Source organism: Narcine bancroftii, chromosome 3 (genome assembly GCF_036971445.1).
Source record: "Narcine bancroftii isolate sNarBan1 chromosome 3, sNarBan1.hap1, whole genome shotgun sequence".
NCBI lineage: Eukaryota > Metazoa > Chordata > Chondrichthyes > Torpediniformes > Narcinidae > Narcine > Narcine bancroftii.
In genome coordinates, this window is record NC_091471.1 from 360,589,844 (window position 1) to 361,725,589 (window position 1,135,746).

Here is a 1,135,746-nt window from a genome sequence, read left to right on the forward strand (position 1 = left end):
AGGACCCATGATTCGGAGCCGAACAGGAGTGTGGGTATGACAACGGCTCTGTATACGCTTATCTTTGTGAGGTTTTTCAGTTGGTTCTTTTTCCAGACTCTTTTGTGTAGTCTTCCAAAGGCGCTATTTGCCTTGGCGAGTCTGTTGTCTATCTCATTGTCGATCCTTGCATCTGATGAAATGGTGCAGCCGAGATAGGTAAACTGGTTGACCGTTTTGAGTTATAAGGTATTGCGAAAACAACAAATGCAAACACCTGTGGTAACCTATAACCATGTCCTCCTTTGGAATTGAGGCCAAAGTTCACACAATGAATGATATTAATTGCAAGGAGTCCTGCTGCTTCCTCTTAACCTACTATTTGAAGAACACATTTTGCACACATTGCAGCTGAGGCAAAATGGGATAGGAATCCAGGTCATGTGTTGAATGGGTGAAGCAATGACAAATGGACATTGAACTCTGCTGCTAATATCCTTTCATTGACTGTTTTTATGCTACATAGTGACACTCTCTATTGTCCAACAACTTCTTAATTTATCTGAGGATGAATTTCTACCCCATGACATTCCTTCATATTCATAAGCTCATCACAGATAGGCCACGCCCTGGGTTCAAGATAAAACAGCTCCTAGACCAGCAGTGGACAACCTAGAGCCCACGGAATCCAAATTTATCCAGCCCGCAAACCAATGCAAAAGTACCATCTGCACCTGGCCCGCTGATACAAGTAGTCCAGAAAAGTCAAATTCACGTTGCCTTGATTCAAATTCGTGTCGTGTCAAATTTGGATTGTGTTGAGCTGGAGTTGCGTCAAATTCGCATCACGTCAAGTCGGAATCTGTTTGACAGTACATTAACGTGTGAGCAACTGTTCTCAAAAATGAAGGACACCAAGAACCACTTCAGAACAAATATGACTCATGGCCATTTAGATGACGCCTTGCTATTGGCATCCCAATATCAAAATGCTTTCAAACAACAAGCAAAGTCAAGTTTCCCAGTGTTTTGGGGTTAGTTATTTTGTTTTTATTGTGACTAATTTTTCTCCTTTTGGACTTTTTTAAAAAATTGCGTTATTTTAGCGACTCGTGATTTTTGGTGCATTTCCAGGTTTGAAGATGCCTTCCGTGACGTGAAATGCATCATAGTTTTGGGAAGGAATATGGTTGATCTCATTGCTTGAACATTTTCTGTGGATTGTCAGTTTTGTTCATACATTGTAAAAGTTTGAAAAAAAAGCAAAGGCTCCATTATTGTCACTTAATACTACATTTAAAATATAACGTACAAGAAATTCTTTAACTACCATAAGGCAGACAGAGAGTCGTCACTTTGTCCAGTGCCCCTCACAGCAACCTAGAGCATCTGGTGTTCCTAAGTGGTCTCCCCTCCAAGTACTAACCAGGCCTGAGTACATTACATAATTCAACCAGAGACAATCGAAAACATCAAGGACATAATGTTTGTGTTTTTGTATTTATTTCATTTAAGGTAGAATCGGTGTGGTTCGCCGTTCAACCACTGACACACCATCCGCCCCCGCGCATGGTAAAAGCCCCTGTTCTAGACAATCTTGAAATTTGTTCAGCATAAAATTATTTATTTGCTGAAACAAACTCTCTGCTGAGGTGGGCGTGGATTCACACCATTGCATCCACTTTGCCTTCCCCCAGTTCCACCTACTCTTCATACAGATGGTTGTGCAACACTACCTTCCTTTAAAATGATGAATAACTGCAGAGTAAGGGGTTAAACTATTTCTGACAAAGTACATTTGCAATTACAGTAAACAGCAGGGCTTCATTTTTCTTCCAGATGTACAGCATAATTTGGTATTTAATATAAATCAAGTTCAAATCATTTTGAAAAATATGAAGACAAAACAAAACAGTGAATTTTACCTTTTAACCACCAGACTGAACTCTGGTAATAAGAGGAAAATGACTGCATAATGAGACATTTATTTTTTAATGATTCAAACGAAAAAGACATTTTCACCCCCTTTCAAAAAAAAAACTCCTTCACATAAAACTCCACAAATCTGAAAGAATCCAAGTTTGGATATCTGGCTTTAATTAAAGGGAGACTGTCTGCCGAAGTAACATTTAGAAAATGTTATCCTATGTTTATGATAACTTATGTCTAATATTATGCTGTTGTTGAGATATGTTTGCAGTGTTGTGTCTCTACGCTGTAAAATAATTAATATGCTTGAAAACCACCTAATTTATGGTTGCAGTTTTAAAATGGCAAAATTTCACTATGTTGACTCTTCAGGAGGGGGGGGGGGGGTCCTTCACCATGATAATCACTTGTTGCAAAAGTAAAAAGTAATAAATCGTTTTCTTGCTATAATTTCCATCGACTAATGTCAGAGATCATTTTAAATGCACAGTTTATTGTGCAGCATTAAGGTTAGAAGTTGACAAAGCTCTATTTACTTCAAGCTGTTGCACCCTTTACAACTTGTATGATTTTTCCTCAAATGTATACGGATCCTGAGGTGAACTGGCAAGATGATCCAGTTTCAAAGTAGGATGTGTCATTTTAAATCTGCTGAGTATATGCTTCAGATGGGAAATAATTTCATCTTGAGGTCAATTAGAGGCTAATAGTTGAGGGAGGCGCAGAAACCATTTCTCATTCCCAAGTTTCCTTTATCGAAGAGAAATAAACTCCACAAGACCGGAGTCATCTTTATTTGTCGTTCATGCCATGCATTGCACGGTAAAGATGAGATAGCATTTCTCCAGGACCACGGAGAAGGTTTCAGTTAAAATAGTAGTTAACATATTAAGAGGTATACAGTAAAAGTCCACTGAACACAATCCACATATGTTCTGGGAATTCAGGAGTCTGATGGCTTTGGGGGGGGGGGGGTGGAAAAAAACTGTTGCCCAATCTGGACATAAGGGGGTGAGTGCTACGGTACCTCCTACCAGATGGCAGAAGGGAGAAAAGTTTACATGAGGGGTGTGTGAAGTCCTTCACAATGTTTATTCCTGCATGCGTCGTGTGTAGTAGATGTCCTTCATGGTAGGAAGAAAGCCACCAATGATCTTTTCCGCTGACTTCACTATTCTCTGCAGGCTCCTGCGGTCCAAGGAGGAACGATATCCAAACCAGTTGCACAGGATGCTCTCCATGCATCCCCCTGTAGAATGTAGTGAGGATGGAGGGTGGGAGATGGACTTTCCTCAGCCTTCACAGGAAGTAGAGGTGCCACTGGGATTTTTTGGCTATGGAGCTGGTGTTAAGGGACCAGGTGAGATTCTCCACCAAGTGCACCCCAAGAAACTTGATATCAACTAGCATTGATTACCTTTCCTGTTTTAACAGGCACAACTTGGTCCATCCAAGGACTCCATTGTTTTTCTGCACCAGAGACATTCAAATGGATTCTTTGGGGTTTCTGCTGCTGAATTTTGAGAGGAACATATTGGAAGCAAAATTAGATACTATATAGATATTTTAATTACTGTTTGATTAGTTGGGAAGCCCGGCCATGTGGAATTCTGTCTACTCAGCAATAACTTTGATGATAGTCACCGCAGTGGGTGGATTATCTGATGGATCATACACTTGTGCTCTCCAGTGTCAAGTTTTATGAAATTGTTCCAACGATTTGGGGAAGCAACAATGCATCAACTGCTGCAGTGCCCAATGGAATACAATTAAGGGAACGTGAAGGGTGCTATATAAATGCAAGCCTGTTCAACTAAAATAAGTTAAGTGGATTGCAATGAAGTTAACATTTTCAAAGGAAATTTTTCTCCCCAAAGCAGCAAGGAATAACGTTAAATGGTCAAGGAGTATTTTGATATCAAGATCTGTGAATGTGTTTGCAGATGACTCTGCCAAGGCACGACAGGGAAAATGGCTCCTCTTGGAACTAGCAGCACTTTAAATAAAGTTTGGCATAGGTTTGTTTTTCCTTATAGCACAAATGTACATAAAACAACATATTCCACCAATTCATAATTTTGATGTGGCATGGATGATCTAAAATTTTACTCAGCCCAAAGTCTGAGAAATTCTTTTAGGTTCAGATAAATGGATTGGATGTCACAGTTCTATAAAAAAAAGAATTAAAGTAGGACATTTATCGTGGTTTCTTTCTCAGATAGGGTTAGCTGTTGGTGTTAAAATACAGTTACGATGCCGAGGTTAAATTACTAGATGTGTAATCCACAAAGGTGAACCAGTTCTGTGTTCAAATCCCACATTGACAACTGTATATATTCACTTGTATGAATATATAAACTGTGGGATCACCAATTCTAAGGATAATGTCCATTGGTTTCAATGAAAATGGAACACTTCTAGAATGAGTGGACACTCCACTTCACAGACTTATGGTGAAGGCTGAGATTACTCCCGAGATTATTCCATTATACTACATGGAGTGGGGGAAATGTAAAATGGTGGTAAGATCTTCAATTGCAACTATCCAGTTAAACTCAAACAGGAAATACAAAAATGTGGGCAAAATGCTTCCCGTAGCGGTTAGAGGGCCAGTGACCCGGGTTCGAATCCTGTGCTGTCTGCAAGGAGTTTTGGCATTCTCCCCGAGTCTGCATGGGTTTCCTCTGGGTGCTCCAGTTTCCTTCCACTCTTCAAACACATTTGGGGAGATGTAGGCTAATCGGGTTTAATTGGGCAGCATGGGCTCGTGGGCCGGAAGGGCCTGTTATCGTACTGTATATCTCAATTAAAATGACAAAAGATTTAGTGTTCGAATTTAAGGATGCGACAATCTGTACAAAAAGAAATAATATGTAGCACTATACAGATTTCCTCGTGCACAATTGAAGCTATAAATATGGGGCCTTCAACAAATCACTTATTTTATTGCTTCTGTGGTGCTAGTTTTATTTTAACAGTGTGCATTCATGTTAAATTTAACATTGGAGCAAATGTAAAACGAAGGAAGAGGTTACTTTTACTGAAACTGGTCTCACTACTCGATCAATTGCTCAAAGTTTCATGATGCAAATTCTACATGTTCACTGAATAAGTCCCGCCAGATGATGAATTTTGGCTTGAGGATTATGGTGAGCAAGATCTTTCTGTTACATTATTATGGGGTTGAGCTGGTCTCCAGTGGATGGGATAATTAGACTATGTTCCTGAATGGAATTGCAGTTGAGATAATGTGATATGGACTATTCATCATGTGTGCAGGGAGGGAAACAAAGCCAACATTGCCAATCGCACAGAACTGCTGGTGAACCAAATGACGACTAATTATCAGGGAATTCTGTGCTTTTGGAGTTGGACATTTGGCATTCTTCATGCAACATTTGGAATTGAACTTTGGCCAAGTTGAATTGTTCAAAGTTTATACAGTAAAGCCCCCCCAGTATCCAGCACCTGTGAGGATTGGTAGATGCCGGATAAGTATATTTTCAAGTTTCTTGAGATTTACTTTTATAATGCCTAATACACCTGCATGAAGAATAAACAGTTTAAAAGACAGAAATACTATACTGTATTTACTCTGAACAAACTTCACTTGTATGAATATATAAACCTCAAAGCATTTTACTTTATTTTCAGTCACATTCTTTGAAAACATTTAACCGTTGCTGCATCTGCAGGTTCTTCCCCCTCCACGGAGCCACCTGAAAGATGACCAATAAAATAATAGATAATTAACCTTCCCTCCCCCAAGTTTACAGATAAAGCCTCTGACTGGGGTGACTCTTACTAAGGAGACACTTTAAGAGAGTCACCCCAACGGTGAGTGGCATCAATCAGCTCTTCATCCGGGGCGATGCCATTCTATTCAAACCCAACTTTATTCAAACAGCTGCCATGAGAAAAGCACAACTAAGCTCCTCTACTGGCTGAATATTTGCTCCCACCTTCACCAAAGATTTGTGTGTTATTTTGGAGAACATTTTTTTACTTGTTATTTTATTCTTATTTTTATTTATTTATACCAGGGGTTTTTACTGCATCTATAAATCAAACAGCCTCCGTGAAAATTTCTGTTTTGTTTTTACCAGTGGCAGCCCATTTTTCTTCACCGGGGTAGATCAAAACACATCTCTCTTAATTCTGCTTCCATATTCACCGTGACATTTCCTGGGAAGAGTCACTTGGGCTTGTTGTTAGCATTGCTTCCAATGCCCGTAACCAGAAAGGCCTCTGGTAACCAGGGGTGCAGTGTTGTCAGAGTGCCACTCTGGCACCACTGTACAAAGTGGCAAAAAAAGTGGGGAATTTAAACTACTGTAGCAGGGATTAACAGCGGCATCTGCAGCCACATATAAAATAAAGCAGGAATTTTACTGAAGCGGGAGTTGGGGTGGTTGACGGGGGTGGGGGGAAGTTATGGGAAAGCACAAGCATGAGTAATGTGCAGGTGATGTCAGATACATGAAGTTACGTTCTACAGGGAGTTCGATTACACCTCCTCTGAATCTCGAGCAACCAGCCGCTTATTTCCAAAGGGGACAAAGTGGTGACAAGGATGAAAAATCCACACTCCGGATGAAGGGATTCACAGGATTTCCAAAAAAGGACATCGGAGGTGAAAGAAGAACGACGTCGGGTGACAAAATCGGCAGCGGGAAAAAGAAAAGGACGAAGCTCAAGAGGAAGACAAGAAAAAAGTGAGAAAGATAAACAGTGGAAGTGAAAGAGAGAAATTGAGACGCCAAACTCAAGAGCTGAGGTTGGGGAAACCGGGATCAGGATTTGTGGAAGTGTTGAACCAGAAGGGCTTCAAGTTCTTACAAAATAAGGCTGAGGTGGCACGAGAGAGTAAACAAAGGCCTCTGGTGTTCTTTGCTTCATCTCATATTGGGAAATACATCTGTGAAGTGGGGACCTGTCCTTGGTGGATATAGAAACCATTCTAAATACATTGATATATGATAGGAAGGTAGAGATGACTATTATAGTTGCAAAGGAAGGGCCTGTTGGCAGGGTGGATTGACAAATAAAGCTGTGGAGAGCAAGAGCTCCCTCGAACAAAATCTCGATAAGCTCAAGAGGCCGTTGAAAAGGGGAAGTTTGGGGAAATGACCTTAACAAACAACAACAAAATTGTCTCCATTAATTATCTACAGTTTCTTACTCATCTTATAAACAATTTGTAGCACCTTATGTTCATGACAACATCCTTGAAGGGTCCTCAATCTTCTGAACCTCTAAGTATGTATCAATCCCTGCTAAATGAAATGAGTGTCCTTGATTACCTGCTGAAATACTGCCTAATTATGGAGAAGCTGCAATATCATCTCTCTGCGAGAGGTTTGAAGCTTTCTCCTTTCCGTGTAATAAATGCTTTCAGAGATTAGGTGGAGGACCATGGATGCTGCATTCCCCAAGATTACACCCATTAATGAGCAGTCCGCGTTATTCCTATTAGTACCGCTGAGTGCGAGAAGGGATTCAGTCACATGAACTTGGTGTGATAGTACAGATCTATCACCAATGTATATAGTGTATATAGTTACAGTATCTAGACTGTGCTTACAGCGATTGGCTGAGAGCTTAGCCACGCCTACTGTCTGGGCCTTAAAGGGTTGTGTCCCTTGCCAGGTCGGATCATTCCGGACTGGTCGGCCACCTGTGAAGAGCTCCTGTCTTTTGCTAATAAAAGCCTTGGTTTGGATCAACGTCTTTGATTCTTTCGACGAGCTCTACACTTGGTAATGACAACAACGCGCTCAAGAATTCTCATAAATCATGTGTCATCACTTATGTTTGTTAAACTACATGGACCTTCTCTAGTTCAGTGGAATCCTGAGCCACATCGTGGCTGCGATACCACAGATCAGCAGATGACACCAGGACAAGTGTTATTTCAGAACCCCCCCACCCCCCCGAAACATATTACACCTGACCCTTGGTGCAAATTATTGTGAAACTTCTCATTGGTGGCGTTAGGTAAGTAGATAATTACCGTATATTTCTGTGTACAAGTCAACCGGCAGATAGGTCGAACCCCTCTTTTTAATGGTTTTATGGTATATCCGGTGTACAGGTCGACTCCCATTTTCTGGCTGACTGGCCTCCCAGCAACAGCCAAAAAAAATTTCAAACACCCCAATTGCCAAGTAACAAAGCTGTTAATTACCGGAACCAAGTAAAAAGAAACAGTGAAAAAAAAACTCAGCCTACCGGGCTGGAGCAGTGACTTTGTTCTCCAGGCAGGAGGCTTGGACCTTATTCTCCCAGTGGGAATCTTGGACTGTGTTCTCCCAGCAGGAGCCTTGGACCCACATGGCAGGAGCGGCGACCTTGTTCTCTGCAGCAGGAGCGGTGACCTCATTCTCCCAGTAGGAGCCAGAACCTCGGCTTACCGGGCAGGAGCGGTGACCTCAGGCTCCTGGGTAGGAATGGCAATCTCACCTCTATAATTGTAGAATGTCTGGGTGGGTTCTGGCAGCACCCAGCGGTGAGAAGGTGTCAGGAAACAGCAGTGTCAGGGAACGGCAGCACTAGTGGTGGGGAGGTGCTTGCAAGGTTGACTAATATACCGAATTGGTGATTCTGTTTTTGATCTGAATTTAAGGTCTCAAAAGTATATCTGGCACATAAGTTGAGTGAATTTTGAGGGTTTTATGACCCAAAATATATGGTAGTTTTAAATTGGTCAAATACATCATTGCTGTCTTTTTCATTACTTGTTAATAATTATATTTTATGATAATTAGTGAGTGTTACCGAGCAATACTTTGTCATACTATTAAATTATACCACACTCTCAATTATACGACATCAAATACAACATAGCGGCCACCAAGGCCAGGTCTCGCGAGACCTCCTTGTTGCTGTTTTTTGGCGAGCTCCAGCACCTAAAAAATTAGTGCTGCTCCCCCGCTCATGACTGAAAGGTTCAAGTTTGACAGAGCTGTTGATTCATTCCACATTGGGAGAGGGCATCATGCCCAACAAAAACCATCTTAAATCAGCTCATGCAAATGATAAATTTTCAGGTTTTTTTTTTAAAAGGATATCGACAGAATAATCCAGTCACAGGGGAAATCTTGGAAACTTCTTTCAAGGAAGCGACAGCTGGAATTTTAGAAAATAGGAGTCGGAGAGTGTGAACGTGGATCTATAAAAGGAAAATCATGTTTGACAAAGATATTAAGAGTTTTCTTGAAGTAGGACCCTGCAGAATAGATAAAGGGTGACCAGTAGAGAAAGACAAAATCTGCAGATAGTGGAATCCAGAGCAAAATGAGCTGCTGGAGGAACTCAGCAAACAAGGCACCATCCATGGGTAGGACAAGGTTGTGGGTCAGGACCCTTATTTGAGACTGGTGTGTCTGGCGATGACACTTTCAGTGTCCACGGGGAATGAAGGTGACAGTTGCATGAGAATTGCTCAAACATAAGCAAGAATGTACACGAGATGCCTCATGTGCTGTCAGTCCAAGACCACTATAAATTGGAGGAGCAATGCTTAATTTTACATCTGGGCACTGTCCAGCTGGATGGCATTAACATCAACTTCTCCAATTTTTGCTAGCCTCCTCCCTCCCATCCCTCTGTCTTTTCAACTCTCCACTCCCTTCCCTCTCCACTCAGAGCCATGCCCCCTACCCTTGTTTGCTGCTATGCCCTCCCTCCCTTATCTACCTCTTACCTGTGGGACTGTATTCGTCCCCCTGCTCTCCCCCCACTCCCCCCTCCCATCAACCACTTTATTCAGGTGCCTGCCTTCATTTTATTCATACCTTGATGAATAGCTCAAGCCCGAACTGTATTGTTATCTTTGCTACATAAAATACTCTGTTTGACCAGCTGAGCTTCTCTGATATTTTGTTTTTTCAATCACGGTGTCTGTAGGCTTTCGTGATTTATTCCTGTACATGACACATTGCTGTTCTGTGCCCAAATTAATTGCCAAGCTCTATTTCATCATAGTTAAATAGATCGCAGTTAAATTTCCCAAGGAATTCATGAACCTTTGCACTTGGTGATACAATGTCAAAAATCTATGAGAAACCAATTCTGATTTTTTTCATAATAACACAACAATTTTCACCTTTTCCTACCCTCTTGTTTCCATTTTCAAAATTTGAACAATACATTTACTGCGAGTGATGTTATCGGATGCCGTGGATGAGAGAAAAAAACAACTTATTAAACACAACTGAAGCTACCCACCACTTGTGAACACATAAGGGACCGAGGGAGGTGGCTGGGCAATGGAGTAAGACTCAAAAGTCTGCAGACGCTGTGATTGTAGTGAGAACACAGAAATGCTGGAGGAACTCAACTGGTCTTGCAGTGTCCATTGGAGGTAAAGCTCTATCACCAATGTTTCTGACCTGAGCCCTTCCATTGATGGAAGGCATCACACGAACAGAATCATAAATCCAGAATTCATATTTTTGAAAAAAATTCCATTAATATTTTTGTCAGCTGCATGAGAATTCCAGATGCATAAACACTTGTGAAACAATAATTTACACAACTAGCATAGCTGGAGTAAAAACACAATGCGGGGGAAATTCACCTGGTCAAACAGGGTACTTGATATAGCAAAGATAAGAAGACATCACCAACATTTCAGGCTTGAGCCCCTTCATCAAGGTCGATGAAGGAACTCAAGCTCAAAACCTGGGATGTTTCCTTGTCCTTTGGGTGGCACAGTTGGCGAAGCAGTTAGTGCAATGCCCTGACAGCACCAGTGAATGGGACTAGGGTTCAAGTTCTGCACTGTCAGTAAGGAGTTGGTACTTTCACCCCATGTTTGCATGGGGTTTCCTCTGGGGCTCGTTTCCTCCCACCATTCAAAACATACCGGGGGTTGTCGGTCAATTTGGTGGCACGGACATGTGGGCCAAAATGACCTGTGCTGCATGTCTAAACTTTTTTTTTAATTAAAACATAAGCTACACTGTTTGACCAGCTGAATTTCTCCAGTATTGTGTTTCTACTTCAACCATGCGTTCTACTCCAAGCAGATCTAGGGGAATAGTTAATGGGTAAAAAGCAAAGAAGAAACATGCAGAGTGTGATCAAGGTTAGGTGGCTGCATCCAGTGGGGTGCCATGGGGATTGGTGCTGCTCTGAACTAATATTCAGCCTCATTTCATTGGTTGAGTCTCCAATTGCACTTTGTGCCAAGCGATATCTCAGCCTTCTACTCGGGTCATGTAGCCCGCAATGGACAAAAAGAAATTCCAGCTGCTCAGAATTTGTGATTGCTTTCTAGGGAGACTGAAACATGCCAACAGTTTCCACACATATCAGACACACACATGGACCTCAAACAGTTGACAAGAAAAAATAAATCTAACTCTAATCGAGCCTAATTCACAGATGTCTCCATCCCCTAGACAATCCACAAAAATTCAATTTTGAGTTAAAAATAAGCAAACTGGAATTTCACTGGAGGTGATAAACCAATTCTAAAATGTTTCTGTAGTTTCTTTTAAGAAGTCCAATTCCAGCTGAGATTTTACTCCAGATTTCAATGATATATTAACTACTATCCCTGAAAACAAAGTTATTGATACTCATGACAAAGTCTAATAATGAACATCACTTCTGTTTACTCCAGAGCTTCAGTTTGATTTCACAAAGTATTGTGGAAGATCACCATCAATTTGTAAATTCCACACAGCTGGCCAGTCTCCCTTTAACAATGAATGAATGAAACGCTTTGAATCATGTTCTTCCTGTTGATAGACAGCGAGGCAGGTGGTCAGATCTACTCCTGTTCCTTCTCCAGTTTCAGAAATAGTGGAATTGCTCCATCATCTGCTGTATCAGGATTACATCCTTGTCAAGAGAAGCCATGGGAACATTCAATGGAAAGAATATGGGTACTTCTTAGTGGCGGACAGATCTGGATACTGTCAGGACAAAGTCACCACAGGTGGTGGAAAGGTAGTATCCTGTGGTTAAGATTGATAGTGTGCTATTGATCTAGAGCTAAGCCCTTTCTATATTTCCGCTCGATCACAGCGCTGAACACTGAACCTCTTGATTCTGAAGTTGCTTTGAATTTCACTAAGGCTTGGACAAAATAGTTAACCCTTATTCAAAAGAGTGGCTGCATTACTGTGAGAGAGAAATTATTTCAATTCCCTGACCAGACTAAAATCATCTGTAACCTGGGGCAAACTAAATGTATCACGTTCATTATCATCCAAATGTACAAGTGCATCCTGACGAAATATCATTCTCTATTCTGTGCTGTATGTGGTTATATGGTTATAACTCTTTGACAGTAAATCCAGATCAAAACCACCTCTGGTAACAGAAAGTCTTCTTTCTATCTTTCCATCCAAACTTTACATCTGCTCCCCATCCTTGAACCATCTATCACTGGGAAGAGCATCTGCCTGTTCATGTTAGCAAAACCAGCCAAGATCTTGCACACCTCAAACAAAGGCCCTCTCTAAATTGTCTTTACTACAAGGAAGATGATTTTAGTTTGTCCAGTCTAATTTATAGTTGAAATCTCAACTCTGAATATTCTGCATCTTCTAAATTTTAAAATTTGTTGGAGGAAGTTCTATAAATTTGAAAAAAAAAACCTCTTGATTTCAGTGGCTAAAAATAAGATAATTTGAGTAATTGGGGTTTCATCATTGTTTGAAGTGAAGGATATGATCCACCACAGCTGCTTCTCACAACAATCATGGGATGAGCTCTGACACAATAATTTGCAAGAAAATTATCCCAAGTAACCTCACTTCCCACTGCATGAAATCAAAACAAATTTGTTGTCTTCCAATAAAGCCTCATGCAAGCACAGTACAACCCAGTCAACAATTACCAATACTAGCAACTATTTATACAGATTTATATCGCAACGAAGGACTACAATAAGCTACATGTCATTTCTTGTCTAACATGGGCACGGTTCAGATGCTATCTGCAACACCACAACAACATACAACCCTATATAGACACATCTTTTGCGTGGTCCACAGTTCACAACCTGGAGTGGAGCAGCGCTTATCTCAGTGCTGAAGAGGTGTTCCACATGGTAGACTTTTTGCACAATAAGATGGATGGTCCAGCCCATTTAATCAATAGGCTATTAGGTGTGGTCAGGTGTGCACCAATGGGTGGGTGGAGTCCAATCTTGATTGGTAGGTGATGAGACATCCAATGAGATACTCCCGGTAGTGTCACATGACAGCTGAGATTCTCCATTCCACAGTACCTCCTTTCCTTCCCAAGAAGAATTAGTGTATATGGAAGCAATGTTGAGAATGACCTTCGACTGTGAGTGATGCCATCATGTGAATGAACAACGAAGCCCCAGGAAGGTAGCTGAATCCATCTTCTCTCTCATTGTGAAATTATCTCGTATAATTGGAGACAAACCAATGTAAAACACTGAGGAGAGCTCAATGGCATGATTTTGACTCTAAATTTCTGTTTGCCAGCACAGAGCTAATAAATAAAAATTTTCCCTGGATGCGAGCTAACATTTAACAGTCCAAGCTGAATGACAAAAATGGAGAACATACTAGAACAATTATGCATGAATTTTGCTGAATCCTCTCTGAGGGAGGGACGTGGCTGATGGATCCATTTACTTACTTCATCTCCACAGACTCCTTCACAATGTTGCATTCAATAAAACAAGCACATTAGAAATACAGGTTGGAGATCAAGAATCTGGTTCTATGGCATCAGCACCACAGCCTTGCTCTCAACATCAGCAGGACCAAGGATTTGATAGTGGACTCTAGGAAGCGGAAGCCAGGAGACCATGCAACAGTCTGCATTAAAGAGAAAGCAGTAAAGAGAATAGGAATTTCAAGTTCCTGGCCACCAAAATATCAGAGGACCTCTCCCATGGCCGGCACTTTGAGGCAACAGTGTAGAAGCACCTCTATTTCATTTGAGGAGATTTGGCATGTTGTGAAATATTATGTCAAACATCTGCTGGAGTACAGTGGAAATTATACTGCCTCTCTCGAAACCTAAATGCCTGGGAATGCAGAAGGCTTCAGAAAAAAAGTGGTAGACATCGCCAAGTCCATCAGATGCACTGACTTCCTGTCCATTGAAGACATCAATGTACGGCGTCACACAAAAAGGCAACCAACATCACAAAAGACCCTCATCACACTGCCCACATTCTCTTCTCGCTGCTACCTTCAGGTAGAAGACACAGAAATCTGAAGTCTACTACTTTGAAGTTCTAGAACACTTCTGTCTAAGCATCTATCAGACTCTTGAACCTTCTCGTCCTAACCTAATTATAACACTAGTGCATCTATTCAATTCCATCTCTCTAATCTTTCTCCTGCCTTCACCCCTACCTTATCTGATTCCACCTATTACCCAGCTTCTATCTCATCCCTCCTTCTCACTTGAATATACTTGGCTATCTTCCCTCTGCACACTCAGTCTCACTGAAATATTGACCATCACTCATACTTTATGAGGAGTTTGAGAAGATTCGGTATGTCTTTGAAGACTCTTGAAAACTTCCATCAGATGGTGGCATCACTGTCTGGTACAGAGGTGCCAATGCTCAGGACCAGAAAAAGCTCCAGAGTTGTGAACTTGGCCTGCAACATCACAGCACCAGCCTTCTCTCCATCGAGAAAATTTGCAAGTGAGTATTTTTTATGAAAGCACCCTCTATCCTCAAGGACCCCTACCACCCAGGCCATGCCCTCTTCACTCTGTGTCCATTGGGAAAAAGGTGCAGGACCCTGAAGATGAGCACTCAGTGGCACAAGGACAGCTTCTTCCCCTCCACCATCAGATTCGTGAATGAACAATGAATCGAGACACTGCCTCACTTTGACTGTTTTGTGCACTAATTTTATTTATTTTTTTGTAAGGTGGTTTATATAAATGTTTGCTGCCACAAAACAATGAATTTTGTGACATGCCCATGACAATAAATTCTGAATCTGATCGCCTTGCTTCCACAGATGCAGCTTCAGTTGCTGAGTTCTTCCAACAGTTTATGCTTCATTTGGGAAAATTACGTCATGTTTAAATGTTCAGCCTTTTCAGTTTCAATTACAGGAAGAAAAGCCTGACCTTGAAAAGTATTTCAACATCTCCAATATCACTTACAGCAAATAATCAAGTAAATTGAAGAAATGGCAGCAAAAATCCTGGACCTCAACATGGGAGAAAAAAATCTATGATTGAATAGGAGGGTTTTGAATCTATTTTTGAAACTATTATTCCTGATGTCAGTGATTCTAATATTTCTGGGTTTTGAAAGCAGTAAAAGCATAGCTCTGCCAGGACCCTGTTCAATGATAAAATTTCTGACTGGCTTAATTGAGAACTTGCCCTACCTATGATTTATGTAGAAAAATGTAATTGTGTTAGAGTGTAGATTAGCTGACAGGGAACAAAGAATTTACAGAACTTCTGCCAAAGATTTAAAATCTCTTGAAATTGAATTTGTGCTCTTTAATTATTCATGTCAGCCCACAGTTGTCAACCAATTTGGTAATAGAACATCCTGTGAATTAACCTTTTAAAATCTGAATACCTGGATGCAGTGATTAATCCAAGTGGCCAATTAAAGCAACATTCATTCATTCATTCATTAATAATAGAGCACAATACCAAGTAAAGCCCTGTGCGTTCACATTAAATGGTCCAGCTCGAGATAGATCTTGATATCGTGGTTATGTCAGAGGAACGGTCATTTTGGGGGTGGGAATAATGATCTTTAAATATGTTCAAATCTCGTCACAACAGCTGGGAAATTCACCTTCCCAGAAATTTGTGGTGTTGTGTCCACAATGGCCAAAAAAAAGGAAATTAAATAAAAACTAACGGTAATCATGTTGCCACAGCAGAAGTCCAAAAACCAAAACATCTCAGGATTGGTCTGGATTTTCAAATCTCGGGTAGTACTTTAAAAATTTCAAATTTTAGGAGGGATAATGTGATGAACAGGTAAATTTTGATAGTTTGTTCATTAGCAAATACAGTATGCTTCATTGATCCGAACGAGCAGTTTCAAAGAAAAATAAAGTCAACACGAACAAAATTTTGTCACAACAATAAAACCACATAATGCTTGAAATTATGTCTAAAAACATTGTAAAAGTACGCAAATAAAAGTAGAAGTCACCATACAAATTGATTAATTTTAGTTTATTAACCAAACAATACAAAGTACAAAACAATTTATTTGTTCATTTCCACAATTTCGGTTGTGTCTGCTGCACGGCTTGTGGCAACTTCTAGTCGTTTGTTGCCACTGTATACCTGTGGCACTTACGCATGCACACCCGCACACAAAAGCCTGCTAAATTTTTTTAAGTTTTCAAAAAGTTCAGAATCTCAGGTGGTCCAGATTTCTGGTATATGGATTTTTGGGCTCTTACTGTACAGGTACACAATCCTTTATCCGGACATCTAAAATCCAGAAAGCTCCAAAATCTGGCAAGTGGGGAGAGAGGCGGCAGCGCAAGTCAGGCGGGCGAAGGGAGAAGACAGGCAGCACGAGTCAGGCTGGCGTGGGAGATCGGCAGCGCGAGTCGGGCGAGTGGGGGGGAAAGACAGGCAGCGCGAGTCGGGCCGGCGAGGGGGAGAGACCCACAACGCGAGTCGGGCGGGCAAGGGGGAGAGACCGGCAACGCGAGTCGGACGGGCGAGGGGGAGAGACCAGCAGCATGAGTCGGGCAGGCGGGAAACCGGAAGCGTAAGTCGGGCAGGCGGGAGACCGGCAGTGCGAGTCGGGCTGGTGAGAGACCGGCAGCGCCAATCAGGCGGGCGAGGGAGGGAAACCAGAAAAACGCCAGTCAGGCGGGTGAGAGGATGGGGGAGACGTCAGGGTGACTGGAAGGGCGTGGGGTGAATACAGCAGCACAATTCGGGTGGGCTTAAATCTGGCTTTCCGAAATCCAGAAAAATCTGACATTCGGAACACACTGTCCCCCAAGGGTTCCGGATAAATGATTGTGTACCAGTATTGGATTTTAGTTGCCAAAACACATCCAGACACATGGATCCTTAACCAGTCTGGTGCACCTGCAGAAGCAGTGATGATTAAATGTTTTCAAAAAGTTGAACATTGAACACTACCACACAGTACAGACCCTTTGGTCCTCCAAGTTGAGCAGACCCATATATTCCTTAAAAATTTAATAAACCCTCCCTACCCTGTAAACCTCTATTTTTCTTCCATCCATGTGCCTGTCTAAGTCTTAAATGCCCCTTCTGTTTCCTTGCCTTGCAAGGCATTCCAGGCATGAATCGAGGGACACCCTTGAAGAGTATAAGGGATGTGGGAACACGGTGAAAATGGAAATAGAATGTTACAATAGGTTTTCAGATGGCATCGACAGACAGTGTGGAGGAGAATCCAAAAATATTTATATTAAGAATGGTCATGAGGTAAAAGACCATTGACATCAGGCCCACTGGCCTATACTTTCCCAGATTCTTTTGAGAGCCTATTTTAAACAACGGAACACAAGCTGCCCTCCAATCCTCCTGTACCTCACCCTTGGCCAAGGACACATTAAATATTTCTGCCAAGCCCCCTACAATTTCTACACTAACTTCCATCAAGGTCTGAGGCAATATCTGGTCAGGCCCAGGGGATTTGACAACTTTTATTTGCCTCAAGATAGCAATCAGCTTCTCTTCTCTACTCTGTGTCAGTTCCATGACCTCAGTGCTTGCTTGTCTCAGTTCCATAGACTCTGCGCCCATTATCTGAGCAAATACGGATTTAAAAAAAGACATTTCTCCCATCTCTTTTGGCTCTTTACATGGCAGACTACTCTGATCTTTGAGGGGACCAATTTTGTCCCTTATGATTCTTTTGCCATTAATATATGTGTAGAAGCCCCTAGAATTTTCCCTCACCTTGTCTGCCAGAATCAGAATTCATTGTCATGGACACGCCCCAAAAGTGGTACAAATTATATTTTTAAAAAGTAAAGAAGTAGTGTCTGTGGGTCACTGTCCATTCAGAAATATGATGGCAGAGGGGAAGAAGCTGTTTCTGTACCATTAGATGTTTCTGTACCATTGGATGAACCATACTCCTGAACCTCCTTCCTGGGTGGGATGGTCCTTGAGGATGAATGCGATGAAAAATAAAATGCCTTAAAGTTTATAATATTCATGGAAGTGAAGTTTGTTCTGTAAAATACAGGATAGTATTTTTGTCTTTTAAACTGTTTATTCTTAATGTGATATATTAGACATTGTACGAGTAAGTCTCAAGCAACCGGAAAATACACTTATCTGGCATCTACCAATCCCCATAGGTTCTGGATAGCAGGGGTTTTACTGTAAATTGATAACACACAGATATATTTTGGAAAAAATGGGGATTTAAGGGTTATAGGGAAAAAGGCTGGTAGGTGGAGTTGAATCCAAGTCCAGATCACCTATGATCTTATTGAATGGCTTGTCTCAACAGAAATTACATTTTCCTATTCCTATTTCCCATGCATTCATTTAAGTCTTGCTACCTTACAAACCTCTGATGACCTTTCATTGATCAGAGGTTACCTACATCAGGAAAACAACTACAATTATTTGCACATAATTTGAACTGATAAATTTGCCTGGTAACGTAGTAAGTGGATAGAAAAATAAAGGTGGAGAGAATTTTTTAAAAATCAGGAATTTTACCCCTCATCTACATGGGGAAATAATCATGTAGCCAATGGAAAGGTTTGTGATTTTTGTTTTCCTATTGGGGTTAAATAGAGTAATTTGAAATATTTTTACAAAGACATTCTCCTTTTATGTTTGGTTCTTGAAAAAGTTCAGTCAACCTTTTTTTTTAAAAGCATTTCTGTCCACCTTAATTGAATAATTTTTCTCACCCCTATGTTTGACCTGGGATAGCCCAACTATGTTAGAATACACGGGAAAAAATTCTTTGCAAAACCATTTCCAGGCAATAGAAACACATGACACTGGTTAACAAATGTGAAGTTGTAACCAAGATTTTTTTAACCTCTACTTTTGTAGTTGAATTAACTATTTCTGACCCCATTGAGGTAGAAGAATAAACATTCCTGGCACAGCCTACTCAAATTTAATTTCATTGGTTGAAAAAGAGGCAAATCTCAGTAAGATCATTTGCTGCACCCAGTAGATTCCACAGCAGTGTGCAAAATGATAGAAAAATACGTTCAGATTTATACTTGGCTAAATTGAGATGCAGGAATCGATTGAACTAATAGATTCCTCCACTCACCATAGAAAGAAAATTAACTTGTATGCATTATTCACAATGAAAAATGCTCTACAGCTAATTAACTACTTTAGAATCATCGGCACTGTGTAAAGTTTGGCAAACCGACAACATTCAGGAGCAATAAAACTGACCAGATTTTTTTTGTGTGTGTGTGTGTGTTGCTTGTTTTAATGGCTTCAGTTCAAAAATACACTTTGGCCAATACCAGATCCTCCTACTCTTCAAAGCTGAGCTATTGGATTTTTCTGTCCGCCCAAGAGAGTAGATGCGGCCTCCAACATTGCAGATCCCTCTCACTACTGTACTGAAATGTCAGCCTGTGTTATATGCTTTACTCCCAAGTGAGCTGGGAACCATAACCTTCTGACTCAGAAGCAACAGTGTACTGACCCAGCCAAGAGAGACACTTCACTGCACAACCATAGCATATATGCAAAAGTCACAAATCATTACGCTATTGTTGGAGTTCTTTCAAATTTGGACATTATTTTTAAGATTAGATTCAAATTTATTGTCATTGTGCCAAGTAAAACACAAAGCCAATGAAATACAATTAGCGTCCAACCAAAACTTGAAAAATAGTGCTATATACTATGTGCGAATAAAAACAAACGCACTCCTATACATTGCACTGCCAGGATGTTAACCTTTATTAGTGAGCAAGAATTGGTTCCTTCAAACCCACTCAACATTACTGAAAGGACTGTTAATGCAGAGAGGGGAGGAAAATACTATGCAACTAATGGTTCTCTGGAGATAATCCACGGAATCATTCAAAACAGCAACGAAGAAAACGTGATCTTCTTATTTCCATCTCTCTGTGGTAGCATCTCACCCAGTGGTTTGCAAACTTTTCCTTTCCACGCGCATGCCACTGGAAGTATTCCCTATGCCATAGGTACTCAGGTGGCATGCGCGTGGAAAGAAAAAGTTTGAAAACCACTGTTTTCATCGTATCTCCTTGACTCGTGATGTGCACGGTTTCAGAATTCCAAAGGAAATGGGCCAATGACCATTTTTCTCAAGCAAAATATTTCAGTAACAATTGGGTCCAGAGCAGTTATTCCCAACCTTCTCTTCCCACTCACACACCACCTTAAGCCATCCCTTACTCATCACAGAGCACCCGATGGCCTAGGGATTACTTAAAGTGGGATGTGAGTGGAAAGAAAAAGGTTGAAAACCACTGTTTTAATCGTACCTCATTGACTCATTATGTGCACGGTTTCAGAACTCCAAAGGAAATGGGCCAATGACAATTTTTCTCAAGCAAAATATTTCAGCAACAATTGGGTCGAGAGCAGTGATTCTCAACCTTCCCTTCCCACCCACATCCCACCTTAAGCCATCCCTTACTCATCACAGAGCACCCGATGGCCTAGGGATTACTTAAAGTGGGATGTGAGTGGAAAGAAAAAGATTGAGAAGCACTGATGTCTCCTCAACTACAACAACATGATCAAGATGGATCCCTTGTGATCAGCAGGATGACTTAAATTCACTGGTCCCATTTTGTTAACCATGATGGAAATCTTGGGACAATGGAATGGATTATTGTAACTGGATGCATGATCATGGGGTTGATGGGCTGAAGTACCTGATTCAATGGCAATGCAATTCTAAAGTCTATCTCTTTGTAGATTAGATACATTAACTTGGAGTTAAGGAAACCAGTACTAGAAGATTCTCTATTATTTCTTTTATTATAAAATGTTACAATTTCTATCACATTGTTGCGATAATCACAATATAAATGAAAGATACACAGCAATTATTATATTGGCATGCACATCTTAATACAGATTATATCTGCCATTGAATAAAAAAGGGAGATAGAACCAAGTTACAGTGAAGGCCACACCACTTTTCCCTTTTTTTAAAAAAAAGTTTATGTTACTGATATGTACAGTATATGTCATGCTGTTAATTGATTATTTAAAATGGAATAATATGTATATTGAGAGATCAATAAATCTTTATTCCTCAACAATCCAAATCAATCTATTCAATTGAAGTTGCTTGGTAGCAATTCATCTTACTTTTCCAGATTTTTAAATCATTCAATGAAGCTCCCTTTATCTGATTGGCTGAAATAATCCACATTTTAATATTGATTTCAAATGCAAAATAACTTAGATTCAATGAATGACTATACTGAACCTTTTATAGTAGATGCTAAACAATGACCTATATTTAGATAAAGTAATCAACTTAAAGGACTCCAATAGGTTAACCTACAATAGAAGACTAATTACATTAGTTTTCAATAAAATGAAAATTTTTGAAGAAATTTGTAGAATTACAAATATTAAAGTAGATTATCTTTTACAGCAACCAGATGTCCTTAATGACAAAACATTTGTCAAAAGGAGAATGTATCAAGATCACAGTATTTTACTTTGGGTGGCATCGTGGTACAGCGAGTAAAGCCTCCTCATCACAGGTCCCCAAGTTAGGGTCCACCCTCACCTCTCCTGCTGCTGACATCAAGTTTGCATCTTCTTCATGTGGATGTGAGGGTTTCTCCTGGGTGCTCTCGTTTCCTCCCACAGAAGACCATAAGAAATAGGAGCAGGAAAACTCATTACAGACAGTGCCAAATGGGATTCCCAGTCACTGGTGCTATAACAACATTGCACTAACCGTGCCACTGCAATTGACCACTATAAATTGCCCCTCGTGTGCAAGCGGCAGCGTAGTGGGGGGAGGGGGCAAGGAATTGCTGAAAGGAGCATGGAGAGATAAAATGGCGTGGGTGCAAATGGATGTCTGATGGTTGGCACAGACACGGTGAACCAAAGATCCTGTTTCCATGCTGTATAACTATGACTTTAAAATAAAGAACAAACCATAATGAAATCATCCAATTACACACAAAATGAATACAACTCATGCATTCGTAAGTTATTATAAGGAAATAGAAAGTGCACATTGCTTCATTAGATGGAACGTTGAAAACAAAATGTCTCACAAGGACCTAAAGAGACAAAATGTTAACAAAAATTATGAAAATCTCACAAAGCTCTAAATTAAGTTTCCTAAACTATTTGGAGTTTATAATTCAATGTACTTGCTATGCTCATAAATGGATCACATTTATTTAAAGCACACAACACGCCCAAGATTTTAGTTCCTTTGGAACAAGCAAGTAATTTCCAAACAGAATCTCCAGCTGGTGACCTTAGCATTTAACATGGAAAAAGAAAGGAAATTTTGAATTGTTAAAATCCAGTGTTGCAATCCGTACAGAAAAATCCTTAATTGATATCCACCTACATTTTAAGGGGTTTGTTCATTTGTATATTCCCAGCATCATGTTTTTTTTTGCCACTTATTTTCTGTACTGTGTTGGAAATGGTGTCCATTCCGGTGTTAAGCTCGAGCATTTATGAAACTGTGCAGATGGAGGTCAAAATGAGGAGGTGTTGAAATAGTGTTTTTTTTATGTTGTTATGGTGTCCGTTTTGGATATTCTGCAGTGCAGATTGTGTTTCAGCCTTCAGTTCGAAGCGGATGTTATCCACGATGTCACATTTGACAGCTTAGAGCTCTGATATTGAGGAGTAGTAATCTTTTGCATGTGGAATAACTAGTATAAAAAGATCAAATTGTTAGTCAGTCTCTCATATCATATAATAAAAAGTCTACAGTTGATAGAAATAAAATCAAAGCTTTTCTTCGCTATCTGATCAAAGCCCCTGAACTTAAATAAAAATGCGATTTATAAAATTGATTCACACCTCATGCAGATCTGGAAGTCTTTTCCTTTCCATTTTTCTCCCTGCTGGAGCTGGAGATATGGATTCGTGCTGGAAGACTCCTCTATGAATGCTGAAAGCCCCTCTGGTGCTTCAACCAAGAATATGTAGGACGATGGCGAGCCCCTGACATGGTCCTTGCTTAGCAGCCTTGCTGACTGCCTAATGTCACGGCCATCGGTGAGGTGCCCTTTCTGCCAATTAACAGATTAGAGATGCAGTTTAGCCATCAACTTGTTTAACAGTTCAACTCAGGTTTTTCTGCTTAAATTAAAAAATGAATCCTGGAATTTTTCTACTGTATAGCAATTTTAATGGATCTCTTTGCCAAACAAATCTCTACAGATCACCATCTTTCTTTTATTGATTTTAATTGGAACTAGCAGTATAAATTTGGACATGTATGATGTCAGTTAAAAGAAAGATGCTTAACCAAACCTTTCTAAGCACATCCCTTCAATTTATATTGAAATATGTGCAATGAGATATGAGACAGTATATGCCACAATGGAGCTCCCTGCCCAGCTTGATAAGCAATCCCACATGCCATTTCTAATTTAAAAATGTAGTACCCCACTGAACAGCTCACAAAATAAACCAGCAGCCTGGATCTTCTGTGTTGATAAGCCATCAAAATTGTGGCCAGCAGCTTGACAGCAGATCTTGAATATGCTGCAACCCAAGCCTTTGTTCATTTAATCAGCGAATGGGCAATTGGATGGACGAGTGTTAAAGATGGGGGCGTTGATAAGTGTAATGAGCAGGCATTGGGGGTAGTGGGCGGGTGGGTGGAGGCTTGGGAGAGGGTGAGGCATTGGAGAGGTGGGTGAGAGCGGGGATGGGTGGGGCGTCAGTCGTGGGAAGAATGAATTGGGAATGGTTGAGTGAAAGAGCTGGAAGAGGGAGATGATACAGCACTTGAGCCAATAAAACCAATGCTTTTGAACGAGCTGATACACAACACTGCACAAGCGTTGCTCCATCTTAGTCCCAATAATGTGTACGTTTGTACTGCCTAGATTTAACCTTTGCACTAATCACCCTCCCCTTCACATCATTAATGACCATTGAGTCAAAAACATAAAACTAGACCTTTATATCTCAAGTCCGAACCACCCTGAAAGCCAATTAACAGCAGCTTACATATTTAATGGCTTTAATAAGTTCACTTCTAATCAACTGACAAAGAGTCTTAGAGCCAATGAGCCAACACAGCACAGAACAGACCATCCATGCTTACCAACAGGACATACTTAATTCAGTATCCCTTTAACATCAAAGCCATAATTAACAAGCTATTGGGTCTCATCATTAATTTAGTAGCACGTTTGAATCAAACTCTCATGCCAGGTTACTGGCTCTTCATTGGGCCTGAAACATCGATGATATATCTCTACCTCCTTTGGGCAATATGGGACTGACTGAGTTCCTCCAGCATTTCTGTGGGGTTTTTTTTATTACAAACGCAGCATCTGCAAATTTTTGTGTGTCACTTTATTTAAAATGATTACTTTGAGACATTATGGAGAATGGAGCTTGTATGGGGGTAAGGAAGTTAAATCTGACACACAAAATATCTAACAATATTTTTCCTCAATGGGAAAATTCTAACCTGGGCAGGTTTTAAGAACTGTACCGCATCTGAATAGTAGTTGATTTTGGAACAATTTAATCATTCCCCCCCCCCCCCCCCCCCCCTAAAAACAAAGCTGTTGCCATTTCCCCAGTGGAGTTAGTCCTTCAGGCGTATTCTCAGGAACTCCTGACCTTTAACCTTTCTGGGTCAGAGCAAATCGAGATACTTAGGCCTCAGCTCGATGCACATCAGAACCATCAATCTGTTTCAGTTTACACTCCAGGGTTAGATGATGTAACTGAACAAAACACATTTTGTGGCCGTAGAAAATCCTTTTGTTGTGACTGTGCCCTTCATTCTTCTCGTTACTGTACAGGGGGGCTGCAGCCAGGTCTGGCCTTGCAAGAGGAACCAGCAAATGCACTCACTCACTTCCCTGTTCGATTGGCTTCAAAGGCAGACTATGATGCATTCCTTTATTTTAAGAAAAAAAAACCCTTTTTCATTTTGTTTTGCAGCTGTTTCTATCAAACAGAAAGTACTTGTGCAGCCTGAATATCCCGGAGACCCAGAACAAGATTAAAAGGACTGAGCCACTCGAGGCTTGAGCCCCTGCTCTGTCAGAATGGCATAAGCTGTTCCTGCAACAAGGGAATCAACATCAAATTCTTAGACAGAAACAACCTTTCACCCCCTGCACCCCCCGCCCGCCTCCCTCCACACACCTACCCCCACTCGCTTCCTTCCTTTGAAGGGTCTTGACGTGTCAGCTTCTTCTCATCTTTTTGATCCCATATGTTTCATTTACACTCACAGAATGCGGCCTTTATCTAATAATATGCTGATCTAGTTGTTATTTGACCAACATTTTGAGTCTTTAAATAAGTATCACCACAAAAAAAATTGGTTATAGGAGAGCATCATTTTACCATCAATAGGATAAGTTAATAAAATGTTAAATGAAGTAAAGGTCGAGGCAGTTGAGATGATTAATTCCTGCCATTACATACAAGCATATATACATAAATGTACATTTAAGAGGCTCGGAAGAGCACTACAATTAGTGCAACATAATTACAGCGCCATCGACCCGAGCTCAAATCCGTCACTGTCTGTAAGGAGCTTGTACCTTCTCCCAGTGTCCAAGTGGATTTCTGAAGGGTGCTTCTCCCACGTTCCAAAGACAAATGGATTTAGTTCGTTAATTGGCCACGTGGTCGTTATTGGCCAGTGCAGGCCCATGGACAGGAAGGACCTGTGATCATGGTGTATCTCTAAATTTAATTGGAAGTGTCCAGATCAACACTTGAGTTGCTTAGGCACAGGGGGCTTTGGACCAGCTGCCAAGCACTCAGGTTAATATGGAATGGTGCCTTCTGGTTGGTGTTGGTAAGCTGTTCCATCCTGTATGGTTCTATTATTCTGACTCTTTGATATGTAAACACAACTTTGAATATTTTATTACTTCCAATCTTCACTGAAGGATGCACTGCTTTTGAGTTCATTTTCCACTATTTTCCCAAGAACATTTTCCCTTCAATTTGACAGTCAGTTATATAACTGTAAGTGAAGGGTTTGTCTATTGCATGGTAGTCGTTTCTGACATTCAATCCCGTTGTCAGTTTGTTTCCAAATCTATCAAATGACCGGCCAATACCACATGCAAGATTAATACACATGCAGTTGCTGTGAATTGCTCCCGACAGTCCTGGAACATCTGGGGATCAAGTGCTGCCAATTCTACCTGCCTGGTTGTAGGGTACATTCCACCCCAGGCTAGCGTCAGGCAGGCGCTGGAGGAGCTGAGCATTGTGATTAATAGCCATGTGACAGCACATCCTGAGGCCTTCCTAATCATTGTACAGGACTTCAATCAGGCCAACTTGAAATCGTCTCTGATACATGACCACCAACACATCACATACGAGACCGGGGAACCAACACACTCAATCACTGATATACCACCTTGAAGAACACCTACCGAGCCATACCACGACTACACTTCGGCAAGTCTGATCACCTTGGCTGTACTTCTACTCCTGGCATACAAGCAAAGACTGAGGACCACAGACCAGATGTGAAGATGGCAAAAGTATGGTAAAGGGAGGCAGAGGAGCATCTGCAGGACTGCTTTGAATCAGTGGACTGGACCATAATTCAACAACTGATCCATACACTTGACTAAATATGTAACAAGAATCATGGACTTCAATAAGATCTGCGTGGATGAGTGGGTGCCCATGACCACATACCGGGTGTTCTCTAAACAGAAGCCTTGGATGAATCAGAGGATTTGGAACCTGCTGAGGGCGAGATCAGGGGCATTCAAGGCTGGGGATCTTGACCTCTGCGAGAAGTTCAGGTGCGACCTGCCAAAGCCATCTCTGAAGCAAAATGTCAATTCCATAGGAAACTAGAGTGAGACGCAGATACACGCCTTGGGACCGAAAGTCTGCACCAACCAACTAGCTGGAGTGTTCATTGACATTTTCAACCTCTTTTGCTGCAGTCAGAGGTTCCATCTGCTTCAAAAGGGCAGTGCGAGCTGCCTCAATGACTAACACTAACTTGTACTGTGATGAAATGGTTTTAGGCTGATCAGAATTAACACGTACCTAAGCAAAGTCTAGACCCACTGCAATTTCCCTCTCGACACAATCCCTCCATAGCAAACCCATTATTGGCTCTGGATCACCTGTTATACAGCAAATTATACATATGGCTGCTCTTCATCAACGACAGCTCAGTGTTCAACACTATTATTACCTCATTGCTGGTCAAGAAGCTACAAACTCTATACCTCTACACCCTATTCTGCATCTGGATCCTTGACTTTCTCATCAGAAGACCACAGTCAATACGAATTGAAAACAAAGTCTATTCCACACTGATTATCAACACAAGTGCACCTCAAGATGTCTACTGAGCCCATTGCTCTACTCATTATACACCCATGAATGTGTGACCAGACACAGTTTCAATGCTATCAACAAATTTTCCAATGACACCACAGTGGTTGGCAGAATCACAAATGGCAATGAGGAAGCATATTGAAGGGAGATAGATGAACTTGTTGAGTGGTATAATGCCAATGTCCTTGCACTCAATGTCAGCAAAACCAAGGAGATGATTGTGGGCTTCAGGAGGAAGTCAGGGGAACCCTGTCCTCATGGAAGGCTCCGTAGTGGAGAGGGTCAAAAACTTCAAATTCCTGGATGTCAACATCTCTGAGGATCTGTCCTGGAGCCTTCATGTCGATGCAATCGCCAAAAAGGCCCGCCAGCTGCTATACTTTGTGAGGTATCTGAGGAGATTCAGTATGTCTCTGAAGACTCTCAAAAGCGTCTACAGGTGTATCATGGAGAGCATTCTGGCTGGTGGCATCACTCTTTGGTATAGGGGTGCCAATGCTCAGGACAAGAAAAAAATTTCAGAGGGTTGTTAATTTGGCCTGTGACGTCACAGGCACCAGACTTCACTCCATCAAGGACATCTACGTGAGGCAGTATCTTAAAAAAAAAAGCAGCCTCTATCCTCTTCATACTGCTACCATCGGGGAAAAAAGGTACAGGAGCCTAAAAACGACCACTCAGCTGCACGAGAACAGCTTCTTTCCTGCTGCCATCAGATTCCTGAATCATCAATGAACCAAAGACACTGCCTTACCTTTTATGCACTATTATTTTTTAAATGTATTGTTTTTAAGGTGGGTCATAAGAATGTTTGCCCTGTGACGCTGCCGCAAAACATCGAATTTCATAACTTGTTCGAGACAATAAATTCTGATTCTGGATTCTTTACAAAAGGAAACCCAGAAACAATCAACCTTCTTTGACATACCATCAGGCAGTCCACAACAGCTCCAATCAAATGGATGCTTGTCTGCTAATAACTGAACATCAGGAAGTCATCATCAGGAATCCAGAGAAAAGTGAAGGTAACAAGTTGGGAGACAATAATGGAAAACCTGTGGAGGAGTTGCATGTGATTGGAGCACATGTATTATAAATAAAAGATGAGAATGGTTATGCTGGTTTTTTTTTGGTCTGGAACAGGTGACCTGATCGGGATAGATAAGGCAGAGGGTAAACTCCTTCTTCCCTTGGTGGGGTTGTCTAAGACAGGAGGTCACAGATTTAAGGTGAAATGTATGAGGTTCAGAGGGGACCTTCAGTGGTACGGGGAGCAAAATCAGTAACTTCAGACAGACACAAGAAAGACCTGATTCCATTGAGATTCCACCTTTCCAAAAAAAAGTTTCCACACAGTACAACATTTGTGCACTGACTATAAAATTTCTTGGCCAACTTGTTGATCAAAACAGAGAGGACAGATTAAAACCATTTCAGATGATGACCAAGGGAGAGCCCAACTATTGGATTAAAAATCCAGTATTCCTTTGCTCTCCGAAGGGAGTTCTGTGGGATTCAATCTTGCTGCTCCCCATCTGTATCCTTTCCTCTCCATCCACTAGATTTGTGTCTTTCAAGAGTGGTTAGGTAATACTTTTTCAAACATAATTTGGTAGAACTTTGGAACCCTCTTCTATAAATGGCAGTTGATGCCAGGTTAATTGCTAATTTGAAAATCTAGGATGAATAGTTTGGAGACCAAGAAATAGGGAGAAAAGCTGGAAACATTGCATCATTGTAAGATCAACCAGAATTTTATTCAATAGCAGAGCAGACTCGAGGGCAAAATGCCCCTATTTTAAAGCTCGAGTCTCATGGGATAAAGAGTTTATATTCACCTGCCTGCTGAAGTTATTGTATATTCCAGACAAGGTTTTTCTACTCAGCCACATGAGATTTCTTGAGATACTGGGCAGGCAAAGATGTACTCTAGTTCATAGGGAAATGGATGCTGAGACTAAATTGGCAACAAACTATCAATTGCCGCATGCATATGATCAATGAAACTCAACCACTCTTTAATACTTTATTGAGACATTTCCCAAATGAACCATCAAGAAAGTCCATGCGAGGCCTGCAACTGTTCTGGTCGTTTTGTGGGCATGCACTCATTAACAGCAGAGAAGAAATCTTCAAGCTAATTTCAAGTAGATCTCTTACAGCTTCAGAAGGGAAAGTTTTTTATGACTAGAATCGCAGAAGTAATTATCATATTCTCATCAACTGCATCATCCAGTATCTCCATTACAACCTGTTATAGACAGCAAAAGAAAAATCATCCTGAGTTTGAGGTTCAAGATGATATCCAGCAGCCCCTGTAATTAAACCTTGTGACAAACAGAGACATTTGTCTGAAGTTGTGCACCACAGAAAATAAGCTCAATGTGATCAATATTTGTACCAGGGATTATAGAAATCAGTGTGCAGATCCTGGCGTTGAGTGCAAAATATGAACATGCTGGAGATGATCAGTGAAAGGTAACCAACGTTTCAGGCCTGGGCCCTTCGTATTTGTACTGTATTCCTTTGGTTAGGTTTCTAGATTTTGTATTTGCTTTAACCAGTGCTGAAACAAACACAGAAAATACAGAGATTCAAGACACTTCTGCCGCAAAATATCACTGCTCAGGGAGGGAGAGAAATGGGACTGCACTGGGATTGAGAATGTAATGGGGAGTTTGCTAATAATGAAGGGGTGAAGTGTGTTGCAGGAGCTGCCAAAGGAGAGGTGGGACCAGGCAAGGAGAAAATGATGGTGAAGCCCAGTGGGGTAGAAATGGAGGACATAGTGATAGAGGCTGGGAGGTGATAAATGTAGACAAACAAGGGCAAATTATAGAATGTGATAAGAAAAAGAAAGGTGATGTGAAATGAGAAGGGAGGGATAGTGGGCAGATGGAAAAGTAGAGGGAGAGGAAATAGGGGATCCAGCGGGAGGAGATGGGCAGATGGATCCACAGTAGGAAAGAAACATCCAAGAGAGGACTTTAGGGGGTGGTTTGGAAGGAAGGGTGTGAATGGACCTGGCTGGAGAAGTAGAAAGGAACCAAGAGGGTATGGGTTCCCTGAAACTGGAGAATTCAAATACTCATGCTGTTGGGGAAATATCCTCCTGCAAAGGCAATGACTGGCATGAGGTCACAAAGTTTAAATGTGTGACCTTTAACCTGTACAGGATATGAACCAGAGACCAGCGTGCTGAGTGTTTGTTGGCTATTTTGCATGAATATCCTGCCTGCAGCACAGAATAATATGGCCCACCTTCTGCAATATCTACATTTACAATACTTCACACCCTGCCAATGCAATGCCAAGACAACTGAACCAATCCTTTGTGGATTTTACAAAATCAAGCACAGCATAACACAAATGTTAGAATTGCAGCTTCCTTACAAATGTGATCTTCAGTAATATGCACAAAAAATAAATCACATTTCAGCAAGTGTCAGCTGCAAATTCTTTGGCAAGAAGGATATCAATGTGACACCAAAAAGGCTGTCACGTGGACCCGTTCAGTGTTGCTGTATCCCCATCTGCACAAAACAAGGCATTTTTAGTTCTGACATACATACGCCTACAGAACTGTGCTTGGATCCAAAGGCGCTCTGTAAAGCTTGCTGCAGTTTAATACCCAATCCGAGGGGTTGAAGCTTCTTCCAAAACTCTTGGTCACACAATAACAAGTTGGCTTCGGGAGAAATAGCAGTGCATTCCCTTGATCTGGTTTATGGTTTTGTGTAAACTGGCTTCAGGAAAACGAGCAACATGATAACTTCAACTTGGTGCTGGAGTAACAACCACAGGGTTTATTTTTCAATACTTCATGTGCAAATAAGAAGCTGATCTCCCCGACGGCTTTAAAAAAATCATGCTGCATCACACCTGCAAAATGAGTTGAAAACTAGTAAGCTGTAAAAACAAACTGTGCATCAAAATCTATCTGGACCTAATCTGCAACTTATCAAGCAGGACCACACCAAAAGCTGAGAGGACATGAGCTTTGGAGGTGGGGGGTAGCGGCTGAACTGGTGGAAGGGGGTTGCAGACCGAAACAGATGGAGTTTACTGATCCCACGGGGACAAGGAAAGGTCTGAGAGAGCTTCTCCACAATCAAATGGAAGCCATATGATACGAAGTCACAAGCTGCTGTGCAAATCATAGAGACCTGCAATTGAGTGCTCAGTATAAGCGATGAAACAGAAAGTCTGCAGACGCTGTGATTGCAGTAAAGACACAAAAATGCTGGGGAAATCTCCGCAGGTCTCACAACATCCAAGAGAGGTAGAGATATACAAAGGAGAACTTGTTCAGGGTAGGCATCTCCTGATGAAAGGCTCAGGCCCGAAACATTGGTTATTCAGTAAAATCCCCGGTATCCGGAATTCAAGCAACCAGCAATTTTTTTTAAAACGAGGAGATAAATAAACAAACTTAAAATAAATTTAAAAATTTAAATTGTGAAAGTAAATGTTCTCTGAAGCAACACACAACCCCTTGGTGAAGATGGGGGCAAACATTCAGCCAGCAGAGCGTCCCAGTTGCGCCCCGCCTGCAGCCGCTATTTGAATAAATTTTCAATGAAGTTGCATTTGAATAATATGGCAGCGCCCAGGAGTCGGCCGATGCCGCTCACTGCTGGGGTGACTTTCCCAGAGTATCTCCCTTCCCTGCTTAGTAAGAGTCTTTATCTTTATTAGTATTAAGGCTTTTCCTGTAAACTTTGGGGGGAGGGTGGTTAATTACGACAGCGCAATGCACCAGCAACTGGAGTTCAAATTTAAATTTTGTAAACTACTAGAATTACCTGATTAAAGTGAACTTTTCCATAATAAGGACAATTCTGATTTTTTTTCAAATTACTTTACATTTTGCACTGCTATAATGTTCTGTACTTAATGAAGATGTATTATTTTGTCATTGCAAGAGCGAGTGTCGGGAACCGTAAAATGTGCACATTTGGCATCCATAATACTGGAGATCTTTACCTCCCACGGACGCTGCAAGAGCTGCAAAGTTCCTCCCGTGTTTTTCTGTGATTACTCAGTATGACCAGTGCTGTTTGGGTGTAACAAAACATAAATGCAATGCGTCAATCCATATTCATGCAGGGAATTTCTGCTAATAACCAGCATTCAAAGAGTTCCAGATGCAGTCTCATATCCTGCACAAATCATGGGTGATGCAACAGCTTCATATGACTTCAGATCCATTACGTATTTTAGGTTCGGAGGGAAAGAAAATTGCAGCAAAGTTCACAAAAACTGAATTCCTTAACACAACTAAAGTATGGGGATAGAATATTTGGGTTCTTGGATCATGTCATTCAGATTACTCATTAACAAATTGTGAATGAGAAGATCTGCAGTGCCATAATCAAGGAGATTATCTGATGCCACCTGCGCAATTATGATTGCAAATGGTTTACTCTCAGATTGACGGACCATATACTTGAGGTAATTCAATATTGTTAATCAGCACCTGCCAAAAATGTTGGTGTTTACATCATTTCCCTTCAAGAAAAATCTCCCGTTTCCCACCATGGTGATGATCTTGGAATTTTATCAAAGCCAAGCCTTTATCAAGCCCGAAATGATGGTTGTGAGTCTTTATTTTTGCTACACACAAATACCTGCTGAGTTTCCCCAACTTTGCGTTTTTACTTCAAAGCCACTGAGGCTTTCGTACCTTACTCCTTGTTCAGCTGAAAGGTAGAGAGATCGACAGTGGATTACTCCTGTACACCGTTTTCAATCTTTGCACATTGCCCACCAACAGGCCTGATCCAAATCTTCACGAAGTTCTCCTTCGTTCTGCCTTCCAATGGAGGATGCATCAATAATGAGTCGCAGAAGTTTGTTTGTTGACGGAGCCAGAACGTGAGTCAGTTGCACCACATAACAATAAAAGATGAAAGCAAATTCAGCTTTCAAATAAAGAGCTTGTATTACCTCATGGATCTGCAAACTGGGAGGCACGAGCTGTGTGTGTGTTGGGGGGGGGGGGGGGGGTGGGGGAGTGAAGCAGGGGAGTGGGAAAGTTCAAAATGGGAGCTTGGGAGGTGAGCCAGCAATAATAATTCACAGTTGTAGCTGAGTTTTAATAAATTGGAGTAAAAGATTGCAGGAAATAGGTTGGGAGCAAAAAGGGGCAGGGAGGTGAGAGGACAGGAAAAATACATCTTCTCTGCAGCGGACTGCAGCAATGCTTAAGAATTTCTGTCATTTTGGAGGAGATCCACATGGCTCGGAATGTATTAGTCCGAGTAGCCTGCCATATTTCTCCAAACCGTGAAACCCTCTCTAATGATCGTAAAGCTCAGGCGCGCAGGCTCAAGCGTGTCATAAAGAGGCCATCTCATGATTTAGTGCGTGCACTGCCCAACTGACGTCCACATGAACACTGGAGGGAAATAGACAAGAAATTTGGCCTGGAACCTTACGAGAGACCCCACTGTCTCTAGATTGAAAAGCAAATGGAGATGAGGAAGGGGGCAATTCTACAAAGAAGCAGCAGCCAGATGCCAATATCCATGGAATACTGCCCCTTTAAGTAATTTGTGATGTGCTGTGCCTTTGCCAAGCAGGTAGTTTTGAAGCAAACTGCCCAAGATTGGTTGACTGAAACTGCCCATGATTGGTTGACTGAACTTTCTGTGTAGTGTAGCCAAATTCTTCCCGAGATCCAAGATAATGTTCAGTTCCGAAAATGCTGAAACAAGTACTTTCCACTCTGCCTTGCTGTTTAACAATGCATCACCTGCTGAGGTCAGTGCGGCACGATCGAGGCACTTCTGTGGCTTGAGACACATGCACAAAAGCAATATGGGGAGTAATTCACACAAGCAAGTACAAACTGCTCCTTTTAATCTTCCTTCCCTCCCTCTGCGTCCTTTTATTTGGGTCTTTTGTGCATCTGAGGAGAAGTCCCACCGTGTGTGTGCTGTTCAAGAGCTGCCTTAATCCTGTACTACATGACTAAACCTGCCTGAATGGTGAGCACCAAGGTGAAAGTCAAAGGTGTCACAGGATTAAAAGGCCTCCTTTTGTGAAAGGCCACCTACAAATCAAAATAAGCTACACACACACACACACACACACACACACACACACACACACACACACACACACACACACAGCAAATTACAGAGATGACAAATTAATCCCTCAATTTTTGCTTCAGAAATGAAAATGTTCAGCCTTTGTAAAAGTAATCTCTTTGGCAGATTCCAAGCCTTTCATCTGGTCCAAACTTTAATGTATCGGTGTGCACTTGATCAAAGGTTGCAAGTACAAAACTAATTTGCCAAAAATTAGTTGCTAAGGAATTCCCTCACTGTGGTAAACAAAATATCTTTGATTAAAATATCCAAACAAAAGCAGGTCATCCTTCTAGTTTAGTAAAGGATGACAACCAAAGTATTCAAGAACCCACTCCAACAGTCATATTTATAGGTTCCAAATATACCTCACCAGGGACAATTAAAGAAAAGTACAGATGGTATTTGCTTCCTCAGTGGGGCAATGCTGGCACGGTCACATCGACCATCCAGTTCATTCTTATTGTTGTAGTCAGCAATTTCTTTTACTCCGTGGGCCGTTGGCCACTTCTGTAGAAGGTTAGGATGACTCGTAGTGTGACAAAGTTCAGCGGGCTAACACAATAATATAAATTAAGAGTCAAGGGTTGATCAGAGCATTGCTCGTATATTTATCACACGAGTAACCATTGACAGTGTAATTCCATTCAGGACATTGAATGGGGTGCAAAATTAATGATTTTTCAAGTGATCTCAGCAGGCATAGATTCAGAAAGGACAAACCAGTGTCAACATAGGTGTCTTTCTCAGGAACCCAGTCTATACAATATACACTGGACTAGCAGTTACAATGCAAATGCAAACTCAGTCTCTAAAACCCAGGGGTGACAATATGATTTGTTTCTTCTCTTCTTTGTATTAGATTCAGATTTTAGATGTCTTGTCAGAGTAATGCATTACATCACATCCCATTTCTTTTACCTGCAGGTGAGGCAGAATTACCACTTAATGGTCATGCAAAAAAAACTGTAAACAAACTAATTGTGCAATACAGAAAAAGAAAAAAATCAATAAGGTACGAGACAGTCCTTAAATGAGTCCTTGATTGAGTATGCTGGTGGAGGAGTAGCAATTGTTTCTGAACCTGCTGCTGTGGGTCTTGTGGCACCTATACCTCTTTCCTGATGGTAGCAGCGTGTACTGGGTGATGCGGCTCATTGAGGATTGCTGCTACTCTCCGAGGGCACGTTCTCAATGGTGGGGGAGGTTTTGCCTGTTATGTCCTGGGCTGTGTCCACTATTATTTTTTTTTGAAGGGCTGCTTCCATTTGCAAAATCTTGTCACTAAAAAACAAATAGGAAAAGCTTCTGTACACCAAAAGCCCAAAAGGGGGAGAGTGAAACTGAAACATTTCATGAGGGAAGGAAAAAAAGATGCAAGTTGAACAACAGGAGAGAGGGAACAATGGTGCAGCTAGGAAAGTTGTGGATGACCAATTCCAATGATCTAGGTCAATTTTGTCTTCTCGGACTGTTTGCTGTCTCGCCTACTCTCCTCCCCCACCTACTCGGTTTTCCTCTCATATCACAAAGACATCACATCACAAAAACATCCTGGTGCAGGTTTTCTAAAACATTTTTTTCCTTTCATTAACATGCCACCTGAAGTAATTCCTATGCCATAGGTGCTCTGTGTTATGTGAATGGAAAGAAACAGTTTGAAAACTACTGTTTTAATCATACCTAACTGACTCGTTATGTACACAGTTTCATAACTCCAAAGGAAATGGGCCAATAACAATTTTTCTCAAGCAAAATATTTCAGTAACAATTGGGTCTAGAGCAGTGATTCTCATCTTTCCCTTCCCACTCACATCCCACCTTAAGCAATCCCTTACTAATCACAGAGCATCGATGGGATAGGGAAATACTGAAGTTGGGATGTGAGTGGAAAGATAAAGTTTGGTAAACCCTGTCCTAGTGAAGAGGTTAAATTACCCCCAGGGTGCAGGTGAATGGTGGAATGGGATGGGTTGATGCGCTTGTTAAAGAGTTGAACAGCACACATCCCACCTCATTCACGTTGACCATGAAGGCCATCTCTGCTGGGCCCTTCACCAGCCTGAGGCCCATATCTGGCTACTCCTTTCCTTTCAAAATCTCAGCCCAAATGCACCTTAAATTCAGATTTAAGGTGCATTAATGAATCCCAGCATCCCCTAGGCCTTCTTAACTATCCTATCAACCTGTGTGGTCACTTTGAGGGATGTATGAATTTGAACCTCAAGGTCCCTCTGTTCATCCACACTCTTAAGTAACCGACCATTAACCCTGTACCCAGCCTTCTGGTTTGTCCTTCCAAAATGCATCACCTCACACTTATCCGGATTGAACTCCATCTGCCATTTTTCTGCCCAACTCTTCATCCTGTTCATATCCTCCTGTAACCTTCGACGCCCTTCAGCTCCATCCACAACTCCTCCAACCTGCGTGCCATCCACAAACTAACTGACCCATCCTTCTGCCTCTTCATCCAAAGACCAGGGGTCCCAGAACAAATCCTTGCAGCACTCCACTAGGCACCGACCTCCAAGCAGAATACTTTCCTTCCACGACTACTCTCTGCTTTCTTCCTATAAACCAGTTTTTTATTCCACTGATCCTGTGCCCTCATGACTTTCCCACATTCTTTGGCTTGGCTTCGCGGACGAAGATTTATGGAGGGGGTAAAAAGTCCACGTCAGCTGCAGGCTCGCTTGTGGCTGACAAGTCCGATGCGGGACAGGCAGACACGGTTGCAGCGGAAAATTGGTGGGTTGGGGTTGGGTGTTGGGTTTTTCCTCCTTTGCCTTTTGTCAGTGAGGTGGGCTCTGCGGTCTTCTTCAAAGGAGGTTGCTGCCCGCCAAACTGTGAGGCGCCAAGATGCACGGTTTGAGGCGTTATCAGCCCACTGGCGGTGGTCAATGTGGCAGGCACCAAGAGATTTCTTTAGGCAGTCCTTGTACCTTTTCTTTGGTGCACCTCTGTCACGATGGCCAGTGGAGAGCTCGCCATATAACACGATCTTGGGAAGGCGATGGTCCTCCATTCTGGAGACGTGACCCATCCAGCGCAGTATGGATGTAACTTTCCCACATGGGGAACTGTCAAATGCCTTGCTCAGATCTATATAGACCACATCAACCACCCTACCCTTATTAATTTATTTTGTTACCTCCTCAAAAAAGCTCAATTAGACTTATGTGGCATGACCTTGCTGACTATCCTGGAGTAGACTGTCCTTCTCCAAATGCTCAAAGATCCCGTCCTTAAGAATCCTCTCCATTAGTTTGCGCACCACTGACTCAAGACTCACCGGTCTATAATTCCCAGGATTCTCCCTGTTTTTTTTTTAAAAAGCAAGGGGTCTACATTTGCCATTCTCCAGCACTTCCCCTGCAGCCAAAGAGAATTCAAAGATCACAGCAACTGCCCCAGCTAACTCCTCTCTCACTTTTCACAGCAGCCTGGGGTTTATCACGTCTGGCCCCGGGGACTTATCATTCTTCCTGTCCCATGTAACCACTGTTCTCTGTGAAAAATTTGGCTCCTTTAATTTCGCCCCTTTGACCTGAAACTTGTGCTCTCCAGATTTAGACTCCACCTTGGGAAAAGACCATCTACCCCATTTATGTCCTCACAATCTCATCCAGCTTTTCTGATTTCCCCTTGTAAGTAAAACCGTCCATTCCAGGCTACATCCTGGTTGATCTCTTCTGCACTCTTTCTATTGCTCCCTGCATGTGGTGATTAGAACCAAACCCAATACTCCAAGTGATGTTTTGTGCATCTACAAGGTGACATCCTAACTCCATATCTGACATGCCTGGACCCATGAACAAGCACCATGAGGTTCAGGAACAGCTGCTACCCCTCCACCATCAGACTCCTCACAACAAACTCAGTCATGGGCTCATTTAAGGACTTATTTTTGCACTTTTTAAAAATTTCTTTTTCTCTCTATATTGCACTGTTTGTTTACATTTCTTTATTTGCTTTCGTGGGTACAGTTTTTTAGCACTGCCAATAAATGGTGATTCTGCCTTGCCTGCAGGAAAAAGAATCTCAGGGTTTTACGTGATGTGATGTCACGTATGTACTCTGATAATAGATCTGAAATCAAATGCCTTCTTCACCAAATGATTCAGCCTTGTCGTCAACATGGAAGGAAGAATCACGGGATGAGTGCAGGATCAGTGGAAATGAGTCCTGTCTGGTTGCTGTGAAGTCAGTAAGATTCCATGCTGGACAATTGACATTTTGCAGGCTCCCTTTTATTCATATTAGATACAACACCTCATTATTTCCACATGCATTTTAGTCAAGCACATTTCAGCTACTGCATGGGGAACCCTTTTCCACCTCCCCCACCCTATTTGAGAACAACAGTGACTGAAAAGAAATTGTCAGGCTGCAGAGGTGAAACGAACATTGAGCGAGCAATCGTAACACCTTTTCCAACTTCAACCTCTTCCTGACAGGAACATCGTATACTTTCAGAGTGAAGCATTTATAGTTGGAAGTCTAATAATGGTGGCTATAGGAGCAGCCTGCAATGAGAAATCACACATGGCGTGTGAAGCAAAACAATGGAAACCAACCAACCCACTACAGTCAGTCATGGTCATTCTTTCAGAGTTGAAGGAGTTAATATTCACCAAGCTCAATAAACACAATAAGTGGGACACTGAAGAAGATTTTTTTTTAAATCACCTGCAATGAAGCTTTGCACTAACAGAGAGAGTTCTCTGCTGTTTTTGGAGGGACCAAGGTGTGTGCTTATCTCAACCAGACAACCTAATAAAACACTACCATCCTGTCAACATTTTTCCCTCAGGTCTTGCTTCATGAAAAGAATCAGAGGAGCTCAGATTCATCAATAAAATGGCCACTCCCTTTTGTGGGTACAGTGCTGTTTAATATTTAATTAAAGTTCACAAAGAAGTGGCTTCCACCACATAGTCAGCACACCGAAAGAATTTACAGTGAGACTGCTTTGAGGGAGTGACTCTTGTATCTTTTGGGAAAACATTCCTTAAATACTTCAGGTGCTGTGGTTCCTTTGCAAATCAAATATGGTTTTTTTAAAACATATAACTGACCAGAAGGCCAAAAGTTCCGATCTCACCGCTCATTTATGCTAAATACCCGAGGTGCAGTATTTTCGGTCGACGTGGGACGCCACTGCATCAATGTCGACCATGACATATAACCTACGTTCAACATACAGCATCACGCGTCATCAGTTACGTCCCATTCATTAGCCTATTGCTGCCAAACGCCTGCAGTTGTGTTCAGACTGCAGGCGTTCCTTGAAATTCTCAAGGGGTCCAGGAGGTAAAATATAATTCCCGATATTTTACCTCCAGGACCTTTTACACAGACTGCTTTCTGGAATTTTGGGGACAATTTTCTGGAAAGCAGCAACTGTAAAAAAAAAAGATGTTAGAGAATCGTACAAAAGTTTCTGCACTTTATTCAATGTACATTGGTTGGTCAACAGTGTCACAGTCACATGGCAAACCTTTCTGAATTAAAACTTTGTGATAAATTACATTTGCAGATCATCATTAAATGGCCCGCACTGCATTGGAAAGGCTTTAACCTTTTGTCATCCAGTTCCAATGGAAATGGATAGAGCAATGCACTGCTTGGGGAAGCATCTCAGTCTTACTTTACTCAGAGGTCACTGCTTCTGAATAGAACTGTGTCTGTATTGTCTAGGGCAGCTATTTTCAATGGGGGCCCTGCGGGCCACAGCATATTTAAGTAAAAATCTCTTCACCTCATGTAACATAAATATTTCTTATGTTTTTTTTTCATGTTGTCAGTTGGAGAAAAGAACAGAAGACACCAAAACTTGACTGTTTCCCATAAACCAGAGTCCTTAAGGGGGCCAGAGCCAAAAAAAGGTAGAGAATGGATGGTCAAGTGACTGATTCACACTTATCTAAATATATCTTAGGCTTACCAACTTATGCCAAGACCAAATCTCAACAGGGAACAAGAGGAGAGGCAGATGAGGGGGAATGTGTTTGCAGACAAATCCTTCATTTCATTTAAAAAATCTCCACTGTGCTGGAAAATGGCTATTTTAAATTCCAGGCTTTTTTTTGGCATGGCTAAATATCAGAAATTCTGGACAGCTCCATTCAGATCCAAGTAGGTGCCCATATGAAGTGGTCACAAGTGGTTACCGGCAAGTTCTGCAACATCCCTGCATAACCCTGACTGGTAATAGAACACTCATCCTCCAGGAAGTGACTGTGACTTGATCTTTCTCGGCAGGCCTAGTGTGAAATTTGGGAGGTGTTATGTCACTCATGCACCCCATCAACCCCATCCCAAACTTGCCCTTTCCTCTAGCTCAGGGGTTTTCAGATTTTTTTTTCTTTCCACATTAAGTAATCCCTTACTAACAACAGAGGCTTAAGGATTACTTAAGGTGGTATGTGCGTGGAAAGAAAAAATTTGAAAACCACTGTTTTCGACCCACTGTCGAGCTGCTCAGTGACATCCAATGAACTTAATGGTATGTTGGGCTCTTTAGAGCCATCAAGTGCATCATAGCAACAACACGTCGTAGCACTTCACACAGTGCTATCACGGACAACTCCGCGGCAATGAAAGAAAGCATCTGACAAAGCAAAACAATAGTTCTGAATAACCAGTTTGTTCCAGCCTCACAGCAAGTGCCTGGTCTGTGACTGTGGAAATTGGGCAATATTTTCTTTTCATTCTTGCATAATTTGCAGTAGCTTTCTTTTTTGCATTATGTGAGCTGGCCAGCGTAGCACACCCCAGCATACTCACGAACAGGAATCGGCCTCGTGAGCTCCAGGCCATATTCTGACAGGTGTACGGCAAGTTGGAGATTATGGTGAGACCACTCCTGGTGCAGAACATGCGGTTCCAATCTCCATTTAAAGTGAGAACACATAGTAAAGATGCACGAGAATTATTTCTTGGATTAAGATGGCAGGCAAGAATAAGCAGAAATATGCTTGTGCTCTCCTGAGCTTGGAAAATAAGGGATAACCTTATTTAAATCCTCGATGAAGGGCTCAGGCCTGAAACGTCGGCAATATACCTTTGTCTCCTAAAGATGCTGAAAAGACCGGCCGAGTTCCTCCAACATTTTGGTGTGTCTTTACTACAATCACAGCATCTGCAGACTTCAATGTTTCACTCCCCCTAACCTCATCAAAGCATAAGGGTAAGTAGAATAGATGTTGTGAGATTATCTCCCCTTCATACAGCGATGAAAGAATACAGCAGGATATAGAGTAGAATGTCCAAATCCTTTTCCCAAACATTTCGCATACAGCAGAAGAATTTTTAAAGTGAGGAGCAAGTGCTTAAAAAGATGTGCAGGACATGTTTTTGTCTGATGTAGTGTGGCCAGTGCCTAGAACAGGCTGCCTGGGATAACGAAAGATAGAATAGTCAGGTTTTTGAGGTTTCTGGATAGAAACATGAGCATGCAGTGAATAAAAAGATACCTATCATGTGTGAACAGCAGAGTCTTGGCTTAATTTGGACATTATGTTCCGCTCAATCATTGTTGACTGTCCCCACGTATCTATGTATCCCAAAGTATCCCATATACCTTGATGAAGGTCTCAAGCCTGAAACATTGGTTATCTACTGTATATACCCCCTCCATAAATCTTCGTCCGCGAAGCCAAGCCAAAGATACTCATGTAATTGGCAAATTTTTTGGACCAACTTTTCTGGGTCATATTGGGGGGGGGGGGGGGGGGGGGGGCGGAGGCGGGAATCGTCTTTTACATGGGTCATACAAAAACACCTGATTTTTGGGCCAAAAAAAGGGGAGAGTCAACTATTACATGGTACTGATAATTACACGAGTATATGTAACGGGTTTGCATAAGATGTAGAAGTAGAGACGACTCACAGAACTGTTTTCCAGCATTCATTCGCTCCTTTTTTGAAGACAAAATAATATAACCATTGTCTTCTGTTTTCTCCATTTTCTCCCCTAGCAAGGTAATAACAGTGTGAGCATTATTTTCCTCAACTACATAGAGATCTTTTGTTTAATATTTCAATATGTACTCAACTCAGTGTACACTGTATTAGCCAAGAGCTTTTAAGATTTGCCCAGTAAAATATTTTGCATTTTAAAATCCTTTCAAACTATATAAAAAGGAACTGTGTGTGTGTGTATATATTTATACATATATATATATATATATATATGTAAAAAGTGAAAACAGTGATATCTGGTGGGCAAGTTAAAATTGCATAGAGAAAATAACTGGCCACAATCATGCATTTAAGAAAAGCCTGTCCCTTTTTTCTCCTAAGCTTGCAAAATAACACTGTGAATTTACACTCTGAAATTTCAGAAAAGCTATGTTGATCACCTGACCAGCACATGGTAATAGATCACAACACCAGTAAGATAAAAACATCCATGAAACTTATATTAATGGTTAAAACAATATAAAACTAACTGTAAAACATAATAATATTAGTAATGAATAATATACATTAAGATTGATGACATAACCAATTTATTTTCCAAGGAAAACATTTAAAATAGTCCAGGAGAAATCTTTTCACCCACTTACCCTGAGCAAATAGAACATCAGTGTGAAAGACAGGAAGGGAGGGTCTTAGGAAGTGCACAGGAGGTGGGCTCTGCCGAACTCATTCCTACTGGAAACATTATTAAAATGACAGTAAATATAAGCAACATTGAGATAACATTCACGAATATAGAATGTAGAATAGAAATTATTAAAACCAATTTTTAACTCTGTTAGATATACACGGTATCTAATCTTTGTTCCATAAAGTACACGGTTTGACTTTCTGAGTTTTTCCAGCATTATGTTTTCACCCAAGCTGTCCTGTCCTCTGTTCAATGTTCAATGTTCTACAATATTTGCATATCCCTGACTGCAAAGATAAAGAACCTCTCCTTTATGAAGTGTGAGACGACTATCAATTTCTTCTCAGTAAGGTTCATGAATTTTACAAATCTCCAACCCTGGCAGCTTCATCGTTAAGTTTGGACAATGCTGAGATCCATAGATCCTTGAAGAAGAGGAGCATTAAATGGAATTGAGCAGGAAAGAGAAGTTGAGGCCAAGGATTAGACCAGCTATTGCTAACTAAATGGTAAAGGAAAATTGAGGAGCTGCTGGCCCTGTTTCCATTTATTACCTTCCCATGCTCAGCTAATGCTGACATGCCAAGTGTCATCAAAAACCCATTTCATTATCATGGGTCACAAAATATCGCTGCAATTATTCAGAAGTGCACACGTGATTTCTAAGCCGATGAGTCGATTAACAAGAGTGAAAGCAGTCTTAGGGCACTGTGATAAAAGATGGAATTACGTCTGGCATTAAAATCAAAATCATACCAAGATTTATAGAAGATTATAGTTTATGTCTCCACCACCTGCTTTGAGTTTATTTGAATTTAATTTGCATTCAACTCCAGATTAAAAAAATTATGGGTATGGGTCAATCGAAGGAAAGGTGTATCCAAGAAGTAAACAAAATAGAAATCTTATGATGGAAACAAATGACATAGTTGACATAATCTATTGTCCATTGCAGTGCGAGCAACCAGAGTTCAAATCCAGCTCTGGAATGTGTACGTTCTCTCCGGGTCTGTGTGAGTTGCCTCCAGATGCCCTCCCTCCGTTCAAAAAAAAAATGTACTGGACTTGTCAGTCAATTGGGTGACATGGCTCATAAGCTGAAACAGCTTGTTATCCATGGTGTATATCCAAATTTTAAAAGTGAATTTAAAATTTAAATTACAAAATTATTACTTTGCACGTTTTCATCAGGGGAAAGAATACAGTCAGAAAAGACTGTAGTGCAAGGGTTAAGTTACAAATTGCGCGTTTTATCAATGTTCTGGAGCACTGAGTTAGAGACACAAGATCAAATCCCACCAATAGCAACTGGGAATTTAAATTCAATTAAGGTAATTAAATGAATCTGGAATTTAAAAGAAGAAAAGGTCTCAGTAACCATGAAGCTATTAGGTTGTCATGAAAGCCCATCTGGTTCACTAATGTTCTCTCGGGTCTGGCCTAAATGAAACTCCAAAGCCATCAATGTGGTTAACTCAGAAATGTCTTGGCAGCTCAACCACATCCTGTGAGAGAATGCCACATAAAAACAAATAAAAACAAAATCAGTTCACGAGGAGGCAATAGAAACAATGACAAAATTATACGAGAGAAGGAAATCCTTAAAATGTTGGCAACGTATAAAAGTAATGTGCCTGAGAATTCAGCACTGGTTGACAGAACTAAGCTTGTTATACTGTTGGGGCTTCAGTATTTTTTTAAATGTAAGAGCGCAGGTAGAAGCCCACTCTGGCCACTGAAATTGGTGCTGCCCAACTACACCCAATGAACCTACCAACCCAGTTTGTTTTGGATGGTGAGAGGAAACCGGAGCCCCTGGGGAAAACCCACGCAGGTCATGTGAGGAGAATGTACAAACTCCTTGCAGACAGCACCGGATTTGAACTAAGATCTCCAATATTCTAACAGTTTTGTGCTAACTGTGTAGCTTATGCATTGAAGTTAATACAGTAGAATGATTTTCAGGAGTACAATATCACATTTTATGCTATTAACTCTGGATGAATGTCAAGGCAGTGATATTGCAGAAAGAATCTGAATTTTAAATTTAGATTTTAAATTAGGACAGGTAACAGGCCCTTTTGACTTGTGAAGCCATGCCACCCAATTGACCTACAACCCCCTGGCACGTTTTGAACAGTGGGAGGAAACTTATGCAGACACGGGGAGAACATACAAGCTTTTTTCAGACAGCGGCAGATTCAAGCCCAGGTCGCTGGTGCTCTAAAATGTGGCGCTAACTATGCTGCCCCTCTCCCTTTTGTCCATATCTGATACCATTCCCATCTCCCTTCTCTGTATTCACCTGATAATATTGGTGACCAAAACTAATTGCAAATCAGTTTTACTGTTTGTGTCACCTTAAATAAAATTCAAAAAAAATAACCAGATCTGTGTTATGTACAATGCAGAAGACCATTAGGCATATGTATCCCAGCTTGTAAGAGTTTAACCTCCACAGATCCTCCTCCTTTGCAGGTCTCAATCTGTGGATTTATAGGTCTCAGCTCCTCCAGTGTTTCTCCAGGCACATTTTCTCCAACACACAATAGCAGCAACAAAAAAAATAAATCAATCCATCTGGCCCAGGTGGTTTGACTATTCCTTTGCCAAGTGATTCCAAGATGAGTAGGTCCAGTCAGCCGGCCCAAGGTCATTGTGCCAAGGTCAGCTTGGCCATCCTTTCTGTGAATCACAGCTTCTTTCTTTGGGAGTTGGTTGGCCACAATGGTTTCAAGAACTCACTAAAACAGTTTGACTTAGTCGGGGTTTCGCAGGTAAACCTACTAGCCTGAACTATCAGGAGGTGCAGAGTGCCATCGGCATCTGGGTTATCCAGAATTTGGCCATAATTAGCACGTGCAAAGCTATTCTTGGATTTTCAACTGGACAACACCAGGATTAGGAGATCCAAGAGTGAATAAACCAAAAGCAAACCCCCACCCCTCTCCCCCATCTATTTACCAAAGAAATCAATTTGAAAATGTCTGATTTATGAACAACCGGTAGTTACGAGCCAACAGCTGGCTGGAAGGAGAATAACATCTACTACGAGTTTGAGTGGAGCTCGCTTTCCATTGGCTTGCTGCCCCATCGACTGTCAGGCAGCCGGCAATGATCATCTGCTTTCAGGCTGCGCAGCACATGGCCTGGGCAGAGCAGCGGGCGGGCGAGGGGAGGGAGGGAAGGTGGAGAAGAAGAAGCAGTGTGCATCATGCCAATGCCTCCAGTACCATCATGGTTCAGCCCTGCAGAATGGCAGCCTGGCCTTAAAGTGCGATATCACCACCGAGGAGGGGAGGGGCGGAGGGGGAAGCGAGTGAAGGAGCTGGTGGTGGATTGGAAGGAGCCAAGATGGGGGTGGGTCGTGGGGTCGGAGGCATTGCCATCTCTCCATCGTGTTCTCCTTTGAGGGTTAACTTTTAATCTTGATCTTATGACCGTATGTAGATACTTTTATTATTACGTACTTGTGGTGAATGTCTGCCAAGTTGCCCGTCTCCCCTCTGGCGAGCCTTGCTGTACTAACATTGGCTGTGCGTTATCTCTACTGTTAAGGACACTCCCCTTGGGTATAACTGTATATGCACCTATTGTCTTTCATTATTGTACCATGAGTTTCTGCTAATAAAAGTCATGATTATTGTTTGACCACATCGTCTTTGTCTACTTCATCAAATGGCACTTCAGTACTATTACCTATGTTATTATTTTGTACTGTATTATTTGTTTAAGATGGTTTAGTGTATTGGGAAGTGTTTCACATGCATATAAAGGTAAAATATATACTTAGATAAACATTTGACATGCTAAATAAGGACTGTACCTGATCCAACTAGCATATAAATTCGAATACCTGGGGACTGCCTGTAATCCTTTCATTCTCTCCCTTTGGTCTAACTCCAATGCCATTGCAGTCTCTCTTCACTGCATCCATTCATCCTACGATATGATGACCAAAACCAAGTTTGAATTTAGACATACAGCACAGTGACATGCCCTTTTGGCCCATGAGCCTGTGGCACCCAATCACACTCAATTGACCTACAACCCTCGGTAAGTTCCTGTGGAGGGTGGGAGGAAATGGGAGCCCCCAGGAAAAGCCCACGCAGACACAGAGAGAAAGTACAGATTCCTTACAGAGTGCGATCTAAACCTCAGACCTGATCGCGGGCGCTGTAACAGTGTCGCACTTGCTGGACAAAGTGGCGACCCTCTGTCTTCCTTACGGTAGACAAAGTTAAAGAATTTCATGCACGTTACATTCTAAATGTAGTATTACGTGACAATAATGGGACGTTTAACTTTTTACCACAACGCTAACCATGGCCCCCCTAATGTAATACTATAGTTGTACCCACTCACTAACATACTTCCTAAATACATCTAATTGCTGTTCCAGAGGAGAAAGGAAAAAAAATTATATGGCAAAAATAATGGCAAGACTCAGCACAATCTTCAAAAGTTGTGCTTCATGTGGCTCCCCAACTCCTTTGCAGAGCTCCCTGTCGACTGGAAAATAGTGCAGATTGAGTTTAAAGTAGCTGTTGAGTCTTACATCCCCTTGAAATTATGACCATGATATTCCCTTATCAGGCAAAAAACAACCATCTAGCAGATCAGCCAAGTCACAAGGCAAACAAGGTGAAGTTGGCTCTCTCTCTCTGTCTGCCATAACACCTCCAATGCAGAGAGAGACTATTTTTAAAATGTTTATCCATGAAATACCAAACCCCTGAGACAAGTAGGAAATCCTCAATCAAAGGAAGGAGGAAGCTTATTTGGAATGCGCTGCCGATAATCATTTGGGATTTTATTCCTCCGGGCAGTTAAGCAATCAAATAAATCCAGTTTCTGTCATAGCTCCAGGCCTGCAAATCCAATCTGAATATGTCAAATTCTATCACTACACATACCTACATTCCACACGGAGGTGTCTTCGCGCTTGAAGAACTAAAACCAAAGAGAATTATTTGGCAGATCGGCAAAACCACTTGCAGCTTTGGAATTTAGCAAGTTAGCATATGGCTCCCGGATGAACTGTGGGAATCTCATTTCAAGGAAGCACAGGTCATCTCACAGTGGAAAGCAAGATTTCTAGCCCTGTGATTTTGGAAGAAGCATCCTGACTTCTGGAAATGGATAGTTAATGTTTTTACTCAACCCATTTCCCCCGCCACCCCCACCACCTCCCTCAAATTAAACAAGTAGTGTCAAGAGTGATGAAAAAAAATAGCACAAACATTGGAATACTGGACAGAATGTTCTATCAGTCTTCCCAGACTATTTAACAACTTGGAACTACTGCAAATTGGTCAACATTCCCATTAACCTCCACTTAAAGGTCAAAGGTAAAGGTTCCATTATTGTCACGTCATGCATTTATAATGTAACATCCATGAAATTCTTTAACTTTTGTCTCCTGTAAAGGAGATAGAGAGTTGCCACTTTGCCCAACACCCCTCAAAGAAACCTATAACACGTGGTGTTCCTGGGCATTCTCCCGTCCAAGTACTGACCAGGAGCTGAGCCTGCTTAGCTTCCAAGGAACAATCTCAGGCAAATTCAGGCTATTAGGCTTCATGTTCTGGTTGCAGCAAGCAACCGATTTAGGTTTTCAGCTTTATCTCCGCCAACAATGCCAACGCCCTTGTAAGTAGTCTGGAAATCTTAATTCGATGTGAAAAAAGAAAAAATGGGAACAGGCCTTATGTCCCTTAAGTATGCTCTACCATGGGGTAATCCTCCTCATTCACTTCACCTTCCCCATGAACTTAGATTCAACGCCTAAAGTGTAACGATATCAGTCTTGAATATGGAAACACAAGAGACTTCAGATGCTGTAATCTGGAGTAAAGTGAAGAGCTGCTTGAGCTAATGTTGATTTTCCATCTCCGAATTTAACAGTGCCCATGCTTGATGAAAGTACAACTTGGTCACGACCTTGTTTCCAGCAAATTCACGGCACAGATCCTGGGATATGGCCAATGGATATGGACCTTGAAGCTGGTGAATGACTCGCAGTACAGACATACCAATCCTCTTCATTCTTCCAATCCAGTTACTTCTTTGATCAAGAATAGTCACTGGCTGCACTAGAAAGCCACTTCACATTTTGACCATGGTCTCACTAAAATGTGTCTTCAGGTTTAGTGCATCTTTTGTTGATAGCACTTTGCTGAGCTTCTTAATGTAAAATTCTCTGCTCAAATTGGCAGTCAACAGTTATAAGTTCATGTCAATATCTCGAGGCCTATATTTTGCACTTTAAATTTTAATTGTGGAACTCCTCCTCTTAGTAGCTTTTGGTTTGTCGGGTAGATCCACCATTGAAATATGACATTACTAACACTACTCTGGATTGTCGACCGAGGTAAAGTCCATATGAAAATCAAAAAATGTCGTTGCGGGAAATTAGAAGTAAAATAAAAACATCTGAGGAAAGTGAACATTTCAGGTGGGAATACTCTTTATCAGAACAGAAGCCATTTGTCCTTCCTTCCCCCACCACCCCCCCCCCCCCCACAACCCGCTCTTTTAAACAGAATATGTGATATAGATGACCAATGTTACATCAGGGAGCATTTCTTCCCTTTCCTTTCCTTCCATGCTCATTGCTGTGGCTTGAGGATACCACTGGAGCGCCTGCCATGCTCACTGCCATTTGCCTGAGCATGGTATAATGCAGCATCCAAATGTCTTACGGTTTCAGGAAACCATCAACATGGTCAATTTGAATCATTTAACAGGGTAGAAGCAATATTTTGGTTCAACTGCACACAAACGTCCCATACAACCTCATGAAGGCTCTAAAATTGCACCATTCTGCACTTATTCTGCAAAACCACCTGTAATCACTTGATCTCTTTTCAATTTTATGCAACCATTGACAGTGTCTGCAATCTCACTTATCACCTCATGGAATAAAATCTTTTGCTTTGTGTGGCACCACGAGGTCTGTCAAAGTTGCATATGCAAGTGCGCCATTCTAGATCGGCAACATTGCTTCTTTGTTCTGCTCGCAAGCTTTGTATTGAACAGCACATTTTTTTTTGCCTTTCACCAAAGTTCAAAAATATTGTTTGAGCTGAAGAACAAACTTCAGCATTCCATGTTAAATCGAATGGCCTCAAGCCCCTCATCAGACATGTGAAAGATCCTGATATGGCTTGACTTGTTCTGAGTTGCATTGTTCCCATGTTATCAGTTACAAGGTTCATAAAACACCCACTGCCATTTAATTGTCCTGTACTTGAGCCCACTCTGAAATCTTGTACATCGAAGATGCCATGATGCTCTCTATCACTGCAAAAGCACAATTGGTTAATGCTTTTGTAATTTTGTATACTTTAATTTCTTTGTTCTTCTGTCACCAGTAGAACACAGACACCCATGTGGATACCTCACCTCAGCTGGAGTAAAGTCAAGTTTATTGTCATCTGATTGCACAAGTACATCCTGACGAAACAGCTTTCTCCGGTCCTCAGTGCAAAGCACGCAGACACACGACCAAACATAGTACACATACAGACAAACAATACATATGCAGGACAGCTATTCAAATATACACATAAATAAATATTGCTTCATGAATACGAGAGTCTCGTATGGTCAGTGTGAGCAGTTCTTTTGGTCGTTCAGCATTCTCACTGCCCATTGGAAGAAGCTGATCCTCAGCCTGGTGGTGCTGGTTCTGATACTCCTGTATCGCTTTCATGACAAGACCAGCTGAAAGATGGTGTATGCAGGGTGGAAGGGGTCCTCAAAAATTTTGTGAATGCCACGCATGTGGCCCTGAATTTATCACATGGATATAGCATATTTATTTACACACCCTGTACCTCAAGCAGGCACTTCATAGGGCAACAACTTCAAATCTACTCACTGTGTACCAGGTGTCACAGGCTCGGCTTGAGGGATATTCCTGACAGATTTGTGATCTGGAGAATTTCCTTCACGCAGATGCTGGTGAACCTGTGGAATCCTCGACCGGAAAAGCCAGTGGAGGCCAACTCATTCGCTGTCCTCCTGAAGGAGGCAGATCTATTTCTTGATCAAAAGGAGAAAGTGGGAATGGAGTACTGAAGTTGATAATCAGACCAAATGGTGGGAGTAGGCCCCAAATGACCAGGTGACTTTGTGCATCCTTATTTTTAATATTTCATTATTTCTCTGTTTCAAAGTTATTAAAGTGGGTTTTGGTTTGATGAGTAAAATTATATTAAAACCAGGATTTAAAAAATATATTGAGCAGACATGATACTGATAAGACATTTTAAATGTTACTTTGATTCAATCGAATGTTATTTTGATTCAATCGTACTCCAGAGACTGTCCTCACTGGGACTCAACACCCTTCTCTGTAACTGGATTCTGGACTTCCTAATGAAAAGACTGCAGTCATTCTAGGTTGGCAGCTGAATGTTGAGCACCATGACACTAAGCACTGGCACGCTCAGCCCACTCCTCTTCATGCTTCAGACTGTAATGCCAGATCCAGCTCCAACAGAGTTAAGTTTGCAAATGACACCATAGTAATTGGGCCTCAGCAGCAACAACCAAGAAATGCACGACGGAAAATCTCGTGAAATGGAGTGCGGATGACAACTTGGGTCTCAACATGGACAAGTCGTAGGAGATGGCTGTGGACTTCAGGAGGACCAGGATGACCACCCTCCACCACACATTAATAGCTCAGCAGTCGAGAGAGTGGAGAGCACCATGTTCGTCAGGGTCCACTTAAGAAGCGACTTAACATTTTCTCACTTGTCAGGAAGGCGCAAAAACGACTTCACTTCCTTATAATGCAAAGGCAGGGAAGGCTGGGGAACTGGGGTACACTTCTCCAGAGGTAAATCTAAATTTATTAAAATTGCGTTGCCAATAGCCAAGAAATGTATAGCGTTAACATGGAAATCCAATTCCATACTTCACATTGATCGTTGGAACAAAGAAGTGCAAAGTTGTATTCCCCGTGAGAAGATTACTTATCGTTTTAGGAATAGATGCAGTATGTTCGTCGAAATTTGGCTTATTTAGATTACTAAAATGCCCAGATTGTATAATTTATTTTGATATTGGTCAATTAGTATACTCCTTATTAGAAATTTAATACTTTTAAAATGATGTGACACTGAGATGTCGAACCTCGCTCCTGTTGTTTTTTTTTCTTTTTTTTATTTTCTTTCTTTTTATCTCCCTGCTATTTGTCTCCTTTTCTTTCGAATCTAGGGGAGGGGGTGTTGGGAGAAGAGGGACTCTCCTTTTTATTTTTTTCAGACCTTGTGTCTTTCTATGATTTTGCATTCAACATGTTATTGTTATTATATTAATTGAATCCTATATTCTGTAATTTCTTAAAACTCAAATAAAATATTCAAAAAAAAACCATGCTCAAAACGGAAGTTGACACCCATTCTACTTCCTGTCGGCTTGCCGGTTCGTCACTCGTAAATTGGATGTCTTCAACTTGGGGACTGCCCGTATTAGTATAGAACCATCAGTCGGAGGAATAGTTTCCTGCCAGGGTCAGTGAGACTGCTGAATGCCTGCACAAACAACTACCTACTATTTATTAATAATATTTATTTTAATATTTGTACATATATATCGTGCATATGTATCATTTGTCTGTTCATGCATTTGCACCTTCGTCAGTTGTATGGATGACAAATAAACTTGATTGTAGATGATTGCTCCCCACCAAAAGTCATTTAAAAAGAAAGTGCATTTAAAAGAGTAAAAGTACCTTTATGGGAAGGATAGTAAATACCAGGAATGATCTGACTAACAGGATAGAAATGGAAATTTATCTCGAGTCAATGGCATTAAATATGGTACAAGGTCACAGCTGCAAAGTGGTATGCTCACTTCAAAATTCATTCCATTGAGGCAGAGTACAGGAGGGTAATGTGACTACACAGCCTGTGGAATGTTAATGACTGGAGATGAATCTGTTGGCAGCAGAGTGAAGCGTTCAAAAAACCATGAATTTGATTTAGTTTTTGGTGAGTTTACGTAACAGAAATTTCAACTTTGATTTTTCATAAATTGACTATAACATTTTCAAACACCTATAGTTGCCTATGAAGAGGATGCTACCTCCTAACACGGTCCTCGGGCTCCTCAGCACTGCTCCGTCAATGAATTGGAATTCCCTTACTCGCTTCAAAAGCCTCCCAAAGCAATATTTTGCCTTTGGGTCTGCTACTTTTATCCCGTCAAGTGCTCAGAAACATCTTTACATTTATGAGAAATGTCTTGAATGGCGATTTGCTGTACGGTCAAATGACCTTTCCTTATTCTCGGATTCACAAAGAAACATCGTTAACCCAGCTTAACATTGGCAGCAGATAATAAAGCGCTGTATTTTATGTATCAGACCAGAAAGTGGCAAATCCTTTCTGGAGCCAACAATTAATTCGAGACACATGAAAGTATGTGCACTGGTTTGAGTGTGGGCAAGGCAGAATTTTAATCAGCCATTACGAAGGCAAAGTAGAAAATAAATCATAGAAATAATCAAATGCCACAAGCATTTTTTTTTTGCACCGACAATCAAAGGACTTATAATTCTATGGTTTTTCAACATAAGCAGTAAAACTTGCCATGAATCATGTGACCAAAAGATTTTTGTTTCATTGGTTATAAAACATCCTTGACACCAAAAGCAGAGGATTTGAATACATGAGAGGAATACTTTACTGGTTCCCATGACAACAGTCGGATGCAGAGTCTTTGGAAAAGGAAAACAAAAAAATGAAACCCACTCTGACCTGGTCTAGTTAGTAATTCAGCCCCATATCCTGAAAGTAAGAAGAAAAATACCGGAATGAAGATATTTATGATAAAAGGCATTGGATAGAAAATGAGACTGTTCATTCTGTGTCAGTCAGTCTCGTAAATTGGTCACATTTGTCATGCAATTCATAGAGAATTGTGGCGGCAATAATTTAACCGCTCACATGGTTTTATCATCCACAGAAACACGAGAACCCAACCACTCCGAGCGCTGTCTCCAGAAGAATATTTTGCCCCTTGGAGTTAAATTTCTCCTTTGTCTTTTATTTTCCAGGCAGGGATTTCACTTCCCACGAGGCTGTTGACTGGGGAGCATGGAAGGACAATAGCATAAAGCCAACCTTGCAATTTTTGAGCAAAAGTTTAATTCTCGTTTGCTGGACAATGTACGTGCCACAATGCTATTTTCCGACAAGTTCGAAAGCAATGAAAATATTTTCAGAGACCCCGAATGGTATTTTGAACTTTTATTTCAAATTGAAAGAGTGGATTTTGTGTTGCAGGCAGACTTAATGATACAGCATTTATAAGAAAATGATTCTTGTTCAAATTAACTGAGGGTTTTGCACAAAGCAATTCGCGTGGAGCTGGAAGAGGGAGGGGAAGAGATGTTTACGCTTTAAAGATGCAAATACCTCTCTCATTTTACTTAGTATTGAGATTAATGTCCTCTCACACAACAGGGGAGATGCAGAGGACAGAATGATGCTAAGTATGAGGAGCAGGAGAAGTGAAACAAAGGGAAAAGAACTTCACTGAAGTCAAATATAAAATTTGACAGCTAAAGAATTCTAGCTTGAGCTGAGAATGTGAGTGTAAATAAATGAGAAAATTTAAGGCATTTTGTTGAATAAGTGCTTTCTCACTCAAACTAATTACAGTAACACCCCTGGTATCCGTCATCCATGGGGATTGGTAGATGTCGAATAAGTGGATTTTCTGGTTGCTTGAGACTTACTCTTACAATACAATTAATCTTCTTACTTTGATCTTACCATGCTTCTTGTGAATTCAAAGGGACATCAGAGAATGGCAATGATTTGCAATGTCTGGATAGCATGCAAAAATTAAGAATTTCCCTATATCGCGGTAAACATGACATTGGAGTTCACTTAACTGGTGACCTAACGTGGACACTCAACATCTCCTCACTTGTCAGGCAGGCACCACAGTGACTACACATCCTGAGAAGATTGAAGCGGACAAGGCTACTGGCCACCATCCTGTCAACTTTCCACAGCTCTATCAAGAGCGTCCTGACCAGCTGCATCACAGTGTGGTACGGGTTGCTGCAGAGAAATGGATTGGAGGTCAATCTACAAGACTATAAGAGTGGCAGAGAGGATCACTGGAGTCTCCCTCCCGTCGACATGATCTATCGGGATCGTTGTCTGAAGAGGGTGTGCAAAATCATTGAGGACCCCTTCACCCTGCACACAGCATCTTTAAGCTGCTCCCATCGGGGAAGAGATACAGGAGGATCAGAGCCAGCACCACCAGGCTGAGGAACAGCTTCTTCCCACAGGCAGTGAGAATACTGAACAACCAAAGGAACTGCTCACACTGACCATCTGAGACTCTCATATGTACAAAACAATATTCATTTGTACAGACAAAATACTTGCATATGTATTGTTTGTCTATATGTATGGTTGTGTGTCTGTACATTTTGCACTGAGGACGAGAGAATGCAGTTTTGTCGGTTTGTACTTGTACAATCAGATGACAATAAACTTGACTTGAACTAAATTCTGTAATCTTTAACCAAGATTTTGCACCATATTCATTTCAGGTCTTGCCATGGCTCTGTATATCTGCAGTAAGACCCCTGCTCCTATGTTCCAAACCTCTTGTAACAAAGACTAAAATGCTATCTGCCTTCCTGTCCACTACACCTGTATGCTCAATTTCAGTAATTTACATACAAAAACACCTGTCATTTTAAATGTCAGAATATCCCAAAACACTCACCATTTAGAAATACTTGGGTATTTCTCCTTTCACAATCAAAGTCAAGAACTTCACACTTGTCAACATTGAATGCCATCTACAAAGTTTTTGATCACTCCATCAGCTGTCGATTTGTCTTGAATTCTCTATTACTTCATCATCGCTCACATTTCACCGAGTTCTCTGTTGTCAGTAAATAGATTTGGACGCCTCAGCAAATTTGAATGATACAATCAGAATTTATTGTCATGAACATGTCACGAAATTAGATGTTTTGTGGCAGCATCACAGAGCGAACATTTATATAAACCACCTTACAAAATAAATAAAAATAGCTCAAGAAATAACTCAAAAGTTAGGCAGTGTCTATTGTTCATTAACATTCAGGAATCAGATGACAGAGGGGAAGAAGCTGTCCTTGTGTCGCTGAGTGTTCGTCTTCAGGCTCCTGTACCTTTTGCCTGATGGTAGTGGAATGAAGAGGGCATGGCCTGGGTGGTGGGGATCCTTGAGGATAGAAGCTGTTTTCTGAATACATCGCCTCTTGTAGATGTGTTTGATGGAGTGGATTATTGCCCATAATGTTGCAGGCTGAATTAACAACCCCTCCAGAGTTTTTTCCTGTCCTGAGCACTGGCACCTCAATATCAGTCAGTGTACCATGGTACGTCGGAAGGAGTTTTTGAGAGTCTTTGGTCACATACCAAATCTCCTCAAACTCTTCAGACTGTACAGCCACTGGTGAGCCTTCTTTGTGATTGCGTCAGCATGGAGGCTCCAGAAAAAAGATTTTGGGAGATGTTGACATCCAGGAATTTGAAGTTCTTTACCCTCTCCACCGCTGACCCCTCGATGAGGACTGGTTCGTGTTCTCCTGATTTCATCCTAGTTAAGGCCCAATCACTTCTTCGTCCCTGCAATAACACTGGCCAACATTTGCTTATTCTTACTCTCTCTGTTCTACCTGCTAACCAACTTTCAATACAAAATAACACGTTACATCCAGCGACAGGTGCTCTGTGTTTAACAACATCTTGTGTGAAACCTCATTGAAAGCCTTTTAAAAAAACATGAACACACCTCATCCTCTTATTCATTCTATTGAATACTACCTCATGGAACTTCAAGTGTTATTCAAATGTGATTTCCCTTTCGTAAATCCATATGGACTCTGCTCAAACATTTGATCATTTTTTTCCATGCGATTTGATTCCATACCCATTAGTATTTAACTCCTGCATCCTTAAAGTACCTCTGATAATAAGCTAACAGGTTGATAGTTCTTCATTCCTAAATTAGGGGGACCAATTTGCTACCCTCCAATCTGCAGAAACCATTCCTGAAGAAGCATCAAATGATTTTTATCCTTCTGTGATGTACATCTGCATCTCATACATCCCATAGTTTAACCTACTGCGCAGAATGAGGCAGTAACAAACTTCAAAATCCCTTGTAAACTCATTCAGGAAGAATTTATTTAGGTCCAATTACAGACAACATTTTATGTTGAGGACCTCAGCTCTGTCCACTGCCCATTCCAATTCCCTAGTTGTCCATGGTCTCATGCACTGCCAGACTGAGACCACCTGCAAATTGGAGGAGCCACACTTCATCTTCCGTCGGGGCACCCTCCAACTGGATGGCATTAACATTGACTTCTTCGCTTTCCATTAAACTCCGCCCCTTATTCTTCCCCCGTCTCCTTTCCCCTTTCAGAGCAAAATCAATTCTCACCTTTCCTCTCATCACATCTAATGAACTCCTTTTGGATTTTGGTCTCGATTCTTTCCCCTTTCTCTTTCCAGTCTTTATTCAAATGCCTTCTTGATCTGTGCTTATAATGTAACTTGAAGAGCTCAATCCCAAAAAGTCGGTAATATAGGTTATGGACACTGTGAGACCGTCTGAGTTCCTCCAACATTCCTGTGTTTTAACAGTGTCTGAAGACTTGCGTGATCCACATTTTTTGTCTTCCAATCATTGCAGTAGGGTTAATTTTAAAACTGCTACAGCTAATTGTTGACCGGGTAACAATTTTATATAAAAATATATTTTAATTAGATCAGGATTGTCTCATTCTCTATTTAAACAGCTCTGGATCCTTTGCTGTGGACTCTGACATTCCTGAACAGCTTAGAAATATGAGCAGGGCAAATGTTCAAAGACCATGTACTGACTCTGAAGCAGAAAGAGATACAGTTGGTTCAAAAACCCTGGCTCAAAGTCAAAAAGATGAAAGTCAGACAGACAGAGATTTGGATAGAAAGGTCGCTGGTGGAGTGAAACATGACAGTGACTTCCTCTCTGTCACCAAGCAACCGCATGAACTTGGATGAGAAAACAAGAAAGGAAGAAAATCTCGGAGGCACAGCTTCAGGTGTTATGATAATGACTTTATTGTCATATCCATTGCACAATGTTTATGGGGCACCAAAATTCTCATTGGTCCAACTCTTGCACTGCTTTTCAGCATTTGGGTCACAAAATAAAATAATTTTACTTTGTCATTTTTTTAAAAAAACATTTTTGGGACTGATGGGCTCTCTATTTGTGACCCAAATGGGAATGTAACTAATTTTGTCCAAAGACATACTTAATCATTGAGTAAATTTTATATCAGCTTTGAAAAATACTGCAAACATGGAAATGAAATTGGATAATAGCTGGAGCATCTTTCCATGTCAACCACAACATGTGTTGATTGAAATCTGTTTGGGTTTAAAATATCCCCTTTGAATTGAAGTGGCATGTGAACTTGCCGAGAAGCAAATGGAGGAAGGATTTTTAATCGGTACCCTGTCCTGTCAGACTTTCCAAGAGTACTGGTACCAACACAGTGATTTAATTGTAGATGCAGTAAAACACAGCAGCAAGGTGGCAATGAGAACACTTCACCAGAGGTAGTTATTCTACCAATAAACCATCAAACATCTCCCAATTTCCACAAGCAAACACATTTATCGCTGTACGTTTTTAAAAAAAAAGGCTTTTGCAATCCACTTTTTTTGGAAACTTTGAAAAACAGATATGGAGGCAACAAAAATTAAATTTAATGACAGCTAGTAATTTCAACTACCAGTTCATAAAGGTAAATAGAGGATCTGCCTGCCACATTACTTTCGGAAATTGTAAAAGACACTGGAGAGTCCAACTCAATTAATGTGTGGCTCTTCAATAAAATACATGATTTAAATGCAACGCACATCTCACCAATGATACCATTGCAATCTGTGCTATTCACTGAATTGGAACATGATCCACAAATTGCCCACAAGTATATGAACTGTACGAACGAGAGCCTGCAGCATCTTTGACAGAACAGGCCCAACCATTTAACCTTACAAGCTTATCGTGCACAAGCAAATACTGCTACCCATCCTCCATAACAAGAACCCCACTTAACACATAGCGCAAGGATGACATGTAAATTCATGAAGCATTCTATATATTTTTTTTTAAACAGCAGGATATAGAATGAATGCAGAGTTGGGTGTGAAAATGGCAGATGGAATTCAATCCAGATAAGTTTGAAGTCATGCATTTTGGAAGGTCAAATTTGAAGGCAAAGTGTGTGATTAATGGCAGGATTGTTAATAATGTTGCAGCTCTATTTAGTCCACACTTGGAATATTAGGTTCATTTCTGACCTCCTTATTACAGAAAATACTTGGAAACTATGGAGAGGGTGCTGAGGAGATTTACCAGGATGGTGCCTGGATTGGAGAACATGTCTCAGCAGAGCTGGGACTTTTCTCTTTGTAGCGCAGAAGGATGAAAGGAGACTTAATGGAAGTCTACAAGCTTGTGAGAGGCATAGAATGGATGAACAGCCAACACCCTTTACCCAGGGCAAGAGTAGCAAACACCAGAGGACATTTGTCCAAAGTGAGGGGAGGAAAATTTAGGGAAGACATCAGGGGTAAGTTCCCCCACAGAAAGTAGTGGGTGCCTGGAATGCATTAGCATTGACAAGAGTAGTGGTAGTAGAGATTAGTACAAGGAGGACATTTAAAAGTCTCTTAAGCATGTCGATGAAATAAAGAGGGTTATGAGGTAGGGAAGATGTAGTTTATTGAGTAGGTTTAGATAGGTCAGCACAACATTATGGGGCGAAGGGCCTGTACTGCACTATATTCTTCAGCCTGTTGTCCCTTTAGGCAGATAAACTGATTTTTGAATGAGTTTTCACTTCTGTCACACGTGAGAAATTCTGAAGACCGAGCCAAAACATCTTGAACGAGGTAACATTTGTTCAATGTCTGCCTTCTAAATCGCGTCACAATTCTATCCTCTGTACTTGTCCCAAAATGATTTTAAAAGCATCTTTGTTCAGGATTACTATAAATTTAGAGTGTAGCTTAAAACTGACAAAGACAGTCAGGGAACCTTAGGACTTTATTTAGGCTACAGTTCATTACATGAGAAAATTTTGAGGTGCTGCTCTTATATACTCAGGTTAATGGAAAGGACAGGTACTGGCAGTGACTTCTTGGTTAACCTAAGTCATGCAAGAGTATTTTAATTAGCTCAAAAAGTGTAAGAGACTCAGTGACTGCCTTTCAGACCTGATTTTAAGGAACACTCAACAATTCCAACCAGCGTGAACACTCCTACGGATCACAGCGGGATAAGTGCAGAGGAGGGAATCGTGATGTAGGACAGTACAAGAGGTGCCCATTTGGCTCATTTAATCAGCAATTGCCACTTTTGTGATTGAATAGCTCTTTCAATCAGTCTCAATCACTTCCTCTACCACGTTGGTCAGCAATTCTCTCCCACAGGAGGTTCCTGCCCATGGCTGTATAATTCACCAGTGGAATATAGGTGCAGGAAAGAGGGAAAGGTGCAACAATTCTCGCACCACCAGGTCCAGGAACGGCTGCTCCCCCTCCACCATCAGATTCCTCGACAACAAACTCAATCAGGGACTCATTTAAGGTCTCTTACTTTTGCACTTTATTGTTTTCATCTCTGTATTGCAGTTTGTTTACACACTATGCAGGGTTATTTTTACACTACCAGTAAGTGGTAATTCTGCCTCTCCTGCTGCGAAAAAGAATCTCAGGGTTGTATGTGATGTTGTGTATGTACTCTGACAATAAATCTGAAATCTGAACCTCAACTTTGGTTATTTAGGATGATTCTGGCAACTGTGGATAATGTTATACATCTGCAGGTCTAATATTACAGCCAAGACTTTGGTCCAAGGGAACAACCTCAACAATCAAATCTTGTCAATTTGTTTCCAATGGCCTTTGGGCAAAGCCTTTGATCATTTGGGTTATTCTCTGAACTTTATCGTCATTTCTCTGATTTAATGCATAACGAACACAATGAAGGGATTGTGATATCTCTAAACACTCTAGACCAGTGGTTCTCAACCTTTTTCTTTCCACTCACATACCACTTTAAGTAATCCCTATGCCATAGTGCTCTGTGATTGGTCAGGGATTACTTAAATGGTATGTGAGTGGAGGAGAAAAAAGGTTGAGAACCACTGCTCGAGACCAATTGTTACTTAAATATTTTGCTGGAGAAAAATTGTCATTGGCCCATTTCCTTTGGAGCTATGAAACCCTGCACATAACGAGTCAATGAGGGACGATTAAAACAGCGGTTTTCAAATCTTTTTCTTTCCACTCACATACCATTTTAGGTAATCCCTTACTAAGAGCACCCATGGCATAGTCTAAGAGTTTTGAACATTTTGATAATTGGGGAATTTTGGGACAGTAGAGGAAAGTAATTCTGTGGTTAAAAAAAAATCTGTCACAACCTTACTTTGGATGGCAGAGCAGACACGATGGTCCTTAATAGCCTTCTTCTCCTTTTGCTTATGTTCATTTATTCTAAATATGAAAATACAGACATCAACAAGTGGTCATTGAAAATGAATGAGCACCAAATCCTTCCTTGCCTATGTTTATCAGATTATTCACACAAGTGTCTACTTCTCAAGTCAAGCCTGTAAGCAGGCACATCTTATTCCTCACTTTTGACCCATTTCAAAAATACTGATGGTAGATAAATACACCCTTTCCATTTTTTTTAATAAAAGCATTTATCCACGGTTCCCATTTTCTCACTCATCACTAACTTTTCCAACTGAGACCAGTCTCTCAATGTCACAGGGAAATAAAATATATTAAAGTAGGGAGTTTTAATTCAGCATCATTCATTCCTTCCTCCACCAACCACCATATCCAAGGTCAATACTGTTTAAACCTACATTAAATTTCCAAGATGATTTCTGGAAAACTTTGGCAATCTGATGAGAAAGAACTAAAAGATAAACACTATGGATATTTTTAAAAACGTGAAAGCATAACCAATCAGAAGCTCTGAAGGAAAGTTGACCCACAAACCCAATCGATTTTAAACATCTAATAATAAGTGGGTCTTATCAAATATTAGGACCTCACAATCTACCCACATTTAATTTTCAAGTAAACGAGATCCATGAATGAAGTGTTCAAACTCCTATTTTCACAAGCCGCAGGAAAAATGGATCCTCTAAATACACAAAGATTTTTTAATTCCTATTTTTATGCATTCAAGCAATTGTTAATACCATGATTTAATGTCAATGGAACAAAAAAAAAATTTACTCCAGAATTTGCATGGAATTCAAATGGAATGGCTCAAATTGAGCAGAGATTCTAGGTCTTCATAGCATGCATTAGTACAATCTCTATATGGCCCATGTGGATACCACTGACACAGATGATGTATTCCAAAAATAAGAAACAATAACCCCAAAGGTTCAATTATATTTTCCTTTTCCAGTTACAAACAAATTCATCGTCTCCTCCTCCCCCCCCCCCCCCCCCACCACCCATTCTCATAGGATGGCTGGAAAGAACATTGCTTGGTGAAAAATATCACCATTAATTCCAAACAATTAGAGAAGCTGAATGTCTTACAAGTCCCATTTTAGGCAGCTCACTTTATTCATTTGTCCTGGCAGACAAATACTCTACTGCATGAAAGCGGCTGAAAATGCTTTAACTTGGTTAATATGGTTCTCCGGCAGACCACCTGCCCATTGGATTTTCCACCGTGAAATGACGAGTTTCAAACTGACAGACTTGTAGATATTCCCTAATACTAGGCCTTGCAATTTCTATTTTTGGCTTTGTTTGAGCCTGAACCCTATAGTTTCCCTGATTATACAAATTTAATACAGTGATGCATGCTTCTGTAGAGGTTATTTTTATGCAGGAGACCTTCAGCTTCAATGCCTTACGCTCGATTAGCAGCCTAAAAGGCCTGCTTTATATGCACTAAGTTGCTACAGACTGCAATGTAAGATCGGTGAAAACATATTCCATTGTAACTTTCCAAAAAAGAATTGGATAAATACTTGGAGAGAAAATATCCATTGATCTAGAGAAAAAGAGGTGTGTTGAACAAACTTGGTAACCTTTCCAAAGAACAAAATGGAAGCACTATCAGCTTCTCCCTGTGAGAAATCTAGGACCACCAACAATAATCTGCACTTTGCAGCCCCACAATGGCAAAACAGAAATGGAGTAAAATGCAACAGGCAGCTTCAAGCAACTGGGGGGAAAAAAACTCAGAGAAAATAAATAGTTAAAAAAGATGGAAGTTGAAAATTGCCACTCTTCGCCAATCCACGCAACAAGCAATCTCAAGCAACTGGATAATTAACTTATTCGGCATCTACCAATCTCCATAGATGCCGGATCCTAGGTTTTTTTTTTACTGTACTTGCCCAGTTGGTGAATGACAAGATAAATTCACAAATGAAGTTTTTGCTACAGTAAGATCATTTCCTTTGAGGGACATTTCTTTGCACTTGAAGTTAAAGGTAGAAGACCTAACTTCATTTTCAATCAACTTCTATAAAACCAACTTGTAATGGTTAAACACTAATAACAACAGAAATCCTAGTGTAAATATTGAGAATATATTGAGCAATTATTTTTCCCCCAGAAAGTTTTGCTTCCTGAAAAAAAAAATTGGGATTATGATAGACAATTTCAAGCTGAATACAAAGATAATTTCAAATTTTCTGTATCATGTCGGATGTTGGCGAGACAGTGATGAACTTCTATTGAATTTAGCGTATACTCACCACTATTGTAATAGAATTTATTGCAGCTGTTGCAACATTGACAAAACATTTCTGCGGTATTGAATCTTCCTGAAGACAACAATAAATGCTATTAAGTACATTCATTAAACAATTGCCTGAAGAACCTGCGCATCGACATGTGTTCAATCTATAATCTATGGTAATGCACAGCATCTGTAAATGTGAGCTGCATCTCACCTGACTGCATCTTTCATGATTAAGCATTCCCAGGCCCAAGACAACATTTGCATAGCATCTTCACTGAGTGCTTGCCCAGGCATGCATATACTGACCATTGCAGCTTGCTTTGTGGGAAATATACGAGTAGACTCAATTCGAACAAATATGGGAACCATACATGAAATACAATAGAGAAATCCTACCATGAACCTCCACCACCTAAAATGACAGAAGGAGAAGACAACGAAATGAACTGACTCAGTATATAAAAGTAAAAGATAAAAATTTCTTGTTTATTTTATTAAGTGATGACATTGTTTAACGGATTTAATGTATCTTATAGATTGAACTTTGAATAAATGGGAAGGGGGGAGAGGGAGGGAGGGAAGGGAGGGGGAGAAAATGATATGTATATATTCAAGAGAAAAATGTCTGTCTGTATGTATTTTGGTCAGTATGGTTTATTGTGTGAAAAGTAAAAAATAAAAAAAATATGATGGGAAATCACAAAATAGGTTATATCTAAAAAAAATGGTATGTGATAGGAATGTGTTCAGGTGATTTTTGTTAAAAATTCACCCAGAAGTGTTCAGGAAGTAAAATCTTCATCGTCCAGTGACGTTAGCAATTACTGTGCTGGGATCCATCTCAAATCTGTCGTAAAAATGTGCTGGCCTTTTGTCATTGGTGATGAGGTGCCAACTCACATCATAATGGACAGACTGGGGGCAATTGACCAACACAAAGTTGGGAAATTCCATTGAGCTGGTCAACCCTGTGCAGGGTTATTGGAAGAAAAGTGCCACAGTCATGGGAGTAACTGCAGCCGGGGGGGGGGGTCACTGGAAGATGTGCTTCATGGGAGTTACTGGAGGGGGGTCACTGGAAGATGTGCATCATGGGAGTAACTGCAGGGGGGTCACTGGAAGATGTGCATCATGGGAGTAACTGCAGGGGGGGTCACTGGAAGATGTGCATCATGGGAGTAACTGCAGGGGGGTCACTGGAAGATGTGTGTCATGGGAGTTACTGGAGGGGGGTCACTGGAAGATGTGCTTCATGGGAGTAACTGCAGGGGGGGTCACTGGAAGATGTGCTTCATGGGAGTAACTGCAGGGGGGTCACTGGAAGATGTGCTTCATATTTTTTTTCCTCACCCCATTTCATGCGATGGAAGAAGCAGACAGGAGCCAGTGATCTCCGTCACCAACTGAGTTTCTCCAGCATGTTTGTGTGATGCACAGAGGCCACGACTCTATATTTTGTTCATCTGCTGATGTGAATTGGCCACACTTCTATGAAACTAGAGTGAGCATGGGCTATTTGAGTGTTAACCACATCAGCATACATGGCATATTCTTAATAAGACCCTCGCAATACTTTCAAAGTGCCATCAGTATATTCTCAACGACATTTTCAACCAATTACATCAGTGGCTTTGAGAAGTCCAAATCAAATGAAACCACATAAACCATGGAGTAAGCAAAATAAATTGTGGAATGTTGACCTGCACTAATTTGTGAGACACTTGTCACTTTCCCCTGTCTAGCCATGCTGGAATTAATTTTTAACTTTTGAAATCTCACAGGCGATTTGAACACATTCCTGCCGCAGACCACAGGCGCAGAAGCTCATTCATATTTTCCCTTCAACTCGTGGTTGTCAAAAGCACGCTTCTGAATCACAGAACAAAGGATGACGGTGTTCTATGGCCGAGCTGGAACTCCATTTTCAAGGATTCCCACCAAAGTTTATTTAAAACCTTAATTTTATGCAGGACACAGCAGTATGGGAATTCTCAATCTCCCAGTGAGTGAGATTCTAATCTGTGTGTCCTCCAAAGTCACCTTCATCCCTTTGGTGAGATCATTCCAGGGACCATCCCATGATACTAAGAAATGCCCAAAAAAAAAGCATTCACTGACTTGGCCAGAGCCTCTGATATTTTAACTCCATGGATCTCGATCCTTGCTGAAGTTTGCACCATGTCGTGATTCTGCACAATAAAACCATGAAATGACCACCATGGCACTGAGCAGAAGATCTGTGACTTATGCCTGTCACATCAGAACGGAGTTCAAGACTTGGTGGCATGATCACCCCACCCTATTTGCCCTCTAGTGGTCATCATTGATCTCTTCTGAGCCAATTTTCCACCAGCTATCATTATCCAGTTTTGACTCAACTGGAAACTTTTTAAATCTAACCCAAAACTCATCACCAAGAACATCCATGACCTTCTGTTTGAAGATGATCATGCATAATACCTCACTCTACATTAAACCTTGTAAGCAACACAAAAGCCCGTTTATACCTCGTAAGAGATTTGGTCTATTCTTAAACATTGTCCTTTGTCAATCTCCTCCAGGCCAGCTGAACATCCCTCTTGCCATCTGATGTAAGTGAGGAAACAGATTTGGTAGGTCTCAAAGGAAAGGACTCTGGACACACATCCAATGGCCCAAGGCCAAATACAGGTGGGCTGGAGAGTCCAGCTCAGGTAATTTACAGGGTTCCAATGGTTTGGTTCCAGCAAGGTTAAGCTGATTATAGAGGCCAAGTACAAAGTAATTTAAATTGGCCAACGGTAAGGTGTGCACTAATGGGTGGGGCATGGCCAAACCTTGATTGCCAGGTGATGCATGTTCCAAACAAGTAGTGGGCAAGTGCTGTCACTTGATGGCCACGACCCTTCATAATAGAGAGATGTGTAGCCTTGGAGTATGTGGAACACTATCCTAATTTGAAAGAATCAGGGCCTCCAACTCATCTGGGCCGGCTCTCTTCAAGCTGCAAAGATTTCAGTGCATTTGCAAATAATGGTAATTTTGTAGGGAATAGCAGGTTTTAGTCATATCTAATTAAGTGATAATCTGATGCATTTGGACTATTAAGGGATAGAGACATTTAGTAAAAGCAATCTAAAGTTCAAAGTAAAAAATCTCCCATTCTCTCTCCACCCACATTCCCTGTATCTTTCAGTTTTTTTTTAAAACCGACACTTAAATTCATTCCCTATTGGTGTTCAAATAATCTTATCATTTTTCTTCTGATTGAATTTTCCAAAACTTTCATATTAATCTGCTCACTGAAGTATTGATGTTTTAGATAATGCAAGTACACACAGCTAATTGAGTTTGTTTACTTTGGAGTTGGCAAAACTGAGCAGAAACCGACAGGTATATTGTTGGAAAAAGGAATGTTAAACTACTTCAAAGCAACATTTATTGACTCATAAATACAGGTGGTAGCTGATTTCAGCCGTACCACTTCTGTTAAAGGAGGCCAAATGTAATAAAAAATACTTTGAACTTTATGACAAAGCTGAGGTATGCAAAACACAATTGTGCAGTCTTCTTGCTTTTAAATGCTTTTAAAATACATACTTAATACAGGCTGATACAATAGGACTGATTTTTCCCCCCCCAAGGAGGCAATCCCATTTGAAACAATACAGCATTATTTAATTAAGACTTTTTTTTAAATTTCTTAACTCCATTTACTCTTAATTAGTTGGCAAATGTTCCACATCTACGTACAGGTTTGATCTTTCCGAGCTGTGTTACTGAATTGATGAAACTTTCTAGACACCAGCCTTCCAATTGGAAGTAACAGCTCAGGTCTGAATGGGAACTAATACTCAAGGTTCCTCTCAATCACATTCTTACTGCATCTGTCCAGTGGTAGCTTTAAAACTAGAAGGATTGTTGGTATTTACTGCAATAATATGATAACTAGCTGCAGGTGCACTTGGATCCATAGAACGTTGCAGCTCAGAAACAGACCTCTTTTGCCCTTCTAGTCTGTGCCGAACCACTTTCTTTTTGCCTCGTCCCATTGACCTGCACCCAGTCCATTGCCCTCCACACCTCACCCATCCATGTACCTGTCCAAATTCCTCTTAAATGTTAAAATTAAGCCCACATTCACCAGCTCAGCTGGAAGCTCGCTCCACACCACCGCTCTTTGTGTGAAGAAGTTCTCCCTCATTTTCTTCCTAAACTTTTCCCCTTTCACTCTTAACCCATGTCTTCTGGTTTGCATCTCACCTACCCTCAGTGGAAAAAGTCTATATACATTTACACTGTCTATTCCTCTCATAATTTTATATACCTCTATCAAATCTCCCCTCATTCAGCTATGCTCCAGAAAATAAAGTCCTAACCTGCTTAACCTTTCCCCATAACTGGAGAGGAGTCACGTGATAGAGTAGTGGCCAATAGGAGAATACCTGCCCTCTCCAGAAAAGAAGAAAAAAGTGAAGAAAAAGCAAAGCCCCAGATACACAAAATACAACAAATAAAAGATAAAGGTGTGAAGAAAATGGCACCTAATAAAGAAAAACCAAAAATGGGGAAAAAAGAAGGAAAGACCCCGGAAGAGAAAGGTGAAGGCCTTACCTGCACAAAAAAGCAGGGACCCGCCGTGGAAAGAGGAGCCCACTCCCCGAGGTTAGTGGAGACCCCACAGGATCGCGGCCTCCCAACCGCGGGAATGAAAAATGGCTCACTGAGCCAAACAGGGGTACGCAACTGTGCATGACAAGGAGAACACCGACGGGAGGGGGAATCAGCTGTGGAATTTCACTCCACAGCACGAACCGCTGAGAGAGGCCCGACATCAGGGCTCCCAGCTGGAAGACAAAGAAAGCAACGGGGGTGAGAAAGAAAAACAGAAGCAGGAGGCCCAACAGATAACCAGGCCAGAAGAAGAGGACCAACATCAAGAAACCATGAAAAAAAAACCAACAAACTGAGACAAGCAGCTCAACAAGAAAGTCAGAAGAGACACAGATACAAGGAAGAGAAATAGAAAACACAAACCCAAAACCTTTCCCCATAACTCAGTTCCTGAAGTCAGGGCAAAATCCGAATAAATCTTCTCTACACTCCTCTTATTAATTTCTTTCCTGTAGCTAAGTGACCAAAACTGCACATAATATTCCAAATTTGGCCTCACCAATATTATACACAACTTTAACATAACATCTCAACTATTATACACAACTTTAACATAACATCTCAACTCCTGCACTCATTATTTTGATTTATACAGGCCAATATGCCAAAAGCTCTCTTTACAACCCTATCCACCTGCGACGCCACTTTCAGGCAATTACATATCTGTATTCCCAGACAAGTGAATCAATATCCCACTAACGCTCTGTAGAAACACAAACTCCGTTTGACTGAGGGATTTAGTTAAAGTAAGTTATCCCAGGGGAGGGATGTCCAAAACTAGAGGGCATAGATTTCAAGTAACACAGGGATATAATGTTTGTCTGCATCCCTTCAGGCCAAATATGCACAGCAAGACTCCATTCCTACAACATACAAGCTATTTTGCTTGCAACCATGGTCTCTGAAAGACACTGCTATACTGTCAATTTTCAGAAAGGTGTTTATAATTATTCAAACTTCTGGTGAAATAAATTTAGCAGCTGATAATAGGTGGATCTGTTCATTCATTCACAGTCATGTCAATTGAACCAAATGCAAGGGATCTTTCTAGATACAAAAACTGGCATTGAAAATCCAAAAAAGAGCTTCAAAAGGCTGATTACTCCTGAGCAAATCTCACCGAAGGCAGATGAACAGTTTCACATGAACTTTAGGACTGACCTGGAAATTGGACAAGGCACACATTAAGGCTATTTCCCACCCAATATTCCAGACCAATTGGAAACAATACCAACGTTTATAAGCAATATATGGCATTTCATTCTGGAAAATGCATCAGGGTCTTTGAAAGAAGAGAAAGGAAATACAGTCATGCATCACTTAACATCCACAATAAGTTCTGTGAAATAGGATGCTACGCAATTTGGACATTGTGTGAACAGTATATTGTCTAACAGGGATGGGTAACCTTTGCAAAACTCGCATTCCACCTTATGTATCCCCTATGCCATAATTGCTCTGTGATTAGTAAGGGATTGCTTAAGGTGGTATGTGAATGGAAAGAAAAAGGTTTGAAAACCACTGTTTTTATCGTACCTAATTAATTCCAAAGGAAATAGGCCAATGACATTTTTTTCTCAAGCAAAATATTTCAGTAACAATTGGATCTAGAGCAGTGATTCTCAGCCTTCCCTTCCCCTTCACATCCCACCTTAAGGTTGCCCACATCTGTTAAATACTAATGGCAGGTGACTAGAAGTGGCATGGATACCAGGGTACTTAATCCATTCTGTGACAGCAACATTTATTGCTGTGGTATTCCTGCATTATAATAATTGTCACAGCACATTTTCACCTGCTAGGCCACAGCTTCAAACATCATTCATTTTGTACTGGAACATGGTGCCTGGTGAAATGTACTCGGGCTCATTTTCTGCCACACGTCTGCTAGATGCCCGGAGTTCTTCAGTCTTGTGGCAGCTGTTCTGCCAGAGTAGGTGACAAGAAGCAGTTTGCACGAATGACAGACGGTGGATGTGACTGAGGGGGTCACTGAGCGAATTGAGCAAGTTAAATAGCAGGAGAAACGCCCGGGACGTCCCGTTCTTCGACTGGGTTTTCTGAACAGACGTGGTCGGACATTGTCCAAACAGATGTTGTGCAGTGCATGACTGTATATCAGATTGACACTGACAATGAGAAACTTGCATTACTTAGGGAGAAAGAAGCCGACATTTGTTTTAAGGGAACAGAATTCATGGGCAAATGATAGCATTCAAAGTAATGAGGGGAATAGAGTCATCACCACCTGACAGCAGAGGGATACAGATTTGACATAATTGGGAAAATAAGTTGAGTAGAATGAAGTAGGGGTGCATAACTTGATGAAGAAGTCAAGCCTGAAACATTGGTTATATCGCTTTCTCTTTGCTACAGTATATAAAATACACCGTTTGCCCTGTTCAGTTGTGTTTTTGCCTAAGTAGAATGAAAATATTTTTTTAATATTTAAACAACAAATGTACTGGGTAATGCTCACCCATAACATTCTGTGTCAAAAAGTGAAAGTTGGCAGAAGTAACTGTCAAAAAGGATTCTGATTAAAAATGTGGAAGGATAACACTTTGCAGCCCCATGGAGGAAGGGTCTGGGAATAAGGGAATTGGAGTGATTGGAGCTGGCACAGGTACCCAGAGAACCGTGTTGTTTGTCTATAACTCGATATTTAAAATCACAATTCAATCGAGTTGGCAATCAGAGTCAAGAACATTGTGCAGAGAAACTGAGGGGGAAAAAGAAAATAAAGATCTGAGCATTTCCTGTTCATACATTCAGTTGATCCATTAACGAGGGACATTGATTTTCAAAGGGTGGGTGGAGAGAGCACGAAAGTAAATGATTCATTATTTGAGAAGAGACACCTTTCCCAAAGGTATCAAGGCAGTCTAAAATAGAAGTAGCAAGTGGTCACTAAGAATGGAGCCTACCACAGGTATGAAAGCATCTGCATGGTAACACTGTGGTTAGGGAGGAGGCTTAAAGAAAGGTTTCCTGTTGAACAAATAACCATTTCATAGCTTGGTCTCTCGCTCTAAATGACGTCATTTTGTGAGACATGCAGACAAAACTGTGGTTTAAAACATGGATTGCTCCTTTAGGGACAGAGCTTTTAATACCCAGAGTATTTTAAATCAAAGAAATGGAATTTATTTTAGCATCTTGTTTCATCCTGTCAGTGGTGGGAGGTTGGGGAGTGGCGTGGAATATTTTTGCGGCAACTTCAGGAAAACTGGCTCGGATTTTTTGAGGGAGAAGTGGTAGCCATCGCCCTGTCTTTCTTCCAAAACATTCAAAACTGAGTGAAAGTTCCAAAAAAAAAATCATCCAGTAACCAAGTGGCCATTCTTCAAAATTGCAAAGGTTTATGCTCATAGAGTCAAACCACAAGGGTACACTAGGATGGCATCCAAGAGAGGCAAAGCTGATCTTCTTGATGGTTTGGTCCATCACGTAAAAGCGACTGAGTAAAAGTCTGTAGACGCAGTGATTGAAGTCAAGACACAATGCTGGAGAAACTCAGCAGATAACACAGCGAACTTTCTATCGCAAAGACAAAGATACATAACCAATATTTTGGGCCTGAGCACTTCATCAAGGTATTTTAAAAATGTGGTGAGGTGCCTGAAATAAAATGGTGGGGGGGTGGAAGAAAGAGGAGCACAGTCCCACAGGTGGCAGATAACAGAGGGACAAGGGAGGGAGGACACAACAGCCAATAGGGGAGGGCTCTGTGAATGGAGGGAGAGTGGGATGGAAAGAAAAAGAGGGATAGGGAAGAACAGGACGTGGTCCAGCAGAAACCGGAGAAATCAATGATAAAGCCTTCAGGTTGGAGAATATTAGGTGTAGCTCCTCCAATTTACAGGTGGTCTTGTACTGCCAAACCAAACGCTCCAGCCCCTTCCCTCTCCATTCACAGAGCCATCCCCCTCCCCCATTTGCTGTTGTGCCTTCCCTCCCTTATTCACCTTTAACCTCTTGCCCATGGGACTGTGCTCCCCCCCAAACATTTTATTCAGACGCCTGTCTACATTTTGCTCATATTTTGATGAAGGGCTCAGGCCCAAAACATTGGTGATGTCTCTTTATCTCTGCTATATAAAGTATACTGTTTAACCTGCTGAGTTTCTCCAGCATTGGGTTTTCACATAAAAACTTCTATTGAGAGAATGCCACCCAGTCTTCCTGTCCTGACAAATGACATGGGAGTTCATCGTCTGCCAACCCAACCAGAATGGGAGTGGGGTGGAGTGGAAGCAAAGTGGGCAAGGGCTGACATGGGGCTCTGTTGTGGAATAAAAGATCAAGGAGAACTGACAGTGGATGAAAAGATTGGGAAGTCCAGGAGAGGATGGTGATTGCAAACGATGTACTTTACATGCACATCTCTATTTTTTTTTCTTGCGGCTGAGGTCATGGGTTTGGGAAGTGCTGTCAAAGATGACTTTTTTTTTTGCAGCACGATTTGATCGTGGTACACATTCCATTCATGAGAGGCCTCGAGTGGTGGGGTGCCTGGTCTTGGACTTCTTGAGAATCCTTGGAGCAGTTCTCATTGACAGAGTTGAACTGCACACAAAGGCACACCTCTCTTGTGCCATCCAGATAAATGACAGAAAGATATTTTGAAGCCAGAAGGTGAAACCTGGACCTTCAGAAAAGTATAAACATCTGAACAGTTAAACCGAGTTGGGAGAAATTGAATTTTGCTTTTTTTAAAAAAAAAATCCAGCAGGTAAAAAACCATTATAACAATTTCACATCTTGTGGTCCAAATATGTTCAACTCTTCATAATATATGGAGCCTTTAGTAGGTATGTACAATGGAGACCATGGAATCCTTACTGGTCCTCAGTCCAGGAAAGCTATACATTCTATCTCCTCTTTGCTCTGCTTTCAGAACCTCATCAGTAAATTGATCCAGGGCAAAGAAATCAGGAAATTTCACTGGTGGCCAATTCAAGAGCTACCAGCAATGAAGTGGAGAAAAACCATCCATCATTCACTCCAATAGGAAATTGACCTACGAAGGAACAACAGTAAAGGGCAGGTTGCCCAAATCACATTTGAGGCCAAATTTCAGAAAGGACTCAACTCAGGCCTCCAGAGAAAATAGATTGAAAGAAATTTCCATCCCATGATTTTTAATGGTTCCTCTGGCCCATCTTCAGCAGTGTTTGGAGCCAAAGTTGAATTGGATCAGCTCAACAAAGGGCCTGAGGCCATGAGAGGTACCAATGAAATCAGTAACTCTGTGAGAGTAGCATACTGAGCAGTAAATAATTAGATTTAAAATTTGTTTCAGATTGAGTCTTGTGTTATGAAACCCTTTGGTTACAGGAGATCGCTAGGGTCTCCCTTTTCCTCTCCTGAGGACATTCACTGGGAGCGTTGCTTACATTGGGCTCAAAGAATTATTAAGGACCCTTTATATCCAGCACACTTTGCTTCAACCCACGACTTTCAGGAAAGAGGTACAGGAGCATCAAAATCAGAATTGCCAGGCTGGAAAATAGCTTCTACCCACAGGCTGTGGCATTGATGAACAGTCTCCTGTATCCGAGAAAATATTTTCTAAATATTTACATAAATTTATTTCAAAATCTATCTTGATATCTAAATGTGATCATTATTTTTACATTTAATTTTAATGTTTTAAAATTTAGTTATACAGCATGGTAACAGGCCATTTCAGCTCACGAGCCCGTCACCCAAATAACTTGGTACATTTTGGATGGTGGGAGGAAACCAGAGCATCCGGGGAAAACCCACACAGATGCGGGGAGAACATACAAACTCATTACTGACAGCCCGGAATTGGAACCCCAGTCCCAATCACTGGCGTTGCATTGCACTAACTGCTACATTAATCTAGTTATGTATATGTGGTGAATTGTATATGTGCACCGTGGTTGAGAGAAACACGGTTTTGTTTTGTTGTATACATAGTCAGATGATAAACTTGAACTTGCATTTGAAGATAATATCAAAAATTGTAATTATTACAAATACAATGAGACTGGTTTACAAAATGAGAGCCCACGGAATTACAGGAAAGGTATGGGCATGGTAGAGCATCAGCTGTTCAGCAAGAAACAGAGAGTGGGAACGTGGATCCTACTCTGGTTCATTAATGGTTACCGGTGGTGTACCGCAGTAATCACCGTCGAAGCCACTTCTTTTTACGTTGCATGTTATGATTTGGATTACGGAATAATTAGCTTTGTGGTGAAATTTCCGGTAATACAATGATAGGTGGAGGTTCAGATAGTGAGAAGGAAACGGAGAGGCTGCATGGAGACTTTGATCAATTTGGAGAATGAGGAGGAAAATTGCAAATGGAATACAATGTTGGAAAGCGTGTGGTCCCGCACTTTGGTAGAAGAGTCGGCAGACTTTTATTTGGTTGGAGACAAAATTCAAACGCGAAAGGTTAACTTCCAGGTTGAGTCAGCGGTAAAGGAGGCGAATGCAATGTTGGCATTCTTATCTAGAGGAATAGGATACAAGAGCAGGGACATAATGTTGAGACTTTATAAGGCACTGGCGAGTCCTCACTTGGGGTACGGTGTACACTTTTGGCCTCCTTACTTCAGAAAGGATGTGCTGGCATTGGAAAGGGTTCAGAGAAGATTTACAAGAATTATTACTGGAATGAAGAGATTAGCATATGAGGAACATTGACAGAGTAGACGTGGCAGTTGTTTCCGAAGGTAGGGAAACCAAGGACAAGAGGGCACAACTTCAGCATTGAAGGACATCCATTTAAAAGAGATGCAGAGGAATTCCTTTAGCCAGAGAGTGGTAAACCTCTGGAATTTGCTACTACGGGAAGCTATGGAGGCCATGTTGTTGGGTGTATTTAAGGCAGAGACTGATAGTCATCTGAATAGTTAGGATATCAGTGGTTATGGGGAAAAGGCCGGGGAGTGGAGCTGAGTGGGAGAATGGATCAGAATGGCGGCACAGACTTGACAGAACAAATAGTCTGGTGCTGCTGTATCTTCTGTTTGAGAATAATTTTCTTTTTTTTTGGAAAACTTTATTGAAAGACTTTAATCAAAATACAGTTAAACATAACAAAAAGTGAAGAACAAACTTTTATAAAAAACCCCACCCAACCTCCCACCCCTTCAGCCAGCTCCCTTAAGGGGAGCCAAATATAAAAACAATACAATTAATATAAAGAATATTTCAAAGTATTTCCAAATTCATATATTCCAAATAAGGAGACCACATTTTAACAAAAAACAAATAATTATCATGCAAATTACATGTAATTTTTTTCCATTATAATACATTCTCAATTCATTATGCCAGTGTGTTATGTTTATCGCCACATAATCTTTCCAAGTAGTAGCTACACATTTTCGTGCTACACACAGCACTAGACGTACAAATGCAATTTGAAATTTATCAAACCCTACCCCTTTCAAATAAATCATATATCCCAACAAAAAAACAAAACAGAAAAAAAAATCGATGGGTCTAAAGGCAATTTAAAGTTAAATAATTTTTCCCAAACCAATCTAATTCTTCCCAAAATGGTTGTACATTAACACAAGACCAGACAGCATGTAAAAAAAGTTCCATTACATAATCCACATCTAAAACAAGAATCTGAATTACTAAACCCATATTTTTTCAATATCTCTGGAGTCAAATATAACTGATGCAAAAAATTATAATTAACCATTCCATAACGTCACTTTAGTAACACTATCATGGCACATAGCCTCCTGATTATCTTCGGAAAAAATATAGGTTAAATCACTTTCCCATTTAAGTCTAAATTTCTCCCAATCTGGTTTATCCATCGCATTTTGTAACAATTGGTACACATCCAAAATATAACTTTTCTTAGGTACAGAAGAAATCAAAGACTCAAATTTCGTTAACATAGGCAAATTCATCTCTTTACCATAATTACCTTTTATCAAAGCTCTAAGTTGATAGTACACAAATAAAGAGTTTACAGATATATCAAATTTCTCCCTCAGTCAGTTAAAGGAAAGAAACTGCCCTTCTTCAAAACAGTCCTGAACTATCTTAATACCCTTAGAATTCCATCTCTTTAAATGATTATTGAATGTTGAAAAAAGAATAAGATGATTATGATATAATGGGGTTTGAATTGATAATTTGCCCTTTGATCCTAAAACCATATTTTGTTTAACCCATATCCTTAACAAATGTTTTAGTACCGGCATATTACATTCCCGCAATAAATTCCTATTCCACTTAAATATAAACTGGTGTATTTCAACTTCAGATACAAAAGCCATTTCAACCTTTGCCCAACTCGGAGGTTGGTCCATATCCATCAATATAATAACAAATTTCAACTGAGCTGCTTCATAATAATTTTGAAAATGAGGTAACTGCAATGCAACCTAATGCATATTTCCATGTAAGTTTATGCAAAGCTACTCGTGCTAATTTTCCCTTCCATAAAAACTCCTGCACTGCTCTATTCAGATCCCCAAAAAAACCCTTTGAAAGTAAACATGGTATCGACTGAAACAAATATTGAATTCGAGGAAAAATATTCATTTTAATGCAATTTACTCGACCAATTAATGTTAACGACAGATCTTTCCATTTAGTCAAATCTATTTTAATGCTTTTTAATAAAGGAACATAATTTAATTAATGTAAAGATTGATCATTTGCATTTTCTACCACCCCTAAATATTTAATTCTATCTGACCATTTTAATTTTATAATACTTTTATATTCTGAATAATCTCCATCCCCAACTGGCATGAGAATCATTTTAAATGCCATCCATGGTCAGTTGGCTCGAGGTTAAAATCCCACTCCAACAATTTAAGGATAAACGCTTGAATTGAATTCTAAAAGAGTAACAAGGGAATGCTGGACAGTTAGAGGTGCTGTCCTTTGGTTGAAAAATATAACCACCTCTACTCTGAGGCAAATGTAAAGGAGGCCATGGAGAAGAAACTACTTCAAAGACATTTCGATGCAAATTTAGTTTAATATCTTCAAGTTTGTAGATGGCACACAGCTAGGTGAAAGTGAGCTATGAGGAGGATTTCAACAGGCTCCAGAGCAAGTTGAAAAGGTCACATGAGAAGATGCATGCAGGGAATATGTTATTGTGGATAAATGAGAAGTTTCCACTTTGGTGAATAACATAGGATTGCAGATTATCTGAATGGCGAGAGATTGGGAACGAGGGAGGTGCAGAGACACCGAATATTTGTGTGCAGGTGAGCAGGAGGTTAAGACAGCAAATGGAACTTTGGCCCTCAGAGTGAAAGGAATCAAGTACAGAAGCACAGGCATCTTCCTACAGTTGTTCAAGGTCTTGGTGAGACCACACCTCAAATATCGTGTGCAGTTTTGATCTCCTCAACTGAGGAATGATGTTCATAACAGAGAGAATGTCGCGAATGAACTCCATAATGGGGCATGGGTCTTGTTTTTGTTGGAGTTCAGGAGGATGAGAGGAACCATGGCGAAACATTTGAAATTATGAATGGATTAGACAGACCAGATGCAAGAAAGATGTTCTCAGTGTCAATGAAGGCCAGAACAAGTGGTCACCATTCAAGATATAGGGACAGAACATAAAGCTTTGAGATCATTAGACATTTGTTCACTCACAGAGTGCTGTACCAGTAGAATCCTCCATCGCAGCATACTGAATCATTAACTATATTCAAGTAGTTACGTATGGTACTAATGGTTAAAAAGATCAATAAATACAAGAAAGCAAGGGGCTAGAATTTGGATGATCAGCTATTATCATAGTGAACAGTAGCACATGTCTGTGGGGCTAAATGGTCCATTTCTGTTCTAATTCCTTTGTTTTTCATTGTTATGAGGAATAAATTAATCTCTCACCTTCAAGGGAATTAGTTAATCTTTTCTTAGTATGATTAATGAAAAAACTCTGGCGATCATCATATAGGCTTTTGTAAATTAATAACCAAGAACCTCGCATTACTGGTGACTCAACTTCAGAGGGAAACAAATTAAACATTCTAAAAGCTGGTATCATTATAAATCCTCTTTTTTTTGTCAGCTGATGACTTAAGACATCGTCTAAACAATTCTGTCCTATCGGAAAATCACAAACTTCTGTCCACACTGTGGTTGAAGTAAAAACACAAGATGCTGGAGAAACTCAGCGATTTGACCTTGTGCAGAGTCTTGTGTTTTTAATTCTGTCTTATTGTCACATTATGCCTGGAACTGTGAGAATGGTTTGTTTTGCAATCAATCCGGCAAGTCAACTCAAACATACAGAGAACAGTATAAAGTCGGAGAACAGGATGACGGTACAGTGTAAGGTGTTACACTGAAAAGATCAGTTACCAGATCATGAGAGAACAAGGCAAAGATTTGTGATCTAAAAGTTCTTTCATCCTTTCCCCCAGAACTGCACCAATTACTTGGCTATTGGACAACTGCATTCAGATTCATTGCGGGGGGATACAGAAAGGCTGGCTTTCACTTGGCAACTGTGCACTGACCGCTTTTAACTTTGTCCAATTTGGAGGGGTAAATTAGATGGGGTACTTGATGACAGATCAATTCACTTCCACCCATAGCCTTAAATTGGATCATCATAGCTTAACAAGACAACAACTTTCATACAAGCTGTTTTTATTCCTCTGTGTACTGATAAAAGTTGAAGTACAGTGGAAGAAAGCCTGAGTCAAACATGAACAGAAACACTAGGCCAAATGACTGGTTTCTTTGCTCGAATTTCCATGCAATTCTAAAAATGTAAGCCACCTGTAATAAAAATAATAAGGCACTTCATCCCACAAAGAAATAGTACATCCCAGTAACTGGTATCTACAACAAATACATACACAGCTGAGGTCACCCTGCCTACTGAACCACTGAATTAATTGTACAGAGGTGTCTGGCAGAGTAATCTTTCTCTCCTGACACCACCCAAGAAAATGACCTAATCCTGTTGTGTAACAGGTACCCTTGAGTACGTCAACATTTGTGTTAAGTCTGCCAGACAACTTCAAGGAGATAGAATAAGCATTGGAACAGATCGCCCATGTCATCTGACTGATTGAAGGAAAGTTAACTGGTTGGAGAACACAGCAGACAAAACATCTAGCCTGTAGCAAGAGATTTATTTCCTGTCATCTGCTTCTCACTGACATATAACAGATGCAAGATGGGTGTTAATGCAACAGCAAGATCAAAGAAGATATTTGAACTGTTCAATGCATTTACACCATTGAAAAAGCAATCACTTCACATCTGCAACAACAAGACCACACTTTAACACAACCATATAATCATCTTTAAAACATATGTCATAAGAGGAAGGCAACTACCCATATCTGGAGTCAAGTGTTCGCAAACCTAGTACACCTTGTCAGATGTTATTTTTCCATTCTGAGGGCAATTTAAAACAAATTTTCCAAAATGTATAGTCTCAAGTCGCACCATACTTTATCCTAATTTTATAGGCAGATGCAGATTCCATTGTGTTATTACAATTTATGTTCTTCTCTTTCCATTTATTGGGGAAGTATTTTTCTTACCTTGCCTTCTGTTCCTAATATTAATTTGACTTTAATCCTTTTCTGTTTGGAATGAGTAAGCTTGAATTTGTCTGAGCCTTTGCTCTCCTTATCCCTACAAGAGCTGTATTAGTGAGATGGAAAGTCATTGTCCCTCCTACTCACACCCAACGGCTGTCAGATGGGATGACATGCCTATCTTAGGGGAAAAAAATTAGATAGTTCTACTACTGAAATGAACTTTATGGGGTCCTTTTCTTAACTATTTTCATAATTTATCAGATTATCTAGTTGTGGTTTGTTGTTTTTCCCTTTTACACATGTTCAACCAATAACTTCACAAAGGAGGAGTTAGATTATTAGCACAAGTTTTACATGTTGTGTCTTTTTTTTTGTCTTTTTCAATGCATCCTAGGTTATTTGTAGCCATATGCAATAGCATATCTACTTTGTTGGATTCGTATTCTTATTACCCATGTACGATTTACTTACAAAACTCAAGAAAAATATTGAAGAAGAAAATAATAAACTGGTCTTCTACTTTACCTTGCAAAGTGGACGATCTCACGTTTACCAATATTGTACGCCATCTGCCAGACCTTTGCCCACTTACTCAAACTATCCCTATCTCTCCGCTGACACTCAGCAACCTCTACATAATTTGCTTTTCCATTCACTCCAGTGTCATCAGCAAATTTGGATACGCGATACTCAGTCCACTCTTCCAAATGATTAATGAATATTATTATGAACAGTTGTAGGTCCAGCACCAACCCCTCCTGCACTCTGCTCAACTCGAAATGCCAAGCAGAGAAACATCATGGCATCCATAAGGTCACAATTTCCTACAAAGAGAGACCAGATTGAACATGTTTATCTGCCTTTGGTTGGTTAAACAATCCTCTATTACCTCCAACTCCACATACCCCTATCTTAGCAATAGGCTTTTTTCTGCGGCACTTTATCGAATGCTTTCTAAACCTCCAAGTGCACATGTGCAGCTCTTCTCCTCCATCCACTGCACTCATGTCCTCAAAGAACAGCAGCGCATTTGTCAAGCACAACCTGCCCTACCTGAATGAGTGCCTGATTGAACAATTTTTATCCATGTCACTATTTATTCTTTAATAATGGTTTCATGCATTTTTCTCACAATGGACATCAAGCCAACTAGCATATAATTACTTGCCTTCTGTTCACTTTTTTAAAAAAAACACAGTGGAATGACATCTGCTGGCTTCCAACCTGCCCGGTGTCCAGTCTTGGTAAATTACCACAAACGCACCTGCTATGATTTCTTTCAGTACCATCAGGAGCAGGGGACGTGTCCACCTTTAGTCCTAATAGTTTGCTCCAGTCCACTCGTGCCTCCTCCTAGCTACCTTATTTTATTATGGATAGAAAAGTACATTGTTGTACAGACAGTTTAAATAACCTTTCACTGGGATTTCCCCTCACTTCATGGATAGGAGTCAAAAATATTATTTACAATGGAAATCATTTTTTTTAAACTGCCCTTTACCTCTCCCCCCACCAATGTTGATAATATCCAAATATTCGAGTTTATTATCTTTGCCAATTTCCGCTTGGAAATAATTGCATTTTGGTTCAAGTAGACTTAGTCCATCAATGCTCCTTCTGAACACAGAACTACAGCCAGTTTCCCATAAAAAGAAATCCCTCTTTCTAGTGCCAGCTCTATATCTGTGACGAGAAGCTACATTTTAACATTCCCGTATGTCAGCAATGCTCACCAGCCATAAGGTGTAGTTTTCTACAAGGGAACAGAGAGCAGATTGAACACATTTTAAAGGAAGTGAGAGAGGCAGGGTTTAGTAGTGTAAATGTCAGGATGTATGAACAAGAGGGTCAACTGCTCTATTAAAAAAGAGGAGAGCAGACAACGAGGTGAAAGGGGAGCAGAGTTGCCCTATTACTACAAAATCAGAGGGGCACAAGGGGGAGAGCAACAAGAAATGGCAAAAAACTGGGGCTCAAACACGACGTTCAAGATAAAATCAGATGGAGTCACCGGACTTTGTCATGGGTGGAATTCAAAACATGGATGAGCCAGAATTATTTTGTTTTTGCAACTCAAAAGCTTTGACATTGAGCGCTCACAAAGAAAGTACTGGACAAACTCAGCGGGGCAGGCAGCGTCTATGGAAAACAAGTTAATGTTATGAATAATATTGCTTCACGAGGAAAAGCAAGAACCAGGTAGGTGCCCAAATAAAAGTGGGGTGAGAGAGGAGCAGGACAAGCAGGTGATTGGTGAATACAGGTGGGGGGGGGGGGGCAAGAAAAGAAAGGAGGTCAGAGGTGATAGCGGGAAGGGGAAGAGGGCATTCCACGGATGCTGCTTCATCCATCGAGTGCTTCCAGCACTCTCTTTGTGTATGCTCCAGTTTTCCCAGTATTGGTAGACTACTTGTTTACCACCTTTGACATCAGGTTCCTATCAAATCCACCCTTCAATCATATCAACAGTTCACTCAGACAGTGTGTATCAGAAGTCACACCTGGTGCTGAAGTTTGCCAGGTACCATCCAATATCCTCTTCAGCCTTGCCCTGCTGTTTTCTCTCTTTCTTTGGCTTGGCTTCGCGGACGAAGATTTATGGAGAGGGTAAAAGTCCACGTCAGCTGCAGGTTCGTTTGTGGCTGACAAGTCCGATGCGGGACAGGCAGACACGGTTGCAGCGGCTGCAGGGGAAAATTGGTTGGTTGGGGTTGGGTGTTGGGTTTTTCCTCCTTTGCCTTTGTCAGTGAGGTAACACATTAGTTAACTGCACCCTTCCCTCCACCTCACTGAAACTCTCGTTAACACCCATGAGCAGAGGCATTGATCTGAGAGCCCATTCAGTGGTCAGTTGCTGACCAAGCTGGATATCAGTGGAGCAGGAGGGAAAGTCTGGATAGGCAGCTAATGGAGATACAGTTGTAATATGGGGAGTTGGCACTGGGATAAGGCTAGAAGCATGGAGTTGCCATAGTTTACCAGGGTGAACGAAGGATGCCATTGCTGCCCTTCGGCAGAATGATCACTGGCCAAGGTCCAACTAACATGGATTAAATCAGACAAGCCGCCTGTGATATAGAGTGAATGAGCAATTGTGCCATGAAATGAAAAAGATAAGCCTGAGTAATTGAACTTCCACCAACTTTTCCTCTTCAGGTGGGATGATTCATCGGCTGTATAATGGCTTCCCATTTGTACTGGTTCAGAGTCACTCAGACTTCAATTGATTAACAAATTATAGCAGAACCCTACCTCCACCCTAACCACTTCCCATTAAACCATCATTTATTTTTAAAAAAAGACTTTGGAATGATTCATCTTGCAGCATTGCTGAACCAGGTTTTGATTTTAATTCTTTCAAATGGTTTGCTCATGAGTTCATTCTGTTAACTGGGAAAGGTAATGTTTAGCAGAATTAGATGGAGTACAGTATTCAGAACGGTTAATCCAAATCCCAAACTAATTAAATATGCTCAATGATTAATTCATTTAAAACTCGGACAAAGAGAAAAAAAAGTTGACGTCACACATAATACTTTGCACAGGCAAGGATAACCCATGTAAGGACGTGCTCTAGTGTGGCATGCGGGAAAGGGAGGTCACAGGGGGCCGAGTGCACAGAATAAAGCTCACTTCAGAGAAAAGATCTACATCGGAAACACTCTTTTCTGGCTGCAAAAAAGGATGTCAAATATCAGTTTTGCTCAGAGCTCCATTGATGCAGTGTTAACCACATCAGCAGAATTCAAATAAAGCTGGTTAAGTTTCCCGCCTTTTCTCTCCATACCAAATCTTCATTCAAATGTCCGTAAATCATAGCTTGAAGGAACAAAACTATGACAGATACACACCGCCCTGCATTCATTTCTCAGTCCTCATTATGAGCTCCGTTCAAGGCACAAGCAGTAAAGTTAACTTTTCAGTGCTTGTATATAATGTACATGATTGATTTTTAAAATACAGTTCATAATCGTGATTACCACTTCCTTTTGGTGCTGATGAAGAACGTATGAGGTCAAGGAAGTGTGTTATCAACTTTAATAACTTGGTCACAAGCACAGCAGCAAAAAAAAGTTAAAGGAAAACTTCAGAGGAACCAGGGTTTAGTGGTGTAATAAAAGATCTATGATAAGAGCAAGGTACCCGCTCAGGGATTAAATCTGGCAGGCACGATAAGACAATCACCAGCACAAATCTACATGTTCTGCTGTTTATCCAGTTTTTTTTTAAATCAAAAGTTTTGTAAATGTGTCCTCATAAATTGGCATTAGTAAAGCTCAGCTACTCAGGAAAACAAATATTTTTGTTTAAAAAAAAATTTTAAATGCATTTTTAAATGAGCTCCATGAGACAAATGAAACAAAAAACAAACTCCATGAAAATCCCTTGATATTTGCACTGGACTATTCTTTGACAAGAGTCCTTGGCAGCAAACTAAAAACCTAAAATTGATTTGGTCTACTCTTAACATCCAATGTAATGTTCCATTTTCTTTTACCCATGATGAATGTAAAATTACAGTTCATTTTATTACCAGCAGTACGAGAAAGAAATTGTGTGCTGTGATTAAACTTCAGATCTCATGAAATTAATTTCTCTTTCCGAACTGTGTTCAACAGTTGGCGAAGCCTGACTGCAAACTTTCACTGCAAGGAGCAACAGTTCTAGAGCTGCCACTTCAGTGCCTGAGCATTTCAATCTCTGTAACACTGGACAACAATTTTTTTCCCCAAAAAGATTTGCTTCCTGAAAATAAATCTGGGATGATGATGGATAACTTCAAGATGAACACAAAGATAATTTTATATTTGCCGTATCACGTCGGAAGTTGGAAAAACATGAAATTAACTTTTATTGACTATAACGTGTTTAATTGCATAATGAAGCTGACACATTGCATTAGTTCAACTGCACAGGTTGCACAACACATTTGAGGACCCCAGGAGTTGTCTTCATTTTACTACTGAAGTACAGCTCATAGGCTTTCTTAGTAAGTGCAGTCATGCTGCATCTTTGAGCCTTTAAGGTAACAATATATCGCAGCTGATGAGACATTTCTGCTGTATTGAATCTTCCTCAAGACAATAATGCTATTAAGTAGTTACCATACTTTTGCCTGAAGAACATGTGTCACAACATGCATTCAATCTACATCAACGTAATGCACAACATCTGTATATTTAAGCTGCTTTTAGAGCCTCGCTCCATCTATCTGAATTACATATGCCTCAGCCAAAGACAATATTTTTAGAGCACCTGCAGGGAGTGCTTGCCCAGGCAACTGACCAAAACAGCTTGTTTTGTGGGTAATGTACTAGTTGACATGACAAGAAATCACACAAATAGGTTATGTCTAAAAAAAACAGTACATGATAGGAAAATTTTAGTGATTTTCATGAACACCAACCCAAAATCCACGAAGTACACCCAAACATGTACAGGAAGCAAAATTCTCATTATCTATATTGGCCCGAAGAAATGGCCAGAATATAAACTCTTTAAAAAAAATTGTGATCTTGGACGCCTAACGCAATGGTGTTTTTCCCAGGAAAAGCAGACACAAGTTAAACTAACCTGATCAGAGAGAAATGTTCTCAAAGTCGGCACTGGATGTCAACATCACCTGTATTATGCAATCAGCATAACTCTTAATTACTATTGTGGTCTGTTTTAGGCAAGAATATTATGTGTCATGTGAAGCTACTTGTGAGTTGGTTGGTGAAAAACAAATTAATCCAAGCTACAAGTTGCAAATGAAAGCTTAACAAGGAATTGGATTCTATGAATGTTTGTGTGTGTGCATCCATGGAAGCATGGGATCCACAAATGAACTGTTTCCAATAATTCCCCCATACCACAGTGCACAGAACCAGCAGCCATATAACGTTAAGCAGCATTTCTCAGGTTAAGCTAACGACTGGAATGTTGCAATTAACAATGGTATAGAATTTCTGAAAAACAAGCATTTTTTTTCTGATACAGATCAGCAAGGAGATATTACAAACATTCCCCATATTTCCACCAACTCAAATAATCACCATTGCTGCTTGCCAGTGTTAATCTGCATTTATAGGACTCAAGCAATAAGTTCTGTAGAGAGAACTTAAACCTTGCTCAGTGCTTGTAATAGTTCAAACCAAGAGGTCGAAATAGTGAATACCCAGTTACAGTGTGGCCGGGTTATAACCTGATCATTGGTGTCCATAAAACCTCATCACGAAGAAAGCAGGCTTGTGCTAAATTGGGGGATTTAATAGATCCCTGCTGGGAGCCCAAGGTCCCTGCTCCTGCCGAGAGCCTGACATCCCCTCTCCTGCCCGGGAGCCCCACGCCCAATCCAATGACTCATCGCATTATATCCAAATTCACGTTAAATCAGATGCATAAAATCAAGGTTTCACTGTAAAACAATATTCTATCATGAATTAAATTTTACATTTGATTGGGGTGTGATGAGAACTAATGGAATTCATTTTTGGTAGTTCAGTGTTTGGCTCAAGAAAATGCATCTCTGTCTGTGCACGTGTTATTCGAATGCCAGGGTTGTCTTCAGGACCATTGCAACAGAGACACCACTCTCTTTCGTGTGTTCTCACATCACCTGAATCTTCAGCAAAATCCAATAGAAAGCTGTAAAATTGAGCTTGGAGCACCCCCTACAGCTGCACTAACCAGCTTCATATTGGTTATTGATTTCTGAATGCTTCCAGAAAATACACCAGCTGGAGCTACGTTTGGTGACAGAATTTATTCCCATGGAATTTAAAATTCTATCCCCAAATGGCCTCCTTTGTTTCTATCCAAGGGTGGAAATTGAGGGAAATAAAAGAGGGAACTGTAGAGATCCCAGTGTGAATCTCACCTGTCTTTAACTATTTATGCAAGGGTTTTGTTTGTATAAAATGAAGGCTATTGGGGTGGACATGTACAGCACGAAACTTGAAAAACGTATGGTGTATGTGGCAATGGAGCAGGTCGTGGTATACGTTATCTGATCAGCTTCTACCATCTTGCTGAACATTTAATGAACTGTATATGCAGTTGGGTGGTTCCAAATTAATGATAGTCCCTACCTAGGTCAGCTTGGGTTAATTCATCTTGATGGATAACAGTCAATACTTCCATGCTTAAAGTGAAATCATAATTATACCAACACATGAATGGATCTTGTCTCATGGAGTCAGCAAAATTTGGTACATAAATATTGCACAATTGTTCTAAAATAAAAACTTAAGGAAAAGTTTGCAAACGTGGATCGATAACAAAGATGGCTGAATAAAATTGGGCTCCCTAAACAAAAGATTTTTCTTTTTTAAACATGTGCACACACAATAGCTGTAATTTAAGAAAACTGCTACATCATGAATTCTTCACTGGATTGAATGTCAACATGGCAAAATTAATTTTCTTGTTCTTTTATGCGTAGCTCTATGCTAATTAACAGCTGAGAGCTCCAGCTCAACAAAATTCAACAATCTAACAATCATCTTCCCATCATTTGACCGTTAGTCACTTCCATAATACATGGCACAATGTACAGCGTTTCACAGTAGCGTAATATTTGGAAAGGTCAATTGACAATACAAATAGCTGCACACATTTCCAAATCACACAAGGAGCTTTGAATCTCTTCTCAGTCTCTTCACTGCCCCTACTGCCAAAATGCTCTCACCTTCCTGCAAAATGGATCACATAACATTACAGCACAGTTCAGGCCCTTCACCCCACAATGTTATGCTGATCCATTGAAACATACTCGACAACAATCTCACTTTTCCCCACTTCACACCCATCCTTGGTCTCCATCTGAAGGCTTTGATGTCAGTACAAGGAAGACCTTTCTCAATACACATTATTGACTTGGAGACCTTTCTCAATACACATTATTGACTTGGAGATACAATTTGTAGATGACACATCACACTGGAGGTATGGTGAGCTGCAATTTGCACAGTTATAAACTTTATATTGGTGGAGATCAGTGGATGATTTGGAAAGACACATGGCATAGGAAATTTAAACAAACATTTTGAAACATTACCTTTAGAAGGAAGAGGCAAGACAATCAAAATCAAACAATTCTAAATAGAATCCAAGAACAAAAAAACATGGGGGTGGTGGTTAATTTCCAGGGAAGGTTCATAATGTGGCCATAAAGCAGGATATGTATCGAGTCAGAGTACAAGATCAAGAAAGTCATCATGAAAACATTGGTTCAGTATTGCAAGGAAGATTGTACATTAACAAAGATGTGAAGGCTTTTTAAAGGGTGCAGATGAGATTCCCTAAAACATTTCCAAGGAGGAGTGATTTTTAAGATTTGTGACGAAACTTAATAAGATGAGGTTCTTCTCATCGGAACAAAGGAAGCCAATGAAGGAATATGAAATGGGTATTTAAATCCTGATAGGTATCGCAATAGTAGTACCATTCCCAGTGGCCAAGGCTCGTGAAACTCAGAATGGAGGTGACTGGCAAAAGAGCCAAAATTGGGTCAAGGATTTTTCTTTTTTTTTAATTACAGCAAACTATTGGTGTCTGGAAATACTCTGTCAGGGGTGATTGTGAAGGCATTGTTAATCGTGGCTTTTAAAAGGAAGCTGGCTTAGTACCTGAAAAGAAAGAATTTGCGGAGTTTAGCAGAGAGAGCTGGGCTGCTAGTTACATCAAACCTGCATTGTATTGATGGTCCTCGTTGTAACCATTTCATAATCCTGCGTTACTTGAATAGGAACTCTTCTCCCACCCAGCCGAGGCTGACAGATATGGCACTCTTTAGAATTATCCCACATCTCTTTTGATGCTTTCAATGTCCAGTGCTCTGACACACCTCCCAGACTGAAGAGGTATTGGAATGATAGCATTGCTGGAATCTAGGATGCACCCCTAATTTCAAGTCGCTTTTTAAAAAATCTTATCAAATGATCCATTTTCGCTCCCATCCCATGTTTCAAAGGTAGTGACAAAGTCCACATTTCGCACACAGCCATGCCCCCCACCCCCCCCACTCTTCCTTTCCACAAGAAGATCTATTCAGTTGTTGAATGGTCCTGCCCTTCCAGTGAAGTAAGGCAAATAGGAAGAAGAATTTTGTGGAAAGGTGGATGGGTATAGGGAAACGGGAAAAATATGAACAGCCCTGTAAATGAAAATAGCTACAATGATCAAGAGTTTAGTTCAGTGGTTTTCAAACTTTTTCTTTCCACTCACATACCACTTTAAGAAAATTCCTAGGCCATAGGTGCTCTGTGATTAGTAAGGGATGACTTCAGTTGGTATCTTAGTGGGAAATAAAAGGTTAAGAGAACCATTGCTCTTGACCCAATATTTTGCTTGAGAAAAATTGTTATTGGCCCCTTTCCTTCGAAGCTATGAAACTGTGCACATAACGAGTCAATTAGGTAAAATTAAAACAGTGGTTTTCAAACTTTTTCTTTCAACTCACATACCATACTGAAGTCATCCCTTACTAATCACAGAGCACCTACAGCAGAAGGATCGCTTAAAGTGGGAAGTGGATGGAAAGGAAAAAAAATTGAAAACCATTGGTTTAGTCAATGGGTTAACTTGGAAGTCAAGCAATTGCAGAGGATTTATCAGCCATCTTACCTATGTCATTAGGAAATGCGTTGTCACTTTAGTTGAGGTCATACGGCAACGCATCTGAAAAGTTAAACAACAATATCAACAATATTAAACTTTCAACAGTGTATAAAAACACTGACAAAGTAAGATTATTATTTCTCAGAGTGATAAATAACGGCATCAAGTGAGACACAATGGATTTGAATGCAGTTTATTGCTCAAAGAATTTCTAAGATCTATAAATTCCTTTCTGCAATCTTGGCTGACAATAATACCAAAAATATGATAATTGCATTAATTTTTTTTAAATCAATGATGAATGAGCTGAAGGATTAAATATTTTTGTTTCCACTTAACCTATAGTTTCTGCAATTAGTTATTTGCATTGCTCCTGTTTTGTATTCCAAGTTCCTTCAGGAACAGCTTATTGCCTTCAGACCAAATCGTCACATCACCAATTTCAACCCTTTTTTCCTTTATTGAAACATTACTGCATTGCCTCAGTACAATACCTGGCAACTATCCAGTCTTACTCGGTGCATGTTTGCGCCTTTTAACCCTTGTACTTTCGACGCAAGTTAATATCTGCAAATGTGTGTGAAAATACTCTATTTAGCCACTTTCTTTTCTGGTTTGTAATTGGTGACGTGACGAGAATTAGCTAATTATGTTTCAACATAATAGCTGAAGAGCTGAGATCACGTCGAAATATTCTTCAAGTTCAGCTTGCTCTCTTTACCGGCTTTGCAACAGGCATTCAAGATCTCGCCATTTGTGGGGTTCCACTTGCTTTCGCTCAGGAAATGTCGACCAGTTGTCCCTCGATTTCTGCAGCATTTCTGGCTCATCAGTCTGAAAACTTCCCCATTATATTACAGATTAATAACCAAATTAATCTTGTGGATACTTTCATGGGTTTAACCAAAACAAGTCCTTTCACCATCAGAATTATGGCATCAAAATTAATTCATCCAGCCATTTCCATCTACATCATAACAGCAGGACCTCATCAAATCATAATGATTCCATTTTTGGATTATCAGACTTTAGAAATTTCATATTTCATTCCCTCTTTACAAACGTGAAACAAATGAGGGCCAAGAACCAATTCTTGGAGAGCCCACAAATTACAACTTTCCAGATCATGCTGCCCAGCATATTATCCATGCATCTCAAACCAGACTCTTAAAATAAACACCTCCAGATCCATCCTCGCACGAGATATCCAGGACAACAGAGAAAGTACTTCAAGGATGCCCACAAAACCTCTCTGTATGAAGCTAACACCCCTACATAGAATCCTTGCCTCTACATGGGGTTGTCTAATGTGCAAATGTAAAGGTAGCGTAAAGGTTCCATTATTGTCACGTGATACTACATTTAGAATGTAACATACATGAAATTCTTTTAACTACATCTACCGCAAGTAAGACAGAGAGTCACTACTTTGTCAAGCACCCCTCACAGAAATGAGGCCCAGTGAGGAACAAACTCATAACGCCAATTGACAAGACCAATGCTCTAACCACTGAGCTATGGAGCCAGGCTAATGTAGCTTCAGATATCAACTGTGGAAGCTAGATATAATAAAAGGATAGAGCATGCACCAATCCAAACAACCAAACTAGCCGACTTTCTCCCTTGCCCATGTAGCAGGGTTTGCAGATCCCTCATGGGGCTCTAATGACCTCTGAATGCAAAAAAAACGTGAAAGCGTATTATTTTGACCACAAAGATGATAGAAGATTAGGAGGAAACTCAGATTCTTCCTTTTGGGTCTGTGTTTGGATGAGATCAGGCTGTTGTATGTTTGATGAAGGGTTCAAGCCCAAAGCATTGGTTGTACATCTTTGCTTCCTATGAATACTGCACAGCCTTCTGAGTTTCTCCTGCATGTTTGCGTATTAACTACATTCACAGCATCTGCAGACTCCACTGTCTTGTGCTTTATTGGGTGTTTGCGCCAAGTCTTTGACAGAGTTCTTGATTTTACTCTGCACCATTTAGTTAATGTGCTCTGAGATACACTTTGATAAATTGGGAATGCACACGTCAATTTCAAACCACCCAGCCAGTTGTTCTTCACAAAATATTATTTTCTTAAAGCATTTTGAAGGATACCCAAGTTCTTACGATAGCCAGGTGCAGTAAAGATGCAACCATATGTGAATAATTTAGCTTGGAAACCTCTGTGCTATTGTAAACGGCCACTTCATTCCAATTGAACATTTATCAGTTGGCATAGAGATCTTTTATCCATCTTAACAGTCTTCAGACTATGGGCTTAAGAACCATCTGGATTTTTAGATGCCAAATATATATTTGATTTCTTCTTTTTAATTACATACCCATTCTGTTCCTCGTTGTTGCTTACATTTGATTATTGTCCAGATCTTAATTACACTGGTCAACCCTTCCCCCCCCCTACCCCCCCACCACCCAAAAGGTTTGCTTCCTGAAAAAAAAATTGGGATTTTGATAGATAACTTCAAGCTAAACACAAAGATAACTTCAGATTTGTTGCATCATGTAGGAAGTTGGAGAAACATTAATTTAACTTTTATTGAATTTAGCATGTTTAATTGCATAATCGCACATTCCATTCATTAATTTGACCAAAAAAGGTTTTGTGGCTAATTTTGGTTTACACTGCACTCAGCATCTAATGCCACTCATATCTAACAATAGTGGGCCAGCATTAATGAATTCCAGTTGCCCTGATACTGCTTTTCCATGATTGCAATGTTCTGGTGAAACCTTTCACCATGTTCGTCACTGACGGCACCAACGTCAGCAGGGAAGACATCCAAGGGCGAATGCAGAAAATAAATTTTCAATTACATGCTGCGCTTTATGGTTTTATATGCTTGAAACATGTTGTCCATCAGCTGGATGTAGTTGGGTGCTCTGTAGTTGCCAAGAAAATTCTCAACAACATCTTTAAATGCCTTCCATGTTATTTTCTCTGGCCTCACTCGCGATCTTTGAACATTCTGTCATTAATAATGTGACTGACCCAAACAGCTTGCATTTTGGGAAATATGCTAGTAGACCTAAAATATGACCTAAAATATTGTGTGGGAAATTTTTACGGTAATTTTTAAGATCAGCTGGCCAAAATCCAAAAATAAACAAAATTGTTCAGGAAGCAGTGTTATTAGAATTTTGCAGCAATGTGTTCATTATTGCTTCCTAATTTTGTTTTTAAATTTAGACGTACATTGCAGCACAGTAACGGGCCCTTCAGCCCAAATGCCCAAAATAACCTGAAACCCCATACAATTTTGATGGGTGGGAGGAAACCTACGCAGACACGGGGCGAACGTGCACACTCCTCACAGACATCGCCCGATTCGAACCCAGATCAGTGGCGCTGAAATAGTGTTGCACAAGCTGCAATGCTAAGCAATCTTTTGACCACAATTTTTTGCTTTTAATCATTTGCCTCAAATTTGAGACGACAAAACAATTCCGCTTATAAATTTCTCTTTGCTTGTTCTATATGAAGAGAAGCTTTTGAAACAAAACTGTTCACCTGAAACAAAAGTTTAAAAAGTAATAATTGGCTTCCAAATCCTGAGATAGGAGTTTGCCCGTTCTGAGTGTTGACATTACCAGTACACCACAGGCAGGGCAGGGAGTTTCCAGCTTTAAACGTACTGCCAGTCCTGTAAGAACAAGCCCAGTAGGTTCCAAAGATGTCATTTTGTTTTTCCACACTTTAAGTTGTACTTCACCTTTCCAGAGCTCGACTGAACATTTAAAAAAAAATTACCTCAATGATACACGCTGAGTACAATTGAACAAGAATTCGACATAAATTTATTCAAAGCCTGAAATCCTTCAAAATTTTCCAAAAAACTCGAATTGCCAATGGTAATGCCTGGTTTCCACTCAAAAACCAAAGAAATTAAATGTAAATGTTAAATGCATGAAATCTGGTCTGCAATCTGTTCAATTGTGAACATTTCTAATACCAGGGACAAAACAAATATTTCACCAGTTTCACTCAGGATGAAGATCGGAGACTTATCAAAATACGTATGCTTGTGTGTTTCATTGAGGAATAATGATTCTGTTCCACAATCTTCAATCTCCACTTTGCTATTGGATCAAATTAAAAACTCTCTTCCACTCCAAGTCAAGCATTTGGAGGAGCAGCAGGGACACAGACCCAGCCACCAGTCATCATTCATCACATTAAGAATGTGGGCAGACAGGAATGACGTGCATCTGTTTAGGCTCTTCTCCCCCACCACCCCCTTCGAAAGTGATTAAATGTATATTTCTGCACAGGATTCTAGCTGGCAGTGTTCTAGTTACCAGTAAATGTGATTCAAGGACATGTTTACCAGACTTGATTGCATGAAAAATCTCCTGAAAAATATTAACAGCGCCTTAACTTTACAGACTACACTGGAAGAGGACCATTGCTATGGGAAATGTTTTGATATTAGGTTTCAGCAGTAGAAATACCAGGCTATGAATTCAATGATCAGTGAAGAGATAAGCAATGCAGACGTGAAAATTGCAAAGACACAGAGATTAGCAGCATATTCAAACGGCACAAAATTGCCATCTTTCTTGCAGGGTGTAAGAACACAAACTACTCTGCCAAGAACTTGGACCGATCAAATTTTAAACTCGTTTCCCAGATGACAGGAAATGCCATGCCTATCCAACACTGGACCAAAAAACTTTGCTTTGGGGTGAATTTTATGGATTTTGGGCTGCTGATCTGAAAAATCCCCTGAAATTTTCCTATCATTACCATTTTTTTTTTAGATACATGTATTTTTGTGATTTCCTGTTGTATTTTAAGTCTACTTCAAACACCCAAAATCATGAAATGCAGCAGGTCATTGAAAATTCATCTTCTACAGTCACACTTGGACGTCTTCCCTGCTGGCCTCGGTGCAGTCAGTGACGGACATGGTGAAAGGACATTGCGCCATGGAAAAGCGGTATCAGGGCAACTGGAATCCATCAATGCTGACCGAATATTGATAGACACTGACACAAGAGGCATCAGATGCTGAGTACAAACAAAAATCAACAGTAAAAACTTTTTAGGTCTGTTGATTGTGTCAGCATGTGTGAACATGCTAAATTCAATAATAGCCTCAATGACTGGGATCAAGAATGAATGGGAACGGGATTTGAAAATAAATCATTAATGATGTCAAGGCTGTATTCGACAAGATGTGGGGCCCATCTGTGGATCTCTGTCACAACTTGAAGATTTAGTTGCGTGAATGCTCTGAGCATTCCCTGTCTGATGTCCGAGAGTTGCGACTCAATACATATCTGGGTAGGATTAGTAAGGGGGGGAGGGGTGTATTTTTTTTCTTTTTTAATTACTTCTAGAGAAAAATCAGGCTATAGTAGACAATAGTTAATCACAATATACAATAGGATGAAGATTTATAGTCATATGGGATTTTTAATTCTTTCTTATTTTCTGTTTAACATCAGAATCTGAGGTTTTGAGCAAGATATGTTGCCTGATAATTATGATTTATATTCTGTATTACAATTGTTATGTATATACTATAAATTTAATTATGTAATCAGTTATAAATCCTGTACAAAGGGTTTTTTTCTAATAAAATCAATAAAAATCTTTTTTTAAAGTTAATGTTTCTTCAACTTCCTCAATGATGGAGCAAATCAGAAATGATTTTGTGTTGAATTTGACGTTGTCCATCATAATCTCCACTACCCACCCCCCACCAAACCTTTTCAAAACAATTGTTGTCCAGTGATATCATGACTCAATTTTAAAAGTTACAACAGAGAACCAACCGTCACTTCATGGTGAGAAAATTTATATGGACCAACAAAAAAAAATTCAAGCTGTGAAGTGAACTCAACACAAGTCAGGCAAGATCTCACCCGAAAACATCTGCTGTCTCTTTCCCTCCATCAACCTCAAACCACTCAACCAGAGTCAATATCTCATGAATATGGTGGCATTATTAATTCCACATCATTTCACCAGTCAGTTGCTGGAACACTAGATTCTCTCAAATTTTAAAATGAAAGATGAGATAGAATAGGAAGAAAATAGAGAGTCTAGTTGTTGACTGCCGGGAATAAAAACCTCTCCCTCAATGTCAGCAAATCAAAGGAACTAGTTATCTACCTGAGGAAGCAGAGTGGAGCACATGCCCCTCACTGTATCAACGGTGTTGAGGTGGAGAGCCATGTTTTAAGCATACATATTGCCAACCTATCCTGTTCCACCACCCTGCTGCTATGATCAAGGAGTGTGACAAAGGTTCACAAGACTTGTGGCTCAGATGGAGACTCAAGAGACTGCAGATGCTGGAATTTAAAGCAAAGAGCAGACTGCTGGAGGAACAGCAGCTCAGTGGACCACCCCCCCCCCCCCCAAACCACCCCAGTCCTGATGCAGGGCCTCATCTGGAAATGCCAACAATCCCTTTTGGTCTCCAGAGGTGATGACCCATTTAGGTTTATTCCAAGGAAGGCAGGATTGCCATTAGGTGTTAGAATGAGAAGAAAAGGACTAAATTCCTCAGAGTTTCAAATAAACTTGTCCGAACTGACAAAACTTTCAAATTCTCCACCCCATGGTGAGTATGGAAGATCAGTTCATTCAAAATGGAGATTGACAGAATACTGGCCATTAACAGAATCTAAGGGCATGGAAAAATTCTGGGAAATAGTACTGAGGTAGAAAATCATGGTCTTGATGAATGGTTAAACAGTCTCAAAATGAATATGTGTCATTCTCCTGTTTCCATTTCACACACTTTTATGTTATTTGTTTGTTAAGTTGGTGAACCACGGAGAGCAAGTGGACCCTGGTACATCTACATTGCTAGTTGCCTCAAATTAGGAAAGGAGAAGGGAAATAACTTGACTAGAACCCACTCTGATCATTAAAGAGGAGCACTTGCTGGTCGTTAGCACATGCTTGGCGAGTCCCGGAGAGGTGCAGCCTTAATGCACCCCAAATAAATAGCTACCAACATTTTTAATGAAGCTCACATGATATAGGCAGCTACAGAGTACATCGGCATGCAATTCTCTTCCTGTACCTACCCAAAGAGAGGCAGAAAGCAATGCTCAGGGAACTCAATTTTATACGATGATGAAATGCCATAGTTCTTTCTGCAGAAAGAAAATTCCCCAGGCGAACAGGATGTGAAGATCACTGACCATCGACAAAGGAACATTCCATGACATCATGCACGTCTATGCCAAATTTTGTCTGATGTTACACTCTGTCCTACAAATAAATGCCAAAAGTATTGGTTTACAGTCAATAAAGTGCCAAAGGCACTATTTTATGACATTCTCAGTGCCCCTGCTATATCCCACAGCCAGACTACACGTTAGCAAAAGGCTGAGGTTAAAAATAGAACAGTTGAACAAAAACAGCAACAAATTATATATTTTAAAAAAGCACCAGGTTAGGGAGATTAGTTCAGCTTGGAAGAATGTTTTCTGAGCAACACATTTCCTCTTTGTGATTTATTTGTCTAAGTGGCAAGAACACCGACTTGATAATTTAGCATGCATGCACCAGTCCAAAAAATATGGCTTCATCATTTAACAACGTCAGAAATTTCCATTCATATTTCTTCATCATTTTATCCTACCACACAAGAGATTTTGCCTTGGATCAAATTGTGCCGCAAATATTTCCCGGCTCAGCTTATCATCCAGTTATAAGTTCTGTGGGTGATTGTAGATTAGTTTAAAAGGTGAAATGATGATTTCAGAGCAAAACTCTCTCTCTTATAGTCAGAGCAAAATTAAATGCACTTCATTACTTAACTCACCTTGTAGTGTAAGGATGCAAAGTTCCTTTAAAATATCCTCTAAGCTAGATGCTTCAGCAAGAATTGATTGAATGTTAATGGTAACCTTGAACCAAGATACAATTAAAAACTTTGTTTTTTTTGTGCTATCCAGGCAAGTCAACTCATTCAACAGGTAGTACAATGGGAACAAATAAATAAACAAACAGCAGCACAGAGAGAACTGTTACATTAGTCTAAAATTGCAGGGTACAGAGAAAAGTTAAAAACTGTTCAAGGCAGTGCAAGATCCATTTAAAGAGTCTGATGACAGTTGGAAAGACACTGTTCTTTTGAGCAGGACGTTTCGGTTTTCAAGCACATGCATCTTCAGCCCAAAAGGAGTGCAGACAAAAGAGTAGGATCAGGTTGGAAAGGGTCCTTCAGCAAGGATGTTGCTCATTTAACACATGGCCAAAACCATGAGATCAACTTTGTTGTCCAAGTCCCCAATCCATATATACAAAGCTGCTTTAAAAGATCCCATAATCTGGATGCTTCAATGTGAATTGATTGAATTGCTCATTCATCACCCGAAACAAAATACAGTTTGAAAACTTCATTTTGTGAGCTATCCAGACAACCCAACTCATTCAGCAGGTTGCACAACGGTCACCAACAAATACCGGTAAATAAACAACAGCACAGGGACTATTACATTAGTCTAAAACTGCAAGGTATAGCAAAAAGGTTAATAACAGTGAACGGCAGTGTGAAATCCATTTAGAATCTTCTTTGAAATGGAGGTTTGGGCTTTCAAGCACATACATCTTCCGCCCAAAGGAGGTGGGGACGAAAGAGTATCACCAGGATTGTTAGAGTCTTTTAGTAATGTTAAAGACTTTCCCAGCACAGCAGGAGGTCTAGGCTGAGTCAATGGAGGGGAGGTTATTTTCATGATGGCTTTATCTGCATTTACATCTCTCTGCAGCTTCTGATGTTTTTGTACAAACTGTGATGCACTCAGACTAGATATTTTCTACAGTGCATCTGTAAGAATAACTAAGAGACTTCAGGGAGATGCTAGATTTCCTCAGGCCTCAGAAAAGTAGTCTTTCGTGGTGGGACCAATGCAAATTGCTGGTGATATTTACTCCCAAGTCCATCTCCACAGCACTGTTGACATGACATAATTATAGGTTAATTTCCAGTGCATGGATTACTCGGCTGCTTCTACTCTAGGAAATGTTTTTCAGCTGTTGTATGGGAAGAGCAACAAGTCTGGACACAGGCTGAATCTTTATTAAAACACGCAAGGGGAATTGCAACAGGGATAACACACACTTCTACTCTCAATCACAAAACACAATACAGGCATACCTTGTAAAATACAATTAATACATTCCAAACAAATTTAGTGTTAAGGAAAGCCACACTGTTCAAAAAGCATTATTACAATGTACTTTAATGTAATATGTTCCAAATCTATAATTATTTATTCTTATACCAAGATCTCTTATGCAAACGTGCATAAAATATTTAAAAGGGATATATAAAACTGAAAAATAACAAAGGTCTTTATTGTAGACAAGTGAACGTTGTTTTTTAAGAAAATATTCGTTTAATGTAGCTTGCACTTCTTCAGTTCCAGCTGCCCTCTGCCCGCCTCCAGTAAACTCAGCCTCCAACGCTCATTGTGCACAATCCATCAGGTGAGGAAGGGGTGGGGGTGAAGGTGGTCTCGGGGCTGCGGAGACGCAGAGCCAAGTGATCGTTGGATGCCTGCCTTCGGCTTTGTTTGAAACAACATTTGCCTGAAGTTTCATGATGGCATCACGGTGACAGCTCGGGGCGGCAACCGCCTGCCTGGGACAGCGACCTCCAGGGACTGTATCGTTGGGACGGTGACCAACCACGTTTTATCAAAACCGTGTTAATCAAGGTATGCCTGTATAAATCAGTCACATCAGTCTTACCACTACCAATACTAGCAACTGTGTCCAGACTTTTAACAACCAAGGATTACAATATGCCACCCACTGTTCCTTGTCTAACGTGGGCACAGCTTCAATGCTATCTAACAGCCCTGATACCCCGTGTAGTGCACACCTTACTAACAACTTTTCCATTGTTGTCTACAGTACGCATCCTGGAGTGGAGCAGGGTTTGTCTCAAAACCGAATAGCAAAAAGAGAAAAAGCTACTGCACACAGTGAACTTTATATTACAGTAAGCTGGAGGGTCCAGCCCAGGTCATCACTAGGTGCTTAAAGGAGCCAGTGGTCAGTTGGGCAGAATCCAACCTTGATTGGCAGGTGATACGACTTCCAACTAGGTTCCAGGAAAAGAGGTTTAGTGACCCTCCACATTCCCACTGGGTTCCAGGTGGAGGGACCACATGACCCTCCACAATCCACACTACCACCAAGTTCCAGACAGAGAGATCACATGACCCTCCACAACCCACACTACATCAGCATAATTCACCTCCGCTTTTGGCATCGTTAGGTGAGGCCTTGTTTCAACATCACTAAACAGAAGGCAGCCCAGATGAGAATCCAGCACTCATCATAAGACTAGAGAATCAATATGACATTTTACTTCAAGGCAAATGTCTGCTGCTCTACAAGTCCCCAGGTCCGCATCAAATTTGCTCACAACCTCATTCATCTCCAGATCAACCAATCTCAACCTTTTTTGGTGATGGTCCCCCTAGGACATTACTCAAAGTTTATGGGGCCCCTTCCCGATGAAGCTGTCAAGTTTTGGGGTTTTTTCCGTATTTCTCTCCTACTGACTACATAAAAATATTAATGTTACGTGAGGTGAAAATAAAACAAGCTTTTCACTAACACGTGCTGTGTTCTTCAGGGGGTTGGTGGAGGACCACCATTGAGAATGGCTGCTCCAGAAGATAGATCCCTCTTTCTATGTTGAACATAAACACATTTCACATGCTAGTATTGGCATCAACTCACATACATATCGATACACATGGAAAAGGCCAATGTTCCATGGGTTCAAAATGTACAGCAGTGAGCAGCTTTGGAAGAATTTAAGAAATCCACAGTATTTGGTGTAAAATATAAATTGAAATCAACATTTTCCACATGCATTAAACACATTCAAAACCAGACTTCATTGGCTGAACAGTTTGCACAAAATAACTCAAAGACTTTGATTTTTTAAAAATTATGTTGAATGAATGATGTCACAGATCTAAAATTCGGATCCCTTTGTTTTAGAAGTCAGACAACTGCAAGGTTAAAATTCAGACTTTTTTTTGAACGTCAAATCAAAGAGCAATCTGTTGAAGACTCCAATTTCCTGAACCCAACAAAGAACACTAGGTACTAGTTACATTTCAGATTAATCTTCAGTTCTTGATCATAAACTGTTGCACAAAAAAAACATAAGGTCAGCGATGCCTGGTGATGTCTGGAAAGCCTTGCGTAATCTACATTATGCAGGTGTGCAGACGGCACCTGCATGCACAACCTGGGTGAGGCTTGTACAAAACCAGCACTGCAATATTCAACACTCAAGAGGTTTTATGGCACATTGCAAAACAAGTGGAGTAATGAGTCAGGAGATCATTCGATCCGACAGGGCCTCAGACTATTTCAAAGTGATATTCTTGCAAACAAACATTTGATGTAGTAGTTTTACTTTGGAGAACACTGTGGCTGAATAAGAATAATAATTAGAGTTTAATAATTTAAAACCACTTTTCCTCCAAATTGATCATATTAAATGTCATACTGAAACTTAGTGTCAGAGTTCGGCACTCAAGTTAATCCGCCAGCTGTTCTGATTTGCATTTATAAAAAAATGTTCAAGAGGGAAAGTTTCAAGCTATCAGAGAGAAACTTAGCTCAACTTTCATTATTTGAATAAGCTCCAAACAGACAATACCCTCTCAGAATAGCTTCCAATGGAAGTCACTTGACGGTTCAGAATCAGAAGGTTCCTCACTGAGCAAGAGAATCTCAGGTAGAGATCATAAATTTGCTGCGATCTGTATGTAGAAGGAGCAAGAATAATGTCTCCCTCTGGCCCATCCCAACGATATGCATTCCCAAAATACTTTTAAGATGGTGTAATATCTCAAGTTGCTTCAGAGGAGAGTAAGCAAATCTGTCAGAAAGAGTTTCACAGTGGTTTCAGAGACATGAGGCAATCACTTGCCAATTTGCAACTGGAATTTTTCCCTGATGAGCATGGTTGCAACTTCATGGTACCTAAAATTTCAGAACAATTTGTTTCCTCTAACAAATGTCATTTTATTCTTTGGGCAATGAAGATGCACCAAAAATTAAAACCACAACTCCACTTCGATGTGTCGTGGCTAGAATGTGTTTTAGATGCAGTCCATAGAAGATTGGACACAGTGCAGAGATGGAGTATCCAGTCTTGGCAAAGCCCATCTTGCAACATGCAGTTGTGATTAACTGTAACTTTTCATTTAACCCAGGCTGATCCATTACGTTCCAAAATTTGGCAGTATATTCTTATCTAATCATTACCCTATTGTTGTGGTACTGAACACATTAAGTGTTTGCGCATGACGCTCTTTAATTTGAGTGGTACTGGGAAATTGCTGACAATAATTTAATGGATAAGAAAGCTTCTGATTCTGGACCAGAAATTTTCACTTGGGTCCTTTCGACTCCATGAATTATGATAGAAGGAATCAAACAAAAGGAGTAAGGGTTGATAGTACAGGACCGAAATTCAGTCCATGTGGAATCAGACTAACATTTTCCCCCTTCATGGAGCATCTGCAAAACTTATTGAATGGAGTTCAACATCTACAATTGTTTATGCCTTTCCTTTCACCCTCCCCCTATGATGCTCTTACTTGGTTAGTTGCCCATGGCTGCAGTTCATGGAGAAGTCACATGGAATTATCCCTATGGCCCAGTCCACGTTTGCCAGCCGCAGTCCCTGTTCATTAAATATTAAATGGCTTCTGCTTCAATTGTTTAATTCTGAAACTACTTCACTGACCGAGAATCAAGTAGAAAAACAATTCTCTCATTATTGGTCCGAAATTACATTTTTATGTTCCTTACCCAGCATAGAGGAGAAATTTCCAGAATTTGAAAAAAAAACTGCAGATGTTGGAATTCTGACATCAACTCTAAAAATGGTGGCCAAACTCAGCAATTCAGGCAGCATCCGTGGAACTAAGAACACAAGAAACAGGAACCAGAGTAGGCCATCCATCTGGTTGATCCTGTTCCACCATTCATGGCTTATCTGATGGTATACTCATCTCCACCCACCTGGGTTCCCCTATATCCCTCAATTCCCCTATTATGTAAAAGTCTACCCAATCTTGTCCTAAATATATTTACTGAGGTGGCCTCCACTGCTTCAATGGGCAGTGAATTCCCCAGATTCACCACCCTCTGGTAAAACCTGTTTCTCCTCATCTCCATTCTAAATACTGCATACTTACCTGAATCTTGAGACTATGTCCTCTAGTTCAAGTCTCCCCCACCAATGGAAACAACTTACCTACCTCTACCTTATCTATGCCTTTCATAATTTCTATGATCCCTTCTCATTCTTCTAAATTCCAGTGAGTACAGGCCCAGATAACTCAATTTCTCATCTCTGGAATTAACCTGGTGAAAGGGAAGTAATTTATGATTCAGGTATGGGACACTTCATTAACTACTGATGAAAGGTTCTGAATCCAAAATGATGGCAACTTCTCTTTCTGCTTCCCGCCCCCCCACCACCAGTGGTAAACCACTGTAATGTATAATTATTTGGTCAAGCATGCCTATTGGCCAGTTGTACCTGTGCCACCCCCTCCCCCCCCCTCCACCACAGGCTCCTGTATAAAGGTGGCTGTTCCCCAGCCCCCTGCAACTCAGTGCAGGGCTGCTAAACAGTAAGGATATGCAAAGTTCTCAAGTGAATTAAAGCCTATTGGTTTCTCCACAATAGTCTCCTGAGTGATTTATGGCGCATCAGGCACCATCGCAAAGTGGTATCACACTCATGGGTGGAGTCAGAAAAAATAACAATCAAAAAGGTTTCTTTCACTAAGCAAGGTGCAGGGAGCCAACAATAGCACCACAAGCCTCTGTCCTGCTTCTCACGGTAACCATCACCTAATAATATTCTAGACAATCCGCAAAATGTTTTGGTCACGGTCGATTAAGGAATCAAGCTTCAGATTTGAAGTGAAATAAAATTAAAAATCGTCATCCTATCTTGCACTTATTACTTATTAATTATTGAATCTATGCCTTGTTTCTATGAGGTACAGCCAGAATCTAATGCATCAAGAAGGGAAGAGTTAATACAGTAAAATGCCTGGTATCCTGAATTCAAGCAACCAGTGAAAAAAGAGGAATATAAATTTAAATAATTAAAATAAATAAGATTAAAATAATAGGTAAAAAATGCGCACCTTTAAAATTCCAAAAGTAAATGTTCTCTAAAGTAATACATAAACCTTTGGGAAAGATGGGAGCAAATATTTAGCCAGCGGAGAGCCTTGGTCGGGCTTTGCTCATAGCAATAAATAAACTTATATGAAACAGCAATGAGGTTGCCCAGGATGAAGAGCCAGTTGATGCCTCTTGCTATACATATGACAATCACAGTACGGAAACAGGCCATATCGGCCCTTCTAGTCCGCACCAATTTTTGTTGGAGTGACTCAATTAAAATGTCTCCTAGTCTCTGCTTAGAAAAAATTACCCTAGTCAGAGGCTTCATCTGTAAATGAGGCTGGGGGGAGTTAATTATCTATAATGTTATTGTTCACATTTCAGGCGATGCCGTGGAGGGGGAGGAACCTGCAGATGCAGCGATGGTTAAATGTTTTCAAAGAATGTGACTGAAAATAAAGCAAAATGCTTTAAGGTTTATATATTCATGCAAATGAAGTTTGCTTAGTGTAAATACAGTCTAGTATTTTTGCCTTTTAAACTTTTTATTCTGAATGCAGGTGTATTAGTTAGGATATCGCAGCCGTGACACACAGGGCCGGTTTGCCTGCGTATCGATGTGCACAAGGCATTGTAAGAGTGAGTCACAAGCAGGGTTGCAGGTCTGATCTAACAAACATTGGTACCCTGTTATCTGATATTGTTACCCAGATATTGGTACCATATCTGCCCTCATTCTTCAAACAGCAGCAGTTGAAATCATGAAAATGAATAATGAAATTAACTGCCAAGGGTTTCATCCAACTTTTCAGATTGCATTTAAAGAGCAAGTGCATTCGCTAAGAATTATTTTTTCAACAAAAATCCCTGTGGCAGAAAGTCTTCAATCATCGACATCCCTCGTGCACATGTACAGCTGGCAAAGTCTTCCACACACCTTTGTCCTATACTTTGATCTACATTCAATGCTAATAAAGAGAAATTTAGAATTTAAAAAAATCTTAAACAACACAGATTTGGCTACATGTCTAATTAATATTCAAGAGACGTAAACTCCCTTAAAGGGCTGTTTGCTATTCTGGATGCTTTATTCCAATCTCAGAAAGGCAACAACAGAGAGAATGTAAATGCAAGCTTTGCAAATAAGATGTCAGATAAGACATACACAATGCTTATTGGGTGATAGGTCAGGAAAACGCTGCTGTCTGGTTGGCTCCCTGGCAAGCACCAATTCCAGAATTCCTATTTTTTAAGTGCAAGTTCCATTTCATGGCGATACTAAGTCTCAGCTCATGTGGCTTTCACAGCAAAGCTTGCCAGCTCAGACTTGAACAGGGGTTGGGAGGTGGGATGGAGGGGGAATAAAAACAATCGGAGTTGCTTCCACTTCTACCGAATATGGTCGGGAAACCACTACAAGAGAACCAGACAACAGTAAGGATTTCTCATTCCCATATATCCAAAGAGATGAGCCAAAAATCTGAGATAATGACCAAAGATAATAAGAGTTCGTTTATGCCATTTATTGCATCTGCTCATTTACAGAATTTTTCAGCTGTTAAACATGAAAATGTGCTTTCAAATAAATGGTGTCACATCTGTTTACTCCTGTTGCTGTACAGCAAAAAAAAATGCACCTTGTTCTCCAAAGTTTAAGCAGGCCTCAAGGTGATTCAAACGAGGTCAAGGCAGAGTGGTTTTCAAAGAAACTTTGAAACAAAACACACACAGCTGATAATCATACAGTGGTTGGATACAGTCCATCGATAGCTTTGCTTTCGGCCAACAGGTCAAGTAATTGAGTTTCACTAAACGAGACTCATGCGTATCGTACATTTCTCATTAACATGAAGATATCTCCGATAACTGTGAGTTCGCTTCTGTTCTTTTTTTCATCCCCCAAATCCTCCACGTAGAGTGGGGAAACTTGGGATACTTGCCAAAAAGTAAACTAGCACAGATGCTGGAAGTAAGAACTTTGGAGAGAAAAGGCTGGAAACATCCAGCAGGCCAGATGGCATCCTTGAAAAGGGGGGGGGAGGAGGAGTCACGTGATGGAGTAGTGGCCGGACGGTGAACTCCAGCCCTCTCCAGAAAAGTCGGGAAAAACGAGAGAAAATACAAAGGCACAGAAATACAAGTTAAAGAAAAGTGAATATAAAGGTGGAAAGAAGATGGAGACAAAAGGAGAAAAATCAAAATCAACGGAAAGAAGAGAGGAAGAGAAGACAACGGAGGAAAAAGGTGAAGGCCTTACCTGTCCGAAGAGGCCCGCTGCGGAGAGAAGACCCCACTACCTCAGGTCGGTAGAAAGAGAACTACAACAATGGCTCACAGAGCCGAGTAAAAGTGCGCAACCGCGCATGCGCGACTCCTCGCGCATGCGCGACTCCTCGCGCATGCGCGATGCGCATACAAAAAAACACACCGACGGGAGGGGGGACCAGCTGGGGAGTCGATCTCCACAGCCGGCAACGACAGCTGCAGAACACCTGCAGCAAGAAGACACCACAGAAGACAATGGAAACAAGAAAGAAGAGGAGGAAAGGGCAGCAAAGAAACAACAGATGGTCAACCTAGAGGAAGAAGAAGAGGAAGAGGAAGAGTACAGGGAAATAGAAGAAGAAAAGATAGGCAAGGTAAAGGAGGTACTTGCTCTTGTTAGAGGATACATGGAGTCATTTAAAGAATGGCAAACACAGGAATTCAATGATTTAAGAAGAAGAATAAACAACACAGAAAAGAAAATAAATAAAATGGATATGACCTTAACAGAAATGGGGAAAAAAATGGACAAGATGGAAGAACGGGCAATAGCAGCAGAAATGGAGGTAGAAGACTTAAAAAAGAAATTGGAGGAATCTAATAAAAAAACTAAAGAGACACAAGAATTACTAGCCCAAAAAATAGATATAATGGAAAATTATAACAGAAGAAATAACATAAAGATAGTGGGCCTTAAGGAAGATGTAGAAGGCAAGAATATGAGGGAGTTTATAAAAGAATGGATCCCTAAGGCCCTAGGATGTCCAGAACTACAGCAAGAAATGGAAATAGAAAGGGCACATAGAGCATTGGCCCCTAAACCACAACCACAACAAAAACCAAGATCTATTGTAGTAAAATTCCTAAGATATACTACAAGAGAAAAGGTGCTGGAGAAGACAATGGAAAAAGTAAGAGAGGGCAACAAACCACTGGAGTATAAAGGGCAAAAAATCTTCATTTATCCAGATATAAGCTTTGAACTCCTAAAGAAGAGAAAAGAGTTCAATGCAGCAAAAGCGATTTTATGGAAGAAAGGATATAAATTTACACTGAAGCATCCTGCGGTATTGAAAATATTTATTCCAGGACAACAAAACAGACTATTCTCGGATCCAGAAGAAGCACGAAAATTTGCAGAACAATTACAAAAATAGACTGAGGGATGAAGACGGGTAATGAGAGCAAAAATTATCACGATTGATATGTATGTGGGTAAAGACAAAAATAGACTGAGGGATGAAGACGGGTAAGGAGGGTAAAAATGACCACGATTGATATGTATGCGGGTAAAGAGGTATAAGAGTGAATAGAGACAACGGGCATATGTGAAAGTATCTGTAATTAGAGGAAAACATAGAAAGTATAGACAAGAATTAATAAGGGAAGGTAATGGAATAGAGAGAATAAGGAGGGAACTAAAAGAGTGACCTTTGTGACATATAAAAAACGAAATCTTTTCTGGGGGGGGCTGGGTGGGGGGAAAAGAGCGGTCACTGCAAAATCAGTTGACGCTTGCGAGTGGATTCGCAAATCCAAATGGAGAGGGGAGATGTGGTTGTCCGACAAGGGATAAAGGGCAACTCAGGAGGGGAAGGGGAGATTGGGGATAAAGAAGATAGAAATAGGAGAATAAGGAAAATGTTGGATGTTGTAGGAATGTTGTCTGGTAAAGAGTTGAAAATAAGAAAACAGAAATGGAAAAGGAGGAAAGGTAATGATGGAAAAACGGAAAGAGAAGATAAACAAAATATAAAATGGCTACGCTGAACTATATGACTCTAAATATTAATGGAATACATAACCAAATTAAAAGGAAGAAACTACTAAATTTACTGAAAAAGGAAAAAATAGATATAGCATTTGTCCAAGAAACACATTTAACTGAATTGGAGCACAAGAAATTAAAGAGAGATTGGGTAGGACATGTAACAGCAGCATCGTATAATTCAAAAGCAAGAGGAGTGGCTATATTAATTAGCAAAAATGTGCCATTTAAAATAGAAGAGGAAATAATAGATCCAGCAGGGAGATATGTTATGATAAAATGTCAGATATATTCAGAGCTTTGGAATCTACTTAATATATATTCACCTAACGAAGAAGATCAAAAGTTTATGCAAGATATCTTTTTGAAGGTAGCTAATACGCAAGGGAACATACTAATAGGAGGGGATTTCAATCTGAATTTGGATCCAAATATGGATAAAACGGGGAAAAAAATTAACAGGAAGAACAAAGTAACCAAATTTATAATTAAATCAATGCAAGAAATGAAACTTGTGGACATATGGAGGAAACAAAACCCAAAAGAAAAGGAATACTCATACTACTCGACTAGACATAAAACATACTCAAGGATAGACCTATTCCTGTTATCAGCCCACATACAAGGGAGAGTTAGGAAAACGGAATATAAAGCTAGACTATTATCGGACCACTCACCCCTGTTACTGGCAATAGAGCTAGAAGACATCCCTCCAAGAATGTATAGATGGAGATTAAACCCCATGCTACTTAAAAGACAGGATTTTAGAGAATTTATTGAAAAACAATTAAAAATGTACTTTGAAGTAAATACGGAATCAGTGGAAGATAAGTTTATACTATGGGACGCAATGAAAGCATTCATTAGAGGGCAAATAATAAGTTATGCAACCAAGATGAAGAAGGACTATAATCAGGAAACAGAGCAGTTGGAAAGGGAAATAATAAACATAGAAAAAAAATTAGCAATAAAGGAAGATACAACCAAAAGAAGAGAATTGGCGGATAAAAAAATAAAATATGAAACATTACAAACATATAAGGTGGAGAAGAATATAATGAAGACAAAACAGAAATATTATGAACTAGGGGAAAAAACACACAAAATCCTAGCATGGCAGCTTAAGACAGAGCAAACTAAGAAAACGGTATTGGCAACAAGGAAAAAAGACAAACAAATTACATATAATCCAAAAGAAATTAAGGAAAACTTCAGAGAATTCTATGAACAATTATACCGAACCGAAAACGAAGGGAAAGAAGGGAAAATAGATGAATTTTTGACTAAAATTGAACTACCAAAACTACAAATAGAGGAACAAAATAAATTAACAGAACCATTTGGAACAGTAGAAATACAAGAGATAATAAAAAATTTACCAAATAATAAGACACCAGGAGAGGATGGACTCCCAATAGAATTCTACAAAACATTTAAAGACCTAATAATACCGCCCCTCCTGGATGTAATCAACCAGATTGATGAGACACAAAACTTACCAGATTCATGTAAAACAGCAATAATTACAGTGATACTAAAACAAGGGAAAGATCCACTCTCACCAGCGTCATATAGACCAATATCTTTGCTAAACACAGATTATAAGATAATAGCTAAACTATTAGCGAACAGATTAGCAGAACAGGTACCGAAAATGGTAAATTTAGACCAAACTGGATTTATCAAAAAAAGACGCACAACAGACAATATTTGTAAATTTATTAACTTAATTCATGCAGTAGAAGGAAATAAAGCACCGGCAGTAGCAGTTGCTTTAGACGCAGAGAAGGCCTTCGACAGAGTAGAATGGAATTACTTGTTCAAAGTATTGCAAAAATTCAGTTTACCGGAGAAGTATATTAATTGGATTAAAGCATTATATAAGGGACCGTTAGCGAAAGTGACAGTAAATGGACATGTATCAAAGCAATTTAACTTAAGCAGGTCAACGCGGCAGGGATGCCCACTATCACCATTATTGTTTGCGCTAGCTATAGAACCACTAGCAGAATCGATAAGAAGAGATAATAATATAAAAGGAATAAAAATAAAAGACAGGGAATATAAAATCAGTCTGTTTGCGGATGATGTGATAGTGTACTTAACAGAACCAGAACTATCAATAAAAGAACTATATAAGAAATTGAAGGAATATGGAGAAGTGTCGGGATACAAGATAAACGTAAATAAAAGTGAAGCAATGCCTATGAATAACGCGGATTTCTCAAAATTTAAGGAGGAATCCCCATTCAGATGGCAAACGCAGGCAATAAGATACCTAGGTGTGCAAATAAACAAAAATCTAGGCCAATTATATAAACTCAATTACAATCCACTAATGAAAAAACTACAGGACGATTTAGAGCATTGGAAAGAGCTACCACTAACACTGATAGGAAGGATAAACTGTATTAAAATGAACATTTTTCCAAGGATACTATACTTATTTCAGGCATTGCCAATACAACTGACAGAAAAATTCTTCAAAGAGTTAAAGAAAATAATAAGGAGATTTTTATGGAGAGGGGGGAAACCGAGGATAGCACTAGACAAATTAACAGAATGGTATAAACAAGGAGGCTTACAATTGCCAAACTTCAAAAATTATTATAGAGCCGCACAATTAAGGTACCTATCAGATTTTTATCAAACAAGGGAAAAACCAGACTGGACGAGACTAGAATTAGATAAAATAGGGGAAAAGATACCTGAACACATATTATATAAATGGGACGAAAAATTGGTACAACATAGAACTTCTCCAGTATTACACCATCTCCTCAATATATGGAAGAAGATACATGTAGAAAGAAATAAAATAAATTACCAAATACCAAAACTAATATTGACGCAAAATAAGCTACTCCCTTTTACAATAGACAACCTTGCCTTTAGAAAATGGGAAAAAAAAGGGATTAAAAGAATAGAAAATTGTTTTTCAGGAAGTAGATTCTTATCCTTTGAACAAATGAGAGATAAGTACAATATAACGGGAGATACAGCGCTGGCATATTACCAACTGAGATCCTACTTGAAAGATAAATTAGGAAGCAACTTGAGTTTACCAGAGGGAAGTAACCTTGAATATGTGATTACAGATACAATGTTAATCAAAAGATTTATAAAAAATATGTATATTAAACTGCAAGAAAAGGAAAATGAGGAAACAAATGGTAAAACTAAACAAAAATGGGAACAAGATTTAAATATAAAGATAAAAAAGGAAACATGGGAGAAGTTATGCTCTGGAACGATGAGAAATACAATAAATACGAGGCTGCGTATGATACAATATAATTGGTTACACAGACTATACATTACACCGCAAAAGTTAAATAAATGGGACCCAACAGTATCTGATAGATGTTTTCGATGTAAAAAAGAAAGGGGAACAACAATTCATGCAATCTGGACATGTGAGAGAGTAGAAAAATTTTGGGATGATCTCAATCAGATATTAAATAAAATAACAGAAAACAATATACCAAAGAATCCAGAGATCTTTCTCCTAAGTAACATAAAAAATAAAGAATTTGGAATTGACTTGGAGGATGCACAAAAAAGATTTGTTAAGATAGCCCTAGCTGTAGCAAAAAAATGTATTATGTCAACCTGGAAATTGGAAGATAATTTGAAAATACAACAATGGTATATAGAAATGAATAAATGTATTCCATTAGAAAAAATAACATATAGTTTAAGAAATAATATTGAAATATTCGAACAAGTATGGGAGCCTTACATTAAATACAATAGCGAAAACCTACCGGGAACAAACATTACCTAAGTTGATGGAAGGAGAAGAGAAGAAAAAAATGGACTCAGTAGAATTTCTGGTGTATTTTTGTTGAATGACAACATTGTCTAACTGAATTAATGCAACCTAGATTGTATAACTAAAATGGATGAGAGGGGGGAGGGATGGGGGGGTGGCTTGGGAGGAGGGAGGGGGGAGGGAGAAAAAGTCACTGTAAATGTGTGGAAAAGAAAAAGTGTATATCATGGCTATTGTGATTTATGGTGTGAAAAATAAAAAATTTAAAAAAAAAAAAAAAAAAAAAAAAAAGAAAAGGGGGGGGGGTATTAAATAATTAGGCCCCAGGTGTAGTTTCCTCTGCAAATTCTGTTATGTTGAACCTAATGATACAAGAAATTACGGGGGACGCCAACAATTTAACCTGTTGTATCTGCTCCACCATCCACAAGATTGTGAGGAACTGCTGCTTCAGAAGTACTTTCCTGCGCTAATCTTTAACGAATGTCGAAAAAATCTGTCATTCTCTCTCTTGAAGATTCATGACCATCTGAGAGAAGAAGATTCTCATCTCCATCCTAAATGTCCGAGCCCTTCTTTTGATACTTCACCCATTGGGTCTTGCTACCTCATGCAGGGAAAACAACATATGGGTCCTGATATGGATCTCACAGTTAAGAAGTTCGCAATTTTTATTAAGATCCATTCTCTTTCTAAAAATCGAGGGACTATCAGCCTGGTTTGCTTGATCTCTCACAGGGCAAACTCCAACATTCCATAATCAGTCTTAAATCTCACAGCACTTCCCTGCAGGGTTTTTGTGTTTTCATGGGTAGAAGTCTAGAAGTACACATTATTCTCATCAACATTTCACCGGGAATGAAACAGGAGGGCCTTGCTCTTATTCTCAAATTATTTTGCAATAGATGTAAAACATTCCATGTCTTTATACTATTTACTCCAACCATTTAGTTTAGGTGATCTCATGGGTAAGTTTATGTCAATTTTCTATCAATTCCATTAATCTTATTCTTCCCCTTTTCCCACAATTTGTCCACGTAAAATCAACTCCCCCTTTTATACTTTTTCAAAGGGATAAATTAATGTGGTCATCACTTACCCCAATGAAAATTCTTTGGCTGAGGAAGGAAACCAGAGTACCCAGCAAAGCACATGCAGCCATAGGGAAAAACAGGCAAACTGCTCAGTCACCAGCCAAGCATGGAACCCTGATCCCTGAAGCAGTGTGATGCAGCTAAACGAGAGATGCATCTCTGTGCTGTACCAAAACTGTTTGTTTTAATTGTCCATTGTGATGCATTTTGAATGGTGAGTGCAGGGTTAACGGTTAGATAGTTAACAATGTGGAAGAACAGAGGGACCTTGGGTTCCAAATCCATGCAGGTTGATAGGGTAGTTAAGAAGGCCTATCGGATGCTGGGCTTCATTAATAGGGGGACTGAGTTCAAGTCATGTTGCAACTCTATAGATCTCTGGTGAGATGACCCTCAGAATATTGTGTTCACTTCTGTTCATCTCATGATAGGAAGGATGTGGAAGCAATGGAGAGGGTGCAGAGGAGACTTACCAGGATGTTACCTGTATTGGAAAATAAGCGTTATGAGGCAGGGTTAGCAGAGCTGGGACTTTTCCCTTTGGAGTGGAGAAGAATGAGAGGAGACAGAGGACTACAAGAATCTGAAAGGAATAGGGAAGGTGGACAGCCAGCACCTTTTTACCAGGGCAAGAATAGCAAACACATCTATAGAAAGGGAAGGGAGGAAAGTTTAAAGGAAATATCAGGGGTAGGTTAGTTAGTTAGTTATTTTTTTATTAACACAGACTTGTGGGTGCCTGGAATACCTTGCCAGGGGTGGTGGTGGAGGCTGAAATATTGGGAGCATTTTAGAGGCTCTTAAGATAGGCACATGGAGGAAAGAAAATAGAGGGTCACAGGGTATTATTGGTAGGAATATATAGGTCAGCACAACATCAAGGGGTGAAGGACCTGAACTGTAATGTTCTGTACACCATTTTACAAAAACAAATTTCTTCCAAAGTGGATGACCTTGCACATTTTGTCAATAAATATTTTATCTGCCATATCCATCCCTATTCACTTCGCCTCTCTAAATCCTTCCAAAGCCTCTCTGCATTTTTCTCAGTCACTCTCACCAAATTTGTTTAATCTCATGTGACTCCTTATCCAATGTCTCCAAATGGACAACATCCAATTGTTTGCCACTCTGTTTAGCAAGATACAAACAAAAAAAAAAGATACAATGGACTTGTCAAACAAATTCTTCTTTGCAAATTAATTTGGACTCTGCTCAGTCCTCTTGTTACAAGTGTCCCATTACCATTACATTAATTGCAGATTCCAGAGAAGGTGACCTCATGGGTAATTTCGTGGAGATTTTTTTTAAAAGAAGCAAGATCATAGTTCATAATAAGGGACGCATGCCTGAAACCAGCTCCTTTTACACTGCAGTGGGGTTTCCCCCCATATTCCTGTTTTGGTTTTGCTGTATAAAGTAACAGAATTCAAAGGAAAAGTATGGCAGAGAAGTTAAAGTGATTTTGCTTCACACTGTAATTCAGCAGAATCTAACAATTGCATCAAATGTTGCTCCCATTATCCTGTCAGGAAACCAATAAATGCAAATCCAATGACATTACTGCAATGCCATTATCAAAGCTTCTACTTTTTTTTGAAGTTGGTGGTTTAAAAATTAATTATAATTATAGCTTGATAAACATTTCTACAAAGACCGCTCTTTCATTTTCCGACAGACTGCGGTTATTAACTGCACTGTATCAATGGAACAGCTCTAATTCCTGACGTGTTCCATTTGTTGCTGTACTTACAAACTAAAAAAAATCCCGCTGGTGTCACAGTGGATGAACCCCGAGCTCCGGCAGGCTGTTTACTAATTGGTGAACAAGATTGCCTTTTAATTATTAGCTACCTGAACAAGATTTTTGAGGAGCTGAAGAGCGATCTCGTTCAGATTAGGTGACATTTGTTTATTAGGTGCTGACAAGATGGTTGGAGAAAAGTTGGCATAGAAATAATGGCAATCAAAGGTAGCTTTTAACTTGCATTCACTTTCAAGAATCGTTGATGATTTTGTACCTCCAATATTGTCTGACCACTTGAATGAAACCTGCTCTAATTGGCCAACTGAGTGACATACGGAAGTCTGCAGATGTGGTGATTGCAGTAAAAGCACACCGAAATGCTGGAAGAACTCAGCCAGGCTTTTCACCATCTATCGGAGACAAAGATACATTGCCGACATTTTTGGCCTGAGAGTTTCAAAGAATAAGCAGAAGGAGCAAAAATAAAGCAGGAAATCTCAGAATAGAGACACTGCTGGCTGAGGGAGGAGTCCAGACCAACAAAAGGTGTTAATTGGATAGGATCAGGGGAGAGGTGAAATTTGATTATCTGTGTGAAACGAGACAGGGAAAAGGGAGAGAAACAGAGCTGGGAGAAGGCAACAGGGGAGAAAAGAATGGGGCTGTTGTTTAACAAAAGCCAGAGGAGTCAATATTAATGCCATTCAGTTGGAGGGTGCCCATTCAGAAGATGAGGTGCTGTTCCTCCAATTGAGGCTGGTCTCAGTCTGGCAGTCCGTGAGACTATGGACTGATAGATCATCAAGGGAATGGAATGGGGAATTGAAATGGGAGGCCACTCGGAGATCCACACCATTACTGCGGACAGAGCCCAGGTGCCGAAAAAAGCCATCTCCCAATCTGCACGCAGTCTCTCCGATGTCGAGGAGGCCACATCGGATGCAGTAGATGACCCCTGCATATTCACAAGTGAAATGTTGCTTCACTTGGAAAAACTGTTTGGGCCCAAGATGGAGACAGAGAGAGATTGAAAAAAGGGAAAGTGTTGCAAGAGATGGACCCAGTGAATTTGAGGTCAGGGTGGAAGTTGATAGCAAAGTGGATAAAGGCAACGAGTTCATCATGGATACATGAGGCAGCACCAAAGTCGTCATCAACGTAGAAGAGAAAGAGTTGAGGGGCCTTGCCTGTGCAGACGTAGCATGGATTGCTCCACGTAGCCAACAAAAAGGCAGGCAAAGCTGGGGCCCATGGTGGTACCCATAGCTACCCCTTTGACCTGGAGAAAGAGGGATGAGTCAAAGGAGAAATTATTGAGGGTGAGGACAAGTTCTGCCAGCTGGAGGAGCGTGGTGGTGGAGGGGGACTGGTTGGGTCTATTATCCAGAAAGAAACAAAGAGCATTGATGCCTTCAGTATACAGATCTGATGACCAACGACTCAATCTCATACAAATGTACACATACTATCTTAAAAATGTATTTGTACAGCAATTCCAACATGATATATTGTGGTTCAGACAATACTTAGCTTTTTACACAAATTTTCGAGTGCCTTTGCACTGGTCAGAAAATTTGACTCCTGACTATTTGGGGATGTTGATGTGATCCATGGCATATTTTTCCCTCAAGCTGAGCTACTCCGAAATAACATCAACAGTTGTTCAATAGGCAACATCGGCAGCTTGATCTTTTTTCATTCCGGTTGTCTGAAAAGCAATGGTTCTTATTTCCCCCTTAGTAAAGTTAGATTTAATTAATCCCCATTTCTCCTGAAACTATGATATTTAAAAGGCTAACACTCTAATCTAACGCCATCCCACATCTATTTAAGCCTGGCATTATCATTGAACAATAAAGATTTTGCTTTCTGAATGCTTTTTGAGTGTATTTTATGCATTTTTGGCAGCTGATCACAAAACTCACCTGAAAATTTTATGATCACGTACTGTTTTGTAGATATAACATTTTTTGTGATTTCCTGCCATATTTTAAGTCTACATCAAACATACAAAACCATGAAATGCAGCGTGTCATGGAAAATTCATTTTCTGCATTCTCACTTGGAGTTCTTCCCTGCTGATCTTGATGCAGTCACTGGTGAACATGGTGAAAGGACAATGCGACCAGCGAAAAACAGTATCAGGGCAACTGGAATCCATCAGTGCTGGCCGACTATTGTTGGACACTGACATGAGAGGCATCAGATGCTGAGCACAAACGAAAATCAGCACCAAAAGCATTTTTATGTCAGTTGAACTAACAAAATGCATCAACATGCTAAATTCAATAAAAGTTCATTTCCTGTTTCTCCAACTTCCAAGGTGATACAGAAAATGTGAAATTACCTTTGTGTTCAGCTTGAAGTTGTCCATCATAAGGAAGCAAACATCTTGGGAGAAAAAAAAGTTTTGTCCAGCTTACTCTCTCAATCTGATGCAAGTTGCCACTGGTATTGATCCCTGCGGGTTTGACCTCTAAAGCTACCTTTTAAAGGGGATGAACCAAATCCTAGAGTTTTGCATCTTAGCTAAGCTGAGGTGTGCCGCAGGCAAAAACATACCAAAATGGTGGAGCAACTCTGCCGGTCTTTCACTGTCCATAAAAAAGCAAAGATATATTGCTAATGTTTCAGGCCAGAGTTCTTCTTCAAGGAAGAAAGAGAACTAGCCAGAAGCAGGAAATGTCCAAATTCAGATAATGCTGACTGGGGAAGGCATCCAGACCAACAAAAGATGTTAATTGGATACGCTAAGGGGAGAGGTGAGAATTTATCATGTCCGTGTAAAAGGATACAGAAAAGGGAGAGGCAGAGCTGGAGGAAGGTGACAGGGGAAGAAGTGGGGGTGGAGGGGGTTATCGAAAGCCAGACGTTGATATTAAGTGTGCTTCACTTGTGTGCTCCTCCAAGAAAAAGCAAATAAAAAAGGTTTTGTCTCCCTGACATGAAATGACCACATTGTAAGCAGTGAATGGCCGATAACCACTCATTAACAAAAGGCATCTGGTGCTCCACCCAATGAGTGAGTTTTCAGAAGAAAGGAGAGTGTGAAAGGAGAGAGGGATAAAGGAAGAAGTGTGACATCTCCTCAGGTTCCATAGGATGGTTCGACAGCAAAAACAGAGGGTATGTTTCCTCACACCATTCAAAACATACTGGGGTTATAGATTAATTGGGTGTAAATGGGGTGGACTGAAAGGGCCTGTTACCATTCTATATGTCCAAATTTTAAAAAAATAAATTTAAAGATAAAATATACATGTAACATTTTTGGAATGTAGGAAGAAACAAATACAAAGAGAATGTACAAACTCCTTACAGACAGTCCCGGATTCGAATTCCCTCATTGGTGTTGTAATAGGATGCTAGCCACTACACCAACCGTCCTGATAAAGACCTTGGTTGCAGAATGAGATTCTACTTGACTTCCCCTTGCCAGACAAAGAAGTACATGAAATAATGCCTATGAAAGCCAATACACATACGAATCACCTAAAAGACCTGCTTAAAAAGTTTAATTTCTAGAAATCATATGCCTTTCAACAGGTATCATTCTTTGTGCAGTATAACGTCTTACATAAGTTATACTTCACAAATGTTACTTAAATCAAAAGCTGATTGTTCAGAAATGTGCTTTAGTTGTGGTGTAGAGCTTGGACCTTTCGTCCACTCCACCTGGCTATGTACAAAGGTAAGGACTTTTTGGATGAATTTGGGGGACATCCTTAAGAAAATTACAAAAGTGGATATTCCACAAGATCCAGGTCTATCTTTTGGGACGCATTGGCAACATGACTTTCAAGTTATCAAAACACCAAATTTCTTTAGGAAAGGTTGCCTTAGCTGTTGTCAGGAAGTGTATAGCGGTTTCATGGAAGTCCAATTCCGAATATGGAAATGCGGAGTTGTATTCCCTGAGAGAAGATGACTTACAATACAAGGAAGAATTACGACATTTGTTAAAATAGGAAAACCTTATTTGAATTAGATTGGCACCCAGTTTGATTTATTTCCATGTGTGAGTGTGAGACTGCAAGGAGATCTAACCATATAACCGCTTACAGCACGGAAACAGGCCATGTCGGCCCTTCAAGTCCGTATCGGTTCACTTGAACAACTCCACTAGCTCCTCCGCAAACTCCCGAGGAAGTAGAGGCTTTCTTCATGATGCCATTGGTGTGTTGGTTCCAGGAGAAGGAAGCAATTTTGAATATGTGATTACGGACACAATGATAATTTAAAGATTTATAACAAACACGAACTTGAGAATGAAAAGTTTCTATCTGAAAACCTCCAGTTTCAGTGGAGCTGAAAATATCCCCACAACAAGGGGAATGCTCTGTCAGCTTGAAATCTAACTCAAATCACTAGCGAGGGGGTTTATCCTGAACAAAAATCAAAGCAATACTGCTGCCGCCGAGGCCTATTTATGTTGAGTCTGTAAAATCAAAAATAAAATATTCAGAAAACAGACATCATTCTCCATCCATTATTCTATACGTAAGCAAGGAACTTGAACTGTCCTAAATGTTCTAACCAAAAATGAACAGAAGAATCAAAGACCAATAAACACCCACTGCTGATATTCGAGACTATTTTAAGATATAGAGCAACAAATATACACAGACGGACATTATTTAATTACAACATTTGGCTTAATCCAATAACAAAGCAATACCTTGACAATTTTGTTCTTGCACAGTTTAGATCTGTACCTGCAACATTTATGACTTTGAGGAAACAATGTGATCAAATCTTTCAGCCCAAAGTTTCTGAGTTGTTTCATTTTAGTGCACCTGTAGCTCTGGAGAGAGGGAATTTTTTTTTTAAAAAATCACTGGAGAATGTACTGTTATTTTCACAACCAACATTTAGCTGAACCATTTATTTCCAAGAGAGAGTGGTATATGTGCAGGAAATAGCCTTTCACCAGAGTTCCGTTGTGATCCGGTATTCCCAAAATAAACCACTTTCAAAATACAGATATTTTGTTAAGCATTAACGAAGTCCAAATTCCCCCTCACAACGTTCGAAGCCTAAGAAGAATATACACAATCCTGGCTGCCAAAAGTCTAATTTCCAATGATCAGTCACATATCAAAGCATTTTCTTTTTTAAAAACCACAGCTGTTGCCATAACTTCAATAAACATTGTAGCACTGACTCGAGTTCCTGACTCCATTAACTTGGTTATGAGTAAATATGACTCAGTTCATGAATCTTGATCGCTGCACCCTCGTCAATTTTTTCTTTCTTGAGTAATTTATTTCCTGCAAGATTTGCCACCATTCTCCCCAATGGAAAAATGGATCGTTGAATGTGCAGTAATCTAAAATCTAACCCAGTATCTCACCGATTAAAAGTAGCTCTTTCCCAATCGTCTGTGTGTGCAGGTGATAGAAAAGGAGAAGAGAAATAGCGTAAAAGAAATTCTCAGCTGAGAAAAGAGTCCAATATTATCCCTCAGTCACAACGCTGGAGCAGTATGAGCTCATATGACTCTCCCATCATTGCATGGCACAAGGATTAAGTACACATCCAAGATTCTACCAGACATACAACTCCCTTCATGTATTCAAACTAATGTTTTAAACAATAAAAAGTAGTAGGACATAAAGTTAGACAATGCTGGGAATGGTCAGTAGATCAGCCAACATCTGGAGATAAAGTTAACATTCAAATTGATGTATCCTTGGGAGAAATGCTCTTGATGCAATTGTGCATTTCCAATGAATGATTTGTTTATTTCTTTCCCAGTATTTTTGCATTTGTTGAAATATTATTCAAGCCAATTTTTTTCCTGGATTAGCAAGTTGCATCATTGTAGTACTGAATCCTGTTATCATGGGTTAAAGCCTCGAGACAGTATCTCAGCCAAACTCGGCTTATATGCGATAGAGTTTAGAAGGATGAGGGGAGACATGTTTGAGATATACAAGATTATCAAGGGGCTGGACAGGGTGAATTCGGATTACATGTTCCCAATGTTGGGAGAGACTAGGACTAGAGGGCATAGTTTAAGAATACAGGGAAGGCCCTTTAGGATGGAGATGAGGAGAATATTTTTTTACCCAGAGAAGAGTGTGGAATGCTTTGTCGCAAAGGGTGGTGGGGGAAGATTCGCTGGATATGTTCAAAAGGGAGTTAGAGAAGGCTCTTGTGGGCAGGAAAGTTAAGGGTTATGGGGATAAGGCAGGGAATGGATATTGACAGGAAATGATCAGCCATGATCTGAAAAATGGTGGTGCTGGCTCGACGGGCCAATTGGCCTATTCCAGCACCTACTGTCTATTGTCTAGTGAAGTAACTCGAGTTCTCGAGACTAGGTATTATTCTATTTAGGAGAATCCTAGTGAAGATTTTGCCTGCAATGGAGAGCAGCGTGATTCCCCTGTAGTTTGAGCAGTCTGATTTCTCGCCTTTGTTTTTGTACAGGGTGATGATGATGGCATCACGAAGGTCCTGAGGCAGTTTTCCTTGGTCCCAGCAAAGCTTGAAAAGCTCATGCAGTTTGGCATGCAGAGTTTTGCCGCCAGCCTTCCAGACCTCTGGGGGGATTCCATCCATACCTGCTGCTTTGCCACTTTTCAGTTGTTCAATTGCCTTATATGTCTCTTCCCGGGTGAGGACCTCATCCAGCTCTAGCCTTGGGGGCTGTTGAGGGAGCTGGAGCAGGGCAGAATCTTGGACTGAGCGGTTGGCACTGAAAAGAGATTGGAAGTGTTCTGACCATCGGTTTAGGATGGAGATCTTGTTGCTGAGGAGGACTTTGCCGTCTGAGCTGCGCAGCGGGCTTTGGACTTGGGGTGAGGGGCCGTACACAGCCTTTATAGCCTTGTAAAGACCCCTGAAGTCGCCAATGTCCGCGCTGAGCTGGGTTCATTTGGCGAGGCTAGTCCACCACTCATTTTGGATCTCCCGAAGTTTGCATGCACTGAAGATGGCTACATGCGCGACGGAAGGCTTTTTCTTCTCTGGCCATGACGGCTTCGTACCTGGATTTCCTAGCTGTTTTCGTCAAACCGGTCCTTGTTTTTCCTGGAGGAGAAGCCCGGTACCTCTTCAGTGGATTGCAGTATAGTAGTCTTCAGCTGTTCCCAGAGGGTTTCAGCGGACGAGTCCGTGAGGTGGATTGCAACCTCGAGCTTTGCTTTGAGGTTTGCCTGGAAGTTTCCTCTCACTTCGTCTGATTGCAGGTTTCCAACATTGAATCTCTTTCTGGGGGCTTTACTGTTCCTGGGCTTTGGCTTGAAGTGAAGGGTCCTCTACCGGCATCACCTATGGCTCCTAGAACGCTTCCACCAGCGTTGTCTCCGCTCCATCCTCAACATTCATTGGAGCAACTTCATCCCTAACATTGAAGTACTCGAGATGGCAGAAGCCGACAGCATCGAATCCACGCTGTTGAAGATCCAACTGCGCTGGGTAGGTCACGTCTCCAGAATGGAGGACCATCACCTCCCCAAGATCGTGTTATATGGCGAGCTCTCCACTGGCCATCGTGTCAGAGGTGCACCAAAGAAGAGGTACAAGGACTGCCTAAAGAAATCTCTTGATGCCTGCCACATTGACCACCGCCAGTGGGCTGATATCGCCTCAAATCGTGCATCTTGGCGCCTCACAGTTCGGCAGGCAGCAACCTCCTTTGAAGAAGACCACAGAGCCCACCTCACTGACAAAAGACAAAGGAGGAAAAACCCAACACCCAACCCCAACCAACCAATTTTCCCCTGCAACCGTGTCTGCCTGTCCCGCATCGGACTTATCAGCCACAAACGTGCCTACAGCTGACGTGGACATTTACCCCTCCATAAATCTTCGTCCGCAAAGCCAAGCCAAAGAACTCGAGTTATGGAGCTTCAGTTTCTTAACTTCTGAAGTTAAAGTAAAGCATCTATTTGCTTCAAAGAGGAATGGGTCAATGGATGTTCCCGCCTACTCTGCCATTCAATCAAAGTGCATTTGATCTTCCACCTCAACGCTACTCTGCTGTGGTGACCTCATTTTTCAAAAAGGGTCTATACAAGGAGGCTTTCATTTTCCATCACAATGTCTTGGTCCCTCTTCATTGGAGACTTTTCCCCACCCTCAAAGCCAATATAACTCGACAAACCTTTTCATTCCATCTCATGTTGTCTTCAACTTCCCTTGATAACCACAATTGGACTAATTTTACTTGTGGGGTTTCGTACTTCAGACGGAAATACATCTGCTGTAAGCTATCTATTAATTCTTTAAGTGTTAGCCAAGGTTTGTGCACTGCAGTACCTCTTGACATCGCTTCCCGGTCTAATTATTTTAAAGACTTTTCCCAAGCCATCATTATTTGATTCACAAACAAACTGGTCCAAAATTAATTCAAGTGAAGCTCCTCCAGAAAGATCAACTTTCAAAGTCTTCAGTAGGATTATTTTCAAGTACCTGAGGAGCAAAGGCTTGATTTAGACCCAGTCCAATTCATTCCTCAAGCAAAAGGACAAAATCTGATCTCTTCCATAACCACACTCTTTGCCCTGCACCAATTAGCTGCCATAGTTAACTATAAACACTTCAGCGGGAATAGAGCTGCGGTAAAGGGCATTCCATAAATTTAAGTTTTTTTTAGGTTTTCCTTGACAAAGGTAGTAAGGAAAAAAAATCCTAAAATGTCAAGTCTTAAGGCTGGTGTAAGATAGCTCCAGCAGATCATTGCACATGACCAAATATTTGCTTTTGCACATTATTGAAAAATGTAATTGAATACATGTAATAATTTCAGAGCTTTGTTTTCAATCATCTTGAATTCCTAGCAAGATCCAAAACAGTCTGTTGATCAGAATTCATTGATCCAAAGAGTTAAATCTTTCCGACCATCTGATCTTCTGGGTACTTAGAGCATTTTTAATCCAAAATTTAAACTTGCCTAATTATTTCACAGATTCTAACTAATGTTGCATTGTTCTATAATTTCCTAGTTTTCTTTTAACATTTTAATTTATAAGGTGTGTCACACGAGACATGCAAGGCTAATTCTATTTATTGAAGGGACGACTCTGGTTTCTGGAAATGCTGCAAAAAAAATAATAAAATAACCATTGCCTGGAAATATTATTACTTTGAGATATTCCTACTTGAAATTTTTGCTTTCCCTAAACTTAAACAAAAAATCCAATACATACCATGAGATGGGAACGGAAGCTCTATGGGGAACAATCTGCTCCTGACTCAAAACTTAACATCTAACTTCAGCTGCACAGAGCTTTCCTTAAATTTAAAGTTACACTTCACTTTTAAGATGATCTTTAAAGTCTTTTCATTCTCAGGTACAAAGTTTGTTATAAATTTTTAAATTATCATTGTGTCTGTAATCACATATTCAAAATTGCTTCCTTCTCCTGGAACCAACACACCAATGGCATCATGAAGAAAGCCTCTACTTCCTCAGGAGTTTGCGGAGGAGCTAGTGAAGTTGTTCAAGTGAACCGGTACGGACTTGAAGGGCCGATATGGCCTGTTTCTGTGCTGTAAACAGTTATATGGTCTAAATAACTGGCCACACAATTCTGAGAAGGGTTCAATAACTTAAGATGGAGGAAACGTTTCACTTGCAAGAAATAGCACATTTACAAATGGAGCATTAAATCGTCGAAACATTGCCCACATCCACTGTCACAAGGTTGCACAGAGTCTAACAAATGTTGACACTTGAAGAATGCCGATTTTAATCATCATAAATGCATTATAAATTAGATGCAGTGCCCCCGAAATTGAAGATGACACGTCCTGAAAGTGCATTGTCCAATGTACCAATTAAGCCAGTCATTTGCAAGCCCTCTCACACGTGGGAAGCACTCACTGCGTGCTCAGAGGTTGACTGGAATGCCATTGTGCTGCTGGATTGGCTGGAAATGCCAACGAGAAGCGCAAAACAAATTGCATTTGCAATCATTTGCAAAGGCACAGCAGTCAGGTGGTCAGCAAACTGAAAGAAGCACAAACTCCAAGCAGTCTTGATGCACCCTCCTGGGAATCAGTATTCATTCATTTGTAATAAAGAGGGATTGAAGGAGTTAAAAAAAGCAACTCACACATTAACGTTTCTTACTCTAAAACATCCTTTTAATTATAAAGTTTAATTTAATATTGGTCTCAGCCCATTAAACTGCAGGAGATCCTCAAATGTTCCAAGCTGGAAATGGATTGGTGTGACCTGAATGTCAAATATTAAAATCATTCAGGTGCATGAATCAATCTTTCTCTCTCTCTCTCTCTCTGAAATGCCCTATTAATAACACAGACACGCATTAATTGCTAATCTGAGCTCGCTGTGTGACACGACAATTTGTGAGGGCTTTGTTACCCCATTAACACTGAGCAAATGGTGGGGCAGAAAAGTGGCAGGAGGGAGAGGGCAAATACATGAAACCCACACACAGGTTTGGTCATTTCTGAAACAGGCCATTTGAGGGGGTTGCGTGAAAGAGAAATTAAGATCATATCTGTAAAATCTTGAAAAAACCCCTCGCCATTTACCTTCCCAACCTGAAGCACCATTGTCTTCCATGGATGCATTAGCAATTTCAGCAAAATCCCTCACATCATCCAATTGAAAATGCAGCAAAATTTTATTAGAGGAGAGGACACACAAAAAGTATATTCTCACCTACTAAAAAATAGATTGTATTTTTCTGATGTTCAAGTTTCTTTTGTAGAGGGTGATGTAATGCAACAATCATACTGACAGTTAAACATATTTAATAACAATTTTCTGCTGCAGGCAATACAAATTTAAACTAACCATGACTAACTGAAACAGAATGGATTGATTGGGACAATGCAGTTGAACTTGTGATTCAGTTTGCAGATAAAACTCAAGGGAAAGAAAATATCAGCCTGCCTTTAAAATTCTGGTAACATTCAGGAGATCAGTAGGAGATTGAGGGTTTGTGCAGGGTCCAGGCAGGACTGGAATACAATGTAGATTGCCCATTGATTCCCTCCAAATATCTTATATTCAAATTGTGAATCATTAAAAGTCTTTGTTTTACAAATTTGTAAAAGTTCCAGATTTATAGAAATATTCCAAGCACGTTTCATGACCACTTCATGTCACAAGGTATATTAAAGCCAATAAAGAAAAATCATAACATCTAGTCACCATTGTAATGCAAGAACCACAGCATTGTCACAGATGATACCTTTCAAAGGTTCAAACTTTTCATATCTGCCTGCTTAGCTGCATAGAAAAGATATGGACCAAATTGTTTCTACCCAGCTAATTTATTCCCGATGTTGAACTTGTATCAAACAATGATGGAAAACCAGTCCTTGCAAAATTGTGCCCACATGTGCATTGGGCACTATATCACTTAACATTTCAAGAGGCACTGCATCTCAAAAGGTATTTTTTAAATCCTGTCAAATGTTTCTTTGAGATTAATTTTGAGAATGAAAAGACTCTTAGCAGTTATACCTTTAAATTATTTTGAGCTGGCATGTTTATTCATCTCAAATTGTCCTCGAGGTGGTGTTGGTCCATACTTTCCTGGAAGAGGCCCATTCAGCTTATTGATCTGTGGCAATTCCCCTACTAATCTTGGCCATAATCCATTCTTCCCACATTCCCATCACCTTCCCTCAGGTGCATTTGGACAATTTACTGGGCAATTAACCTGCCGATCCATATATCCTTGCAATATGGGAATAGAACAGAGAGCGTGTAGGCGGTGCTCCCACAAAAGGTGAGGAATTGGGAACATTCTAAATTGTATTTTCACCTGATTTCAAAGGTAGTTTGCTGGCACACTGAACTGACACAATGAGGTTGCAAATGATAAATTTTACTTTCCTCTTGTCAAGGATGTCAAGTCCTGGAACTGGTGCAGAATCTTTCAACCACATGAAATGGGTGTTGTGAATTTTAAACTAGCCCGTCAGGAATAAGTGATGTGCTTTACGCAATCTTGCACAAGCTCCCATTTTATCTCCATCGCGAAATAGACCAAAGAGTGCAATCCTATTATCCAATCAACCGATCGGTGGCAGAAGTGAGGGGGGTGGGGGGTGGAAACGGTCGATGGCAGAAGGGGGGGTGGTGAATGGCAGAAGAAACATGCAAGTGATCACAGCTCCCATATACAAAGGCCTTGGTTTCCATGGTATCACCAAAGGAGCCTTGAACATGGAACATCTCGGACAGTGGACACCAACTTTTAATCTGTGGATAACGCTTATGTGTGGAAATCATGAACTGACAATATCATGTGAGTGACCATCGCGTCATTGGCAAATTGCTGAACCTTTGAATCAAAAAGGCACGATATTGCCAATAATTTTCAGAATTGTTGCAATAACCTCAAAAATCATTTCGTTTCTCACCTGCTCATTTACTGTAGACTTATTTCTCATGGTCCTGCTGATCTGAGCAAGTACAATGTGGTAAGTTGTGTTACTGAACTAAATAACAATTAATAAAAGTGCCAAGATCCACAGCTAGCCGTTCACTCGGTTCATGAAACAACTGCAAAATTGTGGATCAGGGAAGCAAAATATTTGAAATAATGATACAATTTGGTGCAATGCTTCTTGTGACACTGTCAAGAAGTTTAATCGGTATTTCAATGGTTGCTGTCCTGAAAGAAAGCCGAGAAAAATCTTGACTGACAAACAGATAAGGTGAAAAAGCAACACGGTGAGGATGTACCAATGACCCTTCATCCATAAGATTCAGAAAAAGCGCAAGCATGTTCACAGGACATCCTGATGACAACCGCACATTTTTGTTGGTTACTCATGTTTACTATTTCATATCCAGGCCGTAATAGTGGCAAGGTAGAAGCTTCAAAGAGAGGGTCAGGTTTCAACTGAATCTAAAGTGGAGCCAAATTAGTTTCTTTTTAGGTTTTTCAGTTCATCCCAGTTTGACTGGAGGTTACCACCACTGCCCATGTCAATAAAATGCACAATTAAAGTAATTGATTCCACAGGACAACAAAAATTTTGCCTCCCGAACACTTTGTGTAATTTATGAAATTTGGATTGCTGATCACAAAAATCATCTTACAATTTTCCCATCATGCACCTTTTTTTTGATGCAATGTCTTTTTGTGATTTCCTGTCATATTCTAAGTCTACTTCACACACACCCAACCACAAAGTGCAACATGTCATTGAAAATTCATTTCCTGCATTCGCACTTGGACGTCTTCCCTGCTGATCTTGGTCCAGTCAGTGACGAACATGGTGAGAGGTTTCACCAGGACATTGCGACCATGGAAAAGCGGTATCAGGAGAACCGGAACCCATCAACGCTGGGCAACTATTGTTGGACACTGACACGAGAGGCATCAGATGCTGAGTGCAAGAGAAAAAATCAGTGGAAAACATTTTTAGGTCAGTTGAACTAACGCAACGTGTTAGCATCTTTGTGTGATTAAAAATACTAAATTCAATAAAAGCTCATTGACTATTTCTCCAACTTCCTACATGATACAGCAGATCCAAAATTATATGTTCAGTTTGAAGTTGTCTATCATAATCCCCAATATTTTCAGGAAGCAATCCTTTTGGGGTTAAAAAAAATAATTGATGTCCAGTATTCTAAATAGTCTACGCAGGCCAAATGCTCTGCCCATCTTACTGGATAACATATTTAAGCTGGTAAGATTCAAGTTTTCATGCATTGCATTCGACTTTCCTTTTCATTCTTCCAGCCCCAATAAGAATTGCTACATATAGGCCCAAGGTTTTCATCCTTGGGCAGAGAGACATACCATCCTCATTACAGCCTTTCTGATGAGCATCCTGCATGTGTATACAAGAAGCTCCTTCCTCCGGTCATCACCAAGAAAGCCAGTTACTCTCACAAATTAAAAGGCTGACAACTTCAGAATGCTGGACACCTTAATTAAAAATCTGCACTGCCAAGTAATTCCAATGATCTCTGCTTTTATTTCACACTATAATCTTCCTCACCATGGATGCACCATGTACATCAACCAGAAGGGCAATGAAGCCACCACCATCTGGTTCGTAGAGAACACAAGGGACCACAGCCTTGATTGCCTCGTTCATGTGACAAAAAAGGTAAGCGTGTGTAAGTGAACAAAAAAAGGTTTCAATTATTAACTGAAGCAACACAAATGGTATTTCTCTCTCATAAACACCCAATCTTTGCTCTTATGTGGAAAATAATTGTTCATGCCAAAGCTTCGCTGATTTTTTTTCCTGGAAGATTTGAAGTTCGGACCAAAAATCAACATAGACCCTTCCATCAGGGGGTAAAGCTCCAAGGGCGAATGATTCACAAGTTTTCTGCTGATTGAAAGACATTCCGGCTCAGGGCAATGCAGGGCGAGTTGAATAGAGAACCTGTGTTGCATTTTGCTTATGTAGAGAATTTGAAAACTTGTGTGACACAGATTTATTTATTCAACTGCAATGGGAAAGGAAACACGAGTTATTTATTTTGTAACTGCCAAATTTGAGAGAAAAAAACTCTTTCCGAAAGATTTCCACTCAAAATGTACATTCTTCTGCCATCTCTGCCAAAAGATCTATACATTTTCTTCTTTCTCTCCAAAAACATTTATCACGGAAATGGTTTAGATCCATGGGCAGTAAAGGTGATGTTTACCATCAAGCAAGAAAGTGGCCCAAGAATGGTTAGTGCACCAACAATGGGCGGATGTGATTGGCAAGTGACAGCAAATGATTAGCTTTGCCTTACCAAAATGGCCGTGAAGTTAGCAAGAAAAAGATTTGAATTTTGATGTTCATTTCCTTTCAGAACATCCCAAATCCATTTCTCTTTTTTACTGAGCTTTATAAAACAAGAACATATTGTATAGAAACACAAGGTTACCAAATATGAAGAATGGAAGTACATTTCCAAAAATAAAACAATAACAATTTATCCCTTCCCCGGAATTGACAAAATAGAAAAGAAAAAAAAACAAAGAACTCTAATCCCCTACTGAAAAAATACTTGGGACGTTTTGACAAAATTAAAGGTAGCATAATTCTGCTGAATTTATAATACATTACTAACTGAAGGAATCAAAGTAGTTTTTGATAAATGCCCATGTTATAATTTAGAAAAGAAAAACACAGCAGCCAACTTGAGTGCAACAGGGAGATGCCTAAAAACAACAAGGTCATAAACTATCAATCAGGAGACCAGGGAAAGTCCCCCGAAATGGTGCCATGGGATAGTGTACTCCCACTTATGACAATAAACTTCTAAGAATTAGCATTGCTGACAGTCCTAGGTTTCTCCAGATCAACTCAAGGCTTGCAGCTGAAGTTACGGATAGGGAGTCCTTTAACTTGAAACCAAAGCTACAGCAACCAAGCCAAAGGTGACTGCAATGAGCAATGCAGTGCCAGCCTATGAACACAGGAAACTCAAGCACAGAGCCTACCCCAAGATCAGTTGGGAGAGACTCTGGTATCTTTATGTGGCTCATAAGTACCACAAGAGAGCAGAAATGATTGGCCAATTCATTTGTCTATAAAATTTGGTGACCACACACTCTGCAAATGGCTAAGATGGATAAACACAAATCATTTGCGCATGTTCTGACCTCTGCTCGTGTCTTTCTTCTGGAGAAATTACCATGCATTTATTGGAAGAAGTTAATATCATTAACATCACATCTGTTCTTTCAATACATGTTGATTTCTCGACAAATTGATTGAGCTTGCGAGCAATTCGACTGACACTTCTGAGTCATTCCACCCGCCCTCTGATCAACTCATTGGCAATAAATACTCTGAAAGAAAGCAGCACCTTGCTTGGCAGCTTTCAACGCTCAATGCACATTCCATCTCACTGAAAAACAACCTGAGCTCATGCTACAGGCAAAACTAAGTGGAGTCAGATCTGCACATTCAATAAAAAGATTCTGGCAGCTTCTAACAGATACAAAATGCAGACGACGAAAGCAGGAATGGAGTGTACAATCCTGCATGTCTGTACTATTCTCATGCACTAGCCCAAGTTCCTTGAATCCTTAAACATTTAGCAATCTTCATTTTGAACACACACAGTAACTCTGTCTTCACAATCCAAGATAGTCACATGCAAGGAACTGAAAAAGCTTCTTTACACCACAGTCCTGTTGGACTCATTCCTTGTATTGACATTTGTTTCCCCATCAGATGACCCCGTGATGTCTGTCTCCAAGGCAAACGTCAGACTGTCTTTCAAAAGGGTGAACCCTCGCAAGGAGTCAGACCCTTATGGCATATCGGGCAAGAGACTGAGAATTTGTCCCAACCAATTAGCTGGAGTATTCACAGACATTTTCAGTCTCTCATTGCTGCAGATGAAGGTTCCCACCTACTTCAAAAGGGCATCAATTGTACTGGTGCCCAGGAAGAGCAGGGTGAGCTGCCTCAATGACTATCGCCCAGTAGCCCTCACGTCTACTTGAGAGGTTGGTCATGGCCAGAATGATCTCATACCCAAGTAAAGATCTGGACCCTCTGCAATTCCCCTACTCTCACAATTGGTCCACAGCAGTTGCAATCTCTCTGTCTCTCCACTCAGCCCTGGATCACCAGGACAACTGCAACATGTTCATCAGGGTATATTTCATCATCTATAGCTCAGCTTTCAACACCATCACACCTTCAGTACTGATCAACAAGCTCCAAAATCTGGGCCTCTGCACCCACCTTTGCAACTGGATCCTCGACTTCCTCATCGTAAGAGCACAGTCAATAGAAATCTCCTCCTCACTGACAATCCACACAGGCCCACCTCAAGGACTGGCTCCACACCTCTAACTGTGTGGCAAAGCACAATTCAAATCCCATCTACAAATTTGCCAATGACACCACGGTTGTCGGCAGAATCACAGACAGCAATGATGAGGCCTACAGGAGAGAGAAAGATCAGCTAGATAAGTCGTGTCACAACAAGAACCTTGCACTCAACATCAGCAAAGTTAAGGAACATACGGTGGTCCTCATTCAGAGATCAGCAGTGGAAAGAGTTAAGGACTTCAAATTCCTGGGAGTTAACATGACTGAAGATCCACCCTGGGGCTTTCATATCAACGAATCATGAAGGCGGCTCACCAACGGAGCTTGAGATTTGGTACGTCTCTTGCACATTTCTACAGGTGGACTGTAGAGAGCATTTCTGACTGGTTGCATCATTGTCTGGTACGGAGGTGCTAATGCACAGTAAAGGAAAAGACAGAGTTGTGAATTCAGCCAGCGCAATCATGGACATTATTCTCCACACCAACAAGGACATCTACAAGAGGCAGTATCTCAAGAAAGCAGCCTCTATCCTCAGGGTCCCTCACCCCCCAAGGACATGCCCTCTTCACACTGCTACCATCAGTAAAGAGGTACAGGAGCCTGAAGACAAATACCTAGCTGCAAAAGACAGCTTCTTCCCCTCCGCCATCAGATTCCTGAATGGACAACAAACCAGGCACTACTTCACATTCTCTTATTTTTGAACTTTTTTAAAAAAAACATATAATTTATAGGAATACGTGCCTGCAATAGCTGGTGCAAAACAACAAATTTTATGACATGCTCACGTCAATAAATTCTGATCTTGGAGAAATGGGAACCATAGGGAACCTCATTCCTGCCATGATACTGTCAAGCCCCATAATAATTCAGAACGACCTAAAGGTTTATGCTTTCTTTTTTAGGTCAAGAAAGGTCACAGTCTCCCATCTCAAGAAGCAACCTGGTGAACCTATGATGCATGAACTTTATTGTAAGTATATTCTTCCTCAAATAGAGAGACCTCACGTGCAGGTAATATTCTAGGTGCAGTTTTGCCAGGACCTTCTAAAACTGAACAATTACAAATTTTTGCCTCTACTCATTCCTTCTTCCAATAATGGCCAATGTACCCAATTGATTCTTATACATTAATTTTCACTTCTTGATCTGCTTTTTTTGACCTTGGCTCCTCAAGATTCAATGGAAGAATAATTTTATTTGTCCACACAGGAATACATTGGACTAGATCTTTCCCTTTCCATGCAGGTTTCTTATCCAATCCCAAGAAGATGATCCAAACCTTAACACCAGACAGCCAACACAGTCTTCAGGAGAATCTTTCATGGCTGCATAAAGATACATCTACACGGGCTCTATTGAGAGTGTCCTGGCCAGCTAAATCAGAGTGTGGTGTGGTTGCTGCAGAGAAATGGATTGAAGGTCAATCCATAGGACCATAAGCATAGCAGAGAGGATCACTGGAGCCTTTCCCCCCCCACCCCCACCATTGGCCTGGTCTACCAGGATACTTGTCTGAAGAAGGTACGCAAAATCATTGAGGCCTCCTTCTACCTTGCACATAGAATCTTTCAGCTATTCCCATTGGGTAAGAGACACAGGAGGATCAGAGCCAGAACCACCGGGCTGAGTAACAACTTCTTCCCACGGGCAGTGAGAACGCTGAACAACCAAAAGAACTGCTCTCACTAACCACCCAAAACTCCCACATTTAGAAAACGTTTATTTATTTGAATATATGAATGCTTTTCCTGCTTATGGATAGTTTGTCTGATGTGTGTTATGTCTGCTTGTTTTGCACAGATGACCAGAGAAACCAGTTTCGTTGGGTTGAACTTGTGCAATCAGAAGACTAGATTTAAATATTTTCTTAGCAATATTGTCCTCATTTCTATATCATTCCTTTTCATACTGTTGTACTCAAGACACTTCTGTTCTCTGTGGTCTCTCCTGTCATCTACTAAGGCTGGACAAGTGCAGGGGCTGCGACACTCCAAACCAACTCTCCAGATCCCCACACCTGCCTCACTCCAAGGCATATTTTCCAGACTCTCTTGACTGATGTGTTCTGCATCACTTAACTTCAGGCACACTGCATCTGAGAACAAAATGCTCAGGAACTCTCCTCCTCGCGCTTCGCTATCACTGTGTCTGACTCTCAGCCGAAGTTCCTTGTGCTGCATCTCGATTGTATTCCACATTTGCCTGAAATGCACCACCCAATTGACCATGCATCTTTAAATAAATCACTTTATTTATTAACACTGCACCTTTGATGCACCCGCAAAAATCTGTCCTCTTTGGGCAAATTCAAATCGGGATGGAAGCAACATGGAAAACATGCTCAATTTCCTCAGGGTTAAAGAAGATGAAAAATCAACCATTGAGTCATTCATGTCTCCCCATACCTTGCCTCTCCCCACCCAGTGCAACAATGAATCACCAGTATAACTTCCCGTCTCCTGCATGCAATTATTTTTATCTGATCACTATTGCTGGTATCACAGAAAGCATCTGGACAGCAAAGCTGGCCAACTCGGCAAAACGAATCATAATACCTGACTAGTACACATGCTGCCTCAGTGCAAGATTACAAATGATGCAAATGAAAAGAATATGCCATTACCTTGGAGGTTAGGACATTCTAAAGTCATTTAATTAAATCTGAACTAATCAGATTTGTTCTCAACAAGTGCCCACCAACAGCAGTCGAAGCTGATTTGTTGTTATGATGGAGAGATAAGCGTTGGCCTGGACTACAGAAGTTGCTCGTCATCTACACTGTATTCATGATTTGGACAACAGTGTAGTTTGTGGTAGAGGACACCAAAATTAGTGATACAATGGATAGTGAGGAAGTCTATCCAAGATTACAACAGTATCTAGAGCAGTGGCTCTCAACCTTTCTCTTTCCACTCACATACCACTTTAAGTATTCCCTCGGCCATCAGTGCTCTGTGGTTCGTAAGGGATGGCTTAAGGTGATATGTGAATGGGAAGGGAAGGTTGAAAACCGCTATTTTAATCGTACCTAATTGACTTGTTATGTGCACTGTTTCTTAATTCCAAAGGAAATGGGCCAATGACAATTTTTCTCAAGCAAAATATTTCAGTAACAATTGGGTCCAGACCAGTGATTCTCAAATTTCCCTTCCCACTCACATCCCACCTTAAGCAATCCCTTACGAACCACAGAGCACTGATGGCCGAGGGAATACTTAAAGTGGGATGTGAGTGGAAAGAGAAAGGTTGAGAGCCACTGCTCTCACTGTTGTAATCTTGGACAGACTTCCTCACTATCCATAGGGATTACTCAAGGTCGCATGTGAGTGGAAAAAGGTTGAGAACTACTGTAATTACACACTCTTATGGTCGTGAAAAAGTTTTGTTTATGTTTTTGTCAAGTTTTGACTTCATTTTTCTTTAAAACTGCTCATTTTGAAAAATGAAGCATACTGTATTTGCTAATGAATAAACTATAAAAAATGATCTGTTCATCTCTGCTTTATTCCTCCTTAAATTTGAATTGTAAAAGTACTGCCCAATCCTTTCCATTTTCTTTTTGGAAAGATTAAAGATGTAATAAAAGAGGTGTTGTGGACAGTGAAGGTGGTTTTTAAAGCTTGCAGGGGGATCTGGACCACCTGAAAAATGGCAGATGGAATCTAATTCAGACAAGTGTGAGGTGTGGCAATTTGGAAGGACAAACCAAGGAAGGACATGCACAGTAAATAGTAGGGCTCTAGGGAGTGTGGAACAGAGGGATCTGAGAATACAGGTGGGTAATTCCCTGAAAGTGGCATCACAGGGAGACTGGATTGCATATAGAGCTTTTGGTGCATTGGCCTTCATAAATCAAAATATTGGGTATAGGAGTTGAGATGTTATGTTAAAGATTTATGAGACATTGGTAAGGCCAACTTGGAGTATTTTGGGCAGTTTTGGTCACCTAACTACAGGAAAGATAGCAAAAAGATTGAAGGTGTGCAGAGAAGACTTCCCAGGATATTGCCTGGACTTTAGGAACTGAGTTCCAGGAAAAGATAAAACAGGTTCAGATTTTATTCCCTGGAGCATAGAAGAATGAGGGGAGATTTGATATTTAAAATTATGAGGGGATAGACGGAGTAAATGTAGGTAGGCTTTTCCACTGCAGTTAGATGAGCTACAAACCAGAGGACAGGGTCAAGGGTGAAAGGGGAAAACCCTTAACCCTTAACTCCTTTGCCCACTAGAGTCTTATCTAACTCTCTTTTGAACATAATCAGCGAATCTGAACTCAAGTTCAGATGAATTCAATTGGTTCAATGGGACTACAGCAATGAAGGTCATCTCCCGATTTCCCAGGCCCTTCCATCGTGAAGATTCTCCTCGTGTATTCCATTGTTTAACCCAAACTCTGTTGAGATTTTCTGCCCGATGTGTGTATTTGGGGCAGCAAGGGCTCATGGACTGGAAGGGCCTGTCTAAACTCAAGACAAAGATTTTTTTATTTGAAAAAGCAAATCAGAAAGTCGTAGAGAGACAGAGCTGAATCTGCAAAGGATTTTGAACCACCCTGTAAATGCGATCAGATCTTCACAAATACAATCTCTTCATTCATTTGCATGAACCAGCAGGAGAGCAGAGATATTTTTACACTTGCACGTTGCACCAGAAAACCCAAAAGTTTAAACAGCGCTAAGTTATCATAGTTACCAATCCATAGGTATTCGACCTAACGCGGTCCAATCTGATAAAGAAATATCCCTGGGTATGGAACTGGAGTCTGACAATGTTAGACGAAACCTCTTGTCAAAACTCAGTTGTTCAGAATAGACAATGGGTCAAATAGTTGGATCTGAGCTGTAACCGCATTTAAATGTTCTGAAATATCTTCCAGAAAGAAATAGGGAAAATTCAGATTTATCTGTCTAATTTGAGGTTTCCTCTTCATCACAACTTTAATTCCACACGTGCTCAGAATTGTACTTGTCAGACAAAAATGTTCTGAAAAGCTATGCACTCCACCACATGTTCAGACCAATTCTGAACAATGGATTGGTCTCAAAAACATTTCCCAAATATCATTTGCGAGTTTAATTGAAAGCGTTCTCAAATCCTTTTCGACTAAGCTTCATAATCTCAGAGACATTTAATTTTGCCTCGTTATTGCCATGGTTTTATATCTGAAATAAGATCAGAAAGAGGAGAGAATACTCCACAAGTCAGACAGCGTGTAAAGAGGAAAGCAGAAATAATATTTCCAATCCCTTAACCGTTCGTGTAAAATTTCCAACAAAACCTCATTGACAGAAAATCTATGATTCGCTTCATATGAATCCTGCCAGGCCTGTTGATAATTCCGTGCATTGACTTCTCATCCCTCATTACTTCTGAAATTCCAGATCATTTCAGAGAACGTACAGCATGGGAACAGGCCCTTTCAGCCAAACTGTTTGCCTGCACATGATCCAAATACTTCATGTGCCTGCTGAAAGGCCAATGAGACATCACGATTGTATCTCCTTCTACCACTGCCTATGGCAGGCCATTGAAAGCACCTGACAGTCTCTGCATAAAAAAAACTTGCCTCACACATCTCCCAGCACTGAACCCACCCCCCCCCACCCCAACTTTCCATGGACTACCTATGCTCACAGACCTCCTGTGATAGAAACACCACTCCCCCGCCAGTTAATCTTGAATCCGATCACTGTGGATCTCGTGCATCTTAAGCTTCTGGATCAGCCCCACCAGAAGCCCTATCTAAAGCTTTACTAAAGTCCTTGTAGATAATATCTACTGCTCAATCCTCATCAATCATCTTCATCAAAAAACTCTGAGAACTTTGCAAGATGTGACCTGCCTTGCACAAAGCATTGACCATCTTAAACAAGTCCATACTTTTCCAAACGCTGGCAGATCCTATCCTTGAAAATCCTCTCCATAGCATTTCCTGCCACTGATGCAAGTCTCATCAGCCTATAATTTGCTAGATTATTCCACATCTTAAATGAAAGGAACAACACGAGTGACTCTTTAGTCCTGTGTGAGCTTGTCTTTGATTAGAGAGGATGCCGCAACTTTCTCTCTTGCCTCTTTCAAAATATAACCATATAACCACTTACAGCACAGAACAGGCCAGTTCGGCCCTTCTAGTCCATGCCGTAGCAAATCCCCACCCTCCTAGCCCCACTGACCAGCACCCGGTCCATACCCCTCCAGTCCTCTCCTCTCCATGTAAATATAACCATATACAACCACTTACAGCACAGAACAGGCCAGTTCGGCCCATCTAGTCCATGCCGTAGCAAATCCCCACCCTCCTAGTCCCACTGACCAGCACCCGGTCCATACCCCTCCAGTCCTCTCCTCTCCATGTAAATATAACCATATAACCACTTATAGCACAGAACAGGCCAGTTCGGCCCTACTAGTCCATGCCGTAGCAAATCCCCACCCTCCTAGTCCCACTGACCAGCACCCGGTCCATACCCCTCTAGTCCCCTACTATCCATGTAACGATCCAGTCAGGTCTTAGATCCCATCAGGTCATAGGGACTTAATTGATTTTTGATCAGTTTGATGACTATAAATTTGGATATTTGAGTTCAAATCACATGTCCAAATCAATAATAGAAGGCCTATGTGCTTGCATTGAAGCCTCTGCATACTGGCCATATGACATACTAAGGAACCAAGTCCAACCAAGGAGAACATGATGGAAGTTCAGTTCCAAGACCTGGGTCTACTCACTGAAGCCTGTACAGCATCAACCATCAGAAATTATCACTAAATATTGATATGCTCTCTCTTGAAACACTGAGTGCCTACAATCCTCGCACTTTGGGACAGAACTACACCGAAAACCAAGTCTCCTGAACCAGTGAAATAAACTTAATTTCTAAATGAGCTTGCAGGTGACAGTGGAAAACTTCCTTCGGCCATCAACATGGCGGCTCATTAGAATTCCAATTCCCACACTAACTCCAGAGAACAATTTCCCAAAGCACATGCTAATTCAGTACAATCAATTCCCTATGATTCAGCAAAGATAGGGTGGTGACCCCTCTCCATTCAACCCATGAAGCATCATATCCAAAACTGATTCAAACATTTACCCACATCCTTCTCACAGAACTGCTCAGTTGACCACAGTGAAAGAAAAACAATATTTCTGAAGTTAAACCGCAATGGGGAAGGGGGAAACAAAAAAATCAAATTTCCGAAAGCTTTATAGGACTGACTTCAGCTTTACACAGCACTGATCCCCTACCACAATTTCAGGCAAGATCTCCGATGCTTGAGTTAAGTTGTCATTCAAACAAGGAGAAATTTTAATTTACTATTGAGACTGGCATTCTGTGCCTGACTGTAAATTCTTAGACTACATGGAACAGAAACTGCACAGATTGATTTCATTCAAATAGTCTTGAAAACTTTATTCGAAGAGGAATAGGATTTTTTTAAAATCAGGGACAATCTTAACAAGGTTCAATTGTACTTAATGTGCCACCTGTCTGTTACCTTTTCACCAATAAAAGTACAGGTATGACATACTAGCCCAAGGCCTTCATAAAACAAAACTCAACTGTTAATTTTCTGGTAATAATCCAGCATTATCAGATCTTCCCTCAGGTTACACGAGCGACCCTTGAACATCATTTTGTTTCCTTCCAATAGCCTCTGAGTAATTTACATGGCATTTCTGCACTTTGCTGGGGCTAATATTTGCAAAAGACCTCAAAAAAATGAACTGAAAAAAAGGCAAGCAGGAAATCTATCCTCGGCCAACAGTTTTAATTTTGATGCTAGTCCTTCCTTTGGTGGTGCCTCATCCAGATTAATAATCTGAATAATGTCTGATCCAGTGGTCCTCAACCTTTCTCTTTCCACTCGCATACCACTAAGTATTCACTATGCCATCGGTGCTTTGTGTTTCGTAAGGGATTGCTGAAGGTGGTATCAGGGTGGAAAGAAAAAGTTTGAAAACCACTGTTCTAATTGTACCTAATTGACTCGTTATGTGCACTGTTTCATAACTCCAAAAGAAATGGGTCAATGACCATTTTTCTCAAGCAAAATATTTCAGTAACAATTGGGTCAAGAGCAGTGGTTCTCAACCTTCCCTTCCCTACTCACACATCACCTTAAGCAATCCCTTACTAATCCCAGAGTACCAATGGCATAGGGATTACTTATGTGAGTGGAAAGAAAAAGGTGGTGAACCACTGGTCTGATCGAACAAAGCAAGACCCAAAGAAAGAAACCAGCAGCATATTGACGGATGAAATGCTGGCAGCAGGTTCTCCAAACTCCAAGGTAGCAGGAGCACCAGAAACATTTCAATGAACCAGTATCGGATGTGATGGAACTAAATAGTATTGAACAAACCCCTGCAAGAAAAACAAGAGGAAATTTCGAACCTATGAAAGCCAACCTGTTGTATGCTCGGTAGCATGAAAGGAGAGAGCGTGTGCAAAGTGAAATAGAGTTAATATTTCAGGACAATGACCCTTCCAGTCAGAGATGCTTCCTGACCTGCTAAGTTTTCCCAGAGTTATTTACTTTTATGTCAAAAGAAAGAATTTGAATTGATGGAGCAAATGCACAATTTTACGTTCATCCCAAATGTTTCACAACCTATTAAACCAACTGGGTGATTATTGTTAAACAGAAAAACGCTGCTACACGTCTGAAAAAAGAAAATCCCCCTCAACCTTACCGCATCATCCCATCCTGCATACAATAGATTTTACGCCCCTAATAATAATTTCCAATCCTTCAGAAGCTCACTGGTGAACCTAAAAGCAAAAGGTTTGAAAATGCAACAATGACACGATTGAAAATGCAGAACTTTGATTGTCTGCAATATGCAAAAAAAAATTAATTTGCTGTACTTGTTAACACTGTGCTAACCTGAAGGTCAAGGCACTGCTGAGATTAATCAACACATAAACATGATAAACAATACAAGTCCAATCCCCCACCCCTTTCTCTTCCATCCAATGGCTGCAATTGACGACGTTCGTCCTCTGCTCCCACTTCCTTCACTGAGTTGCAGAGACTCAGGGGATTTAGAAAACAAGTGTAGGACTGCAACTGGATGCTCATTGGTCAGGGTTGTGCCAACCAAACAGGAGCAGGAGGTCAGACAAAGCATTGCTGGAGGAACTCAGCAGGCAGAGAGCATCCAGTGGTCAGTCAGTGTTTCGAGTTGGAACCCTCAACATCTGAAGAACTTTAAATATATTGAAGCAGTGCCTGAAGTCATCAATGAATGCAAAAATAAAGTGCATAAGCGCCAAAAACTGTGACCTGTTACAGGAATCTCTCACTGAGATTAACAGCCCAGTGATCTGTTTCTACTTTGATAACATTTGCATCACTTTTCTGGGATCTTACTAATCTTTTCCGTGATCTCAAGTTCCAATGGAAGGAGAACATGATGGAAGTTCAGTTCCAAGACCTGGGTCTACTCACTGAAGCCTGAACAGCATCAACCATCAGAAATTATTGATATGCTCTCTCTTGAAACACTGACTGCCTACAATCCTCGCACTTTGGGACAGAACTACACCGAAAACCGTAATATACACACACAGTGCTCAAATCTAAAATTCATGCTGTGGACAATATTTATTCATCAACTAACATAACCTACTCATGATCATATTGACATATGTTCTCTGCATTATAAAGAGGACCATATTTAATAAAATTCAAGACTGTCAAGCATGTTGGGAAATGTTGAAGCTGTAAAAAGTGCACTGCTATTACCTGTACAGCTATTTCATTATTCAGAGCAGAAATTGTGGTGGTTGGGGGGGGGTGGGGAGGAACCATTGACTCAACACAGATCGGACCTAATCCCTTTCTAAACCTTGATGAACCAGCTTTTTCACAGTTGGATCTTAATTTCTAGGTGATCAGGTAGCATTATCCAAACCCATCTGCTAACGAATATTCCCGAGCATCAATCCCGCCTTATTAAATATGGTCCCCTTTATAGTGGAGTGATGGTAGGGTGGGGGCAGAGGCAGTAGGCTGGGGGCAGAGGCTGAGCCCCATCAGCCCACATGATCCACGTCCACAAGAGTGTTGAGGAACTTTAAAATCTTGCCCTTTGCAAGACAGAGGTTTGGAGTGAGGATGAACTGGGGGTGGGTTGAGGTGGAGGGGAGTAGAAAAACACAAGGCATGGACTCAGAGTAGTATCAGTCAGGATTTTGGTGCAATAATACTTTCCCACAGGAAAGAGGCGGATATAGTGAAAATGCTTACAGAAGCTGGAAAATGCTACCCAGCCACGATCAGACTCCTCAACAACAAATTCAGAGACTCATTTACTTGTGCACTTTATTGATTTCATTTTGTTCTCGCTGTATTGCACAGTTTGTTTACATTCATTATCTGTTTACAGATCTTATAATTGTTTACATCTTTACTATTTGTACAGTTTATTTTTTTGCACTATCAATTAGTGGTAATTCTGCTGTGCCCGCAGGAAAAAGGAATCTCAGGGTTGTATGTGATGTCGTGTGTGTACTCTGACAGTAAATTTGAAATCTGAAATTTGATGCTTTGGTTATCAGGTGAGGGCAAAATGTTAACAACACAAAACAGATTTGAACTCTCCCATCCACCCAAACAGGAACATTGTAGTTTAAAGAAAAGTTTATTCATAATACTGAAAGCAAGGCAATGAAATAAAAAAAAGAGGTAGACATTTACCGGGTGTTTACTACATTAAGTAATCCAAGAGAGAATGAATGCAGTGATTTTAGACATGGTCTTTGGAAACCTGAGCAAAATTTTTTGGATCCTTCCCCTTCATGCATCCCCATTTTATCACCCTCTTCCCCTCCCACTGGGAACTCAACAGAATATTACCTCCACGACGAAGATGTCAACGTGGCTTTCCAGAACACCGACTGCAATATTTGGATGAACAAAAATAGTTACTGGGCCGGAGCTGGGCTCCCAGCATGTCATCCGAGCCAGTTCAGCCCCAGCCAAATCCTACAACTGTATCAGGCACCGCGCAGGCAGCAAACTCAATGCCTCCCAGACAAAATGTTCCGAACACCAGCTTGTGCTTTGAATGGCTTGGCCACATTCTGGATGGTCAACCATTCCAGTCAAACTACATTCTTGCTGGCCAACGATAATGTTTTTACAGTGATATTTTCAGCTTTGTGCTACACAAACAAAAATAGCAGGACATTTTTTATATTTATATAAATGTACACGTAACTATTTGTTAAAATAGACTAAAAAGTTTTTTTTTTAAATCAGAACCATAAACAAAAAATTGCAAAAACGTGGCCTGTGTTGACACAGGGTCTTGCTTCTGGGTGTAGTTGTCAACTGAGAGATTGTTTGGTTTGGTGTCAATTTGACTACATTCCTATGAATGCCAGGATATTTTACTGTGTCAAAGATGCTATACAAATGTGGTTATTATAATCCAAGTTAACAAGACGTTTTCCTTTATAGGAAGAACCTAAGTTTAAGCAGTTACAGTGATCTTACATACAAAAAGCAACGTTACCAATTTATGTTGAATCTGAAGCAACCAATGGATTTAAATCTGTTCACCAATGCAGTAAGATCTGAGATACAAGAGTGTATAAATCATATTCATAGTCTCTCCCAAGTTTGTTCATGGATGAAACAAAATTAAGGAGATTTACAAAGGTCGGCACAACATTGTGGTCAGAATGGCCTGTACTGTGCTGTAATAAACTATAGATAGAATCACAATGAGGAAGTGTACAGGGGGGGGATAGATCAGCTCATTGAATAGTGTAATGACAACAATCTTGCACTCAACGTCAGCAAAACCAAGGAGATGATTGTGGACTTCAGGAGGAAATCAGGGGAATATGACCTAGTCCTCATCAAGGGCTCACAGTGTCCATAGGAGGTCAAGAACTTCAAATTCGTGGGTGTCAATATCTCCAAGGATGAGTCCTCAAGCCTTCATGTTGAGGCAATCACAAAGAAGGCTCACCAGCAGCTATACTTTGTGAGTATCAGAGGAGGGTCTACAGATGTATCATAGAGAGCATTCTGCCTGGTGGCATCACTGCCTGGGATGGAGGCACCAACTCTCAGGACAAGAATAAACTCCAGAGGGTTGTTAACTCGGCCTGAGATATCACAGGCACCAGACTTCACTCCATCGAGGACATCGACATGAAGGAGTGTCTTAAAAAAGCAGCTTCTATCCTCAAAGACCACCACCACCCAGGCCATGCCTTTTTCAATCTGCTACCATTGGGAAAAATGAACAGTAGCTTAAAGGCGACCACTCAGCAGTACAAGGACAGCTTCTCCCCCGCTGCCATCAGATTCCTGAATAATCAATGAACCAAAGACACTGCCTTACTTTTCATACACTTTTTTTTTTATATATAGTAATTTTGTAAGATGGTTATAATATGAACGTTTGCACTACGACGCTGCCACAAAACACCGAATTTCATGACTTGTTCATGACAATCAATAAATTCCAATTCTAATATTCTATTTTCCACAAGTGATCGATCCAAATTATAGAGGCAGGGTATAAAAACAAAGGGGGATACCTTAAATTATTTGTTATATGCTAATCATATCATGGCATTGGATGGACACAGTGAGAGGGTGAAGACAGAGTCCATCTTTTCTATGATGTCCACCAGTCAAATGGTTTGTAATAATCAAGCTGTCAACCATTGTGGCCACTTCGACACAATTCTGAAGGACTGGTAATGGCGTTTCATAAACTCAATACTTGGAAGAGCATCACGATTACCGTATGGATCGGAGGTCAATTCACAGGACCATGAGAGTGGCAGAGAGGATCACTGGTGCCTCTCCCACTCCCCAAATCGATACGATCTACTGGGATCGTTGTCTGAAGAAGGCACACAAAATCATTGAGGACCCCTTCCGCCCCGAAAACAGCAACCTTCATCAGAGCCGGCACCACCAGGCCGAGGAACAGTTTATTCTCACGGACAGTGAGAATGCTGAACGACCAAAGGAACTGCTCAGACTAACCACGTATGACTCTCACATTCATAAATTTATTTATATATTTGTATATCTGAGTACTTGCCGTGCATATGTATTGTTTGCCTGGATGTGTGTTATGCCTGGCTGTGTGTCTGCGTGTTTTGGAGACGAGGACCGGAGAACGCTGTTTCATCAGGTTGTGCTTGTTTAATCAGATAACAATAAACTTGATGTTTATAAGGAGTGGGAGAAAAGTGTCAACAGAGCAGACCATAATAACCACTCTGAAACCTTCTCAACCATACAATTGGAGCATAGCTGATCCAAATCTCAACTCCGACCAACATTTGCTCCATTTCTCATGAAATTCCAAAAAAGAAATCTGGAACATTTTGAAAAAACCTCCTGCAGCTTTTTAAAGGATTTAGATTTCATCGCTGAATGGCTCCATTCCATTTTGAGGTTATGCTCATTGTCTTTTCCACAGGAAGTAGCTGATTTTAACATCCCAACAGAAAGAAGGATAAGCACATTTCCGATCAATCGGACTAACTTTGTGCAGAAGTTTCAGGGCCTGGTTGTACTCAACCTCTGCAAATTCATTTTCATGTCATTGGGATCCCAGGCGCCAGGTTGATGTAACTGGCAGCGAGTTGCTAAAAATGGAACAAGTGACTAATGACAATTTCTCAATTGAAGACAAGATTATGCAATCTGTCCTTCTAAATCATCCAGTTTGGATCATTGTCATGTGGGTGGAGTTGGAGTGAGAAAGTTTGCTTTGTGAATACACCTCAGAATGCTGAGTTCCACAGTTGGGGAGAGATCAGGTGGAACAGAGCAAAGGCAGCATAATTCTACTCACGAGGTTTATTCAGGAGTTTGATAACAGTAGGAAAGAAATGGTCTTTGAAGTTGGTGGTGCATTATCTCACACGAGTGAATCTTCTTGTGAATGGAAGGAAGGAGAAGAGAGTGTGGCCAGGGTGGGGGGAGTCTTTTAGCAAGTTGCTTGAGCATCATGGACCAACAACTGAGCCAACACCAAGATAGGTCGATAAAACTACAAATAAAACTTTTTCACTCTCACTACTTCACACAGAGCATGAGGGCATAGTTAGTGTATTGCTATCACAGCGCCAGCAACCCAGGTGCTGGCTGTGAGGAGTTTGTGTATTCTCCCAGAGTATGAGTGGATTTCCTCCAGTTTTCTTCACATACTCCAGTTTCCTCCAACCCTCAAAAAACTTGCGGGGTTATTGAACGTATTTAAGGTGTACCCAAAAACGTACAGGGTTATTGAACATATTCAAGGTGTGTCCAAAAACATACGGGGTTATTGAACATGTTCAAGGCACCCCCAAAAGCATACGGAATTTGTAGATTAATCAGTGTATTGGGTAGCATGAGCTCATGGGCCAGAAAGGCCTGTCCTGTGCTGTGTCTTTTTAACAAAAACAGAAACGAGAGAGGATTTGTCCAAAAAGGGTCCTCAAGCTATTCAAATATTTCATGGCTTATCCAATCTTAGCCACAACATCACGGTTCCATTCTGCCTTCATACCCCTTGACCTGCTTGAAGTTTAAGGTGTATACAAATCTTCATCTTAAATGTTCAATAACTCCACCTCAGATTTAAGATTTATTGCCAGAGTACATACATGTCATTACATACAATCTTGGGATTCTTTTTCTTGCAGGTGAGGCAAATTTACCACTTATTGGTAGTGCAAAATAAATCGTGCACAAGGCACAAATATAAACAAACTGACTGTGCAATACAGAGAGGGGGCAAAAAAATTAATAAAGTGCTAAAGTAAGAGTTCTTAAATGAGTCCCTGATTGAGTTTGACATTGAGGAGCCTGATGGTAGAGGGGTAGCAGCTGTTCCTGAACCTGGTGGTGCAAGAATTGTGGCATCTAAACCTCTTTCCTGATTGTAGCAGTGAGAACAGAGCATGCTGGCTGATGTGGATCCTTGATAATCGCTGACGGCAGCATTCCCCGTAGATGTTCTCAATGGTGGGGAGGCTTTTGCCTGTGATGTGTGGCAGCATTCCCTATTGATGCCTCAATAGGTGAATGTGAATTCCGAGTCATGGCCTTCAGAAAAAAAATTCTCCTTGCCTCCATCTCAAATGGGTGACCTACATTGTGAAACAACCAGTTCTGGAGACCTCACCTCAGAAAACATTGCCTCAGCTCTCTCAAGTCCTCTCACCGACGACGACCAACTGGTGGCAGGATGGCAGAAATGGTCGCCAGATATGTCCCAGATTCCAACACCTGCAGCATGTAGGAACAGTGAAAATGGGTGCTTAATGCTCAGCACAGATTCAGTGGGCTGAAGGGCTTGATTTCTTGCTGCCTTTCACTCTACAAGTTAAAAACTGACAAATGAGGGACGGCCCAAGAAACCCTCTGATTCAGTCACTGAAATCAATTACTTTTAAAGATGGGCATCTACACCATGCAGTGAAACACGAAAGTCTGCAGACGCTGTGATTGTCGTAAAAACACAGAAATGCTGGAGGAACCCAGCCAGACTCGCAGTGTCCTTAGGAGGCAAAGATATGATTGACGATTCGGGCTTGAGCCCTTCTTCAAGGTCCGAATCATCGAACCTCCTATGGACACTGTGAGACAGGCTGAGTTCCTCCAGCGTTTCTGTGCTTTTATCTATAGCAGCCTGATACCTTGCACCCCTATTCAATCCTTGCAGCAACTTTGCCATCCAAACTGGGCCGAACTAGTTTGGAAACCTGCCGACAGTTAGTGAATTGATCGGTCATGTGTCAGGATACATGGCCATCTACAAATGAAGGAATGCCTTGTGGATATGCTCATCTTTCCCCTCTGAAGAATCGTTTAAAAATAGCCTCTTTATGTCTAGACAACTGTTCGTGGATTTGTTTCAATGCAATTTGTTCCAGAATTGTGTTTATTACCTCATTGCTGTTACACCTCATTTTTCCCTCGGCCTCTCCTCACCCATCTCTCTCACTTTCTGTCGAACTGGTTTGCTCTTTATTTTTGTTTCAGTGCGGATTATCCCCATAGCAACATACAGGTGATATCTGGGTAAAAACACCTGCGTCACATTGTAATCCAGTGAAGTGTGTCAGGACTGAGCATGTCCCCACACCAGCCATTGTCTTGGAGCCAGAATGCAATAAACTCGAAACATTTGAGCAACTGTTGCCTCTAGCAATTGCAATCCCTTGCTGAGAATGGAAAGTTTTCCAAAAACAATTCCTCTTTTTTTAAAAAAAAACACACTTCAGCATTGAACAATGATTTTAATTCTCCAAAGAGTGAAAAAAAAACATAATTTCACAGTTTACACAAATTTTCAGGTTATTGAAAATCGAGCCTTGGGGGTTAAGGAAGTATTTTTTGTTGGAGAGGTGTGGAGTGACTGATTAAAAAAAAAGACTTCCTTTTCTCCGCTCCACTCCCCGCAGAGAGAGGAACCCTGGTCATTCTCCTCCAAGAGCAGAGGTTCCAGAGTGCCATCCCTTTAAATTCAATTTAAATTTAGACATCCAACACAGTAACAGGCCCTTTCAGCCCATTCACAAAGCCTGTGTTGCCCAACTATACCCAGTCAACCTGAAACCCCTGGTACATTTCAAGGAAACTGAAGCACCCAGAGGAAACCTACACTAACACGGAGAGAACATTTAACCTCCTTGCATACAGCATGGGATTTGAACCCCCGTCTTGGTCAATGGCACTGGAAAAAGCATTGCACTAATCGCTTTGCCAACTATGCCACCTTTCTACCAGATAATAAGTTGGGTAGGAGAGCAGGTCACTTATGGCCAGAGAGATGTGTAATGTTATTATTTTCCAACAATATCAAGAAGTAAACCAAAGAACTGGTCCAATTTTACAATTAACCATGCAGTCAGCTCTCCCCCCCAAGCGCACCACACCCCATCCCAGCAATATTCACAATGACTTATGTTTTTCTCTGTAAAATAAAACACACACACTTTTCATTGCATAGGGCATCAACTATGACCAAAGAAAACAAAGATCTGTTGAGCTCATCGCACATTCATCTCATCTCATGGTCTGGAATTGTGTGCACCCAACTCGAACAATTACAAGAGACATAATGTCAATAGGGCATGTCATTCTGTCTTGTAGTTGGACTGCTTCCCTTACAGCATCCAGTGGGGTAGTGACTCATTGAAGGAGCCCTGAGAAACATTGTATACAGTGAGATGCAAACAGTGGGCCCCATTTGAGTGATAAATGGACGTGCAGACAAACATTAGGAATTAGGGGAGAGGGTGTTAGTGGGTGGAAATAAGTTGAGGGGGACAGAGCTAAGTGGGAAATCAGCCACTTGATCCCTTTAGCCTGGCTAACCTTTTAATATGGAACTTAAAATTTGCAGTAATGCGTGCAGATCTCATCACCTAACCACAGGAAGGATATCAGTAAGATTGAAAGAGTGCAAAGAAGATTTACTAGGATGTTGCTGGGTCTTCAGGAGTTGAGTTACAGGGAAAGGTTAAGCAGGTTAGGACTTTATTCCTTGGAGCAAAGAAGAATGAGGGGAGGTTCACAAGATTATGAGGGGGCGACGGAGTGGCTGCGTGGAGGCGACGGAGTGGCTGCGAGGAGGCGACGGAGTGGCTGCGAGGAGGCGACGGAGTGGCTGCGAGGAGGCGACGGAGTGGCTGCGAGGAGGCGACGGAGTGGCTGCGAGGAGGCGACGGAGTGGCTGCGAGGAGGCGACGGAGTGGCTGCGTGGAGGCGACGGAGTGGCTGCGAGGAGGCGACGGAGTGGCTGCGAGGAGGCGACGGAGTGGCTGCGTGGAGGCGACGGAGTGGCTGCGAGGAGGCGACGGAGTGGCTGCGAGGAGGCGACGGAGTGGCTGCGAGGAGGCGACGGAGTGGCTGCGAGGAGGCGACGGAGTGGCTGCGAGGAGGCGACGGAGTGGCTGCGAGGAGGCGACGGAGTGGCTGCGAGGAGGCGACGGAGTGGCTGCGTGGAGGCGACGGAGTGGCTGCGAGGAGGCGACGGAGTGGCTGCGAGGAGGCGACGGAGTGGCTGCGAGGAGGCGACGGAGTGGCTGCGAGGAGGCGACGGAGTGGCTGCGAGGAGGCGACGGAGTGGCTGCGAGGAGGCGACGGAGTGGCTGCGAGGAGGCGACGGAGTGGCTGCGAGGAGGCGACGGAGTGGCTGCGAGGAGGCGACGGAGTGGCTGCGAGGAGGCGACGGAGTGGCTGCGACGGAGTGGATGCGAGGAGGCGACGGAGTGGCTGCGACGGAGTGGATGCGAGGAGGCGACGGAGTGGCTGCGACGGAGTGGATGCGAGGAGGCGACGGAGTGGATGCGAGGAGGCTCTTTCCACTTAGATTGGGGGAGATAAATACAAGAGGTCATAGTTTTAAGCTGAAGGGGGAAAGGTGTAGGGGGACCATTAGGGGAAAGTTCTCCACTCAGAGAGTGGTGGGAGTGGGGAATGGGCTGCCATCTAATGTGGCGAATGTGGATTCAATCTTGAGTTTTAAGAATAGATTGGATAGATCCATAGATGGGAGAGGTCTGGAGGGTTATGGAATGGGAGCAGGTCAGTGGGACTAGCGGAATGGTGGTCTGCACAGACTGGAAGGGCTGAATGGCCTGTGACGTAACCTTCTATGGTTCAATAATCATGGTTGATCTGCCACAGGATTCCTCTCTCCCAGCAGGTACTTGACTTGTGTGACTTCCTTTTAACATTTGTAAATTTAATTGAAAGCATTCAAAAATGCCATAGGTGCTAAATATTTAATTCTTTCCATTATGATAATCTTAAGATTTCTTAGTCGGAGGCATGTAAAGCAATTCAGAGCTCTAAGAGCTACACCACAAACAGGCCCATCAACCGATCACATTCAAGCCAGCTATCAAATCCCATTCACAGGCAGGAAGTGAAAAGGCTGGGCTTCAGGAGGTCACGCCACCACACCAGACTCGTCAGGAACAGGGTGAGGTGGGGGGGGGGGGGTCAATTGATCCACCCACCGCATCCAGAAAAAGCAACTGTGGGAAAGACAGGCGGCAAGTCCTTTCAGCAAACTGGATCCAGACTAATTCCAGCCCTTCATTGGAAAGGTATTTGAACAGAAAACTTCTCATTGCAACTCAAAGGTATTGCAAGCTGTGGTTCAAAAGAAGTTTGGCATATTCATGGCCCCAGTATGATGGCGAGCACAGGTTGTATCTAAAGGCACTACCTCCACACAGTGCGCAGCATAAAAATAAATTGAAACACTTACTTCCAATTGGATGGGATGAGTGGTTTTCGTCCAATAGACATTTGAGAAATAGATCTCTTCATTGATTGTGTGGCAGACTTGTTTCCCCATTGACTGCCAGACTAGGTTAAGAGCAGTCAACAGGAGCCATACAGCGCCCCCTCGGGGCCATAGCACATTTAAGGGGGGGCACCAAATGAAGTCATAAAATATTTTTTTGTAGTCAGTCGGCGAGAAGAACAGAAGACACCAACCAAACGTGACTGCTTCACAAGGAAGGAGGCCCATAAACCTTCAGCAGAGTCCAAAGGGGACTATATCTCTATTGGAGTTATTATTTGGGAGGAGGGGCTTGGTGGGTTTTGTTTTTATTTTATTTATCTTTGGGGGTGGGGGTGGGTGGGGGAAGGTTTATAAAGCCATCATGTGTAATGGATTGATATAATTTTGTATTTTGGAATGAATACATGTATGGAAAACTTAAAATATTTTTAAAAAATCTCCCCCCATTCTTCTACGCTCCGGGGAATAAAGTCCTGACCTGTTTAACTTTTCCCTGTAATTCAGTTCCTGAAGTCCAGTCAACATTGTAGTAAATTAAAAAAAAATGAAAAGAGCAGAGACTAAAGTTCAAACCAGTGGTTCTCAACCGTTTTCTTTCCACTCACATACCACCTTAAGCCATCCCTTACTAATCTCAGAGCACCTCTGGGACAGGGATTACTTCAAGTGGGATGGAAGTGGAAAGAAAAAGGTCGAGAACCACTGGTTCAGACATAGAGCACAATAACAGGTCCTTTCGGCCCAAGAGTCCATGCTGCCCAATTTCCCTACACCCCTGGTACTGCACGCAATACTCCAAATAAAAGAATCTTGAATCTTGAAAGTGCCTCTTTCATTCTCAATGAGTTTTGAGCTGATTCCAAGAGGTGGGGAAGTCTTTGCAGGTCATGGCATCACTCTGGCAGATAGGAATCCATGAATTCAATCAACTGCAACACAACTCAAAACACATCTGCCGGGCCAGCCTATTCTTGTCAGCATCTGCATACCCTCCATCCTCAAATCAATGGCTTCCTGATTGCAATAATTGTCGACATTTTCCTGAACCCAATTACAGAGCAACGGTCCTGTCACAAGTTTTATTTGAGCAAGCCACACAAGTTGTCTCCATGCAAGAGCTCCAGAACCTGTGATTACAAACATTTCAGTCAAATGGAAATGCGGCCTGCACATCTTCAACACATCAAAATGCACGTGATGAGCAAATCCAAACATGCGGATTTTAATAGGGGGGAAATAAAAGCATTAAAATATGACAAGGATATTAACACACATTGGATCTGCATTACAATATTGACAACAAAAACAGTAAGTACATTTTACTTTATAAAATCGGAGAGAATTGTAGGCATAACTGTGAGGGCTCAATCAACATCGAAAAGGGTTGCATAGACCACAGGTGTGGGCAAATGCTGGAAGTCAGTTATCATTTAAAGAATGTCGGTATGTTCTTAGAACCCAAGACACCAATTTTTCCACTTGACAGATGCACTGAAACCCCACGGCAGCCAATGAGAATTCTACAGCACCATGGCTTTGACCTTATCCTGCAGCACATGGTTCTGATTTTCATTGGGCATCTCAAGCATCGGAATGAAGAGTGGATGAACCTGCATGCGACACGACCAGAACTAAAGACAAGCACTTTCTCAGTGCTAATGAGATTGTAAAATCCTGCATCCTGCCACATCCCAAGGAAAAACACATACAATTCATTTGCTGGGCAATGACATTTCTGTTAGGTCACTCTCCCTTCTAAAATGCGAGTGAAGGCCCAACAGAACGATCGAGAGTTGATTTCTCGAGAGATCTGCCCACACTGCTTCAACATTACACCAGCAGTAGTTGACAAGGGACCAGCAGGCTGGAGTGCATGCACACTCACGTCACGTGATTGTACAAGTACAAGCCGACGAAACGGCGTTCTCTGGTCCTCGGTGCAAAACGTGCAGATGCACAACCAGACATAACACACGTGCAGACAAACAATACATATGTAGGACAAGTATTTCATCTATGCAAATATGGTTAGTGCAAGCAGTTCTCACTGCCCATGAAGCGGTTTCTCTGCCTGGTCATGCTGGCTCTCATCTCTGACAGACACAGCTGAAAGATGCTGTGTGCAAGGTGGATGTCAGAAACACACTGGTGATCATATGTTTGTATGTATGACAATCCAAAAACCTGAAGACACTGCAAATCTAAAATTAAAAAAAATGAAAAATGCTGAAAAGTTTCAGAAAATCAGGCAGCATTTGTGGGAAGACCCTTTGCTGGAACCAAAGCATTAATTCTTGATTTCCTCCCCAAAGATGAAGCATGTTCTACCTTTAATATTCATGAATACGACATCTCGTGCTGTCCCTGAATTTGCCACTGAACCAAAAGGCCACATTCACTTCATCTCTGAAACAACAGTCACCAGTCATCAAAGGCTCCCAGGACACAATGTTGAGTCCTTGCGACATGCAGACCCCTGCGATACGCTGTCCCAAAGAACAGCCGCACCCTCTCAAGATCATCAGGAGCAATGTGGGCATAAGGCTGTGCTGGCAGTAGTGGAGGTGATATGGCCAGGGTTGAGCACAGGGGACAGGCCACCTCCAGCACAATCCAAACTGCTGGATATCTAATGGACTATTTTCAACAAACACACTAAAATCACAAGGCCTCAACAAGTGGTGGTGATGGGGAAAAAGGCCACACATCCCCAAAATATACAAGGTAACTGACCTGCACAGCACTTTGCAAGGTCGCAGAGTCCTCTAATCTTTGTCTGCCTTACGGTAGATGAAAGGAAATTGTGCAATATCACATTTTCTGTTTTATTACATGACAAAATCTTGAATCTAATGTCAAAGAATCTTGTTGGTATCAGTGCTTACAAACTGGGCAACACTTGCATTTCTACTTTGTCTTTGGACTGCCACTAACAGCAAAAATCATCTCAACTCTCAGCGGCAATCAGTTTGCATGTCTCAGTTCGGCGTGCTCCTTTAACTGCACTCAAGAAACAGTTAGTGCTTCAGACAAAATAAAATCTTCCCATGACATATCACCATACACAAACTCAAAATCATTACTGCTGCAATTTCCTTGTTTAAATACCCTCGAGTCAGAATCAAGGTTTCAAAATAATCCCTTTTGGCATGTTGACAATACATTAGTGACAGTGCCCACTGCACTGGGCATATATAGTATGTAAACAGAAGTACTTTGATTGATCTGACACTCAGCCACAAAAGCATTTCTCTCTCCGAAGCAAGAAGGACTCCTGCAATTTAAGAGCATTTTACTGCACATCAACTTGAAATTGTAGAAGAGCTCGAAAGAAAGCAGTAAAAAAAATGCTGGAGAAACTCAGCAGGTCAAACAGTGTACTTTATATAGCAAAGATAAAGATACATCACCAACACTTTGGGCTTGAGCCCCTCATCCTGGTATGCGAAAAATATAAAGTAAGCATTTACACGATCCTAAATCATGAGTGTAAAGGAATTAATTAAACAATTCTGAAACTTCGAGCACTCAACTATTAACAAAGGAAGTGTCAGCTCTATTTATGGACACACCACAGCCAACATATGAAGCAGATGAAAGAAAAACACCAACTTACAACAAGAAGAACTGAAGGAACAGGCAAGCTACACCAGGAGCTGTGCTAACATTTGGATCACAGACCAAAATTAATTATTATTAACTTAACTTAAATTTTATTTTTTTTTTTAAATTACACATACAACACGGTAACAGGCTCTTCAGGCCCACAAGCCAGTAGCGGCCAAATATCCCAATTAACCTACAATGCCCGCATGTTTTGGAGGGTGGGAGGAAACTGAAGCACCCAAAGGAAACCTAGCAGAAATGGGGAAAGTACACAAACTTCTTACAGACAGCTCCGGATTCAAACCTGGGTCGCTGTGCTAACCATGCCACCCAAATCTGTATTCATGAAAAATCATGGTGAATTTGTTTTACCAATGGAAGTAATTTCTTCATAACCTGTCATCAATTATACTCAAAAAAAATTGTCTCGTTAATTATCACTGATTTCATTCACAGAGAAGAATTTGACCCAGTCATTCCACGGGATACAGACACTCGACAACACCAGCTCAATGACTTCAGTCTTGCAGCAGGAGCTGGTCCGAAAAATTGGGAGATAGGAAGGGAAAGTAGGAACCATCCATACCTCCATCAGAAGACAACGCACCTTGATGACAATTTAATTCCACAAGCTGCATTCACACGCGTACATTGCTGACTCCATTTTATTTCAAGTTATTTCCTAATCGTGACTGTGCCTTTTAACTTCTCACAAAATCTCCCCTGTCCCTTGATCATTTTTGTCCTCTCCATCTCTTATACCCCAGACAAATTCTTTACAGTGCTGTGTTCTGGGCTAAAATAGCTGGAACAGTCTCACAACAAAAGCTTTCCAAATTGTGGAGAAATTTCAATCTGATTCAGTAATTTTCACACAAGTATTTGCTCTGGTGAGAAAGAGGATGGGCTGTTTCCATTTCCTAATCCTAACTCTCAGTTATAAGCAAATGTAAAGCCATAAAAATTGCTCAATTTGACAATCCTGACAGTGCAGGGGAAAAAAAACACACACTGCAAGTTTCAACATTTTAGAACTCTTCATCCCAACTTCACTTTGGAATAGGGCAGTATATTTCCTTGAGAGAGTCAAAAAAATTGGCAATTTTAAGCATTAATTACCAATTAAATAGCCCATCCTCCTACTTCCCCAGATTAAAATTAAAAACTAACAGTGTGTGTTGCAGACAGATGATTTGGCAATTAATGAGCAGTGTCTCTAAAAATTTGCACTGATACGTTGAGAGCTACTCTGTTTTAAAGAGCTTCACTCACAAGGAAAGTAGTGTTTTTAAAAAAAGAGAATGGATCTGCTATTTGCTGTAAATCCAAATGAAAACAAGGTGAATGTGAACACAGGCAAAACAGCAACAGGTATTTTAAAAAATTGATGTGACTACAAAATTCCTCCACAATTACAGGACCATTATACATGCATACCATCACTTGGAGAATGTACTTTATTTACACAAAATGTACTGCAAAATGTTCCCGATCTCATGGAGGAAGAGCTAAGCAAACCTCCACTCACCATCAAAAGGAGGACATGCAATTTTTGTCATACCAGGAGATTATGTGGTTTCTGGAAATAATGGAGCCTTGTGTTTTACACCTTCCTCTTCATCACCTTGACTTAGAGGCGTGCACTTCAACTAAGATGTGCTGTTGTTTTTGGACAAAATCTAATCCATGTTCAGCATTGTTCTTGGTATCATCAGTTAACTAAAATGCAATGATCCATTGATTTAAAATTGAGCTCGTGCTATTATTGGCCGATTTAGGTCAGAAGAGAGGAAATAAAAAGACGTGGAAACCAAAACACCTTCCTTTAAGAAAAACATTCCTTTAATTGAATTTACTTTACCACTGAACAATTTTCAGTCAAATACATGCTGTAGGTACATGCAAATTCATTCTAAGTCATTCTTAAATAGAGGTAGTGTTTTGTTCTCACTGCGGGTAGTGCACTTTGTAAACGAACTTCCTGAAGGTGAACAACCCGTCACCAAGGTCCATTTCCAATATCACTTCAATATTAAATTTGCAATTACAATTTGTTCAAAAAAAAATGAAAGAAATGGTATTCAGAGAGCAAAGGGTGATTCAAAATCAATACGTTTTATTTTTAATTTAGTCATGTGCGAATAACTGCGTAAATTTTCTTTTTTAAAATTTAGACATACAGTGCTGCCCATATATCTTAATTAACCTAAAACCCCCATCCATTTTGAAGGTTTGGTTGACCCCAAAGTGTCCGGACTTTATGATAATAGTAATGATGAGTTTATTGTCATGCACGTGGTACAATGTTCACATGCACCGGAATTCTTTCTTGTGCAGATGAATAAGTACTTTGCGGAAAGAACTACCAAAATAACAAAAAAATCAACTGCAACAATGTATGTTATTCAATTAAAGAGAGATAATAAATATAGAAAATAGATCAATAATAAGTAATAAAAGGCAATTATGTTGCGCCAAAGATCTGCCGGAATCCAAAGACTGCTTGAACAGATCTTCACGAGCGCTCGTACCCGCTCTTCAGTCACCATTTTGAATGCTGGTCGCTTTCCCTTCCCGGCGCGTACTTTTCACGTCACAGTGACAGGTGGCACTACCTCACCCTCACCTCCTTCAGCTTTCAGAAGCCAGTGCATGAATCACCCTGCAAAAAAGCATCGCGCGATCCACATTTTCAGTTGTCAGCATAAAAGGTAAATTCCCTGTTTTTTAAAAAAAAAAACACTTGAGTAGGCGATTACACGGGTTTTGAGCATAAAAAGCACCCCAAAGAAACAACTTTCCCTAATCACTGAGATCAGGAATTTGGAACTGAAATCTGCAACATGTTTAACCTCTGTCAATGGCATTCTAAATTAAATGCACTAGTCACTCTAATTAGCACAGTCTTTCTGAAAAAAGGCTTACAAAATACACAAATGTAGACCTGATTGTTCCGAATGAAATTGTCAGACAAACATTCTACGTTTTACCTTTGGCTGAAGGATAGGAGACATGCATACCAGCTGGCAGTAGCTACTCAACGCTCTGTTCTGAATTATCAGATGTGGATGAGTTCCTCACCCCTCCTCTACCTCAAATGGAAAAACACCAGAGGCAGACCCAAGAACAAGGATCCCAGGTTGGCCACTCTCCATTCCCATCATTCAACATGTTGGCGCACGGTGCCAACCCACCACCAAGCCATCAAAAAGAGCCCACAGTGGAGACTGCCATGAGATTACTGGAAATGACACGATAAATGATAAAGGATGAGAATTTGTTTTTAAAATGTACCCTAGGTACATCACAAAAAGATCCACCGAAATTCTTAGTTGCTGAAGTCACAGAATGAGTAAATAAAAAAAACACCAATAACAGCAGGACAAATCTGATTACCATAATGAGAGATGATAAATATAAAAGGAAAGATTAATAAATGTAGACAAATTTCACAGAAACAAAACAATTTTTGCCTCTCCACTTATCATATCCAATTAACACCTTTCGTTGGTCCATACTCCTCCCCCTCCCATTTCTTTATTCTGGTGCCTTCCTGTTCTTCGAAGTGGGCCTGAAATGTCTTCACCTGCTCTGGACGCTGCGAGACCAGCTGAGTGCCTCCTGCATTGTTTTTAGATCGATGAATGCGCACAGTTGCAGTTGGTGCAAAACAATGTTAAGTTTCAATCAATGCAGATGGATCTTTTGGCGGTCCTAGTGTAGCTGCAACACTGAGAAAAGAACCTTTAAGATTAGTTCTGTTTCAATTCCCACAGATACAGCCTGACTTCCTGAGCATTTACAGTATTTATTAGTATTGCAACATGTGCAGTTTTTTTTTAATTTTACGACCATTGCCCTGTTTATAATGGGAGTCCATTGGCTCCATGTGCTAACTCTGTCTCTCCGTAGATACTAGAGCTGCCAGATCTCGTAGAGTATATCCAGCATTTTCTCACTTTCCCTGCAACATGACAATTAAAGCAGTAATTGCTTTCTTGAGGCACCGTCTATTCAGTTCAGTAAGAAAAATCCACTGCATGTGAAAGTACTTCTCATGGTTATAATTCACCCCAATGAGCATCATTTGTAGCAGTGGATCGTAGCATTATTGAAAAGCAATTCAATTTTTTTTTTGCTGCTTGGTATAAAGTCAATAATAGCTGCATTACCAAGAAAAAAAAAGTTTAAAATAAATTTTCACCACCACTCCCCATATTTCAGAAGATAAATTCTGTGAATGCATTCACGTGACATCTGCACGTTTTCGAAGTGGTTATGTGCAAAGTGAAAGGGCAGGTTTTAAACAACACACAATGAGATTAAGGAAAAGACAACCAGATGGGAACTTATAAGTTGGTCATTTTATATTTTTCAAATTTAGATAAAAATACCATCCAAAGGAATCAATAGCAAAGATTTTTTGTGACATTTAAACGTCAAAGAAAATTACAATTAACCTACAACTTTGAAGGGTGGGAAGAAACCAGAGCCCAGTGGAAACCCACGCAGACACAGGGAAAACGAACAAACTCTTGTCAGACAGCACCAGATTCAAACCTGGATCACTGGCACTGTAATAGCATTACACTATCCACTACACTAACCGTGCCAACTTATATTTTAAATGGAATTTCGAATGGGAATGAGAGTCCATTTCCATGCTGAGGTTCATCAGCTTTCATTTGATAATTAGGAGTTAGTGAACCATTGGTAGACTTGCAACTTCATCCAATCGCAGTCCGACGGACAGCCCAGAAACAGGCCCTTCAGCCCTCAGAGACCAACCTGCCCATCTGCCATTCATGTGCACTCTGCCCATTTTATTCTGCCTCCATTCTTAGGAACTCTCCTCCTCACCTCCAAGGGGAGGAGTCAACCTCGTCACCAAGAGGCCATGCAAACTCCAGGCCGATAGCACCGGAGGTCAGGATTGAACCTGCATCTCGGGCACTGAGAGGCAGCGTCTCTGCCAGCTGCGCCACTCTTCGGCTTTCTTCAAGTTGATGACTTTTCACCTACAGTTATACCATCAACTGGTAGCATTGACCCCTCAGCTGGGAAATGGACTTGAGCTTTCATTATCCAAACTCAAATTTATCTGCTGAGGAGTCTCAATGCAATGAGACCTCAGATGTGGGTGAGGATACAAAAGGAAGAGGAAGAAAATAATTGTCATAAAAGCATCCTGTTTCATAGTCTTGAAGGCAAGTATAGAGAAGAGCAACATGTTAATTCAACAATATGACAGACAATCAATGCAAGGATTTGTTATTGAAATTGGTGGTTTTCTGTTTTGCCTTTGGCGATCAGTTGATATAACTCCAAAGTTGAGCCAGCCTACAAGTTCTATCAAGAGTCATGGCGATGATATCAGCCTGTGCTAACTCACCTACTGATGGATTGCCCTTTTGCACTGTTGCCAAGACTCAACATGCTGTTTGAAGACTGTGGTAATTGAGGGATATGCGATTGGATTGTTCAACTAAAACAAAGAGGATCTGTTCAAACCAGGTTCACACTCACTCCAGGGATCTGGCAACAGGTCTGTTATCCCTGATTTGTTGTGTACAGTAGAGGAACTGATAACAACAATATTTTAGTTGCTTCTGCATTGTACTCTTGATGCACAGCCAATAAGAAAAATGACATCAGTGGTAATTCACCAGATTTGCCAAAGGTTGGCATCCAAGACTAAGCTTTTGTTTTTAAAGAGTTAACTAGATCAACAATAACTCAATAGTTTCGTTTGGGTGCATTCTTGCACTCAATATCACCAAAATCAAGGAGCTGATTGTTGACTTCAGAAAGGGAAAACAGGAGGTGGACAATCCAGTGATCATTGGGGAAAATCAAAGGTGGAGAAGGTGAGCAAATTTAATGTCTTGGGAGTCATCATCACTCAGCATCTCTCCTGGACCCAACACACAAATGGCATCATGAAGAAAGTACATCAGGGCCTCAACTTCCTCGAGAGTTTGTGAAGGTTTGGCATGACATCAGAAACCCTGGCAAATTTCTGCAGGGTGTGGTAGAAAGTGTGCTGACCGGCTGCATCACGGTCTGGCCTGGGGACACCAATGCACCCAAGCATAAAGCCCTCCAAAAGGTAGTCGACATCACAGTTAAAATGCTCCCCACCATAGAGAACATCAACAGGGAACGCTGCCGTTGGAGAGCATCACCAATCATCGAGGATCCACACTGCCCAGCACGTTCTCTGTTATCACTGCCTCCATCATTAAAAGGTATAGGTACCTCGATACTTGCACCAGCCACTACCCCTCCACCATCGGACTCATTTAAGGACTCTTACTTTTGCCCTCTTGATTTTTTTTTAATCTCTGTATCTCACAGTTTGTTTTCTTTATTTGTTTAGATGTGTACATTGAGTCAGTTTTTGTTTTAACACTGCCAATAAGTGGTAATTCTGCCTCGTCCACAGGAAAAAGAATCTTAGGGTTGTATGTGATGTTGCGTATGTACACCGATAATAAATCTGAAATCTGTTGAACTTAATAGTTTGATGAAGTCTTTAAAATTTGGGCAGCAGGCACCAGATCATATTGGAGATTTGAGTGGGGATTTACATTTGGAGCAATTACATGTCCTGAGGGCAAGAGGCAAACTCGCATTGCCAGAATATAGTGGATGATTGCTGTACTGGATCTAAGATATGAAAAGGTCTCTTTTTGTTTAAATTAAAGAGAATGGCACACTGACAAGCATTTTTTTTGTACAAATTATCCAAGATTGCCAAACTGTACACAGCAACTCCACCAGAAAACCAAACCTAATGGTGCCTCATCCCCTTGCTGATGTGATCAGTAAGCATCTGTGTGCAATGTTGAAGTCTAGCTCTGGAGAGGGATCCAGAATGAATTGCCATATAACCTGGATACGGGAGATGGCAGAATGCAATAAACATGTCAGGTGTCAAAAGAGCCAGTCAATGGGCTGGACCAGCTCTTAACAAATTAGTGCACAAAGATTGGGTACTTAAATTTAAGAGCTTTGCTACCTTTAAATTTAGACCTACGACAAGGTAACAAGCCTTTTTGGCCCACGATCCCGTGCCACCCAATTGACCGACAAACACCCCTGCAGGTGGCCAAGGCCAAGGTGAGAGGTTAGGGTCGACTTTCTAAACACAAGATTTATGGAAAATTTCGGTTTTTTTTAGGCCAAAATTAGGGGGTCAACTTTTACATGGTACCAACTTTTACACAAATTTAAATGGTAACCAGAGATCAAGTGCTGATCAACAGCCACTCCCCTGCTCTGATGATCGATTCATCACAGTGGGCTAAAGTTAATTTATATCCCTCTTTCCCTCTATTTTACACCAGCCTTATGTTGGTTGGGCCACAATATTCATTTGATTTGCTGACCTTCAATTTAAAAAAAACTGAAGATGGTAGCTCCATTTGTCTTAGACTTTGTTTGTATTTCTGGTTTGTTGACTGGTGGTTTTTAAGCAAGGTAAAAAGATATTTCAAAGGCCTTTCACAGCAGCATGTGGTCCTTGAGATGGGACTGCAAGATCCATTGCCTGAGGCATTGCTGCTGGTAGGGTGACACCATGGCCAAATCTCCAGCCTCATCTGGTCCATTAAGTGTGGCCACAGAGACAGTGCAACAGGGAATGCTTCAATTCAGCATGGAAAAACACATCATAACTGCTGGAGAAATTCAGCCAGTCTCGCAGCATCCATAAGAGGTAAAGATATACTGCTGATGTTTCAGGCCTGAACCCTTCTTCAAGGAAGAAGCAAAGAGTAGGCAGGCATCTTAAAAAAAAGACAGAAAAAGGGAGAAGAATGAGAAAGAGAGGAGTCCCGACCAAAAGGGGTTAATTGGAAATGTGGAGAGGAAAGGTGAGAATTGATTTTGGCTCTGTGAAAGGAAACGGAGGGAAAAGAGAAGAGAGAAAAACTGAGCAGGGGAAAGGCAACGGGGAAAGGAGATGGTGGGGGGGGGGGGGGTGTTGTTTAACAGTAACCAGAGAAGTCAATGTTAATGCGATCCAATGGAAGACCAGATGTTGGTCCTCCAATTTGCGAGTGGTCTCAGTCCAGCAGTGCACAAGACCATGAACAGACATGTCGGAAAGGGAATGGGGCAGGAAATTGAAATGGCATGACCCACTTCATTGACACTCCTCCACTCCTGGAATTTTGGGTTTACACTGAATGATTTTTCTTTGTGTCTCACTCTCTACTGCCATTAAGACCGTGCTTGCAGCCCATCTCTTCAGCTGAGCTTTTATTCATCTGCCCCAATCACTTCCTCATGTTGCATGTCTCAGGTATTACTTTGGGTGAACCTTGCCACTCGTGATCAGGGTCAATTCCAGCTTGAACACATGATTTCAAATGAATTAATTAGACAAAGCTTGGGTTATTTTCTCTGGAACGTAGGAGGCTGAGGAGAGACCTGATAGTGTTGTACAAGATCGTGAGACATTAATAGGATGGACAGTCAGAATCTTTTCCCCAGGATATGATTCACAACATTAGAGGACAGGCATTTAAGTGAGGGGGAGGAATTTCAAGGGAGCTATTCGGGGCTTTTTTTCTTCAAGAAAAATCACAGAAGTGTCAGAACGATGGGAAGCAGATACAATAAATAGCATTTAGGAGGCTTTCAGATGAAGGGGATGGAGGGATATCCATCAGGCATAAGCAGCAGAGTTTTAATTTGATTTGGATATCATATTCAGCACAGACAAGGGAGCTAAAAGGCCTGTTCCTGCGCTGTATTGTTCCAATAGACATCAACTCCCAAGGTCACATGACAATGCTAAATTGGCAATATATCGGAATCAAACAAATCACTAGCACACCCTTCTGGTCATTTACATTTAGGAAAAGGGGTCACACCAATAACACTCATATCAGAGCAGATAGTCCTATCAACATTCACCACCGTATCCAACCAGAGGAAGGATCGATGATTCTGATCAATAAAGATGTGAAGAAGATGATACACATGAACACTCAAGTTAAATTAAAGCTGACACTGAAAGCCAAGCCTTCAGATGATGTAACGCTGGCATTTAAAACAGTGGCCTTATATTTCACTCTGTCTTCAATGTTAACATGCTGCAAAGAGTGTAAATTATGTTCATCTATTTTGTCCCCCATTTCCCTTACCTTTAAGCCAAGCACTACTCCATCCACAAGTCTTGGCAGCCACTTTTCTACATCCACCCTGTTCTTTGAGTCATTGTTTAAGATTCCCCTCCCACTCTGTGGGAAACACCTTACCCTCACTTAAAAATCTTACTGGCAATAAAACAACTGAAAAGGCATCAGATGGAACAAGTCGAAACACAGTTCTGTGGAGAACTGCTCAACAAACAAAATGTGCTCGGGAAGGGGTTAAGAATAGGTCATTCTAACTTTTTATTTGCACTTCAGGAATGATTTTATAATTGCTGCACATTGCAGAAAAACAATCTAATTAATCTTTCGAGTCCCTATAAACAAGCACGATATAGTGAGAGCAGCCTGCAGGTTAGTCATTTCCAGATGTACTTTGCCTCATACCCAGAAGATTAAATTCTCCAGGCCCATGTTAAAGGAGAAAAAAGGGGAACTTCCTCAACTGCATTTTAATACCATCAATGATGCTTTTGAGTGCAGACCCATGGAAGGAGAAGAAAGAAAGCACAATTGTTTTCCAAAGCTTCAGTTGAACGAAATGTACCCCAAACTTCAACTACATCGGAGGGAAAAGTTTGGCAAGAATTAGGCAACATGAAAAGTGGTATTGTTAAACTCCCTTATTATTCTTATTTCCTATGCATTAAAGAAACACAACTGAAGGGCACTTAAATTCACCTTAAGTCTCTTTAGTTCTGTGTTGATGTTGACTGGTGATCAGAACAGAAAGCAGAACATTTAAATCGAAGGTTCAGATTTATTGTTAGAGTGCATACATGACATCACATACAAGCCAGAGATTATTTTTCCAGCAGGCGAGACAGAATTCCCACTTATTGATAGTGCAAAAAGATACGTACACGAGTAAACAAATAAAGAAATGGAACAGAGAGAAAAAAATCAAGAAAGTACAAAAGTAAGAGTCCTCAAATGTGTCCCTGATTAAGTTTGTTGTTGAGGAGACTGATGATCATGGGGCAGCAGCTGTTCCTAAACCTGTAAGTCTTGAAGCACCTATACCTCTTTCTTGATGGTAGCAGTGAGAACAGAGCATGTGCTGGGTGGTGTGGATCCTTGATGATTGCTGCTGCTCTCCCACAGCAGCGATCCCTGTAGACATTCCCGTTGGTGGAGATGGTTTTGCCTGTGATATACTGGGCTGTGTCCATTACCTTCTACAGGGCTTTCCACTCAGAGGTAGAAGTGTCTCCATCTCAGACAGTGATGCAGCCAGTCAGTACACTTTCCACCGCACATCTTCAGAAGTTTGCCAGGGTTTCTGCTGTCATACCAAACCTCTGAAAAACCTTGAGGAAGTAGAGGCGCTGACATGTTCTCTTCACAGTGCCATTAGTGTGTTGGGGCCAGAAAAGATCCTCCAAGATAGTGACTCCCGAGAACTTTGGCCGGCACAGTTGGTGTAGCGGTTCACGCGATGCTGTTACAGCGCCAGTGATTGGGACCAGTGTTAGAATTCCATGCTGTCTGAAAGGAGTTGGTGCATTCTCCTCATGTCTGCATGGGTTTTTCCCAGTGGCTGCAATTTCCTCCCACTGTTCAAAACATACTAGGGAATTATAGGTTAATTGGGCATAATTGGGCACCACGGGTTCGTGGACCAAAATGTCCTTTTATCATGCTGTATGTCTAAATTTAAATTTAAAAAATTAAATTTAAAATTCTCCCTCTCCGCCTCTGATCCCTTAGCGATCACTGGATCTTATACCTCTGGTTTTCCCTTCCTGGAATCAATAATCAGCTCCTTGGATTTGATGACATGGAGTGCGAGGCTGTTGTTGGTGGTGCGCCATTCAGCCAAGTTTTCCATCTCCCTCCTGTATGCTGACTCATCGCCTTTCTTTCCCCCCAAAATAAAACCTATTACTGTGGTATCGTCAGCAAATTTGTAAACGGTGGTATTGTAGTTCCAAGCCACATAGTCATAGATGTAGAGCAGGAGGCTAAGAATGTAGCCTTGTGGTGCTCCGGAACTGATAGAGATTGTGGAGGAGATGTTGTCACCAACCTCACTCATCACAGTCTGGAGGTGAAGAAATCCAGGATCCAATTGCACAGTTGGGTACGGAGACCCAGCATTTGGAGTTTGAACATTTTTGAGGGTCTGTGGTCTGAACTGTGGTCAATAAAGAACATCCTTATGTGTTATATTACAGCACAGGCCCTTCAGCCCACAGTCATTTCAACCAATGTCCACCTTGCCCAGAACAATTTAATTCTTCTCTTACATTCCTAAACCACTATTTTCTTTTAAAATATTCATGTTATCATCAGACATAATCTCTCCCTCCCACTAGCTTTCAGCAAAATACTACCTGTTACATTATTACATTCTGTGCTACTTCGACATCTATTCAATTCCAGCTCAAAGACGCAGATTAGCCCAGTCGAAAGAAAATGTCCGCAACTGCAATAACTCGACCTGTCCAGATGTCATCCTGCTAAAAGGGAAATAATGCAATGATGGGATTGGGCCAAAATAATGACAAACTGCATTGCTCTGTGGGCTGCTTTATATTGTATGCCACACCCAGTAACTGTAATCTTAAACTTTTTTTTAAAAAAACACCAAATGAAACTTGCAGTCAGAGAAGAAAGAAATTATTGGCCCAACTCTTTGGCTCAATTGAACACACTCCTGTCAACTTACCAACGCCACCCAGCTCCTGTGATTCTTTTGCACTTGTGACTGAGCTCAGATTAACCACTCAGAGTTCCTCAATGTTTGCAACAGGAACGACTTATTACAAAATATTTTTCAAGGAACAATTGCATTTCAAGAAAAAAAATTACTTTTGTACATTTCCAAATACATTGCTTTTGCAACATTACTCAGCTTTGTCAGCTTCTAGTTCATATTACTGGCTTTGGAAATAACACACTTAACCCACAGAAAGGTCAGGGTTAATTATACACAATAGAACTATAAGCAAAATCCATTTGAACATGAAAGGAGTGGAGGAGAAAGCATTTTTTGGCCAGTCTTCAGGGACATTCTCACAGTACATAGCTGTGATAAACAAAGTAAACCCATGAGTGATACACAAAGATTCCTACTAACAATCCAGTCAGTTGATCAAATACAAAATGATACATCAATACATAAAACACCACAGCACAGACCCTTCAGCCTTGCTGTGGTGCCTACTCCACAACAATCCAATCCTTCCCTTCCTCACACCCATAACTCTGTTTTTCTTACATCCATGTGCCTATCTAAGAGGGTTTTTTTTTTAATGTCTTTATTGTACCAGACTTCTGGCAATGCATTCCAGGAACCCACCACTCTCCATGCAAAAAATAACTTACCTTTGACATCTCCCCCAAACTTTCTTCCACTCAAGAAATAATGGCTGAGAGTAAACTGAGAAAACATTGCAGCTCACCCGCAAGCCTCCATCGTTGCTGTTGTGGTAAAGGCCGAGGACACCATGAAAGACAAACACTCCTCCACAATCTGCAATAGCACCGAAGTATCAAATGGATTGTCACCTTATTATGATGGAGAATCTTGTGTGGTCCTGAGATCCCATGAGTGATGCTGTCTGGAGCTATGCTCCTAGTAGGGTCACCCATGACAGTAAAGTTGAGGGTGAGGTCCCTGACAAAGAACAATCCAACCAAGACCTCAATAGTGGAACAGGCAGACAAAGTTACTTCGAACTCAACAGCTGTGAAGGGGGACAAAGGCTGCAACAAATTCATCAGCTCCAATCGTCATGGTTTTCACACCATTGGAATTAGTTGGTTGATTTGTGAGGTGTCATGTGCTTCTTGGAGTCCAACATCAAGTACACATTAAACAAATACTTGCAAAGGCATCTTCACTCCGTGGGCTTTAAGAACCAACCAAGATGGAGTGGTCATGTCGTTCAGAAGGAAGACGAACATCTACCAAAACAAATCTTATACTCCCACCTTAAAGGCAACAAAAGTAAAAGAGGTGGACAACAGATTCAAAGACATCTTAAAATCCAACATGAAGAAATGTAACATCGACATCAATAATTTGGAAACCAATGACAAGGGCAGGAAACTCTGGAAAACCATTATCCAAGAAGGAACAACTTCTTTTGAAGCCAACAGATGTGCAGAACTAGAAGAGAGGCATCAACGACTAATGCCCAATCTGCCATCTGGAATGACCTGTCCTGAACGCAGATGATCTTTCAAAGCCAAGATTGGACTCGTAAGCCACTTATGAGATCAACGGAATGAAGACCATCATCCTCAACCTTGAGGGATTATAGCTACAACATCCACCACAGGGCTGCATGCTTCACCCACTGCTCTACTCACTATGCACTGTGGGGTTCAGTGCAACAGCAGCACCATTTACGATTTGCTGGACCACGGTAGTGGGTTGTATAAAAAGGACAAATAGCCAACACACAGGAGGTAGATTGGAGCACTCACAACAACTTCTCACTCAATGGTGCCAAAATCAAAGAGCTGATTGTAGACTTTAGGAAGGAAAAACCAGGAGATATACGAGCCAGTGATCGGGGGGGGGGGGGGGGGGGGGAAATCAGAGGTGGACAGGTTGAGCAAATTTAAATTCATGGAGGTTTTCAGATGATCCCACTTGGATCGTCGTGTTCCCATCTTGTTGCTCAGAATAAATCAATTCTTCTGAAATGATGTTGCATTCTCCAAAAGGGCATTTCATAGAGTTTACAGCATGAACAGGGAACAGGGAAGAATGATCTGATAATCATTTGGTGGGGGGGGTGGGGGGAAAAGGTGGAAAATCAGAGATGAGCAACTTTAAATTCCTGGGGGTTACCATTTTGGAGCACCTATCCTGGAACTAATGTACTAATATCATGCTGAAGCACATTGACATGTCTTCTTCCTCTGGAGTTTATGAAGGCTTGGTATGACATCAAAAGCCTTGGAAAGTGCGGTGACCGTCTGCACCACAGCCTGGTAGAGGGCACCAATACCTCTGAGCAGAAAGCCCAGCAAAAGGTAGTGGACACAGTCCAGAACATCACAAGCTAATTAGATGGGATTGCCACTCAAGATAATCTGCTGACTGACAACTGCACTGTGGAAAGTGCCGAGGGGCATAAAGTGGGCATTGAAATGGCAATAAATCACAGTCAGTGGTTTCCAGCAACGAGAACCTTTGAAGACAAAAGCCAGGGATGAAGCCAAATCCATTGGAGCGAAGAATCTCAAATCGGCCAGCTCATCACATGCAACATACATCAAACAAGAGAGAGTACCTTCTCACAGGCTGCCTTAAAGTATAAGTAAACTTTTTTAATTCCTGTTGGGTGCAAAGTGTGATTGAGCAAATTAAAAGTACTGAACATCTTTCAGCAGTTATAAGATTTCAGGCAGTTCACTACATCTGTGTGGAGCCACACACAGCTGTAGTTAATCCTCACCTACAGGTCGCTACGAGTTCATATTTTATATAACCACTGAGCTGCTTCTTCTCAAAAAACACACCTGTTTTGTATTTTTCCCATGTAAGTCAATAGGAATGCAATTTGGAATTCAAGCCCACAACAGTTGCTAAACCACTACATCGACAGACAGTGCAGTGGCTGCTTTCTCCTGTTCAATTCGCACCCATTTCACAAAATCCACATTTAGAAAATAAAACTCTGGAAGCCAATAATCGGATGGTCTTCAAAATTCTTCCAAGTGCTATGCGTTACAATCTGAAGCAATAAATGCTAAATATCATCAATAAAACTTGGCAGATCGAAGAACTTGATCAGAATGCCCTTTGTGAGGAAGCTGGTGAAGATGACACCTGGTTCCATGCACCATTTCACCAAGAAGCGTCTAGGTGCTGGAAAACTAGAGCAATGTACCAAAGTGCTGCAAGCCCATGCAATATCCACGGAAAGCAATAGACAGTTGACATTTTGGGCCTGAGCCCTTTACGTCCCTGAAGACAGACCCAGGCCAAAAACGTGGACTGCACACTGCATAACCGGCCGCGTTCCTCCAGCATTTTGTGTATTGACCAAGAATCAGGATTACATATTCCATTGGATAGGACTGAATAATCTAATTGCATCTGATCAACATTAAACCAGCATTTTACTAATTAGGTCATACCATTATCACTGATGGGGACCAAATTAAAAGTCTAAAATCAGCCTGGGCTAAATAATTTTTGGTTCAAGGAAGGGATGGTAGGTGGCAACTTATAGTGACAGAATCATACAAGCATCCATGTATAATGGGGAAAACTTGTACAACAGTTCCAATCAATGTTAAATTTAGATTACTATCCCATTTCCCCCTTTCTTGTGTCCAGTGGGCACTATAGGATATTCATTTCAGTAAATCACAACACAGACGTGTCTCTATTTTCCTTCCAGGAAAACCTTGAGCAAAATTTTGTATATCAAAATAGCTGGGTGAAATGGATTGTGGTTTCATGGACAATAGAGGTACACTAATAATAGTGTGGTTATGAAAAATTAAGATATAGGCCACTCTATAGCCCCTTGCATCCCACTAAATCGGCCATTCAGTGTCCTGGGATAGGGATGGGGGTTTGGCCTTTCACACTAGAACACTCCTAACCAGGACACTGAGTGCTTTCACACTTGCAATGGTCTATTCCTGGTGTTTGGTCTGTTCTACCTTTAATCGGAAGTGCCTGCATGACATGGCACGCAAAAGAGAGAAGTGATTGCCCTTTTCACACTTGCCTGATCTCAACGCCGGCGTCAGAGATTGTACTAGGGGTTGAGGCCATCAAATGACGGTGTCATTTGATGCCAGCGTTCGGCAGATTTTACTTTCACACTTGCCACTTTAAAGGCCAATTGCCGTTTGATTCCTGGGATCACTGACAAGTGTGAAAGGGGCTTTAGGCAAACAGGACTAGCTTATGTAGACAACTTGGTTTGCATTGATAAGTTGGGCTGAATAGTATTTCCATGCTGTAAAACTTCATAGCCAAAAAAAACATTTGGAAATAGAGGACAGATGCCCTAAAAGTTTTATAAAATGGCACAATAAAAAAAATGTGGAAATCAAGGAGTACCTGCACTTCAAAGTGTTTCAAAGTTAGCTCACACAATGCTTCATCAATGTTGTTTTCATTATCCAACAATCTCTTTTTCTTCCTCATCTGTTGAACTATAGAATACTACTGCACAGAAAACAGACCCTTCAATCTGTGCCAATCTAATATTCTGCCTACTTCCACTGATCTGCACTTATTGCATATCTGTACAATTTTTCTCAAATGTTAAAGTTGAGCCCACGTTCACCACTTCACAATTTTTCTCAAATGTTAAAGCTGAGCCCACGTTCACCACTTCAGCTGGAAGTTCATGCCATACTCCCAATACACTCTATGTGAAGAAGTACCCCTTAATGTTCCCCCTCAACATCTCCCCCCTTCACCCTAAGCAATCAGGTGATTGTTGACTTCCAGAAAGGAATATCAAAGGAATATGATCCAGTGATCATGGGGGAATTAGTGGCGGAGAGGGTGAGCAAATTTAAGTACTTGGGAGTCACTATCTTAGAGGATTTTTCCTGGACCCAACACACAAATGTCATGGAGAAAAAGGTTCCTCAGGAATTTGTGGGGAACCCTGGCAAATTTCTACAGATATGTGGTGGAAAGTGTGCTGACCGACTGTATCACAGTGTGGTATGGGGACATCAATACCCCTGACCAAAAACCCCTACCAAAGGTAATGGACATATCCCAGGACATCACTGCTATCATCAGGAAAGAAGTGTAGGGTCCACCAGGTTCAGGAACAGCTGCTACTCCTCCACCATCAGACACCAACAAAAAATCTCAATCAGGGACTCCTTTAAGGTCTCTTACTTTTGCACTTTATTGATTTGCTTCTCTCTGTATTGCAGAGTTTACTTATATTTATTTTTTTTTTTTTTTTACATATGTATGTTGAGTCCGTTTATTTTTGCACTGCCAATAAGTGATAATTCTGCTCGCCCAGAGGACAAGACTCTTGGGGTTGCACGTCATGTATGTAGTCTGACAATAAATCTGAATCTAAACCACATCTTCTGGCTTGTATCTCATCTAACCTCAGTGGAAATAGCCTATTGCAGGGGCTCCATCTATACCCATCATAATTTTGTATACCTTGATCAAATTTCCCCTCATTCTTCTATGCTCCAGGGAATGAAGCCCTAACCTGTTTAACCTTTCCCTGGAACTCCGTTCCTCAAGATCCTAATAAATCTTCTCTGCACTCTTTCAATTTTATTGAAATCTGTTCAAATTTCACCCCACCAATGTCTTGTACAACTTTACCATAACATCCCAACCCCTATACTCAGTACTTTGATTTATGAAGGCCAAAAGTTCTCTTTACAACCCTATCTACCGGTGATCCCACTTTCAGGGAATTATGTACTGTATCTGTATTCCCAGTTCCTGCTCTTCTGCACTCCTCGGTGCCTTTCCATTTACCATATCCTACCTTGCTTTGTCCTTCTAAATTGCAACATCTCAGACTTGTTTTCAATAAATTCCATCAGCCAACTTGCAGCCCATTTTTGCAACTAATCCAGATTTTTTCACTATCATTTCCACCAAAGCTGTATCACAAGCCTTGAAAGCCTTCCTCGTTGTCCACTACACCTCTAATCTTTGTAAACTTGCTGATCCAATTTACATTACCATCTAAATCATTGAAGTCGATGACAAACAACAGACCCAGCGCTGATTCTTGAGGCACAGGCCCTTAATCAGAGAGGCAATCCGCCACTACCGCTCTGGCTTATCCCATAAAGCCAATGTTGAATCCAGTTTAGTACGCAAGTGACTGAACCTTCCTGAGGTTGCTTTTTCAAGTCACGTTTATTGTCATTTGATTGTACAAGTACAATCCGATGAAACACCATTCTCTGGTTTCAGTGCAAAACACACATACAGACAAGAATGAATATATAGGACAAGTATTTAATCTATACAATAAATAAATATTGTTTCTTGAATACGAGGGCGTCAGATTCAGTTTTCATGGCAGTTCTTGTTTGCACAGAGCATATACGTATCCTTCCACTGCTTTGCTCTTGCAGCCAGGCTACTACTTCAGTAAGAGAGAAAAGAATCCCATCCTGTCCTTCATTATTATTTCCACCAAAACCACATAATCTTCCTCTCCCAATAAATCACATTCAAGTTCGCTGAAGCCCCTTGTGTTGCAGTGATGATCAATTTACTTACCTCGGAGGCAATTCCAGGTCGACCCCCTTTCTGGTCCTCTGATCAAATGAGTGATTGATTTATCAATTTCTTTTGCATTTCAAGAGGTTTGCTCAGATAGGATTAAAATGAACGCTCACGGTAAACTCTCTAGGGTCAACAATTTTGGTCAACGATGACCCAATGAGAGTGGTACACATGGAAGAGCACGATCAAAAGGACCTCACATTTAAACAAAGCTTCCAAGTGCTGTGACATCATTTTGTACACCACAGGTTTTAACAGTTGGGTTAATATTGTAAAATGCTTTGAATTGCAATACGAGCTCTCTCCAAATGAAAGACTGATCAAAGGGACATGTTGCAACAATTCCAAGAAATTTCCTTGCAAATGTAGTTCAAGAGACCACCCTGTGCTATCAATAGAGATCCAGACAAAAACAGTACACGTCTTAAATAATAACTCAGAATATAAAACACCAAACAATGAGCACTCAAAATACTTGAGGGGTTATTTCACCCTCTAGGCTTAGTGCATTGTGTCAAAAGAATACTGCCAAGCAAAAATATGCCAACCAACTAGCCTGCAGTTTATTTCTCTTGCAGACAACATTTAAAGTTACATTATGTTCATGAACTACTACATTTAGAATGTAACATACATGAAAATCTTTAACTTTTGTGCACCGTAAGGTAGAGAGTCACCACTCTGTCCAGCATCCCTCACAGGAACTTCCAGAACCTGGTATTCCTAGGTCTCCCCTCCAAGTACTGACCAGGCCTGCGCCTGTTTAGCTTCTGAGATCAGATCATCTTTGGAGTTTTCAGGCTATTAGGCTTCTCTTTAAACTCTGTGGAGGTCAAATGGCACGCTAAGGAAGGATCGTGCATGTCCCTTACAGACATTACAGTATGCCTCATTCAGCGTTTCCATTTTCACTAAAAATGTATTATTTTGTCAAATCAAATTTATTTTACAAAGCAGAAATTTGCTGGGAGCAAGTATAGGGTCAATGTCTCATTTTTCTAAAATCACAAAACTAATTTTGATTTCAAAAAGTCGGGGTTGATTCAGAGTCTTGTCATTCTTCCTCTGGGATTGGATACAGAACAGAACAAGGGGAATAAAATGTTCATCGGTCTGTCTGAAGCATCGTGAGGCAGCAGACAAAATGAGATGCTGGGGTCCTCTTGGTTTGAAGTGACAGCAAGCTCAGCTTTTTGGGACGTATCCTAATAGTTCGATATCCCCAATATCTCAAGGCCTATGATTGGGGTTTTAAAAAACAAAATTGAACACAAATTCCTTGAATTGCTGCTCTTTCAACACCTTCCCAAATGCTTTCCTTTCGTTTCACAAAAATGAACTATGAGCATAGTAGGAAATTAAAACAGAAATCATGAAAATGATGGGAAATGATCAGTCCATTTGAAATGGCAAAGAAAAATTAATGGCACAGTGACATCGGTGCAGCTCCAAATGTACTTTGTAAAACAAAAATTCAGAATAAAAGTGACCACTCCTGATTTTTCTCTCCATCCATGTAAAGCATCCACAAGTCCCATGGTGGAGTGCAGATGACCTACAAGGAGGACCAATGCACTTTCCAAATCTCTGACAATGTCGCCCACAACCATCTCAAAAGGTAGGGGTGTAAGGAAAAAAAAGCCTTAAGGCTGTTCTGGTCCATTTCCTTCATTTACCAAGGGAAGAGATCTCCCACCTCTGAATGGGTTTACACGTCACCCATCATCTTGGCTTGGGCACAGATCAGCATTCAACCTTTTGTCAGTGGTTCATTCTCCCGCAATTCTCAACCAATTGACAGTGTATGAACTAGTTCAGCAGGCGAATAGTTCAAGGAAGGCGACTCACCAGCACTCTGTCAAAGACAATGAGGGATGGCCAATAAGTACTCAATTTGCCAGTGATCCCCTCACACCAGTTAACAGTTTCAAACAACTCCCTTCCAGTCACAAGATACAGGAGCAGAAGGTGGCCCCATTGGCCCATCAAGTCTACTCCGCCATTCTAATCATGAGCCGAACCATCCTCCCACTCAGCCCCGCTCCCTGCCCAAACTAATCAAATACTTTTTTCAATATTTTTATTAATTTAATTTAGTAAATGTCGCATAGATAAATAAACATGAACAGAATAATAATCAAATTTATATGATACAAATATCAGTAAAACGGCAAAACCCAAGTTACATTTTAAAATACATATGCAAAAAGGAAAAAAGCTTGCTATTTTACAAATTTGACCCCCTACCTACAGAGGCTGTTGTCAAAATACTTAGTCCACTATCTGATAATGAAAAGAAAAATAAACAATGAGGTCAAGAATCAAAAATTAGTTAAGCTTACAAATTTGGGAAATAATTCACAAAAGAACCCCATAAAGAAATAAAATTTTCATTGATTGCAGCAGTGGAGCATCTAATTTTTTTTTCTAAAGATGAACAAGCTGCCAGATCAGACAGCCATTTAGCGTGAGTGGGAGGGAGGGCATCTTTCCATTTCATTCGTATGGGCCTTTGGGCAATCAGGGGAGCAAAGGCTACACCTTGGGATTGTGGTGAATTCAATATTGGATAATTGGCCCACATTTTCCAAACTGGGGCCAAATTAACATGAAGAACTAAAGATAGTGTACGAAATCTGCCTTCCCAATAATTGAGAAAAGAAAGACTTCACCAAAACATATGATACAATGAACCATCTTCAGTTTTACATTGATTACATTCAGAAGATAAGTTGGGGTAGAATTGGGTTTTGGAACAGTGGGCAGTACAATAGTAAGTTTCCAACATCGAGAGAAGATGAATGAATAGGTCTCAAAATAGAATCCCATGTAGTCTCAGAAAACATATGTTGGAAATCTTGTTCCCATAGTTTTTTTTTAAATTCTATCCAGGGTATTATCCCTAGATAGCAAAAAAAGTTAATACAGGGCAGACAACAGCCATTTATGATCCAGTTGAAAATAATATATTTTCCCCATGACATTAAACTCCAAGTCCTGAAGATTAAGAGTTCAAAAAAATTCAAAACTTGTAAATAGCAAAAAGAATTATGTCTGGTTATATTAAATTTAACAGATAGTTGCTTGAAAGAGCAAGATTATGATCAATAAAAAAAGATTGTATGCCTACATTAGTCCATTGATAAAAACCAATATCTTGAACTGAGGGAGGAAAAAAGATTTACTTAAGATAAAACTAATCAAATACTTCTAAATATGGAGCAGATGAACATCTAGAAAGTCTTCTTCATCAACTGACTCGCCCCAACATCACTTAGAATTTAAAAACATTAATTCACCTGGTGGAACATCAGGTATTTATTTGCCACTAATTTGGCTGGAATTAGTCAGGACACTTCATTTTCTATAAAGCTTCACACAAAAAAAATCTACAATGCTTCAATGGATAACTCGGACACACGTGTGCATTGGCACAGAACAATGGGACAATCCAAAGAGCGAATTCATTCTTAGGTAAGTTTCAGATGAGACATTTAGTCAATCCGACTAAAATCATGAAACAGATACCGAGCAATTTGTTTTCTCATTGATGGGTCCAGCCTTGCAATAAGAAGCTCCATGGATCAGAACATCTCAATTTAATGTCATTCCCAAGATCTGCCACAGACAGGCTGCAATTCTGGGGTGGGTACATGCTGGGCCAGGAGTGCTCACAAGATTAAGAGTTACCAGTTGGACCATGCAATGACAACCAGAAGTCACAGACTACTGGGCTGAAGGAGGAGATTGGGAAATGGGGGGGGTTAAAAGGAAATTGGAGAAGTTGATGTGAATGCCATTCAGTTGGAGAGTGCCCAGAGAGAAGATGAGGTGATCTTCCTCCAATTTGCAGGTGGACTCAGTCTGTCAGCACGTGAGACCATGGACAGATATGTCAGCAAGGGAATGGGATGGGGAATTGAAATGGGTGGCCTCTGGGAGATCCACGCTATTGCTCAACAAAGTGATCTCCCGGTTTGCACCCAGTCTCTCCAGAGTAGAGGAGACCACACCAGATGCAGTAGATAAATCAAGCTGGGGGGGGTGGGGGGGGTTGGGGGGGGGTTGGGGGGGGGGGGGAGAGGAATCTTGCAGTCACTTGCACTAAACATGGGCCAGAATATCAGGTGCTGGCTGCATTCCCTTTTGATCCTCTAGACCCAATGAGGTCAATGGGTCAGAATGTCCCTTGGCATGTATAACTAGCAGTGTATACTTTCATCAGTGTTTAGAACCATCACTGAAAACAAATTTCTCCTCTGCATTCTATCATAAAAGATTGGGGTTAGATTGGGTGGAAGTAAATTTTCAATCACCCGCACAGTATGCTGACAAATGGGATTCTACACACTTCAGACAAGCCTTCTCAAGACCAGCCCAAGGAAATTTGGTCTCATTTAGAGGCCATCCAGAACATTATTAAAATAGTCTCTCTGCTCTTTGACGGCAGACTTCATCAGGAACCTCAAACAGACCATTGGTAAACGTTCCCAAAGCAACCTTCAAAGAAGTGTAATGAAGCAGTTAGAAGGCCAAAGGAACCACAACAATACATCTTCAGGAGAAACAGATATAAACCAGTCTATCTGCATTGAACTTGGGAGGCTGACAAAGAGAAACCTTTGAGTGAGAAAGAGGGATTCTCTGCAAGCTGCTCTAGACAGATTTCATTGGCGTCCCACACATCCACTTCTACTTAATTACAGCCGTATAATTAGTGAACAAGAACCAGTGATTGATAACAAGGCAAAATCCTATGCAGTCAGCCAGGAAATGAACAAGCAGGATCCATCATGTTATCCTTTGACTGGCAACAAATGGGCTTCCCAAGACACAAAGTTATGCAATAAAAGATTTCATGGAACAGGCCCCGCCACATTGTCACCACATGTATACTCAACGAGACACTTAAAACAACTCTTGCCACATAAATGTATGAAAAATGCAGAAAAGTTTTCTAAATTGAAACAATTTAAGTCTTTTTATATACACACATGCATACAAATATAACTACACCATGATTTAACAGGATAGATCCCTTTACATGGTCTGGAGAATAACTCTCATTGTCTTTTATCATTTGGAACAATATGCATTAGTCTTATTTAAGCAAAGCACCAAGTTAAGAGAGTGGTGCAGTTTTTAGGAATTGCAAGGATTCAATAAAAGTTGGATATTACATAATGGCAATTCAAAAGCAAGCAAGCCCCCAATATTTGTCTTTTGCAATGAATAGGGAGAAAATGCTTGCAGCCCAACCGCACCTTTCACAATCTCAAGGCACTTTACAGCAAAGTGGGTACAAATCCTGGTGCAATGTCAAAAGCCCAACTGGCTGAAACATCCATCCAATCAAAGCATCATGAATTCAATTAACATTCAATGATGTCAGCCAAGAGGTCCCGAATATGCACAGGGTCACCGTGCAAGTTAAGCCATGAGAAAGGCTGATGGAATGATGCCTTTATTGCAAGGGTCACAGGAGGATGAAATGTTGGGCAAGTTTTAGTGGAACCTGAGAAGATGCCCATGAAACTACACGTGGAATACTGCACAGTTCTTGTCTCGATATTCAGTGATGCTGTTGCATTGGAAGCAGTGCAAAGGAGGGTGACTCTATTGAGTGCTGAATGAAAGGGTTAGAGTTCAGGTGATCTTACTGAAATGAAAAATTAAAAGGAAAACTGGAAGGGTGGATGCAAATAGTGTATTTCCCCTAGTGGGAGTATCTAGAAGCAAAAAAGAGATCACTCAATTTATATGGAAATAGGAAAGGATTTCTCCTCTCAGAACGCCATGAATCTGTCGAGTTTTCTACCCCAAATAGCAGAGAAGGCAGGCTTTGAATATATTCAAACACTTAAACTGCAACAGAGTCAAATATTTTGTCAAGAGTCTGGAAAGTGATGGCGAGGCCAAAGATGGAATAAGTCATGACGCCATGAACTCAACAGACCGTTAGGCCAATTTGTCCTCAGTTTCCTTTGTTCTTGCGACTGGACATTACACGAAGCAGAGCAAATGACAAAACCTATTCTGCGTGCTATTATTCCCCAGCCTCTGGACGTTATCAAACCCAGATGGAAAATATCGACTAGAAAGGTAAGAGTATTACCGATCCATCTCCAACCAAAATATCCCCTCTGCAAGGCTGGCATCATCCATTTCTCACAATGAAACCAATAAAAATCTTTTTAACAGCAGAGGATCCTTCCTATTTCCATATAAATGGAATGACCTCTTTTTTTTCTGCTTCTAGATATTCCCACTAGGGGGAAATATTACTATATGCAAATTTGAAATATACTATTTGAAATATTTGAATCCACCCTGCAGAGGCCATTCAAATGTTTCATCAGCTTTTGCCCAGTAATTGGAGGAAAAACACAAAAGACCTGCAGACTTAGGGGTTGAAGATTGTTCGGGCATCTGCCACTTTTTGTCCATACCTTGGTGAAGGGCTAAAGCCCAAAACATTGGTTACATGTCGTTATCTTTGCTCTAAAAAGTACACTATTTGCCTGGCGAGTTTCTCCAGTGTTGCATTTCCCTTGCACAATCAGGCATAAATGCAGACAAAATAATTAAATCGAGAAGATTCCAGGCAGAGGACAAGACCATTGCAAACTTAGAAATATGGAAATTTATGCCTAATATTTACAAGCACACACAGCACATTCTAAGATGATTCTTTGGATACATTAATCTGTTCTCCTTTCCACTATTTTTTCAAAACTTCAAAGGAAAGTTGGAATGAGAAGCTTCAGAATATGCAGATGATCAGAAAGGCATATAATGAGAGTCTTCTTTGTTGATCAAGGATTGGTGGATTTTTTTTTAAAAAGGTGTCACAAGCATGAACTAGGACAGCAAAAGACAATGGTCTTTAAGCACTGAGGGCAAGTGGACAGTTTTTCTTTTTTTCATTATTTTAATTTTATTGAGTTCTTCTAAAAAAGTTTCCCCAAACCCTTGAGTCAGTGCTAAAATTATGTAAATCATAAGTTACAAAACATAAACTTATCCATAAAATAGAAACAAACATGGCAGCAAAAAAAAAATCACAATATTAGCTATATGTGAATATTTAGACTTCCAATAACAGAAAAAAAATGCTGTTCATTAATTTGCTTCACCACAACATCCACCACCATTTCCACCCCCCACTCCCCAGGAAACTTTGATATTTTCCCCTTTATTGTGTATCGATGTCCAAGTTATCAAACTGTTTGTAAGACATGCATTGAAACGCTGCCACTTTGGCCATTTCTGAGCCCCACTCCTGAAATGATGGTCCCCCCCAAACTGTTTCCTCTTTCTGATCCATGAAAGGTACTTGGAGCAATAAAGTGCTGGGAAGCATTTGGCTTACAAGGCATCAAAATCTTGCAGAGAAGAGGTTGAGGGCAATCCTTTAGGGGTGACAATCAACTGACCAGCCAATATTTTGAACAGTGGGTCTTTCTGGACTTCAGAGTTCCAGCATGTAGAGCTTTTTTTTAAAAAATAAAAGCCCTTCTGCACATATTACCTGGCACAGGTTTAGGATTCGTTTTCTAAATACGAAATCCAAGCCTGTTCAAATATCAGGCTCGAGAACAACAGAGTCAACTGTGGATCTATCAGGGAAAAGGCTGAAAGGAACATTTGACTCAATTTTCAATTCCATTTGCATCTACAAAGAAGGTCTTGGTTTGAACTGAAAAGATCCTCAAACCTCATTACAAGTACATTTAGCTATGTCAGGAAATTCAATCCTATGGATTTTCCTTGTTCCTCTTCACTGGACGAGGTTGAATATTACCTGCACAATGAAACATTACGTTGGATAAAATTATCTCATTCCTTCCCAGTGACTTAACTGATAATTATGTTGCAGGATTGAAGAATTTTTTTTTTGTTTTGTTTTTAAAAAGCCCAGAAAAGAGAGAGGTAGATAAAGAAGAAAATTTGCCCAAGACCAAGCAAAATGGAGGGAGAATCTGGGTTGAAATTGTCAGTTTCAAACCATATTTGCACCTCACCACCTACATTGCTTCATTCATTGTCCTCATTACCTCTGAACTTGACTGTTGCTCACTGCCTCCAGGTACAAACATTGCAATCTCCATCAGTCTCCATAAATCTTCCCACCTTTCCTGCTTTAAGATGTTCGTCAAAGCCTAGCTCTTCTTCTCATACAGTTTGAGTATCAATTACTGTTCATTTACACACCTCTAAAGTTTGCCCAAGATATCAAATTACATTAAAAGCACAGTACAAATCAAAACCAATTCAAAATATCTACTCTGGATGACCAATGGCAAAGCGCGGTATGGTTGGCATAGCGGTTAGTGCGACGCCTTTACAGCACCGGTGATCAGGACCAGGATTCGAATCCTACTCTGTCTGTAAGGAGTATGTACGTTCTCTGCTTGCCTGCATGGGTTTCCCTGGGGGCTCCAGTTTCTTCTCACCATTCGATATGTACCAGTGGGTGTAGGTTAATTGGGTGGCAAGAACTCGTGGGCCAAAATGTCTTGTCACTGTGTTGTATGCCTAAATTTAAATAACCCCGTGAAAGTGAAAATATAGAAGTTTCCTTTGCAATCAGAGAATTTTCATACCACTTTGGGAAGACTATCAGCCCTGGAGTTCATAGCCAACTCTTTGAAGACCTGTCCAGTCAGTGCAATTGCTATTTCCATTTCTCCTTCAAATGTTGTCAATGTCAACCGATGAATCAACCTCCCATTCCAAGTCACAACCATTCACTGTGCAAAAGTGATGGCCCTCACTTTGTCCAGAGTCTTTTCTCAAACATTTTAATGTGGCGATTACATGGCATTGATCATGGGTCCCTGAGTAGAGCTACCAATGCCTTGTTTTGTCGGGGTTTTTTTTAGGATTTATTCTTCTGAAATGGAGTTGATTAAACAGGAGTCCTGCATGAATAAGAAACAGGTTGGAGAAAGCAGTGTGGCTGCCATATTTAAACAAACCTGGAAAATCTCAACAGGTCAAACAGCATCAATGGGAGAAATGAATGGTTGATGTTGAGCTGAAGCCCTTCACTGAGACTTGATAGACCCTTTTTCATGTCTCCAATGAAGATTTTGGCTTGAAACATCAACCATTATTTTTTGCCCCACCCACGTGAGAGTTTGTCTGGTGGACTTGTGCATCTGCATTCTCTGGCACCTTTTTGGGTGATGCATTTACTCGGCAGCTGAAATCCCAAGACAGCTTCGGACACCGTCCTCCCAAAGTCATTCAAATAATTTGACAACTCCAGTTCGTGAAATCAACGGATTGGACACCAGGGGAGAAGAGAAAACCTCTTTCTGCCTTTCACAAAAAAAAATAACACAATCAGTGACCACTTGTAGGTCAACTCAAACCTCAACGTTCACCCTCCCTTTTCCTTGATTAGGACCGTTGCCAGTACGCAGGTACTGTACTCATTGCAATCCTGGCATGTGTCCGAAATAAACATTTCATTTTGCAAAAATACGGCAGTAGCAGAGACTATGTAAACGATTGAAAGAAAAATGGGCCAAATCCTGGTTTGCAGAAGGTTAACAAAATAATCCCTTTTTACCTCTCAGGCGTCAGGAGGCCTGGCTGTCTGCTTCATGGAAGCCTACAGTATCAGGAGTACTCACTTTCCAGCTACCTGTTCTGTTCACGAATGAGGTACAGAAAGTCACACTATATTCCCAGAGCTTCTGTACACAAAGGCCCTACAATCCAACTCTCCCAGCTACTGAAAAAGAAAGCAATAAAAGGGCATTTCAGAAAAGTTCCAGACAGCATTTCAAAAAAAAAGTACATTAAATAAAATATTGAAACAAAAAAGGAATGTTTTCAAAAGCTCCATCATATGGCAAGATCCAATGTCTGTCTTCACGTAGCATAATGTTAAAGAACAAATTCCACAAACCAATGGAGTTCCAGTAAATCATCTGTCAGTGAGAAATATTTTAGAAATTATCCAGCTCTAGGGTGTAATTATAAACCAGCATCGCACCATTGTGGTCCCTGGCAAGACCCTGCTGGTCATCCACAGGAAGGGAAACAGGTTTTCTGTTACATTTTAATTGGTGGATCGACATTCATTGACTGTCTAATGGTGACTGTCTCAGTGTGAGGATAGAGAGATCAGTATTACCGTGTAAGCGTGCATAATCAACAGGTCTTGCTTGACATCACCCTGCCAAGTCTCACAAATGCTCAAATTTCCATACCCGTCATTTCTATTTTTAAAATTCTTTTTGCCCACTCAGAGGAATATTTTCATAAATGTCCCATTTCAGGAGACCAGTCCTCAATGAGGGCTCAGCAGTGGAGATGGTCAAAAAACTTCAAGCTCCCGGGTGTCAGCATCTCCGAGAATTTGTCTGGGATCTTCATGTCGAATCACGAAGGCGGCTCGCTGGCAACTATATTTTGTGAGGAGATTCGGTAGGTCACCATGGAGAGGATTCTAGCTGGTCACATCATTGCCTGGTACAAAGATACCAACTCTCAGTTGAAGAAAAAATGCCAGAGGATTGTTAACTCCACCTGCGAGATCATGGGCACCATCGAGGACATCTACAAGAGGCAATGACTTAAGAAAGCAGCATCATTCCTCAAAGACCCCCCACCACCCAGGCCATGGCTTCTTCACTCTACCGTCGGGATAAAAGTAGATGAGCACTGAGCAGTGCAAGGGCAGCTTCTTATTCTCAACCATGAGATTCCTGATATTGCCTTACTTTGACATTTTTCTTGCATTACTTTCATTCATTCCATAAGGTGGTGTATGCAAATATGATGCTGTCGCAAAACAACAAATTCTATGACATGATCATGAAAATAAATTCTGATCCTGAATCTTCCAGTTGCAGAATTGGGTTCTAGGATCCTTCCTGAATTTTTGGACCTGATTATCATTATGCACGTGACTTGCACTTCTCAAAATAGGTCAGGAAGCCTTCAACCTCTTACATTTATCAACCCGTGCTTTAACGTTAAAGAGTGCAGTTTGAAAAACACAGGCAAGAAGATTACGAGCAGTGTGACAGACTTTGGGCCAGAGAGCCTGCAGATAACATTATAATCACAAATGGATTATTTCGGTCTGAAAACAAATTCATCTAAGTGTCATTCGGCTTCCTCCCTCTTATTTAGACAAATCTGTTACTTTTTATTTATGCCATAAAAAAATATTTAGTCATAAAGTTTAACAGCATGGAAATGGGGCCTTTGGCCCAACTTGCCCATGTCAATCAAGTACCATTTGCCTGTACTTGGCCGATATCACCCTATCCACATACCTATAAAAATTTCTTATAAATATCATAGTTGTACCTGCCTCTACCATTTCCTCTGGCAGCTCATTCCATTCACCCACCACCCTCTGTGTAGAAAAGGTGTCCCTCAAATCCATTTTAAATCTTTGCCCTCTCATCTTAATCTAGATTTAGACTCGCCTACCTTCAGAAAAAGATAATGACTATTTATTATGTCTGGGCCCCTCTCAACTTTATAACCTCTCTACAAGTTTCCCCCTCAGCCTCCTACATTCCAGCCTACTCAGTGTCTCCTTATCATTCAAACCCGCCATTCCCAGTTACCTTCTCGTGATTCTTTTCTGCACCCTTAAAGATATCTCTCCACAGGCTGGATGACAGGAACTGGGCAAATAGATCAAATGTGACCTCATTAAAACTCACACACGTACAGTAAAATCCCAATTATCTGGAATTCAAGCACCCAGCCAAAAAACTGCGGAAAATAAATAGGTTAAAAAAAAAAGAAATTAAAAATCGGAATCCCCCCTCCCCCCCCACCCCCACAGTGGTTAGTTCACCAATCATGCAACATAATCTCAAGCAACCAGCAAATTTACTTATCCGGCATCTATCAATTCCCTTAGGTGCCAAATACCAGGGGATTTTACTGCACATCGTAATCTGATGTCCCAGTTCTTGTCCTCAGTGTCCTGTATGTTGTAGGCAAGCATATAAAGAAGCTTTCTCCATCACTCAGGTGATGCCAACTGGCCACAAAACGATGTCAATACAACCTTATGACATGCAACATAGTTTTCTCACACCCACATTCTGGCACCATGTGTTTTGTACTTCAATTATATTGGAAGAGTCCTAAATAAGTCATTGATGAATCTAAGTTCCATGTCATTCAATGAGTAATAGCTTTTAGAGCTCTGTGCCAAGGACTAGGTACAATTTCCATCTCATTTCATTTCACCCGATCTCCGAGAAACAGTACCTTTGCCAACTGCACAAACAAAATAGGAAAAGGAACCAATTGGTCCATTGACTTGGTTCCCACCCCATGAATTGGCCAGCCAAGCTTTGTTGTAAAGCCTGCATACTGGATGATTGATGGAGAACAGAACAGGTTTCAACTGGGATGCCGACCTCACCCTTGCTACGTTTCTGCTAGACATCATCCAAGCCAACCAATGTGAAAAAAACCTCAAGGAACAGATTTGAAGAAAGCAGAAGAGGAAAAAGTGAACTTAGCAATTGCAGGCATTGCACTTTAGTAGTTTAAACCAGGGTAGAACTTGAAGTGAGTGGTGGGATGTGGGGAGTGCTGCAGAACAAAGGGACTCGGGTGGATGGTACTTGGCAACACAGATAACAGGGTAATGAAGGCAGCATTTGGCACTCTAGTCTGCATTGGCCAGGCCATTGAATATAGGATCAGGGAGGTCATGATACAATTGCACAGGATGTTGGTAAGATGGTACATTGTTTATTGCAAAACACGAGAAAAAGATAAATAGTCACAATCTTTCCCCATCCCCCCCCCCCCCAACACCCCTCCCCCCAACACCCCTCCCCCCAGAGTTGGTGAATCCAAAATTCAAAGGCAATGGATTCAAGGTGAGAGGAGATAGGTTTTAAGAACTCATTCTTCACAGAGGCTGGTGGGTACATAGAATGTCCTCATGGAGGAAGTGGTAGAAAGAGAAATATGTGTAACATTGAAAAGGCATTTGGAATCGGATAGGTTGAGAGGGATAGGGGCCAAAAAGGACTGCCTTGGTCAACATGGACAAGTTGTGCCGAAGGGTCTGTATCTGTGCTGTTGAACTTCATGACTAATGATTACAATGCTGCAAATTCCTTTCAGTAGTTTCAAAATGTTTTATTAAAAATTAATCAGACAATAGGTGTGCAATTAATCTCAGATGTCCAGATGAAGATCTGCAAAGACATTTGCATTGCATTAACTGGAATTTCCTCCAGGTGCATTTAAACTTTCTAATGATTCTGCAAATGGGGAAATTCCCAGGTTCCCGATAAAACTTCAGTCTGAACATCAAACTTACAGCAAACAGAAGGAAACGTTTAATGCAATTGTAATGGGAGATCCACTCAATTCCCTCAGCAGGATCTTTACCAAAGATTTTATTTGCCTTTCTTTTTAAAAAAAGGGATGGACTGTGCAGCCTTACAGACACGCCTGCCGTCCAGAGACCATACCTGGAACAGAGAAGGGAATGAAGCCGCAAAGATAAAGAAACTCAATGCAGTAAATGTTGCAGGTGTCAATCGCCTTCTGAAGTCCAGATGGGCTTCACTGGCCTGGAGTAAATCTGTGAAAATGCAGCATACAAATCAGATTGAAGACTTATTAGAATAGATCCTTTCCTTCCCCCACCCACAAAAGATTATGAGTATCTACAAAATACTCTCCATTCTGTGCTGGCTTCTCACCAGGTTCTGCAGTCAGTTATTAATGAAGTGGTTAGCATTCTTAGCTTTTGGGCGATTTGTCAGTTGGTTCTTCAGAAGTTTTTTTTTTTAAAAACAATGAAATCAATCTCTTAATGGTACTTGGCAATGCTCAGAAAACCAAAAGCATATTCAAAAACCGAATAATCATCTTTAGAGCTTCTTATCTCCTTTATCCTGAAATTATGTCTGGTCAACCTTCCGAGGGAGGACTTCTGAGCCTTCCAATAAAATGGCGCCCGAACCAATGAGAGAATGGAGAAAATTCTAATCAGTGCGATTAACAATGTAAACATGGTTGCCATAACTACCATCAGCGGCAGTTCATGTGAGCCATGAGTAAAGTCCTCGCCACATCCAAATTGTATTCGCAGTTCTGCTAAATCCCAGCGTTATGCACACTCATCCATAGGCAATCGTTGGAGAGCCCACACATTTCCAACAGGTACACCTGCAGAGGGATACAAAACAGCTTCATTTCAACCAAGCTTCCTCCCTTGGTTCCCTGACATGTACGGGAGGTTATTTGCATCGTCCTTTGTGAAAACACAACCAAAGATTGTGTTTAATTGCTCTATTTCTTTGTCCCTGATTAGATTTCACTATTTCTTTTGAATACCGTCCATTTATAGGTTTCTCGACCACTTCTTTTTAAAATCTTCCCAGCTAGCTTGCTCTCGTACTTGATCTTCCAAATGTTGCTGAACTGCTTTTTTTTCCTGAAAAATGTATTAGCCTTTTCTCTTTGCATCTAATACTATGAATTTACTTCGCAATCCATGGTTAAGGGCCACTTTCCTGACATTATTGGGAGACGAGAATGAATAATTATTGTAATTCATGCAAAAGCTTTTAAAATATGATGAATAGCTCATCCATTTTGAACCCACTGAGTAAAATCCCCCACTTCACATTTTAGACCCCAGCCATTTCCTTTCTTCAGATTCAGAAACCAATTTCCAATTCCATGGTTTCGGTCTCCAGCCTCACGAAGAATTCCACCACATTATAGTAATTTTTGCCTCAAAGACTATACACAAGATTTGATTATTCCTTTCATGTTGTACAATAGCCAGTCAAGGATGACTTGTTCTCTTGCAAGTTCTTCAACATATTGATCTGTGAAACCACCATGACCACTTTCCAAGAATTTCCCCCTCCACAGTATTTGGTTGTGGATGAAGTCGCACGTGAAAAGTTGCTGGGACCTTTGATCAAACACAAATTTAGAAATGCACTCAAATGTTTTCTGCTCCTTGAATGTTTATTGGTTCCATCCATACAAATTCTATCCATCTTTGTCGTCACATAGATTTCTTCCTGGGAATCAGTATCCCTGAACCCCATGTCTCCAGCCACGTATTTATGAAGCATCTCTCTTCTCCATACATGGTACTTGCAATAAGATTCAGAAGACTAATTTCAAGATCCTAGTTTCTGATTTACCTCCTTACTCCCCAATGAGTGTTCACCCTTCTCCTGTATCCACATAGAACCATCTTGGATCCTGGTATTAGGTAGGCGACCAAGCATCTGGGTGGAGCACACAGAAATGTATCAGTGATCACGTCCCCCAATACAACAGCCTTTCCACTATGTTACCTCCTTCCTGTGAAGCAGAGTCAGCTGTGGTGTCAGAAACATGATGATAACTAGAAGCAATACATCTGTTGGAGAGGAGGACGGACAGCGGAGTGTCCTGCACTATTTGCTTCCAGCACCGCCTGGTGGTTGCCCACTGCCTTCCTGCCAACACAGGCTTTACCCGAGGGGGTCATTACCTCTCTAAAAGTGGCATCTGCACACAGCTCAGCTTGGTGGGGGCTCCACACAATCCATTTGTAACTTCAGCTCTGTAATGTGATTCACCCACAACTGCAGCTGTTTAAACTTCCTGCACACAGGGTCGTCACAGACGCCAGATGTGTCCCAATTTCCCACATAGCACAGGAGGAGCATTCCATGGCTTTTGACTCTTCCCCTGCTGTGAATTAACTCCTCCACACACAATCTCAGGACCTTGTTCATCAATCATTAAATTGTGGAAAAATGAAAATATTTACTTGTCCAATTTAACAACTGCCTCACCTACCCATTCATCACATTCTGAAGTATGATTATCACATTTAACTCCACTGCCAATTTCAGTGAACTGATAAACTCACAGATAGGGCCTCCTCCTCCTCTCCTCCTTCCCACCCCCTCAAATAGTCAGGCTATAAACTAAGAACAGATATTCATAATATAGATGTGGAAAAACCCAGACCATTACAGTCCAGCCCCAAAACAAAACCTCGAGTCACGTCTAGTCACTCAGTCAAAAGAACCGTCCACAGAATCTGATCTCCAGACATTGATTTCTTAGTTTAGCTATGCATAGGTCTATTAGTTGGACATGGAGAGAGATCACTATTAATACTGCAGACTTACAAACTTGGAAAGGGAATATGAGAGACGACCACCTTTAATTTCTTCACAAGGGAATTTTCTAACAGTGACCTCCTAGTCACTAACACGAGGTCCACACCTCCGAAGCCTTTTTTTTTTATAAAAATGGTTGCCAAGTGACCTTCTGTCACAAGAGTCTTCTCTCTAACCCCGTCACGGGTTGTCAAGTGACTTTTGCCACACAAAGTCCTCCTCTTGAAAGGGGACTGGAGAAGCACAGGTTAGACACACACTCTCTGCAAGTCAAAGTGTCACAAACTTCTGTCAGGACAAAGCAGCTCAGTCTTCTGATTGGCGGAGAGGGGTTGGCAACTGTGGGCATGCTCTGCGTGAGCCCACTGGCTTCAGCGCAGGGCTGTTGCACTCTTGACAACTCAATTCTCCCAGGGCACGGCTGTTGCGCTTCAAGTAGCTGTTCGTTTTCTCAGCTCACTGTTTCAGCGTTTCCCGTGGCACATGCTCCTCTCTCTCCTGCTGCACATTCAGTACTGACCCTGGTCTGAAAATAAAGCTGTCCAGGGTCCATAACACAGTGGTTGAAAACAGAGATGCTAGAAGAACTCAGCTGGATACATTACCAATATTCTAGGCCTGAGCCATTCGTCAAGATACAAGCAAAAAACTGGAAGGTAAGAGTGCCACACATTAAGCCATTGTTGACACTATGGCAAGAACTCTCTTCTATTTGATGCCATGGGAAAGTTACAAATAAAAATACCAGGACTAAAGTGTGATTTGACATTATATTCTTCTTTCTTTGGCTTGGCTTCGCGGACGAAGATTTATGGAGGGGGTAAAAAGTTCACGTCAGCTGCAGGCTCGTTTGTGGCTCAATATTCCTTAGAATGCAATTGGGACCACATCAAGTCAGAGGGTACCTCAGCAGTGAAGGTGACTTCAGTCAATATATTCAAGACCAGGTTGGATCGATGTTTACACAGTGAGGGAATTAAGGGAAAAGGCAGATCAATGAGATAACTATCATCAGATCAGCCATGATCTCACTGAATGGCAGAGCAAGCTCGACAGGCCAAATGGCCGACACCTGCTCCTAATTCTAATGTTCTTGTGGGAGGAGAACCACAGATGGCTGTGAGGACAAATCACTGGGTAATATTTAAAGTGGATGTTGATAGGCTCCAAAGTAGTAAGGGTGTTAGAGGTTATGAGGAGAAGGCAGGACAACGGGGTTGAAAGGGAAAATACATCAGCCATAATTTGAATGGCGGATCAGACTCGATGGGCCGAATTTGGCTCCTAGGCTGCAAGGTCTGAAGCAAACATGGGCACAAACAACGGATACACATTTGACCATTATTGCTTGCCATAATTTAGAGAAATCGGGGCCACCTGAATCATGGTGGCTCATAACTTGGGAGTAGTGATTTAATGATCAAGTCACTGAATCAGACAATTCAAACGATTTGGACCATTGATTTGAAGTTCCACCACGCCCAGTGGGAAAAATAAAAGATCTGTGATAAAAGGTTAGGTGAAGCACCTGGCATAGAGAGAAAAAAAATCCATCTTGATCACGAATAGTGAAGGGAATTTTGTCCAAGTTATAACAAGGTGGGCTTATTCTCCATAATCTGGCCCCATCAGTGTTGACTCCCAATGAGGATTGGAAAATAAACAATTCTTGCTCGATATGCATGGGATGTGCAATAAAACAAATTGAAGTGGACCCCAATATTGAAGGGTTTCGACTTCTCCCAGTAGCATAACCAGCCAGTGCTACCGCAACCCATTCTAGGCCAGGGAACACAAGGAAGAGAGGGTCAGTGTTTTCTGGTAGAGTGCAGCATTCCCTGGCACGGGGGCCAGCCTTTATAGACGAGTGAACAGAATGAGCGAGTAACAGATCCTTGCCTGCGAGGCCCTCCACAGAACCATTTTACGAGGGGTGCCTGACAAAACTAAAAATTCCTGACGAGTCGGAACTATGAGCTCAGCATAATTCCACAAGGAATCCAGTTGAGACCTGTCGCAAAACACTTTGGGCTCCTCTGCCTTCAAAAAGAGGGAGGCAACGTGCTCAACTGGGTCCAAATACCAACTTGCCATACGATGGAAATAAATTTGTCACACATGACCACCTCTTCCTCCGTGCAAATGTAGCCCACAGTGCATTTGCAAATGCGCTGCTCCCTGATCAGATGTTGAGAACAAGAGCTTTATTAAGTTTCCATGTGGCTCTCGTAGGGAGTGCTCTTACCTTACCTGAATGTAAAATAATCTTGTCATTTCAGTTTGGGTGGGACCGAGCTGAAGGCAGCTTTAGTAGATGGAACATCTAAAGTTTCAGTTATGTTGTGAACAACACCTTACTGATGGGGATGGATCAGAGTTCACAGACACTGAATTTACTGGCTGAAAGGCACTCCCATGTTAAACTCTGCTATGACTTGAGAACTTTACAGACGTAGGACAAGCTCACCTTTGTGAGTTTCATGTTTTACTTTTTTTGTTGAATGTTGGATTTAGACAGTAATCTCTTCCCTCAGTCTGTTGCCACTTGTAAACACAACAATTAGTGCAATAAATTTTGCTGTCAGCTTCCCCCCACCCCCCCCCCCCCCCACCAAGACATTCACAGTCCATGAGTGCTTTCAAAGTGTTTTCAAGCATGCTGCAAAACAACCAATTTATGCACAGCAACCAAGAACATGCAAGTGGGTCTGAAGCCGGGCTTACACAATGTGAGGGAAGGTGGAAGTCAGACTTGGGCACAACAATCCACGAACAGTCCTGGTCAGGCCTGTGTCAGGACAGCAGTCATTAATACCAGGTATAGGTTAGTGCAATCCAATTTCTTGCATCAAATGTACCCTCACACCACAAAAATCATACAATTCCAAACCAGAAATTTTGGAAATGTGTTTTAGGAACCTTTATCCATTCAATCTGGCTGTGTACAAAGGAGAGATACTTGTGGGAGAACCTAGGGGAACATTCTGAAAGAAAACTACAAAAGGTGGATTTTCCACTGTACCTTCTGGGAAACATTGTGGATGTGTTTTAATTTGTCCAAATACCAAATTCAACTTGTGAAGGTCACCTTGGTGGTAGCCAGAAAATGTATAACAGTCACATGACTAAATAGGACACGATGGAAAGCAGAAATGAAGAGTTGTATTCCCCTGGAGAAAATCATGGACAATTTAAGGAGGAATTACAGTGCATTCATTAGGGTGTGGCAACCCTCTCTACCACACACTGGTGTGCAGATATAATTATACCCCTTCTGAATTTAAAAAAAATAATAAAATAAATTTTAAATTTTAAAAATTTTTAAAAATTTTAAAAAATAAAATTAAAAAAAAAATAAAATAAAAATCGAACAACCCATGCCAGTAGTGAAATGATTGAGATTAGTGAAGTGAGTCATGGCACAGATGACGTGCTCTTGTATTTTCTTCCTTATCTTTTATATTTCACATTACTTTGGGTTTTTCTCAAGTTCCATGAAAGGTCTGTGATTTTATTGATCATTGTTTTTTTTTGTTTGTTTAATTTGCATAAACTTTGTGGTATTAGGGTATGGGGGTGGGAGGACAAAAAAAAACAGACTATGTTATATATCATTGTTGAGAGAAATTGCATCGTTTGCTTGGATTTGTGTGAGTCTTTGAAAAAAAAAATCAAAATTAAAATATTCAAAAAACACAAGACCATGCAAAAGATCAAAAAATCTGTAAATATACAGAGGAAAATGTGTGCATTTCAATAGCACCTCAGTATCTTTTAAAAACCGACCAAACTGCTGCTCCATTTGCTGCAGGGTCTTGCGTGAACTGTTGTATTCTAACCCCCTACCCCATCTCCCAAAGAGGATGCATTCTTTCAATCAATACTTAAAAGAAACATCTTATGTCAATTCAAGCCACCTGAACTCAAGTTCATAAGCACTTAATAAAGCCCCTCCCAGTTCAATATTGTCTCAGCAAACAAGATCTTGCTCTAAAAGCTTTGGCTGTGCTTACAAAATACACAAGTGGCAATTGACTGTGGGGAGAGATTACTGTCTAAATCCAATGTTTTTTAAAAAAGTTTACCTATGAAATTGGCAAAAGAGCCATTTAGCAAAATTCTCCCAGTGCCTCCAGTCCCGTGACTGCTTGTATATCTAATAAATGTTTTCAGCACTGCTGCTGCATGGGGAAGCAGAGGGGCTGAAGTTGTAATATGGCATGGCGCTGTCTCCAGCTATATTGTGGCACCATTCCAGCACAACGTGCCAAATCAAGGCCTGTCCTTGGCTCGAGCTGAACTGTGCAAATGTCTGTCCTGCCTACTTAACGGCATTTCTGCATCGTTTCCAAATATTTACCAAAGAGGATTTTATTTTTAAATACATTCCAACCATTTACAAAGAAACATTCTTCACATTTTGGTCTGGTGTGTGTGTGTGTGTGAGTGTGTGAAGGATGTCTGGGGCTGCAAGCTTACCAGTAAAGCACACACATACAAAAATCAAATGTTTGGGTTGTCATTCCTGCAACCACAGGGGAATGAAATAAATACAAGTCATGCAAATTGCCAGGAAAATCCAGGTATAAAAATATTAATTACAAGAAAGAATTCATTAAAATATTATATTTGTCAAACTCTCACAGACAAACTCGGAAAGTCCAATTATTTTTCTTTTATTTCATTTTTTTTCAGCAGTAGTTTCCACCATCACCCGTTGAAAAGGCATGATGAGTTCCTCGAACATCACTTGCAAGGGAGAGAGTGGACGAGCAAGATCACCACTAAACCTGACAATGGAAATAGCAAAAGTAGCTGGCGGTCATCTACTGCATTCAGTGCTCCCGTTGTGGTCTCCTCTACATCTGAGCGATCGCTTTATCAAGTGCCTCAGCTCTGTCCACAACAATAGTGTGAATCTCCCAGTGGCCACCCATTTCAATTCTCCATCCCATTCCCTTGTCTGTCCATGGACTCGCGTGCTGCCAGACTGAGACCACCTGTAAAATGGAGGAACAACACCTCATCTTCCAACTGAGAACCTGCCAACAAGATGGCATCAATATCAACTGCCCTGACTTGAATCAACATCCCTCCAATCCCCTTGCCTCCCCGTCATCTCTCCATTCCCTGTCTCCTTTTCACACAAAAATGATAAATTCTACCTGGACCCTGATCACATCCAATTAATTTGTTGGTCTGGATTCCTCCCCCATTGTTTGGATTCTGAGACTTGCTGATATATCCTGCTTCTATCTTCCTAATTTTTTTTCCACTTGAAGAAGGGCTCAGGCCCAAAATGTTGGGAATATTTCAAACTCCATGGATGAACAGTGAGGTTCCACCTCCTGCTCAAAGACAGTGATTTAGCCTTCAGATCTCGAGTCCAGAAGGCTTAACAGCTCAGCCACAGCCATCCTGAGGAGGGGAATCTCAGGCTGAACTGACATACAAAGAAAGGATCGAGGAACATTTCAACTCCTCGGACCCCCCCGGTATGTGGCATACAGATCATTACAGACCATAAACCACCTCATACTGTGCCCCCTTCCAGCTGTACTCCTCCCCCCCCGCCGAGGACTCGATTACTTCTATATGCTCACTTTGATTGAGGGAACAAGGAGTTCACCCCCAAAGCAGATCTTCCACCTGGTGAACTTCCTCTCTCACTTTCCACCTCAGATATTTGCACCACCCTGAGTAGGGTGAATGTATGGAAGGCAGCTAATCCAGATGGTATAGCTGGCCGCGTGATCAGAATTTGTGCAGGGCAGTTGACCGTGATCTTTACAGACATTTTCAGTCTGTCCCTGGCCCAGGCAGTTGCCCCAACAAGCTTCAAGATTGCCACCATCATGCCAGTGCCGAAACATTCCATTGCCATGAGCCTGAACGACATCTGTCCAGTTGCACTTACCCCCATCGTTGCAAAGTACTTTGAGAGGATGGCTCTATCACATTTGAAATCCTGTTTTCCCACCACCTTTGACATCCATCAAGTTGCCTAGCATGCCAACAGGTCAACTGAGGATGCTTATCTCCCTGACTTGACCCACTTGGACAACCCCAACTCTTATGCTGTTCATTGACTTTAGTTTGCCATTCAATACTGTGATTCTCTCCAAGCAGATCGCCAAACTTCGCCAGCTTGGTATCAGCTCATCCCTCTGCAATTGGACCTTGGACTCTGACAAACAGACCCTAACCTGTTAAGTCAGACAACCTCTCCTCCTCCATTCTCACCCTTAGCACTAGCGTGCCTCAGGGCTGGGTGCTGAGCCCTCTTCTATATTCTCTTTACATCTATGACTGTGTTCCTTTGCATGGTTCTAACTCCGTAATCAAGTTCGCTGACAACTCCTCAGTGGTTGGACTGATCAGAGGGGTTAATGAGACAGCCTACAGGGATGAGGTCTAGCACCTGGCCACGTGGTGTGCTGACAATAACCTGGCCCTTAACACATGGAAGATCAAGGAGATCATTGTGGACTTCAGGCATGCTGGGAGCCACTCTCATGCCCCTATCTACATCAATGGAGCTGCAGTGGAAAATCCATCAAGCTTCAAATTCCTTGGTGTCCACATTTCCGATGATCTCACCTGGCCCCTGAACTCCTCCATCCTGATCAAAAGGGCGCAACAGCACCTCTATTTCCTGTGGAGCATCAAGAAAGCTCACCTCTGTCCCAGGATACTGATGGATTTTTACTGCTGTACCATTGAGAGCCTACTCACCAACGCATCTCAGTGTGGTAATGGCAACTGCCCTAGATTGGACCGTAAAGCACTCCAGCGGGTGATGTAAACTGCCCGGCAGATTATTGGCACCCAATTGCCCACCATTGAGAACATCTATCAGGAACATTGCCTGGGCCAGGGCGAAAACCATGATCAAGGAAGCATCTTACCCTCACTACGGACATTTTAGTCTCCTGTAGGTGCTACAGGAGCCTCCATTCCCAAACCAGCAGCCTCAGCAAGAGATTCTTTCCTGTGGCAGTGAACCTGCTGAATCTTACATCACAGGGCTGAGCAGTATCGCACCCATATTGTACTGTCAGTACTTTTATACTTGTTTGTTTGCTGGAGCGCTTGCTTTTTATTCACAATTACTTGTAAATTGCACTATTCTTTGTTCTTCTGGCTAGATGCTAATTGCATTTCATCAGTTTTGCATCTGTACAATGACAATAAAGTTGAATCTATATCTAAATATATCTTTGTTCTTATAGAGGCTAAAGTTCCTCCAGCATTTCAGTTGTTTTCACTCGTCATCTTCTTGTCCACCTTAAGTGGGTGAATGCCATTCAGAACTGTCACTGGCTTGTGAAATTATTTCATGAAAAGAAAGGCAAGAAATTGAATTTCAATTGCTTTCAGATTGCCTTCCCCAGACATAGTCTTGTCTCAACGCAAAAGCAAGGTTTGCTTCTAATTCCTCGATCTTGTTTGGACAGGAATCCTTAGAGATTGATCTGAATGCTAACATCAGGGAACAAAGTTCACAAAGGACTTATCTGGGTGACCTTTTGTTATTAAAGCCACAACTTTGCAGAATTACTGCATCAGACCAACACTAGAACAGGTTTGCTGAAGTCAAAAGCACAAAGCAACAGGGAAAAGATTGCCAGGCATTGTGGGGAGTTTATAGACACCACACCTAGATATAGATACGTACCTGATGCTCAGCACTGAACTCTAACCGTGCCAAGTACACACGATTATGTATGATTATGTCGCATTCATGAACGAGGCACATTGAGAAATCTTAATCGTTCATTCTGGATAGTGGGAAACATTTCAGTTGGCAGACTAATTGCAGTTGTATGCAATATCAGCAATTATATTCAATATTTTTCTTTTAATTCTTATTTCAGCAACATGGCCCCAAATGCCTCGGCTTGCAATTTCTCCACAACAGATTAAGGTCCTTTCCATCAGAATATCTCTTTAAATCTAGATGCCCCAACTGCATGATCTCAGTCCCTTAGGATCCAACAATCTCCAAGGCACAACAAGGGAAAACAAGTGGAACCAAAATGAGACAAATAAAGGGAAAGGGAAGCAACCATATTTACGTAGTGCCTTCAAAGCACTAAGGGTTAGTGCAACCCTGTTACAGCGCCAGCGACCAGGGTTCAAATAGGAGTTTGTACGTTCTCCATGTGTCTGTGTGGGGATTCCTCCGGGGGCTCCGGTTTCCTTCCACCATTCAAAACCGTACCAGGGACGGAGGTCAATCGGGTGCAATCGAGCCGCACGAGCTCATGGCCTGGCTACCGTACAGTGCTGTGTGAACATAGAGCACTACAGCACAGTTCAGGCCCTTTGGCCCTCGATGTGGTGCCGACCCATCGCAAGTCAATTCACAAAACACCCAAACAAACCTTCCCATGGAGCAACACAAGAAGACATTGAAGGATCCGATTCACACCTTGGTCACTTTCATACATTTCATGACAATAAGAGCAAGAGCCAGCCATTCTGCCCGCACCACCATTCTAAATGGCTGGACATACAACTTCAGCCCCACTCTTATTTTCTCTCCAGACTTCTTGGTCCCTTCAACCAGAAGGACCACATCTAATGAAATGCCCTCAACAACTTCCAGTGGCAGAGAGTTCCACAAGTTCAGAACTCCGAGTGAAGAGGTTTCTCCTCACCTCAACCCAAAATGGCCCATCTCTCAGCATTCGACTGTGACACCTTGTCAGAGGCTTTTCCAACTTTGGAAACATTCTTCCTCCATCTAAACTGTTGATAACCCTGCCAGAATAGGTCAAAATCTTAAAGCAGTAGAGGAATTTAGGGGAAGCTTCAAAGTTCAAGGGTTTTTTTTAAATACAAGTTTAGACATGCAGCATGGTAACAGACCCTTCTGGCCCACGAACGAGCCTGTGCTTCCAAAATACACTCAATTAACCTTCAGCGTTTTGAAGGGTGGGAGAAAATCAGAGCACCCAGATAAAACTCATTCAGACACAGAAAGAACATAGAAACTCATTACAGAGAGCGCCAGATTCAAAACTGGGTCACTGGCACCGTAAAAGTGCACTAACCACACTGCCAACATCTTTGTAGCTCAAGGCATGGATGATAACACTTCAAAGAAAGGGGAGCTGTGAGAATTGGAAATCAAAGACAAGTAATTTACATGGACCTCTTCGAAGAGATCCTCATATTCCATCTGGGCACCTTCCAACCAAATGGTATTAGCATAGACTTCTCTGGTTTCCATTAGCACACACCCTCACCCCCACCCCTCCCCACTCCCCTTCCTGCTCTGTCTCTCTCACTTTGCCTTTCCCCTCTGTCTCCTTTCCTCCATCTCTGCATTCACCAAGTCAATGCCCTCCCCCGATCAATTCTCACCTTTCCACTCCTGTTCTTTCATCTGTGTCCGACTATGGCCTTTTGCCCTGGGCCCCTCCCTAGCCCTTTTGTTCAGGTGCCAGTCTGCTGTTTGCTCATACCTTGAAGGGCTTAGGCCTGAAAGGTTGGTTGATCTTTACCTCCTATGGACGCTGCGTGGCCTGCTGAGATTCTCCAGCCTATTTGGTTTTTTTTTTTAAAACAGTGAATCCACGTTTTTATCTATTCGTTGTTGTAAAAAGAGCGAGGCTAGATATAGGAATGGGTGAAGGAGCGGAGATGGCGAGTGGCAGCAATAATCACAAAACGGAAGAACAGCGGGCCAATGAGGAGTGAAGGCAACACGCCGAGGCATGGAATTATAGAAGGGGCAACTTCATCCCAAGTGCTGGTTTCCTTTCCCCTGCCAGAACTCGGACCAGTTCCAATAAGAGAAAGAAAACGAGGAGAGAATGAGAAAGAGGACAGGGAAGTTAAAAAGTGAAACAAACTACATTACAACAGCAGAAGCCACACTTCCAAACTTTCCTTAAATTATACAAACTTATACAAGAGTTATAGAGAAATGTAGAGAATTAACAGACAGAAGGAGTAAATTATACAAGAAAAGTGACCACTTGATCTTAAACATGGAGAAAGCAGAGCACCTGGCTTCGGACATGCGCTCAAGTTCTCCAACCAACAGCATTCCTTCACCGAGAGACCCTGACAGGGAATTGAGGCAGGGCAATACAAGTTCTGCAGTGTTGGGTGGTTATGGAGAACCTAAAATAACCTGTCGCCATCAGCTAACACAATAGGAAGCAGGGAGTATCTGGGACCCAGCTTGTATCCCTGTTATCAGTAAATGCATGATATGTATTCCCTCCTCCTCTTAAATCTCAGAGCGAAAACCTTGTCATTTCAACCTCAACTCCATACGACCTCCTGCAAGGTTCCTACTTACACTGTGCAAAGTCGGACTAATTGCCTTGTTTGTAAAGTGCTGGTTGAATACTTTCCTAATCACCAGATCAAATATGAAACTCTCTACTTCACATGCAACCAAACAATAAAAATCCTAAAGGAAAAGGAAATGTCTGAAATGTTCTCAGGATCACACTCACAAGAAAAAACAATTGGACACCAGTCAGTGACCAGCAAGACCATAAAACACAAGAGCAGAAATAGGCAATTCAGCCATCGAGTCTACCCTACCATTTAATCATGAACTCATCCATTTTGCCACTCAGCCCCACTGCCCGGCCTTCTCCGCCTGGTTGGCGCAATGCTGTTACAGTTCCAGCAACCGGGACGCAGGGGCGGGGGGGTTCGAATCTTTGCACGTTCGCCCGTGTCTGCATGGGTTTCCTCCAGGTCTCCTCCCACCATTGTGGGTCAATTGGATGGCATGGCCTCGTGAGCCGAAAGGGCCTGTTACCACGCTGCATGTCTAATTTTTTTTTTAATATAATGTAATTCTTCCCATAATCTTTGATGCCCTGGCTAATCAAGAACCCATCAATCTCTGCCTTTCCCTCCTGTCCCACTCACAGTCCAGACTTGATGCCCTCCGTTGCTCTACAAATACCCTTGATCAGGGAGAATTTACCTGCTTATAAGAAGGTGACAGCAAAGGGGAAAAAAAAATAATTTGGCAACATTTAACTAGGTTGAAAATTCTAAATTACAGAATAAAAAAAGGGAAATTCCAGAGGAGCTCAGAATAGGTGAGGGATGAAAGTGATCCAACAGACAGCATTTGGCTCGTCTTGTGGTTGAGTGATTCGAGACGTTGTTTACCTAAGAATGTTTCAACCACAAAATATGCTTAATAAATATTCAGCAAATCCCAATAAGTTGTGGACCCTTGAAAGACAGGCTGCTGCAATGTAAAACTCAACTCTCCCTGACCGCAGTGTGGAATTTGGCAGGTCGGGAGATGACAGGTATTGGCAGAAGTGGTAGGGTGGGGGAAGAAGCTCAACCCCACCAGCCCACGTGATCCCTCTCCGCAAGATCAGACTTGGTCAGAGAGCCGAGTAACTTTAAAACTCCTACCCTTTGCCAGACAGAGATTTAGAATGAGGATTAACTGGTTGGGGGGGGGGGGGGGGGGGGGTGGGGAGGGAGAAAAGAGCTCAAGGCATGGAGTCGGAGTGCCAGTCAGGATTTTGGTGCAATAAAACTTTCCCACAAGAGGGAGGCTGATATTCTGGAAAAGCTTACAGGGGCTGAAAAGTTACTGCCCTCTGTTCCACAACTCAGAACCTTGCCCATTTTATCCACCTGAGCCACCCTCCGATCCCCCAGGGCAGCAGTTAAATACAATTGGTCAATCCAATGATTACAAACTTCAACTCGAACAAACAAATCACAGGGAGGACTAAGTTCGCCCCATGGTCCAAAGCAATGAGGTTTCATCGGTTATGTGTGCAAAGTCAGATGATAATGAACTTGAACTCAGCCTCCCGATGGATGAAATCACGACTGATCCACCTGCAGGTTGCATTGCTTCACTATTCACCTCTTATCCCAAACCAAATCCTGCTCTCAGTTACAATCATCTGCCAATCCTAACAGACTCCGAAATCCTAACCCAACTTTGCAATGCTTGCCAAGGGTGCGATCCATCTTTTGACTTTCAATCTTCCAATTTTGACACCTGTACAATTCAATATTCTCCAACCATCTCTTCAGTCCTGATGCTCCTGTCCCACTCTACCCTCAGCACTCCTGCATAATTCTGCTCAATCCATTCTCATGCCATTTCCTGCCTCTGCTTCAAAGCGTTTGGACTAGTGTCATCTCGCCAACCCATATCAAAATGGCCCCCTGCCATTGGTTATACAACCTCTCCATGGATCCCATTCCATCCCCTCCAAACACAGTTTCCCCTTGAGCCACCAAGCAAGAGGGTGAGAGAGAAAGAGTGCAAGAGCCACTGAGAGCAAGGAGATAAGTGAACAGGGGGTTTGTGCAGTGGTGGGAGAGCAGACATGGACTCAATGGGCCAAATGACCTCCTACTGAGTTATAGAGAAATGTAGGGAATTAACAGACAGAAGGAGTAAACAACTCAACAGTCAGAAGTACAGCGAGACATTATGGTGAGCTTTAGAATTGCTAACTCTGAGTCCCTTTAAATTCATATGAAAAGGCTTCTGCGGTAATAAAAAGGCATTAAGTAGACAAGCGGACCTTTCTTTTCATCAACGCAGCTGATGAATGAAGAGATAAGTGCACAGCCTTGTGATTGGCCAAGGGCAGCTGCTGAGGTGATCATGAGGTCAGATGGATTCAGACTGCGCAGGCCCAGACAGCTCAACTGCGAAATGAATCCGCAGATTTACACCAGATTAGCAGCTTGCAAAGCTACCTCAACCAGTGTAGGTTTCAGACAGAAGCCCAGGTCCCCAAACTGGGCATGTGGGAAGCCCCATTTGCCAGATATGATGTTAAATCAAAAGCACATTGATAGTTCGAATTCTTCCTGTGAAACAGAATGGGGGAAGTAAAGCACAAACAGAAACTCTGGCGAGCAAAAGCAAGCTTTCCAAATAATAACCAAGGCAAAGATCTGAGAAAATTAAACTGTGTAAAATCACCAGGCACAATGGTAGAATGCTAAATTCCTTTACACTGTGGGCACAACCAGACTCCAGGTAAACAAGATGGAAGGTGGAAGGTTATTAGAGGGTTTGAGAGAGACGGAAGTTCAAGGTACTGCAAGTGAAAACTGATGTTCACTGACTATATAAAGAACAGGGTTCTCTCTGATCAGCTGATACCCATGTACAGACATGCAGAAAGTTACAGCAAGATTCTAACCAATGTGGAGATAACTGATCCCTAGATAGGCATCTGTACCCTCACTCCCTTCCCCATGACAACCTAACCCGAGCTAGGGTCTGTTTGCCATCACCCCCCCCCCCCCATCTCTCCCCAATAACCCACCCCAAGCTAGGGTCTGTACCCCCACTCCCACTCCCCTGACAACCCACTCCCCTGACAACCCACCCCGGGTCAGGGTCCTTACCCCAATCACCTCCTCCTGGCTGGGGTCAGTCCTCCCCATTCCCCAGCCTGTGTTAGGTCTGTCTCTTCCCCATCCACCAACAACCTGCACCCTGGGCTTGCATTCATCCACCCCCCCCCCACTTCCCTCCCTCTGGGCTGGGATCAGTCCTGCCCCACTCTCCTTCCCCTGACCACCCATCCCCTTCCCCAGCCCCCCCCACCCCGGGCTGGGGTCCATCCTCTCTCCCTTCACCCCCGACAATCCACCCGGGCTGGAGTCTGACCCCACTTTCTCCCCCCCCCGCACCCCGACAGCCCACCCCAAGTTTAGATCAGTCCCCACCCTCTCCGACAACTTCCCTTGCAAAGGGTGGCCCTCCATGCCTTGTGCACTGCAATGTACATCCTCCACTAAAGTTCACAAGTTTGCAGAAGGGGCAAAGAAAGGAAGACTCCAGAAGCTAAAGTTGCTCCCAACTGGAGGAGGAGCATGGCAACACAAGTAATGCACTCAGGCTCTCCTCACTGATGTACAATCACCCTTATCTGACTTCTTCCACGGCACCTCATTTCTATCACGTTTACACAAGGCCTCCAATGCCTTGCAGCAAGTGACGTACATCTCGACATTGGTAAGAATGACAAAAAAGTGACAGCTAAATTTGAAACAGCAATTGGCTTTTAGAAAAGCTGAGTAAATCTTGGCCTTGAAATGTCTTTTTCAACATTTTTGTTGAATTTTATAATAGTACATTCATATGTAAATGAATGCCTAGAACTAATATAAACCGTATTAGAACAAACAAACACCATATATCAGAGAAAACATTTTTCTTGTGCAACAGTATTATTCATAGGCAAATTTTTTTTTAAATGGAAAGAAAAAAGGAAATGTGAAAAAAAAAACCAATACAATTAACTAATCTAAACCCCAACCATTCCTAAGCTGTTTGGCAATCTCGAGAAAAAACTGCCAGTAGAAATAACAAGAAACACAGATCACAAAGAACCTGGTTAAAATTCCCATTAGAGGCTCTCAAAATAATTCAAAACAGAGCCCCAAAGATTGGTCAAGTTTAAATTCGAGCCACTTACTTTCTCTAAGGTTAAATATGACATCATATTATGTATCCATTGAAGATGAATGGGCAGGACAGTGTCTTCCCATCTGATCAAAATAACTCATCTTGCAATAAGAGAAGCAAAGGCATACCACTGAAACGAAGACAATTTCACTACCCTCTGTTCATCAATCCCAAACAAGGCGACCAATGGGTCTGGTGCAGGGTTAATGTTAATAATTATTGATAAAGTGCAAAAGACCTCGTCCCAATACCTGGCATGGTTGAACAAGACCAAAACATATGAATTAATTAACTATCTTCATTCCTACATCTGTCACAGAAAGAGCTAATATTAGGGTAAATTTAACTTTAGACCAACTGTCCCCCTAAACTCACATTCCACCTTAAGCAATCTCTAAGCCACAAGTGCTGTGTGATTAGTAAGGGATTGCTTAAGGTGGTATGCAAGTGAAAAGAAAAAGGTTTGAAAGCCACTGTACCGAATTGACTCGTTATGTGCATGGTTTCATAACTCCAAAGGAAATGGGCCAATGACAATTTTTCTCAAGCAAATTATTTCAGTAACAATTGGGTCGAGAGCAAAGGTTCTCAACCTTTCCATTCACAGACCACCTTAAGCAATCCCTTACCAATCATAGGGATTGCTTAAGGTGGAATGTGAGTTTAAGGGGGCAGTTTGAAAACCATTGCTTTAGACACACAAGCTCTATGCACAACTTTGAATTGTAACAGTGAGTGACGGGCACAAGGAGAAGATGTATTAACCAACTTAAAAATAGAGTTCCAGAAATAGAAATATAGAGGTCCTGCTCCCATTTTATCCACTGAAACTTGCTTGATTTCAGCCGAATATTGTATACAATCGCTATTAGCCTTTTCTGATATGGTTGAAGATTGTAAATGGTTTCTGTCAAATTCATAACGGGAACCTGCAAGAATTTTGAGAATAGAGAAAGTCCATAATCTGCAAAGATCTTAAAAAAAGAGTGAGAATTTGGTAAATTAAATTTAAAAGAAAGTTGTACAAATGTAGCAAAATTATTATCAATAAATAAATCATCAAAACATTTACTACCTAATCTGGATCTTTCCTGAAAGGCTGAATCCATCAAAGGTTGGAAAAAAAAATTTTTTGATAAAATAGGACTGAAAAGAAGAAACCGTTGGAGCCCAAAATGTTTTCTGAACTGAAACCAAATCCTAATTGCATGTTTGACCACTAGATTATCAGTCTTTTTCCCCCCACGAGGAAAAGGTAGAGGCGCTCCAAGTATTGAAACAATAGAAAATTTCTGGGTCATGTTCAGCTGTAAATCAATCCATGCAGGGCCACGTGTTTTACTATCATAATATAACGAAAATATAATATAGCAAATATTGCCAGCCCAATAATAAAATCTGAAATTGGGTGAAGCCGAGCCTTCATTCTTCTGAACATTTTGGAGATATACACGAGGACATCTCTTTTTCCAAATAAGAGTCCAAAAGAAAAAAAAAATTCAGGAACAAAAATTGGAATAGCTTGAAAGATATATAAAAATTTAGGCAAAATAGAAAGTGAGAAATTACCCATCTGATCATCATTTCTACCCCCAGATTATGGTCTCACACTTGCGCACCAGCTGAAAGACAGAAGCTCTGAAAAGCAAGCACTCCCCTCGTGTCCATCAAGAGATTTTTGGGCTCCAGTCTCCAAAATGTATCTCAAATCCACATTTTTGACTCAGACCACTAACGGCAGTGAGAATAAGCAATAGGGCAAATGAGCAGAGTCAACTGTACGGCAAACGACCTCAAAACCTCATCTCTGGCCCTTGTGATTGAATATCTCGAGTTTTCACAGAGTGAAGGAGACTCTCTACTGTGTTTTAATGCCACTAAAGCAAGATTTTGAGTCATCCGTTACTGTAACGGGGAAGTGGGGCTTCATTCTGTAATGGTACTTGAGCAGAATTATTTAAAGTTATTAGAATGAAAAGGGGCATTGAATTGAAACCTCTGCTGTGTCAGTTTATAGCTCCCTTTCCCCAATCTTGAGTGTTTCTTTTTCAATTGGTCAATAAAATCCTTCGTTCCATTGAGGTGGGATTGCAAAAAATGAAAAAGCATCGTGACACGTTCCCAATCTCGGCAAAATCCTCTGAAGAAGCCATAGATCTGTCCCTCAGAGTCCAGTCAGCTGTACACAACTATGCTTTTCCTTTAAAAGAGTTGTTTTTCAAAGAGAAGCAGCAGATAAAACGTTTACAAAAAAAGGTCCCTTTCTCTTATTGAAAAAGGGCTGACTAAAGTTATTTGATCAAATGAATAAGGTATTTCGTCTACATTTTTGAAATGCTGGCAAAAAAAAGTTGAAATACAAAATGCACGGCAGAGAAATGATTAACTGGGAATGTTCATACGTCAAAGATCTCATCCCAATCTGTTCAATCCCTCCCACATTTGTTCCCTCTGAACATGGTGAACTTTCCCATGGATGTCACGCAAGTCAATACCTAGATCTGGTCGCCAACTTCGTTGAGGGATCCAAAATTTCAGGGTCATTCCTCAAATGGGAACAGCAGCGCAGAAATTCGATCTCTCTAACCATCCACTCCCTCACATCTGCACCTTTTATTCAACAGAAATTTAATTTCACTTAAAACAATCATTCTTCTAAACTGGCAGTTTTGTACTTTGTAATTGGAGACACCCAGGAAAAGTACAATGGACATGTTGCAAGGCAGCAACCTATTTCACAGCGCTTTAAAAAAGGAAAGGCACTTCTGCTTTGAGCAGGGCCAGTGTGATCATTAAGCCAACTAGGCATTCGCCCCGGGGTGGGGGGGGGGGGCGCTGTTGAAGAGAGATTCCAACAGCTCTGGCACCTCTGGGTCATGAATGATGCGGTTCTGCCTAATGCACTACAGGCACGTGCGTTAGTCTAGGAAGGTGGAGGGAGGAACTGGAATGGCGCACGTCAAACGTCACATCAGGTATTGCGCCATCTATTCAGCACCCCTCCCGCCCCAAAACAGTGCTCAACCCAGCCTCGGGCACAAAATAGTCTGGCCCTGGCCATGAGGGGACGCACCTGTATATAAAAACTCTTACTTGTGCACCTTATTGACTTTCTTTTGTTCTCTCTGTATTGCAGTTTGTTTACATCCATTATCAGTTTACAGTTCTTTTGATTGTCCACATGTTTACGCTGCGTACAGTTTATATTTTTGCACCGCCAATTAGAGGTAATTCTGCTGCACCCACAGGAAAAAAGGAATCTCAGGGTTGTATGTGAGGTCGTGCATGTGCTCGGACAATAAATCGGAAATCACATACTGTCTCAAGCACGTCACTTAGTTGGCACAAGTGATGCAATGTTTTTTTTAATATAAAAAAAAACATTGGTACTGACCATTTTGAAGTATTTCCAGGACATCTCAGATCTGGCCAAGCAGATTCTATTTTTGCACCTTCCTTACCCTGTGCCTCCAAACCATGTAAGCAATATGAAAACCACAACTGTGTCCAGCTACTCCTTGTGGTTTCACCAAAGTTCAATACAGTTAACTTCTCTGCAATTTCTGCTCCTCAAAAAAAACATCAGAACCCCAGTGTTTTGTTTATGCTTTTTCTTTAAAAAAAAATGGATTTAATAGAATTCTGTGGCATGAAAAAGTAATTCAGCAGAAAATTATTAAATGATCAAAAGTAATGAAATATTCCATTTCCAAAGCCATATAAATTAGACAAGACTGTGTTAAAGTTTATTGAAAGAAAAAAAAATTAAGACAGGGTGCAATGAAATTCAATGCTAAAGGGTTTTTGGATGTACTTAGGTATCAGCAGGACTTTGTCAGCGTCTCCAACAAAGCCCAAGGGTGCAACCAAAGTCTGTACGTCACCTGCTTAATTGATTACAGAAGTACGTCAGATGGTGTCAACCTCATGTATGGGGGCTTGCTGCCATCTAGTGCCCTCAACCAAAACTGGAAGTAGTGCAATAACATTTCCAAAGCATGGAGCACATTCCACTCCACAAACTCCTTCAAAAATCTACTTTATCCTACCATAATGCTTGAGAAACTGCAGTGAATTACATCCTGGTCCTATCCGCTGCTTTGTGAGGTGTTTGAGGAGATTTGGTAGGTCACTCAAAAACTTCTACAGGACATGGAGCATGGAGAGCGTTCTGCTTGGCTGCATCACTGCCTGGTCCGGAGGTGCCAACACTCAGGACAGGAAAAGACTCCAGAGGATTGTTAACTGAGCCTGCAACATCACAGGACTTTACTCCATCCAGGACATCTACAAGAGGTGGCATCTCACGAAACCAGCCTCTATTCTCAAGGATCCCAATCACCACCCAGGCCATCCCCTCTTCACTTTGCTCCCCTCGGGGGGGAGAAAAGTTACAGGTGTCTCAAGACGAGCCCTCAGCAGCACAAGGACAGCTTTTTCCCTGCTGCCATCAGATTCCTGAATGAACAATAGACACTGCTTTTCATTTTTTTTTCCTTGCACTATTTATTTGGTAAGGTGGTTTATATAAATGTTTGAACTGTGACGCTGCTACAAATCAATGAATTCCAAGACATGTTCATGACAATAAATTCTGAATTCTGCTTCATTTCCAGGGAGTTATGCATGATGCAATCTGTAAGTACATCTCAGTTTAAAGCACAAATAAGTGCTGGAGAAACTCAGCAGGTCACTCAGCATTCTTTATGGCAAAGATACATAACCAACGGCATTGTGGGTGCAGCAGTTAGGGCAAAGCCAGCAATCGTGACCCGGGTTCAAATCCAGCACTGCCTGTAAGGAATTTGTACATTTTCCCCGTGTCTGTGTGGGTTTACCTCGGTCTCCTCTCACTGCTCAAAACGGACCGGGTGTAAATTGGGCAGTACGGATCGTGGGCCAAATGGCCTGTTATCGTGTTGTAGGGCACTACCAGTAACCACAGAGACAAGCTGAGGAAACAATAGGCTTTAATACACAGAACCTTGCTGGCCCGGATCCAGGTATAGGAATGGCGGCAAGGGAAAGGTGGCTCAACCTTTATGGCCCAGGACCACAGGGGAGGAGTCGTAGGGTATGAGTCATCCGTGGGCGGGCCAGCTCCATATATACAACCGACAAATATAACTATATACAATGGAGGAAACGTGTCACCACAATGTCTACATTTTAAAAATTTAGCGTTTTGGGTCTGAGCCCTTCATTCAGCGCCTTCCTGCTTCTGCTCATATTTGACAAAGGGCCCAGGCCTAAAACGTTAGCCATGTATATTTGCCATGAAGAAAGCTGCGTGTCTTGCAGTCTCCAGCACTTTCCTGAATAAAAACTACAATTACAACATCTGCAGACTTTTGGTTTCCCCAAATACATTCCAGCAAAGCTTTCTCTCCACCCTGAGCTTCGTCCCGGTAACACAAAACCCTGTAACTTTGATCTATTATTACATGAGCTGGAATACTTCAATACAGGTTGACTTGCAAAACAATGCTCTTCACTGTATTGTGGTACATGAAACAATAAATTCAGCTTCTAATCAGTGGCTCTTCAGTGTCACTCGGCTTTCTAACACAGAAAACCCACTAAATTGGTGTGTGAACAACCAGTCTTTAAAGGCAGCTCAGGTCAAGATTGAACCAAGAAATGCCAGGTCAGTGGAACCTTTTACATAAGCAAGACGCATCCTGGAGCAAAAGGAGGTGGCACCCAAGGCTTTTCAGCGCTGGCGTTCTCTGTGATTTACAACACATTTCTCTGTAGACATTAATGGTGGGAGAACCTCCTTATCTCCCCAATTCACACATCGTTAAGTTAATATTACATTTAATTCTATCCTGACTTCATTGCTGCCAGTTCAAGTCTGAATCTCCCGTTGGTAAGTCGCATGCATTGAACATCATCAGCGCATCTCAGCCTTTGACCGTCCTAGACCCAACCTTTTCGACTGAAGCCATTGCGAAATGCATCAGCTCTGATACGACATGGGATGAAAATGACTCCCCTTCCCATCCCACCTTCAATGTGTTAATACAGGTAGGTGAAGCAGTTAAAAGGCTATTAATTCCGGTCTTTTAAAGGCTGTCTAAGAGGGGCTACTAAAGCCAGAAACCTCGACAAGTGAGCAGGTGAGTGGTACAGTCTGGTGGGAATAAAATGGATGCTTCATAATTATCACAAAACTGAAGGGCCAAAGGGGCTGTTCCAAGATTACAGTGGAACAGCTTAGTCTGGAATAATGGGGAACATGGAGAGGAGAGGGCCAACTAATGTTTAACTACTCCTGGTGACAGAGATCAGCATAATCTGAACCTCAGGAAGTACACATCCCAACAGCATAAAATGTCCGCTCAATCAACATCCAGCAAGTGAAGGTTTTCCTTCTGCTTTGCAGACATCCCACTTCAAAGTTCAAGTTTATTGTCAGAGTACCTACATCCCCGAGATTATTTTTCTACAGACCAGGCACAATTAGCATTTCCTGGCAGCGCAAGCTTGGCTCTGATGGTTGGAATTTGTCAAACAGGACAACATTAACAAGGGCCAGGTCTCAGATCCCCCAGCCGAATGGGGTCTGATCACCAGACAGCCTTCTGCCAAAAAGGTTCTCCCCTTCAGGAAGAATTCCTCCCCCACCTGACACCAATGCCCTCTTGTCAATTGTTCTCATTCACGTGGCCAGATCACACTTCTCACCAGTGTAAGCCCCAAATTTTACCCCAACTCCCCACAGTCCCATCAACCTCTCTCACCCCCTTTCCCCTGCCCCAAGACTCTAACATGAAACTCAGCAGGTGGGAGAGAAAGAACGGTTGATGCTTCGGGCTGGATTGCATTCAGCGTGAGTTTCCTGGGCGACTCCATTCGAATGTTCACACCAAGATTAACCCATCCACTTGTGGGAAGAAATAGGAGCTCCTCCACAAACTGAGGAACCGCCATCCAAACAAAGGAAGAACGCGCAGAAGGCGGACCGTGCCGGAACTCGGGATTGAACACCGGTCACTGAACCGGTAAGTCAGCAACACCACTGGCTGTGCATCCACATTGTGGGTCTGAGCCAGGCCCCACCCCCCCCCACCCCCACCCACCCGCTGGAGACATTTTTTTTTTGTATTTTCATTTAGACATACAGCACGGAAACAGGCCATTTTGGCTCACGAGTCCGTGCTGCCCGAATTACACCCGATTAACCTACACCCCATTACGTTTCAAATGAAGGGAGAAAACCGGAGCCCTCAGACAAAACCCATGCAGACACAGGGAGAGCATACAAACTCTTTTCAGACAGCACAGGATTCGAACCCCGGTCCAGTCCTGATCACTGGCGCTGTAAAGGCGTTGTACTAACAGCTACGTCAACCGTGCCGCCCTTCCGAATGGGGGGTGGCGGGGGAAGAAAGGAACGCTTTTTTCAGACGATCCCACTCAGATCATCATGTTCCCTTTGTGTTGCTCAGAGCTAATCGTCGTTTGTTATTCCATCTGAACCGACATTGCATGATTCGGAGGGAGCACTTCGTAGCGTTTACTTTCGAAACACGGGCCAGCACCTTGACTTTCAACCAGTGAAAATGACAAGTAGGGGACAGAGGACCTGATGATCAATGGGAAATCAGCAGTGGTGAAGACAAGCAAACTTCAATTCTTGGCGGTCACTACTTTGGACCACCTGGCCAGGGCCTATTGCATTAGTGCCACCATGAAGAGAGCAGCACCTCTACTTCCTCGGGGGTTTGCAGAGGTTTGATGGCATCGAAAATCTTTGCACATTTCTACAGCGTGCTGACCAGCTGCATCACACCTGGAGTGGAATGCCCTGAAAAGAGGTAGTGGGCCCAGATTAGGACATCACAGGAAAATCTCCCCCCCCCCCCACAACCATCGAGAGCATCTGCAGGGAACGCTGCTATCGGAGAGCAACAGCAATCATCAAGGGTCCACGTCACCCAGTACACGCTCTGTTCTCGATGCTGCCATCAGGTATAGATGCCACAAGACTCGCACCACCAGGTTCAGGAATAGCTGCTATCAACCACCACTCGACTCCATACACTAATTTAAGGGCTCATATTTTGCTTATTATTTTTTAACTGTACATTTATACTTCTATTTTTGCACATTTTGTTTACCGTTATTTCTTTGAGTACTGTGCCTGCCACATTGACCACCGCCAGTGGGCTGATATCGCCTCAAGCCGCGCATCTTGGCGCCTCACAGTTCGGCGGGCAGCAACCTCCTTTGAAGAAGACCGCAGAGCCCACCTCACTGACAAAAGACAAAGGAGGAAAAACCCAACACTCAACCCCAACCAACCAATTTTCCCTTGCAACCGCTGCAACCGTGTCTGCCTGTTCCACATCGGACTTGTCAGCCACAAACGAGCCTGCAGCTGACGTGGACATTACCCCTCCATTAATCTTCGTCCGTGAAGCCAAGCCAAAGAAGAAAAGAAGTAGTTACCAGTGATAGAAATTCTGCCTCGCCCACAGGAAAAAGAATCTCAGGGTTGTATGTGATGACAGCTTAATACTCTATCAATAAATGTGCACTTTGAACAACTCACCAAGTCAGAGCACACGTTTGTGGCTCGTATGCAGGGTGGTGCCTTTAACAACAGCCTCCTTTCCGAGGAAGCATTTTGGTTCTGTAGAACAACACCTCATCTTCCATCTGGGCACCCTTCATCAAGATGGCATTAATATGAACTTCTCTGGTTTCCGTTAAAATCCTCACCCCCCCCCCCCCCCCCCACCACACCTTCGTCCCTTCTCCTTTCTTCACATTTTGTTTTTGTCTCTTTCCCTCTCTCCTCCACTTCTCCTTTCACAGAGCCAAGATCAATTCTCACCTATCCTCCTATCATATGCAATTAACGCCATTTATTGGGCTGGACTTCTCCCCTTTCATCCCCCTTTCTCTCCCAGTCTTGATCGAGACACCAGCCTGCTCTTTGCTTACAGGTTGAAGAGGGGCTCAGACCGGAAACCCCAGCAACATATCTTTACCTCTTTTGGACCATACGGGATCGACCGAGTTCCCCCAGCACTTGTTGCGTGTTTTTTTTCAGTGGTTCTTTCAGGCATAGGGAGTCAAGCAATTGTTCGGGACTTACCTTGACCCAGAATCATTCAACGTCAAAATCCAGGGCATCAGCCACAAACCCAAATCCATCTTTGAACTGATGCTAAAGGATCAACTGCTCCTCTCACTTGCCTGCAGCCAAACCTGGCTTGGCCGACAGGGAGAGGGGACCTTCCGCAGCAGATTCTTCTTGACCAGAGTGGGCCTTGATGCTACTGTAAGCTGCTATTGAGATGTGAAAGAGATCATTTCTCCACATCCCTCCCACCACCACCCCCCCCCCCCCATTTCTGAGGGTAGTGCTGTTATCTGCTCCTCAAGTCTTCTAGTCTAATGACTCATTGTCACATAAACAGAGAGGCTTATGCAGGTGAGAATAACAAAGAAATAAACAGAAAATAAATAAGACAACAGTGCAAAAGGTCAGCTGCACATAGTGCACAGCTCAGAGAGGAAGAAACAACAGTGCAGGGAATAGGGGACAATTTGGTTATAGGTAAGTGCAAAAGGCATCATCTTTTACCAGAACAAGATTAATTTAAGGGTCTGAAAACAGCAGGAAAGAAACTGTCCTTGAATCAGGAGGTTTGTGTTCTCAAGCACATGTACCTTCTGCCCAATAGAAGGATGGAAAGGACAGCGTGAAAAGTGGAAGGAGTCTTTAATATTTAAACTTTTGAACTCCAGTCATTTTAACCTTTGCTCATACATGCTCCAGACCTTTACAATATTATAATATTGGGTATAAAACTGGGATTATGGAGTCCAAAGAGTTAAGTGGCTGTCCGGAGCCAGCAGGAGGTACAAAATGCGATGGAGAGAGGTTGTCCCGAGTCTCATTTGCCACCACCCTTGGCAGCTTCTTTGCTGTCTTGTACCAAGTTGTCTGCTGCATCCAGACAGGATGCTTCCTCTGTGCATCTGTCGAAGCAGGTGAGAGACTTGCTCGGGCTGGTGAAAAAGTGAAGACTCTTGGTCCCACCTTGGGCAGCTCAACACACCGGAGGTGCTGCGGGTTGCTCCCCAGGGCGTCCAAAAGATGACCCGCTCGACGAGTGATGCACTCGACCTTCCAGGGCACAGAGATGCATGTGCGGAAGGGAATGGTGTGGGCCAGTGCACTGCAGGAGTGCAGTTACCACCACAGCTTGGTGGGGAAGAAGGAAGGCGTGGTGTCCTGCCAGGTCCAATGCCCCGGACCCTCCATCATTTAAAAGAGCAAAAATAACTGGCATTACACTAATAATGATTCAATGAATGTAGAGAAGGATGTGTACCAATTGCATTACTGTATACATTGTGGAGAAAATACATTCGGAATAAACACCCTGTTGTTGTTGCCGCTAATCATTAATGTATCCATCAATCTGGTCCTCCTGAAAGAGTTAGAGGCGTCCAGCCTATCACACTGTGGGGAGAGTGACACCTCTGCCAGCTCCTCTGCTTGCGACTTTGCTTTGGAGGAGGGGGCCAGTGGTGGACACACAGGCCCAAGCTGTGCTGATCTGCACAGGGATGAAAAACAAAAGTCTGCAGATGCTGTGATTACAGTTAAAAAAAAACACACACACACACAGAAATGCTGGGGGGGGGGGGGGGGGAAATCAGCCAGTCTCGCAGCATCCGTAAGAGATTATGTTATGGACGTTTCAGGTCTGAGCCCTTCAAGGAATGAGAGCAGGAAGGCCAAGAAAAAAGACTGAAGTCTGGCCGGGGAAGGAGCTCAGACCAATATAAGTTGTTAATTGGATAGGATAAGAGGAGAGGCGAGAATTAATTTTGGCTCTGTGAAAGGAGAGAGTGGCACACAGAGAAAGAGAAAATAGGGGATACAGGCAGGAGGGTAGAAGAGAGAAAAGGTAAGTGTTGGGGGAAGGAGGGAAAGAGTTGTTGGGCCTCCATTGGTGAATTGGTCCCTGTCCTGCGATGGTGGGTGGGCAAGTGCAAGCTGATCACCTGTACTCCCTCATGTCGCCAGCAGAGGGGCACACTGCACTGCCGTGAGGAAAGCCCAAGGCCAAACAAGAACCTGCCTTCATTCTGCTGTTCCCTGACCCACCAGCAGAGGGTCCCGCACCACCACAAATCCAAAGTTGGGAACACTTTCAAACTTCAGCCAACTTTTTTTTAAATTGCAATTCCAGCTCCAAAATTTATAAACCCACCAGCAATCATCAATTGTTTCAAAGTGGAATTTGAATTCAATTGTCTCTCCATCCTGATAGAGAAATTTCCCTCTGAGAGCAAAACCCTGCAAAAGGGAGTGGGCGCAGCCCAGGACATCACAGGCAAAAACCCTCCTCACCATCGGGAACAACTGCAGGGAACACGGCTGTTGGAGAGCAGGTAATCATCAAAGATCCACATCACCCAGCACTGCTGCCATCAAGAAAGAGGTACAGGTGCCACAAGACTCCCACCACCAGGTTCAGGAACAGCTGCTCCCCCTCCACCATCAGTCTCCTCAACAACAAACTCAATCAGGGACTCTTACTTTTCCAATTCATTGATTTTTTTTTCCTCTCTGTATTGTACAGTTTGTTTACATTTCTTTATTTACATGTATTGGCTGTATACAGTATTTTTTTCTTTGCACGACCAATAATTCTGCTTCATCCACAGGATAAAAAATCTCAGGGTTGTATGTGATGTCATGCATGTTACTGACAACACATCTGAACTTAACAACACTGAAAAGACAAGGCTTCCAGTGTTCACATTCCTTTAAAACAACCCGAAGTTCTCCAGGATACGTGGGAAGCACAACAGCCAAAATGCAGGCAGCAAATTCTCCAACAGTGGGGCTGATGGTCTGGGGAAATCTGACTGAAGCCCTTTTCCAACTTTCTCTGAAACAATGCTGTGGCATTTTCTACATTCAACAGAGAGCATGGTTTAAACTTTCACCCAACACAAGAGGTGCATCCTAATTTAGTCCAATGCCCAGTTGATTCACCACAAGGGCGTATTACCGAGAGGACCGAGGTGCACAGAACATCAGTAGCATCAGCTCTGGGATTCTCAAGACCATTGTCAAATACACAAGTACAGCATACAGCCAAGGATGGAGACAACTCACACCTTCTACAACAGTTTAAACTAAATTTCCTCAATTTTCTCAGTAAGAATACAAGAAACATTTCAGATCTATTGTCAGAGTAAATAGATGACATCAAATACAACCCTGAGGTACTTTTTCCTGTGGGTGAGGCAGAATTATTGATTGTGCAAAAAAATGGTGCTCAACATACACATGTAAACAAATAAAGAAATGTAAACAAACTGACTGTGCAATACAGAGATTTTTTTTTTTAATCAATAAAGTGCACAAGTAAGAGTCCTGAAAGAGTCCCTGATTGAGTTTGGTGTTGAGGAGTCTGATGGAGGAGGGATGATGTGAATCCTGCTGGTCTCTGACAGAAGCTTTCTTTGTAGATGGTTTTGATGGTGGGAAGGGTTTTGGCTGTGATGTCCTGGGCTGTACCCATTATCTTTTGCAGGGCTTTATACTCAGGGGTATTGGTGTCCCCATACCAGACCATGATGCAGCCGGTCAACACAGTTTCCACCACACATCTATAGAAATAAAGGCCAGATAAATAATCACAGTTGCATTCTATGCAAGAAAAAAGTGATGGTTCAATAGGATGACAGGTCTTTTGATGGCCCCAAATTGGCGAGCAAGAGCCTGATAGCTGTGGATAAAAATTGTTCCTCAACCTAGAAGGTGCTGGACTTCTGCCTGAATGTAGCAGTGGTAAATTATTATGATGAGGGTCTTTTGCAATGCTGGTTGCCCTTCGAGGCAGTGCTTCTCATAGACCTTTCCAATAGACCAGGGGTTGGTGCCGGGTTTCCCAGTGTCCGCAGCCTTCTGCCTTCCAGGGCTCTCAAGTTTATAAATGTAAGATTATAGACTGGTGCAATAAAACTTTATGCATCAGCTACATCTTAGCCAATAGAAATTACATAAATTCAATTCTAATATATCGGATACATGTTTTAGATGTGGTGAAGAAGTAGGAACCTTTTTATATTCCACCTGGTCGTGCTTAAAATGAAAATTCTTTTGGAAAATTTAAGAATTTTATTAGATTCAGATTATCGGGTAACAATTGCCACAAAGTCCAGAATTGTTCCTCCTCGGAAATATTGTGGACCCAAGACCCAAACTGAGGCTCCCAGAGTAACAATTAGAATTTCTTAAAATTACATTGGCGGAGGCCGGGAAATGTATTGGTGTTACTTGGACGTCTGATTCCCTTCTGGACGTAGCCAATGGAATGCGTGTTACCCTGGAGAAGATTACCTCTAATCTAAGGAAAAAGTATAGCACTATTTTGCAGGTATGTCGGTCATACCTGCAGAACGCAGGGTTGAATATTTAGGGATACTTATTCTGTTCTTGAGTTTGATGCCCTTGTTCTTTCCCTTACTTGAGATCTAAGCAACAAAAGGAATTAGATCCACTGAAGGGCATCCCAGATCCCAACACTTCCTCTTTCTTTTCCTCTCCTGCTTCTTTTTTATCTATTTTCTCCTTCTTTCCTTTCTATTTTGGGGTTTTGTATTGGGGTGGGGAGGGTGATGGGCCCATTTTGAAATATGGACAATCCAGTATCACCGATTTTTTTTCATTTCTATTTATATATTTAGGTAATGGTTAATTCTAAATAGAGGTTTGACCACAAAATTAAAGTATTCCCAAAAAAATTTACAAACCAGTCACTCACACATCCAGTCAGAGGACACCTGTAGATGTTTGATGGACTATTTGACAACATGCCAAATCTCTTGGAAAGTAGAAAATTGTATCTACTGCTCAACCAACAACCATTGGTTTGTTATGGATTCATAGATTATCTGGTCGGTATTGCTTCGTGGTACCTCACCAGGATCTAGCACAATTCCCACGTGACAACCAACGCCTACACTCCAGTAAGAACTTAGCAGGTTAGAAAGAGCTTTTCAACATCCCATGGTCACAGAAAAGGCGCCATGACAATGCAAGTCTGTTTGCAGCATCTTTCTGGGAAGCACTTGCTGCTCCAAGATCCCAGCACAACCGGAAATCCAACCCAAATTTAGTTACGTAGGTGGGTTTATGTAGGAGCAATTGTTGGACATTTGGATAGTTTAAAATAAATTTTCCATATTTCCCAAATTCAGAAAGGATTCTGCAAGATACAGGACACATTCAATTCAGAATTCAGACTATAGGAGTAAAAAAAGTTAACAGTAACAATGCTGAACCCGAGTGTTAGTGATTGAGGGGCCTCAAATATCCTGTCGCTCATGGAGCTCAAATACAGTAAAATCCAGCACCTTTGGGGATTGGTAAATGCCGGATAAGTGCATTTTCTGGTTGCTTGAGAGTTGCAATGCCTCACAAATACACGTATTAAGAATAAATAGTTTAAAAGACAAAATACTGTAATTCTATTGAACAAACTTCACTTGCATGAATATATAAACCTTAAAACATTTTACTTTAATTTCTGTCACATCCTTGGAAAACATTTAACTGTCACTGTATCTGCAGGTCCCTCACCCTCCACAGAGCTGCCCGAAAGAAGAACAATGACATAATAGATAATTGACCCCAACTCCTCCAAGTTTACAGACAAAGCCTCTGACCAGAACTAAATGAAACTACCTGAATGTCATACAAAGATAAAAGCTCAAGCATCCTTCAAGGAAGAAAATTTGTTCTCATCACCCAATGTGGCCTATATACAACTCCAGGCCTACAGCAATGCAATTGACACCCAAATGCCCTCACTTAGGGAAAAAATAATAATCAGGAATAGATCGCGAGATATGGTCAAGTCCACAACCTACAGGAAAGGGATTTCCAACGTGGTTGAAAAAAAATGCTTTTCTCACCCTCTCTGAAAGAAACTGTGCCATTTGGTGGATCAATAAAACCCAGACTAGTGTCCCAAAGGTTTGTTGAGGTGAAAAAGGCAAGTGCGCAAATGCTGTGATTTTAGTCAATGCGCAGAAATGCTGGAGGACCTCAGCCGGTCTTGCAGCATCCCAGGGAGGTGAAGATATATTACTGACTTTTGGGCCTTCAAGGTGTGAATGAAAACAGGCGTCAGAATTAAAGGCTGCAGAGAGAAAGTGTTAATTGGCTATGACAAGAGGAAAGACGAGAATAGATTGTGGCTCTGTGAAAGGAGACGGGGGGGGGGGGAGAGAATGGGAAGAGAAAGAGCTGGGGGAAACAAGTGGGGGAGGGGGAAGGAGTTTGAACAAAAACTGGAGAAGCCAATGTTAATCCTATCCAGTTGGAAGGTGTCCAGATGGAAGATGAGATGTTGTTCCAACAACTTGCAGGTGGTCTCAGTCTGGCACGAGTCCATGGACAGACATGTCGAATTTTGTCTGTACTCCTCCCTTTCTTTCCCCAGACTAATTCAGACACCCGTCTTTTTTCACTCACACCTTAAGGAAGAGGTCAGCCCCAAAATGTCAGTAATATATCTTGACCTCCTGTGGATGCTGAAAGACCAGCCGAGTTCCTCCAGCATTTCTGTGTTTTGACAGAAGCCAGTCAAGTTGCCTGCACCTTGCAGGATGTCCAGAGGATGCACACTAACCAACCCACCACTGGATGGTGCCAGAGCCTCATCCACAAAGCAGGTGGCAAGGACAAGGCGAGACCAGATTTCTTCCAAAGTTCGCTCTGATTTCTTTCAAGGGTAACCTTTGGGGTGCAAGGTGCAAATTGTTCTTTTGTTATTATACTTCAGTGGGACACTGACCCTATAGTTATTGCCTATCTGTGGTTGCTCTCGATTTGCTGGTGGGACTGGAATCCTGTTCAGAATGTGTGCAAAGATTACAGACAAGAACACAAGAAACAAGAGCAGGAGTCACCCATCTGGTCTGTTGAGTCTGCTTCGCCATTCAATAAAATGGTGGCTGATCTGACAATAGGCTCATCTCCACCTACCTGCCTTTTCCCCATATCCCTCAATTCCCCAACAATGTAAAAATCTATCCAACGTTGACTTAAATATATTCACTGAGGTCGCCTCCACTGCTTCAATTGGCAGCGAATTTCATAGATTCACCACCCTCTGGGAAAAGTAGTTCCTCATCATCTCCATCCTGAATCTACGACGCTGGACCCTGAGGCCACGTCCCCAAGTTCTCATCTTCCCCCCCACCCCCCACCTACAGTAACAAACTTAAACTTGTGATGTCCCTCCCTGACATACAGCAATAAATGCAATGGGATTAGCAAACAGTGCAGTGGTTTCAAAGTCTTTAAATGATAACAGATTTATTTTAAATTTAATTCATTTACAATTCAGTTCCACCACCTCACCCTCCCTCACATCTCGCACCAGGCTGACTTGTTCAAATGTCAAATGACACAAGCATTCTTCTCCCATGCCTGCTTAGTAAGAGTCACCTGAACGATATTGAATTTGCGCCCCTAACACTCGCGCATGCGCCAACCAAACTTCAATACACAAACCCACTGTGCACACGTTTACCGAAGACTTGCTTAGGAGCACAGGAATCAAGATGGCCACACCCAGCCTATGGTCCCCAGGATGCCAACTAACAAGTACTCACATTTTGGCTCTTATATGCCCTGTTATAGTTAGTCAAATTCAACGTAAACTGCGTAAATTTTATATTTTTTCTCTATTTTTGTTTTAAAACAAATTTTTAGTTGGATGCGTGGATGGATGCAAGTCACAAGTCCGGGAGTACTTGTATAAAATTCAAGGAAAGTGGTGAAGGAGAGGCTGTTTATTATTTCTTTTGCATACTTAAAAATAAAATCAATGTTCCTCAGAAAAATACATTTTAATTCATTAATCTGACGATCAGAAACCAACCCTCTTGGCTGCACCTTACAAGTCAGGTAAAATAAATTTCTTGCATCTTAGTGAACCTAAAGTAGAACAAGTCATTTAAAGAATAAATTGTACAATGCTTGGCTTTCCTGTCCACAGGTGCTTGGAAATTCCTTATCCAAACAGGTAACTATCCATATTTATGAAACAATATCTATATTTATTTATTTGTATATATGAATACTTGTCTTGCATGTGTATTGTTTGTGTGCAGGTTGTGTTTTGCACAGTGGACTGGAGAATGCAGTTTCTTTGGGTTGTACTTGAGCAGTCCAATAACAATAAACTTGACGATGTCCTCACAAAGCCCAGTAAAGCTGTTGAATGACCCGAACACCTAACCTGTTCTTGAAGCTACTGTCGCGGTCATGTACTTTACTTTCCTTGGGAAGAGGAGAGTGAGTGCCGGATCACCGGTGTGGCAGTGAGCCAATGAGAAGGTCACTGGAGTTTAGCTGGGTGGTCTTTGGCGAGTTGAAAAAGGCAATGTTGTGTCTAGTGAATTTTTTTTTAAAAAAGGAAGTCAACTTCATGATTTGCTGAAAGAAACAAGTGAGCATATTCTTTATTTGTTTGTAAGCTGCAGTACATCAGTACCGTTACACTACCAAGCCATGCTGGAGGTTTATATAGCAAACCTGGCAGTAAAACAAATCAAGGATCTTTCCTGCCTTGTTGCGTTTTGGTCACAAGAAATCGAACAGCTGCTGTCTCAAATGAAGATTATGACGTGGGAGGTCAGTAAATGTGGAAGCTGCTGCCGATATCGTGTGCTCACTGTCAAGTTTATTGTTATCGGACCGCACAAGTACAACCCAAAGAAACCGCGTTCTCCAGTCCACTGTGCAAAACACAACCTGCACACAAACAAGACCCATGCAAGACAAGTATTCATATATACAAATAAATAAATATAGATACTGTTTCGTAAATGTGGATAGTCACCTGTTTGGATAAGGAATTTCCAAGCACCCGTGGACAGGAAAGCCACGCATTGTACAATTTACCAACGGAGAAAGACAAGAATTCTTGCAAGATTTCCTGTGTACAAAATAGACGTGCAATTATCTTTAAAATTACTGGGCAGCATGGTTGGCATGCACTCTCTGTAAGGAGTTTGTACATTCTCCGTGTCTGCGTGGGTTTTCCCAGGGGGCTCCTGTTTCCTCCCACCGTTCCAAACATATCAGGTGTGAATGTTAATTGGGTATAAATTGGGTGGCACAAGCTCATGGGCCGATATGGCCTGTCACCGTGCTGAATGTCGAAATTTAAATCCAATTTAAAACTGCAGGTAAGCAGTGTGTGAAGTGAGATTACAATTCATCTCCAAGGATTAGACCGAATTCATAATTCAAGTCTACAACTGGCCAGATTCCAGTAGCTGCATTGCCAATGACCGAGGATCAATAATGACAATGGATTTGATTTCATTTTAATATCTCCAGCATGAACAAGGTTCTAATCTAGTCTGTATGCAACTCCAGGCCAAGCTCAACATGAACAGCAATTCGTTGACATTATAAGTGGCTGAGAAAACCTCTCAACTCTATTAAAAATCATTACCTCCTCAGGAGCAGAACGTCCAGCACCTGGTCACACCTGACACGGCCAATATACAGCACATATTGTTTTAAGCCTTGCCTGTCAAGGCCAGGTAAATATTAATAACTAATTGTGTGGGCAACTTAAATCAGGTGGAATTGGTTGAAGCAGACAAAGGGCTGGGCTTGGCTACACACAATCACACGCCCACCTTCCACGGAACACAAGATCCCTCCTCGTTTCTTTGCATTCATTTTCCAGCGCGTTCTGTGCTCAGTCGAATCTCTGCTCAAGGGCTCCAACCTGAAGCTCCAGCATGGTCGAGAGGAGGAGGCAGGTCTCCTTTGGATGGATTCACATCCGTCAAGCTGCTTGCACGTGACAGGAATCAGCCCAAGTCAATCTCCAGGCCAGGGAGGTGATGAAAGGTGCTGAATTTCAGCAAGAGGCAAAAACATAATCGCATCCAGGTGGAAGGAGATTGCATGAAGTGACTTACCCGCTTGTTCATCATTCCAGTCTCAGGTACAAGTTCGCAGAATGATAAACTCCAACTTTCTCGCCATCCACCCAATGACCAGAAAAATCCAAGCACATTCACCAAGTTGTCCTGCTGTGGGAAGACCTCTGTGGTGCACTGTCGGTCAGAAGCAGCACACAAAACCAAAAGACTGTACAACAGGCTTTATTCGACGTAAAACTCCAGAGCCATCTGTGACATTGTACCGCTGTAAACTCTGAGAGTGACTTCGAAAGGGCCGGCTCAGGCTTATATCCCGGAGGGTGATTGACACCCGAACGGGTGGGGCTTGGTCCATTCAGGTCGGCTGATTGACCTGTTGTCTTGTCCCCATGCTCTTCTGCAGGTACAGAGGTTTCCCCCGCAGTAGGCCAGTGGTGTACCACCATAACCACTCCACCATTCAGTTTGCCAGCCTGCTTCCTGACTCCATCAACCCTCCCGTGCCCTTGCGCTCAAACTTTCAGCTGATCCAGAGGTCAGTGACTGTGTAGGACATGGACTTTGCCTGCCCGACGTCTGAGCTACAATGTCAGTACAGAAATAGCAATCTTAAATTGTTTATGTCTGTCTCCACCAAAGCACTGCCACTTTCCCCCACATTATTCTGCTCTAATTTTGTCTGTGGTTTAACAACAGCATTGTTTCAAATGTCAATGGATTAAGTGGCGTGGTTAAGAGTAGGTCCTTGTGTTCCTCTGAGTCACCATCATTGAACTGTCAAGACTCTATCGTTTGTTGCTTTAACAACTGAGCAAGTCTTTCAAACAGTTTTAGGAACATACAATGCCCAAAAGATCATTCAGGCACTGCATTAAGAAAAAAGTAGCTAGACAACACAAGAGCATTGCACAGCCCATGGGGCCATAGATGAGATAACAGCAGAAATGGACGTCACCAGGGATAAAGTAGTCAACAGGGAGACTATGCCTAAGCCAGAGGGTTTGACATTGGAACTGAAGAGAGTGAGATGAGATGAGATGCACAGAATTACAAGGGACATGGTCTTCATCAGGTGGCCATTTCCAAAAAGGGGACTTCACTAATAGATTGTTGTTTACAAAAAGGCAAGATGAAAGATCTTATCAGAGCCGCATTCTGTATGAAAGAGAACTTGCCGTTCCAAGAGGGTCATGTGGTTTTGCAAGGAGAGAGAGAGAGAATATAGTAACCTATGACCATGTCGTCCTTTTGGAATGGCCTCCCTAGGCCCTCAGGATGGACTGATTTTATTTAACAGAAAATAACAGCAAGAAGACATGGGTGCACATTTTTGGTCAAAGTGTTTGAAGGCAGTCGCGAGAAAGATTTTCCAAATTGAGAAAGGTTTGCTTTCGAGTGAAAGGTGGAAATGATCCCATTTTAAACACACCCAGGTGAGCACATCATTCACTCCAGCTAACAAGGCCAGAAGACTGACAGATATTCGCACCCTGGCAATGAGATCGTGGCACCTTTCTTCACTTATCATGGCAAGAGAAGATAGAAAGCAATGAATCGTTCAAGCAAGTGGGCGACACTGACCAAGTGATTTCGAGCAGCTCGGAGGAAGAACCATTTTGCGGCTGGAAATTTGGAAGAGACTGCCCGAGAAAACATGATGGAGAACACATAATGGTGTTCAGTCACACCTGGAGGAGCACTCAAATTGCCAAGGAGTAGTAGTACCCTGCTGACCTTGGCCTGGCAAATGTGATTTGTACAGAGGGGTAACTTGGTTGCATAGCCATAGTTCTCAACGTCAGCCATGGATCAAATGGTACTCATTCCTTTCATGTAACATGTAATCAATTTTTAGGATTCCACCTGTGACCAGTTTCCAAAATTATTGAAGAAACAGATCACCTTCACCCCAACAACTCCCCAAGATCAAACTAGCAGATGGCACAAATGACCAAGTGCACACATGGCAAAATTAATACATTTCCCACGAGAGTGAATTTGAACCAGGAAGCATTATCTGTGCTTCTAAACAAAGAAATGGTGATAGACGTCCATCTCTGACCCCATGGTTGGGAAGGAAATGGACTGGGTGCAGGTTAGTGGGAGGTGGCAAAAAAGTGGTTCAACAGACTAGAAGGGCCAAAGTGGCCTGTTTCTGTGCTGCAGTGCTCTATGGTTCCAATTCAGAAACAAGTGAGAGAATAGGTTCAAATGACCTCACAGAACACAAGAGCAGGGTTTAGTGGACAAGATGCGCTTTCTGACGTCTTGTAACTGACGGACCTGTTTGGCGCACAATTTACAGTTCTTGTCACTCACAGGAAGAATTCACAGCTTTTGAGTTGTAATCCATTTATAGGCTCCCTGAGAGCGTGTGTGTATGTAGCCCCGTTTAGCCCCAGTGGACACGACCAGTCTTAGGAAGTCAGCTCATGAGTTCATACAGAACCGAAGAAAGCCAGCTTCGTGGTCAAATACACTCCACTGCTGACCACCCAATCAGCCTATGCTTTCTTTAAAGACAGAGCTCGAAAGGCAGATAAAACCCAAGGTAAAAGGGACTTATGATACTGGTCGCATTGTACCACGCAACATTCTTTCCTCCAGTTCCAATCAAAGCATTTCATCAAAATAATTCTACCCCATGGCCCATTAGGTGCTGATCTTCATTACAAACCAAATTCCGCCACTGCACTAACGCTAAATTTTCATGTATTATACATATCTTTTTAAGAAATTAGTTGATTTCTATCTTTAATTTATTCAACCGTCGAGTCTGTCTTTTTTCTTAAATCCAAAAGATTCACACATCTCCTGGTGAAGAAATTTATTCTCATCTCTGTCCGAAATGGATGACCCGAATTTTGAGTCCTTTGACCCAGTAAGAACTCTGTGTGTTTAATCGAGGTCATGTTTCATTCTTCTCAACACAGGACAGATCCAATCTCAATGTTACTGAGCATTCTTTGAGCTCCATTGGTCATACACACTTCTCATGACAGCAGTGGACATCTATACAATTACATACTGTTGAGGATCAACATTTTGTGTTGCAAAGCTCTGCGGAGTAAATGCACTTAATATCCTTGGGCTCCTCTGCACCAGCCCACCTCAGAGTGGATACAGGTTGGTACTTACACATACAATATCTGCCCGTGTTGCAACACAAAATTGACACAAATCAAGTACTGAAAGGAAACAAAGTCCTGTGCACTGTTCCTACAGGATGACAGCGTTTTGTAAAAATAATTGCAAGGGCAAAGGTCCACAAATTTATATTCTGAATGCAAACAACTGTGTTAAGATAACACTCCCAGCTTCGAATACAGCCAAAGCAGTTATGTTTCTGAAACAAAGCATTATCCTTCAGAACCTTGGGGCAGTACAGTTAAGAGTAGTGGTTAGTTCAATGCTATTACAGTGCCATTGACCCAGTTCGAATCTGACACGGTCTGTAAGGAGTTGGTTCGTTCTACCCATGGCCCCTGAGTACTCTGGCTTCCACTCTCCCTTTAAGAAAACATATGTAGATTAATTTGGGCAGCAGGGACGCGTGGGAAACAAGGCCTGCTACCGTGCTGCGCCTAAATTTAATTTAAAAAAAGGAAAAGATTGAAACTTTAGAATCTAGCAAAGTTACTGCTTCTGCACAGTTGGATGGTGGTGTTAAGATGTATTGGCCTTCATTAACTGTGGGATTGAGCTCGGCAACGTTGTAGCTGCACAAGACCCCACTTGGAATATTGCGTTCGGATCTGGTCTCTGCACGACGGGAAATATGCAGATGTTGGTGCAGAGGAGATTTACAAGGATTCTGCCTGGATTGGAGAGCATGGCGTAGGAAGATAGGTTGAGTGAACTAGGTCTTTTCTCCTTGGAGCGATGGAGGATGAGGGGTGACCCGAGGAGGTGTACAAGATGACGGGAGACATTGAAGGCTTTTTGCCCCAGGGCTGAAATAAGGGGGAATAGTTTTAAGGTACTTGGGGGTAAGTAAAGTTGAGGGGTGGGGGAAGGGGGCAGAGAAATGTAAGGTTTTACACACAGAGTGGTGGATAAATGGAATGCAATTCCAGTAACAGTGAAGCTCTTTCTAGACAATTAACCAGGGATTGTGCAGTATGGAAACTCTAGGCAGCTGTGAGAATAGGTTATTAGGTTGGCACAACATTGTGGGCCGAAGGGCCTATACTGTGCTGTAGATTTCTATGTGTTGTCCCTTCCAAGGTAAGGGAAATGGTAACTAATCAATTGTTCATAAATAATCAGGTTTTTGTACAAGCAGGTGTCCTGCTTTATGATTAACCATTGGTACAGCTGTTCTCCCAGATCAAACAAATTTTCTTTGCCCCATTGCATATTTTGGAGGAGGGCAGCAAGTTCCATTCCCACTCTGCTACGACAGTGCAACAGAGAGCTTGAAAACTGTTATGCCAGAGGGTGAGATTGGCCAGAGCCAGGAATAGTCCCTCTTGTAAACCTCTACAAGTGTCCCGTGGAGAGCATTCCGGCTGGCTGCATCACTGTCTGGTACGGAGGCACCAACTTTCAGGGTTGTTAACTCGGCCTGCGACATCACAGGCATCAGACTTCACTCCATCGAAGACATCCACATGAGGCGGTGTCGTAAAAATGCAGCCTCTATCCTCAAAGACCCCCACCCCCCAGGCCATGCCCTCTTCATTCTGCTACTCTCAGGGAAAAGGAACAGGAGCCTAAAGGCAAAAGGACAGCTCCTTTCTCGCTGCCATCAGATTCCTGAATAATCAACCAGACACTGCCTTACTTTTTGTATTGTATAGATGGTTCATAATAGGAATGTTTGCTCTATGACGCTGCCGCAAAACTCCGAATTTCATGACTTGTTCACGCCAATAAATTTTGATTCTCATAGATGTGACCTTCACTTCACAAGCGGAGCTCACAATCACCTTGATCACCGTTGAATAGATGGGTGGTTCCGCAGTTAATGCTGCAGCCATCACAGATCTTGCAACCGGTGCTTGAACCCGACCCAGAGGACTTTCCAAGTGTGAGTTTGCACGCTTCACCTGGGCCTTCCTCTGGATCCCACATCCTAAAGGCGTGCTGCTCGATAGGTTGATTGGTTTCCACAAAGTGCCCCTATCGTAGTCGGAGAACAAGATCAGGAGGAGGAGGGAGAATTGAAAGGAAAACCGGGGTGGGGGGGATTGTAATGGAGGATTAAAACCATGTGCTCAGATGCTTCCTTATTGTGCAACTCTGCAACACACTCCAACATAATTAGATGTGAAGAGGCTAGCACCGAATGTTAAAAAGAATACGGAACAGCTTGGTTCAAATTTGTTTCAACTCGTCAACATCAGCAATGAGGTGATGTTTTTTATCTTGGCTTCTGTACAGAGGTGAGTGTGTTGTGCAACTGTGTGCTAAATATAGCTTTAAATGCATAGACATGAGAGCAACACCCTGAATTGTGCTGAAGGTTTGTTGACAGGTATCTTCTGATACTGCACGCAATGGTCTTTGGGTTTCGTGCAACGGGAGAGAAAGTTTCCTCTAAGCCTGAACAATTAGAGTGCACTCACTCCTGTGCAGAATAAACACACACTCAACTATCAGGAAATTACTTCAGGCCCAGTTTACCCCCCGCCACTTGATGCAGGTTCATCCTGTGCTTCAGTGGGCAAATGGAGAACGAGAGAAATGCATCTGTTCACAAGTGTGAAGCAAATCACAAGCGAGCAGACACCAATAAAGACAACCGTTTCCTGGAAAGCTTTCACCACACATAATCCATCGCGGGTTTCTATTGAAAGGTGAGAAGATATGGGCCGCAGGTCCATCCCACCCCACGCCCAGGGAAATCCAGTGCCGAAAGATAATTTCACCCCTCACGGCACGCTTTTTTTCCCCCAGAGTCCCAGTTGAATTTTTCCAGGTGACACTGCCTGGGCCATCTTTTGGTTCCCAAAGAAATGAAGCGTCTGCTTCTCCGAGCAGAGAGGCAAGGTTCATGCCATAGAGCAGTGTGTCAAAAGTTCAAGAAAAAATGCCACCTGTTCCAAGTGCAGCAGACCACAAAGCAACGCTGGGCCAGCCAGTTTACCATCATTGATGCGCTTCCATTGTCAGCAGGGATGAGGGAACAACAAGCCTTCGCACACAGCAATGCCTCAGAGATCAATATGTGCTTTTAAAAAAAAAGGACGATCATGGAGGTAGAAATGTTGGCAAAGATTCTGTTGAGAAACCACTTTCACGACAATGTGCCGGGACCACGTCCATGACCCATCTCCACACCCACTGAATAAGGCTGGTAGGCTCCCACATCCAAAAGATGCCAGCAGTCACAGATTAAGCGGAGGGAACAACTGGGCAGAGAAAGATTGAAAGAGGAGGAAAAATCTGCTATTCTGTGTCAGCCAAAGTAAATTTGCTGTTCATCATCAAAAAGTCTGGAATCCAAGCATGAGAGCAGCCAGCAGTAAGTGTTTTATTACTTCACTTTATTGGGAAGTCCAGTCCGGGTGGAAGCTAACTGGCCTAAGGCTCTTCACAGTTGGCCACCTGGATTGAGAGATAGGAGCTCTTGAAACAATGCAGCCTTTGTCTGCTAAATCCTGTTGGGAGAGGAGCAGAGGGACAATTGTAGAATGGAAAGCTCAGCTGAAGCAGGCAGGGGTTGGGTCAGACATTGCATAGAGTTTGCATTCATCAGTTTACAGAGAGCAGACAGTTCATCCCTCAGGTAACTGCCTCCCCAGCAAATTATTATTTAGGTCTCCCCCACCCCCTACACTTTTCACTGAGAAAAGTGCTCTTCTACTTTCCTGCTTTGATGCTACAGCAGACAGTTCAAGTTTCAGAAACTTCAGTGAAATGTTGGTGATAATTTAGGGCGTCAGGTTCATTTCATTAATCACCTCAGCACAGACACTGTTGTGTGGAAGGTACAATTTCTTTCTTCCTCCCAGGCCTGTTCCTTACTTTCACAGACATACATTCACGAGTAATTTTTGTAAGGACCTGCTACAAAATTCATCAGCTTGAAAACAGCATGCTGTCAGTGATCTTCATTCTGTTTCCATGTTACCGTAAAACCCGTACTTTCCGGCTCCTATGGAAATTGGTAGATGTCAGATAAGTGTATTTTCTAGTTGTTTGAGATATGTTGCGTGATTAGAGAACGAATGGTGAGGGCCATTTTACACTTCTGTATTTTTTTTTGCCGGTTGCTCGAATTCTGGATAACAGGGATCTTATTTAAACTTATTTACCTACAAATTAGAATTAGTTCAAAATCAGCTTTGTGCAAACTATTGCAACAGCAACAACACAAGCTTTTCAGAGCCAATGCGACCAGCCCAAAACCATGACTGACCGCTCCATTGACACTGCTTGACCCCCCTCCTCCTTATTGTTTGCTCAGCATTCTTTCGCAATCTGGGACCAGAGGACCTGCTGGTGGGATCTCCCACATCTTGGTTTCAGCCAATCCGTCGAAGTTGAGGGGCAGCCACAGATCTCACTCTGGTTTCCCATTCACCTGTCACATACTTTCTTGAGGACATGCGCACGTTGGGGTAAAGATAGGATTGACTTGGCCATTACAACCTGCAAGGCAGAGCTTTTGCCAAGCGGCGTGGCGCAAGGTGAATCATCACTGGAGGGTGATCGTGCAACGCCGGGTTGGACATTTGGACAAGCATACAGCACGGTAACAGGCCCTTTCTGCCCACTAGCCCATGCTGCCCAACTACATTCAAATGACCTACAATCCCCTGTATGTTGCCGACAGTGGGAGGAAACCGGAGCACCCGGAGGAAATCCACTCAGACGCAGGAAGAACGTACAAACTCCTGACAGACAGTGCCAGATTCAAACCCCAGTACCAATCGCTGGCACTGGCCCTCAACCGTTACCCTACCTGTGCCGCCTCTTCAGAGAAGGTGGAAAATTAAAGACACTCTCGAGAGTTTCCCCATCTGCTTGCAAGAAAGCAAATTCAAGGCCATGAACGCAGCCCACTTGGCAGAGCGGTGTGGTGGGGAGGGAGACACAATGTGTTCCTGCAGTTCGGGATACAGGACTGAGAAAAAACAGTCCTTACATTCTCCTGCTCCTCTCGCAACCTCATCCCCACTTTTGACTAAAGGAACTGCTCACATAAACCATCCGAGATCCTCGTATTTATAAAAGAGTGCATTTTTTTTTAATTTACATATATGAACACTGAATATGTATTGCTGTAATAAAAAACTGCCCATCGCCTCATGCACCACCGGACTGAGACCACCCACAAACAGGAAGAACAACACCTCATCTTCCGTCTGGGCACCCTCCAACTGGATGGCATTAATATAGACTTCCAAATATCCATATAACAATTACAGCAAGGAAAGAGGCCAATTTGGCCCTTCTAGTCCTCACTGATCCAGTACCCTCCTCTAATCCCACTTACCAGCACTCTGCTCATATCCCTCCATCCCCCTTCCATCCACATACTTATCCAACTCTTTCTTAAATGACAAAATTGACCCTGCCTCTCTCTGGTTTCAATGGAGAGCAGCAGCGAACATCAAGGATCCACACCATCCAACCCACACTGTGTTCTCACTGCTGTTAGCAAAGTAGAACAGATGCCACAAGATCACATCACCAGGTTCAGGAACAGCTGCTCTCTCCCCTCCATCACACTCAACAACAAATTCAATCAGGGACTCGTTTAAAGACACTTACTTTTGCACTTTTTTGATTTTGTTCCACCCCCCCCCCCCCCCCTGTATTTAACAGTTTGTTTACATTTCTTTATTTGTTCATGTTGCGTACATCTTTTTGCATTACCAATAACTGGTAATTCTGCCTCACCCACAGGGAAGAGAATGTTAGGATTGAAATGTGGTGTCATGTGTGCACTGACAATAAACGTGAACGACAAAGGTACGGGCTTTTTTTAGAAACTATTCACCAGTTCTTTCACAAATCGTGAAAGGTTCACTGCTCGAGGATGGGTCCGCCTGGCCAGATGGAGACAGTAAAACTGGAATGTAGCCCCACACAAGTGGCTTCATCACATTGACTGTGGAAGTTGGCTGCAATGGCAAAAGTAAATTGACGAGGAGGATGGTTTCAGTTATTTTCAATGACAAAAAAAAGTATTGTACATAATAAATGTGAACAACATAACTCACACCTTCTCAAATCTGCAACGAGTTCAAGGTAAAGAATTTTGCATTCACTTTTTGTCCTTCAGAAAACTCCCAAACTCAATCAGTGGGACATTTGCAGAGCTTGCTACAGTGTCATGCAAAAATCACTGAACAACAGTTGTGGTAAATTAAAATTCTAAGTTTCAGCCTGTTCGAAATTTGACATCAGTTTCTGCTTTGGATTGTTTCCACTTCTGAAAAATCAAGAGAATGTCTGGTGAAAAGATGAAAGATCTGTATGATTGAATTTCTTGACAAAATAAAATAGTTCATTGGCTCTCACTAAAGGGTTCGCAGTAACATCCTATTGGCACAAATAATTTTGAGGACAATGCAGGACTCCCAGACATGTAGGAGCATGCTCGGTTTTGACATCAATGTGCAGTAGTATTCACAGGTGTACTCCAAACATCACCGCCATTTCACAGCATAATGACAAGCTTGGTATCAGGACAGTAATGCATTTATTAGGCTCCTAGAGAAAGCCCCAAGGCATTATAAAGCCCTCTTGGAGGGGAAAACACAAATAATTTTCTTGTCCATTTTGAATCATCAGGTAACCGATCTGATTTCTAGCAACAAATTCCCAAGAACGTCCTCCAAAGGAATTATCCTTAACTTTTTCCTCTCAAGTCGGCGCGGTCGATTTTTGTAACAGCTCAAATCTAAAGCTTAGTTTTGAATCATTTATCTTACCATTGCTTATTTCAGAAGAATTCAGTGTGCTTTCCTGGTGTCCATCAAGTTCAGTCAGCTGGCTGACAAGTGACAACCGAGTTTTGACTTGGTGGACACTGTATTGCAAAAACACTTCCTAGAGAAACACTTCCTAGAGAAAAAAAATGTTAGAAATATCTCCAATTTTAATTTGTTATCTTGGTTCTAACATGCCACTCCCTTTCTACAATTCACTCCTTCATATTCCAAGCTAAATCTTCCTCATGTGACGTCCCTCTATTTTCACCTTGCAACAAACTGACAGATTAAAACACGAGTCCATGGGGAGGAAGAAATCACTAGTTGGAGACATTGCTGAAGTTAATTGCACCTCAGCTGGTCAGCATTTAATTGACCAAATCAATGTTTTTTTTTTAAAATACTAACTTCTTTTTGGAAAAACAAATTCGGAATAAAAGCTGAGCAACCTTTCAGCTATTGATTTTTTTTTTAAAAGATGGAATATTTTTTATTTAATTATCCAGGAGTGGGAATATTATAGGATGAGTGGGATGGATTAAACAAATAAACACAGCTGAAATAACAACGACAGAAGTACCTTGGGTAACGACAGTCAACGCTTGAGGATAATATCTCTATGAAGTCTTCTCTTTGATATCCATTCATTGAGATTCTAGCGTCTCTAAGAAGACCACCACATATTGCCCATTGATGAAGACAATGATGGTTTACCATTGCTGATGGTTGGAACTGAACTAGAGTCTTGTGCAGCTTCAGAGGACGTGGGAATTCACAGCTGCTCAGTGACTCTTCCACTTCTCTTTCTCTGACTGTAATGGGCGCCAGGTAATACTAATGCTGAAGGCGGACCTTTGTCTGCCTTATGGTAGACTAAAAGCAATTTCAATTTGAAATTACATTTCTGTTGTACAGGTAATTCCCCACTTTATAAAAATAGATCATTCCTATGAAACCTTCAGTAAGCCGAAATGGCATAAAGAGAAAACCAATTCAAATTGAGGGACTGGGGAGATACATGGCAAATGCACTACAATGTGGATAAATGTGAGGTTATCCACTTTGGTAATACAAACCAGAGGGCAGATTACTATTTGAATGGCAATAGATTAAGAGATGGGGAAGTGCAGAGAGACCTAGGGGTGCTTGTACATCAGTCTCTGAAGGCGACCATGCAGGTACAGCAGGCGGTTAAAAAGGCAAATGGTATGTTGGCCTTCATATCAAGAGGGTTTGAGTATAGGAACAAGGATACCTTACTGCAGCTGTAGAGGGCCTTGGTGAGACCCCACCTGGAGTATTGTGTGCAGTTTTGGTCACCTTATCTAAGGAAGGATGTTCTTGCAATGGAGGGAGTACAGAGGCGATTCACCAGGCTGATACCTGGAATGGCAGGAATGACTTATGAGGAAAGATTGCGCAAATTGGGATTGTACTCGCTGGAGTTTAGAAGATTGAGAGGGGATCTCATAGAGACCTATAAAATTCTGGCAGGACTGGACAGAATGGATGCAGATGGGATCTTTCCAACGATGGGAAAATCCAGAACCCGGGGCCATGGTTTGAGGATAATAGGCAAACCATTTAGGACCGAGATGAGGAGGAATTTCTTTACCCAGAGGGTGGTGAATCTGTGGAATTCATTGCCACAGAGGGCAGTAGAGGCAGGTTCATTAAATCTATTTAAGAGGGAATTAGATCTATTTCTTCAGTATAAGGGTATTAAAGGTTACGGAGAGAAGGCGGGGACGGGGTACTGAACTTTAAGATCAGCCATGATCTCGTTGAATGGCGGAGCAGGCTCGAAGGGTCGAATGACCTACTCCTGCTCCTATCTTCTATGTTTCTACTACTACCAAAGGCTATTGGCATAAAAGCAGAAATCCATTCAAATTTCTTTCAGATAGCAGGCACAGGTTAATTCGCAAAAAGCGAATTTGCATAAAGCGAGTATTCATAAACTGGGGTATACCCGTATTACGATTTAAAAACCCTGGTATCCGGCACCTACAAGTATTGGTAGATGCTGGATAAGCAAGTTTTCCAGTTGCTTGAGACTGCATGTTGCATGAATGCAGAACGATGAGCCGTGCCAAAATTAAACTCCCGTATTGGTGACCCATTTATTCTCCGCACTTTTTTTTGCCGGTTGTTTGAATTCCAGATAATAGGGGTTTTACTGTACATGTTAAAAAATAGGATCTGATCAGATTTTGAACTGCATCCTCATTCTGCTGAGCGGGTACTCCAAGGAACTCCAGAAATTAAACCTAGCAATGATGATGGGCCTGCAGTGGGTTTAGAGAGCAGCGTCACCACCTCCAACTTGGAAGGGAACCTGCAGACAATGCATAAACTGCATTAATCCTTCCAGGCAGCAGAGTTTGGAATTGTCAGAGTGGCCAACAGCTGCTTGGGGTGGTGGTGGAACCAGACAGAACAGTCGTACTTAAGAGCCTTTTGAGACAGACATATGGATATGCAAGGAATGAAAAGATACAAATTATGTGCAGGTAGAAGAGCTTTTGTTTCATTTGGCCATTATGGTTGGCACAGGTACAACGGACTGAAGGGATAGTCACTGTACGGTAACCACAGTAAATGAAGTGCATTTCACATGCACTACTGGTTCTAAGTGTCAGCCATGGAAGGAGAATGTACAAAATCAAGCTGCTTCATCAGGGATTGCGTATTCAAGCAAGCAAGTGGAAAGAATTCCATTGGACTGCTCACCTGCCCTTGCAACAATGGAAATGCTCTGAGGATTCAAGAAGTGCTTCAGGGGCTGCAGAACATCTCACCTTGGCGACGGTAGGGATACGTACCGGATATTAAAGGTTACGGAGAGAAGGCGGGGATGGGGTACTGAATTTTAAGATCAGCCATGATCTCGTTGAATGGCAGAGCAGGCTCGAAGGGTCGAATGACCTACTCCTGCTCCTATCTTCTATGTTTCTATGTTTCTATAATTAGGGTGATACATCTTCTAAATGTCGCTGCCTCCTCAATTCAGATACCTGGGTTTAAACCTGGCCTTGAGTCCGATTCATGTGGAGTTTGCGCATAGAAATCCATGTGGATTTCTCCCAGGAGGAAAATGAAGATGCAATAAATTAACCCCTGGAAAGTGACAAAGAATTAAAGGAGCGGATGGCCTCTTGAATGAGAACAAGTTTCAGGAGTACAGTTGAGTGGGGACTGTTGAACAGCCTCTGCAGAGAGCTGCCATGGATGGAATGGGCAGAATGACCGCCTTCTGCGTTACAGAAAATTAGATACAAGCAGCAGTTTAAAAATGAAGAAATCCAAGAAGGTTCTGGGGAAAGGTTGGCATGTTGCTCACTGCCTCCTTGGTAAGGTATAACATGCTTGCTGTCTGATATTGTTTTACTGCCAAACCCACTCATCCAAAACATCAGGGTGAGCCTAACATGCAAACACCCTAACACAGCCAGGATTGTTCCCCCTCCTCGCTACTATCAATAGATTTGCTCATACCACTGAAAGGAGGGTGGCTGCCTCCCATTCACCATTTCTGCTGGCAGAAGCATCCCACCATTAAAGATACACAGAGATCAGGCAAACTCACAACCCCTCTCTGTTGCACTGTGTACATGCACCAGTAGCTTTAAAAGGAACAGAGCTGCTATATTTAAAATAACGACCACCCTACCCTCTTCCAGACACAAAAATAAAAACGAGACGATCCAAGATTGAAAAAAAAAGCACATCAACCAACAAACTTTGATTTTTTTTTAAATAAAGCTTTTTAATTTCTCCAATATTGAATGTGAAATCTGAGATCAAGACGGATGGCTCAGAAATCTAAAACCTCCCATAATTCAATAGAGGGCATCAGTTTTGTACGTGCGGAAGACAAATAGTCAGTAGCTTCAGCCATCTCCTCCTCGGTTGTGATTCAAATCTAGCCCAGACCAAAGACACACTGAACCCATTTGCTCCTCGTATTTCTGTCAAACTTTATCTTCCCCCACATTCTCCGGTAATTGTGGATGCAATAAAACAAAGGCGGAGTAGCGAAATGGTCACAGTGCAGGCCACTCTCAAGCTGGTGTGAAGGGAGCCATGTCAACTGATACAGTGGACTATTTAAAAGTCAGTTAATGGAGAAATTCAAATCATCCCCCTTAGAAATACCATTTCGATTTAGTGAGCACAAACTTTTTTTTTCTTGAAAACTGACACTATGCTTCAAGTATGATTCAAAGCACCTCCCACCAAAGCCAACACCAGCTAAATCGACTAATTCCTGATTAAACTCCTATATGACACTGTAGATCACCTTCCAATCACGTGAGCAAAGAAAGGCTGTGAGACCAATCGTGGACTTAAACAAGTTTGCTGAGAAAAATCCTATTTGCAAAGTACAGTACAACTCCGATTATTCAAAATGGTCAGGACCGGGCCTATGTCGGATAAACTTTTTTTTCCCCCCGGAGAGAACTAGTCATTTTTTTTTTTAAAAAGCAGCCCAGAGGCAACAACAAATCACTTGAAACAGTGTTTAAAATACAACAAACAGCAAGGGGAGGCTTTTTTTTTAAAAAAAAAAGCATTAATGTTTAATTCTCACCAAAAAATGCTGGCCACCACTGATCACCAACCCCTCCCCACTGAGGCCCTGCTCAGTCCTGGGAGCCCAAAGTCCCCAGTCAGTTAGGCTCCAAAAAAAATAGTTGGATAAATGAAGGCTTCAGAGAATCTGATTTTGCATAATCGGAGTTGGACTGTCCTTCAATTTATTTTTAAATCTATTTCCAGAAAAAAAAAGTCAATTTAGAACATACACACAAAATGGTGAGCATACATTCACCTGTGTTGTTGGAAAGCTTCCTAAACTTCGACTAATGCATCAATGGAACACAAAGTCAGAAGACAAAATAATTGTTTGGAGAGACAATCTGGAAGTTGACCTCTTGTGACAACTGCAGCTGGGATAGATTACTTCACTGAACTATTTATTGGTATCAATATTAAATGTCTTGTGTTTAAACAAAACACATCAAATTCAGTAAGACTATGGTTATAGCTGATAATTTTCCAGTTCATTTATTATCAGTGCAGTGGAAAAAGTTTGTTTGGTGAGCAGTCCAGTCTGACATCCCATTCAGAGGACAGCAACTAAAACACAGTACAGAGTTAATGAGAGGGATCAGTTAATACAGAGCAAAAGCAACATAATTTTGCTCAGGTGAGTTTCATTCAGGAGACTGTTAACAGTAGGGAAGAAATGGTCCTTGAATCTGGAGATCCAAGATCTTACATTCGACAGGAAGGGAGGTGATGAGTGTGTGTTTGGGTAGGAAGATTTTTTTTTTTTAATTATTGGTTGCATTTCCAAGTCAGATGAATTATAAATAGAGTCAATAGAGAGGAGCCTGTGAGATGGTTTGAAAAGTGTTCATGCCCTCTGCAGTTTCTACAACTTAGAAGGTATTTAAAGAAACATCATTTTACAAGCCTGCAAAGGCAGGATTAACTTTTTATTAAATCTGTAATCTATGCGATACTTTTCTTCACAATTTCAAGCCATCAAGATTGGAAAAAAAATTCTGCCATCTTGGTTCAGATGTGCAGAAAGGTTCATGGAGACAGATAACCTTCTCTATCAATCAGCGCACTAAATGCTCCTGTAACTCACACTGGTCTCTCTACAAACAAGTTCGCACTAACACAGAGCTCTATAGCCAATCAGAAGCCAAAGCAGAATCACATTCCACCCTATATCCAAAGCCTTTTGAACAATTAACATTTTCAGGAGTTTGTTGAAACAGATGCTGTCAACAACTTGAACAGTCGGTCATTTTTTAGCCACAGAGACCCAAAAATGTTCTGATGAGAATAAACATCAGTTCAATGTAAATGAAAAGCTGAAACACATATTCTTCCACATCCAGAAACTCAAAACAGAAAGAAATAATATGACCCAAAGAAACCCTCCACAGAAATTTGGGTGGCACAGGCTCGGGCCTAAAGGGCCTGTATTTTCCCAGACTAATTGTTCTGCAATCCTGGTCTAAGAAATAGATCAAGAAATTCACCTGGCCATCCCTTCTCCACCTATTATCCCCTGTGCTTGGGACCATGCTCCTTATCCCACGCCTTCCTTTCCCTTTTTTTAATTCAGATGCCTGATGACATTTTTCAATACCATGATGAAGGGCGAAATGCCAGTTATATATTTTTATCTTGTATAAAGCACATTGTTTGACCTGCTGAGTTGCTCCAGCATTGTGTTTTTACTGAATTAGAATTAGTTTATCCAAGGGGTGTGACCGCCTCCTGAAACAGATGTACCAAAGTGTTGCCTGGATAGAGGAAACATCATTAAGAGACAGATGGGGTAGACAGGCAGCACCTTCCCCCCACCCCCCCCCCCCCCCACCCCCGGGGGTGAGAACAGCAAACACCAGAGGAAATCAGTACAAGGTGAGGGGAGGAAAGTTTTGGGCAGACGTCAAGGGCAAGTCTTCTATACAGAGTGGAATGGGTGCCTGGAATGCAGAGCCAATAGTACCTTGGTGCTGTAGGACATCTTAAGAGTCTTAGACAGGCACATGGATACAAGAAAAATAGAGTGTTATGGATGTGAGATAAGGATGTGAGTTTACATGGGTCGGCACAAGATCATGGGCCAAAGGCCTGTAGCATTCTGTAGAATTCTATGTTCTAATATACCATGAATAAGAGCCAGTGTAAACAGACTGTAAGCTGCATTTCCAAACTGAAATCTAACCCATTGGAGAAAAGTCCATCCACTCAATCTCTTCAAATCTCCACCCTTTAACCTGGACTCCAAAGCCAGGAATTATTGGCAGTAGATCAGCAAAAAAAAAATATTGAAATTAATCCCAACACACCTAAAAATATTCCAAAGTTACGATGCACAGATGGGGTGCCAAAATAGACAGCTGACCGTACCTTTTGTTCCTTGCAGCCTGAGTTTACATACACTGAAATGAAAAAGTGAACCACATTCTTTGGAGTTTTGGTTGAGGGACAAATGGTCACAGAGCTCCAGAACTTTCACACTCTTCTGCAAGTAGAATTCTTTCAGATCCACCAAAGTGAATGCATCGATAATATTCAAGACCACTGTGCTAATCCGCAATGCCCCAAAAGGTTGCGCTGATGCAAACTACAATCTTGAAAGTTTCCATTGATCCAGTTTCTGCCCAGGGGAATGTGGGGGGGTAAAAGGGGGTCCCAAATCACCACTCCCCTTTATCTTGAACTACATATCAAGATTTCACTATCAGTTGTGCTGGCTAAAACGCCATCTTTTTTTTAATGCTTCCCATCTCTCCTTCTCCTTCAGCCACAACCAACTATCCCAATCCAAATGTTGACAGCTACCCCTTCTCTCCGTAGATGATGCCCGACTACCTCCCCCCCAACCCCCAAGTCTCCTCCAGTTCGTCATTCCCTCCAGCTGGAATTCAACTCCTGCTCAGGCCTCCTCCACCAGAGCAAATAAAATTTATTTGCGATTGAACCTCTGTTTTAAACACACAAGTTTGGCCATCCTTGCATTTCTAAACTTAATCACTGACCAATGAGTTGATTTAAAATTACCTTTGCATCAGATTGTATTTATCACGGCTGCCTTAGAAAATATACAATTGAAAAACTATTAAAACAAACAAGACACCCAAACAACAAAGGTTCATCTGATAAATTGTGAATATTTCTAGTTAGCAACGCAAATAATATGGAAAACCCTGCATTCACTGGACCAGGATCCACCAGTACAACCAAACACAACTTCATAACATCAAAAATCTAAATGGAACTCTAGCTTTTGCCCAAGGTGGCAGACATCTCAATGTGACATTTTTTTTTAAATGAGATGAAGATGAAGCTCATCCGGTCCATGAGCCCATGCTGCCAAAAAACACCAATTCACCTGCAAGCCCCGTATGTTTTTGGAGGGTTGAAGGAGAGCCCACACGGTCATGGTGAGACCATACAAACTCCTTACAGATGGCATTGGGTATGAACCTGGGTCACTGGTGCTATAATAGGTGTTGCGCAAGCTGTTGCACTAATTGTGCCGCCTTTTCTGGTTGCCAGGAGAGTTTCCATATAAAAAGAGACCAAATGCAACATTTCCATGAGAAAAGAGCAGGTAGTCCTCCATCTCTGTTAAAGTGGACCAGAGGTTGCTTGATAACAAAACATAAATACAGCTGTAAAAAAGTTTTTAAATTCACTTTGCAAAGTGAGAGAACTCTGCTACAGCAACAAGCACTGCCACAAGCAACTTGTCTAACCCCAAGAGAGTCTGCCTCATGGCAGACTGGTTACACATTTATACAGATACATTTCTAGTTTCCCAGAACATTCAAGCAGGCTTTTCCCATAAAAGTACATATTTCTTATAATTCTCTTAGGTTTCGTTAACCAGGGTGAGGTCCATTAACCAATGGACATAGTCTTTTATTGTCTTTGCCAAATAAGGAGTTCATTATCAGCTCTTGCCTTGTTATAAATGAGAATGATCTCTCTCTCTCTCAACATTTTAAAACTCACATTCTCATCTTACTTCAGACATGACGCTGAATCTGTGCATTGTGCTGTTGAGAACAAGAACAGCAAGCAATCCCACTAGAACCTCTTTCATTCACTGAACATGTCCAGAAGAAATGGTGACATGCGCAACAGAAATGCCACCCTTGGCTTCTTCTAATTTTTCTTCTTCCCAGTTAATGAAGCATGTGGTCAATACTGGCCATCCAAACACCTTCCCCTGACCATTCCTAACACCTGTGAAGAGCAAAACATTCACATGTGAGACACTAATAGATAAATAGTTTTCAAACTTTTTCTTTCCACTCACATACCACCTTAAGTTATCCCTTATAATCACAGAGCACCTATGGCAGAGGGATTATTTAAGGTGGTATGTGAATGGAAAGAGAAAGTTTGGAAACCACTGCTGTAGATAAAGGGAACGCAGTGGAGCCATGCCAGTCCTCAAACCAGGTTGAATCATAACAAGTCAGAGCAGTCGGCCATGCAGCCCATCAAGCCTGTTACGCCATTCAATGAGCTCATGGCTGATCTGATGACAGGCTCATCTTCACCCACCTGCCTTCCTTCCCCGCACCCCCCCCCATATCCCTATTTTCTTACTATGTAAAAATCTATCCATCCTTTTTCTTAAAGATACTTATTTACTGAGGTCGCCTCCACTGTATCAAATTCCACAGATTCACTACCCTCTGTGAAAAGCAGTTCCTCCTCTTCTCGGTCCTAAATCTACTACCCTGAATCTTGAGGTTATGTCCCCTTGTTCTGGTCTCCATCAATAGAAACAACTTACCTGCATCTTATCTATGCCTTTCATAATTTTAAATGTTTCTATAAGACACTCCCAGACAACTCAATCTCTCCTCATAGGCTAACCCTCTTATCTCTGGGATCAACCTGGTGAACCTCCTCTGACCACCTCCAGAGCCAGCACACCCCTCAAGTCAGGCAACCAGAACAGCACGCAGTACTCCAGATGTGGCCTCACCAGTACTTTGGACAGTTGCAGCATAACCTCCCTGCTCTTAAAATCCATCCCTCCAGCAATGAATTCCATCTGCCCTCTTGATAGCCTTCCTGCAAACCAGCCAGTTACCACTCAGAAGCAATACCAATTTATCCTTCTGCATTGAAGACCAACCCAACTCTCCAGCAGAGGTCAAATCCCTTCAGCTCCGATTTCAGGTGCATATTGAAGTGGGCATCCAAGGCATGGGAGGAGCTAAACAATTATATTTCACTGCAACTATAAAAGGGATGGAAACCACAGAATCTAAACCCCCAAATACATCAGATGCAGAGACGCGAGAGATTACGGGTGTTGGAATCTGAGCAAAGAAATATCTGCTGGTGGAAATCAAGCAGACCAAACAGCACCAATAAGAGATAAGGAATGGTCGACATTTTGGGTCGGAGCTTTTCAGGAAAAGTTTCTCCAGCAAATTGTTTCATGCCTCAAACACAACCTTCTTTCTAAACCAAGAATTATAACACTACTTCTTCAACACTATCCACAAGAGCACTCATCCAGAGATCAATGAATTCAAAAATGCAGACTCGTTACTCATTCGACAAAGTTTGCATCTATAAACGTGTTGCACCAACTTTTTCCTTTCTTCAACCCATCCAATTTTACCAAAAGCGACTCCACCCTAAAGAATGCAGGTTAAATGAAGAGCCACTCCCAAACACCTCAGTCGCTCAGAGCTGAAATAAAGGTGCTTTTTCTCCTTCCCCAGGGGGTCAGCATATTTTAATCAGATGCCTGCTGTTTGAGCATTGGACCCAGGCTCACTCGTTCTTTATGTTCTATGGGTGCTTGTAACTCTCCAGACAAGCTCCACATTGTTTATGCCATACCAGTAAATGACAACTCCCCACACTGACACACTTTAAAGTTGCTTAAATGGGCCTTTTCTTTTTTGATATAAAAAGCTTGTATTCTGTCCGCTTTGTGCCTTATAAGGGGTCTGAAACAGATCATTGTTGGTGAACTATTTCACACAGGAGTGAAGTGAAATTACTGCCAAAAAAAAAAGAGCAATTTGTTCAGCCATAATCTCTTCATACAAGGCCTACAGCTGACAGTCTACTCAAATGCAACATATTTCCCCCCCCCCCCCCCAAGTAGGACTACAGTATTTCACCCATGCAATTTTAACATGATACTCCACTGCGCATTTGAACAGGAGTGAATACACATTTTATTTCTTGCTAACATGGTCAGTGCAGACTTAACCCATTTGTACTGATGTTGGCAACCCCTTTCTTATCAGAATGCCAGACCTACTTGCATGGATATTTACTTGCACTTCTGCATTTGGAGTTACTGTTGAGGCATGGTGCTGGTGCCGTCGTCTAAGTTACCAAATTGATGGAGAGGAGGTGAAGGTTCAAAGGCCAGGGCAGAAAAGGAAGCCAAATTCAGTTAACTAAATAGTGGATTTTTTTTAAGCTAATCTTAAAATCAGTGAAAATTACTCCAAAGTATCTGGATTGTTGATAAACAGATATTTGGTTTGCAGTTGTCCTTAAAAGACAAAATCTCTACCTTAGAAACAGCAACATGGTCAATTCAACTGCTCTCTCAAAAAAAATCCTGGAAGTCCATGCTGAATTCTAAAATTTCACTGGAGTCAAAAGTGGTAGCTCACCTCCATCATCTTAAGGACAATTAATGTTAGCGATGCCAATTTCTCTAAAGAAAAATTAATTATAAAACAACTGAGTTTACATCGGGGGTCAAATTATACAGTATGCCTTTCAATGCTCATTCCATTTAGCCCAAATCCCCCTCAACTTTTCCCTTCCATATACCTGCCCAAATTTATTTTAAATGTGGTAGATTTATCCACTTGTACACTTCCTCTGACAGTTGGCTCTACACACCCACCATCCTCTAGGGGGAAGTGTCATTCAAGTCTTTTAAATCTTTCCTCTCTTACTTGTAGCCATACCCTCAAAACCTTTCACTGTCTTTGCCTCCGTCATTCTCAGCAATAGGTCCGAGCATATTCCATCTCTCCTCATAACTCAAGCCCTCCAGCCCCAGCAATGTTCCCTGTGAATCTTTGCTTGTACCCTTTCTGTGACTGGGGCACGCAGTGTGCCACACGGTGGTATAACTCGTGGAGTCCCTGCTCCATAGCTTGAGAGAAACTGAATCAATCCCAATTTCCAGTGCAGTTGATATGGACATTGACCATTGCCCTTTGACCACAGTGCTCAGAATTCCTCAAACACACCAAAACCGAATCGACTGCATGCATTAATTGGTCATTTTAATGTCTAGTGATGGGAAGAATCGAGGGAAGGGAGGCAAATAATGTAAAATGTCAGTCAACAGCACCTTGCAACTCAGAATCTATATGCCCTGTGGATTTTTCATAATAAGAGCCTCAAAATAAAGCTCATTATCCTTAACTTAAAGCAACCAAGGTGACAAAAGCACTCAGCATCTTTGAATCACCCACCCACAGAAGCACATCTTCAGCTAGAAGTTCTGAAACACACCAGCGGTTTGATGGGTCAACAAAGCACTGGTGTCTGCATGTTGCCATTGGAGATTTGCTGAAGCCCCATTTGAAAGAACAGCTCACCTAGTTTGCAGTCTTTATTCTGACGCCTTCCTATTCTTTGCTTATTCCTCGAAGACAGGCTCAGACCCAAAATCTCAGTAACGCATCTTTTACATTCTGTAACACTGCATTCAAGTTCCTCCAGCATTTTTTCTGTGTTTGTTACAGACTTCTGCAGCAGGGGTAAGTTTTTACTGCTTTCAGTTCAGCTGAATTGGCAAATTTAAGGACAAAAATCATATCCCAGTAGATTCACCTGCAGAATTTCTGTTCTTCTTAGTGGAGCACTTGGGAGTCAAGGTTCAAGCTTATTAGAGGTTTCCAATTTAATTGGTTCTTTGAAACACAATAAATGAGTGCTAATTGCTTTCAAATGGTTTGATATGGATTCCCTTTTCAAAATATGCACCTTGGGTTTTGAATGTCCTTTTACACCATGGCACTGATTCCTTCATGGAGACTAGACCCTATATATAGAGGTTCCCTTATCCAAGCGATCACATAGTTGCAAGACTCACTGGTGAATTTAAATTTTTCATACAGGACAGTAACAGGGCCTTCCAGCCCATGCCGCCCAAATACACCAATTAACCTATAACCCCTGTACATTTTTGAAATGTGAGCGAAAACCCGGAGGAAACCCATGCAGATATGGGGAGAACAAAACAATTCCTTCAGAGAGCTCAGATTTGAACCCAGGTTCTTAGCGCTCTAATCACGTTGCGCTAACCTCTACACCAAATGTGCCATCCCTACACTAACCATGCCGTGAAAGTTGACCAACTGGCGACAGAAGAAGACATCACGTGAAGCCAATCCAGTCCTTATCAACTAAACCATGCAAGTTAGTCACTGGGTTGCCAATCAGAAGAATCCAAGAAACATTTTCCTTCTCTCACCCAGAATCACTTCAGCCAAGATGATAATAACTGGACTGGAATTTTCCTGGATTATAGGATTCTGAAGCAGTTTTTAACTGAAGCATCTCTTTTTTTTTTAAAATGACAAATTTAGCAATGCAGGCCAGACAGCTGGAGTTAATAAGTGCGTGAGGGGGGGGGCTAAGTGCGTGAGGGGGGGGGGCTAAGTGCGTGAGGGGGGGGGCTAAGTGCGTGAGGGGGGGGGCTAAGTGCGTGAGGGGGGGGGGCTAAGTGCGTGAGGGGGGGGGCTAAGTGCGTGAGGGGGGGGCTAAGTGCGTGAGGGGGGGGGCTAAGTGCGTGAGGGGGGGGGCTAAGTGCGTGAGGGGGGGGGCTAAGTGCGTGAGGGGGGGGGGGCTAAGTGCGTGAGGGGGGGGGGGCTAAGTGCGTGAGGGGGGGGGCTAAGTGCGTGAGGGGGGGGGGCTAAGTGCGTGAGGGGGGGGCTAAGTGCGTGAGGGGGGGCTAAGTGCGTGAGGGGGGGGGCTAAGTGCGTGAGGGGGGGGCTAAGTGCGTGAGGGGGGGGCTAAGTGCGTGAGGGGGGGGCTAAGTGCGTGAGGGGGGGGCTAAGTGCGTGAGGGGGGGGCTAAGTGCGTGAGGGGGGGGCTAAGTGCGTGAGGGGGGGGCTAAGTGCGTGAGGGGGGGGCTAAGTGCGTGAGGGGGGGGCTAAGTGCGTGAGGGGGGGGCTAAGTGCGTGAGGGGGGGGCTAAGTGCGTGAGGGGGGGGCTAAGTGCGTGAGGGGGGGGCTAAGTGCGTGAGGGGGGGGCTAAGTGCGTGAGGGGGGGGCTAAGTGCGTGAGGGGGGGGCTAAGTGCGTGAGGGGGGGGCTAAGTGCGTGAGGGGGGGGCTAAGTGCGTGAGGGGGGGGCTAAGTGCGTGAGGGGGGGGCTAAGTGCGTGAGGGGGGGGCTAAGTGCGTGAAGGGGGTGGCTAAGTGCGTGAAGGGGGTGGCTAAGTGCGTGAAGGGGGTGGCTAAGTGCGTGAAGGGGGTGGCTAAGTGCGTGAAGGGGGTGGCTAAGTGCGTGAAGGGGGTGGCTAAGTGCGTGAAGGGGGTGGCTAAGTGCGTGAAGGGGGTGGCTAAGTGCGTGAAGGGGGTGGCTAAGTGCGTGAAGGGGGTGGCTAAGTGCGTGAAGGGGGTGGCTAAGTGCGTGAAGGGGGTGGCTAAGTGCGTGAAGGGGGTGGCTAAGTGCGTGAAGGGGGTGGCTAAGTGCGTGAAGGGGGTGGCTAAGTGCGTGAAGGGGGTGGCTAAGTGCGTGAAGGGGGTGGCTAAGTGCGTGAAGGGGGTGGCTAAGTGCGTGAAGGGGGTGGCTAAGTGCGTGAAGGGGGTGGCTAAGTGCGTGAAGGGGGTGGCTAAGTGCGTGAAGGGGGTGGCTAAGTGCGTGAAGGGGGTGGCTAAGTGCGTGAAGGGGGTGGCTAAGTGCGTGAAGGGGGTGGCTAAGTGCGTGAAGGGGGTGGCTAAGTGCGTGAAGGGGGTGGCTAAGTGCGTGAAGGGGGTGGCTAAGTGCGTGAAGGGGGTGGCTAAGTGCGTGAAGGGGGTGGCTAAGTGCGTGAAGGGGGTGGCTAAGTGCGTGAAGGGGGTGGCTAAGTGCGTGAAGGGGGTGGCTAAGTGCGTGAAGGGGGTGGCTAAGTGCGTGAAGGGGGTGGCTAAGTGCGTGAAGGGGGTGGCTAAGTGCGTGAAGGGGGTGGCTAAGTGCGTGAAGGGGGTGGCTAAGTGCGTGAAGGGGGTGGCTAAGTGCGTGAAGGGGGTGGCTAAGTGCGTGAAGGGGGTGGCTAAGTGCGTGAAGGGGGTGGCTAAGTGCGTGAAGGGGGTGGCTAAGTGCGTGAAGGGGGTGGCTAAGTGCGTGAAGGGGGTGGCTAAGTGCGTGAAGGGGGTGGCTAAGTGCGTGAAGGGGGTGGCTAAGTGCGTGAAGGGGGTGGCTAAGTGCGTGAAGGGGGTGGCTAAGTGCGTGAAGGGGGTGGCTAAGTGCGTGAAGGGGGTGGCTAAGTGCGTGAAGGGGGTGGCTAAGTGCGTGAAGGGGGTGGCTAAGTGCGTGAAGGGGGTGGCTAAGTGCGTGAAGGGGGTGGCTAAGTGCGTGAAGGGGGTGGCTAAGTGCGTGAAGGGGGTGGCTAAGTGCGTGAAGGGGGTGGCTAAGTGCGTGAAGGGGGTGGCTAAGTGCGTGAAGGGGGTGGCTAAGTGCGTGAAGGGGGTGGCTAAGTGCGTGAAGGGGGTGGCTAAGTGCGTGAAGGGGGTGGCTAAGTGCGTGAAGGGGGTGGCTAAGTGCGTGAAGGGGGTGGCTAAGTGCGTGAAGGGGGTGGCTAAGTGCGTGAAGGGGGTGGCTAAGTGCGTGAAGGGGGTGGCTAAGTGCGTGAAGGGGGTGGCTAAGTGCGTGAAGGGGGTGGCTAAGTGCGTGAAGGGGGTGGCTAAGTGCGTGAAGGGGGTGGCTAAGTGCGTGAAGGGGGTGGCTAAGTGCGTGAAGGGGGTGGCTAAGTGCGTGAAGGGGGTGGCTAAGTGCGTGAAGGGGGTGGCTAAGTGCGTGAAGGGGGTGGCTAAGTGCGTGAAGGGGGTGGCTAAGTGCGTGAAGGGGGTGGCTAAGTGCGTGAAGGGGGTGGCTAAGTGCGTGAAGGGGGTGGCTAAGTGCGTGAAGGGGGTGGCTAAGTGCGTGAAGGGGGTGGCTAAGTGCGTGAAGGGGGTGGCTAAGTGCGTGAAGGGGGTGGCTAAGTGCGTGAAGGGGGTGGCTAAGTGCGTGAAGGGGGTGGCTAAGTGCGTGAAGGGGGTGGCTAAGTGCGTGAAGGGGGTGGCTAAGTGCGTGAAGGGGGTGGCTAAGTGCGTGAAGGGGGTGGCTAAGTGCGTGAAGGGGGTGGCTAAGTGCGTGAAGGGGGTGGCTAAGTGCGTGAAGGGGGTGGCTAAGTGCGTGAAGGGGGTGGCTAAGTGCGTGAAGGGGGTGGCTAAGTGCGTGAAGGGGGTGGCTAAGTGCGTGAAGGGGGTGGCTAAGTGCGTGAAGGGGGTGGCTAAGTGCGTGAAGGGGGTGGCTAAGTGCGTGAAGGGGGTGGCTAAGTGCGTGAAGGGGGTGGCTAAGTGCGTGAAGGGGGTGGCTAAGTGCGTGAAGGGGGTGGCTAAGTGCGTGAAGGGGGTGGCTAAGTGCGTGAAGGGGGTGGCTAAGTGCGTGAAGGGGGTGGCTAAGTGCGTGAAGGGGGTGGCTAAGTGCGTGAAGGGGGTGGCTAAGTGCGTGAAGGGGGTGGCTAAGTGCGTGAAGGGGGTGGCTAAGTGCGTGAAGGGGGTGGTTAAGTGCGTGAAGGGGGTGGCTAAGTGCGTGAAGGGGGTGGCTAAGTGCGTGAAGGGGGTGACTTACCTTCAATTAAAATTAAGTACATGCATCTTTACAAAATCTGAATGGGTAGCAAGACTCGTCATTGTCACAGGCCTCTCCACACAAGTACATTTATAACCTTCACAATCCTACATGGCAGTAGCTCTCCCTCTTGTCTTCTCTACAGTAAAGATCATGGCCTTGTTTATACAGCCAACTTCCATCCATTAGTTAATCCTTCAACAGAGTTGGAAACACATTTTAATTATTTCACCCATCCCTTCTTATTTGTGCTAAATAATAGTGAAATCATTCACTTTTCGCATCACCCTCAAGTCAGACAATGGATAGATCAACGCTTTAATTGAATCTAGTCTGCATATACTTCATCCACCATTCAATGGGCTGCCTTAATGCAAATGTTATACAAAAAAACTTGAGTAGCTGCAATGTTAATTGAACAAAGGATAGACAAAGAATGCAATCCAATAAAACTGCACAAGCAAATTAAAAGCTCAAGGAACAATAATGTTATGAAAATATAGTATTGAGACAACGAAGAAATAGGAAGATTTTCTGCAGGGTGAGAGAGAGAGAGAGAGAGAGAGAGAGAGAGAGAGAGAGAGAGAGAGAGAGAGAGAGGAGGGGGGGGGGGGAAACACCATACAGAATGGACGAGATATCTTTCAGTTTCAAATATCAGCAGAAACCTTGAGAAATATTCCATTCCATGAAGTATTACGGAATTGGGGGGCCGTGGCAAGATGGAAGATGTGCAGTTCCACCTTTCCCCAGTTAGACATAAATACCCAATTTTAAAACCTGTAAAAGTTGTTGAAAATAGTATTTACAGACTTTGGAATAGTGAAGGATTGAAATGGCTACAAACGAGAAAAAAATCAAAAACACAGTTACAGAAGAAATTATGCTATAAAAGTGTTGAAGAATTGAGGCCTACCTACCAAGTTGAAGCCACGGAGTCGTCGACTGGAGATCCCAAGCCTCAAAGTACCCCTGCTTGGCTAAGTATTACACCGGCACCGATTGCACGTCCACAAGATGGCGTCGGTTCTGTGACTCGCGCCCCCGTGATGCCTGGTGGTCTAGGGGCGCGCAGTGTAGCGTCGGAGGATGTACCTGCACGGTCAGTGACTCTTCTGGGCATGCCAAGTGCGTTACGAGTTCATGATTTACTAGAGAAGGTGTGGGCTGAGGGGGAACCCGAAAGATGGTGGGCTGATGAGGTTGGCACGCTGTCGATGGGCATCCGGACCCGCAGCTGCTCTGGAAGAACCACCATTGTGTCAGAAGAGGAGAGCCCAGCGCTATTGGAATCAACACAGGAAGAATATATGGGGACTGGGACCAGAGAAGTGTTTACAATATTGGAAGGGATTGCTCATCAAATGGAAAACATGTCAATGCAGATGTCTACTCAGATAAATCAAGGATTCATGGAAGTGAAAACTAAAATGAATAATATGTAAAGAGATTACCTCTATGAAGAAAGATATGACTGTAGTTAAAAGTGATGTTAATAGATGTATAAAAACAGTGGGCACTGTACAGGATAATTTTTTTTAAATTGAAGAAGCTTTTTTTGAATGTAAGAATAAGTGGATCATAATAGAGAAAAAATGGAAAAAGTGGAGGATTCTTTCGTGAATTGGGGGATTCAGAAGAGGGAATTACTGAAGAAGATTGATTCATTAGAGAATCAAGGACAAAGAAATAATGTAAAAATTGTAGGTCTCCCAGAAGATATGGAAGGTTCAGATCGGTAAAGTTTCTAAATAAATGGATTCCTGAGGTACTGGGCAAGGAATTTTTTTCTGGATGGTCTAGAGTTGGATCGAGCGCATAGAGCATTGAGGAAAAAATTGTTTCCAGGTCAACCACTGAGGGCAGTTTTGATTCATTGTTTGAAATATCAAGATAGAGAAATTATACTACGAGTTGCGGTGGAGAAGGCAAAATCAGGCTCCAATGATGGTTCAAAATAACAGAGTGTTCTTCTATGCAGATTTGAGTCAAGAAACTATTAGAAGGCGCCAAGAATTTAATTCAGCTAAAGAATTGTTGTGGCGAAAGTGTTACGTTTGCCTTTCGTTACCCGGCTGTAGATAAAGTTTTTTATGGGAGTTTTCAGTCTCAATTTTTTGAAAATGATCAATGATGCATTAATTTTTGCTAATTTGTTCCCAGATTTGCAAGGAAATGGTCGGTCGCCATTATCGTCACCTAAAAGGAGGGTAAATGGAAATGGGAATGGAAAGAATGGGAAACACGGAAAGAATGGAAAGAAGGTTGAATTGACGCAAAGTCTTCTTGATATTGAAGACCAAGAACAATCACTGGGATTGGAATCGCTGGGTTGAATATGTCAGTATAATTACTTTATGAAAGTTTGATTGGGGAGGTTGGACGACACTGAGAACTGATAGTCGTCTGCCACTAGTGGGTTTTACCACACCCAGATTTTTAGGGAGTTGCTACTTTTTAGTAGTTTACTGAGGGGAAGTTTATATTTTTTTTTGTTTTTGTGATTATTTTTATATGTAGAATATTTTGGGAATTAGAAAGGGGAGCAATATTTTATAGTAGAATTTTTACTATAATGTCTAACTTGAACTTTGCAACTTTTAATGTCCAGGGATTGAATAATCTTATTAAATGTAAACGAGTATTGGCTTATATTAAAAAAATGAAAGTTGATATTGCTTTTTTGCAAGAGACACATTTAACTGAAAGAGAACATATGAAATTGAAGAGAGAGATTGGGATGGTCGTGTATTTTCTTCTTCCTTCAATTCCAAGGCAAGAGGTGTAGTGATCTTAATTAATAAGAAATTACCGTTTGAATTAGAATCCTTCGAAGGTAATGCAGGGACGGTTTTGAGGTTGAATTGTAAAATTTTTGCTGAATCATGGACTTTGTTAAATATCTTCGCACCTAATGTGGATGATGAAAGGTTTATGTCTGAGGCTTTTTTTCTTGTTAAATCAGGCCAAGGAAAATATTTTGGTTGGGGGGAGAGTTAGGGGTTTTGATGAAAGATTTGAATTTAATTAATATTTGGAGGAGAGTAAATCCTACAGAGAAAGATTTCTCCTTTCATTCATTTAGACATGATTCATTTTCTAGATTTTTTTGGTATCGGCGCATTTACAAGGTAGAGTTCTCCAAGCCAAATATAAAAGCCAGGTCATATCGGATCATTCTATGTTGTTTTTCTCTTGTGCGTCCGGAAGTGGTTCAATTGTCCTATAGATGGTGGCTTAATACAATGCTGTTGAAGAAACCAGATTTTGTTACTGTTGTTAAGGAACAGATAATTTATTTCTGGCTGAGAATATTAATACAATAGGTAGTACTTTTGTATTATGGTATGCTTTGAAAGCATATTTGTGTGGGCAAATTATTAGTTATACTACAAAAGTGAAAAAACAATTTGTGGTGGAAAGCTTAACTTTGGAGAAACAAATTACTGAGTTGGAAAAGGAATTTCAGAAAAATGTTACAGAAGATAAAAGGGCACTAATACACTACAAACCCATCAGTATGAGCTTTTAATTAGTCGATCTAAACAACGTTATTATGAATTGGGTGAGAGGGCTCAAACTGTTAGCATGGCAATTAAAAACAGAAGACATCACAAATTATTAATGCTGTTAAAAAGAATTCAATAGTTACCTATAAACCTCAGGAAATTAATGATCAGTTTTACTCATTTTATCAACAATTGTATACTTCTGAGGGAAAGCAGGAAGCTGGTTCTATTGATTCTTATTTATCTAAATTAAATTTATCTGTTTTAGTAGAGGAAGAGGTTAGGGAATTAGAAGCTCCATTTACAGATTTCAAGATTAAAGAAGCTATGCAAGAGATGCCGAATGGGAAGTCACCGGGGAATGATGGATTTTCAGCTGAATTTTATGAAGATTTATTCTCGATATTTGGAGATGTTCTACAGCAAATAACTGAGGATCAGGTGTTGCTGGAATCTTGTTTGAGTGCTATAATTACTGTGATTTTAAACAAAGATAGGGATCTATTGAAAGTATCTTCATATAAGCCCATTTCTTTACTAAATGTAGATTATAAAATTATGGCAAAAGTATGAGTGAATAGACTTGCAAAATATTTACCTCAGTTGATACATGTAGATCAAACAGGTTTTATTAAGAATAGAAATGCATCGGATAACATTCTTAGATTGATCACATTGGTCAATGCACCTAGACAGCAACCCAACCAGTGGATGCTAGATGAGGGAAAAGCTTTTGATAGGGTTGAATGGAATTTTTTTATTTGAAGGTGTTAGAGAAATTTAATTTTGGCTCTTATTTTATTGGTTGGGTTAAAGCTTTATATAAAAACCCAATTGCTAGGATAGTGACAAATGGTCAAATTTCATTTAAATTAACGCGGTCGACTTGGCAAGGTTGTCCATTATCACCAGCCTTGTTTGCATTGGCTATTGAACCGTTAGCTCAGACAATATGACAGAATGATAAGATTAAAGGGATGAGAATTGCAGATGATGAATATAAGATTAATTTATTTGCGGATGATGTGTTGGTCTATTTGACAGAACCGGAGAAGTCTTTGAAATATTTGCAAAATTGTTGCTGAAATTTGGGGAGTTATCTGGATACAAGGTAAATTGGTATGTGAAATATTAACAATTGGGGAAGAAGATTATTCAGAATATAAAAATATTATAAAATTGAAGTGCTCAGACAAAATTAAATATTTGGGAGTAACAGTAAATGCAGATTACCAATCTTTATACAAATTAAATTATGTTCCTTTAATAAAAATGATTAAAATTGATCTGATTAAATGGAAAGATCTTCAGTTAATGATAAATGGTCGAGTAAATTGTATTAAAATTAATATTTTTACTCGAATCAAATATTTGTTTCAGTCGATACCTTGTTGACTTTCAAAGAGTTTCTTTCAGGATTTGAATAGCGTCATTCGGGAATTTTTATGGAAGGGGAAATTAGCAAGAGTAGCTTTACATAAACTTGCATTGGTGGTCTTCAATTACCTCACTTCCAAAATTATTATGAAACAGCTCAATTGAAATTTGTTAGTAGATTGATGGATATGGACCAACCTCTGATTTGGGCAAAGGTGGAACTGGCTTGTATATCTGAAGTTGAGATACACCAGTTCATATTTAAATGGAATATGAATTTGTTACGGGAATGTAATATGCCGGTATTAACGCACCTGTTCAAGACATGAAGTAAAAGAAATATGGTTTTAGGGTTGAAGGGTAAACTATCAATTCAAACTCCGTTATACCATAATCAACTTATTCCCTTATCAATGTTTAATAATCATTTAAAGAGATGGAATTCTAAGGGTATAAAAATAGTTCAGGATTGCTTTGAAGAAGAACAGCTTCTTTCCTTTAATCAATTAAGGGAGAAATTTGATATATCTGTAAATTCTTTATTTGTGTACCATCAATAGAGCTTTGGTAAAAGAGAATTATGGTAAAGAGATAAAATTATCTATGTTGACAAAATTTGAGTCTTTGATTTCCTCTATACCAAAGAAAGGTTATATTTCAGATATGAATCAATTGTTACAAGATAGTATGGATAAACCGGAATGGGAAAGTGATTTAACTTATATTTTAGTTATATTTGACTCCAGAGAAGTTGACAAAATATGGGTTCAGTAATTCGGACTCTTGTTTTCGATGTGGACTGGAACTTTTTTTTTTTTTTTTTCCATGCTGTTTGGTCTTGTGTTAAAGTACAACCATTTTGGGAAGGAATTAGATGGATCTTGGGAAAAATTATTTAAGATTAAATTATCATTAGACCCATCGATTTTTTTTGTTGAGTTGTATGGTTTCTTTGAAAGGATTGGGGTTGGATAAATTTCAAATTGCATTTGTATGTTTAGCGTTATCTGTAGCATGAAAATGTGTAGCTAGTACTTGGAAAGATAATGTGGAGATTAATATAGTATGATGGCGTAATGAAATAAGAGCTTGTACTCCATTGGAAAAAATTACATGCAACTTGCATGATAAATATTCCTTCTTTGTTAATATGTGGTCTCTTATTTGGACTATATGAATTTGAAAATACTTTGAAATATTCTATATACTCTGTTTTGTTCTTGTATTTGGCTGAAAGGTTGGGAGGGTTTTTTTTGTTTTTTTTTAAATGTATCTAAAAATTTCTTGCTGTTATTTGATTGTATTTTGTTTTAAAAAAAATAAAATAAATAAAATTTGGGAAAAAAAAGTATTACAGAACTTGATAGAAATATAGTGGCGATTTTCGTTTGGTCCTAGAATTCAATACGACCTTGACAAGTACACAGTATCCCATGGCAAGGCACTTGGTTCTTTTTTTTTTTTTTTTTTAAAATACTTGTTCTTTCAAAAATATCGTTAATGAATTTACTCCAAATCTACATACATTGAAATGCAACAAAAATGTTCTACTAAGTTTGGAAGTGATTTTAGAGTTAGATTAAATCATACTGTGCAGGGATAATGTGAATGCTCATCTTCTTCCCCCCTCACCCACACCCAGGGTAAATGAACCTAAAACTAGAAGGCACAAGGTCAGGGGCAGCATGGTTAGTACAACGCTATTGCAGAGACAGCGAACCGGATTCAAATCGCCACTGTCGTTAAGGAGGTTGCACTTTCTCCCCGTGTCCAGGTGGGTTTCTTCTGGGTACTCTTGTGTCCTCTCACATTCCAAAGACATACGTTAATTGGTTACATGGGTGTATTTGGGCAGCACAAACTAATTGGGCAGAAGGGCCTGTTACCGTGCTGTATCTCTAAGTTTATAACATTAAAGGATTAAAGTAAGAGGAAAGCAATTTGAGATGCAATATTTTCACAGAGTTCAGTCCTTATTTGAAACAATCTGCCAGAGGAAGTGATGAAAGCAGGTACTAATGTGACATTCAAAAGGCAGTTGGCCAGATATGATGAAGAAGTAGATGGACCAAATGCAAGCAACTGGGACTAGGCCACAACATCAATTTGGTTGGCATGAACAAGTTGGGTCTGTTCCATGAACTTGACCATGACACATTGACTAGTTGGTGAAGAGTAAACCCTTTACAATAAAAGCAACTCCAGATCTTAATTAGTTCCTCTGAGATGGCTTCCACCATTAACATTTCGGAGCTCAAAGTTCAGAAACGGTGGCCAAACCCACCAGGAAAGGACATCCTTTCTCGACCCACCGGAGCACTGACGTTAGATGAAGAAGCGTCACACCACTGAGAAACTGTCCATCCCGAGTCATCCCAGTCATTCTGAACACCAACACAGGCTGGTAACAACGATATTATAGTTGCATTGTTTACTCATTTATTCCTGCCTCAGCACTGTCAGAACACGAGATGGGAGTCAAAGTGTGAACTCAAATCAAGCACTTCAATTAATAAATACTTAACTCTTACAGAAACCAGTACTCAGATAGCCAGAATACAAAAACCTACAAAATAATTTGAGGAGCAAATGTTTACTATTTTTACCTCAGGAAAGAGTTCATTTATCAAGATCCTCAAGACCACAGATAATATTTACCACAGATGTAATAGTTGAATTTAGGGAGTCAACTATTACATGCTTATTACTTTTGTGTCATTCAAGGCATCAGGAGCTCGGATGGGTGGGCAGAACTAGGTGAGAGTCCACAGTTGAGGTGTCACAAGCTTCATTGGGAAGGCATCTAGGGACTAGGCAAGGTTCCACAGTCGGGGCATCGGGAGCTCAGATGAGTGGGCGTTGAGGGCCAAAATTAGGGGGTGGGGGAGGGGCCATCCACTACTGTATGTGTAGGTACAAAACTACAGGGAGTGCAGTGGACAAGTGGTGTTTCACTGTGGTACTGCATCTTTTGCAGTTGCAATCACAATAGAGTTAAATTGATATTATTCTTCTCTTTGCATCTAACGTGGTTTGATTGTCTGTGGCATGAGACCAATACTATTCTGGCCCTAATAGGGCTATGGTTTGGAGGCTGTGGTGTTAAGATATTACAGCAAATTGCAAGAATGCTTCTCATGCCCTTATTTTTCATGGTGATCTTGTGCACTCAGAGTTAAGGCTTCTGCAGTTTTGAACCAGCATGACGACAGCTCCTTTGTTCACCTAGGTCAAAACCTAATGAAGGCATAGGGTTCATTCACTGTTCCACCCAGACCTGGCTGTCATCATGTTAACATGTACCAGACAGTCCAGCTCACTTTTCAAGAGTGAAGCAGCTCAATTACATCAAGTCAATGATACCCTTGAAGGTTTCACTTCCTTTGGTCAACAAACAAATAATGATGTGTGGCAAGTGGTCAAGCACACATCTTAGATCAAATCTTCAGCAAGTTCGTGTGCTGAACCAGATGAATGTGAAGATTTTTTTTGTCCACAGCAATGATGGCAGCACATGTAAATCATATTCAGTTCAACAAACAAATTCAAATCCTAGCTTGAATTCAATTAAATCCCTCATGACTTTTGTAGTTCTTTCAAATTTTACTGAAACAGAAATTCTCACCTCTCTCTAACCAGGGCAATTCAAACTAACCATCAACATGCACTGAAGATATTTTTTTTGAAACAAGTTCAGTTCTTCATTGCAAAAAAAAAAACACTTAACTTGGAGAAATTGTGTTTCTTTTTATTCCTCGAGGCATTGCATCAAAGCCGACCGATTTCTTCCCAAATAAATCTTGCCACAACTTCTGCCGGAAACACCAAGTTTCCATTTATGGTACGGGGGAGTGAGCAAGCGATCGTGAAAACAGCAACTTGGATCAATTCAAAGCATAGGGTTTGTGTAGTGAATGACTAAAGGTACTGGATTATCAGCTCATAGAATTAGAGGGTGATACAGCACACAAACAGGACCTTGGACCATCGAATCCACACTGAACATTAGTCGCCTTACCAATCACCCCTACACTCCCATCATCTCCAGCCAGATTCCACCCCTTGCATGCACACCAGGTGTAGTTTGAAGGCCTTTGAACATGGAGGAAATTGGAGAACTGGATCACAGGAAGAAAACTTAATTTTGAACTCGAGAACCATCTGTATTTTTTTTTTTAAAATCAGGATAGCATTTTAACTAGGCCACCCATTCATTTCATGTTACTTTCAGCGAGTGGTGCGAGTTGTGATGAGTCGGAAGATCTCCTCTGCAACTGATTACCCACCCGCACTGAAAACGCAGTGACAGGGCTAGTTGCTGTGGTTTCAGAGCTAAAATTTCCCATCAAAAGTAAATGGACCCAAGTATGAACAATGTTTTGGGAGATCTTTCAGATGGAAAATGTCTTCTACAAAAATGAAAGGGTGGGAGGAGAGAGGAAGGAAAGGTAGAAATGAAAATAGAAAGGATTGAAATGGTAATGGAACTGATATTAATTTGAAGGAGATTATAATCATCCATGCCAGTGGATGGAAACAGCTCAGAAGCTCTCAGCTCCAGTAGCAAGTCCTCACTGGACAAGAGCAGCGTGATTTACAGTGCCCACCATCCTGCGTAAAATGCTGTTTTGTTAAGGCCTGCTCACAGACACAAAGTCTGCCTTTGTCTCCAGCGGAAAAAGGATTTTTTTGTCTTCAGGGCCTGACCGAGTTTACATGACACTCCAGTACTCTTTGTAAACTCACATTTTCAGAATGTCAGACAATGAAAACAATCCAGATAGTCACTTGGCATTAGACAGTTGCCTCTCTTGAGCAGAGAGAGAGGAGGAAAAAAAGTGCTTGTTGGAAGAAATTTTAATGAGGGGTCAGTGAAGAGGGGAAGGATGACATTGCAGTCTGACAGAGGGTCTCTGTCGAACTGCAAACTGAGAACTCGGAGCAAGCAACAAACACTTCAAAGTAGTTTCTTTTCTCTCTATTTAAAAAGGGACTATGCCTGCTTCACATGGGAAAGGAAAGTCAGTCCAGTTGGCCACACAAAAAACAGGCAAATGCATCCCAAGCTGCACTTACAAGCCTATAGTGGAGCACTACTTAAAAATATACCTTAAAGTCACATTTAGTTCCTCAAAACAGCATCACCTCATGCACAGAACAAACATCCATTCCAACTCTCCAACATGAAAGAATCCTCGTCAATTCAGTCAAGAATCAAAGCAATGGACAAAAATCACCTGACATGACAGGTCAATGAACTCCCTACTTTTCTTGCAAGCCTGGTCATTGCATTAAGACAGGAGAGACCCACATACCCATGCTGGAGAGTTTTCCTGTTGTGTTTGCACTAGTTATGCAACTCAAGAGCCTAGATTTCAAACAGGAATGTCTAGTTGCAAGAAGCAAAGTATGAGGTAATGATTATTTAAATCAAGTGTTTAAAAAACATTTAAATGGGACAAAAATGGGTCTGTTCTATTTCCTTTTTTTATATATACACAAGTCATAAATATTTTCAGTATTCAGTAAAGAGGACTGCAGTAGAAATGTCTCACAAGGTGATGACTTGTCAGTATGCTTACAGATTATTAGTCAATAAATATGCCAGATGCTAGGGCTGTTTTCCTTTTTCTCCTCAAGATTTATGACAGCTCAATAAAGTACAAGTGTATTCATAAAGCAGTGTGTGTGTGGAAAAGTTTCTTTTTAAAATAAAACTCAAGTTCCAATGCACACTCAGTATCCAAGCAGTCAATACGACTGCCTGTCAACCCCCACATGCCACAACAGAGCTCCCATTCTACTGGTCTTCGTTAATCTGCTCTATGGACTAAAAGCATCTTTGTGTGATCACTGGCCCTTTATCCATTCTCCCCCGCCCCCCCCCCCCCCCCCACACTGTCCAAAAGCAGACTCTGTCCACAACCTCTGTACACTGCCACAGCTACCTGCTCAGCGTTGTAGCAGAACTGAAATTTAGCTTGCAGGTTACTGCAACAGATAGGCCGTTGAAAATGAAAAGCCTATATTTTGCTTAATTTATGATTATGTTATTTTTTTTAAATGCAAATACTAAGGGCCTTTTACTATAGTGGAGGCCAATTTTTAAATGCTTGCAGTAATTTATATCCCTGTTGAACTGATGTGCAGTGAAGAAGAGGTAGCTGTCCAAGATTAAGTATACAAAGTACAAACATGATGTGTAAAATGTCACTGTAAACCCTCTTGGCTCTGAAGACAAAGTTTAGAAGACTTTTTTGATCCAATAGAAAATTCACATACACCAAAGGAGCAGATGGAACCAAATCATCTATTTCAAGTGAGCATCAAAACTCAAAACTGCCAAGACTCGGACATCTGGTGCAACATCAGCTAAAGCAATGAAGAGAAAAAAACTGGAGGATTTTTTTTTAAATAAAGGAGGACCTGTCAGAGATAAATAGAAAACAGTCCCTTATTTTGAGGTCACCTCCAGGGAAAAAAAAATCAAACGCTCAAAAAAACATTTGGATGGGACAGATCAGACACCTCATACTCTCTCCAATTGACCCCTTTTGTTGGCCTAGATTTCACCCCTGGCCAGTCCTCTCTCTCTTCTGATCTCTTCCTGTTCTTTGCTTATTCCTTGAAGAAGGGGTCAGGCCCAAAACTTCAGTGTAACATCTTTACCTCCTGTGGACGCTGCAAAACCAGCAGAGGTCCTCCACCATTTGTGTGTTTTTAATCACAATCACAGCATCTGTAGACTTTTGGGTTTCACCTCGTACCCCCACCTTGCTCAACATCAAAATTTGGAGACGGGGCAAACATAATTCCTTGCCTCAAACATCCCAAAAGTCTGCAGTTCGTCTAAAGCAGTCAGAAGGGGCCATTAAAAGCTAATGCCAGGTGATGAGAGGAGGGTCAAAGGTCATGATCCCTGCCACAGGCAATCGTGAGTAAATGCATCACAGGGCAATATGAGAAGGAAGGGAAGGAAACAGGTCCAGTCATTCACAGAGTAACATTCTTGTTCCCAGCACTTAAGAAAGGACTTCCAATGACGGTTAAGAAATTACATTGCGGCAATGCATTGATTAGAAGTCATCACCGCCAAGGAAGTAGATGATGCACCAAAGCCTAGATGTCACCTTGATCTTCCTGCATTAACACGGTTTAAAATTAACTGAAGAAATCTTAATCAAACTCAGCACTCTAATCACCAGAAATTGTCTCAACTTCCCACCTTACAATAAAAGGAAGAAGATCCTCTGGATCTCCAAACTTACTGTGCTGTTAAGGTGAGAGGAATATTGGTCATGCAACCTCTGCACTAGATAAACACAACTGGAATGATCTATTAACTCAATTTGTAAATTGTCTCCGTATCAAAAGATGAAATAAGCATAATTGTCTCATTTAGAAAAATGATGTCCCACTTTACAAGACCCTTTCCTCAAAAACATGGTTCAGCAGTCAAAACGTTGTTGGGCCTTGCACACAATACACGACTCCAATTTTAATAGACCGTAAAACTATGTTATCCAGCATCTATGGGGATTGGTAGATGCTGGACGTGAATTTTCCAGTTGCTTGAGATTCCTTGTCACGTGGACTCGTGAACCAACAGCGCAGCATGCCAATGTAAAACTTTTTTTTTTTTTTTAAAAAACATTTATTTTCCTCCTTTTTTTGCCCATTACTTGAATTCCAGATAACAAGGAGTTTATTGTATTAGCGAGGCTCTCGGCCTCACAGATCCCAAATGAAAAGACCCCCGTTTTGGTCAGAATCGTTGGGAAGCTGAGAGCAAACGTTATTAAGGTGATGTCGGGTACTCAACCATTTCAACCCCTTTGCCAAGCGCACAAGGATTTTAAAAAATCATCCCCAGAATGCAGTTCAAAAATAGAAACCGAGTTGAATCCATGCAGAAAGATAATTTCCAATTTAATTTTCCTGACTTGCTGTTATTTGTGGCAAAGTCTCATTTCTACATTTATTCAACAAGCACGGTTACTCAGGTCCTGAAAATACACACAGGAGCACCACTTACTCAGTCACTCACATTTAATTCAAACCAGTAAGATAGACATTAAAGTAAAATATAATTCAATTTGTCAGCTTGACCAGGGATTAGAAAAATACCTTGTGTGCCCATTGGAAACATGGGAACCCTTTCGTGGTGACTGCAATTCCTCTCTACCAGTATTTTTAGCTTGGTGGCCAGATCCACATTTTCCAAGTACACAGTCATGGCAAACAATCTTGCCAGGAAACCATGGATCTGTTCCCATAATTTTCCTTCCACTTCAAATGGGGAAAAGAACATTGTATGCACCTGTCACGACTTCCAGACATGTTCAGCTAACAAGGAAAGCTCTCCACTCTGAGGACGGGGTGGGGGGAGAGAAAAATTAGTATTTATCCTGGGAAAACATTACTGATTCTAATGTAATGGCCCTGGAGCATCAAATTCTGCTCTTTCACAACATGTGCAAACTTCAAGCAATGCATCTAGACAACAGGTTAAAGTGAACAATGAGGATTTTGCTTCATGAACATATTATGGATTTTGCATTGCTGATCAAATGTTCTTATCGCATGCTGTCCTTTGGATATAATCCATTTTGTGATTTCCTGTCATATTTTGTCTACTGGCATATTGACCACAAAGCGAGCTGTTTTGGTGAGTCCAAGCATGTCTGGGCCTGCACTCAGTACAGGTGCTATGCAAATATCATCTTAGGCCTGGGCATGCTTAGTCAGGATAGATACAGACCAGGCTATTAAAGCTGCTCGAATATACAGATCCTATGCAGTATGCTGATATCGATTGAGCACATGTTCTTCAGGCAATACCATAGTGAGTGTACTTAATAATGGCATTTATTGTCTTCAGGAAGATTTAAACAGCAGAAATGTCTTGTCAATGTCACAACAGCTGCAATACATTCTGTTACATTTGTGATGAGTATATGCCTAATGCAAAATTCAATAAAAATTAATTTCATATTTCTCCAAAGTCCTACATGCTACAGCAAATCTGAAATTATCTTTGTGTTCAGCTTGATGTTGTCTATCACAATCCCTGATTGCTGTTTAGGAAGCAAACATTTTTTTTAAATAATAAAAAGATGTTGTCCACATCCCTCCAGTTTCTAATATTGACCACCACAAAAATCAGGTGGAGAATCACATGCAGAAGGCCCCCCCAAGCAGTTCCTGCTCTGATCAATGTTTGTTCCAGCTCCACCAAATGATCGAATGGACAACATTCCTGTTGCATCCTTCAATCTTTCAGAATCCAATGATCCAATAAAGCACCACTCAACAGACACCAAGGAACCCATTTTAATACTCACATGGGACATTACAAAATGCTACAGTTAGGCATCACTTCACTGAAGAGGCAGATTAATTACCACCCAAGCCCTAGGCAAAGCTTCAGTAAGGCCCCCTCTGACCTAGCCCCATGGCTCCCAACTTCGTTGAATAGATCAAAGTGGAATTGTTCCATTTATTAGCTTTTGAGCACAATGTCCTCACATATTCTAAATTTATCCGCGAGGAATACACCAGTTGGGGGGGGGAGAAGCAAAACTTCATTAAAATCAAACAAAACTTCACCTTCCAGAAGCTGTCTGCTAGCCCCAAACAATTTGAAAAGTCTGTTAGTTACAACAGGATAAATAAAACCAGTTCCACAAAAAAAAGTCTCAATACAAAACAACACAGGAGAGTTTTTTTTAAAAAAGTAAACTTCCTGTGAGCGACATTGCACGAGCCAGGCTCAGCTGCAGGAGACAGACCTCAGACTCGTGCTTGCGTACAAACGCAAGCATTGATGGACAGGTAACATTGGGAACTTCGAAGCCTGAATTGATAGACGGGACACAGACCCCGCTGCTGATTGACAGGGTAACGCTGTACCTCCGTGAGCCTTGATTGACGGGCGGACCCAGGACTAACACGAGCCCATACTGACAAGTGGTTGCAGTGGTGTTCCAGGGACTTTACAGGCCCCTAATGGTTAATCTGCCACTGTGCAGAGGAGATCAAGCACTTCTTGGAAAAGCTACTTCTATTCAGAATCAGATTTCTTGACATGAAATTTGTCACATTGGTACAAAATTACAATTTTGTAAATAAAAGATTTTTTAAAAATAAAAAGTGCAAAAAGAAAGTGAGGTAATGATTAAACAGCATAATATAGATAGCAAAGGTACATTACCAACATCTCAGGATTGAGCCCTTTATCAAGGTATGAACAAAATGTGGGGAAGTGCCCAAGCAAAATAGTTGGGGAGGGGTAAGCACAGTGCCACAGGCAGGAGGTAATAGGTTCATTGACCATTCAGAAATCCAGTGGCAGAGGCTAAGATGCCTTTGTCACATTCATTATGCACCTTCAGGCTCCTGTTTCTCCTTCCTGATGGTAGCTGAGAGAAAAGGGTATGACCTGGGTGGTGAGAGTCCTTGATGATAGAAGATACTTTGAGGAACTGCCTCTTTAAAAAAAAAATGCCCTTAATGAAATGAAGACCAATGCCTGTGATGGCTCTGGCCGCGTTTACAACCATATGGCAAATTCGTCTACTGCAACAATATCTTGGATTTTAAATATTATTTTAAATCATTCTTCACTGGGAGCACACATGGTTGCTGTCACGCAGGAGGTGTGATTGATGGGGGAGGATGGATGGTGGGGAAGAGATGGATTTCTCCTTCCATGCAACAGCACACGCTTTGGATTTGAGGATCAAGCCTTTAAATCTGGCGCAAAGCTCTCACGTTGCTGGACCGCCATGATTCCACGAGGCTTGAGCAATCTGCCAAAGGCACCTCAAGACACCAGAGTGGTTAACATCAATGCTGTCTCCAAATCCTCCTAAAGCACGGGTGCGACGGATCAAACAATGCCAGCAAGTCCTAATTACTCAGTTCATATTCCCGACCACAGACAGTCTATTCCAAGCTCTGTTTATGGAAAGGCATTACTAGGCAGAGGGGGCAATTCAAAGGAGTGGTTGAAGCTTAAACAATAATGCAACATCCCCACTAAGAATGACTGGCTTATGATTGAGAACGAGCATTTGGGATAGCCCTCAGGGATCTGGAACAGCGTAGACAACAGAAGGAAACGATCACCTCAAACTCTGTATTTGCCTCTCCTATCAGGCACTTCTCACTTGGTCTGTCTGCAGCTTCCGGATTAGCCTCACTCATTTCAGACCCATAATATTGGAATGCAACCTCAATCCCAAAGAGTGTTTATAGTAAATACTGGGAGGAGAAAGATACAGCTGCCTGATTAACCATACTCTACCCAACAAACAGGGCAATGTCATTCTCAAATCAATAACCTGCTTTGCTTCCATTTACAAACATCAAAGATGCCCAGTGGGTCATCGAAAAGGACTTTGAAAGATGCAAGGTGTTCTACAAATACCATGATCTTGTAGTGTAAACAGGATGCTCAATGTAAGAAAACAAAGGATTTTTTTTAAAAAACCATTGTATATCCACATCCTTCATTTACATTTGAATCTTTCACAAGGTAGCCAGAGTTCAACTACCAGAAAAACATCAGTTTGAGGAGATACATCAGTATGGATGCAATAACAAGTCATAAATTTACACACATGGTCTTGCTACCTCAGAGCTATTTTAGAATGCTTTAACGTGGTGCAAGGAACAATGCGTCTTCTGTCTGCTGCTTTACATTAATGAAAAACCCCTACTTCACCCAAGTCCACACCTGACCCACTTATTGCAGATGGCAGCATTTTGCCTCCCAGTCCATTCAATGGTACAAATGCAACCTGTAAACAGAACCAACCTGCTCCTGGTTCCACAGTGCTGGGGGGAAAAAAAAATATTCAGTGCCTAGAGTCTAGACTTCGATGATGGTGTCAAAACTCTGCTCAGAGCTCCCAAACAGGGAATATAATTTTTGTTGAAATGTTGCCACCTAAATGTTTTTGAACATGCATGTGTACTATTACATAACCTCTGACTGCCCGTCAGAAATCTGATGCCTCAAATTCTTTTCAAGTCATGCTCCAGAATCGACTCAAGCTGAAGGCAGGAAAGTTTCATAGAGATAACCTTTCCAGCCCTGTGAATTTAACCTCAATTTAAACACATGGGGTGGGGGAGGAAGAGGCACCTTTCAATGTGCACCCAGGACTGTACTAGTAAGTAATGCTGCACTTGTTAAAATACCCTCAAACAGAAGGGACTTTGGAATAAATAGAAATTACCATAACCTGCATTAATTTCCTGAAATTCTCCACATGACTGGAAAAGTAGGATGATCTTGTTAGCAATATATGACATTGCAAACTATTTCTTTACCCTCGTGTTAAAATACATTCTGAACTTTCCACAACTACAGTCAACAGAACCATTTCTACCAATATGTACACACTTGTTAAAAACAAGGAGTTTTCTATCATTTACCAGTTCAGCAAGTTAAAGTGATCAAATCAAATTTGATGGTCAAAATTAAGTACAGCCACTCACAATTAGGAATTGTGGCTAATGCCTTAACAGAACAATATTATTCACCAGTAAATATGAGAACATAATAATTAAATCGATGAAAAAAAATCATCATGAACAGAAGAGGATTGTATCGTTTGAGGTGGAAAATGTTCTCTCCCCAGTTCTTCAGAGGGTAGGTGTTGTAGCACACAGTTCAAACACGTTTCAATTCTGTGGCTGCATTGTGCCAAGTTAATCAGTTCAAGGAGAACAACAGAGCTGGGTGTTTCTGTCCCAGGGCCACTCGAAGAAATCCTCTGGGGGGGAAACAATCGCACAACAACACGAGAATGAGGGAGGCTGTGTTAATCGACCCACAGCAACTTTACCCGGCCCCTCGCCCGTCCCCAAACGAAAGCTCACTTGGAGGGTCAAGGGAGGGGAGCTCGCGGAGTTTTCAAACCACACAAGAGAGCCCCACTAGGTACTTACTGCTGTGTCACCCCTCTCCCTTCGATGTTGGGCCGAAAGCGACTTGCGCTTCACAGAAGGTGTCCCCAAGCCGCGAGAAAGGACACTTATCAAAAGTTGCGGGACACTCCAAGTGTCAAGTGTCCCGCGCAAGTTGCACCAGACTTGGATGGGGAGCATTGTGCCAAAGACACAAATAGCTTGGACTCGAGTTGAAATGCTTTACCTCTTGAAGTAGCAGTGTTTTGCAGGGGAAGTTTGGCGTGCATCGAGACCTGCACAACTGCAAGAACCGGCGGGCAGAGGTGAGGAGTGAATCAGGTGAACCCCATTGCTTGGCCACACCTCTGCAAGCAGTCGATTGGCTTGGTTTTTTTTTAATGGCCAGGTTTGTGACTGGAAGAGATTGCTGCCAATCAGAGATTCCCCCCCCCCCCCCACCCCACTTGTCGCTGACAGGTGCATGTTGTGCCAACGCCGCTAGAAGTGCCCCAGGTGAACGGACTTGGGAGACACAATTTCACACCTGTCCATTAAACGGACCCCGTCAATATTTCAACCTGCACTGACCGTGGAAGAGCTCAAATGAAATCCGAATCATCGTCTGCGCCCACTGAATAAGGCATTGAAGAGTCTAGACTTCGATGATGGTGTCAAAACTCTGCTCAGAGCTCCCAAACAGGGAATGTCATTTTTGCTGAAATGTTGCCATCTAAATGTTTTTGAACATGCATGTTTAAGGGTCCCATTCCTCAAAAGATTGTCTGCGGCGCTCAAAAAAGAATTGCAAACTCAACACAGACAATTAATGGAACTTTTCCAAAGTAAACACTCGATTTCGCAATTTGTATGGATCGAAATTCAACTGGACGCCTGAAAAATACTATTGCAAGCAAGTTGTTGTTAAACCCGGAGTTTAAAATAACAATTATTACCAATACAATTTTTTTTAATGAACCCTCCGAGCCTCCCCCCCCCCCCCCCCCCCCCCCCCCCATGCGTAACGGATCCGAGGCACCGTCTTGCAAGCACTGAAAAGTGCAGACGAGGTCACGGCGTTACCTGTAACATCCATGGACACGGCCAGGAAACAGTTAAAACCAGAACCCGCTTGAGGTGGGGGGGGGGGGGGGACCTCGCGAACAATTCTCACTCAACAGAGTACAACCTAACATTGTATGTGCGTGGAGCCCCACTGTAGCATTCACTGTTTCAATAGGCTGCCTTCTCTCAAAAGGGTTTTTGTTATCCATTAATTTCTTTTTAAAGGGAGCAGATAAGGGACTGGTCTTTTCGAGATCTTAGGTGATCCTCTCCACGGAGTTTGGGGGGGAAAATCAAGAAGTATTTACTAACACAGGTTAGTAATGAACCACACACACTTACCTCTTTCTGGATCCACGCCAAAAGGCGACCAAAAAAATCCACTTTATTATTTTCAGATTAAATCCCCAGAGCATACTGTATACATCCCAGGCTTTTCAATACATCATCCGGATACAATACATCCACGCAATCCTTTTCAATTCCGACGTGAAACCAAATGACAGCCACATTCCGAAAGCTTGTAACAGATTCGGCGGTGTTTCCCCCCCCCCCCACCCCCCTCTCCTCCTCCTCCTTGGGGACAGCGCTTGGTAATTGCCATCCCCATGGATTCAGCTGGTATCCACGCTGTTGAATCTCCACGGTTGCTTGATCGTGACCATGGCATCTCCCCTCCTTGGTGGAAAATGATACCCCCTCGCCTCCAGATGAAAACCAGTGACCTTAAGGGGATTCCTCCCATTGACGGAGTTGTGGCCATAACCCTAAACCCAGCATCAAGGTGCTGGAAACACCGACAAGTGAAGATAATCCGCTGCTGGCTGAGGGTCCAGGGATTCGCAGTCCTGGTGCAAATCCCTTCCATCCAGTCGTGGTCGAACTCCCAAATTCCTCGCATCGTGCAGAAGTCGACCTGAATTAATCCGGGATTCTTGACGCTGTTCGAGCAATCGGCAGATTGACATCTATTCCCCTCGCCTTCTGCCCCCGTGATTCTCCATGGTGCACAGTCCAGATTGGCAGCCCTGCCTCCAGCGACTCGGCGTGAGAGTGAGCCATGCACCCGGTATAAATCAGCGGCTCGGCCAAACGTCATGGAGTTCCGCGCCGGCAGCCACTCAGAGCGGCCCGCTTCAGGGGTCGCGAACCAATCAGAAACAAACAAGGGGCGGGACCTCTGCCTTGCCTTGACGGGCCGCAAGGCGTGTTGGGAGCTGTAGTCCACCCCATCCCCCTTCCCGCTGCAGGATGTGGCCGGCAAACCACATTTCCCATCGGGACGCAGGCGCCGTTCCGAAACGCTCCTCGTCGCCTCGCCTTCCTGGGCAGGAAGGAGCACTCGACAGTCTGCACACCCCGTGGTCGAAGTCAATGCAGGAGGCTGCCCTTCATGGAGCAAAGAACCAAGGCTTGCTTGAGCCCTTCCTGAAAGGCAAGGTTGACCAGCCTTGTGCATTCGACTTCAGCCACGGGGTGTGCTGGTGGCAGGGGGACGATTTCTCTCGCCTCGCTGCTCTGCGTGAGATGGCACGGTGTCCACTAGCATTCCCGGGACTCCCAAACTGGAGCGGATCCACCGCCGCGGCACAGGGCGAGGGCAGGGGATGCGAAGAGCCAGGGGGGAGCAGAAATAATGAACAGCTTTCAGTAGCACGAAGAGTGAAAATAAGTTAAAGGAGATCAAAAAGTGAAAACAGTGTCAGAAAAAAAGAATTCAAGGCAATTAAAACAATAAGCAAATACAGAAAATTAGAATCAGACTTTATCGACATGGACATGCCACGAAATTCGTTGTTTTGCCGCAGCATTTACAGTGCAAGCATTTATATAGAGCACCTTATAAAATAAATTTACAAGAACAAGTCAAAGGAAGGCTGTGTCTGAACTCTTGGAAGTTCCGTGATGTGCCTCCTGCGTGGTCAAGAACTATCTTTTAACTTTTAACAAGAACTATCTTTTAACTTTTAACAAGAACTATCTTTTAACTTTTAACAAGAACTATCTTTTAACTTTTAACAAGAACTATCTTTTAACTTTTAACAAGAACTATCTTTTAACTTTTAACAAGAACTATCTTTTAACTTTTAACAAGAACTATCTTTTAACTTTTAACAAGAACTATCTTTTAACTTTTAACAAGAACCATCTTTTAACTTTTAACAAGAACTATCTTTTAACTTTTAACAAGAACTATCTTTTAACTTTTAACAAGAACTATCTTTTAACTTTTAACAAGAACTATCTTTTAACTTTTAACAAGAACTATCTTTTAACTTTTAACAAGAACTATCTTTTAACTTTTAACAAGAACCATCTTTTAACTTTTAACAAGAACTATCTTAACTTTTAACAAGAACTATCTTTTAACTTTTAACAAGAACTATCTTTTAACTTTTAACAAGAACTATCTTTTAACTTCACCCTACAAGTAACGGTTCCGTTGCGATTGTCCAGGTATTAAAGCATATCATTTGTGTGCCTGGTCGTGTAAACAACACGTGGGTCCAGAATCCGTGGAAGCTTATGGCTGGCGATTTAAAAGCCAACTCCAACCGTTCAACATTGAGCTCCAAAAACACAGATTTTAAGGTTCAGTCAATAAGAAGCGTTTTTTTAAAAAAAACTCTCACCAGGATTACAGGATGTCCCGAAATGGGTTCGTTATAAATTGCTGTGAACGTTGTAATTTGAGATATAAGAGTGATCGTGGCTTTGAACAAAGTTCAGGTGAAATGACCAGATGTGAAACGCATAAGTTGGGTTTTGTGGTGGGAGGTGGTTGTGGGGGGGGGGGGGTGTCTTGGCTGGAGTTTCTGAAAAGAGCATTGCACCAACACCTCGTGTTGATAATGAAGTGGGTTTTTTTTCAATACAGATCAGCTTTTAAAAATCGATGAGTAACATCTGAAATAGGCCGTTCCCATCGTGTCCCACAAACACGGTAAGGGGAAAATAAATACAGGACGTTGACAGCAAAACGTTAGGTCTTCAGCCAACAAACACTTATAAAACTGGCACGTTTTTAGTCAATGCACAATGGAAATATTTATTCAGAGATAAAGTGTTTCAGAAGCATTTATAAAGAGCAAGACTTCAAAGGCTACATTTTTAATTCGAAAACTTGAACAACGTTGGACAGTACAAAGGAAGGATCTAATGTTCCATGCGAACATTAAATATTATTGTTTGGCAAGATGGCTTTTATCGTGTTGCTCTGGGAAGTGACTTAATAGCTTGATTAAGACATGCACTAATCAGTATCATTCCGATGGATCACCTTAGAATGAATGAACTTCTTGTTCGACGACCTGACGTTCAGTTTCTACTTAGCCGGAGGCTTCCATTTCTTTTCGGTATCTTTAAAGTGTTTAGCACGCAAAAAAATATCATCTGGGGAAACGTGGGCTGGACTTTTTGGAAGGCACCCGATGCACGAAAGGGTGAATCTCAAGCATGTGGCGACGAGATTCAACGGGGAAGAAGCTTTGTGTGGGAGTTCAGGACTCGAGCCGCTGTGGGTTTCACATGAATACGAGAAATTGGGTGCGCTCCGGCTGCTGGTGGACTCCGAGATCGGCCAGCTGATCCGGTTTGCATCTGCGAGAGGGTTGGTCGGTCCCGGGACAGTGAAAATCCATTCCTGTTGCTGCCAAAGACATTGTCTGGCCCAGAGCCACGCCGTCTAGTACCTGAGCTGCACGCGATCCTGTCAAATACCTGTATGCGTTCACTTTATTGTCTGCAACTCAAAGGTTGGTTCACACTGGCTTGCGTGACTGCACCGGGGTGGAAACACAAAGCCATTGCATTGAGAGGTTTCGTGTGCATTGACAACCAAAACCCGCCTCGAATTCCTCCAGACCCATTTTTCAAAGCACCTTCTTGGAAAATCGACTGTGAAGGGTCGGGCACTGAGGAAGGGAGTCCAGAATGGACATCATTCCCTGAAATTGGCGTCAATTGGTCCAGAGAGCTGTTGGCAGATCAGCCTTCCTAAATCAAAGAATGGGGTATAAGACTTGGCCTGTTAAGGTGAGGCCAAATTGTGTGCAGTTTGGGGCACCGCAACGCAGGGAAGGTATCAATGAGATGGAAAGAGTACAGGGCAGATATTCTACGATGTGGTCTGGATTTCAGGAACTGGGCGAGAAGGAAAGGTGAGGACTTTATTCCCTGGAGCGTAAAAGAATGAGGGGAGATTTGATGGAGGCATTTAAAATTTGAGGGGTACGGACAGAGGAAATGTAGGAAGGCTTTTTCCCCCGAGGGTAGGTGAGAAACAAACCAGGGGAAATGGGTGAAAGGAGAAAAGTTGAGGGGGGACTTCTTCGCACAGAGTGGTGGGAGTGTGGAACGAGCTGGTGGCTCCAAATCAGTACATCTTTTCTAATGAGGTGGTGGATTCCGGCTCTATTTCAACATTGAAGAAGAATTTGGACGGGTACATGGATGGGAGGTGTATGGAGAGTCATGGACTGGGTGCAGGTCAGTGGGACGAGACAGAAAAATGGTTCAGCACAGACTAGAAGGGCCAAAGGGGCCTGTTTCTGTGCTGTGGTTCTATGAATAGTTAACATGACCCCCAACACCTATAAAATCAGAAAACTCCAAGAAATGCACGGGCAATTCCTTCACATCCTTTTACTGAATTGTGAGTCCTGGGCTGGATTAAAACACCTCTGAGGAGCAGAATTTGAGCATTGTCAAAGCTGGTCGCAAATACTGAAAGGAATATTGTAAGTATCTGATTTAAAGATCGGACTTTTTGACGAAGAAAGAGGTTAAGCAAATCTGAGGCCCACCATTGTGCGATGGACAACTTTGATTTCCATGAAGCTTTATTATTGGTGCCTCCACAACGCTTCATTCAGACCATGACGAACAAATGTGCCCTTATGCCGCATAAAATACCCACGGAGATCAGTATGAAAGGCTGTTATAGTTAACTCATTAACTGGGTTGCTGCCAGGGATCGCCAAGGGCAGCAGGAAGAAAAACTTTATTACTTGCAAAAAAAAATAACTTTGAGGTCAGCTGGTGGTTTTCTGAGACAGGTACATTCATAATTAGATTTTTTTTCTTAACACTGAACATCTGGACAACTAGCTCTGTAAAGCACAGGGAACATTTTCAAGTGAACAAATAGTAATGTGTCGATGTCCAGAATGAGTGTACAGTATTTTGGTGATGGTGTTCTTCTCCTTCAAGGTGGTCAAGGACACCAGTTGGGTCGGAATGGCCGAACAACCTTGGCAGTTTGCTGTACAAAATCTTGAGAAAACTCACAATACAACCACTGTATATTGATAGGAAAAGATGTGGCCTGATAATACAGGGACTGGGTGTTGATCAAACGGGCTGCTTTATTCTAGATGGTGTGTTATTTTTGAGCCTCATTGGAACTGCAAGTAATATTGAGAGTATTCAAACACACTCACAACCTGTGTCTTCCAGGAGGTCAGCCAGTCAGGACAAAATACTTGTTTCTCAACAGTTACAATATCCACAGTTACTGAAGTCATCCCAGGTAACTATTTTGTCAAGTCACCCATGCAAGATTCTATTACTATTCAGTGATTAAAATGTCATTGAATGACTGGCATAGTTGATTAGGTTATATTCTCTCTTTCTTTCCCTCTCTCTCTATTTTAATGTTAATATTGATCATGTTAGCAGTTACAGAAGGTCCAATTCATCTATGCCAACCAAGTTGGCATTCCGGGCTAGTCCCATTTGCTTGAGTTTGGACCCTATCCTTCCATATATCTGTGCATATGCATATGACTTTTGAGCATTGTAATTTTATCCCCTTCTATGGCTTTCTCTGGCAGCTCATTCCAGATACAGACTCCCCTCCAAGTGAAAAAGTTCCCTCCCGGACCGCTCTTAAGCCCTCTCACCGTAAAGCTCTGCCCTCTGGTTTTAGAGTCTTTTAGGGTAGAGGGTAAAAGGCCACCCCTGAGCCTCCTAAATATTTTTTTTTTACTTGGAGTAATTTCAAATTCCCAACTGTGGGATATTGTCAACTTGTCCAGTTCAGATCACGAGGCCATAGGCCAAGCTGTGACTGATGTATTTTTCCTCTCAGCCCCATAATCAAGCTATCTGGAGAATATCCCCTTCAAATTTCTTAAATGTCCCAACAACTATAATTTAGTAGCATTATTTACCTCTCTCATTTGCCTGTAGAAAATGTTGAGAACTTTTATTGGATTGCATTATTATTCTATCCTTTCCTTTGTTCAAAGGGGCAGCACGGTTGGGGTAGCGGGTTAGCGCAACGTCTTTACAGAGCCGGCAATCAGGACCAGGGTTCAATTCCCGCACTGTCTGTAAGGAGTTTATACGTTCTCCCCATGTCTGCGTGAGTTTTCCCCAGGGTCTCCGGTTTCCTCCCATCATTTGAAATGTACCGGTGGTGTTGGATAATTGGGTGTAAATAGGGTGGCACAGAGTCATTGGCAAAAAATGGCCTGTTATTGCACTGTGTCTAAATCAATATTGCAGCTGCTCTACTTTTTGTGTGACGTGTGCAGTAAAGGATCCACCCCCAATCCTCCCACCCTCATGGTGGAAAAGAATATGTGACAATCCATTGTCTGACTTGAGGGTGTTAAAAGTGAATAGTATTTATTTAGCCCAGTTCAAAGGAATAGCTTGAATAATTCACATGTTCTTCTAAATCTATTGAGCGATTTGCTAATGGATGGAAGATGGCTGTATAAACAAGGTCATGATTTTAACAGGGTAGAGAGCGACTGTCATGCAGGATTGTGAAGGTTATAAATGTACTTGTGTGGAGTATGCCAAGCATGACCAAGTATCAAACAGATGGAACTGCTTTTACCAAAAGAAGAAAGAAATTTGATGCCTTGGAAAAGATGATAAGAACAGAAGAAAAAGAGGCAGGAGTCAGCCAACTGGCCAGTCGAGTCTGCTCCACCATTTAATGCTGATCTGATGATCTGATGGGCTCGTCCCCACCTATCTGCCTTTTCCCCACATCCCTTAATTTCCCTACTATATAAAAATCTATCCAACCTTGTCTTAAACATATTTATTGAAGTAGCTTCCACTGTTTCAATGGGTAGCAAATTCCATAGATTCACCACCCTCAAGGAAAAGCAGTTCCTCCTCATCTCCAACCTAAATCTTGAGGCTATGACCCCCTAGTTCTAGTCTTCCCCCATCAATAGAAACAACTTACCTATCCCTTCCTTATCTTTGCCTTTCATAATTTTATACATTTCTATAGGATCCCCTCTCATTCTTCCAAATTCCAACGAGTGATGTCTGATACCAGCATTTCTAATTACAGGGGCATCAGATTTCACAATAACATATAAAATGATTTTCATTATCACATTGCTAACCTGCCAAGCTGCCAATGCACAAGGTCAGCTGATCGCAGGTTTACATGAGGCACTCTCATTCCTCTTTCACCTCTCCAGTTTCCATATGATTGGGTTTATAGGAAATCCTTCAGCAACCTCCACCCAAACCTCCACCCTCGGCAGCCAACAATCCATTGAGAGATAATATGCTTACTTTCAGCCTTTCTAGTGCTTATCAATTGGCATACCATTCATTTTCTCCAACTGACCCCCACACCCCGCCGTGCTGAGATTGAGAATTCAATTCCTACTTTCTGTTTTCATGGTTCAGATTTGCGATGGGAGAGGAAGGCAGCATTTTGACTACCATGTCTGCTAGAGCTTGCAGTAGAGCTATCCCATTTCCCCATTCCTACCACAAAGATTGTAATACAATTCTTTCGCAAATGCCTACCCTTATTAAGATGCCAAATGTTTGTTTCCACCTTACCATAGGCAATGAATTCCAAATCTTAAGCAGTCTGGGAGTTTAAAAGTTGTTCCTCGTAACTCTTTTGTATCTTTCTGTGCCCTTGCTCCTTGACTGAACCACTAAAATAGTGGTTTCCAAACTTTTTCTTTCAACTCGCATCATGGCTTGGCTTTGCGAACGAAGATTTAGGAAGGATCATAGACGTGGGCAAGCCTGCACAATGGATTTTTTAGGTGGAGTTCATGTGTGCAGTACACCCGGGGTTTATCTGCCATGACCTAGCACACTGGGACCGTGACAGCCAGATCCTCAGGTCATAGATGTTACATCAGAGTGTCCTTCTCATGGATGGCCTGTTGAGGCTAATGAGCCCATTCTGCCCGGGTTTGAAATCAGTTGTCCCAATTTAGACATGTAGCACAATAACAAGCCCTTCCAGCCCCTGAGCTCCTGCCACCAAATTACACCCAATTGATGGTATGATTTGAACGGTGGAAGGAAACCAGAGTAACAGGGAGAACATACAAACTCCTTACAGACAGCTCCAGATTCGAACCCCAGTCACTGGTACTGTAACAGCATTGTACTAACTGCTACGCTAACCAAGCCACCCATTCAGCTTGATTCTCATCAGAGTTATTCATCAAACATGTGTCAGGCTCCTCTTGATTTCATCACCCTTCTGTCATCTTTGTTATCCAAGGAGCCTTAATTCTGGTTCCCTCACCCTATCTTGCAGTAAGACTGTATCCAGCTCTGTCGCAAATATGTTCTTTGCAAAGCATCCATTATTCAGCTGCAGTTTACATGTAAAATTTAATGGAAGAATATGTCAAGTAGTTTCCAAGGGAAAGAACAGAGACATTACGAAGAGTGCAAGCAACAATATTATCAACAAAATGATATTAGAATATCCACAATGCGATGCATTTCTCCAGACTGTCATTGAACACATTTATCTCCCCCCCCCCCACGCTGCCCGACAAAGCTGTTGATGTACTTTGCCAGAGGGTCTCATGCAAAACTGATCTGTTCTGATTCTCTATGAAGCAGGGGATTCCAGCATTTTATTTTCCAAGTTTGGTTTGTAACAATGACAAACATTCTAAAAGTGGAAATATTCTGGATTGAATAATCTTCAAAATCGGAATTCAGAATTTATTGTCATGAACATGTCACAAAATTAATTTTTTTGCAGAACCATTACCATGCAAATATTGCTGTAAATTACATTTCAAAATAAATAAATAGTGCAAGGAAATTGGAGAGAGTGAGGTAGAGTCTGTGGGTCATTGTCCATTTAGAAATCTGATGGCAGAGGGAAGAAGCTGTCCTTGTGCTGCTGGGTGCTTGTCTTCAGGCTCCTGTACCCCCTTCCTGATGGTAGCAGAGTGAAGAGGGCATGGCCTGGGTGGTGGGAGTCCTTGAGGATAGAGGCTGCTTTCTTAAGTCACCTTTTGATCTGTTTCAAGCTCTGATCTAACCTAAACACTCCACAGGAACCCACAGGCTCTCGTTCCCACACAGAGTTTTCATTATTTTATTCTCTGGTCTTTAAGTAGAGAGTTAAGCCTTGAGGTACTGACCTGATGAAAGATCCATTCTAAAGTGCTAATCTATCATTTACCGATGGTGAAAGATCACTTTGTTACTTTCAAGACTTTCTTTAAATTCAAACAGCTCTTTTTCAGAAAATATAGTAAATATGCTCTAGCAATGGAAGAATCACTGCTGCTTAAGTGAAACTCTTAAAAAAAAAACATTAATTTCACGGCAAATGCAGATTCTTTGATGGAACATCATTTTGTAAACACCATCGCAGGCATTCAACAAACTGTTAATTGTATAGCATGTGCCCAACTTCAGAATTGGATAACACCTTATTATAAAAGCACTGTTTATGCAGTCTTGAGACATTAACTCTTTAAAATGTTTACCTTCTTTAGAAGAGCGGGCTGTAAATGACAAAATTAACATCTCTGCCTTCCACTCAAAAAGGGACATCTTTTTCTTCTTGCTATAATTTATTAGAACATCTGCCTTTTGAAGATGGTAAACATGATCTTCTGAGGGAAATATGACACTTCCGAAAACAAATAAAGAAGTTCACCGATGCTTCTGATTGTAATTATGTTGTCATGCGGTCTGTTCACAACTAGGAATGTGTGGTAAGAACACAAGTTACTGATATTGTGCCAGACATGAAGACAGTTACACATAGGTTATACAGGTACAAGGACTGCCTAAAGAAATCTCTTGGTGCCTGCCACATTGACCACCGCCAGTGGGCTGATAACGCCTCAAACCGTGCATCTTGGCGCCTCACAGTTTGGCGGGCAGCAGCCTCCTTTGAAGAAGACCGCAGAGCCCACCTCACTGACAAAAGGCAAAGGAGGAAAAACCCAACACCCAACCCCAACCAACCAATTTTCCCTTGCAACCGCTGCAATCGTGTCTGCCTGTCCCGCATCGGACTGGTCAGCCACAAACGAGCCTGCAGCTGACGTGGACTTTTTACCCCCTCCATAAATCTTCGTCCGCGAAGCCAAGCCAAAGAGAAATAAATGATTACTTTAAATCCACTGGGATCCTGTCCTAGAGCAATTTTTAAACAGTATTTACTGAAAATGATTACCATATTCCTTTCTCTCTCATTCACAATATGGAGATTTTCTTTAATCAAATGGCGGTTTTGTTCACTTGAAGGACAAACTTTGCAAGATGCACTAGATTTTATGGATTTGGTGTTGTGTTTTGGCATTGAGGTGAGAGGGGCAAGATTTTAAAGTAAATTTGAGGGGCAACTTTCTCACACAGAGAATGATGGGTATGTGGGACAAACACAAGGAATTCTGGAGGTACTCAGCCAGTCTTGCACCGTCCACGGGAGGTAAAGATATATTGCTGACATTTCGGGCCTGAGCCCTTCTTCAAGGAAGAAGCAAAGAACAGGAATGCTCAGAATAAAAACAGTGCTGGCTAGGGAAGGACAGACCAATAAAAGGTGTTAATTGGATATGATAGGAGGAGAGAATTGATTTTGGCTCTGTGAAAGGAGATGGGGGGGAAGGGAGAGAGACAGAGCTGGGGAAAGGCAATGGGGGGGGGGGGGGGGTAGTAGGTTTAATGAAAGCCAGGAAGTAGATGTTAATACCATCCAGATGGAGGGTGCCCAGGTGGAAGATGAGGTGTTGTTCCTCCATCTTGCGGGAGGTCTCAGTCTGGCAGTCCATGAGACCACAGATGGACATCAGCAAGGGAATGGGATGGGGAAATGAAATTGCTATTGTGGCGGTCAGAGCCGAGGCGCTCAACAAAGTGATGACCAATCTGCGCCCAGTCTCTCCGATGTAGAGGAGACCACAATGGGAGCACCAGATCCAGTAAATTGATGGGGGTGTGGAACAAGCTGTCGGAGGAGGCAGGTGGAACTACAACAGTTAAAAGTTACTTAGATAGGCAGGTGGCATTTAGAGGGATACAGACCAGGTGGCCACGAGGCAGAGTCTTGTCGTCCATCCCTGTGTTTGCGTCTGCGCTGCTTACAATCATTTGGAAACACCAAATGATTGACTTAACTACTTTACAAGTGGTGTTCAAGTCGCAGCAATTTGTAACGTTTAAAAAGCAAATGGGAACTGAAGGATTTGTATAACGATAAATCTACGTAATCTCACCCAGGAGTTAGAGTTATGATTATGGAGCAATCGGCTGCAGAATGTTGCTGCCATGACGGGGTGATTGAGTCAGATGGGGGTAGAGTTTTTATTCCCACCCTGTCTATGTTCTCAGGTTTGGGAATAGGAAATTAACGTATGGGCTTTCAAGTTCAAAGCATTATCAGTTTTCTCTTCATCACCACACAATGTCATCAGGTGAGAATAACTCACCTTGAGCTGCAAATGCCCCTGCTGAAATTTGCCTGTGCTCATTATAAAGGCAGGTGGCCACGAGGCAGAGTCTTGTCGCCCACCCCTGTGTTTGCGTCTGCGCTGCTTACAATCAGTCTCAGCCAACAGAAACACCAAGTGTTTGATTTAACTCCTTTACAAGTGGTGTTCAAGTCGCAGCAATTTGTAATATTTAAAAAGCATTTGGACTGACACATGAGCAGGCTGGAATGGAGAGTTATAGAAAATGCGCTGGCCGAAGTGCAGTTTAAATTAACACCATGGTTGGCATGGGCATCGTGGGCCAAATGGCCTGTAAATGTGCTGTTTCATATTCCATATAAACACAAAAAGACACTGCTTAGGAATCAGCCAGATGTCATCATGATGTGACTCTTTTCAGTGTATGGCAGCTGAATTAAGTGGGAAACTGTCCATGAAAGGCTAAGCATTTCTTTGCTATTGCATAGCCAGGATCCTCAGCTGGAAGCATGCATCAACTCAGCTTAGGCACATTGTCAGGGAATGAGCAAAGGGACAGCATTGGTTTGTGGCATTCTAAATGGTACGTAAGCACATGACAGTTCCGCACTTGGTTTGGGCCTTGTTTGGTCATTGAGGAAATATACAGCTGTGACAGAGTATATAGATATGTTTTTGGGAGATAAATTGGGAAAGGTTTGTTAGAGTAGGTCACATACAAACACTTTAAAACCAATCTTATTTAAAATACTGGAGCTCTGCTCATGCTAGACATATCGGCTCCATAGCCTTGGCAAGAGCTTTGGAGAGTGCTCAAGACACTTCACTAATGGGTTGTTGTTTACAAAATCAACAGATGAAAGATCTTGTTGGAGCCACAGATTGTCTGGAAGAGAAATTGTTGTTCTAAGAGGATCATGTGGTTTTGCAAGCAGAGAGAGTCAAACAGGCTTTCTCTCAGAGAGAGAAAGAGAGGCACAGTTCTGCAGTGTTACAGTCGGCAACAGCAGCTAGGACAGGAACAGGACAAGCTGGCAAGCTTGTGAAAAGCCTCATTTGGAAGATGGCCTGGTCAAAGCCCTTGTGGTTCATGCAAGAGGAGAGGACTGGCTGTCTAATGTTTCACTTGGAATAAGAGAAAGAAAAAGGTTTTCTGTGGTGACATGAAAGAAAGAGGTTATCATCTGGAGAATCCTAAAGGGGCAAGTTTCGTCAGCAAGACACTGAAGTGGCTGACGTTAGTACATCAGTTGTGGATGTCCAGGATTAACAAATTTCTCTCTGAAAACCGACAAGAACCTTCCTGAGTGGTAATCCTTCACTTTTCAAGCACCAAAGCCTGGTGAACTTTATAAATGTTAATTCTGTGCACAGTATAAGAATTCCCTGCAAACAGTGAACTTGGAGGAATGAGACTGTGAACTAAAGATCTTTTCTGAACTTACATACAGATTACATGCACGTGCGCTTAGAATGAGAAGGGGGTTAAGTTAGCTTAGTTAAGTCAAGTTAAAGTGTGATTATTTTCATGTTTAAAGATAATTAAAAGCAACTTTTGTTTCAGTAATCATTTGTCTTGGTGAATATCTATTGCTGCCGGGTTTAGGGGTCCTCTGGTCTCGTAACACAGCAAACTAGTCAGAAGTTGGCTTATCAACCCCATCCTCCTCCTGAAATATCTATATCCCTGATAAAAAAAAGTTGCCCACATCTTCATGCAGCTGATTCACAACGAGCCCATGACTCCAAACTTTCCCTTTTTATTGCAAACAGCTTTGCTGGTCAAAACTTATCAAAACTGTTGTGGATGAGGGTGTTTCCACTAAATCGTTCAGGGATCCCCCCCCCCCACCCCCCACGAAACACTGGATGAATCCAAAACCTGCTGAGAACCAGATCGCACATCCGGAGATCCAGATCCCCACAGAACGAACAGGAATGACCTGCAGAATGCCATCTCTGGTGTGAAGTGGAGCTTCCAGAAGAAATGGAAATCATGAGGGATTATCCGGCAGCTGTGGCAGGGCTTAAATGACATAACCTGCTACAAAACAAAATCAAATGCAGTAGGAGAGGGCAAAGCTTCACTCCATGAATGCCTTCTATGCCTGTTTTGACCACAAGAACAAGAAAGAACCACCAATGTGTGCCCTGATAATTCTCTCCTGTCTGTATCTGAGGATGACGTGCGGGCTGCCTTCAGTAGAGTGAAGCTGAGGAAGGTATTCAGTCCAGACGAAGTATCTGGCTGAGTATTAAAAATCTGCAGTGACCAACTTAGCAATGCATTCACAAATATCTTCAGCACCTCACTCCTGCAGGATGTGGTACCCACCCTGTTTCAAATAGGCATCAATGTACTGGTGCCCAAGAAGAGTGTGGTAACCTGCCCAAATGACTATCAACCAGTGACACAACATAAAAGGCTGGTCTTGAAGCGTATCAGCTCCTGACTGAATGGCGACATGGGTCCATTCCAATATGCCTATCATAGCAACGGGTCTATGGCAGATGCCATCTTACTAGCTCTACGCAAAGCCCTAGGACACCTGGACAGTAAAGATGCTCTTTATCGGTTACAGCTTGGAATTTAACACCATCATCCCCTAAAAACTGATCAGCAAACTCCAAGACCTGGGACTCAATAGCTCAGTGGATAATTGGATCCTTGATTTCCTCACCTCTAGACCACAATCAGTGGGGATTGGTAAGAACATTTCCTCCATCAGTACTGAAACATCACAGGCTGCATTCTTTGCCCTCTGCTCTACTTGCTTTACACCGATAACAACAACACCATCTACAAATTTGTTGACAATACCACGGCAGTGGGTTACATAAAATGGGTGATGAGTCAACATACAGGAGGGAGATTGAAAACTTGGCTGAATAGTGCATTAACAACAATCTCACACTGAACGTCACCAAAACCACTTCAGGAGGGGAAAACCAGATATCCACAGTCCAGTGATCATTGGGGATCAGAGGTGGAGAGGGTGAGCAAATTTAAGTTCTTGGGAGTCACTATCTGGGAAGATTCGTCCTGGACCAGCACACCAATGGCATCATGAAGAAAGCACGATAGGGTCTCTACTTCCTCAGGAGTTTGTGGAGGTTTGGTGTGACATCAGAAACCCTGGCAAAAAAAAGTCACTGTATATGTGTGAAAAAGAAAAAGTGTATATCATGGCTAATGTGATTTATGGTGGGAAAAATAAAAAATAAAAAAAAAAAAAAAAAAAAGAAACCCTGGCAAATTAAGTATCTATAGATGTGTGGTGGCAAGTGTGCTGACCAGCTGCATCACGATCTGGTATGTGGACACCAATACCCCCGAGCATAAAGCCCTGCAAAAGGTAGTAGACCAGGACATCACAGACAAAACCCTCCCCACCATCAAGAACATCTACAGGAACACTGTTGTCAGAGACCAGCAGCAATCATCAAGGATCCACACCACCCAGCACACACTCTGTTCTCACTGCCCACCATCAGGAAAGAGGTATCAGTGCCTCAAGCCTGGCACCACCAGGTTCGGGAACAGCTGCTCCCCCTCCACTGTCAGACTCCTCAACAAAAAACTCAATCAGGGACTCATTTAGGGATTCATACTTTTGCACTTTATTTTTCTCCCCCTCTCTGTAATGGACAGTCAGTTGTTAACATTTCTTTATTTGTTTGTGTCCCCATGTTGTGTACAGTTTTTTTTTGCTCTACCAATAAATGGTAATTCTGCCTCGCCGACAAAAAAAGGAATCTCAGGGTTGTATGTGATGTCACGGATATACTCTGACAATAAATCTAAAATCTGAAATCTGGTCCTGAGTTGAATTAACTCTCTGGGTAAGCTTTCCTTCTACAAACTACACAGTGACATTCTAAACGATCGGTGATCAATGCCACTTTTGTCCTCATAAATCCAAAGTGCCAATATTTATTCAGCTAGGCAGCCTGAAACTCAAGTTGTAAATAAAAGGTTAAAACTCTTATCAAAGTGGTTGCAGATAAGCGTGTTTATACGGTAATTACTCACTTTTTAAAAAGACATTTATACAAGGTCTGAAAGCTCAATACCAACTTTTATTTATAACGAGCTCTTGCCTGAGGGCATATCATGAACATAATACAGCACAAAGTGCATAATTACTGAGGAGAGTTACAACGTCGTTGATAATAATTTGATTTAAAACTGCTTTTGCGATATTCTTCTTTGGCTTGGCTTCGCAGACGAAGGGTAAATGGAGGGGGTAAATGTCCACGTCAGCTGCAGGCTCGTTTGTGGCTGACAAGTCCGATGCGGGACAAGCAGACACGGTTGCAGCGGTTGCAGGGGAAAATTGGTTGGTTGGGGTTGGGTGTTGGGTTTTTCCTCCTTTGGCTTTTGTCAGTGAGGTGGGCTCTCATAATTAATGTAACCTCTCATAATTATCCCACTTAAATGTTGTGGAATTTGTTTATGACCAATCATCTGGTGATGCTTCCATGGAATTCACAAAATCCAAAGAAAGCTTCACAAAATGATGGAAGGAGTTAAAGAGAGGAGATTGACGGAGTGAGCTGACCCATTTATCTAATGCCTGCGATAGGTGAAGTCACTTCTGGGAAACATCTCAAAGGAATTTAATCGAAAGACAATTGAGCAACCCAAAGTGAACCCAAAAGACAGCACTTACCTCTTGGCTTTCTTTTGTTGTTCAAGGAAACATTTTGTATGAATATACTCAGTAGGCAGCAGAGATCAAAGCTGGGTGAGTTTCGTCTGAAATAAGACCTGCTGAACAAAGACTCCACAGAGTCCATCTTCTTTGCTAAGATGATACATGAGGTGATGGTGGAAGAGGAACTTCAATTGTCTTCAACATTCCAGGCTGTCGGAATGCTGCTCTCTCCCCAGCTCTTCCATTTTTTTAAAAAAACGCCTCCTTGGCAATGGTGAGCTTCTTGGGGGGAAGGCAGTGTGTCCTGGTTTGGAGCTGGGGGGGTGGCCCTCTCGGTGAGAATGTGGTGTCTTACCTCGGCTTCAGTTCAGTGGAGGAAAACTATGGCGCCACAATCGAAAGGCACTCCACTAGGATCTGCGTAAATGCTCTATCGGACAAAGTAACAGAGTCAATGTGGGGGGCAGGTAACTTGGCTTCCCCCAGGGGCACTTTTTGAAAAGTCCTGCCATGCACCAAACAGCACCCTTTATGGTCCACCAGCAGGCAATGGGCTCGCAGGAAGTCTGCTCCCAGAAGCGGGTGTGCCACAGCCACAGTGAATGTCCACGTGAACCTGTTGTTGCAGAAGTGGAGGGGGACGGAGCCAAAAGTTTGTATGGTGGTGCTGTTCGCTGCCCTCAGTGCCGGGCCCAGTTTGCCGTTCTGGGTGTCATAGGCTGAGGGGGGGTGGGGGGGGGGCGAAGGACACTTACTTTGGGTCACCCATGTAGCATGCACGCTGCAGCAAAGTTTGGAAAGAATGGCTGGCACCCAAGAAGTCGAAGTCGAAACCTGATTTATTTCACTGGCAGCTCTGCTCATTTTCTCTCCCCGCTATTGACGACAGGAGTGATGTCATAGCAGTGCCGGCCTTGGATTGGTTGGCGTTCCCTCTGTTCCTCATTGTTTCCTGCCGTGGGACAAAGGGTGTTGGCCCCCACGTTCATCGGCAATCTTCTGTACCAGGTCACGTCCAGGTTAGTGGACCACCACAGCTTGTAATTTTGAAGAGTTCTGACCAAAACAGGTCATTGAGGGAAACTGAAACACAGTTCATTGAAATGAACAAGTAACCCGTAAACATATTCCCTTTTCAGAAGGCTGCTCTTTTGCCTCAATATGTAAGTTGTATTGAACCAGGTTATTTTTATCATTCTTTTTAAACATGACCTCACTTCTTTCTTACATCCTTTATGACATTCACCTGGTAATCGACTTCAATTTTTGATTGACTTGGTTTCCAACTCAGATGAAGAAAACCCATCAAAAAATTCTGCATTATCTCACAAAATCTGTTGCATTAATGTTACTCTCTTTCTTCTTTCTCTCTTTGGCTTGGCTTCACGGACGAAGATTTATGGAGTGGGTAAAAGTCCACGTCAGCTGCAGGCTCGTTTGTGGCTGACAAGTCCGATGCAGGACAGGCATTTTCATATTTATTTTCATATTTATTATCATTCATAATACTTTTCACAACCTCAGAACATCTCAAAGTGCTCTGTGGATAATAAATTAGTTTTGAAGTGTAAATGCTGTTTCATGATTATGTAGCCAAGAAATTGTGCCTAACAATATCTCATCAATGTTTCTCCTCAGTGAAATAAATGATCATGTGGAATTAAAGAGACATCCCATGCTCTCAGGAATAAAGACCCAGCCTATCCAACCTCTTCCTCGATCTCAAGCCAACTTGGAAACATCCTGGTAAATCACCTCTCCAACCTGTCAATATCCTTTCCACAGCTGGGAACCAGAATTGCACACAGTGCTCTCAAGCGTGGGCTCACCAACACAAACAGGTTTCTCCAATCTGCAAGCCTGTCTGGACCTGGCTACATGTCACACCCAAGTCAGGTCAGGTATACTTGCTAATCGAGCATTCAGTGTTGCCTTGTATCAGGACACTCTGTGCCATCACTGCTCAGTACTTTATCCTGACCTAGTACTAAGGCATTGGCCTCAGACCTTCAGCAGTGGCGAAGTGCCCACAGTGGAGCAAACCTTCTTTCCCACGAAGCTCCAACTGCATCCACATCAGATTGGAACAGGTCCAACATCTAAAAATATTGTCAGCACTCAGATTCGGTCAGTCAGCTGCCTTAGGATTGGGTTGAGTCTTAGTTTTAAATTCAAACATATCTCCGATGCAGATTGGATTTGAACAGTGGTTTTCAAACTGCCCTCCAGAATTCACATTCCACTTTAAGCAATCCCTATGCCATAAATGCTCTGTGATGAGTAAGGGGTTGCTTAAGATGTGGGTGGAAAGAAAAAGTTTGAAAACCACTGTTTTATTCGTAACTAATTGACTCGTTCTGTGCACGGTTTAATCACTCCAAAGGAAATGGGCCAGTGACAATTTTTCTCAAGCAAAATATTCCAGTAACAATTGGGTCTAGAGCAGTGATTCTCAACCTTTCCACTCACATCCCACCTTAAGTAATCCCTTATTAATCACAGAGCTCCGATGGCATAGGGTTTGCGTAAGGTGGAATGTGAGTTTAGGAGAGCAGTTTGAAAACCACTGGATTAGAAGGAAGGATTTCTGGTGAAATATAATAAAGTCCCCAAAGTAAACATACTTACCTAAATTCACACATTATATGTTCTCAGCAACCTTACTTTGCCATGGAATGCAACACATAGACAACTGCCCTGGTGTGATCATTTTGTTTGTCCCAGACGTCCTTTTGAATTTTGTAAATTCTCAGTGGGTAAAAAGTGATGTCAGAGGTGCAAGGTCTCAATTAACTGTAAACTCCTGTGGCTAAACCTACTTGTACAATTATCCATGAGTCTAGGTGCCAATCTGGGTGTGCCTCAGCAATAAATTCATGATACAGCTGGAAATTGTTTTGAACCAAAGTTTAAATGGATAGGCACGAGGGAAGAGAGCCATTAAACAGCTGAAATTTATAGCACCGTCATCTCAACATATGTTGATCACCTCTCGGAGAAATAACAGTAAATTCATACAAACATAATGACGACAATAATTCAGAATCTGGCACCTCGAGTGGGGATTCCTATACTCTATATCTCAAACCCTCGTGTCCCAGTCTCTGCACTCCCTTCAACACACTGGGGCCCCATTTCCCACACTTCCTTGAAACTTACCTGGTTATGCTTCCTTGAAATAAGGGGTGTCATGGAAAATTCTTTATACCACTGTACTGTGTAACATCTCAATAAAAAGCCAGTTAAAACAGTGTTGGAGTATTCGTTGGAATTACTTCCAATTGTTCCGGACATCTGCCATTCAGGAAATAACACAGAAAGATTAACACTTAATTTTTCATCTGGGCATTCTGCAACCAGGATAGCATTAACATCAACTTCTCCGGTGTCTGCTAGCCCACTCTCCGATCTCCCTCCCTTCTCTTTCCCTTTGTCTTCTCCAGCTCTGCACCACCTTCCCTCTCCATTCACAAAGCCATCCCTCCTCCTCCTGTCTGCTGTTATGCCCTCCCTCCTTTAAACACCTATTACCTCCTGCCTTTGGGGCTGTGCTCCTGCCCCCCTACCTCTCCCCCTCACCATTTTGTTCAGGCACCTGCCTACATTTTTTCATACTTTGGTGAAGGGCTGAAGCCCGAAATATTGGTCATGCATCTTTATCATATACTTTATTATAAGTACACTGTTTGACCTGCTGAGTTTCTCCAGCAATGTGCTTTTACAGTCCCAAGTATATCCGATTTAAAGGGGTTTTACTGTATGTTTTCTCCTGTCTAAAGAGACAGGTATCCTGTTAGCACAAGGTGAGATTAGAATCTACTCAAGGCCAAGCTGAACTCAAGACAAAATGTTTCTTTGACAATCCAGTAGATTGTTTTCATCATTCATGGTGTAGAGTAGAAATTAATCTTGAAATTCTGCATTAACTCCAAACATTATAACGTAATGTTAAAAAGAACACTCTTACAAAGTTCTGATGTATGTCATCGTGTAAGTTTATTGATCATTAGGCAGAACTGTCACCTCTCTGTCAGTAAGTTGTCATGCTTAAGTTCACTTGGGGATATACTCGAGGCTCACTTTCCTTTGCTTTAATGAATGAGCTTTGGCTGTTGGTAGTATAATTCTTCAGATTAAGTATTAAGCAAAGATTCCATCTGGATTTTCTGTTGGCTGAATGAGAATGACTGTCTACTCCTGACCAACACTGAATTCACCCATCCGCTGAGGATTTAAAATCTTGGAAGGTCTGAACCTCAGAGGCATTATGTAAACTGAAAGCAGAGAGTACTGGATCTTTGGATTATGAGGGACCTCAGCCAGAAAATGTCAGCAGGTTAGGTTGCTTCACTGATCAGAAACACAGGGTTAGTGTTTCAGATCAATTATCCTTCACCAGAAACATTGCCTCCTGCTTTATCTCCACTGAAAATGCTGCCTGACAAAGTGAGAGTTTCCAGTTTTTTTCCATTCATAATTTCCCATTCCTGTCTCTTCAGCTTTTACCTCTTTGAAGTGATTAGGAGAGATGCCAGTGGATTTAGAAAGTGGATTTGATGTACATATGATCTCACTGAATGATACTGCAGGCTTGAGAAGCCATGGCTTGCTTCAGTTACTTATGTTCCTATCTTGACATTCTGAGATCTTTCTAGTTGAAAAAGAAACTGCTTTACTCACATCTTAGTCAATGCCTAACACTTCCACCAATTAATTTCATTTCCTCTTTCATTCACACCTGATGTCGAGACACCATAATTTCCATTACTTTCGTTGGAAGAGAGCAGTTTGCAAAATGTTCCTTATGTAAGAGTGTATTTCATTTTCTACCATAAAATGTGTTGCTGGACGAAATGGGAAGAAAAGACAGAGAAATTAAGACCAAGATTAAATTCAACATGAGGTTGCAGCTAATGTTATCTTCATCTGCCAGTTCAGAGCACCAGAATCTTTTATCTGGCATTCTTTTGAGGCCAGTCTGCACCAAATCGCTTCACGTCATTAAATCAAATCAAGACTAATTTATAACAGCTAATCATAAAAAAAAGCAATGATGATTAAATCAATGAAATTTGACTGCAATATCTTGCTGACGTTACGAGGTTATCTGAGCATCGAGTCCAACATATTTCCTGAATTATAACCATGGCACACGCCAAATATAGCAAAATACTTTGGGGTGCCCTGAGTTGATAAAGGTTGCTAATATAAGTCATCCTTTATTTATAGCCTCATCTATTTCTGCTCAATACAAAGTAGATTTGATGTGCATCAATTGCCTTGGTTACCCTAGAACTTGGATCAGTGGTTCTCCACCTTCATCGATCTGAGGCCCATCAGATTTCTGGCCTAACGTGCCATGGCCCACTAATGGCAATGACTGAGCAATATTTTCAAGTCAAAGGCAGCTCTGTAAGAAACACATCTTTATCTAACTTAAAGTATTTCATTTAATGTTTTTAAAGAACAAAAAAAAACACTGCAAGCAAACAGGGAACATTAAAAAGCCTCACAATCAAAATCAAAGCTCAAATGAGACCCCGTTCCTGAAGTTTCTTTACCAGTTCCCACATCCTTGGTTCTGCTGTAGATAAAAACGCACCTGAGATCTGCCTTCATCTTCAACTGCACCAATGTCAAGACATGACCTCAGACCTACCCTGACCTCAGAGCACTGGGAGGTCTTCGTGGCCCAATGAAATATGTTGCGGCCCACTGGTTGGGAACCACTGCCTCAGACAGTGCTCCTGTTACTTGTTTATTTGTTACCTGGCAGAGTAACCATTGGTGACACTAGAGGAATTAAAATCATACCCCTTGAGATATATGCTCAAAATATTTTGATCTTAAAAGACAGCTAAAATGATATCTTTCAAAATATATCTGAAAGAGATATTGAATATCTGTGGCTCATGGTGTGTCCTCAGTGCCCAACTCATAATTGTCAGGATCACATAAAAACTTATTTTGACTTAAAAAGAACAAAAGGAGTCGAGGAGGAATAGGCCATCTGGCCATCCAGATCATTCATCAAGATCACGTTACTTTCATATTATATTTCATAATGACATAGAATGAGACTATTAGGACTATTGATCTCTTCCTGCTCACAGCACCACCTCATCCTTCTCCTTATTTCCTTGCAATCTATTCTCTTTCTCAACCAGTTATAGCCACTCAATCTCCACCTACACTTGGAGGGGGAGGGGGTTGCGACTCACAGTTGACAATTAATCTGCAATATGAACAGCTCTGGGATTTGAAGAAATCCATGCAGTCACAGCGAGAAGGCGCAAAGCTAACTCCACACAATGTGCAAGGTCACCATGAAACCCAGTCCACTGGGACTGTGCCCCATTTGTGTGAACCATAGCCAGGTCATCTACCTCAGGACCAATTTCCTGTATTTATTACATTTTAAAAATTTAGACAGACAGTATGGTAACAGGCCATTTCGGCCCACAAGTCCGTGCTGCCCAATTTACACCCTATTCACCTACACCCCCGGCAAATTTTGAATGATGGGAGGAAACCGGAGACCCTGGAGAAAACCTACACAGACAGGGGGAGAACATGAAAACTCCGTACAGACAGCGCGGGACTCGAACCCCAGTCTGGTCCCGATCACTGGCGCTGTAAAGGCGTTGCAATAACTGCTACGCCAACCGTGCCACCCTCCTGTCATTTCCATGCAGAACTTGATCAATCACAAACTTAAATATGCTCAGTGACTGACCCTACACAGCTCTCCAGGATAGAAAATTCTCAAGATCCACCACACTCCTCACGAAGAAATCTAGTAGTTTGCACCTGAGGACCATGGCAAGGGAGGTTTTCCACAGGTGGGTTGATTTCCAGACATGCTGGTTGAATGATTAATTGGCCACTGTAAATTGTCCCCAGTGTTGATGGGTGGCAGATGGGCATGTGAAGTAGGTGGGTGAATGGGATTGAGAGGATTGCTCTGAGAACTGGCAGAGAGTTAATAGGCCAAATATCCACCTTCAATGTCATAAGAATAACAGCTTACAAATGAAGATTTTGCTTCCTGAACACTCTTGTGGGTATTTTATGGATTTGCGGCTTCTGATCACGAAAATCAGATTTTCCTAAAACGTATCTTTTTTTAGATTTTTTTTGTGTGAGTTCCTGTCATATTGTAAGTCTGCTTCAAGCTACAAAACCATGAAGTGCAGCGTGCGATTGAAAATTCATTTTCTGCATTCACACTTAGACGTCTTCCCTGCTGATCTTAGAGCAGTCAGTGACGAACATGGTGAAAGGTTTCACCGAGACATTGCGACCATGGAAAAACGGTATCAGGGCAACTGAAATCCATCAATGCCAGCCAACTATTGCTGGACACTGACATGAGAGGCATCAGATGATGAGTACAAACGAAAATCAGCCGAAAAAATATTTTCATGCCATTTGAACTAACAAAGTGTGTCAGCATCATTATGAGATTAATTCAATGAAAGTTAATTTAATGTTTCTCCAACTTCCTACATGATACAGCAAATCTGAAATTATCTTTGTGTTCAGCTTGGAGTTGTCTACCATCATTGCCCAATTTTTTTCAGAAAGCAAACCTTATGAAAAAGATTTGCTGCCCAGTGTTATTCATAATGCAGAACCTGTAGAACATGGAGGGGGTCAGTGCTTGAGTGAAGTACATAACGCTGTACACAAAGAGCTTCAGATGCTGTCAACCAACAGCATCACCATCAAAGGGCTGTTTCCTTGAGCAAACAAAACCCCAACCTGCTGGAGGGACTCAGCAGGACAAACAAAAGAATGGGTGACATATCAGGTCGGAATCCTTCATGAATGCTCTTAGTCTCCAAGCTATTCGCTGGTGCTGTAAAGGCCTCATGCTACTTTGAGGCCAATTCAAGGAATCTACAGATCTGGGCTTGATGCGGCTTATAGAGGAGATTATTCTTCCTTCCACCATCACTCCAGGTAGACTGAGCAGGAATGCTTGGTGTCTGTTGGTGTTTTAGACGCCTTGCATTACTGCTGGACGGCAGTTTATAGGGGATGTTATTCAAATGTAATTAGATTTTTTAAATTTAAATTTTGGCCCATGATTCCATGCCGCCTAATTACACCCAATCAACATACAACCCCCGATACATTTCAAACAGTGGGAGGAAACTGGAGCCCCTGAGGAAAACCCACACAGATACAGGGAGAATGTACCAACTCCTTACAAACAGTGTGGGATTCAACCCCGGCACCCAATCGCTGGTGCTGTAAAGGCCTCATGCTAACCACTTCGCTAATCGTGCCACGTTTACTTTTAGATTTATGATTAAAATCTGTGCCCCTTTGAAATTAATCTTTTTTTTTGTTGTTTTGCTATGAGGATATCTATTTTTTTAAAATCACATCAAGCTATAATTATCAGTGTGGCTCATCAGGCATCCAAACTGAACATCACAGTGACACGCAATTAGTCCGGCGTTGCTTCATTGAGCAAGTACTTCTATCAAAATCCCAACATGAAACAGTAACATGGAAGATTAACAAGGAACTACGAGAAATTCTCAAAACAGGGAGGTGGTGTTGAATCATAACAAAAAAAAAATTGAGTAGACCGCAAATAGAGTATTGTATCCAATTCTGGTCAACCTGCTCTCAAGATTCAAGAATATTCTTTTTGCATGTAATAAATCAGAAAATGTGATATTACACAAAATTTCCCTTAGTCTTCAATAGGGCAGACAAAGGTTCGCCATCAAAAGAAATTGCTCAGCACCCCTTACGGTCAGAAATAGAGAAGCAAATGCAAGTCCCCACCCAGAATTAGTGTCTATAGTTTCACATCCAGCACCCCCACAGCCTTCAGTCCAAACTATCAGCAACCCAAGCTCCAGATGCAAACCTCTGACACAATTATGAAGTCTCCAGGCATCATCCTCTTGTGCCTCGGTTCTGAGCCAGTCTCCAGCAGTCCACAGCCTGGTGTGAGTCCCTTGACCGCAGTCACTAGCAGCCCGCGTGGCTTCCTCTCCTTGAGCCCCTGCCTGGTTTGCCATCATGGTCACCGCCCCAAGGGTCATTTCCTTTGCTCCTGCCTCTAACACTGAGGGGTGATCGTCCCATTTTCTGGCGTCAGTCCTCTGCTTTCCCGCATAAACCACCATCGGCTCCTTTAACAGGCCTTTACAACACAAAGATAAGCGTATACAGAGCCGTTGTCATACCCACACTCCTGTTCGGCTCCGAATCATGGGTCCTCTACCGGCACCACCTACGGCTCCTAGAACGCTTCCACCAGCGTTGTCTCCGCTCCATCCTCAACATCCATTGGAGCGCTCACACCCCTAACGTCGAGGTACTCGAGATGGCAGAGGTCGACAGCATCGAGTCCACGCTGCTGAAGATCCAGCTGCGCTGGATGGGTCACGTCTCCAGAATGGAGGACCATCGCCTTCCCAAGATCGTATTATATGGCGAGCTCTCCACTGGCCACCGTGACAGAGGTGCACCAAAGAAAAGGTACAAGGACTGCCTAAAGAAATCTCTTGGTGCCTGCCACATTGACCACCGCCAGTGGGCTGATAACGCCTCAAACCGTGCATCTTGGCGCCTCACAGTTTGGCGGGCAGCAGCCTCCTTTGAAGAAGACCGCAGAGCCCACCTCACTGACAAAAGGCAAAGGAGGAAAAACCCAACACCCAACCCCAACCAACCAATTTTCCCTTGCAACCGCTGCAATCGTGTCTGCCTGTCCCGCATCGGACTGGTCAGCCACAAACGAGCCTGCAGCTGACGTGGACTTTTTTACCCCCTCCATAAATCTTCGTCCGCGAAGCCAAGCCAAAGAAGAAGACAACAGATGCAATGATCTAAGGGAGCATACAGGAACAATATTCTCCATTAGTTTCAGGGATTTCAGCTGCAAGGATGGACTGGCGAAGATGGTTCTATTCAGAGAGCAAAGAAGGCTGAGGATATAAAAATGTTGTATCCGTAAGCAGCTGATTCAGGGATCAGAGGATAAAGGTTTGAAGTGGAGGGAATTGAGGAAAAGTTTGTTTTGCAGAGAAACTGATAACAATCTGTAGTACACTGTTTATTAGGGTGATAGAGTTAATCCAGTCTTTGAAAATGAAATTGAAAAGGCCGTTGAGGGAAAATACAGAGCTCAGGAGAAGGTTCAGGGAATGGAATAGATTCCTCCCACAGAGCCAGATGAGGCACATTGGGTAAAATGGCCAGAATGTTTCCGCGAGTTCTTTGTATTTTAAAAGACAGAGGAAAGGAAAAACAAATTGCTGAGCAAGTATGAAAAGGACTTGAGAAAAAAGAGAATAGGTAATGGGAATAGGTAAAGTTGTCTTTGTGCATGTTCAAGAAAGCCAAAAAGTCAAAAATGATTGCATGAAGACATCAAGTCGTATTTATTGTCATTTGCTTGCACAAGTACAACCCGACAAAACCGTGTTCTCTGGTCCTTGGTGCAAACCACACAGGCGCTCAACAAACACACATACAGATAAATAATACACATGCAGGACAAGTATTCATATATACAAATATAAATATTGTTTCATAAATATGAGAATCTCAGGTGGTTCGTGTGAGCAGTTCCTTTGGTCGCTCAGCATTCTCACTGCCCACAGGAAGAAACTGTTCCTCAGCTTGATGGTTCTGGCTCTGATATTCCTGTATCTCGGTCCCGACGGGAGCAGCTGAAAGATGTGCGCAGGGTGGATAATTTTGCACACCCGCTTCAGTCAACGATCCCAGTAGACACGCCGATGGGGAGGATGGAAACTCCAGTGATCTTCTCTGCCACTCTTATGGTCCCGTGGATTGACCTCCAATCCATTTTTCTGCAGCAACTGTACCAGACTGTGATGCAGCTGGCCAGGACACTCTTGTAGAGCTCCTGTAGAAGGTTGTCATACTGGTGGCCGGTAGCTTTGTCCGCTTCAGTCTTCTCAGGAAGTGAAGTCATTTTGTTATGCCTTCCTCCCAAGCAAGATGATGTTATGTGTCAACAATTGGTCACTAGTTAAGTGAACTCCAAGGAACTTGATGTTTTCCACTACAGAGTTATTGATGCATAGTGGAGGATGGTCGTTCCTGGTTCACCTGAAGTGTACGATCATCTCCTTCATCTTGTCCATGTTGAGACTCAGCTCACTGAAGGAATCAGTGATGAACCCATTGTGGAATGAAGAGGAACAGACAAAGCAGGTGTTTAACATGTGATGACATTTAATCAGTCTTTTAATTGGCTAGCAAGTTCATACATTTCTAATTCAAGTGTGTTAGTGACCACTCTTCTGTGATTATAAGTTCCTTACTGTTGCAAGTCTTCTCACTTTTGTTGTTCTTCCTGTACCTTTATCTTGTTGCACTACTTTTGGAGTATTTTCTCTCTCTTCTTGCTACTTTATATGAACATTTTGCATTTGGTTTGGTCTTGAAAAGAAAAGGCCACTTTATATTTCAGCAAATGTATCTGGGCTGTAGCAGATGGTACAGGCCCCATGATCCATTTTCTGCTCAGGTGGAGTTACCTGACATTAGCAAGGAGGCGAAGAGTGAGCAACTTGCACTTATATAACTTATTTTACATTCCTGAGAATGTCTTGAAGGTTTTGTACAGATTATCGAAAGGTCAATATGGTGACAAAGACTGATGCGTTCCCTATTCCCAGAATAGATGATTGTATAGATAAGGTGGGAAAGGCTGAGTTTCTTACAAAGATTGATCTCTTAAAAAGATACTGGTGTGTTCCAGGGAGATTTTTGCATTTGTTACACCTTCGGGATTGTATGAGTATAATGTTATGCCTTTTGGGATGAAAAATGCACCTGGCACATTTCAGAGAATGATTAATGCAATAATTCAGGGTTTAGAGCACACAGGAGCCTATATTGATGATTTAGTAATTAGTACGGATACATGGGAAGAACACATGCTTGAATTAGAGCAGTTATTTCAGAGACTGGTGGAAGCTCACCTCACAGTGAATTTGCACAAGAGTGAGTTTGGACATGCCAGTGTAATTTATCTGGGTTATGGGGTACGACAGGGACAGGTGGCACCGGTTGGAGCGAAAGTATTGGCTATCACTGTATTCCCTATCTCCAGTAATAAGAAAGCTCTTCGGAGATTTCTAGGTATGATTGGCTACTATTGTAGGTTTTGTAAAAACTTTGCAGAAATTGCATTAACAAAATGATTTGGAAAGAAAGAAAAATTTATCTGGTCAGATGCATGCCAGGAAGCGTTTCTGAAGTTAAAGGCCATTTTAAGCCATCAGCTTTTACTTGTGTCCCCTAACTTTGAAAAGCCATTCTCTTTAGCCATGGACGCCAGTAACAAAGCGATTGGTGCTGTACTGTTACAGAAGAAGGATGGTGATGGAGTTGAACATCCTATTTCGTACTTCTCGATAAAGTTTAATGACCATCAACAAAATTATTCAACCATTGAGAAGGAGTTATTAGCGCTTATAAACCACCATTGGGTGGGACTGTGGAGTGGAGTAGAAGAAGGCCCAGAGCATGAGTCATAGTCTGGAGGACAGTTTAGAATGTTGGGATTTCAAAAATGGATAAACATTCCGAAGGCAGCCAGAAGGATCCAGACCATGCCCGTTATTCCTCTCTCTGCAAGCAACACAAGACAACTTCAAATTTTGTGCTCTCTCTCTCTTAAAGATCTTTTGGCTTCATTTCACCAAACAAAATGAATTTTCCTTATGATCTTTGTTTCAGTTGAGATCGAAGTTTTGTGAGTCTTGTGTGTTTTGTGTCAAAGTTTTTTCTGTGGGCTGGTTGGAAATAAAAATTAGACTTAATTGCATATGTTATATTTAGGCTGGGGAATTTATTAGTTTTACACTGCTATAGAAATTTGCATAGTAACCAATGGGCATTGTTATAAAGTGGGGGGGGATTTTTAATTAAAAGTTTGAAGGTGAATTTTTTTGTTAATAAAGTAATTGTTCATCTTTACCCTTGTGTGATATGCCTTCTTTGTGGTTGTGAGTTTGATCTTGTAACACCACACGCTGATACCCATAGAAGACAAATACTTGTTAAGCTGCGGATCCCAGAAGGCTTAATGCGATTAAGCAACGGTTAACTTAAAAGTGAAATGTGCATGAACAATCTTCTAATGCAGGTGACAAGAATAATTAAATATAATATTCACAAATATTAATAATTTTATATTAATATTAAAAAGTCCCCGTTTCCTCGAAAGCTATTGGTTGTTTTTAACTGTGTGACCCACAATAGGTAGTATTGCTCAGCACTTTCTGAGCAGTCTCAGAAGTAGGTACCAGGAATAAATTATACTGGACAACAAAGATTTTCCTTCCGGAACACTTTTGGGTGCATTTTTTGGATTTTGGTCTGCTGATCACAAAAAACCTCCTAAAAAATTTCCTAACACGTACCATTTTTTTTAAAGATATAACCTATTTTTGCGATTTCCTACAATATTTTAAGACTACTTCAAGCATACAAAACCAGGAAGTGCAACATGCCAATGGAAAATTAGTTTCCTGCATTCGCACTTGAATTTCTTTCTTACTGATCTTGGTGCTGTCAATGCGAATGTGGTGAAAGGTTTCAAGGTCATTGCAACCATGGAAAGCAGCATCAAGGCAACTGGAATCCATCAATGCTGGACAACTATTGTTGGACACTGACATGAGAGGCATCAGATGCTGAGTACAAACAAAAATCAGTGGCAAAACATTTTTAGGTCAGTTGAACTAATACAATGTGTCAGTATCATTATGCAATTAAACGAGCTAAATTCAATAAAAGATCATTTAATGTTTCTCCAGCTTTCCATGTGATATAGCAAATCTGAAATTATCCTTGTGTTCAGCATGAGGTTGTTGATCATAATCCCTCATTTTTTTCCAGAAAGAAAACCTTTTGAAACAAAATTGTTCAGTGTTATTGAAAAAAAATCCCCATTTCCTTGAAAGCTATCAGTAGTTTTCAACTGTTTGACCCACAATAGATAGCATTGCACAGTACAGTTCCGAATAGACTAAGAAGCAGGTATCATGATGTATCATCGATGATTGCATCATTCAAGTTTACTCAGCGGCTGACTCAAAAAGAGAGCAAGTCTTTTCAGATGGGCCTTCCAGCTTATTGCTCATCACTAGCACATCATTTGTCAGCTCCAAATCATTTCACTGCATTCCCATTATTTGTTTCTGCTCAAATCCTATATCTTTATCCAAGTTTTCAGTTATCTTATGTTCCAAGTCCTGACATTTGTTCTTTTGTCACAGCAACAACCTTGCACCCAACGTTAGCAAAACCAAGGAGTTTCAGGAAGAAATCGGGAGATCACGATCTAGTCCTTAGCAAGGGGTCAGCAGTGGAGAGGGTCAAGAATTTTATCTACCTGAGTATCATCATCTCCGAGGATATGACCTGGAGCCTCCATGTTGCTGCCATCGTGAAGAAGGCTCGGCAGTGGCTGCACTTTGTGAGGAGTTTGAGGAGATACAGTATGTCATCGAAGATGGTAATAAACTTCTCTAGGTTACTGTGGAGAGCATTTTGGCTGGTTGCTGTCTGGTATGGAGTTGCCACTGGTTGGGACAACAAAAAAAACTCCAGAGGATTGTTAACTCAGCCTGCGTCATCACAGGTACCAGAATTCACTCCAACGAGGACATCTACAAGAGGTGGTACCTTAGCAAAACAGCCTCTCTCCTCAAGGATCCCAACCACCCAGGCCATGCCTTCTTCACTCTGCTACCATCAGAAAAAGATACAGGAGCCTGGAGACAAGCACTCAGGGGCACAAGGACAGCTTCTTCCCCTCTCCATCAGATTTCCATCAATGAACCACACACACTGCCTTAGTTTGACTTTTTCTTGCACAATTTTTATTTATTTTGTCAGATATCAGTTGTTTTCAAACTTGACCCCCCCACTCCCTCCCATATAAACCAGTGATTTTCAAACTGCTCTCCTGAACTCACATTCAACTTTAAACAATCCCTATGCCATAAGCGCTCTGTGATTAGTAAGGGGACATCGGACTTGTCAGTCACAAACGAGCCTGCAGCTGACGTGGACATTTACCCCCTCCATAAATCTTCGGCCGCGAACCCAAGCCAAAGAAGAAGATAGGAGTAGAAAGAACAAGTTTCAATAGCTTGGTTTTAATCGTCCCTCATTGACTCGTTATGTGCAAGGTTTCATAACTCCAAAGGAAATGGACCAATGACAATTTTTCTCAAGCAAGATATTTCTGTAACATTTGGGTCAAGAGCAGTGATTCTCAGCCTTCCCTTGCCACTCACATATTACCTTAAGCAATCCCTTACCGGTCACAGAGCCCCTATGGCATAGGGATTGCTTAAGGTTGAATGTGAGTTGAGGAGAGCAGTTTGAAAATCACTGGTTTGCACTGTTACGCTTCTAAAACAATGACTTTCGTGACGTTTATAACAATAAATTCTGATTCTTGTCTCTTCTTTCCTATATTTTTTTGCATGACAATAATGGAACCTTCACCTTTTTTTTTCATTTCTTGCATTTTTTTTTTGCATTAAGTGCATTTCATTGTTATCATTGTTAAGAAAAAAAAATGTTTCTCTATCCCAGTATACAAAGTTAGAAAATTGAGCAGTTTGGAAATAAAATAGTTAATATTAACTAAATTAATGAAAAATAAAACAAGAAATGCAAGATTAGATTTCAGGTTCTTTTGAAAAGAATACAGATCAGCTGGACTGCTGTTGATTCCAGTACATAGCGTGGCTCATGTAAAATTCACCTGCATCAGCTCCTCACGAAGATCTCTGAAATAACTGGCTTGGAAGCAGAGCAAGCTGGAACCTGCACAACCAACAATAATCTCTATTGTATCCACCAACAACAGCACCTCCATTCAGTGCAATGGCATAAAGTCAATCAGTCACTGAGTGTCAGCACACAATGCAAACCGCAAGCCGCAGGCTGGAGATCAGACGTAATCACAACTCCAGATCCTCACTGCTCTTTACACGCAATGTGTCAATCACAGCTCTACTACTTGATGTTTAATGGACAACTCACCCAACCAAACAAAAGTGCATCTGTCAGAGGGAACACCAAAGATAACTGAAAGGTGGGACTTCAACTTCATGTGAATTAATTCCTTAAAGATACATTGGGGTTTTTTTTAGACTAGTTTCAATTCAGTTCAATAAAGCTGACTGCCTCAAATCTCTATTTGTTTAGGTAGAGATTTTATAAGTTTCAAAACTACAGAAAAGGGGAAGAGGTCAATTGTCAGCTGCAGGAAATTTGCACAAACTTTCCAGCAACTTCAGTTTTGTTACAGCCTTCTGCAGACTACATAGAGGTAAGTGTCTTCAAGATGTCTGGTTCTTATCACAGTACCTTTCCTGCAAATAAAGTAAAACCCCTGGTATCCGGTACTTATGGGGATTGGTACATGCCAGATAAGTGAGTTTTCCAGTTGCTTGAGACTGTACGATGGATGATTAGTGAAGTAACAATTGAAAACTTTCATATTTTTTACCTATTTAGTTTCCACGTTTTTTTTTTTTGCCAGTTGCTCGAGGCTTCTGGTTCCTTGAATTCCCGATATTGGGGTTTTACTGTATGTGGTATATTCCTTTATGAGGCAGGAGGGTTATGTTCTCAAGTGTTTACTTCTAATTATTTTGGGGCAAACTAATGGGATCTGATTTGTTCGTCACTCAATCTGGTAACATTTCTATTGACAATGATAAATATTGAACCCTCCTTTTAATATGGGGGGGGGGTGAGTTTACACTTAAATGTTAATTTGACTCCCAAATCTATACTCACTTCCTCACAATGGTATAGTCTGGTTACACCAAAATCCAAAAAGATTAATCTCTTTGCAAAAAGACCTGGACTCTCATGCAAGTTTGTACCAAAGTTCAGTTCGGAGTTCCGCCGCTGTAGATCATGGCACCGTGTCAACTTCTGATACTGAATATTTTGTGGAGCCCAGAGAGAAGCACTCACTTCCACACATTCTTTGCAGTTACTCCAGGAAATCTGCCTGTTAAACCCACACCTGGCAAGGACTCAACAACTTCAATGCAGAAGATTGGCCTGCAAAGGTGACAAAGAAGTTTCAGGTCTTTTAGGTTTATCTGGGTTCAATCTGTTTGGAGTTCACTTCATTGTTTTTATGGGCTTTAATTTTTTTTTCTAATATATTAGACCACATTGACCACCACCAGTGGGCTGATCTCGCCTCCGACCGTGCATCTTGGCGCCTCACAGTTCGGCGGGCAGCAACCTCCTTTGAAGAAGACCGCAGAGCCCACCTCACTGACAAAAGACAAAGGAGGAAAAACCCAACACCCAACCAACCAATTTTCCCTTGCAACCGTGCCTGCCTGTCCCACGTCGGACTTGTCAGTCACCAATGAGCCTGCAGCAGACGTGGACATACCCCTCCATAAATCTTCATCCGCGAAGCCAAGCCAAAGAAGAAGAAAATAAGAATTTTTTTTTTCTAATATATTTAATACTTAATGATTCGTATTTGTTTTGTAAGTTTCAGAAAATCAGAAACATTATGGCTATTTGATCACTTTGTTAATTGTGGACGCTGAACATGTATTTCTGTGGACAGAGCTGACTCAAGCACTGATTATCGTGGCATTTACAATCAGATAGCTCAATGATGCACTGATTAGGTCAGAGGAAGTGTGATGCACTCCAGGTAAAAGAAGGTGGTGAGTAGCAGCAGAGAGTAGTGAGCCACTCAAGAATATGTATGGTTGATGTTTGACTCTCTTCAAGCAGTGTCTGTGACGACCCACGCATAGAAATAAGCAAGACGTTTAATAAGACTGCAGTTCCTTCTCAACATTCTTCATTTCTTTGTGGCCTTTAACATCTCCACAACGGCCCTCTTCCTAGTCCTCTGGATTGAGGTTGTCTTGCTTTTACTCGATGAGGTGGTCAATAAGGGAGTCACAAACACTATTTACTACAGGAGGTACTGGTTCAGACAGGCAGCTAGGTTCATTGGAAGGTTCTACCTACCTTCTAACACGTTTACATTGATATTTGTACTCCCAGTCTCAGACCCTCTCCGACAGAAATCCAACAATTGTCAGGGTGCCTGCTTTGAGAGTTTGACACCATGTGGTTGAATGATGTGTACAGTATGTTGAAGTTGCATAAACATGATGCTGGGAATTTTAGCCTTGGCAGGAACATTTTATGGAGGCTGTTTTTGTGTTGACTCTCCAGTGCTTTATGGTGACTGCTTTAGCTGGTCCACCTCTACTGTGTATAAAGGAGGATGGGGATCTTTGCTCTCCAGTAAACCATGAGCTGTGCCCCCAGATTTGATATCCAGCAACTAATGCTCGGTTCAACAGAGGGCCAAAGGTTGTGTTCATGCACTGGAGTCTGCATGGACTAAGATGTTGTCACATCTTGGGTGGAAATGTATCAAGGAAGTGAGAATGGGCTGATCAAAAGCTTGCTGGAAGAAGTGTGCTTTGAGAGAGTTTTTAAGCCAAGTCAACTTTGATTGCACGAGTACAACCCAACGAAATAGCATCATGCAGACACACAATCAGGCATAACATACATGCAGGAACAATACATATAGATGACAAGTATTCATAAATACAAATAAATAAATATTGTTTCATGAATATGAGAGTCTTGGATGGTTAGTGTGAGCAGTTCCTTTAGATGTTCAGCATTCTCACTGCCCATGAGAAGAAGCTGTTCCCCAGCCTGGTGGTTCTGGCTCTGATTCTCGTGTATCTCTTCCCTAATGGGAGCAGCTGAAAGATGCTGTGTGTGAGGTGGAAAGGATTCCCAATGATTTTGCATGCCCTCTTCAGACAACGATCTTGTTAGATCACGTCAATGGAGCAGGGGGTGGGGGGGGGGGGGGGGGGGGGAAGATGAAGGGAGACTCCAGTGATCCTCTCTGCCATTTTTATAGTCCTATGGGTTGACCTCCAGTCCATTTCTCTGCAGCAACTGTACCACACAGGATGCTCTCAATAGAGCTCCTATAGAATTTTGACATAATAGTGGCCGGTAGCTTTGCCCGCTTCAGTCTTCTCAGGAAGTGCAGTCGCCGTTCTGCCATCCTGACAAGCGAGGAGATGTTGTGTGTCCACAATAGGTCACTAGTTAAGTGAACTCCAAGGAGTTCATAATAGAGTTATTGATGTGTAGTACAGGGTGGTCATTCCTGATTCTCCTGAAGTCCATGGTCATCTCCTTCATCGTGTCCATGTTGAGACTCAGGTGGTTAATCTCACACCATGAATTTTCTACCGCTTCTCTATAGTGTGACACATCGTTGTTGCTGAACAAGGGAGAGGAAGATGGAATTTAGAGGAGCTGGCTGTATTTTTGTCAACTTACAGCAGAGGCAAGTTGGAATGTAGGAGGTCATTAAATGTGTGGAAGACTTTTGCAGAACCACATCAGATACAATAAAATCTAGAGAAGGAAACCACAACAGTGGACCTGGTCAGTCAGGGCCCAGCCATAGGAAAGCTGTGACCAGGGAATTTTCTGTGGGCCCTCCTGACTTGTTGGAGGGAGTGCCAGCAGCTACATATGGCTGCTTTAGAGGGCTCCATCTCAGATTCAGAGGCTGACGGCCTCATGCCAGGTAACAGGCTGCTGGTGATCAGCTTCCAGGAACCAGGAATTGGGTCCAAGGTTCCCACAGGTGAGATGGTCACCAAGAATCCCAAAATGCCTTGGACACCAGTGGTTTCCTAACACCTGGGATTTCGAACAGGGACATGGAGCAGATGTGATGTGGATATGGAACCTCACGCTCAGGTTCACCATTGGACCACAGCTCTGGAGGACAAGGGGGAAATGAATACAGCTACATTCAAGGACACAGCAAGATTTATAGCCACTTGTTGTCTCTGAAGAGTCCCTTTTGCTTCTCTTTCTTGTTTTAATAATAGTTCTGGATTACTTGGTGGATCCTTGCCTTTGTAGAACAGGCAAAGGAAAGTGTTCTGAGCATCTTGTGTTCATGACAATCATTTGAATCTTGAATATTCTCCTAAAAGTTGCGCAAATTTCTGGAGATTTTAAAGTCACTAGTCAAATACTTTAAAATACCTCAAGAATAACGAATTTCAAGATCCACCTGTTCATTCAAAAGGACGCGAAATAATTCCTACTAATTTCTTCATGAAGTGGAGGAATCACACAAACCTATCTTTACATTAGAAAGTGTCACATTTTGATCATTTGAACATTTTCAACATGTCATATTGCTAATTTATTTCTATTTGTTTATTCATAGTTTCCTACTGATCTATAGCCCTCAGTATGTAGAAACGTTGCCAAAATACTGATCACTGACATTTCGTAGGCAGGAAGCCAAGAAGTAACAGAGGGCATTCATTGGGGAACTTGATGAGAGAAATATCTTTTCATAATTCAAGGGGCTAGTTACAGATCTGAATTAAACTCTGCTTTGAATTCCCTTCTGAATGTGCCATTTACATGACAATGTTCAATGACCGAACTTAGGTGTGAACAATTCAGTAATTTTCAATAAATCTTTCACCAGCTGCTTCACAAAAAAATGTATAGTTTCTATCATTCAATTAAATTCATTGGAACAATTTGAGCCTCAATAAAATTATGTTCCTGCAAGAGGCACACAGTTGACCTTTATTTCTCAAAATTAATCTGAAGTAAATTTGTCACATCAGAGACTAATTGGGTCTGCAGGTTAAATTGATTGACTGTCGGCTAGGATTAAATGTAAGAGGCCACAAAGCCAAAAATCAGATCCGTCTCTCTGAATGTCATCAGGACACTACATTTGCTGTTGATAACTTGCTTTTTTTTTTTAAAAAAAAAACCTAATTTCTATTATATTGATTACCTGGCATTATTTTTTTTTTGAGTGAAACACAAAAGTCTGCAGAGGTTTTGATTATTGTAAAAACACACAGTAAATGCTGGAGGAACTCAGCCGGCCTCGTAGCTCCCATAGGAGGTAAAAATATAAAACCCAACGTTTCTTCAAGGTATAAGCAAAAGAAAGGGCTCAGGCCTGAAACGTCAGTAGCATATCTACTTTCTATGGACGCTGCAAGACCGGCTGAGTTCCTCCAACATTTCTGTATGTTTTTACATTAATTTTCTAAGGGAGAGAGAGTTGCCCGTTTCTCATCCCTCACAGACTCATTTGGGGGGAGTGAAATGCAGAGCACAAATGGGTCATAATCTACACCCAATTGCTATTGGCATTTCTGAACTTTTTTTTTGGTAAAGCAAATTGTTGAAAATCTCTGCTGATTCTCGGACAGGGACAAAAACCAATAATTTGTGACAAAAGTGAACAGAAACAGCTAATAAGATTCAAGGACCGTGAAGTCATCAGACTGACAAGGACATGTATGCAGAGAGGGTGAGTTCAATTTAAAAATCAGTGACAAATAGTGAAACAGAGTATGAGATGACGAGATAAAAATGATACCTTAAGAAATCATTTTAAATGTTACATCTTTCAAAGCTCCAACAATTAATCCAAAGAATCAAACCCCCATATTTGTAATAATTAATTTATAGAGCCTGAGAGGTTGCTTCACTATTAATGCACAGACATGGAGTCAAAGATATTTGCAGCATTGAAACAGGCTCTTCAGCCCACTGAGTCCGTCAAAACCATCAATCAACGAATATGTCTAATCCAACATTAATCCCATTCGCTCTGCATTCTATCAACTCCCCACAGCTTCTGCTATTCACCTGCACACAAAGAGGAATCTGCAGTGATTAACTCACCGACTGACCCACGCATCTTTGGGAGGTGGGGCAAAACTGGAGCACTGGTGATAAAACCAAGTGGCCAGAGGGAGAATGCACAAACTGCACACGGACAGTACTTGGTTGAGGCCCGGGTGCTGACGGGGTGAGGTAGTGCCTTTACTAGCTGTGCCACCCACAGTAAATTCTTCAAAAAGTATTGGAGTTGGTGCACGTCCTTCCTCACCACCATCCACAACTCTTCCCTCATTCGGGGCCCCAAACATTCCTTCCAAGTGAAGCAACATTTCACGTGCGAATCTGCAGGGGTCATCTACTGCATCCAGTGCTCCCATTGAAGACTTTCCTCTACTTCAGAGAGAATGGCTGGAGACTGGGAGATGGCTTCGCTGGACACCTTGGCTCTGTCTGCTGCAATAGCGTGAATCTTTCAGTGGCCACCCATTTCAATTCCCTGTCCCACTCCCTTTCTGACATCTATCCATGGTCTCATGCACTGCCAGACTGAGACCACTCACAAATTGGAGAAACGACACCTCATCTTCCCTCAGAGCACCCTCCAACAGGATGACATTACTATCGACTTCTCCAGTTTCCATTAAACCCCTGTTGCCTCTCTCTCTCTCTCTGGTCTTCCCTTACCACCACCACCCCCCCCCCCATCTCTTTTCACAGAGCCAAAATCAATTCTCACCTCTCCTCTTTTCATATCAATTAACACCTTTTGTTGGTCTGGACTCTTCCACCGACCACTCTTCAGTCTTCATTCTTGTCTTCATCCTATGGATGCTGAGGAACTGGGTGAGTTCCTCTAGCATTTTTGTGGAAAGTTATTTTCTATCCGCTATACAAACATATGCCTTTTAATGGTGGTAAATGACGTTTGTGAAGAACTCACTAAAATCGACAAGCAACATTTGAGTAACCATGTTGTATTTGCTTTTTACCTGAAGCTGATTGTTTAAAAACAATCGTCTTTACACTTTATTTGATGGCCAAGCTCCAGAAGAGGTTTGGCATCATACTGGATAACTGATATTAAGGTTTTACTTTGTAAAACTACTGTAGAACATCAATGTAACCAAAAAACTAACCGGAATCTACTCCACTCAGCACATGCTCTGTTCTCGCTGCTACCATCAGAAAAGAGGTATCAGTGCCACAAGACTTGTACCAACAGGTTCAGGAACAGCTGCTCTCCCTCAACCATCAGGGTCCTCAACCACACTCTATCAGAGACTCATTTAAGGTTTCTTTTGCACTTTATTGATTATTATTCTTTATATTGCGCACACAGTTTGTTTACATTTCTTCATTTGTTTACATGTGTACTCATCTTCTTGAGTGCAATTTTTTGCACCACCAATAACTGGTAATTCTGCCTCGACCGCAGGAAAAAGAATCTCTGGTTTATAGGTGACGTCATGCATGTACTCTGACAATGAATCTGAACTTTGAACTTTAAATATTATTCTTTACTTCTTCTTTGGCTTGGCTTCGCGGACGAAGATTTATGGAGGGGGTAAATGTCCACGTCAGCTGCAGGCTCGTTTGTGGCTGACAAGTCCGATGCGGGACAGGCAGACACGGTTGCAGCGGAAAATTTGTTGGTTGGGGTTGGGTGTTGGGTTTTTCCTCCTTTGCCTTTTGTCAGTGAGGTGGGCTCTGCAGTCTTCTTCAAAGGAGGTTGCTGCCCGCCGAACTGTGAGGCGCCAAGATGCACGGTTTGAGGTGATATCAGCCCACTGGCGGTGGTCAATGTGGCAGGCACCAAGAGATTTCTTTAGGCAGTCCCTGTACCTCTTCTTTGTGCACCGCACCTCTGTCACGGTGGCCAGTGGAGAGCTCGCCATATAACACGATCTTGGGAAGGCGATGGTCCTCCATTCTGTTGACAACGCGATAGACAACAGACTCGCCAAGGCAAATAGCGCCTTTGGAAGACTACACAAAAGAGTCTGGAAAAACAACCAACTGAAAAACCTCACAAAGATAAGCGTATACAGAGCCGTTGTCATACCCACACTCCTGTTCGGCTCCGAATCATGGGTCCTCTACCGGCATCACCTACGGCTCCTAGAACGCTTCCACCAGCGTTGTCTCCGCTCCATCCTCAACATTAAATATTATTATTTCTCCCTGATATCACAAGGACTGCAAGACTTTAATGTCACCTATCACCATCTTCTCAAGGGCAAACGGGGTGGGTAATTGAGTGCTTGCTCAGCTTGAAAATATCACATCCCTTAAATGAATTTTCAAAAAAATACAATAAAACTTGTTATGAGCCCAGAGGACCCCAAAACCCACCAGCAATAGAAACTCACCAAGACAAATGGTTACTTAAACAAAAGTTGCTTTTAATTTTCTTTAAACATAAAAAGAGGATCAAACTTTAACTAATTACTATTAACAACTCCCTTCTAACTCTAAGCGCACGTGTATGTAATGTGTATATGTTCAGGAAAGTTCCTTGCTTTAATAGTCCAATCATTCAGTTCTCCAAGTTCACCGGTATCAGGCAATTCTTATACTGTACTCAGAATTTAACATTTATGAATTTTCACCAGGCTCTGGTGCTTAAAGGTAAATGGTTACCGCTCAGGAAGATTTTTGTTGGTTTCAGAGAGAGACTTGTTGCTCGTTGGACACACACAAACTGATTTCTTCCGATCAGCCACTTCAGTGTCTTGCCAAAGAAACTTGCCCCATCATGGGTTTTCCAAATTATAACCTCCTCTTCCATGTCACCACAGAGTTCTTCTTGTTTCCCTTATTTCAGGAGAAACACTCTAGCCAGCAATTTTCTCTTGTAAGGACTACAGGGTTTTGAACAGGCTGAACTCAGAACTCACAACCCGTCCTCAAAATGGGCTCTTTCAACAAGCCTGCCAGCTTGTCTTGTTGCAGCCTCAAAGCTACTCCAGACTGTCCTCTCTGTCTCTCTCTCTCTGCTTGTAAAAACTAGACTTCGTCTCAAAGCTTCAAACCCAATCCATGAAAGATCTTTATCAGCACTTGAGCCCAGACTTTGTACCATTTTCCCCTACTTCTGAAGTTCCCTCCGAAGCAGTTCCATTGTCTTTTGCATGTGAATGTCCAGCTTCAGCAAAGCTCTTGCATTTCAAATGAGATGTGAAGTGCAAGTGTCTGTTTGTGAAATGGTCTACACTAAACCCCCACAATCTATCTCTTTTAAAGACATATTTATATACAATATAAAATATAACCACTAACAAGATAAATACTTTCCATCATGTCAAAATTTGGCGAGTTTGGGGAGGTATTAAACAAAAACAATTAGTACTTGTGAAACAGATGCTCTCGGTAATTCTTCCATAGCTGAACTCTCACTTGAAATTTGTTGAAAGTTTTCATTTTTGTCTTGTCACAATGTTGAAGGCTCATCAAGGTAAATCCAATTTGTTTATTATTTGTTCAATGTACTTTAAGGGCAAATATACATTGGTGAGTTACATTTTCTGAACCGCAATACCTTAAAAGTTCTGGCATGAAATTAACATTCAAATCTAATTAACTGCATTTATAAGAAAATCCCTTTTAACACAGAGCTGTAAATTATGCCTAAAATATTTTAACAGTCCTTTAACCTAAAAACCAGGTGGATTTCATATAAGCATACTGGGCCTTTGTACCCCAGGTAACTTTAGCAAACGTTCACAATAATAAATCGGGTCTATCTTTCACCACTATTGGAGGGAATAGCCTTTGCAACAAGATGAACTCCTCTTCCAGAATAGCAGAAAGAAGAATTTCAAGAAGAATATATTGGTCACGGTAAAGATTCCATTATTGCCACTTACATTTTGAATGTTGCATACAGTTAACCGTAAGGCAGACACTTTTGTCCAGCACCCCTCACAGAAACCTACAGCACCTGGTCTCCCCCTCCAAGTACTGACCTGGCCTGCTCAGCTTCCAAGAGGATCCCAGGTGTATTCAGGCGCTCTGGTTGGTCCCTATGAGCACTCTTCGGGGGGACAGGATTTCAGTTTGTGATAGCAGAGGTTATTTCAAATAGTAACCTCTTAGTCACAATGTACATTTCCTCCCCTGAAGGTTTTGAATTCTGCTTTTGTTTAAAACATGGTAAGAGATACTTTGGACTCTCAATGTACAGGACAAAGTCAATGCCAAGCTTTTGTTTCCTGCCAGCTCTGTGTCACCTCCTCTGGAGGTTCCTCCTAATACACCCTGCACCCTTTCCCCCCCCAGATCAAGCAGCCCCTCTGGAAATGCACAAATGTAACAGAATTGTCAAATCTGCACCATCAGGTCGAGTCTTAATTGCCTGTGGATGTGCTTCCTAGGAGCTGGCCGGCCCCAGGACTGTGGAAGAAGGCAAGCATTGTTTGAAAGAGCCCCTTGTTGGATGTGCGTGCGAAGCGAGCTGCTTCCTGCGTCCCCCGTCCCCCCCGCCCACTCGCTGAAACCGCAGGCCACTCTGATGCACCTTTCCCCGGGGTAGTAAACAAGCGCTCTCCGCACGCAATCTCACCTCATGCATTCCCAGCCTGTGACTCAGTCTGACCCGGAACACCAGCAATACTCAGCGCACTTTTCCCTCCCCAATTTACCCCCGTCCTGGTTGTTTTGCAATTCTCTCTCAACCCCCCCCCTGTCCCGTTTGATCCCTCCAAGCCGACGGTAGCAGCACGGGGTCCCCGCTCGCAGCCGCTGAGTACAGGCGATACCCAGGCTGGCAGGGCACTGGAGAGCCAACAAACTCAATTCCCTCCCCGTGATTCAGGTCTCGCCGAACAGCAGCCTATTGCAGCCAGGAGAAAATAATGGGCAACATTTAACATTTTTTTTTATTTAATTTTTTTATTTTTCACACCATAAATCACATTAGCCATGATATACACTTTTTCTTTTTCACACATATACAGTGACTTTTTCTCCCCCCCACTCCCTCCTCCCAAGCCACCCCCCCACCCTCATCCATTTAAGGTATACAATCTAGGTTGCATTAAGCCAGTCAGACAATGTTGTCATTCAACAAAAATACACCAGAAATTCTACTGAGTCCATTCTTTTCTTTCCTCTCCTTCCATCAACTTAGGTAATGTTTGTCCCCGGTAGGTTTTCGCTATTGTATTTAATGTAAGGCTCCTATACTTGTTCGAATATTTCAATATTATTTCTTAAACTATATGTTATTTTTTCTAATGGAATACATTTATTCATTTCTATATACCATAGTTGTATTTTCAAATTATCTTCCAATTTCAAGGTTGACATAATACATTTTTTTGCTACGGCTAGGGCTATCTTAACAAATCTTTTTTGTGCATCCTCCAAATCAATTCCAAATTCTTTGTTTGTTATGTTACTTAGGAGAAAGATCTCTGGATTCTTTGGTATATTGTTTTCTGTTATTTTATTTAATATCTGATTGAGATCATCCCAAAATTTTTCTACTCTCTCACATGTCCAGATTGCATGAATTGTTGTTCCCATTTCTTTTTTACATCGAAAACATCATTTAACATTGACGGGTTGCATTGAATGGGCAATCAACAGGTCCTCGCTTCCTCGAGGTCAGGGTCAGCTCATCGGGGAATGAATGACATGAACGGGGAATCTGCAGCAGATACTGATCACCATGTCCCCATCTGTGGCTAAAGGGGCAAAAGTGAGACTACTTAAATGAGTCCCTGATGGAGTTTGTTGTTCCCTGTCTTTTATTTTTATTCCTTTTATATTATTATCTATTCTTATCAATTCTGCTAGTGGTTCTATAGCTAGCGCAAACAATAACGGTGATAGTGGGCATCCCTGCCGCGTTGACCTGCTTAAGTTAAATTGCTTTGATACATGTCCATTTACTGTCACTTTCGCTCACGGTCCCTCATATAATGCTTTAATCCAATTAATATACTTCTCCGGTAAACTGAATTTTTGCAATACTTTGAACAAATAATTCCATTCTACTCTGTCGAAGGCCTTCTCTGCGTCTAAAGCAACTGCTACTGCAGGTGCTTTATTTCCTTCTACTGCATGAATTAAGTTAATAAATTTACAAATATTGTCTGTTGTGCGTCTTTTTTTGATAAATCCAGTTTGGTCTAAATTTACCATTTTCGGTACCTGTTCTGCTAATCTGTTTGCTAATAGTTTAGCTATTATCTTATAATCTGTGTTTAGCAAAGATATTGGTCTATATGACGCTGGTGAGAGTGGATCTTTCCCTTGTTTTAGTATTACTGTAATTATTGCTGTTTTACATGAATTTGGTAACTAAAGCGGCATCGTCTGCAAAGAGTAGTTCACGGACAAGTTTCTCTTGTGTCTTGGTGTGAGCTTGCAGGCGCCTCAGATTGAAGAGACTGCCATCCGTGCGGTACCGGATGTAAACAGCGTCTTCATTGTTGGGGTCTTTCATGGCTTGGTTCAGCATCATGCTGAAGAAGATTGAAAAGAGGGTTGGTGCCAGAACACAGCCTTGCTTCACGCCATTGTTAATGGAGAAGGGTTCAGAGAGCTCATTGCTGTATCTGACCCGACCTTATTGGTTTTCGTGCAGTTGGATAATCATGTTGAGGAACTTTGGGGGACATCCGATGCGCTCTAGTATTTGCCAAAGCCCTTTCCTGCTCACGGTGTCGAAGGCTTTGGTGAGGTCAACAAAGGTGATGTAGAGTCCTTTGTCTTGTTCTCTGCACTTTTCTTGGAGCTGTCTGAGGGCAAAGACCATGTCAGTGGTTCCTCAGTTTGCGCGAAAGCCGCACTGTGACTCTGGGAGAATATTCTCGGCGACACTAGGTATTATTCTATTTAGTAGAATCCTAGCGAAGATTTTGCCTGCAATGGAGAGCAACGTGATTCCCCTGTAGTTTGAGCAGTCTGATTTCTCGCCTTTGTTTTTGTACAGGGTGATGATGGTGGCGTCACGAAGATCCTGAGGCAGTTTACCTTGGTCCCAACAAAGCTTGAAAAACTCATGCAGTTTGGCCCATTCAGTTTAGTTGCCCATTCAGAGCCAGCTCTTCAGCGCTTGACGTCCTGCTTTGCGGAAACTGCCAAAATGTTTGGCCTGGAAGTCAGCCTGAAGAAAACTGAGGTCCTCCATCAGCCAGCTCCCCACCATGATTACCAGCCCCCCCACATCTCCATCGGGCACACAAAACTCAAAACGGTCAACCAGTTTACCTATCTCGGCTGCACCATTTCATCAGATGCAAGGATCGACAATGAGATAGACAACAGACTCGCCAAGGCAAATAGCGCCTTTGGAAGACTACACAAAAGAGTCTGGAAAAACAACCAACTGAAAAACCTCACAAAGATAAGCGTATACAGAGCCGTTGTCATACCCACACTCCTGTTCGGCTCCGAATCATGGGTCCTCTACCAGCACCACCTACGGCTCCTAGAACGCTTCCACCAGCGTTGTCTCCGCTCCATCCTCAACATCCATTGGAGCGCTTACATCCCTAACGTCGAAGTACTCGAGATGGCAGAGGTCGACAGCATCGAGTCCACGCTGCTGAAGATCCAGCTGCGCTGGATGCGTCACGTCTCCAGAATGGAGGACCATCGCCTTCCCAAGATCGTGTTATATGGCGAGCTCTCCACTGGCCACCGTGACAGAGGTGCACCAAAGAAAAGGTACAAGGACTGCCTAAAGAAATCTCTTGGTGCCTGCCACATTGACCACCGCCAGTGGGCTGATAACGCCTCAAACCGTGCATCTTGGCGCCTCACAGTTTGGCGGGCAGCAACATCCTTTGAAGAAGATTGCAGAGCCCACCTCACTGACAAAAGGCAAAGGAGGAAAAACCCAACACCCAACCCCAACCAACCAATTTTCCCCTGCAACCGCTGCAATCGTGTCTGCCTGTCCCGCATCGGACTTGTCAGCCACAAACGAGCCTTCAGCTGACGTGGACTTTTTACCCCCTCCATAAATCTTCGTCCACAAAGCCAAGCCAAAGAAAAAAAAGACATGAATTTGGTAAGTTTTGTGTCTCATCAATCTGGTTGATTACATCCAGGAGGGGCGGTATTAATAAGTCTTTAAATGTTTTGTAGAATTCTATTGGAAATCCATCCTCTCCTGGTGTCTTATTATTTGGTAATTTTTTTATTATCTCTTGTATTTCTACTGTTCCAAATGGTTCTGTTAATTTATTTTGTTCCTCTATTTGTAGTTTTGGTAGTTCAATTTTAGTCAAAAATTCATCTATTTTCTCTTCTTTCCCTTCGTTTTCAGTTCGGTATAATTGTTCATAGAATTCTCTAAAGTTTTCCTTAATTTCTTTTGGATTATATGTAATTTGTTTGTCTTTTTTCCTTGTTGCCAATACCATTTTCTTAGTTTGCTCTGTCTTAAGCTGCCATGCTAGGATTTTGTGTGTTTTTTCACCTAGTTCATAATATTTCTGTTTTGTCTTCATTATATTCTTCTCTACCTTATATGTTTGTAATGTTTCATATTTTATTTTTTTATCCGCCAATTCTCTTCTTTTAGTTGTATCTTCCTTCATTGCTAATTTTTTTTCTATGTTTACTATTTCCCTTTCCAACTGCTCTGTTTCCTGATTATAGTCCTTCTTCATCTTGGTTACATAACTTATTATTTGCCCTCTAATGAATGCTTTCATTGCGTCCCTTAGTATAAACTGATCTTCCACTGATTCCATATTTACTTCAAAATACATTTTTAATTGTTTTTCAATAAATTCTCTAAAATCCTGTGTGTGTAGCATGGGGTTTAATCTCCATCTATACATTCTTGGAGGGATGTCCTCCAGCTTTACTGACAGTATTAAGGGTGAATGGTCCGATAGCATTCTCGCTTTATATTCTGTTTTTCTTACTCTATCCTGCATACTAGCTGATACCAAAAATAGGTCTATTCTTGAGTATGTTTTATGTCTAGTCGAGTAGTATGAGTATTCCTTTTCTTTTGGGTTTTGTTTCCTCCATATATCCACAAGTTTCATTTCTTGCATTGATTTAATTATAAATTTGGTTACTTTGTTCTTCCTGTTAATTTTTTTCCCCATTTTATCCATATTTGGATCCAAATTCAGATTGAAATCCCCTCCTATTAGTATGTTCCCTTGCGTATTAGCTACCTTCAAAAAGATATCTTGCATAAACTTTTGATCTTCTTCGTTAGGTGAATATATATTAAGTAGATTCCAAAGCTCCGAATATATCTGACATTTTATCATAACATATCTCCCTGCTGGATCTATTATTTCCTCTTCTATTTTAAATGGCACATTTTTGCTAATTAATATAGCCACTCCTCTTGCTTTTGAATTATACGATGCTGCTGTTACATGTCCTACCCAATCTCTCTTTAATTTCTTGTGCTCCAATTCAGTTAAGTGTGTTTCTTGGACAAATGCTATATCTATTTTTTCCTTTTTCAGTAAATTTAGTAGTTTCTTCCTTTTAATTTGGTTATGTATTCCATTAATATTTAGAGTCATATAGTTCAGCGTAGCCATTTTATATTTTGTTTATCTTCTCTTTCCATTTTTCCATCATTACCTTTCCTCCTTTTCCATTTCTGTTTTCTTATTTTCAACTCTTTACCAGACAACATTCCTACAACATCCAACATTTTCCTTATTCTCCTATTTCTATCTTCTTTATCCCCAATCTCCCCTTCCCCTCCTGAGTTGTCCTTTATCCCTTGTCGGACAACCACATCTCCCCTCTCCATTTGGATTTGCGAATCCACTCGCAAGCGTCAACTGATTTTGCAGTGACCGCTATTTTCCCCCACCCAGCCCCCCCCAGAAAAGATTTCACTTTTCATATGTCACAAAGGTCACTCTTTTAATTCCCTCCTTATTCTCTCTATTCCATTACCTTCCCTTATTAATTCTTGTCTATACTATCTATATTTTCCTCTAATTACAGATACATTCACGTATGCACATTGTCTCTATTCACTCTTATACCTCTTTACCCGCATACATACCAATCGTGATCATTTTTACTCTCATTACCCGTCTTCATCCCTCAGTCTATTTTTGTCTTTACCCACATACATATCAATCGTGATCATTTTTACTCTCATTACCCGTCTTCCTCCCTCAGTCTATTTTTGTCTTTACCCACATACATATCAATCGTGATCATTTTTACTCTCATTACCCGTCTTCCTCCCTCAGTCTATTTTTGTCTTTACCCACATACATATCAATCGTGATCATTTTTACTCTCATTACCCGTCTTCCTCCCTCAGTTTATTTTTGTAATTGTTCTGCAAATTTTCGTGCTTCTTCTGGATCCGAGAGTAGTCTGTTTTGTTGTCCTGGAATAAATATTTTCAATACCGCTGGATGCTTTAGTATAAATTTATACCCTTTCTTCCATAAAATCGCCTTTGCTGTATTGAACTCTTTTCTCTTCTTTAGGAGTTCAAAACTTATATCTGGATAAATGAAGATTTTTTGCCCTTTATACTCCAGTGGTTTGTTGCCCTCTCTTACTTTTTCCATTGTCTTCTCCAGAACCTTTTCTCTTGTAGTATATCTTAGGAATTTTACTACAATAGATCTTGGTTTTTGTTGTGGTTTAGAGGCCAATGCTCTATGTGCCCTTTCTATTTCCATTTCTTGCTGTAGTTCTGGACATCCTAGGGTCTTAGGGATCCACTCTTTTATAAACTCCCTCATATTCTTGCCTTCATCTTCCTTAAGGCCCACTATCTTTATGTTATTTCTTCTGTTATAATTTTCCATTATATCTATTTTTTGAGCTAGTAGTTCTTGTGTCTCTTTAGTTTTTTTATTAGATTCCTCCAATTTCTTTTTTAAGTCTTCTACCTCCATTTCTGCTGCTACTGCCCGTTCTTCCATCTTGTCCATTTTTTTTCCCATTTCTGTTAAGGTCATATCTATTTTATTCACTTTCTCTTCTGTGTTGTTTATTCTTCTTCTTAAATCATTGAATTCCTGTGTTTGCCATTCTTTAAATGACTCCATGTATCCTCTAACAAGAGAAAGTATATCATTTACCTTGCCTTTCCCTTCATCTATTTCACTGTATTCTTCCTCTTCTTCTTCCTCTGGGTTGGCCATCTGTTGTTTCTTTGTTGCCCTTTTCTTCTCTTCTTTCTTGTTTTCATTGTTTTCTGTGGTCTCTTCTTGCTGCAGGTGTTCTGCAGCTGTCGTTGCCGGCTGTGGAGATCGACTCCCCAGCTGGTCCCCCCTCCCGTCGGTGTGTTTTTTTTCATGCGCGGTTGCGCACTTTTACTCGGCTCTGCGAGCCATTGTTGTAGTTCTATTTCTACCGACCTGAGGAAGCGGGCTTCTCTCTCCACATCGGGCCTCTTCGGACAGGTAAGGCCTTCTCTTTCTTCCTCCGTTGTCTTCTCTTCCTCTCTTCTTACCGTTGATTTTGATTTTTCTTTTTTTGTCGCCATCTTCTTTCCACCTTTATACTCACTTTTCTTTAACTTTTATTTCTGTGCCTTTGTATTTTCTCTTGTTTTTCCCGACTTTTCTGGAGAGGGCTGGAGTTCACCGTCCGGCCTCCACTCCATCACGTGACTCCTCTCGATGGAGTTTGTTGTTGAGGAGTCTGATGGTGGAGGGGGTGGCAGCTGTTCCTGAACCTGGTGGGGCAAGTCTTGTGGCACCCATACCTGTTGATGGACAGAGCATGTGCTGGGTCGTGTGAAACCCTGGAGATTGCTGCTGCTCTCCGTGCCGATGCTCTCGAGAGTGGGGAGGCTTTTGTCCTGGGCTAGGTCCACTACCTTTTGCAAGGGTTTTACGCTCAGGGGTATTGGACCATGATGCAGCCGGTCAGCACACTTTCCACCACACATCTGTAGAAGTTTGCCAGGGTTTCCACTGTCACACCAAAACTCCACAAACTCCTGGAGAAGTAGAGGCACTGATGCGCTTTCTTCTCGATGTCCTTAGTGTGTTGGGTCCAGGAAGGATCGTCCAAGAACTTAAATTTGCTCACTCTCTCCATCTCTGATTCCCCAGTGATCACCCTTGCTTTTCAGATTTGTTGTTTGAATACATACATGATATCACATACAACCCTGAGATTCCCTTTATTCTGCAGCCGTGACAGAATTACCACTAACTGGCATGCAAAAATAAATTGCACACAGCGTGAACACGTAAGCAATCAAAAGAACGGTCAACCGAAATCAAATGAAAATAAATTAATGCACCATTCAGACAAGCTTTTCAATCTCCCTCCTGTATGCAGACTCATCGCCCTCTTTTTAATCCAACCCACTGCCATGGTATTGTCAGTCAATTTGTAGATGGTGGTGTTATACGAGCTACACAGTCATAGTTGTATAATGAGTAGAGCAGGAGGCGAAGAAAGCAGCCCTGTCATGCTCTAGTACTGATGATCAATGATTAAAATAACAAATCCTGCAGAAATTGGAAATCTGAAATAAATGTGGAACTGTGGTGAATCTCTGCTAAGCCGTCTGTCTTCCCTTCGGCGAGCCTTGCTGTACTAACATTGGCTGGGCATTATCTCTACCGTTAAAGAAACTCCCCTTGGGTATAACTGTGTTTGCACCCATTGTCTTTCATTATTGTACCATTAGTTTCTGCTAATAAAAGCCACGATTATTGTTTGACCACATCGTCTTTGTCTACTTCATCAACTGGCACCTCAGGAACACTCTGGAAACAATCATCAAGTGAGGCAGCATCTGTGGGGAGAGAAGCAGAGATAGTGTTTCAGACGGACAACCCTTGGCCAGAACATCCACGCCCCTCTTCAGCTCCTGGAACATACCACCTGGAAAGATCAGCTCTTTGGTGAGATTTGAATCTTTTGGGGCAGTGGTGAGTGGCATCGGCAGTCCCAGCCAGAAAAGCGAGGAAGGATCATTTTCCCAGCAAGAACATCATAGCCTGGTCTTCGATTCCATGTGCCCGATCTCAAACAAGATGTCAAATAGTTATTTCAGACAGATGGAACACCAGATTGGGGCAACTACATTAACAAAAATTATATTGGACAACAAAGATTATGCTTCGTGAATACTTTTGAGTGTATTTTATCGATTTTGAGCTTCTGATCACAAAAACAACCTTAATATTTTTCCTATCATGTGTGATTTTTTTTTTTACGATATAACTTATTTTTGTGACTCTTGACATATTTTAAGTCCACTTCAAGCAGACACCACCATGAAGTCTAATATGTCATTGAAAATTCATTTTCTACATTCGCACTCCACTTCAAGCATACACCACCATGAAGTCTAATATATCATTGAAAATTCATTTTCTACATTCGCACTTCTTCCCTACTGATCTTAATGTAGTCAGTGACGAACATGGTGAAAGGTTTCACCAGGACTTTGTGACTATGGAAAAGTGGTATCAACTGGAATCCATCAATGCTGGCTGGCTATTGTTGGACACTGACACAACAGGCATCAGATGCTGAGTACAAATGAAAATCAGAAAAACTGACGCAACATGTCAGCATCATTATGCTATTAAAAATACTAAATGCAATAAAAGTTCATTTAATGTTTCTCCAGCTTCCCTGTGTGATGCAGTAAACCTGTGTTCAGCATGAAGTTGTCTATCATAATCCTCAAATTTTTTCAGGAAGCTGAAAAAAAAATGTTTTCCAGTATTATTAATGTTGAAAAACTACTGAGCGAAAGTATTCTTTCAGACCTGGGACCATGCTACTGTAACTGAACTCAAAGCTCTTCTGGGCTCAACTCTGACCTTCACATTCAGTTTGAGGCCACTTCAGTTTCTCTGGGTGCTCCGGTTTCTCCCCATATCCCAAGGCAAGCAGATGAGAAGGTAAATTGGCCACCATGCATCGTCTCTCACGTGTAGATGAATGGTAAAATCTGGCAGCAGTTCACAGGAAAGTCGAATTGTTTTAGGACAAGTATAAATGGTTAGCACAGCCTTGATTGGCTAAAGGGTCTGTTTCCATGCTGTGGGACTCCATGCTTCCTTGAAGAGATCTCTTCTAAATACACGGACTAGCCATTTTTCCCTCCGCCTGACACTAGCACTGCCTCAGCCCATTACTTTTACCTCTTCATGGGATAAAAATATTACTGACAAGGTTAGCATTTACTGCCAACATTATTTGCCATTGGAAAGGAGCTTTCTTCTGCTGCTGCTTGGGTCTTTGATGAAGATATGTCTACACTTCTGTCAGACAGCCAAGATATGGTCCTAAATGGTGGCTTAGGAATGGTCCATACAAGTGTTCCTGTGTTAGTTGCCCTTGTGCTTCTCCATGGTGGACATGATGAGTTTTGAATATGGCATTTTAAATTAAATTTAGACATGCAGCACGGTATCAGGCCATTTTGGCCCACAAGTTCTGTGCTGCCCAATTTATACCTAATTAACCCACATCCTCGATACGATTTGAATGGAGGGAGGAAACCGACGCAGACACGGGGAGAACGTACAATCTCCTTACAGACAGTGCGGGATTTGAATCGCTGGCACTGTAAAGGCATTACACAAACTGCTATGCCAACCATGCCGCCCCACATTGAAGAAGGGAATAAGTATGAGCCACTACTGAAACCTTCATCCATGCCTCTATTCCCCAGGAACACGTCTTTTCCAAAACTCTGACCAGCTTCCCTCATTCTGCATCAATGCGAGGTTATCAAAACCATGTTGCCTGCACTACTTGCACTGACCTGTTCAGCAACACCATGATTCGAAAATTTTTATACTTGTGTTTAAGTTTTCTGTGTTCTTATGTGACCTTATTTCTGGAACCTATTCCATCTTTCATCACTAAGATCCCCACACTTCTCCTATTCCCCTCCTTGATGGTCCCTGGATTTAATTGGGATGTGGGCTCTGAATTTCCTTTATCATTCATCTCTTAGCATCTCTTCAGCCCAATGAGAACAAGCCAACCATCAAACTCTCATTTGCACTAATCCTACTTAAATTTTCCTTCACCAACACATGACCAATTAATCTGCTAACTGGCAGATAGTTGGGATGTTAAAAGAAAGCAGAACCTCCCTCAGAAACCCACCAGGACATCGGAAGAATGTACAGACACACAGACAGCACCTCAGATCGGGGATTGAACCCTGGTTGTTGGTGTGGTGAGGAGCTGCATCACTGTGCTGCCCATTGTCAAAGAATTGTATTAAAAATCTTCTGCTTTTACTAAGCTTTTGTCGTGAGGCTTAATAATTATTTCTGTGTTCCATGAAAAAATTGGTTTCAAAATATCCCTTTGACTTGCTATGGGATACCTTGCTGTATTATATTGCTGTAAATATATATAAATGGTCTTCTAATTACATAAATTAAATTAAACGTACAACACAATAATAACACAAGCACAAGCCCATGCTGACTTATCGACCTACAACCCCTTATGTTTTGAAGGGTGGGAGGAAACTGAAGAACCTGTGAAAAACCCATGAGGGGAGAATGTGGGTGAATGCACAAACTCCATACAGACAGCAGCAGTTTCGAACCCAGGTCACTGGCACTGTAATAACATTGAGCTACCCGCTTCGCTAACCATGCCACTCACATGTTACCTATTCTTAACTTCCAATCAAGAAAGGTTTATCACAAATGGATGATACCACCAATTCAAAGTTTTCCCATTACATGAAAGTCTGATTATTCAACCCTCCAGTATAGAGTCCATCGTTAAATGAAATTTCACTTGAGATCCCAGCCACAGAGTGGTTTGAATTTGCTCACACGAGACTTAACCTGTAAGAGAAAGAGATCTCTCCTATTCACTCATCTAGGTCCTTTATAATTTTATAAACATCAATTACATCTCCCGTCACCCTCTTCCTCCCATAGAAATATAGAAATGTAAATAGAAACAGGAGTCTTCATGATGTGCTATTCAATATGACCATGGCTGTTCAATGCCATTTTTTTGCTCTTCCCCCCAAGAATTGATGTCTTTTGTGTCGAGAAATGTATCTGTCTCCATTTTAAATAATGGATTCCAGATGATCACCATTTTCTGAGTGGAGAAATTTCTCTTCATCTCTTGCCCTGTAACCCGAGACTGCGAGCCTTCATTCTAGATGACCCAGGCATTGGCAACATCCTTCCAACATATAGTCAGTCTAGGCTTGTCAGAATTTTACAAGTTTCAATTAGATTTCCTCTATTTCTTCGAAGTTCTCATGAATGCCATTCTAGTTGAACGACTCTGTCTTCATAAGGCAAACCTGCCATCAAAGAAAACAATCCCACCCTTTCAAAAACTTTTCTCATAAGCAAAAGTTTTCCAGTCCTGACAATATCCTCATACATCTCATTCTTCTTTCTAGTAATCTGACAGCCAGAACCACACATTACTTAAAATTGTGATGCGAAGGGTGTTTCTCCTTGTTGTACTATTTTTTTTACCTTGGCTACTAAAGCATTGCAAATACCTTAGATACATCTGAGGGTTTATTGACAGTTCTTTTCTTCCATCCATTTCAGCATCCTCCCACTTACTGTATCTTCATTTGCTTCTCTACTAATGTGTACATCATACTCCTATGGATTTAACTTACCATCTGATGGTAGCCTGATTTACTTTAAGGGGTATTGAAGTTTCAGTAGGTAATGAGATAAGTGTTTTCCAGTCAGTTAAGGTTTACTAATTGGATTGTAACATGAGTTTAACCTGCCAATTTGACAGGTTATCTACCCATCTACAGGCCAATGGGTGGGTAGAATTTTAAAAAAGGCTGCATGGGTTGGCAAACCACCTTGGAGGCGGATTGCCGATCCACGTAGATGTACTGTGTAGCTGCTGGTGCTCCATTTGTAATCGATAGATGGCTTCCCGGGTGGAAGATGATGTCATCATCAGTGGCGGGAGGTTCGAGTGTGGAGAGTGAGCACCTCAGGTTAGGTCACTGTCATAATCAGCATGTGTCCATGAAGTGACTATAGATCAGTTTCAGTGACCTCCAGTGGGGATACCAGTGACTTCCAGTGGGTGCATGGTGCGTCATGTACCCGTCTCACCAAAGGGTTGGGCTTGCCCTTAAATTGACTAGTTGTGGATCGACCGGCCAATTTCGAGCCCAGTGTGTAAGGGGCTGCAGCGGCCCACTTCATGGGGAGGAAACACGGGCCCCGAGCAGCCCCAGTTGGTAAACCCCTAGTGATTGTGGGCCAGGACCCAAGCTTACCTGCGTTTCCTGGCTTCCTTTTCTTGAGAACCACTCCCTAAATCTCCTTTACACCAGGCCAATCCCCCCCCTTCCCCAAACCAGTGTAGAAGGACTTTTTAAAACTTTTATATGTGTATTATGGATGTCAGTCCTTGATACAGCCAATTGCCATGGGGAAGATTAATTCATATTAAATTCAACAGAACCTTTATCTACCTCTATTTCCAGGATTCTTCTGTCAATCCCATTCTTTAAACCTATCCCTATTAACAATTGAGCCTACATATTTGATTACATTAAGAAGAACAGAATTCCCCTACAAAGCCTCGAAATTCATCCCCTTTGGTAGTTCATGTCGAGCAATTGTATCTTCTACGCTATTTTCATAATCCAAGTTTTGGAAGCGGAATAGAATGTGATCGGCTACCATTGAAGGTACTTTACACGACTAACCAGGGAGGCTTAACACTGGCATCTTGGCCAACGTTGCTCTGTTAACAGTGAGAAAAGGGAATTCTTTCAAAGAGTCAATCTAGGCACGAGCACCTTGCTGCCTCCTTCTGAGATGCAGGTTTCTGTGATTCTAATATTATCCACAAAGTTATTTTGGTTTAGATCTTAGACATAAAAGAACAGCTCTTGAATCATTTGCAGCCTATTAAAGAAAAATCCATGATCTCCCCATCCCCCAAATGCATTGTTACATTTTGTTATTCTGACTTGAAAGTTATTCTGACTTGAAAGTTTTCCGGCCTTGACTATTTCCTTAAATACAGTTATTTTAGGTGGAAATTTGCAGATGATTTTTTTTAGCATAATACTCCATAATGGTTTATAATTTTAAATCTGATGTATAGGGCTTTATACTGTCAAAGCACTTCAATTCCTATAATCTGTGGTCTTTAATTCTGTGCCAGTATTCAAGAACAACAAAGGTAAATGGTTCTTCAATTGATAATTGCTTTGAATGGTTGTTCCTGTATTATTTGGCTCTGAATTTCCTGCTCAGTTATGGTTTAACAACATTTACAAATGAGTTGCTGGAGAAAAGGCCAAGAAATATTCAAGAGAACAGGATATTTCTTTACTTGAAGTCGTTTTTGACTAAATTTAGGTTTAAATGCAATCAAGGCCTCAAAGGGTTGCTTTGTGTAAGATCGTCTGCTTTCAATTATCTTCAATAAGATTATTTCATCTTGCAAATTGTTTTTTATGGATGCCCCAAGGTATAACACTGTCAACATAGTTTAATTCAAGTTAAGATTATTCCTATTTGTGAAGGAAGACGCTACTCCTGAAGAAAAAAAAAATGCCATTTCGGCTTAATCCCGAACAATTGGAGGAACATCTATCATAAAGTTTTCCTGAAACTATTCCCTCAACAAAAAGATTTTCCAAATATAGTACAGTCAAACTCCCATTTTCCGAAATGGTCAGGGGACCGGACCCATTTCGTATTAAAGTTTTTTTGGGCGAACCGGTCATTTATAAAAAAACAGCCCAGAAGGAACAGCAAATCACCTGTAACAATGTATATACGACAACAAACTACAAGGTAGGGCCTTTAAAGCATTAAAATAAAGTTTAATTCTCACCCCCAAAAAAAATGCTGCCACCCCCAATCACTGACACTTCCCCGCCAAGGCCCCACTCCTGCCCGGGGGACCGAGTTCCGCTGCTGCCGCCGCCTCCAGGGACCAAAGTTCTGCTGCGGCTAGTGCCGGGGGCCTGAGGTTCCGTTGCTGCCGCCGCCACCAGGGGCCGGCTCCACTGCCACCAGTGCCGGGGGCCTGAGGTTCCGCTGCTGCCGCCGCCACCAGGGGCCGGAGTTCCACTGCCACCAGTGCCGGGGGCCTGAGGTTCCGCTGCTGCCACCGCCACCAGGGGCCGAAGTTCCACTGCCACCAGTGCCGGGGGCCTGAGGTTCCGCTGCTGCCACCGTTGCCGGGGGCCCAAGGTCCCTGGTCAGTTAAGCTCTGGAAAAAAATTTGGATAAATGAGGATTTCTGAGAATCGGAGTTGTACTGTAATAAGTTAATATCATGAAATTTGGATTTTCATATCTTAAGACTTTAGGAAATTGCATGTTAGTTTATATTTTCTGTAAAATATTAAAGTCTGATTAGTCATACATTTTCAAAATAACAATTTTGATTATAGTTACAAACATAGAAGAATAAACACATTTAAATTAAATTTGATATTGATTCTTACTATTTAAATGGGTACAGTGTAACAATGAAGAATATTTCATTATTAAGGCTAATTAAAGATTATTCACTGAGCTGATGTGCATTCTCCATTCAGAGCCGAAGCAGCTTTCAAAGCTATCGTTCATCAAAAGTTTCTGAGCATTGAATTTTTCCATTAAACAAATATCATATTTTTGTAACCAGATTTTTTTTACAGCTCTAGATTGTTAGAGAAATGTTCGTACATTGCTTCTGTAAACAGAAGGCTGAGAAACTCAATAAGTTCAGACCAGTATGACACATTGTAAATCTGAACACATTTCTTCAAGATCCATTAAGCCTGCACTCTTCCTTCAGAATGCACAGTGCTAAAATATGCAATGCCTGCTTGCGTGCCTCAATCGTAATGTACATTGACACAAACAAGGGCCACTTGGCTATAGAGGCCTGCTTCAAAATAACAGGAAGGGGCCATCATGAGAAGGCACTGCTGGGAAACAGTTTCAGGGTTAGGTCAAAACTAAGGCATCTGAAGCAAAGGTAGAATTATGTAGTGAGGTGTAGAAATGGCCTGTGAGCATGTTACATTGGGCAGTCTATAACATAGGTCATCATGGAGCTTGTGAGCAAGAGAATGATACAGCGCTGGACCTTTGTGCACTGCAAGTTTAACAGGCCTTTCAAACCGCTGGAGAATTTTTGAGTCGTTCTTGCAAGAATCACCAGAAAAAAAACATTGTCTTTAGAATCATCTTCGAAAATGTATGCATTCAAAAGTGAAGTGAGCAAAAATGTATCCCCATTTCAGTGAAGCTGAATGTGACCGAGTACTCTATTTCCGTGTTTCATTCCATTGAAGTCAGAAGAAAGAGGCAAGGTAAGTCACGGAGGCAATTATATAAGAAATGCCAGTAATTGAGGCTGAATTTCATGGCAAAAGTGCTGAATACTGATCATGTCAGGCAGCAGCTATGGAGAAAGAGTTAACATTTAAAAAAATATTATCTCTGGACCTTCCTGCCTGAACCGCTGAGCATTCCCAAATTCAGATTTACGGAATTTGCAGATTTTTGCTTCTGCATTTGTCTACTTAAGTCTGGCTTATGCAATTAATTCCCTCACCACAAACCTTCTCTTCCTTTAAATTTTTATTTCAGAAAATTAAGGCGAACAAGAAAAAAAATCACAAATATTGTCACCAGTTTCATCAAGACATGCGTGGATGAGTGTGTGCCCACATGAGCATACCGGGTGTTCCCCAACCAGAAGCCCTGGATGAATCAGAGAATCCGCAACCTGCTGAGGTCAAGAACAAGGGGAATTAAGGCCGAGGATCGGGATCTTTACAAGAAGTTCAGGTGCGACCTGCGGAAGGCCATCCCTGAAGCAAAGTGGCAATTCTAGAGGAAGCTAGAGACACACACCAGCTATGGCAGGGAGTGCAGGCCATTATCAAGGGCAAACATTCTAGATGGCTGTGATGCTTCATTACCTGATGAGCTGAACACCATCGACACCCACTTTGAGAAGAAGAAACAGTGCCTACTAGAATCCCTGAAAAGGCTGAGGACCCTGTGATATCTGTCTCTAAGGGCAATGTCAGAACATCATTGAAGAGGATGAACCCTCGCAAGGTGTCAGGCCCTGATGGTGTACCTGGCAGGGTACTCGGAATCTACGCCAACCATCTAGCCATAGTGTTCATCGACATTGTTAACTTCTCACTGCTATAGTCAGAGGTTCCCACCTGCTTCAAAAGGGCATCAATTATCCCGGTACCCAAGAAAAGTCATGTGAGCGGCCTCTATGACGACCGCCCAGAAGCACTAACTTCTACTGTGATGAAATGCTTTGAGAGGCTGGTCATGGCCAGAATTAGCACGCACTTAAGCAAAGATCTGGAGCCACTGCAATTCGCCAATTGTCACAATCGCTCCTCAACAGATGCAGTATCGCTGGATCTCCATTCAACTCTGGATCTCCTCATAAACAGCAGTTCATACATACGACTGCTCTTTATTGACTACATTGATGCACGATCAACTATACAAAGACTGAAAGTTGCTGAAACTGAAGGCTTTTATTTGCAAGAGATGGACAGCATCCCTGTGTTGGTCATTCACACTGACCTGGACTTGAACTTGGGGCAAGGTTGTGGCATGACCTTTATGGGGAAGAAAGGGCAGGAGTCATGAGCCGGCCAGTGAGAGCAGGGTCACCAGCAAAGGTCATGTTATTTAGATATGACAGATATGTACAATAGTGGTTTCACCAAATACAGATTGGGCTTCAATACCATTATTCCCTTGGTGCTGGTCTCCTCTCTGCAACTGGATCCTTGACTTTCTCATCGGAAGACCACAGTCATTACGATTTGGAAACAAAATCTCCTCCTCACTGATTATCAATGCAGACACACCCCAAGGATGCATGCTTAGCCCACTGCTCTACTCATAATACACCCATGACAGTGTGGCCAGGAACAATTCCAATAGAAGTTTGCTGAAGACACCACAGTTGTCGGCAGAATCACAGACGGCAATGAGGAAGTGGACAGGAGGGAGATAGATCAGCTCGTTGAGTGATGTAATGCCAACAACTTGTGCTCAACGTCAGCAAAACCAAGGAGATGATTGTAGACTTCAGGAGGAAGTTTGGGGGACATGATCCAGTCTTCATCGAGGGCTCAGTTGTGGAGAAGGTCAAGAACTTCAAATTCCTGGGTGTCAACATCTCCGAGGACCTATCTTGGAGCCTCCATGTTGATGCAATCACAAAGAAGACTCATTAGTGGCTATACTTTGTGAGGTGTCTGAGGCGGTTCGGTACATCACCAAAGACTCCTGTAAACTTCTACAGGTCTGGCTGGTTGCATCACTGCCTGGTATGGAGGCGCCAACTCTCAGGACAAGAATAAACTCCAGAGGGTTGTTAACTCAGCCTGTGACATCACAGGCTCCAGACCTTACTCCACTGAGGACATCTGAGGTGGTATCTAAAAAAAGCAGCCTCGACCCCCACCACCCAGGCCAAGCCTTCTTCACTCTGCTACTATCAGGAAACAAGTACAGGGCCCTAAAGATGAGTACTCAACAGCACAAGGACAGTTTCTTCCCTGCTGCCATCAGATTCCTGAATAATTAATGAATCAAAGACACTGCCTTACTTTTTGTGCACGACTATTTTAATTTTTTTATGTAATGTTGTGAGATGGTTATTATATGAATGTTTGCACTGTGTGATACTGCCGTAAAACACAGAATTTCGTGACTTGTTCATGACGGTACATACTGTCTCCAAACCACTGTTAAAATTGAGTACCAAAGTGTCAGACCCTTCAATCTGGTTCATGATCTACTTGGTCACCTGGAAAATGATGCAGCCACACATCTTTTCATGGACGAGTTTTAATTTCAATGACGATACAGCATTGACAGAGATGCTAATTACAATTTTTTTCTGCCCAGCTGTTACGATATTCCTTATTCACAGCCATAAGAACCAAAGACTGTCACCATGCCAACCACATCATGATGTGGTGAATGGAATGCCACTTCTGAAACCAAGGGCACTGGAGAATTGTAGAGGTAGGAGACACTGGTAAGGCAGGGTAATTGATAAAATTAGGCATATTGAACATCTTTGGGAATGGAACCTCATGGATAGAATGAAAAATATACAGATCACAATGGAAAGGCAACACCTCCAACAACCAAGACTCAATTATTTACAGCTTCCAACTTAGCCTACAGCCCATATCCACTTTCAGCCTTTCTCAACCCTGTCTTCCCCCAAGCATATCCTCATCAAGCACACTGTTGTTCGCTGATTACAGTCCTTTTAGGTACAACACAGAACAACTCTTCCTTTTCCCATCTCCTACAATTTTATTTCCACCTTGAATCACCTTTCCTGTGTGACTGTCCCCAGAGAGCAATGAGATACTTCCGCGGTGCGTGGAGCGGTGGCAAGCTGCTCATTCCCCCCTCCTTCACATCTGTTCTGTAACCGTGGGAGCAGGAGGTTTGGCACAGACACTGGTACACTTAACTGTGTGATTCATTAGCACAAAACACTTCCATCATTTATCAACCGGTCATGTTGCGACAAGACCTCAGCGATAGAAAGACTACAATTGTGATCAGTTAGGAGTCAATATGGTTTTAATCAAAGTTGGCATTTATTAGTGAGAATGAGCTGTTATAAATATTGCCTTTACTCTTTCGCACAGTTTTGGCGTGTTAAGTAGTCGTTAATAGGCTGCACATGAAACTTTGGAATTCCTTTTTCAAGCCTCCCAGCCTTTCCTCTTATAAGACCTTTAAAATGTGCCTCCTTTACCAACGTTTTGTCCTTGCTGCCAATCTTTGTTGATGAAGCCCAATTGAAGAACCTTGGAACAGTTTACTTTATCGATGACCACTCTCAAACCTGTCACGTAGTCCTGATGCAGCTGTGTGCCTGCTTTTCCTGCTGTTGCCCCATCCCACCTTGTTCACAGTGGGAATTGCCTCCGAGTCAACGTACAATTGTGTTGCATCTCACCAATTTAAATTCCAAAATCAGATTTTATTTTGTGCTGCTGGAGTTCACAGGGCTGGTGGACTGTGAGGTCATCTATTCTGCTGAGACAAGCACATTGGTATCAGGTGTCTGCGTTTCATTTGGAACTGATACAGCAAACTGGAAACAAGGGAGGGAGGTCATTAAAAGGGATCAGAAACAGTTGAGGTCAGGTTTCCATGGGGATACATAGTGGGTTGCATCTTGACCTGACCACTGAAGCATTCTTTTGCTTTGGTTCAACTTCATTCTTAAGTAACAATTAACCACACAAGGTTTATATCAAACACTGCTCATCAGATTAAACATTGAGCAGCTCAGTTAAATGTAACGTTTAACACAATGCACCATTGACCCGGGTTCGAAGCTGTCGCTGTCTGGAAGGAATTTGTGCATTCTTCCCACGTCTGCGTGAGTTTCCTCTGGGTGCTTCGGTTTCCTCCCATGTTCCAAAGGCGTATGAGGTTAGTAGGTTAATTGGTCACTTGGGTATATTTTGGTGGTGCAAGCTCATGGGGCAGAAGGGCACGTTGCTGTGCTGTATCTCGAAATTAAATTTTACATAAATTAAAATTGTCAATTGTTAAGGGTGAATATTCACAGGAGAATCCTCCACTGTACAAAACAGATGCAGAAAGTATTGATTATGAAGATATCAAACCTTGCTAATGCATGAACCCTTCTGCCTTCATAGGTAACAGAAGGGAAGCCATTGCTCACCTCAATCTGCTGGAGGAACTCAATGGGTCAAGCAGCATCAGTAGGAGAAAAAGAATGGTTGACGTTACAAGCTGACTCGGTCTCGATTAAAGATTTTGGCTCGATATGTCCACCATTGTTTACCTCCCACTGATGCTGCTTGATCCACTGAGTTTCTCCAGCAGATTGCGTTTCGTTTCATATTCCAGTGCCTGCCATCTCATGTGCGTTATAAGTGAAGCCATTCTTTGGTCTTTCAAATGTGGTGACTCTTTGCTGTCAATGAAGTTTGTTTCTGTGTGGAAAAATCTCAGCTAGTCAGCCAGCATCCGTGTTGACAGAGGTAGTGGTCGAGAATGATATATTTTTTTTCATTTGAACTGGGAAACTTTGGAAATCAGGGATGTTTTTTGAGTTGCAGAGAAGGGTGAAAATGACACTATGGAGACTGAATAAGATTGATAGTATTGGTGGTACCTAAACTGAGGAGATGTTAATCACAGCTGATCTGAAGTATAAATAGGACACGATGAAAAAGAACTGAGGAGGGATTTAAATAAAAAGTTGATCTATGTAATCAAGGGCGACAAGATTGCTGGCACAAGCAGCAATCGGGCCAGGGTTCGAATCCCACAGTGTCTGTAATGATTTGGCATGCCCTCCCTCTGTCTGCATGGGTTTTCTCCGGGAGTCCGGTTTCCAGCCACCGTTTGATTGTAAGTTAATTGGGCGGCACGGGCTCTTGGGCCGAAATGGCCTGTTACCGTGCAGGATGACTAAATTTTTTTAAATTAAAACATTTAACATTTGAAAATTTAAACACTGTAGATGCTAGAAATCTAAAGTAAAAGAGAAATCTACAAATACTCACCACGTGAGAGTCGTAAAACAGAGTAGACATTACAGGTAGGTGAGTTTCTATTGGAACGTGACATTTTTGATGCAAAACTGGAAAGTCAGATTTTTGAGCCCGCGCAGGTGTAATGTACAAAGTTCTGGAAGACGTTGACCTAGACCAGAGATGGGGCAACCTTTTAATTTTTAATTTAGCTACACAGCATGGTAACAGGCCATTTCAGCCCACGAGTATGTACCGGGGATGTAGGTTAATTGGGCAACACGGACTCGTGTGCCGAAGGGGCCTTTTGCTGTGCTAAATTAAAAATTAAAAGGTTGACTGCCCTGACCTTGACCATGCTTGGTTTTCCCAGTGTAGAGGTCACTGTCATTGTGGCTACTGGATGCTGTACATTCTGAATGCCATATTCTAGATGATCAGAAGTGCAACTTTCTGCAAACTCCATTGCCTTCTTGAGTTTGCATGGTCTGACAGAAGCTCATGAGCCTGCAGCGTTGCCTCAGGTTTTCTTTCTGCCTTAATCTCTCTATGCAGATCATAGATCAGTTGCCGGTAACAAGCCTTCAACACCATCCCTCTGTCAGCATCTGCACCATTTATGCTATCCACTCTCTCTTGGACACCCTCCGATCACAAGCTTTCCCTTTGTTCACTCCACTCCTCTCCTTTCTCTGCATTTTAAACACGATTGATTTTTAGCCTGCTCTAGCTCTGTTGAAAAGTCATCAATCTGAAGTGACTCCTCGATGATGGAAGGCAAACAAGCTTAAACTATGAAGGCTGTACTACAGGCTTTAATTAGCTTAAAACTAGCACACAAGTTTCAGTATCCTTGAGTTATTGCGGAGAGCGGGAGGGTTGAGCTAGTGGAGTTGTTCCAGTGAACCGGTGCGGACTCGAAGGGCCGATATGGCCTGTTTCCGCTCCGTAAATGGTTATATGGTTATAATGTATGGCCAGCATTTTGGCGTTTTATTTCCGATTTTCAGAATGTACAGTGTTTGGTTTTGGATTCTGATGGAATTATTGCCTGGTCTATATTTCAGTCCTTTTGCAGTTTATTTATATCTAATATCTTTGCAACTTGATTTCTACCCTCCCCCCCCCCCCCCCCCACTTGTTGCTGAGAAGCTCTGAGAATTGAAGGACAGCAAAGAAGTTTTCATAAATTTGAATTTGCCGTAGGAATCATCTTGGGTTTATTGTGTGCTCCAGTAAGATGTTCATTTTTTAATGAGATTACACAAAAATCGTCTCATACCATTTTATACAGCATTATATAGTCATATCATCTCATGGCTTAAATTTATGTCGAGGGAATTATCTTCCTTAATCTCTTTGATGTGCGACCATGTAAACAGTGAATCTTGATTCAGATGACACGACATTTTACAAGGAGGAACATGTAGCACAGAGGCCAAATTTGGAGTATTGTGTGCAATTTTGGTCACCTGATTACAGGAAAGATGTCAATGAAATAGAAAGAGTGCAGCAAAGATTTATTAGGATGTTGTCCAGAATTCAGGAACTGAGTTACAGGGAAAGGTTAAACAGGTTAGGACTTTATTCCCTGGAGGGTAGAAGAATGAAGAGAGATTTGAGAGAGGTATTTAAAATTATGAGGGGGAGAGACAAAGTAAATGTAGAGAGGCTTTTTCCACTGAGGGGAGGTGAGATACAAAACAGAGGAGAGTGAAAGGGGAAAGGTTGAGGAGGAACGTGAAGGGGAGCTTCTTCACACAGAGAGTGGTGGGAGTATGGAACGAGCTGATGAATGCAGGCTCAAGTTTAGTATTTAAGAAAAGTTTGGACAGGTACATGGATTGGAGAGGTTGCGAGGGCTATGGACTAGGTGCAGGTCAGTGGGACTAGGCAAACTAAATGGTTCAGCATAAACTAGAAGGGTCGAAGGGGCCGTTTCTGTGCTGTAGCATTCTATGGATTTACTCTGTTCAGCGTACTTTATTGTTACAAGAAAACATCACACTACTTCACCTTAATAATTCTGCCCAAGATACAGATTTGCTAATTCCTTTGCCTGAACATTTTTTTTTAAATTCATTGCCCACATAGTGTTCTTTCTCATTTTTTCCTGCCCTCTCGAGTCTTCATCACCGGAGGCACCAAGGCCTCTGAGATGAAAGCCCAGCAAAAGGTAGTGGACACAGCCCAGGACATCACAGGCAAAACCCTCCCCACCATTGAAAACATCTACAGGGAATGGAGGGCAGCAGCAATCATCAAGGATCCACAACACCCAGAACATGCTCTGTTCTCGCTACTACCGACAGGAAAGAGGTATCGGTACCACAAGACTGCACCACCAGATTCAGGATGAGTTGCTACCCCTCCACCATCAGACTCCTAAACAACCATAGGACTATCAGACAAAGGTACAGAAATAGGCTATTCAAATAGGCTATTTATCTTGCTCATCCCCACTGCCTGACCTTGTTCCCATAACCTTTGATCCCCTGGCGAATGATCTCTGCATTTAAACAAATTCAATCAAAGACTCATTACGGACCCTTATTCTACACATTACTTATTATTGAATAATTATTTTATGTATTGCACGGTCAATTTGTTTGCACTCTTTTCTTTGTTTACATTTCACTCTTTTATATACGTATCTTTTCTTGAGTACAGTTTTTTACACTACTAATAAATAGAAATTCTGCCTGGCCTGCAGAAAAAAGAATCTCAGAATTTTATGTGATGTTATGTATTTACTTTGATAATAAATCTAAACTTTGAATATTGGACAAAGGATGTTACTGGACAAAGACTCGTGTTCTAAAATAGGTTAAATGGGTTCAAAAAGAATCAAGGTTGGACACTTGTTATCAGCAAACAGTGGGCTATATTTATGCACAGGGACATTCACAAAAGGGTGCATACTCACGCAGACTAATGGTACTCAGCACGGTATACCAAAACATGAGGGTTTAACCTCTTTAGCACCCACCACCCACAGGCACGGTATACCCAGAAACGGGGGGTTAACTTCTTCAGCACCCACTACCCACAGGCACCGCATAAGTAACGAGTATATAGACATGAACATAATCTCCGGTATCACCACTGCTTGGGATCCGGGATAGGTCCATTGAGTCGGCCCTCGAGAACTGCCTGTGGCTCACAGCCTGGAGTTTAGCAATGGTCACAACTAATGAACACATGCACAGCAATACAGGTGCTCCTCTACTTACAATGGGGTTAAGTTCTGATGAACTTATTGTAAGTGGAAAAATCCTAAATTGAAAAAGAATGCATCATAGCCTAGCCAACCTTAAATGTGTCCAGCCTACATCTGGGCAATTTTATCTAAAACAAAGCCTATTTTATAATTAAATGTTGAATACCTTTTATTCCACATTGAAAAAAACAATTTTTAATCATAAAATATTGCGCTGGCTTACCATCAAAACTTTGAAAAATCTTAAGTCGAGCCATCGTGAGTGGAGGAACACCTGTAATACACAAATGACCACATATTGGATATGAATAAATCACTGCTAAACATTCTCAACTCCTGAGGGTTAAGCACACAGTACCATCAACTCTCTCTTTCTCTAGCAGGCACAGCACACCTAACAAACAGTGAATTATCAAATATATCAAATGAACTTGGTCTCCCAGCATTGCCCACTGCTCAAGATCCGGGACGGGCCCATTGCATTCGGCTCTCTGGAGGAGCCTGTGGCCTGCAGCCTGGAGTTAAGTGATAGTCTCTATGCAACAAAGACAGCACATGGTTGGCTTTTTCAATGTAAGACCCATCAACATGTCCTGCGAGGACCAATCGTGCATCAGCCTCACCTGTGGGCAGATCTAACCCTTGGTTGGCAGGAGAGGTGACTTCTGACTAGGCTACAGCCAGAGAGGTCACATGATTCTCTGCAATCGACCTTCCCATCTGACTCCACAGAGATCACATTATCCTCACAATCCACACCCCCACCAGGTTCCAGGCGGAAAGGCTGCACGACCCTCCACAATCCACACTACACTCGTGGCTCTTTGCGGTCTCTTTGAGGTCAGTAGTGTACAATCAGAACAAAGTTAGCAAGAATTTAGAAACAAAAGACCACTTGCAACTCCACACCATTTGAGCTTGCAAATACATCATCCTACTTCTATGTTGCTGAGCCAAATCCTTGAACTCCCTCCTCAACAGCACTGTGGAGTACCTTCACTAGGAGGCCTTCAGTCTCAAGGGTAGTTAAGGGTGCTAAATACTGGCCTTGCCAACAAAGTTCAACCCTCAAAAAAATGGAATTAAAAAAAGATAGGAGATAAGAAAGTCAGGGTCAATTACAATACCAGGATCACAAGCAGTGAAGTTCAAGTTTCGGCAGCTTCAAGAAGAGGGATGAAGATTTTATTCTACACTTTGACATGTAAAAGCTGCACACAAAATTAAAACAAAATTTGCTGCTGAGCATTTCATCGAGAACTGTTCCTAAGTCTTCCTGGAAAACTAAAGAATTGCTTATTAGAGTTGGGGACTGATGAAAATGTTTTAGACCGCAACAATCTTTCTTCTCAACCATTATTTTTCCAATGCATTCTTTTGCGAGGGTAACATTTGAAGTCCCATTGGAAAGAGAAATGGAATTTTAAAAATAACATGAAAGACAGTGAATAAAACACATAAGGCTTTAGTAGGACGCCAATTGTTGAGGGAAAAAAAGTTTGCAAATTGTTCTTCGGTCAATGAATCATTCAAAAATAAATATTTTTCTAGGACCAGATTCAGAAATTGGTCTACAGAATGAGTGTTGGAAATTTAATAAGTGGGCAGGTTTGTTAATGTGTACTCATAACCTCATGGGGCATACGTATTACTGAGGAATAGCATACATATTACTGAGGGGTGGGGTGGACTTCTTGTGGTGGACATTCACCTGACCATTCAATGAGAGAATGAACATTCACACTTATTTTTTTCAACTGTAATTACCCACATACGACATCCAATACTCAAGAGTGGAGATTTTGCCATTGCTGACATACTTTACTACTAACTCTAATGTGTCATTAGAAATGGCACCTGCTTGAATTTCCCAAAATTTGGAGCAACATATGCTTAATTTAAGTAAAAAGAACAAATGAATTATTGGTTGAATTTTCTGAAACACTGCAACTAAGTAATTCCAACAAGTTATTCCCCCTAATTCTTTGCAGATCCAGCACCACCATGTCTGAGATATTGTATATACTCGTGTCAAGGTCGATCTCACGTAAAAATCGACCGCTTATTTTTGGCAAAAATAAAATCAGGAATTTTCCACATATCTTGTGTAAAAGTCGATCCTTGGCTCTAGCCGCTCGTAGGCCAGAATCCTGATGCCTCAGTTGCGAGCTCATGTCTTGGCCCCAGCGGCCCGCAGGCCAGAGCCTTCGACGCAGATTTCCCACCCGGTCCTGTCTGCCCACAGACCAGAGCTCCCAATGCCTCCGGCGACGCAGATACTCACCGTGGTCCTGTTCTGGCATGCACGCGAACTCCCTTGCCAGTTCCCACATCAACCTCAGCCTCCACAAGGCTGACACCTTGGATACCTCCGCTGCTGGATCCCACAGGCTCACTCCCCCCAACAACACTCCTTACCCTTCACACCTCTCCCTACTTCCATCTCCTCCTTTGTGCTCCCACTTCCCAGCCCCCAGCCCCCACCCTTTGTGTTTTTACTTCAATCTCAGTGTCCGCAGACCTTCGTATTTTACTTTTACAATTTTTGTTACTTGATAGGATGTGTGTTATGATGCGCAGACTCTGCATTATTACTTTGTGTTTTTGTTCTCTAGCCATTGAGTTCATTTGGATTTCTACTACCGATACCATATTTTGGATTCTGCTGTGAATTTCATCCCCTCAAAAGTAGTATCCATGTTATCATTCACCCCATAAATTTAACATGAAAAAAATGGTCTAGAAAATGAAACTTTTACTCGAGTGTGTACGCTAAGTGAGGATAATGTTCTGTAAAAGAAGAATAAAATGAAAGTCAGATTAGGCAAAATCCCAGTGTGCAAATTACACACAAGCGGAGGAATTCTGGTCACCTGGTATTATGTATGCCCACAAATTATACAGCTGAGGTAAATTAAACGACAAACATTATTGGCACACGACAAAAATTGTAACAACTGGAAAGTGTCATTCCAAAGGAGGGAACTAGGGACAGAAGATGGTGTCATGCTGACCGCCTCTTTTGCTACTCAATGACATTGTGGTTGATCTGCATAGTAATGTCAGTTTTAATAGTTTTATTTAACTACAACCTCAACAATATTTTGTTTTTCTGGGAGCAGGAAGAAGGATCCATATTTTGGCTGTTATTTCTGTGTAAAAGTCCTTTGTTTAAGAATGACATGACGAATACTTAGGAATGGTTCCTTGCCCCTCCTCCCATTGAAAATCATTCACCCACATCTATTATTAAATATTTTAAGCACATCTATTTAATTATACAGGTCGAGTACCCCTTATCCGAAATCCAAAACTTTTCTTTTATCCGTGGTCCCATGAGGTAAAACGTAGTAGAGTTCAGAAATCCCGATCGGAGAACGAGACATAGCAGTGCATTATTGAGTGTCGATTTCTCAATATATGTCTACTTCAGTTAATTTGTACATATGTAAATATTTGTATTGTAATGTGAATGCCCATATCTTTAAGTCTGAGCGAATGAGTGTATTTTTTTAGATGGTGTTCCAAAATCTGAAAAAAAAATCAAAAATCTGAAACACTTCTGGTCCCTTGCATTTCGGATAAGGGGTACTTAACTTAAAACTCTGTTTTTGTGTATTGTGTATTCAAGGAAATCCATGCAGCCTATCCACATTAGACCACAGAGAGCAGTCATGATCTCAATGAGCAACAGGACATGCAATCTCTTGACTAAAATACTTTTTGTGTTTTTGGGGATGGATTAAATCACTACAGTACTCACTTTGATTTTTACCAAAAGAACTCCAATCTGGTCGTAATTTCCACATATCCGGACAATTTATTTCCGAAGGGCTCAAACCTGAAACGTTGGTTATGCTACATAAAGTACATGGTTTGACCTGCTGAGCTTTTCTCCAGCACTGTGTTTTTACTTCAACCATGTTGTCTGCAGAGTTCCATCTTTTATTTCTTTCAAGTGTATTTATCATCTGATTTCACAAGTTCAACCCAACAAAACAGCGTTCTCCTGTCCTCGGTGCAAAACATGCAGACTCTCGACCAGGACTAATGCACATACTGACAAACAATACATATGCACGACAAGTGTTCATATACATAAATAAATAGATATTGTTTCATAAATGTGATAGTGTCAGGTGATTAGTACTTTTGGTTGTTCAGTATTCTCACTGCTGAGAAACGCCACCTTGAGTTACCATGACTTTTAATCACCAAACAACAAATACTCTTTTAATCAGATTGATTTCCAGTTTAGGATAGAAAAATCCAGTGGGTAAAATTATCTGGAGTCAATAAAGTAGTATTATAAATGGAGAGAGTTGGGTAGGGTAAGGAAGAGGTGATAACATCTTGATCATAAATCTTTCATTTATGCAAAAGATGAAAAAAACTGACATGTCCCAAATGCCATATTTCCCATAACCCGCTCATCTGAGGGTATTCTTTGGCTTGGCTTCGCGGACAAAGATTTATGGAGGGGTATGTCCACGTCTGCTGCAGGCTCGTTGGTGACTGACAAGTCCGATGCGGGACAGGCAGGCACGGTTGCAGCGGTTGCAAGGGAAAATTGGTGGGTTGGGGTTGGGTGTTGGGTTTTTCCTCCTTTGTCTTTTGTCAGTGAGGTGGGCTCTGCGGTCTTCTTCAAAGGAGGTTGCTCCCCGCCGAACTGTGAGGCGCCAAGATGCACGGTTGGAGGTGAGATCAGCCCACTGGCGGTGGTCAATGGGGCAGGCACCAAGAGATTTCTTTAAGCAGTCCTTGTACCTCTTCTTTGGTGCACCTCTGTCTCGGTGTCCAATGGAGAGCTTGCCATAGAACACGATCTTGGGAAGGCGATGGTCCTCCATTTTGGAGGCACAAGCCACCCAGCGCAGTTGGGTCTTCAGCAGCATGGATTCGATGCTTGCGGACTCTGCCAGCTCGAGTACTTCGAAGTTGGTGATGAAGTCATTCCAATGAATGTTGAGGATGGAGCGGAGACAGCGCTGATGGAAGCGTTCTAGGAGCCGAAGGTGATGCCGGTAGAGGACCCATGATTTGAAGCCGAACAGGAGCGTGGGTATGACAACGGCTCTGTACACGCTGATCTTTGTGTGTTTCTTCAGGTGATTGTTTTTCCAGACTCTTTTATGTAGTCTTCCAAAGGCACTATTTGCCTTGGCGAATCTGTTGTCTATCTCTTTGTCGATCCTTGCATCAGATGAAATGGTGCAGCCGAGGTAGGTAAACTGGTTGACTGTTTTGAGTTCTGTGTGCCCGATGGAGATGTGGGGGGGCTGGTAGTCATGGTGGGGAGCTGGCTGATGGAGGACCTCAGTTTTCTTCAGGCTGACTTCCAGGCCAAATATTTTGGCAGTTTCCGCAAAACAGGACGTCAAACGCTGAAGAGCTGGCTCTGAATGGGCAACTAAAGCGGCATCGTCTGCAAAGAGTAGTTCACGGACAAGTTGCTCTTGTGTCTTGGTGTGAGCTTGCAGGCGCCTCAGATTGAAGAGACTGCCATCTGTGCGGTACCGGATGTAAACAGCGTCTTCATTGTTGAGGTCTTTCATGGCTTGGTTCAGCATCATGCTGAAGAAGTTAGTAAAGAGGGTTGGTGCGAGGACGCAGCCTTGCTTCATGCCATTGTCAATGGAGAAGAGTTCGGAGAGCTCATTGCTGTATCTGACCCGACCTTGTTGGTTTTCGTGCAGTTGAATAACCATGTTGAGGAACTATGGGGGGCATCCGAGGCGCTCTAGTATTTGCCAAAGCCCTTTCCTACCACGGTGTCGAAGGCTTTGGTAAGGTCAACAAAGGTGATGTAGAATCCTTTGTCTTGTTCTCTGCACTTTTCTTGGAGCTGTCTGAGGGCAAAGACCATGTCAGTAGTTCCTCTGTTTGCGTGAAAGCCGCACTGTGATTCTGGGAGGACATTTTCGGCAACACTAGGTATTAGTCTATTAAGGAGAATCCTAGCGAAGATTTTGCCTGGAATGGAGAGCAGCGTGATTCCCCTGTAGTTTGAGCAGTCTGATTTCTCGCCTTTGTTTTTTGTACAGGGTGATGATGATGGCATCACGAAGGTCCTGAGGCAGCTTTCCTTGGTCCCAGCAGAGCATGAAAAACTCATGCAGTTTGGTATGCAGAGCTATTCCGCCAGCCTTCCAGACCTCTGGGGGGGGGATTCCATCCACACCTGCTGCTTTGCCATTTTTCAGTTGTTCAATTGCCTTATATGTCTCTTTCTGGGTAAGGACCTCATCAAGCTCTAGACTCAAGGGTTGTTGAGGGAGCTGGAGCAGGGCGGATTCTTGGACTGAACGGTTGGCACTGAAAAGGGATTGGAAGTGTTCTGACCATCGATTGAGGATGGAGTTCTTGTCTCTGAGGAGGACTTCGCCGTCTGAGCTGCGCAGAGGGCTTTGGACTTGGGGTGAGGGGCCGTACACCGTCTTTAGTGTCTCATAATGAATGTAATACCGTTCTGAATAATCATTCCTGGTCTTTCCAGCCACAATTGCAATGAATGACTGCTTGTATCCCAAAGCAAACCAGTTTGACCAGTGTAAGTCAGATTCCACTTGAATGGCTGTTTAGAACTGCAAGTGGACTGTTGTAACTAAGGGTTGCAACGCGAATTTCCTCAAATATTATTTCACGCCCACACAGCAGATATTCACTCTGACTTGCCCTTGTTAATGAATGGCAACATTGCCTCAGGCAGAAAATCTTCCTTGCACCTCAAGTCTGTTGACAACAAAATTAAAAGTATGGAACAAATTCTGCGAATGAATCACAGTGTAGTCTCTGCTTCCTTCCAATAAAATTAACAACACTTCTTTTAACTTGCAGCATTCACAGAGATGCAGATCGTTCAGTGCACAGAATTGTTTTTGCATCGCCAGTTGAGGTTCCTTTTTCAGTATTTTTACTGGTTTCATCAAATAAATGTTACTTGACAATGAAATAAAATATTTACAAATCTTGTATAGTGATAAAAATGGTATTCAAACCTATATTACATTGAAAAGAAGTAAAAAAAAACCCTCAAACCACTGTCTTCTTCTTCTTTGGCTTGGCTTCGCGGACAAAGATTTATGGAGGGGTATGTCCATGTCTGCTGCAGGCTCGTTGGTGGCTGACAAGTCCGATGCGGGACAGGCAGGCACGGTTGCAGCGGTTGCAAGGGAAAATTGGTGGGTTGGGGTTGGGTGTTGGGTTTTTTCTCCTTTGTCTTTTGTCAGTGCGGTGGGCTCTGCTGTCTTCTTCAAAGGAGGTAGCTGCCCGCCGAACTGTGAGGCTCCAAGATGCACGGTTGGAGGTGATATCTAATTATCAATCCCCTCCCTTTGGAGGTGATTGGCTTAACACAAGCAGTCCACTACTAATAATGTAAAAGAAGGTAAACAATGGGGTCAAAAATCAGAAACTAATTAATCTTACAAATTTTGAAAATAAATAAGGAACCCCATAAAGAAACAAAATTAAGCTTCATTTCATTCTAATTTTTTCCAAAGTCAGACATACCATCATAGCAGACAAACACTGAGTGTGAGTGGGAGGGACAGCATCTTTCCATCTCATCAATATGGCCCTTCTAGCAATAAGGGAGTTGAGGGCAACTACATGGGATTGGGAAGCAGTCAATATCAGACCCGTTGGCCCATTTATTCCAAAGACAGCAAGAAAAGAGTTTGCAGTCAAATTAATATTAAGAGCTAAAGACAAGGTACAAAATATCCCTTCCAAAAATTGGAAAATGAAGAACATAAACAAACATATGATACAGTGAACCTTCTTCAGTTATACATTTATCACATTTAGAAGAGAGATTAGAGTCGAACTTTGCCAATTGAACTTTGGAATAGTGGGCCCGATGTACACCCTTAAACTGTAATAATGAGTGTCGAGCGCAAAGAGAGGATGAATGCACTTGTTTCAAGATAGAATTTCAAGCAGTTTCAGAAAATAACCGTTGAAAATCCTGTTCATAGTTTTTTAAAAAATTCTGTCCAGGGAACTGTCCCTAGAATTTAGAAGTCATTCATAAGGGCCAGATACCATCCTTTTATAATTAGGTTTGAAATTATAAATTATCTCTCTCATATTAGGTTCTAGGTCTTCAGGGAACTTCAAAATTAAAGAATTCAAGAAGCTCCAAACCTGTAAATAACAGAAAAAAGATATTATAAATTTGGTGGATAATTGTGCAAAAGAGGCAAGATTTTGGTTCGTAAAAATATCTAAAAAGGGCTGGATACCTCAATTTAACAAAAGTTGGTAACCAATATCTTTGACTGAAGGTAAAAAGAAGGGAATTACCTAAAACAGGACTAAATAATAAGAATCTATGGTACCCAAATGTTTCCCAAGTTGAGGTTTAACTCAGGCCATTTGACCCAGTTGATCTAATTTTAAAAACAACACAAGCCCTTGTTGGTTACTTCAGTTAACTGGGTCAATATATCCTTCTATTCTTTATCACTCGTGCAGTTATGCATCTATCCCTCAAAGGTATTTACTCCAACAAACTCCATGCAGCAGCTAATACTACAACCTCATCATTCCTTCAGTTTAAAAATTGGATTTATTTTTTGGTTTCCCCACCTCCCAAGGAGGAACAACACCCCATGTTGGAACACCTCCAACCAGATGGCATTAACATCAATTTCTCTGGAAACTGTTAGCTGCCACCCTCCCTCCATCTATCCCTATTTCTCCTTTCCTTTAGCTCTCTCGCTCTCTTTCCTTTTCCCTCTGTCGGCTTTCCCTCCAGCTCTTCATTCACAGAGCCACCCACCTCCCCCCGACAAATTCTCACCTTTCCTCTCCCGTCCTCCTATCTTTTGTCGGTTGGAGTGTGCTCTCGCCCCCCAACCCCCTGCCCTTTCTTTCCTTTTAATTAATTCAGACACCCACCTACCTTTTACTCATACCTTGAAGAAGGGCTCCGGTGCAAAAGGTGAGCTAAATATCTTGAACACTTATGGATGCCACGAGACCTGCTGAGTTCCTCTGGCATTTCTGTGTTTTTCTCTCACAGTGAAAACATCTTGCCAGGCACAAAGTACAGAAAGTGATAACATGCTGATCGTCAATTTAATCCCAAGGTTTTACTGCATCTGCTGGCGTATGATTGTCAATCTTCCTTTTTCAAGGTTTGGAAGTGCAATCTTTTAAAGGTATTTGACCTCAGTCCAAATATGGGAATTTGTAAATGTGTCAAATATAAACCGCACTGGTCAAGGGCCAATATGTGTGCAGCTGTGTAGCATAAGCCACTGTGGTGTTTGAGGGAAGGACAGAATTACAGCCACTTCTTTCTCCCACAACATCCTCCCCCCACCTTGCCCAGCCACTATCTCTACCACCGCTGCTCTGCCAATTCACCTTCAACTCACGTGCTTCTCAACAAGTGTGTTTCTCACTTTTAGTTTGTCATTACTGCATGGTGTTTTAGAATCCTGATTTCCCACCAATTTAATGCTGTTCAGTGTACACAAAAGGCAGGAGAATACTCCATTGGTGTATCTCATACTAGATGCCACAAACAGGTTGGATTGAATGTGGGGGTGGATTGAAACTGCCAGTGATCACCAGCGATACCAATCCAGGGATCAAGCTGAGGAAAAACGTTTTACAGAATCACCTGCCAGACATTCATCAACACACAAGTGAAAAGACTGGGCCACAAAGTCTTCGCTTCCTGAGCGTTTCTGGGGGTGTTTTATAGATTTGGCACCTGCTGATTATGAAAACCACGTTAAAATATTCTGATCACATACAATTTCTTTAATAGATAAAATCTATTTTTGTGATTTTCCACAATATTTTAAGTCTACTTCAAGCATACAAAACCATGAACAACAGGCAGTAAAGAAAGCTCATGATGTGTTGACCATCATAACAAGGGGAGTTGAGTATAGGAGCAACAAAGGTCCTTCTGCTGTTGTACAATGAGACCACACATGGAGTATGGTGTGCAGTTATAGTCCCCAAGTTTGAGGAAGGATGTTCTCGCTATTGAGGGAGTGCAGCTCACGAGGTTAATCCCAGGGATGGTGGGACTGTCACAGGTTGAAAGATTGGAGCGACTGGGCTTGTATTCACTGGAGTTCAGAAAGGATGGGAAGGAATCTCTGGTAATGCCAGTTTTTTGAATGCAATAGAAATGCCTCATTTGACCAAACACATCCATGCTAGGAATCGGAAAAAAAAAACAACCCAGAGGTTAATGGAAATTCTCGACATCGTCTAGAGAGGAATAGTGCTAATGTTTCAGGCCAGTGATACTCCAGCAGAACCCATCATCCTGAAATAAAACTGTTTATCCTTCCACAGATGCTGCCTGCCTGCTGAGTATCTTCAGTATTTTTTTAAACTTTAGTTTTATTCCAGCTGCCAGCTTGTAGCCCCTGGGTTGAGGCCCTTAAAGAGCTCATTCAGATAAATATTTAAATGTGAAGGTTTCTGCCTCCACTACCTTCTGGCCAATATATACATTTTAAATTTCAGAGCAGAATAAGGATAATCATATACAAAATGTTTTGGATTCAATTTTCCCCCAAAGCTGAAAAGCCTTGAGGCTATAATTAAAATAAATACATGTGCAAATTGTTAATTGTAGAGTATTTCAGTTAAGTTCCTTCAAAGACAAAAATGAAATGAGGCAAGTGTGCTAAAGTTCAAAATTACTTAGAAATCATCTTTTAATGTATTTATTTTCAAACTCCATTTTTAATGATACAAGCACATTTGGGGTATAATTTCAGAACAGGGCTTGTTTAAATTTAAATACTGTCCAACTTAATACAAACTGAGTGAGATTGTTTAATGCACCATATGACAATTATTGTTTGATCCTGAAGAAAGGTTTGGAATCAGTAAACTCAAATAAGATATGCCTATCCAACAAGGTTCTGAAAAATAAACACAATCTCATGCTAATGGGTTTTTTTTTTTGCAGTTAAATAGCACTTTATTTCAGAAGAATGTTTCACACATAATTACTGTTGAAGTTTGGCAAATGCTCCAATGTAAGGCAGATGAAGGTAAACTACTTAAATATTTAGATACAGCAACAGTTGACAAGCCTGTGGTTAACAAGAAGTGATACACATCATTGATTGAACAGGCTCATATGTTCATTCCTGAAATGTATTATATAGACTGTTCTTTACATGACATGACATATATGGTGTGTTCAGGAGGAGTTAAAAATCCTTCTGTGAATCCAACAGCCCCCAAAGATTTGAGCACATTTTTACTGCTGGAAAGCAGAAAAACGCCTCTTATCCAGAATTGAAGCAATTGACAAAAAAAAATCATGCAAAATAAAAGAAATATAGAAATTTTAAATTGGCGCACCTCAACAGAATCTCAACAACCATAAAATTCGCTTTTTGGGTATCTACCAATCCCCATAGGTGCCGGATACATATATCATTTTGATGCAGTATTCAAAAATGCATGGGATTGTCTCAGTACAGATTAGGCTAGCCCAGAAATTGCTGCATCTTTGATATACGTTAAAAAAATTTAAATTTAAATAAAAATTTAGACATACAGCACGGTAACAGGCCATTTTGGCCCATGAGTCCCTGCAGCCTAATTTGCACCAGATGAACCTATCCCACCCCACCCCGGTACGCTCTGGATACCAAGGAAACCGTAACCCCCGAGGGAAACCCACAAAGACATGGGGAGAAGGTACAAACTCCTTACAGACGGCGCGGCATGAGAACCCTGGTCCTGATCGCTGGCGCTGTAAAGGTCTTGCGCTAACCGCTACGCCAACCATGCCGCCTCATGATCATTTTCACTGATCTTTCTCTGTCGCTCTGCAATCCTGCAACCTACTGTGTTCACTGCCACCCTATTGTTACATTGATGAGCTGGATTGCTTACAAATCGAACTTCTCACTGAATAAACAATGTAAACAGCGCAACTTGAACATCGTGCGCCCTTATGTTAGAATTGTGTTGGGAGTTAAATGGAATATTGAACATAGAACATTGGAGCACAGTACAGGCTCTTTGGCCCACAATGTCGTGCCGATCTTTATAAACTTACTCCACAACCATCTAATCCTCTCTACCACACATTAACACTCTATTTTTCTTATATCCCTGCCTGCCTAAGAGTCTTTTAAATGTCTCCATTGTACTCCATCTGCCATTTCTCCATCCAACTTTGCATCACATCGATATCCTGTTGTAATCTAGAATCATAGAACAATTGAGGACAGTTCCTTCGAGTCCAATCCAAACTATTACTCTCCTTAGTCCCGCTGACCTGCACCACGACCATAGCCCTCCAAACCCCTCCAATCCATGTGCCTGTCCAAATTCTTCCTAACAATTAAAATTGAGCCTGTATTCACCACTTCAGCTGGCAACTCGTTCCACGCTCCCACCACTCTCTGTATGAAGAAGTTCCCCCTGATGATATATATGGCGTGTTCAGGAGGAGTCCTTCCATAAATCCAACCACCTCCAAAGATATGGGCATATTTTAACTGCTGGAAAACAATCAAACCCCTCTTATCCAGAATTCAAGAAACTGGCAAACAAAATCGCAGGGAGAAAAAAGATAAAAAAATACAGAAGTTCACCAATCCACGCAACACATGATCTCAAGCAACTGGAAAATTCACTTATCTGGCATATCCAGAGGTGCCAGATACTTTTACTACAGTTTGGAATGGTCATACAATTTATGAGATTTGTCATTGGACAATAGCAATCTTTGCAAAATTTTCGATGCACAAACATTTTAGGACTTATTCTAGACAATCTGAGAAAATGACCAGAGTTAAACCCAATGGCCACGTGGCCCTACCCTGACATTCAACAACATACTGCACTCTTTCCCATATCTCTTGCTTCCTTCAGTGTTCAAAAAGTAATTGATTGTAGAGAATATATACAACCTCTCTGGAAAAAAAATAACAATCGTATGCAATTCTCTCACAAGAAATTTCCCCTTTCCTCAGTCTGAAATAACTGACTATTTATCCCGAGATTATGTCCCAAGCGTCTCAGCTCTCCAACCAGAGGTGACATCCACTCAGAATCTTAAGTCACTGGATTAATTCTCACTCTTCTCCAGTGAGTATAGTTCCATCACCCACAACTTCTCTTCACAAGACAACAACCCCTTCTCAGGAATGAATGTGCCGCAATTGTAACCATTCTTGTGTATGGAAACCAAACCTACACACTGTTTTCCAGTTAATATCTTACCTGGGAAATCTGTGCAGATCTGGGAGAGCAGAGAGCGGAGACACAGCACTGATCCAAAGGGTTCAACCTCCCAATCCTGTTGTTGACAGCTCTGTTCAGGCTATAAACGGCATTTGTAAGTAAAAATCCTGCAACTGCGAGGGCTGTACCCAAGATGACAGCTCCTGTGCTGAGCAGTGGCTATGAGAAGTTGTAGTCTTCTGGGGCACCAGAAACGAGGAGAACAATCCCCGTTGAGGAGGAGAAGCATGGGAGACATCCCTGCAGGACAGTACCCACAGCAGCAGACCTGTGACCCACACAGGTTGTGGGGGGGACTCACATGGGCTGTGAGCTGCTCGACACTAGCTCATGAGAACCTGCTATCGGAGCTGGGATTCGAGAGGGTGCTGAGGGCAAGACGGGATCCCATAGGACCTCAGGTGCTGAAGGCCTTCTGATCACGTCAAAGCTTTGGAATTAGAGCTCGGGTTGCCAATTTCAGCAGTAAAAATGTGACCAAATCAATGGGGTTGTTGGATTTATGGAAGGACCCTAGCCTCCTCTTGAACACACCATATATGTCACGTAAAGATCGGTTTGTATAATACATTTCAGGAATGAACATGTGAACCTGCATCACCTTTCGGGAAACTGGAGCACCCAGAGGAAACCCAGACGGGCCTGGGGAAAGTGTAGAACTCCTTACAGACAGTGGCAGATTCAAACCAGGGTCATTGGCGTAGTCAAAGCATTGCGCTAACCACTGTGCTAACTGTGCATTGAAAGAGTGCTAAACTAGAATGGATGGTGGCCAAATCACTGGGGTTGATTGATACCAAGTGATATGTCTTCTCATAAGAAGACATATTACTAGGTAAATTTCCATCAATTGGTAATATTTCGACACTGGTTTCTCAACAATAGTTAGAATTCGGCCCTAGTGAACCAATAAGGCATTGATCACACAGAAATAATGTTCTATACAAACAAAAATGCAGTTCACACAAGGCTTAATGGTCAATTTGTAGCTGCTTAATTTGTTCTATTTCCCAATAACAATTAGACCATCAGTAAAATTGACAAGATAATTATTCTTTGTGATTTAATTGTAAAACATTCAGAGAGCAATTTGCAGTTACAAAGCAAACGCCAATGTGTAGGTATGGGGTACTCCTGCATCCAAATTTGGGGGAGGGTAAGTGGAGAGGGGCAGAGTGATCTTTTTGATCGTTTGTAGACAAGAGCAAGCATCCTGGGGAATGCATGAAACTTTACCTTAAACCAAGACCAAAGACTGAATTTCATGTTTAAATAAGTTTCAATAAAACAAAACGCGACACCCAGTCGAGCAACTTTGTATTTTTTTTAAATACAAAGGAGCAGAAGGAATGGTGCTTTCCTTCTAGGGAAAATAATCCACCCAGCTCTCTTGAGGATGGCACCGTTATTAATTTCTAATGGCATGCAAACACAGATTACTATGGAATGGGACATTAAATTAAATTAGAACAGATGGAATGAGATGAATTTATTGTCCACTCAGAACTGTGTAATTGGATCATGGATTTCCATTCCTCCAGACAACAATCAGCGAGGATTGGTAAGAACTTCTCCTCCATATTCTCCATCAGTACCAGAGCACCCTCGGGCTCTGTTCTTAGCCCCCTACACCTACGATTGTGTACCTTGGTATGACAATAACACCATCTACAAATTTGCCAACAATAGCACAGTTGTGGGTGGTAAAAAGGATGGAAATTGAAAACTTGGCTGAATGGTACACCAACAACAACCGTGCACTTAATGTCACTAAAACTAAGGACTGATTGTTGACCTGCAAAGGAAAGCCAACGATCATTGGGGGATCAGAGGTGGAGAAGATGAGAAAATTTAGGTTCTTGGGAGTCACTATCTCTCAGGATATTTTCTGGACCCATCACACCAATGGCATTGTGAAGAAAGCACGTCAGCCCCTCTACTTCCTCAGGAGTTTGTGGACACCAGAAACCCTCGCAAATTTTTCGATGTGTAGTGGAAAGAGTGCTGACCAGTGGCATTATAGTCTAGTATGGGAATACCAGTACCCTTGAGCCCTCCAAAAGGTAGTGGTTACAGCCCAGGACATCACAAACTCAACTGTCCCCACTATTGAGAACATCCACAGGAAACACTGCCATTGGAGAGCAGCAGCAATCACCAAAGACCCACGCCACCCAGCACATGCTCTGTTCTCAGTGGTGACAGTGTCGCAAGACTCGTGCCACCAGGTTCAGGAACGACAAGCTCAATCAGAGATCCATTTAAGGACACTTGCCCAATTTATTGATTTTCTTCGTCTTCTCTATGGCACAGTCAGTTTGTTTATATTTGTTATCTGTTTACAGTTCTCTTGTTGACATGTTGATGCTTCATACAGTTTAATTTTGCACTACCAATTAGTGGGAATTCTGCCACTCCTGCAGAAAAAAAAGAATCTCAGGGTTTTATGTGATGCCCTGTATGTACCATGACAATAAATCTGAAATCTACTGTACATAAGAGGCATCGAAATTCTTACTTGCTGCAGCCAAGTAAGATATACTAACAAATATAGTATAAATTACCACAATATGTAAGGCAGAAAAAGAGAAAATAAAATATGAAAGAATCTATATTTAGTGGTAGTTTGTGCACGAGAAAGAAAAATCACGCAGACAGACCTTGTGGTGGTCCTGCAGTAATTTATGGTCAGGCTTACGGTAGAAATGGGAGGTTAAAAAAATCTGTTTTTGACTTCAACCTCCTGTATCTTCTACCTGAATTGTCTCAATTGCTGAACTTGAAGCCAGGCTTTTAAATGGGATCCATGTTGCCCGAGAAGACAATTCCAAACAATATTAACAAGCATACAGCAAAAGCCTTATCAACACGGTGCATGGAAAACTTCAAGATTTTAATGATTGACCTGATGGAGGCTGAGCAGTGTGTCCTCAGGAGGTGTGCTCATGCAATTTACCATCAAGCAGTTTAAAGATTCCTCAACTTAGATATGCTTTCTTTAAGTGTAAAATACCGAGATTCTATCCTTATGAATTGGATTTTTTCATTATATATAGCGTTGGAGGCGATGAATTATCTAATGAACAGCTACTTTCATCTGAGAAATTTTCTAAACAGGAATAATTTTGCTGCAGACCAACAAAATTCTCAGCAATTCTATCAGGCCCGTCATATGCAAATCAGTGCCCTCCTGGCACCAGGATTCACGGCCTGAGCAGATGGAGGTGAAACTGGTGGTGCGCTCATTCTGACGCTTCATCAAAACGGAGAGAGAATTGTAGGTGTGCCAATATGCTTTCCCAGTGGGTGAGGCCCTGTGCCAGGAAGACATGCTTCAAGCACTCGCCTCATTATTTACAGAGCTATTGAATACAAGGACGGATCTCCAGCACTAGATTGCACCTGAGTGTCTTCTACAGGCCACCATCCTTTGGGTTCTCAATGATGATTTTGGTCTCACAACTCCAAAGATAAGCTTAATTACAAGCAGCAAACAATTATTATTTTTTGCTCAGAATCTTTCTAAATTGTTTTTTGTTAGTTCACGTCAACATTTCACCTGATGGTTGCTGTTAAGTGCATATCTTTTGGTCTGGCACTCTGCCAGACAAGATATTTGTTTACCTTCATGCTCGCCTAAAGGGAAAAATCTTCACATGTGGGTACTTCCACAGCATTACCTAATAATACTTCAATTTCAGTGGAATAAATTGCATTGATGCACCCAGGTTAGAATGTTTCTTCGCACACGTGGGAACAACAAGAGAGGGTTTCATGAACATTGAGTGGCATGCAAACCAATGATTGAAACAACCCAAAAAAGAAATATTTCCCTGGTGACAAGTGAGCAATAATTCAGTTGAATGTCGAGTTTACACAGTGGACTTTTTACTGCAGTACGGTTTGCTCATGTGTTTTGGCTTCTTGTAACAGAATAAATCAATTTGTAATTTTATAGCAGAAGATATAAATCCAAAAATCGCTGGAAACATGGTCAGACAGCATCAGTGGAAAGAGAAATGTTGACTTTTCTTAATAACATGAGACACTTCTGTTTAAGTGTACTGACAAAATCTTTTGAAACATTAACTATTAATGGCTTTGTTAGTGATCAACAATCTCATTTTAAATACATTAGATTTTTAAACAGGGTTTTTGTGGATGGATTTTGTCCATTTAACTCATCTTAAAAGCGAACTACTTTGCTTAAGCCTGAATCTTTGAAATTTCCTATAATCTACAGCAACTTGAACTAAAGGTCTAACGCTTAGAAAGTAAAATATACTGTGAACAGTAGTACGTGAAGGTCCAGAACCATTGTGCACAAATATGTCTACGAATGAGGACACTGATAATTTATAATGGTTCATTTTACTCTCAATGTTTTTTGCTCCTGCAGTAATTGATGGGAAGATTGATGTCAAACATTTTCGCTGCTTTGCTGGCAAAGGCCTTTGAGCATTGTTTAAAGGATGCAAGAATAATTCTGCCTCACTTCCAATCAAATGAACCATACTTGAAGGACTTAATTCAGGGCTAATCAAATGGTGTCCAGAAGTAAACAGACTCGAGAGTCTAACTTGCCAAATTACCATCAGACCCATATGGTGGTTTGCCTAAAGGAACAAGTGAGGTCAAGACCAATTTTGAGAACAGTCATGGAAAAAAGCCTGTGTTCCACTGCCTTGTGAAATAATAAGTTGGAATATCACCAAGTAAAATATTGAGAGGTCACCCAAGGTAAGTTTGCATTGTCTAATATAAAAACAGATTTCCTTCAAGATGAAAATAATTCAAAAAATAATGTGCAGTAAAGCAGACCAGAAGAAGGCAGGAGAAAATATTTCAGAATAAGAGCTAATAAGCTTATGCTGTGTACACACACTGGGATGAACAAATCTTTTCAAAAGGTTCGCTTCCTGAAAAAAAAACATTGGGGATTATGATAGACAACTTCAAGATGAACACAAGGCTAATTTTAGATTTGCTGTTTCACGGAGGAAGCTGGAGAAAGATTGCATTAACGTTGATTGAATTTATCCTGTTCAATCACATAATGACGCTGACACATTGCATTAGTTCAACTGACCTAAAAATGTTTTGCTGCTGTTTGGACTCAGCATCTGATGCCTCTCGTGCCAGTGCCCAACAATAGTTGGCCAGATTGATAGATTCCAGTTACAGCTTTTCCAAGGTCGCAATGTCCCGGTGAAAATTGTCACCATGTTCTTCACTGACGGCACCAAGAGCAGCAGGGAAGACATCCATGTGCAAATGCAGAAAATAAATCTTCAATGGCATGTTGCATTTGATGGTTTTGTAGCTTTTTTTTTATAAATTTTTTTATTTTTCACACCGTAAATCACAATAGCCATGATATACACTTTTTCTTTTCCACACATTTACAGTGATTTTTTCTCCCCTCCCCCTCCCTCCTCCCAAGCCACCCCCCCACCCCCCCCTCTCATCCATTTTAGGTATACAATCTAGGTTGCATTAATTCAGTCAGACAATGTTGTCATTCAACAAAAATACACCAGAAATTCTACTGAGTCCATTCTTTTCTTTTCTTCTCCTTCCATCAACTTAGGTAATGTTTGTTCCCGGTAGGTTTTCGCTATTGTATTTAATGTAAGGCTCCCATACTTGTTCGAATATTTCAATATTATTTCTTAAACTATATGTTATTTTTTCTAATGGAATACATTTATTCATTTCTATATACCATTGTTGTATTTTCAAATTATCTTCCAATTTCCAGGTTGACATAATACATTTTTTTGCTACGGCGAGGGCTATCTTGACAAATCTTTTTTGTGCATCTTCCAAGTCAATTCCAAATTCTTTATTTTTTATGTTACTTAGGAGAAAGATCTCTGGATTCTTTGGTATATTGTTTTCTGTTATTTTATTTAATATCTGATTGAGATCATCCCAAAATTTTTCTACTCTCTCACATGTCCAGATTGCATGAATTGTTGTTCCCCTTTCTTTTTTACATCGAAAACATCTATCAGATACTGTTGGGTCCCATTTATTTAACTTTTGCGGTGTAATGTATAGTCTGTGTAACCAATTATATTGTATCATACGCAGCCTCGTATTTATTGTATTTCTCATCGTTCCAGAACATAATTTCTCCCATGTTTCCTTTTTTATCTTTATATTTAAATCTTGTTCCCATTTTTGTTTAGTTTTACCATTTGTTTCCTCATTCTCCTTTTCTTGCAGTTTGATATACATATTTGTTATAAATCTTTTGATTAACATTGTATCTGTAATCACATATTCAAGGTTACTTCCCTCTGGTAAACTCAAATTGCTTCCTAATTTATCTTTTAAGTAGGATCTCAGTTGGTAATATGCCAGCGCTGTATCTCCAGTTATATTGTACTTATCTCTCATTTGTTCAAAGGATAAGAATCTACTTCCTGAAAAACAATTTTCTATTCTTTTAATCCCTTTTTTTTCCCATTTTCTAAAGGAAAGGTTGTCTATTGTAAAAGGGAGTAGCTTATTTTGCGTCAATATTAGTTTTATTATTTGATAATTTATTTTATTTCTTTCTACATGAATCTTCTTGCATATATTGAGGAGATGGTGTAATACTGGAGAAGTTCTATGTTGTACCAATTTTTCGTCCCATTTATATAATATGTGTTCAGGTATCTTTTCCCCTATTTTATCTAATTCTAGTCTCGTCCAGTCTGGTTTTTCCCTTGTTTGATAAAAATCTGATAGGTACCTTAATTGTGCGGCTCTATAATAATTTTTGAAGTTTGGCAATTGTAAGCCTCCTTGTTTATACCATTCTGTTAATTTATCTAGTGCTATCCTCGGTTTCCCCCCTCTCCATAAAAATCTCCTTATTATTTTCTTTAACTCTTTGAAGAATTTTTCTGTCAGTTGTATTGGCAATGCCTGAAATAAGTATAGTATCCTTGGAAAAATGTTCATTTTAATACAGTTTATCCTTCCTATCAGTGTTACTGGTAGCTCTTTCCAATGCTCTAAATCGTCCTGTAATTTTTTCATTAGTGGATTGTAATTGAGTTTATATAATTGGCCTAGATTTTTGTTTATTTGCACACCTAGGTATCTTATTGCCTGCATTTGCCATCTGAATGGGGATTCCTCCTTAAATTTTGAGAAATCCGCGTTATTCATAGGCATTGCTTCACTTTTATTTACGTTTATCTTGTATCCCGACACTTCTCCATATTCCTTCAATTTCTTATATAGTTCTTTTATTGATAGTTCTGGTTCTGTTAAGTACACTATCACATCATCCGCAAATAGACTGATTTTATATTCCCTGTCTTTTATTTTTATTCCTTTTATATTATTATCTATTCTTATCGATTCTGCTAGTGGTTCTATAGCTAGCGCAAACAATAATGGTGATAGTGGGCATCCCTGCCGCGTTGACCTGCTTAAGTTAAATTGCTTTGATACATGTCCATTTACTGTCACTTTCGCTAACGGTCCCTCATATAATGCTTTAATCCAATTAATATACTTCTCCGGTAAACTGAATTTTTGCAATACTTTGAACAAGTAATTCCATTCTACTCTGTCGAAGGCCTTCTCTGCGTCTAAAGCAACTGCTACTGCCGGTGCTTTATTTCCTTCTACTGCATGAATTAAGTTAATAAATTTACAAATATTGTCTGTTGTGCGTCTTTTTTTGATAAATCCAGTTTGGTCTAAATTTACCATTTTCGGTACCTGTTCTGCTAATCTGTTTGCTAATAGTTTAGCTATTATCTTATAATCTGTGTTTAGCAGCGATATTGGTCTATATGACACTGGTGAGAGTGGATCTTTCCCTTGTTTTAGTATCACTGTAATTATTGCTGTTTTACATGAATCTGGTAAGTTTTGTGTCTCATCAATCTGGTTGATTACATCCAGGAGGGGCGGTATTATTAGATCTTTAAATGTTTTGTAGAATTCTATTGGGAGTCCATCCTCTCCTGGTGTCTTATTATTTGGTAAATTTTTTCTTATCTCTTGTATTTCTACTGTTCCAAATGGTTCTGTTAATTTATTTTGTTCCTCTATTTGTAGTTTTGGTAGTTCAATTTTAGTCAAAAATTCATCTATTTTCCCTTCTTTCCCTTCGTTTTCAGTTCGGTATAATTGTTCATAGAATTCTCTGAAGTTTTCCTTAATTTCTTTTGGATTATATGTAATTTGTTTGTCTTTTTTCCTTGTTGCCAATACCATTTTCTTAGTTTGCTCTGTCTTAAGCTGCCATGCTAAGATTTTGTGTGTTTTTTCACCTAGTTCATAATATTTCTGTTTTGTCTTCATTATATTCTTCTCCACCTTATATGTTTGTAATGTTTCATATTTTATTTTTTTATCCGCCAATTCTCTTCTTTTGGTTGTATCTTCCTTTATTGCTAATTTTTTTTCTATGTTTATTATTTCCCTTTCCAACTGCTCTGTTTCCTGATTATAGTCCTTCTTCATCTTGGTTGCATAACTTATTATTTGTCCTCTAATGAATGCTTTCATTGCGTCCCATAGTATAAACTTATCTTCCACTGATTCCGTATTTACTTCAAAGTACATTTTTAATTGTTTTTCAATAAATTCTCTAAAATCCTGTCTTTTAAGTAGCATGGGGTTTAATCTCCATCTATACATTCTTGGAGGGATGTCCTCTAGCTCTATTGCCAATAACAAGGGTGAGTGGTCCGATAATAGTCTAGCTTTATATTCCGTTTTCCTAACTCTCCCTTGAATGTGGGCTGATAACAGGAATAGGTCTATCCTTGAGTATGTTTTATGTCTAGTCGAGTAGTATGAGTATTCCTTTTCCTTTGGGTTTTGTTTCCTGCATATATCCACAAGTTTCATTTCTTGCATTGATTTAATTATAAATTTGGTTACTTTGTTCTTCCTGTTAATTTTTTCCCCATTTTATCCATATTTGGATCCAAATTCAGATTGAAATCCCCTCCTATTAGTATGTTCCCTTGCATATTGGCTACCTTCAAAAAGATATCTTGCATAAACTTTTGATCTTCTTCGTTAGGTGAATATATATTAAGTAGATTCCAAAGCTCCGAATATATCTGACATTTTATCATAACATATCTCCCTGCTGGATCTATTATTTCCTCTTCTATTTTAAATGGCACATTTTTGCTAATTAATATAGCCACTCCTCTTGCTTTTGAATTATACGATGCTGCTGTTACATGTCCTACCCAATCTCTCTTTAATTTCTTGTGCTCCAATTCAGTTAAGTGTGTTTCTTGGACAAATGCTATATCTATTTTTTCCTTTTTCAGTAAATTTAGTAGTTTCTTCCTTTTAATTTGGTTATGTATTCCATTAATATTTAGAGTCATATAGTTCAGCGTAGCCATTTTATATTTTGTTTATCTTCTCTTTCCGTTTTTCCATCATTACCTTTCCTCCTTTTCCATTTCTGTTTTCTTATTTTCAACTCTTTACCAGACAACATTCCTACAACATCCAACATTTTCCTTATTCTCCTATTTCTATCTTCTTTATCCCCAATCTCCCCTTCCCCTCCTGAGTTGTCCTTTATCCCTTGTCGGACAACCACATCTCCCCTCTCCATTTGGATTTGCGAATCCACTCGCAAGCGTCAACTGATTTTGCAGTGATCGCTCTTTTCCCCCACCCAGCCCCCCCCAGAAAAGATTTCACTTTTTATATGTCACAAAGGTCACTCTTTTAATTCCCTCCTTATTCTCTCTATTCCATTACCTTCCCTTATTAATTCTTGTCTATACTATCTATGTTTTCCTCTAATTACAGATACTTTCACGTATGCCCGTTGTCTCTATTCACTCTTATACCTCTTTACCCGCATACATATCAATCGTGGTCATTTTTACCCTCATTACCCGTCTTCATCCCTCAGTCTATTTTTGTAATTGTTCTGCAAGTTTTCGTGCTTCTTCTGGATCCGAGAACAGTCTGTTTTGTTGTCCTGGAATAAATATTTTCAATACCGCAGGATGCTTCAGTGTAAATTTATACCCTTTCTTCCATAAAATCGCCTTTGCTGTATTGAACTCTTTTCTCTTCTTTAGGAGTTCAAAACTTATATCTGGATAAATGAAGATTTTTTGCCCTTTATACTCCAGTGGTTTGTTGCCCTCTCTTACTTTTTCCATTGTCTTCTCCAGTACCTTTTCTCTTGTAGTATATCTTAGGAATTTTACTACAGTAGATCTTGGTTTTTGTTGTGGTTGTGGTTTAAGGGCCAATGCTCTATGTGCCCTTTCTATTTCCATTTCTTGCTGTAGTTCTGGACATCCTAGGGCCTTAGGGATCCATTCTTTTATAAACTCCCTCAAATTCTTGCCTTCTTCATCTTCCTTAAGGTCCACTATCTTTATGTTATTTCTTCTGTTATAATTTTCCATTATATCTATTTTTTGGGCTAGTAATTCTTGTGTCTCTTTAGTTTTTTTATTAGATTCCTCCAATTTCTTTTTTAAGTCTTCTACCTCCATTTCTGCTGCTATTGCCCGTTCTTCCATCTTGTCCATTTTTTTCCCCATTTTTGTTAAGGTCATATCCATTTTATTTATTTTCTTTTCTGTGTTGTTTATTCTTCTTCTTAAATCATTGAATTCCTGTGTTTGCCATTCTTTAAATGACTCCATGTATCCTCTAACAAGAGCAAGTATATCCTTTACCTTGCCTTTCCCTTTATCTATTTCACTGTATTCTTCCTCTTCTTCTTTCTCTGGGTTGGCCATCTGTTGTTTCTTTGATGCCCTTTCCTCCTCTTCTTTCTTGTTTCCATTGTCTTCTGTGGTCTCTTCTTGCTGCAGGTGTTCTGCAGCTGTCGTTGCCGGCTGTGGAGATCGACTCCCCAGCTGGTCCCCCCTCCCGTCGGTGTGTTTTTTTTCATGCGCGGTTGCGCACTTTTACTCGGCTCTGTGAGCCATTGTTGTAGTTCTTTTTCTACCGACCTGAGGTAGTGGGGTCCTCTCTCCACAGCGGGCCTCTTCGGACAGGTAAGGCCTTCACCTTTTTCCTCCGTTGTCTTCCCTTCGTCTCTTCTTTCCTTTGATTTTGATTTTTCTCCTTTTGTCTCCATCTTCCTTCCACCTTTATACTCACTTTTCTTTAACTTGTATTTCTGTGCCTTTGTATTTTCTCTTGTTTTTCCCGACTTTTCTGGAGAGGGCTGGAGTTCTCCGTCCGGCCACTACTCCATCACGTGACTCCTCGATGGTTTTGTAGCTTGAAGCAGACTTAAAATGTGACAGAAAAATCCATAAAATATACCCAAAAGTGTTCAGGAAGCAAAATCCTTGTTGTCCAGTGTAATCATTACCAGTCTGCACACTTAAAGCAATATGCTAGAAAAGAAGGAAGTGCAGTTTTAAATTGTATTCCTGGACTGACCTGCCACGTACTAGTCAAGGCTATGAAGCCTTCTGGTCTTCACAGCCTTTACTCAGTAGTAATGCCATCTCATCCCATTCAATCATGAATTAGACTGAGTTTAAGCCAAGGTTCAGCTACATTAAGTACTGGAGATAAAAACAGTCATGAAAACTGTCTGGACACTCTTGGATTCCTTTCAAACTTTCCTCAAATATCCAAACTGAACTGAGATGGAATATTTTCCTTGGTTTGGCGCATCTCAATTCCTCGTCAGCATTGGAGGAGGTCATGGGATCTGTGGACATTAAATGCCTTCCCAGGGACTCTCTTTTGGTTTACTTCCTTGTCTTGGTAGAGGAACGGGTCTATTGGCACCCTCTGTGAGCCTTTACAGGACAAACAAAGGAAAACAAATTTTCCGCATTTTGTGCGTGTGACAACCGATCTTTGAACCTTGAACAGAAACAGAATCCAAGGTCACTCAATACATCTGTTGGATATATCAAAAGGTTTGTGTGAATAAGCATTTTTTTAATTTCTTGAATACATTATTATTGTCTTTGAATTCATTTATATCCAAAAATCTCCACAAATTTCAAACCCTGAATCCTGTTATACTGATCGTAAAATTTAAGTTCACCTTTACATTAGCTCCAACAATCAGCGTCTCTGCCCTGAAAACATTCATGCCAAATGATTATTGATTAATGGCAGCAATAGAAATAAAGACAAATCAAATGAGAAGTGATGAGAGTCCAACGGGGTACAAAGAGATCAAGGTTTCATCCCACAGAGTTGGAATATCTTTTGTACTCTGTTGTCACAGATTACAAAGTTCCTGTTCATCTGGCATATGTCATCATAAATTCATTGCTTAAATTCTAGAACTACTTTGGAAGAAAACATGACATGAAAGCAAGTTATCCCGAAAACAAATTGATATTGCAGATGACATGACACCAACAGAATTTGCTCACTTTTTAAAAAATAATTCAAAAGCCCTTCAATTAAAAAGGTTGTACGACGTGCAACTAATCCCGAATATTAGCCTTTTGAGGAAATTTATTAAACCAATAACTTCCTTTCTCCACCCAAAGCTTCATTACATACATCTCTGGACACTCAGCAGAAACAGTTTTTAACGTGAATTTATTGCTTCTGGACGGTTCTCCAGGTACTAATAGTTCACCTTGGACTTGTGGTAAAACAAAGAACTGTGGCCATTCCTCTCCTTACCCAGCTAACTACAGCAGTCTTCAGCTCGAACCATGGTTTTGAAGGCTGCTTCCCAATTATCATGCAGTTTTAAATGTTGTTTTGGGTGCTAGATAACTAAGTGCAATAGTTGAACTTCAAACACTGAAGTCAGAATTATCTTTCTTTCAAAAAATAATGCCAGATTCGTCAACCAGAGAGAAACTGATTTGCATGAAGGCATTATCAGGAAGCAATACTCCAAGAATAAAATGATTATAAATAGTTTCTTTGGGAGAGAGCTGAACCTTCCAAATGCTTTCTAACCTTAACCCCCCCCCAAAATGCTTGTTAAGGTTATAGAGTTCAACCAATAGAATTTTATTCCAAGTCACCACCAAGTTTTTTCCTTTTTTTTTGGTTTCAGTGCCAACTATATTGTGCCAAAACAATATCTTTCAATAACCTTTTTTATAATTCGCCTCATTACTGTAGTTATATATTTACTTCAAAACAAACATGACATTGTGTGCCGAAGTGTTGTTTAAAGTGAGCAGCTGGCCAAAAGGACACTGATGTCAAGTTCTGCAAATGGGTGTGTGAGTATGGCACAAATAGAGTTAACCTCTAAAGACACTGGCCCATTGTATTCAATGGGAAAGGCTCTGAGCAACTCCAGGTTCTGGCTGGCTGACATGAGTTGTATTTGAAGTTTACTCTCTTTTGTGCACGCCATGGGAAAGCCTCCGTTCCAGAGTTTATTGCATTTTTTTTTAAATTCCTGGATATCAGATGTAATACTTGAAAAAGCTTTATTAATTGGTCTTGAGATATTCTCTGCCTTGATTTGTTTGCTACGTATTTAAAGGATTTAAAAAGTGCAAGAGTCAGTACAGCAATGCATCTTGTGTCAGTTCACCAGCCATTCATACAGTGATTGGTAAATGGTTGTAGACGTCAGTGCAGTACTATGCTCCCATTGGGGTCACCAGTACGAGAGGCACGTTCTCAATGATGCAGTCTGCACTGGCAATGCTCTGTATTTCATACCAAAACTCCTTTCGATCTCATTGCCTTAGATATTTAGTTGATGTCTCTCCCAATCCAGTTCTAAAGTACCCACTGTTTGGCCCAACTTAAATTTTTAAAAAAATTAAATGTTTTTATATATAAACAGGCCTTTTTGGACCATACGCCCGTGCCTCCCCATTACACCCAATTGGCCTACAACCCCTGATATGTTTTTGAACGGTGGGAGGAAACTGGAGCACCCGGAAGAACCCACGCAGACACAGGAGGAGCATATAAACTCAATACAGACAGCTCGGGATTCAAACCCCAGCCCTGATCACTGGTGCAGTAACAGCACTGCTCTACTGCGCCGCCCGATTATCCAGAAAATCCAGATAATGTCCAGAAATCTGTAATTATTCCTCAATGCACCCTAATGTAAGATTCTATAACTACAGGTTAAGTATCAGTATGTCACTTTAAGGGACCAAAACTGACCCTTCTATCAGTGGGTTACAAAACCTTAACCATGGCCCTAAAAAAATGTCTCTCCCTTATTATCATTTTTTGCATTAACAAATCAGAAAGGCATATTTCTCAAGATCCCTTTGAGTCCAACAATGTTTTAAATAATTTCCTCAGTCACAAATTGACTAATAATGTTAAGACAAGATAATGCAGACTGTTCCAAGGCTGCTGTCATTTCGACAGTTGAGGTGAACAGAAGAAATGGGATAAAGTGTTTCAGTTTCAAGTTATATCAAATGCATACAGAGCAGATCATGTGTTCTGCATTTTTACAAATTATCCTTCAAAATGCCTGCTCAATTTGTGATGTATCACACAATTCAATTATAATTAAACTTACTATACAGATCATCTCAGTATTAACACATTTGGCAATTACAATTTCTGACTCTACCCCTAACCTGAGTTTATGCTGATCAACATCCAACTGCGATACTTTTTTTTACACCATCACTGAAAATCTGGGACTGAAATAAAACCTCATTAAAAACAGATCTTGGATGTTCAAACATTGAGAACCCCATAAACTGGAGACGAATGTAATATGATCGACCACTGGCCCACATGGCTGAAAAGGATCAGATTATGCTGATAACCCCAGTCCAGAAACGAAGTCAATCATATTTTTTTCCAGTAAGATCAAATTACGTGCCGATGTAGAAATGTGCATTCAGTTTGAGGATTTGCCATCTTGGATGTACAATGACATCGCAAACTGTTTCAGATTTTAAAAAAAATTGAGATGAGATGAAAATAATGTTCCCAAAGTGATGTCTTCATGAAAAAGTCAATCTTGAGATTAGCCAAGGCCAACATCGAGTGACATCATCAAGACGAAGCCTATGATGGACGTCCAGGATGCCAGCTTGCCATTTCCACTGAAAGCAAAAACAGTCAGTTTTCCTTTCAAATCTTTCAACATTCAACAATTTCCTTTTCCTAAACTGCACGATCACAACCAGAAGCGCTGGAGTGCGGATTAATTTTTAAACATTCTCTCTGCATTGCGCGGTCAGTCTGTTTACAATCATGATCTGTTTACAGATCTTTATTGTTGATACGTGTACAGTTTTTTTTTTTTTGCACTACCAATAAGTGGTAATTCTGCCTCACACATAGGAAAAAGAATCTCAGGGATGTATGTGATGTCATGGATGTACTCTGATAATAAATCTGAAATCTAAATTTAAATAGAAATCAATATCTAATTGTTCCTCTTTGTAAATGAACTCATTTTTAAGTTGCTTCGCTAAGATACAAAATCCACTGAGGGTTTTGACAACACACCAAAAAATGCATAACTGTGGCCTAATGTCATCCTCCAAGCAGTCATTGGCATGGGAGGGAATATTATGGGGGGCGGGGGGAAATACACAATAATATTTGGAGGTATGGCATTGAGCCAAGCCAACCAGTGATGGAGCAAATTGCAGATCTTGACAGCATGGCCAGCAACTTTCTGTGATGGCCTGAAAGAAATGGAACACTGGGGACATCCGAACTGTGTCCAGATCTAGGAGAGCTGGTAAAAGTGCTGACATGGCAATGCCACAATGGCTAAGAACTGTGAGAGGCAATCTACTGCTTCAGGAGATTCCTACCCAGTTCAGGGTCTTGTCGCGGATGACACTTTAGATACCAGTGGAAAGTGATCTGGCAAGATGAAGAATCAGATGACATGAAACACCTCTGCATTGAAGTACAGGGCAACATTGATAGAGTCATATTGCATGGAACAGGCCCATTCAGGGCTAGTTCCACTTACTTGAATTTGGTTCATATCCTCCAAATCCTTCCTATTGTTATATTTTCCCAAATGTGTTCTGAATGCCATAATCGTTTCTGCTACTACAGTTTCCTCTGGCTGCTCATTCCAGATATGGAGCACTTACTGAGTGGGGGAAACAGGGGGGAGATCAATTTGTTCCTGAACAGAAATCTCGAAAGGAATGAAAATCAATTTTCTAAAAGGTAATTTCCCAAGAGTTTTGAGGCCCTTAACCACTGGTACAATATCAGCTCTGTGAGGCTCCAGGTGCTCTGAAGGCACAAGAAATTTGTAATGTTAGCAACAGGTGTTTGTGTCTGAACACAACAGAGGGGATGATACAGGCAGAAGGCAGAACACACAAAAAAAGCCACTCCACAGAGTGCTCGGTGCTTCATAGTAAACTACACAAAAGTGGCCTTAATAAAGGCCTGCAGCTGAGAATAGTTTGCCCATACATACATCTGGCCAGGATGCAGCCTTTGAAGTGGCAAAGCTCAAAAGGGAGAGAACAAAATGGAAGTTTTCAAAAATAAAATTGCACCTTTAAGCAATTGAGACCCCACCATCAATTACAGAGAAGTCTAAGCAAGGGCAGGAAAGCCTTGCACTCTGTACTCAGTTAGTGAGAGCGGCCACCTAAAAGGGGGACAGAGCTTGAGCCAACCAAAGACGTCTTACACCAGACATGGAACTTGTGCCCGTGACAAAAACAAAACAAATGCAGCATTTTAAAAGGAAAACATTACTTCCACTGGCTCAGCCTCTCCACATAATGTTGGGGATAAGATCATAAATCATTACTGGAAGCTCATCTTCCCTCGCTGATCGATACTGGACCATTTTGCTGCTCAGCTTTTTACAAAGTTGAAATCAATTTGTATCTCTGCACTGCAGAGATCGTTAAGAAATTGACAGCGCATTGGATGCAATTATTCTACTCTGAGTTTTTCTTTCCTGCCCTCTTACCCATTGGCCTTTTTTGGCTGTTGGCCTACGTTCCACCATCTGCTTCCTCTTTCCACTTCCCCCAGCCTTTTTATTCAGATGCCTGCCTGTTTTTTGCTCATACCTTGACGAAGGGCTCAGGCCCGAAATGCTGGATATATACCTCTACCTCCTATGGATGCTGCAGGAGTTTTGAGGCCCTTAACCACTGGTACAATATCAGCTCTGTGAGGCTCCAGGTGCTCTGAAGGCACAAGAAATTTGTAATGTCAGCAACAGGTGTTTGTGTCTGAACACAACAGAGGGGATGATAAAGGCAGAAGGCAGAACACACAAAAAAAAGCCACTCCACAGAGTGCTCGGTGCTTCATAGTAAACTCTTGGGAAATTACCTTTTAGAAAATTGATTTTCATTCCTTTCAAGATTTCTGTTCAGGAATAAATTGATCTCCCCCCCTGTTTCCCCCTCTCAGTAAGTGCTCCATATCTGGAATGAGCAGCCAGAGGAAACTGTAGAAGCAGAAACGATTATGGCATTCAGGACACATTTGGGAAGATATAACAATAGGAAGGATTTGGAGGATATCAACCAAATTCAAGTAAATGGAACTAGCCCTGAATGGGCCTGTTCCATGCGATATGACTATCAATGTTGCCCTGTACTTCAATGCAGAGGTGTTTCAAGTCATCTGATTCTTCATCTTGCCAGATCACTTTCCACTGGTATCTAAAGTGTCACCCTCGACAAGACCCTGAACTGGGTAGGAATCTCTTGAAGCAGTAGATTGCCTAAACCTTCTGTAAGTGACTGTTGAAGCTTCTTTGCTTGCTATCAGTCCTTATCTGACAGTTATAATAGTGATTATGTTGTTGAACTTCCAGCACCTGCTGGATTTTTACTGGATTTTTAGAATCTGTGGACGTCGGTTGTTGGGTGATTAACTTGGAAAGACAATACTGAAAATCTACATGAAGGAACTATTTGATGCTCACCTGAGTTGTGCTTCGGGAATGATGTCATCAACTACAACGTAAACCATGGCACCAGCTGCAAACGCCAAGGCATAGGGCAACAGTGGCTCAGCAAGGACAACAGCAAAGGCACCAAATAATCCTGCTGCTGGCTCAACCATTCCACTTAACTGGCCGTACCTTTACAACAGCAAACAATTCAGAGGTTACCAGAATGAAACATGGAGTAAAAATATCAACTTGACAGGCAGTCTCAACAAACAACCCCTCGCGTCACAGGTATAAAATGAAGAAAGAAAGAGATGTAAAAACCAAAGGTCATAGGGGGATCAGAGTTGGAGAGGGTGAGGAAATTTAAGTTCTCGGGAGTCACTCTCTCGGAGGATATTTCCTGGACCCAACACACCAATGGCATCGTGAACAAAGCGTGTCCATGCCTCTACTTCCTCAGGAGTTTGCAGAGGTTTGGCATGACATTGGAAAGCCTGGCAAATTTCAACAGGTTTGTGGTGGAAAGTGTGCTGACCGGTCGCATCAAGGACTGGTATGGGGACACCAATACCCATGAGTGCGAAGCCCTGCAAAAAGTTGTGAGCACAGCCCCGGGCATCACAGGTAAAACCCTCCCTACCATTGAGAACATCGACAGGGAACTCTGCCATAGGAGAGCAGCAACAATCAAGCAGCATCCACACCACCCAGCACACCCTCTGTTCTCGCTGCTGCCATCAGGAAGGAGGTTTAGGTACCACAAGACTCACCCCACCAGATTCAGGAACAGCTGCTAACCCTCCACCATCAGACTCCTCAATGACAAACTCAATCAGGGACTTATTTAAGGACTCTTACTTGTGCATCTTATTGATTTTTTTCTCTCCCTGTATTGCAGAGTCAGTTTGTTTTCTTTATTTGTTGACATGAGTCTTTTTTTTTGCACTGCCAATAAATGGTAATTCTGCCTCGCCCACAGGTAAAAGAATCTCTGGGTTGTATGTGATATCATGTATGTACTCTGACAATAGATCTGAAATCTGAATTAAGAGTCACATGAGGAAAATATTTTAGCACATGGTTGGGTCTGGAATGAACTGCTTTCAAATCTCAAGATTCAATTTATTGTCATTGTGAGGAACAGGGTCACATTACATAGAATTGCTTTTGCCTGCTGTAAGGCAGACAGATTCACCATCGGCAGAAATTGCCTGAAGCGCCACTTACAGTCAGAGAAAGAGAAGCGAAGGAGAGTCCCCCAGAGTGACTGAGTATCCGTAGACTGGCCTCCAGCGCTTCTACTGTCTACATAGCCAGTACATAGTCCAAAGCATTGGCAGCCCGAGCTCCAGATCTGAACCTCCGACACGGTCAGGAAGCCTTCAACGCCTTCGGCACCCCCTCGTATCCTGGTTCCAAAAGCTGGTACCCCTTTAGCCAGTTTCAAGCCACTCTCCAGCAGTCCGCAGCCCAGCACGAGTCTCCCGACAGCAGTCTCCAGCTGCCCCCAGCCCTCATGGCCTCAACTCGTGTCGCCAGCAGCCCACCGCGTGCGTGGGTCTTTCAGCTGCTGCCGTGGTCACCGTCCCATGGGTTGTCTCCTCTGCATCTCCTTCTCAGGCGATGGTCTCTCCGTTTTTTTGGTGCCCTTGCGGCCAGTCCTCCGCTCCCCTGGTGCCTGCAACCCCTCATGGCTGCTGTCAATCATAGGCGCCACCATCTTGGGCGCAGACCACACGGTTGCAGGATTTTAAATAACGCTACCGTCAGCTCCTTTGACGGGCCGTTCAAAGCGGGTGCAAAGCTGACAGCAGTTGACTGGGCAGGTGGACCCCGCATGTGGGCTACTCACGGCTCCGCACCAGCGCTGCCGTTTTCAAGAAAACGCGAATGGACGGAAAAATTCCCAGGCAGTAGAGAAAGAAACTGCTGGAGTTGCTGTGGAGGAGAGCTGGCGTGGAGTCATGAAATTCTCCTCTGCCATAAACATGCCAGGATCCAACCCCATCCAAGCGAAGGGCCCTCACATTGGATTTGACACTTTCCTATCTTGTTGGTCTATGTGATTTGCATGGCAGCAAAAAGCTGCCATCAAGTATCCCTCTATCTTTCTGGATGGTTATTTCATTTAATTTTAATTTAACTTAGAGATGCAGCACAGTAACACGCACTTCCGGCCTACAAGCCTGCGCTGACCAAATACATCCAAGGTGATTGGAGTGCAGATTGGTTCGCATCCACCTCTACGGTTTGTTGATCATCAGCTAACATAGCAGACACACACTTTACCAGATGGAATATTCCTGGGAAAGGAAAAGATTCATTTGAGGCTGGGTGCTGAAAGGAGCCCGCCAACACAAACTACATCTGGCAGGAATGCAAACAGCCAGAAAACCTGGATTAAATCGGAAGAGGATCACTCCGGAAACCGGAAACGTGCAAGTTGGCTGGAATGAATTTCTCCCACCTTGCAGCACAAGAGCACAGTGAGAAACTGCCCCTGAAAGGGATTATCAGGGAGTTTAGTGTCTGGAGATAAGACTTAAGTATCGGCAAAGGAACCTGCTTTCAGTTGCTGTGCAAACCACTCCAATACGATGACATGCCGATATGTCATCAAAGTAGGCGGCGTTGTTTAAAAAAGAGTTTTATCTCATTAAAAAAAATTGACAGATTTGCTTGGGAAGTTAACTGCCAATAAGATAAGACCAAAACACCCCTGCAAAGTGGGAGGTTCTTGACTTTAAAAAGTACAGCATTGTAAGCTTTCCTGAGCAACAATTGAAATGCCTCAGCGTCCGAATTCCATTCCCTTGTACTGACAGACACTGAAGGGCACCTGAAAGGAAGTGCTCCTTTTCTAAATTTGTCCGGAGAATACAAGAACCAATTGTGCAAATGTGTTCAGCCAACAGACAGCCACCCACAGACACTGCCTGCCATTGGTTGGTGTATGTGGTCGAGAGCAATGTGAACAGCTGATTGCATTGAATTGTAAAATCACACTATCCTTGTATATTCTTTCTCCAGAACTCACTGCATTACACTGGATGACGAAGATTTTGCTTCGTAAACACTTTTGGGTGCATTTTATGGATTTTGGGCTGCTGATCACAAACATCACCTTGAAGTGTTCCTGTCACATACCATTCTTTAGATATACCTATTTTTGTGATTTCCTGTCATATTTTAAGTCTGCTTGTATATTGCCCACAAAACGAGCTGTTTTGGTCAGTCCGAGCATGCCTGGGCAGGCACTCTCAGTGCAGGTGCTAAGCAAATGTTGTCTTAGACCTTGGCAAGCTTAGTCAGAATAGATGCAGACAGACTATAAAAGCAGCTCACATATGCAGATGTTGTGCATTAACCATATAACCATTTACGGAGTGGAAACAGGCTACGTCGGCCTTTTGAGTCCGCGCCGGTTCACTAGAATGACTCCTCAAGCTCAAACCTCCCGCTCTCCGCCAATAACCCTCCAACCCCCTCACCTCCAAGTACACATACAACCTTCTCTTAAATGACAGAAGGGAACCTGCCGCAACTATCTCATTCGGAAGATCATTCCATTCTGCCACCACTGGAGAAAGATATATGACCAACATTTTGGGCTTGAGCCTTTCATTAAGAAATGAGCAAAAAACAGGTCAGAATCTGAATACAAAGGTAGGGAAGAAGGGGCAGGGCATGGTTGTAGAGCTCTTTGATTATAGATTGAATGCATCTTGATGCAATAGGATTTACTTTCTTCAGGAAGATTCAATACAGCAGAAATGTCTCATCAAAGTCACAACAGCTACAATACATTCAGTTACATTTGTGGAGAGTATACACTTAAGGCTCAAGGACGGAACATGACTGCGCTTACTTAGAAAGTCAATTGGTTGGAAAATTGATATCCAAGACAAACCGTGGACTCCTCACTTCTGTGCAATATGTGCAGTCAACCTCAGAGCTTGACTCAGAGGTAATTATGCCATTAACTTCAATAAAAGTTCATTTAATGTTCTCTAACTTCCTATGTGGCACAGAAAAATCTGAAAATATCTTCGTGTTCGGCTTGTAATCCCCAATGATTTTTCAGGATCCAAACTTTTTGGAAATACTATTCTGGAAATTGCCCTGGAGCGCAACTCATTCAGAAAACTATGCCGTCCAGTGGATCTGCTTGGATGCTAAAACTCCTCAAGTAACATCTCATTCACCCCATCAATTGGTCAGTGTTATTTTTATTCATTTGTCCCCAGGACGTGAGTGAAGCAAGGACACAAAGCGTCACCTGATCAATCCTGATTGCCCTCAGAATGTGGTAGCGATAGAAGTGGTGGGTGGTATTCTTAAACGACTGCCACGCTTCTTAAACAACTGCAATGTATTTGGTAATGAGATTGAATTCAACTTGAACAGCTGATCCATGTTCTTGCACAACGTTCTTCAGCAGCTCAGATCAAAAGGCCTTACCATTTTTAAAATTGCATTTTTGCATGCAAAGTTCTGAACTTTTCCCTAGTTTTTGAGGAATAATGATGGTTCCATCTGTCAAAATGAAGCCAATAATGTTCCAGCAGCAATCTATTACTCGAGATTACCTCATGGGACTGTAATTCATTTCTGCCATTCTAGACATGTTCAGGTTGAACAGTTTTAGAACTGTTCCAAGTGTAACACTGATCACAAGGATATAGTCATATTGAACAAAATGCAGTGGGTTGACTTCCGTTGACTGAGTTTCAAAGGGAACTGCTGGTATTCTGCCATTCCCATTCAATTACAGAATGAACTTCACAGGGCTTGCTTTGTGACAAATGTAGCAACATTCTTAAATCTCCTCTGCTGTTTTGGTCCATCAGAGGAATTTAATTTTAAACAGTTATTCCATGCTCCAATTCTTCACCAGTTACAGCGAGTAAAAGATCGGAAACCCCATGCGTTTGAATAGGAACCATAGTCCTGGAGAATGGGGAAGCTGACTTTTAAAATTAAAGTCATTTCATGTTATCGTCAATTTGCTCCTCCATAAATCTTCGTCCACGAAGCCAAGCCAAAGATATGCAAATTAACTGAATGTTCATTTTTTATTTATTAAATGATTTTAAATTATTTATGGTAATTTGATGCAAAAAGTTCCTTCCAGTTTTGGGAAGTGAAGGTTCACACCTAAGAATTCTGGGGGGCAGGGCCTCAACACTAATGGGTCCCGAGATTTTGCAATACGTGGTGTGCGGAGGCTCAACCAACACTGGTTTGCTCTCAGAATTCAACAATAGGTGATTTGATCAAAAGGTTATGGAATATAAATTATCTCAAAATTAGCTTACAGTGACAGTCATGCAAAATGACCAATGTATTATTACCGAAAGGCAGCAATTTGGCCACATTTGTGTTAAGTGTGGTGCATTTTACTTCCAAATGTAATGTAGATGGATGATGTGTGATTTCAGAAAAATTGTATAAAATGGTCAATTGACTCACTCTCATTCCACCTTAAGCAATCCCCATGCCATAAGTGTTCTATGATTAGTAAGGGATTGCTTAAGGGAGTATGTGAGTGGAATGGAAAAGTTTGAAAACCACTGTTTTAATCGTACCTCATTGACTCGTTAAGTGCACGGTTTCCTACCTCCAAAGGAAATGGGCCAATGACAATTTTTCTAAAGCAAAATATTTCAATAACAATTGGGTCAAGAGCAGTGGTTCCCAACCTTCCCTTCAAACCCACATACTACCTTAAACAATCCCTTACTAATCACAGAGCATTTATGACATAGGGATTACTTAAGATGGAATGTGAGTTTAGGGAGACAGTTTGAAAACCACTGATTGATTAAATCCAGTTTGTATTCTGCACTTTTCAGAAAAAGAAGTATTTAAACTTTATTGTTAGATTTTTTAATTGATTATATCCGATTTTAAATATTTCTTCATCCACATTTATCTTTCACTTACTCACCAGAATGACTTCCATGTTGACACACCAGCACCATGCAATGGTAAGCTAACTGCAAGACCTTCTGGGAAATTCTGCAGACCGATTCCAATTGCTAAGTTCCTATTAAGGAATAAAAAAAATACACCAACTGATGAATGCAAAAGTTACATGCTAATCATTCTGAACATAAGATTTAAAGGTCAAACTTCAACTTGTCACTTTCCCTCTGCCAGTCCACAATGGTTTATGAAAATACACTATCTTGAATTTCAGTATGTTTTTACTATTCGTGTTGGGAAATCTCCATAATCCATCAATGACGAAATGATTGATGGGTTACAGTGTTCGTGCGAAGTATAAAGAACAAAATATGATGTATTTTGCTTAAAAATGTGCTGTAAATTAGTTTTGATTACATGTATTTAAAATGAACAATGAAATATAATCACCTGTCAAGCGTCCTGCCACAAATGTTCCGCTGACACGATCCAAGTATAAGGGACTTGTGTTTTTGTACATACCCATTCATGTCGTTGATGAAAATTTAGAATGGAATTCCCAAACACTAAAACAATCAGTCTGACTGACTGCCAAGTTAATCATAACCACCTTTTGATGGGGGCAGTGGGTAATGATAGTACAGTGCAAGATGGATTTTAAGGCAAGGCTGACAGGACAGGATTCATTCACCATCACCACTTTTTCAGGAAATCACATGAACAAGAATGATGAAAGTGCAAGTTTGGAAGTGTGACTCATGAACAAGTCCAAGACCTGTATCATGAGTTCATATCTCAGTGAAATAAGAGGCGCCAAGGCAATTTCTGCCAGTGGCTAATCTGTCTGCCTTGCAGCAAGCACCACTGTTTTATTACTATAACAATAAATTGAATCTTAAAATATTTTTACACCACAAAGTGATATAAGCATTGTTTACACGTTATATGTTGTGTGCAGTTATTTTTTGCCTTGTCTGCAGGAAGAAGAATCTCAGGGTTGTATGTGATATCATGTATGTACTCTGACAATAAATCTGAAATGAAATAATTTTACATACACTTGCACTTCGATAAACTTCTGAATATTATTGCAGAATATAAATGTATTATTCCCAATAACACTTCAGACTTCCAGAGATGTCTGATGAAATGGGACTTCTATTCATCACACTTAAGTCATGCTTGTTAACAAATAAGTGAAGATGAATTGTTTCCCAGTGCTGGACATTGGTCTCATTCAGTGCTTTTTACTACTTTGGTATCCTATAATGTTTGAAGGAACTCAGTCCCTCAGCACCATTCTCCCTGTGGCCACAGATGGTTATATTCCTTATTTCTTTCTATATTCGCGACAAAGACTGTTGAAACATTTGAAGCAACAGGGATTTTCATTGAAAATCATGTGGCTCTTGAATAAAGCCCCAGACAATTGGAATCAACAGCTATTGAATTTTTAACAACAAAATTGATATAATTGCATTGGGAAAGTTACATTCAGTTCCCAAATTAAAAACCTCTAACATGGCATAAAAAAACATAATTGATACCTTTTCTCCTCAAGTCTTTCCAAAGCTGGGATTCATCATCCCCCTGAAGAATACGGGAGAGGCCATTAGAGATGTTCCCAGTTCGGATAATGAGAGTGGATGAAGTAGAGCAAAAGGAAAGAAACGGTGGGAATTTCTGGCCAGATTGTAAAACAGTGAGTCCTGTTTGAAAGTCGAAAAGTCCATTCACACCAGGTTGTTCACAATCACCGATCAAGGCCATAAACAACACTTCATTATAGGATCCCAAGAAGGACCTCTTGGCTCTTTTGGTGATCAACGCTGCTGACTGCGTTGCCTGCAGAATGAAGCTGCAATTTCCCGGAACTCACACGTGTCCAGTGACAGGTGAATGTCTGTGTCTCACGTGCTGAGAAACTGCAGGCTTTCCCAATGCTTTCAGATGAGAAATTAAACTGGTTTCTCAGATCAATACAAAAGATTCCAAACTGGCATTTTAATAAAGACAGAGGAGTTGTCTTCAACTTCCTGGACAATATTTATCACAAAATCAATGCATTGATGTCTTAATAAAGGGTCCCTCTACACACGCTCAGATATCCCAGTTACTTGTCTTCTTCCCCCCCCCACCCCCACTCCAGATTTCAGAATCTCCAACCTTTGTGTCTCCAGCTTTTCTCAGATTAAATGCATCAATACCCCTGAGCATAAAGCCCTGCAAAAGGTGATGGACACAAAATCCTCCCCAACATGTGCAAGGAACGCTGCCATTGGAGAGCAACAACAATCTTCAAGGATCCATACCACCCAGCACATGCTCTGGTCTCGCTGCTGCCACCAGGAAAGAGGTCTAGGTGGCACAAGACTTGCCCCACCAGGTTCAGAAATAGCTGCTACCCCTCCACCATCAGAGTCCTCAATAACAAACTCTATCAGGGACATTTAAGGTCTCTTACTTTTGCACGTTATTGATTGCTTTTTTTCTTTCTCTCCTTTCTGCATTGCATTTAAATTTGTTTATTTGTTTACATGTGCACATTGTGTTCAGTTTACTTTTGCACAACTAATAAATGGTAATTCTGCCACGCCCACATCAAAAAGAACCTCAGGGTTGTATGTGATGCCATGTATGTACTCTGACAATAAATCCAAAATTAGATGGTTGTTTGTAGGATTTTGCTCTGCACAGCTGGCTGTGACTGCCTCAAAAAATATTGCAAGGTGTAAAGTGCTTTAGATCAAGGAAGGTACTGTATTATTACAGGCAATATTAAAGGCACTCTTCTTTGGCTTGGCTTCGCGGACGAAGATTTATGGAAGGGGTAAATGTCCACGTCAGCTGCAGGCTCGTTTGTGGCTGACAAGTCTGATGCGGGACAGGCAGACACAGTTGCAGCGGTTGCAGGGGAAAATTGGTTGGTTGGGGTTGGGTGTTGGGTTTTTCCTCCTTTGCGTTTTGTCCGTGAGGTGGGCTCTGCGGTCTTCTTCAAAGGAGGTTGCTGCCCGCCGAACTGTGAGGCGCCAAGATGCACGGTTTGAGGCGATTTCAGCCCACTGGCGGTGGTCAATGTGGCAGGCACCAAGAGATTTCTTTAGGCAGTCCTTGTACCTTTTCTTTGGTGCACCTCTGTCACTGTGGCCAGTGGAGAGCTCGCCATATAACACGATCTTGGGAAGGCGATGGTCCTCCATTCTGGAGACGTGACCCACCCAGCGCAGCTGGATCTTCAGCAGCGTGGACTCGATGCTGTCGACCTCAGCCATCTCGAGTACTTCGACGTTAGGGATGAAAGCGCTCCAATGAATGTTGAGGATGGAGCGGAGACAACGCTGGTGGAAGCGTCCTAGGAGCCGTAGGCACTGGAGTGGTGATGATGGCTGTGGGCTGGGAAAATTATTTAGATCTTAACATTTATCAGTCCAAAATGAATTCTTAATCACAGTTTAACACCTTCAAGACAATTGATTTGAAACTAAATTGGTGAGGACCGTTATGGATTTAAAAAAACCTCCTATTTATCTCTTACAACTTAAGGGCACTCCAAAATACTCTTTGTAGCCAAACTCTTGAGGCAATAAGCTTTGCATATGGCATTAGCTGCAGATGATTCAAAATTATGAAAAGCTGCTTTGCTTTGCGTTCTTTGGCTTGTCTTGCCTGCCACTGGCTTGGCTTCAAGATCCTGCCCTAGAATGAAACAGATAAATTGGAGCTAGTCACGGAAAGGCTGCTGCAGCCTGCATGCATTCTTCTTATTGTGCAAGTTGAGCCAACACCTACTGGCACTTAGAATATCATTCCTACACTGCCAGGCTTTTGGACACTGAGCTGAAGTAACAGTAAGACGTTTCCATCATTCTTTGTTTTGTTTCCCCTGCGAAGTCTGTGTCTCATATTTTGAAGCACCCATACATTTCTCCAGAACACACATATGTCACTGAAAGAACTTCAACAGTTGGCGCACATAAATAACAATCTACTGTCCTCTTTAACACAACCACCACTCACTTAGCTCCAGCATTGTTGATTGACTTAAACAAAGGGGAGATCTACAGCATTTAACATAAATTATCCCAATGACTGCTCAATGTTCTTGCTCTTCAGGGACATCCTCAGGAATGCTCATTTGCAGGGTTCCAGCACACAGTCGGGGAGGTCTCTCTTTGAAAGAGATGTGATAAATTGAGCATTACATCTGTGTGTGTGTGTGTGTGTGTGTGTGTGTGTGTGTGTGTGTGTGTGTGTGCGCGCTTGTCTGGCTATCCTTTATTTGACACAGCCTGTGTGGCCCCCCACAAAAAGGAAAACCTGTCACTGAGTTTTCCATTTTATAGTTAGCAACTTGGTCAATATCAATCTGAGTTTGAGCTTAGTTCTCCCACAGCAGCAGCCTTTCTGTTTCGAAGAACTTCCCATCCAGGATTTACACATTCTTTGATTTGCCACCACCATGATTTGTTAGCAGCTCCACCTCCCTGCTGAAAGGTAATTCAAACATTATGATGGCACAGAGGTGGCTAAATTGTTTGCATAACTTCAAGCCCCTGAGGATCCTTTCGTGGCTCGTTAAGCGTGATGTACCGAAACAAATGGATTGCAAATATCACAGGTTCGGTGTCTGGCCATTTACAGAGTTACTGATCTCAAGTTAGCAACATTTTGACCACAATTATTGGCCCTCATCCAATGAATGAAGTAACAGGAAACCAAGAAAACTTCCCTTGTTGCACGAATATTCTGTAAAGCCTTTCAGGGAAGTCCAGAGATCGGACAGAAGAGGATCAGGCTCAGACAGCCTACTGATGAGCTACATTCATCTGCTGAACAGAAGGGCGAACATGACCAAGTCCACTCTGGTTGAGTCAGTTCAGACTGACGCCAATCCAGTTGTGGGCCTGCACCGAATGATCTTGAAATGTGGAACAATTTTTCGGTGGGTTCTAGGTGCAGTCAGGTGACTACAGTGGAGTCCCTGGTAGCACCAATCATTTCTTCCTTGAGGGAGGATTCCATTTTGTTTGTGGCAGTTCCAAGCTAGTCACAGTGTCACCAATGCTAGGAGAATCTTTCCTTCTGCCCAAGCGACAGGTCAGCACCAGGACTGGGAACATAGCCATAGTGTGCCTGATGAAAGCTCCTGTTCCCAGTCAGCTGTCCAGCTTTGAATCTAATCAGACACGGAGGCTGAGGGAAGAGTGCAGTCAAAACCCTGTTATTAGGAATGCAAGCAACTGGCAGCCTCAAGCAACCGGAAAAAAAAATCACAAAAAATATATTTTAAAAATACGCAAGTTTAAAATTGGCACACCTCACCGTTAGTTCCGCAATGACGCAACACGTAATCTTAAGCAACCAGAGAATTCACTTCTCTGGCATCCACCAATCTCCATAGGTGCTGGATACCAGGGGTTTTCCTATAAATAAATATTTGGACTGATAATCAAGAGCTAACTGTATTCCTCAGAGTGAAGACTATGTATAAATGGGTCTTCCCAGGCAAGCCTATCACCCCAGAGGGATATAAAACAAACCGTGCCAACGGAAATGGATGATTCTTTTTAAAACAGTATATATCACTGTATTAGTTTGAAAAGGTGTTCACTTCAATTGATCTGAAATGTTGCCTTTTGTTCCTTCCACAGATGCTGCCTGATTTCTCAGTCGAACCAAAGAACCTTACAGCACAGAAACAGGCCCTTCTAGTCTGTGCCAAACTATTTTTCTGCCTCGTCCCTCCCATCTATGTAGCCAGCCAATCTTTTCTTTAATGTCAGAATTGAGCCTATATTTACCAATTCAGGTGGCAACTCATTCCACACTCCCACCACTCTCTCCCAAAAGACATTTCCTCAAATATTCCCTTTAAACTTTTCCTTTTTTTTTAACCCTTAACCCATGTTGGCTGGTTTTTATATCAACTAACCTCAGTGGAAAAAAAGGCTGCTTCATCTGTACTTATCATATTTACACAAAGTGCTGGAGAAACTCAGCAAGTCACGCAGCTTCTATACGAGCGTACAGCAGGTAGAAAAGCGTAGGAGTTCCGCGAAAGAAATGACAAGGAGGTGGAAATGCACGCAACCAACTACTGACGCTCACCTCAGTGGCTCATTTGTATAATACCCGTTCCCCCCTCCCCCAATCCAATCGGCGGCTGGGCTCAGCCTGTCCGTCAAACGATGGGACCAACTAGCAGGCAGAATGATTGGGGGGAGGTATGCAAATGTGATGTCTCTTCTCCCTGCCCCATTGTGACGTTGGCGGACGGACGGGTTCAATGTGGGAGAGGGTGTGCACCTGCTCACCTCGCCTGTCAAATCACCAACACCCACGCAGCCAATTAGTGGGCGAAGCCCCCCTTTGTGATGCTTTGTGGGGGCTACGCCCATCCTCTCCTGTCAATCATCAGCCCACTCGTCTGCACGCAGCCAATCAATACCGGATGAAGGCACCCCCCCCCACCCACCATTGTGACATCGGTGAGAGGGCAGACTCCTGCCCACCTCGCCTGTCAATCAACGGCCGGTAATTCTGGTGTAGCGGTTGGAGGTGACATCGGCAGTGGATTGATCTTCTCTTGTCAGTCGCCACATGGGACCAACTACTGAGTTGAGAACCCCCACCCCCTATTGTGATGTCGGAGGCCATCCCATTGATTAAATGTAAAGTAGAGGCATAAATGAATTCAATATGGAGAATGGTGAGTTTATTTACTCTCTTACTATGCTTGTGTATACACCAGGACTTTTGAGCTATAATTGATGATTGGGGTTTCATGATTACCAAGTGGCAAATGAAATCTAGAGCAGCCGATCTAATTATCCAGCCCTCTGGCCTAAAAAGGGCACCTTGTGGGATGTGAGCAGTACATTTAGAAGACTGGATGCAGTGACTTGAAGATCTATGCAGTGCATCTCAAAGACTATGGTCTCTTTACTTTGACTTTGTATGTTCCCAGTCAATACATGTTTGGCTGTTCCCAGTCAATACACTGTGATAGAGCATGGCATTGCAGGCACGTTCCCCACTCAGCTGGGCAGGCTGGCCCACCTGCTGAACCGGTAGCTCCTCCCCTTAAGACCCCTAATAAAGGCCGAGAGTCCTAGTCTCCTCCCTCATTCCTGCCCTTGGGCTTGAGCCAGCAGCATGCTGAGGCAAGCTTGGATCTTTAGATCAATAAAGCCTTTGGCCCTTACTTCATGTCTATGAGTGGTCATTGATCGCGCTACATTCATTTAAAGTTAGGTAGCACGGGATCTACTTCTTTCTGGTGTTCGTTTCTTCCCATTTCATAACCCAATCTAGTTTCAAAATTTTTCTTTTGAATGCCAACCTTATTGCTGAATTGATCACTGACAACAACTTTCATTTCTTGCACAACCTTATCAAGTCTTCTGGGCGAGCACGGACTGACTCAGTATCCTGAAATTCCTTCTTCATCGACTCAGATTTGGTTGTCTGCTGTTTTGCCACAACTTCTAATTTTGCATTCTCTATCTCGAATCATTGAACATGCTCTTTGAATTTCTTCGTAGCTTCCTTTTCTTGCGAAGAGAAAGCTTCTTGAATTTTCTGTGAAGTACCAATCTGATCAAATGCAGCATTCTCCAATTGCAGGACTTTTTCTATCCCTGATTGTATGCTGTTTTGCTAAGTTTCCTAGAACTTAATTTTCAATTTCTCCAATTGCTTCTGTATCTCTACATTTTTCATTCTCCATTCCTGGTTTTTCTGGCTGTTCTGGTCCTGGCTCTTCCAGTTGGCCCCTGGCGGTCCAGGTCCCAGTTTCCCTGGTCGTTCCGGTCCCAGCTCTGGAGGTTGGCGCCTCACTTTCTCTTACTTACTTTTTCGTTGCTTTCCTCTTGAACTTCTTCCTTATCTTTTTTCCTGCTGCTGAGCATTCCTTTTGTCTTTTTTTACAAATTTTCATCTCTGACGTCCTTTTTCTGAAATCCTGTCATCCAAAGTGTGGATTATCCCATCCTCGTCGACAATTTTTTCTGTGTTCAACCTTTGGGAATAACATTACTCGGGAGGAGAGATAAACGTGTCTTTATTCATTAATATGGCATCCAACACTGAAACACCCCATGCAACATAACTCCATGTATCTGATGCATGCACGATGCCACAACAGGCAAAACAAATTCCAGCACCAACTGGGAGTGCGTGAGGGAATTTATGGCCTCCCGCTGCCTGATCCCTTTCCTCTCCCTGTGATCAGAGCAGTAAACAGTTTTCCCACTATCATTTTGTTCGGGTGCCTTCCGACATTTTGTTTATACCTTGATGAAGGTTTCAAGCTGAAAACGTTGGTTAATTGGTTAAGTATCTTTATCTTTGGTACATAAAGTGCACTGAGTTTCTCCAGAATTGTGGCTTTACTTCAACCATGGGGTCTGGAGACGTTTGCGTTTTACTTCTATCTACTGCAAAACTCTACAAAATCTCCAAGGGATGCCTACCCTGAAGTTCTCCTTTGGATACCTTGTTGAAGGATTCAAGCATGAAATGTTGGTTATATATCTTTATCTTTGCTATATCAAGTACACGGTTTGACCAGCTGAGTATCTCCAGCACTGCATTTTTACTTCAACCATAGGGTCTGCAGACTTTCATGTTTTACTTCCCACTATCACTCTAGTTGAAAGAGGGTGGAGGACCTTGCTCAATCCCTGCCTCAACACCTTCCCCCTTAATAATGAACTTGCACAATGAACATGTCGATGAAACACCCATCGAGACACAAGGCAGGTGGAATTAACTTCACGGGGCCCTCCTCAACTCCCAGAAGAAAATTAAGCACTGAAGAGGGAAATCTAGTAATCGGCATATCCTGCCTTGAGCCAGGCAAGGAGAGCAACATCATCAGTCAAATACATTGGACCCTTGTCCTCTCCAGCACAAGCAATCCCTGGTGACCCAGGCTAAACAAATTACTTACAGCTTTAAACACACATCATTCCCAGTTGCTACTGACAACCCAATACACTCTACTTCAAGCACAGTGCAAGCAAAATGTACAATGGCTTTATAAAATGTCTGTCTGTGAGGTTTTAAAATCAATTATAAAAAGGTTTCTGTGCACCATATGCACAACATGATTAATAGCCCATTTTCACCACTGAAATGCTAATCTGTTCACTGTGCATCTAACATCTCATTACTCACAGTGCTGTTGGCCAACCCCTGACTATGTGCCGTTCAAACTATAGCAAGGCTGCACCATTTAATATTCCAAATCATCTTACATTGGGAAGATGTGAAATGTGATCTTAAGAAGATTTTCTTTTAACCCCCCGAGCCATTCACACCTAATTATTCAAAATCATAATGAGATTTTCTTTCCTAATTTAACATTATAACATATTGGGTGGCAGGGTTGGCATGGTGGTTCGCACAATGTTATTACAACACCAGTGACTGGGACCAGGGGGTTGAATCCTGAAAGGTACATTTTCCCTGCGTCTGCTGGGTTTCCTCCCACTGTTCAAAATGTACTGGGGGTTGTAGGTTAATTGAGCAACACAAGTCTGTGGGCTGAAAGGGCCTGTTACCGTGCTGTATGTTGAATCTCAAAAAAAAATTACCGCGAGCATATCATGGGGAAGTTCGTCAAACATGGAGAACCGTTGGAACTCTTGATACTATCATCCTGATTTCATATCCTTTGCTCTGCTTTTTAAGCGACTGTTCTATTTAAAACCCGGTGGATCTGCTGAGCCCAGATGGTTTCTGTACTCATTATAAATATGATGCGATGCAATTTGTGAGCTGTTAAGGCCTGTTGGGAGGGGAAGAAGCAGCCACTGCAAGACCTAATAACTGGAAACCGGATCCACTGAGCACAACAGTCTATCTGTTCATGACAACATCTGCAAGTCAGCCTCCAGCACATAGGGAAGGCAGAGCATGCTGGAATATCCTACTATGAAGACATTTCAACGGTTTTCCAAGGCTGCTACTTGCAGGGATGAATGGAACGAGTTGGGCAACATGACCATGCAGATTTGCGCTGCAAAGGGTGACGAAATTACTGAGAATGTTGAAAAGTTGCTGCCAAGGGGGGAAAAAAAGAGACGAATAACGACCTCAAAAGGAGCGAGACGCAGGGAAACAACCATGTTGTTACTCGATAGACTTTTTAAATAGGAGGAGAATTCAAGACCAGGCAGGTCAGGGAAGCAAAGTCCACAGCCCGATCAAACCATGATCTTAATGAATGGTGCAAAAGGCTTGACAGGCCAGATGGATGATTACTGCTCCTAGTTCCTTTGTTTTTGCACAAGCAGTGAGTTTTAGAGTCTGACCATGTCAAATGCTTTACTCAAGTCCATGAAAACAACATCCGCTGACTGCCCTGAAATCTTTTTTGACTCCTCGAACAACTCAATTAAATTGGTAAGACACGACTTGCCCCTCACAGAGCTATGTTGACTTTCCCAGAACATTTGTGGATAGGGTACCATGGACTTTTACTGTAATATGTCTTAATATTTTAATGTCCTCAACTTCTATTCTAATTTATATTGATGTAAATATGCTTCGTGGTCCTGGAAAAATGCTATCTCGTCTTTCCCGTGCGAGCCTGGTATGAATGATAAATAAAGGTGACTTGGCTATCCTTAATCTGACCATGACTTTCCAAATGTGCATAAGATCTATCCCAAAGCATCCTTTCCAATGGTTTCCCTACCATTGATTTGAAGTTTATGGGCCAATAATTTCCTGGATCTTCTTCTTCTTTCCTACTTGAGGAAAGGTACAACATTCGCCTCTCTCGAGTCACTAGTGAGGATGCAAAGATCTTCCCTTACCCCTTTCATAAACCATGGATATATCCCCGGAGGCCTCATCTATCTTAATGCTTCTCAAAAGACCTATAGACCTCAGTTGGAGTATTGAGGCAAGTTTTGGATTGTTCATTTAAGAAAGAATGTGGTGATGTTGGAGAGGGTTCAAAGTAGGTTCACTAGGATGATGGTTCCACCCAGGCTGGGTGTCAGGCTAAGAACTTCCATCAGGAAAAGTCACAGGAGTTTTTATTTTATATCAGGACTGACACTCAGGTCATGGGAATTCAATTTTTTTTAATCTCTGTGGTTTAAAATTGTTTAATATGAGATCAATTCAGATCAGCCCTGCAGTTCAATTTTAAATGTTGGCTGTTTATGCAAATAAGAAATTACAATGGAACACAAACATTGGAAAAACCATTCCTTGTGCTTGCTGCAAGGCCAACGAATTCTATCCAAGAATGTAAAAAATAAATAGATAGCTTTAAAGCAATTATTCTGCTAACTCACAGCTTACATGATTTTTTTTTATTTTAGAACTGTCCAGGCAGTTTCTTGTAGGCACAAACTCCCACAGCTCATTGCTGCAGCCTGTCATGTCCAACAACTGATCTCCTCCAGTCACACAATAACAAAGGCATCAAGACTGGATTTAACTCTCTGGGAAAATACATCTGGACAGCTATTTCTGACATCACTTCCCTTATAATGGTTCTCAGATTTTTAGTAATTTCATCTTTATTCCCACAACGGAAGGACATCGGGGAGAAGGAAGCGTGTTTTAAAACAACATTTCTTGGCAGCAAAGTCATAAAACATCAGCAACTCAAACTTATGCACAGTGCTCCACTGTTCACTTAATGCAAGTTTTCTTGTTACTTGAGTAACAGGGCCTGATTGGGTCTCTTTCTGGCACATGTACAAACTAGAACACAATGATGCTTTACTTGTGTCCTATATAAAGACAGTTTTCATTGCTGGACAAAGTAGCACTAAGATGTATGTGAATGATACACTAACATGGCTTATGTTCCCTCCTACACAAGGCTCAGTGTCAGGAAGGAACTCCCATTATTTTACACTTTAAAAAAAAAGAGAAAAAACAAAAAGGTTTTGTTCATTTCATGAAACTAGAGTCCATTTATTATTTCCTTTCCTCTCCCAGGATCTCTGGATTTAGTATATTAAAATATTTATGGCAAAGTTCTTTACTGTTCAACAGAAAAAGCAGGGCAGTAGCTCAGTCTGCTAAGCCTGAGGAAACCGTACTGAGTTGACCAACACTCTTTCAGATTTTCCATCACCTGCACTGAAGGCTAATTCTTTGCTGAAAAGTCACAGAGGTTATACACAGCACAGGATTGGTGAAAGAGTTAGCTCCACGGTTCACAAGTGATGAAAACTGGAGGTGAGGTGAGAATGAATATCTGGGATTTGGTCTTGTCCTCTTTTTCCTTTCGGCACGCAAAAAGAAAATGGAATCCTCTGTATGCAGAACATTTCAATGACCAAGGTGGAGCATGGATGTCCACTCAGTCGCAGTTGGTGGGACTCCTGCCACCTGGGTTTAGTCCTGTGTGGCACTCTCACGTCCTCCCTGTGGATTTTCTCCCCTTTCGAATCCCTGCAGGTTGGCAAGCTAATTGACCACGAGCGAGCAGAGGAGAGGAAGAATCCTGGGGTGGGGGTGGAAGTTCATAGGAATGTGGAGAAGATAAAATGGTTTCAGGTTGATTTTCTTAAGAATGGATGCTTGTATGTTGGTGCAGACCCAAAGGGCCTGTTGCCATGATGTATCTCTCCATGACTTAATAAATTCAAATTAATTCAATATTTCTGCTTGCAACATGGCTTGCAAAAACATTAGGCTCAAGGCAAACCTGGATTAAAAGTGCTGAATGTGCAATGTACACAGCTTCAAAAATAGAAACAAATTTCGGAGCGTGCAAGTGACACCAATCAGATGACCTATTCCAGATGAACACTTCGCAGGTAACATATTTTATACAGGTACATTTGTTTCAAATATTATGCTGTTAAGACTGACAAGCAGCAGTTTAATTTCCTTAAATACCTGCAGATGTGCACAATATGAAGCACCTGGGCTCAGTTTGAAAAGTATTGTTGATTGTCATAATTCTCAAAATACATCGAGAATCCGAATTAATCTCAAAATGTTGATTGACCGTTTCTTTCAATCGACGCTGACTGATCTGCTGGGTCCCTCCAGCTGCTCTTTTTTTCCACTCAAGATTTCAGCATCTGCAGCGACTATTTTTTTTCCTGGCATCCATAACTTGAAGCGAGTCAGTCAAGTCAAAGTACATTAGGCGCTTTCAAATTGCAGGAACTGGGACCCTGGTGAGATGACTGGGTCGTGTGCGCCTCCTGCATCTTTCAAATAGCAGCTGAACCAACCTGTTAAAATTGCCATCCTGGCGATTTAAGGGGGATCCCGCCCCTGTGAATGATGTGGTGGGTGACGAGTCGCCTGTTCACTCTGTGTGGAATGTTCCAGAGTAATCAGGTCAGCCATTTCCCCTTTCCAATGGGCGGAGGAGGACGTCCAGGTAAGTTTTACTGGGTTCCCTGACCACCTCTGAGATAGCTCTGGGATCTGGGTGGATTTTGACCAGGTTTGCCTAGTTTGGCCCTTTCAAATATCCCTGTACCTGGGTCTTCAACCTAGTAAATTGCCGGTTAACCCCATTTTACAAGGCAATTTGAAGATCCTACTGAGAAACTACATTTTGCGTGTTATCTGGATAAGTTAATCCCCACACAGGTCAAAAGGTCGTGCAGAAATAAAAACATGGCTGCACAATAAACAAAAGTGCAGGGTTGGGGAAGGGGAGGTCCATTCAAGTTACTGTAAGAGCAAGAAAGAAACTCTGAGAGGATCTCCTTTACCTGAGAACTCATCGTTAATTTACAACAACCTGGAAAATTAACATCACAGGTCCAGTAAAACATGCTCTAAACCAACAAACCAAAAATGGCCATCACTCTTCCTCATTGCTAAGTGTTCCGTGCAATAAAGATCACATCATATGCCGTCAAATCTATTTTATCAGAATTATCATTAATTAAATAGAAGGCAACAGAGATAAACATGAAATATGACTCTGTTCTTTCCGGGAAGCAGGCAAAATCTCATGGCACGGAGATGATTTCTCCCAGATAACACTTTTTTTTTTCCAAAGGGTTTGCTTCCTGAAAAAAAAAGGATTATGATGGACAACTTCAAGATAAACACAAAGATAATTCCAGATTTGTTGTATCCTATTAAAGTTGGAGAAACATTAAATTAACTTTGATTGAATTTAGCATGTTTAATCGTATAAATGATGCAGACTCGTTGCATTAATTCAACTGACTGCTGATTTGCATCTGTACTCAGCATCTGATGCCTCTCATGTCGGTGTCCAACCATAGTTGGCTGGCATTGAGGGATTCCAATTGCCCTGATACCACTTTTCCATGGTCACAATGTCCTGGTGAAGCCTTTCGCCATGTTCATCACTGACTGCACCAACATCAGCAGGGAAGAGGTCCAAGTTCGAATGCAGAAAATGAATTTTTGATGACATGGTTTTGTATGTTTGAAGTAGACTTAAAATATGACAGGAAATCACAAAAATAGGTAATAACTAAAAAAATCGATACGTGATAGGAAAGTATTTAGGTGATTTTCGTGATCAGCAGTCCAAAATCCATAAAATACACCCGAAAGTGTTCAGGAAGCAAAATCTTAGATGTCCAATGTAATTAAATCCTCAATCAGCATCAAAATTATTTTGTAAATTATTTTGTTCATTTGTGGAATTTTGCTGTGCTCTACATTTCCACTGCATAAAGAGGAGATAATGATGAGATGAAAGTTCATTGCTATATCTGTAAGTACAATGCACAGATACATCCAAATTCTTGTTGCACCCACACATGCACTCAAAATACGCCAACTCCAATAGAATTACCACAATATGATGACAGAAAAATTGGTCACAAATTTAAAAGGAGAGTGAAAGGTGAAAACTTCTTCCTTCTTCAATTTAACCATTCAACACACAGTCTGAGAGTTTATTAAAACCCACCCTGTAGAGCCAGGTTTTTCTCGTCTCCCATAAAAAAGGCCCTCCTCACCCATTTACAGTGGTGTAAAAGACTGGTAATTTACTGCCAAGTGTTGAAAGATCAGCAGCACTTTGATGCCACACCTACTAAGGCCCATCGATGGAGATGAAAATTCCAACAGGTCACTTTTGCAAACTAACAGTGTTCAATATTCAATATTGATATTATTGAAAAATTGACAAACTTTGGAAGGTATGAATACTATTGAGTGTTGGAATCTAGGGTTTAAAACATTATGAAAGAAATGATTAATTAATAAGTGTATATTTACTGCATGGTTCAGGGGAAAAGAGGAATGTGATTAAGTGGCAATCACAGCATGGAGCAAAGTTGGCCGAGCAAAATGGTCTGCTCCCAAATACAGGGAGAGGAAATGCATAAAACGATTTAGGATTTAGGAGGAATGCTCAAACTGAAGGAGGTGGGGAGTAGCACAGGAGACACAGGCCAGACCAGAACAAAGAATGGCCTGCAAGAAACAAAGGGAATGGAAAACCAGTCTAGGAGGAAGATTAAGGCAGGAGGAGGTGTTAAAGAGAACAGCAGAAATTGGCCAGACAGGAACAGAATGGTGATTAGAAATATCTGGGGATGAATTAATTTCTGATCAACACAACAGGATAGTCTGGCCTGGAGGATTAAGATGGGAGTGCTACACCCCAGATATCTGCAAAACAGGAGATGACTTGTGATAACCCTTATGCAAAAAGATCTAGCAAAGGAAGACAACTTTTGTTCTGCATGATAAGGTTGATCTATATAAACTGAGCCAACTGGACAATAGGGGTCAGTCTTGGGGAGTAGCTCACTGTGCAGGTGACCTATGAACTAACGACTGACCCAGAGTTCTGTTAAGTTTTATTCTTGTGCTGTGTAATAAATTGACTGTTGAACCGAATACCTTCTCCTATCACTTCATTCAAAGAACACGCTGGACTCAGACTACACATAGACTAAATTAAGAGTAAGGTAAAGCCAGAGTCCGACATGAGTGAAATAACTGATTCACAATTCGGCACAGCAGAAATCAGGTGAGTGACATGCTCCAGACAGCTACAACCTCAAAGAGGAATGGTGACAGGACAAGGTTTTGATGGTCAGACACAGTCTCTTAAACCCTGATCCAAAAGTGAAAATGAAAATCCGAAATCAATGAAATAGCAACTGTTAGAAGGTATACATTGTAAATTCCAGTCTAACCAAATCACATCATCAATGATCACACCACCTCAATAATATTTAAATTTGTGACCCATGACAATGTTTCATACAGCCCTGTTTTGATTAAGAATTGAGTATTAATCACTGTCCATCTTTTTAATGATGGGTGTGAAACTCTGTTCTCTGTAATTCAAGCAACTGGCAAATCCCACCCCACCCCCAGAAAATAAATAAATCAAAGCTAATCATTAAGAAAAAACAAATAAAAGTTTAAAATTGTAAAGAAAATGCTCTCAGAAGTAAAACATAAACCTTTGGTGAAGATGGGAGCAAATATTCAGCCAGTAGACAGCCTTGATCATGCTTTGCTTGCACCCCAATTTGAATGGCGTCACCAAGTATAAAGAGCTGGTTGATATTGTTCGCCTTTGGAGTGACACTTTTAACGTGTCTCCTTATCCCTGCTTAGTAAGAGTCACCCCAGGCAGTGGCTTTATCAGTAAAACTTTGGGGGGAGGGGGTGTGGTTAATTATCCATAATGTCATTGTTCATCTATGGGGTGGGTCTGTGGAGGGGGAGGAACCAGCGACAGTTAAATGTTTTCAAAGAATATAATTGAAAATAAAGTAAAATGCTTTAAGGTTTACATATTCACGCAAGTGAAGTTTGTTCAGTGTAAGTATAGTACACTGTACATTGTAAAATGTAGTCTCAAACAACTGGAAAATTCACTTATCCGGCACCTACCAGTCCTGGCCAGATACCAGGGGTTTTACAATATCCAAAATACATCTGTATTGTGCAGTGAGAGAGAGAAACAAAAGGTTTTCTCTGGAAAGGGCAGATGTGGTCGCAAATTCCTGTGCTTGGCCTGGAATAGTTCTTGCATGAAATCAGCTAATTATTCATTGAGAACAAAAAAAATCAAAAACAAAGCTGAGAACCATTCCCTCAGTGAAAGAATTGGCTCACAAGATCTCACAGACTTTTCTTTAAAATAGATCGCCCATTTATTTTCTCTCCAATAAAAATAGGTTGAAAAATGTGCATTTCTCAAAATTATTGTGTGTCAGGTGGGTGTGATTTTCTTCCAGTTTCTGAACTGAAAATTTTGGAGCTGTGATGACAGTGGCTGCCATACTGAACATTGCTTGGTTTTATATCTCTCTGGCAGAAATTACTGGCAGCCAGATTTAAATGTGCAAAGGTGAGTGGTTCACCTGCACCAGTGACGTGGGCACTGGATAAAGGTAGGACTGGACTTTATTTTGACCTGCTTTTACCACTGTCGCCCACCCTCCTTGCTAGATTGCCAACTTATCTTTGAATGGTGCAATGACAGCAATCTTGCATTCAACATTAGCAAAGCCAAGGAGATGATTGTGGACTTCAGAAGGAAGTCAGGGGAACACAACCCAGTCCTCATCGAGGGCTCAGTTCTAGAGAGGGTCAAGAACTTCAAATTCCTGGGTATTAACATCTCCAAGGATTTGTCCTGGAGCCTCCATGTTGAGACAATCACAAAGATGGCTCACCAGCAGCGAGGTGTCTGAGGAGATTCAGCATGCCACCGAAGACTCTTGTAATCTTCTACAGGTGTACCATGGAGAGCATTCTGGCTGGTTGCATCACTGTCTGGTATAGAGATGCCAACTCTCAGGACAAGAATAAACTCCAGAGGGTTGTTAACTCGGCCTGCGACATCACAGGCACCAGACTTCACTCCATCAAGGACATCTACGTGAGGTGGTGTCTTAAAAAAAAACAGCCTCTCTCCTCAAAGACCCCCCCATCTCTCAGGCTATGCCCTCTTCACTCTGCTACCATCAGGTAAAAGGTACAGGAGCCTAAAGACAAGCCCTCAATGGCACGAGGACAGCTTCTTCCCTGCTGCCATCAGATTCCTGAAAAATCAATGATCCATAGACACTGCCTTACTTTTCGTGCACTATTGTTTTAAATTTTTTTTATAGTAATGTGGTAAGATGGTTATATGAATGTTTGCACTTTGATGCTTGCGCAAGACACTGAATTTCATGACTTGTTCATGACAATAAATTCTGACTCTGAACTGATGGTATGTCTGGCTATTGAAGGATCATTGTCTTGCAACAACACTTACAAAATGTTAGAATTGCCTCATTTTTTCCACTGAGATTTTGCATTCAAGATGCTTACACGATTTCTGGGCTTTCTAGGACAAAGATTCTGTGAATTGAACGGTGAATTAAACAATGCAAACACATTGGATGGGGCCAGTTAAAGTCCCACCAAAATAGATATAAATAACTTTTCAGGTTTGCGTGGGATTCATCCGGGTGCTACGGTTTCCACCAACCCTTCAAAACATACGGGGATTGTAGGTTAATTGGTGTATTTCAGGGGCACAGGGTTGTAGGCCAGAAAGGCCTGTTTTTGTGCTGTTTGAAAAAAAAAACTCTAGATTTCAATTTTAAAATATAAATAACTGAATAGGTGTATTGAAATAAACTATGAATTTCCTCAATATTATTAAATCAAGCTACTTGAATGAGAAAATGGTAAAGTGGATAAGTGAGCAAAGAACTGGTTGTGGAGCAGATCAACGTTGCAGTTAAGAAAAACACAAGTTGAAACACTCTCTTCATGTAAGCAGAGACAGGACCAAAATGTGAGTGCTCACATTGTCAAGTTTCTTCAACATGCTTCGCAATCAAGGGATCACTTTTCAAATGTAGTCTCTGCCATGATGCGCACGAACAAAGTAGGCAATTACTGCACAGCAAGAATGCTTAAACAGAAAGAACTTTCTCATTATCAAAGGGACCTTGGAAGAGGAATGTCAGCTCGGACACCGGGACAATTCTCTGCTCCACTTTGAAAGTTCGCTGGGATTATTTTACTTCCAGCTGAGAGGACTCCAGCAGGATATTTTATTTGAAAGAGCCCAAACAGGACAAGTTGTCCCTTAGTAAAAACACAATGCTGGAGAAACTCAGCAGGTCAACCAAAGATATATTATTACAAGCTCACATTTCATTTAGTGTGACTGTCATTTTAAGGATTAGTGCAAGCTGCAACCATTCACAGCTTGTGGTGAGACGGAGTGGCACCGGCAAGTATTGACTATAAACAAAGTTGATACTCTGGAAGGATAAAAGAACAATGGTTGTTTATTCAAAAAAAAACAGATGGTTGAGAGAAAGTCATGTAATTATGAGTCATGAGATTGGGTCACTTAAAGAAACAGGATTCAGTTTGATTAGTGAGCTATCAGATAAACAATTCTGCTGGTCTCGTTGAACCACCATGACCATTGTAATGGTCATTTTGATTGACCCATATCTAAGTAAAAGCAGCAGGAGAATTGCCTCATTGGATTTGTGAACATTGTGATGATCATTTCACCTGACCCTTGGCTGACTTGTTGAAGTCACACATTTTGTTTCCCTTTCGCAAAGAAAAGGGGAGCTGTGAACAAAGCATTTCTCTGGAAGCAACTCGACAAGGATTTGTGAGTTTTCAGCCATCTGATCACTCCATCTCTCTCACCTCCTTTGTCATTACTTCTGGCATCATTTTTAAGGTCTGAGTTTCAACACAAGACTGAACTTTGGAATGACTTTCCAGAATTGTGCCTAAGCTTTAATGAATTGGGTATTCCACACAAGCACACACCTAAGTATATTCATGCATAATTGGAGTGAAGTTGCTGAGTTGTTATATTATTATTAGTTATTAATAAATATATTGTTTTAAAATAAAAACAATAACAATCTCGGTGAATTTCTCTTGCTGCTGGTCTGCTACGTAACAATATAGCAAAGATAAAGATACATAACCAACGATTTGGACATAAGCCCTTCATCAAGGTCGCCCCTTAGTACAGCTGTAAGGTATTGACCTCGAGCATGTGTTCTGAGGTGTATTGAGGCCTGATTTACAACCATCCAGTTCAGAAGTTTGATTATTGAGTTAAGCAATCAGACCCTTGTTTCAGGAAATTTTCTTGGAAATTAGAATGTCAACACCTTTAGATATTGTTCCTGATCATAACAGATCTTGTGTTTTGTACAAACAGCATCGTACATGGCCACATATTAACTTCAGAAAGGGAAGTTATTCAAATCACAACGTCATCTCAAAATCTGCACTTTCCTCTACTTCAAGGAGAACTGCTCTGTACTGGGCAGGAGGAATTCAATCTGAATTCCAGAAAGGTTAAGTACTTCCCTGATCAGCTTGTATTGTAAGTTACTGGAGTTTGTTTGAGAAAAGTCTCCTGTGTTACACCTCAGTTAGGGTTCATTGTCTTGCAATTGCATTGCGGCATAAATGCAAACCATGTGGAGTGTGATTAGCTGATTATATGAGGCTGATCAGAAAGGCTGTGACTCACTTAAATGAAATCCAAGGAATTCGCTGCCTGTGGGACATGGCTGAATAGCAGTATTTTTGAAACAACATCACACATCTTCCATTGGCTTAAAGTCTGGACTACATAACGCTTCATCAGGACCCCACAAATGGACTCAAGTTATTTTAGGCTTCAGGGATGCAGTACTTTTCGGGCATGTGAACAGAGGCAGTTCCAAATGATCAGGTTTATTTATTTAAAAGTGGGGTGGGCACACAATAGCCACATGAGAACAGGTTCAGGGATCTGCATTACTTTTACATAGGGTATTCCCAGCTCGTGATCTGCGCATTGGAAAACATGATGAAACAATACCTCCTCTATTTCCAGAGCAGATGCTCTCATTATTCCTCCCGTTTAAAACCTGTTGCAGCTTCTCTCCCCATCTGGTGTGCTTGTTCTGTCCCCTCTAGCCGATAGCTTCGGATGCACAATAGGAAGTCTGATCCAGTGCCAAGGTCCAAAATCTGTATCATTCTCTGACCACCCAGTCCACAAGCTCGGCGTCCAAGATGACGACACATCCCCATCCCACCAACTGCCAACCCATCCTCTTCCTTTGATCGTTTGGTTGTAAAGGCCAGGTTAAACAAAAGCGAGCCCAAACAAGGACTGAATAACTTTGATGGGTTTTTCAGCAATAGTTGGGATGATATAAAAGAGGACCAATAAAATAATCATGAATAAAGGAAGTCATTCAAGATTGTCGTGCAGTGTAAATGTGATATTTATAAAGGGTTGGGTGGGGCAAAGGGAAGTAGAAGGAAGAGCAACTTAAGTGGCCAGTATTAGTTGGACTTTAGGAAAATGAGGAGGGATCTCATTGAACATTTTGAATGTTGAAAAGCATGGACAGAGTAGATGGAGAAATGTCATTTCCTATGGTGGAGAGTCTAGGACAAGAGGGCACAACTTTGGGATTGAAGGGTGTCCACTTAGAACAGAGTTGAGTAGAAATTTCTTCAGCCGGTGGGTTGTAAATCTGTGGAATTTGTTGCCACAGGCAGTTGGCAGGTCACTGGGCCTAATTGAGAGAGATTGAAAGGTTCCTGATTAGCCAGGGCATCAAAGGTTGTGGGAAAAGGCGGGCAGTGGGGCTGTGAGAAAATGGATCAGTTCATGCTTAAATGAATTAGACTCGATGGGCTGAATAGCCAATTTCCGCTCCTATGTCTTATGGAGTGACAATGCTTATATGGCAATGCAGAAGGTCACTACACTGGTACCCAACAATGCCCAAATACGTATGTATCTCACTTAATGAAGCAAATTATCTCCAGGTTTCACTAAACCAAAAGTGACAGGAACACAAAATTGATATTTGGGATGAATAACCAAAAAACTCTGGGAAAGGGATATATTGAGGTGGAAAGTGAGGGAGAAGGACGAAATTCCCAAGCTTTGACTCCAATCTGGGGGGAAATGATGGCTCATAATCAAAATCTGGAAAATGAAAGAGACCTGGACTGGAGTTGTAGGGCTAGAGGAGATTACAGAGTTTGTGACCTTTGATTTTATACCAAAGAGCCTATTGAAGAACTGTTACTTTCACAATAAAGGAATCAAATTTCCATTGCCCTCGTGGCAAAATTGGAGACCAATCCTAACCCACCGTATTCTTGCTCAGAAAGTTTCGATCGAGTAACCTGTGGGACCATTTTAGATTTGAGGCTCTGAACCAAACCATAAGCTAAAAATAAAACCGCGTTTTAGTTTGCTGGGGGGAGGTCTCCACTCACCCCAGCTCCTGGCTGTTAAATTCATTTGTTGCTCTGGAGATTTTTAATGCATTGAATAATGAAGAATATTGGTTGGACCAAACCAAGATTTCATGGTCCAAACAGGAAACTCAACACAATTTAAATAAATGCAGATGGCTTTATTATATATAAACACTTTTAGTTCAGCAGAAAGAAAAAAAGGCTGTGTGTGGACCACACCATTGATGGATTGATGAGCTTTAAATGAAATCCCTAGCCATGTTTCTGTGGTCAATTTATGCAGTTTATTTCTCAAATATGTTGACTAAACATCAATAGACGGACGCAACATTTTACCTTCACTTTCCTCTTCCTCCAGTGAAGAATCGTGCTGAGCTACATGTCCATAGGTTATGGTAAAGCTGTTTAATGAATCCAGGTGGGATGTCAGAGACAAAGAGTCATACAGATGGGAAAGGAGATCTTTGGCCCATTAAGTCTCCCCTAAATGCTGACCACCCATTTACCTGAATCCTACAATAACACAATTATGCACTCCACAGTTTCCTTGCAACTACACGCAGATTTGACCACTTCCCTTTACTCGAAGGCCAATTTACATTTAGATCAATGTGATGTGGGAGAAAACTGGAGCATCCAGATGAATCCGACTTGGTCACTGAGAGAATGTAGAAAATCTCCATGGACAGTAGGATGATTGCAGCTATGAGGCAGTAGTTCTATCAGCTGCACATTTGGCTATTCATTTAAAGCTTAGCACTTGATATCAGGGATGTCTTTGGTGATTGGGCACTCAGTCTAACACTGTTCCTACATGACATTCACACAACTACTCTTCCATCCATCTCAAGAGTAGGATCCTTACTGTTTCCAGCTCTATTCAGCGGGTTACTTACAGCGCACTATCAAATCCAGTAGCGTAGAAGTTTTCACTGAAACTGAAGCCATTTCCATTTTGAAGAATAATGCTTAATTTTTTTTCAATAAATAATGAATTAATTTTTTTTTTAAGATGGAGGGATTATTGAGATTTCAGATGAGATTAACTTCACAATACCAAATTCACTGGACAATGAGGATTTCACTTCCTGAACAATTTTGGGTGCATTTTATGGATTTTGGGCGCTGATCACAAAAATCAACTTAAAATGTTCCTTTCATGTGCCATTTTTTTAAAAATTAACCTATTTTTGTGATTTCTGCCATATTTTAAGTCGACTTCAGCCAAGAAAGCCATGAAGTGCAACATGTCATTGAAAATTCATTCTCTGCATTCACACTTGGACGTCTTCCCTGCCGATCTCGGTGCAGCCAGTGACGAACATGGTGGAAGGTTTCACCGGGACACTGTTCCATCGATGCCGGCCGACTATTGTGGGATACTGACGCGAGAGGCATCAGATGCTGAGTACAAACAAAAATCAGCCGGAAAACATTTTTAGGCCAGTTGAACTAAAGCAATGTGTCAGCATCATTTTGCGATCAAACATGCTTAAATTCAATCAAAATTAATGTTTCTCCAACAGCAAATCAGAAATTATCTTTGTGTCCAGCTTGAATTTGTCTATCATAATCCCCAATTTTTTTTGCAGAAAGCAAATCTTTTGAAAAAAAATATTGTCCAGTGCTATCTTTGAGGAAGCATTGGAAACCCAATGCAGCGTGTCCACTTGAACTTTGATAGAAACCTGCAAAATATTTATTCTTTAAACTGGAACAATCTATAACTTGTCTCAGTGACCTGCAGCAAGTGAAAACACACTTAATTGCTGCAAGTAAAGGAACACAGAATCCTTTTTGAAAGTAATATTATACTTGGAGAATTTTCAAAACATTGTCAAGACAAAAATAAAACAAATTATTTTGAACATCCACATGCCCTTTTTTAATATCAGCAAAAATAAAATTACATCTGAAGTAACATCTATAGCCTTTGGAATGAATAATTCCCACAAGTGCCGAGATGGCCCTTCTGAAGTACTACACAGATGGCAAAACATGCACATAGTTTTCTTAACCACTACAGAAATATCTCAAAACATTATTCAACTGCAGGAAAAGCCATCCATTACAACAAACAATACTGCTCTGTCTGCGTGTTTTCCTGTGCCGCAGCAGCACAAAGGAGCCATTTCTGCCCCTGACCACAACAAATTAACGTGTGGGGGCAGGCATGTGAATGGTCTCTCTTAAGAACTAAATACAGGCCCCCAGAGCCCCACCAACAACACAGAAATGCTGACCTTTCACCTGCGCTCGGCAGTAACAACAAGGATTAACTGTGAGAACCACAGGAGCCAGTCTAAGATCTCACAGCTCCAACATCTCACAGACAAGATCTTAAGGTCCTTTTAGATGAGTTAATTGGCCTGCCTTTAACCCAGCAAAAGCTGAAATGCCTTTGAGTCACTTAAGAGATGGATTTTTATTGAGCTTGTAGTTTTGACAAAATAATTTTGAAACTAGTCCTTTTATGTGGGAAGATGAAATAAGCTGAAAGAAAGTCATTTCATTATTGGAAGCATGCAAACATATTCCAAGACACCAGGTTTAATAGCCACAGGTTCAAAAAAATCCGAGCTACTTTATCTCAGCTGTTCAAATAAGTTGTTGAATATCAGTGAGATATGTTCACATTATGAACTATAAGTTGTGCCAATTTAACCTTACAAACCTGTTTATGAAAATCAGAATTTCTTTCTTTGGCTTGGCTTCGCGGACGAAGATTTATGGAGGGGGTAAAAAGTCCACGTCAGCTGCAGGCTCGTTTGTGGCTGACAAGTCCGATGCGGGACAGGCAGACACGGTTGCAGCGGTTGCAGGGGAAAATTGGTTGGTTGGGGTTGGGTGTTGGGTTTTTCCTTCTTTGCCTTTTGTCAGTGAGGTGGGCTCTGCGGTCTTCTTCAAAGGAGGTTGCTGCCCGCCAAACTGTGAGGTGCCAAGATGCACGGTTTGAGGCGTTATCAGCCCACTGGCGGTGGTCAATGTGGCAGGCACCAAGAGATTTCTTTAGGCAGTCCTTGTACCTTTTCTTTGGTGCACCTCTGTCACGGTGGCCAGTGGAGAGCTCGCCATATAACACGATCTTGGGAAGGCGATGGTCCTCCATTCTGGAGACGTGACCCACCCAGCGCAGCTGGATCTTCAGCAGCGTGGACTCGATGCTGTCGACCTCTGCCATCTCGAGTACTTCGACGTTAGGAGTGTAAGCGCTCCAATGGATGTTGAGGATGGAGCGGAGATAACGCTGGTGGAAGCGTTCTAGGAGCCGTAGGTGGTGCCGGTAGAGGACCCATGATTCGGAGCCGAACAGGAGTGTGGGTATGACAACGGAATCTTGTTTTAACAACACAGTGCCATTGTGTGATATCATGGTACCTAGATTCCAAAAAAGGCAGAGAGCAGGGATTTTATGGATTAAGGGAAATGAACAGGTGTGGCTCCGCTGGCAAATCACTGAGCAGGTTGGGTTCAAATCCCACCACAGAGGGTTCATCACAAAATTGAGGCAGACATCTCTGTGCAGCAGTGAGTGAGGTAGAACGTTAAGCTTTTCTCATGGATAAGGTCTTAAACCATGTGCGGTCTCAGATGGACATAAAACTTCCACAGAACAACTTTTAAGAAGGTTAAGGGAGCCCTCCTTTGTATGTTGGCCAATGTCTTTTCCTGAATGAACAATATTCATATCAATTTATGTCATTGATATTTTTGGTGTCTTGCTGGTTGTCGAACGTTGCAGTAATAGCAATAGCTTCAAAAGTTCGTCATTCGTTTTTGGCTCCTCTGAAAGGCATTTCACAGATACAATAAAATTTAGAGAACAATGTTCGGATTCAGATTTAGAGTAGATGACATCACATACAACCCTGAGATTCTTTATCCTGCGGGTGAAGCAGAATTACCACTTATCAGTCGTACCAAAACAAAAATGTGCTCAACGTACACATGTAAACAAACTGACTGCGCAATACAGAGAGGACAAGTAATTAGGGCATTTTCAGGTTGGGATGGTTGCAGTTAATGGGATACAGGCTCCAGTTATTCTCAAACTGTATCAATGATGTGAACCAGTGAACCAAGAGTTTTCTGATGATACAAGGTGGGGAAGCCATGAGAGTTGTGAGGAGAATGCAGGGAAACTTCAAAGGGAAATAAACAAGTTTAAATGCATGGATGATGACTTAGCAAAGAAAACCTGGTTGGAAAAAAAACGTGGAGCAATTTTATTCAAGAGAGACTGAAAAATATTGTTTGCAAGGGCCGCGGTAAACTCGTGCACGAATCTCTGAAAATTAAATACTGTGCGACAGCAAGCATTTAAGGAAGGAAACTGGTAGGTTGGCCTTGATTGCAAGAGGATTTCAGAAAAATGATAAAGATATCAAACAATAAAGATGGGGTGGTGCAATTACCGTCGTGGTTAGCGCAATGCTGTTACAGCGCCAGTGACTGGGGTTCGAATCCAGGCCTGTCTGAAAGGATTTTGTACGTTATCCCTGTGTCTGTGTGGGTTTCCTCCGGGTGCTCTGGTTTCCTCCGGGTGCTCTGGTTTCCTCCCACTGTTCAAAACATACCGAGGTTGTAGCTTAATTTGGTGTAATTGGGTCACACAGGCTCGTGGGCTGCAAGGGCCTGTTCTCGTGCTGTATGTACAGTCTGACTAAATATCTTGCTGCAATTAAATAATACCTTGGTGAGAGTGCACCAAGAACATTATGAACAGGCTGGACTTCCTGCAAGGATCACTGGACATGCAATAAAGCAAATGTAACAAAGATTTTGACAGACTGGAACTTGTCCTCCAAGCAGCCCAGGCTTTTACTCTCTTGAGTTTAGAAGAATGAGAAGCGATCTTATTCAAACATTTTACAAGGAAAATGCAGAGGTGATGTTTCCCTTAGTTTAGTTGTTCAGAACCAGAGATTACAAATTCAAAATAAGAGGTCAGTCGTTCACAACTGAAGTGAGAAGAAATGTTGTCACTCAATTAGCAGTGAATAAATTACTCATCAGGGCCCTTAAAGAAAGACAAGGAGAGGGGACAAGAATCACAGGACAGAAACAGGTCTTTACAGGTCACTTCATCAATGCAAACTGTGATGTCCATCAATGGTAATCCCATTGAGCCTTATCACACTATGCCATTCCTATCTATGGAGGCACAGCTTGTTGTAGTGGTCACTCTTGCTCCAACAACGGGGCAATCTCTTGATCGGGGAAAAATCCTAGAATCCTCTAAATTATATTTGATAGATTTCTTTTGGATTTGCTGCATATAATCAGCTCATTGAATAATCAGCTCGTTGAGTGATGTAACGACAACAACCTTGCACTCAATGTTAGCAAAATCAAGGAGATGATTGTGGACTTCAGGAGGAAGTGAGGGGAAAATGACTCAGTCCTCATCGAGGGCTCAGTCGTGGAGAGATACAAGAACTTCAAATTCCTGGGTGTCACCACCTCCGAGAATCTATCCTGGAACCTCCACGTTGATGCTATCACAAGGAAGGCTCGCCAGCAGCTATACCTTGTGAGGTGTCTGAGGTGGTTCGATACGTCACCGAAGACTCTCGTAAACTTCTACAGGTGTACCGTGGAGAACATTCTGGCTGGTTGCATCACTGCCTGGTACGGAGGCATTAACTCTCAGGACAAGAATAAACTCGAGAGGGTTGTCAAATCGGCCTGCGACATCACAGGTACCAGACATCATTCCGTCAAGGACATCTACACAAAGAGGTGCCTTAAAAAAGCAGCCTCTATCCTCAAAGACCCCTGCCACCCAGGTCATGCCCTCTTCACTCTGTTACCATTGGGGAAAAGGTATAGGAGCTGAAAGACGAGCACTCAGCGGAACAAGGAAAGCTTCTTCCTTGTTGCCATCAGATTCCTGAATGAACCAAAGCACTGCCTTACTTTTCATGCACTATTTTTTTACAGTAATATTGCAAGATGGTTATAATATGTATGGTTACACTGTGTGATGCTGCCACAAAACAATGAATTTCATGATTATAAATTCTGATTCTGATATGTCATTTGCGTGTAGGGTGTTTTTGTGTGTGTGTATGTGTGTGCACGCTTGCGTATATATAGATGGCAGAGGTCGACAGCATCGAGTCCACGCTGCTGAAGATCCAGCTGCGCTGGATGGGTCACGTCTCCAGAATGGAGGACCATCGCCTTCCCAAGATCGTATTATATGGCGAGCTCTCCACTGGCCACCGTGACAGAGGTGCACCAAAGAAAAGGTACAAGGACTGCCTAAAGAAATCTCTTGGTGCCTGCCACATTGACCACCGCCAGTGGGCTGATAACGCCTCAAACCGTGCATCTTGGCGCCTCACAGTTTGGCGGGCAGCAGCCTCCTTTGAAGAAGACCGCAGCGCCCACCTCACTGACAAAAGGCAAAGGAGGAAAAACCCAACACCCAACCCCAACCAACCAATTTTCCCTTGCAACCGCTGCAATCGTGTCTGCCTGTCCCGCATCGGACTGGTCAGCCACAAACGAGCCTGCAGCTGACGTGGACTTTTTACCCCCTCCATAAATCTTCGTCCGCGAAGCCAAGCCAAAGAAGATGTGTGTGCACGCTTGCGTATATATAAACGCAGGTGCTCAGGTCAGATGCATTCAACACCGTCATCCCCTCCAAATTATTCTGAAAACTCCAAGAGCTGGGCCTTAACACCCACTGTGTAATTGGATCCTGGATTTCCTCACCTCAAGATCACAATCAGTGAGGATTGGTAAGAACATCTCCTCCACAATCTCCATCTGTACTGGAGCACCAGTGGGCTGCTTTAGAAGCCCTCCACTCTACTCATTTTACAGCAATGACTGTGTGGCTCGGTACAATAATAACACCATCTACAAATTTGCTGACAATACCACGGTAGTGGGTTGTGTAGAAGGAAATGATGAATCAGCTTAAAGGAGGGAAATGGAAAACCTGGCTTACTGTACACTAACAACCCCTCGCACTCAATGTCACCAAAACCAAGGAGCTGATTGTGGACTTCAGGAGGGGAAAACCAGAGGTGTGCGATCCAGTGATCATTGGGGCTTCAGAGGTGGAGAGGGTGAGCAAATTTAAATTCCTGTTTGTTGTGTTGTATATACACACACACACACACACACACACACACACACACACACACACACACACACACACACACACACACACACACACACACACACATATTTAGATTACAATAAACAAACATGTATATGTACAAGTGCCTTTTAACTTCTGTAATTATATCTGCTTCTATCAGGTCCTCTGGCAGCTTGTTCTCAAGAACCACCGTCCTCCATGTACCCTTCTGATCATCCTTATCCAGTAGAACTTGGGGTTTTGGACAAAGTGTGCTACTGTTGACTGCACAGTTTTCAAATTGCACCTGAATGGATGCACGAACAACAGGGAGATATGAACACGAGGCACAAGGACTTTGTAGTTTCAGAAGGTATTTCTTCTCGATTAAGAGGCCCAGTTCCAGCTCTTTGACATTTGCACCATTCACATACTTGATAGACTAAGCATACAAGTGCTTTGAAAAACTCAATATCCTCACAGGGCCTGATGTGAAGAAAGTGTTCGAAATTAAGAACGGATCTGAGTGAGAATAAAGAGCATATGTCACTCACGACACAATGATTTTTTTTAAAATCAGGGGTCATCAGTTTATAGTTATTATTGAATGCATATATGAATGATTGAGAAATTTTTTTAACCCTTTGGTTATCTGAATGTGTGACAAATATCAAAATGACCAAAGAAGCCATTGAATTACCAAGTTTAAGAAGGAGCCTGCTTGGAAAAAAAATAATCAATGGAAAGAGCTGGGAAGTAACAAAATGGTGTGGGAACAACCTGGCAGGGGAACAAAGAATCAAAATTGTTATTCTGCACTCAGATTTTTATGGTCATACATACAATTTGTTTGTGGGTTAATCAGGTGGCTTTTTAGTAACTGCCAAAATTATTCAAACTTTTGAGGAAGGATCTTCAGGTTAATTGTGAGGCCTAAATAATGCAACTGGGCTATTTCAACGACACAGAATGGAACTTAGTTTAACTCCTCTTAATTTTGGATTGGTCCCAAGTTTCCCACTTCATGGGCATTAATTTTAGTACGAATGGCTTCTGGGTCTCTGCTTCATTTTATGGTTCTTTATTCTTTTAAAAACAAAATTCATCCACAAGATGTGCCTGCCATTACAAGGATCAGCAATTGATTTCTCTTGAAAAGGTGGCGTTGAACTCTTCCTTTGAACAGCTTCGGCCACGTGGTGAAGTTACACCAAGAGCACTGGTGGGTAGACTGTTTTGGGATTTAGATCCTGTAAAAATGAAGAGTCTGAGATCTAATTATGAGAGAGGATTGGAAGGAGTCATGACTTGCTACAAAGCTCCCAGCGCCTTCTTCACCCGATTTGACCACCAAAATAAGGAAGAGCCACTGCACACCCCCATGTCCCCTGATGATCCTCTACCGTCGGTATCCAGGATGATGTGTGGACTGCCTTCAGGAGGGTGAATGCAAATAAAGCATCTGGTCTGGATGGAGTACATGGCCAAGTACTGAAAACATGTGCTGACCCACTTTCCAATGTATTCATGTATATCAACATCTTTCTCGGAAGGGTGTGGTACCAAATGTTTCAAATACCCTCAATCGTGTCTGTGCCCAAGAAGAATGTGATAACCTACCTACATGACTACCAACCAGTGGCACTCACATCCGTCGTGATAAAGTGTTTTGAGAGGCTGGTGTTGAAGCATATCAGTTCCTATTGAAATGGTGACGTAAATCCATTCCAATTTGCCTATATTAACAATAGGTCTACGGAAGATGATATCTCACGGGCTCCACGCAAAACCCTGAGGCATCTGGACAGTTTCGATGCATTCATCAAGATGCTCTTCATCGACTACAGTTCGGCATTCAACATCATTATCCTCTCAAAACTGATCAGCAAACTCCAATAGCTGGGTCTCAACACCCCACTGTGTCATTGGATCCTGGATTTCCTCACCTCAAGACCACAATCAGTGAGGATTGGTAAGAACATTTCCTCCACAATCTCCATCAGTGCCAGAGCACCGAGGGGCCGCATTCTTAGCCCCCTTCCCTACGCAAGTCATTATGGCTTAGCATGGGGACACAAATAACTGCGCAGAAAGCCCTGCAATGGGTGATGGATACAGCCCAGTACATCAGAGGCAAAAATCTTCTTACCATCAAGAAAATCTACTTATAATGCAGCAATCATCAAGGATCCACACCAGCCAGGCTGCTGCATCAGGAAAGAGGTATAGGTGTCACAAGACTTGCACCACCAGGAACAGCTGCTACCACTCACTCTATCAACAGACCCCTAACAACCAACTCAATCAGTGCCTCATTTAAGGACGCTTTTGCTCATTATTTGTGATTGAATATTTGTTTTCTGTATTGCACAATTTGTTTGCACTGCCTTCTTGTTTACATTTCTCTCTTTTGGATATGTATCTTTTCTTAAGTACAGTTTGTCTTTCACTACTGATAAGTAGAAATTCTCATGGCTCGCAGGAAAAAGAAACTCAGGGTTATATGTGATGTCATTTATGTACCTTGACAATAAATCTAAACTTTGAATGTTGAAAATGAATATTGCATTCCCAATGACCTTTTGATTCAAGTTGGTACAGGTATATGGGAGGAGCATTCGAAGATGGCTTGGCAAATTTCTGTATCTGTTATAAACTTTGTTGCAGTACATGCGTGTAATGGAGTAGGTACCATGCGAATCAGCTACTTGTTTCCAGATCTGATATGTGTAACCAATCCTGAAATCTTAGATAGTGTGAAGATTTTAAGATTAAATATGATTCATATTTGTTAGCTCAAAGAAAACTCCTCTACTTCCCCAAGATATTGATGGTAGGGGACTCAACAACCATTGCTGTTGATCGTCAAGGAAAGGTGGTTAGACGTCCTCTTGTTATAGACATTCAGTTCCTTGCACTTGTGCAGCAAAATTGTCTCCGACCAATTACCAGCCCTGGCCTAAATGGTTTTTCAGTCATGCTGTATATAAACAGAACTTTATAGTTGCAAGTGAAATATTGCACGAACTGTTTCACTTCTCACCTTCTGCAGTCGGAAGTTCATGACTGAAGTAGATGAAGAAATCTGGGCAACAAAATTCTCTCTGCAAAACTCTGGCTTCAAAGTCCTGGGGCTGAGACAATAGCAGTGACAAGCAGTTACCTTTGTCCAATTTAGATATTGGAGGGTTTCCACCATGATTTCTATTCACTTCCAATTCCAAGGTACCTTTGAACAATAGAGAATGACGGGACATAACTGAGCAATTTTCCACATTGTCAAGTAGATGCCAGTGTTTAAGTGTTGAAGTCTTTCATGCCATAATTGAGTTTTGTTAAATCCCACGGGCATGATTTGTTTTTCACGATAATTTAAATCTTGTGGCATGATCTGAATTGGCTGAAGAACTGATTTTGTTTTGGAAGAAGGTAAGTATTTTTTAATGATTATTTTTCATTGTGGAAGATGGAGAGCTGGAAATTTCAGGTTGGGACAGATGCAATATCTCTTCATCACTGATTAATTTTTGGCCATCACCATTTGACAGATTCTGTGGGTTTAGTGCCTGTTTTAAGTATCAGCCAGTTTATGGACATTTAACATCCAGATTTAGAAATATTTGCTCTAATGTGAATTTGTGAACTGATCTTTGGTCCTTAGTCTTGGCACAGAGGGTGGTATTTTGCAGCACTCTTTCTGCTCCCCAGCTGTCAGTGACTGTTCCACCATTCACTCTATAGCTTGTGGTAAGATATCTTTGAAGCTTGTCTTTGAATTTTCCAATGAGCTGAAGTTTGAATCTGCTAAAAATGATACAAATCTGAGGCTTCCTTCATCTCCAGCTTTCTCCTTCACACATTACAAGTTACAGCTTCGAAAGGTTCGGAGGGGTGGGCAGTGTTATTGCCTGACAGGGTGTCTCTGTTAAACAGCTGTCAAGATGCCTTGGTTGTCTGACCAATTACATAGTCTTCAATTTACTCTTTTTACTGAGATATAAATTTACTTTGTCAATGGCATCACTCTAGGTGCTGCATCAGGTTGCAAAGATTTTGTCAAATGGGTAAACTGGAGATTTCAGGACACATTTCAAAGAAATAGAAGCAGAACAGGCCATTCACCCCGACATCTCCTCTACAGTTCAATTAGATCTTGGCGTAACCTTAACTTTATGTCAGCTTAAAGTCTTTCCTGCACTAAATCCCTATCCCTTGATTCCCTTTATAGTTAAAGGGTGTGAGTTGAATGAACATTTCTTGGTACACATGACATATAAAGTCTGATTTAATTTAATCTACAAAACATACATAAACTTTGTCCAGGAGTTCAGATGATTTCATATTACTGGAGCAAACTTCAAGCCATTCATAAAATTAAATGGACTTTGAGGCATTGTTTTGCTACACTTCCAGGAGGAAATTAAATCAGCCAAAGCAGCATTGCTTGCCCAAATTGAGGTCACATGAGTAAATAAAAGTTATTTTCCCAAGTTCTGATAAGTCACTATGGATGTAATCCATTTGCTCACCTTTATCATTTTAAGTCTGCAATACCATATCTAAAATGAACACCTGGATAACAAGTCAGATTCCCATTTACTGAGTATAGCTCTGCCTTCAATATCATAGTCCCAAAAAATTCATCTCCAAACTCCTGGGCCCCATCTGCAACTGAATCGCACTGCTTCAACTCAGCTTTTCAATTGACTCTCCATTTTTGTTTTATTTTGCCTGTTTTACTTCACATTAGTTGACTTGCCTGGATAACAGGCAAAATAAAGCTATTGTACATATGACAATAAACAATCAATTTGAGTTGGGAAAGGAACACAAGTCCTCTTTGCAGCTTTGATCCCATTATCCCCACATTTGTATTGAAGTTGTAGGATGACTATTGAAAGGCCTGGACTTTTGGCCTGGAAATAAGAGTTCAAATCCCATCACTGATTTAAATTTAATCTAATTTAATTTAATAAAGATATACAGCATGGTAACAGGTCTTCGTGTCCCATGAGCCCACGCCACCAAAATACATCCAGGTGTCCAATTAACCTACTAACCCCGTACATCTTTGAAATGTGGGAGGAAACTGGAGCACCCAAACAAAACCTACACAGATACAGGAGAACATGCAAACTTTTTACATAGGGCACCGGATTTGAACCTGGGTTGTTGGAGCTGTAATAGCGTTGTGCTAACTACTGGACTAACTATGCCATCTTGTATGAATGTAGATTTCAAATTCAAGTGCAGGTACACATTGTTTAACATCCATTTGGGCAACGTCCAACCACGTATACGAACAAGCTCCCAGTTAACGTGAGCAAGTCCACAGCAATTTAGAAAAAGCAATTGCTAGCTATAGGAATTGTATATACCCAAACTGATCCAACTGCCCCGCTCTCTCTCCATAGCCCTGTATCAGTCCCAATTAATCACTGCCCCACTCTCTCCCCACAGCCCTGTGTCTGTCCTCACACTGATCCCACAGCCTCGTGTCAGTCCCTACACTGATCCCACTGCCCCGCTCTCTTCCCTGCAGCCTTGTGTCGATCCTCACACTGATCCCACTGCCTTGCTCTGTCCCCACAGCCCTGTATTAGTCCCTACACTGATCCATATTCACAAATAAAAAGTTTACAGCTGGACTACAGTATCCCAAATAGCTTTGCTAAGTATATAATATGGTGTTCGCACAAAGTCCATGTCGCAGAAGGCATCGTGGATATAAGCGAGGCATACCTGTAATTAAATGAACTTGGTATAAAATTATAGTGTCAGAAAGATGACTATGAAACAAGCAGATTGTTTAACCCATTTTTCCACACCAATATGATCAGTTCTGAATTGTTCTCTGAAATGTCACACAGCTTACAGACAATAAATGCAGGCCTAGCTGGCCATGTTCCCATCCTGCAGCAGAATATATGATAAAATAATACAAGTATTAGAGATGAAATGAAGGACTGGCAGCTGCCTCAAAGTTCAGGCATCCCATTGCTCCAACCCCAGCCCTTTAATATGCTTTCCAACCACATTCAGTTGGGACACCAGAGCAAGTGATGGTGCCTCAAAGAATTGACATATCCATTGTGGTCATGCCAGAGATCAGGCCGATTGTTTTCCAGTATCTTTAGTCATGTACAGTTGATAAATCGAGTTTGAAGGCCATCATGGCAGCTTCACACATGACAGATAATAAATGCACATTTGAAGATTGACATCCAGCTAGCAGATACTGAAGAAGTCACGTTTTTTTAAAGTTGCAATAGGTTATCCAGTATACTACAGTACACGCAGTATGATGTGACGACAATTGTGGGAAAACGGCACCTCATAGAGCCAATTTACCTTGTGTAACGAGACAACATTCAATAGCAGGAATTGTATTGGTACTTAGATTCGTGCTCCTCTGCAGATGCGAACCCTTGTGATCATCCAACATTCTGAGCACACATGTAAGTTTCATGGAGTCTACAGCATGTTCTGCAACCAGCCACGGCCCTTGAACAGATTAGCATGGGAGGCGACAGTTCTCTGTCCCAATTCCAGCATAGAAGCTCCTGGAGGCAGCAATATAACCACATTAGAAACTACGTGTATTATGTAACACAGTTGAATCCTGTTAAAACATATGACGACTGAGTTTGCCAAGTCATGTTATGCTTGGATCCTGACTTTTATAAATCAATGATAAGAATACTAATTTGCAAATCTTTGTAACACAGCTCATTTAATCATTTGTTCAGTAATTTGATCTAAAAAAAAATAATGCACTACAAAAACATACTTTACCAAATGTAATGAGATATCTTAAATTCACCACGGGCTCTTGCCAATAGTTTGGCAGAAGGCAGCCTAGGTTTAGCCTGCTGAGCAATAAAAATGGATAATTGGGAAAGATTTTATGCTTGGATAAAAGTTTTCCATTTTTCTGTTATGCTTGGATCATGTACTTGGTCCAACAGTCACGACTCCAAAGTGACTCCGTGCATTGGGATGCACGGTTCAGCTTTTAAATTACAAGGAGTCATCAATATATAATGCCATTGTTGATGAGAAGATTGCTTAGGAGAGCTGGTTTTAAGGAGCCTGAAGTCACCTTCGACTAATTTTGAGCTCCGTCAAACAGAATCTGTTCAGGACCGTGATGTATGATCCTGTGGCTAGCGTTTGGAACAAGTATTTTTTTGGTGTCGACCAAAGTCAACATGCAACATTGATGCTGTTGCAGAGAGCTATCTCCCTGCACGTTCCAGAACATTCAGTAAGTGCTCTTAACATTTGTAGGTATGCCTTCCTCTGAGTAAACCACTGGACTAAGCATCAAAATGCAAGTCATGCCAGCAAATGCCATCTGGTTAAACGAAGTAAATTGGTTCCAGAAAATCCATTTTAGAATTGATACAGGCCTTTATTGGACTTTATTCCGTCTGGAGCAGAGGAATTGCTGGCAGTCTTTCTCAAACTCTATTGGTGGAGTTCTCTGTGTGAGATCTGATGTGTAGTTTTGTGTGTGAGATCTAATGATATACTTCCGTGTGAGATCTAGTCGTCTGTGTGCAAGATCTAAGGATGTGCTTCCATATCAGAGATCTCTTGGTGTATTTCTGTTTGAGATCCAATTATCTGCTTCTATGTGAGAGATCTAGTGATGTAGTTCTGGAAGCAAGATCTAATGATGTGGTTGGGTGTGAGAGATCGAGTGATGTGGTTCTGAGTGAGATTTGGTGATGTGGTTGTGAGTGAGAGATCTTGTGACGCAGTTGTGTGCAAGATCCAATGGCGTGGCTGTGTGCGAGAGATCTCATGTTGTGGTTCTGAATAGGTGCAGAAAATTAATTTCAATATCCACCAGAACCTCTCCCATCTTCCTGCCCTTACTCCATGTCTAAAAGTTATGTTGAGAACGTCCTTCACTCACATCAGCTTCTGAAATCACTCAGCTCCTTCAATTCTGTCTGTGCATCTCAGGACGTGTGTTAGCTTTCAAGGTCCTGTGTTCAGGAATCCTCTTTCAAATCTGTGCACCTCTAAAGCACTTGTTTGTCCTCTCTAATGCAGATTAAAACCAACTTTGACCAAGATTTTAGTAACCATTTCTCACGTGATTTCACGTCAAATTCCATTATATTGTTTCCAGTGATATTTTACTACATTCAAGGCATAAGATAAAGCATGTGTCCTCATTGGGCTCTTAATCTTTGACCAAATTCAAACTTTCTGCAGTTTACGAAGGATTCCTTGCAGACTGTCTCTGAAAAAAATCTCTGTAACTGTTACTGCAGCCAAGAGAGCCTTTCGTCACATAAAAACTTAAACTAATGACGAATATTGCTGGAGTACAGTCTCAACTTTAATTCTGACTCATGACATCTTATTTAGCTCATTCACCTCCTTGAAATCGATGTTTAATATCTGCCTCTTGATCAAGTAGCGAAGATGGTGATGTTAGAGCTGGATGTAAATATTTGGCAACAACCTGGGAGATCACCAATGATTTTTTGGGATGTCCAGCAAGAGGGCCAAGTCACGTAGGCCCAAATACAGCAGAATCAAGATGTGCCATGTCTTCAATATGAAAATGGTGTCAAGACTAAATTATGTGATTGACTGACCCCGCAGCTAAAGCAACTGAAATGTACCTGAAATGATAAGATAAAGTCAACCCATGAAACCGGATCCCAAAGTGACTGAGCAGTTTCATGAAGGAGGAGGGTGAGGGAGTAACCATGAAGAACTCTTGTTTAACCTGGAGCATGACTGGATATCTCCTATTTCCAATGTACAACAAAAATGGAGGCATGGTTAGAACAAATGTTTTCGCTTCTTTGGCTTGGCTTCGCGGACAAAGATTTATGGAGGGGGTAAATGTCCACGTCAGCTGCAGGCTCGTTTGTGGCTGACAAGTCCGATGCGGGACAGGCAGACACGGTTGCAGCGGTTGCAGGGGAAAATTGGTTGGTTGGGTTGGGTGTTGGGTTTTTCCTCCTTTGCCTTTTGTCAGTGAGGTGGGCTCTGCGGTCTTCTTCAAAGGAGGTTGCTGCCCGCCAAACTGTGAGGCGCCAAGATGCATGGTTTGAGGCAATATCAGCCCACTGGCGGTGGTCAATGTGGCAGGCACCAAGAGATTTCTTTAGGCAGTCCTTGTACCTTTTCTTTGGTGCACCTCTGTCACGGTGGCCAGTGGAGAGCTCGCCATATAACATGATCTTGGGAAGGCGATGGTCCTCCATTCTGGAGATGTGACTCACCCAGCGCAGCTGGATCTTCAGCAGCGTGGACTCGATGCTGTCGACCTCTGCCATCTCGAGTACTTCGACGTTAGGGATGAAAGCGCTCCAATGGATGTTGAGGATGGAGCGGAGACAACGCTGGTGGAAGTGTTCTAGGAGCCGTAGGTGATGCCGGTAGAGGACCCATGATTCGGAGCCGAACAGAAGTGTGGGTATGATAACGGCTCTGTATACGCTTATCTTTGTGAGGTTTTTCAGCTGAGCAGTTTCATGAAGGAGGAGAGTGAGGGAGTAACCATGAAGAACTCTTGTTTAACCTGGAGCATGACTGGATATCTCCTATTTCCAATGTACAACAAAAATGGAGGCATGGTTAGAGCAAATGTTTTACAGTGCCAGCAACTAGGGTTCTAATCCGGCATTGTCTGTAAGGAGTTTGCACGCTCTCCCCGTGTCTGCATGGGTTTCCTCATTTCTAAATTTCAGACATACAGCACGGTAACGGGCCATTTCAGCCCACGAGTCCGTGCCGTCCAATTTAAACCCTATTAACCTACACCCCCAGTATGATGGGAATGGTGGGAGGAAAGCAGAGCCCCAACCCGGGGAAACCCACATAGTCACAGGGAGAACATACCAACTCATTACAGGCAGCGTGGATTTCGAACCCCGGTCCCGATCGCTGGTCCTGTAAAGGCATTGCCCATGCCAACCATGCTGTGCACCGGGGAGCACAGGTCAATCGGGTGTAATTTGGCGGCGCTGGCACGTGGGCTGAAAGGGCCTGTTACCGCGCTATATGTCTAAATTTTAAAAGTTAAATGATCAATAAACCAAAGAACTTGTGCCAATCAATGGCACAGATAATGTTTGCATTGTGTAAAATGTAAAATAGCTCACTTGGCTTATCGGATCAAACTTGATTCAGCATTTGTATACTTACTTACCAAAACAGCAACGAACTGTATATTAAAACGTCCTGTATTTATCTATTTTAAAATACTTTGCATTTTGAATAAGTGTCCCACAGTTGTAATGGCCAACAAATCGGTCAGTTTCCTTTCCTCCCCCACGTTCTGTGCATTTTCTCCCTTGCAGAGCATTGCGTGGCAGGCAGCTTTATACTGTTTTGATTGTTATCGAGCGGCATGAAAGAGTCAATTGTTAGACTTCTGATTACATCACCACTTCCCACTTCAGCTAACATCCCAGCATTTGATCTGCCTGCAGGTGGCCAAGGACCTCTCCAGAAACCGCAGATTGTAAGGACTTCCCCGTACCTGCCCTACCTGCTTCTCCCAAGCAACTTAGCACGCAATGTGTTCCTGGAGTATCACCATATGCACGCAATATGTGTCTTGAGTGACAGGAGGTCCTTGCTGTTCTGTTCTATAAAGCGCGCTCTGTGAGTTTCTGTTTCCTTTAGCACAATTTAAACTAAAAAATTCCAACCACACCAAAATGAGAATCGAAGTCTGAACATGCATTCTTAAATCTCAAACTAGGGAATCAGTTTTGAATGTTACTAAACATAAATCAGGCTTTACACACCCAGGGTGAGTGTCGCCACTAAATACAATTCATTTTCTGGTTATTTCATGCTCATTTACAAATGTTTTATTTATTAAACAAGCTCTGAGCAAAAAGAAAACCACGTAACATAAATTTTATTATCTTTCCTTGCTTTCCTGTGGAAGGGAGGTGGTGTTTTTGTACTAGACATTAAAAAGTCTAAAGAGTGATTCATTTTTTCTCGTGAAATGCTCTCGAGTTCCGCACTCATAAGCCAGCACCCAATTTTGTCTAAAAGGAACCAGCCTGCCTAGCACCTGTTTAGTGCGCAGCTATGGTGTTTTGGCTGCAAGATAGTCTTAGCAAGTATGATGCTAAAACAAAGACCATGTTAACAAAGATTTGGCTATTTATCAGGAAAGACGATACCGTGATATCTGTAGATGAGTGAACGAAACGCCTCGAGATTTTGGTGGAAGGCCCACACACTCTGTTTATAAAGAAGAAATAATCTTTCCAGCACATTGGGTCAGTATATCGAAACCAGCTCACCAAAACAAATTAGGAGGAATGCCCGAAAGTCTGCAGATACTGCGACTGAAGTAAAAACAGAATGCTGGAGAAACTCAGCAGGTCAAATCGTGGACTTAAATGGAGCAAAGATAAAGATGCATAACCAATGCTTCGGGATTGAGCCCTTGGTCAAGGTATGAGCAAAATTAAGCAGGCACCTGATCAAATGGTAGACCGGGGGGAGGGGAGGATCAGACAAGAGGTAAGGAAGGGAGGGCGCACCAGCAAACAGGGGGAGGGAAGGGATGGCTCTGTGAATGAAGAGGGAAGGGGGTGGAGAGGAGGAGGAAAGGAGACAGATGGATAAGGAAAAGTGGGGGGGGGGGGTGAGCTAGCAGAAACTGGAGAAGTAAGGACTCTCACTTTGCACATTTTTAAAATGATTGAATATTTATTCTCTGCAATGCAGTTAATTTGCACTTTCACTTAATTTTTCTCATTTGTATACAGATTTTTTCTTCAGTACAATTTTGTTTTGCACTACTGATATGCAGGAATTCTGCCTGGACCGTAGGAAAAAGAATCTCAGGATTGTATGTGATGTCATGTACGTGTATACTCTGACAATAAATGTGAACTGTGAACTCTCCAGGCAGGGTTCCAAAGCCACATCAGCTGTCATTTTACCCATTTTTGCAATGATGTAGGCAGAGAGATATTTACAGCATGACATTGATTTCCAAACCTCCCAAATGCAACCTTATCAGAAATATGCAACCTGTTCTGCTTTAGTATCAGATACTTAAGGGAAAAATCACAAAATGTAGCCATCTGTTCATTGATTGATCTTCAATAAATAGTCATTGATCACAAGCATATCTTGAAGTTGGTCCAGGACATAATGGTTCAGCAGAATTCATGTTCCCTTTTGAACATGCAGAAGACTCTAATTTGCCCTTTAACTTAGTTGCCTAATGATGTAAAACAAACACGACTGCAAAATCCCCGTTCTTATGTGGAATGGTCTTTTACTCCAATACTGGCAAGGTTTTAGCACCCGTCATTTTCCTTTGTTTGTTGACATCGGCTAATTTGGTTTTGCTTTGAAGAATTTCATCTAGTTGGTGGAACTTTAACTACTGTTTCTAATGTTGTGTTCTCAGCCCCATGATGTTTTCTATTTGGCGATAAAGCATTTTTTGGGTCTCCTGTAGAGATGAAATTATCATATTAATAGTGTTACCCAGGAAAGTGGGCACCTGTTTTTCCATTGTACAAGAAGAAGAAATACAAGAATTACTCAGTAGGCCAGGCAGCATCTATGGAGAGAGAAACAGAACTGGTATTTCAGATTATGTCTTCATTAGAGAGTTTGGTGAAATGCCATTTACTAATTTCTTTCCCAACAGATCCTATCCAACTTGCTGAGTATCTTTTGCAGATGGATAACAAATTTTCTCTGCCCTGTTAAATCCTCTTGAAAAAAAATCACATTCTGATCAAGGTCGGAGGAAGCTACTTGATTTCTTCTCTCGTCATTGCTTCTGATTTCTTTTGAGCCTGCTGCCAAGTTAAATGAACGTGACTTAAGATCAACTATGCAATTGAAAAGATGATTTTTGAGAATACTTTTTAAGGTATCAAGTGATCTGAAACAACAACAACTAATTCTTCAACTCCCTCAGAATTTTAATCAGTGATGAATGTAGTATTGCGTATCCTTTTGACTTGTTTTGAAACAAAGGGCCGAATGCTTCATGTTACGGCACCTTTTGTACGATTTTATGCATCACCGTTTCAAATCCCTACTTCCTCCTTTCAAAATCAGAACAAATCACATCATACATCAGACTGCAACCTGTGTTAGTTGAGGTCTGTTTAAAAAAATAATTGGAAAGAGCCTCTCCTATCGCCTCAAGGGATCTAGGGTGTATCTCCTGGACTATATTCCTTGGACTGTGTAAAAAGTTTAATCTTCATCATGACACTTGCCGATGTGGTAGATTCCAGCCCAAACTGGATAAGATAATTTGCTTCAGTTTTCTCTTCTAAAGACTGTTGAGAAGGATTCAAATCACTTCTTAATCTGCATTTTTTTGTCGCTTTGACAGGTTGCTGGACAACTTTAAATGTTTCAGTCTTTGACGTTCAAGAAAATCCCAGGTAAAACTAAATAAAAACATTATTTTACATCTGCCATGATGGCAGGTTGCTTTTCTGCAATCAGTATGGTTTCTTTCTGAGTGCAAATCATGCTTTATGTAAATTAATGGTAGGGTGATACAATTGTATGGATCTTTACAAGGAATATCATTAGTTTTCAGTATATTAAAGTTCAGCAATCTCAACAGTCCCTGAGAGGGAGGACTCAGCAGAGTTTGCAAGGTGCTCTCACCCGCAAATCTTTGGCAGTGTGACAGAATATTGGGGCAGGTTTTTTTTTAGTGTAGATCACATACAAACACTTTAAAACAGGTCTCATTTAAAATACTGGAGCTCTGCTCATGCTAGACATATCAGGACAAACAGCCTTTGCAAAAGCTTTCAAGAGTGCCCAAGAGACTTCACTATTGGATTGTTGTTTACAAAAAGGCAATAGATGAAGGAACTTGTCGGAGCCGTAGATTGTCTGGAGGGGAACTCGCTGTTATAAGACGGTCGTGCGGTTTTGCAAGCAGAGAGAGACAAACAGGCTTTCTCTCTGAGAGAGAGAGATACAGATCAGTTCTACAGTTTTACAGTCAGCAGCAGCAGCTGGGACTGGAATAGGACAAGCTGGAAAGCTTGTGGAAAACCCCTTTTGGAAGATGGGTTGTGAGTGCCTAGTTCAGCCTGGTCAAAGCCCTTGTGGTTCATGCAAGAGGAGAGGACTGGCTGTCTAATGTTTCACTTGAAATAAGAGAAACAAAATGGAACTCAGTGGTGACCTGAAAGAAAGAGATTATCATCTGGAGAACCATGAGGGGCCAAGTTTCTTCGTCAAGACACTGAAGTGGCTGATTAAAAAGGAGTCAGTTGTGGGTGGCTGGCATACAACAAATCTCTCTCTGAAAACCGACAAGAACCTTACTGAGTGGTAACCATTTACCTTTCAAGCACCAATGCCCGGTGAACTTTATAAATGTTAAAATCTATGCATAGTATAAGAATTGCCTGCAACCAGTGAACTTGGAGGAATGAGAAGTGAGACTGGGCTGTGAATCAAAGAACTTTTCTGAACTTACACACACATTACATGCACGTGCGCTTAGAATTAGAAGGGGGTTAAGTTAGATTAGTTAAGTCAATCGTGAAAAGTTAAATTGTGATTCTATTTTCATGTTTAAAGATAATTAAAAGCAACTTCTGTTTAAGTAACCTTTGTCTTGGTGGATATCTATTGCTGCTGGGTTTTGGGGTCCTCTGGGCTCGTAACAGCAGTCTGTCATTATCTTCAACTTTGGGCTGCATGGTTAGCATAGCTGTATTTGCAAAGCTATTACAGCGCCAGTGACCTGGGTTTGAATCCGATGCTGTCTGGAAGGAGCTTGAACGTTCTCCCCATGTCTACCTGGGTTTCCTCTGAGTGCTTTGAATTTCTACCACCCTCCAAAAACATACAGGGATTATAGGTCAATTGTTGCATTTGGGCAGCAGAGGGCTTGTGGCCTGTAAGGGTCTGTTACCATCCTGTATCGATAAATGTTTAAACAAAATTAAAATTAATAATTCTGTCGCTGAATACACGTGCCTGTGTGTGCATGGAAAGGGTCTGATCTGTGGACTTCAAGGTAGGAAATCTAAATTCATATGAAATATTAATTAGTGCATTCGGACGGTAGCGGCTTCAGTGGTGGAAGGGCATATTACCGTGCTGTATGTCTAAATTTAAAAATTAATTTAAATGAATATTTATGACATGACACACACATTCCTGTGGGTGCATGCAAGGGGTCTGTTTTGAGGACTATGAGAACTGAAATCTGACACATGTCTCCACCAATTGTGCTGAGAAAGAATTATGTGTTGGCTATATGATACTTTTTTCTTTTACTCCACCTTCAACAGTGTCAAGGATCTGTTTGGTCTCGCTGTGAGCCATTGAATTTGCTTCATCATTATGGCTTTCATGCTTATTACAACATAGGATGAGGACGTTGAGCCCACTGGTTCTGTGCTAGTTTTCAGTGTGTTGCCATCCTTGTTGCTTTGCAAGGTGTTCTCTTTTACGGGTCTATCAACTTGGCTGTAATTCCTTTTGCCACTTAACTACACTAAAGGAGAACTTACAGCCGTTAATTAAACCCACCAGGATCTCTTTGGGATGTGAGAAGAAATGGGAGCACCAGGTAGAAACCTGGAGGGTTATCACAAAGAGCACCTGAGATCAGAAGCATCCCAGATTTCTGGAGCTGTGAGACAGCAGAGCTACCTGCTGTACCCCTGTACTTCCCTCATTCAATCACGTTCAACCTATAGTAAAAGCACCTTGCTGGAGAGACTCAGTAGGTCAAGCAGTGTACTTTATGTAGCAAAGATACATAATCAATATTTTGGGCTTGAGCCCTTCAAGGAATGGTGGGGAGGGTTTTGCCTGTGATGTTCTGGGCTGTGTCCACTACCTTTTGGATGGGTTTATGCTCAGGATTATTGGTGTCCCCCATACCAAACCGTGATGCAGCTGGTCAGCACACTTTTCACCACACATCTGTAGAAATTTGCCAGGGTTTCCGATGTCATACCAAACCTCCGCAACCTCTTGAGGAAGTAGAGGTGCGGACGTGTTTTCTTCACGATGCCATTTATGCATTGGGTCCAGGAAAGATCTTCCGAGACAGTAATTCCCAAGAATGGCAGGTGAATTTGCTTAAATAAACTAAATGTCCCATAATTATGCCATCCCAGTGCCAGACACTTGTGTGTAAAAACCATCAGCAGGAAAGCAAGCATACCAAGGACTACAAGAAGACCAAGTGCTGGGATCAGTGTGGGGAAGCAGGTCATATTGACTGGGTCCACCCCTAAAGTTCCTGCTGTTACGCACAAGCAGTAAGAGGGGAAGGTGAAAATAACCCTTCTGGGAAGAACATCTCTCTTCCCGTACCAAACCTTCAGCTGATAACATGCTCAGGCAAAGAGACAGAGGTCCAATTACCTCAAGCGGCCAATACCGAGTAGCTGCCCCGACCTGTTCCCCAGTGGACTGAATCAATACAAAAGGAGAGGGCTGATAGTGAAGATAAAGAAAGAACCAACCGCTCCTTCCAAAAGCCAAATGATCTCAAACACAAGCCAGCTGCTCCTCCTCATACGAAGATGAAGACTCAATGGCAGGTGGATGCTACAGGCAAAAATTTAAATGGAAGTGTTGAAAAGGTCCAGTCTGAAACCTGCAGGGAAGAAATTGACCAAGAGACATATATTCCCCCCCCCCCCCACCCCCATCAGCTTTGGGAGAAGGAAACAGGATTGTACCCACTTGACCCACAGCTCTGGGAGTTGGGACAAGACCCATTGATTCCCCGACTCTGGGAGATGGGAATTGGACTGTACCCACTGATTCCCCAGCTCCAGGGGACTGGAAACATGACTATACTGACAGATTCCCCCAGGTCCGGGAGACAAAGAACAGGACTGTACCCGCTGATTCCCCCAACTCTGGGAGACGGGAACAGGACTGTACCCACTGATCCCTCAGCTCTGGGAGACGGGAACAGGACTGTACCCACTGATCCCTCAGCTCTGGGAGACGGGAACAGGACTGTACCCACTGATCCCTCAGCTCTGGGGGGCTGGGTGCAGTTTTTTTTTTACAGACAACTAACAAATAAAGTTCCTCTCTATGACAGCAAATAGACATACTGTATCATTGTTTGATCACTACATTTTTTTTCCCTCAACTTACTTTCAAAAATTATTGCAATTTCTGACAGAAAAACGTCAATTTTACTTCTTCTGTTCCCTCAGGTGAAATGGTACGGTTTCAAAATCAAAGTGTATTTATCATTAATTGAAACCATATAACTGCTAGTTATGGCTGCCATTTGTAAACGCTATAAAGATGGACAATTACTCGAACTGTGACATGATCTGAGCATCAAGTATGATTTATTGAAAATTCAGGTAATATTAAAGGCTGTTGATGCAGATATTCACACAAAATGAACAATGGAAAGCGAGCATCTGTTTCACAGTAAGAACTCAATTTTATTAAGACGATTAATCTGAGGACTTCCACCCCATACAGGCCAACAGCATTATTGCAATTTTGCAATCATGGACTCGGCTTCCATAAAGCAGCTTTGTGTGGTTCAAACTAAAATAAGCAAGAATGTCAATGACAACCAGACTCAGAAAGCCACAATTAAATGTTTAAAAAACCACCAGTGCTTGGCTTTCCAACAAAGGATACACTACAAGCCCAAGAAGATAATCTGGAACCAAGTTTGGATATTCAAAAGCTCTTTTGTGTCTTTTTTTACAGCAGCTGGAGCATTTATGTGTGTTGAGACGAATTTGAATCTCATGCTGGCAAAAGAAAACATCTTCACGCTGAGTGTCGCAAGCTGGCAGATAGTGGAAAATTATGATACTGGCTACTCGCTTACAGAGGTTTTCATAAAACTCAAACTAACGCCAAGAGCTGCCGATTGATTCTGCCATAATGGAAGCATGTGAGCACCTCAACAGTTCTAAACATACAACAGCATTCCAGTGCACCAGGTCACAGATAAGGAGAAACTTTTGTGAATTATTGCATTTATCTGCAAAGTATTATCTTTATTTTAACTGACCTTTTTTCTGGCTTCATTTAAGGTTCTTAAAAAACAGAAACATGCAGTTCTTTTGACTAAAATCCATTACTCCAAAATAAACACCACTCAAAGGGTTTGGAAGCAATTTCTGAGAGAAATGAAGTGTTACAGCTGAGAGGTTTGGAGAGAATACTTTCACACAGGATAATCTCAGTGGTAGAAGTGAATTCAAGGATCCTTATACTACAAAAAAAATTCAAGATTCTTTTATTGTCATGTAATAAAACAGAATAAGTAATATTACATAAAATTTCCTTTAGTCTATCGAAAAGCAGATTCACCATCAGCAGGAATTTCCTGGCGCCCCTTACAGTCAGAAAAAGAGAAGCAAAAGAGAGTCTCCCCGGAGTCACTGAGTGTCCATGCATTTGCCTTCAGTGCTCCCACAGCCTGGTGCAGAGACACAGCCTTCACCCCAGACTGTCAGCAACCAAATTCAAACTTCTGAAACGATCAGGAAGCCCTCAGCACCCACTCACATCTCGGTTCTAATTCCTGGCATCCCCTTCAGCAAGCCTTGAGCCGGCCTTCAGCAGTCCGAAGCCTGGTGAGGGTTCCTTGACCACAGTGGCCAGCAGTTGTGGGTTCCTCACCTCGCGTCATCGACAGATCGCCGCCTGTGTGTTCTTCAGCCTCGCAGGTCCTCACGGACCCCGTGGGTCATCTCTTCTGATTCTCCGTCTCAAATGGGGGATGGTCTCCCTGTTTTCTGGAGCTCTGCGCCAGTTTTCCAAACATAGGCATCGCCATTTGGACCCAGACTCTGTGGTCTCAGGATGTTAAAATAAACCACTGTTGGCTTCTTTAACAAGCTTTTTCAAGCCTTTATAAAGCCAAGGGCAGCTGGTTTGGGCAGTTGACCCCGTGGGGAGTGTTGTGTCTCCCTCCCTGCAAGTCTACACTAGCGGCAGAGCTGCCGTTACAGCAGCTCCAAAACCACCGCCTTTAATATCGCCTGGCTCCCCTAATAACAAGAGAAAGAGAATCAAAAGAGAGTCCCTTCGGAGACGGAGTGGTCCATGGATTTGCCTCCAGGACCCTGGCAGCCTATGCAGCCTCACGGTCTCCAGTTCAACCGTCGGCAACCCGAGCTCTGGGTCCAAACCTCCAACATGATGAGGAAGCCTTCAGCACCTGAAGACCTTTGGGAGCCCTTCTTGCCCCCAGTACCCTCTCAAATCCCAGTTCAGACACCTGGTTCCCATGAGCCAGGTTTATGAGGTAAGGACATCAAAGTTAGGAGAGGTGATCAGGGGAGTGAAGGATAATGGGGAATCGGCACAGAAGAGACGAGGACCCAGACAGATCAGCCATGAGGTGGATAGGGTTGAGGGGGAGTTTCTATTTGAACTTACAAGGGAGATTGCAGAGATAAAAAGGATTGAGGTCATGAAAGGATTTAAATTAAAAATGGCAAAATATTTCAAAATCTGGGTCACCTAGGACCTGGAAACACTGAAGGAAGATGGTGACATGGTGACAGGATGGGGCAGTATCTTATGATCAAGGCAGCAGAGTTCAGGATGAGCCAGACCAGAAAATCAGACTTGAAAGGAACACAGAATCAACCATGATCTCCACAAATACGTGACAGAAAAGGGAGAGGGCATGTTTTACAGAGTGACTTGATGTGTAGCTGTCACACTCCAGGCCAGAATTGGGGGAGAGAGAGCCAGCGAGCTGAGTGGGAAAGGAAGGGAGAAGCAATAGAGAGCAGAGGAGTTGGACAAAGGGGCAGAGAACTGAGAACACCAGGGTCATCTGGTGGAAGCTACATTGAGAAGTGGGCTCCCTCTCCTGCCTGCTTCTCAATGTAGCTCATCAGGGGCCAATACACCAATCTCCTCCCCATCTCATTGGTGAATGAACACCGTTCTGTACAGCAGTTTTCTCAAGGGTGGCGATTGAAGGAGGGCGTGAATCAGCTGAGGGGTAAGATGTGAGAAGACAAGAGGTTCAAACACAGGAGGAGAGTTTTTTGCACAGGTAGGAAAGGTAAGGGTCATGCATCAGAATTCAAAAGGATGAAAGTGTAAGTGTTAAAGAGAGGGAGCAAAGGGGAGGTGGAAAAAGATGAAGAAGGACAGGAGAAAGAATTAAGAGGACACTCAGGGAAGAAGGTTGAAGGTGAGATGTGTTAAGAGAAGAACGGGTTGACAAGTAAGCAAGGAAGAGGCAATGGAAAAGCAGCAAAGCAGCATCTGATGAGGTGAAGGACAGCACCAGGATCCTATTCCTGTCAAAATACTTGGAGTATGAAGCTGTCATGGTCGATGTCCAGTTTCACCACATGACTACATGGAAATATCTCAGTCTAGGTGTTGGGAGGTGATGTAAAATTACCTGGGTGACCTGCTGCATGGTTTCGTTGCACCCTGGAGATCACTGCTGCTTGGGTCATGAAGAGGGTGTAGGAGATAAATGACAGAGGCACTTATGCTGAAGGGTGACTTTTCAGACACAGTGAATTAAGAACACACTGCAAGGTTAGTTCTGTTCTATGTGTTAGTTGTATTATAAAATTTCATGGTACCATTGGAAAGCAAGACTGAAAATAATCATCCTCATGCAACCTGCTGAAGTAATTCAGCCCATGTTATCTCATGAGCTTACTGTTAAGGAAGGAACTTATTTTTTCTGGATTTCTAAAATTCTAAAAGGCACAGAGATCAAAATTTAAATGACAAGAAAATTCACGGATTCCAAACTGTCTTTCCAACTATAGGATAAAATGATTGCATGATCCACATCAAAATGCTTTGAAGTCCAGGAATAGATCTTTGACTATTGGAGAAACTGCCGGTAACCTGCAGTCAAGCCAGTCAAATTACTTTGCAGCATGCCTTACTTGCAATCATATACCACAACTTACTAAACAAGCAATGGCAAAGATCAAGGAAGATGGTGGTGAAATAGAAATGTTATGAAGATCTTGCCAACCTAGTCAACGCCAAAGTCAACAGTACAAAATGTATGGCTAAGCAGAAGTGTATTCCCTAAATTAAAGGCTCATGACAGAATGAGCCATAAAGATTAGTTATGTTATTCTTCAGAATTTCGTTTAAACAAACTGTAGGAAAATACCAGAAGAGTCAGAATAGAACACACCAATCCCTTCACACTGACTTTCTTCCCGAAGAGCCATCCTTGCAATCCTCCCCATGTGGCTTTGGTTTATCTTGGAACCTCTGGCTACATCACCAGCTCATTCCTGACTATGTAAAAACCGAGCCCAACGTCTTTCCTATTTTGGGGTTGAAAATAGGATGAACAAGAGACTGCAGACGCTGGAAAATCGAGCAAAATGAGATGCTAGAGGAACTCAGCAGGCCAGACAGCATCAGTGAAAGCAAAAAGGTGGTCAATACTTCAGAAGATCCCAATGCTGTCTGACCGGCTGAATTCTTCCAGCAGCCTTTACTTTGGCTCTGTATTCCCACAGCTGCTGGGCATGTGGGCATGAGCTCCCAGGTTATTCCAAGGTAAGTGCAAATGAACTTGAAGGTCTCAACTAACACAGGAGAGCAAAGCCACTCTTTAAATCAGACATGTTGAGAATCCCAAATACTTCCAAAAATGTACAGAGATGATGAAGGTAAAGATGAGTGGACCTTTTTTTTAAATAAACAGTCCTTTTCTGCTCATCTTCATTCAATGAAATTATACAGATTAGCAGCCAGAAAGATCCATCTGGATGAAAAGCAAGCACAGTCTATTTTGGAGGACAATTTAATGCTTGGTTATAAGTTGTCAGGCTTTCAAAGCCATCTGGTGAAGTACAAGATTGGAACAAAGTAATAGGGGGTGGCACAATTAGCATGGAAATGCCTTTACAGTGCCAGTGGTTGGGACCAGGGTTCGAATCCCGTGCTGTCTTTAAGGAGTTTATCCGTTTTCCCCGTGTCTGTGTGGGTCTTCCCCAGGGGCTCCAGTTTTCTCTCACTGTTCGAAATGTACTAGGGGTGAATTAGGTATAAGTTAGGTACCACAGATTCATGGGGCAAAATGGCCTGTTCCCGTGCTGTATTAAAATTTTAATTTATTCACAGAATCACAGTCATATTGGATGGAAACAGCCTATCCAGCTCAGCATGGCTACAGTGACCAGCGGATACTGTTAGGTCTGCTTTGTTCATGAATGAGTGAGACAAACACCAGACTGAGTCGAAATCAGGGTTCTTTGTTCTTTATTACCGGATTGTAACACTTGCAACTAACCATGTTAGTCGGAGAATGCATTCTGCCGTTATCAGCAAAATGGTGATTTTTTATACCCTTGGATACGTGCTTAGAACATCATCATATCATTACTTGTCCAATGACTAAAACTGTTGCTATCCTTTCCCTGCTAGCTTCCTGCCTCTCAATCCATCAATGTCTCTCTTATCTTGTAAGTACAAGGATGCATTCACATCTTGTTACAGCCCTGTACAGGGTAACTCCTTACACATTCCCATCTCATGATGTTTTACCTTACAATACCCATCTGTATAAATCACAATTGCCCAGGTGACTAATGCTCATTTAGACCCTTTTTAAATGCTGTCAGTAGGCCATTTCAAACTGGTGTGTAATTTGCCCAGTTAGTGCCCTAGTTACACAGCAGTTAGATAGGGTCTGACGCGGATAACACTGCTGGAATCCAACCGGGTCCCTAATCTACCTCAGAAGTAGTCAGGGAACCCAGTTAAACTAGGTCACGTCCACAGGCGATTTGAATACGAAAATGGGCGACCCGCTTATTCTGGTGACATCAGCGCTTGCGTGCGTGCGTCACCAGGCAGCCAGCGTCCAAACATACAGCAGTACGTCCAGTGAGTACGTGACGTGTCTTTGCGGGGACAGGATTCCCCCTTAAATCACCGGGTTGGTGATTTAATGGGTAGCTTCCCCCTGCAGTTTAAAATGTGCTTCCAAGACCTTTGCCCCAGTAATTCCACCTGGGTCCCAGGAGGGCTACCCAGGTGGTGCAGTTTAAAAGAGGCTAGAGAGTCTGTTTTCACCACAGAGGGTGAAAAAGATCCTTCCCCCTCACCCCGATCACTTCTAAATCTCTTACCTTAAATTTATATTCTTTCGTTTTATTCACTTCTGATCAGGGGAAAAGGTCTGCAGTCACACACTTCATAATTTTATTTCCCTCCATCATGTCTCTTCCATCTCCTCAGTTATCTCTCCTTATAACGGAAACTCCATCCTATGCAACATCCTGGTGAATCTCCTCTGCACTCTCTCTAGCACTATCACAACTTTCTAATAGTCTGGTGACCAGAAATGCTTTCAGCTGTCCAACTGAGGTTTGACCAATGTTTTATTATGTTAGAGCCTCATATCCCCACTCTTAAATTCATTGCTCCAACTCACACTATCCCAAGATGTGCAAAACCAATGGGTTCTTGGGAGTATAGAGCATATTTCTACAAATGTGTGGTGGAAAGTGTGCTGACCAGCTTCATCAGAGTCTGGTATGGGTTGGGGGGGGGGGGGGGGGAACAGACAAACCAATGCCCCTGAGCATAAAGCCCTGCAAAAGGTAGTAGACACAGCCCAGGACATCTCAGGCAAAACCCTCCCCACCATCGAGAACATCTACAGGAAACCCTGCCGTCGGAGAGCAGCAGCAAGCATCAACGTCGTCCAGCACACGCTCTGTTCTCGCTGCTACCATCAGGGAAGAGGTATAGGTGCCTCAGGGCTCGCCCCACCAGGTTCAGGAACAGCTGCTCGCTCTCCACCATCAGACTCCTCAATGACAAACTCAATCAGGGACTCATTTAAGGACTCTTGCAATTGGATTTTTTTCCTCTCTGTATTGTAGTCAGTTTGTTTTCACTTCTATGATATCATGTATGTACTCTCTGACAATGAAGCTGAGATCATATGTTCAAAGAAAATCAAGATTTAGCACAGAGAATGTTCCCATGTAAGGCTGCACCAGCTTGTTGCCCCACCACCAGCATCTGCTGTCTGGCTACCTCACAGTTTTCCCTTCCAGTGCCGCCTTTCCCGGCATCGCAATGATTGGAACAACCCATAACAAAAATTGGAGTGAGAGTCAATGAAGAAAATATCTCTGCTTTCAAGTCAAATTCTGATGTGTCACAACTGAAAATGCCGCAATTTATATTTGTTATATTAATCTCATGCTGACCCCATTACCATGTACAATGAAAACATTTGTGACAGAAGTGTAACCTGAAACTACCACAAATTGTCTCAGAGAATGTTTCACGATGTAATTACCCTAATTACAGGAAAACATGTTGCTGTGTTATTATAGGCTGAAGGCAGTACCTTCACCATCTATGCTCTGAACATTAAAATGTTGCACACGGCAGTAAAAACAAAAGCAACTCAATAATAACCTAGCAAGCATATGTCACATGCGATGGCAGTGAACTGGGATTTTAATACTTTAAAAAAACATCCTTTCCACAATGAGATTTTGAAGAGCACATACATTATGCATTCTTATCCTATTAATGGTCCTGGGAGACAGCCAACAACCTCATGAGTGTAACCTTTCAGGGCACTGCATCTTCTCCACAAGCCTGCATCTGTAAGCCATAGACAAACAAGAAAAATGATACAAAAAAAATAGTTTGTGTCATAGCCATACTGACATTAGTCCATCATAGTTTAGAAACTGAAAAGGCTTTAGTCAGAGAGGGGAAAAAAATTCATTGCTTTGGCAGTGGAACTCTATGGAGATCAATGCTCTTTGAGCTTGACATTTCCTAAGTAATTGCAAGCAGTCAAAAAGAACTTGAAATATTGCATGTACATTTTCAAAAAAGATCAAGTGTCACTTTTTCTGAATTTTCTCTGCTGAAGGAGATTCCTTTGGTGAAGAAATACGCTTGACCCATGAGCATGGGAAATCTGTGAAAGAAAATTCTGTGTGTTCCATCTGCATTTCCATTCAAGTTCTCATTGCCTTGAGATTTAAGGATCTTTCCATTAAGATTCAATCATAAGTGTATAAGATTGCTTCTCAGGATATTAATTTCTTAGAACAGCCATTCTCAACGAGGGGCTATATAGGCCTGATGGTGACCACAGCGCATTTAAGGGGGAGCCATGGACTAAAGTCAAAACATTTTTTAAATTGTTTTTTTTTTAAAATACAAGAGAAGTACGGAAGAAACCAACTAAACTTCACTGCTTCACAGAGAAACGGGCTCATAAACTTTGAGCAGAGTCCTCGGCCGGGGGGGGGGGGGGGGGTGGGGAGGGTGGAGGTGGAGGGGTGGAAAGGGGGTGCACAGGAAAAGAAAAGGTTGAGAATGGCTGTCTTTGAATATTATATCTCTTCAAAATCTCTTAGCAAAAATCTAACTGCTTCTCCAGGACATGCCAGGCAGTGAGGTTGACCTTATTCATCAGTGAAAGAATAAAACCAGTAAAGTGAAAGTCAAACTACTTAAAAAAAGTTAAGAGTCAATCATCTATTTAAATGCAGCTTAAACACAAAGCAGCATAAAGGACTTTCCTGTCATCAGAAAACTGATTTCATTTAACTGAGCACTGTGTAATGCTCATAATTACACACTGTTTTATAAATGTAGTTGAAATCTTAATCTACTGGCCACTTGAACAAGGATTTCAGTCCACTCTCAGCCAAGTTGCTTGCAGGGGAGCTCATCAATGGTGAAAGAACTCACTGCAGGATGTGAGTTGGACAAAGGCGGTGTAAATGAGTGTGCACTATCTGAATGCAGGAGAGCAAGGCCAACACATCTTTCCTGTGGAGCTTGCTACACAGATTGATTCATCAATTACAAACTGCTATGAATGCAAAATTAAGCAATCCAGGCACACAGGTCTTGTGTTATTATCACTCAAACAGTATTCTGGAAAGGCTGAGATAACTGGTGTGTAAATTAGATTCAGGACATCAATCGTTGTTCAAAGCCAGGCAACAAAAGATTGCTCTGGCCCAAGAGTTTTAGACCATGGCTGCTTATGGTCCGCCACGGGACACTTCTTCACAATGGAGTCCAGCGGACCTCAACATGGATGCACCTAACGCACTACCCACACCCACACTCACATCTGGCCAGTTCTAATTTCATTGCCTCCAGACACATCACCAAACCCTCACCACCAACCTTCTCTTATTGGGATGCCCCAGACACTTTCTTGCATTGCGCGCTACTTGTGCTCATTCAGCACCCGAAATATCACCTCTGCGTCTCTCAGCACAGATGTTGACAGGTCTGGTGAACATTCCAACATTTTCTGTTCTTATTTTAATATTTTTTCATCATCCTTTTTCTCTCTTCAGTGAATAAATAGAGGTAATCTTCCACAAAATTAGTTCAGAGAATACATCCCATTAAGTGAGATACAAGGAATCTTATATATTTGTGGTAAAGAATGAAATGATGGAGCTCTTTAAACTCCTGTCACCTTGTAGCCCCAGTAATGCCGCTGCTTATGAAGAGCTGGGGGGGGGGGGGTGTGGGGCAGCTCCTCCAGGGTCCTACTACCTGGTTGTAATGCCAACAGCCCTATACAGGCTTCAACAGCCTAATGAAGAGGCAAACTTGGTTTTTATTTGGTATCTGGAAACCATGGAGGTCCATGCTCAAGATGGTGGTGCCCATGCTTGGCAGTGGATCTTGAGGAGTTTGGGGGATCAGCAGACCAATGCAAGGCAGCTGAGAGGGTGAACACACCGAACGCACCACCCACCCCACCCCCATCCACCCGGGCGATGACCCTACCGGGAAGTAAAGCAGAGCAGCAGACCAGCGAGGGGCTCAGAAGCTGACGGAAACATGCAAGACTGCAGGCTACTGACGACTGGCAGCCAAAGGACTCATACCAGGCTCGTGGGATTCAGGTATCAGGATCAGGATTCGGGAACAAGAAGAGCTCCCAAAAGGAGCAGGGTGGCTGAAAGCTTCCTGATTGCATCGGAGGTTTGGATCTGGGGGCTCACCAACAGATCAAAAAGGAGGTTATATGGCTGCAGAGGCTGAGGGAAACGTGGCAATGAATTCATGAACACTCGATGGCTCCGAAGGGACTATCTTTTGCTTCTCATTCTCTTATTGTTGAGGGCATCAGGCCATACGACTGGCACCTCTTTGTGTGCCTTTACGGCAAGCAGAAGTTGACAAATTTTGCATATTATTATATTTTGTATATTAGTCTATGATATTAAATGAATCTTCACCTTCTCAATATTAATAAGAATATGCGCAAAATGCACACAGTTGATAAAAGTTCAGATCTCAACAATATCCCGTTCTGTAATACGTTCTAGGTTTCTTCACTGCATCAAATACACGCCCTTGATAAATGTTCCTATTTACCCAAAAAGTTTGCAATGGAAGTAATAATAAACAAACAACGAGGCTTTGTGAAATACACAAGTATTTTAATGGATTAGAAATGTTATACAAAATTATGGCGTAAAAAAAGTTCGTCCTTCAATATTGATTATTCTACAACTGTAAGATTTTTTTTCCTTCCCACAGTTGTGTACTTAAGATTTAAATCAAATATGTACAGACTAAACTGAATACCTCAGGGAATGCCAGGAAGCAATTCCTTGCAATTATATCTGACCAAGTAATATATTGCTTCAGGCCACAAATTCATGGTGATTGATGACTGAAAAATCTGTCGTTTGTTTCTTTCTGGAAATAATGTAGAAACTAGAAAGAGGAATAAACATCAAAGTGCAAATGGACTGGAAACATGACAAGAATTATTTTCATGTTATTTTGGGAAAGAATGTGGGAGCAAATATATGCCCGTAGTATATGAGGTTTGGGGGCATCATTCTGGAATGTTTTCTTAAGTTTGAATGCCCATTAGTCTGGTAAGTACTAATGGAACATTCTCATGCTTGACTGCCTTAATACTCACTGAAACTATTCTTCATTCTGATGACTGGAAACATTGTTTTAAAGAAACATTAAATTACACTTATTCCCAGAGGTCACTGGTAATGAACTGTGCTTAAACCACATGATTAATGAATAGCCAGAGCCCCAAATTATTAAATAATTCCTGGTAAATGACAGATTAAAACCTACAGATTTCATCAATATTCAATAGCTGAAATATTATTCATTCAGAGTTCACCTCTGATTTCAAGTTAGCTCAGTTTTAAAATTAAGTTCAAAAGAAATCCAAATGACAAAGCAGCTCAAGTGGTGTCGATATGTTGCTCGGATCTGAGAGAGCAGAGAGGAATAACCGGAAAGTAAAATAGACACTCTTTTCGTTATTTATGAAAGTCACAAAGAACAGGGACGATCACTCGATTATTTCTCTCATAGTGAAGAATTCCACTTTCGAAAATGAGAAAAATGTCACCATATTGTACCTACATTTGTTAGTAAAGATGTTCATTAATTGGATATTCCCTGGGGTGGGGAATTAATTGATGCATTGCTGCTATAGGTTATCTGACAGTCACATATATACAATTGATCCAAATATTTTCAGACAGTTATTCGAATCAAAATGAACGGTGGCTCCATATAATCAAAAGTCAAGTTGAGTTATTGAATTTTGCTTTCTTCAATCGATCACTTAGCTAGTATCTTCAAGCATTGCAGAAAAAAAGAAAATCTTTTCAATGACTTCCAGTCATAGACATATTATTTGGCAAGAGTACCTTGCTAAAAGTTCCTTCTTTCTGTTTGCCTTCAAACCCTTCACCCTTATTACTCTGGTTCAGTATTCGAAAAAAGGACATAAAATATTATTTCAGACTTTGAGCCTGAACTGCACATGGCCAGAGCCATGTGACTTTGACATCATTAGTTAATTTGCATTACATTTTAAGTTGTGCAGAAAAAAGAACTTTTATCTGAGCAAATTGTTTTAATGGAGGATTAAGGATTTCCCACAGACTAAAGGAAATAACAATTAATAACAGGCCCAATTATAAGCAGGGCCCTGGAAAATACATTAAATACAAAAAAAAATCAGGTTACATTTTGAAATGAGAGAACAATTTCTTGCTTGATATTTTAAAAAAATATCCCGAGCATAACACTGCACAAGGTTTATATTTGAATAACTAAGTTGTGTTTGTGACTTCTACTCCTTTTCCTTGTGCTTGTTTATGTGAAGTTAAAATTCCACACCTTTTGTTATCACTGATATTTCCCCAGGTCACTTGCAAACCACACGGATACTCTTGGCTTTCATTTATTCCCTTGAGATGTAAAGTCTAAGGAATGCGATTGCTTCTCTATCTGAGATAAGTGAACATCCATGAGGAACATGGGATTTTCCGATTGGTGTGCACAATGTCAAACCCCAGTGGACCATCAAGAGAGATTATATCATGGCTTTGTAAATGAAAGAGAATTAAACTGGTCATTAGAGTTAAAAATTGCTTTCCTTAAAATAGCACCACAATATTTAATAATCTTATTAGTGCTTGTTTGGACCCACAGTAAATTGTTGCCTGGAAATATTAGTTACAAACCATTACAATCTGTGTTAAGATCTCTTTAAAAGGGATGAAATAAAAATCAACTTTATATGGTGATACAAAGATACCTTCATTATTGTGTATTGAGCAGATGGGCTTGAGGGAGTCATTATTTTTCTCAAAAAAAATCATTTCTATCAATAACTTTCCACCTTAGAAGATCAAACATACATGCGAAAGCCACAGCATTTGACGGTCTCTGCCACAAACTTGGGGAATGAACAAAAAAGGTTGAATCAGGTACATAGTTCATGGATGTGAAGAAATGGAAATTAAGTGATTGAACACCTTGAAGATATTCACCCGATTAAAGCCAACTGGTGTGGACTTGTCATGATAGGGGCCTGCCTGCTGAACTGACTGAATTCTCTTCATATATTACTTCAAAACGTACTGGAGGTGTTGGTCAATTGGGTGTAATTGGGTGGCACGGGCTCATGGGCCAAAAGGACCTGTTATCGTGGTGTACGTTTAAGCTAAAATTGAGGTACTCATGGAGTAGATGGAGAAATGTTATGATTTGGGCATTCAAAAAAGTCCCCTCATGCGAAGTAACCAGGTCAGTAGTCTGCTTTTGGTTGCTTGTGTTTCAACAAGTTTGAACCAAAAGCAAACTACCTGACCTTGTCTGGAGAGTGGGTATTGGAAATAATAGGCAAGGACTCCAACAGGGTGGTTGTAATGAATGGTTCTTCAGAGGACTTTCCACAGAGGAGCAGCTATTTACTCAAGTGATTAACTATTTAGATAAAGGGCCGTTTCACCTTTTCTGATCATACAATAACAACAATATAAACAATTAAATAACACCACAATACTAACCGCAAGATTTAAGTGAATCGGTAAAAATGTTGCAAATGTATTTTGACATAGTGTGAACTCATTCAATTTGAACCGAAAGTTGGAAACGTCCACCTGGGCTTGAGTCCGTGCGCAAAAATCTTCAAGATGCTACAGATTAATAAAAAGGTGAATGGAGTTTTGCTCTTTATACTTAGAGGACAAGAATAAATATTAGGAATCATGCAACTTCTTAAAAAAAAATGTTAGGTATTGATACCTGAAATGCTGGGTTCAGTTCTGAGCACTGCAGAAAGATAATTTGGTTTTGGAGTACCAGTGTAATATACAACTAAGACTGAACTCTCCGAAAATTTAACAGATTCTAAATTTATTTTATTAGTGCTTTCAGATCTTAAGACATCAAAAATTATTGGCTGTCCTTTCAGGAGTTATCTTCAGAACCAAAGGACTGAAGAATTTCTGGCAACTGAAATTATTAAGAGAGATGATCAAAAGGCTGCTATCTGTTTATTATCCCACTGCTGTGGTTATGTGCATAGGGGCAGAGCAGGGGACATTGCTGTGTGCAAATTAACTTTCATTTTTCCAAAATGACTACACAACAAAAGATACCCCCATTGACTGAAAAGTGCATTGGGATACTTTACATTTACAAAACCAAAATAAAATGCATTTCCAATTAAAATATAATTTCAATTTGCAACAATTTGGTATGATGTAGGTAAGTCAAATTGAATTGGTAATATAGCTCCACTAATAACAGGTGCAAATCTTACTGTTTGAAAGAATGCCTCTGTTAAAAAAAAACACACACCAAAGGAAGTTTGATTATTTTTATACCTTCATAAAGATTTCAATCTCCTTGTTGAAATTTTAGATGGAGAAATAAAATTCTATTTCAACGTTACTCCACCCCAACAGTTCAACTGGCAAACCGAGATTAAAATGATAGCTTTTAAGTGTACACTACATGCTGCAACTGTGTCTGCCTGTCCCGCATCGGACTTGTCAGCCACAAACGAGCCTGCAGCTGACGTGGACATTTACCCCCTCCATAAATCTTCGTCCGCGAAGCCAAGCCAAAGAAAGAAGACATGCTGCCTACATCATCAACAACCTACAGTATAAATGGATATAAACTCGAAAATTTAATCTGTTTTTCAGCACCGATATAAATAGAGTTTATTTGTTTGCTCATGTACAGAAATAATATAAGAATAATCAATTTAACATTAGCACATTAGCTTTCATTTACTGAACCCAGCGATAAAAAAACTTTGATTTATGCCTCGGGCTTACAAGTTCAGCATTTCCTTGCTGATCTCAGTACAAAGATGTGGTTCAAAATCACGAGAACCCAGCATGAATTTAACTCCTTCACAGAATAATATGAGCAAAACTCCATTCACAAAAGAAAGACAGTAATGAACAAAGGGGTCACGTGGGTATCACGAACTCTTGTGTGGCGGCTAATGGTCATGGACCATATAGGGAAAACACATCTTGAGCATCTATACATCATAAAAACAGAAGAAATAGGAACAAGAGTTGGCCATATGGCCCATTGAGCCTGCTCGGACATTCAATCCATCATGGCTGATCTGATGATAGGCTCTCTGCACTGACTGGCCTTTTCCCCATATCCCTTAATTCCTCTACTATATAAAAATCTATCCAATCCTGTCTTAAATATATTTACGGAGGTAGCCTCCACTGCTTCAATAGGCAGAAAATTCCACAGATTCACCGCCCTTTGAGAAAAGCTGTTCCTCCTCACATCTGTCCTAAATCTACTACCTTGAATCTTGAGCCTATGTCCCCTAGTTTCTAGTCTCTCCCACCAATGGGAACGGCTTACCTACATCTAACATAGCTATGTCTTTCATAATTTTAGATACTTCTATAAGATCCCCTAAATTTCAGCGAGTACAGTCCTGTCTGACTCAATCTCTCCTCATAGGCTAACCCTCTCATCTCTGGCATCAACTTGGTGAACCCCCGCTGTATTGCCTCCAAAGCCAGCACATCCTTCCTCAAGCAAAGAGACCAGTACTACAGGCAGCCTTGGATAGTTACAGGATTACCTCCCTGCTCCTAAATTCAATCCCTCCAGCAATGCAGGCCAACATTCCATTTGCCTTCTTGATGGCCTGCTCCACCTGCAAACCCACCTTTTGCGATTCATGTACAAGCACTCCCAAGTCCTTCTGCACACCAGCATGGAGCAATTGCTCAGCATTAACTTTAAAACAGGCTGAGCTACATGCACAAGGGCCAGGTATTGTTGAGTTTGCAGGGCCCTCCATAATGTTTGGGATAGACACTTTTTTCCTTTATTTGTCACTGGGCTCCACAGTTTTAAATTTGTATTCAAACAATAAAAACGTCATTAAAGTGCACATTCCAGATTTTATTCAAGGTTATTTGCATACATTTTGCTTTGACCATGTAGGAATTTACAGGACTTTTTATACATTGTCCCCTCATTTCAGGGCACTATAATGTTTGGGACATTTGGCTTCACAGGTGTTTGTGAGGACTCAGGTATGTTTAACTGCTTCCTTGGTGCAGGTACAAGAGAGGTAGGCTTGCTTCTCAGCTTCTGATCTCCTTTGGAGTCTGTAGTTGCTATTCTTCAACATAAGGGCCAGAGTTGTGTTAATGAAAGTCAGAGAAGCCATTATGAGGCTGAAAAACAGTCAGAGACATCGCCCAAACTTTAAGATTTACCAAGAATCATTAAGGAGAAAGCTCAGTAATCTCAAAGGGCCTTGTATTCCAAGGAGGACCTCACTTGCTGATCACAGTAGAATTCTCATCATAATGAATAATGCATGTTTGACAGATGAGAAACACTTTTTAGGAGGTAGCTATATGTATATCAATGACTGCTGTCCACAGAGCACTTCATGAACAGAAATACCGTAAGGCGACACTGCAAGGTGCAAACCATGGCAAAGGTGGTGTGTTTTTTGGATCTTAGGCGGTTCTTTGACACCAGCACACTTTAGAGACCTATAAAATTCTGGCAGGACTGGACAGAATGGATTCAGATGGGATGTTTCCAAGGATGGGAAAAGCCAGAACCCGGGGCCATGGTTCGAGGATAATAGGCAAACCATTTAGGACCGAGATGAGGAGGAATTTCTTGACCCAGAGGGTGGTGAATCTGTGGAATTCATTGCCACAGAGGGCAGTAGAGGCAGGTTCATTAAATCTATTTAAGAGGGAATTAGATCTATTTCTTCAGTATAAGGGTATTAAAGGTTACGGAGAGAAGGCGGGGATGGGGTACTGAACTTTAAGATCAGCCATGATCTCGTTGAATGGCGGAGCAGGCTCGAAGGGTCGAATGACCTACTCCTGCTCCTACCTTCTATGTTTCTATGTTTTTATCACTCTGAGACGTTAATTTTGGTGTCATTTGTCCAGAATTCTGCAGGCTCTTTTAAATACGTCTTGGCAAATTGTAATCTGGCCATCAGTTCTATGGTTTGCATCTTTCAGTGTAACCTCTGTATTTATTTCATGAAGTCCTCTGTGGATAGCAACATATAAATTTAATTGATACAAAATTTTAAATTTAGACATACAGCACAGTAACAGGCCATTTGCCGCCCAATTTACACCCCATTAACCTACATTTTGAACGGTGGGAGGAAACCGGAGTCCTTGGGGAAAACCCACGCAGACGCGGGGAAAACGTACAAACTCCTTACAGACAGCGTAGGATTCGAACCTGGACCCCGATCGCTGGTGCAGTAACAGCATTGCACTAACTGCTACACTAACCATGCCGCTCTTTGGTTTAATTTTTTTTAAAGTGTTGATGTTGCTTGATTTGCTGAATATTTCCAATATTTTGTTGCTTTTTCAGCTATAGTTGATATCTTTTCACAAATGAAAGGTTTCTGTGCTCTGAAAATGTATATTTTAAATTAAGAAGGCCTCAATTACAGCACAGACTCCATGACTGGCTTGGAACTTTGCAGAGATCTGAAACCCTTTTAGAGGGTTTGGTCTGGTTAATCAGTCCTGCCCCTGGGTCTCCTTGAGTGAAATGCTGAGAGAGAAAAAAATGCCACTTTCCACCTCCTGAGAAGCTCCGACACTTTAACAAACACCCCTGTGTTAATCACTCTCCGTGACCCCAGGGATAGGGTGGAGACTGCAAGCCTGCAGCCAGGAACCAGCGGAACAATGATTCAAAGAGCATTAAGGCTCTGATAATGCTATAAGTGTGTCCACAGAGCTCTTAGAACAAATTGTAGGGAAAGACAGGCAAGAAGCAGCTGTCAAGGGCTGGAGAGAAAAGGCCCCTTTCATAGACTGGAATGTCTTTGTGGAAGACTGCACAATGTCTGCTTTGAACCCAAAAAGAATAACATTTAGTCTTGAGGGCTTTTCCCATCAAGAACTTTGGTTTAAATGCTAAAAGTTTCTTTGGTTGAGTATCACTTGTATTGAAAGTGAGCTATCCCTCATTCCACTTCCCCTTTCTTGACTATGTACAAATGTTTCATTTAAGACGATGAGCCCTTCAGCAAGTCCTGTTGAAGTCATTTTGAAATGCAGACAATTTCCACTGCAAAGAGGTTCACATGTGGCGAGCGGAAAAGATCCCATAGGTGAGAAGTGGCAAAATCCCGAGCAGATCGTGGTGTCCCTGGGAAGTGAATACAATAACTTTCATATTTCCAGACTGACTGGAGGACAGGGATGCTAGTCATAACTCCCCAATACAAATACCGATCTGCATTCAATTACCATATGTTCACCTCAAGCACAAACATCTCAGCTCCCATCAAAAGTGAGCATGTTGAGCAAGGCATGCCATAGCTGCTATTGCCCTTATTGGCTCCATCTTCAGCAAGGTTTAAGCCCATTAGAGAGGGGTTCTGACCTGGAGCCGTGTAGTCATAATCCCACAGATGGTAGCTTTGCTCCACTGGCTTCACAGCCGAGCACGTACACCAATTGTCCGAATCTATGGATCCTCACACACTGGACGGGACCATTATTGCAGGTGGTGAATTAACAATTCTATCCAAACCACAAAAAGGGATCATTATGCCAGAAAGAACACTTAAGAGGACAACAGCCCATGCAAAATTGCGTTAAATTTGCATCGTCCATTGTTCATGAAACATTTCAATTGGCTCGCGATGAACTGCAATCCAGTAGGGTGAAGAAGGCAAAACAGAGTGATATCAACTTACTGACAACTCAAAGGCTGTATCTCAATCAAATTCCGAGAAGTTGTTAACTGAAACTGTATTTAGGTCACGTCTCCAGAATGGAGGACCATCGCCTTCCCAAGATCGTGTTATATGGCGAGCTCTCCACTGGCCACCGAGACAGAGGTGCACCAAAGAAGGGGTACAAGGACTGCCTAAAGAAATCTCTTGGTGCCTGCCCCATTGACCACCGCCAGTGGGCTGATCTCGCCTCAAACCGTGCATTTTGGCGCCTCACAGTTCGGCGGGCAGCAACCTCCTTTGAAGAAGACCGCAGAGCCCACCTCACCGACAAAAGACAAAGGAGGAAAAACCCAACACCAACCCCAACCAACCAATTTTCCCCTGCAACCGTGTCTGCCTGTCCCGCGTCGGACTTGTCAGCCACAAACGAGCCTGCAGCTGACGTGGACATTTACCCCCTCTATAAATCTTCGTCCGCGAAGCCAAGCCAAAGAAGAGGAAGAGAAAGAAGAGATTTACTTACAGAATCACCTTATCTGCAGGTATCATATATACAGGTGTAATAGTTGAATTTTGTGGACCAATCTTTAGGGTAAAATTGAGTCCTTGGAGGAGGTGGACTCATGAAAAGTCACTAACTCTTTTTCTACCTTCACAGATGCTACAAGGCCTGCCAAGTATTTCCAGCATTTCCTGTTTTTATTTAGATTTTCAGCATCAATAGTTTTTCTTCGCTTCTCTATTATTTTATTGAGATTGTTTGGTTTTTCATCAAATGTGAAGTCCACAGTATTTCGGAAATTAGGTTTTATTTAAAAACAATACTGTCATTCATACAGCACATATATGAATATAATAGACTGGTATTTTCCATATAATGCATGTAAAAGTTGACTCTTCCCTCCTCCCCTCCATTATTTTTGGCTCCAGCCGCCCGCCCATCAGAGCTTCCATCAGGATGACTATTGCATGCTATGATTTTTGACCGTAGTAAGTACCTGCGCTTTTTTGGGAGCTCAGATGGATGGGTGGGTAGTAAGTCCACATTAGAGGCGTTGGGAGTGCTGGTGAGTGGGCGGCTAGGGCCCAGACGCGAGTCAACGGTCGGTGCATCGTGAGCTCTGGTGAGCGGGCAGCTGGGGCTAAAAATGGGGAGGGGAAGGGGGTCAACTTTTACATGTGATATATGGAAAATACCAGATATTTGGGCCAAAAATGGGGGTGGGGGGAGTGTTGACCTTTACATGGTATGGGCTATTATACATATGTATGGTATATGAATGACTATATTGTCCAAACCAAACAATCTCAAGAAAACACATTGAAAATACTCAGCAGGTCTTGTGGTATCTGTAAAGGTAGAAAAAGGGTTAATGACTTTTATTGAGTCCGTCTGCTCCAAGGACTCCTTTTCATTCTTTCAGCTTCTCTTGCTCCATTATATCAGGTGAAAGATGTGTGTGGGGTGGAAGAAGTCCTCGATGATTTTGCACGCTCTCTTCAGACAACAATGGGGGAACAGATGCATATCCAGTTCCCCTTTTAAGCACAGCTGATTTGACCAATGGGGTTGCGAACTGGAAACAAGTGAAAACAGAAGAGAAAAAGAGTGGGGGAAATAAATCTTGAATCACAAAATGGGCAGAAATTTTAAACAAAAACAAATCACATCAAACAGACCGAGTAGGGCTGGCAGCATTCACCAGATTCATAAGATGGAACCATCAAACTTTGATTGCCCTTCCGCTGCGAAACCACCATAATTCTGTGAGTGAGCCTCTCTTCATCTCAGCCCTGCCAAAAGAATTCCCATTTATTTTCTCCGGTCTTCTCTGTAACTTCTGATTTTTGACATTTCCCACTTCTCATGAAAGGACATCAAGTCTGTTGCCCTCTCCTGAACTGTTTCATGGCCTGTTGAGTCTTTTAGTTTATGCTGCTTCTCTTGTCATTTATACTGCACAAAGCACAAAAAAATACCTTGCAGGTACTTTGTAAGAACTACAAAAACAACTAAATTAATGCAAAACCATTGAAATATACAATAAAAATGTTTATTTCAGTTCCATTGATGTTTACAATAAAGAAAAGCTATTTCCATTGGCTGAAAAATCAATCGCAAGACACGGATATTCAGAGGATGGTTTCTTCAGGAGAAACATTTGACTCACCACATGGCGAATGTCTTCTAAGATGGTGACTACCAAGTCAACTAGAATTAGATAAATGATTGTCGGATACAAAGTGGAAAAAAAGAGTACGACCTGCATTTTCGAATCGCTCTTCAAAGAAAGCAACATTATTATAGAACTAGCAACATGGGTTAGAAACCGGCGCTGTCTATAAGGAGTTTGTACATGATTGTGTGGGTTTCCTCTGGGCGCTCTGGGGGAGGTGGGGGGTGGGGTGAGGGACACGGGCTCATGGGCCCTGTTACAATGCTGCATCTCCACGTTTTTAATTCTAATTAATTAATTAATTTGAAGAGTTTGAGAAAATGACATTTGTGAGCCACTGGGGACAATTTTACTTTTAACGTCTATATAGTGAGTCCATGAGTTCAAAGAATGGTGCAGAAGAGGGATTTGCATGGCTTAACTTTGTCTTGTTATATTGGTGACCAAGATCAGAAATTAATAATAACTGACTAATCAACCAGAGATTTGGCATTAAAAAAAAAAATTATTCCTACTCTTAATGCAGTCTGGAACACTTCAATATGAATCAATGCTCCCCCGTTACACCACCTGCCAATGTTGCTCAGCATCACTTGTTGCTTTGTCAATGCAGCATCACCCAGCTGTAAACAATGAACGAACGGTAGCTGGGTGTACTGTGACCAGAATACAAACCACTGCACTGGAAACAAACCTTCCAGCTGGATGACAAAGCCCATCATCAGATTGCTAACTAATGTTCCATCTGGATTATAATAAAACTCATTGTTTGCCCACCGCTCTTCCAGCTGGAGTAGAGTCCACGTTGCAAATTGTTCCAGCCTTGTCAATGGAGTTTGATTACCAGGAACAACATTGCAGTATTGCACTGAAGCAGTTAGTCAAAAGTTTTGATTTTAAATTGGGTAAGGATTTGCCCGAAAAGCCCAATCAAACACACCAATAAATAATCCCCTATTTCAAATGCTGACAGTGTGACTTCAATTTTTATCAGTATTTTGGATTGCTTTAATAATTCTATCGCATTATTTGCACTCAGATTCAGATTTATAGTCAGAGTACATGACATCACATACAAGCCTGAGATTCTATTTCCTGCGGACAATGCAGAATTATCACTAATTGGTAGTGCAAAAAAACTATTCAAGAAGTTATGTACACGTTAACATAAATAAATGTAAACAAACTGATTGAGCAACACAGAGAGGAAAAAATCTCAACAAAGTGTAAAAATGAGTCCCTGATTGAGTTTTTTGTTGAGGAGTCTGAAGGTGGAGGGGGAGTAGCTGTTCTTGAACCTGGTGGCACTACAGACCCTTACAGCATGAACCAAGTTTCAGGTTGCCAGCAAATAAGTATTGCATGCTTGTGTTAATATGGATCACAAAGTGATTGATAACAATGTTTGGGGAGAATCAAAGGAGCATACATTGATAATAGAGACTCGTCATTCCATCAAAGCTGCGCTGGCGCTTCTGAAGAGTGATTCAGTTCACACTTCTCCTGGCTATGTCTACATTTTCTAGCGTTTTTCTCATCCTTTAAGCGTTTATCTACTTTTCTCTTTGAAACCTAATATTGAATCAATATTCACTATGCTTTCAAAAGTGCATTCTAAATCATTAGCTCTCTGTGAATATAAATGTTTTTCCTCAAGTTGCCTTTTGTTCTTTTCCCAATCACATCAGATCTGTGCCTTCTTCTCACTGATACTGCATTATACTCAATATCTCTTGTAGTGACTATGTTACTTTATAATTGCTTGCAGAAATTGGAATGTCATTGTTGTCTATGGCTCGTTCAAACAAATCCATACTAAGGGTGAGTTGAGATTTATGAAGTTTATTAAACATTATATTATATCAGTTACTACATTATTATAAGCCCATTAAAACTTTGCTAGACAGTACTAAAACTATGATTAAATAGTCAACAAACGTTGTCAGAACTCTTCTGATGTCTGCATTTTCGTAAAACAAAGAAAATCAAACTGAATGCTTATCTCAAACACGCAGAGAAAATTATCTATAACCTTGAAGAAAGATGTTACTAGGAGACAGCATGAAATATGCCAACATCTGCTGGCTGTTTGTAGAATTTGCTTGCAACTTGCATTTTAACCCTTACATTTCTGTCATGACTTAAAAACTCGTACCTCATGAGTATGATTGTTGCGCACTAATAAAAATCAATAGCCTAAATTTTCCATTGGAATAATGTTTACTCACCCACCCACCTCACTCCAGACCACAATCAGTGAATATTGGAAGAACATCTCCTCCACAATCTCCATCAGTACTGGAAAACCCTCTTATTCTCTGCTCTACTCACTATACACCCATGACTGTGTAGCTTGGTATGACAACAACATCATCCACAAATTCATTGACAATAACATGGTAGTGTTAGTGGGTTTAAAAAAGGAAGGGGATAGATTGAAAAGTTGGCTGAATAGTGCACCGACAACAACCTTGCACTTAATGTCACAAAAACTAAGGAGCTGATTGTTGACCAGGAAATGAATGCGAGAGGTATAAAATACAGTGATCATCGGGGTATCAGAGGCGAAGAGGGTGAGAAAATTTAGGTTCTTGGGAGTCACTATCTCAGAGGATCTTTCATGGACCCACCACACCAATGGCATCGTGAAGAAAGCACATCAGCATCTCTACTTTCTCAGGAGTTTGCGGAGGTTTGGTATGACCACTGAAACCCTGCCAAATTTCTACAGCGGTTTGGTGGAAATTGTGCTGATGGGCTGCATCATGGTCTGGTATGGGAACACCAATATCTCTCAGTGTAATGCCCTCCAAAAGGTAGTGGACACAGCCCAGGACATCACAGGCAAAACCCTCCCCACCATCGAGAACATCTACAGGGAACGCTGCCATCAGAGAGCAGCAGCAATCATCAAAGACCCACATTGCCCAGGATATGCACTGTTCTCATGGTTGCAATCAGGAAGGAGGAATAGGTGCCACCAGACTTGCACCACCAGGTTCAGGAACAGCTGCTGCCCCTCTTCCATCAGACCTCTCAACGACAAACTCAATCAGAGTCTCATTTAAAGATTCTCACTTATGCGCTTTTTGATTTTTCTTTTTGTTCTCTCTGTATTGCACAGTTTGTTTACATTCATTATTTGTTTATGTTGTCTACAGTTTATTTTTTTGCACTAATTCTGCCGCGCCTGCAGGAAAAAAGGAATGTGTATCAGGTACGTACTCTGACAATAAATCTGAAATAATTACACAAAAACCAGGATTCACCCTTACGTTGCAACACGTGGAAAACCGTTATTGTTTTCTGAGTTGCTTTTTCCTCCATAACATTCACTGCAATGGAACTATACCAAGAGTTCAAAACTAAAATACATCACAGCCTGATGATGGTATTGTTAGGTCTGCTTTGTTCATGAATGAGTGAGACAAACACCAGACTGAGTCGAAATCAGGGTTCTTTGTTCTTTATTACCGGATTGTAACACTTGCGACTAACCATGTTAGTCGGAGAATGCATTCTGCCGTTATCAGCAAAATGGTGATTTTTTATACCCTTGGATACGTGCTTAGAACATCATCATATCATTACTTGTCCAATGACTAAAACTGTTGCTATCCTTTCCCTGCTAGCTTCCTGCCTCTCAATCCATCAATGTCTCTCTTATCTTGTAAGTACAAGGATGCATTCACATCTTGTTACAGCCCTGCACATTCCCATCTCATGATGTTTTACCTAACAGGAGTACAAGGACACCTCCCCTTCTTGTTACAGCCCTGTACAGGGTAACTCCCTGCACATTCCCATCTCATGATGTTTTACCTAACAGGAGTACAAGGACACCTCCCCTTCTTGTTACAGCCCTGTACAGGGTAACTCCCTACACATTCCCATCTCATGATGTTTTACCTTACAGTATGCACCCACTACTTTCCTCTTAAATTCTGCAAAAAATAAGGGTTGATCCATGCAGGTGCCTGTTAATTATTATCATCAAACATCTTTTCATTTTATTTTGACAGCAGTGAGTTTTTGTTGATGTTTTAAATATTCACGTTCTATTTTTTATATGTTCCTCCCATTTTTGGTTTGTGCAATCAAACAATGTGCCTTCTAACTTCCTTGCTTCTACACGGCATGTCTCAGTGAGACCTCTTCAGTACTGCTGGAAGGGACACAGTGTTGTATCACTCAGAGGGCTCCGCAATGAAAATTTCTTCCTAACGACCATGCATTACCAGTCTGTAGAACTGAGCGCCATTTCATTGTCACCGACAGCCAAATCCAGGCCAACGTCAATGACAGGCATTTCAATTCCTAGCAGAATCAATTTGAAGCTTTTCCAATGCCTCGATGTGCCTTGGAGAGGGAACAGAGATATCCGTTTTTGAAAGCAAGTATGTAGAAAACATTTACCGTAGATTTTAAAGAAATGCACAGATCTGAATTGAAAATTCAATATTTATCTTGTGTTTAACACAGCAATTTGGTTCTTTAACTTCTCACTTTTTCCCTTTTAGTTTGTAAAGTATCAGAGAGCAAAAATTAAAGGCCAATAAGAACGTTCAAAATACTGCATTTTGCATATAGCTCAGATTGCATCACCAAGACAAACCAAGATTTGCATTAACTACAAACACATCACCTTTCCCTGCTGCCTAAATATCTCCATAATTTGAATTAAAACTCATGGGGTTCAATAAACTCCAGTTGTCAACACTCGTTTAGCAGGTACAATGTAACTGAAAGAGATTTCAGCTTTGACCAAGAGATTTCAGCTTTGACCGGTCAGGTTAAACCAGCTCGCAAGTGGGTGTGAATGGATGACTGAGATTGTTAGTGGTGTGACTAATCAGGCCGAAGATATCATTTAAGTGAACACACAAACCAGATGCTGAAAGGAATTTGAGGGAGAACTCTGACCAGGCGTCCAAGGCCATTTTGAGATGATTTACTTAAGTGGATGTAGCAGCTGAAATAACTTTCAAGTTGTCCCTATTGTGAAGTTGAGTGGAAACTGATGGCAGGGAGGAAATTGAAAGTGGTGTATCATTAGAAATTTGTATTTATTGACTCAAGACAATAAAGGGCGACATAAATGAAATCCAACGACTGAAAGATAAACTTGCTCAAGGCTAACTTAAACCTGAACAAGAGGTTAATAAGAATGGGCACACACTGGTGCACTAATGCATTACAAGAAGTGCTGGGATCTGATTTTGTCCATTACATAAGCAAGCCAAAGCTCTGAACCTTTTGCCAAAATAGGAAGGTAAAAAAAATACATGGCAAGGAAGAGCTATCTTGAAATTTCCTCAACCAACTCCTCCAAGTAGTCTCTACAAAGACGACTTTCTTTGTGGAATGAATAGGATTTAACTTCACCGGGAGGAACCACAGCATAACGGGTGAGGCTGACGACGAGGTCGATGTCAATGCAGGAATGAGTGGTTGAACTAAGGGGATATCTTTACGCAGTCGACTGCTAAATACTGTTTCATTTCATGAAATGCATCTAAAGCTGCGGAGCATACATTCAGAAATAAATAAATCGGAAAATGTGTACATATTGACAGGAATTCACCTTGCTTCATCAACCCAGCACATTGAGCCTGTTGAAGTAGCAAAAAGAAGATGGGATACTTATCAATGGGATATTTGTCACATTCTTTGCTGAGGCAATTTAAAGTAAACCAACAAAAAATTCCTTCATGGCCTGGAAAATTATGTTGCTCAACATGGGCAATTATAACCTTCCCCAACTTTTTCTACGTTAGAAGCAAAATGAAGATCAATGTGTGTCCTTATGGTGCTAAAAAAATGTGCAGGAGCCAATTCAGGAATGAAATGTTTAAGAGTTAATCCTCACAGAATACTTCATCACTGTACAGGACCTTCAGCCCCCCATGTGCTGACCGATATATTCCTACCAAAAAAAAAACTAACCCTTCCTACCTCATTTTCTTTCAACCATGTGCTGGCTAATGTTTCAGCTTCCACCAGCAACCCAGTCACCCACTGTGTGAAAACCTGCTATCACTCCAAAATTTTTATCCCTTCACTTAGTACAGATATCCTTTGGTTCTTCTATTCCCACCCTGGGAAAAAAGGCGGTGGCCGTCTACCTTATCTATGCCTCTCAGAATCTTGACAACCTCTATTAAGTCACCTCTCATCCTTCACCCCAGAGCAAACAAGCCCTCGCTCTGCTAATATTGCATCTTAACACATACTGGTATTTTGCAATCCAGGCAACATCCTGGCGAATCTCTTCTGCACCCTCTTCATAGCTTCCACATCCTTCCTATAATGAGTTGACTAGAACTGAACGCAATTCCACTTGTGGCTTCATGTGCAAAGGGATCAAAATCTGACTCTGGCAGTTGTACTGTGGAAATCGAGGATAGTTCCCCCCAATTCACATAACTAATCATGTTTAGATACAAATCCAAATCTGCTACACAGATGCTGGAAGACAAAACTGATCTCTTCAGGAATCTTCAACAAGAGCTCCTCGGACAGAAGGCTAATTTATTCAAGATAAATTTGCTACATAGATAATTCTTTGGCTTGGCTTCGCGGACGAAGATTTATGGAGGGGGTAAAAAGTCCACGTCAGCTGCAGGCTCGTTTGTGGCTGACAAGTCCGATGCGGGACAGGCAGACACGATTGCAGCGGTTGCAGGGGAAAATTGGTGGGTTGGGGTTGGGTGTTGGGTTTTTCCTCCTTTGCCTTTTGTCAGTGAGGTGGGCTCTGCGGTCTTCTTCAAAGGAGGTTGCTGCCCGCCAAACTGTGAGGCGCCAAGATGCACGGTTTGAGGCGTTATCAGCCCACTGGCGGTGGTCAATGTGGCAGGCACCAAGAGATTTCTTTAGGCAGTCCTTGTACCTTTTCTTTGGTGCACCTCTGTCACGGTGGCCAGTGGAGAGCTCGCCATATAACACGATCTTGGGAAGGCGATGGTCCTCCATTCTGGAGACGTGACCCATCCAGCGCAGCTGGATCTTCAGCAGCGTGGACTCGATGCTGTCGACCTCTGCCATCTCGAGTACTTCGACGTTAGGGATGTAAGCGCTCCAATGGATGTTGAGGATGGAGCGGAGACAACGCTGGTGGAAGCGTTCTAGGAGCCGTAGGTGGTGCCGGTAGAGGACCCATGATTCGGAGCCGAACAGGAGTGTGGGTATGACAACGGCTCTGTATACGCTTATCTTTGTGAGGTTTTTCAGTTGGTTGTTTTTCCAGACTCTTTTGTGTAGTCTTCCAAAGGCGCTATTTGCCTTGGCGAGTCTGTTGTCTATCTCATTGTCGATCCTTGCATCTGATGAAATGGTGCAGCCGAGATAGGTAAACTGGTTGACCGTTTTGAGTTTTGTGTGCCCGATGGAGATGTGGGGGGGCTGGTAATCATGGTGGGGAGCTGGCTGATGGAGGACCTCAGTTTTCTTCAGGCTGACTTCCAGGCCAAACATTTTGGCAGTTTCCGCAAAGCAGGACGTCAAGCGCTGAAGAGCTGGCTCTGGATGGGCAACTAAAGCGGCATCGTCTGCAAAGAGTAGTTCACGGATAAGTTTCTCTTGTGTCTTGGTGTGAGCTTGCAGGCGCCTCAGATTGAAGAGACTGCCATCCGTGCGGTACCGGATGTAAACAGCGTCTTCATTGTTGGGGTCTTTCATGGCTTGGTTCAGCATCATGCTGAAGAAGATTGAAAAGAGGGTTGGTGCGAGAACACAGCCTTGCTTCACGCCATTGTTAATGGAGAAGGGTTCAGAGAGCTCATTGCTGTATCTGACCCGACCTTGTTGGTTTTCGTGCAGTTGTATAATCATGTTGAGGAACTTTGGGGGACATCCGATGCGCTCTAGTATGTCCCCCAAAGTTCCTCAACATGATTATCCAACTGCTTTGGCACATAGATAATTATTGTTTCATCAACTGCCATAATAACTGCCATAACTAACTTTGTGGAGTGCATTTTCCTCTATCTTATCAATATTATTAAGTAATAAGAGGTGAGAAAAAATAATGAATATATTGTATATGATGAAACACAAAAGTTGGTAGAGGCTGTGATTGCCATAAAAACACACTGAAATGCTGAAGGAACTCAGCCGGTCTTTGGATCATCCTAAAAAACAAAGATATAGTAGAAATTTTTTAAGCCTGAGGCCTTCTTCAAGGACTAAGCAGAATGAGCCAGAAGCAGGACATCTCAGAATTCAGACAGTGCCGGCAGGGAGAGGAATCCAGACCAACAAAAGGTGTTGTGGATAAGATAAGGGATGAGGTAAGAATTTATCATGTTCGTGCAAAGAACACAGGGGAAGGAGAGATAGAGCTGCGGGGGGTGGGGGGGGGGGTGGGGGTGTTAACGAAAGCCAGAGAAGTTGATATTAATGCCAACTGGATGGCATTATTATCGACCTCTAGCTTTTGTTATACCCCTGAATGGCTGAGGACCTGAGGTATTCCTTCAGTATTACACCCTGGGACACCAGCCACTCCTCCACCAACCCCCCAACTTAATGGTGAGCTTTGACCCACAGCTACAGATTGTCCAAATCCCTTCTTCAAGTTGTCAAAAACACTAAGCATCATTCCACCCACATCCCCCGACCCCCAATCATCCCCATCGTGCCTCAAATCATCCCCTTCATTCAAGGAGGGACTCTCTACCCAGCTACTGTCTGAACCTCGATTGGAATCGTGCTGCCTTACCTGCAATCACTACCAATGATCCCACCCATCCCCTTCCACTCAGCCTCAAATGCCCACCTTGGATTTCAGTGAAGCTCTGCATGTTGCTAAGAAAAGCTCAGTACAGTTCACTTGTCGATTCTTACGCACACAATGTCCATGAAAGAAACAGCTATACCTTTTAGTGCACTCCTCAATTTCTAGGCCACAAACATCTAGCTCACTCCAAACAACGATCTTGTGGGTAAGAACTAAAATAATAACCGCAGCTCGCAGGCAAAGCAAGGAGTTGAGCTAATGTCATAAGAAAGAAAAAGCATCCTTTAAAAAGATGGCTTGAGTCTGCTGTGGATTAAAAGAAGGAGGAGAACGAGTGGGCCACTCCACTTGACAGAAGTTTCAATGAGATCATGGATGATCATGTTCCTCAACCTCACTTTGCTTTCTGAATACAGGCACTCGCCGACTTGCGACTTATGTCCATCCACACAGAAGACCAAACTTTTGTTAAAAAAATTTACACAGTTTATGTTGCATTTGACAAACTATAACAGGGATACAGGGCATGTAAGAGCCAAAATGTGCATACTTACCTTGTTAGTCAGCGTCCTGGGGACCGTAAGCTGGGCACGGCCATCTTGATTCCTGTGCCCATGTCCCAGTTGGCGCATTCACGGTTCACATATTGGAGTTCGGTTGGCGCAAGCGCATAAGTTAAGGGCGCGAATTCAATATTGTTAGGGCGCTTAAGTCTCGCCCACGCGCCAACCAAACTCTAATACGCGAACCCACCGCGCCAACCAAAAACACACGCTTGGGCTCAGGAATCAATATGACGGCTGCCAGCCAACAGATGTTGGGATGCCAACTAATAAGATAAGTATGCACATTTTGGCTCTTACAAGTTCTGTATCCCTGTTATAGCTTATCAAATACAACATAAACTGCACAAATTTTGTACTTTTTTCTTAAACAAGTGTATACAAGTCCGACGTACGTCCATTGCGGGATACGACCGATTTTTCAGGCTGAATTACAGTCATAAGTTGGAGACTACCTGTACCTCGATCTCCTTAGTGTCCAAATAGTGATCCCAGTTTTGAATACACTTGGTTATACTTACTGTATCAATACGAATACGAGTGACCACTGAGAAAGAATGGAAAGATTTGTCCACGAGAAATGGCTTGGCAGTCACACCTTCACCCCCGACCAGCCTTACAGACACTGTCCCATTTCCCACCATCTTTGTGGGAAGTTTTGTAAAATTTGTGTTGACAATGTTCAGAAATTTCTTCACAATTTGTCTGTAACCGAGCAAACAGAAAGGTCGTGAGCTGCTAACTTAACAGCAGTAAAACCTGAATTACACCTTAAAGTGACCTCCAGATATGTTTCTACACTAAGGTAGTAAACCTGAACCCGACACTGATCCCCTCTCATCACCAGTCTAAGATAACCGAGAGGATGGAGTCATAAAGGCATGAAGTAATTCGAGATACTGAAGCAAAACGCTGTCAAAAAGCCCTCTCATGACAATAGCGTTAATTTTCTGCTTGTTTGATGTGGATGAGGGAGGAATTGTTGGGTTTTAATGCTGTTTCTCACAAAACCCGTCGTGTTCCTGGAATAACCATGTGCAGCTGACGCCGCTATGCTATAGGAAAGGTGTGATTACACTGGTGGGGTTGAGGGAATGATTTACAAGCATGTTACTGGGACTGACAGGCTTGGAGTTGCAAGGAGAGACTGGATAGGCTGGGACCATTTTCCCAGGAGAGAAGGAGGCTGAGGGTGACCTTATGGAGCTGAGGTGGATGGTCAAAGTCTTCTCTCCCAAGTTCAGAGAACCATAAGCCAGAGGGCAGAAGCTTCGGTTGAGATGGGAAAGATTTGAGGGGTGGGTTTTTCCACATAGAAAATGGTGGGTCTGTGGAATTGAGCTGCCAGAGGGATTGGTGTCTCTTAAATATGTAAAAGACATCTGGTCAGTTTCATGGATAGAAAAGGTTTAGAGGGACATAGTTCAAATACAGGGAAATGGGACAAGCTCAGACACCTTGGTCAGCATGGATGTGATGGGCCAATGGACCTATTTCAATGCTTTCATTCTATGTACTTGAGGGCAGAGATTTAAATTTAGACATGCAGTACAGTAACAGGCATTTCCAGCCCATGAGCCCGTACCACCCAATTACACCCAAATGACCTACAACCCACGTATGTTTTGAATGGTGGGAGGACACCAGAGCCCCCGGAGGAATCCCATGCAGGCATGGGGAGAATGTACAAACTCCTTACAGATAACCGAGAGGATGGAGTCATAAAGGCATGAAGTAATTCGAGAATGTACAAACTCCTTACAGATTGCACCGGATTCGAACCCAGATTGCTGGCACTGTAACAGCATTGCATTAACCGCTACTCCAATCGTGTGGCTGAGAGAGGGGAATTTTAAAGGAGATATGTGAAGCAAGAATTTTTTTTAAACACACAGAGTGGTAGGTGTCTGTAACTTGCTGCCATGGATGGTGGTGGAAGCAGATGCGATAGAAAGTTCAATGGGCATTCAGATGGACATGGCAGCGAATGGAGAGATAAAGATCTTATGGGCTGAAGGCATGTTCTGTTTGTTCTATGATAGAATTAACTGCATGTTCAGTGACTTGCTGTAAACCTACATGAAATCGAACTGACGTCAGACAAAAATCAGTAAAACACTAAAGTCTTCAATCACCGTGACTGAAGAAAAAACACAATGCTGGAGAAACTTAGCAGTTCAGACAGTGTACTTTATACAGCTAAATTCCTCCCCGCCCCCACCCCCTCCACGCCTGCCTCCATCTTGCTTATACCTTGATGAAGGGCTCAAGCCCAAAACGGTGATTATCTGTGTTGTATAAAGTGCACTTTTTGACCTGGTGAGTTTCTCCAGCATTGCATTTTTTACATCATATAGAAATTGTTTGAAATAGCGCCATGAGTCTCTTCTAAAGTCAGTAAGAATCTCACATTGTAATGATGTAAATTGTCTGCGGCCTAGCCCCTGACTGCAAGATTGTCTGCAGTGCTTGAAGGCAGCTTGGAATGGAAAAGGGTGTCACATGAAACAAGTGAGTTCATGACTTCCAGTGCTAAGAACGCCTGCAATGCCAGTTCTCAATGAAAGAATGTGCTTGTCTTCAGTCTCTTATGAACACTTTCACGTCGTACAATGATCCTACTGTTTCTCCAGGCATTGACAATAAATAACAGAAGTAGTGTGTAAGACAATACTATTAACATGGTCCATACAGACCAGGCATGCAGTTTTATTAAACTGGAAGGGACTACTCAAGAGGTTACTTCAGCGGAATTTATTCCAAAAGCTTGTTGCCTATTCCAAAAAAATAAAAGGCCTGGAAAGTTGCAGCACCTCTTTTTCCCCAGACCATCAAAGATATTCATTGATGGAAAAAAAAATGCCTCTGGAGTCTGGCTGTTCCCAGCAGATCTTCTCCTCACATGCTCGACAACTGCTCCGCTCTCCTTGTTAAAGTGGACCTTTGGTTGTTTGAAAACAAACACGAATACAGCTGGAAAACAGATTCTTAATCACTTTGCAAAGCTTGAGAACTCCTTTACAGCAAGAGGCACTGCCACAAGCAGATTCTCTCGCTGTCCAGAGAGTCTCCTCGGGTCTTTATAATCTCTTCAGACTTCAAGGTTTCTGGAAAATTTGAACAGGCTGCTTCATATAAGTATTCTCTTGTGATTCATTGATTGGGGTCATGTCCCTTACCCAGTGATTAATAGTCTTTTACTACCTTACCAATTAAGGAGGCCGTTATCAGCTCTGGCTGATAACAGAGAAAGGAATGCAGTTAGCTTCTCTCTTCCAGTCAACAGTTTAAAACTTACATTCTCATCTTTCCCTTCACTCTAACCCCTTCAAGATTACAAAAACCGTTCTCCTGAAGTTTCTTTCAGGTTTGACGATCCTACGACAGTTTTCTCCTGCCATCATCAGAATCCCAATAAATCTCAGAAAATTATGTTGTCTTTTCTCTGTGCTAACTAATCTCTCTCTCTGCAAATTGGCACTTCTGAACTATGGGGCATTAAGCTGGACGGCTTGCAAAACAAACTTTCTCACTGCGCCTTGGTAAATGCAACAATAAATTCAAACATGAACTTGAGGCATCCACCATTTTATCCTCCTGAAGCTACACATCAGTTTGAATCTATTCTCACTTCAAAGTCAAGACAATTGAATTTTATACATCTTTCTCTTAATTATCCAGTGGATGTAAACCTAATGCTTTTACACATTTATAACTTACAGTCACAGGCTTTAAATCTGCTCATTTGAAGCTCGGTCAAAAAAATAATGGTGGAGTTGGTTGTTGGAAAGATCAAAAGTTTATGTAAGCTCTTAAACAATCACATTATAGGCTATTAGTTGCCAGTCCTATCCCTCCATATTGAGCTCTGTTGAAATCAACTGATGGTCAATGCTGCCCTACGTGATTAGCACTGATGACCAAAAGGGAATTGCTTCCTCAACGTTGGGGGCGGCACGATTGGCGTAGCAGTTAGAGCATCGCCTTTACAGTGCCAGCAAGCGGGACCGGGGTTCAAATCGCACGCCGTCTCTACGGAGTTTATACGCTCTCCCCATGTCTGCATGTGTTTTCCTCAGGGGGGTCTCTGGTTTCCTCCCACAGTTCAAAATGTACTGGGGGGTGGGTGGGTGTAGGTTAATTGGGTGTCAATTGGGCAACAGGAACTCGTGGACCAAAATGGTCTGTAACCGTGCTGTGTGTCTGCCTTTTAAAAAAATGTGAGCAAAGGGGAGATGCCTCAAGTGAAAGCAGTCAGCAATGGCTGTCATGATAATGAATATGTATGAGATGTACCGGAAATCATGTGGTATGAGAGAGAGATAAGAACACAAGCAGGAGAACAAAGGAAACGGGAGAATAAAGACCCAGAGAAGTTTACCTAATAAACTTGTGTTTAATGTTTTATTAACTTCACATTTCGGGCCACAAATGTGACACTGGCGACGAGGATGAAAGAAGCTTGAAGAAAATTAAAGACTAAACAAGATTACAGAGGATTACAGACAACTTCAAGGTGATAAGAATTTTCTCTGTGACTCAGTACTTTTGGGGCTGGAATATTTCCTCATGGCTGGGGCAGACTGTGACTTTCTAACACATAGTGGAATTGCTCACTTTGACCCGACTGGTGATGCAAGCACTGTAAGTGTGAAGTGGAAGGCATGGCTGGAAGAATTTGAATCCTACACCGACAGTCGTGGCCTATTTCTAGATACCGGTTCAGTTGAACAAAAAGCGCAGAGAAGGGCGTTACTTCTTTTCACCGCAGGACCCTCAGTTCGGGAAATATTTAAGACACTTTTGAATACTGGAAGAAAGGATGAGTACCGGAAAGCGGTAGATGCATTAAATGCACACTATGTAGTGACACCGAATGCTACATTTCAACGCCATTTGTTTCGGAGAACGAGACATGAAGATGGCCAGACAATTGCTCAGTACGTGACGAGACTACGCCAGTTAGCTGTTGGATGCAATTACATGCCAGCTGATTTGGACAACCAATTATTGGATCAAGTCGTACAGCACTGTAGATCAGATAAACTCAGAAGACGTCTACTGGAAAGAGGGAGTGAGTTGGAACTCACCGATGCTTTAACCATTGCTGCTGCATTAGAGGCTGTTGAAGGACAATTTCATACCATGACCCTGAAAGACAACTCAAGCCAGCAAATTAAGAGGCTCTCACATCGCCATAATCAGCCAAGATATACGTCGACACAGGACGTGGAGTGTTATCGATGTGGAAAACGAGGTCACTTTGGAAAAGACCCATATTGCCCGGCCAAAGGCAAAGTTTGCAGAAAGTGTGGAGGTAAGGACCACTTTGCAAAGAAGTGCAAAAGCAAGTCCAATGCAGACCAGAAGAGGAAGAGTACAACTTCCAAAGGCAAAGCCTGGGGGAAAGGAAAGTATCCTGGAAAGAAAGATACCATTCGCCAGATAGACGGTGACGATGAAGATACCCAGGAGGAACAGAGTTGTTACCAATTTACGTTGAATGAAGTACATCATGAGAAGGTCCCAGTGATCATTGGTGGAGTGACAGTTCAGGTCATTGTAGACTCAGGCAGTGACAGTAATGTGATTGATCGACATTTATGGGAGAAGTTGAAAAGGAAAAAGATCATCTGTACCTCAAAGAAGTGTTCCAAGAAACTGTATCCATACACAGCAACCAAGCCATTGCAGACCATTGGATGTTTTACTGCAACTGTTGAAGCTGGAGATAAGTACACCGAAGCAGAGTTTATGGTCATAGAAGAGAGGGGAGAACCATTGTTGAGTAGAAGAGCAAGACCTGGCAATACTTCATATTGGAGCTTGTATCAATTCAATTCAGTCATACGAGGATATGAAGCAAGAATTCCCCGCAGTCGTCCAAGGAGTAGGAAAGCTGAAAGGTCGACAATTGAAGCTAGCGGTAGATGAAACGGTCAAACCCAAGGCACAACCAATGCGCCGAACTCCGTTTGGACTTCGTGGGAAAATCGAAGCCAAAATTAAAGAATTGATCGAACAAGACATTATTGAACCGGTGGAACATTCGACACAATGGGTCAGTCCCGTAGTGATTGTGCCCAAACCAAAGGGTGACATAAGACTATGTGTTGACATGAGAATGGCCAATGAAGCTATAATTAGAGAACGACACCCTACACCAACGGTGGAGGAAATACTTCAAGAACTAACTACCAGCAAGATATTCTCAAAAATTGATCTGAAATGGGGCTATCATCAATTAGAGCTGGATCCAGGTTCCCGAGATGTAACTACATTTGTGACTCACTGTGGATTGTATCGTTACAAGAGACTATCATTTGGAATTAATGCAGTTTCGGAGATCTACCAGTATGAAATCCGTCGAGTGATTCAAGGCATTCCTGGAGTTGCCAACATTTCTGACGACATCATAGTCCATGCACCAACGAAGGAAGAGCATGACAAACGGCTGAGGTGTGTACTATCTAGACTACAGGAGGCAGGCCTTAATGTGAATGGAAACAAGTGTCAGTTCGGTGTGTCAGAAATGGACTTCATGGGACACAGACTTACAAGGGAAGGACTAAACCCTGCAGAGGCCAAGGTGAAAGCTATTGCAGAGGCACGTGCACCTCAGAATGCAACAGAGGTGAGGAGTTTCCTAGGATTGGTCAATTTTTGTGCAAAGTTCATTCCTAATTTCGCTACAGTGGCAGAACCCCTAAGGAAACTAACCAGGAAAGGTGTACCATTTCATTTTGGATCTGAGCAGAAGAAAGCGTTCACAGCGCTGAAGCAAAGCCTGACAGATGCAAAAACTCTTGGATATTACGATCCGGTGGCATCAACCAAAGTCATAGCGGATGCCAGCCCGGTTGGTTTAGGAGCCGTGTTGGTCCAGATGCATGATGGAGGACCAAGAATCATTGCCTATGCCAGCAGATCGTTATCAGATGTGGAAAGAAGATACTCTCAGACTGAGAAAGAAGCACTCGGACTTGTATGGGCCTGTGAGAGGTTCCATGCATATTTATACAGCATTGAATTTGAACTCATCACAGATCATAAGCCATTAGAGGTGATCTATGCACCTAGATCCAAACCATGTGCCAGAATAGAGAGATGGGTACTCAGACTACAACCCTACAAATATAAAGTAATCCACATAGCAGGGAAAACAAACATTGCAGATCCGCTGTCCAGATTGGTGAAGGATGGAGGTCCACAATCCAAGTCAGAATTGGGAACAGAAACAGAGAGCTTTGTACGCTTCGTAGCTATTCAGTCGACACCGAAAGCTGTGACTACGAAGGAAGTCGAGAGAGAATCCGAACGTGATCCAGAACTCATGGAAGTAAGAGAATGCATACAGAGTGGACAATGGGACAAGTGTACTCACAAGGCTTACATTCCCATTAGAGACGAACTTTGTTGCATCGGACAGTGTGTATTAAGAGGTTGCAGATTGGTGATACCACAAAGATTGAGACCGAAGATCGTATCCTTAGCGCATGAAGGACACCTAGACATTGTTGGTACCAAGCAAAACCTCAGAACCAAGGTATGGTGGCCAGGTTGTGATAAAGACGCAGAGAAATTTGTTAAAACTTGTCACGGATGTCAAATCACAAGTAGGAGTAATCCGCCAGAACCGATCCGGAGTACGCAACTTCCGACAGGACCATGGATCGACGTAGCTGTTGATTTTCTTGGACCTTTACCGACGGGTGAATCAATTATGGTAGTGATAGATTACTACAGCAGATACTATGAGTACGTGGTGTTGAAGTCCACAACCACTGAAAAAACAATACAAGCATTAGCAGAGATATTCGCAAGATATGGATTACCTGTTACATTATACTCTGACAATGGTCCACAATTCATTTCAGAGACATTTGCAGAATACATGAGGACCACAGGTATCCACCATCATAAAGTAACTCTGAAATGGCCGCAAGCCAACGGAGAAGTAGAGAGACAAAATCAGTCCATTGAAAAACGATTGAGGATTGCACACGCAGAAGGACAAAATTGGCGAGAAGCATTGCTATCTTATGTGGCTGTCTATCGAGCAACGACTCATGCAACCACTGGAAAAAGTCCTGCAGAAGCATTTTTTGGGAGAAAAATCCGCACAAAAATGCCAGAAATAAAGGAAATCCGAGACGACCAGGAGATGAGGGACCACGATGCTGGAAATAAAGGTGCAGCAAAGCTGTACACAGATTCGAAACGTGGAGCCAAGTACTCAGACATCATGCCAGGAGATAATGTTCTAGTGAGGCATGAAACTGGTGGTAAGCTAGATACACCTTATTACCATCAACCCTATACTGTCGTATCCAGAAGTGGCAGTATGGTGACAGTCAAGTCTCCGACTGGAGTCCTGTATAAGAGAAATGTATCAAGTGTAAAAAGGTACCAGTCCAGAGATACATCGAGTGAAGAGGTTGAAAGGCCAATACGAGATGCTGAAACTGAGAGACCTGATGATGTTCCAGAGGCAGTTACCAGCACTCCTGATGAAGTGACTAGAGCGCCAGAAACACCCGAAGCCGTGGCGAGCAGTATTTCCGATGCCGAGAGTGAACAACCGAGAAGCGACGACAATATCGCAGGCAGGCCGAAACGAAACCGGAAACCGCCCAAACGATATGAAGACTTTGTGCCATAGTTTTAATAAGAACTTTGGGACAGTATTTTAATCTTATATCATAAAGTGCATGTATGAGTGCTGTAGGAAGTAAATTTTATGTAGTTGAGTTATAGTATTACCATTAGTTACGATGTTTGTATGTTTCCGAAGGATATTGGTAAGTGAAGGTAAAGTTTATTTCTAATTAAAGGAGGGATGTCATGATAATGAATATGTATGAGATGTACCGGAAATCACGTGGTATGAGAGAGAGATAAGATCACAAGCAGGAGAAGAAAGGAAACGGGAGAATAAAGACCCAGAGAAGTTTACCTAATAAACTTGTGTTTAATGTTTTATTAACTTCACATTTCGGGCCACAAATGTGACAATGGCCACCACAGGTTGGGTCAAGGACCTCATCAGGAAAGGAGGCTACAGGTGAAGGGAGCCAGTGAATGAATGCCAACATTAAAATGAATACATTCCTCTCGCCTCCATGCATATGTGTAAAAAAACACAATGGGTTTACAACATACTATTGAGCAACCAAAGCAATTTCTGCCTAATTCTTCCATAATTTTAGAATGAAAAGAAAGCAAATAATTTCCCCAGGTGCTGCTTGATTTGCTGAGATTTATCTTTTTGCAATTGCTGGTTTGGACTCAGATTTCCAGTATCTGCTGTGTTTTATTTTCATTTTCATCACAAAGGACTACGTACTTGCCAATTCTACTCTCTTGTTCAAACATTCACAACCTAATTCATTCAACAAGAGCAGTTGGAGTTGGTAAGGGAATTAAATAAACACAGACACTCGTTTGTTACTCCATTCTCAGTAACCCAGAGTGAGTCAGGGGAGATGAACAGTTATGGAGCACAGACCTGTAAATGATGCTGAAATAAAGATCCTTGAATTAAATGCAGCAGGTTCAAGGAATCAGATTACTGCTCTTCCCATGAAGGAACACTAACCTTACCCAACAGTATCTGACAGATGTTTTCGTTGTAAAAAGGAAATGGGAACAACAATTCATGCAATCTGGACGTGTGAGAAAGTGAAAAAATTTTGGAAAGATCTAAACCAGATATTAAATAAAATCACAGAAAGCAATATACTAAAAAACCCAGAGATCTTCCTCCTAAGTAACATAAAAAAACAAAGAATTTGGACTTGATTTGGATGGTGCACAAAAAAGATTTGTTAGGATAGCCTTAGCTGTAGCAAAAAAATGTATTATGTCAGCCTGGAAATTAGAACGTGAGAATACAACAATGGTATATAGAAATGAATAAATGTATTCCATTAGAAAAAATAACATATAATTTAAGAAATAATATTACAATATTTGAACAAATATGGGAGCCATACATGAAACACAATAGAGAAAACCTACCGGGGACATCTACCACCTAAAATGACAGAAGGAGAAGGAAGTGAAAAGAATTGACTCAGTGGAATTTCTTGTTTATTTTTATTGAGTGACAACATTGTTTGACGGGTTTAATGTATCTTAGATTCTGTACTTTAAATGAATGGTTAGGGGAGGTAGGGAGGGTGGGATGGGAAGGGGGGGGGGGAGAAAACGACACTGTATATATTTGAAAAGAAAAATGTATGTATCTTGATCAATGTGGTTTATAGTGTGAAAAATAAAAAATTTAAAAAAAAGGAACTCTAACCTTTGGCTTGCTCCCTGTTTAACAATTTATAATTGAATGTAGCATTGAACAGGTCAGGGATAAGCTCGTCTGTAGGTTGCATGAGTTGGACCTTCTTCCTGAACTGTCAACTGGCAGAATTGTAGTCACTGAGATGGGGCTGAAACATGTGGTAACTTAATTATGGAGTTGATTCACAGCAGATGTTGTTAGATTTCTAAGATTAAGGGGTTGAGATGGAGGCTCAGTCATGATCTCGGTGAGAAGGGAAGCAGACTGTCTGACACTTTGAGCTCCATCCCTTGTCTTGAGGGGTGGCATGGTTATTTATCGCGGTTAGTGCCGTGCCAGTCATTGGTAAGATTTGCACTACATAGGGATCGTTGTTGTAGATGAAGGTAGCATCAGAGCCATGCCCACTTTAGACAAGAAATGGTGGGTAATGTATTATAGTCCTTGGTTTTGATAAGTCTGGATAAACAGCTAGTATTGGTAGCGTTAAGTCCAAAGTGACTAGTTGCACTGTGTCCTGTGATTGAGAATACTTATGTGTGCTATCCCCTTACTTGTGTTTCACTAAAGATTATTTCTGTATTTATCCTTTGTCCAGATCCACTATTATTTGAACCCACACATCAACCCATGAGACGACTTCCTTCATAAATTGGCTCTAAATCAATCTGTGCACCCTCTCTAATTAAAAAAAACTGCTCCCATGTTCATTGCAATTATCCACATTATTTGCATTAAATCACAGATCCAATCTATCATGTTAATCAAAATTAGCTCAGGTTTCACAAAATTTATCCTGTCATCACTCAAGTTTTACAATTATTGGCTGAATGTGTGCATTTGATTTTTGTGAAGTAACCAGTATGTTAGTTTGCTTCCAACAGTCAGATGCCAGTTTCGTGCAATTCCCAGATGATAACAAACGTCAAACTCGGCATGCAAAGTCAAGTGTTTCTGATCTACAACTCAACTGCAAGGTTGAAAGCCCGGCACACATTTCATTATGGTTCTCCACATGAAGAGCTCTTTATTTAAAAAGAGAAGAGATTCAGTTTCAAACACATCAAAACTCTGAATCTGTAGCAGTCATCGATTTGGCTTTTGAATGCTCAAAAGAAAATTTGCACTGCTGCTTTAAACTTAATCCTGTTAGGACCAAAAATGCACCATTCTTTTCAGGTCTCACAGTGCAAGTGGTCCAAGGAGGATTGAACGTTTAAGTAAAATAAAATATATTTTTTTAAAACATCTGAAACAACACTCTATTTCTGCTAAAGCTTTTAACCATATGGACACCTGCGTAAAAAGCCAATCAAAGCTTCAATGATTCAGCCGTGCCAACAAATTGATTTACCTCCTGAGGATTTTCAGCGTTCCTACAAAGAGCCACTTTATTATTTACATTTGTATCAGATTCTTCTCCTTTCCTCCCCTGAAATTTGCTTTGCTTGCCTCAATGCATCCTTGAAGTCAGAGGGGGGAGGCCAAGTTTAAGACAGCTCTTTGCTTCTGATCATGCTGGATTTGCACGCCAAGCATCAGATTACGGAGATAACTAGGGCAGCGCGGTGCTGTGGATTCCCAGACAAGAAGAACCACTGCAACGCCTTCAATTCATTTCACGTTTGACCCTGAGAAGGGTCTTTAGAGAGGGTGGGAAAGGGATGGAAAGAAGATCTTTGTCCCCTCTGCGGCAATGGATATGACCTCTAGTCACAGGGGTGAGGGAAGAACAATTGCCCAACAGTCTATGTCATCAAACTTCCAAATCCACTTAAAATCTGTTTCTTAAGAAAGGAGATTTTTCTTAAAAGAAGAGAGAAAAAAAACTTTTGGCATTAATAGCGGGATCTTAAATTACAAAAGATATAGCCATTGGCAAAATTAATGAAGAGTTGGCAGATTGACTTCAAAGAGCTTTTAAATGCTGAGGCACAAAACGGCTGTGAGCAGCTGTAGCACAGGCAGTTTCAAATATCTTTAAAGGTTTACAGACCAATTAGAAGTATTCCACGCAATGTGGGCCATGTCTTCAACATGGATCATTTTATCTTGACTTAAACTACTGCAGATGGTTCCTATTAAACAGAGCTGCAAATCAGTTTCAAAGTTGCTGGTCCTCGTTGGGACCGGTCATAACAAAGAGAGTAAATGAGTGCAGTGGCAGGCAAGAAACTCATTTCCATCTCCGAGATGTGAGGGTCACCATGTGTTGCAAATGCACGGGATAATGGAGTGGACGTTGCTTCCGTTCCAGCTTCTGGGGATAGGCACGTCAGCAGAAAAAAGTTGCTTTGGCTTTCGCGATTAATTTTTATTTTAATGCTGTATGATCAGGACTCCTTAGCTGCTTTCAGGTGGCCAGAATACCCCAACGTAAAGCCACCTAAAATACCCGAAGCCGGCTGTTGGGAGGCCACCTGAAAGTGGAGAACCCTGACCCAAGGAGTACTTACCCAACCCTCCTCGGGAGGGTGTATTCTCCACTTCTTAGCCCTCCCTCTAGGCTCCTGAAAGTGGACGGGACTACGGCCACAGTTGACAGGAGCCAGCGTTTGCTCCGCGGTGCCTCTCCCCGCTGCGGACCTTTCAAGTGCCAGAACAGTGCCTTCAGAGCTGCCACCTGAATGTCACTTCACCCACGCCCGCAGCCGGCTCTGGAGCCGCATTCTCCCAGCTATTCCACCTGAAAGCGGCTCTTGATACAGAAAGAAGTTTTTTTTTAAATTGTCTAGCTGTGGTAATGGTTTTTTGCTTCCTTCACCTGCCAGGATCATTCCCCAGAGGCTGGTGGAGAAGCTGTCCATGGCCCTCTCTGTTTCTGGATCCTGGACTTCCTAAAGGAAAGACCACAGTCGGTCCAAGTCAGGAGCAAAACGTTGAGCACCGACATGCTGTGCACTGGAACACCTCAGGGCTGTGTGGTCAGCCCGCTTTTGTTCATGTTGCTGACCCACGACTGCATCACCAGATCCAGCTTCAAAAGTGTCATCAAGTTTGCAGATGACACAAGAGGAGTTGACCTCATCAGCACCAGCGACAAGTCGCACCACAGAGAAGGAGTGGAAAATATCTCGTGATGTGGTGTGAGAACCACAACTTGAGTCTCAACATGGACAAGAGGAAAGAGATGATCGTGGACTTCAGGAGGACCAGGAACGACCACCTTCCACTTCACATCAACGACTCTGTGGTGGAGAGGGCAGAGAGCACCAAGTTCCTTGGAGTTGATTTAACCAGTGACCTATCATAGACACACATCTCCTCATTTGTCAAGAATGCTCAACAGAGTCTCCACTTCCGAGAAGTCTGAAGCGGCCAAGGCTACTGGCCACCATTATGTCAACCTTCTATGGGAGTTCACAGTGTGGTACAGTTGCAGCAGAAAAATGGATTGGAGGTCAATCTACAGGACCACAAGAGTGGCAGAGAGGATTACTGGAGTTTCCTCCCCCCTCACATCGACGTGACCTACTTGGATCATTGTCTGAAGAGGGCTAACAAAAACATTGAAGATCCCTTCCACACAGCATCTTTCAGCTGCTCTGTCAGGAAAATGTTACAGGAGTATCAGAGCCAGAACCACCAGGCTGAAGAACAGCTTCTTCCCACGGGCAGTAGAATGCTGAACAACTAAAGGAACTGCTCACACTAACCATCCGAGACTCTCACGAAACAATATTTATTTATATGAACATTTGTCCTGCATATGTATTCCTTGGCTCTATGTGTTACTTCTGGTTGTGTGGCTATGTATTTATCACTGAAGACTGGAGAATTCCATTTTGTCAGGTTGTACTTGTGCAATCAGATGACAATAAATTTGACTTGAACTTGAACTATTTTTGCATTTTAAATTCTCCCAAAGGCAATCCACAATTTAGGACAGACTCATTGCTGCAACAATTCACAGCTATGCATTTTACACCAGATTGGATGGACATCACCATCAGCGCAAATCATGTCGTGAGAACGGAGCCCATAATTCTTTTTCATTTTATAAGTTTGATGCCCATTCACCTTTTGGATAGAACAGCATTCACTGTTCTACAATGCAGCTCTCAACACAAGGGATTTTTGAATTAAAAGCCTCGTCACACCACAAGGGGGAAAAAAACCCAGCTCTACAGGCTACTGAAAGTTTAAATCCTCTGAAGAGCAGATGGTGGTTGAAAGAGCACAGGACGTCCAGGAACTCGGTGGCAATCGTGACCTTCACAGATGTTTCCGCACCAACAAGCTCGATCACTCAAGGTCCCACCTAATTGTGAGCCAAGAATGGATGCGAACTTGTCAATGACAGAACCAATCATCATACTTCAAAGAACTCCTCAACTGTGACTCTGCCCTGAATGTGAATCCATCCCATAGAAACAGATACGCCGTTCTGAGCTTTGTTATTGACAAGAGAATACCAGGTGGACCACAAAAATGATTCAAGGATGTTATCAATGTCTCACCGACAGGGTAAGTCATCCTCCCCTGACTCATTGCCATTCCTGTCTCCTCACTCAAATCAAGATCTTTCCTCTGAGCTCTGAAATAGGCTATTATGAGTTCTACCAAATGGTACACTTTACGAGGGAATTTATTTTTTGGAACTTAAAAAGCACGCTATAGGAACTGAATGACGCACCAACATTTGCGCCAAGCACAATGCCAAAGGAACAATTATTTGAATACAATAACGCGAATATTTGTAAGAATATACCGTATTCCAAGGGCTCTGATTATCATGGAGTTTGGGTCAAAGGAAAATGTAGAATAACAGCTTTATTAGGATTGTGTTTGCCAATATCAAAACAAAAACATAATCCTTTGAAAGTAGGGTTCACATGGGGTCTATTTCCATACATATAAAAGCTGCTCATCTGGAAAAGTTTTTGCCTATTTCCAATGCCAAGCTATAGATGCCCAGGAAAGTGTTTTGTTCTCAACTTTTCTTTGTCTTTTGTTGAATGCAGGTGCCTCGTCAGCAGCTGCACCCAGTTACCCTTCTAGAGGACGTGAGAATGAAAGGGCTCAAATCCAGGTATGTTCTGGTTTTATTTTCTCAGAAGGTCATCAAAGAAAACTTAAGTGGTGGTTGTTCATCTCAACCAGATATGGAATGAGGACGGACCTTGTGAAACAAAAATTACTTACAGCTGAGGGAGTTTTCTTTAGCTTAAAGCTTCAATAAATTCAAGTCCTCCATGATAAAAATTGCAATTTGAATTGTTAAGCACAAGATGAATTGAAGAATGATTAAAAGTACATCTGGATAAGTCAGGTCAAAGGATCAGGGGACCATAAATTCACAAACCTATCAGGAAAATCTGCAAATAATTTTATCTGTGTGCCAGCTTTTTTTTTGTTGTCTTCTTCTTGATTGGAATTAGAATCCAAATTAGAATTTATTGTCAAGAACATGTCACAACATTTGTTGTTTTGTATCATAGTGAAAATATTTATATAAACCACATTAGAAAATAAAAATAGTGCAAGAAAATGTCCAAGTGAGGCCATGTCTGTGGTTCATTGATCATTCAGGAATCTGATGGCAGCGGGGAAGAAGCTGCCCTTGTTCTGCTGGGTGCTCGTCTTTAGGCTCCTGTACCTTTTCCTCAATGGTAGCAGAGTGAAGAGGGCATGGCCTGGGTGGTGGGGGTCCTTGAGGATAGAGGCTGCTTTCTTAAGGCACTGCTTCTTGCAGATGCCCTCAATGGAGTGAAAATGGGTGCCTGTGATGTCGCAGGCCGAGTCAACAACCCTCTGGAGCTTTTTCTTGTCCTGAGCAGTGGCACCTCTATACCAGGCAGTGATGCAACCAGCCAGAATGCTCTCTACGGTACACATGCAGAAGTTTGGTGACATACTGAATCTCCTCAAACACCTCACAAAGTATAGTCGCTGGTGAGCCTTCTTCAGATTGCATCGACATGGAGGCTCCAGAACAGATCCTCGGAGACGCTGACGCCTAGGAATTTGAAGCTGTCGACCCTCTCTACTGCTGAGCCCTCGATATGAACTTATTGCTGGATTTTTCCCAACCAAAGGTAGAGAGCATTGAAAGGGAGGTTGCAAAGTGGATCAGCCAAACCATGTTGTATCTGGATCTACTAATCCCATCAGTGAATACTTGGGGACTCTTCAGAATTAAACCAGAGTTTCTGATTAGTTGTGGAAGTTCTCAATGACCAGAGTCATGTGTGTGAATTCAGGATTGGTTATATCTTCCCTCTGTAACTTCTCTGAGGCAAAGAGTTGTAGCTGTTATACACGACCTGCTTTGAAATAGTTAACAGAAGCATTTACTGAAGACCCAAAAAATGGAGAGGAGGGAATCTCATGACCATTATTCCCAAATGTTTGGTGGAAAGGAAGAATAGTGAATTATTTTAAGAAATTGTAGACTTTTCTTATGTTTCCAACAAAAATAATATACAGGCAGACCCCGGGTTATGTTCGAGATCCGTTCCTAAGCTTGACTTTAAGTCAAATTTGTAGGTACATCAGAACAGGTGTATATGGTTCTCATTTACCATTAGTTGTTAAATTTCTTGAGGTAGGCATCAAGGAAGGTTTGTACTGACATTTTCTTGCATCAGGTTTATGCTTTGGTGGCGTGGTTACAAGGGTAAATAACCATGATCCAACTTAAAATGGCAGATGGTGTTCTCCTTACTCAAGCTGATGAACCGTTGAAACCATGCATAGTCTGTTCATAAGTACGAATTGTCCGTTAAGTCAGACGTTTGAAACCCCAGGACTGCCTGTACTGTTACAATCGGATTATAAATAAACATGAACTTAAATAATTACCATATATGCTGGCATATAGGACGACTCTAGAGGATTACCCCCAGATTTTGCACCTATCATGTAGCTTTTCAACTATACCCTTTGTATAGAACAGGCCCCCCCCCCGACAAAGTCTGTAAATTACCACTGACCAGCGGAATGATGTTGTCACAAAATTTTAATACCAAATTACCCTATAAAGATTTCAATTTAATTTGCATATTTTAAAATAAACTACCATTAGCTCCTGTAACAGGATGTATTGAGCCGATGACAGTTGGACTGGGCGGATGGATCCTGCAGGGGAGTGCTGAGACTTGGTTAAAAACTAACAGAACAGGCGCACATATGCCTTGCTGAATCGGCAATGCCTTGCCAAGCACGCACAGGGCTGACTTTAAATACAGCCCCAGTCAAAATCTTTGGTGTATTTTCACTTCTTCTGCAAAATGTCACAGGAGAAAATTGAAAGCTTCCTTTCTTTTTTGTTGACGTCACTTGCATGGAAGTGAGCTGGGTTATCAGCATGAGGAAATTGGCAGTGTGCCTAGGGCCTGACCAGGACACCTGCATGATGGTGAGCCAGGCTGTCAGCATGAGAAAGGTGGCAAAGTGTGCCTTGGGCCTGACTGGGACACTTGCGTTGGAGCCGGTTGGATGGGATGATCGGATATGGAAGGGGAACGGGGAAGATGGCAGTGGTTTGAGACTTCGATATCAAGGTTCAGACTTTAGCCCCAGTGCATAAGATGACTCGATTTTGAGGCAAACATTTTAAGTTTTGAGGATTGTCCTATATGCCAGTATATTAGTTACGCTTAAAATATGCAAGCTTCAAATGTAAAAACAAAAGCATAGAAATGCTCGAGGCACTCAACAGTTCTTGCAGTGTCTACAGGAGATATAGAACCAACGTTTCGGGCCTCAGTCCTTCGTCAAGCTAAGTGTTAAAAGGGGGTGGTAGCCAGGCACCTCGTTTCAGTTACCTGGCTGCAATGAATGCAGAGAATTAACCACACCCAGTGTGGGCCCTCATGAAAATCAGAAACTGCGGTCGATTCCCATTAAATGCACTAGAATAAGTGGTGCAGAGAAAGTTAGAAATGAAATGGTCATTCCTGTGACAAAGAGACAAAAGGTTGGCGTTGCAGGAGGGCGAGCATTTCCGAAACCAGGGGCATTGGGTCCGGAACACTGTTTCTTTAAATGCTTGCCGTTGGTTTGTTCAAAAACTCCCAGAAATAAAATTGGTCTCAGTTATCTTCTACACAAAATTTAATTAATTCTCTCGGCTTTTGAATGGTTTAGACAAGGATTTAAAAAAAATCAAATTTGCTTATTGCGACCAGGTGGGAATCTGTTAAAGGGAGACAACCTTGATGAGGCTCAAGCTCCTCTTGTAACAGCAAGCAAAAAGGCACAACGGGGTGCAGCAGGTTCATGGGGGTCCTTTAGTTTACCTTACAAATAGTACTTGAAAAACTTGGCCACTACAGATTACAATAGAAACGCAAGGTTTCATCATTAATTTTCCAAGATAAACACCCAAAATGTGGTCGGATTGCCATAATTCAAGAAAACGAAGAGCTATGTTAAGTACACATAACAGTTACATTCCCGCAGGGCACAGGTTAGTGTGTTACTGGGCTCCGATAACTACTAATTCAGATATGCCTTCAGGAAGCTCAAAAGAGCCACACAGCTCATTACAAAAGATGCCTATATATTGGTCTTGGGCTGTGCTGACCACACCCTACATCAAGTGCAAATGATACCAGTTTGCAGGCAAGTTGCCAAGTCTGGTTCATAGGAAAAGCTTTTATGTCGTTTTCCCAGCAGCCTTCAGCCTTAGCACACTCTCAGAATACAGTAAACCCCCTTCTATTCAAGCAACCGGCAAAAAGAATCGCGGAAAATAAACAGGTTAAAAAATACAGAAGTTGAAAATTGGCATTAGTTTACCAATCACTCCCCCACACAATCTCAAGCAACTGGAAAATTCACTTATCCGGCATCTAACAATCTGCATGGGTGCCGGAAACCAGGAATTTTATTGTACTTAGAATTATCTGATTACTGCTCAATACCAACAGTTGCAAATGGACTATCTATTGTTTTATTTTCTGAGTATCATCTACCCCAGTGGTTCTCAGCCTTTTTGTCACATCTTCTTTGGCTTGGCTTCGCGGACGAAGATTTATGGAGGGGTAAATGTCCACGTCAGCTGCAGGCTCGTTTGTGGCTGACAAGTCCGGTGCGGGACAGGCAGACACGGTTGCAGGGGTAAATTGGCGGGTTGGGGTTGGGTGTTGGGTTTTTCCTCCTTTGTCACATAGCACTTTAAGTATTCCCTATGCCATCGGTACTCTGTGATCAGTAAGGGATTGCTTAAGGTGGTATGTGAGTGGAAAGAAAAAGGTTGAGAACCACTGGGGTAGATGATAGGTAAATATCATTGTAATGTTGATCGGACATGCAGCTCCCCTTAGTTTTTCTTTTACTTCCTGCTTAAACAACAGCTCCCTTTAAATAAAATTTACAAAAAAAAAACAACAGCTCTTTAAGTCGGGTGAAATGTAACACACAGAGCAAAGATATTTAACAAACTGAGAACTCAACATTCACAAACAACTCATCATCACCTAAACAGGAAAGTCTACAGACTCTGTGACTAGTGCAATACCCAAAAGTGCTGCAGAAACTCAACCTGTCACGCAGCATAGATAGGAGGTAAAGAAGGGTAACCAAGGTTTCGGGCCTGAGCCCTTCAGCAAGGTGTGAGCAAAAAGCAAGCAAACCTCCAGGGATACATCTAGTTCTTGTTATCAACCCAACAACCCAGCCAATTCTCTCTCCACAATTCTGGTCTTATTTGCAATGTCCAGCTTGAATGCACACAAAATAAATTTTCTCCTTGGAACAAGTGACAATTAACTTAAGGGCATGATCTGCAATGTGAACAGTGTGCCTTTCATAGCATGCAGTTTCAGAATCAGAATCTCAATTTATTGTCAAGAACATGCCACAAAATTCATTGTTTTGCGGCAGCGTCACAGAGCAAACAAGATATAAACCACCTTACAAGATAAATGAAAATAGTGCAAGGAAAAGAACAAGTCAAAGTAAGGTAGGGTCTGTGGTTCACAATTCGTTCAGGAACATGATGGCAGGGGAAGAAGCTGCCGCTGAGTGCTCGTCTTCAGGCACATACACCTTTTTTTACCCCAATGGTAACAGAGGGAAGAGGGTATGGCCTAGGTAGTGGGGATCCTTGAGGATAGAGGCTACTTTTTTAGGACACCACCTCCTTTCAGATGTCCTCGATAGAGCGAAGACTGGTGCAGGCTGAGTTAACAACCCTCCGGGGTGTTATCCTGTCCTAACCTCCATATCAGACGGTGATGCAACCAGCCAGAATGGTACACCTGTAGAAGTTTTTGAGAGTATTCTACTGAATCTCCTCGTCACAAAGAATAGCCACTGGTGTGCCCTCTTTGTGATTTTTATTTGCGGGTTGACGAGTTTTTTTTAAACTTCAGTCACTAGCGTAATATAATAACTATGGCTGCCAACCAATGGGCAGCAAGCTCCCGTTAACAGCAACGTTATAGGAAGCTGACAATCTCGTCATTGGAAACAGGAGTCAGGACAATGTGCATTACTTCCCTGCTCTTTTTACAGCCCAATTATTAGGAGTACTGATAGGGTCTTTAACGTCTTCAACACCATGTCTTACTTCAACTGATGTTGCCCCAGAATGTCAGTGTAGGTTTTCCAGATTTGCTTCCTGCATCAGAGAATCAAAGGTTCAAGATCAATGTTTCAAAATGGACTTGAACTCACAACCTTCTGACCTGGAAACCAGACCATTCCTGACTCATCCGTATCTCCAAGGTACTACATGAATGCCTACAAAGCTTGATCACAATTTATAAACATGGAACCATTCAGAATCTGTGTAAAGTAAATGAAAAATGTGCAAGGCTTTTCGATGGAAAAATGGAGTTCATTTTCCATTAGCCATACTTTTATTTAGACTTTAGCACAGTAACCGGCCCGTGAGACGGTTACACCCAACTGACCTATACCTCCGGTATGCTTTGAAGGTGGGATGAAACCGGAGCACCTGGAGGAAACCCACACAGAGATGGGGAGAACATGCAAACTCCTTGAAGACAGTGGCGGATTCAAACCCCGATCACTGGTGCTGTCGTGGCGTGGCGCTAACCTTGTTTTTTCAATGAATGGTTCACTGCCAAATGTTACAGATAGAAACCCTGATTCTGTGGATCTGCAAGTAGCAGATTTGTTCAGTGATTACTTGTTCAGTGATAAATTGTTCAGTGATAAGGCAGGAGAGGAAAACAGGTATGGTGATTTGTTGCTGGTTCAAAGAAGGAGTTTGAAACTCAATTCAGAGCAGCTGATACAAAGGTTGCAAAACAAAAAAAAAAAACAGGCCAGAGAAAAGGATGGAGTCAATGGAGAAGATGTGATTTTGCTTTGGACAAGAGGCAAACATGAATGGGTTTTGTGTTCTCAACATTGTTGTGTTGCATAATACTACACGTCATTTACTTTTCTCTAAATTATGTCGTACATCTTAACATATTTTACTTCTTGACTTTGTTAAAAATCAATACAAATGTGAAGTAAAATTATGAAATATGAATAGCGTAACTTCAGTCACCAGCTATAATTCATGAGTGCAACAAATATTTTTTCTCCTGTTTTAAAATGTTGCCTCTGTACTTCAGAACTGATGAGAGAGAATCCTTGGCAGTCAAAATTCTGCTCACCTAATGAAGAATGTACTGAAGGTTGCTTTTTTTAGCTTAATGTCCAAATCCTCAACTTTGATGCTGTCAATCATGAAGCTCTTTAGAGCGCTGTTGTTGGCAACATTGTCGTGGTGTAGGTTTCCATAGGCTGGCACAACACTGTGGGCCAAAGGGCCTGCACTGTTCCGTAAAGTTGTACGTTCTCTAAAAATGAGTGATTTAGAACGCCCTGTGGTTACAGTGAGCCCAGAGGACTTGCACTCCTTCAGCCCCATAAAGGTCAATTTTGTGTCTGGCTGAAAGAGCCAGACTGACTGAAAGAGACTGATTGAATGCATCTTGGAGGATTAAGCATTACTTGCTCCTCAAATTCGCTCATTATCACTTGACCCTCAGTCAAGCATTTTAAAATGGAGTAGGACAACCCAAGTTGATGTTGGAACCTAACGTAACAGAGTTGTTAAATGAACACAACTATTTCAACTGGGTTTGAGAAGTCCGATTGCTTTAAGCACATATGCTGACGGGAAATCATATGAAACTTTTAATAGTGCAGTTAACCCCCCCCCCAGTATCTGAATTAAATTTAAATTAAAATCTGGCACCTACGGCGATTGGTAGATGTCAGATCAGTGAATTTGCCGGTTGCTTGAGACTGAGTGTTGCGAGATTGGAGAACTAACCGCTAGGGGGCGCCACATTTAAACTATTTATTTTGCACAATTGCTTTGCCTGTTGCTTTATTCTGGATAAGGGGGATTTTACTGTATACTGCCACTGAGAAATGATCTCCTCTCCTCCACACTCTTTATTTTGCGCTATTCCTTAAATTCATGATATTTTAAAAAAATACCAATTTTATTTGTGAAAAATTAATGAAAAATAAAAATCAAATTCTGTCAAACCAAATTATATCCAATGGCGCAGTTTACATTAATTACTCTTTGTGGGAGCCCTCCATTTATTTAAGTTCATTATCAAGGACTATAAAAATAACATGGGTGCCTACTACTGTAGAACAAAGAGCCATTTAGCGTTGTACTGTTCAGGCATGTCTAGGGAAGTGAAATCTGTAATCCTATCTTAATCTACAATTATATGGTTTATCTTAAAGAAATGTGGGTGCAAACATATTCACTATTTGGAAAAGAAATTCCGTACAGCATGCTGTGCACACTCAACTAGTGGTGAACTGCTCTTTGTGACAGATGCTCATCTCCCAGCTACCATTTCTGTTTGATTCTGTCACCAACTGCAAGTAATGTTGGATATTCAAGGATGGGTTTTGAATCTGAAAGCTTTTACCTTTGGGCAAACAAAGCGAAACACAACCCTACCAAAAGATCAGCTGTTTGAATGTCTATGTGTGGCATACTTGGGTGTGATGTTAATAACAATATTTGTTAAGTGTGTGCTGCTAGCTCTCCACAGTCCTGCCTCCGATGAGAAGATGAGCTGTGCTTTAGAAACACAGTTATCAGATTTTGTATGACGATAACTTGTGCTCATTTACTGCCAGTATAAAGTTTAGTACCTCCCTGATGGAAAACGTCTGTGTTGTCCATTCTGCAATTTCCACACACATGTTTCCATTCCTCCTGCAGATCAAATCTCATTTCTGATCAGGCAGCGTATATGTCAAGTTGTTGGAAATCTGAAACTGCAGAATTTAATATAAAGTCTTGTTAATAAGAACCTAATAGGCTAAATGGTACTTATATATTTGACTTGTGTCGTTGTGCACAGGCCCCACCTCCACAAAGGAGAAAATTACAGAGCTGCAGGCACAGCCACAAACATGGTATTAAGTAAGTTAAACCTCACACATACTTCAGCTCTGATGTTTAAGTGCGTAATAAAGTTACTGCACAGACGGCTGCCACGTTATGTTATATCAGCTCCATGATTTTTTTTACAGGAGCTTTTAAAAAGCTTTCAGTTCATTATTTGCGGCCACACAGATTTAAGCGTTCTGGAATTTCATACATTGGGGTGACAATAGTGGGGAGAGTGATTTTAATTACCTTTGTTTTAGAAATGATTAGGCCCTTTGACACAGAAAATCCACTTAATTGGCATGTGAACGACCCGTCTTTAAAGACAGCTGGGGTCGTTCACACTGAACCAAGAAATGCCAGGTCAGTGCAACCTTTTACATAACCAAGAGCAAAAGGTGGGGGGACCCTTAGCTTTTCAGCGCCGGCATCCTCTGTGATGTATAACATACACGCCAGGCTGGGTCATTTTTCTGAGAGTAAGGATCTCCTGTACCTCCTTATCTCCCCAATTTGCAGACATCATTAAGTTAATATTATATCTAATTCTATCCTGACTTTGAATTTCCTGCTGGTAAGTCACTCTCATTCAACATCACCAATGTGTCACAGCCTTCGACCATCCTGAACCTGGCAATCCCTAACCCTTTCAGACAGAAGCCATTGCGAAATGATCGACTTTGATATTACCTACCTCAGACATGGGATGAAAATGACCCCTATCCCATCTTCGATGTGTTTACACAGGTAGGTGAAGCAGTTAAAAGGCACTGAATTCCTGTCTTTTAACTGCTTCACCAACCTGTATAAACATCTCTGTAGAGGTACAGTTATCTCCTCAACTCTTCAACTGTCGATAACTAACAGACAGCAGAAATATGCTGTTTCAAGAAACACAAGCACACTATTATGGTTATCTCAGCAGTTTCAATGAATTTATTAGCACAATGTGGTTTTGATTAAAGTCTTATTACTGCACTGGCTTCAGCTCCACTTGTTTTTAGAAGGAGCAACGGACATTTTCTGCTTTAAGGAAAAATTTCACAAGCTCTTGCGCAGCAGAAGAATTTCACCAAAATTCCAGGACACACCGGCACAGGTTATGCTTGCCTGGATGAAATAGACTGCAAACCTTTTCTTAAGAGTCACCTGACTGTGAGCTCATCACTACTGTACTTCTTTCTGCAAGAGACTGGAGCTAGCCGTGGCAAGTATCAGAGACAACATTGAGTGGAAGTTGACCAGCGGCCCAGAAAGGTGGCAATCCAACACATGACAGCAAGTAATGACACTCCAAGGCGCAGCAGGTCACAGAATAACCTGCTGACCCATTTTTAGTTGCAACGCTTTTTACTGCAAAAGAAATAAAGTAAAGTACACCAAAGAGCAGGTTGCACAAATACCGAATGAATAAGTGGAAAGAATTAGATTTATTTCTGAGCCCAATCTGGGAAAATGCCCCCCAGACAGTTTTGCTTTACAACATTTTATTTGGAGCATAACCTGGCAGTTTCATGCCAAAAACAATTTCTCCTGGAGGGGTGACAGTGATAAAAATAAAAGCAGTCTTTATTACAGCTTACACATTTATCTGTAAGCTTACACATAAATCGTACACATTTATGCACAAGTTTACAAGGCTAAACTACAATTACTGCAAACAAAAATACACTGCCGATTTTGAATCTGTCAAAAAGGTTTGTGGTTCTTGACTGAAACTAAAAGTCAACACATCACAAGCAATTGAAAAGTTGAATGAATGCATGGTAAAGTGAGGGGCAGAAAGCCAAAATATTACACTTTCATGACCACTGACACTGATTTCCCAATGCAAATCCAGATGTCCAGCAAAATGACCGATCTGCAATCGGAAATAGCTCAATGAGCATTTCAGTTCAAGGGCAATAAATGTATGCCTTGCGCAACCAAATTAAAAAGGAATGGTAATGGATATTGACAACACGAAGAGGAATGGTTTGGAATATCACCTGGTTAATCCATGTTTCAAAGGTGGCGATTCATCTTCACTACAAAAGTATAAGGTTTCAGCAACTCTGGATCGAGAAATTACTGCAGGGGGTGTTAACAATGAAAACAGAAGGTTTATTTTTCTAGCTGTTTCTGGCAACATGTTCCCCAGCAGCGGAGAAGGATGCATTGCTTTTCAGTAAGACCACAAAACATTACAAGTTCTTAGGTTACAGAACATAATGGAGCTCAGTGATTCACATGCAAACAAACTAGTGGCCTGCATCAATCATACTCCAAATGTTAGGGTGCGGTGCAACTTTTTACCACTCCAATCTCACTCCCCAGATTGTTTGCAAATTCTGAGAGTTCCTGAACTATGATGACAATGTTGAATGGAACCCAGTGAATAAATTCAGACCAAGAAATAGCCTCTTTATCTCAAAGTAGCTGCCACAATCATTGCAGAATATCAGCTTTTAAGGAAGGGAAATACAGACACAATGTTGAATAATTCTTTGACATTTCAAAAGCAGCGTTTTGTTATTATTTCTTCAGAATTCTAACCAGAGGGCATAGATTTAAGATGAGAAGGGAAAGAAAAACAAAAGGCTTCAGTGCACCTTCTACACACAGAGAGTGGTGAATATATGGAATGAGCTGCCAGAAGGAGTGGTGGGAGTGGGGACGATTATCATGTTTAAAAATCATTTAGACAAGTACAAGATTAAGAAAGGTTTCAAAGGATATGAAGGTAAAATGGGACTAGCAGGGACAAGATGGGTTGAGGGGCTGTGGAACACAATGAAAGATATTTGGGAAAAGAAACCAGATCTGTAGATGACACAAAGAGCATCTTTTCTGCCTTGGTTTATGGGTGAGAGTTGTAGAGAAAAGTAATATTTAGACATTTGATGTTACAGTGATTTCCTTCCAACTGATTTTCTGCTGTAACAACTTCCAGTTTCAGTGGATAAAGCCTCCTTTTGTTGGGCAAGCAACTTCTCGAAGGAAAGGGATGATGAACTGTTTTCTTGAACAGTTACTGCAGCTATTCACTAAGGGAGTGAGCTCCAACATTTTGACCCAGCTTCAATGGTGGAACACTCATAGATTTCCAATCATGTGCAATTTGGAGAGGAATTTGAAGACGTAACCATTTTAAAAAAATATGCTTACAGCTGCTGAACTCAAAGCTTGCAGGTTTGAGAAATGATATCAAAATAATTGCAAACAATACTGGACAACAATCTTTTTCAAAAGGTTTGCTTACTGAAAAAGAAAAGTGGATTATGATAGACAACTTCAAGCATAATTTCAGATTTGCTGCATCACATATGAAGTTGGAGAAACATTAACATTTATTGAATTTAGCATTAAGCGTATACTTGCCACAAATGGAACAGAATGTATCACAGCTCCTGCGAGATTGTCAATTCATTTCTGCTGTATTGAATCTTCCTGGGCAATAATACTATTTTTAAGTAACTCACTGAGCTATTACCTGAAGAACATGAGCATTAACATGTGTTCAATCTATATAGATGCACAGCATCTATATAAGTGAGTTGCTTTTATAGCCTACATCTGTCCTGACTCAGCCTGCCCAGGCCTAACATTTGCATAGCATCTGCACTGAGTTAATGCCCAGGCATGCTTGAACTGACCAAAACAGTGGGCAATATACCAGTAGACTTAAAATATGACAGGAAATCACAAAAAGATTATATCTTAAAACAAACTGTGTGACGGAAAAGTTTAAGGTTTCAAATTGTCCAGTGTTATCGTGCATTCTGGGGAGCAGGATTGTAGGATTATGAATTGGATGTCAATCAAGCTGGCTATTCTGTCCTGGATGGTGTTGAGTTCTGACTTGTAAATGGTGGAAAGATATTGGAGTGTCAGGTGAGTCAATTTCCACAAGACAACCAGCTTCTTACCTGCTGTTCTATCCAAGGTATTTGTATTTCTGGTCTTATGTGGATGATAATACTGAACACTGCTAATTGGCTGGTATGAACCAGTGTAATAAATACGAAAAAGTATTCTGGATATTGCCAAGATGTTTTTAAGGCAGTAAAACCCCCTGGAATCCAGTACCTATGGGGATTGGTTGATGCCTGATAAGTGAATTGCATTTTGCATGGATTGGCAAACTAACCACGAGGGTGGCACCAATTGTAAACTTTCAGTGTTTTTTTTTTACTTATTTATTTTCCGCATTTTTTTTTTTGCCAGTTGCGGGAGGCTGTTGGCTGCTTGAATTCAGTTAACAAGGATTTTAAATCCAATTCAATGTAGCTGTTCATCCCTGGAGAAAGGGATGTATGGTTGAGAAAGGCCTTTTAACATTCTCTGCTAGGAACCAAAAATAGTCTCTTCTTGCCTGTTTATTAAAATATTCCATATTTTACATCCATCGAAGATAACTCGAGGTATTTAACAAATTCAACTTCCTGACAATGGTGCTGGGGCTGAATTTGTCTTTAACCAATTGAACACAATATTTTTATATCAGTATTGTGACTTGAGTAAAATGGTTCCACATATTAACTTTTTATCTTACATTTAAATGGCTCTCAATATTAAATCTACACCACCACTATAATACTTTTTCAGGTACCGTAACTGAGATTGTCAAGATAATGTAAACATTGTGACCTTTCATTGTGGAGTAAACCCTGAAATGATCTGATTTCAGATTTATTGTCAGAGTATGTACATGACATCACATACAACCCTGAGGTTCGTTTTCCTGCAGGCAAGGTGCAATTATCACTTATTGTTAGTGCAAAACCTTTGAACTTGATGTGGATAGCATTAGATAATTATATAAAATAAAGGAATGATTAGAAAGAGCAGAAATGGTGATTGTGAAATGACCTGTCAATCGTCAGTCAGTCCTCATCCTTCGCACAATGGTGAAATAAATGTGCTGTCTGGCCAACATGTGACTCCGAATCCACTCAATTAGTTAATTCTGAACTGGTCCATTACAAATTACTCAGCTCAACAGAAATTTGAGAGAACCAATAAACATTGACCTTATCAGTCATGTTCAAATTTTGTCAATTCATGAAAATTGAATCATTTCAGAGTTTGATCTGGATGCAGATTCCAAAACAAAGTAATAAAATGCCACCCCCCCCCCCCCAAAGAAAAAATCAAAGTCCTGTATTTACATCAGTATCAAGCATTAATCGATTTCTGAAGCAGGTCTGTATCGTCAATTAATCTCTGTCCATGGACTCTTGAAATCTAAGAATTAGTTACTGTTCGTGCTTTCAGAGGAAAGAAGGGGCAAGGTTTTGGGTGAGATCAGAATGGAGATGAGTTCTGAAATCTTCCATCGGTTAAGTCTGCCAATAAGTGGATTCAAGAGGAAAATAAGGTTGCAAGGAACTCCACTTGTGAAATGGAACACGAGTTGAAGATGCTACACTCTTTTTTTGTCATTCCACTGCTGACACATTCAGCCCAACTCCTCCAGAAGATCAGGATGGACATTTGTTTTAAATTGAAGATGCAATGGCATCACTCTCCATTACGTCAATATTTTCCAAACTGTTCACTGTCAGCAACAAAATTCAATCCTTTTCACCAGCGGCAAGTTTGTACTGAGATGGATGTTATTTAAAATGATTTTTTTTTGGTAAACATCTCATGAAAGAATGCTTTGTTCTCAGTTATTGTAGTACTAAAGGCTTATCTGTTTACACCAGTCACAAATCACAAAAATCCCCCAAAAATACTTGGATGTAAGTAAACCAAGCATGTGGTTCTTTTAATTGAGTCTTGAAACTGGCAGACCTTTTATGTGATGCATTCTTTACTGAGTGGTGGAACTTCTTGGATGTAATGAAGTTAGTACTGAGCAATACACTGCAGATGTTCATCTCTGTCTGTTAACAATAATTACTTTTATAGCCGGTTCCAGCTAAAAGTCCAATGTTTTATGTGTGGATGTAACTCCTTAAAAATCATCCACCAATAGTGATATTTGTTAAGTCATTCATTCCTATTGTGTATGGATACATAAATTGGACCTAGTTGAATGAATGCAAATTCCTTATGGCATAGATAACTGGTAACAAGAACTATGCTACTTATATAAAACATGAGGAAAGTAATTTTGAAATTAAGTTAATTATTTAATGCAGTACATTTATTTTCCCTTTTGTGGACTGCCAAATAGTTCAGGTGATTGTGCACTGGACTTGCGTTAATCGCATTGAGTATCAGTTCAGTAGAAGCCTGCTAGTTTTCCATTTTAGGCAACTGAATGTCCTCTACTTCACTATTTTTGAAGCTCCTTCCTGAAATTAGCCATTGACTTTGGCCTGTGTTCACCTGGCAATGTTGAGTCTTGGTTTTTTTTCCCCTTTTCTGTTTAATGATGTTGAAAATAAAACAAAGCGTTAACACTTTAACACTTTAAAGTGATTACCACTTTAACACTCACCTGAAAATATTAAAAAGACATTCAAGGATAAATTCCTGTGATCGCTATGGTGTCATAATTCATAATATCAAAATAGAATACAATTTTTAAGCTAATTTTCCTGAGATTTTACAAGTGCTGGAATTTTAGGACATTCTGTGCAGCAACATACTGTATTTTTAATACAAGGAGCAAAAATATTTAGACTGAATTATCACATTAGAACGTACCTTGTTTAGTGAAATTGTCTTATATTTCAGATACCATTTTATCGTCGTGTAATAAAACAGGAATATCATATGACACGAAATTGCCTTTTCCCGCCATAAGGCAGTCAAAGATTTACCAGTAACATTGCTCGATGCCCCTCACAGTCAGAGAAAGGGAAGTAAAAGAGAGTTCCCTCAGAGACACTCAGTGCTTGTGGATTCATCTCGCAGCTCTGCTGCAAGACTCCAGTTCAGTTCAAATCATTAGTAATCCAAGTCCAGATCCAAATCGCCACACGATTAGAATCAGAATCTATTGTCACGAATGAGTCGTGAAATTCGGTGTTTTGTGGCAGCGCAAACATTCATATAACCCTAACAGCATTACTATAAATTTTTTAAAAATAGTAGGGCAAGAAAAGTAAGGCAGTGTCTTTGGTTCATTGATTATTCAGGAATCTGATGGCAGCGGGGAAGAAGCCATCCTTGAGCCGCTGAGTGCTCATCTTTAGGCTTCTGTAGCTTTCCCCGGTGGTAGCAGAGTGAAGAGGGCGTGGCCTGGTTTGCAGTAGAGGCTGCTTTTTTTTCATGTAGATGTCCTCGATGGAGTGAAGTCTGGTGGCTTTGATGCCTCAGGCCAAGTTAACAACCCTCTGGAGTTTATTCTTGTCCTGAGAATTGGTGCCTCCCTACCAGGCAGTGATAGATCCAGCTAGAATGCTCTCCAAGGTACACCTGTAGAAATTTTCAAGAGTTTTCGGTGACATATCGAATCTCCCCAGACAGCTTGCAAAGTATAGCCGCTGACAAGCCTTCTTTGTGATTGCATGAGGATAAGGAAGCCTTAACCGCCCAGGAACCTTTATTGCTCTTTGCACTTCTCGAATCTAGGTTCTGATACCTGGTTCTCATGAGAATGCTGCCCTATTCTTTTCTATGTGCTGCAGACTTAGATGAGGCATTTCCCCCATCCGCCTCCACCACGTGACCTTGGTGGGTGAGAGAGGCAACTCAAAAAAGGGAAAATGAGTGGAACGTCTCTTGCCTATTCCTGCATATCTTGCAATGTTCAATAATTTAATGAAAAATTCAAAAAAACCAAGACTCAACATTGCCAGGTGAACACAGGCCAAAGTCAATGGCTAATTTCAGGAAGGAGCTTCAAAAATAATGAAGTAGAGGACATTCAGTTGCCTAAAATGCAAAACTAGCAGGCTTCTACTGAACTGATACTCAATGCGATAAACGCAAGTCCAGCGCACAATCACCTGAACTATTTGGCAGTCCACAAAAGGGAAAATAAATGTACTGCATTAAATAATTAACTTAATTTCAAAATTACTTTCCTCATGTTTTATATAAGTAGCATAGATCTTGTTACCAGTTATCTACGCCATAAGGAATTTCCATTAATTCAACTAGGTCCAAACAGTCGTAGTTGGGTTGCAAAAATCAAACAGAAAATGCCACTCTCCCCACAGAGATTTCTTTGCTTCATTGAAGCAGACACTCACTCTCCCAAGAGTGTCTGCATCTGATACCAAGACAAGCAAAGCTGCCGTTGAGCCCTATGAAACTACAACGTCCGTGCTTCATCTGGACTGACAGCAAGGAGCTAATATTTCGAAGATACACTCAGCGAGCGAGGATTGAAAATTCTAAACACACCGTGCGGCAAATCAGTCAGTTTCATTGGTAATTATAACTGGCAACAAGAGAGATGTGAACCGAACACCCTGACAAATCACTGTGATGGCATCTCAGTTGCTTTGTCACCCGCTCCTGAATATAGTAAAACCCCTAATATCTGGCAGGGATAAGGACACCCCAACGGTGAGTGGCATGAACCAGTCCTTTAGCCTGGGCGACGCCATTGCTGTTTCACATGCAGGCAAATTTATTCATAAAGCTCCCATCTTCACCAAAGCTTTATGTGTTACTTCAGAGAACATTTACTTTTACAATTTCAAATTTACTTTTTTTCTTACCTTTTATTTTATTCTTATTTATTTTAACTTTTAAATTTATTGACCTTTTTTTTGCCAGTTGCTTGAATTCTGAATACTAGGGAATTTACTGCATTTGGAGATCAAGACCCCAGACCCAGCAGGAAGTTCAGCTGTAACATTTGTCCTCATGCATGATGCTGAGACATAGACTAAGGCACCTTAAAGAACTGGAGATAAATTACCCTCTGTAAATTCTTCCAAATCCTTAGGGAAAATAAGAGATTTTAAGTGCTCTCCCAGGCCAAAATCTCCAGCTCCGAGGTCCCAAGTACACCGAGTCGACTCAAATGGGGGGGCACGGGCTTGAGATTGGAAGGGACTGTTACTGTGTTGTATGTCTAAATTTGAAAATTAAATTGGGAAAGCTCTACACCAGACTGCGAAAACATACACTTGACTTCAAGATTCATTGGTGGCAAGAAGTTACCAGGTGGACAGAAGAAGCAATTCAAGGGCATTCTGAAGGCATCCTTGAAAGAGTGCAAAGTTACCACTGTCTTGAATCAATTCATACAGCTATTCCAAATGGAGTTCAGGGTGGCACTGAGAGCCTTGGTTCCTTTGACAGGATCACATAGAAACTAGGGATAAGTGACCTTCACTTGTCCCATCATAAACATTCTGCCCCAGGGAGTGTCAGCAGATCTCAAAGTGGCCTCATTAGCCTTCCCAGAATCCAGAGATAAACATTTATGGAGAGAAAATCATCTTTTAATCCACAGGATGCCTTACAAGTTGTGCAAATATCCACCACTTTGGTACAATAAGAAGCTGGAGTATTCAACCAGACAGTGTGAGACGTGGCTCTCTACTCAAAGTATTGATGCTAAGTCAATTTTCTGTGAAACCACATTTTAAATGAAGGGGTTATTCAACACTGTTTAAAGGAAAAACAAAATGCTGGAGAAACTCAGCAGGTCAAACAGCATACTTTATAATGCAAAAATAAAGATATATAACTAACATTTTGGGCCTGAGCCCTTCATCAAGGTGTGAGCAAATCGCAGGCAGGTGCTTGAATTAAAAACTGTTGGGAGAGGAGGAAAGAAGGGACAGGGGGAGGAGCACAGACCAAGAGCCAAGTGACCACAGGTGAACAGCCAGGAGGTTAGGAGAGCGGGGTAGCTCTGAGAATGCAGGAAAGGAGAGAGAGAGAAAGAAGGGGTGGGAAGCTGGAGGAAAGGAGACAGGGATAGGGGATGATAGAGACAGAGGGTGTGTGGGGGTCAATGGAAACTAGAGCTGTCGGAGAGACTGAAATCAGACTGAGAGGTCGCTTTGTTGAGCACCTTTTCTCTGTCCACTGCACTAGTGGGGATCTGCCAGTGCCCACTCATTTCAATTCCTCACTCCGTTCCTATGCTGACATGTCTGTCCATGGCCTTATGCCACTGTAAATCGGAGGAGCAACTCCTTGTGTACTCTCTGGGCACTTTCCCACCGGATGACATTAACATCAACGTCATCAGTTTCTGCTAGCCTACTCCCCTGTTCTCCATCCCTCTCCATTCCTTCTGTCTTCTTTCCTCCAGCTCTCCACCCCCGTCCCTCTCCATTCCCCTCCTTCCCTTGTCTGCTGATATGCCTTCCCTCCCTTATCCACCTATTTCCTCCTGCCCGTGGGCGTGTGCTCCTCCCGCTGCCCCTCACCCCCACCACCTTTATCAGGTGCCTGCCTGCATTTTGCCCGTACTTTGATGAAGGGCTCAAGCCCGCCCGTACTTTGATGCTGTTTGACCTGCTGAGTTTCTCCAACATTGTAGTTTTACTTCAGTCACAGCATCTGCAGACTTTTCTGTCTCATACTTTAAAGGAAAGGCAAGCCTCAGAGAAAGAGCAAGTACAGAGGAAGCGAGAGCAGGTGGAGGATATTACAAACTGAAGAGGAATTTGTCTACTGTGGGAGTTTGAAAGAGAGATTAATGGAGAAAAAGGATAATTCAAATGACGTCATGCAAAGGTCAAGAACAAAAACTTTAAAATTTAACTGACGTAAGCAGCAAGAATGGCAATTCAGGGAAAGGCAGTGGAGAGGCAATTAAAATTCTCTGATGCTACACTTGGTGAACTGTGTATAACTTCCTGACACCTGAATAAGTTCAGGGGCAAAGACAACTGAGATTCACCAGGATCGTGCCGAATGAGGAAGCTTAAACCAGACTTGAAAAGCTTGGCAGTTTTCACTGCAACAGATGAGACAAGGTAGCTAGGAACAGACTGTCTCCAGTGGTTGTCTAGGAAGAGACGACATGGATTATACGATCAATTATAAAAGATTTGCAACAAATCCTCTAAGTAAAAGGGAGCAAGGCTGTGGAATGCACTACTGTATTTGGTGAATGGAAGCAGAAGCCACATCACCATTCAAGAATAGTTACCTTATTAAAGGGACATAAACAGTAGGGAAAAACTGGAACATAGGGTTAGAATGACTGCACTATGGAAGGTAATCACCAACCTGAACATAAGAAATAGGAGCAGAAGTCAGGCTATTCGGTCCGTCGAGCCTGCTCCATCATTCAATGAGATCATGGCTGATCTGACGACAGGCTAATCTACGCCTACCTGCCTTTTTCCCATATCCCTTAATTCCCCTACTATTTTAAAAAATCTATCCAACTTTGTCTTAAATATATTTACTGTCGTCGCCTCCACTGTTTCAATGGGCAGATTCACCACCCTCTGGGAAAAGCAGTTCCTCCTCATCTTCGTCCTAAATCTACTACCCTGAATCTTGAGGTTATTTCCCTAGTTCTGCTCTCCCCACCAAATGAAACAACGTACCTTCCTCTATCTTATCAATGCCTTTCAGAATTTTATACATTCCTATAAGATCCCCTCTCATTCTTCTAAATTCCAGTGAGTACAGTCCCTCATAGGCTAACTCCCTCATCTGTGGAATCAGCCTGGTGAACCTCATCTGCACTGGCTCCAAACCCAGAACATCCTTCCTCAAGTAAGGAGACCAAAGCTGCCCACACTACTCTAGATGTGGCCTCACCAGGACCTTGTACAGTTGGACAATAAACTCCCTGCTCCTAAATTCCATCCCTCTCGCAATGAAGTCCAACATTTGCCTTCTTGATAATCTGCTGCACCTCGTTCCTTGTGCCAAGTTGTGTTTCGGTGTGAATTTCTTTTTGTTTTTCTTCCTCTTTCTATAGATGAAGTCCATGCCAGCGAAGCACACAACCATTACTGGTGCAAAAAAAATGTGCTCAAGAAATTAATAGATCAATGTGGATAAATGTGAGATGAAGCAGTTTAGTTCGAAAGATAGATTAACTGAATGGCAACAGATTGGGGTAAAAGATGGTGCAAAAAGACTTGGATATTCTTGTGCACCAGTTGTTGAAAGCAAGTGTTCAGGTACAACAAGCAGTTAGTAGGGAAGGCAAATGATATGGTGCCCTTTGTTCCAAAAGGTTCCAAGGTGACTATGTTCACCAGAAGGGTTAGATGCGCGGATGATCTAATAGAAACCAACAAAATTCAAAGAGGACTAGGCCACAAGACGTGACTGAGATGTTTCGATTGGCTGAAGGCCTCAGATGCAGAGATTACGGGCTGAGGATGTGGGGTATGCCATTTAGGCTCAGGATCAGCAGAGAGTATTACATCTGTGGAAACCTCCATCACAGAAGTGCAGATCAGACAGAAAATACATTCAAGAAAGAGGCAGGTGAATCTTTATGTTGAAGGGGTCAAGGGATTTAGGGAGAAAGTATGATCAAGTTGAAGGGCTGAATAGCCTACTCCTGCTCCTATTTCCTACATTTCTTTCTAAATGGACGAGGACTAAGTGAGCATGTACGGATTCATTGAAAGTCCCACTTGTTGGAGCTTTCAAAGTTATGTAAAACACACTAACAGAAATGATGAAAGATCGAGAAAAGTAAATAATCCATAATAAATATTCACATTTGTCCATTAGAGAAAAAATATGTTCTATCAGGTCCCAAATGTTAAGGTTATGTTTAGCGTTGAATGGGGAGGTTCAAGAGTCTAATTACTGTTGGACAAAATTGTTCTTGAACCTAGGGGTGCTAAATTTTGGGTCTCTGTGCCTTCTGCCTGAAGTTAACAGTAGGAAGAGAGCACGACCAGCGTGATGGTGATTTTTTTTTTTAATGATATTTGCCTTCTTGTAGGGATTTGGGAGCCTGTGATGGACTTGGCTAAGTTTGTCAAGTTTCTGCATTTCTACAGCTTCCTGCATTCCCAGGGATTTGAGTTTCCAAATCTCCTGCCCCACTATCCTGCCTGATGGTCCTGTGCCGGTTTAAGAACGGGGCCAGCAGAAGTTCTTTTGACAATGAAAATATACAGGATCCAAGATGGTGGCCCGGAAGGCCAGGGTATGAGGCTCCATAGAGGAGCAGAGCAGGAGAAAACAATCGCTGACCTCCGCCACGAGTGAGAAGTCTGGGAGAGGACTCTACAGGCTGGGGAACCAGATTGGCAGACCAGGCTCCAGGGCCAGGCTCAGCAGCCGAAGGCCCCAGTCTAGGCTGATGACACCTGGCTTCTGGGACCAGAAGGCGTCGATGATGAACAGGGCTCCCAAAAAATGCTGACAGCATCTGATTCGCTTTGGGGATTTGGATCAAGGAAGAGGAGGTGTGGCTCAGATGCCTCAAGCTCAGGTCCACCATCGGACAGGACAGGAGGTTATGAAGGGTGAAGGGTGTTGGAACCCACAGGCACCTGATGTCCCTGAGGGGACTCTCTTGTGGATCTTTTTCTTGTCTTGATAGTCTCACTGGACTAGTAGTGCCTCTTTGGGTGCATCTTTACAGGGCGAAGAAGGTTTTTGTGCATTTTCTGTACACAAAAATACATGGAATCTTGACCTCTGGGATAGATCCAATTACAAGATCGTCAGGGAGTTGTTTTCAGATCTTACCATGCAAGTGTCAAACCACCAAAGGCTATAGTTTCCAGAACACATTTCCACTTTTTTGATTAAATTTATACTATAAAGTTTCACAGCAGTAGATCAATAGCACTCAATAACTTACTGAGTGACAACCTGGATTTTATATTCAGGTCTGTGGGTGGGACCCGAACCCTCTATCCACAGATTAGAGTACCATTAGGCTCTTTCATGCAACGAGAAAGCCCGACTGTAAAGACAGAGATTATATGTCGGGGGACTTACCTTCTTGAATGCACCAAAGCCGGCTTCGAGGTGCAGGGCTGCTCCTTGTTTTCCCCTCCATGTTTGTAGCCGGCCTCCACGTGGAGGCCTGGCATGAAAGGGCCTATTGACTGAGCTGCACATTTAAATGAATGAAGGTCGCTTACACATTCATTACAGCAAGGGCTAATAATGTAGGAGTGGAGTGCTATTTACTGCACACCTTTCGGAACTGATAATCTGCAGAGGTAGAAACAATAAATCTCTTCATTTCAAAGTGGTGTCTCGGAAAATGCAACAACAGTTCAACACCAACTGAAGTTCAAGGTTATTCAGTGCTGAACAATGAAGCCTTCACAAATGTCAATGCAACTGTCTATGGAGTTTCTGTGAGAGAACCTGTTGAGGCATTAATTGTTTTCACATCTGGAGAACAATTGCATCAGACCCCAAAATTGACACAATCCCACTCCTCGATGGACTCCCCAGTTGCGTCTCTTGCATATGGTTAATTAGTTTCTTGGCATGGGCACGTGCTCAGACACATAAAAATTTGATGCCGCTGAAGCTGGGTGACGCTCCTAGGACCCCGGTGAAGTTCCCAGGAAGGCTGCACCTCCTGGGCTTTTCACACCACGGCCTTACTTCCCTGCAGCATTGCCTACCGGGCATTTTGGGGGAGGGGGTCCCGCCCCCAGCGATGACGTCGTGAGTGACACATTACACACCTACAGGAATCCCCTCACTACTCCGCAGACACCTTCTGAGATCTGACTTTAAGTTTCTTATCCTAAAGCAGAAATGTAAGGGCTGCGAGGGGAGGGTGTTCTCAACAGTATACTGCAGACTTCATGTTGTTAACTGTGATATCTCGACAGCAAACCCACCTCCCCCCCCACCCCACCCCTGCGTTCCACATCAGTTAAACCTATGCAGAGATATTTCAGCCAGAGTTGACCGCAAACCTAAAATGAATGAACCAATACCAATTATACATGTGACCTGAAATGAGATCAAAATAGTGAAGGAAGTGCCCATTCTTATCAAAAGGTTAAGGGACTGAGTATAAGCTGTAATATAGAAAACACATTAAAAAAATGTTAGTCCTGCCCCCAAAAAGAACAAATGTAAAAAAATTCTGAAGATATTAAGGCCACCGATTGACTATAGATCTGCCATAGTCCCAAAAAGATGACATCACTGTTTGACAGCACATAAATGTGTTCTCAAAACTGAAGAACACCAAGAACCACTTGAGAACAAATATAACTCATGGCCATTTAGTTGATGTCTTGCTACTGGCATCAACAACTGTCACCCAATATCAAAATGCTTTCAAACAACAAACAAAATCAAGTTTCCCACTGATTGAGTTGCTGGCTGTTTTGGGGCCAGTTACTTTGTTTTCACTGTCACTAATTTATCTCCTTTATGACCTTATTTTTTAAAAATTGTGTCATTTTAATTACTAACGTGATTTATGGCGCATTTCCAGGTTTGAAGATGCCTTCCCTGACCTGAAATGCATCATCGTATTCATTTCATTTACTTATTTATTCCACCCCCCCATCCATTTATTTATTTCATTTAAAGGAGAATCGGTGTGGCCTGCCATTCAACCACTGACACACCATCCATCCGACCCATGCATGGGAGAAGGTTGCCTGCCCTACTCTATAACATCTACATGGAACGTTGGCATCAGAGAGCAGCAGCAATCATCAAGGATCCAGGCCACCCGGCACATGCTCTGTTCTCGCTGCTCCCATCAGGAAAGAGGTAGAGGTGCCACATGACTCACCCCACCAGGTCCAGGAACAGCTGTTACCCCTTCACCATCAGACTCTTCAACAACAAACTCCATCAGGGACTCATTTAAGGACTCTTACTTCTGCACTTTGTTTTTTATTCCTCTCTGTATTGCACAGTCAGTTTGTTTACATTTCTTTATTTGTTGACATGTGAACGTTGAGTACAGTATTTTGCACAAAATTAAGTGGTAATTGTGCCTTCCCCCTCAGGAAAAAGAATCTCAGGGTTGTATGTGATGTCATGTCTGTAATCTGACAATAAATCTGAAATAATTAGAATCTAATTACTCAAACCGTTCCCGTCATTCCACATGAAGCGTGGACTCTGTTATGTTTGCCCCTTTGCTACTGGGTGAAGATTTTGCCCTGTGAGGCCTCTGTGCTCGTTGGTGTGCAACAGCTACCTTTTGGTCAAAGAAACTTTCCCCTCCGTCATATGAAATTCAGGACGTGGAAGGTCAGGTACCCAATGGACAGTCCCAGAGGAGACATATCTGACCACCTCTCTACTTTCAGAGCTCAGGATTATAGATGCTTTAACAATAGCATCCATGCATTGTACAAGATACAATGGGGAGGAAGGGGCAACCTGAGGTAGGATTGCTACCTTCATGCAATGAACTTTGTCATCATAAAATACGCTCAATCAATGTCTCTTCATCACCATCCTCAGAATTGTTGAGCTACCATATGACTCTTGATCTCACTCAAATATGGAAACAACATGCTGTCATTGCAGGACATATCCCATAATACCAAGGAGGGCCTCTGCTCCAACCTTGACAAGCTTTAGAAGGAATGATGAACCTCAGTGTTACTCACTCTTCTCACCAAAGCTCACAATTGAACAAAACTATTTTTTTCCAAAAATTGACTATTCACAATAAATGATTTACAAAAACCAAAACCATTCAAAGTCTTTACACACCTATAATGTACAATCCCATCAATGTACATTGTACATTTGTACTCTAAATACCTCATTATCACCCCTGTAGCACCTTGATGCTTCTACCCCTTCTGTTGTTTGAGGGACTTCCCCTTGGTCTCAGCCCCTCAAAGCTTGGTAATGGGAGGACTGTTGACCATGGTCCTTCCCCACAGCACCCCCACGTTGGCTGCACCAAGCCTCGGTGCATCCCTTAGCACGTACTCCTGCAGGCAGCATTCCCCCACCGGCATTTCCATGTGCTGAAAGACCAGCGGGTTTCGGGCGGACCAAATTGAGTCTTTCACTGATTTGGTGGATCTTCCAGCAGTTCTGATGGCCTGAATCTGAGACTGCCTCAGAAAAAAATAAGCTGTCAAAGTTCTTCAATGCAATGTCATCACGGTCTAAGTAGTAGGGCATGGAGACTTGAACTAAACACAGGTCTCAACTAAACTCTCAGGGGGGCTGCTCTAAAATGGCCGCTCCACTAGACCCTGTCCTCCTTTAATATTCACCCAATAATGGCCAGCATCTACCTCAAAATCTCCTGCATTGCCTACCGGGCATTTTGGGGGAGGGGGTCCCGCCCCCAGCGATGACGTCGTTGCATTCTCATCAAAATTATTCATACTCAACAACTCACTCACAACGCCTCTTGTGGCAAGACCAACTCAGACTGAGTTAGAATGTAAATTTCAGGGGAACATTTCCCTTGTTACAACACCTACTTTTTTTTTATTATTTTGTTACAACACCTACTTAATGCAAATAGCCTCTGGTCCCAAAATGCATACAGACTAATCTGCCATCTGTTTTAGCACATCTTTAAACACGTTGTGGGTACACCCTTTATGGATGCTTTAATTGCGCTTTCACTCTGAACTCTGCATGCCACAGAACATAAGTGTATTCCGGTTTCAAAACTTGTATGTAAAATGAACCCAGGGTGGCTGAAAGATCATTTATTTTTACTGCGCTGAGAACTTGGTTATTCAAATAACTACATCCTTTATTCAAAGCTGACCACAAATGGCGATAGCAAGTTTTACCCTTTGATGAAAGTGATCAAAGCCGCAGTACAGGCCGAATTTCCGTTTTGATTCAATGAACTCATTCTTGTCGTGTTTCTGATGTGGTTCAGTATTTATGGATTTAACTGGAAACATATATAGGTGAAGCTCTGGCATATTCTGAAGTGCCTGAAACATGAATGCCTGGCTGTGCTGAGGAAACACGAGGTGTAATAAAAAATGATGTCTTGCAGTCCAATTAACCCTTGCTTTTTGACACACATATGCCGTGCAGCGTAACGCCACATTTTGTAAAGATCTTCCAGAATTGAGAGGCAACGTGAAAACAAGAAACAATCCAAGCCAAGTAAAAACCAATGCACTTGCACATGCTGGTGGGAAAGAAGGGATCTTCTTTGATCCAAAGATACTTGTTTTATTTCAGACTAACTGACTGCAGAACCTTAACTTTCCTCAGGTTACCTCAACACTGCTCAATCATCTTCTCTTTTATGCCTGACAGCTTAATCTCTTGGAGGAATTTATGATTATTCATTTTGTGTCCTCTCACTTGTCAAGAGACTTTTTGTAAAGATAGAGAACAAAGGACTTGAGAAGTTCAATTTCCACAATATGCATCTGGTTATAATTTAGAAATGGCGCAAGTATCATATTCCTGCCATCCTTCCAAGAAAATAAGTGCTGGCATGGTCAACAATACAAATTGATTGACTTGATGACTCAGGTGTGATGTATGTAGATGTAAACTGGGATTTATCTTGTTTGGGTTAAATGCTTCTCCTTTTTCCTCGGCAGGAGAGTCGGAGGTCAAAGAAAGAGCTGTTGGAGTAAACTCTGCCATCATCTTTGCAGTATTCTGATCACATTTTCAAAAAAGTTGAAAAGCTGAGTAACACTTAAGCCCAACACTTGTAGCTTTTGATTTGTAAATTACTGCCCACCTGGCCACTTTTGGCTAAGAAAGGGCAGTTTCTCACCCACATTCACAAAATGTTACAGCAAGAACTTGACACTTGGATCATGATGCTTCAACCTGTGCCATTCAGTGTAACCTCCTGAAATCTTACAACATTCTCCTTTTTTGACCATAAGACCTCAGAGCAGAAATAGGGTATTCGGCCCATCGAGTCTACCCTGCCACTCAATCATTTTCCCATTCAACCCCACTGCCTGGCCTTCTCCCCATAGCCTTAGATGCCCTGGCTAATCAAGAACCTATCAATCTCAGCCTTAAATACGCCCAATGGCCTGGCCTCCTCTACCACCTCTGGCTGAAGAAATTCCTACACATCTCTGTTTTAAGTGGACGTCCTTCAATCCAGAAGTTGTGCCCTCTTGTTCTAGAGTTTCACTCCGTGGGAAATAACCTTTCTATATCTATTTCAAATGTTTCAATGAGGAAACACCCCCCCACCCCCTCCATTCTCCTAAATTCCAATGAATACAGGCCGAGAACTGGCAAATACTCCTCAAATGATAACCCTTTCATTCCCAGAATCCTCCTAAGTAAACCTCTTTTCAACCCTCTTCTCCAACATACAGCACCTCTTTTCTTACATTAGGAGCCTAAAACTGCTCATAATATCCCAAATGAGGTCACACAAGTGCCTTTTAAAGCCACAGGATCACATCCCTGCCCATACATTCTATTCATCTCAAAATTAATGTCAGCATTACATTTGCCTTCTTCACCACCATGTAAGTTATCAAGCCAAGTTTTTTTTGAAAATATATTTGATCCAGTCAAAAATGTCATTGCTCCAGTTCTCCACAAATGTAACCCTTCCTTCTAGACAAACATTTCATGATCTGTGCCCCAATTTAGGCTTGCTCTAATATGCTCACTGAAACGTGGTGCCCAGAACGGGACACATGAATGAAGATCTTACACGAGTTCAGTAATGCAATAATTCAAGTTAGATTCAGATGACCCAACCCATCAGCTGGTCTGAATGTGGGCATTGACCAAGCAGATTCCACTGGATGAAGAAGATTTTGCTTCCTGTCCACTTTTGGGTGCTTTTTTTTAATGGATTTTGGGCAGCTGATCATGAAAATCACTTTACAGTTTTCCTATCACATACCTTTTTTTTGAGATACAACCCATTTTTGCAATTTCCTGACATATGCTAAGTCTCCTTCAAGCTTACAAGGCCATGAAGTGCAATGAAATTTCATTTTCTGCATTCACACTTGGACGTCTTCCCTGCTGGCCTTGGTGCAGTCAGTGACGAACACGGTGAAAGGTTTCACCAGGACACTGCGGCCATCGAAAAGTGGTATCAGGATAAATGGAATCTATCAAGGCTGGGCGACTATTGTTGGACACGGACACGAGAGGCATCTGATTCTGAATGCAAACAAAAACCAGCAGGAAAAACTAACGTAATGTGTCACCATCACTCTGTGATTATAAATAGGCTAAATTCAATAGAATTTGTTTCTCCAACTTCCTACGTGATATAGCAAATCTGAACTTTTTTTTTGTATTGACGGTCTATCATAATCCCCAATTTTATTTCAGGAAGTAAACCTTTTGAAAAAAAATTGTTGCCTCATGTCCTCTGTAGGTCAGGTGTGTGATGAGATCTCAGTAGTAATTAGTCTTCAGGCTGTGGCTCTACCCACCAAAACATTCAGAAAGCCTCCGACAAAAGGTAAATCTGAAGATGGAGCTTTCTCGTGCAGCAATACTTCCAAAACATATTTAAAAATAATTTCAAAATGTTTCTGATATTTAAAAACAATTAAACTGTTGAAAGTAATTAAAATATAAAAATACTGAATAGAATTAAAAACATATTTCCTTTTTGGCATTATTCTGCATTGTCACACTTAATTACTTCATAATTACTCGTTCAAAATGTAACTGAACACCGCCTTAATCCCCAAGAATAATTATCGCTGAGTCCAGCGCAGTAACACCGATGTTTTAATGATTGCTATTGCATTATGAATTTTTATTTTCATCGCATTGCGCATCGACGCACCCACCCTTAGGTTTCAATTCAAACAGTAAAATCTCCGTTACCTGGAATTCAAGTAACTGGTAAAAATAATTGCAGAAAATAAATAGGTAAAAAATACAGACATTTATAATTGGCATCCCCCCCAGCGATCCGTTTGCCAATCGTGCACCATGCAATCTTGAGCGACTGGCAAATTCAATTATCCGGCATCTACCAATCCCCAAGGATGCTGGATACCGGGGGGGGGGGGGGGGTTTACGGTTGTTTGGTAATTATTCCGAACCTCTCCACCCGAATTTGTTTTTTGCAATTCAGCTTCCAGAAGAAATAACAGAAGCTCAACCAGCAGAAAAAAACTTTGTGGTCAATGTATGGCCGGTAGAATCTGCAACTCAATTGAGGTTCTGCAAATGAATTCTCTACTTTCAGCGTTGCCCTTTGTGTTCCTCAGTTCCAATGTCAACTTACCACCTCCCCTTCTTCTTCTCATAACACGTTCCCAGGCAACCATGCAACATCTGCTCTCAATCTTGGAAAACAACACATCTACAGATGTTGGAGAACGAGAACAATACACCAGTAAGTGATGGAAGCAATAGACCCCTCCCTCCATAGAAAGTAACAGGCAGTTGAGGGGGTTGCCTTTTGCTTCCCAAGGATGCAGCTTGACTTGCTGAGTTCCCCTCCGCTAGGGGTGGCCAAACTTATTTTGTTGTGGGCCACATACAGAAAAACATAAGGAGCCACAGGCCAAACAATATTAAGCCCGACAGTTTTCAACCAGTTACACTGCAAGAAACACGGTGTTTTTAGACCAGGAAACCCCTTTGTCATCACAAGTTAATTTTCTATCAAAATAACTATACGGTACCACTGAACAGTTTAACTGTTGACATTACAGTAGTTTAATGATGTGCTCACATGTTATAATCAGCATTTCTGTATCTGCTGTTCTTAAATTTAATTTAAATGAATGCAAAGTAGCACAAAATGAAAAGCTGAGTGCAAAATAAGAACAAGAGAAAAGATCAAGAAAGGGACAAGGCTATCTCCACAACTCTCAGTGGATACAGTTCATGGCCTTAGTGTTCACCTTAATGATTAGGATGCAATGTGCGAATCAGATTCCTTGCAAATCAAACAAATACACTTACCCTTGACATCTGTGAAAAAGTATTCATTTTCCCATCATGTCTGAAATTTTTGGCACTCCCTTGCTATTTTCTGTCTTTTTGGTTCTACCATGTTTAATCAACAGAGATAAAGGTTTTATTTTAACTGAGGTAAACACTTATTCTTAACCTGAGATAAACATTTTTTTAACCGAGGTAAAATGTTTTCATCGATGAGTAACATTTCAACGGTCAGGCTAGTAGTTGTTCAATGTGGTAGCGACATCTAGTGTTGAAACTAATAACTGCAATATGCGTACTGCGCAATTTATTGTTAGAGGCTATGTTCTAACAGGCCACATTCCATTTTATTTTTGAAATTCACTTTAAAATGGGCAATAGGCCACAGTTGGCCTGGGGACCATAGTTTGGCCACCCCTGCCTTACACCTTTGTGCATTGCTCTTAATCTTCACCATCTAGCTACCCAAAAAATCCTTCGGAGTGACAGTGATTCACTTGTAGTTTCTCCAATCTAGTTGCTGTGTTTTCATGATGTGGTCTCCTCCTCATTGGAGAAACCAAATGCAGATTGGGTGACTTGTTTGCAGAAAATCCCTCTCTCTCCAGTCTTCACCCTGAGATTCCGGCTGTCTGATATTTGAAACCCCCATCCCACTTTCTCACTAACCTCTCTGTCGTTGACATCCTGAAAAGTTCCAAAGACTCCTAATGTAAGTTTGAAGAAACAACACTTCCTCTTCTGCCAAAGTGCTTTGCAGTCCTTGGGATCTAAATATCAGGTTAGCAGTTTTTCCAATCTGAGTCAGAATTAGCCGGTTCTAAAATAAGATCACTCACCTTCGCTCAGTATTTTCCTTTCCTCAGATGATGCCTGATCAAATGACAACATTTGCTTTTTTTCCACTTTTATAGCAACAGCCACTTCTCAAATTGCAGCATGTCCTTTTGCTTTTTAAAAAACAATTATTCAGTCAGTCAACGTCACTTTTAAAACCGTAAAACACTCATAAAAACAAAATTGTGTTTCTCCAGGACAAGGTGTTACTTAATAACATAATACTATACATAGAAGCACCAGAACAAGAGATCGCTGCAAGCAACTGCCACACAGCCATCTCAAACCCATGGATGCCATCATATCCCAGCCTCACTGTTTCAATTTTATCCCTTGCAAATTAACAGCATAACATTACATTGTTAAAATACTGAACAGAACGTATAAAATAACAGTCAATGGAACACGTTTATAGACCGAGATCAGTCCGTGGGCTCAGTCAGACAGGATATCAATGTCCATATCAGCATGAAGTGACTCCTGGCTCAGCAGTTGCAGTTTTACCCCACCCCCATTATCCAGAGGGTACGGCAGCCTTCCGCCAAACTGCGATCTGAGGTTTCCGACCACTACCAGGCCACAGATGGCAGCGAGTGTCCTCCAGCCTATTTTTGAGGGAAGCCTTGGCCCTGGCACAGGCCGCCATTATACCCCGCACTCCGGCCAACACGCCTGCACACGGCCCACCGCTCCAGACCCTTGGACTACCCCCTCGACTCTTGGCCGTTCATCCAGCCGCCAGCGACGCAGAAGACCCTCGCAGCTGCACCCCACCTTGAAACTGCCAGCCGCTGTCTTGCTGAATCCAGCCTTGAGGTACCGCCGACTCCGCTCACTGCATCACTGACACGGGAGGGGGGGGAGTGGGGCGCTCGTCCATGACCACCAGGCCGCAACAAGCTCTCCGCCATCAGCCGTTTCGGACCTCAGCGACTTAATTAACTAGATGGTTCTGAAAGCACTGCATCGCCTCAACAAATATGGTTACTACTGTTTGACAGACTTTCTCTCTCTTCCCTTCACCACAGTTGTCCCTGCTCCTTCATCAGCGCAACCCACAACCCATTTTTTTGAACTTCTTCTCCAATTGTGGTGGAAAGGTCTGGACGTGAAACCTTACTTCTATTTCAGTCTCAATGTAGCCCACCGCCTTGGTTAACCAACTTTCAGCAATTTTTATGTATGGTGACATGGTGTTTCTGCATGGCCTTGAGAGATTCTGGGGGAGGGTGGGGTGGGTTGAGATCAGATGAGGTGGGAAAGGGGAAAGATAAAGGAAAATACAGGAGATGCCCGAAAACAAATAAAGATGGAGGATACTGGAAGTGCATGTTCAGTCAGGTTATACTAGCAGAGAGAAACAAATGATGGGCTTTTGCTATCAGTTTCTGAAGGTAGGCCGGTTAAAGCAAGGTCAATGTGTGACATAACTCAGCCATTTGCTAAATGTATTCCATTAGAAAAAATAACATATAGTTTAAGAAATAATATTGAAATATTCGAACAAGTATGGGAGCCTTACATTAAATACAATAGCGAAAACCTACCGGGAACAAACATTACCTAAGTTGATGGAAGGAGAAGAGAAGAAAAGAATGGACTCAGTAGAATTTCTGGTGTATTTTTGTTGAATGACAACATTGTCTGACTGGCTTAATGCAACCTAGATTGTATACCTAAAATGGATGAGGGGGGGGGGGGGGTGGGGGGGTGGCTTGGGAGGAGGGAGGGGGGGGAGAAAAAGTCACTGTATATATGTGAAAAAGAAAAAGTGTATATCATGGCTAATGTGATTTATGGTGTGAAAAATAAAAAAATTAAAAAAAATTAAAAAAAAAACTCAGCCATTTGCCATGCTGGATGTGTGGGGGAAAAAAAACTATTTGCTTCACGGGATAGCCAGTCCATTTAGGAGTGAGGTTGGCATGATCTTCTTGCAGAGTGCAATGAGGCATGAACTCACTACACAAAAAGCTGATGATGTTGGGGAGAGCTGAAGTTTCTTAAAGTCAGATGATGAGTACAAAAGAGCAGATAATATTGGTCGATCAGTGGAATTAATTTCCCAGTTAAACGTGTTGCTTAAATGGAAGAGTAAGCTGAATGGCTGGATAATTGAGGGGACGATTTAATGGCTGGATAATTGAGGGGACGATTTAATGGCTGGATAACTGAGGGGAGGATTTAATGGCTGGATAACTGAGGGGAAGATTTAATGGCTAGATAACTGAGGGGAAGATTAAATGGCTGGATAACTGAGGGGAGGATTTAATGGCTGGATAAGTGAGGGGAGGATTTAATGGCTGGATAACTGAGGGGAAGATTTAATGGCTGGATAACTGAGGGGAAGATTAAATGGCTGGATAACTGAGGGGAAGATTAAATGGCTAGATAACTGAGGGGAAGATTTAATGGCTGGATAACTGAGGTGAAGATTAATGGCTGGATAACTGAGGGGAAGATTTAATGGCTGGATAATTGAGGTGAAGATTAATGGCTGGATAACTGAGGGGAAGATTTAATGGCTGGATAACTGAGGGGAAGATTTAATTTTTAAAAATATTTTTATTAATTTTCAGTAATAATAAGTTTGTACAGTACAATTATGGAATGTGCTACAGAAAAAAAAGATAAGAAAAGCACCACAAGAATAATCGTACATATGAACTCCTAAAGCACAGCCAGAAGAATAAAGAATGGACAATAATAAATATAAATATTCCTAACTCCTACCCTTAAACAAGGTTGAAAGTTCACATTGATCACACAAAGTAGCTCACTCTGAAGTGGGACAACACAGCGCCAAAGTTCTTCATTAACACTAAACCTAGAGATTATGGTAATAGTCCACGAACGGGCCCCATAACATTAGGAATCTAATCTAATTTATTTTTTTCTAAAAATACAGCATGATAACAGGCCTTCCAGCCCATGAGCTCATGCTGCCAAATTGACCTACAATCCGGTATGCTTTGAAGGACGGGTGAAAACCGGAGTACCCAGGGGAAACCCATGCAGACATGGGGAGAGCATACAAACTCCTTCCAGTCAGCGTCAGATTTGAACCTAGGTCCCTGGCGCTGTATTTGTGTTGTACTAAAAGGTACGCCAACTGTGCCACCCCGCTAGATTTTTTATATTAGGAATTGATATATCTACATTTATTTATTATCGTCACAAAGTAAGTGCCATTCGAAAGCCAGCAAAGAGTATCCCCAACACTGGCGCTGTTTTGGAAATAAAAAAGCAAAGAGAAAAAGAAAAAAGAAAGAAATACAGTCTCTTCAGAGATAGTGAGTCGTTGAGCATCACATTGCCTCCTCTAAACTGCGGTTCCTCGTCTCCAGGTACCTGTTCTCCATTTGACCTCCACGACCTCAGGTGTTCCATGAGGAAATGGCATTTGTGACCAATTATGCTGGACAAGGAAGATTTTTCTTGCTGAACACATTTAGGTCTACTTTATGGATTTTGGGCTGCTGATTACAAACATCACCTTAAAATTTTCCTATCACGTACCATTGTTTTTAGATATAACCTATTTTTGTGATTTGCTGTCATACTTCCAGCCTACAAAACCAGGAGGTGCAACATGAGAGTGAAACATCATTTTCTTCATTTGCACTTGGACGTCTTCCCCGCTAATCTTGGTGCAGTCAGTGTCGAACGTGATGAAAGGTTTCACCAGGACATTGTGACCATGGAAAAATGGTATCGGGCAAAATGGAATCCATCAATGCTGGCCAACTATCATTGGACACTGACATGAGAGGCATCAGATGCTGAATAGGAACATAGGAAGTAGGAACAGGAATAGGCCAAAAATGGCCCATCGGGCCTGCTCCGCCATTCAATACGATCATGGCTGATCTAATTTATGACCTAACTCCACCTACCTGCCTTCTCCCCATATCCCCTAATTCCTCTATCATGTAAAAATTTATCTAACTGAATTTTAAATATGTTTAATGAGGCAGCCTCAACCACTTCCCTGGTTAGAGAATTCCAAACATTCACTACTCTCTGGGAAAAACTATTTTTCCTCATCTCTGTCCTAAATCTACTCCCCCGAATCTTGAGACTGTGTCCTCTCGTTTTAGTTTCCCCGGCCAGCTCAAAAAACCTTCCTACATCTATCCTATCCGTACCCTTCATAATCCTTTATGTTTCTATAAGATCTCCTCTCATTCTTCTGAACTCGAGCGAATACAATCCTAGACGATTTAATCTTTCATCGTCAACCCCTTCATCCCAGGGATCAACCTAGTAAACCTCCTCTGGACCATCTCCAAAGCCAGAATATCCTTCCTCAAATATGGAGACCAGAACTGGACACAGTACTCCAGGTGCAGTCTCACCAGTACCTTATACAGTTGCAACATTACGTCCCTACTCCTGAATTCAATTCCTATAAACGGAAACATTTTGAGGTCAGTTTACCTAACGCAATGTGTCAGCATTATTATGTGATTAAACAAACTAAATTCAATAAAAGTTCATAAAATGTTTCTCCAACTTTTATTTGAATTCAGCTTGAAGTTGTTTATCATATTCCTTAATTTTTTTTCAGTGCTCTGTTATTTTCTATCTTTCCTTTGAAGGGAATATTTTAACAAAATTCCAAATATACCAAAAAATACAGCCGGATCATTTCCTTCCAGGTACACAGAGGATCTCAGCGCCACTCTCACTCAATGCACAAATGAGAACATGCCACTTCAGCGTTCGTTTCCATCCAGCTGCATGAAGAGTCAAACCTTATTTTTTTTCTTGACTGCTTTTTTATGAAATTAAATGAGTTTGGATGACCTCAATTGCATTTACCACTCGAGGCAAGTGCACAATGCAGAAATGCTGAGAATTTGACATTAATCAGTATTAACATGCCACACTCACAAGTAGCAAATCGTGCCTGATTTAACAATGCACAATGGGGTAATACACATTGATTGTCAGGTTCAAATCAGATTCAGAATTTATTGTCATGAACATGTCACAAAATTCACTGTTTTGCAACAGCATCACAGGGCAAACATTTATATAAGCCGTCTAATAAAATAAATAAACATAGTGCAAGAAAAAGTCAAAGTAAGGCAGTGTCTGTGGTTCATTACTCATTCTGGGATCTGATGGCAGAGCGGACGAAGCTGCCCTTGTGCCACTGAGAGTTCATTTTCAGGCTCCTGTACCTTTTACCCATTGGTAGCAGAGCGAAGTGGGCATGGCCTGAATGGTGGGGATCCTTGAGGATAGGAGGTGGTTTCCTAAGACGTGGTATCTTGTAGATGTCCTCGATGGAGTGATGACTAGTGCCCATGATGTCACAGGCCGAGTTAACAACCTTCTGGCGTTTTTTTCTTGACCCGAGCATTGGCATCTCTGTACCAGACAGAATGCTTTCCACAGTACACATGTAGAGTTTTCAAGAAACTTTGGTGACAGACCGAATCTCCTCAAACTCCTCACAAAATATAGCCGCTGGCAAGACTTCTTCGTGATTGCATCAATAAGGAGGCTCCAGGACAGATCCTTCGAGGAATTTAAAGGTCTTGACCCTCTCCACTCCTGACTCCTCAATGAGAACTGGTTTCATGCTCTGCTGATTTCATCCTGAAGTCAACAATCATCTCCTTGGTTCTGCTAACACCCTCCTGTCCACTTCCTCATTGCCTTCTGTGATTCTTCCGACAACTGTGGCGTCATCGGCAAATTTGTAGAGAGTAACGGAATTGCGCCTGGCCACACAGTCATGGGCGTAGAGTAGAGCAGTGGGCCAAGCATGCATCCTTGATCGTCAGTGAGGAGGAGATGCTGTTTCCAAATCGTACTGCCTGTGGCCTTCTGATGAGGAGGTCAAGGATCCAGTTGCAGAAGCAGGTGCAGAGGCCCAGGGTTTGGAGCTGGTTGGCCAGCACTGAGGGAATAATGGTGTTGAAGGCTGAGCTGTCGTCAATGAAGAGCCGCCGTACGTATGAGTTGCTGCTTCCCATGTGATCCAGAGCTGAGTGGAGAGCCAGTGATATGGCGTCTGCTGCCCAATTGCAATGGATGGGCAGGAGATGAAGGACATTGCGAGGGGAGAATACTCTGTCTTTATTTAAACCATCTCATTTCTTAACGTTAATCTTCATCGCTAAAATAGAGAAAGTGTTCCATTTCTCAGAGCTGACTTCTCTCAGTTGACGAAGCCCAATTTTTATTCCATGAATAAATTCTTTGTCAAAGTACAGAATGAAGTATTGATTTATTGGAAGCATTTTAACCAGGAAACAGAACATTCAAATAGTTAGTTAAATGTAAGCTTGGATGTTGAACAATAATGTAGCATAAGGAAGACAGAGCACAAATTACATTTTGGAAATAGTGATGCAGGAGAGTAATTCAATACGATTACCATAGTATTTTTCTTTAAAACGGCCATAACTTGAATGCACTTGAAGGCAAAGGTAAAGAATTCTAAATTCATGGGCCAACAAATGAATGGTTGATATACCAAAATTTTTCTCCCAGAATTTATGGCTGATAGAATTACTGAAGATTCACTTGGTAGGTTTGAAAATTGATGGTCTCCAGTAAATCTGCTTAAGCACAGAGGAACCAGGTTTCATGGCCTAATCTAAATTAAATTGTTAAGACTGAAGTCTGAGACTGGAAAGCACAGGGGCAGGTTCCAAGGTAAAAAAAAAACATTGAACTTCTTGGAGAAGGGAATGATGCGAGGTTCTGTTTAACACGAGTCAATAAAAGAAACATTCAACCCGTTACAACATTGACCTTGTTGTTCAATATCCTGCGGTTTCTTTGGGAAAGTTGTGGTGGTGACATGCTCCGAAATGAACAACACGTGGAATTCAATAATGAAGATACTCGCTTGCCTCCAGACAGTTGCATATTCCTGAAAGAGCAGTGATGCATTTATTGGAGCTGGATTCATTTTAAGTTCTGTCTAACTAGCTGGTTGTGAAATGCTACTTAATTATTTTAATTTGGACTCAGAACTCTTCATTCCAGACCTCCGAAAACAAAATTACATTTTGGCAATGAAACAGAATAGAATTAAGATACTAATCACAACAGAACTGAGGGAATGTGGGCGACAAAGTAGAAATACACATTAGATTAATCTGGATACAATTGAATTTGACTTGGCTTTCTCTGCAGATATTTCATACACAAGTCACAATGATCCCTTCAACGCCAGCAGTGGCACCTCTAGGGTGCAGATAGGAATGCCCCATTTATTGTATGCATCAGAACACCGAACGCCTGATTTTCCATCAGCTTGCTTCATACAAAAATGGGGGTTCTGCAGGCCAAGAATTGCTTTAGACCATTTCTCTCCTGACCTGCATTGGTTTTACTGTGGCAGCTATTTTAGAAGATAACCTCTTGATGGGAACACAGGTCTTTTGTTTGGCAAATCAGAATGAAAAAGTGTCCAATGTGTTCAGCTTTATGTCTGTGTGCAAGCTGCTTGTCTGGCACTCTGCGGCATGTTCCTGGAGGACATCACTCCAGCTCTGCAATTGCTGTCCTCCCTTCTCCGTTCAATCTCATTCCCCCACCCCCATGAATGCCTCCAATTGCCAAATGGTGAGCTGCAGTGGAAGGTGCTACTGGGAGAGAGAGAGAGAGAAGAGATTCTATCACAAACCAGGTAGCACAGTTGCTCCATCCTGCAGCTATCTAAATACCAGAATCAACATCCAGAAACCCTTGGTAACACCCAAGAATCCTATCAGCACAGACTATTTGACAAACCTGCAAGATACAGGTAGGCACCTTATTTTCATAAAACAAAATTGGAGAATGCCCCGTCCATACCAATAGCACCGGACAACAGATTTTTTTCAAATGGTTTGCTTGCTGAAAAAAATTTGGGGATTTTGATAGACAACAAAGAAGTAATTACAACAACCAAAATAATTTCAGATTTACTGAATCCCATAAGAAGTTGGGGAAACATTAAATTAACTTTTATTGAATTTAGCATGTCTAAATGCATAATGATGCTGACATCATTAGTTCAACTGACTGAAAAAAGCTTTGCCGCTGATTTTCATTTGTAGTCAGCATCTGATACCTCTTGTGTTGGTATACAACATTGATAGATTCTATCAGCATTGATAGATTCCATTCTGCCCTGATACATGGTCACAATATCCTGGTGAATCGCTTCCACCGTGCTCATCACTGACTACACCACAATGTGCAGGGAAGAAGTTCAAGTGCGAATTAATTTTCAATGGCAGGTCGCACTTAATGCTTGAAGTAGACTTAAAATATTACAGGAAATCACAAGAATAGGTTATATTTTTTAAAAAAGTACATACTAGGAAATATTTAAGTTGATTTTCGTGATCAGCAGTCCAAAATTTATAAAATACACCCAAGGAATCATAATCTTCATCGTCCGGTGTAATTAATGATCTTCTCACAACGGTTCATTATCAGAATGTCATTCTTTCAAAGATTCTCACAATTTCTTCAAAGAGTCACAGTTATTTAATAATGGAGGCATTGTGCCGTTCTTTGTTAGTGGACGCTGACACAAATTTCAAAATATTTGATGAATGGTAGGCATTCACCAATCCCTGATGTGCTGAGAATCAATTTACACTTTCTGAATCATTTGTGAATTCAAAGAATGCAATGCTTGAAAGCAGAATCATCTGAAAGTCGAACACCCAAGATAGTTTGAATTCAGTCCCATTATAACAAAAACGAAAACAGGTTTCACTTAAGGGTGCTATAAGTGGGGAGCTCATCATTTGCAGAAGGCCCAGAAATTAAACTGGCAGCACTGGGTTTGATAGATGGTAGCTTTGTACTAAGTGGTAAATGGTCATCAGTCACAAAGGCAAATGCTAGATTTCATCAGTTTAAGATGAGTGGAGGAAAATTCAGAGGAGATGTCGGAGGTAAGTTTTTTTTACTCAGCGAGTGGTGGGTGCCTGGAATGCATTGCCAGGGGTGATGGTGGAGGCTGGTACAATAGGGACATCCAAAAGACTCTTAGACAGGCACATAGATGTAAGAGGGGTAGTACGATCATTGTGTTAGTGCATGGTAGTAAAATAGACAAGTATAACTAGAATCCATCTCAAAAGTACAAACCAAAGGGAATATAATCTTAACAGAGAGAAACGGTTAGCATGGTGGCTCGGGCAATGCTGTAACAGCGCCAGTGACCCGGGTTCAAATCCACCATTGGCTGTAGGGAGTCTGTACATTCTCCCCATGTCTACTTGGGTTTCCTCCAGGTGCTTCAGTTTCTTTCAAAATTGTACAGGGGTTGTATTTGGGAAGCATGGGATCGAGGGCAGAAAGGGCCCGCTGCCATGCTGTATGTCTAAATTTAAACATAAAATTTAAATTTGAAATAGAAGGTTATGGGTGTGAGGTCGGTAAAAAAAATTAGATCGTTGCGGAGTTGGTTTCCATGGGTTGACACAACATCGTGGGCTGAAAGACCTGAACTATGACCATAAGACCATAAGACACAGGAGCAGAATTCACCTAATCTGCCTACTTGGTCCGCCCCACCATACCATTTACTATTCTTAATTCCATTCTCCTGCCTTCACCCTATAACCATTGATTCCCTTCTTCATCAAGAATAGATCTACCTCCACCTTAAATATCCCCTATGTCTTGGCCTCCAGAGCTATCCACGGCCATGAATTCCACAGATTCACCAGGCTCTGGGTAAAGAAATTCCTCTTCATCTGTGTTCTGAAGGGGTTTTGTATTCTGAGGCTGTGTCCTCTGGTATTAGACTCCCGCGTCACAAAAAAAACCTCCTCTCCTCATCCACTCTATCCCCCTCATTCTTCTAAACTCCAGCGAGTTCAATCTCAGAGCCTTCAAACACTCCTCATATGAAAACCCTTTCACTTTGGCGATCATCCTTGGAAAACTCCTCTGGACCCTCTCTAATGCCAACAGATCCTTCCTTATATATGGACCCCAAAACTGCTCACAATATTACATGTGGTTTGGACAATGCCTTATAAAGCCCCAGCATCACCACTTTTGTATTCTATTTCTCTCATTTGACTTCTTTACCACTGACTCTACATGTAAGTAGGAAGTTTTGCACAATGTTTTGAACTTGACCCCTTCAGCATACTTTGATGAAGGGCTCAAGCCCGAAATGTGGAATATGTATCTTTGTCTTTGCTAAATGAAGTGCACTGTTTGACCCCTGAGTTTCTCCACCATTGTGATTTTACTTCAACCACGGTGTCTACAGACTTTCGTGTTTTACCTTAGGGTCAGTATTGACATCCCAATCCAGGATCTCTTGAATTCTAGGAAGTACAGTGTTGACATGGCTTTAGCCACACCATTGAAGTCTTGTTACCAAAGCTTCATCTCTCATTTCAGATGAGTTGAAGGGAGTTAACGGGAAGAAAAAAAAACAACTGGTTGATTCTGGGTGTTAAGAATCCAAATTAGTGCAAGCATCAGACCCAGAGATAAAATACAAATCCTGCTGTATGCAGTCGTGAAAGATAAAATTCTATGTTTCACCTCTTGAGGAATAGCAAAATTCTCCATGTGTCAATGTCGAAGGAAAAAAAAAACTTCCAAAATTAATTACAGTAATCTGGAATTTGAGCAAATGGCAGTCTCAAGGAACCAGCCAAAAAAGTGCAGAAAATAAATACCGTATATTTTGGCGTACAACCTTTGCTTGGGCCGGGAAGATGCCAAACGGAGCTGGGTCCCAAATCTTCAGCATCTGCTGCAGCCGGAGTCGGCCACTCCATTCTCAACTTTGGGTGCAGTGCCCCCCACATCAAAGAAGTCGCCTCGCTGCCCGAGTGTGCTTGGTGCAGGAACCACAGCTACGTGTCAGCTCCCAGGCAGGAGCGGGGACAATTGTAAAATGCCAGGGTGGGTTATGGTGGCGGTAGAGATGTGACGGGGAGCGGCAGCACCGGCAGTGGGGAGGCGCTTCGGGTCGTCACGCAGATCTTTTTAGTTGAAGGAGGAAAGAAAACTTTCTGAGATGCTCTCTCCTTAATCCTCCCACTGGACGTACTGATGGTGATGTTCCATTGCACAGTGCTTACTCAACATCTAAGAAACTACAAGCATTGAAACCTCAACGTGCTGGTAATTACAAAATCTCAAAAAATATCCGACTAGCCAAGCACTTTGATTCAAAAGGAAAAAGTTGTGAGGTAATGCGGGTTGCCTTGGTATAGACTCAGCACTGTCTTTTCAGCAGACTTCAGTTCTGTTCGAAATTAAAAGTCAATGATGAACAATGTCTGTCCGGAACATTCTGATTAGCAAATGCTGAAGGAATGCAGTGGTTTAAACTGTTTCCAATTGCCAGTGTAATTGTCTCTGGCAGCTGGAATATGGAAAGATTCCCATGGATGTGACTCTATTAAATTCATGGAGAGGAACCCAGATTTCTTTTAGCATGTATTTTACAGTGTTTGTCAACCAGTTGAAATGGTTTCCAGCGAGACGACTGAGCTGTTCATGATGAATTGGCATTTATACAAAGTCAACCATGTTAGACCCTTGCCTATGTCCAGTCAGCTTTTTTCTTCTCTTAGTTTTTACTGACATCTTCAATTTTCTTGCCAACCATGAAAAGGCACACCAATTCCTCGTCTTTCTAATAAGTCTGAGGAGACTTGGCATGTCGTTCAATACTCCATTGAACTTCTATTGGCGTAATGGGCTGCGCCCCTACCTTTTGCAGGACTTTCCACTCAAAGGTATTTGTGCCCCCTCACCAGGCCATGATGCAGCCGGTCAGCACACTTTTCATTGCACATCTGCAGAAGTTCATACCAAACCTCTGCAAAATTCTGAGGAAATTATACTGACTGGTTGCAGATGAGTGCCCTGAAAAGCAGCGCAGCTATGACAATCACAGGCACTCACTTCCCAACCATTGAAGACATCTGAGTGAGAGGCTGCTCCAAGAAAGCAGCTAACAACATATAGAATCCCCATTGCCTTGGTCACAATCTGTCTCGAGGCTACCAGCACTTCCAGTTGAAGAACCATTTTATTCCAACGGCTATCAGGCTCTTGAAGTTTCTCTATCCTAACCCTAAATTACTCCAGGACCACCAAACGACCTGCCTGCTCTGTGGAAACATTATCTTTTTCTTGTACTAACTTCAATTGTGAATATTTTTACCAATCTCTTTCTCTGTCTTGGCATATTGTAGTAAATTAGTGCACACTGCTGTAATAGGCACATTGGTGTGTGGCTGAAGAAATATAAATTTTGGTGCATCTGTACATTGTGACAATAAACTCTCCCTGTGCTCCTCCCCCTACCCCTCCCTCTACCATTTTGTTCGAGCTCTTGCCTACATTTCGCCAGCCCTTGACGAAGGGCTGAAACCTGAAACACTGGTGATGTATCTTTATCTTTGCTACATAGGAGAAGGCCACTCCGATATAAAACCTACGACCCAAGGACCTCGCTGCCACGTCCCAGCTTGCTTGGCCACGGCACACGAACCATGGGTGTAAAGGGTGGGGCCAGTACTGCGCGCACTGCACGCCACCTAAAAGCTCCTTTGCGCAGGCCAGAGGACAGGTCCACGTCCTCCCCCTCCATAAATCTTCATCCGCGAAGCCAAGCCAAAGAAAAGAAAGAAGAAAAGAAAGAAAGAAAGATAAAGGACACTATTTGACCTGCTGAGTTTCTCCAGCGTTGTGTTTTTACTTCAACCATGGTGTCCGCCGACTTTCGTGTTTTACCCCTCTGAACTCTCCTACATCGCTGATGGCGCAATTGCCTTGCCATGATACACCAGTAAAATTGTAGCAGAGTACTAGCTGTTGATTCCATCAAAAAAAAAAGTACTAATATTAAGACCCCCTAACATACATCATGGAGGAACACCAGTGACTAGAAACTGATCTGGGACAGGCACATAAAATTGTGAGGATGGGCCTTCTGCATCAAGTTATTCACTTCTTGACACACTGACGTCCACAAGGAACAGCTCAGGAGTGTAAACGAATACCCTCTGTTTGCCCAACAGTAATGAAGATTGACACCGTCAAGGACAAAACCACCCGCTTAATCAGTATGCTACCCATCGCTAGTGGTTGTCTGTAAAAATGCAGTTACTCCAGTCTCATTTCACACCTTTCACCTCCCACCATTTAGAAGGATAAAGACAGCAGTAACACGAAAACACCAGCATTGCAAGCTCCCTTAGACTCACACCAAATTACTTCACTTCCTCAACAGCAATTCTGTCTTTGATGTGTGCACTCATCAAAGGTGACAGTGGGCCTGCTTGCTAAAATCCCAACACTTGGCAGTGAAGAGCTCCATTCACAAATTCACAACCAAGAAGAGGAAAAAATTCCAAAAGCATGTCCTTGGCAGGGATCGTGACGATTGAGAAGGGAACAAGACCAAACGTGGTAACCAGTTCCTCCTATTCACTGCAAAGACATACACCATCAGGGTTCCTCTCAACATCCTCTTCCCGGTGGCCGAAAGGTTGTTCAATGTGGATTCTGTGAGACATTCAAGTTCAATGTTCAGTTTTATTGTCAGAGAAAGTACATGACATCACATACAACCCGGAGATTCCCTTTCCTGTAGGCAATGCAGAAATATATACAAGAGCGAAATGTAGACAAAGAAGGAAATGTAAACAAGCTGACTGTGCAATACAGAAAATAAATATTCAATTATAAATAATATGCGAAGTAAGAGTCCCTATATGAGTTTCTAATTGAGATTGTTGTTTTGGAATCTGATGGTGGTAGTGGTCCTGAACCTGGTGGTACAAGTCTTATGGCAGTTAGACCTCTTTCCTGATGGTAGCAGCAAGAACAGAGCATGTCTTGGGTGGTGTGGATCCTTGATGACTGTTGCTGCTCTCTGATGGCAGCGTTCCACGTAGATTTTCTCAATGTTGGGTGAGCTTTGCCTGTGATGTCCTGGGGTGCACTCACTACCTTTTGTAGGGCTCTCTGTTCAAAGGTATTGGTATCCCCCATATTCAGCTGGTCAGCATTTTCCACTACACTTCTACAGAAGTGTCCCAAGGTTTTCAATCTTATACCAAATCTCTGAAAACTCCTGAAGAAGTAGAAGCCCTGGCCTACTTTCTTCACAATGACAATCGAGCATTGGGTCCAGGAAAGGTCCTCGGAGATCGTGACACTCAGTGACTATGGAGTTACATCCTATTGCTTTGATCGTAAGGGGAGCTTGACAATTTCTGCTGATGACGAATCTGTCTGTCTTACAGCAGACTAAAGCAACTTTTGTGAAATATGGAAATAAAGGAATCTTGAAACTTGAAATGCTCTGAATTTTCAGACCAAGTCAAAGACTTCCTACTTTCCAGCCACCTTGATCCCGCGACTTGGATGGGAAGCCTGCAGCATCTGTTTCTTCCTGGTGCGATTGCTTTTGCAATTGTTGTTAGGCTGAGGGTAGTTGCTCTCTGAGTGATTTAAGACACTTTTATAATCTGCCCTCTCGTGCCTCAGCAATACTGCTCAACAGAAATGACAGTCCTCTTGCCCAACTTTGCTTTGACCTTACTGGTGAGAAGTACATTTTTATGTATTTCTGTCAGCAAACTTTATTTTTCCTGAGAATATGCCAGCTTAAAGGTAGCACTTCGAAAAACTGTGGTGTTAATTGAAGAATTTATCATTTCTTTTTAGAGAACTTAGGTTTGGCTGGAGACCAAATCCAGATACAAAACATGAACATTTCCAGAAGTTCCATCATCTCTGACAAACCCCTTTTAATTTGAGCTACCTCCTATATTTTACATTTATTCTCAGCCCATTTGTGACAAACAATGAGCAAGAATTACAATTGCTCACACCACGATACCAGGTCCAGAGGGAAGTAGCTCAATTTCGTGATTGAAACCACGTATCGGCAAATCAAAACATACTTTCTGATGTCAGTACAATCAGGAATGAATACAGTAGGAAAACAAGAACTCCATTCATTACAAGGGCGTGGAATGCTAAGAATGAATCATTATTCCTGCCATTAGGTAACCGTAAATGCATGAACTCTGTACAGCAAGTGTAAACTCTCACTTGGACGGTACTAAAAACCTTTCTTAGTGATTATCACCTGAAGCAGGTAAAGACAATTCCGACAATAAAGAGCAGATCCACTGTGACAGTGTGGGATCCTATCATCTCTGTATATATTTGTATAGAGTACTAATGATTGGCTGAGATCCGTAGCCACATCTACTGGCCAGGTCATAAGGTGCTGCACCTAACCAGACCCAGGTCAGTCTGGACTGGTCGACCTCGTGTACTACACTCCAGTCTTTTGGTAATAAAAGCCTTGGTTTGAATTTACAAGTCTTTGAGTCATTCGACACGCTACATCCACCCTGTTTTCTGGCCATTCATTTTAAAAGCAGGTATGTGATATTGAGGCTCTATAAAGGCATTGGTGAAACCTCCCTTGGAGTACTTTGAGCAGTTTTAAGGCTGAGATTGATAGGTTCTTGATTAGCCATGGCATCAAAAGTGATGGGAAGAAGGCCGGGCAGTGGGGTTGAGTGGGAAAATGGATCAGCTCATGATTGAATGGCAGGGCAGACTTGATGGTCTGAATAACCTATTTCTGCTCCTATGTCTTATAATTGTTAAACATTCAGTTCTCTCCTTTCCAACAATAATTCAGACCCTATCTCAAAGGTGTACAGTCCCATCTTGTTATCTACTGGAACAAAGCTTCATTTCCCAAGGAATGTTTTTGAATAGAGCACTGCAACTTTCTCTCTTCACTACAATGCATTGCTGCTTTGAAATGGGATTAGGTGTTACCACCTCCTTGTGCACTGTACACTACAACTTGGATGGATCATAATGGCAAACAGTCCACCATTTCCCTTCCAGACCCACGTGGCTGATGCGCAAATGCGAGAAGGAGCCTATGTGTTTGGTGCCATCAACATCACGCAGGGCTTCACTCTTTATTGTGGGGGTGGGGAGGGGGGGGGTTTAGGGGTTAAAAATAGTTTCTTTTCTTTTAGTCTTAGTTTTTAGTTGTCAGGGGGAGATTTTGAGATTGGTATTGTATTAATTATGTTACTTTGTATTTGTATTACTTCGTTTTGTATTTTTTTTGTATGTGAATTACTGACTTTCTTTATATGCTAAAATTAATAAATAAAGTTTCAAAAAAAAAATCACGCAGGGCACATTTTAGATGCCATTTCCAGCAATTTAAAGTTATTGCCTGTACTGCCTGCAGGTGGCTCATCAGTTGGCATTGCTGTCTCGAAGATCCAGTGATTTGGGTTAGATCCTGACCTTGAGCACCGTCGGGAGCTTGGGTGAATGGGTGGGAAGCCGGGACTGGCTGGCAAGTCCGCTTTCGGGGCGTCGGAAGCAGGGCTGAGCGGGTGGGTGGCTGGGGACCGGGTGGTAGGTCCGTGTTTGTGGCATCAGGAGCTCCGGTTGGTGAGCAACCTGGACCAAAAATAAAGAAGGGGGGGGGGGGGGGAAATCGACTTTACATGCATATATATGGTAATTAATCCAAATTCAACAGAAATATGGATCTTTCCATTCACCGAGAGAAGAAATTGATTCAGATCCTTTGAGACTGTGATTTTATAATAATTCCGGCAAAGGAGACAGTGATACATAAAACATCATGTTATCAGGAGAAATCTTCTGTAACAACATTTCTACACACCAGGATTGGCTATGTCAGTCATCATAACAGGAGACTCCAGCGGGAAAAGAGAGGAGATCAAATTCATTTATTCAGGCCAGGGAAACAGTTAATGAGAAAGAGAAAAAAAGTGCTGAGTTTTAGACTGAAAGAAATGTCCTTTGTTTCAAAGGTCTGATCTCCATTTTACTGGTAAATGGAATAAAACAAAGGTGGAATTAGAATTCTTCTTGATGCATTGAGAATTAAGTACATACTCAAAATTTCCATGAATATCTTTAGGTTTTATAGTCAAGATTATGTCATCTGCAACAGGCAAATGTGAATGCCAAAAAATATTGTTGGTTAAGTGTTGCAATGCATTCTTTACAGCATGGCTGAATTTTTATGTGGATCGCAAGAAAGTATTTAATAAAATCAATTCACCTTTGCATTTACATGAAGGAATAAACGGTCACAACTGAAAGGAAGCATGAGGAGAATTATGTAGCAAAGAGCTGTGATTAAGTGTGAATTAGTGGTCAATGTATTTGCTTATAACTAACTGCTTGTCAAACTTGCAGAGCTTGTGATTTCCTAACATTGCAGACCATATAAAATAAACTTGCTGTGGGTTTTAAATTCATTGACAAACTCTGTTCACTGAAGATAGACTCAATTAGAAACTCAATGCTGGAGAAACTCAGCACATGACCACATTTTGTTCATACCTTGATGAAGGGCTCAAGCCCGAAATGTTGGTTATGCATCTTTATCTTTGCTACATAAAGAACACTGTTGGACCTTCTGTATTTCTCCAGCATTGTGTTTTTACTTGAATCCCAGGGTCTGTAGACTCAAATAACGTGACCAAAGATAAGCTAATGTGAGACATTTGTTGTCCCGGCACCTCCGCAGTTCATTTTCAGGAATTTTATGAATCTGCTTGGGAATTTTTTGCCGTTCAACACTGCTGCCATTGAGAGAAAGGATGGTTTTGTCCTGCAGCTGAAGATGTGTTTGAAGCCAGAGGCTCTGTTCAACGCACGCCTTTGCAATATCATCTGGTTCACTTTAATCAGCCACACGAGGCAGGCTTTTAACAGATTGTCTCATTAACAGACAAGGTTGGCCTTCTTTTCACCTTCCTGTCTGGACATGATCCAGAGGACACATCATTCTCCCACTCACATCTGGACTGGGACTAGTCTGTGCAGTGAGGCCAGAGTGCTTAATGATAATGCTGAGAAACTGAATGTGCTCCAGACACTTCAGCAACTTTACCAACCGGGGATTGCTAATTTCCAGCCACTTCTTTTAATTGAGTTACAGATGAATCACCAAAAATTGCCCAAAATTGGTATTTTTCCAATTTCTTTTTCTATGAAAAATGCATTTTAAAATAATTCATTTTCCATAACAAACCATGTAATGCAAATTAACATCATTAAAGCATTCAAGATACAGTAAAGGCCCCGGTATTCAGCACCTAGAGGGTCTGGATAAGTGAATTTGCTGGTTGCTTGAGATTGTGTGTTGCGTGACTGCCACTAGGGTGCTCCAATTTTAACTCTTGTGTTTTTTTACCTATTTATTTTCTAAGTTGTTTTTTTTCCAGTTGTTTGAATAAAAGGGGATTTTACTGAATTACAGCAGACTCTGGGCTATTTCCAGTTTTCAGATTAAGAGTGACCAATTACTTTTCTTTTTTTTCTCCAGCTTCTCTCCACAAAAGCCTTCTTAAAAATGACCTTCTTAACATTATCATTCCTCAAAAAGTCATACAGTAACAGATTGATTGGCCCACCATGGGAATAAACTGTTAAGCATCCATCTGCACCTGCACGTGACCTAGATTCTTTGATGCCTTGGTAAATAATGCATGTCTGAATTACCTGCATCTATCAGCCACCCAGGCAATAAATTCCAGATTCTAACCGTCATTTGGGTGTTCCGCCTCAGTTCCCGCAACATCTCTTTTCTCCTTCCTCTAAACCTAAACCCTGTGACTTTCTCCACAAAGTCCCTTGGAACAGTCGGATGATTCTGGTCACTAAATAAATGCAAGATTTCTTCACTGCTAATCACAACCATGTAACAGAATCAGAATTCTTGAGTGCAAGGTGCAAAATTCGGTGTTTTGTGGCAGCATCGTAGAGCAAACATTCATATTATAACCATCTTACAACACTAATATATGTATATATTAAAAATGGTAGTACAAGAAAAGTAAGACAGTGTCTTGGTTCATTGATCATTCAGAAATCTGACGGAAGCAGGGAAGAAGCTGTCCTTGAGCTGCTGAGTGTTTGTTTTTAAGGTTCCTGTACCTCCTTCCTGATGGTGGCAGTGTGAAGAGGGCATAGCCTAGGTAGTGGGGATCTTTGATGATAGAAGCTGCTCATGTAGATGTCCTCGATGGAGTGATGTCTGGTGCCTGTGACGTCACAGGCCAAGTTAACAACCTCTGGAGAATTTCTCGTCCTGAGATTTTCCGCCTCCATACCAGACAGTGATGCAACCAGCCAGAATGCTCTCCACAGTACACTTGTAGAAGATTTCGAGCGGCTTCAATGACATACCACATCTCATCAAACTCCTCACAAAGTACAGCCACTGGTGAGCCTTCTTCATGATTCAACGTGGACAGATCCTTGGAGATGTTGACACCCAGAAATTTGAAGTTCTTGACCCTCTCCATTACTGAGGCCTCAATGAGGACTGGGTCATGTTCCCCTGACTCCCTCCGGAAGTCCACAATAATCTCCTTAGTTTTCCAAACCTTGAATGCAAGGTTATTGATGTGATACCACTCAAACAGCTGATCCATCTCCCTCCTATACACTTCCTCATTGCCGTTTGTGATTCTGCCAACAATTGTGGTGTCTTCAGCAGACTTGAAGATGGGATTGGAATTGTGCCTGGCCACACAGTCGTGGGTGCATAATGAGTAGAGCAGCGGGCTAAGCGGTGCGCCTGTGTTGATGATCAGTGAGGAGGAGACATTGTTTCCAATCCGTATTTACTGTGGTCTTTCAATGAGAAAGTCAAGGATCCAGTTTGTATATTGTGGCAATCTTATTAAATTTCAACTTGTTTCTATTGAAACATATAAAAACATATAAAAAGCTAAAAAAGGGTGAAAATGAAAGGATAATATTGAGCACAGAGTTGAATTTTAAAATAAGAACATATGGAGATAAAAGGGGAGAAGAGATGCTGCCAAATATTGGTGAGTTTGTGGCTGTTAGTTTTGCTTTAGTTGTACTCAGTAGCTTAATTCGATCAACCTTGCCAAGTCATTCAATGTTGTAATAACTGTGTCAACAGAACACACAATTTCACTGTGGTATCACCTTAAAGAGCAGAGAGACATCACCAAGACAATCATACAAACAATGTAGAGCAACCAAAGAACTTGCATTTATATGTACCAAGAATATCAGTCCATGGATTTTTTTTATGTGAATGCCTTAGCTAAAATAGGATGACAACACAACACACCAAACAAGCGCACGGACAACACAAGAGCAAATGAAACCTGAATGGTTCAGAAACTATCAGATCACAATGTCCCAAGTGTATCACAGCCAATGGATTTCTTTATGTAAATCCCCTACCTAAAATAGGTGACAAGACAACACAAAAGAACAAACCAACACAGGAACGTTCAAGAAACAATTTTTGGAGGAATGTTGACAGCAGAAGAGTTGAATGCTTTAAATAGTATGTTGGAGACTTGTACTAACAACTATGCAAGTTGAACTCTTTAACATCTCATTTCAAAGACAATGTCTCTGTCAAAGAGAACCATACCCACAGTTTTGTATGCATGCATCAGATCCGATTGCAACCTTGACATCCAGTTTGGAGTCAAATTCACAAAAGGCTTGATCAGAAAGATAATGAACTGGCTAAGGATTTTAGAAATGCTTTTTAAAATCTAAAATATTTGTGCTGGAATGAACTTTGTAAATAAATTGCATTCCAAGGAGCACTTAATAACCCGAACACCATCACACCAAAAGAAGAAATTTTTCGGAGTAATTTATCCTGATATCGTATGTTCAGTGTTCAAGAGTTCGGAAAGGTTATAAGAGGTCTAATTTGTTCTGATTTATCAAATGTGCTTCAGGCTTTACATGGCAAACTTCAGGAATTCACATGGAAACTCTGCCTGTTCCCATCAAAGCTTTTCACAAACATTTTCAACTCTCTGATGTAAATCCTTCAGGCCTGTCAGTGCAGTCCAGACAAAGGGCATACAAGACACAATGTGCTATCAGGATGGAAATCTTCTACACTGAAGTCTTAGAAGCTGTTGGGCCTCACTTTTGATAACTTTGCCTAAAGAATCATAAGGAACAAGCCAAACCTTAAGTCCCTTCACCAAGTTGAAAAAAGTTATCCTGATCTACTGTGGTACTGATCTTTCATAACCCCTAAATATACTTTGAGCATCATGTGTAATTGTTGGCAGCCTACTTTGTAAGAGGCCTTTGTAAATACACAATTTACAATTTTCCTAATGCAGAAGGTTTGGGTAGTTTGTTTAAACTTCATGAAGTTACAGAGGTGGTTTTAGAAAACTGAACTTACTTTTGGTAAGATTACAAAACAGACACAGATGGCAAAGGTTGCGAGACCCATGTTAACCCTTCCATCTCCACAATTGTCTGCCCACCCTATCTCGCACCAATGATGTCTGTCTAGTGAAGCCAGTGCTTTCAACTCCAATATCCTGCAAGGACCAATTCGTGGCTTGACAATTCCTTGCAAATTAAACATCCTTGTAATAATACCAAATGCATTTTAATCAACGTTGTTCTAATATCACAGCACAGTTTATAATTATAATCACCGTCTGGTATGGGGACATCAACACCCCTGAGTGTAAAGTCCTCCAAAAGGTAGAGGGCACAGCCCAGGACATCACAGGCAAAACCCTCCCCACTACTGAGTTCAACTACAGGGAACGCTGCCGTCAGAGAGCAGCAGCAATCACCAAGAACACGTGCTCTGTTCTCGCTGCTGCCATCAGGAAAGAGGTATCGGTGCCACAAGTCTCGCACCACCAGGTTCAGGAATAGCTGCTACCCCTCCACCATCAGACTCCTCAACAACAAACTCAATCTGGGACTCATTTAAGGACTCTGACTTGAGGACTTTATTAATTTTCTTTCTTCTCTCTGCATTGCACAGTTTGTTTGTTGGCATTCGCTATGTGTTTACAATTCTGTTGATTGTTTACATGTTCTCACTGTATGCAGTTAAATTTTGCACTACCAATTAGTGGTAATTCTGCCGTGCCCAAAGGAAAAAAGGAAACTCAGAGTTGCATGTGATGTCATGTATACACTCTGACAATAAACCTGAAATCTGAATTATGTTCATTTTAAATATCTGATGCCTTCTGTTTTATTTTCAACCATGATTCAATTTCATTTTTTTCCATCCAGGTTTCATCCGTCCGATGAAGTCACTCATTTGCCCCCATAGCCTTCGAGAATTTGATTCAGTGAAATCCTGGAAAGGTTTCAGTAAATTGGGAGTGTTAAGCTTAAATCTCCAATAATCCGATGATTTTTAAGCACATTTAAAAGAATTGACCAAACCTTCACATTTTGCACTGCCAAGAGAGTCCCTGTGGTTGAGTAGATATTAGTTTAGGTAACAACTATCTTATTTCTGCATTTTTCAACAGCTATTCAATTCAATGTCTGCAGTCATAATCCTGGCTCCTAGAAATTTACAAGGCTGATTGATCCGTTATGTGGCTTTGAAGTAAAGGCGAGATCATTGTAAATATTAACATTTTGAAATGGAAATTCGACTTATTTCATTTTATTTGAAGTGAACATCTAAGGATTCATGGTTCTAGTGTCTGACCCAGAGTGTTTTTCTACGTCTCTGCTTTTGTTTTCAGATTTCCAGCATCTGCAGTTCTTTTTTATGTTTCTAATCATTTCTTCCATGTTCCTGCCATTAGCCTTGCAACTGTAAAAGCAACTACTCTATCTTTACCTCCCATGGATGCTGCAAGACCTGCTGAGTTCCTCCAGCATAAAATATGACAGGAAATCACAAAAAAACGTTCTATCTAAATAAGGGTATGTGATAGGAAATTGTGAAGGTTGATTTTGAGATCAAAATCCAGAAAATACACCCAAAAGTGTTCAAGAAGAAACATTTTTAATTGTCCAGGGTTACATTTTGAAAGTTAGACTGCAGACTTAGTGCTGAAAGAGTTAAAAGGCTGCTTGTGGATAGTTGATATTGAACAGCCTTCTTTCAAAAATCTTTTGTTGCCTTCGTAACAACAAGACGGTCATGATTGACCATCAGTGAAATTATCCACTTCTTGGATTGATGTGGGCTTGTACAAAGTTTCAACTTCCAAGCAGAAGGTTCCACTTAGGGGGGGGGGAAAAACACACGCACTATCTGTTGTGTGATTCATTCCACAAGGCATGACTGCAATATATATTATCTCAAGGCTGACATAGGACAATCAGTGGGACAGCCACAAACCATTACTCAGTTCAAATATTTCCTTCCATATAAATCAGCCAGAGGGGAGTGGAAAGTTTTCTATCAGGGTAAAAAAAAAAGCAGTGCATTTCTCCTCGAAATGGCCAGGCATTTACTGAACAGCAACAAAGGGCTTATTCTTTCTCTGGGTATTGATATGTGCAACATTTGAAAAAAAAATCTTTCCCTGGAGCAGAATCCCGAGCTTTGGACTGGCACAGGCTGAAAGCTACCTGGCATGTAGTCCGGAGAATTTGACCAGGAGTATGCACTGAGCCTGGTAAATTGTAACTTTTCAAAGGGAGTTGTGTAATGTGCATGGAATGAAGTTAATTTCCACAGCAAAGTGCTGGAATTAGGCAGTTGTTGTTATGCGTAGGAAGAATAACTTGAATGAACTGCAGCTGCTTCACATTGTTAAACTGCAGCCATGCCTTACACCTTTGAAACATTACTGCTAATAAATACTTCGTGTTGCAGCAAACAGTCCTCTTTGGTGTAAATGCAGCATAATGGCTATTTCAGTATCACAAATACAGTTTAAAAAAAAGTGGCCCGTCTCTACCTGGCCTGCCAGGTTCTGCCTTGAAGAAGGTGAAAATTTGAGCTGTACGGCAAACAGCCTTCCAAAAAGATGCTGCCCCTCAGATAAATGAATCCAAAACCTTCGAAGCAAAGTCCTTCCAGTTAAACAAGAAAGTCTGCAAGACGCCATGATTGTTATTTAATTGACAAAAGTGCTGGAGAAACTCAGCAAGTAGCACAGCGCCCTTAGATATGTAAGCAATGTTTCGGGCCCGGGGTGTGCGCAAAAAGCAGGCATATACCGGAATGAAAAGTTGGGGGGGGGGGGGGGGGAGGAGGGATGAAGGGGCAGGAGGAGAAGTACAGGCCAAAGGTGGATATGGATGTGTGGGCAGAGAGAGAAAAAAAAGCTGAGGTTTTAGAGGAGGGGGTAGTTCTCTGAAGGGGAGAGGGAAGGGGGTGGGGAGCTGGAAGAAGAGGGATAGGGTGAGAGAGAGAGAGACAATGGAATGAGTCAGTATACATCAGGGAGATTAAAAACTTGGCTGAATGGTGCGCCAACAACAACCCCAGAATGTCATCAAAAACAAGAGATTGTGGACTTGAGGTGTATGATCCAGTGATCATTGGGGGATCAGAGGTGGAGAAGGTGAGCAAATTTAAGATCTTGGGAATCACGATCTCGGGGAATCTTTCCTGGACCCAGCACACTAATGACATCGAGAAGAAAGCACATCAGCGCCTCTACTTCCTCAGGAGTTTGCGGAGGTTTGGTACGACCGGAAACCCTGGCAAAAGTGTGGCGGAAAGTGTGCTGACTGGCTGCATCACAGTCTGGTACGGGGACACCAATGCCCCCGCTAAAGTTAGTGGACACAGCCCAGTACATCACAGGCTAAACCCTCCCCACCATCGAGAACATTTACGGGGAGCACTGCCGTCGGAGAGCAGCAGCAATCATCAAGGATCCACACCTCTGCCATCAGGAAAGAAGTATAGGTGCCACAAGACTCATAGAGGTTCAGGAACAGCTGTTACCCCTCCACCATCAGACTCCTCAACAATAAACTCAACCAGAGATCAATTTTGCACTTTATTGTTTTTCCCTCTCTCTATTACACAATTTGTTTATATTTCTTTATTTGTTTACATGTGTACAGTTTTTCTTCGCACTACCAATAAGTGGTAATTCTGCCTCGCCCACAGGAAAAAGAATCTCAGGGTTGTATATGATGTCGTCTGACAATGAATCTAAAATCTGAATGGCCCAGTTGAAACTGGATAGCCGAACATCTGGTTGGAGAGTGCCCAGACAGAACATGAGATATCGTTCCTCCAATTTGCAGGTGGCCTCGGTTGGGCAGTGCATGAGGCCAGGGATAGACATGTTAACGTGGAAGTCGGGCGTGGAATTCAAATGCTTGGCCTCTGCAAGATTCTTCCAGGAGCTTTAGTGCTGGTTCTGCCTTTCACCAAGAGAGGGCAGCAGAAGGCAGGCAAAGCCAATTCCACTCAAGAACAACCGGAGGATGTTTTCAGGATGACTTAAAGAGCTTATATTTTTAAAAGTAGATGTAAATCAGAAGAAGCAATAAGAAGTCAAGGAAATATGAAACCATGCTGTATATTTCCTCTTTGAACCTTACAAGGGGATCTTGCCTGGAAATGCCACAACCCCACCCACGGCAAGATGATACTGATTTGGAAATTTATGAACCTTGCCTGGATCGCCAGCACGTCCAAATTATTTTTTTAATTTAAATTTAGATGTTCAGCACAGTAACAGGCTCTTCTGGCCCACAAGCCCGTGCTCCCCAAAATACTGTAAAACCCTTGGTTATCCAGCAGGTGCCAGATAAGTGAATTTCCCAGTTGCTTGAGATTGCATGTTGCGTGGATTGGAGAGCAAGTAGCACCAGTTTTAAACTTTTCCATTTTTTTTACCTACCAGTATTTATTTTCCATGAATTTTCTTTTGCCGGTTGCTTGAATTCCATCCGGACACCAGGGATTGACTGCATATCATTTAATTTACAAACCTTTTTTGGAAGCATGGGAGGAAACACACACAGGACAGCACAGTGGGAGCAGCTTTGGCTGAAAGTGGTTCCAGATTATGACTGATTCCCACTGACCCGAGGAGGGGAAACAAGAGCAGGATACAACATCTTCTTTGCTGCATTTGAAAATCTGGGTGCAATGCTGTGAGGCGCAGTTATGAGGTGTTCAATTGAGAGAAGGAGGAACTGCAAACACTACCGACCCACAACCAGTGGCAGACACCTGGTTACATCCCACCCCGGTACAGCTCCAATTCTCAAAATGGGAGAGTCCAACTTGACCTCAATGGAGAGCTCTGAGAACGGTCAGCAAAGTGGGCATATTCATTTCAGAGATTCATCAATTTCAGAGATTGATGAAAGGTTCCGTTGAGAAGGCCAGGGGCTGAAACTGGGTGGGAGGATGGACCAGCTCGTGATTGGGCCTCGATAGGCCAATGGGCTTCCTTCTGCTCTTCTATCTTGTGATCATTTAGATTTTGTGTGTCGTACTGGATTCAGATCACCACCTGTGATCTCCAGGATGGATAATAACCGGGGTGGGAGTGGGGCCCAGGCCTAAAACGTTGTTGAGCCTTTACTCTCTGTGGATGCTGAGTGACCTAATGAGTTTCTCCAGCACCTTCGTGTATTGCATCTGCAGCTTTTCTTGCTTAACTCCTTATTCCCCCAGTGTTTTCTTTCTCACCTCCATTAATCCTATCCTCAACACTGTATCCCCACTCCCCCATTCCTTCTGCTGCTTGAGACACCGTGTCCCTTCAGCTCTCGGTTCCAGTGTTTTTGTCAGGATCAGTATATGGGGGGAGGGGGGTGCATCCGCAGGCCAAGACCCCCCCCAAAATGAGTTATTGTGACCCCCCATCGCAGCTCTAGCATCACGTGGTTTCATCTCCACGCGCTATAAGCACGTGGAGGGAGGAGGAAGTGAGATGGCGGCACATGAAGGAGGTTCTTGGCAATTATGGCACCTGCTTTCCCCCCCCACCCCCCTGCGCTGAGTGAATCTTTGAATGTCAGTTTATGATTCCCCTCCCCCAACCCCGTGATTACCCCAAAGCCGCCCTGATTCAACTTGTTCTGACACCAACTCTAGCTTTTGTGCTTCCTTGGTCTGCTTACTGTTGTCTGAAATGTTGTGTCGTTAGCAAGGGAAATGCACGAGATGGCAGCAAAGAAGCAATAATAGATGGAACAATTTGCTTCTCTGATTGGCACTTCCCAATTGCAAAAAGTTTCCCACCCACAGTGTGTCAACAAGCAGGCACGATCTGATATAAAATTGGCATATCACAATATATTTGCAAGAATCTTATAAACCCATGGTTTGTGACTTGATTGCATATTTACCACATAGTACAGGCCCACAATGTTGTGCCAACCTATGTAAAGTTATTCCATGACCATCTAATGTTCCCAGAACCATCTATTTTTCTTGCATCCATGTACCTGATCTAGGAATCTTTTGAATGCCCCATTGTACCAGCCTCCCCACCCTGGCAATGCATTCCAAACACCCACTACTCTCTGAGCAAAAAAAAACTTACCTCTGATATCTCCCCGAGACTTTCATCCCCTCCCCATAGACAGATGTTCTCTGATATTTGCTATTGCTGGCTGTCCGACCTATCTAAGTCTCTCATAATCTTATATCCATCTATTAAGACACCCCTCATCCTTTGTCCCTCCAAATTCAATTGCTAGGAGCCAGATTGAGACAACAAGCTGGTTGTATGTTACAGCAATGGAATCAAGCAAAATAATGCTCAGACCACGCAGGCTTGATGGACATGTCTCTCCTGTGGTAACGTGGGTTGGCAAGATATTTCTTGACCAGGTGTGTGACAGAGGCTGATACTTTGACAGCTGCAGTGACAATCAAGGTTAAATAATATTTGGCTCCAAATATTATTGCTAAGGAACTGGAAGTTCAATTAAAAATAGCAAAGTCCACGAACAAGCAACATTGCACTGCTTTTGTACACACTAATGTTGCAACATTTAGTTTTGGCTCTGTAGACATGGAAATCAATTAGTTGGCTTCACAGGTTTAGCCCCTCAAGGTAACAGCTTTATTCGATTCTTTTGAGTAATTGCTCGATTTTCTTGCATGTCTGAAGCCAACTGCTTACCACTGTTTCATCCACAATGTGCTGAACCGCATCACGCAATGGACTGGCCTCATTTTACTTCATTTTGGGACACGGTTGGCATTGGGTTGAGATCAACGCTGTAACAGTCAGCGGTTGGGATCAGGGTTCGAATCTCGCACTGTCTGCAAGGAGTTTACATTCTCCCCACGTCGGCATGGGCTTATCCAGGGGCTCCGGTTTCCTCCCACCGTACATACATTACATCACATACAGCCCTGAGATTCTTTTTCCTGTGGTCCAGGCAGAATTTCTACTTATTGGTTGCACAAAAAACCTGTACTCAAGAAAAGATACGTACCTGTACAAAAAAAAGAGAAATGTAAACAAATTGACAGTGAAATACAGAAAAAAGTAAATATTTAGTAATCAATAACTTGTAAAATAAGAGTCATTAAATGAGTCTCATGTTTTTGTTTTTCGCCCACAGCCACTGCGTACCAGGAAATTATTCCCAAATTCCTGGAACACAGTCTGTACAAAAAGATGGGAACCGAAATGAGTGACCCCTTGGACATAATTGCGGACGGCCAGCAGTCTAAAATACAGGCGGTCCACAACAATGGGCTGATGAATACAATTCAGTGGGCAACATCGAACCCATGTCCAGCCTACGAAAGTACCGCCTATGGCGATATCCGTATATGGGTCGTTCTGTTTGAATGGCCACTCTGGAAGGTAAGTGGGCAAAATAACTATTTATTAAAGAACATATCTGATTGAGTTTGTTGGTCAGGGGCCTTGATGGTGCAGTCAAAGAAAGGCAAAGTCATGCTGGTGGTTGGAAAGAGCTGAGAACAGAGTGAGATTTTTTTTTAAAAGGCACAGTTTGGCTTTGCCGAGCTGCTGTGGAACACTCTGTGGCAGCAGGCTGATTTCCTGAGCTTGCCTCATTCAAATGTTCCCTATGATGTGCATGAATCAACCCTCATCAGTCAAGTGGAAAAGCTGACCACCAGGTCCACGTATATATTCAAGACACTCAAGATGTAAAGGGGCTGTACATGCTGACAAACTTCACAAAGCAGGTCGTCTCGCAGGGCATGGTGTGTCAGAATTTCTCCTGCATCTTTCAGCATTTCAAGGCAACAGATCACGTGACAGCAGCTCAGCAAGAGTGGCCAAGCTTGACGAGGAGGGCAAGAGTCTGTCTCCTTCGGCCGACGAGCCCCCATGATTGCAGAGAGGGAAAGTGACTTAAGTCAAATCAGCTGCAGAAAGAGAAATAAAAGTGAAAGGTGGACTAGGAGGAGGAGAAATAAAGAATGAAAATGAAGAGTAAAAACAATCGAACATAGAACAGACCAGCACAGGAACAGGCCCTTCAGCCCATTCACGCAAGATACTGATTTAACGAATTCCATCCTTCGATTTAGCGGGTTCTCTGAATGCCTCAAACTTTGTATAGCATCTGCTAACCCACCTCCCCTGCAGTACATTCCAGGTATCTACCACTCTGCCTCGTGAATCATTGCGCTCCAGTATTTGATATTTCCACCTGGGGAAAAGAGCTCTATCTCTCTTACCAATGCCTCTTGTAACTTGGTGTACTTCAAACAGATCTCCGCTCAGCCTTCAATGCTCCAGAAAAAAAAACATTCCAAGCTTGTTCAATCAACATCCTGCTGAACATCTTCTGCACCCTCTCCACATCCTTCCTGTAGCATTATCGCAGAACGACTTGCTCTCAAATTAGTCTTGAGTTTAACAGGAAAGTCGGCAGATACTGTGATTGTAGAGCAAACCACAAAAGTGCTGGAGAAACTCAGCAGGTCATATAGGAAGTAAAGGGTAACCAACGTTGGGTTTGCTCTCATTCCTTGATGAAGGGCTCTTGCCCAAAACATTATCTTTGTTGTATCAAGTGCACTGTTTGACTTGCTGAGTTTCTCCAGAATTGTGTTTTAAGTTGAGTTTAAATTGTTCCTGGTCGGCACAACATTAACAATCATTGCATATTAATTATTGGTCCTGTCCTAAGTTTAATACAAAATGAAAATGCAAACTTGGCAATTTCTTAAACTTAGCTGGGTTCAAGTAAGGATGAGGTGCTTTCTATACAAAGCAAAGAGTGGAGTGGCATAAATTTTCTAGTAACTTTAAACATTTGGAACTCACAGAGGTAAAACACAGGATTCTGTTGACACCGTAGTCAAGTGAAAAAACACAAATGCTGGAGAAACTCAGCAGGTCAAACAGTGCCTTTATGTAGCAAAGGTGAAGATACGTCACCAACATTTCAGGCTTGATGAAGGGGTCAAGCCCAAAATGTGAGTTTTAACACCTTAAAGAGTTCCACACACACCATGAGATTGAAATCTTCTTCCTTCAGCTCTGTCCCCATGCTTACTTCCATAGCCACGATTCTCCACACCCCCCCCTCCCTGCCCCACGACAGATCCCTTCCCCTGCTTTAAAACATCTTCCTCCTCCTGGACACCTCCTTCCGGTCTTCTGCCGTGATGACATCACTACTCCCCTCACTCATTCCAATATCACCCCTTCGGAATGCCTGACCCTCCACTTTTTCCATACCAATCCGAGGCATTAACCCTATAATATACAAAGCATCCGGAACTTCCAAACAGTTTCCTTCGGGAACAGCGAAAGGATTTAAGACAAACAGGTCTTTCAATGTTGTTGAACTATGATATAAGATATGAGTCATTGTTATCGATTTCAGAAAGTTAACATGTCACGTAACTAAAAAAAACATGGCTTGCATTGAACTTAGTCGTGTATCCTTCGAAGATAAATGCCACTTCATAATCAACACGGAAGAGATATTTCCAAATGACCTTAAACAAGAAACTTGGTAGCTGCTGGGGTCAAGTGCAAAACACAAAAGTGCCAGAGAAACTCAGTCGATCACGTAGCATCCACAGGAAGTGAAAAGCAATCAGTGTTGCAGTATCCACTGGAAGAAGGTGGCAGTCAACAATGACTGCCTTCTATTTCCTACGGATGTTGCAAGACCTCCTGAGTTTCTCCAGCACTTTAGTGTTCTGTATTTCCAAATGACCACCATGCTCAACTCTAACGTGCGTGGAAAATGAGCTTGGGGTAAGATATTTTACTTACTGCTTTTACATAAAGAATTGCCAAAGATGAACAATTAAAATGCATCCACATCGCTCTCATGTGGTTTCATTCATAGAAGAGTTCAGTGAATGATCTCACGTTTTATAAATGCTTGCAGTGCTTTGCCAAGACAACGATAAAGCCACAGGGCCTTCTCTGAGATATCTCATTAAAGAAGCAAGATTCTGACACTGGTAAGTTGGCCAGATATTGGACTATTACAGTTTGGGTAATTCAGCCCAGAGAGTCCTGCTTTGTATTTGACGGCGATTAACATTTAAACCTTTTACAGAATCGGGAACACAGCTCGAGTTTCGTCAAATCCTATTTGAAGTCTGGGATTGAGGAGTCCTGTTGAGAGCCTGTTACCAAGTCCAGCTCAGTCTTCTCTAATTTGTACAATTTCTGGATTGAAAAGATAAAAGCAAGATTTAAAATTAAATCTCCATTCTGATGGTGAAAGAGCAGTGGAATTGCAAAGAATAAAGACACCACTAGCTGCAACAATATATTTTGCAATTAGATGTAATTAGCCACCCCCAGATTCTTCTTAACAAGAAATAAAACGCAAAATGCCAGAAATACTCAGGAGTTCAGGAAGCATCCTGGAGCGAGAAACAGAGTTAACACTTCATGGTGATGATGTTTGAGATTTCCAAAATATGCTGCAATTTCCTTTTGGCTCCTTGACAAGACCTGGTTTCTGCAGTCTGACATAACCGCAGCACACAAAGCAAATGAGAAATATTCATCTGCTTTCATTTCAGTTGCTTTGATTACAATCCTCTAGAACTAGAAATGAAACTTCAGCTTTTCTGAGATTCTGTTCAAATATACTGGCATATTGCCAAAAGCAAAAACTGTCACCGATCTGCTCAATGGGGAAGAGTTTTAAAATGGAAAGAACAGTGAGCTAAAAAAGTAATCTTTTTTTTTGAATCTGCAGAACTTGATGAAGTTTGATTAATGAAAAGGGTAAGGGTGGGGGGGTTCTCTCAGAAAGATGAGCAATTTAAATCACAGTACCTATCCATCCTGTCATTTCATGGGCTTTTTTTTTGTAGTTTAATGGTCAGTCCCTCAATACAGTCCCTGTATTTATGAGAAGCCTTGGCTTGAAAAGATCCATATTAAATGTTTTAAGACCCAGGTGTGTGTGTGTGTGTGTGTGTGTGTGTGTGTGTGTGTGTGTGTGTGTGTGTGTGTGTGTGTGTGTGTGTGTGTGTGTGTGTGTGTGTGTGTGTGTGTGTGTGTGTGTGTGCCTCCAGTAGATTTTGTTAATCCTTTTTCAACATGATCTTCCTTGAATCCAGTTTGCACTCAAAAGTCCTGCCCCTTTGTGGCAAGGATGCTAACAAAGCAATAGTTCAGCCAACCACGTCCAGGTTTGCCCACCTACGCTAATCCCATTTGTCCTCATTTAAACCTATCTTTCTTTGCCTCGATTATTTCAGCGTTTGTTTAAATGCCTCATAAATGCAGTAATTGCATCTTATTTCACCACCTCATCTAACAGTGTGTTCCAAATATCAGCCATGTTTTGTGTACAAAGTAAAAAGCCTTTCCCTTCGATCCCTTTTACAGCCTTCTTCCTCACAAACTGGGAGATACAAGCTGAAAAATAAGTTCAAGTGGAGCAATAATCCAAGTCCATGCATGTAAACGTTATCCTCTTGTGATGTTGGAGAAGGCGCCTGTGAGAGTGGAACACCTACAACAACACTGAATTGTTAGTCCAAACACATCACAGAACCAACAGCCATTAAATATGGTTTGCCCAAGAATATTTCTCAAGGTGTGAGGCAAACACCACTTGCAAATTCACTGAAGATTTTGCATCAGTGTCTTGGCAATATCGAGCATGGTATCAGACCCTTCAGCCTATTAATTCCATGCTGACTCACTACCACAAATCTGAAGTTAAACCTGATTTTTTATTCTTCCCACACTCTCATCAATTACCCCCAGATTTTACCATTCGTCTACACACTCGGGATAATTCTTCTTCCAGCCACTGATTTAAGGCGACACAAGAGTTACATACATTGGTATCCAGAGCAAAAGACAAACTTCTAGAGGGAATAAAAGGGTCAAACAGCATCTACGATGGAAAAGTAATAGCCAATGTTTCAGCTGAACATAACCCTAAGGACCAGCACATCATATTCCTCCCTGGGCAATCCTCAGCCCAATGTTATGAACACTGATATTTTCCAAACTCAGGTAACCCCCCCACCTCCATCAGGTTCCACTGTTTCATTTATTCTTTACCTTCTCCCGTTTTTACTGAGAGTTCTCTCCCTTTCAGACAGTGAAAGCCTACTGCAACAAGCCCCCACAAACACCGCCAACATTTGTAGTGGCAGCTTACATAGATTGAGGACATCGAGGATGAAAATATAAAAGCCACATCGCAAGGGAAGTCATAAATCTTTCACTGAACTCAATAATCCTCGACCCAAACTGACTTTTAATGCTTTTAATGTCTTTGACTGCCTCTCTGTCTTGATGGAACACTTCAGACTCTGTTTCAGACAGTTCAGTTGATGCATGTGCTAAACTCCTGCACTAACCATCTTACAGAATTCTGTTTGGCCAATTGCTCAGGTTACTTGAAGGGGAAAGTCATCCTGATAACTCTTATTAGTCAAATGATGCTACTTTGCATCGATTTAACTGAACCTTTTCTCTGTGCTTTTGATTTATTTCTCATTCCCTATTCTGCTCAAGCATAGGCTGACCTCCCCGGACAGCATGAACATTGAAAAATTTCATTGTATCTCGGTACACGTGGTGATAAACGAATACATCCAATTCTTTGCCTGTGACCCAATTATTACTGGGGCACACTGCTGTACTGTAGATGTACAAAGATATCTGTGTTCATGATTTTTGTTCCTGTCAGTTGGGCCTGCTGTGAATTCAACAAAAGAGGAGGTACCCGCCTTTCAACTTGCAGGTTTGCGAGGACAGAGGCAGAAACTTCCAGGTGTAATGACTTATTTTTACTGTTGCGGGAATTCAAGGATCGCTTGACTGTGCATTCAATTTGCAATTTGCCTATAATTAGTGGTGATTCCTTGGAATAGGCACAATGTGGAAGACAGCAAAATGTGAGTTAACCAATAGCAAATCTACATTTAGAAATATGATGAAAAGTCTCTGCGTAAATTTGCAGTTACAGAACTGGGAAGGCGCAGTGGAGGAGGACCAAGAGAGACAGGTGCTAAGCTTGCTATTATCTTGACTGAATAATATTTAATCTTGCAAGAGATCTCAGCAAAAAAAAACTGTCACCTCAAAAGAATGCTGCACTAGGAATTAATTAAGAAATGTGCTCTATGGTTAACATGCAGTGACAAAAATAGAAATCACTGCACAGACATATGCTCTGCACACCCAGAACATGGGTTCCAAGGAAACAGCATCTATATTTTGTAATATAATGGGGAATTAATTATAATATTTATAATTACTGTAAACCCTTGGTATGCAGGATTTAAAAAGCAGAAGCCTCAAGCAACAGGCAAAAAACAATCCAGGAAAATAAATTTTAAAAATTAAAATAAATAAGCATAATATAATAGATAAAAAATACACACGTTTAAAATAGTAAATGTTCTCTGAAGTAACACAGAAACCTTTGGTGAAGATGGGAGCAAATATTCAGCCAGCGGAGGATCTTGGTCGTGTTTTGCTCATTTGAATAAAGTTGTGTTTCAATAAAATGGTGGTCACCCCGGATGAAGAGCTGGTTGATGCTTCTTGCCATTGGGGGGCGACTCTCTTAAAGTGTCTCCTTATCCCTGCTTAGTAAGAATCACCTCGGTCAGAGGCTTTATCTGTAAACTTGGAGTAGGGGTGGGGTTAATTATCTATAATGTTATTGTTAATTAATTGGGTGATGGTTCCGTGGAGGGGAAAAACCTGCAGATGCAGCCACAGTTAAATATTTTCAAAGAATGTGACTAAAAATTAAAGTAAAATGCCTTAACATTTATACATTCATGCAAGTGAAGTTTGTTCAGTGTCAGTACAGTGTAGTATTTTTGTTTTTTCAAACTGTTTATACTTAATGCAGGTGCATTAGGTAGGCATTGTTGGAGTAAGTCTCAAGCAACTGGAAAATGCACTTATCTGGCATCTACCAGTTCCCACAGGTGCTGGATGCCAAGGGTTTCACTGAATAATAATAAATTAATTGTCCTTTAAACATGGTTTGCATGGAAAAGTCCACAGACATTCTCCAAGAATCACACCTGATCAGGCATGCAGTTCTTTCTGTCTGCATTTACATAGATTGCTCGAGGTTCTGATTGCTGGCTCAGCTACCAACAATAATGGGGAGTGGGGGGGGGGGGGGGGGGGGTGGGGCTCTGGATCAGGAACATCCCTTAAACACAGATGAAGTCAGTGCTGCTTGCTTTTGATCCTTAATTTTACGACAGCTCTGATGTTACTGATGATCCTCGGAAACCATACATAATTAAATCAGTCTTTCAAGGGGCGACTAACTGAATCATTTCACAACTGATTCACGTTCTTCCACCACGGACTAGCAATTAAAATCTATCAACTTGAAGATTTACTCAATTATGAATGGGCAACATAATTTCCTCGGAATAAGGAGGCATTGCGGTTGGTGTAGCGGTTAGCGCAATGTCTTTACAACACCAGAGATCGGGACTGGGGTTCAAATCCCAAGCTGTCTGTAAGGAGTTTTCACGTTCTCCCCGAATTTGCGTGGGTTTTCCCCGATGGGCTCCGGTTTCTTTTCACCATGCGAAGCCTATAGGGGGTGTAGGTCAATTGGGTGTAATTGGGCGGCACGGACTCGTGGGTCGAAATGGCCTGTTACCATGCTGTATGTCTACATTTTTAAAAATTAAAAATTTAAATTAAAAAAATAAATGTAAGCTGGATGGCACAGTATACATCACTTTGTGGATCCATGGAATGCTGATCGTAGAACATTGCAGCTCAGAAACAGGCCCTTCAGCCCTTCTAGTCCATGCCAAACTATTATCCCACTGCACCTGCACTCATTCCATAGCCCTCCATACTTCTCCCATCCATGTACCCGTCGAAATTCTTCTTAAATGTTAAAAATGACCCTGCATTTACCATATCAGCTGGCAGCTTGTTCCACACTCCCACCACTTTCTGTGTGAAGAAGTTCCCCTGAGTGTTCTCTCTAAACTTTTCCCCTTAACCCATTTAAAGTTAAAGATTTGATTAGTTAATTATATTTCTAATGACTGATTCATGCATCATATATTGGTGCTTGAAACAGGCTACATACCCTCACTTACCAATTGTTGGAATACCAATTGATCCATTCAAATCAGGAAAAAGCATTGATCAAAGGAACATCACAATCCAAGACAAATTGCCAGAGACTGAATTTTTCTGTCATGGATTAATAATAAATCGACCATGTAAGGAACGAATAATACAAAATTAAATTAAATCTGGATGCGCCTCCATTTACATTAGTGCTCTCACTCTGTGAAACATGCAACCTGATGCACAGATAAGATTAATACAAGTAAATCTACAAGATTAACATAGCTCAAGTGGAGTGCATTCTACAGATTTGAAGGAGGAATTCAAGATTGTTGAAACCTCTACAGCAAATTACATTTTACTGGCATTGATACTGATGCCCCATTGAATGCATCTACCACACTCAAAGAATGCATGCATGAGACAGACTGATAAATTATCCAGATATACTCTCAACTATGTACCAGAGGGGAGAGATGCAACAAGGTGTCACAAAGGTGGAAATGGGGTATCAAGAGAACAAATGCAACAATGTACATTGATGGGAATGTATAGGTATGACTGACGCTATGGGTGTGAACGATATGGAACGATTTTCTCTTTTTGTAAATAATTTATTGTGAATAAAGTCTCTTTTTGGAAAGCAAAGCTGAAGGAAATGCTAATTATTCTTGAACCATTTTATCTGAGTTTGATGAACAGATTATAAAGTGTGCTTTAATGCGCTTCAGTAATGCACTGGTTTCTTGTTCCAATATCAGCGAGTGGCAAACCAACATCTCCGATGATAACTAGAGACAGGACACTTAATCAGGATGAACAGAGAGCACATGAAGAGGCCTTACGGCCAATGACGTCTACGCCGAACACAATGCCAAATTGAACTAAAATTCTGCTACTTTCACGTGATACACATCCTTCTTTCCCCCTGCATATTCGGGCTCCTGCCTGATGTTCGGCCCTTCTGAGGAAGGGCTCAGGCCCGAAATGGCGACTGCCTTTCACCTCTTGTTAATCCTTCATGACCTCCTGATTTGTTTCAGCACTTGTGTGCACTGTCTTTGCTGTAATGCGTGCATCCCTTAATGCGGTTAAATATTATTCTTGATCCCTGAATCCTTTCACCCTCCATGTCTACTTACATGCCCAACAATGAGAAACATCAGTCCTGCTTGGGGGATTCTAAACTTTTCCTCCCTCCACCACAACAATTCATCACAGTCTTCTTAAGGCATTAACTGATGAAAATGTGCTCACGAGAAAAGCATTACATCTATAACTGATAGGTTCAGCTGCAAGTTCAAAGATAGCATCCACCGCAGCTTCAAAACCAATTCCATTCTTTTACTGCGATTGAACAGCTGCAAGTACGTCTGAACCGTCTGTGCTTGATATCCACCAGATCACAGATTCAGCCATTTTTTTTTTACATTGTCTGAATATCCAGGAATTAGCCTGTCTTTGCGCTGCCAACATCTCATAGAATATAATGGAAAAGTTAAAAAGTCTCCGAACCACTGAGTATTAAAAGACGCTCAAAGAACAGTCTGCCTTGATCCAGGAACAATATTTTGAGGTTCAAAGGTCTTTTTCATTTGTTGACAAGAAAAGGGCAACCTTTTCTTTGAACTGAAGTTTTATAAATACTTTGGGGAAATAGCAGTGCACTTTCCATTCAGAGGGTCTAATCCACCAACCAGTCACATCGCAAATTATGGGTGCCAAAATCACTGAGCACTGGCTGGAAATATCCCTAATCAGTCACCTCAAATGTACCTCATTGTGTGTCCTACTCCATTTCCAAATTTGGTTCCATGAAGTCATTGAATCACAATTATATTAACCCAAGTAAATGCCTTTGGAGCAGGAAAATCCAAGGTGCATATACGCCTTGCCTTATTCACAGGCAGATGGAGGCAGGGTGCTTACAATTACATCGAATATTCCCATCTATTTTGGGCCCACGGAGCTCAGCAATAAAATATAGGAAGAAAAACCTTAAAAAAATGAATTTTTAAATTGTGCATTTTTTTTAAGGGGACACCAAATGATAAATAGAGACATATCAAGAAAAATAGAAACTGCTGTTGATATCAATGTTTAGTGGCTGTCATTTAACAGAACCGTTGGATTTAACAGTCCTGTTATTGCAAAGCAATTGAACCTTCAATTCACCTGGGAACATTTTACACCAAGTTATCGAACATTCATTCTGTTATCACAAAAACAAGTTGCACTTGTATAGCAGCCCAGGGAGGCATTCCAAGATACCATTTGGAAGTATTAACAAACACAATTTGATTCTCTGGGGATTGGGAGTGAAGAGAATAACTCGAGAAGTTGTGCAAGGAAGAGATCTCAAAGCTGAGGCCTTTGCACTTGAAGGTCTGCAGAATTGTCAAAAGTTTAAATTATTCACCAAGAGACGTATGATTCTAGCCAATACTACAGAAGAAAGTTAGGATTCTGGACACACCCTGTCTGGCCTGCCACTGAATCCATCACTTGCCGGTCACTTATTTTTGTGTGATCCACTTCTTGAGGAAGATACTGTCTCAAGATTATTGTGCCAAAACACAGAAATGCTGGAGGAACTCAGGCAGTTCACAGGAGGTAAAGATGTATTACCCACTGTTGAAAGCCAGGTACACTGCTAATGTCTTCCACAGTGAAGTTTGATGCAAATTGCTCATTCAGCTCTTCTGGCATCTCATTGTCACCTATTACCATTTCTCCAAGTGATTCTCTGAGCTCCACCAGTAGGTTGTGTGTTGCTCCAGTTGCCAGCTTTTGCAGTCCCTTCAGTGTATATGGATGATTTGCTCTCCTGTCTTAACCTTCTTTCTAATACCTTGAAGAAGGGCCCAGGCCCAAAACATGGGTGATATATATTTACCTCCTTATCTGCGAGAGTGTCCAAGGTCCTCCTGTATTTCTCTGCTTTGACTCAGTAATCTAGATTCAGAACCTTCCACAAGAAGTGGACCACACAAAAATGAGTGAGCGGCAGCGGTATATTCTGCAGACCTTTGTGCTTCACTAGATGACCGTGTTACCACCTGTGTATCCTGAAGACACTGACAGTTTCCTTTCTAGCGCACTTCCCGCAGTCAGCAGATCTGGGAACTATTTCTCTGCATCTTCCGGCCCCTTTAACTCGGAAAGTTGAGACACATGATCAGATGTCTGAGACTTTTCCCCTGGGGCTCTGCTTTTCAAATACATGTTCTGGTTTTTGCAAATACCAAATAGTTCGCTCACGACTGTTTTCTAGAAGGGCTTACCCGTTAACTCCTCAGCTCTGCCCATTTTTCTACTCCACAACATTCATCTTACTAAAGACAAATTCCAAAAATGTAAAATGTAACATTGGTCATATGGGTGTATTTGGGCACTGAATGCTTGTGGCCCTGTTACCATGTTGTATTTCTAAATTAAATAAAATTAAGTAAATTTAAAAAAAACAAAAAAAAAACAGATGTCTGAGACGAGACGGAAGCTAACAAAGCAACAACCAAACGTCAAAACATTCCTCACTGATATAACTGAATAGATTTGAGATTTGAGAATGAGGAGGACCTCAGACTGTGAAAGAAGTGAACGGAGCCCAGACTTACCTTGCACTGTCAAAGGTCGCTGATGCAGTTTTGCCAATCGCTCCAAATCCAACTCCTACTGCTAGACCCTCTGAAAGTAAACGACAACAACAACAACAAATCAGAGATAAGGCAAAAGTACCTACTTCTTCTTTGCTTCTTAAATTCTATCTAAAGGAGGCCATACAGATAAGGACTATTTCCATCTCATTTATTGCTAACAGCAATAGCCAACGGTGAGCATGTAGCACCCTCGGGCCAGTCGATCAATGGCGGAGAACTCACCACCAGCAGCCAATATTAAAACACCAGCTTCCAATCGTAGGACACCCATTGACCAATGGAGGAACACTCAGTACCAGAAACCAATATTGAAACATTTGACCAACCAGCAGCCAGCAGGGCTGAATGCCAACAACCAATAATGGAGTGCTCTAACATGGCAGAGTGAAAGAAAAGGTTTTTCCCTGGGGAAAAACTACCAAAAGGTGAATGTGGGTAAACGACTGAGCAAATGAGAGGCAGCAAATCAAGGTAGGAATTCAAAAGTGATTACCTAAGTTGATGGAAGGAGAAGGAAAGAAAAGAATGGACTCTGTAGAATTTCTGGTGTATTTTTGTTGAATGACAACATTGTCTGACTGAATTAATGCAACCTAGATTGTATACCTAAAATGGATGAGAGGGGGGGGGGGTGGGGGGGTGGCTTGGGAGGAGGGAGGGGGGGGGGGAGAAAAAGTCACTGTAAATGTGTGAAAAAGAAAAAGTGTATATCATGGCTATTGTGATTTATGGTGTGAAAAATAAAAAAGTTAAAAAAAAACAGCTCTATTAGTAGAAATAATGATTTTCATCATACCACAGATGAGTGCTTATTTTAATTTTAATTCTGTTGACATACTCCAACTATTTCTGTCAGAGCAATGGAAAAGTTAGTCCGTATCTGTAACTCCCCTCAAGAAGCATCCAGAAAGAACTGAAAATGATCAGTTTTAAAAGTGTGGGAGGAAGCCACGTCTTGCTGCAGTTATTTCAGAAAATCACATGGTTTTAATCCAATTTTAAAACAAAGGAGTGCTTTCAGGTTTGGGAAAATCAATGCAAGTTGTCTGTGCTGAACCACAGAGACCTCAAAAGCAATAAACTCTCAGATCTCTTGAGAAAAGTGAATCAACCCAAATAAACGTGCTCTGGTCCACCACCTGTCAGGATGAATGGCTGAACTCTGATCTCACCCTGCAAATTTTAATTCTCACTATCTTATTTGGTGCCTCTGTATATTTGGCGGGGGTGGTGGTTGCAGAGGTTGCAAATGCAGGAGTGCATGAATGGAGGGAATTGTAAACCATTGCAATCTACAAAGCCAATTTTATTTAATTCCAGAATAGATATAACAGCATTTTACACCCGAGACTCCAGACGGCATTTAGAAATATGCTAATTATTTTGACTCTACATGAAAAACTTCAGATTTACAAAATCAAGGAGAAGATTCATTGCAACAAAAATAAATTAGTGGCAATAAATCTGAAGACATAAGGGCAACAGAACAGACGCACATTACAAATGCATTGTAAGTAACTCAGAATAAAAATAATGAATCAGTGAGTTATAAGAATTAGAGAATGCTCTCATCTTGCTTCAGAACCGACTTTGAAATATTTCAGTCAGCCTTTCTTATCCTTTTGCATAAAGCTCTAAGAAATAGTGGCAGGTGTCGGCCAATCAGCCCCTGGAACCTTCTCCACAGTAATAAAATTGTGGATGATTCAGTCTTCATCGCCGCACTGCCTTCTCCCATACCCCTTGAGTGAACAACCTCCAATCACCTGGAACTTCTTTTTCTTGACTGTGTTTAGACGTACTGGTCAAGATGCACCTCCCTTCACTGACATGCGCAACTTCATTGATGAAAGCAAATCCTTTTTGCTGCTTCTGAGCCTCCAGGTCAATAAATGAGACAGAGCTTGGTTTTCCGCCGACTCAACCACTTTTTATTCTCTTACTGAAAGGTGCGAGCTCGCCTGGAAATATGACTCCAATGAGCCCAGAAGCATTTGCACAGTTTTGATTATGTCAGCAAATGTCTCTGGCAAGCCAAATCATCACAATTTTATCTGGCTCAATTATCTACCGATCACGAACCCACTCCCCAAGAAATAACTTCATTAGCATCGAAGCAGCACTTAAGTATTGAGGCAAACATCAAAATATCATGTTTCCCTTGCATTTCCTTGTTTTTTTTCCATTTACATTGAATATATTCTTTTAAGAAGTATATAATGATAAAAATTTATCTCACTCAAGGGTCTTATTTCCTTCTTAACTGCTTATCCCACCTTTTTAAGCTTGAGTTGAATGATCTCCCATTCGGATTGTTAATTATCATGTGGCATTTAGACTTTGTTTATCAGGCTTTAATGCACAGTTTTGCCCAAATCAAAGCTGCATTCCGCTTGCACACAACTCAGTGGGAATGTCAGACAAATATCATTGGGTTTCATATTTCTTTCCAAACATGCTACTTGTAGTTAGTTCTCTACACCGCCAGTGGGCTGATATCGCCTCCAATCGAACATCTTGGCGCCTCACAGTCCGGCGGGCAGCAACCTCCTTTGAAGAAGACCGCAGAGCCCACCTCACTGACAAAAGGCAAAGGAGGAAAAACCCAACACCCAACCCCAACCCACCAATTTTCCCTTGCAACCGGTGCAACTGTGCCTGCCTGTCCCGCGTCGGACTTGTCAGTCACCAACGAGCCTGCAGCAGACGTGGACATTACCCCTCCATAAATCTTCGTCCGCGAAGCCAAGCCAAAGAATAGTTTGAAGTAAAATTCAGTGAAGCAACTGTTGTCTTTAGCAGAAATGAATCGTTTTTACAGTACCAAGGTTATTGAAATGCACAACATAGGCACTTCAGATTCAGAATTTATTGTCAGGAACATGTCACGAAATTCGTTGTTTTGTGGCAGCGTCACAGTGCAAACATTTAGATAAACCACATTACAAAATAAATAAAAATAATGCAAGAAGAAGAAAAAGACAAAGTAAGGTGGTGTCTACGGTTCATTGTTCATTGGGCAGAGGGGAAGAAGCTGGCCTTTGTCTTCAAGCTCCTGTACCTCTTTCCCAATGGTAGCAGTGTGAAGAGGGCCTGCCCTGGGTGGTAAGGGTCCTTAGAGGCTGCTTTCTTAAGACACTGCCTCTTGCAGATGTCCTTGAAGAGGTGAAGATTGATGCCCGTGATGGCGCTAGCGGAGTTAACAACTCTGGAGTTTCTTTTTCCAGACCTTTGAATTGGCACCTCCATATCAGACAGTGATGTAACCAGCCAGAATGCTCTCCACGGTACACCTGTAGAAATTTTTGAGAGCCTTTGGTGACATACCCAATCACCTCAAACTCTTCACAAAGTATAGCCACGGGCGAGGCTTCTTTGCGATTGCATCTACATAAATGCCCAGGGCAGATCCTTGGAGATGTTGACACCCAGGGCTTTGAGGTTCTTGACCTTCTTCTCTGCTGACCCTTCAATGAGGACTGGTTCGTGTTCTCCTGACTTCCTCCTGAAGTCCACAATCAACTCCTTGGTTAAGTGCAAGGTTGTTCTCGTGACGCCACTCAACGAGCTGATCTATCTCCCTCCTGTACGCTTCCTTATTCCTGGGCGTGGTCTGGGTCAGAATGATATCAGATGCAGGTGCTCTGTCTCCCAATATTTCCATCTCTCACCTCCCAGAACACAAAATGTCAGTCAAATAATTTGAGGGAATAAAACACGTGAGAATACTTTCAACAATACTGATATGTAATTGTGAAAAATGGATTGTTTGCTCAGCTGATAAAGATGGCGATGGCTGCATCTAACAATACAATATCTACCCCTTTCCTCCAGCTCCCCATCAGTTCCTTTCCTTTTCCGATCAGAGATCTACCCTTCTTATCCCTATGCACTCTCCTCGATCACTTCTCAGTTTCTCTCTCTTATACCCGTCCAGTATTTTCTCTTATCTGTTAGCCAGTGCTTCTCCCCCTTCCCCTTCCTCCCTCCTCTCACCTTTTTATCCAAGCGCCCGCCTGTTTTTTGTTTTAGATTCCTGACAAAGAGCTCAGACCTGAAACAAGGACTGCCTTTCCTGTTTTAGATGCTGCATGACCTGTTGAATTTCTCCAGCACTTCTCTGTATTGTACTGGACTCCAACATCTGCAGATTATCTTGTTTAATTCTTAAATCATAATAAGGTTGCACGGAGGAGCAAAAGAAATTGATGCATTTAACTCCTTGAGCCATCAATATCTCTTGTCCTTAGCTTCATGCGATTCCCTCCATTCCACCAATATTAAGCAATCTATTGTTGGCTGTTTTAAATTAACAATCATTTAGCCTCCAAAGCCCTTCAGGACAGAAAATTCCAAGTACTCCTATGTGAAGAAATTCCTCTTCACCTTGGTCATTCACGGCCAACTCCTCGTTCTTGTTCTAGACTCCTTGCTCTGAAGAAATGATGCCTGCCTCTCGCCTGCTGAACTCTAAGAATTGTGCAAGTTCCAATAAAATCTCCTCTCAGTCTTCCAAGTCTAGAGAACACAATTGTCAAGCCGACTTATTATCTCCATACATAGATCCAACAGGATAGATACAAGGGGAAATGCTTTCATTGTTTCCAAGACCAAAAATGATAATAAGCTAAATAAACTCAAACAGACTCAAAACGTCAACCATTCTTTTTCTCCCGCTCGTGCTGTTCAACCTGCTGAGTTCCTCCAGGAGAGGGTGTTTAGCTCCAGAGTCCTGCGTCTGCAGTCTTCTGTATGTCTTCAGAAGTGACTACTACGCATATGAAATAACCACCAGTGATTAAATGGTGAATTCCAAAGAAACCTCTTTGCCTAGAGTCATGAGAGTTTGGAAGTCTAAGTATTTGTGGGGAGCAGTACAGATGCCTCTCACTGGAAGCTAACCAAGAATAGTGTATGTTGGTGAGATTGGAGAAATGAAAGGAATCACTGCTCTTGACCTGTACACAGAAGAGCCTGTTTCTGGGGTTTCTGAGCGCCTGGCCGCATGGTGTGCCGACAACAACTTGCCCCTTAACACTCAGAAGACCAAGGAGATCATTGTGAACTTCAGGCATGCTGGAAGCCACACTCATGTCAACGGAGTTACGGTGGAGCGTGTATCAAGCTTTAAATTCCTTGGTGTCCACATTTCCAATGATCTCATCTGGCCCCTTAACGCCTCCATCCTGATCAAAGAGATGCAACAGCACCTTTATTTTCTGCGGAGCATGAAGAAAGTGTACCTCTGTCCCAGGATATTGATGGATTTTTACCACTGTACTGATGAGGACACATTTACCTATGGTATCTCAGTGTGGAATGAGAATCGTCTCGTATCGTACCGTAAAGCCCTTCAGCGGGTGGTGAAAACTGCCCAGCGGATTATCAGCATTTAACGGCATTTAATTGCCCACCATTGAGAACATCTATCAGAAATGCTGTCTGGGCAGGGCGAAGAGCATCCTCAAGGATGCATCACACCCAAACTATGGACTATTTACCCTTCTCCATCTGGTAGGTGCTACAGGAGCATTCGCTCTTGAACCAGCAGGCTCAAGAAGAGCTTTTTCACCTTTCACCCCCCCCGAGGCTGTGACCCTGCTGAACCTTAAATCCCAGTGTTGAGTGGCACTGCACTCACAGTGTACTGTCAGTACTTTTACAATTGTTTGCTTGCTTAAGGCACTTGTTTTCATTTGCATTCAGTTATTTGTACATAGCACTATTTTTAACCTTCTAGTTGGATGCTAATTGTATTTCATTGCCTTTTTATTTTACTTGGCACGGTGACAATAAAGTTGAATTTAATCTAATAAATATCTCACATTTTCATTTGCTTAATGAGGCAGATTGATGAAATGGTTTGACAAATAAAAATGTACCAAATTGACTGCAGAGTTATTTCTCAATCACAGTGCAAGTCTGCATAAACTCCATCAGGATTTGTTTCTGGCATTCACAAAATTTGGTTAATCATAGCTCCTGCTCCCTTGCATTGGTTCTGCACCTGCAATAACTACTCTTGACTCTAGTCAAGCTGCAATGGTTTGAAAATAAACTCATCATCCCTCTGGCAAAGTTTTCACTCGATTGCACAAATGTGGCGAGTTTGAACATTAATGAGACAAGCCCTCACGAACCAGCCAAATTTTTTGGAAACTTTTATAGTCAGAGGCCCTGCAATTTATTTCCACGTTTCCTTTGTCGGCAGATGCTTCAAGAGGTGATCCAGAGAGCAAAGGGAATTCAGCAGACGATTGGTGTGGTGAATGAGGTGGGACTATTGCAATTTCGACAGATGATTGACAGTTGGGCAGAGGATCACTGGAGGGGAGAGGGAATGGAGGTTCACCAGATGAAGGGGGGAATTATCTGAGGGCTTGGCATTTCTCATAAGGGGAGCACAATATAGTCAAGTATGGGAGCCTTTGGTCCACATCATTACATTGTTAAATGGCTGAAAATCTGTCACGGAACTGTAGGACTTTTAATGTTGCTTGAAACTTTCACTTATTTTTTGATCCAATAAACCATCGTTCACTGCCATCCTCTGCTTCCCGTTACTGGCACAATTTCCTCTCCATGCCGCCAAAACATTTTAAAAATTCTGGACCTTCCATCACAATGACAAGCTTATTCGATGGCAGCTAATCAAATATAATTTTTGAAGTCCAGTTGTGCAATATGAAGTACATTTGTCTGTTACTTTTACTGAAATCAATCAATCATCAAAAGTAGTTTTTGGCACATTTGTCTTTGAACAAATCTTTCCCCATTAACCTGCACTCTCCCTGCTCATGGTTTCTAAAACCTTCCAGGTTAAACTGACTTGTCTGCAATTACAAGGCTTTTTCCCCATAACCTTTTGGAAACAGGCGGGCAACACTTGGAATTTTCCAGTTCTGAGGAATCACTGTTGAAGATGACAGCCGTGGTCTCTGCACTGTCCTTCCTCATTCCCCTCAGCATCCCACCTGGACCAGGGAACCTATCACTTTAAATGCAAAACGTCTTGCACCCCCACCTCCTAAATCTCAATAGCATCTTCATTTGCTGAGACTTCCTTTTACTGATCAGCAAACTCCAAGTCCGGAGACTCAACAGTGTAATTGGATCCTTGATTTCCTCAGCTCCAGACCACAATCAATGAGGATTGGAAAGAGCATCTCCTCCACAATCTCTATCTGTAATGGAGCATGGCAATCTTAGCCCCCTGCTCCACTCAATTTACACCTATGGCAGTGTGGCTCGGTACGACAACAGCACCATCTTCAAATCTGCTAACAATACCACAGTCGGGGGTGAAATAAAAAGAGGTGATGAATCAGCATAAAGAAGGGAGCATGAGAACTTCGCTAAATGGTGCACCAACAACAACCTCATACTCCACGTCACCAAAACCAAGGAATTAATTGTTGACTTCAGGAAGGGAAAAGCAGAGGTGTATGATCCAGTGATCATTGGGGGAAATCAGAGGTGGAGAGGGTAAGCAAATTGAAGTTCTTGGGAGTAATTATCTCAAAAGATCTTTCATGGACCCAACACACTAATGGCATTGTGAAGAAAGCACATCAGCACCTCTTTCTTAGGAGTTTGCTGAGGTTTAGTAGGACATTGGAAATCCTGGGAAATTTCTACACATGTGTGGTGGAAAGTGTGCTGACCGGCTGCATCACATATTGGGGACACCAATATACCTGAGCGCAAAGCCCTACTAAAGGTAATGAGAAAAGCCCAGGACATCATAGGCAACCCCCCCACCCCCCCAACCACTACATCTACAGGGAACCCTGCCGTCAGAGAGTAGCAGCAATCATCAAGGATCCACACCAGCCAGCACACACTCTGTTCTGTTCATCAGGAAAGAGGTAGAGGCGCCACAAGACTCACACCACCAGGTTCAGGAACAGCTGCTCCCCCTCCACCATCAGACTCAACAACAAACTTAATCAGGGGCTCATTTAAGAACTTCTACTTTTGTACTTTTTAATTTTTTTTTCTCTCTCTGTCTGTATTGTAGTTTGTTTACATATTTTATTTGTTTATATCTGTACATTGTGCCTTTTTTTTGCACTATCAATAAGTGGTAATTCTGCCCACAGGAAAAAGAATCTCAGGGCTGTATGTGATGTATGTACTCTGACAATAAATCTGAAATCTGAAGACTGATGTAATGTTCATTTTGTATCCTTGGCATTTATTCTGTTTCATGGATATAATTATTTTTCTGTCTCTGCCAGTTTTTATGTGTTTATATCCTGTTTGTGTGCAAAGAGAATACTTTTGGGCTGCCAGTCTTCTCTCATATTCTTCTATTTCCTCTTTGAACCCTTGTATTCACCCTGGTTCTCAACTAGCTAGTGGTTCGTTGTCCATTCTGAAATATGATGGCAGGAAGGAAAATGCTGTCTTTGTGCCACTGGGTGGTCGTCTTCAGGCTCCTGTACCTCTTTCCTGAAGAGGGCATGGTCTGGGAGGTGAGAGTCCTTGAGGATAGAGGCTGCTTTCTTAAGACACTGCCTCTGGTAGATATCCTCGATGAGGTGAAGACTGATGCCCATGATGGCACTGGCCAAGTTCACAGCTCTTGTAGTGTTTTTGCCGTCCTGTACATTGGCACCTCCATACCAGACAGTGATGCAACCAGTCAGAATGCTCTCCTGCAGAAATTTGCATGACATACCAAACCTCCTCAAACTCCTCACGAACTATAGCCGGCTGGCAAGCTGTACTTCTGGGCTTTCTCCATGCTGCTGGTTCATTCAATAAAAAGCTCATTACAATTTTTTTTTCACCGATGTTAGCTCTTGCTTGCGATCACTGAATAACTGTTGACATTTATGGATCGTAGACATCAGGAAATTGATGATCTTTTAAATATTTGAAGAAGAGTACAGTTATCAATGTGTGCAGTCACTTCGTTTCTCAAATGTGGAATCCAGCCAGAGATTAGATCGATGTTTAAATTGAATGACAGCTTTTGGTAAATAAGCAAAGCTTTAAATAACCACAATGGGAAGGTACGTCCTCCCTTCTGCAACACAATATTGTATTTTGAGAAAGGGTTAGCATCCAAAAATGTTTAAAATTCTTGCCACTGATTGGCATTAGCAGAAATAATCATATAATTAACAACATAAAACATAAACTATGAATGCTGTAAAGTTTGAAATGAAAAGGTAGAAAATGCTGCAAATGGATTTAGCTTGATGTCGTGACTATTTACATGTGAACATATTTTCATTGTCACAGAGATTCTTCAGCCTACTGGATGCTATGAAACACTAACTATGAAACACCTGATATCGGGGATAGCCAAAATATTTCCCCCGGGCCAACTGAAGCTGGTGCTCATTTTTAAGTGGTCGGTAGAAGGGAAAAAAAAAATCCAAATGGAGCGAAGTCTCAGCGCTCCCCCATAGGGTCCGACCGCCGAGTCCGACTGCCATCAGCTCTGTACAGGCTTTCTTCTTTGGCTTGGCTTCGCGGACGAAGATTTATGGAGGGGGTAAAAAGTCCACGTCAGCTGCAGGCTCGTTTGTGGCTGACCAGTCCGATGCGGGACAGGCAGACACGATTGCAGCGGTTGCAAGGGAAAATTGGTGGGTTGGGGTTGGGTGTTGGGTTTTTCCTCCTTTGCCTTTTGTCAGTGAGGTGGGCTCTGCGGTCTTCTTCAAAGGAGGCTGCTGCCCGCCAAACTGTGAGGCGCCAAGATGCACGGTTTGAGGCGTTATCAGCCCACTGGCGGTGGTCAATGTGGCAGGCACCAAGAGATTTCTTTAGGCAGTCCTTGTACCTTTTCTTTGGTGCACCTCTGTCACGGTGGCCAGTGGAGAGCTCGCCATATAATACGATCTTGGGAAGGCGATGGTCCTCCATTCTGGAGACGTGACCCATCCAGCGCAGCTGGATCTTCAGCAGCGTGGACTCGATGCTGTCGACCTCTGCCATCTCGAGTACCTCGACGTTAGGGGTGTGAGCGCTCCAATGGATGTTGAGGATGGAGCGGAGACAACGCTGGTGGAAGCGTTCTAGGAGCCGTAGGTGGTGCCGGTAGAGGACCCATGATTCGGAGCCGAACAGGAGTGTGGGTATGACAACGGCTCTGTATACGCTTATCTTTGTGAGGTTTTTCAGTTGGTTGTTTTTCCAGACTCTTTTGTGTAGTCTTCCAAAGGCGCTATTTGCCTTGGCGAGTCTGTTGTCTATCTCATTGTCGATCCTTGCATCTGATGAAATGGTGCAGCCGAGATAGGTAAACTGGTTGACCGTTTTGAGTTTTGTGTGCCCGATGGAGATGTGGGGGGGCTGGTAGTCATGGTGGGGAGCTGGCTGATGGAGGACCTCAGTTTTCTTCAGGCTGACTTCCAGGCCAAACATTTTGGCAGTTTCCGCAAAGCAGGACGTCAAGCGCTGAAGAGCTGGCTCTGAATGGGCAACTAAAGCGGCATCATCTGCAAAGAGTAGTTCACGGACAAGTTTCTCTTGTGTCTTGGTGTGAGCTTGCAGGCGCCTCAGATTGAAGAGACTGCCATCCGTGCGGTACCGGATGTAAACAGCGTCTTCATTGTTGGGGTCTTTCATGGCTTGGTTCAGCATCATGCTGAAGAAGATTGAAAAGAGGGTTGGTGCGAGAACACAGCCTTGCTTCACGCCATTGTTAATGGAGAAGGGTTCAGAGAGCTCATTGCTGTATCTGACCCGACCTTGTTGGTTTTCGTGCAGTTGGATAATCATGTTGAGGAACTTTGGGGGACATCCGATGCGCTCTAGTATTTGCCAAAGCCCTTTCCTGCTCACGGTGTCGAAGGCTTTGGTGAGGTCAACAAAGGTGATGTAGAGTCCTTTGTTTTGTTCACTGCACTTTTCTTGGAGCTGTCTGAGGGCAAAGACCATGTCAGTGGTTCCTCTGTTTGCGCGAAAGCCGCACTGTGATTCTGGGAGAATATTCTCGGCGACACTAGGTATTATTCTATTTAGTAGAATCCTAGCGAAGATTTTGCCTGCAATGGAGAGCAACGTGATTCCCCTGTAGTTTGAGCAGTCTGATTTCTCGCCTTTGTTTTTGTACAGGGTGATGATGGTGGCATCACGAAGATCCTGAGGCAGTTTACCTTGGTCCCAACAAAGCTTGAAAAACTCATGCAGTTTGGCATGCAGAGTTTTGCCGCCAGCCTTCCAGACTTCTGGGGGGATTCCATCCATACCTGCTGCTTTGCCACTTTTCAGTTGTTCGATTGCCTTATATGTCTCATCCAGGGTGGGAACCTCATCCAGCTCTAGCCTTAGGGGCTGTTGAGGGAGCTGGAGCAGGGCGGAATCTTGGACTGAGCGGTTGGTACTGAAAAGAGATTGGAAGTGTTCTGACCATCGGTTGGATATGGAGATCTTGTCGCTGAGGAGGACTTTGCCGTCTGAGCTGCGCAGCGGGCTTTGGACTTGGGGTGAGGGGCCGTACACAGCCTTTAGAGCCTCGTAGAAACCCCTGAAGTCGCCAATGTCCGCGCTGAGCTGTGTTCGTTTGGCGAGGCTAGTCCACCACTCATTTTGGATCTCCCGGAGTTTGCGCTGAAGATGGCTGCATGCGCGACGGAAGGCTTGTTTTTTCTCTGGACAGGACGGCTTTGTAAGGTGAGCCTGGTGGGCAGCTCGCTTCTTTGCCAGCAGCTCCTGGATTTCCTGGCTGTTTTCGTCAAACCAGTCCTTGTTTTTCCTGGAGGAGAAGCCCAGTACCTCTTCAGTGGATTGCAGTATGGTAGTCTTCAACTGATCCCAGAGGGTTTCAGGGGACGGGTCCGTGAGGCGGGTTGCAACGTCGAGCTTTGCTTTGAGGTTTGCCTGGAAGTTTCCTCTCGCTTCGTCTGACTGCAGTTTTCCAACATTGAACCTCTTTCTGGGGGCTTTATTGTTCCTGGGCTTTGGCTTGAAGTGAAGGTTGAGCTTGCAGCGAACCAGCCGGTGGTCAGTGTGGCATTCCGCGCTAGGCATGACCCTGGTGTGGAGCACATCTTGTTTGTCACTTTCTCGCACCAGGATGTAGTCCAGGAGGTGCCAGTGTTTGGATCGGGGATGCATCCAGGTGGTCTTAAGGCTGTCCCTCTGCTGAAAAAGGGTGTTTGTAATGACAAGCCGCTCTTCTGCGCAGAGCTCCAACAGGAGGCGCCCATTGTCGTTGCACTTGCCGACGCCATGCTTGCCCAGGATTCCTGGCCAGGTTTCTGAGTCTTTGCCGACACGAGCGTTGAATGTACAGGCTTTAACGATCTGTTAAAGAGCCGATGGTGGTTAGAAACTGCTGGGCTTAATATTGTTTGGCCCGTAACTCCTTATATTTTTCTGTATGTGGCCCACAACCAAAAATGTTTGCTGCCCCCCCCCCCCCCATGATGTTTCTTTTATTGTAATAAAGAAACTTGGGTTCTTTTAAAACAACTATACTTAGCTATAGGCATCCATATTTTTTTTTGTCTATTTTTAACAAAACCTGTTTGATCCATATTTATCAATTCAGGAAGACAGTCATTAATTTTATTTGCTAATACTTTTGCTATAATTTTATAATCAACATTTAATAACAATAAAGGTCTATATGAAGCTGGTTTTAATGGATCTCTATCTTTTTTTGGGGATAGCCATAATTATTGCTGTTGAAAAATATTCTGGAAGATTATGAAGTTTAAAAGCTTGTTCTATTTCATTCATAAATAAAGGAATCATCAAATCTTTAAATTCATTATAAAATTCAACTGTAAATATAACTTACACTGGAGATTTATTATTTTGTAAACAATCAAGTGCATTATAGACCTTGTTCGGTAGAGGCATCCATCTGGACTCCAACCGAAGCTGCAATAGACTAATCTCCGACTCCCTCTAGTGGTCAGGAGGATCACTAGCACTGAATCATTACAATCCCTGCCCTATACTGTTACGAGCCCAGAGCACCCCAAAACCCAGCAGCAATAGATATTCACCAAGACAAACGGTTACTTAAACAAAAGTTGCTTTCAATTATCTTTAAACATGAAAATAGAATCAAACTTTAACTTATCACTGTTAATTTAATTAACCCCCTTCTAATTCTAAGTGCGCAAGTATGTAATGTGTGTGTAAGTTCAGAAAAGTTATTTGGTTCACAGTCCAATCTCATTACTCATTCCTCCAAGTTCACTGGTTGCAGGCAATTCTTATGGTGTGCACAGAATTGAACATTTATAAAGTTCACCAGGCTTTGGTGCTTGAAAGGTAACTGGTTACTGCTCAGGAAGGTTCTTGTCGATTTACAGAGAGAGATTTGTTATTCCAGGACATCCACAACTGATGTAATTCCATTAGCCCCTCCAGTGTCTTGCTGATTAAACTTGCTCCTTCAAGGTTCTCCAGATGACAACCTCTTTCTTCCAGGTCAACTTTTTGCTTCTCTTATTCCAAGTGAAATATTAGATAGCCAGTCCTCTCCTCTTGCATGAACCATAAGGGCTTTGACCAAGCCGTCTTCCAAAATGGGGCATTCCACAAGCTTGTCAGCTTGTCCTGTTCCACTCCCAGCCATTTCTGCTGGCTGTAACACTGTACAAGTGATCTCTGTCTCTCTATTTCTCTCTCTCACAGAGAGAGAAAGCCTGTTTGACTCTCTCTGCTTGCAAAACCACATGGCCCTCTTACAACAGCAAGCTCTCTTCCAGACAGCAGCAGCTCCAACATGCTCTTTCATCTGTTGCCTTTTGTAAACAACAATACATTAGTGAAGTCTCTTGAGCACTCTTCAAAGCTCTTGCAAAAGGTCTGAGGCCCCAATATGTCTCACATGGGGCAGAGCTCCAGTATTTCAAATAATATTTGTTTTAAAGTGTTTGTATGTGACCTACTCTAACAGACTTTTCCCAATTTATCTCCCAAAAATATATTTATATACTCTGTCACAATACACTCATCCAGTTTCTTTTCCTTCACCATAACCTCTGCCCTTCCCTGTCCTCCACAATTCTCCTGCCAGCACCTGCAGCTGGGACAGTTTATATTGGCCAATTAACCAACCAATCGGCACATCTTTGACATTTGGGAAGAAACCCATGTGGTCATTGGGTGAATGTTCATACACTGAACAAACAGCATCCAATGTTAGGATAAAATTAATGTCTCCAGGGCAATATTTGGGAAAATATTTTGTGCTGTCACAAAAAGAAAGAAATTGTATTTTTCTATTGATGTGTGACAAAAGAGAATAATTAGATTTGCAATGTAAGACTTCAGATGAAATCAATGATGGATGAAGCAGCAGGACATTGAGCTCCAACACAGAAATAATAATGAAACACAAGAAGCGCAATCGAAACGAAACATCGAGAAGATGGAGGGACACCACAGGTGAGGCAGCAACCCGTGAGAAGAAATGGTCAGCTAATGCTTCGGGTCAGGACCCTTTGTTGAGACTACAATAATGGTGGGCTCCAAGGCAGTAGCTGTCAAATACTTGTTATTGCAACAAGGACACGGGTGAATGGCAAACTCAAATAAAATCATCAAATAAAGCGCCCATCAAGGTTTGTCAGGAACTGATGGAAGTTCATTGAGAAACAGGACCCCCCCCCCCCACCCCACCCCATGATGTTATTTTAATTTGTTTATCTTTTTGCTTTTTCTGCCTTCTTTTCTTTTCTTCTTGCTTTGCCCAAATTTTCCCCACTGATTTGTCTGAATTTGGGAGGGCAGTTTCCTCCCCACTCTCCTGGGACGAATGCCTATGGGTAGTAGCAAAAAGAGAGCATGGCCACAGTAATGGGAATCCTTTAGAAATTTGGGTGCTTACTTGAGGGAGTTCTTCAAGTAGAGATCTTCACTGGCAGGGCAGTTGATGCCTTTGATGGACTTGGTAATGTCTGTCATGTTCCGCAGCCTTCTGTGGTCCTGGGCATTGGCATTTCCAAACCAGGCTACGATGTAACCTGTCAGTCGAGTGGTTGATAACATGCATATTTCCTAAAACTCCTTAGAAAGTATAGGCATTGGTGTGACTTCTTCACAGTCACCTTAATGAGATGGCCCTAAGATGTCTTCTTATATGTAGATGCCCAGAAACTTAAAGTCACTAGTCTTTTCCACTGTATTCTGCACAAACCATGCTCTACTCCAGAAAGAAGTCATTTTCAGATGAAAGATCTGAAAACAAAATTATTGCACCATTAAATATTTAGGCCACATCATTCTCTTTGTTCCAGTTTGATCATCTAAACTTCTGCTTATTTTTTTAATTATCAAGTTGGCAAAGCCAAAGTGGAATAGAAATATCAAGTGAAAACAATGTAAATGCTCCAAATCTCAATCGAGAAAAGACATTGCTGGAAATGAGCAGATCAGACAGTATCAGGTGGTAAGAGAAACAGAGTCAGTGTTTCAGGTTGAAGATGAAACAGAGAAAATAAAACATCAACGTGATATGTTAAATTTTCTTTTCTGCCAACAAATGCTGCCCAATCTATTGGATGTTTCCAGCATTTACTGTTTTTGTTTGAGATAAAGGCTCCACTGCTCTGAATTCAAATGGGAAAGTCAATTTTACATAATTGGCTTCCAATATTGGCTGTCAAATTTAGCACACATTCAATAACGAGGAGTAGCATATTTTAGCCTGACCTTTTTGCTCTGGATTCAAACTGAGTCACTATTTCTCAAACCAATCCTTCAGAGTAAAAAAAAATCTCATCTCAGCAAACTGCATCAAATTAATCTTGTGTAACAAAAAAAAAGACGATATCGCAATCCATCTATGTCATCCACCCTCAATCCATTATTTCTCAATGTTGTTCCCTGCCAAATGGGACAACAGCTTGGAATGAGTCAGGTCATTAATGCTCTGCTCCAGCTTGGCCACTGCTTTTCAGAGTTTACACAAGATAACTTAACCCCTTTTGCTCTCAGATGATCAGTCAATCTAGCATTTTCATCACTTTTTGATTTAATATTTCGACCATTTCTCAGGTTTTCTCCCTCAAATCAGATGCATATTTACAGTTTATAATTCTTCAGATTGGTTTTGTTCATAGAGAGAGCATGTCCCTACCTATATTACTGCAGTAAAAGGTGATCGATCTATTTCTTTAATGTCACATATCTGTAACAGACTCAGGATCAAACAATTATGACGGCGAATCGTCTAAGTCAGTGGTTTTCAAAATGCCCCCCTAAACTCACATTCCACCTTAAGCAATCCCTAATGCTATAAGTGCTCTGTGATTGGTAAGGGATTTTTGAAGGTGGGATGTGAGTGGGAAGGGAAGGTTGAGAATCACTGCTCTAGACCCAATTGTAACTGAAAAAGTTTGCTTGAGAAAAATGGTCATTGGCCCATTTCCTTTGGAGTTATGAAACCGTGCAACTGGATACGATTAAAACAGTGGTTTTTGAATCTTTTTCTTTCCACTCACATACCACCTTACTAATCACAAAGCACTTATGACATAGGGATTGCTTGAAGTGGAAGGTGGGTTTAGGACTGCAGTTTGAAAACCACTGGTCTAAATTAATGACCTTGGATTATTGTAATGGTTGCACTGGCTTTAAAACAAATAGGATTCTGTTCTCTCTGGGAGTCTATTAAGACTGTTCATGTAATGGGTCAAAGGCGTGAAATTATTCAAAACTTTTTCTTAAAGAAGTATTGGCATACATTTTTCACAGCTCCCTCAAAATGGCCAAAGTGTTTATTCATTATCCTCATTAAATTGCAGTATAATTATGATCAACATTATTTTTCTTCACAACTGGAAAATTGAACCAGAAAATAGCAGATCAAATTTAATAACATACAAATGTGAGGTGTTTCATTTTGGAAGGACTAACCATGGTAAATGGTCGGGCACTGACCATTTAATAAAGGGATCTGGGAAGACAGATTATAATTCCCTGAAAGTGATGTCACATGTAGACAGGGCTGCAAAGAAAGCTTTTGGCATCTTGGCCCTCATAAATCAAAGTATTCAGTGCAGGAGTTGGGATGTTATGGTGAGGTTGTTTACAGCAATGGTGAAGCCAAATTTGGAGTATTGTGTGCACTTCTCGTCGCCAAACTATAGGAAGAATATCAGTAAGATCGAAAGAGTGCAGAGAAGATTTACTAGGATGTTCCCAGGTCTTCATGAGTTGAGTTACAGGGAAAGATTAAACAGGTTGGGACATTATTCCTTGGAGCGTAGAAAAATGAGGGGAGATTTGATAAAGGTTTACAAATTTATGAAGGGAATAGACAGAATAAATATGAGTAGGCTCTTTTCACTTTGATCGGTCAAGATAAAGATGAGAGGACATTGTTTTACGGTGAAATGTGAAAGGTTTAGGGGAACATGGGAGGGAACTTCTTCACTCAGAGAGTGGTGGGAGTTTGGATCGAGCTGCCATCTGACATGGTAAATGCAGGATCACTCTTAAGTTTTAAGAATAAATTGGAGAGATACATGGATGGATTGTGGTTTGAAGGGTTATGGAATGGGTACAGGTCAGTGGGCCTCGATGTTTCAGACTAAAAGGGGTGAATGGCCTATTTTCTGTTCTGCAGTTCTCTATGGTTCTATATTATCAAAAGACTGGCATAATTTTGGACCTTGAAGCATCCTAAAGCACTTTATAGTCAATGAAGTACAATTTAAGGAGTTGTAATGAAGGAAACATGTGACCACTGTGCACAATAAACTCTCATAAATACCAATTTGACAATGGTCAGTGATTGTGGTCATGGCGTTGTTCGTAAATACTAACCAGGATACTCAGGATAACCTTTCTGATTTTCCTTAAAATAATGGTGCAGGATATTTGACATTCTCCTGAGTGAGGAAAGGAGAACTATTTTTGGCATTTTGGTCCTCATAAATCAAACCCTCTGCTTGAGTGGGCATAGTTTGGACTTGCTGTGCCAGCTTGACTTTTGCATCAAGTCTGTGGAGTGGAACTCACCACCTTCTGACTCAAAGGGAAGAAGGTGAACAACTGAGCTGAGGCTAGCATTCGTGAATGATTTTCCATCACATGAGGATTTTCGTCAGCCACCAGAGGTATCTATTAGCCTCTGTCATCATGGACCCCCCACCACCCAGGTCAAGCTGCCACCAGGAAGGAGGAACAGGAGCCCAAAGACACACACCCAATAGTACAAACACAGCTTCTTCTACTCCGCCATCAGTTTTCTGAATGGACAATGAACCTCGCTATTTTTCCCCCTTTTTGTACTAATGATTCATTTTTAAACATTGTATTTATGGAAGTGTAATTCATAGCAAATTTTGCACCTGTTATGCTCAAAACTGCTGCTGTGCAAAACCACAAATTTTGTGACATGTTCATTACAATGAACTTTATTCTGAGAAGCTGAGCATCACCCAAGTTTCCATTCCAAGCTTTGCATGTCGGCAAGTCAAACTTTCGACTTAAGTTGATAACAAGACTTCGTCCTGTCGTCATCATTTTCAACAGCTGCTTTGTTAATTTACCCAACAGGTTCACACACATCATTTTGTCACACCTGACACAAGTAATTGTTCGCAGTTCCCTCAAAATAGCCAATGTATATCAGCAAAATCCTCACTGAATTGCAGTAAAATTATGATCGAGCGACAACTCTCTGCATTTATTTCTTTTGATTTTATTTTAAATTGTTCTCACCTTGAGAACTTCACAAAAGCAAATGACAATAAAATAAAAAGGATTGAAATCCTCTGTTCAAGTAAACAAAAACTGGAAGAGTTGTTGAGTAAAACTTTGGAAACTGCGGGCTTTTGTCTGAGTGCATGCGCAAGCGCCACAGATGCACAGTGGCATTTTTACATTTTTCTTTACAACTGCTCATTTTGATGAACGAAGCCTGCCATAGTTGCTAACGAATAAACTATCAAAATTTACCCGTTGATCTCTTCTTTAAATTTGAATTTTAAAAGTACTGCCCGAGAAATCGTAAAATCCGGCCTACTTCAATCCCTGAGCTGTCTGGATTTTCAGACATCAGCTGTAGTCATACTCATTACCTGTAATTCACAGTTATTGGAGTCTTTTTTAAGGTTACCAAGCATGAAGTTATGATATAAAATTAGAAGGCATTGCATAAAGAATGACATATTAGCGCATGGATTGATGATTAATCAATTGACATAAACAAAGCGGGAATAATCAAGTATCTTTTGGATTGGGAGATATCTAATGGGGAGACAGAGGGATTGGTTCTGAAGCTCCAGCTGTTCCCACTGATTTCAATGGTTTCTACGAGAAGCCTCTGTGTACTGGTGCTTACTGATAAATGCAAAGCAAGGCTACAGTGTGGGCTGTGAGAAGGATGCAGAGAGGACATCGACTGGTGAATGACTGAGTGAGAACATAGCAGATGGAGCATAATGTGGGAAAAAAATGAAACTGTACAGTTCAGTGGAAAAAAATCAAAACAGGGAACATTCATTTTTAAATGCTGGAAAGGTTGATGAATGCTAGTGTTCAGAATCTGCATTCAAGGGACTCGCACCAGGTCACAGACTGCTGGGACTGTCTCCAGACTAGCTGAAGAGGTACCAGGTATCGGAACCATGATGTGAGAGGGTGCCAAAGACACTGGAGGCTTCCTGATCCTGTCAGAGGTTTGGATCTGGAGCTCGGGTTGCCATTGTTTTGGACTGAAATCTATGTGGCCGCAAAGGCTGAGGGAGCACTGGAGGCAAATACACAGACACTCAGTGACTCTAGGGGGTCTCTCTTTAGCTTCTTTTTCTCTGGTTGTAAGGGGAGGTTGGGAAATTTCTGCCGGTAGCAAATGTTTACCTTACGATAGACTGAAAGAAATTTTGTGTTTCATTACATGACAATAAAATAATCTTGAATTAAGGAGATGTTCAGGCAGATAAACAAAATCTTGGACAACGATTGTTACTCTACAGAGGATTGTGAAGTGGGAAAGGTATTGTGGAAAGGATGAGGGATGAAATTTCAGTGCAAGGCTACTGGTCAAAGACAAGATTAGCCATTCTCAATGGGAGTTAAATGACTCACCTGGGGCCGCAGCACATGGGGGGGGTGGGGGGCGGGCACGGATAATTCCTCAATAAGGATGGGATCAAGGTGTATAAGGGGTATGAAAGAAGTACATAAGGAACGAACTAAATTTCATTGTTTCACAGGAAAGGGGACCCATAAACTTTGAGCAGAGTCCTAAGAGGTCCACAGCCAAAAGAAAAAGGTTGAGAATGACATGTCTTGGTGTCCCTAAGGGATGGAGGGCAGAAGAAGATGATGGAGGTTGGAGGGGACATGATCTTGAAGGAGACAGAAAATTGAAAACAAGGAAATGAGAGAAGAATCAGGAAGAGTAGGAGATGTATATGAATTGACCAGTTAGGACATTACTATACAAAAGTACAATACCTACGGCTCCTAGAACGCTTCCACCAGCGTTGTCTCCGCTCCATCCTCAACATTCATTGGAGCGCCTTCATCCCTAACGTCGAAGTACTCGAGATGGCAGAGGTCGACAGCATCGAGTCCACGCTGCTGAAGATCCAGCTGCGCTGGGTGGGTCACGTCTCCAGAATGGAGGACCATCGCCTTCCCAAGATCGTGTTATATGGTGAGCTCTCCACTGGCCACCGTGACAGAGGTACACCAAAGAAGAGGTACAAGGACTGCCTAAAGAAATCTCTTGGTGCCTGCCACATTGACCACCGCCAGTGGGCTGATATCGCCTCAAACCGTGCATCTTGGCACCTCACAGTTCGGCGGGAAGCAACCTCCTTTGAAGAAGACCGCAGAGCCCACCTCACTGACAAAAGACAAAGGAGGAAAAACCCAACACCCAACCCCAACCAACCAATTTTCCCCAGCAACCGCTGCAACCGTGTCTGCCTGTCCCGCATCAGACTTGTCAGCCACAAACGAGCCTGAAGCTGACGTGGACATTTACCCCCTCCATAAATCTTCGTCCGCGAAGCCAAGCCAAAGATACAAAAGCCAAAGAAAAGATACAATGATCACTTTAAAGCCCCAAGTCATTAAATTAGTATTGTCTATGCATAAATAATGAAAGTTATCGAAGTCACCCAACTACAGAAAAGATATTAATAAGATTGATAGAGTGCAGAGAAGATTTACTAGGATGTTGCCAAGATTTCAGGAACTGAGTTACAGGGAAAGATCAAACAGGTTTATTCCCTGGAACATGGAAGAATGAGGGGATATTTGATGGAGGGAAACAAAATGATGAGAGGTATAGAGAGAGTAAATGCAAGTTGGATTTTTCCACTGAAGTGTGGTGTCATACAAACCAGAAGATATGGGTAAAGGGTGTAAAAGGAAAGGTTTAGAGGAAATCAGAGAGTTGTGGGAGCATGGAATGGAGCTGCCTGCTGAAGTGGTGAGTGCGGGCTCAATTTTAACATTTAAGAAAAATGTAAACAGGTACATGGATGGGAGGTGTATACAAGGCTGTGGACTGGGTGCAGGTCAGTGGGACTAGGCAAGAAAAATAGTTCAGAAAAATAGAACAAACTAGAAGGACCAAAGAGCCTGTTTCCCGTTCTATGATTTCTACTCCATTACTAATGTCAGATGCTCGTTCGCTCCCTATCTCCCTCCACTGAAGGATCAAACCTCCATCATCAGGTTGACCTCCTGGAGCTCCTTGGCCGCACTCCAGACATTTCCACTTCAGGAAGATCATGTTGGTCAGGTGAGCGTAATCTAAATATCTGGGTCAGCACACTCAAACCTGACATCTCCCATCCCTGGCTGAACTCAGCAACTCGCATGGTGATTGAGGCAGAAGCCACGTAAAACGTTGCTGGAGAGCCCAGCCACTTCTTTTTCAGTACGTGCTGCACGTCTGACTCTGGCAATGCTCCAAGGTTTCGAGCAATGAATTTCCTGAAATGTGAGAATATGCTAGGAAGGCAAATAATTTGCAACAAAACAAATTGCCATATCATTAAAATGGAAACAAACAGCATCACTGCAAGCCTCTGTTACATGCTAAATACAGTCCATACTGAGTTTCAGTTCAAGATGCAAGCCTTCGCCTGATGCTAAGTTTCTCATTTCATGAATGTTTGCTCTACAACGCTGCTGCAAAACAATGAATTTCGTGATGTGTTCATGACAATAAATTCTGATTCTGAGCCCTGCCTCGTGTACTGTCCCACCAAGAATACCTGTAAATTGGAGGGACAACACAATATTACGTCCAGGCACTCTCCAACTGGATGGCTTTAACAGAGACTTCCCTGTTTTCTGCTAGCCTACTCTCCGTTTTCCCTTTCCCTTCTTTCCTTCAACTCCCCACCCCCTTCCTTCTCCATTCGCAGAGCCATCCCTCCTCCCCTGATTACTGGTGTGTCCTCCCTCTCGTATCCACCTGTTGGCTCCTGCCTTTGGGACTGTGCTCCTCCCCCTCCCCCTAGCCCTCCACACCATTTTGTTTGGACACCTGCCTACATTTTTTCAAAACCTATTGAAGGTCTCAATCCCAAAACGCTGGTTAGGTATCTTTGTTTTCACTGTATAAAGTATATTGTTTGATCTGCTGAGTTTCTTCAACATTGTGTTTTTACTTCAATCATGGTGTCTGCAGGCTTTTATGTTTTACCTCAATTCTTCAACTCTCAATTTATTTTTAGGCAAATTTATGGATTCTGCCATGATAATGATCAGAATCAGGATTTATTGTTGTGAAATTCAGTGTTTTACATCAGCATCCCAGCGCAAACATAAAAATTATAACCATCATACAACATTACTGTAAAAAAAGTAAATATAATGATGTATGAAAAGTGAGGCAGTGTCTTTGGTTCATTGATCATTCAGGAATCTGATGGCAGTGGGGAAGAAGCTGTCCTCTGTGCCGCTGAGTGCTCGTCTTTAGGCTCTTGTACCTTTTCCCCGGTGGTAGCAGAGTGAAGAGGGCACGGCCTGGGTGCTGGGTGTCTTTGAGGATAGAGGCTGCATTTTTTAAGACACTACCCCATGTTGTTGTCCTCGATGGAGTGAAGTCTGGTGCCTGTGATGTCGCAGGCCGAGTTAACAACCCTCTGGAGTTTAATCTTGTCCTGTGAGTTGGCGTCTCCATACCAGACAGCGATGCAACCAGCCAGAATGCTAACCATGAGACACCGGTAGAAGTTTACGAGAGTCATCGGTGACATAACCAACTTTCTCAGACACCTCACAAAGTATAGACACTGGAAAGCCTTCTTTGTGATTTTATTAACGTGGAGGACAGATCCTCGGAGATGTTGACACCCAGGAATTTGAAGTTCTTAACTCTCTCCACTACTGAACTCTCAATGAGGATTGGGTCTGTCCCCTACCTTCCTCCTGAAGTCCACAATCATCTCCTTGGTTTTGCTGACATTGAGACCAAGGTTATTGTCGTTACACCATTCAACAAGCTCGCTCTTTCTCGCTCCTGTACGCTTCCTCATTATCATTTGTGATTCTGCCAACAACTGTGGTGTTATCGGCAAACATGTAGATAGCTACCCTATCATGGGTGAATAACAAGTAGAGCAGTGGGCTAAACACGCATCCTTGGGGTGCACCTGGGTTAATAATCAGTGAGGAGGAGATGTTGTTTCCAATTCAGAATGACTGTAGTCTTCTGATGAGAAAGTCAAGGATCCAGTTGCAGAGCGGGGTAAAGAGGCTCAGTGTTTGCAGCTTCTTGACCAGCACTGAGGGAATAATGGTGTTGAAGGCCAGACTGCAGTCGATGAAGAGCAGCCGTATGAACGGGTTGCTGTTTTCAAGGTGATCCAGAGCTGAGTGGAGAGCCAGCAATATTGCATCTACTGTGGAGCAATTGTGACGATAGGCAAATTGCAATGGGTCCAGATCTTTGCTTAGGTACGTGTTAATTCTGGCCAAGACCAGCCTCTCAAAACATTTCATCACCGTAGAAGTTCATTCTTCTGAGCGGTGGTCGTAGAGGCAGCTCCCACTACTCTTCTTGGGTACTGGGATGATGGATGATTGATCTCAATGTTCTCACTCCCAGCTGCTTAACAATGAATGCCCTCTTCTGAATTTACTGTCATTCTTTTTGTATCACTGGCATCCAGATGCTATTCATATGAAAACGACTGTTCTGAAAATGCATTTGGACTTTTTAGATCTACAGTCATCTAAGGAGAAACCAGATGAACCCTTCCATTAGTTGGGGTTTAATCCTTCACATTACAGTTTACAATCTGATCACAAGGTTATGGATTGAAGTACCACTCCAGTAATTGATTGGACCGATACTCTGAAGTTGCATCAAGAGGATGCAAGGTCAACAATGCCATTGCCTGCATGAGATACTGAGAGTTTGAGGAGCACATTTGGTACAGTGTCCATTTCTGAAGGCCTCTTCCCAATACCGGAGACGTCCAAATTGACAGTATTTAGATTGCTGGATGAAATCCTCGTCCTATCACTTTGTTGCATTTTTAAAAATACATAACTTAATCTCGCACGGTCAGAACGTAGGTAAACAGTAATGTTGTATGATGATTATCTTGAAGACATAAAACCAAATTTCACCTCAAGTGTGACATTTCAGTTCTTTCTGAAATGATAAGCATCTTCAGCAAGCTAAAGGGGAACATCCATTCTGAGAACAACATTCCAGGTACATGATTTGGTGACACGACACTCCTAGATTACACCACAGTGAGCACCTGCCTCCTGATACGAGTTGGCAAAAGCAAATGGGTTTGAAACCTGTTCAGAGTACAAGATACTCTCAGAACTACAGTCCAGGTACACAAGTAGTCCCAAGCACCGTGAAAGAGGACTAATTGCATTATTAGACAGCAATTGAACTGTAGTACATTTTCCACACTCATAACACACTTTGTACAAGCTTTCTAAATTGGTTAAGTGCACTAAGGGCATCTTCTCTCCAATAGAGTTATTAGTCACCTTCTCAAGAGGTCAAAGTCAGTTAAAAACTCAACTGAGCCTCACAAGTTAATTCTGAATGTAACAAATGTTGTGGAATGAAAATTGACATTAGAGTTCAATAAGGCCTGCATTCCTAACTGCATGCTATTTTGAGGAAAGTTATTTATTCAACTCCTCTGCAAAGGCATGCATTTAATTGCCTTGCAGTGGAACAGTCCAGACAGGCCTGCCACTCTGAAGATGTTGTCTGCAAGATGAGTCCTACAATCAGCTTCCTCAGTCCAGATAATCATCTACGTCCTGAAAACTAATGAATAACCTGATCATCCTTGATAAGTTTCCATCAATGGCTCACTTTCCTCTTTACATACCGGTGGGGAGTCAGAATCCTAAATTCTAATTTTGCCATCACTTGTTTTTAGCCAAGAAACTTGTTTAGTATGAATAGTACACTTTATGTCTGCTAAAAGCAAGTTTGGCCAGTGCACTAAGCCAACAGTTAGCAAATACGTAAGTTAGTGATACAGAGATACAAGAACAGCTCGTAAAACTGTCACACAGTTCTACGGAGGGTTCCCAGGAGTTGTAGATCTCTGCTCACAGGCAAGCAAGGGATATTGTATCACTTTCCTGACATACACTTTGTAAATGACAGGAAAATGAGGGAGCCACTCCTTGGAAACTTTTCATGTCCACACCCAGACATGGGTTAAGCTTCTGATATCCATGTCCAACAAACTAATTGCAAGAAACTTGGTAAACATTGTGCCAAGGAAGGTCAAAGTGGTTGCAATATACATTGTTGTTGGGGGTGGTTATTGCCTAGTCCATCGGTGATACAAATATGATCTGCCAATAGCTCACGCCAAGATGTTCTCCAAGCCCTGATGTATTTTTGCATGGAAGAAAGAAAATTCTCAAGTTATCAGCAAAACTAGCCTATTCCTCACTGATGAAGGAGGTAGCTTTCAGTTTAAAGGTACCATGCTCACTGCATTCTGTTCCAAGCCTCACAGAGTAACTACCGGCCAACTGTGCCAAATTATGAAAATGTATTGGGTGAGTTACCATGTGCCTGCTCCAGAATAATTAACAAAAGTTTATTCCCTCTGACTGCTCTCCTTTATTATGGTCTATTGCATTGATAAATTGAGAAAACCAGCTGCTATTTATTGAGCTAATTCATTGTCAGAAATTGTCACCACTGCTCGACACATGTACATGGGACTAAGTTCAAAAAGAATGAGTACATGCCATAAGTCTGCTGCTATCACTACACTACACAGAGCCCATTAATCACACAGTTATGACTGGAGACTGCAATTAAGAGAGATAGGGATTTATCGTGAAATAAATGTGGCCGGAAATCTCTCACAGTTACCAAAGTAAATTTACATGTTGCAAATTGTTCGATGCAACAAAAGACTCGCTTGTGCAATGATTATCAGATAATGCATCATTAGTCATGACTTGTATAATGAAATTTAGATTTCCCCTCAACTCCAGCTGTTCTCTGGTTCAATACATCCCCAACTACGACATTGCTCAGTTGCTTCCATACAATCCACACTGTTGCGGTTGGTGCCTGCCACATTGACCACCGCCAGTGGGCTGATATCGCCTCAAACCATGCATCTTGGCGCCTCACAGTCCGGCGGGCAGCAACCTCCTTTGAAGAAGACCGCAGAGCCCACTTCACTGACAAAAGACAAAGGAGGAAAAACCCAACACCCAACCCCAACCCACCAATTTTCCCCTGCAACCGCTGCAACCGTGTCTGCCTGTCCCGCATCGGACTTGTCAGCCACAATCGAGCCTGCAGCTGACGTTGCCATTTACCCCCTCCATAAATCCTCGTCCGCGAAGCCAAGCCAAAGATTACAGAGCCTACAACCCGGGTTCAAAAGGAGTTTGTATGTTATCCCTGTGTCTGCGTGGGTTTCCTCCAAGTGCTCCGGGTTCCTCCCCCCCACCTTTCAAAATGTACTGGCGTCACAGGTTTATTGGGTGGCACGGGCTTGTGAGCCAGAAGGGCCTGTTAATGTGCATTAAAATTAAATTAAAAGAGGTTCAAATAAATGCTTTCTAAAGCATGTGCCTAATTCCAATCCTGCTATGATTTCAGGAGTGAGGACTTCCTAACCACATTTCCTTTAAAAAGGGAAATGGAGCACCAAGAAGGCCATATCATTTTGGCTGTAACTTATCCCTTTAAACTCCTGCCATTTGTAACTTTTTATCATATATATACCCCGGATTGGATCCTTGGGTAAACCTTTACAGTAGTAAAGTACAATGCGTGGTTGCTGATAAAACCAGTCCCGGAACACCGGGACACGGAGTATATGCCCTTGATGGTAATCCTGGAAAACTTGGTCACAGAGTCCAAAGCATTAAAATTGCATTGACTGCCACCAATGAACTGAGACACAAGTTTTCTAAAGTAATGGAATCCAGGTAACAAGTGTTCAAATGATGCAAACTATTACTGATTCATCCCAAAGTACACTTTTGTTATTAATCTATTTTAATATATCTGCTATTACCTTGCATGAGTATCTCTGGAAGCCTCGATTTCTCCTGAGTGACCAATTCTTGCTGTAGCCCACTGCTTGTCTCTTTAACTTCATCCAATCATGGATACATACACATCTTAAAAATACATTTTAAGTTTTCTTGTCACTCCATCCATTATCAACAGTCCCTTTCCTTCACTGCATCAATGCAGCAAATTGTCAAGACTTCTACACTTGGCAAAACAGCAACATTCAGAAGGTCAAGAATGGCTGACCAAGGGTGGCCCTGGGCACAGAGTCAAGAAGGCGTGCAACACGTTGAAAGTTGCAAAAATTGTACACTCAAAGACAGGAATGAAGAGCGAGTAAAGAGTGATAGAGCCAAACTTCCAAGGATCCCATTATACTGTAAACAGAAATATTTGTGTACATTTACTCTTTGGATAATTATGTCTTTGATCATTTCCAGATGTCGGCATAAAACTGTCAAGATTTTTTCCAGAATCAGTTTATTGCCAAGAAATGGGGTTTAGAATCCATTGGCCCACAAGACCATGGCATAGGAGCCTTTCAGCCCATCATCTTCTACTCCATTTGAATCATGACTGATGCAGTTTTCTCTCAACCTTATTCTTCTGCTTTACATATACCCAATAACTTGGCCTACATAGCCATCTACGGCAACAAATTCCACAGATTCCATATTCTCTGGCTGCAGAAATTTCTCCTCATCTCCATTCCAAAGGGATATCCTTTTATTCTGTGCTCTCTGGTTATAAACTCGCCCACTATCATCTCCCCATCCACTCTGCCCAGCCCTTTCAATAAGCATTAAGTTTCAATGAGATTGCACCCCCTCCCCCATCCTATGCAGGGACATCAAATGCTCCTCTTATGTTAACCCTCTCATCCCTAGGTTCATTCTCGTAAACCTTCCCTGAACTCTGTCAATCCTTCCCTGAACTCTGTCAATCCTTCCTCAGATATGGTTCCAAAACTACATTCCGACCAAATCTCGAAAGAGCATCCTTGCTTTTATATTTTAGACCTCTCACAATGAATGCTTATATTGCACCTACCTTCTATATATTTAAATGTAGTACAGTAAAAAGCTCTTTGGTCCACAAGCCCATGCCGCCCAAATACCCCAATTCACCTCCCCCCCCATACATTCTTTACTGTAGGAGGAAACCAGACTCCTTGGAGGAAACCCGTGAAGACTCAGGGACAGCATACAAACTCCATATATTCAGCACTGGCTGCAGGACACTGGCACCCGAATAGCTTTGCGCTAATGCTCACCGTTCCAACCACACTTACTACCGACTCAATCTGTACATGAACCTTTAGGGAATGCCACTCTCAGTCTCCCAAGTCCCTTTGGATCTCTGCCTTCTAAATTTTCTCCCCATTTAGAAAATGGTCTCCTTTATTCCTTCCACCAAAGTGGTCGGACAGTGATGCAGCACGGAAATAGACCCTCTGTCTTATCGAGCTTATGCTGATTGTCAACCACCCATTTACACCAATTCTACATTAGTCCCTTTAACTCCTCTACCGGCACCACCTACGGCTCCTAGAACGCTTCCACCAGCGTTGTCTCCGCTCCATCCTCAACATCCATTGGAGCGCTTTCATCCCTAACGTCGAAGTACTCGAGATGGCAGAGGTCGACAGCATCGAGTCCACGCTCCTGAAGATCCAGCTGCGCTGGATGGGTCACATCTCCAGAATGGAGGACCATCGCCTTCCCAAGATCGTGTTATATGGCGAGCTCTCCACTGGCCACTGTGACAGAGGTGCACCAAAGAAAAGGTACAAGGACTGCCTAAAGAAATCTCTTGGTGCCTGCCACATTGACCACCGCCAGTGGGCTGATAACGCCTCAAACCGTGCATCTTGGCGCCTCACAGTTTGGCGGGCAGCAACCTCCTTTGAAGAAGACCGCAGAGCCCACCTCACTGACAAAAGGCAAAGGAGGAAAAACCCAACACCCAACCCCAACCAACCAATTTTCCCCTGCAACCGCTGCAACCGTGTCTGCCTGTCCCACATCGGACTTGTCAGCCACAAACGAGCCTGCAGCTGACGTGGACCTTTTACCCCCTCCATAAATCTTCGTCCGCGAAGCCAAGCCAAAGACATTAGTCCCATATTTTAATTTGCCCCTCGTTCTAATCTCGCAAAGACAGCCATGGCTGCTTAGTCACCCAACATAAAATGAGTTCGGCATCAAAATATTATTTGTATAAAAGTAGAAAAAACACTAAGCAGATCAGACAGCATCCGTGGAGAGAGAAAAGCTAACCTTTCACGTGTGAAGCCCTGTGTCAGAGCAGATGTTTAGATATATTATAGGAATTAAGGCAAAATGATATTATGCAATAGAGCAGCAGTGAGGGGAGAGATCAGAAATGAATACCAGTGCTGACATGAAGGGGGACCACCCCCTTCTATATCCCCTGTTCCTTTCAGAAGGCATTAACTCTTCGACAAAGGAAGATTGAGCCTGTTATTCCATTTAACGAACAGTAGCAGCTTACCCTAATCCAGGGGTAAAGAAAAGCATCGTCCCCCAGATGTCACTATACAGGGAACCTGAAACTAGGCGGATATTCTCCTCTCACAGCAGAAGCAGTGAAGTCAAATCAATCATCCCTGTTGCTCAGAACCTCGGTTCCTGACTTGATTGCCTCCATTACCAGAGAAGTTCTTCAGGCTACAGCGGAAAAGCAATCCATCTTATTCAAAAGTAGTCTACAGTTAACGATGCACATTATGGAAATATACGTGAAGATAATTAATGAGTTTAATTACAGTAAAGTCAGCATGGATGAGATTTTAACTGATGTGAGGATGGACCTGAAAAAGCGAAGTCATTCACACAGTCACATCCTGTTTACCTGGAGCCAAAAAACGACAAGAAGTGCAACTCTATGTCTTGCTCGTTATCGACCACTCTCGCCCTATAAGGCACTGCCATCTGTGGATAAATCACTCTCGCACATTAAGGCTTTTTGCTATCAAGATCTCACTGCTGAGGAACCAATTCAAAATGAGGCAGCACACAAGGACAGACACAATGTTTGTCAAAGAGATAGTAAACATAATGGTGCATCATCAGGCAGAAGCCACATAGCAAAACTTTTTCACTTCACTGAATTAAATATAACAAAAAGATGGAACTGGATTTTAAAGGAACAGTGGTTAATAATTCAACAAAGCAAAATATTTGTCAGTAAATGTTTTGTCTCCTCTACGTCTGAATCAGATAGTAAAGTGATCCTTTTTCAAAGAGCGTTCGATTATCTGAAAGATAATCCCCCTAACTACTAAAAATAATCACCAATAACATTTTCAAGTAATCTTCAGTTATTGTGAGACGTTTGTGAAAATCAATTTGGCATAATAATTTTGCAGCTAAATATTTTAAATAAGAATGATAAAAATTCTCAATTGAAAAATTGTTAACATATGTGTTCCCCAATCATGTTTATTCAGGAGGCTGAGTAATACTTTGAATTTCAAAGTGATATTGGGAGTTGTGCCCATTTATGGCCCTTTTATGTTAGATCACAAGAGAGTGCCATCTCAAAACTCATCCTCTTTATCTTGAAAAGTGAATTCAAGATTTTGCTGTGGCATCAGTGAGGCTGGTCTCCATCATGCAATCTTATACTGCCAGTGTAAGAAAATCTCCTCTCCTATAACTGAAATTTTTAAATTTAGACACACACAGGGTTGCCCAATCACACCCAATTGACCTAGATTTTGAAAGGTGGGAGGAAACCAGAGGAAACCTATGAAGACATGAGGAGAATGTACAATCTCCTTTCGGATTGGAACCCAGTCAATGGCGCTAACTGTGCTGCCACGGTTAATACCACCAGGGTTCCCATAGTGAAAGGTGGAAATCAATTAAAACATGTGACATCTTTTGCACATACTGAGGAACACGTTCAAACCCTCCAGAGCAGAACACAAAAGTCCTGGGGAAACTCAGCAGGTCATTTAGCATCCATGGAAATCAAAAGGCAGTGGACATTTCAGACTTGACCCCTTCCTCCAGATGCAACATTCTAATGTTGTTGAGGAGCATAAAGTGTCAAATCTAGTGGTTGTTGTACATGTTGGCTCCTCCCCAATGTGCAAACCCTTCACCGAATCCACTTTTTTTTAATGTACGAAGCTTCACAAGAGTAAAAATCCAACCGCAAGCCCAACAGTGATGGGTATACTGCAGGAGGGAGGATGCAGCACTGCAGTGGTACAGTGGATGGCTCAGCCCTGCACAAGAGCTTCCACCGCACAGTCCCAGCAAGGTAGGGTCAGCCCCGACTTCCAGCGCTGTGTGCGCAGAGTTTGCGGCAACTTTGTGGGATTTCCCCAGTGCTCTGATTTGGTCTCCCATTCGACGTTGGTTTGATCGGTTAACAGGCCTTCTGCAGCACTGGTGGTGTAGGTGAAAAAAAAGGTCTCAGCGAAGTATTGGGGGACGAGATTAATGAATGGTTCCTGTGTTCTGGCATAGACCTGATATCCGCAAGACTTCTACAAGAAAATACGGCAATGAGATTTAGACTGAGGTGATTATCTTGCTTTTTCTTTGCTTCACAATGGGCACTGGATCTCAAGCTTTCGATGGTATGTGGAGGGTGATAGATTACAATTACCAGATTGCGTTGATGATTGCTGTTAAGAGCAAGAAAAAACATCTGAATGCTTCTTGCCACACAGAAACTTTAAAAATAAAACGTCTAATAGGCTGGATGGTGAAAACAAAAGACTGCAGAACATTATTTCTCAGCAACAGGCTACCCCAGCATCTCACTTCTGCTTCATTTTCTGGTGAACTCCCGCTGATCTTTCCCCAGTGAGAGTAATTCAATGTATTAATTTCCTTTTCCCAGGAGACTTGATGGTGCATTCAATTGGAAAACTGGCTTCTTATTACTGCAGAGGAGTCTGGGTGCAGGCAGACAGGAAAGCCTCTGCTATCACCCCACTTAGCACAATTTTAATCCCCAATATAGATTGGGAAACACATTCTGTGAAAGGACTGGATGGGTTAGAGTTTGTGAAATGTGCGCAAGATAGTTTTTTACAACAATATGTAGAGGTGCCGACCAGAGAAGGAGCAGTGTTAGATCTACTGTTGGCAAAAGGGATGGGTCAAGTGACGGAGGTTAGTGTTGGCGAGCACTTCGGGTCCAGTGATCATAATGCCATCAGCTTCAATGTCATTATGGAAAGAGAGAAATCAGGGCCAAGGATTGAGGTTTTTGATTGGGGAAAAGCTAGATTTGAGGAGATGCGAAAGGACTTGCAGGGTGTGCATTGGGACTATTTGTTTTATGGGCAGGATGTAGTAGAGAGATGGAAGTCTTTTAAAGATCAGATTTTGAGAGTGCAAAAGCTTTATGTTCCTGTTAGGTTAAAAGGAGGGGCAAAAGGTTTGAGAGAGCCGTGGTTTTCAAGGAATATTGGAAACTTGGTTCGAAGAAAAAGGGAGGCGTACATTAGATATAAGAAGCATGGAGTTAAGGAGATGTTTGAAAGATACATTGAATGTAAGAGGAATCTTAAGAGAGGAATTAGGAAAGCTAAAAGAAGGTACGAGAAAACTATGGCAAGCAGGGTGAAAACTAATCCAAAAGAATTCTACAAATATGTTAATGGTAAGAGGAAAGCTAGAGACAAAATTGGTCCCTTAGAAAATCAGAGCGGAAAACTGTGTGTGGAGCCTAGAGAAATGGGGGAGATATTGAACAGTTTCTTTTCTTCGGTATTCACTAAGGAGAAGGATAATGGGAGATGTGAGATAAAAAAAAAGCAAATTGGGTAAATATGGGGAATATAGAGATTACAAAAGGTGTAGTTTTAAGGCTTTTGAAGAATATAAAGGTGGATAAGTCTCCGGGACCAGACGGGATCTTCCCCAGGACATTGACAGAAGTGAAGGAGGAAATAGCAGAGGCTCTGGCGGTAATTTTCCAAATGTCATTAGATATGGGGATAGTGCCGGAGGATTGGCGCATTGCGCATGTGGTTCCGTTATTTAAAAAGGGTTCAAGGAGGAAGCCTGGCAACTATCGGCCTGTAAGTTTGACGTCTGTGGTAGGTAAATTAATGGAGAAAATTCTTAGAGATAGTACTTATAAACATCTGGATAGACAGGGTCTGATCAGGAGCACTCAACATGGATTTGTGGGAGGAAGGTCATGTTTGACCAATCTGATTGAATTTTTTGAAGAGGTGACTAGGAATGTGGATGAGGGTAGCGCAGTGGATGTTGTCTATATGGACTTCAGTAAGGCCTTCGATAAGGTACCACATGGAAGGTTAGTTAGGAAGGTGCAATCTTTAGGTATAAATTTTAAGATAGTCAAATGGATTGAACATTGGCTGAAAGGGAGAGGCCAGAGAGTGGTAGTGGATAATTGTCTGTCAGGTTGGAGGCCGGTGACCAGTGGTGTGCCTCAAGGATCTGTATTGGGCCCATTGTTGTTCGTTATATACATTAATGATCTAGATGATGGGGTGGTGAATTGGATTAGTAAATATGCAGACAATACTAAGATAGGTGGAATAGTGGATAATGAAGAAGGTTTTCAAGGATTGCAGAGGGATTTGGGCTGCTTAGAAAAGTGGGCTGAAAAATGGCAGATGGAATTTAATGCTGATAAGTGTGAGGTGCTTCATTTTGGTAAGAAGAATCAGAATAGGACATACGTGGTAAATGGGAGAGCATTGAGGAATACAGAAGAGCAGAAAGATTTAGGAGTAACGGTACATCGTTCCCTGAAGGTAGAAACTCACGTGAATAGGGTGGTGAAGAAGGCTTTTAGTATGCTGGCCTTTATCAATCATTGCATGGAATATAGGAGTTGGGGGGTGATGTTGAGATTGTATAAGACGTTGGTGCGGCCTCATTTGGAGTTCTGTGTGCAGTTCTGGTCGCCTAATTATAGGAAGGATATAAACAGAGTGGAGAGAGTGCAGAGAAGGTTGACCAGAATGTTACCTGGGTTTAAGCATCTAGAGTATAGGGAGAGATTGGACAGATTAGGTCTTTATTCTTTGGAGCGTAGAAGGTTGAGAGGGGATTTGATAGAAGTATTTAAGATTATGAAAGGGATAGACAGAGTGGATGTGGATAGACTATTTCCGTTAAGAGGAGGAAAGATTAAAACAAGAGGACATAAGTTAAGAATTAAGGGGCAGAGGTTTAGAGGTAACATGAGGGGGAACTTCTTTACTCAGAGAGTGGTAGCTGTGTGGAATGATCTTCCGGGAGAAATAGTGGCGGCGGAGTCAATTGTATTATTTAAGAAAAGGTTGGACAGGTATATGGATGAGAGGAAGATGGAGGGTTATGGGCATTGTGCAGGGAGGTGGGACTAGAAAGGGGTGTTTGGTTTAGTGCGGACTAGAAGGGCCTAATGGCCTGTTTCCGTGCTGTAATTGTTATGTTAATATGTACTATAAAAGAGAGATATCAATGTTAAAATGCCCCAAAGCTTCCTTTTTTTTTGTTTCCAGAATTTTTGGATACCTGTTCATTTTTCTCTCAAATTATACATTTCCTTTCTCCCCTCCCTTGTTGATTCTACATCCTCGAAACCAGTGGTTTTCAAACTTATTCTTTCTACTCACTTACCACCTCATGCAACCCCTAGGCCATAGGTGCTCTGTGATTAGTAAGGGATATCTTAAGGGAGTGCCTAATTGACTCGTTATGTGCACGATTTCAAAACTCCAAAGGAAATGGGCCAATGACAATTTTTCTCAAGCAAAAGAGTTCTGAAAAGACTGGGTTTAGAGCAATGGTTCTCAATCTTCCCTTCCCACTCACAATCCCTTGCCAATCACAGAGCACCTCTGGCCTCGGGATTACTTAAGGTGGCACATGAGTGGAAAGTAAAAAAATTGGAAACTACTGTACTAAACAAACTCAGAACTCTAATTTCACATAGACTATTAGTAGCAAGACAGAGGAGGTAACTCCAGGATAATATGGCCATGTCTGATCCCTACACCATTTAGTAAAATGTACATAATTCCAGCAGATGCTGCTGGGAGCAACTGGGAATAGGAAGCTGGCCGATTTATCCCCAGAAGCACAATGGTACTGAAGTCAATTCCATCCATGACTGAACCTGGAAATATCCAATTATACTGGGCCCATTTTGGATAAGCGTTTTTTTTTCTTCTGAGATCCGGTCACTTTTTTAAAAAAAACAGCCCAGTAGCAACAGCAAATAACTTGAAACAAACATCAAGGGAAGGCTTTTTAAGCATTAAAATAAGGTTTAATTCTCACCAAAAAAAAATTGTTGGCCAATGCCAATTACCGACAACTCCCCACCATGGTCTCGCTCATGCCGGGAGCCTGAGGGTCCCACTCCTGCCTGGGAGCTTGAGGTCCCTGCCACCGGGAGCTGAAGGTCCACTGCCGCCAGTGCTGGATAATTGAGGATTTCAGATAATACAATTTTGGATAATCAGGGTTGCACTGTATATTCTGTCTTTTGATGGATAACTTTGCTCTGATCTCTGAAATGTATTGACAGTATTTAGTTTCATCGACACTGAAGACAATTGCACTGCCTGAGAAGACTGATGTGGGCAAGGCTACTGGCTGCCATCACGTCAACCTTCTACAGGAGCTCTATCGAGAGCGTCCTGGCTGGCTGCATCACAGGTTGGTACAGATGCTGTAGAGAAATGGATCGGAGATCAATCCACAGGACAATAAGAGCGGCAGTGTGAATTACCAGTGTCTCCATTCCCTCCCCCCCCCCCATATCGACATGATCTGCCAGGCTCATTGACTGGAGGGTGCGCAAAATCATTGAGGACCACTTTCATCCCCACAACAGCATCTTTTATCTGTTCCTGTCAGGAAAGTGATACAGATGTATCAGAACCAGCACCACCAGGCTGAGAAACAGCTTCTTCCCATGAGTATGGGGAATGCTGAACAACCAAAGGAACTACTCACACTAACCATCCGAGTCTCTGATATTTACAAAACAATATTTATTTATTTGTATGTATATATATATATATATGAATACTTGTTCTGTGTGTATACACACACATATTTATGTTTTACACTGAGGATTGGAGATTTTGTTTTGCAATCAGATGACAATAGACTTCATTGCTTAAACAGGAGAGGCTACTTCAGTAGATGTATTTAAGTCATAGATTTTTGAATTATAAGGAATTAAGGGTTCTGGGGAATAGGCAGTTAAGTGGAACTGAGTTCACAGCCAGATGAACCTTGATCTTGTTGAATGGTAGAGCAGGTTTGACGGGCAAGATGGCCGACTTCTACTCCTGTGTTATGATCTCGTGATGAGTTGAGCAATTTCTCTTGGCCAAAAAGAAATCGACTTGCAATGGGGGCCATAAGCAATGAAGTTGACAATATTAAAGAGCAAAATGAAGATCAAGTCAAGTCTATTGTCATCTGATTGCACAAGTGCAACAAGGGATCTCCAGTCCTCAGTGTAAAACATGCAGACGCACAACAAAATACAACACACACACAGACAAACTATGTATAGAACAAGCATTCATATTTACAAATCATTAAGTATTGTTTCATAAATATGAGATTTTCAGATGGTTAGTGAGAGCAGTTCCTTTGGTTGTTCAGCATTCCCCATACTCATGGGAAGAAGCTGTTTCTCAGCCTGGTGGTGCTGGTTCTGATCCTCCTGTATCTCTTTCCTGAGGGGAACAGATAAAAGATGCTGTTGTGGAGATGGAAGGAGTCCTCAATCATTTTGTGTGCCCACCAGTCAATGATCCTGGTAGATCATGTCGAGACACCGGTAATTCTCTCTTCCACTTTTATGGTCATGTGGATTAACCTGTGAGGTGAATATAGGGGGCTTAATTCATGCACTTTGGTCTTGTCCCAGAATTCAAGAATTTTGGATTAGGATTATTTAAGTATATTGGTGAAGTTTCATGTATTCAAATTCCTTTTTGCCCCAGACTCTTTATCTTGGGAGACGCTCTTGGGTTATTAGGGGATAAATACTCTCAAAACTCGGAAGACAAATTATAGTTAGAGGTTGGAAGCATTTGGAGGGGGTGGGGGCATCATTTCACAGGCCTCAGAAATGGCCAAGGTGGTAGCATGCCTTACAAACAGTTTAATCGGTTGGACATCTACTCCCATACACAAAAATGGGGCCAATATCTCGGTTTCCTGGGGGAGAAATAGTGGTGGATGTTGAGATGTGGCATAATAATGAATGGCAGTTAAATAGACACATATGGTTATTACATTTATATTTTTTGCTACTATGTTTCTTTCTACTTTATGGATAAGTTTTATTGTTTGTAACATTAACATAGACTCAAGGGTTCGGGGAAACTTTTTTTTTAAAGAATTCGATAAAATTTAAATCATAAAAAAGGTAAAATTTTTCATTTCATATATAAATAATGACTGGTACCTACTCAGCAGGCACGGAATACCTGTACGTGTACTTGTAAACACATGTCTAAAAGACCTCTCTCTCTCGCTCTCTGTTGCACTGACATCAGTCCAGCTCTAAAGTTACCTGACTGAACCACTTATCCAAAATTATGCAATTTGATTTTCTGTAAAATTCATTGCCAATTAAGGAAAATGAAAATGTTAAATGCTAATGTTGCATTAAGATCCATTATTGGTTGCCACATCTAATTAAAATAATTGCAGAGTAAATGGGAATAATCATGTAAATGAAAATTCAGTCCAAACCTCCCCAGCCAGATGAGTGAATTACTGTTTTGAATGGAACATTAATCACCATCGCAAATGAATGTAATATTTTAATGAAGGATGCAAATATCTGTAACAAGTTTCATACCATCAAATTCCTTTAGAGAATTGGAGACACAAGAGACTGTAGATGTTGCAGGGTCCCCAGCAGTTTTACTTTTGTTGATGATACAGTAATAATGGAGAGTTTATTGTCAAATACAGTACATGTGAATTAAACCTGTCCAGTATATACTGGATCGAATGGTTGAGCCCAGATCCTCGAGACACTGCCTTCATTGAGTGCGCTCCTCTGAGAGCTCCACTCGACCTATTTGCTTATGCTTGTTGCAACCCACAGACAATGCAGCCGACACACAATACAATAGAAAGCCCGATTTGATTTTCTTCAACTAAATTAACAATGTTTCGACAAGCAGGTGCCAGTGTGAAAATCGGCAAACACAGTGTAGCTGCGATTTTCAACACTTCAAACAACCTCGCATGCATTAGACGCCTGTGACTTGCAGGAGGCGAGACTGGACTGTCTGTAGGGTGACACTGATCTCTCTCGTCCATAATGAACGTCATAGTACAGCACTGAGTGGAAAACAGGCCCAATGGTGGCAGCAGGACACAGAAGAGAAGGGTGATCTAGAAAACAAAGAGGGTAAATCTAGCAGAGGCACTACTTGGTAGAATAGCACTGAATGGCAATGGGAGGGGAACTGGTTCCAAGAGCCCTGTTTTCTGTGAGGTAAGGAAACCTTCAATTAGATAATTACAGAAAATAGGGCTCAGAACTACAGTACAGCTCCTCACACTCCAACCGTCCGGTTCTAATGCCGGCAGCTCGGTTCAGCCTGTTAAAGGAACCAGCAGTGTTTTTAATTAAAATCCTACCCAAGGTGGTGACACCTGTGCTTGGCAACAGCCTTGAGGGGTTGGAGGTTCCAGCAGAGCATCGGACCGGCATGGAGCACCAGAAATGGGGAGAAAAATTCTCCCCCACTCAGAAGGAAAAACAGAGGGGACGACCCGACAGGACAGTGACCACAGCAGGGGACCAGCAAGTGGCTCAGCGGCTGAAGGGCCCAAGCAGACTGCAGGCAGTCGGCAACCTGTGTGGGAGGGATGCACGGAACTAGGATTCGTGAGGGTAAGAAGTGCTCCCGAAGGGCATCAGGTGTTGAAGTCTTTCTGATCCCGTCAAAGGTTTGGATCTGGAGCTCGGGTTGCCGATGGATTGAACAGGAGTCTGTGGTTGCAGAAGCTGGAGGCAAATCCACAGACACCCAGTTTCTCTGAGGCAGGCACGGCGTCACTGGGGGGGGTCATTTGCGGGCCATTCCCCCCCCAACCCAACAGCACTAGCGTCGCTAGGGGACTGCAGACCCAGCGGGTGATGCTATCAAAGGGGGTGTCACCAAAATTAATCACGTGGCTTCATCTCCACGCACTAATAAGCACTTGTGTATGTCTGAAATGCCAGAGGATGGGGGAAGTGGGGCGGCGCAGAGGACGGAGGAGCTCCATGGCTGGTAATGGCAACCCCACCCGCTGAGTGAGTCCTCGAACGGCGGTTTGCATCTCTCCCTGCGGTAACCCTAATGCCACCCTCAATTAGATCTCTTCTGACGCAGACTCTGCTCTGAGGGGAACTCCCTTTTGCTTCTCTTTCCTACTGGAAGGGATGCTAATGGTGACTTATATGTCTTACAGCAGGCAGAAGGAAATTTCATACAATATTACATTTTCTGTACTTTTACATGGCATCAGAGAAATCTTGAAACTCAAATTAACAAAGGTAAAATTTGAAAAAGGTTGGCATTGCAACATAAAAGATTCTGATATTTGGGAAGACTGTCTGCTTGTTAAAACAGATTGCAATGTGTGCAAAATAATCAGAATCTTCTGGAAGATTTCCAGAAAACCTTGACATTAATGAAGAACTTACAAACATTAAAATCTACATTGTCTTAAATAAATGCTCAAACACAAATGTTCATTGACAGCTGTCTGTATAAAAATCAGAGTGAGTGATGCCTAAGCAAAAAACTGTACGCTCCATTCAGCTATTCTCTGTGATATTCCTCTCAGGAAGAATGCATATCTAACAGCTGGGACAAAGCTGTTTTATGCCAGTATCTTACCTCTCCATTTGCAGACTCTTTAATTTTAGCCCTTTAACAATGCTCACTGTCCTGAAGGATTTTCATTCCTTCAAAATTTCATACCGATATGAATTAAAATCACCTACCAATTCATCCAACCTCTGCCCTAACTTGTCAACAAGATACAACCCTTCAAGCTGCCGGCTTGTAGCTTTTTAGCAAGATTTCTCTCATGAAGGCAGCCTTCCGACCCATCCCCTAAACACGGGAGGAACTCAGCCAGTGGGAGGTAAGGATATATTACTGATGGTTGGAGCCCGAGCCCTTCTTCAAGGAAGGCGACTGAAGATTGGGAGAGATCAACAAAAGCTGTTAATTGGATGAGATAAGAGGGGAGGTGAGCATTGGATTTGGATCCATGAAAGGACACAGGGACAATTCAATGAGGAACTGCATCATCAACTCATTGAAGACAGAGCAAAGCAGCTCAACAGGAAGCCGTAGCCTGATGCTTAGTTACATACATCCTCAGAGGCAGGGCGTCTCTAAACAAGGACTCCTGAACTGCTTTGCACAATAATTAATTTATCACTTCTTTTTTGGAATGTAATAATCCTGGTAAAAATAAATCATTTTACACAATAGATTGAGCCATAAATTATTGCATTCTCTTTACTGCAGAAGCCACCATTCAGATTTTCATCTCCTCAGCGGTAATCTCCTCTTCATTATATTAGCAAGGTGAAATGAGAGCTCCAAATCTGCAGCCCAGTTATTGTTTCCAGGATGAATTTGTCCTTCTGATAAACATTTCAGCTGTGATAACAATACCATTGCTGCTTTTAAATCATTTTTTTATGGAGCATTCTTCCTGGATATAGTATTAAATGGAGAAGATAAATGCTTTCCCACAACAGGCAATTAGCAGCTACAAGCCTCCAACAAATGGACCTTTTGGATGCAACCTGGATAACAAGTGAGAAAAGCACTCTGCAAAGCCCTTATCTAGATTATCCAGTGACATTGCCATTGTTTGGCGAACTGCTCACCAGAATAGTGGAACAACATCTTATATAGAATCTTAGTTAACAAGCAACCTCCCTGACTCCTTTATCGCCGACCTCCAGACAAGTGGGTTTCCAACTTTATTTTCCAGTCACATCTTCTTTGGCTTGGCTTCGCGGACGAAGATTTATGGAGGGGGTAAAAGTCCACGTCAGCTGCAGGCTCGTTTGTGGCTGACAAGTCCGATGCGGGACAGGCAGACACGGTTGCAGCGGCTGCAGGGGAAAATTGGTTGGTTGGGGTTGGATATTGGGTTTTTCCTCCTTTGCCTTTTGTCAGTGAGGTGGGCTCTGCGGTCTTCTTCAAAGGAGGTTGCTGCCCGCCAAACTGTGAGGCGCCAAGATGCACGGTTTGAGGCGATATCAGCCCACTGGCGGTGGTCAATGTGGCAGGCACCAAGAGATTTCTTTAGGCAGTCCTTGTACCTTTTCTTTGGTGCACCTCTGTCACGGTGGCCAGTGGAGAGCTCGCCATATAACACGATCTTGGGAAGGCGATGGTCCTCCATTCTGGAGACGTGACCCATCCAGCGCAGCTGGATCTTCAGCAGCGTGGACTCGATGCTGTCGACCTCTGCCATCTCGAGTACTTCGACGTTAGGGATGAAAGCGCTCCAATGGATGTTGAGGATGGAGCGGAGACAACGCTGGTGGAAGCGTTCTAGGAGCCGTAGGTGATGCCGGTAGAGGACCCATGATTCGGAGCCGAACAGGAGTGTGGGTATGACAACGACTCTGTATACGCTTATCTTTGTGAGGTTTTTCAGTTGGTTGTTTTTCCAGACTCTTTTGTGTAGTCTTCCAAAGGCACTATTTGCCTTGGCGAGTCTGTTGTCTATCTCATTGTCGATCCTTGCATCTGATGAAATGGTGCAGCCGAGATAGGTAAACTGGTTGACCGTTTTGAGTTTTGTGTGCCCGATGGAGATGTGGGGGGGCTGGTAGTCATGGTGGGGAGCTGGCTGATGGAGGACCTCAGTTTTCTTCAGGCTGACTTCCAGGCCAAACATTTTGGCAGTTTCCGCAAAGCAGGACGTCAAGCGCTGAAGAGCTGGCTCTGAATGGGCAACTAAAGCGGCATCGTCTACAAAGAGTAGTTCACGGACAAGTTGCTCTTGTGTCTTGGTGTGAGCTTGCAGGCGCCTCAAATTGAAGAGACTGCCATCCGTGCGGTACCGGATGTAAACAGCGTCTTCATTGTTGGGGTCTTTCATGGCTTGGTTCAGCATCATGCTGAAGAAGATTGAAAAGAGGGTTGGTGCGAGAACACAGCCTTGCTTCACGCCATTGTTAATGGAGAAGGGTTCAGAGAGCTCATTGCTGTATCTGACCCGACCTTGTTGGTTTTCGTGCAGTTGGATAACCATGTTGAGGAACTATGGGGGGCATCCGAGGCGCTCTAGTATTTGCCAAAGCCCTTTCCTGCTCACGGTGTCAAAGGCTTTGGTGAGGTCAACAAAGGTGATATAGAGTCCTTTGTTTTGTTCTCTGCACGTTTCTTGGAGCTGTCTGAGGGCAAAGACCATGTCAGTAGTTCCTCTGTTTGCGCGAAAGCCGCACTGTGATTCTGGGAGAATATTCTCGGCGACACTAGGTATTATTCTATTTAGTAGAATCCTAGCGAAGATTTTGCCTGCAATGGAGAGCAACGTGATTCCCCTGTAGTTTGAGCAGTCTGATTTCTCGCCTTTGTTTTTGTACAGGGTGATGATGGTGGCATCACGAAGATCCTGAGGCAGTTTTCCTTGGTCCCAACAAAGCTTGAGAAACTCGTGCAGTTTGGCATGCAGAGTTTTGCCGCCAGCCTTCCAGACCTCTGGGGGGATTCCATCCATACCTGCTGCTTTGCCACTTTTCAGTTGTTCGATTGCCTTATATGTCTCATCCAGGGTGAGGACCTCATCCAGCTCTAGCCTTAGGGGCTGTTGAGGGAGCTGGAGCAGGGCGGAATCTTGGACTGAGCGGTTGTCACTGAAAAGGATTGGAAGTGTTCTGACCATCGGTTGAGGATGGAGATCTTGTCGCTGAGGAGGACTTTGCCGTCTGAGCTGCACAGCGAGCTTTGGACTTGGGGTGAGGGGCCGTACACAGCCTTTAGAGCCTCGTAGAAACCCCTGAAGTCGCCAATGTCCGCGCTGAGCTGGGTTCGTTTGGCGAGGCTAGTCCACCACTCATTTTGGATTTCCCGGAGTTTGCGCTGAAGATGGCTGCATACGCGACGGAAGGCTTGTTTCTTCTCTGGACAGGACGGCTTTGTAAGGTGAGCCTGGTGGGCAGCTCGCTTCTTTGCCAGCAGCTCCTGGATTTCCTGGCTGTTTTCGTCAAACCAGTCCTTGTTTTTCCTGGAGGAGAAGCCCAGTACCTCTTCAGTGGATTGCAGTATGGTAGTCTTCAACTGATCCCAGAGGGTTTCAGGGGACGGGTCCGTGAGGCGGGTTGCATCGTCGAGCTTTGCTTTGAGGTTTGCCTGGAAGTTTCCTCTCGCTTCGTCTGACTGCAGGTTTCCAACATTGAACCTCTTTCTGGGGGCTTTACTGTTCTTGGGCTTTGGCTTGAAGTGAAGGTTGAGCTTGCAGCGAACCAGCCGGTGGTCAGTGTGGCATTCCGCGCTAGGCATGACCCTGGTGTGGAGCACATCTTGTTTGTCACTTTATCGCACCAGTCACATAGCGCTTTAAGAAATCCCTATACCAATAGGTGGTCTGTGATTACTTAAGGTGATTACTTAAGGTGGTATGTGAGCGGAAAGAAAAAGTTTGAAAACCACTGTTTTAATCGTACGTAATTGACTCGTTATGTGCACGGTTTCATAACACTAAAGGAAATGGGCCAATGAGAATTTTTCTCAAGGAAAATATTTCAGTAACAATTGGGTCTAGTGCAGTGGTTCTCAACCTTCCCTTCCCACTCACATACCACCTTACTAATCACAGAAAACCCATGGCATAGGGATTACTTAAGGTGGTATTTGAGTGGAAAGAAAAAGTTTGAAAACCACTGCTCTGGTCTACGGAAGGCATGTGGCAGGTAAATAGAGAATCAAATCAGTGAAGTAACCTTTTCCTCACCATTTTACCTGTCAATAGGCAACTGTCCAAGCCAGGAGGAATGATCACTGCATTCAGAATCATTAGTTTGCAGATGATCCAACAGCAGTTGGTCTCATCAGAAACAATGACGTGTGGGATCACAGAGAGGAGGTTGAAAGGCTCATACAATGGTGCGAGAACAACAAAAGCCTGAGTCTTATCATGGACAAGACAAGGTAGATGAATATGATCTGCAGGAGGACAAAGGTTGGCCGTTCTCCATTACAATAGCTCTATTATATAAAGAATGAAGAACACAAAGTTCATTGATGCTAATACAAAGAAAAAGCTACCCTGGTAGATGGGTAGCAATGGTTGGTAAGCCTCGTGGTTTGAGTCTTGTGGCACCCATACCTCTTTCCTGATGGCAGCAGCAGGAACAGAGCATATGCTGGGTGGTGAGGGTCTTTGATGATTGCTGCTGTCCTCTGACGGCAGTGTTCCCTGTAGATGTACTCAATGGTAGGGAGGGTTTTGCCTGTGATATGCTGGGCTGTGTCCACCACCTTCTGCAGGGCTTTAAGCTCAGGGATATTGGTATCCCCATACCAGACTGTGATTCAGCCGATCCACCACACCTCTGTAGAAATTTGCCAGGGTTTCTGATGTCATACCAAACCTCTGCAAACTCCTGAAGAAGTAGAGGCGCTGACGTGCTTTCTTCATAGTGCCATTAGTGTGTTGGGTCCAGGAAAGATCCTCCAAGATAGTGACTCCCAAGAACAAATTTGCTCACCCCCTCCATCTCTGATTCCCCAATAATCACTGGATCGTTCACCTCTGGTTTTCCTTTCCTTTTTTTTGAATATTTTATTTTTTTCTATAAATATACATATCAAAATTTTCTGTTTAAAAAAATATATAAATACAATTTTTTATTACAAAATAAAAGACAATAATCCCTTCCCCCTACCCCATCCCCGATAAATCCGTACACCATCAAGACTTACAGTTCAGTTTTAAAAAAAACAAAGTTTTTATTGGGGAGATCACATTTTTTTATAATAGTAGCACCTTTTTTATTATTTATATTTGACCCTAGATAATCCAAATGTGGTTGCCATATTTTTATAAATATGTCATATTTGTTCTTTAGAGCGTATGTGATTTTCTCCATAGGTAAACAGCTGTTCATTTCTGTCTTCCATCGTGTTATCTGTAGAAGGGAGTTGGATTTCCAAGTGATCGCTAAAGCTATTTTAACAAATTAAATTTGGAATTTAGTTAGGTTATTACTTATTTCAGTAAAGTTGCCTAAAAGATAAAGCCCCGGGTCATCCACGAACGCCACTCCCGTTACCCTTGTTAGTATTTCAGTAACATCCTGCCAGAAAGGTTTCACCTTCACACGCGTCCACGTAGCACGTACAAACGTTCCTATTTCTGTTCAACATCTAAAGCACATCTCCAATATTTCCAATTTTGATCTAAGTAGTTTTGGCTTTCCTTTCCTGAAGTCAACAATCAGCTCCATCGTATTGGTGACATTGAGTGGAAGGTTGTTGTTGGTGCGCCAGTCGGCCACGTTTTCAATCTCCATCCTGTACGCTGACTCATCCCCATCCTTTATACAACTCGCTACCGTGGTATCATCAACAAATTTGTAGATGGTGTTATTGTCGTACTGAGCCACACAGTTGTAGATGTAAAGTGAGTCGAGCAGTCTGTGGACTTCTTAAATTGAGATGTCAAATACCGAGCCCATAGAATGTTTCACGAGCAAGGTCAGAGTGCATCAAAGCAACAAAGTCATTAATGCTGTCTTTGTTATGTGATACAAACCTTGAGTTTTAAATAATTGTAGATTTAAAACAGAGAGCGCAATTTAGGTAACTTTACTGATGCATTTACATTCCACAAAGAGGCACAGTTTCCTTCTTTGAGTTCTTTTAACTTGCCGGCTGGTTCAACAGCTTAAGTCCCGTAAAAATAAAAGTATTACCATCAGAATAAAAACAGGGTGATTAGAACATTACAAATCTGTTCTCTCCAGCTGCTCTTTCACAAGGTTTGGGAGATCATTGGAAAGCTTCTAGTCTAACTAAGCTTAGAATCCAGAATGAGATTTAAAATTCTTGTCTTCTTTTTCTTGAGAGCTCCATTAATATTTATTAGGCAGCAAGTGTTGAGTGCGTGGGTAGCTAAATGGCATCACCATGGTTACGTGGGGTTGCCCTTTCCTTACATTCCCACTGCCACGATGCATGCATAAAAGTAACGAATTGATTTAATTGAGACCAGCATCGAAATCACCCTGATTCTGCCCATTTATAAAAGCTCTTCGACAGAAGCTTTTCCTAAACCCTTCTTGCTGTTAGCTGAGGTAAATGAGTATTTTGAGCAGAGTCCTCTCCAGCTATCAATTTTCCACAGACACAATCGGGATCGACAGCACTGTCTGGAAAGAACAAGTCCCCGTTTTGATCATTCGGCAGGTACGATTAGCGAGCTGTCCTCTGATTTCTCTCAGCATTGTCTTTTCTTTATTTTTTAACATTTAGACATTTAACAGGCCCTTTTGGCCCACGAGTCCCTGCCGCCCAATTAACCTGCCCCCCCCAGGGAAAATCCACGCAAACATGGGGAGAACGTACAAACTCCTCACAGAAAGCACGGGATTTGATCCCACTCCCGATCGCTGGTGCTGTAAAGGCATGGTGCCACCCCGCTTCCTTTAGATTTTGTGTGGAAAAGTGGAGTTATTTCTCCTGAGCTCATGGCCCCCTGAGGAATCCAATTGTGGGGAGAAACATGGGGAGAACGTACAAACTCCTCACAGAAAGCACGGGATTTGATCCCACTCCCGATCGCTGGTGCTGTAAAGGCATGGTGCCACCCCGCTTCCTTTAGATTTTGTGTGGAAAAGTGGAGTTATTTCTCCTAAGCTCATGGCCCCCTGAGGAATCCAATTGTACAGCACCTCCATCTGCAACAGGCTTCATTCAAAATAAAGGAATTGTATGGAAACCTCTGGAAACCAAACAAGCCCACGTAACTGGATGCTTGGCATAATTCAGTCTCCTTCCTCAAGTACCAATGATTACACATGCAAATCCCTTGAAAATAAAGGATATACAAGAGACTGCAGGTGACTTATGAAGGGTTACCGTGTTAAGTTTGTTGCCTCCAACTCCCCAGGTTGGTTAGGTCATCAACAGCATTAATCAACTCATTTCATTCATTATCTTCTCTCCCTAACCATGTCTCTCTCTCCTCTCTCAGGACAAACTAGTTCACCAACAAAATGTTAATGTTTTCTATCTTAGCAATATTGCCCACACCATTCCGACGCAACCCCTCTTCAAATGCTGTCTTGATTGCTGCTGTCTGTGTCTTTCTGGCCCCTGATCCTCCATCCACTTTCTCTACACTAATCTTGTCTTGAACTAGATGCCACAAACTCATCACTCCTCCTTGCCGAATTATCATCTCCAATACATTACCCTTGTCCTTGTTCAAATCATGGGGCACTTTAAACCGCCACATCTACGTCTCTCAGTTCCTTTCTCAATGCTCCCCCCGACTCCGTGCATCCCCCCAACATCTCTACACGACCCCCTTACACCAATGAACCACTTTCAGTCCCCAAATGTTCTCTGCAAGTCACACACTTAGCAGTAGCAAATACGACTTGTGATGCAAGCTGTCGTCAATGCACGTTGCCCTTGTGAAGCACCTTGCAATTTGTCCATTCTTTGTCTTTCGATTGGTTTAAAGGTAGACAAAATATTTCATAACACTGTTGAAAAAGTACTTATGGCTTTCAATAGTAATGAAAAAGATCTTTCACCTTCACTCCATCTGCATAATGTTCACTAATGAAATGCTGCATTAACACAGCTTAATGCAGTGCTGGGGAGCATGACATCTATTTAAATTGAGAATATGTGTTGAGTTTTTTTTTTACATGACAAAATTCATATCAGTTTCTATTCAATGACACCAGAATAAAATATTCTGATCATTGGAAATCAAACAAAACATATTGAAATGATTGAAATAGTTTTAATAAGAAGCCCAATTATTCTTTCAAATCTATCATTCTGGAAATAATTCATGAAGTTGAAATTCTTTATATTTTTGAGAAGTCTTAGCTTTGAAAACCACACAATCGCAGGTTTACTGTATTTTTTCTGTACTGCATATGCCTGTTGAGAGATGCTTAGCTTATCTTTTGCTATTTTTTAACCCATCCTCTATACACACACGCACGTGCACGCACACACCCACACACACCCACACACACACACACACCCCTTACTCCTCCTCCAACCTCAGCAGTAGCCCTCCTTCAGTCGGTAAGGGAGGAGACATCTACTGCATCGAAAAGAAATTTGTTGAATGTTGACAAGATCAGCAGCATGTTTGTGATCTGGAATACTGTTGCAATTGTTATTCAGATATACTTTCTGGTTTCCCTTGATCATTCTGTTTCGATAAGAAAATAATAGGCTAATATGGAGTTAAGATTTGTGGCTTAGTGTGTCGCTATGAATTGTAAATCCTACCACAAATAACTATAATGCATTTTCTATCATTTTTGGAGCAACATGGCGATGCAGAAACACATTATCTAATGCGCACTTTCTTTCAGATCGCACTGAAGTGATTTTTTAAAATCGCAATTTGAGTCAAGAAATTCTTTGCCTTCATCAAGTTATTTATTATAATGCATACGTTACATCATAAACTTTAAAGATTAACTTTGTTATTTTTTTTCCCTGCAGAGTCAATGTTGTCACATCGGTGTCTAGTAGAGCCATTAGATGTTTGAACTCTCACCTACAGTAATTATGCAGTGAAAGCTAGCCCGGACAGTGGACGAGCCCAGCTGATACCCTGAATGTGATTTCAAGGAGGACAAAACTCAGCCACTGATGAGTCTTCCCCTCTCAACCGTCCAGCAGCATTTCAAGACCATTTTTCTTCAGACCAACAAGACAATTTTATGGAAGCTCCTGTTTATCGGGTGCTACGAATGTATTTGCCTTTATTCTTCTGCAAATTGCTTATCAAGAATTAAGCGAGAGATGGTCTTCATCTAAATCACGCACAGGGCACTGGTTGGCCCTTTTAACCCCAGTCACTGGATTGGCTATCACAGCATCACATGTCGATTAAGTTCAAGGGAGAGTTCAAATCTTGCCACTTCCTGCTTGGAGCATCCTTCTTACAACATTTGAGCAAATATTCACCACTGAAGCAGCAGAATAAATAAGAAAAATGATCTTTGTGGCATCTCATGTAAGTGTGCTTTTATTCATTATTATCACCCTTTTGCAAAAGAAAAAAAACCAGGAAAAGCCCAATACATGTGAAGGCAGGGGGATGATAAATAGCTAAATGTCAAAATTAGAAATGCAATGGAAAAAAAAGCATTGATTATGTCACAAGAATGTCTTCAAAATTGTATCTTCCTGAACTATTTATGGGAATATGTACAAATCAGTCAATAAACAGTGAAAGTCGCTGAAGAGGAATCATCCATGGGAGAAAGAGGATAGAGGGAACAATTAAATGTGACTCATCTATCTTCTGCATGATCCATTTGTGGTCGGAAAATTAGTGCCACAGTCATTTATAACATCTGACCTGATAAAGCAGGCACTAAAGTACGGTCTTTCTTTTGCACATTGAAAGTTTATGGCTTGAAGATTAATTTCCCACTTGCTCCATGACAAAAAGCAGTACATAATGATAAAAGAGATGATGGTGGTTCGACCTTGGCCGTGTGCACAATCCTGGCAAAATAGCCTCGATAAGAAGAAAATGCATAACCTTCAGCCCCAAAATATTCCTGGCTTTGAATCTCCCATGAAACCTAACCTTTAACTCCCAAAGTTTTGCCTTATTTAGATGGCAAATACAATTTGCATGATCTTTTCAGAGACTATGTGGTAGGACGTGAAATCTTATAACAGAAGAAAAGCAAGCAAATGTCTTCACATTTTACCATCAACGAGTAAAGGCACAAAATACTGGAGAAGCTCAGCTGGTCAAACAGTGTCCATTATGTAGCAAAGGGAAAGATACAGAAGCAAGGTATGAGAAGAGGCCAGCAGGAGGGGTGGAGGGGGCACAAGAGTAGGGGAGGGAAGGGGGGTGGCAAAGGTAGATGATAGGTGGAGAAAGGAGAAGGGACAGCAGCAATGAGGGGGAGGAGGGATGGCTGGAAGAACTGAAAAGACAGGAAAGGGGATGGGAAAGAAAAGGTGATGTTAATGTTAATTAATGCCATCTGGGTGGAGGGTGCGCAGACGGTAAATAAGGTGTTGTTCCTCCAATCTGTGGATGTTCTAGGTGGGGTGGCAACACAAGGACATGGACAGACATGTGAGTGTGGGAGTGCGACTGGGAATTGAAATGGTTGGCTACTGGGAGGTCGCTGTGGTTGCAAACTGAGAGGAAAGTTATCTCCTCTCTTTGTATTTTAATGGACAGCTGTAAAATCAATGTTGCAGTCTTCTGGGAAAACATTGAAAGCAATTACATTCATTTCACTCTGACAGCAATTGCAAAGTAATCACTCACGCCTTGCTAAAGAGTATCGGCACAGAAAGTTGATCCTGGATTAACATGGTCTTGCTTATTAAATTATGATAACAAATAGCCCACAATACCTGCATAATTCATAAACATCAAAAATCCATTAAAAATTAGACATACAATTTTAAAACAAAAGTAAACAATATAAAAACATTAAAACTGTAAAATAAAATTTAAAATATTGAAACACTTAAAAAAATTGAATACATTTAAATTTACTCAATTTTACCCAAAACATGTAAATGAGCCTCTCTCCCTCACAGCCCTTTCTTTCCCCTGAAATGAATAGAGGCATGAAACGTACTTAGTCCAAATGGTTGCAGATTGAACATGCAAATATCTCAGTCTATCTACTCTGTAATTGTGCAAGCTTGTGTTCCACTGTCGACAAGGTTGAGTGGAAGTGCTGGATTTCTATCCCGTTACATCGGTAAATTCTGACCGTATTTGGTGAAAAACTTCAGTTCATCAATAAATGGATGTTTTAGGGTTGAGGTTCAGTCTCTTCGTTAAAACAAAATATGACCAGGGAAATATAAAATCTGGATCAGTCATTTTCACTGTCTCCACCAAACTGTGCACCAATCAACTTGCAATATGTAATAAAATTCTCAGTTAAAGTGACACAGAAAGCATGCAGTAATTCAGAACACAATTGCCAGGCTTTTCCAATAAATATAATTGACCGAGATAACTCCATTGGAAGCCAAGCTATCTGAGCACAAATGGTGTCACAAAGCCACATGGTATTGAAGACCCAATCTATAAATCCAATGAGGCATGCAGCAGAAGCGGTCTTCAATGACCTATGTGATGGAGGTTAAATGAGTTCTTGAGCTCAGAAGATAATGTCTGGGAACAGGGTTGAAACTGGTGACAAGGAGACTGAGTTTGAGGCAAAACCCCAAATATGATGGGATCAGTCTTTCAAATATGTATCTCAAGTCAGCAAAGTGGGGGAAATATTGGTTGAAAATTATAACCAAAGGAAAATGATCCCCTGCATGGAAAATCGCCAATGAACCTGTTGGTTATTTGACCGTCCTGACTCCCATGAAATTGAAAATTGGAGCCTTCCATTTCAATGGTTACTTTTAATTGCTTACATTCATAGATCGTCCAGCAATGAACTAGCAGTCAGCCATCAACTCTATGACTTCTTTCTCACATGAACCACAGATGCCTTGCTGAGCAGCAAAGCCATCCATCAATCAAGGCCTCTTTTTGCACTGCACACCCAGACTCATTTTGGATTTTATCAACACAGCTGCAGATGAATGGTTGAGTTAACTTGCGATAATTAAAGCACGAGAATCTAGTTCCTAGTGAACCAAGACTGCACATCAGCTGCTGGAGTTAACTAATGGAAAGCTAGGTCTGTCTTAGAAGAGTAAAAGAGTGCAAAAACTCCAAATTACAATACAAGATTCTTCCACTCATTTTACAGTGGGTACTCCAGTGGCTAAGACATTTAGGCAAACCTGCAAGATTCTGATTTAAATTGAATGCCAGGATCCTTACTTACATCAAGTGAAACTCAGAGTCATTGGGTAGACACCTCATTAAAGAATGTTGTCTATCACTGTCAAGTTTGAAACTAATTATTACAAGCATCAAAATCTGCTTGTCGCAGGCAGAAGCAGAACACATAAATGATCATGTTATTGGACAGTCAGCAAACTTTAATTTAAATTTCACTCAGAATAAACATTGTGGCAATTTCTGAATTGTTCATTAGATGACAGTGTGAACGGGAAACATACAGGAGACTGCAAATATTGAATCTGAAGCTAAACACAATCTGCTGGAGGAGTTCAGTCGATCAAGCAGCATCGATGGGAGAAAAATGGCCAATGTTTAGGCCTGAATCTATTCCTTGAGACTGGTTAAATGTAGGAGAGAAGCCAGTGTAAAGAGGATGGGATGGGAGGGGTGGAACAGGGGCCCTATATGGCATTGGTGAGGCAGGTAGAGATGAAACATGATAGAGGTGGAGGACTGGCAGAAGCCAGACAAAGAGAGTGAGACCAGATAAACCAAGGGATCAGGTGGAGGACAATGAGTTCCACAGGGTGGAGAGGATTCAAGATTTAATTCATTATTTTCGTAGTAATAAAAGTGTCAAATTACATGAAATTTCTTTTTGCCTTTTTTCCTTGTTCTCTTTCTCTTGCAGTTTGATGGACATGTTTGTTATAAATCTTTTAATTATCATTGTGTCTGTAATCACATATTCAAAATTGCTTCCTTCTGGTAACCTCAGCCTGCTTCCTAATTTGTCCTTCAAGTAGGTTTTCAGTTGGTGGTAGGCAAACTTTGTACCGTGAGTTATACCATATTTGTTCAAAAGATAATCATTTATTTCCCGAAAAACAATTTTCCATTCTTTTGATCCCTTTTCTCTCCCATTCTCTAAAGGAAAGGTTATCTATTGTGAAAGGGATTAGTTGATTTTGCGTCAATATTAATTTTGGCGGTTGATAATTTGTTTTATTACTTTCTACGTGAATCTTCTTCCAAATGTTGAGCAGATGGTGCAGTACTGGTGAATTCCTATGTTGCACCAGCTTTTCATCCCACTTATATAGTATATGTTCAGGTACCTTCTCCCTTATTTTATCTAGCTCTAATCTGGTCCAATCCGGTTTTTCCCTTGTTTGATAAAAATCTGATAGATATCTTAATTGTGCTGCTCTATAATCATTCTTAAAGTTTGGTAGCTGTAAGCCCCCTTGTTTGTACCATTCTGTTAATTTATTTAGTGCTATCCTCGGTTTCCCCCCTTTCCATAAGAATTTCCTTATTATTTTTTTTAGCTCCTTGAAGAATTTCTCTGTTAGATGAATTGGTAATGATTGGAATAGGTATTGTATCTTTGGGAAGATATTCATTTTAATGCAATTTACCCTTCCTATCAGTGTTAGTGGTAAATCTTTCCAATGTTTTAAATCGTCTTGTAATTTCTTCATTAATGGCTGATAATTTAGTTTGTATAGAGGGCCTAGATTATTATCTAGTTGTATACCTAGGTATCGGATTGCTTGTGTTTGCCATCTAAATGGTGATTCTTTCTTAAACTTTGTGAAATCCGCATTATTCATTGGCATTGCTTCACTTTTATTTGCGTTGATCTTGTAACCCGATGCTTCTCCATATTCCTTCAATTTCTTATGTAATTCTTTTATTGATATTTCTGGTTCTGTTAAGCATACTATGACATCATCTGCAAATAGACTGATTTTATATTTCTTCTCTTTTATTTTTATCCCTCTTATTTTATTTTCTGTTCTGCCAGTGGTTCTATAGCTAACGCGAACAGTGAGGGAAATAGTGGACATTCCTGTCTAGTTTACTTGCTTAATTTAAATTGGTTTGATATATATCCATTTACTGTCACCTTCGCCAATGGTCCCTTATATAATGCTTTAATCAAATTAATATATTTCTCTGGTAGGTTGAACCTCTGTAGTACTTTGAATAAATAATTCCATTCTACTCTATCAAAGGCTTTCTCTGCATCTAAGGCAACCGCCATTGTTGGTGTCTTGTTTCCTTGTACTGCATGGATTAAGTTAATGAACTTACAGATATTGTCCGTTAACCATATAAAAATCCTAAATAGAATAATACCTAGTGTCGCCGAGAATGTTCTCCCAGAATCACAGTGCGGCTTTCGCGCAAATAGAGGAACTACTGACATGGTCTTTGCCCTCAGACAGCTCCAAGAAAAGTGCAGAGAACAAAACAAAGGACTCTACATCACTTTTGTTGACCTCACCAAAGCCTTCGACACCATGAGCAGGAAAGGGCTTTGGCAAATACTAGAGCGCCTCGGATGTCCCCCAAAGTTCCTCAACATGGTTATCCAACTGCACGAAAACCAACAAGGTCGGGTCAGATACAGCAATGAGCTCTCTGAACCCTTCTCCATTAACAATGGCGTGAAGCAAGGCTGCGTTCTCGCACCAACCCTCTTTTCAATCTTCTTCAGCATGATGCTGAACCAAGCCATGAAAGACCTCAACAATGAAGACGCTGTTTACATCTGGTACCGCACGGATGGCAGTCTCTTCAATCTGAGGCGCCTGCAAGCTCACACAAAGACACAAGAGCAACTTGTCTGTGAACTACTCTTTGCAGACGATGCCGCTTTAGTTGCCCATTCAGAGCCAGCTCTTCAGCGCTTGACGTCCTGTTTTGTGGAAACTGCCAAAATGTTTGGCCTGGAAGTCAGCCTGAAGAAAACTGAGGTCCTCCATCAGCCAGCTCCCCACCATGACTACCAGCCCCCACCCCCCACATCTCCATCGGGCACACAAAACTCAAAACGGTCAACCAGTTTACCTATATCGGCTGCACCATTTCATCAGATGCAAGGATCGACAACGAGATAGACAACAGACTCGCCAAGGCAAATAGCGCCTTTGGAAGACTACACAAAAGAGTCTGGAAAAACAACCAACTGAAAAACCTCACAAAGATAAGCGTATACAGAGCCGTTGTAATACCCACATTCCTGTTCTGCTCCGAATCATGGGTCCTCTACCGGCATCACCTACAGCTCCTAGAACGCATCCACCAGCGTTGTCTCCGCTCCATCCTCAACATTCATTGGAGCGACTTCATCACTAACATTGAAGTACTCAAGATGGCAGAGGCCGACAGCATCGAATCCACACTGTTGAAGATCCAAGTGCGCTGGGTAGGTCATGTCTCCAGAATGGAGGACCATCGCCTTTCCAAGATCGTGTTATATGGCGAGCTCTCCACTGGCCATCGTGTCAGAGGTGCACCAAAGAAGAGGTACAAGGACTGCATAAAGAAATCTCTTAGTGCCTGCCACATTGCCCACCGCCAGTGGGCTGATATCGCCTCAAACCATGCATCTTGGCACCTCACAGTTCAGCGGGCAGCAATCTTCTTTGAAGAAGACCGCAGAGCCCACCTCACTGACAAAAGACAAAGGAGGAAAAACCCAACACCCAACCTCAAGCAACAAATTTTCTCTTGCAACCACTTCAACCGTGTCTGCCTGTCCTGCATCGGACTTGTCAGCCACAAACGAGCCTGCAGGTGACGTGGACATTTACCCCTCCATAAATCTTCATTCGCGAAGCCAAGCCAAAGAAATATAAAAATTATAGTACGGAAACAGGCCATCTCGGCCCTTCTAGTCCGCACCGATTTATGTCCGCACTAATTCCACCTACCTGCTCCCTGCCCATAACCCTCCTACCCCCTCACATCCATGTACTCATCCAACCTCCTCTTAAATGACAAAATTGACCCTGCTGCAACCACCTTCTTCTGGAATGAAGTTGTTCGTCTTTTCTTAATAAATCCAGTTTCATCTAGTTTTACTATTTTTGGTACACAGTCGGCCAATCTGTTTGCTAATAGTTTAGCTATTATCTTATAATCTGTGTTAAGTAGAGATATTGGTCTATACGATGGTCACCACACCCCAAAAGTTAAATAAATGGGACCCAACAGTATCAGACAGATGTTTTCGCTGTAAGAAGGAAACGGGAACAACAGTACATGCAATTTGGGCATGTGAGAATGTGGAATCGTTTTGGGAAGATCTAAACCAGGTATTAAATAAAATCACAAAAAGCAACATACCAAAAAATCCAGAGATCTTTCTTCTAAGTAATATAAGAAGAACTTGGACTCGATTTGGATGGAGCACAATAAAGATTTATTATGATAGCCTTAGCTGTAGCAAAAAAAAATATTATGTCAACCTGGAAATTAGAAGATAGGCTGAGAATACAGCAATTGTACATAGAAATGAATAAATGTATTCCATTGGAAAAAATAACATATAATTTAAGAAATAACATCACAGTATTCGAACAAATTTGGGAACCGTACATGGAACACAACAGAGAAGTCCGACCGTGGATCTCCACCATCTAAAATGACAGAAGGAGAAGAAGACGAAATGAACTGACCCAGTGTGTAAAAGTAGATGACACAAATTTCTTGTTTATTTTCATTATGTGATGACATTGTTTAATGGGTTTAAAATATCATATACATTGAACGTTGAGTGGGTGGGGAGGGGGGGGTGAAGGAGGGAGGGAAGGGAGGGGGAAAAGGGGAGAAAATGACACTGTGTATATTCAAGAGGGAAATGTTTGTGTGTATTTTGGTCAGTATGGTTCATAGTGTGAAAAAAAATAAAAAAAGATTGCACCTATCACAGCACTGACTCCCAGGCGTCACTTGGATTTCATAGCACAGGAAGTTGGAGATGAATTATTACCTACTGACTAAAACACAACAGGACATTGAACAGATGGGCGGCCCTTCCAAATAATTATCAATTTGCATGCTGGATTAGAAACAGGCTTGATTGATTAGCTGCAAATGGAATGTCTGCTTTTTAAAATTCCAATATCAAAATATATCTAAATGCATATATTCCAAATATGGTAACCATTTGGAATATGTGAGTCAGCGCCTGGTGTCGTGTGAGAGGAGGAGGAGCCAGGAGACAGCATCAGAGAGGTGAGTAGAATAAATAGCTGGACTTACCGAGGCTCGGACTTAGAAAGGTCGGACTCGGGGTCGGAGGAGGCAGTGAGTCAGCGCCTGGTGTCGGGTGAGAGGAGGAGGAGCCAGGAGTTAATTGGGGTTAATTGGTAAGGGCTAATAAAAGGAGTAGAAAGGGAGGGAGCGGCCAGCGAGGAGCGGAAGGAGCTCTTTGTGTGGAAAGGTATCTTTGAAACAACATATTTATAGTAAGAAAGGAGGAAATGGAGTCAGTTGGGGTAGTTAAGTGCTCCAGTTGTGGGATGTGGGAAGTCGGAGACAGCACAGCTGTTCCTGATGACTACACCTGCAAAAGGTGCGTCCAATTGCATATAATGAGTGACCGTGTTAGGGAGCTTGAGCTGCAGTTGGATGAACTGAGGATCATAAGGGAAGCAGAGGCAATGATAGAGAAGAGTTGCAGGGAGACAGTCACCCCTAGAAGGCAGGAGTCAGGGAATTGGGTGACTGTGAGGAAAGGAAAGAGAGTGCCCTGTGGAAGTGCCACTCAGCAACATATATTCGGCATTGGATACTGCTGGGGGGAACAGCCTAACAAGGACGAGTCGTGGGGGTCAGGTCTCTGGCACAGGGGCTGCCCCTGAGGTTCAGAAGGGAAGGAGGAATAAGAACAGGATACTTGTAGCTGAGGACTCATTAGTCAGAGGGACAGATAGAAGGTTTGTGGGATGAGATCGGGGATCCAGGTTGGTCTGTTGCCTCCCTGGTGCCAGGGTCAGGGATATCTCTGATCGAGTTCATAGCATTCTGCAAGGGGAAGGAGAACAGCCAGAAGTCGTGGTCCATGTGGGGACCAATGACTTAGTTAGAAGTGGGGATGAGGTCCTGAAACAGGATTATGTGGAATTAGGTAGGAAGTTAAAAAACAGGACCTCCAAGGTAGTAATCTCTGGATTGCTGCCGGTGCCATGCGCTAGTGAGGGTAGAAATAGGAGGATGTGGAGGATGAATGCGTGGCTAAAGAGATGGTGCAGGGGGCAAGGGATAAGATTTCTGGATCATTGGGATCTCTTCTGGGGAAGGTCGGACCTATACAAAAGGGACGGACTCCACTTGAACTGGAGGGGGATCAATGTGCTGGCAAGCAGATTTGCTAGAGTTGTGGAGGAAGGTTTAAACTAGTTTGGCAGGGGGGTGGGGAAGAGAGTGTGAGAGCAGTGTCAAGGGAGAATGGCCACCTAGATAGGAATAATAACGATAACAAAGGTAGGATGGAGATTAGGGTAAAAGGTAGAAAAGAGAATATATGTGAGGGTCATTCTCTGAAATGCATATATTTTAATGCAAGAAGCATAGTGAACAAGGTAGATGAGCTTAGAGCATGGAAAGATACTTGGGGTCATGATATTGTGGTAATTAGTGAGACCTGGCTACAGGAGGGGCAGGACTGGCAACTTAATATTCCAGGATACATTTGTTTTAGATGTGATAGATCAGGGGGTAAAAAAGGGGGAGGAGTTGCTCTGCTTGTTAAGGAGGACATTACTGCCGTGAGGTGGCAGGATGGTCTGGAGGGATCGTCAGTGAGGCTGTTTGGGTGGAATTGAGGGGTGAAGGAGGCTAATAGGGCTGTATTACAGACCACCAAATGGGCCAAGAAAATTAGAGGAACAAATTTGTAGGGAAATAACATATATGTGTGAGAATCTTAAGGTAGTGATCATGGGAGATTTTTAAATTCCCTCACATTGATTGGGATACCCATACAGTTAGAGGGCTGGAAGGGCTAGAGTTTGTTAAATGTGTTCAAGATTGTTTTCTAAATCAATTAGTAGAAGAACCGACTCGGGACGGTGTAATACTAGATCTCCTGTTAGGGAACGAGCTAGGTCAGGTATCGGACATTAATATTGGAGAACAACTTGAGTCTAGTGATCATAACTCTGTTAGTTTTAGGGTAGTTTTAGGGAAGAGCAAGGAGGGGCCTAAAGTTGAGGTTCTGGATTGGAGAAGAACAAATTTCGAAGGAATAAGAAGGGATTTGGGGAGTATTGAGTGGGACAGGATATTTTCAGGTAAGGATGTAAATGAAAAATGGAGGATATTCAAAAAAGAAATTTTGAGGGAACAGAGTAGATATGTCCCAGTGAGGATCAAAGGAAAGGCTGGAAGTGATAGGGAGGCTTGGTTTTCGAGGAATATTTGAAATTTGGTTAGGAGAAAAAGGGAGGTGTACAAGAGGTATAAAGAGCAGGAAGCTGAGAATTTGAAGGAGGACTACAAGGAGTGTGGAAGGAATCTTAAGAAAGAAATTAGAAAGGCCAAAAAAAGGCACGAAGAGGCTTTGGCAGACAGAGTAAAAATAAATCCAAAGGGTTTCTATAGGTACATTAAAAGTAAAAGATTAGTGAGGGATAAAATTGGACCCCTTGTAGATAGCGAGGGTAGGCTGAGTGAGAAGTCAAAGGAAATAGGGGAAATTTTGAATGATTTCTTTGCCTCGGGATTCACTAGGGGAAAAAAAATATTGAACCAGTTGAATTAAAGAAAAATAGTGGGGAGGTCATGAAGCATACAAGGATAACTGAGAAAAAAGATAAAGGTGGATTAATCTCCGGGACCGGTCAAAATATTCCCAAGGACACTCAGGAAGGCTTGTGGGGTCATTAACAGAGATATTTAGGATGTCACTGGCCACGGGGGTAGTGCCAAAGGATTGGAGGGTGGTGCATGTGGTTCCGCTGTTTAAGAAAGCGTCCAAATGTAAACCTGGGAATTATAGGTCCGTGAGTCTGACGTCTGTGGTGGGCAAGTTGATGGAAAGTGTTCTGAGGGATGGTATTTACAAATATTTGGAGGTACAGGGATTGATAGGGAGTAATCAGCATGGTTTTATCAGGGGTAGATCATGCTTGACAAACCTGATTGAGTTTTTCGAGGGGGTTACAAAAAAGGTTGATGAAGGGAAAGCTGTGGATGTTGTCTATTTAGACTTTAGTAACGCCTTTGACAAAGTTCCCCACAGGAGGTTAGGAAAAAAGGTGGAGGCATTAGGTATAAATAAAGAGGTAGTGAAATGGATTCAGCAATGGTTGGATGGGAGGTGTCAGAGAGTAGTGGTAGAAAATTGTTTATCCAATTGGAGGCCGGTGACTAATGGAGTTTCTCAGGGATCAGTCCTGGGTCCACTATTGTTTGTTATATATATTAACGATCTGGAAGTAGGGGTGGAGAATTGGATAAGCAAGTTTGCGGATGATACAAAGATTGGTGGTGTTGTGGTCAGTGAGGAAGATTACCGTAGATTAAAAGGTGATTTAGGAAGGCTGGAGGTGTGGGCTGAGAAATGGCTGATGGAATTTAATACAGATAAATGTGAGGTGCTGCATTTTGGAAAGGCAAATTTAAATAGGTCATATACATTGAATGGTAGACAATTGAGGAGTGCAGAGCAACAAAGGGATTTAGGAGTTGTGGTAAATAGTACCCTCAAGGCTGATACTCAGGTAGATGGTGTGGTGAAGAAGGCATTTGGAATGTTGGCCTTCATAAATCGGAGTATTGAGTAGGGAGGTTATGATGAAATTGTACAAGGCATTGGTGAGGCCAAATTTGGAGTACTGTGTACAGTTTTGCTCACCAAATTATAGGAAAGATATAAACAAAATAGAGAGAGTGCAGAGAAGGTTCAGAATGTTGACAGGATTTCAAGGTTTGAGTTACAGGGAAAGGTTGTGCAGACAAGGGCTTTTTACTCTGGAGCGTAGAAGATTGAGGGGGGACGTGATAGAGGTGTTTAAGATTTTAAAAGGGACAGACAGAGTAAATGTGGATAGGCTTTTTCAATTAAGAGTCGGGGAGATTCAAACTAGAGGGCATGGTTTAAGATTGAAGGGGGAAAATTATAAGGGGAACATGAGGGGAAATTTCTTTACGCAAAGGGTCGTAGGGATGTGGAATGAGCTTCCGACAGATGTGGTTGAGGCGGGATCATTGGTTACATTTAAGGAAAGACTGGATCGTTACATGGAGAGGAGAGGACTGGAGGGGTATGGACCGGATGCTGGTCAGTGGGACTAGGAGGGTGGGGATTTGCTACGACATGGACTAGTAGGGCCGAACTGGCCTGTTCTGTGCTGTAAGTGGTTATATGGTTATATTTATTAACAATAAAAGAATTTCTTTTAGCCTGCTGCAAGGCAGACAGATTCACCACTAGCAGGAATTGCCTAAGTGCCTCTTACAGATTTACAGTCAGAGGAAGAGATGACGAGTTCCCCCCTCCCACCACCACGAATCACTGAATGTCTGTAGATGATGAGAAGACAAAGGCCTACTATGGATAAGAGAACAGCATGAAGAATGTTGCTGTAAATTGGACTTGAATGTGTACAACAGTAAAAATAATGCTAAAGCTTGTCTTATTTCTGCAAAGGTAAAAAGGAGAAGATTCCATTGTTGTCACGTAATACTACATTTAGAATGTAAAATATATGAAATTCTTTAACTTTTGTCTACCTTAAGGCAGGGTCATCGCTTCGTCCAGTGCCCCTCAAAGAAACCTACGGCACCCCGAGATCCTAGGCGGTCTCCCCTCCAAGTACCGACCAGATCTGTGCCTGCTTCACTTCCGAGATCAGACGATCCCAGGCATATTCAGGCTATTATATGCTGTTATTATTAGATATTAGGTACAGTATTAGTTCTACTATTATGTATACTTTTTCAAGCACCACTCCAGAAATGAGAAAACAAAATCTAGCGTTGAAGTAGAGTAGAAATGCTATCTTTCGAATACATTGTTATAAATCTGAAACAGACAGAATAAATTTCAGGGACTATTGAAAATGAGAAAATTAATTTTTCTTTATCAATATTTACCTCCAAGCCAGCAACGGAAAGGAATCATTTATTTCATTGCTGCTTACGACAACTTGTTGGAGCTAACCAGTTAATGTATTTCCCACATTCTCGACAGCCACAAAATTACTGGGGTAGTTCATGTGCTTGTTTCCTGAGACACTGAGTGATATGATGTAAATGCACATTTTCTTTCTGGTTCCAGATAGAATATGCGACTCCATATATTCCAGGATCAGTAATTGCTCTCCACCAAGTAGATGGAAAAAAATATGTCACTGAAATAGAGCAGATAAAAAGGATCTGGACGATTGAGCTGAAAATGGACCAATAATTTACTTAAACTTAATGGACTGGCAGTTTGATATTTCATCAGAGATATCAATCCCATTGTTTATCTAATTTAGGCAGTTAATTTATTTAGGACAGCATAATTGATTACTTTTATTCAGGGTCCACAATGCATTATAGAAGCTAGTTCGATAGGATTCAGTTACTGCACTGCATTGCAGACATACTGGCAACTGTTGAATTCAGGATCAAAGCTGGCTGGCATCCCTGGCAGTGAGTTCGTAACGGCAGCAGTAAAGACTTCGTAGTGCAGTGAAGTTGGCAAGAACCGTGCAAAGGTTCAGAATGCTGCATTGAAGATGCCAATGGTTACCAGTTAAGCGGCATACAATATGATTTCAAAAATCAAAAGCAAAGAAGCAATTTCCTTTGCAGAGACCATCTGCACATAGCTTCATAGTGCAAGTATTCATTCCAATCTATCCTGACAAAGTGGCCCCAATTACCCTGCAGGGCAGAAACATGAGGAGAACATCAGTAAATCGACTCCCTTTTTCTAAGGGATGTTTTTGTTCTCTCGATGAATTATAAAGGAAACTTGGTATTAATGGAAATTCTGCATTTATGTATTATTAATTATGATTTTTTTGTATAACAGATATGTGGTTGATATATGATTTTAATATTTGAACTTAGTTTTAAAGTGGATTTCATTTGTTAAATGCATGTATTATGTTTGATTTAAATATGATACTTTTCAGTCTGGAAGTATTTAAAGTAGATAATGTAATATTTTTCTGTAATGTTTTTGTCCATTTACTGGGCTTCTCTCCACATCCCTCTGAGTCCTCTGCATCCTCACTCCACAGTTACTCCCAAAACAGATTGACCCTGTATTGAATGTGCCCAGAAGTATTGAACTGCACATTTCACAAACATTTCTATGACTGATTCAACCTGCATTGGATTCGCCCATCGTTATTGAATGAAGATCGACCGGGACCAATACCTGAAGAGGGCGCACAAAATCAGTGAACCGGTGCGGACTCGAAAGGCCAACATGGCCTGTTTCCGCTCCATAAATGGTTATATGGTTATATGTTTAAGGGTATTATTTTAGTATTGATTTTTTTTTGTTGTTAGTAATTTTTTTTTGTTGTTAAGTTTTATCCTTTTTTTTATGTAAGTGGGATTTTTTCTATTTTATTTACAACATTGTTAATTAATTCTTCACTCTTTATTTTGGGGGAGGGTTGGACTAATTTTAAATTCGACGATTAATGTTGTGTTATAATTATTGGGGGGTTAATTTGTGTAGTTTAATGATGTAGTATTAGCTGAGAGCTAAGCCACGCCTACTGTCTGGGCTTTAAAGGGTTGTGTCGCTCGCCAGGTCAGATCATTCCGGACTGGTCGGCCACCTGTGAAGAGCTCCTGTCTTTTGCTAATAAAAGCCTTGGTTTGGATCAACAAGTCTTTGATTCTTTCGATGAGCTCTACACCCCCCCCCCCCCAAATTTACAGACAAAGCCTCTGACTGGGGTGATTTTTACTAAGTATGGATAAGGAGATACTTTAAGAGAGTCACCCCAATGTCGAGCGGCATCAACCAGCTCTTCATCCTGGGCGACGCCATTGCTGTTTCACACAACTTTATTCTAACAGTTGCTACGAGCAAAGCCCAACCAAGACACCCCGCTGGCTGAATATTTGCTCCCATCTTCACCAAAGGTGCGTGCGTTACTTCAGAGAACATTTACTGTTATAATTTTAAACGTCCATATTTTTACCTATTATTTTATTCTTATTTATATTTTTTAACTTATTTTATTCACTTTTTTGTAACCGGTTGCTTGAATTCCAGATACCAGGGAAGGTGATCACTCCCAGTAGTGGAACAGTAAGTCATTTCTTAAATATGTCCAGGTGCGTAATCTAAAATTCTAAGAGCACCGTCAACCCACTGCAAATAAAATGATCTAAAAACTCCATGATGTTGCTTGGGAAATGGATGAGATAACGGCATTCCTTCATTTCATATCTGAATGAGCCATAATATTTGTATAAGATGGCAACAATCGTCATTGAGATTTACTTCATTTAATTTGAGGATTTTAATTGTAATCAGAAAAATTACTCTCTAATTATCGAACACAAGTAAAATATTTTCTCACATAACCTGACAAAAACCAGGAGATCCAGCCTCAGGTCCTGGTGACTCAATTAATTTATCAGTTAATTGCTAAAATATTCAAGAGTTGTCTTACATGAAGAATGCATAGATTACACACTTTTTGTTATTGAGTGATTTTTTTAAAACTGTGCATCTGCCTCGATGCTTTTTAACGTGTCTATTAGTGAAACATGCTGAACCATTCGTTAAATCTCTTGATATCAGATGAAAACTTCGACATTGATGATTGCAGCCAAATTTAGTCTGCAGAAATGTTGTCACATTTTTCGATTTTAAAAAATGAATAAATTGTATTTACTGAAGTACAAAATTGAAAAAGAAAAGGTAAAAAGGCAAAGGTTCCATTATTTAGAATGTAACATACATGAAATTCTTTAACTACTGTAAGGCAGACGGAGAGTCTCTACTTTGTTCAGTGCCCCTATCAGAAAACAGCACCCTGTGTTCATATGCAGGTCTCCCCTCCAAGTACTGACCAGGTCCATACCTGCTTTGAGAATCTCATACATATTTGTGCAATTAGGCTTTGTGTCTTTAGGATGAAATTTTATTCTACTTAGATTTTATTTGTCTCAGGTGGTGAGGTGAGAGAGAGAAATACTGGTTTGAGGCAAAAATAGCTATTAAAAATCCATTATAAAAATGTATATAAAAATTATTAAACAGTTAATGTTAAAAAGCAAGGATAATTTTGCTGAAGTTTCCAATAACACTATCCATGTGTTCAACATTTACTGATCCAGCAAAATATTCCTCAACTAGTGAGTTTAATATTATTTTATTGTCAAGATGCATACATCACGAGCAGGGCCAAAAATGTTTTATTGACCCTAATTGCCCTTGAAAGGTGATGGTGAGTCATCTTCTTGTACCCACTGCCAACTTCTGACAAAGATACTCGTATAATAGTGTTGGGAAGGGAGTTACAAGTGACTGATGAGGAAATAATAGCCCCTTTTCCACCGGCACCCTGTCCAAGGAATTAACTGGGAATTTACTGGGACAAGGTCCAAACATCGACGTCAAATGACGTCATTTCACATCGGGGACCCCTACTCATATCCCCGGCGTTTGCTGACGCCAGCGTGGTGCTAAGACCAGTGGAAAAGGGACAGCAGAAGGTCATCTGTTTCCAGTTGAAGGTGGAACACTCCAATCCCCGGGGATGAGTGTTTTCAGTTGGAAAGCAATTTAGTGTCCCAGTTAAGGGTGGCCCAGTGGTGCAAAAGGCTTCCTATCCTGGGACACCGCACAACCAGTTAACTGGGATGCCAGTGGAAAAAGAGCTAATGAAAGAGCAGCAATATATTCCAGGGTAAGATGGATTTGAGGCACGCAGGGGAACATACACATCAACCCTTGCCTCTATTTCTGATCCAAAGTCATAGGTTAGGAGAAGGTATAGGAGTGGCATGGTAAGAACTACAGTGGGGCTTTGCCAGTGCTTCACTCTGCAGCCAAGGTTTTAGAGTCACACAGCACTGAAACAGGCCCTTCGGCTCACTGAGGTCTCCCTTCCACCCCCCCCCCCCCCCCACAACCATCAAGCCCCAGTCACAATCGCTGGTGCTGTAAAGGGGTTGCTCAGGCCCCAGAGATTAATCTACAGTAAAAGTCTGAAAATCCAGATCACCCGAGAATCTGGACTGTTCAAAAATTCTCGGCTTTTGTGCGAGTGTGTGCGTGGGTTGTGTAAGCCCTACAGACATACTCCTTGAGAATGCAGAAAATCCAAAAATCCGGACCAGCCCAATCCCCAGCAGTCCGGACTTTAGTACTTTTATGGTACCTGTGTGCCTTAAGACCACCAGCACCTCCACTTCAAGACATCAGTGCTTACATCCCTGATTTCCCCGGCACGCCTTTCTCCACACTGAAGGTGATGGAGGAATGTTATTTTAATGCAGTGAGTTCTAATGCCTCAAAACACTTCAGGAGAAAGCATATCCTAATCAGAAAGGAAAGTGGGAAAAAAAACTGCAGGACGAGTGAAGAACTGAGGACTGGGACAAATTGTGCGGCTTTCATGGTGGGGAGGGTACGTGTGGAGGTTAGCGCAATCCTATTCCAGCGCGGTGACCCAGGTTCAAATGCGACGCTGTCAGTGAGGAGTTTGTACGCTGTCCCCGATCTGTGTGGGTTTCCTCACACCCTCCAAAACTGTACCGAGTTTGTACGTTCTTTGGGCAGCAAGGGCTCGTGGGCTGGAGAGGCCTGTAACTGCGCTGCGTCTCAAAAAATTTAAAAAAAAACTAAAAATAAGGGGCACCTCCTCTGCTGGATCGTGCCATGATTAGCTCAGTCTAACACTGCACTCAAGTAGACATTCATTTTACATATTCATTTGACCTCAGCATCACACTCTGAACTTCACATGCCAACCTAAAAACACTGTTAGTGTCAACCAACAACTTCACTCAAGAGGCACAGCCCTCGAGAGGATTATTAGGCCTCTGTGTACTGGAGTACTCAGTGTAAACGTTCTGAGTACTTAGAATGGCACCATCTTGTGTGCAATAATAATTAGCTAATTTTAACAACAACTCTGCTTATCTAGCCCACGATGAACCACCTTATAATTAATACTGATTTTTTTTGTCTATATATGACTGTACCATTGCAAAATTTCGATTATCTCTTCCCTCCACAGATGATCTATGACACCCCCCCCACAACCCCCCCCCCCCACCCGAGCTCCTCCAGCAGTTTGGCTTTTGCTACAGATTCCTACATCTGCAGTCCCCTGAACTCTACCATTATGGTGGGATTAAAAATTCAAAAATAGCCCCACTCACAATTCAATTTAAATACAAGCTCTCTGCCACAATCCATGTTGACGAATAGAAAATTATTTTAAATTCACTGAGAGAAGTTCCAGTTGAATTTCCTTGCACAGTAATTAAACAAGCAAAATGTGTCACCATGGTCTGTGACAGTAATTCACTTAACTACACGTGCCAATTCAACCATCTAAAGTAATTTGGCAATCTTTTAAGCTTAATGCAACACTGACTGCAATTATACACATACTAGTAGACTCAAGGCAGGCACATAATCATCTGCTGTGATCCAAAGTTATTTTTTTTTGTTGCATTCAACAAAAGATGTTCCATGCAATTAATTAAGATTATCCTGTTTCATAATCATATCTGACACTGGAAATCACAAAACCAATAGCCTTAGGTGGTTACACGAGCTGACATGAGTGTTTTTAATTTATGCCGACGTCAATGGGGAATGTCTATACACAGGAGGAGTCTGCAACATTCAACTACTCCATCTCCAAGCTTTAGTGGGTACAGAAAGCCGATCACATCTCAGATGAAGGATTACTGCTGCTCTTTAATTTAATGTCTTGGACTGAATAGATCCAGAAAGGAGGTGGATTTGACACTGGATTCAGAAATTGAATCCATTTGTCTCAATTTATGTAGAACACAGCTTCTCATGTAATTTGCACCATAGCTCTGTGAGACGGTCACAAAGAGGCTATAGCAAAATTCACCTTACAAGCCGTCTTCTGCATAAATGGAGACCAACGTTTTACTGGAAGAGAGGATTTCTGAAACCGATGACAGACAGAGGACATCTACAAGAGGCTGTGCCTGAAGAAAGCAGCCTCTTTCTCCATGGATCCCATTACCCAGTCCATGCTCTCTTTACTCTGCTACCATTGAGAAAAAATGGTACAGGAGCCTGTTCTGGAGAAATACTCATTGTGTCCCATTGTTCAAGATACTTCCATGAGTGCAAACATCTCAAAATCTTCTTCATCATGCCAGTAATTCCTCTAATTGCAACACTTATTGCTTAAATAAGGCTCAAAGAATTATAGAAAACCTTTTTCGTCCAGCACACAGTACCTTTGTCCCACCACAGCAGGTGGTACATGAACATCAAAATCAGGACTGACAGGCTAGGAAATGGTCTCTTCCTGCAGGTTGTAAGAATGATGAACAGTATCCTGTAACTCAGTAAATCATCCCAAAATATTTAAATATATTTATTTTAAATTATATATTTATGTGTATGCAGTAAAATCCCCGTCATCTGGAATTTAAGCTACCAGCAGCCTCAAGCAATCAGCATAAAAAAATGCAAAAAATAAATAGGTAAGAGATGGGCACCCTCTGTGGTCAGTTCACCAATCCACGCAACACGCAGTCTCAAGCAACTGCCAAATTCACATATCCAGCATCTACCAATCCCCATAGGTGCCGGATACCGGGGGTTTGATTGCATGTGATTTTAAGTACTGTGTATTGAACGTGAGCCAAGGTCCGGAGAAACACTGTTTTGTCATGTTGATTATGTACAGTCAGATGATAATGAACATGAACTAAGGATCTTGCATGTCTCAGTAAGACCAGCTCTCAAATTCTTATAAAATCTCAGGAATAAAAAATCCAGAACTATACATCGTACTTGAGGAGACACGAGAGACTGTGGATGCTGGAGCCTTGAATAAGTAATAAACTGTTGGAGAAACACAACGTGCCAGGCAGCATCCATGGTGGGAACAGTCAGTCAACATTTTGGTTCAACTGACGCAGAGTTTTGAACCAATATGTCAGCCGACCAGTTTGTTTTTGCTCACAGTACTTCAGATGTAGCCTCACTTTGATGTCCTCTTTCAGATGAAACATTAAATCAAAACACATTTTTGTTCTTTAAAACAATTACATTTCAAAAATCAGTCATTTATCCCTTGAACAAGTTACCAATAAAAATGATCTGATCATGAGCTCTTCACTGTTTGTGGGAGTTGGCTGTGTACCAAATCCTCTCTTGTATAATCCCACTTGAGAGTACTTCAATGGTTGCCAAGTAAATCTTCCTGTTTTCCTTTCCAGTGTGACAGAGGGAGCTTCCCTCAGAGCCAGTGCAGCAGAACACGGGGTTCAATGGTTTGCAAGGACTGAGAAGAAATGTTGCCCCTCAGTTTGCAGCAAAAGTGCTGGAGGATCTCAGGAGGTCATGTGGCATCCATGTAAATCAACATGCAGTCGACTTTTCGGGCCTGAGCCCTTCTTCGGGGAGCCCTTCTTGTGACTGTGGTTTCAGGACTAGTGTTCTGTGTGCCCTTTCTATTTCTATTCCTTCCTGTATTTCTGGCATCCCCAGGACTTTTGGGATCCATTCTTTTATAAATTCTTTCATATCTTTGCCTTCTTCATCTTCCTTTCGGCCCACTATCTTTATATTGTTTCTCCTACTATAGTTTTCCATTATATCCATCTTTTGAGCTAACAACTCTTGTGTTTCTTTAACTTTTTTGTCACTTTCTTCCAATTTTCTTTTTAAGTCATTCACTTCCATTTCTACCGCCATTACACGTTCTCCACATTTTCTAATCTTTTCCCTACCTCTGTTATGATCAGCTCTATTCTACTCACTTTTTCTTCTGTACTTTTTATTTCACTAAATTCTAGTGTCAATCATTCTTTTAATGCTTTCATTTATTCTTGAAATTTTTTAAAATTTATGTACTCTCCATTCATTTTACCTCCTATTCCTCTGTGTAGAGTTTGAAGTTCTTCTTCTGCTTCTTCTGTGTCTGCTCTTGGGTTTGTGACATCTATTTCTCTTCCTTGTATCTGTGTCTCTTCTGATTTTCTTGTTGAGCTGCTTGTCTAAGTTTGTTGGGCATTTTTTTTCATGGTTTCTTGATGTTGGTCCTCTTCCGGTCTGGTTATCTGTTGGGCCTCCTGCTTCTGTTTTTCTTTCTCATCCCTCCCTTTCTCGTTGCTTTCTTTTTCTTCCAGTTGGGAGCCCTGCTGTTGGGCATCTGTCAGCTGTTCATGCTGTGTAGTTTCACTCCACAGCTGGATCCCGGTCCCGTCGGTGTTCTCCTTGTCCCTGTTATGCTCAGTTGCGCACCTCTGTTTGGTTCAGTGAGCCATTTTTGCAGTTCCGCGGTCGGGAGGTCGCGATCTTGCGGGGTCTCCAATAACCTTGGGGAGCGGGCTCCTCTTTCCATGGCGGATCCCTGCTTTTTCGTGCAGGCAAGGCCTTCTCCTTTCTTTTCCGGCCTCTTTCCTTCTTCTTTCTTTCCCGTTGTTTTTTGTTTTTCTTTCTTAGATGCCATTTTCTCCACACATTTATCTTTTATTTGTTGTGTTCTGTGTATCTGGGGCTTTGCTTTTTCTTCACTTTTTTTCTTCTTTTCTGGAGAGGGCTGGTATTTTCCTACCAGCCACTACTCCATCACGTGACTCCTCCGGGGGAGTCCTTCTTAAGGCAAGCACCCAAGGAAGAAGATGGAGGGGTAGGGAAGATAAAGGGGGAGGGGTTAATGGTCAGATGGAGCCAGGTGTGTGAAGGAAGGGCAGAGTCCAAGGGAGCTCCTTCCCTACTTAAGCCAGGCTGGCTTGTTCAGGAGGCTATTCACACAAACAAAACCTAGCATCCTTTTAACAAAGAATAGTTCTCCGTCATTGACTGTAAAAACAAAAGACACTTTCTTTTTAAGAAACTGATAAGAAATGAAGATCAGTTACTCTGAGTGAGATCAAAGCTAGCTTCTAATTACGTGGTGGAGAAATCATTAATGTTCCTTTGCTCAACGATGCTGTAGCTGATGTGTTAAAAACCAACATCTCATTGCACAGCTATTCTTGTACATTCATAACCTCTTCTCAGCTGTGCACAGAATGAACCAGAGCATCACTTGCAACAACACCAGATTGTGGTTTATCCCATTGAAGGATTCACATCTATGTGTCTTAACACAGTAAAACATCTAGTGTCTGGAATTCAAGCAACCGGCAAAAATATCAAGGAAAATAAATAAAAACATTTGATTAAATAAGAATAAAATAACAGGTAAAAATACGCAAATTTAACATTGTAAATGTTCTCTGAAGTAACACAAACATTTGGTGAAGATGGGAGCAAATATTCAGCCAGCGGAGTGCAGTGGTCGTGCTTTGGTTGTAGCAGCTGTTTGAATAAAGTTGTGTGAAACACCAATGGCATCGCCCAGGATGAAGAGCTGGTTGATGTTTCTCGCCGTTGGAGTGTCTCCTTAGTAAGAGACGCCCCAGTCAGAGGTTTTATCTGTAAACTTGGAGGGAGGGGTCAATTATCTATAATGTTATTGTTTGTCTTTCAGGTGGCTCCGTGGAGGGGGAGGAACCTGCAGATGCAGCAACGGTTAAATGTTTTCAAAGAATGTGACTGAAATAAAAGTAAACTGCATTAAGGTTTATATAGTCATGCAAGTGAAGTTTGTTAGGTGTAAGTACAGAATAGTATTTTTGTCTTTTAAATTGTTTATTCTTAATGCAGGCATTGTAAAAGTCTCAAGCAACTACAATATACATTTATCCTGCTTCTACCAATCCTCATAGATGCCATATACCATGGGCTTTATTGTACTAATGAAAGGGCAAAAATAGTAGCATTTGATCAGGTAATTAATGGCTATCTACATACTTGTTTTGTTTCCTGGATTCCAGCACGTGAACTGCTGCATTTTAACTATCTCTCTCTCATTCTCATAAGGTTCATGGAAGGTTGTTTGCCTTTATGAGAGAACTGTCAGGATGGTGAACAACATTGTAGGGATGGTTTCCAGCAAACCAGTATGTGCTCTCCGGACACATCATTATGCAACACTCTTGCAGAAGCTGACTGATATATCTGTGCTGCCAAAAACCTGCTGAACAAGTGGCTTTCAAGGGCACCTGCTAAAGCAGAGATATTTTCTCGACTCTCATGAGAGTTTACCATTAAGCTGATGGAGTGCTTCGGTTTTAGTAAGAAGACCAGCCAGAGGAAACACTGAATTCTTACAAAGTTGTAAACTGGTGCCTGCCCTTCAATGGTCAACCCAACTTGCGACGAAACTAGTCCATCTTGGTGGTCAAAGAGCAGTAAGTTTGCAATTCGATGATAAAGACCACTCGGAGCTTACTCACAATGTGTGAGTCGCACCAAGCAATAAGGAGAGAAGTGAAAGACACCACGTGGACAAAGTCAATGCTCGAAATACTTAGTGCAGCAGTCAGCATTTATGGAACACTTTGGATGGAAGACCAATCAGGATCTTCGGCCTGCATCCTGCTGCTTTCTTATTTTCATACCTTAACTATTTGCTGCATTTTGAAGGAAAAGAAGATCAAAGTTGGTTCAATTAATATATACCAATAAAGATAAACATTCTTTCCGAGGAGGGATAAGGAGATATTTTAAGAGAATCACCTCAACAGCAAGCAGCATCAACCAGCTCTTCATCCTGGGCGACGCCATTGTTGTTTCACACAACTTTATTCAAACAGCTGCTTGGAGCAACACATGAACAAGGCCCTCGGCTGGCTGAATATTTGCTCCCATCTTCACCTAATTTTTTTTGTTACTTCAGAGAACATTTACTTTTACAATTTAAAAAAAATTTATTCTTATTTATTTCAACATTATTTATTTATTTTCCTCAAATTGTTTTTACCAGTTGCTGGAGCTTGAATTCCGAATAACAATAGAAACGAAACATGCTGGAAACATTCAACAGATGGGGGACGGACACAAGAAATGCTGGAAACATTCAGTCGATCAGGCAGCATCTGCAGAGTGAGAAATACTTAATATTCTAGGCTTAGGACTATTCATCAGGATTTTTAGGATTGTTTTCCCCCCTTCTCAGTTCATATGCAGTGTCCTGGACTTTGCATCGATGCTGCCCGATCCACTAAATTTTTCCAGCATTTTTTGCTTTTATTTCCCTATCTGACATTCCGGATCGAAAGAAGATCACTGAACTTGGTTAGGTCCGAGGCTTGGGATGACCTCCCACAATCACAAACAATTTTTTTTGTGCAAGGTCAGACTTCAACCACTGGAGTGTTATCCCTTTGATTCCCACCGATTTTCCCAGAGCTCCATGATGCAATGCTCAGTCAAATGCTGTCTTGATACCTCAGGCAATCGTTCACATATCCCGTTTGGAAGTAAGCTTGCTGGTTCATGTTTGGACCACGGCTTCGATAACCTCTTATGACAGGTAAAGCCCAGACGAGGGATTGATAAACAGGTTATTGAAAGTAAGTTCCACTTGATAACATATTCATCAATGCTTCCTATCACTTGACGGAGCATCCGGACAGTGCTGGTAGTCAGGCATTTTCTGTGAACAGAATAGAATTGAGCAATTTTGGTGGAACAGGGCGACATCATCTTACTTAAATGTTGTTTTGGAGCATGACTTCAGTTCCACTGTTGGGCTGTAAGCATCTGTCAAAAAGCTCCATGTGACTATATCAGCCACAAAGTGACCCCATTTACCTGTGCACAACACTGGTCTGTGGGCAGATAATGAGGAAAGAACTGTAAAAGTGGATAAAAATGCCAAAGGTGTAGGCGATAAAGTGAAAGAAAAAGTCTGAAATAGCATGTCATTGATATTTTTAATGCCCTCCCTCCCACAAAAAAAATCTGATTACACACTGAACAGTAATCTTTGGCTTGGCTTCGCGGACGAAGATTTATGGAGGGGGTAAATGTCCACGTCAGCTGCAGGCTTGTTTGTGGCTGACAAGTCCGATGCAGGACAGGCAGACACGGTGGCAGCGGTTGCAGGGGAAAATTGGTTGGTTGGGGTTGGGTGTTGGGTTTTTCCTCCTTTGTCTTTTGTCAGTGAGGTGGGCTCTGCGGTCTTCTTCAAAGGAGGTTGCTGCCTGCCGAACTGTGAGGCGCCAAGATGCACGGTTTGAGGCGATATCGGCCCACTGGCGGTGGTCAATGTGGCAGGCACCAAGAGATTTCTTTAGGCAGTCCTTGTACCTTTTCTTTGGTGCACCTCTGACCCGATGGCCAGTGGAGAGCTCGCCATAGAACATGATCTTGGGAATGCGATGGCAGAGAAAACACCCAGAAGGGAACCAAAAAAATATAAACTGAAAAATTCGAGATGTAATGAAGAAATAATTGTAAAATTGCCGGACAGAAAGATAATATTCAGCCACCTTGTTCATCTCAGCCAAAAGTCTGATGAAAATTAAATTGCTGGGCATGGTTCTCACCACTGAACTTTGCTAACTGTTTAAAAAAAATTGAACAAGCCTTCAGTGAGACTTCCCTGCAATCATTATTCCTCCTCCCACAGCACCAACCTCATCCAATCCACAACTCCACAATTTTTGTTGTTTATTCTCCAGCATTTTACACATGAGAAACAATGCAAAATGTACACAACATTTGATTTCTCAGACAGACAGGTATCCAGGGCCTCGTGTACTGTCAAACCAAGGCCACCAATTAATTGGAGGAGCAGCATCTTCTATCCCATCTGGGCACTCTCCAAACGGTTGACATTCACATTAACTTATCCGGCAATCTGCTAGCCCACTCCCTGTTCTCCTTCACTTCCCATCCCTCTTCTTTCCTCCACCCCCCTTCCCTCTCCATTCACAGAGCCATCACCCCACCACCCTCTGTTTGCTGGTATACCCTCCCTCCCTGATCCATCTATTACCTCCTGCCTATGGGTCTGTGCTCCTCCCCCTGCCCCTCGGATGCCTGCCTACATTTTGTTCAGACCTTGCTGAAGGCCGCAAGCCCTAAGCATTGGTTATGTATCTTTATCTTTGCTGTATAAAGCACACCAATTTGAGTTTTGTGTGCAAAGCTCAAATCGGTCAACCAGTTTACCTATCTCAGCTGCACCATTTCATCGGATGCAACGATTGACAATGAGATAGACAACAGACTCGCCAAGGCAAATAGCACCTTTGGAAGACTACACAAAAGAGTCTGGAAAAACAACCAACTGAAAAACCTCACAAAGATTAGCGTATACAGAGCCGTTATCATACTCACACTCCTGTTCGGCTCCGAATCATGGGTCCTTTACCGGCATCACCTACGGCTTCCCCCAGCGTTGTCTCCGCTCCATCCTCAACATTCATTGGAGCGACTTCATCTCCAACATCGAAGTACTCGAGATGGCAGAGGCCGACAGCATCGAATCCACGCTGCTGAAGATCAAACTGCGCTGGGTAGGTCACGTCTCCAGAATGGAGGACCATCGCCTTCCCAAGATCGTGTTCTATGGCAAGCACTCCACTGGCCACCGAGACAGAGGTGCACCAAAGAAGAGGTACAAGGACTGCCTAAAGAAAGCTCTTGGTGCCTGCCACATTGACCACCGCCAGTGGGCTGATATCGCCTCAAACCGTGCATCTTGGCGCCTCACAGTTCGGCGGGCAGCAACCCCCTTTGAAGAAGACCGCAGAGCCCACCTCACTGTCAAAAGACAAAGGAGGAAAAACCCAACACCCAACCCCAACCAACCTATTTTCCCTTGCAACCGCTGCAACCGTGTCTGCCTGTCCCGCATCGGACTTGTCAGCCACAAACGAGCCTGCAGCTGACGTGGACATTACCCCTCCATAAATCTTCGTCCGTGAAGCCAAGCCAAAGAAGAAAGAAGATAAAGCATACTGTTTGACCTGCTGAGTTTCTCCAGCATTGCATTTTTACCCAAATTTCTCAGGAACGCTCACTGTCATATGGGTTTTCATTTACAGGAAAAATAAACAGATACATTTAAAGGGAAAGATCAGGTATTTTTGACCCTGGAACTAATTAGGAAGACATTTTCACACATAAACCGCTGGCAGGCTCAGAAGAAATTATCTCGTTCCATTTCAATAATATTCCACTGGAGTCCGTTTCAAACATAAAAGTGTTAACGACTTTACAAATCAATCTGTTTATCATTGCACCTCTGCAAACCCACACGCAAATAGTAGTGCTGCTGTGGAGCGTGTCAAAAGAACCAAAGACTTGTTGATCCAAACCAAGGCTTTTATTAACTAAAGGACTGGAGCATATCACAAGTAGGTCGACCAGTCCAGAATGACCCGGTCTGGCTAGGAGCAATCCTTTAGATGGGGCTGTCAGTAGGTGTGGCTACACTCTCAGCCAATCACAGTCATCCTACACTACAATCTGTACCTCGAGACACTGGTGATAGAATCTGGACTATCACAGCTGCTTATGTTCAAATCCTTGAAAATCCTTCGGGTGAAATTGTTCTACCACCATTTTAAGAGCTGATTTTGCAAGTGCAGTCAAAGGAATGAATACTGGCATTTCATTATTTATGTGCGAGAGGTGTAAACCACTCCGGCAAAGATTAAAAAGGTTCAGCTGGAAGAAAAGGCAGCAGATATTCCACTGGGTTTATGTCAGCTGACGTCTCCAATAAATTCCATACATTCACAGAAGATTTGCCAAATGTATTTCTATACCGGCACGGTGGGAGGAGAGTATAACTGGCACAGAAAGTTTGGGGAAATCTGAGCAGAGTTTGCTCTCACTATTCTGTCTGGGATGAAGAATGACTCATCAAAGTTTCATTTCAGTGCTAGATTATCCACATCAGAGAAGCTGCTCTGTCCTAATTTGGTGAAGAACAGTAAAGCAGCGAGAACTCATGAATCTCCATGAGGTGACTCTATCAGATCCAGTTTTCCTCATCAGTAATACCTTATCACCTTCTTTTAACAGTATTGGCCCCTTTAACTCATGTTGTTGTTGTTCACTGATGTAAACCTACTCCACAACAATCCTTCCCTAACTCACTCCCATAACCATTCAGACCAGTGGTTTTCAAACTTTTTCTTTCCACTCGCAGACCACTTTAAATATTCCCAGCTCTGCGATTAGTAAGAGATTACTTAAGGTGGGATGTGAGTGGGGAAAAAAGGGTTGAGAACCTCTGCTCGAGACCTAATTGTCACTGAAATATTTTGCTGGAGAAAAATTGCCATCCCATTTTCTTTGGAGTTATGAAACCGTGCACAAGCGAGTCAATTAAGTACGATTAAAATAGTGGTTTTAAAATTTTTTCTTTCCACTGCATTTTCTCCAGAGCAATTATATGCTTCCTGCGGTACTGCAAACAGAACTTCGCGTGGTACTGTAAGGTAAAACATCATGAGATGGGAATGTGTAGGGAGTTACCCTGTACAGGGCAGGAACAAGAAGGGGAGGTGTCCTTGTACTCCTGTTAGGTAAAACATCATGAGATGGGAATGTACAGGGCTGTAACAAGATGTGAATGCATCCTTGTACTTACAAGATAAGAGAGACATTGATGGATTGAGAGGCAGGAAGCTAGCAGGGAAAGGATAGCAACAGTTTTAGTCATTGGACAAGTAATGATATGATGATGTTCTAAGCACATATCCAAGGGTATAAAAAATCACCATTTTGCTGATAACGGCAGAATGCATTCTCCGACTAACATGTTTAGTCGCAAGTGTTACAATCCGGTAATAAAGAACAAAGAACCCTGATTTCGACTCAGCCTGGTGTTTGTCTCACTCATTCATGAACAAAGCAGACCTAACAGTACTCTAGCTCTGATTATCTCATGTTTAACATTAACCGTAACCTCTCTGCTCATAATTCTGTGCCTCAGCTAATGAAGGCCAGTATCCTGTACGCCAGGGAGAGCCAAATCTTTTTGGCTGTAGGCCACATACAGAACAATATAAGGAGTCACGGGCCAAACAATATTGTGCCTGGCAGTTTTCAATATTGCCAGTTATGATCTCCAGAATTCAACTCTCTTTTCCATAAATGGACAAATTAATTGATGAAATGTGGAACTTGTAATTTGTGGAACCCAAACAACTCAAGAGTGAATGTGCTTAACAGCATTGTCAACTGCATTACCCATCACTTTGCTGATGAATGCAAGTTGGCCAAGAAGGTATGAGACCACACTTGATTCTCCCTACCTTTTCCAGATTAGGTTTATCTAAACAATGTTCCAGACTGAGTAACATCACACAACAACTTGGGTCAAAGGACGGCCAATTCTGGTGCACAAGTTCTCAGCACTGCAGCTGGGATGTTGCATCCAGTGCGTTCTGACTTGTCTTAATGATGAATCAAACCTGGCTTCTGATATAACAGACATATAAAATGGACTAAGACAAAACTATATTTCCACTAAGACTTGACTTAATTATAAAAAGTGTTCCTTTTGACAATTTCCAAACATTAGTAAATCTTCAAACTGTGCAACAAAAATGATAATTCCCCTCATTTCCACGCACTTTTGACGGAATTTCTGTTGTGCATGTATCTAGTAAGACTACACTGCAGGAACTCATCATGGCTGTGAAGGAACGTGGCACCAGTCATTCAATAGTATAGTTACAGACCAAACAGTCTGGAATGGTAGTATATATTGCAATACGTAGAATTACAAACAGTCATACAGTAAAATCCCTCGGTATCCGGCACCCATGGGGATTGTTAGATGCCGAATTAGTGAACTTGCCGGTGGCTTGAGATTGTGTGTTGCATGGATTGGCGAACTGACCATTTTAAACTTCCATATTTTTTACCTATTTATTTTCCATAATTTTTTTGCCAGTTGCTTGACATTGTGAGTTGCTTGAATTTGAGGTAACGGGAATTTTACACAGTTATTGCGACTACAATGAAAAAATGTTTTAAACCAGATGATATGCGATACATTAGATCATAATATGTGATGATATCAGATGGTGCCATACGTAAATGAGTTAATGCAGTGGCCCACCCACAGAGACGCAATCCGGCCCACAAAATGGCTGAGAAACACGACGACCGCGCGGACCTGGAGGGTGACACCAGCTGTCGTTCCAGGTGATCTCCACACAATGGGAAGATGAGGAACTCTGGTGGGAATGCCAGCCAACCCGATGAGGTCGGCGCTCCGATGACGCAGGGCCCTGACGTCAGCGCCAAGCGCCCATATAAGTAGAGCTGCCAGTGCATGTCTTCCTTCCACACTCGTCGTAGTTACACCAAGCGCCTATTTTGCATGAAGTTCATGCGAAATTTATACAACACAAGATGGGTGTGTCAGAATTAAAGAAGAAAAAACCGATCAAAACCTTGATGAAACTTGCTTTAATTAGACATTTTATTTGCTTTTTACAATAAAACTCTCAAGTTTGGCTGACGATTTCACAATTTTGGCGTTATTAGGTGAAGCAAATGTCAAGTGTAAATGGAAATAAAATTTAAAGCATTTAAGATGTCAGATGTGCAGAAACAGTAATAAAATCGGAATGCAAATATCTTAGTAAAAGGTTTCTGAAATAGCAATATGCCACTGAAATGGCATCAAATTTCATTTTCACTTATTAAACCAGCTTTTATTTCTGCAACAGCTGAAATCGGTTAATATTGCAGAGATCCACAATTTTCCTTTACCTCACCTTACCCATGTCGTCCTTGTTGTAATATTTGTGTTCACCTCCAATGTGACCCCTTTCCATTCTGTAGGCGTGAACATGCATCAGTTCAAATTCACATCTTTTTACATTGTTGACTGTAAATTGTTGCTGATACAAAAACAAAAGAACTGAGGTGAACGGTGCTTTGAGTGATTACATTTTTTTCTAAACAAGAAAAACGTGTTCAATTGTAATAAACTATTTGCTGTCAACTTCTGTCTGCTTTGAGACACGAGTATACTGGTCTACTTTTAAATGAAAGATTGATGGTACTCCTCAAGTAGCAAGTTCAGTGTACGGCTGAACTGTTGGTGTTCAGTCAAATGGAAGTGACCTCAAGTTTAGGGAAGAGCAGAGTTTCAACCATTCATCTTTGACAACCGGTCACTAGTGAACTGTGGAAGAAAGCTCACAGCAGGAAGTTATCTTCTCCACCTTTCAATGTCAGGAAAGGATCAGCATTTGAAACCTTGGTTTTTCAGTTGCCTGGCTTAACCCTGTCATGAAAATGCGAAATATCTCATTTACCGTTAGAGTTGCAAACATTAAGGAAAGACAATCCTGATGTTGTCTTTCTCCTTCCAGCTTCTACTGCTCCTTTGAATGGAATGCACCACATGCCACACATATAAAAAATAAGATGAATAACAAACGCAGAAAATCCAGTTTTGTGGATACTAGGCCTCTTTTAGGGAAAAGAAAACAAATGGGCCTTGTGGTCCAAATACATAGATCTCCCAACGTTGCCACACAGTTTGATAGGGTGATTAAGAAGGTTTATGGTGTGCGAGCCTTCATTACTCAGGGGATTGAGTTCAAGAGCCGTGAGGTGATGTTGAGCTTTTATGAAATTCTGGTTAGACTACACTTGGAATATTGGGTTTAGTTCTGGTTGCCTGATCACAGGCTTTGGAGTGGATAGACAGGAGATTTACCAGGATTGAAGAACATGTCTTATAGGCAAGCTTAACAGAGATCATCTTTGGAATGAAGGATAAGAAGTGACCTAATATGGGTCTACAAAATTATGAGAAGCATACATCGGGTGGACATCCAGCATCTTTTTCCTGGAGCAACAGTAACAAATACCATCTATATACACTGAGGGAGGAAAGTTGAGGGGAGACATCAGGAGTAAGTTTTTTTTAAACACAGTCGTGGGTGGAATAATGTGGACATTTAATTACTCTTAGACAGGCATATGGTTGCAAGATAATAGAGGGTTACGGGTGCAAGGTTTAAAATGTTGAGTAGGTTTACCTAGGTTGGCACAACATTGTGGGCTGAAGGCTCTGTGCTATAATGGTCGAAGCTCTAAATGTGCTCTGCAGTAGTCGGCTGCAGAAATCGTTTTTAAAATTTGCCCCTTTGCCTTCCTTCTTCGCTAAAATGTGTCCTTAGGTTCAAACTGCAGTTTTTATAACAGCACCATTAACAAAGGAGGCTCTTCAATAAATACTCAACTTGCCAGTCAGCATCTGTAGAAAGAGAAATATTTGATGGTTCAGGCTCAGACTTCATAAGAATGCTGAACCAATAGCTTTGTCTTGTTCCACAGATGTGACATGACCTGCTGTGTGTTTCCAGTATTTTAGCTTTCAGTTTTTATTTTCATGGTGGGTTCAGAGAACGGATTCAGAGACTCGGAAGACAGTCATATGGAAATAGCTCCTGTATGCTGCTATCAATACGATATGCAACCCAGAGGATTTGTGAAAGTCAAACAATGCTTGTTTATCAGTGTTCAGTATTCATTATCAGAGTACATAGATGATATCACATACAACCCTGAGATTCTTTTTCCTGCAGGTGCAGAATTACCACTAACTGGTAATGCAAAATAAACTGTACCCAGCAAACACGTAAACCAGTAAAGAACTGTAAACAGTAAATGAATGTAAACAAAATGAGTGTGCAGTACAGAGAGAATAAAAAAGAAAATTAATGAAGTGCACAAGTAAGAGCCCTTAAATAGTCTCTGATTGAGTTTGTCATTGAGGAGTCTGATGGTGGAGGGGTAGTAGATATTCCTGAACCTGGTGGGGCGTGTCTTGTGGCACCTAGATGGTAGCAGCGAGAATAGAGTGTGTGCTGGGCAGTGTGGGTCTTTGATGGTTGCTGCTGTTCTCACACCAACATATCAAGTTATTTATTTTTATAAATGATAACGCTCTTCTGCTTGATGCCAACTTTATAAACAGGTTTTTTTTTCAGTTTGACTTGCAATATTGAGAGGCAGAGAGCCAAACAGCATGGAAACAGGCTTTCAGGCCCAAAGTCCAGGCTGACCAATTTGTCTATCTGAGCCGATCCCAATTGCCTGCACACAGCCCATACTCTTTCCTGTCCATGTGTCATTCCAAATATCTTTCAAACATTGTAATTGTACTTGCCTCTTGGCAAGCTCATTCCATATTCTCAGCACCCTCTGTGTGAAAAAGATGCTACTCAGGTCTTTTTGAATCTTCCCCCTCCCCCCCCCAACCCTCTCCCCTTCCGCCTCACTATAAACCTCTTCCTTCTAGTTTTAGACTCTCAGGAAAAAGACAATGACTATTCATATATCTTTGTCCCTCATGACTTTTTATAAGGTCACCGCATCAGCCTCCATCACTCAGAGAAAAAAGTCCTGGGTCCACCCAGCTTCTCCTTATAACTCAGGCATTCCAGTCCCATTAATATCCTTTTGAATCATTTTTGAACCCTTTCTATTTTAATGACACCTTTCCAATAACAAGGTAACCAGAACTAAACCCAGTGCTCAAACGTGGTTCCTCACCAATGTCTTGTACAGCTGTAGCATGATGTCCCAATTCTTGTCCACAATGCCTCATCCAAAGAAGGCAAGTATGTGGGGCAACATAGCTGGTGTAGCGGTTAGCACAATGACTTTACATCGCCAGCGACCGGGATTTGAATCCTCCGCCATCTGTAAGGAGTTTGTATATTCTCCACGTGTCTGTGAGGGCTTTCCCGGGGGCTCCAGTTTCCTCCCACCCTTCAAAATGTACTGGGGCTGTGGGTTAATTGGGTGTGGACTCATGGGCTGAAATGGCCCATTACTATGTTATATTACTAAATCTAAATCTTCTTCACCACCCTGTTGCCACTTTCAGAGAATGATGTATCTGAACCTCTCAGGGTCTCTATCCGACAGCACTCTCCAGGGCACGACCATTTACTAGACAAGTCTTTCCCTGGTTTGACATACCACAACCTGCGTAACTCTGAATTAAACACCAGCTGCTATTCCTCGGCCCATTTTGTCAATTCCTGTTATAATCTTCAATAAATTCCTGATTGCCCACTGTAACTTGTAGTGTCATTCACAAACTTACTATTAATCTGCCTTACTGTTTAATCTGCCTTCTCATCCAGATGCCAGTAACGAACAGCAGTGGACCCATCACCGATCCCTGTGGCACACCACCAGTCACAGACCTCCAGTATAAAAACCAACCTCTCCAACCATACAACATTAACTTTGACCTCCAATTTCTGTTAAACTCCTCCCCCAAATTTCTCTCTTTCCTTATCCCTCTGTCTCTTTTCCTGCAGCTCCTCACCTTCTTCCCTTCCCTCTCCATTCAGAGAGCTGCCCCCTCCTCTAACACCTCAGCATTTTTTATCCGATCCTCCCTCCTGTATTCACCTATTACCGGCTAGCTTGAGCTCCTCTCCTTGTCCCCTCCTCTCTCCTACGTTTTTATTCAGGTGCCTTCCTTTTTTTCTCTCTCATATCTTGAGGAAGGGCTCAGGCTTGAAATTTTGGTCATGCTTTACTTCCGACAGATGCTGCATGACCTTCTGAGTTTCTCCACCACCAAGTTCTTGCCCCTGCACCAAGCCAATTTTGCATCCAATTGATGAGCTGGATCCAAAGCCATCTAAACTTCCAGACCAATCTATAATGTGCTAGCTTGTCAAAGGCCTTGTGGGCAATGTCTACCCAACTGTTCTCAGTCTCCTTGGACATATTTTCAACTACTTTGTGAGGAACAATGTCCCATGCTCAAAGTCAAAATGATTACTCTTAGTCAGTCCAAATGCATATACATCCTGCCTCTCAGAACCACTACCAATAATTTACCCACCACTGAAGTTAGGCTCACTGGTCTGTAGATTCTAGGCTATTCTTTACAGCCCTTGTTTATTAAAATAGAATAGCCACCTCCCAGGACTGCATTCATGTCTACGATAATACAAATAGATCTGCCAATGCTCCTGTAATTTCTTCCCAAGCTTTCCAGAATGTCCTGGGATACAACTGATCTGGCCCCAGAGGTTTATTTATACATTTTAAGACCTCCTGAACATCCTCTTCTGCAACACCAATCCTCTTTCCTCTTTCCCCAGGTTTCCTTGCACAAGTCTTTCTCCATAGCAAGTACAGTTCATAACACACTCATTTAGGGCCTTACCCATCTCCTGTGGCTCCACACAGATGAATGTTAACGGACCCTAACCTCCCTTCACTTACTCTTTTGCTCTAAATGTACTTGTAGAATCTCTTTGGATTCTCTTTTGTTTAAAAAAAAGAGATATCTCATGTCCCCTCTTTGAATTCCTGATTTCCTTACTGAGTTAATTCCTACATCCCAATACTGGTCAAAGGACTCACTTGATCCATTTCTGTAACTGACATATGTTTTCTTCTTTTTTTCTTGACCAAAGCCTCAATGACTCTGGCCCTCCAGGATTCCCTAATCTGCCCAGCCTTGTACTTTACTCTCACATGAGCAAGTGGAACCTGAACTCTCTCCACCTCTCTTCCAAAAGCCACTCACTTATCAGATGTCCCCTTAACCTTTCTGTAGGGCCCAATGGCAATATACTTTGCCTTCATCACTTGATCAAGGTATATTGAATACAGAAGGAGTCTTGTTTGAATCCAGTACTTCTTACCTGGAATATTGTGTATGGTGATGGCAAGAATGAGCAATATAATGCGCTTCCAACTGCTTTGTTGTTGCTCTGGAGTCAACCTTGATTGATTGAGTGGCATCAAACCCATGGTATAGTCGGACTGCTGTGTTCTCTTCCTCTGATAGACATCTCCATTATCTACTTTCTCTGAAAGGAGAAATATAAGTCAATAAGAAAATGAAATTTTTAAAAGGTTTTTTTTCTATTTGTTATCTTAAATGGTTTGATACCCTGTATTTACTGTGACCATCTCTCAGCTTTCACACATTTTCAAGAGAAAAGGCATTCTATCTGCGATCTCCATTCTGTCTTTCCATTGGTTTCCCCTGCTCCAATGGAGGTGAAGGTTCCTCAGAAAATGCAGTTTGCCAATTCCTCGTACAAATGCACAGATTAAAGCAGGAACTTTAAAATACAGCAACACGTTTTACTTCCTCAGAATCTCTCAAAGCACCGTACAGCAAATGGAGGACTTTTGGAAAATCAATAACAGTAATAAGGGAGGGAAATTCTCCTCCAAATCCAATTTAAGATGGGCTCCCATCATGAAAACAATTAAAAATAGTGTCTTAATTTTCAAACGAATTAATATGATTCCAAATAAGGTCACTTTAGCGCCATTAACTTCAGGGAATTTGTTTTTTTTAAACGGATGCATTGGTAGGAACTACCAGGGAAAATGAAAGAAAATGCTGCAGGTACTTGAAATTTAAAATGTAAACTGAAAATGCTGGGAATGCTCAGCAGGTTCAGTGATGGACACCTGTTCCACTGTTTGAGGACTTGGTTGGATTGTTCTTTGTCATGGACCTCGACCTTACCAGGAGCATAGCTCCAGACGTCATCACTCTCGGGATCTCAGGACCACACAAGCTTCTCCACCACAACAAGGTGACAGACCACGGAGATTGGTGGATGATGGCATCTGTGGTTAGTAAGGTCAGGTGGTATGTGATTGGGATAAAAAAAAAGGTTGAGAACCAATGGATTATAGCAATGGGAAGATGGGCAAGAAATTAGCTAAAATGGACAGAGACTAGGATGAAGATGCATATTTTACAAGTGCTCTAAACAGTGAACTTCTGGATCTGACTGGTATTTTAGATGAATTCTGAACTATTATTAGATCTGAAGTTGTCACTCTCCATCTTGGAATGGAATTCCTGTTTGGAAACAGGATTTGTTCAGCAACTCTGACAGTGAAAAAGATCGCAGCTCTGCTGAGATTCTAGAAGGCCACTATGTTGTCCATTTAACAAATAACTAACATTCCACCTGCAGAAACTCATAATTACTTGATTTGTCAGAAATGTGGCAGGATAAAATTCAATTAAGGATAACGGTAAGAACAGATCAGGCTTCTTACATGTCCTGAACTAATAAAGAAAAGAGGTACTATTGGCTTTTCAGGAATAACCTCACAAGGGGGTGATGGATTTGCTGAATCTGGAGTTTGCTACTCAGGGGTTTTAATTATTGGGAACATTTAAAGATGAAACAGACAATTTAAAAAAAAACAAAGAAAGAATGGCTGTGTGGAACTGGCACGAAGGACGAGATGAGGTGAGGAATAGATCAGCTGTGGTCATGTTAAATGGCAGGACAGGATTGAGGGCTGAATAATCTAAGTCGGCTTCCATTCTGTTCTTAAGTGAGAGATTGGGAACAAGTAGCAAATTCAATTTAACCGATGTTAAGTCATAAAGGGCAGCTCTTTAATCAAGTAAATATGGTGTTAAACTACACTTCCAAATCAATGCAATACTGATCCACGGATGTTGCACAGATGCAGAAGAGGGCTCTAGTTGCACAACATCATCACCAACATGCCCACTTCTGATCAACGAAGCACAGGAGAAAGAACAAGATTGGACACACATTAAGGGGCTTGAAACACTCTTGCTGAAGGAATGATTGACAAGGACTGGTCAGAAAATAAAAGCACCACAAAAACAAACAAGTGAGGGAGGAGGAAGTGTCGAATCAGCGGGACTTGGTCTGTCGATAAGAACTGTTATCCGGGCCACTGTTTTCAGTTTAATCATGAACACCAGGCCAAAAGACAACATTGGGAAGAGTAAACGGTGGGGAACCATTTTGCTTATGTAGAGATCAGTCACAGTCACTTCCACAGAACAGGACAGAACTGCTTTGAACACTTTTATCAATGGAATAACACGTGACTGTAGAATGGAATGCGAGTTTCAAATCATCACTTGGTTAACAGAATTTGAATGCTCAACCTGGGAAAACCTGCAGTTCTGATGGACCAAGATAATCAGCCAGTCCCTCAGGCACCAATCTCAGACACGTTACAGCCAACATCACATTTTTGGATCCACTCCAGCAATAACGTCGACAATTCACCAGGGTGCCTGGGCATCACTTAAAATGTGGTCTCAATATCAGCAAGTCGTGTGTCTTTTTCGCACCATTCCCTGTCAGCACCACTGACATAAAATTAAAACTACTCTTCTCAAAAGAAGGAAGGAACACAGAGAGGTGCATTTTTTTGAAGGAAAAAAATCTGAAAAAAAAGGACACTGGTAAGAATCTAATCAGTCCAAATGCAGCAGGCACTGGACATTAGGCTCAGAAACAAATTGCCTGAACCAGACCAGTGATAGTGGTCATCCAAAAAAAAAATCAAATACTTTGTTCACTAAAATGTGAAGCATCGTGTGTCAAATCAAACTGGTCAACAACTCTGAATCACTTTGCTCTCAAGGTCGGAGTAACAAAAGTCTCGCCCACACCCAATTTAGTTCCACCTTAAAGAATCCAAATCAGGATTTCAGAATCAGAATTTATCGTCATGGGCATGTCACGAAATTTGTTGTTTTGCGGCAGCGTCACAGGGCAAGCATTTATATAAACCACCTTACAATATATTAAAAAAAGTGCAAGACAAAGTAAGTCCGTGTGAGTGGTTCATTGAGTATTCAGGAATCTGGTGGCATTGGGGAAGAAGCTGTGCTTGTGCAGCTCAGCCTCCTGTTCCTTTTTCCCCGATGGTAGCCGAGGGAAGAGAGCATGGCCTGGATGCTGGGGGTCCTTAAGGATAGAGGCTGCTTTCTTAAGACACTACCTCTTGTAGTTCTCCTCCATGAAGGCTGGTGCCCATCATGTCACAGGCTGAGTTAAATACCCTCTAGAGTTTTTCTCCTGCCTTGAACCTTGGCACCTCCATACCAGACATTGATGCAACCAGCCAGAACGCTCTCCGCGATGCACCTGTAGAAATTTTTGACAGTCTTCGGTGACATACTAGTTTAAACTGAACTCAATCCACTTTTTAAAATGCAATCTTTTTTAAGTTACATTGTTCCACACGACCAAACTCAAGATGTCTTGGAATTCATTACTCTATTGCCTATATAATTTCATCAATACGCTTTTCACATTTTACAGCTGACAAATTGCAGTCAGAATTCTACAGAAAAGTGCCAGTGATAAGAACTGAGAGACTCAGCACGTCAGGCAGGGTCCGTGGAGAGAAAAGCATAGATGACAACTTGTGCATAGTTACAAGATGAGCAATCAGTAAACTGATTTTGGTGGGTGGATTGAGGAACAAGAGCTAGCTCAAGAACTTTAGTCCTCAAATGGAATCATGAAATATTTAACACCCACGTAAAAATACACAAGACAGCGATAAATGTTTCATTTGAAGATAACAGATCCAAAAATGCACTGGGTGTCAGCAAAACCTGGAGTGACTGCAGATTTAGCATGGGATGCATACAGAACCTAATCTTTCTGCCTCTTTTCTCTCTCCACATGTGGAAATGGCTAGATCACCTGCAACCAGCTTCTCTATCACACAACCCAATATAAAAGTAAATATCAAATATTGACAGTGCGTTAAATGAGGAGAGGTAACTGAGGCTAAGGTGAAGGGGAGAAAACTTATAAGGTTCTCAAGTAGTCGATGTCAGGAATAACTGGGCAAAGAATCTGTGGATGCAGAAATATACAAGCTGGATGGAGGAAGGGATCGGGGCTTTGAATCAATAATAAAGGACAGAGAAAAGAGGTGCAAAACTGGCAGGGAGCATTCTTTCCCATGGGGAAGTCAACAGCATGCTCCAATCTTGGCAATTCAATGTTGAAACCATCCTGTCATATCATGGCGATCTTAGAGTTGAGGTCTGACAGAAACTAAACCAAGGAATTTTTTTAAAAACTGGGTGAAAAATTGACTAGTATTAACCAGTTCAGAAAATCTTAGAATAGAAGTGAGTTAGTGGCCTTGAAAGGCATTGGGATGAAGCAGATATAATGAGTTTATTGTCATACACGCAAGTACAATATAAATATGCACCAAATTTCTTACTTCCTTCAGCCAAACAGGTATCTTTTTTTTAATAATAAAACAACTTCAATAGAATGTATTAAAGTACTTCTGTGCAACAAAAGGGAATAAATATAATAGATATTCACAGTTACAGTTTGTGCAAGAAAAAAATTGGCATTTCAATAGTGCAGACAGGCCTATTAAAAATATGCTATGATATGATTATGGGAAGAATCAAGGGCAGTGAAGATGGATGACCCAGGAAATGAACCCATGAAGGAGAGCCCAGAGATTTAGTGTTAGCATGCGGGAACATTTGTTGACTTTTGGACTGTACTCATTGAATGATGAGGGGGACCTCATAGAGACATTTTGAATGCTGAAGGCTTGGACAAAGTAGATGTGGTAAGGTTATTTCCCATGGTAGGGGAGACGAGGACAAAAGAGCATAACTTCAGGATAACAGGGTGCACTTTATATAAATTTTTCTTTAGCCGGGGGGTCACGAGTCTGGTGGCTACAGAAGTGAGGTCGTTGGGTGTATTTAAGGCAGAGATTGACAGATGTTTGATTAGACAGGGCATCAAAGGTCATGGGGAGTGGAGATGAGTGGGAGGATGGATCAGCCCATAATAGAATGGCGGAGTAGACTCGATGGGCTCCAATATCTTGTGAATGAGGAAGTTGCTGGAGAGTAATGTTATACTCATAGCCAGGGTGTAATTCCAGAAGAGAGGGCAACAAAATCCATGAAACCTGGCTGCATATAAATAGGTGTGAGTTAGACCCTGCAGACTTCCATTAAAGGTGACTGCAAGGTGGCAACTTAGCCAAAATAGTCTCCACTATTAAAAGCTACCAATAATAGAATATTGCACTGTATATTATGCTGTTGCTCTACCATTCCAGATCCTGCAAAACTTTCTCAAACATGCCACCCTGTCAGAGAACAGCTCACAGTTAGTCATTTTTCTAATATACAGTCAAACCCCGCTATCTCTAGGCTTTAATGGCCATCTGGCAAACACATGCCGCGAAGGGCGAGAAGGGCACACCTTGCATCAAAGCTTGGTCTGGCCATTCACTGCAACAGAACTTCCCCCAGCCGTCTTGGACCTCACCATGCCCCTGGATCCAAGAGAGGATGTCGAGAGGGTGGGCCTGGACCTGTGCAACCCCCTACTCACCTAAAATCCATTCACACCCATGCTGTTCCTTTCTGAGGAGTGGGGTATTGTCAACGATCAGCCTGTACGGCCACTCCAGGTCGCACACATTGAACCCCACAAACTGACTGAAAGGAACATCATCCTATGGGATGGACAGCCAGAGAGAAAGACTAATATACTTAATAATATACAAATAAAGATAAAACACTCTTACTAGACTGGGATAGGGAGACATTTTGGGAGACTTGTCCCAGCGGCGAGTGGCATCGCTTGGCTCTTTATCTTGGGCACCACCATTTTATACACACACACAACTTTATTGAAACTTTATTAAAAAAAAACTGCTGCAGACAGGCCACGATCGAGGCACTCCGCTGGCTGAATATTTGCTCCCATCTTCACTGAGGGGTTGTGTGTTGCATCGGAGAACATTTATTTTTAAAATTTATTCTTATTCATTCTAACCATTTATTTATTTCCTCAATTCCACCAATTATTTAGGTGCAGACCTGGATTTTTACCAGATCTCTCTGAGCAGACAAGGACCCAGTGAGCACATTGCTGTACAGCTGACTGTAAATTCTCAATCATCCTCCACTTTTGGGCTTCACCCGTCCTGAGCTCACTCATCCTGCTCTGTCCATGAAAAAGTGATTTGATCTTTCCCACCGTCATTTGTGAAAGGGTGAGCTGCCTGCCTGGATAGTGTTAGTGTAGTGCTTGACCAGTTCTCCATACCCTAGCTTCCAATCAGCCCCATTCATTTCTGGCCTCCTTTTAATCAAGCTAACTTGGTGAGCTCCATTGGCAGTACTTCATTGGAAATCGCAGTTCAATGCTATTTTATGAATAGAAAGGAGTGATTTCTAATCCAGTTCCGACTGCCCCAGAAAGAGAGCTGCTTTGTGAGAAAAAGGTACGCAATTACAAAGGAGAAAAGCTGCATCACATAACATTCCAAATATGGCAAAGTACTTCACATTTCATGACATTCCTGTGAAATGCAGGGACTAAAACAATGCTGGTAATGTGGTGCCACATAGGAATGAAAAACATGGTTGAGATTAGAACCGACACTGCAGTGAGCTGAGAACTCGTGGCTGACTTGGACGATTCCATCAACCAAGTCGCGAATTCTCCCTCTGTGACTGAGCCCTAAGGGAAAGAGTTGAATTGCATTCATTCATTCATTCCTTCAGACATAGAAACATAGAAGATAGGAGCAGGAGTAGGTAATTCGACCCTTCGAGCCTGCTCCGCCATTCAACGAGATCATGGCTGATCTTAAAGTTCAGTACCCCGACCCCGCCTTCTCTCCGTAACCTTTAATACCCTTATACTGAAGAAATAGATCTAATTCCCTCTTAAATAGATTTAATGAACCTGCCTCTACTGCCCTCTGTGGCAATGAATTCCACAGATTCACCACCCTCTGGGTATAGAAATTCCTCCTCATCTCGGTCCTAAATGGTTTGCCTATTATCCTCAAACCATGACCCCGGGTTCTGGACCCACCAGCAGCAATGCACAGGGAAGTCATTTTTTTCCCCACAGAGGACACTGACAATTTTGAACAGCATGAGAACCAAGGTTGCTGAAGGAAAACGGTGAGTCAAGCCTCTTTCATATCCATCCTCCGTCTTCACACACTGAAACTCCACTGGACTAATGCTAAAAAGATGAAATGACCATGAGTTCAGTAGTTCTAAATCATAAATATTCAGGCCTTTTCATGAGCTCCAAAATATGATCGTCAGTCCATCATTTTTAAAACAATACACTAAAAACTCCAGTATCCGGCACTTATGAAGATTGGTAGATGCTGGATAAATGAATTTTGAGATTGTATGTTGCATGATTGGTGAACTAACTATGAGGGGGGAAGAGGATAAATTTTAAATGTTCGTCTATTTTTTGTCTATTGATTTTCCACGTTTTTTTTTTTGCCAGTTGCTTGAATTCTGGATAACGGGGATTTTAACTATTATTTACTTTGATCGATGCCCCCCGATTTTCATTCTTCCCATCCTCAATTTGCTTTTTTCTCTGCTGATCTATCACAGCAGTTACATTCCAAAACTGACCACCCAGTCACAGCCAAAAAGACAGGAAGGCGAGTGTGTGCAAACAAACGGAAGGTCACAGGAGGAGGATCAACTGTGAAATGCTGGCAAAATACAGAATAGGAACAAAATTAATCAATATGACAGACTTAACAAACTAGAAATAAAGCAGGGAAGCTTGCACATCAGGGTTCCAGCTGAAGGGAGATTGGTCATCTGTGCGCTGAGAATTAGAAGCACCAGTGGTCAGAATGAAGTGAGACCTGCAATGACATATCTTTTGATGGTGATTTTTAGTTTGGCTATGAATCGATTGGAAGTTTACCTTCGGGGTGACATATTTTTATTTGTTATTTTTTAGGTCGCGGTTGTAATTTATTGCCATGCTCAATTACACCAGAGAAAGTGGTTGTTCACTTGACCTATTGCAATCCTGGCAAAGATATTGCCTTCGTGCTACTGCAGAAGGAATTCTTGCGTTTAGATACAGTAATAATGAAGGAACGTGAATATTTTTCAATTCACAGTAAAATCCAAAGATCTTGTTCTCTGAAGAGCCTCAACTTCATATTGCGGTGCCAAGGATCACGATTTCCCTCCAGTGTATTCGTGACATGAAGTTAATGCGCCATCAAGCTTAATTACGAGACTTGTGGATTTGGCCTTTGGTTAAGGTATGCAGGAACATTCAAACTGTAGACATGGATATAAACAGTGTAATTATAGTTTCCTCCAATTAATCTTTACTTCTGTTAGATAAAGAGAAACAAGTCATATGAACAGGCACCATAAGAACCAATGGGGCATGACTGATTCATTGAGTTGAGTCTTGAGTTCAGGTATGGAGCTCACCAAGTTGGCTTGATTAAAAGGAGGCCAGAAATGAATGGGGCTGATTGGAAGCTAGGGTATGGAGAACTGGTCAAGCACTACACTAACACTATCCAGGCAGGCAGCTCACCCTTTCACAAATGACAGTGGGAAAGATCAAATCACTTTCTCGTGGACAGAGCAGGATGAGTGAGCTCAGGACAGGCGAAGCCCAAAGGTGGAGGATGATTGAGAATTTACCCAGCAATGTGCTCACTGGGTCCTTGTCTGCTCAGAGAGATCTGGTAAAAATCCAGGTCTGCACCTAAATTAAGCTTTATTACAGGATCTGCCCTGGCAGGTTTGTCAACAGAATTGTTCAATACCAACCAGGTGCTGCAACAAGAAGTCCCAGGCCAACGATGTAAGCAGTCATCAAGCCACAGTGTCATTCAGCATGGAAATGGGTTCTTCAACCCAGTTTACTCATGGTGATCACAAAATCCCATCCACACTCGTCTTATCTGCCTGTGTTTGGCTCATATCCCTCCAAACCTATTCATCCAATTCTCTCTTAAACTTTGCAATTGTATCTGCCTAAATCATCTCGCTGCATCGACTGTCTAGGTCCTACCCATGTTAGGCCTCCCAAAAAAATGCACCTCGCATTTCTCTGTAAAAAATTTCATCAACCATTCTGATCAAGATCCTGCTGCAATCTTTGGCAACCATCTTCACTATCTACAATACCAGACATTTCAGTGTCATCCGTAAACTTGCTAATCATACCAGATACATTTTTTATTGATATAGATGACAAAGAGCAGACGGTCAGCCCAAAAAAAATACAACGTTCCACCATGAGCAGTTGCTTTCTTCCATGAAGCTTATTTTCTTTCTAATCTGATATCTCACATTGGATCCCACAAAATCTAACCTAGAACAGCCTACCGTGCGGAACTATTGAATGCCTTGTGTTACAGAGTTCTGTGTTGTGTATTGGCCTGTGTGTTGTGTGGTTTTATGTTAAAAAATGACAGTTTACCTTAGAGAGCCAAGGTGAAGGTGGACTGCTGAGAGAGTGGGAGACAGACTGGGCATGTGCAGAAAATTATCTAAAAATTTCTGGACTTGGACAATAAACTACCACTGGGTGGTGCTGTGGAGTGGAAGGAGGCCCAGAGCAGGAGTCATGGTCTGGAGGAGTTTAGAATGTTGGGATTTCAAAAAGGATGAACATTCTGAAGGCAGCCAGAAGGATCTGGACTAAGCCCGTTGTTCCTCTCTCTGCAAGCAACATAAGACAACTTCAAATTTTGTTCTCTCTCAAAGATCTTTTGGCTTCATTTTACCAAACAAACTGAATTTTGTTTATGATCTTTGCTTCGGTTGAGATTGAAGTTTAGTGAGTCTTGTGTGTTTTGTGTTTGTTTTGTGTCTAAGTTTTTCTGTGGGCTGGTTGGGAATATAACTTGGACTTTAATTACATATGTTATATTTAGGCTGGGGAATTTATTAGTTTTACACTGATATAGAAATTTGCATAGTAACCAGTGGGCATTGTTATAAAAGGGGGGGATTTTGAATTAAAGTTTGAAGGTAAATTTTTTTGTTGTTAAAGTAATTGTTCATCTTTCTTTGGCTTGGCTTCGCGGACGAAGATTTATGGAGGGGGTAAAAAGTCCACGTCAGCTGCAGGCTCGTTTGTGGCTGACAAGTCCGATGCGGGACAGGCAGACACGGTTGCAGCGGTTGCAGGGGAAAATTGGTTGGTTGGGGTTGGGTGTTGGGTTTTTCCTCCTTTGCCTTTTGTCAGTGAGGTGGGCTCTGCGGTCTTCTTCAAAGGAGGTTGCTGCCCGCCAAACTGTGAGGCGCCAAGATGCACGGTTTGAGGCGTTATCAGCCCACTGGCGGTGGTCAATGTGGCAGGCACCAAGAGATTTCTTTAGGCAGTCCTTGTACCTTTTCTTTGGTGCACCTCTGTCACGGTGGCCAGTGGAAAGCTCGCCATATAACACGATCTTGGGAAGGCGATGGTCCTCCATTCTGGAGACGTGACCCACCCAGCGCAGCTGGATCTTCAGCAGCGTGGACTCGATGCTGTCGACCTCTGCCATCTCGAGTACTTCGACGTTAGGGATGAAAGCGCTCCAATGGATGTTGAGGATGGAGCGGAGACAACGCTGGTGGAAGCGTTCTAGGAGCCGTAGGTGGTGCCGGTAGAGGACCCATGATTCGGAGCCGAACAGGAGTGTGGGTATGACAACAGCTCTGTATACGCTTATCTTTGTGAGGTTTTTCAGTTGGTTGTTTTTCCAGACTCTTTTGTGTAGTCTTCCAAAGGTGCTATTTGCCTTGGCGAGTCTGTTGTCTATCTCATTGTTCATCTTTACCCCTGTGTGATATGCCTTCTTTGTGGTTGCTGGTTTGATCTTGTAACACTTGCTAAAATCCAAAAAATGCAACACCTGCAGCTTTGCCCTTGTCAACCTTCTTGGTCACACCTTCAAAAAAACTCACCCACATTTATCAGACATGACCTGCCATTTAGAAAATGGTGTTGACTATCCCTATCCACTTTTATCCATCCAAGTGCATACATATCTTTACCCTAAAAATACTGAATCTTAATAAAGGTAACATTCACCGAAGTTCTGAATATTAACTAAGGCCAACCATATTCAAATGTTCATTTTAACTCTTGAACCCAGGATGTATCATGTGGTTAAGAACACACTTTACTGTCACTACCCATACATAGGCAGATAAGGAAGGAGTGAGATTTAGTTCCTCAAGACGGTTCTATTTCTTGATTATTGAGCCTGAAATCTGGGGCACAATTGATAGTTTGACCTAAAATATGCATCAACGAATCACCGGAAAAATGTGTTTTCGTGACTGAATCATTAACCACTGCCATCAAAAATCAATTTAAATGACTAAACAGCCTTGTTTTTCTTCTTCATTATATTTTTCTCCATTTTTTTTGTTTTACATTTCCCTTCAGATAAAATTAATTTCACAGTTGGTTATATTAAAGAGCTTTTCTCTCGGTATTAAGAGTGCAACTTTTCCAACATGCTGTGCAACATCCTATTTCCAATTTGCAAGAAAGTCTCTTGAAGCCAAGGAAGATAAAGACCATTGAGCTGAGACCACCTCCTGATTCTACCTTTTGATTCCATCGAGCAAATACGTAAAGAATAAAAATAAAATCAAGCTTTATAGGAACAACCTGATGCACGAGCGCTGAAAAATTCTGCCATGCAGAAAAAAAAATGTAAGGCCATTACTGCAAACCCACACCACCAGTCTGATTAACTTATTGTCACAAAGCAATTAACATGGTGCAACAAACGAGTGGTCACTGAGCCTAAGCAAAGAGGTACAGTTGCAGCTACCCAAGAAGGAGGTTTATTGCTGAGATAAAAGAGATTTAAGGGGAGAATTTGAGAGTGAAGCCCAGATATTAATGAAGAGACTGTGCGAGAGTTGGAGGTCTGTCAAAATTTGAGGCCTGTAGCAGATTATAATTATTGTGAAGGTAATATTCTGAACACACAATTCACCCTGAGCTATGGTTCAATAGATACTCTCCAATAATATATCTCATTTGTTCTTCATGTATGAACTTCACCAGTAACGGAGTTGTTTTAGACTCAGTAGGACTGCAGGTGCTGGAATCTGAAGCAAAACACAATCTGCGGGAGGAACCGAGTGGGTTCATCAGCATCAGTGGGAGGAAAAGACTCGTTAACATTCTGAGCCAACACCCTCCATCAAGACCTTAGGAAAGACCTTGATGAAGGGTGTCAGCCTGAAACGTCAACCATTCTTTTTTCTCCACAAGGGTAAACTCTGCTGCTTTCTATAAGTGAATAGCACTTATCTTGCTTTGTGTCCTCGCGCAGGCACTCCTCTTCAAGTAGTAAATCAAAAATGTCTGCAGACACCATGGTTGAAGTAAAAACACAAAACTGGACAAACTCAGCAGGTCAAACAGTGTACTTTGTAGACTAAAGATATCGATTTCCAGGAACGTAAGGTCTTTCCCTCCACATTATCACTTCATCATGGAATGGAGCTCAAAGCATTGGTTATGTACCTTTATCTTTGCTCTATCAAGTACACTGTTTAACCTGCTGAGTTTCTCCAGCATTGTTGTTTTTACTTGGGCAGCAGTTGGTGTAGCGGTTAGCACAACGACTTTACAATGCCAGCGATCGAATCCCGCGCTGTCTGTTAGGAGTTTGTATGCTGTCCCTGTGTCTGTGTGTGTTTTCCCCGGGGGCTCCAGTATCCTCCCACTATTCAAAACGTTCTAGGGATTGTAGGTCAATCGGGTGTTAATTGGGCGTCAGGGACTTGTGGGCTGAAACACCCGGTTATTCTGCTGTAGGTCTAAATTTTAAATTTAAAAATCCTCTGCAAGTGTCAGGAGTTAATGGTTGGAGGTAAGAGTTCTATCTGACTTGTTATTACAATCTACTTTAAAGTAATATGTTCCTATCTTATGAAAGGGATAGATAAAACAGATCTTTTTGGCATTAGATCTTTATTGGCAATAAGTGAACATCTTTTAATTAAGAAAATATTTGTCTAATGTAGATTTGTGGCAAATCGCTTATAAGTCTTTCACCAGTTAGATTGTTACCACAGCAGGACAGTGCAGGAGCCCGATCACAGTAATAACTTTCAATGCAGCCACTTAACTTTCTCTATTCCACAACAAATTCCAGGGGTTCCTCTCCGTGCAAACTGGCGTTGTTCAGTGGTTAAGAAACTTGTTGCTCTGCCACATCAGAGCAGTGCTGAAAAAAACCAGATTCCCATCAGTGTACGACAGCGTGCTGCGGGATAGTGCAGGAGCCCGATCACAGCAGGAAAAGCACTGACTTTCAACGTAGCCACTCAACTCTCTCTATTCCATGGTTCAGCGCCCATATTTCAATATTTTAAACTAAATAGCATCAACAATAAAAGCTCTAACAGTGCAAATTTAAAAATGCGGGTCAGAATGAGCTTCCGGCAGACGTGGTCGAGGCGGGATCATTGGTTACATTTAAGGAAAGACTGGATCGTTACATGAATAGGAGGAGACTAGAGGGGTATGGACCGGGTGCTGGTCAGTGGGACTAGGAGGGTGGGGATTTGCTACGGCATGGACTAGTAGGGCCGAACTGGCCTGTTCTGTGCTGTAAGTGGTTATATGGTTATATGGTTAAATTTCAAACCAAGCTATGTCAAAATCGGTGCTTTTCAAAATCATGTTATATAGAGTATGCCAGTAATAGTAAACTAATTGAATTAAATTAAGAGAGGCAATAAATACAGGTACAGAGATATAAATATTAGCAGTAATCCTAATGCAAAAAAAGTGACTTGCAAACAGTCCTTTTGCGATGTCAGATCAGTCTATGAATAATGTACCAAAGGGAGGTTCAAGAGTCTGACTGATGTTGGAATGAAACGGTTGTTGAACCTTGAGGTGCTGATCTTCAGGTTTCTGTACCTTCTGGCTGAAGGTAGCAGTGAGAAGAGGTTGTAACCAGGGTCCTTTAGAGTGTTGGCTACCTTCTTGAGGCAGCGTCTCACTTGGATGTCTGCAGTGGTTGGGAGGACAGAGCCTATCTTGGACCTGGCTATGTTTACTCCAATCTGCAACCTCCAGAACTCCTGGGCACTCAAATTCCCACACGTGTCTGTGATGCAACCAGCCAGTACATATCCAACAGTGCAAATGTGGAAGTTTGATAGAGGGTCTGACGTCTTGCCAAATCTCCTCAGACCCTTAGGAAGATGAGCGGCTGGTGTGCTTTCTTCACAGTTGCCTCAATATGCTCTCTCCTGGAGAGACCTTCTGAAATATGAACTCCCAGGAACTTGAATGTCTGACTCTCTCCACCTCCTGCAGACAGGTGCAAGATCCCCTGTCCTCTCCTTTGTCTTGGTGACAGTGAGAGCAAGATTGTTGTTCCAGACCACCCAACCAGATTCTTGATCTCCATCCTGTATTCAAACTCAGCATTTCCAGCCATTCGGCCAAAAATGGTGGTTGTCAGTGAATTTGTGCATTGAGTTGGAGCTGAATTTGGCTACACAGTCAGGGATGTACAAGAAATATAGCAGGGGACTAAGCACTAAACACAAGGATGTCTAGAGATTGTGAAAGATTTATAAAGAAAAGTTTTATTTTACCTTCATGATTCTGATTGGGTATTCCAATGGTTCTCAACTTTTTTTATTTTCACTCACATCCCACTTTAAATAATCCCTAGGCCATCGGTGCTCTGTGATTAGTAAGGAATTGCTTAAGGTGGGTTGTGGGTGGGAAGGGAAGGTTGAGAATCACTGCTCTAGACCCAATTGTTCCTGAAATATTTTGCTTCAGAAAAATTGTCAATGGCCCATTTCTTTTGGAGTTATGAAACCTTGCACATGACGAGTCAATTAGGTACAATTAAAACAGTGGTTTTCCAACTTTTTCTTTCCACCCACCTACCACCTTACTAATCACAGAGCACCAATGGCATAAGGAATACTTAAAGTGGTATGTGAGTGGAAATAAAATGGTTGAGATCCACTGGGATAGTCCAAACTTTGATGAAAGGACTTTTACTTGAAACAGTAAATTCGCACTGGAAGTGAATCTACGGCCAATCGGTCACTCTGTGGGGGGGGTTGGGGTGCTCTCCTTTGGTTCTCTCTCTCTGACTGCATCTGACTAAGAACTGTAAGAGGTGCTTTGGCAATTCCTGCCACTGTCAAATCTGTCTGCCTTGCAGCAGGAGAAAAGGAATATCGTGTAATACGACACTGTTTTATTTCTATGATAATAAATTGAATCTTGAATCTAAATATTTCTCTTTTCAAGAACCAGTCCCGCCTACTCATTCCAATATTTCCTATTTGTTATTATATTCCATTATTATTTCTTCTGAAAATCTTTGACAACCCAATGCAGAAGAAGCGCACAAAGAATAATGACCCCGATCAAACAAGTTTAAGATCAATCCATAAATCCAAGAACAAACCGTTTATGGTAAATACTCCCGTCAAACTGCTACATGTACACTGTGGAAAGTCCAGAACATTCCATGCCCAGAACAATCTGGAAATTCATCACAAAGAGTGACAGCATCTGCATTAACATTTATAAGGTTAAGATCATTTGGATCAGCCATATTTCTAATTTGCCTGCTGGTGGTTAGAGTCATTCCAGAATGTTGGCAGATTGTTCCATAAACATCCACACTGGGTTAGTTTTGGAACAGCATCCAAGTGAAGTGAAAGGTAATCTCGAAAGGAGAGGTTTTCCTGCCATTCAATGATAAATGGAGATCTTCTCTATTAAAAATGAAGGGTCATCCCTCAACCACCTTTTGTTCTGTAAAGACACGTTCCCTTCCTTCAACAATAATGTGTTTTGAATAATACATCCAATTCGAACCAAATTAGGGATAAATTTATGGTCTGGAAGCAGGTTAGTTCTGTGACTTGAATAGAGACTGCACGAACTCATGCTGTGCGGAAGAGTCCCTGGATTAAATTGAAACCCAGAGGCAAAAACGAAAGATTACATTCTGTCCAACTCCTTTCTCCACCAGCTCTCTCAAATTCCTCAGTACATCTCAAAATCACTGCTAAACCGAAGAATGACAAAGCAGGGTAAACATCCTGAAGTTCAGGACAACCACAGAACTCTCACTCAGGAAATTAAGTGGACTAATAAATTGGACTATTGGCAAATATTCCAGGTTTAATGGAATTAAAAAGGCCATTCTTCATTCAAAACAGTGTGTTTTTCACCCCATAGCAATAACATCGCTTGTTGAAATGCCCTGCATCACTTTGGCATTATGCCACATTAACTTGCTGGCATGCCATATAATTTAAAATAAATACACAAAAAATAAATACATTCACAGTTACCATAGTGTGTTACAATAATGCAGATGATTAAATTTCAAATGTAAAATTTATAAATTTTAAATTGAGACGTACAACCCTTTCAGATCACGAGCCTGTGCCACCCAATTTCACCCAATTGACCAAAAGCTGAAACTAACGGCCACCATGTTATGTCAACCTGAAAATGGTCTCACCATGGTTTCAACAGCATGTGAATTTCAACACCAAAGGAGAGAACGCTCTGGATCGCAACGTCCCTGGTGCGGTCAAGGCTGCACCCAACCTCCACCTTGGTTACTTGGATCACATATCTGTCCTGCTAACCCCAGCTTACAGAATGCTGGCAAAGCAAACCAGGTCAGCTCACAGGGAGATCAGGGCGTGGCCTGGGTGGGTGGCCATAGCAGAGCTGCTCTGCAAGACTGCTTTGAGACCACGTACTGGAGCTGTTTTAGGGCGACGGTCAGCTACCACGGTCATGTCAAGATAGAGGAGGACACAAGTTCAGTGACTGGCTACATCACCAGGTGTATTGAGAATGTCTCTGAGATCATTTCTTCACAACCAGGGCTAACCAGAAACCATGGTTGGATGCAGAGGTCCTGGCACTTCTCAGAACTGATGATGCTTCCTTCAGGACAGGGTGTGCGGGTTGGCACTAATATCAGCTAGGACAGAAGTCTCCCATGCAATCCAGAGGGCAAAGCGAAGGTAAGCACAGAAGATCAACAGTCAGCTGTGTGACTCTGGTGACACAATGCGCTTGTGGCAAGGGATCACGACTATTACAGTTCACGTCCACCTTCTAAATTAAGGACAATATCCTCCCTTCCGGACTGACTAAACACCTTCTAGGCACGGTTTGATGAGAAGAACAGGATGATGCCAAAGAAAGCTCTGTGTCCCCTTGATGAACTGGCCCCCACGCAATGCCGAGGTGAGGAGAACCTTATCCAGGGTGAACCCACACAAGGAAGCACAACCAGACGGCATACCTGGTCGGGTACTGTGCAGACGACTTGACGGAGGTCTTCACAGACATCTTCAACACCACAGTGCAGCAGTCCATCGTTCCTGCAGGGTTCAGGAGAGCCACCATCATCCCGGTACCCAAGAGGCGACAATAAGAGGCCTCAATGACCACCACCCTGTGGCACTGCCCTCCACCATCCTGAAATGCTTTGAGTGATGGAATGCATCAAAGCACACCTCCCAGAGAAGAAACTGCTCCACAGACGATACTAGAGCCCTATCGCTTCTTTCTGTGCTGGCCCACCTGAAGAATGATGCCTCATACGCCAGGCTGCTTTCATTGGCTTCAGCTTGGCGCTTAACATGATCATTCCCCAGAGGCTGGTGGAGAACCTAGTCCTTGCTGGGACTCAACACCCATTCTGTAATCGAATCCTGGACTTCCTAATGGAAGAACTCGGTCTGTCCAGGTCAGCAGCAGAATATCAGGCACAATCACACTGAGTACTGGCGCACCTCATGGCTGTGTACTCAGCCCGTTCCTGTTCACACCACTGATGCACGACTGCATCACCAGATCCAGCTCCGACAGTGTCATCAAGTTTGCAGATGACACAACAGTAGTTCGCCTCATCAATCACACTACAGAAAAGAGGTGGAAAATTTTGTGAAATGGTGTGAGAGTCTCAACATGGACTAGAGGAAGGAGACGATAGTGGACTTCAGAAGGACCAGAAACGATCACCCTCCACTTCACACCAAATTCCATGGAATTCACTTAACCAGTGACCTATTGTGGTCACTCAACATCTCCTCATTTGTCAGGAAGGCATAACAGCAACTGCACTTCCTGAGAAGAGTGAAGTGGCCAAGACTACCGGCCACCATCATGTCAGCCTTCTATAGGAGCTCCCATGAGATCATCCTGGCTGGCTGCATCACAGTGTGGTACAGTTGCTGCAGAGAAATGGATTGGAGGTCAATACACAGGACCAGAAGAGTGGCAGAGGGCATCACCGGAGTCTCCCTTCCTCCCATCGATATGATCTACCAGAATTGCTGTCTGAAGAGTGCGTGAGAAATCACTGAGGACCCCTTCCATCCTGCACACAGCATGTTTCAGCTGCTCACACTGGGGAAGAGACACAGGAGGATCAGAGCCAGCCCCACCAGGCTGAGGAACAGCTTCTTCCCACGGGCAGTGAGAATGCTGAACGACCAAAGGAACTGCTCACACTGACCATCTGAGACTCTAATTTGTACAAAACAATATTTATTTATACTTATAAAATAGTTGTCCTGCATATGTATTATTTGTCTGTATGTGTGCTATGTCTGGTTGTGTGTCTTCATGATTTTGCATCTAGGACTGGAGAACACAGTTTTGTCAGGTTGAACTTGCACAATTTTCAAGGGTGGGAAACCAGAGCACCTGGAGGAAACTCACACAGTCTCAAGGAGAACGTTAAAAAAAGTCTCTTACCGACCGCGCCAGATTTGAACCCTGGTCTCTGGTGCTGTGACAGTGTTACGCTAACCATGGTGTCAGAGCAGTCCATGATTAGTCTAACAAGGGGACGTTCAAGAGCCTGATAACTAACCATTGGAAAAAATCATCTTCATCATGGAGGCACTGATCTTCCGGTTTCTGTATCTTCTCCCCAAAGTGAGATGAGGTTGTGATGTCTTCAAAGGAGGGGAGGTCAGAGCCTGTGATGGAGCTGGTTCTGTCGCCTTCTGTGTTCCTGGCCACTCAAATGACAAAACCAAGGTGTGATGCAGTAAATCAATATACTTTCCACAGTGTACATGTAGCAGTTTGACGGGAGTATTTAACAACATGCCAAATCTCCTCTGACTTCTTCAAAGGTCTAGGCATTGTGTACCTACTTCACGGTTGCCTCAATATGCTGGCTCCAGGAAAGGTCTTCTGAAATATGGACTCCCAGGAACTTGAATGCTCTTCCCCTTTTCATCTCAATTCCATCAAAGTGAACAGGTGTGTGGTCCATCTGCCTGTCCTTTTAAAAATCAGCAATACAATCCTTGGCCTTGGTGTCGTTGAAAACAAGGTTATTCTTCTGGCACCATCCAACCAGGTCCTCTATCTCCATCCAGTATTCTGATTCATCATTTCAAGTTATTCATCCAATAAACGGCTGTTGGCGTCCATAAATTTGTAGTTGTGTTGGACCCGATCATGAGTCGTTTCCAACCAAGATCTTTCCAATAAAGAGAATAAAACAAATTGTTTTAACTTTCCTCTGTGGTTCAATTGTAGTCGAGAATCTGTTATCCCAGATACTGAGACTCTAATCTCTTGATCTACACCATTCAGCCCATTGCTGAACACATGCTTTTATGCTTTGAGGGAGATATTTGCCTACATCTTGCAGATAGCATAAGTTGCAAAAGCTCAGGCAGATGTTGCCTCACCACACTGCATTCAGAACACATTGGGAATTTAATTTAAATTTTGAGGGAGATATTTGCCTACATCTTGCAGATAGCATAAGTTGCAAAAGCTCAGGCAGATGTTGCCTCGCCACACTGCATTCAGAACACATTGAGAATTTAACTTAAATTGAATTTCATTTCCCTTTCAGTTGAGTGATTGAAGCCATAGAGTCTTCAAACAATACCATGAAGCCTGGAGTTCCAACAAATGAAAAGTAAACGTTTCCAAAATCTTTTGATATGTTGCATAGCCAATATTTTAAGGATAATATATCTCTATCTACATTGCACTGACATATTCCATGAAGCTAGTGGCAACAAACAGATGAATTGATTTTGAAAATTTTCAAGCAATTTGTCTTCTTTGATGTGTTATTACATGCAGCTCATCTTAATATGCGTAATAAAGATACCAAATTTGTAATTCCAGCTGACAATTGACAGGACAAGACATAAAATGTTTACTGACTCCTTTTAAACAATATATCTATTTTTAAATTACGTGAGGGGCTGTTCAATTTCCTGTGTCTTTGATTAACTTTCCTGGTTCAGTAATCACCTCTGACACGGAGCAATATTTCAATTTTCTATCACATTATTGACGTTCTGCAAACGTTCCGTTCCAGCATCCACCATTTGCTGAAATAAGTAGATCAAATATACAGTAAAAACCCCATTATCTGGAATTTCAGCCTCAAGCAACCAGAAACTCATGGAAAATAAATAGGTAAAAAAATATGGAAGTTTAAAACTGGAGTGCCTTGGCATTAGTCGGCCAGTCCATGCAACAAGCAGTCTCAAGTAACTGGGAAATTCCTTATCCGGCATTTACCAATCCCCATAGCTGCTGCAGACCAGGGGGGTTCACTGTATGCATCTATAGATATATAGATGTCATTCCTCAAATGGGTAGAGTTCTAAAGTGCAGTGAACTGCCTCATAATAATTATTATGAGGCAGCTCAATTTAAATTTATTAGTTCATTAATGGATTTGGAATGGCCCCCTAGTTGGGCTAAAATTGAGATGGCGAATATTTCTGAATTTGAAATACATCAATTATTGTTTCAGTGGAATTTAAATTTATTACAACAATATAATGTGCCTATACTAAAACATTTAATGAAGTTATAAATGAGGAAAAATAGAACGATAGGTTCTAAGAGTAAATTATTGACTTTAACACCGTTATATAATAACCAACTTATTCCTTTTTCAATGTATAATCAATGTTTATTACATTGGAGATCTAAAGGTATAAAAAACTTGGGGGATTGTTTTAAAGAAGGTAAATTTTTATCCTTTAATCAAATGAGGGAAGATTTTGGTATTAATGAGAATTCTTTATTCGTTTATTATCAACTTCGATCCTTAGTAAAACAAATATTTGGTAGAGATATGATTTTACCTAAATTGACTAAATTTGAATCTTTTCTTGTGATTGCACCAAAAAAGGGATATATTTCATTGATGTACCAAATATTACAGGAAAGTATGGAAAAAAAGGGATGGGTTAGATCTAAGATTAAATGGGAAAAGGATATTAACCTTACTTTTTCTGAGGATGATTGGTTAGATATTTGTCAGGATAGTGTTACTAGATTGAAAAATGTTTGTTATGCAATGGTTAATTACAGTTTTTTACATCAATTGTATTTAACACCTGAAAAGTTTTTAAAAATATGGTTTTAATGAATCAGACTCTTGTTTTAGATGTGGTAATTCAGTTGGAACTTTTTTTCATGCTTTTTGGTTATGTGTATATATACAATCTTTTTGGAAAGCAATTCAATTGTTTTTGGAACATTTGTATAAGATCAAAATACTTCTAGACCCGACAATATTTTTGTTGGGTAAGTTGAAGCCTTTGAAAGATTTGGGATTAGACAAATTTCAGATTGCTTTTGTATATTTAGCTTTATCTGTAGCAAAACAAATGTATAGCAAGTCCATAGAAAAATGCTAATGTGATTGATATTAATAGATGGCATAATGAGATGAAAACTTGTTTGGATATGGAAAAAATCACGTATGATTTACATGATAATTATTCTTTTTTTCTTAATAAGTGGTCTTTATAATCAGAATATTTACATTTAGATTTACTTTGATTAGATTTTAGTAAATATATTTCAGTTTTTTTTCTTTGGCTCTCCTAAAGAGAGCTGGCTGAGAGGGGGGGGGGGGGGGAGGAGGGTTCTTCTTTCTTTTTTCTTCTTTTTTAAATATAATTTTTTTTTATCATTCATAATATGTACTTTTTTTTACTGTATGTAATAACCTTGTTGAACGAATAAATAAAGCTATTTAAAAAGTGCAGTGAACCACCAAAGACATTTGGGTGCCTCCATAGTGGCTGCCAAGAGGCACTGGATGAAATATGACAATTGAGCCTGATCATGCTCCTTACATCATTTGAAGAATGCGACATTCTGCTGAAAGAATCAGAATTTATTATCATAAACATGTCATGAAAGGTGATCAGCTGCAGGAATTCTGGCCGAGTCTCTGCAAAGGGATTATTTTCACCATTTTCCAGGATCTTGGCATAGACTTGGGTAAATTTATTTGAAGCTTCAGGGGAAGCTCTTGAAATTATTGTTATCTTGTTATTTTAGCAGTAAATTTTTCTGTATGACTTATATGTGTTTATAGAATAGAGCCTGAGAGCAATTGAGGTGGGATCTGTTTCCAAGTTCTCTATTTGGCTCTCTTCAGAAGTGAAAGAGTGAAAGATGATTTCATGATCACCCCCTATTACACAGTGGTGCAGGAGTTAGTGCTGATGCCCTGAAGCTCCAATAACCCAGGCTGGCTCTGTGGAGTTCGCATGTCCTCCTTGTAATCATGTGGATTTCCAGTGGGTATTTCCCACCAAAGGGGAGCTCATCATTATACGTGATGCTGTAAACTGCCCCTTCTGTAGGCAGGTAGCAAGAGAATCAGAAGGGACATGATGAACATGCAAGTGGGGGGGATGGGAATAGGTTAATGAGAAATGAGTAAGGGAATGTGACCAATGGGGATGGTCTTAAAGAAGGCCATTTGGTCAAAAGGTGCCCTTGCCAGTCACATGATAAATAAAAAGACAAAAGGTTGTTGAAACTTTATTGCCTTTTTAGATCTGAAGTCCCACATCAATTGCTGGTTACTGAATGCACAGTGAACATGGTGGAGTAACTGAAGGTTGCCAAGTACGGAGGAATGCTGTGCTGGTTAACAAGTCCCTTTGACTGGTCAACTATTCCCGGAGCACATTCAATATCCAGGACCTTATCAGGTTCCAATCTCTAGAACTCCCCCAAGGATTCTTGCCAGCAAAAGAATTCCCCACCCCCCAAAAGGTGTCTAAAAGAGCCAAACTAAATTAGTTTCAAAATATTGGCAGCACCTTTATAATCACCTAATCTTTTATCCTGAATCATCGGGACCAGACACCTGCCATTGTTCAGAATCTTGCAGCTTTCAGAATCATTTTGATTTTGGTCCCTTTAAGCAAATAACTCACACATAGCCCCTGCCATCCGTTGCCCTCCTGACCCCTCTGGTCATCTGTACCCCTACTAGGCCATCCACCCCACTCAGAGATGGTGCCAGACTATTTTGTGCCCTAGGCCAACACAGTGAGGGGAGTGCTGGCTGGGTCAAGCACGAGGGAGGGATGATGACTGGGCTGAGCAATGGTCCAATGTCCACCGTACAGGAGGCTCTCAATCTCAGGTGGAGCTCGGAGGCGACAGGGGTAGTCCTGGAGCTGAGCCACAAAAGGCAGCCAGTGTTGGCTGATCGGAGCCAGCAGCCAAGCAAGGTAAAAGGCTGGACATGAGGTGCAGAGATGCAGGAGGAGTGGGCGGTCGGGACGGTGAAGCCGTCAGGCGCTCTACCAGCTTTCAGGCACTCTACCAGCTTGTCGGCTGGCCCTCAGGCACACCTCGGCAGTGCAGCGATGTCCATTGCCTCTCTCCCCATCAATCTAACTTCTGACATGGCAGCAGGTGCAGTGCTGGCGAGCCCAGAGTTTATGGAGTGCACTAATCTAACACTATAAATAAGCGTATGTATTTCATAAGCACCAAGTACAATGCCCAATTTTTGCCGAGGAATGGGTAAAACCATAAGGCGCTCAAAGAGTTTTTGGAACTGGATGGAGATTGGGGTGAGTTTGGGCAAATGTTGGTGGAGACGCCAGGGGATTCCAATGCTCTACAGTCGACGGTTTGGCATGCAGTGGGCTTGATGGGTCAGGGAGGGTGGGTTTGCCAGCGTTCAGGGAGTTTAGCAAGTCTAAGAAACTCAAAATGAGTTGGTAGCCAAGGCAGTGGAAGGGTTTCCTCTTTTCCATTCACTTCCCGGGTATAAAGGGGCTTGCTGGCTCCTCCAGTTCCCACCGCTGAAAGTGGTGGGCAGAGCAAACGAGGGAGGAGACCAGAGAGAGAGCCATGGCTGAAGAAGTTGGTGGAAGGGGGCACACAAGGCAACCAGGAGCGAGAGGAAGCGGCAGCGGAGCCACAAGGGAGCGGAGAGCCCCACGGTGACCAAGGACACCCTGTCGGCGGCAGCAGCCGCCAAGGAGCATGCAGACTCTCTGGCCGCCCTCAAGAAGGCGCTGGTGGCCAAGGGCTACGACGTGGCGCGCTCCCTTTTTCCTCACCTTGGACCTTTCCACCACCCACCTTGGGAATGAGTTCCCTACTCTAATCACGCTGCCCTATTGTCTCACTGGCTATCCTTTTGCCCCCACAGGTGCTGTCTGACTTGCTGAGCTCGTCCAGTCATCTATTTTCTGCTGCAGAGTCCAAAATTTGCAATTCCCTGTATCCTCATTGAAACACAGATTCTTATTTACAATGAAAAAAAAATGCTGTAATTTGTTGACACAATTACAACACTCTTTCTATCCTTCACTGTCCTGAGCCAAGGACAAATACATTTCAATCTCTTGGCCTGAATCTTCACTGATGTTATCTTTGGAGTTATTTTACTGTCCTTTCCCTGCATTACTCTTGGGTATATGGAAAGGAAAAACATTCTTAACACCAAGATACAGTTCAGAGCTGAAACATCGCCTGACTGTCCCTGTTCTGCAGGCTTGACTAAGACAAGTGCAGATTTTAAACACAACAATGTGGAGAGATAAACAATGGAAGAATGCAATAAAAAACCTTAACTTAAATGCAAGTTAATATCGGAACTATGAAGCCTTTCCAATGAATTTTGCAGAGGACCATTGGGAATTGTAAGTGTGAGGCGGAAATTATCAAAAGAAAGCCAGAGACAAACAAACCAGGGTTATTATTGAATCAGCAGGGAGGCATTGCAAGCATTTCGATGAAAGGTGCAGGAAAATTAAATGTTTAGAGAAAGTAAGGAAAAAAAAACCTCTCATGTTTTAACAGTTGCACGATCACAAATGTTCAAAGGATTGATTACCTTGTTGGGAGAGTTTTGCAGCCACATCTAGGTCAAGGCTTGTAACTTCCTCAGTTATGTCTGAAGCCTGATATTGGGAATTACAAACACTGACCAAAAACAAAGTTGAAACTGATTTCCTGGAAAGCTGAATTCATGGAAGGCTATCATTCTAAACAAAACACCAAGAATGCCTCAGCTTTTCACTGGCTGTCCATGTCATCTGGATGGAATTCAGAAAACCTTTGTCATCACAAGAGACTCAGGGTTAATGTGAAAGGTCTGTGATAAAAGCCGATGATGCCAATTAGGTAATTAGATGGTGAAATTTCAGGAAATTAATTTTTAATGGCAGCAGTTTTAATGGGGCTGCAGTGACCCACCAAAGCATTTCAGGACTTGGCCAAGATGCTTCAAGATGAGACAGCTAATTGAGATCCTAAGGTTGCTAAATATGTAAAAATGAGATGGTAGGTGCAATATTCTACGTTTCAAAAAAAGGATCAGGGCAGGCAAACATATCTGAAGTTAAATTGACTGCTCCTGAATGTGAATTACCTTTTATTATTGGGTGTTGTGAGTGACAACCGCAGAACTGAAACTTCTATGAAATTCAAGGGCTTCAATCAAAATTCATCTAAAGCGGACATCCATTGACTGTCTTCTCAAAAAGAATTAGTCATTATACATACACAGAGGAAGGAAGGCCAAGCTTAAAAATGGCAAGCAGCCATTTCTGGCTTCATGGAATCATCCATTAATTGCTTTGAGAGAAATGATGACTTGACCTTATTAATTACTTGAACCAGACGGCCTCCATGGTGATCTCATCAAAAATGTGGCACTCTAAATTAAGGCTCCGAGATCATTCGAAGCAGCTGTCTAAAATCCCATCAGAATCCATCATGAACTGGTGTATCTAACAACTGTTGTTGATCAACCAAATTCAGTTGTATGCTCCGATGAACAGTTGCCACACTAGACTGACTATTGCAAACTATTCCTGCTGGAATCCAGAGCATTGAGCAAGGCTGTATGTGTCCTCCTGCTGTTTTTATTGCCCTATGCATACAATTCTTAAATTTTAAATCTGGACATACAGCACGGTAGCAGGCCCTTCCATCCCACAAGCCCATGCTGCCCAATTAATCTAGAACCGCAGTACGTTTTGAACGGTGAGAGGAAACCCATGCAAACATGAAGAGAATGTCCAAAGTCCTCACAGACAGCACCGGATTCGAACTCCAGTTGCTGGAGCTGTAACAGCTAGGCACTAACTGCTCTGCCATCCGTGCTGCCCTCGTATTTTATCCAGTCACATGCTTTGCAGTTGTTTCTTTATCAATGCTTTTGTAAGAGGTGAATCATTCAGCATGTACATACTCCATTTCTGCATGTGACAACACAGAATTTACTGCTTGGTTGGTTGTTACTGAGGGTTTTTCCTCTGCTTATATCATTCCTTCATTTGTTTCCTTAATTTTACCTCTGCAGTGCCTTGTGTAGATCATGGGTATCCACACTGATCCTCAGTGCATTTGGGTTACACACACCCACACACATACACTTTACACAGAAACATGTGCTATAATTGTGTGGCTCGGTACAACCATACAACAGTTGGAGGCTGTATGAAAAAGAGTGATGAGACAGCATACAGCAGGGAGATTAAAAACTTGACTTAATGGTGTGCTAACAACCACCTCGCACTCAATGACACTAAAACAAGGAGCTGACTGAAGACTTCAGAAGGAGAAAACCATATGTGTATGATCCAGAGATCATTGGGAGGGTCACAGGTGGAGAGGGTGAGCAAATTTAAATTCCTGGGGGTCACTATTTCAGAGGATCTTTCCTGTACCGAACATGTCATTGTGAAGAATGCAGTTTGCAGAGGTTTGCAATGACATCAAAAACCTTGGCAAACTTCTGCAGATGTCTGGTCAAAGTATGCTGACTGGCTGCATCACGGCTTGGAATGGGACACCAAATCATCTGAGCGGAAAGCACTGCAAATGATAGAGGGCATAGCCCCGGACATTACGGGTAAAACCCTCCCCGCCATTGAGAATATCTACAGGGAACGCTGCCGTCAGAGAGCAGCAGCAATCATCAAGGATCCACACCATCGAGGACATGCTCTGTTCTCACTGTTACCATCAGGTGCCACAAGGCTCACACCACCAGGTTCAGGAACAGCTGCTACCCCTCCACCATCAGACTCCTCAACAATAAACTCCATCATTTAAGTACTCTTACTTTGTACATTTTTATTAATGAATATTTATTTTCTTCCCAAAGGGGTATTTCGGACCTTGTCTTTAGTTCATAATATTAATTCGATTCCAAATACTTTTCTCGCTCTCTTTGGAATAAGTGGGCCATCTGGTTTAATCCGGACTGTTTCACAATCCCATGTTGTTGCCCTCGCGTCGTTATCACTAGACAGGCCATATTAATGAGATGGAAAGATGCTGTCCCTCCCACTCAATGGGAGTCTGATATGATGTTAAGTCTGACTTTGGAAAAAAATTAGATGTTCCACGACTGAAGTGAATCTTAACTTTGTTTCTTTATGGGGTTCTTTTCTGAATTACTTTCAAAATTTGTAAGATGAACTATTTTCAGGTTTATGACCCCATTGATGACCTTATTTTTTTATTATCAGTAGTGGACTGTCCGTGCTAAGCCAATAGCCTCTGTAGGGTGGGGTTAGATAAGTAGCCTGGTAGAATAGTAATTTAATGGTTCTTTTCTCACTTCTTTTTAATGTAACATAGGTTTCAATATCTATTTTATTCTCATGTACCTATGTAACATTTATACCAGTGGTTCTCAACCTTTTTCTTTCCACTCACATACCACCTTAAGCAATCCCTTACTAATCACAGAGCACCGATGGCCTAGGGTACGTGAGTGGAAAGAAAAAAGTTGAGAACCACTGATTTATACGATTAAACTAATAAAATATTGAAAGAAGTATTTATTTTCTGTATTGCTCAGTTTTTTTTGCACTTTTTTCTTGTTTACATTTCTCACTTTTGTATACGTATCTTTTCTTGAGTTCTGTTTGCATTTGCACTACGGGTAAGGAGAACTTCTCCCAGGTCTGCAAGAAAAAGATTCTCTGGATTGTATGTGATGTATTGATGACCTTTTGACAATCTCCAATGGTTACAAATTGAGAAGATTTATTTAAATAACCCAAAAAATTGAAAATCATACTAATTTTTAAAACAATGAATTATCAGCATTTTTAACCTGAATTAATAAAAGCATTAAAAGAAATGAAGGAAAAAAATATATAAACCATTTAATTTTACTGGGCTTGTCCATGCAGGTGATGACCCAATTTCATTATGTACTTCATTCTGTGTCATTGCCCTATGTAACCAAGTATTACCAAGGCTGCGCTGGCCGAAAAGGAGCCTTCTCAAATGCTCACTGAAGGCAAATATATTTCGCCCTATTGTAGAAGGAGCATCACTCATTAAGGATTTACCTTATTTCAGATTGACTGTCAAGTACATAAATGACATCACATACTACCCTGAGATTCTTTTTCCTGAGGGCGAGGCAGAATGACCACTTACTGGCAGTGCAAAAAAAAAACACGGACTCAACTTACACATGTAAACAAATAAAGCAATATGAAAAAACTAGCTGTGCAATACAGAAAAAAAATCAATAAAATGCAAAAGAGTCCTTAAAGAAGTCCTTGATTGAGTTATTTGTTGAGGAATCTGATGGTGGAGGGGGTGCAGCTGTTCCTGTACCTGGTGGGGAGAGTCTTGTGGCAACTATACCTTTATCCTGTTGGCAGCATTGATAACAGAGCGTGTGCTGGGTGGTGTGGATCCTTGATGATCACTGCTGCTCTCTGATGGCAGCGTTCCCTGTCGATGTTCTCAATGGTGGGGAGGATTTTACCCGTGATGTCCGGGGTTGTGCTCACAACCTTTTGCAGGGCTTTACACTCATGGGTATTGGTGTCCTCATACCAGATCGTGATGCAGCCGGTCAGCACACATTCCACTACACAGCTGTAGGAATTTGCCTGGGTTCCCCACGTCATACCAAATCTCCTGAGGAAGTAGATAATGTAAAATTGCCCCGCATACGGAATTCCTAAAACAACATGGTGTCCTTGTTTAATATATTCACTTTGAGGCATTGACAATAAAAAAAATAGAAAAAAAAAAGGAAGTAGATAATGTATTTTCTTCTCGATGCCATGTGTGTTTTGGGTCCAGGAAATAACGACTCCCCAGAACTTAAATTTGCTCACCCTCTCCACCTCTGAGGCCCCAATAATCAATGGATCGTGCACCTCTGGTTTTCCCCTTCCTGAAGTTAACAATCAGCTCCTTGGTTTTGGTGATATTGAGTGTGAGATTGTTGTTGGTGCACCGTTCAGCCAAGCTTTCAATCTCCTTCCTGCATACAACCCACTACCATGGTATCGTCACCGAATTTGTAGAGGGTGTTGTTGTTAACCCTTCCATCACTGGTTTGTATTTCTCGTGGAGGATGAATCTTTTTTAAATTCCCAGAGTAAGGCGAAGCAAACCCCTGGGAAACATTGTTAGATATTTCTAAGTCATTTTAGTAACCAGTTTCAAATCTGTACAGCAATAAAGTGTGTTTCACCACAATTATTTATTCCTGTTGGAAAATAAACTGAACAAAGGAAAGCATCAATCCTCCCCTTCTAACATAAGTGTGCAATCCCAAAGTCATGACGATTAAAGTGATATATTAAATCTAATTCCGTTGCAACGTAAATAAAGTAAAAGGATAAAACTGACATTATTTGAAGCATTCTATTGCGTCTGGCCCATGCTTACAATATTCACAAACTGCTAACACAAAATATAATTTAGCAAGACATTTGTAATGGATTTGGTTGATGCTTTTAGTAAGTAAAAACAAAATCCTTTCCATGGTTTTAATTTTTAAAAAAAGTTTAACCAGCACAGATCGCAATGCAGATGCAGAGATAGAGCGAGGGAACAGAAAGGGAGCAAAACAAAAGGAAATTATGTTATTTCCACGACAGAAAACAGAAAGAATGCTCTCTGGTTTGATCAATCATTATTTTCCTTCAATTTGACTAAACCATCCAATGTCCCTCATTATTCCACTGTGAAAGAGCTATTTTCTAAATTATTTTAAAACAAGGCAGGTCAAATTACGGCCCCCTGCCCTTTTTTTAAAAGTGAATTTTAAAAATAAAATGGAATATAACCCAGTAGAACATCGTCTCTCCCACTAAATGGTCAATGGTTTGAACTGAATTGGAGACTTGCGCAGCTGCAGAGGTGACGGGAGCGCTGGAGGTGAATCCACGGACTCCGAGCGGACTTTCTTTTGCTTCTCTTTCACCGGGCAATGCAAATGGCAAATCTTTGTCTGCTTAAGCCAGACTCAATTTCATCTAACATTACATTTCTGTTTAATTACATGACAATGAATAGTATCTGATTTGAATCCATTTCCAAATGCCTTAGAGATTGTGGTAGCTAATTATGTATGTGGAACAAAAAATAAATTCAACATGAATTTTGGATGGAGTTTATCTGCTCACACTCTGGCTGCTTGAGTATCTTCTGGATGCTTTCAGTATCACCCCATTTCCCAAAAATGTACAGGGTGGTAGGTTCAATGTTTACGCTAAATTGTTCTTTGTGTGTAGGTAGGTGATGGCATCTGGGTAGAGTTGAGAATATATTTTAAAAAAAGCATTAACTCAGGATTTGTGCACAATGGGTGGCTGATACAGACTCGCGGGCCTACCTGCCGATTGGATGTAAACCTCCTCTGTCCCCTCTGACGTTGCAGCCGAAAGTTGGTTTTCATTGCAAGGAGAGTCAATAGCATGGGGCAGGTCTGACAAAAAGCGATGGCCGTGAGCGTAGGGAGGCACAGCACCTCACAAGAGGTGGGGGGCTCATGTCCACAAATGACTCCTCATTTGATGCCAACCCTGCTAGGAGGAACTCTCTTTTGCTTTTCTCCCTCTGCAACTGGATTCTCGACTTCCTGATTGGGAGACCTCAAGTAGTCCAGATCGGAAACAGCACCTCAAAGACGATCGCACTGAGCGCGAGACCCCCCCCCCCCCCGGGCTACGTGCTTAGTTATCCGCTGCTGACCTACAATTGTGCAGCCAAACACAGCACGAACCACATCATCAAATTCGCTGATGACTCAACAGTGGTGGGCCTTATCATCAAGAACGAGGAGGCAGCATACAGAGACAAAGTGCAGACTCCAATGAACTGGTGCAGAGCAAACAACCTGTATCTGAACGTTAAAAAAAAAAGAGTTGGTTGTCAACCTGAAGAGGGCTCGGGGAGTTCCCTCAGAGATTCGACCATTAATGTCGTCAAGAGTACTGTTCCTTGCAGTGCATCTGGCGGAGAACCTCACCTGGTCCCTTAACACCAGCTCTATAGCCAAGGAAGCCCAGCAGCGCCTCTACTTCCTACGAAGGCTGTGGAAAGTTCATCTCCCACCCTCCATCCTCACTACATTCTACAGAGAATGTATTGAGAGCATCCTGTGCAACTGCATCACTGCCTGGTTTGGAAACAGCTTGCATCGCAAGACCCTGCAGAAGATAGTGAAGTCAGTGGAAAAGACCTTTGGGGAACCTCTTCCTAGCATGGAGGACATCGACTACACTCGATGCAGGCAGAAAGTAATAAGCATTGTGAAAGACTCCACACATCCCGCATGTAAGCTGTTCTCCCTTCTGTCATCTGGTAGGATCTATCAAAACACTCGGCCCCTGAGGACTACAGTGGGAAAAAGTTTTCTCACACAAGCCATCAGGCTCCTGAACTCGTAGTACAGATGTGGATAGTGCACCATGGACTTTCAGTGTGTACGTCTTAATACATTAATATTTTAATATGTTAACTGCTTTCCTAACTTATATCTATGTAAATATGCTCTATGGTCCTCGAGAAACGCTATCTCATCCAACCGTGTGAGCATGGTTTGAATGATAAATAAAGTTGACGACTTTCTCTGAGTTGCGATTTTTGCTGGTAGCAAATCTTTGTCTACCTCATGTAGACGAAAAGAATTTCTTGGAAGATCTCATTTTCTGCATTATTACAAGTAATGAAATAAAATTTGCATCTTGAATGCAGAGAAATGTTCCAGATTTGTTCTGGGGATGGAAATTTAATGAAGAAAGCAAAGGTCATGAAGAGCTTTGATGGAAGTCAGTAGGGTATTGCTCTTTAAAAGACATGGCACAGTCTGCTTGTGGGCAAGATTCTGTCAAAATCAATATTTCTGAAGCACGAGTTTTTTTTTGGTACTTTGGTTGCAACATCGCACGGCTAGGTCGGTTTCATCGTTCTATCTTGCTTTTCCTCTGCAACTGGCTCATTTTCACTGATTTGAAGTTACCTCATCTTTCCTTTAACAACTGGCTGGTGAAATTTGGAAAGTTGCCTGCACTCAATGTGGTTGCGGGGTGGCAGGGGGAGTTGGCCATTGAAGGCAATAACTCCACCAAACTTCAACTCAAACTGCGGATCGACTTTCCCAACTATAAAATACCAATGTCGTTTTAAAAAAAATACAGCAAATTGTTAAATTCTGGTTGTATGAATGTTCGCAGAAAACAAACAGCTCATCCAAAGGTTGGCAAGTATACAGGCTCACTAGGTGGAGCTCCAAGCCTGCAAGGAAAACTCAATGTGCATAAAATTCACTGTCCTCTGATCATGAGTGACATAATCAGAATTTATTGTCATGCCCATGTCATAAAATATGTTGCTTCAGGTGCAAAATCGCTGCAAATTACAGTTTTACAAAAATAAATAAACTAGTACAAAAGAAGAGAAGATAGTGCCTGTCGTTCATTCTCCATTTGACAGCAGAGGGGGAGAAGCTGTTTCCATACCATTGGGTGCTCAACTTCCTGATGGTTGCAGTGAAAAGAGGGCATGACCTGGGAGGCGAGGTTCCTTGAGGATAGAGGTTGCTTTCATGAGATACCACCTCTTGCAGATGCCCATGATGGCGCTTGCCGAGTTCACGCTTCTATCTTTGTGGATTCCTCTACATCAGAGAGAGTGGGAGATTGCTTCATTGAGCTCTGTCTGCTGCAATCATAGGGATCTTCTGGTGGCCACCCATTTCAATTCCTTGCCCCATTCCCATCCCCTCGTGTCTGTCCACGGTCTCGTGCACTGACAGATTGACACCGCCCGCAAACTGGACAAAACAACACCTCATATTCTGCCTGGGCATCCTCCAACCAGACAGCATTAGCATTGGTTTCTCCAGTTTCCATGAGCAACCCGCACACCATGTCTCCTTTCCTGTAGCTCTCTCTCTCTCTCTCTCTCTCTCTCTCTAGCCCTTTTCACATTGGCTAACCAGTAAATTGGCAGTTCCATGGACCCGTTCAAAATAGCGTTGTTTGCCTTTCACACTGGACCAATGTTAACCAGTTCTCTGCACCCTTTTACATTCAACACCCAGCATCCCAGAGCAAAGGGGCGCCTATCGTCCAGCAGTGACGTCCTGCATATTCCTAGTCCATTTCACACTGGGCCAACCGGTGCGTCGATTCAACTTCCCTAGGTGGTTCATCCCCAGGGCAATCTGATGCCTGAGTGCCTGTTCGCAAGAGTACACACTGGCATGTTAACCAGTAAATTGGCAGTTAATTACTGGATTAAAGTGCCAGTGTGAATGGAGCACCTACTGTCTCTCTCTTCCCTTTTCCCTCTGTCTTCTTTACCTCAGCTCTACATTCACAGATCCAAACCTTACCCCTATCAATTTTCACCTTCCCCCTCTCCCGGTCTCTTCTCCATATCCAATTATCACATTTTGTCTGTTGCTTTATACTCCTCCTCCTGCTTTTTTTAAATTCAAGCCCTGTCTACTTCTTCCCATATCTTCCACTGGCGATGCAATAGCTTCGTCCCTTCAATGCATCTTAACCTCTGGAAATCTGCCTCACATGCCAGGCTGCAGCTCATTGACCAGCTTGGTGTTTAATACGATCAGTTCTCCAGAGTAATGGGTTAAAGGAGTTTGGGAGCTAAGATGGAGCATGGTTGAGGATGCTGTGACATTGCAGGCACATGTATTTCCTTTTAAACAGGAAGAATCCATTGAGTTAGTTTGTATGAGTAATTTATCGGCAACTCTTCAGAATCCTGAGATAGTAGTTGCATTGTTTTCAATATCCGTTGAAAATGGCTCCATTTAACAGACCAGAGTTGTATTGTTTGACTCTAGAGATGCTTTGGAAGGATGGTCATGGGCAAAATCAACTCATAGTTCAGTAAAGAATGGATCCATTGCAATTTGCCTACTGTGACAGAATATAGATATATTTTTGGGCAAGGTTTGTTCGTGCATACTAACACTTTAAAACAGATCTTATTTGAAATATTGGAGCTCTGCTAATGCTAGATATATCAAGCCCAACAGTCTTTGGAAGAGCTTTGGAGAGTGCCCAAGAGATTTCACTAATGGATTGTTGTTTACAAAAAGGCAATAGATGAAAGAGCTTGTCGGAGCCACATTCTGTCTGCAGTGGCAATTGCAGTTCTAAGAGGGTCATGTGGTTTTGCAAGCAGGGAGGGTCAAATGGGCTTTCTCTCAGAGAGAGAGAGAGACACACACACACATACATATCACTTCAACAGTGTTACAGTCAGCAATGGCAGCTGGGACTAGAACAGGACAAGCTGGAAAGCTTGTGGAAAACCCCATTTGGAAGACAGGTTGTGAGTTTTTAGTTCAGTCTGGTCAAAGCCCTTGTGGTTCATGCAAGAGGAGAGGCCTAGCTGTCTAATGTTTCACTTGGAATATGAGAAACAAAAAGCCACTTTGTTGTGATCTGAAAGAAAGAGGTTATCGTCTGGAGAACCCTGAGGGGGCAGGTTTCTTCGGCAAGACACAGAAGTGGCTGGGTGTCCATCATACAACAAATCTCTCTCTGAAAACTGACAAGAACCTTCCTAAGCAGTTACCATTTACCTTTCAAGCACCAAAGCCTGATGAACTTAATAAATGTTAATAAATTCTGTACACAGTATAAAAATTACTTGTAACAAGTAAACATGGAGGATTGAGAAGTGAGATTGGACTGTAAATCAAAGAACTTTTGTGAACTTATACACACATTACATACACCTGTGCTTAGAATTAGAAGGGGGTTAAGTTAGGTTAGTTAAGTCAATAGAGATAAGTTAAAGTATGATTCTGTTTTCATGTTTAAAGATAATTAAAAGCAACCTTTGTTAAAGTAACCATTTGTCTTGGTGAATATCTATTGCTGCTGGGTTTTGAGGTCCTCTGGGCTCGTAACACTATCACCACAGTCACTCCACAGCAGATGGCATCTCACTGACTCTCCACTCAGCTCTGATCACCTCAACAACAGCAACACATGTATCAGGCTACTTTTCATAGACAACAGTTCAGTTTTCAATGCCATCATACCCTCACTGCTGGTCAACAAGCTTCATACCCTGAGCCTCTCTAACTCCCTCTGCAATTGGATCCTTGACATCCTCATCGGAAGACCAAAGTCACTAATATGATCGGTAATAAAATCTCCTCCTCACTGACAACCTCAAGAATGCATGCAACACATGCCATAAGTAAAAGACGAATGATGGCCAGGATGAGATGACTCTGAGTATCCCCATCTAGTCACTGGGTCAAAGTGGCCACTTTACAACAGGAGGCCATAGCAAGGAGCTCAGGAGACTGGAAATTGTTGGAATCTGAAGCAAAAAACAATCTACTGGAAGAATTCATCTGCTGCAACCATAGCAGGGAATTCTAACTTGGCCACTATCAGTTGTGGATCATTACATACAAGACATGAGAGACCCTCTACCATCCGGTCTTTATCAGAGCATCTGCAATGCAACAGTTGTCGCTCTTCAGACTTTATCATCAATCACTCTAGGATGACCTTGAAGGAATTCCAAAAGTTTTCTTTTTAATCTTGGTGGACAACTGAAGACTGCACATAGAGAGTTCTCGAGACACATTTTACCAACATAATCCCCATTGTGAATGTTGATGGTGCATCAACAAGCGTGAAAAAGACATGGCTATATTTGCAACCATAGTCAAGTTTATTGCCATCTAAGTGCACAAGCACACCCCAACGAAACAGCGTTTTCCAATCCTCGGTGCAAAATGTGCACATACACAACCAGACATAGATAAAAAAAATTACATATTCAGGACAAGTATTAATTCATATAAATAAATGGGTGTTGTTTCTTATATATGAGAATCTCAAATGGTAAATGTGAACAGTTCCTTTAATCATTCAACATTCTCACTGCCCATGGGAAGAAGCTGTTCCTCAGCCTGGTGGAGCTTGCTCTGATATTCCTGTATCTCTTTCCTGATGGGAGCAGCTGAAAGATGCTAATGTGCAGGGTGGTGATTTTGCATGCCCTCTTCAGGCAATGATCCTGGCAGATCACGTTGATAGTGGGGTGGCAGGGGGGGGGTGGTGGGAAAGACACCTGTGATCCTCTCTGCCACTCATATGGTCCCGTGGATTGACCTCCGATCCACTTTTCTGCAGCAACTGTACCAGACTGTGATGCAGCCGGCCAGGACGCTCTTGTAGAGCTCCTGTAGAAGGTTGACAAAATGGTGGCTGGTAGCCTTGCCCACTTCTCTGTTCCGCCTTTCTGGCAAGAGAGGAGATAGTGTGTATCCTTGAAAGGCCACTAGTTAAGTGAACTCTAAGGAACCTATTCAGTCAAACGAGGATGATCCACCCAAACAACTTCTATCCGAAAATCTCTGGAGATTTAGATTACATCATCATCTGTAAAGCAATAATTAGCAGTGTGATGAACGCCTGCCTAGTTATCTGTATCAATATAGCTCCACTGCATTCAATGAATCTGCAAGGACAACGCAACTCATTGATAATGACCCCATCCATCTACATTCATGTTCACTCATCCACTACCACCACACCATCATAACAACGTCAACCAACTATAAGATTAGCTGCATCAACTTGCAAAAACACACATGACAGAACCTTGACTTGGAAATATATTGTGGTTCTTTCGATGTTGCTGCATCTAATTCGTGTTACAGCCGACTCAACAACAAAGTAGACATACCTTCACGTGGAGCACCCAACTCAATGGCCCCTCTTCCCATTTTGGATCGAATTGGGATGCGCAACAAATGGTCACCTCGGCGGCAACACACTCATGACATGAATACATAAATAAAAAAATCCATTAAACACACAGTCGACCAGCTGGAATTTTACTGCGTTGCTTGAGAATAACAGTCCCTTGTTGCAAGATGCTTTTTCGTGATTAAATCATTTTCTTTCTGAATAATTCTTGATTATTATGTTTAACCACTTCCTCAAAATGAGGCAATTCAGGGAAGAAATTTATTTTATTTTAGGCATTCAGCACAGTAACAGGCCCTTCCTGCCCACAAGCCCATGCTGCCCATATACACCAATTAACCTACAAACCCTGTACGATTTTGAAGGGTGGGAGCAACCAGAGCACTTGGAGGAAACCCATGCAGACACAGAAATGAACAAACTCCTTACAGATAGCGCTGGATGTGTCGCTGGTGCTCCATAGCACTGTGCCACCCTATTTCACTAGAAGGAGATATTATTTGGCTTCTGGAAAATTGGAGGTTGCAATTCAGTTATTTGTACATCAGGCACATAATTAAACTCTGGCAACGAGAGTGTCTTACAATTGATGGAAAGTCTTGACAATGGATAATGGAACAACAAAAAGGCCGACTAAGAACAGTAGAATATCTACCTCTCGGTCACGTTGACTCAGTTCAACCTCACTATGCACAGTGGTCATATTTTCAGATAATGAACCTGGTCTGGAATATCTTTGTTTCCTTTCTGCAGCCGCTGACAGTCATTCTGAGGGAAGTATTCAACTTAACTGACATCTGTAGAGTTCTTGCTTTATTCATGATCGAATGATTTCAGAATGTTTGTGGGAAATCTGGTCAAATAAATAACTTTATTACAGCATCAATGATGTCAAGACATCCCTTTATAAGATCTCACACTTGTAAAGAGTGTAAAAACTCCTGTAAAATTTAAGTTCTTGGGAGCCTGGACATCATGAAGAAAGCATGTAAGCACCTCTTCTTCCTCCGAAGATTGAGGAGCTTTGGTATGGTATCGGAAACCCTGGCAAATTTCTACAGGTGTTTGGTGGATGGTATGCTGTCTGGTGTGGGGACACCAATACCACTGAGCGTAAAGCCCTGCAAAAAAAAAAAAGGATGAGGACCCAAGCCTAGGATGTTACAGGCAAAACCCTCCCCACTATCAGGAACATATACAGGGAAGGCTGCCGTCGGAGAGCAGCAACAATCATCAAGGATCCACACCACCCAGTACCCACTCTGATCTCGCTGCTGCCATCAGGAAAGAGGTAGAGGTGTCACAAGACTCACGCCACCAGATTCAGGAACAGCTGCTACCCCTCCACCATCAGGCTCCTCAACAGCAAACTGAATCAGAGACTCATTTAAGGACTCTTACTTGAGCACTTCATTGATTTTTTTTCTCTCTGTATTGCACAATTTGTTCACGTGTACATTGAGTAGGGTGTTTTTGCACTATCAATAAATGGTGATTCTGCCTCACCTGCAGGGAAAAGAATCTCAGGGTTGTATGTGATGTCATGTATGTACTCTGATAATAAAATTTAAAATCTGAATATGAACAGTGTGTAGTCAACACAACCCTTCTTAACCAAGAGTAACTTCAGACAGAGAGAGAAGGGAAATCAATCAGTAATGCTGTAGCTGTTGATCTCAAGGGTGAAACTATATCAATTCACTTTGCATGGAAAGGTTTAAGCATGGAGGAGTCACGTAATGGAGTAGTGGCCGGTGAGGGAACTCCAGCCCTCTCCGGAAAAGTTTAAAAAAAATACACAAAACACAAAGAATAAAAATTAAAACAAAGTGAAAGTAAAGGTGGGAAGAAAATGGCAGCGAAGAAAGAAAACTACCAAATAATAAAACACCAGGAGAGGATGGATTCCCAATAGAATTCATAAAACATTTAAAGATTTATTAATTCCTCCCCTCCTGGAAGTAATCAACCAAACTGATAAAACACGAAGCTTACCAGATTCATGCAAAACAGCAATAATTACAGTAATACTAAAGACAGGGAAAGATCCACTCGCACCAGCGTCATATAGACCAATATCTTTACTTAAAACAGATTATAAGATAATAGCTAAACTATTAGCAAACAGATTAGCTGACTATGTATCGAAAATAGTAAATCTAGGCCAAACTGGATTTATTAAAAAAAGACGAACAACAGACAATATTTGTAAATTTATTAACTTAATTCATGCAGTAGAAGGGAATAAAGCTCCAACAGTAGCAGTTGCTTTAGACGCAGAGAAGGCCTTTGACAGAGTAGAATGGAATTATTTATTCAAAGTATTACAAAAATTCAGTTTACCAGAGAAGTATATTAATTGGATTAAAGCATTATATAATGGGCCATTGGCGAAAGTGACAGTAAATGGATATATATCAAAGCAATTTAACTTAAGCAGATCAACAAGGCAGGGATGCCCACTATCACCCTTATTGTTCGCGTTAGCTATAGAACCACTAGCAGAATTGATAAGAACAGAAAATAAAATAAAAGGGATAAAAATAAAAGACAAGGAATATAAAATCAGCTTATTTGCAGATGACATTATAGTAATCTTAACAGAACCAGAAATATCAATAAAAGAATTACATAAGAAATTGAAGGAATATGGAGAAGTGTCGGGTTACACGATTAACGCAAATAAAAGTGAAGCAATGCCAATGAATAATGCGGATTTCTCAAAATTTAAGAAAGAATCACCATTCAGATGGCAAATGCAAGCAATACGATACCTAGGTATACAAATAAATAAAAACCTCGGCCATCTATATAAACTCAATTATTATCCACTAATGAAAAAATTACAGGACGACTTAGAGCATTGGAAAGACTTACCACTAACACTAATAGGAAGGATAAACTGTATTAAAATGAACATTTTCCCAAGGATACAATACCTATTTCAGGCATTGCCAAGGAGTTAAAGAAAATAATAAGGAAATTTTTATGGAAAGGGAGGAAACCAAGGATAGCACTAGATAAATTAACAGAATGGTAAAACAAGGAGGCTTACAACTCCCAAACTTTAAAAATTATTAAAGAGCCGCACAATTAAGATACCTATCAGATTTTTATCAAACAAGGGAAAAGCCAGATTGGACTAGATTAGAACTAGATAAAATAGGGGAGAAGATACCTGAACATATATTATATAAATGGGATGAAAAATTGGTACAATGTAGGAATTTTCCAGTATTACATCATCTGCTCAATATTTGGAAGATTCATGTAGAAAGGAATAAAACAAATTACCAATTACCAAAACTAATACTGACGCAAAATCAGATAATCCCTTTTACAATAGATAACCTTTCCTTTAGAGAATGGGAGAAAAAAGGGATCAAAAGAATAGAAAATTGCTTTTCAGGAAATAAATTACTATCCCTTGAACAAATGAAGGATAAATATAATATAACTCAAGATACAGTGTTAGCATACTACCAACTGAAATCCTACTTGAAGGACAAATTGGGAAGCAGTCTGAGGTTATCAGAGGGAAGTAATTTTGAATATGTGATCACAGACACAATGATAATCAAAAAAATTATAACAAATATGTATATTAAACTGCAAGAAAAGGAGAATGAGGAAACAAATGGTAAAACTAAACAAAAATGGGAACAAGATTTAAACATAAAGATAAAGAAGGAAACGTGGAAGAAGTTATGCTCTGGAACTATGAGAAATACAATAAACACGAGGTTACGTATGATACAATATAACTGGATACACAGGCTATACATTACACCTCAAAAGTTAAATAAATGGGACCCAACAGTATCTGACAGATGTTTTTGTTGTAAAAAAGAAATGGGAACAACAATTCATGCAATCTGGACATGTGAGAAAGTGAAAAAATTTTGGGAAGATCTAAACCAGATATTAAATAAAATCACAGAAAGCAATATAACAAAAAACCCAGAGATCTTCCTCCTAAGTAACATAAAAAACAAAGAATTTTGACTTGATTTGGATGGTGCACAAAAAAGATTTGTTAGGATAGCCCTAGCCGTAGCAAAAAAATGTATTATGTCAGCCTGGAAATTAGAAGATAACGTGAGAATACAACAATGGTATATAGAAATGAATAAATGTATTCCATTAGAAAAAATAACGTATAATTTAAGAAATAACATTACAATATTTGAACAAATATGGGAGCCATACATGAAACACAATAGAGAAAACCTACCGGGGACATCTACCACCTAAAATGACAGAAGGAGAAGGAAATGAAAAGAATTGACTCAGTGGAATTTCTTGTTTATTTTTATTGAGTGACAACATTGTTTGACGGGTTTAATGTATCTTAGATTCTGTACTTTAAATGAATGGGAGGGGAGGTAGGGAAGGTGGGATGGGAAGAGGGAGGGGGGGAGAAAACGACACTGTATATATTTGAAAAGAAAAATGTATGTATCTTGATCAATGTAGTTTATAATGTGAAAAATAAAATTTAAAAAAAAAAGGTTTAAGTATGGATCTAAAAGGCCAGCACTGGTGAAATGCCCTCATCGATCATGGGATTTCAGGCCTGTGGCCAATCAAAATTTAGGATCACAGTCAAAACCTCGTTGCTCTGTCTAGGGCACAGAAAACAACAGTAAAACACTAAAAGTAACACACCACCTTGCACACAACTTACACGCGTCTTATCAGGTCACCGCTTGCAGATCCGCAATAGAACATGTGGATCAGCCATCTCAGAAGCCACAGAAATGGGGTGCAAGCAACTCCAAGGGCTGCCAGAAAAACAATAATTTGGTGGGCATGGAAATCTTCGTTCTTGAACGAGTTTTAATTTAAAAAACCTTGTTCTAGTCATGGCAAAAAAAAACCACATTCATCTTTGTAGTTGGCTTGCATGTTCACCAGTGCAGTTTTTTTTTAATTCTGAATCTCATCCCAACTTGCTGTGGCAAGGACACAATTAGAAGGACAAAGCTCCAGTAAGGAAAGTTTAATCCTGACCTTTGGCAGTGTTCTCCATGACCACATTGGTTTTCTCTGGGTGTTCCAGTTTCCTTCCAACATGACAGCACAGAAAACAGGCCCTTCAAACATTCTAGTCTGTGTCAAACTATTATTCTGCCTGCACCTACCTGTCCAAATTTTTCTTTAATGTTAAAATTGAGCCTGCATTCACCACTTCAGCTGGCAGCTTGTTTCATACTCCCACTGCCCTCTGTGTGAAGAAGTTCCCCCTCATGTTCTCCCGAAACTTCTCCTCTTAACCAATGGCCACTGGTTTGAATCTCACTTAACGTCATGGAAAAAAAAGCCTACTTTTATTTACTCTACACCCATCATAACTTTGTAAACCTTGATCAAATCTCCCTCATTCTTCTACACTCCAGGTAAAAATGTCTGAACCTGTTTAACCTTCCCCTATAACTCAGTACCTCAAGGCTGCATCACGATCTCGTATGGTGATACCAATATCCCTGAGCATAAAGTCCTGCAGAAGGTAGTGGACACAGCCCAGGACATCACAGGCAAAACCCTCCCCATCATCGAGAACATCTACAGGGAACGCTGCTGTCAGAGAGCATCAGCAACCATCAAGGAACCACATCACCCATCACACGCTCTGTTCTTGTGGCTACCATCAGGAAAGAGGTATTGGTGCCACCCAAGTCAGGAAAACCTGGTCCAACACAATCAATCAGGGACTCATTAAGAACTTTTGCTTTTGCAGTTTATTTGTCTTTTTTCTCTCAGTTTTGCACAGTTTGTTTACATTTATTTTATGCTTACATCTGTACATTGAGCATGGTTTTTGTTTTGCACCACCAATAAATGATAATTCTGCGTTGTCCACAAGAAAAAGAAGCTCAGGGTTGTAAGGGACTTTATGTATGCAATCTGACAATAAATCTGAAATCTGAACTATTTTTCTCTGTTATTAGCGCAGCTGGACTTATCGGGCATGACCTGAAACCTTCATTTCACAATGTTTGGCATTCCTTTATTTGTATATACTTATCTGCCCTCATTTCACTTTCTCTTTCTAACTCCCCAATAAACTCATCAAGCAGATGATTTCAACAACTTATCTCCAAAGCAACCATGTCCTCACCAGATTTCCTTGTCCCCATCCATTCCAACTTTTTCTCAATTTAAAATTGGATTGTTTTCCCTCTTTCCCTGTTTGGATGTTCAAATGAAGAGTATTCAACCTGATTGTTTTCATCTGTTTCTCTTTCCACAAATAGTGCCTGGCTTGCTGCACGTTTCCACCATTTCCCATTATTATTATTTCAGCCTTTGCATTTTTTTAAAATCTCTTCCTTCTGGAGCATCTCTTTCTGCAGGTCACCATGGAAGGTTCTGTTCAACATCCACATTTATTATTAGAGCACTTACATGACATCACATACAACCCTGAGGTTCCTTTTTCCTGCAGGCGTGGCAGAATTATCATTTATTGGTAAAGGAAAAAAAACTGTACACTGCGTAAAATGTGTAAACAAACAAAGAACTGTAAACAAACTGACTGTGCAATACAGAGGGAACAAAAAAGAATCAATAAAGATCAAAATTCAGAATCCGTAAATGAGTCCCTGATTGAGTTTGTCGTTTAGGAGTCTGATGGTAGAGGGGGAGCAGCTGTCCCTGAACCTGGTGGTGCGTGTCTTGTGGCAGATAGACCTCTTTACTGATGGCAACAGTGGGAACAGAGCATGTGCTGGGTGGTGTGAATCCTTGAGGATTGCTGCTTCTCTCTGACAGCATTGTTCCCTGTAGATGTTCTCAATGGTGGGGAAGGCTTTTACCTGTGATGTCCTGGGCTGTGTCCATTACTTTCTGCAGGGCTTTAAGCTCAGGGGTATCGTTTCTATATCGGGCTGTGATGCAGCTGGTCAGCACACTTTCTACCATACTTCTGTAGAAATTTGCCAGGGTTTCTGATGTCGTACAAAACCTCCGCAAACTCCTGAGGAAGTAGAGGTGCTGACGTGCTTTCTTCACAATGCCAATGGTGTGTTGGGTTCAGGAAAGATCCTCCAAGATAGTGACTCCCAAGAACCTAAATTCGCTCATCATCCCAATCTCTGATCCCCCAGTGATCACTGGATTGTATACCCCTGGCTTTCCATTCCTGAAGTCAGCAATCAGCTCCTTTGCTTTGGTGACATTGAGTGCGAGGTTGTTGTTCGTGAACCATTCAGCCAACTTTTCAATCTCCATCCTGTACGCTGACTTATTCCCATCCTTTATACAACCCACGGACAGTGGTGTCATTGGCAAATTTGTAGATTGTTGTACTGAGCCACAGAGTCGTAGGGGTAAAGTGAGTGGAGCAGGGGGCCAAGAACACAGCCCTGTGGTGCTCCAGTACTGATGGAGATTGTGGAGGAGAACTTCACTGATTGTGGTTTGCAGGTGAGGAAATCCAGGATCCAGTTACATAGTGGGGCGTGAACATGATGCCTGAAAATGCGAGTTCCTCACTGAAAATCATTTCCATTAAATTGATCAGTTGGAGAACTAATTTACTCAATTTCATATCTACATTAATTTCAGTGACTGAATTTTCCTTTGCTAATCAGCTCAACAAAGAAGAGGGAAAAGAGGGCACTGGAAGCCATATCTGAGCAAGAAATACTTCTTTTTTCCAATAATTGTATCCCCATTAACATAAGGGTTCTTTCTGGAACAGGAGTTTTGTCTATTCTCCACAAAGGGTTTATTTCTGTCACTCTGTAGGAAGAGCGTGGCCTAGATTTTGCTCTGATATTAACAGTGCTTGCAGTTGTCGTAATACAGAAAAAAAAAGGTATCCATGCATGCACAGTTCAACATAGAAATCTAAAAGCTGCTGGTGTCAAAACTACTTCATCCGTCCAAGGTCACAATGTCCCAATCTCAATAGTCGGAGAATGAATTACACGCCTCACGGTTATTGCACTACCATTTGCACCATTAGGCCAAACAAACTCCTGAAAAAATATATGGTCTGGCTTGCAGTACCAGATTTTTTACTGTTGAACTAAGCGATAATTACTGCACAACAGACCCTCAAAGAATGCATATGCATGGTCACATTAAGTAAACATGGCACAAATTTTCAAAAAATAAAAATAATCTTGTTTCTACTTCTTCTAATTCTCTGCCCTAATTGTGCTCATCTTCCAACCTTCATGTTCCTTCCTGTGTAATGACATGAATGTAATTGACATTGCCAAGGCAAATAGCGCCTTTGGAAGACTACGCAAAAGAGTCTGGAAAAACAACCACCTGAAGAAAAACACAAAGATCAGCGTGTACAGAGCCGTTGTTATACCCACGCTCCTATTCGGCTCCGAATCATGGGTCCTCTACCGGCATCACCTATGGCTCCTAGAACGCTTCCATCAGCGCTGTCTCCACTCCATCCTCAACATTCATTGGAGTGAGTTCATCACCAACATTGGAGTACTCGAGCTGGCAGAGTCCACAAGCATCGAATCCACGCTGCTGAAGACCCAACTGCGCTGGGTGGGTCACGTCTCCAGAATGGAGGACCATCGCCTTCGCAAGATCGTGTTCTATGGCGAGCTCTCCACTGGCCACTGAGACAGAGGTGCACCAAAGAAGAGGTACAAGGACTGCTTAAAGAAATCTCTTGGTGCCTGCCACATTGACCACCGCCAGAGGGCTGATATCACCTCCAACCGTGCATCTTGGCGCCTCACAGTTCAGCGGGCAGCAACCTCCTTTGAAGAAGACCGCAGAGCCCACCTCACTGACAAAAGGCAAAGGAGGAAAAACCCAACACCCAACCCCAACCAACCAATTTTCCCTTGCAACCGCTGCAACCGTGTCTGCCTGTCCCGCATCGGACTTGTCAGTCACCAACGAGCCAGCAGCTGACGTGGACTTTTACCCCCTCCATAAATCTTCGTCCACGAAGCCAAGCCAAAGAAGAAGAGAATTGACATTTAATTTCCAACCTTTGAAGGACTCGGTCGTTTCTTCAATCTGACCAACTAAAAGAAACGTCCGCTATTTCAACTGCTTACAGGTACTGCAGATTTTCTGTTGAAAATTCTAGTGATTTCAGCAGAATCAGTGGATATTCACTGAATAAATGTTCACAAGGTGATTATCAGTCATGGCAAAATTCAATCGGCAAGAACAGTATCTGCCAGAATAAATGATACAAGACGACTACTGTGGTATTCTTCGAACTGCAACAAGGTAGAATAAAACCCCTGGTATCTAGTACCTGTGGGGGATTAGTAGATGCCGGATAAGTGTACTTTCTGGTTGCTTGAGATTGTGTGTTATGTGATTGACAAACTAAGGGCGAAGCGCACCACTTTTAAACGCGTATATTTTGCCTATTTATTTTCCTCTTTTTTTTGCTGGTTGCTTGAAGCTGCTGCTTGAATTCTGGATAACGGGTTTTACTATATCTTTGGTGTCTGAATTATGATTACACAGTAACAGGCAGTTCAAATGGAATGAACGGTGAAGGGGGGCCATTAGAAAGATCTCATAGTCACAGTGCTGCTCTATCAGGAATTTTCTGTGAATTCCTTCCCTTCTGCACTCACATCCCAGGACCTGAGGGCTGGGATCCGAGCATGAGGCCCTGCCCTTGCCATTCCTTTGTGCTACTGTACCCAAAAATCGAGCAAAAGTCCGATCTTGATCTCTGGACTTAAATGCCTGTGATCTGGTTCTCAGCAGGTTTCACCATTTTTGTTGTTTCGTTGTTCATCTTGGGATTCTGGATGGGCAATTTGGTGGGGACACACTCATCCACAGCTGTTCTGGTGTTACCATTCAGATCCTCAGCTGATCCAGGGCCTCTCTTTTTAGGCTCTATCTGTATGAGGGAAGAGGGAGCACAGCCAGTGATCTGACCTGCCAAAATGCAGTCTCTATAAAGAACGGTACGCCTTCCTTATCTTAGTGTAGCAGTGATCAAGTATACTGAGACCTCTGGCACAGCAGGTTACATGCTGGTGGTCTTTGGGCAGAGGCCTGGTTAAAGTCGCCTGGGGTAGGGGCCGTCTCTTGTTTTCTGACCACGTCATGCAGATCCACAAGTGCCTGTTTGTAATCAGCATCAGGAGGGATATAAACTCTGGTGAGAATCACTGATGAGAACTCTTGGGGGTAGATAGAAGGGTCTGCATTTAATCGAGATTTGATCTAAGGCAGTAGAGCATGAGGTCAGCATAACTACAATGTCTGTGCACCACCCAGTACTAATAAGAAAGCACGCACCACCCCCTCTCCCTTGTGACCTGGTGCTTCCACTCTCTCCACTACGGAGTTATTGATGTGTAGTGGAGGGTGGTCATTCTTGATCCACCTAAAGTCTACAATCATCTCCTTCCTATTAATGCTGAGACTCAGGTTGTTACTCTCGAACCACCTCTTCTCCATCGTGTACCTCATCATTGTTGCCAATGAGGCCAACCACTGTTGAGTCATCTGCAAACTTGTGGACATTGTTGGAGATTAATCTAGCAATGCAGTCGTGGGTCAGTAGGAGTGGGTTGAGCACTGAGGTGCGCCAGTGCTCAGTGTGATGGTGCTCAACGTTCTGTTACCGACCCAGACAAACTATGGTCTTTCCGGTTGGAAGTCCAGAATCCAGTTAGAGAGAAGGGTGTTGAGTTCCTTTGAGGACAGTTTATCCGCTAGCCTCCGGGGAATGATCATCAACCTCTTCAAGGCTTAATGATCTGTAACCTCATCAAATGAGAGGTTAAAACTCATGAAGTATTCAAAATCACAAATTGAAAAGGACTATGCAGAAACAATCTTCAAAGCTATCTGCATTTTTAACATTAATGGTTCAAGTGGTTCAAATAATTGGAGTTCAGGGACAGAGATGGATAGGTATAAACATTAAGGAATACTGATGGATAAACCCTCTTTAGTTAATTATATAAAACTAAAAGGTCAGTTTGGATACAAAATAAATTAAAGTTGATGAGATATATTAAAGCCCACATCAACAACTGTAAATTATTTTTCAACAGAAGATTTTATAATGATCATGAGGGAAAAGGCAAAATCATAAATAAATTGCTTGCAGCCAACAAGCACACTGCTCACAAAATGACCCACAATATTCATGTATCCAAAATGTCGATGTTTATATATTCCAGGAATAACAGAATATGGGGTGATGCAGCATGTGGCATCATGGTTCGAGATCTGCCATCTGAATAGGTCCAAGGGGTCAGACAGTCCATTGCTGCTTGTCACAGAGTCCAACAACACAAAAACAGCTCCTGCAACCCATCATGTCCACACCAATCATCAACTGCCAACCTCCATTCATTTTCTTCAACTGCACCAAGTCCATAGCCTTCAATGCCTTGGCAATTAAAGTGTTCAGATACATGTGAGAGTACTCGCTTTCCCACCTAGGCAGGTGCCTCACAGATTCCAACTACCCTCTTGGTTCTTCCTCAGATCCCTTTTGAACTTCTTCCCTCTAATCCTAAACCTGATTCCTCTCATTGTTCATCCCTCTGTTGGGAGGAAAAGTCTCCTGTTCTCCCTATCTATGCCTTTTATAGTTTATTAAAAAATTTTGACCATACATGCAGTCAATAACAAAATTTAAAATAATAAAATTAAAAATGACAAGTACAAATGTAAATCCAGTATTTACTCCACAACGGTTGTGCCCCAACACCATTGGCGCAACTCCCTGTATTGAATAACACTGTGTCACCAGCAAGCAGTCAGCTAATTCTGGAATGATACCAGCAACCAACATGCAAAAGTCTTCCAGGTTGACGTAGATTCAGAAACCCTGGTGTCTTTCACTTGAGATGGAGCTGACTGTCCACCCAAGAAAAGAGCCCAAAGATAAGGATAGATAGAAAGAAAAAGCAAGAAAGGAAAAGAAGAAAAGCAAGGAAAAGAAAGCGGGATTGATTGCTGAAGAGTGCACACACGCCACGGATCATACATTTCTTTGGAGAAGACCAATGCAGGTCGCGAGGGTTAGACAAAACACAATTAAAGATTTACATCTGAAAATTGTAAATATGGATGCCAAACTTGTAAAAATGTCATATTTATTTCTTCAGTTCTAAGTAATTTTCTCAAAGGGAATACAACTATGTATTTCTGCGTTCTAGCGTGCCATACCTAGATGTGAATCAGACTTCCAAGTCAATGCTGCACATTTTCTAGCCACTACCAATGCAATTTAGATCGTGTCAATGTAGGTGTTATCCCTGTAATATTACCCAGTAAGAATAATTCTGGGTTTTGTGGAAATTTAATTCCTTTAATCTGCTATAAGTAATTTCCTAAATCGACCCAAAAAGGTCTCACTTTAGAACATAACCAGGTTGAATGTTAAAAAAAAAAAGTTCCTACCTCTTTGCCACATCTAAAACATCAGTTTGATAAGTCTGAATGTAATTTATTTAAATGGTGAGATATAATTGATGCAAAAAATTATATTGTACTCATCTATACCTTACATTTATTTGTATTAGTCATACTATCCTGACATAGTTCAGACCAGGTTTCCTCATCTATTCTTACATTTAAGTCTGATTCCCATCTCTGCCTGGACTTGGCAACCCCCTGTTTGGGTGGGTTCCCATTTGAAGTAAGAGATACATGGGCTGAAGTAAATTTCTTTGAATCAGAGTCTCTACATCACTAAAATTTGGAAAAAGCATTGTTGGGCCCAATTTATCCCTTAGATACATTTTTATTTGAAAATAGCAGAAGATTGTGTTGCTAAGAATTTCATGTTTATTTTTTCATTGTTCAAATGACATCAATTGTCCTCGCTCATAACAATCTTATATATACCTGACTCCTTTACGAGACCCTTAGATTTCAAAAATTTGATTGCCCATTGCCTGTTATGAATTAGGGGAGTTTTGGGAGATACGCCCCACCTTGTTCCAATATCACTATTTATTTTATACCAAATATTGAATTAAGTGTTTTAGCAAATGCGTTTCTCTCTCACCAGTTACTAATTTCATATTCCATTTATATATAAAGTCTTCTGCCATTTTCTCTTCTATTTTATCCAATTTTATTTTCACCCATGCAGGTCTATCTCCTTGTTCAAAACACAAAGTAAGAAATCTCATTTGAGCCACTCGATAATAATTCGTATTTCCAAGTTCATTTTTCTATAGAGACCCTCGTCATCTTATCTTTCCAAAGAAATTTTCTGACATATTTATTCAACTCCTGAAAGAACCTCTGAGATAACAGTATGGGCAGTGACTGAAAGAGATATTGTACTCTTGGAAATAAATTTATTTTAATACATCTGACTTCCCACTAGTGTAATGGCTAAGGCTGTTCATCTGTTTAAACCTTATTTAATCTTTTTGAGTAAAGGTAAATAATTCAATACATTTTTAAAGTTATTATCTGTACATATTCCTAAGTATTTTATCCTATTTACCAGCCATTTAAATGGGGTATCTCTTTGACACCAAGTATCGTCTCTTCCTGTAAGAGGCATAATTTCTCTTTTATCCCAATTTATTTTATAACCTGCAACATTCCTATAATCTTCGTGGTTTTGCATATAATTTCTGTAACATTTGCTGGTTCAGTCAAATATATCAATACAACATCAGCAAATAAATTAATTTTATATTTTTCCTAGTTAACCCTAAATCCCTGAATGTCTAGATCTCGACAAATTACTTCTAAAAGACGATCTATAGGTAAAATGAATAGAGCTGGAGATAGCGGACATCCGTATCCACTAGATCTTGGCAACTGAAAAGATGTAGAGATTTGTCCATTAGTCACCACTTTAGTTTTTGGTTCATTGTATAATGCCTTTATCCAACTGGTAAAAATTTGATCAAGTCCAAATATTGCCAGGCCTTTAAATTTAAAAAAAAAAAATCCCACTCCAGTTAATCAAAAGCTTTTTCTGCATCTAATGCCACGACGAAACTCAGATCGCCCCTCTTTTATGCGAAATGAATTATACTAATCACCCTACTTATATTATCAGCAGATTGTCTCTTTCTCACAAAGTCTGTTTGGTCCATTTTTATTAATTTCGGCAAGAATTTTGCCAATCTATTTGCCAAGGCTTTGGCAATGATCTTATAATCTGAATTTAATAATAAAATAGGTCAATGGGTCCCTATCATTTTTTGGTATCACAGTAATTTCTTATCTTTTCAACCCTCTGCATCAGAATTAGGTTTATTATCATGAACATGTGCCTCAAAATTTGTTGTTTTGCAGTAGCAGATTGGGCATTAGAGCTGCAAAATTGCTGTAAATTACATTTCCATAAATGCACTATTTAAAAATAAGTGCAAAAGAAGAGGAAAAAGTGAGGTCGTTTCTGTGGTTGTTTGTTCATTCAGAAAGCTGATGGCAGAGGGGAAGAAGCTGTTTTTGTAACATTGGGTGTTCATCTTCAGGCTTCTGTGCCTCCTTCCTGATGGTAGCAGTGAGACAAGGGTGGTGAGGTTCCTTGATGATGGAAGCTACTTCCTTTAAACATCGCCTCTTCAAGATATCCTTAACAGAGTGAAGACTAATGCTTTGATGGTGCTGGTGAGTTCACAGCCGTCTGTAGCCCTTTCCTGTCCTGTGTATTGGTACCTCTGCAACCAGTCAGAATGCTCTCCACAGTACACCTGTACAAATTTTCAAGTGACATATCAAATCACCTCAAGATCCAAACAAAATACAGCCACCTGGCAAGCCTTCTTCCTGTTTGCATCAACATGATGACCTCAGGATAGATCTTCAGAGATGTTGACACCCAACAATTTGACATTCACTACTGGCTCCTTGATGAGGACAGGTTTGTGTTCTCCTGGTTTCCCATTCCTGAATCCATAGTCAATTCCTTAGTTTTGCTAATGCGAAGTGTATTAACATATAGCTATCAACAATAGCACAAGGAAAATATATTCCAGAGAATAATGCTGGTCTGCAGAAAAAAGAATCTCAGAATTCTATGCGATGTTACGTATGCACTCAGAAAATAAATCTGAACTTTGAAGTGGGCATTTTGGCAAACAGACTGTGGTAGGGCAAAGCTAAAGTGGATACAGTTCTGGGTGTAGTTCACTCCAACGTAATTGATGATTCATACCAGTTCATTACGGTACACTTGAGATTTACTTCTTTATTGCTTTTAGCGCAACTCCCTGTTTAATAACTGTGTCACCAGCAAGCAGTCAGCTAATTCTGGAATGATACCAGCAACCAACATGCAAAAGTCTTCCAGGTTGACGTAGATTCAGAAACCCTGGTGTCTTTCACTTGAGATGGAGCAACCATAGCTTGCACTTATATGGATGAGTTGGGAGAGGCCTAATTAATTAAATCAAAAGAGACAATTCTCAGCAAGTCAAGTAGCAACGATGAAGGACGGTGTAGAACTGTGAAAGAGAAAAGAGGTTAATTTCCCTTTGTTCTAGTATTGAAACTAATAGAACAAAGAGAATTTCTCAGAGCCAATGGAAGCCCCATTGTGTTTCTCTACCTCTGGTTTATCACAGGCAGAAATGGCCTAATCTGACACAAATGAAGATAAAGTTAGTCTAATTGATTTGTCTCTGACTTCATGCGCTGTTCAAAGTTCTAATTTATTGTCAGAGTGCATACATTATATCACATACAGCCCTGAGATTTATTTTCCTGCTGTTCCAACAAGGTCTGGTGCAGCCTGAAGGAACACTTCATCTTCCTTCTGGGCACATTATAGCCTTCCAGACTCAATATTAAATTCCCTAACTTTAAGTAAAATAACTCTTTCTTTTAGTAGGTCCAGAGTCTTCCAAAATCTGGACCCTTGCTCCCATCTCTCAGTCCACCTCGACCCCTCCCTCTGGCCTCTGACTTTCTCGAGATCTATTCTTTGCAACCTACCAAAGGGATATTGATTGTTCCTTCACTTGCTCTAACCTGCCCCTTCTCCATTCACTGAGAACTACCCTTGCATTATTATCAAGCCGGCAGACAAACGTGGCACAGTTGTGCTTTGAAAAACTGATGTCCATCTCCAAAGACAGTTCTCAGACATATCTTCATACCTCAGACTATGACTCCATCATTGAAAATCTGGTCATTACTTCCCGAATGGTCACGGAGCTCATTTCCTAAGGAGATCCTCTCCACCACAATCTTGTAGTGTCCCAGTCCCATACACCCCAACTCCATCTTCTTCCCAAGGTCCGCAAGCAGACCCATTGTTTCAGCCTGTTCGTATCTGTTCATCTTGCTTCTTCCTACCTTGACTCTTACCTTTCTTTCCTAGTCCACACCCTGCCACTTCTTTGTTACTTTGGATGTACTTCTCTACCTTAACAGCTTCTAACTTTCTGATCCCAACTGGTTGATCTTCACAATGGACAATTGCTCTCCAGTTCCAGCCACCATCAAGAGAATTTGAGGGCCCGCTGCTTCTTCCTTGAGCAGAGGCCAGACCAGTTTCCATCCACATTTGCCTGGTTAAACATCTTCCAATTAAACAATTTATCCTTCACTCAATTTCCATGCATTTGCCTGGGTCAAAACGAATAGTGTTCTTGCTACCACTTCTGTCGAAAATATTCCCCTTATTCAACCCATTCCTCACCCACTTTTTCTCTCTCTCTCTCTCTCGCTTTCTCTCCCCCAATTCTGACAAAAGGTCTGGGACATGAATTACTGTTGATCTTTCAAGAGATATTGCCTGACCTGCTGAGCGATTTAAGATTTTTGTTTGTATTTCAGAGTATCTGCTGGTTTTTTTTTCCCTGATTCCCCAGCCTCCCCAACATTAATGACCTGTCTCAGAGGTTCTCAACATTCTTTTTACACTCACATGCCACCTTAAGTAATCCCTTTACTATCCAGAGAGCACCTATGGCATAGGATGCAATAGGTCAGGGTTTCCAAACTTGCTTAACATAAGAGCCACATATGATAAACTTCAGATGTTGAGAGCAGCAAGACACAAAAAACTATTACATACATGCTTTCACTCTTACGTGCATATTTTGCACAAATTAACATGAATGCAGGAATGTAATAATACATACTTCATGAAATATATTTAAGATACAGTAAGATTTTTGCATCATAGGAGAATTAAGGGTCACGTGGGAAAGGCGGAGCTGGGTCCATGGCCAGATCAGCTGTGATCTCACTGAATGTGGGAGCAGGCTCAACAGGCCGGAGGGATGATCCCTGCTCCCGTTTCTGATGTGTCCTCTTTGGGAACGCTACTGCCACTGGTCTCTGCAGATACCTGCACCACTGCAGCATTCACAGCCGAGCGCAGGATGCAGGAAGTGACACAATGCAAAGCCTCCACTCCTCCTCGTCCCACCCTCCGCTCCCCTTTTTCCAGTCGCCAGTCCCCAAGAAGTGGTGGGAGGGGGAACAGACCCAATATTATTTTACCAGGGTAAGAGGAAGCTAAGGACAGCAATGAAACTGGTCTTGAATCTATTTATGCTACAAGAGGAGTGCATGAATGGTCGATTTGTTGTTTATCATTTTAGAGTTTAAACATCCAACATGTTCAATCGATTTAACAATGACAGAAAATGTAAAATTGAAATGAAACTGCCTATGGAGGAGGAATAGTGTAATTCAAGTAATTGAGAGCTTCAAGTAAAGGTCTGATTGAATATTGGCCAACACTGATTAGTATTCAGGTCTGAGCCATCAATTGCTTATGAGAGTCAGGATTTCAGTATCCCAATATCACATGTTTATTCAGCCAATCTGCCCATTAATCTTGTTTCAGTTCCATTTGCCTTTGGTGGGGCAGGAGAAAATTTGTTTTTGACAGACATCGCCAAAGGCTTGCAAAGAACAATATTAAATTTGAGCTGTTTTCTGAAGATTGATCAACGCTGTCACAAAGTCCGAGAGTCTCAAGTGTTCCAGCTCATACTCATGCAGCAAAAAAAGACAAATTATTTCTTGAAAAGAAAAAGCAGAATCAAACTCACTTTTGTCTCAAAGGCTAAGTAACTGCAAATGCTGACCAAGGCTGTTTGAAGGAGGTCTAAACAGCTGCAAACTGAAGATTATTCAGCACTTAAACTAGGTTAACTCAGGATAGATGCGACAGAGCTGGGAAATATATTCTAAAAACGTATTCATTTCTCTGTGTGTAAAATTACCCCAGGAATGGGCATGCACAGCTTGCCTTTGGGGGACACAGCTAGCACAACGATTCTACAGCGCCAGCGACTGGGATTCAAATCCGGTGCTGTCTGTAAGGAGTTTGGACGTTCTTCCCCGTGTCTACGTGGGTTTCCCCCAGGGGCTCCGGTTTGTAGGTCAATTAGGTATAATTAGGTGGCACAGGCTTGTGGGCTAGAAGGTCCCGTTACAATGCTGTATGTCTAATTTTTTTTTATTATGAATATGGTTTCACTTCCATCCCAACCTGGTGAACTGCGTCAATGTGCATTTTTTATGGTCACACATGATTACATTTTATCTTCAAGTTATACTGTCAAGATCAGACTCTTTCCTACTGATATCAGACAACTGAACTTCATAAGATTAAAATAACATTTCCCTTCCTCCATTTAAACTGATCTCTCACTGTAATCTCTGTTCTGTTTTATCCTGTTGTATCAAGGTATGGATAGATTTTCTGGATTGTACCCAAAATGCACCTTTTTATTATATCTCAGCACTTGACAATAAATGTAAACATAAGTGGTACAAACAGATAGAAAATATTTTTAATGAAGTTGCTGGAAAATCAACATAAATAAAATCAACATTTTTTTTAAATCAAACTATTCAGCCAGTTTACAGCATTGTGCCCGAGAGTAAGTCTTTACTGATTATTCATCAGTAGAAAAGTTTATGTTCGGATTTACTGTCGAGTACACATGACATCTCATTCAACCCCTGAGATTCTTTTTCCTGCAGGCCAGGCTGAATTTCTACTGATCAGTAGTGTAAACTGTACACAAGAAAAAGATTGTATATAAAAGAGAAATGTAAACAATCTGACTGTGTTGATACAGAAAAATTATATATTCAGTCATAAATATTGTGTCAAGTAAGAGTTCTTAAATAAGTCTCTGATTAAGGAGTCTGATGGTGGAAGGATAGCAACTATTCCTGAACCTGATGGTACAAGTCTTGAGGAACCTAGATCTCTTTCCTAAACGCAGCAGTGAGAAAAGAATATGGTATGGATCCTTAAATATTGCTGCTTCTCTCAGATGGCAGCATTCCACATCGACTTTTTTCAGTGGTAAGCAGAGTTTTGCTTGTTATGTACTGGGCTGTGCCTGCTACCTTTTGCAGGGGTTTCCGCTCAGACATATCGATGCCTCCATGCCTGCCTGTGTTACAGCCTGTTCTGTTCAGTGAACAGACCAAACAAAGATGCACAGTTAGCCTGATGCCATTTCAGCGCCAACAAACAGTTCAAATTCAGCTGTGTCTGTAAGCACATTATCCCCCTGCCCCTTCCCTTCCCCCACCTTTTTATTTAGGCTTCTGTCTGCATTCTAAACATAGAACACTACACCACAGTACAGGCCCTTCTGCCCTTGATGTTGTGCCAACCCATATATCCCTTAAAAAAAAGTACTAAACCCACCCTATCCAGTAACCCACTATTTTTCCTTCATCCATGTGCCTGTCTAAGAGTATCTTAAATGCCCTGAATGGCATTCGGAGATACAAAGCTGTATTGCTTTAGAGAAGATTACTTACCTTTTAAGAAATAAATATTCAAATTTTTGGGTAGATTTGGAGCCCATGTTTGCAAAGGATGGGAATAAATATGTAAAAAAATGCACTTCTGGCCTCTTGAGTCCTGTATTAATCTTCTTCCATATAAACATTGTACAATGTTGTCATAAATTAGATCAGCCATGACCGTATTGAATGGCGGAGCAGGCTCGATGGGCCATTTTTGGCCTACTCCTGTTCTTACTTCCTATGCAAGCGAGTCAATCCTCCGTGCAATCCAGAACAACACTTCATTTTCTTTATTTTGGTTTTCTTTTTGTGTTTTTTTTAGTCAATTATGTTATATATTTACTATATTATATATTCTATATAGTGGGAAGGGGTAAGGCGTTTAAACACCATGTAATTTTAAGTTTGTTTAAGTAGTTTATATAAACTGCATGGTTGAACATTTTTGAATAAATATTCAAAATAAATTTGCTGAAAGTCCTCTTCAAAAACTCAAATTGTTTAGTAAGATGATACAAGTTCTTTTCAACCTGGGATGATTCAAATCCAGACCTTAGAGGTAAGCAGACAGTGAAGTGATTCATGGCCACACCAGCACAGGCTAGGAATAGTCTGACACATTGTGATATAATGGACTTTCTCTCCTGTAATGCCTGTCTTCAATGGCTATCGCATGGACCATCAATCAAATATGAAAAGGCAACAAGGGGGAAGAAAAGTGTTGATCTGTAAAATCAATATGTTTTTGTAAACTTCAGCTCACATTATGAACCAAGGAGCAGAAACACTTCAAATTGTATCCCAAACCAACAGATAACGATTTATCACCCAATATTCCTGAGGTAATTACAAGGGATATTATAAAGGATTACAGATGTAATGGTTTATGACTCAGTCTGTCTCTTAATCTTCACTGCACACCCACAGGTTACTTTCAGATTGGTTCCTTATCGAAACGCTCTGACTGCAAAATCCACAAGTATGAGCAAACAGTCGATCTGTTGCCTCAGAAACCATGGTTACAATCTTCGTGGAGGAAATGGAGGTGAAGACAAAGTGAAATCATCAGTGAAATCTGACCTTTATTGTCTCATCATAAAAATACACCCGCCATTCCATCATCATTTACAACATGCAAACCAAAAAGCATTCTCATGCCCTGCAGAGGCACGAGGTGTGTCAATGTGGAAGAGACTTCCTACAGCTGTGTTCTTTTGAACACATTCAAACACCCCGAGACCCCAGATGAGAATAAGAGATTTCTGACGGATATAGACAACCACCCCCCCACCCATTCTCATTCCCCCATCTCCCCACTGGATTATTTCCATCTCTCCTCATCCCCTCCCTCTTCACTTCCATCTCCTCTCTCTTTATATCACCATTCTCTTCTTGATCAGATTCCAACAGTGGCAGCCAAGCACCCGCTGCAAGATACCTTCTTTCCCTCATCCCTCCCCCAACCAGCCTAGTTTCTTGCCTCTCTCACCCTTTACCTGGCTTCTGCCAATCCTCTGCTTCAACCTGGCTCACCAATCCCACACAGGGTCCCTGACTCACCCTTCTCACTCTGTCATCTTTAGAATAGCTTCTCTACTACCATTTAAACAATCCCAATAAAGGGAATAAGCATGAAAGTCTGCAGACACTGTGACTGAAGTAAAAAAACAATGCTGGAGAATCTCAGCAGGTCAAACAGCGTCCTTTATATAGCAAAAATAAGGATATAATACCCACATTTTGGGCTTGAGCCCTTCACCAATAAAGGCTTGAAATGGCAACCATTCTTTTTTTCTCCAAATAATGCTGAGTTCCTCTCTGTCTTCTGATTTAATTTCCCCGCTTTCAGTTTTATATCCTCTTTCCCACAACCGCATCATTGCCCTTCTTCACCTATTTCCATCCGGGATTACTTAAAGTGGTGTGTGAGTGGGAAGGGAAGGTTGAGAACCACTGCTCTAGATCTAATTGTTTTTGAAATATTTTGCTTGAGAAAAATGGTCATGGGCCCATTTCCTTTGGAGTTGTGAAACCGTGCACATAATATCAATTAGGTATGATTAAAACAGTGGTTTTCAAACTTTTTCTTTCCACTCACATACCACCTTTAGTAATCCCCTACTAATCACAGATGGCATAGGGAATGCTTCAGGTGGATTGTGAGTTTAGGGGGGCAGTTTGAAAACCACTGACCAAAACCATAAGACAATAAGATATAGCAGCAGAAATAGGCCAATCGGCCTGTCAAGTCCGCTCCACCATTCCATCGTGAGCTGATCCATTCTCCCACTCAGCCTCACTACCCAGCCTTCTCCCCATAACCTTCAAAAGCCTGACTATTCAAATAGCTAATAAATACATCCAACCACCTGGCCTCCACAGCCACCCGTAGCAGCAAATTCTAGAGGTTCACCCCACACTAGCTAAAGAAATTCCTCCGCATTTGTTTTAAATGGGTGCTCTTTGATCTTGAAGTTGTGTCCTCTTGGCCTTAACTCCACTACCATGGGAAACAGTCTTGCCACATCTACTCTTTCCAGGCCTTTCAACATTCAAAATGCTCCCGAGGTTACCCCCACCGCCACCCCCCCCCCCCAAGAGAAGAGTCCAGAATCTATCAAATGTTCTTCATACGAGGAAACATTCTTGTAAATCTTCTCTGAACCCTCTACAATGTCAGAACATCCTTTCTTAAAACTGTACACTGTACTCCCAGTGAGGACTCACCAGTGCTTTATAAAGCCTCAACATCACATCCCTGTTCTAATATCCTATTTCTCTAGATATAAATGCCAATATTATATTCACCTTCTTCACCACTGATTCACCCTGGACACCTCTCGGGTATCCTGCACGAGGACACCCCCCAAGTTCCTTTGCACCTCCAAATTTTGAATTTTCTCCCATCCAAATAATAGCCTGCCCTTTTATTCCTTCTATCAAAGTGCACGACCGTACACTTTCCAACATTGTATTTCAGTTGCCTCTTCTCTACCCATTCTCCTAATCTGTCCAAGTCCATCTGCAGCCTGCCTGTTTCCTCAACACTACCTGCTCATCCACCTACCTTTGAATCATCTGCACACTTAGCTACAAAGCCATTTATTCCACAATCCAAATCATTAACATACAATGTAAAAATAAGTGGCTCTAACATTGAGCCCTGCGGTGCATCACTAGTCACTGGTAGCCAACCAAAACAGGATCACTTTATTCCCATTCTGTTTCTTGCTGATTAGGCAATGATTAACCCACACTGGTATCTTTCCATAGGCTCTCATTTTATGATGCAGTCTCATTTGTGGACTATGGGTCCTGTATGACTATTATTCTGCCTGACCACCCTTCCCTTCTGAGGTTCAGTGCTATTGGTATGGCTCCTGCCTAGCCCAGATAGGTCATTCCTCCCCCTCTTCCCCCCAAGATCCAAAGGGTTATACTTGTTGCTGAGGGGAATGGCCATAGGGATGTACTGCATTGAGTGCCTATTTCCCTTCGCTCTCCTAAGTCGCCCTGTTACCTAACTCTTCCCTTATGGGTATGACTGCCTCCTTATAGCTTTTGTCTATCACCCCGCCTCCCCACATCATCACTGCCTCCGAACAATCCTGCTGCATCTTTTGGAAACCTTTGTTGCCATCTATCACGCCACTAATTTTTGAGTCATCTGAAAATTTAATAATTAGACCACCGACATTTTCATCCAAATGATGAAGAAATATTTTAAAAAAGCACATATTTTTGTGGAAAACCGCAGTTTGCAGACCTGCTGCCAGAAAAATCATGCTTGCAAAATGCCCTCTGTCTTCTATAATAAAGCCAATTTCGGATCTAACTTACAACTCACCGTAATCACGTGAGATTTAATTTTCTAACCATGGTACCATGAAGTACCTTGTCAAATTCTTTATTTAAGGAAAGGAAATCATTCACAGGATATATTTTATAAATGATTCAAAAACAAGAATCTTCAGATACCTCTATAATCAGTGAAGTTGCATCGACAAAAATAAGTCAGATGTTGTCGATTAAAATCTCAATAGTACAAGTGCTCAGACTGGAAGATATTGGAAACTGTACACATGGTTGCACTTAATTAGATCTGAGAAGAATACCATTTATGTCAGTGCATAAGACGGAAAACCAGGGATCTTATATGCCAAATGTAAAATCCTGTGGTTTAGTGACACCCATGGTGCCGGAGAACAGCATAAAACACTCGTAGAACTCTTATGGTCCTACCATAAATATTTTTCTACTGAAACTTATGTTTGGGAAATTGGATCAACAGTAATGTTATATTAAAACAATAAAAATGCATTATAAACCCTCCCCACCATCAATAACACCCACAGAGAGCACCAGCAATCATCAAGGATCCACAGCACCCAGCACATGCTCTGTTCTCACCGCTACCATCAGGGAAGAGATAGAGGTGCCAGAAGACTCGCACCACTAGGTTCAGGAACAGCTGCACTCCCTCCACCATCAGACTCCTCAACAACAAACTCAATCAGGGACTCATTTAAGGACTCTTTTTTCTCTGTATTACACAGTCAGTTTGTTTAAATTGCTTTATTTGTTTACATGTGTATGTTGAGTACAGGTACAGTTTTTTTTTTGCATTAATTACCAATATGTGGTAATTTTACCTCTCCTACAGGAAGTCAAACACGTTTAAGCATAAAACTTACATGGCAGATGGGGTTTTTTTCCAGCATTTCTACAGCAGGATTTATTCTAATCTCACTGACCATTTTAGACCCGGCTTTGGGTGGGATTTATTGCTCAAAGCTAACAAGCTCCCACGCACCAGGAAATTCTGAACTTTAAGCTGATATTAGTCTGGAAGTAAATTATTCACAAAAAAACTCTTCTTAATAAATTAATAATGTCCAAGCAATTAGAGCTCTAAAATCAAATTGATAATTTAAGACAGTAATATACCTTTGACCTTCATGAATTTGAAATGAATAAAACTCTCACTTTCAAATATTCATTAACAAATTTAACTGAATAAATTTCACATGCTACTCTCAGATCAATTCAGTTACAAAAAAAATCAAATGAATAATTCACAAGGTACACTGCTAAATCTATTGATTCAGATGTAATTTCACACTGACCAAGAAGTGGTTTTTAATCCCAGTGCAATGAGGAAGTGCAATGACCATCAGCGCTTACTGAAGCTGCTACCCTGACAGCAATACACATACTCCATGTCCCATTCCCATGCTGACATGCCGGCCAACCCACGGCCACCCATAAATTGGAGGAGCAGCACCTTATATTCTGTCTGGGCACTCTCCAACCAGATGGCCTTAACATCAACTCCTCCAATTTCCATTTGACCAGTGGCTTTCAAACTGCCCCCCTAAACTCACGTTGAGAACCACTGCTCCAGACCCAATTGTGACTGAAATATTTTGCTTGAGAAAAATGTCATTGGCCCATTTCATTTGGAGTTATGAAACCGTGCACATAACGAGTCAATTAGGTTCGATTAAGACAGTGGTTTTCAAACATTTTCTTCCCACTCACCTACCACCTTAAGCAATCCCTTACTAATCACAGAGCACCCATGGCATAGGGATTGCTTAAGGTGGAATGCGAGTTTAGAGGCAGTTTAAAAACCACTGCATATGATCAGCACCCTTGCTTCTAGTTCCCAACCCCCTTCCCTCTCCGTTCAGATACACCCTCCGTCTATCACTTCCCAGCTTTTTTTCTCTTCTGCCCTCCCACCCATATCCACCTCTGACCTCTTGCTTGTAGGACTGTGCTCCTCCCACCATTTTATTCAGGCACTTTACCTTGACCAAGGGCTCAGACCCAAAACATTAGTGATGCATCTTTTACCATAAAGAAAAATGTGTGACCTGCTGAGTTTCTCCAGCACGTTTATAGATTGAACTACAGTCACATTAGACTTTCTTGTTTAACTCACTCAGTTGTTGTCAACTTTATTCCAATGCTGATGTTTTTTTGTCTCTGTGAAGTCTATAGGATTTCTACTATCCAAGGAGGTCTGGTTCTGTGAGCATAGCAAAAACATTATCGTTCAGGGGTTGCTTGCTTTCAAAAAGGTCTATAGAGCTAAAGAAGCATTAAATAATTTCAAACATTATTTAATTGTAAAACAAGAGAGGAGGTCAGCCCGGTATGGAGCATTAACTTTAATGACTAGGCAAACCACTTAACAGTGTGGCAATAACCTATAGCTGCAGTTCTGATATTTGAGTAGTGAGGTTGAATTATTTTAGCAGAGATCTCCACTGTCTGTGTTAAAATTATCTGGTGCATTTGTCTGATTACAGTCTGGAACCAACTGTGCACTGATGGATTTATACAAAGTAATACATTTGTAGCAAGTCAAATTCGCAAAGTAACTAATTCATTTCTTTGGCTTGGCTTCGCGGACGAAGATTTATGGAGGGGGTAAAATGTCCACGTCAGCAGCAGGCTCGTTTGTGGCTGACAAGTCCGATGCGGGACAGGCAGACACGATTGCAGCGGTTGCAGGGGAAAATTGGTGGGTTGGGGTTGGGTGTTGGGTTTTTCCTCCTTTGCCTTTTGTCAGTGAGGTAGGCTCTGCGGTCTTCTTCAAAGGAGGTTGCTGCCCGCCAAACTGTGAGGCGCCAAGATGCACGGTTTGAGGCGATATCAGCCCACTGGCGGTGGTCAATGTGGCAGGCACCAAGAGATTTCTTTAGGCAGTCCTTGTACCTTTTCTTTGGTGCACCTCCGTCACGGTGGCCAGTGGAGAGCTCGCCATATAACACGATCTTGGGAAGGCGATGGTCCTCCATTCTGGAGACGTGACCCATCCAGCGCAGCTGGATCTTCAGCAGCGTGGACTTGATGCTGTCGACCTCTGCCATCTCGAGTACTTCGACGTTAGGGATGTAAGCGCTCCAATGGATGTTGAGGATGGAGCGGAGACAACGCTGGTGGAAGCGTTCTAGGAGCCATAGGTGGTGCCGGTAGAGGACCCATGATTCGGAGCCGAACAGGAGTGTGGGTATGACAACGGCTCTGTATACGCTTATCTTTGTGAGGTTTTTCAGTTGGTTGTTTTTCCAGACTCTGTGTAGTCTTCCAAAGGCGCTATTTGCCTTGGCGAGTCTGTTGTCTATCTCATTGTCGATCCTTGCATCTGATGAAATGGTGCAGCCGAGATAGGTAAACTGGTTGACCGTTTTGAGTTTTGTGTGCCCGATGGAGATGTGGGGGGGCTGGTAATCATGGTGGGGAGCTGGCTGATGGAGGACCTCAGTTTTCTTCAGGCTGACTTCCAGGCCAAACATTTTGGCAGTTTCCGCAAAGCAGGACGTCAAGCGCTGAAGAGCTGGCTCTGAATAGTAGTTAGTAACTAATTCATTTACAATGTTACCAAATTCGAGCAAATTTTACACAAATTCAACTGCTACAAAAGACCTTGAAATACCTGTACAACCTTACAAGTACATAATCTTAGAAGATGAAGCCCAATATACATGGATGGTGACAACACAATTGTTACTGGACTGGGAATCCAGGAACATTGACTGACAAACCAGAGTCCCGGCAAGGCAATTAATTTAATAATCTGGATTTTTTTTTAAAAAAACAGGCATCAATAATAGTGACCAGTAAACTATCAGATCAGGCATAAATCAGTTTTGGAAAAATCTGCCAGCATTAGGCAGTCTCCCCTGTGACTCAAACCACGCTAATGTTACTGACTCCTAATAGTCTGACGAAATGGGATTAGTCATTAGGGAACAATTAGAGATAGGCAGTGAATGCTGGCCTGACCCATGGTGTCTTCGATCTGTGAAAGAAGACAAGATAAAATGATCCTATAGTGTTACGGGTCGCAATTACAAAAATCTGGAGACACCTTGGTTGAAGACTAGATTCTGAGAACTTTCTCCCTTTATAATTAGACCCCCGCCTTGAGCAATCTCTCAAAAGATCTAGCAAAAATGGAACGATAAAATCTGCTTGGGCGACATCTTGCCATTTTTCACGATAACATACTGCCTCTCTGAGACGGTTTTAAGTTTTTAAAACAATCACTGAGTGTTCAACTAATGTACATTATGTTCTCTGGGCGTGAGGGCGATTTGCCAAAATGCATGTCACGCAGGATAGCAAGTGGCCGAGAGTGTTCAAACCAGAGATGAAAGATTGCCGACAGAATCATCATCACTGTGGGCCCCATAAAAAATTCCGATCCACCATATTTCAAGATCATTACCCAAAATACCATAATTGATCAATGATTTACACTGGTTGGCATTCAGGCTGCATGAAATGAATGAAACATCATCCATCTACTCAAATGATTAAGTGTTGAAGCGATGGAACGGATTGTGGGCTGGAAAACTGAAGCTTTCTAAACCTGAGCGTTGTGCCCACAGGGGCACATACACTTCATTGACTTGACTTTACATATTAATGATACTGACAAATGACATCCATAAACAGAAAAAAGGAAAGATAGTGAGAATACAAAATGCACGTCTCAGATATTATAATTACAAAATATTTTTATGAGGGATTATATATTGTTTGATTCTCCTTTTGGGGGGGGGGGGGGGCGAGTGTACAACTTTCAAACATAACCAGGGACTGAAACAGATTGAAAGTCAAACATACCTCAATCTCAGGTGCTAATGCGCAATTTTAGATTTGATGAGCAGTATGAATCCATCGGCCTTCCAAGTGCCATCAAATCACAGATTTCAGATTTATTGTCAGAGTAGATACATGGCATCACATACAACCCTGAGATGCTTTTTTCCTGCAGGTGATGCAGACTTAGCATTTATTGGTTGTGCAAAAAAACTGTACACAACAGGCATATGTAAACAAATAAAGAAATATAGAGAAGGGAATATATAGAGGGGAAAAAAAATCAATAAGTAGAAGTCCTTAAACGCGTCCCTGATCGAGTTTGTTGTTGAAGAGTCTGATGGTGGAGGGGTAGCAGCTGTTCCTGCCACCACAGCTGGTTACATCAATGAACAGAACCTTTCAACCCATCTGGTCTATACTGGTTCTTTGAAAGAGCAACTATTTTGATCTCATTTTCCTGTCCTCCCTGTATTTCCTTTCAAATTCTTCCCATAGGTCAGATGATTGCCCAGTTCACTTTTAAATGCTGCAAATGAATCAGTCTCCATTATTATCACTGGGAGGGCAATCCAGACCTTTTAACACTTCATCCAGCCTCTGCCAGTTCCATCTTATCAGACCTGGTCCCAAAGTATCAGGATTCTCAAGCCTTCTTCCCGCACGATCTCCCCAAACCTTTATCTATGCTGTCGTCCACTTTCCATACTAGCTGGGGTAATGATCACACCTCTTTACCCACCTACATCGCCAACACCATTCTAACCTGTGGTCGTTCATGTGGTCCTCCAGAATTCTCTGCAGCTGCTCAGTGAAATCCTTGGCCCTGACATCAGAGGGGCCCCTTCATTAAATCACTTCAATAACCAAAGAAACAAGACAATTTCCCTCAAACTAACTCCTCTCCCTGAATTTGTTTTCTCCCTCCCCATTCAGTTGTTACCGATGACACAAAAACAGAAAATGCTGGAACTTGAAGTGCATCAGGGCAGCATCTGTGGACAGAGGTACAGAGCCAACTGCTTGAAGACTCTTTATCAGAAGAAAAAAATAAGAGAAGACAAGTTAGCTTTAAGTTGCAGAGGAGTGGGGAGAGAAGGATTTGGCTTGGTGATACTAATTGTAAGGTTTACAGGATGGCCTGAGAGGGGGAGAGAAAGAGAGAGGGAGAGGGGGAAGGGGAGGGAGAGAGAAAGAGAGAGAGAAAGAGTGGAGAGGGGGAATTGAGTAAGGAACAGTAGTGAGGATGAGGAGGTCCCCCATTATTACTCTGGCCTGAATACTCGTTGGAGAGTGAGAAGCCTCCCCCAATCTCCTGGACTGTATGTCTGCACTTTGTCTGTCTGGCAGTCAACCATTCCCCTTATGAAGCCGTGGGGTGACCACTTCCTGCAATATGGAGACCACAAAACTCTCAGCATCCTGAGCACTGGCATCAGCTGTTACTAAAAATCTAGATCTTGTCATCCTTCAGCAGATGGCACTCCTTGCTGCCACGGCTGTGCAGGATTGGGAAAGCCCTTTGAGTTCCACATTACACAGGATCTACATTGCTGACTGACTAATCCAGCCTCTCCACAGACCTGGTCCCAATGAATCTGGTACATAAAGCCCACTTACACACCATCTCTCCAGCTTCATTCTTCTGGTCTGAGGTGCATTTCTATGCCTCTATTTATCCAATGATTTTTTTTTTAAATAAACAACATTGTGAACAGTAAAAGATCTAAAATCCGGAATGCTCGGGAATTGGGTCAGTCCAATTTTTCGGATTTTCCAGATTCTCGGCCAGTAGTTTTAAAATTCAGATTGAAGGAGAATAAACAAGCAAATTTTGATAGCTTATCAATGAAACATTTTTTAAAGTAATATACAAAGAATAAAAAAACCCAAATAAATATTTTTTTACATTCTTGCGACTTCCACGTGGTCGCATGTTGCCTGCTGAACCTGCACACAAAAGCTGAGAGTTTTTGAGAAGTCTGGATTTTTGGGTGGTCCAGATTTCTGGCATCTGGATTTACTTGAAGTATTATTAAAGTACTTGTTACTTCTCTTACCCTGGATGAACTTTTTAATTTCCTACATTACTTATTTAAACATTACTTGTTTAACCTCGATGGGACTTTGTTCCCAGCGCTCCTTTTCATTTCATGGATTTTCTTTTGTTCTCTCGGAATTCCACAGTTTGCTTACATTCATTTACCATTCTCAGTGCTGTCCTGAGTCAGCAGGCATGAACAGTAGCTGGTTGAGCACAGAGCCCTGAGGGGAGCCAGTGCTCAGTGTGATGGGGCTTGAAGTTTTGCTGGTTACCCAGATAGACTGTGACCTTTCAATCAAGTAGTCCAAGAGAGATGTACTGAGTCCTAGTAAGGACAGTTTATCCACCAGCCTCTGAGGTATGCCAAGCTGAAATCAATGAGCCTGGCGTATGAGGCATCACTCTCCAGGAGGGTCAGGACAGAGTGGAGGTTCAGGCATCATCCATGGACCAGTTTGGCCAGAAGTCAAACTGGAATGGGTCCAGTGCCACTGAGGGGTGTGCTTCAATGAGCTCCATTACAGTTGCTCTAAGCACTTCATGATCACAGAGGTCAGTGCCACTGGACGGCATTCATTAAGTGTACCTGACGTCATTCTCTCAGGCACTGGGATGATGGAGGCTCCCTTGAATGCTCCAGGGAAAATGGACTGCTGGAGTGAGATATCGAAGATGTCCTTGAGGACCTCAGTCAGCTGGTCCACAGGGTTCCTCGGCGTCTGACCAGGCATGTTATCTGGTTCCGCTGCTTTGTGTGGGTTCACCCCGGACAGGATGCTCCTCACCTCAGCAATGCAAGGTGCTGGTTCCTCAGAGGGGGATATGGCTTTCTTTGGCATTGTGCTGTTTTCCACTTCAAACTATGGGCCTGTCAGGAAGAGAGCTGCATGGAGTTAACAAGTGGAATGGCTTTCTTCTGTTGTGACAAGGTGCTGATGAGGAACCTTTGAAATCTGTTTCATTTCATTTGCAGAGTATTAGAACATATGACATTAAATTATATATTTGATGTAATATTTTGGAATTCACCCACAGGGTGCAGGATCCTCAAATCAAGCTTATTTCAGGTTTTTATCTAAAATGAGAGATCTTCTGTGAGAGGGCTGCATCACTGATGCCAGATATGCCTTTCAACTGGAAATTTCATGTAACTTCATTATGAATTATTACTCTGTTTCTATCTCCACCGACGCTCCCTGACCTGCGGAACATTTCTAGCATTTTCATTTTGTTCGAAAGAAGCGAAGCCTTTCGTTTTACCTGTCAGACAAGAGGCCTCAGTTCTCACACTTGATACTGCACGGCAGATTTAAATTTAGTGCCCAATAAAATAACGAGTTGTAAGTATTTAGAAACTGGCCAGCATCGGATTTTCAGAAGCTGGCAGAGCCAATTCCCATCAACAGCATCCAAATATAAAGACCAAACCTTTTAAAAATGTGGGAAAAAAATCAGCTTAAAATAAAAAATCATTGGTTTTCTCATGGAGGGCACGCAAGAACCAGTTTTTGTTCTATATTTGATCACTGTAAGAAAAAATGCATTGTAACGCTTTGTTTATTTTCTTTTTGATCATTTTAGGACAAAGGAATAAAATGGATTAAATGTTTACATAATCCAGTTCTAATCACTGGAGAAAATCAATATACCCATTTTCAAGGAGACGATACACAAACACACACACATATATGTGTATATATACATACACATATACATATTTATATCTTTCTTTTTTCTTTGGCTTGGCTTCACGGACAAAGATCTATGGAGGGGTATGTCCACGTCTGCTGCAGGCTCTTTGGTGACTGACAAGTCCGATGCGGGACAGGCAGAAACGGTTGCAAGGGAAAATTGGTTGGTTGGGGTTGGGTGTTGGGTTTTTCTTCCTTTGTCTTTTGTCAGTGAGGTGGTCTTCTTCAAAGGAGGTTGCTGCCCGCCGAACTGTGAGGCGCCAAGATGCGCGGTTTTATGTTTATTTATATATACAGGTTTTGGACTTGGGGTGAGGGGCCGTACACAGCCTTTAGAGCCTCGTAGAAACCCCTGAAGTTGCCAATGTCCGCAGCTCAGACGGCAAAGTCCTCCTCAGCAACAAGATCTCCATCCTCAACCGATGGTCAGAAAACTTCCAATCTTTTTTCAGTGCCAACCGCTCAGTCCAAGATTCCACCCTGCTCCAGCTCCCTCAACAGCCCCTAAGGCTAGAGCTGGATGAGGTCCTCACCAAGGATGAGACATATAAGGCAATCGAACAACTGAAAAGTGGCAAAGCAGCAGGTATGGATGGAATCCCCCCAGAGGTCTGGAAGACTGGCGGCAAAACTCTGCATGTCAAACTGCATGAGTTTTTCAAGCTTTGTTGGGACCAAGGAAAACTGCCTCAGGACCTTCGTGATGCCACCATCATCACCCTGTACAAAAACAAAAGAGAGAAATCAGACTGCTCAAACTACAGGGGAATCACGCTGATCTCCATTGCAGGCAAAATCTTCGCTAGGATTCTCCTAAATAGAATAATACCTAGTGTCGCCGAGAATATTCTCCCAGAATCACAGTGCGGCTTTCGCGCAAACAGAGGATCTACTGACATGGTCTTTGCCCTCAGACAGCTCCAAGAAAAGTGCAGAGAACAAAACAAAGGACTCTACATCACCTTTGATGACCTCACCAAAGCCTTCGACACCATGAGCAGGAAAGGGCTTTGGCAAATACTAGAGCGCATCGGATGCCCCCCAAAGTTCCTCAACATGATTATCCAACTGCACGAAAACCAACAAGGTCGGGTCAGATACAGCAATGAGCTCTCTGAACCCTTTTCTCCATTAAAAATGGCGTGAAGCAAGGCTGTGTTCTCGCACCAAACCTCTTTTCAATCTTCTTCAGCATGATGCTGAACCAAGCCATGAAAGACCTCAACACTGAAGACGCTGTTTACATCCGGTACCGCAAGGATGGCAGTCTCTTCAATCTGAGGCGCCTGCAAGCTCACACCAAGACACAAGAGAAACTTGTCCGTGAACTACTCTTTGCAGATGATGCCGCTTTAGTTGCCCATTCAGAGCCAGCTCTTCAGCACTTGACGTCCTGTTTTGCGGAAACTGCCAAAATGTTTGGCCTGGAAGTCAGCCTGAAGAAAACTGAGGTCCTCCATCAGCCAGCTCCCCACCATGACTACCAGGCCCCCCACATCTCCATCGGGCACACAAAACTCAAAACGGTCAACCAGTTTACCTATCTCGGCTGCACCATTTCATCAGATGCAAGGATCGACAACGAGATAGACAACAGACTCGCCAAGGCAAATAGCGCCTTTGGAAGACTACACAAAAGAGTCTGGAAAAACAACCAACTGAAAAAACCTCACAAAGATAAGCGTATACAGAGCCGTTGTCATACCCACACTCCTGTTCGGCTCCGAATCATGGGTCCTCTACCGGCATCACCTACGGCTCCTAGAACGCTTCCACCAGCGTTGTCTCCGCTCCATCCTCAACATTCATTGGAGCGCTTTCATCCCTAAAGTCGAAGTACTCGAGATGGCAGAGGTCGACAGCATCGAATCCATGCTGCTGAAGATCCAGCTGCGCTGGGTGGGTCACGTCTCCAGAATGGAGGACCATCGCCGTCCCAAGATCGTGTTATATGGCGAGCTCTCCACTGGCCACCATGACAGAGGTGCTGCAAAGAAAAGGTACAAGGACTGCCTAAAGAAATCTCTTGGTGCCTGCCACATTGACCACTGCCAGTGGGCTGATATCGCCTCAAACCGTGCATCTTGGCGCCTCACAGTTTGGCGGGCAGCAACCTCCTTTGAAGAAGACCGCAGAGCCCACCTCACTGACAAAAGGCAAAGGAGGAAAAATCCAACACCCAACCCCAACCAACCAATTTTCCCCTGCAACCGCTGCAACCGTGTCTGCCTGACCCGCATCGGACTTGTCAGCCACAAACGAGCCTGCAGCTGACGTGGACATTTACCCCCTCCATAAATCTTCGTCCGCGAAGCCAAGCCAAAGAAAGAAGATATATACAGGTATTTATGTACAGTACAACTCTAATTATCCAAAATACGATTCTCATTGATCCGAAAGAAAATGTGAAATTTCGGCGAAATGAGGATATAGAAACATAGAAGATAGGAACAGGAGTAGGTCATTCGGCCCTTCGAGCCTGCTCCGCCATTCAACGAGATCATGGCTGATCTTAAAGTTCAGTACCCCGTCCCCGCCTTCTCTCCGTAACCTTTATTACCCTTATACTGAAGAAATAGATCTAATTCCCTCTTAAATAGATTTAATGAATCTGCCTCTACTGCCCTCTGTGGCAATGAATTCCACAGATTCACCACCCTCTGGGTCAAGAAATTCCTCCTCATCTCGGTCCTAAATGGTTTGCCTATTATCCTCAAACCATGGCCCCGAGTTCTGGATTTTCCCATCATTGGAAAGATCCCATCTGCATCCATTCTGTCCAGACCTGCCAGAATTTTATAGGTCTCTATGAGATCCCCTCTCAATCTTCTAAACTCCAGGGTGTACAATCCCAATTTGCGCAATCTTTCCTCATAAGTCATTCCTGCCATTCCAGGTATCAGCCTGGTGAATCGCCTCTGCACTCCCTCCATTGCAAGAACATCCTTCCTTAGATAAGGTGACCAAAACTACACACAATACTCCAGGTGGGGTCTCACCAAGGCCCTGTACAGCTGCAGTAAGGTATCCTTGTTCCTATACTCAAATCCTCTTGGTATGAAGGCCAACATACCATTTGCCTTTTTAACACCTGCTGTACCTGCATGCTCGCCTTCAGAGACTGATGTATAAGTACCCCTAGGTCTCTCTGCACTTCCCCATCTCTTAATCTATTGCCATTCAAATAGTAATCTGCCCTCCGGTTTGTATTACCAAAGTGGATAACCTCACATTTATCCATATTGTAGTGCATTTGAAACAAATCAGAAATCCTCATTTATCCGAATTTTTTTTTGGAGCCAAAAATTTTTTTTGGACCTCGGGCTCCTGGCAGGAGCAGGGACCTCAAAATCCTGGACAGGGGAAGGAACCTTGGGTTCCTGGAACGAGCAGGGCCACGGTGTGGAGGTATCGGTGATTGGCAAGCGGCCAGCAATTATTTTTGGAGAGAATTAAACATTATTTTAATGCTTAAAAAGCCTTCCCTTGTTGTTATTGTTTTAACACTCTGACAAATGATTTGCTGTTGCTATTGGGCTGTCCATTTCTCTAAAAAAAATGTTCATCTGACATGGGCCAGGACCTAACCATGTCAGATAATCGGACTTGTAATGTATTCAAGCAACTGGCTAAAGAAAAAATGCAGAAAATAAATAGATAAAAAAACGAAAGTTTAAAATTGACTCCCCCTCACAGTTAGTTCAGCAATCGAGAGCTTACTGTGTTGGAAAGAGCCAGGATCCATACACGGTTACAGTGCATTGGAGGACATTATTTATATCCATGACCATCAGGTTGAGACTTTCTGGGGAGTTTGTCTTGTTTATCACTATTTGTGGAGGACTTCCATAATAATTCATCTTTAGGGTGTGTATTTTCAATACAGGTTGATATCTGGGAAATTGGCCTACTTGAAATAACGTTATTGTTCAAACATATAATGTGCTTTATTTGTCTTAAACTGTAATGCATTGCAAAAGACAAACAAATAAACCCCAATTTGAGGCCAGTACAACTGTTAGGTGTTAAATTCACTCTTAATATTCTCAAACACTGGTGCAAGGTCTTTGCAATGATTCCAGCAGAGGTTACTTATGGTCCTCTCCAACGGACAGCTCTAACCTGCTTGTCAGACCATTACAGTGTTCCACAGGTGCAAATGGAGAGCATGGGTTGGGGGAATTGAAATCTTCCTCAAAGAGCCAATGCAAAACACAATCTGCTGGAGGAATTCAGTGGGTCAAGGACCATCAGTGGAAAAGAAGAATGGGTGAAGTTTTGGGTAGGAGATCCCAGCATCTGCAATCTCCCACGTGTCCTCATCAACTCTCCGATTCTGTAGATGTTCATCAAGACATATTAACGAGCACCTTCCAGGCTTGTTCTCGTGTCGATTTTGTCAATCAAGAGGAAGTTCCCAGACCAGTACATCTGGTCCTTGATACTGATTTCTCATCCTTTTTTGGAATCTACATCTTATTCATTTTTTATCTCTTACCGACAATGAATACTAGCCAGAATGCAAGGGCGCTGATTCAAGCATCTTTAGTGAAGGTCCTACAAATAATAAGAAATGCCATCAAAATCTTGTCGTACATTGCAAAAGAATTGAATAAAATGTCAGAAAGTCAGCCTCCTCTTATTTAAAACATTATTGAGACAACATCTGGAGAACGGTCTCTTTTATATAAGGAATTCAAGTGGGAACTGAAATGGTCCGATGAACTCAAAGTTTAGCCAGTTTGCTGGAGTTAAAAAGAATGCACAGAGTCATCATGGAAACATGTTTCTTCTTTTGGGGACTCAAGGTCACTTTTCAAAATAAGTGCTTGTGCACCTCAGATCGAGAAGAAGTGAATATTTTTCTCCAGTAACCTGTGACTCTGGATGTTGAGATCTAAAGGGTCCAAATTCTTGATGCAGAAGCAGTCAGCAAAAGATTATCATCAATGGACAGGAATGCGTAGCTGAGATTAATATCCAATTACCCATCATAGTAACGAATAGGTGAGCAGGCTTCAATTCAAAATGGTCTGGTCTCGCTCCTCATCCATTTTCATGGTCCTTTCTGCCTCACCAGTTATCACTGCAGGGTGGAGAAAAGATGATCTACAAGCAGTCCCAACGCCAGCCAAATCACCGGTCCATTCCAGTGAAAATGACATGCATGTGTGCAGTGACAATAATCACTGTGTTAATTTAGTTAGACCAAAGATTATCTCTGCAAACGGACAAGCTGTATTCCCTCAAGGGGATCAAGATATATAAAAATTCACAGCTACTTAGAGAGGACTACACAATCATGTCCAAAACCATCACCAACTGAGTCGAGTCTGCCCTGCTCAACCACAAGAAAGGAAAAGAATCCAAGAGCAATGAAAGGTTTCAATGACTGGGAACTGTAGTGGCAAAGCTGAAGTGACTTACAATCATGCTTGACCAACTGCAGATTAAATTACTGCTTTTAAACTAATTTTTTTTTTTAAATCACTGGTAGATCTTGTGTTGCACTTGGATCATAGGTGACTCTCAGTTTGCCCTTTGTGGCATTTAAAGTTCAACATTCAAGATTTCTTTATTGTCAGGCTCTAATACACATAAAACTCAAAATTTACCAACTTTTGCCTGACATAACAATTTAAAACAGAGATCCGGAAAAAAATTTAGGCAGAGCCTGTGGAATTTATTGCCACAGGTGGCTGTGAAAGCGAGGTTGTTGGGTGTATTTAAGACAGAGATTGACAGGTATTTGATTATGAGGGCATCAAGGGTTATGGGGAGGAAGCCGGAGAGTGGGGCTGAGTGGGTGGATGGATCAGCTGATGATTAGAATGGTAGAGGAGACTCGATGGGTCCATGGCCCTACTTCTGCTCCTATATCCGGTGATCTTGTGATAAAGGCCCAGCAACCCCAACAATAAGGGAAAGAGAAGCAAAGGGGAGTCCTCTATCATGGAGCTTTTAGACTATAACAAGCAGGAGAGTCAGGACTAGCCAAGTAACCTGAGGGAGCTGACCAACTCCATCCATTCCTTTGGGTCGAGTAAGAGTGCCAGAAGCAATGGCGTACCGGCTGAGTTGCACATGAATCTGTGGGACTGAGTGAGCCCAGACCAGTTGGAAGTACACATTGTTCTGCTGCTGGGGGGTAGCATGTCAGACTCCATGAGGAAGGGCATCATCACCCTTATCTTCAAACAAAAGGGGAGATGGAGAATATCAGGAATTGGAGACAAATATTCAAGATTATTTTATTGTCATGTAATACAACACAAACTTTCCTGTACTCGAACATAAGGCAGACAAAGTAATTGCCCAGCACCCCCAACAGAGAAAGAGAAGCAAAAGAGAGTCCCCCCCCCCCCCGTGTCATTGAGTGTCCATCGATTTACCTCCAGTGCTCCCACAGCCTTCGCAGTCACACAGACTTTATCATTAAACGTTGACCACACAATCATGTTCAAAACCATCACCAACTGAGTCGAGTCTGCCCTGTTCATGCACGGTTCGGGGCAGGAAAATCTCTGACAGACTTGCGCTGCTCAGAGATACCATCGGTGACACGCGGAACAAGGAGGTGGACACCTGCCTGGTCAGCTTAGACAAGGAGATGGCTTTCGATGAGATCCCCAAAAATGGGCCTTGAGGAGGGAATCTGAAATTGGATTAAAATGCTCTACGCAGACATCTGTAGCACAGTCCAGATCAATGGGAAGCTTCCCCATGAAGACCAGAGTCAGCCAGGTTTGCCTGCTCTCTCCAACCAATTTTATGTGTTTTTCTTAATCCATCAGGAAGGATAAGGGCAAAAAAGGAGCAACATTGCCAAGCAGTGGAGACACTCATGTCAAAGTCTCCCTGTACGTGGACAACATTGCCATCTTCTGTGCAGTCACATGATCAGTCCACAGACTGATCAAATCTGTCTGACTAGTCCACCAACCTCTTCACAGTCAGATTTGACTACCTGAAGGTGTTGGGGATCTAGTTTGGAGGGGACGAGGCATACAACAAAAATTGGTCAGAGTGGATTGCAAAGGTCCACCAGAAATTGGGATCCCTCTCAGTAACAGCAAAGAACCTGGGTCATCGGGTGCAAGGTGCTCTCGGAACTTCTGTATATGGCCAGGTGTGGTCTATCCCCTGCAACTCTGCCCTAGTGGTCATCAGAGCAGTCTTCTAGTTCATATGGGGTCAAGATGCATAGGGTCCAAAGCATCGCTAAGTACAAGTCACCAGACAAAGTGGGCAAGGGCACATCCAACGTGGCCTTCATCAGGCTGTGTGGAGTAGGATGCAAGGGTCCTTGTTATGGTTCACCTCCAGCAACAGCCTAATAGAGGACTCTCTGATTTACAGGTTGTACCCAGGGAAGCACACAAAGTCAAAGATCCAGAACTGCTGGAGGACCACCAACTCAGTGAAAGACACCCTTTGATCTGCCCAGAACTTACTGGTCTTTTAGCACATGGAGATGTCAGTGAGGGAGCACTCCCAACTGGCACATTCCAGGCTGCAGGAGTACGTGCTGAGGGACGGCGCAGACAACTTGAGCCTGCTGTGGGGAAGGATTGTAGTCTAGAGTCTTTCCGCTACCAGGCATTGAGGGGCTGAGACCGAGGGGAAGCCCTTAAAAAAAAACTGAAGGCGGAGTAACGACAAGGTATCTCAGTTTTGGCAAGTGTGTAAACATTCGAAACTATGGACCAGTTTTCCTTTTGTAAACAATTTATTGTAAATAAGGTCTGTTTTCGGTAAAAACTAAAAGTAGTCCCTGCAGAGACACCGAGTGTCCCCAGATTCATCTTCAGCGCTCTCGCATACAATCCATTGGCAAACCCAAATTCCCAGACTTGAACCTTCCATACAATAGAGAAGCTTTCCTCAGCACCCTCTCAAATCCCAGACCCTTACCTGGTTGCCACACCCCACTCTACAGGCCAGCCGAATTATTAGATATAACACCACAATGGGAAAGAAATAGAGGTGCCACAAGACTCATACTGCCAGTTTCAGGAGTAGTTGCTACCCCTCCAGCTTCAGACTCCTCAACAACAGACCCAGAGTCCCATTTAAGGGCTCATGTTTCGCACATTATTTATTACTGAATATCCATTTTTTAGTCTGTCAGTTTCCTTACACTTCTTTCTTTGTGTACAATTCTCTCTTTGTCTACTTCATGCAATTTTAGTGAAATATAATCAACAAAAGAATTCTTCGACTTGTTAACTTCTCATGCAGAATTTAGGAATTAGGGCTGGCCAACCAGGTGAATGTACAATAGGCATCAGCCAATGGGTTTTATTTTAATTTCAATGTATTTAGCAATCATGGGTGGCCGATCTGACAGCATCAGCTGGTCAAAAATCCACAGCCTCAGTAACTGCTATTCCTTTTGATTAAAGATTCAAGGTTCATTATTGTCACGTAATAAAGGGCAATATTACACGGAATTTGCTTTCATCTGTCATAAGGCAAACAGATTCGCCATCGGCAGAAATTGCCTGAAGCGCCTCTGACGGTCAGAGAAAGAGAAGCAAAAGAGAGTCCCTTCAGGGTCAACGAGTGTTTTTGGATACGCCTCCAGCTCTCCCAGAGCCACCCAGAGTCCAGTCCCACAGCCCGAGATCCGAACCTCCAACACGATCAGGAAACCTTCAGTGCCCTCGGCACCTTCTTGTCTCCCGGTTCCAATATCTAGTACCCATTCATCCAGTCTCGAGCCAGTCTCCAGCAGTCCGCAGCCTGGTGTGCATCCCTCGACCGCAATCACCAGATCCCGCAGCCTGCGTGGGTTCCTTGCCTCAAGATGCCAACAGCCCAGTTCTGTGTGTTCTTCAGCTGCAGAACCCCCACCCGCCGGTCCGCTGCCATGGGTCGTCTGCTCTGGTTCTCCTTCCCAGACTGGTGCAGCTTATTTTAAGATTTGAGACTCCTGAAATAGAATCAAGGCCCCTTCTTCATGATTATTAATCTCATTCCTGCTACTTGACCAAAAGCTGGTCACAATTAATTCCCCTACAAGCAATAACCATTAAGCATGCAGCTTCAAGTTGTAACTACAATTGTGCCAATTAATCTAAATCTTCTATGAAGGCAATGCTGTAATTATTTTCAGTGAATTCAACCCCAGATTTTGCAAATTGCTTTTTTTAATTTATTCATTGAAATAGATGCAGCTGGCGTGGGCAGCATTCGTTGGTTTGTTGTTCATACACCATTCTGAGAACAGTTGAACTTCACATTTTCTTTGGGTCTGGAGTGACCTATCAGCCAATCAAGGCAAAGGAAATTAGTGAACCAGAATTATATTTTTTGCAATTATATTCCATAATTGCCATTAATAATAGGGTGGCAAGGTCAGCATAGCGGTTAGCGCAACGCTGTTACAGCCCCAGCGACCGGGGTTTCAATCCGACGCTGACTGTAAGGTGTTTGTACATTTTCCCCATATCTACATGGGGTTTGCTCCGGTTTACTCCCACTGTTCAAAATGTATTGGTGTTGTCAGCCAGTTGGGTGGCATGTGTTCATGGCGTGTTATCGTGCTGTGCTTCTAAATTTACATTTAAAAAAATATCGCTTCTTATTCTCCTTCTGGATGTGGATTTTTCAAAATATATTTTCTGGACATCACCAGCATTTATTGCCCCCACTTCACAAAATGCTGCAGTCCTTTAGGTGACGCAGTTCTGAAAGCAAATAACAAATGGATAACGAGTTCTGATGAAAGGTCTTTGACCAGAAATGTTACCGCTGTTTCTCTTTCCAAAGATAGAGTCGCTCCCAGTACATTTGGGTCATGTTCCAAGAGTTAAAACCCACTAAAAGCAAAGGGCCAGCTGTGCATTTCCAAGCCAGGAGAGTTGATTTCTAGGAGCAGGTGTTACAATCCCTGCTGTTTCAGTCTTGTTTAGATTGATTCTCTCTTCAAGAGGAAGCGGAGCTGGTTGCCTCAATTACGAAGATGGAGGATGACCTCCGGTGTAGGAAAAATCTTCAGTTGTATACCCTGGCATCATTGGGTGTGTTGGGCCCTTTAAACACAAGATGCCGTCTGCCAAAGCAGGCCCACCACAGGCTGATCTGACCTGGGTGTGTGTCCCATCACCATTTCTCTTTGTGATCATTTTGGAGCCAAGATAGGATCCTTCCTCTTCAGCAGAGCCAGTAACTGCTCGTTGTTATCTGAGTCGGAGAGTGATGGCATGATACTCTGACAGGAACAAGCAAGCCATGGTGTTTGTGGCCATAGTCCTCCTTGGCCATTGAGGTTTGGAGAATTCTGTTGGAGTAGAAGTTGGTACGTGGTACAAACCGCCATGCAGTGTGATGGAAGGAACGAACATTTGCTGCTTTCACTTGGGTGGTTCTCTATTTCAAGTTTATTGTCACATTTACAAAGACGCAGTGAGGTTGTTTTGCAAGTAGTCCAGCAAGACATCCCGTACACTGTGCAGAAGCACAGAATTTACAGAGGTCATCCTCCATCTTCGTAATTGATGCAACCAGCTCCGCTTCCTCTTGAAGAGAGAATCAATCTAAACAAGACTGAAACAGCAGGGATTGTAACACCTACTCCTAGAAATCAACTCTCCTGGCTTGGAAATGCGCAGCTGGCCCTTTGCTTTTAGTGGGTTTTAACTCTTGGACCATGACCCAAATGTACTGGGAGAGACTCTATCTTTGGAAAGAGAAACAGCGGTAACATTTCTGGTCGAAGACCTTTCATCAGAACTCGTTATCCATTTGTTATTTGTTTTCAGAACTGCGTCAACACCTTCATCAGTTAGTACAGTGCAAAGCAGTATTATTTCAGTTCAGTTAGGAGTCTGATCATGGCAGGAAAGAAAGTGTCTTGATTCTGGTGGTATCACCCTCTTCACTACCATCGAGGACATCTACAGGTGGCGGTGTCTTAAGAGAGCAGCCTCTATCCTCAAGGACCCCCACCGCCCAAGCCACGTCCTCTTCTATCTGCTCCCATCGGGAAGAAGGTACAGGAACCTGAAGACGAGCACTCAGTGGCACAAGGACGGCTTCTTCCCCCTCTGCCATCAGATTCCTGAATGAACATTAAACCACAGGCATTGCCTCACTTCATTTTCTTGCACTGCTTTCATTTATTTTATGCGGTGATAAATACAAATGTTTGCGCTGTGGTCCTGCTGCAAAACAACGAACTTCATGACATGATTGTGACAATAAATTCTGATTCTAACAGGAGTAGGACAGAGTGCGAAGAGGATGGAATGAGACTTTCAATATGTTGGCTGGTGTTGCGCCTATTTCGAGTTGTGGCTGCACTCATCAGGCACGTGGAGATTATTCCAACATAGTTCTGACGTGAACTGTACATAGTAAAATGACTCGAGCATTCTTTTTTCAGAACTTATAACTTACTTTTGTGGTCATGGTGTTCATGTAACAGGCCCGGTGGAGGTTTTAGTCCATGGTGACCTTCTGGGTAGAGGAGAACAGTGAATGCCATGGGTCAATGGAAAAGGCCATTGTCTGGGACTCTTGTGGTTCCCTTCTTACTTGCCACTAAAAAGCCAGTCTGAAAATGAACATCTGCATTCATCAGTGAGCATCCCTTGTTTCAATGCTCAGCAGCATGAGAAGTGATCATATTACAGCACCGAGGGTCTTACGGAGACCTGACAGAGTTGATTTTGATGTGTTTCCATCAATGGGAAAGTCTCAAATAAAGGACAATAGTTACAAGACAAAAGGGACAATTACTCGAGTAATTTCTTCGAGCAGAGGACTGTGGCGGCTAGATCATCGTGAGTATTTAAAAGGTACATAAATACATTTCCGAAAATGATGGAAATAAGGGCTCCAGGAACTGGCACAGAAGAGTTGAGGGCTGGGACAGATGAGCCATATCATCTCGAATGACTGTGTGGGCAAGCTAAAAGGACCAACTCTTGCACCCATTTTCTTCTGACCTTATGATAGAAGGAAGATCAGCGATGAAGTAATTGAAGGTGGTTGGGCCCTGGACAAACGTGCAGTGCTCTGAAACAAACTCGTGCCTCCAAATCAATTACCCAGTTAATTAGCCACTATGGAAAAACCCAACACCCAACCCCAACCAACCAATTTTCCCCTGCAACCGTGTCTGCCGGTCCCGCATCGGACTTGTCAGCCACAAACGAGCCTGCAGCTGACGTGGACATTTACCCCCTCCATAAATCTTCGTCCGCGAAGCCAAGCCAAAGAAAGAATGCCAGACGCCAACTTTCAAAGCTATTTCTTCAGTTGAGAGACTTCGCACTGGAAGTGCAGCAACTCTATTTGATTTGTCTAAAGTTCAAAGGATACTGCAGAACAGAAGATAGTGAGCTCTGTCCTTTTTTTTTTTTTTTTTTTTTTTTTAATTTTTTATTTTTCACACCATAAATCACAATAGCCATGATATACACTTTTTCTTTTCCACACATTTACAGTGACTTTTTCTCCCTCCCCCCTCCCTCCTCCCAAGCCACCCCCCCATCCCTCCCCCCTCTCATCCATTTTAGTTATACAATCTAGGTTGCATTAATTCAGTTAGACAATGTTGTCATTCAACAAAAATACACCAGAAATTCTACTGAGTCCATTCTTTTCTTCTCTTCTCCTTCCATCAACTTAGGTAATGTTTGTTCCCGGTAGGTTTTCGCTATTGTATTTAATGTAAGGCTCCCATACTTGTTCGAATATTTCAATATTATTTCTTAAACTATATGTTATTTTTTCTAATGGAATACATTTATTCATTTCTATATACCATTGTTGTATTTTCAAATTATCTTCCAATTTCCAGGTTGACATAATGCATTTTTTTGCTACAGCTAGGGCTATCTTAACAAATCTTTTTTGTGCATCCTCCAAGTCAATTCCAAATTCTTTATTTTTTATGTTACTTAGGAGAAAGATCTCTGGATTCTTTGGTATATTGTTTTCTGTTATTTTATTTAATATCTGATTGAGATCATCCCAAAATTTTTCTACTCTCTCACATGTCCAGATTGCATGAATTGTTGTTCCCCTTTCTTTTTTACATCGAAAACATCTATCAGATACTGTTGGGTCCCATTTATTTAACTTTTGCGGTGTAATGTATAGTCTGTGTAACCAATTATATTGTATCATACGCAGCCTCGTATTTATTGTATTTCTCATCGTTCCAGTGCATAACTTCTCCCATGTTTCCTTTTTTATCTTTATATTTAAATCTTGTTCCCATTTTTGTTTAGTTTTACCATTTGTTTCCTCATTTTCCTTTTCTTGCAGTTTAATATACATATTTTTTATAAATCTTTTGATTAACATTGTATCTGTAATCACATATTCAAGGTTACTTCCCTCTGGTAAACTCAAGTTGCTTCCTAATTTATCTTTCAAGTAGGATCTCAGTTGGTAATATGCCAGCGCTGTATCTCCCGTTATATTGTACTTATCTCTCATTTGTTCAAAGGATAAGAATCTACTTCCTGAAAAACAATTTTCTATTCTTTTAATCCCTTTTTTTTCCCATTTTCTAAAGGCAAGGTTGTCTATTGTAAAAGGGAGTAGCTTATTTTGCGTCAATATTAGTTTTGGTATTTGGTAATTTATTTTATTTCTTTCTACATGAATCTTCTTCCATATATTGAGGAGATGGTGTAATACTGGAGAAGTTCTATGTTGTACCAATTTTTCGTCCCATTTATATAATATGTGTTCAGGTATCTTTTCCCCTATTTTATCTAATTCTAGTCTCGTCCAGTCTGGTTTTTCCCTTGTTTGATAAAAATCTGATAGGTACCTTAATTGTGCGGCTCTATAATAATTTTTGAAGTTTGGCAATTGTAAGCCTCCTTGTTTATACCATTCTGTTAATTTGTCTAGTGCTATCCTCGGTTTCCCCCCTCTCCATAAAAATCTCCTTATTATTTTCTTTAACTCTTTGAAGAATTTTTCTGTCAGTTGTATTGGCAATGCCTGAAATAAGTATAGTATCCTTGGAAAAATGTTCATTTTAATACAGTTTATCCTTCCTATCAGTGTTAGTGGTAGCTCTTTCCAATGCTCTAAATCGTCCTGTAATTTTTTCATTAGTGGATTGTAATTGAGTTTATATAATTGGCCTAGATTTTTGTTTATTTGCACACCTAGGTATCTTATTGCCTGCGTTTGCCATCTGAATGGGGATTCCTCCTTAAATTTTGAGAAATCCGCGTTATTCATAGGCATTGCTTCACTTTTATTTACGTTTATCTTGTATCCCGACACTTCTCCATATTCCTTCAATTTCTTATATAGTTCTTTTATTGATAGTTCTGGTTCTGTTAAGTACACTATCACATCATCCGCAAACAGACTGATTTTATATTCCCTGTCTTTTATTTTTATTCCTTTTATATTATTATCTCTTCTTATCGATTCTGCTAGTGGTTCTATAGCTAGCGCAAACAATAATGGTGATAGTGGGCATCCCTGCAGCTCTGTCCTTCTGAGCCCAATTTAACTTCCATGTCAGTGCTCATAGCTACACACCATGTATTTTGACAATCTCCTTAGCAACCGCATCACGGGCATTCATTAAGCAGCTGCAAGTCATTTCTTTTAAATGCAGTAACACACCCAGAGGCCTTGAGTCAACAGACTGTAACACTGCTTTATCAAAATAAAATGTCTTGCTGAAAAGTACTTACTGCCCTGTTGTGGTCATCAATTGAACCATTAAAAGGTGGCTGGCAATTTAGTATTATTGTCCCACAGTGTAAGGCAGTCTGCTCTGTGAGACATTCCCTCAGTGAAGGCACGTCCTAAATCAAGCTCAATGTGGAGCATGTGAGACTCTATCTCATAGTTATTTTATTTTAAATGGGTTTTTGGAAGGGCTCCATTGAAGTCTTTTTCTTAGATACCTTGATAAGATGGTACTGGATATCAACCTGAACCATTACACTGTCCTCTCAAGGGTAAATTGATTATTTTTCAACTTGAGCTCATGTTTGCCATATTCTGTGCAGACTGCTTCTTGTCAATGCACACGAACCATGTCTCCTGTGCGAATAGGGAGTGACAAAAATTCAAAGTGACCTTCGACTTAAAGGGGAAGGGACAGTTAAAAAGGAGTAACGCAATCATCTGCAGCTGCAAGGGAACTGGGGCATCCTAGGACATGTAGCAGGACTATCGGATGCCAAGAACCCCCAAAGTCATTGCCGAGGCAGTGTTGTGATCAGAAAAATCAGCTAACTGCTGTTCATTGAAAAATCTCCATTTGACTAAGAATCTTTACCTGGAATGGAGTCGCTCCACAAAACCAGGAGAAACAGTCGCAGCAGTACATCAGATGAACCCACGATTCTTATCCACATTCAATATGATTATGGCTCATTCAATTGTGGCCTTGATATCACCTTTCAGCTCTCTCCCCCAATTCCCCGCGCTTGAAATGTCTGTTAGTTTTTTCAACGACGCCCCCCCTCTATTCCTCTTGAGGGTAAATAATGCCACAGATTCAGATCCTCTGAAATAAGTTGTTCCTCCGGGCATGAGAAATTGGTGCCCTTCATTCTGAAACAATTCCACCCTCCCCCCTCCCAACAAAACCCCGGAGAAACATCCACCCTGTCAATCAATCTCAGAATCCTATATTCTCAATAATATCTCCTATCAAAAAATCTTGTTAGCTCTGTCTAATTACCTTCTGATTTTCCAAATGCTCTGCTATTATCACTAACTTTTGGATTGCAGCATTTTCCAATGAAAATTGTGCGATTATCTAGAGTCCTGCTTTCTTAACATTACCATTACATGTGTGGTTTCCTCGATCTCCTGTGGCCTCTCCTGAGTGCTAGCGCTTTGTACTTTGGTGATAAATCTTAATTGACTGGCTCCAGCAGCCACTAGTTGTTGCAAGACTGAAGTGCGTAAACGTGATGTCAACGTGAGGTTTAACCATCACTCAAAGGTTTCCGCTTTCTTTCCTATCCTCATTTCACTGACAAGGTTACTAATAAGAGCACTGAAACATGTCAGAAGTGTTTCTAGATCTGATAATTGCAACTAGCAACATTCCATCAACACATTCTTTTTTTTGGGAATATTTTATTGACATTTTTTTTTAAAGCGAATCATGCAATCGACAAGAAAAAAAAATTTTAAATACAAAAGAGCTAATGATCGAAGATACATGATGATTATAATCCTTCATCCTACCCACCCACCCCACAAAGAAAGGAAAAGAGAGAATTAGTAAAGAAAGAGATCATCCCAAGGAAAAAGGAAAGCAAAGAAAGAAAGATCTGTGTCAACATCCTCTCGAGATCTAGGTAAGTCATGGAATTTTGATCCCTGATGATTCCTCTTTCTTGGCCTGTAATATGCCATCCCTCATCGACATTTCCACGTGCTGAAAGACCAGCAGGTTTCAGGTCGATGAGTCTTTCACCAAGTTGACCGTCTTTCAGCATCTCTAGATGTCTGATTCCGGGTGTGTCCTGAGAAGAGCAGGTAGATCAGGGAGTCCTCTGTCAAGCTACTGCTGAGGGTAAAATGTGACAGCAACTTTCTTCACACACTCTCTGCAAATCTGCATTCAGCAAAGAGCTGGGCAAATGTCGCCACTCCACCAAAGCCATCTCGAGGACAATGTGTGTGGTGGGCCGATGTTCCGGCCAAGTCCTGGTGCTCGTTTGTGAGCCTTGGCAATGAGAGATTCTGCCAGATGACAAGGATGGACTGTTCAGGGAACCATCCCACTGGGTCCATCGAGTCTTGTCTCTCGGTTTCTGCGTGGTATTCTGTGCTGGCCACTGCCTAATGGGCTTGTGGTCAAAAAGTGTAGGTTTAGAAAAACTTTTCCATGATGTGGCAAAGTCCAGCTGACTGGAACATTGCATAGCAGCAGGGCCAGGCCTATCCTTCTCCACACCAGGGTCAGGTGGAACCTCAACGCAAAGCGGCATTTGCTGCCCTTATACTTCGGTTCCACACACAGCCTGATGCAGCCACACATGACAGTGTCTCAAGAGAGGATCAAGGCAGACCATTAAACTTTTAAATGCAGGACGTCACTCACCAAGATCGTCGAACTTGTGCTACCTTTTCCTTTTATCTGAAAGAAACAGCGTACTCCACAAAGTCACTGGTAATGTATTGAGCGCACAATTCCCACTCCTTAAAAGTTCAACACACAAGCTGTTTTGAAGAATTTCTGTGACAAAATCTGCAGGCAAATTCAAACCATGGTCAACAGCAATTAGCATAAACTTCAGTGCTAAATTCAAACCATCAAATCAACTAGAGTCCTTTGCGCATCATTCATTGAATGTCTAATTTGATTTTTAGTCAAAATAAACCTGACCATCTCATATGTTGAGACTTTATGCCTGTATACGATGCAAAAGAAATTCCAATTACTCAAACAGACATGAAGTGACCTCAATAATAACTTTTCTACAAATATACTTTCTTCAACAGACCAATGGCATCGTAAAGATGGCATCGAGTCTTGTCTCTCGGTTTCTGCGTGGTATTCTGGCATCGTCAGCTGCTCTACTTCCTCAGGTGTTTGCCGAGGTTTGATAATGACATCAGAAATCCAGGCAAATTTCCACAGAGGTGTGGTGACCGGTTGCACCACAGTCTGGTTTGGGAACACCAATACCACTGAGCATAAAGCCCCGCCAAAAGGTAGTCATAGGCAAAATTCTCCCCATGATTGAGTACATTTACAGAGAACACTGCCTTTGAAGAGCAGTAGCAATCATCAAAGACCTTCACCACCCAGCACACACACTCTGTTCTCACTGCTGCCATCAGGAAAGATGCCACAGGACTTGCCCCACCAGGTTCAGGAACAGCTGCCACCCCTCCACCATCAGACTCCTCAACACCAAACTCAATCAGGACTCTTACTTGTGCACTTCATTGATTCTCTTCTTGTTCTCTCTGTACTGCTCAGTCAGTTTGTTTACATTTGTTATCTGTTTACAGTTCTTTGTCTACACGTTCACGCTGTGTACAGTTTATTTTATTTTATGCACAACCAATTAGTGGGTAATTCTGCTGCGCCCACAGGAAAAAAGGAATCTTAGGGTTGTATGTGATGCCATGTATGTATTCTGGCAATAAACATGAATCTGAACTTTAAAACGATGAATGCTTCTACAAATGTGGTTTTTTAGGTTTGTACTGTGCATGTTGTAATAACCAATTGAATGTATTTTCCGCCCAACGTGTTTCAAAATTATGCTGCTCCATTGAAACCCAATTATTTTCCAAGCCAATTATAAGAATGCTGGGCACTGCCAGCAAGCCACTTCTTTTCTGACGTGGTGGGAGTCCTGTTTCTGAAATCAACAGATTTGCCCTCGTCTCGGCTGCGCATCATGCTAATTGACAACTAGATATATCTGAGCTGCTGTAATGTGGGCTCAACATGCTTCCTTCCCTGTTAGCCTAAATGTCAGGCTAATAAGTGGTGGTACCTCTGGGGGGGATCCGGTGTGCTGGCTGAACGAGTCTCAAATTTGATTCTCTACAGTTCAAACTAAAGCAGATTTATACTTTTTTTAGAAACTTAGAACCACCACCAACAGCATGGCTTGATTACATGCTGAAATGTCACCACCACCACGCTACTTCTGTTTTAATGAGACAGAGACAACCAATAAGAAACGATCCATACCAGCTCATCTTCTCTTATTGAGAGGTAAAGGCCAAACTTCAGTCATCTGCCCACGTACAGGGATTTTTTTTTAAAAAAACATATTTTCAAACGACCCTGCCTCCAAAACTGAAAATCTTGGGTTACGCACACTTGCACATCTCAAGAAGATTTTGCAAAGTATTCTCACATACAGCAATCTACTTCTTTATCCAAAAGGTTAATTCATAGTACAGGCTTCAGTGGCCAGAGATCAGATATGGCTCATTCCTTTCTTGCTCTTGAAATGGTTGGAGTAGACTTCATTTTTCCTCCTCTGCGATAAGAATATTCCCATAATGCAGAGAGGACAGGACATTCCATAATCAAGGAAGGGGATATATTGTACAACCCCTGGTATCCGGCACCTACAAGGATTGGTAGATGTTGGATATACAAACTTACAAGTCCTTGAGCCTCACACATATACTAGTATTAAGAATAAACAGTTTAAAAGACAGTACAAAATTCATCAGGATGCTCTTATCAGTTTGGCATTTAACACCATTATTGCCTCAAAAAGTAATTTGGTCACAAAGTGGTCCTGAGGCACAAAGAAAGAGAAGGCCATCTTGCAATGATTCAGATGGCAGAAGGATGCAACAGTTCTAAACTGTAATTATTACAGTGTTTTGGATTGATGAAAGAATAGAAAACTTGCACTTACATGATAATTTTTACGTCCCTTTCAGATTATTTCAAAATGTCTTGTGTCTAAACACACCACATTCTCCACAATTTCCTTATCTTCGAAAATTGCAAACATTCGGAGAGGATTCTTAAGGACAGGATTTCAGGTTGATTGACAGAGTGCTCACACGACATCACTTAAAATCCTGAGATTCTTTTTCCTGCGGGTGGGGTAGAATTACCACTTATTGGTGGTGCAAAAAAAATCTGTACACATGTAAACAAACAAAGAACTGTAAACAGATGGGGGTGTGGCCATGTGAAGGATTTAGACAGAGGTGTTATGGTTGAGCTCTCCGTGAAGAGTATCAGAAAGACGGTTAAAATCTCAAAATCAAGAATTTTTTCACCAAAAAATGGATAAAGCAAAGACTGAGGGGCAAAGACACCAAAAGACAGAAGCAGAGGAAGTTTCTACTCAGCCAGGCACATCGTGCAAAAGCCCGAAAGGGAGTGGGGTAAGAGTGACTCGGGACCAGCGGACACCAGCAGAGTTGGGACAAGAACTAAACATTATTCTTGAGAAAATTGAAAATGTGAGTAATCGATTTGAAGGTATTGAAACTTTAATGAGAGACATGTCTGAGAGAATGACTAAAATTGGTGTCTGTGTGAAATGAGCTTCCGGAGGAGGCAGGTACAATATTAACTTTTAAGGAATATGGTTGTAAAAAGTATGGAGGGTTATGGGCAGAATGCAAGTCAGTGGAACTGGGAGAGTATAAGTGCTTCGGCACCGACAAGAAGGGCCGCGATGGCCTGTTTCTGTGTTGTAATTGTTATATGGTTCATGACCCAGGTAGAGCTAGATTTGGTAAATACACAAGATAAGCTAAATGTTATGGAAAAAGAAGCAAAGAAGTGGAAGGTGGACAGATAAGGTCTGCTGAACTAGATCAATCATATGGAGAATTTTAGCAGACAAATTATTATTATTATTAGATTATCGGAATGAAAGAAGGGATCGAAGGGAGAGATCTGGTGAACTTCTTTGAAACATGGATCCCATGAGTTCTGGGAAAAGACAAATTCTGAGAAAAACATGTTGAAAGGGATCACTGGACCTTCAGACCCAGAAGAACCAGCGATCAGTGACGACAACCGGTCCTGCTAAGTCTTTTGAGCTTCCAGGAACGGAAGACAATTCTGGGAGAAGCATATGAATACTCTAAGCAAAATAATGGCCCACCCGAGATTGACTATGAAAAAGTGTTATTTTTCAAGATTTTAGTCCTATTTTCGTTCAGCAAAGGAAGGAGTTTGATGATGTAAAAAGACAATTGCACTCTAAAAATTTGAACTACTCGATGATATCCCCCGCAACTCTGAGGGTTGAAATAGCAGAAGGTAATCTGTGATATTTTTAAGACAAAGAACGAGATGGAAAGCTTCTTGTGAAAATTATGAAAAGACTAATGTTACCAAAGAGGAAGAGTGTGAAGAACATTTACAATGGGACTAAGTAAAAGTATTTTTAAACTGTCCTGTATTTACTGTTGAAAAGGAAAATTTATTGAAATGATCACAGAGAGCTCAGGAAAGAGCAAAAAATTGGGAAAAGTTGAAGCAGGGTGGAGACTCCAGTCTAAGGGGGAAAATGGCACCAGGAGAAGAGTATCTATAAAAGATGGCACTAAAGGGAGGGGTTCTTCTGCCTCGAAGGATTCCGTGGGCTTTTTTCACAGGCTTTCAAGGTTTCCTGTTTATGCCACCATCAGGGCAGGGATAGTGTATGTGTTTTTTAAAGGTGAAAGATCACTATTATTTAATCAAAGAGGTTTTATTGTTAAACAACATTTGTTTAAAAATCACTATGGATAGAACATTAACATTTATTAGTTTTAATGTTAATGGGATAAATGGGGGTGAAAAAGAAGTGGGTCTTGGCAAACATAGAATGGAAAAACAACTAAAAACTGAACAAAAATATAATGAATTATGAGAATGGGCACACAAAGTTCTATCTTGGCAGGTAAAGGCAGAGGAGTCGTCTTGGATGATCAATGCAATAAAAACAAAGGCTGATATTATAACATATAGTCAAAAAATATTATTAATTTTTTGATTATATGAAATTATATAAATCAGAATTAAGAGATGAAAATGAGATGGGCGAATTTTTAGCAAATATTGAACTTCCAAAATTAGAAGATGGCGAATGGGATGATTTCAATGCCCCTTCCACAAGAGAAGAAATCAAAATTGGAATTATTGGAGATGTGTTTTAGATGTCGGACAGAAATACAAACTTTTTTTTACATGCTACGTGATCGTGTGTTGAAGGCAAGACCCTTTTGGCAGGATATTACTGAAATATTAACAAGGATACAGGGGTGGCCTTCGCAGACGACCCATAACTTAATCTTTTGGGTAACTTTATTGAAATAACCAATAAATTAACTGAATTCCTAATTTCATTTGTTAAAATTGCCTTGGCAATGGCTAAGAAATGTATTGCAATGACTTGGAAAACCAACTCTCCTTGACATATGAATAGTTACATACCTATGGAAAAAATTACATATAATTTAAAGAACAAATATGACATTTGTTAAGATATGGGAGCCATATTTGGATCATTTAGGTGCCCAATAATTAAAAAAAAGGACAATATTAGGTGCTGTCACAGTATAAATCCACAACTTCCCCATGTAGAATTTTTTTTATGGTTAATATTAAATGTGAGACCTGACGGTGTGTGAATCTATTATAATATTGATATTAGAGAGTTTACTATGTATATTTATGGAAAAAAACAAAAACAAAATAGTTTTTAAAAACTGTAAACAGGTAATGACTGCAACAGAGAGAATGAAAGAATCAATAAAGTGCAAAAGTAGAGCCTTAATTGAGTCCCTGATTGAATCTGTTGATGAGGAGACAGATGGTGGCTATTCCTGAACCTAGTGGTGCGAGTCCTGTGGCATCTATACCTCTTTCCTGATGGCAGCAGCGGGAACAAAGTGTGTTCTAGGCAGTGTGGATCCTTGATGATCGCTGCTACTCTCTGATAGCAGCGTTCCCTGTAAATGTTCTCAAGTGTGTGGAGAGTTTTGCCTGTGATGTCCTGGGCTGTGTCCACTACCTTTTGGAGGGCTAATGAGTTGGAGAATTTATGAGCATTTGGACAAGTACAGTCTTCTCAGGGATAGTCAGCATGGCTTTGTGAGGGATAAGTCGTGCCTCACGAACCACATTGAGTTTTTTTTTTGATTTTACTAAAGCATTTCCCATGAGAGATTGTTCAGAAAGTCATGCGGCATGGGATCCATGGAACCTTGACTGGGTGGATTTAAAATTCACTTGCCTGTAGAAAGCAGCGAGCAGTAGTAAGTGGAAAGTATTCTGCCTGGAAGTCAGGGGCAGGTGGAGCTCTACTGGGATCTATTCTGAGACCCCTGCTCTTTATGACCTGGATGAAGAGGTGGAAGGATGGGTCAGTAAGCTTGCATATGATACGAAAGTTGGAGGAGTTGTGGGGAGAGCCGAAGATTGTTGAAGGATACAAAAGGATATAGAGAGGATGCAGAGTTGGGCCGAAAAGTTGCAGATGAATTTCAATCTGGATAAGTGTGTGGTGATGCACTTTGGAAGGTCAAACTTGAAGGCTGATGATCGATATTGAACAGTGTTGAGGATCAGAGGAATCTTGGGGACCAAATCCATGCATCGCTCAAGATTGCCACACAGGTTGATAGGATATTTAAGAAGTCTATGGGATGTTGGGCTTCAATAGTCGGGGGATTGAGTTCAAGAGTCAAGAGGTCGTGTTGCAACTCCACAAATCCCTGGTGAGACCACACTTAAATTATTGTGTTCATTTCTGGACAGGGAGGATTTGGAAGCTTGGGAAAGGGTGCAGAGGAGACTGGAAAATAGATCTCATGTGTCAAGACTATCAGAGCTAGAACGTTTCTCTTTGGAGCAAAGAAGGATGAAGAGTGACTTAAAAGAGCACTACAAGATTCTGAGAGGCATAGATAGGATAGACAGCCAACGCCTTTTTCCCAGGGCAGGAGTAGAAAACACCAGAGGACATCTGTACAAGTGTATAAATGAAGCGAGGAAAGTCTGGGGAGACATCAGGGGTAAGTTTGTCACACAGAGAGATGTGGGGGCCTGGAATGCCTTGCCAGGCATGGTGGTGGAGGCTGAAACATTCGAGGAATTTAAGAGACTCTCAGACGGCCCATGGACGAAAGAAAATAGAGGGTTACGAGGTAGGAAGAGTTTAGTACTTTTTTGATAGGAATATATAGGTCCACACGACTGTGCTGCAGTGTTCTGTGAAAAATGTATCTGCTTTCTCTTCAAATACCCTCAATGATCCAGTCGCTAAAGGTAGGAGATTTCAGGGATTCACAATCCTCTTTGATCAATCCCTGCCAAACTCAGTTTGAAATGACTGCCCTCAAATCTTGTAACTATGCGCCATATTCAAGATTCATCCACTGGCAGAAACATCTGAACAACTACTCTGCCAAGAATCTTACATGCTTCAAGTAAAATAATTCTTATCCTTCTAAACTCCAAAACATTGGTACACAACAGTCAGCTTTAGAATATTTAGGCCATTAGCATCTGATTTTTATTTGCATCAGCTGCTTCCTCATGGTTAACAAAACTCACTTCAATCAAAGTATGGAAACCTTACAGCTGCTAATTTCAATGGGAGAGTGGAGAACCAGATCAATGGATCAACTGATTCCTTCAAGGACTTACACTTTTTGATGTTTGTATCCCATTGATAAAGATTAACCTAACCAGTGAGGTCACAGGATATCAGATCAGGTGTCAGACATTTTGTTACCTTCCACCATTCAACAGATTGTGCATCCCTATTATCTGCCTTTGATGTACATTCATTGATAGCCTTACATAACAAACATTCGTCCATCTGGACTGCACAGTTAGCGTAGCAGTTAGCTCAACACCTTTACAGCGCCAGCACTGTCTGTCAGGAGCTTGTACGTTCACCCTGTGTCTGAGTGGATTTTCCCCGGAGGCTCCGGTGTCCTCCCACTGTTCACAACGTACCGGGGTGCAGGTTAATTAGGTTTAAATTGGGCGGCACTGGCTTGTGGGGCAAACTGGCCTGTTACTGCAATTTAAATATTTTTTAAAATTAAATAATTTCACTCGACAACATTCAGCAACTTCTGGCACAAAGATTTCTAAATTTCAACCCCCCTTCACATGATAAGCAAAATGTATTTCTGATTTTAACGCTGTATTATTTGTTCTGTATGATGCTTAACTGCATTCCCAATGTGGTAAACCTGAAAATAATTGACTGCTTTGTTCATGAAGTGATATAACCATATGACAGTTTATGGCATGGAAACAGGCCATCTCCGCCCTTCAAGTCCAAGTCGATTTACTCAAATAACTCCGCTAGATCCCCCCACCTATTCTCCGCCCATAACCCTCCAACCCCCTCTTATCCATATATATATCCAGCCACCTCTTACATGAAAGAATTGACTCTGCCTCAACTATTTCCTCTGGAAGATTATTCCATTCATCCACCACTCTCTGAGTGAAGAATCATCCTCTAATGTTTCTCCTAAAACTTTGCCCCCTTACCTTCAACTTGTGTCCTCTTGTTTCAACCTCCCCTGCTCTCGGGGGAAGAGTCTACTTGCATCTAGTCTATCTATTCCCTTCATAATTTTAAACACCTCTATCAAATCCCCTCTCGACTGTCTACATTCCAATGAATAAAGTCCTAACCTCTTCAATCTTTCTCTGCACTCAAGGTATTTTAAGCCAGGCAACATCCTGGTAAATTTTCTCTGCACCCTCCCCACCTTATCTATATCCATCCTATAATTTGGAGACCAGAACTGAACACAATACTCCAAACCTGGCCTCACCAACGCCTTAAACAGTCGCAGCATCACTTCCCAGCTCCCATACTCTATCTATGGAAGTTGTTTTTCCATATCTGAAGATACTTCCATCTATGACCCTGCCCCTCTCACTTGGTAGCTAAGAGTACTATCACACATTGTTTTACACAAGGAGAAAGTTCTTGCTATTTTCAAATGAACTCTGAGAGAATGATTAAAAATCAACATGATCAACTATGCACGCACCAAGTAAAATTAAAGTGCCCAGTTAAAGGTGTATATTCATCAGGGAACACAACCAATTCTTTGGCACAGTATTTTCTCATTGTTTTAAATCTATATTGTTGAGTGCAGGTTAAGAAAGATAATTAAGCTCCCCTATTCCTTCATGAACCAACCACCTGACTGAAGTTGGATATATTTTTAAATATATCTGACAGATTTACTTGCTTTTGTAAGATATGCAGGTCCACATCACTTGGCTTTAGGTGTTAAGGTGGCGCAGGACTGTATACAGCATCCTTTCCTCAAATCGTACCACCAAATGCAAGTCCAGTTAACTTGCCCTCCACTTTGTAAATGCACTAACTGATTGGCTTAACTCACATTAATAAGATTGTGACTTAAAGTTTGTCAGTCTGATTTCTCACATTTCCATATTCGTTGATTTCCTTAGCGCCCAGATTTTTAATGTTTGCAGTCTTTCAATCATCTTTAACTGAGCATCTAAAAACCAACAGTGAATGCTGGAGAAATCCAGCCAATCTTGTAATGTCTATAGGAGTGACAAATTATTCCTTGAAAAAGGACTCGGCCCAGTAATATATCTTTACCACCTATGGATGCTGTGAGACCAGCTGAGTTCTTCCAGCATTTCAATGTGTTTCCACCAAGTTACTCGACACCAGTGTCTCAAAACTCCACGATCTCATGCTCTGCAACAATCAGTTCTCCGTCTTCAAGTTCGTTACCCGAGAGAAAATACCCATTACTGAGTATTCTGTCATGTGCATGACGGATAAGCATGTGTGTTGAGACAGCCAACAAGATGTGGACGTTAATGGCAAAAGGACAGATGAGACTGCCAATGCTGACACTGGGTGTGAGGTGCAATGTGTTGAAGTTGCAATTTCACAGTGAAAGACATCAGAAAGCAATGAAAGGCCACTCCACCTGTTTTTTTGCCCCGACGTTGAGGGTTTAATCACTGACCGTCGCCCATTGTGTCTGTTTGTTTCACCAGTGAGCTTCTTCCTCCCCCAAAACAATCTCCCTTCTTCTTTAAAACATCATCCAGCATCAAATCAGTAAAGTGAAGTACAATTCTTTATTTCCCTGGACTCCTGCCATTCTTTCCATCGTGTTCCCAAAATAAAATCAGTCATAGTCTAGAATGTCTCTTTTCATGTCTGAAATTGAAATCAATTTATCATTGATACTACAGTTGTTGATATCTTGTGGTAGGGAGACTGCTCAAAAACAATCTTTCCCGACAACATAAAATTACATAAGAAGCATGCAAAACAATCAGAAACTGTTGAGCAGTCTCCCTACCACAAGATATCAACAATTGTAGTGTCCCCAACCTAAATCTCAACAGAGATGAGCAAAATAAACCAAATTAATGAATTAAGATTTTCCTCGTCTTGCTCATCTGATTGGTACTGGATGAATTGTCAGAGCTCCGATTCCCTCCACCCTTGGTCTCTTTCCAGTTTCCTAGTCCCAACTGGATATTAAACCATCCACATCATTACAGGTCAGGACAATGCAAAGGACCCTTTGTTTCATACTTAAACAAGGACCAACCATGCTAACCCCACCCCACACACACCTGTTGTTCACACAATGATTTATTGCTTCCAAATCAATTCACCAAAATGTGACATCTTTTCTTGAATAACGCCTACTGCCAAACTTCCACTATCTAGAATTCAAGCAAATGTCAAAAATAATCATGGAAAATAAATAGGTAAAAACATACAGAAGTTAAAAATTGGCAGTCAGTTCGCCAATCATGTAACATGCAATCTCAAGCAACTGTAAAATTCACTTATCCGGCATATACCAATCCGCATAGGTGCCGAGTACCAGGGATTTTATAACATATTAAAGACATGAGTTTTAGATGACCAGATCTATTTCCACTCTGATGTAGACAGACAGTGCACTGGAATTCCACTTAATACCCATTACTCTTCTACAGTATCTGTAAACCATTATATAAATAATCCATTTTATTTTAAAAAAAGACGATGTCACCAGGGAAGAAAGAATTAAAGAAGAAGGTAATTGTGAATATAGAATAAATAATGTCATTCAGGAGGACCAACTGAGTTAGGTCACCAAAAAGCAGAAAAAAATATATAATTTCAGACAATGAACATGCGTAGAACATATTAATGAACAATGTTTTTTTCAAAAAGTTTGTATCCTGAAGAAAAATGGGGATTATGATAGACAACTTCAAGCTGAACACAAAGATAATTTCAGATTTTCTATATCACGTGATCAGTTGGAGAAACCTTAAATTATCTTTTATTGAATTTAACATTAAGTGTAAACCCCCCCCACAAATATAACAGAATGTATTGCAGCTGTTGTGACACTGATGAGACATTTCTGCCGTATTGAATCTTCCTGAAGACAGTAAATGTTGTTGTTAAGTGCACTCACTATGCTATTGCATAAAGAACATTCATCAACATGTTCAATCTATAATCAAGGTAATGCACAGCATCTAAATATGTCCACTGCCTTTATAGCCTGACTGCATCTATCCTGACTAAACATGCCCAGACCTAAGACAACACCTAGGTCTGACCAAAACAACTTGCTTTGTTGGCAATATACTAGTAGAATTAAAATATGGCAGGAAATCACAAAAATAAATTATACCTGAACAACAGTACAAGAAAGGACATTTTTAAGATGATTTTCATGATCAGTTGTCCACAAAATACAATTGTTCAGGAAGCAAAATTTTCTTTGTCCAGTGATTCATTTCAAAAGCAACTCAACAAATATTTTTGTGATGAATTTACATTTTGACGTTACAAATGGAAACTTTTTTTTAAAAAAAAGCAGATTAATAACATGGATAAACTAATTGTCTTGAAGTTCAACTTGAAAAAACTCCGCAGACTCACAAATTCTGTATCGTGAAGATTTGAATGCTCTCTCACAAAGTCGTGCTCATCATTCAATTCATATTTATGAGAATTTCAACAGCATAATGCAATTAAGATTCTTCTTTGGGGAAGCGTAATGCTCAGCTTTCCTCTTTGATCTTTTAAAGTAAGAATGCTTAATATGCTTTAAGAAAAGGGCACAACGATGTTCATTTTCTCTACACTGTTTGAAGTTTATGCAATGACTTATACGGAGGATATAGTCAAGAATGCTTAAGAAAACTAAGCTTCAATTGTCCTGGAAATCTCAGGGTATATTTGACTGAATTTGCAAATGGTAGACCTCAAGGGTTTTGCCTTCACAGAAACAGCAAATACTGGCGAATTCTAAAATAAACCTGTAATGGTAATACTCGACTTTTTGTTTAGTATTGGATCAGTCGGATCATGCAAACGATGGTACTGACAATAATTCAGCTGATATTTTGATCAAGCACTTGGATAGAAACACTTTTGCACAATGTGGTCATGAACAATGCGCTTCTGCAGCCAATTTATTCAGTGAAGATAACTCTTAGAGGAGCAATGAAGTACTGCCCGACTCACACCACCTTAAATCCAAGAGTCCAATGGGCCAACACGTCCAAGCTCTCGTGTGTTAGCGTTGAACAAGAAACTACTCTAAGATGCAATGACTCTCTGTAGCATTTACCTTTGCTACACAATTTGTAACTGCACCATATGACGCACTCTTGGTCAACTAAGTCTTTTCAGATTCCTGCTGCAAACTCGAATCAGCTCCAAGACAATATACAACTGCTTTTTCAACACAGTTGCCTCAGCTCAGCTTGGTTGCATGTCAACCATCCACATGACAATAAAAACACAAGAAATAGGACCAGGAGTGGGATTGCTGGCCCATTGAGCCTGCTCTGCCATTCAATAAGATCATTGCTGATCTAGCTGTGTACTTAGCTCTACTTACCTGCCTGACCTCATTACCCTTAATTCTTCCATTATTCAAAAATGTACCTATATCTTTAATAATGGGGCTGCCTCTACTGGTGGCTTCAGCATTTTAACGATCCGGTCCTTGAGTCAGTGTTTGTGACAAATCCTCACTGGAATCAAGCAGTTTTCCCTCAGTACTGCTTGGGCTGCCACAATTTCCAATTCCCATTATAATTTGTGTAAGTTTCATGTAAATTGAAACTGGATGATCAGCACAGAATCTGTGAACCAAAGGGCTTATCTCCACCTTGTCAGAATCATAGCCATCTCCCAGAGGTATCGATTGAGCATATGAATAGTAGTCCTGCATATGTATTGTCTGTCTGTATGTCAGGATGTTTTATACCGGAGACCAGCGAGCACGGTTTCGTCAAGTTGTACTTGAACAATCAGATGACAGTACACTTAAGAGGCACGGTTGGCGTAACGGTTAACATAATGCCCTTATAGCACCAGCGATCAGGACCGGGGTTCAAATCCCATGCTGTATCTATGTTCTCCCTGTGTCTGTGCGGGTTTTCCCCGGGTGCTCCGGTTTCCTCCAGCCATTCACAATGTACCAGGGTGAAGGTTAATTGGGTGCAAATTGGACTCATGGACTCTTAGGCCAAAATGGCTTGTTATCATGCTCTATGTCTAAATTTAATTTAATTTGACTTGACTTGTGTCTCCCTGTACTTGAAGGCAGGCTTCAGCCAAAGAAAAGAATGTCGCAGAATCACAGGGATACACACCATGGAAACAGAACTTATGCTTCACAGATTCTGCATCAGCCCCTCGTTGGCTGCTTGTGTTGGGTTGAAGCACGTGAGCAGAGAGATGCCCATCACTATGGTGCAGATCTCAGGCCTGTAATCCAGCCGGCAAGGTGAAAGGAGGCCACTGTTGATGAGCAGCAGTATGTGCTCATGTGTTGACAGACCACCTAAATCTGACAGTTTCTCTCATCACCACCTACTGGGAGGTCTATTTCCATGCTGTCCCTCTCTTTGGCTCATGACAACCCCTCCACACTGAGCTCTGGAAGATTCCTTTCTAAACCAGTGCAATATAGCATTCAGTATCATCTCTCTCTCTCCCTCTCTCTCTCCCTTCTAATATATACTGTATGTGAAATGCAGATACTTTAATAACCCTTCAAGTGTTGATTCTATCAGCTGTCTCATTTCTGAAATGCTTCCAGAGCACTTAGTGAGGGTATCAATGTATAGATAAGGTTCAAGAGATAATCAATTTCCATTTCAAGTAAAGATTATTATTCTACGGAATATTGCACAGTACAATCACTGCAATTAACAGAAAGGTTCCCTTTGCTGTTTCTTTTTATCGCTTTTCCAGTTAGTTTGCTCATCAGATTCTTCCAATATGGTACAGATTGAAGTAAGTTTCCACAATAAGCTAAAAACAATAAAAAATCTAAATTATATAAATCATAATGTTAACCATTTACTGGGCATAGAGATTGGCATAAATTTAGACCTACAGCAACCGTGCTGCCCTCTGTTTGTTTTTTAAGTTCGTTGAGATTTTATCGTTATCAATTACTTTTGCCAACTGATAACTTCCCATTTGATTCAATGCTTGCTTGCTTTCAAGTTACTCCCCCCACCACCAGGCACATCTTCCCTTCTCCTCCCCTCTCGGCCTTCACAGGGACCACTCCCTCCATGACTCCCTCAAACACTCATCCCTCCTGCTAATTTCCCCCTTGTCACCTACGCCTGTGACCACAGGAAGTGCTGCTCTTGCACCCACACTTCGTCCCTCACCACCATTCAGGGCCCCCAAAGTCCTTCCAAGTGGAGCAACACTTCACTTGTGAATCTGCAGGAGTCATCTACTGCATCCAGTGCTCCCCTCTACATCGAAGAAACTGAACGCAGACTGGGAGATCACTTCGTTCAGTATCTTAGCTCCGTCCGATGCAATAGTGGGGATCTCCCAGTGGCCAACCATTTCAATTCTGTGCCCCTCTCCGTCACCAACAGTCTGTCCATGGCTTCATGAACTGTCAAACCAAGGTCTCCCATAAATTGGAGAAGAAACACCTCATATTTCGTCTGGGCACTCTCCAACCGGATGGCATGAATATGGTCCACCGGTTTCCGATGGGCAACTCCACTGTCTCCATCTCTTCCCTATCCCCCTGTTTCCAGCTCAACACCTCCTTCCCCTCCATTCAGAGAACTATCCCCTCCCTCTATCACTACAGCTTTTTTTCCTCATGTTCCCTCCCACCCATAGCCACCTCTGACCTCTTGCTCCTCCCCCACCATTTTATTCAGACGCCTGCCTGCTTTCTGCTCATAGACTGATGAAGGACTCAGGCCCGAAGAGTTTATTACATATCTTTATCTTTGCCACATAAAGAATGACACGTCACTTGCTGAATTTTCTCCAGCATTTTTCTGCCAACGAACTTCATTTCCAAATTGATTAATTGCTTTCTAAAGCAATTATTTCACAAGAAAAAAAAGCACGATTTTTCTTGTACAAGACGGCAAGCAAAGAAACCTTTCCTCTGAGGGCTGTCACGGGTTTGTCCATTGAAACACAGAGCAAGTTGAATGTTCCTCGTATTATGGACTAATAAATAAAATTGGCTCATCATCCCTGCTTTCTTGTGACGCTGCATTTCCAGAGTTCACTTCTTGCAATTCAGGTAAGGTGAGAGATGAAGAAGGCAAAGCAAACTGAGTTCGTCACCTTGAATGGCAACAACATAAATTCCTTGAGAACTGACAAACTGGATTTTGAATCACCTCTACTTATTTAGTGATAAAATTATTTAGTGCGGACTCGGAGCTCTGGCTGCTGATGGCTTGAACCAGACTGTGCGGCTGCGGGGGCTGCAGGCCTCGGCCACTCCGAGGGGACTCTCTTTTGCTTCTCATTCTCTGATTGTAAGGGGCGCATCAGGCAATTTCTGCCTTACGGCAGACTAAAATGAGCTTCATGTAATATTGCACTGCTTCTATTACATGACAATAAATGGAATCTTGAACATCATGGCTGAAAAGGCAAAGCAGCTCTCGATAGTTGTCCCTTTTATGCAAAATGTTAGAGCTCAGGACGCATTATACCAACTTCTCCAATTAAACTGATTGTACTGTGCAAAATTGGCCTGGGTTGGATCTCATTGCTTTGGGCAAAATTACTTATTTCCCTGTTTCTATAGCACTGCCCTTTGAAATGTTGTCTTATTTCTGCAGATAATAATCCAGCATTGTCTGATTTATTTTCTTCCACTGAAAACCTATTTTAAAACTGTCCAAATGTATGACTATACCCTCACCAATGAGCAGCAGAAAATGTCAGCATTTGTCATATAATTAGCCAATGTGTTCAGAGTCCCATTTTTCTTTCATGCTCCAGAAATAAGTTGAAACATTGCAATCTTTAGAAGAAGCTTGGCTGACCCAAGTATTCCATCCCTTTTGCCTTCTCTTGTGATAATCAAAATTAGATCCACTACTGCTGTGTTCTTCTGTCATTTTTTCAGCAAAACAAATTGCTCAACTGAGATCATTTTCCGAAATGCAGAATAAATTTAGCAAATCTGACAAAGGTAAATCAAATCTGCTAAATGACTTCAAAAAAGCTGTAAAGTCTGCTTTATTTTCCAGTGGAGATATCAGTGCTTACCCTTTGCTTTTTCAAAAAGAAAGCAATGAGATGCAGGGAATATGGAATGTTGCTGGAAATACCCACCAGGTCGGGCAAGATTCAGGGAGCGAGAGAGAATTCATATTTCCCATCTACATTTCTCTCTCAGCAGATCTCGACTAATTTGCTGGCTCATGGCTTGAATTCTACCATATCCCAGAGAGGAATGGAAACATTGCCTCCCATTCTGCTATGAAATTAGCAGTCAAGATTCATTTATTGCCATGTAATAAAAACAATGCAATATTGCATGGAATTTGCTTTAGTCTGCATTCGCCATCAGTAAAAGTAAAGCTTCCATTATTATCACACAATACTACATTTAGAATATAAAATACACGAAATTCTTTAACTTTGTCTACCGTACGGAAGACAGAGAGTCGCCACTTTGTCCCTCACAGAAATGAGGCCCCAGCGAGGAACGAATGCGCAACCCCTGGCTTACAAGATCAGTGCTCTAACCCTTGAGCTATCTGAGTCTCCAGAAAGTGCCTGAAGCGCCTCTTACAGCAAAAGAGAGTTGCCGGTGTTGGTGGATTCATCTCCAATGCTCCCACAACCACACAGAGTCCAATCCAAACTATCAGTGGCCCAACCTCCAGAACCAAACCTCCAGCACGATTGGGAAACCTTCAGTCCCCTCCACGCCCTTTTGCACCCTGATCTTGCTGACAAAGTACCCCTGCTTGTGCAATGATATCGTGATCACGTTGCATGGCTTTGTGACTGAGCAATTAATTTAATTTTAATTTGGAGAAACAGCATGGTAACAGGCCTTTCCAGCTCACACCACCCAAATACACCAATTTACCTACTAACCCCGCTCGTTTTTAAATTTGGAGTTTGGGAGGAAAGCAAAGCACCAGAAGGAAACTCGTGCAGCGTGGGGAGAATGTACAAACTCTTTACAATGGCAGTGGATCGGATCCTGGGTTTTCAGCCACCCAGGTGTTGAATCCGCCGCTGTCTGTAATCGCCTTAAGCTAACCACTATGTTAATTGAATAACCAGATGCCTACTTCGCCATGTACGTGTACTCAATAGGAAACAAAAAACAGCAATTCCAGTATGTTACAATGACATCTGTTCTATATAAGCAACATTTTAATCAACAGCCCAGCACCCCTTTTTCTCAATAAGATCATTTTAGGCTCATAAATTGAATCTGAGATAGCAGACAATATTTTGGATTCAAGCGTCCAAATGAAAGTGAGTTGAGAATTTGATAACTTGAGGTCACTAATCATTCTGAACTAGAATAGACAGCTTTTTCAAATTCATAAAACAATGACATTTGCTGAGGTTAAGGTGTCTCTGCTTCACTCCAATTTTGCCACGACCTCTTATTCCCTTCCATTCTGTGATGACATGCCAAACACACAAAAAATCATCGCGGCCTCAGTAGGCTTGCTTTGCAATCTGAGGTACAGCACTTCCCCGTAACAATATCTAAATTGGCTCTGTGTCTGAGATGGAATAATCCACACTACATCAAGTCACCAACTTCAAGAATGCCTGAGGAATACAGAGCAACAAAGGGATTTAGGAGTTATGGTAAATGGTACCCTCAAAAGTAGATGGTGTGGTGAAGAAGGCATTTGGAATGTTGGCCTTCATAAATCGGAGTATTGAATTCAAGAGTTGGAATGTTATGATGAAATTGTACAAAGCATTGGTGAGGCCAAATTTGGAATACTGTGTGCAGTTTTGGTCACCAAATTATAGGAAGGATATAAACAAAATAGAGAGAGTGCAGAGAAGGTTCACGAGAATGTTGACAGGATGTCAGGGTTTGAGTTACAGAGAAAGGTTGAGCAGCCTGGGGCTTTTTTCTCTGGAGCATAGAAGATTGAGGGGGGATTTGATGGAGGTGTTCAAGATTATAAAAGGGACAGAGAGAGTCAACGTGGATAGGCTTTTTCAATTAAGAATGGGGGATATTCAAACCAGAGGCCATGGTTTGAGATTGCAGGGGGAAAATTATAAGGGGAACATGAGGGGAAATTTCTTCACGCAAAGGGTGGTTGGGATGTGGAATGAGCTTCTGGCAGAGGTGGTTGAAGCAAGGACGTTATTTACATTTAAGGAAAGACTGGATAATTACATGGAAGGGAGAGGATTGGAGGGGTATGGATCAGGTGCTGGTCAGTGGGACTAGGAGAGTGGGGAATTGTTCCGGTATGGACTAGTAGGGCCAAACTGGCCTGTTCTGTGCTGTATATGGTATATACATACATATATATATATATATATATATATATATAGTTATCATGAATGCTATTCATTTTACACTGCAAGGTGATAGATCAACAAATAAGTCAACAGCCAATTGTACCAAACTGCACTGTTAATATGTGGTGAGACAAGACGTGAACCATAAAACTGAGGACTGAAATTTAAGGACTTTATTTCTCAACCATATTTAATCTCCTGACACATTTCTGCTTCCAGCAGAATCAATAAATATATCCTATGACCAATTTTGTTTGTGGTAACAGTGAAGCTTTTTCCAAATTTGTTTCTGACGGCAGATTGGGACAAATTAAGAATGTTCCACAAATAAAGTGGTATGTTTAGTGCAGCGCTGTCACAACGCCAGCAACTTGAGTTCGAATCTGGCACTGCCTGTAAGGGATTTGTACATTCTCCCCATGTCTGTCTGGGTTTCCCCTCACCCTTCAAAAAAAAAATAAATACAGGGGTTGTAAGTTAATTGGTGCATTTGTGGGCAAGACAGGCTCGTGTGCAGGAATAGTCTGTGCAGAATGTCTAATTTTAAATCAGCAAAAAACACAAGCATTTCTCATTCCCAGGATCCATTTTGTTGATAAACATTCAGCAATGAGAGATGCAATGCACAGAATCAAGAAGCAAGCAATAAGCCAAGCCTCCACAGGTTTATTAGTCGAATATTAAAATTGAGATGACTCATCCAACTTGAATGCACACATCAACATAATTGAAGGTTTACTGGCCTAAAGTCTAAGCCAAAATGATTTATTCTACTTGACCTAAAACAGCTTCTTTACATTGCAGTATAAGGTAGAGTGGGATAAGCCATCTGAACTTAGACACGAGGCCAATAAACCTTTAGAGATTTGGCTTTTGGAATGGCAATTGAACAAAATTTGTGCCAGCCTATAAATTGGAGATTACACACGACTGCGCCCAGATCAAACCGCCTCTTTGACAGCAAAGTCAATTTTCTGAGAAAATGGAATCTATTTAAGGACCAGAGGAAGGTGTTTTTCACGAGGTAACACCAGTATAAATTCTTCCCCTAAAAGGAGACAAGTTATTTTGAAAAACGCACTGAGTGGAAGATAGATAATATGCATATAATGTGTGTGAACCAGGCTCAAGTCATTTGCAACAATATAATTACTTGATTGTCAGGGGAATGACCACACATTTCAACACTGGCTGGGAACAGCATTATCTCCACAGACAGCCAACACAAAATGCCTCAGTGATCTTCACAGCAGGAAAGAATAATATACTTTTGTCTGTCTGACTACTGACACCTGAACAGCAGTCGGTTGAGAACATCTGTGCATATGCTCCCAAATGTGCAACCCTGTGCATAGCAGAAGTTTAACCTGATTTATGATCTGAGGCTCCATCTCAGTGGGGATTGTGCAGTGAGTAAAATTTTTCAGTATTTGTTATTTTACTTGGAATATCAGAGATTTAAAAGCAATTCTCAGTCATTTGTAGCCCTATAGCCCTGCTAAAGGTGTGATGCTGACATTTCTTCAAGCTGTTAATTCACTGCTGGGGGCCCTGCTACCATTCAGACCGAGCCACTGGAGTCTTGCATGCTTCAGACAAGACTGTTCCTCTGCATTAGGGCCTGATGATGATAGCCATTGGCCAGTGGTTATAACTGGTGGTGATCCCGGTCAGGGAGGTCCAGGTCAGCAAGATCAGGCCCATTGTGACTGTTAGCCAGAAAGGTACTAACTGATAGATAACTGAAACAAAAATGTCAAATAAATTAAAACAGGAAAATCAAATCTCTGTAGGGTAAAAAAAAAACTCTGGTATCTGGCACGTAGATACCGGATAAGTGGCTGAGATTGTATATTGTGTGGAATGGCGAACTGACCACTGGGGGTGCCAATTTTAAACTTGTATTTTTTCACCTATTTTCAGCCCTTTTTTTTTGCCAGTTGCTCGAATTTCAGATGGCGGGGATTTAACTGCGCAGTTAGGATCAGCGTGGTCAACTGTGTGCAGATCCACAGGAAATATGCAAGGGGCTAAATAAATATTTCTCATTTGTAATTACTGTGAACGGCTCATAAACTGAGGAACTGTGGCAAATAACAAAAGAGATTCAAGATTATTTTACTGTGATGAACTAAAACAGAAAAACTGATATTACACAAAATTTCCTTTAGTCAACTGACTCTGCTTCACCTCCAGCTCTCCTGCAGCCACACGGCCTTCAGTTGAAACCATCAGCAACACCTGAGCTCCAGGTGCAAACCTCCGGCGCGATCACGAAGACTCTAGCATCCTCGCGCGTTCCGGTTCCAATACCTGGCACCCCTTTCAGGCCGTCTCCAGCCATCCACAGCCTGGTACGAGTGCCTTGTCCGCTGTTGCCAGCACCTTTCGTCGCCTCGAGTCACCAGCAGCCCAAAAGAGACGAGCAGTCGTAAAGCATATTAAACGGGTTAAATGCATCCTTAGAAATAGAGGAATTTAGAGAAAAGTTATTGTGGCCCTAACCATTGGCCAAGGTGAGATTCCAGAGGTCTGGAGGGTGGCCAAGGTGAGATTCCAGAGGTCAGGAGGGTGGCCAAGGTGAGATTCCAGAGGTCTGGAGGGTGGCCAAGGTGAGATTCCAGAGGTCTGGAGGGTGGCCAAGGTGAGATTCCAGAGGTCTGGAGGGTAGCCAAGGTGAGATTCCAGAGGTCTGGAGGGTGGCCAAGGTGAGATTCCAGAGGTCTGGAGGGTGGCTAAGGTGAGATTCCAGAGGTCTGGAGGGTGGCCAAGGTGAGATTCCAGAGGTCTGGAGGGTAGCCAAGGTGAGATTCCAGAGGTCTGGAGGGTGGCCAAGGTGAGATTCCAGAGGTCTGGAGGGTGGCCAAGGTGAGATTCCAGAGGTCTGGAGGGTGGCCAAGATGAGATTCCAGAGGTCTGGAGGGTGGCCAAGGTGAGATTCCAGAGGTCTGGAGGGTAGCCAAGGTGAGATTCCAGAGGTCTGGAGGGTGGCCAAGGTGAGATTCCAGAGGTCTGGAGGGTGGCTAAGGTGAGATTCCAGAGGTCTGGAGGGTGGCCAAGTTAAGATTCCAGAGATCTGGAGGGTGGCTAAAGTGAGATTCCAGAGGTCTGGAGTGTGGCCAAGGTGAGATTTCAGAGGTCTGGAGGGTGGCCAAGGTGAGATTCCAGAAGTCTGGAGGTTGGCCAAGGTGAGATTTCAGAGGTTTGGAAGATGGCCAAGGTGAGATTCCAGAGGTCTGGAGGGTGGCCAAGGTGAGATTCCAGAGGTCTGGAGGGTGGCCAAGGTGAGATTCCAGAGGTCTGGAGGATGGCTTCCTCATAACCGAGGAAGGTACATTGTATCCTATGTTTTGGCAATGTCCTTCTCTCTCTAATTTCAGGCAAGGGGTATTTCGTCTTTTATCATTAGTTCTCTGACGCTTCGCCCTTTCATTGCTATTTATGGAGTGAGTGGGGCCAATGGATTTACTACTGACTTTTTCCACAATCCCACGCACTTGCTTTTCCTTCCCTCGTGGCTAAAAGGGCTGAGATGGGAAGATGCTGTCCCTCCCACTCAATAGTTGTCGGATGCGATGTCATGTCTGTCTCCAGAAAAAAAATTAGATGTTCTACTTTTAGAATGCTCTTAACTTTCTTTCTCTTTAGGTCCTTTTCTCAATTACTTTTAAAACTCGTGGATTAATTATTTTGGTCCTTTTGTTTCACGATCCCAGTTATTATTAGTAGTGGACTCCTTAACTTGGCCAGTAGCCCTCATAGGGTGGGGTTTTATTCTTAGTTTAGGAACATATGGGTTTTTTTTCTCTTTCTTTTTTTTCCATTTAATAACATGGGTCCATACGTACCTCGTTCATTGTTATTTGATACTTGTAACTCGATATTAATTTACTTTATTATTATTACTCTTTGTACCTACTGGTATGTATTTTGCAAAGGTTAAAACCAATAAAAAAAAATTGGAGGAATTCAGTCAGTCTTGCAGCGTCAAGACTTTGAGGAAGGGCTCAGGCCTGAAAAGACCAACGGTCGCTGCAACACCAGCTGAGTTCTTCCAGTACTTCTGCATTTTGATGAAAAGCACGAGGCCCAGAGACATGGTCTGCCTTTTCCCCAGGGTAGGGAAGTCCAAAACTAGACGACACAGATTTAAGATGAGAGAGAGGGAAAATGTAAAAGGATCCGGGGTGGGGTGGGGAGGGATCTTTTAAAATGCAGAGGTTGGTGATTAAAAGAAGTAGTAGAAGCTGGCGCATTTGCAATATTCAAAAGACATTTGAACAAATACATGGATAGGAAAGGTTTGGATGGATCTGGGCCAAGCAAAAAAAGCAAATGCAACTCGCTACAGAAGGCCACTGGGTTAGCATGGACTAGATGGGCTGAAGGTTCTGCCGGACTCTGACTCCATGACTCTATTTTCCCTCTTTTTTTCCCTCATACTTGTAGTTCATTTTCATCAGCTTGTCCCATTATGCCCTGTTGAGAACGTTGACATTAAAATTAATCAACATTGTGAAAGGCATTTATAATCTTTTGTTTATCTTGAACGAGTTGACATCATTTATGGAATACAAATTGCACAACCGTGTAGCTCACAGTGAGGCAAGCCTCTGTCTACCACCTGCAAAGTCAGCTGTCACTTCTGTGCAGGATGCTAGGGTGTGACTTCATCATGCCAGCTTTTGATCAGGGCAATGTAAATAGAGCTTCAAATCACTGAACTACACAGCACAAAAGGAAGCCACTCGACAAATGGTGTTCCTGCCAGTATTAAACGGCAATTCTTTGATCATTCATCATTTGCTTTGACCTTTAATAATCAGATTATTGCATGATGGGACCTTGATACTTTTGACCATCAAGCAATACACATTATACCTCATTAATAATTTTTTTGGTTGTGAAACAATTTGGAAGGTTCTGTATAGTTGCAGTCATTTGCTCTTAATGTTGTGAAGCTAGTGCTTATCTTGACCAACAAACAATTTGTGTTCAGTGCTGGAAGCCTGAAATCAATTTTTTTTAATTGTCTTGTAATTTCTTTCTTTGGCTTGGCTTCGCGGACGAAGATTTATGGAGGGGGTAAAAAGTCCACGTCAGCTGCAGGCTCGTTTGTGGCTGACAAGTCCGATGCGGGACAGGCAGACACGGTTGCAGCGGTTGCAGGGGAAAATTGGTTGGTTGGGGTTGGGTGTTGGGTTTTTCCTCCTTTGCCTTTTGTCAGTGAGGTGGGCTCTGCGGTCTTCTTCAAAGGAGGTTGCTGCCCGCCAAACTGTGAGGCGCCAAGATGCACGGTTTGAGGCGTTATCAGCCCACTGGCGGTGGTCAATGTGGCAGGCACCAAGAGATTTCTTTAGGCAGTCCTTGTACCTTTTCTTTGGTGCACCTCTGTCACGGTGGCCAGTGGAGAGCTCGCCATATAACACGATCTTGGGAAGGCGATGGTCCTCCATTCTGGAGACGTGACCCATCCAGCGCAGCTGGATCTTCAGCAGCGTGGACTCGATGCTGTCGACCTCTGCCATCTCGAGTACTTCGACATTAGGGATGAAAGCGCTCCAATGGATGTTGAGGATGGAGCGGAGACAACACTGGTGGAAGCGTTCTAGGAGCCGTAGGTGGTGCCGGTAGAGGACCCATGATTCGGAGCCGAACAGGAGTGTGGGTATGACAACGGCTCTGTATATGCTTATCTTTGTGAGGTTTTTCAGTTGGTTGTTTCTCCAGACTCTTTTGTGTAGTCTTCCAAAGGCGCTATTTGCCTTGGCGAGTCTGTGTCTATCTCATTGTCGATCCTTGCATCTGATGAAATGGTGCAGCCGAGATAGGTAAACTGGTTGACCGTTTTGAGTTTTGTGTGCCCGATGGAGATGTGGGGGGGCTGGTAGTCATGGTGGGGAGCTGGCTGATGGAGGACCTCAGTTTTCTTCAGGCTGACTTCCAGGCCAAACATTTTGGCAGTTTCCGCAAAGCAGGACGTCAAGCGCTGAAGAGTTTACACAAAATTGCAGTTTGTCTGCCATAAGGCAGGTCAGAGGAAGAGAACCAAATGAGAGTCCCTTCAGAGTCTATGGATTCGCATCCAGTATTCCTGCAGCCACACACGTCAGTCCAAACCATCAGCAACCAGAGCTTCAAATCCCCCCCACCCCGACATGATCAGGAAGCCTTCTGCACCCGAGGCCCCTCCCACCCTTGGCACCCTTTCACAACTTGGCTCCGATACCTGGTACCCCTTCAGCCAGTCCCCAGCAGCCCGCCACTTGGTGTGTTTCCTTAGACCGCGCCGCCAGCAGCCCACGTGGATTCCTCGCCTCGCCGACCACCCGCAAGTTCTTCAGTCACAGAGACCCTCACTGGCCTGCCGTCACGATCACCGTCCCATATGGTCGTCTTCTCTGCTTCTCCTTCTCAAATTGGGGGAGTGGGGGGGGGGGGGGGGGCGAGATGTTCCCTCTGTTTTATGGTGCCCTGTGCCAGTCCACTGCTTCCAAGGAGACCGCAACCTCGTGAGGCTGCTGCCAGCAAAGGCGCCTCCATCTTTGTCCCAGGATTTGAAATAAAACATAAAATGCTGGAAGTACTTAGCAGTCAAGTCAAAGAGATGAATATCTCCACCATTTTCTGTTTTTGTTAAACACTGCACACTACCCTGACCTGTTAAATATTTCTAATATTTTACTTCATGCTCAATGCTTGTGTCATACAGTAATTGAACCTCCCGCAGGGGTTACATTTTGACCATAAATCTGAAATCCTTCTTCAATAGAATGTCATGGAAATAACCACAAAAACTCTATTTTTAAAAAAATGCCACAACTCCCTAAAGGAACAAAATGGTGTAAAAATTGTTCCATCAGTTCATATACTTTTAGATAGGAAGTCTCATTGTTGGGGTGTTTTTTATTTATCGAGCCCTATTTGCATCTCTTTACAGTTGACGAAGTAATTCTGAATAATATTTGCTGCTGCAGTGTTGGAAATTACATGCAGGATGTTCCAATGAGCAGCAATGTGATCATGGTCTGTTCTGGGAAATTTTGATTCAGCGTTGAACATTGGCTCAGAGCGCAGAAGAAAGCCCATCTTTACAACACTGCCATGAATTTTATTTATGCACACTTGAGAGAGCAGATTTAACAGTGAATAAAGAGAAGTGGACGGTCTCAGTGGCTCATATGGAGAGAAGTGGTGAGTCAGCATTTTGGATTGCGATCCTCACTGACAGTGTTTTATCGACGTCAACTGACGATTCCGGTGTCTGCCGTTTGTCAGTCTCGTCCAAGGGCCCAGGCCCCTTCCTGATCTGCTGAGTTCCTCCAGCATTTTTTTTTCTTCACTCAACATCAGCAGTTTTTGTGTTTCTCAAGCAGATTTAACATTTCATCCCAATAGGACAGCACTGCATTCCCTCAATTTTCATGCACAATGAATTCATGATACTTTGATTTGGGGGTGAAATTGTAACCAATTACTTGTTTAGTGCTTTCCCAAACAGGAAAATAAACCAAAAGGAAGCGATCATTCAACAAATCAGTTGTTCAACTGTTTTAAGACCCCTTATTTCACACTTCCTTAAACATCCACTAAGAAGCTCCTTGCGACAGTCTGATAACAACAATTAAAAATAAAAGAACTATTGTTGCCAACTCAAAATCAGAAGCAGAAAACGCGTGAAGTACTCCCCATGAAATGGACTTCTGATTTTTCATGACCTCAAACGTGCCGAACTTGTTTTCCTGATCACAAATGGCACTGAAGTTGAACCACGTGATGATTATAGTCAACAGGGCCTGTTGCATTCTCCTCAGGATCTTTACAGAGGTTGTCTTATCAATTCAAGACAAAAAAAACCAGATATGATTCCAGTTTTCAAAAGTGACCAATGGCCTCAAAGGTTTATCCAAACAAATTTAAAAACAATAAATTATTGCAATCCCTGTGTGATGGATTATGTTATATTTTATATTATGTATTGATGGAGTAACTTATGAGACGTCTCTGCTTTACCTGACTTCATTTACTTTGTGTCTATGCCATTCATTGGATGTCTCTTGGATGACTTATCTAATGACTCCTCTGGAATAGCCCTCAGGCAGCGCTTTGCTCAAGGTAAACAGTGAGAATTATGTTACATGCTGGATTCCTATCATTTCCCGACAATTATAAGCCACCCAGTTCATAAATGGAAGACTAAAAAGCCAGTCTTTTCAGCATCCATAAAAAGTAAAAACATATTGCTGACGTTTCAGGCCTAAACCCTTCCTCAAGGAATAAGACCAGCTGAGATTACATTACACATTCAACTGTTACTTGCTGCGGAAAACCACAGAAGTCACAAGCCTGGGTCAGCAGAGAGGAACCCCAAGTGTCTCCACTTTAGTATCAACTCTTAACAGATTCTTTGCATAACTGAAGAAAGAAGTCAGACGTGAAAATTCTCCTCAATCCAGAACCAGTCCACACGGACAAGTTGGATCAAGGGGTTTGTTTCCGCACTTTAGAACTCAATGACCATGACTGTAATTTCTGAGAACCATGGGGTTAGAAAATGGTTGCTGTAAGATAATGACACAGATTGCTCTGTTTCTGAGTGTAGTTAATCAGATCACACGGGGCATTGGAGATGGTGTTTCATACTCAAAATCCCATGAAAACACTGCATCAAATTCTTTAGAAACATGAACATTCGAAAGAGACAAACCATTTCCAAACTACCAGTGCTTTCCACCTGTTAGCACTTCAAAAGGAAATATCCGCATTGTGATCACTTTGAAAAACGTTAGAAAAATTGCAGGCTTGACTTACATTCTGTGCCATATACCAAACACATATTAAAGAATGAACAATGTTGACAATACAATTTCATGATCCCAATTTTGTTTTTTTAATTTAAGTGCTGCTTCTTTTTTGTTGTCCTTGTCTTTGATGGCCAGGAAAATATGATTAGGCTTTTGATGAAATACCTCAACAAAATTGAAAGATCATAATATTGAAACACAGTAATTTCTCCCAAATGAAAGAACAAAATTGTTTTAGGTGAAAATAATAGTGGAGGAAATTGACTCAAATGAAGAGCTCTCTGAACAAGGCTCGTCAGAATAATTTCTGAAAAGTATTGCCTTAAATACAAACACTTTTACAGAAAATGTCTAATTACATGGCTTGAACTTCAATCTTCAACTTCAAATTAATTCGATCAATTTAATTTAATACAATTCTTCCAATACAGCTGCAGGCAAAAACTATTATATCATAATCAACTTATTTGCATATTTCAAGAGCAAATTTGGAAAAAAATTACTGTACATTTTCAAATAATCATCACATTTTCAATTGTTATCATAATCAAAGTTTTTGAAAAAAGACAACATCACGCATCAAAATGCAGTTGTTGGCCTAGTGAGGTGGGTTTAACTTTCACAAAGCTAATTTGATATTGTTAATAATGGACTATTGGTTTAGGAAACAAAGACAACTCTGCTCTCAGGTAAATCGCAAAAGTCTGCGGACACAGTGGTTGAAGTAAAAACAAAATGGTGGAGAAAGTCAGGTCGCACCGTGTCCTCAAAGTATGAAGGGGATCAAGCCCAAAATGCCAGTTATGTATTTTTAAACAAAATCTTTGCTATATATAAAGGACACTGTTCAACTCTGCTCTGGGGTAGGAGAAATGCCATTGGGATACAATCCTGGTTTAGACCTTGCCCTTCAGAAAACAGGAACTAGTAATCTCATCTACTGGGGTGCCCATGGGGAGGGGGGGGGGGGGGGTGGTGTGGTGGGAGAGCAACCAAGGAGAGATGCTTTGTGATGGAAATAAAAAGGAGAGGAAACTTTTTGTCTGCTGAGTGGGTCAGTGTATTCCCCTTGTGCACTGCTTCAAAAGGAGTTGCTCACTCCAGCGTGTGATAGAAAAACAAGCCACATCCAGGTGCTGGAGAAATTCAACAGGTTAGGCAGCCTCTACAGGAAGGAAAGGGGTATGTTCCAGCCTTGAGCCTGTGACTGCACTGCAATCACAGCATCTGCAAACTTTCCTGTTTAACTCGAGATTTACAGAATCTGGTCAACTTTGCAATTTAAATAAACATGTTAAACCCATTTCATGATGTTATTTAATTCTTGGCACGATACATTAAAAAATCCACATTACTATTCCACACCTTGAACCAAGTTATATGTGCTCTCCAGTCTTGTTCATGGTAGCACATTCATACATATCAAAATCATAAAGTTGGTCTTTGTAACTGTTGATTCTTATTTTTAAAAAGCTGCTTCTTAAATTGGTGAAAATCTGATATATATCATCAAATTGTTTAAACCACACCTCATTAAGCCAACAAAGATAAACCGTTAACTTCAAATCTCAATCAATATTGAAAGTCTATTGCAAGATTCCCACTGACCCCAAGGAAAATGGAAAGAAACAGACCAGATCCCATGAAGGAAGATCGAAGAAATATGTTAAGAGAACAATGACCTTGTGTGTTCATTAGCCTGTGCCCAGATCGTGGCTGCTCATGTTCAGAATGACCTCACCTCTGCTGTAACGCTCCATCGTTCTGAAACATTTCCCCCCCCCCCTCCCCTCCAACCGGTTAGATCTCCTGCCTTCTTTTCTATTTCTACTCTCCACAGATTGGCATTTTGTCTTTCTCAACTTTAACCTTGTCTGATCCCCTTTTATCTTTGCTCTTGAAGCACATGGCAACTCTCAGAAACGAAATGAACCCTTTAATGACGTGGTTTCATTCAGCATCCACAGATATCAACTGACAAAATCAGTGAAGATCATCGCTGGAATAAAGACGATACAAATGTATTTATCTCGTAGAGCAGAAACATCATTAAAAATGAAGCATGGTGATTCTTCAATAGTTTGATTTTTCCAAAGCCATTTTAAATTACAATTTATATAATTTACTTCTAACACATAGAAGCCAATTCTGGCCATTAAAATCCATGCTGCCAAATTAACCTGCCAACCCTGCACATTTTTGGAGGGTGGGCGGAAACCGGAGCACCCCGGTAAATCCACACACAGGTCATGGACTGAACGTCCAAACTCCCTACGGACAGTGCCAGATTCAAACCAGAGTGGCTGGCACTGTAACAGCCATCTTGTTAACCATGCCGCCAGCCAACTTCCAGCTGAAGAAAATATTGGCTTGGAATTTTCCAAACAAACCAGCAACATTTATCCATTTAAATGTCATCCAGGACTAACATAGGAACAGACCATGATGTCTTTGCCAACCACTATGTTAATTTGAACTAATCCCTTCTCCCTGCACAACTATGGAGAAGGATTATGAGGAAGTGGGTACTGATAGTACTGAAGGTGAAGAGGAAGGAGAAGAGTATTAGATTAGTTAACACTAATGTCCTGTTTGTTTCCTTTTATTTGTTCTAATTCTGCCTTTTGACCTGTGTTGTACCTTTAATAAAAGTTCTGCTTGTTTACGTTCCTTTCTAAATGTCTTTTAAACATCGCTATTACATCTGCTTCCAGCACCTCTCCTGCTGGTGCATTCTGGGAACCTGACATTGTCAGGTTAAATCTCCTGTAAAGTATTTCCCTTCCCACATACAAACTCTGCCCTCACATATTTGGCATTTTTACTCTGGGTAAAAGAGACTGACTGGCTCATAATCTTAAATACATCATTTAGTCGTCCCTCTGCCTCTGACACTCGAGAAGAAATTATCTAAGTTTGTCCGACCACTCTTCAGAACAAATAGACCAAAGCACAGTCAAACAGCAAATATCCTCCATGGCTCTGGACACTGTACGTTTCTGTGAATGCTGTTGCTGAACTCTTGGCAGATGCCAGTATGACAAAGACTTCCCACTTTTACAGTGGGGAAATCCACTAGTGGGCCCTCAAACCTTCTCATTTTAATAGGTTGTGCTGGTTGCAGGGAAGACAATAAGTCTGCCATTCACTTCCAGAATAATACTGGGATGATCAGAAATTTGAACTTCATCATAAGCCAGATTACTTAATAAGAGACTGACAAATCAAACCTAACCTGCAACTTAGGGTTGAAACGGCAAGTGTTAAAGGTTTAATTCCAAATGAAACTAATCTGTCACTGACCTGCTAATGCCAAAGATTTAATGGAATTAAATCAATGTTTTGTGCCATCTTCACAACATTCCCACAGCTGAATTAAAATTAAGTATGTTGAATTAATTAACTGCACAAATTTACTTCTATATTATGGGGCCTAAATCCTGCATTAAAATGAAGTCTTTAAAATGTCCTTCCATTTTCAATAGAGTAAAAATGATGTACCAATCCCAGAGCAAAATTTCAGATGACTTATTTGTTAATCCACAAACGCAATTTTGAAGTGTTTCAACAATTGGTGCAACTTTACATCAGGAATTTACTTCAAAATTGTGTTCACGTTTCTGTGAAATATGTACTGATTAAATGTTCTATCTCTGCTTTGGTTTAAATTGCTGAGTGAACCACTGCTTAATAGGTTGTGCAGCCGTGAGTCCTACATATTTGTGGAGTTAATGAAAATTCTGATTGAAGCAGACACAATATTTTCCTGTCAACCTGACCAAGCATTTTTTTAAAAATGTCGACACACAGCCTGGTAACGGGCCCTTCCAGCCTGTGCCACCCAATTCACTGACAACCCTGGTACATTTTTTGGAAAGAGGGAGGAAATCGAAGCTCCCGGAGGAAACCCATACAGGCACGGGAAGAACGTACAAACTCCTTATATGGATCGCAGGATCTGAACCTGGATCGCTGGCACTGTAACAGCGTTGAGCTAACTGAGCCACCCCTCATTTCTCAAAACCGAACTGTTCAAAACCATCAGCCAGATTAACTGGTGTTAAGGCCAAATCAGTAAGATGGAGTTGTTTCAATTATTGTCGAGCACAAGCTACTACGAAGGATAACTCTATTGTACTATCCATGAAAAGTGCTCCGTTACTTTTACTAACCTTCAGTTGGGTGCATTTGCTGATTGGAAATTGAAAGGCAGAATTTCACTTATGAATACAAATCAACTTATATACATTCAGAATTAAAATGTGTCTTTAACAGAAATATTTCCAAGGTGCTGCACAAAGTATAATTCGCTAATGAAAAACTAAGCAGGCAAACAGGTGCATGCTGAGTGAGAAAGAAAAAAAGAGATGGACAGGTTCTTGGAAGGAAAGTTTGGAGCTGAGGCTTAATCGCTGAAGCCAGGGCCATCAAAAGTGGAGTAATTAAAGAAGAACTTTCTTACAATCAGTTCAGTCAGACGGAGCAATTACCTTGGTACTGACACAGATGGGAGCATCTGAACGAAGAGTCACAGGCCTCTCTGTCAATCTCTGCTCCTGGTGATCATTTTCTTTATTTTTGTGGCAATAAAACTATTCACAGAGAATTGAAAAAAGTTCACTTCCAACGATGACTGAAACCCTTTTCCAGGCTTCTCAAACATACCAGAAATTAAGACTGATAACCATAAGCTTGGTCTCTGAGATGTTTTAAAGGAATGGAAGTAACACATAAAAGTCTGCAGACACGATGGTTGAAGTAATAACACAAAGCTGGAGAAACTCAGCAGGTCAAGCAGATAAAGTTGTAAGATGGGTGGGGTGGGGGGGGGGGAGAGGCAGAGAGATTTACGTGAGGAACTTCAGAGCAAAAAAACTTCGCTTCTAAAGTAGAAACTCTGAGTCAGTTGCATTCAAATTCCTCCAGTATCCTGTTCCCATCCTATCCCACACATGGAATTACTCTCTTCACCCACCTCACCGTGTTACTTTGGGTCATGGCGAGACGTGGAAATCTGTCAAGCCAACCTGAAATTTCTTATGCTGTTCCTTGGTTCATTCCGAAATTATTCATCTCAGCATAGAGAAGTGGGAAAGCTGCCACTTGTCACTTTTTGGAGAATGATAGAGAGTGGAATAATAATAATTCATAATTAAAATATGCAGTAAAGCCCCTGGTATCCAGAATTCAAGCAATTGGCAAATAAAATGAAGAAAATTCTTTTTTTTTTAATTAAAATAAATAAGAATAAAATAATAGGTATAAATAATATGCAAGTTTAAAATTGTAAAAATGAATGTTCTCTGAAGTAACACATAAGCCTTTGGTGAAGATGGGATAAATGTTCAGCCAGCGGAGAGCTTTGGTCGTGTTTTTCTCGTAGCTGCTGCTGTACAAAGTTGTGCGAAACAGCAACGGGGTCGCCCAGGATGAAGAGCTGGTTGATGTTGCTAACGGGGTAACTCTCTTAAAGTGTCCCCTTGTCCCTGCTTAGTAAGAGTCACTCTGGACAGAGGCTTTATCTGCAAACTTGGGGGTTAATTATCAACAATGTTATTGTTCATCTTACAGGTGGCTCCTTGGAGGGGGAGGAATCTGCAGATGCAGCGACAGTTAAATGTTTTCAAAGAATGTCACTGAAAATAAGGTGAAATGCTTTAAGGTTTATATATTTGTGCAAGTTTTTTCAGTGCAGGTACAGTATAGTATGTTGGTATTTTAAACTGTTTCTTCTTAATGCAAGTGAATTAATTAGGCAGTGGAAGTCTCAAACAATCAGAAAATACACTTATCCGGCATCTACCAATCCCCATAGGTACTGAATAATAGGGGCTTCACAGAATACAAATATTCAAGTTCCAACCAATAAGATCCATGATTGAATTTCCTGTTTTAATGTTGGTAATCTCAATGACAGTTACAAAGATCTTGCAATAGTCCAACTTACATCAACATCTTTGGGAACAAAGAATGCTTTAAAAAATTATAATTAGTTCATAATTTGGCTTTCACTTTATTTGCTGCAACAACAAGATTAGTGCTCAATATATTGCACCAACATTTCCATTTGAACCTAACACAAGAGATGTTGTTGAAGCAGGCACTCAAGCCCACCCCACCACTCATTAAGAAACAACATTGAAGATAATGACTGACTTTATATCTTAAGTCCTTGTTCCTGCCAAGTCCCCTGATCCACTTCAGCCAAAACACGATCCACCAAAACTATTCTCAACAATTCAGCATCAATACCTATCTGGGAGAGAGAATTCCCAATATTTACAGCCTCACCTTGCACTCAAATGACAACCCATGGGATAGGAAATGTTTGACAATGAATGCACCACTATATTATTCAAAATATTATTCATTATTCAAAAAATGTCACCTAATGCAGAAAAATACAATTTATAATATATGCAACTAGTTCTTTCCCTTGTTAAACAACATCGAATAAGATCCATAATGATGCACTTGGGTGACACTGTTTCAATCATCCTTGGATTTTCGCATGAGATGTCTGCTAACTTTAGATTTTTGTTAGATTACTTTGGGACTGAGACCACATACATTGTTATTTTCCATCATTTCTGACAGCTGAGATCAACAGCGCACGAGAAATGTATTTAGTCCAAGTTTGAGAAACAAAAGGTTGGGTCAATGATTCCAGGTGGACCTCAAAGTTGAGTTATTTTTTAATTAAATTTAGACATACAGCACAATAACGAGCCATTTCGGTCCACGAGTCCATGCCGCCCAATTTACACTCCATTAACCCTCATGCTTTGATCGGTGGAAGGAAACCAGAGCCCTCAGGGAAACCCCACACAGACACGAGGAGAATGTACAAACTCCTTGCAGACAGCACGGGATCGAACCCTGGTCCAGTCCTGATAGCTGGCACTGGAAAGGCCTTGTGGTAACTGCAGAACCAACCAGGCTGCTTCTCTTGTCTTCAGAATCCCTTGAAATAATTGCTGCTTTATACGGCAGTAAATGAATTGGACCACATTGAATAAACATTGCCTTCGTTTCAAAGTTCATATCTCAGCTAATCCAAAACAAAAGTGAAACTTTACCAAGTGATAAACTGTAACTGACAAACACGTTTACTTTCGACACAGGGGCTACTTAACAATATTTCTTAAATCTTGCCATCTAGTGCAGTTGCTCTTAGATTTGTTTAAGTTTGCTTCTCTTTAAAATTCATTCCGAGTTAGTATTCTGAGATACCCCCTCAGACTATACATATCCATCAGTGGGCTCCCACACAACCTCTGCATAGTCTAACGATGATAAAAGTTTAATCGTTCAACAAGTTGCAAAGCTACAGCATGCAGTCAAATTTGATGTTCATGCATTTAGAGATCAACCTTGAAGTTTCATTGACTTAGTCAATGAAGCAAACAAAGCAATAGACCTTACACACGGTATTAGTCAGAGAAAGGTTCTTTAACAAGCTGTCCCTGCGAACAACACTGCCATCCAATAATAATAATTCATGTCAAGATTGTGAAACCTGGGGACCACGTCTTGATTCTCATGTGCTGTTTTTCAATGAAGGCCAACTGTCAATAATGAAATTCTCCAGCATCTTCAATGCACCAAAACAGCCTTTGGTCAGTGAGGAAAAGAAAGCTTTTCAATCTCGGCCCTTAAGCATGTTTTCACACTGCAGACAAGGAAATAGAAAATAACTGAATTGCAATTAAGCCCTTGGTAGGTCAGACCACCTGGGCTTAATCAACCCAACTAAACGACCTCAACATATACTTTAAAATATATATTCACGGAGTTGTGTCCAGGAATGAAACAGATCCTTATCTTTTGGAGAAGCAATAACAAACTTTATTCTGATATGTTTTACTAGGAAGAGGCAAACACTGAGCCTATGCATCTCGAAGAACTTTTGTGCATTTGTATTACATTGACCATTTTGGATGTGAGTAATTGAGCTGGAGCAGAGCATGAAGAGTGGGGCAGAGTGAAAAAACAGAATGAAATCCTGAAACTCGAACAGGCCATTCAGAACTCAGTATAACACAGAGTCCAGTCAAATCCAAGTCATGGCCACGACTCGTATTGAAAATGAAAAACTGCTGAACCTCAGTGGGCAGCAGGGTTAGCACAACACTGTTACAGCACCAGCGATTGAGACTTGGGTTCAAATCCCACTCTGGCTGTCAGTTGTCCGTGTGACTGCGTGGGTTTTCCCGGGGGGGGGGGGGGGGGGCTCCGGTTTCCTCCCACCATACAGAAACCATCGGCCGATTGGGTGTAATTGGGTGGCACAGGCTCATGGGCCGAAAGAGCGTGTTGCTGTCCCTGGATGTGTAAATTTAATGATATGAATACAGAAGATTGCTAAAAATTGCCAGTGAAATGCTGACCTACAAATTCCAAATACACTGCCAATATTGAAATAACCCCACCTCCTCCAAGTCTTTCGTTCAACATCCCTCTGTCCACTTCCCTCTCCATTCATACCCGCTCCTGAAATCACCCTCGCTTTACTTTCTCTGATGATCTGCCACCTATGACCCCTTGCCCATTCACCTGTGCTCCTTCCCCTGCCCCTTCCTCCCCCTATGGGCATCTGCCCACTATTTTGTTCATACCTTGATGAAGGGCTCAGGCCGGCAACTTTAGCTACCCTTCATCTCTTCTGGATGCTGTATGACCTGCCAAATTTCTGCAGCACTTTTTGCGTATTCCACAAAAAAAATTGGCCAGGTACAATTCCCGAGTCGTGAAAGGAGCCCAGTTGTGACTTGTACTTAACACTCCAATCATTCTGAGTACTTTCAGATTGTTTCCACAGAATGACAGGAAGAGAAAGAGAAAATCCACTGAGAGAGAAAAGTAACGTCATTTTCCTTTGGGACCAATCAAATTCAATAAATCCATTCTTTTTGTCCTTTCCTGTTCTTAATCTGCTGCTATTCCACATGCCAGCACTCTGCTTCTCTCTTCCAGTTTGTGCTTGGATGAAGTAGCCGTCTGGTGCTCAGAATTGATTTCCTCCTTCCACTACTTAAATTATCTCCTTATTCTAACTTAAATTGCAGGGAATTTGCAGGTGAGCAGTGTTGTCTCTGGCTCCAACCTGCTTTAAACCAGAAATTGTAAAAACACACACAGAAAGGCTGGAGGAGCTCAGTCAATTTTGCAGTATCATAGGAGGTAAATATATATTACAAACAGTTCGATCCTGAGGCCTCCATCGAGGCACAAGCAAAGAAGAGAAAGGCATCTGAATAAAGGAAGAGAATGGCTAGGCGAGGGGGTGGGGGGGGGGGGGGGGGGGGGACGGTGGTGTCCAGATCAATAGTCAAAAGGTTGTTAATTGGATGCAGTGAGAATTGATTTTGGCTCTGTGAATGGAAGCAGAAGGAAAAGGGAAGAGAGAGAGAGACAGACAGACAGACGACGGACAGACAGACGGACGGAGGTGAGGGGGGGGAGGCAAAAGGGGGAAGAAGGGGGATGGGCTTAACAGAAACCGGAGAAGTCGATGTTAATACTATCTGAATGAAGGGTGACCAGGAGGAAGATGAGGCTTTGTTCCTCCAATTTGTAGGTGGTCTCCAGAGACATGTCGGCAAGGGAATGGGACAGAGTATTGAAAAGGGTGGCTCATTTTTTGTTGTGCCAGGAATGCGCAAGATCAGAAGAAAGCGCCCAAAATAGTGCACAAACAATATCTCAAGAACTGAAATATATTAATTTGAATTAAAACACAGGTGAGAAAGTTTGCTGAAAAATCAAGCTTCCCTTGGACTTACGGAGGGCTTTCTAACAAGAGCAATGGGATACATCACAATCATTCTGATAAATACCCTTAACCCAGATCACTAAATATCAGCATGGCTTTCTCTAAGTTTATCAAAGATCAAGTTGCTCCCTGCAAGATTTTACTGCAAGGATATTGCTGTCACCCTTTCATTAAAAATTCATGCATTTTAAATATGTGGTTCTGTCATCAATTTTTATTAGTAACATTAACATAAGGCACACTTGAATGGCTGCATAGTTTCTTTCCATAAAGTCAATTTATCAATGCATTCAATCAATATACAAAATATTAGCAAAGGTAATTTTGTTCTGGATGCAGTGACATTTTTCTCAGTATTATCACATGTACATTTTATAATTACTGTCCCGTTATTCTTGACAATAATCTGCTTGGGTCCTCCATGGGTTTTGAATGTCACTTCTTTCTCTGGACTCTCAGCTATCGACAGACGTTCACGAAGAAAACTGTTGTTTTACTGAGTGGGATATTGATTTGGAAACACAACTTGATGTATTAAAGTAGGTTTAAAAAGATTAAAATAATTTCCAGACAATCTTTAAAACTTGCAAACTGAATAGAATCCGTGCAAAGTTACACCACCAGGCTAAAGTTTAAAAAAAAGGGCAACATTTTCAGCAGGTACAAAAGATTAGGGCCAGCTCAGATTTAAAGCCTGTGCGATGTTTACAGAAAGGTCAAGGTCACAGAAGCATTCATAAGGAATCCTAACATTTAATGCCCCATTTAATCCATAGTTCGTTCAATGCAGTGCTGTCAAAGAGTCATACAGGACTGGAAAGGAGCTCTGTGGCCATCGCGTACACTTCCATATTGATTCTATTTTCCGGCACTCGGTCAGTAACCTTCATGGTGAATCAAGTGATTGTTTAGCATCAGTGGTTCTCAACCTTTTTCTTTCTACTGACATACAACTTCAAATAATCCCTCTGCCATAAGTGCTCTCTGATCAGTAAGGGATTGCTTAAAGTGGTATGTGGGTAGAAAGGGAAGATTGAGAATCACTGCTCTAGACCCAATTGTAACTGAAATAGTTTGCTTGAGAAAAATTGTCTGGCCCATTTCCTTTAGAGTTATGAAACCGTGCACATAGCGAGTCAGTTAGGCATGATTAAAACAGCTTTCGATTGGTTTCTGCCGAGGGTTCTTGCATTCATTTTTTTGCAACAATCTTCCAATAATTTTGGGGAGAAAAGACAGTGATAAAAACTGTACTTTCCTGGCACATTTTACATGCCTTTCAAGATATTCCAAAGAATTCTGGAGTGAACAAATTGCTTCTGAAATATAATTTTTGTTAATATGTGGGTAAATGTGACAGCCACTTCTGGAACAACAAACTGCCATTTTTGACAAGTCTCCTCAGGCTTCATACACCCGACCGATGTCAGCATATGCATACCAATGAGTGTCTGGGAGACTGACAGGATGGATATCTCAGTTGCTCAGGGGCTGCAGGCATCTTCTGCTGCCTGGGCCCTACATCGGGTATTCAAGGACAAAACGTTGGTTATCCTTTACTCTAATGGAGGTTGCGTTTCCGGTATGTTTGTGTATTGAACTTGACCTCAGCATCTACAGACTTCCTTGTTTCACATTAAATTTTTAATTTAGACATACAGCACGGTAACAGGCCGTTTCAGCCCAAGAGCCCATGCCACCCAATCACACACCAAATTAACGTACACCTCGGTATATTTTGAAGGGTGTGAGGAAACCAGAGCACCCGGAGGATCCCCACACAAACACAGGGAAAACATATAAACTCCTTATGGACGGTGCTTGACTCGAACCCCAGTCCCTGGCACTATAACAGCATTGCACTGATCGCTACACGAACCATGCTGCCCAACTTAAATACGATAACATTTTTATAGTGATGTTGATTGAGGAAACCTGATGCATTTTACAAAACATCACCTTTGGTATCCTTCTTGCCAGAAAAGAAGGAATCTAATTTTAATATATTTGCTGAGAGATGGTTCCCTACATAAATATAACACTCTGAGAACTGCCAGGAGTGTCCGTTTTATTGTCTGAACTCTAGTCTTTAGACTAACATCATCTCAGAAGGCAGAGCACTGCCAAATGAGTCATATCAATATCAGAACTTAAGTACTAAGAGCAGGAGTCAGCCATCCAGCCAGCTCCGCCATTCAATGAGATCATGGCTGATCTGATGATGGGCTCACCTGGACCTACCTGCCTTTTTCCCCCATATCCCTTAATGCACAACTATGTAAAAATCTATCTAACCTTGCCTTAAATATACTTATTGAGGTAGCCTCCACTGCTTCAATGGGCAGCAAATTCCACAGATTCAGCCCACCCCACTCTGGGAAAAGTAGTTTCTGCTCATCTCTGTTCTAAATCTACTCCCCTGAATCTGCAAGCTATGGTCCCTAGTTCTAGTTTCCCCCACCAATGGAAACACTCTCCTACCTCTATCTTATCTGTGGTTTTTCATAATTTTAATTTTAAATGTTTCCTCAAGATCCCCTTTCATTTTTTCTAAATTTCAGCCAGTACACTCCTAGACGACTCAATCTCTCCTCATAGGCAAACACCCTCATCTCTGGAATCAACCTGGTGAACCTCCTCTCCAAACCTAGTACCTCCTTCGCCAATTCTTCTGGCGATCCATCCCACAGAATGATGATGATGGTTTCTTTCAGCTTGTGGGGTTTGATGTGAGGATACCCAACTCCTCAGAAAGGAACAGTGTGCGCGTGAATGGATTTAGGTGAGTGGTGGGGGGGGGGGTGTTGCACAGGTCCAGACCCACCCTCTTGACATCCCCTCCTGGATCCAGTGGCATAGTGAGGTCCAAGACGGCTAGGGAAAGTTCTGTGCCGTGAATGGCCAGACCAAGCTTCGATGCAAGGGATGCCCTTTCTGTGCTTCATGGCACGTGCTTACTAGATAGCCGCTGACCCAACAAGAAGGTTCGTCCACCCTTCGCCAATATAGCAAAAATAAAGATGCAGAACCAACGTTTTGGGGCTTGAGCCCTTCATCAAGGTTCCCCGATGAAGAGCTCAAGCCTGAAACATTGGTTACATATCTTTATCTTTCCGACATAAAGTACACTGATCTGCTGAGTTTCTCCAGCATTATGTTTTTATTCAACCATGGTGTCTGAAGATTCTTGTGTTTTACTTATATCCTACCTCAAGTAAGAAAACTAGAACTGTAGGCAGGATGCCAGATGTGCCCTCACTAGTCCCAGTTAATAATATTTTTAAGTAAAGTAATGCGATTCGTTAATCCATGGAATCGCTTAAAGCGCAGGTGTCTGTGGACCCCAAACGTTGATTTTAGGATGCCAAGCGAACAGTGGCTGACAGCCACAAACTCAAAAATGGACTTTTATGACTCATTTACAAGATATGTATGTAAATATGTGGAGTTTAAAGGTGTTAAATATCTTATTATAGGGTTTGAGTCACAGTATTCTGTTTTCCTTCTTCCTGAATCATGACGTATATGCATCTGATCCGCGACTCAGCTGTAATGCAGTATGAAGTCTTGGGCCCCAACTACCGCGCTCTAACGAGGTTTCACTGTCATTTGTTCTGTGCTTCAAGCTTCATCCTCACTCTTGAGGAAGCGTGAGACAGCAGCTCTCACTCCTTCAATCTGACCTCCTCTCTCTGATCTCAGTGGCCAGACTGATTAACGTCCTAGATCTCGGGGAAAACTTGCCAATAATCTCTGTTGCAGTGCAGTCTGCTCAGGGGACTATGTATAGTTAAGAAAACATCAATTACAAGGCAAGGGAATCATACTGTGAACAAATGACTCAAGTATTTTGTTTGCAACTTGCAAATGAAATCAGTGGCCTTAATGCTCTCTGACATGAAGAGAGGATAAACCAGAATAGGATCAATCGAAGGAGGAGGATGAGTCAAAACTATAACTAACAGTAAATTCAGTCACAACTTCACCATCAAGTATATTGGGATGACTAACAGCAACACCTAACCCCCTGAAATTACTAGGTCTCCCTGGAGAATGCACTTCATTCGCTTTCAGTGATTCCATCATTGACCATTAGCAAACATCTTTGTTCCATTTCATCCACAACAGAGATCGATGCAGGGTGTCGCCACAGAGTTCAGCAGAAAACTAGTTTATAGTCATATCACTTACAACTTTCCCTTTCTCATCTCTCCTTATAACTCAAGCCCTCCAGTCCCAATACTTCTTTCTAAATCTGTTCTGAACCTCTGCCAGCTTCGTGACATCCTCTGCCTGGCAAGGTGACCGGAACTGGCACACATTAGCCCAACTGCAGCCTCGCCAATATCCTTTACAGTTGTAACATGACTTGTCAACACTTGTACACAAAGCCCTGACTGTTGAAGATGAGAGAGCTACATGCCTACTTCACCACCCCATCGACCTCTATTGCCCCCTTCAAGGAACTGTATACCATTTCCTCCAGGGATTTTGTCATAGAAACACACATCAGGGCCCTACCCTTTACAGTGCAAGTCCCTTCCTGATTTGACTCATCAAAATGCAACACCTTCCACTTAACTCAATTAAACTTCATCTGGCATCCTTTGCAGATAACACTGTCCATTCTCTCGTATTTCCCAATTTCAAAACACATCATCTTCAAAGAAACATAAGTTGATGATATTCCGAATTACTATCTTATTACTCCAATTCTCCAATTATTCCAATTGTATTTTCAGCTGTATGTAGCCTCAATTCGTTGATATGAACATTTTGCATAACTTTGCATCAAGATTTTCATAACTTGAGTAAACAAAGCATTCGTGTTTTACCTAAAGACATAACAATATAAGAAACGATTAAAACTAGTAGATGATAAGACGATGATATGATGAATTCAAAGAAAAGTATTTTGATGCTTTGCCTCCTCTATGGTTCTTCGAAGATTGAAGCTCCTCGTTCCCTCAGATTACAACATATGACATCATAGTAACCACATTAACACTACAAGCAACAATCTTTCTTAAAGGGATAGTCACAAAATTAACCAAAATAAAAAAAAACACAAGGTTTTAACCTTTACATCCTTGACCCACTCACTCAGTTGATCACGATCCCATTTTCATCTGAGATAATGTTCTTCACAATCAAATATGCAATCAAATTTAGTGTCATTCACAAATTACTAATCATGCCACTACGTTGTCATTCAAACAGTGCATATATATGATGACAACAGTAGATCCAGCACCAATCCTTGAAGGATACCGTTGGCCACAGGCCTCTTATCTGAGAGACAACTATTACCGCTCTTTCAATCCATCCACTGAGGCAATTTTGTATCCAATTGGCTAGTTCACTCCAGATCCTATGTACTTTAACCTTCTGAACCAGCCTACCATAAAAGATTTTGTCAAAGGCCTTACTAAAGTCCATATACACAATGTCAACCACCCAGATCTCATCAATCCTCTTGATTACCTCTTCAAAAAACTGACTGTTTTTAATTAATCCTTGCCTTTCTAGACACTGATAGATCCTGCCTCTCAGAATCCTTGCTAGTTACCATTCTGTCTTGGAATTTATTTGGAAGGACTACCAAAGACAGAATATACTTTTAATGATTTCTATTGCCTCCACTCACTTATGGAATTTACTCTGTGTGATGTGAATAAAGTAACACCCCTTGCAGCACTGATGAAAGCAGATTAAAGGCTTGAATGCACAAACAGATCATTTATCACACCAATTATACAGCTTAGAACAGAATAGATAAGTCCACAGTCAAAGGAAGGAAGAACACTCCAAAGCCATTCATTATTGATAAAGCATTAGCTAATGAGCCATCAGAAGAACTGAACCAAACCTTTTGATTGCCATTTGGGCTAACTCTCCCATTAAATAAATGCAATTTCTCCACTTTAATACTTGTTTTAACCTTTGCTTTTTGACGGCATATGGCACGATGCTTGCCTGTTGATAATGCACCTCTACCTATCCGGATGGCAAATTCTTCTTCTTGCGTCTGAAAATCCCCAACATCATCTTCCTTCTTTTTCTTCACGGGTTTTGGCTCCTGTTTGAGCACGAGTGCCATTTGCAGTGAATCATCGATACCCTGGGGGGAGAAAGAGAAATGGACAGGAGGCATATTAGGAACAGAAACAGAACTGGAGTTTTTTTGGAGGTGCTGTATTGCTGTACATATCTTCCTTTTCCGTAACCTGATTGCACTCAGATGGTGGATCATGAGGGGCCGTCAAGCCCTCCCATGTTAAGAATACCATCTCCCTTAACGCTTTGGGATTTCCCCTGAATCGCGACCTGAGTAAAGCAGCAATTACATTTTGAAATTCTGATAATTTTGTGGTGTAAACCAGACTAAGAATCAGTGTTCATAAACAAAACATATATATATTTTTTTTGGAACAGTGCAAATAACTGAAGGAGAAATCTCTCCAACATCCAATTGACTCGACAACACCTCAGTGAAAGCATGAAATGCGAAAGTTTGCAGACGCTGTGATTATACTAAAAACACAAAAATGCTGGAGGAACTCAGCAAGGTCTCACAGCGTCCATAGGAGAGACAGGGAGACAACTTATGCCTGAGCTCTTCTTTCAAGGTCTGAACAAAAAACAGGCAGGCGCAAGAGTAAAAAGGATGGGGAGAAAGAAGGGAAGGGGAGCACAGGCCAATGGGAAAAAGGTGATAACTGACTACGGATAGGAGGGCGAAAGAGGAAGGGTGAGAATTAATCGGGGAGGGGGTGGCTCTGTGAATGCAGAGGTGGAGGGAAGGGGACAGAAGAGAAAGAGAGAGAGAGACAGCTCAAAGAAAAAAGAAATGGGGACGGGGGGGGGGGGTGATTTTGCTCATACCTTGACAAGGCCTCAGGCCTGAAATGCCGGTAATATATCTTTACCTCTTGTAGGAGTTGCGAACCCTACTGTGTCTTTATTACATCAGGCTTATACAAAAGAAAGAATAGTGCCTCAATGTTTTTGACACTTACGTATGCAAAAACTATATAAAAAGATGCTAATCTATATTTTTAATAAAATAATTATTAATAACCAAGAATCTTTAGTATACAAAACAGAGTGGGTTCTTCCTCAAAATGGCCGGTAAAAGAAAATGACCTCTTCTGTTTTTATTTACGTTTTCATGTTCATCCACAAGATTTACAGTCAAGCAAGCCCTCAACTCAACAGTTGATCCACAGAGACAAACACCAGGCAAAAGAGACAGATTGGGCTGTTTTCTTTGCAGAGCCCCTGCACAATAAGTGCACCAGAGTTGCTCACTGATAAAATTCTCAATCCCACTGCCACTTAATTTGTCTGTCAGCAACCTCCTCCTCCACTACCAGAGAGGCCCAATGTAAACTGGAAGATCAACATTTTATTTTCTGTCTTGGATCTTTGAGCTCTTGTGGAATGAACAGTGAATTTTCCAACTTTCTGCTCTCCATGTTTCCTGTTGTCACTCTGATGTCCCTAACAAACCCCGTTTCATCGTTAACAATCAGTGTTCAGCTTTCTTAACATCTGACCTGTCCAAACCCATCTCCAGATAGCCTTTTGTCTTTCACCTTCCCAGTTCTGCTTTGTTAAACTCTCTGCTCACCCCAGTGCTGTCACCAACTCGAAATATTTCTCTTTCAACAGATGCTGCACAATCAGGACATTACTGCAACAAACACCAGCCACTGTGGATTTGCAAAACGCTTGCTGTCAAAATAAAAAGGATTATTAAAACCTTTACATTTGTAATTCAACTGCGAACAAATCTTACTTCCCGTTTCACACACAAAAATTTCTACGTCCACGTTTATTGTGGAAATTGCCCATGTACAAACATCACAATGCAATTAGACAAAGCCTGTCTCCAGATACACTGTGTCCCTGTCTAAACAACTCAGAAGGATTTCTGAAAAAAGTACTCCACCATTTCTCCTCAGAAACCGAAATTATTAAGCCCAAAGCAGAGGTTGACAGAAATAACTCTCTGCATGGGCAGCCCAATCAAAACAGATGCTCGGGCCTGGAGGCTTGAGCCCGGATTCCCTGGAAACCAAGAATTGAATTGCTTGATGCCTGAAAGAGCTCTAGGAAGGGTCTGGGAAGAGTGTAGAAAGCAGGTGGAAGTAAAACAGAGCCAGGTCTGCTGAAGGGCTAAAGTGAAGGTCTTGCCCCCGCGCCATATTAAGATCAATAAATGCCTAACAAATCCCATCAAGTTCAGGAGACTCCAATTTTGGAAAAAAAAATTCTTAAAACAAGAAGAAATTCTTTTTGGGAAGATCTAAACCAAATATTAAATAAAATTACAGAAAACAATATACCAAAGAATCCAGAGATCTTCCTCCTAAGTAACATAAAAAACAAAGAATTTGGACTTGATTTGGATGGTGCACAAAAAAGATTTGTTAAGATAGCTCTAGCCGTAGCAAAAAAATGTATTATGTCAACCTGGAAATCGGAAGATAATTTGAAAATACAACAATGGTATATAGAAATGAATAAATGTATTCCATTTGAAAAAATAACATATAGTTTAAGAAATAATATTGAAATATTTGAACAAATATGGGAGCCTTACATGAAACACAATAGCGAAAACCTACCGGGGACATTCACTACCTAAATTAACGAAAGGAGAAGGAAATGAAAAGAATTGACTCAGTCGAATTTCTTGTTTATTTTTATTGAATGACAACATTGTCTGACTGGTTTAATGTATCCTAGATTTTGTACTTTAAATGGACGGGAGGGGGAGGTAGGGAGGGTGGGATGGGAGGAGGGAGGGGGGGGGTTAGGGTTACATTTGGGTTATTTGGGTTACAAATGGCACTGTATATATTTGAAAAGGAAAAAGTATGTATCATGGTTAATGTGGTTTATGGTGTGAAAAATAAAAAATTTTTAAAAAAAAGAAAAACAAGAAGAAATTCTGAGAGAATCTTAAAACAGCTGTTTGGAAATGTAAATAATTCCATTGCTAGCTACTGATTGATGTTTAACCATGCAGAATCAAAGAGGGTGATTTGTAAGTTATACACAAGTTATTGCATAGACAAATGTTTGCTTCAACCATAAACCTTCAACAATACAGCAGGCAGCATAATCACCCTGAATAACATTGGGAGCTCCCCCTGAGGAATTTCGAGATGAATGTGGTTCGCTGTTCTTCCAGGTTTTGAATTTGGAATTCAAAAGACTCTTAATAAACAAATCTATTAAGGCCAAGGGAATAACTGAGAAATGCAGAGAAAATGAGAAAAAATTCTCTTTGACAGCCATAGTCAAGTTTATTATCACCTGATCGCATAAGTTCAACCCGACGAAACACCGTTCTCCGGCCCTTAGTGAAAAACCAGACATAACACACATACTGACAAACAATATAAAGTATATGCAGGAAAGGTATTAAGTAGATACAAATAAGTAAATAAATATTGTTTCGTGGTTCGTGTGAGCAGTTCCTTTGGTCGCTCAGCATTCACGCTGCACATGGAAAGAAGCCTGGTGGTTCTGGCTCTGATGCTCCCGTATCTCTTCCCCAATGGGAGCAGCTGAAAGATGCTGTGCCCTCAATGTTTTTGTGTGTCCTCTTCAGACAATGATCCCAGTAGAGAGGACAGGTCAAGCCGTAGTGGGTTAAATCTAGACAAACATGGTAACAGGCCCTTTTGGCCCACAAGCCCGTGTCTCCCCATTACATCCAATTGACCTACAACCTCAGTATGTTTTGTATGGTGGGAGAAAACCGGGGAACCCAGAGGAAAGCCACGCAGACACGGGGGGAGAGCACAGACAGCGCTGTGTAGAGTGTGGGGAATGACAGGATATGATGGGACATGGTGTTTGAACCAGAGAGTGAGAAACAAAGAGGAGTTACGCAGAAAGGGAGAAAACGAAAGACAAGATAAGGGATGCATTAGAAGGGGCAAGAAAAAAGAAAAATATAGAAGGGACATCTATCATGCAAAATAAAATAAAATGACATCTATGAAACAGGAGATCCTCAATTCATCCTGTTCAATAGCACATGATCAGGGTGCTCACATCTGTGTGACCACGCTTTGCAATTTCAAATTATTTCTAAATGCAGGCACTAATCCATCAAGACCAGGTCAGAGTAGCCAGACGTGAGACTGCTTCAGACAGGATCATTACAGGTAGCAGGTCCTTCATATCCCCATTTTGTGAAGTATTCAGTAAATCTGTAACATCAACAACTCAACAATATAAAGCCAACAATTGTCCCAAAATAATCTCCCCCTTGAGTAAAAGAAAATGCAGTACCGGAGCAATCAATACAATCGTCTTGATCTCGACTGCACCGTAGAATGCAACTGCCATCTTTCATAGTGAAAGGCTAAACACAAATCAGCAACTAAAGCTGTAAAATATGGCTGTGTATTTCTATTCCCAAAATACAACACTGAAAGGTCAGCCGGAGGTAAGTTTCAACCTTTAGACCGCATCTCTGAAGCCTGCATCTGTTTCAAATACATGATAATGAGGTAATTTGCCCTTCCTTAATGATGAGCCATCATTCTGTTTCAGTCAGAAATTCATTTATTTCTTTTGTGCTGGAAGGCAAAATAAATTCAACAGTCCACAATTATTAATTATTCAAGATGCTAAATACAATATTTGCAGTCCACTTGCACGCTGGTAAGTCAAGTATTCGCAAAAGGTTCTGCAGATAATGTTCAGACAAGGGTAACAAAAAAAATTGGAACACGAAAGGAATGAAATTTAATTTTGAATTTCTTTTAGTTGGAACAGCGAGTTGCCATCGAAATGGACTTCAATCTTTAACTGCAGAGAATTCTTTGATGGAAGCAGTGAGCTGTGGGAGATCCATGACCTACTAATTAAAAGGAAGTAATGTGGAATGATCTAAGATCCTTGCTTCGAGGGAAATGGCCAATTCAGTGCCAGCTCAGATAATGCCAACTTGAGTTTATAATCGCACTTGTAACATAATAAAATCTCTCCAGTTGCTTCACGAGAAGCCTCAAGCCATATTGAGGAGAAAGAGGGAGCACTTGTCAAAGGGCTCAAAGATGTAGGTTTGAAGGAATGCTTGAAAGGATGAAAATAGGGTTCGGAGGCAAAGGTGCTTTTTTTAAATTTAGAAATACATCACAGTATCAGGCCCTTCCAGCTCACAAGCCTGTGCCAGCCAAATACACCAATTAACAACATTTGGAAAGGTGGGAGGAAACCGCGCCCAGAGGAAACCCACGCCGACACAGGGAGAACATACAAACTCGTTATGAACCCGGGTCGCTAGCACTGAAATAGCATTGGGCTAATCCTGTCGCCTTGTGTGTTCATCTTCTGGATTGCCTCCTTAGACTGATGAAGCGTCCCAGCTGGAAAAACTGACTGACCATTTTTTAGTAAATACCAAAAAGTGCTGGAGAATCTCAGCAGACCCCACAGCGTCCATAGGAGGCAAAGATAATATGGCCAATGTTTTAGGCCTGAGTCCTTCGTCAAGGTATTATATCTTGATGAAGGGCTCAGGCCCAAAATGTTGGTTGTACATCATTGCTTCCCACAGTTGCTGTAATACTTGCTGAGTTTCTCCAGCATTTACTCCAATCACAGTGACTGCAGACATTTTGGCTTCACTTCTTCAGGCCATTTATATCCATGGATGCTGCCTGTCCAGCCGAGTGCCTCGAACTTCTCCTTGTTCACCTGCAATCAACCAATTAGGAGTGGCCCAAAATACTGGCCTTGCTAATAAAGCCTGTGTGCCCCTGTTTAAACAAATAATGTGACCACAATTATTAATTTCCATCATCAACTGCTTTTATGATGTTAACAGTTTACACGGTGTCAATTTAATTAAAATGAGATCCAGTCATTTACAGCTACTTAAGAAACAAAATCATTCACCACTGCAGAGAAAGTACAAAAGGAAAAATTTAAAAGCCTGAAGCAGCCTCACAAATCCGAGACATTAATTGAAATGTTTCTCATGAGGCAAATTTCTTAGCTTGCACATGTTCTTTGAGATGCAAAACAGATTTAATTCAAATTTTGTAAAAGTCTACATTAACCCATTGTTTCAAACGTATTTTTTTAAATCATGGCATAAACCTAAGAAAACCAATTACCTATATTACTGATTTTAAGCAACTGGCTACAGCACCTATCCATCAAGTTCACCATCATCTGATTGTACATAAACACATACAGCTCGACGAAACAGCGCATCTCCAGACCAAAGTACACACGCACACACGGCATATATACATAGCTATCCAAAATAAATATTAATATAATTTACAGATTTCGAGGAGTGTTCAACCATCCTCCATGGGAAGAAGCTGTTTCCCAGCCTGGCAGTCCTGGTTTTATGCCCCTGCTCTCTTCCTTGAAGGTAGTGTCTCGAAGTGTAAGGGTGGGTGAGGTGGGGGGGGGGGGGTGCCAAGCAATATTAATGGCAACTAACGGCAGGCAGAAAGAGATTTTATGTAATAATACATGTTCTGTATTATTTCATGCCAATAAAGGAATCATAAATACTACAGGCTGGATAGCATGGGTCCTCAATAATCCTCCGAGCCCTCTTTAAGCACCATTCACTGTATATTGTTGAGAGACCACAGTGATCTTCTCAGCAGTTTTAATCACCTTCTAATGCATTGCAGCTACCACACCATGATGCAGCCAGCCAGTACACTCTCTATTGTGCTCGGGTAGAACGTTGTTAGAATGGTGGCCAGAAGCCTTGCCCCTTTTAACTTTCTTAGGAAGTCATCCTGACCAATGAGGTGGTGTTGCGGGTCCAGGATAGGTCATCCTTTAAATGGACACTAAGGAACTTCATTCTCCCCACTTTCTCTACCATGATGTACAATGGGAAGTGGCCCTTCGTCCTCCTGAAGTCTACAATCAACTCCTTTGTCTTGTCCATGCTAAGGTTCAGGTGATTGGTTTAAAATTGTGCAGAAAATTGTCAATTAATTTGGACACTTTAAATCCTAACTTTAAATAAATGGCTGTCAAATAATTAAAAATACTAATCATGATTAATTGCTGATTTAATTTGTGCTCGAAGATCATAGAATAACAATAAATTACATCCATTGAATATATTGATGTAGTTACTTTTAATTAAGTGTGTTCATGCTTTATTCATTTATCATTCTGTAATCTTTCATTTTATTGCTCATCAACTTTTAATTGTTTACAACAAATTTGAGAGCCAGCAAATTCAGGGCCACTATCCAAGGGACCATTTCAATATTTACCATGCTTTGTTCTGCCCCCCTGTTGAAGACCATGCTTTCGACTCAAAGTAGTGCACTGTTTTGATGTACAAGTTAAATACCATTGAATTTAAATCACACCTTTCTGGATGCAAGGGCCATCCACAACAAACGTAGTACAGGAAACGTTCTAAAATTCAGGCTCCCCTGGGATTGGGTCGGTCAAATTTATGGAAGAGATGAACAGGGTACATTTTAAAAGCTTATTCATTAGGAAATGCAGCAGGCTTCATTGAGCAGTTTTAAAGAAAAATAAAGTCAACACCTGACAAAAATGTAAGTGTTAAATTTTTTCACTACGAAAAAAAACGAGTAATGCTTGAGATTATGTTTAAAATCAGAATTTATTGTCAGGAACATGTCATGAAATTCATTGTTTTGCGGCAACATCACATTATGTAAACCACCTTACCAAAATAATTAAAAATTGGGCAAGAAAAAGAAACAGTAAGGTAGTGTCTATAGTTCATTGATCATTCAGGAATCTGATGGCAGAGGGGAAGAAGCTGATCTTGTGCCACTGAATACTTGTCTTCAGACTCCAGTACCTTTTCTCCGCCCCCCCCCCCCTCCCCCACAAAAGTATTGAGTATAGAAGTTGGGATGCTACATTGAAGTTGTTCAAGGCATTGGCATGGTCAAATTTGGAATATTGTGTGCAGTTCTGCCCGTCTAACTACAGGAAGGCTGACAATAAGACTGACAGAGTATAGAGAAGATTGACTAGAACGATGCCAGGTCTTCAGGGGTTACAGTGAAAGATTGGGCATGTTATGACTTTATTCCTTGGAGCGAAGAATGAGGGAAGACTTGTTCGACGTTGACAAGGTTACGAAAGGTATAGACAGAGTGGATGCAAATAAGCTTTCTCCACTTAGATTGAGGGAGATAAATACAAGAGGTCATAGTTTTAAGCTGAGGGGGAGAAGTGCCAAAGGATTTGAATTGGTGAATTCAATCGTAACATCTGAAACCGGCCTGTGTACACTGTGGCCACAAGATTGCAGACTTGTGTTCAAGATGCCACAACATGAGACTGCATCGTCAGAAGTTTTATCTTGTGTTCAACTGAGGCTGTCAGCTCTCTCAGGTGGATGGGAAATTGAACAATTCTTCATTGTCGCGTCTACAGAGATATGGTGAAAAGCCTAGCAACACGGTTGCCACAGCGCTAGTGACCAGAGTTCGAATCCAGCACCGTTTGTAAGGAGTTTGTATGTTCTCCCCTTGTCTGGCTCATCCCACCCTTCAAAAACATACAGGGTTTGGAGGTCAATTGGGTGTAATTGAGTGGCACAGCCTCATGGGCTGGAAGGGTCTGCTACTGCGCTGCATGCCGAAAGATTATTTTTTAAATTTGGTTGTCATAAAGGCAGTGTGTAACAAGCCGCAAGGCTTTGACACCATTTTGGATCCGCAAAAAAAAAGTTCCCAAAAAAACAAAAACAAAGATTAATTAATCGTGACAATATTGTGTTAAATATAACACAATATTATAATGCAAAATATTCCGCACTACTGTTCCAAAGCCTATCAAGAGGCAAAATTTCTTCCCTGGTCTGACACACTAAAATGGAACTCTATCGCTTAACAGGTCGCTTGCTGTGTACGAACTGGCTGTCACGTTTCCTCCATTACAAAGGTGATGTGCATCAACATATCATTGGTTGTAAAGGGTTTTGCAACGGAATGTCTGACAGAAATTATAATCTATGAAAAGATGGTGAATGGTCTAAACTCGATTTAATTAATGCATTACAAAGAAAAATGCACGTACCCATTTCACAAAACAAGAGGATTAATTTCGGCTGAAATAAATTCCAAGGGCAGAATGTGAATAACCCTTTAATTGTGTTCTGTTACTTCATTACAGAGATGAATTTTAAACTTTTACCACAGACTGTGCACTGCTGAAACAATTATCACTTGAAGAAGAATGTTGCCTCAATGACTAACGAAATGAAAAGTTTTTTTAATTATTCTGAAGATGCAATGAGATATTGTGACAAAATTATAATGGAGGAAATATGATAGGAGCATCTCGAACATGCATATGTTCTTGTGGGAATCCATCAATTTCCGCCTGAGACCCCTTGGTGCTCTACGGGGGACACAATGGCACCTTTCCCCAGCGTAAGCTAGAGAATTCAGTGAAGTAAAAAGTTCTGCTATTAACTAAGAATGTTTAAAACATGGAACATACAGCATTGCAGCACAGTTCAGGCTCTTCAGCCCACAATGTTATGCCAACCTCCATATAACAAAAAAAAACTAAATCTTCCCTACCTCATAACCCTCAATTTTATTTTTCATCCGTCTAAGAGTCTCTTAAATGCCCCTGCTGTTCCAGCCTCCGCAACCATCCTTGGCATTCCAGGCACCCACAACTCTCGGTGTCAAAAAAACTTAACCCTGATGATTCCCCTAAACTTGCCTCCCTTCACTTTACACAGACGTCCTTTGGTATTTACTACTCCTGCCCTGGCTGCCTCTCATGATCTTGTAGACCCTCTATTAAGTCTCCTCTCATCTTTCTTCACTCCAAAGAGAAAAGCCCCAACTTTGCTAACCTTTCCTCTCATAAGACTTATTTTCCAATCCAGGCTACATTCTGGTAAATCTCCTCTGCACCCTCTCCAAAGCTTCCACATCCTTTCTGAAATGAGGTGACTAGAACTGAACACAATACTCTAAGACTGGTCTCACCAGAGATTTGTAGAGCTGCCATATTACCTCACAATAATGAAGCCCGGAATCCCATAGGCCTTAACTACCTATCAACCTGCACGCTGACCTGAAGAGATCTCTGGATTTGGATTCCAAGGTCCCTCTGTTTACTGGGGAAAGATAACATGGAAATGTTACTTCATTCCCTGCATGTAAGTTCTTTTAATTTACAATCTTTCTGACCCTCAAAAGCTAATAGCAAATGCATGGACTGCTGTTCTCTGAAATATTTTCAAGGGTCAGACAAGGTGATATCCACTTATTCCGCTTTGCTTCCTCATCACTGAGGACAAAATCTGGAACTTTCTTGATTCACAATTTGCAGACTCTTTCTTCTCTCCCTTATTTACAAGGGAGCAGGTAGTTTCCACTGAGGAGAGATTAAAAACTAGAGGACTTGGGGAAAGGGGAAAAGTTTAAAGGGAGCATGAGCAGGAACACCTTCATGCAGAGAGTGGTGGGAGTGTGGAGCAGGCCGCCAGCTGAATTGGTAAACGCAGGCAAAATAATTTTATACAAGAAAATCTTGGATGGGAGGGATATGGAGAGATATGGTCCGAGTGCAGGTCAGTGGGACTACGCAAAATAATAGTTTGGGACAGAGTAGATAGGCTGAAGAGCCTCTTTCTGCACTGTATTGTTCTATGGTTTCCCTCGAGACCCTCCATTGCCACCATGTACCATCTCCCCAAATCAGTCTTTGCTCCCACCTTGAGTTAGACAAGCACCCCTCTGGTATAGCTTGCAGAAACCTACAGGGGCGCTGGACAAAGTGGGGACTCTCTGTCTGCCTTAGGGTAGACAAAAGTTAAAGAATTTCACGCATGATACATTGGAGAGGGTGCAGAGGAGATTTACCAGAATGTAGCCTGGATTGGAATATCCTGAGTGAAGAAGCACCCTCTAATGTTTCTCCTAAAATTTTGCCCCCTTACCCTCAACTTGTATCCTCTTGTTTCAACCTCCCCTGCTCTCGGGGGAAGAGTCTACTTGCATCTAGTCTATCTATTCCCTTCATAATTTTAAACACCTCTATCAAATCCCCTCTCAACCGTCTATGTTCCAATGAATAGAGTGCTAACCTCTTCAATCTTTCTCTGTACTCTAGGTATTTTAAGCCAGGCAACATCCTTGTAAGTCTTCTCTGCACCCTCTCCACCTTATCTATATCCTTCCTATAATTTGGAGACCAGAACTGAACACAATACTCCAAACCTGGCCTCGCCAATGCCTTAAACAGTCGCAGCATCACTTCCCAACTCCTATCCTCTATGCTATGATTTATGAAGGCTAGCATACCAATACCTTCTTAACCACCCTGTCAATATGTCATTCACTTATTTCCAGAATGGGCAATTCTTTATGTTCTTCACATCTTCCTCAACACATTGTGCTTCTGAGGTCAACCACAGGCAACAAAAAACAAATCAAACACTCCACACGTATGAAGAAAGTAAAGGATGTCTGCCAATTTAAGGCTGCAGAAGCACTGGAGAACAGGAACCACAACCCACACAAACACTGGTAACTGCAATTAATCTAGCTTCATGTGAACATAGCGCACACGGTTAGCGCAACGCTGTTACAGTGTGTGCGAACCGGTTTCGAATCCGCCACTGTCTGTAAGGAGTCTGTACATTCTCCCCATGTCTGCGTGGGTTTCCTCCCACACTTCAAAATGTACCGGGGGGGGGGGGGGGGGGGTGGGGTAGGTCAATTGGATGCCACGGGCTCATGGGCCAGATGGGCCAGTTACCGAGCGGTATATCTGAATTTTTTTTTGATTTACATTTAAATTTAAAAACCATAGGGAGCTCAGAGCACTTGAATGTCTACATTGGTCTACCCAGCATATCATCCTCTCCAATTCATGGTTTGTACATAAGAGCAATGGTGAAACCATAATCGATAAATAAAGCTGTATTGGAGAGAGAAATGGAAATCTATTCATTGAAAGTGAAGGAAAATTCAGATTGGGATACAGAGAGAAGATATCCAGATACCTTCACTTTTTTGATCTTGAACACGGCGACCTGGTTTGAATCTGGAAAAGGTCATTGGGGGCTCTCTTCCTACCATGAAGGACATCTACAACACTCGATGCAGGCAAAAGGCAATAAACATTGTGAAGGACTCCACACGCCCCTCAAGTAAACTGTTCTCCCTCTTCCATGTGGTAGGAGGTACCGTGGCCCTTGGCCCCTAATGTCCAGATTGGGCAACAGTTTTGTCCCCAAGCCATCAGGCTCCTGAATTCCCAGAAGATACGTGGATAGCGTACTGTGGACCTTTACTGTATACGTCTTAATAGTTTGTGTTGAACTTCTACTCTTATATTCTTATATTTATGTAAATATCCTCCATGGTCCTGGAGAAATGCCATCTTGTCTTGACCGTGTGAGCATGGTATAAATGATAACGGAAACTTGTCTGCCTTGTAGCCAATGCTTCAAAGAGAACAATCCAGGGAAATTAAAGTTCCTTGTTCTCATAATCATCCTACTAAATCATCTCTGCACCTTCTCCAAGCCTGCACATCCATCTTCCAGACCTGGAAAGAATCCAATACCTAAGTTGTACCCAAGCCCATGTTTTAAAAAGGCCCACAATAATATCCCTGCTTTTATACTCCATGCTTAATGTGCGGGTTCTGCAGAAGGTGACGAGTTTCCAGTCTCGATAAAGACTCCCAACCAAAGACCTTCACTCTCCATGGATTCTCTCTGGCCCATGGAGTCCATCCAGTATGCCTTTCTGCACTCTGGATTTCAAAGCTTAAAAAGGTCTGGTTTGCAGTGGTGGAAGGCGGGGGGGCTTTTGAAAAGTGACCATCAGGACAGCAATGGTTTCTTTACATAGCTAGAAATTTTGACGAGTCCAGAAGGAATGAATGGTCCAAACAATTTTTATGGGTGTGGGGCAAGCAGCCAAAAGGGGAAGTACAAATAGAGAAGAATGGAACACAATACATAAAACAAAATGAAACACCGTGAATCTCGCATCCAGGATATGAACATCCTGTAGATGAGACTCCCTCGAACATTATAGAACGACAGATGGTAGGGGCAATGTGACAAAGCTCCAACACACAACAGGGCTCACAAAAAGCTCTTGCACTGCAGATATGTCATCTAAACTTGCAGTGTGTCATTGCCTCAAAAACACTTGCAGTGATTTATTTTTTGCAATAAAATATGTTTTTTTTTGCCTTGATCCAGTGGTGACATTCCACCTCCCAGGAATTGTGACTTTGTAATTTTATGTTAAGAGTTGGTGCAGAAAAATAATCTTCATTGTTTTGACAGTAATAATTGCAATTACAGTAATGAAACTAGAAAAACTGGGGGTGAGCAGAATTCACATTGGTTTATTGTTAAAATGAGGAAACTTCTGATTTATTGCTTAATCCCCAGAAAAGCAGAGGCAATGAAAGAACCATTCATCAGATTCTTCTTTTGTTCCCATGTTCCTACCTGAATATTATTTGTAAAGCATTGTGTCTATGATCTAATCAGATGAATGAAGGAGTAGGGTGGTCAGAAAGGAAATTCTCCCAGTTTAAATGGGCATTGAACTGCTCCATAGGAGCAGGTCACCAGAAACAGGAAAAACAGCCCCCAGAGAGAAGGGGTGACATCTCTACAGGGAAGGTCACCACAACTGTGAACCAGAGAGGGGCTTAGCAGCTGAAGGGCCCTCACAGGATGTGGGCTGCTGGCGCCTCGTGGTTGAAGGACTTGCTCAGGAACAAGGCTCATGGGAACCAGGCACTGGACCCAGGATTTGAGAGGGTGCTGACGGCAAGAAGGGATTCGGAAAGATCTCGGGCACTGAAGCTTCCTGATCGTATCGGAGCTTTGGACCTGGACCAGTAGTTTGACCAGAAGTTTGCGCAGCTGCAAAGGCCATGGGAGTGCACGAGGTGAATCCATGGGCAGTTTCTGAAGGGACTCTCTTTTCCTTATTGTTAGAGGTGCAAGGCAATGCTCATGGTGACTCTTTACCTGTCTTAGGGAAGTCAAAAGTTGAAGTATATTAGACTTTCATGTATTATGATGTGGCCATGAAAGGAACATTGAACAGCATGCTGAAGGGCCCGTTTCCTATGGTGTATGACTCAATTAGTCTATAATAACCCAAATTCAAATCCACCTTGGGATTTTTAAAATCTCCCTGCTCTTGGAATAGATGATATTCCAGGTGGTGATTTCTTCAGGATTTGGCTGCCACGTAGTGGGCCAAAGTGCATGTCCATACACACACACACACACACACCACACACCCACACACACTCCACACACACACAACCCACACACACACACACACCACACACACCACACACCCACACACCACACACACAACCCACACACACACACACCACACACCCACACACACACACACACACACACACACACACACACAGTTCTCCTGCATTTCCTTCAGAGATTAGTTTCAAGTGCTTAGCACAAAGCCGCAAAGCAAAGAGGTACAGCTGGAACAAAGGCTGAACTTCCAAGCTTCCCTCTCTGATTTATAGACATTAGCAATTTTCCAAGGAGGCTTGAAAAATGATAAATATTTGCATTTTTTAAACTTTGTATTTCCATCACTTTTTCCGCAATCCAGTCGAACTTCCCCTCCAGTTATCTTTGCACTTCAAAGTTCAGATTTATTGTCAGATTACATGAGTGTTATCACATACAACCCTGAGATTCTTTTTCCTGTGGGCGAGGCAGAAGTTTTGGGTAGTGTGGGGGAGAAAAAAACCTGTACTCTATGTACACACGTAAACAAATTGACTGTGCAACACAGAGAGAAAAAAAAATCAATGAAGTACAAAGGTAAGTCTTTAAATGAATGCCAGATCGAGTTTGTTGTTGAGGAGTCTAATGGTGGAGGGGGAGCAGCTGTTCCTGATCCTGGTAGTGTGGGACTTGTGGGACCTATTTTTCTTTCTTGATGGCAGCAGCAAAAACAGAGCAAGAGCTGGGTGGTGTGGATCTTTGATGATTGCTGCTGCTCTCCAACAGCAGCACTCCCTGTAGATTTTTACGATGGTGGGGAGGGTTTTGCCTGTGATGTCCTTGGCTGTGTCCACTCCCTTTTCCAGACCTTTATGCTCAGGGGCATTGGTGTCCCCATACCAGACCATGATGTAGCCAGTCAGCACACTTTCCACCACGCATCTGTAGAAATCTGCCAGGGTTTCCGACGTCATACCAAACCTCCACATATCTTTTTATTTCCACGCTCATATATCTGTCTATGGTCTCCTATATCCCACCAAGACCACCTGTAAATTGGAGGAGAAACACTTGATTTTGCTGTCTGTCGAGCCGGATGGCAATAACATCGACTTTTCTGGTTTCTGCTAGCCTACGTTCCCCCTCCCTTCCCTATCCCTCTGTCTTCTTTCCTCCAGCTCTCCACTCCCTTCCCTTCCCAGAGCCATCCCTCCAATCCCTACTTGCTGGTGTGCTCTCTCTCCTTGATGTACTCATTACCTCCCACCTTTGGGACTGTGCTCCTTCCCTCTGCCACCACCCCCTCAATTTTGTTCGAGCACCTTCCTATACATTTTCATACCTTGATCAAGGGTTTAAGCCTAAAACGTTGGTTATATATCTTTACCTTTCCTATATGTACACTGTTTGACCTGCTGAGTTTCTCTAGCATTGCGATTTTACTTCAACGATGGTGTCTGCAGGCTTTTGTGTTTTACTTCCAATAGTGAAGAGTTTAGGAGCACACTACTCTCTCCACACCCAGGACTGGGTGGCCAGGCACAATTCAAATGCCATCTACAAATATGTCAATTGGCAGAATCACAGACAGTAGTGAGCAAGCATACAGGAGTGAGATAGATCAGGTAGTTGAGTGGTGTCATGGCACCAACCTCGCACTCAACATTAGCAAAACTAAAGAATTGATTGTGGACTTCAGGGAAGGGAAAGCAGGAGATCGTAAACCAATCCTCATCAAGGGGTCAGCAGTGGAAACGGTAAAGGACTTCAAATTCCTCGGTGTCAACACTCTGTGGCGCTAAACTTCACTGGGTGCTTGAGAAGATTTGGCTCGTCACCAAAATCACTTGCAAATTTCTGCAGGTGTAATGTGGAGAGCATCCTGACTGGTTGCATCAGTACGTAGGATAAGGTTACCTAGAGTTGTGAACTCAGCCTGTGCTATCATGTGCATTACGTCTTCGCTCCATTGAGGACGTATACAAGCGACGGTGTCTCAAGAAAGCAGCCTCTATCATCAAATGCCCTCACCACCCAGAACATGCCCTCTTCACTGCTACCATCAGGAAGATAAACACCCCATCATTCATAAACAGCTTCTTCCCCTCCGCCATAAATTTCTGAATGGACAATGAACAACAGACACTACCTCACTTTTTTCTCCTCTTTTGCTCTAATTTATCTATTTATCTTTTTTAAATTGTAATCTTTGGCAACTTTTGCACCAATAATGCTACTTCAGAACAGCAAGTTTTGTGACACGTTCAGGACAATAACTCCTGAATCTGGTTCAGTTGGCACGGCCTCAGAATAAAAGGCTCTGCCCCAATAAAAATAAGAAGTTGCTCCAGTCAGTGGGTTGCAAATCTCTGGAATTCGTTGTGACAGTTGGCTGTGGAGGCCAAATTGTTTGGGTATATTTAAAGCATAAGTTTTTGATAAGTTAGGCCATGAACATTGTGGAGAGGAGGCAGGAGAGCGAGGCTGAAAGGAAAAGTACACTAGCTGTGATATCAATGGCAGAACAGACTCGATGGGCTGAATGGACTTAAAGTACCAGGGGGTGTGGAGAAGTGGGTTAGGGTTAAGAGGGATGAGTGGTCCAAGGAATATCTTGACGCAAGTGGTGTCACAATGCCATTCTCCCATACTTTCTGGTGGTACGTGAGTGGAAAGAAAAAGTTTGAAAACCACTGTCCTTCTGCAGCCTCCCTCAACACTACCTGCTCCTCCACTCACCTTCATATCATCTGCAAACTTGGCTACAAAGCCATTCAGTCCATACTCTAAATCACGGATACACAACAGTAAAAAGAAGAAGCCCCAACAGCGACCCCTGTGGAACACCACGAACAACTGGCAGCCCATCAGAATATAATCCCTATATTCCAACTCTGCTTCCTGCTCTTACCCTCGCTCGTAGGTTTCCAGTTATTTCCACATTGTGCTCTTTTATTTAGCTTCTGAAAAGAATGTGACTCTGCACATGATGTATTAAAGTGTTGAGAGGTTAAATGAAGTAAACAGGATCATCTTTCTGTCTCTTAATTCGCAGCAATTTTTTTTCAGGAACCACATTGTAACTCTGTTGGGTTTAATTATGTTCAAACCATTTAAATTTTGTCCATTCAATTGTGCTGCACGTTAACAGTTGTTTAACATGATCGATTAAACTTCCATGAAATTAAGATTCGTAAAGGGAACCTCACAAAGAAGGCCATCAAATCCATGACAGCTCTCAATAAGAGTGCTCCAATTCTCAATAAGAATGCCCCCAGTTTCTCCTCAAAGCCCGATAATTTGGTTTTCTCCCATGGACTTTATCTGGGGTTCTCTTTTAAATGCTGAACCTTCTCACCGCACAAACACGACAAATCAGACCAAGTCTTCACTTCTCCCTGTGTGTGCAAAAAAATGTTTTATCCTTGCATTATTTCTGCTCCCTTTGTCAATCAATTGCAGTCTCTGTTCTCTGAGTCATGACCCTTTCACCAATGGAACATAATTTTCTTGGCTCTATCCGCTCTCATTATGACATTAAATAGTTCCATCAAATCCCACTCAATCCTCTCTGGGCCCAATGAACAAAACCCCAGCTTTTCCAGCACAAACACGGAGACTGGAGATACAAACGGTAAAAAGGGAGAACTAAAATGTTGCGGATGCTGGAAACCTTTCATCTAACAGAAAATGTTGGAAATTCTCAGCATGACAGGCAGCACTGGGCACAAGAGAGTTAACGTGTTACGTCAAAAGACTCCATTTTTATATCTTTCATCCTTAAAATTGTTCTGGTGAGCTCTTCTGCACCCACTTGAAGTCTCACACCTCAAACACCTCAAGTGAAGCATGCAGAACTGAACACAATCCTCCAGTTGAGTGAAATAAGCACGACTGCAGCTGCTATGATTGTAGTAAAAACACACCAAAATGCTGGAGGAACTCAGCCAGTCTTTTCAGTGTCCATAAAAAGCAAAGATATATTGCCAACGTTTCATACCTGTACTGGTACAGGGAATAGGGTGTATGTTTGAAAGGCCCTGACTGTGAAGTGTGTACACCTGTGGGAGAGTGTGGTAGGGTAGGCAGCCTTGTGCCCAATGAGCCTGCTTGCACCATTATAGTTTTTGTCTCATACCACGTAGAAGATAGGCAGCCACTGATATGGGAGTCCAACCTGGGTCCGATGTGAATGTCTATACGGTATAGTTATTTAGTAGTAGAAAAATTAAATTGACGTCTTCTCCTATTTGTCAATAAAGTAACACTTGTGGCCAGACTCGCCTCTCTGTGAACCCACCAAACCGGATACTTTACCAAACAAAACAATGGGGCACCACATGGAAAACTGCTCGGTGAAGAATGGGCAAACTCTGCACAGACAGCACCAGAAGTTTGGATTTAACCTGAGCTGTCCGAGCAACAAGATTCTGGACCAACAACGTGCCAGCAATGTAACAAAGGAAAACAAATTTTATTTAATAATAATGACAGTAAATGAATCTTGATTATATGTCACTCACCCTCAACACTTCTTTTGATGTCTGACTTTCATTCATTCCTCAGTTCTGCTCAAAGTTCAAATTAATTGACTTCACACATGACTTCACATACAACCCTGAAATTCTTTTTCTCTGCGTTAGGCAGAATTTCTAATTGCCAGCAAATGGAACACAAAGTGCTGCAAAAGGTAGTGGACACAGCCCAGGACATCACAAGCAAAACTCTCCCTACCAACAAGGACATCTACAGGGAACTATGCTATCGGAGATCAGCTCTGTTCTTGCTGCTTCCATCAAGGAAGAGGTTATCGATACCACAAGAATCCAACCATGAGGTTCAAGAACAGCTGCTCCCCCTCCGCCATCAGACTCCTCAACAACAAACTCAATCAGGGACTCATCTAAGGACTCTTACTTTTGTACTTCATTGATTTTTTTTTCTCTCTCTGCATTGCAATTTGTACGTTTCGGACAGTTTTTCTTGCATTATCACAAATTTTTCAGCGGCAACAATCAGAACCGGACCTGGGTTAAATCCCGTACTATAAGGAGTTTGCACATTCTCCCTGTGGGTTTTCTTGGGGAGGGAGCTCTGGTTTCCTCCCACCCTTCAAAAGCATACCGGGGTGTAGGCTAATGGGGTGTAAATTTGGCGGCACAAACTAATAGGACTGAATGGCCCAGTTACAGGGCTGTATGTCTAAATGGTACTTATGCCGCGCCCACAGGAAAAAGAATTTCAGGATTGTTTGTGATGTCATGTACGTACTCTGACAATAAATCCAAAATCTGTCTTCAAAGAAACAAAGAACTGTAAGCAAACTAACTGTGCAATGCAGAAAAAAAATTCAGTCATCAATTATGAGCAAAGTACAAGTCCTTAACTGAGTCTCTGAATGAGTTTGTTGTTCAGGAGTGTGACAGTGGAGGGGCAGCAATTATTTCTGAACCTGGTGGTTGTTTTAAATCTTGTGGTATCTCCACCTCATTCCGGATGGCAGCATCAAGAACTTGGTGCTGTCGATCCTTGATAATTGCTGCTGTTCTCCCCGGTGACCAGCTGAGAAGTACCCACCTAAGTGATGGCTATGCTCCTTCAGAAATAAACAGTTCATTCTTTATTTTGTGTCATAAGTTAGCTCTCTCTCCAGCGCAGTTTCCTGGAGACCTCCCCTTGGCGTGCAGTGCAGCCTGGTTTCTCACTTCTTCCCTGCAACCCACCGAGTCTGTTGTTTGCATTTTCTTATTTTTCCCTCTTTCCTTTGATCACAATGAATTCAATGCAGGCAGAAAGATGGAGATTTGTCTCACAATATCATTGTTTGCTCATTTGTAGCTTTGACAATGCCTGCACCAAAACTGAATTGAATGTGCTTGCACATAAAAAGGAGTTAGTCACACCTCGGAAATGCAGTCCTCTTGCCTTGATTACAACATCAAATGAGTTTGAAGACCATGAACAAAGGTTGTTTGCAGCAATCAAAACAAGCTGGTGAATGCTGGTCATTTTTGGGTCTCTAGGTGTAAGACAAAACCTTCCTTATCTTCTAATGTATGCAGAGGAAATCAAATATGAACACAGGTTTGATTATTATTATGCCTGTGGTTACAGGGTCCAAAACCAGGTTGAAAAAGAGATGTTCAGAACAATCAACTAATTAAGAAAAGTAACACTGTTTCAAGCAGTAAACAAACATAAGTAAGAGTTGGCCCTCAAACTTATTTTGCCCTTCAATAAGGTTATGGCCAAGATGACTGCTATCTCAAGATCACATTCCCATTTATCCTGGGCAACGTTTGAGCCCCTTGCTTAACAAGACTGTCTTTTATCAATGGTTGTTATTCAGAATGTGTATTATACATCAATACTTTAGAGCATTTAAGAACCACCCTAGTACTGCCCCCTTGAAGTTCTCAGCAAGATACTGCAAGTCTCCAAGTTGGAACTTTGTTCCATTTGTGTACGGGATTCAGTTGGCCATTTATTGCCTACAACTTGTTATTCTTGAGAAGGTAGTCACCAGCTGCCTTTTGTGGACCACTGCATTTAGTGCCACATGATAGATAAAGTTTCATGGTTTAGACCAGGGGTTGGCAAAGTGGTCTATATTGATCCCTGGGGGGGGGTCAATGGGACTATACAAAGGTCGATAAATATCTAGGCTATAAAGAAATTTATTTGTTTATTTTACATGCTTGGGGGTCAATAAGAGATCAAGGATTCCATGAAGAGGTCGATGGTTTAAAAAGTTTGTCAACCCCTGGTTTAGACCCAGTGATAGTGAAGGACCAATAGTCCACTTCCAAGGCAAGACAGTGGGAACAATCGGAGGGGAGTTCACAGGTGGCAATGTTCTCTTGTATCTGCTGCCCTTGTTCTTTGAGGTGAAGTATTTTGGACAGTTAGGCTTCAATTAAACTTGAATTCAGAAACCCCAATGAAAATTACTTAAAATGGGAAATTAATAGAATCAAGTGAAAGAAAACAAAAAATATAAGATTGAGCTGAATAAAATAGAAATGAGAATTTTTTTAAAAATTCAAAAGAGAGAATGAGATGAAAAAATGGGTCAACGTTTGTGATCTACGAATGCCACTGAGATAACTCGGTGAAAAGATTGAGGCTCCTTTGTAGATTTGCTGTTCAGTATGATGAGTTAAGTGGAGCTGATGGGATAGATCCTAAACAACAACACTGGGAAATGCTAAAACAGATTATTAACTGGGGGAAGGTAAGACACAAGAATTCTGTTGACACCGGTGGTGAAGTGAAAAAACACACAAATGCTAGGGAAACTCAGCAGGTCAAACAGTGCCTTTATGTAGCAAAGGTGAAGATACGTCACCAACGTTTCGAGCTTGAGCCCTTCATCAACATGAGAGATGTCCAAACAAAAGGGGAAGGGGGGGGTGGTGAGGGTGGGAGATGATAGGTGGGGAACATTTTGGACATCACTTTTCTAACTTTGAAATATGATGTTCAAACTTTTTTCTCTCTTAAATCTGTTTTAATGCATCCCATGCTGGTTATTGATCTCATTATTTCAGATAGGCCTGACCTTAACAGAATCCCTACTTTTATTAATTCTGACCCGCTGTACAATTGCAATATGAGTCTCAATGAAACACATATATTATGGGCAAGGATAGATTGTTCCTGAAGATTTTTATTCAATATTTCATTATTTCTGTTCCATTCTATCTCAAAGTTCAGATTTATTGTCAAAATACATACATCACAAACAATCCTGAGATCCTTTTTCCTGCAGGCCAGTCAGAATTCCTACTTACAGTGGTGTGAAAAAACTGTTCAAGAAAATATAAATTGATCTTACCAAATACTTATTTTTCGTTATTTAAAGATTAGAGATTTTTTGTGATCTCAATTACATACATTTCCTAAGAGCATTAATAAGAATTTAATAGATGTAATTTTTAATTTACAACCTTTTATAATGGTTCAATAGCTAACATTTATGACATGTTGTTGGGAATATGAGGGGTTCCCTTAGGTACAAGTTAAAAAGTCTGGGAACAGGACTTAAAGTTTTTAATCTTTGAAGAAACTTGGAATGTAATTTTTTTAATTGGTTAATGCCTCATCTTTATGCACTCACCACTCCCTCCTACAATTTAAAGTAGTCCATAGGGCTCACATGTCCGAAGTCAAACTATCTTGCTTTTATGCGGATGTATCTCCTCATCGTGATAGATGCAATGATGGAGATGCTTCACTAATTCGTATGTTTTGGACATACCAGAGTCTTGGGAAATACTGGATTGAAGACTTTCAAACTTTTTCTGTACTTTTTAAAAGTTAATTTTAAGCCTAATCCTGCAACTGCCTTGTTTGGTATTGTTGGAGAGAGTGGCATAACTTTAATGGCATTCAACTTACTTCCATGTTTTAGCCTTTATTTCTCTTATGGCCAGGCTCAATGTTGCTCAAATGGAAGGACGTTGGTCCGCCTACTCATGCTCAATGGCTATGTGGTGTTATGTCATATTTAAATTTAGAGAAGATCCTCAATTTCTGATTTGAATTTAAATTTTCAAACACTGAGGGGACCCTTTTTGAATTACTTTCATAATCTTTGATTTGACTAATAAGGTATTTTATTACTCCGATCAGGATTTTTTTTCCCCTCTCTTGGCCAAACAGCTTCATTTTTGGTAGTGGGCTTAAATTTTATTTTTATAATAAAATACTATAATTTGTTTGATTGAGAATCTGGGGTATAATCTCAATGACTTTTAATATGTATTTTTATGTACTCTGTTTTGATGTGGAATTTCAATAAAAATATTGAAAAAGAAAATATATGTATGCAAAAGAGAGAAATGAAACAAAGAAAGAAATGTAAATAAATTGACTGCAATATAGAAAAAAATATTTAGTTATAACTTGTTTGATTTACAAATGTATTATTTAATCAATTTCAAGTTAGACACATACACACAAAAAAAAATTATGCTCACTGTACCCTGAGCTCCTTTGAATTTATAATTCCTGCAGAATTTTGAATTGCAAATATATCTCCACAATCACTCCACATCAGATGCAATATTACTGGGTCTCCACTCAGCACAGGATCACCTAGACATCAGCAACACCTTAAGTCCACAATCATCTCTTTCATCTAGTCCACATTCAGGTTGTTACTCCTGGTGTAAAGCAGGAAATGGTCAAAAATCTCATCTGGTCAGACAGCATTCTTAATGTAATTTCTTCAGCTGATAGCTGAAAAAGTAGAGTGAGTGTGCTTTAAGTTACAAAATAAGATTGAAGAACAAAAAGAGAAAGTTTTAAAGATGGAAGAATCTAGGAGAGATTAAATGAGAGGCAATCTGTTTGTACCAAATTGAAAGCAGATTACAAAGAAATTTTTGTTCACTGACTAAAGAATACATTGTGCCAAACAAAAAAAAAGCTTTAAAAAGACGGAAAGCAACAGGACCAATTGCAAGCACAGCTTTTGAGTTACTTTTAGATGCAGATGTGGAATGTTTTCAAAACACCCCCATTAAAACAACGATCCAACAAGATGCAGGTACACATCACAGAATTGCTCACCCAAGCTGTTCCAGACATCTGATCCCTTAATTATACCAACAATGTTCGCCAAAAAAAGCCATCACACGCAAGTGAGACAAATACCATCCCCTTTATTCATCAACTGTTTGATTGTCAGTGACAATTCAAGTCATAAAACTTCATAAATTGGAATAAAAGAAACGTTAAAGGGTCCTTTAGTAAGTCCTTATAATCGATGTTGATGATGAACTGTCAATTTTCTCCGAGCACAGCGCAAACTGAATTAAACACACCTTGACAATTTTAAATTGTATCAGTCGCAAAGATCAAGAAATTCAAAAATGCTTCATCTCCTTATGAAAACCTGCTCAGTTTTTTTTTACACAACAGCTGGTTGCAGTTGAGAACCATGCAGCGCAGACACAGAGTGGGGTCATGTCATATTTCGTCGTCAGTATTATTCTTCTGGGAAGTGCCAGGAGATATTTTCTTGCATTAAAAGTGCCAAATAAATCTAAATTATTGAGGTTTTGTTCCTTAGCATGTATATTTTATTCATCCCGCGTGTTCTGTAGTAGGTCAGATAAGGAGATCCAGATTCCTTTAAAGACAAAGTGAGACACGATGAAACTGATTGGGAAAGAAGAGCACCCGTCAATACTATGTGCACCAAAGTTCTGATCAGATTCATAATCCTAAACACATACATTTATAAAATGCTTCAATCCTCACTTAGCAGCATGCCCGAGAGCCACATAATAACATCTTGTGAGACACGATTTTAAAAAAGTCTGTCTCATTAAATATTATTTAAATCACCAAAAACTGATTGGACAAAGCTTATGTGATTAATTGATTTCAATTTTGATTTCAAGCCTCCTCAACGCACGACAGCTACAGCCATAATTCAAAACACAATAGGACCATAGCACATTCAGCACCATGAAACCACATGAGAAAACTGAGAATCCGGATGTCAGAAATCTGGACCACCCTACAATCCGGACTTCTCAAAAATTCTTCAACTTAGCGGCCTTTTGTGTGCGTCTGTGTGTGTGTATGTGCCACAGATGCACAGTGGCAACAAGTGTTGACTTTATTTTTCTTTAAAACTGCTCATTTTGGGAAAAGAAACATTTACTAATGAATAAACTATCAAAATTTACCTGCTCATCTCTTCGTTATTCCTCGTTAAATTTGAATTTCAAAAATTTTGCCCAAGAATGCGGAAAATCTGGGCCGACCCTATCTATCCCTGAGCAGTCCAGATTTTCGGACATTGTGTCGAGGACATAACAAGGCAGGGCAAGTCCAAGGAGATGAAAATTGTCATTTTGATTTAAAATGCATTTGCTATGAAAGTAGATATCAGCCCCGTTTACCTGTGCTCTGAAAACAGCCTGAATATGAAGTATCTTTTTCCATAGCTAATTCATAGGAGGTGGACATTGCTTGCACAACTGACAATTATGTAATCTGTAAATTAGCCATCCAATGAACCGGTTAAAGAAGCCGTTTTTGCCGTTCACACTGAACCACTGTTAACCGGTTCTCTGTGTACTTTCATACTCACCGCCAGTCATCCCTGGGGAGAGAGGCATCTATCCTCCACCGGTGACATCTCGAGCAATACCAGACCTGCCCTCCCAGAAACCCCTCCATGAGTGTTCCGCCCATACAGCCCTTTCTCTGCTGCACGGAATTCTGGGAGGACAGAGCCGCCATCGCACTAGCTCTCTCTCTCTCTCTCACATCCCCACTGCGACTTTCCCATGGTCTTTATAAATTGTGCACCAATGTATTTTATGGCCACTATCACTTTCCCTTGGTCTTTTATAAATTTATAAAGGTTTGTATAGGTCAGCAAAACAACAGGGGCAAAAGAGCTCATACTGTACTGTACTTAATGCTTAATTATGTTATAATGATTAGGCATGATTAATTTTGTTTAAATACAAGATCATAATATGTTGATCAGGGTTTAGTAAATTGAATACAAAGTTCATACCTTCTTTTTAATCTTTTGTTTCCTTCACACTCCTGCACTCACACAGAAACATCATCAAGACGTCACTACTTTGTCCCTGGATAGTCCATGTCCCTTTCATGCTGGGTTAATTGGCACACAGGCAGGGGTTGAAACTACCTACCTAGGCGGTCCATCCCCGGACTGATTTGACGTCTGCCGATTCGGAAGTGTTCACACTGGCCCTTTAACTGGTACATTGGCCGTTAATTACCCGGATAAGGTGCCAGTGTGAAAGAGGTTAACGTCCCTCTCTAGTAGCCTTATCACCAGACTATGGCAGGGGGCTAATTAAGGCACATTCAGTGCACATAAAGAGATCTGCAGACCAGCCTGAGCAGAATTCCTTCCTAATAAGCATTGGTACACCATTTGGGATTCCATGATTAGTTGGTTGCTGAGGCAGTACTTATTCACTGAACAAATCGTACTTATTCAATCTGAGTTTCAATTTCTCGGTGAAACACAAAAGTCTGCAGATGCTGTGACTGACGTAAAAACACAGAAGTGCTGGAGGAGCTCAGCAGGCCTGCAGCATCCATAGGAGGTAATGATAATGTCACTGATGTTTTGGGCCTGAGGTCTTCTTAGTTTGCAGAAAATTCTCTGTGACTTTAGGCCTACAGCTTAAACCAAGCTGAACCCTCATCGTGATTTTAATTAATTCTTATCAACAATTGTTTCATTAGCCTTATTGTTTTCTCTATCCAGGATTTCACAAGTACATAAAAACTTTTTTTTTAAATAGAAACAGGCAAAGGACTCTCTGCCCTTTGAGCCTGTTCCACCACTCCACACAATGAAAGAACATGTCAGCACAGTAGAGGCTCTTTGGCCCACAGAGTTGTGCTGATCTATATAAATCTATTCAACATGGCTGATCATACATCTTCACTGCCCTAACCAATAGGCCAAGAAGATCAAGAGGTCCGACCTCCTTTTGAATATATTTAACAAACTGGCCTCAACATCTTCAATACAGCAATCTTTACATTTATTGCAGGGATCAGTAGCACATGACACTGCTATTGAGTTTGACCAACTTAATGAAGCCACGCACACCAAATAACCTTGGCATCAAAATCCAGAATGACCTGCATATCATGTAACAGGAGTCCTAAATTTTCTGAGACACAAGTTCCATCATAGATCAAAAATATGTGGTTAAAATTGTAAAAGTATTATAATTATTATTAAAGTAAATATTCTCTGAAGTAACACATAAGCCTTTGGTGAAGGTGGGAGCAAATAATTAGCGAGCAGAGAGCCTCGATCATAGCAGCTGTTTGAATAAAGTTGCGTTTGAATAAAATGGCGTCACAGGATGAAGAGCTGGTTGATGCCGCTCGCCGTTGGGGATGACTCTCTTAAAATGCCTCCTTATCCTTGCTTAGTAAGAGTCACCCTGGTCAGAAACTTTATCTGTCAATTATCTATAATGTTACTGATCGTCTTTTGGGCGGCTTCGTGGAGATGATGAACCTACAGATGCTGCAATGGTTAAATATTTTCAAAGAATGTGATGAAAAATAAAGTAAAATGCTTTAAGGTTTATTTATTCATGCAAGTGAAGTTTGTTCAGTCTAAGTACAATTTGGTATTTTTAACTTTTAAATTGTTTATTCTTAATGCAGATGCATTAGTAAGAGCAAGTCTCAACCATCCGGAAAATACTCTTATCCTGCATCTACAAATCTCCATAGGTACCAGATACCAGGGGTTTTACTGTACTTGTCATTTTGATGAATTCCATCATAGTTCCACATAAAGTCCAAATCCATTTTTCTTTAAAAAGTGCCCATCGAATATAATATGTACAAGTTGTTGTTGATTTAGCTCATAAACGTACCAGAACTTTTCTACAATCAAAATCAGTTTACCTGGAATCTTCAAAAATATTAGTCACTGAAAGTGGCTCCTCCCTCTTATTTTTGTCATCTGAAGGTATGAGTGTCTTTTCCCTTTGGAACACACACTTGAACTTTCTCAAAACACTAAAGACGTTCAGCACGTCCCCTCTGCCCCTCAACAACTTGCTGGCTTACATCACAGTTTAGTGTGATAGGCGCCTTGCTCAAAATCGGAAGAAGCTACACAAAGTAGTGAATGCGGCTCCAAATACATCACAAACTCCCCTCCCCTCTGTGGACTCTACATCCACATCTCCTGCCATCTTGGGAAGGCAGCCAATACACTGAAAGGCTCAGTGCAGCACTCCAGACCCATTCCCTTCTGCCTTTGGGAAGAAGGCTTAAATGTGTGAAATCATGTACCAATGGGATCAAAAGAGTTTCTTCCCAACAGCCATCAGGTTTGTAAATGAACCCTAGAACAATGCTACCATGCTGCCCTTGCTTGGTGCTAATTGATCTTCTATTTAAATGTCTCCTTACACTCAGGAAATTATGTTCTTTACATGGCTATATGAACATTAGATAACCTGTCAAACTACAGTATGTGCAGTCTAGACAATCCGAAAAACTTCAAATTTTCACCTTAAAACTGGCCCATCCTATACAGTGGATCTAAAATTCTAACCTGGTCAAAGTCACAACTCCTCCGCTATCTTCCTGCTGGCCCCAATGCAATCGAAATGCCCAGACGTCTCAACACTCATCTGCAGGGTCCAACAACTGCTGTTGGCTCTGTACAGGCTTTAACCGGCCTCTTACAGGAGCCGACAGTAGTTTATTTTTAAATATCTAAAGAAAATTTAAGCCTTTAGAATAAGTGCCAGATTTCGGGCGTTCGTCTTGTATATCTCTCAAAACCATTGTAGGTGGAAATTCCAGGGTCGTACTTTACAGAGTGGTTCTATACAACAGCATACACGGTATTTGTGGAGAAACCCATCTCACCTCGATGATTTTTGTAATAAATAAACTTAAAACTTGTTATCCTCAGCCATCTTGTGCTGCATATCAAACATTCCAGACAAAATTAAAATACTGAAGCAGTCCAATTTACTTTTCTTTCATTCTGCCTTTTGCTATCTTAACAAGATAACCCTTTGCTGAGGAAACTCCTGATGCCTCACAGGATATTGCTTGCAAAGGTCAACTTCTCAGAACAAGCAGTCCAATCTGCCTTGCACAACACTGCCTTCAGCAGATGGCTCATCAGTTCTATCATCCTGCCACTTGCGATTTTGCTAGCAAGGCTGGCCAGCTCTCAAATGACCACTGTTGTCCAGGATCACAGGCAGGAGTTCAGATGGTAGAACGCTTTGATTAAACCCTGAGCCTTTCAGGCCACAAGAATGAAAGTTCGCAATTAGAATGTTACACATCAAAGTTCCACCTGATATTTTGTCGACCGAAAGATTTGTTTTTAAAAATGTGCCATGATAACTTCCTTTATTGATGCTAAAAAGTTGTCTGGTGTGCAACGAAACAAACAGATGGCCAACTTTGTGATTAAAAGATTCCTAATAAAATGCTTTAAGGCCATTTGGTGCATCGGAATAGGGGAAGCATTCCTAATGTCTACTGCATATGAAACCAGAGCAGATTGGAGAGGAAACCTGGCTTTTAACGGCAATAAAACAGTGATTTCATATTCCCTCCTCACCTGCACAACAGCCAAAAAAAAGTAATTAAAAATAGGTCTTTTTAAGTTTTGCATTTAATATAACCATAAAAGGACCTGTATTTAGAATTGTACTTGAGCACCAAAATGTCTTGCCTGATACAAGGAAAAGTTTAACTGGGCATAAGCTTAATCAGACACAAGGTTTTTTCATAAGGCTGAATGGAGCAAAGGTGTCTGCAAACAAAATGTGAGGCAATTGAAAGATTTACTATTGGGATGCTCAGCTTAACTTATGGTGATACAAGAACAATGAGATTTTAAAATAAGGACAACGTAAACTTTAGGGCAGCACAATCACTATTACAGCTCCAGCAACCCTGGTCCAAATCTGGCGCTGGTCATACGGAGTTTGTAGATTCTCCCCACGTCTGCATGGGTCTCTGCAACCCTCCAAAAAATAGAGGATTTGGAGGTTGATTGGTGTACTTGGGCTGCACATGTCCCAATGCAAGTCCCTCTCTCCATTCTCCAATATCCTTCAATTCTCAAAGGTCAACATTTTCTGCATTCATTTATCTTGCCTCCACATTTTTTTTATATATTAAATCTGCACCAGAGCCAGTCAGGAGGAAAAGGAAGAGCAGGACTCAAGGAATCATAATTAGACACATGAATGGTCTGAAGGTAGAGAATGAAGAAAGGAGGGCTGCCCAGGACTAAGGCGTGGATGAGAGTTTCTCAGTCAGCAAGGCTGGGGGTCGGAGAGATGCGGAAATGAGCAGAGGATGGCAATGAAGCAACTCTGGAACATCAGGTTGGGACCAATCTGAAAATCGGAATCAGGGCAAAGAGGCCAATCAGGTTTGCGCTGCTTACACAGACACAATGCTGGAGAACTTCAGCAGGTCAAACAGTGTACTTTATATCGCAAAGACAGAGGCACATGACCAATGTTTTGGGCTTGAGCCCTTCATCAAGGTATGAATAAAATGTGGGGAGGCGCCTGAACAAAATGGTGGGGGTAGGGGAAGGGCAGGGGGAAGGAGCACAGACCCACAGATCGGAGGTGGATAAGGGAGGGAGGGCACACCAGCAAACAGGGATGGCTCTGTGAATGGAGAGGGCTGGAGGAAAGAAGGGAAGGGAGGGAGAACTGAAACTGGAGAGGTCAACATTAATGCCATCTGGTTGGAGAGGGCCTAGACAGAAAAATCGAGGGTGGTTCCTTCAATGTACCAGTGGTCTCGGTGGGACAGTAAATGAGGCTGCGGACAGACATGTCAGCAGAACTGAAGTGGTTAGCCACTGGGAGATATCGGTCACTGATGCAGATAAAAACGAAGGTCCTCAGCAAGCGATCTCTCAGTCTGCGCCCAGAGAAGGCCATAAAGGCAGCACCGGATGCAGCAGTGCTGCTAATGTGGAGTTTGTCATGGTCCAAGGATGGCTGAAGTTTCATAAAGTTAACATATGGCACCCATTAACGTTGGCCAGAGATTCAAGGAAGATATATCAGAAAGAGCAAAACCAATAAAAACATCATCAAATTCATAATTATCTAGGGGCTCACTGTGCAATAGTTCAATTGCTGGAATACTAAAATATATGTTGCGTCAGGTTCAATCCCACAATGTATTTAATTTGATAATTTTATACAATAGATTGACTAGTTAATAGGAAATTGGCAATGAAGAAACAAGCTAACGTGTCCAGTGAGGTTCAGGTCAGCGCTACCCGCATGGTAAAATGACCAGGTAAAAACACAACTCTGGAGAAACTCAGTGCACTTTAGAAAAGAAAATTAAAAGGCTTGAACCTTTTTCTGTAATAATATCAACATCAAACAGCCAGCTGACACCCACTACTTTGTGTTAAACGTTCAAAATAGCTGTACAGCACCTGCAGGCCATAAAACATTGTGTCACACTTCAATACAATTAAAACATTAATTCATAGGTACAGTCAGATGATTTGGCAGTGATATATAAAAAAAATGCTCAATTTTAGATCTAAAACAATGCAAATTAACCAGTCTAGAGTTCAGGTAAACATAAAATGTAAAAGCAGAACAATGGATACTCAGATAGAACGTCAAGAATATGGTGGTCATTCAGCTTAATCTCACTCATTTGCCTTTTTTGTTGAATTCCCTATGCTGGCACAAAATAGAACCACAATGTTCTTCTATTGTACCTAACTTCCTTGATAGTCATGTCTCAATAGGTAGGTTGTCAGTGGTCTCTGATGGGTAATGAGTTGGTAGAAACTTCAATTACATTCACTGCTCATTGCTTTAGCTGTCCACTAATATAAAGAGACAAGGAAATATAAAAGGCACTAACATGGTGATCGATTCTTCAGGTCAGATATCGTTTATTCGCCGCAATTAACATCTTTAAAACCGTTCACCTGACCAGGTACAAAAACTGTCTAAACAAAACAATGCAACATACAATCTATTTTCAGAAACCAATGTCCACAAGGAGACAGGTTACAGCTGGATGTTATAAAATGTCCACCAGTTTCGACCGCACACGGATGTGAATACAGAGTAGAAAATTGAAGATGCTGAAAGCCATTTCACACCCATATCTATACTTTAATTTTTGTAAATAATTTATTCTGAATAAATTTTATTTTTGGTTAAAAAAAAGTGCTGGAAGCCCTCAGCAGGTTAGGCAACATTTGTTGAGAGAGGAAAGCAAAGTTAGCATTATTAATCATTTACTTTTCATGAGATCTCACCAGTTCTGATACAAAGTGATAAAACCGTCAGTGTTGAACGGCAGGAGCTGTGAAGTGCCGATTGAGACGATGTAAATCTTGTTTTTCAAGCTCACATTGTTCTTGTTGGGACAATGAAAGTGACTAAAGAATGGGAAGGGAGAATTGATTCGCATGTACTCCTACAAATTTAGTCTATTGCGTTTTCTGAGACAGTTGAAAGAACTCAGCAGGTGGAGCAGAGCCTGCAGAGACAAAAGGAGAGTCGATAATTCTCTTCTATTTGGATCATCTCCAAACAGACAGTTATGCTTAATCCAGAAGTATCTTCATTCACTTTTATCACTCTCCAAATGATCCCACAGGGGTAGTAAGGACTGCAGCCTCGTTCATCCCACAGTCCCATGCTGAATTAGGGCCCGGTCTTTAAACCGAGAATCAACTTGGGGGCTGTGTTCTTTTCCCCCTGCTCTACTCGCCATATGCCCATGACTGTGAGTCGGTAAGACAGAACAACATTTACAAATTCGCTGATACCACCCTGGAAGTGGGTTGTGCAAAAAGGAGCAACGAGCCAGCACACAGGAGAGAGAGTGAAAACCTGGCTGAACGATGCACCAACAGCCACCTCACACTCAACGTCACCAAAACCAGAGAGCTGACTTTAGGAAGTGAAAACCAGAGGTGAACGATCCAGTGATCATTGGGGGATCAGAGGTGGAGAGGGTGAGCAAATTTAAGTTCTTGGGAGTCACTATTTTCGAGGATCTATCAAGGACACAATAAACTAATGATCACTGGGTTAGACAACCCTGAGGTTCTTTTTCCTGTGGGCGAGGCACAATTACCACTTATTGGCCGTGCAAAAAAAAAACTGGACACAGCATACACAAGTAAACAAATAAAAAATGTAAACAAACTGACACTGCAATACAGAGAGGAAAAAATAAAGTGCACAAGTGAGAGTCCTCAAATGAATCTCTGATTGAGTTTGTTGTTGAGTCTGATGGTGGAGGGGGAGCAGCTGTTCCTGAACCTGGTGGGGCAAGTCTTGTGGCACCTAGACATCTTTCCTGATGGTAGCACCAAGAGCAGAGCATGCTGAGTGGTGCGCATCCTTGATGTTTGCTGCTGCTCTCCGAAGGCAGCGATCCCTGCAGATGTTCTTGATGGTGGGGAGGGTTTTTACTTGTGATATCTGGGCTGTGTTCACTACCTTTTGCAGGGCTTTTCATCCTGGGTATCAATGCCCCCATACCAAACTATGATGTAGCCAGTCAGTACACTTTCTACCACACATGTGTAGAAATTTGCCAGGTTTTCTCTATCATGCCAAGGCTCCGCAAACTCCTGAGGAAGTAGAGGCACTGACATGCTTTCTTCACGATACCATTAGTGTGTTGGATCCAGGAAAGGTCCTGTGAGTTATAAACTCCCAAGAAGCTAAATTTGCACATCCTCTCCACCTCTGATCCCTCCATGATCACTGGATCATAAATCTTTGGTTTTTCCTTCCTGAAGTCAACAATTAACTCCTTGATTTTGGTGACATTGAGTGCGAGGTTGGTGTTGGTGCGCCATTCAGCCAAGTTTTCAGTCTCTCCCCTGTGTGCTGACTCATTTCCCCTTTTTATACAACCCACTACCGTATATGGTATACCGTATATACAATCAGCAAACTTGTAGATGGTGCTGCTGTTGTAGCCATAGAGTGAGTTGAGCAGGGGGCTAAGATCATAGCCCTGTTGTTCTCCAGCACTGATAGAGGTCGCGGAGGAGATACACAATACACAAAAGTTCTGGAGAAACTCGGCAGGTCACGCAGCCATAACACTAATCAATACAGATCACTGACAAATGGCTGCTTTGGCTCACAGTCATGGCAAATCATGAAACCAGCACACCAGGTAATAACTGGACTGTCATGTAACAACAGAAAGCAAGTTAGACAAATAATTTCTATGCAAACTAAATTAAGACAACAAAAATCTGACAGAGCCATCCTAAGCCAAGTAAGGTGATTATCCACAAATGTTTTCATGCAAGGTAGCGCAACACATAATGACCTAGATGTGAATGCAAGGAGTGGGAGCTGTTTGTAGCTCCCACGGGTAGCTTTTATTTTTGTAAACAAACATTACAACAGATTCCAGGATGTTTTTCCACATGATTTCAAACACAATGCTCTGCATCCCAGCTGGGTTAATGGTAGATCTGGTCACATGGATACTCAAAGCACTAATGAAGGACAGTTTGGAGCAACTCCTGGCTTAACTTGGATTGGCATAAAGCATCTCTGCAGCAACAATTTGCATCAATATAGCATCCCCAGCTAATGGCACGAGGCACTTCAAAGGCGCACAGCCAGATTAAACAAGTAACGTGGGAAGATGGTGAAAGCTTGGCCTAAAGGGAAAGCTTTAATGAGGATGTGAAATGGGGGAGAGAATAGAATTTCAGGGCTTGATGTTAAGATGACACAAGACAGCCATCAAACTGTGCAACAAAGAGAGTGCAAGCTGCATAGCTCTTTCAAGATCTGGCATAGTTTCAAAAGACCAAATGCTCTCCTTCAGAACTGTTACCATTCTTAGATTCCATTAAGAGTGCACCGTTCTTGGAATGGTGCAAAGTCAGACAAGATTGCAGAGATAAGGACAGAAAGAACTGCTGTTCAGAAAAATGTAGGAAATCAATCGCTTTAAACTTTAAAATGTTCACCTGGAGGAAATTTCAGCTCAGCCAGGGATGAAGGTGAATGGGAAAACAGTTTACAGTGGAGGGAAAGAATGGCTGAGGACTGACAGCACAGACACCAACTGGTACCTGGGCAATAGGAATGGGATAAAATAGATCTTTTGAGAATAAGAAATGCTTGAAATGATTGCTCTTAGGTGGAATCAGAAGCCACTACGGGAGATTTACTCAACCACATAATAAAATCCTCTAAAGAATGTGGCCTTATTTACCAAACAACCCTCCAAAATAGTCACATTCAATTCTGTTTCTTTTAAATTAAAAAAATTTTTTTGAATTTATATACACAGCACAGTAACAGGCCCTTTCAGCCCACGAGCCCGTGCCACTCAATTACACCCAATTGACCGAGAACAACTGTACGGTTTGAATTTTTCAAAATTTCAACATTCAACGCAGTAATGGGCCATTTCGGCCCATGAGTTTGTGCTGCCCAACTTATACCCCATTAGCTTCCGGCCTGGTACATTTTGAATGGTAGGAGGAAACCGGACCCCAAGGAGAAAACCCACGCAGTCACAGGGAGGACGTACAAACTCCTTATAGACAGCGTGGCGATTCGCACCCTGGGCCGCTCCCAGTCGCTGGCGCTGCAAAGGCGTGTGCTAACCCCTACGCCAACCAGGCCGCCCTACACCAACCGAAGGGTGGGAAGAAACCAGAGCTCCCAGGGAAAACCCACGCAGACACAGGGAGAACGTACAAACTAGAGCGCACCAGATTCGAACCCTAACCACTTCGCTAACCGGGCTGCTTCGTGATATCTTGCAATCAAATAAAGTTTGTATTAAATAGCTACTGATGGAATATCAACTCCAGTCAAGCGTGAATCATGTAAAAAAAAATACCCAGTTTCCTCCCACACTCCAAAAGTTCAGGGTTGTAGGTTAATTGGGTGAAATTGAGCGGCACAGGTTTCAATGGTCAGAATCAGCTTCAATCGTGTTGTAAAATATATCTAATTTTAAATGAAATGGTTTTATTTGAAAGAAATACCACATTATTATATACCTTAGTTTGTGATGAGATCTGCATCTCAGTAGAACAGTAATAATTTCCCTGTTCTCATCTCTGATGAGCAAAGATCCTGCAGCAGATCCAAAAGCCACAAGAGACTTCCTCAATATACCTGCTGCAGGAGACCACGCCAGTGCAATTTCAGTGAGTCGAGTTGGAAACAACGCAATCGTGAACAAAAATTAAAATCAAAAAGATGTGCAAAGCTGGAAACCTGAACTGAAATGCTGGAAATACTCAGCAGGTCATGGAACATTTGCAGAGAGAAAAGCATTGGCATTTCAGGAACAACACACTTCATCATAACTGGAAGAAGGAAAACAAGTCAGTTTAAGTTTTTTTTAGAAAGAACAGCAAGGGAAGGATTTGGCAAAAGGAATCATCATGTAGGACAGTGCTTCTGTGGTGATAATCTTGATGAATGCAACTGCCTGATAGATTAATGAAAGAGAATGGGAAAGAAAACCTGTGAAATGTATGCAAAGCATCACCAAGACAACTTCCAGATGTCCCGCTTTTTTGTTTTGGTTATCAAATTACGTTTGGCCTGAATTCTGACAATGAATGGTGCATTTTCCCACTTCTGCCACATTCTTCCCTTCCCGAAAACACAGCCATATGTTCATTGGCTTTTTCCTTCCCCGATCCGCTTTTCATTTTATCCACGAAATTTATTTCTAGTTCACTCATCCCCATTCTCACCAACCAGCCACCCACAACCTTCTCTCCCATTAATCTTAGGAAGAACTGGATTAAAATAATGGACTGCACAAAGCCAAGGTTCCAAATATACTGGAAGTATATTTTCAAATGCTGTGCCCCAAATATAAGTCCTTAAACAAATCCCTAACTGAGTTTCCGTGGAGGAGTCCGATGGTTGGACAATAATTAGAAATGCTGTTATAGAAGTAAAGGACATTGGTGCTGTTGGAGAATAAATTATGGAGAACTGAAATACATGCTGACTAAAATGATTGTGGCTGATTGTTAGCAAATGTCATCAGTCATTGAAGCGATTGTTAGAGTTTGTAATTTGGAGAAGTGAGTCGGCATTGTATTTACTGTTGCTCTCAACACTTCAAAACACCTTGCGAAACTCAATTGTAAGACCTGATTTAAGATCACTTTTCCTCCTGATCTCTGTTATTTCAGGAAGTGCCCTTTACATGAGGTGGTGTGATTCAAGATCACAGGCAGCAAATTATGTCACACAAGGAAATAAAGCAAAACTTGTTAAATGGGCTTTGAGCTGCTTCTTCAATGGGCTTTGAGCTGCTTCTTCAATGGGCTTTGAGCTGCTTCTGCTCAAAGCCCATTTAACAAGTTCAAGCCGTGAGCCAGAGAACAAGTCAGATACTTAAAGGATGTTCTGTTTTGCTTTAATATTTCCAGGTATCTGTAATCTTTGGGCTTTGTTTTATTTTCCTCTTAAACAGCAAGCCCATCGATCTGGCCACAAGGCCAGAGTTGAAGTCTGTGGCTGTTAGTGACCCCTCACCTGAAGAGTGTGTGAAGAGAATTAAATCAAGGAAGCACCCAAGTCAACATTCATTGTTTAATGAAACTGGAGCGCTTGTTTACACCAGCACAACATTTGCAAGAGTAAAGAAGCATACTCAAACAAGAGAAGGCCCCTGGTGTATGTCTGATCAGATGGAATTAATTGGAAATGGTGGGCCACAAAATGACTGTAAAGAGCTGTTCCATTGAACAATTTTTCAATCAGTTTTTAAGAACCCAAAGGAAAGGTTCATGGTTTCCCTTTGTAAAATCACTTGAGTCAGTACACACTTGGGAGATCATGAGCCTGAATGTTGGCAGGCCTGTCTGTACTACATGCCTGTGCAGGTGGGAAAAGGAAGATAGATTCAATCAGCTTTCAGCCTCTCATCTGCACGTAGGGGATTGTGCAAAGAGCGTGGCATCCAAAAGAAAACGTGTACCTGTTCCAGGGCCCAGTTAAATTATAATTGGCTTGAGATCTAATCTCCCACCATTGAATCGAGCTACATTCGCTGCGAAGAAAGATATTTCCTATTAGCAATAAATATCCAGGTGCAGGAGAAGTGACTTGTTCCCTGGCTCATGGCTTGAACTTGTTAAATGGGCTTTGAGCAGAAGCAGCTCAAAGCCCATTGAAGAAGCAGCTCAAAGCCCATTGAAGAAGCAGCTCAAAGCCCATTTAACAAGTTTTGCTTTATTTCCTTGTGTGACATAATTTGCTGCCTGTGATCTTGAATCACACCACCTCATGTAAAGGGCACTTCCTGAAATAACAGAGATCAGGAGGAAAAGTGATCTTAAATCAGGTCTTACAATTGAGTTTCGCAAGGTGTTTTGAAGTGTTGAGAGCAACAGTAAATACAATGCCGACTCACTTCTCCAAATTACAAACTCTAACAATCGCTTCAATGACTGATGACATTTGCTAACAATCAGCCACAATCATTTTAGTCAGCATGTATTTCAGTTCTCCATAATTTATTCTCCAACAGCACCAATGTCCTTTACTTCTATAACAGCATTTCTAATTATTGTCCAACCATCGGACTCCTCCATGGAAACTCAGTTAGGGATTTGTTTAAGGACTTATATTTTGGCACTTCACTGATTTTTTTTTAAAGATATTTATCTCTGTATTGCAGTTTATTTAAATTTCTTTTATTTGTTTACATGTGCACTATCCATAAGTGGTAATTCTGCCTCGCCCGCCTGAAAGAGAATCTCAGGGTTGTATGTGATGTCATGCATGTACTTTGACAAGGAATCTGAAATCTATTGTTCCACTTGAGAGTTGTCAACCAGGATGAATTCCAGAATGAAGGCAGCAGTGAAGAGATTGTGACCAGGGTGACAGGGGTCCTTCAAGATGATGGCTGCCTTCTTGAGGCAGTGGCCTCGCTTGGATCTATTCAACAGAAGGGAGGTCAGAGCCTGTGATGGGCTTGACTATGTTTGTTGCAGCCTTCTGTGGATAGTAATCTGTTCAATTTTCCCATTCCCAAAATCCATACAAGCTTTAGTAAAGCTTTTGACAAAGTTCCCCACAGGAGGTTAGGAAAAAAGGTGGAGGCATTAGGTATAAATAAGGAGGTAGTGAAATGGATTCAGCAGTGGTTGGATGGAAGGTGTCAGAGAGTAGTGGTAGAAAATTGTTTGTCCAATTGGAGGCCGGTGACTAGTGGAGTTCCTCAGGGTTCGGTCCTGGGTCCACTATTATTTGTTATATATATTAACGATCTGGATGTAGGGGTAGAAAATTGGATAAGCAAGTTTGCGGATGACACAAAGATTGGTGGTGTTGTGGACAGTGAGAGATTACCGTAGATTAAAAGGTGATTTAGGAAGGCTGGAGGTGTGGGCTGAGAAATGGCTGATGGAATTTAATACAGATAAATGTGAGGTGCTGCATTTTGGAAAGGCAAATTTAAATAGGTCATATACATTGAATGGTAGACAATTGAGGAGTGCAGAGCAACAAAGGGATTTAGGAGTTGTGGTAAATAGTACCCTCAAGGCTGATACTCAGGTAGATGGTGTGGTGAAGAAGGCATTTGGAATGTTGGCCTTCATAAATCGGAGTATTGAATTCAAGAGTAGGGAGGTTATGATGAAATTGTACAAGGCATTGGTGAGGCCAAATTTGGAGTACTGTGTACAGTTTTGGTCACCAAATTATAGGAAAGATATAAACAAAATAGAGAGAGTGCAGAGAAGGTTCACGAGAATGTTGACAGGATTTCAGGGTCTGAGTTACAGGGAAAGGTTGTGCAGACTGGGGCTTTTTTCTCTGGAGCGTAGAAGATTGAGAGGGGACTTGATAGAGGTATTTAAGATTTTAAAAGGGACAGACAGAGTAAATGTGGATAGTCTTTTTCAATTAAGAAAGGGGGAGATTCAAACTAGAGGACATGGTTTAAGATTGAAGGGGGAAAATTATAAGGGGAACATGAGAGGAAATTTCTTTACGCAGAGGGTGGTGGGGATGTGGAATGAGCTTCCGGCAGACGTGGTCGAGGCGGGATCATTGGTTACATTTAAGGAAAGACTGAATCGTTACATGGATAGGAGGGGACTAGAGGGGTATGGACCGGGTGCTGGTCAGTGGGACTAGGAGGGTGGGGATTTGCTACGGCATGGACTAGTAGGGCCGAACTGGCCTGTTCTGTGCTGTAAGTGGTTATATGGTTATATGGGTGTAATTACAAGCTCCTGTTTCATTTAGTGTGAGTATCACTTTAAGGGCTAGCCCAGGCTGCAACTATTCACTGTGGTGGAGAGACTGGGTGGCAACAGGCTGTACCCAAATTTGCTACTTTCAAGAGAGAAAGAAGATTTATTACATTTTCCAGACACCCAAGTGGTGAGAGTCATGTGTGTGGAACACTGAAGAAACAGCATATTATTGGCCAGAGGCCATTTCATCGAACGCGGAGTATGAATGACTGTGTAATAATGGACAATTCGGCTGATTCTTCCTGTCAGGGGAATTATTGATCAAAGGAAAGGAAGCAGGAGAATCGCTTCATCAGGTCGTGACCAAAGTAATGGTCATTTCTTTTGACCCATACCTGGGTTTTGGAAGCATCGTGGAAGTCACGCATTTCATTTCCCCTACGCAAGGAAAAGGGGAGTTGTGACAACCGTTCCTATGAAAGGATATTTCTCTGGAAGAAACTCAACAAGGATTTTCAAGTTTTAGGCAGTCCAGTCACTCAGTCTCTTCCATCTCCTTCGTGATTACTTTGATGCATCAGTTTGAAATCCTACGTTTAGACTTAGCATCTCCAGTAGTGACACCAAACAAGAATACTGAGGAGTTAGCTGAGACTTACATGCTCAAATTTCTAAGACTGAACTTTGAAATGACTTTCCAGAATTGTGTCTAAGCTGTAAAGGTTTGGGTATCTCACACACACAAGTACACTTGCATATAGTTGGATGTATTTTGACTTGTATTTTGACTAATGTGTTATATTATTAGTAGTTATTAATAAATGAAGTGTTTTAAAATAAAAATATAATACTGCCTTGGTGAATTTCCATTAATGCTGGTCTGCGACGTAACGATGTGAATAAAGTTTGTAGCACTTATATTGAGAGACATTGAATTTTCATACAATCAATTTGAGCAATTGGGATGGATTCAAATCCTGTGATGTCTGAAAGGAGTTTGTCTGTTCTCCCTGTGTCTGCAAGGGGGGTTTTCCCCTGTGGGCTCCGGTTTCCTCCCACCATTCGTTAATGGGGTGTAAATTGGGTGGCACTGACTCGTGGGCCGCAATGGCCTATTACCGTGCTGTATGTCTAAATTAAAAAGTTAAGACAGGCAGCATCGGAGGACTTTTTTGTTCAATGAGAAATGAGAAGTTGGTCTTCAGTCAAGGAGGGATCTGTTGAATGAAGAAAGTGTCCGCGACAGATTATTCAAAATGGCACATCAAACTCTATGAATTGAGTTCTGAGTGGTGAAAACTGAGTGAAACACAAAAGTCTGCAGATGCTGTGACTGTCGTAAAAACACACCGAAATGCTGGAGGAACTCAGCCGGTCTTTACAGTTTCCATTAAAAAAAAAGCAAAGATAATAAATTGCCGACGTTTTGGGTGTGGGCCCTTCTTCAAGGAAACAAGCCGAATGAACCGGAAGTAGGAAATATCAAAATTCAGACAATGCTGGCTCGGGGAGGAAACCAGACCAACAAAAGGAGTAAATCAGAGATTTGAGCACATAAATCTCAGCTAACGCTTCAGTGTTGTTGTTCAGAGATGCCGACTTTGAGTGAAGTATTAAACTGGCAATGAAGATTTTGCTTCCTCAATACTTTTAGGCGTATTTATGGATTTTGGGCAGTTGATCACAAAAAATCACCATAACATTTTCTTACCACATACCACTTTTTACATACAACTTACTTTCGTCATTTCCTGTCATATTTTATGCCTGTATCAAACATACAAAACCATGAAGCACAACATGTCATTGAAAAGTCCGTTTCTGCATTCGCCCTTGGACGTCTTCCCCGCTGATCTTGGTGCCGTCAGTGAAACACGGTGAAAAGGTTTCACCAGAACATTGCGTCCATGGAAAAGCAGTATCAGGGCCACTGGAATCCATCAATGCTGGCCGGCTATTGTTGGGACATTGACATGAGAGGCATCAGATGCTGAGTACAAAAGAATCAGCAGCAAAACATTTTTAGGTCGGTTGAACTAACGCAACGTGTCAGGATCATTATGCGATTAAACAGGATAAATTCAATAAAAGTTAATTTAATGTTTCTCCAACTTCCTCCATTCTGAAATTATCTTTGTGTCCAGCTTGAAGTCATCTGTCATTTTTATTTCAGCAAACAAACCTTTCAAAAAAAATTGTTGCCCAGTATTATTTGCTCTCAGATGGATCGAAGACTTCACAGCAATGAGCCCTGCTCATTCACCATAGGAAGTTTCATGACTGTTTGTGGGAGGGTGCCATTTACAAATTGACTGCCAGACTTCAAATAAAACAAGTTAAAATCCTACAATGTACTTCATCAGCTGTAAATGTCTCAGCCGATCTGAGTAAACCTTGTGACTTTAATTCTTTCTCTATTCATTCTTTTATTTGGTAAGTGCAACGTCTTCCTATAACAGGAGAAGAATTTGGGGTAGAAGATCACCTGGAATTACTTGAAGCATGCAACATAATCTTGGATGAATCTGAAGCTACATTTCTGAAATTCACACCTGTTGACTGCAACAAAAAAAAAACAGACAAGAAGGCAATGGCTCTGCTACCATGATTACAGCTCAGGAGCCCTCAGCCCATGCAACAAATGCAATGTCAAATTTAATTAAATCTCTTCACAGGCACATAATCCATATCCCTCCATTCCTGGCAGATTCATATGCAGTTAAACACTCAGTATCTGGGGATTGGTCGATGCTGGATAGGTGAACTTTCCTGATGCTTGAGATTACATGTTGCGTGATTGGCAAGCTAACCACTAGGTGGTGCCAATTTTTTTGACTTTCGTTAATTTTTTTACCTATTTATTGTGGCCGGTTGTTTGAATTCCAGATTATGGGAATTTTTCTATATCTATCTTTTCCTATTCTTTAGAGTTGTCAACAATACATCTATTTCTATGACTATCCGATCAGCCTTGCATACAGCAGACTTTAAAGACGTCTCATACCTTTCACCAAATTTTACCATTTGTTCTTGCTTCTTGGTGATATACTCAAAATTCTACCTGCAATTAGCACTGATCAAAAGCTATATTTTTTTTCCATCTTTGAAATATTTAGATTGGAAATATCTAAATCTGCAACTCTGAAAAGTAATCTTGACTATGCCCCTTCTCAATTGTTCTCTTTGCAGTTTAAAAGTCACTCTTTGGCACAAGGATAAAATGCACCAACTCTAGAATTCATGCAAACCTGAGAGATCTCAGACAAACTGTGTGGGCTGTGACATTCAATTATAGAGTAGACATGGCATCAAATTTCTGCACCTAATGGAAGTTCAGTTTGAAAGATGGCCAAACCAGCTTGAAGTCATGCGCTTCATGCCTGAACAGGCCACCTGGGAATCCTATCCCTATTTATAAAACAGCAGCAATTGTTTTTTTTTGGGTACAAACAACTTCACCGGAGCTCATGCAATTACACGGCTTCATCACAAAGAGATTGTGTCTGAAAACACATGCCGGCTTGAACTGATTACTTTTCTCTTCAGCAATACAGCTGCAGTGGAGATACTTGAGCAGATGTTCCGATTTTATCACCAATTACCAAGCAATTTTTAATTTAGAGAATCTTCAAAAGCATATTGTCTGCTAAAATGAAAGAATTTGGAGTATTCTATCTTTACAAGGTACATAGTAGTAATGCAAAGCTGTGGCGCTCTCCACATATTAAAGTAAACCCCCCCCCCCCCCCCCACCCCCCGGTGCCTGGAATTCAAACAACCAGCAGCCTCAGCCAACCGGCCAAAAAACAGAGGAAAATAAATTGAAACACGATTGCCCAACAACACTGACATGGTCAAATGAGTAAAGGACTAAATCACCAATATGACCCACATATTAATTGCACAGGGGAAAAAAAAATCAAAACATCAGGAGATGCAGAGTAAAGGAGATGAACGCTGAGTGTGAGAAAAAATGTGTTCTTTTCATAATTTGAAATTCTTCTGTCCAGACAACTTTAAAAGATCATGATGTTATTTTACTAATTAACAAAATTTTACTAACATTTCAATATTCCTTTCTGTTCACGCAACTCTGATGAGGTTCAATTCCCCAACTGTTATAATGCCTGAACTGGTCTCTCATCTATAATTTACAGTACTATTAAGCAATGATAATGGTTACAATTTGCATGTCATTTCTGATGCTCTCCAATATACTATTTGGATGAATTCCATGATGAATTTTTAGTTAAGCTTGGTTTCGAGGAGAAATGTTTTGATCCTCTCACAAGCTGAAACTCTTAACTCCTGTAGTTTAAGAATTTGATGCTCATATGCTTTGCATCAGAATTATTCATTTGGATGTGTCAGAATGAATCCTGCAAAAGGCAGGAACATGGTGTGAAGAAGGCTGACGTCTCTGGGGAATTACAGGGAAACTGTCAGGATATACGTCAGTTGTGAACCCATTCTGGATTCTGTTGCTTTACAAGAAGATACCTTTGTGGACTGTGTATAACTGAATGCAAATCTGTGCTTTCATGCTTTGGAAGAATGACTATTTCAAAATTTGGTTGCAAGATCATAAGTGCATGTTGATGATGACAAAATGGTGCTGAGGCGACTGAAAACTGTTACAAAATAAATCGGAGAAGCCTGATTGACTGCACCTCGGACTTCTTGAACTTAATTTTTTTAAGCAAGAACATTCAACGGGCATGTTGCAAGTTGTTTTATAGGGCCCAGTTTATGGCCCATGACAAAAGAAAGCCAATGTATCAACTAAATTATAGGCTTAAATTGTACATTTGCCAACATTGTACTCCATCTGCCAGTCCCTTTGCCCACTCACTTAAATGTGAGGTCATCCACTTTGGAAGGAAACGTAATTAAACGGTGAAAGATTGCAGCAAGGTGTTGAGCAGAGGGATTTGGGAGTGCTTGTGCATGAATGGAAAAAGGCTGGTTTGCAGGTGCAGGAGGCAATTAAGCAGGCAAATGGAATGTTGGCCTACAATGCACGAGCTATCGAATTTCAGAGCAGGGAGGTTGTTATCCAACAATGCAGAGTACCGGCAAGGTTGAAACTGGGTACAGGCAGACCCCAGGTTAAAAACGAGTTCCGATACCTAGGTCCATCTTTAATTCGGATTTGTATGTGAGTCGGACCAGATACTTACAGTGTTTGGTGTCAGTTAGTCAAATGTTTATCTTAGTATAGAGTATATATTTTATTTTTATATCCATGTAAAACACTTCCCAATACACTACAACATCTTAAACATAATACAGTAAATAATAAAAGTTACTACGTACAGTCATAAGATCATGATTAAAAGTTAACACGCACAGCAGAAGATGCTGGAGAGATGGCTACTCTCTCGCAATCCTGGGCGATGGCAGTGCCCCCAACCCTACGTCCCTCCCGCATCTTTGCTCCTTCCGATCTGCACCCAGCTCCTTCGCTCCTCCCTCTCACTCAAACCGGAATTTGGCGGCATTCCACTTCCGGTCGGCTTCTCGGTACACAAATATGAGTTGTTCGTAACTCGGGTGTTTTCAACCCGGACAGCCTGTACTGCATGCAATTCCGCTCTCCTGTAAACAGCCTGTACCCGGACACAGCCTGTACTGCATGCAGTTCTGCTCTCCTGTACACAGCCTGCACCCGGACACAGCCTGTACTGCATTCAGTTCCGCTCTCCTGTACACAGCCTGCACCCGGACACAGCCTGTACTGCATGCAGTTCCGCTCTCCTGGACACAACCTATACTGCATGCAGTTCCGCTCTCCTGGACACAGCCTGTACTGCATGCAGTTTTGCTATCCTGGACACAGCCTGTACTGCATGCAGTTCCGCTCTCCTGGACACAGCCTGTACCCGGACACAGCCTGTACTGCATTCAGTTCCGCTCTCCTGTACACAGCCTGCACCCGGACACAGCCTGTACTGCATGCAGTTCCGCTCTCCTGGACACAACCTATACTGCATGCAGTTCCGCTCTCCTGGACACAGCCTGTACTGCATGCAGTTTTGCTATCCTGGACACAGCCTGTACTGCATGCAGTTCCGCTCTCCTGGACACAGCCTGTACCCGGACACAGCCTGTACTGCATGCAGTTCTGCTCTCCTGGCTTGAGAAAAGATAGACGGGTTGTGGAGTGCTAAAATGTTCAGCAGGATGATTCCAGAGTTGAGGGGATTAGCCTGGGAGGATAGATTAAGTTGCCTTGGACTATACTTGCCAGGATTCAGAAGAATGTGAGGAGATATTATTGAAACACAATATTACAAAAGGTATTAAGATAGAGGCAGAAATTGTTTCCATAGGGGGACATAGTCTCAAGATTCTGGAGAGTAGATTTAGAACAGAGATAAAGAGGAGGTAAAACAAGAAAGACAGCACCATGGATGAAGTAAAAACAATACTAATGAACTCAGCAGGTCAAAGAGTGCACTTTATATAGCAAAGATAAAATTACATAACCTATGATTCAGGCTTGTGCCCTTAATTAAGATATGAAAAAATGTAGGCCTGAACATAATGGTGAGGGGAAGGACCACCATCCCAAAGACAGGTAATAGGGGGATAAGGGAGGGAGGACACACCAGCAAATAGGGAAGGAGGGAGAGCTCTGCAAATGGAGAGGGAAGTGGGTGGAGCGCTGAAGGAAAGAAGACAAAGGGATAGGGAAGGGAGAGAGAATGAAGAGTAGGTTAGCAGAATTCAGGGAAGACGGTAAAAATGCCATCCAGTTGAGAGTGCGCAGGCATAAAATGAAGTATTGCTCATTTTATGGGTGGTCTTGGTGGAACAGTTCATGTGGCCATGGACAGACATGGGAGCACTGGAGTAGGGTGCGGAATTAAAATGGTTGGCCACTAGGATTCCCTGTTACTGATGTGGACAGAGAGAAGGCGCTCAGGGAAGAAATCTCCCAGTCTATGTCCCTGCCTCTCCAGCCTTCTCTTTTATCAGTCCAAATGTAGTGGCACAGATCTTACAAACCAGACAAGAAACATCCCAAAATTAGTACTGGGAATAAAAACTGTTGCCAATGCTAGATACGAAAAACAAATGCAAAAATTATTGGGGTTACATCAGACCTATTATTGCCTCAAACAAAATGGGTGGCACGGTTAGTTCAAAGCTGCTACAGCGCCAGCAAGCATGTTTAGAATCCAGTGCTGTCTGAAAGGAGTTTGTACATTCTCCCTGTGTCTGCTTGGGTTTTCTCCCTCGTTCAAAAACATACCGGGGTGGAGGTCAATTGGGTGTCATTGGGCCCATAGGGCCTGTTATTTGTGCTACAGTCAGATTGTAGGAAAAGAAGCAAAGATCTGGGGAATTTATTTTGCAGTTAAGATTGTTTTTGAACCTTTACCAATCAATTGCAATCAACTTTAAGTCTTCAAAAAAAAAACTGCTGGAGAAACTCAATGGGTCATGTTGCTGGTGTCCTGTTGAGTTTCTCCAGCACGTTTTTGTGTACTGCACCAAGCCCCAGCATCCGTAGATGATCTTGTTCACCAGCTTGAAGTCTTGTTACTGAATAATGTGGCCAACTTTAAATAAAGCATTTGAATTTCTCCCTCTAGAATCCTCCTGATGTTGCAAAATTAAGGAGGTATTTATCACCTTTTTCAGGCATCCCAACTTCTCTCTCCAACACCAATATGGAGGTGGATAATTGAAAAACTCTGTTGCAAAATTAAATCTTGTCAACAACATTCATGCTATAAAATAGTCCAATGTTCTTCACAGATAAAAATTACAACACGACACACGACAACTGAGGAGGGCAAAATAACTGAAGTTTTAAGGAACTTCTTAAATAGAGGGAGGAATGGGTTGGCTTGGGGAGCAGACCAGCCAGATGACATGAGAAAATAGGAAGGCACAGGTCCACGTCGTCAAAAGCGAGTGCTGGGCATACCAACCTGGTGCCAATGGCACCAAACATTTTGCACTCATTCAGTATGGACTAAGTAAATGGGCAAAGTTAATTTTAAATGATGCCTTTGGTGTGGTCTGGGTCATTAGGTGATGCGGATGAATGTCACAGGATACAAAATATTTTGTTGAACAGAACACATCTGCAAACTTTGATCTGTATTTCACTCGATGCAAAATACACAAATACAGTCAAATATCTGGAATCCAGCACCTGTGAGCATTGGTTGATGCCAAATAAGTGAATTTGCCGGTTGCTTGAGATTACGTGTTATGTGGACTGGTGAACTGACCACTGGGGGTTGGGGGAAGCGAGGGGGGTGTCAATTTTAAATTTGTGGGGTTTTTTTTTTAAAACCTATTTATTTTCAGATTTTTTTTGCTGGATGCCTGAAGCTGCCGGTTGCTTGATTACAGGGATTTTACTGCATATTAGATGCATTAGATGCAGGGTGCTAACTACTGACATTTTTAGTCCTTCATAATGGTGAGGATATTCAGCTGTGTTATCAATTTGAGGTACTTATCAGTAATCTTGTATCCAAAATGTTTAAGTGTAACCAGGCAAATCTAAATTATTTGCTATTTATAGTTTAAGAATTCATTTGCAGCCATCTGGTTGGCTGCTTTCATATTACATTTGACTTGCCTGAGTCTTAAAACACTATGTGCCTGGATTGAAATAAAAATTAACAATTTTTTTTCCTTCTGATACTTGTTCATCATGATTGCATAGTTAATGCAGTTATGTACTAGTAAAAGCTGGGAAAGATCTGTGGAAGCCAAGAATGATTAAACCAATCACTGGTCCTTTGAGAGAAGTTTCAAAACATGTTGGGAGAAGTTTATGCTTCAATTGTCTTATGCTTGGTAGTTTTCCTCGCAAGCTTTGCATTCATTTCTGGGCACCATATTTCATCAGGAGGATCTTGAAGGTGCACAGTACAGATTCACCAGAATGACCAAAGCATTTGGAAGAGGTTTAATCGTGGAGAAACTCAGTCTCGCCTGGTTGCATTTGCATAGTCGGGTGGTAATAAGCTTGAACTTGATAAGCTGCATATATGTGAAATGCTCTGAAAGACACAAGTTGATCTGAAATTGACAATGTGCATACAGAAGTACTATTCCGCTCTTGGGGGGGAGGGGGGGGGGCACCAGAACAAGAGATCTTCAAACTGGAGCTAAACATGGAATTGGGAGGGACATTTTTCTCAAACAGGGTGTTGCAGAGATTCAGGCACCTCCTTGAACGCTGTAAAGGTGAGAACAGTTTGACTCTTCAGAGACTGAAATTATATTTCTCTGTTCCACGCAGATATGAAAAAGCAATAGGACCAAAGCTTTGTGAATGAAATGCCACAGAACATCTCTCATTTCATTGAACGGCTGAACAACCTTTGCTGGTTCCTTTCATTCCAATGAGTCACCCGTGCTCTATCGTAAAACACTATTCAAAAATAATTGTTTTTGACATTCTTTTGCAGAGGTGTACAAAGGCAATATTTTCTTTCTTTTTTTCTAATATATGAGAGAGAGAAGTATTACATATTAACCACACAATTTTCTACAATACAGAATATGAATCCTAAGTGGTTTATATATCTTCTTGTCTACAATGCTCGGATACAATTGAAATTCCCTTAGGAATTCTCTTTATAAGTAGAAGAGATTACTCTAATTAGATAATTTACCATGAATGCAAAGGCAATATTGGCCTTGTCAGATTTGAGATGATGCAATCCACGAAGTAGGGATGGAATCAATGTACCAACATTGGCAAAAATGCGATTTTCAGTTTGTGCTTGCTTCAGTTTTGGCCACAACTTCTTGCGATGACATTAACCTGGATATCACTGGCTCAGTGGATGCTCTGTCATCATCCAAAGTATTATCGATTCAATTATGTAAGTACAACTGAACAGAACAGCGTTCTTCGGTCCTCAGTGTAAAAACATGCAAACAAGCAATTTTAATGTAGTGCATATAAAAAGACAAAAAAGTCGAGTCTCAGAGGAAATGGTAGAAGCAGTTCATCAGTTATTCACCAGTCTCATTGCCCATGGGAAGAAGCTGTTTCGCAGCCTGGTGGCCCTGATACTTAAGCATTTCTTTCCTGAAAGGAGTTGCCGGAAGATGCTGTGTGCGGGGTGGAAGGGGCCCTCAATTATTTTTTGCAGCCCTCTTAAGACAACGATCCCAGTAGACCACATTAATGGGTGGGGGAGAGGAAGACGACCCGAGTAATCTTCTCCGCCGCTCTTATAGTCCTGTGGATTGCCCTCCGATCAAATGCTCCACAGAAACCGTATCACACAGTGATTCAGCCGGCCAGGATGTTCTTGATAGACCTCCTGTGGAAAGTCGACAGGACATTGACCATTAGCCTTGGCCGCTTCAATCTTCTCAGGAAGTGCAGTTGCTGTTGCTCCTTCCTGACAAGTGAGGAGATGTGTGTACAGAAAAAGTCACTACTTAAGTGGTCTCCAAGGAACTTGGTGCTCTCCAGTCCGGAGTTTTTGTGCAGTGCAGGGTGGTCTCTTGAAATCCACAATCATCTCCTTCATCTTGTCCACACTGAGATTCAGGTTGTTATTCTCGCACAATAAGATTTTTCACTTCTTCTGGACGTGACAGTTGGTGTAGTGGTTTGCGCAATGCCTTTACAGCACCAGCGATCGAGATGGACCTGGGTTTCAATCCCACGTTGTCCGTTTGTATGTTCTCCCCGTGACTGCATGGGTTTTCTCCACGGGCTCCAGTTTCCTCCCATCCTTCAAAAACGTAATGGGGTGTCGGTAAATGGAGTACAGCAGGGAATTGTAGGGCCAAATTGGCCTGTTACAGTGCTCTATGTTTAAATTTAAAATTTTTAAATATTCTCTGTAGAACAACTCATCATTGTTGCTAATGAGGCCAAACTACTGTCATGACATCTGCAAACTTATGACTCGATTGGAGCCTGATCTGGCTATGCACATGTGGGCCGGTAGCGTGAACAGGAGGAGGCTAGGCATACAGCCCTGAGGTACTCAACGTTCTATACCGATCTGGACAAACTGTGGTCTTTCTGTTAGGAAGTCCTGAATCCAGTAACAGAAAGGGATGTTGAGTCTCAGTGAGGACAGCTTCTCCACCAACCTCTGGGGAATGACTGTATAAAACACCGAGATGAAGCCGATGAACAGTAGCCTGGTGTATGAGAGGCGGCGAATTAATCATTAGGCTGAAGCCTAGGGGCCCAGAAGATCAGGGAGCCCGTCAAACAACAATAAAAATAAAAGATAAAACAATAGAAATGTTACTTTAACAATACCAAAGGGAACTAAGCCACAATATTAAAAGTATTTCAAAATTGCAACAACTTGTAGCTTTCAATGCTTCTGTCAATTGGCATTTACCTATTCATCGAAATCCAAAAACAAGGGGGAGGGGTTGGTGTTGGAGACATTGAGAGGTGCAGTGCTGCTGGAGCTCACCGAATGCCACACCGGCACCTCATCGGGCTGCTTTGGGGCCGCTCCAGGACCTCACGAGCCCACTCAGTGCAGCAGCGGCTCAATGCGAGATCATTGGCTGTCTTCCGTACACATAATCCCCCTTTCCCCCACCCCCGATGCTGGAACTGCTCTACCTATGCCAGCACCAGGAAAACCTGCATACCTGTCATCGCCTGCCTTCTATCTGCAACTATGTACCCAATTGTCATTAAAGTGTTGATCCCAATTATCATAATGCAGGCAAGTAAAAAAAGACCCATACAGTGCAGCAAATTTCATTTTCTATTCAAATACAGGGGTGGGACGTGGGAGTACTGGAAAACTAATGTTAATAATGTTGTTTGATTTGATTTGACCTTCATGTTTAATGCTTCTTTGAAAAAAAAATAAGATAAAATCCACTCTTAATACATGGGCCAAGGTCGCGAAGATGTCCTGGCTCCTCTCTATCTTCTTTGGCTTGGCTTCGCGGACGAAGATTTATGGAGGGGGTAAAAAGTCCACGTCAGCTGCAGGCTCGTTTGTGGCTGACAAGTCCGATGCGGGACAGGCAGACACGATTGCAGCGGTTGCAGGGGAAAATTGGTTGGTTGGGGTTGGGTGTTGGGTTCTTCCTCCTTTGCCTTTTGTCAGTGAGGTGGGCTCTGCGGTCTTCTTCAAAGGAGGTTGCTGCCCGCCAAACTGTGAGGCGCCAAGATGCACGGTTTGAGGCGTTATCAGCCCACCGGCGGTGGTCAATGTGGCAGGCACCAAGAGATTTCTTTAGGCAGTCCTTGTACCTTTTCTTTGGTGCACCTCTGTCACGGTGGCCAGTGGAGAGCTCGCCATATAACACGATCTTGGGAAGGCGATGGTCCTCCATTCTGGAGACGTGACCCATCCAGCGCAGCTGGATCTTCAGCAGCGTGGACTCGATGCTGTCGACCTCTGCCATCTCGAGTACTTCGACGTTAGGGATGTAAGCGCTCCAATGGATGTTGAGGATGGAGCGGAGACAACGCTGTTGGAAGCGTTCTAGGAGCCGTAGGTGGTGCCGGTAGAGGACCCATGATTCGGAGCCGAACAGGAGTGTGGGTATGACAACGGCTCTGTATACGCTTATCTTTGTGAGGTTTTTCAGTTGGTTGTTCTTCCAGACTCTTTTGTGTAGTCTTCCAAAGGCGCTATTTGCCTTGGCGAGTCTGTTGTCTATCTCATTGTCGATCCTTGCATCTGATGAAATGGTGCAGCCGAGATAGGTAAACTGGTTGACCGTTTTGAGTTTTGTGTGCCCGATGGAGATGTGGGGGGGCTGGTAGTCATGGTGGGGAGCTGGCTGATGGAGGACCTCAGTTTTCTTCAGGCTGACTTCCAGGCCAAACATTTTGGCAGTTTCCGCAAAGCAGGACGTCAAGCGCTGAAGAGCTGGCTCTGAATGGGCAACTAAAGCGGCATCGTCTGCAAAGAGTAGTTCACGGACAAGTTTCTCTTGTGTCTTGGTGTGAGCTTGCAGGCGCCTCAGATTGAAGAGACTGCCATCCGTGCGGTACCGGATGTAAATAGCGTCTTCATTGTTGGGGTCTTTCATGGCTTGGTTCAGCATCATGCTGAAGAAGATTGAAAAGAGGGTTGGTGCGAGAACACAGCCTTGCTTCACGCCATTGTTAATGGAGAAGGGTTCAGAGAGCTCATTGCTGTATCTGACCCGACCTTGTTGGTTTTCATGCAGTTGGATAATCATCCTTGGGTCGTAGGTTTTATATCGGAGTGACCTTCTCCTATGCAGGTTTCTTACCCGGGCTGGAGGGGCCTGCCTCCCCTCCTAGGTCGGTCCATACTGCCCGGACCGGGGCCTCCGTCTGCCTCACTCGACCGAGGCCGGGGCCGCCGTCTCCCCCTTGCTCCTGCCCGTATCGGGGCCGCCGCCGTCTACCCTTCGCCCGGACCGGGGCCGGGGCCACTGCTGCTCTCCCTGTGCCTGGACTGGGGCCGCCGCCTCCCACTCCCTGTCCGGACCGGGGCCTCCGTCTGCCTCACTCGACCGAGGCCGGGGCCGCCGTCTCCCCCTTGCTCCTGCCCGTATCGGGGCCGCCGCCGTCTACCCTTCGCCCGGACCGGGGCCGGGGCCGCCGCTGCTCTCCCTGTGCCCGGACTGGGGCCGCCGCCTCCCCCTTGCTCCTGCCCGTATCGGGGCCGCCGCCGTCTACCCTTCGCCCGGACCGGGGCCGCCGCTGCTCTCCCTGTGCCCGGACTGGGGCCGCCGCCTCCCCCTTGCTCCTGCCCGTATCGGGGCCGCCGCCGTCTACCCTTCGCCCGGACCTGGGCCGGGGCCGCCGCTGCTCTCCCTGTGCCCGGACAGCTCTCCCTGTGCCTCAGACAGCTCCAAGAAAAGTGTAGAGAACAAAACAAAGGACTCTACATCACCTTTGTTGACCTCACCAAAGCCTTCGACACCGTGAGCAGGAAAGGGCTTTGGCAAATACTAGAGCGCATCGGATGTCCCCCAAAGTTCCTCAACATGATTATCCAACTGCACGAAAACCAACAAGGTCGGGTCAGATACAGCAATGAGCTCTCTGAACCCTTCTCCATTAACAATGGCGTGAAGCAAGGCTGTGTTCTCGCACCAACCCTCTTTTCAATCTTCTTCAGCATGATGCTGAACCAAGCCATGAAAGACCCCAACAATGAAGACGCTGTTTACATCCGGTACCGCACGGATGGCAGTCTCTTCAATCTGAGGCGCCTGCAAGCTCACACCAAGACACAAGAGAAACTTGTCCGTGAACTACTCTTTGCAGATGATGCCGCTTTAGTTGCCCATTCAGAGCCAGCTCTTCAGCGCTTGACGTCCTGCTTTGCGGAAACTGCCAAAATGTTTGGCCTGGAAGTCAGCCTGAAGAAAACTGAGGTCCTCCATCAGCCAGCTCCCCACCATGACTACCATCCCCCCCACATCTCCATCGGGCACACAAAACTCAAAACGGTCAACCAGTTTACCTATCTCGGCTGCACCATTTCATCAGATGCAAGGATCGACAATGAGATAGACAACAGACTCGCCAAGGCAAATAGCGCCTTTGGAAGACTACACAAAAGAGTCTGGAAAAACAACCAACTGAAAAACCTCACAAAGATAAGCGTATACAGAGCCGTTGTCATACCCACACTCCTGTTCGGCTCCGAATCATGGGTCCTCTACCGGCACCACCTACGGCTCCTAGAACGCTTCCACCAGCGTTGTCTCCGCTCCATCCTCAACATCCATTGGAGCGCTCACACCCCTAACGTCGAGGTACTCGAGATGGCAGAGGTCGACAGCATCGAGTCCACGCTGCTGAAGATCCAGCTGCGCTGGATGGGTCACGTCTCCAGAATGGAGGACCATCGCCTTCCCAAGATCGTATTATATGGCGAGCTCTCCACTGGCCACCGTGACAGAGGTGCACCAAAGAAAAGGTACAAGGACTGCCTAAAGAAATCTCTTGGTGCCTGCCACATTGACCACCGCCAGTGGGCTGATAACGCCTCAAACCGTGCATCTTGGCGCCTCACAGTTTGGCGGGCAGCAGCCTCCTTTGAAGAAGACCGCAGAGCCCACCTCACTGACAAAAGGCAAAGGAGGAAAAACCCAACACCCAACCCCAACCAACCAATTTTCCCTTGCAACCGCTGCAATCGTGTCTGCCTGTCCCGCATCGGACTGGTCAGCCACAAACGAGCCTGCAGCTGACGTGGACTTTTTACCCCCTCCATAAATCTTCGTCCGCGAAGCCAAGCCAAAGAAGAAAGAAAAAAAATCATGTTGAGGACATGTTGTCCTGGCTCCTCTCTATACATGCAAACAAAAGCACCATGCGAATGGGTTCTCTGAAATGGCCAGTGGATTATCAACGTGGTGTTTGTTCCCTGTCGGCCTCCCCAGAAAGTAAATTAAGGGCAATGTCTTACAGGTTGAAAAACAAAGAAATCGTTGACAGTCACAAAGCAACCACTGATCGAGTTCAAGGTCGAGACCAAAAAAAACTAAATTGGCCATATTCATACAAATGAGCGTGGATTATAGTGAAGTCTATATCATCTGATTATTTGCACTTTTTAACTTGAAGTTCACAATTGAAGTAATAATGGGACTGAAAGCGCCAATATTTTGCTAGATACTTTCATAATTGTTGAACGAACATTTAATCTAACCATAGGTGATAACCTCTGTGGAGATATGCATTACTGTGTTGAAATAGAAACACTTGTAATTGCCAATTGTCGTAACATGAAGGTAGCAAAATCATCTGCTCAAATTAACGTTGAGCAACATGATCAGATTGAACAGAGGCCAGACATTATACAAGGCCAAAGTAAATGTCTCGATTTCGATTGGTGTGTGAACAAGAAGAACTGGTTTTTGATCAGATGTGAGTTGACAATGCGCTGTCGCTGCTTACCACCGTGATCTTTTGCTTTGTGATCCTGTGGTACAGGTTATAATATTGTGTAACTACAAAGTTTTTAAAAAAATTGCAAACCATAGACATATTGAAAAACACTTTGTGGTTGAATAATGATGAAGTAATTTGAACTTCACTCATCATTTGCATTGAGGGAGGTATGAAATTTGAGACATGGAATCAAAAGCATAATAAAATGTGTTGCGGGTAGGTAGGTAGACATGGCCCATGAATGCACCCCACCCCTGACGCTGACCCTGGGGGGGGACTTACTCTAGCTCAGCCCGGGTTGGTAGATAATCTACCACTGCACATGAGGCATCATTCTCCACAGGTGGATCAGGATGGAGTGGAGGGATAAGGCGATAACATCATCAGTGGAATGGTTCCGACTGTAGGCGAACTGGATTTTGTCTCTCGTCTCCAGGTGGTGTGCTTCAATGTGTTCCATCACCAGATGCACAAGGCATAATAATGGTGGAGGGCTGTGCCACTGGACAGTAGTCATTGAGGCCTGTTACTGCCACCCTCATTGGTACTGGGATGATGGTGGCTGTCTTGAAACCCATGGGGGGGGTAGGGGGGCGATGAACTGCTGTAGTGACATGTCGAAGATGTCTGTAATACCTCTGTCCATTGGCCTGTGCAGTCCTTCAGTTACCCAATCAGGTATGTTTGTCTAGTCCCACTGCCTTGTGTGGGTTCAACTTAGATATGGTTCTCCTCATTCAGCCACGTTTATGCAGGGGACCTGGCCTCACCCTGTTCTTCTAGTCGAACCTTGCTTATTTGGAAGCTTTTCATAGTTCCACATTGTCTCGGGGAGTAAACTAAAATGTAGACTATTCATGCCCTTAAAAGAACACATAGTGAAAGAGCAGATGGGTTAAAATCGGATGATTTCACCTCTTTGATGCTGATACTCAACTAATGGGTCATAAATGTCTTTCATAACAATGTTTTACAATTTAACTTAATTTGCCCTTCTCAACACAACATAAAAGATCAACTTCAGCTTCAAAGAACATATGCAGAACATTTTTTATCCTTGATAGCTTTTCTACCCAGTGTAAAGAAGGGTTATGCTTTCACAAGAGGTAAAACTGTGTTGAGTCATGGTGTTAATTTAATACCTTGCTGTTGTTGTGAAGTAACTGAACTGCCTTTCAGTAGGCTGGATCGTAGATTCTAAGAAAACCATCTCACCACAACAGATGGGGAATTTAAATTCTAATAAATAAAATAAATCTGGAATAGAAAAAAAAACTCATCTCATTAATTGTAACAATGAAATTACCAGCCTTTCTCAAAAACTCATCTCGTTGACCAACATCCCTTAGGAAAGGCAATGTGCCACCCAGAGCAAGTCTGCCTTACAAATCCAGGCCCACTGATGTTGTTCACTCCGAACAGCCTTCTCCGTTTAAGGACCATTACAGATGGACAATAAATGTTACCTTTGCCAACAATATCAATGCCCTATAAATATATTTTTCTTTCAAAAAAAAAGCTTTTGCACCCATGGGAGAGGCAATGCGATCGTTGTCTGAAAATAGCGTGCCAAATCATTCCACCCAGCACACTGCATTTTCAGCTGCTGCCATCAGGGAAGAGATCCAGGAGGATCAGAGCCAGCTCCACCAGGCTGAGGAACAGCTTCTTCCCATGGGCAGGGAGAATGCTGAACGGCCAAAGGAACTTCTCACATTAACTATCCAAGACAAAATGTATTTATTTGTACGGATGAAATACTTGTCCTGCACATGTATTGTTTGTCTGTATGCATGTTATGTCTGGTTGTATGTCTGCAAGTTTTGCACAGAAGACCAGAGAACGCTGCTTTGTCAGGTTGTACTTATACAATCAGATGAAAATAGACTTGATATCCAATGACAGCGACAATGGACAAATCTAACCCTTTGTAGCATTTGTTGCAAAGGTATTGCAGTGAAGATTTTCTTCATTCAATTGGTTTCTTCGTCTGGACATAATTTTGATTTATAACACAAATTTTAAGAAGTCCAATGATGAGGGGGTTAGCCAATAAAGAAAGATTCAGTCCACTGGGACTGTACTCACTGGAACTTAGAAGAATGAGAGGAAACATAAAATTATGAAATACAGTTAAGATAGAGGTAGATAAGTTGTTTCCATTGGTAGGGGAGTCCAGAACGAGGGGACATAGCTGCAAGATTCAGGGTAGTAGATTTAAGGTAGAGATGAGGAGGAACTGCTTTTCCCAGAGGGTGGTGAATCTGTGGAATTCACTGCCCATTGAAGCAGAGGAGGCGACGACAGTAAATATGTTTAAGACAAGGATGGATAGATTTTTACATAGTAGGGGAATTAAGGGATATGGGGAAAAGGCAGGTAGGTGGAGATGAGTCTATCATCAGATCAGCCATGATCTTATTGAACAGCAGAGCAGTTCGACGGGCCGGATGGGTGACTCCTGCTCTTTTTCTTATGTTCTCAGTCATCTGAAGAAATAAATTTCTATGTTGTAGCTTAATAATTCATACAAAACAATTAAGGGGCAGTCTAGTAAAAGACCCATGTACTAATGCAAGCAGCATTTACTTAAATGCTTTACTTAAAGGTGAGAGATTATTGTTCTTTATTACTCCTACACATCTGTAACACACCTCCTAAATTCATCAGGTACACTTCACTCCTGAAGCTTCTACTGCACTAACAGGTAGATAAGGTCTATTTAGACTGAATCAATCTGAGCAAATGGAAAATGTTGTTGGAGAATGATAGCTGCTGTGGCAACTATTTACAACCAAATGCTTTGTGTGAACAAGACATCTGGTTCAGGTTTCACAGAGACATTTATAACCCTCACCTATTTGACTGGATCTGATTCATACTCCATCAGGGGATATTCTGAACAAATCAATAAATCAATATTAAAAAAAACAAGTTTAACAGCGCCACTTAGTGTTAATCTGCTCAAGTTATTACTGCATCTGGTTCAGAAATACCACCATTCAAACCCTTTAACTCCCAGGATTGTTCAATTTCTTTCCATTTCTGATTTGACAGAGCTATTTACTTCTGGTCAAACTGGAAGAGCATTTAAAATCTTTGTACCAAATGAAATTAAAGATATGATTCCTGTTTGGCATTGAGGGTCCACTCAATATTCAGAGGGAAAGATTGGGATGGGAATATTGCACCAATTCTTCACTTGGTCTTGAAATGTGGCAAGGACAGGCTTCACTCACAGGGACGCCTCGGAAATGGGGATCCGACAGAGTAACTTCACTGCTCGTTTCACAAATATCCAGATGGTCTTCCAGCAGTAAACCCCTCCGAAGGGGATAAAGGAAATGCTTGGAATGTTAAGAGCAAATAATAAAAAAAGGTGCAGATATACGACGAACAGATGGTGGTGGTTCAGCAAGCCTTCTTGAGCAATGGAAGAGAACAATAGATATGTTTTAAATGGCAGAATTGGTACGAGTTCGGATGAGTGTTGGGGTGGGGGGGTGGAGATATGTAATCAGTTGGACACATCACACTTTTGGTGTGTTTCAGACCATAGATCAGTGTGGCCAGTAAGAAAAATAATGACGAAGGAACATTCTGCAACAGTGAGATGCAGAATACAGAAGTTGCTGGAACCTGAAACTAAGAGAACACTGGAAACGTCCAGACGCCTGACGCCTGGTCAGTTTGCAACATGCAAGATCTGCTCTTCTGGCTTCTTTCAGAAGTCGCAATTTTTTCTGTAAGTGAGCAAATTCAGCCGGTCACTGTCAAATGCTTTCGGAACGACTTGCGAAAGTTGATTGTGAACATGGTTGAAAAGTTTCAGCAATCAAGAAGGAATTCAACATTGCCATTACTTTGCAATCAAACATGCTGCAATGTGACAGGCTGGAATTCAGGTTTTAGATCAGGGGGATATTTTCTTCTCCTGAAATCATTATATTCCATTTCCAAAATGTTCAAGTGTAAAAGGCATTAAGCTTTTAAATTGAAAATTCAAAAGCTGTTTCTATTCAAATTCTGAGTGGATTTTGATTCGAGTTAACAATTTTAGCTCTGGTTGTGCTCTAGGTCCAGAACATATTCATAGTCATCGGACTTAACCATTCAAAATACACAAATTTAAAGGAAAACAGTTTCTGCTTAATCAGTGCATGTCAAGAAATCTACAAGAGACACTGTACCCCCTTTCTTTATTCTGAGGCCAGAAGCTGGAGGTGGGATCACAAGATATAGAAGCAGAAGTAGGCCCAATGAGTCTGCCCGAAATCCACCGAACAACTTCGCTTCCACAGCTACCTGTTCCACAATCTCATGACCCTCTGACTAAAGAATTTTTCTGCACCCTGAAAATATTTCAAAATACTGTGCTCTACAATGTATTCATAGATATATTCAATATCTCACTCCAGCAGGGAGTGGTACCAGCAGGCGTCAATCTTATCAGTGCCTAAGAGTGTAGTAGTCTGTTATAATGACTTTCGACTAGTCGCACTTGCATCAACAGTGATAAAGTTTTTTGAAAGGCTGATGTTGAGGCATATCAGCTCCTGTCTGAGCAGTGATATGGATACATTCCAGTTTGCCTATCATGGCAATAGGTCTATGGCAGATGCCCTCTCACTGGCTCTTCACAAAGCCCTGGAACACTCAAACAGTAAAGATCCATTTATCAGGGTGTTTTTTTAATCGACTACAGTCCAGCATTTACACCATCATCGCCTCAAAACTGATCAGCAAATGCCAAGACGCGAGACATAACATCCCACTGTGTAACTGGATCCTGGATTTCCTCACCTCCACACCACAATCAGTGAGGATTGGTAAGAACATCTCCTCCACAATTTTCCATTTGTACCAGAGCACCACAGCACTGCGCTCTTAACCCCCTGCTCTTCTCACTTTACACCTACGACAGTGTGGCTAGTATGGCAATAACACCATCTACAAATTTGGCGATGATACCATGGAAGTGGGTTGTTTAAAGAAAGATGATGAGTCAACATACAGAGATGGAGATTGAAAACTTGGCTGAATGGTGCATCAACAACCTTGCACTCTATGTCACCAAAACCAAGGAGCTGATTATTGACTTCAGGGGTATACAATCCAGTGATCATTGTGAGGTGGAGAGAGTGAGCAAAGTTCTGGGGGAGGGTCACCATCTCGGAGGATTTTTCCAGATCCAACACACTAGCAGCATCGGGAAGAAAGCACGCCAGTGTCTCTACTTCCTCAGGAGTTTGCAGAGGTTTGGTAGGACATCAGAAACACTGGCAAATTTTTACTGACATGTGCTGGAAAGTGTGCTGACCTGCTGCATCACAGTCTGATAGGGGGACACCAATATCCCTGAGCGTAAAGAAATGTAGTGGTCACAGCCCAGGATAGAAGCAAAACCCTCTCCACTATCGAGAACATCTCCAGGGAATGCTACCATCAGAGAACATCAGCAATCATCAAGGATCCACAGCACATGCTCTGTTCTCACTGCTGCCATCAGGAAAGAGGTGTAGATCACCAAGACTCACATCACCAGGTACAGGAGCAGCTGCTACCCCTCCACCATCAGGCTCCTCAACAACAAACTCAATCAGCGACTTTAAGGACTCTTACTTGTGCACTTTATTGAGTTTTTTTTAATTCTCTCTGTATTGCAGTTTGTTTACATTCATTATCTGTTTACAGTTCTTTATTTAAATGTGTACACTGTGTACAGTTTTTTTTGTTGCACTACCACCAAGTGGTCATTCTGCCTCCAAATCTGAAATCTGCTATTTGCCGCACTGAAGGTGGGAAAATTGTACAAATTGCCACAATCCAGATTTAATTTAGTGTTTGAAGTACAAAGGGCTACGCCAGCACATTTCTTCACTTCCAAACAGAAGAGGAACATTCTTGGGGCCCACATATTACACGACCTTTGTTTCCTCAATTTCAATTCTTATATTGCAGCAGAAACAAAGAACAAAGTGGGAGATAGTTCAATATTTGATTCGGAAAACAAATCAAGAGCAAATCTAAAGATTCCATTAGAAGTATCATTTCTACGCTCGTGTGGTATATTTTTTTACGTGTGAATGAGAGTCCAAAATACCTTTAATGAACACATAATTAGAATCAAATTCATTTGGAACAGTGAGTATTTATCATCTTCTCCAATTGTCGCAATAAACAATTAATGAGCTGCAGATATTGTACAGACTTCACACAGACATAACTACCAGTGGCTCATTAACATTGTCAAACAGCAGCAAGAGAAATTAAGCTTTAAATGGAACAGCATGAAATATGATGTACGTTTAGAATAATTTATCAAAAAATTGCATAAATATATACTTCTGTGCAGAGATAAACAAAATTATGGAGAATTGTTCCTACAATGTGAAGGAAATAGCTGTTTTTTTTAAATCATGGTCACCAAGCAACAATTTGTGGTGAAACATTAACACATGAAACAAACTCAGCACTGCACAGAAGTATTTTCTTCATGTTCAGTAGCTCGCAAAGGTCATAAAGTAATTAAATGAAAATAATTCAATCATTTAGATTTTGAAAGAGGCATCTTACTGGCTTACAACTAGAATTAGAATTCCTTATTTCTTAAGGCTTCAATTTTCAAAAACTCTACATTGACCTATCTCATCCTTTGTGTCTGATGGCTGCAGAAGCTAAGAGAATTCTTCCTCTTCTTGCTGGCCTTATGTGCATTACCAAGGTGTCATCATTCCTCATTTCAATCAGACGTAGGAATTTCTGCTGTTTACTCGATTAGATAATAACCACTTTAAACAAGGATATCAAGACGTATCATCCAAAGGGGACTATCGGAAATGTTAGCTCATCAATCAACAGAACTGCTAAATTATACATCTCAAAAGTGAAGTATGCATGCCCCTTGGTTATGGAGGAAAGTACTGATATCATTCAACATTTTCCAAGCACTAAAATGCTCACAACTTCAGTTGTATTAAATTTTACACTTGTCATCAAACAATATAGATCTAAAGGCAGCCTTAAGCATTTATCTGAAAACGAGGCTGAACATCCATGATAATGTTCATCAACAATTAAAATAACCGTCACCATAATGTAGTGACATTAAACTGATCGCAAGATGCTTTAAGTTTTATATTGCCATTTTATCCTTGAAGGTATTCAATAAATTCAAAAACTGCAATTCCTAACTAAATTTGAATTGCTGAAAGATTTCTAGTCACTTTCATTTCACTGACCTTTCAAAATGCCAAATGCACATCTTAATTCCTCACTGCTTTTTTACTTCACGTCCCAACATCCAAAGGTGTTGCCTCTCCGTTGCCCTCCAAAACCCAGGACCATACCTCACGTGGAACATCATTTGAAGTGCGGCGTGAGGATCAGTGATCGAAAAGCGATCAGACCCTGTGGCATGACACCATTTCCGAGTGCTGCCATTCCCCCAAGCATCAGAGTTTGACGACCAAGTTCATTATCATCCAATTGCACAAGTACTAGCAGATAGTAGATTACAAAAAAAAGCAAGATCTCAGATGCATCACGATTTTGGACACCCACACCCCCCCTTGGCTGAGAATTCTGATCTTAGCAAATACTGTGATCAAATCTAGGGATGACGTCGTCCCTGGCTGAAATATATAGGGCCAAGTGCCACAGTCTCACAGCTGAAGATTAGAGGAGACTTGCTGGACCACTCATGGAAGAACCCTTCTCATTGTGACAATAAACTTTTAATGTGAATTTGAAACCAAGTATGAAGTATATTCTGGTGGGAAATAGTATCCATAGAATAAACATTACTTGGAATGATGCATCAAATGAGATATTGTGAAATCACACGCTTTTCATCTGACACTTCTTGTGTTTCAATGTTCTGTATCTTTAATTTGAATGTCCTGTTAATCACTTGAAACCCCCAGAAATCTAACAGATTTCAGGTCTCATTTCAAAATTTCCAACAGGGGAATAGCATCCCCTCTCCTAATGAGCTTTCCCTCTCAACACGGTTAGCGCAACTCTTTCACAGCGCCACCGATCTGGACTGGGGTTCGAATCCCGCGCTGACTGTAAGGAGTTTGTGCGTTCTCCCAGTGTTTGCGTGGGTTTTCCCCAGCGGCTCGTTTCCTCTCACCATTCAAAAACGCACTGGAAGCTAAGGTCAATCGGGTGTAATTGGACAACATGGGCTTGTGGGCTGAAATTATTCCGACCTCAATCAAGTAACCAGTAGCAGACAAGGATGCCGGGATTGTAACCAAAACGAAGGCTGGGCTTAATTAGCATTTTGCAAATGAAATAATGCAGGGTAGGAGTTTATTGACAAGGTGACAATGCAGTATGTCTACATTTTTTTAAAAAAAGAGCAAGCTTTTTAAACAAAATCTAAGCAACATGGTCATGAACAAAACAAAGACAAAATAAAAAAGCTCACTTGTCTCCCCTGTAGAAAGTGAAGATGTCCATTCCCATTAAAATATCCGTTAGCAATCATATGAAATGCACTCTGGTTCACATGACGCTTAAAGACAGATTTCTGTCAAGTCAACTTGTAGCAGATGGCTTGTTGAAAATAGTCTGCCGATCTCCGATAAGTCCAATCGCCATTCTTCTCACCTCACCCACTGCAACCGATACCACGCTCCCCGTGTCCCATACACAAACATGCTGGAGAAATTCAGCTGCTCACATGCTGAAGAAGGAAATAGTAACTAACGCATGACGTCAGGTATAAGCAAAATCAAGCAGAGCCAACTTAGAGGCACCAACCGACCCCAGTGCTTAATGGCCAAATTTGAATTTTTTTTAATTTACTCGACAAAAATTGCAGGAAAAAAAAAACTGGTGACCGGCATGAATAATTATTGTGTACACGGAAGACCTACTTCCAACATACTTAATACACCGTTACTTTCAGGTCTTTTGGTTACTATGGCGTGACTTGATTTTAACTGTCTCCTCAATGGAAAAATCAAGCAGAACATCCTTCATGAGAATAGAATATTGGCAGCACACAGCTCACATTCGAAATCACCCAGCTATTTGTCATTTGCAAAATGAGGCCCTTTGTACTATAATTAGCATATCAATTGATGACCAATATTGTATTTTAATAGTGACTGAATAGTGAGAAGACTTTGTTTTTGTCTAAATATTAGGAGATTGGGATTTCTTCAGCAGAGGGCTGTTATTTTACTTCAAAGGAATTCTGCAAGGTTTATGTCTTACCAAGTGCACAGCTGTTCCTCTTTTAATGTTTCTTAATAAACCTAATGCTAGCTGAGTAGTGTCACAGCAACAACGTCACACTCAACTATTGCAAAGCTAAGGAACTGATCGCAGACTTCAGGAGGGGGATAATCAGGAGAACACAAACTAGTCTTCATCAAGGGGTCAGCAGTGGAATGGGTTAAGAACTCCAAATTCCTGGGTGTAAACATTTCTGAAAATCTATCCCGGGGTCTCTATGCCAATGCAGTCACAAAGAGGGCTCTCCAGCAACTTCATGAGGAGTTTGAGGAGATTTGGAATGTCTCCAAAGACTCTTGCAAATTTCTGCAGGTGTACCGTGATAGCGTTCTGACTGGTTGCATCACTGTCTGGTATGGAGGTGCCAAGACACAGTGCAGTAAAAGGATACAGAGTTGTGAACTCAGCCAGTGCCATCACAGGCATCAGTCTTCACTCCATTAAGGACATCTACAAGAGGAGGCATATTAGGAAAGCAGTTTCTATTCTCAAGAACCCTCACCGCTCAGGCCATGTCCTCTTCTCACTGCTACCATCAGGAAGGAGATACAGACTAACACCCACAGTACCCAAAGGTACAAAAACCTGCCATCAGATATCCGTATGGACAATAAACCACAGACTCGACCTCACTTTTCTCTTCTTTTTAACTTATTTAAAAAATTTAATTTATAGCAATTTTGCACCTGAAATGCTGCCACAAAACAACAAATATTGTGACATGTCCATGGCAATAAATTCTGATGAACTGACTGAGCAAACAGGCAGCAGAGGTTTGCTCAAGTAGTACTGGCTCCGAGAATAATTCTGCATTCAAGTGGCTGAAGGTTTCAGCGGCTGAGCTGAGGTCAGACTCGAGTCAAATAATGCTGGCATTCTTGGAGATGGAGTCCGTGTGTCCGGCCAGAAGCAAATTGAATTTCACATTGAAGTTTCCACCCTCATCCAATAATTTCTTTTTCTGGACACGCAGCACAGGACAGGCCCTTCCAGCCTACGAGCTCCTGCCACCCAAGTACAGCAAATTAACCTACAAACCCATACCCTTGGAAGGGTGGGAGGAAACTGCCACACCCGGAGGAAATCCACAGACACAGGGAGTGTGTTCAAATCCTTACAGACAGCATCTGATTCAAACCCGAGTCACTAGCTTTGTCCTAACCGCTGCGCTAATTGTTTTCCGTTCATTTTTATGATGCAAATCAGCTGATAAGTTGTTCAAATCAGCTAATTGGATTGCATGTTGGTTATTTTTTTTGTAGCGGATGTATCCGTGCAGATACACTCTTACTGGTCCCCCCCCACCGCCCAGCTCACTACTTTGAAAAGGTATCTGTTCAACTTTCAAAATCTGCCTTCTGTGACCAAACTCCCAGAATTTCAAAAAAAAATTGTCTGATCACAGGTCACTGCTTCCACTCACTGAACTAACAATAATGATTTCATGTACATTCACTCGAATTCGACAAGGGGATACGGAGCGTTAAGAACCTTTTAAGCTTAAGGAGCTCATTCTAAACACACTGGTACTCTGCAATTAAACCACGAGTGTATGCTTCACACAAAGCTTCAGATAAGCTGGTGGATTGAAATATTTTCAAGTTACACCTCATATTTACTTTGGATCCACAATTATCATGTGTGTGGGATGTGAAGACAGGGTACCATGCCTAACTACAAATACATTATCCATCCGAACACCTCTGCAATCCTACACACCTCTGATCAACTTCAATCTCCTCTGCTTCTGCATCCACTTATTTAAGGTTTGTTGTTCAATCATTATGAAGGAAGAGAGGCAGAGAACACCCACCCTCCACTTGCTAACTCCTTCTTACACCATAAAGGGACGTCATGCAATGTGACAAGATACTTTGCATCTCCAGACTTGGACCCGATATGGGTAGCCGAACAGTCAGTGTCCACTGGTGACCACACTGTCACTCACCAAGTGCACCTTCACTGAACTTAGAGAGTGTCCTCATTTAAGGAAAATGAACAAACAAACATTCAGATAGAAAATTATTATTTCACAGTAATATTTTAAATCTAATATCAGAGGTTATGTTGAATATTACTACTGGTTTAATTTTTGACCAGTTATTTTCTGGTAAAAATAGTCAACACTTTCAGGACTCTCCAATGACTTCTATAAAGCCTTCCCATGTTTCTTTTTCCTCTCTCTGCTTGAAATGCCAAACCATTCCGTGCACCAATAAAGAAATGCCTGCATCCCAAGGGAAGTTTGCAGATTCAAAGTGGATTTGATTTATACACACTCACCAGTGACGGCAGAAAAGCATCAGCCAAATAAACAAAGACTGCTCCGAGCGTGAAGCCCACTCCCACAGGAAAGAAGGAAAATGCTCCGTAGGTACCTGAAGATTCCGCCATCTCAATCGCAGGGGCCAGCAATGACCAGTAAGAGGCAGCCAGCATAACCTTTGGAACAAGAACAAAATGAACAGCAAATTTAATTCATGAACTCAACAAGAACACGCTTTGAGAAAAAGAACAATGGGAATTGCATGTGAAAAATGAACAGCAAACCCCCCCCCCCCCCAATGGAATACTCAAACTTCCGGGAGCAATTTTTCAGGAAAAATTGAGGGGGTCAACTATTACTTTTGGGGTAAATACATGCAACATCTAGGTCGTCAGGAGCTTGGATGGGCAGGCAGCCGGCTGGGACTGGGTGGTAAGTCCGCCTTCAGAGGTCAGGGGCTCCACTGGGCAGGCGGCCAAAGCGAGGATTCGCGGTTCAGGGCATCAAGAGCTCCGGTGGGCCAGTGGGCGAGGCAAGGATCCGCAGTCAGGGCACATGGAGCTGAGAGGGGCGGGCAGCCAAGACGAGGGTTTGCAGTCAAGGTGTTGGGAGGGCAGCTGAGGCCAAAATTAGGGGGGTTGACTTTTACATGTGATACATGGAAAATAGCCGATTTTTGGACTAAAAATAGGGGTCAACTTTTACAAGGTATCGACTATTACGTGGGTATTTACGGTTAATTGCTTTTCTTGAAAACATTTTTATTGATTTGTAGAGAAAAATATTACGTTATATTGTCTACATATTAGTTCCGTAACTTTTATATAATGTAATACAGAATATGAATCATAAGTAATTTATACATTGTTTTGTGAACAATGCTCGAATAAAATAGAAATGTCCTTATAAAAGATTCACCACATATTCTAATATTATGGCATATTCATTGTTGGTTATCTAATTGAACTAATCCAGTAATTGCTGAACTGGGAAAGAACAAGCTTGAAGATTAACAACAGTGTGAATTGCATATGGAGAAAAATGTGTTACATTTATGGTTAACATCAGGAGGTGTTTTTTTTCCCCCCACTGTTTAACATCAGTTCACACAAGATAATAAGTTCTACATCAACTTATCCTGGCACAATGTCATCGATTTTTTAAAATCGAGTGGTAATCCTGTGAAAAACATCAGCATAAAGTCAGAAACTGATGGCAGCACTGAGCAGGATGGGCTGCTCTGTGAGCGAGATGATTTAACATTTCAGGTCAATCAGAAATTGATCATTGGAAATGAAACTGGCATGAAACGAATTGTCTGCCTAACTGACAGCTTTCGTTTCCTATTTTCTGGTTTCCAAAAGTACAAATTAATCTAGATTTTGCTTTAATAGCAAAGCCAGATAACTTGTGATGCATTAACAGTCCCCTTCAAAGACCTTATTGAGCAAATCTAATAAAGCACATGAAGGAATATTTTCCCATCTCATTTAATGATTGGCCATGATGAAATCAATACTGAGAATGAGGATTTACAACACAAACATGATCAAGTCTCATATTTTAAACTTTAATACTATTTTCGAGTTATTCAAAACACATTTCAATCGATGCTATTTTACAAAAATACAATGTTATTTTAATGACATCAATTTAATTCAATGCTACAAATTTTTCAAGGCAATAGACAAATATTAGATTTTTACAGTTAAAATCATTTGACCTCAAATTAAGGTTTTGCTTTCACAATAGTCCCAAATGGAAGCAACGTCTCCTCCCCACTGATCACCAGCACAGGCGCACCTCAAGGATACGTGCTCAGCCCACTGCTCTACTCATTATACATCCACCACTGTGTGACCAGGCACAATTCCAACGCCATCTACAAGTTTGCCGATGACACCGCAGTTGTCAGCGGAATCACAAACAGCCATGAGGAAGTGTACAGCAGTTCGTTGAATGGTGTAATGACAACAACCTCGCGCTCAACGTCAGCAAAACCAAGGAGATGATTGTGGGCTTTAGGAGGACCCAGCAGTCCTCACTGAAGAGTCAGTTGTGGAGAGGGTCCAGAACTTCAAATTCCTGGGTGTCAACTTCTCGGAGGCTGTCCTGAAGCCTCCACGTTGATGCAATTGCAAAGTCTCATGCATGGCTATACATTGTGAGGTGTCTGAGGACATCCGGTACGTCACCGAAGACTCTCGTAAACTTCTGAGCATTCTGGCTGGTTGCATCACTGCCTGATATGGAGGCACCAACTCGAAGGACAAGAATAAACTCCAGAGGGTTGTTAACTCGGCCTGCGATATCACAGGCACCACACTTCACTCCATCGAGGACAACTCTTAAAAATGCAGCCTCTATCCTCCCTACCACCCAGGATTCACTCTGCTACCGTCGGGGAAAAGGTACAGGAGCCGAAAGATGAACAGCCAGCGGCACAGGGACAGCTTCTTCCCCCCGCTGCCATCAGAGTCCTGAATGATCAATGAACCAAAGACACTGCCTTACTTTTAGTATTTCTTATAAGAATGCTGTAAGATGGTTATAATATGTATGTTTGCACTAGGACGCTGCCGCAAAACACCGAATTTCATGACTCGTTCATGACAATAAATCCTGATTCTGATTGCATGAGCAGACCTTGCAAATTTAAAAAAAACCTTCAATGCAGGCGTTTTCTTTCTATTCAGGTATCACCATAAGTAATCCCTTACCAATCAGAGCACCTATGGCATAGGGATTACTTATGGTGGGATGTGAGTGGAAAGAAAACGTTTGAAAACCACTGCTTTAAAGCAAGATGGTTGTTTGCTCTAAAAAATTATTTGTACCAACTTACATTTATGTGAAACATTATCACTGTAAAATATCTAAAAGGTTTATTGCGAGAACCTTTGCAGACAATTTATAAATATATTGCAGTGTCTTCATTTTACGTAGGAAGCAGCAGATCAAGGTGACAGCTCACAATCTCCCACTTAAGAATATGAGATATGCAGTAAATCCTGGCCTCGTGACCAGCACCCACATCTCATCAGTAATGAGAAAAACAGATTCAAGATCAAAAAGATAATTTTATGGAGCTTCATAAAAGAAGATTCAGTAAGGTTCAAGGACCTCTGGCATCTTAGGCACCATTATTTATAATGGAGATATTAAAATTGAGGACATGTTACAGGCCAGAGAAACACAGATATTGCAGAAGGATTACAGAAGTTTCAAAGGAGAGTTATGGACAAGGCCAGGAATTGTTCCGAACACATGATTATTAAGTTTAACTCCAGGCATTGTTCAAGTGGGTGACAGTTAACCAGAATCAAGGAGTATTTTAATAAAATGGAAAAGTGAAAATTAAAAGCAGTGACTAGTGGAGCTCCGCAGGAATCCGTTCTGGGAACCACGTTCTTCATGATTTTTATAAATGACCAAGATGAGAAAGTGGAAGGATGGGGCAGTAAGTTTGCAGATGATACCAAGGTTGGAGGAGATGTGCATAGAGCTGAGGGTTGTCGTAGATTACAAAAGGTTGGACAGAATTCAGAGTTGGGCGTAAAAGTGGAGGATGGAGTTCAATCTGGATAAGTGTGAGGTGATATATTTTGGTAGGTCAAACCTGAAGGCTAAATACAGGGTTAATGGTCAGATGGTTAACAGTGTGGAAGAACAAAGGGACCTTAGGATCCAAATCCATACATCTCTCAAGATTGCTGTGATAGTTAAGTAGGCCTTGGTTAAGTCAGGAGATTGAATTCAAAAGTCAAGAGGCTATGTTGCAAATCTCTAAATCTCTGGTGAGACCACACTAGGAATACTGTGTTCAGTTCTCATCACCTCATAATAGGAAGGAGGAGATTGACCAGAATGCTGGCTGGATTGGAAAATAAGTCTTATGAGGCAAGGTATTTCTCCATGAAGTGAAGGAGGATGAGAGGTGACTTCAAGGTCTACAAGGCGGTCGGTGCCATTTTCCCAGGGCAGAAATAGCAAACACCAGAGGACATCTATACAAAGTGAAGGAGGGAATATTTAGGGGAGACATCAGGGGCATTTTTTTTTTAAAAAATACACACACACACACACACACACACACACACACACACACACACACACACACACACACACACACACACACACACACACACACACACACACACACACACACACACACACACACACACACACACACACACACACACACAGGTTAAGGGACATTTAAGAGACTCTTAGACAAGCACATGGATGAAATAAAAAGAGTTACAAAGGAGGAAGGGTTCCATTATTTTTTTGGTAGGAATATTTAGGTTGGCACAACATTGAGGGCCTAAGGGCCTGCATTTTGCTGGAGTGTTCTACGTTCTTAACATTGGTGGAGCACAGAAAGTACTAGTCTATGTTCCCTGATGATGCTGAAGCATGGTTAGACATACCTTGCAATATTGCAGGTAAATTGGCTGTCAGGTGCTTCTATCCTCTTTATGAGTAGAAGCTGCACTGTTAAGTTATTTCTCTCTGAAGAATGGTTGCGTGCAAATTTCTACATTACACTGTGACCACCATTCACTGATTTGAACGGCTGCAGAACACTTAAGGATCACTTAAAATATACAGTATAAGAGGCCCTACAGAGACTAGTGGTCTGGCCAACAGTGTATATAGGACCACTGTTGTTTACACATTATATTAATGATAATTAAAGTTGATGGTCTGATTAGTAAACTTGCAGACAATACAGACATTGGTGGAGTTGAGGACAGAGTGGAAGGTTGTCAAAGGAGAAGATAGTTCAACAAAAAAAAAATCAGCTATACAGATACAGTTTGAGGATGGCATCCCACAAACGTTGGCAGCATTGTTTCTCACTTCTACAGATGACCTGATCAACAAATATTGCCACAGATTGGTAACATTCGCAAAGTTTGTTTGAAAAACCAGAGAGCTGCACAAAGATAACTGGAATAAATTCAAGACCTTTTTTTTTCAAAACTAATGAATAGTACGGCTTTGTGGAGAACTGTGTCAAAGAACATTACACGGTCTTTTTTTGAAACAATTATCCAAGTGGACAGGCCTGTCAGAAATTAGGCTTGTGAAAATTGGCATTGACAGCTTACAGTAATCACCATGCAAGTTCAGGCAGTGATCTTGGGTCTGGAAAATAGCACTTGGTTGAAAGGACTGTGTTGCCCCAAATGAGGACCTTCTGTTAACAGTAGTTCATATTAGTGCATAGTGGAGCTCATTTGATTTTTTTTTTGTTAAAAGCTTGGTTATGGCAGGGTGTGCTTGAGAGTTTGAAAGTGATTACTGCAAACAAACAAGCCATAATTATTTCAAATACTAAATAAGCTTTTAATTTAATCCTGGAGCAACGTCCATGAAAATAATGTAAAATGAGTACATGATAAGTGGTACATTCACACAACTGTTGTCCAACAGTGCCATACCCTGCCAGATTGGGACCACCCGAAAATTGGAGTAACAACAGCTCACCTTCCATCTGGATATCCTCCAAGGTGGCATTAACATCGACTTCTGTCTTCTGTTAAAACCATACCTCCCCCCACCCACTTCATTTCCATTCCCATCTTCTTTCCACGAGGCGTGCGCATCTTCTAACTTTTTCCCCCACTCTCCTTTCACGATGGCATTGGTGCATTGGGTCCAGGAAAGTTTCTCCGGGATCGTGACTCCCAAGAACTTAAAATTTGCTCACCCTCTCCACCTTCGATTTCTGACCCATGATCACTGCCCTGTCCTTGATGGGTTTTGGGTTGGAAGGGGCCAGGGCAGATGTGCGGGAAATAGAGGAGGCGTAGGTGAGGGCAGGGTTAATGGCAGAAGAGGAGAAGCAACATTTTCTGAAGGACAGATAAGAATGGAAGACATCATTCCGGGAGGAGATGCAGACAAGACATTCCTATTGCTTGAGCATGCATTTTGAATCCAAATATTCAAATTTTTACTTCTATTGAAAATCTTGAAGGTTTGCATGTAGTTTAATTATTTGAACAATTGTGCAAGGATTTGTTACATTTCTCTTCATCATTACTAATATTAAAAAACGTATGCAATGTGGAAATGATCCCTCAGACGGGTGACTTTCTTTGCAATATTTACTCCACTATTTAAATTTAAAGTGATGCAGTTATCGGAATCTTTGAATACCTCCAAGTATTTTTTTTTTTTTTTTTTTTTTTAAAAGCTACCTTCAAACCAGAACATTTTAATGATAAAACTATAGACTTATAAAAAAAATTATAATTTGGGTACTTTTCTCCTCTGAACCAGACATGGATGGAGTTGATGCCTGGGAAGGAGACTTGTATGATGTTGTGAGCCTGCTTTCACTACCTTCAGCAGATCCTTCCGACCGTGGGCACTGAAGCTCCGACACCACGCTGTGATGCATCAGGTTATGTGCTTTCGATGAAGATGTTGGGAGATGTACCAAATGTCTTCAGCCTTCAAAAAAAAAGTTGAGGTGGTGGCGTGCTTCCTTGATAGTCGGGCCACTGGAAATGTTTACTCCAGCGAACTGGAAGCTAACTCCAGTCTCCACTTTCAGTAGAACTGACCAGCGATGAAAACTCCTCCTCTCCACCACCCCTCCCCCTACCTGGTCTATGATTATCTCTTCTCTTTTCTAGAGAGCAAAGTTACAGACTCCTCATTCTTTGATATCTCTTTAGTTTTAGTTCAGTTATCATCCTTGTAAATCTTTTTCTGTATTTTTGAGTCCCTCTGTAGCCTTTTTAAATTATGGAGACCAAAAATATACAGTAAAATCCCGGTTTTCCGGAATCCAATCAACCGACAGCCTCAAGCAACTGGCAAAAAAAAAAGAAAATTGCAGATAATAAATAGGTTTTTTTAAAAAATGGATGTTTAATATTGGAGCACGTCACCATTAGCTTGCCAATCCATGCAATCTGAAGCAACCAGAAAATTTACTTTTTGGGGGTCTACAAATCCCCATAGATGCCCGACACCAGAGGTTTTTGGTCTACGAGGAAACTAGCATTCCAGGTGGAGGTTAACCACAGTTTCATGCAAGTTTAGTAGAACAACTCTGCTATTCCAGTCCATTTGTATGGAAAAAAAACCTTTGTTATATTTGCCTTTTTATGGCCTTACTCATTTTCATGATTTTGAAATTGAATACCCTAGATCCCAAAAATGCTTAATTCAAATCAATTCTTATTTTCCAATTATATTTCCTTGCTCTTCCAAAATAAAGCAGCAGGTTATGCATGGAAATTAAATTGACAATTACATGCTGTTTCTATTATCTGAATTATTTTAAATTCCTCAATTATAGCATTTTTCAATCATCTGAATGAGAGAATATTTGCCAAATCCATATGACCAGTTGTTCTCACGATCTAATCCTTTAGGCTTTAGTGTATTCAGCTGCTTTTCAACTATGCAACACTGGCGAGAGCAGTAAACCTTCCTCACGAGTGCAGAGTGTGGTTTTGCTCGGTGTGACTGACAAAAATCCTGTCAATATAAAAACACAAAGCTTCAGAAACTCTGCAGGTCAAACAGTGTACTTTATATAGCAAAGATATATAACCAACGTTTCGGGCTCAAGTCCTTCATCAGGTATGGGCAATGTTTGGACACCTGTCATCATTTTGCTCAGACCTTGATGAAGGGCTCAAGCCTGAAATGTTGGTTATGTATTGTTACTGTATAAAGTCCACTATTTGACCTGCTGGGTTTCTCCAGCATTGTGTTTCTACTTCAATCACAGTGTCTGCAGACTTCCATGTTTTACCCTGTCAAAATAACTCCTCCCGAGATTAATTTCCATTTTTATCGACAAGAATTTTGGGGTCTGTTGTTAAATCATCATCCCTTGCTGCAAAGGGAGAGCCACATTCTATGAGATGAGAGATGACAATGCAAGAATAGCAAAACATTTCCAAGTCAGGACTTTGCACCAACTGGAGATGAACCTTCTTTGTAGTAAAGCTACGGTTGGCATAGCAGTTTAGCACATCACCTTTACAGCATCAGCGATCAGGACCGGGGTTCGAATCCCGCACTAGGAAGGAGTTTGTACATTCTCCTCGTATGTGCGTGGGTTTTCCCCAGGTGCTCTGGTTTCCTCCTACCGTTCGGAATATACCAGGGGTGTTGGTTAATTGGGTGTAAATTGAGCGCCACAGACTCGTGGGCCAAATGCCCTGTTATTGTGCTGTATGTGTAAATTTATAAATGTTTTAAAATTTAATTTAAAAAAAAATTAAATAGAACAATGTTAAATTATTGCAGAGCATTTTACAGGTGGTGCACACTCCAGCCATAGGGCACAGTGATGCACTGCAGGAATGCTCAAGATTGTGAAGACTATCAATGAGATAAATCAGAGACTCGCACAAGAGACTGCAGAAAGCAAAATCTAAAGCAAAAGGGAAATGGACAATTGACGTTACAGGCTGCAACTGTGTTTCAGGGCTGAAAAATAGAGGGAAGACATGCAGCATTAAAGAGGGGGTGGTATCATCCCTCCTTGTTCGCCATTCACCCAGTGACTCATTCCCTTCCCTTTAATTTCCCTCTGCTCAGTATTGAGGCGGTGTTTCAGCCTGAAACATCAACTGTCCATTTCCCTCCATGGACACTGCTGGCCTGGTGAGTTCCTCCAGCAGTATGTATTTTGCTTTGGAATAACATCAGTCACTTGGTGGGAAGTGACGTTGGAACGACAACCCTCCATGCACGGGGAGAGTATTCCACCACACTCCTGGCCCGTGCCTTGTAGATTGCTAAGAAGGATTGAAGGAATCAGGGGGTGAGCCTCCCATCATCATGTCAAAGAGCAGCGACAACTCTCTCCTTGGCCTATTCATGAATCCACAGTGGATATGTGGCTAGTCGAATGAACTTTCCAGTCAGTGATCCCACAATGCCCGATTTCTCTGGTGAAGAATCAACAAGAGTAATACCAGTGAATGTTGAGGATGCTGGTTGGACTCTTGCTGAATAGGATAGCTGCCCAAGCTCCTGCCACATTTCCAAGCCAATGCATCAAAGCCAGATTGCGTCATTTTCAGGCACGGAAAAGTATGCAAAGCATCAGCAGGTATAATCAAATGATAAATAAATGAACACAGTGGATGACACAGTTAGTATAGCAGTCAGTGCAACTCTATTGCAACGCCGATGATCTGGGATTTAAATCCGGCACTGTCTGTAAGGAGTTTGTGCGTTCTCCCCATGACCCATGTAGGTTCCCCCCCCCCCCCCCCCACACACAGTGCTCCGGTTTCCTCCAACCCTCCAAAAACGCACACAGTTGTAGGTGAATTGGGTGGCGATGGCTGGAATCGGCTTCCACCCTGTTGTACATTTTTTTTTAAGAAAACCAGCCAAAAGCTATCACTTTCTCAATCACCTGGAATGCGATTCTCTCCGAGAATGTCTTATCACAATGGAATGTTGATCATTTTCTTGACTACAAGCTCGTATCTATTATTCAAGATATTAAATATTGTCAATTGCAATTTGCTTTTGGTAATGTGATGCTTTTAATGTAATGACATTTATCTTTATTGCAGTAAGTTGTGCTTTCTGTTGCCTTTGGAAAAATACCTCTCGACTTTCATTGAAAGGTTGGTTTGAAAGTGAGGACATTGTCCAGAATTACATCCAAAAAAAAAAATTAGGACACTCTCAGATTTGGGGCTTTTGTCTTCAGCAATTGGAACAATTCAATACTTCATGTGTGCCCATGCAATGCACCGTTCAGGAAATTTAAAGTCCTTCATCAGTTTGATGGCTTTTATTCCTGTTAATTTCAGTTTAAAACCTTTATCACCGGTAATTCTAAATGAAAACTGTGCAGGTCCTTTGTGCAGTCAATGTTCTGTCACACAGAAGCACTCTCCAAGTTGTTTAATGAAAAGGATTTGAAACAAGATCTTAAATGTGCTATTCACAGCCAACATTCCAATAACAACGAATCACCTCAATTAAGCACAGCTCCATCTTGCACACCAGGGATTAATAAAAGGCGATGCAAGAATCAGGAATCTTTAAGGGACATCTCTATGCTCTTAAAGAGTTTAAAAGGGAGTGGAATTCAACTGAAGCAGCAAAGATAAAAGAAAAACCTAGTGACCCGTGTTCCCATATGCAACCACTTGAAATGAAGAATTGCTACTACTGCCCCTTCTCTACAAGGCAACACTGACATCTGCCACTTTGGAAGGTGTGCCAATGCTGCAGCTCGGAACACCATCTGTAACATCTCTGCGTCAAATCCTGCCCTGGCTTAAAAGAGTAATCACCATTCCTTTGTTATTGCTGGATACTGGAACCCCTGCCCGACAGCACTGAATAAGCAGGGCACTGAATGGAACTATACTAAGTCCAATAGGATTAGTGCAGCAATGGTGAGCAACAAGGCTCACTTCCTTGCTGTACAATTCCATTAATGTACACTTAACATTAATTGGAGAGGTTTAAGAAGTCAGTTCACCACCACCTTCAGGCTGGTTTGAGGGGGCTTTGTCAGCAATGCCCATATTTTGCAAGTGAACAGAGGTCATGTAACGGATTTATAGCTGAAGCATTGAATAATGCTAACATATGGCACCCTCCATAACATTTGGGACAAAGATTTTTTTTTCCTTTATTTGCCCATTCTCCACAATTTTAAATTTGTAATCAAATAATTCACATGTGCACGTTCCAAATTTTATTCAAGGTTATTGGCATACATTTTGGTTTGACTGTGTAGAAAGTACAGCATTTTATTTTACACATAGCTCCCTAACTTCAGGGCACTATAATGTTTAGGATATTTGGCTTCACAGGTGTTTGTGAGGACTCAGGTATGTTTAATTGCTTCACTGGTGCAGGTACAAGAGAGCTGGGCCTGCTTCTAAGCTTTTGATCACCTTTAGAGTTTGTAGTTGCCAATTGACCCTTCCACTACTTTCATTAACACATAGAGAAAAAATATTGATGCCCAACTAACTGTAACCAGTAAGCAAACTCGATAACAGAATTTTTTTAACCTTCTACAACATTATTGATTCAAGAATATATTGAAAAAAAATGAAAGAAAAGTTAAAAATATGATGATATATAATCCAAGCCCTAAACCATTCCAAATTTGAATGGAAATAAAAAAGTGCACAAGTCATAATAATAAGAAACGCATATCCACCAGAATCACAAGTTACTCAATTATCATTTCCATTAGTGGTTACAAAAGTCATTCAAAAAGGAGCCGCAAAGATGAGAAATTTTTAAATTTAAAACACTTGTTGAACATTTTACTTTCTCCAAAGTTAATTATGATGTCAAAGTTAATGATGAGTGGGTAGGACAGCATCTTTCCATCTGATCAAAATTGCTCGTCTTGCAATAAGAGAACAAAAGACCAATACATGATGTTGAGATGAAGACAATTTCACAACCTTCTACTCAACCATCCCAAACAAGGCTATTAACAGATCTGGAGTTAAGTTTGCCAGTTTTTAAAACATGAGGACCAAATAAGCCATTAAGAGGCAGAAAAACAAGAATAAAACAGTTAGAAACAATATCCAAACCTTAGGATTACCAAAGTCAACTGTTTGGAACATTATTAAGAAGAAAAAGCATATTGATGAGCTCAGTAATCACAAAGGGACTGGAATTTCAAGGAAAATATCCACCGCTGAAGACAGAAATATTCTCATTATAATGAAGGAAAATCCCCAAAAGCCTGTCTTGACAGATGAGATACACTCTTCAGGACACAGGTGCAGATGTGCGCAGAAGACCATGAACAGAAATACAGAAGCTACACTACAACATGCAAACCACTGAGTTATCCCCAGAAACTGGATGGCTAGATTACAATTTGCCAAGATTTAAATGAGCCTGCAGAATTCTAGAAAATGGTCTTGGGACAGATGAAACCAAGATTAACCGGTATCAGGGTGATCGCAAGAGCAAAGTGTGGAAGGTGCCCAAGATCCAAAGCATTCCACCTCATCTGTGCAACATGGTGGTGGGGGTGCTGTGCCCTGGATGCTGCCACAGGTACCTGGGCACGTATCTTTATTGATAAATAAATGCTAAAGGCAGTAGCAAAATTAATTCTGAAGTGTTTAGAAACATCTTAGCTGCTCAAGTCCAAGCAAGTGCATCCCAACTCATTGGACGGCGCTTCATCCTACAGCAAGACAGTGATCCCAAACAAACAGCTAAAGCAACAAAAGAGTTTTTTGAAGCTGACACTGGACAATTCTTGAATGGCCAAGTCAGTTACCTCATCTAAATCCAATTGTGCATGGCCTTCCATATGCTGAAAAGAAAACTTTTGAGGGAACAACCCCCTGAAACAAGCAGTAAACAGACTGGCTGCAGTAAAGGCCTGGCAGACCATCACCAGAGATGATACTCAGCACTTGGTGATGTCTGTGAATCACAGACTTCAAGCAGTCATTGCATGGAAGGGATTCTGTATATAAAAATGTTTTTGTCCCAAACACTGTACATCCTTACTTAAAATTATGCAGTTTTAAGGTTCTGGTATTAAGAATAATCAACATTCAACTCTGAGCGTATGGCACAACAAAATACAATTGGCACATTAAATCATCTTTCATACCAAAAGAAACTACCAAGTTGTTATGCACATCAAGAAACTTGAGTATTATTAATCAATCATCTCTAACCAACTAATTACTATGTTGGAGATATACTCATTGTCATTGGGCAGTGAGTTTAATATGTAGGTCTGGCCCAAAAAAAATGGTGCATCAAACCTGAAACCAGGCACTTGTGCAACATTGCAACAATCTTTGGTGTCAGTTTAATTCACCCACAGCCACTTTAACTCTGCTCAGAAGGGTGATGGAGAAGTAAATTGTTTGCAATCAAACGCAGGATCAGAGGGAAGTTCCAGAGACAAGATGGGAAGAGTGAAAAGCACTGGGTGCAGATGCCTGGGGTGGGGGGAGAAGAGAAGGCACAAATTCAGGCAGAATTTCTAAGGCAGTAAATGAATGAAGAAATATGGAAGAATTTGAAAGTGAAGACATTAACTTTAATGTATTTGAGTGAAGTAAAAGTGAAAAATACAGGCAACCTGAATCTAGGGTTCTAAAAGAAATATGAAAACTACAGCTGAACTTACGGTTTGAACACTTGAGCAACACCATATTCAAGAAATAAACCACTGATTACAACAAAAGGATGACAGAGAAGCAAAAGCCCAATGCTGGAGAAACCTAGCAGGTGCATTTTCTATAGTGAAGATAAGCAACCAACGATTCGGGCTTGCGCCATTCATCAAGGAGTGGACTAAATAGAGGTGGCGCCTTAGTAGGGTTGGGTCAGCTGGAATTAATTTCTAACATACAGTTCAAAATTGTAGAGGGAGAGCGAATTATTCTCTTTACTGGATTTAAATTGGCTGTTTTCTATGCTGTTCAATGCCTAAAATCCTGCAGGGTCCAGTTCTACAATCCATGAACATTTATTTCAGTACCTGTGCAAGGAGCCACACCATATTTTCAAAAATATTTATAAAATTTGTGAATGTACAACTCAGTACATTCATGTCATTCACTGTGCAATTTGTATCGTTCCATCGGCATAACTGTTCTTACTTTAAAAACATTCATTCCATAACCGATTGAGTTTCCGTATGGGTTCAAGTTCCTCAATGTTCAAACTTCAATGCACATAATATGGTAAAGTTATACAAGACATTGATGGGGCAAAATTTGGAGCATTGTGTGCCATTTTGGTGACCTAACTGCAAGAAAGATATCAATAAAATTCAAAGAGCACAGAGGAGATTTACTAGGATGTTGCCAGGAGTTGAAAAATTGAGTTACAGGGAAAGGTTAAACAAGTTAGAAATTTATTCCCTGGAGCGTAGAAGAATGAGGGGAGATTTGATAGAGTTAGATAAAATTTTATAGACAGAATAAATGCAATGATAAATGAATTTCACATAGAGTGATGGGAGTATGGAACTTACTGCCAGTTGAAGTGGTGAATACAGGCTCAATTTTGACCTTTCATAAAAATTTGGATGTTATGTATGGGAGGGACATGGAATCAGTGCAGGTCAGTGAGAATGGGTAGCAAGCGACCACACGGAAGTTGCAGAAAAGAAAAAAATGTTTTTTACTTTGTATTTTATTTAATGTTCTGTTAATAAACTATCAAAATTTACCTGTTTATTCTACTGAAATATGATTTTTTTTTTTAAGTACTGCACGAGAATCCAGAAAATCCAACAATCTGCACTGAGCAGTCCAGATTTTAGGACTTTTTTCGTACGCCACGTCTACCCCCATACCTTCATCAGTTTCTTTTGTTACTTCCCCAAAAATGCTCCATTAGACTCATGAGATACAACCTGCCCTTCACAAAGCCATGCTCACTATTTCTGAGTAGACTCTGCTTCTGCAAATGCTCAAATTCTGTCCCTCAGAATCCTCTCCAATAGTATCTGATGTATCTGCTTCTATAATTCTTAGGATTCTCCCCATTACCTTTTTATCAGTAAAGGAACTACATTTGCCATTCTCCAAAGCTCCGGTACATCCCCTGTCACCAGGGAGGATGCAAGTCATTGTCAGTAATCACTTACCTAGTGTATGCTTCCTTATTCCTAACTCATTGCCTCATCTCCTTTGCACACCATGGTTCCCTTATCTTACCATCTTTTTCCTGCCCCAGAGGGACACACTTGTCACCAGAATAAGAATCTCAAAATTCAAGCTGATTTGTGAAAAGAATCCCACAAGTTCAGAGATTAAAAAGTTGTTCAAGGAATAAGTGGGATTAATCATTTTCTGCTGTGTTTGTCTGCAGTGGTCTATGCTTATTAAAAGAGTTGTTACAGCACCAAGGAACCCTATATGCTCTCCCTTGAGATCCTGCGAGACAAATGAAGAGCACATATGTGATATTTCAAAAGACCCAACACAGCCTTCATCCTGATGACCGCCTTTGTGTGTGGCTGCATCAGGCTGTGTGAGAAACTGAAGTACAAAGGCACCAAGTGCCACGATGTGCTGAAGTTCTACCTGCCCCAGGTGTTGAGAGGGTGGGCCTGCCCCCTTTGCCATGCAATATCCCAGTCAGCTGCACTTTGCCTCACCACCTATCCTTCATGGAAAAGTTTTTCCAGACAAACACCTTTGACTACAACTCCATCAGGCAGTGATCAGAACAGAATGTCCAGCAGACAGCCTCCCTTTTTCCACTGGCATCCCAGTTAATTAACCATGCTGGTGCGGGAATGCTGTCAACTGATGCATTCCAGGGTGCAGGAGTAAAGGGCGCACTGAGGCTTGGCACAGCCAATGCAAGGCCTCTGTGGGAAAGGACCACAACCTAGATTCCTTCGTTACTGGGCAATGAGAGGCTGGGGTGGTTGTGGGGGGGGGGGGGGGGGGGTGGTGGAAAGAGTAACGACAAGGCATCACAGCGGTGGCAACAATGTAAATAGAATGAAATGTAACAAATTACAGTGTATGATGTATATGTATACAAAATTAAGGGTGGGAAGAGACTGACACTTTTGTAAAGGTCTGGCAGCTATACCTGGACCACATTGGGGCCCAGATACCATAATAAAAAGGAAAAAGGGTATAAAACTAACTATTATATATTCAAAAATGTACTTTCCCCAACTGTACACTATACACTTAAAATGTACCCAAGCTCTGATGGCGAATAGATCTTTATGTATAGAAGGGGAGGAGGAAGGGGCTTTAGTTTTTGTTTTGTTTGTGATAAAAAAGTTTAATATTTTGTATATTTAAAATGTTAACTATGTATATTTTTGAATAAAAGTAAAATATTCAAAAAAGGGCAAGAAGAGACTTTGAATAGTTTTCCTTCTGCTAATTTTTTTAAAAATCATGAATAAAGTCTATTTTTAGTTTTTAAAAAAAACTCAGAACTAATGGACACAAACACTCCAGCCCCTTGGTGTCCCATTTTCCTGGCCCCAGTTCTTCTTTTATTTATGGGACTGGTTTACTTTCCAATATTAAAAGGTGAACTCTACTTGCACGACCCACTCACCTTCTCGTGCAAGATCTTTAAAATCAGATCTAATGTTAAAAATTACAAGCTTAAACTATGTTATTTGCCTCAAAGTTTAAACTTCAGCCATCTGATCTGAATGGACTTCAAGCATGTAGCTCTACTAGGAGTTCCTAATCCACTCTCTGGACAAGTTTTGCTGAGTCAACAGGAAAGCATCATTCATTCAGGGAAAAAGAAGTTAAGACTTTTCGCAGAAATACAAGTCCACGCAGCTTCCTGAATAATCCTCAAGACATCAAATCAGATGAGATTGTTTCATGCTCCAAGTCTCCTATGTTTCTGCAATAAAGAGCGTGGCAGAAGGATTAATCAGTTGGTTCTAGCAAAGAGATGAGTCGCTTTCTTCTTTTGATTCCTCTCTCAGACTTGCTGATTACCTCACCTAACTGCCTAAAAACAAAGTGTGCATCACTCTAGCAGCTTGGAAAGAAAAACAAAGAGATCATCTGTCTCCATCAGCATGTCTATCCATGGTCTTGGGCAGTGCCAGGCTGAGACCAGTCGCAAATTGGAGGAACTGCCACGGTAATCTCAGATGTAGGAGGAGGAGTGAGAATGTCAAGATTACTCGTGTGGCAGTGAGCCAATGAGGTTAGTGTCATTGCAGAACAACATTTCATCTCCTTACTGGGCACCCTCCATCCAAATGGCTTTAATATCAATTTCTCTGGCTTTTGTTTAAACCCCTCCCTCCACCCACCAGCTCAGTCTCTCTCCTTTATCCCCCTGTCTCCTTTCACACAGACATGATAAATTCTCACCCTGTCCCTTATCATATCCAATGAACTCCCTTTTGTTGGTCTGGATTCCTCCCCCAGTCGGCATTGTTTGAATTCTGAGACTTTCTTCCTACTTCTGGCTCATTCTTCTTATTCCTTGAAGAAGGCCTCAGCAATATATTTTGGCTTCTTTTGGATGCTGAAAAGACCTGCCGAGTTCCTCCAGCATTTCTATGTTTTTACTACAATCACACTGCCTGCAAACTTCCGTGTTTCACTCCATTAATATTGAATTTTTCACAAGATGTAGACGCTGTCAGTTAGATTTACATTTTTATTATTCACAATAATTGTCCTTGACCAAATGGTTGAAAAAAAAATTAAGAGCCGGGGAGCCAGTCACAAATTTAAGACTCAATTCTCTGCAAGTCAGACTAAGTATACAGTTGGCCTCCTTCCCCAAGGGGACGGAGTGAACTACATGGTGTTTTACAATATTTGACCCACCTTGCACATATTCCAAAAAATGTCCCACACCATATTTACAGTTCCTGCAGTTTGGGGCTTTGTCTCCTTAAGCTATTCCAGGATTGGTTTCATTGCTAAAGACAAAATTGAAGCCCCCAAGATAGTCAGAAAACCACTTTACGGTTATTCTCCTCAGAAAATTCTGCATAAATTCTGTGTTTAATGGAAGTGGTTATAATAAAACTGTGATTTAGTCAATGCAAAAATTGTTCCGCAAACCACGGTAGCAAAACTCTAAGCAATCTGTTTAGATTTACTTACTGTTTTGCAGTATTTCATTTTTCGGAATAAATCTTTTTTAGCCAATTTGAATTGTACTGTTCACATTGACAACAATTATTGCCAACTTTACTGCATCAAGGTACATTGAATGAGCAGAAAAAAAAAAACAAACTCCCTGAATAGACTGAAGGATCAATGTTGTTCAATTTGAAAAGTGAGACGGGTGGGGGGGGGGGGGGGGGGTAGGAGACAGGTGGGGTGCACAGGGAAAAGAGGAGGTACTGTAGCCAAGCAGGATTTAGGTGCCAAAGTCAAGGGGGAAAAAAAATCATAAGCCAATTCATCTACGTCAACCATCTTGCCTCCTTCTTGACATGAGAGAATAATTCAATACAACAAACAGGCACTTCAGCCCAATTCATCTACGTCAACCATCTTGCCTCCTTCTTGACATCAGAGAATAATTTAATAGAACAAACAGGCCTTTCAGCCCAATTCATCTACGTCAACCATCTTGCCTCCTTCTTGACATCAGAGAATAATTCAATAAAACAAACAGGCCCTTCAGCCCAATTCATCTACGTCAACCACATTGCCTCCTTCAGTTAGTCCCATTTGTCTGTATTTGACTCACATCTCCTTAACCCTTTCCTATAACTGCCTTTTAAATGTTTCAGCTTATTCCATGTTTGCAAAATTTGTACCTCACGTCCCTTAAATCTTTCCACTCTCAATTTTAATCTAGTCCCTCAAGTTTTATCTACCCTACCTTGCTGAAAAAAAAATTACCTTATCCATGCCCCTCAACTCCAAAGTCTGGAAAGGTACAACCCTATCACACTACCCTCGTCAATCTTCTTGGTCAACTACAAAAAAAAACAAAAACCATGTTGACAACCCCAGCCAAACCACACCTTTCCAAATGCTGTTGGATCCTGTCTGTCAGAATTCTCTCCATTAACTTCTCTCTGCCCCCCCCACCCCCCCCCCCCCCTTGATATTTGGCTCAGCTCACCAGCCTGGAATCTCCTGGCTTGACCTTGCAGGCCTTCTTAATTCAAAGCATACAAGTAGCTACCTTCCAGTCTCCTGGTATCTCACCCATGATGAACAATGATACAAATGGCATGGTTAGCTTAGCCATTACTGCGCCAGCATCTGTTCAAATCCAGCAGGATCTGTAAAGTGTTTGCATATTTTCCCCATGTCTGCACAAGTTTCCCAACCCCCCCCCCCCCCCCCCCCCATCCAAGGGACTCCAGCTTCCTTTCACCCTCCAAAAAGCAAATGTACAGGGTCGTAGGTTAATCGGATGCAATTGAGTGACACTGGTTTAAAATGACTGGAATCGGCTTCTACCGTGAAATGGCAAAAGTTTCAGGGAGTTGAATGGGAATAGAGAATAAAACGAGATTCATGTAAAATAATTGCAAATGGGCGCTGGCTGGTCCAAGCAGATAAAGTGGGTTGAAAACCCTTTTCCATGCTTTTGGAGTCTTCTCCCATCCACACCTCCCAGTGTATGAAATAAAGCAGGCACTCGCACACACTGCTGCTCAAAGTAACAAGCACCAGCTACCAAGAGCAGAATAGAGGAGTTAGTGGCCTGGCAACAATAATTTATCAAGCACTTTTACTGCAACAAATGTCTCGTCACCAAAATAAACTGATGGCAGGGATGCAAAGATAAATTAAAGCAAATTACCTTTGGCTAAAGTGGTAGATTTCGAGGAAAGAGAACAAGATTGAAAGAGTAAAGGACCTTGGCAATTAAAGACAAGACTGTGAATGGAATTGTTGACAAGCAATATAGGAACAGCACTGGTGTCCAAGTGGAGAATGATCTCTGCTATAAAGATTTTCAACAGGGATAAGATTTATGATGCCATTACATCAATAATACTGCTCTTCAACAGTTTCCTCACAAGTTGATTTCATTTGGTTAGAAAAGTGTCACTGTTTTTAACATTTATCTCCATTCAGCTCTTTTCAATTCCACACATGAAAGGATCCAATAAAATATGTTTAATCTCTCTCAAGTTAGAATATTTGCAAAGTCCAAGTTCAGCATCAGATGCATTGATGCTTAACAAAAGACCATTTGGCATGTTACAAGATCAAACCAAGCAACCACAAAGGAGGCACATCACACAGGGGTAAAGATGAACAATTACAAATCCCCCCCCCCCTTTATAACAATGCCCATTGGTTACTAGGCAAATTTCTATAACAGTGTAAAACTAATAAATTCCCCAGCCTCAATATAACATATGTAATTAGAGTTATATTCCCAACCAGCCCACAGAAAAACTTAGACACAAAGCAAACACAAAACTCACTCTGTATGGATTTAATATCAAAATGAACAATCAAATAAAATCACCATTTTTTTTTTAAATCACTTTTGTAACCACCAATAAATTTTAAAATGTCTGCAATGCTTTCATTTCCTTATTGATTTCTCAGGCTTTAAAAGCTCAATGGATGAGCACCGAAGAGTGCCAAACGACCTTGGATTTTAACGATGGCAGTTACAAGGCCTTTCGTCCTTCACAAGTAGATAAATTATGTTGCTGCGATGAACGGAGTTCAAACTTTTAACATGGAGGATGGGATTTTGTTTTATGTTAAGGGTAGGGGAGGGTTGGTGGGAACACAGAAGAGAAGCTGCATCCCCTTGCAGTTGTCAGGAATTATTGCATCACCAAGCCACTACCTTTTATATATATTTGTGTTTTGGACCAATCCTCTGGGTCAAATTTGGAGGGGGGGTCAACTTTTACATGGGTCATTTTGACCGCAGCAAGTACCTGCATCATTCAAGGTATCGGGACTTCGATGGCCGGGAATGGGTGGCAAGTCAGTGTTCAGGGCATCGGGAACTCGGATTGGTGGGCGGCCAGGGCCTACAAGAGGCTCTGGGCATCGGGAGCTCAGATGGCCAGGGCCTAGGGGAGCATGTGGCCAAGGTGTCAGGTGCTCAGATGGGCAGGCGGCCTGGGCCTGGGAGAGTGTCTGTGGGCAGGGTGACAGGAGCTCGAATGGGCGGGCAGTCAGGGACGGTTGAATATTAGGGTTTATTAGTACTCACCTCCATCCAGTTTCAAAATAAAATCACAGCTATTTATTTACTTGCTTATGTGTGCACATGAATTCCACTTGTTAACTCAGGAAGAACAAGCATCATCATTTCTGCACTTGTTCAACCAATAATCTCAGCAATAAGAAAGAAAGTCTCTTCAGATTTTTCCACGACACTCTTTTCATATCATCCATACAGACACAGCCCAATTACTCCAAAACATAAACACATTGTGGTTAATAAAATCAAAAGGTTAACGAGGATGGAAATATTGGTGTGATTGATGTTGCTGGCAGAGCTTGAACTGGGATTCGTTGCTCTGTGTAAACAAACCATGGTACTAAGAATAAACCACATTTTGTTGGTGTCTCAGGACTATAAATTTATCAATCCATGAAACATTACCTGGTCAGGATTACAGAACTGGAACACAAACTGGAGATCTGGACATTATAATCCAGTCAAAGATTTATTTGATTTCATTCAAACTCGTATTGAATGCAAGATTTGCTAATACTGTCTGGTTGCAAAAGGTAAAAAAACTTGCATACATTTAGAGCACTTTACACCATCTCAGGGCAGCAGCTCAAAAAACACCTTTTTAAAATTGAGTTACAATGTATGAACCATTCACTCGGATGGAAAATTAACATATCATACAGCAAGATCACAGATTAGCTAAATGAAGTTACTTTTGGCAGTACAATCGTGCTGCACCACCTACATCCCTGGTCATCCACTGCCCCTCGTCCCATCTCCAGTTGACTCTACTGGATCCAGATGGGAATTGGGGTGAGACTGATGCTGTGCAACTCTCCCTCACTTTAATCCCAATCGAGTGCTCGTCTCGACACCATCATCATCCTTCTGTTTAACCTTTGAAGTCCTGTGGCGATAGACGAGCAACAAAGCCGGAGATGTGGGTACACGGGAAGCGATAGTCACAAACCTGCACGCCAGCAGCCTAGGCCTAATGGTCGTTTCTCGCCGACTGAAGCAGCGGTGAAACTCGGCATCTACCTGATGACTGAGCAGCCCTCTTCAGGAACACACTGCTCACCTCCGTAGCATGAGGAAGGGGGCTAGAAAAGGTGCCCTAAATGTTGCTGCTTCACTATATCCTGACCAGTTCACTGCAGCTGGCAGGGATCCCATCTTGGCAGTCGAACAAATACAAGGTGACACCACTCATCATTGACTCTTGGAAGATGTGCATGCTTTTGGACAACCCTACAGCAGACAGACCAGAGAGAAGAACAGCCTTAGTTGCCCTGAGACCTTGCAAGATACAATATCGACAACGCGGCTCTGAATGAGACTCATCTCACCAACGAAGGTCAGCTGACTGAAACTGGAGGTGGATGCTCTTTTTTTCTGGACCCGGTTGCAGCAGCTGTGATGCTGGAGCTGAATTTGCCGCCAGGAGTCACCTTATTCAGAAACTTGCCAGTCTCCCCAAGGGTGTCGAACGACCAGCTCATGACACTACAACAGAACCGAACCTGATCCGCACCTACACCTCAACAATGACCAACCCAGACAAGACGAAAGACAGGTTGTATGAAGAACCAGATGCCCCGCTATAAGCAGTGAGCTTCAATGCATGAGTAGGGTGTGACTGCAGCCCGGCAGAGGGTGTCATTGAGAGACATGGAGTGGGCAAGTGTAACAGAAACGGCCTAGTCTTTCAAAAGCCATGTGCAGCACATGACCTCCTCATCACCAACACAACTCTCCGCCTTCCTATCCACAATAGGATCTCCTGGATGCATCCCTGCTCTCAGCATTGCATCTTATCGACATGTCATTGTCAGGAGAAAAGACAGCCAGGATGTTAGAGGGACCAAGACCATGTGTGGTGCTGACTGTTGGACAGATCACAGGTTCATTGACTTCAAAATGAAACTCTGTATCAGACTCAAGACATGGCCATGAGGGAGCAAGGCCATGAAAAGAACAAATGTGGCCAGACTGAAGAACTTCAGCATAGTTTTAGCACTGGCTGAAGACTTAGAATCCAGACTTGCTGACAAGAGATATACAAGATTCCCCAGGTAGACATAAACAGCACCATGGATGTCACACCAGTAGGAGCCAAAGTCACGAAAGCTGTCAGCCAGCTATTCAGTGGCAAAGCCCCAGGGGCAGATGCCATACCTTCACAGATCCACAAAGCCAGTGGCCCTGTACCTATAGAGAAGCTCACCAAGTTGTTCCAGTCTTTCCATTCCTCAGGAACTTAATGATGCATCCATCATCTCTACAAGTGGAAGAAGGGCAATCGACAAGTATGCAACCATCACAGATGTATCTCGCTACTTTCCATCGTGGGGAAAACCCTTGCAAGAGTCCTGCTAAATTGTCTGGTCACTCATCTGGAGACGCGGCCTGCTGCCAGAGTCACAGAATGGCTTCTGCAAAGGTTGTGGGGCCATTGCTATGATTTTTGCCACACGCCAACATTTTAAGTGTCAGAATCGCGAACTCTGCCCAACCTTTGTTGACCTCACGGAAGCTAGGCCAAGTCCTGGAGAAAACAGCTTATAACCTGAGAAACAAATACTGTACCTTCCATAAGATCTGGCAGCCATACATGCATTACATAGGCAGATGGCGGTGATTGGTTTCCGCGTTTCTTGCTGCGGCTTCCTCTCCCTCACACTGATCCCAATCAAGGAAAGTCAATCAACATCACCCCAGAGGCCGCCCACCGAGCTGCGACAATCCCTGCTCCTTGTTAGTTATTTTCCTGGTGTTAAAGTTTTGTTGTTGTTGTTGGTTGAAGTTTGAGTGAGTCGTTTTGTTTTATGTATGGGGGACGGGAGATTGATAGAGACACGGGCTTGTATATGTAATCATAAAGAAAATGAATATATGTATATTTGAATGTGAACAGCCACTGTATATGGCTGTACAAGCTTTTGTGAAGATATAAATAAAATATTCAAAAAAGAATAAATTGAATAGATACATGGATGGGAGAGGTCTGGAGGGTTATGGAATGGTAGGTAATCGGGACAAGCAGAGAGATGGTCAGCACAGACTAGAATGGCTGAATGGCCTGCTTTCTGTGCTATAGCATTCTATAGTTCTATACCCATTAGGTCTCTTCAAAATATCTTGTCCCTTACCCTAAAATCCATGTGGTCTAGATGAACTGCAGTTGATGCAGCTCCCTCTCTCCCAACACCATAACCTTCTGAAGTCGGTGGCTTTTAGCCTCCACCCAATCAGACACATTCTATTGATTCTCTCCTCCCTTCCAACCTCTGCAATTTCCACAAAAAAGATTGACAGGAAATATTAACCACCTTATTAAATGCAAATCATGTTAAACTTATTCATGTTTTTGAATCTCGTAACAGAGGGTTGACATGAATTTCAGAAGGCATTTCACAAAATGTAATCAAGACCACGAAATTAACAGAATTAGTAACATTCACAAAAGGCTGAAAGGCAATAGCATCAAAAGTTTTCATTTTAAGGCTATCAGAAAAGATTCAGTGGCATTTCCCTGGAACTACCATCATTACCCTTGATCTTCCTGACAACACTAATCAGCATAAAGGACATAATTTCACAAGACCGATCCATAAACACCACAGGGAAAAAATTTGCATGCTTGAGAAATGGGGAAATATTTGTCAAATTAAATATAACGCCCAAGTATAAAAGTTTTGGTTCCAAAAAAAGGGGGCAATATTAAATTATGACACGATTATTAAATAGATGCCAGAACAGAGAGAGAGCACGGAATTTCTGTACCAAATGTTTGAAGAGCAAGCACGCAACATTAAACAGTAACGAGTGACCGTGCCACCTTGGAGACAGAGTACAGGCCAATCCCCATTTTATGGAGGCATTATTTGAGAAAACACGAGTGGCACATTGTAAGAACACGTATTTCACTGACAGTACAATAATCGCAGAGAAAGCTTCCTGATATTACTTTATTCATAATATACTAAAATCCCCGTAATCTGGAATTCAAGTAACTGGTAGCCTCAAGCAACCAGCAAAAAAAAAATCACGCAAAATAAATAGGTAAAAAAAATATAAAAGTTTAAAATTGCCGCCCCCAAGCAGTCAATTTGCCAATAATGGAACACGCAGTCTCAAGCAACCAGAAAATTCACTTATGTCCAATTAACAGCTTTTGTCTGTTGATTTGGACTCCTCTCCTTTGGCTCCCCCTTTCTCTCCTAACTCATTAATTCAGATGCCTGCCTGCTTTTTTTTGCTTATACCTTGAAGGCGGTCTCGGGCCCAAATGTCGGTAATCAATCTTTACCTCCGATGGTTGCTGCGAGACCAACTGAGTTCCTCCAGCATTTCTGTACGTTTTTATTGCAAAAATAGCCATCTTCAGTTCTGTGTCACGAACTCCACCACCACCATTTAAATCACCACAATCTCTTTTTGAGAGCTTCCCTTGCTTCCACCAGCTGTTAACAAGTGCTTGTAAACAAAGAGCACAACAGCAGCACATAAATTGATGGGGAGCTACTCTTCCTACTCCAGATGCCAGTGATATGAATTTCCACCCAAGGGTACAACCAATTAGGGTGCTTTTAAAATTATGAATCAAGGCAAGACAAAGATATTTAGAATAGTCACACAACAATTCACAGCAATCCATTATAGCAACTTCAGAATGGGTTCTCTAGCCGAAAGTAATTAAACATTGCACATCAACTGTGGGCAAATGTACTGCCGAGATTTTAGCAGAATGCTCTGAGTTGAGCAGACACTCGCTGCTGCCATCAGGGAAGAGGCACAGGTGCCGCAACATTCCACGTTTAGAAACAGCTGCTACCCCTCCACCATCAGACTCCTCAACAACAAACTTAATTTGAGACACGTTTAAGAACTCTTACTTAGACATACAGCATGGTAACAGGCCCTTCCATGCCACCCAATTACTCCCAACTGACCTACAACATCCGCACATTCTGAAGGGTAGGAGGAAACCAGAGCACCCAGAGGAAACCCACGCACACAGTGGGAGAATGTTCAAACTCCTAACAGACAGCACCAGATTTGAACCCGGTTCAATGGCACTGTAACAGCATTGCACCAACTGCAACACTATTATTCAGATGCAGAGGAGAGCTTCACTTCTTGTCGATGGTCCATGAGGAAATAGTCTCCCCAGTCCCAAGAAACACAGAGTAATGCTTTGCTGGGCACCTTCGCTCTGTCCGCACCAGTGACAGGGATATCCCAGAGGCCAATCATTTCAATTCTGCACTCCAGAATTCCCATACTTCCTCTCTCTTATCTGTCCCCCTCTCTCTTCTTTCCTCCAGCTCTTTACCCACTCCACCCCCAGTCACAGAGCAACCTCCCCTCCTCCTGTTTGCCCACATCTTCCCCCCCCCCACAAAACTTGATGAAGGGCTCCAACCCAAAAATTTGGGTTTCTATTTATACCTTTGCCCTATAAGATAGGCAGCTTGACCTGCTGAGTTTCTCCAGCATTTTGTGTTCACTATGCAGTAAATCTTCCCAGACCGTGCCACAAATGGATTATTTCAAACAAAATGATCAGAGGAAGCAGGAAAGTTCCAGGACTTAAAGGGTCCATATAGTTGCTATATGGGGCTGTTCCACTGCTTAGACACCACACGAATCTCCACCAATTTCATCTGTCTGCACATCTTCCTTTTCATTCCCATTTATTTCCAGAGATAGTGTTGATTAGAGAAATTGTACTACATCTACCTGTTCTGCTCTTAGGTCAGCTGGCAATGAAACACTTTAAATTGTTTAAGCAAAGACACGTTTTCATGTCTCCATGATAAGTGCAGAAATTGCACATATGCCACTCCCCACCTCTCAACCACATATTTAAAACTAATTAACTTAATTGAGTGCCAATTCATTTCCTTCGTTGAGATGTTGACCTCCAGTCAACCAAAGTCAAAATTTTTTTTTACTGAAACTGGTCATTTTTTTTTTGTTCACATGACAAAGCCACAGCAGAGTTTGCATGAACGAATTTTATCTCATCTTTTGCAGATGAACCTTACAGTTGCTTTGTAGAATCCTCCTGTTTGTCTCTCCCACAATTGCATGTTCAATAAATATTGCCAAATTGTTCAGTCAAAAGGCGGAGGCATAACAGCTCTTAAGCAGAGTTTGAAAGTCTCTTCACACTCACCCCTGCAGCAAAACCAAGACTTCCATCCAGAATGTGTTTCTGTATAGAAAAGATGAGAGTAAAATTTAAACTTGGACAAAGAAATACAATATTTTTACATCTTTCAGGACCTCAATGTCTAAAAATGCTTGTCAACAAAGAAAAAAAGTGCAATAACTAAATTCAGCTACTTCCTGTAGAACCTCAAGCAGCATGTTGAGAAATGATATTACAGTAAACCCCTAGTTTCGGGCACCAATATGGATTGTATTTTCCTGTTGCATGAGATTGTGTAGATTAGTTAATTTAATCGCTGAGGGCGCCAATTTTAAACTTTTTTTTTAATTTATTCCGCAATTTTTTTTGCCGGTTGCTTGGATTCCAGATAATGGGGTTTTTACTGTACTGAGTTTCATTGGTTTGCCTCGCTCACCAACACATTTGTATTCTCGTCTCATTTCTGTCATACTCAATGTTTTCCTTTGAAGTATCAGCAAGAGATGTTGGTGTTGTTTTCCTTCTGAGTTTCTTCATTGTAGACATTTGTAGATCAGTCTGCTTCGTGATCAGTGCAGAATCAGAATTTATTGTCATGTATTTTGCTGTTTTGTGGCAGCATTACGCAGTGCAAACATTTATATCAACCACATTGCAAAATAAATCAACAAAAATAGTGCACCAAAAGTCAATGTGAGGCAGTGTCTTTGGCTCATTGATCATTCAGGAATCTGATGGCAGAGGGGAAGAAGCTGTCCTTGTGCCACTAAGTGCTCATCTTCAGGCTCTGGCACCTATATACTGTCACACTATAATATATATATCTATTAATAAATTATTGTTTTAAAAGAAAACAACACTGTCTTGGTGAATTTCTATTGCTGCTGGTCTGTGATGTTACATTACTCTGAGGGGAAAATTATCTGGAAACTCTCACTTAATGCTCCCCTGAGATTTTGGTAAGGTTACATCTTTCTATCATTCTCCATACATCCTTGCAAAAGCTCACTGCTTAATTGTTTACACTTTTTGAAAGATTAATATAACGCGAGCCCCAACTTAAAAAAAAATAAAGGAACATTCCAGATCCTGCAGTCAAGGGGAAGCTGTGGGATAAAAGTCCACCTGCCCACATGCCCCAAACCCATTTCATCACATCCTCGTAATTATATTTCCTTCCACCAAGTACAGTAACTCGAGGGATAAAGGAATAGATGCATCTCACAGGTGATGCCAAAACAACGTTCGACAAAAATCAGTTATTCAATTGCAAAGAAAGCTTTGCACCAACTGTCTTTCACACTCTGGTGAAACAAAGCTTCTTGTGAAGCAGCAATGTTTTGAGAAACATTCCACATCACTTCACAAGTACATAAGCTTCAGATCATTTTAAAAATGTCACAAAAGCAAAGTTACAAAAAAGACTTCGTAAAACTTACTCCAATTTATGCTGGGACTTGTCAAAACATAAAATGCAATAAACTATTAATGAACAATAAAAGCTATTTAAAAGAACTGCAAGGGAGGCCTTCAATCTCCTGATCCACATTCATCAACCATCAACATATTTAAAATAGCCTAAATTTAAAAAAAAAAGACCAGGTAAGAGATTAAGATTCGTTAGAAATGTATGGAGATACAAGAAAGGAAAATTGTAATCATTAGACCTGAAGTGGGCAGATAAAGTTACTCAAGAGTTGCTCAAGGGCATCAATGAAATGCACTGAATGAAAAAGAGCAAATCTGCAGCAAGTTTCCAAGGCTGGGAAAAATCTAGTTGACCTGCCCTTTTTTTTTTAATTGAACAATTGGACTGGGAGGATGTAATTAAAATGATCTAAGTCACAAGGATTGTACCCATCCCTTAAAGTGCACTTGCATGACCAGGAGAGAGAAAATCTCTGAGTTAGCCACTTCTGTCTGCTCCAACATTGATCCATTCACCCAACCTGTCCAGGTCACATTCAACACTTTCCACATCCTCCCTCACTCGACCACCTCCTCACAGCTTAAATTGGTCAGGATACTTGGAAAACATTGCCCTCACTTCTAGATCAGTGTCCCATTAAGTTCCTTGTCAAATGCCTAACTAAAGTCCTACCCAACCCTCCCTCATTAACCACATTTGTCACCTCCTCAAAAAAAATTCAAACAAATTGGTAAAGTCATAACCTGCCCCCTCACAAAGCAATGTTAACTGCTCCAAACCTGACCATGACTTTCCAAATGTGGATAAATCCTTTCCCAACCATCTTTTCCAGTAGTTTCCCCACGACTGATGTGAGACACACTGGCCCATAATTTCCAAGATTATCCTGATCTCCAAACTAGGTACAACATTCACTGCTCTCCCATCCTCGTGCTAGGGCTGAATGCAATCTTTTCACTTGCTTCTTTCATTAACCAGGGGTATGTCCCAAGACACCCTTTCATACCCTTAATCTTGTCACGTCATGACCCCTTTGCCTTTCCTTCGCTCGCACACGGTATATGGAAGAAGCTGTCTGAAAAAGTGAGAATACAGTTGGAATGAGGACATTTAGACAGGTGCATGGACTGGAGTAGAACAGTGGTGCTCAACCTTTCTCTTTCTGCTCACTTTAAGTAATCCCTATACCATTGGTGCTCTGTGATTAGTAAAGGATTGCTTAAAGTGGTATGCGAATGGGAAGGGAAGGTTGACAACCACTGCCCTACTTTGCTTGAGAAAATTTGTCACTGGCCCAGTTCCTTTGGAGTTATGAAACCGAGTCCATGAACTACGATTAAAACAGTGGTTTTCAAACTTTTACTTACCACCCACATAGCATCGTAAGCAATCCCTTACTAATCACAGAGCACCTATGGCAAAGGGAAGTGGTATGTGAGTGGAAAAAGGTTGGGAACCACTGGAGTAGAAGTATATGGGCAAAATGCAAGTAAATGGGACGAGCTTAGGGAGACAATTTAGCACAAACAGGTTGGGCCAAAGGGCCTGCTTTCATGCCAAGAAACTCTTCCTTTAAATCTAACTCTGCTAACTTTGTTTCTTTACCAACTGCACTTCCCCCAACATCAAGGTTCCTCCATCTTGGAATATAATGGCCCCAACTCTCATTATGTTTCATGTTTAAACACCTCCCACTCCTTGCCCTGTAGACTTGCCTGCATGAGGTTGAGTGCCATCTATTGTTGTCAAGCCCTGTCTTATTACATTGAAATCTGCTTACCCTCCCCCTCCCCCAGTTCAGATCTTGGATAACCAGTCGATTTTTGTTATTCTCCACTACAACAGAGTTAGTCACTGTCTCCATAAAGTTTGCCCAGATATTCATTCCTCCCTCCCGGCTACATTGCCAAAGATTAGATCCAAGATCCAAGATTTCTCCTTCTGAAGCCAAGTCTGCATAATGGGCCATGGAATTTAACTCAGACAAATGCAAGGTGTTGCATTTCAGTAGGTTACACCAGGTAAAGCCCCTATTATCCAGAATTCAAGCAACAAGCAAAAAAAAAGGAAAATAAACAAATAGAAATAAACAAGAATAAATTAAAAAATACATAAACATTTAAAATATTCTCTGAAGCAACACAAAACTTTGGAAAAGATGGTAGCAAATACTCAGCCAGCGGAGAGGCTCGATCATGCTTTGCTCATGGCAGCTGTTTTAATAAAATGGCAGCACCCAGGATGAAGAGCTGGTTGATGCCGCTCACTGTTGAGGTGACTCTCTTAAAGTGTCTCCTTATCCCTGCTCAGTAAGAGTCTTTATTAGTATATTATTAAGTATAATAGTCAGGATTTATCTGTAAACCTGGAAGAGCAGGGAACTAATTATGCCCTTTTTTTTTTGTCTTTCAGGCAGCTCCGTGGAGGGGGAGGAACCTGCAGAGGCAGCGATGGTTAAATGTTTTCAAAGAATGTAACTGAAAATGAAGAAAATCCTTTAAGGTTTATATATTCATGCAAGTGAAGTTTGTTCAGTGTAATTACAGTATTGTATTTTTGTCTTTTAAACTATTTATTCTTAATTCAGGTGCAGTTAGGCAAACAACCAGAAAATTTGCTTATCCGGCACCTACCAATCCACGAGGTGCCAAACACCAGGGGCTTTACTATACTCTGATAGCAAGTGGAAAGCACCTGAAGAGAGGTGAAGAACAAAGAGTCTTGGGCTACAGGTACACAGTTCCATGAAAGTGTTGACACAGGTAGATAGGGTGGTTAACAACAGGAGCAGGGATTTCTGTACAATATGTTGTTGAGGTCACACTTGGACTGTTGTGGTCATCTGTTCATAGGAAATGTGTATTTGAGAAAGGATGCAGAAACTATTTATAAGAATGTTACCAGGACTGGTACACGACATGCATACCACATGCAGGCAGGATAATAAATGAAGTTCTACAAAGAACGAAAACAAAATATAATTACTTCAAAATATCAGAAAACAGCAATCAAAATTCTTTGGACACATGATGCAAAGAGATAAATTAAAACACTTAGTTACAACTGGAAACCTGAATGGAAAAAGAAGCAGAGGTAGACAGAGAATGGAAATGATAGATGGATTAACATCATGGTTAGAAACAGGGGAGGCAACTACAATTCAGAGGGTCAGAGATTGTGATGGATGGAGAGACATGTTTGCCCACGCTGAATAGTAAAGGCACCTGAACGAACAACCAGGTTGAGTACAAGGAGAGGTGGGACATCTCTCTCAGGACCATCGGGGCAGTAATTGTGATATTTATCATCATGAGGGGCAATAAACTCCAGAGGGTTGTTAACTCGGCCTGCGACATCACAGCCACCAAACTTCACTCCATCTACATGAGGCAGTCTCTTTAAAAAAAAGCCTCTATCCTCAAAGACCCCAACTACCCAGGCCATGCCCTCTTCACTCTGCTACCATCAGGGTAAAGGGGAGCACTCAGCAGCACAAGGACAGCTTCTTCCCCGCTGCCATCAGATTCCGGAATGATCAATGAACCAAAGACACTGCCTTACTTTTCATCCACTAATATTGTTATTATTTTATAGTGATGTCATAAGACGCTGCCGCAAAACAACAAATTTCATGACTTGTTCATGACAACAAATTCTGATTCCAATAGATTAAGTAAATACTTTTCACCAAAGGGTAGTGGAGTCTTAAACTAGAGGGTACAGATTTAAAGAGAAAGGGGAAGAATTGAAAGAACCCAAGGGGCATCTGTTTCCACAGAGGTATGTGGAAGGAGCTGCAGGAGGAAGTGGTACAGACAAATCTAATAACAAACTTTAAAAGACAGGTCCATGGATCGGAAAGGTTTAGAGGGATATGGGCCAAATGCAGACAAGTAGGGCTAGCAGAGGGAGACAACTTGACAATGGGGCTATAAAATTCTGACTTTAAAATCTTTCCAGGATAGAGCTGAAAAAAGTTCAGCCTCGACACAATTTGTTACATTGAAGTAATCCCAGTTAATATCAGATTTCAATTTTCGCCCACATCATTAACCTCTTGTATTTATAGAATGCAGAAATTGTAACAGGCAGTTTTGCACATTAAATTATACTTCCTTTTGAGTGTTTTTTTAAACATGCAATGAATACATAGAACATTACAACCCAGTACAAGCCCTTCAGCACACAATGCTGTGCCAACCTTTGTAAACTTACTCGACAACAATTCAACACTTCCCTACCTCACATCCATAAACCCCATCTTTCTTACATCCATGTGCCTGTCCAAGTCTTTGAATGTCCCTATTGCACCTGCCTCCACCACCACCCCCAGCAATGCATTCCAGACCCCCACCCCGATCAGTGTTCAAAATAAATTACAGCTGACATCTCCCCTAAACTTTCCTCCATTCAACTATTGATGGCAAGAACAATTCTTTGCGATTTTATCTAAATGCCCTCAAGAAGGGCAGTGACACAGGCATGGTCCACATGGCAAAGACCATTCCTATGACAGAGAAGATTCAAGGAGCTTCACTTGTGAAAAAGCAATGGGAAGACCAACGAAATCAGGATGTTACAAGACATGGACAGGAGGTGTGCTGTCTTTGCACATGTGGTAAGGGGGGGTGGGGGGGGTTGAGAAACAGATCAGCAAATCAGATCAGCCATCAACACTGAAGACTGGAAGGCGTCTTTGCAAATTGCACAATGAACTGACCAGTGGTTCTCAACTTTTTTTTTATACACCACTTCAAGTAATCCCTGACTCACCAGTGCCATAGGTTCTCTGTGGCTAGAGAGGTGATATGGGAGTGGTTTAAAAAAGGTTGAAAACCACTGCCATAAATTTTGTTACCTGATGCTGCCTATGCGTGAGCTGCCAGTACGTCTCTGCATTGTAATTGACCCCAGACTTCCTTGCTTGAGCTGCCTGGATTGGATGTGTCCTACTTCTTCATGGACACTGAACACCATTAGTATTAAAGACTAATCTCCGAAGGGGAGTCAAACACTGCATTTCAATCCTTCGCTGGCAATGTGATACACCAACACCAACCTGTCCCTGGGAGAAGACGAACACCAGAGCAGCTCCGGCAGCAGTGAGGCCCCAGGTGAGCAAGGTCCCGAGCAAGGTCTGCGAGACCGGGCTCCAACCCTCGATCATCCTCCTCCCTCTCCGCTTTCCCCGACCCGGCCGGGCTCCACTCACTTCCGCATCCGCATCCGCCCCCCCCCCGCGCTGCAGCGGCGGCCCGAGGCGCATCCAATGGCAAGGCCGGACCGCGGGGCGCTGCGTGTCTCATTGGCTGCAGCGCCCGTCCATTCACGTGGAGAAGAGTCCAAATTCAGGACTTTCAGCCCGTCGGGACGTGGATGCCCCAGTTCCGTGTCCGTATCCAACTGCACCACCAGAAAAGTTAAGAGAAAGAAAATAATGTTGCAATCAAAAACTGATACAACCAGACAACTTCATTCTGCAAACTTCACTCACAGGGACTCGGGCCTCGAATTCATGCAAAAAAAAAGGATTTTTAATGCAGATTCTTGACTAAATCGAAACAACCTTTTAAATACAGTGGACGTTTCAATATGTATCTTCTTCTTTGGGAAGATTTATGGAGGGGGTAAAAAGTCCACGTCAGCTGCAGGCTCGTTTGTGGCTGACCAGTCCGATGCGGGACAGGCAGACACGGTTGCAGCGGAAAATTGGTTGGTTGGGGTTGGGTGTTGGGTTTTTCCTCCTTTGCCTTTTGTCAGTGAGGTGGGCTCTGCGGTCTTCTTCAAAGGAGGCTGCTGCCTGCTGAACTGTGAGGCGCCAAGATGCACGGTTTGAGGCGATATCAGCCCACTGGCGGTGGTCAATGTGAGATTTCTTTAGGCAGTCCTTGTACCTCTTCTTAGGTGCACCTCTGTCTCGGTGGCCAGTAGAGAGCTTGCCATATAACACGATCTTGGGAAGATGATGGTCCTCCATTCTGGAGATGTGACCTACCCAGCGCAGTTTGATCTTCAGCAGCGTGGATTCGATGCTGTCGGCCTCTGCCATCTCGAGTACTTCGATGTTAAAGTAAGAGCAGATCTGCATACATTGTATAAAGTGCTGTAGTGGTATGTGTTAATTAAATGGACAATTATATTAGTGTGCTTTATGTAGCTGGGAAGCTCCAATAAGTCAGACATTCATTGTAGAGAAATGTGAACAAACTGTGCAATACAGAGAGGTAAAAAAAAAATCAATTTAGTGCAAAAGTAAGACTCCTTAAATAAAGTCCCCGATTACTCTCTGACAGCAGCGTTCCCTGTAGATGTTCTCGATAGTGGGGAGCCTGTAACATCCTTTAGCAGAGCTTTAAGCTCAGGGGTACTGGTGTACCCCTAGCAGCCAGTCAGCACACTTTCCACCACTCTAAAAATTTGCCAGGTCATACCAAATCTCGTTACTTCACTTTATTCTTAGAACCAATTAATTGGTTCACACACAATGTTAACAAATTGTGGCTTGGATGTACAGTGAATAAGTCCCTTCCACAACATTGATTTCCATTTGGAGACACAAGAGACTGTGGGCGTGTGCAATTTTAAAATGTTGTTGATGAAGAAGAAGCTGTGAACATTTAAAAGCTCATGTTTGCAATGCCAATAAAAGAATGAAGAGGTGTGACATGAGAATGTCCTACAAGCCTCCAAATCGAACAAAAAAGGTTCAGTGGATAAAAGACAGAGAAACTAGTGGACGTTGGGGGAAGGGGGGGGGGACTTGGCATGGACAACAGCACTAACAGGAGAAGGATTCGCCCGGTATGTGCTATAGGGGCGCCTGCAGACGAGTCCCGTTTCCCTATTCGACGTGATCGTGGCATGGCTGGGCAAACTCCAAGCGCTCACCTTGCCCCCAAAATCATTTAAAGCGTTAGTTCGCAAAAACCAATCCAAGGCTCATGTGATATAGAGAATTTAGGTTAAAAAGACTTAAGTTAAAATGTGATGATTAATCATAAACAGGGAAGCCAGAACGGACAGAGAGTTTACTAGCAGTCAAGGACAGAAGGAGCTGCTGAATATGTTTTTTTAAACCTATCTTTTCATGGTCATAGTGAGAGACATGCAGGAGACAAAGGATTGATAAGAAGGGTGAGAAACAGAATTCAGTGAATGTAGAGTTCACAGCGTACGTAACGAACGTGATAATTAATAATGCAGTTATACTTAGAATGTTTTTGTAATACTAACCAATTAAAACAGTATTAATAAGAAGGGGAAGGGCAAATAATAAAGGTATAAAAATCAATGCACTGTATGTATCGGGGCTTAACTGGCGAGAAACCAGTTGAGTCCAACTCTGCAGACTTGTAAATAAAGCTTGTCGTGTCATCAGTTTTAAAGAGACTCATGTGTGAGAAGTTTTATTTCTGACAAATGGGGGCTCGTCCGGGATCTACACTCCGGCCGTGAGGGGAGGCGAGAAGAGGGACATCGGAGGCGGTGCACCCCGCTGAGTTCAGCGGCTCCTAGTCCCTTGCTCGTCGCTTCGGGCGGCTTGAGCGAGTGGTATCCGGACAGGGTGACACGACAAGACGGAGAGGAGAAGGGTGACGGTTCAATCCCCGGGAAGACACCGGTAAGTGACGACTTACGATTGTGGTGTGGGGATTGGGTAACAGGTGTAACGGGATACACCTGTTTGGATAAAAACCTAACGGAATAGATTAAGTATAGATCTTTTGTCATTGTGTGAGGACCCTGTCGCGGGACTCTAGGATAGACCCCAGGGAAACCTCGGCGGTAACCGAAGGAGGGACAGCACCTCCGACGAAGTGCCGAGAAGAGAGGGGTCAACCCCAGGAAAACCTCAGCGGTAACCGAAGGAGGGACAGCACCTCCGACGAGGCGTCTGAGAGGAAGGGAGTAGGGTCCAGAGCGAGAGGGTCCTCAGCAACGATAAACAGATCTAGGTGGGAAAATGGGAGGATCAAAATCTAAGGGCTCGTCTGAAAATTCAGGACAATTCCTGGGAGTACCCCTTGACAGCCCTTTGGGGAGAATGTTTGAAAATTGGGATAGTAAAAGATATCGGGACAAAAACAAGAAAAAGATGGTCCAATATTGTCTCCTTTGGTCAAAACAACCTATTAAAGGTTCCTCGGTCTGGTGGCCGAAATTTGGATCTGATGAGGATTGGGTTAGACAAGCATTAAACATATATGTAAATTTGAGACCAAAGGTGAATCAAGAAGAGTCAGCATATGCATTTTGTTGGGTTCCCTGGCCAGGATCCTTAACAGAATGTTTTAAATTGAGAGTGGCAGGAGAAAAGAAATGGGAACCTCTGGACAACCTTCCCCCTCCTTATATTCCCCCGGTGCCTACTGCGCCCGAGGAAAGCTTATTACCGGAGGGGAAAGGTGATGAATCTGATTGCCCCCAAGGGGGCCGGGATAAAAAGGATGAATTAAGGGAGTCGGACCCTAAACTTCCACCGGTAAACCGACCCTGGACAAGATCCCAGACTGGTCCAGGACCATCAAAGTTTTCAATAAACCTAAATCCCCTGAGAGAAGTTCCTATGGGAGGACCGGGAGGGGGAACGGGATATGTGAATGTTCCCCTAACTAGTACAGAGGTGCGGGGATTTAAGAAAGAAATGAAAAAGTTATTGGAAGATCCTATAGGACTGGCTGAACAGCTTGACCAATTCTTGGGACCAAACACATATACGTGGGAAGAGATGCAGGCAATAATGGGAACATTATTTTCACCCCAGGAGAGGCAGATGATTCGACGGGCTGCCCTCCTCATGTGGGAATATGAACAACCTGGGGACCCTAGACCCCATGAACAAAAATATCCCTTAAATGAACCCAGGTGGGACAAACGAACACCCGAGGGATTGGCAAGTATGAGACAATATAGAGAGTGGACAATTAAAGGGATACGGGAGGCTGTGCCAAAGGGTCACAATTTTACCAAGGCATTTGGGAACCACCAGGGGAAAGACGAGTCCCCTACTGATTTTTTGGAGAGGGTGAGAAAGAATGTCCAACAGTATGCTGGTGTGGACCCTAGTACACCAATGGGTGAACAGCTTATTCGAATTGAATTTGTTTCCAAATCATGGCAAGACATTAGAAAGAAACTAGAAAAGGAGGAGGACTGGAGTGAAAAACCCCTAAGTGAACTGTTAAAAAAGGCACAAAAAGTATATGTGCAGAGAGAAGAAGAAGATCAAAAGAAGGCGACAAAGGTTATGGTACAGACTATCCGACAGATGAATGCTGAATCCAGAGGGGAAAGAAAACAAAACCTTCCTCTAAACAATCCAAAATATCCAAGAGAGGGAAGACCCCGGAGGTTCGTTAAGTGCTATTACTGCAATGAGGAAGGACACTTTAAGAGGGAATGCCCCCGATACAAGAGGGAATTGCGTGCCCTCGAACTTATGGAAGAAGATTAGGGGTGTCAGGGGTTCCAAATGTTAGGGACCAAATATAAGAGGGAACCCCTGGTAAAACTAAAAATTGGTCCCAAGGGAGAAGAGGTGGTGTTTATGGTGGACACAGGAGCGGAACGAAGTAGTGTAATAACTGTGCCAATCGGAACTGAGCCTATAAAAAGTAATTTGACAATTTCTGGGATAGAAGGGGCTCCCAGAATGGTATCAATAATTCCCCAAGTAACAGTGAAACTGGAAGAAAGAGAAGGGGTACAAGACCTCTTATTATTACCTTCGGCTGGATTTAACCTCCTAGGAAGGGACTTACAGGCTCTCCTAGGTTTGGGTGCTCTCCCTGTGGACGGAGAAGTGCGAGTCCACCTCTGCGCTTTAAAGGAAGAGGATGAACGGCAGATTGACGAGAGAGTCTGGTATAAGGAGGGAAATCGAGGAGGTCTGGACATCCCACCTTTACATGTCACATTAATACCAGGTCATCAGCCGGTAAGGAAACGTCAGTATCCTATTTCTTTGGAAGGGAGAAAAGGGCTACAGCCGGTAATTGAGACTTTAATACGAGACGGACTATTAGAAGAATGCATGTCACCTTATAACACCCCTATACTCCCAGTAAAAAAGTCAGATGGATCCTATCGCCTAGTTCAGGATCTAAGAAGTTTGAATGCTATTGTTCAGACCCGCCACCCAGTGGTGCCTAATCCCTATACTATTATGAGTCGGATTCCCCCAGACCATGAGTGGTTTAGTGTTATCGACTTGAAGGATGCTTTCTGGACTTGTCCGTTAGAAGAGGAAAGTAGAGATATGTTTGCGTTTGAATGGGAAAATCCATGGACAAGTAGACGGAGACAGTTTCGGTGGACTGTATTGCCCCAAGGGTTCACTGAATCTCCAAACCTGTTTGGACAAATGCTAGAACAAATCCTGATGGACTATCCACAATCTGATGATTCCCAACTAATGCAGTATGTGGATGATTTACTATTATCAGGACCCAAAGAACAAGAAATGAGGAGAGAGACCATTAGACTCTTGAATTATCTGGGGAAAAAGGGTCTACGAGTGTCCAGAAACAAGTTACAGTTTGTTGAGAAAACTGTGATATATCTGGGACACCAGATAAGTAAAGGACAGAAACGGATTACCCCTGAACGAATTGCGGGAATCACTAGAATGCCTTTACCCCGTAATAAGAAGGAAATAAGACAATTCCTGGGACTCTTAGGATACTGTAGGTTATGGATAGAGGACTACTCAGCTTTGGTGAAGTTTATGTATGATAAACTGACAAATGAAAATGACTATCCATTGAAATGGACCCAGGAGGAGGAAGGATGGTTCGAGGACTTGAAACATCGCCTAACACGAGCCCCAGTGCTCACTCTGCCCTCTTTAAAACAGCCCTTCCAGCTATTTGTCACTCATAACCAAGGAACAGCTGTGGGAGTTTTAACACAGGAAAAAGACGGTCAGCGACACCCAGTAGCTTTCCTTTCCAAAATGATGGACCCAGTGTCTCGCGGATGGCCGACGTGTATCCAGGGAGTAGCGGCTGCTGCTCTGTTGGTAGAGGAAGCACGTAAACTTACTTTTGGAGGAAAGATGACTGTGTACACCTCCCATTCTGTGAGTGTTTTATTAACACAAACTGCCCATCGATGGCTGACTGATTCTCGCATATTAAAGTATGAAACCATTTTAATGGTTGGAGAAGATTTACAGTTTGCAAAAATTAATAGCTGCAATCCAGCTCAATTTTTATACGGCAGTGAAACAGAGAAAGAGGTGGAGCATGACTGTGTCGAGTTGACAGATCTTCAGACCAAGACCCGAGAAGACCTTTGCGATACTCCGCTGGGAGAAGGATATGAATTCTACATTGACGGCTCCGCCAGATGTGTTGACGGAATGAGAAGAAATGGGTATGCTATAATAGAAGGAAATACTTGGAAAGTAGTAGAATCCACGAGACTACCCGGAAGCTGGTCAGCACAATCCTGTGAACTATATGCCTTGCAGAGAGCCCTCAGAATACTGGCAAAGAAAATTGGAACAATTTACACAGATTCCAAATACGCATACGGGGTAGTGCATACCTTTGGTAAGATCTGGAAGGAGCGTGGTCTAATTACATCAAGAGGAAAGGAATTGGCACACGAACAGATGATTACTCTGACTCTAGAAGCCTTAACATTACCCCAAGAAATAGCAGTGGTCTACATACCAAGCCATCAAAGGGGAGATAACCCAACAGCAATTGGAAACAGACTGGCTGATGAAGAAGCCAAAAGAGCAGCCATGCAACAAGAAGTCCGTTTGCTGACTTTAATCCCAATAAGGCAAGGCATAAAGACAGCTCCCATTTTCACTGCTAAGGAAGAAAAGAACATGGATCAGCTGGGCGCAAGCCAGTTACCTGATGGAACATGGAAAACACCAGATGGAAGAACTGTTCTAAATAAAGAAATAACTCGCAATATTTTAAAACACCTGCATCAACAGAGCCACTGGGGCACCCAAGCCTTATGTGACACAGTGCTTCGAGATTATGTGTGTAAGGGAATCTACACCTTGGCCCAACAAGAGGTACAAAATTGTTACCTATGCACAAAAATTAATAAGAAGATAATGAGGACAGGGACCATGGGAGGTCAACCATTAGCCATACGCCCTTTTCAACGTATCCAGATCGACTTCACAGAGTTACCTCAAGTTCAAAGATGGAAATATCTGTTGGTGATAATAGATCACTTTACCCGATGGGTAGAAGCCTTCCCAACAATAAATACTACAGCCTCTACAGTAGCTCGCCTCCTCCTAGAGCAGATAATCCCCAGATATGGTATAATGGATTCTATAGACTCAGACAGGGGTCCACATTTTTCTTCAAAAATCCAGCAATTGATTTGTGATGCATTACAGGTCTCTTGGAAATTACATACCCCTTGGCATCCACAAAGCTCAGGGAAGGTCGAACGTATGAATGGAACACTAAAAATCCAATTGACAAAGTTAATGGTGGAAACTAAAATGCCTTGGATAAAGTGTCTGCCCCTAGCCTTATTAAGAATTCGTACGAAAAGATGTAGGGCTGTCCCCTTATGAAATGATGTTTGGGCTTCCCTTCTGGAGTACAGTTGAGGGGTGTCCCACCTTGGGGGAAGGGGATATATTTGTTAGGAACTATTTACAGGCACTGTCACGCTCTCTTACAGATTTACGAAAGAGAGGACTATTGGCACAAACACCGCCTCTAGACTTTTCTTTACACAAAGTGGAACCAGGAGACTGGATTCTTATCAAAACCTGGAAGACTGAAAAACTCCAGCCCCAGTGGGAAGGTCCATACCAAGTTCTCTTAACTACAGAAGCTGCAGCACGAACAAGAGAGAAGGGGTGGACACACGCATCCAGATTTAAGGGACCTGTAGAGGTGCCACAGGACCCTGATACGAACTCAGATTGGACTTGTATTCCTGGAGAAAAACCTCTTACCTTACGATTTCGCAAAAAGACTTAATTCACAATGTTATTGTTATGTTCTTTGATTTTTCTTAGTTTGCCTATGTCTTTATCAGGTGTGAAATGTAAGAAATGCAGAGATACAGTGGTCCTGTTTCAGGACCACATTTGGGGAAGAAAGGAAGGTAATTTCATTTCCCATACCTCAGTTCCTGAGAAATGCTGGGCAGAAAATACCACCCAACATCCATATACCCCTTGTGTGGAAAAAGAAGGAAATAATATGGGTCATTATATACAGATTCCTAATACCACTCCTTTCCCTCTTAACGGTTGGAAAGGTGACTCAAGCCCACCATGCCCTGATGGACTCTGGTTTTGCATACACCAACGTACTGTTCCAATGAGAAGTTACACTCCACACTCGAAATTGCCTGTCCCTTTAAGACAGCCGGACTTAGTTCGAGTCCATCCAAATAACCATGTAAGTTTCGGTAATGCAATTGGGGGAGAAAACCTTTTTGTAGATCTGGCAACTAAAATTGCAGGAACTTTTAATGTAACCAATTGTTGGGTCTGCGGGGGTCCACGGATGTCAGAACAATGGCCTTGGTGGGGAGAACCTCTCAATTCATTGACCATGATTTCCCGCATTTGGACAACTAACCGAACGAGATCAAGAGAAACCTGGTCTCTCTCTAACGTCCCCTCTGGTTTTTATTGTCTCTCACGAGCCGGCAAATACCCAGTAGGAGAAAGTCCCTGCAAGGCTGTATGGATTTGCATTTCACCTGGTGTTTTCACTTGGTTTCCTAAACCTCAGACTTGGTTCTTATCTACTGTTTTTAAAACTAATTGCCTACCCCTGTCTAATAGCAGTATTCAGTTTTGGAATTGTACCACTTCCACCATCACAGGACCATACCAATCAAATCCTGTTCTTAAAAGAGTTTGGGAAAGGGGGTATGGGTATGGAGCCGCTACATGGGCTCAAGATGGATCTTGGGGTTATCGTACTCCTATATATATGTTAAATCGTATAATTCGCTTACAAGCAGTGCTTGAAATTGTTACAAATCAAACAGCTATAGCCCTGCAATTACTTGCATCCCAGCAAGGTCAAATGCGCTCTGCTATATATCAGAACCGTCTAGCCCTAGACTATCTCCTAGCCACGGAAGGAGGTGTATGTGGTAAACTTAATTTGACTAACTGCTGCTTACAGATTGATGATAATGGAAAAGCCGTTCGTAAAATCGCTGATAATATTCGTACATTGTCCCATGTACCGGTTCAAACCTGGCATCCTTTCCCACAATTTAATTGGATGGACAAATGGTTTGGAGGAACCTGGTGGCGTACCTTCTTGTGGGTCATCGGAGGTATTTTATTCCTCCTACTTATTTTGCCCTGTATTATTCCTTGTCTACGCAGCCTAGTGATTTCCATGGTCAAACAAGCTATGCAACCAGGGGGGATGGGAGACCCTGTAAGACTTTTATTTCAGCGTGAGATTAATGTATCATAAAACATTTCTCTTCCCTAGCTTAGAATCCCCATTAATATCTATACATATATTCAACACATTTTAAAGAGAGAAAGGGGTGGATTGTGATATAGAGAATTTAGGTTAAAAAGACTTAAGTTAAAATGTGATGATTAATCATAAACAGGGAAGCCAGAACGGACAGAGAGTTTACTAGCAGTCAAGGACAGAAGGAGCTGCTGAATATGTTTTTTTAAACCTATCTTTTCATGGTCATAGTGAGAGACATGCAGGAGACAAAGGATTGATAAGAAGTGTGAGAAACAGAATTCAGTGAATGTAGAGTTCACAGCGTACGTAACGAACGTGATCATTAATAATGCAGTTATACTTAGAATGTTTTTGTAATACTAACCAATTAAAACAGTATTAATAAGAAGGGGAAGGGCAAATAATAAAGGTATAAAAATCAATGCACTGTATGTATCGGGGCTTAACTGGCGAGAAACCAGTTGAGTCCAACTCTGCAGACTTGTAAATAAAGCTTGTCGTGTCATCAGTTTTAAAGAGACTCATGTGTGAGAAGTTTTATTTCTGACATGGCAGGCACCAAGAGCTTTAGGCAGTTCTTGTACCTCTTCTTAGGTGCACCTCTGTCTCGGTGGCCAGTAGAGAGCTTGCCATATAACACGATCTTGGGAAGATGATGGTCCTCCATTCTGGAGATGTGACCTACCCAGCGCAGTTTGATCTTCAGCAGCGTGGATTCGATGCTGTCGGCCTCTGCCATCTCGAGTACTTCGATGTTAAAGTAAGAGCAGATCTGCATACATTGTATAAAGTGCTGTAGTGGTATGTGTTAATTAAATGGACAATTATATTAGTGTGCTTTATGTAGCTGGGAAGCTCCAATAAGTCAGACATTCATTGTAGAGAAATGTGAACAAACTGTGCAATACAGAGAGGTAAAAAAAAAATCAATTTAGTGCAAAAGTAAGACTCCTTAAATAAAGTCCCCGATTACTCTCTGACAGCAGCGTTCCCTGTAGATGTTCTCGATAGTGGGGAGCCTGTAACATCCTTTAGCAGAGCTTTAAGCTCAGGGGTACTGGTGTACCCCTAGCAGCCAGTCAGCACACTTTCCACCACTCTAAAAATTTGCCAGGTCATACCAAATCTCGTTACTTCACTTTATTCTTAGAACCAATTAATTGGTTCACACACAATGTTAACAAATTGTGGCTTGGATGTACAGTGAATAAGTCCCTTCCACAACATTGATTTCCATTTGGAGACACAAGAGACTGTGGGCGTGTGCAATTTTAAAATGTTGTTGATGAAGAAGAAGCTGTGAACATTTAAAAGCTCATGTTTGCAATGCCAATAAAAGAATGAAGAGGTGTGACATGAGAATGTCCTACAAGCCTCCAAATCGAACAAAAAAGGTTCAGTGGATAAAAGACAGAGAAACTAGTGGACGTTGGGGGAAGGGGGGGGAGACTTGGCATGGACAACAGCACTAACAGGAGAAGGATTCGCCCGGTATGTGCTATAGGGGCGCCTGCAGACGAGTCCCGTTTCCCTATTCGACGTGATCGTGGCATGGCTGGGCAAACTCCAAGCGCTCACCTTGCCCCCAAAATCATTTAAAGCGTTAGTTCGCAAAAACCAATCCAAGGCTCAGATCGCAAGTTAATGACTGACCGAGCATGAACCAGTTGCAAAGCGCTCCAATATTTTGCCACCCTGGACGAGTCGAAGAGTTTCCTGACTTCGCTGGAATCCGGTAACAAACACAAGCCAAGTGAAGTGAAAGTGCCTACGGGTTTCAGCCCTCTTGAGGAGCTCACAAACGACTGTGGGTCTTGCAAAAACTCTGTTTAAATAGAGGAGGGCAGTTGAAAGAGTTATGAACTGTTTTAAAATGAATAGGAATTAAAAATTTGGTTAAATATTACTTTGGGGTTTTTTTTTTACCCTGTATTTCGTAAACATGCTTACAGCGTTCATTAGTCTGCACCTCCCTCCCTTCTGTGAAGTCTGGCGATTCTTCGGGGAAACGGTGCACAACCAAGTGTGAACTCACAAAGTGTGAACTCCAGACACGGTTCAGATTCTCCGGCTCCTCGATGAAGCTCCGAAGATTCCACACCTCCGATAAATTCCCATTCTTCACTTACTCTCTCTTTAATTCAGCGCTGGTCGGATTGGAGAAGCCGGCGTGAATAGAGCACATTCCGGGGCACCGAATGGCTCGACGCATCTGCAAACAAACAAAAATCATCTTTAATTCTTTAAAAAAGTGGAGATTTCCGCGGATCCCTCAATCGGAAAGATTGAAACTGTTGTCCAAAAGCCCCCACCCACAGAGCATCCGACCGAAGTCATTGAAGTTGTTTGAAGACTGCGAGTGAAGCATTTTGTGGAGGATCTCCTTTTGCTTTAAGGGTGGCAAACACGATTTGAGAACCGAGAGCGACGCAGTTTGATTCTCCTGCTGGGTCCAGAGTATCGGGTGAAGTGTTCGTGTTGAGTTCAGAAGAGAGTTCTCCAGGTGAGGTCCATCGCCGTGTTGGATTTCGCCGTCCGGTGCAGTTTATGGGAAAGCTGCCTTGAATAGACCTCATTAAAATTTGGGCAAAACACTGACCCCTTTCAAATCGCTCGCTTTAGAGTCAGAGAACTCCTTTTATTGTACACAAGCACTTTGGCGGACTTGACCAAGCAATAATGGCCAGTACACCACTTTTACTGGACGCGAAATCCGGCTGCACTGACGGGCTGGATGGAACCAAGGATGAGAATCAGATCGATCGACCGAGTCAAATACAAGTTCTTGAAAGGGAACGTAATCCTGCGTTGAGACATGATGAGTCGCTACAGGAACCCCCTGCCTTCGCTGATGGCAACTGACGAAGCAATTCAAGAGCAGGGACGTTGGAAACTATTGAAGAGTGATTGTGGGAACAGGAATTCAGCGACCTGGAGCAATGAGCAGATGCCTCTGGAAACCGACTCTCCAAACACCAACGATCAGAAGTGGAGAGATTCAGAAGAAGGAAAGGTCGAAGCCAATGTGGAGTGAGCGGTTACAGTTGCCCCATCTGCGGTGGTGACAACAAGGGATCATTTTGTTGAGCTCTTTCTAATAGGAAATGAACGCCACTGCTGTGGGAATGGAGTTCTTTGGACCAAAGGCAAGCCTCCAAATGGACTGTGGCCGGAAAGTTACGAGGATGAAATGCCCTCTTGGTCCCCATTCTCTTCTTGCCTGGTGTGTGTGGCGGGACTGTTCGGCAATTCCTTGGTGATCTTCTTCGACATGGAAAGATGAGGACAGTGAGCAATTCCTTTTGGAATTTCTGGCGTTGCAGGTCGCTCTCCATCGCTGGCCTTTAGGCCAATTCAAGTGCAGGTTGGTGGTGGCCCTGGATGGTATTAACCAATTCACCAGGGTCTCCTGCGACACCGTGAAGAGCATCGACTGATATGTGGCCGTCGCCCATCCCATCAGATCATCCAGATGGCGTAGTCCTGCCCTGGCAAAGAGAGTCAGTGTCCTCCTTTGGTTTATCTCCTCCATGCCCGTGATTCCTCTGGCAATCTACTCGGGTGTGGATGACTCCTTAACTGTATGCACCTTAAATCTGACAGGAGCCCACCATTGTTTGGAGCACCGCCTTCATTGGCCTCTCACCATCATCTCGCTCTGTTACATCTTGTTGCTGGTAACGATAAAAAAAACCACCGTGGTATCATCACCAAGCCCGGAGGCAGCCAGGGCAGAGAAGAAGATGACCGGGATGATGGTGGCAATAGTGGTGGACTTTGCCATCTGCTGCCTCCCTTTCTACACCTTCAGCATCTATGCCGTCTTCTTGTCCGTGCCCGAGAACATCTTCCCGAGAAGGCTCTTCGCGTTCCTGGTGGCCCTCTCTTACTTCAACATCCTCCACATCTGTCTGTCGGATAGCTTCGGGAAGACTTTGCGATTGATGCTGTGCTCCAAGCTCGTCCCGAAGGTTGCGGTCAGATCAGGTGCGGAAGGTCACCAGATTGGAGAACTGACCGAGCCCCTGCCAAAAATGCCCCTCCCACCCATGTTCCTGACATCAATGCCCCTACTAACAATATCCCTCCCTCCAATACCCCTGCCAACAAGGTCCCTGACACCAATGCCCCTCCCACCAATGCCCCTGCCACCAAATTCCCTGCCAACAATATCCCTGACACCAATGTCCCTCCCACCAATGCCCCTGCCACCAAATTCCCTGCCAACAATATCCCTGACACCAATGTCCCTCCCACCAATGCCCCTGCCACCAAATTCCCTGCCAACAATATCCCTGACAATAATGTCCCTCCCACCAATGCCCCTGCCACCAAATTCACTGCCAACAATATCCCTGACACCAATGTCCCTCCCACCAATGCCCCTGCCACCAAATTCCCTGCCAACAATATCCCTGACACCAATGTCCCTCCCACCAATGCCCCTGCCACCAAATTCCCTGCCAACAATAACCCTGCCACAATGTCCCTCCCACCAATGCCCCTGCCACCAAATTCCCTGCCAACAATATCCCTGCCACCAATGTCCCTCCCACCAATGCCCCTGCCACCAAATTCCCTGCCAACAATATCCCTGCCACCAATGTCCCTCCCACCAAATTCCCTGCCAACAATATCCCTGCCACCAATGTCCCTCCCACCAATGCCCCTGCCACCAAATTCCCTGCCAACAATATCCCTGCCACCAATGTCCCTCCCACCAATGCCCCTGCCACCAAATTCCCTGCCAACAATATCCCTGCCACCAATGTCCCTCCCACCAATGCCCCTGCCACCAAATTCCCTGCCAACAATATCCCTGACACCAATGTCCCTCCCACCAAATTCCCTGCCAACAATATCCCTGCCACCAATGTCCCTCCCACCAATGCCCCTGCCACCAAATTCCCTGCCAACAATATCCCTGCCACCAATGTCCCTCCCACCAATGCCCCTGCCACCAAATTCACTGCCAACAATATCCCTGCCACCAATGTCCCTCCCACCAATGCCCCTGCCACCAAATTCCCTGCCAACAATATCCCTGCCACCAATGTCCCTCCCACCAATGCCCCTGCCACCAAATTCCCTGCCACCAATGTCCCTCCCACCAATGCCCCTGCCACCAAATTCCCTGCCAACAATATCCCTGCCACCAATGTCCCTCCCACCAATGCCCCTGCCACCAAATTCCCTGCCAACAATATCCCTGCCACCAATGTCCCTCCCACCAATGCCCCTGCCACCAAATTCCCTGCCAACAATATCCCTGCCACCAATGTCCCTCCCACCAATGCCCCTGCCACCAAATTCCCTGCCAACAATATCCCTGCCACCAATATCCCTCCCACCAATGCCCCTGCCACCAAATTCCCTGCCAACAATATCCCTGCCACCAATGTCCCTCCCACCAATGCCCCTGCCACCAAATTCCCTGCCAACAATATCCCTCCCACCAATGCCCCTGCCACCAAATTCCCTGCCAACAATATCTCTGCCACCAATGTCCCTCCCACCAATGCCCCTGCCACCAAATTCACTGCCAACAATATCCCTGACACCAATGTCCCTCCCACCAATGCCCCTGCCACCAAATTCCCTGCCAACAATATCCCTGCCACCAATGTCCCTCCCACCAATGCCCCTGCCACCAAATTCCCTGCCAACGATATCCCTGCCACCAATGTCCCTCCCACCAATGCCCCTGCCACCAAATTCCCTGCCAACAATATCCCTGCCACCAATGTCCCTCCCACCAATGCCCCTGCCACCAAATTCCCTGCCAACAATATCCCTGCCACCAATGTCCCTCCCACCAATGCCCCTGCCACCAAATTCCCTGCCAACAATATCTCTGCCACCAATGTCCCTCCCACCAATGCCCCTGCCACCAAATTCCCTGCCAACAATATCCCTGCCACCACTGTCCCTCCCACCAATGTCCCTCCCACCAAATTCCCTGCCAACAATATCCCTGCCACCAATGTCCCTCCCACCAATGCCCCTGCCACCAAATTCCCTGCCAACAATATCCCTGCCACCAATGTCCCTCCCACCAATGCCCCTGCCACCAAATTCCCTGCCAACAATATCCCTGCCACCAATGTCCCTCCCACCAATGCCCCTGCCACCAAATTCCCTGCCAACAATATCCCTGCCACCAATGTCCCTCCCACCAATGCCCCTGCCACCAAATTCCCTGCCAACAATATCGCTGCCACCAATGTCCCTCCCACCAATGCCCCTGCCACCAAATTCCCTGCCAACAATATCCCTGCCACCAATGTCCCTCCCACCAATGCCCCTGCCACCAAATTCCCTGCCAACAATATCCCTGCCACCAATGTCCCTCCCACCAAATTCCCTGCCAACAATATCCCTGCCACCAATGTCCCTCCCACCAATGCCCCTGCCACCAAATTCCCTGCCAACAATATCCCTGCCACCAATGTCCCTCCCACCAATGCCCCTGCCACCAAATTCCCTGCCAACAATATCCCTGCCACCAATGTCCCTCCCACCAATGCCCCTGCCACCAAATTCCCTGCCAACAATATCCCTGCCACCAATGCCCCTGCCACCAAATTCCCTGCCAACAATATCCCTGCCACCAATGTCCCTCCCTCCAATGCCCCTGCCACCAAATTCCCTGCCAACAATATCCCTGACACCAATGTCCCTCCCACCAATGCCCCTGCCACCAAATTCCCTGCCAGCAATATCCCTGACACCAATGTCCCTGCCAGCAGGGTCCTGCCTCGGTGAGGAATTGCAGTGAGCTTCCCGCAGTGGACCAACCCCTACCCCGCACATCCCCCCGCCCCCCCTGAAATCTTCAATAAAAGGATTTTGTTTTCTGCACAGCGGCTGCGGCGACGTGAATCATCGCGCTGCCTCAGTGTTGCAAGGACTGCGAGACCCACCTTTTCCCGTTTTGCTTCACTCGCGAATCATTTATGAAGACAACAGCGTTGCAAACTAACAGGATATAAAACTGGGAGCGGACGCTGCGAATGCAGTGAAGCTTAGTCCTAATGTACCAACATTTGCCTGCGTTAGGCAAATTAATGCAAGGAAAAGTAAAACACGAAAGTCTGCAGACTTTATATAAAGTACACTGTTTGACCAGCTGAGTTTCTCCAGCGTGGTGCTTTGCCTAAACTAATGTAGCAACTTTGAAGTAGAGCTAAAGAAGGTGCAGAGAGGTAAGACACACACAGTCAAGTCAAGTTTATTGTCATCTGACTGTTTAAATACAAACCAGTCCTCAGAGCAAAAATTGCAGAATCAGAATTTATTGTCATGAACAAGTCACAAAATTCATTGTTTTGTAGCAGAATCGGAGTCCAAACATTCCTGTAAACCACCTTTACAACAATAAATAAATATAACCCCAAAAAAAGTCAAAATGAGGCAGTATCGTTGGTTCATCGATTAGTCGGGAATCCCATGGCAGCGGAGAAGAAGCTGTCCTTGTGCAGCTGGGTCTTTAGGCTCCTTTACTTTTTCCCCCAATGGTAGTAGAGTGAAGGGGGCATGGTTTAGGTCAAGAGTGTCAAACTCAAATTCACAGAGGGCCAGAATTAAAAACTTGGACTAAGTCGTGGGCCAAACTAAATACTCATTGAAAATTTTCAACAACATCTGCATGTTTTCTCTTCTTTCAACATATGTAATGTTAAACTTTTTCTTATTAAAATAAATGTTTAGTAATAGTTTTGGTTAAACTCTTTCCAGAAGAAGCATTAACAAATGAGAAATAAAATATTCAATAAATAATATTTCTCTATAGCCTTTAAGCTCCTTTTAAATGTTTTTTTTTTCACAAGCCAACAAGTCAAGAAAATAGCAACTTGCTTCAATGACAAACAGGTTTGTCTTTTAAAATGATGAACATATAGTCTGCGTCCCACCTGTCTTGAAAGGTCCTGTTTTCTGTCTTTCGTTTGGCCATTTTTTGTAAAGGGTTTATTACATGTGAGTTAGGTGACAGGTCGCAGATGCCTAATGAAAGTCAAGAGAGGAGGTGGGGGCAATTAGCGGGCTGACGGGCGGTGCCAACGCATTTGCAAAGTGTTGTGGGATTTGTAGTATTAGCTGTGAATGCGCTATACTGGTGCGGCGGCCAGCTCTAATACATATTTGATATGATCTTGTGGGCCAAATGTAATTATATCAAATTTGGCTCGTGGGCCTGAGTTTGACATGTGTGGTCTAGGTGGTGGGGATGCTTGAGGATAGAGGCTGCTTTCTTTGGACACCACCTTCTTGCAGATGTCCTTGAAAAGGACTGAAGTCTACTGCCCATGATGTGGCAGGCTGGGACAACAACCCTCTGGAGATTTTTCTTGTCCTAAGCATTGGCACCTTGGTACAAGACAGTGATGCACCCAGCCTGAATGCTCTCCAAAGTACATGTGTAGAGGTTTTAGAGAGTCTTCGGTGAAATACACAATCACACATAACACACATACAGACAAACAATACATATGCAGGATAAATATTTCATCCAAAAAAATATAATGTTTCATTAATATGAGCCTTGGATGGTTAGTATGAGCAGTTCCTTTGGTCGTTCAGCGTTCTCACTGCCCGTGGGGAAGAAGCTGTTCCTCAGCCTGGTGGGTGCTGGCTCTGATCCTCCTGTATCTCTTCCCTGATGGGAGCATCTGAAAGATGCTGTGTGCAGGGTGGAAGGGGTCCTCAATGATTTTGTGCATCCTCTTCAGACAACGATCCTAGTAGATCACATTGATGGAGGGGGAGGGGGAGGAAGACTCGAGTGATCCTCTCATGTGGTCCTGTGAATTGATCTCTGACCCATTTCTCTGCAGCAACTGTACGACACTGTGATACAGCCAGCCCTGGCACTCTCGATAGAGCTCCTTCAGAAGGTAGACATAATGGTCGCCAGTAGCCTTGCCTCCTTCAGTCTTCCCTGAAAGTACAGTCGCCGTTGCACCTTCCTGACAAGTGAGGAGATGTGAGTGTGTCCACAATAGGGGTTATTAATTAAATGAACTGGAAGGCAGAAGAAGACACATAGAGACAAAGAGCGGGAGCAGTGGTTAGGCAGGGGTGTCATTATTATGGAAGCTGAAGAGGTGCTCAAAGACTAGAGGCAGAGCCCAGGCTACAAGAGTTGTTTGCATGGGGACAATGCCACAGCACCAGTGACCAGGATGCTAAGGCTCAGCCACTATAGGCTATAGTATGAGTTGGCTTGCCTGGACAGCACACAAAACCTTTTACAGTAAATCTTTTTACTGTATCTCAGGACAAAGTGGCAATAAAACAATTTAAAATCAAAGACTGTGGCGTTGCACAGATGCTGAGTTCTTAAATTGGACCCGAGGTTGCTCCAAAGCAAACACAAATACAGCTGCATAAACAAACTTTTAATCATTTCGCAAAGCTTGAGAACTCCGTAACAGCAAGAAGAACAGCCACAAGCTGCTAACTGACTACCAAGGTAACTAACTTGTGGCTTACGATATCACCTAATTTATAGTCTCTGATCTCAAGGTTCTGGAACATTCGAATAGACTGCTCCATAGAAGTACATATTCCTTAAGATCCTCTCAGGTTCATCAGTTAGTTTCACACCACTCTATCCAACAAGGAGATTCTCGTCAGCTCCCAAGCTGATAAGAAGAAAGGAATGCAGCCCCACCTTTTCCCTTCCAGTCACCATTTTAAAACTTATTTTTAAGACCCACCCTATCTGTGCCTCTCATAATCTTGTAGACTTCTATTAAGTCACCTCATCCTTCTTCGCTCCAAAGAGAAAACCCCTCGCTCCATTAACTTTGTCTCATATGACGCATTCTCCAGTCCCAGACAAAATCCTGGTAAATCTCTTCTGAACCCATTCCATAGCTTCCACATCCTTCCTGTAATAAGGCCTCCAGAACAGAATACAATATTCCGTCTAACCAGAGTTTTATAGAGCTGCAACATTACCTTGAACTCAATCCCCTGACTAATGAAGGCCATCATATCACAAACCTTCTTGACTACCATCAGTTAATCAACTGCAAGGCAACCTTGAGAGATCTACAAATTTGGATACCATGGTCCCAGTCAATTTGATTGAGTTTGAGGAGATAAACAAGACTGATGAAATCAGTAGATATTGTCTATATGGCCTTCAGTAAGGCATTTGACTGAAAGGGGTCAATTAATGTCATTTGAGCAATAAATATGGTATACCACATAATACATTTTTAAATTATTTTCAATTAAGAGTATATTTAAAGGATAAGCTTGGACCAACTACATTTTTGCCTAGTTGCACCAAAATAAATCTTCTTATTAGAGGAGAGGAATTGAATGATATATTCATTGTTACACGCAGGAACTCCCAAACAAGGACTTCACAGATCGAGACAGAGGTGGGAAATAGATTTGAATTATTATAATTGATCAACAAATATGGGAAGATTTATGCAAGGACTGTATGACTAATATTATTAATGTTAGATATAGATTAGCCCAATATAATTTTTTACATTAATTATATCTTACATCACAGAAATTCAATAGATTGAAATCAGATTTATTGATCAATGTTTTAGAAGTGGTGTAGATGTAGGATCTCTTTTAACATTCCACTTGGTTTTGTCCCAAGGTAAGATTTTTTTTGGACAGATTAATGAAATATTTTGGAACAAGTTACAGGAATTGTTTTTCTGCAAAGTCCTGATTTATTTTTATTCAGGAATTTTGAAGGAACAAGACCTAAATTAAAGCTATCAGTTTACCAATTGGAATTTGTTAAATTAGCTTGAGCAGTTGCAAGGAAATGTATTGCAATGACTTGGAAATCTGATACATCTTTGGGTATGTTAAGGTGGCATGCAGAGCTTCAAAGTTGTTCTCCTTTGGAAAAAAATTACATATAATTTGAGATCAGATGGCAGCCCGTTCCATACTCCCACCACTCTCTGAGTGAAGAAGTTCTGCTTAATGTTCCCCTTAAACTTTTCCCCTTTCACCCTAAAGCCATATTCTCTCTTTTTATCTCTCCAAATCTAAGTAGAAAGAGCCTACTCACATTTACTCTGTCTATATCCCTCATAATTTTGTAAACCTTATCAAATCTCCCCTCATTTTATTTTTGCTCCAAGGAATAAATTCCTAACCTATTTAATCTTTCCCTGTAATTCAACTCCTGAAGACCTGGCAACATCCTAGTAAATCTTCTCTGCACTCTTTCAATCCTACCGATATCCATCCTGCAGTTAGATGAACAGAACTGCACACAATACTCCAAATATGGCCTCACCAATGCCTTATACAATCTTAACATAGCATCCCAACTCCTATACTTAATACTTCGATTTATGAAGGCCAAGATGCCAAAAGTTTTATGTACACCCTGTCTACCTGTGACACCACATTCAGGGAATTATGTATCTATATTTCCAGTTCCCTTGGTTCCTCTGCATTCCTCAGTGCCCTACCATTTACTGGTGTATGTTTTACCTTGGTTTGCCCTTCCAAAATGCAACACTTCACATTTGTCTGCATCAAATTCCATCTGTCATTCCCCAACCCATTTTTCCAGTTGGTCCAGGTCCCTCTCCAAGCTTTGAAAGCCTTCCTCGCTGTCCACAATGCCTCCAGTCTCAACTTCATCAACAAACTTGCTAATCTAATTTACCACATTATCATCCAGATCATTGATATAGACAACAATCAATGGTCCCAGCACCATTAATCATAGGCCTCCAGTCTGAGAAGCCACCATCCATTACTACTCTCTGTTTTCTCCCACACAGCCCATTTCAAATCCAGTTTACAACCTTTCCATGGATATGTAATGTCTGAACCTTCTGAACTAGCCTCCGATGTGGGACCTTGTCAAAGGCCTTACTATAGTCCATGTAGACAACATTCACAGCCTTTCCTTCATCTACTTTCTTAATACCTTCCTTGAAAAACTCTATAAGATTCATTAAACATGATCTACCATGCACAAAGCCATGCTGACTATCCAAAAATTTGCTATTTATCCTATGTTTGCTTATACACTGAAACCTCGGTAGAACGTGATTCATTAATCCGCAGAATCGCTTATAGCGCGGGTGTCTGTGGACCCCAAACTTTGCAAGTAAATTGATTAAAATTCAGAATCCCAATATTAAATGAATGCGCTTGCTTTCTTTCATTGAAATTGTTAGTTATAGATAGCAGATCCTACGAAAACTGGTAATATTTGGGTTTGATTATCCGTGGGCACTCTGACATATATGCACCTGTTCCGCCACTCGGCTGTAAATTGGCATGAAATCTTGGATCCCAACTACCATGTTCTAATGAGGTTTCACTGTTCCTTGATGAAGGGTCAGACCCAAAATTTTCATTACATATCTTTATCTTTGCTCCATAAAATACAGTATGTGACTTTTTGAGTTTTTCCTGCATTTTTATGTAACCTACCACCATCACCCTCTGCTTTCTTCCATGAAGACAATCTTCTATTTATTTTGCAGTAGCCTGCCATGTGGAACCTTATCTAATGCCTTGCTAAAATCCATATATAACATCTACCGCTGTGCCCTCAAAAATCTTTTTGGTCACATTTTCAAAAAAAAACTCATCTATTATAGTACATCCTTCCATAAGTGTGGAGACCAGACCTGTACATAACAACCTTGATATGATCTCATCAACACCCTGCATAACTGATGTGAGACATCACTAAACATAGTAAAAGGCCAACTTGCCATTTGCTTTCCTAAGTGTGACTGCAGATTAACTTGCAGTGATTCATGTGCAAGAACACCCTGTGAAAATCAACACCTTGCCATTATTTATAAATAGTGTTTTGTTTCTATTTAATGGACTGAAGTAGATAATTCTATATTTATTCACATTATATTCCATACATCGTCTGTTTGCCCATTCGCTCTGGCCATAGCCCCCTGATGCCTCTGTGTCATTCTGATCGCCACATTGCCAATGAGGCGCGTATCGTTAGTAAATATGAATATATTGGACTTGATTCCCTCATTTAATTCTTCGCTGGAAATTGTGAGCAGCTGGGAGTGCCAGACCTACCAGACACAACTTTCGAACTCAAAATTAATCCTTTATTTGGACTCTGGTATCTATCCATTTACCAATTTTCATTCCACACAAGCATATTACCTCCCCCAATTCCATGATCCTTAATTTTGTTTAATGATCTCTTTTGTGGCGCCTTATCTCTGAAAATCCAAGCGCTTCACATCTTCTCTGCTGGCTACAACCTCAAAAACAAACTCACCTACAGATTTTTAAGATATTCTCCGATTCATGTTGACTTCGTTCAATCCTGCCTGGCTAACATGTCTTCGTTATAGATGCCAGTATTTTCTCAGTCACTATCAGCAAAATTCATTTATTTTTGTTACATGTTCTTCTTTGTCCGCAACAAAGGGCAATGGATTATTGCAGAGCTCAACTGTATACTGAAAAAACATTGTCACAACCTGTGGTTAATTGTTGCCCAGTCACCTGTCTTATAATGTGTTGGGCATAGCCACTGGATGCTGAGCTCTGAAATTGTCCACTGACTCCTCTGCAATATATGCTACATTGCTGGATGACACATGAAGAATTGCTTTCTTAAGAATGCAATCAATGGCAATGGAGTGTGCCCATGGATGGAGATGAAGTGAAGGAATGGGACGGCAGAACCGATGAAGGAAAAATAGGTGCGGAATGAAAACAAAAGGCACGGCAATTGAGAGCAAGATCCATCATCGCAGTTGACTCCAGAAATCATATAAAATTATTTTTTTGACAAAACTGTTCAATTTGTGGATATTTTTAAATGGTGGTTTTATTGCACACAAAGGTTGATGTATCACCAGGAATACTCATGGGAGTTGCTTGTAATAATCAAGTAAAAAATATGACAGAAGTTGACAATTTGTTTCATGAGAGGAATGTTACACTTGTTAATATGATTTGATGTTCATTTACTCCCTTTAATTCAAAATTTATTCTTCAGCTAACAATCCTGCAGCAGCTTGTTGCTGAAGATGTCAACGACAAGACATGGGACAGAAGGAAAGAGTTGTCACTTAATTTGCACAGGACAGAACTGCAGCCTGCTGAACTGTTCATTCCTGCCTTTCTCAGCATGTTCTCCAGAATGCAGTCTTGAGACTCACAAGGAGTGACCGCACTAAAAATTCCAGCTGCCCTGGCCACAACCTGACGGCCGAAGGTGAGCTCACAGCAGATTTCACTGTTAAATCCTTCCCAATTAGGGCAATAGCCCAAGGTGGCATAGATCTCCATCTACTGGCATGGCTGAGCACAGCTCAAGGTCTCTGCACTTTTGGGTGCATTTTATTGATTTTATGATCACAAAACCTCCAAGACTCGTATAGAACATTATGACGTACATCATATAAATAGTATTTTAAAATTACAGTCTCATATAATTGCCCAAATCTCACCCTCCCCCACAACTGTTAACATAAAGAAAGGGGTGTTTGAGCATATCTTCTTCAATTAGTCCAGGTCTTGATTCTTAGGATTTCACGCTATTAACCTCATTATATTATTAAAACTTTTTTGGGAAAGTTAATTATATCCTTAAGCCAGTATGATTCAAATAAGGTTGCCATATTTTAACAAACATGTCATATTTCTTTCTAAGATTATGTGATCTTTTCCGGGTGGAGGGGACAACTTTGCTTTTCCATACTTCAGTGTGTAGTCAGTCGGTGGGGGGTGGGGGGGGGAGAGAGGAGTCAGAGTTCCATGTAACAGCGATATATTTCCTGGCTACAGCTAGTGCAATCCTCACTAACTGGATTTGATATTTTGAGAGTTTTGTGCCAATAACTACAAGGTGCTCAATTAATACAGTTCTGGTTCCAATGGAAAATCCACTTCTATATTTTTTTCTCAAACTTGCTGCCAAGTCCTGCCAAAAGGATCTTCCTTTCACACAGAGACAGGTTGAACATATAAATGTTCCGTTCTTTATACCACACCTAAAACGTGAGTCCGGAATTTCAGATTTTAAACTGTGTCATTTTGGCGGTGTAAGGTACAATTGCTTCATAAAATTGCATTGTACCAATCTATATCTGACATTATTAAATGATGTCATATTATCAGCACCGTTTTGACCAATATTGTTCTTGAATCTTTTTCCCCAAGTCCATCTCCCACCTTTATCACCTTAACATTTTCCTAACATACACCACTTTTAAGATATAACCTATTTTTGTGATTTCCTGACATATTTTAAGTCTAATTCAAGTCTACAAAACCATGAAGAATAACATGCATTGAAAATTCATTCGGCATTTACACTTGGACTTCTTCCCTGTTGATCTTGGTGGAGTCACCAGAACATTGCAAGGATGGAAAAGCAGTATCAGGGCAACTAGAATCCATCAGTGCTGGCCGACTACTGCTGGACACTGACATGAGAGGCATCAGATGCTGAGCAAAAATCAGTGGCAAAACATTTTTAGGTCAGTTGAACTAACGCAATGTGTCAGCGTCATTATGTGATTCAACAGGCTAAATTCAATAAAAGTTAATTTAATGTTTTTCCAACTCCCTACGTGATAGAGCAAATCTGGAATGACCTTTGTGTTCAGCTTGAAGTCATCTATCATAATCCCTCCCTTTTTTAGGAAACAAACCTTTTTAAAATGTTTTGTCCAGTGTAATTATTGGGGGATACTTGAAGCAAGTTAAATTTCTTGATTTTATTCCAAGCAGCATATTTATTTACAATATTTAGTCAGTGATTTAACTGCTAACATTATCTTTGCTCGAAGAAACAACCAAACTAGAAAAGGTGAAAGCAGGTAGATCTGGGCTTACCAGGGCGACGGACCTTGGAAGCGAAACGGCAAAGATTCAGAATAACAGTTTTGAGACTAAAATAATAAAATATTACATGGAATTGATCTGTTATTTGCAGAAGTTAAGCTATAATGAGGAGGATGAACTCATACAGCATACACTCATTGTATAGTCAAACAGAATATACAATGACTGAAGCACGTATGTCCATGCTGACCAAGTTGTCTACCCATGTTATGTCCCATGTCTGGTCCATATTCCTTTAAAACTTTCCTATCTATGTAACTTTTAAATGTTACAATTCTACCAGCCAGTACCACTTCCTCTGGCAGCTTGTTCATTGGTCCTTTCAAATCTTTCCCATCGCTTCTTAAATCTAAGCCCTCTGGTTTTACATTCCTCTATCCTGGGGAAAACCAACTTACTTTATCCATGCCCTTCGTGATTTTATAAACCTTGCCATTTCAATATATTGTTTCTGCATTATTTTGTTCCAGTTGCCAGTTTTAAAGTTATTGTCACCATAACAATTTTGGTCAGCAAACCATCACAGACATCCCCCGTTCAAACTAAAGCATAAAGTCATTTCCTTTTTTTTCAGGTCTGCTGAAGGATCGTTGACCCAGAGATCAGCTCATTTTCTTTCCTGGCTGACGTTGAGGCTTCCTGCTTTTTCTGTTTTTCTTTGCGCACAAATTCCAATATTTGTTCTGAAAAGAGAATTATAAAATGAGCCTGTTAATGTCATTGGAATCATGCCTTTGTGATCAGCTCTGCCTTCAATACCATTATTCCCTCAGTGCTGGTCAAGAAGATACAAATTCTTGACTCTGCACCCCCCTCTGCAACTGGATCCTTGACTTTCTCTTTGGAAGACAACAGTCAGTATGAATTGGAAGCAACATCTCCTCTTCACTGATTATCAACACAGGTGCTTAGCCCACTGCTCTACTCATTATACACCCCTGACTCTGTGCCCAGGCGCAATTCCAGTACTATCTACAAGTTTGTTGATGATACCACAGTTGTCGGTAGACTCACAAATGGCAATGAGGAAGTGTACAGGAGGGAGATAGATCAGCTCTTTGAGTGATGACCCATCAACAACTTAGTTCTCAATGTTAGAAAAACCAAGGAGATGATTATGGACTTCAAGAGGGCGTCAGGGAAACATGACCTAGTCTCATCTAGGGATCAGTAGTGGACAGGGTCAAGAACTTCAAATTCCTGGGTGTCAATATCTCCGAGGATCTGTCCTGGAGCCTCCATGTTGATGCAATCACAAAGAAGGCCTACTAGCGGCTATACTTTGTGAGGTATCTGAGGAGATTCAGTACGTCACTGAAGACTCTTGAAAAATTTACAGGTGTACCATGGAGAGCATTCTGGCTAGTTTCATCACTGTCTGGTATGGAAACACTCAATCTCAGGACAAGAATAAACTCCAGAGATTTGTTAACTCTGCCGGTGACATCACAGGCACCAGACTTGACTTCATCGAGGACATCTACATGTGGCGGAGCCTTAAAAAAGCAGTCTCTAACCTCAAAGACCCCACCACCCAGGCCATGCCCTCTTCACTCTGCTACCATTGGGGAAAAAGTACAGGAGCCTAAAGACGAGCACTCATTGGCCCAGGGACAGCTTCTTCCCTGCTGCCATCAGAGTCCTGAATAATCAATGAACCAAAGGCACTGTCTTACTTTTCATACACTATTATTTTTTTTAATATATATTATTGTTGTAAGATGGTTATAATATGAATGTATGGACTATGGTGCTACCACAAAACACCAAATTCCTTTGTGATTTTAAATTGAGGCAATCGATACAAAATAAATAATTGCTGTTGATGGAGGAAGTAAGATTGCTTTGCTCTTGTTGTGAAGTTCTTTATTTTAGATTTTATGAATAAGGGAAGAAAGATATTAGCTAACTGGTTTGCTATGGTTAAATCCCTCTGCCATCTCCAGCACTGTATTGAATGGTTCGCTGTCAACCCATACAGCTTACTTCTACATATAATTATATTTGAATAAACATGATAGGGGTAAACCGTCCATGGTGGCTGGTACTCTGGGGTGACATGAGATGTAATGGGAGCCTGTATGTAATCCAGTCGTAGTGCAAGAAAAGAGAGAACCATTTATGTATCTTATTCTAGTTCGAATGAAAAAACAAGCTTTTGTTCATTTTGGATAGGAAAAATTATATAGGTACATGGACAGGAGAGGAATGGAGGGCAATGGTCTGGGTGCAAGTCAACAGGACAAAGCAGAATAATAGCACAGAACAGATTAGATGGGCCAAGTGGCCTGTTTCTGAGCTACCATGGCTCGATGGAAGCAGTGGGCATCTACAAAATCTGGGGTTTTTTGCCTCAAAGTTAAAGGAAAACATGTTGAGACAGCAAATGCTAATTGCCATTGATAACTGAGTGAAGTTAAATGCAATTTATTTTACATTGCAATAAGTATAGCTCAATTTCAGATCTTCTTTACTTCAAAGTTTCTACCTCAATAGTGATATTTCTGCAGTATTTACTGGAGCAGTAGTTATCTGATACGTATACACAACATTTCGGATTGTTTTTCAAGTGTAATCTTAAAAAGTCGATTATTTCAAGTGGAAAAGCAGACTGACATCAAAAAATGAAAGTATCTCAAAAAGTAATTTCATTCCTTTTATTATGTAATACATTTAGGAAGGAAAGATTAGAGTTGTTACTGGAGCTTATGGATGGAACAACACTAAATAAATGGGTATGTCACATAAAGCTCATCATAAAATACCTTTCAGGGTATACGATAAGGGTAAAAAGAGGCAAGAACCCGATGGGACGTCTGTTTAAAACAGTAAGAGAATTTTTTTTTAAACTACAGATGTTGGAAGTCAGAGTTTTTGTTTTAAATGGAAGCACGGGCAACACCCAGCAGTTCTGGTAGCATCTGTGGAAAGTTTCAGGTGGAAGATTCTTGATTATGCTTAATGCAACTTGCATGACGATTTTTAAATACAAGATAGAATCACATAGCATTTTCAAGTCATAGAGCTCTACTCACCCATATCGACCAAGATATCCAGAGGTAATCCCATTTCCCTGTACTTGACCCACAATCCTTCTAATTCTATCCAAATTGTTCAAACTCCTTTTAATGTGTCATAATCATACCTAATTTTACCACTTCCTCAGAGTTCTTGCTCCACGTACTCTCCACCCTCTGTAAAAATTGCCCTCAAGTGTCACACACACAATCGATGCCCTGCAGATTTAGACTCCCCAGTCCTGTGGAGAAAAAAATGTGACTTTATCTAGGGTCCTCATGAATTTACAGACCTCTATAAGCCACCCTCCCCCCTCTCCACCTTGCTCTTCACAACAAAAACATTCCTCATCACAACCTTTCGTTTGTGCCTTCAGGTTTACCGTCACTGTTTATTCCTCCTGATAAGAATTAATGACAAACACCTTGATTGTCTAAGTTTTAGTTTGCTTTACTAATATGAAGCTTCTCCTTTTGCCAGGTGCTCAGAACATTTAGTTGCTCTCGCAACCCAAGCAGAAAATATTGCACTTCCTATCAAATTGCCCAAACCAGAGAATTTATGAAAGATCGTTTCGCTGTCCAGCTAAAACAAAATGCAAGAAACATGTAGAAAACCATCACAAGAATAAATAAAATGCATCATTAAGGCTCAGGATTAGCATTTGTCAGTTAGATTTTGTTTCATTTCAGAATTGTATAGAAGAAAGGATTAACCAGAGTGCCTGTTGATTCATCCTTAGAGTGAATTCTGCAATAACTGAATTAATTTCACAGTACATTTCAAACATGCAGGCTGCATTCTTTTTGGCAAGTGGAGAGCTTCAAATTAAGTATTATCAATGACAACTAATTAAACAGAAGCATTTACAGAACGCACATTAACACCCTGGGATAAAGGACGAGCAACTTAATCCAATGCCACAATCTCTTTCGACCTTTTTAGAAAGGGATGTACAATTGTCATGAGGGGAAACAAAATATCGGAACAAGAAGGCTACTTTTTCATTATTTGATTGGATGCCCTTCGGTCTGAAGAAGACTCATCGCTGTGCAGTTCATCTGTGGACACAAAGGTGACTTTGCAGACCCAGTCTGGAAGCGCAAAGTCCAGCACAAAGGGGGCACTGGAAGTCCATTTGCTGGTAATAACTGTGGCTGCTTCATCAGTTTTTGATGAAGCCCCTATCTTCAAAACTGGTGTAGGCTTCATCGAACGGGGCTCACCAATGGGATCCGTCAGCACCTGCAGATTCTAGTTCTCTTGGCTGGATGCCATGGTCATGTAGGGTTTCCTTTACAGCGTCTTTATAGTAAGGTCTCCTTCCAGTCTCAAGTTCACAGTAGACCTGCTGGCAAGGCATATACGGTGGTCATCGATTCTGATAATGTGTCCCACCCACCGCATCTGGGCTCTGATGATCAGTGGTGGACTTTGCGTGACAGGTTGGAGACAATGGATGCCAACAATGGAACAGATGGTGGGCATGTGGACTTTCTCCATTTGTTTGATGTGACATCAGTACAGAATCCAGGCCTCACATAGGACAGAAGGGAAGACCACAGATCTGTAGACTTTTAGCCTTGTGGATGTTTTGTTGATAGAGCACTCTGGTACACAGCCTCCCCAGAGCCTGGCTAGTCTTGCTGAACCTGGAGTCAATTTCTTTGTCTAAAGACCCATCATTCGAGATGATGCCCCCCCCCCCCCGAGTATTTGAAGCTGTTTACATTTGTCAGAACTGCTAGAGGAACAGCAGATCTTGCAGCATCCATAGGAGGTAAAGAGATATAACCAATCTTTCAGACCCAGCCCTTCTTCAAGGTACAAGTAAAAACCAAGCAGAAATCTGAATTAAAAGGCTGGAGAGAAGGAGGAGGAATGGTAATGGGGAGGAGTACAGACCAACAGACAAAAGGTGTTAATTGGTTATGGATAGGAGGAAAGGAGAGAGGAAATATGAGCATTGAGGGGTTGTTTTTTCTGGTTTGTGAAAGCAGAGCTGGGGGAAAGGAGACAGAGGGAAAAGGGAAGAGAGAGCAAGAGAGATGGTGTTAGAGGAAAGGAGACATAGCGAAAGATGGGGGGTAGTGTTAAAGGAAACTGGAAAAGTCAATGTGAATACCATTTGGTTGGAGGGTGCCCTGCCAGAATAAAAGGTATTGTTCCTCCAATCTATCTCAGTCTGGTAGAGCATGAGACAATGGACAGACAGGATTGGGGAGGCGGGGGGGGGGGGAATTGAAATAGATGGCACTGGGATATCCTAGTTTTTGCTAAAGACATAGCTGAGGTGCCCAACAAAACAATCTCTCAGGCTGTGTCCACTCTCTCCTATGTAGAGGAGACCACAATGTTGACCACTGAGTTGACCCCTGAAGATTCACCAGTGAAATGTTGCTTCACTTGAAAGGACTGTTTGGGGTCCTGAATGGTGGTCAGGGAGGAGTCGTGGACATAAGTGGAGCACCTCATTGCAGTCACAGGGGTAGGTGCGAATGGGTGATTGTTCAGGAGGGAGGCACTGACATAGGCAGCAGGTCCCTGCAGAAGGCAGAGAGGGTAGGAGAAGGGAAAATGTGAAGGTGGAGGGATCACCTAGTAGGCGGTGAAAATGGTGGAGGATGATATGTTGGATACAGAGTCTGGTGGGGTGGTATGTGAGGACACGTGCATGGGGAAGAGGGCGCTGGGGCAGATGTGCGGGTAAGGGAGGATGTAGTTGAGGGCTGAGTTGATGGTGGCAGAAGGGTAGCCTCTTTTTTTTGAAGGAGGACATCTTGGATGATCTGGCATGGAAGACCTCATCTTGGGATGGAGGAATTGAAATGAAATTCTTTTGGCGTGTGAAGAGGAGTAGTCGAGGGGCCTGTGGGAGATGATTGCTTTGTAGAAGATGTCTGTTGAGAGTTTGTCTCTGAAAATGGAGACAGAGAGGTTGAGAAAGGGGTGAGTGCTGCTCAAGATGGACCAAGTGAATTTGAGGTCAGGGTGGAAGTTGGCTCATCATGGGCGCATGAATCAACACCAAAGTAATCAGAGGAAGAGTTGTGGAACCTTGAATGTGTGAGCTTGTCACATGGATGGCTCTACATAGCTAACAAAAGGTAAGCATAGCTGGGGCTCATGTAGGCACCCATAGCCACCTTTTCGACTTGAAGAAAGTGGGATGAGTCAAAGGGGAAGTGAAGCATCTACTGCATCCAGAGCTCCTGTTGAACTCTCCTCTATTTCGGAAAGACTGGAAGATCATTGAACATGGCCTGATTGAGACCGCAGACAAATTGGAGGAACAAGGTCTCATATTCCATCTAGACATCATTAACATTGACCTCTAGTTTCTGTTAGCTACTCCCCCCCCACACCCCCCCCCCCACCCCCATCTTTCCCCAGGTCTCCTTTCTTTGAGGAATGCCTACCCTGAAGAAGTTCTCATCTCTCCAAAGGCATAGACATATGTAGGGTATGGCAGCCAGGGCAGGTGCCCTGGGCACCACCAAGGGGTATGCCACTGCTGGCAGAGCTTGGAAATTATTTACCCCCATCCAGCCCCAAGCCCGACTCCCCCAACACCTATTGTCTGATTTATTTCAAACAGAATACTTTTCAGACCAGCAAGAGAAAAATTGATTAGTACTTTTACTATAACCACTGAGAGGAGGAGTCGGAGTCGGGAACCGGAGTTCCCAACACCCGACCTCGAACCCTCCGCTTGGCCTATAGCAGAGCTCCCACGTCAGACTCGGTTTACACTGGAGCTCCCGACGCCCGACTCCGAACCTTCCCCTGTCCGGTGTTGGAACCAGGGCTGAGGAGGATGTGCACTGAAGGATGAGCTTGAGCATGGGCTACGGCATCTTCCTGCTTCCCTCCCAGTGGGTGTTCAGTGCCGAGCCCCCTTTCCACCGAAGGTGAGAGGGCGCCCGCGGGACGGTGACAGCCACTCAACACCTTTAACTTTGGCCGTTCCACTCCGGCCCGGGAAACACCGTTCGCTGCTTTCATCTGGCCTTTGAAGTAGGCAGGTTTTTTTTTTAATTGCAACAACTGTTGTGTTTTTTAAAGTGTAGATTATTTTCCAATGTCTCAATATATCCAACTCAACATTGGATATAACTATTTCAGGGTTGGACAGCGGCGAGGACAAGTAGGGAAGGCGAAATGGACGATGTGGCGCTGGCGAGGGAAGGTTGAGGAGTGAAGAAAGGGGGAATGCAATTTCAGTGCTTGCCATAGGCGCTATTTTCCCTAAACATTCCTCCAGTGCAAAAAATGTCCTTTCTTCCAGCTCCATCCCTCTCTTCCCCCCTTTTCCCCGTCTCCTCCCCCCCCCACCCCCTCCCCAGCTCTGCTTCCACAGAGCAAATGCCCCCTCACCCAGTCAATTCTCTCCTGAGTCCCATCCACACCCTTTGTCCCTGGGTCTGTACCTTCCCCTTGCCCATTCCTCCCCTCTCTCCATCCTTTTAATTCAGGCGCCTGTCTGCTTTTTTTTTGGCTCATACCTCGAAGGAGGAAGGGCTCAGGGTCGGAACCGCTGATCTTCACCCGTGGACGCGGCGTGACCCGTTGGGTTCGTCCAGCAGCTCAGTGTTTTCGACTACAAGTCCAAGTCTGCAGACTTTTGCGTCTCACTTAAGAAAAAGATTCTGGAATTGTTAAAAAAAAACAATTTCAATTTCAGATCAAAAGGGAGAGGAGAGGACCCCTCCCGCGCTATTCGCCCAGTTTACACTCCCACGGGTGTCCCATTGGCCTCTCTGCGTCAGACCAGGCGGACGCACTCACTTCGTATTCGAAGATCCCTGCATTTCCATAGCATCTCGCCCCCGCATTAATAACCACCTCGCTTTCTTCCCCCTTTTACCCACCTCAACAACCAACACTCCAATGTCAAAATCGTCACATTTCGCCCAGGTGAAAAGTTGCTTTAAGATTCTACTGCGGATCTCCACCGCCTAAAACGACAGAAGGAGAAGACGAAATGAACTGACCCAGTCTGTAAAAGTAAATGACACAAATTTCTTGTTTATTTTTCTTGCGTGATCACATTGTTTAATGGGTTTAATGTATCATATAGTGGGTGGGGGGTGAAGGAGAGAGGGGGGAAAGGGGAGAAAATGACACTGTGTATATTCAAGAGGGAAATGTTTGTGTGTATTTTGGTCAGTATGGTTCATAGTGTGAAAAATAAAAATAAAAAAAAAAGATACTCCTTGGGTTTTATTGGGGGGGTCAAGGGTATGGAGTGTTCAGACACCAACAATCACGTTAACGCACCCGAGTGCGTAAATTTGGGCTACACTTCACCCCCACAACTAAATCTCATTAAGGGTCCCCAGCCAGTGCAATCCGGAAACCTCCCTGCTGAGTACTGGAGACCCCACACCCCCTTTAAGTGGGAAGAGGTGGAGCTGATCGCCTCACCCCAGGACTCCCATTCACCCCAGGACGGGGTGAATGCCACTTCCAGTGGCATTTAAACCTCCCCCTTCGGACGACGATGTATCTTCCCCCCCCCCACCCCCCCCCCCACCCGGCTTGGCGCCTTCTCCATCTGAGTGGCCGCGTGTGTTCCCTCCCGTCTGCCTCCATCGCTCCCGAACCTGACGTAGGACAAGAGCACGTTGGAAACGCCGGAGGTATTTAACCCGAGTCGGTGGCGGTGCGCGCACAGCGCTCCTCTCCATCTGGCAGCCAAGGCGGCGGTGGCTCCTCTCTCGAGGCGGGAGATCGGACTCCCTCGCCGAGAGTTGGCGAAACCACCGGCCCAAAATCGATATTCTCTTTGGCAACATTAAAAAGAAAAGGGGCGCTGTTCAAAAATCGACGAGGACGGTTTTTGGCTCCGCGTTCAATTAAACGGGTGTCTGATTTACGGAATTTGATAGTTCATGTTTGAAGGGCCGAATCGTTTTCTCCCCTGCCTCCTGGACGGTAAGTGCTCTGACTGGTGCTTTCTTCCAGTCCGCGGGCGGGCTGTTTCGCAGTGCAGGCTTTCTCAACGTGGTGGGACCCCCCCCCCCCCCAACCACCAAGTCGGCCCCCGGACACCGCAAACACCACGGGAGGGTCATGATCCGCGTCGCAGCGCCCAACGAGTCCCCTTGCTCGTCCTTATTTTAAACGGTGCTCGTTTGATCAGATTGTTCGGGTTGGAAAGATTCTAACGCGCTCGGACAAGCGGGTGGGCTGGTCCCCCACCCCCAACTCCTGACCTGCAGATTTAATGGAGCCTGAAAACTCAGGGCGAGGGGGTTATTGATCAGCCCCCCCCCCCCCCCCCCCACCATATTTTATCCTGATTGTTTTGAATGGGATTGAATCCAGTCTTTGTCAAATCAATGGAAAGAGATCTCTCTTGTTTCGGACCTAATGGATAGGTCATTACGCCCTGTCTCAAGTAGGGGTAACATTGTGGCCGCTCAGTTGAAAGGAGCTGCTCAATCCTCCAAGCCGGACACGGGTCCCAAATAGGACGCGCGGTGTCCTTTGACCGGCGTGGCTTTCAAATGTGTGGCGCAGTGCATCCGCAGTGGCTGGTGGTGATTAAAGGTCTCTTTGCTCCAGGTGGAAATGGGCGAGCAGTCGCCGAGCAGGCGACGGTTGTCCGGCATGGCTCTGGACTCGGCGCTGCAGCTCCCACCGACAGCCGAGTGGATCCTGGCAGCCGACCCCGGGAGCAACGTCTCCGGCGAGACCGGCTCCAATGTCACGCAGAACACCAGCAGCCCGCCTGAGCTGGACGTGGACATGAGCGGCGGCGTGTTCCTGCCCTTCATCTATTTCGTGGTGTGCGTGGTGGGACTGAGCGGCAACACCCTGGTCATCTACGTGATCCTGCGCTACGCCAAGATGAAGACGGTCACCAACATCTACATCCTCAACCTGGCCATCGCCGACGAGCTCTTCATGGTCGGCCTGCCCTTCATCGCCATCCAGGTGGCCCTGGCCCACTGGCCCTTCGGCCAGGCCCCCTGCAGGGTGCTGATGACCGTGGACGGCATCAACCAGTTCACCAGCATCTTCTGCCTGACGGTGATGAGCATCGACCGCTACCTGGCCGTGGTCCACCCCATCAAGTCGTCGCGTTGGCGCAAGCCCCGCGTGGCCAAGCTGGTGAACGTGGCGGTGTGGCTGGTCTCCCTGCTGGTCATCCTGCCCATTATGATCTACTCGGGGGTGCAGACCACCCACGGCAGGAACAGTTGCACCATCAGCTGGCCCGGCCAGGACTCCTTCTGGCACACCGCCTTCGTCCTCTACACCTTCGCCCTGGGCTTCCTGCTGCCCTTCTCCATCATCTGCCTGTGCTACCTGATGATCATCGTCAAGGTCAAGGCTTCGGGCATCCGCGTGGGCTCGTCCAAGCGCAAGAAGTCGGAGAAGAAGGTCACCAAGATGGTCTCGATCGTGGTGGCCGCCTTCGTCGGCTGCTGGCTGCCCTTCTACATCTTCAACTTCGTGCCGCTGACGGTGGAGGTCAAGCCCACCCCGGCCACCAAGGGCTTCTACGAGTTCGTGGTCATCCTGTCGTACGCCAACAGCTGCGCCAACCCCATCCTCTACGCCTTCCTGTCCGACAACTTCAAGAAGAGCTTTCAGAACGTGCTGTGCCTGCAGAAGGTCAGCGGCCTGGACGAGGTGGACCGCAGCGACAGCCGCCAGGACAAGTCGCGGCTGCAGGATGTCACCGAGACGCAGCGGACCCTGCTGAACGGGGACGACCTGCAGACCAGCATTTAAACCCGGCTGCCCGCGCCCAGGGAGTCCGCTGGGTCCCTCCCCACCCACCCCCCACCCCACCTTGTCCGTGGCTTCATGAGCCCGCAGGGGAACGAGCAGGGGTTCCCCTGCAGTGGGTGTTCGTGATTCCCCTGAGTTGATCGTACGCCGCGCATGCAATTCGTTCAAGCCCCATGGCGAACGCTGGAGCCCCGCCGCCGAAGCTTCAGTGAAGTGACCTCCCCCTCCCCACCCCCACGCCGTTTCCTGGCCACTAGGGCCAGCGAGGCCAATGCCCTTGTGGGTTGACGCAGCCTTTGCCACGCCGAGCGAGGAATCAAGCCTGCCATGCAAGTTGGAAACGTCTCAGCGCAGCGCTCCCGGGAAGGCTGCTTCCACCCTCGTTTTTAGGACGATTGTGGGGGATATTTAACTTCAGGTAAACCTGGTTCTTTCGGGGATCAAGCCCGACACGCCGCCGGCAGGAGCTGAACCGAATTCTCTTTCTGCCGTGGGTGCGAGGCACCTGGGGCTTCTCACCTGTGCGGGAAGTTAGTAGATACAGGATAAAACACGAGGCTGGAGAAACTCAGCTGGTTAAACTCGGGTCGCAAAGGGAAAGCAACACGTCCAACGTTTCAGGCTTGAGGGGCCATCAAGCCCGTTAAATCATGCTACACACACGCTGGTTGTGTCCCTTTGCCACCCAAGGGACACTCTTTAACCAGCTGAGTTCCTCCAGCATCGAGTTTTTACTTCAATCACGGGGTCTGCAGACTTTCGTGGCTTACCTCTGTAAATACCTTTTCTACGATGCGGCGTCTGGATCCATGCAAGTGTCAAGAGGCGTCCGTCCAGGCGTGGATCCTGATTCAAGGGGCGACCGGTATTAGCATTAGTATAGATAACTTTTGATATTATTTTAGTTGTAACATTCTCATAACCACCTTCACAGCTAAACCATTCAAATGCTTCCGATTCGGACAATGTCAAAACCGTGAACGTGTCTCTGATCATTCAGACTTCTTGGTGGAGGTGTTTAGACATAACAATGAGGCAAAAGGGGCTTGTTTTAGAGGAATACATCAAGGCAGAGAGACCCCCCCCCCCCCCCATTTTTTTAAAAAAAGCAGCAAAGACTAAAAATAGTAGGCCAGGCAATATCTGTGGGAAAGGAAAACCGAGTTAAGATTGCACCCCTTTCACACTTGGGTCCCACTAAATTGGCCGTTCAGTGCCCTGGGATAGAAATGGGGGGTTGGCTTTTCACACTTGACCACTCCTAACTGGGGCTTTTTATCCCCAGGATGAGGGATGATCTTATGGAGATGTATAAAATCATGAGGGGACAGAGATAAGGTGAATGGTCACAGTCTTTTCTCCAGGGGAGGGACACTTTCATACCTGCAAGGAGCCCTAAATCCTGATCAAGATATCCCAGATTTCAACAAAATGAATCATGCCTATTTATAACATAATTAACCTTTATGTACAGCACAGTTTGAGGCCTTCAGCCCCTGTTGTTGTGCCAACCTATATAAACCTTTAGAAGGGACGTAATAAATAGAAATAGCGGACACTTCATAAACAGCGTGGGAAAGTTGGTAGAGCTAGAGCTGTTGGAAAAAGTGATGGTGGACCTGCCCTCCCAGAATGCTGTGCGACAGAGACAGGGCTGTGTGCACAGCTTGATGCACGGAGCACTCATGGAGGGGGTTCTTTGCTGCATGGCATTCTGGGAAGTCAGATCTGCCATCACCATCGACTTTATAAATGGTGCGCTATGGTACTATCTCTTCCTCGCTGCAACTTTCCCACAGCAAAGTTTATAGCTTCATTTCAATCTCTTCTACATTCACGCTCCTGCATAAACTTGGCTCATTTCAGTCCCACAATGGAATGGACCATTTTACACTTGCCTGATTGCAACGCCGGTACCTGCAGACGTCGGGGATTGTACTAGGGGTGAGGTGATGTCATCTGACAGCGGCATTGAGACAATCTTCCTTTCACACTAGATTGGCCCTTAACTCCAAGTGTGAAAGGGGCTTCAGATAGGATAGGTAATGGTTACTGTTCTCAGTAATCTGACTAGAGGTAAAGGGTTAAATGCCTGGTTTGTCAATGCAGTCCACATCCCATGGAAAACAATAAAAATTCCATGGACTCCAGGTCAACCTAGTCATCAGTTCCTCTCTTTTTCGGCATTTATCTTTGGTTTCATATTCTAAGATTTAGTTTTAGTGGCTGTGAGGTTTAGTGGTTAAAATCCTGAATTACTGAATGCCTGTGATGTTTAGAACTCGTGAATGAATAAGGAGCGATATTTAAACAGTAGATGTGGTGGGAAACATTTTTTTTTAAAGACCCTTAGTTTTTGACTACTTTGGTTAATGACAAGAATACCCAAAAGTCCATGGTCATCTTTGTCCACTGAGGAGCAGTGTTAAGTGCCAATAATTTGTGGGTCATTTAACCTGCTCTTAGTCTCCAAATTCTGATATTCAGTTGAGGAAGCCCAAAGTACAGATACACTGTTTAAAGTCGGTGAACTTGAGAGCAATTTTTTCCAAATAAGAGCACTTAAAATGATCTATTTACTGTATAAAGTGCTACCGAAATCCCCACAAAGGTCTTCTCTTGATCAGTTTTCATACAGTTTTGGGAATTTCCCCAAAGAAACCACTGAATAGACACTAATTTACCTTGATATTGGAGTCCTAAGGGGAAGATGTATAAAGCAGTTTCAAACTACCAAACCAGATCTAAATCACTTCCTTACATGGACATGCTTTCGATTACTAATTTCACAAAGATGTTACCAGATCTGATGGCTCAGGGAGAGACTGGATCAGCTGGGGCTTTTTATCCCCAGGATGAGGGATGATCTTATGGAGATGTATAAAATCATGAGGGGACAGAGATAAGTCACAGTCTTTTCTCCAGGGGAGGGAATCGAAAACTAGAGGGCCTGATTTTAAGGTGAGAGGGGAAAGATTTAAAGTGGACCGGTGGGGTGACTTCTTCACACAGAGGGCAGTGAATACATCACAGGAGCCGGCAGAAGAAGTGGTAGAAGCAGGCAGAATTATGCCATTTAGAAGAGATTGGACAGCTACACAGAAAGGAATAGTTCAAAATGAATATGGGCCAAATCCAGGCAATGAAATTAGGTCAGGTAGGTTGTCATGGAAAAGTTGGGCTGACGGGCTTGTTTCTATGCTCTGAAACTCCATAACTCCACAATTTCAAAATTCTATCTAAGTAGTGTCCCTAATCTATGTGAATCATCAGTTAAAATTATGTTTACATCACATGTAATATATTAACTATTATTCTACCTTTTAAGAGCATGCCTTCTAATGTTTCATTATTCAAAATCATTTATTCCATATTTATTGGTTCCTGACAAAGGCCACAGTTAATCTTTATCTATTGTAAATACTACAGCCAAATATGGTAAACGTTACACACTTATCTGCAGTATTGGCACACTCTGCATTCAGTGAGGTTATTAAAAACTACTTTACACAATCCTTAACTTTAAAATTTGCTAGTTTTTACGGCCAGAAATGAGGTGCAATACATTGTGTGGAAAAGTCTCCTTTCTTCAATGGGTATTGATGATTACAGTAAATTCTGGCAACAACCTTCTGTAGTCAAAGACTTCTAATTGAATGCAGTGAAGCCTTTGTTCAGTTTCATGGCAGATTACATTGAAAAGCAAGGTCACTGATACTGCAAGGAGGCTGCTCTAATCGTGTGACTTGGATATTTTCTTGGTGAAGTGATACCAAAAAAATTATATTTTTACATACATAGTCTGTAGGTTAAACCAGACATATTTATTAACTGCTTTGTTTTGATCGATTGCTTTTATTTAAACTCGCCAGTTCACCCTCTTTCCACCTGAGGCACTGCCTTGTTAATGGTCATCCACAATGACTTCCAACATATTTCACGTCAGAGCCAGGCCTACCTGTACACATTTTGTCAGGAATGGAGATCCAGGAGCAGGTTTGCAGAAGCATGTGACCTCAACTGTTTACTTATAAAATGGAATAATTGGCAGGTGGCCAGGACGGTAATTGGAAGTTAATAGCACTTTTACAAATTTGTACATTTTTATCTGGCAGTTTCATAGGATTATGGATCTTGCAGCACAGGACAAATTGGATCCATTAAGAATGGAATAAATTATCCTGATTAAAGAGAATAATAATGTTGCCATCTGCAGAGGCATATTGCTTAATGGAATAACAGTCTGAATTGATGATTGGAACTTCTTTCATCACTTTTTCTTTCCACGCACCTAACACCTTTAGTATTCCCCACGCCACTGGTGCCCTGTGATTAGTAAGGGATTACTTAAGGTGGTAGGTGTGTGGAAAGAAAAAGTTTGAAATCATACCTCATTGACTCGTTATGTGCACGGTTTCAAAATTCCAAACAAAATGGGCCATTGACAATTTTTCTCAAGCAAAATATTTCTGTAACAATTGGGTCTAGACCAGTGGTTCTCAACCTTTCTTCCCACTCACATGTCACCTTGAGTAGAAAGAAAAATTTTGAAAATCACCCATTTAAAATAATATCACGTTATTCCTTCACACTTAAGAGGGTTTATCCCAAACTATAATGTTACTCCTTGATCATTTAAACGTGTGTATTATCTAAAAAATAGTTTCAAAGCAGGGAATATGAAAATAGATGTCGTTTCATATACATCACCCAAGACAAAGGAATTGAATAGATCTAAATATATGAACTTCCCATATTTATTCGTGTAAGAGTTTGCACCTGGGCCAGGGTAGTGGGCTCATAATCATTCCAATTTCAAGCAGAATTTCAAAGATGTAATATTTAGATTTGGCAAAGGTCGTGGTAATGCCTGAATTCAGAATCCACCAGAGAAAACTTCATGTGAGGAAAATTTCTATCAACCGCAAGAATCAGCATGTAGCATTTAGTTGCAGTTAAACTTACCTTTGAACTGACAAATGCATGAGTGGTCCTATAAAATCAGGGTTTGCAATAGACAATTCTTGAATTCAGCAAATATCTGGCTAATATATAAAAATCTTCTGGTCTGTATCAAATTAATCCAATTCTTTTCCAGACACTTGATAACAAGAACTATAATATTATTCCAAATGGGCACGAAGAAATACATCTGGGAACAATGGTAGAAAGTTGCCAAAGATAAATTGAGATGAGGTTCATTGTAGAAATACAGCTGTAGTAAAAAAAAAACCTTTTTACCATTGAGCATTTTTTGTGCACAGTCACGTATTACATGGAGTACCCACAAGGAATATATTTGTTAATTTGTGCCATTTTAAGTGAACTGAAAACCTGTAATCTTGCAATAAAAATTATTTGATTGTTGCAGAGCACTGAAATTCTCAAATGCCAATTGATATAATCTGCAAAAGCATTTGCCTCTAAGAGTTCATAGGTTTTAAGATAAGATTTTTTTGAAAAAGCATTCATTTTTATGTGCATTGTTTTCCCCAGATTTTGTCTCAATGCATTGAAGATTTGTTGCTATAAGGAAGAATTGTCTTGTGTGTGAAATCCGTTGAATGTTTCTAATGACACATTCTAGAAGGACTGTTAAAATATAAGGGGCAGAATTTTGCCTTTGATCACCAGTGCTAAATTGTCATAATAATAACATCAATGGATCATACTCAGTTCTTATAGATTCAGTTAAATGAGCAAGACAAACAGACGATATTCTCACACGCAGTTAGCACTTCGCCAAAGATGAAGCCTCATTTAAGATTTTTTGAAAAGCAAAGATGAAATCAATGGAGGGAAACCTTATGATTAAGTTTCATTATTATCCTTCTCTTGCAAGGAGAAATTGCCTTCTGCCGTAAGACACTGTAATATTAAATTTAGATCACATTATAGACACTTTCAAATTAACTGTCATTGGAATTAATTCAATTCAATTCTGGACTTTAGCCTGACAATAACCAAATAATACTCAAACATTCAAGATTTTAAATGATTTGAAGCCTACAAACAAGATAAACAGTGCAGATGGAATGTAAAATTATAAAAAGACATGATAGTCTGGCTTGAAAATAGTTTAGTGCTGAACGTATTATGACGTGCTCCGACTATTTAGGTTTCAGGTCTTTATTGCACCTCCATCTAATGTTCTTTGAACACCAAGCTCAAATCCTGTTACTTTGCCTGTTAGGAATAATTTACATCACCCAAATACACATTCTCTCCACATACAAAGTATTCAATTATCTAACCATTTTTTTGTTACAATCATGCTTGAAATATTACACATTCTGGTAGTCTGCAATGATAAACGCTGATTGAATCATGTGCCATGCAGACAATATTTCAATGTTGCAGAAACAAGCAAACTCACCTAAATAATCACATGGATTTTAGATAGCATAATTACTCCACAAAGTGTCATAGAATGTTCTCTGAGTCATTTGAAGAGTATACATCACTTGCATGTATTTCGTTTTCTTAATATTGTTGACTGTTCTGATATAAATGTTCTTTTACAGCATAAAATGTACAATTATCATGTGAGAGTTAAATTCCAGAAAAGTAAATTATTGAAATGAAAATGATAAACCAGCTCTTTAAAAAAACAAATCTAGATCATAATGTAAATGTAAAATGGTTTTTGCAGAATTGTTCAATAATTCATTCGTGCCAGTATTCATGGACGAGGAAGAGAATAATTCAGGGAAACTGATAACAAATCAAATACTCAGTGCTGCTTAATCAAGTAAGTAGAAAAAGTAATTTGATGAAAGATTAACAAATGTCCAGAATTTTGAAGAGAATTGGTAATGCAATTGCAGAAACCTTTGTCACGATCTTTCAAATTGTTCCCAATTTAGGAATTATGAACTCAGATTGGAAATTTACATGTGTAACTTCATTATTTCAGAAAGAGAAAAATGCAGAAATTAGTCTAGCATCTGTTCTAGTGAAATTATACTGCAATCTATAATTAAGGACAGTGAGTCAGATCTTTGAAAAATTCAAATTAATTAAATTAATGTCCATAAAGGTTGCTTTTATGGACTTCTGGAAGGCTTTCTGCATTAAAAACCATGAACTAAAATTAACCCTCAAGGAATTAAAGTTATTAACATGATTTGGAAAATGATTTGGCAGCAGAGGATAGGAGTCGTACTCTCAGATCAGCACTGGGTCCTCAGCAATTTCCATAACATGACTACAAGTCAAATCTCTTTTCCACTGACACACACACTGGCAAGCCTGAAAATGGGAATATCAAAGGAACAAAGAAACATTGATGGATTAAGCAAGTTGACAAAAAAGTTGACAGGAAGTTATTTTCTGCTGGTAGGCGAATGTAGGACAAGAAAACATAATAAAATTAGAACTAACTGATTCAGGTGTAAAGAATCCATCCTCACTAATTCCAGAGGGCATATCCCTCTATGTCCTTCCATTCCAAATACCTACCCAAGAACTTTTAAATATTGTATCTGTCTCCGCCAACTCCTGAGGAAGTTTGCTCCAGATAAACACCATCCTCTGTGTGAGAAACCTTCCTCTTAAATCTCCTTTCATTTATTTCCACCTCATTTTAAACGTAGGTCTTCTAGTTCTAGATTCCCATGGCCGAGGGGAAAAAAAGATTCTGAATATCTATCCTCTCTAATAGCCTGAATATGCTGAGATGGTCTGATCTCGAAAGCTAAGCAGGCTCAGACCGCCTGGGAACACCAGGGGGTGCAGGTTTCTGTGAGGGATGCTGGACAAAGCGGCAATTCTCTGTCTGCCTTATGGTAGACAAAGTTAAAGAATTTTATGTATGTTACATTGTAAAAAAATGTCGCATAATGTGACAATAATGGAATCTTTACCTTTAACTCTCATGCCCCTCACATTTTTTTTAAAATAAACCTCCACAAGGCCAGTCCTCCAGTGAAATAAATCCAGCCTATCCATCTCTCACTCTAAATACAGCAACATCCTGGAGATTTTTTAAAAATTCACTCTCTCTTTTGCTACCACATCCTTCTTTTAGTAAAGTGACCACAATGGAATGCAAAACTCTGAGTATGGTCTATCCAATGTTTTGCAACTGCAACATGACGTTCCCAACTCTTGTACTCAATGCCTCAGCTCATGAAGACATGCATACCAACAGTCATTTTTCACTACCCTATCCACCTGTGTCATCACTTTCTAGGAGGCACAAACTCACACCCTGAGGTCTCTGTATATCAACGCTCCTAAGGTCCCTGCCATGACTCTTTATGTCTGACCTGAATTTGATCTCTCAAAGTGCATGTTCTTACTCATGCCTGGATTAGATTCCATCTGCCATTGCTTAGTCCAACTCATCTCTGTCCCACTCTACCTTGAGACAACCCTCTTCATTATCTATGACTCCACAAATTTTTGAGTTATTTTCAGAGTTTGGAAACATTTTGTCTGCAGAGTTGGGAAAAAGAATGCTCGTGTGAAGTTCTTTGCTACAGGAAAGAATGATAGTTTAAAATTAATTCAAAATATGGGATCAATGTTTCTTTTTTTCTGGTTTTTGTCTACGAAAGGTGTGTGGAACCAGGGCAAGCTGGAGAAGTTGAGCTGTGTTCCCGTTGACCAAACAGGCGAGATGCCTTCATTTTTCATTAATGGAAATAACTCATCTATCACTTGGATCTTATGGATTGAAGTACTTATGTGGCTGTTCATAATCATTTCAACTTTAAACTTCTGCACATTGTGTATTAAAGGGTGGGTAAATGATGAATAATTGGGATAGAGAATCTTACAACTTGGAGAAACAAGAAACTATCTGGGTAAATAGGGCAGCTACATAATATAGCTTTAAATGTTTGTTTTCTACTTACATCAATGTACCGGATTGGATGATGCACTTTCATTAAAATTAGCTATTTTTATGATAACGAATTGTAGGTATAACGTTGGTACCTGTTCTATATCAACTTGGTTGTGCGACTTGTATTTATTTTTGTAAAACCCGTTGGCTAGGCTATGTAGAATTTCCCTTCTCTTTAGTAAGTGTTTGTAAGTTAACCAATTCCTCCGATGTATTGTATATTTGAGATAAATGATTCAAGCGCTTTTATATTACAGCATATGTCATCATTATGCTTTAATGTAAATCAGATTGGTTACATTACTTATAATGAAGTCATTTACAAATTGTGTAGCACACTGCTTTTCATTGTACGATTGTAATGTGAAAAAGCAATGGGAGTTTAAACATTTATTTTTAAATTTAAATTCCTTTATCCAACAATTACATTCTTTCTAAAAGGAGAGTACTTTTTACCTTCAAAGCAATTTGAATGATTTCCAGTGGATCTGATAAGGGCTGATATGAAAAGTAATCTCTCTTTTTGCAAATACAGAGCTCAAGTACTGAATTTAGGAGGAAGGGCGTGGTCAAGAAAATGTCACCTTCATGGTACATAAATAATCGAGGGAAACTTTAGGGCTCAGGCCCGAAACGGTGATTATTTATCGTTACCTTTCATGGACACTGTTCCTCCGGCATTGTTGTGTATTTACATAAATAATCATTCACAATCAACTCCAGTCAGCTGGAGTTTTAATTATTGAGATGCAAATACAGGATTTGAAGAAGAATAAAGGAAATTGAGACGCAATTTTCACAGATATATAAATTAATCTCATCATATCCCTCGTTAATTTTACAAAAAGTTACTACATTTTATGTCAGATATTTTCAATCTTCGGATACATAAACAAACCCTGTATATTGTTACATATTATATTGAATTCCATTGGTTTAAATGTGCAAAGCCTGAACAAATACTTTTAAGAATTTATAATTATTACCTGGTCAAATATCACACCATAATTTTTGATCCTTCCAGAGTGAGAACCAGGCTTTCCTCCAGTTAGCCTTTGCAGTGTATGATGGATTAAACTCTCCAGATCACACATAATACTGTAAAATTTCATCCATACCTCTGAATTTATAATGCCAGAAAATATTCACAAAGTTAATTGGATTCGGCTCAAGATTTGGAAATGTCCTTCAAGATTGCTTTGTACGTGGACTTTGATACTGTTCTAGAGCCTCCATGTCATCTCATTGGTGTATTAAAAGCTTGAACTTTCTCTGAGCTACCCCCTTGGTTTAAAGCTCTGGATGGAACTAAATGTGGTTTCACTTGTTTAACATATAAAAGTATACAGCTGGCAGTTGTGATATAAAAATACTTCCTGACTATTCAAACAACTGTTTGTTAACACAGTCTGAGTTTTCTTTTAAATAGTCCCCTTATCTGTTTCACATTTTGTTCCCTGTGACCATACAACATGGACTCATTCATATTTAATTCCATATTGTTGCACATTGTACATTCATGAAATCTGTTCATTTTATATCTTACAAACACCAGTATGAATTCTATAGCACTATTTGAATTGGGAACTAGGTAGCATTTAATTACCTCACTAAACACCCAAGAAAAGCACATGGATTGCTATTCAGATTCTGGGCTTCATGCAAATATCACATAAAGACACTAATCCAGCAGGTCTACCTTCAAAGCATAATCACATTCACACAACTTGCTCCATCTCTTTCCCATCTGTGTGTCCATTGTCGTAATGAGAGTTTCCATTTTCTCGTCTAACCCTGGAATTAATTACATCCTTTTCTCATCCATCTCCGTGCTTTCTGACCTGAACTTTTTCGACCATTTTAGGATTCACCCATTCTCAGGGAACCTTTATCAGAGATCTGTATAATGTTGTCATTCAGCCTGCAGACTCCTCAAAGAAGCGAATGCTGCAACCCTTTGGATTTCACATTTGTCAGAGTTCCATGCACCTGTGTGTCAATCAACGCAACAAACCTAAGCAAGCCCAATCCAACAATGAGCATTGGCAGGAAATTTTCAACCATCTCCCATTTCTGAACCTACCTCGTATTTCTCATGTGAAGCAGACATCAACTGCCTAAGGTGGCACATACAAATTCAAGCCAGTCTTCAGTTAACAACGTACTCTATCTGCAAACTGTATATCTGACATTATTACTCCGTGTGGCTGCACCAGCATCCAATGCAGGGAACACAGTAGCAGAAAGGCTAGCATCAGTCAACAATCAGTTCCTTGCCTCATACCCAAGTGGTTGAGGTCCAAATTTTAACGGTCACTCCTTTCTTGGCAGCTTCCAGGATGTGCATGTTCAAGATGTAGTCTACCAGGCATGTGGATGACTTGTCTCGTCTAGAGGTGTGTTAGAGGCCTGACCTGGTCATCAATCATCCAATCACCTCACTGAGAGTACATATAACCCTTAAGGAAATAAATCTGATGTTCTGAGCACAAATGTCTCTCAATGTTCCATCATCATTATCTACAAATTAGCAATAATTTCTCCTCAAAGGTTCCTATTCCTCTTGAATAATTCTTCTTTTATTGTGTGTTAATGTTTATAATCATATTTGTAACACCTCACTCATTCACATTGACTCATCCTGCTTTATGAACACATTCTGTTTTGCATTTTAATTTCACTTCCTTTCCTGTGTTTGTCATAATAATGAAGTGATAGTTAGAATCTTCCTGCTCTGTCATTTCCTTATTCTACTCCCTCACCTGAATGAAAGACCTCCTCTTCCATTTTCTTTACATCGGTGGTTCTCGACCTTTTTCTTTCCACTCACATCCCACCTTAAGTAATCCCTATGCCATCGGTGCTCTGTGATTAGTAAGGGATTGCTTAAAGTGGGATGTGAGTGGGGAAGGGAAGGTTGAGAATCACTGCTCTTGACCCAATTGTCACTGAAGTATTTTGCTTGAGAAAAAATGGTCATTGGCCCATTTCCTTTGGAGTTATGAAACCTTGCACATGACGAGTCAATGAGGGACGATTAAAACAGTGGTACTCAACCTTTTTCTTTCCCCTCACATACCACCTGAAGCAATCCCTTACTAATCAAGGAGCACCTATGGCAATAGGGATTACTTAAATTGGTATGTAAGGGGAAAGAGAAAGGTTGAGAACCACTGTTTTACACAGTTTGGAAGTATGCTTGTAAAGGAGATCCGCAAGATCCCACAGATATATAATAAGGAAGAGCAGTTGAGCTATTTCTACTGACGTGGCCAATATTTAATTAAAAATGCTAAAACAGATAACCTGGTCTGTATCACACTTTGCTGGTTGTGGACTCTTGCAGTGCTCTACTGGGCTGCAGAATGTCCTCAAAAACAGCAGTGCCTCCATTCAAAATTACTCAATGACCTTGGAATGCTGGAAAGAGGGCTTGAAAAGTAGTCTGCAAATACAAATCTCTCTCAGAACAGCTGAGAAAGTTGTAACATTTAAATTTAGACATATCGGTAACAGGCCCTTTGGCCCACAAACCCATGGTGCCTAATTATTTCCCCCCCCCTCCCCCGGTATGTTTTATGAATGGTGAGAGGAGACCCATGTAGACACAATGGAAACCCTTACAGATAGCACGGGAATTCAAAACCAGTGCTACCTCTATGCTAAGTTGTTCCATTTCTTTTTTCACAGCAATGAAACAACATGATGGGTCACCCTGCCACTATTTGCAAAAGCCCCTTAAATATCAAGATCATCAATTCTGATGTTTGCAGAACACCTTTGCCAGGTTTCACTGCACAATAGCACACTGCGGTACTCTCCGTGATGTGCCATCTATGTAACTTACAAGTTTTCAAACCTGCAGGTGGTAGAGGGGTCCTGGAAGCAATGAGGTTAAGTCTACTACCATGAAAACATTGTGGGTTAGGAGAGGTATACAACTTGCTGTTGTTCTGATGGTGTTAATCTCAAATTATGCATCGATAAATGAAATAGATTTTGTTATTTGTACTCCTCATGTTTTATTCATAGTTTCAATCTTCTTAAGTGATGCAACTCTTATCTCCTCAAAAGCAGCTGAAAATGATGAAATGTTGTGGGCTTTTAACAGTTACCTTGGGTGCAGAATTTGTTTCCACTCTGCTCTGATCTAAAGATACCAATAACATTTCTGCAGAGCTGGGGTTTTTTTTTCCTGTATTTGTTAGCACATTATTAAAGTTATCTGAAATATCAAAAAGGTTTTCAAAGCTCACAGTGCCCAGCCTAAGCCCAGTAATTGTGAAGATCCGTAAGCTATTGATCATTTGTGCTGTTTCCCCGAATGCCTTTAAAGATGGATGAAGAGAGCAAGATGGAGTGGCTAGTTCTTCTGATTGAGACACTCTGTAAAATAAATCTTTGTATTTTACTGGAATTTAAATTCCAAATTTCTTAAAAATGCTCCCTTCAAAGTGCACCGAGTGTAATGCATGGAGGTTCTGTCCTGTTACTGAGATCAGCTTGTACTCTCAGCGAGATGCACCAAAGGAAACATTAGACCTTACATTCCACAACCCACCCCCCCCCCCCCCCCCCACCGTCCCCACGAAGGGCCTGGAGAGTTCAGCGAGCACACACTTTGAGGACAGCAATGTCTTCAAAAAGCAACAAGATATTAAGAAGAAGTAACTGATTTTTATCAGAAAAGTAGTTGAAGAGTTTCATCGAACACCTCAGCACAGTACAGGACCTTTGGCCCTTGATTTTTTTATCACCATATATATAATCCTTCCAAAAAAAAACAAAACCCTTCCTGGCTCATAACCCTCTATACTTTTCTTTCATCCACGTGCCTGTCCAAGAGTCTCTTAAATGTCTCTAATGTTTCAGCCTCCACCACTATCCCCGGCAAGGCATCCCAGGCACCCACAACTCTGTGTAAAAAAGCTTACCCCTGATATCTTTCCTCCCTTCACTTTCTTTCCTATAACACAATCTAAACCATGCAAACTTGTCTTTTACTCCCATTCTGTTTGCAGCAGATGAAACCTCTGAATCATGGATTTTTTTTTCACCTCAGCATTTGGACACATCACAATAAAAAGATAAGAAAAACCGCGAACAGACAGCACTACCTGTTGAGATTCTGACGCTGAGCCAAAGAGCGCTTAACAAAATTAGGCAAGAAAGCAGAGTAAAAGCATCTATGCAAAGCTATCCTTTTCCACATATTTAACATCATCTCAAACCGCATCCGCAGTTGCTGGAGCCAATTTAGCTGGCTGAACTTGTGCTTCTCTTAGGATCTGCTGTCACCCAGTCAGACTTGCCCACTCAAATTTCTCCCCCAAATTTTTCCCCAAAAAAGCCACCCCCATAACCTAGACCTAATTTATCCTGTGATTCAGATCAACTCCTTGTTAACCATCTGGAAACTGGCACTGATTCCAAGTCATTTCAGAAGTGAAGTGGACTCACTCCTCATTAGTATTTGGAGAGGAGACTGCTAAGGAGTACCAGATGTGCTCAGCTTTCCTGGTAGGCATCGATCCATAGAGTTACTTCAGATGCAAGGCATATTTATCACTTTCTTTCTTCCTTTCTTCATGCAGCATCTTGACTTGGTAATAAATCCACCGCTTCAAATCACGGGTCAAAATCATCTAACCTTCTGAAATCAATAACCTGGAGCCATGGATTCAAATAATTAAAAGAATAGAGTTTGGGTAATTCATTTGGCCCAATGGATGCTATGGTCTTGAACTCATTGCCCCCAAGGGCGTGGAAGGCCGAAACCCACACTGCAGTCAAGAAGGTCCTGGATGAGTTCTTTCAAGTCCTGGCTGAAAACTACAGACGGAGAGAGGAAGATGGCTGTTTGTTGACCTACGTGGTTATGAAGGAACAAATGACCTCTGTCTGGGCCACTCGTGATTTCATAGAATATTACAGCACAGAAACAGGCCTCTTCACCCCTTCTAGTCCATGCCAACCCATTCCTTTTGCCTAGTCTCACTGATCTGCACCCAGTCCATAGCCCTCCATGTCTCTCCCATCCATGTACATGTTCAAATTCTTCTTGAATATTAAAATTGAGCCCGCATTGACCATTTCAGCCAGAAGATCGTCCCACACCCATCTTTGCAATAATGAATTTCAAACTATTTCTCACTGTCAGTGTAACTACATGCTGACATATCAATAAAATTATGTGCAGCGCCACCTGGTGCTGCCACTTTAAGTTCTCTGGTCAAGTCGACTTTGTCGTTGCTGTCCAGAGAACTCCATCCATTCAATGACTAAATAGAACCAGCGTGGGCTTCACTTTTTCAAACAAAGACTTTTATTTTTCAAGCATCTGCCTCCAACTGATCTTCCTATATTTGAGGAAACGTTTACTTGTGACTGATAGATATCTCAGCCAACATTTTGCCTTGTGCCTCTTTCAGTGCCATGGGAATTGATCCACTTCACTGGGGCAACTGCTTAGCAGATCCAACCTGATGGGGGGTTGGCAGGCTGTTCCAGGAGGATTTTGAATTGGCTTGCGCAGTGGACACAGAGGCGAATGGTGTTATTTTGATTGGAGGTCAGTGGTGTTCCACGGGTCATGGACCTTCAACCAAACATTTACAATGTTAGTAATTGTGAAGTCATCTATTTTGGAGGAAAGAATGTATCAATTATTTAAAAACCCAATGCCCAGAAACCCAGCAGATCAAGCAGTTTTCTTTATGTAGCAAAGATAAAGATACATAACCAACATTTTGGGTTTGAGCCCTTCATCAAGGTACCAAAGATCTTTCAGGAATCAATAGATTCTGTGTGGTCCTGGAGGACTGGAAAATCACAAATGTCACCCTGCTATCCAAGAAGGAAGGGAGGCAGCAGAAAGGCAATTATCGACCGATTAGCCTGACGTCGGTGGTTGGGAAGATGTTGGAGTCGATTGTCAAGGATGAGACTGCAGAGTACTTGGAGGCACATGACAAGATCGGGGCAATGGTTTACTTAAGGGAAAATCTTGCTTGACAAACTCATTGGAATTCTTTGAAGAAGAGACAAGCAGGCTAGATAGGGGAGATACATTTGGATTTTCAAGTTGCCACACATGAAGCTACTTCACAAGAGCCTATGGTATAATAGGAAACATAGTAGCATGGGCAGAGCATTGGCTGATTGGCAGAAAGCAGAGAGTCAGAATACAGGGATCATATTCTAGTTGACTGCTTGTCCCTAGTGGTGTTCCATTGGGCTTGGTCTTGGGGATGCCTCTTTTTTACTTTGTAGATGAATGATTTAGATGATGGACTGAATGGCCTTGTGGCCAAGTGTGCAGATTATAAGAAGGCGGGTAGAGGAGCAGGTAGTGTTGAGGAAATAGTGAGGCTGAAAAAGGACTTAGACAGACTAGAAGAATGGACAGAGAAGTGGCAAATGAAATACCATGTCAGAAAGTGGACAGTCATCAGGGCATCAAAGGTTAATGGGGAGAAGGCCAGGCAGTGGGGCTGAATGAGAAAATGGATTAGCTCATGATTAAATGGCGGGGTAGAATTAAAGCACTTAATAGCCTATTTCGGCTTCTATGTGAGGGGAAAATATACTTGCACCAAGAGTGGTAGGTGGCTGGAGTAGCAGTGGAAGCAGATACAAAAGTAGTGTTTGAAAGGTTTCTATATTGATACATGAATAGGCCAAGAGCAGACGGATATGTATCATGTTTAAGTTGCAGAGTTTAAGTTTAATTGGGGCATTATATTTGGAGAAGACATGTGGGGTGAATGACTTGTTATGCTGTTCTATGTGTGTTCTATGTAATCATGCTCTCAGACCTAATTATTTATGTTTATTAAATTGTAACATTTCTTTAAAATAATCCCGTGAAAGAAATTTATTCAGTCGACATATTATTTTCACATACTCCTGCAAAATTAAGTAGTACAGTAAAATCACTATTATCCGGCACTCAATCAACCGAAAACTCAACAACTGGCAAAAAAAAAATCAAGGGAATAAATAATTTTTTAAAGAAAATAAATAAGAATAAATAAAACTTTTAAATGTTATTAGTAAATGTTCTCTGAAGCAGCACACAACCCCTTGGTAAAGATGGGAGCAAACATTCAGCCAGCACAGTGCCCCGGTCGTCCCCCGTCTGCAGCAACTGTTTGAATAAAGTTTAAATAAAGTTGTGTTTGAATAAAATAGCATCGCCCAGGTTGAAGTGTGGGCCAGTGCCACTCAGGTGACTCTCCCAGAGTGTTTCCCCATTCCTGCCTGGTAAGAGGTTTTATCTTTATTTGTATATGGGGTTTAATTATAATGGGAGCACAATTAGTGTAGTGGTTAGCACAATGCTGTTGTGGTGATAGAGTGCTAGTGATACTCCTGACCACTAGAGGGTCAGAGATGAATGCTGCACCTAGGGTTAGAAACAAAAATGGCTGCAACATGAGGTCGTGAGTTGTTAATAAAATATTGTTAATATAAAAGAACCCAACTTTCATTATTGCTTAAAATAAACATCACATGGTACCAGGAGTGTATATCAGTCGGTATCAGTGGGAAACATGAAGAGTGTGAAGGTTCCTGATGCTGTGTATTGGACTGGGAACGTTGACCATGAGTGGCGGTTGGTTATTTTGAAGTGTCTTGTGCATCAAGAAAATGAAGCAAGTGTTTATTCATCCTGACACACATTGATTTGCCCATTGTATTTTGTGCATATGGTGTTTTCATTAATATGCATGGCTTGTTTCAATTGTTTTACAACAGAAATTGGATGAAAAGATCATCTTGGTAATTAATTGATTACATTGCACTGAAAATATTGAGATGTGTGAAATTAAAGTATCCCACTGGGATATAATTTTAATAATTTTTAAAATCTACATTTTTTTGAGGAAAAATAATATTGGTCCTGACAAATATCATTTTGAGGTCAAATGATCTAACACAATATGTTAGCATTATTAAGCAATTGAACATACAAATTCAATAAAAGTTAATTTATTGTTTCAACTTCAACTTCTTACGTGATATCACAAATCTGAAATTATCTTTGTGTTCATCTTAAAACTGTCTATCCTAATTCCCAGTTTTTTTTTTGCCAGGAAGCAAACCTCTTGAAAAAAATTGCTGTCCAATGAAATTAGCCACCTGTGAACATAGTGCAAAACACAACAGCTGTGAGTAAGGACACCATTATAACAGACTAACTGGTGACAGGCATTCTTTCATCCTCATTTATAAAGCAAAACAGAAACAGTACTGCACATCTGCATGAGGGGAATTGTCAGATGGTTTTCCTGAAATCCATCGCCAGCTTCCAGCTCTGAATACCTTCAGCCAGAGTTATTTCACCCAAAAAGATTTCCTTCCAATCCTGGGAGGAAATCAGAATCCTTGGACTCCAGGTATGTTGCAAGAACTTCATTAAGACTGAAAAAGAAACAAGTGCTTAAAACAAATGATGAGAATTGAATCAAGATTTACATTTACAGTAAAATTTCCATTCTCTGGAATTCATCCAACTGGCAAAAAATAAAATCACAGAAAATAATTAGGTAGAAAATATGAAAGCTTAAAATTGTGGCTCTCCCCAGCTCGCCAATCAAGCCACATGAAATCTCAAGCAACCAGCAAATTCAATGATCTGGCATCTACAATCCCTATAGGTGCTGGATATCGGGGGTTTCACTGCATATCATACCTTTCCCAATCTCAGAGAGTCACAATGAATTGCAGAACATTTAGGACTCAGAGGAAACCACTCAGCCCATCTGAAGTCTGTCAGGTCGATCCATCCCCAGACTAATACAAGTCATTAATTTTGAAGTATAAAATTGGAAACTGCCAGCAATTTAAGCCAGCAACTCTCTCAAAAAGCGCCTACTAATGACCAGAAAATCTGTTTCAGAGATGTTTATTGAGAGGTAAGTATTTCCCAGGACACTTTGGAAATACTCCATATTTTTCAGGGTAGCATGGTTAGTTTAGCAGTTAGCGTCATGCTGTTACAGAGGCAGTGACCAGGATTTGAATACAGCGCTGTCTGTAAGGAGTTTGTATGTTCTCCCTGAGTCTGCATAAGCTGCCTCTCACTGTTCAAAACGTACCAGGGTGGCATTGGCTCATGAGCCAAAAGGGCCTGTGTAAATTTACATTTAAAAAATAGTACCAGATCCCCCTGAGAAAGCAAATAAAGCTTCAGCTGACCATGCCATGAAAATAATTGCATCTGAGAGAAGAGCAATGTCTAGACGCTTCACCTAAATCTTTGTGGGACCTGATTCATCACGTACTTGAGAGAGACAGAGGAGGGTTATCAGCCTAGCCACTAGTTAGCTCACTGTTAAGGTCATCATTATCTTGTGTCTTATCAGATTTGAGGATGATTTACTTCCACTCTTGTCTTTGTGGATTCATGGCAGGCCGATGAAGTCAATGTGGGAACTGCAGACTGCAGATGACAATAGGCTGCATGAACATAGTGTGCTGAGGGCCCATTACTGTGCAGTACCACCTAAATGCATGAGGTCTTGTCAGGCTTGGATCTGCTTTACTGCCGGGCAGCTACCTTATAAAGTTTATTGGGGAATAGCTGTTGCTTTCTGGAAAACACATAGGTTCCAAGATTTCTATTTTCATCAAAACAATCCATGACCATTTAGAATGTTGGCCAGCTCTTTTGCTTGCAGCATAATGTTGCTGGGGGTTGAGGGGGGGGTGGGGAGAGGGGGATTAAATAGCAGGAAATAACATTGCTGCTTCATTGCCCATGTCCTCATATAATATCTCCTCAATTTCCTTCTGGAAATCTTGGATTACAACAAATATTGGTGAAAAGCAGGTGCATCCCCATATGACCTTCTCCCCCACCTCAAATAATGTCACCAATTTACCCACAGAACCCATTAGGAAAACCAATGTTAGATTCATTCATAAGAAGAGAATTCACAGGTAAATGCACAATGCTGGAGAAACTCAGTAGGCCAAAAAGATAAAGATAGAGCCCTTCATCAAGGTAAGAACTCACAGGCATTGCCTCCAGTTGAGATATGCAGTTTGAAGTCTGAACCTTAAATACTGGTTCCAAACAATGAAGCATTTTGTGCAGAGGGTGTCACCTGATTGAAATAGTTTCAAAAGAAATGTACGGATTCTGCGTTCTACAATGAAGCTTTGGGGATACAGCAACAATACTGGAAGGAGCTAATGTGCTGCAAGGTTCAATACTGGCCAGAAGAAGGGTGAAGGTATATAAATCTATGAAGGGCTTGGAAAGAATAAATTGGAAAAATCCATTTGCCTCAATAGAGGGGTTAAAATCCAAGTGGGTAGACTTCAGACAAACGGGATTGCAGATGCTGGAAACTGAAGCCAAATACAATCTGCTCAAGGAATTCAGCAAGGATCCAGTAGCATCAGTGGGAGAAAGAGTTTCCTGATGAAGAGTTCTGGCCCAAAAAGTGGACTGTTCTGCTTCTTGACCTGTTGAGTTCCTCCAGCAAATTATGTATAGGGTAGATTTTGAAGTACTTGCAAGGACTTAGTTCGGGCCTGCAGACAGGCCTAAAGGGTGGTTGAGGCAAAAACCCTCAGCACATTTAACCTGTACTTGGATATGCAATTTAAAAGTTGTGACCAGCTATAGCTACCTGCCTGGTGCATTGTGGATGGGATTAGGCTAGGGGTGGTTATTTTCTGACTGACAAGAACATAATGAGCAGAGTATTCTTCTTCCGTGTTATAAATTCTCTATAATGCAATAAGATTTCCTATCTCTACATTTTAATGCTCTTCCAGCTGGGAAGAATAATTAAGTTGAATTATAAGTTTATTTCCACTAAGATCTACGGTATGGACACTGATTAACCTGTCTTGAACAAAATACGCAATGTTTGAGCCAAGTAGTGCATTGGAAGAGCACAATGTCTAAAATGTACACATGAAATGCATTGAAATGTAGGAAACAACCCATAGACATGGGTGGGTATCATGGAACACTGCAATCTCCAGTGTACTGGCACATTGAAGGCTGTGTCAAAACCGATCAGAAGCCACAAGAAGTTAGTTACCACCCAACATGAATCCAAAAGAAAAAGAATCCAGTACAAAGTGGAGCCAACAGCTGGATTGCACTCACTACCATTTTTTTGCCAACAACAGTCAGAGCTCATTCCACAGTTGTAAGAAAATATTGATCCGTTTCTTGAAGTTGTGCTTTTGGCCCTGTTGATCTAGGAATAAAAAGAAATGTAAACCAAAAACCTCAAATGGATTCTTAACACCTTGTTGTTGTGAATCACAGAGAACAGAATAACCTCTTTGCCCAACTCGTCCATTCCAATCCAGATGGCATTCTGGGCTAGTCCTATTTGCTGGCATTTGGTCCATATATCTGTCCGAATGTCCTTTGAATGTTGTAATTGTAGCTTCCTTCGACAGCTTATTCCAGATACAGACTGTGGACTGAGTTAAAAAGTTGCCCCTTGGGTTCCTCTGAAATCTGTTCCCTCTTTACTTAAACCCCTGCCCTTTAGATCTAGAATTGTTCTCCCTGCAAAAAGACTGTGAGCATTTACTTTATCCACGCCTCTCATGGTTTTATAAAGCTCTATGAGGGTACATATTAGCCCCGTATCAGTGGTTCTCAACCAGTGGGTCATGACCTACTCGTGGGCCACAGCATGTTTCCATGTGAACTTTTAAAAATGCCAAATAAAATACCGGTAGATTGCTGTAAGATATTGATAGGCTCGGTAGCAGTTAATGATGTGTTCTCCTGGTTTAATAACGAAAAATCAAAAATAAAATATAAAAAAATGAAATACCAGTACTTTAAATTAGATAAAGATGTGTTTCTTACAGAGCTGCCTTTGACTTCAAAATATTGTTCAGTCATTGCCACTAGTTGGCCACTGCATGTTAGGCTGGAGCCAGGTGGTCCTTAGGCCAACAAAGGTTGAGAACCTATCCACCTTTCTCAATTACAGAAGCCCTCAAGTTCTGCAACATCCTGGTAAATAACAAGTTATTGTGTTTATAATAAATTTCCCCATATCTCTTTTCTACACATTTTAGCGAACTCGGAGACAGCCATTGTAGTCACGCTGAAATGTATTTGATCAATCTATTTCACTGTTGTTTTCATACTGACATGTAGGTGACGCTGTAGTGCAGATCAATACTGCCAATAAAAACAAAAACCTTTGATCTGAAGGAACTTGTTCAAGGAATTGATAACATTTCTTAGATTTCACACTTGAACTGCATTGGAACGTCCAGATTAATTCACACTGACGTTCAATAAGATCAGGCAAATACTTCAGCATCTTGATATGACTGATCCCAAACAGAGAGCAGGGCATATTTCAATATTACAGAAATAATGTCAACCCAACACCCAACCCCAACCCACCAATTTTCCCCTGCAACCGCTGCAACTGTGTCTGCCTGTCCCGCATCGGACTTGTCAGCCACAAACGAGCCTGCAGCTGACGTGGACTTTTTACCCCCTCCATAAATCTTCGTCCGCGAAGCCAAGCCAAAGAATGTAATTCTAATTAGTCTAGACATGCAGTGGCAGAGAGAAAAGAAGCAAATACATGTTCGAGGGCCTCTTGTAATTAAGGATTATAATTCAGGTAATTAAATGTTTTGCAACCCTTTGCTGCTCTCCCCCAGTTGACAGAATTATCACATAATGCAGAGCAAACGGGGGGGGGGGGGGCAAAGTACCTGATGGAAGTGAAAAATAATTTTGTCAACTGACTTGTTTTTAATAACAAAGACGTACAGGAGTGGTAGGATAATTGGGTGTCCTCAGGCAGCGCTGGCTTATGGCTGGAAGAGCCTGTTGTCATGTCAGACCTCCAAATTTAAAAATAAATACAGTGGAACCCTGATTTAACCCGGCCCGATTTAACACAAATTCAGAAATAACGCAATGTGTCATTGGATCCCTTTAATGACCACGTCCCATTCTTTGAGATAAGACGTTAAGTGAGCCCATTTTAAAAGATGCAGTACCAGGGATGGCATTGATGAGGGGGGTGGGGGGGGGGTGATGCTGAGAACCGGGGGGAGGTGAGTGCTGCCACGAAAGGGGAGAGGGTGGGGGGTGAGTGCTGCCACGAACAGAGGTGGGGGGGGTGGTGGCATTGCTGCTATATTGCACTCAGTAATGAAACCCTGATTTAGCGTGAACCCGTTTTTTTCGTGATCCAATCTTTTGGACGCGAACCATCGCGTTATAACGGGGTTCCACTGTAAATTCAACAACATTGATATTGGGGAGGTTGAATGGGTGTTACAATGAAAAAAAAAAGAACGTTGCCGTCTATGCAGCAAGTAAGAGAGAACTAATGGTAAATACTAATACACAGAATTAACCCACTTGTTTAAACCTAACAGCAATGGAATTCCAATCTGAGAATTTGCTTCTGAAATATGTTAAGATACTTGACTTTCCAGGCCAACGGGTCCCAGAGAAAACTATCCCCAACAGGGAAGGCAAATTGGAGAAGGGATGAGTAGCTAAGAACATTCTGGTAGGGACTGAGACGTTGGCATTGAGTTTCATACTTGCTCCCAGTCAGGAAGAAACCAAAAGGGACCTGCTTCAACAGAGCAGGACTGCATTTCCAGTCTTTTCCTATCTTCCCGAAAATAATTCCTTTCTAATAAGCAGAGAAGACCCTTATTAATTTGTACCTGGGGTTCCCAAAACCAAATGCATTATCAATATTCATCGGTCCTTCAGTTACAATAGTGTATAGAGTGATAAATTTTGATCCTTTGGAAAGGATACATGCTACTTAATCAGATAGGTTAAGCCAGTTGGATCGGTATGTTTTTTTAAAGATTGCATCATGCAAACAATTATTTCAACTGGAGAGGCTAGAAAACAGACTTAATGATGGCGAGAGGGTAGAACTCCAAGGGCTTTTAAAAACGGGATTCTTGAAATCCTGGGTTTTTTAAATCCATTTTACAGTTGAAATGTATTGTTGGCAAGGGTAATATTATTTGCCCATCCTTAAACCCCCTCAAATGAGGGATCAAGCCCCCTCCCCCCCTCCCACAATGGTATTGTTGGGGACCCATTGATGACAATGAGGCAGGTTCTTGGAGGTTGCAAGTTTGTTCAGTAATTCTAATGTGCTGCAATCCTTCAAAAGTTGGAACAGTTTCTCAGTTGTTTACTACCATTTTGAAACTTGAGAATCTCTTGGTTAAATGCTCTGTTTGCTGTTTTGTTCACCTGATTAAATCAGCCACAAAGCATTTCAATAACCTTTTGAAGAAACTGACACAGAATTTCCACCCTTTTGCTCCACAACGTGAGTGAAGTTCTCAAAACATTTTCGACGCTGACATTTCCAAGCTGAGAAACAATCCAGAGGGTCATGGGGAAAGGTCAGAAATGTCAATGGGTCTCCAAAGACCATCTTAACAATTGGACTCCTGCCGATCCTGCCGTGAGAACTCATCTGCTTTGCTACCTCTGGTAACCTTTTATCAATATTCTGAGGATTAGAAGAACAGGGGGAAAGTTTCCCAGTTTACTGACTCTATAACTTAAAACATTCATCAGACAATTTACTTGAGGGAGGGAAGGTGGGGTGCAAATTTACTGATAACTAACTGCAAAAATCACAAACTTAAAATTTTAATGCTCTGTAACTATCAACCTAAACACCTGCATTACCTAAATCATCCAGAATTGAACAATTACATTTAATTGTGATGTACAGATAATGAAAATCACTGGGCTATCAGTCACCTCCCAGTCTTGGGCACAACATGCTAAGTGACCAATGCTTGACCAACTGTGTGCTAGCCAAGTGGAGTAATCCAGTTATGCTTTCACAACTGTTTTGTATGAGGATATTCTTTGGTTCCCTCACCCTTCACCTTATAACTGCATTGGCATGTACAAGACCTCACCATTGAGAAGCCGCACAATTTAGGACATTGAGTTGACTTGGGAGATTCGCAAATGAGAAATGGGGTCCTCCTCTATTATTTTGACAGCCACCAGAAAATCAAGACTGATTCTTTGAAGGGAAATTTGCCTGAACTATTGATGAACAAAATAATTCCAACTAATGTCATCAATGGTTTGCAAGCAATTTGTGGTGGATTTTGTATATTGCGCACAGGTTCTGACCACTCCATCTCAAAGAAACAAAAATAAGAAGAGACTTAATTTAGCATCTTTCTTGACCTTAAAATATCCAAGTTTTTCACTGCCAGTGGAAGAATCTTGTAAAGTAGGGTGGCACGATTACCCTAGTGGTTAGTGCAACACTATTACAGCACCACCCAATGCTCTGGTTTCCTCCCACCCTCCAAAGTGTATGGGATTTGTATATTAATTAGTTTATTTGGTCATTAGGTCATTTGGTCATCTATAGATAGATGGTTATGGAGCATTGAATATTTAATTTGAAATGGGCTGGAAGGGCCTGTTATCACACTACATCACTAAATTTAAAAAAATTAAAAACATAGGTAACAAGAAAACAAGGATCAATGAAACTGTAAACTTTCCTACAGCAAGGTCTTGCAACAGTCAGTGCGATAATCCTCAGAATATTGATAAAAGGTTACCAGAGAAAACTCTTCTAATTTTGCCAGGGGTTTCTTTTTAATGTCCAACTAAGATACGGGCCTTAGTTTAAAGCATCTTTCAAAAAGTAGATTTGTGTTAACCTTTAATTCAATGTTAAACCATATTTCTTTTATAAAAATGTCTTGGTAAATTACAAAGTTAAAATATTGTATCAGTGTTCTTAGTAAATTAGCTGTGGATTGGTACAGGATCACACACAGGTCACAGCACATTTGTAGAGAACCCTTGTTTTCAGAAAAGAGTGTTCATTCTCGAAGTCGACGTGTCTGGGAAGGAGGGAGCTAATGGATTTGAAGTGGGTCTTAGTTACTCAATAAGAACTGCTAAAGAAGCCATCTGTTTTTAAACTAAAACCACTTAAGCCTTGAGATGAGGTCAGAGGTTGTTATCTATATGGAGTGGTTTTGAAAAAGGAACAGAATTTTGGTGGAAATAAAACTGATGGTCATGTGGTTTCCAAGCATTGGGACTCACCTCAGTGATGACGTAACACAGGATTAAAAACCTTGAGAAAGACAGGGTTGAGTTACAGCAACCAGAATTTGTGCTGTTGTTGTGTATTACTCTTGGGAAAGGGGAACACAGAATCAGTGGCTTTTGAAATAAGGAAGTCCATTTCGCTGTCTCTTTGGAAAAGAGGACAGAATTCTACTGGGTCTATTTTTATAGTGTATGGCCACTTCATTTAACCTTTGTCTGGGTTTGTTAATTCATCATGGAAGACAATAGCTACATTGTGAATAGAGGCTTGAAGACATAATGTTTAATTATTTCTGAACTGAGAATTTAAGACCCTTCAAGGAAGATTAAAATGATGCTGAACTTTTAAAGACTGACTTTTTAGAGTGGGACTTTAAATTTACGCATTTACATTTGCGCATAAGTTTAGAGTTAAATAAATATACAGATAAGTAAGAATGTTATGTTGTTAATAGTTTAATTTTTTTAAAAAACTATTATTTTGAATTTACCATTGTCTGGTGAATTTTCCATTGCTGTTCCTGTTTTAGTGCCAACAAAGTCCCTTTAGTCCCAAACAAAAATTAAAAGGGTTGATAGTTCATAGCAGTAGGTGGGTGGGTGGGTCACGTCTCCAGAATGGAGGACCATCGCCTTCCCAAGATTGTGTTATATGGCGAGCTCTCCACTGGCCACCGAGACAGAGGTGCACCAAAGAAGAGGTACAAGGACTGCCTAAAGAAAGCTCTTGGTGCCTGCCACATTGACCACCGCCAGTGGGCTGATATCGCCTCAAACCGTGCATCTTGGCGCCTCACAGTTCGGCGGGCAGCAACCTCCTTTGAAGAAGACCGCAGAGCCCACCTCACTGTCAAAAGACAAAGGAGGAAAAACCCAACACCCAACCCCAGCCCACCAATTTTCCCTTGCCACCGCTGCAACCGTGCCTGCCTGTCCCACATCGGATTTGTCAGTCACCAACGAGCCTGCAGCAGACGTGGACATACCCCTCCCTAAATCTTCGTCCTCGAAGCCAAGCCAAAGATGTCTGACTGACTGCATGCCTGCTTGATTTAGTAAATTTTAATACTGTGCTCCAACAGGGAAATCTAATCTCATTCCAAATTCCAGACAACAGAACTCAATGTTGGAATTTGCATTAACAAGTGTGCTGTGATTTGCCCCAAATCCTATTCTGGTGTTCACCATTCTAAGTGAATACCAAAGCACCCCATCACTGCTAACTTCTAATACCAATGTTGAATTTGCATTGTCCATAAATCATCCTTCAACTTTCTTGCCTATCCAATGCTCTGACCTAATGGAAAAGACGATCAACTGACCAATCAAATTGATCTGTAATCCCAATGACCAATGATGACAGAATTCAGGTGCTCACATTGGGAAAGAAATACAGGAGTGTCAGTCCCAGCATCAAGTGAGGAACAGCTTCTTCCTACGGGCAGTGAGCATGCTGAACAACCAAAGGAACTGCTCACACTAACCATCCGAAACTCTCATATTCATGAAACAATATTTATTTGCATAGATTAAATACTTTTCCTGCACGTGCATTGCTTGTTTATGTGAGTGCTATGTCTGGTTGTGTGTCTGAATGTTTTGCACCGAGGACCAGAGAAAGCTGCTTCATTGTGCAATCAGATGGCAATAAACTTGACTTGACAAATAAATAATTTTGTTTTACCAAGATAGAGACAGGACTCGTACTTATGAGAAGAGTATTAAATCTTCTCTAAAGATGCTGGTTGTAAAACAGAAATATACGGTAATATAACAGGAGGGTTATATGGTTTAATGAAAGTGGAGAGATGAACGTATAGTTCAGGGGTGGCCAAATATGCTTTACGTAAGAGCCACAAATGTTTGAGAGCTACAAGACATGAAAAAATATTATGTACACATTTTTACGCTTACATGTGATGAAAGTGATGTGGTTAAATGACTGTACTCCAGATATGTGAAGCAATTCTAAGTCTAGTGTCAGTCAGGATGACCATAAATCAGATTGCCATCGAAATTTACCCGGATTAGTCATGTTCTTTGGTGAAGGAAACTTGCTTTCCCTTCCCAGTCTAGTTTAGATGCAACTCCAAAACATAGCTATGTAGCCGACTGGTAACTGCTGTCTAAAGTACAACCTGATCAGTTGAGGGACCTTGAGAGATGGATAATAAACTCGATACATCCTCATTCTATGAAAGTAAAGTAGAAAAGAACAGACAAGTTTTTATCTTATAATTGTACCTCAGGAAGTGCAATAATAAGTAGACATCTCCAGAAGTCAGTAAAATGGCAAAGTGTTTATGTAGCCTGCTGCGTATGCAAATGTTATGCCTGATAGAAAAAGTGGCCAAAATGGGGGAAAAAAATGATAATTTCTCTTTCCTTTAATAAAACTGTTACATTATATTTTTTATTAATTAAATTAGGGATTTCAGCCAATCAAGCGCAAAGTATTGAAGGCTGGGAATCCCAGAGAGCTGGTGCAGAATAATTCTCACCGTTGTATACAGTGTATCCTGATATCCTCCACTGAAAATGAACACGTTACCTCATGGATTAACGCCAAGGCCAGGTGAACCCGACAATTACTTGAAGAACACTTCAGACTCTTTAAGGACCAAAAAATGTAAATTAATATTTAATATTAGCAAAATGTGAATATAACTGACACAAAGCATTAGGGGTTTAGCATTATCCAATAAATAGAGAGTGCCTGAATGAAACGGAAACTCTGTGATGATATCCATTTTGCACTTTGCAATTGCCTCAGTAGATGTACTACGGATGGCTTTGTATGGCTGCCCATTTAAAATATAGCAATCCATCTGAACATCATGAGACTTCTGGAAGAAATGGCCATCACGTCAGTACACAAAGCAACACAACACAACAGCAGAAGTATAGTAAAACCCCTGGTATCTGGAATTCAAGCCCAAATTCGTATATTTGTGGATGATACAAAACCTGTGAGTGTCGGGAAATGTAAAGAGGATAGTGATAGTTTGCATCAGGTAGAAACAGGCTAATGGAATGGGCCGACACATGGAAAATAGTATTTATGTAGAGAAACATTTTGGGAGGAAGATGAGAAAAGGCTATATATTTCTAAAAGAGATGCAGAAACGAAGGAAATAGGATGGGTGTTGCACTTTAGTAGATCAAACTTTGGCGGGATTGACATGGTGAATGGTAAGGCACCTGAGAGTTTTAGTGTACCGCTATGCCATTCCATGAATGTGGTGATGCAGGTAGAGAGGATGGTGCAGGTTGCATCTGGCAGGCTTGCTTTCATTGGTCAAGGCACTGAGTGCAGGAGCAAGGACATTATAGACCTCCCCAACCTCCTCCACATTCAGGCAACACACCAAACAATTGGTGTGTTTGCTGTAGTTTTGGTCACTTTGCTTAAGGAGAGATGATATCATTAAGCTGCAAGGGGTGAAGAAAAGATTCATGGGAGTATTACCAGGACTGGTAGGCTTGATTTAGAAGGAGAGGTTGGACAGTTGAGATTTTTCTCCATGGCGCATTGGAGGCTAACAGTGAACCGTAGAACGCGTCGAAAGACTGGAGGATATCACAAGTAGGTTGACCAGCCCAGAATGACCTGGTCTGGCTAGGAGCAATCCTTTAAGACCTGCCAGTAGGTGTGGCTACACTCTCAGCCAATCACAGTCATCCTACATTACCATCTGTACATATGTACATGTACTATCACATGGACCTTACAGGAGGTGCATAGATAAAGTAAATAATCGCAACCTCTTTCCCAAGACAAGGGAACCTAAAACTAGAGAGCAGAGATTTAAGGTGAGAGGGAAAATATTTAAAAGGGACTGGAAGGGCACCTTTTCATCATGGGGGTTAGGTATATGAAATAAGCTGCCAGAGGAAGCGATTGAAGCAGGGACAATTATAATACAGAAAATGTATTTAAACAGGAACATGGACGGGAATGGTTTGGAGGGATATAGGCCAAACAGGATCTATTTCCATGCTGTTAGAACTGGATGTCCATTTAAACACAAGTAATTGGAAAGACCAGGCAGATTGAGAAAATGATTAGTCATGTAAACACAATTCAGAGCTTTATAAGCACAGGCACAGAGTAAGAAAACAAAGGAAGTATTTGGAACCCTCCAAAAACACTGGTCCAGCTTTAAATAGATTATTGGGTTCAGTTGTGGTTACCACACTCAAGAGATGTTTGAGAGTCAGCTTCTTGCATCTATGACAGGTACTCCACAAGTTCACATTCTTTTGAAATTTAATTTTTGAAATTTAGACCTTCAGCACGCTAACAGGCCCTTCTGGCCCACGAGCCCATGCTTCCCAATTACCCTACAATCCCAGTACTTTTTGAAGGGTGGGAGGAACCCAGAGAAAACACACACAGAAACTGGGAGAACATACAAGCTCCTTACAGACAGTGCTGGACTTGAACCCGGGTTGCTGGCTGTGATGCACTGTGGTAGCAGCGAGCAAGCACAAGACTCAAAAGACTGTACAACAGGCTTTATTCCAGTAAAAGTCTGAACACCAGTTCATGCCTTGGTGTCTCCCTGTGTGACTGGCTCAGGAGGGGCCAGTTCAGGTCTATATTCAGGTTGGCTGATTGACAGCCAGCTAGGTGGAATCAGCCCTTTTGGTGGTCTTCCTGCAGGTACAGAGATCACCCCCTGCAGTAGGCTGGTGGTCATATCACCACATTGGCGCTGTATCAGCAATGCACTAACTTTATTTACCGAGATTTTATGCCTTTTGGAGATTTAAAGGAAGGCATTTCAAGCATCCTCTCTGGGAAACATTACCATTTTTAATTCTTGGGTCTTTTAGGATGATCTGAAAGTTGATTGTTTCAAAAACCCTGTAAATTTATATACAAAGTGCCAAGAGAAATATTTTTTCTGCTTTGCTTCTCAAATTTGTTGTTGAGGGAATATAGTCAAAATTTTAAGAAAAAAATCTAGCATATGGGAAGCAATTATGATTTAGACTTCGTGCAAAGAATATTATTCAAATCTGGTTTTAAATTCTAATTGGCTGAGAACTTAAGGGAAATTACAAGTTAGGAGCTGGATTAATGGGATTGATGTTCCAAAAAGCCTGTATGATCTCAATGGCTTCCATCTATTCTGCAATAATTCTACGAATTCAAGGATGATGAATATAATGAAAATGGATTATAGATCCGATTGGATAGATAGATGCAAAGAACGTGCGCTGATTTGATCACTTAAATCAATGGTTAGAAGCCGCAACATTTGCAAACTCATTTCAAATTCATCGTGTTCTATCTTTTTCTCGATAATCTTGTCTGGAAATTACCAGTGGTACTCCTCAAGTTGTGATAAAGATAGAACAAAATCCATTCCATGCTGATCATAGACTTCCCTCATCAGATAAACTCGATACCAGAATGTGCCAGAATGCAAAGAGATCATTTTTTTATATTTTGGAGGAATTCTAACTTTGAGGCCTTTTGGTTTATATCTGGAAATATAATTGATTTTAAAATTGCAAAACAAACCGACAGAAGATTTTAAATTCACAAGCTAGTGAAGAATAGTTGTCTTGGGAGTGTGTCTAGGCATGACATTTCCAATTTGTTTACTGTCAATTATCAGTAGGTTACAACTGGTGGAGCAGAGGAATAACAACAGTTGTTAACTCATTAATCACCAGGACTGGTCAACTGTGACTACAGCTCTCACCTCTTCAGTCAGTATCTCACTCCAGAAATTTCAATGCACTAGGCAACTATTTCCATGCCAAAGGGAACAAGAGACAAGTCTGACCAATCTCAGGGCAGCTTTGAGGGGAGTGAGACACAAAAGTCTGCAGATGCTGCGATTGTAGTAAAAAGACAGAAAAAAAAATTGCTGGAGGAACTCTGCAGGTCACACAGCGTCCATAGGAGGTAAAAAGATATCACCAATGTTTCGGGCCTGAGCTCTTCTTCAAGGTATGTGAAAGAAGCAGCCAGGCACATGAAATAAAAAGGCTGGGGGAGGAGAGCAGTGGAAGAAACACGGGCCAACAGGCAAAAGGGCATAATCGGACATGGACAGGAGGAGAGGAGAGGAAAAGTGAGAATTGACTTTTACACAAGTATATCCAGTAGTCACCATTGTAATTTGATGAAAATGGTAGATAGCGTTCCAATAGGAAGCAACATGATGATAATGATATAAACCTGTTTAGTGACATTGTGAGAGATGGGAAAATTGATCTAAAATTATGAACATGGAAGAAACTAAAGTTCATCAGTAAAATGGCTGTAACCAGTTCAAACAGGATAAGCTTGGGGCTTAGGATGCAGGAAAGCAGAGTCAGCAAGATTAACATAAGAATCTTCTAGTCTTTGTGACAAGACCATAGGACTAAGATAAGGAATGGTAAGGTACAATAGAATGTAGGAAGTTGAGGTAGTCTGGATCAGATAAGGGTCTCCTAGCCCTGGACAGAAGTACCAAGTCATACATTTCTAATTAGCTAACCATACACAGATTTATACATATGAAATTAGCCAACCCTAGATAGAATGAGTCAACTCTGCATATCAAGAGACTGTAGCCCCGAGAATCAGGAAGGTGTGAATAAGGACAATGACATGATGGGACACCCACAGGATACCCCCTGGTCCTCCAAGTGTACTGAAACTGCACGTAGGCAGGAAGGATTACCTATGCCAAACCCATCCAGGGGGCAGAAGAATGTAAGGGGGAGGGCACTCTGATACTGAAATTGACTGTATAAAAGTTGGGTGAGCCCCAGTATGTGTGTGTATTCCCAGGGTAAGGGGAAGCACCCAACTTTGCATTGTTGTAGTAATAAATGTTCTTTGTTCTCAATTTTTGTCTCGAGCAATTTCTTTAAAGGTACTTTAATTTCTAACAACATGAATTGATGGACAAATGTTGACCCAGGAGGCAAAATGCAACATTTATTTAAAATAAGGTCTTCTGTCCTTCCTTCTTAAGGGATTAGAAAAGGCAAAGTTGAGTGTCCCCCATTTTATCGAGGCATTTATTTCTACACCCTAATGCAAAAGGACTCTCAATATCATTAATTGAAATGACAGCAATTCCCTAAAAATAGCAGGTGACACACCTGGTTGCAAGTTTCTAACTGGAGAGCAGCGAGCCTCGGACTGGTACACCGGTTACCACCCTTGGTGTGTTGTCTTGGATCTATACACTGTAACCTTTGGCCTTGGGAACTGGTGTTCTTTTAATCCAAGACAAGGTGCAACTATTAAGAAACATCCTCTAATTCAGGGGTAGCCAAACTATGGCCCTGAGGCCAATTGTGGCCTATTGCCCATTTTTAAGTAGCTCAGGGAGAATTTTAAATATAAAATGGAATATGGCGTGTTAGAGCATGGTCTCTAACAATAAATTGCATTGTACATACAGCTCTCTTCCCATTTTCAACACTACATCAATGCCATTTTGAACTATTCAGCTACCATTGCACTTCTTAGTTTCAACACCAGATGTCACTGCTATTTTGAACATCTACTAGACCAGTGGTTCTCAACCTTTTTCTTTCCACTCACATAAGGAAAAGCAGCCACATTGATACAGGTAGACCCCAACTTACCTTTAGTCAAAACAGATTCTGACACTTGGAACTTTGAAATATCATGTCGAGCCTGAAGGTCTACCGGGACCAATGCCTGAAGAGGGCGCACAAAATCAGTGAACCGGTGCGGACTGGAAAGGCCAACATGGCCTGTTTCCGCTCCGTAAATGGTTACTTTAAGTAATCCTTATGTCAGCAGTGCTCTGTGATTAGTAAGGGATTGCTTAAGGTGGGATGTGAGTGGGAAGGGAAGGTTGAGAATCACTGCTCTAGACCCAATTGTTACTGAAATATTATGCTTAAGAAGAATGGTCATTGACCCATTTCCTTTAGAGTTTTGAAACCATGCACATAACGAGTCAATTAGGTCCGATTAAAACAGTGGCTTTCCACATACCTCCTTAAGCAATCCCTTAGTAATCACAGAGCACCTATGGCATAGAGAATACTTAAAGTGGTGTGTGAGTAGAAAGAAAAAGATTGAGAACCACTGCATTAGAAATATAAATGGTGCATATGTTAAGTAAGTTTTAAAAGCTCTTAACCAATTAATATGCCAAAAATTATTTCAGTTCTAACCAATACAGAATATTACAGTACAGAACAGGCCCTTCTCTGCACAATGTTGTGCTAACCTCTATGAACCTACTCCACAACAATTTAACACTTCCCTCCCACACACCCACAACCCTATATTTTTCTTACATTCCAGAGAGGTTCTTATTGTACCAGGCTCCACCACCATCCTGGACAGTGCATTCCAGGCACCCACTTACCAGTGTAAAAACTTTTCTCTGACATCACCCCTAAATTTTCCTCCACTCACTTGCTTTTAGCACTCTGGGATAAAGGTTCAGGCTGTCCACCCTCTCTGTGCCCCTCATAATCTCTGTTAAGTCTCCTCTCATCCTTTGTTGATCCAAGGAAAAAAACTCTAGCTCAAACAACCTTGTTTCATAAGACATTCTTAGCAACATCTTGGTAAATCACCTCTGCACCTCACTAAACCTTCTATGTTCTTCTCGTAATGAAGAGACCAGAAGTGCACCACATAAAGGAGACCACACCAAATGCAGAAGGTTAAGTTGGGAAAATGTGTGTATAAACTTCTGCCTCACCTGGAACATAGAACAATACAGCACAGTACAGGTCCTTCGGCCCTCAATATTGCCCAACCTATATATTCCTTCTTTAAAAAAAAGTACTAAAATCTCCCTAACCCATAATCCTCTATTTTTCATTCATCCATGTGTCTAAGAGTCTCTAAAATGTCCCCAATGCTTCAGCCTCCACCACCATCCCCGGAAAAGCATTCCAGGCACCTTCAATTCTCTGTATTTTTTTTTAATTACCCCCCCCCCCCTGATGTGTCCCCTAAACTTCCCTCCTTTGACTTTGTGCTCATGACCTCTGGCGTTTGCTCATCCTGCCCTGGGAAATGTGCTGGCTGTCCACCCTGTCTATGCCTTGTAGTCTCCTCTCATCATTCTACACTCCAAAGAGAAAAGTCCCAGCTCTGCCTCATAAGACTTGTTTCCCAATCCAGGCAACATCCTGGTAAATCTCCTCTGCACCCTCTCCATAGCTTCCACATCCTTCCTATAATGTGGTGACCAGAACTGAACACAAAGTGAAGGTCTGTTTCTGGCCCTGATGGAGATGAGGGAGGAGATATCATCACAAGTTAGAGTGGGAGGGGAAGGACACAGAGGGGAGTCTCAAAGAGACACATCCCTCCAAACAGCAAGTAGGGGAGAAGAGGGGAAGATGTGGCTGGAAGTGGGATCATCTTGAAATTGGTGGAAGTGTAGAGGATAATGTGCTGGTTGAGGAGAAAAGTGAGGACAGGATGGAGTGTCCTTGTTCTGCCTGGGAGAAGGTTGGGTGGTGATAAAAGTACAACAAATAGAGCAGATACAGGCTTTACCAATGACTATAATGGGGAACCCACACTTATTAAAGTACAAGGATATTGCAGATGTCCAGAAGTGGAAGGCCGCATCCTGGGAACAAATATGGTGGAGGCAGAGGAATTGTGAGCAAAGATTAGCATCCTTATAAGAGACAGTATTTGTCCGTGGATTGTTTGTCTCCTGAGATGGAGACAGAGAAGTCAATCAAGGGAACAGAGGTGTCAGATATATTTAAGGGCCGAGTTTGAAATTGGCATTGAAATTAATTGTCAAGAAGTTCTGAACAGATACAGGAGGCAGCGCCAATACAGTCATCAATGTCGTGGCGCAAGTGTGAGGGGTGTTAACCAAGTAAGATTGGAACAGGGATTTTGCCTTCCATCCTGAACAGACTTTGGTGACTTGGTGGTGTCATTCTTAGGGTCTGCTAAATCTTAGTGGCCTGCAGTAATATTCACTTCTTTCATATTTTAATGTCACCATTGGTAGTTGTTAAAACAACTTCTTTCATAGTATTGCCAACCAAATAACCAACAATCAGGATTCAATAGTCAATTTATAGTCATGTAATAAAAAGTGTAATATTACACAAAATTGCCTTTTGAAAAATAAATGGGGAAATGTTGGACAAGTGAAGATCACTTAACATTGGTGCAGTTTTGAAAATGCATCATATAGCTTAAATGGCCACATTTCTCCCTGCCCCTAAGCAGTACTCATTCATGAGTTTGCAACAAGAATGTGCAGCCACCTATTATGTACAGCTCACTCTTTTCATTGGTAATGCTTTAATCCAATTAATATATTTCTCTGGTAGGTTGAACTGCTGTAGTACTTGAAATAAATAATTCCATTCTACCCTGTCAACAGCTTTCTCTGCATCAAAAGCAACCGCCACTGTTGGACTCTTCTTTCCTTGTACTGCATGGATTAAGTTAATGAACTTAGAGATATTGTCCATTGTTTGTCTTTTCTTAATAAATCCAGTTTCATCAAGTTTTACTATTTTTGGTACACAGACAGCCAATCTGTTTGCTCATAGTTTTCTGATTCCACCTGCATTGAATTCGCCCATCGTTATTGAATGAAGATCGACCGGGACCAATGCCTGAAGAGGGCGCCCAAAATCAGTGAACCCGTGCGGACTCGAAAGGCCAACATGGCCTGTTTCCGCTCCGTAAATGGTTATATGGTTATATGCTCTACTGTAAGGCAGACAGATTCACCATCAACAGAAGTTGCCTGAAGCGCCTCTTAGAGTCAGAGAAAGAGAAGCAAAAGAGAGTTCCCTCCAGAGTCACCAAGTATCCATGGATTTTCCTCCAGTGCTTCGCAGCCATACAGAGTCCAATCTAAGCCATCAGCAACCCAAGCTCCGGTCCTGAACCTTCAACACGATTAGGACCCTGGTTCCGATGCCTGGTACTCCTTCAGCCAGTCTCCAGCAGTCCACCACCAGATGTGAGTCCCTTGACCGTAGCTTCCAGCAAGTCACCAACAGCCCACGGCCTGGGTGTTCCTCAGCCGCAGAACCCCTCACTGGCCCGCCACCTTGGTCACTGGCCTGTGGGTCATCTCTTCTGCTCCTCCTTCTCAGATGGGGGTGGTCACCCTCTTTTCTGGTGTCCTGCACCAGTCCTCTGCAATCCCTAGTGGCCTGCTGCCAATTGTTGCGTTGTCATCTTGTGGACAGACTCCATGATCGCAAGATTTTAAATAAAACCACCTTCGGCTCCTTTAACAGTCGGGCTGGGTGGTTGGACCCTGCAGGAGTGCTGTGTCTCCACTCTTCGCAGGTCTGCACCAGCGGCAGTGCTGCTGTTACAACAGCTCCAGCAAGCTGCCATTTTCCAAGAATTGCCATCTTTATTCCATGAAACTGATAAAAATACATAGGATTTTCAGGTTTGGATACTTTAACAAAAATGTCCTGAATTCTGAGTAAGTGATTCCATGTGTTTTCATCACATTTTCCACTGAAATTAGTCCCAATACAAAGTTTAAGCTATGGCACCTGCTTCCGGAGGGCCTGAGGGGGGAACACTCTCTCCACTGAACATTGATGGCTCTACTGTTGAGGTTGCCAGAAGTACCACATTCCTTGGTGGGCCCTTGTCAGAGAATCTCACCTGGTCCCATAGCCAAGAAAGCCCAGCAGCACCTCTACTTCCTGTGAAGGCTGAGGAAAGTTCATCTCCCACCCTCCATCCTCACTACATTCTACAGAGAATGCATTGAGAGCATTCTGAGCAACTGCATCACCGCCTGGTTTGGAAGCTGTACCGCCTCAAACTGCAAGACCATTGGGGTCTCTCTTCCTACCATGACAGACATCTACAAGACACAATGCATTCAGAAGGCAAATAGCATTGTGAAGGGCTTCACACACCCCTCCTGTCAACTTTTTTCCCCTTTTCCATCTGGAAGGAGGTATCGTAGCATTTGGGTCCACACGTCCAGATTGTGCAACAGTTTTTGTCCACAAGCTGTCAGGCTCCTCCATTCCGAAAACATATCATGGTTTTATTTTTCATGGTTTTTTATTATGACTTATTAGTTAATACCTATTTATGTAAATCTGTTTTGTGGTCCTGGAGAAACACTATCTCGTTTTTACAGTGCTATTACTGGTTATGGTATGAATGATAAATAAAGGAGATGACTTGATTTGATATGAGGTGAGGTTAAGGGGAATTTTTAATGGCATACTTAGCTTATTGAATTTACAGGTCATGGAAGGAATGTTTCTGTCAAACCTCAGCCAGACAGTTAAAAAGAGGCCATTCTCTCCATCTGATCTTTACAGGGAATATTTTACATTGAACTTGGTGGATTGTGCCACAATTTTGCCACTGGCCACAATTGTTATTTATAAGCATTGGTATCCAGGCCCTTTAGTCACTCTAAAGGAAAATAACCAAAACTGCAGATGCTGAAAATCTGAAATAAAACCAGAAAGTAGATTTTAGCAGACCAGGCAGCTTCTGTGGAAAGAAAGACAGAATCTACATTGATCGTCAGAGACCCTTCATCATTTAAGCTCTCCTACATTGCACGAGGGGACCTGCTCAGATCATGTCTTCCTACGGTCAAAGACATGACATATCATGTTTTATTGTTTCAGTCAGATCTTCTCCATCTTACCACTTAAAACATAATTTTCTTGTTAATGGATCTTTTGTCCTCTCCCGTTCTTTTGCACACTGTTTACTTTTGCCGTGTTTTCCATCATCGACGGTGACTTACCTGAAATATCCCCATTGTGCAGATACTGATTTAATGAGTGTTTCCTGAATTCTCTTTTTTTTTAAAAGAAAATTAGATCAGCTAATCATTTACTTCAATGCCTTTTGTGGGTGTGATGACAGAAACTGCAATTGAAAACTATTCCATTAACTGTATAGCAGTCAGCGAGAGTCTGTGGGTATTTCAGATTTTTTTATAATGGAACACCTTCTTATTAAAACAACAATTGCACATTTTTAATTTTTAAGGAACAAAGCAAAGTAATACAAATGTATTATTACAATTGCATTGTATTTTAAGAACTCGATCAATTTAAATATATTTCAACTAGAAAGAGAAACGTTGATAAGCATTTCAAACATAATGTTCTAAAGATGTATAAAAATTAAATATTTATTTTTCACAAGAAAAATCAAACTCTACTTTCTATAAATCGAAAGTAAAAGCAAATCTATACTGGAGTATCTGTTGAGAAAATGCTAAGCGGGACATGAGGGATTTTGTTTTTACGTAGAATGTGGCTGAGGTCTGGAACGTGCTTCCGGAGGTAGGAATAGGGGCAAATTCAATTATAGCATTCTAAAAAGAACTGGATAAGTATCAGAAAGAAAAGAACTTTGGTAGAGAGAGAGGATGCCCTGCTGCATTGCTCTTACATAGCTGGAAAAGATTAGATGGGCCAAATGGCCTTCTGTGCATTGACTATTCTGATTAACGTCTCTGACATGGCAATAGCTTCTCTCCCCAAAGATGAGGCATTCACATTATTGTAGGCTCATATTAATCTAGCTATGGTCTGTACTGAGAGCCCCAAGTGGTCATATTATCAGCTCAGACTGGATGCAAGGGTTTGAGCTGGAGCATCAACCATTCCTTTACTTGTGCTTGTACAGGAGTGCTTGATGCACTGAAGTTTTCCACCAGTTTACTCTTTGATCACAATGCCATGTCTCTACCTACTTAGTCAGTGCCTTAATAGATCTTGGACAGATAGCCAAGAATAACAAAGGGAAGATATCATGCAAAACAATTAAAAGAATACGCAGGGCTGCCTTTTTCAAGCAAACGTAGAATCAGTGTGTCACTCAGACGTCAGTGAATCTTTATGTAAAATAAGCCAGATCTCTGCAATTTTGTCCATATTATTGATTTTGCTCGTAATAAGCTTAAACTAATTCAGTCCTTGAAAGAGTTCCATAGTGGCAAGGTTCAATTCGAGATGTTGATATCTTGGGTGCTGTTAGAAGAATTGTCTTGAAAAGAAACATTTCTTTCATGCTGATAGTTTTTTCACCAAATATTGTTTATCCTTTCCAGCCTAGTGAAACAAATAGTTCAGAATTAAAGAATGTTTGAATCAAAACAAAACTGACAAAGTTGTGACAGCTACAAGAAGCAAATACTGTTTCAAAACATAAGCAAAACTAAGAAAACCTGAATAGATTTGCACAAGTGAAGCGAGAAAGTTTGCAGATGCTGTGATCGTAGTTAATACACAAAAGTGCTGGAGAAACTCAGCAGGTCCTGCAGCGTCCATAGGAGGCAATGATGTACCTTGACGAAGGGCTCGTGCCCAAAATGTCGGTGACACATCTTTGCCTCCAATTGGACCCTGCGATACCTGCTGAGTTTCTCCAGCACTTGTGTGTTAACGAGATTGGCACAAAATAATTAAAACAATTTATCTTACTCTCCTTCTGAGTGAATTAATTTTAGTAATGTCAAATATAAGTCATTTAACTTATCAAGCTGCTGCAGCAGCTTCACCAGGGGTATCAGGGGAACATTCAAGAGCATTTATGACACACCATTTTCCCCAACATGGTGGCCTTCATCAGTTTCCAATTTCTCATAAATCTTAGGGAAAAAAAGTAGCATAACGTTCAAGTTAACATTTTTAAAGTTCCATTTTCCTGACACACCATCTATAGCTTGCAAACAGAATACTGACAAGTTTTAAACAAACTTTTAACCATATGACCATATAACCATTTACGGAGCGGAAACAGGCCATGTGGGCCTTTCGAGTCCGCACCGGTTCACTGATTTTGTGCGCCCTCTTCAGGCCTTGGTGATTTTAAGTGTAGTGTATCTTTGAGAATTTTAACATCTATCCATAGGTTCTCTGTACTTTGGATGTGAAATCTCATATTAAAATATTCAAAACATTGGCTGTGTGGGAGAAGCCAGTGAGTGGCCGTGGACAATAGCTTCTCAGACTGGAGGCCTGTGACTAGTGGTGTGTTCACAAAGCTTGATGCTAAATTCTATGAATCAAGTTATTGATCTTGCAGCAATTTTTTAGACTCGATTTACTTTGTGTATCATGAGCTAATTACTTCTTCTGTACACTTCATTTTTATTGGCAACTTGTATCTTTTTCTGAGAAGTGTTAGCCTTTTGTGAACCAAATGATATGATCTAATAAATCTAGAACACTTCCCTCAGTGCATCAGCTTGCAGTTGACCCCATGTTTCATGATAATATGGTTGGAGTGGTCTGCTATTGTGATAGTACAGATCTATCACCAATGTATATAGTTACAGTATCTAGACTGTGCTGACAGCGATTGGCTGAGAGCTTAGCCACGCCTACTGTCTGGGCCTTAAAGGGTTGTGTTCCTATCCAGGTTGGATCATTCCGGACTGGTCGGCCACCTGTGAAGAGCTCCTGTCTTTTGCTAATAAAAGCCTTGGTTTGGATCAACAAGTCTTTGATTCTTTCGAAGAGCTCTACAGCTATCATTTAAAAATACAGTAAAACCCCTTGTATTTGGAATTCAAGTATGTGGCAGCCTCAAATGGCAAAAATGGAGGAAAATAAATATTAAAATAAATAAGAATAATATAATTGGTGAAAAATATTGCAAAAGTAAATGTTCTCTGAAGTAGCGCATAAACGTTTGTTGAAGATGGGAGCAAATATTCAGCCTTGGTCGGGCTTTGCTCATAGCAGCTGTTTGAATAAATTGTGTGAAACACCAATGGCGTCGCCCAGGAAGAAGAGCCAGTTGATGCCGCTCGCTGTTGGGTTGATTCTCTTAAAGTGTCTCCTTATCCATGCTTCGTAAGACTCACCCAGGTCAGAGGCTTTATCTGTAAACTTGGGGAGCGGGATTAATCATCTATAATGTTATTGTTTGTCTTTCTGGCAACTCAGTGGAGGGGAAAGAACCTGCAAATGCAGCGACGCTTTAAGGTTTTTACATTCATACAAGTGAAGTTGTTCAGTGTAAGTACAGTAGAGTATTTTTGTATTTTGTCTTTTCAACTGTTTATTCTTAATGCAGGTGTATTAGTTAGGTATTGTAAGAGTGAGTCTCAAGCTACCGGAAAACAGCATCTACCAATCCCCATAGGTGCCACATATCAGGGGTTTTACTGTAATACTATTTTCTGTTTTTTTCCTCTTCTGCCTAAATATCACAGTCCTTCTGGTAAAGAATTAGCCAGGCAAATTATTGCCAGTGCTGTGCACAAGTTCCTATCTTAATGACAATCCCTTGTTTGTGTTTATAGCTCGCAACATGTGAAAAATATCTTGAGACGCACAAGCATATTTTCCAACTGCATCCAATCTAACAGGTTAAAAATATTTGAAATAATTTAAAATAAATAAACTTTTAAGGTATAATTTGGTACCGTGAAATAAAACTTCAATCTACCTCTGCTTTAAAAATATCCAAAGATATTTGCTTCCACTGCCCTTTGAGATTCAAGAATTTACAATCGACTACAAGAAAATCATCTTCCTCCTCTCTTCTTAAACAGGTAACTGATTTTTAAACAATGTCCCCAAGTTCTAAATTCTCCATCAAGGGGAAACATCCTCTTCTCATCCACCTTGTCAAGATCTCTTTGGATTTTATGCAATGATAATCAAGGGCCCTCTCATTTTGCTGAACTCCAGTGAACACAAGCTTGGTTGTCCAACTTTTCTTTATAAAATAACATGCCCATTCCAGGAATTACAATATCAAACCAATTCATTGACATCCTTTCTTATTTGCTGTACTTAGCCCTCCACTAAAGTGGAGGGTCCACTTACCAGTTGACGAGGGTCCACTTACCAATACTAAATGCCATTTCAGCTGCGTAATGGTCCTTCTGTTCGCTCGAACCAAAGAAACAAAAGTTGTCAACACTATGCTGTTACCAAGGAAGAAATGGAGAAATGTGATTACATTGTTTGAGATAATAAATGTATGATCATTCACATAGAGCAACCAAGAAAATTATGAATTTTAAATAAAATGATACATGAGAAAATGTTTTGAAAGCTTGCATTTCAATATATTATTCAAACAACAAATATTAAAGAGAGCATTTGAGAGCACACAATCATTTTCTTTTATGTTACTGGAAAACATGGGGAGTATATGAAGTAACGAGTGATATTTTCACTAAGTTTCCATTTGACCATTTCACTGAAAAAATATTAAAGAGGGATTCACAATGTTATGAATAAAAATTGTAGGCGACATTATCCTATAAATTATTTTAATTTCAACTGTCTTCATTTTATAAAGGTTGCACACGATTGCAAACGATAACTGTCTACCCATAGTGATAGAATAATTAGGATAAAAGATGAATGAAATGGAGGTTGATCATGAGTCACTTCGCGACTTATCAAGATCAACAGGACCTCAAAAATTGGCTTGCTAAAGTTGCAAATTGCTTTGCTTGTTCAGCTTTAGAGAAATGGCCAGGCAGATTGAAAGGATGAAGTAGCTTCTGCTTTGTATGACTACCTTGTGGTGATACAACCACTACTCTGGTTGCACTCCTGTCGGTCTACTGCAGGGGGCTACCACTGTACCTGGGAGGCTGGCCCCACCTGCCGGCTGTCAATCACTGGCCAGTATAAAGACTCGAGCCGACCCCTTTGGGAGGAGTCAGAGACACGGAGCTAGGAATGTACTGAGACCTGGTATGTACAAGTTTAATTAAAGCCTGTTGTACAGTCTGTGGACTTTGTGTCAGAATTATTCGCACAGCAGAGTTCACAACTTTATTGGTTGTTATTTACATTTTCATTTGAATTTAAATTTTAACCATAATTATTAACTCACGATTTAACCTGAAATATTATTTGGTGTGACAGTTTTCTTAATTTTGAGAGGAATCAGGATAATGCGGTGGATATCCTACGTACTTTTGGAATGGTTCTTGGAAAGTTAATTACTCAGCAATCTAACAGGCTAGCACTTTCAATCTGGAAAAACAACCAACTGAAAAACCTCACAAAGATAAGCGTATACAGAGCCGTTGTCATACCCACACTCCTGTTCGGCTCCGAATCATGGGTCCTCTACCGGCACCACCTACGGCTCCTAGAACGCTTCCACCAGCGTTGTCTCCGCTCCATCCTCAACATCCATTGGAGCGCTTACACCCCTAACGTTGAAGTACTCGAGATGGCAGAGGTCGACAGCATCGAGTCCACGCTGCTGAAGATCCAGCTGCGCTGGATGGGTCACGTCTCCAGAATGGAGGACCATCGCCTTCCCAAGATCCTGTTATAAGGCGAACTCTCCACTGGCCACCGTGACAGAGGTGCACCAAAGAAAAGGTACAAGGACTGCCTAAAGAAATCTCTTGGTGCCTGCCACATTGACCATCGCCAGTGGGCTGATAACGCCTCAAACCGTGCATCTTGGCGCCTCACAGTTTGGCGGGCAGCAACCTCCTTTGAAGAAGACCGCAGAGCCCACCTCACTGACAAAAGGCAAAGGAGGAAAAACCCAACACCCAACCCCAACCAACCAATTTTCCCTTGCAACCGCTGCAACCGTGTCTGCCTGTCCCGCATCGGACTGGTCAGCCACAAACGAGCCTGCAGCTGACGTGGACTTTTTACCCCCTCCATAAATCTTCGTCCGCGAAGCCAAGCAAGCCAAAGACTTTCAATCTACACGTCAATATTTTAAAATGATCTAAGCTACTGTCTATCTGAATGGAATTGTTTTTCTATATATAGTAAATCCCCAGATATCCTGAATTCAAACAACCAGCAAAGAAATCAAGAAAAATAAATAAAATCATAGGTAAAAATACATAAGTTTAAATATGTAAAAGTAAATGTTCTCTAAAGTAATCCATCAAACTTTGGTGAAAATGCAAGCAAATATTTGGTCGGGCTTTGCTTGTAGCAGCTGTTTGAATAAAGTTGTGTGAAACAACAATGGCGTCACCCAACTGGTCAATGCCACTCACCATTGGGGTAACTCTCTTAAGGTGTCTCCTTATCCCTACTTAGGAAGAGTCACCCCCGTCAGAGGCTTTATCTGTAAAATGAGTTTACTCTAAACTCATATTTAAGATGATTTTAACAAAGATGTTATGGATATTACATTAAAACAATGAAACAGTACCTTAATATAATTGCATAATACTATCTAAAAGTTAGAGAGTGACAAATCTCTTTTGGACCACTTGCTATTTCATTTTATGACTTAGAACATCAAACTATTAGTCTTGTTATTTAACCATATTTGTATGATAATTTGTTGCCATCCTTACCATAAAACAGTGATCAACATCAACAGAAAGACTTCGGATTTAATGTAATTAAGGAAGTTCTGTACTTGTTGTGGAAGTCCTCTCACAGCTTCTGGAACAATTCCCCAAGCTGTTTCATAATATCGAAATGGACCACATGCCCTGGATGGTTGAACCCTGAGGATAGGATTAATTGTCACATTTGACATTCTTTGTGGCAAATTCCTGTTCAAAGATTGGAACTAATATTTTTCAGTGCGAATAATCTAAGTGACAACAGGTGAAAACCCTATTCAACTCAATTAGAGCCACACGAGAGTTTGCATATGGTGGAATCTGCTGGAGAAACACAGCGCATCATTGGGAGAAAATTAATTGATGATGTTTTGGGCCAGAACTGGACATCATCAGGACTGAGGGTAGAAAGATAGTTGGGTTGATGTGGATAGGATGTGAGGGGTCCATCAGGGGACAGTGGGCATTGGTGAAGCAGGGAGGGTTGAGCAATTGATTGGCAGGTGCCAGACAAAGGGAGAGGCAAGAGAAGCAAAGGGGTCAGGTGGAACATGAGGCAAACAGGGTGAAGCAGACATAGGCTGCTGGTGGAGCAATATGATAATAACAGGTGATAATTGTGGTATGAGAGAACTATTTGGTAAGATCTGTTAGGAAAAGACAAAAGTGAGCAGGTGGACCAAAAGAGAGGTGGAGGGGGGGTGGGGGACGGGAGGGGAGCGAAGATCTAAGGGGAAATGTGGATAGGAGTGGGAGGGGAATGTGTAAGGGTGGGGTCTGGGTGTGAAAGGGGTCAAAAGGGAGGGAAGGAAGGAATGAGGGAGGGAGGGAGACTCATTACTTGAAATTGGAAAATTCAATGTTCACACTATTGGGCTATCAATGGCCCAGGTGGAATATGAGGTATTGTTCCTCTAGTTTAGACTGGGTCTAACTGCCAGTGGAGAAGGCCAAGAGTGGAGAGGTCAGTGTGGGAATGGGAGGGGGGGGATGAGTTCCCATCCCCTACACTGGCCTGTCCAACTCCCCCTTCCCACTCCTTTCAGCAAGCATGATTGACATTCAAAGGATGTGCACAAAGGACAGCGATGATGGCTGCTTATACAAACGCACATATTGGCTGGATCATCTTTCCTGAGACACGGCAGCCCAAAACTAGAAAGTATCAGTCAGATTGTTCTATTCCATCATGAGTAAAAGAACTTGACTTGTCGGAAATGAATGTTCCTGCCGCACAAGCAGGGATTGGATAGGATCCAATGCAGCTTCTGTTGGTGGACAAGCTGATGAAGTTTGGTCACATGCACAAGGTGGAGTTAACAGGCAAGATTATGTCAGTAGTCCTATCATCAAGCTTGAAAAGAGTTCTATGTGAAGGAGACCAAAGGAATATTGGCAAATGGAATAAATTGTGGAAAATGTGAAATTATCCACTTGGCGGCAGAAAATACAAATTGGCATATACATCTCCGAGCTCCAAAAGATTCGAGATATCCCACTGCCTGGCTCAAAAAAGGCTATTACAGTCCTATTCTCCTGATCGCAATGATCAGGAGAATCATGAGGTGAACCAAATGCAAAAGTTAGGAAGTTATTCTGCAGTTATGGAATGCATCGGCGTAACCAGATAGAGAATAATGTATCCAATACAGTTTGGCGGGCAGCAACCACCTTGGAAGAAGACCGCAGAGCCCACCTCACTGACAAAAGGCAAAGGAGGAAAAACCCAACACCCAACCCCAACCCACCAATTTTCCCCTGCAGCCGCTGCAACCGTGTCTGCCTGTACCGCGTCGGACTTGTCAGCCACAAACGAGCCTGCAGCTGACGTGCACTTTTACCCCCTCCATAAATCTTCATCCGCGAAGCCAAGCCAAAGAAAGAACTGATCTATTTATTTGAGAAAAAGTTGTTAAGATTTGGAAAAAAAATAATTCAGGAACTAACACCTGGAATAGATAGATGACTTTTCTGTGAGGAAACACCAGATGGCCTCGGCTTGTATCTACTGAATTTCAGAAGAATTGAGAGGTAACCCACTCCTGCTCCTAATACATGTTTATATGTAAACCCCAGCACGGAATTCAATCCTTACCCTCCATCTTTTGTAACCTTCTTCCACAAATGAAGGCCAGAATTTTGTAGTTAGTAACGACAAACAGCACCTGCTAATCTTCCCCTTACAACTGCGGATGTTACCTTCTCAAATCGAACATCCAGTGTAGTGGGGCTGATGTATCAGGAAGCCAAGCAGGAACTAAAATCTCACTTTAAAGAATCCTGTCTGCACTATGCAGCTTGAACCAGGGACTTTACGCAGAAAGTATTATTTGAATAAAGTTAATACAACGTAAAATCGATTTGGAAAGAAAGGTGATATCACACAACTGAGGCAAAAGAAATAAAAAAATAAAAAATCTACAGTGCTAATTAATTTATGAAGGAACTAAACCATTTTGTAGTAAGTAGCATTTATTGTTTAAAAAATCATATATTCTTGATAAGACCACTGTCTTTTTATTGACGTTTGGTGGTAAATGAGCAGATTGGTGCTTTTGTTCTGTTCATATTTTTGGGATCCAGGCATCAATGGTAATATCGAGATCGATAGCCTATTCCCAATTTCCTCTGAGAAGGGGCTTTTGAAGCAAAAAGCTGCAGTGGTTGGACCTAGGGATGATGAAGGTCTGGTGATGTATTTCCAAATCAGGACAGGGTGTGTCTTGGAGAGGAGCCTGCAAGGGCTGATGTCCTATGCAACCACTGCTCTTGTTGTTCTTGGCAATTTGGGATGGACCGTTGGAGTTGCTTTGGCACATGACAGCAGCATGTTTTGTAAATTATACATAGGGTAACCACTATATGCCACCAATGGACTATTTAGGGTGCTTGATGGAGTGACAATAAATCAGGCTGCTATGTCTTGGTTGGCATTGAACTTGTTGGTGCGAGACAGATCCAGGCAAGTGCAGCCCGTTCCACCACGCTACCAATTTCTGCTTTCCTGTCTTTGGTTTTGTTTTCTTGTGTTAGGAGGTGAGTCACATGTCAAAAGATACCCAGCCTCTCAACTTTATTATGTTGTATGAAATATTCCTTCTAATTTTTAGTAATTAGTGTGTGCAAAAATCTTAGGTTGTGCAAATTATTTTCCTGTGATAAAAGTATCTCTGCACTGAATGCTTGTGCAAATATAAACTAGAAATGGTTTCAAGATCATTTTGGCACAGCCTATCTCTCAAGGCTAATAAAACTGTATTGGAGTGTTATAATATAATACAATTGTGATTAACTACTTGTTTAATCGACTAACTAACAGAAACAGCTAAGAGATTATTTTCATTAAAGTCTAATTATTTTAGGTTAATCTTTTGTGCGCGCATTAATTTCCTTTATGTGCTGGTTGCAAAACATGTGTGTACACATGCACAGCTTCAAGGGAACAGTGGCTGCAAGCATTTCATACCAAATCTGCTAGTCTGCTTATTAAAACCTAAACCATAGACGTGTAGGGGTCTCTAAATGTAATCTTAGAGTTTTTTGGTTTAACTGCACATACATTTACTCGGGAAGTTGTTAACTAAGTCACTCCAAAGTAATGTAACTGACTCCTGATTATAAACAACATAAAACTTACTTGAACAAGGTTGAACATGTGGTTTATACTTACGTTAAGACATTAACAACTATAGGAACCAATGCGAAAACTAATCCAAACAGTAGCGTCAATTGAAAGAAAATCTTTGAGCTGGAAGCTCGAAACAACCTTTTCCCGGGACAACAGTAATGGTACAGACTGTGCTGGAGATAAAATACAAAAATAGAGAACACATTATGCTCAGGCAATGGGACACCATGAGACATAGTGACCATGCAAATCTTATCAAGCAAATCTATGTTTCTTATATATTAAACAAATATTGTCTGTTGTCAACTCTCCAAAAATTGTGCAGTCGTTCTAATTCTGCTTCTTTTGTTGTACTATTAGTGATCAGACAATTAATTTAAACATAAGTTCTCTGGATCCTTGAAAATTTACAGACTTTCATTTCACTGATAGGCTTGCAAATTGAGGATCTTAGTGAGGGGAGAATAGGAACACAATCTACATCTGTGTAATGCGTACCAAGTTGCATTTGATGCTCAATAAATATATTTTGGGGGAAAAAAAGATCTTAATGAGGAGCAGCTTTGAAAATATAAAGATGAGAGTGTTTTGTGGTTTTTGTGTAGCAAAGTAAGACTTTATGACAGGTGAACAAAATTGTTCTAATCAACGTTTTCCTCTCGACACCAATTATAAGCAGAGAGATTGGAAACCGAGGAGGCATTGCTGAATTCAAAAGATTTAAATATTGATTCTGTATTTGCAAACAACGTATCAATGCTGCATTAAACCCCCAAGTCCCAGTGGCTTTGGATCAAAAGTCAATGGGTCCAAAATGATATTCAGATTTTCCACTAATCGTGAGCCAAAGGAAAGTCCAGCAGTAGTTTTCGCTTGGTTCCCCCCACCGCCCCCGTCATTTTCACGAGATCTCCAAATGCATTTCCATTTCCACTTGGGTCGCTGAATAGGATATTATGATAAACAAGCAAACTTGATATAATTTTGAATTTGTACAGAAGTTAATGTTCAGGTTGAAAAATACCAAACGTTTTACTGTGATGTGCAACTCCTCTGCAAATTATTTGTTCTTAACCAGAAAGATCTAATTCATTAGAATGACAAGAATCTTGCATACGCACAGAGAGAGAGAAAATTGCTGTAAAGACATCACAAAAACATCACTAAATGATTGTCTTTAAAACCAACGTTGAGCTGCAGTGACAATATTCTCTCACCTACCTTTCTCACATAGAAAATGATGATGTATTTGATGGCATTGAAAAGCGGCAGTAATGGAGAATAAAACATTCCAATCCAGACGATGGTTTGTCCATTAACAATATTCAAAACATTTTCAGGAATTAGAAATTGTTTCTTTTGCATTATCTTAGGCAACTCAAAGGAAACATGGTCCCGCAAGAATCTAAACATTTAAAAAAGCTGAGTAAGAATATTCCCTTCATAGATTTCACATGCAACATAGTGAATGAAATATAACTTACAAGGATATTTATTTGAATTGAAAAGATGAATATATCAAATTACATATGGGTTAAACTTTGAATATATCCAAACCTATATCGGCAATGATTTTTTTAAAGAAGGAATATATTCAAATAAGCCTATCTTCAAAAAGAGTTGTTCATTCGCCCTACATTCAGTCAAAATAAGTCAAAACTCCAATGTCATTGTCATTTTTACTATAATTTTGTAGTCAAACTTACAGCTTGGTTGGGTCGTCCAATGAACCTTCCAATTATTCATTTCAATTTTATAGCTTGTTTGGGTATTAACCTACTTTATATATGATAATATGTAGAATCATAGAATATTACAAATTCCACCATTTTTTCCACTTCTTAAAATATTTTTGTCATTATCTTAACTTTACTAATGCAGTATCATCCTGATCTCAGTTTGAGGACACAAGGCATTTATTTTTAAAAGACGTACTTTCTTGGAAGTTCCACACAAAATGTGAAAGCGATGTCAGCAAGAAAATCAAACAAAAACAGCTTGTACATTTCTTGTCCAATCTTCGTCTCCCAGCACTGAAGGATCAAGCATAAATTTTTAAATTTAAATAACATTTAAAGAAGATTAATTTTTTTCAAAATTTAAACATCCAGCACGGTAACAGGATCTTTCTTATGCCACCCAATTGGCCAACAACCCTTGGGTCATTTTGAACGGCGGGAGGAAACCAGAGCACCTGGAGGAAACCCATGCAGACATGGAGAGAACGTACAAACTCCTCACAGACAGCACCTGGTTTGAACCCCGGTCCTGATCGCTGGTGCTGCAGAAGCATTGCGCTAACCACTACGCCAACTGTGCCATCCAAATCTCAGTAAATCTGTAAAGAGCACCGCAAGATGAATGATACCAGCTTGATATTGAGAGATTGCATAGCTAGGAGATCCTGCCTGTGAATCGGGTGTCTCAAAAGTGGTTTTAATCATTCCGCTTCTGACCATTTTCCCTGGGATTGTTTTGGAACAATTGTTCCAACAAGAGTTGGAGCAATGCCAGCAAATTTAATTGAAGTCTGACCCAAATCCAGCACATGAAAATGATCAAACTGAAGTTGCAATTTTGACCCAATCCATTGGATCATGAAAAATAATTTATTGTACACTGGCACCAACAATTCAGATCGCGTCTCTGAAAGATGTGTTTATTCATCGAGTCGTGCACAGGAATTTAAATTTGCACAAACATTCGGTCAAAATTGGTCTTTTGATCCCACTTCCCTCGGCAGTGAAAACGCTGAATGACCAAAGGAATGTTCACACTAACCATCCGAGACTCTCATATTCATGACATAATATTTACTTGCATTGATGAAATACTTGTCCTGCATATGCATTGTTTGCCTGTATGAGTGTTATGTCTGGTTGTGTGTCTGTTTGATTTGCATCAAGGGCTGGAGAATGCCGTTTTGTCAGGATGTACAATCAGATGACAAAAAAACTAGATTCTTTTCTATATTGCCATTTGTAGTAAAGCACTCTATATATATATATATATATATTCGAATGTGTGTACATATGTTTGGATGTGTTAGGACATGCCCCTTGCTGACTGTGCCTGAGGCTCCTCCCACTGACCCCTGAATAAAGGTGACTGCGCCACAGCGCCCTCCTCAGTTCAGGGCAGTCGACCAGCATGGACGGACATCATTCTGTAGTTTATAAAAGCCTATCATTTTCTTGACAACTTCTAGTCTTTGAGTTATTGTTTGTGCATCATTTTTGTGGTCATAATTTCTAAAGATCTGTGAAAAGAAGTTTGCTTTCTACTGAAACAATAACTGGGATCTTGACCAAACAAAACTGGAGGAACATCGAGCCTGGCAGCATCCATGGAGAGAAATGGTAAGTCAATAATTTGGGTCAGGACCCTTCATGATGACTGGATAAAGGGTCGCAACCCTAAACGTTGACTGACCATTTTCCTAAGTGGATGCTGCCGATCTGCTGAGACCTCCATCCATTCATTGTTTACTTTCCACTGCTTCATCCCAAACTTACAGCTTCGTTCAGTTTATCGTCACGCCTCTCAGTCAGTTGACTGGCTCTATGATTTTTGGCACACAATTTAGAATGTTGCAACAGTGTAGAATGAAAGGTTTATTGGAGATTATGCCTATCTGGCTTTGGAGGTGATGCAGAGAAGGTTGACCAAGTCAATTTCAGGGATGAAGGGGTTGGCCTATGAGGAGAGATTGAGTCATCTGGGACTGTACTCACAGATTAAAAAGAATGAGAGGGGATCGTATAGAAGCATTTAAAATTATGAAATTATAAGATTGAGGTTGGTCAGTTGTTTGTTTTGTGTGTCCAAAACTAGGGGACATCGCCTCAAGATTCATGGCAGTAGATTTAGGATGGAGATGAGGAGGAACTGCTTTTCCCAGAGGGTGGTGAATCAGTGGAATCCACTGCCCTTTAAAGCAGTGGTGGTGACCTCATTAAATATATCTAAGACAAGGTTGGAAAGATTTCTACATAGTAAGGGATCAAGGGATATGGGGAAAAGGCAGATAGGTGGAAATGATCAGATCAGCCATGATCTCATTAAATGACAGGCCAGGTTTGATGAGCAGAATGGTCTACTTTCTGCTCCTGTTTCTTATGTTCTATCAGGTAGTCTTACACATTTGAGTGGGGATCAAGACATTATTTAAAGGACTGTGAAATGTTGCAGTATCATGGCCATCCTTATGGATGACCACCAAAAAACAGATTGACCATTATTTATTTCCGATGCTTGATAAACAATCAGTTTGCAAAACAAAGGTGATTGCATTTCTAAAATGTACCACTGCTTGCAAGGCCAAGCCCCCCCCCCCCCCCCCCCCACCCCCTTACACTTCTTGTGGCTGTGACATAATGACATGTCAGTGTAAGTAATGCTTTATACTCCCAGGTCAGAGGCAATGACTGTATTAAAGTGCTGGAGAAACTCAGCAGAGTTTCCCGCAGAGTCCATACATGGCAGAAATGTATCATCAAGGAAGGAGCAGCTCTGTGAATGCAGAGCTGGTGGAAAAGAGACAGAGGGATAGGGAAAGATCTCTCTCCTTTTGTTTAGCTCTGCATTCTCAGAGCTATCCCCATCAGCTGATCAACTCTCAGCTTTTCTCTCCTGCGCTCCTTTCTATGTCCACCTATGTATGGCCTTTTGGCTGTTGGCTTGTGCTCCTCCACCTACCGCTTCTTTCCACCTTTCCCCAGCTTTTTATTCAAGCCCTTGCCTGCTTATTGCCTAGACCTTGACAAAGGACTCAGGCCTGAAACATTGCTTCCTATGGATGCTGCGGGACCTGCTGAGGTTCTCCGGTACTTTGGTGTGCTTACTACAATCACAACGTCTGCAGACTTTTTTGTATCGCTCTCAGTGGCAATGACTCTCTTGTTTCCACGAAGACCACAAGGAGTGACTCAGAGAAGAAGGGCACATGTTTTCCCTCCATAATCTCATTAATTAAATCAGATCAGAGGGGTAAAGTACACCATCAGACCTTAACCCACCAGTGAGCTCTCTAACAACACACTATTGGTGCCTTCTCATTCACCTGGTAATGTATGTTGTAACCACAGAGTTCACAATCCTTTTTACTTTCACCATCAGAGCAGGTGACCTGCTGCCACAGAGAAAACACCAACATGCTCAGATTGGTCAGCCTTAAAAATGTACACCTAAGTGGAAAAAGAATGAGAAAATTAAACACGGCGTGTCATTAAATCCCTTAATGTTCAGACTTTTATTTGTTTCTCTTTTTCAGTCCACCAAATTACAATTATTTATTGCTGAATGACAGTACAAAACGATCGATCCAATGTTCATGGAGATGTGATTTAATTGTTATGATGTGGCAGAGTGATAATTCACTCTAGAGATTTTTATGGGTTTTGTTTTGACATTCATACTCGAAAATAGAATGTACAAAGTGTCAGACTAGATGTTTTTACATTCTTTTTAGATTTTTTAAAAGTGGCCTTAATATAAAATTTTAAAAGAAAATCCTAGAATACATTCAGCCAGCTAGTAGAGGAAAAGATCCCAGATCAAAGCCGGCATTGATTTTACACAAGTTTGCCAGTTCCAGCTCGGTGTTCCCAAAACTGAGATGGTGCTGGGTAAAAATATTGCAAGGATATTTATATAAGAGTTAGATGGGTGCGTGGTTATTGAATCTCCTCTGGTGACAATTAAAGTGCTGTATAGTGACGAGCAAGTGGGGTGGCCAAATTATAGCCCCGAGGCCAACTGCGGCCTGTTGGCAATTTTTAAGAGCCCCAGAGAGAATTTTAAATATAAAATGGCATATGACCCATGAGAACATAGTCTCTAATAATAAATTGCACTGTATGTACATTGCACCTCATAGTTTCAACACGAGATGTCGCTGCCATTTTGAACAACAACTAGACCGATCTCTGCAATGTTAATCATCGATGATAATGTTTATCATGGTTTAAAAAAATGTTTACTGATTAAACATGGCAGAACTGAAAAGATTGAAAATAGAAAGGGAGTGCTGAGAATTTCAGACACTGTGTGGAAAAAAAAATGAATACTTTTACACAGAAATCAAGGTGAAATGTTCGATTTACAATGAATTTGTTAACTTTAATATCTACAGCCTATCTACAGATTTACACATTACATCATAATCATTAACATGGACACTTGGGCCAAGAACTGTACTCAATGAGAGTTGCAGAGGAATGTTGGAGACAACCTTATCCCTTTCTTGATCTTTTCTCCTATTCTTATTTTCCACCCAACTTTTTATTTTGCAGGTTTTTGAATGAGGGTTTTAAAGAGTTTCATGTATTAATTTAAATTAAATTTAAGTGCAGCAGATACAGAAACACCGACTGCAATAACTGAGCACATCAATAAACTACTGCAATGTCAACAGTTAAACTGATCAGTAGTGTCGAATAGTTAGTTTGATAGAAAATGAATTTTCGATAACACAGGTCTAAAAACGTTGTTTTTCTTGCAGTGTAACTGGTTGAAAACTGCCGGGTTTAATATTGTTTGGCCTGTGGCTCCTTGTGTTTTTCTGTATGTGGCCCACAACAAAATAAGTTTGGCCACCCCTGTCTTAACACTTCCTTCCATCCAGGGCCACACACACAGACAATCAAGGAAAGGGACCAATATAATTGTGCTCCTTCCAGGTTAGTACATGGCATTTAATATTTATAAAACTACATCGAGGAAACCAAATACAGATTGTGAAACATTTTCCTTCAATCTTCGAGTATGGCCTCAAGTATCCAATTGCCTTTTTCTTTAATTCTCTACTTTCACCTGTCTATCTTTGACTTCTTACACTGTTCCTTCAAAATCCCTTCCAAGCTTGAAGAACATCGCCTCATTTTCCAAAGTGAATTACAGATGCTCCTCTACTTATGATGGCTCAACTTATGATTTTTCAAATTTACGATGATACGCTTGCGCAACATTTTATGATTAAATTTTTTTCAGTGTGGAATAAAAGGTATTCCACATTTAATTATAAAATAGGCTTTGTTTTAGATAAATTTTCCCAGCTCTAGGCTATGGTAAGTGGAATGACCACATTTAAGGAAGGCTATGATGTTCAGTGGGTGCAGAATTCGTTTTCGACTTACGATTTTTCCACTTGCAATGGGTTTATCAGAATGTAGAGGAGCACCTGGACAACCTTCCAGACTGTTTACAGTTTCAGGAAACACTGGATGACGAAGCCTTTGCTTCTTGAACACTTTGGAATGTATTTTATGGATTTTGGGCTGTTGATCATGAAAATCACTTTAAAATATTCCAATCACATAGATATAATCTATTTTTGTAGATTTTTTTTCTTCTCCTATTTTAAGCCTACTTCAAGCATACAAATCCATGAAGTACAACATGGCATTGAAAATTCATTTTCTGCATTCGCACTTGGACGTCTTCCCTGTTGATCTTGGTGCAGTCAAGTGACGAACGCGGTGAAAAGTTTCACCAGGATATTGCGACCATGGAAAAGTGCTATCAGGGCAACTGGAATCCATCAATGCTGGCCAACTATTGTTGGACACTAACACAATAGGCATCAGATGCTGAGTACAAAAAGAAATCAACATCAAATTTTTTTTAGGTCATTTGAACTAACACTATGTGTCAGCATCATTATGCGATTAAACGTGCTAAATTCAATAAAAGTTCACTTAATGTTTCTCCAATTTCCAACGTGATGCAGCAAATCTGAAATTATCTTTGTGTTCAGCTTGAAGTTGTCAATCGTAATGCCTTTTTAAAAAAAATGGATTTGTGTAATCATCCATTGCAGAGATTTTCTTCTGGTATTTTCTATATTTATTCATTTCCTACTTTTTACATTATCTTCCAGATCTATTTTTGTTATTGACGATTTGCGATCCCCTCTTTCATTCAACACGACCACCAACTGTATCATTCAATCTCTCGATAAAGGGTCCTAACCCTTTAAACATTGACTACCCATTTCTGTCCATGGAGGCCCCTTGACCCTTCCAGCTTCTCATCCTCCAGCGTCTGCAGATTTTGTGTGTCCGTCCTTTTACCTTATTTTAGTCTGGTTCATCTGTCATTCGACAGGACCAACTGAAGAGTCTTCAACCAAAACTGTAACAGTATAGGCAGAGAATCCTACTTGGAATCTTTCCAGTCCATAAAGCCTTTTAGTCAATGAAGCTGCAGAAAGCTACATGAATATAGAACATAGAACAATACAGCACAATGCAGGCCCTTCAGCCCTCGATATTGTGCCGACCCATATATTCCTTAAAAAATGTACTAAACCCTCCTTGGAAATCTGGGATTTTTTTAATATTTCTGGATTATTTATGTTGGTAATTATTTCCTTCCCATAATAAGGCCATTGGAGAAAATGAAAAATCTTAGCTGGCCCTCTAGTGCAGTACCAAGGAAGTTAGGGGATTATAACAAATTTCTCAGAATGACGTATCAAGGGACCATTCATCCAATTAGGTCGACACAATCTATAAATTGAGCTATACACATTATTCTCAGTCATGCCTTTGGAGGTTAAGGCTCTTTCAGCATACACCTGATACATTTTACACAGGTGGATGGTTTCTACCTCTACCATACTCTAAGCCAAACAGTAGTTGAATGAAAAGAGAGTTTCCTTGAATCCCCCGGTATTTTACCTCTTAAAGTTAGTAATACATTTCCTGACGACAATAGGCCCTTCCTGTTAACCCATCTTGGCCTCACATTGATTTTAGATTCACAATTAATTGTCTACCCAGTCTCCTTTGTTGCTAGTTGTTACATGTTCTGAATCAAGCATTACACCAGTTTAGGCCAATAAGAAACTTTATGGCATAAACATGGCACCTGATGTGAAAGTAGTTGGATTATTTTTGCAAAGAAAAAAAATGCTTGTTAGAAACTCTGAGAGAGACCCAATGTATGGATTACAACACCACATTTATTGGGTCTCAGACTATTAATTAAAGTACCATATTCAATCACAGATTTATTTATATCAAGAAACATATCAAAGGTTTACCTGATTAATATCAAGTTGATTTCAGTATTTGGTGGATACTCTTCATATCTGACAATTATCCAAAATAAATATGGCAGAAGAATATTGTTAATATTGAGGATAATAGATGGAAAGTATTCCATGAAGAATTCAATGATAAATGTCAGTCTCTGGAATTTACTCTCCTGTGAAGAAGATAGATAACTTAATAAATATAAAAATACATTTTTAACCACTTAAAGCCAAATTTCTGGCCAGTAGTGCTAACCTTTCATGCTTAGAGCCTCAATTCCAATCCCTACAAAGGATCACTTTGATTCAGAATTCCAATTTTACTTACAGCATGCACCTGAATGTCTGTAGAATTAAAACTTAATTAGGAAGGGGTAGCCAGCCTGGACAAACATTAAAGAAACTTGGGGGGGCGAGGGGGTTAAAGTGGAGCTGGCGAGATGCACCAATCTGCCAGTTGCACAGGTGCTGCAGCCAAAACGTGGGTGCACAAGAACCACTTACCTTCCTTCAGAGCCAAGGAAATGATACTCTCTTCAACATTCCACCTGTTCCATCTTTAGGATTATCTCATTTTTAAATCAATCATTTCCTCCCATTTGCTCTTTTACTGAAATGTTTTGCATTGTGTTTTGAAGTTTGTTCCCCTATGCAATGTTAAGACCGTTTTTAAGTATTTCATGACTATTTCATTCACAAATTAATTCAAAGTTTAAACAAGTTCATCTACAAATCAGTGTGTGTGTTTTTTTTCTAGCATCTTAGCATGTTAAATCACTCAAATTAAAATCATTATTTATCTCCTAATTTTGGAATTAAATTCTTTTCAGAGTTGTGGGCTTTTTATCTGATCGCAACAGATCACCTCTTCCAAATGGTTTATTACCTTTACTATATTTTTGTGCTATCTGCAAGCATTTTTGTAAACAGGGTGGATTTGTAACACTACATAAATTCAATACCCTTCATTTCATTTTAAACTTTGATCAAGAATTGAATAAAGCATGTGCTTTAGAGAGATCAAGTTGGTCCGGCTGATTATTTTGTAGGCAAATGGCTTAAATGGAATGTGAATGAGATTCTACAACTTTTAAAAAGTATTAATAAAATGTTTCCTTTTGTTCATTCTAAAATAAAGGTACATATAACATGTATCATTCAGGAGGAACATTAAAAAATGGTTCTGAACGTTCCACCAGAGGGAGAACAGACTTTTAAAAAAATTTAGACATGCATCACGGTAACAGGCCATTTCATCCCACTGTGCCGCCCAATTTACACCCCATTCACCTACACCCCAGGATGTATTGAATGGTGGGAGGAAACCAGAGACACCTGGAGAAAACCCACGCAGACACAGGGAGGACGTACAAACTTCTTCCAGACACCGCGGGATTTGAACCCCAGTCCAGTCCAGATTGCACTAACTACCCCCACTATGCCGACGGTGCCACTCCCGCTATGCCAACTGTACTGCGGGCAGGTTCACAGGGAGCAAGGATCAGAATAACATTAAGATACAATGAGATGATTAGAGTAGAGCACATGCAAAGTTCTATTAGCCATGATGGTCTTGCTTCCAGCTGTTTATTCTTCTTACAACGCAGGAGGCCATTCAACCCTGTGGGTTAATGCCAGCAACCATCAGGAGAATCCTATTCTGTTTTTTAATTCCCTGCAGGTTTGCAATTTATTATCTCTTAAATTTAAATACAAATAAAGCTCTTCCATCTACACGATCAACTACAGTACCTTTTCTTTTCATTCTCTGCTACATACAGCACTCATGGAAAAGTGATAGTTGCCAAGTAGCTCACTGGCATGTCTTTGGGTTGGTTCAGGAAATCAAAGTGTCTGGTGAAAACCCACGTTCACAAGAAAAATGTACAATTTCAAGCCTGACAGACCCGAAGTCAGTATTGAGCATGGGTCCGCAGATCTCTTGTGGTTGTAATATAATTATTCAAAACACTTTATCTATTGATGTCTCACCTTCCTCTGGAAATGTTGAGATGCTTTTGTGGCCTGATAAATGACATAGAAAGCTCCAGTCAATGCAGTCATGATAAACAAATTGAGCAAAAATCGGATGAAGTAAAGAAATGCTCTCTCTCTTTTAGTTCGTTCTGCTTTTCTCTTCTTGTACATTTCCTCTGCTAAATCAATCTGATTAAAATAAAAAGAAAACAAAGCATTAATAAAATGATGCTGCCTCGTTTTAACGGAACTTTTGCCTTCAGTTTTAACTGAACTTTTTCTCTATAACACAATACTCGGCTCTTTTGTTTTAGTTTGTATTACCTGCTGTGCTCTTTGCTCTCTTTGGCTTGGCTTCGCGGACGAAGATTTATGGAGGGGGTAAAAGTCCACGTCAGCTGCAGGCTCGTTTGTGGCTGACAAGTCCGACGCGGGACAGGCAGACACGGTTGCAGCGACTGCAGGGGAAAATTGGTGGGTTGGGGTTGGGTGTTGGGTTTTTCCTCCTTTGCCTTTTGTCAGTGAGGTGGGCTCTGCGGCCTTCTTCAAAGGAGACGAACTGTGAGGCGCCAAGATGCACGGTTTGAGGCGAGATCAGCCCACTGGCGGTGGTCAATGTGGCAGGCACCGAGAGATTTCTTTAGGCAGTCCTTGTACCTCTTCTTTGGTGCACCTCTGTCACGGTGGCCAGTGGAGAGCTCGCCCTAGAATGCGATCTTGGGAAGGCGATGGTCCTCCATTCTGGAGACGTGACCCACCCAGCGCAGCTGGATCTTCAGCAGCGTGGACTCGATGCTGTCGGCCTCTGCCATCTCGAGTACTTCGACGTTAGGGATGAAAGCGCTCCAATGGATGTTGAGGATGGAGCGGAGACAACGCTGGTGGAAGCGTACTCAAGGATAAATTGCCTTGCTTGGATAGCATCTAAAACAAAATTTTAATTGTATCTTGGTACACTCAACAATAAAGGGAGAGAGCTTGGATTGGCTGGGCTTATCTATATCCTGAAAAGCAAATAAGAATGAGAGGTGATCTAATAAAGATGATGTAAGATTATAAGAGGCATAAGATAGGATAGAGAATCAGAAACCTTTTTCCCATGGTAGAGGTATGAAAAACAAGGGGGCATAGCTTTGAGGAGAGGAAGGAGTTCTAAGAGAGAACTTAAAATTCCTGAGTGCCACCATCTGTCCTGAGACTTCCACGTCGATGCAATTCATAAAGAAGGCTCGCCAGTGGCTATACTTCATGAGGAGTTTGAGGCGATTTGGTACGTTACCAAAGACTTGCAAATTTTCTACAGGTGTACCGTGGAGAACATTCTGACCGGATGCATCATTGTCTGGTAGGGAGGCGCCAAAGCACAGGACTGAAAAAGACTACAGAGAGTTGTGAACTTGGGTAGTTGTATCATGGGCATTAGTCTTCACCCCATCGAAGACATCTACAAGAGGCGGTGTCTTAAGGAAGTAAGCTCTATCACCCAGGCCATGCCCTCTTCGCACTGCTAGCATCAAAAAGGAGGTACAGAGGACGAACACCCAGAGGCAAAAGATAGATTCTTCCCCTCTGCCATCAGATTTCTGAATGATCCACAGCACACATTTTCTTTCTTTTTGCACTACTCTATTTATTTTGAAATGTAATTTATAGCTTTAATATTTGCACCTGCACTGTTGCTGGAAACTATTGAATTTTATGACAATAAATTCTGATTTTTATTCTAAAGAGGATCTGAGGGGAAGGTTTAATTTTCCACACAGAGAGTGGTTGATATCTGGAAAGCACACTTCCAGAGGAAGTGGTGGAATCAGATAAAATTATGACATTTAGGAAACATTTAAAGAGATGGACAAGTATACTGCTGTAGTTATAAGATGGTATTTTTTTTTAAACAAAGTACCTGTTCACCTGCAGCAAGTAAAGATTTTGGTGCATTTGTACATTGTACTCACTGACAAAAGACAAAGGAGGAAAAAACCAACACCCAACCCCAACCAACCAGTTTTCCCCTTCAACCGCTGCAACCGTGTCTGCCTGTCCTGCATCGGACTTCTCAGCCACAAACGAGCCTGCAGCTGACGTGGACATTTACCCCCTCCATAAATCTTCGTCCGCGAAGCCAAGCCAAAGAAAGAAGAATGTATATGACCATAAACTCACTATCATTGAATTGGCAGACCTAATTTGTACAATCAGGCTTAGTGCAGGCAAACAAAAAGGTCGGCAAGGATGCAGTGGGCTAAGAATCCATTTCTGTGTTACACGACTCCACAACTAATAAATGTAAGATTAGTGTGACTGGGTAGTTGTGGTGGTATACCACCGGCCTACTGCAGGGGGCAACCTCTGTACTTGCAGGAGTGTAAGGGGACAGGACAATACATGGCCGGCTGTCAATCATTTGGCCTGAAAGGATCAAGCCCCACCCGGTCGGGTGTCAATCACCCTCTGGGATTATAAGCCTGCGCCGGCCTCTCGAAGCTCACTCAGAGTTACTGCAGCTACAGCCAGCCTGGCTCGGTGGAAGTCTTTGTGGATTAAAGCCTGTTGTTCAGTCTTTACTTTGTGTGTGTCTGATTCTGGCTACAGCGCACCACAGTAGTTAATGGTCACCACAGGCAAAAGGCCTGTTTTCTTGCTGTATCTGTTCTTTGAATCTATTATTCTAATTTGCTGTATTTTAGCAGTTCCCCATCAAATACAGTACAATGCTTAGTCACAAAATCAATGTAAATCAAATATAAAGAGCAGTTTTTTCCAAATGAACAGGTTGTGAGGGATCACTTGAAGAATGACAATAGCAAGGTTAAATGTGATCTGTCGAGTCCCAATACCTTCAGTTCATTCATAATGCAATGACATTTCAGTTCAGCCATAGAGGTTTCCTTGATGCAAAAGTCCCAGAGTGTGAAGATCTTGGCGCTTTGTTTGGTATTGTAATTGCTCTCGTGCATGCTTTCTTGTTTAAATCTCATCACTGTCCTGCAAAGACAAACACATTACATATCTTGAGAGCACTTATTTTCAATATACCATGTGATTAGATCATTTTGTTCATCAATTTCACATTTTCCTTTTGAGCTTTGCATTATCTGTGTACATAAGAACATAAGAAATAGGAACGGGGTAGACCATCAGGCCTGTCAAACCAACTCTGCAATTCAATGAGATAATGGATGATCCAATCATCGGCTCATTTCCACCTACCTCCTTTTGCCCACATCCCTTAACTCCCCTACCTTGTAAAAATCTATCCAACTTGTCTTAAGTATTTTCACTGACGTTGCCACTACTGCTTCAGGGGCAGTGAATTCCATAAGATTCACCATCCCCTGGGAAAAGCAGTTCCTCATCTCCGTCCTAAATCTACTACTCTGGATCTTGTTCCCTAGTTCTTGTCTCCCCCACCAATGGAAACAACTTACCTACCTCTAGATTTTCTCAATTGCAAACATTTCTATGATCCCCTCTTGTTCTTCTAAATTCAAGCGAGTACAGGCCCAAAAGTTCAATCACTCTTCTTCATGATCCTTCCAAAGGAATTATAACAAATGGAACAACTTAATAGAGCTGCAGAATATGTCAGCATGGTTTTGAGTTCCTTGATGGTCCAATGAAATTTCATCCCAGAGCAAGACTACACTGAGTGAACTAATTGGCCTCTGAGGCTTATTCCTAGAAAAATGACAAACCATTGAATAACATGTTTATTCTATGCCACATTTCATCAGATGTAAACTTTATATAAAATAATAATGCATCAGGGCATAATACTAAATTCCACAGCTGCTGCATTTTCTATTTGAACTCTGGTTTCTGGTTTGTCAGGCCAGGCTTCTTGATTATCAATTCAGTTACTTAACTGCCGCAAACCAACGTACCATTGGGTTAATTATCAACATTGATCCAATGATTGTATCCTGGATCCTTACATGGATCTTCCTCTTCTAGTGTGTGTGTGTGTGTGTGTGTGTGTGTGTGTGTGTGTGTGTGTGTGTGTGTGTGTGTGTGTGTGTGTGTGTGTGTGTGTGTGTGCGTGCGTGCGTGCGTGCGTGCGTGCGTGCGTGCGTGCGTGCGTGCGTGCGTGCGTGCGTGCGTGCGTGCGTGCGTGCGTGCGTGCGTGCGTACACATACTACTACCAAATCTGCTCGGAATTGCAAAAACATACCGTCACGATCTCTCAGAAGAATTCAGGTCTTCCTAGCCTGATCATTTTAAATTCTAGGACAACCATGAAGAGCTTTTAAATGTTTTTTAAATTAAATTTTATCTACCACACGGTAGAAATTGAATCCGGCCATTTCAAACTGTGCCATTCAATTTCACCCAAATTAACCCATAATTCCATACGTTTTGGAGGGTGGGAGGAAACCAGAGCCTGAAGAAACCCACGCAGACATGGGAAGAACTTACAAAGTCTCTACAAGAGTATGGCGGTAGATTCAAACCTTGTTCGCTGGCATTATAATAGTGTCCACACTAACCGTTACGCTGATTGTACCGTCCAATGTTCTAGACATTTCAAATTAAGTTGTGATATTGAACTTGCTGCTCCCTTCAAAAATAAAGTTTGTAATTGGCCCTGTCTTTGTCCATTTTCTTCAAGAAATCATATTAATAGAAATGAACATCATCAGTTCTTCTCATCAATTTTGTTATTTGGATAGGATATTCTGAAGGAAGTATCTTCGTGCCTTTGTGTCTTATGTGAGGAGTTTGCGGAGGTTTGGTATGGCACCAGAAACCCTGGCAAATTTCTACAGAGGTGTGATGGAAAATGTGCTGACCGGCTGCATCACAGTCTGGTATGGGAACATCAATACCCGTGAGTGTAAAGCCCTCCAAAAGTACAGCCTAGGACATCACAGGCAAAACCCTCCCTACGATGGAGTACATGTACAGGGAACGCTGCCAACAAAGAGCAGCAGCAATCAAAGACCCTCACCACCCAGGACACTGCTGCCATCAGGAAAGAGGTTTAGGTGTCATAAGACCTGCACCACCAGATTCAGGAACAGCTGCTCCCCCTCCACCATCAGACTCCTCAACAACATATTCAATCAGAGACTCATTTAAGGACTCTTATTTGTGCACTTTATTGATTTTTCTTTTGTTCTCTCTGTTTTGTACAGTCATTTGTTTAGATTCCTTATCTGTTTACAGGTATTTTATTTGTTTACATCTTGGCGCCTCACAGTTTGGCGGGCAGCAACCTCCTTTGAAGAAGACCGCAGAGCCCACCTCACTGACAAAAGGCAAAGGAGGAAAAACCCAACACCCAACCCCAACCAACCAATTTTCCCCTGCAACCGCTGCAATCGTGTCTGCCTGTCCCGCATCGGACTTGTCAGCCACAAACGAGCCTGCAGCTGACGTGGACTTTTTACCCCCTCCATAAATCTTCGTCCGCGAAGCCAAGCCAAAGAAAGAATTTGTTTACATGTTTTAAGCTGTGAACAGTTTTTTTTTTTGCATATCCAGTTAGTGGGTAATCCTGCCGGACCCGCAGGACAAAGGAATCTCAGGGCTGCATGTGATGTCATGTATGTACTCAGACAATAAATCTGAAATCTGAATCTGATCAGTGGATTTTGTCTTTACGGGGAAAGAATGAACTAAGGCACAATATTCATCAACCCACCACACCATCGTATGAATTTTATTTTCTTGGTCATGAGTTTTACCTCTTTCCTTGAAAAGTGTTTAAATTTAGCAGCAAATTTAAAATGAAAACAGTGCAAAAGATAGTGGAAATTCAAACCTCTGGATAATCCAACATAGGCAATGTAGGAAGTAGAAAACCATCGTCATCAGATAAGCCAAGGAGGGGTTATAATTTAATCCCTCATATTCACCAAATTTATAATACCCATAGAACATATAAGAAACTTCCATGAATCCCTGAAAAAAAAAGAAAAACAAAAACTGTATTAAAAAGGAAAAATTTAAAGGCTTTTATCTTATTTTAAAAAGTCAGCTTCTGATATTGATTTCCATTATGAAACAGTAACTTGATATTTTAGTGGATAACTAAACTATAAGTTTGTGGTAAGCTTGAATGTTCTTCAATACAGCCCTAAGAGGAGTAACAATTTATAGTTCAGGCAGCAATAAAACTGTATCTTGTTCTCCTCATTTCCATTCACTTTCCTGAATGTTCACCCAACAAGCAATCAGTTATCAAGAAAACCTCATCTACACATTTCCCCACGGTTGGCGTAGCGGATAGCTCAATGCGGTCAGTACACAGGGCAGCATAGTTAGCGAATGCTGCTCCAGCGCCAACGATTGGGACTTGGTTTCGAATCCCACGCTGTCTGGAAGGAGTTTGTACATTTTCCCCATGTCCGTGTGGGTTTTCCCCGGTTTCCTCCCACCGTTCGAAATGTACCGGAGGTTGTAGGTTAGGTTCATTGGGTGTAATTGGGCAGCATGGGCTCGTGGGCTGAAGGGCCTGCTTCCGTGCTGTATGTCTAAATCTACATTTAAATTAAATTTAAAATTGACAAGCTCTTTATCTATTTTTGTGACATTATTTTCCCAAAACTTGTTTTCTCTTGGCTGTCCAAAAACTTCTTTATTTTAAATGTGACTGAGATGCATTCATCTCTCGCTCCCATCCACAGAAATCTCCCATGATCCTTCCACCCTTACTGTAAACAGTTTATCCAATATTGCCTTACTTGCTATATTCGAGCAGCCTCTCTTATTCAATATGACACCTCACACCTTCTCCACTTTCCAGTATTACTATCGAATTTCAATGAATATCTTCACCCAACACTCAGCAAAAGTATTGAATTCTCTTCCAAACTCCATCACATTCCCTCTCTTTATCCTACTTAAAACTTTATCAAAGCATAATCAGTCTTGGTCACTTTCTCTACCACTTTTTCCCAATTTATATTGTCCATTTTGTGAGATTCTTTTGAGTTGCTCAGCAACATTAAAGACACAATCCCATGTTGAAAATTAATGAAATAATCTTTCATTGTGTTTCATTTATACAATTGCTTGTTAAAATATTTGTGAAATATTTGATTAAAAAAATCAATGCAACGTAGTATTTTCTCGAAACTAACTCATGTTAAGTGTTGTTCAAATGCTTTGTGATGCAAAATGTAATAAAAAATGTTCACTTTGTTATCTTCTATTTATTTACATTACTTAAAAGGATTCAATTGAATGACAGTAAATTGCAAGCAGGGATTCAGGTTTTGATCAAGTCAGGGAAACAGTGAGCACTTGACATCATTGGGTCAAATAGACACCACAAACAAACCTATTTCTCTGTGCATTCTTTACTGTATATAACATTTAACCCTAATTGTGTGCACACCAATAACCCTCAGAAAGATAGCAACTTTATAACTAGGCTCTCTGCTCACCAGAGCCACGGGCTAAACATATCTTTGGCTTGGCTTCGCGGACGAAGATTTATGGAGGGGGTAAAAAGTCCACGTCAGCTGCAGGCTCGTTTGTGGCTGACCAGTCCGATGCGGGACAGGCAGACACGATTGCAGCGGTTGCAAGGGAAAATTGGTTGGTTGGGGTTGGGTGTTGGGTTTTTCCTCCTTTGCCTTTTGTCAGTGAGGTGGGCTCTGCGGTCTTCTTCAAAGGAGGCTGCTGCCCGCCAAACTGTGAGGCGCCAAGATGCACGGTTTGAGGCGTTATCAGCCCACTGGCGGTGGTCAATGTGGCAGGCACCAAGAGATTTCTTTAGGCAGTCCTTGTACCTTTTCTTTGGTGCACCTCTGTCACGGTGGCCAGTGGAGAGCTCGCCATATAATACGATCTTGGGAAGGCGATGGTCCTCCATTCTGGAGACGTGACCCATCCAGCGCAGCTGGATCTTCAGCAGCGTGGACTCGATGCTGTCGACCTCTGCCATCTCGAGTACCTCGACGTTAGGGGTGTGAGCGCTCCAATGGATGTTGAGGATGGAGCGGAGACAACGCTGGTGGAAGCGTTCTAGGAGCCGTAGGTGGTGCCGGTAGAGGACCCATGATTCGGAGCCGAACAGGAGTGTGGGTATGACAACGGCTCTGTATACGCTTATCTTTGTGAGGTTTTTCAGTTGGTTGTTTTTCCAGACTCTTTTGTGTAGTCTTCCAAAGGCGCTATTTGCCTTGGCGAGTCTGTTGTCTATCTCATTGTCGATCCTTGCATCTGATGAAATGGTGCAGCCGAGATAGGTAAACTGGTTGACCGTTTTGAGTTTTGTGTGCCCGATGGAGATGTGGGGGGCCTGGTAGTCATGGTGGGGAGCTGGCTGATGGAGGACCTCAGTTTTCTTCAGGCTGACTTCCAGGCCAAACATTTTGGCAGTTTCCGCAAAGCAGGACGTCAAGCGCTGAAGAGCTGGCTCTGAATGGGCAACTAAAGCGGCATCATCTGCAAAGAGTAGTTCACGGACAAGTTTCTCTTGTGTCTTGGTGTGAGCTTGCAGGCGCCTCAGATTGAAGAGACTGCCATCCGTGCGGTACCGGATGTAAACAGCGTCTTCATTGTTGGGGTCTTTCATGGCTTGGTTCAGCATCATGCTGAAGAAGATTGAAAAGAGGGTTGGTGCGAGAACACAGCCTTGCTTCACGCCATTGTTAATGGAGAAGGGTTCAGAGAGCTCATTGCTGTATCTGACCCGACCTTGTTGGTTTTCGTGCAGTTGGATAATCATGTTGAGGAACTTTGGGGGACATCCGATGCGCTCTAGTATTTGCCAAAGCCCTTTCCTGCTCACGGTGTCGAAGGCTTTGGTGAGGTCAACAAAGGTGATGTAGAGTCCTTTGTTTTGTTCTCTACACTTTTCTTGCAGCTGTCTGAGGGCAAAGACCATGTCAGTGGTTCCTCTGTTAGCGCGAAAGCCGCACTGTGATTCTGGGAGAATATTCTCAGCGACACTAGGTATTATTCTATTTAGTAGAATCCTAGCGAAGATTTTGCCTGCAATGGAGAGCAACGTGATTCCCCTGTAGTTTGAGCAGTCTGATTTCTCGCCTTTGTTTTTGTACAGGGTGATGATGGTGGCATCACGAAGATCCTGAGGCAGTTTACCTTGGTCCCAACAAAGCTTGAAAAACTCATGCAGTTTGGCATGCAGAGTTTTGCCGCCAGCCTTCCAGACTTCTGGGGGGATATATAACATTTAACCCTAATTGTGTGCACACCAATAACCCTCAGAAAGATAGCAACTTTATAACTAGGCTCTCTGCTCACCAGAGCCACGGGCTAAACATATGCATGCATGTTAAACACTGCTTTAAAGGGGCCAATTAATTATTAATAATTAAGTACTTATTGTCCCATTAAGTACTCAGCACTAATCACAGAGCACCGAGGCATAGGGATTACTTAACGTGGTATGTGAACGCTTCCACCAGCGTGGTCTCCGCTCCATCCTCAACATTCATTGGAGCGCCTTCATCCCTAACGTCGAAGTACTCGAGATGGCAGAGGTCGACAGCATCGAGTCCACGCTGCTGAAGATCCAGCTGCGCTGGGTGGGTCACGTCTCCAGAATGGAGGACTATCGCCTTCCCAAGATCATGCTATATGGCGAGCTCTCCACTGGCCACCGTGACAGAGGTGCACCAAAGAAGAGGTACAAGGACTGCCTAAAGAAATCTCTTGGTGCCTGCCACATTGACCACCGCCAGTGGGCTGATCTCGCCTCAAACCGTGCATCTTGGCGCCTCACAGTTCGTCTCCTTTGAAGAAGACCGCAGAGCCCACCTCACTGACAAAAGACAAAGGAGGATAAACCCAACACCCAACCCCAACCCACCAATTTTCCCCTGCAACCGCTGCAACCGTGTCTGCCTGTCCCGCATCGGACTTGTCAGCCAGAAACGAGCCTGCAGCTGACGTGGACATTTACCCCCTCCATAAATCTTCGTCCGCGAAGCCAAGCCAAAGAAGATGTGAGTGGGAAGGGAAGGTTGAGAATCACTGCTCTAGGTACATTATTCTCTTCTGAACTCAACACTGGGTTAAACATTGAATCTACTGTTCTACGTCACACCTCTTCTCGATCTCACTCTTGTTTCTTTATTTCTCCATTATCATCCAGACCATTTACCCTTGAATATTCTCATGACTTTTGCTATTTGATCTTTCCTGTTGTTTATTTTCTCTCCATGTGGGTAAATAGATTAAATGGCATTAAATGGATTAAATGGCAGAACAGTTTCAATGGGCTGAATAGCTTACTTCTGCTCCGATGTCATATGGTCATCATAAAACATCTTTATTCAATTTTTAAAAAAATGTTATATAATCAACTTTTTCCCAGTGACAATCCATTGACCTGGAACTCTGCTCGTTCCTCTTTCAGTACTGACGAACATCTTTAGGATTTCCTTTATTAATTTCAAAATACTAACACTTGAAGTATTTGCTTTATCTTTATTACTTTAGACCCATTTTTTTAAATTTGATATTGTTTTACATTGTCTGCTTTCCAAATTTGATTTTGTTCAGCGTTTTGTGTGGTAACTTTGTATTGTTCTATCGTATATTTAATAATATTAAATATATTATTTAATATTAAAAATAAGTAAAATATTTAAACTATTACAAAATATTTCCAGCCTCTTAAATTCTCTTCCAAGGTCAGTCAGGACTTCCACTATTCAGACATTGTACCTCCCCAATCACAAATGGTCGACAGTTCTGATTTAATTACAACTCCCACAACACTTCTTCACACCCAGTCTCTTGCGAGGTTTCTATTCATTTCTCTTGTTATGTACACAAGTGTGTGTGTGTGTGGGGGGGGGGGGGGGGTGTCAAAACCAAACCCATTACAGTTCAAGCTTCATTCTGAAGAGATGATTTTAAGGTTCAGTCAGTTTTGCTTTGAAACTCAGATTCTTTAAATTGTTGCTCAACAGCAATCATGGAGTAGGTGTGAAGCATCAGACTTCTCAAAAGTCACAAATTTCTTAGAAAACTTTTCAGAGAATTATTTCTTCAAATGAATAATTTCCCCCTCTTGCATGGAGGTTTCAGTATTTGTTTTTCTTCCATGATGATTTCACAAACCTAGGCAAGCGTTTCAAAATGTCATGGGCACAGCAGGACTGCCCTCTCAGTTGGAAGTGGTCATTCTCTTTCGAAAAGCACTTATTCTATGTTCTCCTTTGATCAGAGTGTGAGAGATAAGTAAAGCTGATATAAAAATATGAAGATGAGGAAACTAGTATAGATATATTTTCTTTTTTTCTTTCTTTGGCTTGGCTTCGCGGACGAAGATTTATGGAGGGGGTAAAAAGTCCACGTCAGATGCAGGCTCGTTTGTGGCTGACAAGTCCGATGCGGGACAGGCAGACACGGTTGCAGCGGTTGCAGGGGAAAATTGGTTGGTTGGGGTTGGGTGTTGGGTTTTTCCTCCTTTGCCTTTTGTCAGTGAGGTGGGCTCTGCGGTCTTCTTCAAAGGAGGTTGCTGCCCGCCAAACTGTGAGGCGCCAAGATGCACGGTTTGAGGCGATATCAGCCCACTGGCGGTGGTCAATGTGGCAGGCACCAAGAGATTTCTTTAGGCAGTCCTTGTACCTTTTCTTTGGTGCACCTCTGTCACGGTGGCCAGTGGAGAGCTCGCCATATAACACGATCTTGGGAAGGCGATGGTCCTCCATTCTGGAGACGTGACCCATCCAGCGCAGCTGGATCTTCAGCAGCGTGGACTCGATGCTGTCTACCTCTGCCATCTCGAGTACTTCAACGTTAGGGATGAAAGCGCTCCAATGGATGTTGAGGATGGAGCGGAGACAACGCTGGTGGAAGCGTTCTAGGAGCCGTAGGTGGTGCCGGTAGAGGACCCATGATTCGGAGCCGAACAGGAGTGTGGGTATGACAACGGCTCTGTATACGCTTATCTTTGTGAGGTTTTTCAGTTGGTTGTTTTTCCAGACTCTTTTGTGTAGTCTTCCAAAGGCGCTATTTGCCTTGGCGAGTCTGTTGTCTATCTCATTGTCGATCCTTGCATCTGATGAAATGGTGCAGCTGAGATAGGTAAACTGGTTGACCGTTTTGAGTTTTGTGTGCCCGATGGAGATGTGGGGGGGCTGGTAGTCATGGTGGGGAGCTGGCTATATATATGGGTAATAAATAAAGCCAGTATGAATAAGATAAGGATAGATAATCGATAATAGAATGTAGGAGTAAAGTTAGTTTGGATAAAATAAGGGGTCTTCTAGCCTTAGACAGAATTAGCAAGTTCTGCATATAAGAAGGTTGTAGCCCTGAGAGTTGGGAAGGTGTGAATTAGAACAAAGGCAGGTTTGTCAATAAGGACAATAAGGACAATGACATGATAGGACACCGACAGGATACCCGCCTGGTCCTCCAAGTTCACAGATACAGCACGTAGGCAGACAGGATTGCCTAATGCCAAACTCATCCAGGAGGCAGAAGAATGTAAGGGGGAGGGTACTTCTATACTGAAATGAACTGTATAAAAGTTGGGTGAGCCCCAGGATATGTGTGTATTCTCAGGGTAAGGGGAAGCACCCAACTTTGCATTGTTGTATAATAAATGTTCTTTGTTCTCAATTTTTGTCTCGAGCAAATTCTGTGAAGGTACTTCTGTTTCTCACAAGAGTAACATGTAACAAACAGTACCTTTCTGGTTATTGTATCATCAATCCTGTCTTACTTATAGGATAGCCAAACAACTTCTTCAATCCTGTGTTACCTCCAGGATGGTACAGCATCTTCTGGCTTTGGTTTGAAATTAGTTCCTTAATATTCATAAATTTTCTGTCTTGAAGTGTCTTTACCACATGACATTACATCATTCCGGTCTTTTGAAGTTTATTTCAAAGTTACTTTACATCGATATGCTAAAACTATATGACTTTATTTCTTCCAGAAGTTTTACAAGCTAATGTCTCTGATCTGTCTGCTGGCCACAAGCAAAAGCCTGTTTCTGTTTACACAGATGCCATTGGGTCTCCATCCTAACACATAGGTAAACAAGCAGAGCCTTTTGTTTAATTAGATGTCCTCCTTGAGCAACCCCATTGTACGAGATATTTAAATGAACAAACACTTACAATTTTACCAGACTTTGCAACTCCGAAAATGACTTCTCTCTCTGAGTGTAATTGTGTGTGTCTGTGTTTCCCTGCATCCAAACTCACAAAAATAACTTGCTAATAATATGTTTTAAAACAAAAGATTAATAATAACACAATTCTGTCACATTTCTCAATTCCTCTGCCTCCATCATATCTGCTCTCAAGATGAGGTCATCCAGTTCAGATCATCCAAAAAGTCCTTCTTCTTCCAAAAACATGGTTTTGCCTCTACCACTATCAACTCAGCCTTTACCCGCATCTCTGCCATTTCCCGTTCATCTGCCCTGGCCCCCTCTGCCCATGGACACAACAACATGATTTTCCTTGTCCTCACTTACCACCCCACCAGACTCTGCATCCGACACATTATCCTCCACAATTTCCGTCACCTACAATGTGATACTGATCCCACCACCAGACACATCTTCCTCTCTCCTCCCCTTTCTTCCTTCCAGAGGGACTGCTTCCTCCATGACACCCTCGTCCACACTTCCCTTCCCACCAATCATCCTCTTGGCACCTTCCACTACAGCCTCAGAAAGGGCCACGCTCCCACACCTCCTCCCTCACCACCAGTCAGGGCCCCAAACAACCCTTCCAAGTTAAGCAACATTTCACTTATGGATCTGTGGGGGTCACCTACAGCATCTGGTGCTCCCATTATGGCTTTCTCTATATCAGAGAGGCAGGATGGAGACTGGGAGATCTCTTCACTGAGCATTTTCATTCCATCCGCATCAATGACAAGGATCTTCCAGGGGCAAACCATTTCAATTCAGCGCCCCACTTGACAGGGCAACACGCTTGTTCATGGCCTCATGTACTCTCATATCAGAGCCACCCATAAACTGGAGGAGCAATACCTAATATTCCACCTGGGCACTCTCCAACAGGATGTCATTAACATCAACCTCTCCAGTTTCTGCTAACCCAATCCGTTCTTCCTCTCTTCGCCATCCCTCGGTCTTCTTTCCTCCAGCTCTCCACCCTCTTCCCTCTCCATTCACAGAGCCTGGCCCTTTTTGCTGTTGTGCCCTCCCTTATTGACCTATTACCTCCTGCCTGTGAGACTGTGCTCCTCCCCTCCACCATTTTGTTTAGGCACCTGCCTACATTTTTCTTATACCTTGATGAAGGGCTCAAGCCCTAAAACGTTGATTATGTATCTTTATCTTAGCCTCAAAAAGGCACTGTTTGACCACCTGAGTTTTTCCAGCATTGTGTTTTTACTTCAACCACGATGTCTGCAGACTTTCATTTTACTCTTATTTAATTTGAAATGCTTTTCATACTAATTATCTGACTTATTTCATTGTGAAACTAACATTTGTGAAACCATGTGGAGAGATTTCTTCCAAGGCTCAGTTAAAAATTAGAGATAAGATATTAGGTATTAATCATAATTTCTGAGGCTCAATTTTATAGGCTGATGCGACATTCGGAGTACCCAAAGGAGACTGCAAATGCTGGAATCTGCTTAAGGAACTTGATAAAGAGCTCAACTCAAAACATTGATCATTCTTTTTCTCCCACTAATGCTGAGTTCCTCCAGGACTGTGTGTTCAATTGAGTGACATTGTGGGTCTAAGATTACATGGTAACATTATCATTTGAGAAAACATTCAACAGCAGTAATTTTATGTATATACTCCCAAACATCTGCATGAGATCAGATTTAACTCCACTCATCCAAGCTGTGTGGAAGTTATGATTTCACATATCATCTCTGGTTACAAATTCACCACTTGATAAGTGGCAGCTACTTATACAGCATCCAAGCTAATGACCTCTGACCCCAGACTCTTCCAGTTGAAAATAATTTTAAGGTAAAATAACTTACTGTCCCTGAGAATAGATCCAGGATTCTTTCATAAAAAGAAGCCAAGCCATTTGGATATAGATCATATTCAAAGCACTTTGGTACTGAAATAGAAACTAGAAACAAAGATCATTACTTACATGTTTACATCTCATTTAGTGAGTGTGTTTCAGTACCTTATTTGTTTACAGCATAATTAAATGTTGACTTATACAAGAAGTGAGTATGTCAATGGTATGTAACATTAAAACTTCAGTGTCTCATGATTTAACTCAGGTTAAAATTATGAAGTAAATCCTGAAAGTGGTTTCATCGAGAAACAATGTGACAACAAGGAAGGGTGGGGTAACTTTTAAACCTTGGATTTGGTATCGATCCAGAATCTCTTTTTGCTTTATAACCCCATTGCTATGAAGTGAAGCATTTCTGTGATTTAGATCATGTCATTGTATTGTATAAATTGCTAAAATGTAAAGAAATAGTCACACTCTGGGTGACTGATTAAATATAAAGAAAATGATCTTCTTGGCTGAAATACTAATATTCCACCCATGCAATCATGCGCTGGCTGGCCCAAATCCATCATCAAGTGTCAGGTTTCCAAGGGGATGCTTGGTTTTCCATTAGTATTTGCAGTGTAATGGAAGATTTGTGGAACAGAACTTCTAATTTACAATAACATTACTTCTACTTCCAAATCATGGACTAAAGAGCATTTGGGGAAATCAGAAAATTTCTGACTAACCCATTGGTTTCTTAGCTTCTTACAATTAAACAGGGTGATCGAAATCGGCTTGTTGTCTCTCAAAGGTCCTCTTTTGAATGATAGTGAAGCAAGTGATAATCAAAGAGACATTTCTAAATAAATTATTACACCTGGAGTTAATTTGATCAGAAACAAAACTACGCAATGTAAAAGAACATATATGAAATTCCCAAATATGCTTAATAAATTTGGAGCCCTCCTTCGCTTCAGATACTGCTAGCCAAAGATTGTGATAAACAAAGCAGTCCAAGAAGAATAAACCCTCCAAATCAGACAACAATTTGTGCATTTATCCCTCCAATAATTGCTGAAGAGGTGGAAAATGGTGCAAGTGCAAATAAAATTAATCAATTTAATCCATCTTAGTCGAGCAGTTTAGCAATTGAACATGAATGTGCATATTGACAGGACAAAGTTAATGGACTCACTGTTCTTCAGCCGGTCTGTGTCTGTCTGAATGAGTTTCATCTGGGTTATATAGATGGAAGGCAAGAGCACAAATCCACTAACCAACAGAAATGCAGAAAGATTCACGAAAACCAAGAAACGAAGAAAGCTGAAATACGATTGGATGCCAGTTCCATAGTGACCTAGTCCATAACACATCATGAAACAAAAAAGATGCTGTTCAAAATAATCTCAGATTTTGAATATTAAGGTGGTCCATTCAATATGACAGAATTATTTATCAACTCATTCAAGAAAATGGTTCAAGATGCAACCTATTACACATTTATATCTCGGACACAGAAATCCTAATAGAAAACACAAATCTGTCCATTATATTTACTCTTCACTGTTAAAACAAACTCAACAGGACCAGGAGTATTACATTTCACTTCATGACTCTTCCAACATCAATATGGCTGCTCTATTACTGTTTTCTCAATACCTTCAATAAACAAAAGTCTTTAAACATGAATAAATCACTCAATGTTAGTTGCTATTTTCCAAAGAAAATTCCAAACTATTGTTCCCCTTATTTTGTGATTCTGTACTTCATTCCTTCAATCTGCTAAAGGAACTCAGTGGTTACTTTTCAATTTTTCTCCCGCAGATGCTGCTCATTCTCCATTCCTCCAGCATTAGGAGTCTCATTTGTGTGTCTGCATTCCTGAAAGTTCTAAATTTGCCAATCTGGACAAATAGTTCATCATTCTTTTATCTTGATATCTTGAAAATTTTCATTGAATCACCTTTGCCTTCTTAAATTCCAGGAAAAACAGTCTTAATTCTTTTAATTACTCCTCATACCTCTGGGGACATAGGCAACCTTTAGATGAATAGATGATGCATTCCCTCTGCCAGTTTCCCTTCTATGTGCAGATAATTGTCCCTGCTGCAGCGGCAACATCCAAGCCCCAAACTCCATTCTCTTAGAAATATTCATAAGTGGTCTTGGCATTTCAATAATCCATCAACCCAAATTATTTTTGAACAATTGGACGCTGTTCATCTCCATTGTTTCTTAGCTTTTCTTGGTTTAAAAACTACTTCTTCTATCCTGTCTAGGTCCCAAAACAATGCATTGCTAATATTTTAAAAATAGTGTGCAATCTACTATTTCCATCTCCACTGTTTTAAAAAACTCTCTTTGTCCATGTATTCACAAAGAATTTGTGACTTTCTGTTCAAGTCAGCAATTGATGCAAAGAACGGTTTGAGCCTTTTCACAAGGCTTTGCAGATTTTCCTTGCAGTACCCTGCAGTTCTCTTTGGAAAATTCCCAGCCATCAGAGTTCAATTTCAGAATCAGAATTTATTGTCGTGAACAAGTCATGAAATTCGTTGTTTTGCAACAGCATTACAGTGCAAACATTTATAGAAACCACCTTACAAAATGAATAAAAATAGTGCAAGAAAAAGTCAAAGTGAGGCAGTCTCTTGATCATTTCAGGAATCCGACGGTAGAGGGGAAGAAGCTGTCTTTATGCTGCTGAGTGCTCCTGTTCAGGCTCCTGTACCTGTTTCTCGGTGGTAGCAAGGTCAGGATGGTGGGGCTCCTTGAAGATAGAAGCATCTTTTTTTTTAAGACACTACCTCTTGTAGATGCCCGTGATGTCACAGGCCAAGGTAACAACCATCTGGTGATTTTTCTTGTCCTGATCATTGGAACCAGCCAAAATGCTCTCCACAGTACACCGGTAGAAATTTTCTTCAGTGATATACCGAATCTCCTCAAACTCCTCACAAAGTACAGCTGCTGGTGAGCCTTCTTCGTGGAGGCTGCAGGACAGATCCTCAGAGATGTTGTCACCCAGGAATTTGACCCGCTCCACTACTGAGCCCTTGATGAGGACTGGGTCGTGTTCTCCTGATTTCCTCCTGAAGTCCATAATCATCTCCTTGGTTTTGCTAATGTTGAGAGCAAGGTTGTTGTTGTGACACCACCCAACATCTCTCGCCAGCACGCCTCCTCATTACCGTCTGTGGTTCTGCCAATTACTGTGACGTCATCGCATATTTGTAGATAGCATTTGCATTGTGCCTGGCCACACATTTTTTGGATGTAAAGTAAGTAGAGCAGTGGGCTAAGTATGCATTCTTGAGGTGCACCTGTGTTACTTGTCAGTGAGGAGGAGATGTTGTTTCCAATTCATAATAACTGTGTTCTTCCAATGAGGAAGTCAAGGATCCAGTTGCAGAGGCCCAGGGTTTGGAGCTTGTTGACCAGCACTGATGGAATCAGTTTTATCATGTGTCAAGGTGTCTTTATCAGATACCTCCTGGGAATCTACCTAAACAACATCCATCACCAACAAAATTTGCCTCTTCAATAAATTCTGTAAGTTATTTAATAATAAATTGAATAGTTAAATACTGTATTTGATATTGAGTGAATTATCCAAACTCTGGCGCACGGACAATTAGGAGGCCTGTAAACTCTGTCAATCCAGTTACAGCTTGAATTTCTTTCTCTGATTTGGATTTTATTGGCCTTGAAGTTTGGGTCAGGATATTGTCAGAAAATGCAAAACTTCAGAGTGGGCATCTATGGAGAAACTGATTCCAGAGCATCAGAGGGGAAAGAGTTTGAGATCAAATTCTGTGATATTCATGTTGGGGGTCCTCAGCAAGGTTCTGGTGAACTCCAGGTGCAGTGGGAAATTGCTGGCAGAATTCAGCCAACGAGATCACAATTTGCACATTCTCATTGGCAGACCCCAATCAGTGCAAATCAGTAACATCACCTTCTCCACACTGACCACCATCATATGGGCACCCTAAGACAAGGCAAAAAAAAAGACTGCATAGTTAGTCCCCAACTCTATTCTCTGTACACTCCTGAGGTGGAGAGCTTCAAGTTTCTGAGAGGCCATATTTCAGAAGACCGCTCCGTGAAGAAGGCACACCAACATCTCCTTTTTCTAACGAGTCTGAGAATATTTAGCATGTCTTCGAACGCGCTATCAAACTTCTGCAGGTGCACTGTGGAAAGTATACTGACTCACTTCATCATGGCCTAGCTTGGGAATTCAAACACCCAGGCACACAGAAGGCTCCAGTAGGTAACAATTGCAGCCAATCACAGGCTCTAACCTCCCATCCAATGGCTGCAGCTATATGAGGTACTGCCTCAAGAAGGCAGCCAAAATCAGAAAGGAACCCCATCTCTCAGATCGCAACCTCTTACTGCTACCTTTGTGCAGAAGATATAGAAACTTGAGGACCAAGGCCTCCAGGTTCAAGAATGGTTTCTTTCCAGCAACTTCCACTTGTCACTTTAATCTTGGACTACTCTGATTCCACAAAGGATTGCTTATACAAATGATTTTTTATTATTATTTTGCACTGAGATAACTGTGACTATTTATTATCTAATGTTTGTATTTATTGTATCTTTTAATTCAATTAAATATTTTCATTGAAGTTTATTTTTAAAACTACAGTCTCTGTTTGGCTGCAGAATTTTGATGCATATGTACACAGTACAATGTATATGACAATACACACATTATCATTATCTTGCAGTATATAAATGGTTTCGTGCTAGCAGAACCATGCAAAGCTGCAGATATTTATCTGGAAAATGTTCCATAGTTGCATTGGAATCAAATTCTCCATACTCAAATAAGAGCAATAAAGAGAGAGATGTTTAAATATTCAGCAAAAGGCTCTTTCAGGTGGCCAGAATACTCCGATGTAAATTCTCCGATGTAAAGCTGCATATTCTACCTCTATGCGGCTGTCAGGTACCCACCTGAAATGCGGGAAACACAAAGCGGTTCCATCTGCATGGGGGATTATGGGTAGTGAAGACGGCCATTACTATGCCGCATACATATATATATATATATATATATATATATATTTATTTATATATATATTTTTTTCTTCTTTCTTTGGCTTGGCTTCGCGGACGAAGATTTATGGAGGGGGTAAATGTCCACATCAGCTGCAGGCTTGTTTGTGGCTGACAAGTCCGATGCGGGACAGGCAGACACGGTTGCAGCGGTTGCAGGGGAAAATTGGTTGGTTGGGGTTGGGTGTTGGGTTTTTCCTCCTTTGTCTTTTGTCAGTGAGGTGGGCTCTGCGGTATATATATATCTGACAGGTGGCACCAGTGGCCCAGGCCTCCTTCAGATACGGAGGCGCTACAAGGCGCCTCTGGAAAAAACAGGCCCTTTCAGGCCTTTTAGGGCTGCCACCTGAAAGGTGAGTTTTCAGGTTGGGATCCGCTCCTGCAGGTCAAAGAGTATTCTCCAAATAGCAAAGGGAAAGATGAATAAGGAAATCACAAATAAGCACCTTTCCCTTTGCTACATAAAGATCACCTGCTCAGCTTCTCCAGCATTTTGTGTTTTTACTCCAACCACGGGGTCTACAGATTTTTGTGATTTGCCGGTACTTCTTTCATGCAGATGTGGGTTTTTTTTTTTAGCTTTCTGCAATTGTAAATAAGCTGGATTTTGTTTATTTCAAAGAATCATTCCAGTTCCTCTTCAGTGTTGGGCCCACAGTTGCCACACTTAAAGAGGTATTTCCTTGATTATTGAATGGAAAGGTCACAAAAGCTGTTACCATCCGCAAGATACTGACTTCATAAACCTGTGGATGGTAGCTTTTGATCATTGGTTCCTCAGCCAGTCACATATGCACCAAATGTCTGAACCTGCAGTGATTGAGTAAATGAAAATCCTTCCTTCTGTCATCTTATAATTTCCTCATTCTTTTTCTGACTTTCTCTATAAAACAATGTAAACATGCCTTGCAATTTACCTGAACCATATTAATTATTCTCCAGCATTTTATTTCTTAAAAGCAATCCTCCCCTCCAACACATGTGTTCAGCTATTTGGACACTATTGCTATAATGTTTAATTTTCTAAATTATTTCCTCATTGAGGTCCATTCCCATCTTCCGACACTTTGATCTTGTGTGTGCTCTAAATGCAATTCACATTAAAAAAAAGTCAAACCTTCTATTTCATTCAGAGACCTCTTCCACGGTTCTAACCAGGATATGGCACGTGCCACTCCCTCCGGCAGCCTCCTCAGTGATTTCTGTAGACTCTGCTTCCATATTTCCTGGCTGCTGAGAAACCTGGAGTCATTGTTTCTTTTTTCCCTGTGTGGAAAAGTAACCTTTCAATGCTGGAACAAATAATGACATGAATTGCTCACTAATTCATTTGTCCAAGTGACAAATCAGCGTCGCAGGCGATGTAGCATCAAATGATTTAAATATGAACACAAGAAAAGCTGTCCCATGGGGTAGAACTTACCTCACTTTCTTCTTCTCTGCCATACTGATAGGAAGCACCCTCAGAGACTGCTTGACATCCATCTCATTACGCACATATTCTGAGGTTAAAAAAGTAGTCAAGTTCTTGACTGAAGACTCGTGGTTATTTTGGGAAGTAGTGGATTTTGTTCTTCTCACTGACTTGTAACTTGGAAATTGCTGAAAAATGCTGGATTCAGTGCCTGATTGCAGGGAAGCTTTGCGCGAAGAATTTCTGTCTGTTCAGAAAGAGAATATACCTCGTCACTTTATCAAGTAACCATCCGCTTAATTCTTTGTTACTTTGAGTAAGTTTGTTCATTTGTTCTGACCAGACAATATACAATATACAAACTTCTGTATGGAACCTGCTTCATACGCCATTATTCTATTCAATAACGTCATGTATTTATATAGGTGATTTTAAAAGTTACCAAGGCACGCTACACTACATTATTCAGAAAAGAGACCAAAGATTTGGTCAAAGAGGGTGATATGGAAGGAAATTTGTTGTCAAGAGTGAAAATTCATGTGATTGACTTGAAGTATACTTGAATCTGTTACCGAAATAGGGAAAGGTGAGAATATCAAGTGATCTAAATGCAGGAATGAATGTGTTCTGTCATTCAGATTAGCGGGATATTTGGTGTTTAGTTGTAGCTCATCTAACTAAAGAATCAGCCCCAAATAAAAAAGCTAAAACACTCCAAATGCTGGAAATCAGAAAGCAAAAAAGAAAATTATAGAAACAATTTCACAGATCAAGGAGCATCAATGGAGAGAGAAACAGATTTAACGTTTCAGGTTGATGACCATTTTGAAGAGTTCTGAAGAAAGATCATGGACTTGAAATGTTACCTCTCTTTCACCTCCCCGCTGATGCTGACTTGACCTGTTGAGTATTTTCATCATTTTCTGTTTTTGATCTGTTTATAAAACCTGGTCTCTACCCCAGTTCTCAGACATTCTGGAATGTCCGTATCAAGTGCCCTGCAGAATTTGGAAGTTTCCATTAAGGTCTGAATTGGCAATAATCTATGTTCTACAATTTGTAAATATAATAATGGTGATCATGGATGCTTGGATGGTATGGTTTCAGCGCCATGAATCTGGCACTATCAGTAAAGAGTTTGTCTGCTCTCCCTGTGTCCATGTGAGTTTTATCTTGGTGCTCCAGTTTCCTCCCACATTTCAAAAGATTTACAGGGTTAATGAGTTCAACGGTCACATGGATGTATTTTGGTGGTGCGGGCTCATGGACCAGAAAGGGCTGTTACCATTTTGTATCTCGAAATAAAAAAAACTTTGTCCTCTTTCATACATTTCCAAACAAGCAATGACATTTTTTTTACAAGTTTAGACATGCTTTGGTTATGTAAAGTGTTTAAAATAACAGAATGGTGCACCAACAACAACCTTGCACTCAATGTCACCAAAACCAAGAAGCTGATTATTAACTTCAGGAAGGGAAAATCAGAGGTGGACGATCCAGTGATCTTTGGGGTATCAGAGTTGGAGAGGGTGAGCAAATCTTGGAAGACCTTTCCTGGATCCAACACACAAATGACATCATGAAGAAAACACATCAGCGCCTCTACTTCCTCAAGAGTTTGCGGAGGTTTGGTACAACATTGGAAACCCTGGCAAATTTCTACAGATGTGTGAGGAAAGTGTGCTGACCGGCTGCATCATGGTCTGGTATTAGGACACCAATACCCCTGCATGTAAAGCCCTGCAAAATGTAGTGGACACAGCCAGGTAAAACCTTCCCCACCACTGAGAGCATCTACAGGGAATGCCACTGTCTGTAGCAATCATCAAGGATCTACGCCACCCAGTACACACATTGCTCTTGCTGCTACCATCAGGAAAGAGGTCTAGGTGCCACAAGACTCAGACTCAGAATTTATTGTCATGAACACGCCATGAAATTCATTGTTTTGCTGCAGCGTTGTAGTGCAAACAATTATATAAACCACCGTACAAAAAATAAATCAAAATAGTGCACAAAATGCCAAAATAAGGAAGTGTCTTTGGTTCATTGATCATTCAGGAATCTGATGGCAGTGGGGAAAAACGCTGTCCTTGAGCCGCTGAGTGCTCGTCTTTAAGCTCCTGTACCATTTTCCTGATGGGAGCAGAGTGAAGAGGGTGTGGCCTGGGTGGTGGTGGGGGTCCTTGAGGATAGAGGCTGCTTTTTAAAGACATCACCTCCTGTTGATGTCCTCGATGGAGTTAGGTCTGGTGCCTGTGATGTCACAGACCGATTTAAGAACCCTTCTTGTCCTGACAGTTGGCGCCTCCAAACCAGTGATGCAACCAGTCAGAATGCTCTCCTCGGTATACCTGTAGAAGTTTTCAAGAGTCTTTGGTGACATGCTGAATCTCCTCAAACACCTCACAAAGTATAGCCACTGGCAAGCGTACTTTGTGATTGCATCGACATGGAGGCTCAACCAGGTTCAGGAACAGCTGCTACCCCTCCACCATCAGTCTCCTCAACCACAAATTCAATCAGAGAATCACTTAAGGACTTTTATTTTTGGACTTTATTGATATTTTTTCTCTCTGTATTATACAGTTTGTTTACATTTATTTGTTTCCATATATACATTGAGTAACTTTCTTTTGCATGACCAGTAAGTGGTAATTCTACCTCACCCATAGGAAAAAGAATCTCTAGGTTGTATGTGATGTCATGTACAGGTGCTCCTCAACTTACTTTGGGATATGTTCCGGCAAACCCATTTTTGATGGGTTGTTTACAGCACAGTCCTTCACACGATCTCCTCAGAGATTGTGAGCGTGTTTGAGTTAGGATTGCGAGAGAGTATGTTGTACGATACTCTTGCGCAATGCTGCCTTCACCCAGAATCGCGAGAGAATAGCGAACTGCATATCACAAATGCAGGAACAGATCAGAATTTGAAATTGAAAGTACGGATTCGAACCATTATAACTTTGAAAAATCTTAAGTCGGACCTTCATAAGTCAAGAAGCACCTGTATGTACTCTGACAATAAATCTGAAAACTGAAAAAAGTTTAAAAAAAAACTAGGAAGTGTATAGCGGTAACTTGGAAAAATGATGCGGAGTTGAGTATACAGAGATTGCATAATGAAATTCAATCATGTTTATGTTTATAAAAAATTACATATAATTTGCAAAATAATTATTCTTTCTTTGAAAAAATGTGGACTTCATACTTGAAATGTATGAATTTAGATGTTAAGTAATTTTTTTATCATTCTTGTTTGAATTGTTGAAATGATGTATTGCAACCTAACCCACTGTGTTTGTTTTAATACTTTCTTTTGTATATATGAAGCTCTGAGAGGGCCGGGGGGAGGTGGGCAGAGGGATAGTAAGGGGTGGGGGGTATAGGGGGGTAATTTAGAGGGGTGTTTTTTTTATATTTTTGTATTTAATGTTTGAATTTTGTAACACTTAAAAGAAAGTTTAAAAAAAACTAAGACAGCAGCGGCACCTTCCACCCCAACTTCATCTTACTGGTTAGGACATAGAAACACCACATACGACAAGGGCAGGAAAAGCATGGAAAGACTACCTGGAAATAAGCCACAAACCACCCTGACTTGGAAATGTGTCACTGGCTCCTCACCACTGCCGGGTCAAAATCTCGAAATTCCCTCCCTTACAGCATAGCCACACCTCAAAGGACCGCAGTGGATCAAGAAGGCAGTTCAACACCATCACTGGAGCCACATTTAGCCTGCAAAGCCTACATTGCTTGAGTGAATTTTTTAAAACTGAGAAGTGCACCACAGCCTCCAAACAAAAGCAGACGCAGAAAAATAATGAAAAAAATAGGATATGGGCAGAGTTCCAGACAGTGAACTGCTGGTAAATAAACTTGAGGGATAGTTTAGTGCAATAAAACATAAATAATGGGTTTCAATATTCTGTCCAAATAAAGTCAATCCTATTGACTATTGGGCTGGTACTATTTTTCAAGAAAAAAAATTAAGACACATAAACATTTAACATATAATTGTATTACATATATTAAAGAAAATCATAGATTTTGAGAACTGATGCCAAATATTAGCATGAACTTAATTTGTTGTTGTTCATAACCTATTCTTGAGTAAGATTTAAATTTTGGTTCCAATTCACCGTAGTAAATGTCTGACTCACCTGATTCTACATCTAATACGTCCATAGTCCCTTGCTCCGTGTTCTGGTGCAATTCCAGTGAGCATTTGTAAAGACCATTTGATTGTCTTTGGAGAAGCAACCTTACAGTTCAGCCATCATGCAAAATGTAGACATGCTTGGCAGTTCTGTGAAGTCAGAGGACAAATCGTTCATGTGACAGGAAACAGAACCACCACACCACTTCCCCAAATCGAAAAACAAGTGTTGCACGAAACTCATAAACCATCTGCAAATGAACCCCAGAACCTAAAGGTTATCACTGATCAGCACATCTAAGGAAATGCACATCACGATTCTGTTCTACTCCCATCCTTTGTTCACCTCCTACATTTTCCGATAATGCTCAATCGAACTCACACTTTGAATAGGCATTTTTATGGTTTTCTAGACTCAAAAATGAGTCAATTTTTTAGATTCAACGCCCATGAGAGACTGTGCCACCCGATTACATCCAATTGACCTAAACCACTGGTATGTTTTTGAATGGTGGAGGAAACTGGTGCATCCATGCAGACCCCTGTGTTTTGTGTCAACAGCTATTAGTGTGATCCTTCTATATTTATGACAACTTATCTAGCTCGAGTTTCTTGTCCCTTACACCACTTCTTATGATAACAATGACAAGATGATCGTAGGACTTATTTTTATTTCTTCATTCTCTTTTGCTTCTGCAGACGACAGATGGAAAAGTAACCAGCACTGTGAGAAGCAGATAAATGATGCAGCAGTTTTAAGGTTCTTCGTTTGTACTATTGATATCTCCACCCCATTTCCCTCCCCTCCCCCTCCCCCATCGTGGTTTACTAACATCAGTCAACTTAGAAATCGGACATTTGGTCCCCTCAACCAAATAAAGTGGGCAACAATTTCTTTCCCCAAAAAGGTTTGCTTCCTGGAAAAAAAATTGGGATGACGGACAACTACAAGCTGCACACAAGTGATAATTTCAGATTTGCCATATCTTGTAGAAAGTTGGAGAAACATTAAATTAACTTTTATCAATTGCATAATGATGCTGACACATTGCATTATTTCAACTCACCTAAAAAGTTTTGCAGCTGATTTTTGGTTGTTCTCAGCATGTGATGCCTCTCATGTCAGTGTCCAACAATAGTCGGCCAGCATTGATGGATTCTGGTTGCCCTGATACCGCTTTTCCATGGTCGCAATGTCCTGGTGAAACCTTTCACCATGTTCGTCACTGACTGCGCCAACATCAGCAGAGAAGACGTCTAAGTGCGAATGCAGAAAATTAATTTTCAAGGACATGTTGCACTTTATGGTTTCATGCAGTTAAATCATGTTGTCAATCAGCTGGAGGTAGGTTGGTACTCTGTAGTTGCCAAGAAAATTCTCAGCAATAGCTTTAAATGCATTTTAGGTAAATTATTGGAAGGTATTCTAAGAGATCGGATATACAATTATTTGGATAGTCATGAACTGATTAGGGATAATCAACACAGCTTTGTGTGTGGTCGGTCATGTTTAATCAATCTTATAGTTTTTTGAGGAGGTTACCAGGAAAGTCGAAGAAGGAAAGGCTGTGGATGTTGTCTACATGGACTTTACTAAGGCCTTTGACAAGGTACTGCATGTGAGGCTGGTCAGGAAAGTTCAGGCCCCAGGTATTCATGGTAAAATAGTGAACTGGATTTGACAATGGTTGGACAGGAGAAGCCAGAGAGTCGTGGTGGATGATTGCTTCTCAGACTGGTGACTGGTGGTGCTCCTCAATGGGGCCATTATTGTTTGTCATCTATATCAATAATCTGGATGATAATATGGTAAATTAGATCAGCAAGTTTGTAGGTGAGACTAAGATTGGAGGTGTGGTGGGCAAAGAAGAATGATTTCAAAGCTTGCAAAGGGATCTGAACAAGCTGGTAAAATGGGCTGAAAAATGGCAGATGGAGTCTAACGCAGACAAGTGTGAGGAATTGCATTTTGGAAGGACAAACCAAGAAAGGACATATACAGTAAATGGTAGGGCAGAGGAGAGTGGTAGAACAGAGAGATCTGGGAACAGAGATACATAATTCCCTGAAAGTGGTGTAATTGGTGGATAGGGTTGTAAAGAGAGCTCTTGGCATATTGCCTTCATAAATCCAAGTATTGAGTACAGGAATTCAGATGATATGTTAAAGCTGTATAAGACATTGGTGAGGCATAATTTGGAGTATTGTGTGTAGTTTGGGTCAATAAGATAGAAAAAGTGCAGAGAAGATTTACTAGGATGTTGCCCAGACTTAAAGAACTGAATTACAGGGAAAGCTTAAACAGGTTAGGACTTTATTCCCTGGAGCATAGAAGAATGAGGGGAGATTTGATAGAGGTTTTTAAAAATATGAGGGGGATAGACAGAGTAAATGTAGATAGGCTTTTTCTACTGAAGGTAGGTGAGATACAAATCAGAGGTCAAGGGTTAAGAGTGAAAGGGGGGAAAAGTTTAGGGGAAACATGAGGGGGAACTTCTTCACAGTGAGTGGTTGGGGTATGGAATGAGCTTCCAGCTAAAGTGGTGACTGTGGGCTCAGTTTTAACATTTAAAAAGAATTTGGACAGGTACATGGATGAAAGAGATATGCAGGGCTACGGAGTGGGTGCCGGTCAGTGGGACTAGCAAAAAAAATGGTTTGGCACAGAATAGAAGGGCTAAAGAGGACTGTTTCTGTCCTGTAATGTTCTATGGTTCTATCTCATGCATGTCCAGGCCCAAGACAATATTTACATAGCACCTGTACTGAGTGCATGCTTGGACTGACCAAAACAGCTTGCTTTGAAGGCAATATACAAGAATACTTAAAATATGACAGGAAATCAGAAAAAAAATGTTATATCTCAAAAAAACGGTACACGATAGGAAAACTTTAAGGATTTTTGTGAACAGCAGCCCAAAATCTACAAAATACACCCAAAAGTGTTCATGATGCAAAAATCTTTGTTGTCCAGTGATATTGAGGTGGGTTGTGAAAAGTTAGAGTCAAAGTGCTAAATGGTACCCCAATAGTCACAGCCTGGAGGCCTGAGAAAGATCAATTTATTCCCACTCTGCTTTTTTCCATTGATCAATTTTCAATCCACATCTGTATCTAACACCCAATTCCATGTACTCAACCCCAATGCAGAAATAATCAAATGCTTTCTGAAAATCCAAATACATCACATCCACTGGTCTCAACCTTAAAGAAAGCTAATAGATCAATCATCATTTCCTTACATAAATCCACATTGACTATGCTCAACCCTACATTTTTTTCAAGGGTGTCCTATTTTTACATAATTGGTCCAGCTAAAATTAATTTTGAATCATAAATAATCCAGTGATCCAATTATTGGGCTGAAATTTTGGAATGTCTGCATGAAATTGGATTTCAAGTGGAACCGATTTGTAAATTCCACGCTTTTATTTAAGTTTACGAGCAGACACGACCAATAATAAAAGTGTTCTTTTGATCTTTATTTGAAAAGTTAAAGTTACATCAAGAGATCAAAAAGATGTGACATAGACTTTATTGCTGGATAATTTACTTGACGTATTCAGGGATTTCCAAACATCTTATGGTGATAAACTTCGGTTTTCTTACATTTAGCTCCTTAAGTTTCAGCTCCTATAGCTCTGCATTAAAATATTTATGGTTTTTCAGATAATATGGTACCGAGAAAGCACATTTATATTTATTTAGCAGGAGAGGATTAAGCCTTTTTGATGAGTTGAGCCATCAGAATTATTCTTAATTATGCCTCTTCAGCGTCTGTAAGTATCAAGTGATCAGAGAAAACCCTCCATGAGCGCTCCGTACATGCAGTCCCTTCTCTGCCACACAGAATTCTGGGAGGGCAGGTCCACCATCACTCCACTCGATGCATGTATTTCATCCCCAACTTTCCCACGGTCTTTATAAATTGTTTTATACTGTGCTATCTTCTTTGGCTTGGCTTCGCAGACGAAGATTTATGGAGGGGTAATGTCCACGTCAGCTGCAGACTCGTTGGTGACTGACAAGTCCGATGCGGGACAGGCAGACACGGTTGCAGCGGCTGCAGGGGAAAATTGGTTGGTTGGGGTTGGGTGTTGGGTTTTTCCTCCTTTGTCTTTTGTCAGTGAGGTGGGCTCTGCGGTCTTCTTCAAAGGAGGTTGCTGCCCGCCGAACTGTGAAGCTCCAAGATGCACAGTTTAAGGCGATATCAGCCCACTGGCGGTGGTCAATGTGGCAGGCACCAAGAGATTTCTTTAGGCAGTCCTTGTACCTCTTCTTTGGTGCACCTCTGTCACGGTGGCCAGTGGAGAGCTCGCCATAGAACACGATCTTGGGAAGGCGATGGTCCTCCGTTCTGGAGACGTGACCTACCCAGCGCAGTTGGATCTTCAGCAGCGTGGATTCGATACATAATGCTTAATTGTCTTATAATGATTAGGCATGATTAATTTTGTTTAAGTACAAGATCATAATACATTGATCAAGATTTAGTAAATTGAATACAAAGTTTATAGCTTCTTTTTAATCTTTTGTTTCCTTCACGTTCCTATACTCACGCAAAAATGTCATTGAGTCACTACTTTGTCCCTGGATAGCCCATGTCCCTTTCACACTGGGCTAATCAGCACGCAGGCGTCTGACGACCCTGGGGATGATACACCCTCCCTAGGCAGTCCATCCCCAGTGTGATTTGATGTCTGCATGGCGATTAATGTGCATTAACGAGCCTGCAGCTGGCGTGGACATTACCCCTCCATAAATCTTCGTCCGCCAAGCCAAGCCAAAGAAAAACACTGGACCCTTAACTGATATATTGGCTGTTAATTACTAGAACAAGGTGCCAGTGTGAAAAGGGCTTGCGATTTTAACAGTTGCGTCCGGACTTGTCTCTCTGTGAACCTGATACTTTTCCAAACACGGCAGTGGAAACACTTAAGGAGATTTCCCGATTGTAGCAGGCAGATTCCTTGAAGGAAAATGACCAGTTAATGACCCTGCCACACTTGTTGTGTCTTTCCTACGTTTTCTGTCATTATTCAGATTTTCAGCATCCAGAGTGAAAAAAATGTAAAGAGCAGAAATTTTTTAAAAAAGAGCAGAAAACGAACCTATTGTTCAGTCGATTAGGCAATAGCTTGGGAGAGAGAAAAGCCATACTTCATTTCCAGAATCCTTTGTCAGAACTGGGAAGAAAAAAAATAAGTTAATTTCTTTAGAGAATTTGAAGGGCCGACATGGCCCGTTTCCGTGCTGTAAACGGTTATATGTTTATATGGTTCTAAGGTGGGGTGGGGATGAATAGGAGAAAACATAGTTCTGATATAACTGTTCCAAATGAGTTGATGGGGTGGTTACAAGCACCTTAGGCTTCATTGTCAGTGTAAAATGTTGACTTGCTCAACAAGTCAAGCCTTATGAATAGATCAAGAAAACCTGAGCCAAAATTATGAAAGCCAAAAGGTGGCCAGTTCTGACAGGAACAGAAAGCTAAAGTCAGAGAATTCAATATCCCATCGACGGCAACATGTTTAGGCGGAGGTTTCAGAGTCAGATTTATTGTGCGAGAACATCACTGAGATACTTTTTTCTGCAAGCAAGGCTTTTTGCTAGTGTAAAAAATACTTTACACAACGTGCATATGTAAACAAATAAAGAACTGTAAACAAACTGAGCAATACAAAGAGAACCAATAAAGTGCAAGAGTCCTTAAATGAGTCCCCGATTGAGTTTGCTGTTGCGAAGTCTGATGGTGGAGGGGTGGTAGATGTTCCTGAGCCTGGTGGCGTGAGCCTTGCGGCAGATAGTCCTCTTTCCTGATAGGAGTAGCGCAAACAGAGCGCGTGCTTGGTGTCGTCAACTTTTGATGATTGCTGCTGCTCTACGGTGGCAGCGTTCCCTAAGATTGTTCACAAAGGTGGGGAGGATTTTGCCTGTGATGTCCTGGGCTGTGTCCGCTCCCTTTTGCAGGGGTATTGGTTGGCACACTTTCAAACACATCTGTAGAAATTTACTGAGGTTTCCAATGCCATATCAAACTTCTGCAAACTCCTGAGGAAATAGAGGTGCTGACGTGCTTTCTTCATGATGCCATTGGTGACTCTCAGTAACGTAACTTTACTCACGCTCGCCAGAGGTGTCTTCAAGCCTCTATTTGGCCAATCTACCCTATTTCTATTATTAACTCATTTGGTACATACATAAGATTATGGGGATTTTAAGTACAAAAGGTCCATGAGGTCATACACATATTAATATTTACTGACAGTCATTTCACTTCGGTACCTTACCTGTCAATAATTACAAAATGTTAAGGGGCAACTTTTATTTATTTAGCACTCATTTTGACCTCAGGACATCCCATGGGACTTCAAAGCAAAATGACTACTCTAATATAGGCAAGTTTTTGGCTGCCTTTACAGCAGATGAAAGGTAAATATGCATTGTGTACATTACATTTTGTATTACATGACAATAGAAGGAACCTTATTGTATAGTGGCCATCTAACATACAAAAAGCCACCACTATGCACTGACAAAAGTAACCAGATAATCTACTTCTATTCCCATTGATAAAAGAGGGTATGTTAGGCCAGACAGTTGGATAATTTCCTTCAACTTAAAGTGAAAATGAACAATGCAAATTAAAACTATGCAACTTCCTTACAAAATGAGAATGATTTTAATCTAACTATGCATGGTTATGTATTAGATTTCAGATTTATTGGTAGAGTAAATGCATAACATCACATGTAATCCTGAGGCTCTTTTTCCTGGCGGCAAGGCAGAATTATTGGTTGTGCATTCACATATAAACAAGTAAAGAAATGTAAACAAATTGTAAACAAACAGTCAGTGCAATGCAGAGAGAGAAAAATGCATCACAACAGCTTGAATTTAACTATTTTTAGCTTGGTAAAATATCCCAAGCCTATAAAAAATATTGCCAACACAATGAAGGACAAATCAGAGCATTTGATGTAAATGTTAAGATGCAGGGAGGAAAAATAAATCTTGGTATATTTCAGGACCAACAATATTGGCAGCAGAAGGCATATTCTTCAGTGTTGGATGGATAAAAAAAGAAGTTGAAATAAGAGAGGTAGCCAGTTCCAATAAGATTGTAGGGCTGCAGAGAAATGGAGAGGTGAGAACACAGAGGGATCTGAGTGAGAAGATGAAGATGACAAATTGTAGGGAGCATGGAGTTGTGCCAATATAAGACAGCAACTGAAACCTGGCGGACGTTAACATGAGTTCATTGGCTCCTCTACTTTCCGACATTACAGTAAAGATCATAGTTTGCAAATACATCTGTAAGGGAGGGGAGGGGAAATGTTGAGATCCATTGGAAATGTGATGTAAGTGATGGATATGGTTAGAATCTGAGTTAAACAGGATCTCATGGCCATAAACAGGCCAGTTTTCTTCCACCTGCTGTTCGCTTTGACTTGCATCCAGCCTTCATGCCACCAATTATAATTAGAAAAGAGTTTCACGGCATCGGGCTTTGCAAAGCAGAATCCGAATTTGTTGTCATGAAGTAAAAAAAAAAGTCTGCAGGCACCGTGACTGAAGTAAAAACACAATACTGGAGAAACTCAGCAGGTCAAACAGTGTACCAAATAGCTTCCTCCTCCGTTTGCTGAATGTGCCCTCCCTCCCTTAGCCACCTATTATCTCCTGCTTGTGGGACTATGATCCTCCCCATATTTACCCCCATTTTGTTCTGGCACCTGTCTAGCAGTAGTTCTCAACCTTTTTCTTTCCACTCACATACCATTTTAAGTATTCCCAATGCCATAGGTGCTCTGTGATTAGTAAGGGATTGCTTCAGGTGGTATGTGAGTGGAAAGAAAAAGGTTGAAAACCAATGAGTACCTAATTGACTCATTATGTGCATGGTTTCATAACTCCAAAGGAAATGGGCTAATGACACTTTTTCTCAAGCAAAATATTTCAGTAACAATTGGGACGTGTAAGGTAAAACATCATGAGATGGGAATGTGTAAGGAGTTACCCTGCCCTGTACAGGGCTGTAACAAGATGTAAATGCATCCTTGTACTTACAAGATAAGAGAGACATTGATGGATTGAGAGGCAGGAAGCTAGCAGGGAAAGGATAGCAACAGTTTTAGTCATTGGACAAGTAATGATATGATGATGTTCTAAGCATGTATCCAAGGGTATAAAAAATCACCATTTTGCTGATAACGGCAGAATGCATTCTCCGACTAACATGTTTAGTCGCAAGTGTTACAATCCGGTAATAAAGAACAAAGAACCCTGATTTCGACTCAGCCTGGTGTTTGTCTCACTCATTCATGAACAAAGCAGACCTAACAGACGAGAGCAGTGATTCTCAGCCTTCCTCCTCACATACCACCTGAAGCAATCCCTTAATCACAGAGCACCTATGGCATAGGGATTACTTAAAGCAATGAGTGGAAATAAAAAAGGTTGTTATACCTTAAAGGGCTCAAGCCCAAAATGTTGGTTATGTATCTTTACCTTTGGTCTATAAAGTTTATGAACATGAACATGTGTCACACATTTCATTGTTTTGCAGCAATATTACTGGTGCAAAATTGCTATAAATTACATTTTTAAAATAAATAAAAGAAGAGAAAGTGAGGTATTTGTGGTCCATTGTCCATTTAGAAATCTGATGGTGGAGGGGAAGAAGTTTCTTTTGTAACATTGCTTGTTTGTCTTCAGGCCCCTGTACCTCCTTCCTGATGGTAGCAGTGTGAAGCAGGCAGGGCCTGGGTGGGAAGGTCTTTTGAGGGTAGAGGCTGCTTCCTTAAGTAGATGTCCTTAATGGCGCGAAGACAAATGCCCATGATGGCGCTGATCAAATTCCCAACCCTTCTCCCACCCTGTCCTGCAGCATTGCAACCAGTCAGAATGCTCTCCAAGGCACACCTGCAGAAATTTGCAAATCTCACAAATACTGCACTCAGTCTTTTCAAGATGTGCACCACAAGGCAATCAAGAACAAGATCATTTAGTTTTGGGAAGGTGACTAAAACAATAGCCAGGATTCTGCCCTGGCTTTTCTTAAAAGAGTGCCAAAAGTGTATTTAATGCCATTTGAAAGAAAGCCCCAGTTAAACCTCTCCTCTCTAAAGACAAGCAACTTACTCGTTGGCACGACCCAAATTGGAGCACGAATTGAACCTTCAGCAACTCATTAAGTCCCAACAAAGTTTGCTAGGGCCACTTATTATTAATCCATAACTTGATCTTCTCTCCATTGACCAGACCCTGGGACCCTTTACTGGTTTTAGAGTTCCTGACTTTGGGGTTTCTTTTGGCAAGATCAAATATGAACCAACGTCATCGTTTTTGGAGGAGCACGAAGCCCTCTTCCTCCGCAGAGGCACAGAGGGGCGAGTTTCCCCTCCACGGTGAACCCATCGGACTACATTTCCCGGAGGGCTGTGCGGGCGAGGGGGGGGGGGCAGAGCGCCGCCCGGCGGACGGGCTGGTGCGGCGACGCGAACAGTCAGTGCAACCAAGTTGCAACATTCCGCGTTCCAACAAGAGATACAAAAGGACCCCCCACGCCGGCTTCCCCCAGCCGGCCGCCTGCCTGAAGGTGGGGAGCGACCAACCAACCCCGTCAGGTAGAAACTTTGTGTTTGTAAATGATACATTGTAGAATCTTGGCGAGGAGACCTTGTGCGGTTCATGCGAAAGAAGTTCTTAACTTCGTCTCGATTGTTTTGACAGAGTTGCGTTGAGCGTCTTCGAAGTTTCCCCCCACCCCCCCTAACCGGCCTTTACCCTTCACGTTCTTCAGCCAACGGGCTCTGAATGCCCAAGATTTCTTGCTGAGTTTCCTTTTTTTTAAAAAAAAAAGTTTTCTTCGAAAACTAGCCAAGAGGCACACCCACCAAGACTTCCTGAGTTTTATCTGTGTGTTTTAAAAATGGACCACCATTTACTTAAACAAAAGTTTTCGAAATATTCAATTTGGACCATTGGATTGGAGGTTTGAAGCCTGACTCCAAGCAACTCATGATTGCAGAGCGAAGTCCAAATTATTTCTGAATAGCTCCACGTTGGCAGAATTCCAGAAATAGTTGAAACTGATCATAGGTTTAATTACAGCCAGTTGACCTTGTTAATTAGTGGGGAGGGCACTTGGACCACAAACGTGGTTAATTTAATGCTCTGGGGGTCACTGGATTGCGAGACGATGGTTCAGGTGAGCTGTTAAGGAAGCCCAACTCTACTACTGATTTTGTGTTGCATTACTGGTTTTGTAGCGAGGGAACGGTCTCCATTAAGTTCGTTGCCATGTCTGCATGTGTGAAGGCACCGGCCTTCAGAGCATGTCTGTGCATTTAGTTTGGAGAGAACGAATGTTAGAATAAATCAGTTTTCTAGGTTGGAACTGAGAAGTGTTAAGTTCACTTCTTGATCATGCTACACAATATGCTCTTCCTAGAACTGACTAGTTGTCCTGTTATATTGAACTTTACGTGGGGAATGTTTTTCAATCATTTCTACCAACATCCTTGTGTTATGTACACAGTCTTTGATGGTTCTTCTCTTGCTTTTTGTCTCTAGGTTTATTAATTTATGAAAATTGGAATACAGCGTGTACATAGAATATTGTAGTGCAAGTCTTTGGCCCTGCTCTGCAGCAAATTAATCCTTCCCTACTCCATTTTTCTTGCAGCAACTTTTTTCTAAAATGCTTGATTTTGCACCCTTACACATTAAATGAAAGCCTTGAGTAATTGATAGCAGATTTTAATTCATTGGATGAAGCAACTTGGGTCATTGTGGCTGTATCTTGCTCAAATAAAAACCTGATGAGGTTAATGGCTAGGGTTGGGAAAAAGATCAAATATTATTAAAGAAGTAATAGCACATTGTGGGAAAATAATAATCCAATCAGCAGAATTAAGTGTGGCTTCGTGAAGAGGAAGTTTTATTCAGGAATCAGTTGATGTATTTTTAAGGTTGGCAAAATTCCTCACAATCGGTTAAGCTTTAAAAAAAAAAGCCAATGGTATTGAAAGTAATGTGATGGTTAAGGGATTGGCAAACAGACATGAAGGGGGAGAAGAGAGAGAGATTCTTTTAGATGGCAACACCAGAATGCTATGGCCATTGGTGCTTGACCGCAGCTGTTTCCAGCAGAGATGAATGACTTCGAGGAAGGAAGTGAAAAGACAACTGCTGTGTTTGCAGACAACTTGAAGTTAAATGGGAAGGCAAAATAGCAAGGAGAATTCAAACAGTTTGTTGAAAGAGATTGATTACTCATTTGCTAGCTCTTTGCTCATTTATTAATGTATGAAAATGTGAAGTTCATTTTGGAATAAAGAACACTTCAACTGGGGAGGAGTCACGTGATGGAGTAGTGGCCGGACGGTGAACTCCAGCCCTCTCCAGAAAAGTCGGGAAAAACAAGAGAAAACACAAAGGCACAGAAATAAAAGTTACAGAAAAGTGAGTATAAAGGTGGAAAGAAGATGGAGACAAAAGGAGAAAAATCAAAATCAACGGAAAGAAGAGAGGAAGAGAAGACAATGGAGGAAAAAGGTGAAGGCCTTACCTGTCCGAAGAGGCCCGCTTGAAGAGAGGGCCCCACTACCTCAGGTCGGTAGAAAGAGAACTACAACAATGGCTCACAGAGCTGAGTAAAAGTGCGCAACCGCGCATGCGCGAGGAGTCGCGCATGCGCGATGCGCATGAAAAAAAACACACCGACGGGAGGGGGGACCAGCTGGGGAGTCGATCTCCACAGCCGGCAACGACAGCTGCAGAACACCTGCAGCAAGAAGAGACCACAGAAGACAATGGAAACAAGAAAGAAGAGGAGGAAAGGGCAGCAAAGAAACAACAGATGGTCAACCTAGAGGAAGAAGAAGAGGAAGAAAACAGTGAAATAGATAAAGGGAAAGGCAAGGTAAAGGATATACTTTCTCTTGTTAGAGGATACATGGAGTCATTTAAAGAATGGCAAACACAGGAATTCAATGATTTAAGAAGAAGAATAAACAACACAGAAAAGAAAATAAATAAAATGGATATGACCTTAACAGAAATGGGGAAAAAAATGGACAAGATGGAAGAACGGGCAATAGCAGCAGAAATGGAGGTAGAAGACTTAAAAAAGAAATTGGAGGAATCTAATAAAAAAACTAAAGAGACACAAGAATTACTAGCCCAAAAAATAGATATAATGGAAAATTATAACAGAAGAAATAACATAAAGATAGTGGGCCTTAAGGAAGATGTAGAAGGCAAGAATATGAGGGAGTTTATAAAAGAATGGATCCCTAAGGCCCTAGGATGTCCAGAACTACAGCAAGAAATGGAAATAGAAAGGGCACATAGAGCATTGGCCCCTAAACCACAACCACAACAAAAACCAAGATCTATTGTAGTAAAATTCCTAAGATATACTACAAGAGAAAAGGTACTGGAGAAGACAATGGAAAAAGTAAGAGAGGGCAACAAACCACTGGAGTATAAAGGGCAAAAAATCTTCATTTATCCAGATATAAGCTTTGAACTCCTAAAGAAGAGAAAAGAGTTCAATGCAGCAAAAGCGATTTTATGGAAGAAAGGATATAAATTTACACTGAAGCATCCTGCGGTATTGAAAATATTTATTCCAGGACAACAAAACAGACTATTCTCGGATCCAGAAGAAACACGAAAATTTGCAGAACAATTACAAAAATAGACTGAGGGATGAAGACGGGTAATGAGAGCAAAAATTATCACGATTGATATGTATGTGGGTAAAGACAAAAATAGACTGAGGGATGAAGACGGGTAAGGAGGGTAAAAATGACCACGATTGATATGTATGCGGGTAAAGAGGTATAAGAGTGAATAGAGACAATGGGCATATGTGAAAGTATCTGTAATTAGAGGAAAACATAGAGAGTATAGACAAGAATTAATAAGGGAAGGTAATGGAATAGAGAGAACAAGGAGGGAATTAAAAGAGTGACCTTTGTGACATATAAAAAGCGAAATCTTTTCTGGGGGGGGCTGGGTGGGGGAAAAGAGCGGTCAGTGCAAAATCAGTTGACGCTTGCGAGTGGATTCGCAAATCCAAATGGAGAGGGGAGATGTGGTTGCCCGACAAGGGATAAAGGGCAACTCAGGAGGGGAAGGGGAGATTGGGGATAAAGAAGATAGAAATAGGAGAATAAGGAAAATGTTGGATGTTGTAGGAATGTTGTCTGGTAAAGAGTTGAAAATAAGAAAACAGAAATGGAAAAGGAGGAAAGGTAATGATGGAAAAACGGAAAGAGAAGATAAACAAAATATAAAATGGCTACGCTGAACTATATGACTCTAAATATTAATGGAATACATAACCAAATTAAAAGGAAGAAACTACTAAATTTACTGAAAAAGGAAAAAATAGATATAGCATTTGTCCAAGAAACACACTTAACTGAATTGGAGCACAAGAAATTAAAGAGAGATTGGGTAGGACATGTAACAGCAGCATCGTATAATTCAAAAGCAAGAGGAGTGGCTATATTAATTAGCAAAAATGTGCCATTTAAAATAGAAGAGGAAATAATAGATCCAGCAGGGAGATATGTTATGATAAAATGTCAGATATATTCAGAGCTTTGGAATCTACTTAATATATATTCACCTAACGAAGAAGATCAAAAGTTTATGCAAGATATCTTTTTGAAGGTAGCTAATACGCAAGGGAACATACTAATAGGAGGGGATTTCAATCTGAATTTGGATCCAAATATGGATAAAACGGGGGAAAAAAATTAACAGGAAGAACAAAGTAACCAAATTTATAATTAAATCAATGCAAGAAATGAAACTTGTGGACATATGGAGGAAACAAAACCCAAAAGAAAAGGAATACTCATACTACTCGACTAGACATAAAACATACTCAAGGATAGACCTATTCCTGTTATCAGCCCACATTCAAGGGAGAGTTAGGAAAACGGAATATAAAGCTAGACTATTATCGGACCACTCACCCCTGTTATTGGCAATAGAGCTAGAGGACATCCCTCCAAGAATGTATAGATGGAGATTAAACCCCATGCTACTTAAAAGACAGGATTTTAGAGAATTTATTGAAAAACAATTAAAAATGTACTTTGAAGTAAATACGGAATCAGTGGAAGATAAGTTTATACTATGGGACGCAATGAAAGCATTCATTAGAGGGCAAATAATAAGTTATGCAACCAAGATGAAGAAGGATTATAATCAGGAAACAGAGCAGTTGGAAAGGGAAATAATAAACATAGAAAAAAAATTAGCAATAAAGGAAGATACAACCAAAAGAAGAGAATTGGCGGATAAAAAAATAAAATATGAAACATTACAAACATATAAGGTGGAGAAGAATATAATGAAGACAAAACAGAAATATTATGAACTAGGGGAAAAAACACACAAAATCCTAGCATGGCAGCTTAAGACAGAGCAAACTAAGAAAATGGTATTGGCAACAAGGAAAAAAGACAAACAAATTACATATAATCCAAAAGAAATTAAGGAAAACTTCAGAGAATTCTATGAACAATTATACCGAACCGGGAAAGAAGGGAAAATAGATGAATTTTTGACTAAAATTGAACTACCAAAACTACAAATAGAGGAACAAAATAAATTAACAGAACCATTGGGAACAGTAGAAATACAAGAGATAATAAAAAATTTACCAAATAATAAGACACCAGGAGAGGATGGACTCCCAATAGAATTCTACAAAACATTTAAAGACCTAATAATACCGCCCCTCCTGGATGTAATCAACCAGATTGATGAGACACAAAACTTACCAGATTCATGTAAAACAGCAATAATTACAGTGATACTAAAACAAGGGAAAGATCCACTCTCACCAGCGTCATATAGACCAATATCTCTGCTAAACACAGATTATAAGATAATAGCTAAACTATTAGCGAACAGATTAGCAGAACAGGTACCGAAAATGGTAAATTTAGACCAAACTGGATTTATCAAAAAAAGACGCACAACAGACAATATTTGTAAATTTATTAACTTAATTCATGCAGTAGAAGGAAATAAAGCACCGGCAGTAGCAGTTGCTTTAGACGCAGAGAAGGCCTTCGACAGAGTAGAATGGAATTACTTGTTCAAAGTATTGCAAAAATTCAGTTTACCGGAGAAGTATATTAATTGGATTAAAGCATTATATAAGGGACCGTTAGCGAAAGTGACAGTAAATGGACATGTATCAAAGCAATTTAACTTAAGCAGGTCAACGCGGCAGGGATGCCCACTATCACCATTATTGTTTGCGCTAGCTATAGAACCACTAGCAGAATCGATAAGAAGAGATAATAATATAAAAGGAATAAAAATAAAAGACAGGGAATATAAAATCAGTCTGTTTGCGGATGATGTGATAGTGTACTTAACAGAACCAGAACTATCAATAAAAGAACTATATAAGAAATTGAAGGAATATGGAGAAGTGTCGGGATACAAGATAAACATAAATAAAAGTGAAGCAATGCCTATGAATAACGCGGATTTCTCAAAATTTAAGGAGGAATCCCCATTCAGATGGCAAACGCAGGCAATAAGATACCTAGGTGTGCAAATAAACAAAAATCTAGGCCAATTATATAAACTCAATTACAATCCACTAATGAAAAAATTACAGGACGATTTAGAGCATTGGAAAGAGCTACCACTAACACTGATAGGAAGGATAAACTGTATTAAAATGAACATTTTTCCAAGGATACTATACTTATTTCAGGCATTGCCAATACAACTGACAGAAAAATTCTTCAAAGAGTTAAAGAAAATAATAAGGAGATTTTTATGGAGAGGGGGGAAACCGAGGATAGCACTAGATAAATTAACAGAATGGTATAAACAAGGAGGCTTACAATTGCCAAACTTCAAAAATTATTATAGAGCCGCACAATTAAGGTACCTATCAGATTTTTATCAAACAAGGGAAAAACCAGACTGGACGAGACTAGAATTAGATAAAATAGGGGAAAAGATACCTGAACACATATTATATAAATGGGACGAAAAATTGGTACAACATAGAACTTCTCCAGTATTACACCATCTCCTCAATATATGGAAGAAGATTCATGTAGAAAGAAATAAAATAAATTACCAAATACCAAAACTAATATTGACGCAAAATAAGCTACTCCCTTTTACAATAGACAACCTTGCCTTTAGAAAATGGAAAAAAAAGGGATTAAAAGAATAGAAAATTGTTTTTCAGGAAGTAGATTCTTATCCTTTGAACAAATGAGAGATAAGTACAATATAACTGGAGATACAGCGCTGGCATATTACCAACTGAGATCCTACTTGAAAGATAAATTAGGAAGCAACTTGAGTTTACCAGAGGGAAGTAACCTTGAATATGTGATTACAGATACAATGTTAATCAAAAGATTTATAAAAAATATGTATATTAAACTGCAAGAAAAGGAAAATGAGGAAACAAATGGTAAAACTAAACAAAAATGGGAACAAGATTTAAATATAAAGATAAAAAAGGAAACATGGGAGAAGTTATGCTCTGGAACGATGAGAAATACAATCAATACGAGGCTGCGTATGATACAATATAATTGGTTACACAGACTATACATTACACCGCAAAAGTTAAATAAATGGGACCCAACAGTATCTGATAGATGTTTTCGATGTAAAAAAGAAAGGGGAACAACAATTCATGCAATCTGGACACGTGAGAAAGTAGAAAAATTTTGGGATGATCTCAATCAGATATTAAATAAAATAACAGAAAACAATATACCAAAGAATCCAGAGATCTTTCTCCTAAGTAACATAAAAAATAAAGAATTTGGAATTGACTTGGAAGATGCACAAAAAAGATTTGTCAAGATAGCCCTCGCCGTAGCAAAAAAATGTATTATGTCAACCTGGAAATTGGAAGATAATTTGAAAATACAACAATGGTATATAGAAATGAATAAATGTATTCCATTAGAAAAAATAACATATAGTTTAAGAAATAATATTGAAATATTCGAACAAGTATGGGAGCCTTACATTAAATATAATAGCGAAAACCTACCGGGAACAAACATTACCTAAATTGATGGAAGGAGAAGAAAAGAAAAGAATGGACTCAGTAGAATTTCTGGTGTATTTTTGTTGAATGACAACATTGTCTAACTGAATTAATGCAACCTAGATTGTATACCTAAAATGGATGAGAGGGGGGGGGGGGTGGGGGGGTGGCTTGGGAGGAGGGAGGGGGGAGGGAGAAAAAGTCACTGTAAATGTGTGGAAAAGAAAAAGTGTATATCATGGCTATTGTGATTTATGGTGTGAAAAATAAAAAATTAAAAAAAAGAACACTTCAACTGAAGGGTGAGGCATTCGGGTATTTTGCGTGAAAAAGGTAGCAGATGATGTAGACAGTGAATCAAATGTTGGCCCTTGTTTCAAGGCATTTGGAATTATAAAAATGTGAACTTTTACTGCAAATTTCCAGGACAATAGTGAGACCAAATTGAGTACTGAATAGTTTAATTCCTCCTATTTGAGGATAGAAATTGGTTAATTGAAAGAAGTTCTGACATGGTTTGCCAGGCTGAAGAGAGGGAAGGGTAAACCACCTTTTGTGGTTTAAACAATTGAGGTGATTTTTAAAAAAAAATTATTTAGGAGGTAAATGGTGAAAGATGTTTCTTTTCCACAAGGATCCAGAACCAGAGGGCATGGTCTTGGAGCAAGGTGCCAATAATTCAGACTGGAATGCGGAAGGATTTCTTGATGGTGGTAAATCTTTGGCTTTCTTTGTCTTGACAACCTGTGACAACCTTGAATGCATTTAAAAATGAAATAGAGTTCTGGTCTGTATGAGAATTGTTGGGAAAAGGCAGGAAAATGAATTTGAGGATCATTGGATCAGCCATGATCCTATTGGATTGTGTATTTTTTTTAAATTAAAAAGATTTTCTTGTGTAACTCTTGCTTTTCTTCCCTTTGTGTCTGTAGCTTCTATTTTTTCAGATTTAATTTTATTAGCACGTAACAAAATTGCACACAGAACTAGAAAATTTTATGAATCAAAATCAATACATGCTTTTTTAATCATTTTCACCCACTCCCCCCCCCCCCCCACCATAGAAAAACCCCAAGAAAGCAAAGGGGAAAAAAAGAACAAAGAATAGACTTTTTTTAAACAATACTGGATATTACCTTCTGGATAAATTGTGACCTTATTATTCTAACACTTACCACTACCGTTGTATCTTTTAAATATGGAGTATATAGTAAAAGAAAACATAGCTGACATCTAATAAAGTAAAATAAAATACATTAAGGTGAGGTTGGGGAGTGAAAAAGTTCATTCTAAATTCAATAAGTAATTGTATGTGTCAATTGGTAAAGTTGTAACAAATCGTTTGCATATTTGGAAACCAAATTTTCAAAAAAATTATCATATTTGTGATATTTTCCAAAGGTATACAACAGCATTTCACCATGCCATCTATCTAATACTAAATCCATATCCAATTTCCATGAAACTGCTGTACGTTTCTTGACAACTCCCAGCATATTTCTTGATGCCACCACTGCCTCCTGCTACCCAGTTTCCCAAGATCCTTCAACACTTGATTTTCTATTCCAATTTCTTCAATCCCCTTGCAGCTGGGTGGTGTCAACCCAAGATCCATCTTGTAAATCTCCCTGGCATCCTCTCTCATGCAGACATGACCTTCCAATAGTAGAGTAGCCAGAATTTAACTCAATCCTCCAACTGAGGTCAGGCCAATGACACACAAAGATTCAGCAGTTCTTACCTGCTTTTATATTACTGGATGACATTTTTTTCAGGTTTGTTTCATTATGATAGACAAATTCAAGTTGAACACAGATAATTTTAGATTTGCTCTATCATGTAGGAAGTTGGATAAATATTAAATGAACTTTGGTTGAATTTAGCCTGTTGAATCGCATAATGATGCTGACACGTTGCGTTAGTTCAACTGAGCTAGAAATGTTTTCCTGCCAATTTTTGTTTGTACTCAGCATCTGCCTCTCAAGTCAGTGTCCAAGAATCTTTGATGGATTCTAGATGCCCTTATACTGCTTTTCCTTGATCACAATGTCCTGTTGAAACCTTTCACCAAGTCCGCCTTCAGCCCCTGGTAATTCTCGAACAGTGGGAGGAAACTGGAGCCCACGTAGACATGGGGAGAACAGACCGTGTGGGATTTGAACCCTGGTCTCGATGGCTGGCGCTGTAACGGTGTTGCGCCAATCACTCGGCCAACCGTGCTGCCCGTGGTTTTGTATACTGGAAGCCTGTTATCAATCAGCTGGATGTAGTTTGGTGCTCTATAGTTGACAAGAAAATTCTTAATCTCTTTAAATGCCTTCCATGCATGCTCATGCCAAGACATTTGCTTAGCATGTCCAGACATGCTTGGACTGACCAAAACAACTTGCTTTGTGTGCAATATATTAGTAGACTATGACAGGAAATCACAAAATTGTTAGTATATCTTAAAAGCAGTAAGTCATAGGAAATCTTTAAGGATTTAAGATAATATTATCAGCACCCCAAAATATGCCCAAAAGTGTTCAGGAAACAAATTTTTGGTTGTCCATTGTGATCAATGTCCCCATTGGATTACATTGGTTAAGCTCAGAATCTTTGGCTTGGCTTCGCGGACGAAGATTTATGGAGGGGGTAAATGTCCACGTCAGCTGCAGGCTCGTTTGTGGCTGACAAGTCCGATGCGGGACAGGCAGACACGGTTGCAGCGGCTGCAGGGGAAAATTGGTTGGTTGGGGTTGGGTGCTGGGTTTTTCCTCCTTTGCCTTTTGTCAGTGAGGTGGGCTCTGCGGTCTTCGTCAAAGGAGGTTGCTGCCCGCCGAACTGTGAGGTGCCAAGATGTACGGTTTGAGGCGATTATCAGCCCACTGGCGGTGGTCAATGTGGCAGGCACCAAGAGATTTCTTTAGGCTCGGAATATCATCTGCCTTATTAATTGCTTTTGCAAGTGTCTTGCTGCCTTCACCCACATCCACAGTTCTTGTGTGTTGCTTTTAGAACAATATTTTTAACTCCATATCACCTCTCCTCATTCTTGTGTCCAAAATATGTTGCTTCACTTTTCTCCATGTTTCATATCTGATTGTCTGTTTATTTTCTTATGCTGTCTTTCATTACCCAATTTGTACTGTAGTTCATCATCATTCAGGAGCCTTGCTGTTCGGAGTGGGCGATCATGTCTTTCCATCCATCCTGATCTCTGACACTCCAAATTGCCTCGCTTTTTCTCCTTCGGTGAAGGCTCCGTCTTTGAGCTGAGACTGTAGTTGATGTTGAGTACATGATTATACAAGGCAAAAATACTGAAGTGGGTTCCCGTTCCTTTCTTTAGTGGCAGTGTCCGGACTCGATGGGTAAACCCTGGCCATTGATCAGCAGATTCATCTGCCCAGCATTTTTTAGTTTGACAACCATAAATACCAATTTGTTGAATCTGCTTGTGAAAACCATGGCTTCATGTGACTTTGATTGGGAGGCTAAACCGGTACTACACTTTGGCCAAGGTGAAGGCTGTTGGGCGGAATGAGCGCCTTACACCTCCTTTGCTGAGCGATTGAGCAGCAGCAACACTGATCTAATTCTGCCAGATTTTGCCTGCGCAAACTGAGAAATTATGGCTTGCACCCCCAAGTGAAGATCATTGCTGTAGGTCAAAGTGAAAACAATGGGGCTGACACATATCCCTGGGAAAACTTTCTTCCTGAAAGCAACCGTTCATGTGATCCTCCAACCAACCAACTTTGGTTGTTTAGCCAACTCAAAGTTCAAATGTATTGTCAGAGCCCATACATGACATCACATACGACCCTGAGATTTTTTTCTGCTGGGAGTACCAATTCCTGTATCAGTAATTATAAACAAACTGTGCAAGTGTAAAGATATAAGCATACAAGTCCTTAAATTAGTCTCTAAATGAGTATAGTTGTCCCCTATTCAAGAGGCGGGGTTGAGGGGTAGAAACTAGTGGCACAAGTCCTGATGGCAGCAACAAGAGCAGAGCATGGCCTGGGTAATGCGGATCCCTGATAATTGATGCTGCTCTCTGACGGCAATGTTCCGTAGAGATGAGCTCGATCCTGGGGAGAGTGTTGCTTGTGATGAGTGACCTTTTGCAGGATTTTTCACTCAGATATTAATTATTGCTCCCATACCAAGCCGTGATGCAGCCGGACATCACACTATCCACCATGGATCTGTAGACGTTAGCCAAGGTTTACGCTGACATTCCAAACCTCCGCAGACTCTGTAGACCCTCTGTTGTGCTTTCTTTGTAATGTCGTTTGGAAGATGGGTCCAGAACAGGACCTCTGAAATCATGGCACCCAGGAATTTGAAGTTGCTGACCCTCTCTCCCTCTGGTCTCCTAATGATGACTGGGTCCTGTGCCACCAATTACTGATGAGCTAGTCTTGCAGCACATCACATTCACCACATCGACTGTGTTAAGCTTATCAATTCTGTCTTACAACTTGGTAAAACAAATCCACTGTGACTTTACAGTACCTTGATTAATCCCTTCTCTAAAGGTTTTCTTACCAGTCAGATTACATTGATGGAGCTGTAGTTGCTGTGCTAAGTCAGTTGATGTGTTTTTTTTTGCACTTGGTTATAATTATTTTTAGTATAATTTTTTTAAATTATAATTAAACTTTAAAAAATTATAATTATAAAAATATATACAAATAAAATTATAAATTTAAATTAAAATTTATTTTGTACTTGCTTATAATTCTAAAGGCATGATAGAAAAATAAATACATCCTTGCAGCAAAATTTGCACTATTTCCATTTTTTCCAAAATTCAAGGAGAAATTACGATTCTGAAATAAGCATCCACGACATTATTGCGTCTTAAAGTCTATGCTGTTTTTATTTTCTGTGATCGCTGCTGACCATTGACGGCTCCACCGTTGAAGTCCACAAGAGTACCACGTTCCTTGGTGTGCCCTTGTCGGAGAATCTCACCTGGTCCCTCAGCACCAGCTCCATAGCCAAGAAAGCCCAGCAGCGCTTCTACTTCCTGTGAAGGCTGAGGCAAGTTCATCTCCCACCCTCCATCCTCACTATATTCTACAGAGGATGTATCGAGAGCATCCTGTGCAACTCCATCACTGCCTGGTTTGGAAGCTGAACCACCTCGGACTGCAAGACCCTGCAGAGGATAGTGAAGTCAGCGGAATAGATCATGGGGGGGGGGGGGGCGCGGTGGGTGGCTCCCTTCCTACCATGAAGGACATCTACAACATTCGATGCAGGTGAAAGGCAATAAACATTGTGAAGGACTCCACACACCCTTCAAGTAAACTCTTCACTCTTTGCCATCTGGTAGGAGGTACTGTAGCACTAGGGTCCATATGTCCAGATTGGGCAGCAGTATTTTTCCCCCAGCCCATCAAACTCCTGAATTCTCAGAACAGATGTGCATGGAGTACCTTGGTACTGGGAATTCTTACAATATGCATCTTAATATTTAATATGTTTAACTTCTGTCTTAACTTGTATTTATGTATATCTGTTCCATGGTCCTGGAGTAACATTATATAGACTTTACCACGTGAACATGGTATGAATGATAAATAAAGGTGACTTGACTTGATACCGCAAACTGCTTGTGAGCTGCAGTGACAGCCAAAAACAATATTGTTGCTTTACAGTTTGGCAATGTGTGGTTGTGCCTGATTTGCAGCAGTGTTTTATATTCTACTCTCGTACCTTTTTAAAGAGTAAAAGCGAGCAAAAAATAATTGTAAATATATGCAGTTTCCACTCCGTAAATGGTTGTATGGTTATATATATATATATATATGGTTAATGAGAAAGTCTGCAGAGGCTGGGGTCAAGAGCAAAGCACATGAGTGCTGGAGAAACTCGGAAGGTCTCGCAGCACCCATCGGAAGCAAAAGGCCGTCAACATTTCTGGCTTGAGCCCTTGGTCAGGAATCTGGAAATGCACTTTGAAGTCTGTTTGTAGTGTCAACAATAAGCGGTGCCAGGAGTGTAGCTAGATCTTGGGTTAATTTGGCAAGATTCAAGAGCCTGATAGCTTTTTGTTTGGGGGGTGGGGGCAGAGGGAGAACTGTTCTTGAACCTAGATGTCTAATTTCAGGCTTCTGTACCATTTGCCTGAAAGTGTGCAATATTTAAATATTTAAAAGTTGGGATGCTATTATTTATGATCCAATCAATAACAAGCTGTTCAAAACTGAAGAATGCTTCCCAGCAGGTTTGTCTACTCTAAATCTTCTTAGAATTTTGTTTATCCAGAATATGCAGAACCAGCTTTATTTTTTTGTTTTAAAGAAAAGCTTTCTTTTTAAAAAAGCAATCCCATTCTCTTTCTACAAATTATCACCAGGATTATTGGAACCCAAAGTCAATAAAGACATGATTTTTTTAAAATAAAACTGACAGGCAGGATCTTAGAGTGAGAGAAAGGGAATTTGCCTTTCAGGTTGATGACCTATGGTCAGACTGAGGAAAGTTGGAGAGCAAGCATGCTTCCTTCCGTCGGAGAGGCACGGAGAGTTCCTGTGATGAGTTGGATATTGAGTCTGAATGATGACGAGTGGTGGTTGTGCAGGTTGAAAGTGAGTCTGGTGGCCTTGTTATCGCTGCTGGTTTTAAATATAAAATGCTGGAATCCGCAAATACAAACAATTGCTGCAGATCTGAAACAAAGGGGTGTTCCCAGAAGCTTGGACGGCATCTGGGTCAAGAGGAAAATGCTGACCTGTTCTCAGCAGGGTTCTTTAACCCTGGAGGTGCTCACTTGCACACATGGTGCATGACAGAGGGAGAAGCTGGGAAGTCTATCCCAATCTGCATCAAGAAAATATATTATTGTTCTGAGATAATTAGAAATAATCTGATGTTGTCCTCCAGAAAGGGGCAGAAGGACCAGGCTACAAATTATTGAAAGTGGTGTAAAAAAATGGTGAATGCTGGAGAAACAGTACACTTTATAGAGCAAAGATAGTTACATAACCAACATTTCAGGCTTGAGCTGTTTTATCAAGGTATGAAAATAAAATGAGCAGGTGCCCGAACAAAACAGTGGTGGGGGTGGGGGGGGGGGGGCGGTCGTGAGCACAATCCCACAAGCAGGAGGTCAAAAGTGGATAAGGGAGCGAGGGCACACCAAGCAGGGGGAGGAGGGAAGACTCTGAATGAAGAGGGAATGGGGGTGGAGAGCTGGAGGAAAGAAGATGCAGGGAAAGGGAGGGAGAATGGAGAGCGGGCTGGCAGAAACCGGTGAAGTTAATGAAATCCATTTGGAGATGCTCTGATGGAACATCAAGTGTTGCTCCTCCACTTCATGGTGGGAGGGTGCACAAGGACACGGAGAGACGTGTCAGCATGGGAGTAGGGCGCAGAATTGACGGGGACAGAGCAAAGGTGCTCAGCTAAGCGATTTTCCCAGACTGTTCATACCATGATGAAGGGCTAAAGCCTGAAACATTGATTGTGACTCTTTATCTTTGTTTTTGTAAAGTCCACTGTTTGACCTGCTGAGATTCTCCAGCGTTGTGTTTTTACTTAAATCGCAGGGTGTCCAGACTATTGTGTCTTACTATTTAAAGTGGTATGGCAGGTTCATAAAGCACTGGAAGGCGTACACAATTTTGGGCTTTATTAATAGGGACCAAGACCAGAAAAGGAGGGAAATCACATTGAGCCTTTATAAACTGCCAGTCCAGTAACAATGGAAGTGCTGTGTTCAATTCAGACAGAGGAAGTAAAGGCATTCAAAAAGGACAAAAATAACACTGGACAATGTGGATTGCTTCCTGAACATTTCTGGATGTATTTTATGTATTTTGGGCTGTTGATCATGAAAATCACCTTTTAAAATGTTCATATTGCATACCCTTTTTTTAGATATAACCTATTTTTGAATTTTCCTGTCATATTTTAATAATTTATTGCCCAGGAAGCAAGCTCTTTTGGTCAGTCTGGGTGTTTTCTTTGGCCTGGGCATGCTTAATTAGGAGAGATGCAGACAGGCTATAAAAGCTCACATTTACAGATGCTGTGCATTCATTGATATGGATTGAATGTTGATTGACAAATGCTTTCAGCATATAAAACCATGAAGTTCAACATGTCATTGAAAATTCATTTTCTGCATTTGCACTTGGACGTCTTCCCTGCTGATCTTGGTGCAGGGAGTGACGAACATGGTGCAAGGTTTCACCAGGACACTATGATCATAGAAAAGTTCTATGAAGTCAACTGGAATCCATCAATGCTGGCTGACTATTGTAGGACACTGACATGAGAGGCATCAGATGCTGAGCACAAATGAAAATCACCAGCTAAACATTTTTAGGGCAGTTAAACTAACGCAATGTGTCAGCATTATTATGTGATTTTTTTTAAACATGTTAAATTCAATAAAAGTTACTTTAATGTATCTCCAACTTCCTTTGCGATGCAGCAAATCTGAAATTGTATTCAACTTGAAGTTGTCTATCATAATCCCCAATTTCTTTTTCAGAGAAGAATATTTGTTGTCCAGTGTAATTTTTAAGAATGGTTCCACGAATAACAGTTCCAAAATATATTGGAGAGGATGTATTATTTTCTTTCAATAAAATAAATCTGAGAGATAATCTGTTCAAAACGTAATGGGGATGTAGGTTAATTGGGTGTAAATTGGGCGGCATGGACTCGTGGGCCAAAATGGCCCGTTACAGAGCTATATGCCTAAATTTAAAATTTAAGTGTATAAATGTTTGAGTGGTTTGGACAATGGATATTGGGAGACATTTGGTGGAGGAGTAGAGAAATAGAAGGCAAAATAAAGGACCAGACAATGATAAATAACACGGGGACAACTTAATTTGCACAAAATGTGGCTGGAATCTGGAATGAATGACCTTCCAGCTGTCGAAGTAGGTTCTTTCTTGGATATTGGATAAATATATAAAGAAAATTTTACACGGTTACAAAAAAACTTTGTTTAAATGCTTTGGCAGTGTCAATGGGATGTGATAGGCCAAATGACCTCCTTTATGCTATAACCATTATGATTCTCTATGGCTTTTATAAAGCTATTGCTTTCATGTTAATGGATCCATTTAAAAATCAATGCTTGCCTTGAACTTCAACTGGTATTAAGTAACTTTTACTTTTGTGCTTTGTGTCCACTGGATTCCTTTCAAATGTGGAAGTAGTTGTCGTGTGCCACGATTGAAATTATGTACCCTGCCCTATGAAATAAAAGAATCAGTTTGAGTCGGTGACTGGAGGTCATGAATGCTATTGACCCAGATCATCAATAGACCGAGCCCTTTGTTTCCTTGTGTAAATCCAAATAAAAATACTCACATTATTGACTTGTATGGAGTTTAAGTTTAAATGCATAGAAAGAGTTGTGATCTGAATTGTGTTGGCTCAGTTAAAGCTTAAAGGACTGAATCAGCTTGATTGTTCATCACTCTAACAATGAACACTCATTTTGGTAGTGAAGCCACAATTAATAATCCTTTTACAAAACTGTATAATTCATTGTTGCTCATTCAGCTAAATTATTCACTACCTCAGTCAGATGAGCCTGAATCAGCAATTTTTGAAACCATAAAGCTATGGCAAAATTGAAAACTTTTTTAATCTTCTTGTTTGTCATTGCTAGTTAGAAGGCTGATGTCATCTGTTCCATGTGGTGGTATTTTTGAACTGTTAAGAACTATTAATGATAGTAAGGAAAATATCTGACCCCTTGGATGGCACTGTCGAAATTGGTTGCTCTAAATGAAAACCCATATCCTGGGACAGTGTGAATGAAGGACGCAAGAAAATAGGAGCAGGAATAGATCATGTCGTCTCTCAAGCCCCTCGATTCAATATAATCATGTTGATTTGCTTCAGGTCTCAACTCTACTTTTGTACCACATTTCAAAAGTGTTGTCTTTAAATACCTCCAATAATCTTGCCTCCACAACCCTTTGGGGTAGATAATTCCAGTGATTCACTATCGTCTGATGGGAGGAGTTGAAAAAAATAAATCACCATGTGTATCGATTTGAAATGACTGTCCCCGATTTAGTAAATATGTTCCCTTGTTCGATTTTTCTGTGTCCCAACAACAAAGCAGCCGATTTCACATGCAACTTGGGCTGAGCAAAGAATGTCCACTACCAAAAAAACCTCATAAGAGGCCCTTGATACCCAAAGTGTGTCTAATTATTAATGCAACACTGGGGAAGAACTGCAAGAGCCAGAAATCAAATGCACTCATTATAATTGTGCACTCAGAATCACCTGTCTCTAGTTTCTGAAATTGTATACGGTGTCCAATAACCACTTCCATTAACTTGGTAAATGCGGTACAACATCAGATAATTTCCACTGTATCTGGCCAACATCCAGCCACTTTAAATAAATGCCCTGATGTAGAATTTTCATTTACATTTTTTGAGTTAGACAGGGAATTTGATTATTTTGCCACATCAAAATGCAATTTAACACTGGTTAGTAGCAGGATGGTTTTTATTACAATAACATGATATTGGCATCCAATAAATACAATCAAAATGATTTTAACAGTTACACCAATGAGATCATGTAATTGGTGAAAGGTTGAAAAGTGCACTTCCAAGAACTTTAGACATACCCAAACGTGCTGCACAAGTAACAGGCCCAATTGCACCCAAATGACCTACAAACCCTCGTTTGTTTTCGAACAGCGGGAGAAAGCCCACGCAGAGATGGGGAGAATGGGCAAACGCCTTTGAGTCATCCTCAGGTTCCCACCTGTATGTATATAAAATAAAATTATTTTGACATTTATTAAGGCTGTACACACTTGATTGCTTCTGATACAACATTAAATTTTCTGTCAAAAATGTATTTGCATTATTTTTGATAGAGCCATGATGTACTGAGCAAATTTCTACTGAACCAGCATTTCCACCTCTGCTGGAGTTTCACTGCAACTTTTCATCAGTTCGATGGAAGTGGAAAAGGTTGAATAATTGCCTGGCTTGCATTGTCAAGGTGTGTGGGGGCAAATTATTAGCTGGAAAATATTACCATTACAAAAGAGCTGTTAAGATTTGCTTACAATGTGAAGTTAGAAGAAAATCTGACATACTGGAATTTCTGTGAAATTCTAGGATAATGGGCTTGAATTTGCAAAATTACACAAAATTAATGCAAAGTCACTGAATTATTCATGAATGAAATGAAGTAATGATAGTGTGATGTTCCAGAAAATGTTAACGTTAGCAATCAAAGATGCTTGAAAGCACCAATGGAATAGTCCATTGGGAAAGGCGAAATGCTGGTTCGAGTTCTGCATTGGAAGTGCAGCCAGTGCTTTTGTCTCATGATGTTTGCTCAGAAAAGGATATCAGCTTTGAACGCGACATGGTGATTACATTTTGCAGGAAATTTCTTGCCCTTTTATCGAATTTCTTTTATATTATTTTAAAAATTGGATATTTTTAACATTCAGGATGTGGCCAGTCTATCAACAGTAAACTGCTGGGAGACAATGTTGAAGATGGTCAAAAATGTCCTGTGCATTGGAAATATAATTTTTTTTCTTCTGATAGCTACAGACTTGTGAATGATTTCCACAGTGAGAGAATGTGGATGTCAGTTATTAAAATAACTTGAGCTCTTCCTGTTGGCAGTATCTACACATTTCAGGCAGAAGGTTCAATACCATACAGTAAGATTTCGACTAATGCGTCATTTAAGTGTGTGTGTGTGTGTGTGTGTGTGTGTGTGTGTGTGTGTGTGTGTGTGTGTTACAAAAAAAGGAGCTCATAATAAAAGTGATGTTGGAATTGAGAGTGAGTAGGTTTAGATTTTAATTTGGAGTTTTTGGTAGAGCACATCCATGACATCACACACAACCCTGAGACTTTCTCCCATGCAGGAGAGGCAGAACTACAACCTTCTGGCAGTGTAAAAAAAACTGATTCAACGTCTTCATGAAAACAGATAAGCTGACTGCAAGAGAGAGAGTGTGAGAGAGAGAGATAAAGTGCAGAAGTAAAATCATTAAATGAGGTCCCTGATTGAGTTTGTGTTGAATCTGATGGTGGAGGGGTAGCAGCTGTTCCTGAACCTGGTGGGGTGAATCCTGCAGCACCACTACCTCTTTCCGGATGTACCTGGAGCAGGAATATGAGGTACCTGCATATTTTCCATTCCCTTTAAAACTCTCTTTAAATTTGGGTTCACTTTAAAATTTATTATACTACAAAATGATTAAATATAAGTTCTTTGAAGTCTGCACAATCTGCTAGTTTGGCCCCACCAATATCTTGAGGGTGCTGGACTGGGGGTGTTTTAATGCATCTGGTATTATAATCCTCAACAACATCCATCAACTTGCAGTACCAAAATAGGTTAACTGATCAATCATCCCAGTACCTTCATGGACCCTTCTACATAATATTAGTGGTCACAGCTAAGTAGTACTTCATTAATGATGGGCCATCATGAGTTGGCCCAACAAACATTAGGATTGCACATGCAACCAAATGTACACCTGCCTAGCATTGCAACAGGCAATATCTGAGAAGTTGAGTAAGTGAGCCGAATACAGTAGAGAATAAACTTTACTGTTATGTTCCTAATACAGTCATGTATTATGAACACAATTTCTGCAACGTACAGCAGGTTGTGCAGAGGAAACTCTGGGACTGCAGAAGGACTTAGATTAGGACAATGAACAGAGAAAGTATTAAATAGATATAATGTTGGAAAGTGTGTGGTCATGCACTTCGGTAGAAAAATAAAATAAAAGGGCAGACATTTTTAAATGAGGAGAAAATTGAAAACCCCAAGATGCAAAGGGGACTGGGAGTCCTCGTGCAGAATAGCTTGAAGGTAAACTTGCAGGTTGAGTCAAATGCCATGCTGGTGTTCAGTTCCAGAATAGAAGACAAGAGCAGTGATGTGATGTTGATGCTTCATAAGGCATTGGTGAGACCTCACTTGGAATATTGTGAGTGGTTTTGGGCTCCTCATTTTTAAAAAAAATAAAGTTGCTATTGGAGAGGATTCAAAGGAGGTTCATTAGGATAATTCTGGGAATGAAAGGGTCGTATGAGGAACATTTGACAGCCCTTGGCCTGTATTTGTTGGAATTTGTGAGAGTGATGGAGAATTGAATTGAAACAATTCAAATGTTGAAAGGTGTGGACAGAGTAGAAATGTTGTTCCCCATGGTGGAAGTCTAGGACAAGAGGACACAACTTTGGATTAAAAAGGAGACAACTTAGAACAGAGAGGGTGATAAATCTGTGGAACCTGTTGCCACAGGTGGTTGCGGAGGCCAGGTCATTGGGTGTATTTAAGGCAGAGATTGATGGGTCCTTGATTAGCCAGGGTACCACAGGAGGCCAAGCAGTGGGGCTGAGTAGAAAAAATGGATCAGCTCATGATTAAGTGGCAGGCACACATAATGGGCAAAATGGCCTAATTCTTCTCCTACATCATATGATCTTGTATGGGGGGGGAGGAATTTGACTCTTTTGGAAGTGGTAAACAGAAGAACCTTCACTTTACCCTAGTGATGCTCTCCTTCCTAACAAAAGCCCAATATTCACCAAAGTCCACACCCAGACAACCAGCAGCACTTGGATGATTAGCAACCTTTCTCATAATGGCCACTTCTTTAGACTCTTGACTTATTTTGATATTCACTCAAAGCTAACTAGCATATAATTCTTGTTGATATTTGTTGACTTTGAGGAAATAAAATGCAAGAAATCTTGTAATTGTGGAAGCAGCAATATTGTTAGGAGCCCCATGGACCCCAAAACCCAGCAGCAATAGACAAATGGTTACTTAAACAAAAATTGCTTTTAATTATCTTTAAACATGAAAACAGAATCACACTTTAACATCACTATTAACTAACCCCCCCCCTTCTAATTCTAAGTGCAAGTGTGTGTAAGATTCACAATCCAATCTCATTTCTCATTCCTCCAAGTTTACTGGTTGCAGACAATTCTTGTACTGTGCACAGAATTTAACATTTATGAAGTTCACCAGGCTTTGGTGCTTGAAAGGTAAATGGTTACCGCTCAGGAAGGTTCATATCGGTTTTCAGAGAGAGATGTGTTGTTCGCTGGACACCCACAACTGATTCCTTGTAATCAGCCACTTTAGTGTCTTGCCGAAGAAACTTGCCCACTCAGGGTTCTCCAGATGATAGCCTTTTTCTTTCAGGTCATCACAGTTCTATTTTGTTTCTCTTATTTCAAGTGAAGCATTAGGCAGCCAGTCCTCTCCTCTTGTATGAGCCACAAGTGCTTTGACCAGGCTGAACTAAGCACTCACAACCCATCTTCCAAATGGGGTTTTTCCACAAGCTTGCCAGCTTGTCCTGTTCCAGTCCCAGCTGCTGCTGCTGAACTGTAAAACTGCAAAACTGAATTCTCTCAGAGAGAGAGAGAGCCTATTTGACTCTCTCTACTTGCAAAACCACATGACCCTCTTAGAACAGCAAATCCCACTCGACAGAATGCGGCTCTGACAGGCTCTTTCATCTGTTGCCTTTTTGTAAACAACATTCCATTAGTGAAGTCTCTTGGGCACCCTCCAAAGCTTTTGCAATGGCTTGGATCCAGCCTGTCTAGCATGAGCAGAGCTCCAGTATTTTAAATGAGATCTGTTTTAAAGTGTTTGTATGTGACCTACACTTAAAAAAAAAACCTGCCCCAATATATCTCCCAAAAACAGATCTATATACAATACAAACACAACATAATCTGTCACAATATATTTACTGATTATTCAAAGATTTTTCTGTCTTGGAGTCATGCTTTTCAGAAAAATGTGGGGCAGTCATGTCGTAACAAAGTTATGATATAATAGATGAGTTCAAACAAGAATAAGTGGCTTATTCATTTCCCTTATCCAGTAAGACCGTCTCCTTTTTAAAAGTGAATCTAAGCTGAACAACTCTTCAGTTAACTTGCAAGTTCTGTCAACTTCATGAATCCTGTAAGTGCTTTTTGACTTTTAACATTCTTGCACTTATGTTAGTTAATTTTGGACACTTTAGGAATAGAACTTTTTGAAGGATTTTCATTCAGGTAGATAATTTTTATGTGATAAGCTTGGCTACTCTAAAGCCCAAAAAACATCACCTTGCAAACAATTACAGGATTGTAACCAATGTTTATCTTTGACATTAAATGTTGAACCCTTCAGGGACTGGGAAAGGAAATGGCTTCTTTATCTCACTTGATGCTAAAAGAATGGTGAAAATTAAGATGAATTCCATTCCGTGTGCCAACCAGGGGTTAATGAGAATAACATTTCTGCTGTCTTTCTGTAGCTTGAGCTCCTTTGGAAATTAAGCCGATGAATAAATTGATTTTTATGACCTCTTGCAGCAGGGCATTCGCCTTTGGTGTAATTTGGGCTGTAACAATTTTGTTTGCTTTTATTAAGAGCTTTCCAAATGAGAAGCTCTGCCTATTTCAAATTTTCAGTCATTTTCCCTTTTTGCCTGGGTTCATAAGTTCCTTCAGTTTTTAATGTTTCTGTTTGCTGTCTTGAATTGGCTTGGGATTGGTCTTGTGTGCTATTGTCTATTCTAATCAGTAATAGCTCTGTTATTTTATGAAAAAGTATGTTCTGGTGTGGTTTTGTCCTCAAATATGGTGTTTGCTTCATGGAGATTTTAAACATCCTTCCCCCCCCCCACATAGCTACTGCACAACTCTTTGTTCAATCATTTTCATCCGGTTTCTTTTATATTCACATCAGAGAATGTGGTAAATTGAGTACATTCCCATAAACTAGACAACTGATGATTTGTTCAGTGTTTTTTCTTCTCCCCCCCCCCATGTTATTTTATGACCAAGGAGGCTACGACATGGTTATTCTCCTCTATGAGGAATCCCATCTTTTCCATCCCCTCTCTTATTTTCCAGTCACCAGTCTCCATTGCATGTCTATCAACCCTTCCCTCATTGCCTTGCCACCCTACCCACACCAAGGGCAACGTGCAGTATTTGGTAAAGTATCAACAATTTCTTAGGGGAATGCGAGGGAATGGAGCTCCAGGAGGAAACCCACACTGATCACTGGAGTTTCGGAACAAATGGTGGTCGTGAGAGCAGTGAAGTGACACTGCGAACTTGTTCAGTTAGAAATGTCTGTTCTTATTGATAATTGCCTATTTACTCTAATAAAAGCAGTACTGATGACACTGGGTTGGGTGTCATTTACGTTGGTGTGAATTTTTTTTGGCTGTTCTTTGTTTCAATGCTAATGGCGTCATATGTTTGGAGTTTCATTTTGCTGAGATAAGGATTGTTAACCTCACTTGAGAAATGAGCTTTTCATACCACTGGCGAGTGGGGACCCTACATGGACCAGAGTGAAATTCCCAGGCTTTTCACACTGCGGTCCAACTTCCCTGTAATTTGCCCACCCCGGCAATATGGTTGGTGGTTGGGGGTGGGGGGGGGGGAGCAAAGACATAGTGAGTGATGCATTATGCACTCACAGGAAGTTGGTTCACACAGTAATGGTGGGCGAGGCTTTTTCTAAAAATCAATTAAACTAATGCCTATATGCTTGAATAAATTGAGTAATTCAATCCACAATCCTATTGCATAAATACCTCTCCCACATCCTACTGCCTTGATTTCACTACACATTTTATCGCACTTTTATAATTGCATCTCCACAAGCCTTGAACAATGAATTGTGCACCGGCTGGCATTCATTATTACACAGACCTGAACTCCTCCTCCCCCTCTCACTGCACTAACAGTTGCCTTTTCTGCTACACTTTTAACTATCTGTTAATGTATTTCACCAGTGACATTTCGACATTGATAGGAAATGAACATTGTTCTGTGGTTAGTGTTTCACCTTTTGTGTTCCTGAAGATCAAATGTATTATTATACCTCAATGCAATAGTTGTGTTTTAAAAGCCCCTTTCGTACATGCAAGTGATTCCAGGAATCTTAAAGTGTCTATGGTGAAAGCAAAATCAGCTCAATGCTGGCGGCAGATGACATCCTCTCATGCCAGGGGTTCACGGCCTTGACCCCTCTTGCAATCTCCAGCGTCTGAGGGCGCCAGTGTGGCAGTCAGAAAAGTGTGAAATGGGCAATTGCATTGTGGGACTGAACTGACCCAAGTTTTTGCGTGAGTGCAGGAACGTGAAGGAAGAAAATTTTAAAATGAAAGTGTAAACTTTGCCGTGGGAAAGTCACAACGAGAGAGGAAATAAATAGCAATCGTGGACAATTTTTAAACAATGTGGGGAATGTTGGCAGCATTATAGCACACAATTTATAAAGACCGTGGAGGGAAAAAGCAATGCTGGACCTTACTTCCCAGAATGCCATATGGCAAAGAAACCCCTCCATGAGTGCTCCGTGCATGCAGCCATTCATACAGCCCTTTCTCTGCTGCTCGGTATTCTGCCATTGCTTTTTTCCCCACGGTCTTCATAAATTGTACAAAATGGTGCTCCTAACTTTCCCAAGCTGTATAAATTGTGTGCGATAGCGCTACCAACTTGCCCACGCTGTTTAAAAATTGTCTGCTATTGCAATTTATTGCTAGTACTTTCCCAGGTCCCTCAAAGGTTTATATAGGTCGGCACAAGAACAACAGGGGCTGAAAGGCTCACATTGTGCTGTAAATAAAGCTTCATTATGTTATAATTAGGCCTGATTAATTTTGTTCAAATATAAGATCATAATACATTGATCAGGATTTAGGACAGGTCCACCATCACTCTGTGTCATGCTGTCACTGGTAGAAGGTAGAACAATCCTAACTTGGGGCATGGCTCCTTGCAGGTGTGAAAGCATTCAGTGCCCCAGTTGGGAGTGGCAAATTTTAAATTAAAAAAAAAACTTACCACTAAATGCAAAAACTCCCAGTTCTGCCTATGGGCAATGGGCTAAAGGGCTCACCATACCTGCTGGATCCCAATTTTTGTCTTGATTTAAATGGCAAGGTGTGTTCAGTAGCAGCAAAATGCCACTGGCAAAGTGTGAAAAGCCAAACCCCCATTCCTATCCCAGGGCACTGAACGGTCAATTTAGTGGGACGCAAATATAAAAGGGTCAAAGTACAGAAAATGATGCAGAGCATTGGATTTTTTTGCTCCAAATCATTTACAGTCCATGGGCTCACAGATTAAATTTTTAATTAAATTATTTTAAAAAAATTTACATTAAGACATGCAGCTCAGTAATAGGCCATTTCGGCCTACATGTCCATCCCATCCAATTTACATCCCGATTAACCTACACCCCAGTATGTTTTGAATAGGGGGAGGAAACTGGAGTCTCCAGGGAAAAACCCAGACAGACACAGGGAGAATGTACAAACTCCTGACAGTGTGGGATTCAAACCCTGGTCCTGATCGCTGGTGCTCTAAAGGCGTTGCATTAACTACCATTATAGATGACCCAAACTATGGATGTTCAACAATGCAAGTTCTCCCTTTTAAAATTTTAATTATAATATGTTCAGTTGTATTCATTTTAACAACTGCATACAGTACATATTCTAATAGTTTTGGTGTTATAGTGAATATTCAATGAAATTAAAGATTTCTAGCAGGTATATACAGTATAATGCAATTGGTAGTGTAGAAATTGGGTTTCTGACTTGGAGAAAAATCTTCTTTCTGACAGTTCTCAGGAAGGGGATCCTTGTGTAACTCCTGAACTGCCTGTACAAATGTTATTTTCAGTTTCCTTGAATTTACTTTTAATGGCATCCAAAATACAATATGTGGCCTGTTTCCACGCCGTAAACAGTTATATGGTTATTATGGAGGCAGTAACATCACTGCATGGAATTAGTAAACACTCAAACCCTGATAATATTCCTTTAAGGTCAACCTGAATTTTGTACCAAAACCGGAAACTTGATGTCTTGTAAAATTAGGGAGATCTATTACATAGGAAATGCATTTATTTTTGAGCTTTTCACAGGGGCATTTCTTCCATCCTATGCTCTTTTCATGGTGTTATTAATTCAAGCACTTTTTTTAAATGATAAATCATTTCACAAGGCTTTTTCCACACAAGCAGAGCAGCCAGTACCTGAAGGTACAGGTTTGAGCATGGTAACAGTTTCTTCTTTCATTTCTCAGATGCGATTGTTGTTGAGTTGCTTTCACTGTGCTATATAAATAAACTAGTGTTGACCAAAGTGCTGAACAGATAATAAATAACATCTTAACTTAAGCAGTTATTTCAAGTGCAGTATAAAATGGGTACCCAAGGTTTAGAATTGTACATACAACAGGGTAACAATTAACAATCAGCTTAAAACAATTGCATATAAAATACAACTTCAACCTGGATTTAAGAGTTAAAGAAAGGGGCTGATTTGATGGAGGGAGGAATTTGTTCCACAATTTGGGGGCTGCTATTGCGAAGACTTGATGGTGTAACTGACTCATCTTCAGGTATGCCTGATGTTTTCACCTGTGAAATTTCTTCCATTGTTGATTTCCCCCCCTCCCCCATGTGTGCGTGGATGGCGATCATCTGCTTGCCAAGGGTTTCTGATGTATGCTTTCTTCTTTATACAAATATTTTAATCGATCCAATGATCATCGGGGGATCAGAGGTAGAGAAGGTGAGCAAATTTAAGTTCTTGGGAGTCACTATTTTGGCAAATCTTTCCTGGACCCAGCACACCAAAGGTGTTGTGGAGAAAGCATGTGAGCACCTCTACACATTCAGAAGTTTGCAGAGGTTTGGTATGACACCTGAAACACTGGCAAATTTCTACAGGTGTGTGGCATAAGTTGTGCTGACCAGCTACAATGTGGTCTGGGTGACTAATACCCTGCGCATAAAACCCTCTGAAGGGTTGTGGACACAGCCCAGGACATCACAGCTAAAAACCTCCCCACCAGGGAATGCTGCTGTCGGAGAGCAGCAATAATCATTAAGGATCCACATCACCCAGCACATGCTCTGTTCTCGCTGCTCCCATCAGGAAAAAGGTCTTGGTGCCAGAAGACCCGCACCCCCAGGTTCGGGAACAACTGCTCCCCCTCCACCTTCAGAGTCCTCCATGACAAACTCAATCAGGGACTCCTTTAAGGCCTCTTACTTGTGCACTTTATTGATTGTGCAATATAGAGAGTAAAAATAAACAATCAGTGGATTTACGTTTTTTTCCATATTGAGTACAATTTTTTGCACTACCAACAAGTGGTAATTTTTCCTTAACCTGCAGGAAAAAAATCTCAAGGTGGTTTGTGATGTCATGACTATAAATCTGAAATCTAATTCCACAATATTGCACATTGGTTATATGAGAACCATCTTTCCTTTATCCCTCCCTACACCCTGTGCCAGTTTAGTTGTTGGTAGTAGAGCAAGATGAGGAGTTACCCATTTCACTTTCTCTGCAGTCGATCATTTTCACTTAAAAAGCATCTAATTTTTTAAATGTCATTGCTTTTCGAGGTCTTTACAGGGTTATGAATGTGCTTTGCTTTGAATATTTTTTACAGATCCATTTTTGTTGCATTTTAATAGCATAAATTTTTTTTAAACTTTATTTATTCGTTCAAAAAACAAATAATATATGACAGATACAGAACCCCCCTCAGCCAACTCTCCTAAGGAGATCCATAAAAAAATATTTAAAAAAAAGAAATGTACATATTAAAATCTAATCAATGTAGATATTCTGAGTATAACAGCCACTTATTAATAAAAAATTATAATTATCATGTGAAACATACATAATTTTTTCCATTATTAAACAATATTTCATCTCATTATCCCATCTATTAATATCAATCATATTTGTATCTTTCCATGTACTAGCAATACATTTTTATGCTACGGATAAAGCTAAAGCATAAATTTTTAAAAGTATTTCAAATATTTTATCCATAGTTTTCAGTCTAGATCATGTAAACATCATCGATGTAATCCAGTCTTGCAGCTTTACAGACTTAAAAACAACCTTGTCAGGTGGATGTCTTTTACAAAAGCATCCTTTAACAAGAGCATTTTTCATTTTGATGGTCTTTTTCTCAAATTATTAGTGATTCAACAATTGGTTTGTTTTTATCTCTCCAAAACATATCTACAATCTGTCACAGTATGAAGAGCTTTTGCATGCATGACCGCTTTTGCATGAGCAGCTTTGCTGGGCAGAATTAAAATGTTTCTCCCACACAAATACTGTATCTTTCATGCAGCCTTTGGAGTGGAACATTTGGCCTTGGGTGTTTATTCTTGTCTCCTTCCATCCCCCTCCTCCATCTTTGCAAAATAAAGATTTATAGTAGCACTCTGTGCTTTTCAGCCAATGACAAGGGGGTGACAAAAGACAGGAACTTAAAAGTTGCACTGCAGGCTGTGGAGCTGTAAAATGTTAGTTCACATAGCGTTTTAATCGACTAATTAGTCACTAGTAAATGCTGGGTGACAGATGATCTCAACTGGTCAGATTTGATAATTGGCTGGTCTGATTTTTTTAATCCATGGAAAAGTATAAATTTCGGCAGGATTCCATTGAAATTTTTCAGCTTGACGTCTGAAGTTCTTTTTTCCCCCCTGGCAGCACGGTTGGCTCGACGGCTAGCGCAACGCCTTTACAGCGCCAGCAATCGGGACCAGACCAGGGTTCAAAACCTGCGCTGTATGTAAGGAGTTTGTACATTCTCCCTGTAATTGAAATGTAGAGACGAATAAAGAAAGCCAGCTATGGCGGAGGAGAGGCACAAAATTTCAATTGATTGGATTGGGTGTAACTTGATCGAATGGTTGAGCAAAGTTGAATGATTTCCTGCTCTTGGTTCATCTGCTTTTTTTCCTCAGTGGCTCAGCCATTGAAACCATATTTGGTCATTTTCAGATGTACCATCTCGACCCGTCTTCGCGTGCATCTTTCCAGCACCTCTCTGGACATTGCTGGTTTGGGGGAAGTGATGGCCCACAATTGATCCATTCTCTTATCCCCATTCTTTTTACAGAACAAATACCCCTCACCATGCATAAGCCTCATTTCCCCAGCACCTAATGCCAATGCATTTGACTCAAAACCAGCCTTGCACCTCACCCAAAACTTCACTCCCAGGGAGGAATAAAATAAAACACCACAGATGCTTAAAAATCTGAAATAAAATCAGGAAAAGCATCAAAATATCTTCAACCAAGAATGTTAACTGTTTCTCTTTCCACAGATGCTGGAGAAACATTTATCCGCTTAAAAGCTCCAGCTGTTTCTCCTCCTGCAGGCTCTGTTTCTTGTCATTTCGCTTTTCAGCCAGCCAGGGATGCAGGGCTAATTTTTTTTTTGGTGCAGGAGCTCAGCAAAAACAATCAAATATTCTAATGTTATTAGTGGTATTTTTTCCCCCACCAGCCTCTCCCCTGTATTCACAGTCGGAGTTGGAACAATTCTAATAGAGGGGCATTAAGGTAACTGCAGGGTGGGGGGAAACTGGCATATCCACGCAAAATAGTGCCAATGGCAGGGGTGGCCAATGCATCAAAATAAACGGCAACAGAGGTCTCGCGAGATGTGGCTGCCATGTTGAACTTGGCGTTGTATAATTGAGAGCCAATGGTAGGGCGAGGAAGGAGGACGAGTGTACTGGTCATGGAAGAAACAGATTTCTTGTCTGCCCAGAATAGCACAGTGGGAGGGGGTTGGTGGCAGAAAAAGCAAGCTCAGCCTATCCAATTTTTCCTTCATAACTGATCTTCTAATCCAGGCAACATGAAACCCAGGACAAGGAGTCATTCGGGGGTAAGCAATTTAAGGCAGTGATGAGGAACTTCTTCATTCAGAGCTATGAACTTGTAGAATTCCCAACCACAATGTTATTGAAGTCAGTACATCAGATATATTGAAAAGGAAGTTGGATGTGGCCCTTAAGGCTTAAGGGGTAAAGGGGAATGGAGAAGAAAGTAAGAATAAGGGAATGAAATCATATAATCAGTCATGATCATCCAGAATGGTGGACCAGGCTTGACTCGCCTTCTGCTTTTGTTTTTGATGTAATATGCTGGGACATCGCCTCAGTATTCTAGCAAAAGAACATAATTCATATGCTGTGATGACTAAACCGTTCAAGTGTGGTCTCACCCGAGCATGCCACATGCTGCCTTCACCTTCTTTTGATTGATGTTGCAAGTTTTGAGAAACCTCTTGCCTTGCCATCTTACTCTGTAAGCCCTACCTTTGTTTGATTATTTTTTTCCCCCCAAAATGAATAATTTCACCCTTGCCAAGATTAAATTCCGTCTGCCCAACTTTAAAAAAAAATGTAATTCATCTTGTTTCCAAATCTGCTATATTTGAACGCTCATTGTAATAATGGCTACAGGATTCTAGGAGCTCAAGAGTGTGCGCATCATTCTCGTCCAACAGCATTGGGCACCAACAAGTCCTGACTGCGCGTCGATGTCATGCATTCCATACACTATTTAATCAAATTTCACTCCTAATTTCACTGCTGTTTTCTCCTCCAAAACAATATTAAATCATGATATCTTAAAAATCCTTTCTAAATCTGTGTTTTGTTGATAATCTCATGGTTTATCCTCATCTACTCTTATACCAACCAATTTATTTCCTTACTATCTAAAAATTGCCCTTTAAATTGAATGCACCATGCAATTGAGTCATTGCAACCCTCTTGAGTAGAAAATTCCAAAGATTCACTGCTCTCAGTAAAAAGCATTTCTCATCTCTGACCTGAATTACTGCCACATATTTTGCATTTGACCCTCTGATCCACGATGTTACAATTAGTGGGGCTGGTGTTCAGAAGTAATTACTTGGATTTAAGTGGAATACAATACATCGAAGGACAAATAAAATATCCTGACACTCAAGATACTCTGGTGAACTGCACTTGTTTGTAAAATGCGAACTGACACAATACCAGACAACAAAAAGTTGCATCATTTCCTGAAGCTGAAAACCACAGAATGACTGAGTCTCCACATGTCGATGTTTATTTTCTGTCAGATGATGTTTGGCAGCAAGGGTGTGAAATGGAAAAAAAAGCTCAAAGTTCTGTTAAGTTTATTGAATATCAATCAAATTCCAGAGCTTCACAAAGACATTTTGCCTCTCTACCATTTTCTTCAGATTTATTGTGGGTGAGGCAGAATTACCACTTGTTGATGGTGCAAAAAAAAACTGTACTCAATATATACTGTAAACAAACTGTGCAATACAGAGAGTTTTAAAAAAATCAATAAAGTGCAAAAGTATGAGTCCTTAAACGAGTCCTAAATTGAGTTTGTTGTTGGGGAATCTGATGGTGCAGGGGTAGCAGCTGTTCCTGAACCTGAAGGCCTGAGTCTTGTGGCATCTACAACCAATTTATTTCCTACTATCTAAAAATTGCTCTTTAAATTGAATGTACCATGCAATTGAGTCATTTCAACCCTCTTGAGTAGAAAATTCCAAAGATTCACAGCCCTCAGTAAAAAGCATTTCTCTTCTCTGTCCTGAATTACTGCCACTTATTTTGCATTTGACCCTCTGATCCAGGATGTAACAGCTCTGTATCTGCCATGTCACTTCTCCAATAATTTTGAAAAAAATAAAACACATGACAGATTCTGGATTTTGAAAATAAAAGCAAAATGTGCTGGAAGCTAGTCAGGTGGCACATATGAAAAGTGAAAACAAGAAAATGTTTCCAATCAAAATTCCTTCATTGGAAATGGGAAAGAGAGAAATCAAGTTTAATAGCGTTGCAGAAAGTGTAGAGGTGGGAATGGGTAGTGTGGCAAAATTAGCGACGCGGTTGGCACAACACTATTACAGCACCAGCGACTGGTTCAAAACTGCCGCTGTTTGAAAGGAGTTTGCACGTTCTCTCCCGTGTCTGCATGGGTTTCCTCTGGGTGCTCAGGTTTCCTCCCATCGTTCAAAACTTAGTGGGTTGTAAGTCAATTGGGTGTCTCTTCTCTTTGGCTTGGCTTCGCGGATGAAGATTAATGGAGGGGTAATGTCCACGTCAGCTGCAGGCTTGTTTGTGGCTGCGGGACAGGCAGACACGGTTGCAAGGGAAAATTGGTTGGTTGGGGTTGGGTGTTGGGTTTTTCCTCCTTTGTCTTTTGACAGTGAGGTGGGCTCTGCGGTCTTCTTCAAAGGAGGTTGCTGCCCGCCGAACTGTGAGGTGCCAAGAAGCACGGTTTGAGGTGATATCAGCCCACTGGCGGTGGTCAATGTGGCAGGCACCAAGAGATTTCTTTAGGCAGTCCTTGTATAGCAAAGGCTCATTGGGCTGAAAGGGCCTGTTACTGTGATGGATGTCTAAACTTCAACATTTTTTTGGAATTTTTTTGCAAAATTTTACATTATAAAATTTTCAATATCCCAATATATTAAACTTACAAACAAAAACAAAACAGTCTCTCCCTCCCCCTTTCCATCCATGTGGATTTGCACACCGTCAGACCTTACATACAATTGGGGAAACTACACTTAAATGTATATAATAGCTGCATTTACAGTCCTTTTTTATTACTGTATTTGGGCCCTGTCTAAGCCAACTTAAAACAGTGATGAAAGCAGATGGCTTCATCAGTGGTGATGAGCCCGTGACTTGTCTTCATCAATTCTCCAAAAAGACCCCATTGGATTTTTGAGGCAGGAATTCCCATGCACATAAGCATGCCTCCTCCTCCAATTGTTCCCTGCCTTTCCAAGTGGTCATAAAACCTAAGGAAAATTCTGTTCTTGGACAGTAATTCTTTCTCAATAAAAACCAACAGGGTAATTTTCCTTCCAAACAGCATGCTATCTCTGCTTTGTTAACTTGGAATAGTTTCTCCACATCATAATTTAGGTGGGCACCATCACTGTTCAACTTTTTACAAATTTAGAAGTGCTTTGGTTTTCTCCTTTTTCTCTAAAGGTGGATGACCACATTTTTTTCCCCCCACAACCCATTCCGTCTCCTGTCCACATCCATTTATTTCACTTGGTTTGTATACCTCAGAACGGAGCTAGGATGAGGCTAATCGTAAATTGAAAAACATCCTATCATATTTCCGCTGGATAGCCTTAAGCCCAATGGCATGAATATTGAATTTTCCAATTTTAGCTAATTTAGAAGAGCTACACTTATGGAGGGATGCTGTCCCTCCTACACAGACTCGATGGCTATCTCATGTGATGGCATGCTGAACTCTGGGGGGAAAAAATTAGATGCTCTACTAATGTAATGAACCTTAATTTTCTAAATTTATGGGGTCTTTAATTATTCTCAGAATTTATAAGATGATTGGATCCCATTTTACGGTTTGGCTGTCCTTTCTTTCATGCATTAATGGAACATCTATGCTTAATCATAACTTCACAAGGGAAGGGTTAGATCAATGGTTCTCCCTATGCCATCGGTGGTCGGTGATTAGTAAGGGATTGCTTAAGGTGGATGTGAGTGGAAAGATAAAGTTTGAAAACCACTGTTTTAATCATAACTTATTGACTCATTGTGTGCAATGTTTCATAACTCCAAAGGAAATGGGCCAATAACAATTTTTCTCAAGTAAAATATTTCAGTAACAATTGGGTCTCGAGCAGCAATTCTCAACCTTCCCTTCCCACTCATGTGCCACCTGAAGTAATCCCTTACTAATCACAGAGCTATGATGGCATAGGGATTCAGACAAAGGAGGAAAAACCCAACCCCAACCAACCAATTTTCCCCTGCAACCGCTGCAGTCGTGTCTGCCTGTCCCGCATCGAACTTGTCAGCCACAAACGAGCCTGCAGCTGACGTGGACATTTACCCCCTCCATAAATCTTCGTCCGCGAAGCCAAGCCAAAGAAAGAAAGATGTGATTGGGAAGAAAGAGGTTGCGAACCACTGGGTTAGATTATTAGAATAATTTTTGTTTTATATACATTTTGATTTTTTTGGTGTCTTTCATAATTTGTTTACAACTATTTGTTAATATACATTTACTTTGTTGGATATATATTATATGAGCATATACAGCATATACAGTCCCTGATTTCATGCGAATTCGGATAGAACACGATGAGGCATTGGGCTCCCATCAGGAGTGGGTACAGGTGCTTGGGGCTCGCGGGGACATCAGGCTGCCGCGAGGGGCGGGGATGGTCGGTTTACTAAAAATTAATTTGTGTTTTAATTTCAACTGTAACTTCAGTGATTTATTGAAACCCCAATTTAGTGCAACCCTGCTTTTTTTTCACTATGCAATTTTTTTTTTGATCCAAACTATCACGTTATAATGGGGTTCCAATGTGTTTTTAAAAATATTCGAAAGAGAAACACGGTGAGGAAATGAAGCTCAATTTTCTTTTTTTTTGATCCAATAGATGTGAAAAATAGCAATGGAATGATTTATTGAAAAAGTGCCTGAAGTAGACCGAGCAACAATTAGCATTAACTGGAATTACGAATCTGAAGAGATTGCCTCAATACCATGGCATGTAATGTGAACTTTGCCCTAGACACTTGTGAAGATGCTCCAGAGTTCAGGTGAATAATTTAGTCTAGTGCTCTATCACTCCCTGTTGTTGGTCCTTTATTTGATGACTCAGTTCAGGTGTTCAGCAACGAGCAAATGCAGATCCGTGCAGAGCTGTTATTTCAAGTTCCAGAAATACCTTTTCAGAGCATAGTGATTTTTGATTTTGCCCTTCCCAAAAGAATTATAATCTGGCATTTTGGACACTTGGTGTGTGCAGAATATGCTTCAGGATATCTGCTCTTTAACCTTCTGTATGTATGACACACACGCACATGGAAGCCGTAGGCAAGTGCATTGACTATAATTGAAGGTCGCTTGGGTTACCCTTCCTGCCACCCAAATCTTAAGTTGCCTTCCTATTCGCCACTGAAATACTAAATCACTGACTGACCTGAAAGTGAGTGTGCATTTCAGAACTATTTATGGGGACAAGAATCCATCATTATTATTCCCATTAAATTCATTTCTCCTTTCCTAAAGATGTTGTGAACGTCTGAGGGCCTTGCTTCAGCTTCAGGATTTTCCATAATCCTGAGGGATATAATATATTTTGGGGAAGAGAGAGCTGGGCAACTTGTGTTTTTTTTAAACAGTTAGCCGAAAGAAGTCCAACTGATAGAACACCAACTGCCTGCTGTAATGATCATTCTATAAACCGTTGCAAAACAGTACTCATTTGGAGTGACTTCAACTTGCTATTGCCTGCTTTATTGAGTGATGAGAACCTCTGACAATGTTTGGTTCATTAGCCCGCTCTGGGAATGCCAGGGCACTTTATAAATCCACATGCATCAATGTAAATTGTGGTTATAAACTGCTCTGATATTCACCGAAACCCCTGAGTGCTGTGTTGAGCGATCAGTCCTTGAGCATTGAAGTGAGGCTTGATTTTTTTATGACTGTGATATGTCTTGTAAAACTTAAGTATTTTGTTGTAGAGGTTCTAATAACTGTGGTGCACGCACTGAAAATATATTTTAATTCCAGTGACTATGATCCAGCTTCTCCTGACTCGTGTTTTGATGAAAATGAAGTTCATGATTCCTTTGCTCATCTCATCTCAGAGCAGAGCTGCCAAGAACATGAGCCGGCAGAGATGATTGAGATGGACAATCTTCCTGGTGTGGGGAAAGGTAATTAAAAACTTCATTAATGCATACATTATAAACCAATCATTTCCTGTATCTTGTTGAATATCCACAAGCCAAACACTGAAGCTTGCAGTCTTTATGAGAAGTAGCTAACTTCTTCAAAAACCGGTTAGGGTAACACTGTTACAGTGCCAGTGACCAGGGTTTGAATCCAGTGCTGTTTGTAAGGGCTTTGTATGTCCTCCCCATGTCTGCTTGGGTTTCCTCCCACCCTTCAAAATGTACCGGATTGGGTCAATTGGGTGTATTTAGGTGGCACAGGCTGGAGGGACGAAAGGGGCTGATACTGTGCTGTATGTCGAAAATTAAATTTAAAATTCATTATTTTTAAAAATTTAATTTAATTATTGTTTCCGCAGAATTAGGAATATGGAAATGACCGATGCGTTTACTTCAGCTAACTGCATTGGAAATAAACGTCAAAGCATTTATTTCAAGGAGGGTCATTTGGGAAGAGTTGGAGAGCAAGCAGTAGTGGTGGAAGGTGCATGGCAACCTCAAAGCTGAAAGTCAGGCTCACAAAGCAGCAGTAAGGGGAGGGCTGGATGTACGTGAATCCTGAAGCTGCCAGTTCCTGGCAGTTTGCCATGGCTGAAGCTGATTAACTGGGAGAGGAAAAGGTGAAGATAGCTTGAGGAGTGTCGGCGAGGATTTGGAAGCGGGGCTTTAAATAGCACTGGACAATAATTTTTTTTCACCTGGTTTGCTTCCTGCAAAGAAATTGGGGATTATGATAGACAACTTCAAGCTGAACGCCAAGATAATTTCAGATCTGCTGTATCATGTAGGAAGTTGGAGAAACATTAAATGAACTTTCATTGAATTTAGCCTGTTCAATCGCATAATGGCGCTGACACATTGCGTTAGTTCAGCTAACCTAAAAATGTTTTGCCGCTGATTTTTCCATTTGTACTCAGCATCTGATGCCTCTCGTATCAGTGCCCAACAATAGTCTGGCACCATTCATGGAATCCAGTTGCCCTGATACTGCTTTGCCATGGTCGCAATGTCCTGGTGAAACCTTTCACCGTGTTCACCACTGACTGCGCCAAGATCAGCAGGGAAGAGGTTCAAATGCGAATGAAGAAAATGAATTTTCAATGACACACTGCACTTCATAGTTTTGTATGCTTGAAGTAGACTTATAATAAGAGAGGAAAGCACAAAATAGGTTATATGTAAAACACGGTACGTGATAGGAAAATGTTAAGATGATTTTTGTGATCAGCAGTCCAAAATGCATAAAATACACCCCCCCCCCCCCCTCCCCAAGGTATTCAGGAAACAGAATCTTCATTGTCCAGTGTAATTTGAAAAAAGTATGGATGCTCAGTCAGGGAAGCAGTGGAATGGAATTGGAGTTAATGAAGGCATGTACACGGTTTTCAATGGTAAGCAATGTAAGAAAACTCATGGTGCAAAGGCACCATTTGTAATCAAGACCATGTAAAGTCAGAATTCCAAAATAAAATAAATTCCTCTGCTGTTGGCTTCTGTAACTTATGCACTGATTTTTATTCGGAACATTTAGGAAATAACAGATCACTCATTCAGACTCCAGAATGGCTCCATGTTGATTGCTATGATCCAGCTACCTTGAAAGTTCTCTCCTTCATGCCCAGTCGAACCATAGGTGATTGTTTATTTTGTTGCATTCCTAGTTCTATTGTCTTATCTGAATGAGATGTACTTTTTAAATTACTTTGCATACATAGGTTTTTGGAGACTGATTTGGAGATTTATTCTGAGTAACAATGTAAATATTTGCTGTGAAAATACTAAGATTTAGCTTGTTCTTCATTGCTTCAATATTTTGAAGAGGAGAATTCTTCTTCTTTTGGACAGTACAGTAAAACCCCTGGTATCTGGAATTCAAGCAACCGGCAAAAATATCGAGGAAAATGCATATTGAAAAAATCAAAATCAGTAAGAATAAAATAATAGGTTAAAAAGTGTGTACGTTTAAAATTACAAAAATAAATGTTCTCTGAAGTAACACATGAAAATTTGGTGAAGATGGGATTATATATTCAGCCAGTCGAATGCCTTGGTTGTGCTTTGCTGTTTGAATAAAGTTGTGTTTGAATAAAATGGCGTCACCGGGTTGAAGAGCTGGTTGATGCCACTCGCCATTGGGTGACATTCTAAAAGTGTCCCTGCTTAGTCAGAGTCACCCCGTCAAAGGCTTTATCTGTAAACTTGGGGGAGTGGGAGGGATAATTATCTATAATGTTATTCATCTTTCGGGGATTCCCTGGAGGGAGACAACAGTTAAAGGTTTTCAAAGAATATGACTGAAAATAAAATGTTTTAAGGTTGAAATAGTCATGCAAGTGAAGTTTGATCAGTGTAAGTACAGTAGTATTTTTGTCTTTTAAACTGCTTATTCTTGCTTTAGAGTTGGACATTTTAAGATTAAGTCTCTCAAGCAACCAGAAAAATACACATCAAGCATCTAATAAACTGGGGGTTTTACTGGAGATGTTATTTCTCAAGGTTTATGTTCGTGACTTTGAAAGTCTTTGAGATTGCCAAGACAATAAAGCAATTGAATCTTATATCACATACAGGTCGGTCAAGAGGTGCAATTATCTCTGAATATTATAATCGTACTTTGAGATTACGACGAAAAAGAATTCGGCCTTCATTGAAAGATATGCCCCGATCTATGAGACCGAGCATAAGGGATGCACTAACAGTGGATGGGAATTTTGCAGAAGAATTAGGTAAAAATTTTGATGATGGACAAGGACATAAATGGTCCATGCTACAGTAGTCATTTTAATATCTCGGGTAAATCGTCTGAAGATTTTGTTTATAACTCGGAGAACTTTCATCATTGTGTTGTCTTGCAATGTATTGATTAGCGCATTTGGATAATGGGTTAAAACTGATGCACTTGTATCATCAGATTGAATTTGGGGCACAATGTTCTGATTTTATCACTTTCTATGGAACCTCCTTTTTAAAGTACCATATATACTCATGTAATGATCAGAACAGTGTTTTGCATCAACATCATAGAGCAAACATTCATGTTATAGCAATCTTACAACATTAATATTAAAAAAAGAAATAACAAGTGCATGAAAAGTAAGGCATTGCCTATGGTTCATTGATCATTCAGGAATCTGATGGCAGCGGGGAAGAAGCTGTCCTTGTGCCGCTGAGTGCTCGTCTTTAGGCTCCTGTACCTTTTTCCCGGTAGTAGCTTGGGTGGTGGAGTTCTTTGAGGATAGAGGCTTCATTTTTAAATACACTACCTCATGTAGTTGTCCTCAATGGAGTGAAGTCTGGTGCCTGTGATGTTGCAGGCCGAGTTAACAACCCTCTGGAGTTTATTCTTGTCCTGAGAGTTGTCACCTCCATTCCAGGCAGTGATGCATCCAGCCAGAATGCTCTCCACAGTACCCCTGTAGAAGTTTATGAGAATCTTCGGTGACATAACGAACCTCCTCAGACACCTCACAAAGTATAGCTGCTGGTGAGCCTTCTTTGTGATTGCATCTACATAACAAGTAGAGCAGTGGGCTAAGCACGCATCCTGGGTTGATAAGCAGTGAGGAGGAGACATTGCTTCCAATTTGTACTGACTTTGGTCTTCTTCAAGGATCCAGTTGCAGAAGGGTGTTCAGAAGCCTTAAGTTTGTAGCTTCTTGACCAACATTGAGGGAATAATGGATTTAAAGGCTGAGCTGAAGTCCAGAGCTGAGTGGAGAGCCAGTGATTATTGCATCTGCCGTGGAGCAATTTTGACAATAGGCAAATTGCAGTGGGTCCAGATCTTTGCTTAGGTATGTGTTAATTCTGGCCATGACCAGCCTCTTAAAGCATTTCATAACAGTAGATGTTAGTGCTACTGGGTGGTAGTCATTGATGCAGCCCTTGCTACTCTTCTTGGATACCAGAATGATTGTTGCCATTTTGAAGCAGGTGGGAACCTCTGACTGTCACAATGAGAGGTTGAAAATGTCAGTGAACACTCCGGATAGTTGATTGGCACAGATTTTCAGTATCCTGCCAGGTTCGCAGTCAGGTCCTGATGCCTTGCGAGGGTTCACCCTCTTGAATGATGTTCTGAAGTCACCCTCAGAGACAGATATCACAGGGTCCTCAGCCTTTTCAGGAATTCAAGTAGGCACTATTTGGAACTTCTCAAAGCAGACATAGAAGGTGCTCAGTTTATCAGGTAGTGAAGCATCATAGCCATCAATAATGTTGCCCCTCACTTTGTAGGCTATAATGGACTGCACTCCATGGCACAGCTGCCGTGTATCTGCCACTGTCTCTTAACTTCCCCCAGAATTACCATTTTGATTCAGAGATGGCCTTCCACAGATCATACCTGGGCATCCTGTAAAGGGCCCTGACCTTAAACGCCCTTGTTCTTGCCCTCAGTAGGTTGCAAATTCTTTGATTATCCAGGGCTTCTGGTTGGGGAACACCCAGTATGTGCACGTGGGCATACTCTCATCCATGCAGGTCTTGATGAAGTCAGTGAGACCCTTTGCATATTCATTCAAGTTGATGGATGAGTTCTTGAATATGTTCCAGTCCACCGATTCAAGGCAGTCCTGCAAACGCTCCTCCGCCTCCCTCGACCAAACCTTTGCCATCTTCACCACTGGTGCTGTGGTCCTTGATCTCTGCTTGTACGTTGGGAGTAGAAGAATAGCCAGGTGATCAGACTTGGCAAAGTGTGGTCATGGTTTGGCTCGATGTGCATTCTTCATGGTGGTGGAGCAGTGGTGGAGTGTGTGGGTTCTCCTGGTCTCGCATATGACGTGCTGGTGGTAGTTTGTCAGAGACTTCATGTTGGCCTGATTGAAGTTTCCCACAGTGATTGGGAAGGCATCCGGATGCGCTGCCTCATGGCTGTTTCTCACAGTGCTCAGTCCCTCCAGTGCCAGCCTGACGTTAGCCTGGGGTGGAATGTATGCTGCGACCAGAATGATTGCTGTGAACTCCCTTGTCAGGTAAATGGGAGGCAACTTGATCACCAGGTGTTCCAGATCTGGGGAGGAGGGTGGGGGCAGGAGTGGGACATGACCATCCTGTCTGTGCACCACGATGAATCGATGATGGCCCCAACACCACCTCCCCTGGTTTTTTTCCAGACACCAGTGTTCGGTCAGCATGATAGAAGGTTTAGCTCTTGGGGTGCAGAGTCATGTCCAGAATGTCCATGTTTAGCCATGTTTCTGTACAGCATGTCGTACAGCACTCCCTGATGTCTCTCCAATGTTGAAGTCTGGCTTTGAATTCAAGTTTGTTTTGTCGATCCCATGTAAAAGTTGACTCCCACACCCCCCCCCCCACTTTTTGGCCCAAATATCATATATTTTCTGTATACAGGCAGTGTCCGGATTAAATACAAGTTCTATTACCTAGGTCTGTCTTTAACCTGGATTTGTATTCAAGTCGGAGCCAGTACATAGTGTCAGTTAGTCAAATGTTTATCTTAGTATATACCTTTATATGCATATAAAACACTTCCCAATACACTTAAACATAATAATACAGAACTGTACACAATAATAAAAATAACTACATACGGTCATAAGATCATAATTAAAAGTTAACCCTCACGGGAGAAGATGATGGAGAGATGTCTACAGTACAGATACTTTCAATTCCGAATTTCACGCCCTGTTCCATTTCTCACTCGCTCCATTTGCCTGGGTTGGGGGGTGTTAGTCGCATCAGAGCGTGGGGAGGATCGCGACGGGGGGGGGGGGACTGCGTCGGAGTGAGCATGGGTGGGGGGGAGCCAAGTTGGAGCAAGTTGGGGGGACAAAGGTATTCAAAAGACCTCCCACCCCACCCCACCTAAATTTGAACTGAAAAACTGATCCCCAAAACTCGACTATTACAAGAGTATATACTATAAATGAGCTGATAATAGAATTTAAAAATTAAAAAATGCTTTGGTAATATTTGTGGTGTCTGATTTCTGTATGAAATCCCCAAACTAGCTATAATATTGAGGGTCACAATGAATCCCAAGAAAGGGAGGGAATGAATGTTGGAGGACAAACTGTACTGAGAGAGATGAGACTACCTATTAACGTGGGCAGACATAAAACAGTGCTGAGAGATTATGCTCTTGGCGGATTTTGTAGTGAGGCTGTATTGGTAGAATTTAGAAACGAAGGAAATGATCATCTCCGCTAATCAGCAGGAATTAGAGGAGCAGTTATGTAGGGAGATGGGGGCGGTGGGGGGTGGGGTGGGTGGAGATTGCAAATTGCTGTAGCAATTATAGGAGAGCATTACAAGGCAATTTTAACTTTCCTGTTCTTTATTGGATTGGATGGGGTGGAAGTATAAAAATTGAATGCAAGGGATTTTCAACCATTTTCCACCTGCACACATCCTTTTCCATGTTCTTGACAGTGTTGGCACTTCTATAACTGGCCAAGAATATGAAACAAAATCTCTTGACGTAATGGAGTTGTCAATGTGCACTGATGTAACCTAGACATGCGAATCGAGGACACGTAAAGTTGAGAGGCAAAACTTCAACATAAAATAAAAGCACCAATACCCCCCCAAACTCAACTGAATCTAAAATTAGAATTTAAGCAAGGCCAGAATGAATACTTCTCCACTGCCCTTGTATATGGTTTAATCACCTTGGTTAAAAATGAGACACACTTTATCAGGCACATTGTGCAACATTTCATTCCTGTGGGTTTAATAAAATATTTCTGCAAGTAATATTTTGTTGAACCCGTAAAGAATAATAGCCATTAAAGGCTGCTACTGTGGACGTTCTCAGGTTTCCATTTACAAATGCCTTCTTTAGAAAACTGACAATGTGAATTTTCTTTGCCCAAAAAACACAATCCTGGTTGCAAGCTGCAAGCTTTGAACTTAAGTAATCTCTGTAGCTAAAATCTTGCCTCAGCAAGACTTTATTCAACCCAGTTAATTTTATAAGTTTTGACTTGATTTAGAAATGACGTTATAGTTATCCATGGGACGTAACTGGTATTTGCTGAAGAATAATAGCTGTTTGATTCTGTTTTGTTTAAAATCTCGGCAGCTAATGCAGTGGTTCCCTCGTGCCAAATAAATATTTTTGAAGTTGTATTTGCATAAAAATGCATTTTGTTACAAAATGTCACATACAAGAAGGAAAAGCAATAGAATGACCTGTTTCCTCTCTGGTTCTTGGAACTATTGAAAATTCTTCTTCTTCTTCTTTCTTTGGCTTGGCTTCGCGGACGAAGATTTATGGAGGGGGTAAAAAGTCCACGTCAGCTGCAGGCTCGTTTGTGGCTGACAAGTCCGATGCGGGACAGGCAGACACGGTTGCAGCGGTTGCAGGGGAAAATTGGTTGGTTGGGGTTGGGTGTTGGGTTTTTCCTCCTTTGCCTTTTGTCAGTGAGGTGGGCTCTGCGGTCTTCTTCAAAGGAGGTTGCTGCCCGCCAAACTGTGAGGCGCCAAGATGCACGGTTTGAGGCGTTATCAGCCCACTGGCGGTGGTCAATGTGGCAGGCACCAAGAGATTTCTTTAAGCAGTCCTTGTACCTTTTCTTTGGTGCACCTCTGTCACGGTGGCCAGTGGAGAGCTCGCCATATAACACGATCTTAGGAAGGCGATGGTCCTCCATTCTGGAGATGTGACCCATCCAGCGCAGCTGGATCTTCAGCAGTGTGGACTCGATGCTGTCGACCTCTGCCATCTCGAGTACTTCGACGTTAGGGATGAAAGCGCTCCAATGGATGTTGAGGATGGAGCGGAGACAACGCTGGTGGAAGCGTTCTAGGAGCTGTAGGTGGTGCCGGTAGAGGACCCATGATTCGGAGCCGAACAGGAGTGTGGGTATGACAACGGCTCTGTATACGCTAATCTTTGTGAGGTTTTTCAGTTGGTTGTTTTTCCAGACTCTTTTGTGTAGTCTTCCAAAGGCGCTATTTGCCTTGGCGAGTCTGTTGTCTATCTCATTGTCGATCCTTGCATCTGATGAAATGGTGCAGCCGAGGTAGGTAAACTGGTTGACCATTTTGAGTTTTGTGTGCCCGATGGAGATGTGGGGGGGCTGGTAGTCATGGTGGGGAGCTGGCTGATGGAGGACCTCAGTTTTCTTCAGGCTGACTTCCAGGCCAAACATTTTGGCAGTTTCCGCAAAACAGGACGTCAAGCGCTGAAGAGCTGGCTCTGAATGGGCAACTAAAGCGGCATCGTCTGCAAAGAGTAGTTCACGGAAGTTATGATTGGAAAAATCCAGAGAATGCTTTTTCGTAGCAGAAATCTTTTGTTCTTTCCAGAAAACATTTATATCCATTGATGTTTTTGCAGTGTCATGAATTTGCTTTGTTTTATTTTAATATTCAGAAAAGAAAAAACTGTTTGATGAGTTGCAGCAAATTCCTGAGAGTGATCGTGCCAAGATGCTGCGGAACATGCCTCTGAATCTTGCAATGAAACGGGACCTAAGGTCAGACAAAGTACTGTACGATATTGCTTTATCTTTCCAGAATCTAGTACTAATTATGGCTATCGGTAATACAGGGTTCACAAGATGAATCCTTTGTGTAATTTGATAGCTGTTTGACAAAATCGATTGGAAGCCCAACATGCTTTTATACAATAACAATCAAACATTAATTTTAATGTTTATTTTTTTGGAAAATAATTTTCTAGAACATTAAAATGTTGTGACAATAAGTAGAGCCATCAAAGCTTAAGATGCAAAACAAAATCTTCCTTCTGTTACTTTGTTGGGACAGCTACTAGCCATTGTACTCCCTCTTTGTTGTGGCAAACTACTTGAGAAAATTCTCAATACAAGCTTATTACAGCAATTTTATTGTGTTCTTTTAATCATCCTTTGACTTCAGCAAGTCTGAAAAGATTTAGCAATAGGCTTGGATTTGGTGAGTTTTTACTATAATGCTCACCACAATCTATTTAGAAAATCAATAAAATAATTGCCAATCCATTTTCCTTCAGAACTAGTCACTGCACTAAAGTTTTATCTACCAAGCTGATAGCATTTGCACGTGTTTGTGTTTGAAAATGAAAAAATAAAATGACACAAGAGTCTCAACTGAGATCTAAATTCAACACTAGCCCAGCTAGATGAAATTACCATTTAACCAATGTGAAGGTTGGTCAGACAACTTCCCTCTGGAACATTGTGCAAATAAGCACTAATAGACATTCTTTCATTGGTCACAGTAATTGCAGACTAGATCATCCTAAGAGCATTATTTTGTGGTTTATCTGCAAGGAGCAGAGGAATTTCTAGCCACATAATTATGGGGAAGTCAGATGTTGGAACACATTGCAGGAACATCGTGGTGTTGGTTGATATTGGTTGACTATATAATCATGAGTTAACTTGAAAATATTCTGCGTGTTCCATCAGGCGTTTGGCACCACACAGGGATTTCATGAACAGCCCTCTTGAAAAGAATCATCTCTCGTGTTGGAGCCGTGCAAAGTATGATCTGATCATCGTAAGTAGTTTAAAATGCTTCCACCTGTCGCATATTACTTTTCAATGTTCACTACTTTTAAAAATAAATTTCCATTAAATCGAGTTCTGTACAAGGAGATTAAAAAATCCAGAACCAAAAAATAATGATGCAGAATAAATAACTTAGTAACAGACTTAGTCTGTTACTAAGTTCTGACAGCCTTCACCCATTTCTTCTTTTGGTATTGACGAGCAAGAAAGTTCTTAGTGAACTAATCAGCACAAACTGGGAAACAAAATGTATCATTTATGGAAATCTCAGGTTGTCAAAAAAAAAAGTCTTATTGGAATATTGTGCACCATTCTGGTCACCCAGCAATAGAAAAGATGTAATAAATGTCAAAAGGGTGCAGTGAACATGGATGAGAATGTAACTGGGAATGGCAGGCTTAAGTAGATGCTGGTACTTGAATCTCGAACTGTAGAAGATATTACTTGCTGAAATGTGAAAGTTCCCAAAATGTAATTTATCTGGAATACAAGCAACCACCAAAGCCGGCAAAATCATTGTGGAAATTAAGTAGGTACAAAATATAAGTTTAAAATTGGCGCCACCTAGTGGAATGGTCCGTTTGCCAATCCACACGACATGCAATCTCAATCAATCGGCAAATTCACTTATCCAGCATCTACCAATCCCGATAGGTGCCGGATACTGGACATTTTGCTGTATTTGCAATCACGTCCAATATGCAACCAATACGCATTGTTGCTAAATACTTGCTCTGCTCTCAATTTCTGTTATCCGTTAAACTTGCTCTCCTCCGACAAGGTCGTGTAATCTTGCTCTTGTGTTTGTTTTGTACTTAGACTGTCAGACAGGCTTGGTATGGATTTCTCTCCTTCCTACACTCATTCCAGTTGTGGCAGATTGCCCAGAAAAAAATCAGCGGTCGCTTTGGCATTGGCGTACTTTCATACTTCATCTTCCTCAAGTTGCTGCTCGTGTTCAATATTTTTCTTCTTGTTCTGAATCTTTGCTTCGTTGTTATTCCCCAAGCCACAAATCCTCCCAAAACATCGGAAGAAAATTTTGTCGGATTAGAGCTCCTATATGGCACCGTAAGTGAAATGAAAACGAGCTCATCTGCAAAAGCATTCTCTGAGTATTAATCTTTATTATTACAACATGTGTTGAGCGCTGTTCCCAAATTATTACATTTAAAAATGAGCTACAGCAAGGCTAACTGATTTTATTATGAATTTATTTTTTATACAAGAGCTGTGATATGGATTTAAACGATTTATTTAGCGTTTGCACGTACATTAAGCAAACCATGAGGGTTCTTGGTGGACAGGTACAAGACACAGTGCTTGCTTGCCTGCCGCTGTCCTTGGCCAATCAGTACCTCTCCACAATGTCTTCCCTGATTTGGTCATACTGGGAGAGGAAGTTGTTGTACTTGATATGGAGAATAAGGCAAAAAGTAAAATTGAACCATGAGTAATTAGAATTCTCGTATCAGAATAAATTCTATTGTTTTCTTAATTTGTATCTGGGTAATGAAATTATATGTGCATAAAAATTTGAAAATCAGAGCCTGCATATGCTAGAAATCTGGAGAAAAAAAACCAAATGGCTGAAAACAAGTAGAATCTGTGGGGAGGGGAAAAAAAAATCAAGGCCTATTAAAATCTGTTTGGAAAAAAAATAGAAAATATGAATATGTGCCTTGACTGGTAAAGTTGAGGAGAAAAATCACCTATTGAAATATCAACTAATTAACTTATTCTGGGCAATCGAAACAAGAGACTTTTAAAATGTAATCAGCATTTTTAAATGTATTATAATGGATGGTTTTTATTGCAAGCTGAAGTGACAAGAATCTAATAGTAGTGTTTTTATTATTGTGTATCTTTTCACATTTAGGGTTATTTCACAGACACAACATTGTATTATGGATATTATATTAACGACACCTGGAATATCATGAACCGCCTGGGATACAATGGGAGCTCTATTAATATACCATATAACATGTCGATAGCATACCTCTACACTGTTGGAACTTCCTTTTTCATCACCTGCATTGTCCTGGTTCATTGGTAAAATTCCTTTCTATATATACACATAAATATATATATACATTATGCGAACTGCAAAATTCTTTACCTTCCATCAGTGATGAACTTCTGATCTTTGCATATTTCTCAGAGGAAGGCTGCGTTAATTTGCTGTTCCTTTTTGATTTGCATCTATTTATGTAAATGAAATCTTCAGTTTCGATCAAGGCAAACCTTTAGTAATCTGAAGCAGGAACAGACCTTGATCCAAGCAGTGGTCAGGCAGCATTTTCAACAGCTTTTGGTCAGAATTAATTGCTAAGTGGTTTAGTTGTCACGCAAAGGACCTCCAATATAGATTGCACATTGCAAAATTTGCAGCGAAATGATTCCCAACCATTCAAATTGATTGTCAGATTACATACATGACATCACATACTTTTATTTAGAATTTTTTAATTTAAAAATTCTAAATAAAAACCTACCACTCTGAGATTATTTTTCCTGCAGGCCAGGCAGAATTTCTACTTGTATAAACACTACTCAAGGAAAAGATACGTATAACAAAGAGAGAAATGTAAATAAAGAGAGAAATGTGCAAATACAGAAAAAAATCGGTCATAAATAATGTGCAGAGACCTTAAAAAGAGATGCTGATTGAGTTTGCTGTTGAGAAGTCTGATGGTGGAGGGGTAGCAGTTGTTTCTGAACCTGGTGGTGCGAGTCTTGTGGCAACTGTACCTCTTCCCCGAAGGCAGCAGTGAGGACAGAGTGTGAGTTGGGTGGTGCGGATCCTTGACGATTGCTGCTGCTCTCTGTTCCATGTAGATTTTCTCTAGGGTGGGGGGGTGGGGGGGTTGCTTCTGATGTACTGGACTACGTCTTCTACTTTTTTTGCAGGACTTTCTGCTCAGACATACTGGTGCCCCCATACCAAGCCATGCTGCAGCCGGTCAGCACACTTTCCACTACAAAAACGCTTGCAGCAATATATATCTGCTGCTAGAGATATATATTTAGTAGGAATGATCCACAACTCAGTTTGTTTCTTGATTCCAGAGTATGTAACTTTTCGAAAGAATGAAAAGGAAGGGGTTTCCCTTAGAATGTGAGAAAGGGAGAAGAAAGGACCAGTGTTCAAAAGCTGAAGAGATGGAACCAGTTGGAATTAGGATTACCTTTCACTTCCTAAGGATATTGAATAACCTGGTGAATGTCTCCAGCATGTTCGTGTGTTGCACTCGACATCTGCAGATTTTCTTGTTTAACCCCATTATCAATATTACTGGGCAGTTGCTACAGAGAGTCTTGTCCAATATAGCATCTGGAATCCAAACATCAGACTGCTTGTACCTCTTCAAAACATCCATTTAGCTTTTGCATCACTGAGGCAAATGTTGATGATTTTATTTTGCATGCATCTTCCAGTAACACAAAACCACCACTACTGCTTCCAAATGGTTTGGGAGTTGCCGTGAGCAACAAAGTAGGAGTTTAATTCTCCAGATCCATTTTGTTTTTCTAAGTTTAAATTAATTTGGCCTTTTGAGTGGAATATTCTTCTGTATTCAAAAAATAAAAGAAAGGCCCAAAACGTTGGTTAAGTATCTGCAGGAAGGGCTCAGGCCCAAAACGTTGGTTAAGTATCTGCAGGAAGGGCTCAGGCCCAAAACGTTGGTCAAGTATCTGCAGGAAGGGCTCAGGCCCAAAACGTTGGTCAAGTATCTGCAGGAAGGGCTCAGGCCCAAAACGTTGGTTAAGTATCTGCAGGAAGGGCTCAGGCCCAAAACGTTGGTTAAGTATCTTTGCTACACAAGAAACACTGCATAGCTTGTTGAGTTTCTCCAGCATTTTTGTGTCATACAATTGTTCTCCCATTTGAAAGAAAATAGATGTGCATTTATTTAATATTTTCTCATCCTTTTCAAGACATTCCCAAATACTTTAGGTCAACAAAATAATCGTGAAATATGACAATTCTCAGGGGCATAGTTGTCACTAACATTGATCAACTATTCCCTTCAGCAATATGGATTGATAGTTTAGTATTGGGTAGGATATTAGGAAAACTTTGGTACGTTTGGATTCATTTTCCAAACTAATCAGCTGTGTCAAGTACTAATTAAATACAATATAATCATCAAATACTACTTTAGACTCCTGGTCATTGTAAAAGGAAGCGAGGTGAACATATTAAAGGGTCCCTTTGCATTGAGGCCAATGTGATTGTCAGCATGGCTGGCATAGCGATTAGTTCAATGCTAATACACCGCCAGTCACCCGGCTTTGAATCTCCTACTGTCTGGGAAAAGTTAGTACATTCTCCCCAAATCCATGTGGGTTTCCTTCAGTTTCTCTACTTTCCTCCCAAGTTCCAAACAATGACATGGTTAGTGGGTTAATTTAACCGATGGGTGTATTTGGGCAGCGTGGGGTTGTGGACTGAAAGGACCCGTTACCGTGCTGATCTCTAAGCTAAAATTAAAATTTGAAAATCCAGTTTCAAAATGGATGTAAATGCATTCCCTAAATTTAAGATACTCTCTGAGAGCAAATTGTGAGTTTATGGGATCAAGATCTATATCTTGGACAATGTTCCAACAATTATTATGAACTTTGTCTCAGTTTAAATAGGTAGTATTCATTGAGCAAGAATAAAATAAATCTCATTTTATTCACAGAGCTGTGCAGAAATGAGTTTGTTCCAGCCTTAAATAATCTTTGATTTTAACCTTGCAGCTTGTCCAAAGCATTTGGAGAGAGTTACCGAGTGGGGAGTGGTTACCATGGTCTGGCAGTGAAAGTATTCTGCTTTTGGGATTTTAAAGTGACTCAAAAACACTCAGTGGAGTTAAATTATGAGGACATTAGCACCCAACTAAAGGTGAGTTTCTCACTATGTAACTTCACAAGGTGTTTTGCAGATAATGCCTACTGTTAGATGTTGGTGCTATCAAATGTGAGAATTGTATCCACATCTGACTTAACCTGATGGTGAACAGCATATGATTCTTCACCTGTCTTACTTGGTTATTTCCCTTCACTGCGTTTTTTTTTAAATCAAGGCTTCAGCAAGGTTTGGTCCAGAAGGGACTAGGTGGTAATTGACCGCATAAGTGGAGACATTTCAAATCCACATTTTGTTTCCAACCATTCTCTCTTGCACGTCAATAGTTCTGTCATGGAGAGAGCACACTGTTCCTTGTTGAGCATATAAAGTACAACCTATCCTGGACCCACAACAGCACCTCATTAGAGAGGAAGGTATTGCACCGTAAGAAGGTTGAGGAAGGCAAGATTACCAGCCCCCATCTTGACAACATCTTAAAGGAGCACAATTGAGAGGATCCTATCTGGCTGCATCATTGTGTGGTATGGTAGCTGCAAAGCAATGGACCAGAAGCCAATACAGCCGATCATCAAATCGGTTGATAAAAATCATTGGGGTGTCTCTATTGATGACATTTACCCACAGTGTTGCTTAAATAGGGCTCAAAGAATTGTAGAGGACCCTTTCCATCCAGCACACAGTACTTCTGACCCACTACCATCAAAGGAGTACAGGAACATAAAATCAGGACTGCCAGGCTGGGAAATAGCTTCTTCCTGCAGGTTGTGAACAGTATCCTGTAACTGAGTAAATAATCCCAAAATACTGAGATATATTTATTTTAAATTATATTCTTATGTACATGTCTGATCATTTGCTGTATGTGTTTGTGTGCACCATGATCCAGAGAAATGCTGTTCCGTGTGGATGTGTATGTACAATCAGATGATAATAAACTTGAAGTTATCATGTCACACCTCTGGTTTAGAACTGCATGAATGTAAGAAAAATGGAGATACACGAGAGACTGTAAATGCTGGCATCTGGCAGAGCACATGACCTACTGGAGGAAGTCAGCAGGTCAAGGGGCTCAGTAGGAGGAAAGGAATTGTCAATGTTTCGGGTTAGAACCTTCAATTTTGACATTGCTTTTTCTTCCAACGATGCCCCCTGAGATCCTCCAGAAGATTGTGCGTTGCTTCACTTACCAGAAACTTGTTTGTCTATTTTTAATTTCAGTGTCAGAATGAGGTAGAAATTTAAATCAAAATGATAAGTCATCTGATTGTTTAAATACACACTGACGAAATGGCATTCTCTGGTCCTCAGCATGAAACATACCACACATGCAGGCAAACAATACACATGTAGGACAAGTTTTCATTTGTACAAAATAAATACTGTTTCACGAATAGGAGTCTCAGATGGTTAGTCGGAGCAGTTCATTTTGGTCGTTCAGCATTCCCACTGCCTGCCACTCTTTCTCAGTGGTGCAGGCTCTGATACTCCTGTGTCTCTTTCCCGAAGGGAGCAGCTAGCTCAAAGATGCTGTACACAGGTTGGAAAGGGTCCTCTATGATCTTGCACACCCTCTTCAGACAACGATCTCAGTAGTTCATGTCGATGAAGGGGAGGGAGGCTCCAATGATCCTCTCTGCCACTCTCCTGGTCCTGTGGATTGACCTCCAATCCATTTCTCTGCAGCAACCTGTACTGCATGTGACGCAGCCAGCCAGGACGCTCTCAATAGAGCTCCTTTAGAAGGTTGACATAACCGGTAGCCTTGCCCGCTTCAGTCTTCTAAAAGACTGTCATGCCAACCTAAGATTAATAATCAAAAGGTAAGGACTTCAAATCAGCGATTTGGAAAAAGAATTTGTTAAAATGGAAACTGCATTGGTCTCAATTTAAAGCACCTAATTAAAATGATGGGTTTTTTTCTTCTTATTTCTCCATCAGGAATTTCTTACTGAGCATAATTTCCGTGCTGCACATTTGAGTATTTTACAACGGTTTGTTAATCTGTCTGTTCACTTTCTGGGCTGGCTGCTGTCCTTGGGAAGTGCTGCAGGCTGTAGTGTTGGAATCTATTATTACTCCAAGAAGGTGCTGAAGGTGAGACCTCCTGCTGAATAATAAGTTAAGAAGCTTGTTATTAATAAATATCTAATTATAATTGATAAACATTTAATTTAGAGGGTGGTGGTGGAGAACCAATTTATCTACCTAATCGAAGCATTTCCTGATTTTAAAATTTTTTTTGCAGGTTCTGTGTTAGTTGTGGCATTAGATAGTGAAGTTCATTTCAAAAAAAATCCATGGTACCTGGCACCTATCAGGATTGGTAGATGCCAGATAGTGAATTTTACGGTTGCTTGACTTTGCGTGTTGCGTGGATTGGTGAACTAATGGCGAAGCACGCCAATTTAAAATTCCATAATTTATTTTCTGCGATTTCTATTTATTTTGCTGGCTGCCAGTTGCTTGAATTCCGCTTTACTGGTTTACTGTATTGTTGTAGTTAATTCCACGTTCATGTTTGGTTAATCACCGATACTAACCTTGATGATCAACTTGTGTAGAGAGGGCAGAGACGATTTACAAGGATGTTGCCAGATCTTGAGAAACTGTGTTACAGGGAAAGGTTAAACAGGTTAGGACTTTATTTTCTGGAGCGTCGGAGAAAGAGGGGGAGATTTGATAGAGATGTACAAAATTATGAGGAGTAAATCAGCTTTTTCCACTGAGGTTGAGTGAGACAAGAACAGGAGGACATTGGTTAAGGATGAAAAGGGAAATGATTACAAGGAATATTAAGGGAACATCCGCATGCAGAGAGTGGTGAGATGTGGGACGAGGCGCTAGTGGAAGTGTTGCATTCAGGCTGCATTTTGACATGCAAGAATAGTTTGGATTGGTATTAATATTTCTTTTGCTCCAAGATCTAGCCCTGTGAACTCATGGCAATGATGACACAGAAATATGCAATGTGAGCTTCTCTGGAATCTGATGGAGACAATCTCATATAAGTGGTTCCACACTCACATTGTACTGTCAGTACTTTTATAATTGTTTGCTTGCTGAATGAACTTTTTTTATTTGCACATAGTTATTTGTATAGAGCACTTTATTTAAATTTCTGGTTGGACGCTAATTGCATTTCATTGGCTTTGTGTTATACTTGGCACAATGACAATAAAGTTGAATCTAATCTTTTTAAAAAAACAACTAACGTGTGCATTTTTCCTTTAAAACAAATTTTAAAATTGCATTTCCTGATGCATAAAGATAAATTGTGATTTGGAGCTGTGATAATGCAATGGCTGTAGAGATACTCCACCCTACTGGTATAACAGATGGAGATGCTTTCCCACTGGCCAGTTTAGTGGTGGTTATAATCTCTTGGTGCCTGCCACATTGACCACCGGGGCTGATATCACCTCAAACCGTGCATCTTGGCGCCTCACAGTTCGGCGGGCAGCAACCTCCTTTGAAGAAGACCGCAGAGCCCACCTCACTGACAAAAGGCAAAGGAGGAAAAACCCAACACCCATCCCCAACCCACCAATTTTCCGCTGCAACCGTGTCTGCCTGTCCCGCATCGGACTTGTCAGCCACAAACGAGCCTGCAGCTGACGTGGACATTTACCCCCTCCATAAATCTTCGTCCGCGAAGCCAAGCCAAAGAAAAAAAAAGATAATCTGTTAATAAAAGCCCTGTATTAGTATAATGGTCCACGTCTATGGCATATCAGGAACATTTTTTTGGAACATAGCCCCTTGTAATGCAGGTGTTGCTTCCACATGTGAATGTAAAATTTCAACATCTAAACAATGGAAAATTAGTTATCCAAGTTTCAGAGGTCAATCTCTATCCATAAAAACAGAAATAACCTTTTGGTGTTTTTTTGTTGTTGCACGAGCTGTTCTGATCCCAGAGCTTAATAACATACTTTTTTTTAAGGATTATTCAGAAAATATCCAACAGGGAATGTCTGAAAAACAAGCAGAAAGAAGTTTGCTAACACTTCCTGTGCTTGTGTCAGCTATCAACTTTATTATGCCATATATCTACAACTTGTTTGGATTACTGGAGAAATATGACTTTCCACAGCAAAGAATATATGTTTCAATTACCAGGTAAGATGCTTTGTGCATTTTCAAATGAAATACACGAAATTTTCCCCACCAAACACGATGAGCATTTGGGTTTTGGCTTGGCTGAGCAATGCAGACTATTCTTTCTTTCATTTTCAATATTTTTATTAACATCAAAAATCACAGAAATGTAAGAATATCTGTTAAAAGTCAGAAAGATGCATTACACTTAAATCATGTCATTTCATCAAAGTTGCCCCTCATTTTTATCAAACAAATTGATTTGTATTAATATTTTATTATAAAAAAGAAAATCTAAACCCACTACCAAGAAAGAAGCTGTTTGGCCAGAAAAAAGAAAGACTGTGATAAATTATCTAATTCGTCAACGATTCTCCCTTCATAACAAATCAAAGATTATGAAAGTATTTCAAAAAGAGTCCCCACAGTGTTTGAAAATTTGAATTTGTCGGAAATTGAGCATCTTCTCCAAATTTAGATATGACATCACGTAGCCACTGAGCATGAACAGGAAGACCAACGTCCCTCCATCTGAGCAATGCTACCCACCTAGCCATAAGAGAAATAAAAGCTAATGCAGACAGATCAGATGCTGTTAAAGTTACGTCACTCTCTCCAACAATACCGAATACAGCAGTTAAGGGATTAGGTTTAAAATCAACTTTTAAAAGCGCAGAGAAAGTTTGAAATACTTTGTTCCAATATCTCCAAACCATATGAATTAATGAAGCAGGGTTGAGGAAAGTATGGAGATGAGATGCTTAGAAAAGTGGGCTGAAAAATGGCAGATGGAATTTAATGCTGATAAGTGTGAGGTGCTTCATTTTGGTAAGAAGAATCCGAATAGGACATACGTGGTAAATGGGAGAGCATTGAGGAATACAGAAGAGCAGAAAGATTTAGGAGTAACGGTACATCGTTCCCTGAAGGTAGAAACTCACGTGAATAGGGTGGTGAAGAAGGCTTTTAGTATGCTGGCCTTTATCAATCATTGCATGGAATATAGGAGTTGGGAGGTGATGTTGAGATTGTATAAGACGTTGGTGCGGCCTCATTTGGAGTTCTGTGTGCAGTTCTGGTCGCCTAATTATAGGAAGGATATAAACAGAGTGGAGAGAGTGCAGAGAAGGTTGACCAGAATGTTACCTGGGTTTAAGCATCTAGAGTATAGGGAGAGATTGGACAGATTAGGTCTTTATTCTTTGGAGCGTAGAAGGTTGAGAGGGGATTTGATAGAAGTATTTAAGATTATGAAAGGGATAGACAGAGTGGATGTGGATAGACTATTTCCGTTAAGAGGAGGAAAGATTAAAACAAGAGGACATGAGTTAAGAATAAGGGGCAGAGGTTTAGAGGTAACATGAGGGGGAACTTCTTGACTCAGAGAGTGGTAGCCGTGTGGAATGAGCTTCCGGGAGAAATAGTGGCGGCGGAGTCAATTGTATTATTTAAGAAAAGGTTGGACAGGTCTATGGATGAGAAGAAGATGGAGGGTTATGGGCATTGTGCAGGGAGGTGGGACTAGAGAGGGGTGTTTGGTTCGGTGCGGACTAGAAGGGCCTAATGGCCTGTTCCCGTGCTGTAATTGTTATGTTATGATGAAAACACCATTGTTGAATGCGGTTAAGATTTTATTTTATTGGATTTTGAGAGAATCGAAGAAAAGTGTAGGAAAATGGTGCAAAGCTTGAAAGATCAGCCATTGGAGCACATGTGATGACCTGTATTAGTTTCTTATGTACTTGCAACTTCTCGGTAGAAAAGCATGATATTCATCCTGCATGCTTAAAATGTGGAGTACACCAGCTGAAGATGGGGTGTCCCGAACCACAATGATGACCCATTTCATTGCACAGTATGAAGCTATGGATGTGGTTCTTTGTTGAAGTTTGCTGGAAAAACACAGCCCCGTATAGGAACTGAATGGTAACCAATATTTCAGGCCTGAGCCCTTCATCAACTTATGAGCAAAAACCAGACAGGTGCCTGAAAACAAAGGAGGGAAGAAAGGGGTGAGGAGAGAGGAAGGGGCAGGGGGCAGAGCGCAGACTAACGGGAAAGAGTTCTAAGGTAGACGTGGGTGAGAGGGTAATAGAGAAAAAAAGCTGAGAAGTGATAGGAGGAAGGGGGTGGCTCTGAATGGAGAGGGAAGGGTGGGGAGCTGGAGGAACGGAGACAGGGATATGGAAAGACAGTGACTCTGAGGAGGGGTTTAACAGAAACTGGAGAACTCAGTGCTAATGTAGTCTGGCTGGAGAGTTCCCAGGTGAAATATTAGCAATTTGCGGGTAGCCTCAGTTTGGCAGAGCATGAGACCAGGTATAGAATGTCGGTGTGGAATTGAAATGGTTGGCCGCTAGGAGGTCCCTGTTATTTTAGAAGACAGAGTGGAGACGCTCAATGAAACAATCTCCCAGTTTGCGTTCAATCTCTCCAGTGTAGAGGAGGCCACGACAGGAGCACTGGATGCAGTAGATGACACCCAAGGTCTGTTATTCCCATAGGCAGTTCGATACTGCACAACATTCAATAGTCACAAATTTAAAGGGGATTGAAGAAAATAGCTCCTTTCTGTGGAGTCAATCACAGAAAAATAAATCCCTGAATATCATTAATGTTCAAGGCCTTTTAATCAAACTTAGCTTTGGCGTATCAGACCCTAAGAGCCACATTCTTACCCTTGATCAGATGGTTATAGGTTGAAGCCTCATTCCAGAGACATGTATGGATAATCTAAGCTCCTATTTCAGTGAAAAGTGTTGATCTGCTGGAAGTATTTGTCTTGACGTGCTACTCAAAGATGCAGAAATATGATTGAAAGAAGGGCGAGAGAGTTCTCCTGAGGTCCTGGCCAACATTTGTCCACACCAACTTTGTGAAGCAAATTGTTTAGTCCCTTTACATTGTCCCTCTCTTTGGTGTTGAGCCATGTGGAAATCAACTGCTGCATTGTCATACAGTAGACTTGTCAACTGAGATTTTCTGCAAGGTGCTTTTACAAAAAACGTTTATCTGTTATTTAAGGATTTTTCAGTAATTAAGCTTGATATTGTACAGATTAATAAATAAGGAGCCACATATTGTATGTCCACAGCACACAAATCCACTGTTACCTAGAAACCACTGCAGAATGAGTACCTTGTAAACAAGTCTGAGGCTCTGCCTGAAGGGTGGGTATTGAGATGGCAAATACACAGTAGTTGCCATTTCCATCTCTTTTGCCTTGAATGTAAACAAGAGAGGCCTAAATTTCATGTCCCCAGTGAAAAGATGGTTAATTTTCTTGCTTCTGATATGTAATTTTGTTTCAATACAGAAACCTGATATTGAAGATGGCCATCATAGGAACACTGTGCTCCCTCTGGATATATGGAAATATCACAACAATAACAGAAATACCAGTAAGTTTGCTTAAAAAGAGCTGAATTAGAATTTCTTACACCATCCATTCCCCAAAACCTTCAATTATTTTAATAACCTTTTCATTAAACATTATTACTTTTCTTCTCTGGCTTGGCTTCGCGGATGAAGATTTATGGAGGGGGTAAAATGTCCACGTCAGCTGCAGGCTCGTTTGTGGCTGACAAGTCCGATGCGGGACAGGCAGACACGGTTGCAGGGGAAAATTGGTTGGTTGGGGTTGGATGTTGGGTTTTTCCTCCTTTGCCTTTTGTTTATTACTTTTATTGAAGTACTAAAGGATACACATGATATTTCTACAATAAATCATTCAGATTTTCTGCTCTAGAAATCGCCTCGATCTTTTGTGACATGGCAAATATGCCTTTATTAACAAATTGCATTGAAACATGGTGGTTCTTCACCAACGAGCCTACAGCAGACGTGAACATACCCCTCCATAAATCTTCGTCCGCGAAGCCAAGCCAAAGAAAGAAGAAATTTTTAACCATTGCCCCGTGGAGGTCTGTTTACAGTGTCATTGTTGACTTTCAGTTTGCATTCTTCTCTTTATTTCAATCCAAGTCTTTTACACGGCATTGGTGTCCAAAACAGGAACTTTGTTACTAAAGTGATATTTTAGTCACAATATTTTGTGAATATGGATCAATTTTAGCCTTAGAGGGAATTGAGTTACATGAGGATTGGGTTCATGGACTCACTGTCATTGACTGGCAATGCAGGTAGAGGTCAAGGATTTTTTGGTCAGGATCAGTGCTCTTTTGTTTGCGTGACATTTTGGTTCAAGCTCTATCTGTGTCTTGCTTTGAGGTTTCTGGTGTCTGATGAACACTTCCATTCGAAGGATCTTTTGTGGTGACACAGCACAGTTGGCCTTGGGTTAATCGTCTAATTATCTCTTGGATTTTATTTGAGGGTATTATAAAACCTGCAGTGTCAATTTGTGTCTCATGCAAAGCATTTTTCTTTCTTATTTTTGTTTTAGTGTTGGGAAACGTTTGTCGGACAAGAGCTATACCGCTTGGTGTTGGTTGATTTTGTTTTCATTATCCTGGAAACAATATTTGGAGAATACATCTGGAGGTATGTTTTGCAAGAGGACTTTCTACCTGTGTGTTCCAATATTTACTTAATGTTCTCAAACCCGCAGAAGTTTTAAACCAGCTGTGACATCAAAGACTTTGCTTTTAGCGTGAAGTGTTTTTCCTTCCATTCAAATGTATCTTGCCTTTGGCAGTATCATCTAATTATATGAATATATGAAGGAGCTTCCGTTGGTGTCATACACATTGTCTCAGTGTTGAATGACGGAGTGTTTTCCCTGCACAATTCGCATACATTTAGTCCCTGACTTATGACTGTAATGGGAACCGAAGGATTGATTGTAACTCTGGTTTAGTTGTAAGTCAGAAATGGGGACCTCGGGCTGCCGACAGGGAATGGGGAGCAGGGACTTTGGGCTGCCACTGGGAGTGGGAGCCACTGTATATAGTACTTTTAATACAAAATACGTTCTTGTACAATAGTTTTAATGAAGATTTTTTAAATTTGGTCGTACGTGCGGGTGGACGTAACTCACGTAGGTCCGAAGTCGAATTTAACCAGAATTTAAATTAATCAGGTGCTTGTAGAATCTGAGTGTTTCCTCCCCACATACAGCACAGTAACGGGCCTTTTCAAGCCACAAGCCCATGTTGACCAATCACAGTCAATTGCCCTACAACCCCAGTATGTATTGAAGGGTAGGAAGAAGCTGAAGCACCCACAGGAAGGATGTGCAAACTCTTTACAGATAGAGCTGGATTCGAACCCCGGTCTCTGGTGCTGTAACAGCATTACCATGGTGCTTATTCATTTAAGAAAGTGGAGGGTTGAGTTTGTTGTGTCAGAGTAGCTTGATGGAAAATTACCTTCTAGTTAGAATTCACTTCCTTACTCCTGAGGAAGGGATGCTCTGAATCTGACTCGGTGCTCTTTTAGAGTAGGTGTCGAATCTCATTTCTATAACATCGCAGAGCTGAAAGCAATTGATGTTTGAAATAACAATCATTTAATATCCAGCATCCCTCGCAAAGTCTTAATAAGATTGGCTTACTTCTGGTTATTTCTGGAGGTAACTTGTCAAAGATCCCTTAGCACTTCAAAGTCCCTGAAATGCTAGCAGGAGTTTAGCTTTCTGTTGTCTTGCTGGTGGGGTGGTAGGTGAGAATAAGGGGGATTCTATGTTTGTTGTGTTTGGGGGCAGGGGGGCCAGGACAGATGAGTAGTAAATGGAGATGTGGGCAAGGGCTGAGCTGATGGTAGAGGAAGGAAAGCCACATTTGTCATACTCCTTCTGTTTTGATCACAGTCTTAGTATACAGTAAAGGTTTGAGCTTGTGGAGCTGTTCTAGTGAACCGGTGCGGACTCGAAAGGCCAACATGGCCTGTTTCCGCTCCGTAAATGGTTATGCGTAGAAGATAAAATGGCTCAAACTAGTTCATCAATGATGTCATTTTAATTAATTTTCCCTCATTCAATTTCCAGGGTAGTTTGCTTTAAACTGCTGAAGAGGAAAAGAAAGCCTGAGTTTGACATTGCCAGGAATGTGTTGGGCTTGATCTATGGGCAGACACTCACATGGTAATTACATGTCTGGTTATGTTGCACTGATGTTGTAATCTGATAGCGCAATCTGCTGGTCCACTTCCATTCACGATCAAATGTATTGTCTGAGTACGTTCTTAACATCATGTACATCCCTGAGATTCTTCATCCTGTAGATCAATGGGCAACAGGGCCTGCTGGTGTGACAGTACATCAGACACAGCAGGTTTTTAGCGATTGCTGCACTGTTGGCTGGAGATGTGTGGAATCCCTGTTATTACCCAGAATTTGTGCAATTCCAGTTTGAGATAAGTGGTGCTACTGTAAATAACTTGCTGTCATTCACTGACTAAACCACAAATGAAAAATTGCTGGGTTGTGGCGAGCATTTATTTTCCCGAAGCATTGGAATAGTTTATCTCATTATTTTTGCTTTGCTCCTTATGGATGCATTTCCCACGTAGAGTAGGTGACTGCACTTCACCAAGTACTGCGTGGGCTATAAAACTCTTTGAGACGTTTTACAAGACATTCTAAGGTCATAAATTCTCTCTTTAGTTGTCTGAGGTATTTTTAAAAAAAGCCAATTTGCTTTTGCAATCAAAAGGTGGGGGATGGGGGTGTGAAATGTTGATGTCAGAGGGAAAAGTTAACAAGATTATGATCATGTGTCCTTAAATTCTTATTTTGGTTTTGCAGGATTGGACTGTTGTTTGTACCCTTGATGCCAGCAGTGCAAATAATCAAATTTATTATTATTTTCTACATTAAAAAGGTAATTTCATTTACAAAATTGACTTATTTGCCCAGTTTTAGAAATTGTTATGTTATTTTATTCTGTTGAAAAGCTGCTTGTGTCTGCAGTTGTCTGCAGTCGGACTTCTGAGCCATAGGGTTGAACGTTGAGGAGAGTTGAGTACAAAATTTCATGCTGCCACCCTGGGCAATGTCCAACCAAGACCCTGTCAACTCTCTCCCAGGCGGATACAAATGATCCTGTGGCATTGTTTCACTTCAGAGCAAAGGAGCTGGGTTTTTAATTTTTTTTTTTAATTTAGACAGGCAGCACAATTAACCAACAACTCCGGTACATTTTGAACAGTGGGGGGAAACCCACACGCAGATATGGGAAGAGCGTACAAACCCCTTAGAGTCAGTGCAGGATTCAAACCAGCGTGCTGCCTGGTTAATTTATCCCCCTGTGTTCTAAAATTGAAGTCCTCTGATCAGCATCTTTGGGAGATTCCTCTGTACAGATTGGCTGGTGTATTTCCTATGTCACGAGGCGGAAGAGTATTTGCACTTCAAAACTTGAAAGTCATCTTGGGCAGAAAAACCGCTTTAGGACTGAAGATATTTGTTTCTCTTTTGTATGCCAAGACTGTAAGATTTTTTGCACGAGGCATCGTTATTGAATGAAGATCTACCGGGACCAAGGCCTGAAGAGGGCGCACAAAATGAGTGAACCGGTGCGGACTCGAAAGGCCTGTTTCCGCTCCGTAAATGGTTATATGGATATTTCACTTACGCCATTATTTATATCACTGGTCTGCTTGTTTTAAGTGGGAACCAATGCTTGGCAGTATTTGTGCAAGTAAGATCCTGAGGGATCTTGATAGATGGGGGTGGAGAGGACTTTTCTCTCATGGTGGGATCAAGAACAAAGGGTCACTGTGGATAAATAAGGGAATATCCATGCAGAGATGAGGTGAATGTTTTTTTTTTCCCCCCCTAAAGAGGGTTTGGAGCACTCATTCTCAAAGATATTTGAATATATTTAAAGTAGAGGCTGATAGTTACTGGGAGCAAAAAGTTAACATGAATGGATAGGGTAGCGAGATTGGATCAATCAGCTATGACTTCATTAAAGTTGAGATTAGAATAAGATCAACTATGATCTCATTAAATCACAGAGCAGTCTGGTCAGCCATCTGACCTACTCCAGTGCCTCATTCACATGTACGTAATTTTTATACTCTCAGAAGTTTTCAGCAATCAGAACTTGCTCATGTCACCACACAGAAGATTAACATATGGGGTACATTGTACTTGAATTAATAAAGTTATTTGGATCTATTTCAGTTCAGTTTGATGATCAACTGTCAGCCCCCATGCAAACTCTGGCACGCATCTCATATGATGACAATCTTTATTAGTCTTCTGTGCTTTCCTTCATTCCTTGGAGCTACATTTGCTCATGTCTACACAGTATGGTGGTAAGTAAAACTTCATAAAAGCAAAAACCTAAGGAAGTGATGATTTTTTTAAAAAATGGACGAGGAAACGATTCATTTTTGGTGGTGCAGAGTCTTGATGGCAACTTTAGGAATAGAGCAGGAAAATAGTTCAGCATGGTCTAGATGGGCTGAAGGGCCTCTTTCTGTACTAGTGTGTTCTATGGTTCTCCGTCATCACTGCAATCGTCCCAACAATTTAAGGTTTTTCCGCTTCTGAGCTGACAGTGTAAGAGCTGCCTTATGATTTTATTTTATCATGGAAATTGACCAGGAAAGATTTGTTTAGGCACCTGCCTAAGGTGGTTCTCAACCTTTTTCTTTCCACTCACACACCACTTTTAAGTATTCCCTACACCATAGGTGCTCTGTGATTAGTAAGGATTGCTTCAGGTGGCATGTGGGTGGAAAGAAAAGGTTTGAAAACCACTGCTTTAATCGTGATTAATTGGCTCGTTATGTGCATGGTTTCGTAACTCCAGAGGAAATGGGCCAATGGCCATTTTTCTCAAGCAAAATATTTCAGTGACATCTGGGTCTAGAGCAGTGGTTCTCAACCTTCCCATTCACAGACCACCTTAAGCGATCCCTTACTTATCACAGCACAAATGGCATACGGATCACTTAAGGTGGTCTGTGAGTGGAAATAAAAAGGTTGAGAACCACTGATCTAGATACTGTGCTGTTAGTCCTAGTTCATGTTGAATGGACTTTTCTGACAAATCTCCAGCAATGTTCACCCTGATTTTCCTCACAGATAATTTATTACATCCATTTATTATGATTTTACATTCAGCATGGTAAAACTGCTATTTGGCCCACAAGCGAGTGCCACCCAATGTGCCTAAACTTTCCCCCCGCCCCAGTATGTTCTGATTGGTGAGAGGAAACTGGAGCACTTGGAAGACACCCATAGAGAGAACGTACAAACTCCTTACAGATAGCGCTGGATTTGAACTCCAGTCCTGGTCACTGACACTGTAACAGTGTTGCGCTAACCGTGCCATCCAACTTGTAGAACTCGAGTTCAAAGTTCAGATTTATTGTCACAGTACATGTATGACATCACCTACAGCCCTGAGATTCTTTTCCATTGCAGGGGAGCCAGGCAGAATTTCTACTTAATACTTCTATGTGATGAGCTGGTCAAATAAAGGTTCTGCCATTTAGCTGCAAGCATTATCTGAACTAATTTTGCCTACTCTTTATTTTTAAATTAGTGTAAAGCCATCACAAATGTGTGGTCCCTTCCGGACGCTCGTTAGTATGTCTGATTCTGCAAAGATTTGGCTGCATCAGCTGGAACAAGAAGAGTCTAAATTTATCTGGTTTCCTTGGATTCACAAATACTTGGTGGAAAATCCTTTCCTCTTCCTCGTCGCATCAGGCATCCTCCTGTAAGTCTGCATTTCTGATAAGTTCACTATTATTAAATCTGTTTTTCACATGAACTAGTAAAAGTGTTTTCAGAAGTAACAAGTAAAAGTGGAGCCTCGTGTAGATAGGGTGGTGAAGAAGGCTTTGGATATGTTGGCCCTTATAAGTCAAAGCATAGAATATAGGAGCTGGGAGGTGATGTTGTTCAAGGCATTGGTGAGGCCAAGTTTGGAGTGTCGTATGCAGTTCTGGTCCCCAAATTATAGGAAGGATATCAATAAGGTTGCGAGGGTGCAGTATCTCGAATACAAAGATTGAGGAGACTGGCTCTTTATTGATTGGAGTGTAGAAGGTTGAGGGGGGATTTGATAGAGGTATTTTAAATTACGAGGGGGATAGATAGAGTAAATGTGAATAGGCTCTTCCCCTTGAGGGTAGGTGAGATTAGAACGAGGGGCCATAAGTTAAGGGTTAGGGGCAAAAGTTTAGAAGTAACGTGAGAGGGAGCTTCTTCACTCAGAGAGTGGTGGCTGAGTGGAATGACCTTACGGAAGAGGTGGTTGGAGCAGGGTCAATTTGTCAGTACTTGTGTCCAGAATGAGGGCAACTCAATACCAGATACAAGATCCTGTGCAGTTTGATGTGATGCAACAACTACGTTGTAATAATCTTCACAAAAGTGGGCATGATAAACTGAAGAGTTCCTCGAGTTTATGATTTTTAATGATCCCCAGAGTGCAACAAAATTATTTGAAGACCCACACTTAATTTTTTTTTTTAATTTTGGAGATGCAGCACGGTGTGATAGATCCTTTAGACCCACGAGTCAGTGTCATGCAAATACACCAATTAATCTAACCATCTTGTATGTTTTTGGAGAATGGGAGGAAACCAGAGTATCCAGAAGAAACCTACATGGATTACAGAGAGCACCAGATTTGAGCACTGGCGCTGTAATAGCATTGTGCTAACCGCTACACTAACCTTGCCTGTTAAGTAGTAGAAGAGTAAAATCCCTGGTATCTGGCACCTATGGGGATTGGTAGATGCCGGATTAGTGAATTTTCTGGTTGCCTGAAACTAACTGCTAGGGGGTGCCAATTTTAAACTTTCATATTTTCAACAATTTATTTTGAATAATTTTTTATTTTTGCTGGTTGCTTGAGGCTGGCAATTGCTTGAATTCGGGATAACAGGATATTTATTCTATTACATTATTTTACCTTTTCCAACTCCCGCCTATTCTCAGATAACAGCCATCTTCACAGAACACAACTATTGGTTATTTAAAGGTACTTGCCAAGGTTAACTTGAGAATGATTAGTTTTATTAAGGGCTATGATAAATAGAATTCCTGCATTAATTTTTTTTTATTCAAGCAGTAATTAAGAAAAAAGTATGAATTAAACTATAGTAATCTGAGCAGAAAGCCAAATATAGTAAAAACCCCTGGTATCTGACACCCAAGAGGATTTGTAGAAGCCAGATGTGAATTTTCCAGTTGCTTGAGACTGCGTGGTGAGGAAACTAACTGCTGGGGGGTGGGAGATGGAAATTTTAAACTTTAGTATTTTTCACCTACTTTCTTTTTGCTGGATGCTTGAATTCCAGATAACAGGGATTTTACTGTGCCAACAGAAAAAGTCTAATCAAAGGTGATTCTGATTTTGGACTCTGCCAGTAAATAAATGAAGATATTCAGTTTCTTCTACTACATTGGCTTGTATCCAATGACATAATTTCCACACATTTACTGAAGAGTTGTCTTGTCAATTCACAATGTAGCATTTTCGTTTTCTCTTACAGTATTGTGATTTATTTCCACTGGCAAGTACTAGATGGCCAAAGGAAGATAATTAAATTATTAAATGAACAAATTAGAAACGTGAGTATCTGAAATTTCAGAAACTTTGTACATTTTATTGCTCTATTCATCTTGTTAATGCAAATTAACACCTTCAGGAAATAGTGATTTATTTTAGATGGGTGGTTGGTGAATGAACCAGGCAATTTAAGTAGAATGCAAATTGAAGAGTAATGTCAAAAATTACTCTCAATATATATTTTAGAGCTTAAAGTTCTTGCCTAAATCATGAAATAGGTCATATTGCTATATTTATATACTGCTATATTAGTGGAGAAAGACATTTCAAAGTCTTCAAATATTTATGGAATACTTTTGTGATAGTCATTGGATGACCATTTTATTTTTTGTTCAAATTGCCTTGGGATACAAAATGTCATGAATGTCCCAGCTATTTAATGGGAGCCTTCCAATTAGTTCCACTCCTGAATCTGTACCCTTAGCCCTGAATATTTTTTTTCTAGTTGAGGACAGATCCAGTTTCTTTTTGGAAAATTCTGTTTGCATCTACTTCCCCCACTCCCTCCCCCCACCCCCCATCCCTTCCCCTTCAGACTGTGCATCATGGCTCATTGAATTCCCTCCTTCTTGCCATTTTGCTCCTCAGCCAAATTTATTCCTGATAAATTACATCCATTTGGGAATTGTTTCAATGTTTAGTTTTTTTTTGTGCTGGGCATTCACAATTGGGAATAATAGCTTGCACCAGCAGGTGTAGTAAAAACAATCTGGAGAAACTCAGCAGGTCAAACAGTATCCTTTGTAGAGCAAAGGTAAAGATACATAACTGAATGTTGTGAGAATGAAAAACTTGGAGGCTGCTTTCCATGCTTTACTCAACTTAATTGTACAGTTAGAATTTAGATTTATTTAGAACAATTAAGAATAACTTTGCAATATTACATTCTTCCCTCCTAAAAATACTAGCAGTATCAAGCTACACTTTACGGGACTACTCCCATCCATATCGATTGGGAGGTTTTGGTACATGGCTGGATCTCCCTAGTTCATCTTCCTCCTCCTCCAGTACTGGTACCACCAGATTTCTTTTATCTTCTGCCACAATAGGAGATGTGAGGATTGCCTCGGCTTCTCTTTAACTTTTCCAACTCCTTGAAGAAATCATCTAATGATTCTCCCACCGCCTGGTAGCCAGTAAATGTCTGGCAAAAACCTCATTGGGAGTCTTCATATATAAAATGTCCAACTTAGAGATAACGGAGTCAAAATTTTCACATCTTTCTCAGTATTCCAAAACGTTGCAACTCACAGCCTAATAGTACTTGTTCGGTATCTTGTCCCCATAGTCAGTGACGTATTTCATGAAAATTGTACGCCAGTGTCGCCCACTCCTCGACAGCTTTCAGAGTGCTGGGGTCGATGTCCAAGGACATGGGCCTCCATGCCGTTTCCATGCTTGCCAATTATGTTGAGTAAAGTGTGAGAATGAAAATCTTGATGGCTGCTTTCCAAACTTCACTCAACTTAAATTTACAGTTACAGTCAGAATTATTTAGAACAATTAAGAATAACTTTGTAATATTACGCTGACATTTCAGGGTTGAGCTGATGAAAGGCTCAATCCCAAAGCGTTGGTTCTGTATTTTAATATTTGCTATATATTGTTTGACCTGCTGAGTTTCTCCAGCTTTGTGTGTTTTTACTTCAACCATGGGGTCTGCAGACTTTCGTGTTTTACTTCTACCATCAGCTGCAAGTTGTAACGATGTATAAATTGCAAAGAATTGCTCCACATTGTTAAATCACTGGCATTGACTGGCTTGAAAAGGGAGTTTCAACACACATTTGAAATATTCTGGATTTAATCTTCAGCGTGCCTCATTTCTCTCAACATTCTACATTTTGAGCTGATTTTCTGATTGCAGTTTTTTGGTGAGCTGTGTAAGTTGTGAGGTGCTGCGCGAACATAATGCACAAATTGTTTATTTTTTTTACAGGAGGGGGACGACAAAAAATTTCTCATTGACAAACTTAAAGATTTCAACAAAAAGAAATTTAAACCACAGAGAAGGCAAATGCAAGAGTAAACTGAGGTATCTAGATTTTTTTTCTGAACCATTTCTCGCTTTGAATAGAATCCTAGTTCCAAAGCTCAGAAACAAGTCTAGAGGACCAACTCCTAATGCCCATCTATATTAATCCTATTCACCAGCACTTGGTCAATACCCTTTTGTGCTCTGCAATGCAAGTGCTTGTCTCGTTTTTAACTCGAGAGCAACTATCTGAATTTGCTTTGAAAGCTGGGGTTTGTCACCACCCTTTTACACAAAGCATTTCTGAACCAAGCAGGTGTTTAAATCCCATCTCTCCAGCCAAACTGCTTCCCCGCCCATGTTTCTGTATTTTCCGCTGAGACATCACCATCAATGATCAGCTCTTCTGAGTTTCTGTTCAGCATGGTTAGTGCAATTCTGTTCCGTCACCAGCGATCGGGATTCAAATCCTGCGCTGTCTGTAAGGAGTTCTTACGTTCTGTGCCTGGGTGGGTTTAACCTGGGATTGGGGGGGTGGCTCCAGTTTCCTCCCACCCTTTAAAAGAAATTGGAGGTTGTAGGTCAATAAATAGCAATTGGATGGTGTGGGCCAAAGTGGCCTGTTATTGTCTAAGTGTCATATATTCCTCCAACTCAATTTGTTATTCTACAGCTGTGTTTCTATAATGATCATTAGTTGCTATTTATTTCCATTTGTGTTTGCAGTTCATGTTATACAGAACCTTTAGTTTTGTTCAATTATTGTTTTTGTAATCTCTAGCCTGATTTACTTTCAACATGCTAGTTCTTCCCGCCGTAATATGTTTATCATTTTCCATATCATGTTCCTAAACAAATCTGTATGTCATCATGCAGGCTAGAGCTCTTTTTCAGTTCACAATTATCTGCTACCTCATAGCTGAGTAACTTCCCCATTGATTATTCCTTGTTTCTTTCCATCATTTATGTAACCTAATGGGTTTATTTCACTCATTATTAGATTGATGCCCCTGTAAAGGATAAACTATCTTCGAGGAAGGCCATGCTCAGATGGGATTAAGAATTGATCTGTTGCCTGGAGGAGCACATTGTGCATGTAACTGAAGACATTGAAATGCAACCTGCTTGCAAAAGGGATTCTTGCATCTAACAGAGAGATATCTCTTTATCCCTACCTGAGCATTCTTCAGACATGCTGCATCACCCATTCAACAAACTTGTACTTTTGCTGTATATTTTGGAACTACAGAAAGCAGAATTCCTCCGAGAGGATTATGACCAGTTTTGTTTCTTGCAGCATTTTCATATCTCCATCATGGAAGAGTTTCATCCTGACGCTTGTTGGAAGGGAGCTGGAGATTCCCACTGGTGGTGTAATTAACATAGACAGTACAAAAACTAGGAAAGCGGTGACAACCTGACTGAGAATTGGAAAGTAATGCCTAGGATGTTTTTTAAACTTGGTTACTCCTCATCTGCACTTTACCATTGATTCCACTTCTGTCTAAAGCAAAAATAATACATTTTACCAATGCAAGTAGCACAAATTTACCTCAACCATGTGGTGGTTCCTTTTGCAGAAATATGCATAAATTTTACTTCTTATCTACTCTTCAGCAGCCCCTCAGGATTGAGGAGGACTTGCTTTCGTTCTGGGTGTGTGGGATTTGTGGTGACTTATCAGGCCTTTCCACTGAATACTTTGTAAGATAATCCCATTCTTCTGCTGTTTCAAAGCAGGCTCTTTCAAATTGCTATGCAAAATGGGGTTAACTGGGCAACCCAGTCAAAGCTCAACCAAATCCACCTCAGAGGTGGTCAGGAAACCCAGTAAAACAATTTGAAATGGGGAAAATGGCCGACCCGGTTACTCTGGTGACCTCAGCCCTTATCTGTGTGTGTCACAGGGAAACCTCTGGCTGGCTCAATGCAGGTTGCTTTCATGGTGCTGCCTCAACAGGGCGCTGCCACGAACAGGTGGGGTTGCTGGTGCAACATGCTGCTCTGGTTCGAGGCGACAGCTCAATGCCCGTCTTTCTTACCCATAATCCCTGTCGCCGCTGGAACCGCTCTGGGGCTGGCGATTTAACAGGTAGGTTAGGCTGCTCTATGAAAGGTGCATCCTACCCACGTGACACAGCAATCGCATCCGGGTCCCAGGAGGGCTACCTGGGTGCTGCAATTTGAAAGCATCTTCTGACAGGCTCTGACTGAGAATTTGCATCTGAGTAAAGTTCCAAATTAAGCTGATTAATAAGTACTAACATTAGTAGATTCTCCCCCAAAAACTCTGGATCCAGAGTGTTTCCCTGAAAGTGCATTATGCTTCACCTAGTATCAGTGGCAAAATCTTTGCTAGGATTCTCCTAAATAAAATAATACCTAGTGTCACGGAGAATGTTCTCCCAGAATCACAGTGCGGCTTTCGCGCAAACAGAAGAAATCAGTGGTGATCCAACTGCACGAAAACCAACAAGGTCGGATCAGATACAGCAATGAGCTCTCTGAACCCTTCTCCATTAACAATGGCGTGAAGCAAGGCTGTGTTCTCGCACCAACCCTCTTTTCAATCTTCTTCAGCATGATGCTGAACCAAGCCATGAAAGACCTCAACAATGAAGACGCTGTTTACATCTGGTACCGCACGGATGGCAGTCTCTTCGATCTGAGGCGCCTGCAAGCTCACACCAAGACACAAGAGCAACTTGTCCGTGAACTACTCTTTGCAGACGATGCCGCTTTAGTTGCCCATTCAGAGCCAGCTCTTCAGCGCTTGACGTCCTGTTTTGTGGAAACTGCCAAAATATTTGGCCTGGAAGTCAGCCTGAAGAAAACTGAGGTCCTCCATCAGCCAGCTCCCCACCATGACTACCAGCCCCCCCCCATCTCCATCGGGCACACAAAACTCAAAACGGTCAACCAGTTTACCTATCTCAGCTGCACCATTTCATCGGATGCAAGGATCGACAACGAGATAGACAACAGACTCGCCAAGGCAAATAGCGCCTTTGGAAGACTACACAAAAAAGTCTGGAAAAACAACCAACTGAAAAACCTCAAAGATAAGCGTATACAGAGCCGTTGTCCTACCCACACTCCTGTTGGGCTCCGAATCATGGGTCCTCTACCGGCATCACCGACAGATCCTAGAACGCTTCCACCAGCATTGTCTCCGCTGCACTCTCAATATTCATTAGAGCGACTTCATCCCTAACATCGAAGTACTCGAGATGGCAGAGGCCGACAGCATCGAATCCACGCTGCTGAAGACCCAACTGCGCTGGGTAGGTCACGTCTCCAGAATGGAGGACCATCGCCTTCCCAAGATCGTGCTCTATGGCGAGCTCTCCACTGGCCACCGTGACAGAGGTGCACCAAAGAAGAGGTACAAGGACTGCCTAAAGAAGTCTCTTGGTGCCTGCCCCATTGACCACCACCAGTGGGCTGATCTCGCCTCCAACCGTGCATCTTGGTGCCTCACAGTTCGGCGGGCAGCAACCTCCTTTGAAGAAGACCGCAGAGCCCACCTCACTGACAAAAGAAAAAGGAGGAAAAACCCAACACCCAACCCCCAACCCACCAATTTTCCCTTGCAACCGCTGCAACCGTGCCTGCCTGTCCCGCATCGGATTTGTCAGCCACCAACGAGCCTGCAGCTGACGTGGACATACCCCTCCATAAATCTTCATCCGCGAAGCCAAGCCAAAGAAGACGTATCAGTGGGAATTAACAAATATGTGGTGCTAATATTACATTTATTACATTGGTTTTCAGCTGTACATGGCTTAAACAGCTCAGTGGAATACTTGCATCAGCTCTAAAACAACGGCAGTCTTTTTGAGCATGAAATAATGTTTAATAGAACTTGATCTCTGAACCAAAATGGCACCAACAGAGTGTCAGAGCCCCATGTGGGCAAATCAGGTGATGAATGTTTTTTTTAAACTTGTGACATCATCAGCTCTGCAAAAAAGTTCTGTTACAGGATCATTTTGGTTAACGGAACTTCAGATAAGGGGAAACGTACTGTATTTTGGTTTACAATTCATTTTTTTAAAAAAACCTTACAACTATTCAAGCTCACTTATATAAAAAAAATACTAAACATGTAGCATAATGAATTTATCTGAACTTTTGCCAGTATTTCTACTGTATTTGTAATCTGGAGTGCTCACATAAAAGGGAACGAGGATAAAATACTGTTGCAATGCACTGAGGGACATCTTAACATAATCTGCAGTAAACTTCTTCGCTTAAACTTCTAAAGTGAAATACTGACTACTTGATGAACATTGGGAGGGCAGATCTGCCAGATAGCCAATGCAGCAGTCTACAACTGATGAAAATTATACTAGATTTATAGAACCACTTCTATAAAACTTCAATGTGCTCACGTCTTGTATTGAAATCCAAAACAACTCTCATTGATTGTGCACATTTCAGAACCAAATTATCGCGGAAGCTCTTCCCTTCATCGTGTTATCATCTCCTGAACGATAAGTTTAAGTGAATGATTAACAATATATTGCTTACCATGCATCTGAGCCGATGAATGAAAACTTTATTTTAGAGTATTCTGAATTGTCCTTGTAAATAATGTACAGTTGCACACTTCGAAATTAGGTTCTGCCATCGATATGTTTTTTTTAATAAAGTATCAATTAGTGAATTGTAATTGGCCACAGAAGAGGACGTGTACATAATACCACTATTTTAAACTTGTGACTGGCTGCAAAAAAATATATTTGCAAGAGATTCAAAATGTTTTGTATTCCTTTAGAATCATTTAGTCACTAATTAGACTGGACAATTTTTCTTTAACCCTAAAGGTTTGCTTTCTGAAAAAGAAAAATCAGGGATATGATTGACAACTTCAAGCTGAACACAAAGATAATTTCAGATTTGCTGCATCACGTAGGAAGTTGGAGAATTTGTATTGAATTTAGCAGGTTTAATCACAAAGCAATGTTGAGATATTGTGCGAGTTCAACTGACCTGAAGATGTTTTGCTGCTAAATTTTTAGTTGTTCTCAGCATCTGATGCCTCTCATGTCAGTGTCCAACAATAGTTGGCCAGCATTGATGGATTCCAGTTGCCCCTACACCACTTTTCCATTGTGACACTGTCCTGGTGAAACCATGTTCATCGCTGACTGCGCCAAGATCAGCAGGGAAGACGTCCAAGTGCGAAATTTCAATGACACGTTGCATTTCATGGTTTTGTCTGCTCGAAGTAGACTTAAAATATGATAAGAAATCACAAAAATCGGTTACATCTTTTAAAAAAAAGTACGTGATAGGAAAATTCTGAGGTGATTTTCATGGTCAGCCAAAAGTTTTTAGGAAGCAAAATCTTCATGGTCCAGTGTTATTTTGGGCTCTGTAATTATTGTGTACAAGTGTAGAATCTTCAATTGTTTGTAGCTACATTGTTCTATATTTATATGTATTTATAGCAAAGCCAAAACAATAGTCTTGTCACCTCAGAATGTAATTAAATTTTAACAAGAAATTTTAACCCAGTCTCAAGTTTGGTTCAATGAACTTTAAAATCAGTCCACCATGTAAAATGATTAAATGCAACTGAGGTAAAACCTTTTATACTAAAATAAACTGTTATTAAAATGTACTAAAACTTTGTTTGTAGGTTGTCTTGTATTTAATATCATTTAAAGTGCCATAAATTCATTAAAATGTGTGGAGGTGCATTTGTAATAGGGACATTTAGTGAGAAAAGTAGAGGGTTGTGGTGTGAGGTAGGAAAGGATTAGATTGTTGTGCAGCAGGTTTGCACCACATCATGGGCCAAAGGGTCTGCAATTCTGATGAAAAGTTCTGTTTTTTTTACTATAAAAGCATTCAGGATCCTTCCTTCTTGTATGCGATTTAATTGCCAGTCTTTTGCACAATGTCTCGGAAAAGATGGAAGGCGTGACCAATGATTTAGAAAGTAATAATCTTTTGAATGAAATCTCCTTAAATCCATTTCTAAATTTTCACCTCATTTTTGTTGTCGTCGTGGAGAAACCCAAAAATCCCTTGGTGTTTGCAGGACTTGCCAACGATCTCCGAGATGCCTGTAAAATAAGTACCAGAGAGATTATATTATTAACATGAGCACTAAATTGACCTGAAACATTTACTTTGTGTCTCTCCTTTGCCTCTGTGTTTATTAGTATCCTGCCTTTTACTTTTGAAGTGAGTTGTTAAGGTATGATCAATGAAGCTCTTGCTTTTCCACTGTTAAAAGTCATTGCAGTGAACAGCCAAAACCGTATTCACCAATTAGAAATGATGCAAAATCATATTGAGAGAGGAAAATCTATTCAATCACTTTCTCCTGTTCATTCGGCTTTTATTTTTCAACGTCAGTTCTTCCCCGCCGCCCCCCCCATATTTTCACGGCTGGGACACACTTGGCTAATCCCAATATTTTTGTCCTCAACCATCAATTGCAAATAAATGTTGTGCCCTTGGTTCCTATTCATCAGAACCATTCTGCTGAAAAAGGGCCTATTCTTTTTCTTTCTTATGTTAACATCACTCATCTGATGCTTTTATAATGGAGGCATCAGTTGAGAAAAATGAGAAATCTATCGGCTTTTTTTGAAAAAAAAATCTCTGAATTTCTCTGCTGTAAATAAATTTGGTACTTGGAATTTGGAATTCTTGATTCCATCAAAAGGCATGTTGTAGTGATGAGGATCAGGGAGGAGCAGCAGCAGTGATTTGTGGAAGGTTATTGTGCAAGATGTCATTGATAACATGTTTGAGGATGTACAGCAAAGTTTTTACTTGGGCATCTCTGCCTTTGAAGACCTGCCAGAGGAATGCAGGTGCAGAAGTGAGGTGGATGTTGTGGAAAGTGGCCGAGAATGAAGGGAGGGAAGTTCATTGCATCAAACTCATCTACATGGTGAGCCTGGAACAAATTTAACATCTGCATGACCCAAACACAAGTATGTTTTGTAAGCAGGATTTTGTAACCCACAAAGTTCTGAGGCATAACTTGGTAATCAAGTTATATTCTTTGCATATATTATTAAACAGTGTACAAATGTACATTCCAAAAATTTAAAACAAAAAGATTAGCCCAGCAGTACTGGTTGAACCAGCTGATGAAACCATTTCAATTCTAAAGGCCTCACTTCTCTGCTCTCAGGAAAAGAGCACATTGAAATTCACTCCATTACAATAGTTTTACAAAGTCAAATAAAGGCATAATAAGAAATGGATGCAGAAGTGGGTAGCATGGTTGGCATACCAGTTATAGCAATGCCAGTGATCGGGACTAGGGTTCGAATCCCACGCTGTCTGCAAGGAATTTGTACATTCTCCCCATGTCGGTGTAGGTTTTCCCCAGGGGCTCTGGTTTCCTCCCACTATTTGAAATATACCCGGGGGTGTCGGTTAATTGGGTGTAAATTGGGCGGCATGGACTCATGGGTCCTGTTACCATGCTGTAGGTCTAAATTTTTAAAAAAATAAAAATGGGTCCAGTAATGATCTCAGCTTGCTCTGACATTTAATAAGTCGCTGGCTGATCCAGCATCTTTTTCTGCCAATCTCCCGTCCACTGATCCCACAGGAGAAACAGAGACCAGGGATGTGAATGTGAAAGAGATTCTATGAGAGAAGACAAATGGCTTACTTGCATGTACCTCTCAATAATAACTACCCAGCCATTATTTAGATGTTCTTTCAAGAGTCACCAGAGTTCAATAATCTTTTGGTCTTTATGAAGAGGTGCCAATCCGACAATTTACGTGACATTGAATTTTTAAATTAATCTTATAGAGATACAGCATGGTAATAGGTCCTCCTGGCCCACGAGCACGTACTGCTCAAATGTACCCATGTGACCAATTAACCTACTAACCCCATAAGTCTTGGAATGTGGAAGGAAACCCCCACAGACACGGGAAGAACAAACAACCTCCTTACAGACAATGACAGATTCAAACCTGGTCACTGGCGCTGTAATAACGCTGTGCTCATGACGTTATTTTCCCTTCTCCCCGCGTCAACTTGAAAAGGCATGCTCTGCCAAAAATACAGTCCAGCACGTGTGGTTTTGTCGCTGGATTCAAGGGCCTGTTTATCAATCACTGAGCTCCAGGTGCAGAATTTCACTCAAGGAGAATGAGGTGGCTATGTTATCGTCCCATCTCTGAACCACACCTTTGTTTCAAGTCTGACATACTGCAAGGAATGTCCGATTGCTGAATTGGCCCAAGTTGGGAAAAGAGGTATTGAATGGAATATCTTAACCAAAGTGATCCTATCCTCGAATTACATCAGGACAATGAGTTCTCTGTTGATTAAACTGAAGTTCACGAAGCCTGTAATTCTATTGTTAAAGTTGTTAAAATGTCACAATGAAGAATTGTGTGCTGATCTTTAAATCATTTATTAGCCCAATGAAACATTAGAAATGAATACTCATCAAATATATGAGAAAATATTAATAATACAAAGAACATTTGATTTTGCTTGTTCATCAAAATTTCTTTGATACGGATAGATGTTATGCCCTTTACAGCGTCATTGAAGTTCATTATCTTCTCAGATCAGACTGAGTTACATATGCCAGAGCATCACTGCCATCTTTCACCATTCATTTTCTTTTGACTCTGGTCTGTTGCATTTGTTCCAAGTTCTGGATCATTTGACCATTCAGAATTATCCATCTCCCGCTTCGTCTGAAAATTCTGCATCCAAAATGGAGTTTGGAAATCTAATCATAGGACTATTTAATTGTTGGATTCTTTGCAATTTTGTTTGTGGCCACACACCAAGTTGGCTTGGGACTTTCCATCTGAATTGCTGGCTCTGTGGAGTATGCAAATAACCGATGGCTGTGATAAAGATCGGAAAGTTACTGCTCTTGAAATGCAGCAGGTCCTCATGCGATTTAATCATCACTTAATTGGGACATTGCCTCATCATCTCCTTTATTCCAAAATAATCCACTGACTGCAATGTCAGAAGCTTCGTGATCATCCCGTGTGCAGTTGATGCCCAAATCTTCCCTGATCCCCTGCAATAGAGTTGCTTCTTCATTCACTAATTGTTCATTCATTGTAGTAGTGCAGGGTGAAGTTCATGTTGTTTGCCAATCTGTTATCAAAGCTTTAAGGCTATCCAAGTTCAATTCCAGTTTGATGATGCATTGTCTCTGAGCTGGGTTGATGAATCTGATCCACTGTCCTTCCCCTATTGTTCAATCGTTTCACAGCCTGTACTGACTGGAACATTTACAGGCAACCTGTGTGATGAGCAACTCCATTTTCTTTATAATACTGGACTTCTATTCACGTGATGTTGTGCACCATGCTATGGTTTCTTGCTGACCTGTCCACTTCCTTGCCACCCTCCTGACACTAGTATTCCTTGTATCTAGAATTAAAGCAACCAGCCACCTCAAGCAATCAGCAAAAAAAAATGTGATAAATAAAAAGATAAAAGGTACAGACATTCATTGTTGGCTCTCCAATCACGCAACACTCAGGCTCAAGCAACCGGAAATTTCACTTGGCATCTACTAATCCCCTTAGTTGCCGGACAGTGGGAAGTTTTACTGTATCTGGGAGCAAGAATGTGTTCCCATCACTTTAGGCTTCTCAGACAACTTGAAGTTATTTCTCAGACCCACATCATCTCTTTTGTCATTTTTATTTTCCTCAGATAAAGTGGGATGCCAAGGCAGAAATCTAGTTGCTTTTGCCATGATCATGTTGCAGATGTATGGTTGTGTTTTCAAAAAGGAGTGAAGTGCTGGAAGGACAAAGATGGCAGGACTAGATCAGGGGTTAACAATGCCTTGGGCAGTTCAGTTTTCCCTAAACCAGTAGTGCATACAAATTCCTTGTTAGAAAGGTTTTCAGTTTCTCCTTCGAAATGCAAACTCTAAAGCATTTTTTGTTGTCTTTGTCTATCTTGATAAACCCTTTCATTCCTGGTATCACCCTAGTAAATCTTCTCATGTGAATGGGATAGAGATTGCTGGTCCTTCATCATTTTGGGGTCTAAACTCTGGAAGCACTGACCCAACAGCACCATGGGAGCACCTTCGCAAGAAGAACAGCAAGAGATCAAGAAGGTAACTCAGGTGCAAGCACAATATGGGATGAGCATTAAATGATGTCTTTGCCAGCAATACCCAGATTCCGAATAAACAATAAAACTGGTCAATGGACAAGAACACAGGATGCCTGGCCTATCACCTGATCTTGGCGGCAACCTGAACAAGCCCCGTTCTTACCGGGGAAGTCAGGCAACAAAGTTGTGGTTAAGAGTGTGAAAGTAAGGGTCTGCTCAGTACAGAATGATATAGATTGATCAATTTTAATTAATGCTCACTAGTTGTGTGATAACCCTAACATTTATCAGGGAAACCATGAAGCAAAGAGGGAGTATAAAATTTCCAGTGAAATGAATGGGGAAGTTCTCCCTGAATAAATCCACACTGGCAGAGAATACTCATATCGCTTTGTGGATATAAGTGGTGGGGACTTGGTGCAACTTTGAACTGCTAAATAAATTGACCAATGTTTTCTTGATTTCAAAGTTCTTGTTCACTGTCAATCAACAAATGTTTCTGAACACTCATTTTAGGACACAAATGCACAAAGAGCCCCATGGCAAGGGTATAATCACTTACCGGTGACAAAAGTACAGTGACGTCATAAAACCAAATCAAGGAGTCTCTGGACTTGTTGCTTGCAGAGAACTTTTTCGCATCTTGACCTTGGCTTTGATTTGAGCAAGATGAACTTTGCAGAAATCTTCATAGCTCTCCAGAAATAACAGTAAATTCACTGTTGACACTCATTTAAGAGGTTTTCCAAAAAAACAAAATCACACCTTAAAGGGAATCAATGAAATAAATTTTCAGAGAAGCTAAAATCATTTGGTGCACAGCCTGAAATTATTCACGATCACTTTTCTTGATTCACATTCTCCTACAACACAGCCATTCAGCCCAAGATATTCCCATCAATACCATTCCTCCACTTACTTTCTTGTAACCAGCACTCTTAGCTTTGTCAAACCCCACCCCCATTCTCCTGCACCCATCTACAATTTCCAACGACCAATTAACCTTCTAACCTGGAGGTCTTCAGGATGTGGGAGCAAACAGAAGCATTCAGAGGAAAATCATGAGACCACAGAAAGAACGTGCAAACTCGACACAGACGGGATCCATATTCACCACTTCTTGGTGACCATCTGTGTTGCCCAAAAGAAAGTGGATGTTAATTTGGTCACATTTCATGTTACACTTTTGCATGATCTATTTTGCTCACACTTTGATGAAGGGCTCAAGCCTGAAATGTTGGTTATGCATCTGTATCTTTTCGCTATACAGTCTGTCTGACGTGTTGAGTTTCTCCAGCATTGTGCTTTTGCTTCAAATCAGGGTGTCCGCTGACTTTCATGTTTTATTATGGGAGTTAATTTGCTCCCCACAGTTTGTAAACTGACAGGGCTGGGAACCATTAGGGTCTCCTGTGTGATGGACTGCAGCGATGATACTTACCAGGAATGGCATACGAACAGAAAATGTTACTTTTAACAACAAAGAAGAGGGCTATTCAGCTCCCAAGGAAGCAATGTGATTTCCACTCTGAAATAAAACAGAAAACACTGGAAATGCTTAACCGGACTGGCAGCATCTGTGGAAAGAGGTTCAGGTGGAAGAAACTTTGTGGGAACAATGGTCTTTGACTTGAAATCTTTTCTCTGTTCCTCTTTCCACAGATGCATCCTGATTCCAGCATCTCAGAATTATTGACTTTGATTTCCCTCTTCCTCCCTATTTCCTTGTAGCCTGTAATTTATTCTCCTTACATATAGAACAATACAGCACAGGCCCTTTGACCCACAATGTTGTGCCGACCCATATATTCCTTCCTTTAAAAAAAAGTACTAAACCCTCTTTAGCCCATAACCCTGTATTTTTCATCTGTGCCCCCAATGTTTCAACTTCCACCACCATCCCCATTAATTTCTCTTTGATTCTTTTTATTATTGATCAAGTGGTAATTGACAGGTATTCAATTCCCCTACCAGTGTCTTTGGAATGTGACAGGAAGTCAGATCACCTGGAGGAAACACACAAGAACAAATTTGTAAACTGCCCAGAATCAAAATCGGAGGTGAAGATTGAGCTAGAGTCCCTGGTACTGGGGGAGGGGAGATAGCTGCATTATCGTGCCGCCTGTGTCCCAACCCACAGATCCTGGAATCTCTCAGCAAACTGGAGGCACTCAGCAATGGAGGGAAATGGCCAGCTGACGTTTGGGAGTAAAGCACAGAAGTCTGAAGATACCGTGACTGAAGCAAAAACACAATGCTGGAGGAACTCAGCAGGTCAAACAGTGGCAAAGATAAAGCTGTGTTCCCAACAATTGAGACTTGAGCCCCTTATCAAGGTATGAGAAAAGAGCACCTGTCTACTACATTTTGTTCAAACCTTGATGAAGGACTCGAGCCCAAAACGCTGGTTATGCATCTTTGCTATCTTAAGTCAATACTTTGGGTCATTATGGAGGTAACATCCTAACAAAAGAACAAAGGTGCCTTTTATAGTGAGGAGGTGGGTCCTGTTTTCCTGTTGAAGTGCCAAGGGGTGGCACGATAATTCTTCACATGAGTTCCCCCCCCCCCCCCATTCCTCCCACCATTCTAAATTGGGCAGTATGGACTTGTGGGCTGAAATGACCTGTTACCATGCTGTACGTCTAAATTTAAAATTTAAATTAAAAACTACTTCTAAATATAAAATTTTTTAAAAATCCAATATTCCATCCAGGCACTCTCAAAGCAGATGGCATTAACATAGACTTCTCCAGTTTCCGTTAGACCACTCCCCTTCCCTCTCCCTCACCACCTTTTCACCCCATTCCATTTTCTTTCCTCCCCTATCACCTCACCTTTTTTTTCTTCTGCCCTCTGACCCATATCCACCCATGACCTCTTAGCTTGTTGACCTCTGCTCCTCCCTCTGCCCTTTCTATCAACCTCCCCTTCTTTTTATTAAGGCCCCTTCCTACTTTTTGCTCATTCCTTAACGAAGGACCCAGTCCCCCAAAATGATGGTTATTATGGATGCTGTGTGACCTGTTGAGCTTCTCCAGTACTTTTGTGCATGGCACGACAATCTCAGCTTCTGCAACTTTCCTCTTTTAACTACATAATTACAGCTATGTACAGATACATGGAATTTCATACATGCTGAAGCCAAACAGAGAATGCTGGAAATACTCAGCAGGTCAGGGTTTGAAAAGAGAGAAGCTCAGTTCACGTTCCCCGAGTGTTATCCTCGCAAGGTCCCCGACAGATTTGCAGCACCTCTTTTATTTTAGATTTTAGCAGAACTTGCCTCCAGATATGGAGTGGTTACCATTTGAGAGCTAAACTATTGAGCAAATTAACATCAATGTAGCACAGTCACACATTCAAATCAAGTCCATGTAGACAACATCCACTGCCCTCTTCTCATCAAGTACGTTTACACACGCATAATGCATCTTCAAACACACACACAATTATAGATTGGATTAAAGATCCCTTTACCGAGCCAGGAACAAAAACCATAGGATTTTTTTGGGGGGGGGGGGGGCGGGGAGGGCTGGAGAAACAGGTCATCAGGGTAATGGGTGAGCAGGGATATAGAATGCAAAAGGAAGTGATATTAAATTTGTACAAGATTTTAGTTAAACATCACCATGTGTAATTTTCAACTCTATTAAAAAGTGCATTCCACAATATTTAACAAGAATAATACATCCTATTTGTGAAAAGTTAGTAATTAGATATCTCATGTTGGAGAAGGAGTTGAGGGAAGATTTAAGCAATTGAGAGAGAGAGAGAGAGAGAAAACAATGAATTTTGCCTTTTTCTTTCTGAAACAAAGCCATGGAACACCAGAACATGGTAAACAGTGATTACTAATAGGGGTTTTCTAGCCTGATTCATTGTTCAACACAATCCACCCCATCCATGTTTCCACCTTGGCCTTCATAAGGCAAGATTCCCTAATGTGCAAAAATTTTACAATCATATTTTAGTGTACACAGCCCTCTGTGAGGGACAACACCATAATTTTCCATCATCTCTCCACACCCCACCCCCTCCATCAGGTAGAAGATACTGGTGAAAAGTTGACATCTGGATAGGAGTCAAAACAAAGCCTTTCTCTGCACCTTGATGCACATGACTGCAATCTAAGTCAAGAAATTTCCCTTCATCAAGCCTGATTCTGTGCCTGCTGGTCTGAGACTGTACAGCCAGAGGAAACAGCCACTTGGTATCTGTCCAATCACTCCATCTCAGGGAAATTAAAAGAAATCTTTCTCACACAGAAAACTCAGGGACAGAGCCTCAAGATTCAGTGGAGTCAATTTCAGATAGTGATAAGGAGAAACTGCTTCCTCACTACAGAGCATTGTGAATCAATGGAATTCTCTGCCTAAGGAAGCAGTAAGGGCAGCCTCATCCAATGTATTGAAGACCTTGCATATTTGAGAAACTTGGAGATTTATTGCTTGAGCAACTGAAATTAAGAGCAGGAAGGTTATTGTGCAACTGTACAAGGTACTGGTGAGGCCACATCTGGAGTACTGCGTGCATTTCTGGTCTCCTTACTTGGCTTTGGAGGTGGTGTAGACGAGGTTCACTAGGTTGATTCTAGGAATGAAGGGGTTAGCCTATGAAGACAGATAGAGTCATCTGGGACTGTACTCACTGAAATTTAGAAGAATGAGAGGTGATCTTATAGAACAAAATTATGATAGAGGTAAATAGTTGTTTCCATTGGTGGAGGAGATGAGAACAAGGGGACATAGCCTCAAGATTCAGGGTAGTAGATTTAGGACAGAGATGAAGAGGAACTGCTTTTCTTAGAAGGTGGTGAAATTAGAGAATTTTCTGTCCAATGAAGCAGTGGAAACGACCTCAGTAAATATATTTAAGATCTGCGGTCCCAAAGTCCTCCTTGCAGCAGATGGCAGTCTCTTTTAAAAGCAGTAGCTTCTGCTACTCATGTTCAAATATTCCATCTCTTGGACATATGCAAATTCTGGAGTGGATTTCAGGACTGCAAGGTGGGATCGATTTTTACATTATAAAATAATTAAGGGATATAGGGAAAAGACATATCATTAGATCAGCCATGATCTCGTTGAATGGCAGAGCGGGCTCGACATGCCGGATGGCCAACTCCTGCTCCTATTTTGTGTCCTAAGGGTTATAAGGAAAAGGCCGATGAGTTCATGGGCTGATCAGCCATGATCTTATTGATTGGTAGAGCAGATCCATGGGGACAAGTGGCAGACCTCTGCTCCTATTTCTTCTGCAAGCACAGGATATTTCACTGTGACATCAATCGCAGGTGAGTCTTCCAAAGGGAGCTGGAGGCAAGTTTGAAAGGATGCAAAGATGAAATTAAAAGTAGATTTTGTAGCTGGAGACCTGCAAATTCTCTGACTGACAGAGTAAGGCATCCACTCATTTCGAGAAATGGCCCGAATGTCATAATCTTTCACACATAATGAGCTGCTCTCAACCACGCCTGCGTAATCAGTATTGAGCAATCCCTGAAGTCCACTCCAGAATTTGCATGCGGGAGATGGAAAATATGATGAATGCTAGTTGCATAAGCGACTGGCTTTAAAATAGACTGCCGACTACTGCAGGGAGGACCTCAGACCTATGGAGCAACACGAGATTATGAACACTTTAAAAACTGCCTACCATAATATTGCCCTTCTCTTTGCAGCATTTCACACTGTTGATTGCTGGATTCTCCTTCAATGTCTCTCCTTTGCAATTTAGCTTCCTTGAGATTTGACTCTCTGGTCCCATTCCTACAAGACCACAAGTGGCAGAGAGGATCATTGGAGTTGTCCTTTCTCCCCCCTTGACGTGATCTACCAGGATCGGTGTCTGAAGAGGGCATGCAAAATCTTTGAAGACCCTTTCTACCCTGCACCTTTCAGCTGCTCCCATCGGGAAAGAGATGCAGGAGTGTCAGAGCCACCACCACCAGACTGACGAACAGCTTTTTCCCCACGGGCAGTGAGAACGCAGAACGACCAAAAGAACTGCTCACACTAACCCTCCAAGACTCTCATATTCATGAAACAATATTTAGATGAAAATATTCACAAAACAGCATAGATGAACTGCTTGCCCTGCATATGTATTGTTTGTCGGTATGTGTGTTACGTCTGGTGGTACATCTGCCTACTCGCACCGGATGAACACTGTTTTGTCAGTTTATTATCAGATGACAACAAACTTGACAATAGCCAACAGTGGAATTTGTAATTTTGCCATACATTTCACAGTCCCATTTTGTGAAAATTTTTCTTTTCTCCCCCCCTCAAATCTCTTCCTTCAGAGAGAATTCTGGACCTGCGTCATTGCTAGTGTACCTGACTCTAAAATTTCTCTGTTTGCAACTATAAAGCTCCGAATATCAAGCACCTCCGGACCCATTTTCATACTCATGTTCGTGACTATCTCCTGGCAGCACAAGTTGAAGGCAGTTGCTTCGGGTTTGGTCATGGCTAGTCATTAAACAGTTCAGCTCCCTACCCCTTTATTGTGAATGCTTCATCTTTATCTGACTTTTGGATCAATTCCTCCTGACGTATGCTGAACCATTACCCCCGTGCAATCACAAATCATTCTTCTTGTTGACTGAATTCCCAAATGGCCCAGTTGTAAAGCAAGAATTGGAATCTTGGGTTCCTTTTGCCCTCTAATTAATTTCTGCCCCAAAACTCTCTTCCACACCAGTGCCTTTCTACAGACTTGTAGAAGCATCACTACTGCTGGAAGAATCATTATACCGGTACAAACTTGTGTTACTTCTCAACCAGAGTATTCAGTGTTTATAGTTCCTCCATGAATTCCAAAATAGCTGCTTGTTCATACCCTGCTCCATGATGGAGCCCATCAATCCATTTTTGATTTTTATCAATTTCTTCTCATCCAGTTACTGTACATGAAACTTTCATTTTGTCTATGAAAGTTCATGTTTCAAACTGCCACCAAGCATTCCTCCAGTTTTATACTCTTCCACATATTATGATCTCAGCAATCTTCTTCCCTCGCTCTCCCACAAATCAAAACTCCTGCATTTCTTCCCAAGAACTTGCTCCACATTCCTCATACCCATCTCCTTTTCCCTTCCCTCAAATGTCCTCCCCCTCCTCAATTTTTGATCCCCGTGTTCTTCCTGGAATGTTTCTTGAATTCAAGGTGCCATACAAATTCAACTTGTTGCCCTGCCTTAAAAAGCAAAGAACAGTCATGAAGACCATTTCACATTAATAGCGAGGAAAGGGAGGAACTGGTTATATCTTTAGCGGATTGTTTTCAAACCTTCTGAGGAATTCGAATGAGCCACTAAACTCATCTTTACAAACAAGAGTTTTGTACTCAGAAGGTTAAGTAGACTCTTTACAGCGTCAATGCTTCATGCCAATATTCTGTTTTTATTTCAGTACTTTGTATTAAAATCAGTATCTGGCTAAACTCTTTTATAAGGCTTTAAGGCAATTATTATTCACTTTACACAAATCAAATAATTACAGAGAGGATATTTTTCTTTCTAAGCATCTATTCAAATTATTTGAGAGAGAGCAGAAACCTTTGTGATCTGACATGTTTTATTACATACTTAACACAGACAGATGATGTCAAAGATTTGGACAGAATTAGTAACAATCTGTTCGTATCTACAAGTCTAAAGTGATTGCTGTCATTTTAAAAACTATGCAGTGCAGACCATTTCTGATCCAGTGTCTGTACTTTAAATTCTTTTGCTAATTTTCTTCAAGGTAACTTCTCCATTGGTAATGGTCTAAAAGAAATCGAGAGACAGAGTGAAACACTTCAACATTCTACACTCTCAACAAGTATCCCACAAGATGCGCAAAAACCGAACATGGCATAATGACAGGATTATCTGCCAGGATCTGAAAAGATTTTTTAAAAATCAGTGATTGATTCAGAGCATCTCCATCAGCAGACCTAGAATCTAAAATATAAAAAGACTTTTTTTGTACAAATGTAAAGCAAAGTTGCCGTAACAGAAATGAAATTAAATATATTTTCTGTATTATTTATGTTTGAGAATTTTTAGAAGTTTGAGAATTTATAATTCTGAATGCTCTTTAGTGATTTATACAGTTAGTTATTTCATTGTTCCTAATTGGCATTGTTAAATAATCAATTCTTCCCAAGAAAATGGTTTTAATGTCTTTATTTCATAGCTACAAGACAACATGGATCAGGTTAAAGGTTACACTTCATGACAATTTAAAAAATGTCATACGACACACTACAAATCCACAGACGTTAAGAGAATGAGGATCGAAACAACCACCAGAGGAAAAAAATAAAATGCCAAAATAAACTCTTAAGGTGGTCCAGCAAGCAGAGCTGTTGACTCACAGCTGCAGTGAACTAGGGTCACTCCTGATCACAATTGCATGTTCTCTTTCTGATTACATGGATTTACTCAGGTACTCAACATCCCAAAGGTTTGCAGATTGCTATGATAATTGGCCATAACATTTGTCACATTATACCCCACATGTCAAACTCAGGCCCGTGAGCCATATTTGGCCCATAATATAATTATATTTGGCCCGCAAGATCATATCAAATATGTATTAGAGCTGGCCCGCTGGCCGCCGCGCCAGTATAGCGCATGCACAGCTAATACTACAAATCCCACAATGCTTTGCAAATCCGTTGGCGCCGGCCCGTCAGCCCGCTAATCGCCCCCACCTCCTCTCTTTACTTTCATTAGTATCTGCGACCTGTCGCCTAACTCACATGTAATAAACCCCTTATGAAAAATGGCCAAACGAAAGACAGAAAACAGGACCTTTCAAGACAGGTGGGAGACAGACTATATGTTCATCATTTTAAAAGACAAACCTGTTTGTCATTGAAGCAAGTTGTTATTTTTTTGACTTGTTGGCTTGTGAAAAAAAAAACATTTAAAAGGAGCTTAAAGGCTAGAGAGAAATATTATTTATTGAATATTTTATTTCTCATTTGTTAATGCTTCTTCTGGAAAGAGTTTAACCAAAACTATTATTAAACATTTATTTTAATAAGAAAAAGTTTAACATTACACATGTTGAAAGAAGAGAAAACATGCAAATGTTGTTGAAAATTTTCAATAAATATTTAGTTTGGCCCACGATTTAGTCCAAGTTTTTAAATTTTGGCCCTCTGTGAATTGGAGTTTGACACCCCTGCATTATGCAGTGAGAAGGGTTGTTCTGCAAGCAGTCTTAATGGTGAACCTCAACATTCATACATCCGTATAAAGTCGATGTACAGGAGCCCAATTTCACAATGTCAAGCAGCCATTCTCAGCAGGGGCCCTGAGAGCCCTCCTAAGGCCACAACACATTTTAGTGAAAGCCTTGGTTTTTACCTAACTTTTTATGCAGAAGAAACCAAAACTTGAGTGCTTCACAAGGAATGGGGCCCATAAACTTTGAGCAATGGATTGGGTCGGGGGTGGGTGGGGGGACCTAGCTGAAAAAAATGTTAACGTCTGGTGTAAAGTTGCAATGAAAAAATATTTAGTACAAACAAGAGCAGCATGAGAGTGACTGCTTTGGGGAATAAAATTTAAATGATCCTTAACATGTCGATGAGTGGAAGAATCTCGGGAGGGAGTTATAGTTCATTGGAATGTGGAGAATATACATGGTGTCAATGGTTGTGTGCTGAATCGATGGGCCTAAAGCCTATTCAATGCTCCGTGACTCTGACAGGGGTGCCCTGGGCCACCTGCGGCCCGTTGCTCATTTTTAAGGGTGAATTTTAAAAATAAAATAGAATATAACCTGTTAGAATAATGTCTCTAACAATAAATTTCATTGTTTGTTCATTGCAGTTCTTAGTTTCAGCACCAGATGTCACTGCCATTTGGAACAACGACTATACCGAACATTGAAATGTTAATCATCGATGAACATCAGTTAAGAGGTTTACCTCAGTTGATTAAACATGGAGGAACTAAAAAGATGGAAAATAGCAAGGGAGGGCTGAAAATTTCAGACATGGTGGGAAAATGAATACTTTTTCCACAGAAGTCATGGGGAAGTGTGTTTGGTTAATTTGCAAGGAATCTGTTAACTTTAATACCCTATCAACAGATTTACACCATAATAATTAAGGTGGACACTTGGGCCATGAACGGTATTCACTGAGAGTTGTGGAGGAATGTTGGAGAAGGCTTTGTCCTTTTCTCCTGTTCTTATTTTGCACCCAGCTTTTCATTTTGCACTTTTTTTGAATAAGAGCTTTATATTAAATTTAAAAAGCAGCAGATACAGAAATATCTAGTGTAATGTGTGAACACAACAGTAAACTACTGTAACGTCATCAGCCAAACTATTCAGCAGTATTGTATGGTTATTTTGATAGAAAATGAAGTTTTGATGGAACAGGGGTTTTCTGGTCTTAAAAACACCTTTTTTTTCTTGCAGTGTAAAACTGCCAGACTTAATATTGTTTGGCCTGCGACTCCTATTTTTGTATATGTGGCCCACACAACAAAAAAAAGTTTGGCTACCCTGTTCTAGGACATCATGCTGATGAAATTCAGTGCAGCCACTGCAGGTTCGACCATTAGCGGTTCTAAAAATCACCGAATAAGTCGGCAGCTGGAGAACCCCATGAACTCACAAAGAGAATTTTGAAAGATGCATTGAACCTGGAGCTAAGAGCCTGCCAGACCATTACCACTGCCACTATGTCATATTGTGTTTAGCCTTCAACCAAACTGTACACACAAGCTGACTAATTTTTTCATTTTTTCTACAACCTTAAATTTTGTAAAGTCCTTTAATTCTTCAACAATCAGGAAACATAAACACATCTAAATCTTTGCACCTGGGCTAATGCATCGTGCTGGTTTGCATACAATTTTTTTTTAAGTATGCTGAACTGAATATTTTTTTTATTTATAATTTTTTTATTTTTCACACTGTGAACCATATCAACCAAACTATGTACAAACGTATCTCACTAAATTTACACAGTGATTTTTTCTTGCCTTTTTTCCCCCCCCTTTCCCTCCCTTCCCTCTACCCACTCCCCTCCAAAACCCATAAATATTCAACATATACAATACAATAAAACCATAAACAATACTTTCACACAAAGGAAAATAAACAAGAAAAATGTGTCATCTATTTATTACACACTAAATCTAGTCATTTCGTCATCATTTTAATTCTCATTTTAGGGGTTGGAGGTCCTAGGCATGCTCTCTCTGATATATTCCATGTACGGTTCCCAAATTTGTTCAAACATTGTGACTTTATTTTTTAAATTATATGTTATTTTTTTCCAATGGAATACATTTATTCATTTCCAAGTCCCATCTGTTTTGCATACAATTTGAAACATTCCTCAACCATCTTTATTGATTGCAGTCTGAGCTCGATGGTTTTGTGTCACTTGTTCTTGGGTTGAATAGAATTATATTATTCCATAATTATAAATAATACTGGATGCATTATGAAATGTATTTATTCCCCATTTGATTTTTAATGCTGATTAGGTGTGCATATACTGGCTAGACACATTAATACAGCATGCAACTAAGTTAAGATTCTGAAATGAATATTCAAGTCAATGATTGAGCAAGAGGGTTCCAGAAATTTAATGAAGTCCGATTTCCTGGCGCTCACTGAATCAGGCTATTGATAAGACTATGAGCAATCGCAAAGAACAACATCCCACTCCTTCGCAGCAAAGCCAAGCAATAACAGTGACTTACTTCAATCATTCTGTCTCCACTCAGCTCCATGACTACAGTCAGTCCCTGCACTGCAACAACAAGCTTCCTCTCACCTTCCAGCTGCGCTAAAGCCTGAAAACAAAACAGGGTGATGTAAACATGTCATCGACACAGGCATCCATCCGTGATGGATTTGCCAAATCGACCATCCATACTTGGATCAGATCATTCCATGCATGCCAAATTAAACCTTGTCCTGTCCAGGGTGTCTTCCTCTGGCGTCTCTACCCTTCTCGGCACCACTGTTAAAGCTGCTGGAAATTCAGAGACTTTCACTGGAGGAGACTTGAGATGGAGGTGCAGGTTCGGGACTGCAAGGCTAGTCTTCAGATTAGCATAATTCCCTGCAGCCCTGCCCTGGATGCTGATTGCCAACAGCATGGATGATACACTTGGGAGGAAAAATATTTTCTTCCTGAGCTTTATGTCATATTGATAAAAATAGACGAGGAAAACCTTCGGAGGGCTGATTGCCAAATTACTCTGGCATCCTGCAAACCCCTTTTTTTTTATATAACCGTAGCTGTCAAGGCACTTCTCAATCTTCTCAGTATCTCTCCCAATATTGGGTGGTTTATTCTATGAAGGAAGAGGAGATTCCTCCTGCCTTGAGGATTGTGCTCCTCCCCCTGTCCCTTCCCCTCCCCCACCATTTTTGTTCAGGTGCCTGCCTACATTTCGCTCACATCTTGATGAAGGTCTCAAGCCTGAAATATTGGTTCTGCATCTTCATCTTTGCTAGATAAAGTACACAGTTTGACCTGCTGAGTTCCTCCAGTATTGTGATTTTACTTCAATCACGGTGTCCACAGACTTTCATGTTTTACTCACAAGCTATCAACTGCCAGATGGTACAACCTGGCATGCCAATAATTTTGGCTACCGCTTCCATTCTTAAAAGGGCTGGCACTAAACAGTTAGTGCAATTCTATTACCGTGCTATCTGAAAGGAGTTTGTACATTCAACCCATGTCTACGTAGGTTTCCTCTGGGTATTCTGGTTTCCGCCACATTCCAAAGATTGATGGGGGTTAAATGATTATTTTGTCACGTGGATTGGATGGCATGGGCTCGTGGGCCAGAAGGACCAGTTCCATGCTGTATCTCTAATTTATTTTTTTTTTTAAACTGTGTTCTGGAGTCCAATCTGATGCAAGACTTCTGCTCTATTCAAAGCAAGCCATCTATTTCTTCCAGTTGATGATGCAATGCAGCCTTTGCAAGGGGATTACTGAATGTATATTTTGAGAATGCAATATAATATTAGGTACCATTGCAATGTAATAATTAGCTGTACAGTAAAATCCCTGTTATTCCGAATTCTAGCAACCGGTTTTAAAAAAATTGCAGAAAATAATAGGTAAAAAATACGAAGTTTTAAAATTGGCACCCCAGCCAATCAATTCGCCAATCACACAACACACAATCTCAAGCATCCGGAGAATCCGCTTATCTGACATGTACCAATCCACCGACATACCAGATACAGGGGAGTTTTACTGTATTTTGAAAAGGATGAGGATTCTTCAAGATCAGCTCCTCAACTAAGTGCACTAAAAACAGATTATCTGGTCATTAGTGATTGCAGGAGTTTGCTGTGTGGATATTTGCTACCGGACGGATTCCTTTACAATAGCAGCAGCACATTAAAAAAATATTTAATTTGCTTTGTAAAAATCACGATGCTGGAGAAACTCAGCAGGTCAGACAGTGTCCTTTATACAGCAAAGATAAAAATGCATAACTGACATTTTGGGTTTGAGCCCTTCATCAAGGCCTACCTCCAGCAATGTGTGTTCTTACTTCAGTCACAGTATCTGCAGACTTTCATGCTTTACTTCATTTGATTTATTTCTGGATTTGTGAAGTCATGAAAAGCAGTTTTGGAATTCAACAATCTGGAATCCTGACCATTTTTCTTTATTTTTAAAAAAATGTAGACATACAGTACGGCCCTTCCGGCCCATGAGCCTGTGCACCACAATTACACCCAATTGACCAACAACCTGTGTAAATAGAGAATGGACTGTTGGTCAAGATGTTGCTCTGGGAAAATGTTGGGGTTGTCCAACTGTCCACAGGCTTCATGGAAACAAAAAAAAAACTGATAACTTGTTGTGATAGTACAGATCTATCACCAATGTACATAGTGTATATAGTTACTGTATCTAGACTGTGCTTACAGCGATTGGCTGAGAGCTAAGCCACACCTATTGTCTGGGCCTTAAAGGGTTGTGTCCCTAGCCAGGTCGGATCATTCCGGACTGGTCGGCCACCTGTGAAGAGCTCCGGTCTTTTGCTAATAAAAGCCTTGGTTTGGATCAACAAGTCTTTGGTTCTTTCGACGAGCTCTACACTTGTTTGGCTGTGAGAAATTTTTAAATCGGCCTTCCTAGTTTTCTGCAATAATAGAAGATTGTGCCTCAGGCTTAAAGATAATTGGAAAGAACTGGTTTAATAAATTTTAATTTTTAGAAATTGTCTTAAAGAAAACATTCTTACCTTAACTTTGTGCCCGGTGAACGATACAAATTCACTCTCTTCTCCGAGGGTGAAGTTGTTTGTAATGACTCTGCTACCAAAATGGTAAATGCATCGAAATGATTCCCCATTCTGAACGAGCTCAACTGTGCTGCTCATGCCTTTGTATTTCCGAATGATATCATCTGAGAAACCTAACAAGTGGGGGAAAAAAATGTACCAATAGCTCAGTCGGGACCTTTGAATTTAAAGGTAAATAGAGTGCAGGAGCCAAAACTAAGAAAGTGGCACGAGATGACTGGACAGAAACACCCATCAGCCACTAAAAGGGAAGTTCGATTAGAGCTGCCAATTATAGAATACAGGAGCAAGGATGTGATGTTGAGGCTTTATAAGGCTCTGGTGATACCTCACGGAGTATTGTGAGCAGTTTTGGGCTCCTCAATCAAGAAAGGATGTGCTGACATTGGAGAGGTTTACTTGGAGGATTCCAGGATTCCAGGAATGAGAGGGTGATCGTATGACATGTTCTTCACAGCTCTTCAGCATATGTTGAAATATGTGGGCAGAGTAGATGATGAAAAATTGTTTCCCATTGTGGGTGAGTCTAGGACAAGAGGGCATTACTTCAGGATTAAGGAGAATCTACTTTGAACAGAGATGCAAAGGAATTTCTTCAGCCAGAGGGTGGTAAATCTGTGGAATTTTTTGCCACAGGCAGGTGTGGAGGTGAGGTCATTGGGTGTATTTAAGGCAGATTCATAGGTTCTTCAGGGCAAAGGTTACAGGGAGAATGGGGCTGTTGGAAAATGGTTCAGCTCATGATTGAATGATGGGGCAGACACGTTGGGCTGAATAGCTTATTTCTGCTTCTGTCTTATGGTGTGAGTGTCCCAGTGCAGACTTTGAGATGTTGGCTCGAGCAGAGGTAGAGGTGCAGCAGACGGCAGTGAAAACAACCCTGCTGGAAACAAAAGGCTTCAGTTGGAAAAACTGAAGAACAGGCAAGGTCTTTTTCTTATTGCATTGAGTGAGCAGTGGGAGTGCAGCCAGGGCAATGGTAGACCCCTCTTGTGGGAAATGAGAGAAGCCAGTGTCCCGGATGACCACACCTGAAAGTGTTCTTGTTGCTGCCATCAGGAAAATATAGGCCCCTCAGGACTCCTACCACTAGGTTCAGGGAGAGTTGCTACCCCTCTACCATCAGACTCCTGAATAACAAACTCAGACTCATTTAAAGGCTCTAACTTGGCTCATTATTTATTAATGAATAATTATTTTTCTCTATTTACACAGGTTCTTTCTTCTTGACTATCGTTTACAGATTCCAGTAATTAGAGATTCTGCCTGGCCTGCAAGAGGAAGAGTTTCAGATTTTTATGTGATGTCGTGAATGTATTCCGACAATAAATTTGACATTTAACTTGGAAGTGCATCCAGCTGAAGCTCCTTATTGACTGCAGTCAGAAACTGGAGCTGGATGAATATTTGGGTTGATGAAGGGATGATAGACAGGAGTTGCAGGGAGGCAGCCACACTTCAGAGGCAGGTAGCTGGGTGACTAATCGGAGAGGAAAAGGGAAGAGGCAGTCAGAGCAGGCTACTCAGTGGCCATTACCCTCCATAGCATGTACGCTAATGAGGAGGATAACCTTCCAGAGAGAAGTCACATCAGTTAGGTCTCTGGTACAGAAAGAAAAGAGGGAGAAGAGGTGAGCTGCAGTGGCAGGGGATTCAATGATGAACAGAAAAAACGAGAGGTCCTGTAAACGAGACTGAGACCCCCTGGATGGCATGTTGTCTCCCAGGTACAAGGGTGAGGGACATCTTGGATCGAGTCCCCAATATTTTCAAGCGAGAGGATGAGCAGCCAGATGTTGTGGCCCAGGACAGGACTGCTGACATGGGTAGGAAGGGTGACAAGGTCCTGGAATGCGAGTGCAGAGTGTTAGATGCTGAGGTAAAGGAAAGGACCCCAGGATCACTATCCATGCCATACGCTAATATGGCCAGACACAAGAGGATAATTTTTTTAAAACTTGGATATACAGCATGTTAACAGACCCTTTGGCCCACAAGCCCATGCCGCCCAATTACATCCAATTGACCTACACCCCCTGATATGTTTTGCACAGTGGGAGGAAACGAGAGCACCTAGGAGAAACTCACGTAGGCAAAGGGAGAACGTACAAACTCCTTACAAACAGCGCTGGTCGCTGGTGTCATAGTAACATTTTGCTAACGGCTATGCTAACCATCCACCCTTCAGCTAATAAGATGGAGCAGGAGGGAGGGCTTCAGATATTTTGAGCATTGGCTTCTCTTGCAGGGAAGGTGGGACAAATACTGGCAAGAAGGCTTGCTCATTCTTCTCTGGAAGGATGGGTTAGAGATGCAGGAGGATGGGAACCAGTGCCAGAGCAGGTAGTGGAGTGATGGAGGAAGAAAGCAGAAACAGAAAGGTTGTGTGTAAAGGCATAATGCTCTGAGTTGCATCTATTTCAATGCAGAGGTAAGGAAGACATGGACTAGCATGAGGAATTATAACATTGTGGCCATTTGTGAGACTTGGCTGCAAGAGGAGCAGCTCAATGTTCCTGGGTCCTGCTGTTTTAGACATGTTAGAGAGAGAGGGATGAAATGGAATGGGGTCATTGCTAGCCAGGGACAATATCACAGCACTTCCTGGAACGTGCCAAGACTGGATGTATAAGTTTTGAACACACAGGGACTGATTACTCAAAATGGCTTTGTGCATGGTAGATCACATATAACTAATCTAATGGAGTTTTTCCAAAGAGGTTACCAGGAAAGTTAATGAAAGAAAGGCAGTGGATATTGTCAGGCTGCTCAAATCAGCCACTTGCAAACAAATTACAAAATGCAATGGCAGGCTATTCAGATCAGCAATACTCCAGGAGAAAGCCTTAAAAATGATGAATTCTACTATAGCCATCATCAGATTCTTCCTGTGACCGGGGAGAACACAGTTTGTGCACTGGTACCATTTAATTTGCCAACCATCAAAACTTTTTTTCCATAATCCCTTCCAGATTTTGTCACATGCATTTGTGTAATTTGGTGCAAAGATTTTTAAAAATAATGAAATACTGATGAAGTTAGTTTTTTTTTAAAAAAAGTCTCCCTCTCTTTTTCTCCATTATTCAAAGCCGCTCTCTGCTCAGTGCTAATGTTGGCCAACCACTCCAATTTTATTCCATCTTTCAAACATCTACTTTCCAAAGGAGATTGGGGAAGTGCAAGACCCTAATATTACGCTGAACACTATATTTTCATTCTATTATCTTGCATCCTCATGTAGGTACATTATTTTCACTCCATCATTCCTGTGCCTTCAAAATGAATTAATAATAGAATTTTTTTTTAAATAAAATACCTGGTTTGCTGCAGCAAGAATTTGGGTGCACATGTACATTGTACAATGGATATGACAATAAATTCATCTTTATGCCTGCCTCATTTATGGTAATAAATAATTTCTAAATTAATATTGTGATTATATTGCATGTATTTTCCAGCTGCCAACGTTCAGCAACTTTGCTGCAAGGACAAAAATTTGGGGGAAAAAGTAACAAGAAATTAGGATTTATTTATTAATGTAGAAACTACTAAGAGGCTAAAGTGTGGTGAATTGAAGTCATGAGAATACTGTATCCCCTTTTGCCAGTACATATAAAAACCCAAACATGTCCATTTTGCAGAAGAAATGGGTCATATTTGGAAATTGTATGATTAGCCAATTAAAAGTTCAAGGAATCAAAGAGCAGAGAAATTGATTTGATGAAATTGAAGATTAAGCATCAAAATGAGATGCCCTACTAATCGGTGAGAAGGGATTTAAGAATCAAGTCCAATCATCAACATTTTCATCCTGCATTTCATTTTCAAGATTTTAATACAATTATTGTGGCACAATGCTTTAACAAGTTAACAAAGACTTATTGTGCACTAGTTTGCATTTAGTTTTCGCATTTATCATCGAGTGAAACACCTTTATTTCACCATGATAGTTTTAGATAATTCCCTCCCGTTATCTGAACCTTGTCGAATCAAACACACATTGTTCAATTACCCTGGTTTCTACAAATAAATATTTTCAAGTGGCATCTGAAAATCTATGCTCAAAATAGCTATTGTCATACGGAATTATATCGAACTCTACACCTTGCCTGAACTCTGGCACAAGTTTCCAAAGCTGCAGCCCGCAGTGAAATTAGATGAGAAAAGTTCAACACAAATTGCCAAATTAAATCAGTGAGCTGTAACCAACTTTCTGTTTAATACCAAAATGTGAACTAATTATAACCTCCTTGTTGCCTGTTGCAATTATACCTTTCACAGGGCCATTTAAACAGTTTAAAATGAGTTACAGTTTAAACTTACCCAGAGCTTTCAGGAGTTGTTCAAAGTTTTCCTGACTCTCCAATTCGTATTTTCCAGTGAAGGCCATTTGGAATTTTTAGAGCTATGAAGTTGTTAAGAGTGGATTCCAGAGAATCTTGGCAGCTCCTCAGAATTATGTTTTTAAAATGCAATGAGCAATTCCTGGATAATATCAATAAGGACGCACTACCATATTTATCAAGCAGCAGGCATCTGCAAATAAGATGGTAAATTTCAGTTTGCGCAGGATTACCTGGGGACAGGCAATGGAAAACCAACGCAGCTGAGACTTGTTTTTCAACCAAGGTAATGAAAAAACTCAGCCTATAATTATTTTATATGCCAGTTGATTATATACATCTGAAACACTAGACTTGGGAATTAAAACTCAGTATTAAATGTGGCTTCTTTATCGTGACACAATAAAATAATACATTAAAGATCCAACTTTGTGTCTAAAGCAGTGATTCTCAACCTTTTTCATACCACTAAGTATTCCCTATGCCATAGGTGTTCTGTGATTAGTAAGGGGTTGCTTAAAATGGTATGTGGGTGGAAAGAAAAAGTTTGAAAACCACCGTTTTAATCATACTCAATTGACTAGTTATGTGCATGGTTTCAAAACTCCTAAGGAAATGGGCCAAGGACAATTTTTCCTCAAGCAAAAGATTTCAGTAACAATTGGGTCTAGAGCAGTGATTCTCAACCTTCCATTCCCACTCACATCCCATCTGAAGCAATCCCTTACGAATCACAGAGCACCAAGGGCATAGGGATTACATAAAGTGGCACGTGAGTGGGAAGAAAAATGGTTGAGAACCATTGGTCTAATGCAAATATTTATGGCCTCATCAATTAAATGTTGAACTTAACACACTCACTTTATAATCTACTTTCTTAGATGAGCAGACATGCTATTTAATTAAGTGGAACAATAATACCCTACAATGGCTGAGGGATGTAATGCCCTGTTTAAATTTGGAAAAAAAAATATGCAATTAATGACTCAAACATTAGATTCCAAATGTTATGGGGCCCATTCGTGGTCTATTACCATAATCGCTAGGTTCAATGTTAATACAGAACTTTGGCACCGTGTTGTCCCACTTCAGAGTGAGCTACTTTATCTCATCGATTTCAACTTTCAACCTTGTTTAGGGGTAGGAGCTATGAAAATTTTTAATTGATTATGTCCATTCTTTATTATTATAGCTATGCTTTGGAAATTCTAATGTAAGATCATTCTTATAGAGCTTTTCTCTATTTTCTTTCTGCAGCACATTCTGTACGTTACTAAAAAATTCATAAAGTATTTTTTTAAAAAAGAAAATCTAGACTTTCTATAGCTAGTCATATTATGTGCCACCAGTCAAATCATGTCACATTATTCCACTCATTGTCAATAAATAAAGCTACCCCACCATGACAAAAAAAGTCAGGAAGAAATTACTATTCTAAATATTCCCATTATTATACTGGATGACATCATAATTTTGTTTTGGATCATAGAACATTTTCAATTGTGAACAGTGATCATTATAAAGTTGATCATTTATATTCACTTACCTTGTTTGTTTTCACAGCACACCAACACATTCAATGATTCAACAGACATCAGTTGCAGTCAGAACAAAGCAGATTAAAGTTGTGAGACAGGCATGGCCATCGGGTTCCACTATGTAACTCCAGGCTTTATGAGCTCATGCCAAGATGATCTTGAGATGCGTGATGAACGATGGCCTCGTGTACTGTCAAACCAAGAGGAGCGACACCTAATTTTACGTCCAGGCATCCTCCAACTGGATGGCATTCACATGGACTTCTCTCGTTTCTGGTTGCCCACTCCCCATTCTCCCCCTCTTCCTTCCTCCAGCTCTCCATCCCCTTCCCTCTCCATTCAGAGCCATCCCACCTCCCCTTGTTTGCTGGTGTGTCCTATCCACCTATCACCTCCTGCTTGTGGGACTGTGCTCCTCCCTCTGCTCCCCCACCATTTTGTTCAGGCACCTGTCTACATTTTGTTCATACCTTGATGAAGGACTCAAGCTCGAAACGATGGTTATGCATCTTTAGCTTTGCTCTGTAATTTACATTGTTTGACCAGTTGAGTCTCTTCAGTATCGCGTTTTCACAAAATGGAATCCTAAGCTTCATCTGCTTTGAAAAGAATCGCAAACTTGAAAATGTCATACTTGTATCACTAATCAACTTCACAAATGTGCTCTAGATTTTTAAATCATTTCCAAACAAAACTCCAATAAAATATTAAAGCTTTTGTAAAATCCAAAGTTGACATTTCAGTGTTTAATTATAAAAGTTTGAAGTTCAATAGAGTGAAACAGGAAAGTCTGTAGACACTGTGGTTGTTGCAATACACAAAAGAGCTGGAGAAACTCAGCAGGTCACATAGCATCAAAAGTAGAGGGTAACGAAGGTTTCAGACCCAAGCCCTTCGTCAAGGTTTGAGCAAAAAGCTGGCAGGTACCTGAATAAAAAGCTGAGGGGAATGGGAGAAGAGGGAGGAAGTTTGGTACCTGTGGGGACCAAACTGGGAGGCCTGGATATTCCAACTTCAACCATACAAAGAACATTACGGCACAGTACGAGTCCTTCAGCCCATGATGCTGTGCTGATATAAACCTTCTCAAAACACTAAATCTTCCCAACCTCATAACCCTCTATCTTACTTCATCGATGTGTCTGAAGAAGTCTTAAATGTCCCTTTTGTACCATCCGCCACATAACCCCTAGCAATGCATTCCAGTCATCCACTGCTCTCTGTGGTTGGGAGGGGGAAGAGATGGACTTACTCCTGATATCTCACCAAAACTTTCCTTCCCTCACTTTGTACAGATGTTGTCTGCTGTTTGCTACTCTCGTCCAAGGTGCTGGCTGTCCACCCTATCTATGTCTCTTATAATTCTGTAGAGCTGATATAGTCACCTCTCATCCTTCTTTGCTCTGAAGAGAAAAGCCCGAGCTCTGCTAACTTTGCCTTATTCGATGCATTCTCCAATCCAGGCAACATGGTAAATCCCCTCGACTCCCTCTCCATACATCCTTCCTGTAATGAGGTGACCAGAACTGACCACAATATTTTAAGTGTGGTCTAACCAGAGATTTATAGAGTTACAACATTACCTTTCAATTCTTGAACTCAATGCCCCAACTAATGAAGCCCAGCATACCATAAACTTTAACTACTCTATCGACCTGCACAGCAACCTTAAGAGATCTATGGATTTGGACCCCAAGGCTGCTGTTTCTCCACACTATTAAGAATCCTTCCATTAACCATGTACTTTGCCTTCAAGTTTGACTTTATGGATCACTTCACACTTATCTGGATTGAACTCTATCTGCCACTTTTCCTTCCAACTCTGCATTCTGCTGTAACCCACACCTTCCACACTATCCATACCACCTCCCACCTTCATGTTATCTACTGACACATCCTTCTAGATTCTTTATTCAGATCATTTATTTTAAAAATCAGAACAGAGGTCCCAGTGGAGCAGAACTCCACTTGGCACCAACCTTCAGCTGGATTTATCATCGACCACTCATTTCCACTAAGCCCCTCCCTGAGTCTCTCTCTTCCCTATCCTCCTTCACCCCAACTCCTTCCCTCTCCATTTAGAGAGCTACCCCCTTTCCCTGCCACTTCTCAACCTTTTTTCTTCTACCTATATCCACTCATGACCTCTTGCCCGTTTGCCTCTGCTCTTCCCCCTGCTTCTTTCTCTTCCCTCCTCCTCCTTTTATTTTAATTCAGGCACCAGTCTGCTTTTTGCTCATAAGTTGATGAGGGGTTCAGGATGGAAATGCTGGTCATCCTTGACTTCCTACACATGCTGAGTTTCTCCAGCATTTTTGTGTATTGCCCTAACATTCAATAGTCTGAGTTTTGGGTGAAAAGTTTTTGAATCCAATGTGCATCACTGGGATCCTAGTTGGAGTATCACTTAAGCAAAGCAAAATTCTGAGAAGGGCAGGCTTATTTGTTCATTAACAGCACCCAATAGCCTGAATGTGCCTGGGATTGTCTGATCCCAAAAGCCAAGCAAGCATAGGACTTGGGGAGAAAACCGCCTCGGAACACCAGGTGCTGTAGGTTTCTGTGAGGGGCACTGGCAAGGTGGCGATTTTCTTTCTGCCTTACGGTAGATAAAAGTTATTTCATTCATGTTACATTCCAAATGTAGTATTACATGACAATAATGGAACTTTTACCTTAAATGCATTTCACGTCCATGGATTCCAGTTGATTTCTGCTGGTGAGAAAAGATTCTCTACAGTGACTTTGGCAGAAACAGGAGTAGAAATTCTGACAATGGACAATCAGGAATTGTGGAGTGTGGAAATTCATCGAACAGAGAGATTAATATCAATATCAACGCGATCGAAGAGGATCATTGTCTGGAGAGGGCTCGTAAAATCATCAAGGACCCTTGCAACCACTGCCATCGGAAAAGAGATATAGGTGGATCAGAGCCAGCACCACCAGGCTGTGAAACAGCTTCTTCCCATGGGCAGTGAGAATGCTGAACGACTGATGAACTGCTCATACAAACCCTCCGAGTCTCAACTATTTATTTATTTAACATATATATCATTTGTTGTTAATTTTTACAACAAGGACTAAAGAATGCTGTTTCTTCCAGATGTACTTATACAATTGTTTTACAAATAATAATCTTGAACAAAATGCCCAACTCTCAAGTCAACAATTCCCTAATAAAGTGGAATTTCACATACTGTGTTTTTATTTTGATACCATGCCTTACGGGAGACAACAGAAGGATACTATCTTTTTTAAAAACATGACGACCAGCTCACAATACCATTGTCCAAGAAATAACAGTTGAAACAAAAGGTATTGTGCCTCTTTCACCCCGAAACTCATGAGCCAATGGTGTTGGAGTCGCCGTAATGATAGTAAGAAATACATTGATCTATTTCCAACAGTATGGAATGGATGCAGATAGAGGAGAGTATTGTGGAACTGCCCCATATTAATTCCCAATAGATATTAAAAGCATGGACTTGCACTGTGATAAGTTGATTTTTCTATTCTAAATATTTTGACCAGAGAAGTCATGGACCAAATTACCTCCCTTCTGTCTCTTCTTTGGCTTGGCTTCGCAGACGAAGATTTATGGAGGGGGTAAATGTCCACGTCAGCTGCAGGCTCGTTGGTGGCTGACAAGTCCGATGCGGGACAGGCAGACACGGTTGCAGCGGTTGCAGGGGAAAATTGGTTGGTTGGGGTTGGGTGTTTCCTCCTTTGCCTTTTGTCAGTGAGGTGGGCTCTGCGGTCTTCTTCAAAGGAGGTTGCTGCCTGCTGAACTGTGAGGCGCCAAGATGCACGGTTTGAGGCGATATCAGCCCACTGGCGGTGGTCAATGTGGCAGGCACCAAGAGATTTCTTTAGGCAGTCCTTGTACCTTTTCTTTGGTGCACCTCTGTCACAGTGGCCAGTGGAGAGCTCGCCATATAACATGATCTTGGGAAGGCGATGGTCCTCCATTCTGGAGACGTGACCCACCCAGCGCAGCTGGATCTTCAGCAGCGTGGACTCGATGCTGTCGACCTCTGCCATCTCGAGTACTTTGACGTTAGGGATGAAAGCGCTCCAATGAATGTTGAGGATGGAGCAGAGACAACGCTGGTGGAAGCATTCTAGGAGCCGTAGGTGATGCCGGTAGAGGACCCATGATCCGAATCATGGGTCCTCCCTTTTGTAATGTTACTTCATATCATCAATTTCACAAGCATCTAAAAACCAACTGAGTCTTGATGTTGCTGATATTAAACATTTTGATTTATTTTAAAAATCCCAAATCCAAATTTATGTGCTCTTCCCAAACATTCCACACTCCCCATACCTTAAATCTCAAATCACTCTCCAGCCAGACAGCATTGACATCAGCCTCTGGTTTCTGCTAACCTACTCTCCATTCTCCCTCCCTTCCCCTCGTCTTCTTTCCCTTAGCTCTCTACCCCTTCCCCCTCTATTCGCTCTCCTCCTCCTCTTGCTTGCTACTGTGCCCTCCCTCCTTCATCCATCTATTACCTCCTGTCTTTGGGACCGTGCTCCTTCCCCCCACCCCTCCGCCTCACCCCTAAATTTTGTCCATACCTTGATGAAGGGTTCAAGCCCAAAACATTAGTTTTGAATCTTAATCTTTGCTACACTTTTTGACCTGTTGAGTTTCCCCAGCACTGATATGACATCTCAAATCACTTGTTTGCCACATCACAAAATAGTTCTTTCTGTAAATGATTTAATCTTAATAGGAAAAAGCATGTTCCACAAACCAACCTGTCACTAAAATAGATTCAAGGTTCTTTTATTGTCATGTAATAAAAAAGATGTAATATTACACAAAATTGCCTTTCGCCTGCCATCTTACAGTCGGAGAAAGATGAGCAAAATAAAAAGTCCTTTTAGAGTCGCTGACTGTCCATGGATTCTCCTGCAGCCACACAGACATCAGTCCAATCCATCAGCGACCCAAGCTCCAGATCCAAACTTCAACGTGATCAGAAAAGCCTTCAGCTCATGTGGCACCTACAAGTCCAAAATATTACTTCTCCCAATTAATTTTAATACTACCTCCCTCCCTGACTATAAACCACGACAGTCCCTGTGATTCTCTTGAGGCAGATAATTATTTTTAAAGAATAACATTTCTGGTGTTTAAAATAAAGGAATTAAATATATGCAACAGTTTCATTTGAGCTGCTGCTAAGTTTGTTGATGGGACTTCAAAAGATGTCAAAAAGCTTCCATTTAATCTTTCCACAGCCTCAAGATGGGTTGAAACAATGAGTGGTTGGAACTGTACGTCTATTCTGCTCAGAGTGACCATAAGTAACACTAGATTCTAAAAAGAACCAGCGGTGACACACATTTTAAAAACAAACAGAAATTCATCACATTCTTTGGCTAGATTATTGGCAATTGCATCCCTGATGTATTTCAAGGAGTTGCAAGGAAAAGCTGGGACATTTTTCCCTGGAGCACATGAAGCTGAAGAGGGAACCTTTTTGAGGTTTATAAAAATCACTAAGGGACATAGTCATAGTCTATTCCTCTCAAACCAGACAGCGTGGATTTAAGGGGACAGGGGAAATATTTAAAGGGGTCCTGAGGGGACACAGAGGGTGGTAGGCATGTGAAGCAAGCTGCCAGAGGCTGGTACTGTTGCAAAGGATACACAGCATTTGGACATGTACATGGATAGGAAAAGTTTGGAGAGATATGGGCCAAATTTAGGCAAAATGCACTAGCTCAGGAAGACAAATTGGTGCATTGGATGGAAGGATGTTTTGCTGCCACAAAACTGACTCCACATCAAATCAACATACTTGCCACATCAATTGAAATCCACAGATGAATTTCTGCACTCTTGAGTATTGCCTTTTAACACAAATTAATTAAATAGTCTTGCTGTTAAAATTAATTTGGCTTCACAATAACTAAATTCCAGGTAATTTGTTACTAATCAATGTTTTTTTTAAAAAAGTGAAACCTTTGAATTTTAAAATAGTGACTTTAGAAAAAACAACACAATTCTGATACATTTAATTGTGGTGACCTTTTTTTTCAGGGTTAGATTAAGGCGATTTTAAATAAAAGTTCCACATAGCCACAGACATTTTGAAAACAACCAATAAAAAAAGTTTCACTTCGTGGTAAGAGTCCATACGCTACCCAGGAGAGGCAAATAATTGTTTTCATCGAAGCAATTAAAACTGAGTGTAAAGATATTGGGCACAAGTTGAAAAATGGCAAAATTTTTTTAAAAACAGATCCACAAAGTGAGGAATAATTCAAAGTCCTATGTAGTTTGTCAGCAGGAAATGCTATTAAGGATCCTGCCAGAATTTCTTTCCATCATTCAACAATTTACCATTAGTAAACTTGCTTCCACAAATGCACCCCAGATTTTTTTTGCCCACATGAAAGAGCATACTCACTTCATTTTATATAAAAGATTCCAAAATGCAATGGAGTATGGTATACAAAGGGCATTTTGTTCTATGAATATTGATATTAAACCAAACAGCCCAACAGCATTGGAATTAATTCCAGTTAATCATTACTTAAAAAATACTTCACTAAACAGAAACTCATTTAATATAGCTGATTAGATCAAATGTAATTGATTGCAGGCCTGGACTGTTCCCCAACCTGGAAAAGGACTTGTTTCATGTTACATCATGGAGATTTATAAATGTTCACTGCTTACGAACAGAGTCAATATGAACAGAGACATTTTATTCTGCACTCCTAATGATCAACTTCTTCCATCTCTGTGCACAGATACCTTGTTCATCTATTATTCTAATGCCAATTGCCATGAGATTTCTCCCTCTCAGTGGCCCAACTTTTCAGGGCCCTTGGGTGCTTCTCTTGGGTAACAAGGAAACAAAAATAACTAAGTTTTACTTGCTAGTCTTGGCTGCTGCCTCCAGAGGGCAAGGGCGAGTGTAGAAGTTAGCTTTGCACTTCACAGTTCCTTCTCTATTAAATAGCAAATCAGGCCCAGAAAACATCAATGGTAAAGAGCTGCATTTACTGAAGCCTTCTTACAAATGAAAATTGGTGTTGGCCAGAACAACAAGGACCAGATAACTCAAGAAGTGGGGAGTGGGGGAAAAAAAAACATTTGGAGAATAATGCAGGTTTGATTAAAAGGAAATGAATTTAAAAAGTGTATACATCAAAACAAGGGATTGCTTTCTTCCAACAGTTGACTTTGAAGTAATGTCAGCATCTCCAATACAGTTGTCAGCCTTTATACTGAACTGTAGTAATGAAAAGTTTTAACATTTTTTGGAGGGGAATGAAAAGGAGCATTTAACCCTATCATATAATGTCAAGGAAAAGGTACAAGGCAGGCACCAAGAGATTTCTTTAGGCACCAAAGAAAAGGTACAAGGACTGCCTAAAGAAATCTCTTGTTGCCTGCCACATTGACCACCGCCAGTGGGCTGATAACGCCTCAAACCGTGCATCTTGACGCCTCACAGTTTGGCGGGCAGCAACCTCCTTTGAAGAAGACCGCAGAGCCCACCTCACTGACAAAAGGCAAAGGAGGAAAAACCCAACACCCAACCCCAACCAACCAATTTTCCCCTGCAACCGCTGCAATCGTGTCTGCCTGTCCCGCATCGGACTTGTCAGCCACAAACGAGCCTGCAGCTGACGTGGACTTTTTACCCCCTCCATAAATCTTCGTCCGCGAAGCCAAGCCAAAGAAGAATAATGTCATGGAATCATCAGAAAGAAACAACACTTTCAGGATTTTTGTCCTCAAGCTTTGAAGATTCTGCAGAGAACCCAATTGCCAAACGTTGCCCGTGAACCACAAATACTGGTGCAAAATAAAGAATTAAGTTCTTTTCATGTCAGCTCCAAGATAACAATCACTAGTTATTCATGGCCATTAATTTTCTTTTGAGATTTTTTTAATGTTGCTTCATACTCCTTTTTAGTAGCTTCCTCATGACTGGTGTTCACCTGCTGGCAGCGTCTTTAGCTTTTAATTTAATACATTTTCTTTTAGTTTAACATTGTTCTTCATAATTTGAATTTTGGCACATGGTGCTTTACCTGATAAATTATTTGGAGTTCATCAAAAATTGAATTTATTTTTTGATTCTCCATTTAATGGATTTGCCAGTTTTACAATTGACAATTCATTGCATCATAGAGAAAATTAGTTTTCCCCAAATTTAAATTCTTTTCGCTTTCTGGTTTTTCTCTTTTATAAACACTATTTAATAAGATTGAGATGAACATTCACGACCTTGAGGCAGTCAATTAAATATGGCTCATTACGCATTATTTAAATCCAGTAGTCACCCTGCCCTCCTGAAGCATTCTTGCTGGTTTATCTCAGTTGATATGAAAATTAAATGGTCCATTGAAACCTTTAGAATATAGTTGCTGTATCTCTGCATTTGCACATTTTTACCATTTAACAGTCGCAATCAGGAAAGCCAAATGCAACTGATGCTAGACCCAAATTTCGAAAATTACATGTTCTGTACTATTACATGACAATAAAAGAATTTTGAAATCCTTTTCCATTTCTGAATCCCATCTACAAGATCCCCACTTCTTAGAAGGCCCTCAGGATTTAATTACATTTTGATATGCAACATGGTAACAGGCCTTTCCAGCCCCAGCCACCCAATTAACCTGCACACCAGTACGTTTTTGAAGGGTGGGAGGAAACCCAAGTCCCTGGATAAAACCAATATAGACACGGGGAAAGTACAGACTCCTTACAGACAGCGTGGGATTCGATCCTGATTGTGCCAACTGCTATGCCAACCATGCTCCCCTCAAGTCAATAAAATTTTATTTTGTCCGGTATATTGTACAATTAACATGCACATTTCCCCTGCCCCATCTCCCTTCTCTCCCCCCACCCAGTGTTTCTTGCCACAGTGTCGCATTTTTCTTTCAACAAATTCCCTGCAGGAGGGCAGCTAATCTTCAAAACTAATGGTGAGCTCTTCAACACCCTAGAACCAAGGTCAAGAACCCCAGTTGTCAAGCTCCAGTCAGCAGACAAAATTTGAGTTGATGGACATTGAAAGGACCAGCTCTAAGCCATTGTCAACAACCCCATAGAAGCATGCCTGACAGCATCCACCTGCCATCTCCTCTACCAACTACCCCTTGCTACACCACACCGCAATCTGACATTCATGGAGAGACCTTGAAATGTGGACCACTTCCATCTCGGGGGGGGGGGGGGGTCTGCTCTCACAGAGAGATCAATGATGAAAACCACTACCATTTGCACCTGCACAATTCTTGATTACTTGAGGAAAAGGATACGTTAAGATCGAGACCTCACACCTGGCCCAAAGTTCATGGTCAACAGGGACGCAGAGATCCCTTTCCTCCAATTTGCTTCTGACATCTGAAGTTGCTGTAGCAGTAATCTTGAGGAAGTTTTCACAAAATGCTTCAAATTCACTGGAGGGATAAAGTGAATTAATGTCAGTCATCTCCCAGGCCTCAATTGCTGTTATCGAGACCCAAGTTGCACTCAACTTCACTGGGCATGCTACATTGTTCACAGGGCCTACTTGAGATACCCAATAGAAATGTGCTTGGCCCTGAGAGGATTATCAGGCATCCAGACACAAAGTTCAAGGATGTACTCAAAACGGCCATGAAATAAATGTAGCGCCCATTTCCTGGGAATCTCTGTGCCATGATCAAAGTGGAAAAAGAACACTGGTGGTGATAAGTTAATCACAAGGCCATACACCAAAACAGAAGGGGTGGGGACCCTCAAATGGCTCATCAGCAAACCAACTGTCCGTTCTGTGGAAGACTGTTATAATGACCTAATTACCATGTCAGACTTCAAGCGGCCTTTGATCCCAAGGAATCTTGCTTCCGTAATTTTGCTAAATGTTTTATTATTACCACCTGCAGGGTGAAGTCAATCTTGGTTTATCCTTTACCTTTATCATCTAAAAGATTGTGGGTTTCTTCAAAACATTCCCAACAGTTCAGATAGATACAGCCCAATGGTCAAGTTCTTTCTTGTCCCTGTATTCAAGGAAATGGAGCATCTTCCAATACCATCCCTTCACCATATTCCGGTACTTCACTTCTGTTGCTCAAATATGTTAATTGTATGCAAACTTGGATTACTTCCCAGGATTATAACTTTTGCAGTCCTGTTATTTAAAATTTAGCTCTAAACACACACAATTTTGGTGATCATTCAAGATAGGTGGGAAGACGAGCTCAAAGACAAGCAAAAGAAGCAGCAATTTCAAAGATTGGGCAAAATGATGCAAGGAGTGGGAATGAAAATAGTCAAATATAGGAAGGGCATCTTTGAAAGGTTAATGGGTAAAAAGTGAGAAGTATTTTGGGACATTAAAGCATAAAAAACTGACATGCAGGTATAACAAGTTCATGGTGGTTTCACTTTTATTCCAAGGGCAGAGAAGTCTTGTCTAAATTATACGAGGCTTTGGCAAGATCACACCAGAGCACAATTGATCTCCCTGCAAAAAAAAAAATTCACCAGATGGTCTCTGCCACAAGATCAAATAGAAAAGAAAATGTCTTACATATTCTCAGTTTGGAACAATCTTACTATTGTTAGGTGGTGTTGACATGAGAGATGATTAGGAGTTATTTCCCCTAACTTTGGTTGAGCATTTAAAGAAACACTTTACTCAAAGGATTGTGAATATTTTGAATTATATTCAACAGCAATAATAGACGGTAAATTGCCAAGTGAATCGGAGTCTGATTCATGGGCATATTTAGAGATGAGATAATTGTCGATGCCAGGAAAGCATAGCTGATGTAAAGTTCAACTATGACCTTGTTAAAAGCTAACTGGGCTTGAGATTCAATGGCCTTCTCTAGCTCTCGATGTCATTCAGGCAAAACAACTCAAGGATTATTGGTTTCTTAATGCATTTAGGGAGGAAAATAAACCGCTTCGGATTGGCAAGTGAGGAGATTTCTACTCCAGTAAGATCACCACACTTGTACGCATGTAAAAGACCATTTCTGTTGTTCAGTTTTGATCACTTTAAAAAGTGTTTATTGGTCATATACAAAATAAAGTAAGTTGTATCTCAACAAACATACAGTATATACAGAAATAAATTAATGATGCGTCAGATGGAAACTGATACAGTTAATTTTCATGGCAGTTATGAATACATACTTATCTACAGATCATAAAGTACAATAATTTAGATAATAAATACTTATTAAATTGACTTTATACAAAGTATGACAGCCGAGTGATTCATTACACCCTTTGGGCCAGAATTTGATACAGGCAGCGTTCGTCGTCAAAATACCTATAACCTAATTTACCTGGTACTGCACAAACCTGTAACCTCCTCACAACATTCAATCTTCAGTGTGATTACAATGCTCCCGGGAAATTAAAAGTCAACATTTTCCTCATGCAAATCTTTTAATAAATTTTGATCTGTTATGCACTTTTTCCTTCAGACTGATGTTGTGCAATATGTTTATTTCATCATTAGCGCACATATGGACTTAAGAATTTTTTTTTTCTGCAGGACACAGAAGGCTCCAAAGATTGAGACAGGTTATATGGAGGGGCAGTAAATTTAAAGCAGCTTTAAAGTCAATCCCAGAGCCAGCATTGAGCATGAAGATTTAAGAATCAGGGAGAAATCATCTGCAAATGGGAAGCTGTAAACAATAGTTGTCAAAAACTAGAATACTGCGGCTGGACTCTAGTCATACACAATATCCAAAATCGACAGCAGCACTTTCTTCTGATGCACCTTTGCTTCCCAAGCACGTGTAAAGGCAGGATCTCATTTTAAATAACTGAAGGCACACAACTTCACTAGATTCCACACTCCAATTTAATTTCCCAGTGACATGAAACCACCCAGCAATGTGTTCAGAATGGTTGGAAATGCTTCGGAAAGATTTCCAGCATCTGGTCAAAGGGCTGCAATAAGTGTAAAGCTGGATGCAGCACTCCGTCAACAGGAAAACAGAACACCTGCCCAACCCAATCCAAAAGGTTAGCACTCCTCTGCAACAATGCAAGGTGGAACATCCTGTGCGGTGTGCCACAGAATGCAGCCAAGAAGCACAAGGATATTTCATCTCTCATCTGCTTGCAAACTTCTAATAGCCCAGGTATTATTTGCATGCTAAGAGCACAAGATTTGCTTGTCAAGTTGGGAAACACACACTAATAACTGGCTAATTGTGCAAAAAAAAATCTAAATGATCAGGTAATCATCCAATTAAAAAGATAGCTTTTGATGACTTCTGAATAAACTTGTCATTGTCAGGATGTTGTTGCAGGAAATAAAATATTCCTCACTAGCATGTTTTAAAAGTAACATTTCATGTGGAATCCAAACCAAAATGGTTTAAATACAATTGTGATGTTCTCCGTGCTAATACATGAATAATATTGACCTTTTGCGTGTATAATTCCAGTCTACAACTTTGAAAACTACAAAACATGGACACACACCAGGCACACACTCACAACTCCTGTAATACAAATTCTTCAGCCCTTGGATCAATACATTAGTTGTACAATGAGTAGTCACCTTGCTACCTGTAGGGGCACTATTCTAGCACCGTTGTGCTGAACACAAATGGCCGCTTGCATATTTGAAGAGCCTCACTTTACAAGTCACCAAGCTGCACGCACGTATGCCACACACCTCACGTACAAAAGCACTTGCTAAATCAAGCACTTACACTATTCACAGAATAAATGTCACAGGCTGAGCAGTAATAGTGAAAAACAAATCACTTCAGCATTTGAATGGGAATCAGAACAAGGCTTCAGTTGGATTTGTGTTGCTTTGGCGAACATCAGGGAGAAGTGATTCCTTGACCTACTGGTGTTAAATTGATTAGTTGGTTTACAAAATTTATTTTAAAATGTTGTTTTTAAAAAAAAAAATGTAATGCTCCTTCTCCAACTCCTATAACATTGGACACATCATGAATGCCTGGTCCACTCAATGATCACAGTTTCTCTATCAAAATATTGAACAGATGGATGCTGAAAGCCCTTTAAGAAAATTGAACCCTATATAGTAGTCTAGTAGTGCAATTTCCTCTTGTCTGGAACAAGATCTCTGCTTCAAATATAAACGTTGCTTTACAATCATTTTTTTCATGCCCTTTTACAAAGTTACCCAAATTGTAATTTCCTCCCATGTGAAATTACATAATTCTTAAACTAATCCTCGCTGGTTAGGCACAATCAAATATTACAATTTACATGTTTCTACCTCTCTAAATGGCTTTGATATAGGTTTGCCCAACTGAAAATTAAACAGGTAATCTAAAAGTAAGACATTTTTATAACTGGAGGTGGAGTTGGGGTTAGGGTGGGAAAGAAAAGGAACATGGAAGATGTTCAAAAGTAATTTTTTTTTTAAATTTAACTTTCTAAAACACTGTTCCATAATTGAAGAGTACCAATTTTAAGAATGGAAGCTACTTTTGAGTTTAGGAGGCTTCTATAACTTGATAGTTTTGATTGATTACGGAACTAATGAAATTCAAACTGAATATTACAATGCAATTGCTGTCACTTAACACCTGTCCATATGATTCCACACTCAACAAAATGCTCAGATGCTGATATTGCAGTAAGTTGCCGTGTTGCAAGGTGATAATCACAACACAGCTGGTGTACAAGATAAAACATTTACACATGGCACAAAAAGCTGGCCAAAGGCAGGCATGGTCTCAGCACCAGCCAGTCAACATCTCAAACCGACATCCATACAGCATTGGCTAAAAGTGGGTGCATATTTTGGAGCAAATGGGAGGGGATTTGGAGCCATTTTGATCAAAATTATGAACTACCACTTTTTAAAAAAAAAAATATACCTATGCATTACTGCATTCAAAATTGTAATTGATATTTCTCGCTCCCCTCGCTCCCCCCCCCCCCCACCTTCCCAAAATCAGATGCATTTAGAACAAGTTAACTGGTTTCATTGGACTAGGATCTGGGAATTCATGGTTAATTGTGATCAGGGGATTGGATCCTTCAAAAGCCAGTTTGATTTGAGATGCTGAGAGTATTTTGCACAGCCCTTCATGGCACAGATAGAAATTGTTTTTGACGATTAAAAAATAATTTTATTCCACACTAAAACTATTGTGTAGAACAGCACTAATTACAACATCACAATTAAATACGTGTGTACGATAAACCAAAGTCATTTATGCAGTTTAGCCAAATAGGTTTGTATTTTAGAACATAAGGTTAGCCATTCAACAAACACAGAGCAACTCCAATAACAGCTCAACAATTGAACAGCACCTTCGATTACACAATCAACGTAAAATTACATGAGACACTGAATATATTTTGCATTTCCAAATCTTTGCAATATACATTCTACTTCAATACAACCAAAGAATTCCTTTAGTTTGTGTTGGTAGTATGTACACTTGATGCAAAATTCAGAAGATACAATAAAGGGTTTTGGAACCACTGCAGAGTACGCCAACAAAAAGCTCTGAGAATTCAAGATTTGTCGCAAATTTACCCTCACAGCTTAGAAGAAAACTGCAGAAGGAATCCAGGTTTCTAATGGTTAACAATGGATGCTGTGCTGTAGTTTGGTATTCCTGGTCAGGTTAAAATTGGGCAAAGAATATTTCAGAAGCCAAGATTGCTGATCAAACCAAACTTGAGGTTTACACATCCTTAAAGTTGGCTGCATTCTTTTTCAAATTTGCAAATGTGCAGCGCAGTGAAGTGGAGGAAATAGGTGGGGGTGGGAGGGGAAAAACACACACACGCGCACACACAACATAAATCCCATTGTCCTCACACACCAATAAATACAACTAAACTGTAAAATAACACCTACCTGCATATTAAAACATCACAGATACATCACCCCCAATTCACTTAACACGCTGCTTCACTAGAAAGCTATTGATTTCAATAAGCCACTCGAGAAACATCTGTAAAAGCTATTAAACATTTTTTTGTGGTTTTTTTGTATATAAATATTGTATGATAATCTGTGTATTTATAAAAATTAAACTCGAATACCCTTACATGTTGACAAAGATACTTTGTATACATACACTAAAGAGGAACTTGTACTATCAAAGATTCTCTGAATAAATTTTCATTCATATGGTTAATCATTCCCATCTACTCAACACTTGCTCTTTCAAAGCTGTTTCAGCTAGAGATTCAATGCAACAGTTGTAGAGGAATATGAAGTAGAACAGCAACCAGTTCTGGTCAGCAGGAACATACAATGGGTCAGAAGACAAAATCTGAAGGGCCAAGAGCCTGTGAAAAGCTTTCCCCTCTCTGGTGCTTGGATTACTGCTTTCGATTACCAATTCAGTGAAAGCCACCCATTTTTGGAGACAAAATAAAACACATTGGTACTTTAACGACAATAGGGTTGAAACAAGGAAACGAGGTCACAAAATTAAAGGCAACATGTTCCAGACTCCTGCCAGAAATTCCACAGTATATACACATTCAACAGCTAGACAATTAGACATTTTCCTGTAGAAATCATCAATTCGTTAGAACTGCAAAATTTACCAGTCATGATTTCTACCTCCAAGGTGGTCATCAACTGTACATTTTGATTTAATTTTATGTTTTTTTTAATTTAAATTTAGACACAACATAATAACAGGCCCTTTTGGCCCATGCTATCTAATTGCACCTAATTGACCTATCAACCCTGTTACACTTTGCACAGTGGGAGGAAACCAAAGTACCTGGAGGAAATGCACAGAAACATGGGGAGAACCTGAACGCTTTACAGACCTCGGCCAGATGCTATAACAGCATTGTGCTAACTGTCACGTTAACTGTGTTAACGTTTCAGTTGTCCAAATTATTAGCCAGCTGTCCACCACGAAGGGAAAATAAGAAAGATGAAGAATAGAACACAGGAGTAAGAAGGTGATACAGGAATGAGAAGAGCTTCAGTTATATGGGGCAGGTGGGACCTGTAGCAAAGGATACAGTTTGTACCCAATTTGTAGTCAACTTGGAGAGTTACCAATATCTTGGGAGGAGGGGGGGGGCAGGGGGGGGGGGAAGGAAAAATTTGCTAGCACTATTCAATGAGGGATGTGGAGCACAAAGCAATGGTGTGGCAGACGGGAAGGTTGCAAAAACCCTGACAAGGCTCATGACTCTTGTTTAGTCAGGGCACCAAAGGTTATGGGGAGATGATCAGGCAGTGGAACAGAGTGGGAGCATGGTCCAGCTCATGATTGAGTGGTGGGGCAGATTCGATGGGCTGAATAGCCCAATCCTGCTCCTAGGGCTCATGATCTAAATCAGGCCATCTTGCCTATCAACTGGGATATTACAGCCATAACAGAAACATGGTTAAGGAAGGGACAGGACTGGCAGCTCAATGTTTCAGGGTATAAGAGGACAAAATCTTAAGTGCTAAAAGCCTGGCAAGATTGAGATGGAGCTAACAGAATGGGGGGGGGGGGGGGGGGGGGGCGGGGAAGCAGAGGTTTTGATTGGTGAGAACATAATGGCACTCAAAGAAGATATTCTTGAAGGGATAATGCAGTGAAGCTATGATTTAAACTTTGAAATAAGGGGGATGATCAATGATGGAGCTGTGTTGTACCCTCCTCCCCTCTCCACCAGACAGCAAGAATTAGAGCATCAAATATGTATAGAGACCATAGCTGGTTGAAAGAATAATCGTCATATTAGGAAGTGATTTCAACTTTTCTCATACTGACGGGGATTCCCACAGTGCAAAAAAAGGCTCGGATTGGACAGAATTTGTTATAGGTGTTCTGGAAAGTTTCCTTATCCAATATGTGGATGGCCCTGCTAGAGGGAATACAACTCTGGGCTTCTTATTGGGCAATGGGACAGAGCAAGTGACAGGTGCCAGCAGGGCAGAACTTTTGGACCAATGACCATAGTTCTATTAGTTATAGAAATTGTCATGGAAAATATAGGATTAGTCCACAAATTAAAGTCCTAGACTGCAAAGAGACAAATTTAAGGCATTGGACAGAAATTTGCAAAGGTTGTTTGGGATAGTCTGGTTGCAGGTAAAGGGGCATCTAAAAAAAAGTGAGATGGGCAGAGTTCAGGGACAGAAGTAAAACATGAAAGTCCGCAAACACTGTGATTGAAGTAAAAAAACACAATGTTGGAGAAACTCAACAGGTCAAACAGTGTCTTTTATTATGGACAAGATAAAAATACAAACGATGTTTTGGGCTTGAGCCCTTCGTCAAGGTATGGAAAAATGTCAGCAGGTATCCAAATAAAAAGGTAAAGGGGAGGAGCATGGTACAAAGACAGGAGATAATAGATGGAGAAGGGAGGGTGGTACAGCAATTAGTGAGGGGAGGAGGGATGGCTTGGTGAATAGAGGGTGAAGGAGGTGGAAAGCTGAGGGAAAGACAAGGAGAATGGAAGGGAAAGAAGGTTAGCAGAAACTCAAAAAGTCGATGTAAAGGCCATTCAGCCAAACATTAACATCAATTTTTCTTATTTCTGCTACCTGCTCTCCCTTCCCCTTGTCTTTTTTTTTAACCTCAGCTCTCCAGCCCATTCCCCCCCCCCCTCTATTCACCTAGCCACATTAAAAAAAAAGAAATGATGGTGCCCTTAAAGCATATTAAATCCTCAGGATCTGACCATGTCTATCCAAGGATATTGTGGAAAGCTAGGGCAAAAAAATTGCAGGGGTACTGGCAGATATTCTTGTACTGTATGATCTTTAGCTGCAGGTGAGAAATTTTGGACTGTATACCAGTCATAAACAATGTCCTGCCTTTATTTAAGATGGCATGCAAGGACAAAGTCAGGGAACTGCAGACCAGTGAGCCCAACATCAGTAGTGGGAAAATTACTTGAAGGGATACTGAGACTTAGGATGAATCAGCATCTGAAAAGATTACAAGGGAAAAGGGCCAAGAAATTAGCAGATGGAATTAAATTGACAAATGCAAAGTGTTCGGTTAAATCAAGGCAAGATTTCCAGTCAAAAGTAGGACCCTGGAGAGTGTTGTAGAACAGAGACACAGGTACAGATCCCTGATAGTGGGGACACAGGTAGAAGGGTGTGAAGGTGGTTTTTTGGGATACTTTCCTTCAGCAATGAGTATGGGGATGGAATGGCATGAAACCACACTGGGAGCAGTCCTAATTGCCTTGTAATAGGAGAGATGTCAATAAGATGAAAAAGGTGCGAAGAATATTATCAGGACTGGAGGGCTTGACCTGTAAGGAAATCCTGGGACCTTTTCCCCCTCTGGAGTGTCAGAGGCAGAGTGATGAGCTTTTCAGGAGGTATAGGTGTACCCCGCTTTACGAAACTAGAGTGTTCCTAAAGAACCTTTCGTAAGCCGAAATGGTGTAAAGTGAAGACCCATTCACTACTATTGAAGGCTATTTTCGTAAGTGAAAACCCATTCAAATTCTTTCATAAAAGCGAATACAGGTTTCTTTGTAAAAACAAATTTTCGTAAAGCGAGTATTCGTAAAAACTGTATTCACAATCACGATGGACACAGACAAGGTGAATGTTGAGTCTTTTACCCAGGGTAAAAGAGTGTAAAACCAGAGGACACGAGTTCATGGTGAAAGAGGAAAGAGAGAAGAAGGGAACTGAGAGGCAAATTATTCCACACAGTGAGGAGTGTATATGGAACTCGCTGCCAGAATACACGATCAAGGCAGGTACAATTATAACATTTAATAAAGACTTTTAGACAGGTAGAATGATAGATAAAGTTGAGAAGGATAGGGACTAAATGCAGGCAAGTGGAACCAGCTCAGGAACATGACTTGGTCAGCATGGATGAGTTGGTTCAAAGGGCATGCTTCTGTGCTGTTCAACTCTACCACTTTCTCTGAATTGTGGCAGACAGATCCAAAGCTGCCGAAGAGGTTTATAGAATCAAAAGGATATTATAATCCTGTCTCCTCCCACTGCAGGGTTTTATATACTGTGCATCATATTACAATAATTTGTCTAATGTTTTAAAAAAACTAAGATCCAAAACTCTAATTTATGCTATATATTTGTCAATAGAGAAATGGTAATATATGAATAGAAAGGAATACTTAACCATATGAACAGGTCATTTGAACTACCTTACTCCATGGTGATACGGTACACCGTGTTCAGATGTGCATGAATATGAGAAGCTGTTGACTGGTCAATGCACAAAATTAGCCACAAGGTTTCGATGCGAAATAAAACAGCCAATAAATACACGTCCCACTGGACTAACAGACTGTCACAATCCAATTGGTTCAACTATTACTGCACTGTACAACTTTGGGATACATCATGAGGCCACTTCATTTAAATGCACCAAAAAAGTATTTGTTTTGCAAATTTAGCTTAAATTACAGTGACGAAGAGAAAACAAAAAAAAAAAACAAATCTGTGGGTCTGATCTATGAAACTTTTGTCAAGTGGAAAGGTATTCCAAGTAAGTGGAATTCTCCACTTCATTCAGGCAAAGAAATGTCAAGCAAGCATTTTGGTACCACAGTAGACTTCTAACTCTACTTATTGTTTTCATGCCATTTCATGAAAACTGGAGTTGTGCGCAAATTAAAGCCCTCAACGTGATACTGACAAGCCAAAAATTTAAAATATAAGTGGGCTACTTTAACTAACACTTTGCTTATTTACCACATTGCCACTAACCTGTACAATCCTGTGGAAAAAATACAGTTTAATGTTTGCTTTCAGCAGGGGAAACATTTTTAAAAACCTTGTGTTTAACTCCATGAATTAACCAGTTGTCCTATAGATTAGTTTGGCTCTGGTCTATGTCTAGAGCAGTATATACTAAGATCTTGCATCAGTTTTGGATTTGACTATTGTAATGACACTTGTGGTAGCCACTTTGCCTGGCATAATGGGGCCAATGGCAGAGGTGATGGGACCTCTAACTGGCATGACGGGTCCTCTGGCCACGGTCCTGGCGAAACTCTGCAAGGCCTCATACTTGGATCGCAGGGCATCAAGCTCCAATTTCATGCTGGCGTTCTCGGATGCCAGCTTCTCAACCTCTTGCTGAAGTTCAGCTTTCTGCTTCTCCAATTCCTCCTTCTGAGTCACCCTCTTGACGCGGCAGCTGGCTGCGTAACCACGGTTTTTGAGTGTTCTGCGGCGTTGCTTCAGCCGGATGATCTCCTCTTTGGTTAGGCCCCTCAGATGTTGGTTCAGCTCCCGAACAGACATCGAGACAAGCTCCTGATCTGTGAGACTAGCTCCATTTTCACCAGGCTCCCGCTTCACCTGTGAGGGTGGGCAGAAAGAAGAAGGATTGCAGTACAATAGTGTGAGAACAACGACTTATGGCCACGACCCAAAAATAAAGACATTTAGCAACACTAACAACAGCTCGGACTTTGTTCATTTGTTCCACAAATTACTCACATTCAAGAATATGGTAAACATCAAATGGTTCAGGTCCTCCTTCTCAATTTAATTTTTCAAATTTATCAAATATAAAGATATTAATTTAATCAACAATGAACCAATTTACAGTTCACTAAAAATCAAGCAATGGAAATGCTTTTGCCAGTTTCAAAACAGTAATTTAGTCAGATAAACAGTTTTCAGATTAAAGTCATCTTTCAATGCCAATTTTTCCCCCTACTCTTACAACCTGTGCAATTCTTCAGTTCTTCTAACACCAAAAATTGCTACCAAGGCACAACAATTATTCTCACTCAAGCAATGGATCATGTTTCAATTAAATTACTTTGGAAGGAACGAAAAAAAATATGCAAGGCTGTATGTATCTTCTTTGAGTGAAGTTGAGACAATTCAGAAGTCCAACTTTAAAGCAAACGTAAATGGGGATCTATGAGAATACAATACGATTAAAAAGATTTGGCAAGCACATTAATGTTTCATTCCAAAGTGTATGCCAAGATAGTTGGAGGTTCTTAACATTTCTAGAATGACAACCATTGCTTTATTTTATTGTTCATGGTGCTGAAAACTAGAATTTGACCCAGAAGAAAATTGATATTCTATATTTGCATAGGTTTAAGTTTGAAACAATTTTGGATGTAATTTAAATATAACATTGTTTTAAGTACAATACCGAAAAGTATTGGCAAAATTCAGCAGGTCGTGCAACATCTGTAGGAAGTCAAGGGATATAACCCATGTTTCAGGTCCAAATCCTTCATCAAGGCATGAAGGAAAACCACATGGGTGGGAGTGCAGAACAGCAAAAAGCTGAGAAATGATAGGGAACCGGGGTTTGCTGGAAAGCGAGGTGGTGAGGGCGCAGGTATAGCATTTCCCGTGGTCACGAGGGCGATTGGTGGGAAGGGAGACGAGTTAGCTCTGAAGAGAGCAGCCCCTGCAGAGAGGGGAAAATTTGTCTGGTGGTGGGATCACGTAGTAGATAGCAGAAATTGTGGAGGATGACATGTTGGATGTGAAGGCTGGTGGAGCAGAAGGCAAGGACAAGGGGAACCCTATCCATATTGCATCTAAGGGCCAGGGTAGATGTGCATGAAATTGAGGAGATGCAAGTAAGAATGAGCTGATGGCATTAGTGGGGAGGCCTCATTTTTAAACAGGATCTCTTGTTCTGGAATGGAAGACTTTGTCCTGGGAGTAGGTGAGACTGAGGCAGAGGAATTGGGAGCAAGGTATAGGGAACAGAGTGTGAAGACAGGTAGTTGAGAATATTGTGAGAATTGGTGGTTTTTATCTTAAAAAATACCTGTGGAGAGTTTGTTTCCCAAGATGGCGACAGAGAGATAGGGAAAATGAATAGTGTTGCCAGAGGGGGACCAGGTGGATTTGAGGCCAGGGTGGAAGTTGACAGCAGAGTGGATAAAGCTGGCAATCTCATCATGGGTGCACAAGGCACCACCTAAGTCCTCATTGACACAGGGAAGGAAGAGTTGAGGAGCCTTGCCTGTAGGCCTGTAGCAACAAAATGCCAGGCATAGCAATGACTTGGGGAAAGTGGGATGAGTCAGAGGAGAAGTTATTGAGAACAAGTCCTGCCAGGCAGATGAGGATGGAGGTAAAGGAAGACTGGTTGGATCTGTTGTTGAGAAAGAAACTACAGGTTTTGAGTCCTTTGGATTGAGAGATGGAGGTGTACAGAGAATGGACGTCCTTAGTGAAGATGAGGTAGCGGAGTTCAGGGAACTGAAGTTGTTGATGTGACGGAGGGCAGAGGTAGAGTTGAGGTACGTTGAGAGATACTGAACCAGGAGGGGAAAAAATGGAGTAGAGATCAGTGAGGGCGAAGCATGTGGAAGCAATGTGCCTACCAAGACAATTGGGTTTGTGGATTTTGGGTAGGAGATTGAACCAGGTTGTGCAGGGTTAGGAAACAATGAGGTTAGAGACTATGGGAGAGATTGCTAATTAAAATAGTTGGCCACCTTCGCTCTGCCCACTACAATAACAGGACCTCCTAGTGGCCAAACATTTTAATTCCACCCTCCATTCTCACACCAACACATCTGTCCATGCGCTCCTGCATTGCCAAATTGAGGTTACCAGTAAGTTGAAGGAACCACCTTCCATCTTAGCACTCTCCAACTGGATGGCATTAATATATATTTCACCAGTGTCCATTAGGCCCCTACCCCATCCCTCTTTTCTTATCCCAGTCCCTTTCCTCCAGCTCCCCAGCCCCTTCCCTCTCCATTCATAGAGCTGGCCCACCCCCTATCATTTCTCAGTATTTTTCACTTCTGTCCTACCCATATCCACCTGTGGCCTCTTGCTCGTTGGCCTGTGACCCTGCCCCTTCTTCCCTAATCTCCTCCCCTCACCGCCCCAACCTTTTAATTCAGGCACTTGCCTCCTCTTTGCTTATATCTTGACAAAGGGCTCAAGCCCAAAATGTTGGTTATAACCATTTGTTTTCTGTAGATGCCTCATGACCTGCTGAGTTTCTCCACCACTTTTACATATTGATCTAGTTATGTACAGGACAACAAGTTTAAATGAATCCTCCTCAAGATGAACAATTCCCAGTCATAAAACAATAAACTTTGCACTGGGTGTGTCAGCATACGATAGAATGGACATCTGTCCACATTAACCTCTGGCCCAGATTTTTATCTTGCAGACCCTCCTGGCTTTCTGCTGCTGTACTCAGATATTGAATCAACTTCCTCCATACGATGCCACAAAAACCAGTTTCCGAGCCTTCTTGCTCAGTTCAGTCCAGATCTGGACCAATAAAAAGGATGACTAAATGCAGCAGTTCAAACAGTGGTGATGAGTAATTTGAAAAAAAATGCATCATGGTTTCACTTAACGATCAAACCAAGCAAGGATTTTTTTGGATACAAGATGGAAACTGACGGTGGGAGTAGCAGTGAGTGTTATTTGGAGTTTCTTTGACTGTTATTTCATGTCTTGTTTATTTCAAATATGCTCACCAAAGTAACAGAGAGAAGCCCCTACAAAAACAGTGCCCTCCTTAATGTTTGGGGCAGAATTTTTTTTAATATAAAAAATACCAGTACTTTATTTGCCCCTTTGCTCCACAGTTTCAAACTTGTAAAGTGCACATTCCAGATTTGATTTGTATACATTTTGCTTTAATCATGAAGAAATTACAGCACTTTTTATACATAATCCCCTCATTTCAGGGCATTTGGCTTCACTCAGGTATGTTTAATTTCTTCATTGGTGCAGGTAGAGCTCGGCTTGTTACTGAGCTTTTGATCAGCTTTGGAGTCTGTAGTTACCATTTATCGATAACCAGAGTCGTACCAATGAAAGTCAAATAAGCCATTATGAGGCTGAAAAACAAGAGTAAAACAGTAAAAGACATCGCCCAAACTTTAGGATTACACAAATCAACAGTTTGCATCGTTAAGAAGAAAGAGCATAATGGCGAGGTCAGTAATTGCAAAGGGACTGGTCTTCTAAGCAAAACCTCCACTGTTGATGACAAAAGAAAAATCCCCAAACATAGGTCTGACAGATCAGAGATACTCCTCAAAAGGCCAGTGTGGATATGTCAAAGACTTCTGAACAGAAATACAGAGCCACAGAAAAGATGGCCCCATTACAGTTTGCCAGGTACTTAAAAGAGCTTGTAGAATTCTGTAAAAAAGGTCTTGTGGACAGATGAGACCAAGATTAACCTGGATCATAAAGATGGCAGGATCCAAAGCATACCACCTTTGCCATGGTTTGCATCTTGCAGTGTGGCCTCTGCATTTCTGTTCATGATGTCATTAGCACATCTACACCTGCCTTCTGAAGAAGGTTTTTGATGCGTCGGACACACTTTTTCTTCATTATGATGAGAATTCTTCTGCCATCAGCAGGGCCTACTAGAATCCCTGAATTCTTCTGTCAGAGTGCCAGCTAAAATCCCTGAAAAGGCTGAGGACCCTGTGATATCTTTTCTGAGGGCAATGCTAGAACATCATTCAAGAGGGTGAACGCCTGCAAGGCATCAGGTCCTGACAGCATACCTGGCAGGATACTGAAAATATACACCAACTAGCCAGAGCATTCTCAGACATTTTCAACCTCTCAATGCAGCAGTCAGAGATTCCCACCTGCTTCAAAAGGGCATCAATCATCCTGGTACCCAAGAAGAGTAGTGTGAGCTGCCTCAACGACTGCCTCAAGCACTAACTTCTACTGTGAAGAAATGCTTTGAGGCTGGTTATGGCTAGAATTAACACATGCCTAAGCAAAGATCTGGACCCACTGCAATTCGTCTATCATCACATTGCTCCACAGCGGATGCAATATTGCTGGGTCTCCATCAGTTCTGGATCACCTCGAAAACAGAAATTCATACATATGGCTGCTCTTCATTGACTAAAGCTCTGCCTTCAATACCATTATTCCCTCAGTGCTGGTCAAGAAGCTACAAACTCTAGGCCTCTGTATCCTTCCGTGAAATTGGATCCTTGACTTTCTTATCGGAAGACCACACGAATGGAAAACAACATCTCCTCCTCAATGATCATCAACACAGGCATACCCCTACTGCTCTACTCATTATATACCCATGAATGTGTAGCCAGACAATTCCAATGCCATCTACACATCTGCCAATAACCCCACAGTTGGCAGCAGAATCACAAATGGCAATGAGGAAGCGTACAGGAGGGAGACAGATCAGCTCATTGAAAGGTGTAATAACTACCTTGCGCTCAACATCAACAAAACCAAGGACACGATTGTGGACTTCAGGAGGAAGTTAGGGGAAAACAACCCAATCTTCAATCAAGGGCTCAGGAGTGGAAAGGGTCAAGAACTTCAAGTTTCTGGGTGTCATGATCTGTCCTGGAGCCTCCACGTGGATGCAATCACAAAGACGGCTTGCCAGCGGCTATACTTTGTGAGGTGCCTGAGATTTGGCATGGCACCGAAGACTCTCGTAAACTTCTACAGCTGTATCTTTCAGAGCATTCTGGCTGGTTGGATCACTGCCTGGTATGGAGGCACCAATTCTCAGAACAAAAATAAACTTCAGAGAGTTGTTAAATCAGCCTGCAACATCACAGGCACCAGACTTCACTCCATCGAGGGCATCTATAGGAGGTAGTGTCATTAAAAAAGTGTCTCGATCCTCAAAGACCCCCACCACCGAGGCCATGCCCTCTTCACTCTGTTACCATTGGGGAAAAAGGTACAGGAGCCTAAAGTCGAGCACTCAACGGCATAAGGACTGCTTCTTCCCCACTGCCATCAGATTCCTAAATAATCAATGAACTAAAAACAGTGCCTTATTTTTTGTGCATTATTATTTTTACAGTAATGTTGTAAGATTGTTATGACAAATGTTTGCACTTAAGATGCTGATGCAAAACACTGAATCTCACAACAATAAATTCCAATTCTGATGTCTTCCTTAGAATACAGTCCCTCAGTGATTACTGAGATCACCAGTACGCTCTTTCTTCTTAAGCATGTTGAAAACAGTAGATTTGGGTAATCCTAAAGTTTGGGCAATGTCTCCTACTGTTTTATTCTTGTTTTTCAGCTCGAAAATGGCTTCTTTGACTTTCATTTAAGCAACTCATCCTAATGCTGAAAAATAACAACCTCAAACTCCAAAGGTGATTAAAAGCTCCAAAGCATGTCTTATACCTGCACCAATGAAGCAATTAAACCTATCCTAGTACTCAAAACACTTGTGAAGTGAATAAAATCTGGAATATGTACTTTAATTACATGTGAAATTTTGATTACAAATTTAAAACGGTGGAGCACAGAGGCAAATAAAGGAAAAAAAGTGTCTTTGTCCCAAACATTATGGAGGGCACTGTATATTCAGCATTCACATGCTATAACTATTACAAACTTCAACAACCAACTTTAGTTATAATTCAGCTTTTCTCACATGGCTTGCCTTCGACAGGCAAAATTATTGCTTTATTACTTTCTGTCACAAATTCACATTGATATCACATGTTTCGTTGCAAAACATGCCCCAGTGAATCAAATAAATCAATGCATATACACAAGTTCAGTTAAAGAGAATTGGCTAATGGAGAATCTCAAAACAATGAGAAGCTGAGTGACAAAGATGAAGGGAAATTAAGTGTTTATGGTCTTGACAAATCAGCTAAAGTCACCGGCGTAGAGAAGCAAATTAAACTTCAGAATGGGCAAAAGACCTTAATTGAAACAATACAGATATTTTGATGGAGCAGGAAGATAGAAAAGGGCAAGGCAACGAGAGCAATTTTAAACTGAGGAAATGGCTATTTTAGATCAAAAACAAAGAGCTTATTAGTAAACAGACCCACTAATTTTGGAGACTATCAGCAAGACTTTGGATGATCTTGGATAACTGCATTTTATTGGGGAACAAACTATCCAGAAACAACGAGAACAGCCTTAAAGGCAATAAAGTCAAGATGAGGACTTCACTTACGTATGATACATTACAAAGGTTAAAATAGGTGGTCTTAGATCCAAACCTCATAATTGTCGTTAAAAAGGATCACATATGGACTAGTTCAGCTTCAAAGAATTTCCAGAGAACATGATGGAATTGTTATCCTAGACAGACTTCCCATTATTAAGAATGGAAAACGTTTCTGCTCAACTAATGCTGCAGGTCAGGCAATTTAGTGTGGAGGGCTCAAATTATATTATTTACGGCAAATCCTCTTGCAATAAAGGGAAACTTACCCATGCAAATACTTTCTGTACCACCATGTTAACAAGGACACCCACGTCCCTTTGAACATCAGCACATTTCAATCTCTCATTTTAAATGAAACTGTTTTTCTACTCTTGCCACTCAAGTGGAGGATTTTACCTTTTTCCATGTTATATTCCATCTGTTGACCCCATTCAAACAGCCCATCTTCATCACTCAAACCACATAACTCACATTGCTACCCACCCTTGTATGCCTGGAAAAAAACAATCAGTATACTTAATTTGGACCTTAAAACAAAAATCTCAGGTGAAACGGTTTCAAATTTCAATATTACTCTTCCCTAGCTCCCAAATTTGAAATGGAACAGAATTTTTTTTTTTTTTTAAAAACTTTCCAAGAAGTGTTAAATTTGAAGTGAAATATGAAAGATGTTAAGACAGAGGAGAGAAAAGTCAAAGAGGGTGTCCCACCATTTAATCATAAGCTGATTCATTTTTACCCACTCAGCCCCACTACCCAGCTTTCTCCCCACCTTTGATGCCCTAGTTCAGGGGTGGTCAACCTTTTAATTTAGATGTACAGCATGGTAATAGGCCATTTTGGCCCATGAGTCTGTGCGCCCAATGACCTAAATACCCAGTATGTACTCATGGGCTGAAATGGATTGTTACCATGCTGCATGTCTAAATTAAAAATTAAGAGGTTGGCTACCCTTGCCCTACCTCATCAAGAACCTATTTCTGCCTTAAATACAACAAATGGTTTGGACTGCACAACAGAACGTGGCAACAAATTGAAAAGATATACCACCCTCTGGCTGAAAAAAAATTCCTATTCATCTGTTCTTGCCCTTCAATCCTGAAGCTGTGCCCTCTTGTTCTAGACTCTCCCACCATTGGAAATGACGTTTCTGCATCTTCTCTGACCATACCTTTCAACATTCCAAAAGTTCCAACGAGATCCCATTTTATTCTTTCAAATTCCGAGTACAGATCAAGAGATGTCACTCTTCTTTCATATGACCCTTTTATTCTGGAATAGCCCTCTCCAACATCAGCACATCCTTTTGTATACAAGGAGCCCAAAACTGATCACAATACTCCATCAGGTCTCACCAGTGCCTTATAAAGCCTCAATATAACATCCCTGCTCTTGTATTCTATTCCTCTTGAAATGAATGCCGGTATCGCATATGCCTTCTTCAGCAACTCAACACTGATTATTGTATCAAGACAATAGATTAAAAAAAGCTTCTAATGGATAATTCCACTGGAATTGAAAACCCTGACAACAAAATATTTGTAGGAAAGTCAGCTGTACCTTTAAGGCCTTGTTTCCCTTGTTAGTAGTCGTCATACCACGGCACACTTCAATCACGCAAACCTGTGGTTAAAAAAAAAATTACTTATTTTGAGGTTTTTTTTTAAAATACAAACAGCTCTGTATTCATATACTACTTCCATTTGGAGATGATAAACGCACATATTTGATGTGCATATTCAAATGAGATAAATCATACAAATCGTGATATCTAATGTTTTACTGCTGGTCTCTGCCAAGTAGTAATGCTATGTGAGGGAATGGTATTGCAATAATGCCCATGCTTTGATAGCCCAACAGTCAATCAAGTTATTAATAAAATCACCATTCAAAGTTCCCAAGGGTTGGCCAGATCTATCACATTACAGTTCACATATGATGTATATCAAAGTTCCCAAGGGTTGGCCAGATCTATCACACTACAGTTCACATATAATGGATTTTGGGCAAAAATAGGTGAGGAGCAACCTGTTGTTCAGGAAGAAAACCTCAAAAAAAAATGGAAGCTGGATTTACATAATTATCATGCAGTGTTTGCTAGATATTTTGAAATGAAATTCCACTGGAGGTCTTCTGCAGTGTGCGGGACCAATGCAGTAGAAATTCAGTCATTCAATGTAAAAGGGACTGATTATTGCACATGATGAAAACTAATTGGAGTACAAAGTCCACCCAAGTTGCTTTCAAAGTAAACCAATGTGTAGACGCTACTAAGTTGTGTTCAACATGAGTGCAAGATTTAACCTCAATAATGTTACCTCTCATATGCTTAATAGAGAGTCTTCAAATGGTCCAGAATTTTACCCAGGAAATTTTGCTTTGCTTTTTTCCAAATACGAGGGGTAATAAATAGCCATTTTACCTACAGATAAAGCTCAATGGATGAAATGGTTAAAGGAAGGAGTTCTTAAAGTAATCTTTTGGCATAAATCCAGGAGAAAAATAAAAACAGGCTTAAGGATTTCAAATAAAACTCAAATATACGCTTCAGTACAATCACTCAAGTGGCCAAAGCAGAAGAAAATTCTTGTCAATGTAATCCTCATCGGGGCAGAATGAAATGGTGGCTGGGGCTAGCAATCAATTCAAGATTCATAATGAGTCAGTATTTTCAGTCCAAGTGGACTGCACGAGAGTAACCTCGAGGGGATCCAAGGGGCAAACCATTGTGTCTTACCCAACAAGCCTCAAAAAACCTTTAAGTAGCTCTCCTAATTGGTTGATAGACTTACTGCCACCCCTACTCTGTATTTTTAAAAATTCAGTATTTTCATTGTTTTTAAATTCAGTTTTCTCCTATCAGTATTGATAATCTCACTTCTTGTCCTCTCCATAATGTTTTTATTACTCTTTCAAAATGAGCAGAAATAGAAGCTATCTTTTTCTGCTGTTTTATCAAACCCTTGTGCTGCATAATCAGAAAGATCATTTCCAGTGTGTTTTTTTGTCAAAACAAGTGGATTTAATTTGTGACCATGCGTCAACTATTAACATTTATTGTCAATATGAAAGTGGCATTTAATAACAGTGAAAATAAAATACCAAATGAGACCAGATTGGCCTCATCAAGAGAGTTTGATCAGAAAAGTGACTGGATTGTGAAGAGGGGCTTCCAAAATGTAAAGTAGATGCCATTGCTTGTAGGGGAGCCTGGAACAATGAGGCAAAAATATAAAAAGTCAACTGTATATCCAATAAGTTAGTGTAAACTTCGAACGTGGCAAAAATGCACCAGAAAAGCACATCTTTGGGAGGAAAATCAATGGGCTAAGATGTACAACAATCTTTCTTTCTTTGGCTTGGCTTCGTGGACGAAGATATATGGAGGGGTAATGTCCACGTCAAACACCAGAATAAACAGAGGTCTGGACACAATGTTTCAGTGCAAAGGGAACCCATGGAATTGAAAATGCATACACTTTCCTAATTTAATATCTACCAAGTTTAAATAGCCAAAGATTTTTGTCAGAATACATTCATGACATACAACCCTGACATTAAAAAAGATACATACTTGTATACAAAAGAGAAATGTAAACAAGGAAGTGAAAAACTGCAATACAGAAAATAAATAGTCAATAATAAATAATGGCAAAGTAAGAGTCCTTAAACGAGTCTCTGATTGAGTTTGACATTTGAGAGTCTGACAGTGGAGATGTAACAACTGTTTCCTGAACCTAGTGGGACAAGTCTTGTGGCTCTCTACCTCAAAACTAATGGAAGCGTGAGAACTGAGCGCGTCCTGGGTGGTGTGGATCCTCGATTGATGCTGTTCTCTGACAGCAGTGTTCCATGCACATCTATAGAAGTTTGCTAAGGTTTTCAATATCAGCAAACCTCCACAAACTCCTCAGAAAATAGAGGCACTGACATTCTTTCTTCACGATGAGATTTGTGTACTGGGTCCAAGAAAGGTCCTCCGAAATAGTGACTCCCAGGAATTTAAATTTGCTCACCCTCTCCGCCTCTTATCCCCCCCAATGATCACTGGATCGAACACCTCTGATTTTCCCATCCTGAAGTCCACAATCAGCTCCTTCGTTTTGATGACACTGAGTGCACGTTGCTGTTAGTACACCATTCAGCCAAGTTTTCAATCTCCCTCCTGCAGGTTGACTTATTGCCCCTTTTTATACAACCCACTACCATGGTATTGCCAGCAAATTTGTAGATGGTGTTATTGTACTGAGCCACACAGTCAGAGGTATTAAGCAGTAGGCAGCAGGGAGCTAAGAATACAGCCCAATGGTGCTCCTGTACTGATGAAGATTGTGGAGAAGATGTTCATGTGTATTATAAAGTAGGCTGTTCAATTTTTCCATTATTGTGTGTTCTTACCACATTTTCTGTGGTGTAATAAGCCCTCCTTGTTTCATTTTTAAATTTCCTTTTATCCTCTGTCTCTTCCCACCTTGGATGGCACATATGCTAACAGGTATCACCAAAGTTTGTTTAATACAGGATAGGTGCAAAAACAGAGGGACAAAATTCTTGCTCCCTCGAGAATTTGGTGCATAGCCTACAATAGGAATATACTGGGTGTGCGACAGGAAATTATTTCAAAGAGACTGCATTTAAAAATAGCTGGCCATAACAGTCTCATTTCTACAGAACAAGGAGGGGATACTTTACAATGGATCACATGAACTTGAAATAAAGAACCCTACATTACTCATTTTTAAATCCTGCAGAGATATCAACGTTCCATTAATGCAACATTAATTATATTTCAGAAAAAGTACAACTTCACTGGTCTCCATCTAGAGGTTACAGGGTTGAGTACTTTGACAGTTTTGATGCATTCCAAAAGTGTGTCCTTACTTAATTTGTCATTAATGCAATCTTATCATCTATTTAAAAAGCTCTGAGTATTAAAACATCAAGTCAGCTGACATATTGTTCTCCTATGTTACATTTATCAGTCACTTTCCAATTAAATCGTCCTAACATTGTACCTTTAAATCCCAAGTTAGAATATACTTTTATTTCACCACCTTATCAATTTGTACTAATGACCTATCTGATTTTTTTTTTTAATGAATGGAATCTTCTTATTTAAGGCAAATGCCACCATTCATGCAAGAAAAATCCCATCATGTAGAGATTGACTTTTGATTCAAGATCAGTCTGAACTTGTTTTTCCAAACAGTGAAAATAATTGTTACCAAACTGGACAAAATATTGTCTGCTACTCTTTACAGTGATGAATGTTGCTGAACAAATGCAATAAATATTGCCATGCAAACAAACAGGTACTTCAGTGCTGGCTCAGGCAAGAAAATTCCCAAGGCCATACAATATGGAACAATATAGTACAGTCCCTTCGGCCTCAACGTTATGCTGACCCCTATATTTCTCCCTGAAAAATTACTAAACCCTCCCTATCCCATAACCCTCATTTTTCTTTCATCCATGTGTCTAAGACACATGATTCAGCCTCTGCCACCATCCCAAGGCAAGGCATTCTAGGCACCCACAACTCAAAAAACCCTGATGTCTCCCCTAAACTTCTCTCCTTTAACTTTGTACCTACGTCCCCTGGTGCTACTGATCCTGCCCTGGGAGACTGGTGCTGGCTGTCCACCCTGTCCTCTCAATCTTGTAGACCTCTACTTTAAGTTCAGGGCCGTAAACTTTTATCTGTGGTTGAAAGCTGCTCGATGCTTACCCAGATTATTTTTCTGTTCACCTGCCACAGCATCAAAACAAAATATTCTTTTCAAGGAAACATCGTGAACAAAATGGCAGAAATCAAAATTATTCCCGAATTGTTCAAGACAAAGTTATTTTACTATTCAAGTTTTAAAGTCACATTTTCTGACCATTATTGAAGCACATGAGATCTTCAGTTTCTTGAAAATAGCCCAACACCATGACACAAACAAGTAACAGGCAACCATAAAATGTAAATAGTTCCATTTACAGCGAAGGAAGAGATTGAGATCTGACACAAATTTATAATTTCCCTGGTGATTATTCTTTCTTTTTTCAGTTACACTAATATTTGACACAAAAGATGGAGTCTGCCAACTGGTCTTTGTTGATTTAATGAAAAGTTATTCCAATTAGTCGTTTTTTTTCGTGCAGTTGGATAATCATGTTGAGGAACTTTGGGGGACATCCGATGCGCTCTAGTATATGCCAAAGCCCTTTCCTGCTCACGGTGTCGAAGGCTTTGGTGAGGTCAACAAAGGTGATGTAGAGTCCTTTGTTTTGTTCTCTGCACTTTTCTTGGAGCTGTCTGAGGGCAAAGAGGTCGGGTCAGATACAGCAATGAGCTCTCTGAACCCTTCTCCATTAACAATGGCGTGAAGCAAGGCTGTGTTCTCGCACCAACCCTCTTTTCAATCTTCTTCAGCATGATGCTGAACCAAGCCATGAAAGACCCCAACAATGAAGACGCTGTTTACATCCGGTACCGCACGGATGGCAGTCTCTTCAATCTGAGGCGCCTGCAAGCTCACACCAAGACACAAGAGAAACTTGTCCGTGAACTACTCTTTGCAGATGATGCCGCTTTAGTTGCCCATTCAGAGCCAGCTCTTCAGCGCTTGACGTCCTGCTTTGCGGAAACTGCCAAAATGTTTGGCCTGGAAGTCAGCCTGAAGAAAACTGAGGTCCTCCATCAGCCAGCTCCCCACCATGACTACCAGCCCCCCCACATCTCCATCGGGCACACAAAACTCAAAACGGTCAACCAGTTTACCTATCTCGGTTGCACCATTTCATCAGATGCAAGGATCGACAATGAGATAGACAACAGACTCGCCAAGGCAAATAGCGCCTTTGGAAGACTACACAAAAGAGTCTGGAAAAACAACCAACTGAAAAACCTCACAAAGATAAGCGTATACAGAGCCGTTGTCATACCCACACTCCTGTTCGGCTCCGAATCATGGGTCCTCTACCGGCACCACCTACGGCTCCTAGAATGCTTCCACCAGCGTTGTCTCCGCTCCATCCTCAACATCCATTGGAGCGCTTACACCCCTAACGTCGAAGTACTCGAGATGGCAGAGGTCGACAGCATCGAGTCCACGCTGCTGAAGATCCAGCTGCGCTGGATGGGTCACGTCTCCAGAATGGAGGACCATCGCCTTCCCAAGATCGTGTTATATGGCGAGCTCTCCACTGGCCACCGTGACAGAGGTGCACCAAAGAAAAGGTACAAGGACTGCCTAAAGAAATCTCTTGGTACCTGCCACATTGACCACCGCCAGTGGGCTGATAACGCCTCAAACCGTGCATCTTGGCGCCTCACAGTTTGGCGGGCAGCAACCTCCTTTGAAGAAGACCGCAGAGCCCACCTCACTGACAAAAGGCAAAGGAGGAAAAACCCAACACCCAACCCCAACCAACCAATTGTCCCTTGCAACCGCTGCAATCGTGTCTGCCTGTCCCGCATCGGACTTGTCAGCCACAAACGAGCCTGCAGCTGACGTGGACTTTTTACCCCCTCCATAAATCTTCGTCCGCGAAGCCAAGCCAAAGAAGATTCCAATTAGTCTATAGCATTTCAGATCATTTTGAAAGCAACAGCCCTCCCCAAAATGATCTCCATATCTAACAGCAGTTCAGTTCTACCTAGTCAAGGAGAATGCTACTAGGACAATTGCTTCCTCTTGATTCGTATGGATTTGTCAAATCCAACAATCCTCTTTTCTCCTTTACACTCCCCTTCATAACCATATTTTCTCCATTAGAATGATTATTTAAAAAATGTCAAAATGCAGGGAGGAATGTTGAAATGGTCAAATGGCCCACAAACAACCACTTCCCAAGGAGGAGGGGAAAAAAAAGAGAAAAAAAAATTGCACCCACAACTTCCAAGGGTTATCACATTATTTCCACTAAAATACTGCCAAATGGAACTTAGCCCTTCTCAGTTTCCATTTCCTGTTCCATTGACATTTTAATAAAATGCATTAAAATGTTGAATTTGTTTAAAAAAACTTCCTTTCAAAAACACTTCTCTCAAAGTCTGCTCTCATCACTTAACTATGAGCATTTAATTAAACCAAATGTTAAAGTGTCTATCATTGCACTCTCTTCCTCCATTATTAAACAAACTTTCAAAATTCTCCACTCCAACTCACATTTTAGTTTTTATTCCCCCCCCCCCCCCCACTTGCTTCACATCAACTTGTCCACAAGACCTACTTCCTGCTCCATAGAACCAAAGAAACAGGCTCCTCCAGATCTTCTAATCTATGCTAAACCATTTTTTTTGCCTCATCCCACTGACCTGCACCCAGTCTATATAAAGTCTTCTGATAGTCTCTCTCCTGTTTTAGCAATTTCTACTGAAGGTTTCTCTCCCCCTTCAAACAAAAATGAAGAAACCTCATTTGAGCTGCCTTATAATATTTTTTAAAATGTGGTAACTGTAAGCCTCCTAACTCAAACTTCCATGTCATTTTATCTAAAGAAACTCTCAACATTTTACCCTTCCAAAGAAACTTCTTTATATATTTATTTAGCTCTTAAAAAAAACTTTTGTGGTAATATTATTGGCAATGTTTCAAATAGGTATTGTACTCTAGAAAATTTATTCATTTTAACACAATTAACTCTACCCAATAATATTATTGGCAATATCATCCACTTATTCAAATCTTCTCCAATTTTCTTAAAGGCAAATAATTTTCCAATAGATTTCTAAGGATGGACAAGACCAAAACATGCATCAATGTAGCAATATCAGATTTCCATCTGTCACAAGTAGAGTTAATATTAGAAAGCATACAAGCTATCGTATCTTTGAATTGGATTAACGAACGTTGGACACATATTAAAGATGTATTCACCCAGTTTAAGAATCTTGTCCCATAGATCCTCCGATAAGGGTCTAGCAAGTTCCAATTTCCAAGCCGTTTTAATCTGATCATGAAGTACTGAACATAATTTCAATAATCTATCATGAATAATTCCAATTAATCCTTTCTGAAAATTATTCAATTGAAAAATTTCATCAACGAGATCTGGTGCATATGCAAATGAAAAATCCAGCAATACAGTATTTAAGAAATTTCTAATCTTTTCAAAAAAAATGAAAATTTGGTACAGTAGTCATATTTACTTGTCAGCTGTTCAAAGGACATTAAACAATCTTCCTTAAATAAATTTGCAAAAGAAATAATAACTTTAATTTTCCATATAAAGATTGATCAATTATTGATGAGCAAAAAAATAATTATGAGAGATATCACTAGATAAACCAAAGGTTTTTTTTTTAAATTTTAAAAAATTTCCCAAATTGGAACCAGATTTGTAATGTATGCTTGAGTATTGGATTACATTTATCCTTATTGATTTTGGAAAAACAAAATGAAAGAGAGGTACCCAAAAAAGAGGCCAATGAATACTACTGAATAGATCTCATTTCGATCCAATTAGCCAGAAGTAAAAAATCCAAAAAGTTAGATTACGAATATTAACAGTCAAGTAATAAAATCTAAAATTAGGTAGGGCCATACCTCCATTTATTTTTTTTATTATTTTTTTTAAATGAAATTTGCTAATTCTAGACTTTTTGTCTTCCAAATAAAGGAAGAAACCTTTGAGTTAATATTATAAACAAAAAGACTTTAGGATGAAATTTGGAATCGCTTGAATAGATAAAAACATGGGTAATATTATCATTTTAACTGCATTAATACGACCTATTAAAGATAATGATAAAGAAGACTAGAAAAAGACAATCTCACACACTCAAATAGAGGAGAAAAATTGAATTTATATAAAATCTTTAAATCGTTTAGCAATTTTAACTCCTCTGTGAAATTATCTCTGACAATCTTTAATGGAACGTGTGTAAATTGTGATTTCCATATTAATCAGAAAAAGTTCACTTTTATGAAGGTTTATATCCAGAGAAAGAGCTGAATTGAGAAAACACAAATAACATAGCTGGGATAGATCTTTCGGAATCTGAAATATAAAATAATAGGTCACATGCATACAAAGAAACCTTACGAGTTACTCCGTTTCTTGAACCTCACAAGTGTCTCTGAGGGCTATTGGCAGAGGTTCTAAAGCTCGCGGCTAAGGGGACATCCCCTAAACAGCCTAAATAAGGAAGACGTTATTATTTGTAAGCGGGTACTATAAATCAACTTAAACCAATGACATAAAAGTCCATACCAAAATTAAATCTCCTTAATGTTTCAAATAAATTGTAGGAATTAAGTTGTTATCACCCAACCTGAATCTTCCGACTTCTAAAAAAAACCAGGATAATTAAGATGTGTTAGATTTTATATGACAGTTTTAGTTAAGTTTTTATAATTACTATCCAAATGTTTTCTATCCTCTTTTCTTTCTTTTTCTTCCCCCTTCTTTTCTATTGGGTTTGGTGGGAAAAAAAATTTTTTAATCACAATGTATTATTTTTTAATTATTTTCAAATAAGAAATTTATGTAAAAGTTTTCTTAACACATATGTAAAATTAAATAAAATTTTCAAAATAATGTTTCAAATAAATAGTTCCATTCCACTCTGTCAAGTCTTTTCAGCATCTAGAGAAAGTACACATTCTGAAATTATATCTGAAGGGGAATAATGTTGTCATCTACAGATGTTAAAATGTGAATAGAAACTTTTAATAAATCCAGCCTAATCTTTAGATATTACAGAGGGAAGGATGTTTTCCAACCTACCAGCCAAAACTTGAAAGAACCTTAAAATCTATATTCAGCAAAGAAATTGGCCTTATGGGATGATCAGTCAGATCTTTATCCTTTTTAGGAATCAATGAAATTGACGGTTCGTAAAAAGTTGGTGGTAAGGTACCAGAAAAATAAATTCAAATAGTTGAGGGGCAAGTAAATTAGCAAATAATTTTTAAAAATCCACTGAGCCTTTTTTTTTTTTAAATATCCTCTAGTCCTCCAGCACACTCAGCTCCATACATATAGACTCAGTAGACAAGCCCTCAGGTCTGTCCTGCCAGAGCACAGCTGTGATATTTTCCCTGTCAAGCAACACCACTCCTATCGCGTCTAAAGCAACAGAAGCCCAGATCATTAAGCTGCCAGTCCTCAACAATCACAGCAACAGAAAGCCATTGAACTTTCGCATCTAGCCAAGTTGGCTGATATTAACATTTATGCTCCTGTCATGTGCTTCTCTGCTTGCTAAATCACTTGTTAAGGTCTCAAGTACCATCCTAACTGACCAACAAATTATCCTTCCTCAATTATTCTTGAACCTCACAATTGACCAGATTATCCTCTTCCAAAATCCAGTTGAGTAATACTGCTGTCCATTTATTCCATTCTTAATGCATTGTGGCCAGAGAATCATCTACATTGGTTTCTCTTTCTGCACTTGCATGCTTGCCTCTGGCAACTACTCCGGATCTGTCCCTGGACCTCTCCCATTTCTCAGTAATAAGCTGCTCTTCAGTGATATCCAAAAATGTCATGCTTGGATTCACACAACTGTTGGCAACTCCAAGGTCAAACATGCTTCCAAAAATATCAGTTTCATGCCTACGTCTCCTTCAATTGGGGATTTTAATATGGAACACAGCATAAAAGGTGCTTCTTGTGCAACAGCTTCAACCCCAATCCTGGCAAATGTCTGAGACAGAACTGGCCTCTGTGCAACTATGCAGGTCCCAAGATAAGCTCCTGTTCCCATCTCAGAATCAGCACAAAGGCCATCTACTTTCATCCTCGTATCATCCTCAACCACCTGGTGGTTAAAAAGCTCTTTAATATTAATCACCTCAAGTCCGTCATTAAAAAAAGCCTTTTTGCTGTATAGCTTTTGTTCAGTACCTTGCACAAGTTGGGAATATTTGTATAATGCCCACCTGGACACTATTGGAACTTCTTCAGACATTGTTCACAGCAATTCATCAGTCCACAAAGAATCATCCAGGTCATTACGCAAGATTTTAACCATTAGCAAATAGTTTGTGGAGAAGCGACCACAAGTGATTAACAAAGACTCCATTACCACCAGGAGAGGCAAACATGCAGTAGATTTCTTGCAGCCACATTTGAAATGTTGGGTTTTAATTTTACCCTTCAGGTGGGACAATTGCACAATCTAGTCACAGTTCCCAAAGCCTAGATTCAATTTTGATCAAGGGTTACCATTATGAGGATCATGCTTCCTCCCCGTGACTCTACAGCCTTCCCTGAATGCTTTAGCTTTCTTCCACATCCTAAAAAGGTTAACAGACCACTAACAATTCTTTCAATGTGTAAATGAGAGATAGAATCTGTCAAATGGAATAGAGGGAAGATAAAATGGGATTGATTTGAATCGACGTTTGACAGGGTGCATGGGATTGTTAGGGTGAGGGGCCTGTTACCATGTTATAGGTTATAACTAAGTGGGTGCATGTCAGGACCATATGGTTTAGATCCATATGGAGATAGCAGAGCTAAACACAAACAATGCCCAAAATGCACCTCAAACACAAAATCCAAATAGAACAATGCTGGATTCTCAAATAGGGTAAAAGATACAAAGAATAAATCCACACTACACAAAATGTTACTGGGACTTGGCACGGATATGCACAAAGTTCAATTGCAAAATATGCTGCTCAAAAATCTTAATTCAAGCCCCATTAATGGAAAACATCAAAATTTTATACCAAGCGGTTTCAAAATGATGGCAAAGTCAAGTGTGTGCCTTTCAGGACACAGGACATTGCAGATTTGAAAAGTGGGTCACAGTGCTTTTAATTTCGACTTCAAAGAGTGCAAATCATTCCCAAATGCTTTCAAGGAAATACCAAATGTAGTCCACTTTCATGAATGAAGAAAAATAAAACGTTCGTATCACAGGTTCTAATATTAATGTGCAATGACTCAATTAATATGTGCACAAATACCATGAAATAAATGTTCAGATTAAAGCAGGATAATAAGCTCTCAGGAAACACACTGAGGGAGAAAATCCTCTGTAGCCATTCACCTAGTATCCCTGAAACTGGAAAATAAATAACTGGAGTCAGGATCCAAATTGCTCACCCAGGTACAATCCTCCACAGCTCTCAGAATTCCTACCTTATCAATAGATTCAAGATAAATGCAAACTTATTTAAAGCTTTGGCAAAAACACCAAAACTTTTTTAAAATTCACAATAAATTCATATGACCTGGTGGAGAAAGACTCAAGAGTAACATTTAAGATTTGGTGGATGAAATGGCAGGGGAGAGGAAATGTAGACCTATGAACAAAATAACTTCATGACATACTGCACGTTTCCATAAGCTATCAAGAGAAAATGAACAGCAGGTTGCAAGAAACTTGAACATATGAAGAAGGACTCAGTCCCAAAGCATCAGTTGTACATTGTTAAAGACCCGAAACAGAAATCGGTATTTATTGTGCTAAACATGTCACAAAATATGTTGGTTTCTGGCAGAATTACAATAATGCAAATATTACTATAAAATTACATTCAAGTTAATAAATAAATTACTAATAAGTAAATGAGTATAAAAATGAGGTAGTTTCTGTAGTTCATAGCCCATTCACAAATTTGATGGCAGAGGGCAAGAAACTGTCCTTGTGCCACTAGGTGTTAGCCTTCAGGCTCCTATACCTCCTTCATGATGGCAGCAAGTGTAAAGATGGCATGGTCTGAGAACAGATGCCGATTTCTCAAGATACCACCTCTCAGATATCCTTAATGGAGTGAAGGGTAATGGCCCAAGATGACACTGGCCGAGTTCACAACTTTTTGGAGCCTTTTCCTGTCTCCTGCCCTGTGCAGTGGCACCTCCATACCAGACAAAGGTGCAACTAGTCAGAATGCTCTCCAACAGTCAACCTGCAGACATTTGCAAGATTCTTTGGTGTCATATCAAATCTCCTCAAACTCCTCATGAAGTATAGCCACTGGCAAGTCCTCTTCGTAACTGCATCAACATGGAGGCCCCAGGACAGTTCCTGAGAGATGCTGACACCCAGGAATTTAAAGTTCTTAACCCTTTCCATTAATGATCCCTCAGTGAAGACTGGTTTGTGTTCTCCTGATTTCCCCTTCCTGAAGCCACATTTTGCTAATGTTGAGTGCTAGGTGGTGGTTGTGGCACCATACAACTTGCTGATCTGTCTTCCTCCTGTACGGTTCCTCAATGCCAACTGTGATTCTGTCAAATTTGTGGATAGTATATGAATTGTGCCTAGACACACAGTCACGATTGAACAGCGACTAGAGCAGTGGGCTAAGTCCTGGAAGTGCACACGTGTTGATCTTCAGTGAGGAGAAGTTATTTCCAATTCGTATTAACTGTGGTCTTCTGATGAGGAAGTCAAGGATCCATCCAGTAGGCCCAGATTTGGGAGCTTGTTGACCAGCACGGAGGGTACGATAGTGTTCAAAGCTAAGCTGTAGTCAATGAAGAGTAGCCTGATATACGTGTGGCTGTGGTTTTGGTGATCCAGAGCCAAGTGGAGAGCCAGTGATCGTGCATCTGCTCTGGTGTAGGCAAATTGCAGTGGGCCCAGATCTGTACTTAGGTGTGATTTAATTCTGGCCATGACCAACCTCTCAAAGCATTTAATCGCAGTAAATGTGAGTCATTGAGGCAGCTCACCCTGCTCTTTCTGGGCACCGGGATGATTGATGCCCTTTGAAGCAGATGGGAACCACCAACTGCATCAATGAGAGATTGAAAAGGAGGAACTCAGAATCAGAATTTATTGTCATGAACAAGTCATAAAAATTTGGTGTTTTGCATCAGCATCCTAGTGTAAACATTTATGTTAATACAATCTTACAACATTACTGTAAAAAAATAAGACTGCACAAAATGTAAGGCAGTGTCTTGAGTTCATTGATTATTCTGGAATCTGATGACAGTGGGGGAAAAAAAACTGTCCTTGAGCCACTGAGTGCTCATCTTTAGGCTCCTGTACCTTCTTTCCCCCCACCCCCGATGGTAGTAGAATGAAGAGGGCACAGCCTGGGTGATGGTGGAGAGAGTCTTTGAAGATAGAGGTTGTGTTTTTAAATACCCCGCCTCATGTAGATGTCCTTGATGGAGTGAAGTCTGGTGCCTGTGATGTCGGAGGACGGGGTTAACAATCCTCTGGAGTTTATTCTTGTCCTGAGAGTTGGCGTCTCCATACCATTCAGTGATGCAACCAGCCAGAATGCTCTCCATGGTACACCTGTAGAAGTTTACGAGAGTCTTCGGTGATGTACTGAACCGCCCCAGTATAGCCACCTTCTTTGAGATTGTATCACCATGGAGGCTTTAGGACGGATCCAGGACAAGAACTACTGAGTTCCTCCAGCATTTGTTTTTTCACTTGATCCATTCATAAAATTGTTCCTTCACTTTGGTGTCAATCAATATAGCTGTTTCTATGAAAGGCTTTGAGCCAGAGTGATGAGTGCAAAAACAGGCCATTTTTGAAATTACAGGTGAGGTTATATCCCTCACTCCTGGTCTATCTTTTAAGATAAGAAATTAATTGACAATTGAAACATGGCAATTTTACCATGGAGGGCACTTTCGCAGCAAATCCAGACTGCTCGTGCAGAATTGTGCCAATTTTCACAGAACACTTGTAAGAGGAAAATCCCATCTGTTCATTTACTGGGAACCAGATAATTGATCTGACTAATATAATTATTGCATGCACCTAAATTGGCTTGAAGCTGCAAGAGCTTCATTTAAAAAAGGTACTGTGGATTACATAAAGCATTAGCAGGAAAGCAACAACCTCAGTCACAAAATAAAACAGCACAAGGTAGGCAATTGCTTGCAAATCAGTTTAAGCAAAGATCTGAATTAATTTTCAAACTGTACAAGACTCCCCAAAACAACTTAGGTTAATAAACAATCCAAATCCAATATATCCGACAGCACAGATCAGTGTCAAATGTTCAAGCTGCAAAGGGAAGAAACACATTTCTCTTTAAAAGAAGTTCACGATTGTTCAAAGCGTCGAGATCGCCAAACATTTGTGGTCCTAGACAGTGGAAATTGAAACTCAATTGACATTTCTTAGTTTACACTTTTCAAGAGTTGGTCAGATCTCAAAAGTTCAAGTCAAAAAGTGACCAGAAACAAGTACCCTGTGATAATGATGTTGATAAGCTATTGCACTTCCCTCACTGTGAATCAAGTTACAATGAGACTATTGTAGATTTTATTCATTAAATGTTAAATGCACAAATACTCAAGTGTCTATTAAAAAGCACTTATGGCCACAGGGCTGGCAGAGACAAATACAGCTTTGAAAGCTGTGTTTCAGCAAGATTGAAACAACACAGCATATCAAGAATCCACATCCTTAATTCCTACCCTCACATTAGTTGTGCACTTCTCACCCTTTCATTTTCTACCATCCCTACCCACCCCCCTCAAAATGAAACCCAATTGCATCAACAAAGTCAAAATAATTAAAACAATTGAATTACAATATGACCAGAAATAACTCTGCTGGCATAGCTGTCCATGGCCATATGTATTAACAAATGAAGACCACCTATAAATTGGAGGAGCACCACTGAATTTTCCACCTGGGAACTCTCCAACCGGATGGCATTAACATCAACTTCTCTGGTTTAAGGTAGCCTACTGACCATTCTTTCTCCTTTCCCTTTGTCTTCTTTCCTCCAACTCTCCACTCCCTTCCCTCTCTTCGCAGAGCCATCCATCTCCACTCCCCCTGTTTGCGGATGTGCCCTCCCTCCCTCATCTACTTCTGCCTGTGGGACTCTGCTCCTCCTCTTTCCCCCACCATTTTGTTCAGGCACCTGCCTACGTTTTGTCATACCTTGAAGAAGGGCTCACTCAGCCTGAAATGCTGGTTGTTTCTTGATCTTTGCTATTTAAGGTACACTGTTTGACCTGCTGAGTTTCCCCTGCTCAGTCTTTTAACTCAGCTCATTTTAAGCAACTTTTACAGTCTCAAGACAACCAAATGAAATAGCATTGTAGCAGTCAGTAGTTACGACGCAGACAGACTTAGCAGCCAATTCTTACAAAAGCACAAAGAAATGGATAAATCTGTTTTATGATGCCCCGAGGTGATTTCTACCCATTGGAGACCCTACATGATTGGAAATAGGATCTACAAGATAGTGTCTGCAAAAATATAATTAATAAGACACCTTCAGCATTCTGTTCTTCATCAGTGGGGTACAAATTTAAACAATGTTTGATTTAAAAATTTGAGCATATTCTTTTGAAAACAAAGCCTTGACCAAAATTTAACCATCAACTAGTTTTCTCAAGACACGATCTGACATCACATTATCAGATTCCTATTCACAAATTTGACAAGATATTCCCCGATTTACGACTGTAACGGGGACCAATGAGTTGGTCGTAACTTGGGGACCTTGGACTGCTGCTGGGATACAAAGTATGTACTTGTGCAGTAGATTTAATAAAGCTTTTTAAAATCTGTCATATGTGCATGTTAGGAATTAAAGTACCTTTAAAGAAATTGCTCGAGATAAAAATTGAGAACAAAGAACATTTATTACTACAACAATGCAAAGTTGGGTGCTTCCCCTTACCCTGGGAATACACACACATACTGGGGCTCACCCAACTTTTATACAGTCAATTTCAGTATCAGAATGCCCTCCCCCTTACATTCTTCTGCCCCCTGGATGGGTTTGGCATAGGTAATTCTTCCTGCCTACGTGCAGTTTCAGTACACTTGGAGGACCAGGGGGTATCCTATGGGTGCCCCATCATGTCATTGTCCTTATTCACACCTTCCTGATTCTCTGGGCTACAGTCTCTTAATATGCAGAGTTGACTCATTCTATCTAGGGTTGGCTAATTTCATATGTATAAATCTGTGTATGGTTAGCTAATTAGAAATGTATGACTTGGTACTTCTGTCCAGGGCTAGGAGACCCTTATCTGATCCAGACTACCTCAACTTCCTACATTCTATTGTACCTTACCATTCCTTATCTTAGTCCTATGGTCTTGTCACAAAGGATAGAAGATTCTTATGTTAATCGTGCTGACTCTGCTTTCCTGCATCCTAAGCCCCAAACTTATCCTGTTTGAACTGGTTTCAGCCATTTTACTGATGAACTTTAGTTTCTTCCATGTTCATAATTTTAGATCAATTTTCCCATCTCTCACATGCAGGTGGACATAGCTCACGTAGGTCAGAAGTAGAGGACTACGTGTATGATACATCTTGTATTTTACATCTAAGCATTGGAAAGTAAAATCTTCTGAAAAGACCTCAACATGACCCGAAGTCCTTTTCCTTTCTTTTATCCCTGAATGATCTCACAAGCGCATTTCTGGCCACTTAACTGGATGTTGAAGGGGTTCAATGTGATTACGGCCTCAAAGCTGCGCTGGATCTTAACTAACGAACAACAGATATTCAGACATCAGGAATAGACATTTAAAGCTCTTTTGTAACAAATCGAACTTCTCGACCAACTCTACTAAGTTAAGGAAGTAAAGTTCAAGGGAGACATCAGGGGCAAGTTGTATTTTAAAACAAAAACAGTTGTGGATGTCTGGAATGGACATGTATGGCGGTGGATGTTAGAACATTAGAGGCATTTAAGAAACTCTTAGACAGGCAAATGGTTAGAAGAGAGGGTTATGAAGTGGTAATAATTTAGAATTTTTTTTGGTAGGAACATACAGGTCGGCACAACACATGCTGTAATGTTTTATGTTCAACCAAGGGGCACTGTCTACCCCCCAAATCTGAGTTTATACAGGAAGTAGAACCACGTGGGCTCAATTAGCTCATGGCAACACCTCATTTTTGCCTAATTCTCAATCACAAGATGGAAAACAAAAGTCATCGACACATTTTCAAAATTAAGCATTGCCTTCAAGGATCAAGAAAAACAACATCTTTGTAGAAGTAGGCAAGATAAGAACACTACCCCTCCCCCCAAACCTGCTCCACTGTTCAGCGAGATCATTGCTGATCTACTCCACTGTTCAAGTAGTCGTTTAAAAGCCACTGCAACATTTATATGACTGAGCATTGCTTTCCACACAAAATGTGCACAAGAATCAGAGGTAAACAATTACTTTTAAAGCAAAAGTGTGAAAAAGAGTCACTTCACACCCAAATGCCAGTGACATACATCACAGGAAGTCAACTTTCTGCAACAAGGGTAAAACCACTGCTCTAGTAAGCCCTGCACGAGTTCACCCTTAAATTACACCTGCCTTGCTTGCACCTTCATTGTTCAAGCTTCTTCAAATCAAGCTCAATTAACAATAGCACCCTCTTTTATCAAATGACAGAATGGCTCTTACCCTTGAAAATCCAGAAGATGGAACAGGAGATTTTGCAGTTCAAGATAGGGCAAGATGGAATCCCGCAGTGAAGCAAGCTCTGAGTAGCCCCAAGAGTTTCCAATCAACTCTGCACACAAACACCATCACATTCCAAACACTGTAGATTGAGTGGGTGGAGTGTTCGATGGCATTTGTTTAATTGTGCAATCTTAAATGAATCAGCAACTCCACCTAAATATTATATTTCGCATTTACTGTTCCATTATCACACAAACATGACCCATTCTCTCCAAAACACCTGGGAGGCATTCATTGTCAAGTTCAAAGTAGGAGGAAAAAGTTACAATGTTTCCCCAATTAAAAAATATATTGTCCTCTCTCCCATTTCAATGGGAAAGAATCCTGGCCCCTGTGGTTTCATATCCAAAGAAAGACTGAAAATAGAAACTTGGGGGTCCCGACTGCAAGTTGATGTGTGGTCTCTGTTCCTTCCTCAGTCAAGCTTGTTATGGCAATTCCCACAAATGATTTGACACACTCCTCTGCCAGCACTCTTGACATGAAAATATGAACATCACATTTTTGCGCACTTCAATTTAAATCTGCGTGTTGCAACAGATTTTTTTTTTTAAAAAGGCATTCCAATGCACCACCTGTTACCTCAGTATTATTACATTGTACACTTCAAAATCTTCCTCCTACTCTGGGCTTTTCTAACACTACATTTCCTCCCCATTTACTAATAACCAAATTTGATACCTGGCACTGTCAAGTTCCAACAATTAAATTACTTAAATGTATTGAACGGAGCAAGTAAAAAGGCAGCTTTGAGGGGTTATCAAGTGATGCAGTTGGTTTGGAAAGAAAACCAAGTCTCACAGCAAGGGGAAAACAGTGATAATGGGAAAATAGGAGGATTCCCGTACAGATACAAAACAGAAGAGGCAGATGTGGTCATAGAGCACAGTTATAGAATGTCACTGTCCAAAACATCCAGATGATAACAAAACACAGCAGCCTTATTTTTATTTAAAAAAAAAGACATATAGCATGGTAACAGGCCATTTCGACCCACAAATCCATTCCACCCAATTACACCAAAATGCCCTGCAACCCCAGTACTTTTTGAACGGTGGGAGGAATCCTGAGCACCTGAAGGAAACCATCGCAGACACGGGGAGAATGTACAAACTCCTGACAGACAGCGTGGGATTCAAACCCCAGTCGCTTATGCTGTTTTAGAAATATACATTTTAGTTTGCAAGTGTTCCCAATCAACTTTTCAGAATTAAGACAAAACTTTTAACATGTGAAAAGTTCTCCAATAGGTGAAATAAACAACTATTTTCTCTCTGGTACAAGTGTCCAGGGAACATTATACATGAACTCCACAAAGTAGTGAAAGCAATCAATTTTTTTTTGGTGGGGGGGGGGGGGAGAGAGTGGGCGATGATTCCCACGCAGATTTTACATTTAAAATCCAGAGGAGATAAAACAGTGCCAACAATTTTGTTTTGAAAAAGAATCAAGGTAACAAGAGGGAGAAAAAAAAACCTGTTAGAATCCAGAAGAAATGTCCCACTGCCCCCTCCGAACTCAAAGCAACACAGCTGAAAACAAGGGAGCTCTAACAATAGCACATTGCTGCAGTTCAACTTGCAAAACCTCCAAACAGTAACTGCTATCTGTTTTTGTTCAGGAAGGAAGGAAGGAAGGATTGAGAGGTGGTTATCAACGGCAAACAGGCAAGATTAATTTTTACTTGGTACATTTTTGTATCCTCACAGTAAATTTACATTTACTACTTAGTTTCCCACCCCCATAATCATACAAAAGTTTCAGAGGTCATTGACTGGAGGTCAATCAGCAGACATGAAGAACACTGAGGTCTTCAGACAATGCGATTGAAGTAAAAACACAAGGCTGGAGAAGCTCAGCTGATTGGATTAAGTGTACTTAATATAGCAAAGATAACGATAACATGTTTTGGACTTGAGACTTTCCAATTCTGACAGAGATACAAGATATTAACTCGATCTTCCTCTCCACAGACATCGTATCTTCTTACATTTCTCATTAAACTTTCAAAAGTTGGCAGAGTGAAAAGCAAGACATGGTGATGGAGAAAATCCCTCCACACACACAACAAAAAACTCCAATATGTGGCCATCAATTCCTTATTCAGAACATAGAGCACCTTTAATTTACAAACTTTCTCCAAACCACAGGATTTCTCCAAATCACTTTATTGAATTTTGAATTCTACAATATTTACTCATCTTAAGTTTATGTTAGTAAGCAGGACACAGCAAAACAATCCATCTTCAAAATTCATCTTCAAAGTTGTACATTCAGGATATCCTGTTTTTATTTAAAGAGCACATATGGTCGCAATGCAACATCTAACCCAAATGAAAATGATTGGATAACCCCTCAATGAATGTTTGATGACCATACTACTTTATGTGGCAGAGATAGTAGACATGTAATTTTACTCTTTAGTGCAAAGTAGCTTTTTTAAAAAAAAACTGAGCACCAGTGCATTATTCAAATTCTCCAATAGGTAGAAATCTAACTATCTGTTTTAAATTCAATGATCGAGGGTCTATTGACTGCTGAGGTAGAGAATTCCCAAGATTTCCTCCCCTCCAACAATAACCCCCACCTCTAGTAAAGAAATGTCTCCTTATCTTAGTCATATTATACTGAGACCCTTACTCAGCTTTTGAACTTTTCTTCCAGGGTAAATCAGCCAGTTGCCAAAATTTTGTTCATACTGTACCTTGATGAAGGGCTAAAGCCAGAAACATTGGTTCTGCATCTTTATTTTTGCTTTATCAAGGACACTGTTTGACCTGCTGAGTTTCTCCAGCATTGTTTTTACTATACCCATATAAAGGTAAAGGTACCATAATTGTCATGTAATACTACATTTTAGAATGAGTGAAATTCTTTAACTTTGTCTACCTTAAGGCAGACAGAGAGTTGCCACTTTCTCCAATGCCCCTCATAGAAGTACTGACCAGGTAGGAGCCTGCTTAGTTAGCTTCCAAGATTAGACAGTCTCAGGTTATTACACACACCTTAATTGAGCCCTCCAAGAATTCTGTACATTTCAATGAGGTCAGCTCTCCAGAAGAATGTTAAAACTTACAGAAAAGAGACCCAATCTGCTCAATTTCTTCTGATGCAACAGACCTACAATCTAAGAAAACAGTTACAAACCTTCATCACACTTGCCTGATTGCAACACTAGCATCGACAGACACCAGGGATTGTACTAGGGGTTGAGGCTGTCAATCCCCGGCGTGAGATGATGTCATTTGACGCCGGCGTTAAGCTGATTTTGCTTTCACACTAGGTCATTTAAAGGCCGATTGGTGGTCAATTCCTAGGATCACTTGCAAGTGTGAAAGGGGCTATTGACAATTATGTCTTTCCTTCAAAAACCTCAGTCAAGCAACCTATCATTCTACAGAGATATTATTACCCATACATTTAACAACGTGCAATCTGCCTTCCTAATTGTTTGCTGCACCTTCAGTGATACCCAGGCATCTAGATCACTTCGGAGATCAAGATTCACAATCTCACTAATTGTTTTCCATAGTAAATTGGATATCTTATTTTTTTCATGGATTTTCTCCATCAGTCAAGTCGTCAACATTCTTTTAGTTTTTTTTTACATTTTCATCCAAACTCAAATTTTCATTTTGTTTCACATCAACAGCAAACTTTTAACTTGCATTCAATCGAGAATAGTTCAGGCCCCTAACCTTGTAGTTCAGATTTATTGTTGGAGTGCATAGATGACATCACATACAACCTGAGATTCTTTTACCTGCAGGCCAAGAATTGAATTGAAAGAGAATTGTAAACAAGAAGGATGTGCTAACAATTGCAATGCAGAAAATAAATTTGATAATAAATAATGTGCAGAGTCCTTAAATGATTCTTTAATTGTGTTTGTTGTTGAGGTGTCTGATGATGGAAGGGTAGCAACTGTTCCTGGTGGATCAGGTTTTGTGGCACCTACACCTCTTTCCCGATTGCAGCAGCGAGAACAGAGCGTGTCCTGTGTGGCGTAGATCCTTGATGATTGATGCTGCTCTCCGACGGCAGCGTTCCATGTAGACCTTCACAATGCTGGGGAGATTGTTGCTTGTGATGTATTGGGCTGTGTCCACCACCTTTTGCAGGGTTTTTACACTCAGAGGTATTGGTGTCCCCTCACCAGCCATGATGCAGCCATTCAGCACACTTTCTACTGCACCTCTGAAGAAGTTTGCCAAGGTTTTGGATGCCATACCAAACTTACACAAACTCCTGAAAAGTAGTGGCACTGACGTCTTTTCTTCACAATGAAGTTTGTGCCTCCCAGGAACTTGAATTTGTTCGCTCTCTCCACCTCTGATCCCCCAGTGATCACTGGATTTTATACATCTGGTTTTCTCTGACTGAAGTCCACAATCAGCTGCCAACCTGCAAAAGACTTTTCTACCAGCTAACCAATTCTCAATCCATGGGAGTACACTATCCCCAATTCCATATGCTCTGACCTTGTTCACCATTCTCCAAAATGGGGGGCTATCAAAAACCTGAAAACCAAACATGTTGCATCCACTGATCATCCCCACCCCATCATCTACTCAACTAAATGCACCCTAAAGAATTCCAAATTAGTCAAATTCAATTTTCCTTTCAAAATTCCATTTATCTCTGCTCAATTACATTACAGATTAGAGATGGAAATCTCCTGAAATGGGGCAAAAGTAACAACCCAAGTCTTAACGTGGACAAGACGAAGGAAAAGATCATGGATTTCAGGAGGACCAGGAACAACCACCCTCTTCTATGCATCAACAACTCTGTAGTGGAAAGAATCAAGTTCCTTGGAGTTCACTTAACTTGTAACCTATAGTGGACACTCGACATCTCCTCACTTGTCAGGAAGCCACAATAGCTACTGTATTTCCTGAGGAGACTGAAGCCGGCAAGGCTACTGCTACATAAACCTTCTATAGGACCTCTATCAAGAGAGTCCTGCCCGCTGCATCACTGATGCAGAGAAATGGATCGGAGGTCAATCCACAGGAGTGCAAGAGTGGCAGAGGGGATCACTGGAGTCTCCCTCCCTTTGACTTGATCTACTGGGATCGTTTTCTTAAATTATTGAGGATCCTTTCCACCCTGCACACAGCATCTTTCCGCTGTTCCTATCGGGGAAGAGATACAGAAGTATCAGAGCCAATAGCAGGCTGAGGAACAGCTTCTTCCCTCAGGCAGTGAAAACACAGAACAACCAAAGGAACTGCTCACACTAACCATCCCAGACTCTCGATTGCACAAAACAATATTTATTTTATATACATGAAGCACTTGTCCTGCATATGTATAGTTTGTCAGTACGTATGTTTTGCACTGAAACACTGTTTCATCGGGCTGTACTTGTATAATCAGATGACAATAAACTTGACATTGTTTTCTAAGCATCTTGATGTCATTCATATCCTTTATTTTAGCTTCTAATCTTTGCCCAGGCTGACAGGTCAGTAGTTCCACACTGGTTTCATCCTTTGGTGGGTTTAAAAAAACAGTAGTGCTACCAGAACTGTTGTAACAGCTGCACTGTTGATGGTGTGGACCTGGGAGAGAGGGTAGCAGAGATACAGCACTGCTCTCTACAAACCTTCAACAGTTTATTAAAGGAGCTGGGTTGTTTTTTTTTTAAATCCTGCAACCACAGAGGGATGTACTCAAGATGTGCTGGGCTTGTACAACGAGGGCCTGCAGACTCTGGGGGAGCAGCAGACAGACGCAGGGCACTAGAAAGAGGGAGAATAACACTCCATTAGAAGGAAAGCAGGGATATGACCCTACAGGGCAGTGATCATGGCAGCAGATCACCGAGGTGCTCAGCAGATGAAGGACCCACACAGGCAGTGGGCTGTAGTGACTTGTAGTCACCAGACTCACCTAGGCTGCAGTCAACTTGCATACTGCAGGAAACAGACTCACTGGAACCAGGTATCCTTGAGCAAGAAAGGCCTCGGGTGCTCAAGCCTTCCTGATCATATCAGAGATTTGGACCTGGAGCTCAGGTTGCCAGTGGTTTGAAAAGGAAATTGTGCAACTGCAAAGGCTGCAGGAGTGGTGGAGGATAATCCACAAACACTCTCAGAAGGGACTCCTGCTTCTTTTTTTCTTATTGTTAGGCAGGCAACAGGCAATGCTCATGGTGGCTCTTTGTTGGCCTTAGGGCAGACAAAAGCTGAAGTATCTAGTGTATATTACATTTTTAAGAATCGTTACATGACAATAAAAGCAACCTTGAACCAGAGTTGCATTTGTTGTTCTCCAATCTGCAGGAAAAAGTCCAGAATTTAAGGAATAATGGACAATGATCACCAGAGCATCCCCCATTTTTATTATCTTGTATCAAAACCCCAGTGATCGTTGAGTTTTATCAAGATCAACTTTTTAAACTAATACGGATTTATTTTATTGCCATATCTGCACAAGATCCCTGATTCTCCCACAATATCAGGTTTTTGCATTTTCAGGGAAGATTATATTTTAATTCCACTGCCTTTTTCATCATTGCCCAATGTCAATTTTTTACATTTTTACGGGAAATGTCACAAGTTATTACATCCTCCAGACCCCATTATTTACTGAGTAAAATGCTGGGAGTTAGATACCCAGACTCATCCCAACTCAGCGGGATTAATGAATAACAACCATTTTAATCCTGCTATGTTACAACATCTGGATTTATACAAAAGAGATAATCAATTGGCTTTTATTACATTTCACTTTCTCAAAGCCTTCATTTGAACATGATCCTCATTCAAACTGGTGCAAATTGCAGGCCACTGCATTACCAAATAGATTTTTAAAAGGAACAAAGGCAGGGTGTAGCAGTTAGCACAATGCCTTTACAGTACCAGCAATCGGGACTGGACTGGGGTTCAAATCCCGTGCTGTCTCTCAGGAGTCTGTAGGCTCTCTGTGTCTCCATGGGTTTTCTCTGGTTTCCTCCTTCATTCAAAAACGTACTGGGGATGTAAATTGGGTGGCACAGACTTGTGAACCAAAATGTCCTGTTAACATGCTGGATGCATGTCCAAGGGCTACAGATCATGTAGCAACCTTAAAACTCTTACCACGCCTTAAATGGAAATCCATCTAACCATTGCTTACATTTTTCCCTCTATTCTGGTCAATAGCAAACACCAAGAAAAACCAAGTGTTCAACACGCCACTGACACCTCTACTTCAAGTTCATTATCATCTAATATAAAGTGGTCCTCAGTGAAAAACCATGCTAACACACAACCAAACAGTGCATATATACATGTACAGAAATAAATACATATTGTTAAATAAATAGTAGAATCTCGGGTGGTTAGTATGAGCAGTTCATTCGGCAGTCTCACCACCTGTGGGAAGAAGATGTTTCTCAGCCTGGAGCCTCTGCTTCTAATGCACCTCCATCGCTTTCTTAACAGAGTAGCTGAAAGATGCTGCGTGCGGGGAGGGAGGGATCCTCAACAATTTTGCACAAGACAACAACCATCCCGGCCGATCACAATGAGGGGGAGGGAGACCCCAGTGATCTTCTCTGCCACTCATGGTCCACTGGATTGATCTTCAAACCCATTCTCAACAGCAACTGTACTACACTGTGATGCAGTTGGGCAGGACACTCTCAATAAGGCTCCTGTAGAAAGTTGACAGGCTGGTGACCTTGCCTGCCTCAGTCTTTTTCGGAAGTGCAGTCACTGTTGCTCCTTTCCTACAAGTGAAAAGATGCTTTGGGTTCAGGAAAGGTCACTTATTAAGTGGACTCCAAGGAAACAAGTGCTCTCTCTTTACCACCAAGTTATTGATGTGTTGAGGAGGGTGGTCATTCCTGGTCCTCCTGAAGTCCACGATCATGCCCATTGATCATACTCAGGTTGCTATTCTGGCACCATATCACAATTTTACACCTCTTCTGGGTAGAGCGTCTCATCGTTGTTGCTGTTGTGTCAGCTACACACTTGATGATTCTGAACTGGATCTGGTGTTGCAGTCGTGGGTCAGCAGTGTGAATAGGAGCAGGGTGAGCATAGAGCCCTGAGCTGCTCCAGTGCTCAAGGTGACAGTGCTTGACGTTCTGCCACCGACCTGGCTGTGGCTGGTAATGAAAACTTTACTTAGTGACAAGAAGAAAGGATTGTTCTCTCTCCAACATCAGAGGCTGACAAGCAACATGATAGAAGTATATAAAATTATGGAGAGGTATCAACAAGGTACCTAAGACTGAAATGTCAAATACTGGAGGGATTATCTTTCACGCAAGAGGAGAAAGTTTGGAGATTTACAAGGCAACATTACCCACCCAACCCCTCCCCTGACAGAGTGAACAGTGCCTGGAGCACCCTGCCATAGTGGTAACAGATGGAATAGCAATTTTTAAAGGCTTTTTGACAGGCACGTGAACAGACAGGGAATGGAGGGATACAGACCTAGCAGGCAAACAGAATTAGTTAAAATTAACATTGCGGTCAGCATAGTCATCAAGGGCCAAAGAGTCTGCTCCTGTGCAGTGTTGCTTTGTGTCCCATGTCCACTTAATATCACTATCTCAGTCACAAAATTGTTTCAATGTGATTCTGATTAATGTTCCTTCCTTGTCCACCACCTTAGTCTGATATGGGTTTCTTCTCAATCCCTAGAGTTTCAGCAAGTGCAATAGTGGAACTTCCTGATTTCACAGTGACAGGATTTTAAAACGAACTGAAACAAGATATTAGTACCTCCTTTTACATCTGATGCTGTTCTGCACAGGAGACCTCGGCATTTTCTGAACAATAAAAATCTTCCCTTAAAGACAGGTGCATCCTGTATGACAACATTAGATCATTCTTTTACTGAATTTTAGTCATTCATTTTGTACTCTTTCAATCAAAGATTGCTTGAAGTGACGTACCTAGGAATCTTAGCTTTTGTCTACTATTCACAACTAGAAAACATTTCTACATTTAAGAATCTAAACATGGAAGTTAATTTTAGTATAAGATTCACTTTTTATGTAGTGAACAAGGTTTAGAATCGTACCAAGATGTGAGAGATGGGAAAATTGATCTAAAATTATGAACATGGAAGAAACCAAAGTTCATCAGTAAATGGCTGTAACCAGTACAAACAGGATAAGCTTGGGGGTTAGGATGCAGGAAAGCAGAGTCAGCACGATTAACATAAGAATCTTCTAGTCTTTGTGACAAGACCATAAGACTAAGATAAGGAGTGGTAAGGAACAATAGAATGTAGGAAGTTGAGGTAGTCTGGATCAGATAAGGGTCTCCTAGCCCTGGACAGAAGTACCAAGTCCTACATATCTAATTAGCTAACCATACACAGATTTATACATATGAAATTAGCCAACCCTAGATAGAATGAGTCAACTCTGCATATCAAGAGACTGTAGCCCCGAGAATCAGGAAGGCGTGAATAAGGACAATAACATGAAGGGACACCGACAGGATACCCCCCCCCCCCCCCCCCTCCAAGTGTACTGAAATTGCACGTAGGCAGGCAGGATTGCCTAATGCCAAACCTCTCCAGCAGGAGGCAGAAGAATGTAAGGGGGAGGGTATTCCTATACTGAAATCAACTGTATAAAAGTTGGGTGAGCCCAGTGTATGGGTGTATTCCAGGGTAAGGGAAGCACCCAACTTTGCATTGTTGTAGTAATAAATGTTCTTTGTTCTCTATTTTTGTCTCGAGCAATTTCTTTAAAGGTACTTTAATTTCTAACAAAGAGGAACGTGGTAGACAGCTGTTGGGAGCACCTGCAGGTTGCTCTTCAATTCAAACAGCTACCAGAACAACACACAAAATGCTAAAGGCAGCATCCATGGGGAGCAAAAGACAGTCATTGTTTCGGGCTGAAACCCTTCATCAGGAAGGCGAGAGGAATCCTGACCAGAGTTTCAGCCAGAACCATCAACTGTCTTTTGTTTTCCATGGATGCGACCTCACCTGCTGAGTTCTTCCTGCAGTTTTGAGTGTTGTTCCCGTATCCATTGTTTACAGTTGCCACACTCAATTTACCATTCACTCAGTAACTGGGTCCAAATCCTGGAACTCACCAACACCATCATCCAGGAACAGCACTGATACAAGAGGACTGGACCAGAAATGCTGAACCCCAGAAAATGTAAAGAGGACAAGTCATAAATTTGGAGAATTATTGATCTAATTCTGCAGTTTTTCACTGAAAATCCAAATTAAACTCAACCAATGAAATACTTGAGATAAAAATTATTTTTGGTTCAACCCATAGTAAAAGTTCCAAATAAATTTCAAATCTATCTCAATTGAAACAAAGGGTCAACATTAATTTTGGGACAGAAAACAACAGCACAGAACAGTGCTTCAACCCACAGTGTGGTGGCCAAGAATTTTCCCATTACATCACACTCCACTTTTCTCAGCTCTGTGTACTTATTTAATCGTTTCTTAAAAGATCCTATTGTACCTGCATCCACCACCATTGCTGGAAGCACATTCCATGCACCCACCACTCTGTGTGAAAAATGTACCTCTGACATTCCCTCCTTTCCCCGTACTTTCTCCCAAGCACCTTAAAACTATGCCCATTCACGTTAGCCATTTCAACCCTGGGAAAAAAAAGCCTTTGGCAATCCACACAATCAATCATCTTATAATCTCTATCAGGTCACCCTCATCCTCAGTCATTCCAAGAATTTTGAAACCACTTTTACAATTCTAATAAATCAAGTTCTGAAATCAACAAGTAATTGTAGGGGACCAATTGTCAACATAGTTTCTTGTACAAGACGAATACATTGCTCAAATGATATTTGTTACGTCATTGGTAAAATACAGGATTCTGTTAACACAGAACTGTTAACACTTCTGTTAAATGAAAAAACACGCAAATGCTGGAGAAACTCAGTAGGTCTAAACAGTGCCTTAATGTAGCAAAGGTAAAGATACATCACCAACGTTTCGGGCCTGAGCCCTTCCTTCATCATGGTGTGGGGGAACATGAGAGATGTATCTTTACCTTCGCTACATAAAGGCACTGTTTGACCTGCTGAGTTTCTCCAGCATGCGAGCATTTTGTTATTTCGCTAATCGATCATACCAAACTAGTTCTCCCCCTTTTTTCTGAAGTCACAAATTTTAGTCAAGTATTGCTGAATCAGGTTTCCTCCCATGCACCACGCATCGTGCGCAGATGCTTGGGACATTTAACAAGGCTGTAACTCACCCAGTTGAAAGGATGATATCAATCTGATGAAGTGAAGCTGGTGTAATTTTCTAGTGTCAGCAAAATCTACAAATTGAATTACTACTATTATCTCCCTCCCTATTAGATTTAGTTTCTTAAAAATATACCACCACAGTTTAATTTTCTTTTAGATTTCTCAGAATTAATCCAGAGAATGAATAGAATGCATTACACAAAAAGGGCACCTGACCAATTTAATAACTGCAATTGTGCAGTATGCCAGAACTGGGTAGAATCAAAAAGTTGGGAGAACCTTTTGAAGTTATTTGAAACTTGAAAATTTATCTTAAAAAAGTGCAAATGATAATACAATTGGCTGAACAAAATCATTTCATTTGAAACCTTTTAACAAAGACTTCTCTCAATTTGAATAACTTGAAGCTCAATGATGAGTGTCAACTTGAAGTTTCCTTCCCTGAACTATTTTCCCAAAACACAAAGAACATCCCCTCCCATTTTAAGCCCAAGCACAAAATACAAAAACCAAATCACTAACCCATAGATCTTATGAAGTATTTAAAGAAGCCCTATCACACTTTGGGACAACAAA

At 41.5% G+C, this 1,135,746-nt stretch overlaps 5 protein-coding genes, 5 long non-coding RNA genes and 1 pseudogene across 37 annotated transcripts; 6 read left to right on the forward strand and 5 right to left on the reverse strand.

Moving 5' to 3' along the window:
- Window positions 1-20,848: 20,848 nt before the first annotated feature.
- On the reverse strand, window positions 20,849-266,615 carry LOC138759500 (uncharacterized). Of its 11 annotated transcripts, none has more exons than XR_011354878.1 (7): window positions 266,514-266,615; window positions 89,760-89,813; window positions 61,651-61,718; window positions 43,076-43,163; window positions 42,397-42,480; window positions 22,897-23,108; window positions 20,849-22,745 (listed from the first exon to the last, which is right to left on the reverse strand). It is a non-coding gene; the product is annotated as an uncharacterized lncRNA (long non-coding RNA). The 11 variants fall into 11 exon arrangements; XR_011354885.1 differs by lacking the exon at window positions 266,514-266,615 and adding an exon at window positions 172,618-172,653; XR_011354881.1 differs by lacking the exon at window positions 266,514-266,615 and adding an exon at window positions 163,395-163,458.
- Window positions 266,616-359,272: 92,657 nt separating this feature from the next.
- On the reverse strand, window positions 359,273-848,525 carry LOC138759501 (zinc transporter ZIP11-like). Of its 2 annotated transcripts, XM_069930027.1 has the most exons (10): window positions 848,373-848,525; window positions 844,320-844,388; window positions 841,909-841,947; window positions 815,123-815,281; window positions 747,668-747,791; window positions 618,481-618,648; window positions 533,449-533,518; window positions 371,125-371,223; window positions 365,205-365,363; window positions 359,273-362,373 (listed from the first exon to the last, which is right to left on the reverse strand). In XM_069930027.1, the coding sequence occupies exons 1-10, from the start codon at window positions 848,478-848,480 to the stop codon at window positions 362,295-362,297; spliced, it is 1,074 nt and encodes a 357-aa protein (XP_069786128.1). In that variant the 5' UTR covers window positions 848,481-848,525; the 3' UTR covers window positions 359,273-362,294. The 2 variants fall into 2 exon arrangements, with proteins under 2 accessions (XP_069786128.1, XP_069786129.1); XM_069930028.1 differs by lacking the exon at window positions 844,320-844,388 and having other exon boundaries at window positions 747,647-747,791.
- LOC138759502 (uncharacterized) lies at window positions 377,271-400,954 on the forward strand. Its single transcript, XR_011354888.1, has 3 exons — window positions 377,271-377,811; window positions 383,775-383,899; window positions 400,601-400,954. It is a non-coding gene; the product is annotated as an uncharacterized lncRNA (long non-coding RNA).
- LOC138756638 (uncharacterized) lies at window positions 411,511-418,607 on the forward strand. 2 transcript variants are annotated; one of them, XR_011353214.1, is made up of 4 exons: window positions 411,511-411,874; window positions 413,792-413,843; window positions 418,144-418,382; window positions 418,476-418,607. It is a non-coding gene; the product is annotated as an uncharacterized lncRNA (long non-coding RNA). The 2 variants fall into 2 exon arrangements; XR_011353213.1 differs by having other exon boundaries at window positions 418,144-418,607.
- Window positions 848,526-850,260: 1,735 nt separating the features above from the next.
- Window positions 850,261-875,394, forward strand: LOC138759507 (uncharacterized). Its single transcript, XR_011354891.1, has 4 exons — window positions 850,261-850,934; window positions 855,983-858,526; window positions 871,769-871,987; window positions 874,196-875,394. It is a non-coding gene; the product is annotated as an uncharacterized lncRNA (long non-coding RNA).
- Window positions 859,796-864,748, forward strand: LOC138759631 (somatostatin receptor type 5-like; annotated as a pseudogene).
- Window positions 873,535-882,122, reverse strand: LOC138759506 (uncharacterized). Its single transcript, XR_011354890.1, has 4 exons — window positions 881,511-882,122; window positions 881,145-881,288; window positions 876,767-876,880; window positions 873,535-874,304 (listed from the first exon to the last, which is right to left on the reverse strand). It is a non-coding gene; the product is annotated as an uncharacterized lncRNA (long non-coding RNA).
- A 109-nt stretch (window positions 882,123-882,231) lies between these two features.
- Window positions 882,232-970,776, forward strand: LOC138759504 (somatostatin receptor type 2-like). 12 transcript variants are annotated; one of them, XM_069930034.1, is made up of 7 exons: window positions 882,232-882,576; window positions 883,210-884,803; window positions 891,038-891,136; window positions 892,947-893,130; window positions 902,335-902,637; window positions 906,095-906,245; window positions 912,773-913,075. In XM_069930034.1, exon 2 carries the CDS (start codon window positions 883,216-883,218, stop codon window positions 884,383-884,385), a length of 1,170 nt encoding a protein of 389 aa, XP_069786135.1. In that variant the 5' UTR covers window positions 882,232-882,576; window positions 883,210-883,215; the 3' UTR covers window positions 884,386-884,803; window positions 891,038-891,136; window positions 892,947-893,130; window positions 902,335-902,637; window positions 906,095-906,245; window positions 912,773-913,075. The 12 variants fall into 12 exon arrangements, 11 of the variants coding, with proteins under 11 accessions (XP_069786135.1, XP_069786137.1, XP_069786132.1 ...); XM_069930036.1 differs by lacking the exons at window positions 906,095-906,245; window positions 912,773-913,075 and adding an exon at window positions 970,500-970,776; XM_069930031.1 differs by lacking the exon at window positions 906,095-906,245.
- LOC138759503 (transmembrane channel-like protein 7) lies at window positions 923,305-969,958 on the reverse strand. The gene is given in 17 exon segments (XM_069930030.1): window positions 923,305-924,374; window positions 924,376-924,410; window positions 927,163-927,241; window positions 929,618-929,773; window positions 933,282-933,412; window positions 934,461-934,644; window positions 935,175-935,272; window positions 938,302-938,425; window positions 942,286-942,449; window positions 944,269-944,442; window positions 947,091-947,238; window positions 950,019-950,158; window positions 959,177-959,271; window positions 960,350-960,511; window positions 965,342-965,490; window positions 965,648-965,885; window positions 969,805-969,958. Coding segments are annotated over 17 exon segments (2,175 nt in total). The 5' UTR covers window positions 969,830-969,958; the 3' UTR covers window positions 923,305-924,301.
- Window positions 970,777-979,288: 8,512 nt separating the features above from the next.
- Window positions 979,289-1,065,541, forward strand: LOC138759508 (transmembrane channel-like protein 6). 2 transcript variants are annotated; one of them, XM_069930044.1, is made up of 22 exons: window positions 979,289-979,429; window positions 987,512-987,590; window positions 1,014,188-1,014,350; window positions 1,015,330-1,015,475; window positions 1,017,025-1,017,126; window positions 1,018,064-1,018,219; window positions 1,023,838-1,023,940; window positions 1,024,874-1,024,964; window positions 1,025,795-1,026,046; window positions 1,026,855-1,027,030; window positions 1,029,728-1,029,872; window positions 1,031,778-1,031,933; window positions 1,033,783-1,033,958; window positions 1,037,254-1,037,338; window positions 1,038,343-1,038,440; window positions 1,039,885-1,039,980; window positions 1,040,644-1,040,719; window positions 1,042,027-1,042,160; window positions 1,043,399-1,043,575; window positions 1,045,362-1,045,440; window positions 1,047,378-1,047,473; window positions 1,065,269-1,065,541. In XM_069930044.1, the coding sequence occupies exons 3-21, from the start codon at window positions 1,014,295-1,014,297 to the stop codon at window positions 1,047,465-1,047,467; spliced, it is 2,394 nt and encodes a 797-aa protein (XP_069786145.1). In that variant the 5' UTR covers window positions 979,289-979,429; window positions 987,512-987,590; window positions 1,014,188-1,014,294; the 3' UTR covers window positions 1,047,468-1,047,473; window positions 1,065,269-1,065,541. The 2 variants fall into 2 exon arrangements, with proteins under 2 accessions (XP_069786145.1, XP_069786144.1); XM_069930043.1 differs by lacking the exon at window positions 1,065,269-1,065,541 and adding an exon at window positions 1,048,414-1,053,051.
- Window positions 1,064,963-1,124,023, reverse strand: mafga (v-maf avian musculoaponeurotic fibrosarcoma oncogene homolog Ga). Of its 4 annotated transcripts, none has more exons than XM_069930048.1 (8): window positions 1,106,156-1,106,219; window positions 1,080,385-1,080,422; window positions 1,078,180-1,078,305; window positions 1,077,718-1,077,899; window positions 1,076,152-1,076,364; window positions 1,071,769-1,071,941; window positions 1,069,246-1,069,338; window positions 1,064,963-1,065,291 (listed from the first exon to the last, which is right to left on the reverse strand). In XM_069930048.1, the coding sequence occupies exons 5-8, from the start codon at window positions 1,076,216-1,076,218 to the stop codon at window positions 1,065,241-1,065,243; spliced, it is 384 nt and encodes a 127-aa protein (XP_069786149.1). In that variant the 5' UTR covers window positions 1,076,219-1,076,364; window positions 1,077,718-1,077,899; window positions 1,078,180-1,078,305; window positions 1,080,385-1,080,422; window positions 1,106,156-1,106,219; the 3' UTR covers window positions 1,064,963-1,065,240. The 4 variants fall into 4 exon arrangements, with proteins under 4 accessions (XP_069786149.1, XP_069786147.1, XP_069786148.1 ...); XM_069930046.1 differs by having other exon boundaries at window positions 1,078,180-1,078,308; XM_069930047.1 differs by lacking the exon at window positions 1,077,718-1,077,899 and having other exon boundaries at window positions 1,078,180-1,078,308.
- Window positions 1,124,024-1,135,746: the final 11,723 nt, after the last annotated feature.

Excerpts from the sequence above, each read along its gene's own strand:
- mafga (XM_069930045.1), bottom strand. The coding sequence starts at position 1,106,191 with ATGACGACTACTAACAAGGGAAACAAGGCCTTAAAG. Across the intron at positions 1,097,992-1,106,155 it reads AGGGAAACAAGGCCTTAAAG|GTGAAGCGGGAGCCTGGTGA; the intron begins GTACAGCTGACT and ends CCACCCTCACAG.
- LOC138759508 (XM_069930044.1), top strand. The coding sequence starts at position 1,014,295 with ATGGCATGTAATGTGAACTTTGCCCTAGACACTTGTGAAGATGCTCCA. Across the intron at positions 1,026,047-1,026,854 it reads TAGAGCTCCTATATGGCACC|GGTTATTTCACAGACACAAC; the intron begins GTAAGTGAAATG and ends TTTCACATTTAG. Across the intron at positions 1,031,934-1,033,782 it reads ACTCCAAGAAGGTGCTGAAG|GATTATTCAGAAAATATCCA; the intron begins GTGAGACCTCCT and ends CTTTTTTTTAAG.
- LOC138759501 (XM_069930027.1), bottom strand. The coding sequence starts at position 848,480 with ATGATCGAGGGTTGGAGCCCGGTCTCGCAGACCTTGCTCGGGACCTTG. Across the intron at positions 844,389-848,372 it reads TCGTCTTCTCCCAGGGACAG|ACAGCTTCTTCCATATACCG; the intron begins GTTGGTGTTGGT and ends TCACTTTTTCAG. Across the intron at positions 747,792-815,122 it reads ATGCTTTTCTGCCGTCACTG|GGTATCGATGATTCACTGCA; the intron begins GTGAGTGTGTAT and ends TTCTCCCCCCAG.
- LOC138759504 (XM_069930036.1), top strand. The coding sequence starts at position 883,216 with ATGGGCGAGCAGTCGCCGAGCAGGCGACGGTTGTCCGGCATGGCTCTG.